Source organism: Toxorhynchites rutilus, chromosome 2, assembly GCF_029784135.1.
Source record: "Toxorhynchites rutilus septentrionalis strain SRP chromosome 2, ASM2978413v1, whole genome shotgun sequence".
In the NCBI taxonomy this organism is placed as follows: Eukaryota; Metazoa; Arthropoda; class Insecta; order Diptera; family Culicidae; genus Toxorhynchites; species Toxorhynchites rutilus.
In genome coordinates, this window is record NC_073745.1 from 277859544 (window position 1) to 279012976 (window position 1153433).

Consider the following 1153433-nt stretch of genomic DNA (forward strand, 5'->3'; position numbering starts at 1 on the left):
AACTTACGGAAGACGAGAAAAAGTCGTCGGGAGCGAGCAGCAATTCAAGGCGAACTGGCGTGTAGCAGCTGAGAAGGACTTCCTTTTTAGGAAGAATGTCGGGAGTGAGAATTGAACTCGTGATCTCTGCGTGAGAGGTATGGATGTTACCACTACGCCAAATCACCTCCACATTTTTTTTTAAATTAATTATGTGATGGAAAAGATTTTTAAATTAAGAATAAACCTGCTCTAAACGTTATTTTGTCTTAGCAGTTTTTGGTCGTTTCACCCTTTGGAGAAGAAATTAGTCGGTATCCAGTCGGTAGTCAGTCATTCTGAGTACCTGCACAATTGTCCGACAATTCCTTGGTCATTATTAACACGTTAAGCCCCGCGTCGGTCCCTGGGGACTGACACTGAATTTTACGTCTTTTTTGTGGCAATCTCACCGGACCGACAGTTAAATTTTCGTTCGAAGAGTGTCGGCATTGGAAACGACAACAACCAAGCTACTATATATTTAGAAAAGTTCACTATCGATTCGTTGGGACCGACATGGGCCAGACGAAAAGCTCACTGTCGGTCCCCTATTTTGGCCGGGGCTCAACTTGTTAAAGAGCACAAGCATACAGATGCGTGCATCCCGCAGAGTTTAGCAGTTCACAAAAATCGACGTTTTCAATAGTTCGGAGGCAACTGACAAGTTGTTGGAAAGCTGAAGATTTGACCCACCTTTCAGAACCAGTTCCGCCACGCTGCATTGTTCAGTCGCATCATAAAAAATGATTTTCATTACATTCAGAAAAAAAACCCTGTAGAAGCCACCAGTAATTTATCCCATCTGCGTCGGAAGCAGGTCATTTTCAAAGATTAGATGGACTGAAGGAAATGCTTGCTACGCTGTATTGTATATGTGATGGAAAAGACCCGGAAATGGGCACCTTCTGCTTGGTCAGATAGAAGCGAAACTACTCGGTAAACTTGCACGGAAAACCTAGGTGATTGATGCGAACTATATTATACGTAGAAGCGAGTTCCAAACTTGCATTTTTCGAGCGTAGCAACAGCGTAACGATATCATAGCAACAGAATGATATCTTCAAAATTCCCGCGTCTCAGCATATTAACCCTCCTGTACTCGCGTGCAAAATCATAACACGTATACTCGCGCACGGTGTCACAGACCGAAAATTGAACTTCTCTGTTATGTTGCCATTGTGTATTTTTCAGGCTTTATTTGCATTTATTTGAAGAAGAGGGTATGATTGAATGAAAAAAACTCCAAAACATATGTTTTCTTCGTTTTTATTATGTTTTAATAGTCATCTAATTCAGCCTCCACAAAATAAAGTAATTTTTGATACTCCAACACAAATAACGAAATTCGAATTTTTCACTGTTTTTAATTAAAAGTAAGCAACTGATTATAATTAATTAAAGTATAAAGAGCTATAAAATAACATAGAAACGTATTAATCGATTGTGGTTTCACTGGAGTTAGAATCAGACCATAGCATAACTGCATCCTCGAAACAAACATATTTTTTACATTTCATGCAGTTGTTGCGTGTTTTTCGGGTCTTTTATCGAAGAGAAGAATATATAACGACCTTCTAGATAATTACCAGATGATAAAGATTCTGGAATGTTAAATTTGCATATTTCTAATATTCTTCTGTTTTCTTGGTAAACTAAGAATTAATGCCTTTTTTTAGATGGGGCATAGAAAAACGATATAAAAGGATTTCTAGGAACTTCGTTTTCATTTGCTTGTTTTCTTGTCAATATTGTCCATTATAAAAAAAAAATCCCGAAACTGTAACTGTTAAAAATTACCATAAGTTACCGATTAGTTTATAGTTTACTGTTTACAATTTTTCCACAAGTGAAAATTTTTCACAAGTGTGTAAATGTATGACCATTATATTTAGCGAATAACTATACAAAAGTCAAACATTTATATTTTGCTTTTGAACGTATGAATCTAACGACAAATATATCGATGAATAGTTAATATATGGATCCGTTCAATGCAGTTACAAAAGGGACTGAAATCAAATAAGAATAGTCCGGTAATGATCTTATGCATTATATGTAATAAATATTCCACGCCACTAACATTAATTTATGCATTTCATTCAACAATATTCTAGAATATGAAAAAAGGCACTTGTTCAAAAAAGTTACTCCTATACTCGCGTCGGTGTGACAGACCGAAAGTGTTGAAAAAGTGGCACACGTCTCCATTGTACCAACACATGCGATACGCTAAACGATGACGAATGACGAATAACGGAAGCTAGAAAGAATCACAAAGTCGTAGTGTTGATATTTTCTGAGAAATGAACGAATTATTGATTTCTCGGTCTGACAAACCAATGCGCGAGTATAAGAGTGTTAGGCAAGGCGCAAATTGAGACGCATATAGCGCGAGTAACTTGGCGCGATATAGCGCCTGTTTTTGTGGCTAATGAAAACAGATAAAACTGCGCAAATTGGCCAGATGACGCGAGATGGTGGAGCGCTCGTGAGACACGACTCGCGCGACGCTGTGGCTGAACCAGTTGCTGGTAGTTGTGTTGGTGAACAATTATATAGCGCCGTGGTGGGGGACACTGTATGGCTGTACTGGTCCTAGGTCCTAGCCTTAGGCTAGGCGCAAATTGAGAAGCGTATAGAAGCTGATCGATATGCCTTAAAATTGCTTCGCCCTCCGTTCAGCCCACAGCCATAGTCTGAAGTTTTACTAAAGAAAGCCGCATGCGAAAACAAACTATAGTAGAACCCCGGTTATCCGCGGAATAGTCTGGCTGGCTCATCGCGCAATAAAGGACTAAAATGTCCAAGGTCGTGTACATCAGTGGTCAGATACTGTGAAAGCCATGACCAAAACAAAAGTGCATGAAACTATCACTCACTGAATAATTCCGGGAAGGCCTATGGATTTACTGTGGAACTCGCTGTCGCGCATAAAGTGCGCTACACATACAGCGTCACCGTCACCGTCCCGTCAACTATTCTCTTGGACTTATTTTGCCGACGTCAAAGTTGCCGGTGATTGTGTATGTGAATGCTACCATACGATTCCCATGGGAGAATATTTGACATTTCATTCCTTCACGTTGACTTCACGGTGACGGGACGGTGTATGTGTAGTGCACTTAATCCGCACCGCGGATGATCTACTCGCGGATAATCGGGGTTCCACTGTATATTCGTGTTCAGATCAATTCAAAAAATTTAAATTGCTTCATCTATTCTCCAACTTTGTTGCTTTGGTTCCCGAAAACTGACGCACTCTAAACAGAAAGCCTACAGTCTATCCGCAGAGATCGAAGCGGATCAGACCAGAAATTCCGTGTTTAATTATAAAGTAAATACTATCGTTTGACGCATTCTTCTTCTTCTTTTTGGCTTTAAGAGGGTTTAAACTTTTCAGTTCATTCGCCTCTAACGTTTGACGCATTTATTTTACGAGCACACTTTTTTGGACATATTTGATATTGTAAAATGCGATTTGAAAAAGAAAAAGAAAACTATGACAGCATGTCAGAGGGTTCACAGACGAAGCATGTTGGTAAAAAAGCCCCTGCAGCCGGCCATCGGATGTTGTCCGTTAACGAATCGCGTGAGTGGAAATGAAATTCAAGCAACCGCACCGAAACTGGCTCTCCCCGTACGAGAGTACGAGAGAGAGCGCGAGAAAACGCGGATGGCGCGAGGATATTGGAACCAATCAGATTGCACTATTTCGAATAGACAGGAGGTATTCTCACGAGCAAAAGTTGAAACAGGTGAGCGCTTCTCTACACAAATAATTCTGTGCTGCTGTCCATGTGAACTTGAAACGGTGTGCACAATAACAAATGTTTGCATTACCGTTTGATTGATGAGAGCTGTCGATTAGATAATGAGCGTCTTCACGTTTTTTTCTCGTCAATTGCGAATGACCACGAATAATTTCTAATTATCTCCGTCCACTTAAACTTTATTTATCACTACTGTAAACACTCAAAGTCTCGTAGTTTATACACCGGTCATGTTGTTTTCACTTGAACGCAAGTTTTCCTTCAGTTCTACCACGTAGAACGGAACATGTAACCACTAACCGGCTCCTAATCCGGTCAAGCGTCAACTGTGAGTGCTTGCTTTCTTACGACGCTAAAAAGGTTCCTCGAGAAAATTCACGAATAAGTAAGCCCTTCGGCCAGAAGTGAATGAATGAATAAAGGTAGAGTACACTTCGGGATATACTTAGAATTCATTACTAGGAGATTAGTGGACGAGCCGAGCTCGCCTAGCTCGTTGATAAGCGGAATAGGCTTGTCGCATATCAGTTGTTAGTCGTTTGCATTAAACGGCCATATGTTGAAGTAAATGAATTCAGCGAGTCATACACACTTCAGGCAGAGAAAAAAAACGCTAAATGCGTGTGCAGTTTTTATCGGTTTATTTATTGACCGATATGGGAATGTCTCATCTTGAGTCATTCCATCGTCAATCTTTCGAGTGTTTACCGGCGTTCTTTGAACGATGCAAAGGCTTTGCAATACTCCAAAAAATTTCAAGAAGAGGCAACATGTTTGCAGATTTTAGAAAACATGCTGATAAAATTGTTTATGAAACATTTTATTTACCATACCTTACATTGTTATGAAATATGGTCGATATTCTAAAGTATTTTTCAAAATTTTCGAACGTTGGAGGAACTTTAAAAGCGACACGAAAGTACACCAAAAATCGAGGTATGGTGAAAAAGAATCAACAAAAAAGTCACAGAAGGTTGTGTCCGAGACACGACCGCATAGTTGACGTAGGATTACGTTAGGCTATCTGTCGCATGCTGATTTTGGATGTTTGAAAAAATATATTGTTAAACACTTTGATAATGATCTGATGGCCCTGAAAAGGGTCGTTTGGTTTGGTTGTTGGGTATTTTTTGTTTTTTGGCAGCGGTAGCTTTTTCGAGCCGCTGCTGCTTATTTCTGTTTTTATTTTGGTGGTTTTCGTTGACACCATCACGTCGAGCTAAACGGCGAATAGCGAGTTTGATACACTGGATATTGTCATGTAGAACCTTGCGATACGCTTCGATCCTCCTTTGCCTTCCTTGCCGCATAAGGTTGGTTGATGTTGATCTGATGTGACCACACTTAAAACACTAAAAACATATATGTTTACCGATCTGAGCGTCGAACAAAATGAGAAATCTGATTGAGCAGCAGCATCATCAGAAAGAGAGAACATGCCTGAAACTTTCTGCTCATGATGTTTGCTGTTGCCATCAGTACTGGACCGATGCGGGACACAGCTCGATTGTTGATGTTAGGCCTCGATATTTACCGCCGCTGCTGCTGCTACTGCCACTTAAGTTCGATATGAGACACAGCTCAATTGTTGGCCGCTCAGATTCGATGCTTCGATGTCTTGAAGTTCACTGCTGCACTTTGACGATTCCAAGAAGCGTGTGCTCGCACTTCTGAGAGCGTGCCCGAAATGCTCCGCTCGCGATGCTTGCTGCTGCCACTAGTAGTAGTAGTAGCAGTAGTTTGCCGCTGCTTATACTGCCATAGAAGCTTGATGTGAGGCACAGCTAGGCTATTGACCACACAGCTTCGATGCTCGTCTATATATTAGCCGCGTCCATTGCTGCTGCTCTCCACTGTTGTCCGTTCCACGTCCGTTGTAAAAATGAATAAAATCCACGAACGCTCCATCCTTTTATATCATTTGGTATGTGTGAAGTAGGCGCCTCCTACTCGATTGTCATGCAGCTTGCCGGTGAACGAACGAATCGGGCGCGAAAAAGAAATGACGTCAATTTCGATCAAACAGGCCTAGGTATCTTCTGTTTGGATAGTGGTTGAGATTTTTAAATTGTTCGATTGTTAGTTACATGATATATATTATTTTATTCAATGTGAAAAATTATTATGGAGTGCCGACAACGTATGATGCAAACATCTCATCAATCCATCATGAAATGAATGAGCAATAAGCGTTTGAAATTGGACGGGTCGCTCATTTATTTTCTAACGATCATTTATTTTCTAACCGGGAAGCAGTTGACATACTACGCTGCGCTTTTATGTACATGAAAAACCACTTTTAACATGCGGGGGAAAAATCTTATATGAAAATTGCCAGATGTCAATGTTGCCAAGCGTAGTTATTGATGGTTAACCCTTCCGTTACGAGCGTCGTCTATAGACGACATCCGCGCGACGAGCTGTGTGTACGAGCGTCGTCTTTAGACGACATGAAATTCATACTGCTCTTCGATCACACCAGCGCGATGTGCATACTTTTCGGCGCAGTGCTCCGTACAGGGGTAGCACTTCGGCGGAGCACACTGCAGTAATGAAAGGGTTAAACCGACGCCGAACCAAATAGCGATGAACGCACCCATATCACGAACTTCGACATTTGATTTGCTATTATGGTGCTACTCGCCCGTGTAGTTCGCGCAAAGGCATCGGCAAAATATTATTTTAGAAAATTCCTTGAGGCATGACCGGAGCCGTTTCGCTATATATATATGCATACATATGTCATTCGCCTCCCTTACCGCATCCAGTCAGGTTGGTTGATGGAAAGTATGTTTCTGACGTGATAAGTTTCCTGCACATGATCAAAGAAAATATAAAAGTAAACAGTATTTTTGATCGTAGTTTTATATCATTTTTATGATAAGTGGAAAACAATAAATTAAACTCTTTCGTTTCAAAGCAATATCGAAAGTCCTGAAAAGGACTGGAATGGTTAAATGGGTTGTACGGAATCTGCTGCGTGCTAATGTGAGGTTTCAGTCGGATGTAGCAGTTGTTAACTTTTTGGCAGCGGTAGTTTTTTCGGAGTCGCTGCTGCTTTCCTTGGCTTTGGCATCTTCAGCTTCTGTGCGTCGGTTTGCAAGGGTTTCGTTGACACCATCACGGTGAGCTAAACAACGGATAGCGGGTTTGATACACTGGATGTTGTAATGTGGAACCTTGCGATACACTCTTCCTCAACCGGATCCTTTGTCTCCTTTACCTCCATAACCGCATCCAATTGTATTGGTTGATGTGAACAGGAGTACCAGCAATGCACACTAGAAACACATATGTTCATCGATCTGAGCGTCCAACAAGAATGAGAAATCTGACTGAGTAGCAGCAGCAGCAGCAGCAGCAGCAGTAGAGAAAGAGAGCATGCCTGAAACTCTCTACTCATGATGTTTGTTGTTGCCAACAGTAGTGGACCGATGTGAGACACAGCTCGATTGTTGAGGTTCAGCCTTGATGTTTACCGCCGCTGCTGCTGCTACTGCCACTTATGTGAGACACAGCTCAATTGTTGGCCGCTCAGATTCGATACTGCACTTTCACGATGCCAAGAAACGTTCTCGCATTTCTGACGGAGAGAGCGTGCCTGAAACGATCCGCTCGTGATGCTTGCTGCTGCCACTAGTAGTAGACCGGTTTCAACAACCGTTGCTACTGTTTGCCGCTGCTTATGCTGCCATAGAAGCTCGATGTGAGACAAAGCTCGCATTTAGACCGCTCAACTTCTATGCTCGCCTATATATTAGCCGCTTTCACTGCTGCTGCTCTCCACTTGTTGTTGTCCGTTCCACATCCGTTGTAAGAATGAATGAGATCCACGATCCTTCCTTTTATATAATTTGGTATGTGTGAAGTAGGCGCCTCCTACTCGATTGCCATGCAGCTTGCCGGTGAGAGAACGAATCGGGCGCGAAAAAGAAATGACGTCAATTTCGACCAATCAGGACTGGGTATCTCTGTTTGGATAGGGGTTGAATTTTTTCAATTGTTCGATAGTTAGTTATATGATATATACTATTTTATTCAATGTGAAAAATTGTTATGGAGTGCCGTAATCGTTTGATGCAAAAATCTCATCAATCCATCATGAAATGAATGAGTAACAAGCGTTTGAAATTGGACATTTTTCACGATGCGATCGATTTTCATTTTTCAATTTGTACCCCAATATGTTCCCGAAAGACGTAATCCTACGTCAAAAATTCTACAGTGTCCAGAAGATTACGAATGGTGGAGAAGTGCCATGAAAGAAGAGCCACAAAAAAACAATGGTTCGTGTAAAAGCATGCCTCAACTATTAATACATCATCCTACAAAAAAATCTCACTTAAGAAGGGCCAACTTTTTGTTCGAAGTTCGATCAAAAGTAGGAAGAAGCGGCTGGAGCATTTTCAAAGGATTTAGCATTATGCAAAAACCAGTTCACAAATATGACTCGCAATTTTCTAAGCCGTGTTTGTGTTGTTGACCAATCTGCCTTTCGGTTTTATGTATTGTATAGTGGAAGGTGATCCTGATCCGATCTCCTAGGATCTCAGGAATGGCACTACCTACCGAATGTTTGATAGTGTCAAAGGATAGCTATCACAATGGACAATTTGATTGTGTGATGAACTGTTATTGCTCTCTTTAGGATCACTATTTTCAAACATGTCGGAAAAAGATACTTCTGATCCATTTCTTTTCTAATCGTCGAGAATAATATTCTAGGTACTGTATGGCCTTTGAAATTTGGGGGATCGATTCAGCACGATTCCAAAGGGCCCGACGCGGAGCTCAACGTGCTGAACACCAATACAATTATGTGGAGATTTTATTTTTGTTCGGCTTACCCTTAAATTGATCCAACTCGTGGTTTCAGCAAGAGGGATTTTGTTACGTTTGGTCTCCTCCGTTAATACATTTCTAGTCTTAGATATGTACTATCTAAGATCGCTGCTTATCAATTGCCACCTCTGGAAGATCAACTATTTGTCTTTTCACAATTTTGTCTTGACTGATTTGAAGCATCACCCTAAAGACCTCCCCTGACGACCCCTGACAGATAATAGGAAAAGTTACCCATTTCCCACCCCTATGTGGCAGAACCCAGACAGTCAGTTGATCCTCCGATTTTAAATTGAGAAAACGGAGTGAAACGAAATCATCCATCAAGAAATTAACGGATAATATAAAATCCAACGCCTACGAAGTATTTCGCCGATTCATTCAAAAAGAGCTATCAGTTTCCCTCGTAAGATGCCGTACAGTACTACGTGCGATAAGTAACGATTATAAACCGTTCCGAATCATATTTCGGACAACATCATATTTCGGACACTTTGTTCTAATATCTTGAAATACTTAATGCACTGATGATAGAACTATAAAATTAATAGCACAATTCCTTCTTAAGAGTAATCCCTTGGTTTCACTATCATTTCATATGAGAACTACATTCGAATTATAACATAATCGGCAAAAACATGACGACACTACTCATTATCGTTTGTGTTTGATGTTTGCTTAGCGTTAGCACGTAGAATTTTCCCGTTCATAAATATTTAAATTTCTCCCGTGTTTCATCAGTTCTCATCATCGTTAGCAGTTTACTGTGATTGCTTGGTAAGTGTTTCACAGTTGACTATAAAATATAATCATGTGTAATGTAATTTTCGTCCAAAAATTACAAAATAAAGTGTCCGAAATTTGAATTCAATCTGTCCTAAATTTGATTTAGTGTCCGAAGTTTGATTTTTATTCGCTCCATTTGAAAAGCATTTTATTCGATGATTTTTTTATGTATTCAATCAAATACATACCAAAGTAGAAAGCTTAAAAGCACATTGAACTAATTTGTTAAAAATATCAACCAAATAATACCTGTGCATAAAGTTTAGACCTGTTTTCTGCACCATATACCTTAAGCGTCCGAAATATGATTCAATATATGTATGAAATATGATTCCTTCTCATGTTGCCCAAATATATCCACCTTCGCTGCGATTGAAGAAATACGATGAAAAGGGGAACCACGCGACATTTCTGACGGTGAATATAACATTCAGGGCTCGGCATAGTCATATTCAACTGAGGATAGTCAACGGACTGTGAAGAAATGTCCCTTCCAATTCTCCGTCAACATGACTCAGTCGGGCGTTTAGTCGCTATCACTCTCTACGACTCGACTATCTCATTTCATTCTCCCTCTCCAAATGGACTTCATTGCATTTTGAAGTGACTCCCCTCAAAATAAATGCGTTTCTCTCTCTCTCATGTATCACGTATGCATGTATCGATGTTTGAGTTCAACGTGGTTTGACATGTTTTACAGGTATGCTAATTTTTTTTTGTATCGTACACGAAAATTACTCAGACGTATAAAATAGCGTGCAGTGTTCTGTTCAGAACCACCAAACAAATTGTGAGTTTTGTTGATATAAACCCGTTTTTCTGTATGTTTTTTTTTCACAAAATTGAATTCGGAGACAATGTGAATTAAAATTATGATTAGAATACCTTCTAAACTGTACGCTATTTTGTACGATATTTACTAATACTAGCGCGAGGACCTTTACAGCATACTAATAATTGTCTAAGTTCGTTGGTTTGAGTTCACGGTGGGTAGACAATAAGCCGTCCAATAATGGTGTAATTACTTTTTTGTATTAGAAATCAAGTTTTCGTTTCACTTTATAAGGACTTAAAAATAAGATTTTGTACGCGGGTTAAGAGATCGTGTCAGGGGGAAGTAGAAGTGTGGATTGAATTCAGTTGAATGAAGAGGCAGGTTTGTATTCATTAGTCATGCCAATTAGAGTCAATTTCCATCGCAGAAATGATATCACCGAGCACGAGAATAATGAGCATGCGTCGCAAGCATCAATCTTTTTCCTGGTGTTATAACGGCGTCACGGCGCCTTTCTCCCATATGACATACACACGGTCACATACGATTATACGTTTGTTCCATCACAACCACAATTATTCCGCATTTCTAATCAACAAAATTCGAGGCTCTGGTCAGGTGGTAGACTGATGGAAACGTTCCTCTGGATGCTTGAGCTTGAAAGTTCACAGCGGAAACCCTTTTGGAAATTAGTTCTGAATAGAACGAATCATTTACTACTTGAAGAAACAATAGAAAAAAAGTCCGTTGCGACAGCGAAGCATAAACACATACGTTGTCTTTTATTTCACGTTGTCACACGGAATTAAACACTCTTTTGCTGATGTTGATGTTGCTGAGTTATTTGATATTGCTGGTGATGTTACTGCTTTACTTTTACTATCGCTTCTGCTACTAATGATTGAGTAATAAATACTTCACGGTTGAAAAAAGACCCATCCGCTTAATGTATTTCTGGCTAGCTAATGAATTACTAAAGGGTAGGGTTTACGATGTGATTTTCGCTTCTCTTCAGGGACCTAACATTACGTGTGATACAAAAATACCAAAACGCTCTTCACCAAACGGCATGAAAACCGACTCTTTGTCTCACTTCATCGAGTTCTACTTTGGATTTTCAGTTGCAAAAACAATCGCACTGCGATTTGATGCCATCTGCTCTCTGGAAAAGCAAGACTGTGCAAAAGAATATGAAAATCATCTGCTTCTATGTTCTTGTTTTCATCGGGCGGGGCTGAAATAACAATCTTTCCATTCCACTATGTCCGTTCACAAATGGTAGTGTTTGTTCTTTGCATCTGCGAGCTGGGGAAATGGAGATGCTTCTATTTTTTGTCAATTTAAACAAAAAAGGCATTCCCCTTCTGAAAGATGTAGTCCTACGTCGCCACGATTGAAAAAAATAATAATATGTGCTACGAGTAATGAATAAAAATATAAAATTCGAGAGTTTTTAAAGGAGTTTTCTCAGATGCAGCGACCAATAAAACAGGCGGGTTTTGTATACCCAAAATTATCAATAGGCTCGAGCCTAAATAAATACATCTCCCCGAACGATCTTTATGGCGGGTCGTGTAAATAGTTTCAATAAGAATTTATGATTTTAACGGGAAAGAGATAGGGGAAAATCCAACCAAGGATTTTCCAATATGAATGTAAGGAGGAAGAGAAGGAATGGAGATAGAGCGTTAGAGAGATAAACAGAGAGAAGGTAAGAATGAACAAGCACCGCCTCTGGAGTGCAGTCGGTAGAAAATAAGATTAGGAATGCTTCGTTAAAAGAAAATGGATCAAATATAGGGGAGTCGGAACTCACAGCTTGGAGAAAAAAGTTGTATTTATTTCCTAAAGAAAGTGCCTTGGACCGCTCGGGCGCTACACAGACCTTCTTCGATCAGGAAAAATACCTACGTACTACGGACGATGAATCACGAAATTTATGACCGATCCGATCAGAATGGATATTATTTCCGATTTCTCGTTTCGCCTAATAGTTAGAATCAACGTTCTCAGAATCACATCAGTTACCACAGTGAATGCTGATTCTTCTTACCCATTCCAGCTAACAATTATTCCGTGATAATCGCAAGGCAACCACGCTATAGAGGCGAATCTTCTGGCTGCGAATATCATACTAACATTCCTTCCTTTTCTCTGATGAATCACCGAATCACCGAAACATGCAGAATGAGAATTTTTTGCTACTGCCAAGCGCCATACAATGTGTTCTTTGTGCAATCTCACTGGTTCAGGTCAATCACGGAGAGCCACTACGAAGTGTACAGTCTACCCAAACTCAAGCTCATGGATCAAATTTCTATTTGCAGATCGCCGTAAAATCAACACAATGAACACAAAGGTGAGGCACTGGCACAAACGGTGAGTAATCCAGGATAGATGATCTGTCTGTTTAGTGGGATCGAATTCTATTAAGAGCCGCTCACCTACAGCCAAACTCCTAATTTTGGTCTATATTGTCAACAATTTAACCCACTAAAGAAAGCAATCACCCAAAATCAGCCAGCTTTGGCTATTCAAAGGGAAATTTTATTATATCAGGACAACGCAAGACCTCACACGTCGTTAGTGACTCACCAGAAGCTTTGGGGGATATGGTTGGAGGGTTCTTATAGTCCAAGTGTATCACCTGAAAAAGCCGCCTCAGGAGAAGCTTGTGAAAAACGATTGTCTAAATTTTTCGCAAAAGCTCATTGTCTCATTATCATTCAACCTAGTCATATATATATATATATATATATATATATATATATATATATATATATATATATATATATATATATATATATATATATATATATATATATATTCTTTTTGACGTAGGACTACGTCTTACAGTAAGGGTGTCAAATCAGGAAGCCGGTCACTTTTTTATAAAATAAAGTTAATGCTAATGACTATTTTCACCACGAACTAATTCACATGATTCAAATACCAATCGAATGGGAAATTATCAAATATTTGTTTGATATGCTATTCATTCCGATTCCCTAAATCCAGTGGCGTCTCGTGAGTAAATTGACTAGCTGTGCACCTACACGGTGAACGAGACACCCGAAATTTGCTAAATTTTTTCTCAACATTGGAAAATAAACGAGTTAGTTAGTGCTCGAATATTGTTTTCTTTATCTAAGAATGTTACTGGATTGACTGAACTATCTAGTGGTTCTTCATATTTGCAACAATTTCTGAGTAGTAGATTGTATATAAATTCAATATTACATTGCATAAGTTTAGATGCGTAATGGAGTGCGATAGAATGTTTCTTGAACATAATATTAAAGTCTTGTTTTCAGAGACAAATTATCCTTTTAATTAAATTCCTTCTGGTGGTAGATTAGAGTGAATATATATATATATATATATATATATATATATATATATATATATATATATATATATACTTTTTGACGTAGGACTACGTCTTACAGTAAGGGTGTCAAATCAGGAAACCGGTCACGTTTTTATAAAATAAAGTTAATGCTAATGACTATTTTCACCACGAACTAATTCACATGATTGAAATACCAATCGAATGGGAAATTATCAAATATTTGTTTGATATGCTATTCATTCCGATTCCCTAAATCCAGTGGCGTCTCGTGAGTAAATTGACTAGCTGTGCACCTACACGGTGAACGAGAGACACCCGAAATTTGCTAAATTTTTTCTCAACATTGGAAAATAAACGAGTTAGTTAGTGCTCGAATATTGTTTTCTTTATCTAAGAATGTTAGTGGATTGACTGAACTATCTAGTGGTTCTTCATATTTCAAACATTTCTGAGTCTAATTCTTATTTTGAGCTATTTTCCATAACCGTGCGTAGTAGATTGTATATAAATTCAATATTACATTGCATAAGTTTAGATGCGTAATGGAGTGCGATAGAATGTTTCTTGAACATAATATTAAAGTCTTGTTTTCAGAGACAAATTATCCTTTTAATTAAATTCCTTCTGGTGATACGGTAATGAAATTTCAATCGCAAATCGGTCGCAATTTTTTTTTCAAAAAAATTGCTCTGATGTTGAAGCTCAAGAAGCGATTTGTTCTCAATAGCCATAATCATAAGCTTTTTCAGTCGCTTCTCTCCCATCGTTGATCCTAAGTAGGTTCTCAGTCTATAAAGAACTAAAAAACTTTGTTCGACCGATGCTGTGGTTGGAGAAAGCGTTAGTATTAGCTTTGGGAATAAAACAATTTCCGGAAAAATAACGTCAAGATTGCTACCGATCAGTGTTTTTATAATCTCTGGTATTTCCTTCTCGGCAAATTCTGGCTTCGTAGAGAATACTCGCAGTCCATTTCCTAATTCCACTTTGTCAAAATTAGAGTTCTCGTTGTTGTAGTGTACGGTACAGAATATGAAATTTGAAGCGATTGAAGAAAATTGTATCAAAATCCAGCATGTATCCTTGCAGCCCTAGTGCGAGTGAAATCGTATCACCATCCTACTTTGTGTCATCTAGATACATTTCTTCCATACAAGTATAAATTTCTTTATTATATGTTCAACTATGTTGATCATCCTAAAGCTGTAGGTCCACTTGACTCTGCACAAGCTCGGGATCTTCTGCTGCATAAATTTCTTCAACTCGTAATCGCACTTTGGGCCTGGATTTCTTCTTTATCTCCTGACATCACTCGAGCTGCATCATATGTTTGTGCAACCAGCTTAGCAGGTGATACGCCAAATTGAGGCAGTAAACAACTCTTTCTGAATTTATTCTGATGTTCCAAAGAATACTGCCGTGGCATCTATGAAGACGGAAAACGACATATCTTTCGTAGCCAAAAAGTTACACATGTCCTTATAGTTTCCTCTATTTAGAAACGTTATGCTTTCATCGTGACCTCGGAAGCTCAGTCCATGTGAACTGAGAAGACAACTTTTTTCACAATTGAATTTTGAAAATTATGCTTGTTTCTTACTGTCCAATTCTGGCCGCGGAATATCCATTTTCGCAAAAAGTAATTTCTCATCCACAGTCCCTATCGCAAACGGCTTTTGCAAAAGCTCATCGACAATATCCTGTCCAACAGTATCCATATTTACATTTGATTTGTGATGATATATCGCGAATCTCAATCGATACACACAAAAAACTGGATGAAGTTCAGTCATCTGGAGTGCGCCAATTCGACTGCTAAACTACGCCTATACATTGGCAATTTACTAGAGCGTGTGAGCGCCGCTCTATCTTTCTTTCTTTCTTTTTAAGAGGCTTTAAACTTTGAAGTTCATTCGCCTCTATAGGCCGCTCTATCTATTCACCGAAAAGTGCACAGAGACTGCGCCAAGCAAGCTTTCAGAGAGCCGCTATATAAAAGCACCTTACGCTCAGCGCACCGATTGCGGAACTGGATCTGGTTGTCTAAGTTCGGGTTGCGAGAGAATCGAGAGAGACTATCGATGGGGAGATCTGATTGAACCCACAATCAGCGTTGCCAATGTTCCAGTTTAAACTGGATTCTTCCAGTTTTTTTTTCTTCGATCTAGTCAAACAGTTAAACCTCGAAATCTTCCAGTTTTTTCCAAATATTGTCCAGTTTTATCCAGTTTTTTTTATATTGTGCTTCAGTTTTACCAATTTTATGTGAAATAAATTCACAATGCATAAATATTATCCCTCCCTCACCCTTTCTATTCCTTAACCAATTTCGTTTTTTGACATTATTCGTTCGATCGATCAAGGGTGTATTTGCCTTGAATCGATCTTTCTTTTCTTACACACTCTCAGTGTTATTTTCCTCCTGCTTACACTTCCGAATTCAATACGGTTAGTGCGCAGAGCGTGTGGTGTCTACCCGAGCAGCAACGTTCTAGGTTTATATACATATTATATTTTCTAGGTCCTTCAAAACATGCTGAAGTTCAGACCAATTGATCTACCATTTCAACAACGACTGGTGCAATGTTCATAACAAGAAATCTAACCCTAAATGGTTCATAGAGCCCGCGTGCTATGCTGACTTTGAGTTTACATAAGCATTATATGTTGTAGGTCCTCCAATTCATTCTGAAGTTTAATATATCAATATGCTCCATTGACTTTAATTGATATGAATATTAAACCTAAGTAATCTTGCTTCCGTTTACATCCGTTTACATCAATCGACACTTCAACGAAATGAAAATCCGAAAATCTCACGCGGCAAAGATTATTTTTAGGTAACCTAAAAAGGAAAACCTGTACAATTAATTAGACCGGCTGTATATTATATTATTTATCGAATCTTCCTCAATCCAAATCAATTTCATCCAATCCAAAAGAGCTTCTCACAATTAAAACCTGAGAAGGTATCCTAGAGAACTTCTCTAAAATCAATCGTTCCGGCGATACGTTATTCATAGCTTTATAGAACTCCATTCGCGACGGCGGAGTTATCTTTGGGAAACTTGAAAAGATAACCGGAAGAATTCTAAAATCAATCGGACCGGCGTTATATTCCGTTATTCATCTATATTGAACTTCCATCTCGAAGGGACACAGTTATCTTTCTGAGAAGCCGAGAGAACTCCTCTAGAAACAATCATCCCGGAGCTATGTTCCATTATGCGTAAGCTTTATAGAAATTAGATCGCGACGGAGGAGAGTTATCTTCAGGTAACCTGAGAAGATTACCGAAAGAAATCCTCTGAAACCAATAGAAGTTCTTCGAATATTGTTTCACAGTAATGTTCGAGTGGTGGGAAACGTTAGTTCGATCTGCTCGAATGGTTAATTAATGGTTCATTTCGCTATTTATGAACTACATGTAAATATTATACGAAGCTTCGAGGTAAGGTCTATTTCTCAAGTACCGGAATAGATAAAAAAAAATGTTTTGAATAACTCAAAGCTGAACTTCTTAAAATAGAACGATTTTTCAGGATCAAGTTTTATTCCAGTTTTTTTAGGAGCAATTTTCCAGTTTTTTGAAAAATATTATTGGCAACTCTGCCCACAACCGTTCACTTCTCTTGTGCACAGAGTCCACTGCACGAAATCGTTGCAAACACATTGGCAGTTTAGTTACCCGAAGCTTCAACACAATTTTACCGATCAGTTTGTAGATATACGTAATTTTGGTACTTTGGCATTGACTAAATGGTACAAAATAGAAACCAATATACGTAATTCTTCACATTGCGTGGACTAGGAAGGATTTGGATTTACTGGATTTGCTCAAAACGCTTGTTGTGTCCAGTTTCCAGGCGCTGAATGCCAGCAAGTGAGCCTTATTTTATGTGAGAGAATTGAATAATGTTTCTCCTTAATTTGCTTTTCAGCTGCCCTCCGAAAGACGCTGATACACGAATCAAATGCAGCGTTCGTCCTAGGGGCAATGAGAATGGAGAGAGATAATATTGTAATTTATTACCGCCATTTCTCGATAGTTCGCAGAGGTATTTGCATCAATCGATAGGAAATATTTCTACGCATTCATCAAAAGAAAAAATATATACATTACATTATACAAGGTAACCATTGCATAGTTGGAACATGTTGAGCAATACCCAAATGAAAATACCGCGTTCTTATTGATCGAATGTTATAAGCCATTTTGTGTTCTCACAGTTGTGCTGCAAAAAGAGTGAGTAATATAGTAATAATGATGAAACATGTCACGTTGCATCGGACGGAGATATAAATTACGCGACTGCGATATTTTCTTTTACTGACACTCTAGACAGCGATCAGCCAATGTCATATTGAATCCGAGAGATAATATGAAAATGTTGCTGCTATGCCGATCGCTCGCGTAGTTCAGTGCAATCACTCTGTGCAGTAAATTATGCGTTTGTTGAGTAGAATAAGGGTTTGCCATTGAGTATACGTTCTGTGTGTTTTGGAACTAAACTCTCAACTATCGGCCTTGAGAGAAGTCATTTTCGAGCCTCCCTTCCGCAGCCGTTTGAGACCTAATATGAAAATTTGAATTTATTACAACAAAATCACGCCATCGAAAAATTCTACTAAAGAGTTAATTATAAAAATTGTGTTCCTTGTTAAGTTAACATCGAAAGTGATAGTTGAATTCAAGGCGAATTAAATGCAATATCTCCCGGTCGTGTTTTGGACACCACTCTCCCATATTTTTTGTATTTACTTTAATAAACAAGGAAACAAGGAAGTATCTAGGGTAAATGATCTTGGTTTGTCCAATTTGGGGTGTTTTTACGCAACTAGTAAATGCAAATCGATTTTTCTTCATGAAAATCACACATAATCGATACGAGTTTAAGTTTGTTGAAAAGCCCCAAGTCTCTAGTTTCTAATACTACCATAAGGTGTTGAAATTATTCTATTTTTTTTATGTTTTTTAACGATTTTCCTTAAAGAAGAATTATGATCATGGTTTGACCACCTCTGATCATGGTTTGCCCAAAAAAATTATCATGGTATGTCCGGTTTTAGAAATCTCCATTATTGGATGAAAGCATTCGAATTCACAATTAGATGTTGCATTTATCATTACTTGAGTTTACTGTCATCATATTGATTCATTCATAATTTAGGCTTTCTTCAGAATATTGTCTTTTCTTGGGCATTTTAGAAGTGTTCACCTCAACACAATCAACACAGAAAAACCATACTTCTGCTATGCGCGAAGCACACCATAAACAAACTGCAGCGCGCCAAGCGGTTGCCATAGAAATCATGTGGACAAAACAACATTATTGAATTGGACAACTCATGATCAGAATTGAGTTCATCAAAATGCGTTAATTTAATGGTTTAGCGATGTAAATCCGATACAAATTGTGAGCAAGCATGATGTTTACAATATTTATAAGTGTTGTAATCCAGAAAAGGTCTGAATATGTGCCAAATAATCATCTGGTGATCGATTAAAAGTTAGCTCGAATGACGGGCGCATTGACACAAATAGAAGGTGTATTTTATAATCCTTTAAAACATGTGATTTCGTAAAAATATACTATTTAACTACTATAAATCATGTAAAAGGCCATTTCATTTATATGTTTCGAAACATTCGAAGGCCTTATTTGACACAGGAGCGCTGAATTAGAGCATTCAAAAAAGTGGGCAAACCATGATCATATTTTCGACTGGACAAACCAAGATCATTTACCCTACATTAAATTGGAAAATGGTTCGTCAATATATTTGTCCAATCGTAGGGTTCCGCATGTGCCTCCTGTCATGAATTCGTACAAAACATAATATACGAAACCGCACATTAAAACTTTAACATAAGTCTGCATCCAGTGTAACCGCGGCCTAGAAGTGACGACGTCTGCATTTTCGTGAAATTCGAAAATTTTATTTTGTAAATAAAAAAATATCATTGAAAGTAAAGAAATGTCGAACCCTGTCTTGCCTGGCAGGTGGATCAACTAAATTGTAATGTCTCACATGCCGCATTTGTTGTCATGCAAATGTACTACCACACACCTGATTTTATAAACAAACGGAGGAAATAAGGTAGCAGGAAGGTAATCCCAATAATTCAAACCTTCTTAGGGCAGCGCAACGAATTCAATGTCATTCATCGTGCCCTGAACGACAAACGGTTTGCTAGTGTGGGTCGATTGCCCTTGAAAAGAAAATTATCCATTGTGGAAGATTACATTCCGTTCAGTCGAGTTTGAGATTACGGTAAATGAATTGTCGTTAAACATAACCGATTCATTTTCGTCATAATTCCAATATAAGTAAATGATCAATTGGAAATTAATATACTGTATGGGGGGGCAATATTTTCCTAGCGGAATGTCACCGGGGGCGAAAGCAAATGTAAATAATGGACCAAACCGCAAGCACTAACACATGCGAACGCTCGCTCCATCTGCCGCTGCTGCTGACGATGATGATGACGAAAATCACACCATCGCCTCTGATTGGTGGAAAAAGCTGAGCCCATATTAATTGGAGACAACAATGCCGTCATAGAAGTAGCAGTAACATTCTCGGCCTACACATCTTATCAATTAAAGGACACAATCAATTCATGCTGGCAATGTAGCCATTAGCATTGGACGTCAATCAAAATCAGCAGAGGAATCGGAAAATCCAACATACACTTATCCATATTTTCCTGCCGGGCTTCCACACGATTCATTCGGCTTTCCAAAGATCGATCGATTCTTCACTCACTTTCTGTTCACTCTAATCAGTGCAAAAGTCCAAGGCAAGCACTTGTAGCCACACACAATTCTGACACCTCACTGGACCACTACTGCACTTGTCTCAATTTTCCGAACAATTCTACGCGAAAAACATTTTGCATTATGCCGTTATACCGCACAAAACCGCGACCGCACTTCGAATGTGGGACCGTTCAGTGATTACAGATGGAATCGAATGTCAGCGAACTTTGTTATTGGAGAACCCGGGGTGGAGAAAAATCCAAACAATGATGATGTTGATGAGAATGATGACGTTTGGGCCCAGTGGTTTCCACCCCGTTCGAAACTCATCTAGACCAGGGAAATGTTTATTGTGCACTCTCGGGCAGAGAAACGTCAAAACAAAGCATTTTGCGCGAGATTCATCGTTGGTGTACATGTGTGCTTGTTTAGTGAGCGATTTACGGTCGAATTTAGTTACGTTAACTGTTGTAAACTAGATAAAATGTTCGAGAATCAAGCTATTCACACCGAGCACAAAGATGTTATACACGATGTTGCCTATGATTACTACGGCCAAAGGATGGCCACTTGTTCTAGTGATCAGTTCGTGAAGGTTAGGGCTTTGAGCCGATCAAAACGACTAAAAGCCAAGCAAAAATCTAAATGCACTTTCAATTTTAGGTTTGGGATCAGAACGACAACGGGGTGTGGAGTGTCACAGCTAGCTGGAAGGCACACTCCGGTTCCGTATGGAGACTCTCGTGGGCTCATCCCGAATTCGGTCAAGTGCTAGCGACATGTTCCTTCGACAGAACAGTTTCAGTCTGGGAGGAAACTGTGGGCGAAAAGGGATCCCCAACAATGTCCCCGGTGAAACGTTGGGTTCGTCGTACTAACTTGGTTGATTCTCGCACAAGCGTGACGGATGTAAAATTTGGACCTAAATCCCAGGGACTGGTGCTGGCTACATGTTCAGCCGACGGGATCATACGCGTTTATGAAGCACCGGATATTATGAATCTTTCCCAGTGGACTTTATCGCACGAGATTTCATTGAAGATTCCGCTGAGCTGTCTCTCGTGGAACCAATCAATGTTTCGTCTTCACGCTCCAATGATTGCCGCGGGTAGTGATGATTCTTCGCAGAGTTCCGGTGGGAAGGTGTTCATTTTCGAGTACTGCGAAAACACGCGACGCTGGACCAAAACTGAAACCATCAACTCCATTACCGATCCCGTGCACGATATTGCTTTTGCGCCGAATGTCGGCAGAAGCTACCACATTTTGGCAGTGGCTAGCAAAGATGTTCAAATATTTAATATAAAACCGCAGATGTAAGTTGGCTACTTGCTTTCGGTACGCAACTCCTAATCAAGCTAGAACTTCCAGGGATCCCACATCGAACACACGAATGGATGTCCAGCCAGTCGCTCAGTTTGGCGATCATTATTGCACAGTTTGGCGTGTAACCTGGAACATCACCGGTACAATGCTTGCGTCTACTGGAGATGATGGCTGTGTCCGAATGTGGAGAAGTATGCCCACTTTTAAGCTCGATTCTCATTCAGGAACGAAACATCAATATTGCTTATGAACGTTTCTTTTCATTCAATGAGAATGGGTCTTTGTTCAGTTAATAAAACCTCTAATGTCACGTTCTTCAACAGTGAACTATTTGAAAAATTGGCGATGCGCAGCGGTTCTCAAAGCGGAAAACAGCCAATCGCAGTCGCGACAGAATTCCATCACTCCATCTTTGAATTTGTCCAGCCTAGTAAACGCTACTGCAAAGTATTACAAGCGTGGTACCATCAGTCATCCTAGCCAAATCCGGAAACACTGATCAAGTAGCGCGCAATGATTTTTGTTTCACCGTCAAATTATATGAAGTGTAACACCTAAAACGTAATATTTCCAGGTCAGATATTTTCTGCTTTCTTTTAGGAATAGTTTTTTTGTCTGGTAAGCTAATTGGAAGAATAAAGACATTTCCTTGCAGTGTTACTTTCTCTCTCTGAATATAGCAGTAACAGTTCGACGATTTACTATCGGGACACATTCCTATCTAAATGAGTTTAGGATGTTGTGTTCCACCGCTGTGTGAAATAGAAAACATATTTATAGTTCAGCCTAGTAATATCCATACCTAAGGTTGGCCAAAGCAGTAACAATGTGAGAGACTACCGTCCAATTTCCCTAACCTCCTGTTCATCCAAGATTGGGGAAAGAATGGCGAACAGGCGCTTTCGGTCATCTTTCTAACCGTAAACAGGAAATTAGACTATCGACAGTACACCTTCCGGCCGTGTATGGACACCAACAGCTACTTCGCGACCCTCGGAGACGTGATAGCCGAAGCCAACAAGACACCGTCAGCACATGCACTGGACCTGGAAAACTCGTACAACAGAACATGGATCCCGTTAGTACTGAAAACTGGCAGATTTGGCCGTTGACGGTAAATTACTGCACTTCATCAAGAACACATCACACGTCGAACCTTTGAGGTCAAAATTGGTAACATCAGCTTCCGAGTTTTCCACAGGGAGACAGGAGTACTTCAAGCTTCTGTTCTTGCCGCTATTCTCTTTCTCGTCGAATAGTGAATAGTCTGTTTCAGGTTCTGCCTGGGGGAGTCTTCGTGTTTGTCTACGCGGACGACGTTCTTCTGATGGTAGTGGGTGACACCCATAGGATTCCAATCAATGCCAGCGCAGAAGAGCGATCGTATGGTGATATGCAACGACAGACATAAGGTTTCTAACTCCAGGGTCAAGCTATACAAAAACAACATCCTTCGCCGAAAAACGCTAAAGATACTTGGAGTGCTGGTTGACCACAAACTTAGCTTCCTCCGCCATTTCGAGGAAGGTAATGAGAGCTGTGTCACCCGGTTCAATCTGTTGAAAAGTATTTCCAAACCGCACCGGAGTAACAACAGAAAGACCCGGCTACATGTGGCCAATCTTATCATCAGTAGCCGCCTCACTTATGGCCTCGAACTGACGTGTTTGGCTGGAGACAAGTTCCCAAAAACTCTGGCATCGATCTATAACAAGGTACTACACGAGGCACTGTCTCCGGCCTCCTGCCATCAATATAAGCCGCCTCGGAGATCTCGGCGATCGTATCCAGGATTACCAGTTTCTTGTTGAAAACTAATGGTAGGAGGGAGACACACCTGACTGCCCTTAGCAACACGATCCTGCAGCGGGTGTCGTACTCCAAACCAAAACCTCCCTCCCACCCCAAATCCGCCAAAACAATTCTGCTTTGGTGCGAACGACTAGAGGTTCCTGTGTGTCCCTTAGCGTCCGCGAGATAATTGGAGACCGCCCGAAGACGAACGGTGACTACCTTCTGATAAGATAGCAAAAAATGTGCCGAGTGCCTAGCCCACTTGATCGGTAAACTGACGATGCCCGTGTTGCCAGGCCTGGGCATGCCACATATCTTCCCAAAAAAAAAAAAGAATTGAATAAAAAAACGAAAAGAACAAATGCATGTGAATTTTCTTTTAGTGTATTTTCATTCACAGATGATATTTGAACCACCTTTGAGATATATGAGCTAATTGCTAATTGACGTTTAACTAACAAAATATCGAGTCAAGTTCTGTTCTTCATACGGTCGTCCCGATCCGCACTCTTATTATGATCATTTTTGGTGCGGTCGCTCCGATCCGCAAACAATTTTACTTCTATTCTGACAAAACACGGTCGTCCCGATACGCACTCTTATCATTATCATTCTTTCATACGGTCGTCCCGATCCACAAATATTTTACTACCATTTTCACACAGCACGGTCGTCCCGATCCGCATTTCTTTCCATTTTCTTTTGTACCCACACGGTTTCGAGCCATACCCGTTTGTGCGGTCGTCTTGGTCCGTGCTTATCCACTTTTATTCTACAGTTTCGTCGTACGGTGGTCCCGATCCGTACATATAATCAAAGGTATCTATAACGACAAACTTTTATAGCGACAATTCCTTATAACGACGGTCCTTTACGTTGTCGCTATAGAGAGTTTTCACTGTACTACACTGCGTTTCACACAACTATAGAACCATTCATTTTTTCTGAGTTTCCAGAGATATGTAATGCCGGGGACAGACATACAGCTGTACTAGCGTTGTACGTGTACAGCGTTGTACAGGTACCACGGTAGCATGAAACACTTACTTTGATTGGATATTGTACTGCATGTCAAACTGACAATCAGAAATTTGACCAATTTCTCCCACTCATTTCGATGAAAAAGGTTTTTATTTAGCGTTTGAACTATCAAACACAACAAACAAGTTTCCAATCTGAATTATGACCTCAAGAGAAAGTTAATGAAAAGAATGTTTACCAAGTGTACATGGTGAATCATAGGGCTCTCCATGAATGAAAAGCGATGTGAGAGCGCTGTTAGACTTAAAAGGAGAAGGAAAATTTATTGAGGTGAGTATGAGAAATACACTTCATTCTATGCTTCGATTGACGGTTAGAGCGTGAGAATGGGAAAAAATGAGAAGTTACGAATCTCATACCCTCTCTTGCTAATGTCTGCCGCAAGTTCGATAGAACACTTCATTCTCTCGAGTATTGTTGAGGCGAGTAGTTACAAAGTGCGAAACCAGTGCGATGGAAAAGAGGAGTCACGACAAGACATACAACTGTACTAGCGTTGTACGTGTACAGCGTTGTACAGGTACCACGATAGCATGACACACATACTTTGGTTGTACATTGTACCGCATGTCAAACTGACAATCAGAAATTTAAATTTATTGCATTGTATTTTCACCAATATTTCAATGAAAAAATTTTTAATTTGGTGACTAAACTATCAAACACAACAAATATGTTTCCAAACTGAGTTATTAACTCAAGAGAAAGTCAATGAAAAGAATGTATAGCAAGTGTTTTGATTTTGTTTGTTCATGCTACCCACCACTAACCGTCTATGGCGCTGCGCACAGTACAACTGTAGTCATGTACAGCAGTAAAATAGGTCGGTACAGGTACAACGATCGTACCGAGTTGCTTGCATGGTTCTAGCGCTGTACATGGTGACAGACATACAATTTTCGAAGCACAACGCTAGTACAGTTGTATGTCTGTCAGAAGTATAAGAAGTAGATCGAATTGAATTATGTAGTGTAGAATATAACAACTATCTTCATTTAAAAGACTGGCCATTTGAACTTTATTGTTGTGTTCAGGCTCGAAACGCGAAACAGTGTTTCACAACTATAGAGCCAGATGGAAGAACTCTCACTTCTTTACAAAATCAACGACAATTTCACATGAATTACAATAAGTTTCTAATTCATAGGTCATATTTAGTTCTCAATCAGTTCAAATAACCCATTCGGGGTGGTTTTGACCAAACTGCGCCATGTTGTAGTGTGTATCTCGTTCTACGCAGAGGATATTGCTCGTTTGAGCTCTTCAAATCACTCATACTGCTTGTAAGTTGCATCTACTATTCGTACGATCACTCCTCATAAGTTCCTGATAGGGTTTTGATCTAGTAAAAAAGCTGACCAGTTCAGAATCTGGAGTCCCTATTCAATAAACCATGCCATGACTTTCCGGATTCTATGAATTGATGCCATGTATGTGTCGTGTTTCCGTTTTGGAATCGTTAAAATTAAGCGACCGTTTCTTTTAACTTTACTCTAGAGACTGACGTTCCATCGAACTAGTGATATGCATCAGTCAAAGAGATATCCGGTAATTGCTCTTTTTTCGTATACTCTTTCGGACCAATGGTGCCAATGTTTCCCAATTTTCTTAATTATACTTCTCATGCATCTGGATTATTGTAAAAGACATTTGGAAACGCTGGTTCTTTTCGTTCTTATATTATTTTCCTCTCCTTGTTTGTGGAGGAATATTCTCACGTGTTGCTCGTGTGTATGCGTAGTCCATGAATTAACTTTCACACAGAGCCAATGCTTTACCATAGACCATGAGCGGATGAAACACAAGAATTTTATAATCGATTTATATTTACTTATGCATATACCTATTTTAATTATTTAAGAATTTCTTCTTTTATCTTCATCTCATCTCCTACAGTATGCTTTGTATTTTGGGTTCCATCAAAAATCAATGTTCAAAAACGGTTCAAAAGAACTGCTTCACATACGTGAACGGTTAGTGGCTGAGCCGTTCATCAAAGTGAACTGCTTTGCCTATCTCCACTCAACGGTTTAGGTTCCTTAAGTGCGATTCACATACAACATCCACGTCACGTTCACGTTACGTCACGTTGCGTTGCGTCAATTATTCTCTTATGGAATTCTTATGGAAACATTCACGTACACCGGCAACGTAGCGACCCGTCAGCATACGTTCAACAAAAACGACCGGCAAGATTTGTAGAAAAGAATAATTGACGGAGACGGGCGGTTCGTTGGGTTTTTGTCTGTGCTTTGTGTCTCGGCTTTTGTTTTGATTTTGGTTGCACTTTTTATGCCAACATATCTTCCAGTTTCAAATTTTTCAGTCAAAATCATTCGCGGTAGTAAAAACAGTTAATATATTATTATTGTTGAATAATGGTCGGAAATACAGGTTTTAGGCTTTTATATAATATAATTCAATGATTTTCATTGATTTTATTCAAAATTTAGAACTGATTCTAGGCATGCTGATTCGGAAGAGGACATTGCAATTTAAAACTGTTGTTGGTATCGACACTATGAATAACATTAGGCTAGGCGCAAATTGAGAAGCGTATAGCGCTCGTAAGCGAACGCGAGACTACCAACACGACTCATACGTGCCACAAACGTAGCGTGGTGGAGCGCATATTGAGTCGCATTTTGGTGTAAATGACATGCCACTCGCATACAATGACTGATTAACACAGAGTTGCGCGATATATTTATTTACTAACACAATCACCCGACCAGTACAGCCATACAGTGTCAAACCCACGGCGCTATATTATTGTTCACCAACACAACTACCACAACCGGCATGACCAGCACGAGAAACTGTGGTTCAGCCACAGCGTCGCGGGAGTCGTGTCTCACGAGCGCTCCACCATCTCTCGTCATCTGGCCAATTTGCGCCGTTCTATCTGTTTTCATTAGCCACAAAAACAGGCGCTATATCGCGCCAAGTTACTCACGCTATATGCGTCTCAATTTGCGCCTTGCCTTAATTAAAATAATCGTTTGACTTTTGACGCGACGGTGCTGCAGCAGCATAGACTGAATATGTGAATTGTCGGGGACGTTGGCGGAACATGTTTTTTTCTTCCGTCCTGGGTGCGAATGTTTCTTTTTTTTGTGGGTGGCGATACACGTTGATCAAAATTTATCTGTCAAAAATATCAGATATATGAATGGTTTATGTCAAACAGTGTACTTTTACCCTTTACTGCTTAAAGTAAACATATCTGTGAATCACCCCTCGACATAAAATAGATACGTAGCAAAATGTCATAACATTTCCTTGTATGTATTTCGCGTATAGATGTGTCATAGGAAAATCAGAAAAGTAAATCAATTACTAATTTTCCGTCGGCTAGCAATAGTAAAACTCGTTCGCAAATAGCTTTTAAACTTTAAAGGCTGCATATTTCGATCGGTATCCATGAAAGTTATTTCAATAGTTGATCAACGTTGAGAGTTTGCAAATCGCCCTATTTTTACGCTGGAGGATATTGAAAATCCGTACACTAGACCAATTTTAGTTTTAGGATTCACGTTTTACTCGGTCATAGTGATACAGTTTTGAGTTTCATTTGAAGATGGAAAGATACTAATATATTCAAGACAATGGAAGTGCTTTAGGTGCAAATATTTGGAAAAATTGTGCGAGAAGGCGCTGCGAAACAATTCGATATTGGAATTTCCGCCTTGTTTGTGGCAGTGGGTGGGGATCGCGATTCTATACACCCCCGCGTTTATTCGCCATTCAAACGAGACCCACCGAGGACCGCACCTGATATTCTTGCTGCTGAGGACGGCACACAGAAAGAGCAGCAATTTTACAAACTTTCCGTGGTTTGCGAAGTGTTGTTATTCTTCGTTTCGTCCTTCGTTTTGTTTCACCGACCGGGATATGGGATCGGAAAAAATGTCCGATGTTTTGTCCCATAACACCACCGACAACAAATGGCTATATTTGAGAAACGATTCGAGCAGAAGGTTGTCCTAGACGATACGGAAGCGATTATCTGTACCATTGAGACAGCACAGAATATTGACGGACATACGGTAAGTGTGGGTACGTGTGCAGTGTTTTCCAATTCCAGATATTTCCGCTGCGTAAGGTTTAAATTGTAAATTTTGGCAGTGCTGGTAAAATGTTGTTTTAACTGTATCCATCGTTTAATGAAAACAATTCACTAGTTAATTATGTATGAATTATGAAATGAACTGATTCGTCCTTGTTTATACAAGATTGGTGTTTCTTTAATGAAACTCAAAGGCATTAGTAAATTCGATGTTAACAACACGCTACATTTCCTTTTTGCGTATACTTTAAGCGTAACATGTAATGAGTGTAAGTAAATGTGTTCATCGCATGCTTGTAGGAAAATTGTGGCTATCCACTAACACTGGATTCGCGTAAATCAGCATGCAGTTTTCACTGAAATGATAACAGTATCGATTGACACAATTTCACGTCGTATCGTTTTTCTTCTCTCTTCCCACCCCAAATAGGAATATGTACTAAAAGTGCAGCGTGGACCGTATCCAGAAAACAGCTGGCGTATTTTAAGACGGTACAATGAATTCGCTTCGCTCAACAAATGCTTGCAAATATCGGGGATTGACCTGTCATTTCCTGGGAAAAAGTTTATTGGTAAGTTACCACGATGGATGATTTCTTTCGGAGTTTTTCTCCGATGGAATTCAGATTTAAACAGATGTCAGCTAGTGAAAAGCACAGCAAGAATAAAATGCAAGTTATTCGTAGAGGAAAACATCGATTGTAATAACGTGAATGCAGTATTTTCATTTTCAGTGTAGTTTTTACTTTTGTTCTAATAGAGAACACGGTTCACATTTTTGATATTGTTGGTAATGCACTTATGATGTGGAATTAGAGACACTAAGAATACTTCGCAGCGATGGAAAATTTTGAAAGCCTATTTCAATATTCGAATAATCACGTGGCAATAAGCAGCATTGATATACAATGTATTTCGGTGAAAGCGAAATAGTTTCGAAGTATGTTTCTGATTGAATTCGTTCTATGGTGTTCTATTGGTCTCTTCGTTATACCGTAAACAAATGGAGATAACGAACCTTCATCGGCAGCGCTTCATTGAAATGTGATGACTATGGCAAATTCATATATATATATATATAGAATTTTTCTCGCTAGATTCCTGTTGATCTGCAACGCGAAGCGAATATAGGATAAACAAGCCTTTAACCCATTATAGGGCCGTGGAAATTTCACAAAGATTTAACTTCAACTTCAGAGAACACAATTCTTACGTGAAGAAGAACACATGTTAACTCTAAAAACACTGTTCGTCGCTGCCTTATAAACTCAGTTTATTGCGCCTTTGGTTATGCAAAAATTTAAACAATATTTCTAGTGCAGCGAAAGAAAATATTTTTTTTTAATAGGGGAAGAGGTGATGCAATGGCCATGCTAAGGAATATGCCCCATTACTGCGTTCATATACCGCTACAATCATCGGTTTTCGAAAAATATTCTAGCCTAACTAAGTGTTGTTCAAGGTATCTCTCTCTATATATATAAATGTTCTGTTCGTTTGTGTACGCGTCAAAAACTCGAAAAGTGCGGAACCGTTTGTGTTCAGAGTTGGACACAATATACAATCCACTTCAAAGAGTGTTGTTACGGCTTAAAAAGTTGGAAAATTGGAAGAAAAATGATTTTATATATGACTGAAATTTTCTTTTCTGAAATTGAGCTTCTAATGAAAATCGACTATTCAGTAAGTTCAGTTCTATGTGGAGGAAACATTTTTTTCCACGTGTTTGACAAAATCATGAACTGAGATTGTGTTTCGAAGTGATTTAAAATTTATCGATTCCCCTCATCTATCTCTCTCTCTCTCTCTCTCTCTCTCTCTCTCTCTCTATATATATATATATATATATATATATATATATATATATATATATATATATATATATATAGAAGTTTTCTGTTCATTTGTGTGCGCGTTAAAAACTCGAAAAGTACGGAACCGACTGAACTCAAACTATGATACAATATACAAAACAACCAAATACATCTAGAATTGTTGTTACAACATTAAAAAATGAAAAATTCAACTCATCCATGCAACCACAGTGTGCCACAGCAAAGCGTGGCAGGGTACAGCTAGTATACTGAACCGATCGACATGAAAATTGGTCGGTAGGTCGGGGAAGGTTTTTATAATAGTTCGAGACGCCTCCCACCTCTCTGAGGAGAGGCTGCCATACAAATAAAACACAAATTTCTTGATTACTCGAGAATTAACAAGCAAACGAAACCAAATTTGGCATGTGAAGGTTTTGGGGGCACGAAACGTTTCTATGGTAAATAGACACTCCTTCATCTTCTCTAAGGGGAGGCTACCATACGAATGAAATACAAATTTCTGCATAACTTGAGAACTAATCAAGCAAATACAGGCAAACTTTCAAAAAAAAAAAGGCAAAAAAAGTCGCTTAAAAATCGTGCAAAACTTGACCAGCAGCATTGAAAAATCGTGTTCGGTACACATTTTGAAAAAAAAAGACAGCAGAAAGGGTGGTGTGCATAAATCGTGAACTAGTCAAGCAAATTGAACCAAAATTTGCAAATGGAGGTTTTAGGGAGTAATAAATGTGTCTATGGTGGTTCGACACACCTACTTCCTCTCTGCCATACAAATGAAACACAATCTTCTGTGCATAACTCGAGAACTTGTCAAGCAAATGGGGTCAAATTTGGGATGTGAGGGTTTTTGGGTACGAGAAATGTCTCTATGATGGTATGACACCCCTTCCTCCTCTGGATAGGAGAGGGGGTTCCATAAAAATAATGGAAAATTTCGAATATTCTATATCCGAACTCGAATGGTCACGTGGCCTTGAAAAGCATTAAAATGCAACATATATCCCAACAAAGAAGAACCAGTTTTAGGGGATGTTTCTTATTGAAATATTATATGGCGTTCATTCGTCTCTCCGTTCAACTATGAACAAAGAGATACAGTGATGGCCACAAAAAAATCTATCCCCATTTGAAATCAAAGTTTTCCAATGTTAAATTTTTTTTTCAAACTTTTCAGTCAACACTATGTAAAAGTAGATAATTAGAAGACCATTTCACTGCTCCAGTTTGATTGATTTATTTTTTAAAGAAACAAAATATGACTTGTTTCTAAATGGGTACTTTTAGGGTATATATTAAAAAATCCACTTGCGTAAATGTGTTTTACAGTGGTTCGTACATCTCTGCAACCCACGGTTTCGACAGCTAGTTCATCAGGATTCATAATTTGTGGCCTAAATTGATTGTTAACATACAAAAATTCTAAGTTTCAAGATTCATTAAATTCGATGTTCCGCAAAGTTAGCCAAAAATAGTTTTACCATTGTTGCGCAAGCAACTGAATGGAACAGCAAATTTTCCAATTTTGTAACACTGTTTATTTTTACAGGATGTTATTAAATTCCCCCCAGGAAACAAGTAGGATACAATTCATATTTTAGGTTAATATTGTAAAACTTGTACTCTTATATAATTATATAAACATTTTAACGATATGTGTTGTTTCAATGTGGTAAAGTATAGATATAAATCATGCTTGTTTTCCAAATTCATGTGTGTACTCACGTTTAGTATTTGCTTTTAATCTTGAATCTATTCGTAGTTGCACAATTTTTTTGTATCTTTCGTATGGCAATTGGAATCTGTGATGGGACATTGTTTAGAGTTAGGTTTTTAAATTTTCTAAATATTCACTTTTACCTGTATTCTATATGTAATGTGTTTAAAAGAGGGTTAATCTGTGGGCTCTAGCCACTACAGTATCGTAGTATTTTTCGATGTATAATTTTTATAATTTGGTTTACTTTTTATTTACCAATGCTTTATCTTTTTGTTCGATCGGGTGACAGTTGTCAACCAGGGTTGGGTTCGGGGGGTTTGGCGAATCAAGGTGATATGATGACAACCATCTTACCATCATTTTTTTTGAAATTTCCTACATGACTTCTATTTTATATGAAAAAATTGTAGAAAATTTAAAAATGCATATTTTAGATATTGCAAATTAAAGTTTTTTTTCGTAAATAAAAAAAGAGTACTAGTTTTTTTCTCAGTGTATATTTTTTTTTCACGTTAAAACATCAATAATCTATAACTCTTTCTAAGACACTATTTCGGTACGACTCATAGTTTTTGAGATTTAAATTATCAAATATTTCTTTTACTTAAATCGATATCCCTATTAAAAAGTTATACTTGAGTCACAATTATTGCTGATTGATTATTGAACCGGATAACAGTTTGGCCGGATACTGGATACCGGATATCCGGCAAGCTTCGAAGCCGGATGGCCAGATATCCGGTAGCCGGTCTGTCTTTCACACAATCAATCTTGCACTTTTCATTTTCTTGCCTAAAGGTCGCACTAGATTATTTAATGGATACGCAATGAGGGATTTCCAGAAAACTATTTTATTCGTTACTTGATACAGCTAAACAAAACCTTTCACGTTCGCCAAATGTGTAACTTACAGCTGGCTCTGGAAATTACCCACTGCGCCCGGAACACAAATGCACGTCTTATCTAGTTGGTTGTTTGACTCCGACTGATGCGATTTGCTGTTGTGAGAGTTGATTTGGTCCGAGATGGCATATAATCTAGGGTGGTATACGATAGTGTCGCCTTGCCTCACACACATTGGAAACGTTTGTGCCATTCAAGAGGAAGAAGTATATCATGAAGGGCAAACCGAAGCAGAGTTCTTTCGTTCTCGTTTGTGTCCTGATTCGTAGCATGTAACAACAAATGAATTCCGCGGGGGGAAATGATTTCTGCAAGAGAAACGAAATTTATTCAGTGAAACTTTCAGTCGGCAAACAATATATCCCGTACATAATGTAGCTGACCTACTATTCCGTGTATAACGCTCTCTATCCTAATCTTCGCTTCGATGGAATCATTATTGATAAAGGATAAAAAGATGGACATTTGTTTAGCCATTATTTTTTGGAAAATTAAATAATGTCCAGCACTCGTCTTCAAGCTATGCGTTGTGTCGCATAGAATTACCAGCATGTAGATTTCACTTTGAGCTAATCAATTTGAAGACTTTAGCCTAGCGATGGATAAAGTTCTATAGTTGTATAAGTTTCCCAAGCATAATATTCTTCAACGAGGTTTTTTTGAAGAAACATGACAAAAAAGATCCAGGGTAATACTTCTTGAATTTGGGAACAAAGAAATGAATAAATTTTGAAATCCTTCAAGAATTATCAATAATAAACGATATGAATTCATTCTTTGCCAACAAAGTCACTCAAAATATAAACATTTGTTTAAAGGGTGTGTCACATCAAATTGCATCACGGAAAAAACGCTGTAGAAATTTAATTTTTAGGAATTATATCTTCAGCTTTCGCTCATAATCAGATAAGAGTGTATAGATCACGTTGGCCATGCTTCACTGTCAATTTTTCGTAAATTTAGAAAAATGTCGTCGAACGAAAAAGAGCGTCGTGAATTAATCCTGTGCACTCATTTCGAGAATCCGGAGTTGTCACATCGGGACATCGGATGCTGGGAATCGTCCAATCCACGGTCAGCAGAGTACTAAAACGATACTTTTAGAACCTAACCATCGACCGGAAGGTGAAGAACGGCAAAAATGGATGCTCCGTCAGTGAAAACAGGAAGTGGGTTATATCTATGGTATAACCGCAAGGGTGACGTAGGACTATCGTTGATTTAGAGATCATTTGTTTGAAGTTGAATCTGAATTCATTCTGAATGAATGAATATTTGGGGGACTTCGAAAACGAGAGCGTTACGTTGGAGGCACAAGGTTTTATGCATCCAATATTGGATACGGAACTATCCTACTGATGGGGAAGAATAATCTTCAGAAGCTATTCTGTTAATTGCGATTGATTGAAAAATTACAAAACTAAATGTATTTGGTCACACTGTTACATGGATAGAAAACATTAAAATAAACTCTTTCACATGAATGTATTTTTAAATTCCCAGAGGAACTGGCAGATTATTTTCAGTAACGATTAGATATTTCCACATTTTCCTCGATACTGGAAGCCCACCAGTGGTTAATGCTAACTCGATAACCATCTGTTAATAGCACTTGATTGAAACATATTTGGTCACAGTGTTACATGGATAGAAAACGATAAAGTAAACTCTTTCACATGAATGTATTTTTAAATTCCCAGAGGAACTGGCAGATTATTTTCCGAATCTTTCTCGATGCTGAATGGCATCCAAACGGAAAGAATTCCGTGCGTGTATGTGTGTGTGTAGCGGCTGCTTCGATGGTCACCTTCTCTTCTCCTGAAGGATCGGCTTCTCTGTGCTCCCTCACAGTTTCAAACAAACTGCCTGCGTTTGTTTGCGGGCAGATCTCGATCCTTCGCCGTCAGGCACCCTCAGCATCGATGTTGTCTTGTCGATGTCCTCACGAAAAATGAATGCGTCTCACCACCAGAATATCGCTTAAGTATGCTTTTTGTGCGTGATTGAATCGAGAGAAGGCGTGGTTTACGATGGCAATTTGGAAGGCAAACTAGAGGGGAATGAACTCTCTGAGCTCGGAACTTTCGGCGACTGAGCAATAATCGATTGCGGGCGCATACAATATTGGATACGGAAATATCCTACTGATGGGGAAGAATAATCTTCAGAAGCTATCCTGTTAATTGCGATTGATTGAAAAATCACAAAACCAAATGTATTTGGTCACACTGTTACACGGATAGAAAACATTCAAATAAACTCTTTCACATGAATGTATTTTTAAATTCCCAGAGGAACTGCCAGATTATTTTCCGGATCTTTCTCGATGCTGAATGGCATCCAAACGGAAAGAATTCCGCGCGTGTGTGTGTGTGTGTGTGTGTAGCGGCTGCTTCGAGGTCTTCCCGGGGAACCGTTTGTGGCATCACTCTCCTCCTGATGGATTCCCCTCTGGCCTAAGGTGCACAAACAGGCTCTTGGTGACACCGTTCATCCGCGCTTTCATGATAAACGAAGAGCTTCACCACAACAGCGACAACATGCTCCAATCGCTGTTCAATTTGAACTGAGTGGATTTCCGAGCGGCGCTCGCTTATATACCGATTGGTGATTTCAATAGCCTGTTTTGAAAGCAATTTTAAGACTATTGAAACAAGTTTTTAGATCAGAAAGTAACAAGTATAGAACGCGTAGACATTTTATCTTTCGAATGAAGTGTTTATCATACCATTTCGTTAAGTTGTTTAGGAGCTATTAACGCTCAAAATCTCGGTCTCCGGCGTAACGCTTTCGTTTTCGAAACTTTTTACACCCCGGTATAGAAATGAAAGACGTAGTCCTACGTCAAAAAGATCACAAGCGCGTAGTTAAGCAGTTTAGACGTGATCCGAGAAGTTCGGTCCGGGATGTCGCCAATAAGCTGAATTTGTCAAGTTCATTCGTCCAGCGGACCAAGCAGGGGGAGGGCCTGCGTACATACAAGGTTCAGAAGGCTCCTAACCGCGACGAAAGGCAAAACATGGTGGGGAAGACGCGAGCCCGGAAGCTGTATACCGAAATGCTGACGAAGCCGCATTGCCTGGTAATGGACGACGAAACCTACGTCAAAGCGGACTTCCGTCAGCTGCCGGGCCTGTTGTTCTTCTCCGCAGAGGACAAAATTCAGCGTTCCGGAGGAGATTCGCAAGCAGAAACTATCCAAGTTTGCCAAAAAGTACATGGTGTGGCAAGCGATCTGCTCTTGCGGAAAGCGGAGCGCCCCCTTCGTGATGACCGGCACGGTAAACGGGCAGGTTTACCTTAAGGAGTGCCTACAGAAGCGCTTACTACCACTATTGAAGCAGCACGAGGGCCCGACCATCTTCTGGCCGGATCTCGCTTCGTGCCACTATTCAAAGGACGTGTTGGAGTGGTACGAAGCCAACGGGGTCACCTTGGTGCCAAAGAAAATGAACCCGCCCAACGCGCCGGAGCTTCGCCCAATAGAGAAATATTGGGCGATTATGAAGCAGGCGTGATGCAATTTGATGTGACACACCCTTTAGTTGCCCTCTATGTTTCAATGAAAAGAAAGGTTTAAAATTCATAGCTGAAAACTTATACGGCATCCATTTCGGTCACTGCAAAAATTCGATTCAGTACCGACTTGAACAGGTTTTGAAGTGCTACCATGTCCATTTTGGTCCACGATTTCAAATTGAAAAAAAAATGTAACCACAATAGGACTTTTTGAAGGTTATTCCAGCCGAAAGAGAAAGGTTCTCTATGAGAGTGGTTAAAATGATAAAAAATTATGACAAATGAACATGTATGACATGAGATATAGAACTATTGCATAGTTTTACTGATCAAGTTAAAAGACAACGCATGTGGCTATATAAACTAATCTATGAGTAAAAAATCCTTCGACTAATTTATTAATTGAATGTAATATTCTCTAATATTCCCGTAGGTAACATGCGTCCAGATTTCATAGCTGAGCGGTTATTTGCATTGCAGAAGTATATAAATCAAGTACTAATGAATCCCATTTTGGCGTCATCACTACCTACCAAAAAATTCATCGATCCGGACAGTTACTCTACACCGTTCCATGGTAGATTCAGAATCAATAATTAGTAATTTTTTTTCATACATCTCGCACAAATCCTCACAGATCTCGCCCTCCAATATGCGTCGATGAGTTTGCGCACAGAAGGTGCCTACACGTTGGGCCAATCGCTGGGTCCGATAGGCTGGCGTTTACGGAAGCACTATTTTAGAGTCGTGCATAAGCCCCAGGGCAATAAGCATTCGCCAGGCCACTCAACCACAAAGCACCATTTGATAAAATCCAGCTCGCAGTCCCATGGAAAGCAGCATACGACGCAGGTTTGTGTGACCACCTCAACGGAGAAGGATTACAACAGCTCGAGGGAAGGTGGCGGGCGGGACGATTTGATTCTAACGTGGACTGAGTTCGGACCGGACAAGTATATCGACGAGAAGGAGATCCACAATGTGTTGAAGAACTTCGGGAGCGTGCAACATCCGTATATCGCACCGATAGAATATATAACATCGAACGATAGCGGGGCGCTGGTCATTCGCAAGTTCTACAAGCAGGGAAGTCTCAAAGATGTTCTGTGTGCAGCTTCGCCCTGCAATCCGTTCCTTTCGAAATACGGCAGTCCGAAGGGGCGAGCGCCTTTGCCGCTGAAAGAACTGGCACTCTATGCGCGGCAGATCCTGGAGGCGATTCGTTTCCTCCACTCGAAAGGGATGGCTTGTGGCCATGTGCACTGTGGCAACGTCTTGATCGTGGACGGGGTAGCGAAGTTGATGGATGTGGAGAACTTTATTTTTGGAGTTCCCTCGTTCTATAGGCCGTTTTTTGTCCAGCATAGCAAAATCAACAGCTGTGAGGCTATCGATGTGTACGGATTCGGACATCTGATGTACGAGATGTGTATGGGTTACCCCCTGCAGGATTCGTACGCACGGCAGATCTCCGACTGTCCGGATAGTTTGAGTAAGTGATCATGGTTTGTCTTCTAGCGGTCGAATTATATGTCTTGTTATCAATTGCAGAGTCTTTGCTAGAGTCTATATTGCTGAAGGATGCTTGTAAGTCAGCATTACCAACACTTGACCAGCTAGCGACTCACGCGTTCTTCAGCGAGTATGCGTCAAACTTCAATGATCTGTATGCCATGGCCATATGTGCCCAAAAACCACACCTGAAGTTCTCAACCAATGCCAAAGAACAGCTGAAAATAGCGATTCAGAAGACTGAGAATCGCGTACGCGATGAGCAGAAGTCTGTGAAGAATCAAAAACGTCTAGTCAGAGTACAGGAAATGATGACTTCCGAGGAGGAGAAGAAAAAAATCAAGCACAAAGCGGTGAGTATTTCAGCGGATTGCTCGAGTTATTAACAAAACTGAATTTGTAAAATATGCAATTTTAGAAACACGAGCAGCGTCAGGCAAAGATGCGCGCCCAGAATTCGCTCCAACTGAACAACGGTCCTCCGCAGGTGGTAGCGATTAACACGAGCTCAGGACCAACTGGTGCCGTCATCGGTAAATCGGATAGTGCAAACAGTATTATCTCCCCACAGGAGGCAAATCTGATGTCCCCACCGCCTCATGCGACCGATAGCGGCGGAAGTGGGTCGTCTCCGCTACCACCTCCATCGGCACCGCCTTTTCCATCGCCATCGAGTATTTCACCGTTTGAGCTAACAGCAGCGGGATCCAGCACCGGTAATGGTAAGCATCTCAACAAGTCAATTTCTGGTGATGATAGCACCAATCGTAGTGCCCTATTGGATTCAATTTGTAACTTTAACAAGAGTGGATTGAAAAAAATCACCGTTGAGGAAAAGTGAGGCGTGGCGGCGTTTGGGCGCTGAAGCACGCGTGGTCTCCGATATCAAAAATTACTTTCACTAATCAAAAGGTGCAGATGTAGGGCACTAGATGTAGCCAAACTGCACTGAAAACATCAACACGAATGTACACTGAAACTGTCGGAAAACCTTGCAGGCAAACAAACAAATCAACAAACAAGTATCAAACTGAAGGAAGTATTTTGGACCAATTTTCGCACACTTCAGTGCGTACAACAATACAAAGGCGTATAAATATCGACATTTGATCGTTTTCCATTACCCAAAGTCGTTTCTATTGGTGTATGATGTAACGCGCTCTTGGAAGCATTGTTTTACTTTTGAAAACATGGTATGTTTATCTTTGAAGATATCCCCTCGGATTATAACATTTACCCAACTGCTATTTATCCGAATACTAGCTGACCCGGCAAACTTCGTCCCGTCCAAAATTTATTTTTCGTTATCAATACCTCCAAACATTCACTGTTTCTTACTAACGATCATGGGTCCAATCTTAGAATTGTTCATTGATTCATCTTCTAATTGACCCTTTACAATTTATTTTTAATATAAATTTCCTAGGACTTCTATCAAAACTCGTCATTATAATGCCAGATTATTTTCAAACACAATTCTCGTTCAAGATTTTTCAATCACTTGTAAATAACATGTTTCTCCGTTACATCGAATAAATGTTTGATACCGAAAATATGATAGAATGAAGATAGCCCTAAATCGGATAATTCCTTCTTCGAGTTTTGCTCTTATCAACACATTCGGCGATCCATAGAAGAAGAAGATATAGGAGTGCATTTTATCATTGTAAAATCTATTTCCACTTTCGAACAAAAATCAATTTCGTTGGCTCAAACATCAAATGGAATAGCAACACTTGTCACTATGTAATTATAGAACATATGGGAATTGAATTTTCCGAATTTTCCCATTTCCCTTCAGAGTTTTCCGAAAATTTTCAATTGTCATGTTTGGTTGAAATATGTGTAATATTTTCATGGGGCCCCCTCTCCATTCCAGAGGAGGGAAGGGTGTCATACCATCATAGAAACGGTTCTCGTACCCAAAAACCCTCACACCCCAAATTTGGTTCCGTTTGCTTGATTGATTCTCGAGTTATGCGAGTGTCAAACCACTATAGAAACTACTGCCCTTATATTATTATAATTCATTGATTCTCGAGTTCTGCAGCATCCCCCCTGAGGGAGGGGGAGGAGTGTCAAACTACCATAGAAACATTTATCGATCCATAAAAACTTTTCATGCCAAGTTTGATTCCATTTGCTTGATTAGTTCTTGAGTTATTCAGCCCCTCTCCGCTTCAGAGTGAGGGGAGCCCCAGGATCTCGATTAGTGCCCGTTGTTTCATGTCGTCACTCCGTATTCTTCTAACTTGGATTTCCGTGACAGTTTGTTGATTTCGGTGCAGTGGGTTATTAGCCCAAAGACCCTATCCTCCGCGACGGGTTTGCCATCTTTGCTGTAGCTTCGCTGTAGCCGGATGCTCGTCACCACCACCAAACGTCTCCGTCTTGGACGGCGGTCGCGATTTCAACCACCAGATAGCAGCAAAAAATCAACAACACAACCTCCTTGAAGACAAATGAAACATGTACCTGCTCCCAAAATACACCAGCGCTAAACCAAAACACGTCCGCCTCAGACGACGGATGGTATCCAAGAGAGCGAGCTTTTCCAACCGCTGTCTTTCCTCTCTCTCTTTTTCTGAAAGCTCGATGCTGTCGCCGTGACAGATGTAATGTGTTGAATTGTGTAGGGGTGTACTGCATGCAGAACGCCCAGAACGTAACATGGTGCATTTAACTCACTGAATTCCTGGAGCGGAAAACTGGATAACTCTGAGCGATCGATGTTTGTTGTTGGATGGTCGTAGAATTATTCCGGAATGAGCATTTATAGTCTTCTCGGTAAGCTGAGCGAAGTCCTCGTAGTACCAACGGTAAACGGTAATGGTAACGACGCAAATCTTTCATCAATGTTGGTATCTTATATTCGAGGACAGCGGGAACACGTGACGCAATGGGACGTATTCCGTCCTTATTAATCAAATATCCTAGAAATTGTACCTGTTTGTGTTGACGTGCTACTTATTTTCAGTCATGCTTACCGACACTATACAAACATCGTCGAAAAATACGATGACGAAGTCCAAATCCCCGTATAGTTTGTGCATGACCCAGCTAACTTACATTGCAGAGGCCAAAGGCATGCGCATAAATTCATACAGACCGAACGATTTATAGAATATCTGCTGTTTCCACCGGAATATTCTAGTAATCTCTGACTAGATCCGCAGTGAAAACGGATCTAGTTGGAAACTGTTGACAAGATCGTGGATGTGAGGTACAGGGTACCTGTTAGGGATTGTAGCTCTATTCAAGCGCTGATAATCGCCCACAAACTTTAATTCACCGCTTTTTTCTTGGGAACACAATGAACAGGGCTTACCGAGCTGCTGCTCAAAGGGTGACATATTCTCATTTTGCACATGGCTTGGAACTCGTCGTTTGCTGCTTGATGTTTTCTGGATGCATACAACGTGGCTTTGAAGAACCCCGTGTAATTATATGATGTGTGATATTGTACTTAGCTTCCGGTTGATTCGACGATGAAATTAATATCTCTCGATACGATGTGAACAAGTTTCGAAACGGATGTTGGGAGTCTACAGCAGTTATTCCATGGAGACAAACTTCCGACAAACAATCAGTAGTTCGTAGCTTCGTTGTCTCGTCGATCAAGTGTCGTTATTTTAGATCCAATTCAAAAAGTACTAGCAAATTCGCACCAATGATTGCGATATTTACATCTGCCACTAGGGAGCGCTACTTGGAATATCGTCGATGGCCGAGATCCCCTGTGATAAAGTTACTCCCATAAGTCTGTATCCTGGGTCCATTTGCTGCATGTAAGGAAAACGGAACGGTCCGTCCTGCTCTATTCCTTCTTGTTGCTGGTATGATGGACACATCCTAGCCTGTGTTAACGAGGAAACGAATTTTGCTTGTTTTGTCGAAAATTACGAGTTGACGGTGTGACCTACCTGTGTCGATTCAGGCGCGCTACCGACTAGTATTTTTCTATCCATGAATGCGCAAGGCTCTCTGCAACGATCTGCGACCAGCATTTTGTCCAGTTGGTTGAGCTGGAGTCCGAACAGCTGCGATGATGGCCGAGGATGAATCGATCATTTTATGCTCAGTATCACTCGAACGTTTTGCGGTATCCTTCAAAGGAATAACATCTTTAATGCCTCGTCAACATTTTATCCCGTGGAGCTCTCCTGATCTTGGCGAAAAATTATGTTGATTGAAGATTAAAGTTAAACCTTAATCGCAAGAACTAAGTAACTGTTCGGGTCACGCCTGTGGTGAAAGAGCTCTTTTACTGCACTGTATTTCCATCCTTCGTCACATGTGTCAGTTGGAATTGCGCCTTCGGTCCGTGCGAACCACATGTGTGTATCTTCCTGAAATCTGGTAACTTAATTGTCGCTGCCATAATATTCTGATGTGCCGGGGCTAAGCCCATCATTTTGTACACTGCTTAGGAAAAATGCGAAATTATACGATATTCAATTCGATTTTTGCATTTATTTCTTCACGAGTGTTTTTATTTATAACGATTTTTCAGACTGACTTGCTCCACATGCAGTGGAGTCAGATTCTAGGACAACTAATCAAATAGGGCTACCACAATCCGAATGATGAAGAAGGAAACATCCAATGTCATACAATTTAAAACTTTGAAGCAAATGGCAAAATTAGTTTTCAGCCGAATTCATTCCTGTTTTTGTTTAATTTTGACGAAATGATTTAATCGTACACTTTTATCACCGAGAGATTCGAAAAAAATCTCGATAATTTTTTTTTGCATATTTTCTTTTTTTTTTCATTCGGGTGAACGAAATTTTGGGTAAATGTGAATGGTATCTGTAGAAATAATATATAACCTTCTCTTGAGAATATCGTTACTCTTTCGAGTCAATGTTTGAATTTTACATTTTTAATTAAAAAAAATCCTTTTTTTGTGAAAAAAGTTTAATTTTTATTTTTTTTTTCAAAGAATTCGTTCATCGAGTATTCCCTTCTATTCGTTCTGATTCAATTGATTAAAATGCTAAGAATTTACAGACTATAAGTGTTATTCCTTCTATTGAACTTCTCAGCTATTGAGGATATCATTCAGCCTTTGCATGATCAAGAACACAACCAAGACAAACACAAATAACGACTTTGCTTCCTATGTGTTTATGGCTTTAAATCTATGAAAAAATATGAATATTATGAAAATTTATAAACAAAACATACATGAGATAGAAATACAGCTAGCATACTTAATGGCTATACGTAATAGAAAGATGGGCGGTGTAATTGTAGTTATGTCGGAAGTAGTTCAAAGAACCCTTAGTGATTTGTTCAGATTCCACATTCATTGTTAGCCGGCTTGTGACAATTAGTTAAACGTGATAGACCAAAGATGATAAGACAAGTATATCTTTCTGCATTCTACTATGTTTCAGTATCATGAGATGCATATTTTGAGATAAGCGTATCTGTTAAGAATCGAGAAAATAGTAAAATGTAGTAAAGACATATCCACCGTGTCATTTCAGGTTTATTTTGCCGACGCGTATAATGTTGCATCGTAATGTTAGATAAGTAAATTGAAGCTTTCTTGTTATTTCACAATGTTATACTTTTTTATTTCCAAAAAGCATCCGTTTGATGTAAAACATAGTTGTGCGAAATTTCAGTATCCTTTGCTGGATTGCGTTATTCATATATACATCGCGAAATATAAGTATTGTAATTATTGTTGTATGTAAATGTATGTTTGTTTTCCAAATTTCGTTGGAGTTGGGAGAAATGCAACAGTGGCAAATGGAAATGATCTTATGATTGATATAATGCTAGAAAGCGAATTCTTGTAACACTACTGTATGGAAGTAAACAAATTGTTTTGTGTAACTCGAGGAAATGTTTTCGAAGATAAGAATAAGCATCTACACATTCCAATAGAAAACGTGTTAAGTGAACTTTACCAATCTTTCATCTTCTACCACTATTTATGTTATTCATGTTCAGTGCCATATAAAACATATTGAAAGAATATACGATGGTCGAAAAGTGTTATTTCCCGCAGCATCAGCTATGATTCTGCTAGAGTTATTGAAAAAAGTGAAACGAAAACAAAGATCTTCTAAACATTATATATTTACCAAGCATCTTACCACTATCTCTTCTTATAATTGTGATTTATGTGAGCAAAATTGTACTCCGACACATCTACCCTTTTATATCCAACCGTGGCATCGAACAGTCTCGAACTATTCGATAGAAATCTAAAGAACAAACAAAAAATCTATTCATATTTCATAACACTGGATATTCTAGTAATGGTTCTAGTAATATTCAACTTTTTTGATAACAGCAAAATTTATAGAAAAAAAAAGTTTATTTTAATATCAACTATTCACTTTAGAAATGCACCTAATGAACACCTCAACACGAATATAAGCCGCTGGGAACATAAAGAAGTTGATACCGCATTTGTTTATTCTGTATGTCTCCTCCAGTAATTTATAGAAATAAATGTGAACGTACAGAATCTACAAATACGGGAACATACCGAATGTGCTAATACCAGTTATATAAGCATACAATCCGAGTATATTTATAAACTAAAATGAAAAGATAAATATAACGATTTCCGCCGGAATTGTTTTGTGTTAAACTCATTGCATACTAACGACGGTATATAGTTTAATGTCAGTAACAACAATAATGTGTTTTTATATGCCGTATTGCAAACATAAGCGATCAGTTACAGACACAATTTTTCTACCATATACATTTGAGCATACACTAAATTAAAGTCATATTGTGTGAACGTGACGTTATACTGTTATCATTATGGGTATCTATGGAACGCCCAAATTGTAACACAGTCCGCCAAGGAATTATTTTTATGCGTTGTTTTTTTTTTTTTTGGAGGTTGAAGAACGATACGTTCGAAGAGATTAAACATGAGAGAAGAAACAAACATAAATATCACAATACCAGCAAAATTTAAACAAATGAAATAAATTGAATAAACAAAAGAAGTATATTTGTCATAAGGGATAGTGAACGAGATTTTTCTTGCATGTTTGAAAGAAATTTCCCATTGATATCTTGTTGGTGGTAGTGGCAAGACTCTTGTCGTATCGTGTGTGTTTTTATTCTTAGATATCGTCGTGTTAGGCTACTTCGAACATTTTTTCCCATTGAGATATTATAACTGCCGGGTAGTAGATGAATTTCAAATATTCCTCTATATTATCAGCGTGCGTATGTACTCTCTATGTAGAAAACCAGCTGAATTCATTAAGAAATAAAAGATATGTTCATTAGGGTGGCAAAAAAAATTCATCATCGAATTTCAAATACCGACCATGTACAATTTTATTATTGGCCCAAAAAAATGAACAAAGTTTCAGTTCAATCGAAAAAAAATCTAGGGGTGCCTCAAACCGCTCAAAGTTTTGATTTTTGGCCGCTTAGGAAGTCCCGAAAATTCGATTTACGGCCAAATTTTTTTTTTCCAGATCACACCGGATCTTGACGTTTTATGCAGTTTTAAGTCATTTGGCATCGACAAAAAATTTCGATTTTCCAAACTTCCTTCACTTCCTCCTTGGAAAATTTTCAAGGATCAAAAAATCAAAACTATGAGCGCTTTGAGGCACCCCTAAATCATGTCCTATTGAGCTGAAACTTTGCACAGGTTATTTTTCCGGGTCAATAAACAAAATATACATGGTCGATTTTTGAAATTTGACATGATCATTTTCGCAGCAAGCCTAATGTTCATATGCTCGCTCGCTCGCCTAAACACTAAGACCTTCTCTCCCAATCTCATTTCTTTTCATCAACCGGACTGAACAGTGGCTTACAAGCCGGACATCCATTTAGTTGTAATTGCGATGTGACAGGAAAACGGTGGCTTATAAGTCGGTTCTCGCTCGGAAATTCGGTTTTTTTTTCTGCCACCGGACAGAGAAATGATCGCTCGCCTGAACACTGTGCTCTTCTCTCCCAATCTCATTTCTTTTCAGCAACCGGACTGAACAGTGGTTTACCAGCCGGTACCCGCTCGGAAATCCATTTAGTGCAGTGACCTGATATTGGTTTCCCGAGGTAGAATTTTACTGAAGAAGCATGTCATAGGATATATGTATAATAAGAATTGATATTTTTTAATGGGAAACATTCCTACTAGAGATAAGGAAAATCCAACCAATGGTTTTCCAATAGGATAGTTGGAATCTTCAATACGAATGGAAAAAAAACCCAAAACTCGTGGCACGTAGCGAATAAGATAGTTTTAGTTTTCTTAGAGCACTGTACATCCTCTGTGAAGGAGTAGGGAGAAGGATAAAAAATAAAGTAAAAGGGGTCGATCGTCAGTTACGCGGGAGGACAAACGTGCCTCCTGACGAAAACAGAAAAAAGTGTTGTTATTTTGTCATAAAAGAAAATGTCTTGGACGCTCGGTCCGCTACATTTGGTGACAGCGGTGGGATGCTGTCCAAGTGGGGACAGCAGCCCACCCATTAAGTGATTATTCAGAAGCTATCGCGAGTGCTTACGCGATTTTTATCAAAACTGAAGAGACAAAAGAGATTGTTCCAGCATGGAGAAATTTTCGTGCGTAATTCAAAAGCTGGCGTTTGGCGCAGATTCGGAATTTACAAACAGTGTATAAAGTGGATACGAGGCAAAAAAAAATAACGAGTGTTGTGAAACAGCAGGACTCGAGTATCGTAGATGCTTGTGACCGATTTGAGCGCCTCAACGACAGGCGCTCAAATAAGAACAAAACAAAAAGTGTCATTGAGAAGATGCGCATACGCAATAGAATATGTGAACAATTCAAGTGCAATAGCTGAAAATAGAAGCAGTGTGATGATATTAAGGATGCAGAGATGTATTAAAGAATGGGAACGCTGTGTGAACGAGAGACCACGGTCGATGGCGGCCGGCGGGATTTGGTGCGTTGCCGTGATGCCAGGATTGAGGATTCTGGTTTCTGGATGGGGGAAGACATTATTAACACTAAGGTGAACCTAGTTAAGCTAATTAAATAATTTTAGAAGAAAAAAATAATATATGTAAAAGTATAAATTTGAAAAAAAAACCTAAAATCGCTGATGCATTTGAAACGATGCAATCAGCAGATGCTACGAGCGGAACAAAAATAGTTTCGATTCATTCAAAACATTCAATTCAATTTTTTTTAAATTCCAAAACAATTAATCAATAAAATTGAAAAAAAATACAACAAAATTACTTTTTGATCAATTCTGTAAGAACTGATTGTTCTCTTTAGAAAAAACACAATCGTGTCTCCCATACTTTAATTGTATGCATAGGGAAATATGGGGAAATGTACTTATCGATCATTTAAATAGGTGTGGTTCTTAATTTTACAAGCACACTTTGAAGTGGGATTTAAAAAAAAAGTGAATGATTGAGCCATATATGTCTACAGCCAATTTAACAAGAATGTGTCCATCAATCGTGATCATAGCTTTTGAATGTACCGAAGGGCTGGGAAACTAGGAATTTTTTCCTGTAAGGGCATGTATGTCCCAATACTTACTAAAAAGTTCATGAGAGACTTAAAATGTGGGATATGATATTATCAAATAATAAAAATAAAGCAAAATGAAGTAGCGCTATAAAAGCGGAGAAGAATCATGGGAGAGGAATTTACAACCTCCAACATTAAAAAAATAAAACAAAGGAAATTAAAGAATAAATAAGGTTAAAGATTAAACAATGAATTAGAGGGAAAAATATATATTCAGCAAGAATGATGAAAGTAAACATATTGCACCAAGAATTTTTTTTAATGAAGCTCTAAACGCTCAGCAATGATAATCGGTAAGACTTTTTGGGAAGCTTTAAGGAGATATGACCATTTTAGTTTCAATATAGAATTGCAGTATTACAGAATTGAAGGAATTTAGTTTTTACAATACAACCGGAAATAGGAAACAGTAACTGAAATTCTATTTTTTTTACGATATTTTGTACAAAAAAGGACATGACCCTACACTTTCAGTTTTTTTTCTTCGACAAGTCGAGCTCATTTGTAGGTGTAGCATTCTACTTTATTTAGCTTTGGTTATCAGGCAGCAACATCACTTTTGATGTTAGATTACTGTTTTGTAAAACACCAACAATTAGCGTATAATAAAAAAAATCGAAGAAATAACATACATATATATGCAGATATTAAAACAACTCAGAAACACATTTTTATAGAGTTATAACCATTTATATAAAAAAAGCTATTGCAATTTATTACACTAAAAAAATGAAAACAATATCTAAACAGTTATGTAGGTAAAATCAACCTCACTAACCCGTTTTAGTGAAAACTCTTCCAGTTTTCCCTAAAACTCATTGAGTAGGGGGAGATGCAGTGACCTGACATTGGTTTCCCGAGGTAGAATTTTACTGAAGAAGCATGTCATAGGATATATGTATAATAAGAATTGATCTTTTTTAATGGGAAACATTCCTACTAGAGATAAGAAAAATCCAACCAATGGTTTTCCAATAGGATAGTTGGAATCTTCAATACGAATGGAAAAAAAAACCCAAAACTCGTGGCACGTAGCGAATAAGATAGTTTTAGTTTTCTTAGAGCACTGTACATCCTCTGTGAAGGAGTAGGGAGAAGGATAAAAAATAAAGTAAAAGGGGTCGATCGTCAGTTACGCGGGAGGACAAACGTGCCTCCTGACGAAAACAGAAAAAAGTGTTGTTATTTTGTCATAAAAGAAAATGTCTTGGACGCTCGGTCCGCTACATTAGTTGTAATTGCGATGTGACAGGAAAACGGTGGCTTATAAGCCGGTTATCACTCGGAAATCCCGTTTCTTTCCTGCCACCGGACAGAGAAATGGTCGCTGGCCTGAACACTATGCTCTTATCTCTCAACCTCATTTCTTTTCTGTCACCGGACAGAAGAATGGTCGCTCGCCTGAACACTATGATCTTCTCTCCCAATCTCATTTCTTTTCTGACACCGAACTGAACGGTGACTTAAAAACCGGTGCTCGCGAGGAAATCCCATATCTTTCCTGCAACCGGACAGAAATAATGATCGCTCGTCTGAACACTGCTCATCTCTCCGAATCTCATTTCTCTTCTGTCATCGGAAAGCTGATGCCGGCTCGGAAATCCTAATTCTTTTCTGCCACCGGGCAGAGGAATGATCGCTCGTCTGAACACTGCTCATCTCTCCCAATCTCATTTCTCTTCTGTCATCGGAAAGCTGATGCCGGCTCGGAAATCCCATTTCTTTTCTGCCACCGGACTGAGAAATGATCACTCGCCTGAACACTATGATCTTCTCTCCCAATCTCATTTTTATTCTGCCACCGGACTGAACGGTGGCTTATAAGCCGGTTCTCGCAGGGAAATCTCATTTCTTTCCTGCCACCGGACAGAAAAATGATCGCTCGTCTTTACACTATGCTCTTATCTCCCAATCTTATTTCTCTTCTGTCATCGGAAAGCTGATGCCGGCTCGGAAATCCCATTTCTTTTCTGCCACCGGACTGAGAAATGATCGCTCGTCTGAACACTGCTCTTCTCTCCCAATCTCATTTCTTTTCTGTCACCAGAAAGCCGGTGCCCGCTCGGAAATCTCATTTTTTTTCCTGCCACCCGACAGAGAAATGATCGCTGGCCTGAACACTATGATCTTATCTCCCAATCCCATTTCTATTCTGCCACCGGACTGAACGGTGACTTAAAAACCGGTGCTCGCGAGGAAATCCCATTTCTTTTCTGTCACCGGACAGAAAAAATGATCGCTCGTCTGAACACTGTGCTCTTCTCTCCCAATCTCATTTCTTTTCAGCAACTGGACTGAACAGTGGTTTACCAGCCGGTACCCGCTCGGAAATCCATTTAGTTGTAATTGCGATGTGACAGGAAAACGGTGGCTTATAAGCCGGTTATCACTCGGAAATCCCGTTTCTTTTCTACCACCGGACAGAGAAATGGTCGCTCGCCTGAACGCTGCTCTTCTCTCCCAATCCCATTCCTTTTCTGCCACCGGACTGAACGGTGGCTTATAAGCCGGTTCTCGCGGGAAAATCTCATTTCTTTCCTGCCACTAGACTGAACGGTGGCTTAAAAACCGATGCTCGCGAGGAAATTCCATTTCTTTCCTGCCACCGGGCAGAAAAATGATCGCTCGTCTGAACACTATGCTCTTCTCTCCCAATCTCATTTCCCTTCTGCCACCGGAAAGCTGATGCCCGCTCGGAAATCCCATTTCTTTTTTGCCACCGGACTGATAAATGATCGCTCGTCTGAACACTATGATCTTCTCTCCCAATCCCATTTCTATTCTGCACCGGACTGAACGGTGACATAAAAACCGGTGCTCGCGGGGAAATCCCATCTCTTTCCTGCCACCGGACAGAGAAATGATCGCTGGCCTGAACACTATGCTCTTATCTCTCAACCTCATTTCTTTTCTGTCACCGGACAGAAGAATGGTCGCTCGCCTGAACACTATGATCTTCTCTTCCAATCTCATTTCTTTTCTGACACCGAACTGAACGGTGACTTCTTCTTTCCCTGTTGGATGTGAACCACTGCGTCCATTATTCTGAACTATTGTGGTATATCCCATTTTTTTGTACTCCGCTTCAAGTTTACCTACTGCTTATTGATGAAGAAGTAGACTGAAAGCTATAGCGAGATAGATGCCAATCAGGAATACTCTGTTTGATAAATTTTTTAATCCTGATCGGCGACGCAGACCAAATTTCTTTGGGCTCCAGAATAGCCTTATCAAGGTATTGAAGTCTGCGTCTAGTTAGAGCTCCACAATTACAGAGCAAATGTTCCGAGGTTTCGCTTTCGGTATTACAAAAACGACAAATATCATCTTGCACTTAAAAACCGGTGCTCGTGAGAAAATCCCATTTCTTCTCTGTCACCGGACAGAAGAATGATCGCTCGCCTGAACACTATGCTCTTTTCTCCCAATCTCATTTCTTTTCTGACACCGAACTGAGCGGTGGCTTAAAAACCGGTGCTCGCGAGGAAATCCCATATCTTTCCTGCAACCGGACAGAAATAATGATCGCTCGTCTGAACACTGCTCATCTCTCCCAATCTCATTTCTCTTCTGTCATCGGAAAGCTGATGCCGGCTCGGAAATCCCATTTCTTTTCTGCCACCGGACTGAGAAATGATCACTCGCCTGAACACTATGATCTTCTCTCCCAATCCCATTTTTATTCTGCTACCGGACTGAACGGTGGCTTATAAGCCGGTTCTCGCAGGGAAATCTCATTTCTTTCCTGCCACCGGACAGAAAAATGATCGCTCGTCTGAACACTATGCTCTTATCTCCCAATCTCTTCTGTCATCGGAAAGCTGATGCCGGCTCGGAAATCCCATTTCTTTTCTGCCACCGGACTGAGAAATGATCGCTCGTCTGAACACTATGATCTTCTCTCCCAATCCCATTTCTATTCTGCCGCCGGACTGAACGGTGGGTTAAAAACCGGTGCTCGCGGGGAAATCCCATTTCTTTTCTGCCACCGGGCAGAGGAATGATCACTCGTCGAGGAAATCCCATTTCTTTTCTGTCACCGGAAAGAAGAATGATCGCTGGCCTGAACACTATGCTCTTCTCTCCCAATCTCATTTCTTTTCTGCCACCGAAATGAGCGGTGGCTTAAAAACCGGTGCTCGCGCGGAAATCCCATTTCTCTCCTGCCACCGGACAGAAAAAATGATCGCTCGTCTGAACACTATGCTTTTCGCTTCCGATTTCATTTCTCTTCTGCCACCGGAAAGCTGATGCCCGCTCGGAAATCCCATTTCTTTTCTGCCACCGGACTGAGAAATGATCGCTCGTCTGAACACCATGCTATTCTCTCTCAATCCAATTAATTTTCTGCTCGGAAATCCATTTAGTTGTAATTGCGATGTAACAGGGCAATGGTTTTGTTGGTACTTTTTTTTTACATTTCACTCTAATCAGCGATCAGCATCAGAGTGAATTTGTTGTAACTTTAAAACAATCTACTAAAGAATTAAGATTTTTTTTAAATTTAAATTTCGCTCCTTGTTAGGGTAACATCAATAATTGAATCGCGGGTGAATTGATTGAAATAAGTTCGTAGTCCTACGTTAACAATGCGGTCGTGTCTAAGGCATCACCCTGATAATTTTTCGAATGTTTGGAACATGAGAACATGAGGCGTGAGTTGAAGATTTTTATTTTTTTTATCGAATTCAGCTGGAATATTAAGAAACACTTACGTTACCTCAATGGAACTAGCAAACCACATTTGCCGAGATGTCAAAAATTGACAAATTATCTGAATTTTACTTGTTATCGTCAATGCAAAACATTCCCTTGTACACTAAATGCTAGATGTCGACCTTCATCTTCATGTTCATGTTTCTCTTTTCTCCGATGTTCAGTCATTACAATCATTAGGTTGAAGGTTCATCGTTCGAAAAAAAATAGACTACATTTTTTACCTACCAGGACTCACATTTCATGACCAAAATTGTAATTGTCATAAAAAGATGGAGATGTAATATTCGAGTGATTAATATCCAACAAAACGCGAGTAATTGGAAAGTTTCATTAAAGTGCAACAATGCTTTGTACAGCTTCGGCAATTAAGTCTCCGCGAACTCACGAAAGTATTATTAGGTGTGACGGCGAGTGCTATCTACATACAATCCAATCAAAACCTGCTCTCAATTAAACTGTCCTCTTAATTATTTTCAGCAAGCGTAATGGTGAGTATGGCAGTTTTTTGTAGTAAAAAAAAAATTGCGACCCTAATTTCGTGAAGCCCATAATACCCACACTTAATTGGAGCGCAGAACAAAGGCAACGAATTCGCGATGGGATCCATACGGTGTGAGATAGCACACGTTGTGGTTTTTCACCGTCGCATTTTCCGAGACAGACCGGAATAGCACATACTCAACAAAAAAAAAGAGCTCAGTGAAGGGTAGGAGGAAGGGGACGTTGAGTGTAAAGCCTCCAAATGACCATTTTTTATATTTCATAATTATGTTTCAACAGGTCCTTTGCCGCGCGTCACCCGATTCGCGCTTACCCAAGTCTGGTCTGGATTTGTTTGATGTGAAAAGCCGATGTTGAACAGAGAGTCGGGGGTGTTTGTTTCCTCTAGCGGGAAGAAAAGCATGTAGCTTTTGTCCTTCGGTCTGACAGCAAACATAGAAAAACGACAATGACTATATTAGCAATGGCAGAAGCGGGGAGCTAATGCAACAGCGATGAGATTGCAGCAACGTGTAGTTTGTGGATATTTTTTCTAGTTGGGGTGTTTAATGCCAGTTACTGGCTGTGGAAATATTCGGAATTTAATAACTATAATTATAGAAAATAACATTTTGATGTTCTTTATTCGTTCAAGTTCAAGTCTCAACTTCAATGTTTTCCAAACCCTATCGTGTCGCCACGAAACCACCCCTAGAAGGAGTTAAACATCATGACCTACAATAACGATACCTTAATACAGGATAATTTGCGGTAGTAAATTACTGTCTTGGTGGAAATTTACGTGGAACGTTCGCTTGGATTCTCTGTGATTATATCGACCAAACGCAACCAGCCAATGTTTTTTTCCGTTCTTATTTGAACTGATGTCTAAGAATGGGAGTGGGAATATCTGAATGCGGCAGAACGCTGTTGTGATAGAACTTCTCAAATGAGGTAATTTTCAATTTGGTTTTAATGACTTCGGGCGGATAATCATCAGACACGAGGGCAGTGAGTAAGAATTTGTTGAGATTCTATGATTTATCGCTGTTGCTCCTATTATGGTGAAGTGCGATGTGAGTAATCCACTTGATTGAATTGGTTAATTTTGAGTTTTTGGGATGTTGTTTTTTGAAATACTGTATCAAGGGGGGACCCCTCTCTGGAAGGTCGAAAAATAATGAATTTTCGTGACTTTCTTCGGATGCTAAGAATAAAGTGAAGTGTTTGGGTATTTTGGTTATTGTTTGAGGTATATTTGAAGATGTATTTTCCATTTTTTGAGTGATTATAACACTGTTGACAGCTGGATGCGTAGATGCTTTCTGAAAATAGGTACCTTGTTGGTGGTATCGGTTCTGAAGCAACGAGGTGTCGTGAAAAGAATCCAATGAATATTTTGAAACCTTAGGACAATATCTAAAGCGTTACATAGGGGTTTTTTAAAATACGAAAAATTGTCAAAATTACGGCCATTCTTGTTAAAAATGAGTTATTTTTCATAAAAAATCGCTGTTGATAAATAAATAAAAATCGAAAAAAATAGATATCAAAAAACCGCTTTGTAACGCTTTAGATAATCCATTTTTACATGCTGATAAAAAAATTCAGCCAAATCGATCGAGTAGATCCTGAGATAACGATACCACAAGTTGAAAAAACATGGTTTCTAGAAAAACGCGTTTCAAAATTCGTACAGCAATACTATGTCCCTTGAGGTGACTTCATACTTTTGGCTGTAACTTTCCAACGAAATCAAATATCGGAAAAATCCTTTTAGGACAACATTTCAGACGACATAAGCTTCCCAAAAATGCAAAGAACAAAAATTCGATTTTTAAGATTTTCCAGACCTGGGTTCCCTCTAAAGCAATAAAATAATTTGTTATATAAAATGCAAAGGCTAAACGATGTTGCCCACTAAACCTTGCTTCAGTTAGAATCTGTATGCAACATGTTCATGTAAATCGAGGGAAACACACGGTTCTTCCGATAACGATGATTATATTTCAATCAGCTTCAAGCTGTAAATATTCCCAATTAATTTTATACAATATGTTTGACAATTATACCTACATTACAGTGTGGCTGTATGATTTACGCAATGGACACGACAGCTATATCCTTAAATGTAGCACTGTTTCGCTGGGTAGTTATAGAAGTATAATTTACTTCAAGCTCAAATTCATATGTTATAAATTCAATTCCTAACCTGTATTGTCAATCACTTCTGTTCACGTAGAATATAAATGTTTTTTGACCTTTCAATGTAGAATGCTGTAATTTTAATATGCACTCAGTTAATCATAATCTATCTAATTTGTAACACTATTTTACCAGTAAATTTTATATATCAATGATCAAAAAGTAATACCACGAGATTTAATAAAGCACACTCTTCAATCCTATGAACTGTCTGAATGCCTTATATTGTTCATAAGCTTTGATGTAGTCTATCAAGAAATGTCGTTGGATCTCCACAGTGGGATTAAATGATGTGCCTTTAGTTACAGATAGGGTCGCCAGCGATTGGCCACTGCAGCAACACAACAAATCAACTAATTTTGATAGAACAAACGACCCGTGGCCTTATAGAATTTGTTCCTTGGAAGCTGTCCATCTTTACGTACGTTTCGTCGTCAATCAAAGGCATCCACGGTACCTTGGAACCTTGCTGTACGATTTCAGCTACTTCAACGTTTGGTTGTTTACTAGCGCGAAAGAATGATAACCTGTGGTTTATGTGGTTCATTGAAAGTAAAGTAATAAAAATACATGAAAAATAATGAAAATACATGGTAGTTAATATAGGAACGTTTTTTTTTCTTTTCATTTGAATGTTGAATGTTTACGTTGAATTATGTGTTACGTCGCGTAAATTATCTTTTGTAGGATACTATCAATTAGTTTGCGAATGTTAGTTTTTAGTTGTTCTAAGGATAGTAGATTGCGTAAGCACGATATTTTGCTATAAAGACTCCAGCAGGGTTGAATTATATGATCTCATTCTTCTACTTCAGCGATATTATCGTTACTAGAGGAAATTTTCCGTCTTAACATTTATAGCATTCGCCTTTAAACTTATTATCAGATAATACATATTATTTAATCTGAACCAGTTGAATTGATAATACAAGATCTCAAAATTGAAAACAAAGAGTGCGCCACTTCAAATTGCATCACGGAAAAAATGCTATAGAAAATCACCCATTGGGCATTTTCTTTTGAAAATTTGGGTAGAAGTAGTTTAGAGTGTATTGTTTACGCTGTATTTTTATCACTGTCAGTTTTTTCGAAAAATTGAAAAAAAATAGCGTCACTTGAAAAGCCACGTTGCGAATTGATTTTGCGCAAGCACCTGGAAAATCCTCAACTCTCTCATCGGGACATCGGAAAACAACTCGGAATCGTGCAGTCAACGGTGAGTTGTGTGATTAAATGTTACTACGAAACTGTGAGCGGCGAATGGAAGGAGAAAAATGGTCAGTATGGATGTTCTATTAGTGATCAGGATCACTAGCGTGTCGTGAAAGCGCTTAAGCTGAACCCCAATGGAATGTGGCCAAAAAGTCCGTCCAAGATTCTCGTTCAGAGAGCCAAGGTCCGGGAGAGACTGCATACGTACAAAGTGCAGAAGATGCTGACGAAGCCTCATTGTCTCATCATGGATGATGAGATTTATGTCAAGGCGGACATCCGGCAACTTCCGGGGCTCCTGTTCTTCACCGCCCAGCACAAGTTTGATGTTCCGGAGAAAGTAAGGAAGCAGAAACTTTCAAAGTGACACGAGGGCCCTACGATCTTCTGGTCAGATCTAGTTTCGGGCCACTATTGAAAGGATGTCCCTTTAGTACGCAAGGACATGAAAGCCTCCCCCCCCAACGAAGTTTTATCTGTATGGAAAATAAGTCAAATGTTCTTCTAGATGGCGAAAAATTACAAAACTAGACTATCTACCTGTTGTCTGTATTACACGGCATGCCGTTATTTAAAAAAAGACGGAGTGGTCCTGAACCCAACTCAATAAGGTTGTCCTAAATCGACTTCCTGTTTTTGCTTTTTAATTATTTAATACGTTCACTCCGACGCTTCTCATGAATGGTTCGTACAAGCCTGGTTCATCGGTCGGCGCTCACTACCAGGTGAGCGCATTTGATTGTGCTATTAGACGTCTTTCATTAACTCCAGTCCGCCGTCGGTGGCGTGAGCATGTTAAAACACATTTTCTGCGTATATGTGGTTGTGTGTGTTTGCATGTGCGCGTACCTGTGCGTGTTGCTTGTAGACGTGAGTCTTTTACACTATTAACCTTCCGCTCAAATTCTATCTTCTTTTCACTATAACACTATTTGTCTTTTTCCATTTTTCTTCGCGCATCTATTATATAATATCATTGTCCTATTATGTCCTATTATATAATATCATGTCATTTTCGAAGTAGTAGAATCATTTTTAACTACTCAAAAGTCGCCGTATTCGATTTCAAAATGGCATCGGAATAAGATATTCGATTTCCACTGATAAAGTAGTTTTACTCAATACCCATAATGTAAGAGTTTTCATCTATATCGTCATTTGAAGTCATCCTTAGTTCTGGACCACCATTTTAGAAAATGTCGAAAAAAGGACTTTCGATTAGGTCTCCGTTTTTTTCTTTTTCAACTCTAACCGACAAGTAGAAAACATGTTTAGAATGTTTTACTATACATTCTATCGCCGATGTCGCTAAAACAATATTAGACCGTTATTTTGGAAAATCTGTAAATCTGTATGAAAACCTAAAAAAATTGTAATCTGTAACTACAGATTCTTGGTTTCGAAAAATCTAAAAAATCTGTAGGTATGCAGATTATTCTGTAGATATAGTAATCCTGTTGTACAGGTGTTGTCCCGGTTGCATTCTCATGTAGCATAATCTCTGCCGTCGGATATTAAAATAGGTGAACTATTAGCTAACTCATGATGATCTAAGAGATATATAGTCAATCAGTTCAATTGAAGAGGTGTTGTCTCAGTTGCCTTTCCAGATTGCTCATGGATACCATCCGCCGATGAGTTCATAAGTTATAAAAAAGTTATGGAAAAAAGATTTTTCGAATCACCCTAAAGTGGAAATGGCAAGAAAAAACAAATTTTTCGCAAATCTCAGAAACACTATATCAATTTGACATGGAATGGCTGTATGCAGATATCTTTATAATGTCAAACGGTATCGAGTTTCTTATTTAACACAAAGCAATGTGCATGTGTAAGTTGTTTTGAGGAAGCTCATATCGAATCAATAAGAGCACGGCTTCGAGTGAAATAATTAAAAAACTGACACTAGATGAAACATGATCCAACAACGACAACTATATTTTTGGAAGCGTGAGTTTCGTTCTTCTTTCTCTTGAGAAACATAGAACAATATGATGGAAAGTTCATGGATTATTGTTTTTATTATGGATACTTTCAATTACAAAGTTCACTCGTTTTTAGCCCGGGAAAAGACCAATCAGCAGATGATTAATGAAGGGCCTGAGATTGTACTATCGATCTATCGCAACCATTTGGTAACGAAGACCCTCATGGGCCGTATATGAAATGACATTATTGATCAGGTTGCTTTTAGAAATCAAGAAAAACTGCTAAAAAAAAACAAAAATAGGACGAATGAGGGAAGAACTCAAACGAGAAAGATTTTGTTTCTCATTGCATCGATGTTGCTAGTAACAATTCGCGGTCTACATGAGTACAAATTGTGTCGCAAGTGAGATATGGTTGTCGGTGGTTCTATTGCCTGATACACGAAAGTCAATTTTGTTTGCGACATATGAAGGCGAGTAAAATTCGATCTATAGTTCGCTGAGATGCAAAAAAGAATATACATTGCAGCACCGAATTCAATAATGACCAGGGTTGCCACATTTAATTCTGTTAAATTTTTTGGAAAAATCAGTATATCTGTATTTTTAGCAAAAATATCTGTACAAAAAATCTGTATCGTAAAATTAAGCAAAAAAATAAAAATAAAAGTTTATTTTCTTTTTGGCAGACTTATCTCACTTCTTAACTAGGCGAACCTAGCCAGAATTTTCACCTGCCCCCGGGCTTCTGAATGCCAAAGGGGGACTAGGCTCTGCGGAATGCACGTATCTGCATGCTCGTGCTGTTTCAGTCCTGACCGAGAAATTGTCGGACAATCGCGCAGGTGCTAAGGATGACCGACTTTTGGATGCCGGCCAATTCCTTCTCCATGTTCAACACCTTTAGCGCTTCCAGAAGTGTCTTCGGGACAATTCCAGTTCCAGAGAGAACGACTGGAACAATTCTTGGGACCTCCCTTAGCCCCCACAGTTCCTTGAGCTCCACGGCCAATGGTCGGTACTTGCAGATTTTGCGACCGTGGGTCTCCTCCAGATTCTGGTTCAGTGGAATAGCGACATCGATGATGGTGACTTTGCGGTCGCTCTTGTCGTAAACCATTATATCTGGACGGTTGTGGTGGATCGAGAGGTCGGTCAGAACAGTGCGATCCCAGTACAGCTTGAAACGGTCATTTTCCAGGACAGGTGCAGGCAGGTACCGGTAGTTTGGTACGTTGTCTTCCAGTAGAGCACATTGGAGCGCCAGTTGTCGATGAACAATACGGGCCACGTTGTTGTGGCGCTCGGTGTAGGCTGCGTTGGCCAAAACGGGACAGCCTCCCATAATGTGCTCTAAGTTTTCACCTGTTTGATGGCTCATCCGGCAAATGTCATCAACGTCTTGATGCCAGACGTACCGCCTGCAGTTTCTCGTCGGCATTATCCTGTCCTGGATGGCTATCATGTCGGCTTCTACTACTGAAGAGAGTTCACCACGCGTTAGCCACAGATTAGATGCGGCCTTGTCGACGTGTGGCCGGTCCAGTTGATGGGGGTGGGCACCATGCACTGCCTTCTGCTTCCAAGCTGCAATCTTCTCCTCCACTGTCTGCAGATTGCAGTTGAGTTGGTACTCCGCTTGCGCCAAGTGCAGAGCGCTGTATCCTCTGTCGGCGGCGCAGACAGCCCGGTATAGCGCGTTTTGGTTGGCGCGTTCTGCGAAGTACTCGCGCAGTTGTCGTACCTGGGCAACACACAGTGCAGATATGTCGACTATTCCAAGTCCCCCTTCTTTGCGTGGTAGTGAAACTCTCTCCAGTGCCGATTGAGGATGGTGCATTCCGGCCTCTTTAAATGCTTTCCTCATCCTCCTCTCAAGGTCCTCTAGGTCAGTTTTGCTCCATTTGACTACACCAAAACTGAAGGTCAGCAGGGGAACCGCGAATGTGTTGATCGCGCGTACCTTGTTCCCCGCGTTGAGGAAAGTCCTCAGGACACAGTTCACTCGACTCAAGAACTTGTCTCGCAGCTCCGTCTTGATGTCGGAGTGGCGAATCCCGGTGAGCTGTCGGAATCCAAGATATTTGTAGGATTCGCCACGAACCATGTCTCTTATGAACTCGCCGTCATAGACCTCGTAACCTCCGGATTCGGTAAGCTGCCCTTTCAGCAGATGGACACAGCGGCACTTGTCAAGGCCGAACTCCATGCAGATGTCCCTGCTTATGTCTTCGACAACCCGGATAGCTACACCTAGACGCTGACGTGAATCAGCGTAGACCTTGAGATCATCCATGTAGAAGGTATGGGTCACTTCTTCGTGGGCGCCGTCGCCATACCTTATTTTATAGCCATGACCGTTTCTATTGAGCGTCCTACTGAGGGGGTTCAGTGCCAGACAAAACCAAAGCGGGCTGAAAGAGTCGCCTTGAAATATCCCCCTCTTTATCTGCAGCGTTCTAGACTGCAACACATTTTCCCCATCACTGAGGTGCAGAGACGTACTCCACTGCCTCATCGCATGCTGCAGGAACCTAACGACGACGGGATCAATTTTGTAGAGCTCCAATACCCGGACGAGAAACGAGTGAGGTATGGAGTCATAAGCCTTCCTGTAATCGATGTAGACCATACTTAGGTTCCGCTGGTTATATACCGCCTGGCCGACTATGGCTGCGTCGATGATGGCCTGGTCTTTGCAGCCATGCGTATTTTTCCTGCATCCTTTCTGCTCTTCTGCGATGATGTGATGCTGTTCGCAGTGAGCAGAAACTTTGGCGGTAATTATGCTGCTCAGTATTTTGTACAGACTCGATAGGCACGTTATCGGTCTGTACTTTGATGGGTTCAATGTGTTGCTGTCTTTCGGGAGGAGGAAGGTGACGCCACGGGTGGCGAATTCAGGAAGGTTGTGTGGGTCACGTAGCACCTTGTTGAAGCACAGCAACTTGGCGACATAATTTCACCGATCTGCTGCCTCTTTTGTACGCCATCAGTCTTCCAATTGCGGCGCGCTTGTTTAGGATCCGTTGCTCCAATCTCCTTTGCCATGGAGGCTCACGCCTTTCACGGAGATGTTGGAGCAGTCCGCCTCTTGGAATAATACGGTATCCTAAACTTTTGGCGGTCGCCACATCAGCACAGTAAACTTTCAGTTGCAGCTCCTCCATGTTCTCAGCATCAACCAAGTGCAGCGGAAGAACTTGCTCGTTCATGAGCTTTACTGCACTTGTCAGCCTGCGGGAATGCTGCAACTTCGGGATCCTGGGGCGCGACAAAGGGTCCGTGTCGCGGAACTGTGAGATCGCCTCGTCGTAATGGAAGACCAGATCGCGTAGTAGTTGTTGATCTGGCTGTGGATCTTCCGGCTCAGGGGGTTGTTGTACTGTGGCCTCCACTGGTGCTGATTCGCGTGCCCCACTCGCGAATGAATTGCTTAGCCGTACTGAACTTCGTCTCGATACATCGCTTGCTCTGCTTGTTCTGGAGCTTAGTTCTCTCTGCACCTGCTGCTTGATCTCGTCGACTTGCGTTTGGGAGAGCATATTGTTGCGTACAATCGCTCTACGCCTCGCGTTCATCGCGTTTTGGTCAAGCCTCCCGACGAACTCTGGATACGCTTCCTCGAACATTGCGAGTATTCGAGGGCGACCGCTCATGTCCGTCTCCAAAGCAGTGCAGATGTAATAGGCGCGGATCACGAATTCGTTCATTTCGTGTGTCCACATGATCCGTCGCCTAGTAGTACCCACAAGTGTGGACGACTGTCGTCTGACAGTCGCAACACGCCTCGTAGGCGCAGCGTTTCTTGGGTGATGTCGATGGCTGCTGTTTCCGTGTGGCGGTAGCTCTTCGGGTTGAACCCGGCTGGTGGCCCGCTCTTGCACATCGCCCTCCAGCCGCTGGCCGCTCGCTCTTACGCCCGTTCCAGGACCAGCTCCAGTTCGGGGACCCTCCTCGGGCGATCGCATTCTGAGTATTCTTCGTGAACGTAGCTCCATTTTCTGGGTGTATCTCCTTTGCCCGGGAGACAGCGGGTTGGCAAGGCCTCCATGACCCGGGAGGCCTTCCCCGGGAGAGATATAGCGCTCTGACTCGCTCGCACCCCCTCACTTAGACACTTTCGACACCCGTTCTCGGAGCCAAGACCAGGTGTGTGTTTCCAGTTCACGCCCGATCTAAAAATGTCGTCATATGATCTTCGTGGAGGCGTGAGATAGGAACATTTGAGAACAACGGGCAGGCTCCTACCCTAGTGTTGATCCCCATTTGAGAACCGTTCTTTTTTTTTTTTTTTTTAATTCGTTTATTTTTACAGGCTCAGTTACTTAAGTTTAAAGGAGCCGAATTCTTAAATATAATTTTAAAACTATATATATAAACAATTTTCTTACATCTATGGTTAGTAAGGTGGAAAACCGATTACTCGCGGTGTACACGAGTTTAGGAGGGTGACATATTTTTAGGAGAAGGATGGGATATAAGGAAATTGTAACAATGTTGATGAACACTCAATTTATAAATCTATTCGTATATCTATAGTGTATTTACATTTCAACTTATTCTACTATTTATAGCAAGGGGACGAATTACCCGCAAAAAAGTTTATTTTCATTTTGAATTAATTTTTTCTATTTATGGGTTGTTAAATTCGCATCAATACAACAAAATAAATCATAAAAAGGTTTTCTCATAATCCTCTGAATTGTATGACATACATGGTTTTTCCATAGTTTGGTTGAGCTTGGCCTTCAAATTTTTCGTCAATTTCATCCTTGAAGCTCCGCCTTAAGGGGGTAGTACACTATTAACATTATAAAAAGTATGTGATTTTTGCGATTTTTTTCAACGAGAAAATAAATTACTATGATTAATCTGATATCACAATTTTATAAGGTACAGCGCGGACTCGATTATATACAGTTTTTGATTTCTTTTAACTGTATATAATCGAATCCTGTATATAATCGAGTCAAAAAAATTTTTTTTATTTGTTTTTTTGCATGTATTTTTCGATTTTTGAAAATAAAAGAAGAATTTTATTTTTGATTCATCCCCTTAAAGTCAGAAAACACGTTTCTCATATGAAAAAAAATAAATTTATCTATAATTTATAAATTTATATTTATATATAAATTTATAAAATTATTATCTCAGGAGATGATAGACGATCATATGGCTCTACATTAAAAAGTACGCAACGGAAGACGATTCTGATGCTTTCATTTGAAAGATGAGAAAATTTAGTACAGGATATAGTAGTGGAACAACTAAATTAGTGGATTTTAATGACATTTTGGAAGCGAAAAACTTAAAAGTTAATAATTTTAAATGTGTTATTATTAATTTTATCCTAAAAATTTATACTAAACTAGATTCTTTATATCAATTAAATTGAAGTTCTTTAACCGCTCTACAATTTTTTCTTTGACGCCCAACTTCTATCTTTCTTAATTTGGCTGTAATATCGATATAAACAACTCCTGGTGAAAATTCAAGCAAAATCTTAAAAAATCAGGATTTTTACCCCACTGTACACGTAATAGCCACTTGAACTTCATCTTAACGCTGAAAGGTTACATTTCTTCTTGAAATAAGCCACATTTGAAATATAAAAAAAAAATTTTTTTCCAAACTGTATATAATCGAGTCCAAAATTGTATATAATCGAATCACATATAATCAAGTCTGTATATAATCGAGTCCGACCTGTACATATTATTCAACAACCAAAAAAAATAATTGATGTCAATTGGACTGTCCCCTGAATAGCCGCGACCGATTTGTTGAACTATTGCCGCCTAAACCTTGTAAAGTGGTGGGAGTTCTACAAGTTTTTCAACCAATGATTTTTTTTACGTAATCTTGGATATATTTCCTGTCATCGTACGTAGGATTTTTTCAAAATATTGATTTTTGTCGAAATGGCGACATTTTTTGTAAAAAAATGCGTGATAAAAATGACAAAAACATTCACCAAAATTTTATTTTTCAACACATAAAAAAAATTATATGTACGGTGACAGAAAATTCAGTGGAGAATCTGAGAAAAACTATTCTATCAAAATCGGATGGACCGTATCGGAGGTAGAGCTCCCACCAGTTTGCAAAACTTAGTTTCGAGAAAAACGCGTTTTAAATTTTGGATCCGCGCTCTTCACGCAAAGACTTAGGTCCACTAATTGGTTTGTAACTTTGGAACTAAGCATCGGACAAACCTGGGAGAAAAACTAAAGTAAAGTAGACATTCCAGAGAACAGTTTAAGCTAGATTTTTTAAATTTTTTTTCAAGTTTCCATAGTGTACTACCCCCTTGACCCGATACATAGTTCTTCGTTTAAAAAATAGGGTTTATAATTGTAGGTACCAAGCGATTTCCGGACTTTGTTGCTAGCATGTGCTAGCATTGCAAAGCGAAAATATTCGCTCAACACACGCTGATGAATGTTATCAAAAAGTGTCTTACAAACGACCTTAGAAATGGAAACAAAAATTTCCCATCGCGCTTTTTGATATCTAACAGCTGGGACCAAGTTATATCTGAATCACTCAATTTTTACCCCATAAGAGTAGTCTAAATCCGTTGTCCAAGCCTTTTCTATCACAAACTTCAAAGAATTGAGAAATTGGCGCATCAATCATTAAAGTTTTGTAGCTTGACTAAACTTTGAGCTGAAATCAAATTGCTTTGAAATCTGTTTCATGAGTTCAATATAGGAGCCACGACAAATTGATTTGAAGCTCAGCTTCCTAGCTGCATTCAACCTTTTTTCAGATTCTTCTGCATCGATACCAACGTAAACATCCTCAGGCTTCTTCAGAAAGTCCCCAAAATCTTACACATCAAGGTCAGCATCAGCGAATCGTTGCACGTAGCTTTCCAAACATAAGTTACCCAACATGATCAGCAATAACATTCTTGTCTCGTCATAAAGTTCGCAAAATAGAGAACTTTCTGATTTAAAAGTGCAATTGACGTTATCGATGAGCGGTAGAACAAAGTTTAGGAGCAACATAAACGGTTTAGTCATAGGATAATTTAAATGAGTCATTATACAATCGGCGGATTGATTATGATCATACTTAACTTGGAACGAGAAGAATAGTTTAAGCTCTTCAAATCGCTCAAGATTTTGCCTAAAAATTCACTTCACTTCACAAAAGTCACTTCCTTGCATTATTTTTATAAATCAATGTATGCAGTTAAAATTTAATTTAAAAAAATATCTGTAAGTCTGTATTTTTGCTGAAAATCTGTTATTCTGTATTCTGTATCTGAAATTTATCGAAAAATCTGTAAGACACAGAATATTCTGTATATGTGGTAATCCTGATAATGACGTTTTGGTTGACGTTCTCGTGTTGGCGGCATTGAGTTTCAAAATATAAAATTATGAATGAAAATTTACTTTTCCGCTTAGAATATGAATGCTATATGTAAAAGTTTTTCTACAAATTGTGAAAAAATATCACCCAAAAATTGTGTTTGATAATTATTTGTATTATAATAATGAGTTTCTGTGGAAATATTAGGAAATGTATATACAAATGATTAAGTAAGAGTCAGGACAACATGTTTTAAGTAATCAATCAAAAACCTTCGGCTCTTTGGACTGCAGAAAATGCACCTTGGCCAATTTTTCGACGAATGTAGCAAGTTCTAGGAGGATAGATTTTTGAAGCTGTGTGAAAATTGGCATAAGATTGTGGAGCAAGACGTATAAATACAGGTATAGGCACATATTTTGGGTGCATTTTTTTTTTGTTTTTCGACAGTTTGGAAATTCACGTCTGGCTTCATGAATAATTCCATGTAAGCACATGGTGTTTGAAAAACAGTGTTTTAATTTTTGCATTCAGCGCGAATTCTAACTTGACTGCCTGTGTAGTTATCACAATACTTTTCAACAATGTTTGGCATACTTCCGAACTAATACGTTCTCTTTATACAGTTATTTCCGCAACATAATGCACACCGAAAGTGGAAGGAATTGATTTGCTTCTGCCGCACATTTTGCTTATAGGGCGCACGCTTCGCTAGAATGAAAGGATTGACAAACTGCCGCCCTTCGATTCGTCGTTCAAATAGGATGTATGGCATGTGAACTACTGGAACCCTTCGTTCCGATTTCACTTGCTGACGCTATTGTGGTTTGGCAAGGAAGTAAGTGTGTTTGGAAAAGTTTTGTTCCTTTCAACATTATCTCTTTCCCTCTATCTCCCTCTAGAGGGATAGAAAAGAAGCATGACAAAGGACTATTTATTAGCGTATTTTCTACCGTTCAGCATGGAGCGCTGAAGAAGTTAGCAGTGACTGTGTGGAATACCAGTAAACAACCAACAGGCAAAGCTCGGATCACATTTCGTAATAATGGAGGTAATTTGTCCTTTCAGCATTTTAATAATTCAACTGATTAAAACTTTTATTCTGCATTATGTTATTTAATGTGGTTTTGTTTTTATTTCATATCGCTCATCACTTCGTGCCGTTCTCCAACTTTTGCCGTATCGTTTTATGGTACGTGACACGTGATATAATTAAATCTGTGACTGTAGAAATCTACGGCAGCAGGAATGGCAACCACAACTGCCGCGACCGCTCCGGGAGTCACAACTGTTCCGGTCATCGCGCAAGTGGCAACCGTTGCTCCAGCGCCGAGGAAACCTGCCCCGAATGTAGGCCCAAATCCACAGGCCAAGTTTGGAAAGTTCTTCGGTTCCGCGTTCAGCATCACTAATCGCTACCGGGTCAGTAACAGCACCAACTTGGGAAAGGTCAGTTTGGCCATAACCAATTTGAAAGTTATAAACAACGTCCCGTTGCCACCGCCGATTTGTGCCATGGTTGCGTCCGATACGGCTCCAGTGTTGAAATTTCTGCCCACCTATCAGCTGGAATCGAAGAACCCCTTCAACCGGGAAGCCTGTGAAGTTATTCTGCGGGAATCCCTGGATAAATCGCTGCAAGGGGTTGAGTACAGTTCCTACTTTGCCCCATCCCTATGCCAGCAAATCTGCGAGGACGTGAAAGCGAAAGTGAAGGAGTTGAACTTCGATCGGTGAGTTCTGGTATTGACTTTATGGCCTCCCATTATCGTTAAATCTAAGCGAACTACGCTGCGAAACATATGTTGATTTTGGGCGAATGTGTAACCTTGTGTCAACCGGTGGATCGAGCGTGGTTTATGGGGCAAAGCTTCGGGATTCAATGGGAGTGATATTCGCGATTTACGAGACATTGTGACACAGGATGTGGTGCCGTGGTTTGGGTGTTCGAGGGGTAATAAAATGTGATCGAAAACATTGTAAATCAAGCTACTGGAGAAGGCTTTGTGATTGTTTATAATGATTGGATTGCTAACCCGTGTTCTTATCGAGGAAATGCAAATGGTATCACTTTTAATATAGACGATTCAGCTCCAAAATCTCCATCACATGCTAAAGCACACCGTGTTCGAAAGTTAAACGAGGTGAATTATACCTGTGAGAGGTTTTGGGTCTAGAAGGTTGCATTATGGTCTAAAAGGAATGCATTAATCATCCAATGACTATGTTTGTTAATTGTTATGTTGGAAGTGAAATCCTGAAAGGCCATCAAAATAGCTATTTGACGTCGCTTTGATATCTTCACTCACTTCGAAACGTTTCTCATTCCGAACTTCTCAAGATTCGCGAATAGTTGGAAATCTTAATTTTTTTCAAATGTATCAACGTTCCTGGAGGATTATTGCTTCCATAATGTAATATTACTTATGTTTGTCCACAATGATTGCGTTGTGAGATTATTGATATGCCTCAACTATTGAAAAATCCAAAAAAAGTTTCTGTCGATTACGTACTTGCTGTGATGGACATTATTGGACCGTCATGTGGAGATTCAAATCCGTTTCTATATAATTGTATAATTCCGATTACATAGTTTTATTAAACATGAACACCCTGATGTTCTTACCGCAATTATGTATGCCTTGCCAAGTCATTGTTTTTTTTTGGAAACTTATCCATAAACACAAATTTGGATTTGAAAGTTATCTTGCCCCGAGCAAAAGGGTACAACAATCAAAATTTGATCAACTTGAATTTGACGTATTTTTTAAAGTGTGCATTTAAAAAACAAAAACACCCTTATTTCGTTGGTGTGTTCGCGTAACATGATCCCTCTATTTTGACTTTGACATTTACTCTTCAATTCTCACAATGGAGTCCAGGCAAGAGGAGCAATGCTTAAAAAGGTGTGGCGATGAAAATATCGCTTTTCCAGCCGTAAGTGAAAATAGTTTGCCAAACCAGGTATTATTCTGGGGACTTTTATAGTTATATGGACTTAAAGTTGTCAGTTACCTTCGTCGTGTAAAACTCCTGTCCCGAAGGCTGCTTGATGTCCTATTTTGCCATCTTCGCATGTGAGATGCTTGGATTTTCACGTTGCACGAACAAAATTTTCAAACGTTACACTCTGCGTGAACGCCATTTTAAGAACTAGAAAACAAACGTCTCAATGAGAAAGAAGTATCATTCTTCACGTACACACCTTAAAAAAACATACTAAAAATAAATACGTCAAATTTAAATTGAACACATTTTGATCATTCTACCTCTGAAGTTTTACTATTTTTTTGTCCTAGGATTTGTCTGTAGTTGGATTCGTTTCAGTGTCCATTAAAGGATGTCCTCTGAGGTTTGTTTGAGCTGGTAATACAACTTAAGGGTCCGTATTTTAACCACTTTGCTCAGTTCGGTTAGGTTGCTCACTAGCTTGACTCACTAGTATCACTTGTAATCTGATAAGTTGGAATTAAAGGATGTGTCACATCAAATTGCATCACGGAAAAAACGCTGTAGAAATTCGCCCAGTAGACCGATCCTTTTCAAAATTTTAGACAGTAAAATAAAAACTATTAAACAACTTTTGGCATTTTCTTTTTATTCATACTTCGAGCCCAAGCCCGTATGCTCGCACCTTCCTCTTTACCCCGTCCATAAGGTTCTGTACAACGTCAGGTTGTAGTTTTTTTTGAACAGAAATCCATTTTCTCTTGAAGTCCGCCTCCGATTTGACAACTTTTGGGTTCTTCCGGAGGGCCTGCTTCATAATCGCCCAATATTTCTCTATTGGGCGAAGCTCCGGCGCGTTGGGCGGGTTCATTTCCTTTGGCACGAAGGTGACCCCGTTGGCTTCGTACCACTCCAACACGTCCTTTGAATAGTGGCACGAAGCGAGATCCGGCCAGAAGATGGTTGGGCCCTCTTGCTGTTTCAATAATGGTAGTAAGCGCTTCTATAGGCACTCCTTAAGGTAAACCTGCCCGTTTACCGTACCGGTCATCACGAAGGGGGCACTCTGCTTTCCGCAAGAGCAGATCGCTTGCCACACCATGTACTTTTTGGCAAACTTGGATAGTTTCTGCTTGCGAATCTCCTCCAGAACGCTGAATTTGTCCTCTGCGGAGAAGAACAACAGGCCCGGCAGCTGACGAAAGTCCGCTTTGACGTAGGTTTCGTCGTCCATTACCAGGTAATGCGGCTTCGTCAGCATTTCGGTGTACAGCTTCCGGGCTCGTGTCTTCCCCACCATGTTTTGCCTTTCGTCGCGGTTAGGAGCCTTCTGAACCTTGTATGTACGCAGGCCCTCCCGCTGCTTGGTCCGCTGGACGAATGAACTTGACAAATTCAGCTTATTGGCGACATCCCGGACCGAACTTCTCGGATCACGTCTAAACTGCTTAACTACGCACTTGTGATCTTTTTCACTGACGGAGCATCCATTTTTGCCGTTCTTCACCTTCCGGTCGATGGTTAGGTTCTCGAAGTATCGTTTTAGTACTCTGCTGACCGTGGATTGGACGATTTCCAGTATCTTACCGATGTCCCGATGTGACAACTCCGGATTCTCGAAATGAGTGCGCAGGATTAATTCACGACGCTCTTTTTCGTTCGACGACATTTTTCCAAATTTACGAAAAATTGACAGTAAAGCATGGCCAACGTTATCTATACACTCTTATCTGATTATAAGCGAAAGCTGAATATATAATTCCTAAAAACGAAATTTCTACAGCGTTTTTTCCGTGATGCAATTTGATGTGACACACCCTTTAGCCTTGGTCTGTCGCATAACCTTTAATCGCAGTTCACGATAAACAGTTCCACTCTGACGCCTGGTTTACACTTTACACGTATATGCTGAAGTATTGTCCACCTAGAGTCCTAGATAACATACGAAAAAGGTTAACCAATCAAACAAAGATATTCTATTGTATTCTCATAGAAAAATATAATTAAAATTATTTCTATCTGACCCATCTAACATCTAACGTTGCAAACTTGCAGTATAAAACTCTTTCGAACTCTGTCCCAAAATCTGGTCATCTGTGCAGTGTCCTGAGCCTTTTCTAAGCTTCCGCTTCATATTTGCCCAGTATTTTTATATTGCGCTGAAATGCGGAGAATTTTTATGGATTTAGGTTCTTGTTGATCTACAGGTGCAAATACTTTGCTTCCGAGAATATTTATCCATGTATGCGAACTTAAATCTGTCGAGGACACGTCCTCGTGGACGTATCCATTTATGTCGAAAATATACTTGTTGACCAGTTTTTCATTTCTGTCTTAGCTTTATTTATTAGTTGCTCCTCAGTTTTCGCTATGAAATTGTTGGAGTAGATCCTCCCCTTCAGGTTTGCCCCGAAATTCTCGATGGGACGTGGCTAGGGGACGTTCGAAGGGCTGGCGGACTTCGGAACAATATCTATCTCTAAGCGGTTCATCTCCTCCAGCTACTTATTCGCATAAGGTACTTTATTAATTATGAACATCATTTTGGTTCGGCTAAAACACCACATCTTCATCCGGATGATATTTTTGGATGGAGGAGGCAACTTCCGACTTTGTGCTGTAAATCATCCCATTCACCGCAAGTTTCGAACGGAGGAAGAGTGGTTTTGATATTCCCTTTTTGCTGATGGAATTCCCACTGGAGAACCGTGGGCCTCTGCTCTCTATGGATGCAATTTTGTTCGATTGAAGCACCGCGTAGACTTTAATGCCGTCTGGTGGAGACTGCTTCTGTATTTTTGCATCACAAGCACACAACTGTATTGTTATCATGCGATGCTACAGAAAGATTGAGGTTGTTGAGAAATGTGCGATAATGGTGCTGGTGGAACAAAATATAATCGATTCATCCAGCTAACGACCGGGTGGCATCAGAGGAGGCGGCTTCCAAATGGCCATTCTCAAGGTCGATCATTAGAATTTGACGTTAGTTTTTCAAAATGGGCTTTTTCAAGTCTAGCTTGTGTTAATTTAGAAGTATTTTCGAGCTCATTGGTGACTTTTTCTGATCGATAATTCAATTTTCGTGAATTGAGCATTGTTAAAAGTGGCGTTAAAGTGCAGTGCATTTCAAACCGAAGTGTGTTTTACTGTGGTATTTTACTTTGAGGGTAAAAATTTGTTCCACAACGGTTGCCGTCACCGTCGCTACCACCACATAACAGATTCGATTCGGATTTACTGTTGCCGTTCTGCGAGAGGTCCTGCATAACATAATTTGCGTATTATTCCTTTGTAAAATGGGGTTTCTGATTATCAAGATGCTGAGATACTGAAGAACCCATTGACGATCAGCTGTATGAAAAATCGAACAGCAAATTTGATAATTTCTCATGTCTTTGGAATGCAACTATATGGTTATGTTCGGCCACTCAGCAAGTGCGTGAATCGTTGATACAACCACGTGATATTCGGGAGTAATTAAGTTTGGAAGGTATTTCACTTCTTATTTAGAACTTGAAACCGCTTATCTACGAGACATTGACCGGCAGATTACATGCATTCCTCGGAGATTGAAGAGATATTACTGAATTGTCAGCTCCGTCTAGCTGTAAAATACGATGATCCTCTTCATTCATTAGCGACATTGGAAGTTGGTGATGAACTTTGATTGGTACATTCGGCGGAAATTGCATTGCTTCTTCAATTTCGCTTTGGTCCATTAAATTTTGATGACAAGACGACAATTTATAAGGTTCAACCATTTACAGCTAGAAGAACCCGGCTTATCGAGGGTCGTTACTGTTGATTGATTTAATTTTCTATAGGAAATAGATCGTATAGCATTGGTCACTAAGAAAAAGGTTTTTCTAGCGGTAAATGGTTGAACCTGATAAAGTGTTGTCGATATCGTCCCCTTAACCCTTCTCGCTTTCTCAAAGTTATTATGGCTTGCGGTTAATAGATTGTGCGCTTGGATCTACCCTTGATTCATTACGCTTAGGATTCTCAAAAACATTCACTTTTCATCGCCATAAACGATACGAGTTTCTGTAATACAAAAATTGTAATGAACTGGTACTTTCACGGTTATTTTTCTGACTGCTCAAGCATTATTTGTTATTTGTGTCAAAGCAAAAAAAAAAGTCACAGGAGAGTTGTGTCCGAGTTACAACCGCATAGTTGACGTAGGATTCCGTTAATTAAAAAATTACATCGATAAACTCTCTGATAATGATTTGGTGGCCGTTTTGTTTGGTTGTTTGGTTGAAAATGAACACAACAAAACAGATAGCTTAAACCGAACCACCCGTTCTTGAGCGAGAACACACCTTGGTTTTTGTTTATGAAAATTGAAATAAATCGTTTCATATATCAAGTCATTTTTAACACAACAAGCTACCACATACAATTTTACACCTACACTTTTCTAAATTTTTCACAATACATGATCGGTCAATGATATGAAATGTCACGATGCAAACAGCATTAAAGTTCCAAATCTAAATTTTTTTTGCTAAAGTTAATCGTATCATTGACCTTACTTGCAATATAAAAATGCCCCCGATTTGCATATATTTGCCATGCCGAGTTCACCCGGGCACCTTGGTTTTGATGTCTCTATTAGGGAACACTTCTGGGTGGGAACAAGAGCTCCCCCTACTTTCATATATTTGCAATGTCGAATTTCATATATTGAAATGTAATAAGCGTTTGAAATTGGACAATTTTCACGATGTGCTCGATTTTCGATTTTCAATTTGTACCCCAATATGTTCCCGAAAGACGTAATCCTACGTCAAAAAGGGATTGCCTTATCGTTTGATTTTACATTTCTGGACTTTTTGAGGGATTTTTCAATGTTTCTAGTTTATACAATTGAGCCAGCCACGACTGAGGCCTCGGAAGATAAAATTATGTCATTGATGAGATACCAGCCAAAATTCTCGGAAAAGTTGTTAAAAATTGATTCGTTTGAATGGACCACATCAATCGTAGTCGCTGTCTGCATTTGCATGGAATTATCTACAGGGTCTTTCAGATTAAACGCTCACGCATAAAAAAAATGAATAGCTCCTTATTAATTTTTTTTCGCTCCGTCGATGGTAACAGTGCATTCTCCACTTTTTTTTTTTTTATACCATTTATTTATTTAAGGCTCATTAGCATTTTAGCTGTAATAGAGCCGAATTTTTAATCGTGTACATGTCACATGGTTATCATATCTATAATTAGCACATTACACAGTTGCCATTCGCCAGTATTCCTCCTATACCATTACATATGGTACATTCACACAGTAGCCATTTAGGCGTAAGAGTATTCTTTCTGTTCTTCCATTATCCAGTTGGACCACCGGACAGCGGAGACAGTTGAATGATCATTGTTGAGTTATTTATAGAACAGCAGCCCGATGTGTCTTGCAGAGCAGAGCAGTTGTATGGATGAATCGATCTTATTTCGACCGTGAATCGATCTCCATCGCTGATGATTGTTGCGTGGACGTAGCTCTGTAACTCAACAAAGAGGTGGTCAATGAGGGTCCTGAGTTTTGAACTCACGATCGATCGCTTACTAAGCGAACGCGCAACCAATGTGGCTACGGAGACCCCCTATTCTCCACTTCGGGACGATAATATTCGGCTACTCGTTCAGTCTTGGATTGGATGGTTTTTAGTTTCAAGATGTACAATTTACAATAACGTGTATTTTTATGGAAATGTGGAACTTAGTGTAATGGACCGTTGCTATTTCAATAAGCCACAAAATTTGGAGGAACTTAATGAAGAAATAACTCGGATTTTCAACAGTATCGAAGTCGTAATGTTAGAGTTGTGCATGAAGAATTTTGTTCACCGTTTGAAACGCATTATCGAAAAAAGCGGTGGTCACATCGAAAATGTCCTCAAATAAGCTTTATTTTCGTTTTTTTAATATAAAAATCGGTTCACTTTTGTAGAAGTTATTAAAATTTGCTGCGTGAGCGTTCAATCTGAAAGACCCCTTAAATGACAAAATGAAAGTCGAATTTCTCTCTTTACAACGATGAACATTACAATACCAAACTGTAGTGAAGATTATTCGACTGTTGAGAAAAATCGATTCGCCATTTTTTTAATTAATTTAAACGTTTTCAGTGTAAGACGCTTAGAACAACCCTTCTCGGAATATTTTAAACTTAATCAAACCAAGCATCTTTTTGCTGATCCTTCGTTCCGCAGAATAACCCACATAACTCATTCGCTAGTATCAAGCCGATGCGAGCTGACGAAAAGATAACATTGAGCCTTAATTATAAATTTGAAGCCCCTATGTAACGCATACGCGTCTGTATTACACACATATTGGGGTATGGATGGGGTAATGAGGTAATGGTATGATCTCATTCCTATACAACAAGAACGCGCGCTTCGTTCTCCACCAGCATCTCACATGCGACTTAGCATACGGTTTCAGCCATAGAGCAAGTTTATGTAGTTCCGGTTTTGATGCGTCACAGTACCGGGAAAAAATTCTTACTTCCCAGATTCAACATACTTTGTTGGCTCAATTAGACGACAGTGGGTTTCTTCGCGAGTGAGGGAAAATCCTGAGCGCTCAGCGTCAGTAAGAATATAAAGGTGTAAGTTTATCGCGAGATGAGGGTTTTGCTGGGAAATACTCGTATGTGTGTCGCACTCGATTTAACCGAGATTAAAGCATTAGCTCAAGGAAAATATGTCCACAGATTTAAAACCGCAATTTTCTTATGTTTCTTTGCAGATATAAAATTGTTGTCACCGTAACAATGGGCGAGCGATACATGCAAGGTTTGAAATCTATCGCCCAGTTTCTGTGGGATCCGGAGAAGGATAGCTACGTGTCCTGCATCTATGATTCATCGCCGAGCTTGTTTGCCGTTGCCACAATTTATGCCATCTACAATGAATGAACGTAATGTGCCGCTGTGATTCCTGTTCTGTTTGAATAACTGTTGTTGAACTATTGCTTGTTGTAATGTGGCTAATAAAGTATATTAGAAGTGCTTCGCACAACAAAAACATATGTGTTTTTCGTATTTCAGATCGGTTTCAATTCGCTGTTGCTCACATATAGGTGACTCTGATTCTAGTAAAGAGAGCTTTTCGCGATCAACAGGTCGCTACCAACCGTTCGAAGATCGCTGTATGTATGAGACGCCAATTGAAGGGGGCAAACAAACGCAACGGCCGGCACAAACCCACACACCTTACTTCGGTTGCCATAACAAATGTGAAGTCAAAACAGGTTGATTCGTTGGCCTGGCAGCGGGAACTCATCTGCGTTATTACAGCTTTGCCACTACCTTTAACTTTGAGGGGGGATTCATTTGTTATTTCATCGCTACTTGTGTGTAGTAGCCTCTGTTCTGCTGCTGGCTACCACACACAAGCTGGGGCATTCGTATCACACTGTTAATGATTTTTGTTGGTCCCTTGAGTGTATATGCAACAATCGGTTGAATGGTATTATAGGATGTCGACAACTCATCGATTGCGGTTAGGGGGTTCTGCATGAATCAGAGGCAGATAGGGTTGTTGTACGAGGGTGGTCCGATAAGTACTTAGCCTCATCGTACTAAGTACTTATCGAACTGCCCTCGTAAATGTAAGTTTGTAAGTTTACTTTGTTAGTTAGTTTTTTGCCCACAAAATTCATGAAATCGGAGGTTCGTTGCAAACATTTCTATTCTTTTAATCGTGTCGCAGAAAAATATGATCTAGGTAAATTGTTTTCTTTATTCAATTCGGATTTAATTCAACAAGTTCCAAAGACACTGAAATGTATTCATTTTGAAGTGTAAAACTTGCTTCAGTTGGAAACTCTACGCCCTGCTCAATTTACTACAGCGTTCATACCGATCGTTTCTGAAATGCAGATTGTTTAGAAAGTTTTCCTCTTTTGGTGATGAAAGTTTTGTTACCACATATTTAGATTTGAAAAAGTTGTGACAGATTAAAGCCGAAAAAGCAAACTAATGTTGGAAATCCACGTCAAAAATCGGACGTGGTTAGGTTCAAAAATGGAAAAATCGTTGAATTTGTCTCAAACAACTATGTGTAGCATCTTCATACGTTTCTTTGAACGGAAAAGTAACGTTTACATGAATCTATTACGCGTCGTAGAGGGACTTACGATCAGCAGCTGCATTGGGCCTTGTTGAGAATAATTAGAGTAAAACCAGGAGTGTGATCGGACCGTGATATCAGGACTCTCGTATATTGTGTAATACACTCTGTTTCATAACTATAGAATCACTCAATTTTGTTGAGCTTCTAGAGATGAGAAAGAGATAAGTCGAAACGAAAAAATTGTGTACAGTGACTATCTTCGTTTATAATACCAAAGCTTCTGAAATATCCTTATATAATAATTGATTTCTCGGTCTGTGAGCCCAGTGCGCGAGTATGGTAGGGTTAATTTTCTGAACGCACGACAGATCCTTAAAATGTAGGCTGGATCCATTTCTCTCCCGGTACGGATCAATGGCTTGCTGTAGTTGGGTGGTGTTCAGAAAAGACCTTGGTTTTAATGACACGCCGTATTGGTCTTTGATCCAGGGAATAACATACTCACTTTTTAGTGATTCGGATGTAGACCTCCGTGTTTACTTTGTCGCCTTCTGGAATGAACACCGGGTTAATTTGTTTGCCATCGGAAGTTACCAATCCAAACACCACAACGTTAGCAGGATGCTTGATCAGATACAAGTTTTTATGCTCGTCGGAACCGTTTCTTACAAATATAGCGGTCGGTTCTGGAATTTGATACGGGATCGACGGTAAGCATGCTCTCGTCGTACAACACGATTACCGGATTTTTTCGCCTGAGAAAGTTCAAGATTTTCTCACATCGCTCGACTCGTAGCTCCCGGATGTGGTTGGTAATCATGTGAGTTTTTTTCCGTGCCCTCGTCTTCGCCCTGCACTTTTCCTTTACGGCCTTCCGTACCGTAAAGTAGCCAATCCCGTGTTCCTTCGCCATTTTTCTCATTGAACGCACCGGATTTGCCCGAATCATCTCTTTGATGGCAGCGATAACTCTCGGAATCCGAGCTGACCTCGGATGACCTTCTTTTCTCGGCCTAAGGCCCTTTTCACGGTCCACAGGAACACTCCCGCGACGATTGAAATGACTTTCTGCGACATGTGCGAGGGACAAATTAGGAATACGCTGCCACATCGTCATGGTCAAGCTAAGGGAATCGGCTACTTTCACTCGCAGCCTATTATGATATGAGTCATAGCTTACGTACATGCAAAGAAAACCGTATTCGTTCTCATTGAATGTGAATAGTCTTCCCTGTGAAATTCCGGATGAATATTTGGGCACTTAACATGTTTTCTCGGTTCGTGATGTATTCGGGAAAAATGTCTTGGACCAGCGGATTTTCAACTCTTTTTCAAATCAAGTTTTTTACTTGGACGTCGAAGAAAATATAAAATTGGCGTTGGTATTGACAGATGCATCTTCGAATTATGAAATTAGTATCTCTAATCCAGTTGCATTGCATTAAGTAGCGTTTTAGAAAAATAAAAAAAAATTTAAGTTAATGTTTTCTTAGGCATTTTTATTATTTTAAAAGGAAAATTCGGGTGGATTATATCTGTGATGTTACCGCATGGTTAACGTAAGACTACCGTTGGTTTAGTAACCATTTGTTTGAAATTGCATTGAAATCAATTCGAAATGGATATTTTAAAACATTGCTGAAATTTCTTGTAGGTGTGTGAGAGGGCGACTATTAATACGAGATTATTATACGGTCCAATAAGTACTTAGCCTAATCGCCCGATGGTGTCAGTATCGCAAGAGAGATTACTTATCGTGTAGTCCATTCTCGTAAACGGCTACTGTCAAATTGTCAGCCGAATCGGACTCGTAGTTTTGTTTTGACCGTTAGTGGAAGCGGGCGTGTCCGCGGATTTTGGAAAAAATGAAAATTCCGCCGTCGCCACGGCCAAATTGGTCGAATTTCACTACGGGCTGTTGTCTCATCCACCGTATTCTCAAGATTTGGCCCCGTGCGACTTTTTTTGTATCCAAACTTGAAAAGTCGAATGAGGAGGTCATCGCCGCCACGGAGGCCTACGTTGCAGACCTCAAGAAAACGTATTTTTCGGATGGATTGTTGGTTGCATCGTTGCATCGCTGGGTCAAGTGTATCGAGTGTATCAAGGAGACTATGTTGAGAAATAAGTCGCCACTTTTCAATTTTTTTTGTTTTTTGTAGGTTAAGTACTTATAGGACTGCCCTCGTATATTACATGCACATTTACGCCCTTGAAAAAAGGCATTTCGGATGTCCTCGCCGCCGTTACATTTCGGAAACATATTTCGGCATGCAACAATGCGTGTAGGTACAAAAGAGATGCCGATTGTATGGATCGTGATTGATTGAATGAGTCTTAATTTCAAGATGCTTGAAACTTTATATGATTGATAGATACAATCATTATTCTAATAAAATCCAATAGATTAATATTATAAATCTAATAAAATCGTTATTGCCATACCATGCAATTAGAGGCGAATGAATTGCAAGTTTTCAAGCTTCCATAATACAAACAAAAAAAAAATACCATGGAGGAAGTTCACACTCGAATTGTACACAACAATTTTGCTCGTGATGGGGAGGGAATGCTAGCGGCGAGCCAACACAAAGCAAACGCCAAACTTTGATATTGCTGCCACCCGACAATATGCATGAATCGCTGACCAATAACGATTGTTATTATATTCTTCTTCTTCATGAATTTAAACTTTAAAGTTTATTCGTCTCTAGCCCTGAGAAGGGCCCGTGTGGAGAAAACACTACTTCAAACTCCTTCTCGACCTGCCTTGAAAAAGACACTTCACTGTCGTTCGATGCTCGACAGCAAACCGTGTCCGCTTTCTATGAAATCAAACGACGTTCTTGATATTATATTTTATGCATAAATTTTAGCTAGTTTACTTTCAAATCAGTTTTTAAGCTATTGAAACAAGAATTTGAGGGAATAAGTAACAAGAATATAACTCGTAGACCTTATATATTTCGCATGTTGGCGCAAAATCTTGTGCCTCCAACGTAATGATCTTGTTTTCGGAAACTTTGAACTTACATCCCAGAAATGAAATACGTTATTTCTCGTTCCCTTCTCAGTTCCTTTTTCTTTTTATTAGTTTATTGGGGTTCTGTACTTAAATGTTCATTTTTTGGGGATGTTTGAGTGATAAAGATGAAGATGATGTTGATTTGAATTATAGACTTTTAGTCATTTTTAGTCATCATTTGCATTTGTTCTAGTCTTCAAAAAGGTCAATTTTGCAAAATTAACCCTAAACTCTCATCTCACGGTCTTGAGACAATTTGGACGCCCTCGCTGCCGCCACCGACTGGTTGTTAGCTGGTACACTATCGATTCGTGATTGCTGCTTAAAACGCAGAGCGACGAATTTATGACTCTCTTTCTATGCAACGCAAACACATTTCATTCCACAGAATACCGTTCTGAATCATATTTCGGAGGCACTTGATGCAAAAAAAAACAGATCTAAATTTTATGCACAGATATTATTTGGTTGATAATCATCAAATTGGTTTAATATGCTTTCAAGCTTTCTATTTCATTGAAAACATAAAAGGTTATCTAATAAAAATGTTTTTCAATTGAAGTGAATTCGAATTAAACTTCGGACACTATTTATGAGAAAAATCAAATCTCGGACAGAGCGAATTCGAATTTCGGGCAATCTGTTTGCATAACATTTCTTCTCGTTTCAAGCTCAATTTATATTCCTGTACAATTACTAATGCAATAAAATCATCAAACATGCGAAAATAAAAACGACTTGCCCTGTCTAAAAGTGTACTGCAACCTTCCATACACACATAAATGTCTTGAAATTGTCTACAATCATTGAATACAGAATACAGAATACAAGAGAGGAACCAACGTTTCTTCTGTCAGAGTTCATCTAGTTGCATATTGTCCACTAATTATCCAGAGTCCCTCATATCTATCCGCTGGTCTGAAGTTGAAAAACATATGTATTATTTATACAAGATTTCAAAATATGTTTGTGCATTATATGAATCTACACTCCATAATCCACAATAAGCCTGAAAACTCACGTTGTAGTATCACCAATTTCAGGTGTCCGAAATATGAATCGTAGGGAAAAAGGTCGATTCAAGTTTCGGACATTTTATTTTGTAATCTTTTGAAGAAAAAAATCACTATGCTTGATTATTTTTAATATTCAACTGCGAAACACTTACCAAACAATACAAGTAAACTGATAACCATGATGAGAACTGATGAAACACGAGAGAAATTTAAATGTTGATGAACGGTTAAATTCTACATGCTCACGATAAGCGAACGTCAAACACAACCGATAATGAGTAACGCTATCATATATTTACCTACTATGTTATTATTCAAATGTAATTCTCATATAAAATGATAGTGAAATCGAGGGGTTACTCTAAAGAATCAATTGGTATGTTAATTTTATAGTTATATCATCAGGACATTAAGCATTTCAAGATATTTTTACAAAGTGTCCGAAAAATGAAGTTGTCCGAAATATGATTTAGAACGGTTCTTCAAGAGCAATCGGCGAAGCAGTCTTATTCCTAAATTGATTCTCAACTTCAAAACTTCAATACATACCCCCCTCTCTCTTTCTCTCTTTCTCAATGCAAAGTGACCATGGTTGCCAATAATGTTTTTCATAAAACTGTGAGATTGTTCTTGAAAAAACTGGATCCTGTAAAATTGTTTATTTTAAGAAGTTCGACTTTAATTTATCTAAAATATTTTATTACCTATTCCAATGATTGAGGAATAGAACCTCCTTCCAAGTTTCGTGTAGTAAGTATATGTAGTTCCAACTTTCAAAATTTTATTATTATTATGTACTTATTGCTCGATAATATGATTAATTGAGTTTCATGGAAACACGGATGTAGATTACAAACCTAACCTCAATCCTCTGTTATTTTACCTCTAACTCGAATTTTGACATTTGTGTAGTGTTTCTTTTGACCATCTTGGCTGCTATCTTTTCCGCTAAATACGATTGCTATTACTAGAAGAAATGACAAGTGTCAATTAATTCTCTTTTCGTCGCGTTCATTTTTTGGTAGATAAATGTAATATATACACTTCCGAAATAATATTTCAGAGCAAAATCACAAAAAACGAACACAAGACGAATGAAACCCACAACAGATGTTTGACGTTTGTTGAAAATAGCAACACTTGGCTTGGTTGCTATCGCGTTGCCAAATTTGTTAACTCACTATTCACCGAGAGGCAGATTACTATTTCCCACACCTGAACCGCAACCACCAGTGGGGCTGCTGCGTTATGGTGAGGGTTGTCAAAATGTCTGTAACAACACAATGGTGCGGATGCCCTAAGAATGTGGAATAAAAAACTTCGCCTGCGAATGGCGGATCTCTATGGTAACATGTCTGAAAAAGAACCTGAAACTATTAAGAACCAGAGCAGAGGGTCTAAAGCCCCTAAGGAGGACGGTTGTAATAGCTGTTATCCATCGCCATAACATAAAGAAAGATAACTCTCCACCGTCGCAATTGAAGTTCGATACAGACTACGCGCGAATGATAACGGAATATATCGACGGAAATATTGGTTTTAGAGGAGTTCTCTCGGTTACTTTTTCAGGTTTCCAAAGATAACTCGATATATAGATAGATTTAATAGAGATAGATAGATTTTATAGTTTTTTTTATCTGTATTATAGTGATTTTCAACTCATTTGGCTGGCTCGTCACTTTTTACTTCCATTTTTGGAAGAATGTCGGGAGTGAGAATTGAACTCGTGACCTTTAGCGTGAGAGGCATGGATGTTACCACTACGCCAGATCGCCTCCACAGATTTTATAGTTCTTCGGGTTACCTTTTCAGGCTTCGCAAAGATAACTCTCCGTCGTCGCTATGTGTATACGCTATGAATAACATAAGATATCGTCGGGACGATTGATTTTAGAGAAGTTCTATCGGTTACCTTCTCAGGTTTCCCACAGTTGAATTTCCACTGATTTCAGATCAGATTGGATTTCGATTGAAAAAGACGCGATGAATAATAGGATATATAGCAATTAATTGTCCAGGTTTTCCTTTTCAGGTTACCTAAAGATAATCTTCGCCGCATGTTGTGGCACATGAGATTTTCAGATTTTCATTTCGTTGAATGGTCGATTGATGTAAACAGAAACAAGATTACTTTTTTATATTTATATCAATTAACGTCAATGGAGAACATTGATCCTATAATCTTCAGAAGTTTAGAATGATTTTGGGAAGCTATAACATCTGATTCTCATATAAACTCAAATCCAGCATAGCACGCGGTCTCTATGAATCATTTTAGGTAAGTTTTCTAGTTATGATTATTGCACCAGTCGTGGTTTAAATGGTAGGTTAATTGGTCTGAAGGTTTTGGAGGACCTAGAACATATAATATTTATATAAACTCAAAGACAGTGTAGCACGTTGCTGCTTCGGTAGGCACCACACCGTATTGACTGAACACTGAGAGTGTATAAGAAAAAAAAAGACATCAAGCACAAGTTTTGACGTAGGATTACGTCTTTCGGGAACATATTGGGGTACAAATCTAAAATCGAAAATCGAGCACATCGTGAAAATTGTCCAATTTCAAACTGTTATTGCTCAGTAATTTCTTGATGACTTTTTTAAATTAGAAAACAAAACAAGCATTCTAGAAGGACTATTTTCACACACATTAACTTAATTTATCCATGAGTTAGGAGGCCGCGGGACACTTGATTAAAATGAAATGAGGTCGCAAAGATAAAAAGGTTGAGGAACCACTTTCCCAGCTATAAAATATTTTGAACTACAGTCAATTTAACAGTGTGTCCCGTTTTCAGGTGAATGAAGCTTTGTTCTCTGAAACACGTGAAGTGGGCAATGAATAACACCGCAACACATCCACCCTAGCGGCGAAGCGTGATCGCTTCAAGTGACTAACCGCTGAGTGTTGCTGAGTGTTCCGTTGCGGTTACTTCCACGCAACACTTGCCGCTCGGTTACTTCAAAGTCACTTCACTCAATCGCGCTGTGTGAGCGCTTTGACTACTGGAGGAAACAAGTTTGTGTGCCTTGCGAACCAATGAATCACAATGGAGTTTGTTGCTGGACGATCGATTTGAGCCATCAGCCATCAGCCGCCAGTCTTGGAAGTGGTTTTGGTGAGAGTGGTTTGAACTCGCGTGTTCATCGTCGTCGTCGCTCGAAGTAAGATCTTGCTGGATCTATTGGAGGTGTGCCACGGTGATCATCCTCACGTTTCTCGTGTGTTTGTGCCTTTCCCTCCGTGCTGGGGTCTTCAAACGGCTTTCGCTGTGGTTATTGAACGCTACGGTTAGTCAAATTGTGCTTATCGTGTGAGTTGTAAATCCGCAGAAATAATAATAATTAATAGTTTTTGTTCGTCGTTTTGGGGGGCAGCACGATTTTGTTGTGCCGCGCGAAGTGGTGGCTCATGTGGTTGCCATTCGCTTCATTTTCCTTTGCTCCGATTCGCTAAACAATTATTGAATCAGTTACGAAATCAGAAAAAAATATGTTCAACTCCTAAATTTGGGCCATTTGCATACTGCGCGGAAACAATTTCTCATAGGATACGTACGCTGGAGAGAAGTGCGCGTTTATTGCTGGAAAAACAGTGGAAATCTTTTGTTTTGTGGCGTGAATTTATGACAAGTGCTCGAGTATGAACTTTCACGACTGAGTTGCTCGACGCAATATGATAATTTGCGTTCGGTCACGATGGTCTTCACGGAAGCTGGCCAACGCGATGTTGTGATATGACGAGATCGAAGGAGAAAAACCTGAACTGGGCGATAATCAACATGTCCGGCACTGCTGTTATTGTTGTTATTGTTGTTGGTGTGGAGTGATTTCGAATTCCAAGTGTGTTGTGGTATGTGGTTATCACAGCATCCGAAGTGGAATGAAAGTGACAGCGGATTCCGACGACAAGTGTTGTGTGTGTCCTATTGTGAGATGATGGGAGCGAAAAGGAATATTAAAATTTGGTTTACAATGATCGTGTGAAGTATTTTACGAGCCGTGTAGAAATAAACTTTCGTTACTTTGGGCGGTATACAAACCGCTGGGGATTGTTTGGTGGCTAGGGGAATGTCAGACCGACAAAACAGCGCATAATAACATTGTCATAAACACCAACGAAGCCCTCCGGAAAACGGAACGTGAGAGTGAACATATCCACCTGGATTAATATTTTTAGATTTGAAGATAAAACCGGACCTTCAATTGTAATTCAGCCGTCTTAAATATTCTCTGTGAACATTGTGTGAATGCTGGCATTATTTTGATTAATATTTGTGTAGATTTCCAAATTAAAATAAAGTCTTGTGTAACTCATGTAATATATTTTGTGTCTACAAATCCGACACTACCTTTGTTTAGTTTTTGATAATTGTCCTATTGTTTTCGACATTAATCTTCAGCGCTGCTGAATTCATCATACCATTGCTCGCGTCGCATCAAGAGGAGTCGAAGGAATAGAAAATAAAAGGTAAGTTTAACATTCCATCGCAATTTATGAAAAGTTTTTCGACGCCAGCATCCATTCAAATAGTCCCACACCCGTAGTGAATAAATTAGCAATGCATGGTTATTTGCCTGCTGTAATGAATTATTGTTTCAAGCATTACACGTGTGGCGAACAGAAATGTTTACTGACTGCTTCAAATCATCGCGCTGAGTAGTACTTACAATTCAGAATTCCGCCAATGATTCTCTGTGTGGGGTTTTGAAGTGGAGCGAACTCATGATGATGCTAGAAAATAGTAAAGTAAACGTTTTGGAGGATACGAAAGTGAGACGGAGAGTTCTCGGTCTAGTATTGATGAATCCACATGCTAAATATGCATTTGGATTCAAGGATTGAAGAAGTCTTTCTTGAGTTTAATATACTTTATTCTCGTTCCGTGCAATTTGTGGATTTCTTCAAAAAACAGTTTACCGCTGTTAGCATTTCTTTTCATTCAGTCTTCATCTTCTTCTTTTTTTTCAATGGCACTAACGTTCCTAGAGGAATTTCGCCGTCTTAACGTAGTATTACTTGCGTCATTTTTATTAGTACTTAGTTGAGATTTCTATGCCAAATAACACGCCTTGAATGCATTCTGAGTGGCAAGCTCTAGAATACGCGTGAGTGCAAGTCGGAGGCAATTTCTTTGACGAAAAATTCCCCCGACCAGAATGGGAATCGAACCCGAACACCCGGCATGTTAGTTGTGACGCTAACCACTCGGCCACGGGAGCACAAAAGCACAGTCTTCATCCTATTCCACAAACTTCTTAAGATTGCAAGTGTAAGTTACCACGGAGAAAAATAAAATCAAATTTGATTTTGATGAGTTTCGAAAAGGCTTCAACTTGTAACTAACTCAACAATCAACACAGAAACACTTAGAAACGATTCTGAAACAAGAAAATTGGGTTCCATGCGAGATGAAACCGAGAGATGATAAAAACATCTGTGAACAGCGTCTTGAGAAGAAAAAAAATTAAAGTATTTCTCCATCACATCACACCATCACTTTTGACGAGAAAATAATCAAAAGCGCCGAAATTCATGGGGAATTCCTGGCATTTTTCCATGTCGACCGTCAATTGCAATATTCATGGATTCATGGTTTCAAGGTTATACACGATATGGTGGCCACTTGAAACTATAAAATTGACTGAAGCAATCGTAGACGATAGCTTTTAAATGCACTTGAAGCGTTTGAGCCGAGCATTGGAAGATGAATAGTCCCAGTACATCAACCTGATTTTATCAAAACGGTGTAGATTTACTACACAACATTGAAATAGAGTTCTACCGCATCAACAATATTCTCATGGCTTTGTCCCCTCGCACCATGAAGCTCGCAGTTTGGGTCGTTCGAGCACTTCTAGAAACTTGACCTATAACTCTTCAATTGAATCACGTATATCAAGGTAGTCAGTGGAGTTTATTCATATTCATCGGAAGGATGAGGATTTTGAGAATTTGGTTACTAAAGCCAAACTCCTTGTTCAAAGTGTGAAATGAACTGTTTATTTAATTGTTCCCAATGTAAATGACAACTCCAAATAAATAATTATGTTATAATTGTTGTCAAATATCCTGATAATGGATAAGTCTCTGAACCTTATATAATATCATGTACAAAAAAGACGGATATGTAATGTCGGGAGCATAACCGGAGACGCGTAAGAATTGGCAAATGTTGACAAATATTGAATTTTCAACCGAAGAATAAAACTCTCATTGTTGGATTTTTTTACGTAGAACTACGTTTTTCATTAAGGGTGCCAAATCAGGTCACGTTTTTATGAAATAAAGTTAACGTTAATAAATATTTTTGCCGTGAGCGGATTCTGGCGATTTACATACCAAACGAATCGGAAATTTCCTAAGATTTGTTTGATATACTATGCATTACAATTCCATAGTCTGTATATGGTTTGAATTGATGAAAATTGGAAGCATTCCAATTTCCTCATACATTTGTTCTGTCCGTTTGTGTGCTTTCGCGAACAGAGCTGTCAATAACGAGCAACGAAGGGGAAATCGTAAGATGTAAAGTCTCCGTAAACAAAGGAAAAGAAGAAGAACGAAGGGGAATATTTGCCTAGAGTATAAACAGTGGATCTTGCTGAGGCAAACTTCATTCTTCGTGAGGACACCGACTAGACAACCCCGTTGTTGGGCGAGTTGGACGGCGAGGGATCGAATGGTTTTCTCAAGGCAATGAGGGTGGAGAAGTAATATGAGGAAAGAGTAGAGTTTTCCAATGGCCTTTTTGAAGGCTAGAGACGAATGAACTGAAACAGTTTAAAGTCTCTTTAATTCAACAAGGAAATGAAGGAAAGGCAAACTTTCAGTATCGTTCTGGATACGAAACAATGAACATCGCTTGTTTTTCCTTGTTTTGCGCCATCACATGTCTTCGTTTCGGACTGAGCTGCGGACGCGACCAAATTACTCACCCGCTGATGTCTCTGGCATTTCAATCATTGCATCAAACTGACGCCAATGCATTGATGTTTTGAGCTACACAATTGTATGGGGAATTATTAAGTTAGGTTATCGTCAGCTCACCAATAAAATAAATGTTCTGGAATTTTGTCAATGAATTGGTTTCGCATGACGGTAGGAAAACACTCTCCACAAAGGATGACAGATAAGTCAGACTAGATAAGACAGATAAGTGACAAAGATAAGTGTGTGCATATTTAATTGCTTGAAGCCAACGATAAATGGATATTTGTGTGCGTACGTGCGTGCTTCATAACCCGTACGTAAAAATAGTACATCTTCGCTACGCTGCAACCCTATTTGTAATGATAAATATGAACAAGCGACTTGAATTAAACTACAGCGTAGTTCTACGTCAACAATGCGGTCGTGTCTTGAACACAACCTCCTATAATTTTTTCTTTCCATCCGGTTTGTAATATGTTGTACTTTGACGTCACATTCAACACGGAAATAATGTATGAATTCGTGAAAATTCAATGATCGTTCGGTGAGTCACCAAACAGCAATAAGCCTAAAAACTCTTCTTGAAATGTCGCAAATTGTATGTCAAAATATGTTTCTCGTTTGACAATGCTGTAGGTAATAGTTTGATTTGCGGAATTTCGCATATTTTCTGTTGAAAATCAACCTTGGTTCCTTAAAAAAAATATGTTTAAAAATAGTTTAATCAGAAAGAAAATCCCATAACGCCATTTTTCAATTTTCACAACAATCAGGTAATGGTTATCACGATAACACGTACATGCAATAGGCCAAGCAATGGATCGAAGGCAACGAAGAAGCTTTTCTTTTTCATTTTGCTCTCTCACTTTGTTTATTTGTTTACCCAACTCATGAATTGTCTCAAATTCCTCCGTATTTTTTGTGATATACAGAAAGTTAAAGTATTACATGTGTATTGAAAAAAATGCATTAAATTGAAAATTTTTAGCTTTATCGAAAACTTAATTTAGCTGCAATGATGAAGATCTTAATTTTAAATTTACAACTAACCATACATTAACAAAATAAGTTACGCGTTACATGCATTTTCCTTGTGAACGACAATATTCACAGTTTGCAAGCGCTCTCGTTAGACTCGTTCATGTCGTTCATCGCAATCTTCTATCAATATGTGTTCAGTTCAGCTGCACTTCATTCGTCCCAAACAGTTCACTCACAATCATTTCGTATGACGAATGACCGTTCGTTCACTCTTTTTGGCGAACTAGTTCTTTCGTACCGTTCACGAACGATTTACCCATCTCTGCCATGGAGCCTAACGACCGAATTGTATGCAAACATGTTGTTTGTTGCAGCGCAAGTAGCGAGAAAAGGCTAGAAAACATGCCCACCTTATTCGTTAAATTGTTCACTTCACTGTGTGTGTTCAAATAAAAAAAAGAGCTGAATAAATTTCCTAGTTAATGGTACATTGTATAACATATATCGCAATAACGATTTTACCTAATATTCATTTGAAATCTCTTAATTTTTCGTTACATTTTACCCCCCTATATACAAATTAAAGACGTAGTCCTACGTCAAAACGGCTGAGAATGGAACAAGCGAATAGACGACGGCTCGAAACCATGTTGCAACAAAGCAACTATCATTATGATTATCTACTTCTGTTCACCTGTTTTGTTTACGTTTAGTTTTTTGTTTAACGGTGAACAGTTTTTAATGATTCGCATACCAATTGCCGAATAATTCAAACTAATACAGAAATATATCACTCTGAATCAAGCGCATCTTAATCGCACTTTATCACACGGTCTGAGCATAAAAACAGAATTTTTAATTTCTGTCAACCAGTCTTGATCCCGCCAGCGAGCCGTCAACATCTCTTTGAAAGCCCGATAGTGGGCCATGTTGCGAACGATTTGATTCGCAACATCAAATACCAGGAGAAACTCGAAGAAATGATATAGAGTGTCGGTTTTCACGTGTGTATTTCAACCGTTCCCGTTATAGCTATAACACTTAGGACAAAATAACGCCCATGATGCTTGCTAATCAAACATTTTCAGCTGATTCTATAAAACCACATGTCACACCACACTACTACAACTTTCTACTAAAGATATATAGTCTTACGTCAAATATGTCGTCAAGTCCCAGACATGATCCTCTGTAATTTTCTATGAAATCGCTAGAACAAGATATGTCAAAATTTGTGTTATTATTGCCAATATACGTAATGTATTTTTATCTTCAATTTTCAACCGCTCACACTGTTGTAATTTTTTTCTTCCCATCCGACATGCCATGTGGTGTACTTTGACGCCACTCTTAATCCGAAAACAACGCATGAATTCTTGAAAAAAGAATTATCGATTGGAACGTTCCCAACCATCAGTAAACCCCTAAAAACATTCCTAACTTCACTCAAGCGCTTCCCGGCAAACAATTTTGGATATCACTTTAGGATGCATCGAACTGATGCATTGAATTGTATTGAAATAACTCTTTAGAGAAGGATTTGGTTAAAAGCACCAATGGATTAATTCTTGTTCTCGGGTAAACAAGCTAGCTATATGTCAGAATTTTTGTCATTGTTTTTCCGATGCCCAAAAGCATCTCCTCTTCTAGAAAAACGGAATGTCACACGAGTCAAGCCAGAAAATTTATCCTAAACTCACAGACTTTAAAAAAATTTTTTTGACCCCCTCGATTGCGCCGTCGTCTGTATTTCGCTTCTCCCCAGGCTTCCACTATATCGAGCAAAACCATTGTGTGTGCCAGCAGCCTTATGAGAGAAGTTGTCTTTTTTCATATTTTCATATTCCCATTGGATAGAATCATATGCACGGTGAATAAATCGGTTTGTTTTCGCAGTAGTATTGATGTATTCAAATTGTATTCCGCTGTTACTCTTGATTCCTTTTTTGGTCAGTATTTGTTGTGATAAATGTGTAGAAATATTTCTAATCAATTGATGCAAACATCTTTGCGATCTATCAGGAAATGGTCGAATCATGAGCGATCCAAATATTTCATTATTTACGACATGTTCAGTGTTTCGATTTTCTTTTTATCCCTATATCTCCCTGTTAGACGTAGTCCTGCGTCAGAAATCACATATATCAACTAACCATACCCATTTACTTATAACGCTAAAACTAGTTCAGCATATCTAATGCAAAATAGCAGTATATCAGCATTTTTAATTGTTGTAAATCTGATATCAACACTATTCATGCATATAAACATTAATTGAAATTGGCATTTATGAAAGTGTATAACCCTGCTACAATACTACAGGTATAAAAAATAAAAATCATACAAAATTACACAAGTAGCTTTAAAAAATAGTCTTTGCTTTACAGTTTGAAAAATTATACGGTGAATACGGACCGCACAAAAAGGTTCCACGTACAAAACAACTCGAATTCCGATGATTAAGATTTAAATCAACGTTTGATTTCCTTTTGTTTTTCTGCTGCATGTGTGTACATGAGAGGGGCAAATGGTCATCTCGAATTTCAAAAAGTTACCCCATAAAAAATGTTCGTCACCTCGAAAAAAACACACTATGCAAAATATTAGCTCAATTGGACCTAAGGAAGAGTGGCGTAAAGCGATCATAGTTTGATTTTTTTGAAAATCGAAAAAACATCCAAGGTGGGAGGCAAGGAAATCGGGATTTAAAAAAAAATTATGCCAAATCTCTTAAAATTGCATGCATTATTACACCTGCAACTCACATATATAAACATGATACATTTCATGAAAGTGGCAATAAGTTATTAGGTAAAAAAAGTTTTTCGATGTTTTGATATTTTTTTTTCAATTTTGGGGATGACTTTTTACTTACCTTAAATAACTGGAAAGTTGGAAACTACACCGTCAAGGAAAACCTCATTCTATGGTAGATGATAGTAAGTATTCGATTTTGTGAAAAAGTTCAAGACCTTTTTTTAAACATTCGATTAGTCCAAAAATTGCTTGTGGGGCAAAGGTGCGCAGTGGCTGTGGGGCAAAAATTCGCACCAGCATTTTGCTCTAAAAAAAAATATAAAATGTTTTCAACCAATTTTTTAACGGGATCTACAAGAAGAAAACTGATTTGAAGAAATGCTTTGGGAGGGAGTCTCGAAGCATCGGATTGCGGCAGACCTCGGTATCTCTGAATAAGCTCTGAGGAAGATACTCATATCAGTGATTTATGATTTAAACATTCTTTTATAAACATTTATACTTTTGCTGGGATGTGCCAGCGAACACCTAGGGCGGTTCAGTATTTACGAGTGAGTAGTCTGAGGATCTGGCGAATCATTGCAGAGCACTGGACAAAGCTTTCTATGGTATGACTCTCAAAGATTTGAGTCACCTGTCGTTTGATTTTGGGGAAACCTCCAGCACGAATTCAACCAAATTGCAAAACTGGCAGAAAATAATTGGACTTCTAGCTTCATGAGGAACCATCGTCTGCCTCCTCAAACCCCAAAACAGCGCAACGGTGCAACAGCGCTCCAAGGCAAAGCGTCGGAATCCTCAAAACCGAAATCCAAGATGAGGAAGAAAAATAAACAATTGCTTAAAAATAATTCAAAATGAATTTCAAATGAAAATTGTTTTTATTTTCACCATGCATTGGTTTCAATAACGGTTAAGTTTCGTTTATGTTCATGTTTTCACAATGAACAAATAAATATTGTTTTTTTTCAACAATGAGTTTCAAATAAATCAAGTGAAGGTAACTATGTATTTATAAACTTGATCTATAAAAATAAAAATGATTTGGTGTCCGTTCCTCACGATTTTACTCAAGAACGAAGCAACGGATTTGAACAGTCAGTATCGAGATTGATGCGTCTTAGTCTACATCTGGTTTATATGTCGGAAAAAAAATTATATACCGCGAGTATAGATTACGCACATAAACATAATTTCTGTGGGAACTGGAGTGTTCAAAATGATTTATATCTATATATCAATTGTGGGTGGGACGAAGTTCGCCGGGTCAGCTAGTTTGTTAATAAAAAGAATATTCTGTTTCAAATGTTGGAGATTTTCAGGTATCTTATATTATCAGTATCCAACCACGTTCCACGTGGTATGTTCGACTATAACATCCACCCATCTCCACCCATAAAACATCCTACAACACTGGATGGTGTCTAGTTACCTCTAGTTACCAAGTTACCTCAGAAGTACAATTCAATAAGTGCGCACCTTTGCCCCCACTATGGGGCAAAAGTACGCATTTGTCATTTTGTTTTAAAATGGGTTTTTGTTCAACTACAAACAAAACTCAAGAAATTATTGTACTACGTTTCGAAGGTAATATATATATAGTTACAATTTGGTTGGCAAACTGAATTTGATTTGCTTTTATTCCAAGAGTTATTGGATGACAACAGTTAGGTGCGCACCTTTACCCCGCACTACTATGAAACTACAACAGCCACAAAGCCTCAAAGCTGGAAAGATTCAGTGCGATAGACAAAGTGTTACCCCATTTTAGGCCAAGGGTTCGAAAAATCGAACAGCACCATTGATAATTTTTCATGGCTTTGGAAAGCAACCATGTGGTAAGGTTTTGGCATTAAATGATAGATCAGTCTATTAGCTACCACTTACTATTAATATCATTCAGTTTTGCATAACATTATTGGGCAATAACGTAGATATGAAGGAACTATATGCGGAAAGTACATAACCTCACATAACCTAACAAAAAACAAAACCTTATAAAATTCAAAATATGTTAGCTTTTCTTCAGTGTTACTTTGATAAAAGATCGCACATTGTGATGTAGGAAAAAAAAACATTGGATTCAACCTCCTACAGGAGCAAAAATGTAGGTTTCGGCAAATGTTTCTGTTTGGCGATTTTTCGATTTTTTGTCATTTTCCGGAAAACGGAAGAAAGAAAAATTTAATTCTTGAAGATTAGGGTTTCTGTAATGAAAATAATCAACATTACACTAAAGGCTTTCGTTAAAAAAATATTTTTTACAGCTTGGTCGTTAATGGGTTAAACTCCAAAATAGGTTAATAGTTTTTCCCATGCCATATAAAAATCCTACGCCTATTTTAATCATGACACATATTTTCGCAATAGATATTTGCCCAGGTCCCCACTCATAATTAGCAATCGAAAATGCAATTCAATTTTAACCAAGACCCCATTTTCGTGTGTCAGTTGTATCTATTCCGAGCGTGGACTCGACGCGAAAAACTTTCGCCTGTGATATTGAAGGAAACCACCAACCGCACGACCGTTGATATGAGACGAGGGGCAAAAACAGAATTCCAAGCCATTTATGATTGAATATGGTGTGTATGTATTGATGTAGATCATCGTGCAGAGCTTGATTTTTGCAGGAATTTCTTACTTCTCTCGGTGTTTATACTCCGCTCAATGAATTGCGCATGGCCACCATAAGCCATGAGCCACACAATCCGGGGACAAATGTTTGCACATTCCATTTAGATGTTCACCACCTTCGACAAAAATATTCGCAGCCTTCATGGCTTTCACAACACAATGAGACAAGTGATTTTTTTCTACATTCATCCACAAATAATTATGTCGCAGTCGGTGAAACCTTGCCGAAAATGCGTCGTTCTCCTTAGCCCCTATGGTTTGAGCAACTCGCCCCGAAATTATTTCACCAATTCTTCACGTGCTTCGCAGGTGAATGGAACTGTTGTAGTTTCTGTGTATTCGACGAAACAATCAACTATCTGCGAAAAGGGGTTATGTTCAGCTTTGCTGAACCAGAACCATTTCGCCCTCCGCACGTTGAATTACCGCCACAATTAGAAGCCTACAACGGAACCTCTCCACAGAGCCCCGGCCAACTAGCAAAACCTGTTTGCTCGGGGCGAGACATAATGAACCGAACAGCTATGAGCAACACAAGGTTCACGTGACCGGGTCTAGATTGTTTCGTTCAAATCGAGTATGTGCGTCGGGTACGATGGGAGACTAGCATATGATTCGCTCTCAATTATTATCTTTTATTAGTCAAGGATCGTGAATGTTTCATATAAAAGAGTGAACGCCTTGAAAAAATGCTATTTTGATTTTCTTTTTATACATTATATCTGAAGAAGAATGTGTGAGGAATTCAATGAAATAATTGCGATAAATGCAGACCAATTATATAGTTAACAGTCAATCGTATATCGACGTTTGAAAGCCATGGGAAAGATTCTGAAAGCTGAAAGATGGGTTCCGAGTGATTTGACCGATAGCCTTTTTACCTTTTTAAAACCAAAAACAATTATTCGAATTGAACCGTGCTCTGCTCCAAAAACGACCGGAATATCAGAGAAGGCAAATCAAAGCGTTTTTTTTTATGACAATGCCCTGTCGCATCGAGGAAGATCGGTCAAGGAAACGGTTTAGGTACTTAATCAGAAACATCTACCACATGTGGCTCATTCACTAGGCTTGGTTTCTTCCGAATAGCATTTGTTCTTCTTGGAATGCTTAATGTCATTAAAGAAGAACAAGAAGAGGTGACATTTTAGTTACTAGTTAGTCATTTGTTGCACAAAATTGTTGTCATCAAAATGCTTAATGAATTACTTAACACGTTGAGCCTTGCGTCGGTTCCTAGGGACCAATATTGTGCTTTTGGTTAGGAGAGCGTTGGTCACTGGGACCGACAATTACAAACAAAGGAAAAATTACAAAGGAAATAATAAATATGTGGATTTGTTTTCGGATATGTTACAAAATGTGAGTACTTTCGTGTCGAATCTCTGACTATTTTCTTTTTATACAATAACTAGCTGACCCGGCAAACGTTGTTTTGCCATAAAAATTATTTCTATTATTATTTCTTTGCCATTTATATTCATGTTGGTTGTTTAATAAAAAATAACTAATGTATTGTAAGTGTGTTTAAACGTTTCAACGATCTACATATACGTGAAACGTTCGTTACTCTTGTGTTTGACATACCGAGGAATAGAGCGCCAAGTCGATGACGATTGAAAAAAACACAAACCATTCTTTGTATTCCATTCCCGATGAATTTCATTAACGAATCTGAAGTGAAAAAAGGAATATATTTTTGTGGTAAAGTAGACAAATTGAATGAAGAATATCAATATAAATTTCGTTGTTGCAAATGTATTTACTGCTCTTCATCGAACCACAGAACTCAACATTAATATGAGCATTGAATGTTTTGCTCAGCTGAGGCGAATATGACTCTGCCGAACGATGTTCCATGTCAATGTCTGCGTTGTTAATTTTTATTTCTGCCTTTATCAGTTTTTAGTAGTTGATATATTGTACATCCACCTAAGGTTGCGGTTGTGTCGTTGGTGAATTCTTTAAGAAAATGCATTGTACATTTTCCATCTGCCATGCAAGGCTTTAAAAGTTTTTCGTTCGCAATTCATTCTACGATGAGATGGTGGATGTTAGGAACATTAGAAACATTAGTACCATTGAAGAGGAAGATGGAGAGTGTCGTTTGAACGGTGGGTGTCAACGATGAACTCCAGATTGTTGTTTCTTCTTCAAATCACAATTTCTCGCGTAACTGTGCAGTCCACCATGACTCCAGCGACAATGACAACTCCAATGACATACGCAATGAATGTACACATGTGTTCTTCAGCCGGTATTTTAGTATATTAGAATTGATGAAAATAACGTGATCGTCATCTTGCAAACCGAGCATGTATGATATGAAGAATTTCAATAATTCATTATGTTTATTCAAAAAGTCTTCCAGTTCGCTGGCTATATGCATGGCTTTAGCCGAATTAATGTTATTGGCGCATGTGAGGATGAATGTGTTCAATGAAGTGAACTTAGAGCCATCTGTCATTTAACAACGTAAATAAATTCGCTCTTTTTGAAAAACAAACTACGGGTCGATTATTTGAATATTATTTATACTAAAATACTAAAATGGCGATTAAAAATAGGAGATGGGGGTGAACCTTTGAGGTTATAATTAGTTTTATGCCAAATTTGAGAAAAAATAGCAATCAATATTATTTAAATTTTTAGCATAGGGCCACCCTAATCGGTATTAAACATATGGTAATTGGTACCCTAGCGGTATCATATATAGTTTACGTCCTATTCTCATGCCTACCAAGTTTTTTGTGCATAATTTCTTGAAAATCGTTCGAGCCGTTTCGGAGGAGTTCGACCACGAACATCGTGACACGAGATTTTTATATATAGGGTTGGGGAAAGAGAAATGTCCTATTTCTGATCGAAATTCAACGCTTTATTAAACATACTTAAAATTATCCAATTTAAGTCTTATATGCGCCGTTTTGTTCGCAAAATTGTTGCCATTTAGAAGGCAACTTCATTATTCCCCCCTTATAAAACCCCCCCTCCTTATTTGCAAAAAACTCAGACAGCCAGTTTTCGTAAGCCTCTTTTGAGGCCAACTTTGTATCACCAAGAGCGTTTTGCATGGACCGGAAGAGATGATAATCACTTGGAGCCAGGTCCGGACTATACGGTGGGTGCAATAGGACATCCCATCCGAGCTCCCGTAGCTTCTGGCGGGTCATCAAAGATGTGTGAGGCCGAGCGTTGTCCTGGTGGAAAACAACACCATTCCTATTGATCATTTCTGGCCGCTTCTGGTCAATCGCCTGCTTCAAACGGTTAAGCTGCTCACAGTAGAGAACCGAGTTGAGGATCTGGCCATAGTTGAGCAGCTCATAGTGGATGATTCTCTTCCAATCCCACAAAACACACAGCAAAACCTTCCTGGCCGTCAATCCGGGCTTGTCGATGGTTTGGGCCGGCTCACCGCGCTTCGACCACGACTTTTTTCGCTTTAGGTTGTCGTATTTACGTGATCCACTTTTCATCACCAGTCACCATCTTCTCCAAAAATGGGTCGAGTTCGTCCCTTTTCAGCAGTGCATCGCAGGCGTTGATTCGGTCTAAAAGATTTTTTTGCGTCAACTCATATGGCACCCATACATCCAGCTTTTTTTGGAATCCAATCTTCTGCAAATGGTTCCATGGTATATACCCAGTTCCTGGCCAATCGAGCGAGTGCTCACATGTCGGTCTACTTGAATGATTTTAACGATTTTATCGGTTTCCACGACGATTGGCCTACCAGTACGGGGTGTATCTTCGACAGCCACTACACCAGAACGAAATTGATCAAACCAACGCTGTGCTGTGCGAATCGTTACAGTATCGGGTCCATAAACTACATGAATTTTTTCGGCAGCCTTCGTTACAGTTTTACCTCGCAGGTTGTAAAAACGTAAAATATGTCGAATTTCTTGCTTGGTGGACTCCATCTTTGACGCACTATAACTTGAGACTGAAAAGGACAATCACAACACAGTCAAAACGACACTTGTAGCACAGATTGTCGTCTTTAAATAGCCGTATAGTATGACCCGATGCGATAAGTACAACACAAGATATGTTTAAGTGCTGCCATATATTGACAACATACGACATTTCATTTTCCCCAACCCAATATAAGATTTTTTTTTGGGAGCTGGGATCGACACTGATATTGTAGAAGCGCTCTTGATGCGGGCTGAATGGAAAGAACGGTAAGAACAGTGTGGGACTCAATATGTTAATCACTCTAATAAAGCCAGCATTGACAAACAATTTTGTGACCGAAAAGTACCGTGGAATTTATGACTTTAAAACTAGACCCAAAATGCGCTGGCAATTGTGACAACATTTTTTTCTCTACCATTCACTACTATGGTTACAATGCTGGCCTCGCAACAGGTTTGCCGCTCCGCTTCATCTGTCTCGGCAACCGAAACCCTGCGCGGCGGGTTAGCTATTCAAGTTTATTGCAAGGTGGTTAGACGACAGCGCGGCAGACAGCCGCCCCTCGGGCGGTAAACAGAAAATCTGTATCAACATGCGAAACCGCGTTAATTTTTACTTTCTGTGGTACGCACGGTATTCGCGCGAATTGAGTTTCCAGATTCTTGCAGTCGCTGGCGACGTGTTTTATATAACCGGTCTATTTGATGGCGGGGTAACCCGGAGGTTTTTTCTTTTTTGTTGTTGCTCACTTTTGAACCTGTATTGAAGGGGTGATAAAGTGAGCCCCCTTGGCAATTACACCGATTGGCTTCGTTCGTTATAACATTGACGAATATTAACATATCAATCAACTGTGGAAAAAAAAACCCCGCAACTCATTATTTTGATACTTACACTGATCAGTACCAATCAATCTTCAAACTGAATAAATTCGATTATAGTAAGTTATCGGCTCGAATGTCGCCAAATTACTATGTTCGCAAAAGTTGATAGCGAAAGTATCAAGAATTTCTGTCAGGTTGGATTTGTTCAACTTAGCCGAGAACAACCAACCAAAACAAAGAAAGAAATAATGAAATAAAGAGAGAAAGAAAGAAAGAAAGCAAGAAAGAAGGAAGTAGATAAAGAATGAAAGGAAGAAACGAAAAAAGGAAGGAAACGAAGAAAAAACATTTTGGAATATGGATATGGAATGAATTTGAATATCCAGAGAACTTATAAGCACAAAACCTTCTCCAATTTCTGGTTCAAAACACTATTAACGTAATACACATTGCCAAACAAAGCAATGACACCAATTACAGCAAAAAAAAACACAGCCCGCACTGATTTCTGTCACATCGTTACATCGCGTGACAGTTGGTGCAATCATCTTGTCCCACAACAATTGTCCACCTTTGGGTCAACATACGAACCGCCGTCAGAGAGCTCCGATACCGATGAACGATCACCAAATGAGGCTGTTTATCTATGCAAGTCATGCGTAAAAAGCGCACTGTTAGCTAAGACGACAGCAAACCGGCGGATATTATGCAAAAATGTGGTGTTACCTTGAAGATGTGAGTGCTGGAAGAAAAACTCTTGGTTGTGATTGATTATCAATGTTTTAGTAACATTCCACGTATTGAAGTCCATCGAGCAAATTATGTCGCTTGTATATACAGTAGGGTGGCAATGGATGTATGGGAAAAATTTCATCATCGAATTTCAAAAACCGACCATGTACATTTTGTTTATTGGCCCAAAAAATGATCTGTGCAAAGTTTCAGCTCGATCGGACATAATTTAGGGGTGCCTCAAAGCGCTCAAAGTTTTGCTTTTTTGATCCTCGAAAATCTTCCAAAGGCGAGATCTAGTGTCATCTGGAAAAAAAATGTTTGGCCGGAAATCGACCTTTTGGCCTGAGGGGGGTAATGAAGGTATGGAAAAAAAATATCGACTTTAAAGGACCGACCATGTGCATTTTGTTTGTTGGTCCAAAAAAATTAGCTGTGCAAAATTTCAGCTCAATCGAACATGATTTAAAGATTCCTCAAAGCACTCAAAGCTTTGATTTTTTGGCCACTGAGGCTCAGTCCCAAAAAGTCGATTTTCGGCCAAAAATTTTTTTTCGTGATAACACCAATTTTCGACGTTTTATGCATTTTTAAGTGATTTGGCATCTAAAAAAAAATTCGATTTTCTAAATTTCCTTAATCCCCCCTTGGAAGATTTTCGAGGATGAACGAATCAAAACTTTGAGTGCTTTGAGGCACCCCTAAATCAACTCCGATTAAGCTGAAATTTTGCACAGGTCATTTTTTTGGACCAATAAACAAAAAGGTCGATTTTCAGCTAATATTTTTTAATTTCCTTTGGAAGATTTTCAAGGATCAAAAAATCAAAACTTTGAGTGCTTTGAGGCACCCCTAAATCATGTCCGATCGAGCTGAAACTTTGCACAGATCAGATCAAAATGTACATGGTCGGTTTTTGAAATTTGACATGACGATTTTCGCTGCCACCCTAATATACGGTCAATCGCAAAATTGAGTATACACATGCTTCTTGACTATACTCTTCATTTATTTGGTACAAAATATTTTGAATACATTTCTTCTATTGATGTATATTATACAACACACACATTTAACTAACTATGCGCGTAAGAAAATTTCACGAAAAGTTTATTTTGCTAATTATTTACTCCAAAAAAATAAAAACAATCACTATTATAAGCATCGCAAAATTGGGATTGTACACCTTAATCAAGAACCACCTGAAGAATAAAAATCCAGGAACAAAGCGGAACTCAAAACGACGATAACGGAGATCTGGGAGGAACTTCCGTCTATAGTGACCAGAAATCTTGCCTCGGTGCTTGCAGGAAGTGCTGGTCGACAAAGGGGGCCCATACCAAACACTAGGGGATTGATATTTGTTATCTGTTAACATTTCTGAACTGATTTCAATTCTCTTTTGAAAAAAAAACATGAACTGCACACTCAATTTGGCCACGTCTTAATTGGAGTTTTGACGTATGACTACGTCTTTGATTTCTATATAGAGGGGTCATTCTACAAAAAAGTAACGAAAATTAGGAGAATTCAAATGCATATTACGCAGAATCGTTCCTATGCTATATGTAATAATAAATACCATTAGACGGGAAATTTATCCAGCAATTTTTTCAACTAAGACATGTACAGCGGAAATAGTGAAACAAGTAAGCAATTCAACGAACAAAAGAGATATCCTATGTTATGTTTTGCGAGCGAATGCAGAGATAAATCGAGTTTTATTCATTCTTTCTTTCAGCTTGAATTCGTGGACTTATTGTTTTGTGTTGTATGCAACACAAAATTGTGTGCAATAAATCGTTCTATAGGAATAAGGAATGGAATGTAGGAATAAGGGTGAGTGGGTTAGTGGGTTAGTAAGATGGCTGCGATTCCACAGAAAATCATTGCTTCTGAAAATCATTATTTCAGCGATGTGAAGGTGATATTGTCATGACCCACAATGTCAGTATTATTTCACCGAAAAAGCTACTACAGTAAACTGACCAGATCCCGCATTCCAACAAAATGTCCCGCATCAGATTACGTCCCGCGAAACGTCCCGCATTTGGCAAAAGAAACGAAAATGTCCCGCGATATCAATATATTTCAATATTACAATTTGACCATGTTGATTTTATTAGATGGATGAACCTCAAAAAAAACTTTTATTTGGCAGACTGTTCAAGAGAGCTTCCAATGCTTCCAAAGATTAATACGTTGAGCTGGTTTCATCGCACCGACAGTGGACTTTTTGTTTGGAGAGTGTCACATGGAAACGACAGCAACAAAATTAGAAAATTACCAACGTGAGTCAGACGAAAAGTTAATCTTTGGTCCCTTTGGTCGATCAGGGTATAACGTGTTAAATAAGCCCGAAAAACTAGTGTATACGGGACAGGAACAGGCAGGATTGTTTGATGAAGTATCGTAAATGAAGCGCTTGGCAGCCTTGCGGAAGTTGGCCGGAACCTCAACTATGGCCGATGGAAAGATACATGTCGGCGTGTTCTTTTACCTTTTCCTGTCTTTGGTGGTCGACTGTCTCTCCATTTTGGCCATTCGCCCAAAAGTTTTCTATCGGTCGCAGCGGGAGGATGTTGGGAAGGTTGGCGGTCTTCGTGACAATGTTTATCTCCAGCCGATCCATCCACCAGTGATATTTTGGCATAATGGGCTGATCACAGGTTCAGCTTAAAGACCACATCACCTTCGTAACCTCCGGCAAGCACTTCGTACTATACATCTCCCAGTTCACCATATGACTCGAAAGATGTTCTTCGAGAACTTGATGTGGGTGATATATACGTGGCCATCGCTTACCTGGGAACACAAGTCCCCTGCCATTCGTCGAATTTTAGCATCAAGTATGTCTTGTCTTTCATTATGAGCACGAAAAGAAGTTTTTCACCACGGAAAAAGAAGTTTTTCACTTTCACCGGAAAAAAGTTTTTCGCCAGTACCTCAAGCTACTCCTTCTGTGTGATTGCCGGCTGCTCAGGTACGGCCGGTCTCGTCTGACGCTTCCGCGTGAATATGTCTATTTTGGCCAGATTCTCCTTCGCCATTTGGCTGGTTGCTTCAATTTCCCGGCTTAAGAAGCGGCAGGGAGAGGCTATATCTGGCGGACACAAAGTGCCTCAGGATGTCCAACTCCTTCGCTGTGGGGTGGAGCTGGCAATTTGAAAAAATCATCAAGTAGCTTGACAATGCTGCTACTGCGAATCAACAGCCTTGAATCATTTTTGTTGTAGGCTTAATAAACGTAAGATTTAAGGAAAGTTTGTTCCAATGAATTTTTTTTAGTTTTTTTTTCATCGCCATCCGAAATTAGTCCATTTTTGTAATGCATACGTTAACACTAAAGTCGATGAAAAATGGATTGGTATTTTCGAGCATTTCATTCGATAATTGGAAGAAAATTGTTGAATTTGAATCGTGCTTGCCAGGCTTTAATGCTCTAACTGAGCCAATGATTTTCAGGCGTAAATAAAATCTAAACCACCGAAGAATCACCACTGAGTGCCGATACTTATAAAGAAATAATACAGATCAGGTTTAATTGCTAGGACACATGGTTTATGTTCACATAATAGACCTCTGACCATCTGGTCACTTTATACTACAGTAATTTACATTTAATGCGACATGCCGAGGCACCACTCAGTGTCGCGTTTTGACCTGTAATTGGACATTGTCGATGAGAGTGATACAGTGTCGACGTCTGGTGGTGACATTTAATGTGGTGCGATAAATTGGGCCTCGAACTCGATGTTTACAAAAATGTCCAATTAGAGGTAAAAATGTCCAGTTAAACGTGTCGCGTTACAGATCTGTCCAATCAGCTAAATGTCGTATTAAATGTAAATTACTGTATTCTCGATGACTTGGAACAAGACTAATAGTAAGAATAAAACAATGGGAAGAACGCGCAATACTATAGATATTCAAAATCAACTTTATGATTTCATATGTACTTTGGCTCAAAATATCACGAAATCTCAAGTTGAATCTCCTGCCATAAGCTAAGTTTTGTTACAACCTGTTCTATGGTTATGAGTACATATAACAAACGACCACCGTTTGGAGTTTGAAAAGAGTTAAAATAACAGATTTCTAAACATTGAAAAGAATAACATTAAAAAATGGTTCCGAAAAATCACAGTCCTACGTCAAACTTACGTCCGTGCCCCTAGGCTCAGACCCTTCTACTTTTTTTGTTTGTATTTCAAATATGAAGTAGAAATGCGACGATTCTATTTTTTTCATCACTACACTGCCGTTCTACGCATAGTTGCCCCATATTCCAAAATCAGCAACTGAGAAAAACGCAATCAAAGTTTTCTCGCATATTTGTCTACCGAAAGCTTTAAGCATTTCAATTTAGCAATAAACCGGGTTTTTTATAAGCACTGTACTATTGTTTAATGAAATGTGATGAGATCCCCGCACTGAATCAATCAAGCTTGATTACGGGTTTAAAAATTCATGGTGGGACTGTTGTGCCTAGAATATCACCATGGGACAATTGAACTTGATGTTGTTTTTTGATATACTGGGAACAAACAATATTTTTTTTGTGTTTTTCCGAAAGATTATGCATAGAAACATCGTTTTATGAAGAAATGAGTGATCTGCGACACCTTCGCAGAATATAAATATCATTGTTATTACGCATTCGCTAACAAGGAGTACACGTGTTCTGTTAAACTTTTTCTTATCTGTTTGATAATTAATTCGTTCTTCCAAGCCAGAAAATGCTGCATTAGGCCTGCTGAAAGTGTGTCATGAAATGCTTGTACTTGAACCGACTTTTTCGATATGGATCTACAAAAAATACATGGTGGGAGAGTTGTGAATAGAATATCAAAATGGGACAATTGAGCTTGATGTTGTTTTTTTGAAAGTTGGGAATAAACTATATGTTTTTTGGTGTTTTTCCGTAAGATTATGCATAAAACAACGTTTTATGAAGAAAAGTGAAAATCGTCAAAAAGTAACATGGGACAGCTATGCGTAGAACGGCAGTACAGGAGAGTAAAATGGATCGATTTTACGATGAATATATGAATATATAAGTCGCATTTCATTATTTACTTTTTAACCGCGAAATACTCAAAAACCAGCACGAGGAGTATACTCAATTTTGAAATTGACTGTATGTAGGGAAAGGTCGGGAAAGATCGACACCTATTTATGATTGATGAATTTGTTTGGGTATTTTTCGTTACGTGAGTGTTTTACCATCACTTTTCTTCCAGTTTATCGAGTTAGCTTGAGTTTTCTTATTTTTACTCCAGATATATTGATGAAAAAATACTCATCGTGTCGGGTAAGACGGACACTCCATCGAAGGGAAAACGAACATTTTGTTTTGAAACAAATTGATTATCCCCTCCTTCTTTATCTTAACAGATACCCACTAACTGCGTTTGCAAGAGCAATCGGAAGTTATGGAAGAACCATCGGATGGAAGAGGCTGTAAAAGCTGTTAAGGAAGGGAACAACACTCATACGGCACCTCAAAAATTCCAATTTTCCACCACAGCTGGGACCATTTTCGACAGTTTTCAGTCAGCAGTAGGAACAAGAGCTAGTGCAACATCTCCTCGACCTTGATTCTATGGGAAGTCCATGACGGAAGACAGTAATTGACAGCATTGGCTTTCTAACTGGTGAAAGAAAACGGACTGAAGTATTCGTTCAATAAACCAACTCAGATGGTTCAGATGGCAGAAATAAACCAACTCAGATAGCTGGCTTAGCGGTGTTTAAAAACGCAATCCGAATCTGTCATTCCGGCAACCGCAAGCTACTTTAGACTTGAAAAAATGAGAAAAAACCATTTTAAAGGCCTATTTGAAGTCCTCCCCCTATTGAGTACATCAACTTGAATTACAAAATATAATTTTTCAGTTAGTTTCCATCTTTCCCACCCCAGGTGTCCATCTTTCTCTTCTAGTGTCCATCTTTCCCGACTCATTCTTATTTTTTCAAAGATGCCGGACAAATTCATTTTGAAAAAAATCTGTCTCAAAAAAAAAATTGTATTATAAAAAAAGACTTAGACTATCAAATTGTAATCAGATAGCTATATTTTTTTGTAAAATTCACGGAAAAAAACTTTTACTCAAGGTGTCCGTCTTTACCACCCTTCCCCTAAATATAACAAATTATTTGCAAATCATAGTTTGGTCCCAAACAAAATATCAGAATATTCAATCACATTCTGCATCACCAAATTCTGGTTGAGAGCTTCGATACCCGATGACGAATGGATTTTGTTTCGCTTAGTTCATTATTCCATGTCGGAAACAAATCGGTGGGGGTGCTATACGAGCGATCATAACAACCGGAAATATTAAATACGCGCCTCCTTGACATTGGTCTGGATCAATAAAGCCGTTAAAAAGGAAACTGTTCGAAGTGCGTATTTTACAATGCATGAACCGCAAAAGAAAACGCATTTGTGAATTGGTGTCGTCCAAAAAAAAAAGAGTCATAAGGATATTGTCAAATAATCGATTTTGACCAAAAATATTTTTTGATGTAACCAAACATCGGACACACCAATTTTGTCACGCTCTCCGCGTCGAGCTTTTCCGTTCGTTTGGATTCCAAGGTTTGTAGAAATATCATTCTATTGAATTAATCTGCTAATAAATACGAAAATACGGTCGCTTCGACTTTTTCGGAACGTGGAAGAATAGCTGACATAGAGAAAAAAACTGGTCTTGGAAGTCAACTCTCCCCCCGAACAGGTGCTAACTGCATCGCTAAATGTTTCTTCTGTGTATACCTACATATACTCCGCCAGATACACACAGAAAAGCAATCAAAAACAATTTACCGAACCATAAGAAATTCAATTATGACAGCGTAACAGAGCTCACGACTGACCTCGTATGGATATTAACCGCAAACAGTGAACTCTAAACTCTCGGTGGTATCCAATCACTCACACCTGCTTTACCGTCTAATCAAGGACCATCGCATTCCAATGATTCAGAGGAATGACCACATCGGGCGCGAATAATAACAGCATTGAGCGTGGCACCATGTTGTGGAGATAGGAGAAGTGGCAAAACGTGAAATAATAATCGCTTTATTAAAAATCTATCGAAGCAGCAACAGCAGCAACTGCAGAGAGCATTGGAATCCGTTACACACTACAATGAACACGGTTGGAGCATTTTTCACCCCTCCAAAGAGCGCCCCTCACATTGATCCACCCCCTTAGGGTTGCCCGAGTGGCGGATTTTCGATGGTTGTTAAATTGTTTAATTACTAATCAGCTCATGTTTGGTCCACATTTTTTCAACTTTCCATCGGTCTCAAACGGAATCGTTGATTTGATGATTGGAGATAATAATAACAGTTTCGTGTGTGTGAAATCGCTCAAAACTAAAATCATCGAATCAAGGCGCTCATTTTCACCTGGCGTCGAACAATCAAATTTTATACCAACCACAAATAGAATTACCCCCCATTTGAAGACGAGACTACGCTCTCTTACTAACGGCACGTTTCCCAGAACACGTGGACCGCACCGATTCTCATTCGGTACAGCTTGAAACGCATGTAGGACAGTAAGACCGTGCAACATATGTAGGAAGGGTTCTCGGTGGAAGCTGTAGCACAGCAGCAGCAGCAGCATCATTGCAATCGAACGCAGTCCGTTCGGAGTGGTGGCTCAAAAGTCAACCTCAAGTTCGGAGCGACCCCTCGGTGTGCAGACCTCTCGCCGAATGGCACGTTGCTCACGTAATAGTCATCAAACGCCAGAGTTCAACTGTGGGTAACGACTTATTATATGCAGCCCGAGTGCGGAGTATTCCCATAGATGATCATAGTGTAGAGCATATGGTATATCATCATCACTTGCGAGTTAGCAATGGCAGGTACATATGGACAGCATTGTGAAGACCGAGTGGTGTGCTGACTTTGCCTCTAGTAGAAGCAACAATCTCAGCAGTTTCAGAACTCGCTAATAAACTACGATCATAGTTGGAGGAAGTGAAATTTAGCATTCAATTTGTTACCAGCTTAGAGCAGCGAACGCTACGGTGGATAAGGTTTCCGTGATCGAATGAATAACATCGTCAGTGTCCATAATTTCCCGTTCACGCCGGGACATATTCCAAACAAAATTTATCCCACTACCAATGGTTCACATGGATAGGAAAGAGTGGTACTGAATCGACCTTCCACATTTTAAAAACCATAAACAATCTAAACTATTAATTTTTGGCTTGTGTATCTTAAGCTTTTTTTGGAGTTTTCGCTGGAATGCTCTTATCATGTCTAAAAATATATGCTCAATTAACATCAAGAATTTTTTTACACGCTTTACATTACTTTTTACCTAAGACAAGGCCAGACAATAGGGGGTCGATTTCGGACCAGTTTTCGGATTATGCTGATAAGTCAATTCTAAAGGGTTGTTAATAATATATGAAAATACACTACTATATAATGTATTCATGGTATGTACTCTCACACTAGTTTTCATGATAAAGTATAACAGGAAAATACAATTTGTTGTGATTAAATCTGGAAAATGCCGAAGGGAAAAGTCCTCACAGAGAGAGAAGAGAGACAAATCGATGCATTTCACCAAGAAAAAGTTGGTATCAGAGAAATTTCTCGTTGGATTAGACGATCCAATCAAGTAGTGCTCGAATACTCAAGGATACGGTAAAAAGAAGAGAGCTCCACGTAAATCGAAGCTCACTGATCGGGATAAGCGGGAAATAGCTAGAACAGGTTCGAATACCTCACAATCGCATGTGCAAATAAAGCAATATTTCAACTACTCAACTGCTCGGGTGACAATTCATCAAATTTTGGGGAAAAAATCCTCACATAAAGAGGGCTTAAAAGGCTAAAACTCCTCATCGTACACCATCTCACATCGGAAGACGTCTGAATTTTACCAAAGCTCACATGAACCGACAGTGGGACATGGTATGTTGTGACAAAAAATGTTTCCAAACGAATACATTTTGCTATATACCATAACGAAGAGTTCTTCAATGTATAGGTTATCTTCACTGACGAAAACAAGTTCAATTTGGATGGTCCTGATGGCTTCAACGGGTACTGGTGTGATTTACGGAAGAAGGAACAGCATTTTTCAACCTGGAATTTTGGTGGAGGCTCGCGCATGGTTTGGGCGGGATTCTGCGCAACCGGAAAGCTCAAAATAGCTTTCACATAATTCAAGGATTACACGCATGTTCTGGAATCCTCTCTCCTACCGTTTTTGCGTGGATATCGTCAAAAAAATTCACATGGGCAATACTTTGAATATTAAATTTGTAACCAGTTTTGCAGAATGAAGCATTATTTAAAAAACAAAACGAAGAAACTTACCGATACTCCTATTAGTTTAGTAATTTCTGTCTTATTACGCTTACTAAAAAGAGTAATAACTTCCACGTTTTCATGTGAAGGCAAAGAGAACAAGTTTTTCACAGGGCCGTAAGGATGGAAGTTGAAAAGCACCACTAAAATGAACAGCACCTAGGTGAAAGACAAGGATTTGCGACTAAAGGTGCTGCCCCACGGACACTATTTCTAGTATATAGTGAGCTATGTGATAGAAAACTAAGGTATAGCATCGTAGAAACACCAAAACTATGAGGTGATAGTTAGTAGTTATGACTTGCAAGAATTAATTTTTAGCTATAACATAGAGAAAATAATTTTATCGTGTGTACACTGGTACTAGACAGTTTTCATGTCATAGGTGCTAACTATCAACTATTCCGTTATGACGGAGTAGTGCATAGTTTCTATGTTTCTAGCATCAGTCGATTAATATTTTTTGTTCTCTTTTTAATCTTTAAACCATTATTAGGACAGAATCGATAGCGACCCCTATGATATCAAAAGAAATATTCAAATCCTTTTCCTGCTTTTCTCGGAATATCATTTTCACAGTGATTAAATTGAAGTATTTTAGTTTAAACTGTTTTAGTGCAGAAAGAGCAATCATTGATGTTACCAATAGCACATTATTAATTATACAGACTTTTCAAAGGTCTTCAAAACTCCCCTGAATCAATGATACTTCCAAATAAAAAAAATATAGGAGGTTGTGTTCAAGACACGACCGCTTTGTTGACGAGAACTACGCTGTAGTTTAAATCAAGTCGCTTGTTTGTAACTGCGGATATTATTTTATAATGCTACAAAAATTTTGAAATAAACATTCTACCAGTTTGGTCGCCCTGAAATGTTTTTTTATTGTAGAATCGTTTGACGACAATTGTTTGATGATTCATTCTTGTGCTCGCAGAACAATACATGCTCGAGATAAGAGCAGCTGTCATCCTTATTTGAGAATGTTTTGCTTCAGACAAGCGAAACCAAATCACATGCAAAATTCCAGAATGACATTTACTTTCATGGTGACTAAATAAGCGAGATATACTCTATCTGTTAATCTCAACAACCTCGAAAAGAGTAGCACTGCTTCATTATGATCATGATTAGCGCAAATGCAATCCTAGTTGGAAGCAGTTTTGAGACTGGCACGCAAGCCCAAATAAATTCATAACTTAATACAACTTATTGAATAACTTGGTATTCTCCAAATAATTTTTTGATGCATATTAGATTCATTACTAATATCCTAGCGTAAATACTTCCCTACCGCTATCTCTCCTCCTTGTCTACATTTATCATTACGACTGTATAATTTGCAACACCAAACAATCGTCAATCATAGCAGAAAGAAATTAGGCGCCAATGCATACGGGGGTAGATACAAATGGGTTTTTTTTTAAATTTCGGGTAAAAACATTGAAAAACATTCAGCCGACTAAAGGGAAAACCAGTATATTTAAATGCAAGAAACTGCATTTAAGTTTGGAGAAACATGAGTTTAGAGAGATATTATTGAAATTCTTCTTAATATGTCCGTATTTCCCCACCTCTCCTGCTTATAAAAACATAAAACATGTTGACGTGTGTGAGTCATTGTTATCTGAACAAAAACCTAACAGAATACAAACGATACTAAATTGGTGTCGTCGACCACTGAGATACTACACGCATGTAACCACTGTGGTGTCACTGGACGCCAAAGTGTTAATATTGCCAGTCTAGATTAGCATAGCTGTCATCCTTTGTGGAGAGAGTTTTCCTACCGTCATGCGAAACCATATCACTGACGAAATACCAGAACATTTATGTTCTTGGTGAGCTGATGATAGCCTAGTTTAATGATTCCCCCCACACTTGTGTAGCTCAGAACCTTAATGCAATGGCGTCTGTTTGATGCGATGATTGAAATGCCAGAGACATCAGCGAGTGAGTAATTTGGTCGCGTCCACAGCGCAATCCGAAACGAAGACATGTGATGACGCAAAACAAGGAAGAACAAGCAATATTCATTGCTTTGAATACAGACATATACTGAAAGTTTGCCTTTTGTTCTTTGCTTGAGACTTTAAACTTCTTCAGTTCATTCGTCTCTAACCTTCAGAAAAGCCCTAGGAAAACGTTACTTTATCCATCATATTACTCCTCCACCCCATTGCCTTGAGAAAGGCATTCGATCCCTCGCCGTCCAGCTCGCTCAGCAACGTTGTTGTTCAGTCGATTTCCTCACAAAGAATGAAAGTTTGCCTCAGCGAGATCCACTGTTTATACTGTTTATACTGTTTATATTTGCCTTCGTTCTTCTTCTTTTTCTTTGTTCAAGGAGACTTTACATCTTACGATTTCCCCTTCGTTGCTCGTCGATAAGTTGCTCGTTATTGACAGCTCTGTTCGGGAAAGCACACAAATGGACAGAACAAATGTATGAGGAGATAGGAATGCTTCCAATTTTCATCAATTTAAACCATATACAGACTATAGGATTGTAATGTATAGCTCATCAAACAAATCTTAGGGAATTTCCGATTTGTTTGGTATGTAAATCGCCAAAATCCGTTCGCGGCAAGAATAGTTATTAACGTTAACTTTATTTCATAAAAACGTGACCTGTTTCCTGATTTGGCACCCTTAATGAAGGACGTAGTTCTACGTCAAAAACAACCTAAAAAGCTTGTTTCTGTTTCAGAATGATACACCCAAAAACAATAATTATTAGAGTGAGCAGGACGTGGAAGACTCGTCGGAATCAAAGGGAAGATCAGCATCCCACTCCAACTACAGGTGCAGAAGTTCAATCTTCTATTCCGAGAGTCATCACACCATGTGGATCACAACCAAACAAGAATCTGCGGGTGTTCTGAGTTTGTCTTTTGAGAAGTATGCATGTCAGAACTGCCGCGATTTTTTTCTTCTTCTGTTTAAGATTTATGTCCATGTTTATGTTCTGATAAAAGTGTTTTTGTGATGACACTCACAAAAATAGGTTGATTTATTTATGGCTGTCAACCAATCAATAAAGAAAAACAAAAATTACTCGTGTGTACACCAAAACACTCTTGGTCATAGTACTAAACGATAGTTTTCTACTACATAGCTTCTATTTTGTCATAGCTCAAACTTTTCCAAAAATTGTTTCCGAAATCTCTTAGAACTATCACTATCACGTCTATGTTATAGAGAACTATATCATAAATTTCATGCGCAGCACCTTAACATAGTCGGTAGCATCTACAGAGGCACCATAAAAGTCGGAATCTTTTGACTACTATGATAGAAAGAAATGATTAGTAACATGAGATAAATCCCGATACTAGTCGAAATAGAAGCGATGCCTCGCGTTGTAAATCTGCTCGTTGAATTTATTTCGAATAAGTTGCGATTTTCTTTGTCATTATAGAAATCGTGTTAGTGTGAGCGTCAATTCGTATTAGTTATTTGAATGACATTCATTCTCTTTCTATCTGTTTGATGATGAATAAATCATTAGTATCTAAGCAAACCTCAATTTCGCGAGCAAATTCTACACAAGCTATTTCTCGTGAAATCTATACACATAACAGTGTATCAATGCCTGTACGATCCAAGCGATGCGCATCTGATGAAGTTGGAAAACACGCAATGTATTGTGCTTGGATTGCCTTTACGCAGCGAGGAAATTCCTACGCACTAGGAAATTCCCAGTAATAAAGATCAAGCGAATGACTCACAAACAGTTGCCCACGATGAGTAGATAGCTGTGGGAGATATATTCATCTTCTGTGTCAAGTAATGCGATGTCGGTGTTCGACTGTGAGTTCAGACTACGACAGTCGCAGGTAATCCATTGTAACGATGTATTTAAACAGCGATTGAAACCTCATAAGTAAACATTGCGTGGTGTGCGTGTTCAGATCGGACCAAAAAATGCTCACCTATCATCCCAAGAAATTACTAGCGCCGATCACGTACAGCTGCTAACAAAATTTCAAGGTTAAAATGATCATTTCATGCCCTGTTCCTGCGACGACTCATATTACCACTGCTGCTGCTGCTGCTGCTACTGTTGCTCCGACAAGTCGAATGCAAAACATCATCGGATGAACGCAATTTACATTCCAAACAGCGAAAACCGGTTTAGCAAGCCAATCCCCGACCACAACACAACGTAACGCGGCTCGGTTTGGATCGTAGCATGAGTGAATTTTTTTATTGCAAAACTCTAATACCTCCCTAGAATACCAAGATAAATGACTCAACACAGGGAATTTTGTCCGCAAATTTGTTTGTGGATGCCAAAAATTAAAGCTTTTATCAGCTTCAATCTCCACCGTGTTCACGTGCAGTCGTGTCATAAAAATTCACCGAAACCACTTCCTATAATCAGCTGCAACCAGTTGTGGGCACTGAAATTATCATATTATGTGATTCACCTCCAACGCAGCAACACCTGCGGTGGCGGCGCGGAAAACGATGCTTCACTTAACATCGCCATTGACACAGCATCATCACACACTGATTGGTACATATCACCATTTGCTAGCCGTGGTTTACGTGGTAATACGCACTCCCGGGTGGGTTGTGGATGTGTCAGGTGTATCAACGTGGCACACCCCAACGGAATAGGACTAACAATAAAAATAATAATATTGGCCAATCAAGCGATGATCGCTATGTTTACACAACACACCTTTTTTGTAGTTTTTATTCCTTCCACAGCCAGGAGTGGGTAAGGATCGGCGTTGTTTGCATTTCACATCATCGCCTGTTAAATGTTGAACGGCTTTGTGGACAGGAGGAAGGTTGAGATGGGTTTGAAAAAGTTTGCCTTCAATTGGAAATACGCTCGACGTGTTGCGGTACCTGTTTCAAGTATCAGCGCGGTCGACGGGTTTAGTTGTGTGTGCAGAAATTAAAAGTTTAGATGTTTTTCACGCATGGAAACGCTTTTGAGTGATTAATTTTGTTAAGCTGCGGATTGAGGATAGGTTGCCGTGGATTCATTTGAAATGTTTGAATAACTCGTCTCGTTGAGCTTCGTTTGTGTTTCTGTTTGATATCCGATTTCGGAAGAGGTTGATTGTTTTTGAGGTTTTTGAGGATATGAAACAGTAATTTGCTAAACACATTCCTCAAAAATAACACCAAAAACTACAGATTTGAATGCGTGTGGAAGCTTTCTTTAATGAATCGTGAGCGTCAAAAATGATAGTAAATATTAGAACTGAACACTGCCGAAAAAAGCGGCTGCCTTGTTGACGCAGGACTACGAAATTATTTCAATCGGATCAATTAAAACTTTAGATATAATTCATCTTTTAATCGACCCCGTTGCATTTACCTTTTACTAAAAAATTCCTAGTACTTCTACCAAAACTCATCATTATAATATCAGAATATTTTCAAACTCAATTCTCGTTCAGGATTTTTCAACCACTTGAAAATAACATGTTTCTCCGTTACATGGAATAAATGTTTGATACAGAAAATAAGATAGAAAAAAGACAGACCCCTCCCCTCTTCTCCCCATAGAGAGGGGGGGAGTGTCCATTCACCATAGAAACGTTTCGTGCCCCCTATAATCTTCACATGCCAAATTTGGCTCCTTTGCTTGATTAGTTTTCGAGTTAAGCAGAAATTTATTTTTCATTTGTATGACAGCCCACCCTAAGAGAGGGGGAGGAGTGTCGAACCACCATAGAAACATTTATTGCATCTTGAAACCTCCACATGCCAAACGTTTTGTGTCCCCTAAAACCTTCGCATGACAAATTTGGTATTTTATTGATTAGTTTTCGAGTCACCCTTAAATTTGTCTTTCATTTGTGTGGCAGCTCTCTCTCTGAAAGGGGGGGGGGGGTTTGGTGAAGTATCCAACCCCCATAGAAACATTCATTGCACCCTGAAACCTCCATATGCCAAATCTGGTTTCATTTGCTTGATTAATTCTCGAGTAATGTAGAAATTTGAGTTTTTTCTGAATGGCAGCTACCCAAATCACCCCCCCCACCTTCACTTAGAGAGAGGGGAGGAGTATCTCATCACCATACAATCATTTATTGCACCTCAAACCCTCCACATGCCAAATTTGGCTTGATGAATTCTCGAGTAATGCGGAAATTTGGCAGCACCTTAACATAGTCGGTAGCATCTACAGAGGCACCATAAAAGTCGGAATCTTTTGACTACTATGATAGAAAGAAATGATTAGTAACATGAGACAAATCCCGATACCAGTCGAAATAGAAGCGATGCCATAAACCCAAACATCTGTTTTATTTTGATATGTGTTTTTTTTTCAATGATCTAATATGTTTCTTTCTCGTTTGCAGGTACAACATGCATTCAAAATTTGAGTATTCCATGTAAAGGTAATGTGGATTTTTAGTAAAATACAGCTCTATGTGTTCTTCCTCAAATCCTACGAAAAGTTATCAAATTCTCATCATCGTCAAATATTATTCTTTCTGGAACAGATTGAGTATTCGGTGTTTATGTAAATTTGCTTATCTTGGTGAACGGTAATCGAAAGTTACAAAATCATTTTTTAATTGCCGAACACAGATTGTTTATCATTATTTTTTCAGGGCAAAATTATATGTCTTTTGTTATTATCATTTAAAAACTCAGTATCCAATTTTTAGCTTAGTATCCATTAATAGTAGAATCACAGAGTGGAAACATATACGAAATGACACTGTTTTGAGTTATTTATGATTTTACAGACATTAATTGATTCGATACAAAGGGTTAGAAATACAAACTTGAATGGTTTTCTGGTTCATATTATTTTCCCGACGACCGAAGGAAGTCCAAACAGAGCAAATCCGACAAGATAAATAAAGATGAGCAATCAGCAAATTGTGATACAATAAGAGGACTCATTTGTACCCAAACCGCAACCTACAACAAAACTAATCAAGTGAAAACCACACACATTCCACACATAAATCACATCGAGAAATGCTCGCTACCTCATCCGATAATATACATCTATAAAATTCATTTTAAATTCAGCAAATCCTCTACATCTGAGAGGAAACGCTCTATCGGGGGAGCCTCTAGCAGCGGCTTCGTACGAGACGACCGGTGAACCTGTTTCGCATGTGCGAGTAACCTTGAATTGGTAAATACGGTAATGGCGAAACGAAAGGAAAAATAGTTCAGTGTGTCGTGTGCTGGCATCCACAACATACCTATTTGCACCTCACCTCAAAGTAGTGAGACGCAAGCATTCGTGATTCGACGCCAAGAATATATTATTCAAATTTCATCAGTTGACGTGACTAGACTCTCCTCACCTTATGGTTTTTAACGGGGTTAGCTGCTGAGCTACCTCTGCGCGTGCAAGCATGAAAATGCTTAGCGTCGATTGAATGATTCTTTCATGCGGATCATGTGACACCGTTAGTGTGATTAGATCCTATAATAGTTCTCATGAGTATATTGGCAAGGTAGAACTGTCTTCCAAGTGCTCTGTGTGAACGACACCCCACTAATAGGAAGTAGTTCATCGCAACGCTCCGATGGCCTTGCATCAGTAGTGAACGTCGTGTCTGTATACATAAAAACATTAGCCTGAGTGGTGTTGACGACGCTGTCATATCTCCTTATTAGTCGGCTGACCGACTTGATTTATAGCAGGGTACAAAACGGCACATTCACTCAGGCGACGGTGGATGCAAGAGGGGCACCCGCCAACGTGTATCGATGTCGAATTAGGAATTCAGTTTATAGAATTTATGCCCTCTGGTAGTCCCCTCCTCGAATGTAGCTTAGTGAAGTGAATGGTATTGATTAGTTGACTTAATTAGACGTCGATTCCTAGAAAACGACACTGCTCTTTAGCTCTCAATAAACTATCACGACAACATTGTGAAAGTTTTGCCTATGAGCTCACTAATCTTGAGTGAGCTCCATTTGGGTCACATTTTAGCGTTTTTTTTTAAATCATGTCTAACCTTTGAGTGTAACATTATTTATGTACTTCCACGTACAAGTTTCAACATTAACAGAGAAAAACAAAATAAAGTGCCCACTTTTTTTTTCTTTTCTTTATTTTTTTGTTGAAATAACTAGTAAAAACATCGTAATCATCCTTAAAATCATATCTATTATGTTCTTTTAGAACTTCAATCACGTTGCACTGAGAAAAATATTTTTTTTCTCATAGAAAAAAAAACAATTTGTATTCCTGAAAAAAACAGTGACCAAAAAGTGCCCAGATTAGAAGAGCTTCAAATGAGCTTAACTGAAGAATACAAACAAGAACATTTAAATAATTGATATGATTTCATTCAGTCTTCAAGACTTACTGTAAGTGCTTCGGCATGCTCTCCCTAAGATTTTTCAGTTGTGTTGTTTCAGTTGGGTCGAGTACTTCCCACGCGCGCTCCAGGGCTTCAAAATAATTGTTTTTATCGGTGACACCGATTTGTGTCGAGGATGGCCCACAGGTTTTAAAAAGGGTTACGATCCTGGATTTGTGGGGGCCATTCAAAGCGACACGACCGAAAGAATGACTTTGTTACCTTAACCGAAGAGCTCTTCAAGGCCCGTCTTGATGAAGAAGACTTGGAGATTTCCACGCAGGATGTTGCAGTACGACTCTACCGTCATGATTATGCCAATCTTCACCTCACCCTATGAAAAGCACCTCCACTCCATCATGTTTCCGCCTCCGTGCTTGGTCGTTCCTTGAATGTGACGCTCCTGCAGCTCTTCATCCGACTTGTGCTACACATGAACCAAACTGTTTCTTCGTATTTACCAACAGATGATTTCCATCCCAATGACATTAGAACTTAAACTAACTTAAACTAACAACACGAATTTTAAAACTGATAACACCGTAAACTAACAAAAAAATCGTCTAAATTTGCGCTTATTCGATTCTTGTGACACATTGAAATCAAACACAAAGTAACACTTATTGAAAACACGACACATACTCCGCACTGGTTAATGTAGGCCATAGTTCGTTCTAGCATGAGGTAAGATGAGAAATGAGTGTGATCGTAGATGACCACGACGGGTATTAATGTACAGCATACTGAGCAGTATAGGACAATCGATATTGCCCTGCAAGAGATTTGCAACGAAGCATCCTTTCGTTACCTTGCGTCTCGCGTCCAATAGTTCCAGTTTGATGAGCTTACATCGGCTTGTGTAGCTTGGCAAACTCAAAGGACTCCTCCAGATGAGGTGACGAAGTGCAAACCTAATGAATTTCCTTTGAACAGATTCAATGCGTTGTGTTCCATTTTGGTAGCACGGAGACAAAGCAATAGATGAGTATTCCAGGATAGGACGCATAATTGAACAATATAAGGCTTTCAGGCAGTAAACGTCCTTAAGTTTTTTGGCAAAGCGAAAAAGAAACCCCAGTTGCGAAGTGGCTTTAGATACAGCATATGTAACGTGATCTTTAAAATTCATTTTAGCGTCGATCATAGTCCCCAAATCCTTGACTGTTGATTCGCGTTTGAGTTGTACGCCTGCCAATGTGTAGTCAAAGCAGAAGAGTGTGTGTGTGCGCCCGAATGGAATAACGGAGCACTTCGACACGTTAAGCGACATACGAATCTTTAGACACCATTCGGCAAAAGCTTCATCGTGAAGTTGACATCGTTCATGTACAGCAGAAACAAAAATGGTCCTAGGTAACTGCCCTGCGGAACACCAGACAGAACCGGAAACGGTGATGAAATATAATATGATCTCCAATTTTGACGGACATGCTACGACCGGTTAGATACGATCGGATCCAGATGACCATTTGGTTACCCATTCCAAGTTTGTCAAACTTAGCTACTGCTATTCGATGATTCATCTTATCAAACGCTGCGGATAAGTCGGTGTAGATAGCGTCTACTTGTAGTCCATCCTCAATTTGATTTATCACGAACGAGGTGAAGCACGTCAACGGTAACGGTATTGAATTAAAGAGACTTTAAACTCTGAGAGTTTTTTTTTTTTTATCTATATTATAGTGATTTTCAACTCATTTGGCTGGTTCGTCACTTTTTACTTCCATTTTTGGAAGAATGTCGGGAGTGAGAATTGAACTCGTGACCTTTAGCGTGAGAGGCATGGATGTTACCACTACGCCAGATCACCTCCACAAACTCTGAGAGTTCATTCGTCTCTAAAAGCACGTCAAGTTAGTGGTCGTGGAACACTTAGGCATAAATCCGTGTTGTTCCAACGATATATACTGTGAACAACTTTGCATTAACGCCTGAAGCACGATCAGCTTGGCACATAATGCAGCAATACCTCGATAGTTCGAAACGCTCCGTTTGCAGTCTTTCTTGTATAGGGTAAATGATCTTGGTTTGTCCAGTCGAAAATATGATCATGGTTTGCCCACTTTTTTGAATGCTCTAATTCAGCGCTCCTGTGTCAAATAAGGCCTTCGAATGTTTCGAAACATATAAATGAAATTGCCTTTTACATGATTTATAGTAGTTTGATAGTATATTTTTACGAAATCACATGTTTTAAAGGATTATAAAATACACCTTCTATTTGTGTCAATGCGCCCCTCATTCGAGCTAACTTTTAATCGATCACCAGATGATTATTTGGCACGTAGGGTAAATGATCTTGGTTTGTCCAATTTGGGGTGTTTTTACGCAACTAGTAAATGCAAATCGATTTTTCTTCATGAAAATCACACATAATCGATACGAGTTTGGGTTTGTTGAAAAGCCCCAAGTCTCTAGTTGCTAATACTACCATAAGGTGTTGAAATTATTCAAATTTTTATGTTTTTTAACGTTTTTCCTTAAAGAAGAATTATGATCATGGTTTGACCACCTCTGATCATGGTTTGCCCATAAAAATGATCATGGTTTGTCCGGTTTTAGAAATCTTCATTTTTGAATGAAAACATTCGAATTCACAATTAGATGTTGCATTTATCATTGCTTGAGTTTACTGTCATCATATTGATTCATTCATAATTTAGGCTTTCTTCAGAATATTGCCTTTTCTTGGGCATTTTAGAAGTGTTCACCTCAACACAATCAACACAGAAAAACCATACTTCTGCTATGCGCGAAGCACACCATAAACAAACTGCAGCGCGCCAAGCGGTTGCCATAGAAATCATGTGGACAAAACAACATTATTGAATTGGACAACTCATGAACAGAATTGAGTTCATCAAAATGCGTTAATTTAATGGTTTAGCTATGTAAATCCGATACAAATTGTGAGCAAGCATGATGTTTACAATATTTATAAGTATTGTAATCCAGAAAAGGTCTGAATACGTGCCAAATAATCATCTGGTGATCGATTAAAAGTTAGCTCGAATGAGGGGCGCATTGACACAAATAGAAGGTGTATTCTATAATCCTTTAAAACATGTGATTTCGTAAAAATATACTATCAAACTACTATAAATCATGTAAAAGGCAATTTCATTTATATATTTCGAAACATTCGAAGGCCTTATTTGACACAGGAGCGCTGAATTAGAGCATTCAAAAAAGTGGGCAAACCATGATCATATTTTCGACTGGACAAACCAAGATCATTTACCCTATTCAGACCTTTTCTGGATTACAACACTTATAAATATTGAACACTTCTAAAATGCCCAAGAAAAGGCAATATTCTGAAGAAAGCCTAAATTATGAATGAATCAATATGATGACAGTAAACTCAAGCAATGATAAATGCAACATCTAATTCTGAATTCGAATGTTTTCATTCAAAAATGGAGATTTCTAAAACCGGACAAACCATGATCATTTTTATGGGCAAACCATGATCAGAGGTGGTCAAACAATGATCATAATTTTTGGTGATTGATAACTTCGAAAATCTACTCCAACTGACTCCTCAGTCAAGTTTTATGTCTTTGTACCATGATTTCCTTACCCATGAAGTGCACCCTTCACCGGGCATCTCCAACCAAGTTTGCTTCCCATACTTTTGCAATTCCTCTGTCAATTTTGATCTGTCCATGCGACAAAAAATCCATGGAATCCCAGATCATCTACGCTCCGATTCTATTCCGCCGATATTTTCGGCAGAATATGGGAAAGTTAGATCTGATAAAATGTTCTTTACTGACGGTTCATTCATAAACGGGTCCACTGGCTTCGGCATCTTCAATGAAAATTCCAGTGCCTCTTTCAAACTCAAAGATCCTTGTTCCGTGTATGTCGCTGAACTGGGTGCGATATACTACGCACTGGGGATCATTGAAACATTGCCCATCGACCACTATTTTATTTTTTCAAACAGTCTCAGCTCAACAGAGGCAATCCGCTCAATGAAGGTTGATAAACGCTCATCTTATTTCCTAACAAGAATAAGACAACTATTGAGTGTTTTGGTCAAAAAATTATTCAAGATTACCTTAGCATGGGTTCCCTCTCATTGTTCGATTCCGGGGAATGAGAAAGCGGACTCGCTAGCTAAGGTGGGCGCTTTAGAAGGCACTCTTTTTGAAAGGCAAATTGCCTATAATGAATTTTTTCACATTCCTCGTCAGGACACACTCGTTAGTTGGCAGCGCATGTGGAGTGAAGATGAGTTCGGTCGCTGGTTACACACGATTATTCCTAAGGTTTCGACGAAAGCTTGGTTTAAGGGATTGAATGTAGGTCGTGATTTCATTCGCGTGATATCTCGGCTTATGTCCAATCACTACAACCTAAACGCGCATCTCTATCGCATTGGGCTCGCAGCAAACAATCTTTGTGATTGTGGCGATGGCTACCACGACATCGAGCATGTTGTCTGGTCGTGTATCCGGTTCCATGCTGCTCGCTCTCAGCTCTCTAAAGCACTGAGAGCAAAAGGCAGACAATCGGATATCCCCGTCCGGGATATCTTAGGTAGCCGTGATCCTGATCTTCTGCTTCATCTATACCTGTTCCTCAGAAACGCCGATGTCAACGTTTAATGATGTTTCCTTCGTTGTGTCCCTGTTTCATATCCCTCCTATCCGATCTATAAACTTTTACTTAGTCGCGGCAATACATACACACACTCTTTACAGATACACGGGCCAAAGGTTGTGCAGTCCACTGATCATTCAACAAGAGCCAAAGGTTGTACCGCTCATGACTACTCTACACGAGCTGATGTTTGCGCCGGCTAGTGACCATTCTATCCTGGATTCCTCAAGTCGAGAAGACGCACCACACTATATATGGGGTACAGACTAGGGGGCGTTGCTGATTAATGGTCAGCTGCATCCCAAAAGGAAGTATCCCGTGTCGGGCACAGGTACAGAGCATTGGAGACAGCAACATCACAATTACGAAAACACTTGTAATACTAACCTCGAGCCAACCGCGAGTAATCGGTTACATATTACTAACATAGTTATAAGGCAAACATTGTCGAAATATTGAACTCCCGGCCCCGTCAGGTTGACGCCATATGAGCCTTAATAAAAATATATATTTTGGATAAAAAAAAAAATTCTTCTTTAAGGAAAATCGTTAAAAAACATAAAAATTTGAATAATTTCAACACCTTATGGTAGTATTAGCAACTAGAGACTTGGGGCTTTTCAACAAACCCGAACTCGTATCGATTATGTGTGATTTTCATGAAGAAAAATCGATTTGCATTTACTAGTTGTGTAAAAACACCCCAAATTGGACAAACCAAGATCATTTACCCTACTGGAAATACATACGACTGTTTCCAGCATCTCGGAAATACACCGGAAGATAAGGACAGATCGAACAGTGTCGCTAGAGGTGACGCAAGTGTGTCCACACAACCTTTCAAGACGAGTGATGGAATGCCGTCCGGATCACATCCTGTGGAGGTTTTCATGTTCTTAGTTGCTGCAATTACCATATCGTCAGTGATAACAAAATCCAGCTCAGAAGCAAGAAGTCGAGGTACGTTTCTGGTAGAAGCAGCAACATCCTGCGGATCGATGTATTCATTGACAAATACATTACTGAACTGAGAGCGAAACAGGTCAGCGATGTCGGTAGTCGTATCAGCTTCCATTAAACCGTTGGTCAACGTAGATGGTAAACCGGATTCCTTACGTTGGTCTTTGACGTAACGCCAAAATCTTTTAGGATTTACCTTAAGGTGACTCTGCAGACGGTCTTGATATACACTGCAGAGACGATTATTGAGCTGTTTATACTCAGCATTCGTCTTCAGATATTTCGCTCTTGTTGAGTCCGTACGGTGCTTGCTAAACTGTCTTAAAGCAGACTGCTTCACTCTTTTAAGATACTTCAGGGGACCGTTTGACCAGGCAGGCTTGGTATCCGCACGTTTCGTCTTCACTGGAACAAACTGATTGATTGCATACGGTAGAATACTGGACATGATCGATGCAGCGAGGTTAGCGTCACAATCTTTTTTTTTTTTTTGTTTACAATTTTAATTGTATTTCCAACTCCACTACTCGCATATTACTCGTAAGAAAAGATAAACACATAAGCAGCAACCATCCACACTATTTCAGTGGAATGAAACGGGAGCTGTGGGTAGCACCAATACCGGGTCTACCGTGCTTGACTGGTTTGTAGGTGACCGAGAATTCGCCGAGATAGTGACCGATCATTTCTGGCTTGATTTCTACCTGGTTGAAGGTCTTTCCGTTGTAAATACCAACAATCGATCCTACCATTTCCGGGACGATAATCATGTTTCGCAGATGAGTCTTGACGATCGCAGGTTTCTCATTTGTAGGGGCGTTCTTCTTGGCCTTCCGCAGCTTCTTGATGAGGGCCAACGGCTTACGGTGAAGTCCGCGCTTGAAGCATCGCTTGGCTCGAGTTCCATTAGCAGATCATGCTTCATATCCAGAAGCTGGTCCAAATCCACCCACGGTAGGTGAATTTACGGAACGTACGCTTCTTCTTAACTCCCTCGACGTCGGTTGTGCCCGCCATGGTTACCGGAATACGGATGAAACCTCGATTAAACCCGGAAAATTCAAAACTTATTTACGAGTTATTCACTCGACACTACGTCCTCACACAAGATGTGGAAGTGAAAAACATCTATCCACTCGATTAGTGCGAGGAAATTGTTCATCGCGGTAAAATCAGTTTTACTGAAATCGTACGAAACCCTTTCAGAAGAATCGTGAAATTGTCGGAAAGGTTTCAAATTAAGATTCACCAGTATGTCGCACTATTTTAACAAGTGGTGATGGTCCTTGCATGACTGTGCAGTGCTCACATAGTTCTTCGTTGACGAAGCACAGATCAAGTATGCGATCGTTTTCATTTTTGATCCCTATCATCTGCCTCAGTCCAGCGATGCAATAGGAATCGAGCAGTTCTGGTGATGTCAAGCAGATCGAGGATTGCGAAGAAACCGGGTAGAGAAAGCCATGCGTGTTATGCTGCCAAGAGATTGAGAGAACGATCCTGCCTGTAGACGGAGTAAGAGTTGTCGAACAGCTGACTTGATGCAGTGTTTCCATTGAGCCAGGTTTCGGAAAGGGCGTAGATGTCGTAGGAGCCATCACTCAGAGCCAATTGGTACTCTACGAGAGAGCTGTTGATACCACCAACGTTTTGGTAGTAAATTAAGATACCCGAGGAACCAGGACTGCCATTTCTCTGTTGTTGCTCATTCCTGTGGAGTGAGTAGACATCAGAACAAGGATTGCCGTTACTTTTGGAGTACTTGCCATGGGAGGCAGATCGGAAGACCCCCTTCGTCAACACTATACTCAGGGCCGGGACGACTTGAAAGACAAGAGCGAAGGTACGGTGGTTGTTCGAAAGTAGTTAGCACGACTGAGCAAGGTGAGTCAGGGGCTTCCTTACTGCTTTGTGTCGAGCGTCCCGGGTTGGATAAAGATGACATCTGTTTTTTGTTTCACAGTCCTACTGGGTGAATTTACATCAGGACAAGAATTACCATTACTTGCCACGGAAGACAGTTCGGAAGATCCCTTCGTCAACTGTATAAAGGGTGTGTCACATCAAATTGCATCACGGAAAAAACGCTGTAGAAATTTAATTTTTAGGAATTATATCTTCAGCTTTCGCTTATAATCAGATAAGAGTGTATAGATCACGTTGGCCATGCTTCACTGTCAATTTTTCGTAAATTTGGAAAAATGTCGTCGAACGAAAAAGAGCGTCGTGAATTAATCCTGCGCACTCATTTCGAGAATCCGGAGTTGTCACATCGGGACATCGGTAAGATGCTGGGAATTGTCCAATCCACGGTCAGCAGAGTACTAAAACGATACTTCGAGAACCTAACCATCGACCGGAAGGTGAAGAACGGCAAAAATGGAGCATCCAGTGAAAAAGATCACAAGCGCGTAGTTAAGCAGTTTAGACGTGATCCGTGAAGTTCGGTCCGGGATGTCGCCAATAAGCTGAATTTGTCAAGTTCATTCGTCCAGCGGACCAAGCAGCGGGAGGGCCTGCGTATATACAAGGTTCAGAAGGCTCCTAACCGCGACGAAAGGCAAAACATGGTGGGGAAGCCGCGAGCCCGGAAGCTGTACACCGAAATGCTGACGAAGCCGCATTGCCTGGTAATGGACGACGAAACCTACGTCGAAGCGGACTTTCGTCAGCTGCCGGGCCTGTTGTTCTTCTCCGCAGAGGACAAATTCAGCGTTCCGGAGGAGATTCGCAAGCAGAAACTATCCAAGTTTGCCAAAAAGTACATGGTGTGGTAAGCGATCTGCTCTTGCGGAAAGCGGAGCGCCCCCTTCGTGATGACCGGCACGGTAAACGGGCAGGTTTACCTCAAGGAGTACCTACAGAAGCGCTTACTACCACTATTGAAGCAGCACGAGGGCCCGACTATCTTTTGGCCGGATTTCGCTTCGTGCCACTATTCAAAGGACGTGTTGGAGTGGTACGAAGCCAACGGGGTCACCTTCGTGCCAAAGGAAATGAACCCGCCCAACGCGCCGGAGCTTCGCCCAATAGAGAAATATTGGGCGATTATGAAGCAGACCTTCCGGAAGAACCCAAAAGTTGTCAAATCGGAGGCGGGCTTCAAGAGAAAATGGATTTCTGTTCAAAAAAAAAAAAAAAACTAAAACCTGACGTTGTACAGAACCTTATGGACAGGGTAAAGAGGAAGGTGCGAGCATACGGGCTTGGGCTCGAAGTATGAATAAAAAGAAAATGCTAAAAGTTGTTTAATAGTTTTTATTTTATTGTCTAAAATTTTCAAAAGGATCGGTCTACTGGGCGAATTTCTACAGCGTTTTTTCCGTGATGCAATTTGATGTGACACACCCTTTACTCAGGGCTGGGAAGACTTGAAGAATTCGATTGAAAAGCTCGAATTTGGATTCTTCTTTTTTTTTTTATCTTCGCTTATTTTTCGTCGGCCTATTTCCGCCACTTTTAGTGCCAATCACCGACATCAGGGAGGCGACTCCACCTGTTCCTACCTATCAGACTCAACAACTCATGAGCCGGGCCAACTTCTTTTACTTCCGCTCCGAAGGAAGACGTAACCAGAGATTTTTCGCCTCAGAAAATCCCAACGACGCCAGCTGGGATTGAACCCAGGCCGATCGGATTGTGAGGCTGTTACGCTAACCATACAACCACTGGCGCCGTCCTTTTGGATTCTTCTATACACAGCACCGTGTTCCACTACTCCAGTGGCTTAACAACGTGCTCCTTGGCGAATTTGAGCCTCTGGCTTTGTCCGCATTGCTAATGAAAGGTCATTTCGAAGCCATCCCGAGACTGAACTCATGTGTTTCGATGCAACGACGGACAGTCCGATGCGAAACCGAAAGCTGAAGCTCTTCCTGGATCTGCTGGTATGGTATGTTTCGGATTTTTGTTCACTTCCCGGATGAATTTTGTTTGTATTATCATGACTTCCAACAATTTTGGCTTGATCGCAACCTTTCTTCCATTTTTGGAAGAATGACGAGAGTGAGGATTGAACTCGTTACCTTTAGTGTGAGATCCGAACGTCTTGAGCTTCTTAAGAATTTTCCGACCGTTGATTCTTGGATTTTTCCGCCGACCGCTACTTCCCGGCTTCTACCCTTCTTCTTGAATGGCGTTAACGTTCCCTGTGGAACTTTTGCCGTTTCAACGTATGCATTAACTAGCGTCATTTATTAATACTAAGTTGAGATTTCTTAAGCCAAATAACACGCCTTGAATATATTCCGAGGGGCAGGCTCTTGAATACGCGTGACACAGTGCAAGTCGAAGGAAATTTCTCTGATGAAAAATCCCCCGGCCAGAACGGGAATCGAACCCGAACACCCGGCATGATAATGTCTACCCGCCCGGTGCGATTCACCGTTCTCGACATTTCGAATGACCAATTTTCGGATGTACAAAAGAATTGTTTTTGAATAAACTGCGTTCTCCATTTTGCTTGACTTCATCAAGTGCGAATACTTTTTTTGGAATACAAACTGTTTTTTATCTATGAGAAAAACTTTTATTTTTCTCAGTGCAACAATAGTGAAATTAAAAAAAGAACATAAATAAATAATATTTAAGAATGATTACGTGTAGAAAATGAAAAATGAAAGAAAGAAAAAATTGAGTGGGCACTTTATTTTGCCAATTACAGTCAACTCTCCTATAACGAGGTACTCTCTAAGCGCGGTTTCAGTTTAACGTACGATCAGTTCTTTCCGTGCCCCCAATGAGTGATTTTAACTGGATATGTTTACATACACATCCAAGCTTATGTCTTAGTTGTTTACAACATCTGTTTCAGTCAAGCCCCGGCTTAGGCCGAGTTGACATTGGATGTGAAAATGTGGCCGTACAAATTGTATGTAATAGGAAAAGTAAACAACCACATTGAATTGTATTGGTGTGGTTACATTGCTTCGCCCTTGCTTCGTTTGTTTCTCTTCTCCAGTCTTCGTACAATCTAATTTTCGTGCCTACTCCGATCCAATGTCACCTTGGCCTTAGAGGATACGATTCGCAAGTCAAGGTGTGCTGCAAATTTAGTTGTCATTGTCCAACGGAGCTTAGACAGCTACCTTCTTCTTCTTGAATGGCATTAACGTTCCTTGTGAGACTGCCGTCTCAACGTATGCATTAATTAGCGTCATTTATTAGTACTAAGTTGAGATTTCTTAAGCCAAATAACACGCCTTGAATGTATTCCGAGGGACAAGCTCTGGAATACGCGTGACCACAGTGCAAAAGGAAGGAATTTTCTTTGACGAAAAATTCCCCGGTCAGAATGGGAATCGAACCCGAACACCCGGCATGATAATGTGAGACGCTAACCACTCGGCTACGGGTGCACAGCTACCAAGTATGCTAATAGGATCCTCGCATTAGTACTAGTAAATGTCGTGCAATTTTTGAGGAACTTTTAAACAAAATTTTGTTTCACTTTGGCTCCGAGTTCAATTTTATGAAAAAACATACAGGAAAACAAGTTTTCAACATGGACTGAAAAGTCCCGGGATTTTTCTACTGATGGCGCCACTAAAAATAAACAAGATTCATTTCAATAGGTTCATCTGTCACTAGCTTATGTGTGAAGTTTCATGACATTTCGTTTATATGTTCACAAACTACAGTTGTTTAAGTGTCAATACCTAACGCATCAGCAGATGCAGAGGCTGTCGAAAATTTTAAGCTGGAACTAGCTAGAATATTATCAATGAAGGAGGTTATTCATCTGATCAGATTTTTAGGGCCGATGAGACGGCATTATAACTACCACCTAGAACCTCCATTTCGAAAAATCAAAGACGTGCTCTGAGATTTAAACCTTCAAAAGAACGTAACACTCTTCATTGGTGTAGCAATCTACCAGGAAGCCTGATGACAAACCAATGATAATAAATCGTTCTTCAACTCCCCGTGTAATGAAAAACATTGATAAAACCCAATTGCCTGTATTCTGGCGATCTAATAAGAAAGCTTGGATGACTCAAGATTACTTTAAGGATTGGGTTTATAATTGTTTTATCCCAGCAGTGGAAATCCATACGATGGAAACAAAATTGTATTTCAAAGTTCTTGATAACGCTAATTGCCACAACATAAAAATGGATCATCCAAATGTGAAGATTGTCTTTTTTCCTCCTTTTCGACAGATTAGAAAATAGTGAAAATAAAACTCTTACTCAAGTGAGGAATGGATTTACTATTTTAGATTGTATCAGAACCGTGTCATCGGACTGCGCGGAAATTAAACCATCAACCATCAATCAATGGTTCAAGCCATATAAGATGATTCTACAATTTCACTCCCAGTTACAGAAATAGTTAACATTACTTCTCGTTTAAGCGACGAAGAATTTGTAGTAAGTCATCAGAATGTGAGAGAACTAGTACTCGGGGAAGAAACTTTAGACGAGGAAGAACTGATGGAATTATTTTTTTTTTATCTGTATTATAGTGACTTTCAACTCGTTTGGCTGGTTCGTCACTTTTACTTCCATTTTTGGAAGAATGTCGGGAGTGAGAATTGAACTCGTGACCTCTAGCGTGAGAGGCATGGATGTTACCACTACGCCAGATCGGCTCCACAGATGGAATTAATTGATACACCTACCTCAAATGCATTGGTAAACGATAAGATGGAAACGAATTGGTACCAAATCTTGATTTACAAGATGCGAATAAAGGGCTAAATTTGGCTAAAGAATTAGAACATCAAACAAATTGCTTAGCTCCCTACAATCGAAAACCAATGTAAAGGTGAACCAAGTGAGGAAGACATTTTACCCATCAATAGGAGACGAGTTGGGCAACTCATATTCGACAGCTAGGATGATTGTTAAAAAAATATATAATTTTACAAAATTCTTTCCTTTTTGATGGAAAACAGTTTTTTAGTTCACTTTTTGTTTCATTTTTTAATCATTTCCTTATATGAACTTACCAATAAAATTAAAAAAAATCATAATTCATCTTGTCTTTTGTTTTTATTGGTCTCCATATAACGCGAATGATGGAATTTGTACTAGTACTGAGTTCCTTATAATGCGGTTTCCATACAACGCGCTACGAATTAGTCTGATTTGTATGGTTAAATCGGAGTTTCTTATAGCGCGGTTTTCATATAACGCTGTACGCACTCATCGCGCTATAGGAGGGTTGACTGTACTGTATGAATTGAAAGAAGTATTTAGTTTCTGAGCAATTCCACCCAAATTAGCCGGCCGCAGATCCGACCCTCTTCTATTTTCTTGATACTTGGTACTTATGGTGGAAGCTGCCCAAAATCATAATTTTCATTATCAACTTTCAAAAAATCGTAACTAAGTTGTCTGTTATATATAGTTTTTCATAGATAGATTCCATTTTTTATGTTACTTTAAAAGGTCGTAAACTTTATACGATACCTCTAAGTTACCGATTACCTTAAATTTAATACCGGTTAGGGTGGTCCCATGCAAAAAAAATCCAATCTAAAAAAATTTTTTCTCTCAAATTTGGCTTCTAACAATAAATATAACTCCAAATTTTGATCCCCATTCCCTATTTTTAATCACGATTTGAGTATTTTCGTATAAATAATATTCAAATAATAGTTCGTTTTTTCAAATAGGTTGCATTTATTTACATTGTTAAATGACAGATGACACTACGTCCACCTCATCGAGCTTTCATCCACACAAAGCCAGGCGCATTGCCGGAGAGCTAGATGCCCTTTTTCAATGCGCACAATGAATTATTGAAATTCTTAAAATAACACATGCTTGGATTGTAAAACGACAATCACGCTATTGTAATCAATCATGATAAAATAATAGCTGGAGAGCACATGTGTAGATTCTAACGTTGGCATTAAAAAATGGACTTTTTTCGGAAGGTGATAAAAAAATCTAAGACAGATAATTGTTGGAGTACATCTTACGCTTCAGGTTTGCCCACAAGTTCTCTATGGGACGAAGCTGGGGAGGTTGGGCGGTTCTCGCTGGCTTGGGTACCACATCGATATTCAGCCGCACTATAACGATCGTTTCGAGTAATGGGCCGACGCCAGATCCGGCCAGAACATCGCGTCTTTGTCCTTCGTCCTTCGTGACGCAACTTCCGGCAGGCACATCGTACTATAAATTTCCCCGTTCACGGCAAGTTCGGAGCTAAAGAAGAGCGGCTTTGATTCCCTTCTCGCTGATTGTCAGCAGCACCTTCTTGGGGAACTTGGTGTATGAAAAAAACTTCACTTCGCTCTGATTGTTGTCAAATAGTGCCAAGATGTTGTAGATGTCGGAACGGGCGTATCCGGCCTGCACAAAGTGCCGCACGATGTCCGTGTCCGACGCGGTGGGGTACCGTTCTATTAAAGCGCACACTTCTGAGCGGAATAGCTTCATTGTTTCCGCCATTACGGTTAGAGTTTGTCTGATAGAGCTGCCAATTTTTTTCTGCTGACTCATGGGTTACTATGATTGATGCTGCATGGGAAGTTTCGTCAGTGCGAGTTAAGGTAAACCCATGAAAAATAGACAATTTTTATCAATTTTTTTTAATGCAAACATTATTATTTTGTTGTAAGGAACAAAACTGCCAATTGTAAAAAAAATCTTAGAGGCACTATATCGGTTTGGCTGAATCTTTTATTCTACGAAAAAGACTTCTTCCTCTTCTGTAGTGCTGCGCCCACGTGTTTTCAATTTCATTCCCAATCCAACGACTGCAGTCCATCATTCTTTATCACAGATAAAATGAATTAGGATCGTGAGAAAAACCCCTTTCAAAATTTTCCGCCAAGAAGGAATCATTTGCGGTTGCGGAGAAATGGAATCATTTGCAACCGACGGGCAGTATTTGCAGTTATTTGGGGGGAGGAGTGCCAGCCCCGATCGTCTTTCGCAGGCGTATCAAAAGGGAGAAATTCGATTACTTAATGGCTCGTTTTCTGCGGCCAAGCTTTTGCTCCAAACTCTGATTGATTGGTAAATTTCGATTCATCTCGATACATCATCGGGCCGACGCAAACACACATGATGGATACGCGATGGCTCCCCAAATGGAGAGAGGGAACCCGTGAGGCGTAATACGTGCTTAGAAAAGATCCCAATATAATTTCGAGCATGAGAAGCTATTTCTTTTCGTTCCGCTCCTATCGATAGCTTTTTGCACTATCGGTTTTTTTTTTTGAGTCTCCTCCAATCTATTTAAATTGGTTGACTTGGAGTATTTTACAGTCTTTATCTCCACGGGAAGGTGTTATTCGGCCCTATTTCGTGTTGTCAATTTCTTTGAAATTTGAAAAAATCTTTTTTTCAAATTCGGTCACCAATGGATTTTTTTCTACTCGGAAAATTATATTTTTCTAGTTTTCGTTCAATCGTTCTATCGTTCTATCAGATACGTTTTATCACAAAAATGTTTTATCCGTGAAAAACAAACAACATTCCACCTTTGACCACTGCCATAACAGTTCAAAAGCATCCAACCTTATTCGCAATCTACGAAACGTTCGATCCATTCTATCACAAGTTCACTTTAATGGTTCACTGATTCCTACGGAGTCAAGCGTGGGCGCCTGGCTGGCATCCGAGCGATGCACGGTTCAGGTTTGATTGTGCATCCCCACACAACGTGTTTTGCAGTATTATATTCTAATTGAGGGCTGAGAGCTTCAGTGTGTGCAATTTACAGCAGCACTCTTTTCACTTCAACCACTTTGTGGGTTCTGAATTCGAGAATGCGGCTCGATATGGGATTTTTATCGGTTTCAATTTGGATTTCCATTTTCCCACGCCCGGATTAGAACCCGCGTGTGTGTGTGCTGTGTCCACAATGGTGGGTAGTAGAAACTACCCCGCCGAGGCTGTTAATCGTTTATGTTGGGATATCATAGGGTGTATTACCTTCTCACAACATGAAGCTGTGAATTTTTACCCGGGCGCATATACGATGTCGAATGACGGGCAGAATGTTTGTTGATGGGTGTGGGTGGGTTTTTATTTTTAACGGGATTTGCGCTTTAATTTCATCGCATAAATTGAAGCTAGGCGTTGAAATGTTTTACGTGTTTGAGGTAATCATGTTTTACTGCCTATTTGAAAGAGTTGAATCTTGAAAAAGCATCCGTTTCGGTTGGCGCTTTTCGCGTTGTTTATGTTCCCCATGATAAACAAATGAAAATAATATTTTATCACAATCGTAACGATAAATGGAAAACAGTTGAATGTACATATTGACATTCAAAGGATGCGACTATATAACTGACTATGGTTGAAACTTGACAATCAACGTATCATTTTTAAAATCTACGCGAGTGGTGGTCCAATTCACGTCTTGTATTGTTTTGGCGTTGATTCGAGTCACGCCACACATTCTTCGCAGTACTCCCGACGACACGTGCCGATGGCTCGAACACACACTTTCTTCTCTTACAATCTTTGAATAAGTTTTCCCTCGAATAAGAAAACATTGTGATTCCTTCGGTACCTTTTGCTCTCTTCAATAGATTCACAGTAAAGTCTCTTTCCTACACGACTCAAGATCTACGAGACGGATGATGGAATGAACATCTAAATATAATCGTCACTCATTCTACGCATTCTACTCTTGTTTAACATTATTAGTATAAAGAATATATTTACGGTGACAGTATGATGATGATGATGATGATGGTCCAGCCTCCTTCCCCTACAGAGGTTTGAGCAAGACGAGTTATCTAAAAGATAATTTATTTATTTTTTCTCAACATTGAAATCAGTTTAGCAAACATGAAAAACGAACCGATTTTATTTACAGATAGAAGTTCAAAAAATTGCAATGTCAAAAGACAAGCCAATACTCAGTCATGTCCGCCACAAAGCCGATACGGTCCCGACGAGGCCCTTGCAGCCAAGTGGTCCACCAGAGCACAAGTCCAACCGCCAACCTTGTTTTGGATTGACTATAAATACCCTCATTCAGAGGAATCGAGAAAATTTCCTTTATGAAAAATTCCTTGACCAGCACTTAAAAAAAACTTTCAATTTAATATCCTTCATATCTGTGTCTCGCGCGCGACGCTCATACTTTTGTAGATTACTTTTATTTTTGACGTAGGACTACGTCTTTCATTTCTATACCGGGGTGTAAAATCAAAGTTTCGAAAACGAAAGCGTTACGCCGGAGACCGAGATTTTGAGCGTTAATGGCTCCTAAACAACTGAACGAAATGCTATGATAAACACTTCATTCGAAAGATAAAATGTCTACGCGTTATATACTTGTTACTTTTTGATCCAAAAACTTGTTTCAATAGCCTTAAAATTGCTTTCAAAACAGGCTATTGAACTCACCAATCGGTATATAAGCGAGCGCCGTTCGGAAATCCACTCAGTTATAATTAAACAGCGATTGAGGTACCATCGCAGGAATGAATGGATGTTTCCCTAACACAGACTTCAAAACCATGAAGCCTGGGGAAATCGGCATTACAAAATGGATATTAGCAGCGGGTACTTTTGTATTCGTTTGCGCTTTTGCAAATCGGAATGTTTCCCTAATATAGACTTCAAAACCATGGAACCAAGGGATACCGGCATGGCAAAATAGATGCAAGCAGCGGGTACTTTTGTATTCGTTTGCGTTTTTGCAAATCGGAATGTTTCCCTAACACATACTTCAAAGCCATGAAGCCTGGGGAAATCGGCATTGCAAAATGGATATTAGCAGCGGGTACTTTTGTATTCGTTTGCGCTTTTGCAAATCGGAATGTTTCCCTAATATAGACTTCAAAACCATGGAACCAAGGGATACCGGCATGGCAAAATAGATGCAAGCAGCGGGTACTTTTGTATTCGTTTGCGTTTTTGCAAATCGGAATGTTTCCCTCCTAACACAGACTTCAGAACCATGAAGCCTGGGGAAATTGGCATTGCAAATGAGATGCAAGCTGCGAGTACATAAACGCAGTTTTTCCAACACATATTCCGAGACCAATAAGTTGGGAAAATCGGCATTCTAGATCTCGGCAGTACTTTTTATACTCCCATGCATTTTTACACTCCGGAATGCGTTTTGCCAACACGGTCTACAAAAGCGGGTAGCAATGCAACGCTTTGGCTCGGTTATTCAGAACTGCATGGCTCTTCATGTCGCCAGCTCACTGAACTTTTACGCATACCGTTAGATGATAAGGCAAAATGTTGATAACTATTTGCGGCGATAACCACTACTATAATGCATGAATTGACCTAAATAGGGATTTGTTTGCAATTCAATTAGTAAATTGTTTCATTCATTCACTAGTTTAATCAATAGTTTATCTAATGAGGAACATTCGGAGTGCGATTATTGCTAATTGAAAAAACACAAATGATCACCAACGGAAGTCCTACGTCAACCTTGCGGTTATATCATAGGTATAACCCATCCATAGTTTTTTTTAACTAATACAAATATAAGAACGACAAATTAAAAATAAAAATAGTCCATCATCACCAAGATCATGGCAGACATAATATAGATCAATACAAATTAAAAAAAAAGATAATTTAAAAAATTTAAATAATCTACATAATATAATCCGTTCAAAAAAAACTTTGTCAGATTCATTGAAAATATTGAAAACAAATTGCAAAAAAAAATTGTCCACATTAAATTATCCGTTCGTATAAAACTTCGTCAGTAAAGATCTTCGTCAAAAAAATAAACAAAAACTCGTTCGGCTGTTATTAAAACAAAGCTTTTATATGTGAACAGTAGAACGTTGCTTTTCGTTGAAACGACTCAACTCTTCTCTGTTCTTTTCGAATGAAATTTACAATACGCCTTTGGTGAAGCAGATAGTCAATCAACCATGGCTATCTATACCTTGGCTGTTATTCAACGCATTCCCCGATCAGCGGTTATCACGAAATACACGTTTCTGAAAACAATTATTGTAGTATCAATTTAATAACATCTCACAGGAGGGACAAATACAAGCGATAAAAAAGCACCTTTCAACTCTTTTAATCTCAAAGTTATGGATGGGTTAATGAAACGGAATTAACTTTTCTGTATACAGCACTGGATCAAATAATGTACGCACTTTCTAGAATAACCTCTGATTGACAACATATTTTCACGTATGACTGTGTCTAAGAGATATGGGGATAAAAATGTAAATCTGAAAACTGAACATGTAACAAATAATAAAAGATTTCGAACGTTTATAAATCTACCGTGTCGAAATTGATTGCACATATTAGTATATTGAAATATTTCAACGATAATTATATATATTTTCGATCAAACAACTAAATAATTGTAAAATGTCAAGCCTTACCTAAGAGCTAATTCTCACGTTTTGATTGGCCCAAGTTCGGGCCATAAATAACGACTAAAGTAGCAGCGAAATACTATTTTAACCCTTTGTGGCCGGAATTATTCTCCCTTGAAAAAGATCCTCTTGTCTTTCTACGCTAATAATATTTTGTTTATACTGAATACCGATACCTATTAGTATACATTCGTGAAAAAGTTCACTAAACATTAAAATCCGTTTAGAAAAAATGTAAACTATTACAACGTTGAATAAAATATTTAGTATAATTCCTTACTGTGGTGGCAGAGAGCAGACAAATGACAGTGTTAGTACAGGAATAACACTGCAAAAATAATCATAGATATCCACCGTGCTTATCATTCTATCTAAGGGAAGGAAGTAAAATGTGAAAACGAAGCCATCAAATAACTATTGACCTCACTCTAGCCATGTTCATTCTCGCAACAGCTAGCGAGCAGACAACAGTCTTTCCCAATGCTGATATCACATACAACCGTTTTTCTTGATACAATGTGAGATTTGCATGCGGCCCACATTGTGTTGCAAGGTTCATCCCTGTGTGATTCTCCTGCCAGCCAACAGAATAAAAATAGATGCTCTGCAGTGAAACGAGAAGAAATTTTCAAATAGTGAAGTTGTTAACACTATCAACCATAAGGAAGGACCCGAAAATAAGAAGAATTAGACAATTCCAATACAGGTCGGACTCGATTATATATAGTCGACCATTTTTTTTCAACAATTATTTTCAAATCCTATACATAATCGAATCTCAAGAAAACAATTTCTTCTTTAATGTATGAATGTCAATCATTAATAGAAAAATAGCTTTTTTGTGATTCGATTATGTATTGGATCCGAAAAATTAACGTTGAAAGTGAAATTGCGATTATATATAATCGAGTCCGACCTGTATAGACAATAGAAACTATAGGAAGGCAGCAAAATTTGCGACAAAAACCTCAACAGCAGCAAACGAGTTTAGTTCCTTTTAGAACATTTTTTCAAAAAGAGTTTCCGCTGTGGACTAGCAAGTTCAAGCATCCGGAGGCACACACAGTGATGAATTTTGCGTTGATAAAAGTAAATTAAGGTGGTTTACTCATTATGTTGCTGATGGAATCTTTATCATCACAGGAGAACGGCAAATTTCATTCAAAAAAATGGCAACAGTTAATTGGTACTGCAGTGAAAAGTGAGACCGAAAAAAATGATTACGCATTCGTTCTACAATGATAAGTTTGTCCAATTGGAGTTAATTTCTTCATTTGGAATTACCTTGGTCGACATTATTATCTTTAAATTAAATTCTTATTCTCAAATTATTCTCAGTTTTGATGCGTTTTGGTCTGCGATAGATTTGTATGTCTGAGAAGCTATTAAAATAAATCGGGACATTTGTAAAACATTTTATATTCACATTTATGATATTCAAATAATATTTATTCAGCGAATTTTGCTCATTTATATACATACAAATGATTCTGTGTTCGTATGTCGGGATTTGACGGGTCAACGGATCTGAATTATTTACCGATTTTCTGTCAATCTACTGCTATTTGATAGCATTTTGTTTTGAAGTTTGATATTGAAAGGGAATTTTGGGAACATAAATTTGCCGTTCATGATTTCATGATTTCAGCTAGCTGAAGTTCTAAAATATAATCAGGTCATTCACGATTCATCATTTATCGAGCTAGGCATCGGATGAAAGTAACTTCAAAAAGTTTGATGTAATCTCAAGAAATATCATTAATAATAGAAGACGAATTGATTTTGATATATACGAGGGCAGTCCGTTAAGTACATATCCCACAAAAAATAAAATTTTTGGAAAAGTGGCGATTTATTTCTTAACATAGTCTCTTTTTAGCTCGATACACTTGACCCAATGATGCTTCAACTTCAACTCCATTCGAAAAATACGTTTTCTCGAGATCTGCAAAGAAGGCCTCCGTGGCGGCGATGATCTCTTCATTCGACTCAAATTTCTGCCCGGCGAATTACTCTCACAAGTTTGGAAACAAAAAAAAAGTCGCACGGGGCCAAATCTGGAGAATACGGTGGATGGGGCAGCAGTTCGTAGTGCAATTCGACCAATTTGGCCGTGGCGACGGCGGAGTTTTCATTTTTCTAAAATCCGCGGACACACCCACTTCCACACACGGCCAAAACAAAACTACGAGTCCGATTCAGCTGAAATTCTGACAGTAGCCGTTTACGAGAATGTACTACATGACAAGTAATCTCTCAGGGGGTCTCCGTAGCCACATTGGTTTCGCGGTCGCTTAGTAAGCGATCGATCGTGAGTTCAAAACTCAGGGCCCTCATTGACCATCTTTGTGTTGTTACAGAATAGCTACGTCCACGCAACAATCATCAGCGATGGAGATCGATCCACGGTCGAAATAAGATCGATTCATCCATACAACTGCTCTGCTCTACCAGATACATCGGGCTACTGTTCTATAAATAACTCAACAATGATCAACCAACTGTCTCCGCTGTCCGGTGGTCCAACAGGATAATGGAAGAACAGAAAGAAAACTCTTACGCCTAAATGGCTACTGTGTGAATGTACCATATGTAATGGTATAGAAGGAATACTGGCGAATGGCAACTGTGTTATGTGCTAATTATAGATATGATAACCATGTAACATGTACACGATTAAAATTCGGCTCTATTACAGCTAAAATGCTAATGAGCCTTAAATAAATAAATGGGATAAAAAAAAAGTAATCTCTCTTGCGATACTGACTTATCGGACCGCCCTCGTATATTTTTAGCCGGGAGAGAGTTATGAGAAGTTATGGGTATTTTTGGGTTTATTGGTGATTTTGTTTCGATTGATCATCCAATTTTTGCGAATACGTGCATTGTTTCCAGGTTAAAAATGGCTTCAAAGTGTAGCACAATTCAAGCTGCCTGATTTGAAGAAGGTATTTTGCTACGGTGAGAGCTATGTTCATCGGTTGAAAAGTGAAGGTGATTTTTTTTCGCTGTTGCCTCCGCCGCCACCACAAAACAAATTCGGTTCGGATTTTCTGTTGTCGTTCTGCGAAAGATGCTGTATAGTATAATTGGTGTTTTTTTTCTTTGGGTGTGATGTTTTTAGGAGCATTCGAGATATAGTTTTGCTGGGATATACTGATCAATTCATTTTCTGGGTATATTAGTTCGCGCTATTATTATTTGAAAAATTCGTACGAATGAAAATAAAACAATATATTGGAGAAGGGCTGACCGTTTGTTGTATTCCACGTCTTTCCGGTTATGTCCCCGACATTATACATCCGTCCATTTTAATATCAAACATATCGATTTGGTATTGCATGTTGTCTGGCCTTTTCCGATAGCCACCTACCAGGTGCCGGCATCACAATCCATCCATGGGTAAACTTTCGTCGGCGTTTGTGCATATTAAGATTATAATATGCACAAACGCCGACGGAAACCCATCAAATCGTCACATGCAATTTCCTGGTCAAAAGCAAAATTTAAGTGTATTTCTACCGACGTCAAGGTGAATCCACTATTTAGTCCACAAAGTTTATTCCATAGTTCTTCAGTAATTGATGATTGGTTTTCACAATGAGCAGTTACATTACAATCCATATTTTACAATTTCGGCGAATTCGTACAATTAGCATTACTCTGAGTGTTGGATCGACAGAATTTCCACTACATGACTTGCGGGCTTACGGATAAACGGATTTACGGATTTACGGATTTACGGATTTACGGATTTACGGATTTACGGATTTACGGATTTACGGATTTACGGATTTACGGATTTACGGATTTACGGATTTACGGATTTACGGATTTACGGATTTACGAATTTTCGGATTTACGGATTTAATGATCTACGAATTTACGGATTTACGGATTTACGGATTTACGGATTTACGGATTTACGGATTTACGGATTTACGGATTTACGGATTTACGGATTTACGGATTCACGGATTTACGGATATACGGATTTACGGATTTACGGATTTACGGATTTACGGATTTACGGATTTACGGATTTACGGATTTACGAATTTTCGGATTTACGGATTTACTGATTTACGGATTTATGGATTTACGGATTTACGGATTTACGGATTTACGGATTTACGGATTTACGGATTTACGGATTTACGGATTTACGGATTTACGGATTTACGGATTTACGGATTTACTGATTTAAAAATGTACAGATTTACAAATTTACAAAATTACAGATTTACATATTTTCAGATCTAAAGATTTACGGATTTACGGATTCATATATCTCTGATAGAATCTATTTTTGAAAATTACAAATTAGAAATGTTTCGAATGTTTGTTTTCATTATTTTGTCAGAATGTACGAGTATATTACATTATAGAACGTACAAGCTCAAGCATTTTCTGAAAAAAAAAAATGTTGAAGATCTGAAACTGAATTTAATTTTTCATGTTTTTTTAAGTGTATATTTCTTATAGGTAATCCTGTCGGTTCTCAACAAATTTCCTTTGCACCATTCCGCGAAAATTTCAAGTTGAGTTTTTGCAGACAAAAATCCAAAAACACGTACTCTCATTTGAAAAAATTGTCTTAAGTCGGTCATATTGAGCTGTAGAAAAAAATTACTTCTTCACCGGGGACATGTTAAAAGTTTTGTTCGTATGAGAGGGTCATTCGAGATTTTAGTTTTTTTTCTGGGTATGACACTTTTTCATTCTTTCTCGTTTCGTTGACTCTACGTTGAATGAGAATCGAATCTTAGTCCGCAAACGTTGCCTTTACGGAAGCGAAGTCGGCACGGGTTGTGGTGTGACACCATTTTTCAACACTATTGGCAGTTATTCATGCAACCCTAATGTTCTGTTTTTTTGTTGGTTCGAGCCAACTTCTTTGGGACAGCGGAAATCACCGACGGAAGCAATAAAAATTGATTTTCCCCCGTTCCATACTTTTGATTACTTTTTTCCCTCTAATGTTCACTCGTTTCCAGCCCCCAAAATCCTATTACACACCCTCTCCAGGATGGGAATACAGGTGTTTCGCGGTACGCGGTACCGCTACCGGCGCTTCCGGATGTTCTTCCCTGTTACCGCCCCCCCAACCTCGCCCTACCAGCCAAAACAAGTTTCGGGCAAACGTGACTCGCTGCTTAGTCATGAATTTTATTTTACGTTCGGTTGAGCTCTGCTGGTAGAATTTAGATTCTTCGCCACTGTATCGCAATGAATAAATAAAAACGACCCGCTAACTCACCACCCGGTTGCGCATGAATCAACGATAATCGAATCGAGAGGAAATCACTTCATGAAAGGTTTATGACGAGAAGCTCGGTTACAATTCACGCACGGGTCGCCCGTAGGGTCTGAGCGCAATTATTCATGCTTCCTGGGTGTTCTTCACTTTTGCTTAGGCTAAAATCCATTCGTCACGTCTTGTGTCGCAAGGTCTGGAGATGTTCGTAAAGGGTCGAAAGCCCCACAAAACATTTGTGTTCGAGAAATCCATTCACCCGAGATGGGGAAAACCCGTTCAAGAATGGGAAATTATCTCTCACCAAAGTGCTTCTAATTGATACACACCCAAACTGCAGTTCAGCTTCGTGCAAATAATGCACCCACTAAAAGTGAAAACCCAAATGAGTTGCCGGTATAAAGTCATCCGAAAATGGGACGTTTTGCCGTGAACGAGGACGTGCCTCGATTGTCGACGACAGTTTGTCGTCCCGTAAGTGCCATTAAAGTTTTAAGTTTTAACAACTTCATGCCCTGTGCCTTCGGTACGGTTGAAGTGCTGCGTCGGTAGTCGGTGCGCTGGCTGTGGGAACCTTCTCCTGTGTCGCTCTGCCACAGCACCATCTAACTATTACTGGTGACGGTGGTGGGCTCTGGCGGTGGGACAGAATTTGCGTAAGATCATTATGCAATGCAAATTAACTTTGGCACTTGCAATTTTCACATGCGCATAAACTTTCCGTTGCCAGGGCTCGGTCGGGCCCTCGATCGCATCCCTAGTCTGCTCTGCCATCGACTGATTGACTGTGGTTTGAGCTAATTTGCAGCGACATTGCGTAAAGTGTAGCAGACGACATGCCTTCGAAATGTGGGATGTATGGAATTTTGCCTCCTCCTCGGGGATGTCGGTAAAGACATTAATGTGATTTTCAGTTTTCAATTAGCACCTACGTAGGTTGCTGCTTATGTACGTGAAACTGACAACAGAGGTTTTTTAAATGCAAACCAATCTGAAACGTTGAACATATCGGAAGGTTTGATAGCATGTGTTAACAGGACAATATTGTAAAAACTTCGGAATAAGAATTGGATACTGATTTGTGTCTTGTCCTGGAAAACCAGATACTAATGATCAATCCAAAGTACCTTTGTTTGGGACTGAAAGGTTAATGGCGTCTTAAGAAAATCGTGTCTTTGTTTATTTGAATTTATCACTTTTAAACACAGTCATAATATGTAACTAGAACATGCCAGGAGATGTGTCACCTGATGCTATTTGTGATTCATATGGAATTGTCTGAGTTTTCATTTTCTTAAACTTATAATTGAGGCGTTACACTGACGAGAACGCACTTTTCAAACCAAAATTCGATTTGAAAGAACCATTTACATCACCCTTATTCCTACACATTGTCAGGATGTCTAATTTGTTTGACAGAAAAAACTATTGCAGACAATTTTGTGTTACATACAACATTCATGGGAGCCAAGCTGAAAGAAAGAATGCATAATACATGATTTATCATTGCATTCGCTCGCAAAACATACCTCTTTTATTCTTAAAATTGTTCACGTGTTTTACTATTTCCACTGTTGATGTTTGTGCGAAAAATTTGCCGGGTAAATGGCAGTGGTAGTGTGCAATGAATATTTGTGGGATTACGTCGGAAAAGACAAATCAGAGTGATTACGACCACCACCCACCACCGGAATATGTTTCGGACAAGGATACTAATGACGTGACAACGAAGAAAAAATGCTGTTTTCAATATATATTTTTATATTTCTGGGAGAGCATTAAAGATTAGTGGTTACGGGTTCTCTTCGCCAGTTCAATTCTGACAACCCGTTTGAAGGATATTCAGATTATACAACAGATGGCTCTTTTCAGGGCAATCGTTTAGGGTAGGGGTTTTCAAATTGTGCTCCGCAGGAAATTTGTGCTCCGCGAAGTTATAGCAAATGCTCCCACTTGAAAACCCATCTTGAAAATTTATACATCTTTAATTTAATTTCTATAATATAATAATTCCAACCACTGGCTTTTCGATCGATTATTCAATTCTCACGAATTCATGCATTGTTTCCGGATAAAAAGTAACTTCAAAGTACAACGCAACGCAACAAGTTTAGGGTAGGGGTTTTCAAATTGTGCTCCGCAGGAAATTTGTGCTCCGCGAAGTTATAGCAAATGCTCCCACTTGAAAACCCATCTAGAAAATTTATACATCTTTAATTTAATTTATATAATATAATAATTCCAACCACTGGCTTTTCGATCGATTATTCAATTCTCACGAATTCATGCATTGTTTCCGGATAAAAAGTAACTTCAAAGTACAACGCAACGCAACAAGTTTAGGGTAGGGGTTTTCAAATTGTGCTCCGCAGGAAATTTGTGCTCCGCGAAGTTATAGCAAATGCTCCCACTTGAAAACCCATCTTGAAAATTTATACATCTTTAATTTAATTTCTATAATATAATAATTCCAACCACTGGCTTTTCGATCGATTATTCAATTCTCACGAATTCATGCATTGTTTCCGGATAAAAAGTAACTTCAAAGTACAACGCAACGCAACAAATTTAGGGTAGGGGTTTTCAAATTGTGCTCCGCAGGAAATTTGTGCTCCGCGAAGTTATAGCAAATGCTCCCACTTGAAAACCCATCTAGAAAATTTATACATCTTTAATTTAATTTCTATAATATAATAATTCCAACCACTGGCTTTTCGATCGATTATTCAATTCTCACGAATTCATGCATTGTTTCCGGATAAAAAGTAAGCAAACCGAATAGGAAGGGGAAATTAAAAAAAAAAAGTGTAGCTCTTGCTGTAGCCTTACGTCTCTTCGGTTGTGTCACCGACATTAAACCCTCCCCCTGCCTTTTTCAGAGCATTCAAGTGTGTTATTTAGAATAGAAATCTCAACTAAAGCCTGTCCACGTTAAATTTCGGATACTTTTCTTTCAGTGGAGTTTATGAAACATTTCACTAATCAATGAAATATTTCACTTACATGACAGCTGAAACCCTTCTCTTTATTTCGATGTCCAACATGTTTACATTCTTCTTCACTTTGGTAAAATGGCGTCGAATCAAGTGGAAGTACGCAAACGCATTTTGCGCGAATGGCAGCAAAATCCAACACTGTCGGTACGCAATCTCGCCAAAAAGCTAAAACTGCCAAAGAGTACCGTGTTTAGTGTGTACAAATCGTTTGGCCAGTGCTTAACTGTGGATTGGAAGGTTGGAAGCGGAACAAATCGAAAAGTATGCTCCCGACAGATGGACCGAAAGGTGGTTGCCATTATTGAGAAACATCCCAACCTTTCAGTTGGAAATGTGGCTCGAAAGGTTGAGAAATCAAAATCATATGTACAAAAAGTGAAGCAGAGGCATGGACTGAAGGCGTACAAAGTGAAAAAGGTGCCCAATCGTGATGATAAGCAAAATTTCACTGCAAAAAGCCGTGCTAAGGTGCTCTACACCCAGTTTTTGCAAAAATGTTCATGCCCCATAATGGACGATGAAACTTATGTTCTTGAAGACTTCAAACAGCTTCCGGATCTCGCTTTTTGTACTACAATGCAAAGGAATGCCGTAGCCGAGTGTTTCTGGATGAAGAAGCAGTCTAAATTCCCCAAAAAGTACTTGGTTTGGCAGGCCATATGCTGTTGTGGCCGAAAATCCAAATCTTTTGTCTCTACTGGCATTATCAACAAAGATATCCAGGAGAAGGAATGTCTCCAGAAGCGGTTGCTACCATTCATAAGAAGCCACGACTCTGCAGCGTTGTTTTGACCATATTTGGCCTTTTGTCACTATGCAAAATCCATCCTGGAATGGTATAATGCATATGAGGCCAAATATGTGCCAAAAACAGCAAATCCACCGAACTGTCCAGAACTTCGACCAGTGGAAAAGTACTGGACTCTGATTAAGCGAAAACTATTCTAAACTAAGAAGAAAGCGAATGGCATTAATGATTTCAAGAGGAGATGGAAAAGCGCCACCGCCAGCATATCTGAGGATACTGTACGGAACTTAATGGCAGATGTTCCCAAGAAAGTTCGTGAATTTTACAGACAACGTGATTAACATCGAAGTGAGCTTTCCTTGTTTTAGATATAAGTCTATTTTACTGAAATAAACAATCGGTTTTGTTGTATTACTTGAATTTTTGTTTTACTGGAATCATCTTGGTGTCCGAAATTTAACGTGGACAGGCTTTAAGTACTAATAAAAATGACACCAGGATGGTCGATTTCGTGTCTACGCTATCCACACAGCTTCTGGTGCTGTTGCATAAATGCGTGATAAAATTACACCTCATTATAAAATTAAGTTGTAGAGTGTTTTCTAAGAGTAAAAAGGAGAGCATGGGGATATAGATTCATTTTTCTCTGTCTGGGCCGTATATGTGGCAAAGTATGCGAAAAGCTTTAATGCGTACTTATTTGTGATGTGTCTCTTGTTTCGCTCACTCATATTGCTCTTATATTGCTATAGCATATATATTATACAAATGATACACCAGTATGGGGGAATAGCGCATTTTCTGTTAGGCTCATTTAATGTAATTCATCGGGATGCCAAAACGTGTGCTAGAAATTAATTTTGTGTGTACGAGCTATGATTTGAGGGTATCATTGTATACTACAATAAGAACTAACGTTAGGTGTAAATTTTTAGTCTAGTGTATCCCAAAAACCCTTGTGAACGTTTCATATTGATACTTTGAGCCGTTCATTTAGCCGATCGTTCAAAGTTTAGAATAAATTAGAGGAGCACTTCATCGTTAATTGTATCAGGAGTACAAAGTGCGTACCATTGGAATGAAAGAATTTGTAAAAAAAATCAGAAAAAGAAATAGAAAATAAGAAACATTTAAAACTAGAAACTTGAAACTTTTAGAGGATATACATCCTGGTATCATGTGGTAATTTTTCACAATGTAAGAGCATTTCAAAAATCACTTAAAATTCCGATGTTGCACACTGCTTTTCTATTTTTTGTCGAGTTTCTGTCTCTTTTGCTTTGTTTCTGCGCTTCAATGCAAGCACTGTACTATGCTTGCTTTGTGCATGTTCTAAGGATGCACTCTGAGGCAAAATTTTCAACGTTCACAGGAAGGTTATCATGGTCACACGGTAGCCAAATAGAAACTGGTTAAATTTATTTTTCTTTTTTTTTGTGTTAAAGTGGTAAGAATCTCAAAAGTTTGTTAGTATCTAGACTTGAAGAAGGTCATTGCTGGCTTGAAGGCTCGTGGGATTTTTTTTACTGTGAATCTTTTCTTACTTGCTACTAGTTGAATTTTTGGATCTTCATTTTGCACCCTATACTTTTTATTTAAACTCATTCCAACGTTAAAAATCCACTTCTGATTCGCATAGAATGTCGGTGGAAGCTTACGGCAAGCATGCTGTCGGCAAATGGCAATGTTATGTGTGGGTTGAAAAAAGTTTAAAAGCGGCAATTTCGAGGTAACGAACGAATAACGTGGAAATTGGGCTACTCAGTTGGAATCAATGCACGGTCCGCATTCAATGGACTTGACTTACGAGAATGTGCGAGAACGACTCGATGACTGGTTTGGATCGGCAAAACGGAAATGTTTTGGCGAGGAATTGGAATGATTTGGCGAGGAATTAATCGCCTTAAAGATGGAGAAAAAGTGCAGCTTCCAATTGTCATTAAATATTTAAAACCATTCAAGAACAATGAACGTGTGTTCTTGATGCAAAAAGCCCAGTTTCAAAGATATTTTTAAAAGTGTTGAACTCCGTAATTGGAACAAATGGTCGGTGTTCAGTCAGACCGGACTAAGTAACATAATTATTATTTCTAGTAAATCGAACCCAAAGTTTGAAGCTGTGTAGTTTTAGTAGCTTCCAATCATTCTCCCCAATTGTTTTTTTAAATCTCTTAAATACTCTTTAGCAAGGTCGTATAAAGGTATTATTACAAAAAAAAAGTTGATGGGTCTGAGCCTAGGGGCACGGACGGGATCTTGACATAGGACTGTGATTGTGTGTAGTAATTGCATTTAAATTGAGTTTTTCATTGTTCAAAATCTGTATTTTTTTCTCTTTTGATACATCTAATGGATGCTCTGGAAAAACTATGGATGGGTTATACCTATGATATAACTGCAAGGTTGACGTAGGACTGCCGCTGCGCAGAGCTATCTTTTGTGTGTATTGATTAAACTAGTGAATGAATGAATGAATTTAATTGCAAACAAATACCAATTTAAGTCAATTTATGCATTATGGTAGTAGTTATCGCAGGAAATAGTTATCAACATTTTGCCTAATCATCAAACGCTATGCGTAGAAGTTCAGCGAGCTGGCGACATGAAGAGATATCTTCCAATACAGTCTTGAATAATCGAGTCAAAGCGTTGCATCTGTACCTGCTTTGTAGACCGTGTTAGCAAAACGAATTCCGGAGTGTAAAAATGCAGTATTGTCGACTTGAATGTATCTGCAATGCCGTTTTTCCCAACTTCTTGGTTTCGGAATCTGTATTGGGAAAACACATTCCGGTTTTCAAAAATGCAAGCGAGTACAAAAGTACCCACAGCTTGCATCTATTTTGCAATGCCGATTTCCTCTGGCTCCATGGTTTTGGAATCTGTGTTAGGGAAACATTTCGATTTGCAGAAACGCAAGCGAATACAAAAGTACCCGCCGCTCGCAACTATTTTGCAATGCCAATTCCCCCGGGCCTTATGATTTTGAATTCTGTGTTAGGAAAACATTCCAATTTGCAGAAACGCAAGCGAGTACAAAAGTACCCGCCGCTTGCATCTATTTTGCAATATCGATTTCCTCAGGCTCCATGGTTTTGAAATCTGTGTTAGGGAAACCTTTCGATTTGCAGAAACGCAAGCAAGTATAAAAGTACCCGCTGCTTCCGATTTCCCCAGGTTCCTTGGTTTCGAAGTCTGTGTTAAGGAGACATCCATTCATTCCAGCGATCGCACCTCAATCGTTGCGCAATCATAACTGAGTGGATTTCCGAGCGGCACTCGCTTATATACCTATTGGTGTGATTGCAATAGCCTGTTTTGAAAGCAATTTTAGAGCTATTGAAACAAGTTTGGATCAAAAAGTAACAAGCATATAACGCGTAGACATTTTATCTTTCGAATGAAGTGTTCATCATACCATTTCGTTCAGTTGTTCAGGAGCTATTAACGCTCAAAATCTTGTTCTCCGGCGTAACGTTTTCGTTTTCGAAACTTTGAACTTTGAACACCCCAGTATAGAACTGAAAGACGTAGTCCTACGTCAAAACCGTTTCCTGTATGTACTTGTATCCTTCAAACGAGTTGGATGACATAACATGGTAGAATTCGGTACCGCATTCTGTTCAAAAATGTACACAAAAATACCATTAAAGCCATTACTACCTTTTACTTCTGTTTATTCAATTATGCAGAAGAAGACAAATAGTCATCTTGTATCATTCTTAAACACTCTAAAACTCTAAAAAAATTCTAAATAGTTAAGACCTACATAACTATAAGCCTGAGTAAAATCAATCTATGACTTCCAAAACATGTTACAGATAAAAATAGCATTACCACGTTACCACGTTGTCCGGAACATTGTCTGTAATAAATTTATAGCCCTGTAAGATCGTGACTACTCAAGCTATCATAATCTGATTTACGTGGGTACACCCTTTCGATCTTCTGAATCGCAGCCATTTAAATTCATTTTTTGCATTTTCACATAACCAAAGAACATATTCGATATTATGACATCCTGGACCACAATTACACAAATTGTTAGTAGTGAGATCTACACGATAAAAACATGAATTGAGTACAAATTGATTGGACAACATACAGGCAAACCTGTTTTTGGGCGGTCCCTTTTTGTGTGATTGCTCGTTTGTGCGACTCTTTTTGTGCGATTTTATTATGACATCGGGTCTTGAATCACACAAACTAATCGCACAAATTGTAAAATCGCACCTAAACAGTCACACAAATAAGAAATCGCACAAAAAGCAAACGCACAAAAACAGGTTTGCCTGTACAATATAATATAAAATTTATGCCTATTATCGGTAAATGGAGAATAATTCATTTTTCCTTCATCAACCTTCATCATGAGCTAACGCCCGAATTTAGCCAAAAGGTTTCTCGTTGCGTCGGGGAGGAAGCGAGTGGATAGTGCAATTGAAAGAAAACAAAAACAATTGAATCGTCAAATTGTTAAGTTTGTTTTAACTATATTCACTGTTCATATTTCAAGGAAAAAAATCTGGATAAATTTCCTGTCTAATGATATATAACACAACATATGTCGCAATAACCATTTTGAGTAATACCGTTCTGAGTCATATTTCGGACAACATAATATTTCGGACACTTTGTTCTAATATCTCGAAATGCTTAATTCACTGATGATATAACTATAAAATTAATATCACAATTGCTTTTTTAGAGTAATCCCTTGGTTTCACTATCATTTCATATGAGAAGTAAATTTGAATTATAACATAATCGTCAAAAATCTATCAATACTACTCACTATCGTTTGTGTTTGACGTTTGCTTAGCGTGAGCACGTAGAATTTACTCGTTCATCAATATTTAAATTTCTCTCGTGTTTCACCAGTTCTCATCATCGTTAACAGTTTACTGTGATTGCTTGGTAAGTGTTTCGCAGTTAACAAAAAAATACAGGGTGGGCCATTTAAAGTGGAAGCATCTGGCAACCCCATAACTTTTGACAGAGATGTCAGATTAACAAATTTCATACCGCGTTGGAAGCGTCATTTCAGTACAATTTTAACCATGGAACAATACACACCTAAACAACGCGCTGAAATTGTTCAGCTGTACATTCAAAATAACTTCTCAATTGTGTTAACTAAACGTGCGTGGAAAAATAAAAATAAAGTTAAAACATCGCCTGGAGACAACACTATACGTCGATTATATACCAAATTTATATCGTCTGGTAGTGTTGGTAATGCCAGTCATCTGTCCAGACAACGACCAAGACGTTTCGTCGAGAATATTGATGCCTTCTTTGAAAACGAAAATGGAGCAACTGTAACCGTGAATGGGGAGCGTTATCGGACAATGATAACCGATCTTTTATTGCCATTTGTTCGTGAAAATGAATTGGACAATTACTGGTTCCAACAGGACGGCGCTACATGCCATACAGCGGCTGCCACGACCAATTTATTGCGCGAAATGTTTCCCGGAAGATTAATATCGAAAAACGGCGATTATGACTGGCCACCGAGATCACCTGATTTGACGCCTCCTGATTTTTTTTATGGGGATATTTAAAATCCAAGGTATACACTGGTAAACCAAGGACCCTGGCTGCGCCGAAAGACAATATCCGACAAGAAATTGCTGCCATATCGGCCGAAACATTGGGCAAAGTGATGGAAAATGCCGAAAAAAGGGCACATTTAGTGGTCAAGGCCAGAGGCGGTCATTTACGAGATATCATAATCAAAAAGTAGTTATAACAAATCTCCTTGGACCTAAATAAATGAATTTAAAAAAAAAATTAAAATTCCACTTCTTTACTTTGCTATTGCAAAAACAAATCCTTCCACTTTAAATGGCCCACCCTGTAAAATCAAGTGTAATGTAATTTTCGTTCAAAAAATTACAAAATAAAGTGTCCGAAATTTGAATTCAATCTGTCCGACATTTAATTTAGTGTCCAAAGTTTGATTTTTATTCGCTGCATTTGAAAAGCATTTTATTCGATGATTTTTTTATGTTTTCAATAAAATAGGTACCAAAGTAGAAAGCTTAAAAGCATATTGAACTAATGTATTAAAAAATATCAACCAAATAATACCTGTGCATAAAGCTTAGACCTGTTTTCTGCATCATATGCCTTAAGCGTCCGAAATATGATTGAGAACGGTATGTGTTTGAAAACTCTTAATAAATCGTTACATTTTTCGTAGAGTGACCCCCCTATATAGAAATCAAAGACATAGTCCTATGTCAAAAACTCTTTAAGGTCAATAAAGGGGGTTTTACGACTAGCTCTGTGTACATGGTCCACTCTGACTGAACAAAGAATATTTTTTTTAGAGATTTGTTCCACTATGAATGAACAATTTGATGATAAAATCGTATCATTTATTCAGTAGAATTTCTTCCATTAAACCTACTTAATAGAAAAAACGATTTTATGGTTTGAAACAATATTTTACTTATCAAAAATAATCGATTAGTACCGTTCTGAATCATATTTCGGACGCTTAAGGCACATGACGCAGAAAACAGATCTCAACTTTATGCACAGGTATTATTTGGTTGATATTTTCAATAAATTAGTTCGATATGCTTTTAAGCTTTCTACTTTGGTACCTATTTGATTGAAAACATAAAAAAAAATCATCGAATAACATGCTTTCCGAATCAAACGAATGAGAATCAAACTTCGGACACTTTATTTTGTAATTTTTTGAACGAAAATTACATTACACCTGATTATATTCTATAGTCAACTGCGAAACGCTTACCAAGCAATCACAGTAACCTGATAACGATGTTGAGAACTGATGATTGAGATGAGAACTGATAAATTCGACGTGCTCACGCTAAGCAAACGTCAAACACAAACGATAATGTGTGGATTTTGGATGGATCTTTTCCTACTATGTAATAATTCAAATGTAATTCTCAAATGAAGTGATAGTGAAACCAAGGGATCACTCTAGAGAAGCAATTGTGATATTAACTTTATAGTTATATCAGTGCATCAAGTATTTCAAGATATTAGAACAAAGTGTCCGAAATATGATATTGTCCGAAATATTATTCAGAACGGTATGTTTAGTAGTTTCAAAGTAAAATTCTTGATCTTCTCAAAAATATATTTCGACGATGAACGGGATAGCGTGATTATGAAAAATAGTACTTGCAGTCATTCAAAGACCACGGTTGGATTCGAAATCGATCATGAAACGTTTAGTAATTACAGTTTTTTTTTCTCTCTGGCACTTTGTCCACTCAGGCTGAACAAGATACAATAATATTTCCGATCAACTTTCCAGTAACTATGAATTGTCTGAGAAGCAAATACATTAGGGTGGCAAGGGGTGTATAGAAAAAAAAAATTCGTCATCGAATTTCTAAAACCGTCTTTAAATTTGATAATTTTTTTTCCACATCTTCATTGCCAATCAGTCCAAAAAGATTCCAAAATTTTTTTTTTTCGAGATAACACCAAATCTCGAAATTTTATGCATTTTCAGTCATTTGGCATCGAATTTTTTTTTTCGATTTTTCAAATTTGTCAGATTTTCGAGGCTCAAAAAATCAAAACTTTGAGCGCTTTGAGGCACCCCTAAATCATGTCCGATTGAGCCGAAACATTGCACAGGTCATTTTTTTGGGCCAATAAGCAAAATGTACATGGTCGGTTTTAGAAATTTGACATAAACCCTATTATACATTGTGTTTCAATATGAAGGTTAATCAATCTGAATTAATTCTGAACTCAGATTTTTCAGAACTTTCGAAGAATCTATGTTGTGTTCCATTACTTTTGCTATGACTAACTGAACTGCTACTGTATGCTGAGTTGCAAAACGCAAGAATTCCATGTCCAAGAATATTTATAGTTTTTAAGAGAAGAAGACTGTTTTTTTCAAATGAAGTCATGAGTTATGATTAAGCATATGTGTGCTAATACTCACGGGTAAATTATCTAAACTTTTTTAACGGAACAAAACGTCTGTTGGACGAATTGCTCACCTATGCTGCCCAAATATTTTCTAGGAATGTGTTTGGATCGAAACATTGTTGAAGTCAAACTATGCGACCCCATTAAATCAAATAGTCATAAATAAAAATGGCGATAATACTGCTCAACAATCACTCCCAAGAACATTGCACGGAAACACAAAAAATAACAAAGGCTGCTCATTTTCTATTTCGGAACCACAATAAACCAAAATTGAATGAGGGTATAAGTCGATAAGCATGAACTGAAACCAATCAGTTACGACGCTTCTTATTACCCCACAGAAATTGGTTGATGCCTTTCCAAAGTATCAACCCTAATTAACCAAATTCTTCACGTTTCACTTCGCTGCGCCGCGGGTGCAAATTAGTCAGGTCCCAAGTAAATCATTATAACGATAGCGTGTCGCCATCGATTGGTGACTACTGAAGGTCACACCATCAAAATTTCCGTCGAAACAGCCGAAACAGTGCCGTAAAAGCCATCCGATCGATTCCTTGCGGCTATAGAAGTGAGTTCATTCTTACCAATAGTTAACTTTAGCCCTAAATGGAACACCTGCGTCCACAGTTCATGTTCATGTCAGTTGAAAATCAAAGGGATCGAAATGAATAGCTTATTACTTCGTTGTGAATGAAACATTATTAATCGGTGCAGAAGCAAACAAAAAAGAGGTAGATTGAACTCAAACAGTACAGGGTTGAAAAAAAAATCGTTTCTGCAAGATTCACTAGGTTCACAATGGGGGAGGAAAAAAAACATACATTAATCATGCACACATTATGTTTGTGTGCATTTCGAGCGCGTGGGTGCGTGCATTCGAGCCGAACATAAATATATATGCTCCCTCTGCGTTTTTGGTTATAAATCGTGCGTACCTCTACCTGCGGCCAATCCTCTTAACACCACGTGCGAGTGTAGCGACCGGATGATTATTTTGCCTTGCGGCTCAGTTTGGCACTGTTTAAAACAACAAAATTAATTGATATTTCCCGCTTGCCTCATTTCGATCCGCATCTCCACACAGTGGGCTCGTTTTTCATTGTGAATTTATTGAAAAATTATCGTTCACTGAAGGTACTGCCGGCTTCCGCACCCAAGCGGAGGTCCATCATATTCTGCGGGAGCAGGTGGGGGAGAATGCAAAAATGCAGTTTCAGTACAATGTTAACGATATAATTGAATGATGTCTTCCCAGCTTAATAGTATTTGGATTATTCATTAAACATTAAGCACTATGGGGTAATTACATAATTTGTGTTCTCACTTGCATCATTTGCATTTGAAGTGATAACAAAACCTTTAATTATAAAATAGAATACCATGGAGTTATTTTATGAAAAAAAGATACCATAATTTTCCGACATGTTTTTTCTTGCATTACCATGTCGCGAATAGGTACAGTTTTTTTTCCTTTATATATATTTTTTTTAACGATTTTCGTTGTTCGTTCTTAAGCGAATGACTTAGGCTAAGTTTCCTTAGAACAATTCATACAAAGTGATGGTTAGTGATGCTTCATTGCCAAGTGCTCAAGAGAATTTAATTGAACAGTTTTAGATTGAAACTGTTTAATTAAATTAAAAGATTTACTGAATTAAATTAAACTAAACGAAATGAAACTTTCAAGTCTCAATGATAATCTCGACAAGACATTTTTAAGTATTTATCAGATGAAGGTGCTTTTTAAATTGTGATCAATCGAAGAAGAAAAACAACAGAGAGTAGTGATGAAAGTATTTATAGCATTTAACAACTCCCAAGCTGGTATGGGCAAAATCTTATCGAAATTCGTTCAACAACCCTCATTCACAGATAAAACACTCCCTTCTATTTTCCGTTTATGCCTCATTTTATTTGAGACAGAAAACATTCACCTATCCTCTTCGCAAAGTTCATTCTCGATTAGAACGGAAAAATGCTGTCTCGATACCGCTCATCTATTCTCAGAGAATTTTGCATTCTCTCATTTGTCTCTCGGAATGGCATAGAGAATGAGAATCAAATTGGAAACTTTTGCATGAGGCAGCGAGTGTCTCTGTAAAATCATTCGTTTTTCACTCAAATAGCAATCATTGAAGCCTCGATCGCGGCAGTAAAATATAGGTAGATAGTTGAAATCGAGTTGTTTTCTGTGCATTATTGCAATGGCATTTTTTTTTGTTTCTAATATGAAACGATCTAAGCCAACGCAAAAGACCATATTAACGCATGTTATTGGTGAGCGGGAAGGTAGATTCATGTGCATACATACATACATACATATTGAGTCTATTTGACTCACTCGTTATTTTGTTTCGTGCGATCCTTCTAAAGGAGTATTCATTCATTGAATGTTGTTTTCCACTCTTTGTTTTGTTATGTTCACTCTCAGTCCCGAATGAAGATGGTCGGAGAGTGAAAAATAATTCATCGTGCAATCTCACGATTGCTTGCTGCATTCTTTTCGCCATGATTATGTCAAGCAGATACAAGAGTGATTTATAGTTAGGTGTGGAGAAATGAGCGAATGAACTTTTCCATACTTGCTCCCAAGATTAAATAATGCTCAGAATTTCAAATTTGAACTTTATAGCATTATCCTCAAGTTAGCAGCACTGTTAGAGGATTTTATTTCAAGTATATCAGCATCTCGCATATCAGAATCTCGCATAGGTGCTACTACGGTAGTTCGAAACTTTGGGGATAGGGCTGATTCAGAGCGCTTCTCCATCAACACGAATGAGGGAGTACAGGAGGGAGGATGAAGTCAGGAGCGGGACTAAAAGTTTTAATAATGAGAATGATCTGTTGGCTCTAAGGACTGCTCCTACATCATGAGTGAGTCTTTTCTGATGACAACTTAGTATTTTTAATATGAAGTGTTATATTATTCACACCATCGGTAGATATTCTCAAGATAAGTAGCAGTAAATTATGTTCACTTGTTTCTAAGAGTAATTCACTCGCGAGGCCTTGAATAATGATGTTATATATAAATTTATGTAATTCATGTATATGGGATGAGAGTCTAATGCACGAGACATCGGCTTCTCGATATCACAACCTTGATGAACGATAATGAAAAGTGCGACGAATTAATTGACTTATTCGCTGTCGTAACATTGGTAGCTACAGTTTCACGACAGGCAATTATTCCATTCGCCGGTCGCATTTTTCTACATAAGTTTTATGCTACTGAAATGAATGTATTAACTGTTGAACAAATGTGATTCGTCTGAAAGTTGAGGCCCTGTTATTAATAATCCTATGTTCTAATGATAATTTGTACAATGAAATATTTTAAAACTAATGGCGATTTCTATATTACTTATTTTCAACTGAGTTCTCGCTGTACTCTGAGTTCTCTAGCGTACAATATTTTTTTTAGGTTTATCGCATCATGATTCACAAAAATATAGCTGCATAAATTAGATTAAATACTTTGCAAAAACTTACGTTGTTTATTCGTAATAGTGAACAGACATGATTTCTAATGTTTGGCACGACTTGAGAAAAACTTCGATTATGAAATTGATGTAGTGGAGTGGTGGCGTCCACAGCATCCGTTGCGGAACAAATTTACACCTTCAGTTTTCCATCGATGAACGCAACTCTCATCGCTGAAAAATACCTTTTTCGCATCCGACTTTAAATGTACTGCACTTTGACGCCGCACAGTGGTCTCTGTGTAAATTTAGGCGGCCAAAATTCATATTTTTGTAAACTGGAGATTTTGGATACGCTGAGTTCATTTTTCAACAGTGTTTCGCAAAAAAACCAAAATGGGGGAGGGGGAAGGTGCAAGGGGACAAAGTTCAAAAATGTCAGTTTTTATCGTGTTTGGTATCAAAATGTATGTTTTCGGATACGCAAAGTTCATTTTTCAACTCGGTTTAACCAAAAAACTAAAAAAAAAGATGTGATGCGAAGGGGAAAAGCGCGATATTTTTCATTTAATAATGTGTGGTTTTTAAATGAACAATCGAAAATTAATACTAGAGATCAAAATATTATTTGAAATAGTGTAGTACAAATATTTGACAGCATAATTAGATAGGTATACTTATCGAAAAAATATCACAAATCGATATTTAACAACATGATTAGATAGGTATGCTTCTTGAAAAAAACACCACGAATAATAAGTATTTGGCAGTTTTTCTTCGTTTAGTACGATCTTTACAATCTTCATAATCTTTTTCAGGCCTCCCTCCTAGAGATGAACCATCTTCACCACAGAATGGGGTATAACACGTGATCCTAGATGCCTTGAACATCCTAGAATAAGGGACTAATGCGTTTTTTGCTTATCATGCAACTTAATTTTTTGGGTTTTGGCTGCCTAATTTTTTTCTGGGACCACTGTGCGCCGCTTTGAAACACCAAACAATGCTCTCATTCACCAAAATTTAATGATCAATTCCGATGGAAAAAGCCGCCAAAAAGTCATTCACGATTTATCAGTCATCCTGCAAGCGTCTAGATGGCAGCGACAACGAAGCTTCCCAAATTACCTTTCTCAAGGCCGAGTGTTTTTTTTTTTTGATATTACTTTTGATATTATTTTCAAATGCATCGAAATTTTCAAAATATCTCTTTAGTCGAACGTTTTGGAGACTCTGAAAAGGACCAATGGGTTTGTGTGGTTTTACGAAGCAGTTGAAGATGGGTGATTCATGATTCATTCTTGTTCTCGAGAGAACAATGCACGAAATTTGCTTCCTTATTGTTAATGCACGTAGTGCACTCAGTATGCATTATGAATATTCTACTCGTATTACGTGTTACGTCCTATTTGATATTTCTATTCTGTTTTGCTCATGCCCTTATTTTTTATTTCAAAAGCATTTTAAAACTAGCTTGAAAAGTTTTTGAGCCATGGAAAATAGTTTTTTGGTCATCAAGTAACAAACAACACTCATAAATCTTGTATTTTTCGAAAGTGATTAAACCTCTATATTAACGCTCAAATCTTTGCCATCCCCCAAATTAATGCTCTCGTTTTCAAAATTTTAAACTTACACCCAATTACAGATGCAGAAATGATGTGGTGCAAAAATACAGAAGCATTCTCCTCCACCAGACGTTATGAAAATCTCCACCACTGTTTGCGATATCTATCCTCCGTTCTTTCTTTGTATCGAGCAAATCAGATGTGTCTGACATCAGCACTTGTATTGAATTATAATGATCGTTATTTGAATTATAGAGACATCAAAATTTCTCAGTGTTTTCGTCTCTGGCCTTGAAAAAGGCCAATTTAGAACTAAACTCTCGGCCTTGAAGAAGACCATATGGACAATCTCGATACCGTCTTGTCGCTAGCTGGATGGCTGATGAATAGTGAATGCTGTGAAGTAGCGAATGGCTTGTTTATACTTATTAAATTGAAAACGAGCGGAGTAGTTTTATTGTAAAATCGGAACATGAATCGCACAAACTAGTCGCACAAATAATAAAATCGCACAAAAAGGGTCGCACAAATGCGGAATCACACAAGAAACGATTGCAAGGAACCGGTTTGCCTGTATACAAATCGTAGAAGTTTATCACTCGCGAGAGGGAAAATTTAATTCGAGTATAAAATCATTTCGAATGTTTGTGTATCACTAAACCTAGCAGGGTGGGTCAAATGACAATTTTATAACTTTTTGTTAGAGTCTCATGCAAATAACATTATCACATCGTCAGACAAAGGACTACTATTCTTGAAAAAAATACAAAAAATACATTTCTGAAGAACGTTGAATTATGAATGAATAAATGTGATGACAGTAAACTCAAGCAATGAGAAATGCAACGTCTACTTGGTGATTCGATTTTTTTCATACAAAAATGGTGATTTTTAAAACCATGATCATTTTACGGACGAATCATGATCACAATCTCTCTTCGAAGAAAATCGTTAAAAACATAACATAAAAAAATGGATTTGTGCGACATAAAAAAATTTGGATTGGAATAGGCATACATGATGTATCGGTAGATTTAGTGTTGAAAGTTGAAATGCTGAATTAATTTACGTAGAAAAGGTATCGTGTAATTAACAGACTACATGTTTGTCCCATATCTCCGAAACCTGTGAACATTACTTTTGTAATTTATTATGAATTGAATTTTAAAATTAAACCACTTAAATTGCTTAATATCGAGGCCGCAAAAATTATATCCGTGCGCAGAATCAATTATGATTTTCTGTGTTTTGTTTACGTTTTGTTTACGATTACTCTCAATGGTTCGTCAATGTTATAGAGTGGTTCAAATATCATCAAGTAACATGTAGGGGGTGTATTCGTTAGCATTAATATGAAATTCAAAATGTAACTATCAAAATCAACCGCATGTTAATTTTACTTCCGTCTCAGCCGCACTTCCCCTACTGAACTTTTGTAATGCATGATCGGTTATTCTAATGGAAGCAATCAATTTGTCGTCTCATATTATGTACCCTCGCATGTATATTGTGTTTCGCAGGCACAGCTTGTTTCGCATTGGTAGTGGTGTATTAAAACAACAACACACAAAACCACTTTTGTTCGCGTCCAAGCGCATTGAAGCAACCTACATCACTCCCAAGGCAACCTAGCACTTGTGGGCAAAGTTGTCAAATTAACTCGCAGCAATAACATGCATTGCTAGCTGTCTAGAGCAACACTAAAACACTGAAATTGCGGGCCTCAACTTTCATAGTTTCTGTACGGGCATAATAATTCGCAGCTTACTTCTTTTAGAAGGTGAAACTGGGGATGTGCAAAATGGACCAATTAAAATGCAGTAGAGAATCAAATCGAACGCGTATTTTATTGCCCAGTCCCTATTTGTATTGAATGAGCAATCGGCTCTGTGTGCTCCCGTGGCCGAATGGTTAGCGTCACACATTGTCATGCCGGAGGTTCGATTCCCGTTCTGGTCAACGGATTTTTTATTAAATAAATTTCCTCCGACTTGCACTGAGGTCACGCGTATTCTAGTGGTCGCCACTCCATAATACATTCAAAGCGTGTTAAAGTGTCTAGAAAACTCAACTAAACTAATAAAAATACCCAAAAAAAATGACGCTAGTTCCATTGGAATCGTTAGTGTCGTCAAAGAAGAAGAACAATTGATAGAGTTCTGATTGCTAGCGTCAATCGACCAGCTAGAACGCTGGATTTTCGTTTTGATAATGCTTGACATTTCCCAATTCTCCGTTAGTAGGTTTCATAAAATATATAATTTTCTCGATTGTAATAAATAATTATGGAGTGTTCAAATCAATTGATGCAAAAATTTCGTAAATCCATCAAAAATTACTATTGAATATGCGGTTTTCCAATTTTTATCCCAATATGTTTATGAAAGACGTGATTCTGAGTCAAAAAATACAGTTCAATGTTGTAGAAATACTTTAGAAGAAAAACTACTCTTCTAGAATATCTCAGTACAAAAATTGAGCGTCACAAAAATTATAAGACCACTCACTATTTAATTCAGAAAAAAGTTACCCGTCATCAATATGGTATCGTAAGCGGGATAATGTTTGCGCCAATGAGCAACGCCAAAATTCAGAGAATCTTTTCAAAAATCGGTTTTGATTTTTTTATTTATTCAAAAGAGGAATGTTTATGAGAGTCTCAAACTATCTTAATCATCGATCGAGTTTCCACTTGCTGCAATTACGGCCTCCATTTCACATCCTCCGCTCAGAACGGCAGATGTTCCTGCAACCACTTCTGAGTACAGTTCGAGGCAGTGTTGCCAATGTTCCAATTTGAACAACAATCTTCCAGTTTTTTTCTCGATTCAGCCAAACAGTTAAATCATTGAATGTTCCAGTTTTTTTTTCAAATATTACCCAGTTTTATCCAGTTTTGTTTATTTGTGTGCATCAGTTTTACCCATTTTATGTATGAATAAACTGAAAATGTATAAATATTATCCTTCCCTCACCCTTCCTATCCTTTGATCAATTTTGCTTTTGACATTTGTCGTTCAATTAATTTTCAATTCATATTCATTTTTGAAAAAAAAATTATGCTATGCTGTTATTTTCGTTTTTAAGATATGATTTTTCAAAGTTAACCGGTGGTCCAAAAAAACATTTTTCCCCTTTTATCCAAAAATGACTTTTTGCAAAAATTCATAATATTTCAACTACTGAACCGATTTAGATGATCGAAATATTAAATTGAAGCCAATAAGCTAACTTTGTTTGAAAAAATATCACACGTGTGGGAAGACTGGATTCTAGTCGCATAGGTCTAGTCTAGTCTCATTGAAATATTGAACGAAGACATGTTAAATTTGAAAAATTATATCTCAAAAACGAAACAAATTGCATCTCTGATATCGAGATATTTTGGAATTCCGATGGAATTATCTTAATATCTTAAAAACGAAGAAAATACCATTATGTAAAAAATCCTCAGCTTTCAAGAAAAATTATAGCGCCCTCTAGTCCAAAGCCATGAAAACAAAAAAAAAACGACTACAATCAATAATTACGAAAACAAAATCCATTTTTTTGCAAGTTCAATACTTTTTAATAAAAGGCTAGCTCATTATTTGGGTCATTTTTGGGAAAAAGTGGAAATGATTGATTTTTCGAACCACCCTAAAATGGAAATCGAAAAAACCACCCTAACGAAAAAATAAAAAAATACGGGTCTGATGTTTCGTGATAAAGAACATATTTATATTTAATTTGCAAGTAATCATACTATGTATACTGCCCATGATTGCATAGGAGACGTAATCGACAACACCATTAGTGTTGGGAAAACGCATTTTTGTTGTTTTTGGCCTACAAGCATAACCATGCAAATTTCCGATGAAATGATCTGTCCAGTTGAAAGATATTCAGCAAAAAGAGGGCCTAGGCGATTTTGCGGATTATAACATATTTTTTCCATTTGGAAAACGCTTGCGTTTATTTATGCGGACAATCAATCGTTTCAATGAACATTTGTCCGCATAGCTAGACGTAATCACCAGGTTGCTCTGTTTGTAGCGTTAGTATTTAAAATTCCGATAATAGTCAAAACGTCTCCGTCGGTAGTTTCAGTTGTTATCGGATAAAATCAAAAAGGTTTGGAAGAAATTTGGTGAAATGCCTGGAAAAGGTGCTCTTGATTTATTGCGAGTCTATGATAGTACTTTTTTCCTGAAGAATACTCTGGGATATGATAAGAACAGCAGTTTCGTGTTTTTTCAATTAATTGAATTTGTAAAGGCAATCTGCAATGTTGGTATTCTTAGCAACATGATTTACCGATATCACGATCAATCGCATAAAGATGGTGGAGTGACTTACTCCAACGGTATGAGTAAATGCTGAGTATGTGGAATAATTCAATGTTGAATCCGAGGAGTTATAATGCTAAGAACCAATATTATTTTAATTTTACTATTGATCTGATTGTTTTATTATCTACTTGAAGATCCAAATGCAGAAATTTAGGTAATTATAACATTAAAAAACACAATTGCTTCTTTTTGTTCATCGTGTACAGAAAATAGTAATTATATGAGCAGCGTTTCAATGGTTTCTTATATTCATCTATTAGGAAACACTAAGTAATGAGACACTATCGTGACATACTTGTTTGGACTCTACAAAGAACGTGATTCAAATGTAGATTTAGCTTAAAGGACATAATACTGACAATTGTTGATTTTCGAATGATGTATGAAAGTTGTATGGAACTACGTCTGTTATGCGGACAAACAGTGATTTTTCGAAAACGTTTTTTCAAAATTGCTCAAATGTTTTCGAACAAAAAATGTTCGTTAGCATGTTGAGCAAACGTATTACATTGTGTAGAATGCGAAACAGCGAAAGAGTCGATTTTGTTCATTTTGTCGTTTACGTCTCCTATACAAACAAGGGCAGTATATTTTCCAAAATATTTTCTCCAGCAGGAAGAAACACTTAAAGACTTCCCAATTTAATCTCGATACCAAAATTTGGATTGGACAAGCCTGATATAAGAAGTAAAAACCAAAGAATAAAACAAAAAAAAATTTGGAGAGAAAAAATCTTTTTCAATACCAACATTTGATAATTCAATACCGAGCTGATATTTGAGCATTTTTGTTTTAGTATTGGAACAATATTAATAAAAATTATTCAAGAATTCTAATACATAGATCACTGCATAGAGCATGGAGACCTCAGTTTGGCAGTTTTGCGTGTTTTCTTCGGCTTCCATTCGTTGCATTTTCCACATGTCCCTATTCGAATGTTAACGAATGGGAGCTGAAACAAACCACGCAAAAAGTCAAACCGAATTCGCGTTGGAAGGAAAAGAACAGAGGATAGAGGTTAGGTTCGATGTCAAGCATTGGATTGGAAATTTCATTTTAGATAAACCGATCTTCTTAAAATGAAATCTAGGATGCATTTTTTTAAATGATCTTCCAGTTTTCTGAGAAACATTATTGGCAATCCTGGTTCGAGGTGTGGCACGGATCTTGTTCTTGATCTTGTTGAAATACAACATTTGGCTTCGGGTCGTACAACTATTTGATCCATGGAAGAACATATTTACTTGAAATCCCGATGTAGATCTCCGTGTTCACTTTGTCGCCTTCTGTATCGACTCTGAGTTTGCTATAGAAATACTCTAGGAGCTCACTAAATCGATTCAGGGACGAATGACCATCGGGTTAAAGTCCCTTAACACTCCTATACTAGCGCATTGGTCTGTCAGACCGAGAAATCAATAATTCATACATTTCTCAGAAAATATCAACACTACGACTTTGCGATTCTCTCTAGCTTCGTTATCCGTCGTTCGTCATCGTTTAGCGTATCGCATGTGTTGGTACAAAAGAGACGTGTACCACTTTTTTAACACTTTCGGTCTGACACACCGACGCGAGTATAGGTGTAACTTTTTTGGACAGGAACCTATTATTCAATGAAATATATTGTTCAATGAAATGTATAAATTAATGTTAGTGGCGTGGAATATTTATTGAACATAATGCATAAGATCATTACCGGACCATTCTCATTTGATTTCAGTCCCTTTTCTAACTGGATTGATCGGATCCATATATTAACTATTCGTCGATATATTCGTCGTTAGATTCATACGTTCAAAAGCAAAATATAAATGTTTGACTATCGTATAGTTATTCGCTAAATATAATGATCATACACATACACACTTGTAAAAGAATTTAACTTGTGGAAAGAATTGTAAACAGTAAACTATAAACTAATCGGTGGCTCACGGTAATTTTTAACAGTTACAGTTTCGGGAATATTTTTTTTATAATGGACAATATCGACAAGAAAACAAGAAATAGAAAAGGAAGTTCCTAGAAATCCTTTAATATCATCTTTTTAAGCCCCATCTAAAAAAGGCATTACTTCTTAGTTTACCAAGAATACAGAGACAAAGAATATTAGAAATATGCTAACTTTATATTCCAGAACATTTATCATCTGGTAATTATCTAGAAGGTCGTTATGCATTCTTCTCTTTGATAAAAAACCCGAAAAATACGCAATAACTGCATGAAATGTAAAAAATATGTTTGTTTCGAGCACGCAGTTATGCTATGTTCTGATTCCTACTCCAATGTAACCAGAATCGATTAATACGATTTTATGTTGTTTTATAGCTCTTTATACTTCCATAAATTATATTCAGTTGCTTACTTTTAATTAAAAACAGTGAAAAATTCGAATTTCGTTATTTGTGTTGGAGTATCGAAAATTACTCTATTTTGAGGATGCTGAGTTAGATAACTATTAAAACATAATAAAGATGGAGAAAACATATGGAGTTTGGAGTTTTTTCATTCAATCATACCCTCTTCTTCAAATAAATGCCAATAAAGCCTGAAAAATACACAATGGCATTATTACAGAGAAGTTGAATTTTCGGTCTGTGACACCGTGCGCGAGTATACGTGTTATGATTTTGCACCCGAGTACAGGAGGGTTAAAAAGCAAAAATTGAACTGAAATAAATCGATTCAGGGGCTGCTCGTAAACTACAAAACTTTTCTCGGTAAAGTCAGTGTTTGAATGGTCATTATAGAATGTTCATTTTGTTTTGATAAATTTGAACAATAAAAAATCTGTGTTATGAGCGGACATTGTCAAAATCAAACGTGTTTTTTTTTCATGTGACAAGTGATTATATTTTGTCATTTTAATCTAACTTCATGCATTTTTAATAGATTCATAGGTGCCATTGTGTCAACTACGTTCACAATGTAATGAAAGCAGATGACAAAATCTTTGACAATAATTTTTTGTGTAACAAAACTGACATAATACTAGATTACGCCTACAATGGATGATTAACGGCGGTATCTCGAGATGATAAAATCTGTCCGCTGTTTCGCACTTCTCGCTCTAATTTCGCCGCGTGCCATTATTGCTAAGGTGGAGGTGTTATTAACTATCACTCTACCGCACCGTATCGTTCGGAGATTTTTTCCCATGGTATCGAAAATAGCGTCGGTTGATCTCATTCACCGAGTCGGCCGAGTTTCTCGTTTCGCAGCACTATTTCAAGGTTAGGAAGTCATTCGTCTCGGAACTGCCTTCAAAGGTCTCCCCACTTGTTTCGTTTAATGTTTTGCGCCGGAGGCTACAGACAAGGATCTTATGGCTATTAGCGAATTCCGCTCACTCGGGCCGCTGCTAGGGGTAGACCTCTAATTGAATCCGGCTGGGTCGCTCTGTGAAGAAACACATTGCGTTCGGAATGGAATAAAATTGAATATTGACATGTGTTCAAAACTACAGTAAATACCTGAATATCAATAGGTTCGTTTATATATGTTTGTGTTTTGATAGTTGTATCATTCAAAATATACATATACACTACATGATCTGCCAACTCATACTGTTTTTTTCTCTGATTTGCAGGTTCGTTCCGCTTTTAAGTTCACGTTCTCCACTTAACCTCCACCACAAGGTAAGGCACTTCCGAACCCGTGAGGTTCACGAACTAATGATGCTTCGACCCAGGTTCAGCACTATGACACAGCATCAATCAGAGTCGCTGTTCGCATCCAGCTACGACGTGTTTCTATCCTCACGATCGACCAAAGCCATCTGGTCAGTCCCGTAACTCAAACGCGGGGGAATGACGTGCCGGAAGATTACTATCTTTGTGCTCATATTCCGCTCGCCATTTGCCAAACCGCCAGCAAACGGTGCTAATCTGTGCTGCAATCATAACAGTTCCGCCGAAGATGACGCATGGACGACAAATATGCCTGTCGAGCTTTGTTGGGTTTTATTGTCTTGCGGTGGTAATGGCACCATTTTGGCCGTGATAATCATCTGCCGGTGCGTGTCAGCGCTGGCAGAACAGCGTCTTATCCGCAATGTATTGTTGTTGTCGTCGTCGGAGCATGTTGCGAGAGCTTTGGTGGGAGGGTATCGCGTTTATCCGCGATGATTTTGCGTCCGCCAATATCGGTGTGCCAAACGAGCTGTGTAGGCGAATAAGTTCACGTAGCGGACGTTACAAAAAATACGGGTCGTTGATTGTGTGTTTTTATTCTGTTGTGATGGCATGCTAGAGGACAGTGAATATTTAAAGATATGTTAGTAATTTCTGTGAACCACAAAATAGCTTCTGCTATCTATAGGGCATGGATTCATAATCGAGAGTTGGAACATGCATTGCATATTGGTCTAATAGCAGGTATTGCATGTTAGGAACATAATAACCCGTCTCGGGCGCAGAACTCTGTGCGCTGAGGCCTAAAATTGGAGCAATGATCCTGTTGATTTGCCCTGCCGTCGCCTTTGTTCCGTTCACTCACGGAGTGCTTCACGATGGGTGCAACGAACGACTAGAGGCTGACCCTTTTATGCTCTCCACCGGTAGGCTCCTCTAGTCGTGAGCGGTGGCATTTGCTCGCTCCCGTGCAACTTAATGATTTGATTGACTTCCTGGCGAAGATAATGCTTCCCGTGAGCACGAGGTTCAGCAGGGTAGCATTTTGTGTGTGTGTGTGTGTGTGTGTGTGTGTGTGTGTGTGTGTGTGTGTGTGTGTGTGTGTGTGTGTGTGTGTGTGTGTGTTTGTATGTGCTTAGGCAATCATTATAATTTTCTGACTTGTGTACTTTAAACTCGTTTGATCCGCCAACTTACTGGGTCGTTATGTTTGCCTATGAAGTAAGAGTTCTAAGGGCCTTTCCAGCATACTTTTTATATAGAGCATGGAGGAACAGTTGGGGTTTCGACATAATTATTGTAGTTAGAAGACAAACTGTTATCATGAATGTATGAAAAATCATATTAGTTTTATTAATTCGATACAGTAACCTCGTAAACAAGATACGAAGTGCGAAATCTCAAGAGCGAACCTTCTGTGGAAAAGTTCAAACATTTTGGAGCTCGTTTTATCGTTACAGGGAAACTTCGATATAACGTACCCTCGATATAACGTCACTCGATATAACGTACATTTTACCTTGATATACATACATACGTACAGATTTCCAAAGTGTGAAGGAAAAATTTTTTCAATATTTTTTTTCTGATAAAAACAATGAATTATCTGTTTTGTGATGCTAAAACAAGTTTTGTACCTTCAATCAATTCCAAAATACAGATGATTTTGTGATTCCGGATTCTGAATGAATCAAGCTTTCATCAACAGTATGAAGAGAAACATCATGAGAAAGGCTGGCTTCGTCTTCTGATTGAAGTTATTCATTAACTTTATTAAAACAGCAACACAATAATGTATTATAGACTACGTTTGTGAGTACTTTATTATGCTTCGATATAACGTACAATTCGATACAACGTACAATTTTGAAAGTGAAATGTACGTTATATCGAAGTTTACCTGTATCATGTCACATATTTGTAATTGTATGATTTACAAACAAAGCTGCTTCTCAGAATTATTTTCTATGAATTGTTTGAATATTTTTGGACACTTCTTCTTTCTTCTTCAATGGCACTAACGTTCCTAGAGGAACTTCGCCGTCTCAACGTAGTATTACTTGCGTCATTTTTATTTGTACTTAGTTGAGATTTCTATGCCAAATAACACGCCTTGAATGCATTCTGAGTGGCAAGCTCTAGAATATGCGTGATCACAGTGCAAGTCGGAGGAAATTTCTTTGACGAAAAATTCCCCCGACCAGAACGGGAATCGAACCCGAACACCCGGCATGTTAGTTATGACGCTAACCACTCGGCCAAGGGAGCACACTTTGGACACTACGGACACTGAATATTTCAAAGTTTTCTGGAAAAATAGCAAAAAAATTGTTTTCAGAACGTTGTATACAGATAACGCTCTAATGAACACTTGCCACAAACGTTTTTGTTGCATGTATTGCAAGTATACATGGCTCTGTTTTTGTTGCATAATTGTATTTGACAAGATTTTCGTTCTTGAGGTCTTTTAGTTAAGTTTTCTGTAGTACAATCCATTGCTTTGTTTGGTAGTTTTTTCGCGGAAGCTTGTTTTCTGCAGCACTTATGTCCATTGGAAAGTTCTTCTGCCAATTGAAACAAGAATTGTTTTCTGGCAATGTACTCACAAGTCTCTTTGTATAAAATCCACGAATTGATTGCTGCCAAGTCCAAAATATAGTAGAACATCTGCAATGGCCATCTACGAGACCCTCCTTTTACGCTATACTTGCTTGCCATCTGGTCAACTACATCTACTCCAAACTTGGTTTTATTGTAAAACGATACAAGTTCAGGTATTTCTATTTCTACAATCTAAATTTCGTAACTACTCCAAACTCTAATCATATCGGACAACTGTTGTGCGTAAACTGCACGAAATTGCATGTCTAATTGAATGCAAATACTTATTGATGTCCACCATTCCATGGATGATGCATAGATTGTTATAAACTTTGGAAGATCCGTCAATTTGACCGTTTCGGTAGAAATAGGTATAGATGGTACTGATTATGGAAGTTAAAGCCGGTAAACAGAAATTGAATATGAATAATAAATTATCCTTACATCTCATGAAAAGTCATCGCAAAATTCTAGAACAATACATAGAAATTATATAAAACTTTTGACCATGAAATTTGAGATCCGTCAAATTGACGAATTAGTGATATTTGCGTCAAATCAACAGTTTGGTCGACTGTTCACATATTCTAGGAGAGGCGAACAGATATTTTGTTCAATTTCAGCGATTATTTCGCATTTCGTTGTTTTGGGGGGCAAAGTGGTCAGTGGAGGATTACTACTGACAATGTTCTGTTTCCAAATGCTGATATACCTTCTGCTTCTAAAGGGATTCCCTTTGTGGTTTTGTCCCAGGAAAAATATGCCTCCCCAACCAAAACCAAGTCTCATTTTGAAAAACGTTATGTGTTTCCTACTACGTTTTTGTACGTATGAGAAAATTTCAATTACGATTCTAGGTGAATAGGCCTAGCTCATTTCATTCATGTACCTACTATTTCAATAATGGTTTGAGCAAATTTGGCCAAAAAACACGCATAAATCTATCTCTTCTAGCGTGATATGTGCGAGTTACCTTCTCACTAAAAAATGTTCAATATTTCAACCTTTTTTCTAATAATGGAAAATGTACTATTTTCAATTTTCATAATAAAAACCGCTTACTAGCTTGAATTACAATAAGTTGAGCTACAATATTCTTCGAAAAACGGGAATTTTAGTGGTTTGTGGACAAATGAAATGGGCATTTTCCTCAGGGTGACCACATTCCCCTCAGTTCCCCTATATCAGGGATGGCCAAACGGTAGACCGCGGTCTACCGGTCGCCCGCGTAGGTATTTCTAGGCGACCGCCAGCTGGTCTAGGATAATGTCACCTCCAAACGCAATGGATTATATATATTATCTCACCTTTTGCCGTAAATATTTTATAAGGTGTTTATGCTAACAATAATAAAACATATCAGCTGTGAGAGAGGATTTTTCTTCATTAAAGTTTCCGTTCTAATATTTTCTTTCAGATTGTTAGTTATTTAATATCTAGTTGTTCGACCATAACTTGTAATAAAGAAAAAAAATTGTCACTAGGAACAACTTCAACAAACATCCGGAATAAGGTTTCAAAAATCAATAAAAATTGAATTTTTGAGAAAACTTCCCTTTAGAAGACTGCGAATGCAAGTTTTAATGCAGTATTGTTATATTAATTTTAAAACTATATAAAGTAATGTGAATTAATTGTGCAGATTTCTTTCATAAAATATAGCCATGAATAGAGTAACAGTGATGAATGAGAAATTAGAAATTTCTAAAATTAAATATTGGCCCTAATTATGTAATTCTAGGTGAACAGAACTTTGCTAGTTAGCCCTATTTTACTGTTATAGATATAGTCGGGTGAAAGTTGTCGGCATAATTTTTAGAGCTGTTTGGTTTGATTATTGCATTTCTGGTGTTTTGATTGGGAAGTATTTCGGCAACGTTTCAAAATATGAAATTCGTAGATGTTCGAGAAAGAACTCGATTCGATAAGATTCTATCGATTTACAAAATACGAAAGTTTGTTCGGTGGTTCCAATATTTCCGATCGGGGGTCCTCATACATCGAGGTAGTTGAGGATACAATAATCATCTTGATTGAATTTTTATGGAAAATAAAAATAAATGACGAAATCAACGATATTGATTGATGAGATTTTACAGAAACTAAAGTATTACTTATCCATGCAATATGTATATTTGGGAGCTTAGACCGACACTGATATTGTGCAAACGCTTTTGATGCGGGTTGAATGGAAGGCGCTGCAACAAAAATTCGGGACTCAACGTGTTAACCCTCCTATACTCGAGCATGCAATCTCACAGACAGACCAAATGTTGTTTTGAGGAGGCTGAATTAAAAGATTATTGAATGAAGTTGAAGAAAAAGTATTTTCTGGAGTTTTTTAAACTTAATTAATTCTTTTATTACTTTAAATAAATACAAATAACGCCTATAAATACACAATAGAAAAATTACAGAGACAAGTCTATGATATCGTGCGCGAGTATACGGGTTATAATTTTACACGTGAGTACAGGATGGTATAAACTTTGTTTTATTATCTAGTACTACATTCATTTTCTAATAACCTTTTCATATAGTCAAGGTTGGTGACCGCCGTCTAACATTTGAACAATTAGTCGCCCGTTATACCCAAAAGTTTGGCCACCCGTGCCCTATATTGTACACATATACGCCTCTCGCTTGAAGAAATGCTGTACCAGTATGGGTGGATATCACTTGTTATGATACTTTTAAGCTCATTTAAAGTGATGTATGAGGATGTGCAAAATTTTGGGTAAACGAACAACAAAATAATAAGATCAATCTCACATATGGACAGCAATCAAATCTGAGGTATTGATACGCCAAGTTGACCCTAACCATTGAGTCCCTGCTGTAAATAAGTGTGCATTTTGAATCGTATTTGTCCCCCCTCCCTTCTTTTGTTCCTATTTCGTCCACAATGTTTCGTCGTTTCATTTCATTCATGTATTATAGTTCCAGCCTCTTCCACGATTCAGAACAAAGTGACCGAACTCTAAATTCTCAGATCAGCCAGGCGCGAAATCAATTCTGTCGTAGTTATGTAATTGTCACAAAAGTGCACAAGTGCGTAAGGTTTCTGAGGCCAATTATCAAGCGCAACAATTGCCTCGATCATTAATCCTCATGTGCCGGATCGAGCCAAAATTTAGGTTCAACCCATATCTTCCGATCTGCTCTTCAATATAGTGCCGAAACACGAAACATAACAGTTCGGCTGAAAAGTTCATGAGGTGATGGAAAAAATACAGTGCATACCAAATCATGGTTTGACAAACGTCATCCGGACTCCAGCAGAGTCAAAAAGCAATGCATTATCAATACACGAAATTCGTATTTTTCCATTTTTTTTCACAATAACAAGAGTTGCTTCACTTTCAATGCTGTAACTCACGAACCAATCGACCGATTGCTGTCAAATTTTGACATGTATTCATTGAAAGATGGTGTTTTGTGATAGTCAAGTAGATTTTTGCAAGAGGCGTCATCTACTTTACATCAACTTTATGAACTTTTCAGCCGAACTGTTACCAATTTATTCGGCACCGCGAGTGAGATAATAAAGGTTCTCGCTTTATTCTGGAAACCACCTTACTTTTCACCTCATATTTGATACCCGAGTCGATAAAATGTAAGGACACGACTTCAAATTTCATCTAATGACAAACTATAGCCACGCCATCCGCCTTCTAAAATACTGTGACTTGAGATTATCTGCCGTTGTTCGCTGCGTGGAGCAGAGGAGATAAACAGTTCTTTAACTAAATAAAAGAAAGAAACAGCAAGAAGGGTCTATGATCCAAGGTACGACCGTTTGGTTACTGGATGGGTTTAGGGGAGCGGTATATGAACACAAGAGTACCAATAAAAATGGTCATCTCGAATTTTCGAACGGGACTTCCTGAAATATGTTGATTCCCGCGAAAAATATCCTTTGCAAAATTTAAGCTCAATCGGACTTTGTTTGCAAAGACGTCAAAATTTTAGTGTTACGAACACCGAAAAATCACCAGCATGAATTCTTAACAAAAATTGTTTGATGTTAAATGTCTTAAAATTGCATGAATTGAGATTTACTGTTATCCGTTAAATTTTTTTTATCAAAAATTGTCTTTTTTGGCACTCGGTCGTTTTTCCGCCTGAAAAGTCGGGTTTTGACAAAATATGTTTTTTGAGTTAACAATAAAACTCATGCATCCTTTCATGCAATTTTAAGACCATATTAAATATGGATTTAAAACATTCATGAAAAGTGCATTTGTGTTTATGTTGTTTATACAAGTGGTTATTAAAAATAGGTGAAAATTCTAGGATATTATCGGAAACAATTCTTCTGGTGTAATTAGTGTCAAACGATCTTTTAAAGTTTTAGGGAAACAGAAGGGATTTGTTTTTTATGGTCAGAGATCATCTGAATTTCGGAAGCATTCAGCTGATTCAGACGTTCTGGAGTTGAATCGCATGTGATAATAGAACTCATATTACTTTTCTTGAATGGTTTCAGAAAGTATTGAAATTTCATAAATTTTCAAAAAATTATATTTCCATTTTGGTGAGTTCGAAACAGCACCACTATACGTCAAACTTTGTCAAATTGGAAGGGCTTTCCAATAAAATATGATTTTATAAAAATAAATGATTTTGATGAAAATACATTATTTTGAATACGTTCTTTCGGAAATAAAGGATTATTTTCATTTTGATTTTTTTTCTTTTTTTCTTTCCCGTACAACATCGAGTCTCACTCGTGGTATTCTTGCATAACATAGGGCACTAGAACGCTCAGCAGAGAAGTGAAATCACTTGATGTGCGACGTATTAAATTGGGAAATATCGGGAAGGGGTTAAAGTCGTATCATTATAATAAAAAAAAATAATAAAAATGTTTTTTCATAACCCTCTGAACTGTATGATGTTTATTAGGGTGCCAATGAAAATGGTCATCTCTAATTTCAAAAAGTTACCTCAAAAAAATGTTCACGACCTCGAAAAAACACCCTATGCCAAATATTAGCTCAATCGGACTTAAGGGAGAGTGGCGCAAAGCGGTCAAAGTTTGAGTTATTAAAGGAAATCGGGGTTTTCGTAAAAAAATTTCTTGATGCCAATGTCTTAAAATTACATGAAACGTCGAGATCTAGTGTCATCTCGAAAAAAATAAAATACGGGTGGGTAATGTCGGGGACATAACCGGAGAGACGTAGGACTAACGCAAGGGGTGTCCATTATTCGAATATCATGGAGCACAGATCCCAGGATTACAACGAATGCATATATTATATATTGAGAAATGAAAATATATATGAGAAATGATTGTATTTTTTCATATTCTTCTCGTTCTTCTGCGTTTGGAGTAAAATATATGAATTACATTTTACCGCAATATATTGTGTACAACTCGTTTATCATTCGTATGAAAACTTATTTCCATAAATGTGATGTTACGATCGTGATAAGCACACTTAAATCATAACGGTTCTAGTAACTATCGAGCTAGCCTCAATCTTCAACCAATTCACAGCTGCCTCAACTAATTGGGCACAGCTCGGCCGTATAAAGATGCACGTGTTCATACTGTTAACCCTTTTCGGGCTTTCGGGTTTCGCTTAATTTTCCATCGATTAATTACACTCGGCTCAGAGATTTAATCCATTTCATGCGTCATACTCGTACGGAGTGCGAACAGCAGAGTCACGAAGAAATCGCATTGCCCTACGCACTTATGGCATGTGGCATATGGTTTACCATGACTGGCAGACAATGCATAGTTCCGAATTCGGTGAGCGGTGTGTTAACAATCTCGGTCACGTTCTGTTTTTACTGCTGCGGCGGTTTTCACTGCATCTAACGGTCTGAATTAATTTCGCGGTTCAGCGGTAGAGAGATTTTGGATTGGCGGAACGTGTGTCTTTCCGGGATATCACTGGCTTGGGGATGTACAAATTTCCTAGATGGTAGATACGGGAGTTGACAATTAGATATGAGGAAGATACTGTTCTACGCCTGAAATGTGATCAACGCGAGATACTGAACATTGTTGGAATGTCGTATGGATAATATTTTTGGAAGGCTGAAATAAATTTTCTAGTAACTAACTATTTCTGGAAAAATTAAAATTTATTAACCAATTTTAGGCCAAGCGTTCGAAAAATCGAACAGCAACTTTGATAATTTTTCATGTCTTTGCAAAGCTACCATATGGTAATGTTTTTGCATCAAAAGATAGCTTAATATATTAGCTACCACTTACTATCAAGTTCACTCAGTTTTGTATAACTTTATTGGGTAATAAATTCGATTTAAAGCAAGTATGTTTGGAACGTGTTTTTAATTTCAACTAAAAAACCCAATAAAATAAAAAATTATGTGAACTTTTCTAATGTATTACTTTTATGAAAGAACATACATTGCAATATGAGGCAAAAATCGTTCGATTGAGCCTCATACAGGAAAATAACAACCGGAAAAATTGAGGGTTCGAAAAATCGAACGTTGGCCATAACGAACATTTTTTCCTGATAAATTAATACCAAAACATCTAACCTCTGCAGCGCGTTTTAGTTAATTTACTTTGGAAGCCGGACGTTTTTTCATTTGTTTTTGCATTCTCATTTGTGGATGTTTGCAAGTATCTATTAATTCAGTAAATATTATTGAAAATCTGTATGATTTTTTGTCCGTAATAACCTTAGGTAATGGTGGCCCGTAGAATTTCGTGTGTAGGAGCTGGAAGAAATGGTCAGTAAGTATAACGAGGATTTTAATGATATTGCTGATGTGAATATTCTTTCGCCGGACCGAATAATAACCACCCAATCCTCGATTCCATTGTTTTTTCGCGTCATATTGGTACTTTGCAGGTATTGGAAAATGTTTTTTTTTCGTGAAATGGATACTTAGAAAGAAATAATTCTTAAGCATAGACATTTGTCCACGGCCAACAATAAAAACAACAGTATATGCCTGCCAGTAATAAGTTGAAATTACATTAAATAAGAAATGTCACATCATCATCAGGTTTATACTTAGAGACCTCTATCCTCCTGTGCTTGTTCGTTCGTGAATATAAAATTGATGCATTTGGGAATACCGTATAAAGGGTGTGTCACATCAAATTGCATCACGGAAAAAACGCTGTAGAAATTTAGTTTTTAGGAATTATATCTTCAGCTTTCGCTTATAATTAGATAAGAGTGTATAGATCACGTTGACCATGCTTCACTGTCAATTTTTCGTAAATTTGGAAAAATGTCGTCGAACGAAAAAGAGCGTCGTGAATTAATCCTGTGCACTCATTTCGAGAATCCGGAGTTGTCACATCGGGACATCGGTAAGATGCTGGGAATCGTCCAATCCACGGTCAGCAGAGTACTAAAACGATACTTCGAGAACCTAACCATCGACCGGAAGGTGAAGAACTGCAAAAATGGATGCTCCGTCAGTGAAAAAGATCACAAGCGCGTAGTTAAGCAGTTTAGACGTGATCCGAGAAGTTCGGTCCGGGATGTCGCCAATAAGCTGAATTTGTCAAGTTCATTCGTCCAGCGGACCAAGCAGCGGGAGGGCCTGCGTAGATACAAGGTTCAGAAGGCTCCTAACCGCGACGAAAGGCAAAACATGGTGGGGAAGACGCGAGCCCGAAAGCTGTACACCGAAATGCTGACGAAGCCGCATTGCCTGGTAATGGACGACGAAACCTACGTCCAAGCGGACTTTCGTCAGCTGCCGGGCCTGTTGTTCTTCTCCGCAGAGGACAAATTCAGCGTTCCGGAGGAGATTCGCAAGCAGAAACTATCCAAGTTTGCCAAAAAGTACATGGTGTGGCAAGCGATCTGCTCTTGCGGAAAGCGGAGCGCCCCCTTCGTGATGACCGGCACGGTAAACGGGCAGGTTTACCTTAAGGAGTGCCTACAGAAGCGCTTACTACCACTATTGAAGCAGCACGAGGGCCCGACCATCTTCTGGTCGGATCTCGCTTCGTGCCACTATTCAAAGGACGTGTTGGAGTGGTACGAAGCCAACGGGGTCACCTTCGTGCCAAAGGAAACGAACCCGCCCAACGCGCCGGAGCTTCGCCCAATAGAGAAATATTGGGCGATTATGAAGCAGGCCCTCCGGAAGAACCCAAAAGTTGTCAAATCGGAGGCGGACTTCAAGAGAAAATGGATTTCTGTTCAAAAAAAACTACAACCTAACGTTGTACAGAACCTTATGGACGGGGTAAAGAGGAAGGTGCGAGCATACGGGCTTGGGCTCGAGGTATGAATAAAAAGAAAATGCCAAAAGTTGTTTAATAGTTTTTATTTTACTGTCTAAAATTTTCAAAAGGATCGGTCTACTGGGCGAATTTCTACAGCGTTTTTTCCGTGATGCAATTTGATGTGACACACCCTTTATTTGCTAATTGAACTGATTTTCAGTTCGCGGTATATTTGTGCTTGCAAAAAAAAGTGCGGGTTTCGGCCAATGTTCGATTTTTCGAACAGTCATTTCCCAGAAAATGGGAAATGGGACAAAAATAATTCTTGAACATTGGGGTTTCTTTACCATCAATAATCCAAATAATATCCAGGGGCTTTCGTCAAACAAATAATTTTTACAGCTTGGTCGTTAATGGGTTAATGTTGATTCCAATTCCTTGGAATGCCATTTATGCATTTATTGCTTAAATGCCTTTTAAATATCTTTCATACCTTTCAGATTAAAAATCGATTCAGTTGTTCGATTTTTATAAAAATGGTAAATTCGGAAAAAATGGCATAGCAGACGATTTACAAAAAATAAATAATGCATTGAACAACCCAATTTTTTTGTGTTGAAATTCCTCGGAGAATCGAACATTCTTTTTTCTCTATAAACCACTTGACGACATATTGGATCATCGATCTGAATTTCAGTTACATTACTGCTTAGGTTTTGCTGATATCCGATGACCCGATGATGATATCCGCATCAGAATCATGTTATTTTCACCTTTGCGTCCTTTATAAAAGTTTATAAACCACCTTGTGGAACAACGCTCATGGTTTTCCTATTTTTCCTATGATCCGTTACGGGTAGACCTTGCCGTTTATGTGTTATCATAATATCGACCTTGGTTGAACACGTAGGTAAAAGAGTAATCGGAAAATAAATGTGTCTGACGTTCACCGAACGGTTATTATACCACCGTCATTCCGTGCAAACCGTGTCAACCTGTTGGGGGGCGGCGACGATTGGCTTTCATTTGGTCGCAAAGCTAGACCAAAATTGCGGTCATAGTTCACTTCGAGAATCCACTAAATTATTCCGAACTCCTTGACCTGAATTCAGTTCAGTATTTCCACCCGGTTGGCAGACAAGGCGCGGATTAAGGGTTCGTTTTGGTATGTGCTCCTTTTGGAATCTATGGGGCTGCTGGTTCCATTGCTCCTTTACGTGATGTATCCTTCATAACATTTTGTGAGTGTAGTTCTTGCACAAACACATATAAACATGCTTGGGTCATAAAGTTTTCCATTATTTTTCGTTGGTTGCTTCCTTTCGTTTTCGCACGGTAGGTACAATTTCCCAGTAATCCTCCGATGGCACTCTCGGTGATGGTTATTTACTAGAGTGGTACACCGGTGGCGGTGGCTAATAACGTTTTGCGCCTATTTCGTACGTTCATTTTCCCTCCATTGATTTATGCTTCTAATTGGTCACCTGTATTCGTAAGTAGAAAGGTGTGTTTTGGGTTTTTGTTTGATCGTGTAATCGTCAGCGTCCAGAACCAGTCAATCGTGACTCGGCAGTAAATTTTAAACCGCTTTAAGGTTAAATGGTTATATTGTTATTTTTGGTTCGCATTGATTTGATGCGGAAGATTGGTTTGTGTACAGAGCCGGGCAGGGTCACGCAAAAGTGCGGGAGTGAATGTGATCGGCGATTCCGATGACTCAGGGAATTGGTGCGTAAGGCGTTTGATTGGAGTTTGGAGGGTTGAGTTAAACAGTTGCCATTTGACGAGTGAGGTTGTGCACAGGTGCTAAGAGCGTTACGCAGAATCAGTGAAGAGATCAATTAATATAGTTTTCTAATTCTAGAACCGAAGTTTATAGTTGAACGGCATAACGAGGTAATTTAATTGGACAACTGTATCATTATAGCATAGAGCGGAAAATGCATGAAGTGAGAGGTTGATTCATATCCGTAACGAAATTCAATTAAAGTGAAACATTTATTCATTCATCTGTTCACCGTTTTCTAACATGGATTGTTATTTGAGAAACGGAAAAACACTGGAGGTTGATTATCCTTTTATACTTCCTTCACTGTTCAGATTAAATCAGTACTTACCACCTACCTACAGTGAAGGGTGTGTCACATCAAATTGCATCACGGAAAAAACGCTGTAGAAATTCGCCCAGTAGATCGATCCTTTTGAAAATTTTAGACAGTAAAATAAAAACTATTAGACAACTTTTGGCATTTTCTTTTTATTCATACCTCGAGCCCAAGCCCGTATGCTCGCACCTTCCTCTTTACCCCGTCCATAAGGTTCTGTACAACGTCAGGTTGTAGTTTTTTTTGAACAGAAATCCATTTTCTCTTGAAGTCCGCCTCCGATTTGACAACTTTTGGGTTCTTCCGGAGGGCCTGCTTCATAATCGCCCAATATTTCTCTATTGGGCGAAGCTCCGGCGCGTTGGGCGGGTTCATTTCCTTTGGCACGAAGGTGACCCCGTTGGCTTCGTACCACTCCAACACGTCCTTTGAATAGTGGCACGAAGCGAGATCCGGCCAGAAGATGGTCGGGCCCTCGTGCTGCTTCAATAGTGGTAGTAAGCGCTTCTGTAGGCACTCTGTAGGCGCCCGTTTACCGTGCCGGTCATCACGAAGGGGGGCGCTCCGCTTTCCGCAAGAGCAGATCGCTTGCCACACCATGTACTTTTTGGCAAACTTGGATAGTTTCTGCTTGCGAATCTCCTCCGGAACGCTGAATTTGTCCTCTGCGGAGAAGAACAACAGGCCCGGCAGCTGACGAAAGTCCGCTTGGACGTAGGTTTCGTCGTCCATTACCAGGCAATGCGGCTTCGTCAGCATTTCGGTGTACAGCTTCCGGGCTCGCGTCTTCCCCACCATGGTTTGCCTTTCGTCGCGGTTAGGAGTCTTCTGAACCTTGTATGTACGCAGGCCCTCCCGCTGCATGGTCCGCTGGACGAATGAACTTGACAACTTCAGCTTATTGGCGACATCCCGGACCGAACTTCTCGGATCACGTCTAAACTGCTTAACTACGCGCTTGTGATCTTTTTCACTAACGGAGCATACATTTTTGCCGTTCTTCACCTTCCGGTCGATGGTTAGGTTCTCGAAGTATCGTTTTAGTACTCTGCTGACCGTGGATTGGACGATTCCCAGCATCTTACCGATGTTCCAATGTGACAACTCCGGATTCACGAAATGAGTGTACAGGATTAATTCACGACGCTCTTTTTCGTTCGACGACATGTTTCCAAATTTACGAAAAATTGACAGTGAAGCATGGCCAACGTGATCTATACACTCTTATCTGATTATAAGCGAAAGCTGAAGATATAATTCCCAAAAATTAAATTTCTACAGCGTTTTTTCCGTGATGCAATTTGATGTGACACACCTTTTACTTACCAGGGATACTTTTGCTATCAGGGATTTTGAATGCATTGAAAAGCCACCCCTTTTCTTATGTCTGTGAAATGTGAGGTACATGTTTTTGAAAATCTCTCATCGGGGTGTTAATCACCTGGATTGGATCTGATATTGTAGAATGAATGTTCATGTTTTGTATGTGATTATTATTGGTATCGGCATTTCCGTTTTCTTGTTTATTATAATGGTTCAAAACGGCCTGAATCACAATTCTTTTGCCAGTGTTTTTCTTCATAGCACCGAAAGTTGTTTATGGTTTGTCAAGATAGAAATAAAGTCAGAAATTTTGTATATGATAAAATGCGATTTCATTTCGATTGTGGGTGTTATCAACGGGTACATCACATAAATATGCAGAAATATTTACTTCTCAATGTATCGCAAAACCGACAATCATCAGTTATCTTTAAAATCAGCAGTTTGCGCTTAAATTCTGAAACACCGCGAATAGTTTTTTGAGTCAGTTCCCCAAATTATTCGTTTGTGCGGACATTTCATGTTTGGACGTGTCATACATATTCTATACTCGTCATTCTAAGAAAACGGCGACTGAAGTTCATCGAGAGTTCCAAAAAGTTTACGAAAATGTTGCTCTACATGCTGCGATTCGTTTCGATGCTGAATACCTTCCGAGTGAACAAAGACAAAAACCTTCGAAGATGCTGAAGTTGCTTGTTTCAGTATTAGGGGTTACCGGAGTTACCGGCCATGCGTTGGGAATGTCGATGCTGAATGGCATCCAAACGGAAATAATTCCGCGCGTGTATGTGTGTGTGTGTGTGTGTAGCGACTGCTTCGAGATCTTCCCGGGGATCCGTTTGTGGCATCACTCTCCTCCTGATGGATTCATGTCTGGCCTAAGGTGCACAAACAGGCTCTTGGTGACACCGTTCATCCGCGCTTTCATGATAAACGAAGAGCTTCACCACAACAGCGACAACATGCTCCAATCGCTCTTCAATTAGAACTGAGTGGATTTCCGAGCGCCGCTCGCTTATATACCGATTGGTGATTTCAATAGCCTGTTTTGACAGCAATTTTAAGACTATTGAAACAAGTTTTTGGATCAAAAAGTAACAAGTATAGAACGCGTAGACATTTTATCTTTCGAATGAAGTGTTTATCATACCATTTCGTTCAGTTGTTTAGGAGCTATTAACGCTCAAAATCTCGGTCTCCGGCGTAACGCTTTCGTTTTCGAAACTTTGATTTTACACCCCAGTATAGAAATGAAAGCCGTAGTCCTACGTCAAAAATTAGTGGGTTATATCTATGATATAACCGCATGGTTGACGTGGGACTACCATTGTCTTAGTAAGAATTTGTATTGTATTGATTAAATTATCGATTAAATGAAACTATACTCGAATTCAATTGAATTCAACATATTAGCTTTGTAAGTAAAAAGTTTGAAGAGTTGCCATGTAAGATCAATTCATGCATTGTAATAGATTATGTTTTTCGTTACAAGTAAATCTGATGACCGTCCTTTTACGTTTGATATAAAACCTACCTAGGACTACCAAAATATGTGAATGGAAGAATTGTCAAACGATCATTATATCTTACATCTCCCTTTGAAATTATTGCATCTCTCATGTTTACGTAGTTCTTGAACCGCGAAAGTATCTGAAATTTCGATTTTCTCAGGCTTCTCAGTTTAGAAGTACGATTTAGAAAAATTTATTCCGGTCTGCGAAAAGACAATTATCCGCGAAAGCGAGTTCCGTAGTAATTCTATAAACCTTCCCGAAATTTGTCAGTAAGTGGTAGGGTTTTGCTCTTCTGTTTTCGTTATGACTTTCACATTATCTGATCACTGATGTACATGACCTTACAGATGGATCGTCCAAAAATTTCTGTATTGATGAAATATAGTTTTCATTCTAAAATATCTTTTTTTCGTGTTTGCATCTCAATTTTAGTCTTTTATTAAGTTATCCGCGATTTTTGTTATACGCGATGACCTAGCCCGACTATTTCGCGGACAAACGGGGTTCTGCTGTATTTGCAAAGCGGATTCTCTCAGCAGTCTTTGTTTTGAAATCCATCTTAGGGACACTTTTTGGTGGGAGCAAAAATACCCCCGACTTGTTTGTATTGGCAAAGTTGGTTCCCCGAGGCACATTGATTTTGAAGTCCGTGTTAGGGAAACACAGCTGGGTGAGAACAAAAATACCCCCGACTTGCATGTATTTGCATAACGAATTCTTCAAGCACAATGATTTTGCATGTATTTGCAGAGCGGATCCCCCCAGGTACACTGATTTTGATGTCCGTGGAAACACAGCTGGGTGAGAACAAAAATACCCCCGACTTGCATGTATTTGCAAAGCGGATTCCCCCAGGCAAATTGATTTTGACGTCCTTGTTAGGGAAACATTTTCATGTTCTGTGTTTAGGTTTTCATTTCACCCCCATATACTCCGGTTAGACGTAGTCCCACGTCAAAAGAATATATGAATAGCTCATACAATAACCACTAAGTTATTCATAAATCGGAGGAAGGGCACTTCTACAGGAAGAGTTTTTCTAACAATAACTTTCTCATGTTTCCTAATGAACTGAATCTCATTTACACAGGGTATCAGGTTACACAGTGAAACATGTTAAGATGTGAAAGAGGATCATATATGAGAGTTTGAGTTATTGAACTTTTCTTGAGCCTAATTTTCGCCTTCAACAGACTCTACTATGAAAAGTATGCTACTTAGAACAATTATGTTGCTTTCATACAAAAGATAAGAAAATTTCGCATGAAAAACAGTTGTAAAACATTAATATAAGTACTATTTTAGAAAGAAAACATTCAAAAACTAGTGTTTATGATCATATACCAAAAATATTTTATAATTTGTTTGTTGCTGTAAATTATTGCTCTCTAACCAATGACTGGACTGTTAACTGGAAAGGTAAATTGCTTCAAAAGGGGCCTATTTTGAAGGCTATAATATAAATTTAGATGATAAATGAAACATTTTTCTCAACGGGAATGTGAGTTTTCAAAAACAAAATGTGTTTTTTCTTGTTCCCCTTTATTACTCTTACGATTTCTTGTTTCTTGATTGTAGGTACCAATGCATTAGAATTGAACACAGACACGAATAGTATCAACTAGGACTAAAAACACCCAAAAGGGAAGAAATCCAATGGATTCAGTTACAGATATCGGAGGGCTACACTTGGATGGTTATAAAGCATGGAACGTTGGTTCTCAGCCATTGCTGGATAATAATTAATAATTAAAATAATAAATGATTTCAAACTATAAGCGTTCGACCATTTTGTGGTAGATCCCAGGGATGTTGCATTAATGCATTAATAGATTGGTAATATTTTTACGCATCGATCATATAAAAATTATTCATTATTCCAAAGTCAAACCTCATTAGATTAAGGAGACTGGGAAATGACCCCAACAACCTAAAGGATGTCTTCAGTCATATGATTGCGATGAAATTTTTGAAGAAAATTAAGCTCAATTGGCACTAATCGTGCTCCGACTTTTCTCATGCCTAATAGGGTAAATGATCTTGGTTTGTTCGATTTGAGGTGTTTTTACGCAACTAGTAAATGCAAATCGATTTTTCTTCATGCAAATCACACATAATCGTTACGAGTTTGGGTTTGTTGAAAAGCCCCAAGTCTCTAGATGCTAATACTACCATATGGTGTTGAAATTATTCAAATTTTTATGTTTTTTAACGATTTTCCTTAAAGAGGAATTATGATCATGGTTTGACCACCTCTGATCATGGTTTGTCCAAAAAATGATCATGGTTTGTCCGGTTTTAGAAATCACCATTTTTGAATGAAAACATTCGAATTCTCAAGTATATGTTGCATTACTGTCATCATTTTGATCCATTCATAATTTAGGCTTTCTTCAGAATATTGCCTTTTCTTGGGCATTTTAAAAGTGTTACCCTCAACACACTCAACATATAGAAACTTTATTTCTGCTATGCACGAAGGACACAATGAACAAACTGCAGTGCGCCAAGCGGTTGCCATAGAGATCGTGTAGACAAAACAACATTATTGAATTGGATAACTCATGATCAGAATTGAGTTCATCAAAATGCGTTAATTTAATGGCTTAGTTATGTAAATCTGATACAAATGGTGTGCAAGCATGATGTTTACAACATTTGTAAGTGTTATAATCCAGAAAAGGTCTGAATACGTGCCAAATAATCATCTGGTGATCGATTAAAAGTTAGCTCGAATGAGGGGCGCATTGACACAAATAGAAGGTGTATTTTATAATCCTTTAAAACATGTGATTCCGTAAAAATATACTATAAAACTACTGTAAATCATAAAAAAAAAAGTTTTATTTATTTGTTTTGAAACATTTGAATACCTTATTTGACAGAGGAGCGCTGAATTAGAGCATTCAAAAAAGTGGGCAAACCATGATCATATTTTCGACTAGACAAACCAAAATCATTTGCCTTACATCAAAATATGATGAACAGGCTCGTGAAAGATATTTTATTCACTGGCTAGCTCTCACAAACTTAAATGACGATTTCCGAGCACCATCCCTTTTATTTTGTTGATGTTTTCATCAGTTGAAGAGGTGGATAATCGTCCTTGACGTGACGAATCGTTCATCTCTTTTCAGCCGTTTTTGAATGCCTTATACCATTCATACTCCCGCGTTTTTGACATAGCTAAGTTACCAAATGTATTCTGAAACATTTTTAACGAATCGCAGGAAATTTTGCTTCAAACATACAATATCTTTGATCAATAGAATTATGAGCCGGATTTAATCGTGTACATGTTACATGTTTATCGTATCCAGAAATTGTAAATTACACAGTAGCCATTTAGGCGTAAGAGTATTCCTTCGATACTAGTGGTGCTCAACCTTTTCTTCAAAGAGCTCGCAAACACGTGTTAGCCATGTTGTGGTGGGTTGCAAAACAAAATAAATAAATATGGGTGATGTCCGCGTTGTTAAGGTAGAACTACAAAATTATAACCGTCGAGAAACAAACATCAAAGAAATTTTAAGACTGAACCTTTTTAATACTTATATTTGGTAACACTGTCGAGAATCGATGCGAATCGAATGAATGCGAAGTCAGGGGCACGAACGTTTCGCGAAGCAATAAAACTAAATAAAAGCAATAAAATTTGAGCACATTTTCAGCTTAACGCTCAGAATTAACGTGTCACTGTCTAAAGCAGTGGTTTTCAACCTTTTTTGCTCAATTCCCCCCTTTACGAAAATTAAACCCAGTGCTTCACCCCTATCAGTTTTTTTTTAAGAAAATCTGTAGCATATCAGTAAAGTAATGTGAGAATACAAACGGTTTTCAACTTATATTCGCAACAAATTCGATGTTATACTTGTATCTGATTACAAAAAAGGTATATAAAGTTTGGCATGTCAGTATCAGATTTCAGTCAGATTTCAGTCAAAATCTTAATTTTTGAGAACGTTGTCGAAAAGCACACCTCATGTCTTCGATATCCACTCTATTACGGTATTTTGCTCCCATCAGCAGCATTGTAGGAAATCCAGATTCACATAAATTCTACGCAAAAGACAACAACACTCGTAACGTTCATTCCGCATATCAGGATAAAAATCGATCATGTAGATCGATGAGTTTTTCTGAAATTGATCCGAAACTTTTGTCACTGCCAGTCGGAAGGCATTTCAAACCATGTCCAAATTTGTTCTTTGATGTAAGCAAAATATGTTTCAAGTTTAACTTTTTATAACAGGTATTTGCAAGACTTTTTACAACAAGTGAAACTGTACAAGCTGTACAATTTCCTTCTTATGGTCTTCTGTACTGTTTCGTCGTCTGTTCCATCATCATTCACTGACGAAAGTCTTTCAAACATTGCGAAGTTGATCAATTGAATATTACATTTCAGATTTGGAAATGTTCGCCGAGGATCGCAAATTTTAGCGTATCCAATAAAGTTTTTGTGGTAATTTTTGCTAATCATTGTCATCTTCAAAGCGAAGTAAATGTGCAAAATTCCCCCCTTTTTAATGTTCAAATTCCCCACTAGGGGGAATTCCCCACCGGTTGGAAATCACTAGTCTAAAGCGAAACAGAAACACTGAACTGAATATTCAAGTTATTGTTTAGTATCTCTTAGCTAAATTACATTTCCAACGCTCCCAAAAACAACACTCAGGACTCAGCTATAAATTTTCACCTTCAATTTTCCACCGCGAAACGCAGCTCTCATCGTTGAAAAGTACTTGTTTCACATTTGGTTTGAAATGCGCTGCACTCTGATGTCACTTTTAACCCAGAAACAATATTTGAATGCACGAAAACTTATTCATCGATCGGACAAAGTCGCTAGTGACCAGATGGCATTTCTCAAGATCGAGTGTTTAGTTAAGTTTTCCAAATTTGGCTTTAAAAAAAAAGTTTTAAAAACTAATTCGCAATTAAATTTAATTATTTTAGAATGCACCGAAATTTTTGAAATAACCCTTTAGTAAAAACATTTGGTGGCCCTGAAGAGACCGATTGATTATTGTATTTTTATAGGGGCAGTCGAAGATGGGTGATTCATGATTCGTTCTTGTTCTCGCGAGAACAATACAGTGGATTTTTTGTGTCCTCATCGTCCACTCAGTTTGCAAAATATACGGTGCAGCTCGATGCGTTTTCAAAGTTGTTCCCCCACCACTGTTATCTATTGGATAACGAATAAAATCAACAATTCGTACGGGTGATTCAATCATATACAATCAATCTCCACATAACGATATGAAAACCGACGCGGTACGTCTTGTTTAATGTTTCTTTTCTGATTTGCCTTGCGAGCTCTGCACTATGCTTACTTCGCATTTTGAGACGGAAAATTTTGCACATCCGTTCAACATGATTTCAAATAGAAACTGAGATTAACCAAAACGAGCACAATATTTATAGTGCTTTCACGGAAATCCTACGACATGCATCAATCGCTGGCCAATCTTAACTTCGATGGGCTTTGAAACATTTTCATAGAATTTTTGTGATTTCACCAACATTTATAGATTCTTGTGATTTCACCAAAGTTTATCATTTCCTTTTGATTTCAATAAATTACTCTCAAAGCAGTTTTTGAGATATAAAAAAAGGCCTAAAGGTCAATAAGTTACAAACAACGCTCATGTATATCACTCTGAAGTGATTATCATACCACTTCGTTCAACCGGCAAAGTGGTATTTACATAGCGCTCTCGTTTTCGATATTTTAAACTTACACCCAGTACAGATACAGAAATGATGTGGTGAAAAAATGCAGAAGCACTGGTGGGCATCCACTAAATAGAATCAAAATCGACGCGGTGTTTTCACCAAACAAAATTCCGTCACTGTTTGCGATATTTATATTCCATTGTTCCTTTGTATCGAGCAGAGCAGCAGTGTCTGACATCAGCATTGAGAAAGACTGCTGTCTGCTAGCTTTAGCGGGACTGTAACTCGATCATGTTTTGAATTATAGAGGCTTTAAATTTTCTCAGTTCATTCGTCTCGAAAAAGGCCAATTCGGAAAACTAAACTAAACTCTGAACCTTGAGAAAGGCCATTTGGAAAACCTCGCTGCCGTCTGTTTGCTAGTGAATGTTGTGAAATCACGAATAGCTTGTTTATACTCAGTAAATTGAGAACAGGTAGAGCTTAAATTGCAATATCCGCTTTATCCACATCGTTCTCAGAACGGACGCTGCATTTGCTATCTGTATTTCATGAAAATGGGATAGGCTACATGCGGCCCGGCCACAGTTTGGGTTTATCTGTTCTATACCATTGCATATGATGAGTTACACAGTAGCAATTGAGGCGGGAGAGTATTCCTTCTGTACCATTGTTCCGGATAGCGGAGACAGTTGATATAATCATTGTTGTGTTATTAATAGCATAACATCCCGATGTTTCTTGTTGCAGGCAGAGCTTGTATGGATTGAGAGAGGTCAGAGCTCCGACCGTGAATCGATCTCCATCACTGATGATTGTTGCGTGGCCATTATAAGGCAAAGACGGTCAATTGAGGGCTCTGAGTTTTGAACTCGCGATCGATCGCTTAGTAAGCGAACGCGCAACCAATGTGGCTACGAAAAACCTCCGTGTTGTCGGAATTTTCTGAACAAAATAAACATGTGATTACAAAAATCAGCATATATAAAAATGTTTCGGTGTATTACGGTTCGTTGTTGACGTTTTTCGCATGTTGGATTATATTCAGACAAACCGCAACGACAAAACTTGACTAGACAGATGCGACTAGAATCCAATCCTCCCGCTTTTCAGAGCTTATTGGTTTCAATTTAATATGTCGATCATCTAATTCGGTTCAGTGGTTCAAAAGCTATGAATTTTAGAAAAAAGTCATTTTTGGGAAAAAGTGTAGCCACTGTAAAATGGAAATGGGCACCCTAAAAAAAAATAAAAAAATACGGATCTAATGTTTCACGATAAAGAACCACTATATCGGTTTGGCATGGAATGGCTGTATGTATATTTAGTTATATTTCATTTCCCGAAAAGAGAAACTGAAATAAGTCAACGATTTACCATAGTAACAATGACACCAATAACATTCGACTTTCTCTCCCTCCTTCCAGATTCACCATGCGGCTTGTGCTGAGCATTGCTGTGGTGCTCGGCGTGCTGATTGGTCCCTCCATCACGCTGCCCAATGGTGCCCCGGAAAGTGTGTGTGACACGATGCTTCCCTTCCACGGTGGTGGAATCCCACCGCTCACAACCGCTTCCCCGTTCCGGATAACACCCGTGACGTCGGTCATCGCCAGCGGTCAGATGCTGCAGGTCGAAATCGAATCTTTCCCGGCCAGCGTTGTGTTCAAGGGCTTCATGATCCAGGCTCGCAACCGGTTCCCACCGAACCAGGTGCTCGGTCAGTTCGAACTGACCGATGAGGGCGCCATCAAGCTGATCAACTGTGGGGGAGAGGGCAACACCGCAACCCACACTAACACCGCACACAAGAAGGATTTGGCTCTGGAGTGGATTGCACCGGCTGATTTTAAGGGGGAAATTGTGTTCAATGCAACTATCGCGCAGGATTACGACAAATTTTGGGTGGGGATTGAGTCGACACCGGTGAAGATTGTTGAAAGTGGTCAGAGTCCACCGGCGGTTGTTGGGATTTCCACAACCCGCAGGGCACCAACAACCACGACCGTACCACCGTATGTGGCACCCACAACTCCAGTGGTAAATGACTTCGAGTGAGTGAACGGTTCATGGTTCTAAATAATTTGTCAATTCAAATTCCAGGCAGACACAACCGATCCAATCTACGAGGGTTGTGGCAGCACCAAAGGTTGCTTTGGATTTCCGGAAGGATGTGTTGAAACGCGTAACTGTCGTGCCGTCGCGGCCGTCATTGTACAAGGCGAACGGTACATATTCGAAATGAAATCTGGATACAGTAAGTTGGAATTTTCACGAAGAACTGATAACTTTATTAATTGGTTATGATTTCGTTTTGCAGAAAATCCAGCGTACATTGCCGTGGGTCTATCGAATGATGCCAAAATGGGTGACGATTCCGTAATTGAATGCGTACCCGAGCAGGGAGTGGTGAACGCTTACACTTCCTGGACCTCCGCCGGCCCGTATTCTGCATCTCGGCAGGGAATCGCTCAGAACTTCATTCAACTCAGGGAAAAATCGTACGTCGATGGGGTGATCCACTGTAAAGTTGAGCGGGATCCTGTGACTACCGTGAAAGGACAAAGATTCGATCTGATTAGGGAGAAGTATCATTTACTGCTGGCAACCGGATCGAAGGCTGATTGTAATTACGAATGATCTTTGCCGTATGTCACGAGCGTAACTAACAGTTGAAAACATTCTAGCGACCCATGTTTCCTATCACGATATTGGTCGTACCGCATCAGGAGTTCCACAAGTGTTGGCCGAAGTTGGTGCGGTTCAGGGAGCCTCTAAACTGCTGTTGCGTTTACACGGTGCTTTCATGTTGACGGCTTGGATTGGAACAGCTTCGTTGGGCATACTGTTGGCTCGCTACTTCCGTCAAACCTGGGTTGGAAGTCAGCTCTGTGGAAAGGATCAGTGGTTTGCTGTGAGTGGGAATAAATAGGTTCAACTTTGGTTCGGGTAAATACATGGGTTTCCTTCCTTTTTCAGTGGCATAGGTTCCTGATGATTTGCACCTGGGCCCTTACCATGGCGGGCTTTGTGATTATTTTCGTCGAAATCGGAGGTTGGTCCCAGGTTGATAATCCACATGCCATTCTGGGGGTGGTAACGACAGTGCTCTGCTTCCTGCAACCAATTGGCGCTTACTTCCGTCCACATCCCGGTACCAAGCGGAGACCCCTGTTCAACTGGTTGCACTGGCTAGGAGGCAATCTGGCCCATATCATTGGCATCGTAGCCATTTTCTTCGCTGTCAAACTGCAGAAAGCCGAGCTGCCCGAGTGGCTGGACTTTATCCTGGTCGCATTCGTTGCGTTCCACGTGTTCATGCATTTAATCTTCTCCGTAAGTATGGTGTGCTTAGAGTTGAGTGGTGTTATTGTAGGATTTTATAGGGGCTGGAGGTTAGAGAGAGAGAGAGAGAAATTCGTTTAGATTTGAATTTCTTAACTGTCATTTATTCCAATTGGTTTTCTGGAAATTTTTGTAAGCAATCCTTCAAATGGGTCTACAACCAGCGAGAAACAAAGATTGTATAAATTCAAGAACGAAACTCTTTGGTACAAACATCTGATAGCACTGGTAAGGACCGATTGATTAATGCTTTCACTGAGTGAGGGGCCGCGAACGTTTCGCGAAGCAATAAAAAGCCAACATTCTCGAACTAACTTTCAAAATTAATATGTACTGATGATTGCTCGTTATCTGGAGCAACACTAAAATACTGAACTTACTGTAGGTTTTCAATATCTTCCAGCAAAATTACACTTCCAACGCTCCCAAAAACAATGCTTCAAGGAACACTCAGAACGGCAACAGAAAATCCGAACCAAATCGGGTGTGTTAGGGTAGCGGTGTCAATAACAATCGCAACTCGCATATCTTTTTCACATCCGGATTGAATTGCGCTGCATTTTGACGTCACTTTCAACCCGGAAACAATGCTTGAATTCACGAAAATTAATTGATCGATTGAAAAAAAGTTACCAATTAGTCATTTACAATTTTCAGTCATGCTGGCAGATGGCCAGATGACAGCGGCAGCGAGGCTTTCCAAATGGTGTTTTTCGGGACCGAGTGGTTAGCTTAGTTTTGACGTAGGACTACGTCTTTCATTAAGGGTGTTAAATCAGAAAACAGATCACGGTTTTATTAATTAAAAGCTACCGTTTTTGACTAATTTTGCTGCGAACGGATTTTGACGCGAAGCAACGAACCTCGCTTGTTCTGCCTTGTCTTGCGTCATCACATGTCTTCGTTCCAAATATCTCACTCGCTGATGTCTCTGGCATTGCAATCATTGCATCAACCTGACACCATGACGTTAAGGTTACACGCCACACAATTGTTTGGGGAGGCTTCTTCAGTTCATTCGCCCTAGTCCTGAGAACTCTACCCCATACTCCTTCTTCTCCTGTCTTGAGAAAGACAATCCACTCCGCTCGACGCTCGCCGCTTCGATGACCACCAAACGAGAAGTGGTGTGATTCCAAATAGCGAATGGCTTATTGACGTGACTAACCAGAATATATGGGGGTAAAATAAAAACCTGAACACAGAACATGCAGGAAAAAATAAAAGATTTCGAATACTTATAACATTTTTTAATAGATCGGAAAGATGTTTGCATCAATTGATAGGAAATTTTTCTACCCATCTATCACGATGAATAAAATGGTTTTTTTTCTGAGATAAGCAACTGGATAACTGTAAAACGTCAAGCTATCTGAACGCCTTAACTGCTTCGTTTTGATTGGCCCGATTTACGGGCCCCAACAAAGACTTCAAAATTGAGCTTCCTGGGGAAATTGGCATTGCAAATACAATGAAGTTGGGGGAACTCTTGTTCCCAAAGAAATGTGTTCCATAACATAGCCATCAAAACCAAGATGCCTTACATTACATGGCGTTTGTCCAAATTCTTTACTTACACAGCAAATATGTTGAAATCAGTATAATTCGAAAAATGTTTCATTATTTTAATCAATAGAAACAATACAACACAAGCCAACGGTAGTCCCACGTCAACCTTATGGTTATATCATGGATATAACCCACTCGTTTTTATACCAAAGAAGTAGAAAACGAGCAGAAACGAATGTATTAGTTGCTTGTTATTGACGGTACGAGAAGTTATGCACACAAGTCGGCAGAACAAATGTATAGGAAAACCGTTAAACCGTTCATAGATTGAGGAATTGCAATGTACCGTTCTGAATCATATTTCGGACAGCTTCATATTTCGGACTCTCTTTAAAAATAATTTGAAACTCTCAATTTCTTGATGATATAACTAAAGACTCACTCTAAACAATCAATCGTGATAATAATTTCATAGTTATCTCATCATGACATTGAGCATTTCAAGTTATTTATAAAGAGTGTCCGAAATATGAATCTGTCCGAAATATGAATTTGGAACGGTATAGCAAATCAAATGAATCTTAGAGAATTTCCGATTCGCTGTGAGAATAGTTATTAACTTTAACTTTATTTCATAAAAACGTAACCCGTTTTCTGATTTGGCATCCTTCCTGAAAGATGTAGTTCTACGTCAAAAAACTGAGGTTGACCAGGGCGTGAACTATATTTAAGGTGCTTTCACGGACATCCGACGACATGCTTCAACCGCAGACCAATATTGACGTTGATGGGCTTCAAGCATATTTACAGATATTTGTGATTTCAATAGTTTGTTTTCAAAACAGTTTTCTAGCTGTGGGAAAAAAGTTTTTGGGTCAATAAGTAACACACATCACTTATACAGCCTTCATCTCTCGAAAGTGATTGTTATACCTCTTCGCTCGGCCAGCAAAGCGGTATTTTCGCTCAAATCTTTACATCGCAAACGAAACGCTCACTCCAGTACAGATGCATCGATGATGCGGTGGAAAAAAACAGAAGCACTCCCAACCAGACGGCATGAGAATCGACGCGGTGTCTTCACTGAACAAAATTGCACCATTGCACAATGGTCCAGGAGATACATTTAAGTGGAAATTAGCAACTAGAGCTCGACAGTTAATCTCTAGACAAAATTTGTCTTTGACAAAGTTGTTACATATGATAGAGCGCTCATTTTCATGTTTGCAAAAATACGGTAACCAAAATTTTCGATGAAATAAAAATCTAACTTTCTTATCTTCATAGATAGAGATAACCATAGTTTGAAAATGTTGTAGCCCCAGTTATTTTAACCAACTTTGTAGAACAAACTTTTTTTCAGGGTCGATTATATTAAAAGATAGACAAAAACATTGTTCTACAAAGTTGATTAAAATAAGTGGAGCTACAACATTTTCGAACTAAGTTTATCTCTATCTATAGAAAGATAGATTTTTCATTTCATCAAAAATTTTGGTCACCCTATTTTTGACAACATGAAAATGAGCGCTCTATCATATGTAACAACTTTTTCGAAGACTGTTTTTGTCTAGAGTACGGTTCAAAAATGCATGGTGGGACTGTTATGTATAGAATATCAACATGGAACCATCGAGCTTGATGTTGTTTTTTGAAAAGCTTGGAACAAACAATAAGTTTTTTGTGAAAACGTTTTATGAAGAAAAGTGAATATTGTCAAAAAGTAACGTGGGACAACTATGCGTAGAGCGGCAGTGTATAGCATCGCGAATAGAATGTTCAGTAAATTAAAAAAGGGTGGAGATTAAATTGTAATATTTTCTCTATTTAAACTGTTCATAGCACGATTTAGTATGGCTGACTTAGAGGGAGAGGTATTCGTTTAGATTTGATTTTCTTAATTGTCATTCATCCCGATTCTTCTTTGGGAAATTTATGAAAACAAACCCTTAAATGGTTCTAGGGTTATACAGGCGATAAATTTAGGATAGGTTTAGGATTATTATGTACATAACGGGTATCCACACTTGTGTCGGTATGCAATCGATATTCTGTATGATTTCGATCGTGTTTTTCTCTCCTAATCCTAATTATATCCAATTGATTTAACCCCTCTGTGGAACTTGTGCCTCGTCGTTTTGTAAATATACCAGAAACAGCACACCCAGTGACGAATTAGCATTGTACAAACCTTCGCACCTAACAACGGTTCACAAAATTTCCGTTTCCGTACTAACCCGCCCATGGCTCCTTGCGGCTTGAGCAGACCGCTTCAAACCAATTTAATTAGATTCTTTCCTGGATTCAGATCGGTGGTTGCGTAAGCGAACGACGCAGTCAGCGTGTGACGTCTTTCCCGATGGCTGACATGACTCCATCGCGTAACTCGATGAGTTCCGGCGAACGCAAGCAGGATGCAGCCGTAAGTATTCCACATCGAAAGCTCGGTTTTGTCTCGTTGTTTTGCTTAACCCCTAACTACGTTGCGTTTTAGTTCTCCGGCTTCCGGAAAGTGATGCTGTTCTTCTACATTCTCATCATCCTGGGCTTCGTCATTGCGCTAGTGGTCATCACCGCGTTGGCTCCCATCGAGGACACAGTGGAGAGCATAAGGAAACAGATCATGAATTGAGAGGTACTTATCGTTGAACCCGTGCTATCTGCTTTGGATTATTTTGTTTTTGGAACCAATTTGCATTCCATTCTCATAGACAGAAAACAATCTTTAACACTTAAGAATCGGACAGAGTCAAAGTTTGCCCGGAAGAGTCTATTTTTGTACATTTTTCAACGATTCTTTGTAGATAAGTGTGTATAGTTCAATAACGATGTAAGAAACATATAACAGAGGTAGGGATTAGTTGTTAAATCGAGATAGATTGCGAGAAAGTACTTTCTTCCGTCTCTTGTTTGTATAAAACAAAATATTTGTAGCCAGGAGCTTAGATAACAGAAACATAACAGTATATTGTCTTTTTGTATAAGTGAACCGTTCATCGTGTTTTTCTAAGCGAACAGTATTTATACATATAATAGAGATAAGGCATCCAGGACATAATTTGATATCAATGTTTGTATCGATAATTTTTTAAAGATATTTCTTCATACCAACGAAACTCAGTAAGCAAGACTAATTGAATGTTTTGAGAAAGAAGAAACGATTACATGTCTTATTTGTGTATAGAGTCGTTAATGAACACAGAAGAAAAAAATTATATGAACGTTTCGAACAGGAAAACCGAAAAATAAACGTTGCCATCCATTAAATACTGTGAACAAAATTTGATGTATGCGTATATTTCAGAACAGACAAGAGAAATTAGTCCTGCAAAATGGAAAATTATTATATATCAATCCGTTTGATCATCTTGGTTGGATTTTCATTACACTTTCTTAATATTTTTTGAATAAACATCCAGGGGATCCTTGCTGCTCATTTAAGACACATGACACTGTCTCAACTGACGTAAATCTGCCTTGTTTTATTGTAGCCGCTTGTTGGCCGCTTTTGATCTGACAAGATTTCTTGGTACTTTCGTATTAGCGTCACCGGAGCCGAAATACAAAAGATAGCATTTTTATTGTTTGCACTGGCATTCAAATATTATTTGTATTATTGTTGCCTTGTTGTATGCAGTGTTTTGTCATTTTTTAGTGCTACGAAAATGCGTATTTGGGATTTGGGGTATTTAAGTTTTGCTTTGAAATATATCATTTATATTTCCGTGCAAGAATTAGCCGGGCAAATGTATGCCGTCCTACGCTCGCTAACGCTCGGTCGAACCTAACTAAAGGATCGTCTCCTATGTTTCAAACTAACCGGGCAATCGATGGAACACAGGTTTGCTTGCGAAAGGCCGCCGCTTCCGAATCTACTGACCGTTTCCAGATGGGCAATGGGGTTATCTCCTCTTCTCGATCAACTGTATCAAAAAGCCCTAAAAGTAGACTTAGAAGATTGGAAAGATTAGATCAGTTGTAGACTGGTACTGTCCCACGAACCCTTCTGGTTAACGATGATAATCGGATTTAGGAGAGCATTTTGTAGGCGGTATTGTTAATCGTAATGAAACGTAGTTAAAACATTGTAGCTTGACGCCTTGTGTGAAGATGGGAAGACTATTCCCTTAATCCATTCTTCCGAGCGTTTTTTGTCCTTCCTGACCTAGGAAATAAACCTCTATAGTGCTCTGGCAAGTGTTCCTCTTCCATGTTTTTGGAACCTACAGGGCAGCTCGCCCTTGTTGACGGCTCTGTAGTTGTTCAGTCCTTCAATCTCCTGCTGGATCTTTTGGAGATCGGGAGTCGGTATCCGGTCATCTTTTGCTGGTTCAAGGATCCTGGATGATCAATATTCTGTTTCCGTCTGTCAACCACTTCACTTTTGTTCATGATGAGTCTCCTCTCCACATTCCTGCATATGGAGACGATAATTCTACATGATCACGGTCTTCGTATTGGCGCTTCTTCCATTTTAGAATATTGGGCATTAGTTCTGTGCTTTCCAATACTTGGTCTCTCTCGTCCGATAGCTCAAGTAGAACGTTCCGTAACGGGTTTTCTTCGCCATCATGCCAATTGTGTCTAGTACTCTGAGTGTCGCTGTCGCCGATACCTTGATGGGTCTGTCAATCGTGCACCATTGTGTAGGACCCGAAATCTTCGAAAAAGAAAAATGAAAATCCACTCTCCTCTCAGTAGCTTCGCTTCGATTAGGGCTTCTTTGGCATCCGCCGCCAACATAATGTGAATTAACTAGAAAATGAATTGACGAGCGTTGAGAGCGAGGATGACTGGTGAACTAATCTAGTCAATGGTTATTTTAACTGACGTGACTTATGAATACAAATCTGCCACTTTATTCAACCTGGCTTCAATCCACACTTGTACTCTTCCTGACACGAATCTTGTTACTCGCGTACACAATCTTGTTTTTAAGTCCATATATAGTGAAAATATGATTTCTGATGTAAAAAAGGAGTTACACCATTAATGAACGGTTTATTGTCTACCCACCGTGAACCCAAATCAAGGAACTTAGACAGTTATCAGGTATGTTATAAAGGTCCTCGCGGTAATATTAGTGAATAGCCCGCAAAATAGCATGTAGTTTGGGAGGAATTCTACACAACATTTTAGTTCACTTTGTTTCCGAGTTCAATTTTGTGAAACGAAAACATGCAGAAAAACGGATTTGTATCAACAAAACTCACAAATTTGTCACTGTTTCTGGACAAAACACTGCACGCTATTTTAGATGTGTGAGATACAAACAAATCTAGCTCACCTGTATTATATGCCAAACCACGTTGAACTCAAACATCGATACATGTCTACGTGATACATGAGAGAGAGAAATGAATTCATTTTGGGGGTAGTCACTTCAATCTGCAATGAAGTCCATTTTACGGGGAGCAATGAAGTGAGAAAGTCGAGTCGTAGAGTGAAATAGCAACTAAACGCCCGAATAACTGTTGAGTCATGTTGAAGCCGAAACTCATTTCCAATTTAATACGAAGGCGAATTTTTTTCATAGTCCACTGACTATCCTCAATTTAATATGACTTTGCCGTGCCCTGCCATTGCCATTGATCAACTATTGTGATCAACGTGATTTCAAGCCATTGCGCATAGTCCTCTGCAGTTTGAAGTTCCGTAGCTGCTCGATGCGGAGCCGCGGGGTTCGGTGTGGACGATTCTGATACATTCTATATCTCATGAACAACGATAACGATAAGATGCAATTATATTACTGTTTTTTCTCGATACTGCCATTCAATGTCTCATCGACCTTTATGAAAACGCTATTTTTTGTTATAGATCGATGAAGAATTTAAAATACTTCCAAAAGATACCGAAGTTTTACAGAAATGTGCCTCCCTGTGACCCCTATAAAAACATGGAAACGGAGTGACGTAAGCGCCATTTCCCCTATGATGTGACGTAATATGATTGTGATGCGAAGTGATTCTTTAGTCTGTTCTGATAGCACAGGATGAAAGAGCAGGGACAGTAAATTTCACATCTTCTGTAATGGATGTTTAGCTTAATGAGAGTCACATGCTTTTCTTCTTTTCTTTTCCGAGGAGCTGGTCATACCAAATATTTCAATCAAAAACATTCCATCCCTATGCAGTGCTACATTTATATATAGCACATTATAGGTATGTTTCGTCATCTGAGACGAACCAGCCCAGGAGGCTGAAAGTCTCAAAAATAAAGAAAAAAAAATGTTTCGTCATTCATGAGAATGCACTGGTTTGGATTGTTCAAAATACGCTCATATAGCTTTTGAGCTCGTGTTTCGGAGCAATCTTGCTGCTCCGGTGTTTGTTTGGCCAATTTTTGCTTTTTATAGGTCTTTAGACCATGTCTCTGTTTTAATCCGCTGAACCATCCCAACAAGGTTTTGACCTTTATTTCGGACAAATCATGAATAGATACAGAGCTGTTCTTCGGAATATAATTTTCAACTTTTCGGAACAATTCGGTATTACTTGACCCGGGTTTCCGTCCGCTTCTGCTGAGATCTTCGGAAGAACACTCATTACCGAACTTTGCGACGTTTCGATCTACACTTTCAGGACAAATTTTGATTTTTTTTTTGCTATTTTGAGGTATGTAACACCCTTTTCGGTGCACCAATTGTGCTCAATTTTCTTTTTAGTTTCCAAATAAATCCGCGACCTTTCGAAAACAACTTTATGACCGCGACTAAATGACTTCTGTTTCGATTTTTAACATGTAAACAAAGCGTGCTCTGATTACACGACAAAAAAAGTTCACTCGTTTGTGCGTAATAACGTGTTAAATGTTTAAAACTTCTTTTCAATACATTTCCTAGATAACAAAAAATGGCTATGTAATGCTTTAGATAATTCATTTTTTAAATACTGATATTTTTTTTATTTTTTTCTAAAAAATAATTCAACGATACTGGAATGGCAAAATGGTCTACTAATGATCTACTTCTACGTAGTATTGACTGGAATATCAATAAGTTTTAATATTGGAACACCTTGATTTCAAATAGGGGTGGATATTTTTATTGTGCCCATCACTGTAAATACAAAAGTGTTTCCTCGCATGCAGGGTTGCCGATAATATTTTTGAAAAAACTGGAAGATTGCTCTTTAAAAAACTGGAAAAAAACTGGATCCTGTAAAACCTTTTTATTTCAAGAAGACCGGCTATGATTTATCTAAATTGATTTTTTACCAATTTCAATACTTGAGAAATAGAATGCTTCGTGTAGTATTTATATGTAGTACATAAAACTGTAACTGTAATTACTGTGAAATAATATTTGAGGGATGGTTTTATTTGGGCAAAACTTGAAGAGTTTCGTATTTATCGCTTCATAAAATCCATTAAATCGCTGATAGTAGAGCGTATCAAAACTGCGTAAAGTTCGATACCTCAAAAAAGGTACGGATGAGAGACGAGGTGAAATACAAAAAAAAAAACCATAAACAACTTCTCATAATGTTATTTCAATACTCAAATAACCACAAACAATGTCGCTCAAGTATTACTTTGGTATTGAAATTATCAAATTTTGGTATTGAGAATATTTCTATTTCTCAAAAAAATTTTTTTTGTGTTATTCATTGCTAATGTACATCTTATATTAGGCTTGTACAAACCAAATTTCGGTATCAAGATCAAGATAAGGGCTTGTTAAATATTTCCTCTAGCTCGAGAAAGTACTTTTGAAAAAATATTCATAGTATGCTTTCTTGCAAAATATACACTATGGTTCACAGTGATTTTATGCAAAGTATGCATTAGCTATTTAGGAGAGTTTGTTTGCATTAAATAAATTAATTATATTTAGAACTAAAATTCCTTTGAGGGACTATGAGAAACTAATATCCATTGGTTGTAAACGGAAGCAAGGTTACTTGGGTTTTACATTCATACCAATCAAAGTCAATGGAAACCATTTACTGTATGACCTTCTGTACTTCAGAATGTTTTGGAGGATCTATAATCTATAACATCCGATGTTTATATAAACTCAGAGCCAGCATAGCACGCGGACTCTATGAATTATTTTGGATAAGTTTTCTTTCTATGAACATTGTACCAGTCGCGAATGGAATGGTACATCAATTGGTCTGAACTTCGGAATGGTTTGGAACATCCGACATTTATATAAATTGAAACACAGTGTAGCACATTGATTCTTGGGTAGGCTGTTAAATAAAATTAACAACTGAGTGATACCCTGTTTTTAAAGTAGTTTGATTAGTTTCCACCATTCGGGAAAGCCCTTCGTTTTGGAATTTTCGACAAAACACCGACGGATTGAACAAAATGGAAAGAACCGAATCGCAGAAAAGAAAGATCGATTAGAAAATAAAATTACATAAGGGTTAGGAGAGACAGATAATATTTATCACTGTAAATTTAGTTTCATAAAATGGATAAATCTAGGGCACACATATGAAAAACTGGATAAAACTGGACGATATTCCAAAAAACTGGAAGTTTTTGGATTCAACTGGATGACTGGATCGAGAAAAAAACTGGAAGAATCCAGTTTAAACTGGAACATTGGCAAACGCTGCTCGTATGTCAACCGAAAAGAAATCATTTCCATTGTATTGACCCTCGACCCATTTGTACGCGCCATTTTATTATGTACCCGCGATGGCGGACGGTATGGAAGTAATAGGCATTCGTCGCCTATGGCACCGAATGACATAAACAGGTTAATTTTGCTTCCACACAGCTCTCCATATTCTTCTGCATTCATCCGCGTTACACTTTCTCTGAAGTCAACCATAAGCAGCAGCGGCAGAGCAAGTGACGTTCCTGAAACTACTCATTATGGAGAAGAAGCCCACCGCCTGTTCTTCCTTTCCTCTAGCAATCCTGTACAGCTTCATACGTGAGCAGCTGTGACAATGGTCTTATTGTCTGGGAGAACATTCGCTGCACTCTGCCGGCTGGTAAGTTTTCCGCCGCCGTCGGGGCGGAATATATGTTTAAGGAAATAACTTCATCTGAGCGCGAAGCAGAGCGTTCGTTTGCCTCGATAAACTTTGTGGTCTCTTATCCACTTTTTGGGGTGGTATTTTTCAACAGGTATGTGCGGAAGGGGCTGAAGAAAGATTCCGCCGGATCCTCCACTCGACCGTTAATTATTCTAGGCGGATGCTGGATGAAGATTGTGTGCTGCTTCTTGTCAGCCATCGGGAACCTCCTCCTTTCGATTCCCAAACTCACGACCAAACTTACGAGCTCGTTCGGAAGTCATTTCGAATTAAGAGGTATTCAAGATTTGTGTTGTGTTGGGGTAAGCTTTCCAGTACTTGCGACTATATGTGGTGTACCTAAAAACGCACGTTGTATGAATGGCTTGCAATGAGACGCAACTTCACCATCCAGCGGTGCAAATGAAATATATTCAGACGTGAGAAAAATTACCCATTAGAAGCTCACTTCACATGACAAGTGCGATGCCTGCATATGCCGGTCTGCTGAAGGTGCAGGTGTAAATCATAGACTTTTCCGTGTTTCCTCTTTAATTACAGAACGAAAATAAGCTAACTGTTTCCTGCGGTGGTACATATGCTACTCAATGGTGGTCTGCTCATTCCAAGATATATTCGGCAGCGGATGATCCAAGATGCACCTAACCGTTCCTATTATTCAAGTAAATCCCGTTGGCCGTAATAAGAGCTGGCAACGAAAATATGGTTCATTAATTTCCGTTATCATTCCACGTAGCGCCTGGGAGTAGGACTTTTTCCGCCTTTGCTACGGCTACGGGTTGGATAGTGTGCAATAAAACCAACCTGTCGACGGCGTTGGAATATGTTTTGCCATCACAAAATAATAGAGCTTAGTGTGGACTGATGGTTATTGCGGCGGGAGGTCTATCCGTCTATCCGGAACGAGTGGGAGATGATTGGTTGCTTCGGGGGAGGTCGGGGTCCCGGGTGGACTGTTTAACATGTAGCCACAAGAGGATTCGAGGTGAAGTAGTGGAACGGGGCATATCTTATATGTTCGAGAAGACGTTGAGTGAGAGTTTATACATCCAATATGACAAGATATGCTTGGAGAGGATGCCATCGTCTGTGATTTGTGGTGTTGATCAAAATGGTTGGATTGTATTGTACAATTTTTCAACTCATTTATGCTCAAGACTATTAAAATTCAACTTTTTCCGATACTTTAATGTCACGCACTTTTGACCTGGAGTTGCTTTCACGGGTCCCATGAAGCGGTAATTTGAGTTTCGGAAATAGGAAATATCTCGAGAGTACAATGCTTGTTCAACCACATTCGTGCGATTTATGGTCAAAAATTCGTTCAGAGTGATCGAACGATGGTACTAAATCCAAGTGTTATCGAATAGTGCAAATGTAATAGGGAAATTTAGGGTAAATCCGACACCCTAAGGATTTCCACATATTTTTAAGACGTCCCATGTTTCTTTGACTTTATTTTGTTCTAGATTCTAAATTCTACCTAAATCAATCTACAGAATGTGTTGAGTACAACTTATATTTTGATAGTATACAAAAATTGATGTTTTTAGGTGAAATAAATCGGAACGCGGATAAAATCAACACCTTGCGAAAATCGAATGAAAACTTGTTAGAATAATTTAAAAGTACTATGACGCTCGTGTGCTCCTGTGGCCGAGTGGTTAGCGTCAAACCTAACATGCCGGGGGTTCGGGTTCGATTCCCGTTCTGGTCGGGGAAATTTTTCTTCAAAGAAATTTCCTCTGACTTGCACTGTGGTCACGTGTATTCTAGAGCTTGCCAATCAGAATGCATTCAAGGCGTGTTATTTGGCATAGAAATCTCAACTTAGTACTAATGAAAATGACGCAAGTAATACTACGTTGAGACGGCGGAGTTCCTCTAGGAACGTTAGTGCCATATAAGAAGAAGAAGAAGAAGAAGAAGAAGAAGAAGAAGATGACGCTTGAAGAGGGGCATAGTTGCAAACGATACGTAATTGGATTATAGAGGCAACAAACAAATTCATGTTTTTCGACTATAAAATAAGCTGTTCACTGATGTCTTATTGAATCACATGAATGTAGCCTCAGGTTTGCGGAGTGAATGCTACGGATTTCGGTCTTGAAATCTCAGTCAGCAAACGTCAAATGTCTGAAACATCTTTCACGTTTTTTTTTGCCAATTTAAAAAACGGAAAATTGATGGTGTTCAAGATCGACAGTGATAAGCGTTGATCGAAGGATACCATGAGCTCTGTCAGCCTTCCTTGTAGACATGCCTTGCTCAATGTTAGTTTTGGCCGTTTTCAGTTGAATATAAGTTCAGTTCTGTCGCTTTGCCTTCCAAGCAGAAACACAAGGCATCTACAAATGAAAATAAGAACGCATTTTCCATATCTGTGAAACACAAACCAGGTGTCGGTTTCACCCCGAAAGGACTTGAAATATAAAAAAAAAATTTTTTTTTGGGCATCGATAAGCAACTAAACACAGCATAAACTGGACACTGAACTAAGATAAATTAGGCTCGCAAAAAGTATTGAATTTTACAAAAAATTCTGACTAAAACACTTGAATTCCACTAGCGAAATTGTACGTGGACTGTTTCCTGTTTGCAGATCGGTTTAGTTTTGTTGTTTGTCTTGACAGCAACACGACTTCCGCAGCTATATGGTGACTCGAAACGTAAGAAATTGTAAGCGCGTACAGTGGCCATCGGAAAATCTGAGTGTCGGTTTTACCCTGATTTACCCTTATCGACCGTTTAGCCCTTCGGAAGAAATTTCCTATGACCAGCATCATATAAAAAATCGCCAAGCAAAAAAAAGTTAATTTGTTCTCAATGATGCTGTAAACAAAATAAATGACATATCACGCTCAAAATTGACATTAAAACCACTGACGGTAGTACCAACTTAAAAAAAATATTAAAAATTGAAAAATGCTCAGCGGGAAAATTTAAAATTACAAATCCCCGGAATATGTTTGATGGAAACAAAAAAAAATAGGGATAGTTTTTTTTTGTTTCCATCAAACTTTTTTTTTTTTCGAAGAAAACATGAACAAGTTGTTAGAAAAATTATTTTCCTGTAGAAGTACCCATCTTCCTATGTAAGTATGATTTGTCGGTTATTGTATGGACATTTTTTTTCAGAATTTTAGAAGATATATCTCCGAGAAAAACGATTTTCCTTCTTCGTCCAAAACTATACAGGTCTTATAGTTAGTCAGTTAGAATATTTTGTTTAAATTTAAGAAAAAAAACTTTGACGCTTTTCAAAAGACCATCTCGATTTTTTTGAGTTGCTTGAATGTCCAATGTTTTTACACCCACGAAGGTGTAAGGTGAAATGGTGCTGCCAATAGCTAGTCGAGTTGGCATGAAATCCGCCTTCCGGAAAATGCGTTGAAGAAATGTTTTGATTATTGGATCTGTTATTGGCATGAAGGGCGTTGCGATTAAAATTTTGGTCGAACAAGAATGCGTGTAAATCGATTTATTTTCTATTAAAAGAATAACATTCCTTGCTGCTAAGCAATTGTTTCGTTATTGCATACTAATCGTGTCGGGAATTCCCTAAAAATTTTTATATCTCTATGTATATATATGAAAATGTTCTGTTCGTTTGTGTACGCGTCAAAAACTCGAAAAGTACGGAACCCATTGAGCTCAAAGTTGTACACAATATACAACCTACTTCAAGGAGTGTTGTTACGGCATAAAAAATTGGAAGAAAAAAGATTTTATATATAACCAGAGTGCGTTTCTGAAATTGAGCTTCTAGTGAAAATCGACTATTCAGCAATGAATATGAGTTCTATGAGATGGAAACATCTTTTTTCTACGTGTTTGACAAAATCATGAACTGAAATTGTGTTTCGAAATGATTTAAAATTTATCGATTTCCCTCATCTATCTCTATATATATAAAAATGTTCTGCTCGTTTGTGTACGCGTCAAAAACTCGAAAAATACGGAACCCATTGAGCTCAAAGTATGATACAATATATAGAACAACCAAACACATCTAGGATTGTTGTTACAACATAAAAAAATGAAAAATTCATCTCAACCATGCAACCACAATGTGCCACAGCAAAGCGTGGCAGGGTACAGCTAGTATGCTATATTTTAAGATTCCCCAGTCTATAGAAGGTTTAACCTTTGATAAGACCGTGAAATCTAGGCAAGGAATCGACTCAAACTCCAGAGAACATGATCCTTGCATGAAGAAAAACACATATTTACCATTGATAAAAAATAAACCTTTGGAACCAGTTGAAAAAATGGTGGCAATATAGTTGCCACTGCCCAATAACCTCAAAAACACCGTTTGCCGCTATCTTGTAAGCTCACTTTATTGCGCCTTTGGTTATGCAAAAAATATAGCAATATTTCTAATGCAGCGAAAAAAAAAATTTTTTTATATAGACTTACAAAGAGAAAACTGAAAATTAGATTTTATCATCAAAAACACCTTTGTCTTTGGTTAAGCAAAATATTGAAACAATATTTCAAGTGCGGCGAAAAAATTTCTTTTTTGAGCGGGTATATATTTCCTATGGCCTTACAAAGAATTAAATGGACGAAAATTGGCATTCTTTTGCCATACATTTATGCGGTACATTTCTGTGCTTACCTATCCATGCCGTCAATAACAAGAAACGAATGTAGCAATTACAACATGAATAGAGGTGAATGAACTTTGATGTTCAAAATCTCTATAATAGAAACAAATTATCAATCAATAATACACTGCGTTTCATAACTATAGAACCACTTCGTATTTCTGTAGACAATTGCCTTTGAATTAAGTTCTCATAATTGTTCAGAAATTCGTAAATTTAACATCGTAATTTAACTAGAAAAATCGTTTGTTATATGAACGGAACTGAATTTCAAATGGATTGTAAGAGTGGAAGCAAAAAAGATTTAGAATACTTATACTAATACTATTTTCAATGGTGAACATATGAAGAAAAAATCAGATGGATTTTCCAAGAAAACTCGACTTTTTCTGATTTTTTTGTACCGATGTTCATAATAAATGTACATAAAAATAAAGAAATACAGGAAAACCTGTTTTTGTGCGGTCCTTTTTGGCGTGATTTCTCGTTTGCGCGACTCTTTTTGTGCGATTTTATTATGACATCGGGTCTTGAATCACACAAATCAATCGCACAAATAATAAAATCGCACCTAAACAGTCACACAAATGATAAATCGCATAAAAAGCAACCGCACAAAAAGAGGTTTGCCTGTATAAATCTTTTTTTTTCTCTATATTATAGTGACTTTCAACACTTTTTTTGGTTGGTTCGTCACTTTTGATTCCATTTTTGAAAGAATGTCGGGAGTGAGAATTGAACTCGTTACCTTAAACGTGAGATGTATGGATGTTATCCCTATTCCAGATCGCCTTCAGAAATACGACATTTTTAAATTTCCGATAATGGTTATCACAAGCGTTCCGATAATGGTTATCACAACAACGCGTACACACAATATGCATAATAATAAATTGAAAGCAATGAAAAAAAAACATTTTTTCTAAATTCATTTTTCCACTATAAAATTATTTGTTTAACCAATTCATTAATTGGAGAAGCTTCCTCCAGATTTTTTTCTGATAAACAGAAAGTATACACATTAGGGTGCCAATGAGTGTATGGGAAAAAAATCGACCCTAAAATTTCAAAAAGTTCACCATCTCGAAAAAATACCCTATGCCAAATATCAGCTCAATCGGACTTAAGGGAGAGTGGCACAAATGGATAATAGTTTGAGTTTTATGAAAATCGAAAAATCACCCAATCACCAAGTAAAGGAAATCGAAGTTTTCGAAAAAAAAATTTGATGCCAAATGTCTTAAAATTGCATGAAACGTTGAGATCTAGTGTCATCTCGAAAAATTTTTTTTGTCAAACATCGACACTCTGGGACTTGGTTTTTTCCGGAATACGAAACGAAATGTATGGTTTTGGGTACCAATAACCCAACAAACAAATCCCAATTTAAGTCAATTCATGCATTATAAAAGTAGTTATCGCAGCAAATACATATCAACATTTTGCCTAATCAGCAAACGGTATGCGTAGAAGTTCAGTGAGCTGGCGACATGAAGAGATATCTTCCAATGCAGTCCTGAATAATCGAACCAAAGCGTTGCATTTGTACCCGCTTGTGTAGACCGTGTTAGCAAAACGAATTCCGGAGTGTAAAAATACATAGGAGTATAAAAGTATTGCCGACTTGAATGTATCTGCAATGCCGATTTCCCCAACTTCTTGGTTTCGGAATCTGTATTGGGAAAACACATTCCGATTTGCAGAAATGCAAGCGAGTACAAAAGTACCCACAGCTTGGATCTATTGTGCAATGCCGTTTTTTCAGGCTCCATGGTTTTGAAATCTGTGTTAGGGAAACATTCCAATTTGCAGAAACGCAAACGAGCACAAATGTACCCGCTGCTTGCATCTTATTTGCTATGCGAATTTCCCCTGGATCCTTGGTTTTGAAGTCTTTGTTAGGGAAAGATTCCGATTTCCAGAAACGCAAACGAGTACAAAAGTACCCGCAGCTCGCATCTATTGTGCAATGCCAATTCCCCCAGGCTTCATGATTTTGAAGTCTGTTTTAGGGAAACATTCCAATTTGCAAAAACGCAAACGAGTACAAATGTTCTCGCTGATTGCACCTAATTTGCTATGCAGATTTTCACAGGCTCCATTGTTTTGAGGTCTGTGTTAGGGAAACATCTATCCATTCCAGCGTTCGTACCTCAATCGTTGCACAATCATAACTGATTGGATTTCCGAGCGGCACTCGCTTATATACCTTGGTGTGATTTCAATAGCTTGTTTTGAAAGCAATTTTAGGCCATTGAAACAAATTTTTGGATCAAAAAGTAACAAGCATATAACGCGTAGATATTTTATCTTTCGAATTAAGTGTTTATCATATCATTTTGTTCAGTTGTTTAGGAGCTATTAACGCTCAAAACCTCGTTCTCCGGCGTAACGCTTTCGTTTTTGAAACTTTGAACTTACACCCCAATATAGAAATGAAAGACGTAGTCCTACGTCAAAAACGACCAAGTGCCGAAAAAAAAATTCTTTTGACAATTTTTTTTTCGAGAGAACAGTAAAACTCGACAAGTCATGAAATTTTAAGACATTTTGCACCAACTTTTTCATTAAAACACCGATTTCCGGTGATCTTTCGTTTTTCAAAAAAAACTCGAATTTTTACGTCCGTGACACTAATAAATGAAGTTCGAATGAGCTAATATTTTGCAAAGGGTATATTATCGAGCAAATCAACATTTCGCAGCAAGTTCCGAATGAAAAATCGAGATATCTATTTTTGTTGTTACCCTAAACCATACGTTTCGTTTCGTATTCCGAAAGTCCCAGAGTGTCGATTTTTGACAAAAACGTTTTTTTTTCGAGATGACACTAGATCTCGACGTTTCATGCAATTTTAAGACATTTGGCATCAACAATTTTATTCGAAAACTTCGATTTCCTTTACTCCCCCCTTGGGTGGTTTTCGATTTTCAAAAAACTCAAACTTTGACCGCTTTGCGCCACTCTCCCTTAAGTCCGATTGAGCTAATATTTGGCATAGGGTGTTTTTTCGACGTGGTGAACATTTTTTATGAGGTAACTTTTTGAAATTAGAGATGACCATTTTTATTGGCACCCTAATACACATATTATACATGAATTGAAAAAATTCCTCAAATTTAAAATTTACAGCTTTGCCGATAATCAAATCCGATAATCAAACCAATCCTAATTCAAAACTCAAAATTGAGCATATCTGTTTAAAATATGCCACGCGTGTATTTGCTCGTAAATGATTAAATCTTTTTTAGATTTTCCCAAACGCTTTCGTTATATTCCGTTCAACGCCATCTGCTTTCCAGGTGTGTTCAGTTCAGCTGCACATCATTCGTTCCCAAACAGTTCGTTCGGAATCATTTCGTGGGACGAACTACCGTTTTTTTTAAAGAACGACCGTTCGTTCAGCTTTTTTGGCGAACTCGTGGACGGATTGCTCACCTTCTACCATGGAGACTAAATCCCAAATTGTATGCAAACATTGTTTGTTGCACACAGCGAGTAGAATGCAAAAAACATATCTACTTTATTCTTTAAATTGTTTACTAGTTTTACTATCTGCCCTGTTTGTCTTATAATAAAAAAAAGCTGAATAAATTTTTTATCCAACGAGTATATATATGGAAATCAAATACACTACGTCAAAATCAGCAATAACTTTTCAAGCAACCCAACAGAAAAAACGATTTTCTACACATTGAAAAACAAAATTAGCTAACTCGGTAACACGTTTTGTCACTCGAAAAATCGATAGATTTCAGATAGCAGATGCGGTTTAAGATCGATGTTTTTTCTTGCAGATTCAACATTGAGATCCAGATTCCTGATAATAAGCGTCAGATTTCAGACACAGCACACATTTTTGCACATCCCCACATTCCGATACGCAGCATGATTCTGAATATGATGTTTCCGCCTCCGGCATAGTAATAGGGTGTTTTTGTCTGGGAAAGATAAGCCTAATTAAGGCTTGAAAGGGATTTATCTTATGGATACGAGCAGACCGCAGCGCAGTGAAAGCGATACAACTGGAGCGAGCATGTGTTGATAAGGAGTATCAGCGCGCTCGAGCAGTGTTTTGTGCACGGGAATCAGAATGTGTTCCCCTTCGTCCCGGGATGTTGGTTGAAGACATACTCGCGCGGGGATAAAATCTTTTCGCCTCGTCTTATTTCATCACAACACATATCCCACCATCAAGCTATTATGGTGCTTTTGGTGTCGTTGAATCCGTTGATTTCAAATGTGGCGGCTATCAATGCTCGATGAAGTAAAATGGAAAACATCAATAATGATTTTGGGTTTCGTGTTTTGGGCAAACGCATTTATTCCATATGTTTTTTTTGTTCAAGTAAACGAGGCTGGAATAAAAATGTCAATATATTTTCGATTCGATATCATTGCCTCATTTTGTTGAATTTGATTCACTGAGTAATAATGTGAATCAATTATGAATGTGCAACCACAGCCAATTAGGCAGGTGAAATCGTTAATGTATATTGAAATTGAATTAGTTGGCCCCTGATTTTCATAATCGCACATTACGGTATCATTGAATCCAATGCTGGATGTGTATTTCTGTCTCACTCGATTGGTGAATTTCGAGGTTGCTGTTTGTCAAAAGTTGTGGAGAAAATAATATACATTCGACAGAAATATTAGGGGAACAGATTGCGAAGTCGGAAATTTTAAGTGATTTTTGACATGCTTTAACTTTGTGAAAAATCAACGCATATCGATGGGATGCACATTATTTTGAAGCTATAACTTTCAGGTATTAGAATATTTTACGTACATATTTTTATCTTGGTGTGTATAGGTGTAGTGGGCAACAAGGGAAGGTAAGAAAAAAAAATCGATTTTTCTTTGTTTTTTCAAGAATATTTCGGACTAACACAATTTTTTGCCAACCAACTCAATAGCAAATCCGAATAACTTCATCAACCAGCTTTCATTTGGTCCCAAGAACGTTCATGTAGGACCTTTCCACACAGAGATATTTTAGTTTGAATGAAAAATTACCCCTTCGTCTTTGATGATGAATAATTCAATAAACAACCAATAAACACAATAAACAACCGCAAATCACAAGGCAGTTTTGAAAACTCCATTAAATTCTGCACCAGGATAATTCCCCTGTATTCCCTAAATATCTGTGAACGTTTTAACGAACGTTTTCGTTGTGGGAAGGTCCTACAGGAGCGTTCTTGGAACCAAATGAAAGCTGGTTGATAAGGTTATTTGGATTTGCTATTGATTTGGTTATTAAAAAATTGTGTTAGTCCAGAATATTCTTTATAAGTTGAAATGTAAATACACTATAGATATACGAATAGATTTATGAAATGAGTGTTCATCAACATTGTTACAATTTCCTTATATCCCATCCTTCTCCTAAAAATATGTCACCCTTCTAAACTCGAGTACACCGCGAGTAATCGGTTTTCCACCTTACTAACCATAGATGTAAGAAAATTGTTTATATATATAGTTTTAAAATTATATTTAAGAATTCGGTTCCTTTAAACTTAAGTAACTGAGCCTGTAAAAATAAACGAATTAATAAAAAAAAAGAATATTCTTGAAATAATAAAGGAAAATCGATTTTTCATTTATTCCCGATATAGTTGCCCCATACACCTACACACACCAAGATAAAAATATGTTAGTAAAATATTCTAATACCTGAAAGCAGAGATGCCAACCTTCCTGATTTTACCGGATTTCCCAGACTTTTTAGCACGCTCCCTGATATCCTCACTAGAACTCCTATCCTGATTTTTCTAAAATGATCTCGATTTTTCCTGATTTTTGTATTCTTTACATTATTCGTAATAAATATACTGGTTTCTTTGCCTAAGTTTCCTGTCATGATAGTTCTCCTGTTCGCACTTGTATATATCTTACAATAAGTAAAATTCTCTAGAGGCAAAGCTGAACTTAACTTGTTTTTATCTCTATCCTCAATTGTTTCGTGGCTTTTCAAAACAGTGCTAGAAAAATTCATGAAACCAGATTGTCTGACGATTTTATGAAATTATAACGAGATTAAGTTTGAGGAGCAACATTGCTTTTTTGAGGATAATCTGTATGTACATTAGGGTGCCAATGAAAATGGTCATCTCGAATTTCAAAGAGTTACCTCATAAAAATGTTCACCACCTCGAAAAAACATGCGATGCCGAATTTCAGCTCAATCGGACTTAAGGGAGAGTGGCGCAAAACGGTCAAAGCTTGAGTTATTTGAAAACCGAAAAATCCCCCAAGGGGGTGGGGGGGGGCTAGTAAAGGAAATGGGGGTTTTCGAAAAAAAATTCTTGATGCCAAATGTCTCAAAATTGCATGAAACGTCGGAATCTAGTTTCATCTCGAAAATTTTTTTTTTGTCCAAATTCAGCATTCTGGGACATAGTTTTTTTTTCGAAGTACGAAACGAAAAGTATGGTTTTGGGTGTCAACAAAAATATTTATCTCGATTTTTCATTCGGAACTTACTACCAAATGTTAATTTGCACAATAATATACCCTATGCAAAATAAAGGGTGTGTCACATCAAATTGCATCACGGAAAAAACGCTGTAGAAATTCGCTCAGTAGACCGATCCTTTTGAAAATTTTAGACAGTAAAATAAAAACTATTAGACAACTTTTGGCATTTTCTTTTTATTTATACTTCGAGCCCAAGCCCGTATACTCGCACCTTCCTCTTTACCCCGTCCATAAGGTTCTGTACAACGTCAGGTTGTAGTTTTTTTTGAACAGAAATCCATTTTCTCTTGAAGTCCGCCTCCGATTTGACAACTTTTGGGTTCTTCCGGAGGGCCTGCTTCATAATCGCCCAATATTTCTCTATTGGGCGAAGCTCCGGCGCGTTGGGCGGGTTCATTTCCTTTGGCACGAAGGTGACCCCGTTGGCTTTGTACCACTCCAACACGTCCTTTGAATAGTGGCACGAAGCGAGATCCGGCCAGAAGATGGTCAGGCCCTCGTGCTGCTTCAATAGTGGTAGTAAGCGCTTCTGTAGGCACTCCTTAAGGTCAACCTGCCCGTTTACCGTGCCGGTCATCACGAAGGGGGCGCTCCGCTTTCCGCAAGAGCAGATCGCATGCCACATCATGTACTTTTTGGCAAACTTGGATAGTTTCTGCTTGCGAATCTCCTCCGGAACGCTGAATTTGTCCTCTGCGGAGAAGAACAACAGGCCCGGCAGCTGACGAAAGTCCGCTTTGACGTAGGTTTCGTCGTTCATTACCAGGCAATGCGGCTTCGTCAGCATTTCGGTGTACAGCTTCCGGGCTCGCGTCTTCCCCACCATGTTTTGCCATTCGTCGCGGTTAGGAGCCTTCTGAACCTTGTATGTACGCAGGCCCTCCCGCTGCTTTTATATGTAATTTGTTCGTCTGATTCAAAGTAGAATCAACTTTTATGATGGGACTATGGTAAATATATCTATAACCGTACTAAATACCATAAAAATTAAGAAAAATTCAACAAGTATTCCACTGCTGATATGCTTTCCTAATTTGTTGAGTAAATATTCATTCAATAAATGATACAAGAAAAATTACGTCATCATTTAGTCACCATTTGCGGAGAGCAGCGAATGGGAAAAGAGATAAATAAAACGCGAGAGTTTTTGCTTCTCACTATGCGGTCTATATGAATATATATATTTCAAGGGATAGCGGCGTTAAAAATGGAAAATATAATCTGACTACCCTCCCTTAGCCTCTATCGAGCTAAATAATCATATAGTTTGCACTCTCTGAGACTTAAAAATCAGGATCTGCTACATTAGCTGAATATGAATCTTTCGCTTTGCGTGGTCCGTACGATCCTGCTGTTTCATGATGCATGGAGAGGTCGATATGCATATGTTAGAGGCAAAGAAGAAAATAAGCTTTCTGACCAAAAGCGTATATGATAGCTTTGCTTGCATGCTGGTGTGCAATAAAGTGCGAGCCGATGCAGAGTTGTCTCGTTCTCTTTTGTGTCGTGATTTGCAACACATAACAACAAACGAATACCGCTGGGGGAAATGTTTCCTGAAAGATCATATTTGAACGAACGAAAGCGATTTTTTCAATGAGTGGATCATTTGGCAAACACTGGCTACTACCAAGCAATCTGTTTCTCATATGTATGGCTCGCAGCAGTTTTCGACGAGGAAGCAAACATGTTCTGGGAGGATAGAATATTTAAACTGTGTGAAAGATGGCGAAAGATTGTGAAACAGAACTATGGATATAAAATTAAATAATAATGCTTTGATTTAAAAATTAATTTTTTTTTCTCAAAAATCGACCTAAACTTCTAGAACAATATATCCTATCCTGTTTTATCTGATTTATTTTTATTTTCATTCTTCTTGATTTTTTCAAATTATAGTTGGCAACCCTGCCTGAAAGTTATAGCTTCAAAATTATGTGCATCCCATCGATATGCGTTGATTTTTCACGAATTTACAGCATGTCAAAATTCACTTAAAATTTACGACTTCGCACTCTGTTTCTCTTATTTTTTTGTCGAGACAAATACGTCTTTAGTTTGATTTTTTTTGTGTATATTTTTACAGAAAATTAAGTTAAATTCATTGAAAATGGCGATGTTGTAAATATCAGTAATAGTGTAAATGTATTTAATATTAATATTAGACTGTGTTGAACATTTTAGAAACATGACTGAAGACTGAACCTATTTGTTTTTTTTTGTAGTATAGGAGAAGTGTGTAATACGCACCCCCTAATTGAGAATGGATTTATCTTGATCGTGCTCTCAAAATTTATGGTAACAACTATGTCAGTACGTAGATTACTTAACCCTCAGTCATCTGTACTCGTTCTGTATTTTAGATACTGAATAGCAAAAGTGCTACGAATTTTATTTTGTAAGGCGCCCAAATTCTAAATTTCCAATCATACGGTGTTAAATGGCCCAGCAGAAGTATAATATGCCCATGAGTTGTTGCTCTCAGAGACTATAAAGCTCAGAGAAACAGCTTGAATGAATGAGAGATTCCATCAATCTATTCCTTTCATGCCAACCAAAGTATGTGAAAACAATTGTTTGTGTGATTTATCGAACATGATTTAGAAATATCGTGATGGTTTGCTCATTTTTGTTCATTATGATTACATTTGAAGACATTTATTCGTGCCATGCAGAGATATTTGAAAAAATCATCTGGCATCCATCACATACAAACTATTTCTCTCGTGAGAATGTTCACGGCCGAAAGCGAGCAAATTGCCCCGATCGAGGGTATGCCATACTGCCCGATGGTAAGCTGATGCGGAAAATATCAAATTGAGAAGGAAAAGAATCCTTTCTTACCATTTTCTTCATCTGAGATATTCACTGGGAACTCGACTTAATAATTATGACTCACAGTTATCGCCTCTGAATCGGTTTCAAGCAACAAAAACCTTATAGAAATGATGTAGAAAATTACATCGAAAATCGCCTCCAAAGAAAATTATTTTTCTTATTTTTTTAAAGCATGTTACAAATGTAAAACTTGCATGGTAGGATTCTATCATTGACTAGCACGATTGACTATATCCATTGCATTTCTATTCTTGCTGATTTACGAGAAAATCAGGCGGGTCAAATTTCCCGGCAGGCGCGTTTTAGACACATCTTACACGTCCTTTATTTTACAGTTAACTTTTCACCATTTTTACTCCGGAAAAGACGAATCACTGAACTTTTGCCATTCTTTTTCCCTTCTGGATCATCGGCCGATGAACAAGGCACTCATACAAGTTCGCATTGTAACCATCATATCGGAGGTGGATAGATGAGTCTCCATTCCTTCAAAAACCTCAGTACACCTGAGAGGATATTACTTTTCTCCTCCTTCACCGATGCAGCCTCACCGCAGCAACTTTTGTCTTGCGAAAAAGGAGAGCTTCTTCTATTGTTTGTAGTGTGTGAAATAATTTCTTTTCATCCGTTTCTTCTTTTATACCAGCTGAGAAGATGGAATGCAATATTCTTTATGTTGAATGCAGACAGTATCCTTTTTTTTGTTCCTGTACACACCGGAGATTAGAAGACGGACGAAAGTTTCCTGCAACGAAAACTAAAAGGAATAACTTCAAAGTTCAAGTATCAGGTGCAGTTTCTCGACCGAGGTATTAACGTTCGTATCTGGTGCAGATTTTCCTGTGCAGTGCAAGAAGAGAGAACAAAGTGATTTCTTTCTTCTTCTGAAGATCGGAATGTGCTGAAATACGATTGGATAGAATTGAATACAGTTGTCCATGTGAATTATTCCGTTCGATGAACATTTGTTCACTTTTTTGTCTGTCACGAACGATTTAAGTCAAAATCACAATCGGAAAATCATTTCCCACTCTATTAGGACCAATTAAAATCCAATAGATTTCCCCATTTCCGGTCCTTCGGCGCACAGCCAACAGTAAATCATTATCGATGAGACTAAGGAATGATAGGAGGATTTCCTGTTCGAAATTGATTAATATGATTCGGGTCCTCTCTTTCCCGATCCAACATTTCTAATTCATTCAATATTCAGGATTCAATTCTCTACCCCGCAATACAAGCAAGTGACAGAGCACTGATTCTCCTGCTCGTGCCACACTGGAGATGTGTTCCATGAAAGAAGAGGAGTTATTCTATGGCGCTATTAGTGTAAAAGCTTTATCGAATCATCCTGCTCATTTCATTGAGCTTTTGTCAAAGGTGCTCCGGTGTTCGAAGCTCACCGTTTTTTTATCTACCGGTTCTACTCCTTATGCTGGGCGATGTTCAACACGTTTCAGCAAACTTTATACTGACTGCACCTTTTACAACGTCTCCAACCGAACGGAAACCAATCACGCGAAGCTTAACTAAAGAATCCAATTGATATATCTAGATTCAGTGGTCCTTTTTGGGTGAAGATTGCTATGCAATTCTGGTGGTTTTGTTGATTTTAGTTATTTGAAACGTGTTTCACAATTGCTGTAATAATAAGCGCTTTTAAGCACCCACTGAATGACAGCCAAACGAGTCCTCATCAGTATGTATCAGCATGAGTTTCGAAAAAGAAAGAACCACCCGCTCTCATTGATATGTTAAACTCGCTCATCGAGAGGGAGTCAGCCGTGGAAAACGAAGGATGAAAAAAATGGTTTTTCTCGTTTGTTTTAGATACAATTTCACGGGAATGAAAATACGGCACATTTATAACTTCACATGAGCTTCCAACGTGATGTCATTCGGGGGACCTCTATATGCTATAGCTTATGGTCGACTCGTTATATTCTCCAGCACTTGTCCTGTTTCACAACAGCGTATTTTTTTGAGCTGTCCATTCGCTTTCCACAATTTAGCTAGCGATGCTGAAGCGTGTATCTTTTGGTCGCTTCGGAAAGTTTTCCTTTATTGTTGAATTGGTTGTGAACAATATTTTTTAGGTTTTTTGATTTACAACAGCAGCAAAATTATGAGCAATAAATGATCAATCAATGGCTTATCAGTGTGTTCAACACATTCACACATCAACTTAGTGTCCGAGCGATACCTAAGGATGTTGTCTCCTGTACCATGTTCGAAACAGTTTTTGTAAAGCAGAAAAAAATATCGAATTAACATTTCCGTATTATATAAATAATCTAAGTGATTGAGTGACCGGATTTCTGCAAATGATGAAAATAGCATGAAACAAAAAAAGTATCTGATAATTATATGACATGATAATAATAATAATAAGAATGTTTTTATAAAAATATTACTAGATCTTTTCAGCTTTTGCAGAATAGATACTCTTTCACATAGAATATTTATTGTATACTAACAGACCCGACAAACTTTGTCCTCCCAAAATTGTTTTTTATAGTTTTGCTTTAATTCTTTTTTTTTCTCGTACATTAGCGATCAATAAAAAAGGACACCTCTTTAATTCATATGAGTGGATGAATGGAACGCATTTCGAATTTGATTGGACTCATTTCCTTACATTCATAGCAAGGATAATTATTATACCTATATACAGCCATTCCATACCAAACCGATAAGTGGTTCTCTAGTTTTGTTCTTTATCGCAAATTATCAGAGTCGTATTTTTTATTTTTGACGTAGAACTACGTTTTTCGGGAAGGGTGCCAAATCAGAAAACAAGTCACATTTTTATGAAATAAAGTTAACGTTAATAACTGTTTTCACAGTGAATAAATTGTGATAATTTGCACACCAATGGAATCGGAAATTCTCTATGATTTGTTTGATATGCTATGCATTACAATTCACTAATATCCAAACAGTTTAAATTGATGAAAACTGGAAGCATCCTCATATTCGCATACATTTGTTCTGTCGATTTGTGTGCTAACCCTACCCGTACCATCAATAATGAGCCACTACTACATTCGTTTCTGCCTGTTTTCAACTTATTTGGTATAAATAGGCCATCCGAGATTTGAAGCCACATAGGTGACGAATGAACTCTCAGAGTTTAAAATCTCTTTAATTCAAAATTTAACCTAACCTGAAGCCACACCACTTCTCGTTTGAAGGCTTTTCACAAGGGTCTTTCTCAGGGCTAGAAGCGAAAAACAAAAATGGAATGGCATAAAACCACAGTTGTTAGCGAACTAGCAAACACAGCACAACCAGCCGATATCATTCATGATAATGCTGATTTCACACACATATACACTCAGCTCGATACAAAAAGAAGAAGCCCTCAGCATCAAAGTGACTTACGACAAGGAAGGTGCATAGGGGAACATATTGTGCAAGTGCGGATATGGAAGATTATCAAAAATTTTGGAATATAAATATACACTTAAAGAAGTTGGAGCATCGCTGGAGCAAGTGTATCGAGCTAAAAGAAGACTGTGTTGAGAAATAAATCGCCACTTTTCCAAATTTGTTGTTTTTTATAGGCTAAGTACTTGTCGGACTGCCCTCGTACAACGTATCTTTCATGGAAGTATGCTTTCGAATTGTAGCAGGGAAACCTTATTGTTGCATGTGGTGGGGTTCGATCGCATCTCAAGCGGAATACAGGAGCAACAGAGTTTATAGTTTGTGATCGGTATCTAAGCGGGAAGGAGAAAGACTGATGCGAGTTGACAGTGCAGTTCAATCGTAAAGTAAGAACGGAACCAAATAAACGAAAAGTGCTAATAGCTTTCGACGATTCTGATTCGCATGCATGAGTCGAATCTACTAAGTAATAAAAAACTAAATAGCTAAAAAGTTATTTCAAAAATTTCGATGCACTCTTAAATATTATCCGACGTGATAAACAAGTGAATCGAATAATATTATTCCGTATTTCTACGTCGAAAACTGCGGTCGTGGCCTGGATACAACCCATTAATTTTTTTTGTTAGGGTGACCGAAAAAATCCGAAAAATCAATTTTTTCGCACTTTTGCCAAGAATGACTTTTGACGTAGGACTACGTCTTTCATTTCTATACTGGGGTGTAAGTTCAAAGTTTCGAAAACGAAAGCGTTACGCCCGAGAACGAGATTTTGAGCGTTAATAGCTCCTAAAAAACTGAACGAAATGGTATGATAAACAGTTCATTCGAAAGATAAAATGTCTACGCGTTATATGCTTGTTACTTTTTGATCCAAAAACTTGTTTCAATAGCCCTAAAATCGCTTTCAAAACAGGCAATTGAAATCACACCAATCGGTATATAAGCGAGTGCCGCTCGGGAATCCACTCAGTTACGATTGCGCAACGATTGAGGTACGATCGCTGGAATGGATGGATGTTTCCCTAACACAGACTTCAAAACCATGGAGTCTGTGGAAATCGGCATAGCAAACTAGATGCAAGCTTCGGAGGCTTTTGTACTCGCTTGCGTTTCTAAAAATTGGAATGTTTCCCTAACTCAGAATTCAAAACCATGGAGCCTGTGGAAATCGGCATAGAAATTTAGATGCAAGCAGTGGGAACTTTCGTACTCGTTTGCGTTTTTGAAAATTGGAATGTTTCCCTAACACAGACTTCAAAACCATGTAGCCTGGGGAAAGATGCAAACTACGTTATCGTTAGATTTAAAGTCTCCGTTATCGTTAGATTTAAATCTCAACTAAGTATTAACAAATGACGCTAGTTAATGCATACGTTGACACGGCAAAGTTCCACAGGGAACGTTAACGCCATCCAAGAAGAAGAAGAAGAAGAAACAATGAAAAAGAAGAAGAAGAAGAAGAAACTACGAGTACTTTTGTACTCGCTTGCATTTTTGCAAACCGGAATGTGTTTTCCCAATACAGATTCCGAAACCAAGAAGTTTGGAGAATCGGCATTGCAGATACTTTCAAGTCGGCAATACTTTTATACCCCCAAACATTTTTACACTCCAGAATTCGTTTTGCTATCACGGTCTACAAAAGCGGGTACAAATGCAACGCTTTGGCTCGATTATTCAAGACTGCATTGGAAGATATTCCTTAATGTCGCCAGCTCACTGAACTCCTACGCATACCGTTTGATGATTAGGCAAAATGTTGATAACCATTTTTCTGCGATAACTACTACCACAATGCATGAATTGACTTAAATTGGGATTTGTTCGCAATTGAATTCGTAAATAGTTTCATTCATTCACTATTTTAATCAATACATAAAAGATAGCACTGCGCAGCGGCGATATCGTACCCAATGAGGGTTATCCGAGGTGGGATTATTGCTAATTGAAGAAATACAATTGATTACTAAGCCAACGACAGTCCTACGTCAACCTTACGGTTATACCATAGGTATAACCCATCCTTAGTTTTTTTTTAAATATTTTTATATATATTTTTATATATATATATATTTTTTATATATTTTTTTGTATTTTTTCTGGAGAGCTGAGAATTTTTTACATAACATATCTCGAAACCAGGGAAGCGTTTTTGAGTTATTATTTTTCAAAGATAACCGATGGTCCGAAAAATTATTTTTTCCCATTTTTTCCACTGCAAAAAATCATAACTTTTGATCTATTGGGCCGATTCAGATGATCAACATATCAAATTAAAGCCAATGAGCTAGTCTTGTTTGAAAAAATACTACACTCTGAATAAAAATGGATTTGGTTTTCGTAATTATTGTTTATATTTGGTTTTTATAGCTAACATCGTTTCGGGACCAAAGGCGGCATATTTTTTAAAATTTTTTCCTGAAAGCTGAGGTTTTTTCACATAATATATCCGAATACCAGAGAGGTGTTATTTTTCGTTTTTAGTTATGATTTTTCAAAGTTTCATTTTTCGTTCAATATTTCTATGCGACTAGACTGAATGTATGTGACTATAATCCAGTTAATTGGCAAGTATGATATTTTTTCTAAGGCTAATGCTAGTTAGTATGCTTTAATTTGATATATCGATTATGTGAATCGGTCCAGTAGTTCAAAAGTAATAAATTTTTGAAAAAAGTCATTTATGGAAAAAAGGGAAAAATGATTTTCTGGACCATAGGGTAACTTTGAAAAATCATAACTCAAAAATGAAAAAAAAAACGCCTCCATGGTTTCTATATATGGTATATGAAAAATCCTCAGCTTTCCATTAAAAATATAAAAAAAATACGGGTTTAATTGTTTGCGATAAAGAACGAAACTACCACTTTTTATGAAAATCTGAAAACTACTATATCGGTTTCACATGGAATGACTGTATAAAGCCATTCCATGCCAAACCGATATAGTGAAGAAGTTTCAAGTCTCAAGCAAGGAAGGAAGGCAAACTTTCAGTATCGTCTGTATCGTACAATGAATATCACTTGTTCTTCCTTGTTTTGTGTCATCATATGTCTTCGTTTCGGATTGAGCTGTGGACGCGATCAAATTACTCAATTGCTGATGTCTTTAGCATTGCAATCATTGCATCAAACTGACACCATTGCATTAAGGTTCTGAGTTACACAATTGTGTGGGGAATCATCAAGCTAGGCCATCGTCAGCTCACCAAGAAAGTAAATGTTTTGGAGTTTTGTCAGTGATTTGGTTTCGCATGACGGTAGGAAAACTCGCTCCACAAAGTATGATAGCTAAGCTAATCTAGACTGGCAATATTAATAGATAAGATAAGTGTGTGTATATATATAATTGCTTCAATTGTTTCTGGCCCCGTGTGCATTGGCCCTGTAACGATGCAACAATCGCAAATTATGCAGTCGTAATGATAAATATAAACAAGGAGCGGAGATAGCGGGAGGGAAATATTTATGCTAGGGTATTAGTTATGAATTTATGCTCGGGCAAATATTCAGCTTTTTTGCAAGCAGTTAATATTGTTTGTTTTCTGTTATCAATGCATTGAACTGACGCTATAGTGAAGCAAGTATTAAGGTTGTGCACCAAAAATTTTTTTTTGGGGAATACCAAGTTCTTCAATAAGTTATATTAAGTTATTAATTTGTTTGGGCTCGCGTGGCAGTCGCAAAACTGCTTTCAATTAAGATTATATTTGCGCTAATCTTGATCATAATGAAGCAGTGCTACTCTTCTAGAGGTTGTTGAGATTAACAGATAGAGTTAATTTCGTTTATTCAGTCACCAAGAAAGTAAATGTCGTTCTGGAATTTTGTATGTGATTTGGTTTCCCTTGCCAGTTGCAAAACTTTCTTCACTAAGGATGACAGCTGCGCTTATCTCGAGCATGTATTGTTCTGCGAGCACAAGAATGAATCATCAAACAATTATCGTCAAATGATTCTACAATAAAAGAAAAATTCAGGGCAACCAAACTGGTAAAATGGTTATTTCAACATTTTCGTAGCATTATAAAATAATATCTGCAGTTATAAACAAGCAACTTGAATTAAACCATCGCGTAGTTCTACGTCAACAATGCGGTCGTGTCTTTAACACAACCTCCTATAATTTTTTTTTAATATTTCCTTATTTTGAAATTGTCTGTCCCAGTGATCCAATTTTTTCTAACGAAAATCTCATCGTCAGTCCCTATTTTTTTTGTTTGGTTTTGACAGATCACGTGTGATTCGTGTCATTGTTCAAAATTAAAGTAGTGTAGTGTTCCTAGCCATTTAATTATGGAAATATTTACAAACGAACAAAGCTAACAAATCATTGCATTTTATTATTAAAATCAATGTTCTGTTGAAATGGCGATGAAGCACACTTTTGGTTGAACGGATTAATTGACAAGCAAAATTGCTGTATTTGGTCCGATGAGCAGCCACTGCAATACAAGAACCGTAAAATATGCGGTTCGATGCAGTTTTTTGTCCGAAAAAATCATTGGCTCGTACTTTTCTGAAGATGAAGATGAGAGCAACGGTACCATCAATGGTGATCGTTATCGTGTAATTCTATCCGACTTCTTATTACCCAAAACACACCAACAAAATCTGGTCGACATGTAGTTTCAACAAGATGATGCCACATGCCGCAGAGCACACGGAGGATTGAACTATTGCACAATAAATTTTCAATTTATTTCTCGTTTTGGGGCAGTGAATTGGCTGTCTAGATCGTGTGATTTGACGCCGTTCTGCTATTTTTCATGAGGGTAACTTTTTTAAGCCCCAATAATGAATTTGTTTTTTTTACAATTTACTGTGTTTTATTTTTTTTATATACTTAAACTTAGGTTTTTTGGATCGTTAAATTTGATTATTATTTTAAAATTAAATTTGATTCATTAGATTCATTAGATAACGCAAACAAAGACTGGATAAAAAATCAATTGGAGGAGTGACACTCAAGACAAATTATTGATTGAATGAAAATTTCCGGTCAAAGTTTTTTCTAAATTTTTTACAAGAATTCCTAACTCTAAAACAATTAGAGCTACAAAATTATTAAAACATTATTATCAAATTGGAACTTTGGTTGAAGAAGTCAACTTTCTGTATTTTATATTTTCTGGGATATATATAATTTTTGTATGTAAATTCCCGCGTTTTTATATGTTTATAAATAGAAGAAAGATTGCAGAATATGTGAATCACAATAATTTACACGCAAAAATGTTACAAGTGAAGCACGAATAGCAATTTTCCAAAGAAACGAAGGAAAAGTTGTGGTTAGGAATACTTTTTCTCTATAGCAGTTTTGTTTTCCTCCGGTGTATGAGTGATTTGTAGGTAATTGTATGATTATATTGGGTTGGGGAAAAAGAAATGTCGTATATTGTCAATATATGACAACACTTTAACATATCTTGTGTTGTACTTATCGGGTCATACTATACGGCTATTAAAAGACGACAATCTGTGCTACAAGTGTCGTTTTGACAGTGTTGTGATTGTCCTTTTCAGTCACAAGTTATGGCGCGTCAAAGATGGAGTCCGTCAAGCAAGAAATTCGCCATATTTTACGTTTTAACTACCTGCGGGGTAAAACTGCAACGAAGGCGGCCGAAAAAATTCGTGTAGTTTATGGAGCCGATACTGTAACAGCACAGCGTTTTTTTTATTCAGAATATATATTTTTATTAAGGCTCATATGGCGTCAGTCTAACGGGGCCGGGAGTTCAATATTTTGACAATGTTTGCTTACAACTATGTTAGTAATATGTAGCCGATTACTCGCGGTTGGCTCGAGGTTAGTATTACAAGTGTTCTCATAATTGGGATGTTGCAGTCTTCGATGCTCTGTACGTGTGCCCGACACGGGATACTTCCTATTGGGATGCAGCTGACCATTAATCAGCAACGCCCCCCTAGTCTGCACCCCATATCTAGCGTGGTTCGTCTTTCTCGACTCGAGGAATCCAGGAGAGAATGATCACTAGCCGGCGCAATCATCAGCTCTTGTAGAGTTGTCATGAGCGGTACAACCGTTGGCTCTTGTTGAATCATCAGTGGACTGCACAACCATCGGCTCGTGTATCTGTAAAGAGTGTGTGTATGTATTGCCGCGACTAAGTAAAAGTTTATAGATCGGACAGGAGGGATATGAAACAGGAACACAACGAAGGAAACATCATTAAACGTTGACATCGGCGTTTCTGAGGAACAGGTATAGATGGAGCAGAAGATCAGGATCCCGGCTACCTAAGATATCCCGGACGGAGATATCCGATTGTCTGCCTTGTGCCCTCAATGCTCTGGAGAGCAGAGAGCGGGCAGCATGGAACCGGATACACGACCAGACAACATGCTCGATGTCGTGGCAGCCATCGCCACGATCACATAGATTGCTTGCTGCGAGCCCAATGCGATAAAGATGCGCGTTTAGGTTGTAGTGATTGGACATGAGCCGAGATATCACGCGAATGAAATCACGACCTACATTCAATCCCTTGAACCTTGAATAATCGTGTGTAACCAACGACCGAACTCATCTTCACTCCACATGCGCTGCCAACTTACGAGCGTGTGCTGACGAGGAATGTGGAAAAAGTCATTATAAGCAAATTACCTTTCAAAAAGTGTGCCTTCTGATGCGCTCACCTTAGCTAGCGAGTCCGCTTTCACATTCCCCGGAATCGAGCAATGAGAGGGAACCCATGCTAAGGTAATCTTGAATAATTTTTCAATCAAAACACTCAAGAGATGTCTTATTCTTGTTAGGAAATAAGATGAGCGTTTATCAACTTTCATTGAGCGGATTGCCTCTATTGAACTGAGACTGTCGTTGGTTTGATCAATTTCGTTCTGGTGTAGTGGCTGTCGAAGATACACCCCGTATTGGTAGGCCAATCGTGGTGGAAACCGATAAAATCGTTGGAATTATCCAAGTAGACCGACATGTGAGAACTTGCTCGATTGGCCAGGAACTGGGTATAGACCATAAAACCGTTTGGAACGATTTGCAGAAGATTGGATTCCATAAAAAACTGGATGTATGGGTGCCACACGAGTTGACGCAAAAAAATCTTTTAGACCGAATCAACGCCTGCGATGCACTGCTGAAACGGAACGAACTCGACCCATTTTTGAAGAATATGGTGACTGGTGATGAAAAGTGGATCACGTACGACAACCTAAAGCGAAAAAAGTCGTGCTCGAAGCGCGGTGAGCCGGCTCAAACCATCGCCAAGCCCGGATTGATGGTCAGGAAGGTTTTGCTGTGTGTTTGGTGGTGTGTTTGGTGGTGTGTTTGGTCATCCACTATGAGCTGCTCAACTATGGCCAGACCCTCAACTCGGTTCTCTACTATGAGAAGCTTGACCGTTTGAAGCAGGCGATTGACCAGAAGCGGCCAGAAATGATCAATAGGAATGGTGTTGTTTTCCACCAGGACAACGCTCGGCCTCACACATCTTTGATGACCCGCAATAGGCTACGGGAGCTCGGATGGGATGTCCTATTGCAACCACCGTATAGTCCGGACCTGGCTCCAAGTGATTATCATCTCTTCCGGTCCATGCAAAACGCTCTTGGTGATACTAATTTGGCCTCAAAAGAGGCTTGCGAAAACTGGTTGTCTGAGTTTTTTGGCAAATAAGGAGGGTGGTTTTTATAAGGGGGGGATAATGAAGTTACCTTCTAAATGGCAACAAGTTTGCGAACAAAACGGCGCATATTTGACTTAAATTGGATAATTTTAAGTATGTTAAATAAAGCGTCAAATTTCGATCAGAAATACGACATTTCTTTTTCCGCAACCCTATATGTCAGAATTGAAAAAGCACGTTTTTGAGAAAAATGACGTTTACTTTAGAATTTTTTTTACTATTTTTTTAATTGTTTGATAGCTTTTAATGAAAATGTTAATAATTTCCTACATTTCATTCTTTGACCGAAATTTTGTAGGCTTCGAGTTTTCCGAAAATAAGTTGAAAAAAACTCAAAATTTCCAAAAAAAAATCTGATTCAAAAACTGTAAACCTACAAAATTTTGTTCAATGAAGAAAATGTATTAAATTGTTTTTATTGGGTTGGGGAATAAGTACGAGGCGTAGCTTTTATTTAAACAAAAACAATAATTATATCAATGGATTAATCAATTATATATACGCTGCAGTTAATTTTTCCGCCAATTCACAACTGACTTGCCGACCGTTCTTTTTCAAAGGTGATTTGAAACGTTCTTCATCGAATCAAGAAGGAGCGCGCCATAGACGTCAAAATCGCCATTCTTGAACATTGCAAACCATTTCCGTGCTGTATATGTGTGCTGCTTCGACTGCTGTTGATTATTGTCTCCTGGGTAATCCATTTCTATGTCTAAAAACTAATAACAAAATTAAAGAACTCAAAAATACAATTAACACAGTTTTGTAGAGAAAAAAGAGTTCTATCTTACCCTTTGCCAAACAGCAAACAAATCATTTTAAAATAAAAGAAATAGTGAAGGAGCTATGAACTTATTCCTCCATCGAATATTTTTATGAATTATTTTTTTCCTATTAAACGATGTAAACATCTTTGTGATATGTGGAGGCTGCAAAAATTACTAAACCTATCAATATGAACCGTTCACATTGGTTTTGAAGATACACTAGCCTAAAAATTTGTCTGCAAACATTAGAACTTACTTTAATATCCGCAGAATTACATTTCGTAAAACACTACCAAAAACCTGTTTTTGGCCCTTTTTTTTTGAAATCGTTGCAAAAATATTCAATTTTTTTTTTCGTCAAAGCGGTCAATTTGATGCTTTGATGATGTACAAAATTGATTTTCAAAACTGTCGGTTTGCGGTGCAATTATCATTAATTGAGTTATTCATCATCAAATATGAAGGGGAAATTTTTCATTCAAATCCAAATACGTCTGTATTGAATGGTCCTACAGGAACGATATAGAGATTAAATGAAGGTTGGTAAATGAGGTTAATTGGATTTGATATTGACTTAGGTGTAAAAAAATTGTGTTAATCCACTCAATCTTCGGAAAAAAACAGCAATAAATCATTTTTTATTTCTTCTCGATATTGTTGTCCATTCCATCTACATCAAGATAAAAATCTATTCTTAGAGTACCGTCAATGGGGATGAAAATGGGCTAAAAAGGTAGTTTTCGAACTTTTTGTTGAATAATTATAGTAAATTAGAGTAAAACACAATTCTGATTACGTAGAAATGTTCTCTAATGATGAACACTCGTAAGTGTTCAAGGAATTGTTGAACAACCATTCCATGCCTAACCGATATAGTTGTTCGCGACTGATAGCGCGAATGAAGAAATTGCCCCATGAAATAATGACCCATTTTCATCCCTATCCTATTCTCCGACCAAACCACTCCCTTCCCATCAAAAGCAGTGTGTATGACAAATCCACAACCAACACAATCGCCCGATGCACAGCAGAACAGGAGCCGAATGCATACATATAAACACAGCATACGAATCGATCCCTACCAATGCAATATTTTTTTTAAGGTGTATCATCGCGAATAAACCATCCGTATTTTTGAAAGTATCCAAGTGTTTTTCCATTCTCCAACAAGTCACATATCAAATCCTGATCAGAACTTTTCATTTTAGATAAACAAAGATTTTGTCGCTTGAGGCACTTATGCGATGATTCAAATAACGTTAGACATTCATGCAAACAGTTGTTCTGATACTTATGAACAATTTTTCCCATCACATCAAAGTGTTACAATGGCTGAATTCTGCTGTTATGATTTTTGTCCCACATTCCTATGAATCCAGCCCACTGTGCGTTGTCTTATGTGAGTGACTACTTTGTTTGATACTGATTACCGTTATCTATTACTCATAGGAAAACAGTATTGATTCGTAAACATGTTTACTAGACATCAAGCTTCGTTTGGGAAAAGCATGAACTGATACTTGGTTGAGTAAAATATAAGATTAGCATGGTTTCTTGCTGTGGTGGCTGAGAGCAGACAAGCGACCACAAAGCGTTAAACGGCTCACAGCTTTCAAAAATATTCGCAATATTTGTCAAGATATTACTAATAGTAACTTTCTTCATTTTTGACCCAATTTCACCCCCATAGCCCATTTTCACCCCCACTCGCTAACTGGGCTATAGCCAAGTTAAAAATTAGTTAAACTTCAAATATAACATAAACAACAACATTGGTGAGGGGTACTCCAATGCATCACAGATCTATAATCATCAATACACTGAGAGAAATAATTAGTACATATTAATATAACGAATTTTATACTGACTAGTACCAATTCGATAGTTATTTTCTACCGTACTAACTATTCGTACTTTCTAAGTGAGTAAATAATAAATACAAATGTCAACATTTATAGCAGAATATCGGCTCAACATCGATCCAGCTTTCGGGACTTCGAACCAACGTCCAATTTATCAATATCGGGTTGCTTTTGTATTGTTATTTTATGTTCAGTTCTTGCTATAATGGCAAAAAAGGTTATGCTTTGTTCGTCTATTTTAATCAAATATAATATACAAAATATAATCGATTAATTTGAGAAGCAGAAAATCGGAACTTGATGCAAATGAATTGTGTGGCAAGTTGATATCTGCGCATATCTACGCATATCTGCGCTGGTATTTTGTTGCCGGTGCCGTCTAGAGTGTTTGATAACCACATGAATCGGAAGAATTTCGCTGGCACAATATTTGTGCAATAGATGAAGTGAACCGGCTGAAGACTTATTGCTGAATCCAGCAACATTAAATCTTATAACCAGCGTATATACATCATCATTTATCCAATATTTTTGGTGGCATATGATGCACCTAATTGTCATACACATACTTACTAGTCAACAATATACACAAATACATATACAAATAAATAAATATTGTCATTCGAATATACGATTTATTACAGACATCCTGGTTTGTCCAGTCGCAAATATGATCATGGTTTGTCCACTTTTTTGAATGCTCTAATTCAGCGCACCTGTGCCAAATCAGGTATTCGAATGTTTCAGAACATATAAATAAAATTGTCTTTTTCATGAATTACATTAGTTTTAAAGTATATTTTTATAGATTCACTTGTTTGAAAGGATTCTAAAATCCACCTTCTAATGGGGTCAGTGCGCCCCTCATTTGAGCTAACTTTCAATTAATCACCATGAGATCGAGTCTGATCATGAGTTGTCCGATTCACTATTGTTGTTTTGTCCACATGATTTCTATGGCAACCGTTTGGCGCGCTGCAGTTTGTTTGTTTTATTGTGTCCTTCGCGCATAGCAGAAATAAAGTTTCTCTGTGCTGAGGTGGACACTTTCAAAATGCCCAAGAAAAGGCAATATTCTGAAGAAAGCCTAAATTATGAAAGTATCTATATGCTGACAGTAAACTCAAACAATGATAAATGCAACATTTACTTGAAAAATTTAATTTTTTCATTCAAAAATGGACAAAGGTGGTAGTCACTTGGTGCAAGGTCCGGACTATACGGCGGATGCAAAAGAACCTCCCATCCGAGCTCCCGGAGCTTCTGGCGCGTCACCAAAGAAGTGTGTGGCCTGGTGTTGTCCTGATGGAAGACAATGCGGCCTCTGTTTATCAAAGATGGCCTCTTCTTCATGAGTGCTACCTTCAAGCGGTCCAGTTGTTGGCAGTACAGGTCCGAATTGAGCGTTTGGCCATAGGGAAGCAGCTCATAATAGATTATTCCTTGACAATCCCACCAAACACACAGCAGAACCTTCCTGGCCGTTAATGAGGGCTTGGCCACCGTCTGAGCCGCTTCAGCGGGCTTCGACCACGACCGTTTGCGCTTCACGTTCTCGTAAGTGACCCACTTTTCATCGCCAGTCACCATCCGCTTCAGAAACGGGTCGATTTTGTTGCGATTCAGCAGCGATTCACATGTGTCGATACGGTCAAAGATGTTTTTTTGCATCAACGTGTGTGGCACCCATACATCGAGCTTCTTTGTGAATCCAAGCTTCTTCAAATGGTTAATAACGGTTTGATGACTTATCCCCAGCTCTTGGCCGATGCTACGGCTGCTACTATGCCGGTCTTTCTCGGCTAATTCAGAGATTTTTTCGCAATTTTCGACGACAAACCTTCCGGAGCGTGGCACATCTTCGACGACCTCTACATCAGAAGGAAAACGTTGAAATCATCGTTGTGCGGAGGAAATGGAAACTGTATCGGGTCCATAAACTGCACAAATTTTATTGGCAGCTTGAGATGCATTTTTGCCTTTGTCATAGTAGTATTGTAAAATATGTCGGGTTTTCTCTTTATTTTGCTCCATATTTGTGACACCATAACTCACGAACGACTTAACCAAACAAAACACTGTGTCAAGGACTATATTATAGCGCGCAAAAATACCTTTCCAACAAGCTATAGTATGACTCGATACAATGAATACAACTAGAACTACGCGCTTACAACGACACCTCGCGGAAATACCGCAGGACTTTTTTGACAGCCTAATATGTTTAACAATTTCTATTTGTAGACTAAATTAATAATTAGCACGGTAGAACATAACTAGATTGGTTGCATTTTTCAAAAAGTTCGTTATATTTACTAATTATTTCTTTCAGTGTAGTTTTTATTTTGTGCCTCCATATTTTTCAATTTATATTTTTTGTGTGCATCATTGACGTCTCCCTCTGTGTTTTTTGACGTTTGATATGTCAGCTCAGTTAACGAGCAGGATTCGTTACCTGGGCACTGCCCTCCGCCCAGTTAGCGGGTGTTACGGCCCGAACAACTAAAGTAGAGATACATCAGTTTATTTTATAACACTTTATAGCTCACATACAACAAATATACAACACTTCACTACATTTCAACATAACACAAACCACACAGCAGCACGCTAACACCTGTAAATAATAACAATTATCAACATTGTTAATATGAATATTCATCGTTACTTACCTGTTGCTCGTCGTCCACGGATAGGTGAAACAATCACCTGAAGATAACATTATTTGTATCACACTAATTCACAAAACACAAAACAACAGCATGACAAAGCAACGTATAAACAATCAAAACATACAAAACAATAACAAACAAATTGTCAAAAGATTGGAACGGATGGAAACGAACCCGCTATACAAAGTGTAATTGTTTATGGCGAATATTCTAGACGCAACCCATTTAACAATTGCGCTATTCAAATGACTATGGGACCAATGATATAAATAGGGCAAGAAATGTTCAGAACAGTGTCAGTTGCGAATAAACTCTAGATCAGTATAGATCAAGCGTCTTGTCTATATTTCGATCAATATCTTCATCATCGGGTAGCCAGTCTATCCTCATCTCTACTATTCTGGAACTCTGCTCAGATACCTCTCTGGGCGGAGACATAGAATGGCGCTGTAGACAGGATCTCTACTCTTCATCACTTCGGAACTCTGCTCAGAAACCTCTCTGGGCGGAGACATTATTGGCGCTGTAGACAGGATACTTCACTCAACTCTAAACTCTAATCAACTCATCGGAACTCTGCACAGATACCTCTCTGGGCGGAGACAGCGGGCAACCGCTGTGTCATAAATATCTTTTTTTTTATTTTAAAAATTTATTGCTTTTTTGACATATGAGCTTCTTTTTTACGTGACGTTTAACTAATACGTTTTACTACAAAGCATCAGACCAAAGAAGGGTATTGAGAAGGAACTGAGCAATTATGTAGAAATTGAACAAAAAATCATTAGAATCCAATTAAAATTGAATCCAGCAACACCAACGCCAATGCGAAAAGAATAACACAGCAAAACCATCGACTGCACCAAGGGTTCTATTGAGAACCACATCAATATTCATAAAAGGTTAATTTTTTGAGTCGACTAATTCATTTTCCGGGTAGATTATTTCACAGAAAATGACTGCATTACTTCGAAATAAAATAATATATTTTGATTGAGGAACCTTGGTGTAGTCCTGCGTATCTCCGGTCAAAGATATTACTCACCCATATTCGTTCATAAATGATGTATCCAACGGAAAATGTCATACTCAAAACTCAGACAATACAGAGCTGTTGCTGACAAAGGATATTCAAAAATACACTCCCGTCTAAATCCCCATCAATACACAACAAACCGATTGTTATGCATTAGAAAACAACAACAAGCCCTAGTACTACGGCGAAAAGATGAGGGTGAAGTGCGGTGCGACAACCAGGAGTGAGATTCCATTTGCATACATGCAATGCGGGACGGCCAACATCCGAACCTACACTTTCGTGTAGGGCAGACGATAATCGTATCACATATACGCAAAGCGCTACATAACGAATGCAGGAATACGAACCACTGGCGGCAGATTTGCCGCCTAGAAAAACAACAGCAAAAAATGAAACAAAGCTAACAGTGAACGTGATGCGGAAGAATGGAAAATTGTTTTCCCCTTTTGAACTTTGGCTTTATCTCTGTGTTTCTAGTGCTCCGACCACGGCGCTATCAATGTGTGTACAATACACGTGGGAAAGGGTCTCGGCCTTTTTATTTTCCCTTCGAGTAGAGTAGTTAGGGAAATTAAGCTTGTGTTTTTTTCCGGACTCTGCCGTATTCCACTCTAATATGTTGTAATGCGAGAGATGCTTAGAGTTACATTTTTAATGGAAAAGAGGACTGCCACAGTAATCGACAAAAACATAGTCATGCGATACTGATCCAATATTAAAAGGGTTTGCTACAATCTGAAAAAAGAAATGTTACTGAAATATCGCTTGATACAACTGTTTCACATCTAACAAACTATTTGTCGGCCTCATAATGCTATCATGACTAGCCTTCGCAGAAATCCTAAAACAATTGTCTCCAACCGTTGGTCTCATCCTTCGAAGAACGCTGCTTTGAAGAGATCCATTTCGCACAATTCCCCTGATTACGGCTTAATTTTGTCTTGCCTGGCCGGCGGGAAACGATGTCACAAAAGAAGGTTAATTGTCATCAAATGTAACTAAGTTGGCAAATCCTTCGCCTTCATGAAGCCAAACTTAAACTTCCTTCTGTTTACACACTTCCACCCTCCGAACCGACGCCCCCGCTCCCGAAGCAACGGTAACGAGGGATGAAAATTATCTTTTGTTTTAATAACACCACCTCCGTTCTGTTCATTAAACAGCAAGGAAAAGGTGGCTGTTGACAAGTCGTTGACCGCGACGTGGTAACAGGCAGTCGGTCGTATGTACTTGAAACCATCCACTTCCGACCTCTCTATGACTCTAGAGAGAGGGTGGGCGGGCGCAGCTATACTGCACTCTAAGCTTCGTAAGGACCGTAAGGACCGTTCCTCTCTCTATAGGCACCCCGAAGATTACTATCGATGGAACCGGCCCTGCGTGCTGCTAGTTGTTCGTTGTCGATGTGAATGTAAAATAAAATCGATTTTTCTTCGTTTTCTTTTGCCCTAGGAGCGACCGTAGGCCTAAAACTCAAGTCTTCACTTTTTCCCCGTATTTCCCTCAGACATCCGATGGGTGAGCTACGCCAAAAAGGTAGTTACAACTGTTGGAAAAAAAGCCAAGGTTCTAAACTGTAAAGACGGGAGTAGTGTGCACGCACACAACCCTGGCTAGCAGAACTAGATGTAACACGTTGGGGGATGCTTTTGAGCAATGGTTTGTAATTCACAACATCGATGGAGAGTCGTCCGTAGTTGGGAAGTATCTCACCAACACACATCATAAGGAGATGAAGACACACTTTTCCATCTATACACAAACATCTGCCGCACGAATACCACCCACTGGCAGCAGGAGCAGCAGCATCAGCGGTGGGGTAGGGGTGGTTCTACGCTTTACAGGACGCACATTCATGAGAATGCAAGAGTGGTAAACAAAACACTGTCAAGTCTCGTTTCCAATGCAATGTCGTGCTGAGGGTGAATGTATGCGCACGTTCGTGAGAGAGGGAGAGTCAGCTCTTCTTCTGTGTGCTCTGTGGATAGGCTGGATAAAGGAAATTTCTCTCATTCGTGAGCTGACTGGAAAATATAAACAGACTTGTTTCTTAGGCGGCTCGCACACCGGAGCAATAAGCAACTAGCAACTGTTAACATGCAATAAGCAATATTATCGCCAATGGATTTTTCCATTTAATTTTTGTTGATCTCGCACACCGACGCAATACGATATCGCTGTCGCCTTTACAGAGCAACACATGTCGCTAGCAACACGACGTGTCGGTTGAAGAGCAACTTATCGCCCATATTTTGACAAGTTTCGTACATTAAGCCGATTGTCTGCATAATGTCAGGGGTTTTTATTGCTCTGGTATGCGAAAAACAACAAAATAAGTTGCCTGTTGTATATTGCGTATTGCAGTTTGCTAGTTGCTTATTGCTGCGGTGTGCGAGCCGCCTTAGAACGTAATGGAAATTTCGTTAGCAAACATAATAATTCAGAATAGGGGTGGTCATTTTTACGACTCTCTCCGTTTTTTTTAAAGCTGTACAATACGTTGGTGATTACTAAAATTATGATTTCCATCATCATGGAGTCATCTCAGTATAACGAGCTAGTTCTGCATAATTTGTTCTATTTTATTCTTCCTTTTTATTCAAAACAATTTATTCTTCGTTCTTTCGTTTATGCAGCTGTCTCTGTTGATCCTTTCTAGCTTTTTGTTGATATTTTTTCGCTCAATCTTTTATTTTGTACCATTATAGCCATTTAGTACTCTCGATTACACTGAAGGAACATGTTCTAGAATTTTTTCCACAACATTTTTTAACAACACTACTATAATACACTATGCGCCATTGCCATATGGAGCCATTTAAGAAGAAGAAGAAGACCAGAATACACAATACAATACTACAAACTAGAAGCTGCAATACAATAATTTGTTATTCCTTCCTCTCGGCCTAATTAGCATATCTTCTAAAGGATCATTAGATTGAATAACGGATGCACCATACACCATAAGTGAATTTTTAGCCCATGTACTGGCATCCCAATTTATTACATTGAATGTGCTGAAAAAATTTTTCTACTCCCCAAAACATGTATACCATTTGTATAATATAAAGGGTGTGTCACATCAAATTGCATCACGGAAAAAACGCTGTAGAAATTTAATTTTTAGGAATTATATCTTCAGCTTTCGCTTATAATCAGATAAGAGTGTATAGATCACGTTGGCCATGCTTCACTGTCAATTTTTCGTAAATTTGGAAAAATGTCGTCGAACGAAAAAGAGCGTCGTGAATTAATCCTGTGCACTCATTTCGAGAATCCGGAGTTGTCACATCGGGACATCGGTAAGATGCTGGGAATCGTCCAATCCACGGTCAGCAGAGTACTAAAACGATACTTCGAAAACCTAACCATCTACCGGAAGGTGAAGAACGGCAAAAATGGATGCTCCGTCAGTGAAAAAGATCACAAGCGCATAGTTAAGCAGTTTAGACGTGATCCGAGAAGTTCGGTCCGGAATGTCGCCAATAAACTGAATTTGTCAAGTTCATTCGTCCAGCGGACCAAGCAGCGGGAGGGCCTTCGTACATACAAGGTTCAGAAGGCTCCTTACCGCGACGAAAGGCAAAACATGGTGGGGAAGACGCGAGCCCGGAAGCTGTACACCGAAATGCTGACGAAGCCGCATTGCCTTGTAATGGACGACGAAACCTACGTCAAAGCGGACTTTCGTCAGCTGCCGGGCCTGTTGTTCTTCTCCGCAGAGGACAAATTCAGCGTTCTGGAGGAGATTCGCAAGCAGAAACTATCCAAGTTTGCCAAAAAGTACATTGGTGTGGCAAGCGATCTGCTCTTGCGGAAAGCGGAGCGCCCCCTTCGTGATGACCGGCACGGTAAACGGGCAGGTTTACCTTAAGGAGTGCCTACAGAAGCGCTTACTACCACTATTGAAGCAGCACGAGGGCCCGACCATCTTCTGGCCGGATCTCGCTTCGTGCCACTATTCAAAGGACGTGTTGGAGTGGTACGAAGCCAACGGGGTCACCTTCGTGCCAAAGGAAATGAACCCGCCAAACGCGCCGGAGCTTCGCCCAATAGAGAAATATTGGGCGATTATGAAGCAGGCCCTCCGGAAGAACCCAAAAGTTGTCAAATCGGAGGCGGACTTCAAGAGAAAATGGATTTCTGTTCAAAAAAAAACTACAACCTGACGTTGTACAGAACCTTATGGACGGGGTAAAGAGGAAGGTGCGAGCATACTTGGGCTTGGGCTCGAAGTATGAATAAAAAGAAAATGCCAAAAGTTGTTTAATAGTTTTTATTTTACTGTTTAAAATTTTCAAAAGGATCGGTCTACTGGGCGAATTTCTACAGCGTTTTTTTCGTGATGCAATTTGATGTGACACACCCTTTATATGCTAGAGCGAAACAGGAGACACATTTAAATGAAAGCATATGAAAGCTTTTCGTATAGTTTGCCAAGCACACGGCCTAGACAATGAAAGATATATTCTCGTTCATGTTCTTCTTCATCCTCCTAGTAAACACTTTCCAACTTCATTTTATGATGAGGTGTTATATTATCACGCTTCTATATAACAGCACTGGCAGCTATATATAGCGTGGTCGTGTGAAATAGCTTTGTATTCCAGCCGGCCTTGGTTCGATCCCCATTGACGTCGTATGGACTTTTTTTTGGCACAATCCCAAATGAAATGAGAAATGAAAACAGAGAGCGAGATGTCTGCTCGCATACATACAAACCATTTTTAAGCTTTTAAAACAGCTCATTATTTGCGCATTTGACCCTCCAGCACACGAAAAGGCATCATTTCTGCCAAAGATGAAATGTTTTTAGTCAACGCTAGTTTTGGTGTATACTCCCCAATTGTTGATTTAGTATTTCGCATAGACTCCTCAACATGTGATTCCTTATCTATTAAACAAGATTACCAAAACGAACTAACAAATATATTATTAAAAATACTTACCAAGCGTTGCTTCTTAGTTGTCTATTTAAGTTGAAATTAAAATAAAAATGTTGCTGAAAGCGACGTTCACGTAAACGCTACTGTACTGGTTGCGAGGTTCCATTATCAACAGATTTTTTTTCAATCCGATTCGGTTGATCCTGCATTGAATATTCCGATATCTGCCTCCGATACATTTGATGGCGAGGTACTGAAATTGGTCTTGTTTCCTTTCAATTTCAAGTTTTAGTTTTGTTCGAATTTGGAATGTGAAACCGAAATTATTTTTTCTCCCACACAAAATTCTGTTATTTCGATACTGATGTGGTTTTTGCGTCTATCAATAAAACAATAACCGCAAACGCGGTGTTTTTGTTCAATGGAAATCAGTGGATGATTGAGGATCGAGAGATCAACGTCAACATCATTGATTTTTTTTTTCATTTCAAGCAACTCCATTACTTTTGCATCAGCCTCCGGGATCCTCGTTGTGAACTCCTTGATGTCGTTTTTGATAGTATTGAGATCAGTTTTGCACATAATCCATTCTATTATTTGAAAAAAATACTTACTCGGAATTGAATCTGGTAGCACACGCGTCTCTCGGATTTTTTCGAATTGAGTTTTCATACAATAAAGTCTGCTTCATTTAATATTGGAACACAAACAATTGCGTGTAGTTCAGTCATTTATTAACGAATTCATAATTTGTTTTTCATACAAATGTAGCATTTTCTTTACTCTTTCATAAAAAAAAATTAAAAAAATTATTCATTGCTGTTTCGAAGAAATTCTCGTACTTTTCCCGTAATACGGCACATTAGGCGGCGCACACCCTTTTCGTCCACCGTTTTGGCGATTTGATTCCACCAGTTCTTCATTTGAGTCATGTTCCTAACAAGTTTTCCCTTTGCCTTAAGCCTCCGCTTCGTGATTGCCCAGTATTTCTCTATCGGCCGGAACTGGGGGCAGTTTGGGGGGTTGAGGTCCTTCGGTATTACGCTGACCACGTTCGTTGCGTACCATTCCATAACCGTTTTGTTGTAATGGCAGCTTGCGAGGTCCGGCCAAAACATTACTGGACGGTCGTGGGCACGAATAAACGGCAGAATCCGTTTCTGTAGGCACTCTTTTTTTGTAGACTTCTGATGTCATTGTCTTGTCAGTGAGAAAGACTTTGGTTTTCTGTTCACAACTGCATATCCCCTGCCAAATCATGTACTTGCGGGCGAATTTATCCGCAAACACGAACTTAAATTTTGCAGGTACATCCCCCCGAGCCGTCGCCAAATAAAATTTTTGACCTGGGATTTGCCCAAAGTCCGCCTTCACGTAGGTCTCATCGTCCATCAGAATACATCCGTCGAACTTGGTCAGCACTTGGTCGTACAGCTTTCGAGCACGGATTCTGGCCACATTGTTCTGCTTCAGCGTCCGATTTGGCTGTTTGCTGGCTCGGAATGACCTTATTCCTTCCCGGAGACGAATTCGTCGCACCGTACTGGGAGCGGCCTGGAACTTATTGGCCAAATCGCGGTCTGAAAGACCGGATTCCTCTTGACGGCCTTGATGACTTTCCCACGCAGTTTCCGGTCGACAGTTCCACTCCGACGCTTCGAATGCGGCTTCCGAGCCGTCGTCAATGTTTCCTTGTACTGCTTGATAACACGCCATACGGTATTTCTGGGCATTTTAAGCTGTTTAGCTAGCTTAGATGCCGACAACAATGGATTTTCAAGAAAACTGTGCACAATTTTATTTCTCCGTTCGGCTTCCATGGCGGTTGTTTACAAAATGCTATCGTTTGGTGTTATGACATAAATACATGGTGAAAGGTAATGAATTTCCCGACACGTGGGTGAAAAAAGTTTCCAAATCCGTCCACTAGGAGCGCCACAATGAGCAAAAGAATTTGTTCCAATATTAAATGAAGCAGACTTTAATACTACAAATTCATCGTTTTTGGAATCTTCCGTCTGTCGTGATCATGATTCGTCATTAAAATTATTATCTTTCAAACGGCTGTACTACTCTTTACATGTTGTATGTGATCACCATAACATTCGAAATAATCGACAAACCCAAATAATTGTGTATGCTGACTGAATGTTATGAAGAAATTGGCATGTTAGCATGTGAAGCAAAGTTACACAAGCGCACTCTACCAGACGGCACGAAAACCGATGCTCTTTAGCAATTTATCGAGTTTCACATTAGAAATGAAGTTGTGAACAAAATCGTACTATAATTTGATGTTGACTGTTGACTTTTGCAATTTTTTGTGAATTCCAGCCTGTGTATTGAAAAACTGTGCTGACGCTCTTGAATATCCTCTGGTTGTTTTATATAGAGCTTCTCTGGACCAAGGCAATTTTCCCACTTGTTGAAAATTTTCTATCATGTTCCCAGTGCACAAAAAAGGTGATAAGGTTGACATTGGAAATTACCGTGGTATCACATCACTTTGCGCTACTTCGAAAGTATTCGAGATCATCGTATATGATGCAATGTTTACCAGCTCTCAACGCTACATCTCCACTGAACAACACGGATTCTTTCCAAAGCGATCTGTATCAACGAATCTTGTTCAATTCATCACCACATGCTTACGTGGCATGAATTCTGGTGCTCAAATCGACGTTATCTATACGGATCTCAAAGCAGCGTTCGATCGTGTTGATCATGGGATATTATTAGCAAGGCTGGCGAAAATTGGAATGTCTCCCGCTTTCGTCACATGGTTCAGATCCTACCTGTGTGATCGTATGCTGTGTGTCAAAATCGGATCTGAATTATCTGAAACATTTTCCAACTCATCCGGAGTACCACAGGGGAGCAATTTAGGGCCACTGCTATTCGTATTATACATAAATGAAATCGACATAATCCTTCCACCTGGATGCCGGACATTTTATGCAGACGACGTTAAGATATATATGATTATTAGGAGCCTGCACGATTGTTTGGAACTTCAAAGAATGGTAGATCGTTTTGAAATGTGGTGCACTCACAATTTCATGACAGTCAGCATCTCAAAATGTAGCATCATTTCCTTCCATCGAAAGACCAAACCAATTGTATTTGACTACTCCATCGCAGGACAACCTCTGCCAAGAGTAGCTCAAGTACGAGACTCGGGCGTTATACTGGATAGTGGCCCGACATTTCGAATACACTATAGTGACGTTATCTCTAGAGCAAATAGGCAACTTGGGTTCATTTTCAAAATCTCAACAGAGTTCCGGGATTCATTATGCCTACGATCTCTATATTGTTCATTGGTGAGATCTATTTTGGAGGCTAGTGTGGTTGCTTGGTGTCCATACCACGCTAATTGGATTGCCAGGATAGAAGCAGTGCAGCGGAAATTCGTTCGATACGCTCTCCGCTCTCTCCCGTGGATAGATCCGCTTAACTTGCCGCCGTACGAGGATCGGTGCCAGCTTCTCGGTGTTCACACCCTTGAAAAACGACGATCTGTAGCTCAAGCAGTTTTTATGGCGAAAGTGCTGAAAGGAGAAATTGATGCCCCGAATATCCTCGCCGAAATCAATTTCTATGTACCAGAGAGAAGACTGCGACAGCGAAATTTCTTACAGCTTGGTACACGAAATGTAGAATATGCACAACATGAACCAATTCGATATATGTGCAGTATTTTTAATGACAATTTTGAGCTATTTGATTTTTACTTGACTACTAAGACGTTTCAACAACGACTCTATTCAAGACGATAACTGTTTGTATTGTTTATTGTGTGAAATTTTGTTCGTAGAGTATGAGAATTGAAATGTTCAATAAGACAAAAAAAAAGTCAGTTGAAGAAATATTAAAAATAAAATAAAATATTCGCCTGAAGCCTTGAAAAATGCCCTAACGCTAACTCTATCTATCGGCCTTAAGAAAAGTCATTCGGTGCCTTACAGCTGATGTCGTGTGGTCTCTAGCTGGATGATTGACGTATCGTAAATGATGTAAAAGGAATTGCGAATACTTTGCTTTCACGCTCTGGTTGTTTCAATAAGCTATCATTCTAGGCGGCCGATTCATGTGCGACTTATTCACAGTGGTATATGAAAATAATCTTTTGCCGGTACAGAAGTTGCTCGTTATTCCCGGTATGGGTAGGCTAACATAGAAACTGACAGAACAAATGAATGGGAAAATGGAAATGCTTCAAATTTTCATCAATTTAAACTATTTACAGACTAGAAGATTGTGATGTATGGCACATCGAACAAATCCTAGAAAATTTCCGATTCGATTAGTATGAAAATCATCGAAATCCGCAAATATAATATTTGTGGATGGGCACTAAGTGGAGGTCCTAAATACATACGGTACTGGAAAAAATAGACTACGCATCATCTGTATTCTGATTGACGATATCATTTTCAACATCCGTGTCGGTCCCTGGGGACTGACATTGAGGTTTTCTTTAGAAAAGCCTTGATCACTGGAACTGACAAAATAAGGAAATAAAAAAAGTTTGGTTTATTTTCGGGTATTTTACGATATGTGACTACTTTTTGGTCGTATTTCTGACAATTTTCTTTCTTTACAATAAGTATCTTTGGGAGTGGGGACCGACAATGACATTGTATAAATGCTCATGATGCGGGCGAAATGGAAAGCGCAGCAAAAATAATAAAATAATGCGGAGCTCAACGTCTTCTTCTTCTTCTTCTTCAATGGCACTAACGTTCCTAGAGGAACTTCGCCGTCTCAACGTAGTATTACTTGCGTCATTTTTATTAGTACTTAGTTGAGATTTCTATGCCAAATAACACGCCTTGAATGCATTCTGAGTGGCAAGCTCTAGAATACGCGTGATCACAGTGCAAGTCGGAGGAAATTTCTTTGACGAAAAATTCCCCCGACCAGAGCGGGAATCGAACCCGAACACCCGGCATGTTAGTTATGACGCTAACCACTCGGCCAAGGGAGCACAGGAGCTCAACGTGTTAATGTAAAATATATGAAATTTGTATACTTGGTATCATTATGGTATTTATGATGTGTTTGAAGGTCTCAAAACTCGTTTTCCACTAATCGTGTAATTTTAGACTACACTGATTGCATGAAATTGGATAGAAAAACGATTTACTCTACGGTGACCGTTGATTCGAAAAAATATCGGGTTTGTTTAGCTTGTCTTTAACATTCATTTTGGACAAATTTAAATTTCTATTTCAATCATACATCTCAATTGTATCAATACATAGATCGATAACCCATTAGTGTTTTGGAAACAGATTGTATGAAAGAGAGAGCAAGTTTGATTTTACGTTTGTGCACGAATTTCGCCAAAAGCTGAAGAAAAACATCTGAAAATAACTCTTAAATAATCGCCGCGTAAAATTGGATTAGTGGAGAAGTTTATTTTTTATATTAAGCATATCGCTCACAAAACCATAACATAGTTCAGTGATTAACGTATAAGGCTATTGTGATGACCACTTCGAAGCCCAGACTTGAGCTCAATAGAAAACTAGTTGTGGAAGTGTAGACCATCGATGAAAACAGATGTTATTCGGAAAAAGCCAAGTCTAGTAAATATACTGCATGCGATAATTGAGCTTGACCGTTTCCTTCGATGTGGCGGGGTGATTTCATTTAGGAAAATCATGTTCTGCTGTCTTTTCTGATATTCCGTTAATTTTTCGAGTAGGGCACGGTTCATTTTGATCAAATGTTTTCGATAACGTTCTAGTTTAACAGTTTCACCGATTTTCGATATGTTCAAAAAATTTCGGTGGTTTTCCACATTCCTCGTTCCTCACTTTAAAGGTCCCATGATGATACAAGTTTTAACTCTAAATTTCATGCAATTTCTAATATTTTGAATTGGATATCGTTGTTAGATGTCAAAAACAAAAAAAGGCGTTTGATCTGATTTTTAACCTTTTACATTAGTATGTATAACTATTAATGTATGAACTCCGGTTTGATTTTTATACACCTGTTGTATTTTTATGTTGTACAATAATTACTAGGATTTGTTGGAATAATCATGAAAAGATGTGCCAGTAGCAGGTTCTATCACAATAATAATCCTGTATTATGGGGGAAAATTCTCACCTTGTAAAGATGTGTGCGTTCGCGTCTCTCTCTCTCTCTCTCCTTCCCTGAATGAAAGTCCATCTTTGGCTCTCCCCCAGCAAGGATAAACATTGGGAGGACGATTCGAACGGAGGGCTCACACACAACGCACAGTTTGAGTTTGACATTCGTGGAAAACGGTTGATTCCTGGCCGGATGCCGCGCGAACAATTTCGCTGACTAAAGAGGTGCACAATTGGATTATCTCACCCGCGAGGAGGAAAACCGTTGGAGGTGTGTGCGTGAGCGGGAGGGGAAACCGCGTTTCCACCAACCCACCGTTCTCGGTCGGATCCGTAGTTCTTTTCAGGAACCCGCTCTCTAGTGAGTGTGAGCTGGCTGTCCGCTGGACGTTTATCCGTGGGAATTCGAGGATATCGCCGAGGTGACACAGTGACGAGGTGTGTTTTCGAGTTTGGCTGACCTTCGGACGCAAGAAGAGGAAAAGCCGAAAAATTGTGATGGTGACTAATTATTTCAGTAGTCTATAGCTGTGTCGCAATGTTATGCACGCGACGCGGTACATAGAGAGAAGGAAAACAAAAACGAGACGAAACGAGGAGTGAAAGCAGCTTTATCCAGCTTTGACAGGATTTGTTTGGTGGAGTTTTTGTGGGTGGTGTATGTGTGTGTTCCTGCAGTCGACTGTAGCGAAGCTATTGGTGTTGTGCATTTGAACAAGTGGAAGAAGTCGCGCAATGTTTACGGTGGTTTCAACAATGATGATGTCTTACGTTGTTGCCTGTGGTGCTCATTCCGGATGAAAGCAATTTTTTGCGGATGTGAAGCGAAAGAATTTGTGCACTGTTTATTCGCTCATCGAGCGTTTGTGTTTGTTTTTCGTGTTGTCGTGAGTTCAGAATCTGCTCCTTAGCGAACAAGTGTATGTAGAGCAGAAAGTAATGTAGCCATCCAGAAGCGTGTGTACATCAAAGTGAATTATCCTGGTGTCTATCTCGTCTAGAGGCGCCGTCACGGGTTGTTCCTAGCCCTCAGTAAATGCGTAACGCGGAACTGTTTAACAGATACTATAAACACGCATCTCGCTCACTATTGGGCTTTATTTCATCAATTCACGTAGAGGCATTCGTTTGTGGGATTGGTATTCACGAGTGAAACTTGTAGCAAAGAATAAGTGTGGTGTGAAGTAGCACAACAACAAGTTATGTGCCCTCTGAACATTGCATATATGGGAACATATTTCCATGTGAAAGCTGACCGTAGACGTTCTTTGTGAATAATAAACATGCACCGCTAATGACAGAATTAATTATGGCTTTATACAAACGAAAATGGATAAGGCGTTAATGGTGATGATAATTCCTAGTCACAGCAGAGTAAGTTGAAAACAGTAATTCTTCGCAATTATTTATTAGGATTGGAGAAAAATCGTTGAGTGGAACAAACGTGTATTCTCTGATTTTTACTTTTTCTTTTATTTTTCTGATTGTAGCTACGCATCTCATCTGGATGTGATAAATTGGTGATTGAGCAAATTCAAAGCAATTTCGGAGTTGGGAATCGAACCAGTGACAGTAGTGTCGTGCTTTCTTGTGGGAAAAGTGGCGACGTGTGCTTTACCGACTTTTGCTATCGTGTTCGGATTATTAGAAAAGTTTTCTCGACAGAAATGTTTACGCTGTGGGTCGTTTTATTAGTAGGACAAACGAAAACAAAATCAACGCTTGCGTGAGGAAAAGTTCAATTTCTGATGTGAGTTCGTGAAACTTCTTCTATTTCGATGCTGGTGTTGATTTTAAGGATCGAAATGATGATTTCAACCCCCGAAGGCTGTCAAAGGAATATTCGAGGATGCCTAACACGGAAAATGCAAACTTTCTACGTTGAATACAGTTATTAGTTAATTCTCTGCAGTTTGAAATGAATGGTTTCGTTTTGGTCCATTCATCAGAGATCCCCTAAAACTATTTGATTCGCTCTAGTTTGAATTTTCTGTATCACAATTACGTTTCTGTTAGAATACCTCTTCTAAACTTTCTGTTAAGACAGTTCTAAAGGATGTTTCATACATAAGAAGTCACGTTAGAGGGGTGACACCCATGACCATGACAAGTATATTATATTTAAAAAAAAAACATGATTTTGAATGAAGGTAACCGGTTATTACTTGTGGTATTACCTTACAATACAAGTCGCTATGGAAAAGTTCATGTTATAGAATATTTCTCCTTTTTATTTATGTTCATTATTTCGTCATGCTACATCTTTCATTTTTATCCTGGGGTTTAAATTCAAAGTCTCGTTCGAAGTTCGAAGCAGAAGGTTTTTAGCGTTAATATCTCTCTATATCTGAGATGCTTCATAATCGTGAACTTTCCAATTCTGAATAATTTTCTGTACAATTTACTGTCAGAAAAGCACATCATTTTCTCTCATGGTAGCTCAAAATCTTCTCGTTACAGTTTTATGGGCCTACAGCAAGGCTCCTGCCTAAGCCCCCTCTTGTACAGTTTTTACGTCAATGATATGGATGATTGTCTAACTAAAGGGTGTGTCACATCAAATTGCATCACGGAAAAAACGCTGTAGAAATTCGCCCAGTAGACCGATCCTTTTGAAAATTTTAGACAGTAAAATAAAAACTATTAAACAACTTTTGGCAGTTTCTTTTTATTCATACTTCGAGCCCAAGCCCGTATGCTCGCACCTTCCTCTCTACCCCGTCCATAAGGTTCTGTACAACGTCAGGTTGTAGTTTTTTTTGAACAGAAATCCATTTTCTCTTGAAGTCCGCCTCCGATTTGACAACTTTTGGGTTCTTCCGGAGGGCCTGCTTCATAATCGCCCAATATTTCTCTATTGGGCGAAGCTCCGGCGCGTTGGGCGGGTTCATTTTCTTTGGCACGAAGGTGACCCTGTTGGCTTCGTACCACTCCAACACGTCCTTTGAATAGTGGCACGAAGCGAGATCCGGCCAGAAGATGGTCGGGCCCTCGTGCTGCTTCAATAGTGGTAGTAAGCGCTTCTATAGGCACTCCTTAAGGTAAACCTGCCCGTTTACCGTGCCGGTCATCACGAAGGGGGCGCTCCGCTTTCCGCAAGAGCAGATCGCTTGCCACACCATGTACTTTTTGGCAAACTTGGATAGTTTCTGATTGCGAATCTCCTCCGGAACGCTGAATGTGTCCTCTGCAGCTGACGAAAGTCCGCTTTGACGTAGGTTTCGTCGTCCATTACCAGGCAATGCGGCTTCGTCAGCATTTCGGTGTACAGCTTCCGGGCTCCCGTCTTCCCCACCATGTTTTGCCATTCGTCGCGGTTAGGAGCCTTCTGAACCTTGTATGTACGCAGGCCCTACCGCTGCTTGGACTGCTGGACGAATGAACTTGACAAATTCAGATTATTGGCGACATCCGGATCGAACTTCTCGGATCACGTCTAAACTGCTTAACTACGCGCTTGTGATCTTTTTCACTGACGGAGCACCCATTTTTGCCGTTCTTCACCTTCCGGTCGATGGTTAGGTTCTCGAAGTATCGTTTTAGTACTCTGCTGACCGTGGATTGGACGATTCCCAGCATCTTACCGATGTCCCGATGTGACAACTCCGGATTCTCGAAATGAGTGCGCAGGATTAATTCACGACGCTCTTTTTAGTTCGACGACCTTTTTCCAAATTTACGAAAAATTGACAGTGAAGCATGGCCAACGTGGTCTATATACTCTTATCTGATTATACGCGAAAGCTGAAGATATAATTCCTAAAAATTAAATTTCTACAGCGTTTTTTCCGTGATGCAATTTGATGTGACACACCCTTTAGAGACTGTACGCTGAGACAACTTGAAGACGATGGAGTTATTTCCATCACGGGTACTAATCCCTTCTTTCTGCAGAAGTCCTTGCAAGATACCCTGAACAATCTGTTCACGTGGGCTCTCAAGCTGGGTATCGAATTCTCTAGGGAGAAAACTGATATGGTCGAAGCACCAACCCGCCCTATTCCAGCTTCACCTATCCGGCAAAACGATCATGCACTCTATGTTTTTCAAATACCTACCTAAACACCTATACCTGTGTATATTTTGATTTTAAATGTACCTGGTGAAGACAGATCTGGTTAGGTTCTTTTTCTGGGGGGGGGTCTCCGTAGCCACATTGCTTGCGCGTTCGCTTAGTAAGCGATCGACCGTGAGTTCAAAACTCAGGGCCCTCATTGACCATCTTTGTGTTGGTACAGAATAACTACGTTCACGCAACAATCATCAGTGATGGAGATCGATCCACGGTCGAAATAAGATCGATACATGGTTAGACAGTTATGCCCAGAATATCAACATGGGACAATTGAGCTTGATGTTGTTTTTTGAAAAGCTGAGAACAAACTATAATTTTTTTGTGGTTTTCTGGAAGATTAGGCATAAAACATCGTTCTATGAAGAAAAGTGAAAATTGTCAAAAAGTAACATGGGACAACTATGCGTAGAACGGCAGTACGATGGTGTGAAGTAAATAAACTTTATCAGATTACCAAGCTCGAAGGCTGTTTCAAATTGTTTATTACTGTAGAAAATATGCAAATTCACTTTTCCGAGATTTTTCCTTTTTCCTTCAAAATTTTCCAAAAATATCGTCATTGATCTACGGCCAGAAAGGGATACGTCCAGGGTTGTCAACTATAATTTTCAAAAATCAGGATGAAATCAGGAATGCTTATTTTGGGTTGTCTGGAAAGTTCATGTCGTTTATTGGGAAAACAAAAGCATAATTTTTACACGCGTATTTACATTTATGCAATGTCATATGCACAGATTTGTTCCACAATCTTTCGGCAACTTCCACGCAGTTTTGAATTCAATCTTTCTTGGCGAAAACTGTTCAATGCATTTTTTATGCCTCTCAGCCTGAATCCAAAATATTTTGTCGTGTTGTCAAGGAAACATGAAGTTCGGCGTTGTCCTGATAGAACACGACGCCTGTCATACTGACCTTTTTTTTGGAAGTGCGTCCTGCATCGCAGCCTTTAATTTGTCCAGTTGCGATTAATACTGGGTGCTTTTTTCGATTGCGACTCATACTGGGGACTTTTTTCAAAACGGTATTTTCGTTGTGTTTATGAAGCGAGTCGCAAATGGAGATGCAATCTCTCCGAGGTTTTCGGACAAATTGTGTGGAACCCATACATTGTAACGATTTACTTAACTAACTGTTTAGATATCTGTAGTGAGCCTGTTGATTCATTTGTCTTGTACCGAGGATTATTCTAGATCAATGTTTCGTTTAGTCATCATCAGTGGCACGAGTTTTCCGAACAACAACTGCACTCGGCACGATTCTGGATGCTGGCTATCAGCTGACATTTCTTCTATATATCTTAGTAATTTTACCAAATGTATTTAGATTTGACTTCTTGTGACATTTTAACAGGAAACTTAAAAGAAAAATGCGTGTCTCAAAAAGTTGCGCTAAAATAGCTCAATTTCCCATATTCACTGAAAAACTTTCATGTCCCATGCGAGGGGACAGCCGAGTGCAAAGGGTTAATATAACTATGGTCTTTAATAAATAAAACACTTTTCAATGACGAATATATAAATGAATAAATAAATATAGTTTAACGGTTTAACCGTTTGAGTGCGGAGCAAATTTTGTGAGCATATGCCAAAAATGCGAATGAGTTTGGGTATAATTGAAAAAATACTAAAAAACGCAGATAACTGATTAGGTCACAAAAGTTATATTAATGAAAAAAAAAACACACATAAAAAGCGGCTTTTATTGAATTTATTAACATTAGCTTCCTTATTTGTATATGAGAGAATATTATATTTACACAATTTCATTCGCAATTATCGTTTGCTGCACAAAGCGCGTGAAGTCCTCTTTCACAAATGACCCCGAAAGACGAAATTCTACGTTAAGAGGTGCTATGTCAAAAATATTAACATCAATCAAGAAGAGCGCTATCGCGCTCCCCACGCTCTTGGCATATAAGGGGCTGTCCACATACCACGTGGACAACTTTATGGGGGGGTAGGGGTCACGAAATGTCCACGCCTGTCCACGGTGAGGGGGGAGGGGGTATAAATTATTTCTACGTGGACACATTTTTTTTAAAAATACATTACGTTTAATTTGTATGCATGTATGTGGCGACTGGCCCGTGTCAAAACAAAAAAAAAACTTTTAAGTAGGTAGAATGTAATTTTCAAAACCGACTCGCACTCGTTTCTAATCGATTGGACCGATCCAGCAGTTGCTGGCACTGTGTAAAGCGACTCTGAGAGTGCCGGTCGGGTATCCATACATCTCTCTTTTTCTCTTCTTGATCTTTCTAATTGAAATCTATATGCTGAAACCAATGCACATAAATTGTGAGCGATCGATTTATTTTCATTGTTAGTAAAGGATAATTTATTCCGTCAGGATGAAGATAACATCACAGGCTTAGTATTGTAATATAAAAAATGGACGACATTATTTTCTTAGATGCGGGCTGTTCATGATACAAAAACCACTTCGTTTCTATTTCTTCAGAACTTCCAAGCTTTTGCAAAATTGCAAGACGAACAACAAATTCTTTTAAAGGTGCACGGCTCGTATCTTTGAAGAAGGGTTACTTTTTTTTTCTGACTCGTTCGCAGCGGTCCATGCTAGAGGCGTGCAATCCAGCTCATCATGATGAACAGCTCAGATCAGCTCAGCTCATCTAAAAGAGCTGTTTTTTATGACAGTTGTCAGTGTCGACATATGGTGGCGACTTTCAATTTGGGCCCCAACTCGATAGTGTGATCTTCAGATCAGAAGACACGAAGCCAGTTTTGAAATGATAAAATTTAAATAAAATGTTTCACACCATGCTATTAAATTACATCAAACACGTATTCCTCACTCTTATTTAACCATTTGTCTGTACATTTCCGACATATTTAGTGAGACTTTTCATTATAATATAAAGTTGTCCTCAAAAACAATTTTCTTATAAGATTTTTTGAACGCCTGCAATAAAAGTGTTCTTCATTGAAATAGAATACTAGTTTGATACACAGAAGTTAATTTTCATTCATAATTTTAATTTTAAAAATGTGTTCATTCTGCCTGAAAGTCAATTTTTATTTTTGGCGCCCCCTTAACTGGTAAACAAAGTTCAATGCCGTCAACGCGAATATAACAGTTTAAAAGACAAGGAACCATTCGCTATCCAACTCTTGACGAGTAAAGTTCAGTGTCGTTATTGTGCGTTGCCACTTTTACTATTGTGCGATTGGTATAGTGTACGAGTGAAGGTCATTGCTGTCCGCTTTCGAATTGACCTTTTGTGAAGTGGAACAAAGGAAGCAGCGCTCTTGCAGCTTGCAGCCCTTGGCGGCTGTTGAACATTGGCATAACGGGATCGCCATCGTGTGGCTGTCGTTAACGGGAATTATCATCACGTGACCGTGTGAGCTATTCTTGCGCTATTGTGTTGATCCATAGCGCGTAGCCTCTGTCTCTCCCTGGTTAGGGCAGTAGAGCGCAGTATCGGAACAACTTTTATATTAAGGTACACATATTTAATATTAATATTATTGTTCAACTCATATGTTCATTGCTTATTATCATCATAATTTTTTGTTTGTTTGTTTTGTTATTTATTTTTTGAGATTATTGTTAAAATCAATAATAGATTAGAAATAAGACACAAATTTTTGTAAAATGGAGAATAGTGGAGGATCTCCAGAGATGGAGATCTCCGATAATGAATCCCATTCAAGATCTGGGAAAAAACATAAACGAGTCCCTCAAAAAGAAGATAATTCTTCTGGGGACGAATCTGCTCATCCTTCCAAGCCCCCCTCTAAGAAAATAGCAAGCCTCCCTTCTGAACCCACTGTTACTTCCACTCCCCCTCTCCCATCATCGATTTCGCTTCCCCCTTCTGATGTTTCCGATCCAACCCAATCCTCGTCCTCGTCTTCTCCCTCTGTTGTCTCCGCTCCACGTGTCAGAGTTTATCCAGAAGATGCACCTGGAACTGGCCCGTGGGTTGTTTTCCTCCGGCCAAAACCAAAAGGAAAAAGCCTTAACGTGATTCAGATCATGAAAGATCTGGCCAGATACACTTCTGTATCTGAAATTCGCAGGGTTAGACCGAACAAATTGCGGGTTGTCGTGAATGAACGGAAACACGCAAACGAGATTGTTGCTGACCAACACTTCACTCTCGAATATAGAACATTTATACCCTCCCATAACGTAGAAATTGAGGGGGTGATAACTGAAACGGGTCTGACGAGCGAATAAATAAAAGCAGAAGGAAAAGGCAAGTTCAAGAAGCTTCCCTCAATGGAAGTAAAGATCTTGGACTGTCGCCAACTCGGGAAACTCTCCCATGATGGGGACCAAACTAAATTTACGCCGTCAGACTCGTTTCGAGTCACCTTTGCTGGTGCCGCCCTCCCTGACTACGTTATGGTGGACAAATTGAGACTACCTGTGCGACTCTTCGTGCCAAAGCCCATGACTTGCAGCAAATGCAAGTCAGTTGGTCACACTTCAGATTATTGTGCCAACAAGGAGCGCTGTGCCACTTGCGGAGAGCAACATGAGGGGAAATCCTGCAGTGCGACTGAGCATAAGTGTCCATATTGCGGAGGATTCCCACACGCGCTCTCAGCTTGTGAAACTTACAAGAGTCGCTGGGAGAAACAGAAGCGCTCTTTAAAGGAACGCTCGAAGCGCACTTTTGCGGAAATTTTAAAGGGCGCTTCTCCACTGGCCCAACAACAACAACAACCAATCTCAACACACAATATCTTTTCCACGTTGCCAGTTGATGAAATGGAAGCGGACACAGCTAGCGGGGGCACTCCGTTTATTTTCAAAGGGAATCCCCGGCGCAAAAATGTGACCACTCCCAAAGTTCAAGAACAAGTCCCCCCGGTGATACCCCCAGTTAGCTTGCCTAAAAAATCGAGTGCAGCGGACAAGCAAAATCAGGTTCCTCCTGGCTTCCGTGGGAATAGTTCACCTTCGAACGACCCAGCACTCGAGGGGACATCAAAAACCCCAACTGTCCCTGTTTTTCCGTCCAGCTCAACTTCCCAATCGGGATTTATAAAGTTGTCTGACCTTTTGGATCAAATCTTCAAGTGTTTTAATGTTTCCGACTCCATCAGAACCATTGTCATCTCAATGCTTCCAGTATTAAAGACAATTTTGCAACAATTGATGCAAACATGGCCCCTTCTTGCAATGATTATCTCTCTTGATGTCTAATTCAAATAGAGAGGTCGGAGATATCACTGTTTTACAGTGGAATTGTCGTAGTCTTATCCCTAAATTGGATACATTCAAATTTTTAATTCATAAGTTCAATTGTGATGTTTTTGCTCTGTCCGAAACTTGGCTTTCTTCGCGAGATGGTCTCTCTTTCCATGATTTCAATATTATACGCTTGGACCGTGATGACAGATACGGAGGGGTGTTATTGGGGATCAATAAGTGCCACTCATTTTTTCGAATTGACCTTCCACCTATTGGAGGGATTGAAGCTGTTGCTTGTCATGCAAACATCAGAGGAAAAGACCTCTGTATTGTCAGCTTGTATTGGCCGCCGAGAGCTGCTGTTAGCCGCAAGCAACTTGTTGACATGTGCTCACTTCTTCCTGAGCCACGATTGATCTTGGGAGACTTCAACTCTCACGGAACTGCCTGGGGGGAACAGTACGACGACAATCGTTCATCGTTGATATATGACCTTTGTAACAGCTTCAATATGACCGTTTTGAATACTGGGGAAACAACACGTGTTCCTAAACCTCCTGCTAAACCAAGTGCTCTTGACCTCTCGCTTTGCTCGAATTCACTATCGTTAGATTGCAAGTGGAATGTAATCCAGGACCCCAACGGTAGTGATCACTTGCCAATCAAAATTTCCATCACCATTGGGTCGAATTCTTCTGAATCTATAAACATGGCATATGACCTCACAAGACACATTGACTGGAAAAAATATACGGACGCGATTGCTCTAGCCATCAATTCCAGAGATGGTTTACCTCCATTGGAGGAGTATAACTTCCTTTCTCGTTTGATCTATGACAGCGCGGTTCGCGCTCAAACGAAACCCATCCCAGGTTCCACTATTCGTCGAAGGCCTCCCAATCTATGGTGGGATAGCATATGTTCCAAGCTTTATGTAGAAAAATCGAATGCATTTAAAGCTTTTCGGAAACGTGGAACCATTGAGAATTTTCAAACGTATTTGGACCTTGAAAATCAGTTCAAAAATTTGATCAAAGGGAAAAAACGTGCTTATTGGCGAAATTTCGTGGGAGGTTTGTCACGAGAAACGTCAATGAAAAAAGACGGGTGGGTAATGTCGGGGACATAACCGGAGTGACGTAGGACTATACAATGTGTTGTAATTTGAAGCCACTTTTAATTCGGAAACCATGCATGGGTTTGTAAAAACTGAATGATCAATTTAAAAGACCCCAACCACCAATAAGTTCAAGAACAAGCATAAACAAAATAAATCAGTTTATATTATATGTCATATTATGTCACTTTAGAATGAATTGGTATTGTGAAAAACTTTTCATAAATCTTCTTTGAAAGGTTTAATGGCCCTGAAAAGCGCCGTGTTTCACGGTGGCTGGTTTTGCCACCAAAGCAGTCTGTATAAACAAACTTTTTCCTTCTTCTACCTGCTGCCGTTTTGAGATTGCGTTTGCCACTCGCTGAAACTAGTTGTTGCCACCGAACCGAATGTGCTCTGTTCTGTAGGCGGGTTTTCTTATTGTCGTGAGCAGCTTTGCAAGCCAACTTGAGCACTCCGGCGGCCGAAATTCTATAACCACTATTAGGTTTAATGTTTAATGTTTAATGTAATGAGTTTAATGTTTTGTTATCACTCGATATCCCCATCTTGTTCGGCTAAACCTTCCTGTTTAGCGATTGCGTTAACCACTCGCCACAGCTTTCACAGTTGGAAAATTTCTTCCCATCCAGCTTGTGACATGTTGTACAGTAAATTACATTTATCACCACCACTCAGTGTCGGATTGGAGGCAATTTTAACCTGTAATTGAACATTTGCGATGACAGTGGTACAGTGTCGACTCTCAATGTGGGGTCATAATTTGGAACCTGCACTCTATGTTTACAAAAATGTCCAACTAAATAGGTCGCATTACATGACCGTCCAATTAGCTAAATGTCGAACGAACTAATTGTAAATTACTGTACTTCCAATCTGGAAACAATTTAAGAATTGGTGAAAATTGAATAGTCAGGAAAGTCCCCAACTATCAATAAGCTCAGAACAACTGCCAAATTCACATACTCATCAGATCCTGGCAAACAAATTATGAAAAAATCAATTTGTGTTTTATTATTATTTTGGATATTGTTTTAGAAAGCATTGAACTGTATTTCGTAAACTCTTTTTTGACAGGTTTAATGGCCCTGATAAGCGCCGTGTTTCATGGGATGGTTCCAATTTAGAAAACTTAGTACTCGTGGTTTTGAAAAAAAAAACATTTCGAACGCCCTCGATGCCGCCTTGTTCTGGATTTGTCACCAAAGCAGTTTGTATAAAGAACAAACTTTTTTCTTCTGCTACCTGCAGCCGTTTTGCGATTGCGTTTGCGTCTGCCTGTTGTTGTCTTGATGTCCACCGAACCAAAGCGCGAGCAGTTTTGCCAGCCAACTCGATCACTTCGGCAGCCGAAACTCTATAACGGCGGCTAGGTGGACTGGTGCACTGGTACTAACGCGCTCGGCCTAGCTACCCTTGCGGGGAACTCCATATCAACACGGTTCGAGCGGGATTTTGCCTTTCCGTTCACTTTTCCTCCTTTACCATGTCCAGACATGGGTGCTTGGGTTGGTTTGTTGATGTGATGTGATGCGAAACGATGTGGTGTACGGTTTGGATGAGAATGATCGTCTGGCTCGCTCGAGAATTACGCATGTGTGAGACTGCGACCAATGTTTCGTTCATTTTTTTCTTTTTCCTTTCCAATCGTGGTTCATTGGATTTCGCTGCTGCTCTGGTTGCCCGTTTTGGTCGGGACGATTTGAGGAGCACAAAATGGACCAATCAAAAATGGGCACATAGTGAATTTGGACAATGCTTGATATTTCACAATTATTCAATTGTTTATCTCAAGAAAAATTAAATGTTATTCGTTATGATAGATGCGTAGATATATTTCCTATCAATTGATGCAAACACCTTTGCGATCTATTGAGAAATGCTCGAGTTATAAGCGTTCCAAATCTTGCATTTTTTCCTACTTGTTCAGTGCCTAGATTTTCATTTCACCCCCTATATCTTCCGGTTAGACGTAGTCCTACGTCAAAATTATGGAAAGTGGCTCGAAACATGAGAAATCGCTCTTCATCGAATGAAAGCGAAGAATATTCACATCGATGGATTTTTAATTTTGCACGGAAGGTTTGTCCCGATTCCGCTCCTGTGCAAAAAATTGTTCGAGATATACCACAAGGTAGGTGCGATCTTGATTCCGAGTTTTCGATGGTAGAATTCTCTCTTGCTCTCCTTTCTTGTAACAATTCTGCTCCAGGAACGGATAGAATTAAGTTCAACTTGTTAAAAAACCTCCCTGATGTGGCGAAACATCGCTTGTTGAATTTATTCAATCGGTTTCTGGAGCATAATATTGTTCCAGATGATTGGAGACAAGTGCGAATTATAGCTATTCAAAAACCCGGAAAACCCGCGTCCGACTTCAATTCGTACCGCCCAATAGCAATGCTGTCTTGTATACGGAAATTGTTGGAGAAAATGATCTTGTTTCGCCTTGATCATTGGGTTGAAACGAATGGCTTACTCTCAGATACACAATATGGGTTCCGCAGGGGCAAGGGGACGAATGATTGTCTTGCGTTGCTTTCTTCAGAAATTCAAATGGCTTACGCCGCAAAAAAACAAATGGCTTCAGTATTCTTGGACATAAAGGGGGCCTTCGATTCTGTTTCAATAGAGGTTTTGTCGGACAAATTACACTCTCGGGGTCTGCCGCCTCTATTGAATAATATGTTATATAACTTGCTTTGTGAGAAACATTTGAACTTTTCTCACGGAGATTCGGCAGTAAGTCGGGTCTCTTACATGGGACTCCCCCAGGGCTCATGTTTAAGCCCCCTTTTGTACAACTTCTATGTAAGCGACATCGACAATTGCCTTACACAAAATTGCAGCCTAAGACAACTTGCAGATGATGGAGTGGTGTCTGTCGTAGGATCAAACGAATCCGACCTGCAAGGACCCTTACAAGATACTTTGAACAATTTTTCAACCTGGGCCATTGGGCTAGGGATCGAATTCTCCACGGAGAAAACAGAGATGGTGGTTTTTTCTAGGAAGCATAGACCAGCAAAACCAAAGCTTCAACTTTTGGGTAAACCGATCACTCATGCTATGTCATTCAAGTATCTTGGGGTCTGGTTCGACTCCAAATGTACTTGGGGGGCCCATATTAGGTATCTGAGTAAAAAATGTCAACAAAGAATAAACTTTCTCCGTACAATTACCGGCACCTGGTGGGGAGCCCATCCCGAAGATCTTATTATGTTGTATCGAACAACTATTCTCTCAGTGATGGAGTATGGCAGTTTCTGTTTTCAATCAGCTGCCAAAACACACCTCATTAAACTCGAGCGAATTCAGTATCTTTGTCTCCGTATTGCGTTGGGTTTTGGCAGGCGTACTCCCACTAAAAGATCGCTTCAATTTATTATCTCTTCGGTTCCTCATCCGGTGTAAGGTTATGAATCCATTGGTGATCGGAAATTTTGAGCAATTGATCGAGCTAAATTTTCATTCTGGATTCATGAATTCATATCATGAATTCACCTCTATGCAGGTTGTTCCTTCTTCGTATATTCCCAACCGTGTTTGTTTTCCTGACTACATCAATTCCTCTGTACATTTCGATCTGTTCATGAAGGAGAAAATCCATGAAAATCCAGATTATCTTAGATTTGGGTTCGTTCCTACAATCTTCAATGCAAAGTATGGGCGTATCAATTGTGATAATATATACTTTACTGATGGGTCCTCTATGAATGAGTCCACAGGATTTGGAGTGTTCAACGTATTTTTTAGCACCTCACACAGTCTTCAGAATCCTTGCTCGGTATATATTGCTGAATTGGCAGCGATATACTGGGCGCTGGACAGCGTCGCCTCACGACCTGTTGAACACTATTACATTGTAACGGATAGTCTTAGCTCTGTCGAAGCTATCCGTTCAGTGAGGCCGGAAAAGCACTCGCCGTACTTCCTTGAGAGAATACGAGAAATTTTGAGTGCTTTATCCAAACGCTGTTATGTCATTACCTTTGTCTGGGTCCCTTCACATTGCTCAATTCCGGGTAATGAGAGGGCTGACTCATTGGCAAAGGTAGGTGCAATTGAAGGCGATATTTATCAGCGTCAAATCGCCTTCAATGAATTTTATTCTTTAGTTCGCAAAAATACCATCGCTAACTGGCAACGCAAGTGGAATGAAGATGAATTGGGCCGGTGGTTTCACTCGATTATCCCTAAGGTTAGCCTCAAACCGTGGTTCAAAAGTCTAGACTTGAGTCGGGACTTTATCCGCACCTTCTCCCGACTCATGTCCAATCACTGTTCGTTAGATGCACTACTCTTTCGTTTCAATCTTGCCAGCAGCAATCTCTGCGTTTGTGGCCAAGGTTATCACGACATCGAGCACATTGTTTGGTCGTGCGAGGTGTATCTGGTCGCCAGATCGAATTTAGAAAACTCCCTTCGGGCCCGAGGAAGACAGCCCAATGTGCCGGTGAGAGATGTGTTGGCTCGGTTAGACCTTGATTACATGTCCCATATATATGTTTTCCTTAAAGCTATAGATCTTCGTGTGTGATTGTCCCTACATCCTTATACCCTCCTTTCCTTCCTTTGCGGGTAATTTATCCCCTTGCTATAAATAGTAGAATAAGTTGAAATGTAAATAAACTATAGATATACGAATAGATTTAAGAATTGAGTGCTCATCAACATTGTTACAATTTCCTTATATCCCATCCTTCTCCTAAAAATATGTCACCCTTCTAAACTCGAGTACACCGCGAGTAATCGGTTTTCCACCTTACTAACTATAGATGTAAGAAAATTGTTTCTATATATATATAGTTTTAAAAATATATTTAAGAACTCGGCTCCTTTAAACTTAAGTAACTGAGCCTGTAAAAATAAACGAATTAAAAAAAAAAGACAAGGAACAAATTAAACTGAACTGACGTCATAACACGAAAAGCGAGAGAAGGTCAGTTCATTTGAATCTTACAGCTCACACACTCTTTGCAATTCTACAGCTCTTTTCTCTCCTGCATCATTATCAAAGTGAGCTGAAGAGCTGTTTGTTTTTTTTCGAGCTGTTCCGTATCAACTCAAATTGAGCTTTTTGAAGAAAATTGAGCTCTTTTGGCACTAGTCGTGCTGCGAATTATCTCGTGCCTAAAACATCAACCAAAATATGACGAACGGTCTCGTGAGAGATATATTGAATTCACGGGCCGGCATTTTCAAACTTCAATGACGAGCACCGAGCACCATTCCTTCTGTTTTGTTGAAGTTTTCATCTGTTGAAGAAGTGGCTGGTCGTCCTTGATGTGACAAGTTGTTAATTTGGTGATGTCAAGGACGTAAAAATTTTGTTTAGAACACAACATTTCACACAATATCTTTGACCAAGAGAATTATCTTTGTCAAAAATTGCCGAGCAAAAAAAAGTTAACTTGGTCTAAATGACGCTGTATACAAATTAAATGACAGATCGCGCTCAAAATCACATTAGAACCACTGACAGTAGTACTAACTTAGAAAAAAAAGAAAATGTTAAGCAGGAAGATTTAATATTACAAATTTTCGGTGTATATTAGAAAAAATATACATTATCGGCATACGTTTATTCTCAAAATAGTTGAGATCTGAAAGAAGACACTAAAAGTTGGCATTAAAGAAATTGTTTTCGGAGATTTCTCCATCTTAGATATGTGATCAATAGTATAGCTATAATTTTGAGTTAAGTTCTTCAAAATTTAGTGTTATTTTGATTTAACCCTTTAATGGGCCGTGAGAACTAGGCAAGGGATCGACTACAACTGCAGAGAACATAGTCCTTACATTAGGAAGAACACATATTTACCTTTGAAAACATTTTTACTATTGAAACAGTTGAAAGAATTGGTGGTAATATAGTTGCCACTGCCCGTTAACCCCAAAAACACTTCACTGAGGTGCAATAGCGCCTTTGCTTATGCAAAAATCAAAACAATATTTCTAGTGCATACCGTTAGACGACAAATTTACTCAGATTTTTTTCGCCTGTGACATCAACAGTGGAAATAATAAAAAAGTGAGCAATTTAACAAATGAGGGCCTTAAAATGAAAGGGGTGTAAGTGATTTGATCGATTTCTCTACATCGATTCTCTCTTTTGGTCATAACTTAGCTGCAAACTCATTCTCAGCTGTAATTAACAATGTGGAAGATAGGTCAAAACCTCACCTATCGGATTCTATAGCAAACTCAAATTGGAACGTTTTTGTAATTGAGTTATTAACTAAAGAACAAGTTGATGAAGAGAAATCGATCAAGTCACTTACACCCCTTGCATTCTAAGCCCCTCAAATAAATGAGGTATGTTTTGCGAGCGGATGCAAAGGTAAATCATGTATTATACATTCTTTCTTCCAACTTCGTTCCCATGAATGTTGTATGTAACACAAAATCGCGTGCAATAATTCGTTCTATCTAATAAATTAGGAAGATGTTAAAGTAATCAGATGCAAGATTTCATGCATCACTCAAACTTCATGTAAGATTTCAACAAAGCAACGAGAAAAGTGTCACCCATACAGTGATCGTTCATTAATTAAGAGGAGGCTGCGATTATCATGCGAAGACTTATTGAGATCGGCATTACATCGCATCACAAAAATGTAACGAAATGAAATATTGATATTCTTCATGATTCATATTCATAATTCTCAATGACTCAATTCCTTCTATGATAGATTGAGCAGTAGAACCAATTCCATTTGATTGTGATAGTCTGCAAACGAACATTATTTCATTGAAAAAGCTACTGCTCCCGATGCTTAATAATAAGAATAAGACAATTCATATTCAATGTAATCAATGACGATATATTTTTTTTTACCGATTCACACATACGTCATCTACCACTCCACCCTGTTTTGTGTCCCACTGATATTCATTAATCATTTTCAGTTAGACAGTTGAACTTCCTGCCAGAAACTTATTGTCTTTCTTTGTTTTGTTCGTTACAAACCGTTTGAAGGTTATGAGTACATACAACAAACGGTCCTTTTTCAAGGCTACTATTTACAGTTTCAAAAGAGTTAAACTAACATTTTTCTGAACAATGGAAAGAATTACATTTAAAATAACCAAGTGTTTTGAACCTTCAGAGTCCTACGTCAAACTTCCGTCCGTGTCCCTAGGCTCAGACCCTTCTACTTTTTTTATATAAAGTTTCAAAGAAAAAAATAAAATTTGAAATTTTCATCAAATACACCATTTATTTTAGTGAAAAAAGTGCATGAGTAATTGATAGATAGGAAACTAATATTCTAATTCATTTCTCGCCTTGTGCCTTCCTTCTAATGCTGCCGTGACATGGAAACGTAGGAAAAAGTTCCTCGTTTGGAAAATATGCTTCCAACGCGTGCACATGTTATTCATACGTGTGGGTTGGAAATCGGCTTTCCTTCCATGCGGCTAATCTTCGATGAACTTTCCGATAAGATTAGTATGTTTATGGGTGGTGGTGGTGGGCTAGCAGCGAGTCCTACTGCTACTAGGTTGGGCACCAAGCACCCACCTCATCCACAATCAGTGGGTTCCGAGCCATTCACCGATTCAACACCCGTCGGGTTCGGATATAAATTTTCGTGCAAATGGTGGTGCTTATTCGGGATAGCACAAGCAAGTAGAAGCTCTCTCCGAGGAAGGTATCCCGAGTGCTGAAAACTTTGTGTTCTTTCTGGACGATATTCGGGACAGCAAAAGTTTACCCACTCCGAACGGTATTTAAATTGAGCTGTCATAAATAAAAAAAAAATGAAGGAGTTATCGCTCTAAACACTAACTGCTTGTAGGAAAGTGGGAAGTAAATCTTAAATGCTTTCCACCTTTCCAGAACTTAGCTGCAATATCTCAATATTTTGAGTTACGATCAACCCTTTGGAGAATGAAAAATGCTGCGCAAAAGGTATATAAACTTGTTACATTACACGCTTGGCTCGAAGAGCGTTGGATAATATTTCCAGATAAGAAGAAATGAACTTTCGCAATAACTATTGTAAAGCAGCGCTTGAAGCGTTTGGTCAAGTTTGTTGCAAGTTGTCCCCGGTAAATGCATCAATACACGTCACGTGGGCTGGCTACAAAATTGGTTCGGAACGTGACTTAGACGATTATTACCGGGGAACAATTCATGTGTCCGAAACTTTGCCAACGCAAAGTTTGTCTTGCGGCCAAAAGTATATCGCAGCAGCGCCAGTTAATCATTCTAAAATGATGGTCTATTTTGCTGTTCCCAAACAAACCCTGACTTCATGACGTCGTTCCCATCAGTGCTCTGAAATCGGTACTTAGTAGTCCTGCTATTAATCAATTCCTCGGAGCTCACCGAGCTCACAGTTAGAGCGAAAGTTTTAAACCAACTAATTTGTTACTGCCTGCCAGCCAGACAGACTGGAGGGCAAACATTGCCACTCCGATCGTTCATAAAATGATACAATGTCGAGCCGTGGAGGTGAAACAAACGCATCAATCAACGCTGTCATGTTTAGTGGAGTGAGTTTGGGGGAATTTTTTGGGAAAAGTATATCGTATCATGCCAGGGGATATTTCCGGAAGAGTAATAGTCATTAGCCTATCGAAAAAGAGTTCCATAATTGTCAGCAAGTTTCATTACGTGGCCAATTAGTCAGGGATTATTAATATCAGTTAATATTACCGAACATAGTTGCGCAGTCGAAAGGAAAAAACAACAAATAAATACTCTTACTATAGAGCAATTCGAAATGAAATCGACAAATGACGATACATGAGTATTTTTGATTTGAAAGAAAGTTTGGGTTGGAGGAAATATGAGTTTTCCACAACAATTGGGAATTTTTTGACTCAAGTGTAACTTTCGAAAAGGGCGTATCGATTTTAGTAAGATAAATCTCAAAAACTATGAGTCCTATCAATATAAAGAAAGAAAGAAAAGTTAGAGAGAGATATTGATGTCCAAATGTGAAAAAAATATACACTGAGAAAACAAATTAGTACTCTTTTTTTATTTACAAAAAAAAACTTTAATTTGCGATATCTGAAATACATATTTTTAAATTTTTAAAATTTTTTTTTTCATATAAAATAGAAGAAAATTTCAAAATTGGGGAACATGGTAAAACTATTTTTGACAAACTTAGTGGAACAAAAAACTTTAATTTGCGATATCTAAAATACATATTTTTTATTTTTTGAAAATTTGTTTCATATAAAATAGAAGAAAATTTAAAAAATGAGTACAAGATGGTAAAACTATTTTCGACGAACATTGTGGAATGTCGAAGTTTTATGACTTCTCGAAACTTCGAATTTTTGTATGTTAACTATCATTTTTAGCCACAAATTATGAATCCTGATGTGATTTGAAATAAAAAAAGCTCATTATAAATATCCTTCTAAATACAGCCATTTTTAAGATACAGTGCAGACTCGATTATATACAGTCTCCGATTTCTTTTCATTGTACACCCAGGTTTTTTTTACGCGGGGGATACGTACCTCGTAAAAAAAACCGCGTTAATTGTAAAATCCGCGTACAAAAAACCATGTCACCTAATGATAGATATCAAATGGAAGTAAAAAGTTGAGTGTTGATCGCTTCCTGAAAACCCATAGTTTTTTCCTGCAAATTCGTTGGTTACTGCTAGATATAGTTCGGTTTTCTTCACGAATGAGGTCATCTGCTGTTGCTAGAAGATTCCCATATGATTTGTACACTCTACTGCCGATGTACGTGCAGTAGCACTGTTGGATCGTCCAGAGCTAAGTAGACAGGGAAAGACATTCACGAATCGCTGCCCGAAAAAACCCCGTCCCGTTATATCGCTCGGTGAGCTTCCCGTTACCCAACACCTAAAAGCCACGTAAGAATCGTGATAAGGTGCGGCACTAATTTCCTTCATAAGCGCTAAGCTCCGTTACAAGTACTAATTGCCGTTAATTGGAAAATCCGCGTGAAACAACCACGCAAAAAAACCGCGTAAAAAAACCGCGTAAAAAAAAACTGGGTGTATGTAATCGAATCCTATATATAATCGAATTAAGAAAAATTTAATTTTTTTATTCGTTTTTTCTGCATATATTTTTCGTTTTTTGAAAATGAAAGAAGAATTTAATTTTTATTCATCCCCTTAAAGTCAGAAAATACGTTTCTCACATGCATTTTTACCCAGAATCTCTTAGGAAGTGATAGATGATCATATTTGATGGAAACAATCCTTCTATTTACGCATATGTTTAAATTTCGGGAACTCGCGACATCTGCTATATGCAGTTGATCTATATGTTTGTGAAACGGTCTAGTATAAGAATTTAATGCTTTTGTGTTTTTTTTCTTTTTCGTTATTAGTTTGTTTGTCTTGTCCCCTCATCTCACCGTCGCCCACCCTCGACAGCTAGTCGAACACCAGATGCTATCCCACAGTGCTACAGTGCGTGCGGCAACCCTCGGTTGAGACAATGATACCTCATATCCATATCCCTAACCTGACCCGTCCCACAAAAATTGTTGCCCCTCTAACCTCGAGTAAACCGCGAGTAATCGGTCGAAACCTACTAAACATAGATTTAAGATGAAATTTTTGTATAAACAAAACTTGAGTTAGCGGCTCCGCAAAGCTTATGCGATTGAGCCTTACAAATAAACGAATTGGAAAAAAAAAATGTTTAAATTTCAACAATGATAGAATTGTAGAACTTTTTTTTCTGTTTCGGATTCTGTTGCCTCAAACTGGCTCCGAACTAAAAAAATACGCTACGTAAACCAATTCTGTTGCTTTCATTTAAAAGATGAGAAAATTCAGTACAGGATATAGTACTGGAACATCTAAATTAGTGTGTTGAAATGACATTTTGAAAGTGGAAAATTTAAAAGTTAGTAATTTCAAATGTGTAATTATTAATTTTTTCCCAAAAAATCATATTAAACTTGATTTTTTCTTTCAATCAAATCAAAGCTCTCAAACCACTCTATAATTTGTTCTTTGATGCCCAACTTCTATTTTTCTTAATTTCGCTGCAATATCGATATAAATAATTCCTGTTGAAATTTCAAGCAAAATCTTCTAAAATCGCGATTTTACCCCACTGTGCTTATTACAGCCACTTAAATTTCCCCTTATCGTTGAAATGTTACATTTGTTCTAAAAATAAGTCATATTTGAACTTTAAAAAAACTTTTTTTTTCAAACTATGTATAACCGAGTCCACAATTGTATATAATCGAATCACATATAATCGAGTCTGTATATAATCGAATTTGTATATAATTGATTCCGATCTGTATTTGAAAACAAACATTTCTAATTTGTTGCCTTTTTCAATATAATTTTTTTTAAATTTATATATGTATTTTTATCTTTTTTTCAATTTTTTCGTATAAAGTAGAAATCATAGAGAAAATTTTAAAAATAAATCCAAGATGGTAAAACTATTTTTGACGAACTTTGTGGAGCATCTAATTTTTATGAATTTTCGAAACTTCGAATATTTGTATTTTAGCAATCATTTTTAGCCACAAATTATGAATTCTGATGTGATTTGAAACAAAAAAGCTCTCCGTAAATCTCCTTCTAAATGCAGCCATTCTCGAGATATTTAAAAAAATATTTCTAACTAGCCGGCAAACTTCGTCCCGCCCAAAATTTGTTTTTTGTTATCAATACCTTCAAACATTCACGTTTTCTTACTAAGCGCAAGTTCATGAGTCCAATCACAGAACTGTTTATTGATTTATCTTCTAATCGACCCCGTTGAATTTGCCTTTTACCATAACATTCCTACCCCTTCTACCAAAACTCATCATTATAACATAAGATTATTTGCAGACACAATTCTCGTTCAAGATTTTTCAACCACTTGCAAATAACATGTTTCTCCGTTACATGGAATAAATGTTTGATACAGAAAACATGATAGAATAAAAACAGAAAACATAAATAAATGATAGAATAAAGACACTTCCCTCCCCTCCCCCTTCGCATGCCAAATTTGGCATTTTCTTGATTAATTTTCGAGTTATGCAGAAACTTGTCTTTCATTTGTATGGCAGCTCCCCCTTAAAGAGGGGGGGGGGTGGACTGTCTAACCACCGTGAAAACATTTATAGCGCCCTAAAACCTCCATATACCTAATTTTGTTTCGTTTGCTTGATTTATTCTCAAGTAATGCAGAAATTTGTGTTTCATTGGTATGGCAGCCTCTCCTAAGAGAGGGGTGAGGAGTATCTAATCACCATAGAATCATTTATTGCACCCTAAAACCTCCACATGCCAAATTTCGTTTCATTTAATGCATTAGTTCTCGAGTAATGCAGAAATTTGAGTTTCATTTGTATGGGGGGAGGGGTCTCAAACTATCATGAAAACCTTCCCAAGCCCCATAAATCCCTACATATCAATTTTCATGTCGATCGGTTCAGTATTTTCCGAGTCCATAAGAATCAGACAGACAGACAGAGATCCATTTATATATATATATAGATTAACTGTCTTTTTTATAGTGAATATACTCTTTTAATATGTTTGTCGTGTTATACCGTCATGTTTATTAAATTTTATGAATTTGCTTATAATTGTCAACAACCTTTCCAAGTACATCATTATGGTTAAACTATATGTTTAGGAGTTACATTGAAAAACATTATCGCTACGTTTTGTATTAACCCCATGTCTTCAAATCACATCACATAGGGATTCATGATTTGTGGCTAAATTTGATTGTTAACATACAAAAATTTGAAATTTAGAAAATTCATAATATTGTTCCACAAAGTTCGTCAAAAATAGTGTTACCATCTTGTACCCTTTTTTTAAATTTCTTCATGACTTCTTTTTTATATGAAAAAAATAAAAACATGTATTATATTGCAAATTAAAGTTTTTTTTTGTAAATTTAAAAAGAGTACTAATTATTTTTCTCAGTGTATATTTTTTTCACATTTGGACATCAATACTCTATTACTCTTTCTAAGACACTATTTCGGTAGGACTCATTGTTTTTGAGATACAAATTATCAAAAATTTCTCTTACTAAAATCGATACGCTTGAATCAAAAAATTCCCAAATGCAGTGGAAAACTCATATTTCCTCCAACCCAAACAGAATACACACTTTTATTCGAATCAAAAATACTCATGTTTTGTAATTTCTTCATTTCATTTGGAATTGCTCATCTAGGGAAAAAAGGGAAGCGAGCTAATGTTCTTGAGGCCTGACAGACGCTCCACGAGGAACGATAATGTCGCACAAAAGCAATTGTGAGGGAATTCCTGGCTGTATTTCTCCCCTTTCTATTAGTTTCATGGAAACATCAGCAAAAGCTATGAGCGAATTTAAGTGGAAAGCTCTTCGAGCTACAGATATTTAAAGCAGCGTACAGCAACCAATCGAAAATGTAAACCCCCGTATTATCTCTGCAGGATAACATTTACTACACATAAAATATCGAAGACCGAATTTGGAGCAAATGGGCCGAACCAAATCTACTCGATTGTTGGCTCAAGACACCAGTGTGACGCACGTTCCGCCAGAAGCGGCCCACGCAGATAATTCAAATCATCCCTTTAACTGTAACAAACCGTACTTCCTGTGTGCGAGTCCGACAGTCGTCTCGGGAGACACAGAGTCGACAAAAATCAACGATGAATGTATCAACATGAATTTTCGCTTTTCCCTCTCGGCCTCGGGTACGTCAATAGACGGAACAGATGAGCCCCGCGCAGGCGGGAGGGGTTTCAGAGGAACGTTTCCCATTTTGAGTCCCCCCTCCTTCCAGCCCAGGCCTATGCAAGCTGTGCTGTCTTTTGCAGCAGCGGCGAAATCAATAGCAAGGATATGGGCGCTATGATGATCGCGCCATCATCCCACCACCCATCTTCTGCTGCTGTAGGAAGCATTATTTATCCCTTAACAAGCATCGACAGGGCTCAGGGCAAGGGAAAACAAATATGTGCCGGGAGGCTTGTGGTGGCAAAAAATGGGTCCCGTCGAAGACGAAATCATTACGGATAAATGATTTTCATAAAACGGCACACCATTTGTGGATTTTCCCCCGAATCGATGACCAGATTTCCACTTTCCCACTGTGTCTTAGCCGGTGCCGGTGCACACGCGTTTGGCTGAGGCCATTGGTGGTGAATCTTTTTACCATTTCTAAGTTGAACTGTATCTGAATTTCAATTAGATTTGAGAGAGTGGAGGAAGAAGATCGCTCTTCTCCCGTAGAATTTGTAATTAGACGAATGAATTTGTTATAATAATGCCGTGAAGTTTAAATGTTCGGTCACTGATCGGTACAGTGTCGGACGAAGGGATGTTTCCATCACAGTGTTTCAAACAAATGAATACCTTTGTTCATACACTCTGTCCAACTTCTATAAGACCACCCTGATTCTATTTCGTTGCAACACAAACAGAATTCCAACAAGATACATTCATACATTGTTGAATGCTTAGAATAAAGTATATTTAACGTCAATTTCGTTCAAAAGAGTTGTTTGTCTATATATTGTGCTTAAATATTAGGCTGTCAAAAAAGTCCTGCGGTATTTTTTTTTGAATTTTCATTTGTTTATAAAATTAGTTACAATCATCTGTTTTAAGTCAAATATGCGCCGTTTTGTTCGATGACTTGTTCTCAACGAGATGCCAGCTTCATAATACCCCTGTTATAGAAGCTCGCTTCCTTATTGGCAAAAAACTCGGATAGCCAATTTTCACAGGCCTCTTTTGTGGCTAACTTCTGACTACCTAGCTCGTTCGCCATGGACAAAAACAGGTGGTAGTCACTTGGTGCAAGGTGACTACCACCAAGCTGATCGGTACAGTGTCGGACGAAGGGATGTTTCCATCACAGTGTTTCAAACAAATGAATACCTTTGTTCATACACTCTGTCCAACTTCTATAAGACCACCCTGATTCTATTTCGTTGCAACACAAACAGAATTCCAACAAGATACATTCATACATTGTTGAATGCTTAGAATAAAGTATATTTAACGTCAATTTCGTTCAAAAGAGTTGTTTGTCTATATATTGTGCTTAAATATTAGGCTGTCAAAAAAGTCCTGCGGTATTTTTTTTTGAATTTTCATTTGTTTATAAAATTAGTTACAATCATCTGTTTTAAGTCAAATATGCGCCGTTTTGTTCGATGACTTGTTCTCAACGAGATGCCAGCTTCATAATACCCCTGTTATAGAAGCTCGCTTCCTTATTGGCAAAAAACTCGGATAGCCAATTTTCACAGGCCTCTTTTGTGGCTAACTTCTGACTACCTAGCTCGTTCGCCATGGACAAAAACAGGTGGTAGTCACTTGGTGCAAGGTCCGAACTATACGGCGGATGCAAAAGAACCTCCCATCCGAGCTCCCGGAGCTTCTGGCGCGTCACCAAAGAAGTGTGTGGCCTGGCGTTGTCCTGATGGAAGACAATGCGGCCTCTGTTTATCAAAGATGGCATTTTCTTCATGAGTGCTATCTTCAAGCGATCCAGTTGTTGGCAGTACAGGTCCGAATCGAGCGTTTGGCCATAGGGAAGCAGCTCATAATAGATTATTCCTTGAAAATCCCACCAAACACACAGCAGAACCTTCCTGGCCGTTAATGAGGGCTTGGCCACCGTCTGAGCCGCTTCAGCGGGCTTCGACCACGACCGTTTGCGCTTCACGTTGTCGTAAGTGACCCTCTTTTCATCGCCAGTCACCATCCGCTTCAGAAACGGGTCGATTTCGTTGCGATTCAGCAGCGATTCACATGCGTCGATACGGTCAAAGATGTTTTTTTTGCGTCAACGTGTGTGGCACCCATACATCGAGCTTTTTTGTGAATCCAAGCTTCTTCAAATGGTTAATAACGGTTTGATGACTTATCCCCAGCTCTTGGCCGATGCTACGGATGCTACTATGCCGGTCTTTCTCGGCTAATTCAGCGATTTTGTCGCAATTTTTGACGACAGGCCTTCCGGTGCGTGGCGCATCTTCGATGACCTCTACACCAGAACGAAAACGTTGTGCGGTGGAAATGGAAACGGTATCGGCGTGGAACTGTTCTATAACGTTACAAAGTACGATCCCGGCTAATTAATGATTTATTATTTGTTTTTCAATCTTCGAGACTTCGCGAAGGATGCCCGCAGTGAATCCATGCAATGACTACTTGCGAACGGTGGGTGGATGGCTGGACTCTCATTTAATTTTTCAGCCATTCCATGCCAAACTGATATAGTGGTACTCAGATTTTCGTCAAAAGCGGTTTCGTTAGGGTGATAATTTTCATTTTTGGGTGGTCCGAAAAATCCATTTTTTTCGCATTTTTTTTTTCCAAAAATGACTTTTTTCAAAAACTCATTACTTACGAGTTGCAGAAAATTTGAATTAGGTTTTCGTTATTATTGATTGTATTTGTTTTTTATAGTTTCCATGGTCTCGGGACCAAAGTTGCTATATTTTTTTATATTTTTTCTAGAAAGCTGAGAATTTTTCACATAACATTTCTCGAAACCAGGAAGGCATTTTTTCATTTTTGAGTTATGATTTTTCGAAGTTAACCGAAGGTCCGAAAAATCTTTTTTCCCATTTTTTCCACTACCAAAATTCATAACTTTTGACCTACTGGACCGATTCAGATGATCGACATATCAAATTAAAGCCAACGAGCTAGTCTTGTTTGAAGAAATATTACACTCTGAATAAAAATGGATTCTGTTTTCTCAATTATTGATTATATCTGTTTTTTATAGCTTACATCGTTTCGGGACCAAGGGCGCCATATTTTTTATATTTTTTCCTGAAAACTGAGGTTTTTTCGCATAATATATCCGAATACCTGAGTGGTGTTATTTTTCGTTTTTAGGTTATGATTTTACAAAGTTAACATGTTTCCAGTTTTTATTCAATATTTCTATGCGACCAGACTGGATGTATGTGACTATAATCCAATTAATTGGCAAGTGTGTTATTTTTTCAAAAAAGGCTAGCTAGTAGGTTATAATTTGATATGTTGATATGATGATATGATCATCTGAATCGGTCCAGTAGCTCAAAAGTAATAAATTAAAAAAAAAGTAATTTTATGGACGGAAAAACGATTTTTTGGACCCTAACAAAAAGTAAAAAAATACGGGTCTAATAGTTTGCGGACGAAGGAAAAGTGACGATCGATGGTGATTTTCAGGATTTTCATGGTATTGCGTCTTGGTATCACGACACCATCCATCTAAATCGACGTGTTGTACTCCCTATGACTTGAGTTGCAGATATGTATGTATTCGTTCTTCGTTGCAGAAAGCTGAAATCCAGCCGAAGATGCTCATTGTTATTCATCTTCATGCGAAAGAGTCACCGTCACGATATAGCCTACGGGGACATCCGTTCCTCCAATAACGAACTGGGATTTTTGAATAACCATAATCACAAGAAAGAATCACAGACTTAGGAAACCCTTGATAAAATGAAAAAATGTGCCCAGCAAAGTCGAAGTTGATCAATTGTTGTACAGGTCGGACTTGATTGTATACAGCCTCGATTATATGTGATTTCATTATATACAATTTTGGATTGGATTGTATACAGTTTGAAAAATATATTTTTTTACATTTCAAATCTCATTTATTTCGAGAAAAATATATTCTTTGAACGTTAAGGTGGAATTGGGGTGGTGAAAATCGTGATTTTTGAAGATTTTGCTTGAATTTTCACCAGGAATTGTTTATATCGATATTGCAGCGAAATTAAGAAAGATAGAAGTTGAATGTAAAAGAACAAATTGTAGAGCAATTTAAGAGCCTCAATTTGATCGATATAAACCATCAAGTTCAATATAAATTTTTAGGATAAAATCAATAATTACACATTAAAAAGTTTCAACTTTGAAATTTTCACTTCCAACAAGTTATTTAAATCTACTAATTTAGATGTTCTAGTACTATATCCTGAACTAAATTTTCTCATCTTTTAAATGAAGGCAACAGAATTGGCTTACGCAGCGTACTCTTTAGTGTAGAGCCAGTTTGAGGCAACTGAGTCCGAAACAAAAAAAAAAGTTCTATTACTCTGTTATTGTTGAAATTCGAACATACGCGTAGAAGGATTTTTGTCATCAAATATGATCATCTATCACCTTCTGAGAGATTCTGGAAAAAAAAAATTTTTTCATGTGAGAGGTGTTTTATGACTGATGACTAAGGGGATGAATAAAAAATTCAATTCTTCTTCTATTTTCAATGCATGAAAAATATATGCATAAAAACTAATAATTATTTTTTTGACTCGATTATATACAGGATTCGATTATATACAGTGAAAAGAAATCGAAGATTGTATATAATCGAGTAATTGTATATAATAGGTGGGTTATAACCGCAAAGTAGACGTGGGACTTCATTTGTTTGTATTCTATCAATTTTTGATTGAATGAAACAATTTCCAAATTCAATTGAATTCAATATATTTGCATTGTGAATAGAAAGATTGAAGAAATGCCATGTAAGGTCAATTCATGCGTTGTGATAGATTATGTTCTTCGTTACAAGTAAATTTAATAACGAATTTGCTTGATTTGATGAACCTCAGGCACTCAGTTTCAATTTTGACATGTATGTCAAACGCATATTGTTTAATTAATGGGCGTTATCGCAGCAAATGGTTATCACCATTCCGCCTAATCATCAAATGGTATGCGTAGAAATCCAGTGAGCAGAAGATATGAAGGCATATCCTTCAATGCAATCTTGAATAACCGAGCCGAAGCGTTGTATTCGTACCCGCTTTTGAATTCCGTGTTAGGAAAACACTTTGCGGAGTGTAAAAAACATGCAGAAGTACCTCCGGCTTGCACGAATCGACAACTTCAACTTCTACTTTTTATACTATAGAGGCTTTAAACATGAAAGTTCATTCGCCTCTAGTGCACGATTTTCCCAGGTTCCTAGTTAGTTATTTTACCAAGACCATGTAAGGGAAACATGCAGTCTGTTAGGCGATTTCAGTCGGAACAAAAATACCCCCGACCTGCATGAATTTGCAATGCCGATTTCCTCAAGGCTGCTTGGTTTTGATGGCTGTGTTGGGGAAATCGTAAATCGGGCCAAGGCGATTAGGGCAGTTAGGGCGTTTAGATAACGCCTAACATTTTACAGTCATTTAATTTTTCATCTAATGAAAATTTACATTTTATTAATTACAATAGATGCGTAGAAATATTTCCTGTCATGTGAAGCAAACATCTTTCCGATCCAGTAAGACATGTTCGAGTTATGAGCATTCGCAATCTTTCATTTTTTGCTGCATGTTCTGTGTTTAGGTTTCCGGTTAGACGTAGTCCCACGTCAAAAACATAAACGCAAAACAAAGTTTCTGAACGCAAAATAACACTATACATTGTTGCAATAATATCCCCGACACTAGAGAAGTTCAGTCTCCGTGTCGATTATGACCAGTTCGGGGGTGAATCCCTTAGAATTTTCCGCACATAACCACGAAGAAAAAGAGTTTCACAATTTAACGCTCTTGAAGACATAATTTTTGTTTCCCCCTCCGTTTCGTCCGCTGTGTAAAAAACTTGTCCCAGTGATATTATTTTCCATGGAAATGAGTGCAGTAAACCAGCCAAGTGTGTCTTTTTCGAGCAGCAGCAGCAGTAGCAAAAACTAAATTTTCCTCGTCAAATCTGCTTCTGTCACCGAACTGTGGCAACTCGCGGCACACATACAACCGCACGCATACACACACACACACTTTCTCTCTCTCTCTCTCTGGGTTCCCGCACAGTGAAGCAATTGAAAGCGGAAAACCTCCCCGCTTGAACTTAATTCTTCCGGAAACAACTCAACCAACCTTTTTTGCCTTTGTCGCTAACTATAGTTATAATTTTTTTCTGTTATGATAGCCTGAAATATTTGCGTGTTTCTCTACGAGCTGAAACAGGGGGGGGGGGAAAAATCTTGGCTGGCGTTGTATTAGCGCCGGTACTTCAAAAACATCCGAGAGTTTGGAGTAAGTTTTTAACTGCATTCATGGATGCACCCCGCTGCTTGGCGCTCCGTTGTAAGCAGTAAAAAGTTCATTTGAAAAGGCATAGAAAGTGAAGTTTGTCGGCTGGCAGCCGAGTTTGAAAATTGCACTTTTCAGAGAATCTTCGTTTGAGTGTGACGGAAAGAGGCACCCCCTACCTCTTGCTGCGAATGGTAGGAATCTATTCTGGGTTGGGCTGGATCGCAAAGTGCAGTGGGGCAGACGGAAAGAGGTAATATAATCAGACGATAATGGGAAACTATAATCCGATTAAAAAAGTTTTGCGCGCAAGCAATTCGCGAATGGTGGAAAATTAGATTGCAGCTAAATGGAGTTAACTTTTGCGTTTCGGTTCAGTGAAATCTGCAAACATTTCCATATGTACATGGGTGGATATATGTATTCATGGCTTTGTGCTGACCTTTTGACTTGGGTGAGCAGAACGGGAAAGATGTATTAATTGGAATTTTGAACTTTCGAACGTTGCAACTACACTTTTCATACCCTAACGGAATTTTCTAGATAGTAGTATGTAAGAATTCCAGTTTTATTTGTTCCATTCTATGACTGACTGAAGGATTTCATTTTGACATTCGCCGCTAGCACATTTATTATTTCTATCATGTTCCGTGCAACTCCATGGAAAAAAAAATCTATGACCATGTCAAAGCGTTAGATAAATGTATTATTCAACAATAAGTCTTCCATCATCCCTGTGGACCCTTTCTGATGCTCATGTTCCACGACGGGTGTATCCACCACTCGCGCTTCGTTGGGAAAGATCAATATTGGCCCAACGGAAGACACAAGCAAAGCCCCCCAAAATATTCAACAAACGCCTGCGAGAATTTCCATCCGCATCACCATATCTAGGCCCGACACGTGCTCCCCAAAAGTCTCGACTCGTACCGCAACCGGGCCCTGTATGTCCGACTTCAAAGGCAGCCGCAGGTCAAACATGGAAATCCCTTTTTTTCTACCCAAACCATCGAGCTCGCTAGAAAGCACTACCCCTTCTCAGTGATATCGAAACAGCAGAGAGAGAGAGAGTATGATTCGGCAAAATATCAGAAATTTGATTTTTATTTGTTATTCCGAAGCGTCTGTTCGTTCGATACTGTGTCCCCGACAGCTCTCTATCCCTCACACCCGCAGGAATCGATTGCGGATTCGGGCGTCCATTTGTGTGTAAAGTTTGGCTATCATCAGGGTGAAATATGATACCAATTTGTAGCGTGACCGGGACTTATTTCGAATTGCAAATCTATCAGTGATGCTGGATTCCCAATCACGATTACACGTTCCGAAGATTATGTTGATTGGAAAAGAGATAAAAAACTATTGATTAGCCGTAATCGTACTTTATTACGTTATAGGGCGATTCAACGCCAAAGCTGCTTCGACTCTTTCTGCTTGAAACTACCTAAAATTACAATTTCCACTATGGTATGGCCAAATCTACTGACTGATTTTTAATAGTTCATGATTTAATAAATTCATTATTTTTCATTATAATTTTTTTCAATACGAATTATGAAAGATCAATAAACTTTTCAAGAACATCAGTTCACTGTTTTAAAAACTTACTCAAAAATTGAAATTATTATTCAATATATATTTATATGTTTTTAAATACTGGTTTAGTTCTTTATAATAAAATGGGTATATAATCTACATAAAAAAATCTATATATATATATATATATATATATATATATATATATATATATATATATATATATATATATATATATATATATATATATATATATATATATATATATATATATATATATATATATATATATATATATATATATATATAAATATATAAATGGAGTAATGTCTGTCTGTCTTTCTCTCTGTCTGATTGTAGGGATGTAGGGGTTTTAAAGGGGCATAAAAATGAACTAATGGAGCAAATGGAACCAAATCTGGCATATCGATGTTTTAGGGATCGATAAACGTTTTTATGGTGGTTTGACACTCCTCTCCCCACTCTAAGGAGAGGCTATCATACAAATAAAACACAAATTTCAGCATAACTCGAGAATTAATCAAGCAAATGGAACCAAATTTGGAATGTGAGGGTTTTTGGGTACGAGAAATGCTTCTATGATGGGTATGACACCCCTTCCTCCTCTGGAATTAGGAGACTCCCCATACAAATAATACACATATTTTTAACCAAACATATTCTGACATGACAATTGAAAATTTTCGGAAATTTTTGGTGTCGGGCTGCCATACAAATGAAACTCAAATTTCTGCATTACTCGAGAATTAATCAAGCAACGAAACCAAATTTGGCATGTGGAGGATTAAGGGTGCAATAAATATTTTTATAATGGTATGACACCCCTCCCTCCTCTGGAATGGAGAGGGGGTCCCATAAAAATATTACACATATTTCAACCATTCATGACACCAAACATGACAATTGAAAATTTTCGGAAAACTCTGAAGGAAAAAGGGAAAATTCGGAAAATCAAATTCCCATATGTTCTACAATTACATAGTGACAAGGGCTGTTAGTTTATTTGATGTTTGCGCTAGCGAAATCGATCTTTGGTCGAAACTGGAAATGGATTTTAATGTGATGAGACGCACTCGTATATGTTCTTCTATCTATACCAAAAAAAGGATCGCCGGATGTGCTGATGAGACCAGTACTCGGGGAAGGAATTGTCCGATTTAGGGCTGTCTTTATTCTATCATATTTTCTGTATAAAACATGTATTCCATGTAACGGAGAAACATGTTATTTGCAAATGGTTGAAAAATCTTGAACGAGAATTGTGTTTGAAAATAATCTGATATTATAATGTTTTGATAGAAGTACTAGGAATTTTATAGTAAAAGGTATTTTCAAAGGGTAGACTAGAAGATCAATCAATGAACAGTTTTGCGATTGGACCCACGAACGTGCGCTTAGTAAGAAAACGTGGATGTGACAACGAAAAATAAATTTTGGGCGAAACGAAGTTTGCCGGGTCAGCTAGTGATTTAATAAATTCATTATTTTTCATTATCATTTTTTTTAATACGAATTATGAAAAATCAATCAACTTTTCAGGAAAATCAGTTTACTGTTTTAAAATCTCACTCAAAAATTGAAATTATTATTCAATGCATATGTATATGTTTTTGAATAATGGTTCAGTTCCATATAATAAGATTGGTGTAAAATCTACATAAAAAATATTGATATAAACACTTTTCGAATTCAATTCTTATATCTTGCAGAATTCCTTTTCAGGAAAAGTAATACGAAAAATCGATTTTTTGAAAAACTATGTACATATTATTATCGGATTGAATGATGCTTTTGATATGTTTTATATAATTTCGGAATCTTAGTTGTAAATCCAGCAAATTCTATTATTTATTGTAAAATAATAAACAAGTTACCTTCTGTAGTCTGACACACTCATTCCGTTTTACATACAATTCACAATTATTCAATAGCTTATTTCAAAATGCATTTAGTTCTCTTCATTGTAATAGATGAGTAGAAATATCATCAATCGATTGATGAATTTGATTGATGAGTTTTAGTGAGAGTTTTAACGGCCCTGAAAATGGGACAACAAAAAAAATCATTACTCTGTGTGTTCGCGACAGACAGCGAATGTGGAGTGAGTGTCCCATGGAATAGATTCCAATGTTCATCCTTATCCTTATCCCCATCCAATCCATTACCCACCAATCATGAATGCAATGTGTACTGCCCAATACACAATACAATATCAAACGCATACGAACAAATAAGTGCATACGAGCCGATCCCTACCAATGCAATATTTGTCATTCCAATTCCAAAATTTGTAGAAATAGCATCGCGACTAAACCATCCGTGTTTTTGAAGGTATTCCAAAGTGTTTTGATTATCCAGTGTTTCAATTTTCCTGTGCCACATCCAATGGTCTCCCTTAAGACCAAAGTCCCTGATTTACCGATTAAAGGGTGTGTCACATCAAATTGCATCACGGAAAAAACGATGTAGAAATTCGCCCAGTAGACCGATCCTTTTGAAAATTTTAGACAGTAAAATAAAAACTATTTAACAACTTTTGGCATTTTCTTTTTATTCATACTTCGAACCCAAGCCCGTATGCTCGCACCTTCCCCTTTACCTCGTCCATAAGGTTCTGTACAACGTCAGGTTGTAGTTTTTTTTGAACAGAAATCCATTTTCTCTTGAAGTCTGGCTCTGATTTGACAACTTTTGGGTTCTTTCGGAGGTCCTGCTTCATAATCGCCCAATATTTCTCTATTGGGCGAAACTCCGGCGCGTCGGGCGGGTTCATTTCCTTTGGCACGAAGGTGACCCCGTTGGCTTCGTACCACTCCAACACGTCCTTTGAATAGTGGCACGAAGCGAGATCCGGCCAGAAGATGGTCGGGCCCTCGTGCTGCTTCAATAGTGGTAGTAAGCGCTTTTGTAGGCACTCCTTAAGGTAAACCTGCCTGTTTACCGTGCCGGTCATCACGAAGGGGGCGCTCCGCTTTCCGCAAGAGCAGATCGCTTGCCACACCATGTACTTTTTGGCAAACTTGGATAGTTTCTGCTTGCGAATCTCCTCCGGAACGCTGAATTTGTCCTCTGCGGAGAAGAACAACAGGCCCGGCAGCTGACGAAAGTCCGCTTTGACGTAGGTTTCGTCGTCCATTACCAGGCAATGCGGCTTCGTCAGCATTTCGGTGTACAGCTTCCGGGCTCGCGTCTTCCATACCATGTTTTGCCTTTCGTCGCGGTTAGGAGCCTTCTGAACCTTGTATGTACGCAGGCCCTCCCGCTGCTTGGTCCGCTGGACGAATGAACTTGACAAATTCAGCTTATTGGCGACATCCCGGACCGAACTTCTCGGATCACGTCTAAACTGCTTAAATACGCGCTTGTGATCTTTTTCACTGACGGAGCACCCATTTTTGCCGTTCTTCACCTTCCGGTCGATGGTTAGGTGCTCGAAGTATCGTTTTAGTACTCTGCTGACCGTGGATTGGACGATTCCCAGCATCTTACCGATGTCCCGATGTGACAACTCCGGATTCTCGAAATGGGTGCACAGGATTAATTCACGACGCTATTTTTCGTTCGACGACATTTTTCCAAATTTACGAAAAATGTGAAGCATGGCCAACGTGATATATACACTCTTATCTGATTATAAGCGAAAGCTGAAGATATAATTCCTAAAAATTAAATTTCTACAGCGTTTTTTCCGTGATGCAATTTGATGTGACACACCCTTTATTCTGAGCTATCATCATCCTGGCCTCCTTCAGCCGAAGGAACCGCCATTATCCTCAATGGTGTGATCCACCACTGAGTGTTGAATCGATAGCGGTTCTTCGATGGAAAATGCCTCTGGACGTTTGAACTTGCAAGTTCACAGCGGAAGCACTTTTTCAAATGTAGTTCCGAAAAGTACCGATAAATATTAAATTTGGTGAACGGTGGAATAAAACACATCACGACAGCAGCGAAGCTTAAACACGGGATATCAATTCATTTTGAAGAGTGCAATATTGGCCAATGAAAAGAGTGATTCTGTGTGTTTAGATAATGCATGACATTTTAAAATTATTCAATAGTTTATCCCAAAAAGTTTTTTTTTATTGTGATAGAACCGAAGGAATATATCTAATCAATTGATGCAACATCTTTGAGAACTATCTAGACCTGGTTGAGTGATAAGCGTTCTAAATCTTTTATAATTTCATTTATATATCATAAACAACAATAATGTACGTTTGATGCAATAATATACAAGCACTCTCCAACAGACAGTGGGAATAAAATCGCATTGCTGTAAGTAGCATAATTCATTCACAATACACTATCGACCCTGTGAAATGATTTTGCTATTGGGTTGCTGTGCGTGTATCATCAGCGTTAAGAAAGCCCGTTGACTGCTCGCTGGCTGGAGTGGCACTGTCTAAAAGAAGCTGTTGATGAATTTGATGTGTTGAATTATAGAGACTTTAAATTCTTCCGTTCATTCGCTTTGCAAGTACCCACATATGTAGCGGACTTAAATCGCAATATTTTCACCTCCTCTGTGTTTGTGGGACGAATACTGCAATTGCCTTCTGAATAAGCTACTACTGTGTGTTATCAACATTGAAAAGGTTATTGCCTGCTCAATGGCTGTAGCGAGACAATCTAATAGAATTTTTGTTGAAAGCGTAGATTAAACACTGCATTTGCGTTTCGAGCGATCGATTCAAGTGAGCTTGACTCACAGTGGTATACATAAATTCTCCTCTCCGCTGCATTATTTGCTCGTTATCGACCGTTCGAGTAGGTAAGCTCAGTAATGTAGCGAACAAAGGTATGGAAAAATGGGAACTTGTTCAAACAAATCTTAGAGAAATTACGATCTGATTGGTATGCATACATAAAAATCCGTTCGCAAAAAAAAGCTAACAACGTTATTACTATTTCGTAAAAACGCAACCAGTTTTCTGATTTGACATCCTTAATGAAAGATGTAGTACGTTTAAAACAGATATATACACTATGATCAGAAAGTACCGGGAATTTTTTATTTAAACTTACTGTGCATACAGGAACCGGTTTATTTTTTTTTCTTATGTTGATACCATTTTAAGACGCAGACTCTACTTAGTTTTATTTAAAAATTTCCGGTACTTTCTGATCAAAGGGTATTTTCGAAGCTTCATTGCATTCATTCTCACTGTAATGAATTGTTATGGAGAGTCCAAATCGATTGGTGCAAAACTCTCGTAAATCTTGTTTTGTTGTGTTTAACTGTAAGAATAACAGGAAGCGTGTATCTTCGATTCGACCAATCAGAACGCGGTATTTCCGATTGAAATTTTCCAATTGTTCGTTGGTTCTGAATCATATTTCGAACGCTTAAGGCATATGATGTAGTAAATAGGTCTAAACTTTATGCACAGGTATTATTTGGTTGATATTTTTAATAAATTAGTTCAATACGCTTTTACGCTTTCTACTTTGGTACCTATTTGATTGAAAACATAAAAAAATCATCGAATAAAATGCTTTTCAAATGCAGCGAATAAAAATCAAACTTCGGACACTAAATTAAATTTCGGACAGATTGAATTCAAATTTCGGACACTTTATTTTGTAATATTTTGAACGAAATTTACATTACACTTGATTATATTTTATTGTTAGCTGCGAAACACTTACCAAGCAATCACAGTAAACTGTGATTTGAGTGTAATTGTGAACTATGACTGTAATTGATTGTTCTCTTATAATAATGCAAGAAGACGTTTTTTTTTTACTCAATGTAACGATGTGTCCGTGTGAGGCTTGATGAACATCCTTCCGTGATTCATCCAATGTATCGCGGTGTGTAATCCTTGGTGTGACAGATGGTTTGGTTACAATGAGAAGCCCCTCTTCGTATGTGCTTCCCTGGTCCCTGGTGTAATGAGTATTTCTGGAACAAATGAGAGACATTTTTTTAAAAATATTTTACAAAGCATTAATGACTTCCCTGCTGCGGAGGCTTGCGCGCCTCCGCGAGCGCTCCTGCGCCGATGATGACGCGTTCATCGCCCTGGGCGTGAACGTAACAGTGGATTGGTATATGATTTCTTCATAATCGTGTTGGACATAATTCGGACCGATACTGATGAGTAGTGATTCCGGATGATGAGCATGTGTAGCTTGAACATAACAGCACCTATGAGTACTGGACTCCGTAATGTGGCCACCACCACGAAGTCGGGTAGCATCCGGGTAACAAACAAGGCAGTGAGTCATTCATCTTCGCATCCAACATTATGGGTCCTTGGATTTCAGCATCTTTGAGCAGGCCAGAGGCCTCCCTCCAGGAAGTAACGGCTATTAGGGATGAAACATTTCATGAGTATTTTGATCATTTAGTAAATAATAACGACTTAACTGGTACGCGGGAGCCAGCTGGTTCCCGCAGGTGCTCTCCGCACCTCCGCTGGGAGAAACTATTTGTTGTTGTGTGATACTCCTTCGTTGTCCTCAATGGATAGAATGCAAATCTTTGAAATGGCTCTGGTGAAGGTACTGTCCTTGGTCCTCACTGTGACAACCCGAACATTGCCGTCCGCACCTGGGTGAACCTGCGTGATGCGACCAAGCAACCATTTCAAAGAAGGAATATTATCTTCTTTTATTAGAACCATCATTCCCACGGCCAGATTATTCCGATGTCTGGTCCATTTCGTCCTATTTTGTAGATTCGCCAAATACTCGGTTGACCATTTGGACCAAATTCGGACAACTGCGCGCGTCTCCACCGGGACAGCTGATGCTCTTGAACGTCTTCAGCCATCGGTTCTGGTACCGACATAAGTGACCGCTGGATCAGAAAATGTCCCGGTGTTATAACATCCAAATCGCTGGGGTCGTTGCTGACTGGAGTTAGGGGTCTGGAATTGAGACATGCTTCTATCTGTGCTAATACAGTATGAAGCTCATCTGGTGTAACAATATTAATTCCAATGGTTTTTTTTAATGCTGTTTCAAGGATTTTACTGCGGCCTTCCATAAACCGCTAAAATTTGGCGACCTTGCCGGTATAAATCTAAACTCGATTCCCGAATCTGCAGCTGTAGACGTTAAAGATTGCTGGGTTTGTTGCGACACAAACAGTTTGCGAAGTTCGTCCAATTCGCGTCTCGCCCCAACGAAATTCGTTGCATTATCGCAAAAGACAACCGCTGGTTTTTCTCGCCTGGCGACAAATCGTTTAAAAGCTGCAATAAAGGCTGCTGTGGTAAGATGCGCAACCACTTCGATATGTACCGCTTTTGTCACCAGGCATACGAAGATAGCGGCGAAGTATTTGACTGCTACTCTTTTGCGGAGAGGGTAGTTTATGATAAATGGACCGCAATAGTCGACACCCACATGAATGAACGGGGGTGCAGGAGTTACTCGTAGCTTAGGTAAATGAGCCATTAATTGTTCTTGAATGCGAGGTTTCGTCCGGAAGCAAGTTATGCATCTGTGAATTATTCTTCGTGCAAGGCTTCTGATGCTCAAAGGACAGTATCGTTCACGGATATTAGCGATGAGTAAGCTTTGACCAGCATGCAGTAGTTTAATGTGATAATGAAGTACCAAAAGCGTGGTAAACGGATAACCCTTGTCTAATATGACTGGATGTTTACGGCTCATCGGAGTTGAAGCGTTTTCGAGCCGGCCGCCAACGCGGATTACGCCGTCCACGAGTATTGGACATAATGAATTGATTTGGGATGTGACCTTCACTTGTCCTTTCCGTTGCAGATCCTCTAACTCCGTTGCAAAACAATCACGTTGAGCGAGCTTCACTAGTTGTGTTAATGCTGCATTTCTTTCTGAGCATGTCAGGAAACCTGTCCTTCGATGAGTGGTGCCGAGTTGCTCGGAGTTATGTTTGAATCTGAGCAACCAGGCGATTAGTCTAACAAGGCTGTTCAAGGAGGATTTGAAAGAAAAAATGTCGCTAATCGGACAAACATGTGTTACCGCCGAAACCACCGATTTTTCTTCCAACAACGAATTGTCAAGTTCAGCTGCCAGGACCTCTGTTGTTTCTGGCCAGTGATTCCTCTGCTTTCGTATCCATGATGGGCCATGCCACCATAGTTGGTTATCGATCAGTTGCGCTGCTGCGATACCACACGACACCAAGTCTGCGGCGTTTTCTGTAGTCGGAACATGACTCCATCCTCCATCCTCCATCCTTGGTCAGATGTTGGATTTCGGATACCCTATTCGCTACGAATGCTTGCCATCTCGATGGGATCGATGACAACCAATAGCGAACAATCATTGAATCTGTCCAAAAAAAAAGGTCTAGCAGATATCCGAATGCTCTTCGACGTTATCTCGTACAGATGAGCAAGAAGTAATGCCGAGGAGAGTTCTAGTCGTGGAATCGTTTGTGATCTCTTCTTTCTTTTCTGGTCATCAAGCGGTGCAACTTTTGACTTCGCAGCTAGCAGGTTCGAAGTGATTTGTCCGTCGATGTGAGTACATCGAACGTAGATGCAGGCTCCATATGCCTTGATGGATGCATCACAAAATCCGTGGAGCTCAACGGTCAGACATGTTTTGGAAAATGCTAACCATCGGGGAATCCTCAAATTTTCTAACCCAATTAAACTGTGGCGATATTTTTGCCACTGAGATTGTAGATCGCTACTAAGTGGATCGTCCCAAGAAAGCTTCTGCTTCCAGAGGTCTTGGACGAAGATTTTGGCTGAGATTATTATTGGACTAATTAATCCAATTGGATCGAAAATTCGAGCCAAATCAGAGAGGACAGTCCTTTTGCAAACTTCTGTACGATTCCACAAGGGAACCTTGAATTTAAAGCAGTCCAATCTGGGCTCCCAGACTAATCCCAGTGTTTTGATAACGGTACCAGCACTTTCTAAGTCGACGGATGACCGATCGTCTCTCATATCATGAGGAATATGATCGAGCATTGTTGAGTTATTCGAACTCCACTTTCGTAATGTAAAGCCACCATTTTTCAAAAGTCGTGTTAGCTCGTGGTATAATTTAACACCATCTTCCGTGGTGTCGACGCCAGAAATCAAATCGTCTACATAAAAGTCACTTGCGAGAACAACTGCGGCATCCGGAAACTTCGCGCCATCGAGTTCCGTGAGCCGCTTCAGACATTTCGTTGCCAGGTACGGGGCGGATGCTGTACCATATGTCACGGTGCACAATTCGAACACGCGAATTGGTTCGTTCGGATGATTCCTCCAAAATATACGTTGCAATCGTCTATCATGTTGTTGAACTTCAACCAGGCGATACATTTTTTCAATGTCCGCAATCAAAGCATACCGATGAAACCCGAACCGAAGAATGAGCGAAATCAAATCATCTTGTACAGTGAGTCCGACCATTAAAGCATCATTGAGAGATACTCCGGTTGAACTAGGACACGAAGCGTCAAATACAACGCGTAATTTCGTTGTGGTGCTTTCAGGTTTAATAATACAATGATGGGGAATAAAGTACTGCTGAGAAGTTTCATCATCTGTAACTACCTCTCTCATATGTCCAAGACGATGATACTCCTCGATGAAGTTAATATACATGGTTTTGATCTCTGCATTGGCTGAAAGCCGTTTCTCGAGTGCTAGGAAACGCTTCAGCGCAATGGATTTTGAATCTCCAAGCTGCTTAATTTTAAAAGCTTTTTTTGGTAATGTGACTATAAATCTTCCACTAGAGTCACGAAGAGTAGTTCGATAAAATGTAGCTTCACATATCGATTCTTCGATGGAGTGTGTGCTTTTCGAGCGACACGATTCCAGCTCCCAAAAGCGTGTTAATGTTTCATCAATTCGTTCGATGGTATGATTTGCGATGACTGATCTAGAATGAATATGTTCTTCTGGTGTTCGTCCACAGACTATCCAGCCAAATTCAGTCTTCCGGATAGTGAGATTGCTTCCCTTCAATTTCATTTGTTCGTCCTTCAGTAGATCGAAAAATAGACCGGCACCAAGTATGACATCAACGGCGCCAGGTTCATTAAAATGTGGATCGGCAAGGTCTATTTCTTGAGGTATATTCAAGCTGTCGGTGCGAATCTTTGATGCTGGCAGATCCACCGTAACTTGTGGAAGAACATAAAACATTTCTTGCATTGAGAAATTCGAAATTCTAGATTTTACAAGTGCGATGACAGATTGTTTGCATGCTTTTGTAGACTGTCCAATCCCACTCACGGTAATGAGTTCCCGAGAGCTCAAATTCAAGCTTTTGCGACAAGTTCTCAGATATAAAACACATCTGAGAGCCGCTATCGAGCAAGGCTCTAGCGTGTGTATTATTTCCAAATTGGTCTTCAAGCACCACGACTGCGGTTGCAAGTAGAACCGATCGTGATGACTTGGTTTCGTTAGCAAAGAGGGCAGTGTTATGACTTACAGGAGTGTCTCTGGGAGGTGGCGTTTGTCTGTGCGTGCTTTGAGAAACAATGGGTAAGGAAGTGCTGGTGGATCGATTGGTTGAATGTTGAAAAGCGTTGGTGTTCTGTGGTTGATTATGACTTTGCACATTCGGTGATGTATGGAACGGTTGCTGGTGACGTGGATTCATCTGAAGTCGTCTCATCGGTTGTGCTGGTTGAGCTGGTGGGCTTTGATGTGTTGCTAAGTGCAGCAGAGTATGGTGTTGCTGTCCGCAGATGCGACAGGAACCTCGTGAACATTCTCTGGACATGTGTCCTCTGGAAAGACAATTGAAGCATAATTGATTCGCCTTTACGACATTTCTCCTCTTTTCCACCTTCATAGTCGTAAACTTCTTGCATTGGAATGTTCGATGTTGTGTGTCTTCACAGAATGAACAAGCTGTCTGAACACCAGCGTGGCTGATAATGTTGTGTAGCGGTTTTTTGGTTTCTGATGACTGTATGTATCTCGAACCAAGAGACTGAAGAACGATGCAATGGTTTTTAGAAACTCTAGCAACTTCTTGAACTCAGGAACATCTCGAGATCGATGCTCTGTTTCCCTCATTCGCAATGTTGATGAGTCTAGCTTACTCGTTAACATGTGGCCTAAAATCGTACCCCAATTCGTAGTGGATTCTCCAAGTTTATCCAACATTTGCAAGTGTTTGTCAAATTCACTGACCACATAGTTCAAATTTTCGAAACCTTCCTTTTTGATGGGGTTGATAGCAAACAAGGCGTCCAAGTGGGATTTCACCAGTAATTTTTTATTTTCATAACGAGATTCCAACGTATTCCACGCTTAACGAAAAATTAGCCGCGGTTAATTCGATCGATCCGATTTCCTGGACTGCCTCCGCTGTTAACGACGTACGTAAATACGTAAATTTATCAATGTCAGAAAGTTGGCTATTGTCAATGATAAGATTACGGAAAGTATCCCTGAATGATAACCAATCTCGCAAATTTCCACTGAATGTTGGAAGTTTTAACTCTGGCAGCTTGACTCGCACTGCCGGAGCTGAAAACTGTTGAGCAGGCGTTGATAAAAGAACTGTAGATGAACTAGATCCCGCAGAGGATTGAAAAGCTTGCATGGATTGTTTCAGAGAGAAGTATTCATTAATGAAACTCTTGAGGATTATTTCATTTTCCTTATCTCGTCGTCGATCATGAGCTTCTACGGTTTCATCAACTTCCTGATACTCATCATCACCATCGATGTCTTCCAGAAGAAGATCAATTTCTGCCCTAGTACTGCAGAAAGAATCGTAGATCTCATCCAATTTGGTCAACCTAGCCTCCAGTTGGGGCTTGTCTCGACCTTCATGATAATTTCGCACAAACTCCTTTATTGTATCCATCACATGTCTCAGTTGTCGCTCCTTTTTCTGGAGCATTCGGAGATCCTTATTCGTCATTATGAATAACCTTACAATTGATTTTTATTGTAATCGATGAAAATGCGCGCAAAGGATCAACAACCAACAATCGAATCGAAATAAATATGATGAGTATAATATAATTCAACCAATGGACATCAATAACCTTCCCAATAAATGAAATAGACATACAATATCGATATCTATAATTTTATTTAATTAATTTTGGAGCCTGTTCCAATTGTATTTGTTCTACAATGGCGGACTCTTTGTCGACGCTTTATTGTTTCACACAATAGATGTAACTGAAGGGCTTTGTTCCTATTGTGATATTGTTATAAAATTGCGGACTCTTTGTAAACGCCGTATTGTTCAACACAATGGAGATGATTAGAATGGCCGACGCCTGACCATGCATTCAGAACGCCACCTCAGACAAACCTGACCCTCTTGCAACTTATCTGAATAGTCCAACGGCGAAAATCCTGACGCGAATGACTGCCCACGTCCGATATCCGAGTATTGCAGCAGACCTCCGCTCGCTGATATGTGTCTTCCGTCAGGTATATGGACTCGTCGCGTTTCTTGGAACCTTATGTCGGTAACGCCGTATATGCAAGCACTTTGAGTTTCTCACGACACTTAACGTAGATTCACGCTTACTAAGTCTCTTCGAAATCCGGTTCGAAGGACCAAACAAAAATGTACAATCTTCGATAAATAGGTCACTGTATTACGGTTATACTAAATATAAAGAACACGTGATATGAACAATACGGATACGACTAACGATTTATTAACGATTAACATTAAACAAGAACTTGACAAAATACGTCTGATCGTTTCGAGGGTTTTATTGGAACTGATCTAAATCACTGAGTGCGGGCCCTAGTCATCTGAGTCGGGCCTTACTGTAGAAAACTACTGCTACTACTATTCCTTATCATAGTAGATAGTTTAAGTGAGAGTGAGTTCCTCCGCTCTCGCCATCATCAGTAAAGCTGATGATCGGTGCAGAGTGGGTTCGGTGGTAGAAAGCTTTCCTAATATTATACATTATAATTCAAATGTAGTTCTCATATGAAATGATAGTGAAACCAAGGGATTACTCAAACACGGGAAGCAATTGTGATATTAATTTTATAGTTATATTATCAGTGCATTAAGCATTTCAAGTTATTAGAACATGTTGTCCGAAATATGATTTAGAACGGTATTAATTAATATTTTATTAAATGTAAAAAATTGTTATAGTTCGCTGAAATCGATTGACACAATGACTGAACAATAAACATTTGAAATTTGACATTTTTCACGATGCGATCGATTAAGGTTTTTCATTTTGTGTTCCCAAATATGTTCCCGAAAGACGTAATTTTACGTCAAAGACGTTGTCATACCGATGTCCACTATGCCCACTATGCAATGATATGTGGACATAATATCCGAGAGTTTATAGAATAACTGTGAGAATCCTGTGCTATTCAGATACATACGTTCCTCCAAAAAGTCAGTTTTAAAAAGCACAGCAGAACATGACTAAGCTTTGAAACCGGATGGTCGGCTCTAACATAAATACGAACTTGGTTCTCTAATCAATAATCTTTTCTTGAACACTTTTTTTTCAAAAACACAGAATCACTGATAAAAGTACACGTTTACGTTGTATTGTGTCAGTGTCTTCGCTGTGGAAGGGACCAAAACATAAAATCGTTTTTTTTGTTTCACCGCAAATTTGTCGTATTAGGAACTGATATATGATTTTTTAAATTCATAAATTATTATATTACATTGTAGCATTCATTTGATGAAATATTTAAGTCGTTGAAAATATTTGTTTTCATAAGTGAAGGATTTATAAATCGATAAATCGGGACAACTGGCCGAGCTTTGTGTAGTTCTGGGGTTGTCGTGAACATTCAAAGTACGTAGCGAAGGTAACAAAAAACGCCAAAAGCGCCCTTCATTTTCACCATTATCTATGCGATCCATCAGTTGAAACAGTTTATTTTAACAGATGTATAACTTCTCAGAAACCATACAAGATAGCTGTTATTAACTTGTTACCAATTGTGTTATGATCGTTATTATCGTTCGATCTATTCTCTTAAGTAACGTAGGACTACGTAAGGGTGCCAAATCAGAAAACGTGTCACGTTTTAATGAAACTGTTTCAGCGTTAGTAACTATTTCTCTAGCGAACGAATTTTCATGATTCGAATGCCAATGTCAAATGCCAAATGCCAAATATGCCCAAATCCTTAAATAGTTTGAACTGCTGAAAATTGGAAACATCCCCATTCTCCCATACATTCGTTCTGACTATTTGTGTGCTTATCTACCATTGCTGTCGATAAAGTTCTACCTATGCATCGATGGGTTATAATATCCAAGAAGAATAAATCGAGAGAAAAAAGAAGAAGTTATAATATTCATAGACCAATGTATACCAAATGCAGCATTCGTTCTACGGGAAATATTGCGTTTTGAGCTCCGCCATTTCCCATTGGATCGCAGAGAGTGCCAATGAATGTATGGGAAAAAATCGACCCTAAAATTTCAAAAAGTTACCCCATACAAAATGTTCACTACTTCGGAAAAACATCCTATGCATATAATCAGCTCAATCGGACTTAAGGAAGAGTGGCGCAAAGCGGTCAAAGTTCGAGTGTTTAGGAAATCGAAAAATCACCCAAGGAGGGAGTATTGGAAATCGGGTTTTCCAGAAAAAATAGAATGCCAAACTTCTTAAAATTGTATGAAACGTCAAAAAATTGTTTTTTGCCAAAGATCGACACTTTGTGACTTTTGTTCGGAATACATAGCAAAATGTATGGTTTTGGGTACCAATGAAAATGATCATCTCGATTTAACATATGGAACTTCATGCGAAATGTTGATTTACACGATTAAATACCCAATGCAAAATATTAACTCAATCGGACTTCATTTAGTAGTGTCGCAGATGTTAAAATTTTAGTTTTAGAAAACCTCAAAATCACCGGAAATCGTGGTTTTAGAAAAAGAAAAATTTGATTCCAAATGATTTGTCTTAAAATTGCGAGGCACGTCGAAATTTACATGTTACAAAACGTGTTTTTTAAATCGACTTGAAAGGGATCAATCGTTTTTCACAAAAAAAAAAATTACTGACTATTCTTATGAGGTAACTTTTTGAAATTCGAGATGATCATTTTCATTGACACCCTAATGTGCATCAATCGATAGGAAATATATTTACGCACCTATGAAGCTGCTTTACGTTTTTTGTAACTAACTATTGAACACATGAAAAATGTCAAGCGTTACATAAACGAAAATTCCGCGTTCTGATTGGTCGATTGGCACGAGCAATCTGTGCTCTCTTTGTTGTGTTGTAAAGAAAGCAAGTAATGTAGCGATAATGACGCAACATGTTACGTTGCATCGAAGGGAGATGTAAATTACTCGACTCTGCGATAATCTCTCCCACTTTCACACTAAACAGCGATCAGCCACCATCGAACATCGAAGTTGATAATTAATTTGAAAATATTACTGCTTTATCGATAGATCGTGTTGCTCAGTGCAAGCATTATGCGCAATGAACGATGAGCTTGCTGAAATGAATAAGGGTTTGCTGAGAGCTTTGATATGAAGTATGCATTTGGTTGGTTTGGTTTTGAATTATTGAGGCTTCAAACTTATTCAATTCATTCATATTTAGCATTCAAAAAGGCGAATTTGGAAACCTAAAAGTAACCTCTTAACTGTAGACCTTGCGAATTCCCATTTTCAAGCCTCGCTGCCGTCTGGTCGCTAGCTGGATGAATGATGAATCGCGTCTAAAGTATGCGTTTCTCTTCGTTTGTCGAGAAACGCCTTGGCAACGCTTCCCTGCTCAAAAATTTATGGACTGTACCATTCGTGGCGAGTATTATATTCCACCCGAAGCCGGCGGTTGTAAAACGGGATCCACAGATTGTAAACAATAATCCCAGCAGTCATATTTGATGGCTCTTTTCCATTTTCGTTATTCGCAGCGATTTTCCCTCTCAGCCCAGGCGAAATGCGATGAAACCCTAAGGATTGAATGGATACGGTGCGACTGCTTTGGCTCGGAATTTATAAACATCGTGTATGAGTTGTATCCGTTCTATATTGTGGGTGCGCCGGCAGTCGGGATGATGACTTGTTTGTGTTTTCGTTTGAACCCATTTTCCTTTCGGATGGGAATTGTCAAATGGAAAAATAACAATGGCCACAAAACAAACGCATTTCGGGAAGTGTATTTCCGATCTCCTCCTGGGTGGTATGAGCGGGGGTTTGACTTCATTTCGACAAATCCCAGCCTTTTGTTGGTCTTGTCTAATGGATTCCGTTATTGAATGGGTTGGTGATCAGAGCTCTAAATAATGCTAAATCATTCCTTCTGTGTGCCACCCAAAGAGCTTTTCGTCTGGTCTTCTGCATAAAGCCAAACCAAGTCTAAACAACGTCAACTCCGAACGAACCGGAGTAGCGGGAAAAGTGGAAACATTGCTATTGAAATTGTTTTCCTCTTCGGCCTCGTGTCGTTTCCGTCGTCGTATTGTTTCAACACAAACCCACAAACGCGTGGTGGGTGTTAAGGAACCCTTTCCGCACCCTGGCGTAAATTGTGTGCTATGACAAATCTCGCCTCTCGGCGGGATCAACATCTCAAAAGCGTAACGAGAAATACGATCGGAAGAAGATCTAGCCGCAATCCGTTTGATGATGCTGCTCGTGCTTCAGCGTCTGGCACACGAACTCTGTTGGCTCAGTATCAACCAGAGACACAGTCACTCCGCAATCAGATAATTGGGCAGATATGACGTATGTGTTTAGCCCACCGAGTCCTTTCTTGTCGGCTCATGTGGTGTTGGTATCATGTTTAGAGCCTGTTTGACATTCAGGCTGGATTACTCGGATGAAGTGATGCCGACAAAGGATGATTGAGGCCAATGCAATTTACTACAATGTTAGCAATGGAGCGATATCATGAATGCAACTATTATCCTGCCATTCGAGTCATTGATTATGGAAAAAATAAAACAATGTTTAATGTTACAACAACGGATGATAAAGCGTCGAATGTTAATCGTCGATTAAAGTAATCTCCTCCATTTTTCCCCTCTGCGGATACACATTACCGAAACAAAAGACAAACAAATTGAGCCGAATGCAGACGTATCATTGGGTGCCATTACGGGCCTACCTTACGTTGGTTATTTCGTTCCGCTTCTACACTCCACCCGAGGTGCATCCCCCTCCACAAGTATGTACAAGCATACAATCCAACCTAAACGACACGCATTGGGAAAACTGGAAAGTTTGTGCGAGTCTAATGCTCGTATTTATTTTTTGTTCTGTCTTCCAGCCCACTTCCGCCCCCCTCTGCAGAACTGTTGTTATGTTTTTGGCTATACTTGCGGCGGCCTCTGAGGCATTAATGGATGGTGATGACTAAACCACATCCACATTTTCCGAGGGGTGCCCGGTGAAACTTTGTCCTAATATCGGACGGATTATGAGGTTATTGCCTCGAATAAATCTCCGCCGGAAGCAACCGCCCGAACGGGGAGCGGATACCAAGCGGCGCGGTGGCGTCGGGCGTCGAAGGCGGAGTACCCAACCGCCACTGTAATCCGATGTTATTTGTTTGCACTTGGTTTGCCCCCGCTGCTAGGCTTGGTGGGAGCCGGGAGAGGTTTAATTTGTGGCGTTCAACTTCTGGCTCTGGTACGGACTTCGAGTGCGGAAGCGGAACATCTCGGAATGATTACCTTGAAAGTGTCGCTGCTATGACGCATCTGTGACGTATTTTCGGCTAAATTTATTAACAGTTCCCATGTTTGTAGAGCATGAGTGAAAAAGCAGCACGAGTGAGAATGATTGCTAGTTTGCTAGGGTCTCTATGTTCGTACACCGTACAGCTCAAACATTAGTTTAGACGTTAGCTAGTCGAATAATCCCAGTTTGCACGAGACAAAAAGTTTATTCATATATTTTAATCATTTGGGTAAAATATATCTTCAGGATTGCTGCCACTGTTGTCCTTTGCTTGAGCTTTCTGGTATTTTCCGCTATCAGATTGTGCTTGTCGGAACTGTGTGTGAGAGTGCGGGCGTATGGAATATGGGGTACTTTAGTGCACCAGAGACGCAGGAGAACAAAAAACAAATTATACGAAATGCAACTGACGACATTTGTGAAATATGGCTTTCTCTATTATCCATGTGGGGCGTATACGAATGGATCAGTATGGATAACATCTGCCTCGGTGGTGCGATTTGGCAAAGCGGGAAACGACTTGAGGTTGTGGTTTGATAATCTTGCTATATTTCATTTCTGAATGTAATTTACCATTGCGTGTAGATAAGATTTTTTTTAGTAAAAATTCGGTCGGTGGGTTGGTAAGAGGGGGCGAAATCATAGAGTACTAAATCGGCAGAAATGGAAAAAAGTAGATACAATTGTTATGATGAAATGAAAGAATAAAATATGAGAATTTAAGAATCGGAACGGAGGATGAATGGTATTCATTCTCTTAATGATATGAAGTACTATGGAGCAATTCCAAATGAAATCGACAAATGACAAAACATGAGTATTTTTGATTCGAATGAGAGTTTGTATTTTGTTTGGGTTATATGAGAAATATGAGTTTTCCACAGCAATTGAGATTCTTTTGAAAAGTGTAACTTTTGAAAAGGACGTATCGTTTTTAGTAAGAGGAATCTTTGATAATTTATATCTCGAAAACTATGAGTCGTACCGAAATAGTGTCTTAGAAAGAGTTATAGAGTATTTATGTTAAAATGCGAAAAACTATACACTGAGAAAAAATAGTACTCTATTTTTATTTACAAAAAAACTTCAATTTGCAATACCTAAAATATATATTTTTTATTTTTCTTATTTTTTCATATAAAATAGAAGTCATGTAGAAAATTTTAAAAAAATTTCCAATATGGTAAAACTATTTTTGACTAACTTTGTGGAACAACGAATTTTTATGAATTGTCGAAACTTCGAATTTTTGTATGTTAACAATCATTTAACCACAAATTATGAATTCTGATGTGATTTAAAATAAAATAGCTCTTTATCATTCTCCTTCTAAATGCAGCCATTCTCGAGATATTTGAAAAAAACATTTCTAATTTATTGTCTTTTTTAATTTAATTTTTTTGAATTTACATATGAGTGGCTCAAAATGAAAGGGGTGTAAGTAACATCGTTGATTTCCCTACATCGACTCTCTCTTTTGGTTTTAAATTAGCTGCAAACACATTCCCAGCTGTATTTGAGAGTGTGAAAGATAGGTCAGAAGCTCATCTATATGATTCTGTAGCAAACTCAAATTGGAACGTTTTTGCAGTTGAGTTATTAACTAAAGAAAACGTTGATGAAGAGAAATCGATCATATCGCTTACACCCATTTCCTTCTGAGCCCCTCATATGTATTTTTTAGTTTTTTTAAATTTTTTTCATATAAAATAGAAGTCATGTAGAAAATTGAAAAAAATAAGTCCATGATGGTGAAACGTCTAACCACCGTAAAAACATTGATTGCACCCTAAAACCTCCAAATGCCAAATTTGGTTTCATTTGCTTGATTAATTCTTGAGTTATGCAGAAATTTGTGTTTCATGTGTATGGCATCCCCATCTAAGAGGGGGAGGAGTATCTAACCACCATAGAATCATTTATTGCACCTTAAAACCTTCACATGCAAAATTTGGTTCCATTTGCTGGATTAATTCAAGCAAATGAAGTAATGCAGAAGTTTGAGTTTCGTTTGTATGGCAGCTCCCCTTTAGAGAGGGGTGGAGTGTCCAACCACCGTAAAAACATTTATTGCACCCTGAAACCTCCACACACAAAATTTGGTTCCATTTGCTTGATTAATTCTCGAATAATTCAAAAATTTGAGTTCATTTGTTCATTTGTATGACAGCATGGCAAATTTGGCTCCATTTGCTTGATTAGTTTTCGAATCATGCAGAAATTTGTCTTTCATTTGTATGGCAGCTCTCCTTTAAAGAGGGGGTGGAATGTCTAACCACCGTAAAAACATTTATAGCACCCTAAAACCTCCACATGCCAAATTTGGTTTCATTTTCTTGATTAATTTTCGAGTTGTGCAGAAATTGTGTGTATGGCAGCCCCACCTAAGAGAGGAGAGAGGAGAATCTACCCACCATAGAATCATTTATTGCACCCTAAAACCTCCACATGCAACATTTGGTTCCATTTGCTTGATTAATTCTCGAGTAATGCAGAAATATGAGTTTCATTTGTATGGTAGCCCCCCCTAAGAGAGGGAGGTGGAGTGTCTAACCATCATAGAAACATTTATTGCACCCTAAAACCTTCACATGCCAAATTTGGTTTCATTTGCTTGATTAATTCTCGAGTAATGCAGAAATTTGTGTTTTATTTGTATGGCAGCCACCCTAAGAGAGGGGTTGGAATTATAAAAACAATTATTGCACCCTAAAACCTTCACATGCCAAATTTGGTTTCATTTGCTTGATTAATTCTTGAGTAATGCAAAAATTTGTGTTTCAGTTGTATGGCAGCACACCAAGCCCCCCCCCCCCTAAAAGAGAGGGGGTGGATAGTCTAATCACCATAGAAACTTTTATTGCACCCTAAAACTTCCATATGCCTAATTTGGTTTCATTTGCTTGATTAATTCTCGAATAATGCAGAAATTTGTGTTTCATTTGTTTGGCAGCCCCCTCCCCCTTTGGCATGTGGAGGTTTTAAGGTGTAATAAATGTTTTTACCGTGGTTAGATACTCCTGCCCCCTCTCTTAGGGAGGGGGGGGGGGTGTGTGTTGTATGTGCCATGAAAATGGAACATAAATTTTTGTATTATTCGAGAACTAATCAAGCAAATGAAACGAAATTTGGCTTGTGATAGTTTTAGGATGCAATGAATGATTCCACGGTGATTAGATACTTCTCCCCCTCTTTTAGGGGAGGCTGCCACGTAAATTAAACACAAATTTCTGCATTACTCGAGAATTAATCAAGTGAACGAAACCGAATTAGGTATATGGAGGTTTTAGGGCGCAATAATTTTTTTTCACGGTGGTTAGAGACTCCATCCCCCTCTCTAAGGGGGAGCTGCCATACAAATGAAAGACACATTTCTGCATAACTCGGTTTTAGGGGACACAAAACGTTCCTATGATGAATAGACACTCCTTCCGTCTCTCTGAAGGGAGAGGAGGGGCTGCCATACAAATGAAGCATACATTTCCGCATAATTCAAGATTTATGGGGAAGAAACATTTCTAAGGTGGTTCGACACTCCTCCCCCTCTCTAGGAGGGGAGGTCTCCCATACAAATGAACCACAAATTTCTGCATAACTCGTGAACAAATCAAGCAAACGAAACCAAATTTGGCATGTGGAGGTTTTAGAGTGCAATAAATGTTTCTATGGTAGTTCGAAACTCCTCCCCCCTCTCTTAAGGCTGTCATACAAATAAAAAATAAATTTCTGCATAACTCGAAGACTAATCAAGCGGTTCAAAAGTTATGAATTTTTAAAGAAATTCATTTTTGGGAAAAGGTTGATTTTAGGACCATCCTTAAATGAAATTGGCTACCCTAACGAAAACATAATGATCTAATGGTCTAATATTTTGCAATAAAGAACAAAACTACCACTTTTCATAGTCGGGAGTGGGTGCATAGCTCGAGAACTAGTCAATCAAATGGAACCAAATAAATTTGACATGTGAGGGTTTTTGGGTACAAGAAAAGTTTCTATGATGGTTTGATATCTCTCCCTCCTATGGGAGAGGATAGGGGTCCCTTAGAAATATTACACATATTTCAACAACCATATTCAACTCGAGTAGACCGCGAGTAATCGGTTTTCGACCTTACTTACCTTAGTTTCAATAAAATGTTTATGTATAGTTATAAAAATATAATTAAGAATTCGGCTCCTTTAAACTTATGTAACTGAGCCTGTAAAAATAAACGAATTTAATAAAAAAAAACAACCATATTCCAGGAGGCGATCTGGCGTAGTGGTAACATCCATACCTCTCACGCTATAGGTCACGAGTTCAATTCTCACTCCCGACATTCTTCCAAAAATGGAAGCAAAGTGACGAACCAGCCAAATGAGTTGAAAGTCACTAAAAAAAAAACATATTCCAACTAAACATGACCATTGAAAATTTTCGGAAAACTCTGAAGGGAACTGGAAAATTTTGGAAAATTGGATTTGTAGAGGACCAATTGGAAGATCAATCGAAGAACAGTTCTATGATTGGACCCAGAAACGTGCATTGATAACAAAAAATCCATTTTGGGTGAGACGAAATTTGCCGGGTCAGCTAGTATATTATACAAATGCTATACAAGTATTTTGGAGTAGTTAATTTTTTGTGATTGTTAGGCTCATTTATCGTAATAAACAGAGATGCCAAAACATTTGCTAGAAATTAATTAGGTGTACATTGTAATAATTCTTTAGTGACAGATCTGGTGGCCCTGAAAAACGCCAATGCATTCGCGAGAACAAACCGCCATATGTCGAGCATCCCCACCCCTCTCCCCCTCTAACATTCCTGTTGGACGTAGTATTGCATCGAAAACAAAAAAACAATCTGTGCAAACTACTCGATTAAAAAAAAGGTTGTGGTAAGAAATGTGATGTAAAGGGCCAAGGAATGTCATGTAACAAAGGTAACTACATTGTGTTCAAAAAACAGTTAAAATCTCTTATCACCCGATAAAATATTTTCCATAGATATATAGATTTTGTTTGAGGGCACATTTTACTTACTTACCAGGCACTTTTGAAAAACAGAAAAAAAAGAAAAAAAAGGAAAAAAAGAAAATTACATGTTTTTATTCTAAATATCTTGAAGAATGGTATAATTTAGCAAGACTACTTCTTGTTAAACCATACAAAACCTCCTATTTTTTTTATTCTTATTTGTTTATTTATTTTCAGAGAAAATAGAAAAAAAATACATCGAGGAAACTACGAATTTGAATCTAGGGCTTTCATTGTGATTTTTTAGTTTTGATAGAGTAAAAGAAAAGTTCCGGTGTAAATAATATCCAATCGCTTCTATCGTAGGATTATTTTTCTTTACAATGATTATTATACTAAAATTTCATTATTGTTTTTTATATTCAATCATGTTTCTCAATTCAGAGCACAACAATATTCGGTTTATGTTTGGAAACTATTTTTGATTCGAATTTGATTTCAACGATTTAAGTGCCGACGAAAGTACTTTGTGTTAAATGTCTACTGTTTATATGAAATTGATTACACGGAAATGGTTCTCATAGTTGATAATAAAACTCGAATGCAGATATGTGGTATTGTTCAACCCCATTAAACGAACATCTTGAGTTTGAACTACTTACCTAATCGGTCTTCAAATTGTGAAAATCTAATAAAAATCCTCAATTTTATGTTTAATTTCAGATCTGCAGCGCCAATCCATCGTGGATCATAAACGTCTGACCGGACAGTATCGTCATAAAACTAGGAGCTCACTTGCTACTGAGGCCCAATGAAAAAAGGAGGCAGAAAGATGGGCTTCTAGGAGTAAACAACATTACAATTCAATTTTCATCTGAAATGAACCAAACTTCGGCGGCTGCGGAGGGCTTAGAGTACACAACCGACGCGACCCTGGATCGCATCGGGTAGATACACTGTGTGAAGGCTGAACCGATTTATGTTCTCAGGATCCAGATCCCGAACAAAGCCCGGTCCGTCCGTTCGGAGGAAAGGTACCGTCATTTTGCCGTGAAGCGAGGAAGTCATAAATAAATGATGCTAATGGAATATAAACAACAGTGAATTTTACGCGTGCAGAAAAATAAGCAATACAATTATGCTTTCGGGCCGGCTGTTGGAGTTAAATTATTGCTGAATAAATAAATTCTCGAGCGAGATGTGTTTGTACGCCGCCGTTCATAATTAGTGTCAGTGGGTGTATTCTAATGTTTGGTAAACACTGAGCAATCGCTTTTTCTGTGCCACGTCGAGCACAAACCGATGGCGAAGTGAGAAAAGGGGGTTCAAAGTGGTATCCGAAGAAACCGAGTGATTTTCATACTGTTGTGCCGTTCGACAAGGGGGAGTGAGGAGAAAAGTGGTATCCGAGAATCGGTGTGAAAGGAGCAAAAATGTGGCTTTTCGGATTTTCCCTGCTAGTGATCGTGTGCACCGCCAAGTGCACCGAGGCAGATGTTTCGGTGGAGGCTGCTTTCCAAGGTAAGCGAATATTGGGGGGTTCGATTGCGACTCGGGTTTGTGGTGAGAATGTTTAAAGACTATCAACGAGATTGCTCAAATGGGGTTGGATGGATTCAAGTGGCGACAACCTAATGTGATAGAAAAGTTGACATTGAAGGTGATAAAACGATCCTCATTTACCCTTGACATTGGCAATGTCACTCGAATCAATATTTTCTCCCAAGCGACAACGATTAAATATTTATAATTCTCGGAGCACGAAAATTGTTCCAATTAGTGTGCCAATAAAGTGGAGCAGAATGTCTGTCGTCATTAAAGCATGCCCAACATCTATGTTACCAGTGGTACTTTGTTCGACTGTCGCTGCGTGGTAATTACTGCAAAACACTACCGGGGAATACCAACCAGCGATCTACGGCATTCGTGAGACACGCTCAATAAGGCTGCAACCACACCCGCGGGCTTGGTCGAGGGTTCCCTCTGTCGATGCTGCCCGCTATTCCATTAATAATGCAATTTAATTAATTTTCAATAAACTTCTTGGCAACGGTTCAATTTTCTGTTCGAACTATTCGTGCTGCTTTTGTTGCTAATGCAGGACGATTGTCTTGGGAGACGGTTGGCCGCCTCTATTTCTATCTATTCTATATGTATCGTGTTTCTGTGTGTACCTTTGGATTTTCTTCATACACGTTGTGCTGCCGGATAGAAAGTATCAAGATACAATCGACAAATTGAATTGTGAAATGAACCGAACAGTCGCAACGTTGTGTGGAGAGAATGTTGAATCCTACAGTCGTTACACTGCAACGATTCACGATGCTGCACTCTGTAGATCGTCTTGAATATGCCACAGAGGTGATATATAGAAGTCATCGGGGCATAGGGCATCCCCGGAGATAGTGAATGAAAGTGCTGATAAGGTTTGGCCCTCCTTGTGGTGTAATCACTATCGATGCAAATAGGTTCGAGCCGAAGAAATGGGCTCTCTGCATTGAAAATTCATGACAAACAACTGGATAACGAATTGAATAGAATTTTAATTCGTTCGTAGTGTGAAAGTTCTGCAAGATTTTTTTTTTGAATTCGGAGAGCATAGCTAGGTTTTTTCTCTTGTGTATTGAGTATATGGATGGGGCTCCAATTATGAGAAACAAATAAACAAGATTACTATGTACTTATAAAATTGATTTTCAATTTTCGATTTTTCTACACTTAGCTACAACTTCGGTTCCAATAGCAATTGCCCTAGTGACCATCCACAGACTCCGTGTAGAAGTATTGTAATGAGAGGGAGCTTGAAGCGTCATTCCCATTTGGGAGATCGCCAAAATGCCTCAAATTATCCCGCATGATTTCTGGATACTAGAACATGCAAAGTTTGTTTTCCCAATAATTCATGTTATGATAATTTATTTTAAACAAAATCAATTAATTCTTCGAATCCATTTTTTGCAAGAACAATTTATGATGAGATTTTTTTTGTTCAAAGTATGTTTCCTCTTCAGGTCCTCAGTACGTTACATTCAAGATCATTATAGGAATTTTAGCAAAATAGCCAAACATATGTGGTTTGGCGTTGTCATCTTGAAAAACACATTAGTTATATTCATTCACATATTGTGGACGAGCGATATAAAACAAAATTGGTCTTATATTTTTCGATGCAGAATTAATACAAAAGTTTTCAGCAATTTGAAGAATATTTTCCTTTCCTTTTTTTTCTATGTGAGAGCAGAACATGGTTGATGAAATGATATATAGGTAAACCTGTTTTTGTGCGGGGGATAAGGATCGCACAAAAAATAATCGCATAAAAAAAATCGTAGCTCTACAATTTGAAAAAGTCATAGGATGATTGTGTCCGAGACACGACCGCATAGTTGACGTAGGATTCCGTTAGGCTATCTGTTGATTTTGGATATGTTTGAAGAATTACATCGTTAAACTCTTTGATAATGATTTGGTGACCCTGAATAGGTCCGTTTTGTTTGGTTGTTGGGTATTGTTTGTTCACTCCACTAGTGTTTACCGAGTAATGATGACAGAAGGATGGTAAATAGTCGTTGGATGGTACGTATCAGATTAAAGATACTGAAGTGGAACGAGATATAATGAAAACCACCCTCTGTGATCCTAGACGAGAAGTCTCCTGTGATATGTATGGATGAAATAAAGAAAAAAAAATCACCAATTCAACCCAATGCGAATTTTAATTGGATTAACAACACCTGTAACTATATGTAGAGCATATAGGAAATCACTTTTTCTAATATTTCTTCACTTCTCCAATTTTACTCGCCGTATAAACTTTCCTTGGGTGAAAATGAACGCAACCAAACAGACAGCTTAAACGACCCGTTCTCGAGCGGGAACACACCTTGGTTTTTATTTATGAAAATTGAAATAAATCGTTTCATATATCAAGTCATTTTTAACACAACTGCTACCATATACAATTTTACACTTACACTTGTGCTAAATTTTTCACAATACACGATCGATCACTGATATGAAATTTCACAAAGCAACCAACATTAAAGTTCCAAATATATTTTAATTAATCAACTTACTTGCAATAAAAAAAATGCCCCCGACTTGAATATATTTTGCAATGCCGATTTCCCCTAGGCAGCCTGGTTTTGATGTCTCTGTTAGGGAATACATTTCGGTAGGAACGAAAGCTCCCCCGACTTGCATATATTTGCAATGCCGATTTCCCCCAGGCAGCTTGGTTTTGATGTCTCTGTGAGGGAACACATTTCGGTGGGAGCAAAAGCTACCCTTACTTCTATGTATTTGCAATGCCGATTTCCCCCAGGCAGCTTGGTTTTCGACCAATCAGAAGTGGGTATTTACTTTAGGGTAGTGGTTGAGATTTTTCAATTGTTCGATAGTTAGGTTAATGACATATACTATTTTCTTCAATATAAAAAATTGTTATGGAGTGCCGAAATCGATTGACGCAAAAATCTCATCAATCCATCATGAAATGACTGAGCAATAAGCGTTTGAAATTGGACAATTTTCACGATGTACTCGATTTCCGATTTTCAATTTGTACCTCAATATGTTCCCGAAAGACGTAATCCTACGTCAAAAAACTTTTTTTTATGCGGTGGATAGGGACCGCATAAAAGAAGTTCCCTTATGAAAATAATCCAAATTCTGGTTTTTGAGAAACTTTCCAGCTGATTCAAATGGCTTTATTTAGTTTTATTGAGACACATATGATTTAATCTGCTTGTTTATCAATTCGGATATTATTTTAGAATGGTAAAATCAGCTGAAAATCCATAGCTAGTGCTATCTGGCGCACATCAGACATAGGAGGTGCATTCTTAGTTCGCTCTTTATTCCGTGAGGTGTTTAAATTGATGATAACTTGCTCTTCATTCTCAAGACAGCGGCCAGCGAACAGTGAACAGATTTTCTGAAAGTTTCCCAAATAGCCTTTCTCAGGACCTTGAGATAGAGTTTTAGCTTCCTTTAAATTGACCTTTTTCAAGGCTAAAGCTGAACAAACTAAATGGTTTATAGCCTCTTCAATCTATCACAATTTTACTACTAGGAAGAAGTCAGTAGCGAGATTGCTGCAAGTAGTTGACTACGACAGCGGTATATTTTATCCAAAAATATTCCGAAATCAACTCGCATCAATGTTTTTGGTTGGTTAACTACGTCCACGCAACAATCATCAGCGATGGAGATATCGTATCACCAAACATTTTCACAGATACACTATCAAAGCACCACATTGTTTTCTGGTTCACTCGATCTTGGAGTGCTCATCTATTTGTACGCTTCGCTCTACGTCGACTACTCTGGAATGATCCTCAGAATCTCCCCAGTTTCGAAGATTCTAAGAGCTGTAGGATTCTGGATTTAAATCTGCTATGCGAGCGACGTAATACAGCAAAAGCTCTGTTTGTTTTCGATCTCATATGAGAAAATATCGTTTTCCCAGAAGAAGAAATCTGCGCAATTACTATTCTCTTCGCCTTCCCCTCGCCATGAGCCCGTTGTAAGCATTGCTCGCGTTTTTAAATGATCGTATAGAGCTCATTGACTTTAATATAACAAGAGAATCGATAATAGACCGCCTTCCCGTAACCTGCCATAAAGAAGAGCAGTTGTCGAAAATGTTGTGGAATCGTACTATTGAAACTTATCGAATCAAAGTTAACATTTCAGTTAAAAAGATTTCGTAACTACCATAAGTTTAAATAGTACGATTATTTTACCGAATTCAGCTACCACAACATGCCGGACTCCGTTGAACGGAAATTCCAAACATGAATAATCTGGAAAAACTGTTCTCCGACTAACAAATATCTCGGTTCTAAAACCATGTTATCGACGCAAAAAATGAATTCCTGATGAAAATGATGCATATTGAACCTGTTTCAATTTCAGTTTCATAAAGTCATCAATTTTTTTGAATTCATAGGATTAACCAATCGGTTTGTTAAACTTGTGCGGCAGTTGAGAAGAAACCATGATCACCGAATGCATCAGGAGCAGCGAGGTTGTGACTTGCAGGGCCCTAAAATTTCAATTCAATTGACCTATCGTCACCCAATTTTGAACCTATTGCCTTTCAATTTCATGCAAACTTATGCAGGCTGAAAATAGTGCTACTCTCTCTTCACGCTCAATAAAGAGATTATCACTTCACCTTCGTCACCTCCTTCCATTTCACGTTCATTTCTTTCATTCTTAACACCGAAGCAAAGTTATCAAATCGTCTAATGAAAATGAAAGGTTCTTTTTTTTTTTTTTATTTAAATCGTTTATTTTTACAGGCTCAGTTACATAGGTTTAAAGGAGCCGAACTCCTTACTGTATTGTTACTAGTATATATACATTTTTCCTTAATTCTAATGTTAATAATATAGGAAACCGATTACTCGCGGTCAACTCGAGTTTAGAAGGGTGACATATTTTCTTCAGGAAAAGGAGGGGATATGAGGATATGTTGACAATGATCACACTCACACTCTCAATCACATTCTCAATCACACTCATCACACTCAATTCTTAAACCTATCTTATATCTAATATGTATTTACATTTCATCTTATTTTTTAAAAAGGGATCCGATCTCTCACAAAGGAAAAGGAAAAACTAAGGGTATAAGGACAATCACACACGAAGATCGATAGCTTTAAGGAATACATATATTTGGGACATGTAATCAAGGTCTAACCGAGCCAACACGTCTCTCACCGGCACATTGGGCTGCCTTCCTCGGGCCCGAAGGGTGACTACTAAATTCGATCTGGCGACAAGATACAGCTCGCACGACCAAACAACGTGCTCGATATCGTGGTAACCTTGGCCACAAACACAAAGATTGTTGTCGGCAAGATTAATACGAAAGAGTAGCGCATCTAACGAACAGTGATTGGACATGAGTCGGGAGAAGGTGCGAATAAAGTCCCGACTCAAGTCCAGACTTTTGAACCATGGTTTGAGGCTAACCTTAGGGATAATCGAGTGGAGCCACCGGCCCAATTCATCTTCGTTCCATTTGCGTTGCCAGTTAACTATGGTATTTTTGCGGACTAAAGAATAAAATTCATTGAAGGCGATTTGACGCTGATAAATATCGCCTTCAATTGCACCTACCTTTGCTAATGAGTCAGCCCTCTCATTACCCAGAATTGAGCAATGTGAAGGGACCCAGACAAAGGTAATGACATAACAGCGTCTGGATAAAGCACTCAAAATTTCTCGTATTCTCTCAAGGAAGTACGGCGAGTGCTTTTCCGGCCTCACTGAACGGATAGCTTCGACAGAGCTAAGACTATCCGTTACAATGTAATAGTGTTCAACAGGTCGTGAGGCGACGCTGTCCAGCGCCCAGTGTATCGCTGCCAATTCCGCAATATACACTGAGCAAGGATTCTGAAGACTGTGTGAGGTGCTAAAAAATTCGTTGAACACTCAAAATCCTGTGGACTCATTCATAGAGGACCCATCAGTAAAGTACATATTATCACAATTGATATCCCCATACTTTTCATCGAAGATCGTTGGAACGATCCTCGATCGAAGATAATCTGATGTTCCATGGATATCCTGCTTCATGGACAGATCAAAATGCACAGAGGAATTGATGTAGTCAGGAAAACAAACACGGTTGGGAATATACGAAGAAGGATCAACCTGCATGGAGACGAATTCATGATATGAGCTCATGAATCCAGAATGAAAATTTAGCTCGATCAGCTGCTCAAAATTTCCGATCACCAATGGGTTCATAACCTTACACCGGATGAGGAACCGAAGAGATAATAAATTGAAGCGATCTTTTAGTGGGAGTAGGCCTGCCAAAACCTCGAGACTCATGGTATGCATTGAGGGCATACATCCCAACGCAATACGGAGACAAAGATACTGAATTCGCTCGATTTTAATGAGGTGTGTTTTGGCAGCTGATTGAAAACAGAAACTGCCATACTCCATCACTGAGAGAATAGTTGTTCGATACAACATTATAAGATCTTCGGGATGGGCTCCCCACCAGGTGCCGGTAATTGTACGGATAAATTTTATTCTTTGTTGACATTTTTTACTCAGATACCTAATATGGGCCCCCCAAGTACATTTAGAGTCGAACCAGACCCCAAGATACTTGAATGACATAGCATGAGTGATCGGTTTACCCAAAAGTTGAAGCTTTGGTTTTGCTGGTTTATGCTTCCTAGAAAAAACCACCATCTCTGTTTTCTCCGTGGAGAATTCGATCCCTAGCCCAATGGCCCAGGTTGAAAAATTGTTCAAAGTATCTTGTAAGGATTCTTGCAGGTCCGATTCGTTTGATCCTACGACAGACACCACTCCATCATCTGCAAGTTGTCTTAGGCTGCAATTTTGTGTAAGGCAATTGTCAATGTCGCTTACGTAGAAGTTGTACAAAAGGGGGCTTAAACATGAGCCCTGGGGGAGTCCCATGTAAGAGACCCGACTTACTGCCGAATCTCCGTGAGAAAAGTTCAAATGTTTCTCACAAAGCAAGTTATATAACATATTATTCAATAGAGGCGGCAGACCCCGAGATTGTAATTTGTCTGACAAAACCTCTATTGAAACAGAATCAAAGGCCCCCTTTATGTCCAAGAATACTGAAGCCATTTGTTTTTTTTCGGCGTAAGCCATTTGAATTTCGGAAGAAAGCAACGCAAGACAATCATTCGTCCCCTTGCCCCTGCGGAACCCATATTGTGTATCTGAGAGTAGGCCATTCGTTTCAACCCATCGATCAAGGCGAAACAAGATAATTTTCTCCAACAATTTCCGTATACAAGACAGCATTGCTATTGGGCGGTACGAATTGAAGTCGGACGCGGGTTTTCCGGGTTTTTGAATAGCTATAACTCGTACTTGTCTCCAATCATCTGGAACAATATTATGCTCCAGAAACCGATTGAATAAGTTCAACAAGCGATGTTTCGCCACATCAGGGAGATTTTTCAGCAAGTTGAACTTAATTCTATCCGATCCCGGAGCAGAATTGTTACATGAAAGGAGAGCAAGAGAGAATTCTACCATCGAAAACTCGGAATCAAGATCGCACCTATCTTGTGGTATATCTCGAATAATTCTTTGCACTGGAGCGGAATCGGGACAAACCTTTCGTGCAAAATTAAAAATCCATCGATGTGAATATTCCTCGCTTTCATTGGATGAAGAGCGATTTCTCATGTTTCGAGCCACTTTCCATAATTTTTTCATTGACGTTTCTCGTGATAAACCTCCCACGAAATTTCGCCAATAAGCACGTTTTTTCCCTTGGATCAAGTTTTTAAATTGATTTTCAAGGTCCAAATACGTCTGAAAATTTTCAGGGGTTCCACGTTTCCGAAAAGCTTTAAATGCATTCGATTTATCTCCATAAAGCTTGGAACACTGGCCATCCCACCATGGATTGGGAGGCCTTCGACGAATAGTGGAACCTGGGATGGGTTTCGTTTGAGCGCGAACCGCGCTGTCATATATCAAACGAGAAATGAAGTTATACTCCTCCAATGGAGGCAAACCATCTCTGGAATTGATGGCTAGAGCAATCGCGTCCGCATATTTTTTCCAGTCAATGTGTCTTGTGAGGTCGTATGCCATGTTTATAGATTCAGAAGAATTCGACCCAATGGTGATAGAAATTTTGATTGGCAAGTGGTCACTACCGTTGGGATCCTGGATTACATTCCACTTGCAATCTAACGATAGTGAATTCGAGCAAAGCGAGAGGTCAAGAGCACTTGGGTTAGCAGGAGGTTTAGGTACACGTGTTGTTTCCCCAGTGTTCAAAACGGTCATATTGAAGCTGTTACAAAGGTCATATATCAACGATGAACGATTGTCGTCGTACTGTTCCCCCCAGGCAGTTCCGTGAGAGTTGAAGTCTCCCAAGATTAATCGTGGCTCAGGAAGGAGTGAGCACATGTCAACAAGTTGCTTGCGGCTAACCGCAGCTCTCGGAGGCCAATACAAGCTGACTATACAGAGGTCTTTGCCTCTGATGTTTGCATGACAAGCAACAGCTTCGATCCCTCCAATAGGTGGAAGGTCAATTCTAAAAAATGAGTGACACTTATTGATCCCCAATAGTACCCCTCCGTATCTGTCATCACGGTCCAAGCGTATTATATTAAAATCGTGGAAAGAGAGATCATTTTGAGAAGAGAGCCAGGTTTCGGATAGAGCAAAAACATCACAATTGAGTTTATGAATTAGAAATTTGAATGTATCCAATTTAGGCATAAGACTACGACAATTCCACTGTAAAACAGTGATATCTCCGACCTCTCTATTTAAATTAGACATCAAGAGAGATAATCATTGCAAGGAGGGGCCATGTTTGCATCAATTGCTGCAAAATTGTCTTTAGTACTGGAAGCATTGCGGTGACAATGGTTCTGATGGAGTCGGAAACATTAAAACACGTGAAGATTTGATCCACAAGGTCAGACAACTTTATAAATCCCGATTGGGAAGTTGAACTTGACGGAAAAACAGGGACAGTTGGGGTTTTTGATGTCCCCTCGAGTGCTGGGTCGTTCGAAGGTGAACTATTACCACGGAGGCCAGGAGGGACAGGAAAGGTTCTTGTATCGAATGAAAATGTCTTATTTCGAATGAAAATATCGTTTCAGTTCGAATCGTATTTACTGAAACTAATGAAAATGACGATGTGCAGAATGCCAGCAGGCGAAATCAGGTGTCCGCGCTAGCTGTGTGCCTCATTTCAATTACATTTTTTTTAAAGATGCTCCGGGAAAATCCGGTTTGGAGAAATGGAATCGCATGAAGCTTTCAATTGAAAGCAGTGATCGTCCTTTTACATTTGAAATTGAAAGTGACATACAGCATATTCAAATGATAATGAATAGGGCAGTTTCAATCGTTAAGTGAAAGCGTCTGCTCTCAAATTAAAAGGAAACGAAAGCAGAACGAAAAAGAAATTGAAGAATCGATGTTTCAGTATGCGTAGTGAATAAACACAATCGAAATTGAAATTGACTGAAGAGAAAGGAAGTAGCAAAAAAGTCATTTTCATCTTTAAGTTTCCAAATTGTGTGTGTGTACTACAGTTGCAATTATCATTAATTCATGAAGTTTAATAACTTGACCACTGACCAGCAATACAGTCTCTCGAATTCCTTGATATAGAAAACCATGATGCAGTAGCGACAGTTTGATGATGTTGGATCTAATAGACTTAGGCTGACCAAATCAACCGTTTTGAAAGAAACGGTCGCGTTTATCCATTTTTTATTGTTCCGTCTTTTTTATCAATTCGTACCGTGTATGAAGAAAAAAATGTAGTAATGTCATGTTATACTACGTGATTTATTTGAGAACCATTGCTATTAACTATGATTGCCTACCACAAGTGATCAGTTTGCGATCTTTTTAACATTTATTGGACTTGTCGAATAGGTATGCATCTGTCGCTAAAGTTACAGTTAATTTGATGAATTTGTTGGAACTCTTCAACAGAAAGTTAAAGGAAGAATATTTATTTTATTTATTTATTCATTTTCGTCAAACAAATGTAAACTACATAGTTATATATTAATGTTACAATATTTTCTTAAGTTAAATTTTATTCCTACGGTATATGTTTCTTTTTAACTGTTTTTTATTCATTGTTGTGTCAATTAATTCGCAGTGCTGACTGTACATACGCATCATGCGATTAAGAGGCGCGTTGTTTGCATAATTTGTTCTAGATGTTTTGGTTAGAAACAAATTGCATGTTCTTAGTTGACGCCCAGGTACATAGAAATTAAATTTTTCTAGTAATTCAGCTGATTGTACTCGCATTGCATTGCAAATTTACGGTGTTCCTTTAGTGATTGGATGTTTATGAGCATGCAGCGTACTTCATATGAAGGAAGTGGAAATGAGGTCCAGTTCAACTTACGTAGTGCAAACAAGAGAAACTGTTTCAGGACTGACTCAATGCGTTCTTCATGTACGACGGGTTCGTACATGGGGACGACGGGTACGTTTGGAATATACGGGTTCCAAACGATGTTACAGTATTCCAGAATGGGCCTTACATATGTGATTTACAAAAGTTTGATTGTGTATGGGTCCTGGAGGTTATGTGAGGAGCGTTTGAAAAAGCTTAACACACTATTTGCCTTATTGATTACAGACTTGTAGTGTTCTATGAATGTGAGTTTACAGCCCAGGACGACGCCTAGATCTCTAACTATTTCACATTTTTGTACATTTTGATTTCCAAGACGTATTACAATATTTGGTACATGATTTTTTTCTGCTAAATGTAATGGAGGAAGAACAGGGAAGAACTATTGTTAACTATACTTCTATACTATAAATCTTGAAATGTTTAATTGTTTGGTTTTCTTCTCGGTTTCATTCATTCAATAAACTATTCAAAAATGTTGTATTTTTGGTTTACGTGTTCCGTTATTATTCCTTCCTAGACTACAATGTGTCAGGCTACTTACCATTCACGAACACATAACCAAAAATGAGTTGATGATTTTAATACTTGCACAGAATGAGAGTATTCACTTTTGTTGCATCAAATGAATGCACGAAGCGACGAAAAAATCCTGTTCGATATCCGAGCTGAACCTGACAACGGACAGCACGTTCAATGATTGTATACATAATCTCTTTCTACCTATCGTGACTCACTGCGAGTGTAGAGCGATGAATGTTATATAAAAATTACAAACGTCGTCATTTGGCGATGGCCCCAGAGTCGAAATTATGTATCAGTAGCATTCAGGATTGGTGTTGTCATGAACACTTTGCGGCCTACATGAGTACAAATTGTGTAGCAAATGGGATACTGTCGACGGTGGTTCTATTGCCTGACGTAAGTCAATTTAGTTTGCGACATATAAACCGCTAGAAAAAATGGTTTTTGCTAGTGGTTTCTAGCTAGCAGCACACTATCAATGACACTATTGTAGTTATTCGTTGTTTTTGTCCGCGTTTGTTTAATCTAAAAATATATTTTCGGCGCCAGCGAGATATAATTGAATCCGTTGTGAATAGCAATGGGTAGAAATGACGAGCCAAAAAGAAAGTAGAGTAGCAAAGCGTAAGGGATAGCAGCGTTAAAAATAAAAATATAATCTGTCTACCGTTCCCTGAGTATCTAGCTAGCTGTTTGTTCGTTTAGGTAATACTGGCTGACACTATTGATCGGGTGCAGTTGTCGTAATAGAGTATGAATCATTCATCTTGCGTAATCCATATGATTGTGCTGCTTCAAAATGCATGAGATGCAGGGTTCAACGTTTAGCGAGTTAGGCGGCGGTGACACTGGATGCAGAAAAGTGGTCGTACGAATTGTATGCAATAGTGCAAGTAAACAACCACATTGAGTTGAATTGGTGTGGTTACATTGCTTCCCCCTTGCTTCGTTCGAATTCGCCAGCTTCTATCGAACAAAATTGGTTCTCTTCGTACAATCAAATTTTCGTGCGTACTTCGAGCCAATGTCACCTTACCCTTAGAGACAAAGAAGAATAAGGCTGATGTCACATTAGGCGGATTCGCCGCCGCGGATTCCGCGAGTAAAACCGTAGCGGAGGATCTACAGTGTATTGTGAATGAGCCATGTCACACAGAGCGGGGCGGTTTTGAAAGCGAATTTATATCGAGAAAAAAACCGTCGCGATATCCGCGGCGGCGAATCCGCCTAATGTGACATCAGCCTAAAGACTTCCAGTACCGAAATTGACCAAGAGGTTTGGTTCACATGCTTGTGTATCATGAAGTAGAGTTCTCTTGTTCTCGTTTGTGTCATAATTCGTAGCATGTAACAACAAAACGAATCGTCATTCTTCGGCATAAGCTTCGAGTAACCGGTCATGTGCTGTGAGCGTCTCCGTTAAAGCATTGTTTTCGGTTACCGTTGGCTGTTATTTTTTTTTTATCGCCCGGGTGTGCTTTTTTCGCGCGTTTTCGAACTGTTCGAGATATCGTAAAACGCAGTCTGACTCGGAATTAGTGAGAAAAGCAGAATCATCAAAGCCTGGCAAGGCCAGCCGGCTTTCAGTTTTCGCCGATTTGTCGCCATCGCAATCGAAGTCGGACATCGGTGCTCAGTTGCACGCACACAATACCAGCGCGATTCGCTGTTCACTTACAGCAGTGTGAAGGAGAGCATCACTTCTTAGTGGTGTGTGATAGTGCCGAGCGCTCAAGCGCTCCGATTGAGAAGCAAGCAGCGGTTGCCAGTTCATCAGCACTGGGTGCATTGTGGTGAATAGAAATAAATAAGATATAAGATTTTTTTTTTATTTTTTTTATTTTGACGTAGGACTACGTCTTTCATTTCTATACCGGGGTGTAAAATCAAAGTTTCGAAAACGAAAGCGTTACGCCGAAGACCGAGATTTTGAGTGTTAATAGCTCCTAAACAACTGAACGAAATGGTATGATAAACACTTCATTCGAAAGATAAAATGTCTACGCGTTCTATACTTGTTACTTTCTGATCCAAAAACTTGTTTCAATAGTCTTAAATTTGCTTTCAAAATAGGCAATTGAAATCACCAATCGGTATATAAGCGAGCGCCGCTCGGAAATCCACTCAGTTCTAATTGAACAGCGATTGGAGCATGTTGTCGCTGTTGTGGTGAAGCTCTTCATTTATCATGAAAGCGCGGATGAACGTTGTCACCAAGAGCCTGTTTGTGCACCTTAGACCAGAAGGGAATCCATCAGGAGGAGAGTGATGCTACAAACGGTTCCCCGGGAAGATCTCGAAGCAGCCGCTACACACACACACACACACACATACACGCACGGAATTCTTTCCGTTTGGATCGAAAAAGATCCGGAAAATAATCTGCCAGTTCCTCTAGGAATTTAAAAATACATTCATGTGAAAGAATTTATTTGAATGTTTTCTATCCATGTAACACTGTGACCAAATATGTTTCAATCAAGTGCTATTAACAGATGGTTATCGAGTTAGCATTAACCACTGGTGGGCTTCCAGTATCGAGGAAAATGTGGAAATATCTAATCGTTACTGAAAATAATCTGCCAGTTCCTCTGGAAATTCAAAATTACATTCATATGAAAGAGTTTATTTTAATGTTTTCTATCCATGTAACACTGTGACCAAATACATTAGGTTTTGCGATTTTTCAATCAATCGCAATCAACAGGATAGCTTCTGAAGATTATTCTTCCCCATCAGTAGGATATTTCCGTATCCAATATTGGATGCATAAAACCTTGTGCCTCCAACGTAACGCTCTCGTTTTCGAAGTTCTCCAAATATTCATTCATTCAAAATGAATTCAGATTCAACTTCATACAAATGATCTCTAAATCAACGATAGTCCTACGTCACCCTTGCGGTTATACCATAGATATAACCCACTTCCTGTTTTTTTTTAAATTATTATTATTATTAAAACAAAATATTAGATTAGAGGTACCAATTACGGAATGGCAGAAGGAGGGGGAGGATCTCCAGATATGGAGATCTCTGATGATGACTCCCCTCTGGTTGAAAAAACAAATAAAGGAACAGCGAAGACACTTAAACGCGTTCCTACATCAGAGGATGTTTCGTCCGGGGACGAGTCTGCTAACTCTAGCAAGCCCCTCTCTAAAAAACCTGCAAATATCTCCTCTCCAACCCCCCTCGCTCCTACCCCAGCTCAGATTTCGCCTCCCCATCCTGTTGTTCCCGATCCCCTTCAATCCTCGTCATCTCCTTCTCCTCCTTTTGTCTTCTCTCCACGTGTCAAGGTCTATCCTGAAGATGCACCTGGAACTGGTCCGTGGGTTGTTTTCTTCAGGCCTAAGCCAAACGGAAAAGCACTTAATGTTATTCAGATCATGAAAGATCTGGCAAGATACTCCTCCGTGACAGAAATTACGAAGGTTAGACCGACCAAACTGCGTGTTGTCGTGGCTGATCGGAAAGACGCAAACGGTATTGTCGTCGACCAGAGGTTTACCCTGGAATATCGTGTCTACGTGCCTTCCCATGACGTAGAAATCTCGGGGGTGATAACCGAAACGGGTCTGACGTGCAAATCAATTATGGAAGGAGATGGCAGATTTAAAAAGCTGCCTTTGATTAAGGTTAAAATCTTAGAATGCCGACAACTCGGCAATGTCTCCCAGGAAGGGAAAGAATCGAAATTTACGCCGTCCGACTCGTTTAGAGTCACTTTTGCTGGCTCCGCCCTCCCTGACTACGTTATGGTGGACAAATTGAGGCTACCGCTGCGACTCTTCGTGCCAAAGCCCATGACTTGCCTGAAATGCAAGTCAGTTGGTCACACAGCAGCTTACTGCGCCAACAAGGAGCGCTGTGCCACTTGCGGAGAGCAACATGTGGACAAATCCTGCAGTGTGATTGAGCAAAAGTGTCCATATTGCGGAGGAAATCCGCACGTGCTCTCGGCTTGTGAAACTTACAAGAGTCGCTGGGAGAAGCAGAAGCGCTCTTTAAAGGAACGCTCGAAGCGCACTTTTGCGGAAATTTTGAAGGGCGCTTCTCCATTGGCCCAACAGCAACAACCTTTAACCGCAAACAATGTCTTCGCTTCGCTGCCAGTTGACGAAATGGAAGCGGATACAGCTAACGAGGGCACACCGTACATCTTCCAAGGGAATCCCCGGCGCAAAAATGTGACCACTCCCAAAGTTCAAGGACAAGCCCCTCCGGTTATACCCTCTGTTAGCATGCCTAAAAAATCGAGTGCAGCGGACAAGCAAAATCAGGTTCCTCCTGGCTTCCGTGGGAATAATTCACCTTCGAACGACCCAGCACTCGAAGGGACATCAAAAACCCCAACTGTCCCTATTTTACCGTCCAGTTCAACTTCCCAATCGGGATTTATAAAGTTGACTGACCTTGTGGCTCAAATCTTCACATGCTTTAATGTTTCCGACTCCATCAGAACCATTGTCATATCAATGCTTCCAGTATTAAAGACAATTTTGCAACAATTGATGCAAACATGGCCCCTCCTTGCAATGATTATCTCTCTTGATGTCTAATTCAAATAGAGAGGTCGGAGATATCACTGTTTTACAGTGGAATTGTCGTAGTCTTATCCCTAAATTGGATACATTCAAATTTTTAATTCATAACTTCAATTGTGATGTTTTTGCTCTGTCCGAAACTTGGCTTTCTTCGCGAGATGATCTCTCTTTCCACGATTTCAATATTATACGCTTGGACCGTGATGACAGATACGGAGGGGTGCTATTGGGGATCAATAAGTGCCACTCATTTTTTCGAATTGACCTTCCACCTATTGGAGGGATTGAAGCTGTTGCTTGTCATGCAAACATTAGAGGAAAAGACCTCTGTATTGTCAGCTTGTATTGGCCTCCGAGAGCTGCGGTTAGCCGCAAGCAACTTGTTGACATGTGCTCACTCCTTCCTGAGCCACGATTGATCTTGGGAGACTTCAATTCTCACGGAACTGCCTGGGGGGAACAGTACGACGACAATCGTTCACTGTTGATATATGATCTTTGTAACAGCTTCAATATGACACTTTTGAACACTGGGGAAACAACACGTGTACCTAAACCTCCTGCTAACCCAAGTGCTCTTGACCTCTCGCTTTGCTCGAATTCACTATCGTTAGATTGCAAGTGGAATGTAATCCAGGACCCCAACGGTAGTGATCACTTGCCAATCAAAATTTCCATCACCATTGGGTCGAATTTTTCTGAATCTATAAACATGGCATATGACCTCACAAGACACATTGACTGGAAAAAATATGCGGACGCGATTGCTCTAGCCATCAATTCCAGAGATGGTTTACCTCCATTGGAGGAGTATAACTTCCTTTCTCGTTTGATCTATGACAGCGCGGTTCGCGCTCAAACGAAACCCATCCCAGGCTCCACTATTCGTCGAAGGCCTCCCAATCCATGGTGGGATAGCCAATGTTCCAAGCTTTATCAGGATAAATCGAACGCATTCAAAGCTTTTCGGAAACGTGGAACCATTGAAAATTTTCAATCGTATTTGGACCTTGAAAATCAATTTAAAAACTTGATCAAAGGGAAAAAACGTGCTTATTGGCGAAATTTCGTGGGAGGTTTGTCACGAGAAACGTCAATGAAAAAATTATGGAAAGTGGCTCGAAACATGAGAAATCGCTCTTCATCCAATGAAAGCGAGGAATATTCACATCGATGGATTTTGAATTTTGCACGGAAGGTTTGTCCTGATTCCGCTCCTGTGCAAAAAATTGTTCGAGATATACCACAAGATAGGTGCGATCTTGATTCCGAGTTTTCGATGGTAGAATTCTCTCTTGCTCTGCTTTCATGTAACAATTCTGCTCCGGGATCGGATAGAATTAAGTTCAACTTGCTGAAAAACCTCCCTGATGTGGCGAAACATCGCTTGTTGAATTTATTCAATTGGTTTCTGGAGCATAATATTGTTCCAGATGATTGGAGACAAGTGCGAGTTATAGCTATTCAAAAACCCGGAAAACCCGCGTCCGACTTCAATTCGTACCGCCCAATAGCAATGCTGTCTTGTATACGGAAATTGTTGGAGAAAATGATCTTGTTTCGCCTTGATCGATGGGTTGAAACGAATGGCCTACTCTCAGATACACAATATGGGTTCCGCAGGGGCAAGGGGACGAATGATTGTCTTGCGTTGCTTTCTTCAGAAATTCAAATGGCTTACGCCGGAAAAAAACAAATGGCTTCAGTATTCTTGGACATAAAGGGGGCCTTTGATTCTGTTTCAATAGAGGTTTTGACAGACAAATTACACTCTCGGGGTCTGCCGCCTCTATTGAATAATATGTTATATAACTTGCTTTGTGAGAAGCATTTGAACTTTTCTCACGGAGATTCGGCAGTAAGTCGGGTCTCTTACATGGGCCTCCCCCAGGGCTCATGTTTAAGCCCCCTTTTGTACAACTTCTATGTAAGCGACATCGACAATTGCCTTACACAAAATTGCAGCCTAAGACAACTTGCAGATGATGGAGTGGTCTCTGTCGTAGGATCAACAGAATCCGACCTACAAGAACCCTTACAAGATACTTTGAACAATTTTTCAACCTGGGCCATTGGGCTAGGGATCGAATTCTCCACGGAGAAAACAGAGATGGTGGTTTTTTCTAGGAAGCATAGACCAGCAAAACCAAAGCTTCAACTTTTGGGTAAACCGATCACTCATGCTATGTCATTCAAATATCTTGGGGTCTGGTTCGACTCCAAATGTACCTGGGGGGCCCATATTAGGTATCTGAGTAAAAAATGCCAACAAAGAATAAACTTTCTCCGTACAATTACCGGCACCTGGTGGGGAGCCCATCCCGAAGATCTTATAATGTTGTATAGAACAACTATTCTCTCAGTGATGGAGTATGGCAGTTTCTGTTTTCAATCAGCTGCCAAAACACACTTAATTAAACTCGAGCGAATTCAGTATCTTTGTCTCCGTATCGCGTTGGGATGTATGCCCTCAACGCATACCATGAGTCTCGAGGTTTTGGCAGGCCTACTCCCACTAAAAGATCGCTTCAATTTATTATCTCTTCGGTTCTTCATCCGGTGTAAGGTCATGAACCTATTGGTGATCGGAAATTTTGAGCGGCTGATCGAGCTAAATTTTCACTCCGGATTCATGAGTTCATATCATGAATTCATCTCCATGCAGGTTGATTCTTCTTCGTATATTCCCAACCGTGTTTGTTTCCCTGACTACATCAATTCCTCTGTGCATTTTGATCTGTCCATGAAGCAAGATATCCATGGATATTCAGATTACCAACGATCGAGGATCGCTCCAACGATCTTCGATGAAAAATATAGGGGTATCAATTGTGATAATATGTACTTTACTGATGGGTCCACTATAAATGAGTCCACAGGATTTGGAGTGTTCAACGAATTTTTTAGCACCTCACACAGTCTTCAGAATCCTTGCTCAGTGTATATTGCTGAATTGGCAGCAATTCATTGGGCGCTGGACAGCGTCGCCTCACGACCTGTTGAACACTATTACATTGTAACGGATAGTCTTAGCTCTGTCGAAGCTATCCGTTCAGTGAGGCCGGAAAAGCACTCGCCGTACTTCCTTGAGAGAATACGAAAAATTTTGAGTGCTTTATCCAGACGCTGTTATGTCATTACCTTTGTGTGGGTCCCTTCTCATTGCTCAATTCCGGGTAATGAGAGGGCTGACTCATTAGCAAAGGTAGGTGCGATTGAAGGCGATATTTATCAGCGTCAAATCGCCTTCAATGAATTTTACTCTTTAGTCCGTAAAAATACCATCGCTAACTGGCAACGCAAATGGAACGAAGATGAATTGGGCCGGTGGCTTCACTCGATTATCCCTAAGGTTAGCCTCAAACCATGGTTCAAAAGTCTGGACTTGAGTCGGGACTTTATTCGCACCTTCTCCCGACTCATGTCCAATCACTGTTCGTTAGACGCGCTACTCTTTCGTTTCAATCTGGCCGGCAGCAATATCTGCGTTTGTGGCCGAGGTTACCACGACATCGAACACGTTGTTTGGTCGTGTGAGGTGTATCTTGTTGCCAGATCGAATTTAGAGAACTCCCTTCGGGCTAGAGGAAGGCAGCCCAATGTGCCGGTGAGAGATGTGTTGGCTCGGTTAGACCTTGATTACATGTCCCAAATATATGTTTTCCTTAAATCTATCGATGTTCGTGTGTGATTATCCTTATATCCTTATACCCTCCATTTCTTCCTTTGTGAGTAATTGGTCCGCTTGCTATAAACAGAAGAATGAAATGTAAATTCACAACTGATGTACGAATAGATTTAAAAATTGAGTGTGTGTGATTATCAACATTGTAATAATTTCCTTATACCCCATCCTTTTCCTGAGAAAATGTCACCCTTTTAATCTCGAGTCCACCACGAGTAATCGGTTTCCCACATTACTAACCATAGATTTAAGAAAATTGTTCATATATATAGTTTTAAAAATATATTTAAGATTTCGGCTCCTTTAAACTTATGTAACTGAGCCTGTAAAAATAAACGAATTTATAAAAAAAAAAACAACAAAACGAATGAAATACTGAAGGAAATGACTTTTGCAAGATCATTTTTAAACAAACGAAAGCGAGTTATTCAGCGATACGTTAAAACACTGCTGGAGTGACTAGTTTTTACACTTCAATATCAAACCAATGAAACAATATAATTTATTGAAATATAATTGCAGACGGCGCCAGTGGTTGTGTGGTTAGTGTAACAGCCTCCCAACCCGTACGGGCTGGGTTCAATTCCAGCTGGCGTTGTTGGGGATTTTCTGAGGCGAATAATCTCTGGTTACTCTGGTAAAGCTATTGGCCCGGCTCATGAGTTGTTGAGTCTGATAGGTAAGAAAAAGTATTAGTATCGAAAAAGCTCCGCCTAATTGAGTAAGGTAATTTCCCTGAGCCGGGATTAGTATTCCGAAGTATTATTAATTTCTTGGTTTTGCAGATAACCGGTTTCATTTCGGATGCCAAATCTACCACCACGAGTTATTGGATGGAATTACCTAACGTACGAGCGGGTGTCCAGCAGTATTCCTATTGATCGAAAATAGCGATCAATTCGTCCAAAACAAAACAAGAAATTCGATTGAGCACTTGGAATGTCCTTGCGAGAATTTAGAGTAGGCGTGAATATGCACCGAAACCGGTTATTTAATACAAAAACGATGACCGATGACTGTTGATACACCCAAGATAACCTACTATTCAGCAATACTTGTTTCAATACCGGGTTTCGGGTTTCGGCACCAATATGTTTCGGGTCCTAAATGCGATTTCCAAAGTACTGCCTCAAACAAGAGGTGATTATTGAAACAATTGGGATGTGTGTTGCTCTTGAGACGCGTACTGGATGCTGATTTTATAGACGATAGTTACAGAAGATTATCTCCTTCACAATCACCGATTAATATTAGGAGAGTAAAGAGATGGAAACCAGTCCATTTCGCAACATTTCTACGTTACAAATGGGGTTCATAATATTCATTTTATTAATTTACTAATTCAGCTACAGCAACAATATTCCTGTATTGAAATGCATAGCTTGAATGGTTTAGGATGCTGAATAAATGAGTTAACATGTTTTATTATTGATTTCGCCGGAAATATATTTTCTGGCCCTAGAGAAATTTTGAAAAAAAAATTCATCATGTACCGCGATATTTCTGTTGAATGTATTTTTAATTATACAACAGTCTGTATCTTAGGAAACCTATTGGGATATTTTGAATATTTGAAGATTCATAAGAGTTTCCTCCACATTGAATAGCGTTCAATTGTAGCATCCAATGTTGGGATATAAATTATTGTCTTCGAGGGTTTTTCAAAGCGGTCGATATCGACCCCAAGGGGTCGACACGAACGAAAACTGTTTTTTGGGGGTCGACGAGGTCTAAAAATCGACCCCTATTAGTTAACACAAGTTCTCATTTTTCGAGATACTGTCTAAAATATATCACCTGAATCAGCTTGTTATTTGAATGACTAATATTTTAGTAGAATATATGAGGTTGGGGAAAACATAATCCTTTATTTTTGCGTAAAATCCAGAGCTTCATTTTAGATAGTTGGGATTGTCCGATTTGGGTCAAATATGTACCGTTTTGTTGCATATTTTGTTGCCCTTTTAAAGGTAAAGGTAACGAACCTGGTACCAAGTGATTACCACCTTTTTATCGTGTGGCAAAACTTCCTGAGTGATAAGAAATTGTGATCAAGAGGAGATTGTGAAAATCGATCACCATAGTTTTTCGCCAATAAGACCCAAGCCTTTTTGTGCACCCATGGCCGAGTGGTTAGCGTCTCACATTATCATGCCGGGTGTCCGGGTTCGATTCCCGTTCTGGCCGGGGGATTTTTCGTCAGAGAAAGTTCCTTCGGCTTGCACTGTGGTCACGCTTATTCTAGAGCTTGCCCCTCGGAATACATTCAAGGCGTGTTATTTGGCTTATGAAATCCCAACTAAGTATTAATAAATGACGTTAGTTAATGCATACGTTGAGACGGCAAAAGTTCCACAGGGAACGTTAACGCCATTCAAGAACCCAAGCCTTCTATGAGAGAGACACTCAACAATGATTTTCTTCTAGCCCCACCAAATACACAGGAATTACTGACCGTTAGTCCTGGTTTGACCACCGTTCGAGCTGGCTCACCATGCTTTGACCACGATCTTTATCGCACAATATTGTCGTATGTGACCCATTTTTAATCCTCAGTCACTTTCCGTTTAAGAAATGGGTCGATTTCATATCGTTTGGCCAAGGCTTCGCAGATGGAAATCCGATCTATCGTTCTTTTTTTTTGTGTTTGATGTGGAACCCAAACACCGAGCATCTTTGTGAATCCAGCTCTGCGCAAATGGTTTAACACTGTTTTATGGTCGATATTTAGATCCTAGGCGATGCTACGACTAATATCATGGTGGTCAACTTCGGTTTTTCCGTGATTTTATCAACAATTTCGACGCCAGGTCTGCATGTACAAGGTGCATCTTTAACATCAAAAATGCGTGAACGTAAGCGAAAAAATCAAAATTGCTCGTAATTAGTTGTTACAGTATCGGCATCATAAACACCATTTACAATATCAGTGGTGAGGCTTGTATTTAGTTCTTTATCGATAAAAAACTGTAGTATGTACCGAATTTTCACTTTGTTGACTTCCATTGTTAACACCCTGCAAAACAGTAAAGGATTTTATTAGTGTGATATGTCATAATACAATCGTATATTAATTTAATTACAATGTGATTACATAACTAAATAAAGTGAACTAAAGTAAAGTGATTGAAAAAGAATTTACAAAATGCGCGTAGCGCAACCATACTTTTTTACTGTTATGTTTTAATATCTTTCAATTGTTTTTAACAACCCCAGAAAACTTGTTACCGAAAAGTTATTTCGCGACGATTTAGACAAGGATTTTACCAAGAGGATTGAGGATATACTAAATTTTGAATTGCAAGAAGAGTTCATCACCTTCAGCACAGATGAGGAGCTCAAGCAGATGCTCAACCAATACTATCAAAAGTTCTGGTTGCAACGCATTATTGAAATACATTATTATGGAACATTATTGAAAAATAGATTATCGATTTTCTATCTTCATACCATGCCGAAGAAAGCTTGAGTGTGGTTACAAACATCATGACAAAACAAAAACAAAAAAAAACGTTTGAAAATCAACGAACGTGGAGATTTAAGGGTTCAACTCACCAATATTGAACCGAATTTAGATAGATTGGTAGAAAACCACCAGGCAATACTCCAATTTTTTAGGGCTGCTAAAAATTTACAATTCAAATTTGAGGGTCATTTTTAAGTAGAAAACATAAGTAGCAAATTCTGTTTAAACTCATTCAAAATGCAACAAGTTGATAAGGTTTTCACTGTAATCGTTCTATTTAGGAGCTACTGGGTAAGCTCATGCAGTTTTTTCAATAATGCATTTGATGGAAAATTAAAATTATAAAAATGACGAAAAAGTCAATATAAAAAATATGTTTTTTTCGCTGCACTAGAGATATTGTTTTACTTTTTGTATAACCGAAGGCACAATAAAATGAGCTTACAAGGCAGCAGCAAGCAGTGTTTTTGGAGTTAACGGGCAGTGGCAACTAAAGGGTGTGTCACATCAAATTGCATCACGGAAAAAACGTTGTAGAAATTTAATTTTTAGGAATTATATCTTCAGCTTTCGCTTATAATCAGATAAGAGTGTATAGATCACGTTGGCCATGCTTCACTGTCAATTTTTCGTAAATTTGGAAAAATGTCGTCGAACGAAAAAGAGCGTCGTGAATTAATCCTGTGCACTCATTTCGAGAATCCGGAGTTGTCACATCGGGACATCGGTAAGATGCTGGGAATCGTCCAATCCACGGTCAGCAGAGTATTAAAACGATACTTCGAGAACCTAACCATCGACCGGAAGGTGAAGAACGGCAAAAATGGATGCTCCGTCAGTGAAAAAGATCACAAGCGCGTAGTTAAGCAGTTTAGACGTGATCTGAGAAGTTCGGTCCGGGATGTCGCCAATAAGCTGAATTTGTCAAGTTCATTTGTCCAGCGGACCAAGCAGCGGGAGGGCCTGCTTACATACAAGGTTCAGAAGGCTCCTAACCGCGACGAATGGCAAAACATGGTGGGGAAGACGCGAGCCCGGAAGCTGTACACCGAAATGCTGACGAAGCCGCATTGCCTGGTAATGGACGACGAAACCTACGTCAAAGCGGACTTTCGTCAGCTGCCGGGCCTGTTGTTCTTCTCCGCAGAGGACAAATTCAGCGTTCCGGAGGAGATTCGCAAGCGGAAACTATCCAAGTTTGCCAAAAAGTACATGGTGTGGCAAGCGATCTGGTCTTGCGGAAAGCGGAGCGCCCCCTTCGTGATGACCGGCACGGTAAACGGGCAGGTTTACCTTAAGGAGTGCCTACAGAAGCGCTTACTACCACTATTGAAGCAGCACGAGGGCCCGACCATCTTCTGGCCGGATCTCGCTTCGTGCCACTATTCAAAGGACGTGTTGGAGTGGTACGAAGCCAACGGGGTCACCTTCGTGCCAAAGGAAATGAACCCGCCCAACGCGCCGGAGCTTCGCCCAATAGAGAAATATTGGGCGATTATGAAGCAGGCCCTCCGGAAGAACCCAAAACTTGTCAAATCGGAGGCAGACTTCAAGAGAAAATGGATTTCTGTTCAAAAAAAAACTACAACCTGACGTTGTACAGAACCTTATGGACGGGGTAAAGAGGAAGGTGCGAGCATACGGGCTTGGGCTCGAAGTATGAATAAAAAGAAAATGCCAAAATGTTTAATAGATTTTATTTTACTGTCTAAAATTTTCAAAAGGATTGGTCTACTGGGCGAATTTCTACAGCGTTTTTTCCGTGATGCAATTTGATGTGACACACCCTTTATATTGCCACAATTTTTTCAACAGTTTCAATAGTTTATTTTCTTACCAAAGGCTTATGTTCTCTGAAGTTGGCGTCGATTCCTTACCTAGTTTCCACGGCTTTCTAAAGGGTTAATCAACAGCAAAGTTTTTTAATTGTTAATTATTTTGTATCATTGAAGAAATTTGGCTATAGGGGTCTAAGGTATCTCTTCATTCTGGAAAAGGGGTTTTTTGCCCAAGATAGTTTGAGAATTCCTGGCTTAGGAGTATTCTACTACAGAGACACATCTGCACGTGATAATGGCTTCTCAAAAGAGCGTACTGTCATCCAGAATATACACTTCCTAGCTGTGTGAAAACACGCACATTCGTTCGCATGCAAACGCAACTAAAATACTACTGTCCTACTGTCTGGCACGCGCTAAAAAATGTACTGCGAGGTATTTTCCCGGGAGATAATTTTACTCATAACTTTTCGCTACAGAAAATACCGCTTTTGGTGGGAAGGACCGAGCGTTCCAAATCTAGAGCCAGAATTTCATTATCCGACCCGGAATTGTGGAGGAATATTAAATACTCCGACGAGCGCGCGCAACACATTATAGAACCATGAAAAAGACTCAGTGGAAAAAAGAGAAATGTGAGAAAATCTGCGCAATCAATGGGATTATCTTGGTAGGGATTCAATTTTCTTTGTGTGCGAGCTAGTCGTTGTCCTAGAATCACTATGCAAAGTCCGGCAATAAAAAAGGAACGACGAGCGCGCGGTGCGATTGTGATAGAAACGATTACGACGGGAACGGTGGCCCAACAATGTTTCATCGCCATCACCATGATCACCCTCAAGGACAACTGGCTACGGTTTGCGCTCATTTTGGGTTTATGGGAACGAGCACTGCTATCGTGGGTGTATTGATTGACTCAGTTCATTAAATGGACGGATCTCAGAGTTGTTTAATTTAAAGTGGAAGAAATAACTTTTTTCCACATGAATTTTCACTTTCTGTCATCATTTTGCGTGAGCATTTCTGCGAGTGTCTCGTGTCAAAATGACACCTCAATTGCCACGAAAGAAACATTCCATTGGTAACGGCAAATTATCTATAGACATACAAAAAGTGAGTCATTCCATTCACTGAAAACTTTCGGGGGTGAACCTGACACGAAAGTATCATCATGTGACTACCACTCGGCACTTCAACTATCTGATGTCAAGTTGCAATCGTTTTCCGCCCGCAGTAAACATACGACACTTTGCGAAGCGACAGAGTTGATAGCCTTTTGAGCATCTGCCTCATCTGTTTCTTCGAGCGAACGGGTTTCATTTCTATTATTAAGCAGTGTTTAGTTTACTAATTAAGAGTAGGTTAATTTCACTCGAAAAACACGATACCAATTAATTGCCATCGGCATCGCAAGAAGCGTCTCATTAGACAAGGCCGGTACAAATTTTCCCTCTGGAAGTGGATGGAATTTTTCCTATGCTATGGGATGCTATGGGAAGGGATGCTGATGTTTAAAAGTACTTCAGTTGTCGAATACGCACGAGAATTCTCGCTCGGTAGAGGAAAACATGTAAATTATTAATGAAGACAGGATGTTTATGGAAAAATGAGGAAGCAACCAAGCCTGAAGCGTTTTATATATTCCTTTACGTTTAGTTTGTAGAATCGAGCGAGGATGAAGTCGAAATGCCGAAGAAGGGAATAGAATTAATATTTGCGTATCTATCGATCGGCTTGAATATCGTATAAAGGGTGTGTCACATCAAATTGCATCACGGAAAAAACGCTGTAGAAATTCGCCCAGTAGACCGATCCTTTTGAAAATTTTAGACAGTAAAATAAAAACTATTAAACAACTTTTGGCATTTTCTTTTTATTCATACTTCGAGCCCAAGCCCGTATACTCGCACCTTCCTCTTTACCCCGTCCATAAGGTTCTGTACAACGTCAGGTTGTAGTTTTTTTTGAACAGAAATCCATTTTCTCTTGAAGTCCGCCTCCGATTTGACAACTTTTGGGTTCTTCCGGTGGCCCTGCTTCATAATCGCCCAATATTTTTCTATTGGGCGAAGCTCCGGCGCGTTGGGCGGGTTCATTTCCTTTGGAACGAAGGTGACCCCGTTGGCTTCGTACCACTCCAACACGTCCTTTGAATAGTAACACGAAGCGAGATCCGGCCAGAAGATGGTCGGGCCCTCGTGCTGCTTCAATAATGGTAGTAAGCGCTTCTGTAGGCACTCCTTAAGGTAAACCTGCCCGTTTACCGTGCCGGTCATCACGAAGGGGGAGCTCCGCTTTCCGCAAGAGCAGATCGCTTGCCACACCATGTACTTTTTGGCAAACTTGGATAGTTTCTGCTTGCGAATCTCCTCCGGAACGCTGAATTTGTCCTCTGCGGAGAAGCACAACAGGCCCGGCAGCTGACGAAAGTCCGCTTTGACGTAGGTTTCGTCGTCCATTACCAGGCAATGCGGCTTCGTCAGCATTTCGGTGTACAGCTTCCGGGCCCGCGTCTTCCCCACCATGTTTTGCCTTTCGTCGCAGTTAGGAGCCTTCTGAACCTTGTATGTACGCAGGCCCTCCCGCTGCTTGGTCCGCTGGACGAATGAACTTGACAAATTCAGCGTATTGGCGACATCCCGGTCCGAACTTCTCGGATCACGTCTAAACTGCTTAACTACGCGCTTGTGATCTTTTTCACTAACGGAGCATCCATTTTTGCCGTTCTTCACCTTCCGGTCGATGGTTAGGTTCTCGAAGTATCGTTTTAGTACTCTTCTGACCGTGGATTGGACGATTCCCAGCATCTTACCGATGTCCCGATGTGACAACTCCGGATTCTCGAAATGAGTGCACAGGATTAATTCACGACGCTCTTTTTCGTTCGACGACATTTTTCCAAATTTACGAAAAATTGACAGTGAAGCATGGCCAACGTGATCTATATACTCTTATCTGATTATAAGCGAAAGCTGAAGATATAATTCCTAAAAATTAAATTTCTACAGCGTTTTTTCCGTGATGCAATTTGATGTGACACACTCTTTATTGTACGTTTACGTGTAGAAACCGTCTCGGAACGATTTATTCAACTTTCAAAGATCGATTGAATTCTGTCTTTTTTGTGCATATGAAAATAACATGTTAATCGCTGTTGCGAACTTTATATGGATGAATACGACAAAGAAAATACTTGTTCGTTGAAATAATATCTGTTTACAGACAGAATATTATTACGTTGCATGAATTTATATGAACTTGGTGAAAAACACTCATATGGAGCAATTCCAAATGAAATCGACAAATGACAAAACATGAGTATTTTTGATTCGAATGAAAGTTTGTATTTTATTTGGGTTGGAGGAAATATGAGTTTTCCGCAGAATTTGGGAATTTTTTGACTCAAGTGTAACTTTTGAAAAGGGCATATCGATTTTAGTAATTCTCTTACTTTGATAAATTATAACTCAAAAACTATGAGTCGTATCGAAATAGTGTCGTGGAAAGTGTTATAGAGTATTGATGTTCAAACGTGAAAAAAATATACACTGTGGAAAAAATAGTACTCTTTTTTATTTACAAAAAAACTTGAATTTTCATATCTAAACTATATATATTTTTAATTTTTTTAAATTTTTTTTTTCATATAGAATAGAAGTCATGTAGAAAATTTAAAAAATCAGAAAGAGTTAAAGAGTATTGATATTCAAACGTGAAAAAAATATACACTGAGGAAAAAAAAGTACTCTTTATATTCACAAAAAAAACTTTAATTTTCATGTCTAAAATATATATATATTTAATTTTTTTAAATTTTTTTTCATATATAATAGAAGTCATGTAGAAGATTTAAAAAATCAGTCCAAGATGGTAAAACTATTCTTGACGAACTTTGTGGATCACGAATTTTTATGAATTTTCGGAACTTCGAATGTTTGTATGTAAACAATAATTTTTAGCCCCAAATTTTTGATTTCTGATGTGATTTAGAATAAAAAAGCTTTTCATCAATCTCCTTATAAATTCACGCATTCTCGAGATATTTGAAAAAACATTTCTAATTTATTGTCTTTTTCAATTTTAATTTTTTTAAATTTATATATGCATTTTTTATTTTTTTTTAAAAATTTTTATATAAAAAATAAGTCATTTAGAATATTTAAAAAATCAGTCCAAGATGGTAAAACTATTTTTGACGAACTTTGTGGAACATCGAATTTTTATGAATTTTGCGAAACTTCGAATTTTTGTATGTTAACAATCATTTTTAGCCACAAATTATGAATTCTGATGTGATTTAAAATATAAAAGCACATTATCAATTTTATAATTTTCGTGACATATCAAAAAATATTTCTAATTTATTGTCTTTTTTTATAGTAAACAGGATCTTTTAATAGGTTTGCCGTGTTATACCGCCATGTTCATGAAATTTCATGAATTTGCGTATAATTTTCAGGAACTTTCACAAATACATCATAATGGAAAAATATATGTTTAGGTGTTACGTTGAATAAACATTTGAATTTGGGTTAATATAAAACGCCATACAAATGAAACACAAATTTCTACATTACTCGAGAATTAATCAAGCAAATCAAACCAAATTTGGCATGTGGAGGTTTTAGGGGACACGAAACATTTTTATGGCGAATAGACACTCCTCCCCTCTCTCTCTATGAGGGTGAGTCTGCCATTCAAATGAAGCATCATACATTTCTGCATAATGTAAGAACTAATCAAGCAAACGGAACCAAATTTGGCATATGGAGGATTTAGGTAGCAATAAATGTTTTTATGCTGGTTTGACACTCCCAAAAATGAGCCCAATTTGGGATGTGAGGGTTTTTGGGTACAAGAAATGTTTCTATGATGGTATGACTTCCTCCTCTGGTAAGGAGAGGGGGTCCAATAAAAATAATGCACATTTTTCAACCAAACATATTCCAACCAAACATGATCATTGAAAATTTTCGGAAAACTCTGAAGGAAAATGAGAAAATTCGCAAAATTCAATTAGCATGTGTTCTACAAAAACATATTGGCAAGCATTGTTAGTCCATTTGGTGTTCGCGGTAACGAAATTGATATTCGTTCGAAAGTGGAAATGGATTTTAATGTGATAAAACGCACTCTTATATCGTCTTCTATCTATATAAATAAAAATGGATCGCCGATCGCATTCTATCATATTTTCTGTATCAAACATTTATTCCATGGAACAGAGAAACATGTTATTTGAAAGTGGATGAAAAATCTTGTACGAGAATCATGTCTGACAATAATCTGATATTATAATGTCGGGTTTGGTAGAATTACTGGATTTTTATAGTAAAACATAATTTAAAGGGTAGATTAGAAGATCATTCAATGAACAGTTCCCCGATTGGATCCATGAACTTGCGCTTAGTAAGAAAACGTGGATGTGATAACGAAATATAAATTTGGGCGGGACGAAGTTTGCCGGGTCAGCTAGTTTACTATAAAAAATACAATAATTTAGAATTATTTTTTTAAATATCACGAAAATGGCTGCATTTAGAAGGAGATTGATAAAGAGCTTTTTTGTTTTAAATCACATCAGAATTCATGTGGATAAAAATTTGTGGATAAAAATGATTGTTAACATACAAAAAATCGAAGTTTCGAAAATTCTTAAATATTCGATGTTCCACAAAGTTTGTCAAAAATAGTTTTACGATCTTGGACTCATTTTTAAAATTCTCTACATGACTTCTATTTATATGAAAACAATGCGTACTTCAGATATTGCAAATTAAAGTTTTTTTTTGTGAATAAAAAAAGAGTACTAATTTTTTTCTCAGTATATATTTTTTCACGTTTGAACATCAATACTCTATAACTCTTTCCAAGACACTATTTCGAGACGACTCATAGTTTTTGAGATATAAATTTTCCAAGATTTCTCTTACTAAAATCGATACGCGCTTTTCAAAAGTTACACTTGAGTCAAAAAATTCTCAAATGCTGTGGAAAACTCATATTTCCTCCAACCCAAACGGTCTACAAATTTTCGTTCGAATAAAAAATACAAGTTTTTAAAATCGGCATTTTTAGTTCGATTCATTTGAAATTCCACTATGAATAAATATCTCTCTGCAACATAAATCCCTATGGAACACGCAAATGGTTTTAACTTGCTGTCGAAACATTGAAAAATGCGTAATTATCTCTCTCAAAATTCATTGTTCACTAAGAGCCCACGTTCCAATCAATACTCAATTACATTTTATCGAATGGCTGTTTCAATAGCAGATAATACCATCGAATCTCTCGATTATTATTTAACATGGAACAAAGTTATGCCGACAGCCCTTTTTGGAAAAAAAACACCAACTCCATGTGCTGTCGACAGTTTGCTGGTCATACCAGCGAATACTCTGGAATCGCTGTCAGGATTCCATTTCATCACACATCCTGCGGAATTCCGCCCGCTGTCCTGTGTAACATCGGCAGCCGAATGCTGGACTCCAATCCGACGACGTCTGTGTGTTGAAAAGCAACGGAAACGAAACGCATTTTATTCAGATATTTTCCATTACCGCTGGCCGGCCACCGTATCCTTCCCCTCTCCACGTTCGCACCATAACTTTATCCCTAGAGAATATTTCTGATTCAAGAGTTCCATTGGTCGCCGGGAAGGGGGAATAAAATCCCTCGAGGGGCGAGGGTCAATCGGACCAGAGCGCACTTACGTTTCCTGTGCGAGTGTGTACTACAGTTGCAATTATCATTAATTCATGAATTTTAATAACTTGTAATAGCGATTTATTGAAATGTGCCCATCGGTAGGGGAGACCTGTATGTGATAAAGCAACGTGGTAAAAGCATTAACTCTCAATTATTGCCATCCCTCCTGCTGGGTGATCAGTTTAAAAGTAGATTATCCCTCTCGAGGCAGGATGGAATTCAATATGTGAATTCAATTTATGCATGAAGATGTTTAAGGCATTTCATTATTAGCTCACACCAAGGCTGAATCACATTGACTCGTTTAAGAGAATCGAGACCCATTCAGGAATACTGGTCGTTTGTGAAGGACAAACTGAAGAGGAAGGGTGGAATACAGACTCTTTAATGTGAGGAAATGAAATCAGAATAACCTCGAGGTCAAGTAGCTAATACGATGACTCAATAGAATTCCATCAGGGTTCAATTTAAGAAGAAATAAATATTTGAACCAAGACAACGACCAATGAAGCCCATAGCAAGCCTGTCACAGCATGCGCATGAATCTATATCAATAAAATAAGACCCAGAAAAATGTTTCTGACAAATAATTTCTCGCCTCCGAGAGCTGCGGTTAGCCGCAAGCAACTTGTTGACATGTGCTCACTCCTTCCTGAGCCACGATTGATCTTGGGAGACTTCAACTCTCACGGAACTGCCTGGGGGGAACAGTACGACGACAATCGTTCATCGATGATATATGACCTTTGTAACAGCTTCAATATGACCGTTTTGAACACTGGGGAAACAACACGTGTACCTAAACCTCCTGCTAACCCAAGTGCTCTTGACCTCTCGCTTTGCTCGAATTCATTATCGTTAGATTGCAAGTGGAATGTAATCCCGGACCCCAACGGTAGTGATCACTCGCCAATCAAAATTTCCATCACCATTGGGTCGAATTCTTCTGAATCTATAAACATGGCATATGACCTCACAAGACACATTGGCTGGAAAAAGTATTCGGACGCGATTGCTCTAGCCATCAATTCCAGAGATGGTTTGCCTCCATTGGAGGAGTATAACTTCCTTTCTCGTTTGATCTATGACAGCGCAGTTCGCGCTCAAACGAAACCCATTCCAGGTTCCACCATTTCTCGAAGGCCTCCCAATCTATGGTGGGATAGCCAATGTTCCAAGCTTTATATAGAAAAATCGAATGCATTTAAAGCTTTTCGGAAACGTGGAACTCTTGAAAATTTTCAAACGTATTTAGCCCTTGAGAATCAGTTCAAAAATTTTATCAAAGGGAAAAAACGTGCTAATTGGCGAAATTTCGTGGGAGGTTTGTCATGAGAAACGTCAATGAAAAAATTATGGAAAGTGGCTCGAAACATGAGAAATCGCTCTTCAACGAATGAAAGCGAAGAATATTCACATCGATGGATTTTTAATTTTGCACGAAAGGTTTGTCCCGATTCCGCTCCCGTGCAAAAAATTGTTCGAGATATACTACAAGATAGGTGCGATCTCGATTCTGAGTTTTCGATGGTAGAATTCTCTCTTGCTCTCCTTTCATGTAACAATTCTGCTCCGGGATCGGATCGAATTAAGTTCAACTTGTTGAAAAACCTCCCTGATGTGACGAAACATCGCTTGTTGAATTTATTCAATCGGTTTCTGGAACATAACATTGTTCCAGATGATTGGAGACAAGTACGAGTTATAGCTATTCAAAAACCCGGAAATCCCGCGTGCGACTTCAATTCGTACCGCCCAATAGCAATGCTGTCTTGTATACGGAAATTGTTTTTTTTTTATTTTGTTTGAATAATTTTATATATATATATATATATATGAATAATTTTCTTAAATCTATGGTTAGTAATGTTGGAAACCGATTTCTCGCGGTGGACTCGAGATTAGAAGGGTGACATATTTTTCTCAGGAAAAGGATGGGGTATAAGGAAATTATTACAATGTTGATAATCACACACACTCAATTCTTAAATCTATTCGTACATCTATTGTGAATTTACATTTCATTCTCCTGTTTATAGCAAGCGGACCAATTACTCACAAAGGAGGAAATGGAGGGTATAAGGATGTAAGGATAATCACACACGAACATCGATAGATTTAAGGAAAACATATATTTGGGACATGTAATCAAGGTCTAACCGAGCCAACACATCTCTCACTGGCACATTGGGCTGCCTTCCTCTAGCCCGAAGGGAGTTCTCTAAATTCGATCTGGCAACAAGATACAACTCGCACGACCAAACAACGTGTTCGATGTCGTGGTAACCTCCGGAAATTGTTGGAGAAAATGATCTTGTTTCGCCTTGATCGATGGGTTGAAACGAATGGCCTACTCTCAGATACACAATATGGGTTCCGCAGGGGCAAGGGGACGAATGATTGTCTTGCGTTGCTTTCTTCAGAAATTCAAATGGCTTACGCCGGAAAAAACAAATGGCTTCAGTATTCTTGGACATAAAGGGGGCCTTTGATTCAGTTTCAATAGAGGTCCTGTCAGACAAATTACACTCTCGGGGTCTGCCGCCTCTATTGAATAATATGTTATATAACTTGCTTTGTGCGAAACATTTGAATTTTTCTCACGGGGATTCGACAGTAAGTCGGGTCTCCTACATGGAACTCCCCCAGGGCTCATGTTTAAGCCCCCTTTTGTACAACTTCTATATAAGCGACATTGACAATTGCCTTACACAAAATTGCAGCCTAAGACAACTTGCAGATGATGGAGTGGAGTGGAACCCTTACAAGATACATTGAACAATTTTTCAACCTGGGCCATTTGGCTAGGGATCGAATTCTCCACGGAGAAAACAGAGATGGTGGTTTTTTCTAGGAAGCATAGACCAGCAAAACCAAAGCTTCAACTTTTGGGTAAACCGATCACTCATGCTATATCATTCAAGTATCTTGGGGTTTGGTTCGACTCCAAATGTAATTGGGGGGCCCATATTAGGTATCTGAGTAAAAAATGTCAACAAAGAATAAACTTTCTCCGTACAATTACCGGCACCTGGTGGGGAGCCCATCCCGAAGATCTTATAATGTTGTATCGAACAACTATTCTCTCAGTGATGGAGTATGGCAGTTTCTGTTTTCAATCAGCTGCCAAAACACACCTCATTAAACTCGAGCGAATTCAGTATCTTTGTCTCCGTATCGCGTTGGGATGTATGCCCTCAACGCATACCATGAGCCTCGAGGTTTTGGCAGGCCTACTCCCACTAAAAGATCGCTTCAATTTATTATCCCTTAGGTTCCTCATCCGGTGTAAGGTTATGAACCCATTGGTGATCGGAAATTTTGAGCAGCTGATCGAGCTAAATTTTCATTCAGGATTCATGAGCTCATATCATGAGTGCCGGAAAAGCACTCGCCGTACTTCCTTGAGAGAATACGAGAAATTTTGAGTGCTTTATCCAGACGCTGTTATGTCATTACCTTTGTCTGGGTCCCTTCACATTGCTCAATTCCGGGTAATGAGAGGGCTGACTTATTAGCAAAGGTAGTTGCAATTGAAGGCGAAATTTATCAGCGCCAAATCGCCTTCAATGAATTTTATTCTTTAGTCCGTAAAAATACCATCGCTAACTGGCAACGCAAATGGAACGAAGATGAATTGGGCCGGTGGCTCCACTCAATTATCCCTAAGGTTAGCCTCAAACCGTGGTTCAAAAGTCTGGACTTGAGTCGGGACTTTATTCGCACCTTCTCCCGACTCATGTCCAATCACTGTTCGTTAGACGCGCTGCTTTTTCTCATTCCAAATTTCCCCGTCAAATTAATGTATGGTGCCATTCCTCAGAAAAGTTTACGGTTCAGTTCCTTGGAACGAAAGTTAGAAACTGAATAAATTCGAATTATATCTCACCTACGAAGCAAGCATGAAGTGATGCTGAAAGGGTGTAATGTGCTTTGTATTGATCCTGCTGTTTCGAACATTCGTATCACAAGGATGGTCGAAATTCTTAGTAAAACTTTTTGTTGGGTTGATAATGGTTTTTTTGTTACTTTTTGGATTAAGTTTTCTATTAGGCAGTTGGAACAAAATATTGGTTCTCCTGCCATGACCGTGAATAATGTCGGTGCAAACAAAAACATTTCAAACAGATTCATTAGTAATCTCAGTTTTTCTGTTTCATAACGAATCCAGTGTCAATATCGGAATGGTTACAAATTTAATATTAAAAGTATTGCCCATTGCTAGTCACAACTTTTTCCCTATTTCTTTTTTTGTCGGTTAACCACGAATCGATCCAATTTTTGACTTTATCGAAAAAAGTGCTGGTCAACCAGGCCATGTTGCCTCGATCGAAAAAAGTAGTAATCGGACGGAGCAATGTCTGGAGAATACGGCGAACGAGATAGGGCCTCCCATTTCAGCGTTTCCAAGTATGTTTGACCGGTTTCGCAACATGCGGCCGAGCATTGTCTTGCTGAAAAATAACTTTATCGTGTCTTTGCTCGTATTGTGGCCGTTTTGACGTAGGACTACGTCTTATATTAAGGGTGCCAAATCAGAAAATAGGTCACGTTTTTATGAAATAAAGTTAACGTTAATAACTATTTTTGCTGCGAACGGATTTCAACGATTTGCATACCAATCGAATCGGAAGTTTTCTAAAATTTGTTTGATATGTTATACATTACAATCCCATAGTCTGTATATGGTTTAAATTGATGAAAATTGGAAGCATTCCCATTTCCCCATACATTTGTTCTGTCCATTTGTGTGCTTTTCCGAACAGAGCTGTTGATTACGGGTAACCTATGCAGCCGCTAGAATAGAAACAACGAAGGGGTATAGCGAAAAGGAAATATTTGTGAAGTAAACTCCACCCTTGCATAGTAGGTAAGCGCTAGCGAATAAGTATTGCATATCCTCTGAGGAAAATTCTCAGAATCTTTCTGTGCCCGAAACAACATAGGTCGCTTATTCTGCTCGTTTTGTGTTTCATGTTTTCCCTTGAGCTGTGAACGCTAGCGAACATTTCACATGAAGTGTGTTTCGATGTTTCATTTTTATCGCTGCAACTGTGTGCATCTGTTAGACGCGTGTTCGATGCTTGTTGAAAAGCGATGTACATAAGATGCCTCTCGTTAAATACTCAGTGCAATGCGTGCATTGATATAAATAAACAAATTTTGACGTATGACTAATTAGTGTATTGTTCTCGCAAAGGCAAGAAAGAATCGTTGCTTTTCGAAATGATTCTACAAAACCACGCAAGCCATTGAACCCTTTCAGGGTCCCCGGAACTTTTTACTAAGGAGTTATTTATGAAATTACGACTCATTCGCAAATAATATCCGAAATGATAAACCAACAAATTAAAAAAAAAAGATTGCGTAGTCCTACGTCCTAAGCGGTAGTATCTCGGAAACAACCCCTTGAATTTTTTCCTACAGTGAACGGCTCAAACGCATCAATTGTCATTGGTAGAGGTCCCCCGTAATGGTTTCATTCGGTTTTAGCAGCTCATAGTACACCACACCCAGCTGGTCCCACCAAATAGACAGCATAACCTTCTGGCCGTGAATATTCCGCGCGGCCGTCGATGTTGATGCATGGTCGGGGTATCCATACGTTTCCCGCATTTAGGATTGTCGTAATGGACCCACTTTTCATCGTCAGTAACGATTCGATGCAAAAAATCGTTTCTTTTATGCAATTGTTTCCACGTGAAAAAACGGCGTTCAACGTCTCGTGGCTTTAATTCATGCGGCAACCAATGTCCTATCTTTCGGATCATTCCCATTTCTTTTAAACGATCGAATATGATTTGCTGAGCTACTCCAAGTGTATCTACAAGTTCTTGTTACGTTTGTGACGGATCTAGATCGAGTAAAGCCTCCAATTCTTCATCTTTAAATTTTTTCAGCGGTCCGGAACGTTCTTCGTCTTCCAAGTCGAAATTACTACTCTGAAACCACGCCTGACAAGTTCGCTCAGTTGGAGCATGATCACCATAAACTTCCACCAGAATGCGATGACTTTCCGCAGCAACGGAAATAGCAAAAACACTCTCGTTGGTACGAAATTCGACATATTCGAAGTGACAAAGAACTACGCTTCAACTTTTTGACATATACTGAAAAAGACGCGCAATGACAGTAGCTTTCCAACGACTGTTTGGAAATTTGATTCACTGGAATAATAATCAAGTCACGCCATCTGTTGTAAAACCGAAGAAACTTACTAGTACACCTGATAAAGTAAATTGAGCGTACTCGGAAAATAGGAACGAAGCGGTTTTTGCATCAAGTGCTGAAGTCAAGTGAATCAAACCTACACATAACCTGCACATTTTCTGAGAACAATGCTTTTATCGTGGTGGAATGAATAATTATCATTTAACAATAATGAAAAATCGATCGCTCTGAATCCATGTGCGTTACGATTTGAGAAAAATATGACAGCATTCGCAGGTAGTTCAGCCCTTCCACCGATGGAAGATAAAGTACTTTAGATAGGTGGAATGTTAATTTTTTTATGAAAATAGAACGCGGATTGAACTAATTTTTTAATATTGTTGAGATGTAAATGTACTTTCAAAAATATTTGTTTAACGCTACTTCCGTAAGATCACGAAAACTTTCGACTGAAGAGTCATTTAAAAAGTTCGATGTATGTAATGTAATGTAATGTTTGTGAAGTAATAGTTGTTTGCGATTAGCATAAGCCTCCCTGCTAGTACCTGGACCAGGAATTTCCCCCCCGTCAGCTGTTTAATCACAGCCCAACCAAAATTCTACGCAGACGAACTAACTAACAAAGGATTTGCCGGTCGCTCCTACTGGGTTTTCGGTCACCGCTGTGGTCTTGTACCACTACCTACGACTACGATCACAGCGGTGATAGTAATCAGCATTCTGCCGAAGCTCGTTCGGCAAAAAACATCGCACGTGATGGAAACTAATACATGCAGTGATAGAGCGCAGCTGTTGGAATGCTGCGGAGACACATCAGGCTGGATTGGTCCACCAAGGGATGATCAGAGGAATACCTCGGAATAGGAGTAAATAATTCAGTGTTGTTTGTTCTTGACTTCTTGTATTTGTAAAATGTAAAATTGTGAAATAGTAATTGTTAAATAAAATGTATACGTGTTGTAAAAGGAATTATATGTAGTTTGAACCAGCGCTCGGTGTTATAATTCAAAAACGGAAGAAACTATTGTACTGGTCAGTATTGTTCCATTGTTTTGCCGTCGGGATATAGTTGTGATTTGTTGTTTCGCCGGCGGTAGTGAATTTTAATAATGGGAGGATTTTCCTTCGATGTTGGGGGCCTAAACAGAGCTATCGAGTTTGAATTTTATACGGCTAGGCTCCCCAACAATAGTAAAAAAGCATGCGCTAATCGTTGATTTTTTCGGCGAATTTCTGAATTTCGAAAGTTCAGGCATTTTTACCGGGCTAAAATTGTTGTCAAAGTGCAATTCATCTCAAGCAGGATGTGTAAAAGTTATTTTTCAGCGGTGAGAGTTGCGTTCTTCGGTTGAAAAACCAATTTTAAAATTTGTTTCGATGCGGTTGCTATAGCCTCCGCCGCCACCGCACAGCTGCTTCGCTTCGGATTTTCTGTTGCCGTTCTGCTAAAGGTACTGCATATCACAATTTAAGGATTATAACTTTGGGAATGATGTTTTGGGAGTGTTGAAGATGATAAAAAAAATCTTGCTAAGAAATAATTACTAATTTATTTTCTGGGTACATTTCTCCAAGCCCAAGTCACTTTATTGTGTGAGAAATTTGTAAACTGAAAATAAAACTATATATTGAAATTGACAGCCCTTGGTGTAGTCCTACCTCTTTTCGGTTATGTTCCCGACACTTAGAGACTGCTACTGTGGTAGTGGGTGAATTACAAACATCTAGCATTAGTAGGGGAACCCGGGGCGAGAGTGCCACCTTAAGCTAATACGCGTTTTTGAATGTTCTTTTGTTATATTTTTTTCCATTTTTTTCCTGGTTTGTTCATTTATACTCCTATTTAGGTGTAGCTATGCATCAGATTGTTGAAAAATTAAGTTTACTATGAACTGTGCGTTCTTATATACATTGCAGTTGTAAGAAGCTCAGTTAGTATTTATCTGTTTTCCAATAAAAAAATATTTAAGGTTCTGGCTGATAATATGTGAGATATATGCAGTATTATAAATAATTGTAAAAGATGGAAATAGGCAAAATCAGATGGGCACTCTTGCCCCGGGTTCCCCTATTAGCATCGATCAAGTTGGACAACATCGTTGGTGGTACGTTTTTAGAACTGTTAATTTAAACGATACACAAAAAATTAATGTTTTGGCATCCCGATTTATTACATTAAATGAACCTAAAAATAACAGAAAATGTGCTGCTCTTAAATACTGGTATAGCATTTGTATAATATATATGGTATAGCAATATAAGATCAAAATGAGCGAGCGAAACAAGAGACACATTGCAAATAAGCACGCGTTAAAGCTTTTCGCATACTTTGCCATATGCACGGCGCAGACCGAGAAGTATATAGATTCACGTTTATACTCCCCTTTTACTCTTAGAAAATAATTTCCAACTTCATCTTATAATGTGGTGTAACACTATCAAGCATTTATGCAATAGCACCAGTGGCTATATGAAAGCGTGGTCGTGTAAAACAGCCTTGCATTCCAGCCGGCCTTGGTGCGATCGCCGTTGACATCGTTTGGACTTTTTTTTTGGGTACAATCTCAAATTGACGTTCAATCTAAAAGAAAGAGATGTCTGCTCCCATACATAACGGGTATTTCAATAGGGACACTAAAAAAGCATATCGATAGGGCAAAGCAAACGATGCCATATTTTTTCCCGCACTTTTGACATTTCTCTTCAGTAAGGTTTGTCATTTCATAATGGAAAGATATACGATCCAACAACGAGTCGAGATTATTGAAATTTACTATCAAAATTCGGAGTCAATGGCCTCAACTTAAAGAGCGCTACGTCCATTTTATGGTCGTCATAATCGTCCTGCCAGATCAACAGTTGAGCGTCTGGTGGAAACATTTGAATCCACAGGCACAGTACATACATATACAGTTTACAGTTATTGCCTACTACTTGCCTCAATTCTGCATTCAATTTTGAATAGGATTTAAGACAGGAAGACAAGGTTACTAGTTTAGTATATCTTGTCCCTGATCCACTACTCGGAATTATATTGTTAGAACGTAAATTTTTGTCGATGTTTTCACAAACATTGTGGAATTGTGCTTCTAGCACTCGAATATATAAAACGGACCATATGAGTATTACACATCGCAGTCGATCGTAGTTTCACAATTCTAGCAGTTCCTGAGACGAAAATAATGATAATAAAAACAATCCGTCATCCGTCAAGTCGCTCAGCAGCTTACAAAGTGAAGCCGACCAAAATTTTCATTCCCTAGAATAAGATTCTTTCCTCATAGGGGAAGTCCGGGCAAGACGCCCATGTTAAGCAAAACAGGATGAAACATGTATTTTTACTACATATTTCAACGTTACTTCACATCCATAACATAGCCACGTCTGTTTTCTTTGTAGTGACAAGAGCAATAACGAATACGAATAGGCTAACCAACAGCAATAACGAAAATTCAAAACGCATTCATATTACACCATTCTCAAATAAGCGAAATAAAATGCCCATAAGCGTGTCCAAAATGCACCACAACAACAGGTCTAAATGTCAAACGACATCGAAGCGTTTATTTCGGATAATTCTTTATTCGTTGCTTATACCTTCCGCTTCCATCATGTTTCTTCCAGTTAGGATCATCAAATGATTTTCGAGTCATTTTTGTAGTCGAACCGAAAACGCTGAGGAATTCTAAATCCAACATCCGTGTTCACAATCGTATTAATATGTGCCGCTGTTTAAAACAATATTGCTACGTGCCGCTGTTCACAAATGGGCTGCCAGACTTTTGGCCGTTATATTTATGAGTTTTTTTTTGTTTCTAAGGTTTGTATTACTATTAATAATGGATGAGTTTTAGTAGTAGGAAACATTGTGTTCGTTCTGGATTTTATTATTGACGTAGGATTACGTCTTTCGGGAACATATTGGGGTACAAATTGGAATCGAGCACATCGCGAAAGTTGTCCAATTTCAAACGCTTATTGCTCAGTCATTTCATGATGGATTGATGAAATTTTTGCGTCAATAAATTTCGACACTCCATAACAATTTTTTATATTGAAGAAAATAATGTATGTCATGTAACTAACTATCGAACTATTGAAAAATCTCAACCCCTATCCTAACGGAAATACCCACTTCTGATTGATCGAAATTGACGACACATGCGGCGGGTCCCCAACAGATGCATCAAAACCAAGCTGCCTGGGGGAAATCGGCATTGCAAATACATGAAAGCAGAGGGAGCTTTTGTTCCTACTGAAACGTATTTCCTAACAGAGACATCGAAACCAAGCTGCCTTGAGGAAATCGGCATTGCAAATACATGAAAGTAGGGCGAACTTTTGTTCTTCCCAGATGTGTTCCCTAACAGAGACATCAAAACCAAGGTGCCCGAGGGAAATCAGCATTGCAAATATATGCAAGTCGGGAGCATTTTTATATTGCAAGTAAGGTGAGCGATACGATTAATTCTAGCAAATAAAATTAAAATTTGGAACATTAATGTTGGTTGCTTCGTGAAATTTCATATCTTTCACCGATCACCGTGCATTGTGAAAAATTTAGCGCAAGTGTAAGTGTAAAATTGTATATGGTAGCAGTAGTGTTAAAAATGACTTGATATATATAACGATTTATTTCAATTTTCATAAATAAAAACCAAGGTGTGTTGCCGCTCGAGAACGGGTCGTTTGGTTTAAGCTGTCTGTTTTGTTGTATTCATTTTCACTCAAGGAAAGTTTACACGGCGAGAAAAATTGGAAAGTGAAGAAATATTAGAAAAAGTGATTTCCCATATGCTCTACATACAGTATTAGGTGCTGTTAGTCCAAATAAATTTCGCATTGAGTTGAAAAAACACTCAGAAAGTAAAAGTTATAAAAGAAAATTACCTTCTCCATTTCAAATATGTTTTCTCTACATTAAAGTAACATGTTTTTACTGATGACAAAAATTAATAATTGTGTTCGGTATTGGTAATTATCATATATTAAATTGATGAGTTTTTTTTTTCTTCATTTCATCCATAAATAACACAGGAGGCATCTCGTCTAAGATCACAGAGGGCGGTTTTCATCATATCTCGTTCCACTTCGATATATTTTATCTGATACGCACCATCCAACGACGGTTTACCATCCTTCTATCATCATCACTCGGTAAACACTGGTGGAGTGAACAAACAATATCCAACAACCAAACAAAACGGCCCTTTTCTGGGCCACCAAATCATTATCAGAGAGTTTAACGATGTAATTCTTCAGACATATCCAAAACCAACAGATAGCCTAACGGAATCCTACGTCAACTATGCGGTCGTATCTCGGACACAAGAAAATATATTTTGAAATGGTTTTATACTTTTCAGAAATCATCTAGGCATAAAACAATTGCAGAAAATATCTTAGTGATTTGGTATCACTGGAACTGACCAACTCTTCATTAATCTCCATACTGGAGCGATGTGCCCCATTATAAGATGAATTAGAAAATTGAATTTTGATATAATGCATGATTTTTAACATTTTTTCATTGGAACTCAATCGATAGGTCTGGCAACATTTGAGAATGTATTGAAGTTTACAAAATTAAAATAAGTTTTTTTATGCTTAGTCTTATGACAGAAGCGGTCAAAATTGCATGAAATCATGCATTTTTTATATATGATTATTTTATGAAGATAGATGTGGTTTTTTGTACTACAATTCATTTAATTGTATTTATAATGAAAAAAGGAAGTTATAAGCGCAGAAAAATCCTGCCGATTGCTGCGTTTTCCATGATTTTTCATGCTGGAGCGTTTTACCGACACGGCGCGTCTTACCCAAAGTTCCCTATTTATCTGTCTCTGATTCAGAGAAGGCGGTAGGTACAGGTTTGATGAATTTTTTTCCCGGGAACTTGTGCCGATATGAGCAAACATTCGCAGGAACTTGTTTATGTTTACAGTTCGCAGCGGAACATATTGGTTGTTTACATACAGTGTGTGTGTGTGTGTGTAGTATCATTTCAGTCTAAGCAATAACAACAGAATAAGCGAACCAGCATTGTCTTGTCGCTGAAGTATGAATTATAGAAAATTGGAAAGTGGCGCGTGTTCGACATCAAATATTCTTAAAAAAAGCGAAAATTATTTTAACTTGAAACAAAACGGAACGTATCATACGATCTCGCTGTTTTTGATTAATAGATAACTAGGGGCGAATCAAGCGGTAGCGATATGACCGTAGTAGTGTCGCGAACATTGAAATATGTTTCGTTAGCAAATTAAACGTCAACAAAATCGCTAACCCACATATGTTATAATGTTTTTCTTGTTCGTGCACAATTTTTTTCGATTTTCCTGGTGACGTGAACACACCGCAATATTGTTACGATGAACGCAATTGTTCGTTCATTTTTTGGACCTGCATATGAAAAGCATACATTGATCAGCTCTAGATTTCGGTGAACCGCTATTCAAACGGAAGATAAACTTTCTGGAAGTGGCATACAAATGTACTTTATTGTTGAAAAAATGTTTTCTTGAATTAAATTAAATTTTTGTACTCAAGTCGAGAATTAATACACGACAGGATTATGATTAGAGAAAATATTGGTCATCGGACAAAATTGGGGAAGAATTGAAAACTCGATATAATATTCCATTATTATTTTTCGTTTTTTGCTTGAGAGCAATCCCTTTCGAAATAAGTACAAAAAAATTAAAGGAGGTTATGTCCAAGATACGACCGCATTGTTGACGTAGAACTACACTGTTAGTTCATATAAGTTGCCATACATTGGTGGCTTGAAACTACTAGGAATATAAACACTTCTCATCATTTTGCGCTATTCTCAAAAGAAACGCTTATGTTAATATTACTGACCTCGAAAAAAGTTGCATTACTTTCTTATGCTCGAGGGAAGCGCAGCTGTCACTCTTAGTGGAGGAGGTTTTGCTGCTGGCAAGCGAAACCTAATCACATACCAAATTCCATTTACTTTCTTGGTGACTAAACCAGTGAAATAAACTCTTTTTTGTTAATAACAACCTCGAAAACAGTAGCAATGCTTCATTATGATCAATATTAGCGCAAATGCAATCCTAGTTGAAGGCAGTTTTGTGATTGGCACGCGAACTCAAATAGTTATAACATTCCAGTAAGACATTAAAGATGCTTGGTCATATGTTTATGTTTCTATAAACTGTAAATTACACAGTAGTTAGTAGTAGCCATTCAGGCGCTAAGTTTTCTGTTCCATCACATTATGGTAAATTACACAGTAGTAGCCATTTCGGCGTAAGGGTATTCTTTCTGTTCTTCCATTGTTCAGCAGACCGGACAGCGGAGACAGTTGATATTGATCATTGTTGGGTTATTTATAGAACAGCAGCCCGATGTTTCTTGCAGAGCAGAGCAGTTGTATGGATGAATCGATCTAATTTTGACCGTGGATCGATCTCCATCGCTGATGATGTTTGCGTGGACGTAGTTATTCTATAACAACACAAAGATGGTCAATTGAGGGCCCTGAGTTTGAACTCACGACCGATCGCTTAGTAAGCGAACGCGTAACCAAGTGGTTACGAATACCCCCTAAACAATGTTAACAGCTTGGAAAAAAACTGAATTATGCCACACAGCTTGTTCTCTGCTGTAACACCCATCGATGCAAATTTGCTGATGAGTTTGTCAAGAGCGGGGGAGCTTGATTTTCGTTGCTGCCTGGGTAACGGCGTTTACATTTTCGACCGACGCGCCGAAATCGCCTACTTCGCTGTTGTTCGATGCGGTGTCACACTCGCGAATGCTCGGTTCAATGCGAGCGCTTTTCACTGCACCAACATCGCGTGCAGCATTAGATGACGCTTGCCTCGAAATTTTATTGCCCCTGACAATGCGTTCGTTTTTTGCAGGGCTCGACCCTGCCTTCCTCTTCTTGCTCATCACACACCACGCGAAGCGTCCAATTTATGACGCGGAAAGTAAAACACACGATACGAATAACGCGAAAAACGAACAGAAAAACCAAACGACGATATCCAAGTTGGATTACCACTGGTGGGGTCCAATCTTAGATCGAAGCGCAGCGAAAGCAAAGTAAACTGGATTGCTCCACAGTCCAATGCCGAATGAAAGTTTGCCTCAGCGAGATCCACTGTTTATACTCTAGGCAAGCATTCCCTTTCATTCTTCTACCTTTTCCTTTGTTCACAGAGACTTTAAATCCTTTTAAATTTCCCCTCCGTTGGTCGTCGATAAGTTGCTCTTTATAGACAGCTCTGTTCGGGAAAGCACACAAATGGACAGAACAAATGTATGGGAAAATAGAAACGCTTAAAGTTTTCATGAATTTTAACCATTTACAAACCAAGGGATTCTAATGTATAGCATATTAAACAAATCTTAGGGAATTTCCGATTCGTTTAGTATGTAAATCGCCAGAGTCCGTTCACGGCAAAAATAGTTATTAACGTTAACTTTATTTCATACAAACGTGACCTGTTTTCTGATTTGGCACTCTTAATGAAAGACGTAGTTCTACGTCAAAAATTATAATTTAGATCTCAAGCACGACCTTCCATGATCCTTATGCCAAAGGTTGGTGTAAATGACGGAGAACCGAATGATCACTTTTAATGTTTGAACATGAATTATAAAGAAAATACATTTGAAATACAAAAACTTACGTAAAAACGCAATTTGACTACATATATTTAGCTTTTCGCAATCCAATAAAATTTAACTGGCTATTATATTTTATATATCTGTTTCAAAAAAAATCCACTGTAGCACAGTTATGTTTGTTTATGGATATCATGGTTTTTCGCGCTGTTGAATTGTGGATTCCGCGACATAGCCCGGTACCACGGTATCGACTTCCTTGGCCGAACCCATGTATGGTTGTACACAATTATTGGCGTGACTTGAGTGCGCCTCCATCATTTGAAACCTCGATATTAGGGCCAATTTCCGGCAAAATTTGCTCTACCTTCGCACTCTACGGCATTTTTATTGATACAAAAACGTTGAAACAATACATTTTCAATCAATCATTCACTTGTAAATTGAACTAATAATATTAGTGTGAAATACTCGTAATATTAGACTTGTAGATTTGTAAGTTTACTTTTTCGTACATATCTAATATCACTTCTCTGTTAACTCACAAACCGATATCACCCATCAGCGAATTGAATTTTGAAATTAAATCACTCAGCATGTTGAATACCGAAACTGCAAAAATTACATCCACATGCGGAATCATGTTTGATTTTCGGTTTTTGTTACTCTTTTCTTCTTTTGATCAGTGTTCATTGTCATAAGATGGTTTAAATATTATGGAATAGCATGTAGAAGAGGTTCTCATTAACAGAACAATTTAAATTCATAATGTAACTATACAAATCAACTACATGTCCATTTTACCCCTGCTGTCCTTCTTACACGCACCTTTCCTATCACTAAGTCCAAACGAAGTAGGTGCTTCTTAGTCTACAAGTGATTTTTTTAAATACATTCTGTTGTTAAGTTCATGTTGCTTGACATATATACAGCCGTATCTAGCTTGCTAAATTTTCCTTTAAAGTAAAATATAGAATACCAGCTGACCCGACAAACTTCGTCTCGTTCAAAATTCATGTTTCGTTATCACATCCACAGTTTCTTACTAAGCGCACGTTCATGGGTCCAGCAGCCCCCATGCCCTTAGAGAGGGAGTAGGTGTGTCGAACCATCATAGAAACGTTTCGTGCCCCCTAGAACCTCCACATGCCAAATATGGCTCAATTTGCTTGATTAGTTCTCGAGTTATGCAGGAATTTGTGTTTCATTTGTATAGGAGCCCCCCTTAAGAGAGGGGGAGGAGTGTCGAACTACCATAGAAATGTTTATCGATCCCTAAAACCTCTATATGCTAAGTTTGATTCCATTTCTTTGATTAGTTCTCGAGTTGTTCAGCAACCTCCTCCCCCTCTCTTTAGAGAGGGGAAAGGAGTGTCAAACCACCATAGAAACATTTATTGCAGCCCCTCCTTAAAGAGGGGGGGGGGAGGGGTGGAATGTAGAAACCATAGAAACATTTATTGCACCCTAAAACCTCCATATGACTAATTTGGCTCCATTTGCTTGATTAATTCTCGAGTAATGCAGAAATTTGTGTTTCATTTGTATGGCAGCCCCCCCTTAGAGAGGGGGTGGAGTATATTACCACCATAGAATCATTTATTGTACCCTAAACCCTCCATATGACTAATTTGATTTTATTTGCTTCATTAATTCTCGAGTAATGTAGAAATTTGTGTTCCATTTGTATGGCAGCCCCCCCTTAGAGAAGGGGTAGGGGTCTCGAACTATCATAAGACCCTTCCCCGACCCAAAACCCCTACATACCAATTTTCATGTCGATCAGTTCAGTAGTTTCCGAGTCCATAAGAATCAGACAGACAGACAGAAATATATTTATATATATATATATACTAGCTGACCCGGCAAATTTCGTCCCGCCCAAAATTTGTTTTTTGTTATCAATACCTTCAAATATTCACATTTCCTTAGTATGAGCAAGTTCATGGGTCCAATCGCATAACTGTTCATTGATTGATCTTTTAATCGACCCCGTTGAATTTACCTTTTACTATACAATTCCTAGTATATCTAACAAAACTCTTCATTATAATATCAGATTATTTTCAGACACAATTCTCGTTCAAGAGTTTTCAACCTCTTACAAATAACATGATCCTCCGTTACATGGAATAAATGTTTTATACAGAAAATATGATAGAATAAAGACAGCCCTAAATCGGACAACTCCTTCCTCGAGTTCTGCTCCTATCAACACATCCGATAATATTTTTTTTTGGTATAGATAGAATGAGATATAAAAGTGCGTTTCATCACATTAAAATCCATTTCCAGTTTCGAACGAAGATCAATTTCGCTAGCGCAAACATCAAATGGACTAACAGCACCTGTCACTATGTAATTGTAGAATATATGGAAATTTAATTTTCCGAATTTTCTCTTTTACCTTCAGAGTTTTCCGAAAATTTTCAATTGTCATGTTTGGAGGGGTGTCATGCCATTATAGAAACATTTCTCATACCCAAAAACCTTCAAATCCCAAGTTGTGCTTGATTAGTTCTCGAGCTATGCAGAAATTTGTGTTTCGTTTGTATGGCAGACCCCCCCCTCCCCTAAGGGAGGGGGAAGGAGTATCTAACCACCATAAAAACATGTATTGCACCCTAAAATCTCCATATGTCAAATTTCGTTTCATTTGCTTGATGATTTCCCGAGTAATGTTGAAATTTGTGTTTCATTTGTATGGTGAAAAACACGTTGCTGTATTATTGATGAAATTTCGATTAAGCAACAGGTCCCTGGTGGTCCAACCAGAAGGGCTCAGAGGGTCGCTTGCTGAGTATAGTCGATTTAGAGCAATACATTTTACCCAGCGATCATTCAACATTCGGTAGTCCTTCTCGGAAGAAGAAAAAATCACTATGTGTCTAGGTTTGAAAAATATATTTCCGTTTTTGGGATGACCTCAGCGTTCGTCGCAAATTTCTTTTCCTGGAGAAATCTTTTCAAGTTCGGAAACAAAAGAAAAATAATCGCTGTGGGTGTGGTCCTGACAGAATGGAGGATGGTGCTTCGAAACGTAGCACATTTCATTCAATTTAATCATCACTCTCACCGTAAGTTGTTGCGGTTCGCTGTCTTCGTGGAACAGCATCTCCGTCACCGTGCACCATCGTTTTTTAATACCATTGTTCGTGAGATGTCCGTTATTCTTATACAGTGGTATGAAAAAATTGGGAAAAAAATTAAAACGAAAAACAAATCAGAAGAGAGACTATCCGAAAGGGCACAACACAAGAACGGTTGAACAAATAAACCTTGCTGCTTTAGCTGTTGAACGACGCGACATAAGTGTGAAGTTGTATGTGACAAAATAGTTAGGCTACTAATAAGTCCTTCAATGGGGAGAGAATGAAATTTCGTGCCGAACAACCCCATAGTTTCATTTATAACTTAATGATTCCCTCGCGTGACCTCGCAACAGCTGCATCATATTCGTGCAGGACTGCTTTTTTTTCTAATATCACCAGACTCATATCATCACCCAGCTTCGACCGCTGAATAGGCGATGCTATCGGGAACCTCCATCGGAACGTGTCGGCGCAACGCTTCCGAACCCAATCTCGGCACCAATTTCGTCGTACCGTCGGCCAGGCTGCACCACACACCGGACACCAATCCGGGTGGCTGCCCGAAGCAGGAGTTAAATAGAAGCTTAATAGCTTTCGAATAGAATTATGGTTTATTTATATTCACCCCTCTCTGTCCCTTCGCTTCAAACTTCCGCTATCTGTCCACTGCTGCCGGTGGCCATAATTTTATCCCGGTCTCCGCTCGGGGCGGTTCGCCCTTCAGCTGTGTGGGGGTGGTCTTTTTCTCGAAGATGACGGGCGAATCTAGGAGGGGTCGCTTGCCATAAAACGATTTCCCGGTGCAGTAGGGCAGAAGTAGCAAGGGGAAGTTGTTTTTTTTCTGGTGTCCAGCTGGATCAACGGGCTGTGTACTGTGTAGAGTACGTTTTTCTTCCCTGAGTATTTTATTTCCCTAGGGCGAAACTTTCCAGATGCACACGGTGGAGTCTGTACACAACTGCTTCGTGACTCATGAAGAAGGTGTATTCCGCCGACGAGAAGCGGTGCGGCATAATCGAGCTTAACGACAACACCTACAGCATACGAGAACGGTGGAAAATCCTCGGATTAAGTGAGCAGAATGGTTTTTTTCTTGCGTTTTCGCTTATTTTTGTTTTGCGCCAAGCGATAAGGTTGATACCGTGAGACGTTTCTACTGCTACTGCCTCCGGAGCCACATTGCAGGCGAATATTAGATATGGTGTGAAAATCAGGGATAAGGTTAATGTCTTATTTTCCAAATTTACCAAATCGTGAGCTCAAATGTGACGTGGTGGCGTGGCACGAATACAAATTACGGTTCGCACGATATACACTTGGGAGGATGAGGCGTTTCGGTTTATCACAGCCTGATAGGTATTTTATGATAATTCGCCTGTATTTGACTGGCATCGAACGTGGAGGAATCAAGCCGGTGAAGATTGTTTTTTAATGAAAAAAAAAACATTTTTGTGGGTAGATCGATGGTACGATGAATGGTTCAAATCGGAGCAAGGAAAACGTATTATTAATGTATATGCCAAATGCTACGTCTCACTGGTTGTGGCTTATGCAAACAGCCAGTTGTGTCATTCCAAACGAAATTTTCCCGTCGTTTATTTGCTTGTCATTGGAATTTATGGATTCCGTGCGATAGGCAGTTTGAGTTGTAACGCTAGAATGCATGTCATCACATGTTATGAGTATGATGATATGAATTTCTGAGGAAGCTTCCATCTGTTCCAATTCAAACCAGACGCGTTTATCATCGTTGGAGGGGGAGGGAATTTCAAATGCAGCTCACTGGAGCACGCGACGTTTTAGTTTTGCATAGAGTAGAAGCGTGAGTAATCGAGTCATGTTTGGGTATCTATAGCACAACTCATTTTAAGGGTTAGGAGCTAAATGATGAGTGCGGCATTTGAAATAGATTTCCCAGTTTATGATAATACCGTTTGGATGGGATTTGAAAGGATTGAACTAAGTTTTGACTTTATTCATAATGGTTAGAATGAACCTTCATGGATAGCACTAACGTTCCCAGTGGAACTTTTGTCTTCTCAACGTAGGTATTACTTGCGTCACTTTTATTAATAGTACAGGTCGGACTCGATTATATTCAGACCCGATTATATACAGACTCGATTAAATACAATTTTGGACTCGATTATATACAGTTTGATACAAATTTTTTTAACATTTCAAATATGACTTGTTTCAAGAAAAAATGTAACCTTTAAACGTTAAGGTGGAATTTAAGTGGCTATTATAAGTACAGAGGGGTAAAAATCGTGATTTTTTAAGATTTTGCTTGAATTTTCACCAGTAATTGTTTATATTGATACTAGCTGACCCAGAAAACTTCGTCCCGCCCAAAATTTGTTTTTTGTTATCAATATCTTCAATACCTTCGTTTTCTTACTAAGCGCAAGTTCATGAGTCCAATCCCAGCACTGTTCATTGATTGATATTCTAATCGACCCAGTTGAATTTACCTTTTACTAAAAAATCCCTAGTACTACTTCCAAAACTCATCATTATAATATCAGATTATTTTCAGACACAATTCTCGTTCAAGATTTTGCAACCACTTGCAAATAACATATTTCTCCGTTATATGGAATAAATGTATGATACAGAAAAAATGATAGAATAAAGACAGACCCCTCCCCTCTTCTCCCCTTAGAGAAGGGGAAGGAGTGTATATTCACCATACAAACGTTTCATGTCCCCTAAAATCTTCACATGTCAAATTTGGCTCCATTTGCTTAATTAGTTATCGCGTTATGCAGAAATTAGTGTTTCATTTGCATGGCAGCCCCCCCCCCTCAGAGAGGGGGGTGGAGTGTCTAACCATCATAGAAACATCTATTGCACCCTAAAACCTCCATATGCCTAATTTGATTGCATTTGCTTGATTAATTCTCGAGTAATATAGAAATTTGTGTTTCATTTGTATGGCAGCCCTCCATTGGAGAGGGGGTGGAGTGTCTAACCACCATAGAAACATTTATTGCACCTTAAAACCTCCAGATATGTAATTTGGTTGCATTTGCTTGATTAATTCTCGAGTAATATAGAAATTCGTGTTTAATTTGTATGGCAGCCCCCCCCCCCCTTAGAGAGGGGGTAGGGGTCACAAACTATCATGAAAACCTTCCCCGGCCTCAAGAACCACTACATATCAATTTTCATGCCGATCGGTTAAGTAGTTTCCAAGTCCATAAGAATCAGACAGACAGACAGAAATCTATTCTTTTTTATATATGTAGATTGCATCGAAATTAAGAAAGATAGAAGTTGGGTTTCTAAGAACAAATTGTAGAGTGGTTTGAGAACTTGAATTTTATTGATAGAAACAGTCAAGTTCAATATGAATTTTTAGGATAAAATTAATAATCACACATGAAAAATTATTAACTTTGAAATTATCACTTCTAAAACAGTTGTTCAAATCCACTAACTTAAATGTTCCACTACTATATCCAGTACGAAATTTTCTCATCTTTCAATTGAATTCAACAGAATTGGCTTACACAGTGTACTTTTTAGTATAGAACCAGTTTAAGGCAACAGAGACCGACACAAAAGAATATTTTTTTGATTTTAATAATTACGAACATTTAAGTTTCCTCACGTGTACGATAAAAAAAGTATTTCATTGTACATCCGTGGTCGAGATAATACGACAGCATTGATTCATTGATTCAATAGATTTTCAATTGAATTTTCGAATTCGAGTTTTTTTTATCTATATTGATGATATTTTAAGCCGAAGGCTGGTTCATCTATGATTCAAGTTCGATTGAATTCAGTTTATTTACTTTGTAAATTTTTTTTTATCTAGTCCTCTATTATGTAAAAATCTCGTGTAACGGTGTTTGTGGTCGACATCCTCCGAAACGGCTCGACCAGTTTCAATGAAATTTGTAGTATATGTTTGGTATATATGAGAATAGGTCGTAATGTATGTTTCATGCCGCTATATCACTTAAGCGTCGTGCACAAATTACGTTACGCTAAAAATCCGGATTTTGGATCGCTTCTCCCCCCCCCCCTACGTAATGTTATTTCCTATCTCTAATACACAGTAAGTAACGCAATTTTGAACGTTGATAATTCTATTTTTAACAATATAAATCTTTAATATGATAGAGGAAAATCGCTTCACGTGATGTGTCAACATCTACTGTTTATACGAAATACTAGAATCAAAAAATCAAGACCAAAATCATTCGCGATGACAGTGTCGACGTCTGGTAGCGACTTTCAATGTGGGGCCAAAATTTGGGCCCCGAACTCGATTTTTACAAAAATATCCAATTAAACGTGTCTGTCCAATTGGATCTAATTCGACATTTAGCTAATTAGCTTAATGATTAATTAGTCATTTCTTGAGGTAGATCTCCCCATTTACAGTCCCGGTAGTCACGAACGGCACACTCGCTTGCCAAATCATGTATTTCTTGACATATTTTGAAAGTTTCTGCTTCCTCACTTCCTCCGGAACATCAAACTTGTGCTGAGCGGTGAAGAACAGTAGCCCTGGAAGCTGTCGGAAGGCCGCCTTGAAGTAAGTCTTATCGTCCATATGAGACAATGAGGCTTCGTCAGCATCTGCACTTTATACGTTTTTGATTTTTCGGACAACCCTACTGAAAAAAAAAATACGGGTCTAATGTTTTGCGATAAAGAACAAAACTACAGGGAAACTTCGATATAACGTACCCTCGATATAACGTCACTCGATATAACGTACACATTTCCAAAATGTAAAGAAATTTTTTTTTCAATATTTTTTTTCTGATAGAACAATGAATTATCTGTATTGGGATGCTAAAACAAGTTTTGTACCCTCAATCAATCCCGGAATACAGCTGGTTTTGTAATTCCGGATTCTAAATGAATTAAGTTTTAATCAACAGTACGAAGGGAAACATCATGAGAAAGGCTGGCTTCGTTTTCTGATTGAAGTTATTCATTAACTGTACTAAAACAGCAACACAATGATGTATTATAGACTACCTTTGTGAGTACTTTATTATGCTTCAATATAACGTACAATTCGGTACAACGTACAATTTTGAAAGTGAAATGTACGTTATATCGAAGTTTACCTGTACCACTTTTCATGAAAATCTGAGAACTACTATATCGGTTTGGCATGGAATGGCTGTATATATGTTCTCTGATCATCAAATGAGTAGAAAATTCCAGGTTGATTGACTTGAGAGTATTTTCTTTTTGAAGTGAACTGAGACGAACCAGCCCAGAAGGCTGAATGTCTCAAACATAAAGATTTTTTTTTTTTAAGTGAAGCTTTAAAACAGTTGTTCCTTACCTTTAACTCCGTTTTTCTTTAAAACATTAAAAAAACATCTGGCCGAATCTTCACTGCATTTATCGAAGCGTTGGAACTGTTTAATCTTAAAACTCTATTCATGCTAAGCAAATTAGGTATTAAACCTGTTCCAAATAGCACAAAAAATCATAATCAATCGGCTTCAATATAAAGCCCAGATATCATCAAAGCTTCAATCCTTTAAACAAAAAGGGTCATAAACCTTGCGGACAAAGGCCCAAATAGCCAAAGGCTAATTTACGTATAGTGTATAAGGTATCTTGCAGCCTCTTTTATCGCAGCATCCAAAAGTTTGTATATCAATTGTGCACATCAAAAAGAACCTTTCTTTATTATACTCTTAGCTAGTCGTGCCGATAGCCACCGGTCATCTCATATAAAACACACCGTAAAAATGTACAAAAGAACACTTGAAATAAATCTGTCGAATCAAATGCATCTCTCGTATTTTATCTCGCAAAGATCTAATCCTTTTGTCACGCATTTAAACCGCTTCTCGCCGAACAGTGTCGCAAATAAATTTACATTTGTCGTGTCGAAACATGGTCCTTCGAACCGGATCCGCGCAGTAACGCAGTTTTCCGTCGGTCAGTGAATATAAACTTTCTCGAAGACGCGTATTATCCAGTGCAGATTATCCGTCTAACTCGCTCTGAACGATGCGACAAATTCACGTTGACTACGCTCCGCTGAGTGTCGAAAAACTTAAGTGCTTCAGTAGAGAATAGTGGTTTGAAAAAAAAATCTTAAAACGGAAAAACCGTAACCTTTGTCGAAAACAGTGTATCATTAAAAACATATTGTCAGTGAATAAATAAACCGAAAAATCGGTGATCGCGACTAACATTATTTCGCGAACTTGTGTCGAACATTCACTATCTAGGCGCAAAGTGTGGTGAAAAATAGCAGTGAAAAGATTAATAGTGGAAGGAGAAAGAAATATTGGAGCTACTGATTGCCTTTGTGGAGTGAGAGTAAATCCCGTCGGCATAAAACGCCCTGCACACCGTCGCTGATAATTGTCGCCGCTCGGACATCTTCTATCTTCTGTGTCGCAACTAAACAACGCACGCTAAAATCAGGTGGGTTCGTTCCAAATTTATTTACATTTTAAGAGTTGGATCCAGGCGAATCTCCGATTCGAGCACAATGCTCTTCTTCTTCTTCTTCTTTTTGGCTTTAAGAGGGTTTAAACTTTTCAGTTCATTCGCCTCTAGTCACAATGCTCTCTGAAGAGTCCAAAGCGAGCCATAGCGCCGCTATTGCCCAAAGGCGGGCTGAGAATATTGAAAGGTCGATTCACAAAATTGGTGAATTCGTCAAAAAATTCAATTTGGAGAAAGATTTAGGTCAGGTTTCAGTGAGGTTGGCTCGGTTGGAACAACTTTTTGTCGAATATCGAGAAGTGATTTTGGAGTTGCAACTTCTATCTGAAACAGAAGAGGACTATGAAAGCTCACTCGATGAAATGGAAGAACAGTACTACGTCTACAAATCCATTCTTGAGCTTGAGCTTGGGTAGACTGTACAATTCGTAGTTGCTGTCCGTGATTGACCTGAACCAACCAAATTGCACAAAGAACACACAGAATGACGCTTGGGACTAGCAAATCATTCTCGTTGTGCAATTTTCGGTGATTCGAGCTTTAAATGGTCAATAACGACGCCGGCCACGTCCGCAGTCCGTCACCAGGGGAAGGAAAGGAATGTTAGTATGATATTCGCCGCCCGAAGGCCAGAAGGGTCGCCTCTATAGCGTGGTTCCCTAGCGTTTATCAAGGAAGGGATAATTGTTAGTGGGAAGTGGTAAGAATCAGGATTCACTGTGGTAAGTGATGTGATTATGTAAACGCAATCTATTGAATGGAACTAAATTTTGAAAATCTCATATCTCAACACGCGGCAGAGATCTTTAGGTATCCTGAGAAGGAAAACTTGTAACATTAATTAGATTTTAAATTTTTCTGCACATATTTGTTATTGAAATCCAATCGCAACTGCGAAGTTTTAACTGTGGGGAAACCTGAGAAGGAAACCGAGAGAACTCATCTAGAAACAATCACCCTCAATTAGAGTATAAATTAACACACTAAAGCTACTATGTTCATACTAGTTCCATATTTTGGTTAAATTTGATGAACTTCTGTGCGAAAATGGGGCCACTCGAATCGTATGCAATCGCGAGAAGTAAACAGCTACACAGAATTGCACCGGTGCGGCTGTCAGTGTCCCCTCGCGCCACCCTAAATCGGCCAGACCAAGCGAACAAAATAGCTCGTCTCCTTACCTTAGCTATCGTACAATCAAACCATATGTACTCGGATTCAACATAACTGCACTCAAGGCTACTTTGACAGTGGATCCGAGCTCACACAAAAAATTGACTGCACAGCTGACGAAAAAAAAACAAACCACTTTGCCCGCTCGAAGCAGCAAGTCCGAACAAAGCGGGGGAAAGCAATACATCCACACCAATATCATTCAATGCAGCTGCAATCCCACGACCTTAACATCTCGTACGGCCACCTCTCGCACACAGTCGCATCCACCATCACAGTACACGAGAGTGTGTGTATGAACACTGAATCTGATTTTAAAATCCGAGTTCCTCGACCCTTTGAAAAAAAGGCTCAACATAGAATCGACGAGGGAAGACATTTGAAATTATAATTCTGCAACCACCTTATTTGGAATCCAGAATTAAAAAAAAACAACATAGTTTATAGTACAGCAGAAACTCGAAAAAAAGAGAAAAAAATAAATACAAATACATACAAACACATATACAAATATTTGCGAACAGTAGGGTTGACCTGGTTGAACAGGAAACACGGTGAAGTTAACTTTTACTTGACGCAGTTTCTGTCTGGGCATGGCTGTTTCAGGCAATATCTACACCGGTTCGGGCACGCAGTTTCACCCCTCTGTCCGGAGTGTGGAGATATGGAGGAAACACCGGAGCACGTCGTTTTTGTCTGTCCCAGGTTCACCGAAAGGCGCGAGGGGCTGCCTGCACTTCATGTCGGGAATATTGTGGAGGAGATGTGTCGCGACGAGATGATCTGGAATGCCGTGAGCAGTGCAATCACACAAATCATGTCGGAGCTGATGCGAAGGTGGAGGGCTGACCAAAGTGCTGACAACGTCCGACGGTGAAAGGTGAACAACAGCGACGGCTGTTGCAAGAGATGGTACCTCACGAGAGTAGCTGTGACGGGGTGCGCGTTGTGTTGGAGGGCACCACCTAATCGGCTCTCCGCTGGGAAGAGAAATCCTGCGAGGGTGACTGTGACGGGGCGCGCGTCAAGTTGGAGGGCGCTTCCTAATCGGTGCACGTCTCGACAGGTAAACGGATACTGCCGCGGAGAACAGCAAAAGGCCTGCCTGACAACGCCTGATCGTGGCCTGGATGGAGGAACACCGCGAACAATTCGAAGGAACGAGTATCAAGGATGAAGCCACGATCAAAATGGTGAATACCCCACGAGAGTAGCTGTGACGGAGTGCGCGTCAGGTTGGAGGGCACTGCCTAATCGGCGCTCCGTTGGGAAGAGAAATCCTGCGAGGTGACTGTGACGGGGCGCGTGTCAAGTTGGAGGGCGCTTCCTAATCGGTTCACGTCTCGACAGGTGAGAAACCCCGCGAGGGTGGCTGTGACGGGTTGCGCGTCAAGTTGGAGGGCAATTCCTAATCGGTTCACGTCTCGACGGGTAAATGGATGCCTGCGAAGAGGACATCAGCGCAGTGGAATTAATAACGAATAGAAAGGAAAAAATATTGAGAAAAAGGGAAGGACAACGCTAGTTAGCGTTGAAAACTCGAGAAGTGCATGAGCACAGCCGCCCCCTGAAGTAGTCGCCTAGATGTGGTCCCAGGGGGAATAAGGCAACGAGTAGAGGGCTTGGTTTTTGTGGGTGCGATCCCCACTCGACGTCTGGGTTAACCCTTCCCAGGTAAGGCTGGTAGAGCGTTCCTCACCTCTTTTTTTAAAAAAAAAAAAAAAAGTAGGGTTGAGGGACCAAATCCTTCTCCTCCATTTTCCAAGTCCTTCTGTATGCAGAGAATAATATTTTTTTGGCAACAATACAAGCTAATCACAATCTACACAAACTACTTTAGATACGCAACATAAAGTGAATTCTGACAACTCCATAATGTGAGGCACATCCTGGAGTTCAGAGTCAGTCATTTCAAGATGAATTCAAATGGCAGCTTACATTGCAACTGCTGCAGCCCAGTTAACGAAACCGAACAATAGGACGCACTCGCTAGAGAGGATGATGAATCTCACTCTCCGGATCAATCCGCCACTCGCTCAGAAATACGCTACACACACACACACACATACACATCCGCCCGTCACCTCCACATATTCGAGTCACTGATTGCAGCGGGAACTCCTGTTTTGCCTATGATTGTACTCAAATCTGGAACCGTTAACACACAGCTGCTATATGAAATGAAATGAAATAAAATCTCTACCCACACCCACAGGAACCCACAATAAATTAAATGTAATGTTTATAATATGTATGAGATAGGCGTGCAAAAAAAAACCCAGTACTACGTCTACAAATCCATTCTAACTACATATTCACCGGAACAAGCAAGGCTGAACCCGCCAAGGGCAAAGGAAACGTCATTTAATCACATTAAATATCCGGAACTCAAGTTACCCGATTATGGCGGTATCTCCTGAGTCCTTGCTTGGCTTAGTTGATAGCTTCGAACGCAACGTTTCAATTCTCAAGCGTCTTGGTGAACCCGCAGACCGCTGGAGCTCAATTCTCGTTTATCATTTGAGCCTCCGATTAGATAATCATACACTACGTGAATGGGAACATTTCTCGTTGAGAAATAATCCAAACGATGGAATGCCAACGTATGTCGATATGATTTCTACGAGACCACGCACGCGTTCTTCAATCGCTTTCAACGCAATTCAACACTCATCATCAGTCTCGAGTTATGGAAACAAATTCTAAGCCATGGAAAACAACTCTCCACGTAGCAGAAACATTATCGAAGTCCCATCACACGTGTCAGTGCTGTGATCAAGCTCATTTTCTCGGGAGCTGCAGCAAATTCATCGAACTATCGCCTCATGAACGTTTAGGTCTCGTGAAAACACTTCGCCTGTGTTTAAATTGCTTGAAAACAACAGCACACAGTTGCAAAAACTGTCCATCAGGAGCCTGTCGAAAATGCAACCGCAAACATCATACATTACTCCATTTACCTCCGCTTGTACCCGTAGAAGATCAACAGATTTCACAAAATGTTTACAGAACAAATGAGTCGTTTCAAATTCCAACCAGCCACACCGAACCTGGTCCTTCTTCAATGTCGCACTTGTCGCAACCAAACGCTCTCGCTCCTCGCACTGATCAAATTCATTCAGCTTATTTCGCCAAGTCGTCGTCGAATTTGAAACCTATCTTGAACCCACCTGATGCGTTAACGACACAAGTGGGATCTCGCAACACAACAATTCTACTATGGACGGCTTCAGTCAACTTTGAAAATCGGAACGGAACAAGTTGTCTGGCGCGAATACTTCTCGACAGTGGATCGCAGTGCAACTTTATGACAGAGGCATTGCGTCACAAACTCAATCTCGATCGTACCCACACACCAACCGACGTGGCAGGAATTGGCTCAACCGTCACAAAAATTAATTACTCTGCAGAAGCGGTTATCTCTTCTCGTTTCTCGGCCTTCCATAAGGAGCTCTCGTTTTACGTATTACAGTCGATAACTAGAATGTTGCCTTCAAGCTCCGTGGATGTCGCTGAATGGAACATTCCTGACCACATTCGTCTAGCTGATCCTACCTTCAACATTTCCGGTCCCATCGACGCCATCGTAGGAAATGAATGTTTCGCAGATATCCTACGTTATGGAAAAATTAGTCTGGGAAACAATTATCCTGTACTTCAAAACACGATTTTGGGGTGGATCGTTTTGGGAAAATGTACAGAAGTGCCTCGACATGTCGTTTATTATTCATTTCATTCCTGTCGTCTCGATAAATCAGATTCCTCAATATCTAAAATGTGGGAATTTAAATCCTGTTCTCCAAATGACAGCTGGTCTCCAACGGAAAAATGCAATTCCGAATCCAATGTAGAATCTAAACACCAATATCGCTATTCCTCTGAAGAATATGTAGCGATGGGACATATGAGAGAATTGTCAAAGGAAATAGTACAGCCGCACCATGCAATTTTGCATCCAAGAATTAATTGGCGTGACACCAGAAATTCGAACCCAAGTCTCCAGCTTAGAACTATGACTTATGGGACAAACCTCGTATCAGTTCACGGCAAGAGATTATTTCGGTTGAACGCCCTCGATTGCTTGCCGCCCAAGGATCAACCGTGGCCCAATGTCATCGCACCTTCACATCGCCATTTGTTGTCGGGAGAATATAATAAAATTCGTAAATCAGCTTCACATATTACGACTGCGAGCTGTGATATCATCAAACGCTATTCCTGCTACACCAAACTAATGCGTTTGGGATCTCTCTGTCGACGTTTCGCTAAGAATCCAACTCCAGGCTGTACATCTCGACTCGATCTAATTTTGGTACGCGGAAATACAACAAACATTGCTTGCGCTCGTACTTGCACTCGCTGTCGAAATTCATACACATATACAAATGAAGGAAATTTCTAGCCCATCTCGCCTCCGCTATTTCATTCCGGAGCTCACGGATAGTCTTATCCGAGTCGGTGGCCGGCTCAAGTATGTCGCAGTTCTAGTAAATCATACAAATTCGCTGGTTCTGTCAGGAAATCATCCATAAACCTTACTTGCCGCAAATGCAGCACATGGAAGAACCTTCTACAATGGTCCTCAACTTTTGTTAGCAGTCATGCGGCACGAATTTTCTATGCATGTTGGTAGAAATTTAGCACGAAAGGTGGCGCATAAATGCATCGTATGTGGGAAGGCTGACCCATGCATTATGGGGGCCCAGTGCACATCAAGCCAACAAGTCGCAAGAGGGCTCCAGTTCAAGTATATGTGACGGTCTTCGTATACGTCATCGCCAAATCGCCACCACATCTTGAGGTTGTCACCGATATCATCTTTTCCGCATCTACTGCGAACATTCGTCGATTCATCGCATGTCGCCTACTCTCGAGCTCAAGGAACTTTGTCAGCCAAAACAGTCGCAACCGTCGCCATAAGAACGCCATATATCTCGAGGCAGCTGATCTCAACGTCGAATTTTACTTCACTTCGGGTCGCTTCAGTGAAACTACCAAATCACTAGAAACTAATAAAGCGACCAAGCAACAAGGTATGCCTAGTCCCGATCCAGGTGGATGCAGCTATCATCGAAGAAGGTTCGTCGCCCCCCCCCCCCCCCCCCCCCCGTATTAGTGGTCAAAGTTGAAAAATTAGAATTAAGGGAAGATTGTTGAAAAACTCTTTTCAAGGTGGCCGGCATGTTTAATCTTAAAACTCTATTCATGCTAAGCAAATTAGGTATTAAACCTGTTCCAAATTGCACAAAAAATCATAATCAATCGGCTGCAATATAAAGCCCAGATATCATCAAAGCTTCAATCCTTTAAACAAAAAGGGTCATAAACCTTGCGGACAAAGGCCCAAATAGCCAAAGGCTAATTTACGTATAGTGTATAATGTATCTTGCAGCCTCTTTTATCGCAGCATCCAAAAGTTTGTATATCAATTGTGCACATCAAAAAGAACCTTTCTTTATTATACTCTTAGCTAGTCGTGCCGGTAGCCACCGGTCATCTCATATAAAACACACCGTAAAAATGTACAAAAGAACACTTGAAATAAATCTGTCGAACCAAACGCATCTCTCGTATTTTATCTCGCAAAGAACTAATCCTTTTGTCGCGCATTTAAACCGCTTCTCGCCGAACAGTGTCGCAAATAAATTTACATTTGTCGTGTCGAAACAGGAACTATTCTTCAAATGAAAACGGCGGAAACCATGAATTTTGCACCATTCAATTCTCATATCAAACCAAAGTTTTAAACACGATTACGTAAGCGAGTCCCAAACGAATTCGCACCACAGTCAGCAGAAGAAATTTTCGAAGTAAACGCAGCTTAGATCCATCTTTTTTTTTCTGCCGTTATCAACATTAGCTAACTCTTACAGTGCCATTAATTACGACTGACGGCACCTCCCAGACTACCGTATTCAGACTTGACACACATGCATACAGCAGTCTTGAGACTTGAGAACACTGCTTCTAGTGCACTCGAAAGACCGACGGCACGAGTCGAAGAGAAAAAATCCTAGAAAAGCAAGACTTGTACCAGAGAAAATAACACGGAAAGTTTACAGCGGGAAGGAAGAAAGTAAATCAAATGCCATTTCTCCAGCTGTTGGTGGGTTTTTGTTCGGCGTTACCGCCATGCCAAACACCCACTCTCTCAAACACACACAATCCATCCACTATCGCGCAAGGACGCAAGCGAGTGTGAAATAACGCCCGTTTTTCGCTAGTTTTGCCACAATGCCTTGCCTTCCCGAGACTTGCCTTCCGACCCCGGGACGACGAACGACAGCTGCCGGTGGTGTGCTTGTAATGGCTGTTGCTGCCAACAAATGTGTCTTACGGTGGTAAACTTCGGTGATGAAGGAAGTGCTTGAAAAATGATTTTCGGGAGACAAATTACAGCTGTGAACGTTCTCGGCAAAAGGACCAAGCGTCTCCGCTTGATTTTGGGACCCTTTTTTTTATAGGGCACCGCGCGTCTTCATAGGGAGCGCTAAAGCGTGCCTCGCATATATGTTGAGTTTCGGTAACTTTCCACAAACCGGTCTCATTATGGCAAAATTCAATTAGAATCACAAAAGGTTTTCGGTCAGTCATCCAGCTGAGACTTGTCTGATTGGTAGACTACCGCCGAACACGTGCAACTTCCAGTTAATTGGATATACTCCCATAAACTATTCAGCCGCAGCCAGACCAAAAGTGGTTTGTAACCCACAAAGGATACCCAGACGGATAAGTGCACAATGGAGGAGAGAAAACACATACACATAAGTACTTTTATCACGCGAGTCTACGAAAAGGTAGACATAAACACCTTAATAGTTGGGAAGAAAGAGCGCAAAGGGTGCAGCAGATATCTCCCCAAAGATAAGCGAAAGAAGTAACGATGTTAGAATTTGAGAAACCAAATTATTTGTTTTCTCATTTCTCCCCGCTGGCTGGTTGGAAATCTAATATCCTATCCTATTGTTTTCGGAAGTGGAATGGTGGTCGATAATGGGTGTGGGATTATGTTGTAGCGTCAGTTTTCCGAACTCTTTCGCTACGTTATAAATAAAATAGTGGGAAATGTGTTATAGCTCCGGTGAGTGGGATTTCGAGACTACAGCTCAAACGACGGTTTCACCCCAGACGGAATTATGGTGGACCGATTACGAGAGGAATGTGCCACTGTAATCGTTCGGGAGTTCTACTTATTTTCAGCCGGTATCGATTTTTCATGCGTTAAGGCATTATTGACCGACGTTATTTTTAAAATCTGTCATAGTGTAACTCAAACGCTTTAATCAGATCTGCATCAGACGAATTTCATGCTCGTCTTAGAAGCACCATCTCAGAACGTTATGGGTGTAAAGACATTTAAGCAACAAGTGAAACACAAATTTATGCATTACTCGAGAACTAATCAAGCAAATCGAACCTAATTTGACTTGTGGAGTTTTTAGGAGGCAAGAAACGTTTCTAAGGTGGTTCAACACTCCATACGAATACGAATGAAACGCACATTTCTGCATAACTCGAGAACTAATCAAGCAAATGGAATCAAACATGTCATATAGAGATTTTAGGGATCGATAAACGTTTCTATGGTGGTTCGAGACTCCTCCCCTCTCTCTAAAGGGAGGCTACCATACAAATGAAACACAAATGTTTGTACAAATCGAGAACTAATCAAGCCAATCGAGCCAAATTTGGCATGTGGATGTAATAGGGGCCACAAAACGTTTCTATGGTGAATCGACACTCCTCCCTCCTCTCTAGAGGGAGGTTACCATACAAATGAAAAACAGATTTCTGTAAAACTCGAAAACTAATCAAGTAGATGGAATCAAATTTATAAATGTTGCAATAAATGTTTTCATGGTGGTTTGATACTCCTCCCTTCCTCTCTCAGTTGGGGGCTGCCATACAAATGAAAAAAAAAAATCTGCATAACTCATGAACTAATCAAGCAAATAGAGACAAATTTGGTATGTGGAGGATTTAGGGGTCAATAATTGTTTCTATGGTGATTTGACACCTCTCCCTTCTCTGGAATGGAGAGAAGGTCCCGTAAAAATAATACACGTATTTCAACCAAACATGACAATTGAACATTTTCGGAAAATTCTGAAGGAATATTAAATATGTTCAACAATTACATAGTGACAAGAGTTGTTAGTCCATTTGATGTTTGCGCTAACGGAATTGATCTTCGTTAGACAGTGGAAATGGATTTTAATGTGATAAAATACTCTTCTATATTTTCTGCTATCTATATAAATGAAAATGAATCGCCGAATATGTTGATAAGAGTAAAACTCGAGAAAAACTCGAAAATAATCTGATATCTATTTTATAATAAAAGGTAATTTCAAAGGGTAGATTAGAAGATAAATCAATGAACAGTTCTGCGATTGGACCCATGAACGTGCGCTCGGTAAGAAAACGTGAATGTGATAACGAAGAATAAATTTTGGGCGCGACAAAGTTTGCCGAGTCAGCTTATATCCAATAAAGAATTAGTTTTCTTTTTGAAAAGGGCCTAAGTTTTTTCTTTGTTTTTTACAACATATTATTACTCAAAAATTATAATACCTACAAAATTTTGTTCAAAGAATAAAATGTGGGAAATTATTTAATTTAATTTTTTTTGTATTGCACTGGAAAAAAAATGGGTTCATAGTCGAAATATTTTTTTCCAAAAATGTATGTTCTTCAAATTCTCAGGAAAAATACGGTTTGCAACAAGTTCACACATCGGAAAATGGGCACTTTCACAGCGAAAAAGGGTCTCTAGTGACAACTGTTTAATGTTTACTTTGTTTCTAAATAGAAAAAAGTTTGCAGAATATGTTATCGCGTTTGACATTTTTTAATTTTTTGAAGTTTTCGAGTGAAGATTTTTGGGAAAAAGTAAAAAAAAATCACTCAAAAACTATGGGATCTACAAAATATTGGTTAACAAAGGAAATGTAGGAAATTATTCATGTTATCATTAAAAAATATCAAACAATCTGAAAAAATTAAAAATTAATATTAATTGTTCTCACAAATACGTTTTTTTAAATTCTAAAAATATATATATGAATAGTCCATATAATTACCACCAAGCCATCCATACATCGGAAAAATAGCACTGGTACAGCAACATGATATTCCTAGCAACAACTTTTCATGTTTTATTTGAGAAAAATATTACTTATACGGCCTATAAACGGCCTATATATCACTCAACGCCTCAATTAACCATTTTAATTTCATATTTTTGATTTAGCTGAATCTTTGCTAGTTTGTTTGGCACAAAGTGTGATGCCATTTACGGTATTAGTTTTTAATTACGATCAAGACATTCTTGAAAAGGGCTTATGCAAAAATGGTATCATTTCTGAGAATAAACCAAAACGGGTATTTTGATCGAAATGGTATCTTCGACAAAGTTATAGATTGTAATTTTGTGATTCTGGAAAAAGTACACATAAAAAAAACTTTTTTTGTTGAAAAAAATTGGAAAAAATTATGTTTAAAATTGAAGTATCATGAAAAGTACATTTTTTAAGAATCTAAATTTTTGAGATAATAGAGCCCGTATTATCCCAAAGAACTGGTTTTCCATTTGATCCAGGGCAATGAGAAATTAATTTTCTATTGCATTTCAAAATTTGCACGCTTTTTTTCTAAGAAATTCTAACTTAAAAAATATAATACCTTCAAAATTCTCGTCAAATGGTGAAAATGTTTAAATTTTCCTAAAATATAGCATTTTTTCAAATTACACATTTTTCAAATCAAATTACACTGAAAAAAAAATATATTGAAACTTAAAAATCATTTCTCTTAAGAACTTAGTTTTTTTAAGTTCTCAAAAACAAATTATGGCTAGTCCTTACAATTTCCAACAAGTCACATATACATCGTTAGATGGAAACTTTTAAAGGGACAACTTTTTCATGTTTTTTTTGGAAAAAATTCCAACTAATCCTAATTGTATCCTAGTGAGATTTATCGTCGTTTACAGGCTGTTTATTATGACAATACTGTTGATATGTGAATCGATGGGTAATAAAATTTCCTGATTGCTGGAAAGCCTTAATAGTTGACAAAACACGCAATTCATTCACCCGCTCAGACGAAAATCGTCGAGAACTCGTCGAAGATTTGATTCAAAAGTTCTCTGACGTCGAGTTTTTCGTGTTTGAGGTAACCTGGTACCAATAATTTTGCAACACGACTACGTTCATCCACAAATTTCGCGTGAAGTTGGAGAAGCTCTGAAAACACAGAGGCTTGAACCAATTCCACACCCTCCGTGTTCTCCCGACCCGGCCTGGCCTTACGTTTTTAATTTTTTTCTCCTCTACTCAAGAGAGGCCTTAAGGGTAATCATTACATCTCGCACAATGAGGTGAAGGCTATCGCAGCTGTTCGAGAAAAGTCAGAAGATTTTTTCAGTGACGGTATGAAAAACTTGTAACACGTTGGAAGAACAACATATATTGGTTTACCAATGAACAAGGGAAGGAGTCATAACATAAAACTGATCTACCGAGAAAAACAATGCTCAGATACAATAAACAAGGGACTCAAGGAATAACATTAATAGATGGAGTACCGGAAATAGCATCTCTAAAATAAGCGATCTGAAACGTTAAAAATTTGAGTTGTACGCGCTTCCAGAACTTAATCGACTTGTTGACATGATCCCTCGCAAACTGAAGTCGTTTTTTTGTTGTTGGTGTTGCTGATAATTGGTCGGTTTTTGGCCAAGTAGCTCTTCAGGTCCCGTTCCACCAAGCGTACAGATCAAACCTTTCTTTTGTCGCCCGAATGGTCGTTCGTGGGTTTTTCTTTATATCCCGGATGATTAGCATGTCCGTTCTAGCATCAGTCTTACGTTTCGGTCCTCTTCCCAGTCGATTAGCCACGCTGTCGAGCATTCCGAATGACCAGCTGGACCGCACCATGGCTTACATACTGCTCAGCAATGTTTCGTTAAGACTCCTTACGCTGTAAATCACGAATAATCGAATTTCGGACCTGTGTTGAAATTTGCTCTCCACCTATTTTCCGGAAGCTTTCTCAACGTCAATGTTGTATCTCAACGTCAAAAACACGTCACTACGCACGAAAAGTTGACTAAATAGCTACGAAAATTATGTAGGTGTTAGTTTTGAACAACCAGCTATCAAAACCGGGGGATGCATCGCTGAAGAAAACACGGTAAAATTAATTATACAAGTGGATTCTTTTATGACATACCCCTAAAAGTACTCTTTTAGGAACAAAAGTTTTTTTTTTTTGGTTTTTCAGAAAAATCAATCAACGATACTGAAATGGCAAAATGGTATACTAATTACCTACTTTTACGTAGTACAGTGGAACCTCGATTATCCGCGGTGCGGACTATGCGCGACAGCGAGTTCCATAACAAATCGATAGTCCTTTCCGGAATTTGTCAGTGAGTGATAGGCTCATGCACTTATGTTTTGGTCATGGCTTTAACATTATCTGACTACTGGTGTACACGACCTTCTAGATTGATAGTTTAATGGTTTCTGTATTGTTAAACCATAGTTTGATGATGATGATTTCTTTTTTTTCATGTTTGGAATTCATTTTTAGTTCTTTATTGCGTTATCCGCGATTTTCGTTATTCGCGGTGAGCTAGCCAGACTATTCTGTGGATAATGGGGGTTCTACTGTATTGATTGGAATACCGAAAAGTTTGATTTTTTTTTCTAAATTGTGAAATACTTTGATTTTAAATGCGGGTGGATTTTTTGTGCCCATCAGTGCAAATCGATTGCCTGGAGGAGCATCGAAATTTTCGATGGACCGAATTCACCCATTTCTTGCAATGAATCCCATTCAAGTTGACAATTTTCTAGTTCGTTTTTTCTCCGATTTCGATTTTGTGATAAAAAAAACAGACGGTTCAATCTGCAAAATTCAGAAATATGCTAGAATTTCTGAACAAAATACTGTGATTCTGCACGCAATTTTTTTTGTGTGAGTAAATTTCGTGTACGAACAAAAGTCTAGCAAAACACATAGATTATATATTTGATACGGAAAAGTTAATTTTCATTCATAATTTGTATTTGAACCGTTTGAGTGCGAACAAATTTCGCGAGCATATGCCAAAAAGGCGGATGAGTTGGGTATATGAAAAAATTCGAATTAACGTAGACAACTGATTAGGTTACAAGAGTTGTGTTGAGGGGAAAAAATACACAAAAGCAATAGAACAGTAAAACATGAAACCTCTTAAATCATCGAAAACTCGATGAGCAACAAGCGATAGAATATGGATTTTTTCAATTTGTACCCAGGTTAAAAATGTTAGAACAAAACAAGAAGTTTTGGCACATAAAAATCGCGCTTTTGTACTCCACCACAGACAAACGAATAAAAGTTTGTTGATTCCACCAGAAGCCCCATCATTGTCATTGTCGCTTCCCAGGCTCGGGAAACGAAGCTCAATGCGAATCGTCATGGTTTCTATGCAACATAACGATGACCATTGGTAATAGCCTCGCTTACTTGGAACACGAAGACTTTCATTTTCTCTCCTCTTTCGTTCGTCGAGAATGACTATTTTCAGCTATCGACTTTTATTTTTCTTCTCCTTCGTATGGCGAGAATGACTACTGTCATCCCTGTTTTCATTCGGTTTCGTACCTCACAAGGAATTTATTTTTATTACATCGACGATCTTTCAAAAGTACAACATTCGACTCAAATGCTGAAATCAAAAAAGCATTAGTGAAATTGACAATGAAAAAAAAAAACAAAACTAACCATTTATTGTTCTACCTTTTGGACACGTTCATGATTCAAGCAATCGGTCGATTGCCAAGAGCAATTTCCAGTCAAGAAACAAGACAACACTGAACCCTTTTATAGCTTCGTTTTTGTCATTGTAAAAGTCTGTCCAAAGGGAATTTCATTCGATTCATACCTTCCAGAGCAATTCGGAGAAGCATTAGAAGTTTGCATTTGGGATTCGCTTCTCTATTCCCTCCGCCCTTCCTCGTTGTATCTTTCCAACCGAATGAGAATACCTGGGCCATTGTTCCATCCAACGAAGCCTTATCAATTTCGTCTGGATGCCTTCCTCGAAGTGGTTCAGTCAACCAATGGATAGCTGCACTGAGCACTCCTTTCCCCGCCTCTGTGCGCCTACCCGATAGCCAGCATGTGCTATCGGTGTATAATTACTACCACTTTAATTAGAAAGATCGTTAGTTACAGCAGGAAACCACTCTAAATAATGAAACCGAAAACAATTATCCCACCTGCATGCACATTGGAGCAGTGCAGGAGCAAAATGGGGATGGATGTGAATAGGTGGACTGACGGAAGATGATCGAAATCATTCGTTTGCGTGCTCTTATGTCTTGCTTTTCTGTATGTGACGGATGTGAATGTGCAATTCAAGAATCCATTCAAAAGTTTTCCGATGATTTCGGTTTGGTTTGGACGTTGAATACGTTGAAATGAGTTCTCTGGTGGAATGGAAGTTCCGATAGATATGTCTGTCATCTGTCAGAGTTATGCTTTTATTACTTTTCTCATTAACTAAAAGCTTGTTAGAAAACCAAATATACGAGAAAAATTGTCCACTGCTTTATTCTTCGGATACATTCATCAATCCAGTGAACGAATTGATTGCCAAGAGATGAATTCGATCGAAAAAAAGAAACAAACTGAACCCTTTTCAAAGTTAGTTCTTCGTCTTCTTCAAGGTTTCTTTTTCCTTTGTTAGAAGATATCCGAAGTGGATTCTAACGCAAATTAAACCATTCTGCTAATTACTAACCCTTCAATCCTGATAAAAGTGGCAAGGACCAGCAGAAAAAAGAGTATCTAAAAAAAGAAACTCTGGGAAAAAGATTTTCCCCCTCATCAGACCCGAGGCTATAGCGTTTTCTTTCTCTATTATTTTCACAATCTGCTTTTTTCCTCTGCGGCACACAAACCCACACTCAAACTCGTGCAGGTTGTCCCTCGCTACCAGTCGTCGTCACTCACCAAGGAGGAATATAGTTACTCTTCCGCGCAGGACGCAGCGCAGGCGGAAAAGACAACTGACAGCAAAATGCAAAGTAATCAGCATTACCGTCACCGCCATCGTGTTCATCATCATCATCATCAACTTAACAAGCCTCTGAGCCCGGTGGGTTCGGTGCACGTGTAAGTGATGGGAGCGAGACTTCGTTAACGGAGCCCGACAGTAGTGGGTTATTGGAGGAAAAAAAATTGACGCGCAATTTTTCTTCCCAATGCTGCTGATCAATCATGTTGTCGTGGGCTTGAATTGTTCACACCAAGAACGGCATATCTAGCGAACGCACAAAGCGCTAGATGTATTGAAACATGTCGAGGTAGAATTTTTCTTCGTAAAACTACCATGTGTGTGGTTTGGCATTAACCCCTAATGGAAGCGTTGAGTTTATTCAAGTATTAGAGATGTTTTCGCTGGGTGAAAGCCTCGAAGACATACATAGCATTTCCGAGCAGGGCCATACAATTTCACTTCAATTGACACATCGTCACTCAATAATGAGCCTATCCCCTTTCAATTTGCTGCAAACTCGTGCAGACTGAAAATAGTGCTACTCTCTCTTCACGCTCAATAAAGAGGAAAACGCTTCACCTCTATACAGTCTCGTTTCGCTTCACGTCCATTCCTTTCATTTTTCACACTGAACCGAAATTGTCAAATCGTCAAATGGAAATGAAAGGTTTTGATATCGAATGAAAGTGTCTCATTTCGAATGAAACTTTCTTTGGAGCTCGAACCGCATTCACTGAAACTAATGAAAATGACGATGTGAAAAAATGTGTAGTATACTAACAGGCGTAATCAGTTGTCGGCGCTGGTTGTAAGACTAATATGCCCCATATGTCTCTTTTGATTCCATTGTTTTGATAGCCGATCCGGGAAAATCCAGTTTGGAGAAATTAAATCGAATGAAACCTTCAATTGGAAGCAGTGATCGTCCTTTCACAGCCCATTCAAATGATAATTAATAGGGCAGTTTTAATTGTCAAGTGAAAGCGTCTGCTTTCAAATTAAATGGAAACGACAGCAGAATGAAATCGAAATTGAAGAATCGATGTTTCAGTATGCGTGGTGAATACACACAATCGAAATTGAAATTGACTGACGAGAAAGGAAGAAGTAAACATGTCATTTTCATGTACTAGTTTCGAAATTGTCTAGCCCTGGTTGTAGTGAAGCTCTTCGTTTATCAACTTACGTAACTTACGAGTAAGACTACTACGAAAGGAAGGTCCCATCCCAACACTCTTAATGATTTTAATTTTTTTTGTATTATGTTGATAGTTACCCAAAATGTAATTTTTCATTTTCATATGAATAGGTATAATTAAGACATTTGTTTTATGAGAATTTATCTGGAGACTGCTTGTTTGATCGAAATGTGAAATCCAGTATTGATATATTAATATTCGAATTAATTGTCTTAATTTTTTTTTACCCAAACTTGGCTTGGACGAACCAGGTTCTCTGCCAAGCCGTGTTCTTCTTTTTCTTCTTTTCCTGTTTTTCTTCTTCTTTATTATCTTCCTTCTCTTCTTCTACTTCGTCTTCATCTCCTTCAAAAGAGTACAGAAGAAATGGCATTAGTTGCAGAAAATGTATCAGTCGCGATGGAAGCTGTTCGACTTTAGTGTAAACAATTCTAGGAACTTAGCTATGACTCGAGGTGCACTGCCGTGCCGAGTTTTAAATTAGTCGAAAGTACGGATCCCATAGAACTCTCCAATATATATGCATTCAACAATCTTCAACTCCGACCGCAGGCACTATTCATTCCTAAAATCCAGAATAAACATCATCTTAAAGCCTATCAAAGATCCTATCGAAGAGTAAGAACTCAACTTCTTTTAAATAGAATTTGGTGGGAAAGTAACTCAAATGTCCAGCTGCAATATTTTTCGATTCTTCTTTTTCAGGTTTTGATGAGACCAGAAGATCAGCGCTTCCTGCTAGGATTGGGCGATCTTGGATCGATATTTAGAAGATCGATCTTTTCCATTCCGATTTCTGATTTCTCGATTCTTTGTACTCGAAAAAATCGGATTTTTCCGATCTTTTGTAGATTTGTTTTTCAGTGTACATCGATTTTAAACTAATGAATGATAGCCAAACAAATTCTATAGACATAATGTTTACATCTGAATCGCTTCATTAATGACAACGTCAGTCTGATTCTTCTATGATTTCCTCCGCAGCTACTGAGAGGCGCAACGTACAGCAACCAGCTCATACGATCACTAAACTAGGTGATGACATCAGATCCAGTCGAAAGGTTCTTTTATAGAACTGGTGCTAAAACCAAGACTTGTATGTAATTAAAAATAAATAAATTGAAAAAAGGCTTTCGATTTTACAAAGATCGATTCTCTGATAGCGATTCAAACCGTGGATTAATCCCTTGCTGTTTTGAGAATCGATTGATCAAGATCAATTTGTTTTATAATGATCGCCCAATCCTAGTCGTAAATCTAGGAGAAGCAATTGTGTAGGTTCGATCATTACAAAATAAGCTGCCACAAATTATCTTTACACTATCACATTCACTAGGCTCACAGTGAAAATTGTGATGAAATTGGATGATCTGACGCTACAGCGAAGAATCGGTTTCGTCTAAATTTCAGACATATTCCAGTTGTTGAATTTCTAGTAATAATGTTCAATTAACACTAAACCTACCGATGTCTCAAGTATACCTATTCCTACCACAGCGTGTCAAGTGACCCTTTATGAATAGTTAGTGAACAATGACTCGATTTATATAGTTTTGTTGAGAAACGTGGCATACCATATTTCTCCTGTGTATTTCGACATTTTAAGGTTAACAATTATCAGCAAAAAAAAAATTTAATTACAATTTTTGACCACGCAAAATAGCAATGTAGCATGGAATGGTTACTATTAGCTCGCTTGGATAGTCAGCAATACAATCAATTCTATTCATTCATAAATACAACAAAATATATATAGTAATAGCATCACAACCACACATAAATTTTTTTCTGATATCATATGAATGTTTGCACGGGTCAAATGACCCGTTGCGGTGGTTAAGGCAGATCACATATATTTCGCAGTAAAAAAAATAACAAGAAAGGAGTAAACACTAAAAAATACCTTTGATGTATATTTTGAGAAAAGAAGTGTAGGCAAATTATGTTCTGACAATGTAATTTGCAAGAAAAATTTGACTAAAAGTTTTTTGACCCCTCGTGGTAGGTTTAGTGTTAATTTATTTTATTAAATAATTCCAGATCGATGTGACTTTTCAGAATTTTAAAATTTTTTGTGTCTTTCACATTGGACACAAAATGCCTTTGATGTTTGCATAGAAGTGTGAAATTTGTATTCCCTGTTTAAAGAAAAGACGACTCTCATATACAATAAATAAAAAAATTGTAAAAAAGGCATTTGATTTTTCAAAGATTGAATGATCGATCTTTTTCTAAAGATCGCTTAATCCTACTTCCTGCGCTTTTTTTCAAGGCGAACGCTCCAGACGCAACGCATTTCTTCTTTTTTTTCTTCCTTCTTTCCTTCTTATTTTTTCGTCCTTTTCCTTCTTTTTTTTCTTTAATTTTTTCTTTTTTTTCTTCTCTTTTTCGCTTCTTGGTTTTTCTTTTTTCTTCTTTTTATTTCTTTTTCTCTTCTTTTTCTTTTTCTTTTTATTTTGGATGTCAGCAAATTTCTTCTCGATGTTCAATACCTTTAGCGCCGCTAGGAGTATCTTTGAGACAATTCCGGATCCAGTGAGAACGACTGGAACAATTCTTGGGACCTCGCTTAGCCCCCACAGTTTTTTGAGTTCCACGGCCAATGGTTGGTACTTACATATTTTGCGACCGTGGGTCTTCTCCAGATTTTGGTTCAGTGGAATAGCGACATCGATGACGGTGACGTGTCGGTCGCTCTAGTCATACACCATAATATCTGGACGGTTGTGGTGGATCGAGAGGTCGGCCAGAATAGTGCGATCCCGGTACAGCTTGAAACGGTCATTTTCCAGGACAGGTGCAGGTAGGTACCGGTAGTTTGGTACGTTGTCTTCCAGTAGACCACATTGGAGCGCCAGTTTTCGATGAACAATGCGGGCCACGTTGTTGTTGCGTTCGGTGTACCAAAACGTGACAGCCTCCCATAATCTGCTTTATGTTTTCTCCGAGTTGATGGCACATCCGGCCAATGTCATCAACTTCTTGTTGCCAGACGTACCACCTGCAGTTTCTCGTCGGCATTATCCTGTCCTGGATGGCTATCATGTCGGTTTCTACTACTGAAAAGAGTTCACCACGCGTTAGCCATAGATTAGATGCGGCCTTGTCGACGTGTGGCCGGTACAGTTGATGGGGGTGGGCACCATGCACTGCCTTCTGCTTCCAAGCTGCAATCTTCTTCTCCACTGTTTGCAGATTGTAGTTGAGTTGGTACTCGCGCAGTTGTTCCTGGGCAACACATAGTACAGACATCTCGACAATTCCAAGTCCTTCTTCTTTGCGTGGTAGAAATACTCTCTCCAGTGCCGATTGAGGATGGTGCATTCCGGCCTCTTTGAATGCTTTCCTCATCATCCTCTTAAGGTTTTCTAGGTCAGTTTTGCTCCACTTGACTACTCCAAAACTGAAGGTCAGCAGGGGAACCGCGAATGCGTTGAGGAATGTTCTCAGGACACAGTTCACTCGACTCAAAAACTTGTCTCGCAGCTCCGTCTTGCTGTCGGAGTGGCGAATCCCGGTGAGCTGTCGGAATTCAAGATATTTACAGGATTCGGCACGAACCATGTCTCTTATAAACTCGCCGTCATAGACCTCGTAGCCTCCGGATTCGGTAAGTTGTCCTTTCAGCAGGTGGACACAGCGGCACTTGTCGAGGCCGAACTCCATGCAGATATCCCTGCTTATTTCTTTGACAACCCGGATACCTACACCTAGACGCTGACGTGAATCAGCGTAGACCTTGAGATTGTCCATGTAGAAGGTATGGTTAACTTCTTCGTTGGCGCCGTCCCCATACCTTATCTTATAGCCATGACCGTTCCTATTGAGCGTCCTACTGAGGGGGTTCAGTGCCAGACAAAACCAAAGCGGGCTGAAAGAGTCGCCTTGGAATATCCCCCTCTTTATCTGCAGCGTTCTAGACTGCAACACATTTTCCCCATCACTAAGGTGCAGAGACATACTACACTGCCACATCGCATGCTGCAGGAACCTGACGACGACTGGATCTATTTTGTAGAGCTCCAATACCCGGACGAGAAAAGAGTGAGGTATGGAGTCATAAGCCTTCCTGTAATCAATATAGGCCATGCTTGGATTCCGCTTGTTCTATACCGCCTGGCCGACTATGGCTGTATCGATGATGGCCTGGTCTTTGCAGCCATGCGTTTTTTTTCTGCATCCTTTCTGCTTTTCTGCGATGATGTGGTGTTGTTCGCAGTGGGCAGAAACTTGGGCGGTTATGATACTGCTCGGTATTTTGTATAGATTGTGTGGGTCACGTAGCACCTTGTTGAAGCACTCAGCTATCTTTGGATGTGCGACAGTCAGCTTCTTGGGTTAAAAGTTCTGGACGTCATCGGGGCCCGGCGCTGCCCAGTTCCATAGGTACCGCAAGGCTTCGCGGACATCGTTCTCTCCGACGATGATAGCTGGTATCTCTCCAATTTCACCACACATCTCCTCCTCCCGTCTTAACCACATTTGCCCGTCGCGATGTTCTACTCGGGTCTCCCAAATACCAGCCCAGAAGTTCGTCACATCGCTAATATCTGGCAAACCTTCGCGGTAGTCGGGCTTCTCGTCGCTAATGTGGGCGTAGAACGCTTTCTCGTTATCTTTGAACATCCAATTTTGTTCCTGGCGCTTTGCAGAGTCAGAGTAATGTTTCAGCCGTTTTGTAAGGACAGTCAATTGCTGTACTAGTGTGTCGAGTTTTTCCGTCAGCTGGTGAGCTCCCAGCTGGCGAAGTTCAGTAGGCCGCACGATCACAACAACTTGGCGACATAATTTAACTGATCTGCTGCCTCTTTTATACGCCATCAGCCTTCCAATTGCGGCACGCTTGTTTAGGATCCGTTGCTTCAATCTCCTTCGCCATGGAGGCTCACGCCTTTCACGGAGATGTTGGAGCAGTCCGCCTCTTGACCTTATACGGTATCCTAAACTTCGCCATAGCAGCACAGTAACCCTTCAGTTGCAGCTCCTCCATGTTCTCAGCATCTACCAAGTGCAGCGGCAGAACGTGCTCGTTCATTAGTTTTACTGCACTTGTTATCCTGCGAGAATGTTGCAACTTCGGGATCCTGGGGCGCAACAATGGATCTGTGTCGCGAAACTGTGAGATCGCCTCGTCGTAATGGAAGACCAGATGGCGTAGTAGTTGTTGATCTGGCTGTGGATCTTCTGGCTCAGGGAGTTGTTGTACAGTGGCCTCCACTGGTGCTGATTCGCGTGCCCCATTCGCGAATGAATTATACTGAACTTCGTCTCGAAACATCGCTTGCTCTGTTTGTTCTGGAGCTTAGTTCTCTCTGTACCTGCTGCTTGATCTCATTGACTTGCGTTTGGGAGAGCATATTGTTGCGTACAATCGTTCTACGCCTCGCGTTCATCGCGTTTTGGTCAATCCTCCCGACCAACTCTGGATACGCTTACTCGAACATTGTTAGTATTCGAGGGCGACCGCTCATGTCCGTATCCAAAGCAGTGCAGATGTAATAGGCGCGGATCACGAATTCGTTCATTTCGTGTGTCCACATTATCCGTCGCCTAGTGGTACCCACAAGTGTGGACGACTGTCGTCTGGCAGTCGCAACACGTCTCGTAGGCGCAGCGTTTCTTGGGTGATGTCGATGGCTGCTGTTTCCTTGTGGCGGTAGCTCTTCGGGTTGAACCCGGCTGATGACCCGCTCTTACACCTCGCCCTCCAGCCGCTGGCCGCTCGCTCTTACGCCCGTTCCAGGTCCAGCTCCAGTTCGGGCACCCTCCTCGGGCGATCGCATTCTGATAATTCTTCCCGAACGTAGCTCCATGATATGGGTGTATCTCATTTGGCCAGGAGACAGCGAGTTGGCAAGATATATTAGAGTCCCACCTTGCCAAAGGAACCTTTTCGGGGCGTCGCTCCTAACATGGATATCAGACGCACCCCTAAGCCTCCAATGACCCGGGAGGCCTTTCCCGGGAGAGATATAGCGCTCTGACTCGCTCGCACCCCCTCACTTAGCCACTTTCGACACCCGTTCTCGGAACCAAGACCAGGTGTGTGTTTCCAGTTCACGCCCGATCTAAAAATGTCGTCCTATGATCTTCGTGGAGGCGTGAGATAGGAACATTTGAGACCAACAGGCAGGCTCCTACCCTAGTGTTAGAATAACACACAAAGATGGTCAGTTGAGGGGCCCTGAGTTATGAGCTCATGATCGTTCGCTTAGTAGCGGACACGCAACCGATTAGGCTACGAAGACCCCCAACAATTGGAAGGTATATCCACGGAATTGGAAGGTTTATGGTGCACAAAAATGGCAGCATATCGGCTAAATTATTGCACCAATATACTGTAATACTGTGATCGCTCGATTTACTGAACTCCTCCAGCAACATATCAGCTGACGGAAAAACCCGACGTACTGGTACAACAATCGAGGACTCTAACAGAGCGATTGAAACGTTACTCTGAGTCTGCGAAGTGTCAAGAACAAAATCGGGTGTTCAGAGATAACGTGAAAGCGTTCTACGATCACATAAGTTATGAGGAGCCCGACGGGCCCGAAGATTTATCAGATGTGACGATGTGGCGAACTTCTTGGTTGGTTTTGGAGATCCTAGGAGATGGTGGTATAAAATGGTATAAAATTAGAGTGGTGGGATTAGAGAAGAAAGCGAGAACCCTTGCGATATCTGATGAGCTGAATCTCCGATGTGTGATGTATTTTCAATTTTGCATTAATTTTTACGAAAGTAAGAAATTTACGTGGTGCCAATTCTGGTGAATACAGTAAATAATTTAGGACACCTGAAGCAAAGCTGTACTTTCTAATCTTAATTCGTGTTATTCACAAATTTGACTGAATTTGGATGAGATCAAACTATTGTGGTTAGAACAAGTGATCCTTAAACTCACCCTTGAAATTTTATCGGATAAACACCACCTTCGAGTCACCGTTCCTCGGTGACCTAATAAACGCGGAGTGCAGCGGGAACAACAAAAACTGCAAATCATACAGACGATGTACAATATAATTTCGCTCATTTTTCCATTCGCATCTTTCCGCAAACCAACGTGTGATTGTTGTTTGTTGTAGAAGTCCGCCCGGCACAATCCCCGAGATGAGTACAAAGCAGAGAGAAGATGTTCTTTGACAGGGAATTGTGGTGGTGGTGCTGAAAGCAGACAGTGGATGACAAAATGAAAAAAAAAAAAAGAGAACACGGAAGCTCTTTCGAACAGAGTGTGTAAAAGAGCGACGGAGTCGCAAAAAAAGTAGCTTCATTAATTTTCATTTGGTTTAACGAAGGGTTGTTTTATGCATTTTCGCGCTGTTTTGCCCCGAAGGTGGGGGTGGACGGTAGGTCGACGGGTCTGGTGGGAAAACAGCATCTCTATCATCTCCTGCCGCATTTCATGCAGCAGCCAACTACAACAACAAGAACTTGCGGACGGAACCGAATCGAAAGTTTTGTTGTAGAATATAAGGAACATCCTGCGATAAAAGCATTTCATGAAAAACCCTGTTATCAAAGATTCAATGAAAATTCACTGTAATTAGTCCATTAGAATTGTGGACAGAAGAAGACGAAATGGGATCACTCATTAAGTATATGTTTCTAGCGAAAGACAAATGAGCCTCAAGCGCTTGGAATGTAAACTTCCCCAAAACGTGCCGAGAATGGGATGATATGGACGGCTTCAGACCCACCCGGATCGGTGTCCACCGAAGGTCAGAAATGTCGAAGATAAATGCCTCGCAATCGACGCAAACGAGGCACAGAGAGAGAGAGAGAGAGAGAGAGAGAGAGAGAGAGAGAGAAAGTGTCCCAAAGGGCCAATTAGATTCTATATTGGGGGAATAAGTACCCCTAAGCTTGGAGGCACTTTGAAGGGAAATGATGCGGATTTTTCCACTGGCGAATGCGAATGGAAGGTTGCCTAAAGTTAAAATTGTTTATGGTGCGGAGCTGACAAAAATACCCCCCCTCCCCGGGAGATCGCTTTGTATCGATATTCAGTAATCCCTTTTGAAGGCTGAAACCCCTGATTAGCCTGGACGGTAAGTGGTGACCGTGTGATGGCGGGGCGGATCATAATAAAGGGCCTAGGCTTACATAGAAAGAGAAGCCATCGATAAAATATGTTGCAAATTGGGGGGGTGGAAAATTGTACAATAATATGAAGGGTTTTATTTCCATTCGAATGGTCGGCCATTCGTTTTTACTGCCCGAGCTCTTTATTGTGGTATTATTAAATGTGTGACATTATTGTTTGTTTCGTCCCTGGAATTCTCCTGGTGGGAACGGGGGACTTGATAATATCGTTCGATTGTATTCGGGAGGGGAATTAACATGATAATTATAATTTTTATTCTGGAATCAATGTTTTTGAATATACATGATCAGAGGTTACTTGAATTTTAATTATTAAGTGGTTCGCCTCTTGGAAAGTATAAATATTTTTCCCAGAGCGATTATCTGGATTTGTTTTTTTTTGTATCTGGAATGATCTTGGTTAACATTTAGTATGCGTGTTCTCTCTGGGCGCTCTCTTTCCGTATTCGAGTGACATTCGCGTGAACAGATTCAACATAAAACCATTATTAAAAAGAAAATAACTGGATTTTCTGGCCATAGAAATTCCATACACTCGTATTATATGTTTTTTTTAGATTTGTCGCATCGAATAATGCAGGTAATAGGAGTACCGGTAAGTTTCTTCTTTTTTTTCAAAAATTAATGCTTTATTCTGCAAAAATGGTTACAAATTTAATATTCAAAATATTGTCAACTATTTCCCATCTTTCTGACAATTCACGGATCCCTTTGCGGAAATAATCGGCCGGTTTGTCGGCTAACCACGAATCGATCCAATTTTTGACTTCATCAAAATTGAAGAAGTGCTGGTCAACCAGCGTTCCCAAGTATGTTTTGACCGGTTTCGCGACATGCGACCGAGCATGGTCGTGCTGCAAAATACCAATTTTTCATCGTCAGTAGCTGTTGCATCAAACCGGTTGTTTAAACAGCTAATTGGACCAAAATATAAACTTCTAACTGACCCGGCAAACTTCGTCTCGCACAAAATTGATTTTTTGTTATCAATACCTCCAAACATTCACATTCTATTACTAAGCGAACGTTCATGGGCCCAATCGTAGAACTGTTCATTGATTGATTTTCTAATTTACCTTTTACAATTTTTGACGTAGGAAAACGTCTTACTTTAAGGGTGCCAAATCAGAAAACACACATTTTTATGAAATAAAGTTAACGTTAATAATTATGTTTGCTGTGAACGGATTTTAACGATTTGTATACCAATCAAATCAGAAACTTTCTAAGATTTGTTTGACATGCTATACATTACAATCCCATAGTCTGTATATGGTATAAATGGATGAAAATTGAAAGCATTCCCATTTCTCCATACATTTGTTCTGTCCATTTGTGTGCTTTCCCGAACAGAGCTGTCAATAACGAGCAACTTATGCAGCCGCTAGAACAGAAACAGTCTGAGACGAATGAATCATTGGATTTAAAGTCTCCGTAAATAAAGGAAAAGAAGAAGAATAGAAACAACGAAGGGGGATAGCGAAAAAAGAATATTTGCGAAGTAAGTAAGTTGTCGCTAGCGTATAAGTATTGCATCTCCTCTGAGGAAAATTCTTAGAACCTTCATGTGCCCGAAACAAACGAAGGTCGCTTATTTTGCTCGTTTTGTGGTTTATGTTTCCCATCTAGCTGTGGACGCTAGCGAATATTTCACTTGAAGCAGTGTCTTAGAATATCAACAAATATTCACGAGAAACGAATATGATTTTGTTCCAGTGTAAATATTTTTTTTTTCAGCTTGAAACACACTGCCCTCATTATATTGATGACAATAACAAACGAGTTCATTTTGTTCATATCGCTGTTGCATGAGAAAATTTGCTATAATGAATGAATGCGACATTGAGTGGGGTTCATAACTTCGCTGTTATTTATACTTTGGATATCAAAAGCAACAAATTGATATTCATCACATCCGAAACGATATTCGTTCTGGCAGTGAATTTAATTTCAAAATAAATTTTATTTGGCGAGACGGTAGCAACGGTATATGCAGAATGGATACAACGAGTGGTTTTAGCTCCCGTCAAGTCATTTGCGACATCGGGAATGTCATAAGGTATTTCCGATTACGGCATCCGGCAATTGCAAAACCCAATCGCACACAGCAGCCTCAGGTTAGAAGTTAACAACAGCTGATATTCATTTGGCTGAAATGAAATTCAGTTCTGACGTTTCCGATAATCAAGATGAAACTGACACTGGGTGGAAAAAATGAACATCAAAACATATTGAAGTACAAAAGTTCATTTGCTCATATCCAATGGTTGCCTGGATCTGTCATTTTAATTTTCGTTTGGAATATATAGGTTTTCGATGCAACGTAGCCCGAAAATCTGTGCATTTGATCTTAGCGAAGATGATTTTTTCCAACACTGACTTGAAGTTTATCGCTGCAACTGTGTGCAACTGTGTTGACACGTGTTTGATGCTTGTTGAATGGCGATGCACGGAAGATGCCACTCGTTAAATACTCAGTGCAATGCGTGCATTGATATAGAGAAACAAATTGTTACATTTGATCAATTAGTGTACAGTAGAACCTCGATTATCCGCGAGCGGTTGATCCGCGGTGCGGATTATCCGCGAAAGTGGGTTCCCTAGTAATTCTATAAACCTTCCCGGAAATTTGTCAGTGAATGGTAAAGTCTTGCTTTTTTTTGTTTTGGTCATGGCTTTCACATTATCTGATCACTGATGTACACGACCATACAGATTGATAGCTCAATAATTTCTGTATTGATGAAACATATTTTTCATGCTAAAATATCTTTATTTCGTGTTTGTCCTCATTTTTAGTTCTATATTGTGTTATCCGCGATTTTCGTTACACACGATGACCTGGCCCGACTATTTCGCGGATAATCGGGGTATGTATTGTTGTTGCTTCTCGAAATGATTCTACAAAACCACGCAAGTCATGAAACCATTTCAGGGTCCCCAGAGCTTTTTACTAAAGAGTTACTATTTACGGTCGTGTCTCGGATACAACTCTTAGAATTTTTTACATATGGGATTTTATTTTTTCCCAATTTTTCCCATTTTCCTTCAGAGTTTTCCAAAAATTTTCAATTGTCATGTTTGGTAGGGATATGGTTGGTTGAAATATGTGCAGTATTTTTATGATGAATTCAACTAGCAGCGAAGCTGTTTCGATCGACCCATTGAAGAACTAGTCGAGAATCATCGATTATAAACTAATTGACTAGTGTTTTTCCGGAGGCGAAAACAGCACGTAAACGGCACAAGGGTATAAGAAGCTGGGATGCCGTTCCAGTCATTTAACAATCGATTATATTTTTTCTTTGAGTTTCGTTCCCAGGACACTGATGGCAGAAGAGGAAGTAAAAATTACCAACAATTAGTTACCAATAACCGATGGCAGTACGACAACGAAGGCAATAGGGATACAAAACAAAAAGTTTCCTAACGGTATCGAAAGAAAAGTTTCACTCAAGTCACACTCACTTTCACTTAGAACATGAAGGACCAGAAGAGATGGCGCAAATTAGGCTTGCACGGCTATCTGGACTCGGAAACGATTGCGTTAGCAGACCTTTATCGAGAACCTAGTAAATGAAACGGAAATACCTTTGTAAATTCACGGCCAATACGAACCTAGGTATTATGTTCAAGTCCCCAATGGGTATATTTCCCGGATTGGAAATTTCACGACATGGCTTGGTGTAGCAGATGGGCCTGAGATTATGGTAAGAATAAGGCTTTGGTTTGCTCAGCTATCCAGACTCGGAATCTCGATTAGTAGTAGTAGTAGCATGGTAAAAAAACAAAAGAAAATATACAAAATATTTAGCCAACTGAAATACAATATAAGTTTAGAGACAAAATTCGTCTTATGGTTAAATATTGAAATTCCCAGCATTTATAGTGTTAATCATAACGGGTTCACTATCTACGATTAATGTAGATGAAAAGGTAAATCGGCACACAGCAATCTGAAATCTGCATCAGATATTTGAAATTTGTATTCAAGCCGTATAATCTGGAAACTGCATGTTGAAATAATAATTTAAGATATAGGTGTATAATCAGGAATCCGGTATATACAATCACCGGTTTGGTATCAGTGATCCTAAGAATCTGATGTCTGCATTTCGAAATCGAAGCCTAGTAGTCAATCTGGATATAAACTTGAAATCGGAATTTTGAATTTCAATTTAGGAGAATAAAAAGTAGTCCTGAATTTGAATATGAAATTGAAAATATGTGTCTGCAAATTGATTTTGTAATCTTTATTTTTTTTTTATTAAATTCGTTTATTTTTACAGGCTCAGTTACATAAGTTTAAAGGAGCCGAATTCTTAATTATATTTTTATTACTATACATAAACATTTTCTAAATCTAAGGTAAGTAAGGTAGAAAACCGATTACTCGCGGTCTACTCGAGTTTAGTAGGGTGACATATTTGTTCAGGAAAAGGATGGGATATAAGGAAATTGTTACAATAATGATAATCTCACACACTCAATTCTTAAATATATTCGTATATCTATTGTGTATTTACATTTCAACTTATTCTACTGTTTGTAGCAAGGGGACCAATTGCACGCAAAGGATATAAGGATATAAGGATAATCACACACGAACATCGATAGCTTTAAGGAAAATATAGATTTGGGACATGTAATCAAGGTCTAACCGAGCCAACACATCTCTCACCGGCACATTGGGCTGTCTTCCTCTAGCCCTGAGGGAGTTTTCTAAATTCGATCTGGCGACAAGATACAACTCGCACGACCAAACAACGTGCTCGATGTCGTGGTAACCGTGGCCACAAACACAAAGATTGCTGTCGGCAAGATTAATACGAAAGAGTAGCGCGTCTAACGAACAGTGGTTGGACATGAGTCGGGAGAAGGTGCGAATAAAGTCTCGACTCAAGTCCAGACTTTTGAACCATGGTTTGAAGCTAACCTTAGGGATAATTGAGTGGAGCCACCGGCCCAATTCATCTTCGTTCCATTTGCGTTGCCAATTAGCGATGGTATTTTTACGGACTAAAGAATAAAATTCATTGAAGGCGATTTGACGCTGATAAATATCGCCTTCAATCGCACCTACCTTTGCTAATGAGTCAGCCCTCTCATTACCCGGAATTGAGCAATGAGAAGGGACCCAGACAAAGGTAATGACATAACAGCGTCTGGTTAAAGCACTCAAAACTTCTCGTATTCTCTCAAGGAAATACGGCGAGTGCTTTTCCGGCCTCACTGAACGGATAGCTTCGACAGAGCTAAGACTATCCGTTACAATGTAATAGTGTTCAACAGGTCGTGAGGCGACGCTGTCCAGCGCCCAGTGTATTGCTGCCAATTCAGCAATATACACTGAGCAAGGATACTGAAGACTGTGTGAGGTGCTAAAAAATACGTTGAACACTCCAAATCCTGTGGACTCATTCATAGAGGACCCATCAGTAAAGTACATATTATCGCAATTGATACGCCCATACTTTGCATTAAAGATCGTAGGAACGATCCCCGATAGAAGATAATCTGGAATTCCATGAATTTTCTCCTTCATGAACAGATCAAAATGTACAGAGGAATTGATGTAGTCAGGAAAACAAACACGGTTGGGAATATACGAAGAAGGAACAACCTGCATGGAGATGAATTCATGATATGAACTCATGAATCCAGAGTGAAAATTTAGCTCGATCAGTTGCTCAAAATTTCCGATCACCAATGGGTTCATAACCTTACACCGGATGAGGAACCGAAGAGATAATAAATTGAAGCGATCTTTTAGTGGGAGTACGCCTGCCAAAACCTCGAGACTCATGGTATGCGTTGAGGGCATACATCCCAACGCAATACGGAGACAAAGATACTGAATTCGCTCGAGTTTAATGAGGTGTGTTTTGGCAGCTGATTGAAAACAGAAACTGCCATACTCCATCACTGAGAGAATAGTTGTTCGATACAACATTATAAGATCTTCGGGGTGGGCTCCCCACCATGTGCCGGTAATTGTACGGAGAAAGTTTATTCTTTGTTGGCATTTTTTACTCAGATACCTAATATGGGCCCCCCAAGTGCATTTGGAGTCGAACCAGACCCCAAGATACTTGAATGACATAGCATGAGTGATCGGTTTACCCAAAAGTTGAAGCTTTGGTTTTGCTGGTTTATGCTTCCTAGAAAAAACCACCATCTCTGTTTTCTCCGTGGAGAATTCGATCCCTAGCCCAATGGCCCAGGTTGAAAAATTGTTCAAAGTATCTTGTAAGGGTTCTTGCAGGTCGGATTCGTTTGATCCTACGACAGACACCACTCCATCATCTGCAAGTTGTCTTAGGCTGCAATTTTGTGTAAGGCAATTGTCAATGTCGCTTACATAGAAGTTGTACAAAAGGGGGCTTAAACATGAGCCCTGGGGGAGGCCCATGTAAGAGACCCGACTTACTGCCGAATCTCCGTGAGAAAAGTTCAAATGCTTCACACAAAGCAAGTTATATAACATATTATTCAATAGAGGCGGCAGTCCCCGAGAGTGTAATTTGTCTGACAAAACCTCTATTGAAACAGAATCAAAGGCCCCCTTTATGTCCAAAATTTTGTAATCTTATAATCTTAAATTATAAGATTACTAGCTGACCCGGCAAACTCCGTCCCGCCCAAAATTTATTTTTCGTTATCACATTCACGATTTTTTACTAAGCGCACGTTCATAGGTCCAATCTACCCTTTAAAATAACCTTTTACTATAAAACAGGAAGTGGGTTATATCTATGGTATAACCGCAAGGGTGACGTAGGACTATCGTTGATTTAGAGATCATTTGTTTGAAGTTGAATCTGAATTCATTCTGAATAAATGAATATTTGGAGGACTTCGAAAACGAGAGCGTTACGTTGGAAGCACAAGGTTTTATGCATCCAATATTGGATACGGAAATATCCTACTGATGGGGAAGAATAATCTTCAGAAGCTATTCTGTTAATTGCGATTGATTGAAAAATCACAAAATCAAATGTATTTGGTCACAGTGTTACATGGATAGAAAACATTCAAATAAACTCTTTCACATGAATGTAATTTTAAATTCCCAGAGGAACTGGCAGATTATTTTCAGTAACGATTAGATATTTCCACATTTTCCTCGATACTGGAAGCCCACCAGTGGTTTATACTAACTCGATAACCATCTGTTAATAGCACTTGATTGAAACATATTTGGTCACAGTGTTACATGGATAGAAAACATTCAAATAAACTCTTTCACATGAATGTATTTTTAAATTCCCAGAGGAACTGGCAGATTAATTTCCGGATCTTTCTCGATGCTGAATGGCATCCAAACGGAAAGAATTCCGCGCGTGTATGTGTGTGTGTGTAGTGGCTGCTTCTAGATCTTCCCGGGGAACCGTTTGTGGCATCACTCTCCTCCTGATGGATTCCCTTCTGGCCTAAGGTGCACAAACAGGCTCTTGGTGACACCGTTCATTCGCGCTTTCATGATAAACGAAGAGCTTCACCACAACAGCGACAATATGCTCCAATCGCTGTTCAATTAGAACTGAGTGGATTTCCGAGCGGCGCACGCATATATACCGATTGGTGATTTCAATAGCCTGTTTTGAAAGCAATTTTAAGACTATTGAAACAAGTTTTTGGATCAGAAAGTAACAAGTATAGAACGTGTAGACATTTTATCTTTCGAATGAAGTGTTTATCATACCATTTCGTTCAGTTGTTTAGGAGCTATTAACGCTCAAAATCTCGGTCTCCGGCGTAACGCTTTCGTTTTCGAAACTTTGATTTTACACCCCGGTATAGAAATGAAAGACGTAGTCCTACGTCAAAATTCCTAGTACTTCTACCAAAACTCGTCATTATAATATCAGATTATTTTCATACTTAATTCTCGTGCAAGATTTTTCAACCACTTGCAAATAACATGTTTCTCCGTAACATGGAATAAATGTTTGATACAGAAAATATGATAGAATAAAGACGAAGAATAAAGACGGACAATTCCTTTCTCGAGTGTTTTCGAGTATCAACACATTCAGTGATGCATTTTTATTTATATAGATAGAAGAAGATATAGGAGTGCGTTTTATCACATTACAAAAAAAAAATCATTTGTCATGTTTGGTTGAAATATGTGTATTATTTTTACGGGACCCCCTCTCCATTCCAGAGGAGAGAGGGGTGTCATACCATCATAGAAACATTTCTCATATTCAAGAACCTTCAAATGCCAAATTTGGTTCCATTTGATTGATTAGTTTTCGAGTTATGCAGAAATTTGTGTTTCATTTGTATGATAGCCTCCCCTTAGAGAGGAGGGAGGAGTGTCGAACCACCATAGCAACATTTATTGCTCCATATGCCAAATTTTGTTTTATTTGCTTGATTAATTGTCGAGTAATGCAAAAATTTGTGTTTCATTTGTATGGCAGCACCCCCTTAGAGAAGGCGATTGAGTGTCTAACCACCATAGAATCATTTAGTGCACCCTAAAACCTCCACATGCCAGTTCGATTTCATATGCTTGATTAGTTCTTGAGTAATGCAGAAATTTGTGTTTTATTTGTATGTTCCCCTGTATATAGAAATAAAAGGTACGGCTCAATGAATAAAGAATAAATAAGTGAGAATGAAAAAAAACAAATGTAACTGGTAAAAATGGTACGATTCATCATCATTATTTTCGGTTGATATTTGGTTGATTCATATGGGTTTCAGATTCAATTCCGTTTAACCAAGGATTCTTCATCAAGGAAATTTCTTCCCACTTGCACTGATGCATGCGTGCTCTTGAACCCAAAATATAGTCATGGCACCTAATTCAAATGATGCATGTAATACGTTGTTGAAGTTACGTTGAGAAGGCGAATTTCATCTTAAAACTTTAAGACCAACTGAAAATAAGAATAGAAACTACATATTTGAAAACACTATTTTCTTCAAATTTTATTCAAATTGAAGCTGTACATCGCGCATCTAGCAACCCTGTTCGCAAAGAACGAACACAATGAAGCGAATGTTGTGAATATCGAAACACCAATCATTTTTAGTTTTTAGTTTTTTAGTTTTTTACTGTCAAGCTCACCGTGTTTTAATGTTGTGATGACACTCTTCTCACGCTACTTAACTGACTTTGGGATGGTCATCAAAGGTAATCGAAATACAAAATTTGTTGATTATCCTTGTGTGAGTACCATCATTTGACACTTATGACAAATCACAGCTCTTGTTTGCACCTCATTCCTAGTACTTTATTGCGTTATGCACGTTTTTCGTTATCCAGGGTGGCCTACCCGCGGGTAATTGGGGTTCTACTGTGTTCATTGTCACATACAAAGAGGAAAACCAAAGATTAAGATTTCAATTATTAGAATTAAGGATCATCACTAATGGCACCAAAGGAAGTTTTTTCAATTTTATTTGACATAATTTGTTTTTAACGACGCTGTTATCAAACTAAATGACAGAACGCGTTCAAAATTTACGTTAAGACCTATGACAGTAGTTCACGCTTAGAAAAAAAAAATATATTCAGCGGGAAGATTCAAAATAACAAATCCCCGGTATATATTCGACAGAATGTATGCAGATATTCTTCTTTAATTTCTCTACACAAGCGACTTTCATCAATTGAAATTAATATTATTCGGAGAAGCTGCTTCAAGAGCATCATTCTTTTTTCGTACCAATCACTTCAAGATATATTTTAGAAGAAGAATTGTTGAGTTTGATTTTTGATGTATCCGTAGATTTGCAAACGAGTATTAGGTAGCTACGGGGCACCCAAACCACCTTAAAGCTCAGTTTTGTGAGTTGTTTCGTTTCGTGAAAAAAATGAAAATTTAGAATTTAATAAACGGAAGGTTCAATTTCCAAGAATCTCAATAATTCAAACTTTATTAGTTTTTTTCATCTCAGAAGACACTTTTTGTGTAATTCTCAAATATATTTTGAAACATATTATATAAAAATTATGCAGAGTTCAATTTTGTTTCTATCAAAAATATAGAGGAAATGTACATGTAATTCGTTGGAATTATAAGCAATCTCAAAGGCCTTCAACAAGTCCTCCTGCAATTGTCTTTGCTATTTTGATTTTAGGCGATGTGTGGCGGATTTTTTTTTTTAAGTTTAAAATTTTGCGCAACAACTTGATGACTTCACATTCTTCGGCATAAGCTTCGAGTAACCGGTCATGTGCTGTGAGCGTCTCCGTTAAAGCATTGTTTTCGGTTACCGTTGGCTGTTATTTTTTTTTTATCGCCCGGGTGTGCTTTTTTCGCGCGTTTTCGAACTGTTCGAGATATCGTAAAACGCAGTGTGAACTCGGAATTAGTGAGAAAAGCAGAATCATCAAAGCCTGGCAAGGCCAGCCGGCTTTCAGTTTTCGCCGATTTGTCGCCATCGCAATCGAAGTCGGACATCGGTGCTCAGTTGCACGCACACAATACCAGCGCGATTCGCTGCTCACTTACAGCAGTGTGAAGGAGAGCATCACTTCTTAGTGGTGTGTGATAGTGCCGAGCGCTCCGATTGAGAAGCAAGCAGCGGTTGCCAGTTCATCAGCACTGGGGTGCATTGTGGTGAATAGAAATAAATAAGATATAAGATTTATTTTTTTTTAATTTTATTTTATTTATTTTTTATTATTATTATTATTAAAACAAAATATTAGATTATAAGTACCAATTACAGAATGGCAGAAGGAGGGGGAGGATCTCCAGATATGGAGATCTCTGATGATGACTCCCCTCTGGTTGAAAAAATTAATAAAGGAACAGCGAAGACACTTAAACGCGTTCCTACATCAGAGGATGTTTCGTCCGGGGACGAGTCTGCTAACTCTAGCAAGCCCCCCTCTAAAAAACCTGCAAATATCTCCTCTCCAACCCCCCTCGCTCCTACCCCAGCTCAGATTTCGCCTCCCCATCCTGTTGTCCCCGATCCCCTTCAATCCTCGTCATCTCCTTCTCCTTCTGTTGTCTTCTCTCCACGTGTCAAGGTCTATCCTGAAGATGCACCTGGAACTGGTCCGTGGGTTGTTTTCTTCAGGCCTAAGCCAAACGGAAAAGCACTTAATGTTATTCAGATCATGAAAGATCTGGCAAGATACTCCTCCGTGACAGAAATTACGAAGGTTAGACCGACCAAACTGTGTGTTGTCGTGGCTGATCGGAAAGACGCAAACGGTATTGTCGTCAACCAGAGGTTTACCCTGGAATATCGTGTCTACGTGCCTTCCCATGACGTAGAAATCTCGGGGGTGATAACCGAAACGGGTCTGACGTGCAAATCAATTATGGAAGGAGATGGCAGATTTAAAAAGCTGCCTTTGATTAAGGTTAAAATCTTAGAATGCCGACAACTCGGCAAAGTCTCCCAGGAAGGGAAAGAATCGAAATTTACGCCGTCCGACTCGTTTAGAGTCACTTTTGCTGGCTCCGCCCTCCCTGACTACGTTATGGTGGACAAATTGAGGCTACCGCTGCGACTCTTCGTGCCAAAGCCCATGACTTGCCTGAAATGCAAGTCAGTTGGTCACACAGCAGCTTACTGCGCCAACAAGGAGCGCTGTGCCACTTGCGGAGAGCAACATGTGGACAAATCCTGCAGTGCGATCGAGCAAAAGTGTCCATATTGCGGAGGAACTCCGCACGTGCTCTCGGCTTGTGAAACTTACAAGAGTCGCTGGGAGAAGCAGAAGCGCTCTTTAAAGGAACGCTCGAAGCGCACTTTTGCGGAAATTTTGAAGGGCGCTTCTCCATTGGCCCAACAGCAACAACCTTTAACCGCAAACAATGTCTTCGCTTCGCTGCCAGTTGACGAAATGGAAGCGGATACAGCTAACGAGGGCACACCGTACATCTTCCAAGGGAATCCCCGGCGCAAAAATGTGACCACTCCCAAAGTTCAAGGACAAGCCCCTCCGGTTATACCCTCTGTTAGCATGCCTAAAAAATCGAGTGCAGCGGACAAGCAAAATCTGGTTCCTCCTGGCTTCCGTGGGAATAATTCACCTTCGAACGATCCAGCACTCGAAGGGACATCAAAAACCACAACTGTCCCTATTTTACCGTCAAGTTCAACTTCCCAATCGGGATTTATAAAGTTGACTGACCTTGTGGCTCAAATCTTCACATGCTTTAATGTTTCCGACTCCATCAGAACCCTTGTCATATCAATGCTTCCAGTATTAAAGACAATTTTGCATCAATTGATGCAAACATGGCCCCTCCTTGCAATGATTATCTCTCTTGATGTCTAATTCAAATAGAGAGGTTGGAGATATCACTGTTTTACAGTGGAATTGTCGTAGTCTTATCCCTAAATTCGATAAATTCAAATTTTTAATTCATAAGTTCAATTGTGATGTTTTTGCTCTGTCCGAAACTTGGCTTTCTTCGCGAGATGATCTCTCTTTCCACGATTTTAATATTATACGCTTGGATCGTGATGACAGATACGGAGGGGTGCTATTGGGGATCAATAAGTGCCACTCATTTTTTCGAATTGACCTTCCACCTATTGGAGGGATTGAAGCTGTTGCTTGTCATGCAAACATCAGAGGAAAAGACCTCTGTATTGTCAGCTTGTATTGGCCTCCCAGAGCTGCGGTTAGCCGCAAGCAACTTGTTGACATGTGCTCACTCCTTCCTAAGCCACGATTGATCTTGGGAGACTTCAACTCTCACGGAACTGCCTGGGGGGAACCGTACGACGACAATCGTTCATCGTTGATATATGACCTTTGTAACAGCTTCAATATGACCGTTTTGAACACTGGGGAAACAACACGTGTACCTAAACCTCCTGCTAAACCAAGTGCTCTTGACCTCTCGCTTTGCTCGAATTCACTATCGTTAGATTGCAAGTGGAATGTAATCCAGGACCCCAACGGTAGTGATCACTTGCTAATCAAAATTTCCATCACCATTGGGTCGAATTCTTCTGAATCTATAAACATGGCATATGACCTCACAAGACACATTGACTGGAAAAAATATGCGGACGCGATTGCTCTAGCCATCAATTCCAGAGATGGTTTACCTCCATTGGAGGAGTATAACTTCCTTTCTCGTTTGATCTATGACAGTGCGGTTCGCGCTCAAACGAAACCCATCCCAGGCTCCACTATTCGTCGAAGACCTCCCAATCCATGGTGGGATAGCCAATGTTCCAAGCTTTATCAGGATAAATCGAACGCATTCAAAGCTTTTCGGAAACGTGGAACCATTGAAAATTTTCAATCGTATTTGGACCTTGAAAATCAATTTAAAAACTTGATCAAAGGGAAAAAACGTGCTTATTGGCGAAATTTCGTGGGAGGTTTGTCACGAGAAACGTCAATGAAAAAATTTTGGAAAGTGGCTCGAAACATGAGAAATCGCTCTTCAACAAATGAAAGCGAGGAATATTCACATCGATGGATTTTTAATTTTGCACGGAAGGTTTGTCCTGATTCCGTTCCTGTGCAAAAAAATGTTCGAGATATACCACAAGATAGGTGCGATCTTGATTTCGAGTTTTCGATGGTAGAATTCTCTCTTGCTCTCCTTTCATGTAACAATTCTGCTCCGGGATCGGATAGAATTAAGTTCAACTTGCTGAAAAATCTCCCTGATGTGGCGAAACATCGCTTGTTGAATTTATTCAATCGGTTTCTGGAGCATAATGTTGTTCCAGATGATTGGAACAACTTCAATTCGTACCGCCCAACGAGTTACGACTTCAATTCGTACCGCCCAATAGCAATGCTGTCTTGTATACGGAAATTGTTGGAGAAAATGATCTTGTTTCGCCTTGATCGATGGGTTGAAACGAATGGCCTACTCTCAGATACACAATATGGGTTCCGCAGGGGCAAGGGGACGAATGATTGTCTTGCGTTGCTTTCTTCAGAAATTCAAACGCCGGAAAAAAAACAAATGGCTTCAGTATTCTTGGACATAAAGGGGGCCTTTGATTCTGTTTCAATAGAGGTTTTGACAGACAAATTACACTCTCGGGGTCTGCCGCCTCTATTGAATAATATGTTATATAACTTGCTTTGTGTGAAGCATTTGAACTTTTCTCACGGAGATTCGGCAGTAAGTCGGGTCTCTTACATGGGCCTCCCCCAGGGCTCATGTTTAAGCCCCCTTTTGTACAACTTCTATGTAAGCGACATCGACAATTGCCTTACACAAAATTGCAGCCTAAGACAACTTGCAGATGATGGAGTGGTCTCTGTCGTAGGATCAACAGAATCCGACCTACAAGAACCCTTACAAGATACTTTGAACAATTTTTCAACCTGGGCCATTGGGCTAGGGATCGAATTCTCCAAGGAGAAAACAGAGATGGTGGTTTTTTCTAGGAAGCATAGACCAGCAAAACCAAAGCTTCAACTTTTGGGTAAACCGATCACTCACGCTATGTCATTCAAGTATCTTGGGGTCTGGTTCGACTCTAAATGTACTTGGGGGGCCCATATTAGGTATCTGAGTAAAAAATGCCAACAAAGAATAAATTTTCTCCGTACAATTACCGGCACCTGGTGGGGAGCCCATCCCGAAGATCTTATAATGTTGTATAGAACAACTATTCTCTCAGTGATGGAGTATGGCAGTTTCTGTTTTCAATCAGCTGCCAAAACACACTTAATTAAACTCGAGCGAATTCAGTATATTTGTCTCCGTATTGCGTTGGGATTTATGCCCTCAACGCATACCATGAGTCTCGAGGTTTTGGCAGGCCTACTCCCACTAAAAGATCGCTTCAATTTATTATCTCTTCGGTTCTTCATCAGGTGTAAGGTCATGAACCCATTGGTGATCGGAAATTTTGAGCAGCTGATCGAGTTAAATTTTCACTCCGGATTCATGAGTTCATATAATGAATTCATCTCCATGCAGGTTGATCCTTCTTCGTATATTCCCAACCGTGTTTGTTTCCCTGACTACATCAATTCCTCTGTGCAATTTGATCTGTCCATGAAGCAAGATATCCATGGATATTCAGATTACCAACGATCGAGGATCGCTCCAACGATCTTCGATGAAAAGTATGGGGGTATCAATTGTGATAATATGTACTTTACTGATGGGTCCACTATAAATGAGTCCACAGGATTTGGAGTGTTCAACGAATTTTTTAGCACCTCACACAGTCTTCAGAATCCTTGCTCAGTGTATATTGCTGAATTGGCAGCAATTCATTGGGCGCTGGACAGCGTCGCCTCACGACCTGTTGAACACTATTACATTGTAACGGATAGTCTTAGCTCTGTCGAAGCTATCCGTTCAGTGAGGCCGGAAAAGCACTCGCCGTACTTCCTTGAGAGAATACGAAAAATTTTGAGTGCTTTATCCAGACGCTGTTATGTCATTACCTTTGTGTGGGTCCCTTCTCATTGCTCAATTCCGGGTAATGAGAGGGCTGACTCATTAGCAAAGGTAGGTGCGACTGAAGGCGATATTTATCAGCGTCAAATCGCCTTCAATGAATTTTACTCTTTAGTCCGTAAAAATACCATCGCTAACTGGCAACGCAAATGGAACGAAGATGAATTGGGCCGGTGGCTTCACTCGATTATCCCTAAGGTTAGCCTCAAACCATGGTTCAAAAGTCTGGACTTGAGTCGGGACTTTATTCGCACCTTCTCCCGACTCATGTCCAATCACTGTTCGTTAGACGCGCTACTCTTTCGTTTCAATCTGGCCGGCAGCAATATCTGCGTTTGTGGCCGAGGTTAACACGACATCGAACACATTGTTTGGTCGTGTGAGGTGTATCTTGTTGCCAGATCGAATTTAGAGAACTCCCTTCGGGCTAGAGGAAGGCAGCCCAATGTGCCGGTGAGAGATGTGTTGGCTCGGTTAGACCTTGATTACATGTCCCAAATATATGGTTTCCTTAAATCTATCGATGTTCGTGTGTGATTATCCTTATATCCTTATACCCTCCATTTCTTCCTTTGTGAGTAATTGGTCCGCTTGCTATAAACAGGAGAATGAAATGTAAATTCACAACAGATGTACGAATAGATTTAAGAATTGAGTGTGTGTGATTATCAACATTGTAATAATTTTCTTATACCCCATCCTTTTCCTGAGAAAAATATGTCACCCTTTTAATCTCGAGTCCACCGCGAGTAATCGGTTTCCCACATTACTAACCATAGATTTAAGAAAATTGTTCATATATATAGTTTTAAAAATATATTTAAGATTTCGGCTCCTTTAAACTTATGTAACTGAGCCTGTAAAAATAAACGAATTTATAAAAAAAAAAAAAAACTTGATGACTTTTGGCCTTCCACAGTTACATTTGCTATTCGATCGGAAATTGAAGATTCATGGTATGGAGAAACATATGTATAAGAAGCTGCGATTAGAATCAAATCGATAAGATGATTTGCTTTCGAGCTATAACTGCAGTAAATTTAAAAAATGTGGTTTCTAGGAAAAAGCGTTCTTTAATGAAGTTTCTGATGAAATGGTTATAAATCGAGGAATACCGTTTTGTCTCATATTCCGAACACTTCATTTTCAAATGTAAATATACCAAACTTTTATGTTATAAATAATTGAATAATGAAAACACAGACATTCTTTGGGATATATGCTTGATTTTGACATCATTTACAGGTATCAATACAGCCTATAATGTATAATATTAAACATTTGCAAAAAAGAGACAGTCAAAACCAAAGATAAAATGTTTGCGTTAGCAAATTCCGTAAAAACAAGCATAATTCATTTTTTAGTTTTCGAAGTTGTTTCAACTATTTTGCTTGCTGTTTTCATGTTAAGAGCTAGAGAATGTAAGAATCTACAATAGATGCATGAAAAAAAAAAGAAATTTTATGCAGAAATCTTCATTAAAATTAGTATTGAAGTAGTGTTCGGAATATGAATCAAGTTTCTACGCATGATTTAAATTCCGAACACTTCATTTTCAAATGTAAATTTACTGAACTTTAATGCTATAAATCATTGAATAATCGAAACCCTGACATTCTTTGGGTTATAGCCTTCATTTTAACATCAATTACAGGTATCGATACAGCGTATAATTCATTTGCAAAAAATGTGACTGTCAAAACCATTGATAAAATGTTTGCGTTAGCTAATTCCGTAAAAAAACGAGCATCGTTATTTTTTCAATAAAAAGCAAGTACAATCAATAATTACAAAAACAAAATGCAAATTTTTGTGAGTATAGCATTTTTCTAAAAAAGACTAGCTAATTGGCTTAAATTTGATATATCGATCAAATGCATCCGTCCTGTAGTTCGAAAGTTATGATTTTTTTTAAAAGGCATTTTCGCTGTTCGGAATTTGAGACAAAAGCGTTCGGAATATGAGTCAGAGGCAAAAGAGGTGTTCGGAATTTGAGACAAATGTGGTTAAACTTTTTTTTTTTAGTTTTTTACCATGAATATGTATTTGTAAATCAATTTTATTGCAGTCAAGTGAAACAGAAGGCTCTATTATACCCAACAATCAAATTAATTTCGTGAAAAAGTACCATTTTGAGTAATGAGACACTGTTCAATGGCCATCAAAGCTTAAGTGTTCGGAATTTGAGACAAATGTGGTTAAACTTTTTTTTTTAGTTTTTTACCATGAATATGTATTTGTAAATCAATTTTATTGCATTCAAGTGAAACAGAAGGCTCTATTATACCCAACAATCAAATTAATTTCGTGAAAAAGTACCATTTTGAGTAATGAGACACTGTTCAATGGCCATCAAAGCTTAAGTGTTCGGAATATGAGACAAAACGGTACCATTATTTTTGCTAATCTGTATTTCAAGGAACATACAATATACCTGTCACTTCTTCGAAAGACATCTGAAAGGTTGCTGAAACCTTTCAAAGCACCCTGTTGATAATGATCTGACCTGCAAAAAAGGGATGGAGAACTTCGGATTTACTTTTCTTTATTAAAATAGTATTGACATAACTGTTTAGGCTTAAACTCACTTTGAATACAGGAATATCACTGTCAAAACGTCCACTAGTTTATCCAGATAAAAATAGCGAATATTTTTGATATCACGGTGAAATTTTTCCGCTCATAATCAACGTGTGATTTCTCACCCTGAATATCACGTTTCCAGATTTCGTACGTACTTCTATGCACGTTTTTTATTCAAACACCATACGAGTAGATCATTTATTTGTTCTGTATGAAACTGTGGGGATGTCAATAGCATTTTTGTTTTTCATTTTCATTTGACGCCGCAATGGAAATATGTTTATACAAATTTTCACCGATTCTGAGAGTCGCAATTAGTTTTTTCTGCGTTTTTTGCTTAGCCCATGGAAACGCTCAAAAACGCAATCCTCACGGCTATCAATCGAAAATAAGGAAGGAAGCAATTCTACGAATTCCTTCCTTTTCTCGGTTTTAAGATACGCAACCCCGGACTGGGCGGCGTTTTTGCTGATGACTCTGGCTTGATGGCCAAGTCGAAGCTGCTCTGGCCATTATGCTGTAAATTGAGATTTACAGGAACGACTAAGGCGAAAGTCTATGGCAGACACCGCACCACACCATGCACTCGCTTGGTGGAACAAAGCATCGGACGGGACGATACGACTGCTGCAGGGATTGGGTGTGGGAGTGTGGGAGTTGCTTTTTGGAGTTTTTGTTTTTGTGGAAGGAGAACTTGGAACTTGCGGTAGCGATACAAAGAGGGGTAGATTCAGTGAAAAAATGGTAGAGTAAACATTCCGGAAAGTGGAATAGCGGAAGGAAAAAGCATATCTGGAAGAAAATCGACTGCGTGGAAGCGATGGCATTAAATTTGTCGTGGGCGGAGATTGAGCGTTGTGGGTAATGAAAATTTACGAAAATTGCGCGCCATCGTGATGTCTGATCGAGAGGTTTCCTTTGAATCATAACCATCTGAATTCAATATGGGGGAGAATAAATTTATTACTATTAATTTGTATTGTATAATAACGACTGCTTGGAGCTGGGATAATCACACCAAATTTATGATTGACGTGATTTTTGTTCCAGCTAAGGACGACTGTACGAACGGAAATCGATATTCCGCTCGATATGAAAAAGAAAGCTCAACTGAAAACACATGTGCTGATCATTCAATTGCGCAAGTTTTTCTCCGGCTGATCAATTATTACCCACCGCTCGTGTTTTCGTGTTGAAATCGACATAGAATAAAAAACATCGCGAAGTAAGATAAGGACATGAATAAACAATATCAGCGTGGGTTGGTAGAGAGAGAGAGAGAGAGAGAGAGAGAGAGAGTGCTGTGTTTCGTAATGTACTCCAATTTCACCCGCCGTGAATGCCGCCCATTAATCTTGCATGTACAGGTTTAGTTCGCCAAAAAAAGTTCTTTTCGTTCAGCTGTTCGAACCAGCAAAGCTGGTCGAAGGAATGAACAAACTTTGGTGTATACTTTTTTTTATTTACAGTGTACATTATTATGCTGACCTAATTTGATTCCGTCTTTCGTTTCACCGTTTCTGTTCACCGGTGCTCTAAGACATGACGTCGTGAAACAGTACAACCCGACTCCTGTCAGCATTGCTTGTGTCTCGTGTGGAGTCGTTTGTGTTGGCTGAGGGTTAAAAAAACAGCACAGTCAAGCCAATGCCAGTGGATCTAGGTTATCGGGCATACTGCTGTAAGAACGTGCCCAAGCAGGATCCCACACACCGAAAGAACTCAGATTCACAGTCAGCACTCGATGGAGAATGCAAAAAACTGCGCATCCCGTTGGAGTAGTATAGACGAAATTAGATTTAAACAAGAGAAAGAAAAAAATCGCGAGAACCAAGTTGAAGAAATATCCTTATTTGAAGTGAGCGAACCTGCTACCCCAATCTACTCGCGTGGTCGGAGTGGGGTGGGAGAAAATGCATTCCATACATGGTCTTACTCTTGGTTGGAGAGGGGAGGCGAACGTGGTAGATTGGATTTTTTGCCATTCATCTCCGCTTGCACCACTGGGTGCACTTTTGTCTGTACTTCCCAAGTTGAACCGGGAGTGGAATGTAGCAGTTGGGCTCCCATTACGAGAGATGATCGTAACGAGTTTCATTTATATTAACTGTAGGTTATAATGCATTTTATTACTGCATTTTATGAGCGGTTCGTGATGTTCGCTGGTATTAGTTCATTATAAAAGCCGGAACTGAGAGCAATAGGATCAGAGACAAGGATGCGCCAATATTAACTGTAAATGTTTGTAAGAATAGTGGGAATTGAATTTATAAATATTGTACCAGTAACCACAGTTTCCCAATCCAGTTTTTTTTCAAAGATTCCGTCAGACTCTTCTTGGGGATATATGAAGAAATTTTTCCCGACTTGGTATTTTATATTAGGAGTACCGGTAAGTTTCTTGGTATTTTTTTCTAAAATTAATGCTTTCTTCTGCAAAAATGGTTACAAATCTAATATTGAAAGTATTGTCCATCGCTAGTCACAACTTTTTCCCATCTTTCTGGCAATTCACGGATCCCTTTGCGGAAAAAATCGGCCGGTTTGTCGGCTAACCACGAATCGATCCAATTTTTGACTTCATCAAAATTGGAGAAGTGCTTGTCAACCAGGTCATGTTGCATCGATCGAAAAAGGTAATAATCGGACGGAGCAATGTCTGGAGAATGCGGCGGGTGGGATAGGATCTCCCATTTCAGCGTTTTCAAGTATGTTTCGACCGGTTTCGCGACATGCGGCCGAGCATTGTCGTGCTGCAAAATAACTTTATCGTGTCTTTGCTCGTATTGTGGTCGTTTTTTCTTCAGTGCACGGCTCAAACGCATCAATTGTCATCGTTAGAGGTCCCCCGTAATAGTTTCATTCGGTTTTAGCAGCTCATAGTACACCACATCCAGATGGTCTCACCAAATAGACATCATAACCTTCTGGTCGTGAATATTCCGCGAGGCCGTCGATGTTGATGCATGGCCGGGGTATCCATACGTTGCTCGACGTTTAGGATTGTCGTAATGGACCCATTTTTCATCGCCAGTAACGATTTGATGCAAAAAAACCCTTTCTTTTATGCCGTTGGAGCAGTTATTCGCACGTGAAAAAACGGCGTTCGACGTCTGGTGGCTTCAATTCATACGACACCCAATGTCCTATCTTTTGGATCATTCCCATTACTTTTAAACGATCGGATATAGTTTGCTGAGCTATTCCAAGCATATCTGCAAGTTCTTGTTGCGTTTGTGACGAGTTTTGATCGAGTAAAGCCTCCAATTCTTCATCTTCAAACTTTTTTGAAGCATGGTCACCAGAAACTTCCACCAAAATACGATGACTTTCCGTATCTTTTTCTTCATAATGAAGTAATGAAGTAACACTTCCCGCAAAAACACTCTCGTTGGTACGAAATTCGACATATTCTAAGTGGCAAAAAACTACAGGCAAACCTTTTTTTGTGCGGGGGATAGGGACCGCACAAAAAAAGTCGCATAAAAAAATCGTGCAAAACTTCACCAGTAGCTTTAAAAAATCGTGTTCGGTACACATTTCGAAAAAAAACTTTTTTTGTGCGGTAGAAAGGGACAGCACAAAAAAAATTCCCCCAAGAAAATAACTCAAATCCCCGCCATTCACCGTTCAATTTCCTTTTGTTTTCCTGCTTTGCGATGGGGCACTTTGCCTTTTCGGTTGCGCGTGGCTGTTTTGTGCTTTTAGTTGCACGTCGAAAAGTGTTGCTGTTAGAAATCATGTCATGCACTTAGAAAAACTTAGAGCACTTGATGAGAGGAGGGGAATAATTTCAGAAGTGGATAATTGAGACGAAAATATGCTTTTTTTTCGCACTGAAATACATATAAACCATCGAAAAAACTAAATGGACAACAACTTCGTCAAATATGCTTCTTTTCATACACCGCACAAAAAAAAATTGCACAAAAAAAAAGCGCACAAGAACAGAAAATCGCACAAAAAAAAAACGCACAAAAAATTAATCGCACAAATAAGAACCGCAAAAAAACTGATTTTACTGTATGTTGTTTACGCTTCAATTTTTTGACATAGACTGAAAAACATGCGTAATGACAGTAGCTTTCCAACGAATGTCTGGAAATTTGATTCACTGGAATAATAATCATGTTACGCCATCTGTTGTAAAACCGGAGAAACTTACCGGTACACCTAATATTTTCAGGATACAATCTCTGCATGTTATTTGATAGAGAAAACTCGACTAAATGCTAATGAAAAATTATTTTATACACACTCGGCAAAAAATAAGAGGATTATTTATAAAAAGAAATAAGAATTTTTGCAAAGCTGTAACTTTGTGTTCAATTAGCACCTGGAGATGAAAGATACATAATTTTAAAGTTTCTTGTTTTGTTACCTTTGCTTCGATGTGTGTGAGGAAACTCTTACTTTTGTGATATATTTGACTGAATGTAAAATTACCATTTCGTGTTTAATTATCAATATTTCATGAAAAATATGATCCCATATAAAATCGTAAGGATGTTAAATTATTTAAATCAGAAGGATTCAAATCAGGTAGAGGAACTGACCACTGTTTCGATGAAGTAAAATCCGAAAATGATCATCACACCAGTACTGAGTGGCTTTTGACGGATGTGATGGTGCAGAGTCTCGTGGTCACGCGTATTCTACAGCTTGCCACTCAGAATATATTCAAGGCGTGTTATTCGGCATAGAAATCTCAACTAAGTACTAATAAAAATGACGCAAGTAATACTACGTTGAGACGGCGAAGTTCCTCTAGGAACATTAGAGCCATTTAAGAAGAAGAAGAAGGCGGATCTTCATGAAAAAAAACCCTTTTAACCATAAAGTTTACGGTGGAACATATAGTGATTCAAAAAAATTACTAAAACTTAATATTTGATCCCTTGTAAAATATTTTCCATATAGTTGGTGATTTGGTTCGAAGTTACTTTCTATTTACTTACCCTGCCAGGCCTTTTAGCAATTTTCGACTGGATAGTTTTGGAAATCGATGACAGTTACTCCGAATCACCTTGTGTATGTTTTTTGTTCCAAGTGTATGTTATTCGGCTCATTTCAGTATCGAAGAGTAACTTATTGTTCGGAGACCATTAGAGAGCGAGGTCAAGTCAAGTTGAGGTTTTTTTCGTCGTATTGTAGATTAGGTAAATCAATTCCGTTCCTAGAGACACAAAATTGATCGTTGTTTACTTGAAGGAGGAGGTCTGATTTATGAAATGACGGAAAATCTGAAAATTGTCTCTGTCATCACCTTTTGCAACTTTAACGTTGTTGATGAAGTATGGAACTTTTTTCTGGCAAATGAATAAGGCGCACTTATTCCAAAGAGATAGTAATAAAACTACTTTGATACAAGTTTTAAGCAAATAAAACAAATCATATTTTTAATATTCATTATTTTGCTCTTTGTTTATTGTTCGTTTATGAATACGAAAATAATTAAAAAAAAAAAATACAAAATTACAAAAATTTACAAGCGTGTGAAATGGGGGAGGATCCAAAAAAATCTGTGATTTAGATTACATGATTTGAGACCTTCTGTTATCCGAAATAAAAAAAAAACTCCAATGGATTTTTATCTTAAAAAGGGCGGCAGTAGTTAGAACATAAATAAAACTCGAAGTCGGTTAAATCATAGATCCGCAAGGTAGACGCAGAACTACCGCTGACTTAGTAATCATTTGTTTGAAGTTGCATCTGAATCAATTTCTCAACGTTTGATTACCCACTTAACATCTCAACCAGAATGATCCTTTTCAGTGAACCCCTTTCCATAGCTAACGATTCCATATTGAACCTTGTCGCAATCCAGCGGTTCACCAGAATTTCCGGTACAGGAATTGATTCCTAATTGTATAAATACCCAGCGCATATTATATCCCCATCCTCACTAATTCGAATTGACGGTCGATTGCATCATTCGTGAGCATTCCATATTGGCACCGTTACGTTCAACTGTTACTTACAATCCTGAAAAACATAGATTGCTCAATTTCACCCCAAAGCTACATTTTGAAATTTTCCGCTAAAAATTTCCAAATTAGCGCATAAGGATTTTTTTTGAACAAAACTTACCGTAACGTTTTGTGGACTTAACACCAGTACTGATTTTAAAAATAATTGGGTATAAATCTAACAAAACCAATTCGGAAATATTCACATTTTTCTGAAATTAGTGATCAATTTGCCCTCGGTTTACGATACCAACATTTTCTTGGCGAAATTGATTTTTCTTTCTTCTCTTTCCGTGAGCTCTTTTCCCTTCGGCATTTTCCAGATTTATTGATCAAAACAACTAAAACAACGGAAATTGTAACGAGTCTTATACAAACTTGACACTTGTGAAATACAAAAATATTTGTTTACATTCAGCGTTTGCACATACACATATGAACATGGTAGCATGGTTGTCACCAATACCAATACACTAGAAAATAAATTGAAGCATTGTTTGTTTACAATGACACCAAGCAGCAAGATCATCCTTGGACAGTTTGTATTATGCATTGATTCTGATTTTTTGTCTTTTGAATAAATTCGAATGAATAATTGTTGTAATTTGTGTAATTCGTATTGTTGTTCAAAGAAAGAAAAAAAGTTAAAATAATATAATTCTAGTCTTCTGATTCATTAAAATAATTGTTATTAGGTTTGGAAAAGTTTAAAAGTCAATAATTCTGAACTTTGGTTATGATTTTTTACGCTAACATTAATGGATGAAGACAAGTAGATCGTTCATTTTTATTAATTCGATTGTTGTTAATTTCCAAAACAATACATTTTCAATGTAGCGGATTATCATATGAAAAGTAATACTTTTTCCCATCCTGGATACTGGATCTCTTTTGACATTTCAATAAGATCCTTTTTGACAACCAATTTGAATCTATCCACATGACCCAGTATTTAACTAGTTTGAAGATTGGTGTTATTTCCAAATACGTAATAGGCATTTGTTCATTATCAAATGATGATATTCATATTTAAAGCCAGTTTAAAGTCGGTACGAGCTCTACTTTGCACATAATTTGATCATGAATTCTGAAATTTAAAGCGTTTTCATGTGAAAATATATACACATCCATTCCATGCCAAACCGATATAGTGGTTCTCAGACTTTCGTGAAAAATGACAGATTTGTTCTTTATCGCAAACAATCAAACCCGTATTTTTTCGTTTTTTCATAAGGGGAACCATTTCCATTTTAGGGAGGTCCGAAAAGTCACTTTTTTTTCGAAAAATTACTTTTTTTAAAAAATTCATAACTTTTGAACTACTGTTCCAATTTTGATTATCCATATACTAAATATGAACCAATTAGTTACAAAACGAAAAAAAATAAAAAAAGGGGGCTAATTGTTTGCGATGAAGAGCAAATCTACCACTTTTCACGAAAATCTGAGAACCACAATATCGATTTGGCATGAAATGGCTGTATATATATTTAAAATATTCTGTTCGAGAATTCGTGAGTTCTTAGTCGGATCGGATCCGCTATACATACGCATACATGTTTAGAAAAAACTTGTAGGGGAGCCGCGGATAAGACGGACAGTGGGGGTATGATGTATTCCTTAACATGTCCGTCTTACCCCCATCTCCCCTACCAATATTCGTCTTGTATGAAACGTAATGCTTCCGATACGTATCGTATCGGATAATTTAAAACCAAACACAAAGCTAGCAGAGCTGAAACCACCAGTCTTTCGCAGCCAATAACGTGGATGGAAGGAAGCGGAAGAATGCGGATGACTGATCGAAAAATCCAAAATTTTATCAAAGTTCAAATGATTAGTTTACAAGAAAACATTTTGCAGGATTTGGCAACTTAGTTTGTTGTTTAAATTAATAATAAGGGACACAAATAGTGTTAATTTTGTCGTTATCTAATCTAAATCGGATCTCATTAGGGGAAATCAGAGTATAACCGACACCCTAAGGATTTCCACATATTTCCAAGACTTCCCATGTTCCTCCGACTTCAAATCATTACAGAAACTTTCTTCAACTATTCACGAACTATTCTACAGTATATGTTGATTATTTTTTGAGTAGAACTCGAGTTTTGATAGAATACAAAAACTGATGTCGACACCCTGTCGGGTTAAAACCTTTAGAGAAACCAAAGTAAACTTGTTACAATGAGCAGGTACAGGACAAATTCCTACTCCTGGTCCGGAGTAAACACGAGAGTTTTGATTCCAGCTTGGGTGAGCAATCACGGGGGTTGTGCCAATGAGCATTGAAGCTCTTCCAGGCTTTTTTGTTGACAAGCCCTGTCCAACGTTGGTTTTGGCTGTTTTATCAATCCAGTTCTGTCGTTTTGTCTTCCAAATATAAACACAAGACATCTAAAAAAAAGCAAGGACGCATTCCTGTCAGTGGAACACAAACCAGGTGTCGAATGGGCTCGAAATTTCGAAACAACGTTTTCCATCATCGATAATCAACAAAACCACCTAGCGTCTCATAAACTACACTGAACAATGATCTAAGAAGAATTAGGCTCACAGAAGTATCGAATTTTCCAAAACTAAAACACCTCAATTCCACTAGCGAAATTTTACACTGACTAACTCCTGTTTGCTGACCGGTCCTGTTGTGTTGTTTGTTTTGACAGTAAAGCGACTTCCGCAGCTGTAGGGTGAATTGACACGTAAAACACGACAAGTGTGTCCAGGGAACATGGAGAATTTGCAAAAAATGTCTTCTAATTGGAAAAATCAGGAGGTTTCGGGTTTATCCTGATTCCCCTCTACCGAAATTTCCAGAAGAGGAAAACGGACGTTCAGAGTCCAATGATGCTGGGCGTACAGTACGAATATCAACAGCATCGAATACCATTGCAATGTATTTGCCTCTGATGCCCTCTGTACGAAAACATGTCTGAGGATTTTCATCAATCCGTTTATAGACGTTTAGCTTGGGCTGAACGTTGATACCTTTGATTGCTGCAATCGTCAAGTTTTTCCTTGATGCTCAACATATTCTGCATCTTCCACTGGGTTTTTTCTCCCTCCTGTTATCCAGTTACTGAACCAATACCATAATCGTCAAATTTAATCAAATCACGAACGATTTAAAATGCCTGCTTGTTTAATGCAGTCCGTGGAGTACGATAGAAGACGCCGAAGTCATAATTAATTGTGCCACGACCACGAGCAGAAAGCAGATAGCTACAGCAGCTATTTTTGAACAGTAGGTCGGAGGTCGTAGAATCGGCGCAACACTGCCAGTTGGATTTTTCGAACTTATTTAGATTCTAGAGTAATATTTCAAAGTGGCATAAAGGCGAATATTATTTATGATGTAAAAATTAAAATTACCGAAATTACCGGTTATCGATTGTAAAATTACCGGTGATTCGGTAATGGAAAATGACCCGGTATTACCGATAAAACCGGTAACGGTAAAACCGGTTAACAATCCCTACATGCGACATGTCGAATACGTAAATGCCAAAGAACAAGTAATTCATAACGTAAAACATTTTTACTCCCCTTTCTAACTCTAGTTACCAATGAAAAAAACACAAATTTACATAACTTTTTTTTCTCTTTCCATGCTTCCAGGTAAGGGCCATCAATTCGATATTCTTCCAGCTCACACCTCTGCCGAAGACGGAGACGGAGAAGCGGGGCGAGGTCATTTCCCTACAACAACAAACTTTCGGCCATATTTCATCTTGATAAGGCAGATGTAAGTGAACGGTTCGGGTTGTGCCCACTCACTTCCGGGAGCCACGTTTTCCGGCGGTTTCCAGCGAAACCCAATGTTTGTCGAGAGCGTGATGAATGTTCCGAGCACGGAAGCGAGCACTTCTCGAAAGTCGTAAAGTTTTTTGGGGGAGGTGGTGTCTATGGGGTAAATTATTTATGGTTTGTGTGCCACTCGCCCGATAGATGGATTGGATTCCGGCGAATATTTTCCAATCAATCGATTAGTTGAATCAAAATGTTGATTTGTGTTTGCGGGTATTTAATTATGGACGAAGTCCCAAGTGTCCAGAAATTGAACTAATTCAATCCGTAATTTCATTGCTGAACCTTCCACTCTAGAAAACACCGAATGATTATACCGGTATATGTGTTCGACTTTGTTTGTGCTTCAAATATTTGATGTAATTCATGCTTATCACTTATTCATTCATAATCGAGTTTGCGTTACCGTTTCGTCCGTTTAGGGAAGAAGTAGTTTCACTGCCTCAATGATATGCGTTTTCACGAGGTGACTTTAGCTCTTAATCCAACCGAAAGGGAAAAATGATAATAAACGGTGGCAGTGTAGTTAGATCCAACTTCAACCCAAGAGGAGGCCTGACTGTTTTTTTTTTTCAAACAAATATATGTGAATTATATGAGCTTAGGAAATCATAGGAAAAGGGCTCTCGAAACTCTTTCGCACTTCAACATAGAAGACAAAGATGTAGCCAGAGGAGAGCTGAAGTTCGCTTCGCCAACTTCTGTGGCAACTAGTTATGTAGGAGTTATGGGGACAAAAAAAAATGCGGGAAAAAACCACCAGAAGCAAAAAGTCATCCGGGAAGTCAGCTAGCCAGGCATTTTATCTTACATGTGTGGTGCGGTAGAGTGTTTCGGAATGATGATTTATGTGCCACCGCTTATTCATTTATTCTGAGGGCCCCGAGTGCGAACATTACTGCGAAGGAGATGATGTGCTCCGCCTTAGTAGTATTGAGGATACCGCTAGACAGATCTCAGAATACTCATAATTGACAGCCTCGCCAACTTCCACACTTCCCTGCTAAGTAATTCAAATTATTCAGCGAGCTGTCTAGTAAAATGATTAAACAAAACCAGAAACAAGTGGTTTTAAAATTGAATTGGGTATCCGATGTCACAATATCATCCGGCATACTAGAACCGTTGTACAGAAACGGTTGGCTCCAGAATACATTTCAAGGACATTACATAATACTAACACGAAGAGCGAGTCACATCCGAGAAGTTCCTTCAGCGAAAAATTTATGTTCCGAAACATGGAAACGAGATCCGAATAGCAACACTCCTCTTTTCCGGGAAGGGAATTGTCCATAAATGAGGGGTGAAAAAAGTCATCTTCCTACCCTCACGACAGACGAACGAAATTCACGAAGAATAGGGAGAATGATGTTATGAATTATGGATGAATAATGTCGAAGAATGTTTGCTACGGTGTTGAATTTAACTTTCGAGCGGAGGCGAACAACTCCTAATGTTAGAAATATTCACAAGGGCTTTCCCGGTAGTATTTCGGATGCAATTGAATCAGTATGATAAATTTGAGTTTTTAATCAACAGTCACTGTCGTTCTGTTCGAGCCAATTACGTAAATGTTATGAAATGTTTGTGAAATGTATCGTTTCTTCCTGACTTCTGACTGACTTGATATTTTTTGTCTAAATATGGGTGCTATTCAATCGAATCACACACAGCTTAAACAAAATTTTAGCCATATTCAGTATTCACCATCAGCAATTCCCTGTTTGCACATTTCTGATCAGTTCTAGTGAAAATAGATTCTAACTCGACTAGTTTAAATGAATAATCCCCTCTTTTTCTTTCCCTCTTTTTTCTTTCTTCCTCTAACTCTCTCTCTCTCTCTTTGTTTCTTAAGAAACGGCTCTATACTAGAGATGAAACGGATATCCGGTAACTATCCGGTATCCGGCCAATATTTGTTATTCGGCCGGATACCCGATATTAAATAAATAAATTCAAAAATTATTTCTTATTTATTAACATGAGATAAATTATAACACAATAGCATATAAACACGTGATAAAAATATGTGATGTGATTACTGACATGTCAAAAATGTTATGAAAATTGAATTATAATAAATTCACTAGTTGACTCGGAAACTTCGTCCCACCATGAATGGAATTTTTGTTATGAATACTTTCAAACATTCACGTTGTCTTAGCAAGCGAACGTTCATGGGTCGAACAATCTCAGAACTCTTCATTGTCCGATTTTCTAATCCTTTTTGCTTTTACTATAAATGTTCTAGTACATAATTGTACCAAAACTCGTCATTATAATATAACATTATTTTCAAACACAATTCTTGCTCAAGATTCTTCATTCACTTGCAAATAACATTTTTCTCCGTTACATGGAATACATGTTTGATATAGAAAGTATAATAAAACAAAGACCGCTCAAATCGAACTATTCCTTCCTCGGGTTTTGCGCTTACCAACTTCTTTGACCTTCCATTTTTATTTATATAGATTTATATAGATATCATCCAAATTTCTTGTAGAAAACATGATACACTATCAAATACGATATTTTTTCAACTAGCAATAATCGCACCTCGGTAAAACCTCATTGGTTACAATATCGCCACTGCGCAAAAGTTAATTATAATAAACATTATAATAATTTAACATTATTAATTTAATTTTACATTATTATAAACAAAAAAATCAATATTAGTTCAAAATTTTATTTAAAAACTAGCTGACCCGGCAAGCTTTTTCCCGCCCAAAATTTGATTTTTGTTATCAATACCTTCAAACGTTCACGTTTTCTTACTAAGCGCAAGTGCATGAGTCCAATCGCAGAACTGTTCATTGATTGATCTTCTAACCGACCCCGTTGAGTTTACCTTTTACTAAAAAAATCCTAGTACTTCTACCAAAACTCATCATTATAATATCAGATTATTTTCAGACACAATTCTCGTTCTCTCGATTTTTCAACCACTTGCAAATAACATGTTTCTCCGTTACATGGAATAAATGTTTGATACACAAAATATGATAGAATAAAGACATACCCCTCCCCTCTTCTCCCGCAGAGAGGGGGCAGGAGTGTCTATTCACGATAGAAACATTTTTTGCACCCTAAAATCTTCACATGCCAAATTTGGCTCCGTGAACTCATAAAGAAAGCTTTCTCATAATAAATTGTATGATTTTTTTTTTGACGTAGAACTACGTCTTTCATTAAGGGTGCCAAATCAGAAAACAGGTCACGTTTTGATGAAATAAAGTCAACGTTAATAACTATTTTTGCCGTGAACGGACTCTGGCGATTTACATACCAAACGAATCGGAAATTCCCTAAGATTTGTTTGATATGCTATACATTACAATCCCATAGTCTGTATATGGTTTAAATTGATGAAAATTGGAAGCATTCCCATTTACTCATACATTTGTTCTGTCCATTTGTGTGCTTTCCCGAACAGAGTTGTCAATAACGAGCAACTTATCGCCGAGCAACGAAGGGGAAATCGTAAGATGTAACGTCTTCGTGAACGAAGGAAAAGAAGAACGAACGAAGGGGAATATTTGCCTAGAGTATAAACAGTGGATCTCGCTGAGGCGAACTTTCATTCTTCGGGAGGAAATCGACTGTTGGGCGAGAAATCGTTGCTGGGCGAGCTGGACGGCGAGGGATCGAATGCCTTTCTCAAGGCAATGCGGTGAAGGAGTAATATTATGGATAAAGTTTGTTTCGTTTATTTAGTCACCAAGAAAATAAATGTCGTTCTGAAATTTTGTATGTGATTTGGTTTCGCTTGTCAGTAGCAAAACTTTCTCCACTAAGGATGACAGCTGCGCTTATCTCGAGCGCTTATCTTATCTCGATTGACTGTATTGTTCTGCGAGTACAAGAGTTAATCATGAAACAATTATATGATTCTACAATAAAAAACATTTCAGGGCGACCAAACTGGTAGAACGGTTATTTCAAAATTTTCATAGCATTATAAAATAATATCCGCAGTTATAAACACGAGCTTTTTTTTCTTTTTTTACCCTCCTCTCACCCCCATCTCTAAGTAATTCATACTCGAGCTTCCTAGAGTTGGTCACCTTTTTTTTACACAGGACTCTACAACACTTAGAGGTAAGAGGACAAAACCATAAAAATATATAACTTTGGATCCCAGTGAAATGATATTCCTTTAAGGGATGCAAATAGATAGCACATATAAACTAATCATTGTTTTCATTGAGATTATAAAGACTTGAATTAAACTACAGCGTAGTTCTACGTCAACAACGTGTCCTGAACACAACCTCCTATATTTTTTTATCCCTCTTGTTTATTTTAGGCTCATTAGCTTTTTTGTTTAGCTGTAACAGAGCCGAATTTTAGTCGTGTACATGTCACATGTTTATCATATCTATATAATTAGCACATTACACAGTTGCCATTTTTTCGGCGTTAGAGTATTCCCTTCTATTCCCTTGCATATGGTACACATTTACACAGTAGCCGTTTAGGCGTAAGAGTTTTCCTTCTGTTCTTCCATTATCCAGTTAGACCGGACAGCGGAGATAGTTGATTGATCATTGTTGAGTTATTTATAGAACAGCAGCAGTCTTGCAGAGCATAGCAGTTGTATGGATGAATCGATCTTATTTCGACCGTGGATCGATCTTCATCACTGATGGATTGTTGCGTGGACGTAATTATTCTGTAACAACACAAAGATGGTCAATGAGGGCCATGAGTTTTGAACTCACGATCGATCGCGTTTACTAAGCGAACTCGCAACCAATGTGGCTACGGAGACCCCCAAATTGTATGATGTTTATACATGGTTTTGTTGAACTTTGCTTTTCCTATATTTTCCCTCAATTTTATCCTTGACGACCTTGAGTTCTTTGCTTTCAAAATAGAGTCCATCATTTTGGAAGCCAACCGATTTCAGAACTTTGTTGGCATTGTGAAGCGAGAATATTCACTCAACACACGCTGCTGAATGTCATATGTGCACCCGTGGCCGAGTGGTTAGCGTCTCACATTATCATGCCGGGTGTTCGGGTTCGATTCCCGTTCTGGTCGGAGGGATTTTTCGTCAAAGAAATTTCTTTCGACTTGCACTGTGGTCACGCGTATTCTAGAGCTTGCCCCTCGGAATACATTCAAGGCGTGTTATTTGGCTGAAGAAATCTCAACTTAGTATTACTAAATGACGCTAGTTAATACATACGTTGAGACGGCAAAAGTTCCACAGGGAACGTGAACGCCATTCAAGAAGAAGACGCTGCTGAATGTGGAATTATCAAAAAGTGTCCCATAAACACCCTTAGCAAGAATGGAGGAGTGAGGTGACATTTTATATGGTTCAGCATTTTTATAAATCATGGTACATATCTTCATGACTCAACGATAAAAAAAAAATTGCTAGTAAGTAGGTAGATAGTTAAATGAACTGTAATTAAAATTTAAAGATATTCTGTATATGTGGCAACCCTGAGGATGACTAATATATTAGTAGAAAATATGCTGTAAATTTTAAAAACTCAACAAGACGCACTTAATGCACACTCATTAAATGAAAATAAAAAAGTACAAAAAGCTCAAGATGAAAAATTTCGGCAAGTAAAAAACGTGAACAGGTTCGTGCAAGATAATGTGTTTCAGCGTACGAGTCCTTCAAGGATATTTAACATTTGTCTGTATTTTAAACATACACACGATTTAACACGAACGAAGTCATCATAAAATTCATGTCCAAACATGTCCCTGATATTTTACTGTATAACAAGCCTGCCCTTAGCTTGCAAGTTCATATGCGTTCTGAAATACGTTCGAGCTTGAATGATAATGTACTCAACTTCTTATTTAATTCAAGAGATTACAAGGTATTTACATAGCTAAATGAGGTGAACTATAATAAAGTGATTGAAAAAATATTTCAAAATACTTGGTCATCTATGTGCATGGCGTAACAAATATTTTTTTTAAATTATTTCAGGAAACTTGAGATGGGTCGCGAAGAGGAAAAAATGCTATTCAATTTATTATAGACCAAAAGATTTTCAGCTGGACGAGTCTACATTACCCAGCATTGAAGCTCTGTTGTTAGGGTATGTTCGATATATTAAAGATGAAAATATGTGCCAAGAAATGATTTTTGCTACACCTGACACCAGAGGAGTATCGATCGGTTTTTTTTTACCGAAAAAGCTATTCCATGGAAGAACATTGAGATACTGGCTATTCACTGCGTGATTCACAGACAGCATTTAGTAGCAAAAAATCTGAGCCCTAGATCGAATCAGTCTTTACTATATGTCATCAGCTATATGAGAAAAATGACGAAATCTTCACTCGATTATGACCATCAAGAATTTCTTGCATAGCAAGATTCTCAGCTTTTTGGAATTTGTGTTTCAGCAGCAGGGTGACGATTTCAATTTAATTGAAACAATATAAGTAATATCGTCTCTTCTGACAAAACTTTGAAAACAAAATTTAAACATAAGAGAATATTCACAGTTTCTGCATTTGTCAAAATTATCACAAAAGCTTCAAGACCATGTTATATTATCATATACCACTAACTTGGACGCATTACACAAGGCTTTTACTAAAATGTTTTCAGATCTTCAAAATTTTCAAATTCCTCAATGGATAATAAATCAGTACTATATCAAATCTATGGAATGAGCCAAGGTGATAATGCAAAAAAATTGATTATTATCAGCACAGATGAGGCAGGAGTAGTGTTCTGGTTACAACGAAACATTGAAAAACAGTATCCTGCGATGTGAGACATTGCAGAAAAATATCGTCTTTTTTTTCATCATCATTCTTTGTCAAAAAAGGCTTCATTATGGTTACAAATAAAGCGAAACCGAAAGAACAATTTGAAAATGGATCGAACGTGGAGATTTGAGACATTAACTAACCAATATTGAACCGTATTCTGATATTTTGATAGTTGTGGATAGATTGGTTTGCAATTTGAAGATTTTTATAGTTTGTGAGTAATTTGTATCAATAATTATTTATTACACTTTATATTTACTAAATTTTATATTTATTTATTTCGTTGACTATTATGAGAAAATATTTTTTTTTCTGTATTGTATTGACTTTCAATACTTTTGGCTGGTTTGTTCCATTTTTTGGAAGAATGTCGGGAGTGTAAATTGAACTCCGTGATCTTTTGCGTGAGAGCTGCGGATGTTACCACTATGCCAGATCGCCTCCGTGAGAAAATGTCTAGTTTATTCATTTAACCAACCGCAATGCTTTCAAATTGATAATTATTCAGTAAAATAAAAAAAAAGTAAAGAGATGGTTTTCAAAAAAAAAAAAATGGCTATGGGGGTCTAAGGAATGACTTAATTCTGGAAAAGGGATCTCTTGTCCAAAATAGTTTGAGAACCCCTGATTTACAGATATCGATACCGAAATAGTGCCCTTGGTCCCGAGACCATGTAAACTTTAAGAAATAAATACAATCAATAACTACAAAAGCAAAATAAATTTTTTTTGCGAGTATAACATTTTTCCAAAAAGATTAGCTAATGATATTAATTTCATACATCGATCATATGAATCGGTTCAGTATTTTAGAAGTTATGATTTAAAAAAAATGCATTTTTGCTGTTCGGAATATGAGACAAAAGTGATTAAACATATTTTTAGTTTTTCGATACGTTTACGATAACTAATTCGTATAACACGCAGATTTTTGCATCTTTGCCAGATGGATCAAGCTATATGAAGTAGGACGCCACGAGGCAGGCACCTGAATGTCAAAACGAAATGACACTCTTCAAACAAACGAGTTGATAAATAAACATGTGAGGTCGATGATTGAACATACGAATGAAAGAGCTGACATGGTGCAGATAATGAAACGAACAATATTAACATTATTTTATAAGCTTATTTTAAAAAGATCTGTAGATTCTGTGTGAAACAAAAAAAAAATCTGCAAACTGTAAATACAGATTAATATTAGGTTGGGGAAAAAGTTATCCATTATTTTCTCGTTGGCTGACTTCAGTGATCAATATCTCGCGTAATATCGATCATTCAATTTCAAATTTAGGCTCGTTGTAAAGGTGACATTGTACGCCAAAAAAAACGTTTTTCGCTGTTTTTTGTTTGTTCCACTCAGTTGTGAGTTACAGGGTGTTAACAATGGAGGTCAACAAAGAGAAAATTCGGTACATTTTACACTTTTTATTTTATAAATGCGAAAATGCAGGCCAGGTCGCTGAAAGTGTGATTGATGTTTATGGTGCCGATACTGCAAATTAATCTGTTTTCAAATTTTTTTTTAAATTTAATTTTACTAAATTAATTTTTTTAATTTTTTTTATTTACAAAATTTACTTTTTGTATAGATAAATACAAAAAGTAATTTTTTTTTAAATTTTTATTCGAAGTTTTTTAATTCTTTTTTTTTAGTGCAACACATTAAATTGTGATCTCTACTGTCAACAAATGGACCGTTTGAAGCTAGCTATTGACCAGAAACGTTAAGAATTGACCAACAGAAGAGGTGTTGTGTTCCATCAGGACAACGCAAGGCCACACAATTCCGAGAGCTTGATTGGAATGTTTTAATGCATCCACCATATAGTTCGAACTTGGCACCAAACGATTATTACCTTTTTCTCGCATTGAAAAATTTCCAGAGTAATAAGAAATTGTGATTAAGAAATGATTGTAAAAATCTATTGCTATTGGTCTTCGCTAATAAGGACCAAGACCTCTATGATAGAGGCATTATGAATATACCTTTAGAATGGCAACAAATTTTCCAACAAAACGGTGTATATTTGACCTAAATCGGACAATCCGAAGCATATTAAAAATAATCCATGGTGGGACAGTTATGCCTGCAATATCAACATGGGACAATTGAACATGATGTTGTTTCATGAAATATTGGGAACATACAATTTTTTTTTGTGTTTTCCGAAAGGTTATGCATGAAAACATCGTTTTATGAAAAAGGAGGTGATCTGCAGCACCTGCAGAATATAAATCTCATTGTTGTTAGGCATTCGCTAACGAGGTCTACACGTGTTCTGTTAAATTTTCTTTTATTTGTTTGAGAATTGATTCGTTCTTTCAAACCAGAAATGAGCGCATTAGCCATGCTGAAAGCGTGACATCAAATTCTTGTACTTGAACGGAATCATTTATTGTAGATCTACAAAAAATACATAGTGAAACATATATGCGTAGAATATCAACATGGCCTTGATGTTTTTTAAAAGCTGGGAACAAACAAGAACATTTTTTGTGTTTTTTGGGATGATGAAGCATAAAAACACATGTTGATGAAGATAAGTGAAAATTGTCAAAAAGTGACATGGGACAACTATACGTAGAAGGGCATTTCTGGTGTCAACTACTTCACGATTAGGAAATGACTGATTGCTTCGCAGCGGGGCAGTAATTTACTGGCAGGCAGGAGAATCACACATGGGGTGGGGCTTGCGACGCAATAATGTGCTTCTGTTCGGGAACTGAACAGTATGCGATATATAGTTACAACTGTATGACTGTACAAACACCGGACAAACACCAAGCAGGCAGCGAGCGGACCGCTCCCCAACAGAAGAGGGTATCTAGATGCCAGGTAACAGACCTCCAGCAGCGTGGCATTCTTCAGAACCATATTTAGGGAACAAGAGTTTAGTTGTTAGCTAGTCTCATCCGATCTTTCGTAGTGTTAAGTACAAAGATTGTGAATGATTACAGTTAATTTTGTTAACAGAAATTAACCATATTCTTTCCTATATTTCATTGTATCGACCATCCATGTGATATTTGGGTTAGAAACGTTATTTGCTCGCTAGCTGGTGTGAGATTTAAGTTGGCTATAATTAGGCCAATATCAATATGCTGACTTTGTTTTCTTATGTTTGTCATATCTTTTTGGATAGAATGGTATGCACGGAAGATAACTATGATTATTTTCATAATGGTATCGATGTATTCAAATTGTATTTTGCTGCTACTTCTGTAGCTCCCTTAGGTTGTGCCAATTTCAGGAGCGCAGATTGAGCCAATCAAAACAAGGGTTTTAGCTCGTTTAGATAATGTATAAATTATTTACAATTATTCAATTGTTTGTTTCAAAACATATAATTTTCATTATTGGAATAGGTGCGTAGATATATTAACAATAAATTAATGGAAACAGCTTTGTGACTTTTATTTATTTATTGTTGTTTCGTCTTCGATAAAACACACACAGACTACTCTATCTAATATTCCTCATACTAGTTTTAAAAGCAGGTTTGCTAGTCATGAAATCAAAATGTGCACTGATTTCATTAAATGCTCGTAGGCATGAGTCCAATGGATTGTTGAAGCTGTAACCGGTCCGGTGTACAGGTACAGAGATGAGCTGTGTGAATCTTAACTGCCGTGAAGGGACGTGAATAGGAATATTTTCTAAGAGTTGGGGACAGTCAATGTTGTGGCGCAGTAGGTCGAAGATAATCAGTTACGGAATGAAAGTGCGCCTCGCATGAGTGTTTCCATACCGATCAACATGCAGCGTGCGGAATAATCAGGCAGGTTAGAAGGATCGTTTCAAGGGAGATTCCGAATCGAATAAAACACTTTTGAATACGTTCGATTCTGATGATCAGCGATGTGAGTTAAGGTGCCCACACAGTTGCAGCGTATTCCAGGATGCTTCGGGCTAAAGCGCAAAACAAAGTTTTTGGGCGTAGATGCCGGTGAACTGCCAGGTAGAGCGTCGTATGAATCCAACTACCGTAGAAGCTTTAGCCGTGATAAGCGCAACGTGTTCGTTGAATCTCAACTTGGAGTCAATAGTAACTCCAACATCGCACATTGTGTAAGCCCACTCCAGTGGCACAGACCCAATGTGGTACTGATGTTTTACGGCGGCGATCCTACGGGTGAATGAAATCACCTTGCATTTTTCCACGTTTACTCACATGCCCTTTACGTTGCACCACAATAACAATGTCTTTTTGGAGTACGAGGCAGTCGAGCGTTGTCCTGACCAAGGCGCTTATATCAATGTATAACAGGTGAAGCAACATCATCACTTCAATAAGAAGGGGATTACGGTTTGTGGAGCGGGGGTTGCTTGTTTTGTTATCGCTAGGATACGCCTTTTTAGCATTTTCACATGCGAGAGTAGTGGAAATGAGAATGAAATTCTACAAATTAATCCCTTCTTTTTCACATAAATTCGCAAAAGCCGAACATAGTAGGCATCGTTCGAATAAGCGTCGTAGCAGTTTGTAGAGAGCCGCCGGCAGCGTCCTGATGCTGTTTGTAAACAATACCGACAGCAATTCCAATATGGCTGAAAGTGCATTTCATATGATTGTTTCACCTGGTATATATAGAGGCGCCTTGGTCCTGACTACTCGATACATTTTCAGGTCATCAGCGAACTCTTGTATGTATGATGAAATACGGGGGCACGGATCGTTGACGAACAGAACAAATAGCATTGGCCCGAGCACGCTTCCTTGCGGAACTCCTGAAGTAATTCAGAAGACTGCTGAGTGTGCTGAGGTGATCGACACGAAGGATTGGCGACCGGTCAAGTAGGAAAAGATCCAATCAACCAACCAACTTGGAAATCCCATAGCGCTGAATTTTTCACATGCATACATGTGCGGCACAGTGTCGAATGCTTTTGAAAAATCGACGTAGATGGAGTCGACCTGGCGACGGGCTTCGACTCCGCGAAACAATGTATCTGTGTAGCAAAGCAGATTCGTTGTTGTGGACCGATGTTGGACGAAATCATGCTGGAATTCCGATATGAGTGGATGCACCACATTGTACAAAGCGTTGTACATTAACTTCTCGAAAACTTTACTGATGCAGCAGAGAAGCGATATTCCACGGTAGATCTTCACGTGATTCCGATTACTCGTTTTGTGAATTGGTACTATTGAAGCCTTTTTCCAAACGGTGGGAAAAATTCTTTCCCTCAACGAACGGTTGAATATGCAAGAGACGGGAAGAGCGAGCGAGTGAGTCATCGACTCCAGGCCCTTTTGATACATCTATATCATGCAAGGCTTTCAAGACTTCATCCGGAGAGAAGTTCACCGTTGGCATATTCAGGTTGTGCTCCGGGATGTGATCAAAACTTGCAGCGTGCAGGAGCGGTGAAGTTGAGTTGTACACTGTCTGGAAGAAGCTCGCAAACAGATTAGCGACATCGCCAGGAGAGCTGGCAGTGATTCCATCGAATTCCATTGTATCCGGGATGCGATTGCCTGAGCGATGCGATTTTACGTACTTCCAAAATGCCGATGGGTTTCGCTTAAGATTTGCTTGAGTTCGTTGTATATATTCTCCGTACCTGGACCTTAATAATGTGTTGTAATTCGTTTCCGTTATTCTGAGACTATTTTTATTTTCTGTTGATCTTGTGCTCAAATAGCGTTTGCGTGCCTTCCGCAGTACGTTCCGAAAGTTGCGTAAATCAGAGGTCCACCAAGGTTGCGTCGGAATTGGCTTCACGTAATTCATTCATTCACGGGGAATTTGCGCGTAAAGAATTTCATACAATTTATCGTAGAAACGTTCAGCTATAATTTCAACCGAGCCTCCGTCCAGAAGTTCAAACCAATTAATAGAGGACATTATATTGATCAACGAGTCAAAGTTACACAACCTGAAATTCAATTCAGGTGAAAGAGACGCATAGTCAGAGAAGTTGGCCGGACTGTAGAGGGCGTCCATGTTTAAAACAAAAGGCTTGTGATGTTCATCGGCTGCCAATAACGGAACCGCAGGCTCTAGAAGATTCGCAATGTCCGGTTCACTTATGAACGTCAAATCGAGAAGTCTGCCGTTCGAATTTGAAAACGAATTCGCTTGAGTTAATCCCATACTTAGCATCGGTTCAGTCAGTGCCAGTTCCTGTTCCGTAGATGCGTTAGATGGTGAATAGCAGTTCATGTCCTCATCGAAGACCCGACTCAAAAACGAGAGGTTGTAGTCGCCTAGTGCCAAGATTACATCTTTACTCGAACATCCATCCATGATCATCTGTAGTGCGTTGGTATGAGACGTGTAGAGACACGGACTGGAGAGGGGGCGCAAATAGATAGCTGCGATGTATAGTGTTCTGTACAGCAGACTAATGCGCACAGCCATTTGCTCAAGATGGCCACAGTCCTCAAGCGGTACTACAACACACGAGTAGTTGGATTTCGATAAGTACACCACCTCGTCTGGAAAATTGGCTGGTAACTCGATTACGGTCGCAGCGAAAGAACTGATACTCTGACGATAGTTCACAATCTGAAATGTCAGCACGAAGCCAGGTTTCAGTGAGAACTAAAGCGTCGTAGTCACAAGTCGAGAGCATCAATCGGAGCTCCGTGGTCTTCGTACGTAATCCCCTTACATTTTGGTAGTATATAACGAATACAGGATCAACTGGAGGTGATGAGCTATGGGGGACAGACATTCGGTTTTTTCTTGAAAGCTATTTGAAAACATTGACTTATCTGGAATGAGGACCCGATGGCCCTCAATATCCTCCGGTGGTAGATCTATCACTGGGGTATCGTGTTCGCATAGGACGGAGTGGTCGGGTCCAGACGAGGCAGTTTTGTCGTGCTCGGCATCCGAAAAACCTGGGAACGACGAACATCCTGGAACTCACTAAAGAATATTCCAGCGGGCTAGGAAGAAGGTTCCATTGCCGTGTCCTTCAGGTTCGGATTTATTCCAATTTTGAATGACACAAACTGAAGTTATGTCAGGTCGGTTTCCTTCTTCACCAGCTTCTTCGCAACGACGGTATCTGAGCATACTAAGCAGTCCTGAACCAACATGGTTACGTCCTCCTCAGAGACTTGCGGGTCAATCCGTGAAAGATAAATCCAGAACTTATTACGGAATTATTTCTTATTATTATTTCTATTACGGAATGGTCGAGTTTTTTTTTCCGAAATATATATAATATTTTATTAAGGCACATATGGCGTTAGCCTGACGTGGCCGGGAGTTCAATATTTTGACAATTTTTGTCTTACGATATGTTAGTAATATGTAACCGATTACTCGCGGTTGACTCGATGTTAGTATTACAAAGATTCTCATAATTGGGATGTTGCAGTCTCCAGTGCTCTGTATGTGTGGCCGACATGGGACACTTCCTATGGGGGTGCAACCGACCATTAATCAGCGACGCCCCCCTAGTGTGTACCTCATATCAATCGTGGTGCATCTCTCTTGACTCGAGGAATCCAGGGTAGAATGGTCACTGGGCGGTACAATCTTCAGCTCGTGTAGAGTTGTCATGAGTGGTACAACCTTTGGCTCTTGTTGAAGGATCAGTGGCCTGCACAACCTTCGACCTGTATATCTGTAAAGAGTATGTGTATGTATTGCCGCGACTAAGTAAAAGTTTATAGATCGGATAGGAGGGATATAAAACAGGGACACAATGAAGGAAACATCATTAAACGTTGACATCGGCGTTTCTGAGGAACAGGTATAGATGAAGCAGAAGCTACCTAAGATATCCCGGACGGGGATATCCGATTGTCTGCCTAGTGCCCTCAATGCTATGGAAAGCTGAGAGCGGGTAGCATAGACAGCGGATACACGACCAGACAACATGCTCGATGTCGTGGTAGCCATTGCCACAATCACAAAGATTGTTTGCTGCGAGCCCAATGCGATAGAGATGCGCGTTTAGGTTGTAGTGATTGGACATAAGCTGAGATATTACGCGAATGAAATCACGACCTACATTCAATCACTTGAACCATGCATTCGTCGAGACCTTAGGGATAATCGTTTGTAACCAACGACCGAACTCATCTTCACTCCACATGCGCTACCAACTTACGAGCGTGTACTGACTAGGAATGTGAAAAAAATTCGTTATAAACAATTTGCCGTTCAAAAAGTGTGCCTTCTGAAGCGCCCACCTTAGCTAGCGAGTCCGCTTTCTCATTCCCCGGAATCGAGCAATGAGAGGGAACCCATGCCAATGTAATCTTGAATAATTTTTCGACCAAAACACTCGATAGATGTCTTATTCTTGTTAGGAAATAAGATGAGCGTTTATCAACTTTCATTGAGCGGATTGCCTCTATTGAGCTGAGACTGTCTGAAAAAATAAAATAATGGTCGATGGGCAATGTTTTAATGATCCCTAGTGCGTAGTATATCGCACCCAGCACCCAGCGACATACACGGAACAAGCATCTTTGAGTTTAAAAGAGGCACTGGAATTTTCATTGAAGATGCCGAAGCCAGTGGACCCGTTTATGAATGAACCGTCAGTAAAGAACATTTTATCAGATCTAACTTTCCCATATTTTTCCGAAAATATCGACGGAATAACATTGGAGCGTAGATGATCTGGAATTCCATGGATTTTTTGTCGCATGGACAGATAAAAAATGACAGAGGAATTGCAAAAGTATGGGAAGCAAACTTGATTGGAGATGCCTGGTGAAGGGTGCACTTCATGGGTATGGTACTCATGGTACAAAGACATGAAAGTTGACTGAGGAGTCAGTTGAAGTAGATTTTCGAAGTTATCAATCACCAATGGATTCATGATCTTGCAACGGATGAGAAATCTGTAGGATAATTCTGATAAACTGATAAATTATGATAAACCTCGAGACTCATCGTATGTATCGAATGCAAACACCCCATGGCTATACGCAGGCAACGATATTGTATCCTCTCCAGCTTGAGAATATGAATCCTGGCAGCTGATCGGAAGCAAAAACTGCCATATTCTAATACTGATAATATCGTTGTTTTGTAAAACTGAATGAGGTCTCCTGGATGGGCGCCACACCATGTTCCGGTTATTGTTTGGAGAAAATTGATTCTTTGCTGGCATTTCTGTTTCAAATACGCAATGTGTATTCCCCAGGTAGATTTAGAATCAAAATATACACCCAGGTATTTGAAAAACATCGAGTGCCTGACCGGTTTGCCGGATAGGTGAAGCTGGAATTGGGCGGGTTCGTGCTTCCTAGAAAAAACGACCATTTCGGTTTTCTCCGTAGAGAATTCGATACCCAGCTTGAGAGCCCACGTCAACAGGTTGTTCAGGGTATCTTGCAAGGATTTATGCAGAACGGCGGGATTAGTACCTGTGATGGAAATAACTCCATCGTCTGCAAGTTTTGGTCGAGTGAATGGTCGAGTTATAAGTGCTCAAAGTTTTTCTTTATTTTTTACATCCCAGTTTTTATATTTTCACATTACACCTCATATCTTTTTGTAAGATCTTGTCGAAAAATATGGCGGTACTGCGCTTGCAGCTATCAGTTCAAATTTAAAAGGGGCCCGATAAACTGAAGAATTCTCTTTTCTACATTTTTGGGTAGATTTCAACCTCAAAAATGTTAACGGCCCCATAAACATATAGATACTTATTTGAAAATAATTCACATCATTCATAATAACCCATATCAGTATGAATTAATTCAGAACGCGTTTTTCACGTGTGGCCTCGAAGCGGCAAGTTGACCCATCTCTCATATTTAGTCTTACGAAGCCGTCGTGTCATCAATAGGTAAATCTCTGCTAGAAAACTTACACAATCAATGTTTTACGTGCTTTTTTCCCGCAACAATAAGGAACGAAGTCATCAAAGCCACCGTTGCCAGCATAATCTGATCTTCTGCACAATAACTTCTTTTCACCGACGAAAGTATCCTCCGTTGGAGCCGCGCTAGTGACTTTATTTTGTGCGGAGCGCCGTTCGCGCGCTTTTCCACTGATAAAATCTGCAGTACACACGGCATAAAGAATGGGCTCAAGCACAGCAACAGTGGCAGAAGGGGCATCTCAGTTTCAGCAAAAAAAAAAAAGAATGCTGCCGACATAAGAAAATGAGATCCTGCCATATGCACATCCCGGGATACTAGCGGCGCCGCTCGACACGAGCACACACCAAATGATGCCAGAAGGATAAATAGATACCTTCTGCAGGATAGAGCGGCGCATCATACATAAAATGTTTCGTACCCATCATGGGGTATGGTGTTGTACAAAACACACACACACGGTGAACATAATTCAGGTTGTATGCCTGCCTGCTGGGCTGAGGTGGTGTACACATGTTATGATGGAGCTGTCACAGCAAGAAGAGTGCGCTCGAAAGGATATGGTTCGAGGGTAGTTTGTGTTGTTGAAATTTTGAAAAGCTCACTCTCAGGAAAGGGCCTAGGTGAATTCCTGTTTAAATTGTTCCAGCTTCCAGTGCTCGACGGTGCGTAATATCATCACATAAATCTGACAGAACGCTAAGAACGAATGAAGATAATTTGAATATTTTAATCTGAGCATTTTCAAATATGGTGAATTTAACTACTATAAACTCAGAAAAAACTTCACAACATGTAAAACATCTATTGACTGAGCTATTACTTTGTAGGAGTCAATCATTTTGCAGTTTTGAAAGTTTCCTCTCGGGAATATCGCTTGACTTGATACTGCTGACAGACAGTGCACAATTTGATCCATTCACTCGAATAATGTTTATGCGAAGTTCCATCGAAACCAGAGAGGAGGACCAGATCGGGTGTTTGCTTATCTGATATGGCATCGCTCTAGAATCAATTCAGATTGAAAACGATTTTCATCCCTGTTATGATACTCTCACTCGCATAATAGGAATTCGCCCAGCAACTGATCCTTGCAGGAAGCATCTTGACTTTTCACATTTTCCCATATATTGTGACACGTTCGACTGCGATATATCGTACACAGCTTGCACCCGCACCCACCCCATTCGTCGCACTTGCACTTGGCTGAATCTAAAATAAGATCTCTGCAGCATCCGATATCTCTTCTTAAGATAAACAAATTTTGAAATTTTCGTTCCTCTCCGTGTTGTAGATCTCATCATCGGGAAGTATGCAATATAGTGCTGTCCCTGCAGAGCCAGCTGGATGCAGTGCTGCGCAGTATGCATTTTAACTATCTCAGCCCGATAATCCCCTTCTCCCGTCGCGTAGTGCAGCAGAGTTTGTAGAACGCCCGAACACCCCCGCAGGTTGGTCCACAAGGATGTGCCTGTCTTTTCTGCTATTTTCGAAACGAATGATGTTTTTCTTGCAGGATTTTTTATTTATCTCCCTTGGGGATACCGGAACGAGATACTATATTTGTAGAGCATTGAAAATTGAGTTTGCTTTCGCTCAGTCGGCGTCTCCCGGTGTCTATGGATCCCAAACCATCGGTCCACCTCCCGTCGGAAGGAACGCATCCTGCGCTACAAGAAGTGTGCTATTAGGTGATTCCCCACAGCAACTTTTATTGCACAACACGACACCGTTCTCTTCGGCACGGGACGAGCGCGAGATATGTTTGCATGCATGCTTGAGAAGCATTATACGTTACACAGAAAGAACTCGAAATAGGACTGCCTTTATTGATATTGCAGCCTGACACCAGGAAGTGACAAACCGTTCGTGACAAGATTCACCAAAGAAGAGGCAAATTATAATATTACTGATCGGGTTCGGGTGTATCTTGTACGACAAATAGACGACATCTGTACAGCCCGATCGGCCCAGGACGACAAACCGCATCCAACTGCAGCTGCAGGATGCATTCCAATACAAACCACAACTACATTTACTGCAACCACTTTGCGGCAGCATATATATATCGTCAGTAGCAGTGTGAAATTCTGTGGGCAGAAACCGAACGGAACTGTGTTTCCGGTATACATTTGGGAGAGATTGTTACGTTAAAGGCATCGCCAAGCCGTAGGGAGAGAAGGTGAAAAATCCGGGACAGAAAAAGATGGCGGACAAATAGAAAATTTGTTCAAATACAAAACACAAGCTACCATTGGAAACCACTTTTTCCATTCTAGCTTGTGCAAATCTTTTATTCATATGCTTCCCCGGTACTCAACGTCGAGGCTGGAATCATTTTCTGTGGGGAAGAACTGAACGAGAACCACGCGTAACGTTCCATTAGGAATTCTGACTATGTTTTCCATAATCTATCTCAATTCCGAATTCCCGTTGATGGCGTGTTTCCTGCCTGACTCGCATTAATGGGAGGGCTATTGTTATGGATATTGAACGCGTGAGCCAAATTATTTGGAAGTGGTTCATTTTTAGCTGCCATATCGCTACGTTACAAATGAAAATAATCCACATTCTGTTTCATCAAATTCGGCAGCATGATATGATACCAAAAGGACGTTGGTAGGCTCCTTATTTCTCTAATATGGTTTTTATTCAGCTAGTCCATTCCAAACCGATAAAGTGGCTCCCAGATTTTGGTGAAAAGCGGTAGTTTTGCTCCTTATCGCAAAGTATTAGGTTGGGGTCAAATTAATCCATTATTTTTGCGTGAAAATTTGTTTAATATACTTCGGATTGTCCGATTTGTGTCGAATATACACCGTTTTGTTGTAAAATTTATTGCCATTCTAAAGGTAGCTTCATAATACATCTCTCATATAAGTTTTGGTCCATATTGACTAAAAACTCTAGCAATTGATTTTTACAATCTTGATCTCAATTCCTTTCACTCAGGATGTTTTGCAATGCGAGAAAAAGATGGTAATCGCTTGGTACCAGGTCCGGACTATATGATGTATGCATTAAAACATCAAAATTAAACTCCCGGAATTATGTGGCCTTGCGTTGTCCTGATGGAACACAACACCTCTTCTGTTGGCCAAATTTGGACGTTTCTGTTCAATCACTAGCTTCAAACGGTCTATTTTTTGACTGTTGAGATCTGAATTTAGTGTATTGCACTAAAAAAAAAAAAGAATTTGGATTTAAAAAAATATAATAGAAAATTTAAAAAAATTAAATAAATAATTGCACGTATTTTACTGTTACAGTATCGGCACCAGGGCTCGGCAAAGTTATATTCAACTGAGGATAGTCAGCGGACTATGAAGAAATTCTTCTTCGTATTCAATAAGAAATGAGCTTTGGCTTCTTCCAGCAGTTTTGGGCGTTTAGTTGCTATCTCACTCTACGACTCGATTATCGCATTTCATTCTTCCCCGTCAAATGAACTTCAATGCGTGACTCCTCCAAAAATGAATTCGTTTCGCTCTCTCATGTATCACCTATGCATGTATCGATGCTTGAGTTTAACGTGGTTTGACAAATACTATAGGTGAGCAAGATTTTTTTTGTATCGTACAAATTGCTCACACATATTAAATAGCGTACAATGTTGTGTTCAGTACTACAGATAAATTTGTGGATTTCGTTGATAAAACCCGTTTTTCTGTATGTTTTTTTTTTTCACATGATTGAACTTGGAGACAAAGGGAACTAAAATTTTGTTTAGAATTTCTCCCAAACTGCCCATTTTTTTCCACGCTTAGCGTACATGATAACTGTTCAAGTTCGTTGATTTGAGTTCACGGTGGGTAGACAATAAACCGTCCATTAATGGTGTAACTACTTTTTTGCATCTGAAATCAAGTTTTCGTGTCACTTCATACGGACGTAAAAATAAGATTGTGTACGCGGGTAACGAGATTCGTATCAGGGGGAATAGTAGTGTGGATTGAAGTCAGTTGAATGAAGAGGCACATTTGTATTCATTAGTTACGCCAATTAGAACAATCATTGAATAGAACAGTTCATCAGTCATCCTCGCTCTCAACGCTCTTCAATTCATTTTCTAGTCAATTCAAATGATGTTGACGGCGAATGTCGAAGAAGTCCAAGTCGAAGCGAAGCTACTGAGAGGAGAGTCGTATTTCATTTTTCATCTTCGAAATTTCGTGCCCTGATCGGCACCATTACCTCCATCAGAATTTCGGCGGCCTGGCTTGCATTTTACCATTTATAAAGGAAAAAAAAATGCAAAATGTACCGAATTTTCTCTTTGTTGACTTTACAACGAGCCAAATACAAATTGTGTGACCGATATTACGCGAGATATCGATCGCTACAGCCACCTGCCAAGAAAATAATGGATTTTTTCCCCAACCTAATATTAGACCCTTATTTTTTAAATTTTTTTTCGTAAGGGCGCTTTCCATTTCAGCAAGGGCGAAAAATTATTTTTTCCCTTTTCTCCAAAAATAACTTTTTTAAAAAAATGTATAACTTTTGAACTATTGGACCGATTCAGATGATCGCCATACCAAATTGAAGCCAATGAGCTAGTTTTTTGAAAATTCAGAATTTCGTATTTTCAGTCAGATTTTTTCATAGTTAATGACAGTATTTATTTATAGTTAATGTTAGCCTGCCATGCACCGAATCCCCTTGTCGGAGTTGTCGGAGTTAGAATGGACCGAGATGCTGTGCGTGAAGTAATATGAAACTATTTATAGCACATTGATAAAGGAAAAATGAAGAATAGTTGAATGAAATAGGAGATAATAAGTTTTTGAAATATAGAATAAAAGTCTAAAGTTATAGGAAGCAGAAATTATAATAATTAATAATTAATAAAAAAATTTAAGGAGCATAAAAATTTCAATTAGTTGAGCTAGAAATTTATTTAATTTTTGGGTTACTCTACCAAAAATTTTAAATTACATTCCATTTGTACTTAACCGATTTATTAAAAGAACTATTAACAGTTCTGAGCTCTTACGAACAAACTGCTGCAAAAATATATATGGGATATCCGAACAGTTAACACGGTTAAAGATAATGGGCGCTACATTTTTTATATTTTTTTCTTGGAAGCTAAGATTTTTTTACAAAACATATCCAAAAATCAGAGAGGTGTTTTATTTCGTTCTCAAGTTATGGTTTTTCAAATTCAACCGATGGTCCGAAAAATATTTGAATGCAAACTCGTCTTAGGAGTTGACAGCATCATCTCAAATAGCAGTGAAACGTCGTTGCTCATTTAAGCAACCTTCCATACTTGAAATCTCCAAAAAATAATTAGAGGCTGAAAAATTGTTCTTGCTTTGTTTACGAGAAATTGTTACTCAAGAATTTTAATATCTACTTCTATTCAGGATGCACAATGGTTCAGGAGAGGCATTTAAATGGAAATTAGCATCTATAGCTCGACATTTATTCTCTAGACAAAAATTAACTTCAACAAAGTTGTTACATATGATAGAGCGTTAATTGTGTTGTCAAAAATAGGGTGACTAAAATTTCCGATGAAATAAAAAAGATAACTTTCTTATTTTTATAGATAGAGGTAAACATAACTCGACAATATTTTAACCCAAGTTATTCTAAGCAATTTTGTAGAACAATTTTTTTTCTATCTCTTGAAATAAAGCTTTTTTTGTAAGTTGAGGTGACCATCAAAAAATGATACTCCGAACTATCAGTTAACTTTGAAAAACCATTACCTAAAAAATAAAAAGAACACAGCTCTGATTTAGAGATATTATATGTAGAAAAAACCTCAACTTTTAAGAAAAAATATAGCGCCCTTGGACTCGAGACCATGTAAACTATAAAAAAAAACAAATATAATCAATAATTACGAAAACAAAATGTAGATTTTTTGAAATTGTAGTATTTATTTAAAAAGACTAACTAATTGGCTTAAATTTTATATGTCGATCATCTGAATAGGTTTAGTATTTTAAAAGTTATGAATTTTCGAAAAAAGTTATTCTTGGAAAAACGGGGAGAACAAGATTTTTTGGACCACCATAAAATGAAAATGGGCACACTAATGAAAAAATAAAATAATACGGGTCTAATGTTTTGCGAAAAAGAACAAAATTGTCACTTTTAACGAAAATCTGGTTACTATATTGGTTTGGCATGGAATGGCTGTATATTTGAATTCATGTTAACACATTTTCCTTCGTTCTTCGTTGGTTTGAAGTGAAATGGCAATAAAGAAACTATTCATTCACCCTCCGTATATGCGTTTCATTATTTTACAAACACATAACCATAAGCCATCTCGTCCATGGTCACAGTTTCAATATCTCATCCCATCTTCTTACTCTACTTCGCCATATTTTATCGCGATATGCACCGTCCATACATCTGCTATCATCGCTCGATTGTGCCACTGTCGGAGTGAACAAGCAATCAAACTAAACGTGCCACCAAATTATTCAAAAACATATTATACATGCGAAAAAAATTCCAAATCAAATTGAGAAAGGTGCTTTTTTCGTTTTTGAGTTATGATTCATGATTCAAATGCTTCAACTCAGGACCCTCAGTTGACCATCTTTGTGTTGTTATAGAATTACTACGCAACAATCACCAGCGATGATTGATCGATTCATCCATACAACTGTTCTGCTCTGCGAGAAACATCGGGCTGTTGATCTATTAATAACACATCAATGATCATATCAACAGCTGTCCCCGCTGTCCGGTGGTCCAACTGAACAATGGAAGAACAGCAGGAATACTCTTATGCCTAAATGGTTACTGTGCAATATACTATATGCAATGATACAGAAGGAATACTCTTACGCCTAACATGGCTTCTATGTAGTGTACAATTTATACACTCGACAAAAAAATTAGAGGAATAGAGTGCGAAGTCCGAAATTTCAAGTGATTTTTGACATGCTGTAACCTCGTGAAAAATCAACGCATATCGATGAGATGTACATCATTTTGAAGCTAAACTCATAAAAATTAAAGTACCGAATCGTTCATTCTGAAAGTCGCGTAGGATTTTGTACTTCTAGTACGATTTGCGATCAAATGCTCCTCTAATTTACTCCAAACATTGAAAAATCGGCTAGAAAAAAAACGGCTGATCCTATCAATATGAAACGCTCACAGATGTTTCCTGGAAACATTAGAACTTACTGCGATATTTGCAGAATTACAGTGAATCTTGTGAAACACTAAAGAAATTCTCCTTTTGGCACTTTTTTTGAAATCGATTCAAGAAAAATGTATATAAATTTGTGTTCGTCAAAGTAACAAACTATCCATGTGCAGAATTTATTGGAGTTATCAAAACTGCTTTTCGATTTGCGGTGCGATGGTTGTTTATTGAATTATTCATCATCAAAGACGAAGGGGCAATTTTTCATTCAAACAGAAATATCTTTGTGTGGGAAGGTCCTACAGGAACGTTCTTGGAACCAAATGAAAGCTAGTTGATAAGGATTATTGGATTTGCTGTTGAGTTGTTTGGCAAAAAAATGTGTCCACAAATATTTAGAAAAAACAGAGAAAAATCGTATTTTTAATATTTTTCCAATATTGTTGCCCACTACATCTACACACACCAAGATAAAAATATGTATGTTAAATATTATGATTCCTGAAAGTTGTATCTTCAAAATGATGTACATCCCATCGATATGCGTTGATTTTTCACGAAATTACAGCATGTCAAAAATCACTTAAAATTTCCGACTTCGCACTCTGTTCCTCTTATTTTTTGTCGGATGTAGATACGATAACACACAAAACATGTACAAAATAAAAATCCGGATTGGTTACAGAAAAACTGCTAATGAGCCAAAATAAATAAACTAATTGGGTGAAAAAAATTGTAAGGGGTTGTGCCTAGGTCACGACCGCATTTGCGACGTAGAACTACGTAATTATATTATTCAATCCGCTTGAATATTATTTCAGAATGCATCGACATTTTTTAATAACTTTTCAGAACAATAATTTATTGGTGTGGAAAGAGTCGTAGTTTCATAGAATCATTTTTTCCCCCGCGAGAACAATATGACGAGCACGAGAATAATAAACAAGCATCGTAAACATTAATTTTATTTTTCATGTTATAGCTTCAACAGTTATCATGGTGATGTAGACACACTCACAGGCGATTATATGTTTGTTCTACCACCATCATTCGCATTGATGACATTGAGCTTCGTTTTCGGTGTTTGCAACAAAACAATAATGGACTCTCACGTGGAAGGAACACACTATTCAAATAAAAATCATGAATGAAAATTATTTTTTCTGTATCGCATATGTATTCTATGTAAATTAGTACCTCAGTTTTTCGCAAATTGTGAAAATATATTTTATGAAAAATGTGTTTGATGATGTATGGTAATGAATACGTAGAGATATTTCCCGCCGATTGATTAGTGCAGTAAATGGCCATATTCCAAAATACTGGACAGTCTTCGCTTTTCCACACCTTGTTGTTGCATACTATGATACAGAGGGCATCCTCTTCTTCGATGCTGTCGTAGTGAATGTGAACTCACTGGTATTTTGCTATATCTTCCATTCTTTCCATTCTTGTATCGAGCTGTGTGTGTATATGTGTGACATCAGCATTGGGAACGAATTTTATCTGTTTGCTGTGCTGTGTTCGCTTGCTCGCTCCAGACTGTTATTTCAAATTGCGGATGGCTTATTTATATCAAATAAGTTGGAAACGGGCGGAAAGGAATATATTAGTTGCTTGTTATTGACGGTACGGGTAGGGAAGCACACAAATCGGCAGAACAAATGTATAGGAAAATTTGAATGCTTCCAGTTTTCATTAATTTACACCGTTTAGGGATTAAAAAATTGTAATGTATCAAACAAATCTTAAAGAACTTCCGATTCGATCGGTATGCAAATCGTCAGAATTCGTTTGTAGTGGAACTAGTTACTAACGTTAACTTTATTTCATAAAAACGTGACCTTTTTTCTGATTTGGGTTTTAAACAACATGGGGAAATAAATTTCATTAAATTTTGAAAAAAGCTCCATAAATATGGATGATACGGTGACTTTTTTTTATCCCATTTATTATGTTTGAGGCTCATTAGCATTTTTGCTGTAAAAGAGCCGAATTTTAATCGTGTACATGTCACATGGTTATCATATCTATGATTAGCACATTACACACAGTTGCCATTCGCCAGTATTCCTTCTATACCATTACATATGGTACATTCACACAGTAGCCATTTAGGCGTAAGAGTATTCTTTTCTGTTCTTCCATTATCCAGCTAGACCACCGGACAGCGGACACAGTTGATTGATCATTGGTGAGTTATTTATAGAACAGCAGCCCGATGTGTCTTGCAGAGCAGAGCAGTTGTATGGATGAATCGATCTTATTTCGACCGTGGATCGATCTCCATCGCTGATGATTGTTGCGTGGACGTAGCTATTCTGTAACAACACAAAGATGGTCAATGAGGCCCCTGAGTTTGGAACTCACGATCGATCGCTTACTAAGCGAACGCGCAACCATTGTGGCTACGGAGATCCCCCGATACGGTGACTGTTCGATATTACTATCACAAATATGGTTCATGACTCATGCGGTGATCTAAAAACGTTTCCCTAAAGATTTCACCGACGTGACGATCACAAGCGTTGGCGGATGTCCAATATATCAACGAATAAATATTTTCCTTTCCGCATTCCGTTAGAAAAAATCAAATCACTGGGATTGACAACTACAAATGGCAATGTCAATGCATTTTCCATTCTCAACACACTATTGGCCAGCCAAAGCGGAACTTAACTTGCCATATTTCTCTTCTCTTGAATGCAATCTACGGTCGACTAGTTTGCACAGCAAGTATTGCACTGGTAGTGGTGTATGAAAATAACAACAACACACAGAACCGTTTCAATATTTTTTGTATCAGAAAATATCGTAGTCAACATCGTCGTCATAACTTCAAGTAAACAAGGTAACCTGGTACTTGAGGCCAACGTTGTCAGATTAACGCTCTGCATTGTCATACCCTGCCCGCTGCATACCGTTCTGAATCATATTCCGGACGCTTAACGTATATGATGCAGATAACAGATTTTTAGTAAATTAGTTCAATATGCTTTTAAGCTTTCTACTTTGATACCTATTTGATTGAAAACATAAAAAATCATCGAATAAAATGCTTTTCAAAACAAGCGAATAAGAATCAAACTTCGGAAACTATTTATAGAAAAAATCTAATTTCGGACAGATTAAATTCAAAATTCGGACACTTTATTTTGTAATTTTTTGAACGAAAATAACATTACACTTGATTATATTTTATAGTCAACTGCGAAACACTTACCAACAATCACAGTAACCTGATAACGATGATGAGAACTGATGAAACACGAGAGAAATTTGAATATCGATGAAGGGGTAAATTCTACGTGCTCACGCTAAGCAAACGTCAAACACAAACGATACTAAGTAATGCTGTTGGATTTTTTCCTACTATGTAATAATTCAAATGTAATTCTCAAATGAAGTGATAGTGAAACCAAGGGATTACTCTAAAAAAGCAATAGTGATATTTATTTTATAGTTATATCATCAGTGCATTAAGCATTTCAATATATTAGAACAAAGTGTCCGAAATATGATGTTGTCCTAAATATTATTTAGAACGGTATAATAGCATTGGACAGTCTCGTATGTGTATTGAATGTGCAACTGAGAGGGCCCGGATTGTTTGTACCAATCGACCAATCAGAACGCGGGATACGTCGTTTAGACAATGCTCGACATTTTTCAATTATTCGATAGTTAGTTCCATAAACTGTATTATTTACTCCATTGGAATAAATTTTTAGGGACTGCCAAAATCAATTAATGTCAATATCTCATAAATCCACTTGCAAAGACTGAGCTATAAGTGCTTAAAATTGGACAATTTTCGCAATGCGATGGGGTTTTTTCAATTTGTACGCCCAATATGTTCCCGAAAGACACAATTCTACGAAGCAAAATCGAAATTCATTTTCTTTCAAAATTCTGAAAACTAGATATTCAAGAATATTTCCTGTATCGAAATTCCCTCTCTTTTTTTAATTGAATGCAACCATATATCTGTAACACAGATGTGAAGCAATACACATGTAATGATCAATGTATGTACCGATCATTACATGTGTATTGTTTCACATCATTTTGCAGTGTGAATAATTATTCGTCTCGCCCAAAATTTAATTTTCGTTATCACTCCACGTTTTCTTTCCACTTTCGAACGAAGATCAATTTCGTTAGCGCAAACATCAAATGGACTAACAACGCTTGTCAATTTGTAATTGTAGAAGATATGCGAATTGAATTTTTCGAACTTTTCCATTTTTTTTTCAGAGTTTTCCGAAAATTTCCGTTTGGTTGAAATATGTGAATTGCTTTATGGAACCCCCTCTCCATTCCAGAGGAGGGAGGGGTGTCATACCATCATAGAAACATTTCTCGTACCCAGAAATCCTCACATCCCAAATTTGGCTCAATTTGCTTGATTATTTCTCGAGTTAAGCAGAAGTTTGTTTTTTATTTGTATGGCAGACCTCCCCCCCCCCCTTAGAGAGAGGGGAGGAGTGCCTATTCACCATAGAAACATTTCGTGCTCCCTAAAACCTTCACATGCGAAATCAGATTACGTTTGTTTGATTAATGGCCGAGTAATGCAGAAATGTGTGTTTCATTTGTATGACAGCCCTCCCTTTAAGAGGGGGGAGAGGTCTCCAACTATCATAAGAACCTTCCCCGATCCCAAAAACCCCTACATACCAACTTTCATGTCGATCGGTTCAGTAGCTTCCGAGTCCATAAGAATCAGACAGACAGAAGGACTGACAGACATCACTCCATTTATATATATATATATATATATATATATATATATATATATATATATATATATATATATATATATATATATATATATATATATATATAGCCGTTCACTTCTGATTCTTCAACGATGGTTATACTCTTCCCAATTACCAATCATAGATGATTCCACGTAGCAATTGTTGTCGATACAGAATATCTCCGTCGGGCGACGCATCTTAGCCTGCAAGTGAATATGAGGCCTTCATTATCACAGGCAAGACATCGAATTTTTCAGTCATTTGAACTGGTTCGGAACATTTGAACCACTTCTGACCCGCTTCGGATCCTATCACACTATTAGGAACCGAAACGCACGGCTTTCCTTAATGGGAAAGTCAAGAGATTTCGCAGGTGTCGTGTATCAAAGGCCTGCGGATATGCAGGTTAGTTCATACGATAGTTAGGTAACGGATCTGGGTATACTGTTATATTGGTTTTGCAACTCTACAACAAGAAAAAACTTAACATGAGCAGCCCATTTCATTGAGTGCAAAAGAAATCACCATTCCTGTTTCCGGCAATTTGAAAACCTGTTCATACTGCCCCAGTAGCTACCATGTGTTGCACAAGTTCACACTTCATGAACACCAGCTGGGTTAATCTACACGACGAGAGACTTCTCGGCAGAACATAGTAGCGACGATGCAAACAAGTATTGCAAATATTTGATCCTAAAACATTTGCCAGGGGCAAATTGAAAGTAAAGGCTTGATTTCTGCTTTATTTCCGTTTCCACATTTTTTTGTCGGAAGGTTCCCATCCTGGTGAAAAGCACATGTACACACACATACAGTTCTACTACTGCGGCATTGGGTACTGATTGTGTCTTCTTGCCTACACAAATCAAGATTATGCCTGATCTGCGTCACCGGTCATGAGAGAAATGGATACGTCTCGATAGGAAAATAGTGCGGAGTGTGTTATCCAGTCGACGTTTCTCGAAAATCCGTGGAAGAACAATGGCATCATGAAAAGTCCTGGGGTCACTACGGTCGGCTCGGTTGGTTCTGTTAGGTCTTCGACAGAAAAAAATGTGAATATGCCTAACATTTTTTTCTGCTTGCCATTCCTCCCCAGATCCGTTCAGTTTTACTTTTTTCTCTCCGCACGCCAACCTGTCAAGCCAGCAGCATTGCCTTTCATCTTTGCGAGATGAAAGAGAAGTGACACTTGGAATACTGATTCGGTTGGTGCGATACTGTGGGATGTGATTGGTCCCCGTGCGGAACATTGTCACTTTTGCTTCGAGAGTTTCTTGCATGTGATTAATGGCAGGTCGGGAAAGTTTTGTTTGCATTGGAACTGTTTTGGCATCCACTCAAGCCGAAACCGTTCTTGCGCGAGCAAACGTGACAAGGTGAAGAACGTGCAGAAGATTGATTGTGTATTCTAACCATATGATTAATGAAGTTTGATTGATCTTCAGGACCGTGAATAATGTGGTTAGCGTTATTTGGTGCACTGCTGGAAGCAGTATGAGACGGTCGTCGTCTGATGTGTGTCAGGCTATCGACGGCGTTTTTCGTTGTTGCACAAATAATGTGCGAATTTCTCTGACCTTGAGAATAACCTCCAACTAACATCTGTTTTGCCAACGTTGTGTTAATTTAATGATAGCATAATCACAACCAGCATAGCCCTGTTCGTCTCGCGTGACATGTTTTTAGCATCGTCGCTTCTGTCCGCAATAATTCTGTGTGGAAAAATGTCCCTTTATGTGGTAGCAATTACATCAAACATCCCACGTGGCATCCATCAAGCGTAATATGGTAGCATTTGTAGTACGCATACACTAACATCAAAAGCGAGTCAAACGAAACACCAGCGAGAAGCCAACAACGAAACAACAAATTTCTTTCAAGCATTCCACGCACCATCCACCCACATAAATTTACATACAGCACCGAGTTGACACCAACAGTTACACGTAACCATCCGGGATCCCATTCCCAGTGCTAACGATGTAACGCCGGATATGCAAACGAAAACTGGTTGGTATGCAGCTTCGAAAGCATCAAGCATTGCCGAAACACTGATAAAAAAATGTTTGAAAAGCTGAACGTCAAAAACAGGTATCATAATTATTAAAAAAAAAGTCACATATGTTTAACAATAAATAATTTCTTTAATGAGGTTGTTATATTTGCAATATATTCCGGGTATTTGTGACCTATCGCCAGTGGGGGGATATGGGGGCGAAAGTGAAAAATGTAGCATGTGACATATTTCTGGAATATACAGTATTGGAAACAAAAAAGTAAACAGCATTACGCAGCATATTTTATTTTTTTAACTCATTTAAATTTTGATGCAAATTATTTATACAATGGAAAGAATGTGTGCAATTCAGTTTTCAATTCATTTGTGATTTATTTTATCCGAATTCGTTTATTTTTTTACAATATTTAGTATATTCTTGATGATTCTCGATTACGATTCCACGCTGCCTGAATGCCTTGCCAAAACTCGTTCTGATTTTTCCGAATAAATTTTTCCATCTGATATTATCCACAGGGGCTCCATGGAGTTGAGACTTGAGGACTGGGGTGACCACTCTAGCAATCGAATCTTCTTGGGCATTAAATAATGCATCGCAGTCTTCGAAGTGTATTTCAGAGCATTTTCTTGTTGGACTTTCCAACTTCATTTTATAATGAGGTGTAATATTGCTTAAGAACTATCCCATGAAGGGATTATAAAAAAATAACTTTTATTTTATCTTTATTGCCACTTGTTAATTTTACATCCACACTTGCGACATTTTATCGCGTTCCGAACCTAATCCAAAAACTGTTTCCTCATGATGTCAGCAAAAGTCCTGCCCATGGCAACTAGGTCACAATCGCGCCATCGATTATTGCTGATTCTCCATGATTCGAAGTCCAACGTGTGTCATCAAGAATGCACATGTTTTTCAATGTCCAATGCGGTTGGCTTCCTGTCGTCAGGTGTAGGGTTGCTGTGTGGAATACTGCTGATGAATTATTTTGTTGGTGGCGCCGAGTCCACGATCGATTGATACTCATGGGTTATTATCACTCATTTATGCAACAGCACCAGTGGCTAAGTGGATTGCGTGGTCGTGTAAAACAGCCTTGCATTCCAGCCGGCCTTGGTTGACATCGTTGACATCGTTTGGATTACCTTTTTTTTGGGTACAATCCCAAGCTGACGTTCAGTCTGAAGGAAAGAAATGTCTGCTCCCATACATATGAACATTTTAATTCTTTTGAAAAGGATGCTTTTATTTGTTCATATCACCCTTCAGCACACGAAATTTTTTTTTTCTGCCGAAGATGAAATGTTTTCTGCTAACGCTAGTTTGGGTGTACATTCATGCTTTAATACTTCGTCAACTATGTGGTCGTGTTTCCTATTTAAATCATAATTTCATCCATTCCATTCCATTTACTCACACAATTAGCAGAAGAACTTGCAGCAATCTTTTAAAATATACAGTCATTCATTCATTGAGAAATAATTTAGATGCAACTTCGAGAAAATTATTAATAAACCTACGGTAGTCCTACGTTAAGTTCGCGGTTATATCACAAATATTACCTTCCTTTGGTTAAAAAATTAAATACGTATATTTTTTATTTGCGCTTGGAGGGCAACATTGTGAGTTACAGTGATCTGATAATCGATTTTGACGTGGTACTACGTGGTACTAACCGGAGTATATGGGGGGTAAAATGAAAACCTAAACACAGAACATGCAGGAAAAAAATGAAAGATTCCGAATGCTTATAACTCGAACATTTCTTACTGGATCGGAAAAATGTTAGCATCAATTGATAGGGAATATTTCTACGCTTCTATCGCAGTTAATAAAATATTATTTGTCATTAGATAAACAATTGAATAACTGTAAAATGTTAAGCGTCATCTAAACGTTCTAACTGCCTCGTTTTGATTGGCCCCATTCACGGTTTCCCCAACACAGCCATCATAACCAAGCAGCCTTGGGGAAATCAGCACTGCAAATACAGGAAAGTATGGGGACTTTTGTTCTCACCGACATGTGTTCTCTAACACAGACTTCAAAACCAAGCAGCGTTGGAGAAATCGGTATTGCAAACACTTCATGTGTTGTATTTTTGTCCCGACTTTGTCCCGGACGACGGAATCCGTAAATTGCCAGAAATGTGGGAAAAAGTAGTGGCTAGCAACGGCCTATAACGGGAGGCAACTAAAATTTTGGAATTTCCTCTTCAAGTTGTCAATAAAAGGAAGCGTACTTGATGAATATCTGATTAATTGAAATTAAAAATTAAAGATTATCCATAGTTGGAAAAAAATAGTGAACATTCGAAAATGATCCGTAACGCGAAGACGCTTTATCCGACCAAATCACGTATTGTCCATCTGCATGATGTTTTTATTGGAACGGAATCACAATTTTCTTCAGTCTCCTTCGCGGCATCTCGTTGGCTCAGTGAATCTTCGCACTAGAAAGAGAACAAAGTCCTTTTGCGTCCATAGTTTTGGCTTTTGGCTTCCATTACCTTGCTTGCGAGAAGTTTTTGGGGATCTTAGGATATGATAAACAGTGAAAGCCGCAACATTTTCGCTTATAACAATGTGTACCATATACTTTTTTCCGAGATCTCTGTGTAGTTCTTAAAATTGTACAGGAAAACTTGTTTTATATGCTTTTTTCTGCGAAATGTTTTTACGCGATTTTCTTTTCTTTTGTGATTTTTTTGCGGTATAAGAAAAAAAATGATATAATTTATGATATAAAAATCCCATCAATATGGGTATCAAATGAAAGGGCTTGACTAATAGAATACAGTTATTTATGAAAAATGTAAATCTAAGATGGCGGCCAATGCTTAATGGCGGATTGCTTATTTTCTCAAAACCCCATCAATATGTTTATCAATATTGATGGGATTTTGAGAAAATAAGCAATCCGCCATTTTGTACCGGCCGCCATCTTGGATTTCCAAGATCATGGAATACGCAGTTTCATAATGGTACCAGCGATAAAGATGTGTTCCAAATTTCAGATCAATCGGTCAGCAGGAAGTGGGCTAAATTTCTATTAATGTGGTTACAAAGTTACAAAGTCTCAAACATACAAACGGGTCAACCTAGATAAAACCGTTTAATAAATAAGTGCAAATCATAATTATATTACGTTTACCGAGAGAAAATACGTTTTTTTATGACTCGATTATCCGGAGGATAATCAATACTCCGGATAATCGAGTCCGACCTGTGCTAGGTTAGTGAGCACGATATTTGTTTGCCGGATAGTTCTCTCATATTATTGACATATTTCGAATAGGTGATAGCATTAAATTTTTCTCTTCTTACTTCAAACACTTCTTCTCAACACATAAACAAATGCTTCGAAATACTTTTACGTGGAAAGACAATGAATCTTTTAGATACAAAACGTGTAGTCATGTTGACGAGATATATGATCAAGATAACTCAATGTGCTCTTGACAGTTAAATCGTAATTTATGATATTTGTTTTATTGTTATAAAAAAAAGTAATGAAAATAACACAGCAAAGTACACAGTGTGTCAACTAAGATTGTTCAGTGGCATTGAAAATCAACTTTTAGTTAAAGTTATTTCAATATTTGTTGATTTTATTATTCAAAGTAATCCTTCATCTTCAAAAGACCTTTCACATCGATTTCATAACGATTCTAACGTGTCTCAGCTCAATTTTAAATGACGTTAATTTTATCAAAAATGTTATTCCAATCTAACAGACGCGATTTCAGGCCAAAAATGGCGCACGGTTTGTGACTTTTGATCCTACGCAATATTGTATATATGAACCCAAATTGCTGGATTGAGATATTCGGGTCGAATTTGGCGGATTTTGGCCATTCAATGCTTCAAAACCCTTGAATAATATTCTCTACCAACCATTCGGTTAGTTGAAACATGATCCTTAGTTGGAACCGATGGTAGCTAAGTAGTTTGAGTCCAGGAACAAGAATGGAATATCAGATTACCGCTTTCGGTACTATGTTATTTAAAATGACGATAGAGACGATATTGATTTTTCAATTCTATTTTGAGAAAAATTAGCAACAGTTCTCCTCTCCACGAATTTTTGAAAGATTTTGCTAAAGTTTCCATCTTATCTCTTTACATAACCAACCAGAAACGCAGAGACGATAAGTCCATGTGAAGCGACAAGAATATAGTTAACCTCCTCTTCCGCAGCTCCATTATCCAATTACAGTCAGCGATAAAACAAGTCCAGCCAGAGACACGTGAATCGTGCCACGTGAGTTTACGTGTCCAGAAAAATGCTGTCCCATTCGTCATGAAAAACTTTTATTGGATAAGCCCAACGCAGCACCAGGATAACGTTAAATCCCAATATTTCAGACGCATCCGCATCCCTCTGGGGAATGTGTGCCTGGGGCAAATTGATTTATGTACGCACGCTGCTCAATAAATTTTATTCTTTATCCGGCGTTTGTCTCTGGAGGGAACTCCCTCCCAGTGGGACTGAAATTGCTGTTTGTAAAATTGATATTTACAGGATCTCACACCTTGTTGTTTACTTTGGATGTACGGCCAAGGGTACCACTTGTCGCCCTTTATTTGCAATTTTAAATATTTAGACTGCAAATGACACTCCTCTTGTTGTGTTGTGACATGTAAAATGGTATCAATTGTGCTCAGGAAACCTATATCAGTTGATTTTAATGTTGACTTTAATGCCCTAACCAATCAATATCAACACGTCCGGGTGCGATAAAAACCGGAATCATATTAGATGCAATAATTCAGTGCGTAGAGTTGCTTCCGTACTGAGGCCGGATGCTGTGCACTCCTACGTATCACTTCACAAACCATCTCCAGAGATAAGACCCTCCTGCCTGGGAATGGAACAAACAGATTGACAAGATATACACCCTCTCTCGCCAACTATTCATGCTGGTCGTAATAAAATATCCTGCTACCTGGAGTGTCCTGAAGTGTGGAAACTCATCTTAGATAGTGTCGGAGTAGTTGAGCATCTGGATGCCGCTGCTGCCCTACATTGTAAGCTGTACAAAGTCGGTGAAGCGGGTGAAATTGAGTCAATGGCAAACACGAAGGAAATGCGCAACATATTCTATGTAGGCATCATACTTTTATATGCACACCATATAAAGTTTCATGAGGGTTTCTAATGCTCAGAAAGGCAAGTGATTGATTGTAAATTAGTTTTCTTCAAACGAAATAATTAGTCGAAAGCTGCTAGGATAAATGTCAGATGCAAAGATTGCCGAAAGGTAGCGTATATTTCGTTTGATTTTCTTTGATGGAAAGTTTGGGCTATACTGTGGTGGGATAGATGACTGGAAATAAAGCATTGAGATTTCCAAAACGAGTTCGGGAAATCTGCATCCATCTTTTATCCGTTCTACAGCATAATTCGCTTTTAGTTTTGTAGATTACTGCGAAACTTTGGAAGAGTGGGCAGCTGTAGACGAAGGTGAGCTTTGACACGTCTTTTATAGCGATGAATGTTACTAAAATTCTACTACAAAACGTTACACAGCCTTCTCAGAATATTGACATTTTGTTCAACACGAAAACATTCAATCTCATTGAAATTTAGGTTTGAACAAAGTCATTGTAGAATTTATGGGTAGGGGAGGACGGGGGAAGACGGCCACCGGGGTAAGATGGCCATTCTCTAGATCATGGGTTTTAAGATTTTTTTTATGGTAGATAATTTTTTATAGCAAAACTATTTGACGGAGCACTTGCATTTTTTAAATAATATAACAAATACTATTTGCATTGACTTTACCTAACTGGGACAAACTCTATTTAGTGTTTTAGTAGTGAATATGGACATGTCCTGTGAAACCTATGTTACAATAGTAAACACACAAGTCTGTTCAGTGTGTTTGTATAGAAAACGGTATGCTTTAAAAGCATGTCATAGAATAATTGAGACACTTTTGCTTGACTCATAGCGGGTGCAAGGTAACCACTATTGTAAGAGATGTGATTTGCCCTAAACGCACATTTGAACGCGCCCAAATGACGAATTGAATGAGAACATCATACCACTTGAATTGTTGGTTGAATAACTTAAGACGCATTCATGACAAAGGGCCTGACCGGGTAAGGGAGTAAAAAGTGCCCCCAAATGAAATCACCAGCTTTAGGGCAAATATTGTATAGGATATCAAATAATAAATGTTGGCGGTTTTTTTTTTAATCCTATGTGATTTAACATAGGGTCTATGGTGAAAAACGTACTTTTTTGTTTATTTCACGCCATCCTCAAAAGCTTCGAGATAAAACATTGGAAAAATACTGAATGTGCATCTTACTACGGTGTATCAAGAAAAATTATCAAAAAAAAAAGTTATCAAAAATGAAAGTATATTGAAATTTTGAATTTTTTTTGGAGTTAGGGATTCAGTACAACTTTAATTCATATTTAAATGTGTTCCTACGGCTTTTCTAGATAGGTGTGATTTTTTTTCAGATTTTTTTTCAGTGTTGCGCGGTAAATTTTTTTTTAATAAGGGTCTGGCTGGGTAAGGGAGTAAAAAGTGTACCCACCAAATCACCAGCTCTAAGGAAAATATTGTATAGGGTACTAAATGAAACATTTTGGCACTAAATGAAACAAATGAAGCACCATGTATTTGAGTCCTTACATGGTACAACATAGGATCTATGGTGAAAAATGCACCTTTTCGTTTTTTCACGTCATTCTCAAAGCTTTGAGACAAAAATATGAAAAAATACTGAAAGCAAATCTTACTGAGGTGTATCGATAAATATATTCAAACCACTTTTCATCAAAAAATCTAATAATAAAAAAAATTGAAACACGCGGTACAAAAAAAATTATATATATATTTTCTGGTATTTCGAAATTTTGAAAAAATATATAATCATCTCATCATTATCTTCGACACTTCACTAACTCGTAAAACGTAGTTCAATGGCGTGCCGTTTATTTCGTTTCCACCGTGAAGTGTATTCGAGAATCAGGCCCGAAATAAACGGCACGCCATTGAACTACGTTTTACGAGTTAGTGAAGTGTCGAAGATAATAGTGAGTTTTCGGGCAGAATAAGCAGTTTTCAAATAAAAAATCATTAATGAAAATTAACTTTTTCGTATCAAACTGGTATTCAATGTGAGTTGAAAACTTTGTTTTCTTCATGTGATATAATAATATCATACAAAAATTTCATCTGAAGATAATTTGATATTATAATGATAACTTTAGTGGGAAACTAATCTCGTATCCAGATGTCGACACCGTACCGTTGTCATCCCGAATGCGTTTCATACCGTTTCCACCGTGAAGTGTATTCGTAGTGTATTCGAGAATCAGGCCCTTTATCTGGACCTGTCAGCACCTTTGAACGTATTGGGCAGGATCTAAAAACAAGGAAAAAATGTTCCTATCCTGGCTTTACCTTCCAACGCTTAGTCAAGATAGAAAATAGGTAAAAGTGTAGTCATCTCTCACCTAGGTGGGGATGCATTATCTGACCACCTGAACCTTAAACCCTTAGGTGGATCAATTTAATACGTTAAAGGGTAGTTGGTACTTGTTCCGGCAAGAACGCAGTATATTATTTGCTGATTTTTGATTTCCGTACACCGCTGTGCTGATCGTGAAAACACGCCATTAAAGCTTGCTGGCCATATGGCCACAGCAAGCTGTCCTCCACCCGGGGGTACTATAAAACCCCCTGATAAATCACCAGGAAATGGGAATGAACGAACACTGCCTAAGTGGATGGATCGCTTGGGGATCCACGGACAAAGAATTGTTTTGTCATTGAGAGCGGCCGGTACAGGTAACCTACCAAAAAACCCTTTCGTTATCGGAAAATCGATTGAGCAAGCTTGCTTGGGAAAAATAGAATCAGCAAATACGGAGGATAAGGGTAGTAAATATGTGCTCAAAACGCGAAGCGTAGAACATGCAAAGAAGCTGATTTACATGAACAAGCTAATTGATGGAACTGAAGTAGTTGTCGAACAACATCCCACGTTAAATGTGAGTCGCTGCGTAGTAAGTTGTCGAGAAGTCATCGATATATCCGAAGAAGAGCTATTGACCGAGCTTTCCGAACAAGGCGTGTGCCACGTACGAAGGTTCACAAGGATGGACGGGGAAAATAGAGTGAATACTCCTACATTAGTACTCACAACCATGGGGACAGTGATTCCGAAACACATTATGTTTGGACCGCTACGAATCCCTACCCGCATATTTTATCCTAATCCGATTATTTGTTTTAAATGCTGCAGTTACGGCCACGTGAAACACAAATGCCCTAACAGTCTAACTAGGGTAAATGATCTTGGTTTGTCCAATTTGGGGTGTTTTTACGCAACTAGTAAATGCAAATCGATTTTTCTTCATGAAAATCACACACAATCGATACGAGTTTGGGTTTGTTGAAAAGCCCCAAGTCTCTAGTTACTAATACTACCATAAGGTGTTGAAATTATTCAAATTTTTATGTTTTTTAACGATTTTCCTTAAAGAAGAATTATGATCATGGTTTGACCACCTCTGATCATGGTTTGCCCATAAAAATCATCATGGTTTGTCCGGTTTTAGAAATCTCCATTTTTGAATGAAAACATTCGAATTCACAATTAGATGTTGCATTTATCATTGCTTGAGTTTACTGTCATCATATTGATTCATTCATAATTTAGGCTTTCTTCAGAATATTGCCTTTTCTTGGGCATTTTAGAAGTGTTCACCTCAACACTATCAACACAGAAAAACCATACTTCTGCTATGAGCGAAGCACACTATAAACAAACTGCAGCGCGCCAAGCGGTTGCCATAGAAATCATGTGGACAAAACAACATTATTGAATTTGACAACTCATGATCAGAATTGAGTTCATCAAAATGCGTTAATTTAATGGTTTAGCTATGTAAATCCGATACAAATGGTGAGCAAGCATGATGTTTACAATATTTATAAGTTTTGTAATCCAGAAAAGGTCTGAATACGTGCCAAATAATTATCTGGTGATCGATTAAAAGTTAGCTCGAATGAGGGGCGCATTGACACAAATAGAAGGTGTATTTTATAATTCTTTAAAACATGTGATTTCGTAAAAATATACTATCAAACTACTATAAATAATGTAAAAGGCAATTTCATTTATATGTTTCTAAACATTCGAAGGACTTATTTGACACAGGAGCGCTGAATTAGAGCATTCAAAAAAGTGGGCAAACCATGATCATATTTTCGACTGGACAAACCAAGATCATTTACCCTACTTGTCGCAACTGTTCTGGAACTCATCCTTTGGATAATGGTAGCTGCACACTTGAGCCCATGTGCAAAAATTGCAAAGGAACGTGTCCCATGTTCATCAAGGAGGAAAAAAATATAAAAATAAAAGTTGATACCGGGGTCTCTTTTAGCGAGGCTAGAAAGGAATACGCTAAGCTCTCCGATAACCATTCATACGCAGGAATATGCAGAGCGCAAGATAGAATGAACCAGATAAGAAGAGATGATGAAGTTCAAAAACTAAGAGACGAGATAACTAAAATGAAAGAAGCAAGGAAGGAGACTGAAAAAGACAATGAGATAAGATATCTTCGCAAAGAACTAGATAAAATGCACATTATTTTTACTAAATATAAATTACTAAAAAGAGAGATGCAAAAACTCAAAGAAAAACAAACGGATGAGATTCCTAGAATACACGTCGATATTTCAGAAGATGAAATGAATCAAAGCTTTTCGAAAACGCAAAATGAAGATCCATGCATAAATCCAGGAGACCCTTTTAGAATGGACGAGTCTCAATCAGGATTAAAAAGAAGGAAGAATGCAGAATCAGGCCCATCTGCTAAAAGATCACAGAGCAAAGATGCTGTACTAACAATAAACTGTGAAACCGACCAAGAGAGCGTAGAAGAAGGAGTGTCTGAAGCAACATTAAGGCAAAATATGAATGAGGGACCAAAGACCAGAAGAGGGAAAAATTCAAAACAACAAAATGTCACGAAAAAACATTGAGAATCGAACACATATCCTAGACCACGACCTTTTAAACGAAAATTGCTCTGGAAATGGATTTTAGAAGAACAACTTCAAACCCTTGACACTAATATGAATGAGAACAACAGAAACGGAACCTCCCCAATTAAAAAGACAATCGCTGTACAGTGGAATGTAAGAGGATATAGAGCAAGAACTGCTGAACTTCAAATTCTGGCAAAAGAGCACCAACCAGACATCTTCTGTCTCCAGGAGACAATTTGTACACCCCAATGCAAATCATTTTCCACCCAATATGTATTCATGTGCCTTCCACCAGATAGACAAATTGGATGGGGAGGAGTTGGAATCGCTATCTTGGAAGGCATTCCTTTCGAAAGAGTTTCAATAAGAACAACGTTGCAAGCGATAGCAGTCACGATACACAACCCAACGAGTCGAACGTTCGTTTCACTTTATATTCCACCTTCGCATGACAACAATGTTTTGGAAACAGAACTTCAGGAATTGATCAGTCAATTGCCGAAACCGTTTATAATAATGGGTGACCTAAATGCCCATGCTGACATTTGGGGAAGTCCATACTTACATACATTTGGGGAAGTCCATAGTACATACTTAAACCTTGGAAACGGTAGTGAAAGCGTAGTAGATCTCACGCTGTCTTCAGCCAGAGAAGAGACCCTTCAGTGGAACACTATGATAGACCTCCATGGCAGCGATCACTTCCCTATAACTTTGCACTCTGTCACATGTCACACACCTTCGACTAGCAGAAGAAAATGGAAATATGCTAACGTTGACTGGATAGGTTATCACAGATTCATAAAATCAAGATGAAGAGAGGATACAGTATACTCTCCAGAGACCCTTACCAACATAATAATCGACGCAGCAGTGAGTAACATTCCACTTTCCTCTGGAATTTAAGGTAGACGATATGTGCCGTGGTGGAACAACGAGGTGGCGACAGTAATCAAAAACAGACGAAAAGCACTCAGAACTCTTCGAAAACTCAACAAAAACGACCCACTATATGCAGAAGCCCTTACAGATTTTCGAACAAAAAGGTATAGTGCCAGATCTGCAATAATCAAAGACAACCAATAAAGCTGGACAAATTTCGTAGGATTTTGATTACATCCATACTCCACCACCCAAGAGATATGGCGGAGAGTAAATGCACTCCAGGGAAAAAACAGGACAATGAGGATTCTACTCCCTGGCAGCAACACAAACACAGATGACCCGACTGGGAGGCGATCTGACGTAGTGGTAACTTCCATACCTCTCACGCAGAGATCACGAGTTCAATTCTCACTCCCGACATTCTTCCAAAAATGGAAGTAAAAGTGACGAACCAGCCGAAATGTGTTGAAAGTCACTATAATAAAGAAAAAAAAAAAAAGATGACCCGACTGTTTTAGCCGAGATACTTGCTAAACACTATTGGCAAATCTCTAACTCCAACAATGAAATGAGCAGCACTCAGGAAGCAAGACAGCAAGGGGGAGAAGGGACAACCTGCATCCCAACCTGTACAACGAATTCAGGAGCGTGTAGCACGATTTTATCGACAACTATGAGAGCTAAACGACAGGGGGAAGAACGAAAAGAAGAACCTTGTACTTCTTCCACTGAACTTCGATCGAGCCTTATAAAACGCTCAACAAATTATAATAATGACTTCTCTTTGGGGGAACTCCACAGAGCACTTCGTAAAAGCAAAAGTAGGTCTACGGGCCCCGACGAATTAGGATACCCACTGCTGAAACATCTACCGGATACTGGTTACTCGGCTCTGCTGAGAATACTCAATGCGGTTTGGCAAAACGGATGCATACCAAAAGCATGGAAACAAGCGACTGTAGTACCGATCCCAAAACCAGGCATAGCAAGAGATCCAAAAGACTATCGTCCGATTTCTCTGCTAAGTTGTCTAGGTAAGACTCTAGAGAGAATGGTGAACACCAGACTTATGTGCACACTCGAAGAACGTAAACTCCTCGACCCAAGACAGTATGCTTTCAGAGAGGGTCTAGGATCCGAAGTCTACTTAGCAGATTTAGAGGAGCTTCTAGACGCTCCGTTTCGAGAGAAAAAACACTCAGAACTTCTCTCAATCGACGTGTCGAAAGCCTTCGATACCATTGACAGAAACGCGGTCCTCGATACAATTACTAAATGGAACATAGAAGGTAGAATGATGCGCTACATACGAGACTTTTTAAATCAGAGGTCATTCCGAGTACGAGTTGGAAACACGCTATCGTCTGAGCATTGTACCACCCGGGGTGTTCCGCAGGGATAAGTGATTTCAGTAACACTTTTCATCATAGCTATGAATCAGCTCTTCACAAAAATTCCTAAGAGAAAATTCCAAAAATTAAGAGTGATAAGTGGTAAAGCATTAGCTGCAAAAAAGAGTCGTTTATACACAACAAATGCTTTAGTCCCATCCAGGCTTCTGTACGGTTTTTCTTTTACCAGTAGAGCTAGACAAAATGTCATTACCATTCTCAAGCCAGTCTATAACAAAGTCATACGTATAGCTACCAGTGCCTTTCCAACAAGTCCAATCAGAGCAGTGATGGTGGAAGCTGGAGTTCTTCCTTTCGAATATGTAGCAACACTACACGAAGTAAATACAGCTATTCGCTTCAAAGAAATAGACAGTACCGTCCACGATTGCGCTCTACTTAGAAGAGCCAACACATCATTCGAAACATTAACAAACGAAGCATTTCCTACTGTTACGGCAAGGCGACGAATCAGAAGCCCACCATGGTACTACCAACCACCTAAGATTGACTGGTCTATAAAGGCACAAGTGAGAGCAGGAGAAAACAAAGAAAAAGCGAGAGCAATTTTCAATGATTTATTGAATACAAAATACATCGATTTTCATTAAATTTTCACGGATGGATCTAAAGCAGATGGTAAAACAGGTTTCGGAGTTTATTCGGATAACCTTGAGCTTTGTGGCAGGTTGAGTGACGACTGTTCGGTTTTCGGTGCTGAGCTAATGGCTTTGCCCATCGCCTTAGAAAATACACCGAAGAAATCATCATCAGTAATTTTTTCCGATAGTGCAAGTTGTTTAAATGCCCTGGGAGCGGGATCATCCAAGAACCCATGGGTTCAAGCTTGTGAGATAGATGCATGCAAAAGGAATGTAACTTTCGTATGGATTCCGGGTCACAGCGGAATTACAGGCAATGAAATAGCGGACGTACTCGCTAACAGAGGAAGGTCAGGAGTAATTAAATTTCCCGAACTCAGTGGTGGAGATGCCAAGAGAATGGTTGAAAATAAAATCTGGCTAGCATGGCACCAAGACTGGAAACATTCCAGTCCAACAACTCAACTAAATCAAATAAAGTGTACGGTAACTGCAGGAGCGGATCAACCAAATGCTCGGGACCAAAGAGCTTTGACACGTGTTCGAATAGGACATACAGTACTCACGCATGGATTTCTTCTGCAACCCTACGCAGACCCCCCAACGTGCAGATGCCAACAAAGACTTACAATTGAACATATTCTTACGGAATGTTCACTACTGAAACAAGAACGTGAAATGGAAGGTATTCGTGGTAATCTAATGGAAATCCTCAAAAACAGTAATGACAGTGAGAAGAAACTGCTGAAGTTCCTGAAAAAGACCATGATATTTAATCTATTATAATTATTTATTGATTGAAAAAAAAAAAAGAGTGGGTTATATCTATGATATAAACGCAAGGTTGACGTGCGACTACCTTAGCTTAGCAATTATTTGATGGTATTGATTAAATTCTTGGTTGAATGTAACAATTTCCGAATTTAATTGAATTCAATATATTTGCTTTGTGAGTAAAAAGATTGAATAAATGCCATGTAAGGCTAAATCATGCATTGTGATAGATTATGCTCTTCATTACAAGTAAATTTAACGTTTGGTATGATGCCTAGGACAAAATATGTGAACGGGAAAATTATTAAACGACTATTTTATTTTACATTTCCTTCCGAAGGTTGCATCTCTCAAGTGTACGTACTTCTCGAAACGCGAAATTGCTTGAAACTTGAAAGTTCATTCGCCTCTAGTGTTTGCATGATTTTCCCAGGTTGCTACGTTCAGAAGACCGTGTGAAGGAAACATATTCTAGTCTGCACAAAGGCAAGCGAGTACAAAAGTACTCGCAGTTTCCATTTATTTGCAAAGCCGATTTCCCCAGACACCTTGGTTTAGAAGTCTGTGTTAGGGAAACACATTTCAGTCGAAACAAAAATGCTCCTGACTTACACGTATTTGCAATGCTAATTTCCTCACGCTCCATGGATTAGAGGTCTGTGTTAGGGAAACACATTTCAGTCGGAACCAAAATACCCCCGACTTGCATGAATTTGCAATGCCGATTTCTTCCAGGCACCAAGGTTTTGAAATCTCTGTTAGGGAACACATTTCTGTGGAATCTAAAGCTCCCTAAACCTTCACGTGTTTGCAAAGCTGATTTCTCCAACGCTGCTTGATTTTGAAGTCTGTGTTAGGGAACACATTTCGGTGAGAACGAAAATCCCCATACTTTCATGTATTTGGAATGTTGATTTCCCCAAGGCTGCTTGGTTTTGATGGCTGTGTTGGGGAAGCTGTAAATCGGGCCAATCAAAACGATGTAGTTAGGGCGTTTAGATAACGCTCAACATTTTACAGTTATTCAATTGTTTATCTAATGAAGAATAACATTTTATTAATTGCGATAGATGCGTAGAAATTTTCCATACCAATTGATGCAAACATCTTTCCGATCCAGTATGAAATGTTCGAGTTGTAAGCATTCGAAATCTTTCATTTTTTCCTGCATGTTCTGTGTTTAGGTTTTCATTTTGCCCCCCCCCCCCTATATTTCGGTTAGACGTAGTCCCACGTCAAAGAAAAAATATCTTGACAAATATTGCGAATATTTTTGAAAGCTGTGAGCCGTTTAATAGGAGACATATTTCCACAACTTTCAATGCATAATACTTAACTGTAGTACAAGTAGTTATTATTTAATAATACCTCAGAAAAAATCTCATGCCCAGCATTATACAGAACTACTAAAATTGTAAATATTGGATAGAGTTATTCTTTAAAGTCTTGCCAGATGAGTCATTACTGATTTTGAACATCACAATTTTTTTTCCATTCGAATTCAATATTTTCGAAATAATCTCTTATTTACACTGAGTGGGGGTGAGAATGGGTCAAGCACAAAATTCAATTCCGTGCTAAACCGATATAGTGATTGTCAGATTTTCATGAACATTGGTAGTTTTATTCCTCATCGTAAAATATTAGACCCATGTTTTTTATTTGTTTCATTTTACGGTGGCCGAAAAATCAACTTTTCCCCCTTTTTTTATCAAAAATAATTCTTAACTTTTGAACTACTGAACCGATTTAGATGATCGATATATAAAATTAAAGCCAATGAGCTAGTTGTGTTTGGAAAACATTACGCTTGAAAAAAAAAACCAGATTTTGTTTCCGTAATTATTGATTGTAATTGTTTTTCATAGCTTACATGGGGCCTGATTCTTGAATACACTTCGAATAGACTTCACGGTGGAAACGGAATGAAACGTATACGCGATGACAACGGTACGGTGTCGATATCTGGATACGAGATTAGTTAGCAAATTATCTTCAGATAAAATTTTTGTATGATATTATTATATCACATGAAGAAAACAAAGTTTTCCAATCACATGGAATACCAGTTTGATACGAAGAAGTTAATTTTCATTAATGATTTTTTATTTGAAAACTGCTCATTCTGCCTGAAAACTCATTATCATCTTCGACACTTCACTAACTCGTGAAACGTAGTTCAATGGCGTGCCGTTCATTTCGTTTCCAACGTGAAGTGTATTCGAGAATCAGGCCCATGGTTCCGGAACTAAGGTCACCATATTTTTTATATTTTTTCTTGAAAGCTGAGGTTTTTCTACATAACATATCCGAGTATCAGAGAAGTGTTTTTTTCGTTTTCGAGTGATTTTGCAAAGTTAACATGTTTTCGGTTTTCGTTCAATATTCCTATGCAACTGGACTACATCTACGCGACTATAATTCAATTGTAATGCGTATGTGGTATTTCATGTGGCTTCAAATTGGAATATCGATCATCTGAATCGGCCTGGTAGTTCAAAAGTTATGAATTTAAAAAAAAGTAATTTTTGGAAAAAAAAGGAAAAATGATTTTTCGGACCATCGGTTAATTTTGAAAAAATCATAACTCAATAACACTAAATAACGCATCTCAGAATTTTGAATGTGTTATCTAAAAAAAGTTTAGCTTTCAAGAAAAAATATAAAAATATATAGCACCCTTGGTCCCGATACAATGTAAATTATAAAAAAATACAATCAACAATTACAAGACCAAAATCCAAAATTTCTGCAAGTAGAATATTTTTCGAAAAGAGACTAGTTAATTCGCTTCACTTTGATATGTCGGTATCTGAATCGGTGCAGTAGTTCAAAAGTTGAGTTTTTAAAAAAAGGAATTTTCGGAAAAAAGGGGAAAAAATTACCATTCGGACTACCCTAAAATGGAAATGGTCACCTATTTAATTTGATATGTAAATCATCCGAATCGGTACAGTAGTTCAATAGTAATGAATTAAGAGAAAGTCATTTTTGGAAAAAAATGGAAAATAAAATATTTTTTTGGGCAACCCTAAAATGGAAATGACCACCCTAATGTTTAAATATACGGACCCAATGTTTTGCGATAAAAAAACAAAATTACCACTTTTCACGAAAATCTGAGAACCACTATATCGGTTTCAATTTCTATCGCACTTCTAGGTGGATTGACACTATTTTCGTAACTCAAATAATCATTTAAGACACATACATGTTGTTAATTTGTCTTGAAATGATTGAGAAATTGATTTCTAAACACAATTCTTAATGGAAAGTAATATTCACTACTTTGACCCATTATCACCCCCTTCAAGGGGTGAGATAGGGTCAACTTTCATTCAATCGTTGTTCAGTGAAAAATTAATATTATTCAACAATTCCTGGAACACTTACAAACCCACACCCTACAGAAACGTGTCCATGTCACCCCACACAACATGCAAACATTACAATGTAATTAATTGTTACCAAACTTACTGTTTCGCTGTATCAAATTGTTCCTCTTCTGTAGGCGAACTGAACTTTACTGCACAATACACGAAAAGTTTGTTTAATCAGCGAAAAAAAAATTTAAAACCACGATCGGAAAACTTACATTTTCTGACAATCAAAGTGCTTGATGTGTTCATGCTACCGTTTCCCTCCACCTGTAAAATTTTATCAAAGTTTTTTTCGTTAGGTACGTACGGTTCAACAATAGAAGGAGATGACATAATAAAAAATCCAAGTTGAGCCGTACTTATCGAGATAGAGCGATGGTCCAAATCACCCCGTGTTACCCTACATTTGATCATGTTTTTTTTCAATGAAAGTTTTTCACATATATTCAACACGAGCAAATGAATATATCTTTCGCTGAAGCTGTCCATCCAATTTGAAGCATCGTTGAAAAGTGTCACTTGCAGCATCTGCACATGATAAATATTTGATTCGATGGTATTTTTCGATGCTACTAGCTGGGATGTGCCAGTTGCAATTCTTCGAAACACTCTTCACTCCCGAACCAAGGTATGCTGCCTTCAATCTTGTTTGATTCCCATTTCAGTGGGAGTCCCGGGACAACTTCGATATGCATAAATGCACGTGTGCTGTTCATATTCGGATGTTGGCACAAGTTTTCGCCTCCGCCACCCACACCCTCTCTTCGTCTGATCACTTCGTGCCAAATGCAAGTGTCAAACAAGTGGATTGCTTATGCACAATCGGTAACGAGTGTACGTATACCCAAACGTCGATTGCAACACAGAAGTCTAACCCAAACTGCACGCTCTGATGCACTCTATATAATCCTCGCCACACTCTCGCCGGCACACAGCCATGCATGTTAAATAAGTATTTCATATGCAAATCAATTATCGGCGCCACTTCAATGTTGCACGGTAAGCCTTCGCCTTTACCCAGAACCCAGGATATTTTACTACCAAACACAGAATGGAACGCTGTTTCGTTTGCTTTTCTAGGCTGACCAGCAAAATTTGATTCATCGTCGAGAGTTTCGTTTTAATGATTGCGCACTGATTACAAGAATGTTTCAAGTGTCTTAATTTCATTAATATTTATGAATATAAATAGACGGTAAGAAAATTGGAAAACGCTGGCAAATCTCCCCCTCATTGTTGCAAGCATTATTATTATTATCACTATTATTATTTGTGGCGTTTGGTAATGTCACACAGTGCTTCTTTGTGGGCAATGGTTTCAATTTGCTACGAAACTCGTGAAACCACACTGCCACCCACACAACTGAAATCGTCAAAGTTCCCTCCCTGCTATGGCATACTTGGCAAAACGAATAGGAGCAGCCAGTGGCTTTGATTGAATGGCGTTTTGAGTGGTTGGAATGGGGGTGAAAAATATGCACATTTCCACGCACCTTGTTGGAAGTCCGTGGAATATGTTCTATTCAATTCGTTTCCCGGACAAATAGAACGAGAGCGGCACACAATGGTATGTATAAAAATGGGTTCAGAAAAATGCATACTTTACACCTAAGGTCTGTGATGGGAGCGATGTTTGTGTTCAGTACACCTATGTTACAGTTGCAGTAATAGTTTACGACTGTTTCATTATTGATGTTGAATAACAAATTTCTGAAAAAGGTATGAGTAATTTCAATCACCTAATCTGGTTATATCGAATATATCTATCGAGGTTATGAAACAAATTATTTCGCAAGTGGTTGATGCATCAACGAATTCAGATGAGGATCACTATTACAGACTGGAGTGAAACTTAACTTATTACCATTCCGACGATGAACATTCGTCAATCTAATTCTGAAAAATTCAGTTTGTATTACACAAGGGTTGTTTGGAATGTTCATAGAAATTACATAAAAAGGCTTTTATTGTTCCCAAACAGTTATGCTTCCATTAGGGGTATTATACAATTATGAAATCAATGTCACGGTCTACCTATATTTATAGACTGACTAAACCTGATAAGTGATTTTAACGTGACTGTACTTCCACAAATGCCGGATATCTTTCATGTCGTGTAACGCATATAACCTTCTCCGAAGTGATTCGGCTGAATGAAATGAAAAAGATGGTATAGTCAAAGTGGGTTAGATTTTCGAGAGCACAATCACAATATATGTATAGAGGTTTCAATTCATCATCGAAATTAGTCTTCATTATGATAAACATTTTCGGAAAAATGAGTAAATGTGAGGACACAAAGAAAATGACGAGAATGTAAAAAAAATGACAAAAAACGTACCTGAAACGACTGTTGGACGTTCATGAAAGTACTATTAAATCTTCTACTGGTCTTTGTGCCGGAAACATCGTGAAGAAAACCTTTAGGGGAAGTTGGGGCATAGTGGTTACCCTAAGGAATATGCCCATTTCCAGTGTCCACATACCGATTTAATTCCCGTTTCTCGAAGAATATTATAGGTCAACTCATTGTTGTTCAAGATATCAAACGGCTTTTACTATAAAAATTCAAATAGTACACTTTTCATCATCGTTTGTGGTAGTGAAAACTCGTAGTTTTTGTTGCTCTCTCAGTTGTCGCGTGATCGATTTAGCGTTATAGTGCTCTCCCTCCGACACGTGTAAACATTGGCATGACGAACAGTTTGTTTGCCTTCGTCTAATACATCGAGTGTGAGGTTATCGTAGTGAGTGTATCACAACCGAAAGCCATCGAACATGGATGGACTGAGCATGCAGTGGCGTCAGCTAAGTTTTCTTTTTCCATACAAACATACAGCTTAATTTACTTTACAGTCTAAATTGTAGACCATCTAAAGACTTTAAACCCGCTTCTCTCTCCACAGCAAACTATTGCAATTGTTCTGGCGTACTTGTCTCTCGTGTTCTCATTATTATTTTGCTTCTTTCTTTTCTGGAGACAGTTGCAGTAATGGAATGGAAATGTGAAAAACTTATATTATGAGGAATTCTTAGATCCACAGATGCATAAATTCATAAATTTTAAAATCCATAGATTAAAAAAATTCATATAATTTTTTATTATACTCATAAATTCTTTAATTCTTTTTTTTTATTTTTTAAAATCATTAGTTTTTTAATCTTTCAATTCATTAATTCATAACTCTCTTTCAATCCATCCCACCGTCGCAATCGAAGTTCTATAAAGAATACACTCGATGGTTTACGGAATTATTCGCAGGTCCGATTGATTTCTGATTGCTCTCGGTGACCTTCTCAGGTTTCCTAAAGATCTCCGTTACTACGAATGGGGTTGAATGAAGACTATGCGTATGGAATAACGGATTATAGTTATAGGTTGTTTTTAAACATGTTTTAGGGTTAGCTTCTCAGATTTCCCCCAGTGAATTCTCCACCGTCGTAGTTGGATTGCGACTATACAACTATACTATATAACAATTTCCCTTTGAAGGGGGGCAACCACTTCAAAGTACTCCCCATCGAATGCAACACACTTATGCCAGCGCTCCAATCCTCGAGAATTATATTCAATTTGCGGTATGGCCATCAGCGCCATCTTCGATTTTATCTCATCTCGGGTGCTGAAACCTAATTTCTTGAGTCGTTCGAATAGGAAAACGTCGCAGGGAGCCAAATCAGGTGAATTCGGAGGTTGCGAAGGTTTTTAGTCAAATATTCACTAATAATGATTGATTTCGCAAATTTTGCAAATTGTACAAAATCGAGGCATACACAATAGCAGATGTACCCAATAATACTTTTAGAAGTGTAAGTGTATTAAAGTGTATCCCACTACAAATTTCATAGAATGTCAATGAGAGATGAGCCAACCTACAAAATAGAAGAAAAATAAAAACGGGTGACTAAAAGCGCCACACGGTATTGATTCCGTGAACTTTTTTGATCAAGATGGTATATAGGAGTTCAATTAATTTTATAGGTTTTCCTTCTCAGGATACCTAAAAACAATTTCTGTCGCGTGTAGTGACATATCAGAGTTTCAGATTTTCGTTTCGTAGAGTGCTCGTTAGTTAGCGTTTATATAATCACATCACTTACCGCAGTGAATCCTGATTCTTACCTCGGCCCACTAACAACTATCCGCTCCATGATAAACGCTAGGGAACCACGCTATAGAGGCGACCCTTCTGGCCTTCGGGCGGCGAATATCATACTAACATTCCTTCCCTTCCCCTGGTGACTGTAAGGACGTGGCCGGCGTCGTTATTGACCATTTAAAGCTCGAATGACCGAAAATTGCACAACGAGAATGATTTGCTAGTCGCAAGCGTCATTCTGTGTGTTTTTTGTGCAATTTGGTTGGTTCAGGTCAATCACGGAGAGCAACTACGAATTGTATAGTCTACCCAAGCTCAAGCTCAAGCTCAGAAAAAAAGGTGAAAAATCGAACTTTTTTTTTGCTTGGAGGTGTAGTGGTCACCTAGTGGGGACAAATACATATCAAGCTAAATGGGATAGATTTATGCGTTTTTTTCGTCCAAATTTGTTCAAATCATATTTGAGATAGTAGGTACATGTATGAAATAAGCTTGGCCTATTCACCTAGATTCACAATTTAAATTTTCTCTTGCATAAAAAAACGTAGTAAGAAACACATAACGTTCCGCATAATGAGGCTTAGTTCAGCTGGAGTAGCATATTTATCCAGAGTCAAAGCCATAAAAGGATCTACTTCAAGAGCAGAATGTGATGAGGTATATCAGTTTTAGTAAACAGAACATTGTAAGTTGTTATTTACCTATGACCACTTTGCCCCCAAACATGAAAATAATTTCTATGCTAATTAATTGCTGAGATTAAACAAAATATCTGTTCACCTCACCTAGAATATGTGAACAGTCGTCCAAACTGATGATTTATCCAACATATCAGATTGAATAAACTAAATTTCACGAGAAATTCCTTAGATACCATGCGGACAGAACTACGGCCGAATTGTTATCGAGAAAGTAATTTCTGTTTTTATTTATATTTTGACAGCTCTACTGAAGTACAGGGTGACTCAAAAGTCATTAAATTCTTCAAACATAAGGTAACTATCAATACGGCATCTAAAGTCAATAGTTATACTACCAAACAAGCAACCAATTTGCCCCCACTACCCCTACATGGTTTATTCAACTGGGGACTACCCTGCTTATTTATCTGTTCAAACCCCAACCGGGAACTTATGGGGAGTGATCGTACGAAGAATAGATGCAGCTAACATGCAGCATGAGAGTTTCAAGGAGCTTAAACAAGCAGCTAACTCTGCGTAGAGCGAGGTACAAATTTCTACATGTCGTTACTTTGTCGAAAGCACGCCGAATTGGTTGGGAACTAAGTTTGACCTACGAATTATGATATTGTAATTCATTCGAAATTGCTGTTGATTTTGTAGAGGATTGAAAGTTTTTCGTCTGATTCAATAGCTATGAAACATCGGTATTTTTGTTATTTGAATATTTCGCACTTAAAGTAAACAATGAAGTTCAGATGGCCAACCTTATAACAAAGAAAATTATTATAGCCTACATCATATAAAGTAATGCTTCGAATTCCGGACGCTCAAGCGCTTACCAATATAACTTCAACTACTAAAAAATATTGACATATCACAGCATGAAAAATTAGCGTTCCTATAGAATTAGAAGGCCTTCATCTAAGTTATGAATCACAGAATTCCACAAAATCATGTTATATTTGTTCAAAATATGAAATTTCTTTCATCGTGTCGTGATTTTAAATCCGGACACTTTTTTGATCATGCTTTGAAATCCGGACACTTGTTTTCTTTGCAATTCTTTGAGAGTAATTATTTATTAATTCTTGTAGTACTTATTAACAGGTGCGTCATAAGTAGCGGGACTAAATGGAAACACGTTTGGTACATTTTTTTTTATTAATTCAATTATTTATTGTATTTTTACAAGATTACCACTACAAGATGGCGCCATATATATATATATATATATATATATATATATATATATATATATATATATATATATATATATATATATATATATTCATACCCCCATATATAGGCCCTTTCATTTGATACACATATTGATGGGGTTCTGAGGGAATATGTAATCCACCATTTTGCAGCGGCCGCCATCTTGGATTTACAGTTTTCATAAATAACTGTGTTCTACTAGTCAAGCCCTTCCGTTTGATACCCATATTGATGGGGTTTAGAGAACATATTAAATCCGCCATTTTGCAGCGGCCGTCATTTTGGATTTTCAAGATCATGAAATACACACTTTTATAATGACTGCAGAGATAAAGATGTGTTCCAAATTTCAGATCATTCAGTCAACAAAAAGGGGGTTAAATATCTATTAATGTGGGACAGCGCTACAGACAAAGTTACATAGTTACCCACTTACATATAAACGGGCCATATAAAGGGTGTGTCACATCAAATTGCATCACGAAAAAAACGCTGTAGAAATTTAATTTTTAGGAATTATATCTTCAGCTTTCGCTTATAATCAGATAAGAGTGTATAGATCACGTTGGCCATGCTGCACTGTCAATTTTTCGTAAATTTGGAAAAATGTCGTCGAACGAAAAAGAGCGTCGTGAATTAATCCTGCGCACTCATTTCGAGAATCCGAAGTTGTCACATCGGGACATCGGTAAGATGCTGGGAATCGTCCAATCCACGGTCAGCAGAGTACTAAAACGATACTTCGAGAACCTAACCATCGACCGGAAGGTGAAGAACGGCAAAAATGGATGCTCCGTCAGTGAAAAAGATCACAAGCGCGTAGTTAAGCAGTTTAGACGTGATCCGAGAAGTTCGGTCCGGGATGTCGCCAATAAGCTGAATTTGTCAAGTTCATTCGTCCAGCGGACCAAGCAGCGGGAGGACCTGCGTACATACAAGGTTCAGAAGGCTCCTAACCGCGACGAAAGGCAAAACATGGTGGGGAAGACGCGAGCCCGGAAGCTGTACACCGAAAGCTGACGAAGCCGCATTGCCTGGAAATGGACGACGAAACATACGTCAAAGCGGACTTTCGTCAGCTGCCGGGCCTGTTGTTCTTCTCCGCAGAGGACAAATTTAGCGTTCCGGAGGAGATTCGCAAGCAGAAACTATCCAAGTTGTTTGGTGTGGCAAGCGATTTGCTCTTGCGGAAAGCGGAGCGCCCCCTTCGTGATGGTTTACCTTAAGGTTTACCTTAAGGAGTGTCTACAGAAGCGCTTACTACTACTATTGAAGCAGCACGAGGGCCCGACCATCTTCTGGCCGGATCTCGCTTCGTGCCACTATTCAAAGGACGTGTTGGAGTGGTACGAAGCCAACGGGGTCACCTTCGTGCCAAAGGAAATGAACCCACCCAACGCGCTTCGCCCAATAGAGAAATATTGGGCGATTATGAAGCAGGTCCTCCGGAAGAACCCAAAAGTTGTCAAATCGGAGGCGGACTTCAAGAGAAATGGATTTCTGTTCAAAAAAAACTACAACCTGACGTTGTACAGAACCTTATGGACGGGGTAGAGAGGAAGGTGCGAGCATACGGGCTTGGGCTCGAAGTATGAATAAAAAGAAAATGCCAAAAGTTGTTTAATAGTTTTTATTTTACTGTCTAAAATTTTCAAAAGGATCGGTCTACTGGGCGAATTTCTACAGTTTTTCCGTGATGCATTTTGATGTGACACACCCTTTAATCGACCTCGTGCTGTATACCGAAGAATTTTGGGGTTTCCCGGGTCGAAAATCTTTGCTCCACACTCCATACTCCATACTCAGGCATCTAACATACCCTTATGCAACTCCTTCAATGAGAAATTTAATCGTCAACTTTTGACCGTCCGGATTTAAAAGCATTTTCTTTTAAAAGCTTTCTATTCCGGACATGGGTTTGTGAAATTCACATTGATTTTTGATTTTTTCCATTTTATTGTTAACAGTTTGGTACTATGTTTGACACTAAGCTAAATTGACACAATAGTAACTATCAATCACATTAATTCATCATGCAAAAAATATCATGGTTTAGGCATGATATGAATGTAATGAAAAAGTGTCCGGATTAAAAAGCGTCCGAATTCAGTAGCATCACTGTACATCATTTCAAAAGAGCTCTTACACATCTTTGGAAACCTGAAAAACGAGTGGTTTCAACGGTATCACTCGTTGTGTATTTGCTATACAACTATCAAACATTTTCAACATTTTCCAAAGTAATACAAGAGTGAAATAGTTTTATTTTAATATTTTTATTCAATGTTTAGTTTTGTAGAATTTATGGATTTTTGAATCCGGTTATGAAGAAGATGGTTGTTAATCTCAATCAATTGCCATTGAATTCGTAGAATTAGACATTGAAATCGGTTAATCTTACATCCTGAAGGATAGATAATACATTAGAAAAATAATCATTGGAAAGATAAATTCATTTTTATATGCGTTCACTTCGGTAAAAAATAAACATAGACGAATCTGACCAACTTAGATTTCAACGAAATGTCCTTGACATGTTTTAAAATAGAAAAAAGTTTGCAAAACATATCAATCGCAATAGTTTACACACAAAAATATTACAAGTTGAACGTTAGTCATTATTTTTCAAAGAAAACATGAAAAAGTTGTCAATAGAATAACTCTTTCTCTCTAGAAGTTTCCTGCTTCTGATGTATGGAAAATTTTTTCGTAGTTGTCTGGGCTATTCATATTTTTTTCAGAATTTTAATTTTCAAAATATTTTTTTACAATTGCATTTGAAAAAAAAGTTTGATATTGAAAAAACACAAATAATTTTACTATGAAAAAAAGTTGAGAAAAAATCTCAAAATTAAAAAAAAAAATCGAAATTATAAGAAATTGTTTGAGTTTCATTTTAGAATATCAAACTTTATTGGAAAAAACATGGTTCGAAAATTAAAATATATTTTTTCTTAAATCATGTCTTTTGAAAATTCTTAGAAAATTATATGAATATCTTATAGGAAAATAAGGAGGAAATTGTTTTAGCTTTCATCAAATAATATTAAACAAATTAAAAATATCCCATACAATGACTAACAAGTAATCCATACATTGGATGAAGGCACTGCTACAAGGAAAGAGTTAGGCCTTCTACACATTATGCAACTGAAACATAGACTGTATTTTTTGACATAGGATTATGTCTTTCGGGAACACATTGGGGTACAGATTGAAAATCTAAAATCGAGCACATCGTGAAAATTGTCCAATTTTAAACGCTCAGTCATTTCATGATGGATTGAAGAAATTTTTGCGTCAATCGATTTTGGCACTCCATAACAATGTTTTATATTGAAGAAAATAATATATGTCATGAAACTAACTATCGAACAATTGAAAAATCTCAACCCATTTCTGATTGTTCGGAATTGACGACACTTGCGGCGGGTTCCTAACAGAGACATCAAAACCAAACTGCCTGGGGGAAATTGACATTGGAAATACATGAAAGTAGGGGGAGCTTTTGTTCCTACCGAAATATATTCCCTAACAGAGACATCAAAACCAAGCTGCCTGGGGGAAATCGACATTGGAAATGTATGAAAGTAGGGGGAGTTTTTGTTCCTACCGAAATGTGTTCCCTAACAGAGACATCAAAACCAAGCTGCCTGGGGGAAAATCGGCATTGTAAATACATGAGAGTAGGGGGAGCTTTTGTTCCTACCGAAATATATTACCTAACAGAGACATCAAAACCAAGCTGCCTGGGGGAGATCGACATTGCAAATGTATGCAAGTCGGGGGCATTTTTATATGGCAAGTAGGGTGAGTGATTCGATTAATTCTAGCAAATAAGATTCAAATTTGGAACTTCAGTGTTCGTGAAATTTCATATCAACGACCGATCGTGTATTGTGAAAAATTTAGCGCAAGTGTAAGTGTAAAATTGTGTATGGTAGCAGTAAAAAATGACTTGATATATGTCTGTTTTGTTGTATTCATTTTCACCCAAGGATTGATTATACGGCGAGAAAAATTGGAAAATTGAGGAAATATTAGAAAAAGTGATTTCCCATATGCTCTACATATGGTATTAGGTGCTGTTAGTCCAATTAAAATTCGCAATGAGTTCAATAAACAATTTGAAAGTAAAAGTTATAAAAGAAAATTTCCTTTTCCATTTCAAATATGTTATCTCTCTATTAAAGTAGCATGTTTTTACTGATGACAAAAATTGATAATTGTGTTCGGTATTGGTAATTATCTTATATAACACTGGTGAGTTTTTTTCTCTTTGTTTCATCCATACATAACATAGGAGGCATCTCGTTCCACTTCGGTATTTTTTATCTGATACGCACCATCCAACGACTGTTTACCATCCTTCTGTCATTATTACTCGGTAAACACTGGTGAAGTGAACAAAAGATACCCAACAACCAAACAAAACGGTCCTATTCAGGGCCACCAAATCATTATCAAAGAGTTCAACGATGTAATTTTTTTAAACATATCCAAAATCCACAGCTAGCCCAACGGAATCCTACGTCAACTATGCGGTCGTGTATCGGACACAACCCTCTTGTGGCTTTTTATAGTTTACATAGTCTCGGGACCAAAGGCGCTAGACATTTTTATATTTTTTCTTGACAGCTGAGGTTTTTAACATCACATTTTCGAATATCAGAGAGGTGTTTTGTTTCGTTTTTGAGTTATGATTTTTAAAATTTCACTTGCTTTCAGTTTTCGTTCAATATTCCTATACGACTGGACTACATTTGTGCAACTAGAATCCAATTTTGCGCATGTATGGTATTTTTTAGAAGAAGACAAACTGATGGGCTTCAAATTGGTATATCGATCATCTGAATCGGCTCAGTATTTTCAAAATTATTAATTTTTAAAACAAGCCATTTTTGGAAAAAAGGGAAAAATAATTTTTCGGACCATGGGTATTTTTGAAAAATCTTTACTCAAGTACAAAAAAAAAACGTCTCTCTGAATTTTGGATATGTTATAAGAAAAAACCTCACCTTTGAAGAAAAAATATAAAAAAATATTGCGCTCTTGATTCCGAGTCCATGAAAACTATAAAAAACAAATACAATCAATTATTATAAAATAAAAATCTAAAATTTTTGTAAGTATAATATTTTTTCAAAAAGGACTAGCTAATTGACTTTAATTTGATATGTCGATAATCTGAATCTCTCCAGAGTTCAAAAGTTATGAATTTTAGAAAAAAGTCATTTTCGAAAAAAAAGGAAAAAAGTCGATTATTCGGACCACCGTAAAATGAAAATGGTCACTCTAATAAAAAAATAAATAAATACCGGTCTAATATTTTTCGGCAAGGAACAAAAATACCACTTTTCATGAAAATCTGAAAACCACTATATCGGATTAGCATGAAATGGCTTGAAAACATGCCAAGAACATGTCAAACAAGAGAATTTACACTTAACATATTGCGGACTGCTCACGAGGTTTCTCGTGTTTCGCGTTCCGTCTGTTACGGATGGATCACGAAATAACCAGTGTTTTCTACACTTGAAGGTTAAATCCTTGGTTTCGCAAGAATCTAACAAGGCCTACCGATGCCTTGCCTTCGTCTCATCCATCACGAAGGAAACGATCTCATTCGTGGAATCCGAACAAATGAAGCGTTCAAGTTTGCCCCAAAACGTGCGGTCCTTAATGTGTTAAAAATGTTAAGAGCATAACATTATTTTTTCAGTAGTCTCCATACAAAAATGCCATATTCTTCAGGAACTATAAAAGATACAAAGTTGTCGTCCTCGACAAAAATTCATATTTTAATAAAATTGAAGCGCCCCGCATGGTTTGGGCATCTTCTTTTTTTGATAAATAAAAACACAACTTTTTCTTGCTGCAGGAGGCACGACCGTTCCTCTCCGCGGCAGACGATCGACTATCCTTTTTCTTTATTTCTGTCTTCTCTTCTCATCGTTCACAGAGGATGTATAGTGCTCTAAAAAACTAAAATCAACAAACTATGAATCGCACGATCCGCAAACGAGAATCGTTCTAGATAAGGTAGGGATCGACCCGACCTTATCTAGAACCTATCACGAAAAATTAGATAAACAGAACCCGTTTGTATTTGAGGTCGTTGCAAAAAACTATGTCGAATACACTATCTTGACACAAAAATAGGATTAGTTTAAAGTTTTTCCAAGAAAACATGAAAAAGTTTTTGTAAATCGATAACAATATTCAATATTGAATTCATAGGAGTTTTCAAAACTACCTTTCGATTTGCGATACAATCACTACTTCAGCAATTCCATGCCAAACCAATATAGTGGTTCTCAGATTTTCGTAAAAAGTGATAGTTTTGTTCTTTATCGCAAAACATTAGACCCGTATTTTTTTATTTATTTAGTAGGGTGACCATTTCCATTTTAGGGTTGTCCGAAAAATCGGGTTTTTTTTCGTTTTTGATTAATGATTTTTTAAAGTTAACTCTTTGCGGTCGTCTGTCTGCTCTCAGCCACTATACCTTTTTAACCGTTCTGGTCGTTTGTCTGCTCTCATCCACCACAGCAAGAAACCATGCTTATCTTATATTTTACTCAACCAACAGTTTATGCTTTTCCTAAACGAAGCTTGATGTCTAGTGAACCTGTTCACGAATCAATACGGCGTAATAGTAACCATGAGTGATAGATAACGGTACTCAATACCAAACAAAGTAGTCACCCACATAAAACAAAACACAGTGCGTTGAATGCATAGGAATGTGGGACAAAAATCATAACAGCAGAACTTAGTCATTGTAAAACATTGGTGTGATAAAAAAGATTGCTCATAAGTATCATAACTACTGTTTACATAAATGTCTCATGTTATTTGAATAATCGCATAAGTGTCTCAAGCGACAAAATCTTTGTTCATCTGAAGTGAAAAGTTCTGATCATTTTGGATACGCAGAAATCTTTATTTGAGTTACTACTGGTTCAAATTATGCTGAAGTAGATATTACATATACAGGGCGGACTCGATTATATAATATACAGTCTCTGGTTTTTTTTCACTGTATATATATATAATCGAATCCTATATATGATCGAGTCAAAAAAAACTTTTTTTTTCATTCGTTTTTTATGCATGTATTTTTCGTTTTTTGAATATAAAAGAAGAATTAGATTTTTGATTCATCCCCTTAAAATCAGAAAACACCTTTCTCACATTGCAAAAATAAATTTATCCAGATTTTCTCAGGAGGTGATAGACGGTCATATTTGATAAAAAAAAATCGTTCTGCGCATATGTTCAAATTTCAACAATGACAGAGTTATAGAGCTTTTTTCGTTTCGGACTCTGTTGTCTCAAACTGGCTCTACATTAAAAAGTACGCTAGGGAATACAGTGCTGTTGCTTTCATTCGAAAGATGATAAAATTTAGTACAGTATATAGTAGTAGAACATCTAAATTAGTGGATTTTTATAAAATTTGGAAGTGAAAACTTAAAAGTTAATAATTTTTAATGTGTTATTATTAATTTTATTCTAAAATATTATATTGAATTTGATTATTTCTATCAATTAAATTGAAGCTCTCTAATCGTCCTACAATTTGTTCTTTGACGCCAAACTTCTATTCTTCTTAATTTGGCTGTAATATCGATATAAACCATTCCTGGTGAAATTCAAGAAAAATCTCCAAAAATCATGATTTTTACCCCACTGTACATGTAATAGCCATTTAAATTTCACCTTAACGTTGAAAAGTTACCATTTTTTTTAAATAAGTCATATTTGAATCATAGAAATTTTTTTTTTCAAACTATATGTAATCGACTCCAAAATTGTATATAATCGAATCATACATAATCGAATCATATATAATCGAGTCTGTATATAATCGAGTCCGATATGTATATAGTTCACAAAAAAAAAGAAAAAACTGTATGTTTTTCATAATCTTGCATGTATCAATGCTTTTTTAAGGAAAAATAATTCCAACCAGTACGATACCCATGCCCAAATTTAATACGACCGCAAAGGGTTAACCAATGGTTCGAAAAATAATTTTTTTCCTCTATTCTTCAATAAAAAAATCATAACTTTTGATCTACTGGACCGATTTAGATGATCGACAGATAAAATTAAGTCTTTTTTGAAAAATATTAGGCATTCAAAAAAAAATGGATTTTGATTTCGTGATTATTGATTGTATTAGTTTTTTTATAGTTTACATGGTTTCGAGACCAAGGATGCTATATTTTCTTGGAAGCTGAAGGCATATAACATATAACATATCCAAAAATCAAAGATGTATATGCGTTGATTTTTTACGAAGTTACCGCATTTCAAAAATCACTCTAAATTTCCGACTCCGCAGTCTGTTCCTATAACTTTTTTTCGAGTGTATGTTCCTAAGAGCGTTATGTTATCATACTGAATCATTTATTTATGAACACTTCGTTGAAATGTCGATGCTAAAAACCGCGACCCTGAACTGGAATCAAAGGTGGAGCTCACAATGCTCACAATGTGGCTGGCGGTGCTAGCACTAACACCGCCAGCCACTCAGTCACGGGAGCCACTGCTCGGTAACATACATCTGCCATATGTGACATCACGGGATAATATTGCGTATGTAGACTGATAAATTAACCGTACGTGACATTATAAGGTAAACGGCACGAGTGGGTGCTCATGAACAGCAATCGGAAACATCTACCGCATGTTGTTCATCCAATCACACGATAAACACAGATCATTTGCGAAATTAATTAATCACCGCGTGCCACAATTCAAGATTTAACATACACGAGTTCAATGCCATCTACAGGCGCTGTTCCGAAAAAAAAAAGGAAAACGATGCACAGCACAAATCCTCGCATTTGCACGCGCTGCTCAGAAGTTTAACCCTCATCCACTGTTCGTGCGAGCCTAATTGAACCGAATTAACATACGCCCTCGCCAAACGTACAAAAGATCACCCACGCTCGAAGAATTTTCCCGCGAATGAAAGTGCTTGAAACTGACCGTCGAACATTGGAAAATGCATTCCCGGGAAATATGCAATTGAGTTGGGGTGGTCAAATTGGAGCAGGAAGCCGCCGGGGCGCGGTGAACCACTGCTGTTGCATTCGAAGCGATACTCCCGGACAAACAGTGACGTTTCCGGTGATAATAAAATAATTAAACTTTAATTGTCCTGGCCGAACGATTTTATCGTCAATTTTAAATGATTGCGTGTTTAAAATGTCCGCCAGTTTTTTACTGTTTTCCGTTCGCTTCCTCGATTTCCAGTCACAAATGCAACTGGCAGTGTTAAATTTTCCACCCGAGTAACGACGCTGAATGTTCCCCGTAACCGTGGCAGCAGGGCAGGACATTTACGGCGAAACCGATTGGCCTTTAATGGTGCTGGAAAAAGGACGGCAGCTGCGAGGGCGCTTGGGTGGGAAAACATTCGTCCCCATGTTTCGATAATTCGGGACAAATTTAGCGAACGGGTTTAATGCTGGAAAATCAAGTTTTTGTTGCATCCGCATAACATTACCTGGATCACAATTTAAACTTTCATCAATTCATCGAAATTGGGCAGCATACCAGATATAGATATGCCACTGGGGTGAAATAACCTACGCTGTGGATCATAACAAATCCTCTATTTACCCCTTGGGGTAAATAAAGCACCACCATGCAAATCAATATTGTGTATATGCGCCATGGCTGAATGAGGGCTTACGTTTCATCAGCATTATAGCGTTGAAGCCTAGCCAATGTTCGACTAGGTTTTTTCCCGCTCCCTATTTTAAGTCGCCTAAAAATCCTGGTCAGAGCATGTGCATCGGTGGGCGGAAAAAGCATGGAGAAACGCTACACAAACTGTGAAAATATGTATGCTTGCATGCTTGCGTAACCCACACCGAATGTGTGCAACGATCGAGACAAAAATGAAAACAAACACACGATACCATTGAACCGCTGGTGCAATAAAACGATTGATACACAAACATGTCTGCCTCCACCGATTTTTAGTTTCCATTTGCATTAGGCTTGTATTACGAAACCATGAAAGTGTTGCGAAATGAAGGGTTCTTTTTGAAACGGTTCTAAAACTTGATAGAGAAACTTCGCTCTTCTGACGTGAAACGAAACGATAGCCATCGAGATAAAATATTCAATAAAGTTTAAATAAAACATTTTGTAACACCAGTAACAATGTAGTTCTGTTCAGCATGAAATTCTGGATCATAAATCATAGAATCACAGACAATATAGATTTATAATTTTTTTTAAAAATCTGTTCTCTTTGAGTCCAATTGATGATACCCCACTTCTGATTCCATCCGAATCATTTCCCTTCTAATCAGGTCAACCCAAGAGAAAGTATTCAAAACACCAAACGGTTCCTAATAATCCTCGTGTGAGTGCGCGCACCCGTCGTCACGATGGATGACCTAATTATTCCAATTTGAGCCACCAGACGACGAGCCATGAAAAAAACGACGTTCTTTCAAGTCCGAGGGCCCTTTCCTCTTCATCAGTTCGTGACATTCACTGTCCCCAATTACTAGAAGCAAAGCACCAGGCTCATTCGCTTTGACTGACGTGACTATCTCGATATCTCGCAAGGACATCTGTAATGGATGAAATTTTGATATCCAATTAACTGGCTCGTGCAATGGAGCGATGAAATATGAACGTATTTTTGGATCACTATAATATTTATTGATGGATTCCAAATTTTTGGATAAAAAAATCTTCCGCTTTCATTTACTTTTCATTTTGTGCTACAAAATAGAATAAAGTGAGAGGTGGTTCCGGTTGCTTGATCAATACACTGGATAGCAGCAGCCGTTTGTGTTCGAAGAAAATCAATTACACCCGGGTATGGGATCGTGACATTATCCCATCTTGTCTTTGTTTGTTTGGAGAACCAACATAATGACACCCACCTTATCCTTCAACCATTAATAACTCATACTGGCACATATGGTGACATGTTAGGCAATCGTACACCGTCCTAATAATAGCTGTTATTATCCGTACACCCGCGCGTTCTTAGTTTGCTTTGTTGCACAATAGAATGTTGTCCGGGTTCGTTTTTTTTTGAATGTGTTTATGCGATTCAACATATAGATAGATTTTCTAGTTTATTTCTGTATAACTCTGACTGTAGTCCACGCTATGTGTGTATCAATGTTTTTATTTGTTTGGATGTCATGTTAAAGTGTTGTAGTAAGAATGTTGACATCAACAAAGTAATATAAAAACAATAATCGTCATAGACTCGATTTGTTTGAATATGTTTTCCACTAATCAAGTACACGTGGACATTGAAATAAAGTTATTATATAATTACTTTGAACCTGCATCTTTTGAATGCAAAAAGAAAAGTATAATTTGTAATGCAGTGAATAATGCCTAATTCGAGTTTAACCCTTTAACGGGTACTGGCAGCTATATTGCCATCAACAAAATATATTCTTTTCGCTGCACTTTGACTTATATTTCAATATTTTACTCAGTCAAAATCTTCTAAAGGAATCTGGTAATACTCCATTTTTGTTGGGCTGCTAAAAATGTACGATATTAATTTGGGAGTCATTTAGAGCGCCTGCAGAAAATTCTATTCAAAATCGTTGAAAATGCAACAAGTTGAAAAGTTTTTCACTGTAAACGTACTATTTAGGATCTACTGTGTAAGGCCATGTAATTTTATCAATAAAAGAAAAGAATTCAAATTTTTATTTTTTACTTTTAAACTCTATATAAAAAACAGTTTTTATTGCTGCACTAGATATATTGTAAATCGCTGAAATAATCGGTGTCACTTCACTAGGAATATTGTTTTGATTTTTGCATAACTAAAGGTGCAATTAAGTGAAGTGTTTTTGGGGTCAACGGGCCGTGGCAACTATATTGCCACCAATTTTTTCAACTGTTTCAATAGTTCAATTTTTTTCAAAGATTAAGCGTATCGAACGGAAGATTGCTATTAGTTTGTATTTCTCCGTAATCTCCGAAATCTCTACCGAATGGCTGACGGTCCTCATAAAGAGTCTAAAGCTCAGCAGCAGTGTTGAAAAAAATCATCTTCGCTAAACTCAAATGCAAAGATTTTCGGGCTAGGTTGCATCGAAAACCTATATATTCCAAACGAAAATAAAAATGGCACATCCGGACAACCAGTGAATATGAGCAAATGATCTTTTGTTCTTCAATATGTTTTGAAGTTTATTTTTCCACCCAGTGTCATTTTCATCTTGACTATTCAAGATGCCAGAATTGAATTTCATTTTAGTCAAATGAATGTCAGCTGTTGGTTACTATCAACCTGAGGCAGCTGTGTGCGGTTGGATTTTATTTATACCGTTGTTACCGTCTTGCCAAACAAAATCCTGCTCGATTGCTTGCAAAGTTCGTTTCATCGAACTCTGGCGATTTTGTGCTCTAAATGGTACAGCCTGACAAATTTTTTAGTTTATGAATTTTGACTCAAAATCAATGCCAGATCGAATGTCGTATCGAATGTGATGAATATCAATTTGTTGCTTTTGATATTCAAAGTATAAATAACAGCAAAGTTATAAGCCCCACTCAATGCCGCATTCATTCATTACAGGAAAACCAGTTTTTGTGCGGTTGTTTTTTGTGCGATTTCTCATTTGTGTGACTGTTTAGGTGCGATATTATTATTTGTGTGATTAGTTTGTGTGATTCAAGACCCGATGTCATAATAAAATCGCACAAAAAGAGTCGCACAAACGAGGAATCACGCGAAAAGGGGCCGCACAAAAACAGGTTTGCCTGTATAGCAAATTTGTTCATGCATTAGCGATATGAACAAAATGAACTCGTGTTTTATTGTCATCAATATAATGAGGATTCGTTACTCGTGAATATTTGTTGATATTCTAAGACACTGCTCAGCAGTGCAGTGAGAAAAAAGTATGACAATTTCCATTAGTCGATTTCAAAATTAATGCAATAGGATAGGGCGGGGCTAGTTGGTCATAGGGGTAAGTTGATCAGTGACGATATCTTGGAATTTGAACGTCCAAAAAATTAGCGATCTATGGATGAAAAATTACAAATGAAACACAAATTTCTGCATTACTCGAGAATTAATCAAGCAAATAAAACCAAATTAGGCATATTGAGGTTTTAGGGCGCAATAAATGATTATATGGTGGTTAGACTCTCCCCCTCTCCATGGAGCCAAATTTGTCATGCGAATGTTTGAGGGGGCACGAAACGATTCCATGGTGAAGAGACACTCCTCCCCTCTCTCTGAGGGGGGGGGGGGGGACTGCCATACAAACGAAACATAAACTTCTGCATAACTCGAGAACTAATCAAGCACAATTTGGAATGGGAGGGTTTTTGGGTATGAGCAATGTTTCTATGATGGTATGACACCCCTCTCTCCTCTGGAATGAACTCTGAAGGAAAAAGAGAAAATTAGGAAAATTAATCCCCATATGTTCTACAATTACTGCTGTTAGTCCATTTGATGTTTGCGCTAGCGAAATTGATCTTTGTTCGAAGCTGAAAATGGATTTTAATGTGATGAAACGCACTCCTATATCTTCTCTTATCTATTCCAAAGAAAGAGTATCGTCGAATATATTGATAAGAGCAAAACTCGAGGATCCTTCATTATCCGATTTAGGGCTGTCTTTATTCTACCATATTTTCTGTATAAAACATTTATTCCATGTAACGGAGAAACATGTTATTTGCAAGTGGTTGAAAAATCTTTAACGAGAATGGTGTCTGAAAATAATCTGATATTATAATGATGAGTTTTGTTAGAAAGGAATTTCATAGTAAAAGGTAAATACAACGGGGTCGATTAGAAGATCAATCAAACAAACAGTTCTGCGGTGGGATCCATGAAGTTGCTCATAGTAAGAAAACATGAATGTTTGAAGGTATTAATAACAAAAAACAAATTTTGGGCGGGACGAAGTTTGCCGGGTCAGCTAGTGGTAAATAATCATGAAAAAAATCGGTTCTAACGTAAAACAAAAGTTTATTGTGTGTATTAGTTTTAATTGTTAATGGGAATCGCTTCTAAAATTATTTGTATTGAATTTTCATTGGTATTCTTTTTCATATATAGAGGGGTTAGTTGGTCATACAAATTGCTCGTTTGAGAGCAATGCATATAACATTTTCAGGTATGCCGCTATTTATTACGCAAGTTATTAACAAATATAGAAAGCACATGTTTTACTGTTAAACCCAGTGTATTTGAAACGAGACAACCTGATACCAACCACCGCACAAACCACTTGCAATATAATTGTCATACAGTAGAACTCCGATTATCCACGAAATAGTCTGGCTAGCTCACCGCGTATAACGAAAATCGCGGATAACGGAATATAGAACTAAAAATGAATTCCCGAACTGGAAAAAAGGAATTTTATTATGAAAACTATGTTTTATCAATACTTAAATTATTAAACTATCCGCACCGTGGATCATCACGCGGATAATCGGGGTTCCACTATAATTATATTTTTTGCTGTAAAATTTTCATTAAATATATTAAACGCTCACATTGAATATAAGAACTCCCAATAATGCATCGAGTAATGTAGCATACCTGGAGGTTTTTTTTTCTGTATTATAGTGACTTTCAACGCTTCTGGCTGGTTCGTCACTTTTACCTTCTATTTTGGAAGAATGTCGGGAGTGAGAATTGAACTCGTGATCTTGAGCGTGAGAAGTATGGATGTTACCTCCACGCCAGATCGGCTCCGAAACCTGGAGGTTATTTCAATATACTTTAGGGCGAACGGTACAAATGTCATCAAAACAAATGCAAGCACGAAACCGGATGTGCGCCGCAGGGATGCCAGGTGATTTTTTTCAAAAGTCTTGACATGGTACGAAAAAATGTCTTCAAATGTCTTCGCCATAATATCGGAAGAATGTTCTTCACACAAAAACGGAACTTCACTAAATCAAATGTCTTAAAAATTATGACATGTCTTCAAACCTGGAATCTCTGGTGCGCCACAAAGTGGAATCGCTAGAAAATATTGCCTGACTAATTTCCAACAATGATGAGAATTTAAAATTTTCATTAATTTGTTCCTTTCCTTGACTACATGATATTTGATAACTGTTTTTTAATTTATTTAATTAATTTATAATAAAGGAAACTTCTAATGGAAAAACGCTTATTATTTGCTCGAAAAGAACATGGCTATTATTGACCGTGTGTGGGGTTAGTTGGTCTTCTTCGTACCTTCGTACCTTCGTACTACAAAATTATAGCCAAATTTATTCAAAAATGACCAGCCCCGCCCTACCCTAATAGAGAAATATTATTGTTGATCCTAACCAGAAATTCCTACGTTGTGTTTAACTAAAATTCGCGATGATCTACAGCACCACTCACCAGACGAAACTTTTAAACGTGTTCGCGACCGACAGCGCGAGAAAGGAGAAAGTATCCCTATTTCCAATTTCCAATGTCCATCCCTATCCTTATCCCCATCCAAGCCACTCCCCACCCTTCAATAATGCAATGTGTGGTGCATTGCACTACTACAGACAGCAGTATTTCTCAGCTTACAACATATACGACATAACAAACGGAGAGAACCGTTTTCTTGCTATGCAATAATTCATCCCAAAACCAACATTTGAATGTGAACCATCGCATTAAACAGATAACTGTCATCTCATTTCTATATTGTTTTCTTTGTCCATCCCGAGAGAAAGTAAATTTGTTGCAAGCCTGCCAATTTACGCTTTATGAACGCTAGACAGTGAGGCAAAAATAAACGAACATGATTATGTTTAGTAAACATAATCATGTATTATGTTTAGTAAACTCAGCAAATGCAGTTAAATTAGTAAACTTCAAATCGTCGATTCTTCGCCATTAGAATATATAGATTGCGTATATTTTTTACGAAAAAAATAAATGCTTTACGAAAATACAAAATGCCTTCGGATATAATATAATATCTGATGCCCCCCTGGTATATGTGAACAAATACTGTATGCGTGCCCTTGTCCCTGCTAAATTGGTACAGATGATGGAAGCTACCCAGAATCACAACAACAACAAAAAAATAACCAATTTTAATTAATATTTTTTTTTTTACATTGACATTGATTTCCAAAAAGTGGTTGCTTAGAATCCAGATGTCCGATTAAAATATGATGTTTAACAAAGTTGTTAGAAAAGAAATGAACCATTGAGAAAAATAACATTTTGAATGTACTGTTAAAAAATCTTTTTCATGAATCAACTTTAATATTAGCAACTTTTATATCTCAAAACACCCCTCCTCCGATATGATTTTGTATATTTTTATTGGGGAGCCCTTCCAATTTAACAAAGTTTGACGTACAGTGGTGCCGTGGTAAACGTACCAAAATGAGTACATGAATTTTCGAAAATCCTAATTATTTAAAAAAATTAACATGAAAAATTAAATCTACATGTGATTCTACATGAAAAACTATATGTCACGTTTTATTGTAGGACTAACCGTTCTCAATGTATAACCATTTCTTTATAGTGAAAATAATGTTAGTGAAATTCTATACGATTTCGAAACCTTAATCGTAATATCCAGCAGTAATATGCATTTTATAGCATTTGACGAACATGACTTTAATTTAATAAATTGGTGGCTTTCCATTGAAGCCAATTAGCTAGTCATTTCTGAGAAAGATATTATTATTGCGAAAAAAAAGTATTTTGTTTTACATAGCATATCCAAAAATCAGAGATATGTTATTTTTCACTCTTGAAGTATGATTTAAAAAAAAATATTCTTAAAAACCTATGGGCCGATTCAGATTATCGATACATCAATTTGAAGCCAATGAGTTTGAAAACAAATATCATACTTGCGTTAAAATTGGATTCTAGTCGCACTGATGTGGTTTAGTCGCGTAGGAATATTGAATATGTGAAAATAACCAACCTCGGTTTGAAGGAAAAATATTTTAAAAAAATTAGCACCCTTGGTCCCGAGACAAGGTAAACTATAAAAATCAAAATTTTTCGGAAGTGTAGTATTTTTTTCAAAGAAGACTGGTTCATTGGCCTCAATTTGATATGTTTGATCATGTTGATCTCTAAATTTGTTCAGTAATTCGAAAGTTATGATATTTTGAAAAAAGGCATTTCTGGAAAAGGGGGAAAGCATTAATTTTTTGGACCACCCTAACATGGGCACTCTTATTAAAAAATAAAAAAAATATGGGTCTAAAATTTTGTGATATGTAACAAAACTATCACTTTTCACGAAAATTTAAATAACCACTATATCGATTCGGCATGCTGTATATTAGGGTGCCAATGAATGTATGGGAAAAAAGTCGACCTTAAAATTTCAAAAAGTTACCCCATTCAAAATGTTCATCACCTCGAAAAAACACGCTATGCAAAATTTCAGCAAAATCGGACTCAAGGAAAAGTGGCGCAGAGTTTGAGTTTGAGTTTTTTGAAAATCGAAAAATGACCCAAAGAAAAAGTACATAAAAATTGTATTTTTGAAAAAAATATTGTTCCAAATATCTTAAAATTACATGAAACGTCGAGATCTCTTGTCATCTCGAAAATCGAAAAATCAATCAGACGGAAAAACGATCAAGTGCCAAAAAATTATGTTTTGAAAAAAAAAATTGTTTTCGATATAACGGTAAATCTCGACATGCAAATGTAAGACATTTAGCATCGACGTTTGGATTTTTTTTTGAAAACCCTTGGTCATCAGGGTTACCATATCTACAGAATAAATTGTATTTATACAGATTTTTCAGACTTTTTGAAACCAAGAATCTGTAGATACAGATTACAGATTTTTTTTTTGGTGTTAATACAGATTTACAGATTTTTCAAAATAACGATATGGTACTATAGTACTGCTTTCTCATACTCAATCTAAGGCGAAAAGATGCAAAAGTCTGCGTCATCAGCTAGGTTTACAGTATATAAATTTCATTGTTTATTTTTTTCCTACATAGTGAATACTAATGTTTATGTGGTTGATGGTATCCATGTAAACATTAAACAATCATTCATTCGTCAAATTCATAATAACTATGCCAATAAATGATACTAAAGCTAAGATTATGCTTCAAGATTGAACTTATAAATATAACCCTTTGCGGTTGTATTAAATTACGACATGTGTGTCGTACTGGTCCCATTTCTTTACATGTTGTAAAACTTTGCGAGATTATGAAAGATGAATAAGATTCAATTAATTTTTTTGTAAACTTCTGATAAGTATTTACAATGTTTTTATTTTTATGTTTCAAAAATATTTGCAATTACTCTTCTTCATGTGATATCTTTCACAAAAATAATTATAACTACACAGTGCCACAATAGATGGAGTTTTCCATTGATCCTTTCCTTGTAGCGCGCTGGAAGCGCAGCTACTAGTTCCGTCACACGGGACTCAAAGTGAGTGGCTTAAACCACCTCGTAAGAGGGCCACTCACTCGCTGTCTGCCCGGCAAGAATTCCGACCTCAGGGCAGGTTCTTGAATCGATCCCGAAACCCACAAATAGCTGACTCCTTCTGACACCTACACCTCGCGTTCCCGTTTCTCTGCTCTGTCTCTAACAACACAAACGAGAGAAAGTCCGCGGATTCTACCGGGGGCACTGATACACGCCAAAGCGTCTTCCCCTGGGTCCTCTTGCTGACCAAACCTTCCCAAACGCTTCCGAGAACAAGAGCCGAGACTGGACTGAGGATCCAAAGCAGTCCACACTTGGAGTACAACCAAGAAACTCTACAAACAAAACGACGCGAAGCTCGAAAGGGTTTTCTCCAAACACAGTAATATTTCCACAACATATTTGCTAAAGTAAATAATGTTCTATTCAAATCCGCGAACTTCCCCCAGCCCACGGTTTGAAACTAGACATGTGCCATCCGCTCATGAGCTGTTCATTCGAATCGCTTCATCATAGTGAGCGGATTCGGATCGGCTCACAATCAAAACAACGCAGCTCATCAGCTCATTACGGAGCAGGAGAGCTGCTGAGCTGTTGAGCTGATGAGCAGATGAGCTGATGAGCTGATGAGCTGTTGAGCTGATGAGCTGCTGAGCTGCTGAGCTGATGAGCTGTTGAGCTGATGAGCAGCTGAGCTGATGAGCTGCTGAGCTGTTGAGTTGAAGAGCTGCATAGCTGTGGAGCGCAAAAGCTGCAGAGAGTGTGAATTGTGAGACGCGAAAGAATTTTTCGTCTCCCGCGCTTTATGATATGACGTCAGTTTGTTTTCGTGTGTCCCTCTTCGTTCTTTAGCTTTAGCAGAGATGCCAGATAGGAAAAAGGTTTTTGTTTTGAAGATATTCAATCGTTCGTTACTTCATTAAATTTTTCTTACCTCGCCGAACAAGATAATAAAATTATTATATGCTTGCAAATGAAATTACTATATTATATTGTTATTTAAACATGATTGTGGAAACACATAAATTTATTTCCGCGTGCTGAATCAAAAAAATTCAGAAAACCACCCGGCATAAATTCTGATGATTAATAATGGTCCTTTTTTACCTTTGTCATCCCGATGAATTATTTTTCATTGCGCCTATTAGTGGAATTTTTTTTATATCCTTGGATGCAAAAATAATATCTCGGTAGTTTTATCAAAAAACGTTATCTCGGCCAATTATTCTGAAGGCATTTTATTTGGCTACTGCTGGCTCTTCTGTTTTTTAAGTTCAGCATATTCTAAGCATCTTCTATGTTGGATTTCAGCATTCAATATTTGTTGTATATTATATTATCAGAATTAATGTTAGTTTTAGTTTGTGTACAATTACAAATTAAATTCGTTTATTTTTCTGCTTTCCGTCTATTCAGAAAATGCACACTATAAAATGTCCCATGGTAGTTATGCAATTGTGTGGTCAACTGCAAAATCAATTGAGCTGAAGAGCTGTTCCAAATGAGCAGCTCACTTGTATGAGCTGAACGGCTCTGAGCCGCTCACCATGATGAGCTGATTTGCCCATCTCTATTTGAAACAGAGTAAAGAAACAATTATCCGCTCTCATGAGTCAGGTTGAGTCAGCTTTCTCGCGAATTTCAGAATCGCCTCTCGAAACCTGACTCGGAATTCTCGCTTAGCCGCGCATAAGTTACCCAATTGCGAGGCACTTCGTCCACTCAACTTTGAAAGGTGTATGTGTGACGGAACATTAATCGCTGCGCTTGCGTCCAACTACACAACGCTTGTATACAATTTATGTATGCCGTTGTGCGCAAGGAATATTGGGAAGCAGTTCGTTTCATTTGTACTGCTATCCTAATATTGATTCATATACAACTTGTAGCATGACTGCTACATCCTCAAGCAGGAATGACAATTTTAGTTTATACTGAGTACCGTTGTCTATTATTCATAGAAGCAACGTGTTAGTTCGAAAATAAGTTCACGAGACATTAAAATTTGTTCAGAAAAAGTGTGAACTGGTATATTGTTGCTTAAATTATAATATTAGTAAACTTCTTCGCTGTGGTGGCTGATGGCAGACAAACGACTGTAATGAGAATACAGATTTCGATACAGATTTTCTGTGAAAAAACACAGATAAAAAGATTTTTTGAGACCAAAAACACAGATTTTATTATGGCAACCCTGCTGGTCATAACTGCTGTGACTCCATGGAGACGTGTTGTAGGCAGCCATGCGTCTTCATCGTTCCCATCTTTTTAACCCTTTGCGTTCGGAATTAATTTTCCTGGAAAGAGAGCATTTTATCTTTCTACGCTTATAATATTTAGTTTATACCGAGTACCGTTACCTATTGTTTCATAGAAACTCCGTATACATTCGTGAAATAGTTAAGACATTGAAATTCGTTTAGAAAAATGTAAACTATTTCTAAGTATTTAGCATGATTCCTTGCTGTGCTGGCTGGGAGCAGACAAACGACCGCAAAGGGTTAATTAAAACATCACCAGAACGGCTTCGAATACATTGATGTTTTTTATGTGTTATTTAAAACTTAATAATTTTTATTTGAAAATAAAAAAAAAACAGTAGTCTTCTCACTAAAAAATCAACATTTTTTTTGTTGATTTTTTAGTGAGAAGACTACTGTTTTTTTTTTATTTTCAAATAAAAATTATTAAGTTTTAAATAACACATAAAAAACATCAATGTATTGCGTTCTTTTCATAAAAAAAATGAAGTAGTTTCAAGAGTTTCTGTATTTTTTCAAAAATAAAATCAAAAGATATTTTAATTGCGGGGCAAATGACAAAAATCAATTCGGCAGTTGAGAAGTTGATTTATTTTATAAAAATCACAGTTTTCAAAAATCATGATTTACCTTGGAAACCTGATAAGAATCAGTGCGGGTCTGATTATTTCCAATAGAAACGATCTTACCAAATATATATTCGGAAACTCTGAGAGATTATAGAGAAAACGATTTTGGTTTGTCCAGTCGAAAATATGATCTTGGTTAGTCCACTTTTTTGAAAGCTCTAGTTCAGCCCACCTGTGTCAAATGAGGTTTCCAAACATGTACATAAAGTTGTCTTTTTTTTGATTTACAGGAGTTTCATAGAATGTTTTTACGGATTGACATGTATGAAAGGTTTATAAATTGTTGCTTATTTGAATAATTATTTCTCTCGGCCTCTTCCAGGCAGATACTCACAGAAAATCTGCCATCAGTATTTTCGATCGCACCACGTACCTCTCGTACGCCAGCATTTTCTTCCTTTGTCTTCTTCTCTATAAACTGCCTGTTACAAAATCAACCACTGAGGAAAACGCAATCAATGTTTTCTGACATATTTGTCAACTATTGTTTAATGAAATGTAACAAGATCCCCTCAATAGAATCAATCAAGCTTAATTCCGGGCTTAAAGTTCATGGTGGGACAGTTATGCGTAGAATATCAAAATGGGACAATTGCATGATGTTGTTTTTTGAAATACTGGGAACAAACAATGAGTTTTTTTTGTTTGTCCAGAAGATTATGGATAAAAACATCCACTTATGAAGAAAAGTGAAAATTATCAAAAAGTAACAAGTAACAGCTATGCGTAGAACGGCAGTATAAACCCTGAAACAAATGATGATTTAACGGGAATCCCTTCCATTTTGTGATACACCGTCACCGTCACCGTAAACCGTTAGATTTGTTTATTTTAACTTCGTCGTCAAAATGTAAACAAAACGACGCAATCAAATGAACGAACGAATATTTTTATGTGAATGGCAGTGGCTTCGAAGTGGGTTGTTACTTCTGAAAAAAGTTTATGTTATGAATGAAGAAACAACCAAATAATAGCTGTATTTGAAACAGAGACCTCGGGTAGAGAAAATATATGAAACAAAGAACACTACCCCTTTTTGGCTGATGCCATTCCACCGATCTCTTTTGTTATCCTGAAACAAAAACTAGATCAGCAATCCAATCGATTCACCGCGAAATTGGATCGTGATTCACGCAAATTCACCACCCGCGGCGTCCAAAAAAAAAAGAACTTCTGACCAGCACTAAGAATCTCAACAACCAACATTAATTAACATTTAAAATAACGCAACGTTTTCGACCAGGCGGTGTTTCCGCCATGGAGTGGCGCTTGAAATTAATTGAATTCTCAAAATATGTTTGTCATTCCACAACACTAGCGAGGTCCCCTCCCAATTAGAATATTCATGAATATGCAACAGCCCAGGCGGAATACCCACGCGACCCCACATCACATTGCGGAACCCGAGACCGCCTTTTGGGTTACGCTGTATGCATGTGTAGTGAAAAGGATCCGGCCATGGACGACAACGTACAACAACAACAAAAAAATCGCTTCCCTCGCGGTATTTTAGCGAATTTATTTTTCAATTTTTCCCGTTTGGAAAAGCGGAAGTTTAATCACAAATCCATAGCTGGACCGTGGTTGGTTGCCACACCAGCATATGTGTGCGGATCAGGAGGCTAGGTAACTGTGGCGACATTCCCAGTGGAGCCCTCAGAATCCATTCATGTGATTTTCCATGATGATACTTGGTAAAATGAACTAATTGGCAGGATGGGAGGGGCAGATATATGTCTGTCTGGGGATACGTGCCTGGGATGGGAACAGAAGTGGTATAATTTGAATCCCTCTATCTTACATGGGATTATTGTGGAAGGCTGGTGAGCAGGCGAAAATGGAAACGATTGGGCGAGACCTTCTCCGAAACGGTATTCAGATAGTGTGTGATTGAATTTAAATGAATATATTAACGAAAGTAAGGTCATATGACTTCATTAGCAGATATTCTAAGGATATTGAATTTTTAATTAAGTTGAGGAACGAAAAAGCTCATTGATTCAGAATCGTAGGCAGACTTTTTGATGGACTTCATATGTAGAATATTTGATTTTCAGTGTGGTTGATGAGGTCATTAATATCCATCTTATTGTTATTATTTACCTGTTCACTCAGTTTTGCATAAAATTACAAATTTCACTGAAGCATCGTCAATAGGAGTGATTAGGTTCTCTTACTGCAAATTCATGTCATGCTTAATATAACGCCACTTTCCCTCTCTGGCAGTAGTTGAAACTCTTTTGACAAAGTTCCGCCATCAAATATTCTCACCTGTTTAGTACCTTTCTCCCTTTTCATGCACATCATTTACCACATTGACGATTATGAATAAATTCCCACTCACTCAACCTTTCAATCCTTAACCGGCGGCTTCAGGGATCGTCGGCCGTTTCGTTGGAAAACAACACAAAACGAAAGGAACAAAAAACATCCCTCGAGGGCGCATACAGCCCGACAAGCACTGCACTCATCTGTTTCTAGGAGTACTTAAAACAAAAAGCGAGATTCTCGACAGGATCCGTTGGGGGTGGGGAAGGGTGCTCTCGGCACAATAGAATCCCGCGAAGCAGCAACGCAGAGGTGCGCAGAGTGTGCAAGGATCGAAGAAGATGCGCCCCAGCAGCCAAGAGAACAAGATGGCATTCTTCCTCAATATCGGTTCTCGAGCGAAATTGGGAGGCGAGCAAATTTGAATAATCGGGCTGAAGCTGCTTGAACTGCAGCACAAGTAATAACCGGAAAAGTAGTGGAATCAAGGGGGGGGGGGTGTTGGTGGAAATCATGAAACGCATCTCCGCTTTCGTTTGATTTTTTCGTCTGAAATGAAAATTTTATACTTCATTGAATTTTTATCGCTGACAATGAAAGAAGCTTTTTTTCCGGGGTTTCCCGCTATTGTTGTTGCGAAGAATGAGTAGTCTGCCGAAGATGTTGGTGCCTCCTTTCCGTGGCAGCGTAATGGCAAAATGAAAGCTTTCATAAGACGCCCTTTCACGATGGTAAAAAGGTTTTCTTTTTTTGCTGGTTGAACCTTTTCCCTCTTTGGGTTCCCTTGACCAGCGGAAACAAGTTAAAGAGCCCGTAGTGTTTTGATGTATTAATAAATAACAATCAGATGCGACCCTTGAGATTCGGAAGGTTCTCCAGAAGCTCGTAAATATTGCTTTAAATCAGTATTTTTTTCAAGTTTGCAGATAAATATATGTAATCTTGTGGAGGCGATCTGGTGTAGTGGTATCATCCATACCTCTCATGCAGAGATCACGAGTTCAATTCTCAGACCCGACATTCTTCCAAAAATGGAAGTAAAAGTGACGAACCAGCCGAAATGTGTTGAAAGTCACTACTATAATGGAGAAAAAAAAATGTAATCTGCCCAAACTACCGCAAAGGGGTCATTTGACCCATGCAAACATTCATATGATATCAGAAAGATTTGTATGTGTGATTGTGATACAAAACCATTGCATTACACATTTTTGCTCTTGCTTTATATACTTTGTTGTATTTCTGAATGAATAATGGATGATTTGAATTATTTGTATTGCTGACTATCCAAGCGAGCGAACAGTAACCATTCCACCAAGCTATTATACTATTTTGCGTGTCAAAAACTGTAATTTCATTATTTTTCTAATAATTGTTATCCTAAAAATGTTGAAATATACAAGAGAAATATAGTATGTCACGTTTCTCAAGAAAACCATACAAATCGAGTCATTGTTTACTAACAATTCATGAAGGGTCATGAGGGTGACCCGCTGTGGTAGGAATAGGTAGACATGAAACATCGGTAGGTTTAGTGTTAAACAAGAGTATATGATTATCGTTGTTCATTTGATGAGTACATACATCATTGGACTACTTGTAGTCACTTCTACCTTTATCTCGAAAGACATTACCTTTTCATCGAAAAACTAATTCCGCAAATTAAAAATATAATTTAACGAAGTGCTGGACAGCTAACCCCTTGTAAAATTTGCTGTGAATACAGAAGGTGGGGTAATGCATCCCAACTACACTCATTCCGCGTTTCTCTGACAACTGTTGCGACGTATTATAGAGTTTCGTTATGTAGTTAAAAGAAGTCTCATTGTTTCTTTGTTTTTTTTGTTGCCAATTCATGAGGCACATGTTGAAAATAAGAGTAAACCGTTTTTTTTTTCAAGATGAAGTAACAAATATACAGTCATTCCATGCCAAACGAATATAGTGGTTCTCAGATTTTCACATAAAGTGGTAGTTTTTTTTTATTGCAAAAAAAATTACACCTGTATTTTTTTAATTTTTTCATTGGAGTGCCCATTTACATTTCAGGGCGGTCTGAAAAATCATTTTTCCCCTCATTTAAAAAAAACAATTTTCAAAAATTCATAACTTTTGAACTACTGCACTGATTTACATTCTCAGTAAAATATAACACTTTCGAAGGAATTGGTTTTGGTTTTCGCAATATTTGATGGTATGTATTTGAATTGGAGAAATGTTTTTTCGTTTTTAAGTTATGATTTTTCGAAGTTAACATGTTTTCAGTTTTCGTTCAATATTTCTATGCGACTAGAACTCAGTTTTTACGCAAGTGTGGTTGTTCAAAATTCGACACGATTATTCGGGTTATGCTGAAATGGTCTAAAAGGGTCTAACAAGTTCGAATGAAAATTTTCAACTTTTTTATTGGCGCGCCAGTTCAATTTATAGCTATACTTAATCTACAAAGACATTCAAATCTATTGTTTCGATACACCGCGGTTAACAATTTCCAATGGATTCGATACAGCAACAAAGACGACGATGATGACACCTAACAATGCAGCGATGATGATGATGATGCTTGGTTGTGTTCTATTCGGTACTATTGTTTCGTCACTGTTGTTTCGTCGCTGTTGTTTCGACACTGTTGCTTTGATACTGTTGTTTCGGCACTGCTGTTTCGACAGTATTGTTTCGAGACTAATCTGCGTACGCTGATCGACACAAGGTAGAATAGCTCGTTACTGCCATCAACGATGGAAATTAATTTTCTCGAACATCCTCCGCCCATTGAAAGGTACAGCTTTCTAAACTTTGATCAGGATCGATTGGGAGGAAACACAATTTCGAAACTGCTCGCTTCATGATTCCATTTTGAGTTTTGATGTTAACGACACGAACGACTCCATCCTTACCAGCAAATGTTTCGGTGATTCGACCAAGCAGCCACTTCTGTACTGGCATGTTGTCCTTCTTCACTAGTACAAGCTGACCAATTTTTACAGCAACTTTCTTGTGCCACTTGAATCTTTCCTGTAGCGAAGATATATACTCTAGTTGAAACCGCGACCAAAAATGCTGAACGATGGCGGTGATGTGATCGACCCGTGACCTTGGATGGTTTTGACCTTTGACTTCGGGCCGAGCGACAGCAGTTAACGGTCTGAAAATCAAAAAATGACCCGGCGTTAGAGGTTCCAGGTCTTCGAGATCATCGGACAGTTGTGTTATAGGACGTGAATTGAGAACAGCTTCTATACGGGCCAGGACAGTCGACATCTCTTCGAAACTGAGTGCTGCTCCTCCGGTCTGCTTTACGAGAAGCGCCTTAGTCTGCCGAATATTAGCCTCCCATATACCGCCGAAGTGTGGTGCCTCTGGTGGATTGAATCGCCATTCTATGCTGTTACCTTGGAAGTGCTGAATCTCGTTTTGGTTTTCTTGACGATTAAAAAATTTCTCCCATTCTCGAAACAGATTTGCGGCCCCGACAAAATTTGTGCCGTTGTCCGTCCACACGGTTTTTGGCTTGCCTCGTCGACTGACAAACCGATCGAAAGCGGTCAAAAATGCTGCTGTAGACATCTCGCTAACAAGCTCGAGATGAATCGCTTTTGTGGCTAGACAAATAAATAATGCGATCCAAGCCTTGTGCTCCACAGTCGATCGTTTATTTCGCTGTTTCACGAAAACTGGCCCACAGAAATCGATGCCAATTTGAAGAAACGGGTACTCTCCTTCTAAGCGGCAAGCTGGCAGGTCACCCATGTATTGGCTAATCAGTTTAGGTGCACTACGAAAACAGATGATACAATCTCGAATTTCTTTTTTGACGGTGCTTCTCCCACGGATAATCCAGAATTCTCTTCGAATGGCACACAGAGTCGTGTGTACACCAGCGTGTAAATTGATCTTATGCACAGCGCGAATAACGGCAGTAGTAAGCGGGTGTCTCGCGGGCAGGATCATCTGGTGCTTTGTGTCGAATGAGCAACATGATTTTGATAGACGACCTCCAACCCTGATGACGCCTCTGTTGTCTACAAATGGGGAAAGCGTCTGCAGTGATTGATTCCTTTTCGTTACATGATCCTTTAATTCTTTGAAAACCTCCGGAAAACATTCTCGTTGGGCGAGACGCACGAGTACCAGCTTGGCTTGACGAATTTCTTCAGCCGAAAATATTCCATTTCGTCGAAATTCTGCATTATAATTCTGGAACATACGCTTAATGCGTGCTACAACTCGGACCATGATGTAGTACTCGCTGCAGTCGTCGAACAGCCGGAATCTTTCCACCACCACAGGCATGGCGGTAATAGCCATCAACTCTGGGACAAACTCCTCGGGAATTAATTTTACGCCTTCTGACCAGGTGTCCTCCGGTTTTTTGAGGAATGATGGTCCACGCCACCATAAATCGACTCCTTCCAGCTCATATGGCATGACCCCACACGACACCAGGTCAGCAGGGTTATCTTGGGTGCTAACATGTGACCAACAGGCAGGATCGGTGGCATTACGAATTTTGGAAACACGATTCGAAACAAAAATCTCAAGTTAACTGGGACACGTATTGATCCAGCTCAAAACAATAGTGGAATCCGACCACAGCCTAATTTGATCGAATTTGATTGGTAACGATGATTTAACTTGTTCCACTAGTTGGGCGAGCATAAGTGCGCCACATAATTCCAAGCGCGGTATAGTGGTTCTATTATTTTTGGAAGGTGCAACACGTGATTTCGAACACAGCAATTGTATAAAGATTTCACCTTCCTCGTTTCTTGGCCTAACATATAGGCAGGCCCCATAGCCTTTCTGCGATGCATCACAGAATCCTATCAACTGGATCCAGTTTGTTTTAGCCAACGGAAGTACGCAGCGATCGATACGGATACAATTCATTTGTTCAAGCTGATGTCGATACTCGTTCCACGAATCTGCCAATTCAGGCTCCAGCTCATCGTCCCATTTGTGTTCCATTTTCCAAATGGTCTGCATGAATAATTTTCCCGTCATTACAACTGGACCAGCGAGTCCAAGGGGGTCAAAAAGCCTTGAAAGGTCGGATAAAACCTTTCGCTTGGTCGGAACTCCATCACTAAAGGCTTTCGGCGATACTGCAAAGGAGAAAACGTCTTGGTTGGGAAGCCATGTTATCCCAAGGGTTTTGGTTCGACCTTCTTCGCTGAATAGAACTTTTTGTTCTAATTTGACTGTGGGAAGACCAGCCAACACATTCACTCGATTCGAGCACCATTTATGTAAATCAAAACCAGCCTTTCCAAGCATTCCAATTAGTTGTTCTCTCAGTTCAAGCACCTCTTGTTCTGTTTCGGCTCCAAGCAATGCGTCATCAACATAGAACCAACCTTTCCCGAATTTAGCAGCTAGAGGGAAATTCTCGCTTTCGTTTTCCACAAATTTGGAAAAGTGTACGTGTAGCCAAAAATGGAGCGCAAGCAGTTCCATAAGTTACAGTATTAAGCTGGTAAATACCAATTTCCTCGTCAATGGCACTCCTCCAGAGAATTTGTTGGTATTGACGATCATCTTCACGAACAATAATTTGACGGAACATTTTCGAAACATCACACGTAAGTGCCACTTTGTAGGTTCGAAACGAGAGCAGAGTGTCAATCAAACGCGGTTGTAGAGTTGGGCCTACCATAAGCTGACCATTCAGCGAATGTCCATTACTCGTTTTCGCAGAGGCATCGAAAACTATCCTTACTTTCGTTGTACTGCTTTCCGGCCGAACGACAGCATGATGGGGCATAAAATAGCAAGCTTCTGGTACTGAATCTGCTGGATTGTAGGTGCCAACACGTTTCATATGGCCCATGTCCATGTACTCCTGCATAAATTCTTTATAATCGTTGTACAATTGTTGATCTTTGACGAGACGAGCTTCGAGCCTTAGAAATCTACGATGTGCGATATGACTGGAATCTCCCAATTCTACGTCTGGATTTTTAAACGGCAATGACACGATGTAACGACCATGTTTGTCGCAGCGATGAGTGGACACGGAATGATCTTCAGCGGCTAACTCTTCAGACGACCAAACTTGTTCAGAACTGTAATTTTCAAGATGCCAAAATTTCGAAAGCTGTTCGTCGAGTTGTTCATTCGTCACTGGTAATGCCTGCAACACTGGATAGCTGCCGCGTTGAGATACTTGGCCGCCGGCCACCCATCCAAAGACAGTTTGTCTCAAAGTAGGCAGCCCATCTCCAATTTTGTATATTTTGCTTAGAACCATCTTGTCCCACTCAAGTATGCCAAAAAGAATGTCTATTTTAGCAGGTTGATTGAACTGTGGGCAAAATCTATCCACTCCGGAATGTTCCAATTTGCGATGTCGAACATCTGTAGTGGTAGCTTACTGGTTATGTTGGGGGTCACTAAAAATTCAGCAAAGGATTTGAAGTATGACGACTTCGATTTGACTTGAGCTACAGTAGCTTCCAGAATTTTCTTTCCTGTTTCACCAAATCCAATAACTGATACGTTGGACGAGAATGTTTTTAGTCGCAATCTACGTGCACAAGAAGTTGTCATGAAGGTTGACATAGCACAGGAATCTAGAACCGCTCGACATTTCTGAAGTTCACCGTTGGATCCACGAATGTACACAACTGCAGTATGTAACAAGGCTTGATTAGTAACAGACATCAGTTGTACTCGTTTTGATTTTTGGGTAGTAAAACTTTCGTTCGGCAGCTGTAGCCGCTCTGGCTCGTTCGCTTCCATCGAGACTGGAACTTGAGAGATATTCGATACTACTGGTTTTGTTATCGCACACAATTCGACACGGCTTGGACCTGGCATTGATTCGTTACATTGTTTTGGAACAAACACTCGAGCACTGGAGCTTGTTGACGGACCACTGATTGGTTTGGGGTCGAAATGTAGCAACGTATTGTGTCGTTGGTTGCACTGTTTACACGAACCACTAGTGCAATTCACAACCAGGTGACGATTACTGAAGCAATTCACGCACAGTTTGAGCTCCTTCACTCGATTGAACCGCTGAGCTGATGACTTGGCTAAGAAATCCCGACACTCATTGATATAGTGATTTCCCGAACAGTGGAAGCAGCTAAAACGTTTTTTGTTCTCAGCTTCACGACTGGAGCTGACAAGTACCCTTTGTGTTGCTTTACTCGGTACTACTTTATGACCACCACGAGAAAATGATTTGTGATCTTGTTCCAAATTTTCCAGGATTCGACAACGGTTCCTGCTGCCATTTCCTGCCACTTCACGAGACTGGTTCCGACCAAATGAGATTCGAAAGCCTTGTGTGTTTCTTTGTCCAAGCGAGAAGCAACCACGTGGGTCATCATTGCTTCGGAGAGAGGTTCGAGTGTCAGTTTCAACGATGCCAGAGCACGAAGATTTCTTTGCACGATATTCACAACCTCCTGAAGGGCGTGCGATGATTCATTAACAATAGGATTCAGCTGAAATATTTCCGCAAGATGTCGATCCACCAACCAGCGACGATTTTCATATCGTGATTCCAGCGCCCTCCACAAGGATGAAAAGGATTCTTCGGGGGTTTCTATAAATGCAGCTTCACCAAATAAACACGAACGAAGATAGTGCAGCCGTTGTTGCTCATTTAAGGATTCATTGCGACGAGTTAGGTTGTTAAATTGACCTCTGAAATACAACCATTCTTCATACTGGCCAGAAAAACGTGGCAACTGAATATCGGGAAGATTAATTTGAGAACCATGACACGGAGTGATTTGAGCGTTGCTTGTATCGAGTGTGGATTTTGGCTCCGATTGATTCGACAAGGAATTAGTTTTTCGTTTAATCTCGCACATAATTTCCTCCAAGAGGTCTTGGAACTCTTCTCCTGCCGTTTCAACAGCGGCAACTTCATCCTCTTTCACGAGACCAAAAAGCTTGTCTTGCATTTCGAAATACGATTCTCGCAGCTCATTTAGACCCTCTTTACGAATTTCAAGAAGTAGAACATCATCCTCTTCGTCTCCTTTAACGGTGTTCACGAAGGACAAAATCTTTGTCGCACGCTGTTTAAGTGTCTTGAGCGTTCGATAGAGAGATACAGTAGAGGTTTTTATTTTGGGAACCATTGTGGGTTGATGTACGATGAACTTTTGTGTTCTCGAACGGCGGCGACACAATAGAGAATAACGCTTGGTAAAAGATGCAATGGCTCTCACGAATTCACTTTCTGTTCTTAACAGTTTTTTGTTATCACAATCGATTGTCTTTAAACTGTCAGTTTAATTAGTCCGAACACGATAGTACTTGCGCTCGACCGCACTTGCGCTGATTAATATCCGTAAAATACCGAAACTGTATAGTCACACTTTTACTACCGACTGTCAGGATTGAATTTCAAATATGTTGCCACAGCTCACTACCGCTAATTATACCGATTTCGACTACTTCGTACGAGATTCGAAAAAATCCGGTTCGAAGGACCTTTTGGTGTTCAAAATTCGACACGATTTTTCGGGTTATGCTGAAATGGTCTAAAAGGGTCTAACAAGTTCGAATGAAATTTTTCAACTAACTTTTTTATTGGCGCGCCAGTTCAATTCATAGCTATACTTAATCTACAAAGACATTCAAATCTATTGTTTCGATACACCGCGGTTTACAATTTCCAATGGATTCGATACAGCAACAAAGACGACGATGATGACACCTAACAATGCAGCGATGATGATGATGATGCTTGGTTGTGTTCTATTCGGTACTATTGTTTCGTCACTGTTGTTTCGTCGCTGTTGTTTCGACACTGTTGCTTTGATACTGTTGTTTCGGCACTGCTGTTTCTACAGTATTGTTTCGAGACTAATCTGCGTACGCTGATCGACACAAGGTAGAGTAGCTCGTTACTGCCATCAACGATGGAAATTAATTTTCTCGAACAGTGGTATTGGCTTGAAATTGATAAATTGACCATCTGAATTTGCCCAGTTACTTTATGGATTTTGGATATGTTATGTAAAAAAAAACTGAGCTTCAGGGTTACCATATCTACAGAATAATCTGTATTTACAGATTTACAGATTTTTCAAAATAACGATCTAATATTAGTAATGGCTTGACCTCAATAATATTTTTTCCCATCTCACTAATTTTATTCGTATAACATTCGACTCAGTTTGTATGAGAGTCATTTTGGCATTTATATGTAACGTGAAGAACTGCTTTCTCATCTCTAATCAGGCGAAAGATGCAGAAGTCTGTGTCGTCGGCTAGCTTTACAATAGTGAATAATACTTTTTATCTTTTTCATACTAAATCATAGTGAATGCGTATTTCTACGTGGATACCATCGAAACCGTCAAATTCATAATAATTATGCCAGTCAATGATACTAAAGCTAAAATAATACTTCAAAATGGAACTTAAAAGGGCTGGGTAAGGAAGTAAAAAGTGTACCAAAACCAAATCACCAGCTCTATGAAAAATATTGTATAGGGTACCAAATAAGAAATTTATACAGGACGGACTCTATTATATGAAGTATCCGATTTTGTTCCTCTGTATATAATCGAACCCTGTATATAATCGAGTCAAGAAAAATATTTTTGTAATTTGTTTTTTTATGCATATATTTTTCGTTGATGAACATCTTTCTCACATGATTTTCTCATAGAAAATCTTATTTGACGAAACAAAAATCATTCTTCACATATGGTCGAATTTCAACAATGATAGAGTTATTGAAATTCCTTATTAATCTGGGAACTTTATGCATTAAACTGACTCTACTTCAAAAAGTGCGCCACGTAGGACGATTCTGTTGCTTCCATTAGAAACGTGAAAAATATATTATAGAATATAGTTGTGAAACATCTAAATTAGTGAATTTAAATACAATCTTGGAAGTGAAAAACTCAAAAAAATTGTGCTTAATTTTTTCTTGAAACAAGTCATATTTGATATATATCAAACTGTATATAATCGAGTCCAAAATTGTATATAATCGAATCATGTATAATAGAGTCTGTATATAATCGCGTCCGACCTGTAGAATACTCTCCATAGAGCTGGTGCTTTGGTTTGGGACTTTGTACTTCCTTACCCAACCAGGCCCTTTAATACAAATTTCGATGCCGATTTTTTGAGAAAAAACTAAGGTAAAAAGATTTTTTGAGACCAAAAACACAGATTTTATTATGGCTCAGCTTTGCTCAGCTTTGAAGAAAAATACAAAAAATATACCGCTCTTGGTTCCGAGACTATCAAAATTATGAAAAAGATGGCAATCGAAAATTACGAGAACAAAATCCAGTTTCTTCCCAAGTGTTATATTTTTTCAAAGAAGACAAGCTCATTATCTTTAATTCAATATGTAGATTGTCTGAATCGGTTCAGTGGTTTAATAGTTTAATAGTTAAAATGGAAACCTTTGGAATCCTTTTAATTTAAACAACGAAAAGAATAGACATCGACAGAAAAACAAATAACAAGTGCATATGAGGGGCAGGGATGCCAGGTGATTTTTTTCAAATGTCTTCACATGGTACGTAAAAATGTCTTCAAATGTCTTCAAATGTCTTCACATGGAACGAAAAAATGTCTTCACAGTCATATCGAAAACACTAAAATTCATAGCTTACATTTGGACAATGTTTGATAGCTTATTCAATGTATATATTAATTGGCATTGTTATATAGCACATTTCACTGAACTTGCCTTGAGATTTTGAAGTTTATTTCAATAAATGTGAACAAAGAATATATTTCACAACCGAAAACTTATTTTCACGAGCTTACAAATGATAATTATCCTGATATACCGTTGATTGAGTGAATATCGCCTCGGTTTTTTTTCACAAAAACGGAACTGTGATAACTAATCGGAATACCTTCGATTTGTGAAGTGGTCGTTTGAAAGATCTAGGTTAATCTATTGTATAATATAGGTCCAAGTTAATAAAAATACAATATCACAATCATTCATGTCTTCCAGAGACATTAAAGGTCCCACGTTGTTGAATTCATTCTATATACTTGTGGATTTTCTGCTTGGAAAAGTTTAAAAAAAAGCGAGTGAATGACCCCGAGACTCGCTTTACGCAGTGGCGATATCATAACCATTGAGGTTTATTCGAGGTGTGATTATTGCTAGTTGAACACTAAAAAACCCGAGGCAAAAGTCTCTGTTGATTACTAAGAACAAAAGTAAACAAGTGATATTGATAAAAAAGCGATCGAATGACACTGATAGAAAAGCCCTACTTCTTTTGCCGATCTTTCCGGCCAATAGTTAGAAATTTATTAAAATAATATCTCTCAAAAATTCACATACGCTATCATGCTTAAATATCTTCACATATTTCATAATGTCTTCAAAATGTCTCCACAAAATCAAATGTCTTCACAGTAAGTCAAATGTCTGCAAAATGAAGACATGTCTTCGAACCTGGCATCCCTGATGAGGGGCTCAAAATGAAAGGGGTGTAAGTGACATTATCGATTTCTCTCCATCTACTCTCTCTTTTGGTCATAACTTAGTTGCAAACACATTCCCAGCTGTATTTGATGATCTGGAAGATAGGTCAGAACCTCACCTATCGGATTCTATAGTAAACTCAAATTGGAACGTTTTGGAAATTGAGTTATTAACTGAAAAGAAAGTTGATGGAGAGAAATCGATTAAGTCACTTAAACCCTTACATACTGAGTCCCACATAAGTTATTGCGATATTATCTTCATTACCATAGAGTACAGGTTAGGGTACCAATTAATGTATGGGAAAAAACGTCCTTAAAATTTCAAAAAGTTACCTCACACAAAATGTTCATCACCTCGGAAAAAAACACTATGAAAAATTTCAGCTCAATCGGACTTAAGGGAGAGCGGCGCAGAGCGGTCAAAGTTTGAGTAATTCAAAAAATCACTCAAGGAGAGGGAAAATGAAAACAGTGTTTTCGAAAAAAATTGTTGCTAAATATCTTAAAATTGCATAAAACGTTGAGATCTTCTGTCATTTTGGAATTTTTTTTTTGTCAAAAATCGACATGCTGGGAGTTATTTTTAGGAACGCGAGGCAAAACGTATGGTTTACGGTTCCAATAAAAGTAGTCATCTCGATTTTTCATATGGATATTGACGTGAAATGTAAATTTACACGGTAAAATACCCAATGCAAAATATTGGCTCAATCGGACTTCATTTACTAGTCAAAATTTCGATTGATAATGCACTCCGTCCGAAGGTAGCAAACTAGACCACACACATCGACAGTGGTTTGCACGAATTTTCGAGATCTCGCTCGGGAGGTTTCCATGTTTTTATGACCAATAATTGAGCTGGTAAAAAACTCATCTCAAGATAAGATTTTGGGAATTTACTGTTTAAGTATTCTTGCCTAACGGAATTAAGATTTCTATATGAACGCCGTAATGGGATTACGTATATTTGACATCTGTTTATTTGACCTAGGTTAGATCATTCTGGTCATGCTGAATAAAGACATGAAATATACATGAAAAAATAGATTAAATTTTTCTTAATGTACCTTCAAATGCCAATGACTGGAAAATACTTACCCCGCCATATTCGCCATATGTAGCTTCTTCAGATTATCATTTATCCCGGAGGATGTAGTCAGCATTACAGGAAAGCTTTTTTCTTCTTCAATGACACTAATTTTCCAAAAGAAACTTCACAGTATTAGTAGTATTAGTAGTAGTAGTAGTAGTATTAGTAGTATTAATTACGTTATTTTGTATCAGCACTTGGCTGAGATTTTTATGCAATACTAGCTCACCCGGCAAACTTTGTCCCGCCCAAAATCCCGTCCACTCCATTCCAGAGGAGGGAGGGGTGTCATACCATTATAGAAACGTTTCTCATATCCAAAAACCCTCACATCCCAAAATGTGCTTGATTAGTTCTCGAGTTATGCAGGACTTTGTGTTTCGTTTGTATGGCAACCCCTCTTAGAGAGGGGGAGGAGTGTATTCACCATAGAAACGTTTCGTGCCCCGAAAAACCTTCACATGCCAAATTTAGCTCCATTTGCTTGATTACTTTTCGAGTTATGCAGAAATTTGTGTTTGATTTGTATGACAGCCCACCCTTGGAGAGCGGAAGGAGTGTCTAACCATCATAGAAACATTTATTGCACCCTAAAACATCCACATGCCAAATTTGGTTTCATTTGCTTTATTAATTCTCGAGTAATGCAGAAATTTGTCTTTCATTTGTATGACAGACCCTCCCCCCCACCTTAGTAATTGCAGTAATTTTGTGTAGTAATTGCATAATTGCATAAATTGAGTTTTTCATTGTTCAAAATCTGTATTTTTTTCTCTTTTGATACATCATGGATTCCTTGGAAAAACCGTTTCCTGTATGTACTTGTTTCCTTTAAACGGGTTAGATGACATAACGTGGTAGAATTCGGTACTGTATTCTGTTCAAAAATGTACACAAAAATGCCATTGAAGCCATTACTACCCTTTTCTGCTGTTTATTCAATCATGCAGAAGAAGACAATAAGTCATCATGTATCATTTTTAAACACAAGTCTGAATATTTAAGACCTACGAAAATATAAGCTTGAGTCAAATCAATCTATGACTACAAAAATATATTGTAGATAAAAATAGCAAGGAAGGAGTACCACGTTGTCCGGATCATTGTTTGTAATAACTTTATAGCCCTGTAAGATCGAGACTACTCAAGCTATCATAATCTAATTTACGTGGAAATACCCTTTCGATCTTCTAAATCAGCAGCCATTTAAATTCATTTATTGTATTTTTACATAACCAAACATAACCAAACATACTCGATATTATGACATCCTGGACCACAATTACACAAATTGTTAGTAGTGAGACCTACACAATAAAAACATGAATTGAGCACAAATTGATAGAACAAAATACAATATAATATAAAAATAATGCCTATGATCGGTAAATGGAGAATAATTATTTTTACGCCTAAACTCACAATATGAGTTACGCCCGAAATAAGGCAAAAAGATTGCTCCTTGCGTCGGGGAGGAAGCGAGTGGATAGTGCAATCGAAAGAAAACATACCAAATTAAATCGTCAAATTGTTAACTTTTTTTTACTATATTCACTGTTCATGTTTCAAGCAAAAAAAAATTTGGATAAATTTCCTGTCTAATGATATATAACACAACATATGTCGCAATAATCATTTTGAGTAATATGCGTTTGAAAACTCTTAATTAATCGTTACATTTTTCGTAGAGTGACCCCCCTATATAGAAATCAAAGACATAGCCCTATGTCAAAACAAAATGTAAACAATCACAACGCACAAACAATAACCAGAGAATTGTCATGGGATAAGAACAGGTGGAAAACGGACCCGCTATAAAATGAGTAGTTTTGATATAGTGAATATTCCAGACGCAATCCAAACAAAGAATGACTATGGAACCGATCGTAGGGCACGAAATGTTCAGAACAGTTGTCTTAGAGGCGAATGAACTAAAAAGGTTTAAATCATCTTAAGGCCAAAAAGAAGAAGAAGAAGAAGAACAGTTTTTTTTCCCCAAAATATATTTTTTATTAAGGCACATGTGGCGTTAGCCTGACGGGGCCGGGAGTCCAATATTTTGACAATTTTTGTCTTACAACTATGTTAGTAATATGTAACCGATTACTCGCGGTTGGCTCGAGGTTAGTATTACAAGTGTTCTCATAATTGGTATGTTGCAGTCTTCGATGCTCTATACGTGTGCCCGACACGGGATACTTCCTATTGGGATGCAGCTGACCATTAATCAGCAACGACCCCCTAGTCTGTACCCCATATCTAGCGTGGTGCGTCTTTCTCGACTCGAGGAATCCAAGATAGAACGGTCACTAGCCGGCGCAATCATCAGCTCGTGTAGAGTTGTCATGAGCGGTACAACCTTTGGCTCTTGTTGAATGATCAGTGGACTGCACAACCTTTGGCCCGTGCATCTGTAAAAAGTGTGTGTATGTATTGCCGCGACTAAGTAAAAGTTTATCGATCGGATAGGAGGGATATGAAACGGGGACACAACGAAGGAAACATCATTAAACGTTGACATCGGCGTTTCTGAGGAACAGGTATAGATGAAGCAGAAGATCAGGATCCCGGCTACCTAAGATATCCCGGACGGGGATATCCGATTGTCTGCCTTTTGCAGAAGAACAGTTGTCAGTCGTAATAAAACCTTCGATCGGTATAGGTCAGCTTTGACTATATTCGATCTCATCTCATCTTAATCATCGGGTAGTCAATCCACTTCTATCATTACTCTGGAACTCTGCTCAGATATTGCTTTCTGGGCGGAGACAACGGGAATCGAACTCGAATCTCCGGGTTTTTTACGTATGAAACTGACCACTTTGCTTCGGGAGCCACGAAAACAATTTGTTTCATTCAAAAGTACACAAATTTCGCTTGATACCAGAATAACAGATATACTTTATGCAAGAAATGCTTAAATTACCTATTAGTTTTCATTTGTTCTTGTTTTTTCATATGTATAGATACCTCATGTTCATCAAAGAGAAATGGAAGGTGTAGCTTAATTCGATGTTGAAATGAAACGCCAACATTTCGATACGTTGACTCAAATCAAACTCTCGGTAGTTTCTGTATACTAAATTGCAGAAGCTTTTTCCCCATTGCAACAATCGGTCTACCAAAATACCATGCATCTAGATATCACGATCGCTCCGAATTCAGCTGTATACATCACTTTTCCGAAACATTTCCACCATGCCCCCATAAAAACGTATCCGTTTATAGTAAAATATCAAACTCCAGCAAAGCAAAGTAAAAAAGCGAAAATCGCGCAAAAATGCCACATTGAATTATGGGATATAAAATGCGCTTTGAATTTGTAAAACCCTGTGTTGCAAAGTATCGCTCTGTGGTCATCACCATACCCGTTCTCGTCCATAACTCATATGTAAACGAGAACAAGAGCTTCCCAACGGCTGATCGACCTGCCTGCCTGCCTTCTACGGAATACATCATCCCACAAATGGTGGTAAAAATTCCGAAAAAAAAGCAAAAAAAAACCTTTGTCTGGCATCAACTGATTTTTCGGCGAACTTCTAGCCGCTCGTTTTACAGTTATGCTCAACTGCTATCGTGCACAAACCGTAGCGGCTGTCAGGACACTTATTCATGACCTTTTTGTATATGGTGCATGAGATGTATCGACGAATGATATCTGTAGTAGAATAAAAGTTAGCAGAGTAAAGCGATACAATAAACAAGCCGTTGAAACAAACATTTGTTTCATGACGGTTTATTCCCGAATTCACAAATTTAGAAATGTGTACCATAACCAATCTTATCACGTGGGTGATATCTGCGCCGTGGACACGAGTGCCAAACAAAACCATTGACCAAGAAGAAAGCGACAACACATTGGCTCCAGTTGCCGGAAAGGACACCAATAATGGCATTGATTTATCGCCTCCTCCTTTTCGGGCGAATTCTAAATCCACGACGAGTCCCCTGTGGCGTTTCTGGAATGGTCCCCTTGGATCTTGACTTCACAAATTGATCCCCCAATTCGTTAGCTAATAGAATGATTACGGCAGAGAGATCGGATCTGGCCGAGTTCGGTTTTTTTTCTTTTGAATCATTTTCATTTTTTTTGTGTCACCCAACCATCGCTAACCATTCGCTTTGTTGATTTTATTTTTTTCATCTGTTCTGTTGTTACAGGACGCTGTGGACACGGTAGTCCCTGCGAGCAATTGTGCTATGAATTACATGATGGAATGTACGAATGCGACTGCACGGAGGGATTCGAGCTGAATAAGAATGGATACAGCTGTCAAGGTAAGGTTTGCTTCCACTCGATATCCGTATTCTGGGAAAAGGGCTGACAATGATCATGATTTAGGATAGATCACAAATGGGGGATGGGGAATTTGAGTTTCGATAGCTAGAGAACTTTTGATTTTAATTGGTTTCAATTTACGAGTATGTAATTGACACTTAATTGGATAATTTCGATAGATGATGACAATAACAGTCTCTACAATATTTTTTTCAATTTTAAGTCTCAGCCAGTGTTTTTTTTCATTTGCAACTTTTTTTGTTGTCGTATATATTTTACTCTCGGATTAGAGCATTTAAAAAAAACTAAATGGCCATTTTTCATTGCCTGCAGGTAACCATCAACTGTGAATGTGGAAATTATATTCTTTTTGTCAAGAAATCAGAAGAACAGAAATTTAGTCTTAGCGGATATTTTGTTTGTGATTTGACCAAAGAAGAGTGAATGACTTCACGTTTTGATTTGTAAATTGGACAAATTTGTACTATGCGATTACTTCAAAAGGCCATCATTTTCGATCTGGGATTTATTTAGAAGAACTGCTTTAGCTTCATCCACGATCATAGATTCCTGCCGAAAATCGGAAAAAATTTCCCGTTCTTTATAAAGAGAAACAAACTGGTATCTGCAACATCACCTTTCAAGATCATAGCGGTCTTGGCCTGTTTGACTGTTCGAAAATTAATCGTCAATTGGCTTTCAAGCGCTCCCAATTGTTTCAATTCCTTGAGCTCTAGAACATGAAATTCAGCATTGGCCACATTCGAAGGAGCAGATAAAAAGCCGACTGGGAAGTGATCGAGTGGAAGTCAACCTCATCCGGATTTCATGGTTATATTCCACCTTTCCTGAAACCGTTTTTGATCGCCGATCCCTTGCCAGTGAATGTACCCATGTGAACTGGGTTCTTCAAGGATTGTTTCTTCCCAATGTACCTTCAATGGGCCGAGCTGAGTAAGCTAGGTGGAATTGACTTCAAACCAATACAAACGATTTCGTTGCACCGGCAGAAGTCAGTATTCATTAACCCATTAACGACCAAGCTTTAAAAAATAATGTTTTAACAAAAGGCATTGGTGTTATTTCGATTATTGGCGTTACAGACACCCCAATCTTCAAGAATTATTTTTTTCTGTTTTTCAGAATATGACACAAATTGTATCTAGGACACGACCGCATATTTTCGACGTAGAACTACGCAAACATATTGTGCAATCCACTTGTTTATCACTTTTTATATTATTTTAGAATGCATCGAAATTTTTGTAATAGATTTTTTAATGATCGATACCAAAATTTTAGAAAGGATCGACGACAGGAACTAATTCTAACCTGAATAAGTCTGGGGAATATATGGTAGATGATTTTGAATCTCCCAGTTCACTTTTTCCAGATAATTCTTGACAGATCTATGAACATGTGATTTGGCGTTGTCATGCTGTAAAATTATCCTTTAGTGTCTTTTCCCCACCGCGGTTATTTTTCTTTTACTGCTTTAGAATAGTTTAATTCACTTTGTACACATGTTCACTGACGGAGCCTATTGTTTTTCAAGCAAACGATCATAATCAGCAACATATTAAGTTTGGGATAAAAAAATCTATAATTTTTGCGTGAAATTCAAAACCTTTATTTAAGAAGATTCGGATTGTCCGAATTGGATCAAATATGCACGGTTTTGTTGCTACAAAACGCCTCTCTCTTGGCGATCTCAATTTTTTATAACTTAGAAAATTTTGCAATGTGAGAAAAAAACTGGTGATTGCATGGTGCCAGATCCGGACTATGTGGTGGATGCATTAGAAAGCTCCCGGAGTTTCTAGCGAGTCACGTGTGGAGCCTTACGCTGTCCTGATGACTTTTCTGTTGGCCAATTCTGGTCATTTCTGGTCAATCGATAGCCTCAAATGGTTCAGTTTTAGTAAGTAGATATCTGAATTTAGTGTTTGGTCATACGGAAGCTACTAATAATAAATCAAATACACAATAGAGCCTTCCTGGCCGTTTGGTCTGGTTTGGTTACCGTTTAAGCTGCTTCACCACGCTTTGACCACTATCGTTTTCGCACAATATGTGAGCCACTTGTCTTCTCCAGTCACCATTCGTTGAGGAAATGGGTCGATTTCATTCCGTTTGGCCAAGACTGTCACGTTCTTTGACAATCCAACTCAAAACTGATCTCTGGTTGATATTTAGCTCCTGCTACGACTACTAACATGCGGGTCAACTTCGATTATTTCTGTGATTTTATCGACATTTTCTACCGAGAAAATAATTAATTTCTTTTCCTCCAATCTGTCAGTAAAGTCATGACTGTATTAGGTGTACAGGCATAACATTACTGAGTTTTCGATTGTGAATTTGTCATTTCGATATCATATTTGATACTTTAGATATACAAAGTGTTAGATCAAAACCTTCCAGTTTATTTGGAACAACAAGTGATATATGTGACTTACTAATGACAATTAGGTCAGGGAGAAACCACAGTGATTAGATCTCTGATTTGAAGAAATCTTTAGACCAGGTGCTCCAAAGTTCAACAAATAGGTGCCTCTAAAAGTTCAATGAGATTCGATCCCATGAAGACTAGGTTTGCCAAAATATCTACCGTAAACTTTCAGTCATATGCGTTTTTAATGTTCAATTATTTTCAGCAAAATCTTGTGGGAGAAAGCATATGACATGTGATTGAGCAACTTAATCCTTCCAAATACTTCATGCCTCATCGAATGTTTGTTTTTGTGTAAATAATTATTCGGATTATTTGGTTTTGATATACAGGTCGGACTCGATTATATGTGATTCGATTATATACAATTTTGGATTCGGATTTTGGACTTTGGATTTTTTTTTTATATTCCAAATATGGCTTATTTTAAGAAGAAATGTAACCTTTCAACGTTAAGGTGAAGTTGAAGTGGCTATTACATGTACAGTGGGGTAAAAATCGTGATTTTTTAAGATTTTGCTTGAATTTTCACCAGGAATTGTTTATATCGATATTGCAGCCAAATTAGGAGAGATAGAAGTTGGGCGTCAAAAAACAAATTGTAGAGAGGTTGAAGAACTTGAATTTAATTGATAGAAACAATCTAGTTTAATATAAATTTTTAGGATAAAATAAAAAATAACACATTGAAAATTACTAACTTTTAAGTTTTCAGTTCCAAAATGTTATTAAAATCCACTAATTTAGTTGTTCCACTACTATATCCTTTACTAAATTTTCTCATCTTTCGAATGAAAGAATCAGAATCGTCTTCCGTAGCGTACTTTTTAATGTAGAGCCAGTTTGAGGCAAAAGAGTCCGAAACAACAAAAAAAGTTCTATAACTCTGTCATTGTTGAAATGCGAACATATGCGTAGGAGGATTTTTTTCATCAAATATGATCTTCTATCACTCCCTGAGATAATCTGGATAAATTATTTTTTTTTTCATGTGAGAAAGGTGTTTTCTGACTTTAACCGTTTGAATACGGGGGAGCGCGATAGCGCTCGTCTTGTTTTATGTTAGCATTTTCGAATTGGCATCTTTTAACGTAGGATTTCGTCTTTCGGGAACATTTGTAAAAGAGGACTTCACGTGCTTTGTCCAGCAAATTAAACTTTTTGTGACCTAATCAGTTGTCTACGATCATTGGATGTTAGATTAAAATATACCCAAACTCATCCGCATTTTTAGCATATGCTCACAAAATATGCTCCGCACTCAAAGGGTTAAGGGGATGAATCAAAAATCAAATTCCTCTTCTATTTTCAAAAAACGAAAAATACATGCGAAAAAAATAAACAAACAAAAATTTTTGACTCGATTATATACAGGATTCGATTGTATACAGTGAAAAGAAATCAAAAACTGTATATTGGGTTGGGGAAAAAGAAATGTCGTATATTGTCAATATATGGCAACACTTAAACATATCTTGTGTTGTACTTATCGCATCGGGTCATACTATACGGCTATTTAAAGACGACAATCTGTGCTAAGAGTGTATTTTTGACAGTGTTGTGATTGTCCTTTTGAATCTCAAGTTATAACGCGTCAAAGATGTAGTCCACCAATCAAGAAATTCGCCATATTTTACGTTTTTACTACCTGCGAGGTAAAACTGCAACGAAGGCGGCCGAAAAATTCGTGTAGTTTATGGACTCGATACTGTAACGATTCGCACAGCGCAGCGTTGGTTTGATCGATTTCGTTCTGGTGTAGTGGCTGTCGAAGATACATCCCGTACTGGTAGGCCAATCGTCGTGGAAACCGATAAAACAGTTGAAATCATCCAAGCAGACCGGCCTGTGAGCACTCGCTCGATTGGCCAGGAACTGGGTATAGACCATAAAACAGTTTGGAACCATTTGCAGAAGATTGGATTCCAAAAAAAAGCTGGATGTATGGATGCCACACGAGTTGACGCAAAAAAAAAACTTTTAGACCGAATCAACGCCTGCGATGCACTGCTGAAACGGAACGAACTCGACCCATTTTTGGAGAAGATGGTTACTGGTGATGAAAATGAAAAGTGGATCACGTACGACAACCTAAAGCGAAAAAAGTCGTGGTTGAAGCGCAGTGAGCCGGCCCAAACAATCGCCAAGCCCGGATTGACGGCCACGAAGGTTTTGCTGTGTGTTTGGTGGGATAGGAAGGGAATCATCCACTATGAGCTGCTCAACTATGGTCAGACCCTCAACTCGGATCTCTACTGTGAGCAGCTTGACCGTTTGAAGCAGGCGATTGACCAGAAGTGGCCAGAAATAATCAATAGGAATGGCGTTGTTTTCCACCAGGACAACGCTCGGCCTCACACATCTTTGATGACCCACCAGAAGCTACAGAAGCTCGGATGGGATGTCCTATTGCACCCACCGTATAGTCCGGACCTGGTTTCAAGTGATTATCAGCTCTTCCGGTCCATGCAAAACGCTCTTGGTTATACTAAGTTGGCCTCGAAAGAGGATTGCGAAAACTGGCTGTCTGAGTTTTTTGCAAATAATGAGAGGGGGTTTAATAAGGGGGATAGAGAAGTTGCCTTCTAAATGGCAGAAGTTTACGAACAAAACGGCGCATATTTGACTTAAATTGGATAATTTTAAGTATGTTAAATAAAGCGTCAAATTTCGATCAGAAATACGACATTTCTTTTTCCCCAACCCAATATAATCGAGTCCGCGCTGTATACTGATATGAATATATTTCGTGCTATCTATTAGAATTCTTCCGCTTCATTTCACTGTTATTATAACTAAGATTATCACTCTTTCCTTCCATGGTATTTTCACAATCATCAAATCATAAGGAATCCGTTTTATCAAATTTATTGAAAATATATGGGATGATCCCGTGGCCGAGTGGTTAGCGTAACACCTAACATGCCAGGGGTTCGGGTTCGATTCCCGAAATTTCCTCCGATTTGCACTGTAGTCACACGTATTCTAGAGCTTGCCACTCAGAATGCATTCAAGGCGTGTTATTTGGCATAGATATCTCAACTAAGTACTAATAAAAATGACGCAAGTAATACTACGTTGAGACGGCGAAGTTCCTCTATGAACGTGAGTGCCAATTAAGAAGAAGAAGAGATGGGATGCAACACTAGAAAGCGTCATAAAAATAAACTTATCATCCCTATCAATCGTGCTCGGAACAGGTAGAAAGTTTACCTGCTGTAGCAAGACTTCGTAATGCCCTTTCACACCAACGGACTTGGTAGTCTGAAAAAAGGAAATGGACAATATACAACCGATTCCCAGGAAACACTTACACACATGATGGAAACACACTTCCCAGGCTCAATCCAATTGATTTCCGGATACGCGCAGGTCTTCAATACAGCTCAATCTTGTCTAATCTAAGACGAGAATATAGCTAATGAATTGGCTAGGGCGGCCTTTACGAAGTCAAGGGTTGAGTGGGCAGTGGATTCCTTGAAGCCCTTTAAATCTCCAGGACCAGACGGGATTTATCCGGTGCTGTTACAAAAAGCAAGGATATCACTGTCCCTCTTCTAACGGAGATGTTTAGAGCTAGTATGGTACTAAGCTACATTCCTAGGAAATGGCAAGAAGTCCGGGTTATATTTATTCCCAAGACTGGCAAACGTGACAGGACGACTCCCAAAGCGTATAGACCAATTAGTCAATCGTCTGTCATCTTAAAAATGATGGAGAAGGTCATTGATTTCCATATCAAATAATCATATTTGAACAGGAGACCATTGAACAAATTTCAATTTGCCTACCAAGCAAATAAATCAACTGAAACAGCGCTTCACACGTTAATTTCAAAAATAGAGAAGTCTTTTGATGCTAGAGAAATCTCACTTACAGCTTTTCTTGATATTGAGGGAGCATTTGACAATGTATCCTACAACTCTATAAATAAAGCTATGAAAAAATGTAGTTTTGACATGGGCATCTCCAACTGGATACATGCCATGCTAATCAACCGACTAATAACAGCTAAATTAGGAGTATCTATTCTACCAACGAAACCAACTAGAGGTGGCCCTCAAGGGGGAGTTCTGTCTCCTCAGTTATTGTCCCTAGTTGTCGACGATCTTCCTAATGACTTAGCTTATTTAGGATACGAAGTCATTGGTTTTGCTGATGACATAATCATCTTAGTGAGGGGTAAATGTGAGTATACTATTTCCAATAGAATTAAAAAAGTCCTTAACTACACACTGGATGGAAACAAAGACTAACTTCAGTGTTCCCTTCAAAGTGATTGAATTCAATCGCAACGAATGGGAAGACGGTGGTCCCAAAACTCGTCCAGGATCACTCGTGTTTTATACCGATGGATCTAAAATCGGTAAATCTATGGGAGCTGGGATTACTGGACCAGGAATCGACATGTCAATTCCAATGGGACATTGGCCTACAGTTTTCCAAGCAGAAATACAAGCTATTCTAACATGTACAAATATTTGTTTGTCTAGAAAATACAGGTATGCCAATATCTGTATCTTCTCAGATAGCCAAGCAGCTCTTAATGCAGTAAAAGCATACACATGTCAGTCAAAGCTAGTTTGGGAATGTATTTTATCCTTAAAACAACTAGCTGCTACTAACGAAGTTAACCTATACTGGGAACCTGGTCACTGCGGTATAGAAGGTAATGAAAAAGCCGATCTATTAGCAAGATTAGGATCTTCAACTAAATTCGTCGGGCCTGAGCCATTTTGGGGATTATCTACATGATGATGAAATCGGAGCTCAAAAACTGGGAAATATTAATGATTGAAGTCAACTGGAGGGCTCTATCAACACCAAGACAATCCAAATTATTCATTACACCTTGTAACAGAATAACACGCAACCTACTCAGCTTGAATAAGGCAGATTCGAGTACATTAACCGGTCTGTTGACCGGACACTGTCCGAGTAGGTACCACCTTAAAAAAATCGGAAGTCTGGCAGATGGTAACTGCAATTTCGAAGTTAAAACTTCGGAACATTTACGGTGTCAATGCAGTACACTAATTCAGCTAATTCAGAAGAAGAATCATGCTCGGAAAAAAGAGTCTTCCAAACGGTTTGCGTTTTACGAGTTAAAGACTGATGAAAATCCGATCAGTTGGTATAGTTCGTATTTTATGGATCTTTAACACTTTTGAATGTAGTACAATTCGCTATGAACTATCTATATTTATATCACATAAATAAAACCGTGTACAATTTCCATCTACATCAACATGAAAGTCACATAAACTATATTTCATTCACAACATAAACATAATATATTATTCACAACATGTTGTCTAAAGCCGAAACGATCTAGCTTTTCTCCTATTCTCCTTTCACGATATTATCAGATCTCATCTCGCGAAATCACTATCGCAAAAACTAACCAATTTGCAGAGTAATCATTCTGGCTGGTCAGATCATCTTTGACAGCGAAATTATTGTAGCGGAAAGCCCTACGCCTTCAGCTCATCCCGGTATTACCATCACCATCGAACAACGTGAAAGGAAAGGCGAAAAAACGCCGTAAACACTAAACTACTGATAAGCGAATTTTCGCCGACCACCCGGGAGACCGGGAATAAGCTGCTGTGGTTGAAGTATCCCTTCGCAACCGCCACCGCCGCCATCGCTACCGCCGATTCAGCTGACCAACTCTAGTCAAAGTGCGCCAGTGGAAGATTTATTGCATTCAACAGCTTTTGTGTTGTTATCAGTGAACCCATTTTTCTCGTTCTTCTCCCGTCTGATCCTCCGCGCATTCCTACGCACGGCCGGACTTCCGGAAGTTCAAGTGTTTTCCCGTCCAGTCGGAAGCTGATGGTGCCATTTTCAGGCCCCCTCACAGAAGTGCATCCCGCCGGCAGGATGCCAGACATGCCATGGCCGGACGGAGCGCGGATGAATCACAACCAAAACAGCTGCGCGTCGCATCCTTTTTATCTCTATACGGTCGCTAGTGGGAAAAGCCCCAAAAGAGCTATGATTTACACATTGCTTTTCGGTCGTAAATTCGTGTTCAATTTTTTTTTGTTTCGATATGCTGAAATACGAGCACTGTATGCAGAAACGCTGTCGCTAAATATGGCGAATGATTGGGGGAAAAATAAGGACAAATGATCGACGATAAACCTTGGATTTTAACTAAACCAGAAGCATTTTCAAGAATTCTGGGCGGGGGACGAGTAATATGAATTTATTAATTGAGAACACAACCTTTGTGTAAAAAAAGTGACCTATCTGAAAACCGCACACACCAGCTGCACCGAAGCACTTTCCTCGAAAACTGTGGGAACGCAATCTCTGCATTTTTATGTTAAATTTGGCCCCGTCCTCGGGGAATGGTGGGTAACCAACCACCGGAAGGACAGCTATTTGGTTACGAGGATTTGCACAGGATGATTCTAGTTTTTGCTGCTGCTGCCATGTTACGGCTTACTGTTTCCAAACTCGTGAGCTTTCTCACTTTTGACTCAGCTTTTTCCTTCGGTCGGGGCTGTAACACATGCTCCCTCGCAATGTTGCCGCCCCAGTGCCACTCGTAATTCATAGAATCATTCGTCTTAATTTAATCCCGACCGGCAATGGCAGCACCCAACATCAGCCGAGTGTACTCTATCAACAGAGCGGATTACAAGCGGTTTATCGCCCATGTGAATGCTGCTTGCTGCTGCTGCTGCTGATGCTGTGGGGAATGAGAGGCTTTTGGTGAGGGCTGATTGCCCCGAACATCGGTACTGCAGTGGATGTGTGCAAATAGGACGTGGTTCCATTGACTTCCAGGCCCTTAAGCTGGGCAAGGTGGACGACGTATGGCCATAGGCAGAGCATGATGAAAGTTCATTCCGAAGGAACGCTTTTACTGCAAGACTTGATACACACACACAAAAAAAAACACGTTTACGGCCAGATGAAGATGGATTTTGGAGCCCTTTGGAGATGACATACTCGTTTCGAGTAGTGGAGATCGGATTGTGGTTGTGGTGCGAAGTGAATACCTCCCGGAACGAACATGGTTTCCGATTTTCTGTGCTTGGTTTGGGGGAAATATCAGCTGAGGGATTTTAGATGTTATTGTATACACGTCCATTTTGGCTGGATTGAATCAAATGCTATTGACCCATTCCATGAGGTTATGCAACAAAGAACCAAATTTAGAAAAGAGATAACTTCCACGTGGACATGAAAAATTATTTTTTTAAATACACTACGTCTGATCTGTGAGTTTCTTGTTTCTAATTGATTCGATCAATTTAGTAGTTGCTGGTACTGTGTAAAGAGGCTCTAAGAATGTTAGTCGGACATCCGTTCTTTCCTCTTATCGTTGATCATTTTCATTGAAAACTACATTCTGTAAGTAATGCACATAAATTGTGAGCGATCGATTTTTTCAATTGTTAGTAGAGGATCATTCGTTCCACCAAGATGAAGATATCACCACAGACTGTTAGTATTGTAATATTAAAAACATTAAAGACATTGTTGTTGCGGGTTTCTATTCAGCTTCAGCGTTTTTGTTACAAATCGTGACGAGTGATGAGAAGTCAAGTAATTTATAACAATTTTGAACGGAAAAATCTTGGGAAATTGACAGAAACCATTAGCTACTCTCGAAGCCGTTCCTCTCTCGGAGAGAGTCATGCTCTGTGTTATGAGCTTCCATCAGACAACCAGTCGATAAATTGGTCGGTGTTAAGGTGAAGGTGGAAGCTAGCCACAAATGGCTGCCACAATGGCGTTCATTTCTTTCATCTCCGTCCCTCACCCCTCGCCCGAAAATCAATAATTGCGCGAAACTATGTGAAGAAAATGATCGTTTTCGCACACTTCCCATGAAGTAATATCAACCAAAATCTAATCGATTACTCACAAGATATTAAATTTTCATCTGCTGTCGCACTGTATAGTGAAAAACGTCGGAAAACTCGAGCAAGTGCTCTGAAAGTTAAATTTTCATTTTTCAATCTTCGGCAATGGTTTTGTTTGTATTGGTGAAAGCATCGTTATTTTTTCGACACTGATGCCAGACAACATCATCGAAACAGCTATCAAAACCACTCAATAAAATGTTATTCCTGGTTAATAGCCTTTCATGTCATGAAAATCAATAGAATAAAATAGTGTTGATATCAATACAATCATTATTTTTGCGTTTAATGGGTCTATAATGTAAGTTTTAGCAACTTTAATATTGGGTAAGAAAATTTTATTGCAGAATTCGGAACACTGCCACGGCTGCCTATGCTTTCAAAAACAATAAACGGAAATATATTACATTCAATCAAAATGTCTCAGCCAACGAAGAGAAGGGTTAAGGTTCTCCAACTTGAATATGTGAAAACAATACGACCAACGAAGGAAAATATTGAGGAATTATCAGCATCGAGTTACTATGCGGTAGAACTTGTTAATATCAAAAGAGCCCCAATTCGCATGTGTTATAAATTTGCACATGTTACGCTCGCGTATAATCAGAATTTTACTTCATATGCAAAAATACCCCTTCTATATATTTATGTTTGCAATTGGCATGGTTCATCGGAACATATCGTTCATACATTTAACTTCAGTATTGAATTGTTATTTTTTTTTTCAAATGTATTCAAAGACTCGTGTCAATGAAGCGCCACACAGTCTAATAAGTGAATTGATCTATTTACATGTGCTTTGCTCTTCTCTCACAAACACTATTACCCCATTTTTACACGTGGTTTTACCTATACTACTACAATGGCTAGCTTCTACCTTCACCTTAAGTCAGAGCGGACCCAGACGCAAAATAAAAAAAACAATCGAGTTATTGATTACATTAGATTAAACATATTGTAAGCTACATTTCACATTTATCAGATTTGGAAAATCGAGCGTACAGCAAGAATAACGTAACGAAATTGTTTTGAACGCTCGATCAAAACCGCTTATACAGTGGTAGACATTCGTTTAACCGCACCCCATTTTTTCTTCAATATTTTTAAAAATAAGTCAATTCCTTGTACAGTTTTGCTCATAAAAGACGATTATTGTTTATTTTCATCGAATTCATTCTAAAAAAAAAGTATAAATTCACTTCTTGTTTTCTAAGTAATTCAAATATGTGGAATCAGGGTGGACATTCGTTTAGCCGTATCATAAAATTTCAATAAAAGAAAATTTGTACGGCAAATTTCGAGTCCAATCGGTAGCTAATATTTAGTATGTCCACCTCCATTTCGGATCACTTTGAAAACTCGATTTGGCATCGAGTCAGACAGCTTTTAAAGTGTTGCCATATTGATCATAGCCCAACATTCCTGAATTGCTGCCTTCAGACTGGAAATGTTGTCAAATTGTCATCCGTTTGCATAGACCATCTCGGCCAAGATTCTCCATAGGTTCTCTATGGGATTGCAATCGACTGCCAGCAGGTCATTCAAGAAGCGGAATGTCCTCGGCAAACCATGCCTTCGATTGCTTGGAAACGTGGATCTATGCATAATCCTGCTGAAAAAAACGACATCCTCGGTAGCGTTATTCTCAATATGGCCAATCAAAACGTCCTCCAGTAATTGAAGATACTTTTCGGAGTTCATTCGGGTGAAAATGAAACAAATGAGAAACTTGCTGTGATAGGAAACGGATCCCCACACTGTCAAACTTCCGCCCCCAAAGTTCCGCTTCGATCTCACGTCATGCCGTTGACTTAAATTGTACCAATAGCAACTGTAACAGTCCGGACCATCCAAATTGAATTTTTTTTCGCCGGAAAATACAACATTTCTTCTTTCTAGTTTCCATTCCATGTATTGCCGGGCGAAAATGAGATGGTTCTGCTTATGGGTGGCGGTCAGTTTCGGCTTCCCTTGAAGTTTCTTCCACATGATGTATGGTGACTCATTCAAGATGCGCGCAATATGCCTCTTCGTTTCTGAAACAACCGATTCTGCCTTAATGTGTGAGCAGGACATCGTTTCCTGGTTGCTTCGTGTCTTATTCGACCTTTATGACGCAAAGTAACTTTGGTGTTCCCATTTGTTGGTCGTTATATCCCATATTTCTTGCACTATTTAAAGAAATTCCGTACCACTTTCTCAGATAGACCAATTTTTGTTACGATCGAGCGATTAGAAAACTCTCGTTCACTGAATATCTTTATTATTTTCCGCCCCTCTTGCGTCAATAGAATACCTTTCGCCATTGCTTTAAATTCTACCTAAATCACTAATCTGACCAACTTCTTACGTTGCGCATCTAATATTTATCTCTTAAGTTGAACAATACCAAGTTTTTTTTTCAAAAAACACAGATAAAGGCTTGGTGATTATGCGAAAACTCGATTTTTGTGCCCTGCGGCTAAACGTATGTCTCGGGAAAAACGACGTTTGAATGTTTATATCCACCGATGCCTCCTTGTGTGTGTGATTGTAAATATACTATCACTACAGCAAATAAGTATCCCGAAAAAAAGAACATTCCTAGTTGTTTCGTAAGTGTTTCAGGTTTTTTTTTCAAGTGCGGCTAAACGAATGTCTATCACTGTAGCACCAAACTTCAAATTTGTTTTGCTCGAAATCATAAAAATGTCACATGGTCCGGTCTGACTTAACACCGACCAATTATAATGAATAAAGCTCGTAACTGGAAGAATCGAGGGCAGGGATCCGTTCAGTATTAATCAATATAATGGGCTTCGGGTTTGACCAGAGTAACGGAGTAACTCTCGGACATCCCGCCAAACAATTTTGGAATTGAGCTGGGATGCGCTATTCCACCCACCGTGGTCACCGCATATAGAGCCTTCAGTTTATTACTGAGACTTTTTGGATAGTATAAAAATACACTGACAATTTTTTGATAAAAAAATTGCAGAACGAACCGATAGAGAATATTTATTCAAGTTTTTTTTTTCGTAAAACCGGCGCGAGCTTTCCAACCAACCTAATATTTCCCAAGAAATTACATAAGAAGCTCATTGGTACACTAACGAACCTAGTTTTGTGTGTAGAGGCGGAGTGTATCATTGATGACGAATCTGCGAACCAGCTAAGTAAATGCGCTCCAAAATTGGTAATTGAACGATCCAAAGTTACATCTTTTTTTTCACTTAAATTCTTTTTATTTCTTAATTTGGTTTACATTATAATATAATACTACATTTCAAGTGATCAACCTAGGGTTCTACATCTTTAAATTATCCAAAGTTACATCACACCACGAAACCTTTTTATAGCTAGAACAGCGTGAGGACAATATTACTATTGCAACCATATCATCGTGACTTTTCAGGCCAGCATTGCTGTTGGGAAATTAAATTCCTTGCAGAGAATGTGCTTGTAGCTTGTAGAACGGCTCGACACACATGTGGTCGAAATTATCGAATAGATTTATTGTAGCATTTGAAGATTATCCACTAGCGTGAGTTAAGAGAAAATATGCTTTGTGACTCTTCTGATGCTGGTAAAACGGGAGCTTCACGCAAACGAGTGTGAAGCAAATTCCTGCAGACCATTCATAACGAAATGATTGAACAATTTGGAGAAACAGTCCAGAAACAGTTATAGCATTTTTTTTACGCACAAAAGCTAGCCGAAGACAGCATGAAAGATACAAAGAACGGGTCGGACACCGTTCAGTAGATGGGCAACATCGAGCCCGAAACCGGTCGACGAAAAAGGTAATTTTAACCCTTTTAATTTTTGTAAGGATTATAAGTGTTGTGTCCTAGTTCCGTATCGCGTCTCGTGAGTGAATAGTGATAAATGTCCTTACGTTAGCACAACCAAACATAAGTACAAAGAACTTCCCGGGTAATGTTGAAGAAATCAATGAATAGAGAACAAATTGATACTATGGCATTGTGCATCAATTACAAAAGGCTAAAAAAAAGGGCATTGGACCTCACGACATACTCCTAAAACATTACAAATAACATAACCTCGATTTAATTTTTGACTACTCATCCTATCTTTATTCAATTAACATCATCATATCTGATCATATGATCATATGATCATATCGTATCACATGATCATATGATGATGTTCAAAATCAACATGCAACAAATATCTTAAAGTGATTCTACGGCAATATTGATTCATGGTTCGGAAACAACTCTTCAATTTTCTTGTTACAAAAAACACAAAACAAAAAACAGAACTGAAATGAAATTCGAACGCAATTCAATCATTGTTTTGATTTTTTTCAAAAAAAAAAAAAATAGAAAAGTCTACTTGGTCAAAAGGGGAGGGGTATAAGAAATGTAAACGCTGGTCCATGAAGTGGAAGGTGACATCTGGCAATACTCCATTTTTTTAGGGCTGCTCAAAATGTACGATATTTATTTGGGAGTCATTTTTATGTAAAACAAAACCGCGATTTTAGAGTGCCGACAAAAAAATCTGCTCAAACTCGTTCAAAATGCAACAAGTAAGGGTTTTCACTTTAAGCGTTATATTTAGGATCTAACGGGTTTTAAATAAAAACTGAGAATTTTTTCAATCACATATAAAAAAAAATATTTTTTCATCGATTTCAGTATTTTTTATTAATAACATAATGTATTTTCTTCAAAAAAAAAGTCGGTGAATGTTTGAGTAAGGGCCGTGGTCTGCTGTTCGACGTAACTTTGTCGCGATGCTCTCACAAGAACGTTGTACGGCACTTACGTCCATTTTCCGGATACAATTCCGGATTCTTGTAGTCAGTTGCTTCGTGTCCTTGGCCCTCCAATTGTTTTTATACACTAGGGCACAAACATTCACTGACTTTTTTTTTGAAGAAAATACATTATGTTATTAATAAAAAATTCTGAAATCGATGAAAAAAAAATTTATATGTGAATGAAAAAATTCTCATTTTTTATTTAACACCCTTTTCTATAGCTGTGAAAGATCATGAAGTTTTTTTAATAACAATAAATGGTATAATTGATGAAAAATTCAAGTTTTAATTTTTTTCTTTGTAAGTCTATACAGGAAAACCTGTTTTTGTGTGGTATATGAAAAGAAGCATATTTGACGAAGTTATCGTCCACTTAGTTTTTTCGATGGTTTATATGCATTTCAGTGCGAAAAAAGCATATTTGCGTCAAAATTATCCACTTCTCAAATCATTCCCATTCTTCCATCATTCTTCCGCAACTGAAAAGGCAAACTGTCTCATCGCAAAGCAGGGAAACAAAAGGAAATCGAACGGTGACCGGCGCGAATCTGAGTTATTTTCTTGGGGGAAACTTTTTTATGCGATCCCTATCTATCGCACAAAAAAAGTTTTTTTCAAATTGTGTACCGCACACGATTGTTTGTAGCTACTGGAGTTGTTTAGCACGATTTTTTTATGCGGTCCCTATCCCCTGCACAAAAAAAGGTTTGCTTGTATACGAAAACAACATTTTTATCGCTGCACTAGAAATATTGTTTTTATTTTTGCATGACCAAAGGCGCGATACAGTAAATTTACAAGGCAGCATCAAACTGTTTCTTTGGAATTAACCCCTTATAAGGCTGCACTTGAAATATGTTCCAATATTTTATTTAACCAAAAACTTCTAAAGGTATCTGACAATACTCTAATTTTTTGGGGGGTGCTGAAAATGTACGATATTAATTTGGGAGTCATTTTTATGTGACAAAATCACAATTTTAGAGCGCCGGCAGAAAATTCTATTAAATTCATTGAAAATGCAACAAGTTGATAAGTTTTTCACTGGTGTATTAGATAAAACATTCAAAATTTTTTTTTTCTTTGATACATACAGCAGGGATGGCCAAACTTTTGGGCATTACGGGTGCATATTGTTCAAATGTTGGGCCGCGTCTACCAACGTTGACTGTATCAAAAAGTTATTGGAAAATGACTGTAATACTAGACGATAAAACAAAGTTTTAATTCTCCTGTACTCGGGCGCAAAATAATAACTCGTATACTCGCGCACGGTTTCACTGTGCGTGTTTCTATAATATTTAAATTATTTATTTTTAAGTGCTTAAAACAGAAAAACACATAATTAAATTAAAAAAATATTTTCTATTATTTATTCTCGGTCTGTGAGACCGTATGCTCCAGTATAAGAGGGTTAATCAAAGGAAAAAAAACATAAGTCATAATAATAAATATTCAATGATAAATTATTTTATTAAATAAAATAATTATGGATTTCTAAACAATTGATAAGTAATGCTTTATTTTCTGTAAAGTCTCATCAATCAATATCGTTGATTTTTTTTTAGGTAAATTGACATATAGGATCATACAAAACATTGAATTTCCATAAAGATACACCCGACATGATTGTTATATCCCTCAATTAACTAGAGATATAAGAACTATCTATCGGAAACATTGACCCCTATTATGTAAATTGAATCGAATGGCCAAATTGATCGCTATAACTATCACACGAAGCAAATTTTCGTATTTTGTAAATCGATAGAATCGTGTAACATGTATTAACTTTAAGCTAGTAGATAATGGCATAATGTACAATGGCCAATCCCTATAACAGCAAAATAGATCTAACGAGCAAAATAGATCTGTTCAATTAGAATTACATAATAGGGCCCAATATTTAATTTTTGAAAATTATCATTCATCACTGTTGTTCTATTCATGTCTTTATTTCTTAAAAGAAATCTGCACATTTACATTACTTACCATAGTTTTAAAATAAAATAACAATACTTCATTGAAACTCGCATTCGCATTTGAAGGCGAAGCTTTCTTCAAAAAAATTGTTTTTATTGATTTTCGAAACCTTATGCCGGATGTTTCCAGCATTTTCAATTGGTCATTTAACAAATGATGCCTAGTGAAAACGTTGTTGAAATTGTTCCTAGTGACAATTTTATGGTCGAAAAACTGGATGTTTTAATATAACATAATTAACAATCTGAAAGAAAATATTAAACGGAAACTTTGATGAAAAAATATCTACTCTTACAACTTATATGTTTGATTGAGGTTAGCATAAATACCTTAAAAATGTGGAGGTATAAAGGGTGTGTCACATCAAATTGCATCACGGAAAAAACGCTGTAGAAATTCGCCCAGTAGACCGATCCTTTTGAAAATTTTAGACAGTGAAATAAAAACTATTAAACAACTTTTGGCATTTTCTTTTTATTCATACTTCGAGCCCAAGCCCGTATGCTCGCACCTTCCTCTTTACCCCGTCCATAAGGTTCTGTACAACGTCAGGTTGTAGTTTTTTTTGAACAGAAATCCATTTTCTCTTGAAGTCCGCCTCCGATTTGACAACTTTTGGGTTCTTCCGGAGGGCCTGCTTCATAATCGCCCAATATTACTCTATTGGGCGAAGCTCCGGCGCGTTGGGCGGGTTCATTTCCTTTGGCACGAAGTTGACCCCGTTGGCTTCGTACCACTCCAACACGTCCTTTGAATAGTGGCACGAAGCGAGATCCGGCCAGAAGATGGTCGGGCCCTCGTGCTGCTTCAATAGTTGTAGTAAGCGCTTCTGTAGGCACTCCTTAAGGTAAACCTGCCCGTTTACCGTACCGGTCATCACGAAGGGGGTGCTCCGCTTTCCGCAAGAGCAGATCGCTTGCCACACCATGTACTTTTTGGCAAACTTGGATAGTTTCTGCATGCGAATCTCCTCCGGAACGCTGAATTTGTCCTCTGCGGAGAAGAACAACAGGCCCGGCAGCTGACGAAAGTCCGCTTTGACGTAGGTTTCGTCGTCCATTACCAGGCAATGCGGCTTCGTCAGCATTTCGGTGTACAGCTTCCGGGCTCGCTTCTTCCCCACCATGTTTTGCCTTTCGTCGCGGTTAGGAGCCTTCTGAGCCTTCTGCTGCTTGGTCCGCTGGACGAATGAACTAGACAAATTCAGCTTATTGGCGATATCCCGGACCGAACTTCTCGGATCACGTCTAAACTGCTTAACTACGCGCTTGTGATCTTTTTCACTGACGGAGCATCCATTTTTGCCGTTCTTCACCTTCCTCGAAGTATCGTTTTAGTACTCTGCTGACCGTGAATTGGACAATTCCCAGCATCTTACCGATGTCCCGATGTGACAACTCCGGATTCTCGAAATGAGTGCACAGGATTAATTCACGACGCTCTTTTTCGTTCGACGACATTTTTCCAAATTTACGAAAAATTGACAGTGAACGTGAACTATTCACTCTTATCTGATTATTCAGCGAGAGCTGAAGATATAATACCTAAAAATTAAATTTCTACATCGTTTTTTCCGTGATGCAATTGCATGTGACACACCCTTCATTTAATCCAATGCGTAGAGAGGTGACAGTATCCTAGACCAACTGGCGGGCGCCCAGGAATACTCACGCGGGCGACCAACCATTCCATGCCAAACTGATGCAGTGGTTCTCAGATTTCCGTGAAAAGTGGTAATTTTGTTCTTTATCACAAAATATTAGGCCCGATTTTTTAATTTTTTTTTATTAGGGTGCCCATTTACATTTACGGTGGTTCGAAATATCATATTTTTCCCCTTTTTTCAAAAATGCCTTTTTTCAAAAATTTATAACTCTTAAATTAGTGGGCCGATTTTGACAAACAATATATCATATTGAAACCAATAAACTATTTGAAAAAATACTACACTTCCTGAAAAATTTGTGTTGTTTCCGTAATTGGATTTTTTTTTCGTTTACATCTTTACATGGTCCCGGGACCAAGGGCGCTATATATTTTATATATTTTTTTTTCTAAGCTGTGGTTTTTTTACATAACATATCTAAAAATTAAAGAGGCGTTATGTTGTATTGTTGACTTATGATTTCTAAATATCAACCGATGGTCCGTAAAATAAATTTTAACCCCTTTTTTCCACCACAAAAAATCACAACTTTTGAGCTACTGGACCTATTCAGATAATCAACACATCAAATTAAAGTCAATGAGCTATTCTTGTTTAGAAAAATACTACACTTGGAGAAAAATAGAATTTTGTTTTCGTAATTATTGATTGTAATTGTTTTTCATAGTTTACATGGTTTCGGGACCAAAAACACGATATTTTTTTATATTCTATGTCTTGAATGCTGAGGTTTTTTCACGTAATATATTCTAATATCAGCGAGGTGTCTTTTTTCGTTTTTGTGTTTTGAGATTTGATAAAAACAGTCATTTCTGGAAAAAAAAGGGGAAAAATGATTATTCGAACCATCGGTTAATTTTGAAAAATCATAACCCAATAACAAAAAGTAACACCTATCTGATTTTTTGATATGTAATGTAAAAAAATCCTTAGCTTCCAAGAAAAAATATAAAAAAATATGGCGCCCTTGGTTCCGATACCATGTAAACTATAAAAAACCAAATACAATCAATGATTAATCCATAGCTGTCGTCGATCGATTGTTGTTGTTGAAATCGACGAATGTGTGGTGCGTAGGGATCTGATACTCGCGATACTTTTGGAGGATCCCGAGGTACGCGGGGGTACGTACCTTGTTAAAGAACCGCGTTCATTGGAGAAATCCGCGTAAAAAAACCAGGTCACCTAACATCCACGTAACAATCGTGACTACTAATTTCTGTTATAATCATTATGTTCCGTCACAAGCACTAATTACTGTCATAAGCTCTGAGGGAGCATGAGAAAGAAATATAAATGAAAAATAAATGTGATAATGCTCAGCGTTATTTGGAAAATCCGCGTAAAACAGCGCAAAAAAACCTGGGTGTATTAGGAAACATTTTCATTGTTTAAGATCATAGGTTCAATTTGTCATCAACGGACAATCGAAATCATATAGTCCACTACCCGATGGTGAATCTACCTATCCTCATAAATCATGTACTCAAATCATTCAATATTCAACAGATTTCTGCCCACTCTAATGAATACGAATAAACAACATTTCGAAATGAAAACAAATGCATGGGGGTTACTATTTACAACGCTTTATTAATTCTTGTTTGCGCCAAGCGAAACAATTATCTCAACATTATCGGCTATATTTACAGTTGTTAGCATAAAATCACATTTTCATATATTTGGACTATTAATTCCAAATCATTTTGTGTGGAGCAAAAAGTCGCACAATCACACACACACACACAAACATGTACAAATTACATGCATTCACAATCAGTTGCAATCATTTGTCAGGCGTTGATAATGGCGTTCAATTTCGGAGCGATTCAATTTACAACAATGATAATTCCGCTGACCGGCTGGTCGCTGGCCCACCCCCTGCGAACCGCTAAGTTGACTCTGGGAACAGCAAACAGTTGACCTTCGGGGTGGAGCTTCAAATATTTACAGTTCGAAAACATAACCATTGGCAGGATGATGTATTGCTGGACGTTTTTCCCTCATTTCGTTTGTGTTATTCCATGCGCCTCGCCGGAAGTGAGTCTGGGGTCCGTTTCTCACTCCAATTGGACGACGTTGGTCAGTTTGAGCAGTTTCTTCGAGCTGTACGGACAGCTGGGCCACAGGTGTGAACAGCCCATCGGAGTGATCAGACTATCGCCGGCATCCCGCAACAGCTGGCCCATATGTGCCGCAAAGTGCCACTTGGTCGGACTCACTGCCATCGTCAGCGATAGCGTTGTCGAGCTGTGGGTGAAACAGAGAGGAGAAAAATCGAGATGCAATTAGCTACTATTCGCACGTTTATCACTTTCGCCAATCGGCGTCAGATTGACCGAATATTGACTGAGAATTTAGTGCTACGATTGGGATACAAGATGTGCGTGTGGTATACGTGAAGGCGTACTTGTATAATGGGGTTGCCAGTGAATCGTTTGTTTTTTGAATGACCTACTAATGTCTGAATGTGTTCGATGCTAATTTGAACAACAGATGGTGGTTTTAGGGGAGCCGAGACTATGACGGAGCAGATTACTTGGATTACTTGGAACAAAAAGCAGCTTTGAAGAAAAAAAAACTATGGGTGGGTTATATCAATTTAGGTCAATTCATGCATTGAGATAGATTACTTTCTCTGTTCATTTCATTCATTTATCGTACGTTTCCGAAATAAGTGAACGGAAGAATGGCTAGACGATCAATGCATTTTATATTTTACATTTACATTTCTCTCTGAAGTAATTGATCTCCAAAGTGTATATAGTGCTTGATTTAATGAACTTCAGGCACTCGTTTTTGATTTTGACATGTAAGTTGAAAGCATGTTGTTCAATCGACATTATCGCAGCAAATTGTTATCAACATTTTGCCAAACGGTATACTTAGAAGTTCAGTGAGCTGAAGACATGAAAAGATATCTTCCAATTCAGTCTCGAATAACCGAACCAAAGCGTTGTGTTCATATTCTGAAGTCCGTTTGTACATTTTGGTTTTGAAGTCCGCACACATTCCGGATCGCAAAAATGCATGTGGATATAAAAGTACCCGCACCCTGCATCTATTTTGCAATGCCGATATCCCCAGGGTCATTGGTTTTGAACACTGAGTTGGAGAAACCCATTCCGATCTGCAGCAATACATGCGATTACAAAAGTACCCGTACCCTGCATCTGTTTTGCAACGCTGAACCCCTGGCTCATTGGTTTTGCGATCTGTGTTGGGGAAACATACATATTCCAGCGATCGTACATCAACCGCTGCGCAATCATAACTGAGTGGATTTCCGAGCGGGCATTCGTTTATACAGGGCGAACTCGATTGTATACAGACTCGATTATGTGTGATTCGATTATATACAATATTGGACTCAATTATATACAGTTTGAGAATTTTTTTTTTATAGTTTAAATATGACTTATTTCAAGGAAAAATGCAACCATTCAACGTTGAGGTGAAATTTAAGTGTCTATTATAAGCATTTTGAAGTTTTGACGTAGAACTACGTCTTTCAGGAAGGGTGCCAAATCAGAAAACAGGTCACGTTTTTAGGGAAATTCTCTAAGATTTGTTTGATATGCTATACATTTCAAATTGCTAATCTCTAAGCGGTTTAAATTCATGAAAACTGGAAAAAAATCTCTTTTCCCATACATTTCTCTGTCGATTTGTGTACCAATCCTACCCGTATTTCGAATGCTTATAACTCGAACATTTTTTAATAGATCGGAAAGATGTTTGCATCAATTGATAGGAAATATTTCTACGTGTCTATCAAAATTAATAAAGTGTTATTTTTCATAACTGTAAAATGTCAAGCGTTAGCTAAACGTCCTAACTGCCAAGTTTTGATTGTCCCGATTTACGGTTTCCCCAACACAGACTTCAAAGTCGATGTACCTGTGGAAATCCGCTTTGCAAATATGCATGCAAGTCGGGGGTATTTTTGTTCCCACCGAGCTGTGTTTCTCTAACACGGATTTCAAAATTAATGTGCTTGGGGGAATCCGCTTTGCAAATACATGCAAGTTGGGGGTATTTTTTGGTGTTGAATACTTTTGTACTCGCTTGTCGTTGTGCAGACCGGAATGTGCTGTGTTTCCCTAACACGGACTTCAAAATTAATGTGCCTGGGGGAATCCGCTTTGCAAATACATGCAAGTTGGGGGTATTTTTTGGTGTTGAATACTTTTGTACTCGCTTGTCGTTGTGCAGACCGGAATTTGTTTCGCTAAAACGTACTTTCAAAGTGAGAAGCCTGGGAAAATCATCATTTCAGATACTAGAGGTGAATGAACTTTTGCGGCTCGAGAACTACGTAAACATACGATGTGTAATAATCTCAGAGGGAAATGTAAAATACAATGATCGTTTGACAATTCTTCCGTTCATATATTTTGGTAGTCCTAGGCAGCATATATATAGACGGCGCCAGTGGTTGTGTGGTTAGCGTAACAGCCTCACAATCCGATCGGCCTGGGTTCAATCCCAGCTGGCGTCGTTGGGATTTTCTGAGGCGAAAAATCTCTGGTTACGTCTTCCTTCGGAGGGTAAGTAAAAGAAGTTGGCCCGGCTCATGAGTTGTTGAGTCTGATAGGTAGGAACAGGTGGAGTCGCCGATAATTTATTCAATACAATACAAATACTTACTAAGACAACGGTAGTCAACCCTGCCGTTATATCATAGATATAACCCACTAATTTTTTTCCACAAGGGCCCTTCTCAGGGCTAGAGGCGAAAAACAAAAAAAGGGATGGAATGAAACCACAGTTGCGAGTAAGCGGATCAGTTTACTAGGCCAGGCCGATCAGTTTGAAATTGTTATAATTTCAAATGAAAATTTTTATTAGTAGCAACAAAAAAACACCAAAAAGTTATTTCAAAAATTTCGATGCATTCTAAAATAATATTCGAACTGGTAAACAAGTGGATTGCATAATATAATTGCGTAGTTCTACGTCGAAAATGCGATCGTGTCCTAGATGCAACCCCTTACATTTTTGCTCGAATTCTCACCAGGAATTGTTTATATCGACATTGCAGCGAAATAAAGAAAGATAGAAGTTGGGCGTCAAAGAACAAATTGTAGAGTGGTTGAAGAGCTTCCATTTGATTCACAGAAAGAATCAAGTTTAAAATGATTTTTTGGGATAATATTAATAATTACGCAAATGTGATCATATCACCTCCTCCTACGCAATTATATTATGCAATCCACTTGTTTACCAGTTTGAATATTATTTTAGAATGCATCGAAATTTTTGAAATAACTTTTTGGTGTTTTTTTTGTTGCTACTAATAAAAATTTTCATTTGAAATTATAACAATTTCAAACTGATCGGCCTGGTCTAGTAAACTGATCCGCTCACTCGCAACTGTGGTTTCATTCCATCCTTTATTGTGTTTTTCGCCTCTAGCCCTGAGAAGGGCCCTTGTGGAAAAAATGGGTGGGAAATTTATATATATATTTTTTTTAAGTGAGAAAGGTTTTTCCTGACTTTTATTTTCAATTAACGTAAAATATACGCATAAATACAAATGAATACAAAATTTGTTTTGACTCGATTATATACAGGATTCGATTATATAGAGTGAAAAGAAATCCGGGACTGTACATAATCGAGTCCGTGCTGTATACAGGTTTGTGTGATTTCAATAGATTGTTTTCGAAGCAACTTTTAGCAATTAAAACAAGTTTTCGGGTCAATAATTTACAATCATATAACTCTTGCACATTTTGTCTTTAAAATGAAGTGATTATCATACAACTCCGTTCAGCCAGCAAAGCGGTATTAACGTTCAAAACCTTGCACCCCAAGCGTCACGTTCTCATTCTCGAAACTATGAAATTACACCCCGGTACAGAAATGAAAAACGTATGAATAGCGTACCTCTCGTACGCATCAGCCCCGCCCCCAATGCAACAAGCTCCTTGCTTTGTTGATGGTTTTGACCGAGTTTTCGAGAAACAATTTTTCTTAAATTGTTATGATTCAATTTTATCGCTGCAACTGTTTGCGTAAATTCCAAAATCCGCGTAAATTTCAAAATCCGTGTAAAAATGAACAGTGAATCATCAGTTCAAAATGCAACCCATATTCTAACCATTGTACAATGGTCCAGGAGGTGCATTTAAGTGGTAATTAGCAATCGAAGCTCGACTCTCTAGACTAAAACAGTCTTTGACAAAGTTGTTGCATATGACAGAGCGCTCATTTTTATGTTGTCAAAAATAGGGTGACCAAAATTTTCTATGATATGAAAAATCTTTATAGATAGAGGTAAACATAGTTCGACCATGTTGTAGTCCCAGTTATTATAAGCAAATTTGTAGAATAAAGTATTTTTCTATCTCTTGAAATAACCGATATAGGGCATTTTTTCTATGGTGCGTTAGGGTCACCATGAAAAAAAAAAACAGTTTTCGGCTCCAACTTTTATATTTTAAATTCTACATTCAACCTGTCTTCAAAAGACTTTCAGAACATACTAATACAAACATTTTGTGATGCAGAAATTATCGATATCTTAATCCTACTCATAGTTATTAATGGTTTTTCACCCAAAAACTCATGGTTTCGATTTTAATTTACTCAAAAACAAAAAATAACATAGTTTTGAAAATCTCACATTATGTAGAGTGAAATGTAAGAAAGAATGATAACCAAATGAAGAAAGCGTATTTTTTGGGAAGAAGTATCAATAACTTTGAGCAGAGTTGAGATATTGTCAAGTTCTGCATCACAAAATGTTTGTATTAGTAAGTCTTTTGAAGATAGTTTGAATGTAGAATTTAAAATATAACCCTAACGCACCATAGAAAAAATGCGCTTTGTCGGTTATTTGAAGAGATAGAAAAATACTTCGTTTTACAAATTTGCTTAAAATAACTGGACTACAACATTGTCGAACTATGTTTTCGTCTATCTATAAAGATAAGAAAGTTAGATTTTTTATTTCATTGAAAATTTTGGTCACTCTATTTTTGACAACATAAAAATGAGCGCTCTATCATATGCAACAACTCTGTCGAAGACAGGTTTTGTCTAGAGAATAACAGTCGAGCTCTAAACGCTAATTTCCACTTAAATGTATCTCCTGGACCATTGTGCATTGATGAACTGAATTTTTTTGCATGCCACAATCATGATATCTGTTTCTCCTTCATTTGTCTGCTACTAATCAGTTATACAATACAAACTTATTTCGTGAAAAGTCATATCAATTAGCACATAAAATCTTTTTACACTGGAGTCACTTTTTATGTGGTTGATACTGCCGTGATACAAAGGAAATACAAATTTTTTCATAACTCGAGAACAAATCAAGCAAATGGAACCACATTTGGCATTTAGGTAAGGTAAGGTATTGTATTATAGAGACTTTAAACTTTTGCAGTTCATTCGTCTCTAGCCTTGAGAAAGGCCTTTTGAAAACTCTACTCTACTCCAGCGCTACCACCTCCACCCTCTTGCCTTGAGAAAGGCACTCGATCCCTCGCCGTCCAGCTCGTCCAGCAACGATGTTGTCCAGTCGGTGTCCACACAAAGAATCTGGGCATTTAGATATTTTAGGATGCTATAAATGTTTCTCTGATGGTTCGACACTCATCCCATCTCTTTAAGAAAGGGGGGTGGGTCTGAAACTCGAAAACTGAAAAAAGCAAATTGTTATTTGCTTTAATTTTTTCACCATGAATTTCAAAACCGGTCTTAATTTTTGTCGCGTCATTTTAGTTTTTATCCCTTTCATTATGGCAGTGTGCTCCGCCGAAGTGCTACCCCTGTACGGAGCACTGCTTCGAAAAGTATGCACATCGCGCTGGTGTGATCGAAGAATAGTATGAATATCATGTCGTCTAAAGACGACGCTCGTACACACAGAACGTCGCGCGGATGTCGTCTATAGACGACACTCGTAACGAAAGGTTTAAGTATGCTTTAAACGCTTTTTTTTATGAATCACAATAGTTTTACAGACAGATGTAAATTTCATCTAAAAATTCAAATAAATTATTATTAATGGATTGAAGCACTGGATAGGATTATTTTCTCTCAAAGTTTTGTCAGTTTCTTTTTTTGCTTGAGCAGTGGTCCTAATGTTTTGTTCAACACTGTGTATGGTGGTTCGACATTGCTTCCCCTCTCTAAGGGGGGTTATCATACAAATGAAAACAAAATTTTTGCATAACTTGAGAACAAATCAAGCGAAGGGGTAAGCGCAACACTTGAGGAAGGAATCGTCCGATTGGAGATGTCATCATTTTATTTTATTTTCTGTATCAAACACGTATTCCACGTAAAGGATGAACGTGTTATTTGCAAGCCCTTGAAAAATCTTGAACAAGTATCGTGTCTGAAAATAATTTGATATTATAATGACGAGTGTTTGTAAGAAAAAACAATTGAAGATCAATCAATGAACAGTTCTGTGATTGGACTCATGAACGTTCTCTTAGCAAGAAAACGTGAATGTTTGAAGGTTTTGATAAAAAATCCATTTTTGGCGGGACGTTTGCCGGGTCAGCTAGTATAGTTAAAAAATCGAATGGCGATCGATTAAAAGTAAACCAATTTAAAATTCAATGTAAAACTAACCTCGATTCAACCTCGGGTATCCGGTATTTTTTTGCCGCTAGGAACATAAGGTTGAAGTATTGAGCAATGAAATCTCGGCCCCGGAGGACTTATAAATGCTCACTTTTGGAAAAAAATTACCCCAAGTAATGGAATGGTACATTTCCAGCGTATGTGGGTCATCAAGTTCAATGATCGATATTATGACTGAAGACTCAGTTACGCAATTATTTTCCACATTTAGTTCATCAAACTTTGCATCACTATCGAACGTGTCTGGCCTAAGGCGATCGCTGACATGATCACAATCAGAGATAGAAGTCGTTCATTGCACGTGATTCATTCATTTTGAAGTACACGTATTGATTGTGAAATTGTTTGGATACTGATTTTATATCTGAAAGAGTCAGGAGGAAAATAATACTATTAATATTCTCATACGCCCAGGTTTTTTTTTACGCGGGGGATACGTACCTCGTGAAAAAAACGCGTTAATTGGAAAATCCGCGTAAAAAAATCATGCCACCTAATGATAGATATCAAATTGGACTATATTTACGTTGAACGGAAGTAAAAAGTTGAGTGTTGCTCGCTTCCGAAAACCCGTAGTTTTTTTCCGCCAATTTCGTTGGTTACTGGTAGCTATAGTTCAGTTTTTCTCACGAATGAGGTCATCTCTGTTGCTAGAAGATTCCCTTGTGATTTGTACACTCTACTGCCGATGCACGTGCAGTACTTTTGTTGGACCGTCCAGAGCTAGACAGGGACAGGGTAGACAGGGAATGAAATTCACGAATCGCTGCCCGTGAAAACCCCGTCCCATTGTACCGCCCGGTGAGCTCCCCGTTACCCAACACCTAAAATACACGTAGGAATCGTGATTAGGTGTGGTACTTATTTCTTTCATAAGCGCTAAGCTAAAGAGCATAAGAGAAAAATGTGAACTGAGGGAAAGATGTGATATTGCACTGTATATTGCAAAAAAATCCGAGTTAATTGGAAAATGAGCACTATGAGCACTGTTTGGAAAACGGCTAGGAAAATGCGTGGCTGGAACCATACAAACGAAAGTGAGGAATACTCTGACCGTTGGATTCTTAACTTTGCAAGGAAGGTTTGCCCCGACACCGTTCCTGCACAAAACGTCGTACGCGACATTCCGCTCCAAGGCGATTATGATAATTTTCCGATGGTAGAGTTCTCAATTGCCCTCCTCTCATGTAACAATTCAGCTCCGGAGTCGGACAAGATTAAATTCAACTTGTTGAAGAATCTTCCCGACTTGGCAAAACAGCATTTGCTGAACTTGTTCAACAAGTTTCTGGAGCTGAATATTGTCCCGCATGACTGGAGACAAGTAAGAGTGATAGCCATACGAAAACCCAACAAGCCGGCTTGCGATCACAATTCGTATAGGCCGATTGCAATTTTATCCTGTATTCTTAAATTGTTAGAGAAAATGATTCTACTTCATTTGGACAAGTGGGTTGAAACGAACAATTTGCTGTCAAATACGCAGTTTGGCTTTCGCCGAGGTAAAGGGACGAATGATTGTCTCGCGCTGCTATCCTCTGAAATCCAAATCGCATTTGCTCGTAAAGAACAAATGGCTTCCGTTTTTCTCGATATCAAAGGGGCATTTGATTCAGTTTCCATGGAAATTCTCTCAGAGAAGCTTCACAATCGTGGACTTTCACCAATTCTCAATAATTTCCTGTACAATTTACTGTCAGAAAAGCACATGATTTTCTCTCATGACAGCTCTAAATCTTCTCGTTACAGTTTTACGGGCCTACCACAAGGCTCCTGCCTAAGCCCCCTCTTGTACAGTTTTTACGTCAATGATATGGATGATTGTCTCACTAGAGACTGCACGCTGAGACAACTTGCAGACGATGGAGTTATTTCCATCACGGGTACTAATCCCGCCGTTCTGCAAAAATCCTTGCAAGATACCATGAACAATCTGTTCACGTGGGCCCTCAAGCTGGGTATTGAATTCTCTACGGAGAAAACTGAAATGGTCGTTTTTTCTAGGAAGCACGAACCCGCCCAATTCCAGCTTCACCTATCCGGCAAAACGATCATGCACTCTAAGTTTTTCAAATACCTGGGTGTATATTTTGACTCTAAATGTACCTGGGGAATACACATTGCGTATTTGAAACAGAAATGCCAGCAAAGAATCAATTTTCTCCAAACAATTACCGGAACATGGTGGGGTGCCCATCCAGGAGACCTCATTCAGTTGTACAAAACAACGATATTATCAGTGTTAGAATATGGCAGGTTTTGCTTCCGATCAGCTGCCAGGATTCATATTCTCAAGCTGGAGAGGATACAATATCGTTGCTTGCGTATAGCCATGGGATGTTTGCATTCGACACATACGATGAACCTCGAAGTTTTAGCAGGAGTATCCCCGCTTACTCTTCGGTTCACAGAATTATCCTACAGATTTCTCATCCGTTGCAAGATCATGAATCCATTGGTGATTGATAACTTCGAAAATCTACTACAACTGACTCCTCAGTCAAGTTTTATGTCTTTATACCATGAGTACCTGACCCACGACGTGCACCCTTCACCAGGCATCTCCAACCAAGTTTGCTTCCCATACTTTTGCAATTCCTCTGTCATTTTTGATCTGTCCATGCGACAAAAAATCCATGGAATACCAGATCACCTACGCTCCAATGTTATTCCGTCGATATTTTCGGAAAAATATGGAAAAGTTGGATCTGATAAAATGTTCTTTACTGACATAACATACATAAACGGGTCCACTGGCTTCGGCATCTTCAATGAAAATTCCAGTGCCTCTTTCAAACTCAAAGATCCTTGTTCCGTGTATGTCGCAGAAATGGGTGCGATATACTATGCTCTAGGGATCATTGAAACACTGCCCATCGACCATTATTTTATTTTTTCAGACAGTCTCAGCTCAATAGAGGCAATCCGCTCAATGAAAGTTGATAAACGCTCATCTTATTTCCTAACAAGAATAAGACAACTATTGAGTGTTTTGGTCGAAAAATTATTCAAGATTACCTTAGCATGGGTTCCCTCTCATTGCTCGATTCCGGGGAATGAGAAAGCGGACTCGCTAGCTAAGGTGGGCGCTTTAGAAGGCACTCTTTTTGAAAGGCAAATTGCTTATAATGAATTTTTCCACATTCCTCGTCAGTATACGCTCGTAAGTTGGCAGCGCATGTGGAGTGGTGATGAGTTCGGTCGTTGGTTACACACGATTATCCCTAAGGTCTCGACGAGTGCATGGTTCAAGGGATTGAATGTAGGTCGTGATTTCATTCGCGTGATATGTCCAATCACTACAACCTAAACGCCCATCTCTATCGCATTGGGCTCGCAGCAAACAATCTTTGTGATTGTGGCGATGGCTACCACGACATCGAGCATGTTGTCTGGTCGTGTGTCCGGTTCCATGCTGCTCGCTCTCAGCTCTCTAGAGCACTGAGAGCACAAGGCAGACAATCGGATATCCCCGTCCGGGATATCTTAGGTAGCCGGGATCCTGATCTTCTGCTTCATCTATACCTGTTCCTCAGAAACGCCGATGTCAACGTTTAATGATGTTTCCTTCGTTGTGTCCCCGTTTCATATCCCTCCTATCCGATCGATAAACTTTTACTTAGTCGCGGCAATACATACACACACTCTTTACAGATGCACGGTCCGAAGGTTGTGCAGTCCACTGATCATTTAACTAGAGCCAAAGGTTGTACCGCTTATGACAACTCTACACGAGCTGATGATTGCGCCGGCTAGTGACCATTCTATCTTGGATTCCTCGAGTCGAGAAAGACGCACCACGCTAGATATGGGGTACAGACTAGGGGGGCGTTGCTGATTAATGGTCAGCTGCATCCCAATAGGAAGTATCCCGTGTCGGGCACACGTACAGAGCATCGAAGACTGCAACATATCAATTATGAGAACACTTGTAATACTAACCTCGAGCCAACCGCGAGTAATCGGTTACATATTACTAACATAGTTGTAAGCTAACATTGTCGAAATATTGAACTCCCGGCCCCGTTAGGCTGACGCCATATGAGCCTTAATAAAAATATATATTTTGGATAAAAAAAAAATTGGAAAATCCGTGTAAAAAGACACCTTTAATTGAAAATATGCGTAAAAAACTCGTTAATTGGAAAATCCGCGTAAAAAACCTCAAAAAGACAACCGCGCAAAAAAACCGCCTAAAAAACCTGGGGGTACGTTAAAATATATAGAAAATAGGTTGAAAGGAGCTGTTCAGAGATATGAAAGTTTTCAACCTCAAACTATTTTTCATCAGTCTAGGTTGAAAGCACCGAATAAATTGCTCAAACTGATGTGGAACAAAAGAGAACCTACGTTATGTTTAACTAGATGTAACTCAGGCATAATTTATGCTTATTTTGTATAATCAAAATAAATTTATATCCGGTTCTATAGTTACGAAACACATCTATTTTCGTGCTTTGAGTGTTTCGCGCCTGAGAAAAACTCATCAATGAATATGTTTACCGTATCCTACTCTGTGAACATCAGCCTATACAATCTTGGAAACTCATAAAAAAGGTTTAACAGTTATATATGTTACAGAATGTACATTTTTAAGGTGAAGGTGGAAGCTAGCCACAAATGGCTGCCACAATGGCGCTCATTTATTTCATCTTCCTCCCTCACCCCTCGCCCGAAAATCAATAATTTTGCGAAACAGTGTGAAGAAAATGATCCTTTTCGCACACTTCCCATCAAGTAATATAAACCAAACTCTAATCGATTACTCACAAGATATTAGATCTCCTTCTGCTGTCGCACTGTATAGTGTAAAACGTCGGAAAACTCGAGCTAGTGCTCTGAAAGTTAAATTTTCATTTTTCAATTTCCGCAATGGTTTAGTTAGTATTGGTAAAAGCATCGTTATTTTTTCGACTCTGATGCCGGACAACATTATCGAAACAGCTATAAAAACCACTCAATAAAATGTTATTCCTGGTTCATAGCGTTTCATGTCATGAAAATCAATAGAATAAAATTGTGTTGATATCAATACAATTATTATTTTTACGTTCAATGGGTCTATAATGTGTGCTCCCGTGGTCGAGTGGTTAGCGTCAAACCTAACATGCCGGGGGTTCGGGTTCGATTCCCGTTCTGGTCGGGGAAATTTTTCTTCAAAGAAATTTCCTCTGACTTGCACTGTGGTCACGCGTATTCTAGAGCTTGCCACTCAGAATGCATTCAAGGCGTGTTATTTGGCATAGAAATCTCAACTAAGTACTAATGAAAATGACGCAAGTAATACTACGTTGAGACGGCGTAGTTCCTCTAGGAACGTTAGTGCCATATAAGAAGAAGAAGAAAGAAGAAGGGTCTATAATGTAAGGTCTAGCAACTTTAACATTGGTTAAGTAAATTGTATTGCAGAGCTCAGAACACTGCCACGGCTGCCTATGCTTTCAAAAACAGTAAACGGAAAAGTATTACATTCAATCAAAATGCCTCGGCCAACGAAGAGAAGGGTTAAGGCTCTCCAACGAGAATATGTGGAAACAATATGATCAACGGAGGAAAATATTAAGGAATTATCAACATCGAGTTACTATGCGGAAAAACTTGTAAATTCTAGAAGAGCCCCAACTCGCATGTGTTTTAAATTTGCTCGCGTATGATCAGAAATTTACATGTGCAAATGTGCAAATACTCATTCTATATATATTTATACATGCAATTGTTCATCGGAACACATCGTTCGTACATTTTACTTTATTATTCAATTGTTATTTTTTTCAAATGTATTCTATGACTCGTGTCAGTGGAGCGCCACACAATCTGATAAGTGGATCGATCTATTTACGGGTGCTTTGCTCTTCTCTCATAAACACTATTACCCCATTTTTACACGTGGTTTTACCTATACCACTACAATGGCTTCCTTCCACCATCACCTTAATATCTCGATACAATGACATGAATTTACGCGTGTACAGAAAGAATTGTATGAAATTCCTAGTTACATAGTCACTGGGTGTTACGAATACTCGAACACTCCTGCTGATAAATGAGATAACTAGTTCATATTAAGCTTTATCAATGAATCAAGTGTTGAATTAAGGTTCGTAAACCTTCGTTACAACATAATTTCACTAGAATCTTTGAAAAGGATTCTATTAATAAAAAATATACTCTCTTTCGCACAGTCGTTCGCAAACATTTCTTCTTATATAATATTTGACTTTCAAGATGTATGTGGACTCTTATACGTTTGGTTACATTTTACATCAAGTTACATCAAGAAAATATGGCGAACGTTTATTTTACGAAAATAGACTGTGTGAATCAAATGAAACAATTATGTGTATCAATGTGGTTAATGTTATTAGAATTTATTCGATTATCTAATGGTCCATAATTTAAACGTTATGTAACTCGATCAAATGTCATATCCTGGTCAACGAATTTCGGGTGAATGTCTTCCGGATAAATATCTCTCATGTTGTAATAAAATCAAAATTTCATCAAAGCATTCCCACGCCAAATAACGAATTGTTCGAGTTCGAGAAGCTTCAATCGAAGGAAATACTACAGACGTATTTGTCTTAGTAAACTGAGTATTTCTGATTTGAATCAAACAAAGTTGACTCGAGAGTAATTTTAAAAGGACATGGGCGTTTTAGCATGTTTTTGTTAATATTCAAAAGAAATCCTACACTGAAAGAAATCGATTTCAAAAACTAAAAGTCGTTTTTCTCAAAATGGTCATCTCAGATTTCGATGAAATGGTAGATAAATACGTACCCTACAAATCTTCCATACATCGCAGCTTGTGCATATTTAAGGTAAAAAAGTTTTTCTAACAAAAACTTTTTTTTTCTCGAAAATTTTCCATTTGTTTTTTGGTGTACAGTAGGGTGGGAAAAAATCGACCCTAAAATTTCAAAAAGTTTCCCTATACAAAATGTTCTCCACCTCGAAAAACAACCCTATGACGAATTTTAGCTCAATCGGACTTAAGGGAGAGTGGCGCAAAGCGGTTCAAGTTTGAGTTTTTTTGAAAATCGAAAAATCACCGGAAATCGGGGTTTTTTAAAAAAAATGTTGATGACAAATGTCTCAAAATTGCATGACACGTCCAGATTTACAGTTATCTCAATTTTTTTTTCAAAAATCAATTTTTCAGGCGGAAAAACGACCAAGTGCCAAAAAAAAATTTTTCGACCAAAAAAATCGAGATAACTGTGAATCTCGACGAGTAATGCGATTTTGAGACATTTGGCATAATTTTTTTTAAAAAACCTCGATTTTATCAAATTTCAACGTTTGTGACGCTAGTAAATGACGTCCGAGTGAGCTAATATTTTGTATAGGGTATGTTATCGTGCAAATCAACATTTCGTATCAAGCTTCGAATGAAAAATCGAGATAACTATTTTTCTTGGCACCCAAGACTTTTCGTTTCGTACTCCGAAAAACAGTCCCAAAATGCGGATTTTTGACAAAAAATTTTTTTTCGAGATGACACTAGATCTCGACGTTTCATGCAATTTCAAAACATTTGCCTTGAAGAAAAAATTTCAAAAACCCTGATTTCCTAAAATCGAAAAATCACCCTTGGGTCTTGGGTCATTTTTCGATTTTCAAAAAAAAAAAAACTCAAACTTTGACCGCTTTGTCCCTTAAGTCCGATTGAGCTAAAACTCGTCATAAGGTTGTTTTTCGAGGTGGAGAACATTTTTTATATGGTAACTTTTTGAAATTCAAGATGACCATTTTCATTGGCATCCTAGTGTACAGTTATAGGAAAGAACAAGAACAGGTAGAACATGGATTTATGGTGACCCTTGGATGCTAAAGTTTTCAGTTTTCAGCTTTTTTTTTGTGGTCAAATACAATATGTTTCAATTCAGAGAGCAACGACAGCTCTCAAACAATAGCCATCTGCCAAAAATCTCTTGATCGGTCGGTCAGATATCGAATAGTTGTTGTAAATTTAGGTATCTATTAAGAGTCACTGTAGATATTATAATAATAAATGGATTGTATAGATACCTAAAGGATGAATAAAATGGCTCTGCAGTTGTTTGAACATTACCAGTTATGACCGACAGCAAATGTTGGGTGGCGAAAAAAATAGCATTATTTTGTTTCTGTGTAATCATCAGAATTCAAGTGTGACAATTCAAGTGTAACATTGTTTGAAGCATTTAATGACTTTTGAGTCACCCTGTACTTCAGTAGAACTGTTGCATGTCAAAATATAAAAAAAAAAACAGAAATTGCTCTTTTTCCGAAAATTCAATTATTTTCCTATAGTTTTTCCATAGATCAGTTTTTTGTAAGACTTACTATTTTCGTGTAAAAAAAAATTATCAAAAATATTTAGTCCTTTCCATATATTAGTTAGTTATTACCAAAGTTATAGCATGCAGTTATTTAGCCATAGAAAATTATACAGCCTATTTACAATCGATGTTCTTCTAAATCTACTTAACCAATATTGTTTCAATTTGCAACACCTTATCTTAGAAGATAATGGGGATCACGACTTCTTTACGATGATGACTTTCATCTCTCGTAATATTCTGCTCATTGTCATACAGAAATAGGCAATTTCTTACTTACTTACTTACTTTATATTTATATTCATTCGATTTCAACGCGACGATTGAATATCGGTTTCTTATTTAACGCTTCAGTTTGTGAGAGGTTGAAGATTTTTTTATTCTCTTTTTCCGATCGTTTCATTTTGGTCAGTCTGATGGACAATCTTTTGAAGCAAGAAATATTTTTTCTGGACCCAATCTATCCCATCAACATAGTGACGGAGGAAACATACGGGTTATTTCCCCTCCGAATGCAATCATTTTTTGACACTTCTCCCCTTGGAAAAAGTTTAGAAACACGTCGGCTGGGATCGAACACAGTTCGTCCCATTGGAACAACATAATGTAAGACAGTACCTCTTTATTAGTGGCTCTGATGATTGGGCTTACACTAAAAAAAGCTGTATACGTTATACATTTCCTAGAAATATTTTTCTTCACCCAATGCATGAAACAAGAAAACCTTCAGGTAAATGAAAATGAAAAATCTGTAATGTGTGCCATTTCATATGTGTTTAACCCCCACGATGGCGAGTGAGTGGGTAAAACGGTTCTAGCATTAAGCTTCATTTGAATAAATATCATATCGAACCCTTCCCTTCGGCGGCATTTCGCTACTGCGCCACTCCATGATCAAGTTCAGACTTTGAATTGACGGACGTTGGGGGCGAGGAAAATAGTAGCACGAAATCCGCAAGGCACCAAGGCAGGTATTACATATTCTCGTTCTTTCATCTGCCACCCAAAGCGAATTTACGATAAACACACACACACACGCGCGCGCGCTTGCTTGCGCCTCACGATAAAAACTATCGACATGTTCTAGATTAGAAAGACGTGCGAGAAAACTTGATTTTTTACGGTCGGTCGGTTACGCTCAGGGTCCAATCGGCTTGGATTGGTGTTTGGTATGCAAGCGGCGGAGTTCAGTGAATGGGAGTTGGAACAATGAGTCGATAAATTGGTTTTTTTTGCTCGAAAACATGTTTGCTTGCCGAGTGCTGACAGTTTTGACGATTTGGAGAACGCACAAAGCGAAAATGGATAGTAGGTAAACAAGTTTTACAATGGTAGAAATAAAATGAATTCTATTAAGACTTTATAGGCCGGCGAAATCGCATTTCAAAAAAAAATCAGCTGGTGTTCTTTCTTGAAACAAACTGTTATTTTCTAAATACGAAAAAAACTATTGTTTGTGAATCAGAAATTATTAGGTGTGCAAGTATGAATTTCCGGATTGATAATATGTAGCGAAAGTCGTATTGTTGGTAACAAATTTATTTGAAAGACGTGTACTTCAGCTTCAGACCGTAGTAGAGTTCATTTGATTGGCGGCAATCAATCAATATTTTTTCGAATTTTGTACCGGAAAAATGCGGGAAGTTTTTGTGGCATCGTTAGTCATCGTTTGCTTGTTGGAGCCTACAAAAATATGCTCAGTAAACATGTGTAGAAGTGATTTAAACAATTCAGACTAGCAATAGTAGTAAAATGTATGTCTTAAACGAATGGTTCTTTTTATTGAAAAATCCGTGAGGCTTAAGATTCATCTCTACAAATCTTTCAAATTGAAACAATTACAGAACCTGAGCGAGAACCTGCGGCGAAATCAACTAATCAGAACATCCAAACCACAAAACGCCAAAGATAGCCGCTTCTGTTTGATGCGACCAAAACGTTCGATGCCATCAGTTTTAATTTGATTACGTGACTTGCTAATCCCCGAACTCGATAGAAGCATCGCTTCATTCGGGTTGCAACAGCAGCAGCTGTTGCTTTTCATTTCCCAAAGCCCATTCAGTAAAATCTCCCTCGGACGTCTCCCTCGCCCTCGTTTGCTCTGAGAAGTTAGATAACAAGTCAGCCCTTTGCCGAATGTAACGTTCCACAGACTGCCGTGGTTTACATAGTTTTCGCGCACACAAACAAGGCTCTTTTCAAGATCAACATGGTAGGTCTTTTAGGTAGTCATCATCTCTAGCTAATTAGCGATGTATTGGGCCTATAGATCAAACCGGCAAAGTCTATGACTTGCACGAAATTTACCTGCAAGTATGAGCGACAGCTTTCCAACGCTGTCTAACGTTTGCCATCGAAATGGGGCCAACTGAGGGTAGGTCAGCATGACGATGAATATGCTGACGAAAGGGTGGCCTTCGCGATTGTCGCGTGCCATGTGCAGCCGGAGGGCCCACTATGAAAGGTGAATTTCTCGTGTTTACAGCGTAATCCAAAGATTCTGTTAAACGACTTCGTTCAATTTTATTTGATGTGTTATATGCAAGTGGCTTCTTTACCCCACTTTTTTTTCTCTCTCTCTCCCTCTCTAAGTCTCTTCGCCATCCAAAACATATGTGAACTCGCTTTGCATGGCAATAAGCTACACGAGAGAGAGAAAAAAAGTAAAAGTGGAAGATGGTTATCCAACCGTTGCAAATCAAGCGCAGTTTTATTACCTCATAACCGACCTCCATTAACGGTTGGATGGACTCAGCCAACACCTCGAACCAACCACGCTCACGCATATTTTCCTCCGTCCAAGTTTATACCATCGAGACCCCCCTCTTCCACTTCTTTTACTATTCAAGCGTGTTTATGATAATCGTCGTCGAATTGTTTATTTTGACTGCAGTCAGCTTTTTTTTGTTCAACCCAATCGTTGGTTGTGCACTTTTTTTTCTGTTGCTCCATGTGAAGGTTAACCGAAACAACCGGCTACCTCATGACGGTAATTTTTTCTTCAAACTTGTTGAATATTTTCATCTGGGAAAGGAGTAGTTTCATTGAAGTCTCTTTTTTATGAGATGGGTACGTTGTTTGACACTCAGAGACCTTCTAGGCAGCTTTTGTTGGCAAATTTCTTGGAAAATTCAGCACATTATGTTGCTACAACCGTGTTTCGTTAAGTTTGCTGGGTAACTGTGGTACTGTCGATATGCAAATGAAATCATGAAATATATATGAAGTGGTTTTCTATATACGGTATATGCGTACACACGTAATAACCTTTGTTATGTGAGTAATATTTTCATTAGTATTATTGGATGATTTATTGAATGAGGGTTTATTGTTATAATTCTTCTTCATTCAATTACAGTTCCAGAAAATTTGGCAAAACAATTCTTTCGAATAATATCACTGCAGAATGCTGAAATGATTATGTTTTCGAGGTTCTTTCAAACTAGTTGGACTTCTTCGACTTCTGTTGATAACAGTTTCACTCTAAATTTTTACTTCACCTCAAAGTCGCTTTTGACAAGTTGTTTTTTTTAAATAATTTCACCCTACTGTTCTTTTTCGGAGTCCTCTAAAATAATTACATTTTAAAACAAACTTTTCGATATAGTAGGTCTTCAATATAAGCTACGGAAACATCTGTTTAACTGAATCTTATCAAAGAACCGCTTAGACCATTCAGCGCACTCCAGGCAACAAGCATGCAATAAATCAGAGTAGTGTAAACAACAGCAAAAGCGGTAACGATAAGGACCCAAACGACGAAAGCAGGAAAGCGGGAATCCTAAACAAACTAATGAAGATGGTAACTGGAGGAATACAAATAGGATCGCAAGACCATAAGCTATCAACAGCGGAGGAGACAGAGATAAGCATGTTGGCGTGGTAGGAGAATGAAGGTTGCTCGCTGTAACAAATCTGTAAATAAATTAGTCTTAAGTCAGATGTCGTAGAGTGCGCTTCGTTATTCTGAAAGCCCAGATCGGGTCTTTAACTCATATATTCATGTTGTGATAAATTACCAATTTGAAGAAAATAATGATTAGATTAGAATTAACTCAAGACTCGAGACGGGTATCATCCAATAATTTATAAGATGATCAATTTTTATGTTCAAGCAATTCCACTTCGAATACATCTATTTATCTCTTCATTCGTGTAAACTTTGTACATAAGGTGACAACACTCTAAAATATTAATTTAAATTATCACATAACCAATCATAACTGCGACCACTTTTTATAATGGTAAATCGTAATTAACAATTCAGCTCCGGGGTCGGACAAGATTAAATCCAACTTGTTGAAGAATCTTCCCGACTTGGCAAAACAGCGTTTGCTGAACTTGTTCAACAAGTTTCTGGAGCTGAATATTGTCCCGCATGACTGGAGACAAGTGAGAGTGATAGCCATACGAAAACCCAACAAGCCGGCTTGCGATCACAACTCGTATAGGCCGATTGCAATGTTATCCTGTATTCGCAAATTGTTAGAGAAAATGATTCTACTTCGTTTGGACAAGTGGGTCGAAACGAACAATTTGCTGTCAAATACGCAGTTTGGCTTCCGCCGAGGTAAAGGGACGAATGATTGTCTCGCGCTGCTATCTTCTGAAATCCAAATCGCATTTGCTCGTGAAGAACAAATGGCTTCCGTTTTTCTCGATATCAAAGGGGCATTTGATTCAGTTTCCATGGAAATTCTCTCAGAGAAGCTTCATAATCGTGGACTTTCACCAATTCTGAATAATTTCCTGTACAATTTACTGTCAGAAAAGCACATGAATTTCTCTCATGGCAACTCAAAATCTTCTCGTTACAGTTTTATGGGCCTACCGCAAGGCTCCTGCCTAAGCCCCCTCTTGTACAGTTTTTACGTCAATGATATGGATGATTGTCTAACTAGAGACTGCACGTTGAGACAACTTGCAGACGATGGAGTTATTTCCATCACGGGTACTAATCCCGTCGCTCTGCAAAAGTCGTTGCAAGATACCATGAACAATCTGTTCACGTGGGCCCTCAAGCTGGGTATCGAATTCTCTACGGAGAAAACTGAAATGGTCGTTTTTTCTAGGAAGCACGAACCCGCCCAATTCCAGCTTTACCTATCCGGCAAAACGATCCAACACTCTATGTTTTTCAAATACCTGGGTGTATATTTTGATTCTAAATGTACCTGGGGGAGACACATTGCGTATTTGAAACAGAAATGCCAGCAAAGAATCAATTTTCTCCAAACAATAACCGGAACATGGTGGGGTGCCCATCTAGGAGACCTCATTCAGTTGTACAAAACAACGATATTGTCAGTGTTAGAATATGGCAGTTTTTGCTTCCGATCAGCTGCCAGGATTCATATTCTCAAGCTGGAGAGGATACAATATCGTTGCTTGCGTATAGCCATGGGGTGTTTGCATTCGACACATACGATGAGTCTCGAAGTTTTGGCAGGAGTACCCCCGCTTACTCTTCGGTTCACAGAATTATCCTACAGATTTCTCATCCGTTGCAAGATCATGAATCCATTGGTGATTGATAACTTCGAAAATCTACTACAACTGACTCCTCAGTCAAGTTTTATGTCTTTATACCATGAGTACCTGACCCACGACGTGCACCCTTCACCAGGCATCTCCAATCAAGTTCGCTTCCCATACTTCTGCAATTCCTCTGTCATTTTTGATCTGTCCATGCGACAAAAAATCCATGGAATCCCAGATCACCTACGCTCCGATTCTATTCCGCCGATATTTTCGGCAGAATATGGGAAAGTTAGATCTGATAAAATGTTCTTTACTGACGGTTCATTCATAAACGGGTCCACTGGCTTCGGCATCTTCAATCAAAATTCCAGTGCCTCTTTCAAAATCAAAGATCCTTGTTCCGTGTATGTCGCTGAACTTGGTGCGATATATTACGCATTAGGGATCATTGAAACATTGCCCATCGACCACTATTTTATTTTTTTAGACAGTCTCAGCTCAATAGAGGCAATCCTCTCAATTAAAGTTGATAAACGCTCATCTTATTTCCTAACAAGAATAAGACAACTATTGAGTGTTTTGGTCGAAAAATTATTCAATATTGCCTTAGCATGGGTTCCCTCTCATTGCTCGATTCCGGGGAATGAGAAAGCGTACTCGCTAGCTAAGGTGGGCGCTTCAGAAGGCACACTTTTTGAAAGGCAAATTGCTTATAATGAATTTTTCCACATTCCTCGTCAGTATACGCTCGTAAGTTGGCAACGCACGTGGAGTGGTGATGAGTTCGGTCGTTGGTTACATACGATTATCCCTAAGGTCTCGACGAGTGCATGGTTCAAGGGCTTGAATGTAGGTCGTGATTTCATTCGCGTGATATCTCGGCTTATGTCCAATCACTACAACCTAAACGCGCATCTCTATCGCATTGGGCTCGCAGCAAACAATCTTTGTGATTGTGGCGATGGCTACCACGACATCGAGCATGTTGTCTGGTCGTGTATCCGGTTCCATGCTGCTCGCTCTCAGCTCTCTAGAGCACTGAGAGCACAAGGCAGACAATCGGATATCCCCGTCCGGGATATTCTAAAGGGTGTGTCACATCAAATTGCATCACGGAAAAAACGCTGTAGAAATTTAATTTTTAGGAATTATATCTTCAGTTTTCGCTTATAATCAGATAAGAGTGTATAGATCACGTTGGCCATGCTTCACTGTCAATTTTTCGTAAATTTGGAAAAATGTCGTCGAACGAAAAAGAGCGTCGTGAATTAATCCTGTGCACTCATTTCGAGAATCCGGAGTTGTCACATCGGGACATCGGTAAAATGCTGGGAATCGTCCAATCCATGGTCAGCTGAGTACTAAAACGATACTTCGTGAACCTAACCATCGACCGGAAGGTGAAGAACGGCAAAAATGGATGCTCCGTCAGTGAAAAAGATCACAAGCGCGTAGTTAAGCAGTTTAGACGTGATCCGAGAAGTTCGGTCCGGGATGTCGCCAATAAGCTGAATTTGTCAAGTTCATTCGTCCAGCGGACCAAGCAGCGGGAGGGCCTGCGTACATACAAGGTTCAGAAGCCTCCTAACCGCGACGAAAGGCAAAACATGGTGGGGAAGACGGGAGCCCGGAAGCTGTACACCGAAATGCTGACGAAGCCGCATTGCCTAGTAATGGACGACGAAACCTACGTCAAAGCGGACTTTCGTCAGCTGCCGGGCCTGTTGTTCTTCTCCGCAGAGGACAAATTCAGCGTTCCAGAGGAGATTCGCAAGCAGAAACTATCCAAGTTTGCCAAAAAGTACATGGTGTGGCAAGCGGTCTGCTCTTGCGGAAAGCGGAGCGCCCCCTTCGTGATGACCGGCACGGTAAACGGGCAGGTTTACCTTAAGGAGTGCCTACAGAAGCGCTTACTACCACTATTGAAGCAGCACGAGGGCCCGATCATCTTCTGGCCGGATCTCGCTCCGTGCCACTATTCAAAGGACGTGTTGGAGCCGTACGAAGCCAACGGGGTCACCTTCGTGCCAAAGGAAATGAACCCGCCCAACGCGCCGGAGCTTCGCCCAATAGAGAAATATTGGGCGATTATGAAGCAGGCCCTCCGGAAGAACCCAAAAGTTGTCAAATCGGAGGCGGACTTCAAGAGAAAATGGATTTCTGTTCAAAAAAAAACTACAATCTGACGTTGTACAGAACCTTATGGACGGGGTAAAGAGGAAGGTGCGAGCATACGGGCTTGGGCTCGAAGTATGAATAAAAAGAAAATGCCAAAAGTTGTTTAATAGTTTTTATTTTACTGTCTAAAATTTTCAAAAGGATCGGTCTACTGGGCGAATTTCTACAGCGTTTTTTCCGTGATGCAATTTGATGTGACACACCCTTTAGGTAGCCGTGATCCTGATCTTCTGCTTCATCTATACCTGTTCCTCAGAAATGCCGATGTCAACGTTTAATGATGTTTCCTACTACTGTGTCCCTGTTTCATATCCCTCCTATCCGATCTATAAACTTTTATTTAGTCGTGGCAATACATACACACACTCTTTACAGATACACGGGCCGAAGGTTGTGCAGTCCACTGATGATTCAACAAGAGCCAAAGGTTGTACCGCTCATGCCAACTCTACACGAGCTGATGATTGCGCCGGCTAGTGACCATTCTATCCTGGATTCCTCGAGTCGAGAAAGACGCACCACGCTAGATATGAGGTACAGACTAGGGGGGCGTTGCTGATTAATGGTCAGCTGCATCCCAATAGGAAGTATCCCGTGTCGGGCACACGTACAGAGCATTGGAGACAGCAATATCCCAATTACGAGAACACTTGTAATACTAACCTCGAGCCGACCGCGAGTAATCGGTTACATATTACTAACATAGATAATAAAAAAAACTGTCAAAATATTGAACTCCGGCCCCGTCAGGCTAACGCCATATGAGCCTTGATAAAAATATATATTTTGGAAAAAAAAAATCGAAGTCCAGTTGTTTGATAAAAGCATGGTGCTATTGAGAGGCTAACAAACTCTCTGGGATAAAGATATTAAGTATAACTCACTTTAAAATTGGATTCAATATTAAGAACATCACCTTAGATATTTTTGGATACATTGAATTAGAATACGTCTTGATTTACCAAAGTGTGACGAATATTAGTCCCGTCTTGAACTCACGAAAATGGTAAATTTATATGTTGTCACTTGTTCAAATTCGAAACGTAGTGCGAAACACATAACGCTTCACATAATGAGGCTTGGCTTAAGTTGGGTGGGCTCTTTTACCAGTGTCAAAGTCATGAGCAGCATTTGATAAGGGGTCTATAAGTTTCAGTAAACAGATCATTGTAAGTAATTACAGACTAATGATATCGAAGATCTCAGATCGAATGAACGAAATTCTTAAATACGATGCGCAAAAACCACATCCGAATGGCTATCGACAGATCGATTTCTGTTTTTATCTATATTTTGACATGCGACAGCCCTAGTGAGGTTCAGTGTGCCTCAAAAATCATGAAACTCATGATTGACACATGAGGTGACTATCAATACGGTATTATCGTCAGTAGTTATATTACAAAACAATCAACTGATCATTCTATCACTAGTTCCACTTTATCTATCTACAAAGAAAAAAAGTTTCTATACATTACAGAAATTTTTAAAAATATGCAAAGTGTGTTCGAGAGGAAAAAAACGTTCTTGAAGAAGGATATTTGAACTATTTCAATGAAATAGATAATCAAAATAGGCATTAACTCGAGAGAAGCGATTTATTAAGAGTTACCCATGTCGGTATAACGCTTCTTTAACGTTTTCTAAAATATTTTAAATTAAACTGTGATTGGCAAATATAGCATATGTTTTTCACTATCAATTGTTAACTTTTTCTATAAATGATCAACCCTGGTGCGATTTTGGTTTTTTTTTTTATATATTCGAGTAAATATACAAATTCCAATTATATGGCGTTACATGTGCTTGTTCATCTTTATAAATTCCTGGATAAAGAGTCTGCCATAGGGTTGCGTATTTCGTGGTTCAATGCTCGCTCTCCGTTTTCTTTTACTACGCCGTAGACCATTAAGGATTTTGTAAAAAGAATAGAAAGGTTCAAATTAGCTGATTGCACTTGTTGAAACCACAACACTACGTTGTTCAAACACATTGAATTGCACTTATTCTTCTGCTAGTCTCAAACAGTTTTAATAGAGATTCTCATACTGCATATAGAAATAATACAAAATAGAGTTAAATTTCAGGCAAATTTATTTTATCTCCTTCAAAATATGATCCATCTGATGCAACATACATGTACCAACACTTGACCCAGTCCTCCATGAATCCCTGGTAGGTCGACGCTGGCCTTCAGTTCCCTCGTCGCTTTCTCTTTGATCTACTCGAACGACTGAAATCTTTTTCCCCGAAGTTGCAACTCGAACTTGGGGAACGAAAAAAAAAGTTGCGCGGGGCCATATAAGGTGAACACGGTGCTTGCTCGATGATATTTACTTTTACTTTATGTTTAGTAAAATAATTCAGTACAATTCGGGCCCGGTGCGTTATCATCATGTAAAATTCAAGAATTGTCGGCCATCATTTCTGGCCGTTTGCGACATACAGATAGATACACTAAAACATGACAGATGTGCGTCCTAAGGTCGTATGAAAATATGAAAATATATATACATTTGAAAAAAAAACCGGTTCCCGCATGCACGGTACATTCAATTAAAAAATTTCCTGGTACTTTCTGATCATAGTGTATCTGGGAAAGCCTTCTTTGTCCGTGATTCGGCTTTAAGTGGACGATTGTGGCTCAGTAGTAAACGAAGACGTACTAGGAAGCATTTTGGAGAATCTGTGACAGATTAAAGATCTTATCCATCGTTGAACTACCGGTCAGCCTAATAGTTACCGAAAAATTTTCATGTTTTTTCCGATAGTCCAGTGTATTATTCTTGTTATATTCACAATTCAGTTGTTCATGTTTTGTAGATGTGGTATATTGAAGTTTGATACACACAATATATGAGTTTTCTGCTTGCGGTGTTGTGCTCATTCTTTTTTTTTTCGATGGCCATCGTGAAAAAAAATGACCATCGTGAGTGCTAACATCTTCTTCTTCTTCTTCAATGGCACTAACGTTCCTAGAGGAACTTCGCCGTCTCAACGTAGTATTACTTGCGTCATTTTTATTAGTACTTAGTTGAGATTTCTATGCCAAATAACACGCCTTGAATGCATTCTGAGTGGCAAGCTCTAGAATACGCGTGATCACAGTGCAAGTCGGAGAAAATTTCTTTGACGAAAAATTCCCCCGACCAGAACGGGAATTGAACCCGAACCCCCGGCATGTTAGTTATGACGCTAACCACTCGGCCACGGGAGCACGAGTGCTAACATATATTGTTGAATATCCTCAAAAATACAGCTTTGTTATTTATTTTCTCGCCTTATGGATATGCTCAGAGTTATGCATGTAATTTGAAGAATTTGCCTCAGTAGATCGGGCTGAATTTTGCATATCACTTTAATTTTAAGCGAAGCACATGAGCCAATTATATTCCCAGTGTCTTCAAGTACATTTAAATTTAATCAATCACCTTCTGAGTGTGCTTCTTATTCCGGACATGGGTTTGTGAAACAAGAATATTTGTTCTGATTTATGACATTGTTTTGTCAACAGATAGGTTGAATGCTTGAAACTCCACTAAATTGATACAATGGTAACTATTAGTCACATTAATTAAACCTGCAAGAGATGTTATGGTAGATGTTATGTAATGGATATACGTGATGCAAGACGATCGGTACTCGGTATCAGGTATCTCATTCGGTCGGGCTCGCTAAATTCGTTAAAGGGTTTGGGAAACATGTATAACGAAAAAATGACAAACAAGGATATTGGATTTATTTGGCCTGGATGGAACCTCGTGAAGACATGACCTACGCTTATTATAAATCAATCAAGGAGAACCGGTAAAATAAGTGGTCTTTGGTGAAACAACAAGATGCGGGTAATTAAGGAATATTTTTATTTTTTTAACGAATATTTTTTTCAAGCATGATGACCCTCACATGGATGATGTTTACTTCGAACAAATTACAGTGAAGAATATCCTTAGTCAGTGTAAAAATACAAACACTTGAGAGAAAAAAATGTTATAAGTGAAGAGAGTATTCTTGGTGATTCTGAATTATATGCAAAGAACTTATTCAGTTTTTGAGAGTGGCTTAGCTTAGTTTGGGACACCTTAGAATAATAATAATTTTTGTTTCCATATTATTGTGATACGTATAAAAGGTGCACATAACTCATTTTGTGCTGAGCATCCATTCTCTACCGTAAATCAATAAATAAATAAAAAAGATTCTGGACGGATTATATGAGTGTTTCGAGAGGATACACGAGAATAAACGATTTCCACAATCTTCAGTATTTCAGAATAGATATTGCATATGATATGTACAATAGTTTTATCGCATGTGGATCCTAGAAGTTATATTTCAAGCATTAAATAAAGCTCAACGCTCGCTTTGCCTTCTCTATTTCACAGTTGTTGTGCATTATAGATGTGACTTCAAAGCCCAAGATTACGCCCAGATCCCTGACTATTTTACATTTTCCTTTGGATTGATTTTCCAAGACATGTTATAATATTTTTTCGTGAATATGCTAAATATAATCCAAGGAAATCCAGGGTAATTGCTAACGTCAAATTTTGGATCTGATTTAAAAGTATACACACATGAAACTTGATTCCATTTTTCTGGAAATAATCCAGACTAAAATGACATGTTGAAGATGCAATTTAATTTGTTGTACACTTTTTGTTTTTGAAATATCAGATTTGTGCTTTAATCTTATTTGGATATTTGTTCGTTATGATCCTACATCTTTTTTTGATAAAAATTCTTATATTATGTTATTTAGAATTTACTTTGAATTTTATATATTTTTTTTTTCATATTTTTCCAGCGTATTCCAACATTTCTTCATACATAGTTGATGGGCAAATGTCTGTTTTGTATGAAAATACGAAAATTGTCATGTGAAACTGTTTATTTTTCCAGAATAAAGGCGTGGAAACGTCCTTGATGTTGTAATAAGTGAACAATTTAGTAGATTTTTACAAATTATTCATTTAGTTGAGAACCAAATGACTCATTTCGTCAACTATGAAACGAACAATTTCACTTCCCCGATGGATGAAAGTAGAATACATTTATTATTATTGTAGGTAATGAAGTTTGCTTGATTATGATTTTAGTCTTCATGTAAATGCAGAGTTTTTACTTGGTTTTAGTTTTGCTGTTATAAAAATAATGAGGTTCTGCTATGATTATTTAGGTGCGTATTCAGTTGGGAAACACACTTACGCAAATATTTGTACTTCATCTGCTACTGACTATTTTATCTATACATGTTCGAATTTTTTATTATTTCCGGTTGTAATCTATTCAGTGATAAAATTAGCATTCGTGGCAGTGGAGACACATTATCCAAACTTCTGTTGGGAGAGTAAAAAATGAGACGCATAGCCAGAATATATTAGGTTGGGGAAAAAGTAATCCATTATTTTCCCGGTAGCAGTAGAATACATTGCAATTTATTTATTTTTTACTAGATGACCCGGCAAACTTCGTCCCGCCCAAATTTTTTTTTTTGTTATAAATACCTTCAAACATTCACGTTTTCTTACTATGAGCAAGTTCATGGGTCCAAATGACATGTTTCTCCGTTACATGGAATAAATGTTTTATACAGAAAATATGATAGAATAAAGACAGCCCTAAATCGGACAATTCCTTCCTCGAGTTCTGCTCTTATCAACACATCCGGCGATCCGTTTTTTGTTATAGATAGGAGAAGATATAGGTGTGCTTTTCATCACAATAAAATCCATTTCCAGTTTCGAACAAAGACCCTAAAACCTCCATATGCTTAATTTGGTTCCAATTTGTGTTTATCTTGTATGGCAGCTCCCCATAAGAGAGGGGTGAGGAGTATCTAACAATTGTAAAAAACATTTATTGCACTCTAAAACCTCCACATGCCAAATTTGGTTTCATTTGCTTGATTAATTCTCGAGTAATGCAGAAATTTGTGTTTAATTTGTATATGTGAACAGTCGTTCAAACTGATGATTTGTCCAACATATCAGATTGAATAAACTAAATTTCACAAGAAATTCCTTAGATACCATGCGCACATAATTACGGCCTAAGGGCATCCGCACCAATGCGTTGTTACAGACATTTTGACAACCCTCACCATAACGCAGCAACCCCACTGGTGGTTGCGGTTCAGGTGTGGGAAATAGTAATCTGCCTCTTGGTGAATAGTGAGTTAACAAATTTAGCAACGCGATAGCAACCGAGCCAAGTGTTGTCGAGACTAGAAGCCTTGAATAGTTACGCATTGGTGCGGATGCCCTAATGGCTATCGAGAGAAAAATTACAGTTTTTATTCATATTTTGACATACGACAGCTCTACTGAAGTACAGGGTGACTCAAAAGTCATTAAATTCTTCAAACTTAAGGTGACTATCAATACGGTATCTATAGTCAATAGTTATACTACCAAACAAGCAGGTGAACACTTTGCCCCCCCATGACCAGTTTGCTCCCACTGCCCCAACCCCAACAAAGTGAACACATTGTCGCACAAAAAGGAGCATCGGTCTCGTCACTTCTTGGAAACGGAGCAATGAACGGTTCATTATCGTTCTGCGAAAATGTTCGCTTCCTGCAGGTGGAAACAATCGCAAATCAACAATAATCGCATCACAGTCATTCGAATTATAACTGCCATGGTCCCCCATTTTTGGGGTGGCTAAATTTAGCTTGATTTTATAAATAACACCATGCTTGTGTACCCGTATTTGGGTATAATGATCAATTTGTGCCCGATCGGACGATTGAAAATAACATAAAACGGGTCGTGTCAAAACAAATTGACAATTATACTCTCGCTCAAACGGGACTCAACTCCTTCATTCAACCACTCAATCGATTTCCATAACAGTGCGTTGTTTTTGAAACACGCCATGCCACTCTGGCTGTTGCATAACTCTTTGCAGACCGTTTTCGCTCGACCTTGGAATGAGGCTGCCAGAAAATGGGATGGCTACACATAGTGTTCAGTTATTTGTCAACAGATCTTACCGTATCAATGAGAGCAGGTCACGTTCGCGCACATTCAACGAGTAGTTGGGTTTGGCGGCCATCTCACACAGGAGCTTCGGGAGGCATGCCTCGCGTAGGGAGTTCTTCAGCCGCTCCTTGTGGGCGGCCGATTCGGTGCTGCTGCTGCCACTTTTGTAGTTCTGCTGTGCGGTGTTTTTACTCAATGCCACCGGGGGAATCTCTGCCGATGTCGTTGTCACGTGGGCACATCGCGTTGATTAAGCAGGGAGGGGAAAAGAGAAGAAACACGTGCAGAGAAATTAGTGCTGGGAAAAATACTTCACTTTCATTTTTTTTTCTTCGATCGTTAACCCCCACAGATGAGCTGTGCTGCAGATGATGGTATATGTTTCACGCATGGAAGACAACTTAAGCTTTTTGTTGCAAATGAATATGAAACCGGTGCCGTAATTGAGCTGCGCTTTTTATCTGCGTGATATAACGTGTGCATAAATTCAATCCACGATTTCTTTCGAATTCATTTAAAACTTGAATAACCAGTCCGAGTGCCATGTGTACCATTTTATTATCGTGTGTGACGTTGTGATTGCTGCGGTTCGTGACTAATGAAAGCTGAGGAACTCCCCCGCTCCAATTTGTTACCAACTGGAGCCACCTGGTTTGAACACATTTAATTGCAGTATGTACTAGCAACATTTGACAACAGTTTATATCTTTGGTAAAATGCAATGATATATTTATTCAAAATCTTATACGAACAAACATATTCAGAGAGTTCATGTATAACCGGAAGCAATATAGGGTAAGTGACCCAATTATGGAGGAGATCTGTCACCAATTTGCAGAAATTTGCGAATAAATACTCTATTTCAGTTTAAAAGTATACAAAAGCAGCTTGAACTATGTTTTTGAAGATTCTCACTGATATTTCGATGATTAATTGACTAAATTGTATAAAACATGTTTGAAAATGTGATTTCCATGTACCCATTATGGTAATAGTGTTCCTGGAGTTTCGTAATAAGTGTTCCTATTATGGTAATAGTCTGTGTCACATGGAAAAAGTATTAATAGGATTCAAATAATACGTCGATAATAATTTTTAAGTAAAATTATGACTCTAAATCTTATTCCTAGTATGCAATACTATGTCGTTGATTCTACACTCGACAAAAATTATGGGAACGGAGCGCGAAGTCGAAGTTTTTAAGTGATTCTAGAAGTGCTGTTACTTTGTGAAAAACCAACGCATGAAGATGGTATATACATCATTTCAAAGCTTCATGTTTTGAAGTGTGATACTTGAATGCTTCTTTTTTTTGTGTGTGTAGGTGTAGTGGATAACAATACTGGAAAGAAAAAAAATCGATTTTTTCTTTTTTTTTAGAAATTTTGTAGATTAACGCAGTGTTTTATTAACCAAGTCAATAGAAAATCCAATTAACCTTATCCATCAGCATTCATTTGATTCCAAAAACTCCCCTGTAGGTTATTTTACTACAGGAAAATGTTTTGATACACTGAATAATTTCCTTTTTTCTAATGAATACTTTTTTAATAATACGATTATTCCCCAATCAGAATGCTTGTTTTGAAAATTCAATAAATTCTGTACAAGGCACAATTCTGTTCAATGTGTGTAATGTGTGAATTCAATAAATTCTGTACAGGCAATGAAGGTATAGAAAAACAAAATTATCGAATTTAAAGAACCGACCACGTGCATTTTGTTTATTGGTCCAAAAAAATAACTCTGAGCGCTTTGAGGCACACCTAAATCATGTCCGATCAAGCTGAAATTTTGCACAGATATTTTTTTTGGGCCAATAAACAAAATGTACATGGTCGGTTTTTGAAATTTGACATGACCATTTTCGTTGCCACCCTAAGGAACATGCATCTTTCGATATTGCGTTAATTGACACGTAAATTGTACCAATTATGGTAATACAAAAATACATGTTTATTTCGATAAAATCGTATAAATTGACCGAATCACAAGATCAAGAAGGTTGTGATGGATACGTCAACACTGTGGTTGCATCAAAACAACCACTTCGCAGCATATAAATCTCACTATTTTGATCGCATTTTCCTTAGCAAAATGCTAAGAAGCAAGCATCAATGAGACACACTATTTTCAAACTAAATTTTTCAACGTAAGAACAATGTTTCGCATGGAATCAAGTACCAGAATCGACAAAGAAGAGATTTCTGATGTTTAAAAATGGTTTTAGAGCCTTGAAAAATAAGATATGCTTTCTAAATTAACAAAAACCCACTCGTATTACCATAATTGGTACTATTGCGATGATAGGTATTTCTACCCTAGTTAAATTGAAAAATTATAATTTTTCATTGGTTCATGCGATAATGACGTGTAAGATTTATTCACATCAAACCTGGAAGCTTGGAAACTACTGAACCGTAGAACTTGAGACATCGTGTACGACAGAATGAAAAGAAACTCGTTTCGAGAAAAACGCGTTTCAATTTTTTAGCCTACGGAATTGATTAGAAACCGCATCACTAAAATGACTATACCTCGATAAATTATGGGAATTTCGAAAAGTCTTTTCTAGGGTATATTCTTCAATGCCTAATATGAAGATTTTTTTGTGATTTTATTCAAATTTCTAGACTAGAATAATGGTACATTCTGTCAAATACATACCGGGAATTTGTTGTTTCTAAGAAAATGATTTATTTATCATCTAAATTTATATTGTCGCCTTCAAAATAACTTTTTCCAACGAACAATCTAGTCATCGAGACTGTATTCAGGTATTGCCTTCAGCTCGTAGCTGTGTTCAACAATTGCAGTGAATTCGTTTTTATGTCCTCAATACTGTCAAACCGGGACTCACGAAGCGGTAATTAGTATCTTCGATCAATAGAATTATCCATGTCAAACATAACCGAGCAAAAAAGAAAAGTTGATTTGATCTTAAAGACGATGTAAACAAACTAAATGACAGATCACGCTCAAAATTGACATTAAGACATACATATAGTTGTACCAACTTAAACAAAAAATTGAAAAACGTCAACCGGGAAGCATTCAAATAAAAAATTCCCGGTTTATTTTCGACGGAATGTATATTTGTATTCAATAATAAAATTTCAAAATTGGGAAGTAAGGAACTAATATGAACTGATATACACCCAGGTTTTTTTACGCGGTTTTTTGCGTGGTTTTTTACGAGGTTTTGATACGAGGTACTGCACGTGTATCGGCAGTAGAGTATATGAATCACAAGGGAATCTTCTAGCAAAAACCTCATTCGTGAGGAAAACCGAACTATAGCTACCAGTAACTAACGAAATTGCAGGAAAAAACTACGGGTTTTCGGAAGCGAGCAACACTCAACTTTTACTTCCGTTCTACGTAAGGATAGTTTCATTTGATATCTATCATTAGGTGACATGTTTTGACGTAGGACTACGTCTTTCATTTCTGTACGGGGGTGTAAGTTCAGAGTTTCGAAAACGAGAGAGTGACGCTGGACTGCCAGGTTTTGAACGTTAATATCTCTTTACCGGCTGAATGGAGTGGTATAATAATCTTAAAGATAAAATGTCAACGAGTTATATGATTGTCACTTATTGGTCCAAAAAATCGTTTCACTAGCTTAAAAATGGCTTTGAAAGCAATTGAAGTCATAACAATCTAGCTCATTGATGATGATTGGTGATTGCAATGTGTTCCCGAACACGGACGCAAAATCTATGCACCAGGAGAAATCGTCAAAGCGAATACATGCAAGCTGTGATTTTCTTTGCTCGCTTGCATTGGTTTTGGGGAACCATAGCGAACACATGCAAGGCGTTTGTACTTTTATTCGCATCAGTTTCTGTTCTGCTTTCGCATGGAATAGACATGAAAAATTGTTTGCGTGTGAATGCGTCTGGGCGACGGAATATTCGCAACCATTTACGCACTCGACTTGGTGTTCCCGTGATGCAATCCAATAGCATCAGTTTCTGTTCTGCTTTCACATGGAACAGTCATGAAAAATTGTCACATCACGATAAAATTAAAATAAATTTTATGCAAGGTTATATAGACTTTATTTCGTTTTCAGCATGAAATGGCACCCTAAGTTTCTATTCTCACGAAAATGAATCACGTATCAAACATCTTCAGTTGCCTTTACAAGGCCACTCAAATTCCATCGGTTCGTTTCGGGACCACCAACAAGTTCGAAAGAGTTGAAGTTTATGTTAATAACAATACCATACTTATACTCATCCACCCACACTAAAAAGAAAAAAAAACTTTCAGCTATCTTTCCAAATATTCATTAATTCATTAATTAAGAATTGATTCAGATGCAACTTCAAATGAATGATTACCGAGCCAACGGTTGTCCTACGTCTACCTTGCGATTATACCACAAATATAACCCACTTCTTGTTTTTTTACGCGGATTTTCCAACCAACGCGATGTTTTTTTACGCGGATTTTTGAATTACGGCGGTTTTTTACGCGGATTCTCCAATTGAAAAAATCTTAAACAAAAAACTTGGGTGTACATTAAAATCACCAAACCTGGGTGTACATTAAAACAAAATCCTGGGTGTACATTAAAACTATGAACAATGCGTAATTATTCAATTTACGTTTTATTTGCAACATAACGCAATTTAATCGACTTTTAAAAATGATTGGATGATAACTCAATTTATAGTTAACTGGCAACGCAAATGGAACGAAGATGAATTGGGCCGGTGGCTCTACTCGATTATCCCTAAGGTTAGCCTCAAACCATGGTTCAAAAGTCTGGACTTCAGTAGGTACTTTATTCGAACCTTCTCCCGACTCATTTCCAATCACTGTTCGTTAGACGAGCTACTCTTTCGTTTCAATCTGGCCGGCAGCAATCTTTGCGTTTGTTGCCAAGACATCGAACACGTTGTTTGGTCGTGTGAGGTGTATCTTGTCGCCAGATCGAATTTGGAAAACTCCCTTCGGGCTAGAGGAAGGCAGCCCAATGTGCCGGTGAGAGATGTGTTGGCACGGTTAGACCTTGATTACATGTCCCAAATATATGTTTTCCTTAGAGTTATCGATGTTCGTGTGTGATTATCCTTATATCCTTATACCCTTCTTTTCTTCCTTTGTGAGTAAATGGTTCCCTTGCGATAAACAGAAGAAAAAGTTGTAGTTGAATGTAAATTAACAATAGATGTACGAATAGATTTAAGAATTGAGTATGTGTGTGTGTGTGTGTCTCATATCCCAACCTTTTCCTGAGAAAATATGTCACCCTTCTAATCTCGAGCCCACCGCGAGTAATCGGTTTCTCACATTACTAACCATAGATTTAAGAATATTGTTTATATATATATATATATATATATATATATATATATATATATATATATATATATATATATATATATATATATATATATATATATATATATATATATATATAGTTTTTAAAATAGATTTAAGAATTCGTCTTCTTTAAACTTATGTAATTGAACCTATAAAAATAAACGAATTAATAAAAAAAAACTCAATTTCTCCATGCAAAATTTTTCATCGTTATGCAATGTATAACACAGGTATTAAGCAGTTTATTCAATAATATTATGATAGGTTATAATCTTCTCTGTTAAGAAAAACAATCACCTATGGCAGTTCGTTCCACCAAGTTCAATCTAATGGTACTCGGACCGCAAAAACATCAAACCACCCAAACTTTCAAAAAACACCTAACTTTGCTCTTTCCCACTACCATTTGTTTCGATTGATGACCGATCAACTCTTCAATGTCTACGATGTAGTCGAAAGTTGGGTAGTACAGATATACCCCGTGAAACAAGCCGAATCCTTTGAATCCTCTGAATAAGGTTTCTTAGCCTTATATATCTATGGGCATTGACCTATCGACAATCCCCGTACATATAATCTCATTTACACGGTGTTTCGATTATAATATATATTGTTATCAATTGATGGTATCTAAAATTCAAGCAATATGATAGAAGTATATTCAAAATATTAGGAATTGGTTCTGAGAATGTTCGGAATGAATTGAATGATAAGATTTTTTCAATTTCATTAACATTCGAAACAAAATCCATGAATGACGACATTCAGAACCAAAATATTCATTTAAAGTCGTCACAGAGAAGCAGCTGGCCTTTACTTTTAATTAATATTGAATTTCAAGGCGAGAAAACCTGTTTCAAATATCCGCCGAGACGAATTTTCAAGAGTGAAAACTGCATAAATTAAAGTTAATCTTCTGTGTTCTGATCGGATCGCCCATCCTAACCCTATGTAAACATGTTAAAATTTGGCTATATGTGTCCTGAACTCAAATGTTGGTTGGTTGAAAACGAAATCGCTGCAAACCGAATGCCGGATATACTAAGTCTGAGAACGTGTGTAGCGCCCGGCTTAACCGGGAAGACGTAAACAAACGCCAGAGTTACCAACTTCTTCTGTTTTAACTCACCATTATCGTGGTTTGATCTAGTGCTGGCATCAATTTGATTGTGATTGCTGCCTTCAAATTCAGTGGAGAAGCCCGTAAGTAGTGACTTGTCCTTCTGCTCCTTCTTTGCTCCACCGTATCCAAGTAGATCTCCAAAAATGATCACAGCAAAAGCCATAGCGAAAATAATTCGGAATCTCCAAACAACTTCCATTTTTAATTTGCCTCTTACACAAGCACTGGAATGCACACACTTAAAAAATCAATCGTATTCGATATGCACTTTTTTTCACAATATTCGAGACTCTTTCCTTGGTATGGTTATTCGAATTCGATCTCAAACAGCCTTTAGCGCATTAACCTTCACGATTGCCGATTAACATTGCGGTGTTAACCCAATAACTCGAAACTGGATCCTGCTTCCTTACGTAGCTACAACCACTTCACTTTTAATATAGCACCAACAGATCCCTTTTCGGGTCAATTCCCTACCAAATTTATAGTAACCAATATAAGGCACGAGTAAAATTACAATCACTCCGAGCTGCTGTTGACTGGAATTACGTCAGATTTGAGTCTTGCGAAATGCAGCAATTCTGCGGTTGGATCTCACACGCTTGCAAGCCAGAAGGTGCTGCTGGCTCAAGAAAGACTGGGGAAACCTGTTACGCACCAGCCGAAGTCTGTGAAGTTTGGACGCGTACTGAGGCTGTGCGGATGGCTTGTTGTTGTTTCGGCTTACCTGTTGGGGGCTCGCGCTCATATGCTGCCGAACTCACTCTCAATTTCGTAGCGGGCTTTTGGTCTGTGTGTGGCGAGCTTTTTTATATGGATGCATGCATTTTTGAGTGCTTGCTTTTGCTAATAGTGCTCGTGTCAGTGCTGTGCGGAACTTTTCCATTCGTGCAGTATCTTTTGCGACTTGGAAAATGCCAAATATTAATGCCGGTCGGAGTGGATCATTGAGCGATGGCAAGATGTGATAGCGAATTTGTTTCATCCAGACTAGTTCATATAGGTGACGTCCAAATTGAACCCCTATTGAACTGACAGAAGCCAACATATCGAGTTCCCCACTGTCGTTTTACCTTTGTTTTGCCTAAATTGGGTTCCCCACTGACAGTTCTGCTTGAGATTTTCCAAACGATCTTAGCATCAATCATAGCACCCGGCTGGGTATAATCCGGAATCAACAATATAGCTCTATTTTGAGATTTGACGGTCACGAGGACAATGTTGACTTTTTGTTATACTTCCTGTAAGAAAACAGAAAATAATTTCGAAAAAACCATTTCGATATGGATTCGGACTTCTCTTCCACCATACATCAGATCTTGAAAACTCTGATGATCAACTTGAGCAGTCATTTGATTCTATCATCGCATCATTTTTGCATTACTTCAGCATCTGCTTGGCAATTGCTATGTTGGAAAGATTTCAAAATTGGAAGTAAATGAAGCCATTGAGTAAATTATGCAAACCGGGACTAGGGAGTCAGGACAATCCCTACTCCATTCTGCAGAACGACGAGCCTGTGCTTACGCTCCCAATGCAGGAAGTTCCGGTACATCGCAGGGTGCCATTAGGAAAAGAAAAATTACTTCTTTTTCATCACTCCCCAGAAAGAAGACCGAAACTTCCCAAGTTGGAATAAATCTCAAATCGAACGTGCTGAGAATAGACCGAAGCAAGTACCTCCTGGTTTACGCGGTTCTTCTACGCACCAGGGGTCCTCAGCAATTCCCGGAGCAGCACCCACCCCGTCTGTTCCATTTTCGCGGTCGAGGCAACAGCCACAATCTGGTTTGCTTGCTTTCTGACCTAGTGGACAACATTTTAAATGCTTTAAATATAAATGATCCTCTTAAAAGCATAGTATTATGTTTGCTTCCGATTGTGAGAACGTTTTTGAAAGAAAAATGTGGTTTTTTAGCAGCGTTCATTTCCCTCGATGCCTGATTCAGTGCAAGAGGTCAAGGATCATCAGGATCAAGTATCATCCCTAAACTAGATCAATTTAAATTTTTAGTTCATAGTTCTAACTGTGATGTATTTTCTCTCGAAATGACTCGTTTGGTGGCGTTCTATTGGGGATCAAAAAATGTCACTCCTTCTATAGAGTCACGCTCCCATCGATAACAGGCATTGAAGTTGTCGCTTGCCAGACACAAATCAATGGCAAAGATCTCTGCATTACCTCGATGTATATTCCTCCAAAAACCTCGGTCGGTCGCCATCAGTTTTTTGATATCATCGAGCCATTGCCGGAGCCGCGGCTAATCTTAGGTGACCTCAACTCCCATGGCACAGCATGAGGATCACTCTACCATGACAACCGTGCCACTTTGATTTATGATCTGTGCGACAACTTCAAATTGACAGTTTTGAATACTGGGGAAGCAACTGGAATAGCCAAACCTCCTGCACGGGCAAGTATGCTAGACATATCACTTTGCTCTTCTTCATTATCCCTGGATTGCACGTGGAAGGTAATCCAAGATCCCCACGGTAGTGATCACCTGCCAATCATTTTATCGATCGCCAATTAATCAGGTTCTCGTGAGTCAGTCGATATTGCGTATGACCTCACGAAAAATATTGACTGGAGAAAATTTGCAGAAATAATATCTGAAGCACTTGTTTCAATGCATGAACTTCCTCTACTCGAAGAGTATAACTTTATATCGAGTTTGATTTACGAAAGCGCACTTCAAGCTCAAAAGAAACGTGTTCCTGCTACCACTTTCCGACGTCGTCCTCCATCACTTTGATGGGTCAAGGAGTGTTCAAAGGTCTACCTTGAAAAATCATCCGCTTTCAAAAAATTCAGGAAAACTGGATTTTTTTTTTCCTTTATTGATTTAATTAGGCTCAAGTGGATAAAGAGCCACCATCAAGCAATACATTTTAAAACTATTTGAATATATTATAACTACATATTTATTAACTTAAGTCTAATTAGCTAAAACTACAGTGCAATATAAAAAAAATATATAATTTATTCCTTCGTTGCCTCGTCGGTATTATCCTTGTCTGGAACAGTGCCTGTGGTGGGTCGTAACAACTACATCGCCAGTTGATGTAGCAACGGTATCCTTTGGTAGTGAGTGCCTCCTTGTTATGTTAATAGCTCCTGTAATGATCTTATCTCAACGGGTACTAAGTTATGCTTGTGTAATAGGAAAGGAAGGGAGAATGCACAGTGGGAGTAGGAGATGTGACCTAAATAATAACATTAGCGCTTCTTAGGAAGACATATATGGGGAACATAAAATTAGGGTCGCGAGTAGCTAAGATATTGCGAACTGCCATGCGTGAGTGTACTCCTTGAGCCTCTAAATCGGCAACCAGTTTAATTCTTTCATTGCAAAATTCATTACATGACCAAACAACGTGCTCGATGTCATGATATCCTTGACCACAATTGCATAAATTGTTAGTAGCAAGACCTATGCGGAAGAGATGCGCATTTAGCGCGGAATGATTGGACATCAATCTGGACATAGTTCTAATAAAATTTCTGTCAAGATCTAACCCTTTAAACCAGGCCCTCGTTGAAACTTCGGGGATTATAGAGTATAGCCATCTCCCAAGCTCATCTCTGTTCCATTGGTTTTGCCAACTGGTGAGTGACTGCTGTCGGGAAATGGAGAAGAATTCCCGATACGCTATTTGTCTTTCAAAAACTGTGCCCTGCATACTACCCATCTTTGCGAGTGTATCCGCTTTCTCATTACCAGGAATAGAGCAATGGGAAGGAATCCAATGGAAGTGATTCGAATACTTTAATCAACAAGAGAATTCAATGCATTCCTAATTTCGATAAGAAAATATGATGCTTTCGTCTGTTTCAAGGATTGAATGGCTTGTATACTGCTAAGACTATCCGAGAAAATAAAATAGTGATCAGGTGGTAAGGACTCAATGGTCTTAATTGCATGATATATTGCAGCCAGTTCGGCAACATACACTGAACAAGGGTCTTCAAGTTTATGAAAGCTAGTGTAATGTTCATTAAAGATACCAAAACCAGTGGATCCGTTTATTCTTGAACCATCAGTGAAAAACATTCTTGAAGAATTGATATGATTATATTTTGAAGCGAAAATATTAGGGATTAACGATGATCGAAGATGATCTGAAATGTCTCGAGTTTCGTCCTTCATAGAAAGATCGAAATCAACGGAAGATCTGCAAAAATTCGGAAAGCTAACATTATTGAAGATGTCTGCTGAAGGTTTTATTTCTTGAGAAATGTAATGAGAGTACAAATCCATGGATCTCGACCGTTGGTTTAATTCGAGAAGCTTCTTACAATTCTCTATTACTAATGGGTTCATGATTTCGCTTCGGATTAAGAAGCGATAGGACAGTTCCCAAAACCAAACCTGCAATGGTAAAACACCTGCCAAGACTTCAAGGCTCATGTTGTGTGTTGATTGCATGCACCCTAAGGCTAAACGCAAGCAACGATACTGTATCCTCTCCAGTTTAATGATGTGGGTTTTAGCAGCAGAACGGAAACAAAACGAACCATATTCCATGACTGACAGTATTGTAGTTTTGTACAGCCGTAGTAGGTCTTCTGGATGAGCACCCCACCATGTTCCAGTAACTGTCCGGAGAAAATTTGTTCTCTGTTGACATTTTTTATTCAGATATGCAATATGTTTTTCCCATGTACATTTAGCATCAAACCAAACTCCAAGATATTTGAAGCATGTGGATTGAACGATGGTTTTGTTGAACAATTGAAGCAGAAGTTCGGGAGGTTGGTGCTTCCTAGAAAATACAACCATTTCTGTTTTCCCAGTTGAGAATTCAATACCTAGCTTCACAGCCCATGTAGATAAATTATTTAAGGAAATTTGCAGCGGTCTTTGCAAATCAATAGTTCTAGTACCTGATATGGATACAACACTATCATCTGCCAGTTGCCTCAAAGTACATCCATCTGCAAGATCATCTATATCATTAATATAGAAATTATACAGAAGAAGACTTAAGCAAGAACCTTGAGGAAGACCTATGTAGCTAGTCCTAGAAACGGCACAATTTCCATGAGAAAAGTGCATGTGCTTTTCGGATAACAGATTAAACAAAAAGTTGTTCAAAATAGGTGAAAATCCATGGTTGTGAAGTTTATCGGATAAAATTCTTATAGATACTGAGTCAAACGCCCCTTTAATGTCTAAGAAAACAGAAGCCATCTGTTTTTTATTACCAAAGGTAGTCTGAATTTCGGAAGCAAGTAACGCGAGACAATCATTTGTCCCTTTGCCCTTGCGGAAACCGAACTGCGTATCTGATAAAAAGTTATTCTCTTCAACCCATTCGTCTACACGTCGGAGTATCATTTTTTCCAATAACTTACGGATGCAAGATAGCATGGCTATTGGTCTGTATGAGTTATGGTGGGAAGCTAGCTTATTCGGTTTTTGAATGGCTATTACTCTCACTTGTCTCCACTCGATGGGGACAATATTTTGCTTAATAAACTTATTAAATAACCTTAATTAACGTTTCTTAGCGACATTTGGAAGGTTCTTCAAAAGATTAAATTTGATTCCATCGGAACCAGGAGCTGAATTATTGCACGAAAGAAGTGCAAGTGAGAATTCAGTCATAGAAAACAACGTCTCGCTATTACTATTGGAAGACGATGTATTACGAGATACGTCTTCTGCAGGGACAAAATCTGGACATACTTTTTTGGCAAAATTAAGAATCCATCGGTCGGAATACTCTTTGTTTTCGTTTGTATGGTTTTTGTTTCGCAAACACCTGGCTGTGTTCCACAAGGTACTCATAGATGTTTCCCTTGACAAACCATTGACATATCGTCGCCAGTAACTGCGTTTTTTTCGCTCCAATAAGATTTTTGAATTTGGTCTCCAAAAGTTCATACTTATCAAAATGAGCCATTTTTGCGAAAAATTTTGAAAGCAGAGGATTTATTGAAATAAGCATCCGAGCAGTCTTTGTCCCACCAAGGAGCACCAGGGCGTCGGTGAAGTTTTGCACCAGGGAAACGTTTCGTTTGAGCTTGAATGGCAGTGTGGTAAATCAAACTAGCAATGAAATCATATTCTTCGAGAGGTGGAAGTTCAGGAGTCGAATTGATGTTCTCTGATATAATACTAGCAAATTTCTCCCAGTCAATATTATGGGTAAGATCGTATACAACTTCGACCAATTTCTGGGGACACATCTCATTGGCAATAGAAACAAGGATTGGTAAGTGATCGCTACCGTGAGGATCTTGGATTACTTCCCACATACAATCTAACGATAAAGTAGACGAACAGAGTGACAAGTCTAGTGTACTTTCTCTTGCAGGAAGTTTGGGTACTCTTGTAGCTTCGCCAGCTCCTGGTTTACGCGGTTCTTCTACGCACCAGGGGTCCTCAGCAATTCCCGGAGCAGCACCCACCCCGTCTGTTCCATTTTCGCGGTCGAGGCAACAGCCACAATCTGGTTTGCTTGCTTTCTGACCTAGTGGACAACATTTTAAATGCTTTAAATATAAATGATCCTCTTAAAAGCATAGTATTATGTTTGCTTCCGATTGTGAGAACGTTTTTGAAAGAAAAATGTGGTTTTTTAGCAGCGTTCATTTCCCTCGATGCCTGATTCAGTGCAAGAGGTCAAGGATCATCAGGATCAAGTATCATCCCTAAACTAGATCAATTTAAATTTTTAGTACATAGTTCTAACTGTGATGTATTTTCTCTCGAAATGACTCGTTTGGTGGCGTTCTATTGGGGATCAAAAAATGTCACTCCTTCTATAGAGTCACGCTCCCATCGATAACAGGCATTGAAGTTGTCGCTTGCCAGACACAAATCAATGGCAAAGATCTCTGCATTACCTCGATGTATATTCCTCCAAAAACCTCGGTCGGCCGCCATCAGTTTTTTGATATCATCGAGCCATTGCCGGAGCCGCGGCTAATCTTAGGTGACCTCAACTCCCATGGCACAGCATGAGGATCACTCTACCATGACAACCGTGCCACTTTGATTTATGATCTGTGCGACAACTTCAAATTGACAGTTTTGAATGCTGGGGAAGCAACTGGAATAGCCAAACCTCCTGCACGGGCAAGTATGCTAGACATATCACTTTGCTCTTCTTCATTATCCCTGGATTGCACGTGGAAGGTAATCCAAGATCCCCACGGTAGTGATCACCTGCCAATCATTTTATCGATCGCCAATTAATCAGGTTCTCGTGAGTCAGTCGATATTGCGTATGACCTCACGAAAAATATTGACTGGAGAAAATTTGCAGAAATAATATCTGAAGCACTTGTTTCAATGCATGAACTTCCTCTACTCGAAGAGTATAACTTTATATCGAGTTTGATTTACGAAAGCGCACTTCAAGCTCAAAAGAAACGTGTTCCTGCTACCACTTTCCGACGTCGTCCTCCATCACTTTGATGGGACAAGGAGTGTTCAAAGGTCTACCTTGAAAAATAATCCGCTTTCAAAAAATTCAGGAAAACTGGATTTTTTTTTCCTTTATTGATTTAATTAGGCTCAAGTGGATAAAGAGCCACCATCAAGCAATACATTTTAAAACTATTTGAATATATTATAACTACATATTTATTAACTTAAGTCTAATTAGCTAAAACTACAGTGCAATATAAAAAAAAATATATAATTTATTCCTTCGTTGCCTCGTCGGTATTATCTTTGTCTGGAACAGTGCCTGTAGTGGGTCGTAACAACTACATCGCCAGTTGATGTAGCAACGGTATCCTTTGGTAGTGAGTGCCTCCTTGTTATGTTAATAGCTCCTGTAATGATCTTATCTCAACTGGTACTAAGTTCTGCTTGTGTAATAGGAAAGGAAGGGAGAATGGACAGTGGGAGTAGGAGATGTGACCTAAATAATAACATTAGCGCTTCTTAGGAAGACATATATGGGGAACATAAAATTAGGGTCGCGAGTAGCTAAGATATTGCGAACTGCCATGCGTGAGTGTACTCCTTGAGCCTCTAAATCGGCAACCAGTTTAATTCTTTCATTGCAAAATTCATTACATGACCAAACAACGTTCTCGATGTCATGATATCCTTGACCACAATTGCATAAATTGTTAGTAGCAAGACCTATGCGGAAGAGATGCGCATTTAGCGCGGAATGATTGGACATCAATCTGGACATAGTTCTAATAAAATTTCTGTCAAGATCTAACCCTTTAAACCAGGCCCTCGTTGAAACTTCGGGGATTATAGAGTATAGCCATCTCCCAAGCTCATCTCTGTTCCATTGGTTTTGCCAACTGGTGAGTGACTGCTGTCGGGAAATGGAGAAGAATTCCCGATACGCTATTTGTCTTTCAAAAACTGTGCCCTGCATACTACCCATCTTTGCGAGTGTATCCGCTTTCTCATTACCAGGAATAGAGCAATGGGAAGGAATCCAATGGAAGTGATTCGAATACTTTAATCAACAAGAGAATTCAATGCATTCCTAATTTCGATAAGAAAATATGATGCTTTCGTCTGTTTCAAGGATTGAATGGCTTGTATACTGCTAAGACTATCCGAGAAAATAAAATAGTGATCATGTGGTAAGGACTCAATGGTCTTATTTGCATGATATATTGCAGCCAGTTCGGCAACATACACTGAACAAGGGTCTTCAAGTTTATGAAAGCTAGTGTAATGTTCATTAAAGATACCAAAACCAGTGGATCCGTTTATTCTTGAACCATCAGTGAAAAACATTCTTGAAGAATTGATATGATTATATTTTGAAGCGAAAATATTAGGGATTAACGATGATCGAAGATGATCTGAAATGTCTCGAGTTTCGTCCTTCATAGAAAGATCGAAATCAACGGAAGATCTGCAAAAATTCGGAAAGCTAACATTATTGAAGATGTCTGCTGAAGGTTTTATTTCTTGAGAAATGTAATGAGAGTACAAATCCATGGATCTCGACCGTTGGTTTAATTCGAGAAGCTTCTTACAATTCTCTATTACTAATGGGTTCATGATTTCGCTTCGGATTAAGAAGCGATAGGACAGTTCCCAAAACCAAACCTGCAATGGCAAAACACCTGCCAAGACTTCAAGGCTCATGTTGTGTGTTGATTGCATGCACCCTAAGGCTAAACGCAAGCAACGATACTGTATCCTCTCCAGTTTAATGATGTGGGTTTTAGCAGCAGAACGGAAACAAAACGAACCATATTCCATGACTGACAGTATTGTAGTTTTGTACAGCCGTAGTAGGTCTTCTGGATGAGCACCCCATCATGTTCCAGTAACTGTCCGGAGAAAATTTGTTCTCTGTTGACATTTTTTATTCAGATATGCAATATGTTTTCCCCATGTACATTTTGCATCAAACCAAACTCCAAGATATTTGAAGCATGTGGATTGAACGATGGTTTTGTTGAACAATTGAAGCAGAAGTTCGGGAGGTTGGTGCTTCCTAGAAAATACAACCATTTCTGTTTTCCCAGTTGAGAATTCAATACCTAGCTTCACAGCCCATGTAGATAAATTATTTAAGGAAATTTGCAGCGGTCTTTGCAAATCAATAGTTCTAGTACCTGATATGGATACAACACTATCATCTGCCAGTTGCCTCAAAGTACATCCATCTGCAAGATGATCATCTATATCATTAATATAGAAATTATACAGAAGAGGACTTAAGCAAGAACCTTGAGGAAGACCTACGTAGCTAGTCCTAGAAACGGCACAATTTCCATGAGAAAAGTGCATGTGCTCTTCGGATAACAGATTAAACAAAAAGTTGTTCAAAATAGGTGAAAATCCATGGTTGTGAAGTTTATCGGATAAAATTCTTATAGATACTGAGTCAAACGCCCCTTTAATGTCTAAGAAAACAGAAGCCATCTGTTTTTTATTACCAAAGGTCGTCTGAATTTCGGAAGCAAGTAACGCGAGACAATCATTTGTCCCTTTGCCCTTGCGGAAACCGAACTGCGTATCTGATAAAAAGTTATTCTCTTCAACCCATTCTTCTACACGTCGGAGTATCATTTTTTCCAATAACTTACGGATGCAAGATAGCATGGCTATTGGTCTGTATGAGTTATGGTGGGAAGCTAGCTTATTCGGTTTTTGAATGGCTATTACTCTCACTTGTCTCCACTCGATGGGGACAATATTTTGCTTAATAAACTTATTAAATAACCTTAATTAACGTTTCTTAGCGACATTTGGAAGGTTCTTCAAAAGATTAAATTTGATTCCATCGGAACCAGGAGCTGAATTATTGCACGAAAGAAGTGCAAGTGAGAATTCAGTCATAGAAAACAACGTCTCGCTATTACTATTGGAAGACGATGTATTACGAGATACGTCTTCTGCAGGGACAAAATCTGGACATACTTTTTTGGCAAAATTAAGAATCCATCGGTCGGAATACTCTTTGTTTTCGTTTGTATGGTTTTTGTTTCGCAAACACCTGGCTGTGTTCCACAAGGTACTCATAGATGTTTCCCTTGACAAACCATTGACATATCGTCGCCAGTAACTGCGTTTTTTTCGCTCCAATAAGATTTTTGAATTTGGTCTCCAAAAGTTCATACTTATCAAAATTTTCCATTGAGCCATTTTTGCGAAAAATTTTGAAAGCAGAGGATTTATTGAAATAAGCATCCGAGCAGTCTTTGTCCCACCAAGGAGCACCAGGGCGTCGGTGAAGTTTTGCACCAGGGAAACGTTTCGTTTGAGCTTGAATGGCAGTGTGGTAAATCAAACTAGCAATGAAATCATATTCTTCGAGAGGTGGAAGTTCAGGAGTCGAATTGATGTTCTCTGATATAATACTAGCAAATTTCTCCCAGTCAATATTATGGGTAAGATCGTATACAACTTCGACCAATTTCTGGGGACACATCTCATTGGCAATAGAAACAAGGATTGGTAAGTGATCGCTACCGTGAGGATCTTGGATTACTTCCCACATACAATCTAACGATAAAGTAGACGAACAGAGTGACAAGTCTAGTGTACTTTCTCTTGCAGGAAGTTTGGGTACTCTTGTAGCTTCGCCAGTGTTCAAAATTGATAAATTGAAATTATCGCATAGATCGTAGATGATTGAGGAACGGTTATCATCATATAGTGCCCCCCAGGCCACACCATGTGAATTGAAATCACCCAAGATTAACTTGGGTTCAGGTAAAATCTCGATAATTCCATCGAGTTGGTTTCGTGAAATTCCAACTCTGGGAGGAATATATACAGAAGCAATGCATAGGTCTTTTCCCCTTATTGTGGTTTGACAAGCAACTACCTCGATTCCTAGAAGCGATGGTAATGGGATTTTATAGAAGGAATGGCATTTTCTGATCCCCAAAAGAACGCCACCGTGTGAGTCTCTTCGGTCTAACCGGATAATGTTAAAATCATGAAAATTAAAAAAAAAATTTAAAAAAAATCATGAAAATTTTAACGATTCGATTTTGGGTTTAATACTTCTGCAGTTCCATTGAATAACTTTAATTGTATCTATATCGCTTATAGAACAATTAGGCATCGAGTGAGAAAATGGTTGCAAGGAGGGGCCATTTTTCTGTCAAGAATGCAAACAATGCAGGAACCAAACTAACGATAATACTTTTGAGGGGCTCGGGAATGTTTAAAGCATCTAGAATGTGACTCGCAATACTTGGAAGGGAAAATAACCCAGCTTTGGAAGACCCGGACGGAGTGTTCACGTCTTTTTGTGTTCTCGCGGAAGTAAAACCAGGAGGTGTTTGCTTTGGAGGTGTTTGTTTTGGAGTTTTATCACTTCCAGAGGATTTCTCAATTGGTTTAACTTTTTCTTGCTTCTTACGAGGAGTCGGAGGAGTAAGTGGAGCAGAAATTTTTCTTTTTCTTGAGCCTCCCGGTATTGACATGAATGCTTCTTCAATGGAAGCAAAATTTTCACAATCATCGGTTGGCAGAATTGCAAAAGGGTTCTCTTGTGCTCCAGGATTAGGGGTCTCTTTTGCCACAGCCCTTTTGAGCATTTCAGCATAGGTCGTCTTGGATCGTTATTTGAGAGAGTTCTTAACTTTTGCCTCCCGCGATTCAAACGCTGGACACGCAGAAAGATCGTGAACTTCCCCTTTGCAAAAAATGCAGTTATCGGCGTCTTCAGAGCATGATTTATCCTCATGCATCCCCCCACATTTTGCACAACGTATCTTGTTGCTGCAGTGGGAGTCTGAATGCCCCAATTGCTTGCGTTTCATACAACTCATCACTTTAGGTACGTAAAGGCGCACCGGAAGCAAAACCTTTTCAATTTCCACAAATTGTGGAGGAGATTTTCCGGGAAAGGTTACTCGAAACGATCCTGATTCGAAGTACTCTTTCCCTTTTTCGGAATGAGATACCGAATGCAATTTCTTGCAAGCAAGTATGTTCAGATGATCAATATTGGCATTCTTGAATCGACCTTTTCCTTCGTTTAATATTTCATCACACGTTAGACTAGGGTCGGTGATGACACCATCAATTTCAACGTCTTTTGAAGGAATATAAACAAAATATTCCTCCGTAAAAAGTTTGCATTGCGTAATATCAGTGGCTTGCTTGCGGTCTTTGACAACCACGCGAAGCTTGTTCTGTCTAATAAGTTTTATCGAATCGACCGTGCTGAAATCCTATTTGAGTTCTCTGGCTATTGTCAAAATACGCAGAGCTTTCTGACGGGGGCGACAATAAACATGGTAAGGTCCATCGGAATCTTCAGGATAGCACTTAATCCGAGGTGCTGTTTTTGATGGTGGATCGGGATTCCCCCGGAACTGAAAAAAAAAACTGGATTAGTGGAATGGTTTCGAAAGTACCAAGCTCTAGAAGCCAAACTAAAAGGTCTGATTAAAGCAAAAAGCGTGGATATTGGCGGAAGTTCGTCAATGGTTTATCAAGGGAGACAGCTATGAGCACTCTTTGGAATACGGCTAGGAGAATGCGTGGCTGGAACCATACAAATGAAAGTGAGGAATACTCTGACCGTTGGATTTTTAACTTTGCAAGAAAAGTTTGTCCCGATTCTGTTCCTGCACAAAGCGTCGTACGCGACATTTCGCTCCGAGGCGATTATGAGAATTTTTCGATGGTAGAATTCTCAATTGCCCTCCTCTCATGTAACAATTCAGCTTCGGGGTCGGACAAGATTAAATTCAACTTGTTGAAGAATCTTCCCGACTTGGCAAAACAGCGTTTGCTGAACTTGTTCAACAAGATTCTGGAGCTGAATATATTCCCGCATGACTAGAGACAAGTGAGAGTGATAGCCATACGAAAACCCAACAAGTCGGCTTGCGATCACAACTCGTATAGGCCGATTGCAATGTTATCCTGCATTCGTAAATTGTTAGAGAAAATGATTCTACTTCGTTCGGACAAGTGGGTTGAAACGAACAATTTGCTGTCAAATACGCAGTTTGACTTCCGCCGAGAACAGACGAACATATTGTACGCAGACGAACGATTGTCTCGCGCTGCTATCTTCTGAAATCCAAATCGCATTTGCTCGCAAAGAACAAATGGCTTCCGTTTTCCCCCATATCAAAGGGGCATTTGATTTAGTTTCCATGGAAATTCTCTCAGAGAAACTTCATAATCGTGGACTTTCGCCAATTCTGAATAATTTCCAATACTGTTTACTGTCAGAAAAGCATATGTTTTTTAATCATGGCAGCTTGAAATTTCTCGATACAGTTTTATGGGCCTACCACAAGACTCCTCTTGTATAGTTTATAGTTTTTATGATATAATGATTGTCTAACTAGAGATTGCAAGTTGAGACAACTTGCAGACGATGGAGTTATTTCCATCACGGATACTAATCCCGCCGTTCTGCAAAAATCCTTGCAAGATGCCCTGAACAACCTGTTAACGTGGGATCTCAAGCTGGGTATCGAATTCTCTACGGAGAAAACCGAAATGGTCGTTTTTTCTAGGAAGCACGAACCCGCCCAATTCCAGCTTCACCTATCCGGCAAAACGATCATGCAATCTAAGTTTTTCAAATACCTGGGTGTATATTTTGATTCTAAATGTACCTGGGGAAGATACATTGCGTATCTGAAACAGAAATGCCAGTAAAGAATCAATTTTCTCCAAACAATAACCGGAACATGGTGGGGCGCCCATCTAGGAGACCTCATTCAGTTGTACAAAACAACGATATTATCAGTGTTAGAATATGGCAGTTTTTCATATTCTCAAGCTGGAGAGGATACAATATCGTTGCTTGCGTATAGCCATGGGTTGTTTGCATTCGACACATACGATGAGTCTCGAAGTCTTGGCAGGAGTATTCCCGCTTGTTCTTCAGTTCACAGAATTATCCTACAGATTTCTCATCCGTTGCAAGATCATGAATCCATTGGTGATTGATAACATCGAAAATCTACTCCAACTGACTCCTCAGTCAAGTTTTATGTCATTATACCATTAGCAAGAGGGTCATCTATATTTAAAGCATTTAAAATGTTGTCCACCAGGTCAGAAAGCGCAAGCAAACCAGATTGTGGCTGTTGCTTCGACCGCGAAAATGAAACAGACGGGGTGGATGCTGCTCCGGGAAGTGCTGAGAACCCTTATAACGCTTATAACGAATTTTTTCACATTCCTCGTCAGGACACACTCGTTAGTTGGCAGCGCATGTGGAGTGAAGATGAGTTCGGTTGCTGGTTACAGACGATTATCCCTAAGGTCTCGACGAGTGCTTGGTTTAAGGAATTGAATGTAGGTCGTGATTTCATTCGCGTGATATTTCGGCTTATGTTCAATCACTACAACCTAAACGCGCATCTCTATCGCATTGGGCTCGCAGTAAACAATCTATGTGATTGTGACGATGGCTACCACGACATCGAGCATATTGTCTGGTCGTGTATTCGGTTCCATGCTTCTCGCTCTAAGCTCTCTAGAGCACTGAGAGCAAAAGGCAGACAATCGGATATCCCCGTCCGGGATATCTTAGGTAGCCGTGATCCTGATCTTCTGCTTCATCTATACCTGTTCCTCAGAAACGCCGATGTCAACGTTTATTGATGTTCCCTCCGTTGTATCCCTGTATCATATCCCTCCTATCCAATCGATAAACTTTTACTCAGTCGCGGCAATACATACACACACTCTTTACAGATACACGGGCCAAAGGTTGTGCAGTCCACTCATCATTGAACAAGAGCCGAAGGTTGTACCGCTCATAACAACTCTACACGAGCTGATGTTTGTGACGGCTAGTGACCATTCTATCCTGGATTCCTCGAGTCAAGAAGACGCACCATGCTAGGTATGGGATACATACTAGGGGGGCGTTACTGATTAATGGTCAGCTGCATCCCAATAGGAAGTATCCCGTGTCGGGCACACGTACAGAGCATTGGAGACAGCAACATTACAATTACGAAAACACTTGTAATACTAACTCGAGCCAATCACGAGTAGTCGGTTAGATATTACTAACATAGTAAGGCAAACAATGTCGAAATATTGAACTCCCGCCCCTGCCAGGCAGACGCCATAAGAGCCTTAATAAAAATATATATTTTGGATAAAAAAAAAAAGCTGCAAAGGCGCTTCATGCGCTCCAATGTGCGGGGAATGCATTTTTTCGGGCAGTGTGACTCATACATTTTAGCATTTTATTTGTAAAAAAAAGCTCAGTTCTTCGTTTGTTTCCGAGGTTTTTAATCAGTAAAATCAAACTTAAGTTTACTGAAGGGCATAATTAAAGTTCAGATATTTTGCTTGGATCTGACCTTAAATCCCATAATTATCACGTACGTCTCTTCGAGTATGAGCGTAATTTTTCGTACTTCTTTAGAACCTGGTTATGAAACTTTTAATCGCTTCTGTTGATCACTTGGTTTTACTTCACCTCGCGGTGTGGCTGCTTGCCGACATGTAAAGACCAATAATTGCGCAGACGATGTTTTTACCAGGCAAACTACTCTCTATCAATTTTTTCGGACCGAGGGCAGTTTTAAATTGTTATTTCGTTACTTTAAACACGTTCCACGACCATAACATAACCTATTTTCCATATATTTTTCGATTTGTTCCTACTAAAACTTACCATTATAATATAAAATTATCTTCAGACACAATTTTCGTATGAGATTTTATCATCACCACCAAAAGTGTTTTTCATTTACATAGAATATTAATTTGATACCAAAATTTAACTTTCATTTATAATCATTATGAAATCTGAAAATCCATTAATATCTAGGCCGCTTCAAAAACCTCTACAAGTAGGCTTCAACGCGAGTATTCGTTTCCAGTTACTCAAAAATGTAAGCATTGCTTCCAAATCACGATTTTTTGTGAAAATTTTTTTAGATGGTATATTGACGGAAAAAATTGTCTTACGTCTTACGAGTTGGCAACACCATCTCAGATAGCAGGCAAACATTGTGGGTGTAATGACATTGCTCGTTTCTGCAACTTTCGAACAGCGATAAAATGCCCCTTGAGGTGACTTCATACTTTTGGCTGTAATTTTCCAATGAACTCAAATATCAAAAAATCCTTTTAGGACAACATTTACAAGGGAATAAGCTTCCCAAAAACGCAAAACACAAAAATTCGATATTTTAGATTTTCAAGACCGGGTCCCCCCTTGAATGACCAATGTTTTTACACCCACAACGATTCACTGCTATCAGAGATGGTGCTGCCAACGGCCAGTCGAGTTGGCATGAAATTCGTCATTCAATAGTTCAGTTTGATAGTTCTCTCGGTAGCCATTTGACAGTGTTGGATAACGGTTAACAATGTTCTGCTTACTAAAGTTGATAGACCTTCCCTCATGCTGCTTTTGAAGACGTCGCTATTGTGGCTTTGATCCTGAAAAAATATACCACCCCAAACTAAAATCAAGCCTCATTATGCGAAGCATAATGTTTTTGACGTAGGACTACGTCTTTAATTTCTATATAGGGGGTCACTCTACGGAAAATGTAACCAAAAATAAAGAGTTCTCAAATGCATGCTACGCAAAATCGTTATTGCGATATATTATACTACACTCGATAAAAAAATTAAAGAAACAGAGTGCGAAGTCAAAATTTCTAGGCGATTTTTGAAATGCTGTAACTTTGTGAAAAATTAACGCATGAAGATTGTATATACCTCATTTTGAAGCTAGTTTTCGAGTTTTGGCATATTTACATACACATTTTTATATGGGTGTGTGTGTATAGATGTGGTGGACAAACATGTATTGAAGACATAAAAAATCATTTTGTTCTGTTCTTTCAAACTTTTTATAGACTAACAATTATTTTTGCTAATCGATTTAATAGCAAATCCAATTAACCCGATCAACCAACTTTGGGATCTAGAACGTTCACATAGGACCTTTCCATACAGATATACAGGGTTTTCCAATTTTAAATTCCGAAAGTAAATTGAAATAAAACACACTTAGAATTCGAATTTCGATGAAACTTTTATTTCAAATTAAAGTTTGGTTTATGCCATTATGTGTGAAATACAACATCATTCAAATGTCCACCTAGGGCTTCCTCGCACACCTTGATCCTGAACAGGTAATTTGCGATGACTTTTCGGCACATATGGGGCGGTATCTCGGTCATAACTTCACGAATGTTGTCTTTCAAATGTTCAAGAGTTTGCGGAGAGTTGGCATAGACACGGTCTTTCGCATAACCCCACAAAAAAAGTCTAGCGGGTTCAAATCGCATGATCTGGACGGCCAATTGGCATCACCAAAACGCGAAATTATGCGGAAATTTTTGGGTGTTCACATAGCCACCGAGCTCGAAATGTGCCTCATCGCTGAAGAAAATTTGATGCGAAAATTCAGCATTTTGCTGCTGTTGTTCGTTCACCCAATCGACGTATGCCCGACGCATTCCATGGTCACCACGCTCTAATTTTTGTACCAGTTGGACTTTATATGGATGTAGGTGCAAGTCCAAATGCAAAATTCACCACAATGATGTGTTTGACAAGCCCAATTGCTGAGCAAGCCGTGGAATCGAAACATTCGGGTCATCCTCCACACTGGCAGCAACAGCAGCAATATTTTCGGCCGAACGCACATTACGATGATGCACAGGTTTCACAATATCCACTACGGATCCAGTTTGTTCGAATTTACGCACTACATTAGCGATTGTGTGCTCTGTAGGCCGTCCATGACGACCAAAATCCGTGCGTAATGCTCGAAAAACATTTGCCGGTTTTTCATAATTTTTATAGTATAATTTAACAAAATTAACACGTTGTGCGATGCTAAATCGATCCATATTGTAAAATGGCAGACATTCAACTAACGATATGACGCTTTGGTTGACAGCTATGTCAAACGGTTGTCAGCGCAGGGCTGTATACTTTCGGAAGCCCGAAATGGAAAACCCTGTATTTCTGTTCGAATGAAAAATTACCCTTTCGTCTTTGATGCTGAATAATCCATTTTTGGGTGGCTCGAAAATTCTTTTTTTTCTCATTTTTTCCAAAAATTACTTTTTTCAAAAACTTATAACTTTTGAACCACTTTACCGATTCAGATAATTGGAATATCAAATTAAGGCAAATTACTACACTTGCAAAAAATTATAATTTTGTTTTCGTAATTATTATATAGTTTTCATGGCATCGGGACCAAGGGCGCAATATACGCAGCTAAAAAGAAAACATCTCTGATTTTTGAATATTTTATGTAAATAATCCTCAGTTTTCAAGAAAATATATAAAAAATATAGCGCCCTTGGTCCCGAAACTAGCTAAATTTCATAAAACAATCAATAATTACGAAAACAAAATTCAAATTCTTTGCGACTGTAGTATTTTCCAAAAAAAAAAAAGGTTTAATTGGCTTTAAACTTATATATCGATCAGCTAAATCGGTAAAGTGGTTCAAAAGTTTTTAAAAAAAGTAATTTTTTGGAAAAAATTAAAAAAATATTTTTCGGATCACCCCAAAATTGAAATGATCACCATAACGAAAAAATAAAAAAACGGGTCTAATATTTTGCGATGAAGAACAAATCTACCACTTTTCACAGGAAAATCTGAGAATCAATATATCGGTTTGGCATGGAATGGCCGCATAAAGAATTAAGTGTTTTAATTTGAGTACATAAAAATATTGATAGAACTAATGAACAACCAAACTGGAAAAATACCTAGAAATTTAGTTTTTATTCCCAAACCACTTTTATTTCTTGAAACCTGAACAATTTTCTATAGAAGTTGTCGTTTGCAAGTTATATTGAAGCATTTTCCGATAAGGCAAGTCACATCTGGATTGAATAATAGCTTCATCATTCACGAAATAATCAAGTCAAATAATTTTCAATTCACTGATAATTTTCATTTTCTTTTCGTTTCAGGTAATCGACGTGATGTTCATACTCGTAGTGTCGTATGTATTGCATATCTGCCGGCAATTATCTATCACGAGTTAAGTAACGGTGTTACTCCCCATAACAGCTTTGTTCATGAATGGCTGTGAAACACATTTCATACAGTCAAAGTGAGCATATTAGTATTGTAAATATTTTGTTTTGATTGATGATATTGCCCCTTATTCTGCTCGGCGAATGACGTGAAATGGCTCGCTCGGGTTACAGTATTTCCGAAGGCGAGTAGCGTAACTATACGAGGGCGGTCCGATAGGTACTTAGCCTCATCGGCCGATGGTCTCAGTATCGTAAGAGAGATTATTTATCGTGTAGTACATTCTTGTAAACGGCTACTGTCAAAATTTCAGCCGAACCGGATATATAGTGTAGGATATAACAACTACCTTTATGGCCATTGGCCATTGAACTTTATTGTTGTGCAACATTAAAAAAAACAAAAAATCCTGTGTTTCATAACTATAGAACCAGATGGATAAACTCTCACTCCTTTACAAAATGAATGTCAATTTCACATGAAATACAATAAGTCTCTAATTCGTATGCCATCTTCAGTTCTCAATAAGTTCAAATAACCCATTCGGGGTGGTTTTGACCTAGCTGTGCCATGTTATAGTGTGTATCTCGTTCTACGTAGAGGATACTGCTCGGTTAAGTTCTTCAAGCTTTTCAGCATCTACTATTCGTCCGATCACTCCTCATAACTTCCTGGCAGGGATTTGATCTGCTAAACAAGCTTACCAGTCCAGAATCTGAAGCCATTATTCATCAAACCATGCCATGACTTTCCGGATTTTATGAAGTGATGCCATATTACTCAATTATCACATTGTTTTTGATGTAAAAACAACAATAAATGATTCTGAAGTACGTCTTTGCACTTCTGACTGTTCATTCTTGTTGATGGTAAGCTACCTAAAACAGGCCTTTTGGAAAAAATTCTGCTCAAACTATAAAAATCTCATCTCTAAAGCTGCGGGTTCAAAAACTAATGTGGAAGCTAATGCCATGGGTTTCACTATTTCAGAAGAATCTCTCTGATAAAAAGAAATCTAACTTGAATAGAGTTTCTTCATACAGGAAGGACTTACGGAACGTGTCATGTAATTTTTCAACTCGTAACTTTGCAGGCGGCAATTTAATGGTTTGAGGAAAATATTTTCAAAACGGCCTAGTTCAGATAGCTTTTCATTAACACGTCATACACAGTCAGAAGTGCAATGAAGTACTTCAGAATCGTTCGCTTCAGTTTTTGCGTCAAAACACCTTGATAATTGGGTAATTTGGCATCAATTCATAACATCCGGAAAGTCAAGGCATGGTTTATTAATAGGGGCTTAAGATTCTGGACTGGTCAGCTTGTTTACCAGATCAAAACCCTATCAAGAACTTATGAGGAGTGATCGTAAGAATAGTAGATGCAGCTTACAAGCAGTATGAGCGATTCGAAGTGCTTAAACGAGCAGTATCCTCTACTTAGAACGAAATACACACTATAACATGGCGCAGCTTGGTCAAAACCACCATTTGAATTAATTGAGAACTAAAGATGACCTATGAATTAGAAACCTATTGTAACTCAAATTTGTAAAGGAGTGTAAGTTTTTCCATCTGGTTCTATAGTAATGAACCACAGGATTTTTTGTTTTTTGAATGTTAAGTGAAGATAGTTGTTATATCCTACACTATATACTTCAAATCAACCGACTTCCTACATATCTCTGGAAACTCAGAAAAAATGAGTGGTTCTATAGTTGTGAAACGCAGTGTATATGAAAAACAATAAAACTTTTTTTAGTAGTATATATGGTCATTTCTGATCAGTGACGAACATGAGACTCAGTGTCGCTCATCTAGGTACGATCTAAATAATTAAAATCGAACTCTAAAATATTTAACCTGTCATTTTTCCACTCTTTCGCGTCAAAGTTTATATCTAGCTAATTACGATAAAACAAGTTGAACAGAGTAGACAGTGAAAATTCAGGGGCAACAGATGAAGAAAATCTGGACAATATATTTGAATAACTCAATTAGTCCCGCAAAAGAATGAATGTAAATGAATGTAAAACATTCCAATACATCTTCCATTTAAAAGATTTTTGTCCATAGTTTCAATGAAATTTTTCAGTGATCAGAATTTCTCTGAATATCGATGATTCTATTCATCAAAAAATAGATAGAACAAAATTTTGCAGTGATCAGAATTTCTCAGAATATCGATGATTCTATTCTTCAAAAAAAAATAGATGGATCAAATTTTGTATATCTGTTCTGTTTGAACAACAGTTTGAGAACACTGTGAAACATTAGATGATTAAGTAATATAAAAATTATCTGAAATCATTTATTTACAGAACATAACATTACTTAAAACTGCCCCACTCATATTCCCTTGAACCCGCTTGTGGTAAACATCCATGTCGAACTGTTCTCGTGTGTTTGAAACTTTAAAACTACTTGCACGTGTTTGAATCATGAAGGAGACGGCTTGCATTCCGAAACGACCGAGTGGCTTCCATTCCAAACGTTGGCGAACAAAATTGATAGCTAGATAGCTGGTTCTAGTTCATCAGTTTGGGTAAATCAGTTCGCAGCAGGATTCGCGTAGCCAGTCTTCGTATCTCGCAGGGAATGTTTCTGAAACATAGCAAAACCCATCAATCACTCTCCAGAGCTCGATACACCGATATTCCGACGGGGTTTCCCGCGGCAGCACTTACTCGTACTGGACCAGCATTGGGGCCATGAATCTCGGTATGTGAACATGCTGCTGATTTCGCAGCATTCCGTTGACGGTGGCACGGGCTATCTTTTTGGGCGAGAAAATGGGCACCCTCGAGAGAACTCTGAAAACGGGAGGTTGAATTGATCGGTGTGCATGCACGGTAAATCGAAACAACAGGCGCTCACTTTATTTTGTCCAAAGTGCTAATGAGATCCTGTCTGGTATTCATGAAGTACGGATATACGGTCGTGGTGAAAACTTCATTATGGAGCCCTTCGAAGAACAGCTCCTCGTGGAAGGATGCCATCATACCACGAACGCCATACTTGGATGCGATGTAAGCGCAAACTCGCCCTATGGGCAAAAATGCTGAAATGAAATTGAATAAACGTCAGTTGAAGAGGGGTTGATAGATGGGATTTTATCGATACTCACCGGCTGCTGATGCGACTGCTACGATATGACCCCTGCGACGGGCAATCATTCCGTCCACGAAAGCTCTGACGGTCTGAAATCGAAGAAAAAATGTCAATCGTTTGATCGCGAGGACTTTGCTCTATTTATTGCCTCTGATTATCAATTGTGTAAGGAATAGCAAAAATTCACTCACCCAGAAGTGGGCCAGCAGATTGATCTCCAAGACTTTTTTCACGTCTTCTGGCGTTCCTTCGCGAACCGACATCAGAGGCAGCACCCCCGCATTGTTGACTAGAATGTCCACATGACCCAAACTGCTTTCCACTTCCTTTTTCAAACCCAGAACAGAATCGAAACTAGAGATGTCCGCCTGGGGGAAAAAAGAGAAGTAGTTTTTTGTGATCACTTCTGGTGGAACTAATAACTGAGCCACCCATTTGTCATCATTGCGCAATCACAGCCCGCCATCGCTGCTTCTCGCAGAAGAACGCGGCAGTCAGTCGACACTTTGAATAGCTTAGTCGTGTGCAGGGCAGGTTATGTACAACCTATCGCTTCGGGTATCATGCATTTCAAAACCAGTAACAGTAACCGGCAAACACAGGCCGCGTCGCAACCAGTGAATGAACAGTTGCATTCACTTCATCCCACTCAACTTACCGGTTCGAGTTTACTACTAGAGTACCTTTTTCACACATGTCGAGCGTGGTGCTAACAACGGCTGGTAATTCCTATACTATATCTGCCGCAGTGCAATAATCGCTTCGTCTGTTTGTGCGATCATGTTTTTTTTTCATTTTTGCGTTGTTGTGGTAACACACTTAGCAACTTGCCGGCGCTAGGTGTTTCCGGATTGCGTTGGTACTTCTAGTGTTGCTTTCGATTGTGTTTTTAAAAAACATTGTGTGTGTAATGCACCTGACTAGAGCGATTTCACACTACATTGAAGGAGTGCTTGTCTCCTATTATTGGTGTTCTAGTGTTCTGTACTATAACTGTACCTTATACCTTAAAATTAAAACGCTATTCGGATAATAAAAATAACTCTCAGTTTAGGATGAAAATTGCTTTTCTACTGATAAACTTCTAACTAAACGTTCCTTCTGAACTAATTACAACAGAGCATGTGTAACGTTAGGTATGACGGAGAAGATTGATTCATTTACATGTTTTACTAACTTGCTCGATTTATGTTACAAAGCATTTTTGACTGCATGCAACATTAATTCTGAAATTTCGAGGGCCGTATAAAATCCATTGGTGAAACTGTTGGTTAACATTACACACTCTTTACAGATGCACGGGCCGAAGGTTGTGCAGTCCACTGATCATTCAACAAGAGCCAAAGGTTGTACCGCTCATGACAACTCTACACGAGCTGATGATTGCGCCGGTTAGTGACCATTCTATCCTGGATTTTTCGAGTCAAGAAGACGCACCACGCTAGATATGGGGTACATACAAGGGGGGCGTCGCTGATTAATGGTCAGCTGCATCCCAATAGGAAGTATCCCGTGTCGGGCACACGTACAGAGCATTGGAGACAGCAACATCCCAATTACGAGAACACTTGTAATACTAACCTCGAGCCGACCGCGAGTAATCGGTTACATATTACTAACATAGATAATAAGAAAAACTGTCAAAATATTGAACTCCGGCCCCGTCAGGCTAACGCCATATGAGCCTTGATAAAAATATATATTTTGGAAAAAAAAAATTATTTTGTTTTACCAAATGTTTCTAATTTAGCTTCCAAACATATTCCGTGTTCAATATACTTTCATACCCATTTAACCAAAATATATAACGTATCAGTATCCACGTTTTATTGGTAACTAGAAGAGAAAAACTGTTCACAATATTTTGTGAAGATGAAGGCTCATTTCTGTTGATAAACCTGAAGAGTATAGACATTAAAAGGAAACAGGGCTGACTCGATTAAAGGGTGTGTCACATCAAATTGCATCACGGAAAAAACGCTGTAGAAATTCGCCCAGTAGACCGATCCGAAAATATTAGACAGTAAAATAAAAACTATTAAACAACTTTTGGCATTTTCTTTTTATTCATACTTCGAGCCCAAGCCGTATACTCGCACCTTCCTCTTTACCCCGTCCATAGGGTTCTGTACAACGTCAGGCTGTAGTTTTTTTTGAACAGAAATCCATTTTCTCTTGAAGTCCGCCTCCAATTTGACAACTTTTGGGTTCTTCCGGAGGGCCTGCTTCATAATCGCCCAATATTTCTCTATTGGGCGAAGCTCCGGCGCGTTGGGCGGGTTCATTTCCTTTGGCACGAAGGTGACCCCGTTGGCTTCGTACCACTCCAACACGTCCTTTGAATAGTGGCAAGAAGCGAGATCCGGCCAGAAGATGGTCGGGCCCTCGTGCTGCTTCAATAGTGGTAGTAAGCGCTTCTGTAGGCACTCCTTAAGGTAAACCTGCCCGTTTACCGTGCCGGTCATCACGAAGGGGGCGCTCCGCTTTCCGCAAGAGCAGATCGCTTGCCACAACATGTACTTTTTGGCAAACTTGGATAGTTTCTGCTTGCGAATCTCCTCCGGAACGCTGAATTTGTCCTCTGCGGAGAAGAACAACAGGCCCGGCAGCTGACGAAAGTCCGCTTTGACGTAGGTTTCGTCGTCCATTACCAGGCAATGCGGCTTCGTCAGCATTTCGGTGTATAGCTTCCGGGCTCGCGTCTTCCCCACCATGTTTTGCCTTTCGTCGCGGTTAGGAGCCTTCTGAACCTTGTATGTACGCAGGCCCTCTCGCTGCTTGGACCGCTGGACGAATGAACTTGACAAATTCAGCTTATTGGCGACATCCCGGACCGAACTTCTCGGATCACGTCTAAACTGCTTAACTACGCGCTTGTGATCTTTTTCACTGACGGAGCATCCATTTTTGCCGTTCTTCACCTTCCGGTCGATGGTTAGGTTGTCGAAGTATCGTTTTAGTACTCTGCTGACCGTGGATTGGACGATTCTCAGCATCTTACCGATGTCCCGATGTGACAACTCCGGATTTTCGAAATGAGTGCGCAGGATTAATTCACGACGCTCTTTTTCGTTCGACGACATTTTTCCAAATTTATGAAAAATTGACAGTGAAGTATGGCCAACGTGATCTATACACTCTTATCTGATTATAAGCGAAAGCTGAAGATATAATTCCTAAAAATTAAATTTCTACAGCGTTTTTTCCGTGATGCAATTTGATGTGACACACCCTTTATATACAGCCTCTGATGTCTTTTCACTGTATATAATCGAATCCTGTATATAATGATGTCGAAAAAAGAATTTATTCGTTTTTTATGCATATGTGTTTCGTGTTTTGAATATACAAGACGGATTTAATTTTTGATTCATCTCCTTAAAATCAGACAACACCGTTCTCACATGAAACAAATAAATTTACCCAGAATCTCCCAGAAAGGATATATGAACATTAGGGTGCCAATGAAAATGGTCATCTCTAATTTCAAAAATTTACCCCATAAAAAATGTTCATCACCTCGAAAAAACACCCTATGCCAAATATCAGCTCAATCGGACTTAAGGGAGAGTGGCGCAAAGCGGTCAAAGTTTGAGTTTTTTGAAAATCGAAAAATTACCCAAGGGGGGAGTAAAGAAATCGGGGGTTTAAAAAAATTTTTTTTGATGCCAAATGTCTTAAAATTGCATGAAACGTTGAGATCAAGTGTCATCTTAAAATTTTTTTTGTCAAAAATCGACACTCTGGGACTTGTTTTTTTTCCGGAATACGAGACGAAACGTATGGTTTTTGGTACCAAATAAAATAGTTATCTCGTTTTTTCATTCGGAACTTGCTGAGAAATTTTGGTTTGCGCGATAATATACCTTATGCAAAATATTAGCTCATTCGAACTTCTTTTATTAGTGTCACAGACGTCACCCAAGGGGGGAGGTGATTTTGCGATTTTCAAAAAACTCAATTTTTACCGCTTTGCGCCACTCTCCCTTAAGTCTGATTGAGCTACTATTTGGCATAGAGTGTTTTTTCGAGGTGGTAAACATTTTGTATAGGGTAACTTTTCGTAATTTTGGGATCGATTTTGACGTAGGATTACGTCTTTCGGGAACATATTGGGGTACAAATTGGAAATCGAAAATCGAGCACATCGTGAAAATTGTCCAATTTCAAACGCTTATTGCTCAGTCATTTCATGATGGAATGATGAAATTTTGGCGTCAATCGATTTCGGCACTCCATAACAATGTTTTATATTAAATAAAATAATATATGCCATGAAACTAACTATCGAACAATTGAAAATTCCCAACCCCTATACTAACGGAAAAACCCACTTCTGATTGGTCGAAATTGATGACACATGCGGCGGTTCCCTAACAGGGACATCAAAACCAAGCTGCCTGGAGGAAATCGGCATTGCAAATACATGAAAGTAGGGGAACTTTTGTTCCCACCGAAATGTGTTCCCTAATTAGGACATCAACGATACGATTAATTCTAGCAAATAAAATTTAATTTTGCAAGTTTAATGTTGGTTTTAGCACATGTGGAAGTGTAAAATTATATATGGTAGCAGTTGTGTTAAAAATGAATTGATACATGAAACGATTTATTTCAATTTTCATAAATAAAAACCAACTTTTAAGCTGTCTGTTTTGCTGTGTTCATTTTCACCCAATGATATTTCATACTGCGAGAAAAATTGGAAAAGTGAAGAAATATTCGAAAAAGTGATTTCCCATATGCTCTACATATAATATTAGGTGTTGTTAGTCCAATTAAAATTCGTATTGGGTTGAATAAAGAAAGTAAAGAAAGTAAAAATTATAAAACAAAATTACCTTTTCCATTTCAAATATGTTTTCTCTATATTAAAGTAACACGTTTTTACTGTTGAGAAAAACTGATAATTGTGTTCGGTATTGGTAATTATCTTATATTGCATTTTTTTTTGTGTTCGGTATTGGTAATTATCTTATATTGCATTTTTTTTCCTTTATTTCATCCATACATAACACAGAAGGCATCACGTCCAGGGTCAAAGATGGCGGTTTCCATCATATCTCATTCCACTTCGGCATCTTCTATCTGATACGCATCATCCAATGACTGTTTACCATCCTTCTGTCATCATTACTGTCATCATCACTCGATAAATACTGGTGGAGTGAATAAACAATATACAACAACCAAACAAAATGGCCCTTTTCAGGACCACCAAATCATTATCAAAGAGTTTAATGATGTAATTCTTCAAACATATCCAAAATCAACAAGTAGCCTAACGGAATCCTACGTCACCTATGCGGTCGTGTCTCGGACACAACCCTTCTGTGACTTTTTTCCCATACATTCATTGGCACCCTAATGAACATATTTGATGAAAAAAAAAATAATTCCATGCATGTTCGTATTTCAACAATGACTTTTGAACTTTTTCTATTTCGGACTCTGTTGCCTCAAACTGTCTTTACATTTAAAAGTAGGCTACGGAAGACGATTCTGTTGCTTCCATTTGAAAGATGAGAAAATTTAGTACAGGATATAGTAGTGGAACATCTTAATTAGTGTAAATACATTTCATAACATTTCAGAAGTGAAAACTTAAAAGTGAATAATTTTCAATTTGTTATTATCAATTTTATTCTATAAACTCATATTAAACTTGATTGTTACTATCAACCAAATTAATGTTCTCTAACCGCTCTACAATTTGTTTTTAACACCCATCTATCTTTCTTAATTTCGCTGCAATATCGATACAAACAATTCCTGGTGAAAATTTAGACAAAAATTTCAAAACTCACGATTTTTAATCAACTGTACATATAATAGCCACTTAAATTTCACTTTAACGTTTAAAGGTTACATTTTTGCTTAAAATAAGTCATATTTGAAATGAAGAAAAAATGTTTTTTTCGAACTGTATATAATCGAGTCTATATATAATAGAATCCGATCTGTATTAAAATTTACACCACAAACGGTTGACTAGAATGTATAACACAAAATCAAAATCGACATGCATTTTCATTTTAGTTGACAGAAAAGATGAACTTTGCACTGAATACCAAAATTTGCAAGAAATGAACAGTACCGTTTTGTATCTAATATCGAACACTCAAGCCAACAACATTTACTGCCAACAATATTAAACAGTGTCTCATTACCCAAAATGGTTCTTTTTCGCGAAATTAATTTGATTTTTGGATACAATAGAGTCCTTTTTTCATTTGACTATAATAAAGTTGATTTACAAACACATATTCATGGTAAAAAACTAAAGGTAATACTTTAATTACACAAATATATGTTTAATTATATTTGTTTAAAATCCCGAACACTTTCTCTCAAATTCCGAACAGGAAAAATGCCAATTTTTTAAAACATCATAACTTTTTAACTACTGGACCGATTCGATCATCTGATTCATATATATTAGGCTGGCAGCGAAAATGGTCATGTCAAATTTCAAAAACCGACCATGTACATTCAGCTTATTAGACCAAAAAATTAACCTTGCAAAGTTTCAGCTCAATCGGATATGATTTAGGGGTGCTTCAAAGCGCTCAAAGTTTTTTGATTTTGGAAGATTTTTTGAACCTCGAAAATCTTCCAAGAAATTTGGAAAATCGAAATTTTTTTTCGATGCCAAATGATTTAAAAATGCATGAAACGTCGATATCTGGTGTCATCTCGAAAAAAAAAGTTTGACCGAAAATCGACTTTTTGAAACTTAGCCTGAAAGACAATGAAGGTATGAAAAAAATATATATCGAATTTAATGAACCGACCATGTACATTTTGTGTATTGGCCCAAAAAAATGACCTGTGCAAAAGTTTAGCTCAATAGGACATTGTATAGGAGTCCCTCAAAGCTCTCAAAGTTTTGAAAGAATTTCGGGGTTTTCATTATTCAATTATTTTCAACATTGAAGTTTAGTAAATTTTCATTTAAAAATTATGTGTTCGTAATTTGAGACAAAACGGTACCGATAAAACTTCAGCAGATTCAATTGAAATTTCTGAAAGACTTTGTGGAAAATGTTTACGGCAAAGGTCTTGCATCTGTAAAAAGTGTGACAACGAATAAATTTTCTAAAGGCCGAAAACATGAATATTTTATTAATATTACCTAATAACCTAATAATTACCTAATAAATATAACTTCATCCAACGCTGGGATGGTTTGTTGGTCCCTTCCGAATAATAGGATTTGTCCAAGTATAAAAAATACCCTCTCGTTTCTGCGATCACCATCTCGTTATAGTAAAAACAAATCTCCCCAGCCATTTTTTTTTCAAATTGGGGAACAAAGAGAATATCGTGGGAACCAAGTCTTGAGAATAGGGACGATGTGAAACGAGTTGGAACTCTATAACCATTCATTTTGCGATCACAACAGTTGTGGTGTGAGCTTGGTGTGAGGTGTGAGGTCGACTTCCTCGATTCAAGGAATGTCAAACAGAGAGAATCAGAATGATTTGGCTGAAACTTGGTGTGTGTTTGTTCAAAAGATGCTACTAACCGAACATATCCTTAGCACCACTACATATCCCAAGAAACACAACCCTCATTAATTATGTTATATTCCCAGATCCTCTGTTGATTTCCATAAAGGAAAAGGTTCGTGAAGATCATCTTCAATCATTGGTAATCCGTCGTATTTTTGCTGTAAGAATTAGGAATGCATTGAATATTGTTGTTTACAATTATGTACTTCCAAATCTCCTACATTCGTATTCATTCATTGCATACCGGTAATAAGACTTCATTCGCAAGAATTGATAGTACACTAGGTAGAGTTTTTGAAAGACATATACCGTATAACAAATTAATTTCCATAATAATAGAAGATTCTTATGGACTCGGAAAATACTGAACCGAACGAGGTGAAAATTTGTATGTAAGGGTCTTTGTGGCCGGGGAAGGTTCTTATGATAGTTCGAGATTCCTCCCCCTCTCTAAGGGGAGCTGGCATACAAATGGAACACAAATTTCTGGATAACTCGAGAACTAATCAATCAAACGGAACCAGATTTGGCATGTGAAATTTCTGCATATCTCAAGAACAGATCAAGCAAATGGAACCAAATTTGGCATATGAAGGTTTTTGGGGGCAATAAAAGTTTCTATAGTGCTTCCTCCCTTCGTCTCAATGGGGAGAAGGCTGCCATACAAATGGAACACAAGCCTCTGCATAACTCGAGAACTAATAAAGCAAATGGAGCCTTCACATTTGGCATGTGAAGGTGTTTATGGAAAATGTTTCTATGGTGTATTGAAATACCTTCCTCCTCTGAAAGGGGTGGAGGTGATTAGAAAATAGTCTTTCGTTCTAAACACTACTGCAAAAAGGTGAAAGATAAACTCTAGCAAACCTTTTCCACAAAAAATGAATTTGTTAAATATTTTGCCTAGAATAAGATATTTTCAGTGCAATTCTGTATTTTTATAGGAGAGCTCGCCGAACTATCACCCTTTTTCTATCAAGAGCTCGTGATTCAGTGGTTCAAAAGTAAGGAATTCGAAAAATTTGAATATTCGGGTATATCGACAAAAAGCAGCATTTTCATTTCACTCTGAATTATGAAAAATAAAGGCAGAATAAAAAAAAAAACGTGTCTAATAGTCTTTACAGAAAAAATCAATTACTCGCAACTAGACGAACTAAAGGCAGCATTTTGGGATCAGCCAACAGGAAAGACGTCGTGATCCCCCATGAAAATGCCAGATCTAATGTCTCATTAACAACAACCCGGCAAATTTTTTGAAGTTCCATTGATTGATTGGCCTTTTTCAAGGCTAGAGGGGAATGAACTTTGTAGGTTAAACCCTCTGTAATACAAAAAATCAATCAATCAATCACCTGTTTAGGTTCTTGTGAAAATCTTAAAAGAGCAAGGACTCTTTGGACACCAAAAAATGAGAAAATGAGAGGACACCATTTTCAAGTAGCATGAAAGATAATGAAAATTCGTGAAAAGGAATTTCCAAAAAACAATTTTGCATAAAGGGCCTGGCCGGGTAAGGAAGTAAAAAGTGCCCCCAAACCAAATCACTAGCCGTATGGCAAATATTGTAAAGGATATTAAATAAGAAATTTTGGCGGTTTATTTGAACCCCTATCTGGTTTGACGTAGGATCTATAGTGAAAAACGTACTTTTCGTTAATTTCACGCCATCCTCAAAAGATCCGAGATAAAAATTTGAAAAAAATACTGAATGTGCATCTTACTACGATGTATCAAAAAAAATTATCAAAAAAAAATTTCATCAAAAATTTTAGTACTAAAAAAAATAATGAAATCTTGAAAATTTTTTTTTTGGGATTTAGAGATTCAGTACTACTCTAATTCATATTTTAATGTGTTTCTACGGCTTTTCTAGATATGTGTGATTTTTTTCAGATTTTTTTCAGTGTTGCGCGGTATCAAAAAATTTTTTTTTTATGTTTCCAAAGAGTGGTTAGGTAAGGGAGTAAAAAGTGCCCCCAAACCAAATCACTAGCTGTATGGCAAATATTGTAAAGGATGTTAAATAAGAAATTTTGGTGGTTTATTTGAACCCCTATGTGGTTTGACGTAGGATCTATAGTGAAAAACGTACTTTTTCGTTTATTTCACGCCATCCTCAATAGATCTGAGATAAAAATTTGAAAAAAATACTGAATGTACATCCTACCATGGTGTATCAAGAAAAATTATCAAAAAAAATTTCATCAAAAATTTTTGTACTAAAAAAATATTAAAATTTTGAAAATTTTTTTTTTGGATTTAGAGATTCAGTACTACTCTAATTCATATTCAAATGTACTCTTACGGCTTTTCTAGATTTATAAATATCTTCAAACTGTTTTTTTTTTCAAATATCTAATACTAAAAATAAAATGAAAAAAAATACACAGTACAAAAAAATGTTATAGATTTTCTGGCATTTCGAAATTTTGAAAAAAAAAATATAACTTTGAGACCCACTCCTGCTCAAATTTTTATTTAAATGCGTTCGTATGTGTCTTTTTTCTACATGTGGCGTAATTTTTCCTGAATTTTTAAGAGCATTGTGTGACACAAAATAATTTTCTTCATCGTCTGCATTATTATTTTTATTTTTTTGAAATCGATTATTTTATTGTATTCGTGGTTTTCAATTGAAAGATTAAAATAAAAAAACAAATCGAATTTGTGGTCTCAAAGTTATATTTTTTTTCAAAATTTCGAAATGCCAGAAAATCTATAACATTTTTTTGTACTGTGTATTTTTCTTTTTTATTATTTTATTTTTATTATTAGATATTTAAAAAAAAACAGCTTGACGATATTTATCAATCTAGAAAAGCCGTAAGAGCACATTTAAATATGAATTAGAGTAGTATTGAATCTCTAAATCCCAAAAAAAAATTTTCAAATTTTCATAATTTTTTTTTAATACTAAAATTTTTGATGAATTATTTTTTTGATAATTTTTCTTGATACACCGTGGTAAGATGCACATTCAGTATTTTTTTCAAATTTTTATCTCGGATCTATTGAGGATGGCGTGAAATGCACGAAAAAGTACGTTTGTCACTATAGATCCTACGTCAAACCACATAGGGGTTCAAATAAACCGCCAAAATTTCTTATTTAATATCCTTTACAATATTTGCCATACAGCTAGTGATTTGGTTTGGGGGCACTTTTTACTCCCTTACCTAACCACTCTTTGGAAACATAAAAAAAAAATTTTTTGATACCGCGCAACACTGAAAAAAATCTGAAAAAAATCACACATATCTAGAAAAGCCGTAGAAACACATTAAAATATGAATTAGAGTAGTACTGAATCTCTAAATCCCAAAAAAAAAATTTTCAAGATTTCATTATTTTTTTTAGTACTAAAATTTTTGATGAAATTTTTTTTTGATAATTTTTTTTGATACATCGTAGTAAGATGCACATTCAGTATTTTTTTCAAATTTTTATCTCGGATCTTTTGAGGATGGCGTGAAATTAACGAAAAGTACGTTTTTCACTATAGATCCTACGTCAAACCACATAGGGGTTCAAATAAACCACCAAAATTTCTTATTTAATATCCTTTACTATATTTGCCATACAGCTAGTGATTTGGTTTGGGGGCACTTTTTACTCCCTTACCCGGCCAGGCCCTTTGTTGGAAGATCAATGAACTATTTAGGGAACATAATATTACTCAAAAAATTAATTCAATAATAAAAACTATATTTAATTTTTTTTTATATTTCAAACTAGCTGACCCGGCAAACTTCGTCCCGCCCAAAATTTGTTTTTTGGTATCAATACCTTCAAACATTCACGTTTTCTTACTATGAGCATGTTCATGGGTCCAATCGCAGAACTGTTCATTGAGTGATCTTCTATTCGACCCCGTCTAATTCACCTTTTACTATAAAATTCCTAGTATTTCTAACAAAACTCATCATTATAACATCAGATTATTTTCAGACACAATTCTCGTTCAAGATTTTTCAACCACTTGTAGATAACATGTTTCTCCGTTACATGGAATAAATATTTTATACAGAAAATATTGAAAAATAATGACAGACCTAAATCGGACAATTCCTTTCTCGAGTTCTGCTCTTATCAACACATCCGGCGATCCTTTTTTGTGTATAGATAGCAGAAGATATAGAAGTGCGTTTCATCACATTAAAATCCATTTCCAGTTTCGAACAAAGATCAATTTCGCTAGCGCAAACATCAAATGGACTAACAGCACTTGTCATTATGTAATTGTACAACATATGTGAATTTGATTTTCCGATTTTTCACTTTTTCCTTCAGAGATTTCCGAAAATTTTCAATTGTCTTGTTTGGTTGGACTATTTTTGGTTGAAACATGTGTAATATTTTAATGGGACCGCCTCTCCATTCCAGAGGAGGGAGGGGTGTCATACCATTATAGAAACATTTGTCATACCAAAAAATTCTCACATCCCAAATTGTGCTTGATAAGCTTTCGAGTTATGCACAAATTTGTGTTTCATTTGTATGACAGCCCACCCTTAGAGACGGGGGTGGAGAGTCTAACTACTATGGAAACATTTATTGTACCCTAAAACTTAAATATGCCTAATTTGGTTTAATTTGCTTGAATAATTCTCGAGAAATGCCGAAATTTGTGTTTCATTTGTATGACAGCCCCCATTATAGAGGGGGGTGGAGTGTCTAACCACCATAGAAACATTTATTGCACCCTAAAACCTCAATATGTTTTATTTGGTTTCATTTGCTTGATTAAGTTTCGAGTAATGTAGAAACTTTTGTTTAATTCGTATGGCAGCCCAGCCCCTAGAGAGGAGGGAGGGGTTTCAAACTATCACGAAAACCTTTCCCGGTCCCAAAACCCCCTACATACCAATTTTCATGTTGTTCGGTTCAGTAGTTTCCGAGTCCATAAGAATCAGACAGACAGACAGACAGACAGCCAAACAGACAGAAATTCATTTTCATAAATAGATATAAGATATGGAAATGCGTTAATTCGCCTGAAAATATATTTCCACTTACGAACAAAGATCAATTTCGATAGCGCAGACATCGAATGGACTAACAACGCTTATTATGATGTAATTTTTGAACATATGGGAATTCAATTTTCCGAATTTTCCGCCCTTCCTTCAGAGTTTTCTGAAAATTTTCCGCTTTTTCTCTCCACTATATTGATCTACGGGAAGAGAGGAATACAACAAAATACAGGAGGCTAAAATCGGACCATCCCTTCTTCGGGTTTTCCGCTTACCAACAGATTTTGCCTTACATTTTTATTTATATAGATTATCGCAATTTGCATGATCTGCTAAATTTTCTCTATTCAGAAACATGTCAAGAACATGTCAAACGTGAGAATTTACACACAAAAATATTACGAGCAAAACATTATTTTTTTCAAGAATCTTCATACAAAACTGACTTATATCCCAAAAACTGTAACAGATAGAATGTTGACGTCTTCGACAGAAGTTCATATTTTAATAAGATCTAAAACTTTGTCGAATACACTATATCGCTATCTTAACTTAAAACAAAATTAGGATAAGTTGTATTCTTTCAAAGAAAATATGAAAAAGTTGTTGTTCGAAAAATTTTTTCCCTGTAAAAGTGACCATCGTCCGATGTATGAACGACTTGTTTGAAATTGTAAGGGCTATTCATATATATTTGAAAAAAAAAACGTTTTTGAGAAAAATGAATTTTAATTAACTTTTTTGTCAGCAAAATTTTTTTCCAAAAAATGTTTGGTGTTTTTTTTTGTAAAAATTTAAACAATTTTCTACATATCATCCTTTGACAAGAATTTTGTAGGTATCATAGTTATTAATTTATAAATATTGTAAAAAAATAAGAAAAAACAATTTGGATTTTTCCAAAAAGTAGTCTAATTGTTTTTCGAATATTTCAAGTATGCAAAGTTGCTTAAATGTCCCATGTCCCACAACGTTTCACTGCTATCTGAGATGGTGCTGCCAACTCCTAAGACGAGTTGCCATGAAGTTCGTCTTTATAGTATAGAAACAGTCGTGCAGTAACTTCACAAGAAATAAAAACCTGGAATTTAAAAACTTTGATTCAAATTTCAAAAGCGGTCATTTGACCGCTCTGGTAGGTCTAGTGTTGATGACAGTTTAATGGTTCAATTGCAATAAAAATCCCCAAAGATACGAATGTTTTCAAATTATACAAACAATGCTCCTTTCGCCCCATACCTTGAAACACTTCGCCTTCACACCCAGCTGCCGCAAGTCTTCTGCCGTTTTCTCCCCGTTGGTCATATCCAAATCGGCAATGGCTACGTGACATCCCTTCTGGGCCAGCAGCAGACAAATTTCTCTCCCAAGCCCATTCGCTCCACCGGTTACCAGCGCCAGCTGTCCGGTGATGCTTTTTTTCTTCGGAGAAACGAAAATCCCGATCACATACTTCGCCAGAATGGGCAACAGCAGCACCAGGAATGTGAGAATATCGATAACGGCCGAAAGGAAAAACTTCAGATTTGCGATCGTTTTGCTCTGGTCGCTCTGCTCGGCGTTGCGTAACTTCCGCAGAGAATCACCGCGCGGTGCCGCCGAATACGGGCTGGAACCGATATCGCGTACATTTTCCATCTTCCGGCCCGAACAGACTTCCTGCTGTCACGAAATACTAGACGTCGGACTATTTGGGACCCGCACTCGAACTCGTCTGCAACCGACCGATGCCTACACGGGACTGATTGGATAGCTTTTGCTAGGGCTGCGCAGAGTTTGGCCTCGTGCACCGCTTTGGATGCAATTCCCCCCAGACTGGGTGGCAGTGGCACAAAGCCGTGTTATGCAGAGTGAACGCGATGAATGCTTTAGTCGAACAATTTTCTTATGCGAATTAGTTGTAAACATGCTGTGTTCATTCCATTCGAAAGGCTTCAAAAGCCCCAAAGTAAATGATATTCAACCAATTCAAGTTTCAAGTTTGTTGAATGTTATTATATATTGCTTAGTATGCAATGAGAAAGAAAAAATAGAATTGCCGTTCAAATCACATATAAATTACTGTTGATATTAATGCACCGTTTGAGGTTTGTTGTATTGAAATATTAACACTTCCCAACAATATATAATGTTTTGTTACTGTTCGGTAACCGCAACCCAGCTAAGTTTTCAGACACGATAAGCCCCGCTGAATGGGAAGTGCAGCACGAAAAGTTCGGGGCTCAACGTGTTAAACAGTTCTTCGTTTGAGTCGGTTTCCATACGCTATGTGTAAGAAATATAGAGAACTTCGTGAAAACGTTAGGTTTTTATTTTCGTTTATAAATAAGATGCTATTCGCAGGATAAAATTATAACACAATTTAGTTTCTAGTTTCTGGTCTACCAATAAAATTTATTTTCGCTGATGACAACGCTGTTTTTCACAACCACGATTGGATTGCATGATCGCACTTGCTATAGATATTTAGGGAACTCCCCGGGTTTCCTTCCTACCGTTTGAAACTAATTTGCAATTGACTGGTTTGTATCAGATACAATGTAATATAAGATAATTACCAATACTGAACACAATTATCAATTTTTCTAATCAGTAAAAACATGTAACTTTAATATAGAGAAAACATATTTGAAATGAAAAAGGTAAATTTCTTTTATAATTTTTACTTTCTTAGTATTTATTCAACCCAATGCGAATTTTAATTGGACTAACAGCACTTAATAATATATGTAGAGCATATGGGAAATCCCTTTTTCTAATATTACTTCACTTTTCCAATTTTTCTCGCCGTTTAAACTTTCCGTGGGTGAAAATGAACACAACAAACCAAACATAAACCAAACGACCCGTTCTCGAGCGGGAACACACCTTGGTTTTTATTTATTTTGTCATTTTTAACACAACTGCTACCATATACAATTTTACACTTACACTTGTGCTAAATTTTTCGCAATGCACAATCGGTCAACATTAAAGTTCCAATTTTAAAATTTATTTGCAAGAACTAATCTTATCACTCACCTTACTTGCGATATAAAAATGCCCCCGACTTGCATATATTTGCAACATCGATTTCCCCTGAGTACCTTGGTTTAGATGTCTATGTTAGGGAACACATCTCGGTAGGAACAAAAGTTCTCCCTACTTTCATGTATTTGCAATAACGATTTCCCCCAGGCAGCTTGGTTTTGATGTCTCTGTTAGGGACATGTCGCATGTGTCGTCAATTTCGACCAATCAGAAGTGGGTTTTTTCTGTTAGGATAGGGGTTGAGATTTTTTAATTGTACGATAGTTAATTTCATGACATATATTATTTTCTTCAATATCAAGAATTGTTATGGAGTGTCGAAATCGACTGACGCAAAAAATTCATAGCTGTACCCTACAATTCGTTCTTAGACAATTTTTCTATACAACTAAAGGTTTCAACATTAAAAGTTTGTCCATAAAGTTCATGTTAAAATTAATTGAATCATTTTTGAATAAAATTAATATTGTTCATTGTTTATAATCAAGGTAACATTTATAAGACAAGAATGGCTTTAAAAATACACTCGACAAAAAAAATTGGAGGAACATAGTTCGAAGTCGAAATTTTTACATGATTTTTTAAATGCTGTAACTTCGTGAAAGATGGAGCAGGGATGTACATCATTTTAAAGCTTCCAAGTTGAGGTATATTTTGTGAACATATTTTTATCTTGGTGTGTGTAAATGTAGTGGACAAAAATATCGGGAAGAAATCCAAAACCGATTTCTTTCTGTTTTCCAAAGATTTTGAGGACAAACACATTTTTTGCCTTCTAATCCAATAGGAAATCCATTCAATATTATCAATCAGCTTTCATTTGATCCCCATAAAATTCCTGTAGGACCTTTCAATACAGGGATATCTCAGTTCAAATGAAAAATTACCCCTTCGTCTTTAATGATGAATAACTAAATAAACAACCATTGAACTGTAAATCGAAAAGCAGTTTTGAAAACTCCAATAAATTCTGCACAATGAAATTTTATTGCTTTGACAAAAAAAATTATTAAAATTTTCAGTATCGATTTCAAAAAAGTGCTGTAATGTAAAATCTGCTGTAATTCTGCAAATATCCCTGTTTGCAGGCGAATTTTTAGCGAATTTTTAGTGTATTCCCTAAACATCTGTGAACGTTTCATATTCATACGTTTATCTGTTTTTTTTCTAGCCGATTTTTCAAAGTTTGGAGTAAATTAGAGGAGCATTTATTCGCAGAATGAACGATTCGTAACTTTCGTTTTCATGTGATTGTAGGTACGAGGATTGCTAGGAGTGATGATACTCACATGTATAAAGGGTGTGTCACATCAAATTGCATCACGGAAAAAAACGCTGTAGAAATTCGCCCAGTAGATCGATCCTTTTGAAAATTTTAGACAGTAAAATAAAAACTATTAAACAACTTTTGGCATTTTCTTTTTATTCATACTTCGAGCCCAAGCCCGTATGCTCGCTCCTTCCTCTTTACCCCGTCCATAGGGTTCTGTACAACGTCAGGCTGTAGTTTTTTTTGAACAGAAATCCACTTTCTCTTGAAGTCCGCCTCCGATTTGACAACTTTTGGGTTCTTCCGGAGGGCCTGCTTCATAATCGCCCAATATTTCTCTATTGGGCGAAGCTCCGGCGCGTTGGGCGGGTTCATTTCCTTTGGCACGAAGGTGACCCCGTTGGCTTCGTACCACTCCAACACGTCCTTTGAATAGTGGCACGAAGCGTGATCCGGCCAGAAGATGGTCGGGCCCTCGTGCTGCTTCAATAGTGGTAGTAAGCGCTTTTGTAGGCACTCCTTAAGGTAAACCTGCCCGTTTACCATGCCGGTCATCACGAAGGGGGCGCTCCGCTTTCCGCAAGAGCAGATCGCTTGCCACAACATGTACTTTTTGGCAAACTTGGATAGTTTCTGCTTGCGAATCTCCTCCGGAACGCTGAATTTGTCCTCTGCGGAGAAGAACAACAGGCCCGGCAGCTGACGAAAGTCCGCTTTGACGTAGGTTTCGTCGTCCATTACCAGGCAATGCGGCTTCGTCAGCATTTCGGTGTATAGCTTCCGGGCTCGCGTCTTCCCCACCATGTTTTGCCTTTCGTCGCGGTTAGGAGCCTTCTGAACCTTGTACGTACGCAGGCCCTCCCGCTGCTTGGTCCGCTGGACGAATGAACTTGACAAATTCAGCTTATTGGCGACATCCCGGACCGAACTTCTCGGATCACGTCTAAACTGCTTAACTACGCGCTTGTGATCTTTTTCACTGACGGAGCATCCATTTTTGCCGCTCTTCACCTTCCGGTCGATGGTTAGGTTGTCGAAGTATCGTTTTAGTACTCTGCTGACCGTGGATTGGACGATTCTCAGCATCTTACCGATGTCCCGATGTGACAACTCCGGATTCTCGAAATGAGTGCGCAGGATTAATTCACGACGCTCTTTTTCGTTCGACGACATTTTTCCAAATTTACGAAAAATTGACAGTGAAGCATGGCCAACGTGATCTATACACTCTTATCTGATTATAAGCGAAAGCTGAAGATATAATTCCTAAAAATTAAATTTCTACAGCGTTTTTTCCGTGATGCAATTTGATGTGACACACCCTTTACATACGCATTTTCACACATACACGCACTACAAAAAGTACGGCTCAACTTGGATTTCTTATCATAATCATATTTCGGACACTTAAGGCATTTGAGGCATAAAACAGATCTAAACTTTATGCATAGGTATTATTTGGTTGATATTTTGAATTAGGTCGATATGTACCTATTTGATTGAAAACATCAAAAAATCTATATATATATATATATATATATATATATATATATATATATATATATATATATATATATATATATATATATATATATATATATATATATATATATATATATATATATATAAATCGATTTCTGTCTGTCTGTCTGTCTGTCTGATTCTTATGGACTCGGAAGCTACTGAACCGATCAACATGAAAATTGGTATGTAGGGGTTTTTGGGTCCGGGGAAGGTTTTCGTGATAGTTAGGCTTATTGAGGTTCTAAGGTGCAATCAATATTTCTTTGGTGGTTAGACTCTCCACCCCCTCTTTAAGGGGGGGCTGTCATACAAATGAAACACAAATTTCTGCATTACTCGAGAATTATTCAAGTAAATGAAACCAAATTTGGCATGTGGAGGTTTTAGGGTGCAATAAATGTTTCTATAGTAGTTAGCCTCTGCACCCCTCTCTCTAAGGGGGAGCTGCCATACAAATGAAACACAAATTTCCCTTCTCTTGTATGGCATAGTGGAACTTTTGCCTTCTCAACGTAGCACTACTTGCGTCATTTTTATAAGTAGTACTTGGTTTAGATTTCTATGCCGAATAAAACGCCTTGAATGTACTCTGGAGTGGCAAGCTCTAGAATACACGTGACCACAGTGCAAGCCGGAAGAATTTTCTTTGACGAAAAATCTCCCAAGCAGAACGGGAATCGAACCCGAACACCCGGCATGATAGTGTGGGACGCTAACCACTCGGCCACGGGAGCAAAAAACAAAAATTTCTGCTAACTCGAGAACAAATCAAGCAAATAAATCCAAATTAAACATATGGAGGTTTTAGGGTGCAATAAATGTTTCTATGGTGGTTAATCTCTTCACCTCCCTCTCTAAGGTGGGGCTACCATACAAATGAAACACAAATTTCTGCATTACTCGAGAATTAATCAAGCAAATGAAACCAAATTTGGCATATGGAGGTTTTAGGATGTAATAAATGTTTTAACGGTGGTTAGATACTCCTCCCTCTTCTCTAAGGGGGCCATACAAATGAAACACAAATTTCTGCAGTACTCGAGAAATAATCAAGCAAATGAAACCAAATTGGACATATTGAGGTTTTAGGGTGCAACAAATATTTCTATGGTGATTAGACATTCCTCCCGCTCCCTAAGGGTGGGCTGTCATACAAATGAAACACAAATTTTTGCATAACTCGAAAGCTTATCAAGCACAATTTGGGATGTGAGGGTTTTTGGGTATGAGAAATGTTTCTATGGTATGACATCCCTCCCTCCTCTAAAATGGAGAGGGGGTCCCATAAAAATATTACACATATTTCAACCAAAAATATTCCAGCCAAACATGGCAATTGAAAATTTTCGGAAATCTCTGAAGGAAAAAAGGAAAATTCGGAAAATTAAATTCCCGTATGTTCCACAATTACATAGCGACAGATGCTGTTAGTCCAATTGATATTTGCGCTAGCGAAATTGAGATTTGTGCGAAACTGGAAATGGATTTTAATGTGATGAAACACACTCCTATATCTTATTCTATCTATACATAAAAAGGATCGGAAAAAGGATGTATTGATAAGAGCAGAACTCGAGGAAGGAATTGTCCGATTTAGGTCTGTCTTTATTCTATCATATTTTCTGTATAAAACATTTATTCCATGTAACAGAGAAACATGTTATTTACAAGTGGTTGAAAAATTTTGGGCGGGCCAAAGTTTGCCGGGTCAGCTAGTTATCGAATAAAAATGTTTTTCATTTGAAGCGAATTAGAATCAAACTTCGGACACTATTAAAAAAATATCAAATTTCGGACAGAGTGATTTCTAATTTCGGACACTCTGTTTGAATAACGATTTCTTGTGGTTTGAAGCTCAATTTACCATTCTGTTCAATTACGAGTGCAATGAAATGATCAAACATGCGAACATAACAACGACTTGGCCTGTCTCAAAGTGTACTGCAACCTTCCATGCAAACACAAATGTCTTAAAAATTCTGTACAACCATTGATGGCTTGTAAACTTGTAAAAGAACTTTTACCACATATTTTTTTTTTAATTAACTTGAAATAATTTTGAACATCCTTTTTGTGATATTTGCAAGCATTTACCCCTCTCCCTATTTTCCACCAATATGCTTAACGCTTATTGATTTTTTTTTTCTTTATTATAGTGATTTTCAACACATTTCGGCTGGTTCGTCACTTTTGCTTCCATTTTTGGAAGAATGTCGGGAGTGAGAATTGAACTCGTGATCTCTGCGTGAGAGGTATGAATGTTACCACCACGCCAGATCGCCTCCACAATGCTTATTGATGTTTATTTATATTGTAGCTTTCATGAGGAACCTTATAATTTTCAATCAATAGTTGTATGAAGAATAATGATCTTCCTCAAGTGATTGTACGTCTCGAGGTTTTGGCAGGCCTACTCCCACTAAAAGATCGCTTCAATTTATTATCTCTTCGGTTCTTCATCCGGTGTAAGGTCATGAACCCATTGGTGATCGGAAATTTTGAGCAGCTGATCGAGCTAAATTTTCACACCGGATTCATGAGTTCATATCATGAATTCATCTCCATGCAGGTTGATCCTTCTTCGTATATTCCCAACCGTGTTTGTTTCCCTGACTACATCAATTCCTCTGTGCATTTTGATCTGTCCATGAAGCAAGATATCCATGGATATTCAGATTACCAACGATCGAGGATCGCTCCAACGATCTTCGATGAAAAATATAGGGGTATCAATTGTGATAATATGTACTTTACTGATGGGTCCACTATAAATGAGTCCACAGGATTTGGAGTGTTCAACGAATTTTTTAGCACCTCACACAGTCTTCAGAATCCTTGCTCAGTGTATATTGCTGAATTGGCAGCAATTCATTGGGCGCTGGACAGCGTCGCCTCACGACCTGTTGAACACTATTACATTGTAACGGATAGTCTTAGCTCTGTCGAAGCTATCCGTTCAGTGAGGCCGGAAAAGCACTCGCCGTACTTCCTTGAGAGAATACGAAAAATTTTGAGTGCTTTATCCAGACGCTGTTATGTCATTACCTTTGTGTGGGTCCCTTCTCATTGCTCAATTCCGGGTAATGAGAGGGCTGACTCATTAGCAAAGGTAGGTGCAATTGAAGGCGATATTTATCAGCGTCAAATCGCCTTCAATGAATTTTATTCTTTAGTCCGCAAAAATACCATCGCTAACTGGCAACGCAAGTGGAATGAAGATGAATTGGGCCGGTGGTTTCACTCGATTATCCCTAAGGTTAGCCTCAATCCGTGGTTCAAAAGTCTGGAATTGAGTCGGGACTTTATTCGCACCTTCTCCCGACTCATGTCCAATCACTGTTCTTTAGATGCACTACTCTTTCGTTTCAATCTTGCCAGCAGCAATCTCTGTGTTTGTGGCCAAGGTTATCGCGACATCGAGCACGTTGTTTGGTCGTGCGAGGTGTATCTGGTCGCCAGATCGAATTTAGAAAACTCCCTTCGGGCCCGAGGAAGACAGCCCAAAGTACCGGTGAGAGATGTGTTGGCTCGGTTAGACCTTGATTACATGTCCCATATATATGTTTTCCTTAAAGCTATCGATCTTCGTGTGTGATTGTCCCTATGTCCTTATACCCTCCTTCCCTTCCTTTGCGGGTGATTCGTTCCCTTAGTAGAATAACTATAGCTATAAATAGTAGAATAAGTTGAAATGTAAAAACACTATAGATATACGAACAGATTTAAGAATTGAGTGTTCATCAACATTGTTACAGTTTCCTTATACCCCATCCTTCTCCTAAAAATATGTCACCCTTCTAAACTCGAGTACACCGCGAGTAATCGGTTTTTCACCTTACTAACCATAGATGTAAGAAAATTGTTTATATATATAGTTTTAAAATTATATTTAAGAATTCGGCTCCTTTAAACTTAAGTTACTGAGCCTGCAAAAATAAACGAATTAATAAAAAAAAAAAAAGTGATTGTACTATTACTTGTCATTCTCTGATCGGTCGATATATCACACACATCAGTGAGTGAACTTACAATCGATGAACCCCAGGAAAACTTTTTAGGTCTTTTTCGATAAAATCGACCCCGTTACCTCGATATCACTGGAGTATGTATCCGCTATAGTGACAGCTGGCCAATTCTGGCTAAAACAACACAGGAACCGCGGAAGTTTTTATGGTTAATGACGCGAATTTTTTAGGCACCCTACCTTGAAAAAATCGAACTCACAGTCTGATTTGTAACGAAAATCCACCGTCAGATTCGCAGTTGCCGATCAAAAATTCACTAAATCCATATGATACTTTTCCCTTCACTGAAACGCTTGAGGACGCTACATTCATCTGACCTATCCAAATTCAACGATTTTAAAACTCTTGTGTTTTGAATGTGGATCTTTTAAATCATTTTTCATATTCTTGGTTTTTTTTTTAATTTAACAAGACAATCCACTAATTCGCTAAGATGAGAACATTCCAACCAATCTATTACCAAGGAATTTCAGAATCGATTACTAGGAGTGCTGTATTAAAATTAATTATGCGTACAGATTCTAACTGAAGTAAGCTTTAGTACAATACTTGAGTATTCCACTTGTATTAATTTTTGTGGTGGAGTGTTGGATGTCGGAACGCATTGTAGGCATTTTCTATTCCTTCCAAATCTTTCCTGGGCGAGTACTCGGCCTACTCTTGCTTCTTCAATCCTGCAAGCTAAGTAGATTTGTCTGATGCTTGAGTGGAGGTTTTCCTCGATATGTGTCCTCCCGTTACAATATCTTCTATCCGCATTTATGTTTCCCACCACATCATTTCAGAAGTCGACTTGTGGCACATAGTCTTCTAGGGGAAGCTCCGAAGGTAGTGCTACTTCAAACTGATACGCGTTGTCCTCGGGAACTTCAGAGCCCTGTAGCCGTTAAATATTGATACGTGGGGATCTTATCTGCCACGCACGGAAGTATTAAAAAAGTGATTGTCACCTTCACTCTTGATTACTTGGTTCATGGAAATCCTGTATTTACCTAAAACGCTTTCACTACTCAACATACGATTACTATCCAACACGTATCCAAAATGAGATATATTTTATATTTTGGAATGTCCTATGATTTTGATTAAATTGGCTGTCTTGATATCATTATTCTCATTTTCTTCCTCAACGTACAGAGGATATTCAGAAAGTATTACAGGCTTAGCGGGTTCTCAATTCTTCATTTGTATGCATTCAACGACACATGCGCTCCCTTTTTACAGTCATGAACGCATTCTAAATTGGCGTCACTACACAATCTTTGTTGGACACCTATCAATAAAAATGCCGTTGAAATTTACACCTGTTCGCCTACAGTGAATGTGAATCACTCATTCATCCCAGCGGAACAACGTCATCTTTTCCGGATCGAAGTTAGCGGTCGTGAGTAAATAATACATCGTCCAATAGATTCAATGCAGCGATATAACCGTTCGATCCGATGCAACAAACTCTATCACGCAGTGTGGCCTTTGCACAAATAATTACATGTTGACATAAATTTGCATTGTGTACATTTACGAAGATAGTAAATACACCCGCGAGTATGGGACAATATTGCAGTAGCTTTAAGGCAGAATTCCTGTATTTTAATTCTATGATGATTGCCATATCGACGCGTTCTATTGAACTTATCACGCTTTGGAAACGTGCAGAGTGACTGCGTTATCACCGGTGCAGGAAGTGTAGACTTGGAGTTTGAAATGTTTATGTTTTATTGTAAAATGAATCAATGCTAACAATACCCCCATTGCACATTAATACTAATAATAACTTAATACAACCGACATCCGAGCCTGAGATGTGATGACTTTGATTGATTGCACAGGAACATCGCGAACCCCACTCACACATTTCCACCGTTTTCGTATTACTTCAGTGATGATCTCCTTGTGAGGGGTGGGCATTTACCCACCATGACATCTGTTGCCAGACGAACAAAAGATTTGGGAAACAGACTACAATAGAGAAAATAGGATTTTAGAAACGATCAAAACCTACTGTATTTTTAAAGTGTACTCACGGATAGCAGTAGCAAAGAAATTTCACGATTGTGCTACTCGCTATGAGATCCGTTTTGTTGGTCAGCATACCAGTTACCGTAGCCTCCGCTACGTACTCCGGGCTGTGCCATGGGATAGTCAATCTGAAACATGAAAACAGTATTAATGCATTTGTTTGGAAAATGAACATTCAGCCTTACTTGAGGTCTTTAACAAAATCAACGAAATCCTTCCGTGTTTTGATTCCCGCTGGATAGACACACGTGGTGTGGATGTGCTCTGCCAGACCGTCGGAGTAGAGTTCATCGTTCAGCGATGCCATCAGACCACGTACTCCGAATTTCGTTGTGTTGTAGCAAATCGATCGGCCGTTGGGTAAGATTCCTAAGATTGAGGAGTGATATGGTTATTTCTTACATAATGGATCGTATTGCTGGTGTCCGCTGCATACCCAGTATCGAGCTAATAGCGACGATGTGTCCTCGGCGACGTTCCACCATTCCGTCCTTGAACTCACGGATTGTCTGAAAGTGTGGGGGAAAATAGTTTAGAGAGTTAGGTTCATTTGTCGATATTATTTTTCATATGGTTATTTCGTGAAATTGGTTAGGGGAAATCAGAGTAAAACCGACACTCTAAGGATTTCCACATGTTTCCCAGACCTCCAGTGTTTCTTCGACTTTAAATGGTTACAGAACTTCTCTTCAACTATTAATGAACCATTCTACAGTATCTGATGATCATTTTTTGAGTAGAGCTCGAATCTTGATAGAATACAAAAACTGATGTTTCCAGGTAAAATGAATGGGAGTGCGGGTGAGATCGACACCCTATCGGGTAAATCCGACACCTTTAGAGAAACGAATGTAAACTTGTTATAATAATTTTCTAAGTATCAATAGGCTGTCTATATACTATCTGGACATTTCAAGAGGGGAGAGGGGGAGAGTTGCAAATGGTATGGATTGGATTGCTCAGATTTTGAATAGTCCAGTTAGCGCTCAACTTCCGAGTCGATAAATTTTATCAGACGAGCAGATTTTGGAAGTCGTTCAAAGACTATTTGATACGTTGTTGGTTTCTTTCATCTACGCTATCCGCGACGGCACATTCCGTGATGCCGCGTCGCGAAAATACGTTTCGCGTTGACTACTCGCAGTTTCCGAAATTGCTTTCTCATGACGAGATCCATAAGTTCGTTGGAAAAGAACTCGGACTTACACGTGAGAATGTTCTGCAACTTCAGCCAAGCAGACGGCTTGCATGTACCTTCGTCAAGGTCAACAACCTCCAACTTGCTGAACAAATAGTGGAGCAGCACGACAACAAGCACGAGTTCGTGTTTGAAGGGAAATCATACAAACTACGAGTTACGATGGAGGACGGTGCGGTAGAAGTAAATTTGCTTGAGCTACCCGAGAGCGTCACCAATGATCAGATTGCTGATTTTCTCACCGAGTACGGCGAAGTCGTCAGTATTCGTGACCTACTGTGGGATGACCGATACAGCGACTTCGGTGGTATTAAAACCGGGGTTCGTATTGTTCGGATGGTGGTTACGAAAAACATTCCTTCTCTCGTGACAATCCAGGGAGAAGAGACTGCGGTGAAATATAAGGGGCAACGGCAAACGTGCCTACACTGCCATGAGTTTGTACACATTGGCATTCCATGTGTACAACACAAGAAACTGCTGGTGCAGAAGCTCGCAGCAGACCAATCATACGCTAGCGTAACGAAGGGCAACCCGACAAAACCTCAACACACCAAACCAACGAATCTTCGTAAACCATCGTCAGCTTCATCAAAACGTTGGACAAAGAGTCCGCTCACTGTGGGTCACTATGACAACACGCGTCTGGAGCCAAATTTCTCTGAAATGAGTGGGACACAAACCGCAGTACAACAACAAAATAACACGATGCCACCCCCCGCTACACATTCAACAACGATACCATCCGCAACACAAGCTGTAATCCAGCTATCGCCCATCTCATTCCCGAACGCCACCACGTCGCATCGTAGACCCGATGGCAACGAAACAGACAATTCACAAGCTTCCCAAGGCTCGAATGGCAGCCGACGCTCGCGTAGACAACCACCAGGCAAGAAAATGCGTCACTACGGAGAAGACGTCATCTTCACCGAACACGTACAAGTTAGAATCTCCGACGAAGAAATCCAATAAAATGGAGTACGTCAGTTGTAACATCGGGACGATCAATATAAATACCATCACCAACCAAACCAAGCTAAACGCCCTTCGTACGTTCGTTCGCAAAATGGAGCTGGATATTGTGTTTTTGCAGGAGGTAGAGAACGAACAGTTAGTCTTGCCTGGCTACAACGTTGTCTGTAATGTCGACCACTCAAGGAGAGGAACGGCAATCGCTTTAAAACAACACATCAAATTCTCACATGTACAGAAGAGTCTAGACGGAAGATTACTCGCCCTCCGTGTCCACAACACAACGCTCTGTAATGTGTATGCCCCATCAGGTTCCGTTCTCCGTGTTGAAAGAGAGCGGTTCTTCAACAACAGCATTGCCTATTACCTTCGTCATCGGACCGACCACGTCGTCTTAGGTGGCGATTTCAACTGCGTGATTCGTCAATGCGATGCGACGGGGCAAAATTCGAGTCCCGCTCTTCTAGCCACCGTTCAGCAGTTACATCTGCATGATGTGTGGCAACGACTTCGTTCACGAGAGATCGAGTATACTTACATCACACATAACTCTTCGTCTAGGCTCGATCGTTTCTATGTGAGCAACGGTCTCCGAGAACAGCTGAGATCAACAGCTGTACATGTGTGCTGTTTTTCGGATCATAAGGCCGTCACCATGAGAATTTGCCTTCCTCTCCCCGACAGAGCACATGGTCGTGGATTTTGGTCTCTCCGTCCGCATCTACTGACCGCTGAAAATATTAACGAGTTCCAAATACGGTGGCAGTTTTGGACTCGTCAACGACGAAACTATCGGTCGTGGATGGAATGGTGGCTATCGTGCGCAAAGCCTAAAATAAAGTCTTTTTTCCGATGGAAGTCCAAAACAGCCTTCGATAACTTCCATCGTGAACAACATCGTCTCTTTCAGTTACTACGGAATGCGTACGATGGCTACCAAAACAACCCTGCCATGCTCACCACCATCAATCGAATAAAAGCAAAGATGCTGACACACCAGCGAGCGTTCTCCGAAATGTTCGTGCGAATCAACGAAACCTTCGTTGCTGGTGAGCCGCTATCGACTTATCAGCTGGGCGAGCGAGTGCGCCGAAAAACAACCATCGAGCGTCTGCGAAATGAAAGAGATGAAATCATCGATGATTCTGCTGCTATACAGAACCATATGGTCGAGTATTTCAGTAATCTATACGCGGCCGGCAATGTAGAAGAGGGAGAATGGGGACCTTTCCAGTGTGAGAGAATCATTCCCGAGCAGGATGATGCAAACGAAGCTTGTATGTATGAAATCACTACGGCAGAAATATTTTTAGCTATCCGCACAAGCGCATCGAAAAAGTCTCCAGGACCCGACGGACTGCCAAAAGAGTTTTTTCTGCGAACTTTCGATGTGATACATCGTGAGCTTAACCTGGTTATGAATGACGCTATCAGGTCAAATTTTCCATCCCAATTCGTCGATGGGGTGATCGTGCTGGTGAAGAAACGAGATTCGGGGGACAGCGCACGTTCCTACCGCCCAATTAGTCTAGTCAACTATGACTACAAAATTTTGTCGCGTGTTTTGAAGCAGCGACTTGAAAATGTGCTTCGAGCTCATAGTGTTTTGACTCGCTCACAAAAATGCTCGAACGGCGAGCACAACATTTTCCAAGCAACGTTAGCATCGAAGGAGAGAATTGCACAGCTAAAGGAGGGCAGACAAAAAGGCAAGCTGATCTCCTTTGATCTCGATCATGCTTTCGATCGTGTGGATCATCGCTTTTTATTTACTACGATGCGAGATTTGGGTTTCAACCCAGAACTGGTGAATTTGCTTTCCCGTGTAGCAGCAGCCTCTTCCTCTCGCTTGCTCATCAACGGACACCTCTCCGCTCCAATCCAAATCCAACGTTCTGTCCGACAAGGGGACCCTCTCTCGATGCATCGCTTCGTGCTCTATCTTCACCCACTTCTTCTGCGATTGGAGCAAGTGTGTGGGGCAGATTTAATTATCGCTTACGCAGATGACATCAGTGCCATTGTATCGAGTGCCGAAAAGCTTGATGCGATGCGAGGCTTGTTCCAGCGTTTTGAGAGAATAGCAGGGGCACGCTTGAATGAATATAAAACCACCGCAATTGACGTCGGATGTGTGAATGATCCAATCACTGCACCGTGGCTTCGCACGGGAGGTTCCATCAAAATTCTTGGGATAATCTTCACCAACTCGGTCCGAGGTATGGTGAAAACAAATTGGGACATACTCGTGACCAATTTTTCGCGTCTAGTATGGTTGCACTCTTCAAGAAGCTTATCACTACACCAGAAGGTAACACTGTTGAACGTTTTTATCTCATCACGGACATGGTACATGGCAGCAAATCTGTCTCCAATGGCAGCACACGTGGCAAAACTGACAACCATTATGCGACGCTTTCTTTTCCGTGGTGCGTGGGCAACCATCCCAATGGAGCAGCTAACGCGAAGACAGGAGGATGGCGGTCTCAATCTTCAATTGCCAGCGATGAAGTGTAAGGCGCTGTTAATCAATCGGCACCTACACGAAATGAGCTCCCTTCCCTATTACAATTCCTTCCTCTCCCAAACAACCGTCCCCCCCCCTCAGACCTTCCTTGCCTAAAGCTTATCCTAAATCATCATCCAAATTTCCCCTTCCAAATCCGAGAGCAGCCTTCCGCCAATCTCATCCATCGTTTCTTCATAGAACGTACAGCAAAACCGAAAGTGGAAATAGCAAATCCTGCAATTAACTGGTCCCGTGTGTGGAAGAATATTGCTGTTCGGAAATTATTGCCTTCACGACGTAGTCTTCTTTACATGTGGGTAAACGAAAAATTTGCGCACCGGCGACTGATGTTCGTTATGAGGAGAGCGGACGATGAAAATTGCTTACACTGTTCTTCGAGTGTCGAAACAATACAGCACAAATTTTTTGGCTGTCGGAGAGTACGAGATGCTTTCAATGTGCTACAACAAAAGCTGCAAGTGGTATCTGGTAGACAACGCGCACTCCATTTAGAGAATCTCCTTCGGCCGTCGTTGGAGGGGTTTGAAACGAATGAACGAATTTTGATAATGAAACTGTTATTGACATATATCACCTTCATTGATAGTAGTAATGGTAGGATTGATATAGACGAGTTGAAATTTAGTTTTGAAGTCGAGATTGAATCAACCATGTAAATATTTTTTACCAAACAAACCAAAAGACAAATAAACGTATTTATAAAAAAAAAATAGTAAAAAAGCAAACAAATTCAATTGTAATTGAACCCCACAGCTCTCTCCGCTTATATAGTCTTAGGTTTGCGGAACGAATGTTCGAATTCCGGTCTAGAAATCTCAGCCAGCACTTATGTTTATGTCCCAGCTTGGGTGAGCATCCACGGGAGATGCGCCGATGAGCGTTGAAGCTCTGCCAGGCTTTCTGGATTGCATACCCGATTCATCGTTGGTTTTTATTGTTTATCAGTCCAGCTCCATCGTTTTGTCTTCCAAAAATAACATGCGGCATCTGCAAAAAGTAAGGACAGATTTTTCCTGTTAATGGAACACAAACCATGGTGTCAGTGTTACCCCGAACAGACTCGAGATTGCAAAACAATGTTTTCGAGTATCGATAAGCAACAAAACCACCTACCGTCTCACAAAATACATTGAATAATGATCTAAGACGACTTAGGCTCAGAGAAGTAGCGAGTTTTTCAAAATTTTCCGACAAAAACACTTAAATTCCACTAGCGAAATTTTACACGGCCTAACTCCTGTTCACTGACCGGTTCTGTTTTGTTGTTTATTATAACAGCAAAGCAATTTCTGCAGCTGTAGTGTGACTCGAAACGTAAGAAATTACAGGTGTGTACAGGGAACATCTCCCCTAAGGTTAGCCTCAAACCGTGGTTCAAAAGTCTGGACTTGAGTCGGGACTTTATTCGCACCTTCTCCCGACTCATGTCCAATCACTGTTCTTTAGACGCGCTACTCTTTCGCTTCAATCTTGCCAGTAGCAATCTATGTGTTTGTGGCCAAGGTTATCATGACATCGAGCACGTTGTTTGGTCGTGCGAGGTGTATCTTGTTGCCAGATCGAATTTAGAAAACTCCCTTCGGGCCCGCGGAAGACGGCCCAATTGACCGGTGAGAGATGTGTGGGCTCGGTTAGACCTCGATTACATGTTTTCCTTAAAACTATCGATCTTCGTGTGTGATTGTCCGTACACCCTTTTCCCCTTCTTTTTTTTCCTTCGCGAGCGACTGTTTCCCTTCTGACTAACTATAGAATAAGCTGAAATGTAAATACTTAATAGATATAATAATAGATTTAAGAATTGAGTGTGATGAGCGTGAGTGTGAAAGTGAGTGTGAACATTGTACAGGGTTTTCCAAAGTAAATTGAAATAAAACACACTTAGAATTCGAATTTCGATGAAACTTTTATTTCAAATTAAAGTTTGGTTTATGCCATTATGTGTGGAATACAACATCATTCAAATGTCCACCTAGGGCTTCCTCGCACACCTTGATCCGGAACAGGTAATTTTCGATGACTTTTCGATACATATGGGGCGGTATCTCGGTCATAACATCACGAATGTTGTCTTTCAAATGTTCGAGAGTTTGCGGAGAGTTGGCTTAGACACGGTCTTTTGCATAACCCCACAAAAAAAAGTCTAGCGGGTTCAAATCGCATGATCTGGACGGCCAATTGGCATCACCAAAACGCGAAATTATGCGTCCCTCAAATTTCGTTCGCAATATGGCCATGTTCGGTCGTGTTGTGTGGCACGTGGCGCCGTCCTGCTGAAACCATATGTCATCCGTATCCAAATCTTCAATATGTGGCAAAAAAAATCGGATAACATGCGGTCATAGCGCTCACCATTCACAGTTACGTCTCGCCGGCCTCATTTTCAAAGAAATACGGCCCGATGACTCCACCAGACCATAATGCGCACCAAACAGTGACTTTTGGCGGATGCAATAGCCTCTCAACAATCACTAGTGGATTTTCTGAGCCCCATATACGGAAATTTTGGGTGTTCACATAGCCACCGAGCTCGAAATGTGCCTCATCGCTGAAGAAAACTTGATGCGAAAATTCAGCATTTTGCTGCTGTTGTTCGTTCACCCAATCGACGTATGCCCGACGCATTCCATGGTCACCACGCTCTAATTTTTGTACTAGTTGGACTTTATATGAATGTAGGTGCAATTCCAAATGCAAAATTCGCCACAATGATGTGTTTGACAAGCCCAATTGCTGAGCACGCCGTGAAATCGAAACATTCGGGTCATCCTCCACACTGGCAGCAACAGCAGCAATATTTTCGGCCGAACGCACATTACGATGATGCACAGGTTTCACAATATCCGCTACGGATCCAGTTTGTTCGAATTTACGCACTACATTAGCGATTGTGTGCTCTGTAGGCCGTCCATGGCGACCAAAATCCGTCCGTAATGCTCGAAAAACATTTGCCGGTTTTTAATCATTTTTATAGTATAATTTAACAAAATCAACACGTTGTGCGATGCTAAAACGATCCATATTGTAAAATGGCAGACATTCAACTAACGATATGACGCCTTTGGTTGACGGCTATGTCAAACGGTTGTCAGCGCAGGGCTGTAAACTTTCGGAAGCCCGAAATGGAAAACCCTGTACAATATCCTTATATCCCCTCCTTTTCCAAATGAAAATATGTAACCCTTCTAACCCTTCTAAGTCGGCCGCGAGTAGTCGGTTTCCTACTTTATTAACCCTAGAATTAGGAAAACATGTTAATATATACTAATAAAAATATAGTTAAGAGTTCGGCTCCTTTAAAACGTATGTAACTGAGCCTGTAAATAAATTACTTAAATAATGATAAAATAAATGCCTTAAATAAATAAATACAGGGAACATCGGAAAATTTGCAAAAAAAATTGCTTCTAACTGGAAAAATCAGGGGGTTTCGGTTTAACTCTGATTTCCCCTATATAGTCTAGAAATTCCGAGCTATAGCCATTTTAGTGACGCGGTATTTAAAGTTTTTTTTACTTTAAATGCGTTTGTCTTTCAACTACATTTTTCAACTGGCGTAAACGTTATCTTAAGTAATACTGAACCAATTTATTTCAAATTTGATATGAACACATTTGTGCTCATCCCTCTAGCATGAACTAACAAAAATTTCAAACGAATCCATTGAATTTTCTTGCGTCGGTTAACCAGATGGGCAAAAATCGTGTTTTTCTTGACCCCATTTCACCCGCTTGTAACTATTTTAATTTATGATAGTTTTGCTCAATGTTTGTTTCCTTGTAAGATTAATAAATAAATGAAACAATATTTTTCAGAGGTCGAAAAAAGTGCGGAATTCATGCCTCTACGCTAGAATATAGTTATGGCATCCATTTGACAAATACTTGCAAAAGTATGAAATTGTTTTTTTTTTCGAAGTAAACACAAGTTGATTATATTAAAATGAAAAGCTCTACTTTATTTCAAGTATTTTCCATCGAAAGCTATACATTCTTTCCACCTGTCTGGTTATTTGTGAATGCTACGTCAAAAGAAGTTTTCCTTTTTTTGTTCTCATTTTTATATTTACTAATAATTTTATTTTTATTTTCCTAAAAACTATGATTTTAGTGTATTCGTGTATGTATTATGGGAAATATTGTATAGGGTACCAAATTTCAAATAAAATAAGAGCTACGGTGGAATACGTCCTTTTTCATTTTTTCACGCCATTCTAAATAGGATTAGAAATGAAAAATTAAAAAAAAAAATTATTCAAGGTGGATCTACTAAGGTGTACCGCGACAGATCGATTAAAATTTAGATCTATCAAAACATAATTTCCATTTCATTTGATACGTGATTTTTTTAGAATTTTAGAGCAAACAATTTACAATACGGTAAAATTTTTCTGTAAATCGAAATCTACGAATTTTTAATTTAATTTTTGAGACCCAGTACTGCTTCGGAACGTGTTCTTGCGTGTTTTTATGCAATTTTTTAAAATAATGTTTAGAGGCAGGGTTGCCACATAAGATTCAGTATTTTTTTCTGAAAAAATTTGTATATCTGTATTTTGAGCCAAAAAATCTTTATAAAAAATCTGTAACGAAAAGGTTATGGAAAAAATGAAAATAAAGGTTTATTTTCACTATCAACTTATTTTTATTATTTGTGGGTTGTTAAAGTCGTGTCAATACAACAAAATATTGAGCCTTCCTCGCTTTCAAAATAAAGTCCATAATTGTGGAAGCCAGCCGATTTCCGGACTTTGTTTGGTTGACAATTTAAAACAAAAATATTCACTCAACATATGCTGATGAATGTCATCGAAAAATGTCTTACAAATGACCTTAGCAATGGATACAAAAATTTCCCATCACGCCTTTTGACATCCAACAGCCAAGTTATTTTTATCCATTAAGGTTTGGTAGTTTGACGAAATTTTAAGGGTTTATCAAGGCCGCAGTAATGTTTCACCAGTTCAATGTAGAAGTCACGACAAATCGATTTGAAGATCAACTTCCTAGCTGCATCCAACCCTTTTTCAGCTACTTCTGCATCGATACCAACGCAAATATCCCCAGGCCTCTTCAGAAAGTCTTCAAAATCTTTCACATCAAGGTCAGCATCAACGAATCGTTAAATGTAGCTTTCCAAATATGAGATACCCAACATGATCAACATCAACATGATAACATTTTTGTCTCATTATAAAGTTCGCAAAATTGAGAACTTTCTGATTGAAAAGAGCGATTAACGTTATTGAAGAGCGGTAGAACAAAGTTTAGGAACAGCATAATCGGTTTAGTCATAGGATCGTTCAAATGAGTCAATATACGATTGACGGATTGATTATGGTCATACTTAACTTGGAACGAAAAGAATAGTTTAAGCTCTTCAAATCGATCAAGATTTCGCTTAATAACTGCCTCCAACGAAAGCCATCTCGTTGCGTTGCGTTCAACATTTTTATAAATCAAGGTATCTATGTACGCACCGTAACACATTTACATTCAAATATTCATAATTGAATTTTGAATAAAATCTGTAAATTCTGTATCTTTGCTGAAAATCTGTAATTCTGTATATACAGATTCTGCATCTGAAATTTGGCTGTAAAATTAAGAATATTCTGTATATGTGGCAACCCTGTTTAGAGTTTGCATTTCTTTTATTTTCATGATTTTATTGTGTTCGTGGATTTAACTTTGGAACGGGTGGCAACCAAAATTTTGGAATTTCCTTTCCAAGCTGTCGGAAAAAAAGATAAGCATACTTGAAGAAGATCTGATTTATTGAAATTAAAAATACATTGTCCATTGCTGAAAACAAAAATTAGTGAAGATTTGAATACGGTCCGTAATCGAACCTTTCGTTGAAGCTTCCGTTTGCTGTTGAAACAGGAGCGTTGTACGGCCTTCATGTCAACTCTGCGAATGCATCTCCACTGGTTCTACCAATCTACTACAACACGTGGCTCTCCATTTTTTTTGCCCCACTATGGGGCAAAAGTTTGCATTTGTCATATTGTGTTAAAATTGGTATTTGTCCAACTGCAAACAAAACTCGAGAAACAACTTTGTTGTACTACGTTTCGAAGGTAATATATTTGTACTACGTTTCGAAGGTAATATATATAGTTACAATTTGGTAAGTAAACTGAATTTCATTTGCTCTTATTTCATGAGTTATTGGACGACAGCAGTTAGGTGCGCACCTTTTCCCCGCACTACTCTATAGCACCAAACTTCTGGTTCGAAATCATAAAAATGTCACATGGTCCGGTCTGACTTAACACCGACCATATATGGTCCTTTCAAGAAAACTTGTCACACGAAACAATAATCTTCTTCAAATTCCCATTCCAAAACTCCATCCGGGAGGAATACACCGCTTGTTGCGAATGCATGAATAAATTATTCGATTGGTGATTTCGCATTCTGCGAATGGTCAGTCTGTGTCAGTATTGACCTTCAGGCTATTTTCACCGACTTCACCTGGCTTTCCAGACTTTATTGCTTTGTCGATATGGGGATTGCCAGAATTAAAATGCAGTCCAAAAACCAGATCTAAAACTGACATATCAACCACTTTAGATTACCATTTTTTTATTTTGCAAATTTCATTTGCGTCAAACTTTTATTTCTTGCATGGTAAACATACTTTCCGTTTCGATAGCTATTTTATCTTGACGAGGAATCTCCCGAGAAAGCTCTAAACGCAAGCTAGGTCAAAATTTTTTTTTTGTTTTGAATTGTAGCCCCGCTTCATGATCCATCATGCGCGGACTTGATCCTATACCCTTTTTTTCGGTACTCGATTTTCGATTGCATAGTGGTTCTTAGCTCATTCAACCAGAGAAAAGTCACAGAAAAACATATCAGGCAATTTCGAAGACTGTTAGTCAAAATGTCTGAAATGAGTTTATTGCTACATGAAAGTTCTCTGAACCGCCTCATCACGTGATGGGAAAGTTGTAGTAGTAGTTGTTTGCAGTGATTTGTAAAATTGTGTATCACTGGAAAAAATAAAGTGACCCGAGAAAATGTTGTTCAATGACGACGAGAATTATCAGAACAGGAGAGTTCGAGAAAATATCCTTGCAATTTTTCCATTCAGCTCCGTATAAAGCTATAAAGGCCGTGAAAGAAACCCTGCGTATTCAAAGAGGATCCCAAAAAAGGTTCATTTTTTCCCACAGTTGTTTAAAATACTTCTGCGATGCTTCAGAAGACGCGATGTGTGAAGGATGACAAGGCATTAATTTATGCGTGTGGGTCGAAAACTAAACAACAGTCTACTGCAAGTGTGCTCCAGGTTTAGCCACATCAAACGAAAATTGTATGTGTTTGAAACATTCCGAAACATATGGTTGTGTATTTTTTAACAAGGTTTTTGTACAAGGGTTTTGTACCATTTTGAACCATGATTATCGTTGATAGAGGAAACCAAAATATCCATATGATTTTTGATTGTATATCAGGAATAATATTCGATAGATGGAACACATGTACAAAAATATCTAACAGCTCAAAAAAATAATTTTGTCTAAAAACTCGGTTTATAGAATGCAATGATGTATTCAACTGTGAAGCAATAAAGGAAACTATCTCCGAATATTGTTTTAAGAAAAAAATCTGGAGAAAATTGGAAATTAAATAACGCCTGGATAAAACTTTTTAAAGCACGCAAAAAGGTTATACAAGGCCTTTCAGATTAAACGGTCACGCAAAAAAATCGAATAGCTCCTTTAAAAGAAAATCCCCACTTTGGAACGATAATATTCGGCTACTCGCTCAGTCTGATCGGATGTTTTTTAGTGTTAGGATGTACAATTTACAAGAACGTGTATTTTTAGTGAAATCGTATTACTCGAGCAAGCGAAGCCTTAATGAAACTTTGTCCTCTTATGGTAAGAAATTCAACATTTCTGGTCGTCGATTACTTCCTTTGGGGGTACGTGAAGGATCGTTGCTATATTAATAAGCCACAAAAGTTGAAAGAACTTAAAGAAGAAATAACTCGGATTTTCAACAGCATCGGAGTCGTAATGTTAGCGTTGTGCATGAAGAATTTTGTTCGCCGTTCAAAACGCGTTATCGAAAAAGGGGTGGTCACATCGAAAATGGCCTAAAATAAGCTTTATTTTGGTTTTTTTTTTAATAAAAATTGGTTCACTTTTGAAGAAGTTATTAAAATTTGTTGCGTGAGCGTTTAATCTGAAAGACCCTGTGTAAAACAAAGAATTATTTGAATTGACAAATTACTTTTTTTTTCGTATAGTTGGGGTCAGAACAAAAACAGTTAGTCTTTTATGTTCCCGGAGGAGCAATAAAGAACAAAAGTGATCGGAGATGTACTTTGATTCGTTGCTACTTACATCATTTATACTTATGAGCTTCTCTTACATCATATGAACATTAGATTACCATTAGATGATGAAATGGAGGTTTCGAATCACTTGCAATTACATTGCCTTCAGGAAGAATAATGCAGATCTTATCAAGCACTTATATTAATCTCAATCGCTATTAATGGATAATCGTGTGAAGGTAACGTAATAATAACATGCCGTACTCCAAAGACTGATCAATTACAACAATTTATTTTTTCGCATAGAAAATTAATTGACGTTGAGAATCACGTAACGTGTTACGTGCAGGGTCGTTTATCGTGTTCTAAGTGAGAACAGTGTTTCAGTTACTTTGTTCGTGCAGCATAATGAATTTTATCGACAACAAACATTCGTTCGAGCCATTTCGAAATACATACAATCGTGAACAAACATTGCATGGCAAACAATAAAATGTTTCCTAAACATTCAACACTTTCAACGGTGAGCTGCGAGTAGAGAATGTTCCGTGGCATAAATTCGGCATTGGCAAAAGTTTTTTGCACCAGAGGGCTCAATTCTTGTGTGAACGGAAAACATTGAAATCTTTATCATCAGCGGCTGCTGATTTGAAGTAATTCTCTTTGTCTTACTATGATATATCAGAAAATGTATATTTGACATTTGATGAAAAAGGATATCATGTTGAACACTTAATGTTCGTGTTCCGCTTAGGAAAAATGTGTGTTCAAAAAACTTGAACATTTCCCTGCTCATGAACATGACATCAGAAATCATCTCAAGTTGTATAATTGATGAATAACTGGATAGTTAGTTCGAGCTATGAACTCAATCAAAAATGAACAAGTAAAATCATGATGATAGAATCTCAGTTTCGGGTAAACCGGTTAAACCAAGCAATTCTAGGTCTATTTTGTCTTGACCTTCCTCGATATTTGTATAGTTGCGTACGATCGGATGACGAACCGATATTGGAATATTTTCGGTAGAAGGAAACAACAAAAAAAAAGATTGAACCGGTTATATCGAACACTACGGTTATTTCTTAGTTCCGGGGGAAAAAACTGAATCTCGGAAGGAATAAAGGTGTTGAAGGTGAAGAGACTTTAAACTATGGGAGTTCATTCGTCTCTGATGTATCTCGGAGATTTGACTAGTCATTTTAAATGACCTTGTTTGAGGCCAGAAGTAAATGAGCTCAAGTTTAAAGTTGTAATCCCAATAGAAGATCATGACTAAACAGAGATGACATGACAAACGCGTTCAGAAATACACGAAACTTTTTCCGTTTCATTACGTTATTTTACTATAGCCGTTGATTGATGAACGGATTGGGAAAATCCAAATCAAGACAATTCGATAGTCATAACAACCATAAAATAATATTTCACGCCTTTTTTGTTGTAATAGGAAATTGAAGGGTCTTGAATAATGTTTCAAATTTTTTTCAGAATGAATCCGTCCAAATCCATCAAAGTTTACATCTCATTCCTAATAATGATATGTTTGATGAATAGTGGATTGATGAATTGATCTCACCAAATTGGTTGTATTAGGAAACCAATTAACTTGCCTTTGGCAAGATCAATTCAGATCTGTCAATAACAGATGTAAAACTCCTTTTCATTAACAACGAGGTCTATAGCGGATCGAAACGCAAATTCAAGATTACTGAGCAGACAGTCTCAATTTTAATTGTATTCAGCTGTTTATTAATTTATTTATCAAGTTCTCGATGCAACGAATGCCAATCCACTCATTGTATTTCGATGAGCCAACTCGAAGATGTCACATATTCGAATCATAGAAGTAAAAACAAATGGAATCGAGTACAAACATTTCAGTTCTCTTCCGTCAATTTGAGAAACAGCGATTTAAAGTTGAAGATGGAACGTACAGTTGGTCTCGAATACAATACGAAACCGAAAGAAATCATGCAATTTGTCTATTTGAGACCGGTTCAACAGAACGGTTTATTTTATTGCTTCGTAATTGCAATCGGTTTAAATCACGTAGATCTCTTGATCTTGCTCAACATTTACGTATTTGCGTAGGATCGGTTGATGACACGATACAGAGTTGCGGAATTGATGTGAATTATCCTGAGCACAGGGCATTAGCAATTCATTTCGAAGGTCACTCGTTTCTCTTATGTCATAGTGGTGTCCCTCCTAGTATTGAAATACCTTACTATTCTAGTCACTCAGCATAGTCATTAACGTAAACGTGCAATATTTTATACGCTGATAATTGAACTTCATTGAGATCCGCATGACCTTGCCTAATAAAATTAACGTTTGTCTGATGTGGTAACTGAAATAACGTTTTACGTAAATTTTATTGTTGTCGAATATCTACAAACATAATTTGATATGTTGCTCGTCATTTTTTGATATGTTGATCAGACTGAACCGACATGTTTGTCGAAACGCAATGTTCCATCGCAATGTTCTATCGCTGATTATATTCGAGTGTCCTTTTTGCTTGTTCTTCAGGTATAATTTCATGTTTCTCAACGTTGATAAAACTTTCCGACCATGTATTTTGTTTTGTTGAATAGCCACGAAGAATTTAAAGAATTTAATTTTATGTTGCTTTTATTTCGCAACTGTTAAATATCAATAATTTGGCAAAACAAGTATTTGTGTCCTTTTACTGCTTTATGTAAATCCTGACAACTATCTCCGTAATTTCATAGAAAGTGATTAGTGTTCATTCATCGAGGCAACATACGGACTGTCTAATACAAATTATAATTTCAAGACAGTTGATGGTATTCGGCTTGAAAAAATCTTACTTATCTTTTTAAGAGATAGTTATTTATTTATCTTTTTAGAGATAGTTAAGACACTCTCAATCTCAAGTTTTGTCTAGTTTTGCTATATATCAATGGAAAAAAATCAAATCATGCTTTAAAAACACTGATTTTCACACAGCTATTAACATGGCAACAATCAGAACAACAGCGTGCATTTTTCACATTATAAAATTTAGTATGGCATAATTCTACTAACCCATTTTTTATTATACAGTAGAACCCCGATTATCCGCGGAATAGTCTGGCTAGCTCACCGCGAATAACGAAAAACGCAGATAACGCTATAAAGGACTTAAAATGTGTTCCAAACACGAAAAAAGATATTTCAGCATGAAAAATTTGTTTTATCAATACGAAATCATTAAACTATCCATCTACAAGATCGTGTACGCTAGTGCACAATGGTCCAGGAGATGCATTTAAGTGGAAATCAGCATTTAGAGCACGACAATTATTCTTTAGACAAAAACTGTCTTCGACAATGTTGTTACATATGATAGCGCGCTCATTTTTATGTTGTCGAAAATAGGGTGACCAAAATTGTCGATAAAATAAAAAATCTATCTTTCTTATCTCTGTAGATATAGGTGTTTACCTATAGTTCGACAATGTCATAGTCCCAGTTATTTGAGACATCTTTGTAGAACGATTTTTTTTTTTCTATCTCTTGAAATAACCGATATAGCGCCTTTTTTCTAAGTTACGTTAAGGTCACTATTTAAAAAAACTGTTTACTGTTTTTTTGCTCTAACTTTTATATTTCAAATTCTACATACAAACTGTCTTCATAAGACTTTGAGAACATACTGATACAAACATTTTGCGATACAGATCTTGGCAATATCTCAACTTCATCCAAAGTTATTGATATTTCTTCCCAAAAAATACTGTTCTTCCCAAAAAAATACGCTTGCTTGCCATTTTTTCTGAGGCAAACATACAAAATGTTTGTTGACCAAATTTCACTCTATATAATATGTGTTTTTCAAAGATATGTTATTTTTTGTATTTGAGTAAATTGAAATTGAAATCATGAGTTTTTGGGTGAAGAATTTTTGTCACCCTATTTTTGATAACATCAAAATGAGCGATCTATTAAATGTAACAAATTGTCGAAAACAGTTTTTGTCTAAAGAATAAATATCTCCCACAAAGTTGTTTTTTAACTAAATTGCATCAGGGTAACAATGAAAAAGCGGGTTTTTTTGCTCTAACTTTTATATTTCAAATTCTGCATCAAAACCGTCTTCGCACTACTTTTAGAACTTATCAAGACCAACATTTAGCGATGCAGAACTTGTTTGTTTTAGTAAGCTCTGAAGGTCTTTCGAAAACAGTTTGTATGTAGAATTTGAAATATAAAAGTTAGAGCAAAAAAACAGTTTTTTTCATGATGACCCTAACGCAGCCTAGAAAAAAGGCGCTCTATCGGTTAATTCAAGAGACAGAAAAAAACTTTGTTCTACAAATATGTCTCAAATAACTAGGACTTCAACATTGTCGAACTATGTTTACCTCTAATTAAAAAGACAAGAAAGTTATATTTTTTATTTCATTGACAATTTTGGTCACCCTTTAATTACATAAAAAATAAAATAAGTAAAAAAAACTTTTTTAATTAAACGGTTTAATTGTGATTAACCATAATAATGTACTAAAAGCTAGAAAATAATTAGGCAAGTAGCAGTTAGCAGTTATCACACCTCTTCTTCATTAGTCTATGGCATTGGTAAGACTAAAATAAAATCGTGGGACATATGATAAAGTCGCAAATTGTGGTTAATGGAAATCCAACGTGTGCCAACGTGTCCACTTAAATGCATCTCCTGGACCATTGTGCAGTGGTCAGATAATGTGAAAGCTATGACCAAAACAAAAGTGCATGATCATATCATTCACTGACAATTTTCGGGAAAGGCTACTTACAGTGATTACTAAATAAAGTGCAATTTCCCGTTGACCAATTTTAGTTGAGGTATGAAACATGAAAACTTCTTGAATGATCTGAAAATGATCTTCAACAAAGCCGTTTAAAAATTGTTAGACTTCGCAGTGAGAACGAAGACAAAATCAAACTGTGAGGAACCATGTTGGATCCCAATGAAAAACATTTTTTTAAAGGCTTGAACTTGAAGGAATAAATAGAACGTATGAAGGCCGTATTGTTGTCTATAAGAGAGTTTTGCCTCGGATTACATATATAGGTATTAAGTGCACCTACCATCATTCTAAAGCGATTTCTTCTATGGGATCATATTCAGGTTTAGTGATTGCAGTTGTAGTACTGCAGCCGACCCTGAGTCCGTTTTGAAGCTTGTAGAGAACACTCTTCATTTAAATTTGCTTGAAAATATGAAATAAAATTATCATTGAAATCGGTCTGTAGTTATTCGGATTGGTATATCTACACAATTTTTTTTTCTTCATTTATTCACTCAAAATAAACATTTAAAAAACAACAAAGGGTTTATCGATATAAAGATTTTGATTTTTCAATTTGAAACCAACTTGTAAATTATGTATTTTTTTTTGTAGTTTATTGTCTGCACAAAAAAGTAAAACGAGATTCTACATTTAATTTTGTTTGAAAATTTAACATTTTGATCGAGCAAGAAGCAAATCCATGCTAGGGAAACGCTTCGCGGCCCGCATGAATATATAGAAAATAAGAAGCTCTTATTTCAATCCTATTTTAACAAAGTTATAGAGCAGTTTCACCCCAAATCAACCGACCTCTACCTCGAGCCTCTACAATATTCTACACATTAGATATTCGATGTCTACCTAAAATCACAATTATTATTATCAGATGGCCAATTTTTATTACGACTGTTTTTTTTATAAGGGCGTAAGTAGAATAGATTAGTTGTTTAAAAAAAGGAAATCCAAATGTCTGATTGAAATATGATGTGCGGCAAAATTGTTGGGAATCAATAAACTATTTAAGAAAAATAATATTTTCAATTATACCGTTAAAAAATTTCATATTAAAAACGTGTATAGCTCAAACAAGTGTCCTTTTCGATATTTTTGTAAAAATATTTTTATTTAAGAAAGCTTGGCATGCAATGATGCCGTGTCGGATTCGCCAAAATGGAAATATGAACTTTTAAAAAAAGTTGAAATTTAATACTCGAAAGCGTTATCATTAAAAAAATGTATAAAAAATGGAATCTACAATGCGATTTTACATGAAAAAGTATATTTAACGTTTTGCCCTATGACTAACCTTTCTTGAAATATTCTAAGCTTTGCGAAATAAAATTAAAATTCGCACATGAAAGAAGCGCACAAAAATAGGTTTCCTTTGATTCAGTTTTACATGCTGAAAATTAATATTTTAACATGCTAGAAAAAAATCTTTTTTTTTTTAATTTAATTGTGAGTATAGCCTATGAATTTCATACCAACCGAAATCGATATTAAAATAGTGAAAACATATACAGCCATTCCATGCTAAACCGATATAGTGGTTCTCAGAATTTCGTGACAATTGGTAGTTTTGTTCCTTATCGCAAAACATTAGATCCGTATTTTTTATTTATCTTTTTATTTTTTTTATGAGGGTTCCATTTTAGGGTTGTCCGAAAATTAGAACTTTTTCTCTTTCCCCAAAAATTACTTTTTTCAAAATTCATAACTTTTGGTTCACAGAACCGATTCAGAAGATCGGTATATCAAATTAAAGTCAATGAACTAATGTGAAAAAATATTGTACTCGAGAAAAAAATGGATTTTATTTTCGTAATTATTGATTGTATTTGTTTTTTATAGTTTACATGGACTCCCGACCAAGGCCGCTATATATTTTTTATATTTTTTTCTAGAAAACTGAGCTTTTTTCACATAACTAATCCAAAATTCAAAAAGGTTTTTCTCTTGTTTTTGAGTAACGATTTTCCAAAGTCAACCGTCGGTCCGAAAATGATCGATTTTGGATTCATGATTTTTTAACCAGTTTGATTCTCAGAATCAAAGTCACAAAAAAAACTTGAAAGCCCAGAAAAATGTATATTCCAGAGCATTCATCTGGAACCGTCATGGAATTATTTAATCAAATAAGTTAATTGAAAACTATTATCATACATTCACCAACTGATGTTCATCCAGAACTCTGCTGACAATAATCCCGTTGAAACCAATCGTATCATACGCCTGGCATTTAGTCGAAATCTTGTTAGTAGTCCCAGTTCTAGAGAAAGAACGCTACAGCTGGACCTGATGTCACAATTTTCACTGTCAGCCAAGTGAATGGGATGGTGTAAATATAACTTGTGACCATTTGCTTTGTTATGACCAAACTTACAAAACTGCTTCTGCTCTCCTTCTATTTACGACCACTAATTTGACAACATTGAAAGGGATCCATCGTTTATGAAATTTGTCAAATGGATTTGGGTGAATATATATTCACAATATTCACAAAAAAAAACAAAAATTTTTCTCTACGCTCAAAAAGATCGGAGAGATAGCAAAGAAAAGATCGATTTTAGCAATTTTATTTGAAGTAGGAAGAATCGATCCGAAAAATTGAAAATCGCAGAGAAAATGAACGATCTTCTAAATATCGATCCAAGATAGTTAAATCCTATTCACTATCACTAGCCAAGCATGAATGGATGAATGTTGATATTATGTTCATAAAGTTTGTTAGGTGAGATTAAAATCGATGTACACTGAAAGAAAAACTCTAAAATCGAAAAAAATCGAAGGAAAAAGATCGTTCCTTATGATTTTTTCGGGTACAAAAAATCAATCCAAAAAATCGGAAATCGAAATAGAAAAGATCGATCTTCTGAAAATCGATCCAAGATCGCCCAATCCTAATGGGCACTACTCCTTATGGAAGCATTGCAACATAAATAGAAGAATAAAATAAGCAGCTAGTCTTGGTTTTTTGTGTAGTTTGAATAAACTATTCATGAGAAACTCAAATTGGCACAACCTTCTGATAATTATATATGTGGGATTCAGTTAGACCACCCCCTTCACACAACGAACAGGGTCGGCTATACTAATTTTCGCAATATAATTCAATCAATTGTCATAAAAAAGTAATCTTGAAGTTGAGTAAGAATGGACACTTCCTTTCTGTGAATTTTGAGTACTAATTGTGAATTACACTTGTTCTGAACTACCATATATAACGCACAGAAATAAACAAGCAAATCATGATGATGCTTGGATACAAGTGAAGTCGGCTCGACCTAGCAGTTCAATCCCTTTGTCTCGACCTTCCTCGATATCTGATTAGTGATTGGAAGGTTGGATAAAGAACTTATATTGGGATATTTACAGCGAGATAAATTCAAAAAACAGAACGATTACGTAAAACGCTATTATTGTATGTTCGTGGTGGAAGAAAAAAAAGCTTGACCTCGTCGATCAATACAAATTCAAATGGTCGCGTGTCTCATTTTCGACATTTGTCATTGACGAATAAGCAGAAATACAGAAAAGCGAATACGAGAAATAATTTATATAGAAAAAAAGGTAACAGAAAATCATAACGACTTCTTAACAATATCGCGCAGTTTTTTTGTATTTGCCAATTGAATATGGTTACATGATGTTGCATGATTCTACTGAATTAATCTGGATGAAAAAATCTTTTCCTTCGAATATAAGAACAAATATTTAATTTTTATTTGTTCTGTTCTCTTAGCCGAGCACTTGGCAGAAGGAGTAGAGTTTTTGGTAACGTTAATGCTATTGAGATACGATCAGTGTCATACAATCTGTACCAATCAATAATACCAATTGAGAAGCATCATCCGAATTATGAATTATTTACTCGAAGAGATTTTAATAACTAGTAGATACCTGATTATCAAAATCTTTACTCTGCAAAATAAATTCTGTTGCAATATTTTTCGATTATCCGAAGATGACGCTCTATTAAAGATCGTTATTAACCATTCGAATGAATGAAATGCCTTCCACAGCTCTGTTGGTATTCAGTTTTCCACTATGTCTACCCATGATTCTAGCTTCACTTCCTGAACCTCTCACTGACCTCACATTTCTGATAACCAGTTACTCAGTCATCGGAATGATCCACAGCAACGACATTATGAAAACAAAGCGCATTCGGAAATAAACTCGACAGAAACCTGTTGATACACTGATCTCTCGCGCAGACAATGCGTCCGTTTGATCTGCCTGGTAGTGCTTAACCTGCAAGAGTGAGCGTGGAGATTGTAGTCACCCACGTTCCACCTTAACACTCCGCAAGCTCATGCAAATGGGACATGTCCGATGAAAAATTTAAAAATATAGATCCACTCGATGGTTGTGTATTTGCTTTTCTTGAATGGTACAACGCTTCCAGAGGTACTTTTGCCGTCTGAACGAAGATACACGCGTCACTTTTATTAGAACTGCGATTTCTTATGCCGAATAACATGTCTTGAATGTGTTCTGGGTGGCAAGTTCTAGAATACGCGTGACCACAGCACAACTCTGAAGATTTTTTTTTGACGAACCACTAACAACTTGTCCACGGGAGCACCGTAGACACTATATTGAATATATAGAACCATCGTCTGGATCATCTGTGTCTTTCTAAAATGACACCAACTCAAATATCTGAGAGGTCATGGCTTCGACCTCAAAAATATTGACCGAAAAACGGCACGCGAATGCTAATTTGAACCAAACACTGTCCGAAATTGCACTGCCTGAAGGCGTGGAGTATTTCCCCGGCTCAACGATTGTTATTTAACCGGGTAAATATTCATTGTTCACCTTGTGCGGTTAGCTGAAGTACAAAACGTTGTTTTTGCATCGATATCAACGAAATCAGTAGACGCTAATTTACATCGGTGGCCTTGTCATTATTTTTGTGATAATTATAGCTAAAGTCACATGAAATGATCAACGATTAACATTCTATGTTCATAGCAAGTAATTTGTTTGACCCGCTAGAGCAAATTGTTAGGTCAGCCCAACCGATGGTCATTATCATTATCTCATTTCTAGTAGCTATCATTAAGAACTTAATCGATTGCAACTCATTTCGAAAGCAAAACTATCAAGTGCAAGGCGAGCCTGTTCTTCAGCACCGCCCGGCTTGCACGATATGTTGTAACAATGACCTACCCAAAAGTGTGACAACAGGTTCACATTGATGATCCTCTGCACATCCTGTACGCTACCTTCGGACAGCGACAGCATCGCCAGCAAGCCTGCATTGTTCACAAGAATATCCACCGGTCCCAGCGCGGATTCGATCCGTTTTCGCAGCTCTGCAACCGACTGATGATCGGCCACATCGACCCGGAACCCTTCGGCATTAACGCCGTACCGATTTCGCACTTCTTTTGCCGTGTTCTGCGCACTCGGCAAATCGATATCTGCCACCGCAACCGCGCAGCCCTCTTGGGCTAACCGAAGACACAACGCTCTCCCCAAACCATTGCCACCACCAGTCACCAAGGCTACCTGGCCCTTTATGGATTTCTTCTGCGCGGGCAGAAGCAGCTGGACAAAATCTCGCAAAAGTACGGGCACGATAAGCACCAACAGTTTGATAACTTTGGTCACACCATCCAACAGGGCGGTACTGAGAGGGATTTCCTTGGTGGTTTGCGCAATACTAGCCGGAACGTAGGAACCGTCCGCGTGGGAGAAATATTGTTCGTGATAAGCCATCGCTCCCTTCTGTTCAGAACCTTTGGTCGGACTCGCCCGGTCAAGCGCGCGATCGGAACTCAACTGATGACTTGAGACGCGTGTCGCTTCGTATAATAGGGGTGCACAGTGTCTGTGCTCGGTCAACACTTGTTGCTTGCTGGTTTTCCAGTGCTCTAAGCACTAAGCAGGGGTTTTCAGATCTTTTTATCGGTAGAGCTCTTTTTAAAATCAAAGTATTTGACAGAGTTTCTGCAATACTGAATAATTTTTTTTTCTAAACATTGCCGGTATATGACGGTATGTTCATTTGATGGTATCTGAGCACCTTGAAGAATCCATTTGTTTTCAAATGCTGCGAGTGGAAGTACTTGGGAAAGCTTCGCTGGGCACCATTTGAAAACCCCTTGCTTGAAGCATTTAAATGCCACTGGAAAATGGTGTGCTTAATTACTAGTTTAGCGAGAAGTGGAAAGCAGCTTGATCTCTTCTCACAATCTTGAAATGGTTATCAAACTTCAAGACTATATTTATTCAATACAATTGTTCATAGGAGATAACCGCTCGCGTGTTCTTAAACTTATTCTAGGTGCACGTATTCATAACAATATTTTGTGTACTAAACATCGTTCGTGGATATTTTAAATTATACTGTTAGTTTACATCATGTAACGCATGTAACAGCAATCGGTGCGGCATTATTTGCGCGCAATTTCGGATCAAAAGCGCTGATGATGCGTTCCTATAGAGATTCGCTTTCCGTATACAGTTTATATTTCTCGCCCAGTTGTCAGCATAATAAGAGGGTGGCATATAGCAAAGTGGTTCTAATAAATAGAATTTATTTCAAATGGTACAATATTGTTTCTTTTTCTAACGACACAATATGTTCCCATTTTATACTGTTCTGAATCATATTTCGGACGCCTGGGTCATTTGATGCAGAAAACAGTTCTAAACTCCATGCACAGGTATTATTTTGTGTATATTTTTAACTAGCTGACCCGGCAAACTTCGTCCCGCCCAAAATTTGTTTTTTGTCATCAATACCTTCAAACATTCACATTTTCTTACTAAGAGCAAGTTAATGGGTCCAATCGCAGAACTGTTCATTGATTGATCTTCTATTCGACCCCGTTGAATTTACCTTTTACTATAAAATGCCTAGTATTTCTAACAAAGGTCATCATTATAATATCAGATTATTTTCAGACACATTTCTCGTTCAAGATTTTTCAACCACTTGCAAATAATATGTTTCTCCGTTACATGGAATAAATGTTTTATACAGAATATATGATAGAATAAAGACAGCCCTCAATCTGACAATTTCTTCTTCGAGTTCTGCTCATATCAACACATTCAGCGATACTTTAGATATAGGAGTGCGTTTCATCACATTAAAATCCATTTCCAGTTTCGAACAAAGATCAATTTCCCTAGCGCAAACATCAAATGGACTAACAGCACTTGTCACTATGTAATTGTAGAACATATGGGAATTTAATTTTCCGAATTTTCCCTTTTTCCTTCAGAGTTTTCTGAAAATTTTCAATTGTCATGTTTTGTTGGAAAATTTTTGCTTGAAATGTGTGTAATATTTTGATAGAACCATTCCAGAGGAGGGAAGGGTGTCATACCATCATAGAAACATTTCTCATACTCAAAAACCCTCACATCCCAAATTGTGCTTGATTAGTTCTCGAGTTATGCAGAAGTTTGTGTTTGTGTGCCCCCTGTAGTTTGTGTTTCATTTGAATGGTAGCCCCCCGCCATAGAGAGGGGGTGGTGTGTTTAACCATCATAGAAACATTTATTGTACCCTAAAACCTCCATATGCCTAATTTGGTTCCATTTGCTTGATTAGTTCTCGAGTTATGCAGAAATTTGTGTTTAATTTCTATGGCAACCACCCCCCGCCCCCTCAGAAAGATGGGAGGAGTGTTGAACCACTTTAGAAATGATTCTTACCCCCTAAAACCTCCACATGTCAAATTTGGTTCAGTTTGCTTGATTAGTTCTTGAATTATGCAGAAATGTATGTTTCATTTGAGAGGGGGTGGAGAGTCTAACCATCATAGCAACTGTAACCGAGATTTATACTAACTACGGTTCGAGAATTGTAAGCCCCCTTGGTCGTAGCGAAACGCGATTACGATGCGTTTCATCTGTCAACGCATGACGGAGCGAAATATCAGAAAACAAAGAAAGTCTCATTCTATGGCACAAGGTAGTGAACTGAGTACGCAAAAATATTAAAATTATACATTGGCTAAAATATTAGCGTACATTTATCACGATTTTCCAAGTGAGTCATTATATTGCAAGTTAAATTACTGAATTTAAATTGAAACATGTCTATACAATGAATTACAGAATATTTATGTCTACCCCTGAAATTTATATTGATTTAGTGGATATAAACTAAAAGGGAGGATAGTAATAATGTAAGTGGATATAAGATAAGTATAATCCTTGAACTACAATAAATATTATAGCTTTTAGCACTATTATCACCAAAAACGCACGGTCTTTGATTGCTCAAAAGGATATTTACTCCCGTTCCAACAAAAACATTTGTTGTACCCTAAAACCTTCACAAGCCAAATTTGGTTCCATTCGCTTGATTAATTCTCGAGTAATGTAGAAATTTGAGTTTCATTTGTATGGCTACCCCTCCTCCCCTGTCTGTCTGATTCTTATGGACTCGGAAACTACTGAGCCGATCAACATGGAAATTAGTATGTAGGGGTTTTTGGGGCCGGGGAAAGTTTTCATGATAGTTTGAGACCCCTCCCTCCCCTCTAAGGGTGCAATAAATGTTTCTATTGTAGTTAGACTTTCCACTCCCCTCTCTAAGGGGGGGCTGCCATGTAAATGAAACACAAATTTCTGAATTACTCGAGAATTAATCAAGTAAACTGAACCAAATTTGGCATATGGAGGTTTTAGGATGCAATAAATATTTCTATGGTGGTTAGACACTCCTCTCGCTCTCTAAGGTTGGGCTGTCATACAAATGAAACCCAAATTTCTGCATAACTCGAAAACATATCAAGCAAATGGAGCCACATTTGGCATGTGAAGGTTTTACGGGACACGAAACGTTTCTATGGTGAATACACTCCTCCCCCCCTCTCTAAGGGTGGCTGCCATACAAACGATACACAAACTTCTGCATAACTGGAGAACTAATCAAGCACAATTTGGGATGTGCGGGTTTTTGAGTATGAGAAATGTTCCTATAATGGTATGACACCCCTCCCTTCTCTGGAATGGAGAGGGGGCCCCATAAAAATATTACACATATTTCAAGCAAAAATTTTCCAACCAAACATGACGAATGAAAATTTTCGGAAAACTCTGAAGGAAAAAAGGAAAATTCGGAAAATTAAATTCCCATATGTTCTACGATTACATAGTGACAATTGCTGTTAGTCCATTTGATGTTTGCGCTAGCGAAATTATGAAACGCACTTCTATATATTCTTCTATCTATACCAAAAAAAAAAGGATCGCCGGATGTGTTGATAAGAGCAGAACTCGATGAAGGAATTGTCCGATTTAGAGCTGTCTTTATTCTATCATATTTGCTGTATAAAACATTTATTACATGTAACGGAGAAACATGTTATTTGCAAGTGGTTGAAAAATCTTGAACGAGAATGGTGTCTGAAAATAATTTGATATTATAATGATGAGTTTTGTTAGAAATACTAGGTATTTTGTAGTGAAAAGTAAATTCAACGGAGTCGAATAGAAGATCAATCATTGAACAGTTCTGCGATTGGACTCATGAACTTGCTCATAGTAAGAAAACGTGAATGTTTAAAGGTATTGATGACAAAAACAAATTTTGGGCGGACGAAGTTTGCCGGGTCAGCTAGTAATAATTATACATTTGAAGGTATTTGTTGTTCAAAGTAATAAAATTAATGAAAGTCCCTCACAGAGCATGAATCTTGACTCTTTATTTTTCATATATAGTTTCATCTATTTTGTCATTATCCTTTAGTATCGATTTCGCTTCTTTATTTCTTGAATTTTGCACCTTTTTCCGTTCTTCCTGCTCCCTCAACTTAGCCAATGTTTGCATTTTTTTCTTCCCGTTTCAACTCGGTTTTTATTTTTCTTTCCTTAAGTTTTTCGGCGCTTTGTCATTTCAATCACATTCTTCGCACTTCGCACTTCGTTCTACTTTTTCATACAAAACATCTCAGTACTTGTCCAATTTAAGGCCACGTTCTCACTGCAGCGGGGCGTCAACGTGGCGTGAGCGTAGCGTGTTCACTTCCCGCCACGGTTCGTGCCTTCGGCGTGTTCTACGAAAATTTTCAATGTGTGTTCTTGAATGAAAGAATGAGAATTGGTTTATTTTTCAATATTCCAACATCGTTCGATGTATCCGGCTAAAAACTCGGAGGGTGAAAAACGTAAAAAATAAAACAAGACAAAAATTTTTAAATTATGTCATCACTACAAGCAAACATATGCAAGAGAGAAGCGGAGAAGTACAAATATCGCCGGCGTGAAGTGTTTTCGTTTGCACGCCAGCCACACGTCAAAACCACGCTCACGACACGTCAGCCTGGTGTGAACACATCACTAAGAACACACGCAATTAATCGTAAGCGTCAAACGCCCCGCTCAAGCCACGCTGACGCCCCGCTACAGTGAGAACAAGGCCTAAAAGTAACGTGAAGTTTACTTTTACCCTGATGAGTTGCCAGGATACAGGACAACAGAGGGAGGGCTGAACGTTTCTTTTGTTAGAAGTTCATTCAGTTGAACATTGCCCACTAATTATTCAGCTTGCCGAAAATTTATTTGCTGATCTGTAGTTGAAAAACATGTATAAATCTTATACAAGATTTTAAAATATTTGGGTGCGTTATATTTTTTTTTTTATATCTGTATTATAGTGATTTTCAACTCATTTGGCTGGTTCGTCACTTTTACTTTCATTTTTGGAAGAATGTCGGGAGTGAGAATTGAACTCGTGACCTTCAGCGTGAGAGGCATGGATGTGGGTGCGTTATATGAATCTACGCTTTACATCCATAATAAGCCTTAAAACCCACTTTGTAGAACCATAAATTTCAACTGTCCAAAATATGAATCGTAGGGAAAAAGTTCGATCTGTATTTTTTGAAGAAAAATTACATTTTACTTGATAATATTTAACAGTTAACTGCGAAACACTTATCAAGCAATAACTGTAAACTGATAACGATGATGAAAACTGATGAAACACGAGAGAAATTCAAATACTAATGAACGGTTAAATTCTACATGCTCACGCTAAGCAAACGTCAAACACAAACGGTAATGAGCGATTCCAAATAAAATCGACAAACGACAAAAAATGAGTATTTTTGATTCGAATGAAAGCTTATATTCAGTTTGGATTGGAGGAAATGTGAGTTTTCCACAGCATTTGGAAATTTTTTGACACAAGTGTAACTTTTGATAAAGGGCGTATCTATTTTAGCAAGATAAATCTCTGATAATTTATATCTCAAAAACTATGAGTCGTACCGAAATAGTGTCTCAGAAAGAGTTATAGAGTATTGATGTTTAAGCGTGGAAAAATATATACTGAGAAATTATTAATACTCTTTTTTAATTTACAAAAAAAAATTAATTTGCAATATCTATTGTTTTAGTTTTTTAATTTTTTTTCATATAAAATAGAAGCCATGTAGAAAATTCACTTTGTAGAACATCGAATTTACATGAATTTTCGAAGTTTCGAATTTTTGTATGTTAACAATCATTTTTAGTCACAAATTATGAATCCTGATCTGATTTAGAATAAAAAAGATCTTCATCTATCTCCTTCTAAATGAAGCCATTCTCAAAATATTAAAAAAAATCGAGTGGGTTGTACCCGAGACACAACAGCTTAGGACGTAGGACTACGCAATCTTATATTCGGCTGTCAAAAAAGTCCTGCGGTATTTTTTTTCAATTTTCATTTGTTCATAAAATTAGTTACAATCATCTGTTTTAAGTCAAATATGCGCCGTTTTATTCGTTGACTTGTTCCCAACGAGATGCCAACTTCATAATACCCCTGTTATAGAAGCTCGCTTCCTTATTGGCAAAAAAACTCGGATGCCAATTTTCACAGGTCTCTTTTGTGGCTAACTTCTGACTACCTAGCTCGTTCGCCATGGACAAAAACAGGTGGTAGTCACTTGGTGCAAGGTCCGGACTATACGGCGGATGCAAAAGAACCTCCCATCCGAGCTCCCGGAGCTTCTGGCGCGTCACCAAAGAAGTGTGTGGCCTGGCGTTGTCCTGATGGAAGACAATGCGGCCTCTGTTTATCAAAGATGGCCTCTTCTTCATAAGTGCTACCTTCAAGCGGTCCAGTTGTTGGCAGTACAGGTCCGAATTGAGCGTTTGCCCATAGGGAAGCAGCTCATAATAGATTATTCCTTGACAATCCCACCAAACACACAGCAGAACCTTCCTGGCCGTTAATGAGGGCTTGGCCACCGTCTGAGCCGCTTCAGCGGGCTTCGACCACGATCGTTTGCGCTTCACGTTGTCGTAAGTGACCCACTTTTCATCGCCAGTCACCATCCGCTTCAGAAACGGGTCGATTTTGTTGCGATTCAGCAGCGATTCACATGCGTCGATACGGTCAAAGATGTTTTTTGCGTCAACGTGTGTGGCACCCATACATCGAGCTTCTTTGTGAATCCAAGCTTCTTCAAATAGTTAATAACGGTTTGATGACTTATCCCCAGCTCTTGGCCGATGCTACGGCTGCTACTATGCCGGTCTTTCTCGGCTAATTCAGCGATTTTGTCGCAATTTTCGATGACAGGCTTTCCGGAGCGTGGCGCATCTTCGACGACCTCCACACCAGAACGAAAACGTTGAAACCATCGTTGTGCGGTGGAAATGGAAACTGTATCGGGTCCATAAACTGCACAAATTTTATTGGCAGCTTGAGATGCATTTTTGCCTTTGTCATAGTAGTACTGTAAAATATGTCGGATTTTCTCTTTATTTTTCTCCATATTTGCGACACTATAACTCACGAACGACTTAACCAAACGAAACACTGTCAAGGACTATATTATAGCAAAAATACCTTTCCAACAAGCTATAGTATGACTCGATACAATGAATACAACTAGAACTACTCGCTTACATCGACACCTCGCGGAAGTACCGCAGGACTTTTTTGACAGCCTAATATTTTGAAAATTTGTACAGTCTTTCCATGTAAAACCGATCTAGTTCCTCTCAGATTTTCGTGAAAAGTGGCCATTTTTTTATCATCTAAATCGGTTCAGTGGTTCAAAAGTTATGAATTTTTGAAAAAAGTCATTTTTTTACCGCTTTTGACGAAAATCTGAGAACCACTATATCGGTTTGGCATGGAATGAATGTATATACATTTTCCTTAAAAAAGATGTTTTATTTCTAAATTCTGAAATAATATGGTCAGCTCATACAATTACAAACAAGTCATCTAAACATCGTATGAAGGGCTCTATTACAGGAAAAGAGTTTTTTCTAACAACACCTTCTTCATGTTTTCTTCGAAAAATTACTACTGATGTTTGACTTGTGCATTTTCGTGTGTGAATTGACGCAATTGACATGTTCTGCAACCTTTTTTTCTATTTAGAAACATGCAATAAAATGTCAAATGCCAGAATTCACACGCAAAAATGTTATGAATAAAACATTATTTTTCCAGGAAATGTTTTTATTCATAACATTTTTCAGAAAAAAATTATGAATAAAACATTATTTTTCCAGGAGTCTCCATTCAAAAATGCCATATATTCCAAAAAAATATAAAATTTAGAAAGTTGACGTCTTCGATAACGGTCCATATCATGTTAAGATCAAGAACTTTGTCGAATACACTATGTCGCTATCTCGATATTGAAATAAATTATGATTAGTTGTATTTTTTTCCAAGAAAACATGGAAAAGTTGTTGTTAGAAAAACATTTTTTCTTGCAAAAGTGCCCAACTTATGTGTGCAAAGTTGCTTAAATGATCAATGTCTTTATATCTACATTCGCTGTTTATTTAACTTAAACAACTTAAAGCAGTGCCTTTTCAAATGTTACAATGCATTATATTGGGTTGGAAAGAAAGAAATGTCGTATATTGTCAATATATGGCAACACTTAAACATATCTTGTGTTGTACTTATCGCATCGGGTCATACTATACGGCCATTTAAAGACGATAATCTGTGCTATAGGTGTCGTTTTGACAGTATTGTGATTGCCCTTTTCAGTCTCAAGTTATAGCGCGTCAAAGATGGAGTCCACCAAGCAAGAAATTCGCCATATTTTACGTTTTTACTACCTGCGAGCTAAAACTGCAACGAAGGCGGCCGAAAAAAAATCGTGTAGTTTATGGACCCGATACTGTAACGATTCGCACAGCACAGCGTTGGTTTGATCGATTTCGTTCTGGTGTAGTGGCTGTCGAAGATACACCCCGTACTGGTAGGCCAATCGTCGTGGGAACCGATAAAATCGTTGTAATCATCCAAGTGGACCGGCATGAGAGCACTCGCTCGATTGGCCAGGAACTGGGTATAGACCATAAAACCGTTTCGAACCATTTGCAGAAGATTGGATTCCAAAAGAAGCTGGATGTATGGGTGCCACACGAGTTGACACAAAAAAATCTTTTAGACCGAATCAACGCCTGCGATGCACTGCTGAAACGGAACAAACTCGACCCATTTTGAAGAAGATGGTGACTGGTGATGAAAAGTGGATCACGTACGACAACCTAAAGCGAAAAAAGTCGTGGTCGAAGCGCGGTGAGCCGGCCCAAAGCATCGCCAAGCCCGGATTGACGGCCAGGAAGGTTTTGCTGTTTGTTTGGTGGGATTGGAAGGGAACCATCCACTATGAACTGCTCAACTATGGCCAGACCCTCAACTCGGTTCTCTACTGTGAGCAGCTTGACCGTTTGAAGCAGGCGATTAACCAGAAGCGGCCAGAAATGATCAATAGGAATGGTGTTGTTTTCCACCAGGACAACGCTCGGCCTCACACATCTTTGTTGAGCCGCCAGAAGCTACGGGAGCTCGGATGGGATGTCCTATTGCACCCACCGTATAGTCCGGACCTGGCTCCAAGTGATTATCATTTATTCCGGTCCATGCAAAACGCTCTTGGTGATACTAAGTTGGCCTCAAAAGAGGCTTGCGAAAATTGGCTGTCTGAGTTTTTTGCAAATAAGGAGGGGGGGGGGGGTTTAAGGGGGGGAATAATGAATTTGCCTTCTAAATGGCAACAAGTTTGCGAACAAAACGGCGCATATTTGACTTAAATTGGATAATTTTAAGTATGTTAAATAAAGCGTCAAATTTCGATCAGAAATACGACATTTCTTTTTCCCCAACCCTATATATGGTAAAATTAGTGCCACATATATTGGAAATATTTGTAATTTTTTGATTTTTCAATGAATTACCATATTTGAATCAGTGTTATCGCGGAACAACACACTTCCAACAGCGAACGCTTCTCAATGGTCTCAATTTACTGAATATAGTAGTACTCTGTATCTTATCAGTTAGAATATCAGCGAGAAATATTTAAATTTCCCAAGCTTTGAAACACGCATCCAATTAACTTTGACTGTAAATGTGAGACATGGGAAAAGTTATTTAGTAATTTTCCTTCTTTCTTAATTTTTAAAGTCTTCAATCTCATCTACCTTGCGGCAGGTCTCAGATTCATTAATCCTATCATTACTAACTGAAGAATGGAGTACTTTCGCGCAACACTATCCAGTTTTTTCTGTGTGCTAATTTACTGAAATGCTGAAATCGATCAATTCATTCAAAACGTTGCACTTTGGATCAACAAGGATAAATCAAATAATAACCACCCGATTTCTGGTTACAACCAGCAACTCAACTCAATAAAATAACGACCGGAAATCTTTTTCGCTTATCTGTCTTGAGATTTATTGTTGTGACTGCAAGCATGTATCTTGAAATGTTTATTGTTAAATAATTTATTTCTCCGTCTGAAGGCAGAACAACTCGGGGTGTGTTAATTAATAAATGCTTCACCTCTTTAACTGGAGTATTTAGTATCTTTCGACTACAATAAATATTGATACTTCAAATATGGATCACTACTTCTCCCGAACGTTTGGCAGATAATCGTTGTTCATCATTCATCATGAATGAATGGATTCTACACAGTTCATGGCTGCGGCGCGTTGTTGGAGAATATTTCCCCAACTAGTCGAGTGACTCCAACCGGCATTATGCTGGAAAATGGGTAATGTTATCACAAAATAGACAATTTTTGAAATCATAATATTTACTGATAGATTTTCATAGCCAGCCGCAGATATATTGGCAATGTAATTATTTCAAATCGGTTCCGTAGCAAACCCTCGATCGCCAGTTCAGCGACCGTGTTTGGAGTTTGGAGTGGAAAACGACAGCTGAAAATGATTGCAATTAAATGTAAATCCACTTTGTCGAGCAGTATTCTGTGCACTCCATTAGCCAACCAACACTCCTAGCAGAGCGGAAGTTAGCGTATGAGCAGCAACATCGAATTGCACATGGTTTACGAGGAAACCATCCAACACCACTTACCCTTGTTGATTAAGATATTCTAATAGTTCCATTCTGGTAGCAACAAATCCTGGATATAGGCAAGTGGTGAAAATTTCGTTCGCATAACCATTCGCATAAAATTCCTCATTGAGTGCTTCCATCAGACCTCTAACACCATATTTTGTCGCACTGTAGCACACAGCGCGACCAAAGGCTACGATTCCTACAGTATACAATATTCATGAACAGCTTCAAATTTTAACTGCATTCCCTTGAATTTACCAAATGTTGATGACACTCCCATAATGTGACCGCGACGGCGCTCCATCATTCCATCCTTGAAGGCACGTATCGTCTGGAATGAAATTCAATTTCCACGTCATTTCAAGCTTTTGCATCGTTCGATAAAAAACGACTCACCCAAAAATGCGACGTCAGATTAACATCGATAATCCGCTGAACATCTTCGGGTGTGCCTTCCGAGAGGGACAGCAACGCCAGCAGACCGGCGTTGTTGATCAGGATATCAACCGGACCCAGTTTCGCCTCGACGTCCAGCTTGAGTTGCTGGACGGACTGTTGCACGCCGACATCAACTTTGAGTGGTAAAGATCTGACCCCATATTCGCGAACTTGTTGAGCCGTATTTTCCGCTGCTATGAAATCAATATCTGCCACAGCCACATTGCAACCTTCCTTGGCGAGTTGCAGACAGAGTGCTCTTCCCAGTCCATTGCCACCGCCCGTCACTAGAGCAATTTGTCCTTTGATAGATTTTTTCTCCATTCCGGCAAGAAATAGGACCGCCTCATAGACCAAAGTTGGAATGAAAAGCACCATCACTTTCACTATCCTCATCAGGATGTCCATCCAGTTTCTGGATAATCTGCTTGCATCCAGTAGCTCTGGGGAGGCCTGAGCATACTCGCCATCATTGTGTTTGAAGTATTGTACCATCCTGTATGTCACTTGTATCACAATCAAACGGTCAACTGAACTGCACGGAAACACCTACAGTACTGTGTTTAGACTTCATTGATTCATAAACGAAAAAAAAACAACTGACTCAGAGGATGCACCCGACCGAAGTCAACTTGTGTGGATATGGTGACCACAAGACCGTAACGACTACCAATTACTTTCGCTTCACAATTTCGTGTTCCATCATGTAACGAAAACCATAGCAATTGATTTTATTTTGACAAATCGTCTGGAAATGAGCAGCTCGAAGCAAGTGCCACGGATCCACTGAGCTCCGATTTAAATTAACTGCTGATTGTGGATAAAAATTCTGCGGAATAGCGGAATGGAAATGCAAAGCTAGTGGAACTTTTTTTTTTGCTTTATCCAATAAGCAAATTCATCGATTGGACAATGTACGTACAACGGGACGCATTATCAACTCGGAAAAGAAAGTGCTCAATCAGTCAAGGGCGAGTTCACACAGCCTGGCTGAGTTTAAACTATGTTATAAGATGTTCAATGCAATGGTAAAGAAAACCAACGAAAGTTTGCACACATTCTCTTCGTGATATTATGGCACCAATGTGTAACTACACCCAAAGTTAATTTTTAGCACATGTTATGGCATCCCGATTAAATGAGCCGAAAAATAACAGAAAATGTTCTACTCCCCAATACGTGTATATTATTTGTATAATATATATGCTAGAGCCAATATGAGCGAGCGAAACAGGAGACACATTTGAATGAAAGCATATGAAAGCTTTTCGTATAGTTTGCCAAATACACGGTCCAGACAGAGAAAGATATATTCTCCTTCATATTCTTCTTTATCCTCTTAGAAAACACTTTCCAACTTCATTTTCATGATGAGGTGTAAAGGCGCGTCCATATTATGCCGAATGATCGGCCTGTACCAGGCGGCATATTCGGTTCGTTATGTAATGTGGATGCCACATCGGGTGCACGAAGCCAAAGCCTCATCAGATGTACGAAGCCGTCACGAACACACGAAGCACAATGTCATCAACGATAATTTACTTCGTTTTGTTTTGGTTCGACTTTCTCGAACCGGACCCACTTGTTTCGGGTTGGGTTCGGTTTGTTTCGAGTCGGTTTTCGGCACATCGGCAAGCGATACGTCCACATTTAGTCGGCTTTACCGGGCGGCATTGCCGCTCGGCGTAATGTGGACGCGTCTTAATATTATCACGCTTTTATATATCAGCGCTGGAAGCTATATGGATAGCGTGGTTGTGTGAAATATCTTTGCATTCCAGCCGGCCTTGTTTCGATTCCCGTTGACGTCGCATGGTTTTTTTTGGCACAATCCCAAATGAAATGAGAAAAGAAAACAGAAAGAGATGTCTGCTTGCATACATACAACTTTTTCTAAGCTTTTAAAACAGCTCATTATTTGCGCATTTGATCCTCCACCAGCATTATTTGTGCCAAAGATGAAATGTTTTCAGCCAACGCTAATTTGGGTGTAATTACAGCGTTGCGATCGCTGTTAATTTATTGGTTTGGAATTATAGTTTTCGGTGAACGATATCGTCACGTGGATTAATTTCTTATCGGTCCTTTTGGCGAATTTTTTGTTTCTATAAAATTTTGTGCTTCCCATAAAAAGCTCATCAGATAAATTATAGCAGCGAAACAATTTAGTGGTTTTGAATAAATTTTGTAAAACTGATTTACATTTCCGATAATAGTCAAACCGTCTCGTCTTCGGTAGTTTTAGTGGTTATCGAATCTCAAACAGATTAAAGTTTTGAACAGCTGAATCTGCAGTAAAATAGCTATACAGCAGCTATGACTAAATTATTAGGTCATCGGTTGCATACCATTTAATCTATAGAACTACAGGTTGGACTCGATTATATACAGACTCGATGATATGTGATTTGATTATATACAATGTTGGACTCGATTATATACGATTTGAAAAAAAAATTACTATTCAAATATGACTTATTTCACGAACAAAAATTATCTTTCAACGTTAAGGCGAAATTTAAGTGGCTTTTATATGTACAGTGGGGTCAAAATCGTGATGTTTTGAAGATTCTGCTTGAATTTTCACCAGGAATTGTTTATATGGATATTGCAGCGAAATTAAGACAGATAGAAGTTGGGTGTCAAAGAACAAATTGTATAGCGGTTAGAGAGCTTTAATCTAATTGTTGAACAATCAAGATCATTATGAATTCTTAGGATAAAATTAATAATAACACATTGAAAAATACTAACTTCGAAGCTTTTCCCTTCCAAAATGTCATTGAAACCCACTAATTCAGATCAGTGCCACAAATTATCAAAATTTATTCACGAATGAAAGATTTAGCTTTTTCCCAGTGTCGCATGAATTCTCTTCTGTTGAAACTCAACACCATATCTGTCATAATAAGTATAACACATGAGTCGAGACGCGTGAACTTTGTCTGGTATATTGAACGAAATCAGTATGAACGAATTTCGGAAAGCCTGCATTGTGGCACTTTCATTACTGTCAATAATTGAATGTAATTATCACGAAAGTTAAGTTGATCTTCATCGCTTGCAGTGAATTTTTATTGGAAACGTGTTTGATTTCCATAATGTTATTGTCACCCATTGCCCATATAATAGGGGGTGTATGCCATTTCCGGCCAATCGGGAGTAGGTTCATAAAACATAGCAAGACTTATCTATACGTTCTATTACCGAAGTCGCCAAAGACAAGAATTTTGAGTGATGAATGGCCATGCTTTACCATTAATCGATTTCACTCTCAATTGGTTGACGTTGAATGTTATGCTTTGATTTTCACGAATACGCAATGATCTTCAATTTCTACGTTACGAATACCATGACGAAAATGAAGATGCAAATGAAAAATGAACTTCATGGCAAGCTGATGTTGATGTTCATTCCACTGGTGTTCATTGATAGTGTTGTTTCATATTTATCGATTCTCGCTTAAGCAGTAGGTTATCAACACAATGCATGCTGAAATTCGCCGTATTTGAATGTCGTGAACGTGAATATTTTCGGCACTGATTCAGATGTTTCACAACTATAGAGTAGTGCGGGGCAAAGGTGCGCACGGGGCAACAGTGCGCATTGGCCTTTTTGAACCAAACGAACTTAAAAATTGGACAACAGTGTATTCGTTTGATACATTATTACACCAGCAGCTCACACATATTAACAAAATACATTTCATGAAAGTGGCAAAAAGTTATGTGGTAAAAAGAGCTTTGCGATGTTTTGATCCATTTTTGTTTTGGAGATAGCGATTTACTTACCTGAAATAACTAGAAAGTTCGAAGCTACACTGTCAAGAAAACCTTCATTCTAGAGTAGATGATAGTGCGTATTCGTTTTTGTGAGAAAGTTTAAGAGCTTTTTTTAAAAATTCGATTAGTTCAAAAATTGCTTGTGGGGCAAAGGTGCGCAGTGGCGGCTGTGGTGTAAAAGTTTGCACTAGCGTTTTGCTCTGAAAAAAAATTATAAAATTTTTTCAACAAAATGTTTAACGGGACACAAAAGAAGAAAACTTATTTGAAGAAATGCACTCCAGAAATGCTTAAATGGCCCGACAGACGCTTCGGAAGGGAGTCGTCGGAAACGCCGGATATTCGCGTTGCTCTTGAGTTACGCGAGCAGAATGGGGCCGCGCATTATCGTAACACTCCTATCGTCAATAAACCTGGCCTTTTGTTCTTAATCGCGATTCTTAATCGGTCCAAAACTTCACAATAGTACGGTGATGAAACAGGCGTTCGGCGGCCAACTATTCGATAAGATTACGAAAATAGCCTTGTTTTTTGTCCTAACTTTATTTTTCCGCGATTTCTGAGGCACTGAAACTTATTTTTTGAACGACTCTCGTATGAAACCATAACTAGTTTTTATATTTTGGCGCAATACTAGCTTTAAATTGACTTCCTAATGTTCACATTTTAACCAATCTTGCACAAATATCCCATTCAGCGATAGTGACACATTATTCCGAAAAACAAGCTCTGCAACGATTTTTCGCTCTCTCCGCAAAAAAAATTATCCACGGAGGATTCGGAAAAAAAATGTTAATTTCCTTCAGAGCGAAGAAAATGTCGATGCTTCCTACGTATGCAGCAAACGGCCGTAGATTTCCGTCTTCCCCCAAAAGACATTGACACTTAGTACGCTTAGCTGCGTATTTCAAACAGCGAAGCACTTATGCCGTTGAGTTTTGGCAGCGTTTGGAATTTATTTCGATGCTCCACAGCTCCGAGACGCGCGATTTTCATGTTGCCCAGCGAAACACGGCTGCCGCAGATCTACTTTCGGCGCTTAGTGAGTGTTTTCATCTTCTCTCGCATCTCACAACGGCGGCGACGGCAGCGACGGGTTGGAATTGTTTTCATACTTACCTGTGCCACCGCTTCTCTTACTCCGACGGGCTAAATAGCAGCAGTATTATTTCCAGCCTGGCTATCAATGAACGGAATACCCGTATCCTTCCCCGCAGAGGTACGCCCCGTGCCGAGGTAGGATTCTTGGAATAAACTTCAGTCATGCTACAGAGGTTGAGAGGGGCACCATTGTTGATGTTTTATGTGGGGGAACTTTCCAAGCGAAGTTCTTCTTAGTGTTGATTGCGTAAAGTGAAGCAGTTTCAGAAACGCTGAGCTAGATAATTTAATTTATTTGAATATTGTGGACATCCGTAATCAGGCTAGTTTTGTGTTGTGTTTCTAGATTCCGTAATTTTTCCTCGATTGTGAAAAAGTCAGAGACCGAAAGTTTCTAGCAGTACTCAGGTAGGATTGAATACTTTGAGCCCCGTGTCCCTCTCTAGGGACTAACGTTGAAAAGCACTGGAGTGACTGACAGTTGCAAAATAAGGATGTATAACAAAGTTGTTTGTTTCCGAAAGTGTTATGATTTGTGAATACTTTTTAGTTGAATTTCTGACTATTTTCTTTTTATTCAATAAATCCCTTTGGGAGCGGGGACTGACACTGATATTGTGCAAATACTCTTGATGTGGGTTGAGTGGAAAACGTAGCAAAAACAATCCGGGGCTCAACGTGTTAATGGCTGCTTTTTAATATCAGCTTCATTTTGCACGTTCTTATCCTTCATCATAGTTGGACCATTTTCAACACTCGCGTGAACGATTTGAATATCGATGTGCATCCAGGATATCCAATCCGGGCCTCTCGATACAGTCCCGTCGGCAGTCAACCAGACTATAGTCGGCCGTTGGTTTATTAGGATACGACTCGCAACTCGCTTCGGATAGATTCTAGATCAAAGCCGGTGTGCCGGTAGCAGCAGGCTAAAATCCCGAAATGATGATGATATTTCAGCCAGACTTGATAGCGAGCCAATCGAAAAAGCTAAATTTACGTGTTTTACGGCTGTTCATATTGGATGCTGCGCAACTGATCATGGTCTGCCATGTTATGTTTATTGTTTGGTAGTAGATAAAATATTTCAGCTGTGTGAAGATGTGAGCTGCTCTTCATTATTTTTCTCTTAATGAAATTAGATTCTTCTCACGATTTTTCATTCAGCTGATCCTAATTACTGCAATGTCTAGAATCTGAAGCCCCTATTCATTAAACCATGCCATAACATTCCGGATTTTATGAACTGATGCCTAATTACCCAATTATCAAATTGTTTTACGCTTGAGCTTGAGCTTGGGTAGACTGTACATTCGTAGTTGCTCTCCGTGATTGAACTGAACCAACCAAATTGCACAAAGAACACACAGAATGACGCTTGGGACTAGCAAATCATTCTCGTTGTGCAATTTTCGGTGATTCGAGCTTTAAATGGTCAATAACGACGCCAGCCACGTCCTTACAGTCACCAGGGGAAGGGAAGGAATGTTAGTATGATATTCGCCGCTTGAAGGACAGAAGGGTCGCCTCTATAGCGTGGTTCCCTAGCGTTTATCATGGAAGCGATATTTGTTAGTGGGATAGGTTAAAAATCAGGATTCACTGCGGTAAGTGATGTGATTCTGTAAACGCGGCCCACCTTTTAAAACCTGTTAAAAATGTAAAAATATTATAGAAATAATTGAACTGGCTATATATTTTATTACGTACGTACTGTTCAAAACTCTTAAAATATGTCGTACTGTATTGCATTCAATCGCGACGACGAAGAGTTAACTGTGGGAAACTTGAAAAAGTAACCGAGAATAATCATCTAAACCTAATTGGACCAGTGATATATTATATATATTAATCATCGAGCGTACTCTTTATCGAATTCCAATCGTGATGGTAAAGAGATATACTTTAGAAGCCTGAGAAGGCCACCGAGAGAACTCCTATAAAACCAATAAGACCGAAAATATATATTGTTATTCATTGTCCGTATTGTATATCAAACTCCAATTGCGCAATTTTATCTTAGAGAATCCTTAGAAGGTAACCGTAAGAACTCCTATAAAACTAATGTGAGCGGAAATTCAAATCGTTATTCGTCATGCGTATTCTTTATTGAACTCCAATTGCGACGACGGAGAGTTATTTTTAGAAGAACTGAGATGGTATCCGAAAGATTTACTCTAAAACAGTTCGGACCGGTGATATATTCCGTAATTCATCGGAAGTACTTTTTATCGAACTCTATTCACGACGGCGCAATTGAATTCAAGAAATAAAGATATAAACTAGAACTAAATAATTAAATACATAATGAATTAAAGTAGTAAAAAATTTAAGAACAATTGAAGCACACGAACAACAAAACAACAAAACAAAAAGCGCTATGACAGAACAACAAAAATTCATTTTTGACATATTTATACACATATGGAGTTTCATTGCAATGATATTTTCTTATAATGTATATCGGTGATCTGGAATCTAAATCAAAAAATTCAATTAAAACGCTGAGAAACGAATGGCCGTTATAAAGCGATGTACATAGCCAACTACCAGAGAAATGCCATTATTTCATACACAAAATTACACAAATTAAAAACAAATAGCACAATAATAATTGCTTCTGAATGAAAATATTGTAATTTGGTTGATCATGAGAAGAAATGGGTGACACATAGAGACAGTTTTTCGTGCCTTCAGAAGATATTTGAAAAAAAAAAAATCTGGCATCCATGAACACTAGAAAACATCATGCATATGCACACACATATGGAAGAGAATCAAAATCACAAAAAATACAAACCCTTACAAACCAAAAACAAAAACACACACACACACATTCTTACCACGTCACTCAATAAAACTGTAAACCTATAATATATGTGAAAGGGGATATAGAGAAAACTTAGCTGGTTCCTTTCATGGTGATATTACCGCTGCGTTCTCATGTAGCATAACACGAGAGATATGCGTTCTCCACGAAATAAACACGCCATCCAAGTTTTATGTTGGTAACCTTTTTGGACTTTAAATCCTCACACAAATCAGCTTGCAGACTCGGGTCACCAAGTTTAAATTTATCAATTCACCCTATTACTGTTCTAAATAAAGGTGAAATGCCCTTCTATATATTTTGTTTACAATCGTTCAAGTATACATCTTCCAATAATAAAATTTTATCATTTTTTATCGGTATTTCTAAAGTGTATAAAATACCACAATATATCGAAGCGTACGTCGAGCATGCTCTTGAATGCTAGTGCTTTACGCGATTAAAAAAAAATAAAAATAGGTTTATGGAAAAGCGTCTTCGTTGCGCTTGGGGAAACCTTCGATAAAGTTCCAGGTTAGTGTACTACAAGCATTTTTGGACGAAGATGACATTGGAACGCATCAACAACTAGCAGATCAATTGAATGTGACTCAAGAAGCTATCTCCATACTTTTTGAGGTCATGCAATAGATCTAGAAGATCGGAAAGTGGGGAAAACGAAAAACTGCGACCATCTTGGATTTGGATTTTTCATATATAACTGTGTGTAACCAGACTACTAAGAGACAATACAAAGCGCTTCTATTTTTATGATAACGTGGGAAAATGGTTTGAGAAATGGTTTGCTTATGAAGAAAAATAGTTCTTCCGGCGTGGCATAAACAAATTGGCAGAGAGATAGAAAGAATATATAGCTATATATCGATAGAAAATACTTTGAACCAAATAAAGCTTTTTTTTTATTCCAATGTAATATGAGAGTGTTTCCTTTCAAATAAACACACTTGCACACCTGTTGTATTGATTTCAAACATAATTCCCGATCATTCAATCATTAACGCGTGAACGTATCCAAGTTGTTTTTCAGGTACTATTAGTAAGATTACATATCTTACACTCCCAAAATACCGTTTCCCAAAGATCCATGAATAAATAATAATCAACAAATAATCCACAAATTTTTCTATGCAGCATTTTTCGCAGAGGGCAACAGGAAATCCGAGCAAAATTGGTTGTGTGATGCCACCAGAGCGAAAACAACCGCTACGGAACAAATTTTCACCTTCAATTTTCCACCGAAAAACACAGCTCTCACCGCTAGAAAATGTTTTCTTTGCATCCAGCTTGGAATGTGCTACATTTTATCGCCACTTTCAACTCGGATACATGACTCCAGTTCACTCAATTCAATTGAATGATCAATTGGAAAAAAAATCACCAATAAGCCATTTACGATTTATCAGCTATTCAGCTAGCGCCCTAAAGGCTATCAAAATGCTTTCTAAATTGACGAATGAACTGAGAGTATTTATAGCCTTGAAAAAGGCCAATTTGGAAAGCATTTAGCATTAAGCTTGAAACCTTTATGATTAAAACAGTTTCATCACCAATATTTCTGAACACACACCCAACACTTCACACAGTCTGTCTTCCGATTTTTTTTTAATAAAAATCTGTTCGAATATTGTTCTAGAATGCACCGAACTATTACAAATAACTATTTGATAGACTGTTCCGGTGGCCCCGGGAAGGTGCGGTTGGTTTGCGTTTGTTTGTAGAAGCAGCTGAAGATGGTTGATTCATTGTTTGTTCTCACGAGAACAATACACGAGATTTGCTATTGCTAGTAGGGGAGATGGGGGTAAGACGGACATGTTAAGGAAAACTTCAATTGTATCTTTGGAAACTCATGTTTTCAAAATTTTAAAAGCAGTTTATTTCAGTTCAATATAATGGTTTTCGAAATAGCTGGCCAAATGTTTTATAAAAATGTGCTTTTCCATGTTTTTTTACTGAAATAAAAACAAGCCGAAAAGTAGAACATCCCACAATCCCTTCTTCCCTTCACTTTCCATCATGCATTGGATGTGATTATGGATATGACTGTCCATTTCACCCCCCCAGTGCAATTATTTCAATAATTTAAATTTACCACTTACGAATGAATTTACTTTACCGTACATACCTAATATCGCTTCTCTGTCAACTCACAAAGCGAAATATAACCATCAGCGAATTCAATTGTGCAATTAAACCACTCAAAATGCTTAATATCGAAGCCGCAAAAGTTACATTCACACGCGGAATCATGTTCGATTTTCGGTTCTTGTTTCTCTATTCCACTTTTGATCAGTATTCATAGTCATAGGATGGTTTAAATATTATAGAATAGCATGTACAAGGCTTTCCCATCAACAGAAATTTGAAATTCATAATGCAACTATACAAATCAACCACCTGTCCATCATACCCCCACTGTCCGTCTTACCCGCGGCTCCCCTACCATTGAAAATGTTTGTGGTAGAGTAAAAAACTTAGCCTGAAAAAATACTATCTTTTTTACTACAAATACTACATTTTCATTTGCAAGTCATTCGTGTGTTTGATGATGCGATGATGCGTGATTTCCTTACGGAGTAATTTTATCTTTAGGGTAATTAATTCTCCACATCTTGGGATTTAGCATTGCCGCAGCCTTGAGCGTCGGATCATCAAAATCGAATCTATTTCTCATTTGTTTGATCAGCTCCACGAAAAAACTGCGACAAACATCCTTTGAAATGATCTACCTTTCGCTGTCCATTGTTCTGATAATTTCTTCTACTGCTATTCCAACCTAAAAATTCTTGCCGCTATTCAAATGATCTTCAAATTTAATAGCATTGGACATTGAAACAACGTAAGATTCTGCGCAGATATTAGTGAGAATGATCAAATCTAAATCATTCAGCTCTTCCTCTAGCATCTGAATCCAGGTTTTTCAGCCTGAAACAAAATATTCAATCTGTTGATCTGGGGCAAAACATACGTCGCACCGTCCGACACGAATCCTTTCAGGCGCTCCTTGTAAGAAATTCTGTTCTTATGAAACTGCTCAATCAATGCTTTTATGATCAGCAGCACAATGCGATACTTCGGCGTAAAAGTCGTCATGTACCTTAATGTTACTTTGTTCAAATGTAAGAATTTTCAAAAGTGGAAAAATCTGTACCAATCTGTGCTTTTCGATGGAAATCTGTACTCTGTTTCGTACAGAATCTGTACCAGAAAAGAGGAAAAAATCTATGCCTTTCCAGATAAATCTGTACATGTGGCAACACTGCTCCTAACTCCTTCTTCGCATACGCTCTTCAGCAAACGATGTTCACTATACGAATATCAAAAGGAAAGTGAGTGTGAGTAAGGGTGTCCCACATTAAATTTCCTCACGAAAAAACGCTGTAGAAAATTACCTGTGTACCGATTCTTTTTAAACCTTCAGACAATAAAATATAACCTAATAATCTTTTGGCATATTTATTTCGTTCAACGTCGATACCATAACCGTATGCTCGCACCTTACGTTTAACTCAACTCATAAGCTGTACAGGTTCTGTACAAGTTCTGTACAGCGTCTGGCTGCAGCTTTTCTGTACGGAAACCTACTTTTTCTTCATGTCTTCCTCATATTTGACCTCCTTGTGATGTTTCCGTAGTGCCTGATTCATAATAGCCCATTTTTTTCGATGGGCCTTAGTTCCGGAATTAGGGCGGTTCATATCCTTGGTACGTTGAATTCGTATCACTCCAGGACATCCTTTGAATAGTGACACGGAGCTAGATCCGGCAAGAAGATCGCAGGGCCCTCGTGTTGCTTCAATAGAGGAAGCAGACGCTTTTGTAGACACTCCTTTTACAGTCACGGTAGTCCCACATGAACAGATCGCTTACCAAATCATGTATTTCTTGGCAAACTTTGAAAGTTTCTGCATCATCTGCATCCAGAACATCAAACTTATGCTGGGCTGTGAAGAACAGTGGCCCCGGAGCTGCCGGAAGTCCGCCTTGACGTAAGTGTTATCATCCATGATGAGACAATGAGGCTTCGTCAGCATCTAGGTGTACAGTTTACGGGCCTGGGGGCTGCCATATAAATGAAACACAAATGTCTGCATTACACGAGAATGAATCAAGCAAATGAAACCAAATTTGGCATGTGGAGGTTTTAGGGTGCAATACATGTTTTTACGGTGGTTAGACACTCCACCCCCCTTAGAGGGGAGCTGCCATACAAATGAAAGACAAATTTCTGCATAATTTGAATACTAATCAAGCAAATGGAGTCATGCGAATGTTTTAGGGGACACGAAACGTTTCCATGGTGAATAGACCCCCTCCCCTCTCTCTGAGGGGGAGACTGCCATACAAATGAAGCATATATTTCTGAATAATTCAAGAACTGATCAAGCAAACTGAACCAAATTTGGCATGTGGAGGTTTTAGGGGGCAAGAAACATATAATAAACCATTTATATATAAACCTGTATAAACCATTTATTCCATGTAACGCTGAGACATGTTATTTGCAAGAGGTTGAAAAATCTTGAACGATAATTGTGTCTGAAAATAATCTGATATTATAATGATGAGTTTTGTCAGAAATACTAGGAATTTCATAGCAAAAGGTAAATTCAATGGGGTCGATTAGAAGATCAATCAATGAACAGTTCTGCGATTGGACCCATGAACTTGCTCATATTAAGAAAACGTGAATGTTTGAAGGTATTATCAATACAACAATCAAAGTTATCAACAAAAAACAAATTTTGGGCGGGTCGAAGTTTGCCGGGTCATCTAGTATTCAATAAACGCAAAAATGTAATTTAGACCGACACCTCCCGACTCCCTTTAACGGTGTGTGCGGTCCGCTTATCGACTGTGAACCATTGATCAAGATTGTACAACACTGTTTCTCGAACCGAATCTAATCTCCCATTTGTTTGCTCTTCTGTATCCCCTCACAGAAATCAACTCTACCTCAAGTGATGCTGACGCGTCCAATGCGGAGGAGGAGGACGTCCTGTATCAGCGGGGAGCCTCATTCAGTGCGAAGCTCGATATGTCTGATTTGCACATATCGATGAAATCGTACGACAACAACGATAGCGACGACGATGGCGGCGGTGGTCGGGCAGTAATGACACCGATCAATCTGAACACCATCGACGGCGAACTGACGCTGAGGAAAGCTGCTCATAATTGGAAAATGGAAAGCGCGAAACTACCCACGAATACTAACAAGCACGGCCAACTGCCGCAACACTCCGTCCCTGCGCAGCCTTACGTTAATAAAAATAACGACACCCCAAAGCGAGCGGAAGATACCCCTGGCGATAGTTTTAGCCGTTCTCCTAAGCCAATCCGTATGGAAATCCGCGTCGCAAACTCATTACATATGCAGCACGAGGACGGGAGTAATCGAAGTGAAATAAAGGCCCTTGCACTTACGGCACCGGAGGACGATCCACAGCTAGACGGCAGGGCGGCGACGACCACCGCAACCGTTAAACCTCCCGCGGCCACTAGCGAGAACGTGACAGGAAGTCCGAGCGCTGGGAGCAATTATAACACGACCGCCGTGGTGTCGGATTCTACTGTGGCAAGGTGGGTTTTCAGAATTTCGAAATTTAATTACGCTCGGAAAATAAATCCGATCGAACTATTTTACTGAATCCGTCGCCCGCTTAAAATTGGATATTACAATTATTTATTTATTTCATCTCTCCCCACATGCATTTATGAACAATATATAATTACCGGAAATCACGAAAAATCACGCAGAGAGCCATGTACATTGGATTGTGGCTACGAGGGAATCTGTAGCAACGGTGAAGGCGGTCAACCACAGCACTGTTTGTGTCCATTCGGCAAGAGTGGGTCGCGGTGCGAGGAAGGTAAATAAATTGTCAGCAGTCGATGTAATTCGCTGTAAATGCAATGCAAGCAGCTGTGTTAAGCGTTAAGTGTAGTGAATCTTCTCATGGGTTATTTCGGTCAAAGTGTCGTAGTAAACGATTTTGCATCTCACATAACACAGCGCTAGTTCTGCCAACGGCAGAACGCTTTATTCCTCCCACATCGCAGTTAACACGCATTACCCTCGTGGGAACAAAAACTCCTGACCATGCGTGTCTGACGGAAAGGCGAGGCCATTCGGGGAGCACTCGCGCGTTAGTTATGCGACTGGACACGAGCCTAGAGTGACAATCGGTGTCGCGCGTCCACCTACAACGGGGGTGTTTTAGTGTGTTGCCACCGATGGGCTCTCCCCTTGAGGAGACACACGTCTGGTCCGTCGACAATAGGGAGAATATTTTTTTCCGTAAATTATATTTTTGCAGCTTCCCCCGAGATTCCGGAGTTGCTTTTTTGTTTCTTTTCTTGTGTGTGTTCATTTCACTGTCCACGACAGAGAAAGTTCGGTGTCCGTAGCTATACAAACGGTTTCCGACACGGGTCCTGAAGCTGAAAGTGTCACAGACACTGAGCTCGGGACAGACAGATAAAAAAAACACTGAAAAAACGGAGGAGCAGACAGTTTGCATAGTAGATAATGGCGGACAATCCTATTTTTAAGCTTGCCTGCAAGTACAATCGCTCTCCGATATAAATTATTTTTTCAAAGGAAGTGATATTTTTGCGGGTTATTAACCGGAGGAAGTTGCATTACTACCGAACAATTCTCGCAATGGTCTCTGTCATGATAACATAATTTTGCACTAACCGCTCAGATATAATCATCTGCCAAATCAAGAACTCAATACTAAATTGTAACATGGTCTGTACTGAACAATTACACGCCAAATTAAGCGGTTAAGTGGCCCCGATCCGATTCATTGAAATTTTATACTCAATTTTTATGGTTTATCCGAAAGTTCAATTTTCATTGTCATACGATCAATTTCGATTTAGATGGTATTTAGATGGATTACGGCGTATCAAAAATTATTGATCTGGAGATATAACCAATTAATTACAGGGTCTTTCAGATTAAACGTTCACGCAACAAATTTTAATAACTTCTACAAAAGTGAACCGATTTTTATTTGAAAAAAAATCGAAAATGAAGCTTATTTTAGGACATTTTTGATGTGACCACCCCTTCTTTCGATAACGCGTTTTAAACGGCGAACAAAATTCTTCATGCACAACTCTAACAATACGACTTCGATGCTGTTGAAAATTCGAGTTATTTCTTTTATAAGTTCCTCCAAATTTTGTGATTTATTAACATAGCAACGGTCCTTCGCGTACTCACAGAGAAAGAATTCGACGACGAGAAATGTTGAAATTCTTACCATATGAGGACAAAGTTTCATTAAGGCTTCGGTTGCTCGAGTAATACGATATCACTAAAAAGTACACGTTCTTGTAAATTGTACACCTTGACACTAAAAACCATCCAATCAGACTGAACGAGTAGCCGAATATTATCGTCCCGAGGTGGGGAATACAGTGTTTCCATCGACGGAGCGAATTTGTTTTTGTAAGCAGCTATTCGATTTTTTTGCGTGAGCGTTTAATCTGAAATACCCTGTAAAACAAGAATTGGCAAAAAAATATGATTTCTGTAGAGAAATTCCAAATGAAACTGAACTAAAAAGGCCTATTTTAAAAAGTTGAATTTTTGATTTGAACGAAAGTTTGTATTCCGTTAGGGTTGGAGGATATATGAGTTTTCTACAGCATTTGGGATTTTTTTGACTCAAGTGTAAAAAAAAGGCGTATCGTATTTTAGTAAGAGAAAACTTTGATAATTTATATTCCAAAAACTATGAGTCGTATCGAAATAGCGTCTGAGAAAGAGTTATTTCATAGTAGTCTTTTTTTATTTAGAGAAAAAAACATGAATTTTCAATATCTAAAATACATTTTGAATTTTGATTTTTTTTAAATTTTTTCATGTAAAATTGAAGTCATGTAGAAAATTTCAAAAATGGGTCCAAGACTATTTTTGACGAACTTTGTGGAACATCGATTTTTTATTAATTTTCGAAACTTCGAATTTTTGTATGTTAACAATCATTTTTAGATACAAATTATGAATCCTGATGTGATTTAAAACAAAAACGCTCTTCATTAATCTCCTTCTAAATGCTTTCTCGAGATATTTGAAAAAAAAAACATTTCTAGTTTATTGTATTTTTCAATTTTAATTATCTTTAAATTTATATACAGCCATTCCATGCCAAACCGATATAGTGGTTCTCCGATTTTCGTGTAAAGTGGTAGTTTTGATCTTTATCGCAAAACATTAGACCCGTATTTTTTTATTTTTTCAGTAGGGTGAACATTTCCATCTTAGGATTGTCCGAAAAATCACCTTTTTCTACTTTTTCCCAAAATTGCCTTTTTTAGAAATTCATAATTTTTGAACTACTAGACCGATTCAGATGATCGATATATCAAATTGAAGCCAATAACCTGCCCTTTTTGACAAAATACTATACTTGCTGAAAATTTGAATTCTGATCCCTTTGTTATCGATTGTATTCGTTTTTTATTGTTTTCATAGTCTCGGGACCAAAGGCGCTATATTTTTTTAAATATTTTTTTCTGAAAAGCTGAGGATTTTTCACATAACATATGTCGAAACCAGAGAGGCGTTTTTTTCGTTTTTAAACTGTGATTTTTAAAGGTTTACCGATGGTTCGAGCAATAATTTTTTTCCTCTTTTTTCCAACACAAAAACTCATAACTTTTGATCTACTGGATCGATTCAGATGATCGATATATCAAATTAAAACCAATTAGCCAATTAGCCTTTTTCGAAAAAATAACATACCTGCCAAATAATTTAATCCTAGTCGCATACATCCAGTCTAGTCACATAGAAATATTGAACGAAGACTGAAAGCAAGTTAACTTTAAAAAATCATAACGTAAAATTTATGAATTTTTGTGTTGGAAAAAAATTGATATTTCGAACCATCGGTTAACTTTGAAAAATCATAACTTAAAAACAGAGATCGAAATCCTCGCTCGGATGCACGATAAATATTCAATCAATAAATTTAGTTTTCGATGAACCGTGTATTGTTGATATATTCGTCTCTTCGTTTTCACCGAAAATTCTTTTTCAGAGAGAAAGAGATGTGGAAAATCTCGTTCTCGGAAGTTCAACGAGAATGGTTTTTCGTCTCTCATTTGGTAATGAAAATAGGAGCGAAAAATCATAGCTAACATTACCAACGTTAATCTTTTAGGACAGCGTCCAAACGATCTGCATTTGGACAGCGTCTGAATTGTACAAATATTAATCCATCTCATGTTCACTTCACGATGAAACCCAATATTGCCGCATATTTTCATGCAATGTTTTCAGCTGTACTGAAGAAGTGAAAAACCATTATCGGCATCAAGGAGTCACTGAAAACGAAACCATTTTTCGTGAATCATAATTCACCGAAAAATAAAAATCGGCTTTGCGTTTCTCGCGAGAATCGAAGTGAGCGTATAACATTCTCTCGCCTCCTATATTCTCAGCTATTTTTCCATGTGGATGAAAACGGATGTTTTTCGCCTCAAATCGGCGAGCATTTCGATCTCTGCTTAAAAACGCCTCTCCGGTTTCGACATATGGTATGTCAGCTTTTCAGAAAAAATATAAAAAAAATAAAGCGCCTTTGGTCCCAAGACTATGAGAACAATAATAAACGAATACAATCAACAACAACGAGATCAGAATTCAATTTTTCTGCAGAAATAGTATTTTGTCAAAAAGGTTATTGGCTTCAATTTGATATATCGATCATCTGAATCGGTCCAGTAGTTCAAAAGTAATGAATTTTTGAAAAAAGTCATTTTTGGAAAAAAAAAAAAAAAAAAGAGAAAAAATCTGATTTTGCGGACAATCCCAAAATGGAAATGGTGGGTGACCATGGAAAATTAAAAAAAATACGGATCAAATGTTTTGCGATAAAGAACAAAACTACTTTTCACGAAAATCTGAGAACCACTATATCGGTTTGGCATGGAATGGCTGTATATGTATTTTTTTAACCTTTTCATATAAAATAAGAAGATAGAAAATTATAAATGAGTCCAAAATGGTCAAACCATTTTGACGAACTTTGTGAAACATCGAATTTTTATTAATTTTCGAAACTTCGAATTTTTGTATGTTAACCCTTCCGCTACGAGTGTTGTCTATAGACGACATCAGGGTGATATTGCACATCGATCACACCAGCGCGATATGCATACTTTTCGGCGCAATGCTCCGTTCAGCGGTAGCACTCCGTCGGAGCACACTGACGTAGTGAAAGGGTTAGCAATCATTTTTAGCCACAAATTATGGTTTATATATTTACATATTTTTACAAAATAAGTTTACAAAATATATACAAAATTTACATATATTTACAAAATATGGTTTAAAACAAAAAAAGCTCTTCACCAATCTCTTCCTAAATGCAGCCATTTTCAAAACATTTTTAAAAAAATAATAAATTTAAAAAAAATAAAATTTAATAAGACAATAAATTAGAAATGTTTTTTTCCAAATATCTCGAGAATGGCTGCATTCAGACGAAGATTGATGAAGAGCTTTTTTATTTTAAATCACATCAGGATCCATACTCTATAACTCTTTCTAAGACACTATTTCGATAGGAGTCATTGTTTTTGAGATATAAATTATCAAAATTTCTCTTGCTCAAATCGATACGCCCTTTTCAAAAGTTACACTTGAGTCAAAAATTTTCCAAATACTGTGGAAAACTCATATTTCCTTCAACCCAAACGGAATACAAACTTCCATTCGATTCAAAAATACTTATGTTTTGTCATTTGTCGATTTCATTTCGAATTGCTCTGTAGTGAATCGGTGGAAAATGTCAAAAGGTTTTATGGCTTTTAGCGAATCGGGTTTCTGAAGACAATTCGAAACGCTTTTTCTGGATATGTGTGATTTTGTTGCGCGGTACAATTTTTTTATATTTCGAAATCATGACCTTTGTTTTAGTTTTGAGACCCAGCACTATTTTAATTTAATTCTGTATAATCTATATTTAATTGTGTTCGTATGTGTTTTTTTTTTTCAGATAAATTCGAGCATTTCACGGTACGAAAATATTTCATTTTTTTACCGTTCAGAATTTGAATTATTTTGCTAGGATCAATGATTTTATTATTTTTGAATATTTATAAAAAGCCCCCAAGACCAGCGCTGTGGAAAATTTTGTATAGGGTATCAAATAAGAAAATTGGGTGATTTTTCTGAATTGCTAAGGGGAAAAACGCCATTCCCAATAGCTTGGAGATGAAAATAAAAAAAATATTCAAACTGCATCTTACTATGATGTAGGGGAACCGCGGGTAAGACGGACAGTACCCCCACTGATGGACAGGTAATTGATTTGTATAGTTGCATTATGAATTTCAAATTTCTGTTGATGGGAACCCGTTCTGCATGATATTCTAGAACATTTGAACCATTCTATGACAATGAATACTGAAACCGAAAATCAAACATGATTCGAGCGAATATTAAACACTTATTGAACATCAATTCAGTTTTCAGTATCTCTCAGCAAAAGTAGATCTCCAACGCTCCCAAAGAAGTAATCTACGAATTATACTTTCCTTTTTTTTTGCATTTTTTGCAGAGCGGCAACCAAAAAAAAGCGTAACCGAATACTGATGGCAGCGACAGCAGTCGTTTCGGAACAAACTTATATCTTCAGTTTTCACCCAAGAACACAGCTCTCACCACTTCTTCACATGCGCTACATTTTGCCGCCACTTCTAATCCTGAAACAATGCTCGAATTCATGAAAATCAAATGATCGATCGGAGAAAACCAGCAATAATCCCGAACACACTTTTGAAGTCACATGAACGCTGGCAAAATGTTGTAAAAATCAATTCGCTTTTCACTATTTTAGATATTACTTTGAATGGATCGAAAATAATTAACCCTTTTCACGACCAAGGGAAATATATTTCCCTTCTACAAAAATCGTTATCGATTGTTATTAAATCGATATTTTTTTTACTGAATGTCAAAATAAAACGTATGTCCAAGGCACCAAATGTGTTTCTGAACCAACAAAAGCCACATAATAAAAGCGTTATGTGCAATGTCCACTTGTGCTTCACAAGTAAACGATTTTGTTTTCATAGAATAAGATAACTAACTATTTATTTTACTTTTCTGATAATTTTTATTACGTTCTTTGTATTACAAAGCAATAAATAAAAAGCCGATATAATAAACCTAGTTCTTCATTTATTTACTTTTATGGTCCATAGGGAAAAATATTTCCGGTGAAATTATAGGAAACAATGTTTTTTTGGTGACATTCTCTTACTTTACACCCACAATAGCTAAAATATTGTGTTGTATTGGCATATTTAGTCTTGGACATCTTACGGTCCTGAAAGGGTTAACTAACTTTTAGTGGTCGTGGCCCTAGAACGAACTCGTAAGAGGTTTTGTAGAAAAATAACCGTTCTTGTTGTAGAAGTAAGTTGATCGACGATTCGTTCTTGCCCTCGCGAAAAACGTTATTGACGTTAAAATTATTTCATGAAATAGTGACCTGTAGTCCTACGTCAAAAAACTCACCCACGGCATATTTCGTTAACCCAAACACAAAACAAACACAAAATGGTGCATATATCAACAAGTGTTTTTTCAACTTAGTGTTCCAAAACCCACTAAAGCTCCTCTTCACCAGCCTGTATAACGATGCAGGGGAACCGCGGATAATGCGGACAGTGGGGGTAATATGGACAGGTGATTGATTTGTACAGTTACATGATGAATTTCAGATTTCTGTTAATTAGAACACCTTCATGTTATTGTATAATATTTAAGCCACCATATGGCAATGAATACTGATCAAACGTGGAAAAGGAAAGCAAAAACCGAAAATCATACATGATTCCGCGTGTGCACGTATATTTAGCTGCTTCGATATTAAGCAATTTGAGTGGTACAGTAACAAAATTCAATTCGCTGACGGTTATATTTCGGTTTGTGAGCTAACAGAGAAGCGATAATAGGTATGTACGGAAAATTAAATTCATTTTTGAGTGGAAAATTTAAATTATTGAATTAGTTGTACTGGTGGGGTAAAACGGACAGTTGCCAGTGAGAGTGAGATGGACTGTGAATGCCCTGCGTCTAAAAATGAAAATCAAATCGCCAAATGTGGACTGCTGACTGAAACCAAAAGCAAAAAAGTTGAGAATCTGTTCGTTTATACTGCTGAAAAGCACGATATCACTTCTAGGTGGATTAATTCGACTTTTTCATCATTTAACGAACATTCGTGGTGAGTTCAGACCTTGGTTGAATAAAATTATTCCTCTCGCACTCGACAAACCTCTACGCTTCATATATTACAAACCTGTTCGTATTCCCCCCTCTAAATGTCCATATTACAAAATGTGTTCTTTTCGCCCTGTTTTATTTTCAGTAAAAAGCATTGAAAAACACTTTTTTGTAAAATATTTGGCCAATTAGGTAGAAAAACAGTATATTGAATTGCAAAAATCTGCATCAAAGTTTTGGGAAACATGAGGTTCCAAAGATATAATTGAAGTTCTTCTTAACATGTCCGTTTTACACCCATTTCCCCTATCAATGAATTATTTGATATCATTCGTAGAAATGTGTAATTGTTTCCCATTGAATAATTTATTTCCTATGAATAATTTTGTTAGGCATTCAAAATTGCATTTCGACCTGTTGTTATTATATAATCCAAATTCGCCGGATCTTTGCAATCATTTGTCTACTTCAACCGTTTCAATTTACCCTTCATCGCGGCATGAAATTTATCCACAGCGAACATTATCCCACTGCAAGGGGGCTCTAATTGAACACGACATCGAAACACCTCTATTGTGGATTTGAAAATCGATCTAGCGCCTCTCCTCCCAAGCCCCGGACGGAGCCTAAAGTGGGTTGACTGGGAGCACCGTTAAAACCTTAGTAAAAAATCCCAGCGGAAAGCGTAATAGTGGTTTTAAAAACTCCATTTTTGTTTCCATTTGGTCGTAAATTTCAATTACAGCAAACAATTTCGTCGTAAACATTGGTGTAATCGTAATTTATACCGAGAGAGAGACGTGTTTCATCGCTCCCTCCATCTTGGGATTTATTGATAAAGGGGGAAAAGGCGAAGAAGAAAAGGGTGCCACCGATGGAGTGGCAAATGGGAGCAAAATGAAAATCTAGCAGTTGGAGGAATGGTTAGAGAAAAAAGTAAACAGTGCCGACAGCTTTCAGGATATTCGGATATTAATTCTATCGGAAGTTGTGCTGTGTATTTCCCTTCGTTTCCCAGGCTTGCCATTCCCTCCGACGGTTTCGAATCCGAGATGAAGGACACGGCAGGCACGAATAATTCCGACCCGCCCATCCACCCCAGGTTAAACTTAGTTTTTATAATGTTACTGCATAAATTGCCAAAAATTAAATCTCCTGCGATGAGCGTGAAAGGACGATTGTTTTGATCATTTCTTTCTGTGGAAAGCTGGAAGCAGAGGGAAGCTCACAAACAACTTTTTCCTGCCGATTTCGAACGGTAAACAAAGTTTTGCTTTTATGTTTGCGAAATCGTTCGATGGTAGGTATAGCTTCGCTCCCTAAATCACTGGGTGATATTTACGACTAAACCGTTCGCTTGGGGGCTATCGAATCGCATGAATGTTCGTGTTCCGGGGGAATTAGAGCCGTTCGTGCCGATATTAATTAGCTTTGGGTAAAAGTTGTAGTAAGCTAAAGATAAACTTTGATCCAGGTAGCGCGCAGTTTGATGGAAGTTTTTTGATTGATAGCACTCTGCTGGCGAAGTGAAAATATGGAAATTTTCATAACGGAATGTTGGTTTTTATGCCAAGGAGGATTGATTGATTGATTTTTCATTTATCAATAGAACAATGTTTATGTTTATCTAACTGTCGATACTGCTAATGGCTGTGTAAACACTATACAAATAAATTCATTTGCTGCAAAATTGTAGCTTCTATTATATAAAAGCACAAAAATCAATAATTGTTTTCGATAGTGAATACCGGGCGGTGTAGCTATAATTTCAAACTAAGTGAAAAACAGGATTAAAGGCACTATATGCAGTCTCTCCATTCTACCACGAGCATAAATTTATAGCCCAAGCGGCACGATAAAGGGGCTCATTCATCCGAGTAAACACATTCCGGATCATGCACGGACATAAACCAGCTTTGTGTCGACTCCGTATAGTAAATTCTCACCAGGGCATTTGTAAATCAGCTCATTTAACCGCTTCATTTGCCAAAAGCGATCATCGTTTCGATTATCCCGATGATGCACACACGTACACATACACATACAAAGAGTCAAGCCGGTGGTGCAGATCCTCGTAACACGTAACACGTTCCTGCATGGTTCCGCTGATAGGCTCCCATCATTTGTACCCTGTAGGCTGTCACTTCCGCCAGGCAGTCATTATCCAGCTTGAATAAACCAAGAGCGAAAGAGTTATACGGCTCCGGTTTGTCTGTGCAGCTGTATACCAGCGATGCTGACGATACGCTATGGATTCACCACTCTGTCGGTGGCGTTAGTTCCTAATGATAGCGGTTTGACGTGGGTAACGTGGGCTGCCAGATGCAGTTTATTACTAAATAACCCAGTTGAAACAACTGCCGCACTGGAAACTGGTTCCAGGTGACGAAATGCGTTCGATACTAAATTGTAGAACATAACAATCCCTTTGACACCAACTGGACCAAAAAAAAAAGGCAGAATCCTCGCAAAACCCTCACCATAATAGTCATAAAATTGGATTTGATTGGATCCATTCTCACCGTTCGATGCTACATACTCCCTCGCGTACTCGCAGAAATGGTATGCGGAAGTCTGTCAACGCGCGCAATAAATTGTCAGTTCATCATTATTGAACTTTCTGCCACCACCGTCATTCGATTCATGGGTCGTGATGGTGTAGATGCGGTTATTACCGCTGTTAACTTGGTTTACTGTTGTACATGATAGTGAAACGATGGAATCGATGGTTTATTTGGATTATGTTACGGTATCACCAGATTTGTGGAAATGCATCGGTTTGGTACAGATAAAATATGGGTTTCGGAGTAAGCAAACATAGTGCATCATGGAGCGGCGTAAATGTCATGTCTGCCGTTCGAAAAAATCGTAATTGATTGCGGTTTTTCATAGAGTCCGATGGTTGACTGCTTAGTCCCCTCAGCTCTATCGAAATGTAAATACCATCATAATTTTTCAAAACATCCATTAATTCTATGTCATACAGCAACAAAGGGACTATAACAACGATAATGAACTAAGTTCATTATTGTTGTAATGAATGAAAGATTGTGAAACAAAACGGTGTATAATAGCTAATTCGTTTTTGTTCAGTTTGCCACACTAACTGCTGTCAAAATGTTTTTTATTCACTCAGTTTCAACCTAGATGTTTCGCACTGAGATGATTCACGGGTTGGCACTCGGGTTCACCAATACAACTATACTGAACTGCCAAGTTCCGAGTATTGTTTTGGAAAATCTAAAAATGAAAACTATGGAAATGGAAAACCTGCTGCTTATTATTGGAATCGTAATCCAATTCGCATTCTGATTTTGAAGAGTATATTCGCGTAGACGGCATTACGCTTCGTGTGCTTTCATTGGGAGGTGAAAATAATGATGGATATTCAGGTGGAATAAACATGCTTTCAAATGAATGAAAATTTACTTTAACGTATCGAATATTTATTTTATGTGATGGAATAAGAGGTTTTTTTTATCGATATCGCAGAAACATATTGAACGAAAACCGTGTCTATTGATGATTTTATATTATAACTATATATTATAACAAACTTCGTCCCGCCCAAAATTTGTTTTTTGTTATCAATACCTTCAAACATTCACGTTTTCTTACTATGAGCATGATAATGGGTCCAATCGCAGAACTGTTCATTGATTGATCTTCTATTCGACCCCGTTGAATTTACCTTTTACTATTAAATTTCTAGTTTTTCTAACAAAACTCATCATTATAATATCAGATTATTTTCAGACACAACTCTCGTTCAAGATTTCTCAACCACTTGCAAATAACATGTTTCTCCGTTACATGGAATAAATGTTTTATACAGAAAATATGATAGAATGAAGACAGCACTAAATCGGACAATTCCTTCCTCGAGTTCTGCTCTAATCAACACATCCGGCGAAACCTTTTTTTGGTATAGATAGAAGAAGATATAGGAGTGCGTTTCATCACATTGAAATCCATTTCCAGTTTCGAACAAAGATCAATTTCGCTAGCGCAAACATCAAATGGACTAACAGCACTTGTCACTATGTAATTGTAGAACATATGCGAATTGATTTTTCCGAATTTTCTCTTTTTCCTTCAGAGTGTTCCGAAAATTTTCAATTGTCATTTTTGGTTGGAATATTTTTGGTTGATATATGTGTAATATTCTTATGGGACCCCCTCTCCAATCCAGAGGAGGGAGAGGTGTCATACCATTAGAAATATTTTTTATACCCAAAAACTGTCACATCCCAAATTGTGCTTGATTAGCTCTCGAGTTATGCAGAGGTTTGTGTTTCGTTTGTATTGCAGCCCCCCTTAGAGAGGGGGGAGGAGTGTATTCACCATAGAAACGTTTCGTGCCCCGTAAAACGTTCAGAAGCCAAATTTGGCTCCATTTGCTTGAATAATTCTCGAGTAATGCAGAAATTTGTGTTTCATTTGTATGGCAGCCCCATCCCTTAGAGAGGGGGGTGAAGAGTCTAATCACCAAAGAAACATTTATTGCACCCTTGAACCTCAATATGCCTAATTTTTTTCATTTGTTTGAATAATTCTCGAGTAATGCAGAAATTTGTATTTCATTTGTATGGCGGCCCCCCCCCCCTTGGAGAGGGGGGGAGGGGTCTCAAACTATCACGACAACCTTCCCCGGCCCCAAAAACCCCTACATACCAGTTTTCATGTTGATCGGCTCAATAGTTTCCGAGTCCATAAGTATCAGACAGACAGACAGACAGACAGACAGAAATCCATTTTTATATATTTAGACAGTAATTATTTGTGGAACAAACAGGAAATGCATCGACTAATGGTTAAGTGAGTGTCAGGATTTCATATGTTAGGTGATCAAACAATATGAAATAAAAATTTTCAATCAAACTATTATTTATTTTATATATATGTTTTACTTTTTTTACAATGCACATGACCCTTCTGATCTGATAGAGAATAACTTACCTCCTAAGCACTAATATCGCCACCAGACGTCGACACTGTACATTTGTCGTCGCATATATAAACAAATCAGACTATATGACGTACACCACAAAACCACCGCATTCGTCAAACTGAAAACGTTATTTTATTACAGAGTCAGTTTGGCACTCACTCAGTTTCAAAAAAAAATTAGCGTAGGACATTCGACATATTTTGGGATAGTTTCGTTAAAAAAAAGGGTGTTATGTCCAAGATACGACCGCATTGTTGACGTAGAACTACGCTGTTATTTTTTATAAGTCGCTTGTTAATAACTTCGGATATTATTTTATAATGCTGTGAAATAACTGTTTAGTAGAATGGTTTGATCGCCCTGAAATGGTTTTTTTTTTATTATAGAATCAGTTGACGATACAGTGAAACCTGTTTTTGTGCGGTTTTTTTTGTGCGAATTTTTTTTTGTGCGATTTTCTGTTCTTGTGCGCTTTTTTTGCGCGATTTTTTTTTGTGTGGCGAAGTTATCGTCCATTTAGTTTTTTTCAGTGGTTTATATGCATTTCAGTGCGAAAAAAGCATATTTGCGTCTCAATTATCCACTTCTGAAATCATTCCCCTCCTTTCATCAAATGCTCTAAGTTTTTCTAAGTTTTTGCATGACATGATTTCTAACAGCAACACGTTTCGACATGCAACTAAAAGCACAAAACAGCCATGCGCAACCGAAAAGGCAAAGTGTTCCATCGCAAAGCAGGGAAACAAAAGAAAATTGAACGGTGAATGGCGTGGATTTGAGTTATTTTCTTGGGGGAAGTTTTTTTATGCGGTCCCTATCTACCGCACAAAAAAGTTATTTTCGAAATGTGTACCGAACACGATTTTTTAAAGCTGCTGGAGAAGTTTTGTACGATTTTTTTTATGCGACTTTTTTGTGCGGTCCTTATCCCCCGCACAAAAAAAGATTTGCCCGTAATTGATTGATGATTCATTCTTGCCCTCGCAGAACAATACACTAGCTGATCGTATGTCGTAATTTGTTTCATGTCAATGCATTGAAAATTTACCTGGAACGCTATTCCGGTGGCCTTCTTCGCAATTGGCATACACTCAGCTACAGTCGATTATATACTTGTGACAGCACCATTATTCTACATCTCATAACTACATCAATATAACTTTGGCACCGCATGGAAACAACATTTCATCATCATTTTGCGCTATTCTCAAAAGAAACGCTTCTGCTAATATTACTGGCCTCGAAAAAAGTTGCATTACTTTTACAGGCTCAAGATGAGCGCAGCTGTCATCCTTTGTGGAGAAAGCTCGCTACCGCCATGAGAAACTAAATCACAGACCAAATTCCAGAACATTTATTTTCTTGGTGAGCCGACGATAACCTAGCTTGATGCTTCCCCACACAATTGTGTAGCTCAGAACCTTAATGTGATGGCGTCAGTTTGATGCAATGATTACAATGTCAGAGACATCAGCGAATGAATAACTTGGTCGCGTCCACAGCTCAACCCGAAATGAGGGCATGTGATGACGCAAAACAAGAAAGAACAAGCGATGTTCCTTGCTTTGAAAACAGAACGAGACTGAAAGTTTGCTTCAGCGAGATCCACTGTTTATACTCTAGGCAAATATTCCCCTTCGTTCTTTTACCTTTCCTTTGTTCACAGAGACTTTAAATCTTACGATTTCCCCTTCGTTGCTCGTCGATAAGTTGCTCGCTATTGACAGCTCTGTTCGGGAAAGCACACAAATCAGCAGAACAAATGTATGGGAAAATGGAAACGCTTATAGTTTTCATGTAATTTAAACAATTAACACCAGGGGATTGTGATGTATAGAATATCAAACAAATCTTAGGGAATTTCCGCTTCGTTTGGTATGTAAATCGTCAAAATCCGTTCGTGGCAAAAATTGTTATTAACGTTAACTTTATTTCATAAAAACGTGACCTGTTTTCTGATTTCGCACCCTTAATGAAAGACGTAGTTCTACGTCAAAACGAATTCACTATAAGTGTTGGGTGTGCAACCTAATTTGTTCCGTTTCCAAAAGATGGCAGAATGGGCTATAAATAGTTGACGACGAAAGCTGATTTTTGCTGAAACGTGAAGTGTCGACATCTATCAACCGAATATCAAGTCTTTGAATTTCACACAACAAGTTCAATTTTTTTCGTTGCAAATAAAGGGTGTCCCACATGAAATTGCATTACAGAAAAGATGCTGTAGAACATTACCCCTTGGATATGTTCTTTTGAAAATTTGGGTAGAAGTGGTTCGGAGTGTATTGTTTACACTGTAATTTTTATCGCTATCAGTTTTTCGAAAATTGGAAAAAATGTCGTCACCCGAAAAGCAACGTTGCGAATTTATGTTGCACAAGCACCTGGAAAATCCTCAACTCTCATCGGGACATCGGTAAACAATTCGGAGTCGTTCAGTCAACGATTAGTCGTGTGATTAAACGTTACTGCAAATCTCTGATCATCGAACGGAAGAAGAAAAGACGGTCATAATGGATATTCTATTAGTGATCAAAACCCAAACGTGTCTCGAGAGCGTTTCAGCAGAATCCTAATGCTTCGGCCAGGGATGTGGCCAAAACGTTGAATCTGTCCAAGTCTTTCGTTCAGAGAGTCAAGGACCGAGAGGGACTGCATACGTCCCAAGTGCAGAAGGCTCCAAAAAGTGACGAATGGCAAAATATGGTGGGAAACTAACGGGTCCGGAAACTGTACACATAGATGCTGACGAAGCCTCATTGTCTCATCATGGATTACGTCAAGGCGGACTTCCAGCAGCTTCCGGGGCTACTGTTCTTCACCGCCCAAAACAAGTTTGATGTTCCGGAGGAAGTGAGAAAGCAGAAACATTCAAAGTTTGCCAAGAAACACATGATTTGGCAAGCAATCTGCTCATGCGGCAAACGGAGTGCGCCGTTCGTGACTATCGGGACTGTAAACGGGCAGAACTACCTCAAGGAGTGTTTACAGAAGCATCTGCTTCCTCTGTTGAAGCAACACAAGGGGCCTACGATCTTCTGGTCTGATCTAGCTTGATACCACTATTCAAAGGATGCCCTGGAGTGGTACGAAGCCAACAGGGACACTTTCGCATCCAAGGAAATGAACCCCCCACTGGGTTCATTATGAAGCAGGCACTAGGAGGCCTCCCAATGTCCTGGAAAAAAGGTAATGAAGATGGTCGAGTTTCGAGTCATAACTATTTCGCAAATAGTGACGTCAGTCGTTGTGTTTATCTTTGATTGCCCACCGCATTCACGTGAAAATGCTATTTTCAGGAAGTAATTTATCGATTAAAAACGTTCATTTTTGTAGAGCTCCCGCTGACTATGAGGCTAATGTGATAGCGTGGAGTGAATATTAGTGAAATCACGTCGAAAAAGACGGATAAAAGTGATATTTCCATGCGGCATTTTCGCTCCCCATGTTCATGGAAACAAACAAAGTTTCAAACAAAGTGTCGGTGTGTATGTTGTGAGTTAATAATCGCCAATTAATCAAAGTTTCACCGAAAATGTTACTGTTTTCGAGAACTAAGCATACGACTGCTCACTGGACCTTTTTGCCACATGAATAATCGAAATGAGCCACGATATAATTGTCATCTGTTAAAAAACAACCAGTTGAATGATTTCATGAGAACTTTGGCTCAAATTATCATGCAACCGTGAGTACTCTCAACATTGTTGTGTTTCTTCCATATACATTCCATATTGAATGCAAATAATTACGACACGATATTTTGTTTGCCAATGCAAATACACTTCGCCTACTGCTCCACCTCTATATGTACCTCATTGGAGGCATCCCAAGGATGTCAAATCTAAGGGAGATATGACAAAAGAGTTGGTTTCCGTACAGAGAAGCTGCAGCCAGATGTTGTACAAAACCTTATTATGGTATTGAAATAAAATGAAATAAATATGCCAAAAGCTTTTTAATGGGTTATATTTTATTGTCTGAAAGTTTGAAAATGTTCAGTCAACTAGGTAATTTTCTACAGTTTTTTTCCGTGATGCAATTCGATGTGGGACACCCTGTAACCATTGAGGAATGTTTCGATTTTCTCTTACCATTGGAAAAGTGCAGCTGAGGCAAATCTAATGCTTGTGGAAGTTAATGCCCCATCAAATAGATTTTGTAGGATATAGTTTAAACGGTTTGAAAAGTGTGATTTTGGTGTTAAAGAAAAATAAAGTCTGTGAAACCGAAATAGTTTGAAGTCAAAGAATTAGAGACATTACTCAATCAATATTCGTGTAAACTGCAAGCAGATCTTGCAGAATCATTGATAGAAACTCGACGAGCCATTTCTAAACAAGCCGCAGGGTAGTAATCATTTGTTTGTATTGACTAAATTATTGATTGAATGAAACAATTTTCGAATTACATTGAATTCAAAATATTTACTGTGTAAGTAAAAAATTTGAACAAACGTCATGTAATGTAAAGTATCTCGATTTTGATGGCTCTGTTAGGGAAACCGTAAATTGGGCCAATCAAAACGGTGAAGTTAGCGCGTTTAGATAGCGCTTGAAATTATGAATAACTTATAATGTCAAGCTCTATTGCTTATCTCAGGAAACATAAAATTTTATTAAATGTGATAGATGCGTATAAATATTTCCAATCAATTGATGCAAACATCTTCCCGATCTATTAAAAAATGTTCGAGTTATGAGCATTCGAAATCTTTCATTTTTTCTGTGTATAGGTTTTCATTTTACTCCCTATATATTTCGGTTAGACGTAGTCCCACGTCAAAAGTTATTCTTGGCTTCAGAGGATTGACGTTTCTTTTTCGACGGAATCGATAAATTGCCAGAAATATAAAAAAAGTAGTGACTGGCGATGGCCAATTCTTTGAATAGTGTAATAATTCAGTTTATCGTTCAAATTATTGTGCTTTTTATGCAAAAAAGGAACGAATTAAGTTGCACATAATTCCAAAAACTGAATCGACGACTCATCTGAGACATAAACCTGAGAGCAAATAGTCATAATCATTCACTGAGAAAATTTGATTGTTTATTGAATACGATTTTAATCAACTACCAGATGACTATTTGGTACGTATTCAGACCTTTTCTGGATTATAACACTCACAAATATTGTAAACATCATGCTTGAACACCATTTGTATCAGATTTATGTATCTAAATCCTGTAATTAATGTATCTCGATAACCTCTACTCTGATCATGGTTTGTCCGATGCACTGATGTTGGTTTGTCCACATGATTACTATGACAGCCGCTTGGCGCGCTGCAATTCGTTTATTTTGTTCTTCGTGCGTAACAGAAATAAATTTTCTCTGTGTTGAGTTCTGTTCAAATTTAAAATGCAAAGAAAAGACAATATTCTGAAGAAAGCCAAAATCATAAATGGATGAGTATGATCGTTAAAAAAATTGGTGGGTTATATCTATGATATAACCGCAAGGTTGACGTGGTACTACCGTTGGCTTAATAATAATTTGTTTGTATCGATTAAATTTCGAATCAATCCATTTTCGAATTCAATTGAATTCAACATATTTCCTGTGTAAGTAAAAAATTTGAACAAACGCCATGTAATGTAAGGAACCTGTGTTTTAATAGCTGAGCAAGGGAACACATATCGGTGGGAACAAAGCTCCCTCAACTTGCATGTATTTGCAGTGCCAATTTCCCCAGGCAACTTGGTTATGATGGCTGTGTTGAGGAAACCGTAAATCGGGCCAATCAAAACGGATCAGTTAGGGCATTTAGATATTGATATTTTACAGTTATTCCATTGTATATCTCAGGAAAAATAACATTTTAATAATTGGGATAGATGCGTAAAAATATTTCCTATCAATTGATGCATACATCTTTCCGATCTATTAAGAAATGTTCGAGTTCGAAATCTTTCATTTTTGCATGTTCTGTGTTTAGGTTTTCATTTCACCTCCCATATAATCCGGTTAGATGTAGTCCCACGTCAACATGAAAAATTGAACAATTTGAACGCCTTATGGTATTATTAGTAACTAGAGACTTGGAGGTTTTCAACCAACCCAAACTTGTCTTGATTTCATATGATTTTCATAAATAAGATTCGATTAGCATTTACTAATAGCGTGACACCCAAAATCGAACAAACCAACATCAATTACCTTAGATCAAAATTGCGTCTTTCGTTCACAACATATTATCGACCAAACGTCGAGTAAAATCTATATGTTTATAGCTTTTGGCAAAGGCGGGGCCAACTTCTCCTGCGTTTGCATTTGCATTCTGAGCGAGCCATTTAGAGCCGACTATTTTGCAGGCTTAGTGTTCAAATCCTTTATAATAGTTCAAGGATTGCGTCCGAGACATGACCGCATGGTAGATGTAAGATAAAGTAACTATATTTGTTGCATGCTGATTTTGAATATCTTTGAACAAGATACGCCACAGTTGACTACGTCTTAAGAAACGCCTGTCTACACAAATGAAAATGTTATGATTTTCTATATTACAATAGATTTTAAGGGAGTGCCGAAATCAATTGCCAATATTCCAGTAAATTCGCTAAAAAATGACTGAAAATTGTTCATATTTAGGCGCATAAGTGCCTAAAATTGGTTAATTTTCTCGACGCAGTATGTTCCCCAAAGTTGTTGAATTATGAAGGTTCTAAAATTTTCAGTCCATTCATCTCTAAATTAGAACTGAAATCGCGGAATACGGCTTCTATATTTGCTGCACAGTAAATTCAACTCGTCACTATGTTACCCAATTCATTTAGACGGTAAAAATAATGGAGCGCAAATTGGACCCATCTAAACATAGGACTTTGCGCGTTTGTATCATGTTTGTATCATATTTGTTTCAAAACCATAAAAGAACAAAAAAATCGAAGGTAAGCGGTTGTATCCGAGACACGACCGCTTAGAACGTAGGACTACGCAATCTTTTTAATTATTTCATATTTGTTGGTTTATCATTTCGGATATTATTTGCGAATACGTCGAAATTTCATAAATAATTCTATAGTAAAAATTTCTGGAGACCTATTTAGGTTTAATGGCTTGCGTGGTTTTGTATTTTTTCTTGCCTTTGCGAGAACAATACACTAATTGATCGCAATTTGGTTCTTTATATCAATGAACGCATTGGACTGAGTATTTAACGAGAGGCATCTACCGTGCATCGTCATTCAACAAGCATCAAACACGCGTCTAACAGATGCACACTGTTGCAACGATAAAAATGAAACATCACGAGAATGGCCGTTTATGAAAAATTGTTTCTCGACTCTCAGTCAAAACCATCAACAAAGCTAGGAGCTTGTTGCATCAGAACAGAGCAGCCGATGCGCACAAGAGCAAATACGAATGGCAACTAAAAGTATCGAAGGTGTGCTATTTACATGTACAGGAAATGAACAAGTTCTAAGTTTCGCGCAACGAAAACAAGCAACACACACAAAGTCAAACACTGATGGCTAGCAGCGACCTATAATCATTTAAACTCTTCTCTTTTTTCTCCTGCTTTACCATGGCTCGGATGGTTGTGTTAGTTGCAATGCCAGACGCACTTCATGTAAAATATTCTCTAGCGTTCACAACTCGAGGGGAAACATAAAACACAAAACGAACAGAATAAGCGACCTTCGTTGTTTCGGGCACAGAAAGATTCTAAGAATTTTCCTCAGAGAAGATACAATACTACAGTACAATATACGCTAGCGACAGCTTACTTACTATGCACGGGTGGAGTTTACATCGCAAATACTCTCTTTTCGCTATTCCCCTTCGTTGTTTCTATTTTAGCCAGAGATGTCAACCTTCCTGATTTTTCAGGATTTCCCAGACTTTTTGTGACGTTCCCAGATATCCTCACAAACACTCAATTTTCCCTGATTTTTATAAAATAATCTTGATTAATCCTGATTTGTACTTTTCATTTTATCAGAAAAAAATTATCCATAATAAACACACTAGAATCCCTAGCTTCTCCAGAATGAAAATCTCGAATTATATTCACTCAAATTGTTCTAGGATTTTCAAAATGGTACTGGATAATTTCATGAAACCAGATTATTTGACAACTTTAAGGAATTATAACAAGATTAATTTTGAGGCACAACATTACCTTAGTGAGGATGATGTATATGTAAGAGTAGCCGTAAAGTTATTGATGAAGGAATACACGTGTGTAAAATTACCCAAGAGAAAAAAAATTGTTTTCTAAGTTAATATAAAAAGATTTATATAATGGTTCGATTAAATAAAAAAAAAGACGGGTGGGTAATGTCGGGGACATAACCGGAGTGACATAGGACTATACAAAGGGGACAGCTTTTGTTAAATATATATTTTAAATATATTGTTTTATTTTGTTCTCCTACGTGAATACCTACCTATCTACCTGAAAAATGAATTAGTTTACTGTTTACTCTTTATGAACATGTTGGTGGTTCTGAAAAGAACCTTTGGTGTTGTGTTTTGTTTTTATGATGTGATGCGATGCGATGTTAAACCATGCCATACAACCACACTGGCTTGAAAGAAAATGAGATTTTTTTTGGGGTCCGCGCGTTTTGTACTCTAGCGGTACACACTCACAGTATAGAGACAAATCGGCAGACTCAGCCAAAGGGGCGAGTCCAACGAGACGAACGAATGAGCGTTAAAAGGCAGCGATGGCAAAAAAATATATTCATTACGATTTGTTCGCTCGTTGCATTCACATGCAGTTGTTTCTAACAAACACGAAGGCACCGAAGACTAGTGGAATAGTGGAAAAGCCGCCAAAAAGTTCGGCACGGCGCAGAAGAATATTTCGGAAACCGACAAGAAGAAGGAGAAGGAATCATATGCTATCTACATCATAAGGTGCTGAATCAGGATCATTCCGACACCGGTTTCTCATCAAAGGCGATGAGCGTCAATGCATCTTTGAGCGTATCGTAGCTCCGCGTCTGTAGTGGATCAGAAGCTCCGCGTCTGATCCACTACAATAAGCGGTCAACCATTACTGCGTGGGAAATTCAGATCGCAATCAGTCTGTTGCTGCCCGGTGAACTTGCATGCGGTTTCCGAAGGTACCAAAGCGGTGACGAAGTATACCTACTCCAAGTAAAGAGCGTTTTCCGACTGCTGATCCGGAAGCAAACCCTAAAAAGGGTCCTTTTCAGGACCACAAAATCATCTTTAATCTAAAGAGTTTATTGTTTTGTTATCACTCGATATCCCCATCATGTTCGGCTAAACCTTCCTGTTTAGCGATTGCGTTTGCCACTCGCCACAGCTTTCACAGTTAGAAAATTACTTCCCATCCAGATTGTAACATGTTGTACAGTAAATTACACTTAATGCGACGTGCCGAAGCACCACTCAGTGTCGCATTGGAAGCGATTTTAACCTGTAATTGAACATCTGCGATGACAGTGGTACAGTGTCGACTTTCAATGTGGGATCATAATTTGGATCCCGATTTCTATGTTTACAAAAATGTCCAACCAAATATGTTGCATTACATGTCCGTCCAATTAGCTAAATGTTGAAATAAATGTAAATTACTGTACTTTCAATCTGGAGGCAATTTAAGAATTGGTGAAAATTGAATAATTGCGAAAGTCCACAACCATCAATAAACTCAGAACAACTGACAAATTCACATACTCATCATATCCTGGCAAACAAATTATGAAAAAATCAATTTGTGTTTTATTATTATTTTGGATATTATTTTAGAATGCATGTTATACAACTATATTTCGTGAACTCTTTTTTTGAAAGGTTTAATGGCTCTGATACGCGCCGTGTTTTATGGAATGGTTCCAATTTAGAAAACTCAATACTCGTGGTTTTGAAAAAAAACCATTTCGAACGCCCTCGATGCCGCCTTGTTCTGGATTTGCCACCAAAGTAGTTTGAATAAAGAACAAACTTTTTTTCTTGTGCTACCTGCTGCCGTTTTGCGATTGCGTTTGCCACTCGCCACTCACTGCAACTGCCTGTTGTTGTCTTGGTGTCCACGGAACCGATTGTGGTCTGTTCTGAATGCGGGTTTTCTTATCGTCGCGATCCTCCTTTGCTCCTTTGCTCCTTTGCCATGTCCAGACATGGCTGCTTGTATTGGTTTGTTGATGTGATGTGATGCGAAACGATGTGGTGTATGGTTTGGATGAGAATGATCGTTACGGCATCGGAGCGGGGATTTTTAAGCTGACTGGCTGACTCGAGAATTACGCATGTGTGAGACTGCGACCAATGTTTCGTTCATTTTTTTTCTTTTTCCTTCCCAATCGTGCTTCATTCTATTTCGCTGCTGCTCTGGTTGCCCGTTTTGGTCGGTACGATTTGAGGAGCACAAAATGGACCAATCAAAAATGAGCACATAGTGTATTTGGACAATTCTTGATATTTCACAATTATTCAATTGTTTATCTCAAGAAAAATGAAATGTTATTCGTTATGATAGATGCGTAGATATATTTCCTATCAATTGATGCAAACACCTTTGCGATCTATTGAGAAATGCCCAAGTTATAAGCGTTCCAAATCTTGCATTTTTTCCTACTTGTTCAGTGCCTAGATTTTCATTTCACCCCCTATATCTTCCGGTTAGACGTAGTTCTACGTCAAAAATAATATTAAATTATTAAATTAAAAAAAACTAACATTAATTTTGAAAACAATCTTCAATTCTTCCTCTGCTGATATTTTTTTCTTTTGTGGTTAGCAAATATCCAGTCCAAAATATGAGCTATGAATGCAGATAAATTTTGAATATATTTTTCTGTAATTGGCTGTAGTGCTGCATGTTTTTGGAAAAAAATATTAGCGATCAAATGATCCGGGAACACTCTGCCTTTCCACTTCTGGGAGAGTTTATATCATGCTTATCAATTCTTCCAGATTCCTAAACATTGGTTGAACGACTTTTCTCTCAATTCAATCTTAATAAAACGAAGATTAAAAGCATAGCCTAGAAACGGAAACAACGAAAGAATGTTAGCCACTAAAAATTATGGATCTGGCGTAGCGGTAACATCCATACCTCTCACGCTAAAGGTCACGAGTTCAATTCTCACTCCCGACATTCTTCCGAAATGGAAGGTAAAAGTGACGAACCAGCCAAATGTGTTGAAAGTCACTATAATACAGAAATAAAAAAAAAAAAAAAAAAAAGGGGGGAGGGGTATCTAACCACCATAGAAACATTCATTGCACCCTAAAGTTTCCATATGCCTAATTTGGTTTAATTTGCTTGATTAATTCTCGGGTAATGTAAAAATTTGTGTTTCATTTGTACGGCAGCCCCCTCTAAGAGAGGGGGAAGAAGGAGTATCTTAACACCATAGAAACATTTATTGCATCCTAAAAGCTCCACATGCCAAATTTGGTTTCATTTGCTTGATTAATTCTCGAGTAATGCAGAAATTTGTGTTTCATTTGTATGGCAGCCCCCCCTTTGAGTGGGGGAAGGACTGTCTAACCATCATAGAAACATTTATTGCACCCTAAAACTTTCACATGCCAACTTTGGTTTCGTTTGCTTGGTTAATTTCCGAGTAATGCAGAAATTTGTGTTTCATTTGTATGGCAGCCCCCCCCCCTTAGAGAGGGGGGAGGGGTCTCAAAATATCACGAAAACCTTCCCCGGCCCCAAAAACCCCTACATACCAATTTTCATGTCGATCGGTTCAGTAGTTTCCGAGTCTATAAGAAACAGACAGACAGACAGACAGACTCTATTTTTATATATATAGAAGATAGATAGATAGATAATATTGAATAATCTATATAAACTTGTGCTTCAGACAAATTCCAAATCGAAACGTTGATCAAGAATAATACTCGGGATACGACAACCGTTTATGTGGATCTGGTGAAACTCGATTACGTAAATTGTTACAATGCATGTGTTACGGCCCAGACAGGCAGACAAATTAAAAACAACACACATTTTCTTCATTCATAAAAACTTTATTCAACACATAAAAAAAGCTATAAAATACTTAATACTAAACACACTAAACACACTAAACACACTAGAAACACTCATCCTGAGTCCACACCTGGAAAACGAGAATAATTAGCGCAGTTATATAGTATTATATTTATTGTCACTTACCTTTTATGTCCAGAACAATCACCTGAAAGGATAATTATTGATTGCATATAATTGTACAACACAGAGTACTTACCGCTAGCGGTGAACGACAACACAAAACAAACAATCACAACATACAAAACAATAACAAACAAATTGTCAAAAGATTGGAACGGATGGAAACGAACCCGCTATACAAAGTGTAATTGTTTATGGCGAATATTCTAGACGCAACCCATACAACAATTGCGCTATTCAAATGACTATGGGACCAATGGTATAAATAGGGCAAGAAATATTCAGAACAGAGTCAGTCACAATAAATCCGTCGATCAGTATACATCAAGCGTCTTGATTATATTCGATCATATCTCATCACTTCTACATCGGGTAGCCAGTCTACTCTACTTCGGAACTTTGCTCAGAAACTATCTGGGCGGAGACAGCATGAGTTCCACAAAATTTGACAAAAAAACCTTGAATAGATTGCATCGCGGTCTGCGACACTCTTCAAAAACGCAATGAAAATGCCGTTTTGAAGCATATCGTGACGGGTGATGAAAATGAATCATAAACAATAGTGTTGAGTGGCTGAAAATTTTGGGTAAGCGAAAAAATTTGCTAACCTTAAAGCCGATATTTACCCAAAGAAAGTCATACCCTGTGACTGGTGGGATTGGGAAGGAATTCTGAATTATGAGCTTCTACCAAGCAACTAGTCGATACATTCCCACAAGTACTACTCTCAGGTGGACAAATTAAACCAATCCAGAAGCAGAACGATCCAGAACTAAAGTCCAAAATTAGTCAATGTGTCTTTTTTGTCTTCTTGACCACACTACAAATTATTTCGGAGTCGGGCTAGGAAGTGCTCTTCCACCAGCTGAACTAACCGGCTATTGCACTTCCAGATTATTTTTAGATCAGGTTCAGCACCTTGCAAAATTCTCAAGGGCAAAAACTTCGACTATATGAACAGCAAAGAAAATACCGTAAATAGATTTTGATGTAAAAGCAAACACATTCTGGTTGGATAGAATTTTTAAGCTACATGAAAGATGGCGAAATTGTGCATTTATGTGCCTGTAAAAATGCTTTAGTCTTCTCAAAAATCGTCACGAACTTTCTGGACAACCCAATATGAGCTGTCCTGATTTTTCCTGATTTTTACTTTCATTTTTGCTGATTTTAATTTAATTGGCAACCCTTATTCTAGCGACTGCATAAGTTGCCCGTTATTGACAGCTCTGTTCGGGAAATCACACAAATGGACGGAAAAAATTTTCATCAATTTGAACCATATACAGACTAAAGGATTGTAATGTATAGCATATCAAACAAATCTTAGAAAATTTCCGATTTGATTTGTATGCAAATCGTTAAAATCCGTTCACAGCAAAAATAGTTATTATCGTTAACTTAACTATTTCATAAAAACGTGACCTGTTTTCTGATTTGGCACCATTAATGTAAACCGTAATTCTACGACAAAAACCTGAAGTTATGCATTGCATTGTTCCTCATTTCTTCAGTGTTTTTTTTTCTAGGGAAAATTCAATCTGATCTTAAGTAATCCGCAATTATAGTTGATAATCCAACGAAAATAAACGAAACGTGTACTGCAATATTTATGCCAGTATATATCGGTATACACATACATGCACACTGAATTGTATGAGATAGAGAACAATTTCAAATAGCTTTCAGCTTGCGCTGCATCCAATAAAAATAAAATCTGGAAAGAGCACGGGTTAAGCTAGGGGATTCATGAGTTCACCTGTTTCACCTCACAATTCCAGCTGGAATGGGAGGAAATTTTACACAAATACACCAAAGCTCGAAAGAGTGGGGCGATACGATACGAAATACTTCGAAAAGCTGGAGAATTGTTCAACTGTTGCCTTTGTGTGTACAGTTTAGCTTTCATTGAGACATATCTCTACCGGGGTTCCGATGTCAAACGTTGTGAGTCAGCAGTAAAACGAGCATTGAGACATATTATCCTTTTTTGCACAATCGTGTCCTTTGTTTCGCTGTGTTGTGAACCAATTTGTGTTATTAGTTCGATTCTCGGTACAATTTTGCTCTTCCAATGCACTCGAATGCCAATTGGGGCGCCATAGAAGAATGGGTGGTCAATAGCTTTCCGAACGAAGTGACGTTCTTTGTTCGATGCCCAGGAAGGACTCGATTATTCTTTACTGTCCTGCATAGTCTGTGACCATCGTCGAGAGAGATTAATCGGTTAGAAAAAAAAATCGTGGTGCCATTTTGTTATTTTCCCGTGTTTTAGTGATAAAGACATATAATACCGTAATTCTGGCAATCGACAACCCGTAATACGGATCGGCCAAGTCAGACGCCAAAAGATAATTTAACTCAATCTAGAGAAAAACATGCAGACATTATGGGCGAAAACCCTCTTCCGATAGGTTGCACACAATTAGATTGATGTAACTTTTCGCCACGAGTTTTGGCGGGGGCACAGGATTGTCGAAGTTTGTCATGCGAATGCAAACATACTGAGCAAAACAAACTGCTCCAGGTAGTGCTGGGGGTTAACGCCGGGGCTGGTAGCCGAAGGGAATGTAAACATTCTTCAAATTATGTTCGGCGACGAAAGTTACACGCGACAGGACCTTCCTGTTGACACTGCAAGCCGACGTATTTTGCGTGGGCGTTCTTCCGAAAAGTTGACTCAACTGTATCCCGCTTTCTCCGGGTGGTGTGTTGCTATGTGAATGTTGGAATGTCGTGAGGATTACGGAAATTCACGAGAAAGTTACATTGAGAGAAACTGAATTCAGTTGAATGCAGTCATCATTACCTTCGGCTTGATGATGTTGATGCTACGTTTGAAATTATATTGATTAGACTGTTAATTGAACGCATTCGTTGGAAGCCCATCAGTAGTCGTTGAGAATAAAGTATAATAACTAAAAAAAAACAATGGATACGCTTGACAGAAGGGACATTTAAATTAACTGTTACTGTTTAAGTAGGTTTCTAGTGTTAATTGTAAGAAAACTGTTTAATCAAAATAACTTATCCCATGAGCGGATTATGAAAAAATGTGTACTCTACTTTTTATGGTTTATAGTATATATGCAGACTAATAAAGGATACGTGTGATAACTGCTAAATGCTACTTGCCTAATTATTATGTTTAATCACTATTAAACCGTTTAACTTAAAAAGATTTTTTTTACGTATTTTATTTTGCTCTAACTCTTATATTTAAAATTCTACATGCAATCTGTCTTCAGAAGACTGAAAAGAAAAAAAATTTGACTTTTTCTAAAAAGTAGTCTAATTATTTTTCGAATATTTCAAGAATGAAAAGTTGCTTAAATGACTCACGTCTTTACATCCACAACGTTCCACTGCTATCTGAGATGGTCCTGCCAACGGCCCGTTCATTGTTGACACGTTCCCTGATATCCTGACAAACATTTAATTTTGCCTGATTTTTCTTAAATGACCCTGATTTTTCCTGATTTATGAAAAAAAGATACTCTATTAAATTAGCACACCCAAAGGCAATTTCAAATTTGTTTTTGAATAAAGCATGTCCACGTTAAATTTCGGACACCAAGATGATGCCAGTAAAACAAAAATTCACGTAATACAACAAAACCGATTGTTTATTTCAATAAAATAGACTTATATCTAAAACAAGGAAAGCTTACTTCGATGTTAATTACGTTGTCTGTAAAATTCACGAACTTTCTTGGGAACATCTGCCATTAGGTTCCGTACAGTATCCTCAGATATGTTGGCGGCGGCGCTTTTCCATCTCCTCTTTCATTTAATATATTAGTGATATATTTCATAAACTACACTGAAAGAAAAGTGACCGAAATTTAACGTAGACAGGCTTTACTTAAAACACGTAGTTCTCATTCTTACTATACAATTGTGTCGATAAATTTCCTGATATTTCCACAAAAAAACACATCATCATCATTAGCATCAGCTTTCGAAATTGATTTCGAAACTGAACTTATTCATTATTCTCGATGTTCCATTATGAGCTTATACTAATCATACAATCGATAAATTCCCACATCTACTGCTCGCAACAAACTTAAAGGAACTTCTAAAATTAGCCAATGCGATAGCCGTCGTGTTCCATCAGAGCAACGCCAAACTTCATGTCTCTATGACAACACGACAATTTATTTTGGAGTCTGGCTGGAATGTGCTATCCCATCTTCAGATTATCACAGGTTAAGGTCCCTGCGAAATTCTCTCAAACAAACGAACTTGGACACTATGGACAGAATAGAAAATATTTTGTTTTTATATATAAAACAGTTTTCGGCGAGAAAGCAAACATATTCTGGGAGGCTAAATTTTTTTAAGTTGTGTGAAAGATGGCGAAAGATTGTGGAACAAAACTGTGCACATAAATTTGTATAAATGTATGTCTACCTATAAAAATCATTGGTTTGTGTTTCCAAAAATCGTTTCGAACTTTCCGGACAACACAATATGAGCATACTGATTTCTCCTGATTTTTATTTTCATTCACCCTGATTTTTGAAAATAATAGTTGGCAACCCTGGTTGAGAGAGTTGAGAGAGTAGAGAGAGTTGAGAGAGTTCAGAGAATTGAGAGTGTGTAGAAAGTACAGGGTTGAGATTAGAGAGTATAAAATGAAGAATAAAAAGCAAAGAGAAGAGAGAATAAAATATAAAGAAGAGAGAAAAGAAGATTAGAGAGTTAAAAATTAAATCAAAGTTCAATAAATAATAATTGAACGGGGAGAAAGAGTAGAAAAAAATACATATACAGGTAAACTTCGATATAACGTACATTTCACTTTCAAAATTGTACGTTGTATCGAATTGTACGTTTTATCGAAGCATAATAAAGTACTCACAAGTTTCCCTGTATTCTTCCAAAATTGTCGATGAAATAAAAAATCTAACTTTCTTATCTTTATAGATAGAGGTAAGCATTGTTCCACAATGTTGTAGCTCCAATTATTTGAGACATCTTTGTAGAACACAGTTTTTCTTTATCTCTTGAAATAACCGATACAGCGCCTTTTTTGTAAGTTACGTTATGGTCACCATGAAAAAAAAACTGTTTTTTTTTTGCTCTAACTTTCATATTTCAAATTTTACATGCAAACTGTCTTCGAAAGACTTTTAAAGCTCGCTAATACAAACATTTTTCGATGCAGAAATTGTCAATATCTCAACTTTACTCAAAGTTATTGATATTTCTTCCCAAAAAACACGCTCTTTTCATTTGTTTGTCATTCTTTCTGGGGCAAAAGTAAACGAAGTTTATTGGCGGCATTCGAAAGAGCATATTCCACTCTCAATGATGTGTGATTTTCAAAACTATGTTGTTTTTTGTGTTTGAGTAAATTAAAATTGAAATCATGAGTTTTTGGGTAAAAAACCATCAATTTCTTTGAGTAGGATTAAGATATAGACAAGTTCTTCATCGCAAAATGTTGTTATAGATAAGCTCTAAAAGTCGTACGAAGACAGTTTTGATGTAGAATTTGAAATATAAAAGTTAAAGCAGAAAAACATGTTTTTTCATGGTCACCCTAATGCAACTTAGAAAAAAGCGTTAAATTGATTATTTTAGAAGATAGAAAAAAGCTTTGTTCTACAAAGTTGTTTAATTATCTGCGGCTACAACATTGTTGAACTTTGTTTATCTCTATCTATAAAGATAAGAAAGTTAGACTTTTCATTTCATCGACAATTTTGGTCACCCTATTTTTGATGACATAAAAATGAGCACTCTATCATATGTAACGACTTTGTCAAAAACAGTTTTTGTCTAAACAATCAATATCTCCCATAAAGTTGTTTTTAGCGCTTTCTATCTGAGTTGCATTAGGGTAACTATGAAAAAAGCGGTTTTTTTACTCTAACTTCTATATTTAAAATTCTACATCAAAATGGTTTTCATGATTTCAATTTTAATTTATTCAAACACAAAAAATAACATAGTTTTGAAATTCACATTTTATATATAGTTAAATCTGTTTATTCAAATTCCGTCAACAAACATTTTTTTATGTTTGCCCCAGAAAGAATGACACACAAATGGAAAGAACGTGTTTTTTGGGAAGAAATATCAATAACTTTGAGTAAAGTTGAGATATTGACAAGTTCTGCATCGAAAAATGTTTGTATTAGTAAGCTCTAAAAGTCTTTCGAAGACAGTTTGCATGTAAAATTTCAAATATAAAAAGCAAAGAGAAGAGAGAATAAAATATAAAGAAGAGAGAAGAAGAATGAAGATTAGAGAGTTAAAAATTAAATCAAAGTTGAATAAATAATAATTGAACGGGGAGAAAGAGTAGAAAAAAAAAATACATATATACATTTGAAAAAGAAACAATGAAGAAAAGAACAGACAAAATGATTGCGAGAGTCTATGTTGCACTCGAACAGACAATGTTGTAGCCGCAGATAATTAAACAACTTTGTAGAACAAAGCTTTTTTCTATCTTCTAAAATAATCAATTTAACGCTTTTTTCTAAGTTGCATTAGGGTGACCATGAAAAAACGTGTTTTTCTGCTTTAACTTTTATATTTCAAATTCTACATCAAAACTGTCTTCGTACGACTTTTAGAGCTTATCTATAACAACATTTTGCGATGAAGAACTTGTCTATATCTTAATCCTACTCAAAGAAATTGATGGTTTTTACCCAAAAACTCATGATTTCAATTTTAATTTACTCAAACACAAAAAATAACAGAGTTTTGAAAATCACACATCATTGAGAGTGGAATATGCTCTTTCGAATGCCGCCAATAAACTTTGTTCACTTTTGCCCCAGAAAGAATGACAAACAAATGAAAAGAGCGTGTTTTTTGGGAAGAAATATCAATAACTTTGAGTAAAGTTGAGATATTGACAAGTTCTGCATCGAAAAATGTTTGTATTAGCGAGCTTTAAAAGTCTTTCGAAGACAGTTTGCATGTAAAATTTGAAATATGAAAGTTAGAGCAAAAAAAACAGTTTTTTTCATGGTGACCATAACGTAACTTACAAAAAAGGCGCTGTATCGGTTATTTCAAGAGATAAAGAAAAACTGTGTTCTACAAAGACGTCTCAAATAATTGGAGCTACAACATTGTGGAACAATGCTTACCTCTATCTATAAAGATAAGAAAGTTAGATTTTTTATTTCATCGACAATTTTGGTCACTCTATTTTTGACAACATAAAAACGAGCGCTCTATATGGATAAAACTTTGTCTGAGACAGCTTTTGTCTAGAGAATAACTGTCGAGCTCTAAATGCTAATTTCCACCTCAATGCATCTCCTGGACCATTGTGCAGTGACTTTGCGGGAAACTTATGAACACATTGTACTGGGCCGCTAGTTCACGTAGGAAAATCTCATAAAAAACTGTGGTAAAAACCGCGTAAAATAACCTGACTACACAAATTCGACAAGAAAGTAGTCACATAATGTCACATAACAAATCATGTTCTTTTCTATTCCCTTATTTTGTAACTGTCAGTCCCAGTGATAAACGTTTTTCAAACGAAAAGCTCAATGGCAGTCCCTAGGGACCGACACTGGGCTCAACGTGTTAAGCATGCTCTATAGGTTATATTTTTCTGCCATGACACTAGTTTCGTTATATTTTTCAGCTATGACTTTGGAAAGCGGCCTGTATTTAGGCATGACATGTAAGTGTAAATGTAAGTAAATCTACTCACCTGGTTGTTGATCCGATTTCAAATGGCTTAAGCCAGGGGTTTTCAGAATTTTTGAATGGCAGAGCACTTTTTATAGCTAAAAAATTTGACGGAACATCTGCATTTTTAAATTAAAAAAACAAAAAAGGCTATGAACATTGGATATTGGATATGTTGTATTCGTACTTTCATCGCTCAATACGGTTCTACTAATGCCACTATATCCTACTTTTTATCATTTTAAATTCGTCCGAAATAACTGTTGTACTAAACGAATAAAATCATATGAAATCGGATGAAGTGAAAACCCATCCACCAAAGCTGTGCGCACATTATTCCTATCGGCAGGTGCTACAGCCGACGAGGGTTAGCAGCACTCGCGTGCGTGAGTGTATTTTATACCGATTGCCAGTTCCAAAACGCGCCCGGAATACCTAACCAAAAAGCAGAAATGTGCCGTAAGTACTGCTTTTGAACTTGAAGACCCATGTAAGCTAGCGTGTTTCGATGCCTTAAATGCATAACGAGTTGTTATATTCCCGTGAATGGGCATTGCGGGAAATGGAAATTATGAACGGTGCTGGCTAATAGTTGCCTGTAACGAGAAGAAATTGTTACAACTAGAGATTTCCTCGATTGTGTAGTCGCACGTGCTCATGTTTGTTCAAGTAAATATGACTCTCTGTATCATGCCATGAACCCATTCGTAGAAATTCTCCAATGTTCGCCACGGGCGGTTTTAGATTAGAGTGTTACAATTGAAGGAGTTCGATGCACAGTATTTCTTGTGTTTGAACTACACCATTTACAACCCGTACATCACAACAGATGCCCTCAATGTGTGGCATCTGCAACCTGCTCCCCGATACTAGAAATATACGAGAACATAGAACTTCCATCAACATTTACTGCCGTGCTTTCCACGCAGTGCTCACTGCAACAACTGCGGACAAATAAAGACATGACCCAATCAATGTCACACATTGTTATCCTTGCTGGCCGGAACCATTCGAAGAAGCACATATCTCAAAGCACCAAACCCACAGAGATATACACACCCAGAGCTGTCCCAGGCGAAAGTTACTGTCACGACATTTTGTTAGTATCGTTCGGGAAGGACGACTTCCCTGGAAGGGCAGCGTAATGCAAACTGTCATCTCATCACCATCATTCCATTTGCAACCACCGCCGCTTATTGCGGAATGCCCTTTCGGTTGGGTAACTAGATTCGCTGGGCCACTCGCAACTTCCACCACTTGCGGTCGTCCGGAAATGTTTCTTATCGTCGTCTTCCGTGGACGATACGATACGACATCGAGTAAACGAGCTGAAATACCTCTCCCGGACTCGGTGTTCATACTTGGCTGAAATGGCGGAATGGTGGTGAACATTAGACAACACAAACATAATCGATTGAATATCCGTTTCGAACCCTTAATTGACACATGCAGTGTGGCGGAAAAACTAGATCGGTTGGGCGGAAGTGGAGGATTGTATGCCATTATTCAATGTGGTAGAGGAGGGGTGTGACACCATGTGCATCTGAACGCCCCAAATGTGGTCGATTGTGGGTCCAATGTGCGAAGGAAATCCATTATCCTATCGAGCTGCGAATGCGAATGCGGATGAATGGCGACATATTGCATCCAGTGACGGGCAGCATATAAAGCTCGAACTACACTCGGAATGGCAGCAGCGGTAATGTGTGTGTATTTTTAGACCCAGCATGTTCTTCAGTAATCTGTATGGTTGTTGAAATTAATTCCCTTTGCTTGTTTCATCTACTGATATAAATCTAGAGAATGCGTCTGAACCATATCGCAATCGAACATTTCCATCCAGAGTGACTTGAAAAAATACGAAATTTTATTCGATTTTCTTTATTGAATGAAACATTGCACACCCATTTTACTTTTTATGAGTATTTTATACGAGTGGGAAGATATTTTTGACTTACGAAAAAAGGAAGTCGATGTTTTTTAACACGAATTTCATTTTAAAACATCGGAAACTATTGGTTGTGTAGAAAAAACGGTTGTAACAGTTGTCGCAACTGTATCGTCATGTGATATTTTGAGATTATTTATTTACTTACTAGCTGACCCGGCAAACTTCGTCCCACCCAAAATTTGTTTTTTGTTATCAACATTCACGTTTTCTTACTATGCGCAAGTTCATGGGTCCAATCGCAGAACTGTTTATTAATTGATCTTCTAATCGACTCCGTCGAATTTACTTTTTACTATAAAATTCGTAGTACTTCTACCAAAACTCATCATTATAATATCAGATTATTTTCAGACAAATTTCTCCTTCAAGATTTTTCAACCACTTGCAAATAACATGTTTCTCCGTTACATGGAATAAATGTTCGATACAGAAAATATGATAGAATAAAGACAGCCCTAAGTTCCTTCCTCGAGTTCTGCTCTTATCAACACATTCGGCGACACATTTTTATTTTTACATTATTATTTATAGATAGAAGCAGATATAGGAGTGCGTTTCATCGTCTGAAAATAAATTTCCACTTTCGAACAAAGATCAATTTCGTTAGCGCAAACATCAAATGGACCATAGAAACGTTGCGCACCCCCTAAAACCTTCGCATGCCAAATTTGGCTCCATTTTTTTTTTCGAATTATGAAATGTATCATTCATTTGTATGGCAGCTCCCTCTTAGAGAGGGGTGGAGTGTCTAACCACCATAGAATCATTCATTGTACCCTAAAACCTCCACATGCCAAATTTTGTTTCATTTTTTTTATTAATTCTCGAGTAATGAAGAAATTTGTGTTTCATTTGTATTATATTTTCTTTAAACGTGAATTGAACAATTCACATTTCTATTCAAACACCAAAGGCATTCCAATTTGATTCTCGGAATGAAGGTCACAAAATAAACTTGAAAACCCAGAAAAAATGTATTTTCCATGCATTCATTCTGAACCGTCATGGAATTATTTAATTAAATAAATTAATTTAAAATTATTTTTAGAAATTCAACAACTGATCAGTGGAGATGAACATCTGTTGTTGAATTTATAATAATAAACCAATAAGCCATTTAGCATTTAGTCGAAAGTAGTCTCAGTCCTAGAAAAGAGCGCTTCAGCTGGACCTGATGTCAACCATTCTATCTCGTCACAATTTTCACTGTCAGCATAGTGAATTTAATGGTGTAAATATAACTTGTGAACACTTGTATTTTAATGACCAAACTTTCCAAACTGCTTCTCCTAAATTTACTACCAGTGATTTTACAACCTTGAAAGATGTTTATGAAATTGTGTTTTTTGGTGAGAATCAAAAACTGAAAACCAAATTTACAATTTTTTTTCCTTTGATCAAAAAGATAGGAAAGATGGCATTGCAAAGATTGATTTTCGCGATTTTTTTCGATCCGAAAAATCGGGGAGGAAAAGATCGATCGTCAAAATATCGATCCAATCCTATTTACTGTCACTAATTCGATATCCTCGAAAGCTATCCAAATGTTTAAATCATTTTTTTTAAATTTGTCAGGTGGTTAGATTAAAATCGATGTACATTGAACAAAAAAAAGATCTAAGACAGAAAAAATCAAAGGAAAAAGATCGATCTTTACGATTTTTAGGGTACAATGAATCGATCCATAAAATCTGAAATCGAAATGGAAAAGATCGATCTTCTGAAAATCGATCCAAGATCGCCCAATCCTAGGGTGGAGTGTCTCACCACCATAGAATCATTTATGGCACCCTAAAACCTCCAGATGCCTAATTTGGTTTCATTTGCTCGGTTTATTCTCGAGTAATGCAGAAATTTGTGTTTCATTTGTATGGCAGCCCCCCCTTAGAGAGGAGGGAGGGGTCTCGAACTATCATAAGAACCTTCCCCGACCCCAAAAATCCCTACATACCAATTTTCATGTCGATCGGTTCAGCAATTTCCGAGTCCATAAGAATCAGACAGACAAACAGACAGAAATCCATTTTTATAGATTCATATTTTTTTATTAAAGTCAGATAATTTCTAAAAATCGCTTATTTATATAAACGAATGGACACCGAATCATATTTCGGTGTCCGTTCGTCACGATTTAACTCGGAAACGAAACAACGGATTTGTACAATCAGTATCATATATGATGCGCTTCAATAATATAATAATCAAAATCTATCGGAAAGTATAGTATAAAATTGGAAAGAAATTTATTCTGCGAACTATGTATAATAATCAAATTAAGTTTAAAGTTAGAGAAATTTCAAATTTTCGAAACGATTTTCAGTGTAACTCTCCTGCCAGACAATTTTGTAGGCCGCATTTTGTAGGAGTTGTTTGTTGTTTTTTGATTGGTGTATGAAAAGGCGCAAAAATTCTCCCAGTGAAGCTTAGTTATTATCATTTTAACTTTTCTCATCGCTTGTAAAGGTTTCTCGATCGATAATATTGCAGCAGATTCCAAATCCAAACATCTAAAACGATTCTTCGCAATTCTAATTGATGAAGCATGTTCACCGCAAACAATTGCAAACGAACTACAAGCTTTCGCTGCACTTCACAATTAGGCTGACCAAATAGTTCAGGAATAAAACAGAACACTTGAGCCAAAAAAAAAAATATTAAAAAATGCATTTTTTTGAAGAATTTTATGAATGAGTGAATAAAACCGAGAATAAAACCTAACAATCAAATCTTCTTAGATTTATCTGCTTTGTTCTTTACAACAAATTTGATGTCGTTCTTATTCAGATGATGGAGAGACTTTGCGAAGCAGATAAATATTTTTGGAAATTTCATCATAGAAATTGTCACATTCCAAATCGATTCGTTCCACAATTGTCGTAGTTATCAGGGTTCCAATAAATTTTTGAAACGCCATCAACTGATCTCTGGTAAAAAGCAACCATAGCTTGAGGCATGAGGTTCCAAATGAATCGCGTAGAACAACAAGAAAATTCTCTTGTTTTTGATATTTTGCTTCTAGAAAAAATTACAGTATAAAAACCTCAAACAATCAGATTTTCCAAAAAATCGAAATTATGTATCTTTCCCATTAGGGTAAAGAGGATTCAAACTCAAGGACATCCAGTTTTGTGCCGAAGCCCCTAAAAATGCATAGATAGAATTCATGGCAGAAGAAAAGTTGATTTTTTGTAACACTGTTTCATCGAAAATAATGACAAAGAAATAAATATACAGAAATAAAGAATACTCAAAACGCTGTACAAGTTGATAAAAAGACGGAACTATCAAAAAGCGTCGAGAAAACGGTACTGTCCAGTTCAAAACGGTACGTTTGGTCAGTTTATTCATAATAGTGCAATAACAATTTTGAAATAAAAATTCTCCAATTCCCGTATTACAAGGCTCAATGGATATTCCCGCTACACCTTCAATAACGAAATTTTCTCGCGTTCATGTATAAGACTGGATGATTAATATACTAATACTTGAGGTCGTGCGGGCTATTCTACATTCAAAAATTGTAAGGGGTTGTATATAAGACACGACCGCAAATTTTCGACGTAGAACTACGAAATTATACTATGCAATCCACTTGTTTACCACTTCGAATACTATTTTAGAATGCATCGAAATTTTTGTAATAGATTATGTTCTTCGTTACAAATAAATTTGATGAACGTCTTTTTACGTTTGATATAATGCCTAAGACTATCAAAATATGTGAACGGAAGAATTTTCAAACGATCATTGTATTTTACATTTCCCCAGTTAGCGCTCAACTTCCGAGTTGATCAGTCGATTTTTGAGACGAGCATATTTCGGAAGTCGTTCACAGACTATTTAATACGTTCTACATTCTTTTCATCTACGCTTTTCGCGACGTCACATTCCGTGATGCAGCGCCGCGAAAATACGTTTCGCGTCGATTACTCGCAGTTTCCGAAACTGCTTTCTCATGATGAGATTCATAAGTTCGTCGGAAAAGAGCTCGGTCTCACACGTGAAAACGTTCTACAACTCCAGCCAAGCAAACGACTTGCATGTACCTTCGTAAAGGTTAACAACCTGCAACTTGCTGAACAACAAGCATGAGTTCGTGTTTGAAGGAAAACCATACAAATTACGAATTGCGATGGAGGACGGCGCGGTCGAGGTAAAACTACTTGAGCTACCCGAAAGCATCACTAATGAACAGATTGCTGATTTTCTCGCCGAGTACGGCGAAGTCATAAGTGTTCGTGACCTTCTGTGGGATGACCGATACAGCGACTTCGGTGGTGTTAAAACCGGGGTTCGTATTGTTCGCATGGTGGTCACGAAGAATATTCCTTCTCTCGTGACGGTTCAGGGAGAAGAAACTGCGGTGAGATATAAGGGGCAGCGGCAAACTTGCCTACACTGCCACGAATTTGTACACATTGGCATTCCATGTGTACAGAACAACAAACTGCTGGTGCAGAAGCTCGCAGCAGATCAATCGTACGCTAGCGTAACGAAGGGAAACCCGAATAAAACTCAACACACCAAACCAACGAACCTCCGTAAACTATCATCAGTTTCGTCAAAACGGATGGCAATAAGTCCGCTCGATATCGGACAACATGATAACTCGAGTCTGAAGCCGAATCTCCTTGGAATGAGTGAGACACAATCTGCAACACCACAACAAAAAAAGACGATGCCACCTCCCGCTACACCTTCAATAACGAAACCGTCCACATCACAAGCTGTAATCCAGCTTTCGCCTATTTCATTCCCGAACGCCATCACGTCGCATCGTAGACCCGATGGCAACGAAACAGACACCTCACAAACTTCTCAAGCCTCGAACGCCAGCCGGCGCTCGCGTAGAAAACCACCAGGCAAGAAAATGCGCCACTTCGCAGAAGATATCATCGTCACTGAACCAATACACGTTAGAATCTCCGACGAAGAAATTCAATAAAATGGAGTACGTCAGTTGTATCATCGGAACGATAAATATTAATACCATCACCAACCAAACCAAGTTAAACGCCCTTCGCACGTTCGTTCGCACCTCCGAGTTGGATATTGTGTTTTTGCAGGAGGTTGGGAACGAACAGCTTCTCTTGCCAGGATACAACGTTATTTGTAAAGTCGACCATTCAAGAAGAGGAACGGCAATCGCTTTAAAAGAACACATCAAATTCTCACATGTAAAGAAAAGCCTAGACGGGAGTCTGCTCGCTCTCCGTGTCCACAACACTACGTTATGTAATGTATACGCCCCATCTGGTTCCGTTCTTCGTGCTGAAAGAGAGCGGTTCTTTTTTTTTTTGCAGACTTATCTCACTTCTTAACTAGGCGAACCTAGCCAGAATTTTCACCTGCCCCCGGGCTTCTGAATGCCAAAGGGGGACTAGGCTCTGCGGAATGCACGTATCTGCATGCTCGTGCTGTTTTAGTCCTGACCGAGGAATTGTCGGACAATCGCGCAGGTGCTAAGGATGACCGACTTTTGGATGCCGGCCAATTCCTTCTCGATGTTCAACACCTTTAGCGCTTCCAGAAGTGTCTTCGGGATAATTCCAGTTCCAGAGAGAACGACTGGAACAATTCTTGGGACCTCCCTTAGCCCCCACAGTTCCTTGAGCTCCACGGCCAATGGTCGGTACTTGCAGATTTTGCGACCGTGGGTCTCCTCCAGATTCTGGTTCAGTGGAATAGCGACATCGATGATGGTGACTTTGCGGTAGCTTTTGTCGTAAACCATTATATCTGGGCGGTTGTGGTGGATCGAGAGGTCGGTCAGAACAGTGCGATCCCAGTACAGCTTGAAACGGTCATTTTCCAGGACAGGTGCAGGCAGGTACCGGTAGTTTGGTACGTTGTCTTTCAGCAGAGCACATTGGAGCGCCAGTTGTCGATGAACAATACGGGCCACGTTGTTGTGGCGCTCGGTGTAGGCTGCGTTGGCCAAAACGGGACAGCCTCCCATAATGTGCTCTATGTTTTCACCTGGTTGATGGCACATCCGGCAAATGTCATCAACGTCTTGATGCCAGACGTACCACCTGCAGTTTCTCGTCGGCATTATCCTGTCCTGGATGGCTATCATGTCGGCTTCTACTACTGAAGAGAGTTCACTACGCGTTAGCCACAGATTAGATGCGGCCTTGTCGACGTGTGGCCGGTCCAGTTGATGGGGGTGGGCACCATGCACTGCCTTCTGCTTCCAAGCTGCAATCTTCTCCTCCACTGTCTGCAGATTGCAGTTGAGTTGGTACTCCGCTTGCGCCAAGTGCAGAGCGCTGTATCCTCTGTCAGCGGCGCAGACAGCCCGGTATAGCGCGTTTTGGTTGGCGCGTTCTGCGAAGTACTCGCGCAGTCGTCGTACCTGGGCAACACACAGTGCAGAAATGTCGACGATTCCAAGTCCCCCTTCTTTGCGTGGTAGTGAAACTCTCTCCAGTGCCGATTGAGGATGGTGCTATCCGGCCTCTTTGAATGCTTTCCTCATCCTCCTCTCAAGGTCCTCTAGGTCAGGTTTAGCTCCATTTGACTACACCAAAACTGAAGGTCAGCAGGGGAACCGTGAATGTGTTGATCGCGCGTACCTTGTTCCCCGCGTTGAGGAAAGTCCTCAGGACACAGTTCACTCGACTCAAGAACTTGTCTCGCAGCTCCGTCTTGATGTCGGAGTGGCGAATCCCGGTGAGCTGTCGGAATCCAAGATATTTATAGGATTCGCCACGAACCATGTCTCTTATAAACTCGCCGTCATAGACTTCGTAGCCTCCGGATTCGGTAAGTTTTCCTTTCAGCAGGTGGACACAGCGACACTTGTCGAGGCCGAACTCCATACAGATGTCCCTGCTTATTTCTTCGACAACCCGGATAGCTACAATTAGACGCTGACGTGAATCAGCGTAGACCTTGAGATCGTCCATGTAAAAGGTATGGGTCACTTCTTCGTGGGCGCCGTCGCCATACCTTATTTTATAGCCATGACCGTTTCTATTGAGCGTCCTACTGAGGGGGTTCAGTGCCAGACAAAACCAAAGCGGGCTGAAAGAGTCGCCTTGGAATATCCCCCTCTTTATCTGCAGCGTTCTAGACTGCAACACATTTTCCCCATCACTGAGGTGCAGAGACGTACTCCACTGCCTCATCGCATGCTGCAGGAACCTAACGACGACGGGATCAATTTTGTAGAGCTCCAATACCCGGACGAGAAACGAGTGAGGTATGGAGTCATAAGCCTTCCTGTAATCGATGTAGACCATACTTAGGTTCCGCTGGTTATATACCGCCTGGCCGACTATGGCTGCGTCGATGATGGCCTGGTCTTTGCAGCCATGCGTATTTTTTCTGCATCCTTTCTGCTCTTCTGCGATGATATGGTGTTGTTCGCAGTGGGCAGAAACTTTGGCGGTTATGATGCTGCTTAATATCTTGTACAGACTCGATAGGCACGTTATCGGCCTGTACTTTGATGGGTTCAATGTGTTGCTGTCTTTCGGGAGGAGGAATGTGACGCCACGGGTGGCGAATTCAGGGAGGTTGTGTGGGTCACGTAGCACCTTGTTGAAGCACTCAGCTATCTTTTGATGTGCGACGGTCAGCTTCTTGTGCCAGAAGTTCTGAACACCATCGGGGCCCGGTGCTGCTCAGTTCCTCAGGTACCGCGAGACTTCGCGGACATCGTTCTCTTCGACGATGATAGCTGGCATCTCTCCAATTTCACCACAACTCTCCTCCTCCCGTCTTAACCACATTTGCCCTTCGCGATGTTGTACTGGGGTTTCCCAAATACCAGCCCAGAAGTTCGTCACATCGCTAATATCTGGCAAACCTTCGCGGTAGTCGGGCTTCTCGTCGCTAATGTGGTCGTAGAACGCTTTTTCGTTATCTCTGAACATCCGATTTTGTTCCTGGCGCTTTGCAGAGGAACGGGCGCCGCTCGCTCTTACGCCCGTTCCAGGACCAGCTCCAGTTCGGGGACCCTCCTCGGGTGATCGCATTCTTATAACTCTTCGTGATCGTAGCTCCATTTTATTGGGTGTATCTCCTTTGCCCGGGAGACAGCGGGTTGGCAAGGCCTCCATGACCCGGGAGGCCTTCCCCGGGAGAGATATAGCGCTCTGACTCGCTCGCACCCCTTCACTTAGCCACTTTCGACACCCGTTCTCGGAGCCAAGACCAGGTGTGTGTTTCCAGTTCACGCCCGATCTAAAAATGTCGTCATATGATCTTCGTGGAGGCGTGAGATAGGAACATTTGAGACCAACAGGCAGGCTCCTACCCTATGATGATCCCCATTTGAGAACCTTTTATAATTTTTTTTTTTTCTTCAATAACACTATTGCATACTACCTTCGGCATCGTACCGATCACGTCATCTTAGGAGGCGACTTCAACTGCGTGATTCGTCAATGCGATGCGACGGGACAAAATTCGAGTACCGCTCTTTTAGTCACCGTACAGCAGTTACATCTGCATGATGTGTGGCAGCGACTCCGTCCACGAGAGACGGAATACATTTACATCACACATAACTCCTCGTCTAGACTCGATCGATTTTATGTGAGCAACGGTCTCAGAGAACAGCTGAGAACAACAGCTGTACATGTGTGCTGTTTTTCGAATCATAAGGCCGTCACCGCGAGAATTTGCCTTCCCCTCCCCGACAGAGCACATGGTCGTGGGTTTTGGTCCCTACGTCCGCATCTACTGACCGTAGAAAATATTACCGAGTTCCAAATACGGTGGCAGCACTGGACTCGTCAACGCCGAAATTATCCGTCGTGGATGGAATGGTGGCTGTCGTGCGCAAAGCCTAAAATAAAGTCCTTTTTCCGATGGAAGTCCAAAACAGCCTTCGATAACTTCCATCGTGAACAACAACGTCTATATCAGTTACTACGGCATGCGTACGATGGCTACCAAAACAACCGGTCCATGCTCACCACCATTAATCGGATAAAGGCAAAAATGCTAACACACCAGCGAACTTTCTCCGAAATGTTCGTGCGTATAAACGAAACCTTCGTTGCTGGTGAGCCGCTATCGACTTACCAGCTGGGCGAGCGAGTGCACCGAAAAACTATCATCGAGCGGCTGCGAAACGAAAGAGATGAAATCATCGGCGATTCTGCTGCGATACAAAACCATATGGTTGAGTATTTTAAAAATCTATACGCACCCGGGCATGTAGAAGAGGAAGAAGGCCAACCGTTCCAGTGCGAGAGAATCATCCCCGAGCGGGACGATACAAACGAAGCCTGTATGAATGAAATTACTACGAATGAGATATTTTCAGCTATCCGCACAAGCGCATCGAGAAAATCACCAGGACCCGACGGACTGCCAAAAGAGTGTTATATGCGAACTTTCGATGTGATACATCGTGAGCTGAACCTGGTTATCAATGACGCTATCAGGTCAAATTTCCCATCCCAGTTCGTCGATGGGGTGATCGTACTGGTTAAGAAACGAGATTCGGGAGACAGCGCACGTTCCTACCGACCGATTAGTTTAGTCAATTACGACTACAAAATTCTGTCGCGTGTTTTGAAGCAGCGACTTGAAAATGTGCTTCGAGCTCATAGCATTTTAACTCGCTCACAAAAATGTTCAAACGGCAGTCGCAATATCTTTCAAGCAACGCTAGCATTGAAAGCTCGGCTGAAAGCGGACAGACAAAAAGGCAAGCTGATCTCTTTCGATCTCGATTATGCTTTCGATCGTGTGGACCATCGTTTCTTGTTTACCACGATGCGAGCTCTGGGCTTCAATCCACAACTTGTAGATTTGCTCTCTCGTGTATCAGCAGCCTCTTCGTCTCGCTTGCTCATAAACGGACACCTCTCCGCACCATTCCATATTCAACGATCTGTCCGACAAGGAGATCCTCTTTCGATGCATCTTTTCGTGCTCTATCTTCACCCACTTCTGCAGCGATTAGAGCACGTGTGTGGAGCAGACCTAATTACCGCTTACGCTGACGACATTAGTGCAATTGTATCAAGTGTAGATAAGCTTGATGCGATGCGTGTTTTGTTCCGGCTTTTTGAAAAAGTAGCAGGGTCACGCTTGAATGAGAATAAAACCATCGCAATAGACGTTGGATGCGTAAACGATCCAATCACTACAACGTGGCTTCGTACGGAAAACACCGTCAAAATACTCGGGATTATTTTTACCAATTCGGTCCGATGTATGGCAAAGACAAATTGGGACTTACTCGTGACGAACTTTTCGCGTCAAGTATGGCTGCATTATTCACGAAATTTATCATTAACACAGAAGGTAACGCTGTTGAACATTTTTATTTCCTCGAGGACATGGTATATGGCAGCGAATCTGCATCCAACGGCAGCACACGTGGCGAAACTGACGACCATTATGCGACGCTTTCTATTCCGTGGTGCATGTGCAACCATACCAATGTAGCAGCTAGCATGAAGACGGGAGAATGGCGGTCTCAATCTTCAATTGCCAGCGATAAAGTGTAAGGCATTGTTGATCAATCGGCACCTTCACGAAATGAGTTCCCTTCCCTATTACAATTCCTTCCTCTCCCAAACAACCACTCCCCCTTCAGATCTTCCTTGCCTAAAGCTTATCATAAACCACATTCCAAATTTCCCCTTCCAAATCCGACAGCAACCATCCGCCAATCTCATCCACCGTTTCTTCATAGAACGTACAGCAAAACCGAAAGTAGAAATAGCAAATCCTGCAACTAACTGGCCCCGTGTGTGGAAGAATATTGCTGTTCGGTACTTATATCCAACACAACGTAGTCTTCTATACATGTGGGTAAACGAGAAGTTCTCGCACCGGCGACTGATTTTTTTTTTTTTTTTATTAATTCGTTTATTTTTACAGGCTCAGTTACTTAAGTTTAAAGGAGCCGAATTCTTAAATATATTTTTAAAACTATATATATATAAACAATTTTCTTACATCTATGGTTAGTAAGGTGGAAAACCGATTACTCGCGGTGTACTCGAGTTTAGAAGGGTGACATATTTTTAGGAGAAGGATGGGATATAAGGAAATTGTAACAATGTTGATGAGCACTCAATTCTTAAATCTATTCGTATATCTATAGTTTATTTACATTTCAACTTATTCTACTATTTATAGCAAGGGGACGAATTACCCACAAAGGAAGGAAAGGAGGGTATAAGGATGTAGGGACAATCACACACGAAGATCTATAGCTTTAAGGAAAACATATATATGGGACATGTAATCAAGGTATAACCGAGCCAACACATCTCTCACCGGCACATTGGGCTGTCTTCCTCGGGCCCGAAGGGAGTTTTCTAAATTCGATCTGGCGACCAGATACACCTCGCACGACCAAACAACGTGCTCGATGTCGTGATAACCTTGGCCACAAACGCAGAGATTGCTGCTGGCAAGATTGAAACGGAAGAGTAGTGCATCTAACGAACAGTGATTGGACATGAGTCGGGAGAAGGTGCGAATAAAGTCCCGACTCAAGTCCAGACTTTTGAACCACGGTTTGAGGCTAACCTTTGGGATAATCGAGTGAAACCAACGGCCCAATTCATCTTCATTCCACTTGCGTTGCCAGTTAGCGATGGTATTTTTGCGAACTAAAGAATAAAATTCATTGAAGGCGATTTGGCGCTGATATATATCGCCTTCAATTGCACCTACCTTTGCCAATGAGTCAGCCCTCTCATTACCCGGAATTGAGCAATGTGAAGGGACCCAGACAAAGGTAATGACATAACAGCGTCTGGATAAAGCACTCAAAATTTCTCGTATTCTCTCAAGGAAGTACGGCGAGTGCTTTTCCGGCCTCACTGAACGGATAGCTTCGACAGAGCTAAGACTATCCGTTACAATGTAATAGTGTTCAACAGGTCGTGAGGCGACGCTGTCCAGCGCCCAGTATATCGCTGCCAATTCAGCAATATATACCGAGCAAGGATTCTGAAGACTGTGTGAGGTGCTAAAAAATACGTTGAACACTCCAAATCCTGTGGAATCATTCATAGAGGACCCATCAGTAAAGTATATATTATCACAATTGATACGCCCATACTTTGCATTGAAGATTGTAGGAACGAACCCCAATCTAAGATAATCTGGATTTTCATGGATTTTCTCCTTCATGAACAGATCGAAATGTACAGAGGAATTGATGTAGTCTGGAAAACAAACACGGTTGGGAATATACGAAGAAGGAACAACCTGCATAGAGGTGAATTCATGATATGAACTCATGAATCCAGAATGAAAATTTAGCTCGATCAATTGCTCAAAATTTCCGATCACCAATGGATTCATAACCTTACACCAGATGAGGAACCGAAGAGATAATAAATTGAAGCGATCTATTAGTGGGCGTACGCCTGCCAAAACCTCGAGACTCATGGTATGCGTTGAGGGCATACATTTCAACGCAATACGGAGAGGAAGATACTGAAATCGCTCGAGTTTAATGAGGTGTGTTTTGGCAGCTGATTGAAAACAGAAACTGCCATACTCCATCACTGAGAGAATAGTTGTTCGATACAACATAATAAGATCATCGGGATGGGCTCCCCACCAAGTGCCGGTAATTGTACGGAGAAAGTTTATTCTTTGTTGACATTTTTTACTCAGATACCTAATATGGGCCCCCCAAGTACATTTGGAGTCGAACCAGACCCCAAGATACTTGAATGACATAGCATGAGTGATCGGTTTACCCAAAAGTTGAAGCTTTGGTTTTGCTGGTCTATGCTTCCTAGAAAAAACCACCATCTCTGTTTTCTCCGTGGAGAATTCGATCCCTAGCCCAATGGCCCAGGTTGAAAAATTGTTCAAAGTATCTTGTAAGGGTCCTTGCAGGTCGGATTCGTTTGATCCTACGACAGACACCACTCCATCATCTGCAAGTTGTCTTAGGCTGCAATTTTGTGTAAGGCAATTGTCGATGTCGCTTACATAGAAGTTGTACAAAAGGGGGCTTAAACATGAGCCCTGGGGGAGGCCCATGTAAGAGACCCGACTTACTGCCGAATCTCCGTGAGAAAAGTTCAAATGTTTCTCACAAAGCAAGTTATATAACATATTATTCAATAGAGGCGGCAGACCCCGAGAGTGTAATTTGTCCGACAAAACCTCTATTGAAACAGAATCGAAGGCCCCCTTTATGTCCAAGAATACTGAAGCCATTTGTTTTTTTTCGGCGTAAGCCATTTGAATTTCTGAAGGAAGCAACGCAAGACAATCATTCGTCCCCTTGCCCCTGCGGAACCCATATTGTGTATCTGAGAGTAGGCCATTCGTATCAACCCATCGATCAAGGCGAAACAAGATAATTTTCTCCAACAATTTCCGTATACAAGACAGCATTGCTATTGGGCGGTACGAATTGAAGTCGGACGCGGGTTTTCCGGGTTTTTGAATAGCTATAACTCGTACTTGTCTCCAATCATCTGGAACAATATTATGCTCCAGAAACCAATTGAATAAGTTCAACAAGCGATGTTTCGCCACATCAGGGAGGTTTTTCAGCAAGTTGAACTTAATTCGATCCGATCCCGGAGCAGAATTGTTACATGAAAGGAGAGCAAGAGAGAATTCTACCATCGAAAACTCGGAATCAAGATCGCACCTATCTTGTGGTATATCTCGAACAATTTTTTGCACAGGAGCGGAATCAGGACAAACCTTCCGTGCAAAATTCAAAATCCATCGATGTGAATATTCTTCGCTTTCATTCGTTGAAGAGCGATTTCTTATGTTTCGAGCCACTTTCCATATTTTTTTCATTGACGTTTCTCGTGACAAACCTCCCACGAAATTTCGCCAATAAGCACGTTTTTTCCCTTTGATCAAGTTTTTAAATTGATTTTCAAGGTCCAAATACGTCTGAAAATTTTCAGGGGTTCCACGTTTCCGAAAAGCTTTAAATGCATTCGATTTTTCTACATAAAGCTTGGAACATATGCTATCCCACCATAGATTGGGAGGCCTTCGACGAATAGTGGAACCTGGGATGGGTTTCGTTTGAGCGCGAACCGCGCTGTCATAGATCAAACGAGAAAGGAAGTTATACTCCTCCAATGGAGGTAAACCATCTCTGGAATTGATGGCTAGAGCAATCGCGTCCGTATATTTTTTCCAGTCAATGTGTCTTGTGAGGTCATATGCCATGTTTATAGATTCAGAAGAATTCGACCCAATGGTGATGGAAATTTTGATTGGCAAGTGATCACTACCGTTGGGGTCCTGGATTACATTCCACTTGCAATCTAACGATAGTGAATTCGAGCAAAGCGAGAGGTCAAGAGCACTTGGGTTAGCAGGAGGTTTAGGTACACGTGTTGTTTCCCCAGTGTTCAAAAGTGTCATATTGAAGCTGTTACAAATATCATATATCAACAGTGAACGATTGTCGTCGTACTGTTCCCCCCAGGCAGTTCCGTGAGAGTTGAAGTCTCCCAAGATCAATCGTGGCTCAGGAAGGAGTGAGCACATGTCATCAAGTTGTTTGCGGCTAACCGCAGCTCTCGGAGGCCAATACAAGCTGACTATACAGAGGTCTTTGCCTCTGATGTTTGCATGACAAGCAACAGCTTCGATCCCTCCAATAGGTGGAAGGCCAATTCGAAAAAATGAGTGGCACTTATTGATCCCCAATAGTACCCCTCCGTATCTGTCATCGCGGTCCAAGCGTATAATATTAAAATCGTGGAAAGAGATATCATCTCGCGAAGAAAGCCAAGTTTCGGACAGAGCAAAAACATCACAATTGAAGTTATGAATTGAAAATTTGAATGTATCCAATTTAGGGATAAGACTACGACAATTCCACTGAAAAACAGTGATATCTCCGACCTCTCTATCTAAATTAGACATCAAGAGAGATAATCATTGCAAGGAGGGGCCATGTTTGCATCAATTGCTGTAAAATTGTCTTTAATACTGGAAGCATTGAGATGACAAGGGTTCTGATGGAGTCGGAAACATTAAAACACTTGAAGATTTGATCCAAAAGGTCAGACAACTTTATAAATCCCGATTGGGAAGTTGAGCTGGACGGAAAAATAGGGACATTTGGGGTTTTTGATGTCCCCTCGAGTGCTGGGTCGTTCGAAGGTGAACTATTCCCACGGAAGCCAGTAGGAACCTGATTTTGCTTGTCCGCTGCACTCGATTTTTTAGGCAAGCTAACTGGGGGTATCACCGGGGGGACTTGTTCTTGAACTTTGGGAGTGGTCACATTTTTGCGCCGGGGATTCCCTTTGAAAATAAACGGTGTGCCCCCGCTAGCTGTGTCCGCTTCCATTTCATCAACTGGCAACGTGGAAAAGGTATTGTGTGTTGAGATTGGTTGTTGTTGTTGTTGGGCCAGTGGAGAAGCGCCCTTTAAAATTTCCGCAAAAGTGCGCTTCGAGCGTTCCTTTAAAGAGCGCTTCTGTTTCTCCCAGCGACTCTTGTAAGTTTCACAAGCTGAGAGCGCGTGTGCGGATCCTCCGCAATATGGACACTTATGCTCAGTCGCACTGCAGGATTTCCCCTCATGTTGCTCTCCGCAAGTGGCACAGCGCTCCTTGTTGGCACAATAATCTGAAGTGTGACCAACTGACTTGCATTTGTTGCAAGTCATGGGCTTTGGCACGAAGAGTCGCACAGGTAGTCTCAATTTGTCCACCATAACGTAGTCAGGGAGGGCGGCACCAGCAAAGGTGACTCGAAACGAGTCTGACGGCGTAAATTTAGTTTGGTCCCAATCATGGGAGAGTTTCCCGAGTTGGCGACAGTCCAAGATCTTTACTTCCATTGAGGGAAGCTTCTTGAACTTGCCTTTTCCTTCTTTTTTTATTTGTTCGCTCGTCAGACCCGTTTCAGTTATCACCCCCTCAATTTCTGCGTTATGGGAGGGTATAAATGTTCTATATTCGAGAGTGAAGTGTTGGTCAGCAACAATCTCGTTTGCGTGTTTCCGTTCATTCACGACAACCCGCAATTTGTTCGGTCTAACCCTGCGAATTTCAGATACAGAAGTGTATCTGGCCAGATCTTTCATGATCTGAATCACGTTAAGGCTTTTTCCTTTTGGTTTTGGCCGGAGGAAAACAACCCACGGGCCAGTTCCAGGTGCATCTTCTGGATAAACTCTGACACGTGGAGCGGAAACAACAGAGGGAGAAGACGAGGACGAGGACGAGGACGAGGATTGGGTTGGATCGGAAACATCAGAAGGGGGAAGCGAAATCGATGATGGGAGAGGGGGAGTGGAAGTAACAGTGGGTTCAGAAGGGAGGCTTGCTATTTTCTTAGAGGGGGGCTTGGAAGGATGAGCAGATTCGTCCCCAGAAGAATTATCTTCTTTTTGAGGGACTCGTTTATGTTTTTTCCCAGATCTTAAATGGGATTCATTATCGGAGATCTCCATCTCTGGAGATCCTCCACTATCCTCCATTTTACAAAAATTTCTGTCTTATTTCTAATATATTATTGATTTTAACAATAATCTCGAGAAAAAAAAATAACAAAACAAAAATAAATTATGATAATAATATTAAACAATGAACAAATGAGTTGAATAATAATATTAATATTAAATATGTGTACCTTAATATAAAAGTTGTTCCGATACTGCGCTCTACTGCCCTAACCAGGGAGAGACAGAGGCTACGCGCTATGGATCAACACAATAGCGCAAGAATAGCTCAGACGGTCACGTGAGGATAATTCCCGTTAACGACAGCCACACGATGGCGATCCCGTTATGCCGATGTTCAACAGCCGCCAAGGGCTGCAAGCTGCAAGAGCGCTGCTTCCTTTGTTCCACTTCACAAAAGGTCAATTCGAAAGCGGACAGCAATGACCTTCACTCGTACACTATACCAATCGCACAATAGTAAAAGTGGCAACGCACAATAACGACACTGAACTTTACTCGTCAAGAGTTGGATAGCGAATGACCGGCGACTGATGTTCGTTATGAGACGAACGGACGATGAGAATTGTATACACTTTTCTTCGAGTGTGGAAACAATACAGCACAAATTTTTTGGGTGTCCGAGAGTACGAGATGCTTTCAATGTGCTACAACAACAGCTGCTAGTGAGTTCGGTCGTTCGGTCGTTGGTTACATACGATTATCGGTTTCGACGAAAGCTTGGTTTAAGGGATTGAATGTAGGTCGTGATTTCATTCGCGTGATATCTCGGCTTATGTCCAATCACTACAACCTAAACGCGCATCTCTATCGCATTGGGCTCGCAGCAAACAATCTTTGTGATTGTGGCGATGGCTACCACGACATCGAGCATGTTGTCTGGTCGTGTATCCGGTTCCATGCTGCTCGCTCTCAGCTCTCTAGAGCACTGAGAACAAAAGGCAGACAATCGGATATCCCCGTCCGGGATATCTTAGGTAGCCGTGATCCTGATCTTCTGCTTCATCTATACCTGTTCCTCAGAAACGCCGATGTCAACGTTTAATGATGTTTCCTTCGTTGTGTCCCTGTTTCATTACCCCGTCTATCCGATCTATAAACTTTTACTTAGTCGCGGCAATACATACACACACTCTTTACAGATACACGGGCCAAAGGTTGTGCAGTCCACTGATCATTCAACAAGAGCCAAAGGTTGTACCGCTCATGACAACTCTACACGAGCTGATGATTGCGCAGGCTAGTGACCATTCTATCCTGGATTCCTCGAGTCGAGAAAGACGCACCACGCTAGATATGGGGTACAGACTAGGGAGGCGTTGCTGATTAATGGTCAGCTGCATCCCAAAAGGAAGTATCCCGTGTCGGGCACAGGTACAGAGCATTGGAGACAGCAACATCACAATTACGAAAACAATTGTAATACTAACCTCGAGCCAACCGCGAGTAATCGGTTACATAAAGGGTGTGTCACATCAAATTGCATCACGGAAAAAACGCTGTAGAAATTCGCCCAGTAGACCGATCCTTTTGAAAATTTTAGACAGTAAAATAAAAACTATTAAACAACTTTTGGCATTTTCTTTTTATTCATACTTCGAGCCCAAGCCCGTATGCTCGCACCTTCCTCTTTACCCCGTCCATAAGGTTCTGTACAACGTCAGGTTGTAGTTTTTTTTGAACAGAAATCCATTTTCTCTTGAAGTCCGCCTCCGATTTGACAACTTTTGGGTTCTTCCGGAGGGCCTGCTTCATAATCGCCCAATATTTCACTATTGGGCGAAGCTCCGGCGCGTTGGGCGGGTTCATTTCCTTTGGCACGAAGGTGACCCCGTTGGCTTCGTACCACTCCAACACGTCCTTTGAATCGTGGCACGAAGCGAAATCGGGCTAGAAGATGCTCGGGCCCTCGTGCTGCTTCAATAGTGGTAGTAAGCGCTTCTGTAGGCACTCCTTATGGTAAACCTGCCCGTTTACCGTGCCGGTCATCACGAAGGGGGCGCTCCGCTTTCCGCAAGAGCAGATCGCTTGCCACACCATGTACTTTTTGGCAAACTTGGATAGTTTCTGCTTGCGAATCTCCTCCGGAACGCTGAATTTGTCCTCTGCGGAGAAGAACAACAGGCCCGGCAGCTGACGAAAGTCCGCTTTGACGTAGGTTTCGTCGTCCATTACCAGGCAATGCGGTTTCGTCAGCATCGCTCGCGTCTTCCCCACCATGTTTTGCCTTTCGTCGCGGTTAGGAGCCTTTTGAACCTTGTATGTACGCAGGCCCTCCCGCTGCTTGTTCCGCTGGACGAATGAACTTGACAAATTCAGATTATTGGCGACATCCCGGACCGAACTTCTAGGATCACGTCTAAACTGCTTAACTACGCGCTTGTGTTCTTTTTCACTGACGGAGCATCCATTTTTGCCGTTCTTCACCTTCCGGTCGATGGTTAGGTTCTCGAAGTATCGTTTTAGTACTCTGCTGACCGTGGATTGGACGATTCCCAGCATCTTATCGATGTCCCGATGTGACAACTCCGGATTCTCGAAATGAGTGCACAGGATTAATTCACGACGCTCTTTTTCGTTCGACGACATTTTTCCAAATTTATGAAAAATTGACAGTGAAGCATGGCCAACGTGATCTATACACTTTTATCTGATTATAAGCGAAAGCTGAAGATATGATTTCTAAAAATTAAATTTCTACAGCGTTTTTTCCGTGATGCGATTTGATGTGACACACCCTTTATTACTAACATAGTTATAAGGCAAACATTGTCGAAATATTGAACTCCCGGCCCCGTCAGGTTGACGCCATATGAGCCTTAATAAAAATATATATTTTGGATAAAAAAAAACAGCTGCTAGTGGTAACTGGTGGACAACGCGCACTCCATTTAGAGAATCTCCTGCGGCCGTCGCTGGAGGGGATAGCAATGAATGAACGAATTTTGATAATGAGATTGCTCTTGACATATATCACCTTCATTGATAGCAGCAATGGTAGAATTGACATAGATGAACTAAAATTTAGTTTCGAAGTCGAGGTTGAATCAATTATGTAAATAATTTTTACCAAACAAAAACGACAAATAAACGTATGTATAAAAAAAAAATCATTGTATTTTACATTTCCCTCTGAAATTATTGCACATCTCATGTTTACGTAGTTCTCAAACCGCGAAAGTTCATACACCTCTAGTATCTGTGATGACGATTTTACCAGTTTAAAAGGACGTTTTAGGGAAACATATTCCGGTCTGCACAACGATAAGCGTGTACAAAAGTACTCAACACCAAATAATGCCCCCGACTTGTATGTATTTGCAAAGCGGATTCCCCCAGGCACATTGTTTTTGAAGTCCGTGTTAGGGAAACATAGCTCGGTGGGAACAAAAATATCCCCGACTTGCATGTATATTTTCAAAGCGGATTTCCACAGGTACATCGATTTAGAAGTCTGTGTTGGGGAAATTGTTAATAGGGCCAAAAACTTGGCAGTTAGGGCTTTTAAATAACGACATTTTACAGTTATACAATTGTCCATACATGAAAAATAATATTTTATAAGTTGTGATACACGCGTAAAAATATTTCCTATCAATTGATGCAAACATCTTTCCGATCTGTTATGAAATGTTCGAGTTATAAGCATTCGAAATACGGGTAGGATTAGCTCACAAATCGGCAGAACAAATGTATGGGAAAAAGGGAGTTCTTCCAGTTTTCATGAATTTAAACTGTTTAGAGATTAGCGAATTGAATGTATAGCATATCAAACAAATCTTAGAAAATTTCCGATTCGACTGATATGCAAATCACGAGAATTCGTTCACAGTGAAAATAGTTATTAAAGTTAACTTTATTTCATAAAAACGTGACTTGTTTTCTGATTTGGCACCCTTCCTGAAAGACGTAGTTCTACGTCAAAAACAAACAGTGCACTCACGGGGATGGTTCAACACCCATTAAACCGTCATAAATTGACGTCCGCCTACGATGCCAACAAGTTGCTTCGGACACACACCGAAATGTGCTTCTCCCCGAAGCCGTCACGTGTCAAGAACAACTTTGGTGATTAAAATTTGCTTCTAATTTGACGGCCCTCGTCCAAACTCACCGTTTGTCCGATTATTTGTGCACAAGGGGGAAGCTAGCCTTGCGCAAGCGGAAATGATAGATTTGGAAACGTTTTATGTTGGACCGTAGTCCGCCTTGCTGACTGGACGAGTCGACGGTGTCGACGGTGATCTAGACGATGCCAGAAGTCTTATTAAAATCGTTGGGATGACTTTATCCTTCTTTGTTCCGTCCTCAATCTTGCCTTTCTACCTGGGTAGGCTATTTTCGACAGGGGCCAAAAAAATACATGGTGCAGTAGATGAATTCCCTCACCCTCGCCCGGTCGTAGCATAAATTTCAAACTTTTTAATCCCGGATGGAGAAATTTCCTAAACAGTATATTGATATACCATGCCGTAACTTATGATGACAGCTCAGCTGAAAAGTTTCCTCTGGGGTAGAATTTCATATTTCACTGGGAGTGTTTGCATCAACTTCCAGTGACTCATACCCCATTCAGTTGAAATATTTTTCATGTTGGGAATCTGATGCACTTCAACTTTTCTACGGCGAGCAATATTTGAAGTGATAGAGGAGGCAAAAAACTCGAGACATGAACAGGCTGTCAAAGCTATCGAATCGATACAGAACCTGAAGAGAGGAAAACCACTCATCGACTAATCCAAACTTACGCTATGGACAGTAACTTGACTCGTGGCGAGCGGAATATTTTGCACTCCATTTCATTGAAGCCGGAGCAAACTTGCTTATCAGCCATCGTTTGTTCCGGATTCGCATGAAGTTGAGAATACTTCTGGCGGACATTTCGGATGATGTTATTAAAAGTTGCTCCCCGAGAAGAGCTTCAACTGAGCGTTAAACTTTGCCATCCTAGTGACGAACTCATTTGAATGCTATCTATAGGATCAAAACGCAAGTTTTCCTTAATTGCCTGTCGAAACGAGACGGGTACTATCCAAGTTTGCAATCGAAACGAGGGATATTTTGAAATGAAGCTTCAAGGAAAAAAAAAACAGAGGCACATTGTGGGAAACAGGCCTCGCGAAGAACGATTGCTCCAGACGGTAAAAGGCGAAGGCGGAACGATACAGTACGCAATCAAATGAAATGAGATTCGCGCCATAATGTCATGGCTTCTGAACTTGAATATCCATCGAATGAAATTGCGCGGCGAACGACAATTGTAAATCACAACGTTCCATTTGGAAGCGGTAAGCGAAAGTTAGAATGGGTGCGTTCTCAACGACTCAAAGAATCGTCTAAGGCAGTGGTCTTTTCAACAGTGGTTTGATTCCTAATTAAGATTTTTCCATCAATTATTCACTTTCCACCGATAGTTACTGCCTACACATTTTGGATGATATTAAACATTAAAGTTATTGACGTTTTACTGTTTCCAATCCCTTCGGTCGGTTTTTATTATTATTGTCACTTTTTCCTCAAATGTCTTCCTGAAACACATTTTTGAATTACCGAAAGGAATCAACTATGATAGACTGTCAGCTCCCCACATTCAACCCTTGTCAGAGTACACATTTTTATGGAGGCCATCAATGCCGTTAAATGATATCTAATAAAGCACCGATGCCATTATAAAGTCTGCCTAATGGGTTTTCGGGGTAAAAATTATGGATACCGAATTTCGCTGGGCCCATTATAAAAACAATATTTGTGTTGTGGTGGTTGTCCTCTAGCTAACATGCTTTTTTCCTCTCTCCTTCTTTTTCTTTCTATTTTCAGACTTCCGAGTTAACACGCCCCGGTTCAATCAGCGTTCCTGGCTAGCCTTTCCGACACTCCGTGCGGCCTACAAACATGTGCAGGTGAGAATGAAAACATCCCCCAACGAAGTAATCAAAATAGCCTGCATTAAACAGCACGGGAATTGATGGGTTATAAACACAGCTTTTTACATAATCTATATAGCCAGTGGAGTAATCAATGTCGGAAGCCGAGGAAGAAAGCTTCGCTGACACAAAATAGTTATAGGATTATACGATTCGTTTATTTTTTTAACCCACAGTTTGCGGAAAAACAAAGTTACGCAATGTATGCATACACCGTACACAATATACATTCATACAAATTCAACAAAACAATGAAGGGAGTAAATTGCTACATAGAGATTTTTTTCAAAAATGAATTTCAAATTAGCAACTAGAGATAAAAAATATACAAAATTTTACAATTGTTCGAATTGTAGACTGCGGTCTACCAGCATAGATTGCTTCAAAATGTCATTAGAAATGAATGTAGTACTAGACAATAAAACAAAGTTTTAACCCTCCAGTACTCGCGCGCAAAATCATGACTCGTTTATTCGCGCACTGTATCACATACTCTGCGTGTATCTGTAATTTCTCTATTGTGTGTTTTTCATTTCTTCGTCTTCATTCAGTTTCAATAGTCATTTGATTCAGCCTTCCCAAACCAAATATTTGATTCTTGGTCTGTGAGACCGTATGCTCGATTCTAATTATGACCACAAATTGTAATACTAACCTCGAGCCAGCTGCGAGTAATCGATTACATATTACTTATAAGATAGCTTATAAGAAATATATTATAAGAAATATTGAACCCCCGGCCCCATATGAGCCATATGAGCCTTAACAAAATATATAAATTTTGGAAAAAAAAATTTTATTATAAATTTTTAAACCGACCGATTACGTTTTACTTCATACACCAGACCAGTTTCAGAGAACATCGCTCCACTGTAAACACTACCGCAAGGAGCTGAAAGATATACTCTAGCAAACCTTGTCAATTGGGGGTACTGCTTAGAGCTTGATGCCCACCAAACGTAAGGACAGCGATCGATTCGAAATGTTTTCGCATAACAGTCGATTTCGTTAGTAATGGATTATTTGACGTAGATCTACGTCTTTCATTAAGGTTGCCAAATCAGAAAACAGGTCACGTTTTTATGAAATATAGTTAACGTTAATAACTGTTCGAAGGGATTTTCCTACTTTAGAAAATGCAAACCACAAACCACAAAGAAAGGCAAACTTTCAGTATCGTTCTAGATACGAAACAATGAGCAGCGCTTGTTTTTCCTTGTTTTGTGTCATCACATGTCTTCCTTCCGGACTGAGCTGTAGACGCGACCAAATTACTCACTCGCTGATGTCTCTGGCATTGCAATCATTGCATCAAACTGACGCCATTGCATTAATGTTTTGAGCTACACAATTGTGTGGGGAATCATCAAGCTAGGCTATCGTCAGCTCACCAAGAAAATATATGTTCTGGAATTTTGTAAGTGATTTAGTTTCGCATGACGGTAGGAAAACTCCTCCACAAAGGATGAGAGCTTATCAAATCTAGACTGGTAATATTAACAATATTAAATGTGTGTTTATTCAGTTGCTTCAAGTCATCGATATATGGATATTTGTGTGCGTACGTGCGTGCTTCATAACCCGTACGTAAAAAAGTGCATCGTCGCTACGCTGATACCCCATTTGTAATGATAAATATAAACAAGGAGGGGAGATAACGGGAATTATTTACGCTAGTAATGAATTTCTGTTGAGGCAAATATTCAACCTTTCTCCAAGCAGTTAACATTGTTTTCTACCGACATAAAGGCTTCGTTGGTACCTTTGACATTGCATCAATGCATTGAACTGACGTTCTGGTGAAGCAGGTGTTAAGGTTGTGCACAAAAATATTATTGGAGCCAATTTATACCAATACCAATTTATTCAATAAAATATATTAGGCTGTCAAAAAAAGTCCTGCGGTATTTTTTTTGAATTTTCATTTGTTCATATAATTAGTTACAATCATCTGTTTTAAGTCAAATATGCGCCGTTTTGTTCGATGACTTGTTCCCAACGAGATGCCAACTTCATAATACCCCTGTTATAGAAGCTCGCTTCCTTATTGGCAAAAAACTCGGATAGCCAATTTTCACAGGCCGCTTTTGTGGCTAACTTCTGACTACCTAGCTCGTTCGCCATGGACAAAAACAGGTGGTAGTCACTTGGTGCAAGGTCCGGACTATACGGCGGATGCAAAAGAACCTCCCATCCGAGCTCCCGGAGCTTCTGGCGCGTCACCAAAGAAGTGTGTGGCCTGACGTTGTCCTGATGGGAGACAATGCGGCCTCTGTTTATCAAAGATGGCCTCTTCTTCATGAGTGCTACCTTCAAGCGGTCCAGTTGTTGGCAGTACAGGTCCGAATTGAGCGTTTGCCCATAGGGAAGCAGCTCATAATAGATTATTCCTTGACAATCCCACCAAACACACAGCAGAACCTTCCTGGCCGTTAATGAGGGCTTGGCCACCGTCTGAGCCGCTTCAGCGGACTTCGACCACGACCGTTTGCGTTTCACGTTGTCGTAAGTGACCCACTTTTCATCGCCAGTCACCATCCGCTTCAGAAACGGGTCGATTTTGTTGCGATTCACATGCGTCGATACGGTCAAAGATGTTTTTTTGCGTCAACGTGTGTGGCACCCATACATCGAGCTTCTTTGTGAATCCAAGCTTCTTCAAATAGTTAATAACGGTTTGATGACTTATCCCCAGCTCTTGGCCGATGCTACGGCTGCTACTATGCCGGTCTTTCTCGGCTAATTCAGCGATTTTGTCGCAATTTTCGACGACAGGCCTTCCGGAGCGTGGCGCATCTTCGACGACCTCTACACCAGAACGAAAACGTTGAAACCATCGTTGTGCGGTGGAAATAGAAACTGTATCGGGTCCATAAACTGCACAAATTTAATTGGCAGCTTGAGATGCATTTTTGCCTTTGTCATAGTAGTACTGTAAAATATGTCGGATTTTCTCTTTATTTTGCTCCATATTTGCGACACTATAACTCACGAACGACTTAACCAAACAAAACACTGTTAAGGACTATATTATAGCGCAAGCTATAGTATGACTCGATACAATGAATACAACTAGAACTACGCGCTTACAACGACACCTCGCGGAAATACCGTAGGGCTTTTTTGACAGCCTAATATTAAGTCATTTGGGTTCGCGCGCAGATAGAGTGTATTTCGCTTATTTAGTCACCAAGAAAGTAAATATCGTTCTCGAATTTTGTTTGTGATTTGGTGCCGCTTTCCAGTAGCAAAACTTTCTCCACTGAGGATGACAGCTGCGCTTATCTCGAGCATGTATTGTTCTGCGAGCACAAGAATGAATCATCAAATAATTATCGTCAAATGATTCTACAAGAAAAAAAACATTTCAGGGCGACCAAACAGGTAGAATAGTTATTTAAAAATTTTCGTAGCATAATGAAATAATATACGCAGTTATAAACAAGCGACTTTAATTAAACTACAGCGTAGTTCTACGTCAACAATGTTTGAACACAACCTCCTATAATTTTTTGATGGGAAATTTTCATTTACCAACCATGTACGCATGCAGTTTCTCAGTTTCGTATTTGCAAATAAAGAGCCGAATATCCGGCCAATTCGATCCCTATAACTATCACACCGAACAAATTTTCGTATTTTGTAAATCGATAGAATCTTATCGAATCGAGTTCTTTCTCGGACGTCGTGTATTGCGAATTGCATATTTTGAAATGTTGCCGAAATGTTTTCCAACGCAAAATATCAGGAATGCAACAAGCAAACCAAACAACTCGATAAATTATACCGACAGCATTCACCCGACTGTATCTACAGGGCTTTCCAACTTTAAATTCCGAAAGTAAATTGAAATAAAACACACTTAGAATTCGAATTTCGATGAAACTTTTATTTCAAATTAAAGTTTGGTTTATGCCATTATGTGTGAAATACAACATCATTCAAATGTCCACCTAGGGATTCCTCGCACACCTTGATCCATAACAGGTAATTTTCGATGACTTTTCGGCACATATGGGGTGGTATCTCGGTCATAATTTCACGAATGTTGTCTTTCAAATGTTCAAGAGTTTGCGGAGAGTTGGCATAGACACGGTCTTTCGCATAACCCCACAAAAAAAGTCTAGCGGGTTCAAATCGCATGATCTGGACGGCCAATTGGCATCACCGCGAAATTATGCGTCCCTTAAATTTCGTTCTCAATATGGCCATGTTCGGTCGTGTTGTGTGGCACGTGGCGCCGTCCTGCTGAAACCACATATCATCCGTATCCATATCTTCAATTTGTGGCAAAAAAAAATCGGTTAACATGCGGCCATAGCGCTTACCATTCACAGTTACCGTCTCGCCGTCCTCATTTTCAAATAAATACGGCCCGATGAAGCCACCAGACCATAATGCGCACCAAACAGTGACTTTTGGCGGATGCAATGGCCTCTCAACAATCACGTGTGGATTTTCTGAGCCCCGTATACGGAAATTTTGCCATATATCCACCGAGCTCGAAATGTGCCTCATCGCTGAAGAAAATTTGATGCGAAAATTCAGCATTTTGCTGCTGTTGTTCGTTCACCCAATCGACGTATGCCCGACACATTCCATGGTCCCCACGCTCTAATTTTTGTACCAGTTGGACTTTATATGGATGTAGGTGCAAGTCCAAATGCAAAATTCGCCACAATGATGTGTTTGACAAGCCCAATTGCTGAGCACGCCGTGGAATCGAAACATTCGGGTCATCCTCCACACTGGCAGCAACAGCAGCAATATTTTCGGTCGAACGCACATTACGATGATGCAAAGGTTTCACAATATTCGCTACGGATCCAGTTTGTTCGAATTTACGCACTACATTAGCGATTGTGTGCTCTGTAGGCCGTCCATGACGACCAAAATCCGTCCGGAATGCTCGAAAAACATTTGCCGGTTTTTCATCATTTTTATAGTATAATTTAACAAAATTAACACGTTGTGCGATGCTAAAACGATCCATATTGTAAAATGGCAGACATTCAACTAACGATATGACGCTTTGGTTGACAGCTATGTCAAACGGTTGTCAGCGCAGGGCTGTATACTTTCGGAAGCCCGAAATGGAAAACCCTGTATAACAGCTGACCAACTGGTATTACATGATAGGGCCCAATATTTAATTTTAGAAATTTCAAATTCCTCATTCATCACTTTTGTTTTATTCATGACTATATTTATTGAAAGAAATCTGGATAATTAATTCACTAACTCGACATAGTTTCAAAATAAACATAACAATACTTCATTAAAACTCCGATCCGCAGTCTTCAAAGACGAAGTTTTCTCCAAAAAAAATAGTTTTAATGGTTTTCAAAACCTTACACCGGACGTTTCTAGTATTTTCAACTGGTTATTTAACAAATGATATGCATGGAGAAAACATTGTTGAATTTGTTGATAGTGACAATTTCAAAAAAAAAAAAAAGTTATGTTCGAACAACTGGATGTGTTAATGTAAAATAACTCACAATCTGAAAGAAAATATTGAAACGGAAACTTTAATGAAGAAATATCTACTCTTACAACTAATAAGCCTTATTGAGGTTATCATAAACACCTTATAAAATGACCACGGCAAAAGGTGGAGGGAAATTTAACCCATTGCGTTTGGAGGTAACTATCCTAGACCAGCTGGCGGGCGCCTTGGAATAATTACGCGAGTGACCGGTAGACCACGGACTACCGTTTGGCCATTTCTGCTCTATAGCAACCATTAAGCGTCATTTCTTGTTATATTTATTATATTAGACCATTTGCATTGTTCAATAAAACATGTGTTTTCAATGGTTTTCTGCAACCCAAATCAATGAGGTACATATAGAGGTGGAGCAGTAGGCGAAGTGTATCTGTATTGGCAAGCAAAATATCGTGTCGTAATTATTTGCATTCTATATGGAATGAAACAAAACAATGTTGAAAGTACTCACGGTTGCATGATAATTTGAGCCAAAATTCTCATGATATCACTTTTATCCGTCTTTTTCGAAGTGATTTCACAAATATTCACTTCACGCTATCACATTAGCCTCATATTCAGCTGGAGCTCTACACAAATGTACGTTTTTCATTGATAAATTACTTCCTGAAAATAACATCGTATACCTGTCATGCGTGAGACAAATCGGTAATGTAAATCAAGGCGCCTAGAAGTATATCGTAACGTGAGGCCGTTCCGTCACTAAGTTGGTTAAGTGAGCGGTATACGAAAACAGTACGGAAGAAGGCAGAAGAGAAATTATTTCTTTGAAGCATGAAATAGACAGACTGATCACGAGCGAGCTTGGGCACAAGTGTGTTGTGTTTTGCTTACAAACAAAACACAGTAGACTTCCAAGATGGCTGAAGAGTGGTTTTAGCAAGTTGGCCCACCTTAGGATATACTTCTAGGCGCCTAAACCCAACGACGAAAACAGGAATGCCAAATATAGGTAAATTGAATATCAATTTGTTTTATTATTTTCTTCGAAGTTTTTCAATTTGCAAAAATTTCGAAGTAATATGTAAGAAGAGAAAAAATAGTATAGTAGTACATTCAAAATTATAAATAGGTAAAATTGAGTATGGTCACATATATTGAATTGTTTACAAAAGTGGACGTTTCAGTTACATCGGATTGGTGTTTTCAGTATATTTTTTTCTTTTGTTTTGTTTGCACACTAGAAAACACCAACATAATTGTATTTCAACTGCAGGTTTATTTACACTTGCATATTTTTGAACAAAATAATTGAACAAATGAACAAAAGAATCAAGTTATATCATGTTCATGAAAAAATTCTTGCTCCCCTTCTAATGGAAAAGACAATTAGAGGTTCTGGGAGTGTACAAAAAATGGAATATGAGATGAAAAATAGCAGCATTTAAAAATGTATTATTTAACAGAACCCCGGATGATTTCCAAGCTAAACTTTTGAGCGATCCTGAATGACAATCATTGAAAAATTTCTATATGACTGTAAAAAATGTAACTCGAAATTATTGTAAAAAAATGTAACTCGAAAATATTGATTGTTAAAAAAAATGTCTAACAATGTTCTATAGGGAACCAACTTTATGAGAAGAATAGACACAGATATTTTTTTTTCAGAAAAACAGTCATAAAGTATCGACATCTGTCAACAAAATATTGTTTACAAGTCTTCGAGGTTTCTACAAAAGGTTCGATATTTACTGCGTTGAAAGCATCGAGTTTCGTTGCAAACAAGCACCATTTGCAGGACGTTTTGATTTCCTGTTTCTATTGGAAGAAAATTGCTGAAACGCATCGAAATGATGACTCTGCAACATTGGATAGATTTTGTTGGAAATGGTCAACCGTAAACGTTGGAAAACGAAGAACTAGAGGCATTACTCGATCAAGATTCGTGTGAAATGCAAACAGAGCTTGCAGAATCATTAGGAGTAACTCGACAATCAATTTCCAAACGACCCGAAGCTGCAGAACACATACAAAAGAAAAGAAATTATGTTCCATACGAAATGAAAGCAAGAGATGTCGAACTGCGATTTTGCATGTCCGGAATTTCGCTTGAGCGAAACTAAAGAAAGTATTTTTGCACCGAATCGTTACCGTGGACGAAAAATTGTTGCATTACGACAATCTGAAAGGCAAAAGATCGTATGTAAATACCGTTCAACCAGGAACGCCGAGGACGAATATCCACGGTGCCAAAGTAATACTCTGTATTTGGTAGGATCAAAAAGGTGTGATCCACTATGAGCTGCGACCAGATTATGCGACCAGACACGAGTCGATAATACCTTATCATAACAATGCTCTGCCTCATGTTGCTGTTCGAATTAAAAACTATGTATTTGGAGAATAGCGTATGGAAAATTCTGGTTCAACTACATAAATTTCCAGAAAAAAGGGAAAAGTATTAACTAAATAGCCATGGTTAAAAAACGGAACGAAATAAGTTACACGCCCAAAAATTTATATTTGTTGTTTCTACTTAAATGTTGACAGTATACAGGCGAATGAACTTTCAAGTTTGAAGCCTGTTGAAATACATATAAGAGTCCGTGTCTAACGGAAACTTGATGTAGAACAATAACTGTTCAAAAAAAAGTTTCTTAATTCAGTTCTTCCAATGGTTCAAAAATTGGTAAACTTAACTTAATATTTCACATGATGACGTTTGTTACCCGGATTGGTATTATGGCCCAACACTAAATTCAGATCTCTACTGTCAATAACTGGACAGTTTGAAGCAAGCGATGGTCCAAAAACGGCCAGAATTGGCCAACAGAAAGAGTGTTGTGTTCCATAAGGACAACGCAAGACCACACACGTCTGTAGTGACTCACCTGAAACTCCGGTAGTTTGATTGGGAAGTTGCAAAGCATCCACCATATAATCCAAACCTGCCACGAAACGATAACCACCTTTTTACGCATTGCAAGAAATTGATAAAATGTGGGATCAAGAGGATGTTGTGAAAATCGATTACTAGAGTTTCTCGCCAAAAAAGATCGAGGCTTCTATGAGAACACTCCAACCCCCCCCCCCCCCCTCTATAAGGAGGAGCTACCATATAAATGAAAGACAAATTTCAGCATCACTCGAAAACTAATCAAGCAAATGGAGCCAAATTTGGCATGCGAAGGTTTTAGGGTAGACGAAACGTTTCTATGGTGAATAGATACTCCTCCCCACTTTTCGAAGGGAGGGGGGTATACTGTCATACAAACAAAGCACACATTTCTGAATAATTCAAGAACTAATCAAGCAAACGGAACCAAATTTGGCATATGGAGGTTTTAGGGAACAATAAATGTTTTTATGGTGGTTTGACACTCCTTTCTCCTCTATAACTCTCTAAAGAGGAGAGAGAGGAGGGGGGGAAAGCTTGAGCTTGAGTTTGGGTAGACTGTACAATTCGTAGTTGCTCTCCGTGATTGACCTGAACCAACCAGATTGCACAAAGAACACACAGAATGACGCTTGGGACTAGCAAATCATTCTCGTTGTTCAATTTTTGGTGATTTGAGCTTTAAATGGTCAATAACGACGCCGGCCACGTCCTTTCAGTCACCAGGGGAAGGGAAGGAATGTTAGTATGATAATCGCCACCCGAAAGCCAGAAGGGTCGCCTCTATAGCGTGGTTCCCTAGCGATTATCATGACAGGGATAGTTGTTAGTGGGCAGAGGTAAGAATCAGGATTCACTGTGGTAGGTGATGTGATTATGTAAACGCTAACTATCGACCACTCCACGAAACAAAAATCTGAAAATCTCATTTGCGAACAAAAATCTCAACACGCGGCAAAGATTATCTTTGGGTATCCTGAGAGGGAAAACCTGTAAAATTAAAACGCGTCGACGAAAAGTTAGCAGTGGGAAACCTGACAAGGTAATCGCCGGAGCTCATCTAAAGGTAATCGTCCCGACGAAATGTTTCGTTTTTTTTTTGGTAAACCTGAGAAGGTCACTGAGAAAACTTCCATAGAAACAATTGTACTCTGTATCGAACTTCATTCGCGGTGACGGTGAGATATCTTTGGGAAACCTAAGAAGGTCACCGAAAAAAACTTCTCCGGAAACACACGTCCCGGTGAAATTTTTCGTTATTCATCGCGCGTTCGCTTTTGCGCCAGTTCGATTGATCCCAGAGGAGCTCTCCTGACAACTCTCCCTCAGGTCACCGAAAGACAACTCTGCGGCATTGCGATTAGATATCTAATTGTGACGGCGAAGAGCCATTCTCGGGACACCCGAGAAGGCAATCGAGAGAACCCCTCCAAAACCAATCATACTAACGATATATTCCGTTAAATTGAACCATATGATTTGTGATTTTAAATTTTAATTTTATTTTTTTAATAAACGTAAACGTTTTTTTATTACTACTTATCTTCCATTGCATGGTACACCCTGTGCTGTTCCTCTCTTTCTCATATTCTCTCCGAGAAAGCTTCCACTCCTTTCTCCAGAGAAAGACATCACCTCTACCATCTGGTATCATGCGCTCAACACAAAAACACTTATATACATAAGAAACAACAGTCCATCTGTTAGGGCATGGTGATACAATCACTGCAAAAATTCGATTTCAACTAATTTCCAAATATTTTGCTAAATACCACTCGAAACGTAAGCATTTCACACACGCAGCTTACTATGTAATATATATATATAGTAATATATTACTATATATATATATATATATATATATATATATATATATATATATATATATATATATATATATATATATATATATATATATATATATATATATATATATATATATATATATATATATAAATTATATGTTTAGAGACGGGAACGATCTTTTTAAAAAGGAGAACAACTACACTTTTCGGAGGTTTAAACTAGACTGACTTTATTTCTAAACTGTCCCTACAAGCTAAGCTAGATTCTGTTTTACATTTCCTATGCTACGAAACTACCCACACGTGTTCTTCTCTTCTTTCACTCATGTGTTGAGTGAGATGATCCTTATGCTGGCGCGCATGTTGAGTGTCCGGGGGTTCTATCGCTTCGTTGCTTATGTTGCTGTTCGGTTTATTGCTTCGGTTGATTTACGATCCTGCGCATATGGTTCCTTGCGCTTATCAATGAGTTCCTTGTTCGTGACGAGGCAGCGTTTGCTGGCTCGGCTGTAGTTTATGTTCCGGTCGTAAACGGATTGCACTTATGGTGAATGGTTTTCAATTCATGGAATCGGCTCTATGGGAAGCTTATGGCGTTGATACTGCGTTGGCTGTTCTGATGGAGTTCGTGTGGCCTGTTGTGAGATCGGATGTATTACAGGGGCTAGGGTGGTACGTTGTTAACTTCTCCCTCCCTAAGTGAGATTCGTCCCGAATCTCCGACTGGTTCGAAGTGCCATTTCTTCTGAAGTAAGATTGTAGTTGGAATTATTCTACGTTTTCCAGATTTACCTCTATTTTTGATGAATTGTTTCTTCGTGATGACAAAAGGATCCACACTCCTAGACTGCATATGATTACTGTGAGTAAGGAGAATCCTCCGATTGTTGTGTTTTCAAAGGCTGTATGATTGCTCTGTATCTCATCGATATGTTCTCGGTTGGTAATATGCAATGTGTGCAGTTGGTTGATGTCAGGTTGTTCAATAAATTCTGTTTCTTTGATAGTTAGCCCAATGGTTGAGATGAGAGTTATCTGATCATGATCGGTGGTGGTTTCAGCGTCATATGTGTCGTTATTGACTTTTACTTTGCAATCTTGGAAGTTGATCAGTAGATTACCTGTGACTTTTCTGCTTCCGATATCGCAGCTAGAGTTGAGTGTGACTGGTTGAATGGCATTTAAAATTAATAGAGTGTTTTCGTTGATTTGTTTTATCTGCATAGGCCCGTTGTAACTTGTATATGAACATTCAGAATTGTGTTCGGAAAGTGCGTTATGAATGCATCCATTTTCTGTAATGTTGATTAAGGTCTTCCGATGGCAGACCCGGTATTGTTCGATAATTTCGCAGGGTTCTTTTGTGACGAGAGTTGCCGATTCACTTGTAACAGCAATACGATAGTCTGAAGAAATGATTTTGTTGTTGTGGGGCAAGCTTTCGTACCTAACGTAATGATAATTTCCTGACAAAAATAATGGAACTTTGATAACAAAAATTATGTTTGAATTGTTGTGCAAAACTTGAATTCCTAAATATTCGTAAACCTGGTCTAAGTTGGACAGCTTAATGTTTTGATTTTCTAATGCATCTAAAAAATATTTTGTTTCGTTTGGATTAAGGATTGCTTTTGATAGAATTCCTAACCTGGCAAATTGAACAGATTCGAAAATATCTTTTAGTTTATTTTCAAGCACTTTCATGTTGAATAGTGTATTTTGAATGTTCTGTCTAACATGAGGGTCTTTACACTTGTTTTCATGGTTCCTATATTTTCGTATTTCATGTATAATATCTCTTTGTTGATAGTTTATCTTTGAGATCACTAAGTTTAGTTTACTTTCGAATTCTTTATTGATGATGATTTGTTTTTCGTTATTTTTTATTAATTTATTTATCCTGTTGTCTGTTTGTTCAAGGGCTTGTTTGATATCTTTCAAATCGTTGTCATCTAAATTACCGGTTATAGATTTAATTACGCTTCCTAATGGGTTGAAAATTCCTCGTTTTGGGCGTTTGACTGGGTTCAGTCTGGAAAATGTTTCTAAAAGGCTAGACATTTGTGCGTTAAGTACGTCTTGGAATTTGGCTGTTTGTTCGTTTTCCTCGAGAAGCTTCAAAGTATAATTCAACATTCCGATATTCCTTTGAAATTTCTCCAAGTCAACCTTGTGGATGTGCAAGTGATGAGAATTGACGATTTTTGTTTCCTTCTCTTTAAATGCTATTATTCCAGCATGTCTATTGAGGTCCGTTATTGTTATAGTAGCGGTTGTTAGGTAGATGTACCTAAAATATAAGAATATTCATTATTTTTTTTCGTAATGTTGTTTGTAGAATGGATGTTCCATCGATTTGTATTTGTGTGTACCTAAAATTAGAAATATGTTATTATTGAAGATTAATCTTAGTCTAGTATTTCTTATTTGTTTTGTAGATTTTTTTTTATGTTTTTCGACGTCGTTTAATTTTTGTCTTGTGAAGTTTTCTTTTCTTTGAGTCGATGAACGTCTTCCTTCTATTCGTCAATACTTTAGTTTTTTTAAATGGGTCTTTCGTCTTGCTTTTTATAGCCTGTCTTGCAACGTAGATTTCTTCGTTGGGTTCGAGTACCGGTTCTGTTTCGCGGGTTTTGTTATGGTAGTCAAGATCCATTTTTTTTTTGCTTTCAAGCGCACAATCGCTTCGTCATAAATTTTGTCCCTATTTGTTATGATTTCGTCCATATTTAAAGGTCGTTCTTCGCCCTCTTTGATTCCAAAGAAGATTTCAGCTGGTTTGAGATTTGTGCTGGAATGAATGGTTTTATTATAATGTGCAAGGGAAATTCTAAATAGTTCCTTTTTTGTAACGTCTATGTATTTGTCTTGAATACATCTGTAGATTTCACTTATTGTTGAATGGAATCTCTCGACGATACCATTCATTTCACTTTTATTCGATGCAGTGAAATACATGTCTGTTCCAAGATCAAGAAGCATACCTCGGATTTCTGCGGATTTGAGTGATGGTTCGTTATCACAAACTATTAATTTAGGGCATCCGTACATTGTAATTAGTTTTGTTATGCCGTTTCTAATATCGGGTATTGATCTTGATTTAATTGGTATCATCGTCCCGTATCTAGAGAGTTTATCGACTGCCGTAAGAAAGATATTCGGTTGGGAAATATAAATATCTACATGGACAATATCCAACGGTTTTTTGGGTATGGGGGTTTGTGAAAAAAGGATTTTGTATGGGTGACGTTCGTATTTTGCTTTTTGACACGTTTCGCATACTGAAATGAACTGTCGAATGATCTTTTTCGTGTTTGGGAAGTAGTAATTTCTTTTAATTTCGGCTAAATTTTCTTCAATTCCTCTATGAGCTCTAGAGTGAATAGTTTCTATTACTTCGTTCTGCTCCTCAGAAGTTTTCAAGTCGACTAGAAGTTTTTGGGAAATAAAAATTTTGAACGTTTTTACTCTGCTGAAGTAGTTTTTGTATACAATCTGTATGGTATTGATTCATTTTTCTGGGCAGTAGATGCAATTTGTTCGGGAAAAATCTATTTTTGTTTTGAGAATTCTAATAAGAAGTGGAACGCCGTAAATATGTTTCGTTATTGTATGTCGAAACACTTTAGGAAAAATTTGTTCAAATTTTTCGTCTTCGTTAGTGCTAATATTTAAAATTATTTGATTAGAAAAGGAGTTTACTGGTTTCTCGGTGCATGGTATAAATTCTGAGTCGTCTGTATCTGCTGAATGTTGTGTAGCCATATCGGAAGATGTGTCTTCCTCTTCATTTGCATTAATTTCTTGTGGTATTCTAGATAGACCATCTGCAACAACGTTTTGCTTACCAGCCTTGTATTGGATGTCATATGAATAATCTAGCAAGGCTATCATCCATTTTGCTATTTTCGTAGAAGGATCTTTGAGATTCATAGCTCCGGTTAAAGGTTTATGATCTGTAAATAATGTAAATTTCTTTCCAAAGAGGTAAGGGCGAAAGTATTTAGTTGCCCAATAAATGGCAAGTAGCTCTTTCTCTATCGTCGAATATTTTTCTTCACTTCTATTCAGTGTTCTTGAGGCAAAGGCAATTGGCCTGTCTTTTCCTATCGGTCCCTGTGATAAAACAGCACCGATTGAATGTTGTGATGCGTCTGTGGTTAAGTGAAATGGTTTTTCGAAGTCTGGATATTGTAGCACGGAAGTACTAGTTAATATTTGTTTACATTTCTCAAAACAGTCTAAGAACTGTTGTGTGTGTTCGATTTTTTCGTCTTTTCTCAGACATTGAGTAAGAGGTTTAGTTATTCGACTGAAATCTTTAATAAACCTTCTGTAGTAGCCTAGCGTTCCCAAGAAGGATTTGATATCTTTTTCAGTTCTTGGAGCGGGCCAATTCTTTATTGCGTCTATCTTGTCTGGATTCGGCTTAACTCCATCTTCGTTGACGATATGTCCTAAAAAGCTGACTTCTTTTTGCAAGAAAAAACTTTTGTCTAGTTGCACTTTTAGGCTAGCATTTTCTAAAGCATTGAATACTTTGTTCAGATTAACGTAATGTTCTTGCAGGCTCGTGCTGTAAACGATAATATCGTCCATATACACAAGGCAAACGGATCCGACAAGACCTTTGAGAACGGAGTTCATGAGCCTCTGAAATGTCGCTGGAGCGTTTTTTAGTCCAAACGGCATCCGCAAATATTCGTAATGCCCTTCGTCTGTGGAGAAGGCTGTTTTTTGGATGTCTTTCTTATTCATACCGATTTGATGAAAACCGGATGCGAGATCCAGTGTTGAAAAATATGTGCTTCGTCCTAATTTATCTAGGATGTCTGTGATATTTGGTATTGGAAATTTATCGTCCACAGTTTTGGCATTTAATTTCCTGTAATCCACTACAATTCTTCATTTTTGTAAGCCTGAGGCATCTTTCTTCTTTGGAACAACCCATATTGGAGAGTTCCATGGGGAAATAGAAGGTCTAATTATGCCTTCTTTCAACATCTTTCGAATCTGATTGCTAACTTCCTCCCTATGGCAGTGAGGATAACGATAGCTTTTCTGGTATACTGGTAATTCGTCTTTTGTGTGTATTGAATGTGTAACTTCTGAAGTGTTTGAAAGTGATTCGCCGTCGATGTAAAATACTGATTGGTGTTCGTTTATGACCTTTATTAGTTGAGCTTTCTCTTCTGAATTCAAATGACCTAATCTTAATTGGTCAATTAGTTTCCTATATCTGTTACTGATGGGTACGTTATCATTTATGTGGTTTAAGTCTGTACTAGATTTCAATTGTTCGAAATTATTTGATTCTATTTCGAAAGGGGAGTTTAAACTGAGCAGCTGTGATACTTTTGCTCTGTTTTCTATCGCTACAAAAGCTTTACTTTCATGTGCGTGATAGAGTCCAGCACATATGATTAAATTAGGTGAAATTTCGAAATCGCTTTCAATTAAGAAATCTCCATTTTTCGTAGAAACTGGGATTTCGATATTCAAGATCGTTTGTCTGGGAATTTCTTGTGAAATAATTTCTGGATATTTTCTGTACATTTTGTATGTTTTGTTTGCAACGTTCAGTGTATTGTTTTTAGTGTCAATGATTGCTCCTATCTCCTGTAGAGTTTCATATCCGATTAAGCCATCAAAGAATTTATGAAACTCGAAAACGTGAAAAACAAATTTGGATTTGATAATATCAGGGAATGGGTTAAATTCAACGTAGCTATCAATCAAATGTTTTCCAGAAATATTTGTGACCAATGTTGGAGACGGTAATTTTGAAGATTGTTTTACAAGTCTGGGGCTCAAATAATTTTTATTGGCTCCTGTGTCGATGAGTAATTTTAGGTCGAATCCTTCTAGGGTTTTCAATCTCAAGTACGGTATGAAGTTCATGTTATCGGGTCTTCTTTGGTGCCCATATGAAAATTTAGATTATCTACTAAAGCGGATTTTTCTACCGGAGTGTTTTGCGATGGTGGTTCTATGGTCAACTGTTCCGTTTTTTCGATAGTTTTATCGTAATTTATATTATGATCGTAATATTGATATGGCTGTGGATAGTAATAGTAGTATGGATCGAATGATTCATCCACTGCGTTATGTAATTCTTCTACGTGAAATCTTGGTGGTCCAGTTTGTTGAAAAAAGTTACGGTTATTCTGTTGCGGGTGTATAGGAGGATAATTTATTCTCTGGTTTCTTGAATTAGGTCGATTCATGTAGTCTACTTGTCTAGATCGGATTGATCGATCTACTTCCATAGGTACTTGTTTTGGTTGTGGTACCGGGTATGATTTTAGAGCCCAAACGTTTCTATTTGGTATTGGTATTCTTGGTTTATTAAAGTTATAGTTTCTTGGTTGATGTGCGGGCATCATTCTAGAGGTTGATGGTTGAAATCTAGGATTTAAGTTCCCGTACTTAGGCGGAGGAACGAATATTGGGGATTTCAGTCCTGTTTTTGATTGAAAATTTCTCTCTTCGATGCAAACGTCAAATGCCGCTTTGATCGTGGATGGTCTTCTTGCCCTCACATTCCCGCCTATCGGTTCCTTCAATCCAGAAAGAAATACTTGTAGAGCATTTTCTTTGTGTGTATTTATCCTGTCAATTCGCACTTTTTCGTTATCTGTCGAAATGTTTGTATGGTTTATTAAGAGCGACAAAATATTTTGTACACGTCCGAAAAATTCCTCAACAGTGTTTACTTGCTGTAATTGAAATAATTCGCGCGTCAATGTTACGCTATCCCTTTTATCGTTATAATAAGCGATCAGGTTTTCTTTAATACTATCCCAATCTAGTGGAGTTCCATAGATTTCCAGGGCTTGGTCTGCGTCGCCAATAACTTTTGCTCGAATTGATTGGAGCCACACACTATGAAAGGGTGTATTTTCCAATGCCGTTAAAAATGGAATCAGATTTTCGACTGAACGAATAAAGCTATGGAGCTTTACAGGATTTCCGTCGAAATTCGGAAGCTCTCGAATAGCTTGCGGAGTTTGCATAGATTTTAAGATTGTTTCGGCCTGCTGAAACATTTGCGCTGTTTCTACGGCCCTTCTCTCTTCATCTTCGTTGCTCTGATTTTCTACGTTCGCAATATTTGGAAATCGGTTTTCCATTGCTGTTCTGAGAATAATCAACACTTTCCCTTTATAAAATTATTGAGACACTGAATGAATCTTTCGCTTGGTAAAATTATTGAAACAAAAACAATTTTCGTTTGGTAAAGTTATTCAAACACTTGTGGTTTAATATTTTGTTACTACTAGTTTTTTAGCTATTTGTTACTTACATTAAGAAAAGGATGTGTTCCGTATCCGCTGGAATTCATTTGGTCCGGTCGTCGTAATTTTGGCTGCTTCTGTATTCACCTCGCAAACTAGTATTCGCTTAGTCTTAGAGCGTTAAACACGTAGCCTGAACACTTTTCAAATTCAACTGATTTTCACTCAATGAATTGATAGATTCACCAAAACACGACGCCTGTTCGACTGCGCCAATTATATGTTTAGAGACGGGAACGATCTTTTTAAAAAGGAGAACAACTACACTTTTCGGAGGTTTAAACTAGACTGACTTTATTTCTAAACTGTCCCTACAAGCTAAGCTAGATTCTGTTTTACATTTCCTATGCTACGAAACTACCCACACGTGTTCTTCTCTTCTTTCACTCATGTGTTGAGTGAGATGATCCTTATGCTGGCGCGCATGTTGAGTGTCCGGGGGTTCTATCGCTTCGTTGCTTATGTTGCTGTTCGGTTTATTGCTTCGGTTGATTTACGATCCTGCGCATATGGTTCCTTGCGCTTATCAATGAGTTCCTTGTTCGTGACGAGGCAGCGTTTGCTGGCTCGGCTGTAGTTTATGTTCCGGTCGTAAACGGATTGCACTTATGGTGAATGGTTTTCAATTCATGGAATCGGCTCTATGGGAAGCTTATGGCGTTGATACTGCGTTGGCTGTTCTGATGGAGTTCGTCTGGTCTGTTGTGAGATCGGATGTATTACAGGGGCTAGGGTGGTACGTTGTTAACTTATATATATATATATATATATATATATATATATATATATATATATATATATATATATATATATATATATATAAATATATATATATATATATATATATATATATATATATTACTTATTACTATTAATAAAAAAAAGAAACTGAAATACAAAGCTAACTCAGAATTTTCGCACTGAGCGATTTTATTCACTTCACATACAGTCGATTCACGCGGTTAGCACAGTAATACACTTTTTACCATAACTTAGCATCGGAAAATTCGAATAATCAACACACTGCAGCGCAATATTCACATAACCGGAACATTATTCGTTCATCATATCAATAAAACACCAGGGGAGAGGAGGGGGTGAAAGGGTGCTAAACAACTCGAGAACTAATCAAACAAATGAAATCAAACTTAGCATATAGAGGTTTTAGGGATCGATATACGTTTTTATGGTAGTTCGACACTTCTCCCCCCTCTCTGAAGGGACGCTCCCATACAAATGAAAAACAAACTTCTGTATATCTCGAGAAGTGATCAAGCAAATGGAGCCAAATTTGGGATGTGAGAAGTGGGTACGAGAAATGTTTCTATGATGGTATTACACCTCTTCCTCCTCTGGAAAGGAGAGGGGCCACAAAAAAATAATGCACATATTTTAACCAAACATATTCCAATCAAACACGACAATTGAAAATTTTCGGAAAACTCTGAAGGGAAATGGGAAAATTCGGAAAATTCAATTCGCATGTGTTCTACAATTACATATTGACAAGCGTTGTTAGTCCATTTGATGTTTGCGGTAACGAAATTGATCTTCGTTCGAAAGTGGAAATGGATTTTAATGTGATAAAACGCACTCATATATCGTCTTCTATCCATATTAATAAAAATGGGTCGCCGAATGTGTTGATAAGAGCAAAACTCGAGAAAGGAATTGTCCGATTCAGGGCTGTCTTCATTCTACCATATTTTCTGTATCAAACATTTATTCCATGTAAAGGGAAAACATGTTATTTGCAAGTGGATGAAAAATATTGCACGAGAATTGTGTCTGAAAAAATCTGATATTATAATGTCGAGTTTTAGTAGAAGCACTGAAATTTTATAGTAAAATATAATTTTAAATGGTAGATTAGAAGAGCCATCAATGAACAGTTCAGTGATTGGCCCACGAACGTGCGCTTAGTAAGAAAACGTGGATGTGATAACGAAAAATAAATTTTGGGCGGGACGAAGTTTGCCGGGTTAGCTTGTATGTATATAAAAACTATCGGTAGTTCTAGTATAACAAATCGGAGATGGTCGAGTCATAAAAAGTTGTTTTCCTGCTAATTTGGTGTGGAATTCATAGTTATCAAGTATTATAGTAAATAACTGACTCATTTTAATATCGAATATTTATCACTTTAGTCTCATAATCAACAAAGCGATTTTTATTGCTAGTAAGAGTAACAATATTCCGTCGGTCGACTCATAAATGTATTCCAACAGCATTCCCATATTAAGTATACATATTATGTATTATTCATCACATTCGAACACTCATCGATACAACTAAAACTAACTCAAAAAAAAAGTATGGAAATATGTAGGACACTGTGTACATCTGTTTGGATTCACAGTTTTCCAGGGCTACAAAAAAAACCTCAAAAACACAGCTAAATTGTGCCAAAGCAAAAATTTCACCTGAAAAACAAAACTATTAAAATAATAACAATGAAACAGTTTCCTGCCATTTTTGTCGCATTGCGAGCTGAGCTAGCATACTTTCCATACGATACGTTCCACACTTTCATTCGGTGTACGCAAACTGGAAAAAACACGTAATTTTAAAAAGAATACAACCAGGTTCATTCGCTAGTTCGTTGTTTTTCTACCCCTTCGTTTCGGACAATAATAAATTTAAATTAATCACCAGTGTGTCGGGAATTTAGGAAACACCGCATTGGATGGCAGTAAAATTTTGCCTCAACTATGCGCCCCATAGAATGGGGTGCGATATAAAACCAGAGCCGAGGAAAAAAAACCGTGTTGGATGAAATTAAGGTAAAACCTCAGGGGCTGAAAATGTTTATTCTCAGCCTTAGTACATTCCCCACCACTCTCCACTCCTCACACGCAACGGCCATGATGATAGCGATGACGGCGATTGTTTTTTTTATTTCTATTTTATTTCCGTTTCATTCTCACACTTTGCTTTTTTTTATTTTCAGCTGCACATCGAATTCCGACCGGAATCGTTCGACGGTATCCTGCTGCTGACGGGGGAGCGGGACGATCTAACCGGGGACTTTATGGCACTGCTGATACATCAAGGATTTGTGGAATTTTGGTAAGGTTCATTTTTACTAGCTTTATCGTGCCGATAAGCCTGGGCCCGGAAACGAGTTATGGAAATTTGCGGTTCCGTTTTTTTTTTGTTGTGGACGAATTGACGTTTTGAGTCGAAGGTACGGGTTTATGCTATATTATTTCTCTTGTGGTAAATAATCCAGAAGCTTCTCATCAAATGCTGTCATTCGTTTATTTTTCACAGACGATTTAACAGTTGGCTCTATGAGTGTGAAGTAATCAATTTATCACAATAATAATTTAATTTTCGCCATGTCCATCTCTCGCCTTGCAACTTATTCATAACAATTTGTTTGACTTGTCCGATTTTATATCCTTTATCAAATTGATCGTTCTTCGAATTCCCACAGCGAACATCAATTCGAAAAGAATCAGAATGTTGGAGACGTAAATGGATCGTAAAATCATCCGGAAGCGGCCAACTGAATTATACGACCGAAGAGCAAGATGATGATGAATCCTACTGCCATTCGATTTAGGGCTAACGGTTAAACGCTTGAAGGCATAAATGCTTGTGACTCTTTCATTGACATGTGCGTCAAACAATATGAGTATATAATCAATCCTCAGTTCCAACGAGGTAACAATAACTTGGCAGTGAAATGTTGCTTCTGCAATGGTTACATATGAACCGAATGGACCCAAACTACTAAAATTTGGATGCAGCACAAGCCGTGCCTTGTGAGGAATTCCAATCCAAATGAATAAAAAAAACAAACTTCGACTCGAACTTCACCGAATTTTTAAAGCTCTGTGTATAAGATTGTCGTTAACCCAAATTTTAAGTTGCATTATCATATTTCAGTTTTTATCACGACTGATTTGTTGTAAGGGTTGATCTAAAATCATTGACATTTTTTTTCAAACAATGTGAAGAAAACTGGATTCTAAAATGGAATGTTTTTGAGATGCTACTACCAATATTAAAGAATAAATAATGAAAATCATTCGAGAATGGAAAGTTCAAATTATTATAGTCTCGAAGCCCAGCCCAGGCTCGATGAAAACAGTATAGAATTGTTTTTCGCTAGACCCTCAACAGTTCATTAAAAAAAGGTGTTAACGAGAGGTTTATGTGATTAATTAATGTTTGCCTGATTAGCGCGACTAATGACTTGTGAACCCTCCTTGACAGCGGGATAGTGAGTGATCAAACATACCTACTGTTGACGTTAGTCGTGGAAAAATATAAAGGAGAGAACTGGACCGAAATGGGTCGTTTAAATAAAACTGTATTACTTTCGCCCACCGGAACGTGTTGGTTGAGAAAACGACAGCTGAATTTATTCTGCTTGTGTTCTTCCACCATGGGGTCACCATTCTCCTCTTATCTAGAAAAATACTTGCATCTTTATGTGTGATGTGTGTTTTTTCCCATTCAAACCCATTGAAAAGAGCCAATGCACCGGCCACCATTACTGTGAACACAAATAAAACACTTCATTTCCATCTATCAAAGTTTGATCGAAGAAGCGGGTTCGAATTAATAGTTTGCTGCAAAAGTTTCCCGAACAAAAGTTCTTGCTCGAAGAGTGCAATTCTTACTGCAGGGAATAGAAGTTTAAATTTCTCGTCGATTTCGTCAGATGCTGGGATCTGTCGTCGCCAGAAACTATTCGCCAAACTAGAACGTATTGCTTGGGGCTGGCGTTTTTCATTTGCTGGTGCCCTCCCAAGTGTCGGTACGTTTAGGGTGGGGAAGAAAGCAAAAAGTATTATCCTTTTTCATTATCTGTTTCCATCATCGGGGGGACTGCTCTGGGAACAATGGAATGCGTGGCTTCGAGGCCACAAAGAAAGATTATTAATCCGTTGTAATTTCATGTTTGGGGAAGCACCAGATAGATGATAACAATGTTGTGAAACGGAGCAGAAGTTTCCTATTGAAAAAAATTGGATTATTCATTGAGTCGATGGTTTTGCACAATGGGATAAATGTTTGAACTTTTTCAAAAGAACAAGTCGGAATATATGGAATCCATATAGGTCGGAGCCGTCAGGAGGATATGGTTTTGATTTGATTGAATTTGATATCATGAATGGATTTTTCTGTATTATCGTTGATCAAAGATGTTCAACTCGACTGGATTGTCAATATTCTCTGTAGTCACTGTCAGTAAAAGAATAATTTCATTAAATGGTATGTTTTGTGTAATTCATGATTTCTATATGTGTTCAGATGACCTATCCGGCAAATTTAAGATTACTCGAAGCTTACAATGTATCTGGTCACAGGAAGAAGTTTAAATTTCAGTTTTTCTCAATATGTCTTGAAGTTAGTTAAGAAAACTTTTCGCGTACTTTGCCACATACACAGCCTAGACGGAGAAAGATTCAGTTTATGTTCCCCTTTTTACTCTTAGGAAACACTTATACAACAGCACGAGTAGCTATATGGACAGCGTGGTCGTGTAAAACAGCCTTGAATTCCAGCCGGCTTTGGTTCTATATATGACGTCGTTTGGCCTTTTGATATAAGACTATGTCTATGATTTTTATATAGGCGGGTCACTCTATGAAAAATGTAACGATTCATCAAATGTTTTCAAACGCATGTTACTCAAAATCGTTATTGCGACATATGTTGCCATTATATAGAAATGATCTATCCCATACGGGGATGATAAAAAAATAATTTTATTTAACTTTTACTTTTGGAATTACACTCGCGACGTCTTGTCGACTTGAACACTAAAATATGACTGCCTAATTTTTTGAACCTAACTCCCTAACTGGCTACAGGGCACATCCATCCAATTGCTGCGTCAGGTATCCGTTGCCGTTGGTTGATGTGCGGTGTCATCTATCCTGCTGGTTCAGGGAAACCGTGTCCGTTTCGCTGACAGCAAGATTGTCCACGCTGTTGCCAGGAATGCCACGTCGGCTTCTTCGTCGGTGCTGTTGCCGTGATGAAACAGGAGAAGAGCCCACGTGTTGTTGACGTTGCATTCAGCGGTGATGGTAATGTCCATAACTATATACCATTAAACAGAAACATAAAAATATAGTTTTTATACTATACTTTTAAACGGTTTTATTTAGCATGACCTAGTATGTATGCATGTTTATCCGTAGGGTTGTGCAACATCGCTCGCTTTCAGATTTATTATTACGCCGTCCGGAGAACATTTTTAAGAAGAAAAAAACCACATGTGCGTCATTTTGGACTTTTTGGAATAAACAGAGGCCTATCCGAGTTGCGCAAATAATAATTCTCATTGTCAGAAAAAAACTTACAACTTGCTTCTTCTTTCAGCTTTTCATCTACCAAGCGCAAAGAACAATGAAAACGAATCACGTGAAAAGTCGGAGTTGCCAAATGTGATGTAGTTTATGACGATTATTTTCCCAGAAAAGTGACATATGTTCTTGGTATGATATACTCACAGAATCTTCGCAATTGATTGAACAGAATATTCCATATTCTACAATAAAATTGTAGTTATTCATCGTCTTCGAATATAATACAGGGTTTTCCATTTCGCGCTTCCGAAAGTATACAGCCCTGCGCTGACAACCGTTTGACATAGCTGTCAACCAAAGCGTCTTATCGTTAGTTGAATGTCTGCCATTTTACAATATGGATCGTTTTAGCATCGCACAACGTGTTAATTTTGTTAAATTATACTATAAAAATGATGAAAAACCGGCAAATGTTTTTCGAGCATTACGGACGGATTTTGGTCGTCATGGACGGCCTACAGAGTACACAATCGCTAATGTAGTGCGTAAATTCGAACAAGCTGGATCCGTAGCGGATATTGTGAGACCTGTGCATCATCGTAATATGCGTTCGGCCGAAAATATTGCTGCTGTTTTTGCCAGTGTGGAGGATGACCCGAATGTTTCGATTCCACGGCGTGCTCAGCAATTGGGCTTGTCAAACACATCATTGTGGCGAATTTTGCATTTGGACTTGAACCTACGTTCATATAAAGTCCAACTGGTACAAAAATTAGAGCGTGGTGAATGCGTCGGGCATACGTCGATTGGGTGAACGAACAACAGCAGCAAAATGCTAAATTTTTGCATCAAATTTTCTTCAGCGATGAGGCACATTTCGAGCTCGGTGGCTATGTGAACACCCAAAATTTCCGTATATGGGGCTCAGAAAATCCACACGTGATTGTTGAGAGGCCATTGCATCCGCCAAAAGTCACTGTTTGGTGCGCATTATGGTCTGGTGGAGTCATCGGGCCGTATTTCTTTGAAAATGAGGACGGCGAGACGGTAACTGTGAATGGTGAGCGCTATAGCCGCATGTTAACCGATTTTTTTTTGCCACAAATTGAAGATATGAATACGGATGACATGTGGTTTCAGCAGGACGGCGCCACGTGCCACACAACACGACCGAACATGGCCATATTGCGAACGAAATTTGAGGGACGCATAATTTCGCGTTTTGGTGATGCCAATTGGCCGTCCAGATCATGCGATTTGAACCCGCTAGACTTTTTTTGTGGGGTTATGCGAATGACCGTGTCTATGCCAACTCTCCGCAAACTCTTGAACATTTGAAAGACAACATTCGTGAAGTTATGACCGAGATACCGCCCCATATGTGCCGAAAAGTCATCGAAAATTACCTGTTATGGATCAAGGTGTGCGAGGAATCCCTAGGTGGACATTTGAATGATGTTGTATTTCAAATATAATGGCATAAACCAAACTTCAATTTGAAATAAAAGTTTCATCGAAATTCGAATTCTAAGTGTGTTTTATTTCAATTTACTTTCGGAATTTAAAGTTGGAAAACCCTGTATATGGGAGCAAGTACGTTCTGTTTAATTTCATTTTTTATAATCTTTGGCAACACTGTAAAATTGGCTGAAACATTATTTTTAAAAGCTTTCGGTTGATTTCATTCGGATTCAACAGAAAAGTAGTCCTGAATCGAACCCGAATCCATTATTATCGTTGCCCGCTTATTCCTCTAGCACACCGACAGTTGAATTTGGGCCCCGCAAGAAACTCGACTGAACCGCTCTGGGCGACGAAAGTGTTAATCAGTTATTGTATTGTATGTTGCCCAATCAATTCGTGCTCAAATCACGTTTTTATCGTGTAGGTCTTGCTACTAACAATTTATATAATTGTGGTCCAGGATGTCATAATATCCAGCAAGTTGTTTGGTTATGTAAAAAAATGCAATTAATGAATTCAATTTGCTGTTGATTTAGACTCGCTTCACTCACTCGAATGCACATGTCCATTAACATTAGCAGAATTTAGCACCCAATGCGATCAATTCACTACAGCTACATGAACTTCTCAAGAACACTCATGGCCATAGGATACTTAATATACATCAGCTGGCAATAAAGTTATTACAAACCCCTACTAACAATGATTCGGACAGAAAACATTGGACAGGAGAAAATACTATTTTCATCTACAGTCAACTCTCCCTATCTCGATATCCAATGAAACCATCGAGTTAGGGAGGTATCGAGATACAGAACATTTTTTCATAATTTTTTTGTCATATATTAGGGTAAGTGTCCCAATTATGGTATGAACCTTTCTCATATAAAACAAATATTTTTTCCAAAATCTCTCAGTAGGTGATGGACGGTTATATTTCACGAAAAAAATCCTTCCACGCATATGTTCGGATTTCAACGATGACAGAATTATAGAACTCTTTCTTTGTTTCGGACTCTGTTGGGTCGAGCTAACTCTACATTGAAAATTACGCAACGTAATCCGATGCTGTTGCTTTCATTTGAAAGAAGAGAAAATTTAGTACAGGATATAATAGTGGAACATCTAAATTAGTGGATTAAAATAACATTTTGGAAGTGGAAAATTTTAAAGTTTTTTTTAACTTGTAATTATCAATTTTTGTCCCAAAAATTCATACTAAACTTGATTGTTTCTATCCATTAAATTAAAGCTCTCTATCCTCTCTACAATTTGTTCTTTAACGATCAACTTCTATCACTCTTTATTTCGCTACAATATCGATATAAACAATTCCTGATGAAAATTCAATCAAAATCATGAGGAGGCGATCTGGCGTAGTGGTAACATCCATGCCTCTCACGCTGAAGGTCACGAGTTCAATTCTCACTCCCGACATTCTTCCAAAAAAAAAATGGAAGTAAAAGCGACGAACCAGCCAAATGAGTTGAAAATCACTATAATACAGATATAAAAAAAAAAAAAAAAAATCAAAATCATCAAAAATCGCGATTTTTAACCAACAGTACTTATAAAAGCCCTTCAAATTTCACTTTAATGTTGAAAAGTTGTTTTTTTTTAAATGATTCATAATTGAATTAAAAAAAAACTTTTTTTTTCATACTGTATACAATGGAGTCCTAAATCTTTATATACACAGAAGGATTTTCCCACGTACGTGCACAATATCATCGCGGGAGAACGGCTGATCAGATCTACGCCATCCATATATTTTGTGAGTTTATCTTCACCCAAATTACAATGATAGATTACTTTGGAAAATATTTATGATGATTAGAAAAAAAACTAAGCGTTTCTTTATATATAAAATAAGGATATTTAAAATAAAAATGATGAGAGGTACGCATATGTATGTTTCGCAGTGAAAATCATCATTTGGGTCAATTTTACAGATCTGGACGATTACATACAAACACTCTTGAAATCTATTCGTTATTTTTTGCTAACTAAAAATATTCTCCAGAAATAAATTATATGGCAGAACAACGTTTGCCGGGTCAGCTAGCTTTACATAATCGAATCATATATAATCGAGTTTATATATACCGCCAAACCAAACCGATATAGTGGTTCTCAGATTTTCGTGAAAAGTGGTAGTTTTGTTCTTTATCGCAAAACATTAGACCCGTATTTTTTTATTTTTTCAGTAGGGTGACCATTTCTATTTTGGGGTGGTCCGAAAAATCACCATGTATGTTTTGAAAAAAAGACAGGAAAAGATTGGCTTTAATTTGATATGTCGATCATCTGAATCGGTCTAATAGTTCAAAGTTAAGAATTTTTGAAAACAGTCATTTTTGGAAAAAAAAGAGGAAAAAGATGATTTTTCAGACAACCCTGAAATGGAAATGGTCACCATACTGGAAAAAATACGGGTCTAATGTTTTGCGATAAAGAACAAAACTACAATTTTTCACGAAAATCTGAAAACCATTATATCGGTTTGGCATGGAATGGCTATATATTAGGGTGCCAATGAAAATGGTCATCTCTAATTTCAAAAAGTTACCTCATAAAAAATGTTCACCACTTCGAAAAAACACCCTATGCAAAATATTAGCTCAATCGGACTTAAGGGAGAGTGGCGCAAAGAGGCCAAAGTTTGAGTTTTTCGAAAATCGAAAAAATCACCCAAGGTAAGTAAAGGAAATCGGGGTTTTCGAAAAAAAATTGTTGGTGCCAAATGCCTTAAAATTGCAAGAAACGTCGAGATGTAGTGTCATCTCGAAAAAAATTTTTCAAAGTGTCAAAATTCGACACTCTGGGACTTTTCGGAGTACGATACAAAAAGTATGGTTTTGAGTGCCAATAAAACAGTTATCTCGATTTTTCATTCGGAACTTGCTGCGAAATGTTGATTTGCACGATAATATACCCTTTGCAAAATATTAGCTCATTCGAACTTCATTTATTAGTGTCATCTGTCTGTGTCATGTCATCTGAATAATCTAATGTAAACAAAATCTTTGTTAAAAGTGAAAAGTGCTGATCTTTTCGAATACACATTCCTAGCATTAGTTACACATTTATTGCATCAATGGCAAAAGTGTATCATATTCAAGGGATAATAAAAATAAAAGTATGTGTTGATTAAACTTCATATGATTCACTCTTGGAGACTGTTTCAGTATATACAGGGTGGGCCATTTAAAGTGGAAGCATCTGGCAACCCCATAACTTTTGACAGAGCTGTCAGATTAACAAATGTCATACCGCGTTGGAAGCGTCATTTCAGTACAATTTTAACCATTTTAACCATGGAACAATACACACCTAAACAACGCGCTGAAATTGTTCAGCTGTACATTCAAAATAACTTCTCAATTGTGTTAACTAAACGTGCGTGGAAAAATAAAAATAAAGTTAAAATATCGCCTGGAGACAACACTATACGTCGATTATATGCCAAATTTATGGTGTGGTGTGGCATTTATGCCGATAAAGTCATCGGCCCGTACTTCTTTGAAAACGAAAATGGAGCAACGGTAACCGTGAATGGGGAGCATTATCGGACAATGATAACCGATTTTTTATTGCCATTTGTTCGTGAAAATGAATTGGACAATTACTGGTTCCAACAGGACGGCGCTACATGCCATACAGCGGCTGCCACGACCAAATTATTGCGCGAAATGTTCCCCGGAAGAATAATATCGAAAAACGGCGATTATGACTGGCCACCGAGATCACCTGATTTGACACCTCCTGACTTTTTTATATGGGGATATTTAAAATCCAAGGTATACACTGGTAAACCAAGGACCCTGGCTGCGCTGAAAGACAATATCCGACAAGAAATTGCTGCCATATCGGCCGAAACATTGGGCAAAGTGATGGAAAATGCCGAAAAAAGGGCACATTTTGCGGTCAAGGCCAGAGGCGGTCATTTACGAGATATCATAATCAAAAAGTAGTTAGAACAAATCTCCTTGGACCAAAATAAATGAATTTCAAAAAAAAAATTTTAAAATTCCACTTCTTTACTTTGCTATTGCAAAAACAAATCCTTCCACTTTAAATGGCCCACCCTGTAGTTCAAAAAAAAATTTTTTCATAATCTTGCATGTATCACTGCTTTTTCAAGGAAAAATAATTCCGACCAGTACGACACCCATGCTCAAATTTAATACGACCGCAAAGGGTTCAAACTAAAACAAGAACATACATTCAATATGATATTTAACGCTTTCGTAACATTGCTGCTTTCACCAAATAAATTCATACACGACTCATACAGCAGGAAATCGTGTTCCTCTTTCCGCTTCTCCGAGCAAAGGATTTTATATCATTACTGTGTCATGTCGAGTGACTCTTGAATAACAAAAAATCGGACGTTGAAAGTTCCGATAACTTCCATCGTTTATGTTTGAACAACTCCTCGAACATTCGCCGTAGGTAACACTCGTGCCGAAATATAATCCATAGCAAGTAAAATAATACGAGCTTAGAAACACCATTCTGACGAACTTCAGGGAAATGCCTGTAATTTTGCTGTTGGAAATCAATTAAGCAGTATCGATTTTTCATCCAGTGGCTGAGGAGCGGGCTGAATCCTTTCCGCTAATTGTTCCGTCATTAGCACGCGCACAAACAAAACACACGTCCAACCGATCTGAACTGGAGCATAAAAAAATGCCACATTAATCTGTTAATCCAATGAAAGAACAATTTCCGTCTCGGCTCAGGAATGTCTGGCCTGGAAGTGGAAGCATTCCATCAAAAAGTCTAATAGTCACCTATCAAAAACGCTGGTGGTCTTTGCTTCGATTCGCTCGGAAGCCAATTCCCGATGATTCATCTTTTCTGGCCCAAATCACGTTACGAGAACCCGAACGGGGTGGACTGTCTCGACGGCGAAGATAAATAATATTTCGTACAATTACAACGAATTTGTTTCCTTTTCACGCTCAAACAATAATCATCCATCTTCTCCATTCTGGTTGGGTGTTTTGGCGTGAGAAGTTCTGCTACTGCTGCATATCCCGATGGTGCTTCCGACGCCATGAGCAACAGTCGGGCGAATGGCGAATGGTTATTTTCCAGAGGGCGAAATAACGATAAACAAACTGTAGGTGTATCCCTGTGTGGTAGTTTAGACTAGGGCATCAGATAAACTCGGAGTAAAACGGTTTTTTTGTTGTTGAACTTTTATATCCGGATGAATTTCAGTTGAATAACTCTGCACTGAACCGGGAAATTGTGGTTGAAATAGTTTAACGATCTTTCCATAACCGGAAAAATAATCGTACACTATTTTCCCTTCCATGTTCACACAGAAAGATGAATTCAAAATATGAAAGCTTATTCTAGCTCAGCGCGCCATAACAAATATCGTTTGCAAAACGGGGAATGTACGCCATCAAATGTAGGTAACACATATATGCCCTTACCGGCGACATTACCAGCGGAACACATTTTTCAAGAGCATCCGAGAAGCGTGTATGGATGTGGAATCACCCACCCATCGCTGGTTTCGCCATCTGCATTTTCATCCTGACCCGATTCACTCCATCTATCTTGCATAATGGAACATCCCCTGTTCAAATTAATGTACACATAAATATCAGTTTCCCGTTTGATTTATCGTGGGAAATTTCTCTTCTGCTGGTTTTCCCCGAAAAAAGGCACTTTTCTCCTGTCTTCAGAAAGCTAAAGAACCACGCGGCGATACCATCTCTCTTCGGTGTCTATTCGGCGTGAAGCGAGGGAAAATCATCATCGATGAAATGAAAAGGAAAGAATAAACCATCGAACCAAAAAAACGGGAGGGATAATTTCATAGCTTCGCCGGGCAATAAGAAACCAATCTGGAAACAATTAATTGAAAGTTAAGAATCTTCGTTGAAAAGATAGTGGGGCGTGGAGTTTATGGACTTTCGCCAATGTCAATTGGATTAATGGCAGAGATCAAATCGAACGACTGTTTTAATGATTTCATCACTTTGGACGGTTTCATCAACGAACACCGGATTGCTGCAGAGAGAAGTCTCTTCTAAACTATTCAGCAGATTTGATTAATTTGCTGCGCTTTCCGTACCTGGTACCTACATGAATGCAAATTCCAAAACTCCTTCGCTAAGCAACAATGCAAGCTTTTCTCTCTCTCTCTGCCTGACAGGATAAATTTCCACACGAGCATTGCGATTGATTTGCGTACCAACAAAACTATTTCTTAACTTTTGCTTGATGCTTTTTGCAGGTTTGATTGTGGCTCTGGCACTGGACGGGTGCGCTCGGAGGAAACGATTGTCCTGAATCAGTGGAATACCATCACCATCTATCGCCATCGCTGGGATGCCTGGCTAGTGCTGAACCAGGGCAATCGAGTGCAGGGACGGTCGAAGGTAAATCAAAATATTTTTTTTCCTCGATATATTTTTCCACAAACACTATTAGGCAAAAGAAAAAACCCTACCGTTCAGATAAACAAATACGGTGCTCCAATCAACCTTAATTTGTGCCGGTATTTCTCAAATCGGCATAAACAATCTTCTCTGCATCGTTGCATATTCATCAGAATGGAGCGAAGAACGGATTTGACATAAAGCGCAGGGGTTTTGCTATCGGATTTAAGGAATCGACTGTTAGGAGCAGAATTCCTCAACCTGACTCTGAGAGAGCAGTAGCGAAAGCAGGTTGATCCGTATCGGATTGCCGGATAGTTGTGAATTCCAACTCTATCAACCGAGGATATACATATAATGGGTAGCATTGTTCTACTCGATCGAGAGAATTACGAGCGGATTATATTCCTATGAATAAAATGAATTTCGAAGATATTTAATCGAGAAGTAGTACACTCGTACGAAAACATGATATAAAGCGTTACATTGTGAACGTTATATCTAACCGATTTACAGCTGATAGCGGAATCAGAAAAAAATCATTCTAAATTTGAAGAATGTTAAAACAAATATAAATATAATGTAGAAAATAGAGGGAGGTTGTACGTGAGAAAATCGGAGAAATTATCACCGAATTGTTGTCGACCTGAATCTAACCTGAAAATTGATGCACCATCAGTTAAGTTTCCTATCAGAAATGTTGAGTTGTCACTCTGTCTCAGCAAAGCTCCTCAAGGGAATCCGGAAATAAATTAAAAGTGTTCTGCGAATTTCGATTTTTTCATATTCATATTTCACATTTTATAAAACACTCAGGGAGCGAACTGGTAATTATCACCTTCTAACAGAAATAAAGAAAGAAGGAAACACTGGCGGTCGAAAAACGAAGTGAAATGCAAGTGAAGATTGGTTTATTTGAGAAGAATTAACGTAACAAAAGGAAACACAAAATAATTAAACAGAACAGCCAGAATTGTCTGAAAATTTGCGAAGGTTTAAGGTTCATGGCATTACTCTGGATGGTTGAAAAATTACTGATCGTCTTGTTTTTTTTTTATCGAATGTTGGCATTAAAGTTGGTGTTTAGATATTTTAGTGATTGGTTGAGGTATATCCAAATATGTTTTTTTTATTTTGTCATTCAATGATATAGTAATTCAGCCATTCCATATCGAAGCGGTATAGTGGTTCGCAGGTTTTCGTGAAAAGTGGTAGTTTTGTTTCATATCAAAAACTATTAGACTTGATTTTTTTTCTTTTTTTTGTATTAGAGTACCCATTTCCATTTCAATGTGGTACGATAAATCAACCTTTTTTACTTTTTTTCAAAAAATTACTTTTTTTAAAAAACTTATCTTTAAAACTACTGGACCGATTCAGATAATCAACATATCAAAGCCAATAAAATAATAGTCTATATAAATATTTTACCTGCTTTTATAGTTTACATGGTTTCGGAACCAAGGGTGCAATATTTATTTATATTTTTCCTTGAAAGCTGAGGTGTTAACACTTCCAAGAATAAGAGAGGCGTTGTTTTGAGCGTTTGAGTTATAATTTTTCAAAGTAAACCAATGATCCGTAAAATCAATTTTTCCTGAATTATATTTTTCAAAAATTCATAAAGCCCATTTCTATTTTGGGGTGGTCTATTTTTTTCCTAAATTTTTTTTTTAAATTCATAATTAACTATCTAATCATTCTGTGCTCCCGTGGCCGAGTGGTTAGCGTCAAAACCTAACATGCCGGGAGTTCGGGTTCGATTCCCGTTCTTTTTTTTTTTTTTATATATATAAATTCGTTTATTTTTACAGGCTCAGTTACATAAGTTTAAAGGAGCCGAAATCTTAAATATATTTTTAAAACTATATATATGAACAATTTTCTTAAATCTATGGTTAGTAATGTGGGAAACCGATTACTCGTGGTGGACTCGAGATTAAAAGGGTGACATTTTCTCAGGAAAAGGATGAGGTATAAGGAAATTATTACAATGTTGATAATCACACACATTCAATTCTTAAATCTATTCGTACATCTGTTGTGAATTTACATTTCATTCTCCTGTTTATAGCAAGCGGACCAATTACTCACAAAGGAAGAAATGGAGGGTATAAGGATATAAGGATAATCACACACGAACATCGATAGATTTAAGGAAAACATATATTTGGGACATGTAATCAAGGTCTAACCGAGCCAACACAATTCTCACCGGCACATTGGGCTGCCTTCCTCTAGCCCGAAGGGAGTTCTCTAAATTCGATCTGGCAACAAGATACACCTCACACGACCAAACAACGTGTTCGATGTCGTGGTAACCTCGGCCACAAACGCAGATATTGCTGCCGGCCAGATTGAAACGAAAGAGTAGCGCGTCTAACGAACAGTGATTGGACATGAGTCAGGAGAAGGTGCGAATAAAGTCCCGACTCAAGTCCAGACTTTTGAACCATGGTTTGAGGCTAACCTTAGGGATAATCGAGTGAAGCCACCGGCCCAATTCATCTTCGTTCCATTTGCGTTGCCAGTTAGCGATGGTATTTTTACGGACTAAAGAGTAAAATTCATTGAAGGCGATTTGACGCTGATAAATATCGCCTTCAATCGCACCTACCTTTCCTAATGAGTCAGCCCTCTCATTACCCGGAATTGAGCAATGAGAAGGGACCCACACAAAGGTAATGACATAACAGCGTCTGGATAAAGCACTCAAAATTTTTCGTATTCTCTCAAGGAAGTACGGCGAGTGCTTTTCCGGCCTCACTGAACGGATAGCTTCGACAGAGCTAAGACTATCCATTACAATGTAATAGTGTTCAACAGATCGTGAGGCGACGCTGTCCAGCGCCCAATGAATTGCTGCCAATTCAGCAATATACACTGAGCAAGGAGATTCCCGTTCTGGTCGGGGGAATTTTTCGTAAAAGAACTTTCCTCCGACTTGCACTGTGGTCACGCGTATTCTAGAGCTTGCCACTCAGAATGCATTCAAGGCGTGTTATTTGGCATAGAAATCTCAACTAAGTACTAGTAAAAATGACGTAAGTAATATTACGTTGAGACGGCGAAGTTCCTCTAGAGACGTTGGTGCCATTTAAGAAGAAGAACTATCTAATCATAATTTACTATAATTATATATTTTTTTACGTAGCCGTTTCTTGTTACCACAATTTTTCAATTTATTATGATTTTTTTGGATATTAACTTTTGTTGAAAAAAAACAGCCAATTTTTTATGCGAATGGCTTTCATTGTGGCAAGTTTCAGAATTTCCAAAAACCATTACGTTGCAATTTAGATAATTCAGCTTCACAATTATATACGCCCATTTCAGCCAGATCGGTCCACTAAATTCTGAGAAAAACATACCATCAGTTTTAGATGAGTAATTCCAAATGAAATCGACAAATGACAAAACATGAGTATTTTTGATTCCAATGAAAGTGTGTATTCCGTTTGGGTTAGAGGAAATATGAGTTTTTAACAGCAATTGGGAATTGTTTGACTCAAGCGTAACTTTCGAAAAGGGCGTTTCGATTTGAGTAAGATAAATTTTTGATAATTTATATCTCAAAAACTATGAGTCGTACCGAAATCGTGTCTTAGAAAGAGTTATAGAGTATTGATGGTTAAATATGAAAAAATATACACTGAGAAAAAAAATTAGTACTCTTTTTTTTTATTTACAAAATAAAAACTCAATTTGCAATATCCAAAATACATATTTTTTAATTTTTTTTAATTTTTTTCGTACACAATAGAAGTCATGCAAAAAATTTGAAAAATGGGCCCAAGATGGAAATACTGTTTTTGACGAACTTTGTGGAACATCGAATTTTTAGGAATTTTCAAAACTTCGAATTTTTGTATGTTAACAATCAGTTTTAGCCACAAATTATGATTCCTGATGTGATTTAAAACAAAAAAGGTTATTATAAATCTCCTTCTAAATGCAGCCATTCTCGAGATATTTTGAAACATATTTCTAATATATTGTCTTTTTAATAGTAAATAATTCCTTTTAATATGTTTGTCGTGTTATACCATCATGTTCATGAAAATAAATAAAAATAAATTTTCTGCATGACTTCTATTTTGTATGAAAAAATGAAAAAAAAAATTAAAAAAATGTATTTTGGATATTGCAAATTGAATTTTTATTTTGTAAATAAAAAAAAGAGTACTAATTTTTTTTCTCAGTGTACATTTTTTTCATATTCAACCATCAATACTCTATAACTCTTTCTAAGACACTATTTCGGTACGACTCATAGTTTTTGAGATATAAATTATCAAAGATTTCTCTTACTCAAATCGATACGCCCTTTTCAAAAGTTACGCTTGAGTCAAAAAATTCCCAATTGCTGTGGAAAACTCATGTTTCCTCTAACCCAAATGGAATACACACTTTCATTGGAATCAAAAATACAAAAATACAATCTCATTTTCGGAAGGCTCTATAGAATTGCGTTGCGCAACAAGACAGCTATTAATGTTAAAAGTGTGCATTTAGAGCCTATTGAACATTCCATATTGTTGTTCCATATTGCATGTTTGCAAATTTATTCCTTTAGGATCGTAAATATAATATTTGTGCAATTCGAGTTCGCGAATAATCAGTGCTTCACTATATTAATGTAAACAACATATCTACAAAAAATCACCAATAATTCCAATAAAATAACGATATCATTATGAAGGAAACATCACGAATATTTGTGGAATATGCACGTAACCTTCGGAACATGCTACGGGAAGATCACGAAAAAATATTAATTAGGGGAACCCGGGGCAAGAGTGCCACACGGAGCAAAAGAGCCCATCTGATTATTTTGTCTATTTCCATCTTTTACAATTATTTAACTATAGAACTTTGTTTTATACAGATACTGCATATATCTCACATATTATCAGCCAGAACCATAAATATTTTTTATTGGAAAACAGATAAATACTAACTGAGCTTCTTATAACTGCAATCTATATAATAACACACAGGCGCAAATTAACGAAATACTCTCAGTTTCTATACGTTTGCATGTCTCCACGCATAAATACAAAGAGAATAATATTTTTTCTTCAACATACTGTATGAACTAATTTAAATCGTACACATTTTTTTCAATAAATAAATAAATTTGTTATCTTTCAACTTCCGGGGCAAAAGGAGCCATTATTACCGGGGTAAAAATGACATAGTTGTAACCTCGAATTCGACCTGTCAAACGCAAATAGTATAATCGTGGCTGTGTTTGTTGTGGTCATGGTTTGGAAATATGAACGGATTTCGTTCCGAAACCAGTGGCAGATGGAAACTATGGTTGTTGCCATACATTCTGTAAATCATGGAGACGAGCTGCGGAGGAATATAGTTTGCCCAGAAGAACATTGGCCAAATATGTGCAGAAGTTAGGTCGTTTTAAAACTGTGTTTTCTAAACAACAGGAGAAGCAACTCGTGAGTCACATCTTTAATATGCAGAATTCATTTTATGGGCTGACAATACACGACATCCGGAACCTAGGGTATAAAATCGTGGAGTGAAATAATTTAGATCACTCTTTCGACAAAACAGCCAAATTGGCCGGAGAAGATTGGCTTACCAGTTTCCGTGAACGCCATCAGAACATGAGTTTGCATTCTTTGGAACCACCGTGAATTTCACAGTGCTTTTTTCAGCAAAAATTATATTTTAATAAGATTGGCACTCTTGCCCCGTACTGGAAAAATACAAGCCCAAAACATCATTTTTGTAAATGAAACATTTTCATAGTAAACATAACTTTTGAACAATGTGATGCATAGCTACACCTAAATAGGAGTATAAATGAACAAACCAGCACAAAAAAAGGAAACAAATATAACAAAAGAGCATTCAAAAACGCATATTAGCTTAAGGTGGCACTCTTGCCCCGGGTTCCCCTATTCGTGGTAAATGGGGAAAAAATATTTTTTATGAACTCTCTGATTCCGTTACATTTTTCTTGAATTCCTCAGATTTTTATTAGGAAACCTCATTAAACTTAAGATTAACGACAAAAATGACAAGAACAACGAAAATTCAATACAACATTTGTCGAAAATATCACGAAAAAAATTTAAAAAAAAATAAGTAAAAGCAAATATTGCTTTTAAACAACATTACAAATTCACAGCCAAAACTAATAATTTAACCAACGTTTAAAGCAAACACGTTTTTTTTCGTAAAAACGATTGCTAAGCTTCTAAACAAGGTTGATTTTTTTAATTTTCGAGACAGTTTAATTTGTCGTGAATGTTTGTGTTTGTTATGTATAATTACCTTTTTCGAAAAAAGTGACTTTTTACGCGCACTCAATTAATTTCTTTTTTTTAATAGTAAAATGTACTTTTTGAAAAACTAGAAAAAATAAGTTCTGTTAACTTTGACTTTTTTGATATTTTTTTTTCTCTAGTTGTTTGGTGATAAGATTATCTTTTATTTGGTGGTAGAACACCCGTTTATGGATTGCCTCATTATTTGTTTGGCCTTTCTAATGTAAGAATATTTTAGTGCGTACCTTTGTTAGGGTTTTGATAAGATATTTTAAACCTTTTCTAAGGAAATTGCGAATTAATTTCTCTGATCTTCCGGTTTTTGAAGTAGTCTCCACTCTTGAACAGCAGAATTATTCGTCATTCTTTTTCCCCTCGTCGTTTATCATTTGGTATTTCTTAAAAACTATTTTGAATGTTTTTATTATGACACGATCACAGGTAGGTGTGTATTTGAAAGATACGAGGGTCGTTAAAAAAATAAGTTTCAGTGCCTCAGAAATCACGGAAAAATAAAGTTAGGACATAAAACAAGGTGGTTTTCGTAATCTACGTTTTATTTTCTATTTTTCTACATGATCGCCGTAACGTTCGAGGCATTTTTCATAGTGTGGCACGAGTTTTTCTATTCCGAGCGCGTAGCGTCCAACTTTTTGAAGTACGATGTAACTGCGTCACAAATTTCGTCTGTGTTATCGAATCGGTGACCACCAAACGCCTGTTTCATCAACGGGAATAAGTGAAAGTCCCTAGGGGCAAGGTCTGGGGAGTAAGTAGGATGCTCGAACACAGTCAATTTGATTTTTTTTCAATTGCTCTTGAGCTACGCGAGCAGAATGGGGCCGCGCATTACGGTGGATGAGGAACACTCCTTCCGTCAATAAACCTGGCCTTTTGTTCTTAATCGGTCCTAAACTTCACAATAGTACGTTTAAAAGTACGTTTCATGAAAACATTTTCCGGTCTGCACAACGACGAGCGAGAACAAAAGTACTGAGCACCAAAAAATACCCCCGACTTGCATGTTTTGACAAAGCGGATTCCCTCAGGCACAATGATTTTGAAGTCCGTGTTAGGGAAACACAGCTCGGTGGGAACAAAAATACCCCCGACTTGCATGTGTATTTGCAAAGCGGATTTCCACAGGTACATCGATTTTGAAGTCTGTGTTGGGGAAACCGTAAATTTGGTCAATGAAAACTTGGCAGTTAGGGCGTTTAGATAACGCTTGACATTTTACGATTATTCAACTGTTCATCTCATGAAAAATAACATTTTATTAATTGTGATAGACGCGGAGTAATATTTCCTATCTATTGATCCAAACATCTTTCCGATCTATCATGAAATTTTTGAGTTATAAGCATTCGAAATACGGGTAGGGTTAGCATACAAATCGGCAGAACAAATATATGAGAACAAAAATCCTTCCAGTTTTCGTAAATTTAAACCGTTTATAGATTAGCGAATTGTTATGTATAGCATATCAAACAAATCTTAGAGAATTTTCGATTCGATTGGTATGCAAATCATGAGAATTCGTTCACAGTGAAAATAGTTATTAACGTTAACTTTATTTCATAAAAACGTGACCTGTTTTCTGATTTGGCACCCTTCCTGAAAGACGTAGTTCTACGCCAAAAAAACAATCTCTGCAATCAAGCAAACCATTTGTCATGACAATTGTCATGCGAAAATGCGAAAACAGACAAAATGGTTTGCTTGTCTGCAATCACCTGCAATTAGACTAAATATGTTGATCCTAGAAATTGGGATCACTAAGTCATTACAATTCTTTCACCTATCTCAGATGGTTGAAAAAATTGGTTGAGTTGTATCAATGATGGAAATTATGTTGTTCAAATTTATTTATTCACAGAATTATCCTACAGATTTCTCATCCGTTGCAAGATCATGAATTCATTGGTGATTGATAACTTCGAAAATCTACTCCAACTGAATCCTCAGTCAAGTTTTATGTCTTTATACCATAAGTACCTTACCCACGACGTGCACCCTTCACCAGGCATCTCCAACCAAGTTTGCTTCCCATACTTTTGCAATTCCTCTGTCATTTTTGATCTGTCCATGCGACAAAAAATCCATGGAATCCCAGATCATCTACGCTCCGATTATATTCCGCCGATATTTTCGGCAGAATATGGGAAAGTTAGATCTGATAAAATGTTCTTTACTGACGGTTCATTCATAAACGGGTCCACTGGCTTCGGCATCTTCAATGAAAATTCCAGTGCCTCTTTCAAACTCAAAGATCCTTGTTCCGTGTATGTCGCTGAACTGGGTGCGATATATTACGCATTAGGGTTCATTGAAACATTGCCCATCGACCACTATTTTATTTTTTCAGACAGTCTCAGCTCAATAGAGGCAATCCGCTCAATGAAAGTTGATAAACGCTCATCTTATTTCCTAACAAGAATAAGACATCTATGGAGTGTTTTGGTCGAAAAATTATTCAAGATTACCTTAGCATGGGTTCCCTCTCATTGCTCGATTCCGGGGAATGAGAAAGCGGACTCGCTAGCTAAGGTGGGCGCTTCAGAAGGCACACTTTTTGAACGGCAAATTGCTTATAACGAATTTTTTTCACATTCCTAGTCAGTACACGCTCGTAAGTTGGTAGCGCATGTGGAGTGAAGATGAGTTCGGTCGTTGGTTACAAACGATTATCCCTAAGGTCTCGACGAATGCATGGTTCAAGTGATTGAATGTAGGTCGTGATTTCATTCGCGTGATATCTCGGCTTATGTCCAATCACTACAACCTTAACGCGCATCTCTATCGCATTGGGCTCGCAGCAAACAATCTTTGTGATTGTGGCGATGGCTATCACGACATCGAGCATGTTGTCTGGTCGTGTATCCGGTTCCATACTGCTCGCTCTCAGCTCTCTAGAGCACTGAGAGCACAAGGCAGACAATCGGAGATCCCCGTCCGGGATATCTTAGGTAGCCGTGCTCCTGATCTGCTTCTTCATCTATACATGTTCCTCAGAAACGCCGATGTCAACGTTTAATGATGTTTCCGTCGTTGTGTCCCCGTTTTATATCCCTCCTATCCGATCGATAAACTTTTACTTAGTCGCGGCAATACATACACACACTCTTTACAGATACACGGGCCAAAGGTTGTGCAGTCCACTGATCATTCAACAAGAGCCAAAGGTTGTACCGCTCATGACAACTCTACATGAACTGATGATTGCGCCGGTTAGTGACCATTCTATCCTGGATTCCTCGAGTCGAGAAAGACGCACCACGCTAGATATGAGGTACAGACTAGGGGGGCGTTGCTGATTAAGGGTCAGCTGCATCCCAATAGGAAGTATCCCGTGTCGGGCACACGTACAGAGCATTGGAGACAGCAACATCCGAATTACGAAAACACTTGTAATACTAACCTCGAGCCAACCGCGAGTAATCGGTTACATATTACTAACATAGATAATAAGAAAAATTGTCAAAGTATTGAACTCCCGGCCCCGTGAGGCTAACGCCATATGAGCCTTGATAAAAATATAATGTTGGAAAAAAAAATTTATTTCAACAAAAAAAAATTAAATTTAAAAATGAAATCATTCTATCCCATTCTAAAAACTGACTGAACCCCGGTGGATCTAATTAGTTATGGAGAGTAATAAACACTAGTCATTAGCAACCAAGTCAAATATGAAAATTCTGATTAAATATGCCTATATTTGACAACCCAAAAAAGGAATTTTCGTATTTTTTTAATTTTATTTTTCATTGGAAAACAAAATAACATAAACATACTCAGAATGTCCATCAAGGAAATGGAGTAAACTTGATGAAATGAAATGTTTCCGGAAAATTAAACCTTCCCCAATTTAAAACGTTCTTGAAAGCATCATTGGCGGAACAAATTAACTCCGGATGGGAAATCCATCTCCCGAAAATAAGGGTCATTCCCCGAATACTGCAAATGCAAGCCTTTGATGTTCCTATAGTGTTTTTTCTTCAATCACAAATAATTGGACCAGTTACAACCATTACTGTGCAGATATAAATGAAATGATATCGTTGGGTTGATTATCACAGTGAAATTGACGTCAAACATTCAAATGAACTGTTATGCGTTTCGCATGGCAACGTCAATTAGATTACACAATCATCACCTACATAGTATTCTTCCCGGGCGTAATGAAGTACTCTTATGTGCTTACTTTCCACTAATTAAGTCCCTTCGCCGGCCATTAATACAGCTTCTGCTGCTGCCGAAAGCCAAACAAGGGAATTGAAAGCTCTTAATTATCTCTGGCGGGGTTTGCAATCTCGAGTGGAAAGCATCCTTCGCCGGTGCCGACAATGGAGTGCAACAATACATCAAAGTGCATTACGTTCACCCTCATCAATCAGTAATCCGATAAAGCTCCCGGAAGTAACTCATAGATACGGTCTTGTCCGGGGCCCCTTGTAGACAACGGTCGATCTAATTGCGAGGAAAATCCATTGCCATTGATTGATTTCATTTAAACAGCTGCCCCCAACCGATAGTGGTTGTGTTTCGATACATGGGCGGTCGAGTAAGTATGTATACGTCAACTCAAGGTCCGTTATATACTTATCCTGCGGCTACGCCGTGATACATTGAAGGAGTAGTGTATTGACATCTATATTCAGTACTGTCCTTCAAATCGTATACAAAACGGAATATCGATCGGATATCAATCAACGAGGTCGGGATTCTGCCCCATTAGATATCGGCGTTGGTTAGAGTAATTGACGCAGCAGATTAGGTCATTTGACTTCGGTAAACCTTAAGGACGCTGCATCTACCAGCATTGATTAATATAAAGTGCTTCGTCAATGTGCGAATATTGGTGCTGAATCCCATGATGTTCCCAGCGCATCTGCCAGCATCAAATCACGGCGATGTCCTTCCTTCCAACACCATCAGCATCAACACTGAGCCATCATCCAGAGCAGCAGCACCTAAAACAACAACTACATCATTATTGGATAGTAGTCACATCCTCTCGCTCGAAGTTAATTGAACTATTCGTGTAATCCACAGCGCAAATATAATTCAAATCCCATTGTCGTTACCACGGGCAAACGGGTGCCAACCGAGCACTATCTTATTCACCGATGCTGACATAGCTCTCCACATTGCATTGGCGCACTATCAATACTGGCTTCATGACGAAACGGCTCTCATTTCTGCGAACCATCGTAATCATTATAATGCAAATAACAGCAAGTACGACATAAATAATCCGAAATAGCCGTATGTGGGAGGGTTTCGTCCAACGTCAGCTCCTATCGGCGATCTAATCGATAATCCTGTGAGGTGGTGCGGTCTCTATGTGAACTGCAATCGCTTGCGAGATAGATGGATAGCAGGAATTGTGTTTCAGTGTGAGATATCTGCCATTCCGATGCATCTGGCGGAGCATGAAATGATGTTGGGACAGGGCTTGGGTTCCTCAACACTGGTATACAGTGTTGGGAAAAAAATGTAAGCAAGCACAACACAACCTAATGTTTTATAAAATTTCCAGCGAATACACTGCATTTTATGTACTTACTATGTGTAAAGTAATGCATACATGTTATTTTTCAAATTCGAGCTATTACCAATTTCTTTCATGCGTTTTTTTTCGAAAAATAGACTTATTCAGATGCAACCTGACATTTGACAGTATTTGACAGAGGAATTTATTGAATCTATTTCAGATTTTTTCCATCATTTGTGTTTTCTCTAATATGAGTGTTCATTCACATTCCTGTTGACTCAGAAACAATACATAATGAGGAACTAAGGAACAACCGAGCTATACCTACAGTCAGTTGCAAAATTGAGCCTACACATAATATTGATTTTTTATTTTTGAGTTTTCCGGAGTTATGAAGTTAATATTTCTTCATCATAAAGGTCATCCTTTTCACTCTCATGTAGCGCTAAGAAAAAAAGAGGAAACAGTCACATTTTTCCTCTGTATTTGAAAAACTAAATAACCCAAAACCACTAATTCTGACGTGGCAAAGTTAAGCCTACAATTTTCACAAAACAACTAAATTCAGTTAAAAAAATTTAATTACAAATCAAAGGGACTATAGGGGGTCTTCGTAGCCACATTGGTTGCGCGTTCGCTTAGTAAGCGATCGATCGTTAGTTCAAAACTCAGGGCCCTCATTGACCATCTTTGTGTTGTTACAGAATAACTACGTCCACGCAACAATCATCAGCGATAGAGATCGATTCAGTGTCGGAATCCTGGCCTCTCTCTAACCATATGCAAGCACTGATTGCAACAAGAAAAGCATCGGGCTGTTGTCTGATAAACAACACAATAATGATCATATCAACTGTCTCCACTGCACAATGATCCAGGAGATGCATTTAAGTGGAAATTAGCATTTAGAGCTCGACAGTTATTCTCTAGACAAAAACTGTCTTAGACAAAGTTGTTACTCATGATAGAGCGCTCGTTTTTATGTTGTCAAAAATAGGGTGACCAAAATTGTCGATGAAACAAAAAAATCTAACTTTCTTATCTTTATAGATAGAGGTAAACATAGGTCGACAATGTTGTAGCTCCAATTATTTGAGACATGTTTGTAGAACAAAGTTTTTCTCTATCTCTTGAAATAACCGATATAGCGCCGTTTTTCTAAGTTTTCTAAGTTAGGGTCACCATGTAAAAAAATACTGTTTTTTTGCTCTAACTTTTATATTTCAAATTTTACATGCAAACTGTCTTCGAAAGGCTTTTAGAGCTTACTAATACAAACATTTTTCGATGCAGAACTTGTCAATATCTCAACTTTACTCAAAGTTATTGATATTTCTTCCCAAAAAACACGCTCTTTTCATTTGTTTGTCATTCTTTCAGGGGCAAACATACAGAAATGTTTGTTGACGGAATTTGATAGAATAGATTTCACTCTATATAATATGTGATTCTCAAAACTATGTTATTTTTTGTGTTTGTAAATTAAAATTGAAATCATGACCAACATATACCAACCAATACCAACATTTTGCGATGCAGAATTCGTCAATATCATAATCCTGCTCAAAGTTATTGATGGGTTTTTACCCAAAAACTCGTGATTTCAATTTTAATTTACTCAAATACAAAAAATAACATACATATATTTGAAAATCACATATTATATAGAGTGAAATTTGTTTTTTCAAATTCCGTCAACAAACATTTTTTATGTTTGCCCCTGAAAGAATGGCAAGAAATTGAAGAGAGCATATTTTTTGGGAAGAAATATCAATAACTTTGAGTGAAGTTGAGATATTGACAAGTTCTGCATCGCAAAATGTTTGTATTGGTATGTTCTAAAATCCTTTTAAAGACTTTTGCAGAATTTAAAATAAAAAAGTTAAAGCAAAAAAACAGTTTTTTAATGGTGACCCCAACGCAAATTATGAAAAAGGCGCTATATCGATTATGTCAAGAGATAGAAAAAAACTTTGTTCTACAAAGATGTTTTCAATAATTGGAACAACAATATTGTCGAACTATGTTTACCTCTACCTATGAAGATAAGGAAGTTATATTTTTTACTTCATCGAAAATGTTGGTCACCCTATGTTTGGCAACATGAAAATGAGTGCTCTATCATATGTAACACCTTTGTCGAAGACAGTTTTTGTCTAGAGAATAACTGTCGAGCTCAAAATGCTAATTTCCACTTAAATGCATTTCCTGGACCATTGTGCAGTGGTCTAACTGGATAATGGAAGAACAGAAGGAATACTCTTACGCCTAAATGGCTAATGTGTAATGTACCATATGGTATAGAAGAAATACTCTTGCGCCAAAAATGGTAACTGTGTAATGTACTATTTATAGATATGATAAACATGTGACATGTACACGAATAAAATTTGGCTCTGTTACAGCTAAAATGCTAATAGCTTGAGCTTGAGCTTGGGTAGACTGTACACTTCGTAGTTGCTCTCCGTGATTGACCTGAACCAACCAAATTGCACAAAGAACACACAGAATGGCGCTTGGGAATAGCAAATCATTCTAGATGTGCAATTTTCGGTGATTCAAGCTTTAAATGGTCAATAACGACGCCGGCCAGGTAATAATCAGGATTCACTGCGGTAAGTGATGTGATTATGTAAACGCAAACTATCACTCGACGAAACGAAAATCCAAAAATCTCATATGTCACTGACGCCTAGATTATCTTTAGTTATACTAAAAAGGAAAACCTGTAAAATTGATTGGCTCATCTATATATTCTATTGTTTTATCTAACTTCAATCGCGTTGGTTATTTTTGGGAAACCTGAGAAGGTAACCTAAGAAATTCCTCTAAAATCAATCTCCCGGAGATATGTTGCCGTTTTCACTACAAAACAATCTAAAAACTACACAAAAGCACATATTCATCCACATAAATACTAACTACTAGGCCATTTTTATATCATCTTCACGCATTTTCCAATCTGAAAGTTTTCTGTATATACTCTTAAAAGAGCAGTGTCGTATTATCACGCCTAAACCACCACTAACAGGCTACAACTGAAGTGCGATTCATCTACACAGTAACGTTAAGACAACGCTAACGCTAAAGGCGGCCTCCATCCATTCAACATGCCACATGCCACAAGTCAATGGTAAACAACAATGGATATGATACTTGCGCAATTTTTTATTTTGTTCCCACCTCAGCCACTACACAGCAGTATGCAAACGCTCACTGCTCCAACATATCTGTTCTGATGTTTTTGTTTTTATGATAAAAAATCCTGTTGTTCCATTATTGTGGTGAGTTAGAATAATCGTCAATAAATGACGTAGTTGTTCCAATATTGTCGTGCTGCACACAGCCAACATTACTCGACAAGACCAATTATGTCGTAAAGAGATACTCTCCAATAAGCAAGAACCACTTATTTGTAGCATGTAGCACGTTGAATAGATGGAACTTCGCCTTAAGTAAGCAACAGTTTGAGCCACAAAACATGGATACAAAAAAGTTCTCGATAAAAAGTAATAAATATATAAAAAAAATATATATGCTTCACACTTAACTCCTCAACTTATGATTTCAACAATCAACGAATTCACTACTTCAATTCAATTAACAAATGAACAAATTCTGTATTTGTTTACTAGCACATCGATCCTAATTGCAATCAAAAAAATTGGGTGGGTTATATTTATGATATAACCGCAAGGCTGACGTGGGACTACCTTAGCTTAGCAATTATTTGTTTGTATTGATTAAATTTTTGATTGAATGAAACAATTTCCGAATTCAATTGAATCCAATATATTTGCTTTGTGAGTAAAAAGATTGTATAATGCCATGTAAGGTCAATTCATGAATTGTGATAGATTTATTCATTCATTTTCGTCAAACAAATGTAGGCTACATACTTATATATTAATGATACAATGTTTTCTCCAGTTAAATATTATTTCTACAGTACATGTTTCAGGATTATGTTCTTCGTTACAAGTAAATTTAATGGCAGTCCTTTTACGTTTGATATGATGACACCTTGGTTTAGAAGTCTGTACTAGCTAGGTAAACACATTTCAGTCGGAACAAAAATGCCCCCGACTTGCATGTATTTGCAATGCCAATTCCCCCACGCTCCATGGATTTGAAGTCTGTGTTAGGGAAATATATTTCAGTCGAAACAAAAATGCCCCTCGAATTGCATGAATTTGCAATTTCCCCACGCTCCATGGATTTGAAGTCTGTGTTAGGGAAATACATTTCAGTCGGAACAAAAATACCCCCGATTTGCATGTATTTGCAATGCATATTTCCCCACGCTCCATGTATTTAAAGTATGTATTAGGGAAACACATTTCAGTTGGAACAAAAATGCCCCCGAGTTACATGTATCTGCAATGCCAATTTCCCTACACTCCATGAATTTGAAGTCTGTGTTAGAGAAACACATTTCAGTCGGAACAAAAATACCCCCGACTTCCATGTATTTGCAATGCCGATTTCTCCAACGCTGCTTGGTTTTGAAGTCTGTGTAGGGGAACACATTTCGGTGAGAACAAAAATCCCCATACTTTCATGTATTTGCGATGCCGATTTCCCCAACGCTGCTTGGTTATGATGACTGTGTTGGGGAAACCGTAAATCGGACCAATCAAAACGAGGCAGTTGGGGCGTTTGGATAACGCTTAACATTTTACAGTTATTCAATTGTTTATCTAATGAAAAATAACATTTTATTAATTGCGATAGAAGCGTAGAAATATTCCCTATCAGTTGATGTAAACATCTTTCCGATCCAGTAAGAAATGTACGAGTTATAAGCATTTGGAATCTTTCATTTTTTCCTGCATGTTCTGTGTTTAGGTTTTCATTTTACCCTCCATATACTCCGGTTAGACGTAGTCCCACGTCAAAAGGAACTCAAACCTTGATTCTACGAACCCATTAATTCACAAAATACATCTCTTCTCCGTGCAGCACACAAACATAACATCAGAAGCAGTAGACTCGAGAGACAGACACATCAACACGAACACATAGGGTCTGACCAAAAACGCCACCCCACGGTGAAAACGAAATGAACTGCATATAACTTTGCATACAACCCACTTCGCTTTCACCCTGAAACGACACTCGCGATCAGGCCCATAGTTCGACAGAAAAACAGGAGGTGGGTTATATCTATGGTATAACCGCAAGGGTGACGTAGGACTATCGTGGATTCAGAGTTCATTTATTTGAAGTTGAATCTGAATTCATTCTGAATGAATGAATATTTGGAGAACTTCGAAAACGAGAGCGTTACGTTGGAGGCACAAGGTTTTATGCATCCAATATTGGATACGGAAATATCGGACTGAGTGAGAGAGCATCGGTTGGTGATAGACGTGCGCGTTCACTCTCCTCGTTAATTTTTAAATTACGGTCGTAGATAGTGTTTTATTGCTCTGAAAATTATATGAATTTGTAACGAACCGGTTCTCCTGCCGTAGTGAATTCAACTCGAATCCAGAATTCAACAGAATCCATGAATTCCATTCATTTGGAAATCCCGAGAACAGATTTTCACCGGGTTCCGTTTATGCTAGCAGTAGATGTAGTAGTGACAGCGCAGATCATTTTGCCGTTGTGCATTTTTCTGTTTGCGTTAGCGCGACTTTGTGTGTGTGTGCCTAGCTTTAATTCAACTAGCACAGCGCAAGCGCGAAGTTTATACCAGGGGTACGACTAAAACGTCAAATCCCTCATATTGCCAGTGTACCCAATATTGCTGCGGTTTACTGACATTTTGGTTCAATCAATTACTGTTGTTTACAACTCGGTCCGGTTATATAGTTGAATAGTGGCTAACTTTAAACTCCATGTTAAATGTGAACACCTCCATGTGAAACCGAAATATGAAAATCGCTCATGCAGTTAGAATAAAGCAGCGCATTTTTCGATTTCAATCCTCGTAAATGATATGTTGATAAACAAATGACGCCATATTGATTTTGATTTTGGGTAGCCTATATTCAATTGATGTCTAACCCCTGGTTTATACGCGATAGTGACTTTCTATGCAGCTTTGGTCTCTATGATCACATACAAGTAGCGACTTGGAGAAAGCTGTTTTGTACCCAAACTTGCATCCAAGCATTGATGAGAAGGAAATCTACACTCGAGAAATAATTTGGTGAGATCGTTTTTAATTAGTTATTTACAATTATTCTAGTTTATTGTGCAAAATCATATACCTTTATGTGTAATGATTGCATTTACCTTACTGTTGTATTTCTATTTGTATTTTATTGTACTTTTCACTGAAAAGTGGTTATTATAAACATGGTGGTAGAATAGTTTTTTTTTGTTTCAAAGCGATAATAAATGAAACTTAACTTTGGTTATTTTTCTATAATGTTAAAACATTTTTATGACGGGAGTTCGCCCAAGCCGTCGTAGAGTATAGACGTATTTTCAGTTCGCTCCGGGTTTAGTTTCACTCTGTTTTTTTTTCTCTTGATGCGTCGGTAGTGAGGTGATAAAGCGCTTTTTCCTAATCGATCCGAAAAATGTTTGAAGAGAAAGATCGATTATAAATGTTTTTATTAGATTAGCTTTTTATTAAAGAAAGTGAAGAGGAATGCAGCGATAGGAAAGCTGAAGTTTTGAGTTTCAGTGTTTTAGGTGTTCATTTGTTCTTATTTCGTGCATAGATATATGTGTATCTACATTATTTTTGTATATGATTCACTAAAGTGTGGTATGGTGGTAAATATTTTGTTTTCAAAACTGGAAAAAAGCAATGAAAGTTTCCATTGATTTTTGTTTCGTTCAATAATGTTAAAACTTTTATAGACAATTTTATTCCATTATTGTACTCGATTTTCCGTGTGCTCGGTTGTGTTAATCTGCATCTATTGATAAAATAAGATAAGGTTATGTGTTCATTTTCAGTTATACATGTGAGTTTATGTAATGTAATTGATTATTTAAAAAATAATTCCCAATCGCGAGTGGAGTTTGTTAAAGAGTAGGCACGATAAATAACGAAATATATCGCCGGTCCAGTTAATTTTAGGAGATTTTTTTAGGTTACCTTTAAATTACAATAACTTTTTGCCATCGTGATTGGAGTTCAATGAAGAGTATACATTTTAAATATTGAAATATATCCCCGATCCGAATTACTTTAGAAGAGTTTTCTCCCATGAACAACTTTGTGCTGCCGCGATTGTAATACGATAAAGAATATGCACAATAAATAAGGCAATATGTTGCCGGTTCGATTAAGTTTAGAGAAATTTTCTCGGTTACCTCGTCAGGTTTCCTAAGAATAATTTTCTGCTGTCGCGATTAGAGTTCGATGAAGGAAACGCATGATAAATAACGAAACATATCGCCAGTCAGATTGGGTTTGAAGGAATTTTCTTAGTTAGGTAGCCCAAAGATAACTCTCCGTCGTTGTGTTTAGAGTTCGATGAAAATGTACGCGATGAATAATAGATGAATGTTATGAAGCATTCGATTTTCGGAACTGCGTTTTTCCGAGTGGTCGATAGTTCACGTTTACATAATCACATCACTTACCTCAGTGAATCCTGATTTTTACCTCTCCCTACTAACAACTCTCCCTCCCATGATAAACGCTAGGGAACCACGCTATAGAGGCGACCCTTCTAGCCTTCGGGCGGCGAATATCATACTAACATTCCTTCCCTTCCCCTGGTGACTGTAAGGACGTGGCCGGCGTCGTTATTGACCATTTAAAGCTCGAATCACCGGAAATTGCACAACGAGAATGATTTGCTAGTCCCAAGCGTCATTCTGTGTGTTCTTTGTGCAATTTGGTTGGTTCAGGTCAATCACGGAGAGCAACTACGAATTGTACAGTCTACCCAAGCTCAAGCTCAAGCTCAATATAGGATACGGAAATATCCTACTGATGGGGAAGAATAATCTTCAGAAGCTATCCTGTTAATTGCGATTGATTGAAAAATCACAAAACCAAATGTATTTGGTCACGGTGTTACATGGATAGAAAACATTCAAATAAACTCTTTCACATGAATGTATTTTTAAATTCCCAGAGGAACTGGCAGATTATTTTCCGGATCTTTCTCGATGCTGAATGGCATCCAAACGGAAAGAATTCCGCGCGTGTATGTGTGTGTGTGTAGCGGCTGCCTCGAGATCTTCCCGGGAAACCGTTTGTGGCATCACTCTTCTCCTGATGGATTCCCTTCTGGCCTAAGGTGCACAAACAGGCTCTTGGTGACACCGTTCATCCGCGCTTTCATGATAAATGAAGAGCTCCACCACAACAGCGACAACATGCTCCAATCGTTGTTCAATTAGAACTGAGTGGATTTCCGAGCGGCGCTCGCTTATATACCGATTGGTGATTTTAATAGCCTGTTTTGAAAGCAAATTAAAGACTATTGAAACATGTTTTTGGATCAGAAAGTAACAAGTATAGAACGCGTATACATTTTATCTTTCGAATGAAGTGTTTATCATACCATTTTGTTCAGTTGTTTATTAGCTATTAACTCTCAAAATCTCGGTCTCCGGCGTAACGCTTTCGTTTTCGAAACTTTGATTTTACACCCCGGTATAGAAATGAAAGACTTAGTCCTACGTCAAAAAGAAACACAAATGCAGATACTATGTACTTAGCTTAGGAAGTGTGCTGGCTAATTCAAAACCACTCTGCCGATGTGTGTGAGCACAGCTGAACGTCTCCTCTTGCGCTCCTCACGGCTTTGTCCTGCTCCTGTACATTGGAGGTTTTCTTCGGTGATACTCTCACAACAAGGCATGAAACCTCATTTTCATTCGAACGCCGCTTCGATTTACACTCGCTGTGTTGGTGGCGAAAAGCGATAATTTCGTTTCTCTCGCTGCACATAATTCCGACTCACGCACACACTGATCATTTAGGGAACTGAAAAACACCGAAACCTAATGGCGATGCGCAACCATTTTGTCATCGATAGCTAAGATGCCTTATCAACATAGCCCTTTCGTAGCAAAAATTCACGTATCTTCTGAGCGAATGGTTTTATTTCATTGAATCGCGACAAGCTCTTACATTGGCCTTCAAAAATGCCCACTTTTAAGCACATAACACACGTTCAACTGGCACACTTCGTAACAAAAAACCGAGCGTGAAAGCAGACGTCCGTCGCGAACCGATGCGCAACTCGAACTCCTCACTGTTACAGCAAAAATGCTAATGAGCCTAAAATAAACAAACGGGATAAAAAAAATGAACAATAATTTGGTAATAGCTTACATTCGGATTCTATCACTGCCTACAAGCGAGGTTATTGGTCACTGTGGACGGAATATCCGCCTAGACTTCCTTAGCCGCCGTCTTGAGTTCCGTTTTGTTCTATGAATTCAAATTCATAAAACGGTTGACTGCGTTTTACTGTTGGCACCAAATGCTGAACCTGTAGCTCAGATGTCTATTACCACTATTACCACTCAGCAAACTCCAATCGTCTCTTCATATTCATCTTTGAGATGTAGGACTTTTCATGAACAACACAACACGAGTAGCTACTGCTACTCTCCGGACAAAGTTCGCGCTGACAGGTATTTCAATAAATAATCATATTCGGAATACTTCTAGAGAGGAGCAAATGTCCACGATCCATACAAAACTTTCAAATAAGATAAGCCCTTTTAATAAGATTGTCGTAAAATGTACATAAACTGTCAAAGGTGACAAGTTTCAACCATATAAAAATTGAAAAAAACTTTAAAAATGGTGAAAAAAAACTTTATATTCATGTATAATTGTTGAAAATATTTTCAATTTTGTATATTTCCTATAGGGGCCAAACCTTATCAAAACGCTATAAATCGCTTCGTCGTAGGTCGACGCAGCAATACTTTTCAGAACATGTATATACTAACATACTTGTAAACCTAAGGTTTGAAAAAAAAACAGGACCCGACCCGGGAGCTCCTAGGAGTAAAAGGTTGCCGACCAACAAAGTTGAAATTATGATTTTAAAACTATTTTCTTTTTCTTATGCTTTACATTCATATTTGTCACCTCTTAGCCACCAGTCTTACGGAATATCTAATCAATAACGTTTATAGGAATATAACATAGAGTGCAATCCGTTTATAATGACATCAAAGGGAGGTCATAATAAGCGGACGCCATACAAACCGTTTTGTGTACTTATACATGTAAGGAAGTCATTATACCGACCGATGTACATGAGAGAAAATACTAATGGCAACTAAAAGTAGCGAAGGTGCGCTATTCATACGTATAGGATATGAATAAATTAAAAGTTTCGCACTGGGAAAACAAACAAAGCCGAACACGCAAAGCCAAACACTGGTGGCTTGAAGCGACTTAATATACACACTAGGGTGCCAATGAATGTATGGGAAAAAATCGACCCTAAGATTTCAAAAAGTTTGAAAATAAATAGAAAATAAATTGCATAAAACGTCCAGATCTAGTGTCATCTCGAAAAAAAAAATGTCAAAAATCGGTATTCTGGGACTTAATTTTTTTTCGGAGTACGTAACGAATAGTATGATTTTGGGTGTCAATAAAAATAGTTATCTCGATTTTTCATTCGGAACTTGATACGAAATGTTGATTTGCACGATAATATACCCTATGCAAAATATTAGTTCATTCTGACTTCATTTACTGGTGTCGCAGTCGTTAAAATTTGAGTTTTTTTTATACCGAAAAATCACCGGAAATCGGGTATTAAAAAAAATGCCAAATGTCCTAAAATTGCATGACACGTCGAGATTTACAGAAATAGTTGGTATAGAACTACTTCAGTTCATTCGGCTCTAGCCCTGAGAAGGACCCTTGTGGAAGGAAACACTCCATACTTCTCTTTCACTTGTCCTCAAAAGACAACCACGAAAACTATAAAAACAAATACAATCAACACTAACGAAAACATAATTAAAATTTTCTACAACTCTAGTATTTTGCCAAAAATAACAATTGGCCAATTGGCTTTAATTTAATATGTCGAACATCTGGATTGGTCCAGTGGTTTGAAAATAATAATTTTTTTTCAAAATTTCAAAATTTTTTTTTGTAAAATTGCGAAAAAAATTAATGTTTCGGACCACCCTAAAATGGAAATGGTCACCCTAACAAAAAAATAAAAAAACACGGGTCTAATAATTTGCGATAAAGAGCAAAACTACCACTTTGACGAAAATCTGAGAACCATTATATCGGTTTGGCATGGAATGGCTGAATAGAGAAAAAAAACGGATTTATTGTTGATTTGTTTTGACAAATCATGCCAAATATTGTCAATCGTTTACTTTTTCATTTCCGACACTGTACAAGCAAATTTGCAAGAAACCAAATGAATGTAACAGAAACAGCAACTTTAAAGCAAACTTCCTATGACCTTAAACATTTTCCCTTACACAATTACATCTTTTTTCTCTATTCTCTGTCCGCTTCTCCGCAGGGCCTTTTCTCACGGATTACGTTCCGTGAACCGGTGTTCCTCGGTGGGTTCGGAAACATCACCGGGCTGGACAAGAAGCTGCCGGTGAGCAGCGGGTTTACGGGCTGCATCAGGAAGTTCGTTGCCAACGAGCATGATTACAATTTCCACAGCGCACCACTCGGGGACGTCTCGCAAGGATTCGACATTCGTGAGTATTTGCTTCGGTTGAGGGTGGAAACTGTGCAGGCTTTCTGCCTCGCCCCCGGGGGAAAGGAAATCGTTGGATATAATTTTCTGTTTTGTGTGACCGGATTGTGGCACAGTAGGAATAGGTGAGGACAGGAGATGACGTTCGCTGCAGGACTGCAGGACTGCCGTTACCGTTTATTTTATTACCTCGGATGATGGAGCCGAAAGCGAGTGCAACACTGGATTGATCTGTTTCCAAATTAAAGTTCTGAAACTGAAGAAATCTCTGACATACTTAAAAAAAATAGCGTCTATTAGAGTCTTTCTATTCAGCCTCATCCTCCTTATATTTTCTTATATTTTGAAGTCATTCTGAGAGGAATTATTCCTCATAAATATTAGATTTTCACCAATGAATAGTGTTTTTACTATAAATGAAGGAATGAAAGAACAGTGCGCCTCTTAGGCAGATGTTTCTAACTGCTGATTGGAACAACAAACGCCAACAAACGAGCTCGAGGAAATAAGATTGCTTCCATCCAAAGTTTCCATAAAAGTTTAACCAAATTTTCACTCGGTTTCCAGTGCACAAAATAATTTGCGGCAACGCGGAAACCCCCTCCCTCTCCCCCGTTCCAACATCGGACAGTGAATGGCGCGATAACAATGTGTCACCAAAAGGATGCGTCAGATGTCCGAAAACCAATTCCGTGGAAACGCGCGCACTCTCCCCCCCCCCTCATCCTGGCCATCCTGCTGTGTTACAATTTAATTAAAACATAATTAATTTTGAAACTTTTTTGTTTTCGAAAACTTCTCATTGCGATATTCCATGTCATTCTACTGCTTTCTTTCGTAATGCTTTTCGCGCGCTCTCGAACCCGCCCGTACTGCTGCCGGCGTCTTACAATCCCGCTGGGCCGCCCAACAACAATTGTAATTGGTATTCGCCACCCACTCAACACGCCCACCATGAATGGTATTACGTCAACAACCCGGACTGCGATGGTCAACACAGAGGAATGTGTCACCGATCGCTGCAGCCGGTTTCCATGTCAGCACGGCGGCAAGTGTCTACCCTCGGATGACGGCGCAATCTGTCTGTGTCCGCTAGGCTTCGGCGGTGATTTATGCGAGATGAGACTGGATTTACAGGTACGCTGGTTTTCATTATTTTCCGGGGATTTGCTGCGCTAGGGTTGCCACTGATTGATGGCTAAGTATGTACTTTATAATTGTATGATATTTATTAGTGTGGCACATCGGCGACACGTAAATCAGGCGCCCTCGAATATCGGGAATGTGGTGGCGATATGGACCCATGAATGGGACGCTGATTGCTAATCAAGGGCTTATTAGGATACTCGATTGTGGTGATCCCATAACGCACGGAAGCCTACTCCCATGTTTAGGGTTCATTGATTACAAATCAGCTTGATTCATTCGCAATTTATTCATAGAGACTCACCATAATTACTCCCACCGGGTTGGGAATAGAGAGAACATGTTTCCTTTGAAAACCACGATTTGTGGTTAAATTTGGAAATGTAAGTAAAGGCTGGATAGCTGAAAACACACTCAATTTTATCGGATTTCGACATATAATGAGTACCCTTAACCGTTTGAGTGCGGAGCAAATTTTGTGGACATACACTCTGTCCAACATCTATAAGACCACCCTGATTCTATTTCGTTACAACACAAACAGTTCAGCTGTCCAGTTTCTATAAGACCACTTCAAAATTCGTAAGTATTATCAATGAAAAATTTAAAACGATCGGCTGATTTACATGTCAATAATTGGCAACCTTGCTATTTCGGCTAATAACCTGGAAAATTCTTGTTGGAATACTATTTACCAAATTCTGCTGAACGGATTTCGCGATATTTTTCCATGTTTACGAAATTGCGACCTTGAGCTCTTCAATCGTGGTGTACTGTTTTCCCTCAGTATAGATTCTGCTTACAAGGGTCCCCCTAAGATTTGAAGATTTTCAACAGGCTTTCCGGTTGCACAGAATCCCGCCCAAACCATGCAAGAGCCTCCACCAAAAATTCCTGGTTGAAAAATACTGTTCCTTCTTCCGTAAATCAAGCTAGTACCCGTTGAAACAATCAGAACCATCCAAATCGAACTATTTTTCATCAGTGAAGACATACATTACATACCTATACATTGAATAACTTTTCGTTATGTTATGTTGCAAAATGCGTACCATACCATGTCCCACTGTCGGTTCATGTGAGCTTTGGCAAAACTCAGACGTCTTCCGATGTGAGATGATGTAAGATAAGGAGCTTTAACCTTTCAAGCCTTTTGTATGTGAGGAATTTTTACCAAAACTTGACGAATTGTCACCCGAGTAACATTTAAATTGAAATATTGCTTTATTTGCATAAACGATTTTGAAGTATTCGATTTCCCACTTATCCTGGTCAGAGAGCTTCGATTTACGTGGAGCTCACTGCTTCTTACCGTATCCTTGAGTATTCGCCAAATAATTGAGCACTACTTGATGGGATCGACCAATCCGACGAGCAATTTCTCTGACACTAACATTTTTTGGTGAAATGCATCGAGTTGTCTTTCTTCTCTCTCCGTGAACACTTTTCCCTTCGGCATTTTCCAAATTTATTGATCAAAACAACTAAAACAACGGAAAATGTAACTGGTCTTATAGAAACTTGACGATTGAAAAATACAAAAAAACATTCGTTTACGCTCAGCGCTTTCACGCACACATATAATAATCATGCAGGTAGTCAAGGTAGTCACCAATACCTACACTAGGGTGCCAGTGAAAATGGTCATCTCGAATTTCAAAAAGTTAACCCATAACAAATTTTCACCACCTCGAAAAAACACCCTATGCAAAATATCAGCTCAATCGGACTTAAGGTAGAGTGGCGCAAAGCGGTCAAAGTTTGAGTTTTTTTTAAATCGAAAAATTGGAGGGAGGGGGGAGTTAAGGAAATCGAGGTTTCCGAAAAAAAAAATTTTGATGCCTATTGTCTTAAAATGGCATGAAACGTCGAAATCTAGTGTCATCTCGAAATTTTTTTTTGTCGAGAATCGGCACTCTGGGACATAGTTTTTCTTCGGAATACGAAACGAAAAGTATGGTTTTGGTTGTCAATAAAAATAGTTATCTCGATTTTTCATTCGGAACTTGATACGAAATGTTGATTTTCACGATAATATACCCTATGCAAAATATTAGCACATTCGGACTAATTATTTTTATTGGCACCCAAAACCATCATTTTCACCTCATATTCCGAAAAAAACCAGTCCCAGAGTGTCGATTATTAACAAAAAAAAATTGAAGATGACACTAGATCTCGACGTTTCATGCAATTTTAAGACATTTGGCATGAAAAAAATCCCCGATTTCATTTACTCCCCCCTTGGGTGATTTTCCGGTTTTCAAAAAACTCAAACTTTGACCGCTTTGCGCCACTCTGCCTTAAGTCCGATTGAGCTGATATTTTGCATAGGGTGGTGAACATTTTTTATGAGGTAACTTTTCGAAATTCGAAATTACCATTTTCATTGGCATCCTAGGGGTCACTTTACGAAAAATGTTACGAAAAATTACGAATTTTCAAATGCATATTACGCAGAATCATTATTACGATATATGTTACAATATATACCATTAGACGACACATTTATCCAGCATTTTTTTGCCGTTTGAAGGTTATAAGTACATAGAACAAAGAGCCCTTCTCAGGGCCACCATTTGGAGTTTGAAAAGAGTTAAACTAACAGATTTCTGAAAAATAAAAAGAATTACATTAAAAAAAACAACTGTTCCGAACAATCACAGTCCTACGTCAAACTTCCGTCCCTCCCTTTAGGTTCAGGCCCTTCTACTTTTTTCTTGTTCGTCCAACATGAACAACAATTTCAGAATTTACGTATTTCCGCACAATTACGAAATATTGCTGCTGTTGCTGCCAGTGTGGAGGATGACCCGAATGTTTCGATTCCACGGCGTGCTCAGCAATTGGGCTTGTCAAACACATCATTGTGGCGAATTTTGCATTTGGACTTGCACCTACATCCATATAAAGTCCAACTGTTACAAAAATTAGAACAACAGCAGCAAAATGCAGAATTTCCGCATCAAATTTTCTTCAGCGATGAAGCACATTTCGAGCTCGGTGGCTATGTGAACACCCAAAATTTCCGTATATGGGGCTCAGAAAATCCACACGTGATTGTTGAGAGGCCATTGCATCCGCCAAAAGTCACTGTTTGGTGCGCATCATGGTCTGGTGGAGTCATCGGACCGTATTTCTTTGAAAATGAGGACGGCGAGACGGTAACTGTGAATGGTGAGCGCTATGGCCGCATGTTAACCGATTTTTTTTGCCACAAAGTGAAGATATGGATACGGCGCCACGTGCCACACAACACGACCGAACATGGCCATATTGCGAACGAAATTTGAGGGACGCATGCCAATTGGCCGTCCAGATCATGCTAGTTGAACCCGCTAAACTTTTTTGTGAGGTTATGCGAAAGACCATGTCTATGCCAACTCTCCGCAAACTCTTGAACATTTGAAAGACAACATTCGTGAAGTTATGACCGTGATACCGCCCCATATGTGCCAAAAAGTCATCGAAAATTAGCTCTAGCCCTAGGTGGACATGTGAATGATGTTGTATTTCACACATAATGGTATAAACCAAACTTTAATTTGAAATAAAAGTTTCATCGAAATTCGAATTCTATTTAAGTGTGTTCTATTTCGATTTACTTTCGTAATTTAAAGTTGGAAAACCCTGTACTAAGAATTTTAAAATGGGGAAAAACTTTTTTTTAAATATTAGATCATTCGGCACCTCGACGACTTAAAAATCATAGGTGTAGAAATTTCAAAGGCAGTTTAAAATTCCCCATGAAAACCTTTTTAAGTATGCTTCTTTTATTGTAAAAGGTCAAAAATCTATTGGGCGGCTAAAATGTAACAATTTTTAAAAAAATTGTATTTCTTCCGACGCCTCAAAAACTATAAACAACTGTATTTTTGAAATGTTTCTTACAATTAGGCATTGAAAGTTCAGTTTTTTTTGAAAAATTCACTCAAATACTTTAATTTCGTTGATAAGAGGACGGCGGTTCAAAGGTACCAATTGTTGAAAATTAACTGTATTCGACAAAAACGGCTCAATACCTGCATTTTCAGACCATCCTAATTCAGGAGGGTGCACCCCTCAGCACGAAAAAGAAAAAAAATAAGCGAGGTTTGAGCATATTCGAAACGAATTGAAATGAGAAATTAGGTACTGTAACAGTTTGATTCAAACAGTATTTTTCCTGAAAGATGACAACAAGCAAGCAAAATTTTATTCCTGTTATTATTCCTGTCAGTTACTAGAACTAGTTTTAAACAATCACGAAATACGTCACTTAGGAGAAAATGCATAATTGGAAAGTTAAATGGAAAAGGGGTTTCAAAATTTTTCTTTCACTGTTATTATCCTCACTATCGCGTTTGAAAGTACTATTAAAGACAACATGAAAACCCTGAAAACAACCATTCCAAGTTGACCAGGGAAATAGCAGTAATGCAAAAAACGAATGCTAGTTTCATTGCTTTGGTAATTGTTTCCTTGCTTCGTTTCATTACAGGTGCCTTCGTTCAATGGCTCATCGTATCTGCGATACGCTCCCCTCGGTGATAGCTGCATTATCTGGTTCGAGCTTAAGGTGAGTTCTGGGAGAGGTAATAGGAACAAAAATCAACGGCAAAGTTCGCTGCTTCCATTAGTTGAAATTTTCCGGTCATTTAGGACATGTTCAACATTTCGTGAAATGAAGAAAAAGTCATGAAATATATATTGCAATATTGAAGTTACGCATACTCCTATATTTCAATGTATTTGTCATAATAAAAAAACGGGATTGGTTAGATGTTTTCAGAAACGAGAAACTCTTATGATGCGTTTGTAGATGATGTTTCATTAAGTTTCGGCACTGTTAGTGAAAACGAACTGTTTAACGTGTTGTTTGATTATTTATGGATTTTATTATTTAAAGTAGTTTCTTTCAGCGTCACATACACAATTGATTCAATAAAAACTCAAATGCATTTCAAAAATTTCGTCCAATGCGACAGATGAAACAATTAGTGTTGCCCTAAAGTCTTTAGAAAATATCTTCTCAATTTTGTTTTAGAGAAAAGTTTAAGAGAAAAAAGTGCCTAGGATACCAAATAATGAGAATACTACTTGAGACACATACGCGATTTAGAGCAACAAACTTTCGTATGATCAGTATCTTGTGACACTACGCACTATGCTATAGAAGATAAGAAGAACTTTCTGGTTTGAGATATTCAGTTCAAATTCGGCGGATCGCATTCCTCAATCGATAGTTGAAAGAGCCGGACGCTTATTGTTCGCGTCTCTGCTACAAATCGAAGCTGGTGAAGTTTTTCCCCCCTCCGCCAAAGTGCCTTTGGTTATTTTTTCTTTGACCGTTCGTGGCAAGATAAGTGCCGTTAATACCCGGAACAGCGAGGAAGCAGCACCTCTCCGGCAACGCTGGACCGGCGATCTGTGAATTGGTTCCAGCGGCATCGATTTCATCATAGAGAAGTATAATCAACAACAACTTTTGCCGTCACGCTATTTTGTTTACCTCGTAGCGTGCGGCGTTGTATAGCTTCGAATAGGGGTGTTCAAGGTTGTTCGGACACCGCAAATTAGTTATTTTTTTTTTTGGAAGATTTTTTTTTTTGAGATATATATATTTATATATTTTTCTTAAATTTAAGTTAATTATTAGTCTAAGTTAGTTTTAAGTTGAGTTTTTGAGCGCGCGTGCGTGTGTGTGTGTGTGTTTTTTTTTCATAGACGGTTGCGCACCGTTTGCGCAACCGTTATGACATCTACCGATGCCATTGTTGCGCGGACGCGCTATTATCAATCGACCTCAAAGGGACCATGGGTTGTTTTCTTTCGGCCCAAGGGAAAATCGTTGAGAACTCTTGATATTTCAAGAGATTTGCTGCGTCAATTTTCGGGCGTCTCGATACATAAAGAGAGACCGGATAAACTGCGTGTAGAAGCACTGACTTTTGATGTGGCCAACAAGATTGTTGACCACGAAGTTTTTAACAGGGAATATCACATCTACATCCCTTCTCGAGAGGTGGAGATAGAAGGCGTAGTAACCGACGCGAGTCTGAGTGTCGATGAATTGAAAAAAAGCTTCGGGTTCTTTCAAAAACTCGATGATAGGTGATCTTGTAAAGATCCTGGATGTTAGAAACCTGCATTCAGCATCTTTGGAAGAAAACAAAAAAGTTTATAAGCCCTCGCACTCTTTTCGGATTACTTTCGCAGGTTCTGTTCTCCCAAACTATGTGAAAGTAGAAAATATTTTTTTCCCAGTGCGCCTGTTTGTACCACGAGTTTATAATTGTACCAACTGTAAAAAGTTGGGACACTCGTTTAGCCACTGCGGCAACAAATTTCGTTGCGGTAAATGTGGCGAGAAACATAGTGAGGATTCTTGCACACAAACAGTGGAAAAATGTATCCACTGTGGCGAGAATCCTCACCCTCTACAGGAGTGCCCGAGGTACAAACAGCACTCCGATAAAGTGAAGCGTTCTATCGCTGGACGCTCCAAGCGGACTTATGCTGAAATGCTAAAGACCGCATCAGCCGCTCAAGATGAAAACCAATTTTCGGTTTTGTCATCTCAAGAATCGGACTCTGATTCTGATGAGGGTCATACTACGGCTGCACCAGAATCTTCAATAAAGGATGAATCATCAAAAAGAAAGCTCTCTTCACCAACGGTGCACCGTAAGAAACCTAAAGTGATCCTCGGAAGATTGTCTAATTCCAAGGGTAATAGTAATAAAAAAACGAATCCGAAGGCTACTTCTCAGCCAGTTCCTGGTTGCAGCAAGGATTTTACGTCATTACCCAGAGAAGAGAGAAATAAAAACGCTGCTCATCGAACTTCTCGTAGAAAATTCGCGTCTAATCGAGGATTGATAGCTTTTTCGGACATTGTGGACTTCATACTAAACACGTTAAAAATTCAAGACCCCCTCAGAAGCTTTATTTCTGCCTTGCTTCCATCTTTAAAGTCTTATCTTAAGCAATTGACTGCTTCATGGCCCCTCCTTGCATCAATCATATCATTCGATGGATAATTCCCCTAGCGTAGTAGAAGATATGATCAATGTGCTACAATGGAACTGCCGTAGTCTAGTGCCAAAACTAGATTCGTTCAAATTTTTACTTCAAAATTATGATTGTGATATATTTGCCCTCTCTGAAACATGGCTTTCTTCTGACACTGAACTCAACTTCCACGATTTTAACATTATTCGCCTGGATAGAAATGATTCTTATGGAGGAGTACTTTTGGGGATCAAAAAGTGCTACTCTTTCTATAAAATTCCTCTCCCAGCTCTATCAGACGTCGAAATTGTCGCGTGTCAAATAACTGCAAAGAATAAAGAACTTTGCATAGCTTCAGTATACGTTCCTCCAAATACTAACATTAGCCGTAGTCATCTTTGGAATCTAGTCTCGATTCTCTCATCCCCAGTTCTAATTCTGGGTGATATGAACTCTCATGGTACTGGGTGGGGTGATCCTTATGATGACGCCAGAGCGGCTATTTTTTACGATTTATGTGACGATTTCAACTTGACTATCTTGAACACTGGTGAAGCGACACGAATTCCAAAACCTCCGGCTCGAGAAAGTCGTCTCGACCTTTCTTTTTGCTCAAGCTCGTTATCATTAGATTGTCAGTGGAAGGTCATCAATGATCCCCATGGTAGCGATCACTTACCAATCAGTATATCAATCAAGTGTAGCCCGCAATCCACTGAACCATCTCGAGTTCCATTTGATCTAACAAGGAACATCGACAGGCAAAAATTTGCAACGGCGGTAACAATCGGTGTCGAATCAATAGATATACTTCCACCATTGGAAGAATATCGATTCTTTTTTTTTATGTATAAAAGCTCACTGGAAGCACAAAAAAGAAAAGTTCCAAGTGCTCCGTTTAAAAGGAAACTAGCCACTCCTGGCTGGGACGATGAATGCACAAAATTGTATTTGAAAAAATCTGATGCTTTCAAAGCTTTTCGTAGACATGGAACATCCACACACTTCGAGGAATATTCAAAGCTTAAAATACAGCTTAAACAATTAAATTAAACAGCGTAGACATGGAACATCCACACACTTCGAGGAATATTCAAAGCTTGAAATACAGCTGAAACAATTAAAAACAATTAAAAAGCTGAAACATTTAAAGCAAAAAAACGCGGTTACTGGCGCAATTTCATTGAAGGTCTCTCTCGTGAAACCTCAATACGTACCTTGTGGAGGGTAGCTCGCAACATGCGAAACCGCTCATCTACCAACGAGAGTGAAGAATACTCCAACCGATGGATATTCGATTTCGCGAAAAAGGTCTGTCCAGACTCAGTTCCAGCCCAACATACTCTTCGAGAAACGTCTCCGAGCAGTGGACCTCTGGACGGACCATTCTCAATGCTGGGATTTTCTATGGCTCTTCTTTCATCGAACAACTCTTCACCCGGAAGCGATATGATTAAATTCGTTCTTCTAAAAAATCTTCCCGATATCGCGAAAAGACGCTTGCTAGACTTATTCAATACCCTACTAGAAAACAACATTGTGCCACCCGAATGGAGACAGGTCAAAGTGATAGCAATTCAAAAGCCTGGCAAACCAGCGTCTGACCATAACTCATACCATCCGATTGCTATGCTCTCGTGCATTAGAAAATTGCTGGAGAAAATGATCCTTCGAAGACTCGATCAATGGATCGAGACAAATAATTTGCTATCAAGTACACACTTTGGGTTTCGCAAGAGCAAAGGAACAAACAATTGTCTAGCGTTGCTTTCTACAGATATTCAACTGGCCTTTGCGCACAAGGAGCAATTGACTTCAGTATTCTTGGATATTAAGGGAGCTTTTGATTCGGTTACCATAGAAATTCTGTCAGACAATCTGGACAGATGTGGACTTCCTGGAATTTTGAATAACTTTTTGTACAATTTGTTGTCAGAAAAGCGAATGAACTTCACCCTTGGACAACTGACAACTTCCAGAAATAGTTATATGGGTCTACCCCAAGGCTCATGTCTGAGCCCCCTTCTTTATAATTTTTATGTGAAAGATATTGACAGTTGTTTGGCAGAACAATGCACGCTTAGACAGCTTGCAGATGATGGTGTGGTTTCCGTCAGAGGTCTCCATGCCGAAAATTTGCAAAGACCATTGCAAAATTCCTTAGATAACTTGTCTTCTTGGGCAAGGAACTTAGGGATCGAATTATCGCCGCAGAAAACCGAACTGGTAGTGTTTACTCGAAAGCGGTTCCCAGCCCAATTGCAACTTAAGCTTTTGGGCAGAAGCATTACCCAATCATTGCTTTCAAGTACCTTGGTGTCTGGTTTGATTCAAAATGCACTTGGAATACCCACATTACGTATTTGAAGCAAAAATGTCAAAAGAGGGTCAACTTCCTCCGCTCGATTTGCGGCACGTGGTGGGGAGCTAATCCGGGAGATCTCATAACACTTTATAAAACAAATATTCTATCCATTCTGGAGTATGGCTCTTTCTGCTTTCTCTCAGCAGCTAAAAGTCACCTTCTAAAACTGGAACGAATTCAATATCATTGTCTGCGTATAGCTCTTGGCTGTATGCACTCAACGCATAACATGAGTCTCGAGGTTCTGGCAGGAGTAACTCCTCTACAGAACCGATTCTGGGAACTTTCTCCCAGAATACTGGTGAAATGCGGAGTCACGAACACACTTTTGATTGAAAACTTTGAAAAAATTCTTCATCTAAATATACAATCTCGGTTTATGAGAATTTACCACCACTATATTTCGTCAGATATTTGTCTTCCATCGTTTACTCCAGACCGTGCTCACTTCACCATCAGCAGTTCCTCAATTGAATACGATCTGTCGATGAAACAAGCAATACTTGGGATTTCAGATCAGCTTCGACCAACTTTCATTCCCCGTATTTTTAACCGAAAGTACCAAAAAGTCAATTGCATGAAAAGATACTTCACTGATGGGTCTCGCCTCAATGGATCCACTGGCTTCGGTGTTTTCAATGAAAATTCAAGCGCCTTCCGTAAACTGCAGGAACCTTGTTCCGTTTATGTTGCTGAGCTGGCAGCAATCGACTTCGCATTGGGGATGATCTCCAACAAGCCTGCAGACCATTACTTCATTTTCTCGGATAGTCTCAGTTCGCTTGAGGCTCTCCAGTCGATGAGAACTAGTAGGCACCCATCTTATTTCCTCACAAATGTGAGACAGCAGATGAGTGCACTGATCGAAAGATCTTATAAGATAACCTTTGTATGGCTCTTTGTATGGGTGCCCAGGAAGGCGAATTGTTTCATAGACAGATTTCATACGATGAATTTTTCCAATTACTACGTCAGAGTTCCCTCTTGAGTTGGCAAACCGATTGGGACACTGGAATTCTTGGGCGGTGGTTATATTCAATTATTCCAAATGTTTCTTCGAGAGCGTGGTTCAAAGGTTTGGACGTAAGTCGTGACTTCATTCGTGTAATGAGTAGACTTATGTCCAACCACTACTCGCTAGATGTGCACCTCCACAGAATAAATCTTGTTCAAAACAATGTCTGTCGGTGTGGAAACGGTTACGATGACATCGATCACGCAGTTTGGCAATGTACGGATAATTACGCAGCCAGAGAGTACCTTTTGAATGCCCTTGAGGTCCAAGGAAGACAACCCTATGTTCCTGTTAGAGACGTGTTGGGAACTCGCGACATCTGCTATATGCAGTTGATCTATATGTTTGTGAAACGGTCTAGTATAAGAATTTAATGCTTTTGTGTTTTTTTTTCTTTTTCGTTATTAGTTTGTTTGTCTTGTCCCCTCATCTCACCGTCGCCCACCCTCGACAGCTAGTCGAACACCAGATGCTATCCCTGGTCATTATGCACAATGCTACAGTGCGTGCGGCAACCCTCGGTTGAGACAATGATACCTCATATCCATATCCCTAACCTGACCCGTCCCACAAAAATTGTTGCCCCTCTAACCTCGAGTAAACCGCGAGTAATCGGTCGAAACCTACTAAACATAGATTTAAGATGAAATTTTTGTATAAACAAAACTTGAGTTAGCGGCTCCGCAAAGCTTATGCGATTGAGCCTTACAAATAAACGAATTGGAAAAAAAAAAATCGGCGGATTCTTGTCAAAAAACGATTCAAAACACCAAGATGATATTTTCCAGTAATTGTTTGGTCAAACTTGAAACTTAAAAGAATATGCTAGTTTTGACGATTCAAAAATCAAACTATCTTCATATTTCCGAATCAATAATACCGAATTATAGCAATTCCAGTGAAACGTTATCTAACCTGGTCCGACATTGACTCAACACTTCAAACACGTTTTATTCTCGAAACTACTTTTTTCAAGCTGGCGTACGCAATATCTTTAGATTTATTCCAAAGTTGATGATCAACTATAGATAATACCACTTTATACAACTCTCAATCGGGTGAACCAACAAAAAAAAGTTTTTCATTGAACCTTTTTTAAAAAAAATGTAATCGTCATGTACAAAATTTATTTATGTTTTTTCAAATAGCCACCATTTTGTTACAAAAAAATAATTCTGTTTGTTCATAATACAGCGGCATCTTCTATAATTAAGAAATCTGGTACATCAGGGCATTGTTTTTTGAATCCACTTCTTCAATATTTTTTAGTTTTGAATATTTTTGTAGTTTAATTAATTTTATATTTTTCAAAGATTGATAAACATACTAAAATATAGGATGGTAAAAATATTATTTGTTTTATCCAGAACTCGAAAAAACGTCTGAAATTCGTGCCTCTACACCGAAATGCCCCCTTAATTGACAGACTGTGTATTCATACTTATCATGTTCAAAAAAGGTTTTACATCTATCGATAAGTTTTAAGTAAACTAAATAAAACATTTTTGTCCAATTCCATTCTAATAAACTACATTTTAGGTTGGGGAAAAAGTAGTCCATTATTTTTTTAGTGAATTTCGAAATCTTTTTGATTATTCTTCGGGTTGTCCGATTTGGGTCAAATATGCACCGTTTTGTTGTAAAATTTGTTGCCATTCTAAAGGTAACTTCATAATGCCTCTCTCATAGAAGTCTTGGTCCTTATTGGCGAAAAACTCTAGCAATAGATTTTTACTATCTTCCCTTGATCCCAACTTCTTATCACTCTGGAAATTTTGCAATGCGAGGGAAAGGTGGTAATCGCTTTGTGCCAGCTCCGGACTATATGGTAGATGAATTGAAACATCCCAATCAAGCTCTAAGAAAAGTGTGGCCTTGCGTTGTCCTGATAGAACGCAACACCTCTTCTGTTGGTCAATTCTGGACGTTTCTGGTCAATCGCTAGCTGCAGACGGTTTGTTGACAGTAGAGATCTGAATTTAGTGTATTGCACTAGAAAAAAAATTAAAAACCTTTTTTTAAATAAAAAACAATCGAAAATAAATTAAATTACTCGTTTTTAACTCTTTGTGGTCGTTTGTCTGCTCTCAGCCACCACAGCAAGAAACTATGCTCATCTTATATTTTACTCAACCAAGTATCAGTTTATGCTTTTCCTAAACGAAGCTTGATGTCTAGTGAACCTGTTCACGAATCAATTCAGTGCTCCCATGTGTGATAGATAACGGTACTCAGTATCAAATAAAGTAGTCACCCACATAAAACAACACACAGTGCGTTGAACGCATAGGAATATAGGACAAAAATCATAACAGAAGTTTACATAAATGTCTTATGTTATTTGAATAATCGCATAAGTGTCTCAAGCGACAAAATCTTTGTTCATCTGAAGTGAAAAGTTCTGATCATTTCGGATACGCAGAAATCATTTTTTAAGTAACTACTGGTTCAAATTATGTTGAAGTAGTTAGCACATATACAGAGTGGACTCGATTATATACAGTCTCTGATTTCCTTTCACTGTATAGAGATAATGGAATCCTGTATATAATCAAGTCAAAAAAACTTTTTTTTATTCGTTTTTCATGCATGTATTTTTCGTTTTTTGATTATAAAAGAATAGTTTGATTTTTTATTCATCCCCTTAAAGTCAGAAAACACTTTTCTCACATGAAAAAAAATAATTTATCCAGATTTTCTCAGGAGGTGATAGACGATCATATCACCTTAAAGCTACATTGAAAAGCTCTTGGAATAAGTTACATTTGAATTATGAAAAAATTTTTTTTTTTCAGACTGTATATAATCGAGTCCAAAATTGTATATAATCTAATCATATACAATCGAGTCTGTATATAATCGACTCCGATCACAAAAAAAAAGAAAAAAACTGATTTTCATAATCTGGCATGTATCAATGCTTTTTCAAGGGAAAATAATTCCGACCAGTACGATACCCATCCTGTAGGACCTCCCCACACATAGATATTTCAGTTTGAATAAAAAATTCCCCTTTGTCTTTGATGATGAATAATTCAATAAACAACCATCGCACCGCATCGCAATCATAACATAACATGATCATTGACATATCTAACACACAAAGCCAATGTCAATGGAAGATTTCTATTGACAACATGTATCCGTTTCAGGTCGGTTGAGAAAATTTGTGTCACCTCCTTCTTATATAGAAAAGTTCGATGCGAATTTTATACAAAGTTTTGCCGACAGAACGTGACTTAAATTCGTTCCATGCAATGCATCTCAGTTTGCTAAAAATCTTTATCAGGGTACCTGTGGTTTATGATGACCGAATGTTAAAATCCATCGCCAAGGATGGAGGGAACAAAATTTGGTCGGGGAGAAAATCTTCCTATGTACCTTTGTTCAGACAACTTTGGAGGTGATGATCGTAATAACAGAGATGATCTTGAATGTTACAGTTTGAGCATTTGCCGGTCTTCAAAAATTGAGGTTCAGAGGTTCGCCGATGAGAATGTTTCAAGAATTTCAAACTACTATACTTGAAGCGGTTATCTTCACATAATAAAAAACTGAGTGACTGAGTGAATTATCAAAAGACAAATCACCCACTTCGGAATGTCATTTATAAAATTATAATGAACACTATAATTCAACTTTAATTTTAATCTGTAATTACTAGTCCGGATTGATTCGCGGGTTATCAGTTAAAAAAAACTAACGAAATGCTAAGGTTCCATTTTTCCTAGGTTATTTTTTTCTGCAACAAAACAAATAGAATAATATAACTTGAAAAAATACACATTATAGCGATCATCGTCTTCCGCAATCAATTGATTGCACTTTTAGGGATGATTCTTGTTGATTCATATTTTTTTACTGTTTTAGTTCAACTAATGTTCTAAAATATATACTAATAAATAATTATATACCCCTAAATTTCAACGCAGCAGTTCACTAATGCATCCCAGTATGTAATTCATGCTCCTAATTAACACCGTAATACCCATAATGAATGTTCTTCATCCTACAAAACAGAAGCGGCATAATAAATTCTGTTGAGTTATTTTCTCACGCAAACTACATTTGGCCGACGGCAAAACATGGCGAATGTCATCAACACACTCAACTAAACGGCTAGAATCACATCCTAGATTCCAAATCGAATACCAATAATCCAGTCAACGAATAAAAAACGATCTAAGCGCAACGTAACAACGGTAATTAGAATGATACCGTTGTTTAACACATGATTTATAATTGCATAAATCAATTTTTCGCACATAAATAATTTTGGCTCTACCTCTGGTGGTGTGGGAATAGTGGGAGGGCCACTTGGAGCGCCCCCCGAGTGTCACCAGCGAGTGTGTGGCCACTGTGCTCAATTTATGGGTAATGTTCATAATTCACTGACTTTCGCTCTATCACTCCTCCTCTCCTCCTGTTGAGTTTATCGATTGCCGACTAATGATTCCGACTAACCTGCGGCTAATACCGTGGAACACCACCGCCTTTCCCATTCTAATTACGAAATGATATGCATCGAACTATATTGCAAATAGAATGCGCGTAGAATTCCACGTATGCTTCACCATCACGGTCGGTGGTCGAACGTGTTTGCGAAACCTTGCTGCCCCAATCATATTGAATTGGATTGAATCATCGAGAATGCCGAATTGCACAAATGCACTTTATTGGCGGCTGATTACGGCTAGTAATTTCGAGCTGGACCGTATTGTGTTTGTAATGGAACCATTTTGCCACCAGCCGATGATGAAGTTTAGATTACAATGTGTTCACACTCCGCTCGGAAGCACCGAGAGTCCGAGAGCGAATGAGTGAATTCACAGGACATTCCCCTGATTCAATTCTGATTTGAAATTTAAATTGTATGTGTCTCTACGATATATGAACACAACCGATGTACCACAATGTAACAAAGAGATTGAGAAAGTTATATCTATCGTATACTTTACTTTTGTTTATTTCACATACAGTACCAAAAATTACAGATATTGTTTAATAAAAATCCGTAAACTTCCATGAATGCATGAATTACTACGGATTTTCAACATCGAATATAAATAGAGTACACCAGTATACTGTGGACTGTTTGCTTTCAATTTATTAAGAGAAATATGGAGATTAGCTGTGCTTGAAGTGAACTATGGATTTTTCGCCTCTTTTCGAACAAACTGAATATTTTAATACTTTAAGAAATGAAACTTTTTTGATTTGTATTAGGTGTACCGGTAAGTTTCTTCAGTTTTACAACAGATGGCGTAACTTGATTATTATTCCAGTGAATCAAATTTCCAAACAATCTTTGGAAATCTACTGTCATTGCGCGTCTTTTTCAGTATACGTCAAAAAGATGAAGCGTAAACAACATAGGACCCATTCCAGTGACGTGACAAAGTTTTGACTCACTAAAAAAATGTTTTTTTCTAGTTTTCATGTATAAATCGCGCGATTTCCGAATAGTAAAAGATATTAAAGTAAAATAGAGAAAATTTCCTACAAAAATCTTCAATTGGAGAATATATTACAGATCAATTCGCGTGATGCTAGCCCAATACTATTGTGACGTAACAACACCTGTCTTTTTGCGGTTTCCGACTTTTGAACATTAATATTGTATTTTCCTTTCCGTTTCAAAACATTCAAATAAACACTGTTCTATGATTTTTCAACAAAAGATGAACTGTGATTCCTGTAAATTCAGTTTTTCAAAAAACTCGCAAGAACATTGCAAAAATTGGCATTCATTTTGTGACGTGACAACACGCTCTGTGAGAATAAACAGTCTCCACGAAGCGTTGTCACGTCACACAATCAATAAGTTGTATTAAATAAGAATTTCACTGTATTGTAGCAAGCTATACAGTATTTTTTTTAGTTTTTTATTACTCTGAATACTTCTCACTTTCCTTTGAGATCTCCACTTCCCTTCCCAAAGGTCCATCCTATAGGGAAATATGGTTCTAACGCGACCGGTGGTCCTGAACCTGATCTACCCACGGCTCTTCAAACAAGTATTTAATAGATATTGAGTTTTTGTTAAGCAAGTGCAGGGATATCTCAAGAAACATAAAAATACTGATAACCTAAAGATTTTAAATATAATTATGTAGTTTTTAAAACTCGTCTATCTCAATTATGATATAACTAGTGCTTATCCAAATTATGTTTTCAATTTTTTTGGTGCATAACCTCATGGAATGAGTCATAGGTTTTTGGCCACTTCGAATATGTCGAATTTCGTACCAACGAGAGGGTTTTTTGGGGAGTGCTACTTCATTACTTCAATATGAAGAAAAAAGTTGCGGGAAGTCATCGCATTTTGGTGCAAGTTCATGGTGACCATGCGAACTGAGCGAACGTGTCAGACGTGGTGTGCACGTTTTAAAAGTGGTAATTTTGATTTGGAAGACGAAGAACGTTCCGGACCACCAGTTTGAAGATGAAGAATTGGAGGCTTTTCTCGATCGAGATCCATCACAAACGCAACAAGAACTTACAGATACACTTGGAGTAGCTCAGCAAACCATATCCGATCATTTAAAAGCAATGGGAATGATCCGAAAGATAGAACATTGGGTGCCGTATGAATTGAAGCCACGAGACGTCGAATGCCGTTTTTTCACGTGCGAACAACTGCTCCAACGGCATAAAAGAAAGGGTTTTTTGCATCGAATCGTTACTGATGATGAAAAATGGGTCCATTACGACACTTTTGAACGTCCGACAACGTATGGATACCCCGGCCGTGCATCAACATCGACGGCCTCGCAGAATATTCACGGCCAGAAGGTTATGCTGTCTATTTGGTGGGACCAGCTGGGTGTGGTGTACTATGAGCTGCTAAAACCGAATGAAACCGGGGGACCTCTACCGACGACAATTGATGCGTTTGAGCCGTGCACTGAAGAAAAAATGGCCACAATACGATCAAAGACACGATAAAGTTATTTTGCAGCACGACAATGCTCGGCCACATGTCGTGAAACCGGTCAAAACATACTTGGAAACGCTGAAATGTGAGGTCCTATCCCACCCGCCATATTCTCCAGACATTGCTCCGTCCGATTACTATATTTTACGATCGATGCAGCATGGTCTGGTTGACCAACACTTCTCCAATTCTGATGGAGTCAAAAATTGGATAGATTCCGCAAAGGGATCCATGAATTGCCAGAAAGATGGAAAAAACTTGTGACTAGCGATGGGAAATACTTTGAATATAAAATTTGTAACCATTTTTGCAGAATGAAGCATTCATTTTTGAAAAAAAACGAAGAAACTCACCGGTACTCCTATTAATAATTTTTTCATCTATGTATGTGTCAAACTTCGTCAATGCAACAACAATCAACTATGAAGATTCAGCTCTCTGGTGCTCTGCTGCTTGCAACAAGTAGTCCGATATTACTTGTTGCAAGCAGCAGAGCACCAGAGAGCTGAATCTTCATAGTTGATTGTTGTTGCATTGACGAAGTTTGACACATACATAGATGAAAAAATTTGTACTATTAATAACATAGCAGTGTCCGCGAAATGATTTTATGAAACTACAGTCAACTCTCCCTAACTCGATATCCAAGGTGACCATCGAGTTATGGAGGTATCGAGATACAGAACATTTTTTCATAACTTTTTTATGTCATAAATTGTCATATATTGGGGTAAGTGATGATGATGTATTTGGAAAAGTTGTTGGAAATTATAAGCAAATTCATTAAATTTCATGAACATGACGGTATAACACGACAAACATATTAAAAGAGATTATTTACTACAAAAAAGACAATAAATTACAAATATTTTTTTTAAATATTTCGAGAATGGCCACATTTAGAAGGAGATTGATAATAACCTTTTTTGTTTTAAATCACATCAGGATTCATAATTTGTTAAGATACAAAAATTCGAAGTTTCGAAAATTCCTAAAAATTCGATGTTCCACAAAGTTCGTCAAAAATAGTGTTACCATTTTGGGCCCATTTTTTAAATTTTCTACATGACTTCTATTTTGTATGAAAAAATAAAAAAAAATAAAAAAATATGTATATTAGATATTGCAAATTGAACTTTTATTTTGTTAATAAAAAAAAGAGTACTAATTTTTTTTCTCAGTGCACATTTTTTTCATATTCAACCATCAATACTCTATAAGTCTTTCTAAGACACTATTTCGGTACGACTCATAGTTTCTAAGATATAAATTATCAAAGATTTCTCTTACTCAAATCGATACGCCCTTTTCAAAAGTTACGCTTGAGTCAAAAAATTCCCAATTGCTGTGGAAAACTCATATTTCCTCTAACCCAAACGGAATACACACTTTCATTCGAAGCAAAAATACTCATGTTTTGTCATTTGTCGATTTCATTTGAAATTACTCATACAGCGCACCCAAAATCTCTCCGACCAAAGCTCAAATCGATAAGTTTACAATTTTTCCACAAATCTTTACTTCCGTTGCTCAGCAGCAGGACTTCGACATAATCAAAAACCTGAATCAGTACTATCGCCATTTCCGATTAATTAGTTCGATTAGTTAAACGAAGACTGCAAGAAATGGAGGATATTTGTCCTTTTCAACCTCCATGTTATTCAACATTCTTACTGTATTTAGATTTACTCTTGGACTCTTCATATATACCGGTATTTGATGCAATTTATATACTTTCACCCTCTAAAATCAATAAGGTTGAATCTGAGACTATTTAAAATGGCATAATTAATGTAACGATGTATTTGGAAAAGTTGTTGGAAATTATAAGCAAATTCATAAAATCTCATGAGCATGACGGTATAACACGACAAACATATTTAAAGGGCCTATTTACTATTAAAAAAACAATAAATTACGAATATATTTTTTTTCAAATATCTCGAGAATGGCTACATTTAGAAGGAGATTGATAATAACCTTTTTTGTTTTTAATAACATCAGGATTCATAATTTGTGATTAAAAATGACTGCTAACATACAAAAACTCGAAGTTTCGAAAATTCCTAAAAATTCGATGTTCCACAAAGTTCGTCAAAAATAGTTTTACCACCTTGGGTCCATTTTTTTAATTTTCTACATGACTTCTAGTACTAAGAGTACTAATGTTTCTCCTCAGAGTATATTTTTTTTCAAATTAAGCCTACAATACTCTATAACTCTTTCTAACATACTATTTAGGTACGACTCATATTTTTTGAGAAATGAATTATCAAAAATTTCTCTTACTCAAATCGATACGCCCTTTTCAAAAGTTACGTTTGAGTCAAAAAATGAACCATAATGATGTATTTGGAAAAGTTGTTGGAAATTATAAGAAAATTCATAAAATTTCATGAACATGACGGTATAACATGACAACCATATTAAAAGGGATTATTTACTATAAAAAAGACAATAAATTAGAATTTTTTTTTAAATATTTCGAGAATGGCTACATTCAGAAGGAGATTGATAATAACCTTTTTTGTTTATTATTTATTATTTATTATTTATTTTGTTATTTATCATAATTTGTGGCTAACAATGATTGTTAAGATACAAAAATTCGATGTTTCGAAAATTCCTAAAAATTCGATGTTCCACAAAGTTCGTCAAAAATAGTTTTACCATTTTGGACCCATTTTTTAAATTTTCTGCATGACTTCTACTTTGTATGAAAAAATTTAAAAAAAAATTCAAAAATATGTATTTTGGATGTTGCAAATTGAATTTTTATTTTGTAAATAAAAAAAGAGTACAAATTTTTTTTCTCAGTGTACATTTTTTTCATATTCAACCATCAATACTCTATAACTCTTTCTAAGACACTATTTCGGTACGACTCATAGTTTTTGAGATATAAATTATCAAAATTTCTCCAACTAAAATCGATAAGCCCTTTTCAAAAGTTACGCTTGAGTCAAAAAATCACCAATTGCTGTGAAAAACTCATATTTCCTCCAACCCAAACGGAATACACACTTTCATTGGAATCAAAAATACGAGTTTTTAAAATCTGCATTTTTGGGACGATTTCATTTGGAATTGCTGGTATAGTTATCAACGAACATGACCAACTTTGAGAAGAAATAGATATAAGTATGATAGTATGATACAATAACACAGAATTCTAGAAATAATACCTTTCTATTTCCATTGGAAAATTTTTCGTCAAATTGCATGATCCATTCTTCAAAAAGAATCAAGGCCATCCTGACCTTGGTGTTGCTCTCGTATATCACTGGTAATGACTTCTTATTGAAACATCATGGGTTTTTACTCTTTTCATTGATCATCAACGGTAGTTTACCGCTCCCGTTCATGTTGGTTGTGCTTTGAAGATGGGAATTCCCAGTTTCTGGACAAATTCGCAAGCCATATTCCGAAGAATAGAACCTGAGAGAGGTAAATTATTCTCTCTGGATTGATAAGACAAAAAATCCATTGACCCCTCCAGCTTTTCGATTCCAACCAACCTTATATGTTTTTGGTCTAGATTCAATTTTCCATTCCGATTCCATTTTTTCTTTAGCTTGAATAGTGTTAATACCGTACAATACCGAAATCTTTTGCAGCTTCCTTCCCCCTCCTTCCAGACCCCTTCCGTCCATACTTTTCGACCTGCTCGATGATGCTGATGATGCTAATTGTTCGCTGGAAAGTTTTTCGTGACTTTCCATACTTTAAAAGAAATTGCTTGATGACACGAACATTTCGTCTTCATTTTCAACAGCGCTTGAAATCAGAGTTAATAACGCACAAAAACATGTACGCGAAAATCAATCGAGTAAGGGAGGTGAATATCCATGGAAAAATGAATCAAAACCCATCGAGTAAGGGAGGCATCGAGTTATGGAAAGAAGAATATCGTTCTGAATCATATTTCGGACGCTTAAGGCATATGATGCAGAAAACAGATCTAAGCTTTATGCACAGGTATTATTTGGTTGATATTTTCGATAAATTAGTACAATATGCCTTTAAGCTTTCTACTTTGGTACCTATTTGATTGAAAACAAAAGCATCGCATAAAATGCTTTTCAAATGAAGCGAATAAGAATCAAACTTCGGACACTAAGTAAAATTTCGGACAGACTGAATTCAAATTACTTTATTTTTTAATTTTTTGGACGAAAATTACATTACACTTGATTATATTTTATAATCAACTGCGAAATACATACCGATCAATCACAGTGAACTGTTAACAATGATGAGAACTGATGAAACACGGGAGAAGTTTAAATATTTATGAACGGGTAAATTCTACGTGCTCACGCTAAGGAAACGTCAAACACAAACGATAACGAGTGGTGTTGTCAGATTTTTGCCGATTATGTTATAATTCAAATGTAGTTCTCATATGAAATGATAGAGTAACCAAGGGAGTACTCTAAAGAAGCAATTGTGATATTAATTTTATGATTATATCATCAGTGCATTAAGAATTCCAAGATATTAGAACAAAATGTCCGAAATATGATTCAGAACGCTACTTTTAAAATCAAAGGTGCCATGAAATTCATCGAGTTACAGAAAATCGAGTAAGGGAGAGTTGACTGTATTGAAAATTTTTCGGGCAAATCAATTTGACTTGCCAATCTGATATGACTATCTTGTGCCATTATTAACATGATAATAAGCACATCGCCAATGCATAATTATTCATTCTACACTACGATTATATGTATATAACCATACATTCTAACGATTTCTCCACATATTCTCTTCCTTCCGAAACGTCCCATCGTCGTGATTGACCCTCGCTAATCGATGACCCCGGCAAACACACACACACGCGCGTGATCCCGAATCTTGATGACGCGCCCCATCCAAAACGAAAACACCAAATTGGGCCAATCCAACATAAATGGTTGTGATGCATGTGCGATGCCGATCCGGATGCAACTGATACTCACCACATCAAACACCGGGACAGATTATCATCAAACCCCTGCTGGAGGATGGGCTGCTGTTGTACAGTGGTCATCACGAGTACGGGGACTACATCTCTTTGTGTCTCAACATGGGCTACGTGGAGTTCACCTTCGATCTGGGGAGCGGTCCGGCAACGGTGAGGTACGTATGAAATTCTGAAGCCTTGATGTTATATATTAACCATTCAAAATGTGTTTTCGGACTCGGACTTTCGGGCTCACGCTTCTTACAAAACGCATCAAACATCCCTTTTTACCGGTGATGATGATGATGATGATGTTCGGCGTACAGTCAGCCATCGACATCATCAGCAAACATGCCAATTATGATGCTCAAATAAAGAGCTTTTGTGGAGCATGGGTACCGTAATTTAAAGCACCGAGAATGAGATTGCTAATGGCGAACGGTTTTTGGCTAACATTGTATATAGCTGATGAAGATAATTTGGACACGTTCTCATTGATTCTAGTGGAAGGTTCGGGAAGAGGATATTTTTGATGCGTAATTTGTAGGCCAAAGCATGTGTACTCCAATCATGCGTCCTGAGTTCACGAATGGTCGCTCTCCAGTACATATCAAAAACACAATAAAATTCCTTTTTTATCGTGTGCTAGATGATTCAAACACGATCACCCTGTGATTGTTCCAAAAATCATAGAGGTGGAGCAGTAGGCGAAGTGTATCTGTATTGGCAAGCCAAATATCGTGTCGTAATTATTTGCATTCAATATGGAATGTATATGGACGAAACAAAACAATATTGAAAGTACTTAAGGTTGCATAATAATTTGAGCCGAAATTCTCATTAAATTATTCAACTGGTTGTTTTTTAACAGATGACAATTATATCGTGGCTTATTTCGATTATTCATGTGGTAAAAAGGTCCAGAGAGCAGTCGTATGTTTAGTTCTCGAAAGCAGTAACATTTTCCGTAAAATTTTGATTAATTGGCGATTATTATCTCACAACATACACACCGACACGGAGAGCCTTCGAAACATCAACTTCATAATGGTAAAATAATGAAATTTCGTTTGTTTCTATGAACGTGGGGTAGTGAAAATGGCACATGGAAATATCACTTTTATCCGTCTTTTTCGACGTCATTTCACAAATATTCACTTCACGCTATCACATTTGCCTCATATTCGGCGGAAGCTCTACGTTTTTAATTGATAAATTACTTCCTGAAATTGGCATTTTTACATGGATACGGTGGGCAATCAAAGATAAACACAACGACTGATGTCACTATTTGCGAAATAGTTACGGCAGCGCATGCTATGTCACTCGAAATTCGACCATCTTCATTACCTTTTTTCCAGGACATTGGTCTGCATTATTATTTTAATTTTCTTGAAATCGATTATTTTATTGTGTTCGTGATTTTCAATTGTGAGATTAAAATAAAAGAAATAATAATAATTTGTATTTTTTTAAGTGTTCTTCTCATTAATCCGAATGATCTTTCCACAAGGATTTTTTCTCACAGAGCTCTATCGTACTGCTGACTCCTATGAATTTGGTAAACCATCTAAATCCAATGTAAAGATAATCTCATATATTTTAAGATACGAGAAAAAAAAATCTTTGTACAGCGCAATGGTATAAACACACCGACAAAATTTTGACACATAAAAAACAAAATTTAAATAAATATTAGAGCAGTACTGGGTCTCTAAGTTCCAAATAAATTAAAATTGCCCAAAGGTCAAAAAAAAATTTTTTTTGCGTAATCCTCTTAAAATTCCACAAAAAAATACGCTACATGTGGAAAAACAACACTTACTAACGCATTTTAATAAAAAAATAGAGCAAATGTGAGTCCCAAAGTTATATTTCATTTTTCAAAATTTCAAAATGCCTGAAAATATATATATTTTTTTTTGTATCGCGAGAAACACTCTAAAAATTCTGAAAAAAAACACATACATATGGAAAAGACGTAGGAACAAATTTGAATACAAACGAGAGTAGTACTGAATCTCAAAATAACAAATAAATAAAATTTAATCTAAAACTAAAATGAAAATTTATTAAAATTTTTTTTTTTAGTATTTGATTTTTTTATGAAAAAAATATTTGAAAATATTGATTGATACACCTTAGTAAGATGCACTTCCGGTATATTTTTGTCTAAAATCTATTGAGAATGGCGTGAAAAAAACGAAAAGGTGCATTTTTCATCATAGATCCCATGTTGTACCATATAAGAACTCAAATATATGCAGAAAATTCGAATTCTGCTCTCGTTATTATTGATTGTATTCGTTTTTATTGTTTTCATAGTCTCGGGACCAAAGACGCTATATTTTTTCATATTTTTCCTGGAAAGCTGAGGATTTTTCTCATAACATATGTCGGAACCAGAGAGGCGTTTTTCTTCGTTTTTGAGTTATGATTTTTCAAAGTTAACCGATGGTTCGAAAAATTAATATATTTTATTTATTTTATCCATTTTATCCACCGAGTACCTTAAAAAATGTAATAAAATTTTTGATATTTTCTATACCTGCAGAAAATACGAAATAACCTGGTCTTTTTTGAAAAATACTACACCTGCAGAAAATTCGAGTTCTATTCTCGTTATTATTGATTGTATTCGTTTTTTTTATTGTTTTCATAATCCCGGGACCAAAGGCGCTGTATTTTTTCATATTTTTCCTGGAAAGCTGAGGATTTTGCACATAACATATGTCGAAACCAGAGAGGCGTTTTTCTTCGTTTTTGAGTTATGATTTTTCAAAGTTAGCCGATGGTTCGAAAAATTATTTTTTTCGTCTTTTTTCCAACACAAAAATTCATAACTTTTGATCTATTGGACCGATTCAGATGATCGACACATAAAATTAAAGCCAATCAGATATTCTTTTTTGAAAAATATTGGACTTCCGAAAAAAAAGTTTCTAAGTGTAAATGGAAATCCTATCTTTTACATTGAAAGAAAATATCCACATCATTTTGTATTGCTGTCAAAATATTTCGTCCAGGTTTCAAATAAATTACAACATTGAAACTTCACTATAGTTTTATATTCACAATATTCATTTTATCCACCGAGTTCCTTAGAAAATGTAAGCTTTGATTTTTTTGATTTTGATTTTGATTTTGATTTTTGTTTTATATACAAGGTCGGACAATCAAGTGATGAAACTCGGTTTCTACAGGCTGTTTGATATATTCCTTCTCCTATAACTTGTTGAATGAACTCACTCACTCTGTCACATAGTCGCCAGTAGCACCTGTGTCAAGATGTGTTTGGTATTTCGATACGATCTGACTTGTATAGATTTTGTTTTCATACACAGTATCAAAACTTGCTGAATAGTTTATATTGACCGACTAGTTTCCGTCCATAAACATCCTTTCTTCGAGAGGAAATTTCCACACACTTTCCCACTTTCTTTGGCCAACGACGTAACTAAAACATTTACGATCATTCCAAGATTGCAAAAAAATGCGATAAAATACAACCTATTTTCAACAACACCGCTCCTTATTCTCGTCTAACAAAGAGAAATCAAATGGTAACATACTGACATTGAAGTATGACCCTAAAGCAGTCACTACGAATGAAACAGAAATAAAACTCCTGATAAACTTAGCAAACAACATTGTACTACATCGTTTCGGGCACCGAGAGAGACGTTAGCTCTTACTGGTACCCGTCGTTTCTGCAACCGTGAATCGAATCGATGACCACTCCGTGGCGCTGGCCGGAAGGAAGTCCAATTCTGAGAACATAAACTTTTCATTCAACACCCGTTCCGATTCCGCTCTAGTTTTGTAAGTGGCTGCAACGAACAACTATTGCATGGAGCTGAATAATTTAGAACGTCATTAATCGGTCGTAAATCGAACCAATGGCAGGACTTTTGTTTTTTTTTCCATGTACGAGCTGAACGTTGTAAACGGGAAAGTTGGAAAACATTTCGTTTCAAGATTGTTTTTATATTCCCTTCTCGTTCCTGCCGAACGGCACTGCATCCCCATTTGGGAGCGCTGATGAAGCTAGACGATGCTGCGTGCTCCTGACTCCTTCAGTCTTTTAGTAGAATGCGATTATAACTTTGGCAGCTACTGCAGATAGATGTAACCCGCCAATATAGAGGTGGGTAATATGGATGGGATGAATGAAGAGTCTTGCACATCGGTAACGCCACATAAGGCAGGATCGAAATATGAAGACAACGCCAACGATGCCGTTGATCCTCGACAGAAACTTCTGTCCAGAAAAGTGGGTGGGATTATGGGAAAATTTTTAGCTCCTAGGAGATAAAGATCGCGGCATGTGTCGGCCATTAGAAGCATGATAAAAAGGCATATTGAAAAAAAAAATAATGGAAGGGTACACAACGAGCAGCGGAAAATTTAATTAAACTTCTCAGCCAGCGCTAAAAATTTAATTAATAGTTCATAATGGATTTACCAGGATTGTGCCCCAGTGAGTTGTTACACATCTGCAACGAATTGAGGGTTTGAAATTTCACGCCTAGATAGCATAATTATCAATGAATATAATAACGAAAGCCTGAATATCTGCTTCATATTTTCTAGAATATTAATAAATCCAACAAGGAGGCTACAGTTTACTGGGTGGATGATGTGTTTCCTTCTGTCTTTTCCATCGAATGAACTTACTTTCAGGTGTCTATAATTACTGACGCGACGCTAGGCTTGACGGGGAAAATAAACCAAACCGAGAAGTTTGCCTAATGAACAATAATATCGATGTTAAATGAGTCTCTGCCCTTCACAAAGCTTCATCCGCTGCGGAACCTACTTATCGAATCAGTTACAGACGATTCCCTCCCTCCTCATCCCGCAACCACTCTCCGCCTGACTCAACTGCTCCCTTGCGGCATTTTAAATAACCTCCCACTCACTGGCGCAGCACTTCACCAAATTGAGTCCCGCTATGCATTCTCGCGCTCGAAACACAGCGTGCGAAAAGCAAACGATCGCTCGCGGAAAGCTCACTCCCTGTTCGCGCGGCCCGGTTGTAGAATGAAAATTTATTTAATTTTCGTGATGGATCCGGCCGAGAGCGAATCTCGGCTGCGTAAGTGCTTTTCCAGACACCAACTACAGCGCGGTGCGGCCCCATTATTAAAACCACCCCTCCTCTTCCGTTCGAATTCGCCTTGTTGTGTCACCCCATCCCCTCTTCTGCTTCGGATTGTTCCTTCCATAATGTATTTGCAAATGAATGCAAATGAAACTTTTCCATCACGCCATGGGAATTTACTCTCGTACGCTAAAATGAAACATTTTGTGGGCATTAGCTCAATCTATTTCTATACTTTTTTTTCGGCTGTTGCCTATAATAATGTACTCCGAAAAAATATTTTATTTCCTTTCCCACCATTCCTCTGGGCAGTGGAAGTTACAGAATCCGCAAGGAAGTTGAACTTTTCGCTTTGCGGAATTTGCGCAGCAGAGTATAATTTATGCTTCGAGTGGTCGAATCTAGGGAAAATGGCTCGCCGATTGAATGTCTTGTAAAATAGAATTCTCTATAGGTACTAACCATTTAAAAATAACTATATATGTTATCCCTTGTTTCGGAGAATATCGATTACTAGAACACATAACTGCAAACAGTAAACCGCAGAAAGAATTCTTCAGGAAAATTCACTATAAGGTGTCTCAGATTGTCTAAGCCTGATTTTGGTACACCAGTGTTACTATCACTGCTTACATTTGAATCTCTAAGTCTGTGTATTTCAAATACAGGTTCATGTATGTGTTAAATAGATAGGTTACACTCCTCGTAGAAATATCTAGATCAATACATAGGGTTGGGGAAAAAGAAATGTCGTATTTCTGATCGAAATTTGACGCTTTATTTAACATACTTAATACTATCCTATTTAAGTCAAATATGCGTCGTTTTGTTCGCAAACTTGTTGCCATTTAGAAGCCAAATTCATTATTCCCCCCCCTTATAACCCCCCCTCCTTATTTGCAAAAAAATTAGACAGCCAATTTTCGCAAGCCTCTTTTGAGGCCAACTTAGTATCACCAAGAGCGTTTTGCATGGAACGGAAGAGATGATAATCACTTGGAGCCAGGTCCGGACTAAAGGGTGTGTCACATCAAATTGCATCACGGAAAAAACGCTGTAGAAATTTAATTTTTAGGAATTATATCTTCAGCTTTCGCTTATAATCAGATAAGAGTGTATAGATCACGTTGGCCATGCGTCACTGTCAATTTTTGGTAAATTTGGAAAAATGTCGTCGAACGAAAAAAAGCGTCGTGAATTAATCCTGCTGCGTGATTCTGGGAATCGTCCAATCCACGGTCAGCAGAGTACTAAAACGATACTTCGAGAACCTAACCATCGACCGGAAGGTGAAGAACGGCAAAAATGGATGCTCCGTCAGTGAAAAAGATCACAAGCGCGTAGTTAAGCAGTTTGGACGCGATCCGAGAAGTTCGGTCCGGGATGTCGCCAATAAGCTGAATTTGTCAAGTTCATTCGTCCAGCGGACCAAGCAGCGGGAGGGCCTGCGTACATACAAGGTTCAGAAGGCTCCTAACCGCGACGAAAGGCAAAACATGGTGGTGAAGACGCGAGCCCGGAAGCTGTACACCGAAATGCTGACGAAGCCGCATTGCCTGGTAATGGACGACGAAACCTACGTCAAAGCGGACTTTCGTCAGCTGCCGGGCCTGTTGTTCTTCTCCGCAGAGGACAAATTCAGCGTTCCGGAGGAGATTCGCAAGCAGAAACTATCCAAGTTTGCCAAAAAGTACATGGTGTGGCAAGCGATCTGCTCTTGCGGAAAGCGGAGCGCCCCCTTCGTGATGACCGGTACGGTAAACGGGCAGGTTTACCTTAAGGAGTGCCTACAGAAGCGCTTACTACCACTATTGAAGCAGCACGAGGGCCCGACCATCTTCTGGCCGGATCTCGCTTCGTGTTACTATTCAAAGGACGTGTTGGAGTGGTACGAAGCCAACGGGGTCACCTTCGTGCCAAAGGAAATGAACCCGCCCAACGCGCCGGAGCTTCGCCCAATAGATAAATATTGGGCCTGCTTCATCCCTCCGGAAGAACCCAAAAGTTGTCAAATCGGAGGCGGACTTCAAGAGAAAATGGATTTGTGTTCAAAAAAAACTACAACCTGACGTTGTACAGAACCTTATGGACGGGGTAAAAAGGAAGGTGCGAGCATACGGGCTTGGGCTCGAAGTATGAATAAAAAGAAAATGCCAAAAGTTGTTTAATAGTTTTTATTTTACTGTCTAAAATTTTCAAAACGATCGGTCTACTGGGCGAATTTCTACAGCGTTTTTTCCGTGATGCAATTTGATGTGACACACCCTTTATACGGTGGGGCAATAGGACATCCCATCCGAGCTCCCGTAGCTTCTGGCGGGTCATCAAAGATGTGTGAGGCCGAGCGTTGTCCTGGTGGAAAACAACACCATTCCTATTGATCATTTCTGGCCGCTTCTGGTCAAACGCCTGCTTCAAACAGTCAAGCTGCTCACAGTAGAGAACCGAGTTGAGGGTCTGGCCATAGTTGAGCAGCTCATAGTGGATGATTCCCTTCCAATCCCACCAAACACATAGCAAAACCTTCCTGGCCGTCAATCCGGGGTTGCACAGTGTAGCACAGCCGTCTTTAAATAGCCGTATAGTATGACCCGATGCGATAAGTACATGATAAGTACATGCGATAAGTGTTGCCATATATTGACAATATACGACATTTCTTTTTCCCCAACCCAATATAAACTAGTTATAGCTTGAGTTTATAGTACTTCCGTGAAATGAAATTGTATTCCCGGTCTAGAATTAAAAAAGTAATTGTTCTCCGAAGATCCGTCTAGAGGCTAATGAACTGAAAAGTTTGCAATAAATTGTTGTGCAATAAATAAATATATTGTTAAAATGTACCGAATAACAATTATCAGTATGTTGTTTTAGTGAAAATGTTCAGCACTCTTTCCAACATTTCGATGAATCGTCTAGCGAAAATGGAAGATGTGAGCATCGTCAAATCACCTAATTCATTTATGCTTTTGTGTTATACGTTATACGTTATACGAGTTATACGATAAATTTCTGTGTGGGTATGCGTAATTATGAATAATAATCCTTTGGAGCAATTCCATGCAAAATCATCTTTAAAACGGACGATTTGATGCGATTTTATGCAAACATTGTACAAAATCACAATTTTCATTATCATATAAACAATTTTAATAAGGATTAATTTTAAAATCAGTGATCTTAAAATAAGGACGTTGCAAAAAAATAGAAGCTTTTTTCAAAAAAAATCGTAACTCGATGTCTGATTAAAATATGACGTACGGAAAAGTTATTGAAGAATCTTTATGAAAAAACATATTTTTAATACACTGTTAATAATTATTACCCAAAAATTTAATTTAATGACAAACATGTTTATATCTTAAAAGACCCACCCTTAAATTTTTAAAATTGAAATTCTTTTTTCTCAAAATCGTTTTGTTTATTCACAAAAAAAATATATGGATAGCCCTTACAATTTCCAACGTGTCATCCATACATCAAAAGATGGTCACCTTCACAGGGAAAAAGTTTTTCCTACAACAACTTTTTCATGTTTTCATTGGAAAAATTACAACTAATCCCAATTTTGTTTAAAGTCAAGGTGACGATATTGGGGGTCTTCATAGCCACATTGATTGCACATTCGCTTAACGGGTGTTAAATAAAAAATGAGAATTTTTTCAATACCTTTCAGTAACTCAAATCTTCTTCTTCTACTTCTTAAATGGCACCAACGTTCCTTGAGGAACTTCGCCGTCTCAACGTAATATTACTTGCGTCATTTTTACTAGTACTTAGTTGAGATTTCTATGCCAAATAACACGCCTTGAATGCTTTCTGAGTGGCAAGCTCTAGAATACGCGTGACCACAGTGCAAGTCGGAGGAAAGTTCTTTTACGAAAAATTCCCCCGACCAGAACGGGAATCGAACCCGAACCCCTGGCATGTTAGGTTTTGACGCTAACCACTCGGCCATGGGAGCACCAGTAACTCAAATAAAGAGCGTAAAATTTCCTTTCTCCAAGAAAATTGCTCTTTGGGCTCCCTAGAAACAGTAGGCGTGTTTGGTTTCGCTAGTTTAAATTTAGTCAAAGCAAAGATGGCGTCGAAACAGCACGTGCTCCGCGAACGCATTGTACGGTTTTACGAAACGCATTTCCAGCAAGGAAAAAAGTTCACGGTGGCACATTTTAAGGAAGAAAATGTACCTGTCAGCACGGTATATCGTATCCTGGGTTCCCTGAACGTAGAGCAGAAGGTCGGAAGTGGTCGTCCGGTGACGATAATGACGAAGCAGACGAAGACATCGTTAAAGAAGCTGTTTGACAACAAGGACGCAACCAGCCTGCGTGACGCCGATCGGAAATATGGCTGCTTCCACATATTGATCCATCGGACCCTCAAGATGGAAGGAATCGTCTGCAGGAAGAAGACGAGGTCGCCGGAGTACACGGAGGAGCAGATTGAGACGGTTAAATCACAGTGTCGGTGGATGACCACTGACGTCTTTCGGGACGGCTTTCGTTCTGGACGATGAAAGCTATTTCCGCTATTTCCGTTTTTCCGTTGTCCAAAACGCATATTCCAGGAAATGATAATTACTACTCCAGCGACAAGTCATCCACACCGCCTGAAGTGGAATACAAGTTCAAGCACAAGTTTGAAAAAAAAGGTTATGTTGTACATCGCCATTTCCGACCGGGGCATTTCAAAGCCTTGGTTTAAGCCGAGCGGTCTGGCAATCAACCAACAAATCTATCGAGGAGATTGCCTCGATAAAATCCTGCTGCCGTTCCTGAACGAGCATCACGCGGATGGGAAGTACGTCTTCTGGCCGGACAAGGCGTCTTCCCATTACGCCAAGAAGATGCTGGCGTATCTTGAGGAGAAAAAGATACCGTTCGTGCCGAAAGATCGTAACCCAACAAACTTGCCCCAGTGCCGCCCAATAGAGGATTTCTTTGGCTCACTCAGTGCCCTAGTGTATAAAAACAATTGGAGGGCCAAGGACACGAAGCAACTGACTCAAGAATCCGGAATTGTATCCGGAAAATGGACTGAAGTGCCGTACAACGTTCTTGTGAGAGCATCGCGACAAAGTTGCGTCGAACAGCAGACCACGGCCCTTACTCAAACATTCACTGACATTTTTTTAAAGAAAATACATTATGTTATTAATAAAAAATACTGAAATCGATAAAAAAAAATTGTTTATGTGTGATTGAAAAAATTCTCATTTTTTATTTAACACCCGTTAGTAAGAGATCGATCGTGAGTTCAGAATTCAGGAATTGACCATCTTTGTCTCGTTATGAAATATCTACGTCCACGTAACAATCATCAGCGATGGAGATCGATCCACGGTCGAAATAAAAGCGATTCATCCACAAAACTGCTCTGCTCTGCAAGAAATATCGGGCTGTTGTTCTATTAATAACACATCAATGATCATATCAACTGTCTCCGCCGTCGGGTGGTCTAACTGGACAATGGAAGAACAGAAGAAATACTCTTACGCCTAATATGGCAACTGTGTAACGTGCTATTTATAGATAGATGTATAGATATTTGACATGTACACGATTAAAAAAAATCCGGCTTTGTTACTGTTGCTGCAGGCGTTACGCCAATCTTGTACCGTCAAACATTACCGATGGGCTTAGTGATCTAATGTAGACCTAGAGACCTGGATTACGGATAACGTCAACAAGAATCGCCAATGAATTTGGATAGTTTTGTTTTTTTCTTCTCAAACTATATGCACAAAAGGAAGGAGTGAAGTTGCATTTTGGAAAAAGAATATTTCGGTAAACTTGCATTTTATTTGGACATAAAACAATAATTCGACTTGTAAGTAGAGATCTATTCATAATCATCGATACTAAATACTAGAAAACCTCTAAAATTAGGTCCGAATATTGAAAAGGCTGCAATGAGAAAGCAGATCCGTGAGAAGTTAGGAGAAACTGTGAAATAAAAGGTCACTGAAATTGTAAGTTGAAATTACAAAATACTATTTGAATTAAAACTGATCTATGTACAATTTTGTAGCATAAAGCTCGTTCTAAATATACATTGCTGATAGAACGGTGACTTGTTTTCTCGGCCGGTGGCAACAGTTACAGCTGGAATGCTAATGAGCCTAAATAAATAAACATAAATAAACATGGGATAAAAAAGATGACGATTTGGTGTATTTTAATATGTTTTAGATTTTATTAAAACATGGACTTTTGTCGAAGACGTCAACTTTCTATCTTTGATAGTTTCTGAAATATACCATATATAAGACGCCTGGAAAAATAAAGTTTAATAAAGTTGAGTAAAATGTTTGTTTGTAAATTCTGGCGTTTGGTATGCTCTTGTTACGTTTCTGAGTTCTGGTAAATATATGAATTATTTATATAGTTTCCGATCAGAATTTGAAAAAAATGCTTTGGAAAAAGATTAATTTTAATTTCCACACTATTTTTCAAATGAATTTTTCTTTAATTTTTTTGGAAGCATTTCCATTTCCTCATACATTTGTTCTGTCCAATTGTGTGCTTTCTCGAACAGAGTTGTCAATAACGAGCAACTTATCGACGAGCAACGAAGGGGAAATCGTAAGATGTAAAGTCTCCGTGAACAAAGGAAAAGACGAAGAACGAAGGGAAATATTTGCCTAGAGTATAAACAGTGGATCTTGCTGAGACAAACTTCATTCTTCGTGAGGACATCGACTGGACAACACCGTTGCTTGGCGAGCTGGATGGATCTTTCTCAAGGCAATGGGGGTGGAGGAGTAATATGAGGAAAGAGTAGAGTTTTCCGATGGCCTTTTTGAAGGCTAGAGACGAGTGAGCTGAAGAAGTTTAAAGTCTCTTTAATTCAACAAGGAAAGAAAGGAAAGGCAAACTTTCAGTATCGTTCTAGATACAGGCAAACCTGTTTTTGTGCAGTCCCTTTTTGCGTGATTCCTCGTTTGTGTGACTCTTTTTGTGCAATTTTGTTAGGACATCGGGTCTTGAATCACACAAACTAATCTCAGAAATCATAAAATCACACCTAAACAGTCACAGAAATGAGAAATCGCACAAAAAGCAACCGCACAAAAACAGGTTTGCCTGTACGAAACAATGAACATCCCTTGTTCTTCCTTGTTTTGCGCCATCACATGTCTTCGTTTCGAACTGAGTTGTGGACGCGACCAAATCACTCACTCGCTGATGTCTCTGGCATTCAACTTACGCCATTGCATTAATGTTTTGAGCTACACAATTGTGTGGGGAATCATCAAGCTAGGCTACCGTCAGCTCACCAAGAAAATAAATGTTCCGAAATTTTGTCAGTGATTTGGTTTCGCAAATGATGACAGCTAAACTAATATAGACTGGCAATATTAACAGAAAGGGTTTTTGTTGAGAAGACCGCAAAAAAAGATAAGTGTGTTTATATTTAGTTACTTCAAGCCATCGATATATGGATATTTGTGTGCGTACGTGCGTGTTTCATAACCCGTACGTAAAAATAGTGCATCTTCGCCACGCTGTAACCCCATTTGTAATGATAGGGGAACCCGGGGCAAGAGTGCCCATTATTTTGCCTATTTCCATCTTTTACAATTATTTAACTACAGAACTTTGTTTTATACAGATACTGCATATATCTCACATATTATGAGCCAGAACCTTAAATATTTTATTGGAAAACGGATAAATACTAACTGAGCTTTTTACAGCTGCAATCTATATAATAACGCACAGGCGCAAATTAACGAAATACCCTCAGTTTCTATATGTTTGCATGACTCCACCCATAAATATAAATAGAATAATCATTTTTCTTCATCTTACTCTATGAACTAATTTAAATCGTACGCATTTGTTTCGATTAAACATAAATTTGTTATCTCTCAACTACCGGGGCAAAAGGAGCCATTATTACCGGGGTAAAAATGCCATAGTCGTAACCTCGAATTCGATCTGTCAAACGCAAATAGTGTAATCGTGGTTCTGTTTGTTGTGGTCATGGTTTGTAAATATGAACAGATTTCGTTCCGAAACCAGTGACAGATGGAAACTATGGTTGTTGCCGTACATTCTGTAAATCATGGAGACGAGCTGCGGAGGAATATAGTTTGCCCAGAAGAACATTGGCCAAATATGTGCAGAAGTTTTAAAACTGTGTTTTCTAAGCAACAGGAGGAGTAACTCGTGAGTCACATCCTTAATATGCAGAATTTTATGGGCTGACAACACACGACATCCCGAACCTAGGGTATAAATCACAAAGTGAAATAATTTAGATCACTCTTTCGACAAGACATCCAAATTGGCCGAAGAAGATTGGCTTGCCGGTTTTCGTGAACGCCACCAGAATTTGAGTTTGCGTTGTTTGGAACCACCGCGATTTTTTTTTTCTTCAAAAATTATATTTTTATAAGATTGGCACTCTTGCCCCGTACTGCAAAAATACAAGCCAAAAACATCTGTTTAGAAAAACGATAAGTCTGAAACATTTCAAGGCATTTTTCGCCCGTGAGTGGGCGCAGTTGTAGTATAGGCGAAAACCAATAGAGATTATGGCAACACTTTTTTAAAACAGAGTTGTTGAGGATAGCTGCCCGACCATCTAGTTCAGTTGGACTTTAACATCTCAACCGAGTAGATTCAAAAATACAAATAGTTAAACACAACGTAGGTTGTCCAAGCTTTTCAAAAGTGAATAAAACAACAACATTTTTGTAAATGAAACATTTTCATAGTAAACATAACTTTTGAACAATTTGATGCATAGCTACACCTAAATAGGAGTATAAATGAACAAACCAACTTCCAACAAACCCAACTTCCTATAATTTTTTAATTCAACGCATGTAAAAAAATGTAAAAGGTGAAATGCTAAAGATATGTAAACAATGAAAATCATTATTTGACGTTATTTGAATACTTGAAAGACATAATCCTGACCCTGACTTATTTATTTTTCTAAACAACCTCGCATGTTCGTCAAAACTTCATCCATGACATAAAATTATTATCAGACACAACTTCCGTTCAAGATGTTTCTCAACTACAGATTATGTGTTACTGTGAACACATATTTGATACAAGAGAGCTAATTTTCATTTATATAAGCATGTTTGTTACACCCGAAAATTTATTATCATTTTCGCTTCACAGAAATGATGTTTTATCAGGATTGATGTCAATAGCGTGATAATCATTTTTGCTTCCAGCTCACCAGCCTGACTTTAGGCGAATTGAGGATGAAATGTGTGGATGAGGGTTCGATGAAACGGACGTAGCGCTGTCTGTCTTCCACTAACGTATGTAAATTCATTCTGCTTGAAAAACAAACGACAATTATATTATTTGGACATTTTTTATACAAAAATACTCAAATAAAATATTTTTGAAGCCAAAACGGCTTAAGGTAAAAAATGAAAAATGAAAAATTCTCGAATCACCGAAAATTGTACAACGAGAATGATTTGCTAGTCTCAAGCGTCATTCTATGTGTTCTTTGTGCAATTTGGTTGGTTCATGTCAATCACGGAGGGCAACAACGAATTGTACAGTCTACCCAAGCTCAAGCTCAAAATTAAAAATGAAAAATTATTCAGTTTTTTTTTTATCTTGCATGGGACCACTCTAAACGGTATTAAATATAAAGTAATCAGTTCCCTAGCTGTGCCATATATAGTTTACGACTTATTCTCATGCCTATTAATTTTTTTTCTGCATAATTTCAAATCGGTCGAGCCGTTTCGGAGGAGTTCGACCACGAATATCGTGACACGAGAAGATCATATTAATATAATAATCATATACGGGAATATGAAATAGCACAATAATTATTATATTAATATGATTAGAATATGATATTCATGAATGATTTTCAGCTAATGTGCGTCGCATATGTCACAGTGTCTGAAAACCGAGATTCTGGTTTCAGTTGTTTGTCCAAGCAAGTTTTGGCGGCAATATGCGCACTCTTAGTGAATGCGCACATGTTCGCGCCCGATTCGACCGTTCCGGCTTAACATTATCGGTGCATTCATCGAAAGCATGTGCGGCACAATCTGTGTAGGGGAGATGGGGGTAAGACGGACATGTTAAGGAAAACTTCAATTGTATCTATGGAAACTCATGTTTTCAAAAAATTAAAAGCAGTTTCTTACAGTTCAATATACTGGTTTTCGAAATAACTGGCCAAATTTTTTATAAAAATGTGTTTTTTCCATGTTTTTTACTGAAATTAAAACAAGCCGATAAGTACAACATTTTTATCGGTGCGGGTGTAATGGACATGTAGTGGGGGGATATGGACAGGTTCATAACATACGAAGCGTAGAGGTTTATCGCTCGCGAGAGGAATAATTTCACTCTCTCCCAGTGTTTGTGCGTCCAGTAATTGAAATAGAACAAAAAGAGAAAGCAATATAAAAAAGAGTTCAATCCATTCTTCCCTTCACTTTCCATCATGTATTGGATATGATTATGGATATGACTGGGTTAGAGGCGAATGAACTGCAAAGTTTAAAGCCTCTTAAAAACAAAGAAAGAAGAAGATATGACTGTCCATTTCACCCTCCAGTGCAATTATTTCAATAATTTAAATTTACCACTTACGAATGAATTTACTTCTCCGTACATACCGAATATCGCTTCTCTGTCAACTCACAAACCGAAATATAACCATCAGCGAATTCAATTTTGCAGTTAATCCACTCAAAATGCTTAATATCGAAGCCGCAAAAGTTACATCCACACGCGGAATCAAGTTCGATTTCTGGTTTTTGTTTCTCTATTCCACTTTTGATCAATATTCATTGTCATAGGATGGTTGAAATATTATAGAATAGCATGTAGAAGGGTTTCCCATCAATAGAAATTTGAAATTCATAATGGAACTATACAAATCAACCACCTGTCGATCATACCCCCACTGTCCGTCTTACCCGCGGCTCCCCTACATTTTTTCATCGTGATGTTCTTCACTCTTCTTTTTGTTGAATTATAGAGACTTCAAACTTTTTCACTTCATTCATCTCTAGCCCTGAAAGGGACAATTTAATCTAAACTCCTTCGTCATCTGCCTTGAAAAAGACACTTCATTATAATAATGAATAATGAGACGCCCGTAAATCGCTCGCTCGAAATGAACTATGCATAGGAATATTCCATTACAATAGTCGATCATGCATCGTGAAACATTGAGCATAAGTGAATGGGTGAAACTATCTGGTAATGATTTTGTTGGAAATAGCTTCATACAAATGTCTGTTCGCGCATTATTCGAGAACGGATATTCAGATTTGAGCTGTCTGTTATTAGTCTAATTGAAAATCGCGTTGATGCATTTAGCTTTGTGTGCCGTTGGTTTGAAGCAAAATTGACAATACAGGAACTGTTCATTCACTCTCCATATACACTTTTTTATTATTTTATCCATACTGAACGCCGGACCCATCTCGTCCTGGGCCACAGTAGGTAGTATTCAGCATATCTCATTTCCCTTCGGCATTTTTTATCGTGATATGCACCATGCAACGAATAATCGTCACCCTTCTGTGATCATCGCTCTATTGTACCACTGGTGGAGTGCAAAAACAATACCTAACAATCGAACTAAACGATCCTTTATAGGACCTTCAAATTATTAACAAAAATAATGAAGATTGATAATGGAGTAGCCTAACGTTAACCTACGTCATATGCGGTCGTGTCTCGGACACAACCTTCCTGTAACTTTTGATTTTTTTTTTCATTTGTTTTTTTAGCATGATAGATTATAATAGTCAAGTTTTAAAGAATTAGAGACGTACGCGATTCGTTTTGCGTGAAGAAACCAAGAGTTGTGTGAATGAAATGTTATAAAAACGACCCGTGATTAAACAAGAACTCCTACTAATTATGTAAAGAAAAACAAATTTTCATTCAACATTACAATAACGAGCAAATTTGATGAACTGAATAAAACAAATCGTTTTGAGTTTCGATTAACACCCAAGTCCTTTAAAACACTCTACATAATTTAGTTCAACGCATTTCTAACTCCACTAATGACAAATTTTCGTTGTTACTAGTGTGCTCTAGTTGCCAAACTTCTATGGTAAGTGCGCAAGAAGCAGCAAATTTTCCATCGCCATTTACCTTTACTACATGTACACTATTGCTATGGGTCTACGTTATTCGCAAATCAAACTCATTCAAGCGACGGATAATCAACAGCCGTTTGAAGCGGTAGGGTTTCACTTTTGTGACGACTGAATTAAATATCCTTCGTGAATACGACCACTTCAACAAGGCACCATCTATTTCTACAGTTCCGAAAGGAATATGTTCATAGATGATTTAGAAATTTCACAGCGCTTTGGGACTGGTATAGTCAAGGTGTGAGTGCCCTTGACGAAATTGAAATTATAACGACTGGGAGTTCCTGTTTCGGTTTGAATTTTCAGAAGATGTTTTATACCGGAAGAGATTTTATGCCGCAGCAATTGGATTGTTGGTGATTTTACTTCGCCCTGGAAGCGCAACACGATCTCGGAATTGGTTTATGCCTTAAGTACAATCACGGCTGCCGCTGAACATTAATTTCCTCAGTTACAGCCATTCACAGCAAGTGTTCCACTTGCAGCATTCGAAGTTTTCATTATAGATATGATTCATATTTTACACTTCTCTCAATAGCAGCAGCAGCACCAGTTTGTTGCCGCTGGTAACGGAGATTACTGCAAACAATCAACACTTTGCCAACTTCGTACAGTAATCGGAAATCCCGTGCTCAAATTGTTTTCTTCTCGGATGCTGCAAATATTTGCAAGAAAAATATTATATCCAGTAAGAAAATAAAAGCGCTGACGCATTCCATGTTATTTCTCTTAATTTATAAAATGACCAAGAATCATAAATGAATTGTAGGGCGTCAAGAAATATATGTATAAATGAATCACGAGATAAATCTGATGACATACTCTATGTTTAAAGACCTTAAATTAGTTCCAGCCCGAAAAATAAACATTTATGTTATGTGGGTTTGCTATTTCCATTAACAACAATGAATACATTTTTCATAACTGTATGATTTATAATAGCTGAATCCTTTTTTTTTAAATATCATTTCAGGAGCGAATTTCCGTTATCGATGGGACAATGGCACACCATCAAAGTATCCAGGACATCGCGATTGGCAGTCTTGAAGGTATATCGCAAATCATATATTTTTGTAATTATATTTTCTAATTCTACTAAGCTGGCTGAGAGGTTTTTCGAAGAGAAAATGAAAAAAAAACGAATTTGTGATTTAAAAAATGGCTTCAAAATTCAGTGTTATTCAGTAGTAGTAGTTTGACAAACAATTCAATTGGGCGATTCCATTTGAATTCGAAGGTCGTTTTTTTGTTTTTTTTTTATTTGGCTAAAATTTTGCAGACGCATTATTCATGACCAAAAAGAACAATTTTCTTTTTTTTCCATTTTCACTCTAGCTTTATTTTTGAGAAGAGAAATAAAAATTGATTGAAAATTTTCAAAAAAATATAACTCAGAAACGGTTGGTTCGATTGATTTGAAATATTCCGCAATGTCTTAGTTTATTATTGGGGCTATACAGAGAAAGTATGCACTGTTAAAAAAATGTTTTATTTTTACTTCGTTTCGAAAAAATACTTCAAACTCAATTTTCTTTAACAAAATGTTTTTTATATACAAACAATTTGCTAAATAATACCGTTTCTGAGATACAATCTAATTAATTATTTCATTTTTCGTAAAGAACTTTCTCAGAAAAAAATCTTTTCATGTTTGAATAGTTTTGGATGTTGCAGCGCATAAAAAATTTTACTCATTGCAAGTTCAGATCGAAAATAAAAATTTGAAACACAAATTGATTGCTTTTTCTTCTTGTTTTTATTATCTTACAAGCTTATAATTCGCCTCTTTTCAACTTTTTTTAAATTGATTCACTTTCCAATAAGTATTATTTTTTATACGCTGCAACATACAAAACACAAACGTCAGAAGATTATTTTCTGAGAAAATTCTTCACCAAAAATACAAAAAATAAATTAGATTTTTTATAATGCATTTTTTACACAACCTTATACAGGTTAGACTCGATTGTATATGATTCGATTATATACAATTTTAGATTCAATTACATACAGTTCAAGATTATTTTTTTTTATATTTCAAACGTGACTCAACCGAAAATGAAATATCTCAACGTTAAAGTGAATGTTAATTGGCCATAATGAGTACAGTGAAGTACTCATTTTTATTGTTTAAAATGATATTGCAGCGAAATAAAAAAGATATAGATGTTGGGTGTTAAAGAACGAATTGTAGAGCGGTTAGAGAGCTTTAATTTGGCTGATAGAAATATTCAAGCTTATTATGATTTTTGGATAAAATTAAGAATAACACCTTTTTCACTTCTAAAATGATACTTAAATCCACTAATTTGAAAGTCTCACAACTTTATCCTGTATAAAATCATTCTTCAAATGCAAGCAACATAATTGTCCTACGTAGCGTTATTTTTGAATTAGAATCAGTTTAAGACCAATAGAGCCAGAGACAGAGAAAAATTGAATAACTATGTCGTTGTTGAAATTCGAACATAAGCGTAGAAAGGTTTTTTTCGTTGAATTTCATTAAATGTGATCCTTTATCACCTCCTGAAAGGATTTTCATATGAGAAAGGTATTTAGTGATTTTAAGGGGATGAATCTAAAATTTAATTAAATTCTCAGGAACGGTAGTAAAGGTCGGACTCGATTATCCGGAGACTCGATTATCCGGGATTCGATTATCTGGAATTTTAGACTCGATTATTCAGAGCGAGTGTTATTTTTGATTTTCGGAAATTTTGAATAATTTGTATAACAATTCCATATTTAATATCTTATATGGGTATCAAATGAAAGGGCTTGACTAGTGGAACACAGTTATTTATGAAAAATGTAAATCCAAAGCAATCAATACAACACGTAGTCCCACTTGGGTCATTTTGAGTTTTTGTTATTTTCGGGTGTTGATATCGTTTTTAGTGCAATTCAACGAGCGACAACAATAATGATCTGCTTTTAGCACGAAGTGCAAGTATTTAGATCGTTGTTCAGTAGTTATTTTCCGATTCTCATCGTCCAACGTAATTTGTCCAATGTACAAAGCAGTCAGTCAAAACGTTCAATGTAACATTTTTCACTCGGAGGCTTCAATTTCAAACTAAAAATCAGTTATTATTAACTACTAGTGGTAAAAGTAGTGATAAAAATCGATTCTTTTTGAAACAATTCGCGGGACAATCTTTCGGTATTCAACTTCGTTTTTCTCGAGTTGATGTGAATGTTACATTCAAAAGTTACGCGAGAATTGTTTATGAAAAAAGTAAACCCAAAATGGCCGCCTCCACAAGATAGCACCATATATATTTTTTTCACAATCCTATCTATATGGGTATTAAATGAAAGGGCTTGACTGGTGAAATACAGTAGATCATGAAAAATCCAAATCCAAGATGACCGCAGTTCCCAAATAAACAATTACTTTTTAATGGTTCCATTGAGCTTGTCCTGTTTGTACGTATGTTTGAGTGTTTTGTAGGGTTGGTCCACATTAATAGAAAATTGACCCCCTTCCTGTTGAATGAATGATCTGAAATTTGGAACATACATTTAATTATACTGCCATTACAAAACTGCGTATTCCATGATCTCGAAAAATTCAATTTGGCCGCCGCTAAAAAGTTGCTGAAGGGCTTGATTTGGAGAATACATTACACTATGAACAACATGAATTCGAAAAGGTCGCCGCCACAAAATGGTCGACTATGTATTTTTTGCAATCCCCTCAATATTGGTATCAACCCTACAAACATTCAAACATACATAGAAACGGGTCAAGCTGAATGAAACCATTTAAAAAGTAACTAGTTGTTTGAGAACTGCGGCCATCTTGGAATTGAATTTTTCATTATCTGCTATGTTCTACTCGTCGAAAACATTCCTTTGATACCCATATTGATGAGGTTTTGAAAAAAATATGTATGGCGCCATCTTGTGGTGGCGACCATTTTGGATTTGCATTTTTCATAAATAATTCATTTGATATACATATTGATGGGGTTCTGAGAAAATTTCTAATTCACCATTTTGTAGCGGTCGCCATCTTTGATTTACATTTCCATAAATAATTGTGTTCTACTGGTCAGGCCCTTTCATTCGATACCCATATTGATGGGGTTTTGGGAAAACCCATATTGATGGGATTTCGAGAAAATATCTACATAATCCGCCATTTTGTAGCAGCCGCCATCTTGGATTTTCAAGATCATGGAATACGCAGTTTTATAATGACACCAGAGATAAAAATGTGTTCCAAATTTCAGGTCAAACGGTCAACAGGAAGGGGATTAAATTTCTATTAATGTGGGACAGCGCTACAGACAAAGTTACAAAGTTACAAAGTCACAAACATAGGAACGGGTCAACCTAGACAAAACCGTTTAATGAATAAGTGCAATTTGGCTTTCATGGAATCAGGTCTAAAAACAGTTATAAGAAACTTTTCAACAATTTTCATGAATCCATATTTTTTTAAATATTATTACTACGTTTTTTCAAACTTCATTAAATGTCAATAATTGATATATGAATAAAAAATCAAAAACACCTTTTTGAGAAAATTGAGTTTTGCGTATTATTTTAGAAATAATATAAAAATTGAACTTTTTTAACAGTGCATACTTCAATAATAACCTAAAACATTGCGGAAGACAGGGGGTCTTCGTAGCCACTTGGTTACGCGTTCGCTTACCAAGCGATCGATCGTGAGTTCAAACTCAGGGCCCTTAATTGACCATCTTTGTGTTGTTATCGAATAACTACGTCCACGCAACCATCATCAGCGATGGAAATCGATCCACGGTCGAAATAAGATCGATTCATCCATGCAACTGCTCTGCTCTGCAAGACACATCGGGCTGCTGTTCTATAAATAACTCAACAATGATCAATATCAACTGTCTCCGCTGTCCGGTCTGCTGAACAATGGATGAACAGAAAGAATACCCTTACGCCTAAATGGCTACTACTGTGTAATTTACCATAATGTAATGGAACAGAAAGCTTAACGCCTAAATGGCTACTACTAACGACTGTGTAATTTACAATTTATAGAAACATAAACATATGTACATGTACACGATTAAAACCCGGCTCTGTTACGGCTAAACTGCTAATGAGCCTAATAAATAAATAAATGAGATAGAAAAAAAATAAAAAATTGCGGAAGACACCAAATCAATTGGACCAACCGTTCCTGAGTTATTTTTTTTATTTTTAGAGCAATCGTTGCTTAGAATCTTCTCAAAAGTAAGACAGGAGTCACAATGGCAAACCGATGATGCAAATTGCCCTTTTTGGTCATTAACAATAAGTCTGCAAAATTTGAGGCAAATAAAAAGATACAAAAATATTTTTATAGTGAAAAAATTTTCATTTGCGGTGGAATAGTTCAATTCTTAAATTCGGAAGAACAACAACTTTTACCATAATTTTCCAAATTATCTGAACACTTTACTATAAATTTAAAACAAAGGTATTATGCAAATAATCTCACAGACCGCAAGGTAATTGAATATATCATCACTCGCTCTTGGCTTTGCATCGTTCCAAACATGGCCAGCCTCTGGGGCGCAATGATATCCACAGATGCCTGAAAACACACCAGAAACTACTTGGCCGTCTGGAGCACCCCTGAACGGACTTTCTCTAACCGAATCACTCACGCTCTGCTCGGTTGAGATTGCCGGATAAAGCAGGGGAACGAAATGGCTTAATTAAATTTTTATTTTGTAATTATACTAACACCATACCCATCGGAACTCTCCCTAAACAGCATCACAGCCGGGAAAACTAGTTCCATGGGGCCGGATATCAAGCCAACCTGCGGACTGCGGAGAGGAAATTAACAAACTCCCCCCTCCTTCCCCTTTTTTCCTCACACCACATTTTATCGTGTCACTCCGTAAGTCACGCTGACGGTGACATGGATAAAGTTCTCATTTCAAGCAAACTCGATTGTTTTACCAATTAAATCACCCCACCCTCCCACACCCGCTCCGAAATCGTTCTGTTTTGCGCGAAAACTCACAAAAAGAATGTACTTTGTTTCCGCATTGCAGATCGATCAGCTTCCGGAAGTGATGACGGTCTCCCCGAACGGCTTCTGGCACCTGTCGCTACCGCACAGCCTCTACTTGGGCGGAGTGCACAACGTTCACACGCTGCCGATGAGCCTCAGGGATAAAGGATCCTTCGCCGGATGTGTACAGAAGGTGAGTTCTGGTTTCTTGATTTTTATTGCTTTGATAAATGTACTGTGAAACGCCCGGGACTGAGACTGATGCGCAAAGGTAGAAGTAATTGCTTGTTTTATCGTTCCCATCCTGGAACGTCTTAGCGCGACGGCAAAATGCAATTATTCCACCTCACAAACCACACAGATGCGAGCATACCGGAGGGCATCTTTGCGGAACCGGTTTACATCCGACGGCCTCTCGGCGAGATATTGCAACAGTTATCGAATTTGCCGCTAGATTTACAAGCGTCACAATGTTGTTTCTTTATGGTTTTTTTTATATAGTATATTATGCTCATGGCTATTTAAGGATACAATCGTTTGTGTGTCGTGATTTCGTATAGCTTGCCCGGGGCGCATTTTGATTGTAATTTGTGATTTGAGAATGTTAATGATTTTTCGCTCCTCTTATCGTTTCCGTCGAGTATGGGTGATTTGTTCCGGTTATATTCTATCAATATGGTATAAATAATTCTAAAAAAAATGGGGATGTAGTAATTACATAAATTTTAATAATTATTCAATTAATATATCTTCATCTTCAACTCTTCATTTTTTGTAATGTTTCATCGATAAATTAGAAACATGTGGTGGATTTCAACCGAATTATCAGTTTTTTTTTTCAATAGTAATAACGTAACTGCTACAATATAAAATATTGGGTTGGGGAGAAAGAAATGTCGTATATTGTCAATATATGGCAACACTTAAACATATCTTGTGTTGTACTTATCGCATCGGGTCATACCGTATACTATTTAAAGATGACAATCTGTGCTACAAGTGTCGTTTTGACAGTGTTGTGATTGTCCTTTTCAGTGTCAAGTTATAGCGCGTCAAAGATGGAGTCCACCAAGCAAGCCATATTTTACGTTTTTACTACTTGCGAGGTAAAACTGCAACGAAGGCGGCCGAAAAAATTCGTGTAGTTTATGGACCCGATATAGTAATGCTTCGAAATCCGGACGCTTAAGTGCTTACGAATATAACTTCAACCATTAAACAATATTGACATATCATAGCATGAAAAATAAGCGTTCCTATAGAATTAGAAGGCCTTCATCTAAGTTATGAATCACAGAATTCCACAAAATCATTTTATATTTGTTCAAAATTTGAAATTTCTTTCATCGTGTCGTGATTTTAAATCCGGACACTTTTTTAATCATACTTTGAAATCCGGACACTTTTGCTTTTAAATCCGGACACTTGTTTTCTTTGCAATTCTTTGAGAGAAATTATTTATTAATTCTTGTAGAACTTATTAACGGGTGCGTCATAAGTAGCGGAACTAAATGGAAACACGTTTGGTACATTTTTTTTTATTAATTCAATTATTTATTGTATTTTTACAAGATGACCACTACAAGATGGCGCCATATATATTTTTTCAAAATCCTATCAATATGGGTATCAAATGAAAGGGCTTGATAAGTAGAATACAATTATTGATGAAGAATGTCAATCCAAAATGGCCGTCGCTACAAAATGGCAGATCACATATTCCCTCAGAACCCCTTCAATATGGTTATCAAACGAAAGGGCTTGACTAGTAGAACAAAGTTATTGATGAAAATTGTAAATACAAAATGGTGGATTACATATTTTCTCTAAACCGCATCAATATGGGTATCAAATGAAAAGGATTGACTAGTAGACAGTTATTCATGAAAAATGGAAATCCAAAATGGTCGCCACTACAAGATGTCGTCATATTTTTTTTTCAAAACTCCACCGATATGGATATCAAATGAAAGGGCTTGACTAGTAGAATACAGTTATTGAAATATAAATCCAAGATGGCGGCCACCACAAAATGGCGGATTACATATTTTCTCAAAACCCCATCAATATGGGTATCAAATGAAAGAGATCGACTAGTAGAACATGGTTGTTTATGAGAAATGCAAATCCAAAATTTTAAAGAAATTGTTAAACTGTTTTATTGTAGAGAAATATACTGATGGTACAGATAATGTACTAAGAACTAAAAAAAAATCGAGGGGTTGTATCCGAGACACGACCGCTTAGGACGTAGGACTACGTTATCTTTTTTTTTAAATTTGTTGGTTTATCATTTTGGATATTATTTGCAAATATGAAAGTCGAAAGTTCATAAATAACTCTTTAGTAAAAAGTTCCGGGGACCCAGAAAGATTCTGAGAATTTTCCTCAGAGGAGATGCAATACTTATACGCTAGCGACAGTTTACTTCGCAAATATTTTCTTTTCGCTATCTCCCTTTGTTGTTTCTATTCTTCTCCTTCTTTTCCTTTATTTATGGAGACTTTAAATCCAACGATTAATTCGCCTCCGACTGTTTCTGCAGCGGCTAGACTGCATAAGTTGTTCGTTATTGACAGCTCTTTTCGGAAAAGCACACAAATGGACAGAACAAACGTATGGGGAAATTGGAATGCTTCCTATTTTAATCAATTTAAACTATATACAGACTATGGAATTGTAATGTATAGCATATAAAACAAATCTTAGAAAATTTCCGATTCGATCGGTATGCAAATCGTTAAAATCCGTTCGCAGCAAAAATAGTTATTAACATTAACTTTATTTCATAAAAACGTGACCTGTTTTCTGATTTGGCACCCTTATTGTAAGACGTAGTCCTACGTCAAAAAAATAAATAAGTAAAAACACTTTTTAAGTTCAACGGTTACATTGTGATTAAACATAATAATGATACAGATGATGTACTAAAAGCTAGAAAATAATAAGGCAAGTAGCAGTTAGTAGTTACAACACCCCTTCCTTCATTAATCTAGGGCATTGATGAGACTTAAATAAAATCTAGGGACATGTAATGAAACATCTAACGGTAGAAAATGGAAATCTGACGTGGCTCCTTTTGAATTTGTGTTCAAATAGTCAATTTGATACACATATTGATGCAGTTTTGAGAAAAAGACGGGTGGGTAATGTCGGGGACATAACCGGAGTGACGTAGGACTATGCAAAGGGGACAGCTTTTGCTAAATATATATTTTAAATATACTGTTTTATTTTTTTCTCCTACGTGAATACCTACCTATCTACCTGAAAAATGGATTAGTTTACTGTTTAATATTTATGAACATGTTGGGGTTTCTGAAAAGAACCTTTGGTGTTGTGTTTTTGCGTTTTGACGTAGAACTACGTCTTTCATTAAGGGTGCCAAATCAGAAAACAGGTCACGTTTTTATGAAATAAAGTTAACGTTAATAACTATTTTTGCCGCGAATTCTTGATTTTTTTCTGAAGGCTTTGTACTTATTAAATGTTCAACGCCGGTCATCTTTCGGCGTGTGCACATATCGTACAATCAAAATGATGGGTGCGATAGGGAATGCATAGGTAGTTATCAGCTCATTCACTGTCATATATTTCACTATTGAGCACATTACCGTACCTTAAACTGTGGTTTCGGAGACGAATGAATTGTAAGATTTGTAGTCTCCGCAAACAAAGTAAATAAAAAGTCGCAGGAGGGTTGTGTCCGAGACACGACCGCATAGTTGACGTAGGATTCCGTTAGGCTATCTGTTGATTTTCGATATGTTTGAAAAAAATACATCGTTAAACTCTTTGATAATGATTTGGTTGTAATGTTTCTATTCACTTATACATTACATTTCGGTAGGAACAAAAGTTCCCCCTACTTTCATGTATTTGCAATGTCCATTTTCCCCCAGGCAGCTTAGTTTTGATGTCTCTGTTAGGAAATACATTTCGGTAGGAACAAAAGTTCCCCCTACTTCCATGTATTTGCAATGTCGATTTCCCCCAGGCAGCTTGGTTTTGATGTTTCTGTTAGGGAACCGCCGCATGTGTCGTGAATTTCGACCAATCAGAAGTGGGTATTGCCGTTAGGATAGGGGTTGAGATTTTTCAATTGTTCAATAGTTAGTTTCATGACAATTATTATTTTCTTCAATATAAAAAATTGTTATGGAGTGCCGAAATCGATTGACGCAAAAATTTCATCAATCCATCATGAAATGACTGAGTAATAAACGTTTGAAATTGGTCACGATGTGGTCGATTTTCGATATTCAATTTGTACCCCAATATGTTCCCGAAAGACGTAATGCTACGTCAAAAAATGAAAAAGAACTGAGGTTTTGGAGACGAACTCTACGATCTGTCGAGAAATAAACGAGCTAAACGCGTTCTGAAAAACCAACAGTAAATACAGGGATGGATGACCTTCGGATTAAAGTCCTTTAAAAAAAGAACAGAGCAGCAGGAAATACATAGCTCATCATGTTGCTCCTTAGTTATTTTTCTATACAATGCAGATGTAACGTCAGTCAATGTTCAACATCAGTTATCAACCAAAGAAAGCAGTTCTTGCTACCGAGAAATTTCGTTAATGCCATCCTGCATACATTGTGTTATAATTTGAAGCCACTTTTAATTCGGAGACCATGTATGGGTTTGTGAAAACTGAATGATCAATCTAAAAGACCCCAACCACCAATAAGTTCAAAAACAAGCATAAACAAAATAAATCAGTTCATATTATATGTCATATTATGTCAATTTAGAATGCATTGGTATTGTGAAAAACTTTTAATAATAATCTTCTTTGGAAGGTTTAATGGCCCTGAAAAGCGCCTTGTTTTACGGTGGCCCGAACTCTTGCCATCAAAGCAGTCTGTATAAACAAACTTTTTCCTTCTTCTACCTGCTGCCATTTTGCGATTGCGTTTGCCACTCGCTGAAACTAGGTGCCAACGAACCGAATGTGGTATGTTCTGTAGGCGGGTTTTCTTATTGTCGTGAGCAGCTTTGCAAGCCAACTCGAGCACTCCGGCGGCCGAAAGTCTATAACCGCTATTAGGTATACTGACGCTCCGGCACCAATCCGTTGATGCAATATGATGTGAAACGATGCCATACAACCACACTGATTTACGGTTTGAATGATATATTTTTCAGCGGATCCGCGCGTTTTGTACTTTAGCGGTACACGCTCACAGGATGGCAGACTCAGCACAAGGGGCGAGTCCAACGAGACGAACGAATGAGCGTTAAAAGGCAGCGATGGCAAAAATATATATATATATTAGAGGCGAATGAACTTCCAAGTTTAAAGCCTCTTAAAAACAAAGAAAGAAAGAAAGAAAAATACATTCATTACGATTTGTTCGCTCGTTGGATTCACATGCAGGCTAAAAAGGGTCCTTTTCAGGATCACAAAATTATCTTCAATCTAAAGAGTTTATTGTTTTGTTTTCGCTCAATAATCCCATCTTGTTCGGCTAAGCCTTCCTGTTTAACGATTGCGTTTGCCACTCGCCACAGCTTTCACAGTTGGAAAATTTCTTCCCATGCAGTTTGTGACATGTTGTACCGTAAATTACATACAATGCGACGTGCCGAAGCACCACTCAGTGTCGCATTGGAGGCGATTTTAACCTGTAATTGAACATTTGCGATGACAGTGGTACAGTGTCGACTTTCAATGTGGGGTCATAATTTGGATCTCTATGTTTACAAAAATGTCCAACTAAATATGTCGCATTACATGTCCGTCCAATTAGCTAAATGCCGAACTAATTGTAAATTACTGTACTTTCAATCTGGAAACAATTTAAGAATTGGTGAAAATTGAATAATCAGGAAAGTCCCCAACTATCAATAAGCTCAGAACAACTGTCAAATTCACATACTCATCAGATCCTGGCAAACAAATTATGAAAAAATTTGTGTTTTATTATTATTCTGGATATTATTTTAGAATGCATTGAACTGTATTTCGTAAACTCTTTTTTGAAAGGTTTAATGGCCCTGATAAGCGCCGTGTTTTATGGAATGGTTCCAATTTAGAAAACTTAGTACTCGTGGTTTTGAAAAAAACCATTTCGAACGCCCTCGATGCCGCCTTGTTCTGGATTTGCCACCAAAGCAGATTGTATAAAGAACAAACTTTTTTCTTCTGTTCTGTTCTTGTTTTTGAAGGGACTTTGACCCAAAGGTCATTCGTCCCTTTTTTTTTCTTCTGCTACCAGCTGCCGTTTTGCGATTGCGTTTGTCACTCGCCACTCACTGCAACTGGCTGTTGTTGTCTTGATGTCCACCGAACCGAATGTGTTCTGTTCTGAATGCGGGTTTTCTTATCATCGCGAGCAGCTTTGCCAGCTAACTCGATCACTTCGGCGGCCGAAACTATATAACGCCGGCTAGGTGGACTGGTGCACTGGTACTAACGCGCTCGGCTTAAGCCAGCGCTACACGATGCTACGAACACCCTCGAATGCTGGACGCTCGATGATTCGACGCATCGTGTAGTCGACTGACGAACTACGAACCTCCAATGTCGAGTGTCGAATATTCGCGTTGGAAGGTAATCCGTTCGTTGTGGATTACCTTCCAACGCGAGTGACACGAGTCAAAGGATTTTTGTAATTCGTTGATTCGACACTCGATGACATTCGATACACCGCTACACGATTCGTCCGAATCTATCTTTGACAGATTGGTTTGTTTACAAGTTTTAGGTGAAGGAACTGTGAAATTGATTCTCAAAGTTCAAAATATTCGGCGAAATATTGCATTCTAATAATGTTGATTTGAAGCATTTTTAATTTACAGCCCGATATCAGTACAATTGCTACGGCAGCAATTTGAATACTCGCATCGTCATTCAGTTTCCTAATGTTTTTGATGGTAAATAAAAACAATAAACATTCGATCCAAATACTCGCCGATTGTTTGGGCCGATTGCTTTGAATCGAACATTCACTTCACCGTGTAGCAGCACATTCGTCACAACATTTGACGATTCATCGAGTCAAATGTTGGAGTCCAACATTCAAGTGAAACGTTGGACGAATCGTGTAGCGCCCGCATTAGCTACCCTTGTGGGGAACTCCAGACGAACACGGTTCGAGCGGGATTTTGCCTTTCCCTTCACTTTTCCTCCTTTGCCATATCCAACCATGGCTGTTTGTGTTGGTTTGTTGATGTGATGTAATGCGAAACGATGTGGTGTGGCAGCGGAGCGGGGATTTTTAAGCTGACTGGCTGGCTCGAGAATTATGCATGTGTGAGACTGCGACCGATGTTTCGTTCATTTTTTCTTTTGACGTAGGATTACGTCTTCCGGGAACATATTGGGGTACAAATTGAAAATCGAAAATCGAGCACATCGTGAAAATTGTCCAATTTCTAACGCTTATTGCTCAGTCATTTCATGATGGATTGATGAGATTTTTGCGTCAATCGATTTCGGCACTTGATAACAATTTTTATATAGAAGAAAATAATATTTGTCATGAAACTAACTATCGAACAATTGAAAAATCTCAACTCCTATCCTAACGGAAATACCCACCTCTGATTGGTTGAAATTGACGACACTTGCGGCGGGTCCCTAACAGAGACATCAAAACCAAGCTGCCTGGGGGAAATTGGCATTGTAAATATATGAAAGTAGGGGAGGGAGCGCGTTAATTGGAAAATCCGCGTAAAAAAAACCAGGTCACCTAAAATCTACGTAAGCATCGTGATAGAGTGCGGCACTAATTTCCGTCATAAGCGATAAATTACGTCGCAAACACTGATTACTGTCATATGCTCTGACGGAGCATGAAGATGAAATGTGAGCGGAGTGAGCGAAGTAATATTACGCGTTAATTGGAAAATCTGCGTAAAAAAAATCGCGCTAATTGGAAAATCCGCGTAAAAAAACCGCGCTAATTGGAAAATCCGCGTAAAAAAACCTCCTAAAAAACCGCGTAAAAAAACCTTGATGTACATGAAAGTAATGGGAACTTTTGTTCTTACCGAAATGTATTCCCTAACAGAAACATCAAAATCAAGCTGCCTGGGGGTAATCGACATTGCAAATACATGAAAGTAGGGGGAGCTTTTTTCCCACCGAAATGTGTTCTCCAACAGAGATTTTAAATCAAGGTGCCTGGGGAAATCGACATTGCAAATATATGCATGTCGGGGTCATTTTTATATTGCAAGTAAGGTGAGTGATACGATAAATTCTAGCAAATACAAATTTAATTTGGAACTTGAATGTTGGTTGCTCCGTGAAATTTCATATTTCAATTTCAATCGTTCATTGTGAAAAATTTAGCACAAGTGAGAGTATAAAATTATTGTGTTGTATAATGACTAATTAATGACTTGATATATGAAACGATCTATTTCAATTTTCATAAATAAAAAGCAAGGGTTGTTCCCGCTCGAGAACGGGTCGTTACGTTTAAGCTTGTTGTGTTCATTTTCACCCAAGGAAAGTTAATACGGCAGAAAAATTGGAAAAGTGAAGAAATATTAGAAAAGGTGGTTTCCCATATGCTCTACATATGGTATTAGGTGTTGTTGTCCAATTAAAATTCGCATTGGGTTGAATAAACACTCAGAAAGTAAAAAATATAAAAGATAATTACCTTTTCCATTTCAAATAAGTTTTCTCTATTTTGAAGAAAAATTGATAATTGTGTTCGGTATTGGTAATTATCTTATTTTACATTGGTGAGTTTTTCTTTTATTTATTTCATCCATACCTAACACAGGAGCCATCTTGTCTAGGATCACAGAAGGCAGTTTTCATCATATCTCGTTCCACTTCGGTATCTTTTATCTGATACGCACCATCCAACGACTGTTTACCATCCTTCTGTCATCATCACTCGGTAAACACTGGTGGAGTTAACAAACAATACCCAACAACCAAACAAAATGGCCCATTTCAGAGCCACCAAATCGTTAACAAAGAGTTTTACGATGTAATTCTTCAAACATATCCAAAATCAATAGATAGCCTAACGGAATCCTACGTCAACTATGCGGTCGTGTCTCGGACACGACCCTCCTATGACTTTTTCTTTTCCAATCGTGCTTCATTCTATTTCGCTGCTGCTCTGGTTGCCCGTTTTGGTCGGTACGATTTGAGGAGCACAAAATGGACCAATCAAAAATGGGCACATAGTGCATTTGGACAATGCTTGATATTTCACAATTATTCAATTATTTATCTCAAGAAAAATGAAACGTTATTCGTTATGATAGATGCGTAGATATATTTCCTATCAATTGATGCAAAAAACTTTGCGATCTATTGATAAATGCTCGAGTTATAAGCGTTCCAAATCTTGCATTTTTTCCTACTTGTTCAGTGCCTAGATTTTCATTTCACCCCCTATATCTTCCGGTTAGACGTAGTCCTACGTCAACAGGTAACCAGTATAAACATATTCATATCGTTATTAATTTTCAAGCAATTCGTCTGCACGTCAGTTCGTTGAACTTTTTCTGCCCCCCAACTTATCCGTTTCTTTTTTTTTCTTCTTCCATTTCGCACTTTCCCGACAGGTCGACATCAACGATCGCACCCTCTCAATCATCTCAGAGGCGTTGGGTGGGTCCAACGTGGAAAATTGTCCCCACGCCTGCGTTGCCCGGCCGTGCGGCCCACTGGCGAAGTGTGTGCCCAATTTGGACAGCTACGAGTGTCAATGCAATCCACGGAACAAGATGTGCAATAAGGCGGAGGAGCTACCTTCGGAGCTAATCGAGCAGCGGCAACGGATGCTGCTCCGACAGCGTCAGGAGCGACCCCAGCAGCAAAAACGGCAACAACAACAACAGCTGGAGGAAGACGAGGGAGAAGAAGAGATGGAAACGACCCGACCTCCGATAACAACAACAACAATCACCAGCACGGCAGATAGCACCTTTGCGAACAAGGGTGCATCCAGCAGCGGGGAGGCTGAGTATTATTACTACGAATATGATAGCGAAGAGGATAATGATTGGACCAAAGAAGGGACTAATGAGAATAAAAGCCGGACGAAGGAGAGTAAAAAAGTAGTCACCGGCATGGGCAGAAAGAAATCGGAGCCGAAAGTTACCACCCAATCCAGTGATGATTACACGGATTACGACTCTGACAGTTATGGAGGAAACGGTCCAATCCTGGAAGAGAGTCCCACGTCGTCTAATGGTGGCAAATATGAAGGAAATTATTATGAAGATGATTACAGCGCCGACGGCGGTGACAATGTTGCTGCTGAGAGTGGGATTGGCAACGGGGAGAAGAACGAAAAAAGCGGCTTAGACGAAAATTATACCCGCAAAACGGGAAAACATTCCACGTTCGGGAAAAAGCCACTGTCAACGACGAAGAAGCAATCCGGCGATGGAATGCGGGAAATCTACACGTCAAACATAGGGGATTATAATGACGGTGTGGTTGAATTCGGTTCGCGCCGAGATACCAACAGTAACGGTTACTCCGTCGACGGATATCACAGAGATGATGATGATGATCACAGCAGTGGTGACAGAATACCATATCGCCCGGATTTGACGAGAAAAACGCAAAACGAGCAGCAGTCAAGTGGGAAAAGAAACCGGAAGCAACCGGAACGAGATACAGACATTGATAAAGTATTAATCGAGGAGATGAATAGAATAATGAAGAATAGGGACGACGACAGCGAAGGTGAGGACGGAGAGCTGGCTGCGAAAGAGTGGAGCTTCGGGATGGGTGAGGAGGAACTGAGACATGCGGGTGTCCCGATGGGTGGTGCAACCAGTTCCGACCGGATTGTGGTGAGCGGGGACGAAGACGATGATGATATCGATATCAGTCGCAACGTTGTTGACGTTGATGGAAGGAAAAGCAGTCGCCGACGTGATGAAAATACAAATCTTGATGAGGGTGCAATTAAAACTCTTTCGAACGGTAACGGTAGGTCTAGTAGTAGTAGTAGTAGTGGGAGTGGGAGTGGGAGCAGCGGCGACAGCAAAAGTAATCCGAATACTGGACAGGATCGAAAAAAATCTATCAAAGAAGAAGACGACGTGTCCCGTGGAACTAAATACAAAAACAAATACTTCAGACGGTATCAGGGGGCTTGCTTCACCGGAACGGAGAGCTTTTTCCATTACAGTGATGCCGAGACGATGCGGAGAATTATTAGCTACGAGATCGACCTCAATCTCCGATTCAAAACGCACTCCAACAACGGTTTGATTCTTTGGACCGGGCGGCACAGTGCGCTGGAAGGAGACGATTTCCTGTCGCTAGGAATTGAGAATGGGTGAGCAGTGAATATAATTATATAATATTCGATAGATGGTTTTTTATTTTGAAAATTTTCACCGTTACGACTTCACTCGAAATGTAACGAGGTCTACCTAAATATACTCGTATTTTTGTTTAAAATTACTTTTTGTTTAAGTTTAACGCAAACACGCTAGTATTTTTAACAATAATTAAGCAATAATTTAATTTGTCTTCCAAAATGGAAGAAAAAAAAATTAACAAGATTATTGATTAGTGGATTAAGTTGGTAAAGTGTGTAATTACCTGAAATTAATGAAAATTAAATTGAGCTGATCCTACGCAAATGACTATTTATTCATAAATTTTGTTTTTGTATTTTTTTTTATTTGGATCAAATTATGCAGACGCATTCTTTATGACAAAAAATGACAATTTGCATCATCGGTTTTCCATTTTGAATCTAGCCTTATTTTTGAGAAGGGCCTAAACAATTGCTTGAAAATTCTACCTTACTAACCATAGAATTAGGAAATCGTTTATATATAGTTATAAAAATATAGTTCAGAATTTGGCTTCTTAAAACTTATGTAACTGAGCCTGTAAAAATGAACTAATTAATAAAAAAAAAAGTTGTATGGGAGAAATTAATGATTTTAAAGAAAATTGAAAAAAGGACCGAAAACACATTCTCGAGATAGTACTCATTCGATAAAGAATATTTTTATTTATCTTTAGCCAAATTTTCATTGGTCCGAAAAGGGTATGAGAAAAGTTATTGGCCAAAACGTTCACGAGTTGTACGGGGGAAAGGGTCTGGCTGGGTAAGGAAATAAAAAGGAAAAAGGAAGTAAAAATTTCTATTGTATAAAACTTTTGACTATTTTTCGAATCCTTTCAATTTTTAGCACGCCATTCTCAAAAGCATTGAGATATTGAGATAATTGAAAAAATACTGAAAGTGCATTTTACTATGATATATCGAGAAATATAATCAAAAAATAAATTCCTAAAAAATTGAAGTACTAAAACAAATCTTGAAATATTGATTTTTTTTTAGTAATTAGGGATTCAGTACTACTATAATTCGTATTTAAATGTGTTCCTACGCCTTTTATAGATATGTGTGATTTTTTTCAGATAATAATAAGATAATTCTCCTATATGGTTCACTATGAGAGCTATAGTGAAAAAATGAGTTTTTCTTTTTTTCCCTATTCTCAATAGGCTTGGAAATAAAAATTTGAGAAAATACTCAAAGTACATCGACTATGGTGTACGGCGACAAATTATAACAAAATTCTATCCCCTGCGTAAAAAAAAAAACTGGGTGTATAGAATTTATTAGAATTTTCTGTTTTTCGATTATTATTTATTGAACTATTTATTATCAAATACGAATTCGAAATTTTTCGTTCATACAATAATATCTCAATATTGAATGGTCCACAACAACGTTATAGAAATCAAGTGAAAGATAGTTGATAACGTTAATCGGATTTGCTATCTTTGAAAAAACAGGAAGTGGGTTATATCTATGGTATAACCGCAAGAGTGACGTAGGACTATCGTTGATTTAGAGATCATTTGTTTGGAGTTGAATCTAAATCCATCCTGAATGAATGAATAAATAAATATTTGGGTGACTTCAAAAACGAGAGTGTTACGTTGGAGACTCAAGGTTTTATGCATTCAATATTGGATACAAAAAACCTTGTTCTGAAGAGTAATCTTCAGAAGCTTTCCTGCTAACTGCACTTGATTGACAAATCACAAAACCAAATGTATGTGGTCGCAGTATTATATGGATAGAAAACATTAAAATAAACTCGCTTGAATGTAATTTTCAATTCCAAGGGGAACTGGCAGATTATTTTTCAGCAACGATCATTTCTTTCCAGGTTTCCTCTCGATAACCAGCAAACGAAAAGAGTTGCGCGCGTGTATGTGTGTGTGTGGCGGCTGCTTCTATGTCTTCCCGAGGAACCGTATTTCGATGCTGATACTCTCTTGGTCACGAGAGTATCAGCATCGGCTTTTCTGCGCTCCCTCACAGTTAAAACAAACTGATTGCATTTCAGGTCAGGTCAGGCCAGGTAATGAATACCTCGATCCCTCGCCGTTCAGCTCGTTCAGTAACGATGTTGTCTTGTCGAAGTCCTCAGGCGTCGTGCACAAATTACGTAACGCTAAAAATCCGAATTTTGAACCACCTCTCCCCCCCCCCTTTCGTAACGCAATTTCCTATCTCTAATAAACAGAAAGTAACGCAACATCTACCCCCTCCCCCCTTATCGCGTTACGTAATTTGTGCACGACGCCTCACGAAAAATGAATGGGTTTCACCACCAGAATATCATTTCAGTATGCTTTTCGTGCGTGATTGAATCGAGAGAAGGTGTGGTTTACGATGGCAATTTGGAAGGCAAACTAGAGGAGAATGAACTCTCTGAGTATGAAAATTTCGGCGACTGAGCAATAATCGATTGAAAATTATATAATTTTCGCGATACGAAACATTTTCCGTTTTTCATGTTATGCATCCAATATTGGATACGAAAATATCCTACTGATGGGAAAGAATAATCTTCAGAAGCTTTCCAGCTAATTACACTTGATTGAAAAATTACGAAATCAAATGTAGTTGGTCGCTGTTTTCGCCATATAATTAGAAAACATTAAAATAAACTCTTTCGCATGGATGTGTTCTTCAATTCCCAGGGAACTGGCAGATTATTTTTCAGCAACGATTAGATCTTTCCGGAATTTTCTCGATGCTGTATGGCATCCAAACGAAAATTCTCGTTTCAGTTTGGCCTGCAAAAAACTTTTCTAAACTCTAATCCATCAAATCTGGAGCCCTGAAAAGGGCCGATGATTATATGCTAAGCTAATATAGCACCCTCTCCTTGGATTCGATGGGCCAGCTGAATGTCCTTGGGCATGATGTGACGCGTTTTGCGTGGATAGCACACAAATTTGTATCTTCGAATAAGCCTCCTGCAGCGTCATAACCGCGGAACTTTGGAAGCGCAAGTCGGTTTTGAAGTCCTGAGCAATTCCACGATCCAAAAGCTGCAAAGGTAGCTTGCGGATCAGCAATTCGGTCGACTTCCGATAGCGATGAATTTCACGCAAAGTTCCCGGTCGATAGCGATGTGGCTTCTTCACCTATCCTGCGGCTGGTGCGCTTATCCGAGCTGCTTTCGTGTGCCTTACCACTGAAAGACTAACTAGCTATCTGCTTGGTCCCAAACAAACGAGTCGTCACGGTGCGAGAGTAGAGTAAGAAATGAACGAAAGCAAAGGAAGCGTCATTTTATAAACCATAAAAGTATAGAATCTAAACCCTACCCTTATTATATTCGTTGCTTACCCTGAGAGAGAAACGAATAACATCGAAGTAAGTATACAGTAATGTATTTGAATCCGGACACTTTGCGGTACATTTAATACCATACCGCAGCCACAACATTTTCTGCATGTTGAATTAATGCGATTGATAAGTAACTATCAAGAAACTATCAGTAACTATGTTAGCAACTATTAATCGCATAAATTCAACATGAAAAAAATGTTATGGCTGTGGTATGATATTGAATGTAATGCAAAGTGTCCGGATTCAAAAGCATTACTGTAAAAAAGAGTTAACTCGACTGAAATTTTTTCGGTTCGACCTGCAAAAACGAAATTAAGAGCCCCCGCCGACTGCAGACTGACTTGTCGACCGATAGTTCGGTCGGCTTCTTAATCAGTACGGAGAAAAAAAGTCTGTAGTGTACAGCATAATGCATAGACGTAAGTATGAGCTTCCCCATCTCACATTCCAATAAGAATTATGAGTTTCCAAGTGGGCGCGCTACATACGGATACGAATGATTTCAATAACCTGTTTTCGAAGCTATCATTAAGCTATTGAAACAATTTTTCGATTCAATAAATAGCAATCATATAACTCTTGGACATTTTATCTTTTGTATGAAATGATTATCATACTGTTCCGTTGATCCGAAGCAGAATGAATCACGCTTAAAGATAGAATGGATTTTTTCTTGGAATTTAGTCAGCAGAAATAATGCCCTTTCCCAACAATTAAAAACGACAAACGGTAAACAGTTTCATCAAAGTGATTTCTTCGATATGGGGATATATTCACTACATCATGTCATATATTTCATATTTTTCATTATGAAATCCATATCCATGGCACCTATCGGTATCGAATTATCATCGACACCACGATTTTCGCTAAATGCTCCTTTCAGTTCGGCCTGTAAAAAACTTTTCTGAACTCTAATCCATCAAATTTGGAGCCCTGAAAAGGGCTGTTGATTATATGCTAAGCTAATATAGCACGCTCTCCTCGGATACGATGGGCCAGCTGGATGTCCTTGGGCATTATGTGACGCGTTTTGCATGGATAGCTCACAAATTGGTATCTTCTAATAAGCCTCCTGCAGCGTCATAACCGCGGAACTTTGGAAGCGCAAGTCGGTTTTGAAGTCCTGAGCAATTCCACGAACCAAATGCTGCAAAGGTAGCTTGCGGATCAGCAATTCGGTCGACTTCTGATAGCGACGAATTTCATGCGAAGTTCCCGGTCGATAGCGATGTGGCTTCTTCACGCTTCCTGCGGCTGATGCGCTTATCCGAGCTGCTTTCGTGGTGCCTTACCACCGAAAGACTAACGAGCTGTCTGCTTAGTCCCGATGAAACGAGTCCTCACGGTGCGAGAGTAGAGTAAGAAATGAACGAAAGCAAGGGAAGTGTCATTTTATAAAACATAAAAGAATCGAATGTAAACCCCACCCTCTTTATTGTATAAGCTTACTGTATACTCACGAATATAATAAGGGTGGGATTTAGATTCTATACTTTTATGGTTTATAAAATGACGCTTCCTTTGCTTTCGTTCATTTCTTACTCTACTCTCGCACCATGAGGACTCGAGCTCGTTAGTCTTTCGCAGACAGCTCGTTAGTCATTCGGTGGTAAGGCACACGAAGTCAGCTCGGATAAGCGCACCAGTAGCAGGATAGGTGGAGAAGCCACATCGCTATCGACCGGGAACTTCGCATGAAATTCGTCGCTATCAGATATCGACCGAATTGCTGATCCGCAAGCTACCTTTGCAGCATTTGGTTCGTGGAATTGCTCAGGACTTCAAAACCAACTTGCGCTTCCAAAGTTCCGCGGTTATGACGCTGCAGGAGGCTTATTTGAAGATACCAATTTGTGTGCTATCCATGCAAAACGCGTCACATCATGCCCAAGGACATCCAGCTGGCCCATCGTATCCGAGGAGAGCGTGCTATATTAGCTTAGCATATAATCAACAGCCCTTTTCAGGGCTCCAAATTTGATGGATTAGAGTACAGAAAAGTTTTTTACAGGCCGAACTGAAAGGAGCATTTAGCGAAAATCGTGGTTTCGATAATAATTCGTTACCGATAGGTGCCATGGATATGGATTTCCTTATGAAGAATATGAAATACATGACATGATGTAGTGAATATATCCGAAGAAATCACTTTGGTGAAACTGCATTATAAAATTATTTGTGTACGAATGCCGCAATCGATAGTCGACTCTAATTTGCGCTGGGTAATTTCCTCGGAGGACTCGATTCCTCCTTTGAGCATTAATAATCTCTTTCTGGCAAAACGATGTGCTATGAATCACATTATTTGAATGATAGAATGAAGAAGTTTTCTGCCAATTTCCTTCAACCTCCAAACGTATCTTTCTCCCGTTTGTCGTTTTCGCGTTCGCTAATCCTTTCTCACAACACCCATTTCTAGTTTGAGAAATTGTTGAGTAAACATTGTTTGCCAGTGCGCGTAGAGCGGGAATTCCTAAAGATTCATTGCACCTCTAATAAATTGCCGAAAGACGTGGTCTTACGTTGATCGCACTTGATTGAAAAAATCCAAAACGAAATGTATTTGGTCGAAGCATTATATGAGTAGAAAACAAATAATCGCTCGAAAATGACTTGATTTTCGCGATGTGAAACATTTTCCGTTTTTCATGTTATGCATCCAATATTGGATACGAAAATTTCCACTGATGGGGAAAAAAATATTCAGAAGCTTTCCTGTTAATTGCGATTGATTGAAAAATAACAAAACCAAATGTATTTGGTTGCAGTGTTATATGGATAGAAAACATTAAAATAAACTATTTCGCATGAATGTATTTTTCAATTCCCAGGGGAACTGGCAGATTATTTTTCAGCAACGATGATAGCAACAAGAATTCCGCGCGTGTATGTGTGTGTGGCGGCTGCTCCGATGTTTCAAACGGAACCGTGGCATCACTCTCCTCCTGATGGATTCCCTTTTGGCCTTAGGTACACAAACAGGCTCTTGGTGACACCGTTCATCAGCGTTTTCATGATAAACGAAATTAGCTTCACAACAACAGCGACAACATGCTCCAATCGCTGTTCAATCATAACTGAGTGGGTTTACGAGCGGCGCTCGCTTATATACCGATTGGTGATTTCAATAGCCTGTTTTGAAAGCAATTTTAAGACTATTGAAACAAGTTTTTGGATGAAAAAGTAACAAGTATATGACGCGTAGACATTTTATCTTTCAAATGAAGTGTTTATCATACCATTTCGTTCAGTTGTTTAAGAGCTATTAACGCTCAAAATCTCGGTCTCCAGCGTAACGCTTTCGTTCTCGAAACTTTGGTTTTACACCCCGGTATAGAAATGAAAGACGTAGTCCTACGTCAAAACAGAAAGAAATCGATTTCTCATTTCGTCCCGATATTTTTATCCACTAGATCTACATACATCGAAATACAAATTTCGCTGTAAAATACTCCGTGTGAATCCATGTAAATTATGCTTTAAAGAGATTTATATCCCATCTGCATGCGTTGATATTTCACGATTTTAAAGCATTTCAAAAATAGCCTAAAAATTTCGACTTCGCACTCTGTTCCTTCATTTTTTTTTCGAGTAACTTCATCTTATTTTCGATAAACTTATTAATTTCCCTCCTACCACTTGTATACATTTTGACCCATACCTTTTGACGTGGGACTACGTCTAACCGGAGTATATGATGGTAAAATGAAAACCTAAACACAGAACATGCAGGAGAAAATGAAAGATTCCGAATGCTTATAACTCGAACATTTCTTACTGGATCGGAAAGATGTTTGCATCAATTGATAGGGAATATTTCTACGTTTATATCGCAATTAATAAAGTGTTATTTTTCATTAGAGAAACAATTGAATAATTGTGAAATGTTAAGTGTTATCTAAACGCCCTAACTGCCTTGTTTTGATTGGCCCGATTTCCAGTTTCCCCAACACAACCATCAAAACCAAGCAGCCCTGGGGAAATCTGCATTGCAAATACATGAAAGTTGGGGGTATTTTTTTCCGACTGAAATCTGTTTCCCTAACACAGACTTCAAATCCATGGAGCGTGGGGAAATTTGCATTGCAAATACATGTAAGTCGGGGGCATTTTTGTTCCTACTGGAATGTGTTTACCTAACAAAGTCTTCAAAACCAAGATGCCATCATACCGAACGTAAAAGGATGACAGTCCTAAATTTACTTGTAATGAAGAACATCTATTACAATGCATGAATTGACTTTACATGGCATCATAAAATCTTTTAACTCACAAAGCAAATATATTGGATTCTAATGAATTCGGAAATTGTTTCATTCAATCAAAGATTTAATCAATACAAACATATGATTGCTAAGCTAAGGGTGTCCCACGTCAACCTTGCGGTTATATCTTAGATATAACCCAGCCATTTTTTCTCAAACTCTTTTCCGACCAACGAGAATTTTGTTGAAGACGGATAAAAGTATTCTCTATCCAATGAGCATTATCTCAAAAATGTGTTCCCCATACAAGTTGTATAGGTTTTAGACTATATCTTTTCTTAGACCCTTTTCCGACCGAAAATATTCTATATCGAATAAGTACGATCTCGAGAATTTGTTTTGTGTCCTTTCTAATAACTTTTTTCAATTTTCTTTAACATAATTAATTTCTTCCATACAACTTGGCTTATAACTTTTTTCATTTTAATAAAATTGTGGCTGGAAGAAAGGTAAAATAACTTCGATAACTCTTTCGAACAACTTTTTTGGTTTTCAAGATTCTGTAAATTTTTCTATATTGACCCATGCTCACGTTTCAGTCTATAACTTTTCTCTGTCACGATCAAGAAAAAAATAAATTATGTGGAAAGATGGATGATTCAATTCTCTGAAGGTTGTTACTTGGTAAACAATCAATTTATTTCAATTGAAATAATTCATTATTCATTAAATCCAGTAAGACGTTGAACAGAAACTTGCACGCAACATAAACTTTTATCCGCTAATTTCACACAAGTCCGTAAAGACGTAACGCGAAAGCGAGAAAACTCGTGAGCTGTCCGTCCGGAAAGTGTTAACATATTGCGGATCGCTCACGAGATTTTTCGTGTTTAGCGTTCCGTCTGTTACGGATGTATCACGAAATAACCCGTGTTTTCTACACTTGATCGTTAAATCCTTGGTTTGCCAAGAATCTAACAAGATCTACCGATGACCTTTGTCTCATCCGCACCGAAGGAAAAGACGAATTCATTCGTGGAATCCGAACAAATGAAGCGTACAAGTTTTCCCCAAAACGTGCGGTCCTTAATGTGTTAAGATAACTATTGTTGTGTATTACCCTGCTGCTGCATCGGTAGTTGACACTATTAGTAACACAACAATGGAAGCCTCATATGAACAGTCCCGCTGTGAACACCCCAACTGTGAACATTCGAACAATAAGAATAGTATTACACTGAAAAAGACGACATGTGCTGTGTATCGATAGAATTGGAATACTCTTAGGCCTAAACAGCTACTGTGTAATAGATCAAAAAAAATATTCTTACGCCTAAAAATTGCACTGTAGCCATTTTTAGGCGTAAGAATATATGTTTTGATCTATTGTTTAGGCCTAAGAGTATTCCAATTCTATCGATACACAGCACATGTCGTCTTTTTCAGCGTAAGACTATTTTTATTGTTCGAATGTTCACAGTTGGGGTGTTCACAGCGGGACTGTTCATATGAGGCTTCCATTGTTGTGTTATTAATAGTGTCAACTACCGATGCAGCAGCAGGGTTGCCATAATAAAATCTGTGTTTCTAGTCTCAAAAAATCTTTTTATCTGTGTTTTTCCTCAAAAAAACTGTATTAACTCTTTGCGGTCATTTGTCTGCTCTCAGCCACCACAGCAAAGAAGTATACTAATATCAAAATTTATGCAACAATGTATCAGTTCACACTTTTTTTAACCGACTTTTTATGTCTTGTGAACTTATTCACGAGCAAAACGGTGCTACTATGAATAATAGATAACGGTTCTCAGTATAAACAAAAGTTGTCATCCGTGCTCGGGGAAAGGATTAATGGAAAACTCTACGTATTGCAGCACTGTATAGATGTAAAGAGCATTGTTTTGTATGTTCAAACAGAAAGATAAAAGGCAAAAAGCGACAAACTAATGATTTCGGTGATACATGCGACAGATATCACACGAAAAAAGAATTATACCAAATATTTTTCTAATCATAAACATAAAAACATTGTTCAGTATCTTCAGTATCTTATCAGAAGTTTACAAAAACAAAAGAAATCTTGTTCATCTTACAAAGTCATACATCACTGCTTCTTCAAGTAAAAATAATTGCGATCAGTACGACATACATGTCGAAATTTAAGACCGCCGCAATGGGTTAAATTTATAAGTTCACCAGCTGATCCGGCAAACTTCGTCCCACCCAAAATTTATTTTTTGATATCAATACTTCTGAACATTCACGTTCACGTTCGAGCGCTCGTGGCTTGAATTCCAGAAAATTAATTGATCAATCTTTCAATTGGCATGTGTCACTGCTAGACACGAATGAATTTTAATGTCTAAAATTATATAATAGAAAATAAAAATCCATCTATAATTTGCAATTAACTCTATCAGATTACCAAGATTCATTTTCATTTCCCACCTGAAAATCCATTAATATTTACAAAATGGCGAAGCATAAATATCAATGTCGTCAAAATCAATTCCAATTAAATAAATGAACTCCAATCGGACAAACTTATCATTGTAGAACAAATGCTTTATATATTTTTTTCGATTTCACTTTTCACTGCAGTACATGCGTAGCGTAAATTTTCCTTTTTTAAAATATTCTTCAGAGCATTATATCATTCCAATTTTAGTGGAGACAGACACAACAATATATCACAAGAGAACGGCTGATCAGATTTGAGTCGTATATATATATATATATATATATATATATATATATATATATATATATATATATATATATATATATATATATATATATATATATATATATATATATATATATATATATATATATATATATATATATATACGACTCAAATCTGATCAGCCGTTCTCTTGTGATGATGAGTTATACGTACGTTACGATTTGAAGCATAATCTTAGCTTTAGTTTCATTGGTTAGCATAGTTATTATGAATTTGACGATGTTGACGGTATCCACGTAAAAACTCGCATTTACTGTGCTTTAGTAGGAAAAAGATAAACAGTGATGTTTATCTTTTGTAAAGCTAGCTGATGACGCCGACTTTGGCAACTTTTCACCTTAGATTGAACATGAGAATGCAGTATTACACGGTACACATGAATTCCAAAATGACTCTCATCCAGATTGATTCGAATGCTATAGGAATAAAATTGGTGAGTTGGGAAAAAATATTATTCTGTTCAAGCCATAACTAATATTGGACCGTCATTTTGAAAAAATTGTAAATCTGTATGAAAACCCAAAAAATCTGTAATCTGTATTCTTGGTTTCAAAAAGACTGAAAAATCTGTATAAATACAGATTATTCTGTAGATATGGTAACCCTGTGCAGCAGACCGAAAATGTAAGCGATAAGGGACTGGGATTGATGATTGTTGCGTGGTTATAGTAGCTAGAATAACACACACAGATGGTCAGTTGAGGGGCCCTGAGTTATGAGCTCATGATCGTTCGCTTAGTAGCGGACACACAACCAGTTAAGCTACGAAGATCCTCTTCTTCTTCCGTAATGTTTTAGGTTATTGTTGGGGCAATTTGGAAAAAAACAATTAAAAAATGTTTTAATTTTATTTTTTTTAGAAAATAGTACTTAAAACTCAATTTTCTCAAAAATGAGTTTTATTTTTAATTATTTTCTTATATGTCGTACCAGAGATGCCAACCAACTGATTTTTCAGGAAATTCGTAAACTTTTTGTCACGTGCCTGATTTTTCAGAAATGACCCTTATTTTACTTATTTTTATACTTTTTACTTTATCAAAATGATACTTATTTGTAGCAATTATATTGGGATCCCTGTGAAAGTTTTCCTAGTTGGAAATGAGAACAATCATTATTGCTCTTCGATCTGCACATGTACAGTGCTTACATCAAATTAAATTCCCCTGATACAAAGCTGTACCTACCTTTTTTTATCAATATATATGATCGTTGCAAATCGACTGAATAAGTTTTTCCAGAGTGAAAATTCCGAATTATCCTCATTTCGCACAAATGTTTCGAGGCTTTATGAGACAGTGCTAGATAATTTCATGGAACCAGAATATCTTACGACCGTTACAAATAATAACGACATTTATTTTGAGGAACAACATTACATTGTATGATGCGTATGTGCGAGTAACCGCAGAGTGATTGATGAAGGAATACGTTTCAGAGTGTAGATTACTGAATTGAAAGTCAATACAATAAGATTTCGTTTGTCAGATGGAAGTTAAATCAATCAAATAATATTAAAATTAAAAAGAAACATAGTCCACAATTCATCCTCTACTGATATGATTTTTTATTGGATGAGTAAAGATTACTTCCAAAGTATAGAGGATGAATTCAAAGAAATTATTTCTCTGTAATTCTTTGTAGTGATGCTGTAGGTTTTTGAGAAAAAAATATAAACGATCAAAAGTTCCATGAAAAATTCTCTAAATGGAACGAAAATTCAACTCTATGGCCAGCATAAAGTATGCTTTGAACAGTTTTCAACGAAAAATCAAACATGTTCTTGAAGGATAGAATTTCTATACTGCGTGAAATATGGCGAAAGATAGTAGAAAGAAATAATGAGAATGTAAAATGAAACAAAACATGCTTTTGTTTTCTCAAAAACCGGCACGAACTTTCCGGACAACCTAATATGAGCTATCCTGATTTCTTCCTTATTTCGTTATATTCATTCCGCCTGATTTTTGAAGATTATAGTTGGCAATCCTGTGTCCCACAGTGCGAAAAATGGAAAAATAATGAACAAAAACGTTATAACGTTAATTTTCGAAAATTGTTCTTATAATTGTTTTTAGACCCGATTATATGAAAGCACTCATAATTTGCAATTGTCATTTTTGAATGTTTAAACCTAATGTTTATCCTAGAAGTAATTTTTCCTAAAACAGTAGAAAATTTTCGTCTGCAATGTTTGAATTAATTAAATGATGTGGTTATTTCTCATGGTTGTGTAAAAAAATATACATTTTAACAAATCTAATTTTTTTCGAGAATAATTTTCTCATAAAATATATCTCAATAATCTTTTGATGTTTGAATTATTTTAGATGTTGCAGCGCTTGAGAAATATTATTTGTATAATATATTATAAATTTATAAAATAATGAAATCACGAATAAACAGCAATCAATTTGCGAAAAATATTTAATGGTAATGGTAATGGTAATGAATTAGAGAGACTTTAAACTCTGAGAGTTCATTCGTCTCTCAAAAATATTTAAATCGATTTAAGATAATTAAATATGTTCAGTTATTTCAAGTACCCATGTTGTTGTTCCACATGATTCCACATCAAAAGAGAACAGTCTACTTTTTTGAAAAAAAAATAACTTGCGGGAAGAAGGATTTGTAGCCATTAGCGATTTTTCAGATTCTATATCCGTTCACTTATTTATTCCAATGATTGATTTTAGACGTCAAGAAATGCACTTCAATTTGAAAGAAGAATTATTTCATGTCCGATAAAAGTAGAAAGAATTTTTCCTGTCTTTGTCATTTTAAGAATAACTGTGATATAGATGTTGAATGGCTTTTTTTCCCAGCCATAGACTAATTGAAGGCTTCCAACTCTGTTGGCCCTGACGGAATTTCGGCCTATGTATTGAAAAACTGTTCTGACGCTCTTGTCTATCCTATGGCTATTTTACATAAAATGCACAATGGTCCAGGAGGTGCATTTAAGTGGAAATTATCATTTAGAGCTCGACAGTTATTCTCTAGACAAACACTGTTTTCGACAAAGTTGTTACATACGATAGAGCGCTCATTTTTATTTTATCAAAAATAGGGTGACCAAAATTGTCGATGAAATAAAAAATATAACTTTGTTTTATCTGTTTAGATAGAGGTAAACATATTTCGACAATGTTGTAGCTATGTTATACCTACGTTTTCAACTGTTTTTCTATTTTTGTGTACTTCTTTAGCTTTTGTTCACAAAACGTTTTTTTGGCTGGTATCCCGCGTTAGACCTTTGACCATCTGGTCACTTTATGTTAGAGTCCCCATGAAAAAAACTGTTTTTTGCTCTTACTTTTACATTTCAAATTCTACATGCAAACTGTCTTCGAAATACTTTTAGAGCTTATCAATACAAACATGTTATTACATACAACGTGCAGAACTTGTCAATATCTCAACTCTACCCAAAGTTGTTGATATTTCTTCCCAAAATAATAGCTCTAGAAGTCGTATGAAGACAATTTTAATGTAGAATTTGAAATAAAAAATTTAGAGCAAAAAAAACCGTTTTTTCATGGTCACCCTAATGGAAATCAGATATTTATTCTGTAGGCAAAAACTGTCTTCAATAAAGTACATATGATTGTGCACCCGTGGCCGAGTGGTTAGCGTCATAACTAACATGCCGGGTGTTCGGGTTCGATTCCCGTTCTGGTCGGGGGAATTTTTCGTCAAAGAAATTTCCTCCGACTTGCACTGTGATCACGCGTATTCTAAAGCTTGCCACTCAGAATGCATTCAAGGCGTGTTATTTGGCATAGAAATCTTAACTAAGTACTAATAAAAATGACGCAAGTAATACTACGTTGAGACGGCGAAGTTCCTCTAGGAACGTTAGTGCCATTGAAGAAGAAGAAAGGAGATGATGAAGCGTTTATTTCAATGTTGTCAAAAATAGGGCGACATAGTTTTGAAAATTCTATATTACATAGAGTAAAATATGCTTTTTCAAATGCTGTCAATAAACTTTACTTATGTTTGCCCCATTTGCCTTCATTTGAAAAACAAAGAGCGTATTTTTTGGGAAGAAATATCAATAACTTTGTCGAACTATATTTACCTATTTACCTATATTTCAAAAATCCAAAGAAACTATTCGATTGGACTCAAAAGCGAAAGGAGGAGCAACTAACCCATATTTTCTTCTACTATGCAACTACAACAGAGTATGAAAATACCAAGCAACAGCCTAATTAACAATTTTCGAAAGCGATGTCTATTCAAAGAACACCAAAATACCATTCATTTGTTCCAGTTTCCGTAGATAAAATACAAGTTAGGCAATTTCCAAACTGTAATGATAGTAAAAAAAATTGTAGCATTATGAAACAAAAAAAAATCTGTAATAAAATACGATTCTCTATCATTGCATAAATACATGAAATAAAATACTTTCAGAAAAATAATTTACTTATTTGAATAATCTCGAGAAACATCTGAGAACAACCAGAAGTTGGTGGATTTTGGGATATTTTATTTTAAGATAACTGTTTCTCGGGAACGATAGCAATTAGCAGAATTCAGTGTACTTTTTTATTCAAAATCATGCGTACTTTCTAAAAATCGGATCAAAAAACATTTGTTAGAATCATTTCAACGGTTTTCAAAAATCAATTTTGTCCCAATTGCCTGAAACATTGCGGATGACACCAAATCAATCGGACCAACCGTATCTGAGTAATTTTTTTTTAATTTTCAAGCAATTTTTATTTAGGTCCTGCTCGAAAGTAATTCTATAGTCAAAATGACAAACCGGTGGTGCAAATTGCTCTTTTTGCTAAACCAAAAAGAAATCGACCTCCAAATTCAAATGGAATCACTCAACTGGGAAGTGAACTGTTATACATCAATGATTTTTAACTGAATTTTTTTAAAATCATCGATACCAATCCGTGTTGAGTAGATGTGCATTTATTATCCTATTTCTACGCTGAGTATAAAACTCTGGTTAATTCTCACCACCACGCTCGTGCATTTCAATCAGTATTACGGTAGGTTTCTACCTCTAATAATCATGTTCTTTCTATTCGTCTCAATCTCCTCTTGCAGCTATCTCCATCTGCGATACAATCTTGGGTCAGGTGAAATTAATATCAAATACAACTCAACCAAAGTCAGTGATGGCCTTTGGCACCGTGTGAGAGCTTTGAGGTAAGAAAAATAAACATTTTCATTTTATATAAACTCGCGTCTCCCGTTTCTGTATGTGTGTGTGTGTGTGTGTGTCCTTGTCATATGGAGCTAGGTGCGATAGGTCCCACTTGCTCATTTTCCGCCCCGGGAAAGATGGAAAAAATTATCATAAAAATAATCAAAAAGAAAATGTGTTTTTTTCCACATTCTCCCTACACTTTCCAGAATCTCGTATTTATGGACTGTGTACTCGTATGTGAGATCCTGTGGTACATGGAGCCAACGTGTGTTGCTCAGCGGTTGGTTAAAATTATCGTGTAGCGAGCCGGCCGCGGCGATTGAGTTGAGGAAAAATCGCCCTGGATCTTGGTCCAGGATCCGGGAAACGTTGCGTTAATAACGGTAGCATGCTGTGGGCGCTACAATGTATGTATGATATGCAAAGGAAGCTCATGTTCTTTTGGCATTCGGAATGAATGTTACAGTTCTAGTTAGTTTCCACATTCATATGCATAGGAATTCCTTTTAGTTAGAAAGTGAATGAATAACGCTCGTTTGGCGTGAATGGTGATTACGAACGAGGGATCTTTTTCATCCGATTCATTCTGACAGAATATTAATGGCATGGCTTTCGGCTAAATAATTTTTCCAAAGATTGTTACATAATGTCAATATATTTATACAATGTAGAATTACGAAGATTATCTGGCAAGTAACTGTGCTGCGCTAGCTATTCGTAAATTCACCTAATTACGCGGGTATACAAAATATACAATTCTACTTTTCATGAACTAATGGTTCTCGCTTACGAGCCGTCAATGGTTTGATGCTTAGCTAGGAAGGTATGGCAGTTGTATCTATAAATTTCTGTGTCTAAAAGTTTCAGATATGCCTGGACAACTTCATTCGCCCGCCTAATAACTCTATTTTATGTTATTATCTTACCAACGTACGCACAACCCAACTTTCTGTATCTTGAGGGCTCAATTTACATTGATTCTCAATTACATCAACAATTACAGACCAATTAAAATTTTATCCGTTCTGAGTAATATATCAGAGCATCTTCTGGTATCAAGGCATACCAACTTTTTCAATGACATTTTGTATAGCCATTAGTATGGATTTTAAGTAGGATCCAGTACTCTAACTTCTATGTGTGAACTAACTGATGGCATCTACAAGACAGTGGATTCACGTGAAGTTTTGGAAGTTTTGTTTTTGGATTTTAAACAAACCTTCGACACTATGGACCATTATGTGCCAAGTAATCAGCAACTCCATAAGTGCCCAGTGTCCGTTGTCTGTTGGAGACCCACAGGGAAGTAACCTTGGTCCCTTACTGTTTTTTGGTGTATATCAATGACTTAGCAAGACCAAAACTATATACAAATATACAGACTTTCAAAGAAACGAATAAAATTTGAATTTTTTCATCAAGTACACCATTTCATTTATTGGAAAAAACTGCATGATCTTACACAGTAGATCCTAAATAGTACGAAAAACAGTGAAAAACTTTTCAACTTGTTGCATTTTCAACGAATTAAAACATAATTTTCTGGCGACGGTCTGACATCGTGGTTTCGTTACATAAAAATTACTCCCATATCAATATTGTAGATTCCTAGGAGCACAAAAAATGGATCAGCAAGTGCAGCGAAAAGAATATTTTGCGTTGGTGGCGATATAGTTGCTAGTACCCGTAAGGCGGCTCGCACACCGGAGCAATAGCAACTTATCGCCCATAAGTTTCGTTCATTAGGCAGATTGTTCGCATAGTTTCAGGCGTTTTTATTGCTTTGGTATGCGAAGTACAACAACTGCTGCAACTGTTTGCTAGTTGCTACAGCCATCATCACTGGATTGTACTATTGATGAAGTGAATAAACAGTACCTAATAATCCGCCTAACTAGCCCCCTTTAGGGCCACAAAATTATGGTACAGGTTAATAATGTAATTTCTCAAATAAAGGGTGTGTCACATCAAATTGCATCACGGAAAAAACGCTGTAGAAATTCGCCCAATAGACCGATCCTTTTGAAAATTTTAGACAGTAAAATAAAAACTGTTAAACAACTTTTGGCATTTTCTTTTTATTCATACTTCGAGCCCAAGCCCGTATGCTCGCACCTTCCTCTTTACCCCGTCCATAAGGTTCTGTACAACGTCAGGTTGTAGTTTTTTTTTAACAGAAATCCATTTTCTCTTGAAGTCCGCCTTCGATTTGACAACTTTTGGGTTCTTCCGGAAGGCCTGCTTCATAATCGCCCAATATTTCTCTATTGGGCGAAGCTCCGGCGCGTTGGGCGGGTTCATTTCCTTTGGCACGAAGGTGACCCCGTTGGCTTCGTACCACTCCAACACGTCCTTCGAATAGTGGCACGAAGCGAGATCCGGCCAGAAGATGGTCGGGCCTTCGTGCTGCTTCAATAGTGGTAGTAAGCGCTTCTGTAGGCACTCCTTAAGGTAAACCTGCCCGCTTACCGTGCCGGTCATCACGAAGGGGGCGCTCCGCTTTCCGCAAGAGCAGATCGCTTGCCGGTGAACAGCTTCCGGGCTCGCGTCTTCCCCACCATGTTTTGCCTTTCGTCGCGGTTAGGAGCCTTCTGAACCTTGTATGTACGCAGGCCCTCCCGCTGTTTGGTCCGCTGGACGAATGAACTTGACAAATTCAGCTTATTGGCGACATCCCGGACCGAACTTCTCGGATCACGTCTAATCTGCTTAACTACGCGCTTGTGATCTTTTTCACTGACGGAGCATCCATTTGTGCCGTTGTTCACCTTCCGGTCGATGGTTAGGTTCTCGAAGTATCGTTTTAGTACTCTGCTGACCGTGGATTGGACGATTCCCAGCATCTTACCGATGTCCCGATGTGACAACTCCGGATTCTCGAAATGAGTGCGCATGATTAATTCACGACGCTCTTTTTCGTTCGACGACATTTTTCCAAATTTACGAAAAATTGACAGTGAAGCATGGCCAACGTGATCTATACACTCTTATCTGATTATAAGCGAAAGCTGAAGATATAATTCATAAAAATTAAATTTCTACAGCGTTTCTTCCGTGATGCAATTTGATGTGACACACCCTTTATATACAAATTCAGTGTGAAACAAATAATTTAACATAATCCTACGTCAACTTGGCGGTCGTGTCTCGGGCGCAACCCTTCTGCAACTTATTTTTATCGCTGGACCAGTTAGACCACAGAGCAACTGCCAAAACATTGACGCTCAACGTCACTTGACACGTTGTTTCAATTAGAGCAGCATATCAGTAGGGGAGGACGGGAGAAGACGGCCGGGCGGGGTAAGATGGCCACTCTCTAGACTATTGAAACAACGAACTATTGGACAATTATAGTCCATTAGTTTTGTGTATTGCATTACACTCAATTATGTATAACTTTGAAGAATAAAGAATAAAAATAAACTTTTCAGTTGACGACGAGCACCGATTTGTTATTTTGCTTGCAAGAAATTGAATGTTTTAGTGGTGCATATGGATATGTCCTGCGAAACCAATGTTACAATAGTAAACACACAGGCCTGTTAAGTGTGTTTGTATAATAAACGGTATGTTTTTAAAGCATTTCACATAATTATTGAAACACTTTTACTTGACTCATAGCGGGGCAAGGTGGCCACTATTTTAAGAGATGTGATTTGCCATAAACGCACATTTTAACGCGCCTAATTGACAAATTGATTGAGAACATCACACCACTTGAAATGTTGGTTGAATAACTCAAGGCGCATTCATGATAAATTTGATGTTTTTTTCAGATACCAAATATAATAATTTTGACATAGGACTATGTCTTTGATTTCTATATAGGGGGGTCACTCTAGGTAAAATGTAACAGTTTTTTAAGAGTTTTCAAACGCATATTACTCAAAATGGTTATTGCGACATATGTTGTGTTATATATCGTTAGACAGGAAAGGGCCTGGCCGGGTAAGGGAGTAAAAAGTACCCCCAAACCAAATCACTAGCTGTATGGCAAATATTGTAAAGGATATTAAATAAGAAATTTTGGCGGTTTATTTGAACCCCTATGTGGTTTGACGTAGGATCTATAGTGAAAAACGTTCTTTTTCGTTTATTTCACGCCATCCTCAATAGATCCGAGATAAAAATTTGAAAAAAATACTGAATGTGCATCTGACCACGGTGTATAAAGAAAAATTATCAAAAAAATATTTCATCAAAAATTTTAGTACTAAAAAAAATATTTCAATTTTGAAATTTTTTATTGAGATTTAGAGATTCAGTACTACTCTAATTCATATTTAAATGTGCTCTTACGGATTTTCTAGATTGATAAATATCTTCAAGCTGTTTTTTTTTCAAATATCTAATAATAAAAATAAACTAATAAAAAAAAAATTATACACAGTACAAAAAAATGTTATAGATTTTCTGGCATTTCGGAATTTTGAAAAAAAAATATAACTTTGAGACCACAAATCCGATTTATTTTTTTTTATTTTAATCTTTCAATTGAAAACCACGAATACAATAAAATAATCGTTTACAAAAAAATAAAAATAATAATGCAGACGATGAAGAAAATTATTTTTGTGTCACACAATGCTCTTAAAAATTCAGGAAAAATTACGCCACATGTAGAAAAAAGACACATACGAACGCATTTAAATAAAAATTTGAGCAGGAGTGGGTCTCAAAGTTATATTTTTTTTTCAAAATTTCGAAATGCCAGAAAATCTATAACATTTTTTTGTACTGTGCATTTTTTTTATTTTATTTTTATTATTAGATATTTGAAAAAAAAACAGTTTGAAGATACTTATCAATCTGGAAAAGCCGTAAGAGCACATTTAAATATGAATTAGAGTAGTACCGAATCTCTAAATCTCAAAAAAAAAAAATTCAAAATTTCAATATTTTTTTTGGTACTAAAATTTTTGATGAAATTTTTTTTTGATAATTTTTCTTGATACACCGTAGTAAGATGCACATTCAGTATTTTTTTCAAATTTTCATCTCGGATCTTTTGAGGGTGGCGTGAAATAAACGAAAAAGTACGTTTTTCACTATAGATCCTACGTCAAACCACATAGGGGTTCAAATAAACCGCCAAAATTTCTTATTTAATATCCTTTACAATATTTGCCATACAGCTAGTGATTTGGTTTGGGGCACTTTTTAGTCCCTTACCTGGCCAGGCCCTTTGTCCAGATTTTTTTTTTGCTTGAAACATGAACAGTGAATATAGTAGAAAAAGATAACAATTTGACGATTTAATTGGGTATGTTTTCTTTCGATTGCACTTAAAGGGCTATAAAGTTATTACAAACAATGTTCCGGACAACGTGGTAACGAAGGAGATAATGCTATTTTATATATAATATATTTTTGTAGTTATAGATTGATTTGACTCAGGCTTACATTTATGTAAGTCTTAACTATTTAGACTTGTGTTAAAAAATGATACATGATAACTCTTTGTCTTCTTCTGCATGATTGAATAAACAGAAGAAAAGGGTAGTAATGGCTTTAATGGTATTTTAAGTACATTTTCGAACAGAATGCGGTGCCGAATTCTATCACGTTATGCCATCTAACCCGTTTAAAGGATACAAGTTCATACAGGAAGCGGTTTTTCCAGGGCATCCATTTGATGTATCAAAAGAGAAAAAAATACATATTTTAGACAATAAAAAACTCAATTTAAATGCAATTACTAGATACAATCGCAGTCCTATGTCAAGATCCCGTCCGTGCCCCTAGGCTCAGACCCATCAACTTTTTAATTATGGTAATTTGCACATTAAGCACGTTATAGGTCATTGAGGAAAAATAACACCTCACATTCTTGTCACACTTGATCTAAAATACAACGACCTTGTTATGCAGCACAATTTTGCCGGAAACAATCATCCTCTATACGCCTAGATTCACGAGTCATTTAATGTGGCCATCTCACCCTCAGTGTTGGCCAACTTGACCCGTCATGATTTTAGTAGCACCTTTTTCATACCTTTTTTAATTTATCATATAACAATATGAAATAAATAGAAAAAACTTTTGGAAGTCAACGTCATTGCGGAAAACATCCTAAAGATTAATGCTGACATAATGGATTGCCTCAATTTTGTTTGCATTGTGTTTATCTGTGCTCTATGCATAGGGTGGCCGTCTTACCCCGTCCTCCCCTACAATCAATAACATGAAAAAAAATAAAAAAAATTAAATCGGGAATTTAAAAAAATCTTGTCAAATGTCTTAAAATTGCATGTCGAGATCTACGAGATCTACTGTCATCTCGAAAAAAAGAAACAGGTGGTAAAAAAATCATTTTTTCCGATCAATCGGAACCAGAGTTTCCAATAAGCTCACCGAGTAGTTTGTACAAACTGTAATGAAACTCATATCGCCTGAATAAAATGCAAAGTTCGAAAACCTTGCTCCAAAACCAGAGTCGAGTAATTATGTTTTACATCAGTAAACCATATCCTATATCGATACGAAAAAAAGCAGTCTTATTAGAATTATGATGCTACATGGGTATCTCAAAACAGTTCTTAGGTGTCTAAATTATTGCGGCTACAGATCTTCACATTACCCAATGCAACAAGTAGGAATGTGAAGTGGCCACAAATTCTGTATCAAATTTATATCCATCTCTCTCCCTCTGTCTGCTGAATGTTTATATCCCACCGTCAGTTAAGTTACCGTCAACTTCGAACGTCGGTCAGGCGGTCATCATTCACACGGACCTGCAGTACCTTCTACTAGTTGACGTGCTGCATTGCATTATGCCGCTTTTTCCGCAACCGGTCCGTTATAGCGTTCAATAAAGTTGCAATTTTCCAACATAAAACGCAATTTTTCATGAATTATAAATCAATCAATCACAATCACGAGCCAGACGGAATGAAAACTAGTAGCGTACCGGCACGACAGATACGGGAAGGCGAGGAGATACGGGGAAATCGATTTTTTTTCCTTCGTCTGTAGGAAGGAAACAGTTCCCGGTTCACGGGGAAAGCTAAAATGATATTTTTCTAACGACGTGTTTCATTTTCCAACCCGTCCAACACAGGAACTCCCAGGATGGCACACTCAAAGTGGACGGCGGAAAGCCAATCACCCGAAGATCGCCCGGTAAGCTGAGGCAGCTCAACACGGATACCGGGCTGTATGTCGGTGAGTAGCTCTTTACGCTTCGATTCCTTTCCTTTAGGTTTTTCGTTATTTTTTTTTTCCTCTCGCCCCCTCCGACCCAAGTTGGTTTTAGCGCTAAGGGTTGACGTAGCGCAGGTTGTCGCCCGCTTCTACCCTAATTTATAATCTCATTTCTGTCCGCCCCTTCGTGATGAAAGGGACCGTTCAAGGTGGCCGGCTAAATCCTTTCTCGTGGGAATCACCTTCAAGACGCTGTCAGATGGAAGAATGTTGGTGATTCACGGCTGGTTTCTGGAATCAAAAGGGACTTATATTATGATTCTATCTATATATTCTGCTTGAACACTTTGGAAAGTCAATAGAATATAAAGTTTGTTGCATAATGTTTTCGTGGGATGGATAAACGAACGCCCCGGGATACCACATTTTCTGTTATGATTTCGCAGCAGATAGTCAGTCTGAGTGGAATGGGGAAAGTGGTACAAGGGTAGAACACATCCATCCAGAAAAAACTGACCGGCGAGCGTTGAGCATCTCATGCTCCAATTATTTTTAATAGAATCTCGATGTCAAAAAACATTTACTGTCATCGAAAGAAAATGGAACCGAGAGTGAACATATATGCGAATGGTAGAAGAAGCAAGAGAATCGGTTTCCAGAATTTTAATGGACTTGTAATGTTGCTGGCAACCACTCTGTCATAAAAAGGGGGTGGTTTCTATCCACCCACTCGATGATTGCGTTCGTTGCAGGCTATTTCAGTTCACCGGTCCGTCTATGAACTATTTGCGAATGGCCCTGTAATGGGAATGCTCGTTTATATCAATCATCTAGGCCAACGGCGGATGACGACAAAAAAAAATGCGTTGTTTTCAACTTCAATTGACGGTTTGCAATTGAAGCACTTTGAATGTTATCACAACATAGGACGATAGGACTGGGTAGCGGTGTTATACATTCTCATGAATACATCAGTCATCCATCACACAGTAAAACCGTTAATCAAGCTAAATTCCTCCCCCGAAATGATGATGCTTTCGTCCAATGCCGACCCGGTCTATCTCTTGTGCAGTGGGCAGGCTTTTGATGGATCCCAAAATAAAAGCCATTGAGTCCCGCGGCGGCAGTTTAGGGCTAATCCACCGTGCAAACTTTTTTAGACGGACGAATGTTTCCTTAATTGGGACAATTATTCATCCCGCGACAAGTGCTGCGAGTGGCTATGATTTACAGCGTCGAACAGTCAGTGGTAGAATATTTCTGCTCCATTCGGTCCATCGTATCCGTCGTTCGACAGATAAATAATATGCTGAGCTCAGCTAGGATGGAACTTTTGGAGTATTATTTACGACTATGTGCCGGCCGCGTTGCAGCATTGTCGGACTTATATTCTCTACGATTGGAAAAATCAACAGTTTTGCCGGTTTGTGAGGCTAGTTTTTCGGTGTCGATTTAGGTTAGAAAAATGTTTATTCTATAGAATGTAAACAGCACAATCGTACGTTTTCATCTGATACTTCAGTTAAATTTTGGAGAGCTCATAATTTTACACATTTTCGATTCCTGTTGTAAACATTTCTTAGTCCCAAAAAGCGTGGACCTCACTTCCTTCCAACATTTTTATTTCATTGCACAGCAATTCCTTGAGAAAAGGATAGACAGCAAAAAAATGCTTCGATTTTAAATTTGTTTCATACGGCACACCTAGTGATGTCCGGTACACTTTCGATTTATCGATTACTGTTAATTCGATAGTCTCGAGAACGAAGGCTCTAGTCGGATGGTGCACCGATTCACGGGGGGAAAGGTGCCAATGTACGCTTGAACTTGAAAGTTCACAGCGGAAACACTCTTGGGAAATAGTTGGCTTGATAACAAGAAAGGAAATATTCGTCAGGTTTACAGCATTAAAACATTGTTGACGTAGAACTACGCTGTAGTTTCATTCAAGTTGCTTGTTTATAACTACGGATACTATTTTATAATGCTACGAAAATTTTAAAATAAACATTCTACCAGTTTGGTCGCCCTAAAATGTTTTTTAATTGTAGAATCATTTGACGATAATTGTTCGATGATTCATTCTTGTGCTCGCAGAACAATACATACTCGAGATAAGCGCAGCTGTTATCCTTAGTGGCGAAATTGTGCTACTGGCAAGCGAAACCAAATCACATACTAAATTCCAGAGCGATACATACTTTCTTGGTGACTAAATAAGCGAAATAAACTCTATTAATGATTTATTATAACTTTTTGAATAACTTGGTATTTCCCAAATAATTTTTTGGTGCACAACCTCAACACCTGATTCACCATAGCGTCAGTTTAATGCATTGATGCAATGCCAAAGGCACCAACGAAGCCTTTATGATGACAGAAAACAAACAATGATAACTGCTTGGAAAAAGGCTGAACAATTGCCTCAGCAGAGATTCATTACTAATACCATAGCGTAAATAATTCCCTCCCGCTATCTCCCCTCCTTGTATATATTTAACATTACAAATGGGGTTTCAGCGTAGCGAAGATGCACTTTTTTCACGTACGGGTTATGAAGCACACACGTACGCACTGTCATCCTTTGTGGAGAATGTTTTCCTACCGTCATGCGAAATCAAATCACTGACAAAATTCCAGAACATTTATTTTCTTGGTGAGCTGACGATAGCCTAGCTTGATGATTCCCTACACAATTGTGTAGATCAGAACCTTAATGCAATAGCGTCAGTTTGATGCAATGATTGCATTGTCAGAGACAACAGCAAGTAAGTAATTTGGTCGCGTCCACAGCTCAGTCCGGAACGAAGACATGTGATGGAGCAAAACAAGGAAGAACAAGCGATGTTCATTGTTTCGTATCTAGACCGACACTGGAAGTTTACCTTTCCTTCCTTTCCTTGTTGAATTAAAGAGACTTTAAACTTCTTCAGTTCATTCGTCTGTAATCTTCAAAAAGGCCCTTAGTAAATCCCCATTGCCTTGAGAAAACCATTCGATCCCTCGCCGTTCAGCTCGCCCAGCAACGGTGTTGTCCAGTAGGTGTCCTCGTGGAGAATGAAGTTTGCCTCAGCAAGATCCATTGTTCATACTCTAGGCAAATATTCCCCTTCCTTTTTTTTCCATTGTTCAAGGAGACTTTACATCTTGCGATTTCCCCTTCGTTGCTCGTTGGTAAGTTGCTCGTTATGGACAGCTCTGTTCGGGAAGACACACAAATGGACAGAACAAATGTATGAGGAAATGGGAATGCTTTCAATTTTCATCAATTTGAACCATATACAGAGTATGGGATTATAATGTATAGCATATCAAACAAATCTTAGGTAATGTCCGATTCGTTTGGTATCTAAATCGCCAGAATCCGTTCACGGCAAAAATAGTTATTAATGTTAACTTTATTCCATAAAAACGTGACCTGTTTTCTGATTTGACACCCTTAATGAAAGACGTAGTTCTACGTCAAAAAATGACACCCCCTGACGGCACAAGATGAATGCCCTGGAAATATTTTTTCTGGGCTTTAAAACTAGCTGAGAACCAAAAAAAATTGCTTTTAATGTTTGAACGCGTAAAAATCGTAACTCGTACACTCAAAGACTATGCGTGTATCTATTATATTGCTATTGTGTATGTTCGGCGTTATTGGTATTTATTCAAAGAAAAATATATAATTGAATGAAAAACTCCCGAAAATATGTTTTCTTCAACTTCATTCAGTTTTAATAGTCATTTAATTCAGCCTCCTCATTGATTATCGATCTGTCAGACCGTATGCTCGAGTATAGGAAGAGAAATGTTCACACTCATATAGAATAAGCAGATAAATTGAAATTCAGCAAAGATTGATTCTTTGGTACCGATTTAATCAGTGGATCGATCCCTACGTCATTTGCAAAATCGATTCGACAAGATCAATCTTTTTACAAAGATTACAAATTTTGTGTTCAGTTCTATTTGCTATTTCAACATGAGTGTCCTAAACTGAAGAGCGCCAACAAGTGTACAGATTTTTGAAGTAAATAATGATTCGATTCATGTAACTTATGGCGTTCTCCGTTCATTTAATTGTCGATTCAATCGTCCATAAATCCAATCAATTCAAGCCACCTTGGATTGACTGACGACGCTTGATGCGCTTTCTGGGGCGGTGGAATAATTGGTAAACGAAACCAAAATTGGCATGTAGAGGTTTTAGGGTGCAATAAATATTTCTATGATCGTTAGATACTCCTCCACTCTCTCTAAGGAGAGGGGGGGGGGGGCTGTATGGTTCAAGGTTTGAGTTTTTTGAAAATCGAAAAATCACCCAAGGGGGGAGGAAATCGGGGTTTTTTTTTATGCCAAATGTCTTAAAATGGCATCTAGTGTCATCTCGAAAAACTTTTATCTGTTAAAAATCGGCACTCTGGGAGTTTTTTTCGGCATGCGAAACGAAAAGTATGGTTTAGGGTGATAATAAAAATAGTTATCTCGATTTTTCATTCGGAACTTGCTACGAAATGTTTATTTGCACATTAATATACCCTATGCAAAATAGTAGCTCATTCGGACTTCATTTACTGGTGTCCCAAACGTTAAAATTTGATTTTTTTTTTCGAAAAAAGCAAAAATCACCGAAAATTGAGGTTTTAAAAAACAATTTCTGACGCCAAATGTATTAAAATTGCATTACTTGTCAAGATTTACAGTTATCTCCAAAATTTTTTTTGTCTAAAAAAAATGTTTTTTTTTTGCAATTGATTGATTGACCCAAAAATTTTTTTCTGAGATAACTGTAAATCTCAATGTGTCATGCAGTTATAAGTCTTTTGGCATATTTTTTTTTAAAACCCCGATTTCCGATGATTTTTCGATTTTCAAAAAACTGAAATTTTAACGTCTGCGACACCAGTAAATGAAGTCCGAATGAGCTAATATTTTGCATAGGGTATATTATTGTGCAAATCAATATTTCTTAGCAAGTTCCGAATGAAAAATCGAAATAACTATTTTTATTGTCACCCTAAACCATACTTTTCGTTTCGCATGCCGAAAAAGAGTGCCGATCTTTAACAAATAAAAGTTTTTCGAGATGACACTAGATCTCGACGTTTCATGCCATTTTAAGACATTTGGCATCGAAATTTTTTTTCGATAACCCCGATTTCCCCCCTTGGGTGATTCTTCGATTTTCAAAAAACTTAAACTTTGACCGCTTTGAGCCGCTCTCCCGTAAGTCCCATTGAGCTGAAATTTGGCATAGGGTGTTTTTTTCAGGTGGTGAACATTTTGTATAGGGTAACTTTTTGAAATTTTATGGTCGATTTTTTCCCACACATTGATTGGCACCCTAGTGTATATATGTAGGGTTGGGGAAAAAGAAATGTCGTATTGCTGTTCGAAATTTGACGCTTTATTTAACATACTTTAAATTATCTAATTTAAGTCAAATATGCGCCGTTTTGTTCGCAAACTTGTTGCCATTTAGAAGACAACTTCTTAATCCACCATACCCCCCCCCCCCCCTTATAAACCCCCCTGCCCCCTCCTTATTTGCAAAAAACTCAGACAACCAGTTTTCGCAAGCCTCTTTTGAGGCCAACTTAGTAAGAGCGTTTTGCATGGACCGGAAGAGATGATAATCACTTGGAGCCAGGTCCGGACTATACGGTGGGTACAATAGGACATTCCATCCGAGCTCCCGTAGCTTCTGGCGGGTCATCAAAGATGTGTGAGGCCGAGCGTTGGCCTGGTGGAAAATAACACCATTCCTATTGAACATTTTTGGCCGCTTATCGCCTGCTTCAAACGGTCAAGCTATTCACAGTAGAGAACCGATTGAGGGTCTGGCCATAGTTGAGCAGTTCATAGTGGATGATTCCCGTCCAATCCCACCAAAAACACAGCAAAACCTTCCTGTCCGTCAATCCGGGCTTGGCGATGGTTTGGGCCGGCTCACCGAGCTTCGACTTTTTTCGCTCTAGGTTGTCGTACGTGATCCATTTTCATCACCAGTCACCATCTTCTTCTAAAATGGGTCAAGTTCATTCCGTTTCAGCAGTGCATCGCAGGCGTCTAATGATTTTTTTGTGTCAACTCGTGTGACACCCATACATCCAGCTTTTTTTTTAAATCCATCTGCTGCAATGGTTCCAAATGGTTTTATGGTCGATACCCAGTTCCTGGCCAATCGAGCGAGTGCCCACATACCGGTCTACTTGGATGATTTCAAGGATTTTATCGGTTTCCACGACGATTGGCCTACCAGTACGGGGTGTATCTTCGACAGCCACTAGTAGTGGCTCACTACACCAGAACGAAATCGATTAAACCAACGCTGTGCTGTGCGAATCTTTACAGTATCGGATCCATAAACTACACGATTTTTTTCGGCCGCCTTCGTTGCAGTTTTACCTCGCAGGTAGTAAAAACGTAAAATATGGCGAATTTCTTGATTGGTGGACTCCATCTTTGACGCGCTATAACTTGAGACTGAAAAGGACAATCACAACACTGTCAAAACTACACTTGTAGCACAGATTGTCGTCTTTAAATAGCCGTACAGTATGACCCAATGTGATAAGTACAACACAAGATATGTTTAAGTGTTGCCATATATTGACAATATACGACATTTCTTTTTCCCCAACCCAATATATAAAAATGGATCACCGAATGTGTTGACAAGAGCAAAACTCGAGAAATGAATTGTCCGATTTAGGGCTGTCTTTATTCTATCACATTTTCTGAATCAATCATTTATTCCATGTAACGAAGAAACATGTTATTTGCCAGTGGTTAAAAATCTTGAATGAGAGTTGTGTGTGAAAATAATCTGATGTTATAATGACAAGTTTTGGTAGAAGTACTTTTTAAATTCCTCATAGTAAAAGGTTATTTTAAAGGATTGATTAGAAATTAAATCAAACAGTTCTGCAATTGGACCCATGAACATGCGCTTAGTAAGAAAACATGAATGTGATAACGAAAAATAAATTTTGGGCGGGACGAAGTTTGCCGGGTCAGCTAGTAAAAAAAAATTCTCAAATAAGGAATAAAAAAATTGTTATTCCAGTTTAAAATTCTATACCACTAACAATGGCAACGTGCATAGTTCAATATTTTCCTTCTGGGGCAAAAAAAACATTGATGTTTAGTTTCTAGTAGAAAAATAACGAGTAATCCTGTGGAAGTTATAGAAAAAAGTTGTAGATCAGGTGACGAATCATTCCGGGTGTTTTATCTTATCAAAATGCAAAATTCTTAGCAATTTCGCATTTTAATACAAAACTTATCACTGAACTCATGGAGAAAAACTTCATCGACAGACGATGTAGCCGTCGACCTTCCTTGCTACCCTCATAATTCTATTTCATAATTGGTCGATTTAAAGTCTTCATGCGTTTTTCATTGAATCCTAGACTCCTTCAAGATTGCCTGAAATATTATTGGTAAAAGCTTAGAGTATTGCTTTTGCCATACATATACTAATCAATGTTTCGAAGTTTTCGAAGTATTCAAAGTTACAAATATTTCTAACATCGAGCTCTTCTTGCGCAAAATTTGGAATAAGCATCACGTAAGCCGATGTAAACTGTTTCCAGCTTGTTGTGAATGTTTCGTGATTAAGTGCTGGAGGCACAAATGGAACCTAAATTTAAATCACTTCAAACGAAGCTGGTAAAGGTTTGCTCAAAATACCAAGAAAAAAAAGCCATCTTGTGAGACGCACTTGACAAATGATTCAATTTCGATACGAGTAGAGTGAAGATTTTCTAATGTATGTATCTCCCACTCTGAGCTAGATTAATTGGTAAAATTACAAACATTTCCCTCCCTGACACACTATGGATTTAATTCTGCCCATGACGTGTCAATTTATTCAGTCTATGGCGGATCTGAAATGTTCCGATGACGTGTGCTGTATGTTACACGTTGTGAGTGAATAGAGACGAGCGCTTTGGGAAAGTAATGAATAGCATTAGGTTTGCCTCCCGCATCAAATTTAACCGGAGCTATCTTTTAACCCATTACTGATTCCATTCCATTGCTTCTTATCCTCAAGAGAAAAGAAACCCCTACAATATAAACAAAGAGAAAGTTGAACTCATGCCCCATAGAAGAACGGCTCTGGTTTTCCTCCGACAAGATAATTGCGAAGACGAAAACGATCCTGTCCCCGCACCCCCGCACGAAGTGTTTCTTCTAAACTCTAACAGCATATTGCCAGCCATGCTGAGCCGTCTGAATGTCAGCATTATATTCGAGCCGAGAGCTGGCTCCGAATGTTCTCTGCCCAAGTCTGGCACGGAATTTTTTGGTTTCGTCGTTTAAGAGGTATAGATTTTCGCAGAACGAGTTCTTGGAAGCGAGATGAAAGTATGTCAGCCTGAGTGTCCCCCCGAGAAAGGAGCGCGCCATGCGGAACAATAATGCTCTGAAATGGTTATTCTTTCCCTCGAATTTTCACCAGTTTGGTTTTTGACAGAATGGGCATTAGTGGCTAGCTCTTGTTTAATTCCAGTTTATGGCCATCGTTGACGAACTTCAGTATTGGTTCAATGTAGATTTAATTAGACATTCTTGATTCGTACTAAAAGTGCTGTGGTGAGTGGCAGACCCACAAGGACCCTATCGATTTCGGAGATCTCTGTTTTAAATTTGAATTGTTTGAACTTTACGGCGGTGCAAAACATGACGATGATGATGCTGACGAGCAGTTTTTATGCGCGTTTCTTTTGTGACGAGAATTGCTTAATTTAGTCACAGTCTCACATTAACATCCTTTGAAATAAACTTACAAATGGTTCCCAGGGTAGGAAATTATCGTTAAAAATACCAACCACTGTTCGGACTAAGTTTCCACACGGCCTAACGATCAATTCAGAGTTGTAAAGGGCGAACACGAAATTATTGTGACACCGAAAATGTCAAGCCAATTTTCTTATAATGTTTAGAATCAAACCAAAATTTTAGGGTAATTTTATACATATATTTACTTCAAAAATAAAAAGAAAAGTTAATCGATGGAGCCTTGAGTGTAAAATTGAAAGCATTTTCGCTTGATGCCCTCCATCAAAGTCTTTACAGTGTCATCCAGTACCAGTTTCTCAGTTTTTTTCCATTTTCTTAACATGTTCTTTTCGTCTTTGACTGTCTTCTTGTCCGAAGTTCCCGCTTCATTATTGCCCAGTACTGCTCCACCGGGCGCAGCTCCGGACAGTTTGGCGGGTTCATGTCCTTTGGAACAAAATGGACAGAAATGGCCTCATACCACTCCAGGACACTTTTAGAATAGTGGCATGATGCCAAATCTGGCCAAAATAGCGGAGCTTCGTCGTGCTGCTGCAAGAACGGCAAAAGGCACTCAGATTTGTAGATCTCGCCATTTACTGTGCCCTTTGTCACGAAAGGCTCACTCCTCAGTCCGCAAGAGCAGATGGCCTGCCAAACGAGATATTTGGAGGCGAACTTCGACATTTTCTTCTTCTTAAATTTGTCGTCCACATCGAACTTGCTCTTGCCGGTGAAAAACTCCAACCCCGGAATTTGCTTTAAATCGGCTTTTATATACGTTTCGTCGTCCATCACACAGCAGCCATATTTTGTCAGCATCTTCAGAGCTTCCCTGGGAAGCTTGGGAAGTTCTGTACCTTGTATGTATGTAGTCCAGCTCTCTTCTTTGCATTCTGGACGTAGCTCTGCGACCTGCCGATCTTTTTAGCCAAATCACGGCTCGAGACGTTGGGATTTGCTTTAATCATCCGCTTCACTTTTCCCTCCGTCTTTTTGTTCTCCGGTCCCGGTTTTCTTCCAGCTCATTTGCCGTGGTCCAACGTCAACCGCTCCTGGAACCGCTTCAACACTCTGGAAACGGTTGAATGGTGAATGTTCAACATTTTTCCCAACTGCCGGTGCGACAGGTCAGGAAATTCCAGGTGTTTGGAAAGAATTTGTTCTCTCGACTCTCGTTGGTTCACCTCCATTTTCGTTGAATCGAAAAACACGACTTCGAGTTTGACAGCATGTAGACAATACACATCAATGAGAAAGTGTGCAAAATTTAGTTGATTTTTACCCAATGGTAAAAAAGTTATGCCCTGTTGAATGTGTCGCAATAATTTCGTGTTCGCCCTTTAATGTCCACAACTGGATCGATAACAGTAACAATTCAAAACAACTACCAGAATTTTTCTACAGAAAAATAATTGTTTTTCGTCATTACCACACACATCATCGATAAGGCGTCAAAAATTAAAGTAGTTTGGTTGGTCCGATTCTTGCACCGTTTGACCATTTGACCGAAATATTTTCAACTTAGTTATAGTCCATAAACGGGTGAAACTGCATTTTCCTGAAGTTCACAAAATAAACTCTTGAAATTAAAAAAAAAATTAACAAGAAGAGCTCGATGTTAGAAATTAATGGTAGCAAGTGTCGAATTTCCATTACACACACTCGTCAGCTCATATGGGGCATCCTGCCGAGAAAAGATGGAAAGATGCTCCTTCGAACGTTACAGCGCTCCTCCCGGTTGCCCCGAGAAGCGGAAGCATTTTTCAAACTGGTACTGTTTTATTAGAGCTATAAATTTAAACTACTTGTGCCATTTTCTCATTGTCGTCAGCGCAAATGTTGCTGCCGTCCTCTCCCCCTCCGCCCCGACCATATGCCAGCGCAACAAGGAAAATATTTAATTTTCTCTTCGAATCGTTTTGGTCCGGTCGGTCCTATTGTCGGCTTCCGGGATGCCCCGATCGTCGTCCTCGTCGTTTGTAACCCGGGATGACGAACCATTACGGATGAATAAATCAACTTTACGATTCGGAGAAAAATGTTTTCCACAATTGATGAATGAAGCATTGCTTCGCATTGGCTCGGATTGGCCAGGACAATTTCATTGTTGTCACCTAACGATTCTTCCTGGTTTCAATTGGTCATAAAAGGGGTTTCACTCGGTAGGCGGCATCCCGCGTTACATTGGTTACGGAACGAATTCTGATGATTGTACACATTTTTCGTTTTTTCATGAAAGATTTGAGGCCATTATGTGGTGCGATAAATGGATATATTACTTTCAATCACGGCGTGCTGCGGGAAAATGAACTTTTTACGAAATTATGTTGTGTTCGATCTTTTATGATGATGTGGTATTGAGAACAGTCATTATAAGGAAGCTTATTGTTTCCGTTTACTTTGGTTTACATTGATTTGAGTTATTGCATGTCATTAGCACATTTCTTCCATGGCTTTCACGGTAACAATAAATAATATGTAAATTCCATTTAGTTGGCTACTTCCTGTGATCGTCATGGATAAATTTTTTGACTAAGCTTCAATTTTGAAAATGGTAAATTTATGGAATAATATCACTTGGAGTTATGAAACCGAAAACAAGAAACGTCGTAATGACTTGATCGCAGGTATTTCAAGAGCTTTCAAATTCATCACTATATCGCCGGACATGAACTATACTATCTATACCAGGGATGACCAAACCTGGCAGCACTGCGAGCTACCTGTTATTTAAAACATCGACGGCGGTCTACCAAAGCAGTAAATTTCAATTTAGGGGAACATTTTATGAAAAACGGCTGTTCTCGTATAGCCTAAAAAAACGCGTACATATCAGATAGGCGAGTCACTGCGACCGGTCGCCCGTGAATTACTCTTTGAGGTTGGGGAAGGTCCCCGGATTCCGAACATCGTTCATTTCTCTGTAACTATTAAACAACATATCCTGAAACAAATACAGGAAAACCTGTTTTTGTGCGGTTGCTTTTTGTGCGATTTCTCATTTGTGTAACTGTTAAGGTGCGATATAAGGGTGTGTCACATCAAATTGCATCACGGAAAAAACGCTGTAGAAATTTAATTTTTAGGAACTATATATTCAGCTTTCGCTTATAATCAGATCTATACACTCTTGGCCATGCTTCACTGTCAATTTTTCGTAAATTTGGAAAAATGTCGTCGAACGAAAAAGAGCGTCGTGAATTAATCCTGTGCACTCATTTCGAGAATCCGGAGTTTTCACATCGGGATATCGGTAAGATGCTGGGAATCGTCCAATCCACGGTCAGCAGAGTACTAAAACGATATTTCGAGAACCTAACCATCGACCGGAAGGTGAAGAACGGCAAAAATGGATGCTCCGTCAGTGAAAAAGATCACAAGCGCGTAGTTAAGCAGTTTAGACGTGATCCGAGAAGTTCGGTCCGGGATGTCGCCAATAAGCTGAATTTGTCAAGTTCATTCGTCCAGCGGACCAAGCAGCGGGAGGGCCAGCGTACATACAAGGTTCAGAAGGCTCCTAACCGCGACGAAAGGCAAAACATGGTGGGGAAGACGCGAGCCCGGAAGCTGTACACCGAAATGCTGACGAAGCCGCATTGCCTGGTAATGGACGACGAAACCTACGTCAAAGCGGACTTTCGTCAGCTGCCGGGCCTGTTGTTCTTCTCCGCAGAGGACAAATTCAGCGTTCCGGAGGAGATTCGCAAGCAGAAACTATCCAAGTTTGCCAAAAAGTACATGGTGTGGCAAGCGATCTGCTCTTGCGGAAAGCGGAGCGCCCCTTCGTGATGACCGGCACGGTAAACGGGCAGGTTTACCTTAAGGAGTGCCTACATAAGCGCTTACTACCACTATTGAAGCAGCACAAGGGCCCGACCATCTTCTGGCCGGATCTCGCTTCGTGCCACTATTCAAAGGACGTGTTGGAGTGGTACGAAGTCAACGGGGTCACCTTCGTGCTAAAGGAAATGAACCTGCCCAACGCGCCGGAGCTGCGCCCAATAGAGAAATATTGGGCGATTAAGAAGCAGGCCCTCCGGAAGAACCCAAAAGTTGTCAAATCGGAGGTGGACTTCAAGAGAAAATGGATTTCTGTTAAAAAAAAAACTACAACCTGACGTTGTACAGAACCTTATGGACGGGGTAAAGAGGAAGGTGCGAGCATACGGGCTTGGGCTCGAAGTATGAATAAAAAGAAAATGCCAAAAGTTGTTTAATAGTTTTTATTTTACTGTCTAAAATTTTCAAAAGGATCGGTCTACTGGGCGAATTTCTACAGCGTTTTTTCCGTGATGCAATTTTTTCGCCTACTTTGCTATGGCTCGGATGGTTGTGTTAATTGCAATGTCAGATGCACTTCATGTGAATTATTCACTAGCGTTCATATCTCAAGGGGAAACATAAAAATAAAACGAGCAGAATGAGCGATCTTTGTTGTTTCGGGAATAGAAAGATTCTGAGTATGCCCTCAGAGGAAATGTAATACTAATACGCTAGCGACAGCTTACTTACCATGCAAGGGTGGAGTTTACTTCGCAAATAATCTCTTTTCGCTATCCCCTTTCGTTGTTTCTATTCCAGCGGCTGCATAAGTTGCCCGTTATTGACCAAATGTATGGGTAAATGGGAATGCTGCCAATTTTTGTCAATTTAAACCATATACAGACTATGGGATTGTAATGTGTAGCATATCAAACAAATCTTAGTAAATTTCCGGTTCTATTGGCAAATCGTTTAAATCCGTTCGCAGCAAAAATAGCTATCAACGTTAACTTTATTTCATAAAAACATGACCTGTTTTCTGATTTGGCACCCTTAATGTAAGACAAAGTCCTACGCCAAAACAACAATCTTCCATTCCTTTTCCTTTTCTCTATGGCAGAAGAAATCGTATGTCGGAACAACAAGTCAAATGATCGGTGTTAAGTCAGACCGAACTATGTGACAATTTTATGATCTCGAGGAAAACGAACTTGAAATTTTGTATTATGAGTGGTTTTCGTTGATCATTCAAAACAATTGCGATTCGATATTCCTGCTTGATGTTCCAAATCTTATAAATGTGGTATGTAGCTTACAAAATGTTTGAACTAATGCAATCAATAACTCAATTTTTTTTATTTTGCGACTTGGTCCCCTCCAGCTTAACCGTTAATTTTGAATGCAGAAGAATGTCTAGCCCTTTAATGTTTGTAACTCTATTTGACTCAAATCAAAGAGAAGAAAATTACAGGAAATTTCATAGCTTTTAGCGACATACTTTTAGCTATGCCCCAATCAATAAAAGTTGTCACGTCTCTTTGAAGAAATGCGGTAAACTGCAATGTCTACTAGCCTAATGCGAGCGGTTGGTTTCAATAAACCACAATATTTGTTCTAGTTCAACTTACAAGAAGTGCTGAATCAGCACAACTTTTATTCCACTAACATTTATAAGAGGAAAAAAAATGTGACCATTGCTACGTTCGACTAAAACATCACATCACGCAGCAGAGTCCACGCAACACGAGATATCAAATCCTTTTTCTTTTCAGGACTATCAATATTGCTTTGAGACGAAAGAGATTAATTTATTGTTCTTCACTTATTAGAAGAATTGTATATAACTATGGTCAAAACTACTGTTTACTTTCGCATTTACTTTGACCAGGTGCAACTAACACGGAACCGTCAAATCACAGCTAGAGATATCTAACATTATCGTTTAAATGATTATGGATTAATTGTTGGGGTATTTTAAAATTATTGATTCATTCGAGTAATTATCTTTAAGTATTTTCTATCTTGAAACTACCACGTTCATTCGTCTGGCGTATGCAAATATTGTGCCTATCATAATTCTTTGTGTAACCGCGAGTAATCGGTTTTCCACCTTACTAACCATAGTGTTAGGAAAATTGTATATGTATAGTTTTAAAAAATATATTTAAGAATTCGGCTCCTTTAAACTAATGTAACTGAGCCTGTAAAAATAAACGATTTATAAAAAAAAAATTCTTTGTGTTATTGGTAATCAATATATTTCCAGTCAATTCATGTAAACATCTTCTGCGTTCCACATTTCGAAAAACACGCAGTGAATACATAATTCATTATGTCGCTCCTTATTCATATTTTAATTTAGTACAGATGTAATGTGAGGTGAAACCGAATGTTTACACTGAGCAGCGCAAATTATTCCAAGAGCAGCGAAGCAACAAAATTTTCAAGCTAACGAGGCGAGGCGAAGCGGGCCGAGTGTTCACCTACTGTTTTAACCGAGAAGAATCAGCATGCGACAGATAACCTAACGTAATCCTACGTCAACTATGCGACCGTATATCGTATAATTGAACATCGTGGCGACAGATCGAAAATTTTACTGAACGATAGTATGCAATCTAAAGCCGGAAAGCTTCGTCCCGCCCAACATGTGATTTTTCTTATCAATACCTTCAAACATTCACGTTTTCTTACTATGAGCAAGTTCATGGGTCCAATCGCTGAACTGTTCATTGATTGATCTTCTAACCGATCCCGTTGAATTTACCTTTTACTATTCTTATTAAAATTCCTCACTCATTAATATAAATCAGATTATTAACTAAAGACACAATTCTCGTTCAAGATTTTTCAACCACTGGCAAATAAAGGGTGTGTCATATCAAATTGCATCACGGAAAAAACGCTGTAGAAATTCGCCCAGTAGACCGATCCTTTTGAAAATTTTAGACAGTAAAATGAAAACTATTAAACAACTTTTTGCATTTTCTTTTTATTCATACTTCGAGCCCAAGCCCGTATGCTCGCACCTTCCTCTTTACCCCGTCCATAAGGTTCTGTACAACGTCAGGTTGTAGTTTTTTTTGAACAGAAATCCATTTTCTCTTGAAGTCCGCCTCCGATTTGACAACTTTTGGGTTCTTCCGGAGGTCCTGCTTCATAATCGCCCAATATTTCTCAATTGGGCGAAGTTCCGGCGCGTTGGGCGGGTTCATTTCCTTTGGCACGAAGGTGACCCCGTTGGCTTCGTACCACTCCAACACGTCCTTTGAATAGTGGCACGAAGCGAGATCCGGCCAGAAGATGGTCGGGCCCTTGTGCTGCTTCAATAGTGGTAGTAAGCGCTTCTGTAGGCACTCCTTAAGGTAAACCTGCCCGCTTACCGTGCCGGTCATCACGAAGGGGGCGCTCCGCTTTCCGGAAGAGCAGATCGCTTGCCACACCATGTACTTTTTGGCAAACTTGGATAGTTTCTGCTTGCGAATCTCCTCCGGAACGCTGAATTTGTCCTCTGCGGAGAAGAACAACAGGACCGGCAGCTGACGAAAGTCCGCTTTGACGTAGGTTTCGTCGTCCATTACCAGGCAATGCGGCTTCGTCAGCATTTCGGTGTACAGCTTCCGGGCTCGCGTCTTCCCCACCATGTTTTGCCTTTCGTCGCGGTTAGGAGCCTTCTGAACCTTGTATGTACGCTGGCCCTCCCGCTGCTTGGTCCGCTGGACGATGAACTTGACAAATTCAGCTTATTGGCGACATCCCTGACCGAACTTCTCGGATCACGTCTAAACTGCTTAACTACGCGCTTGTGATCTTTTTCACTGACGGAGCATCCATTTTTGCCGTTCTTCACCTTCCGGTCGATGGTTAGGTTCTCGAAGTATCGTTTTAGTACTCTACTGACCGTGGATTGGACGATTCCCAGCATCTTACCGATGTCCCGATGTGACAACTCCGGATTCTCGAAATGAGTGCACAGGATTAATTCACGACGTTCTTTTTCGTTCGACGACATTTTTCCAAATTTACGAAAAATTGACAGTGAAGCATGGCCAACGTGATCTGTACACTCTTATCTGATTATAAGCGAAAGCTGAAGATATAATTCCTAAAATTTAAATTTCTACAGCGTTTTTTCCGTGATGCAATTTGATGTGACACACCCTTTAACATGTTTCTCCGTTTCATGGAATAAATGTTTCATACAGAAAATATGATAGAATAAAGACAGCCCTAAATTAGACAATTCTTTCCTCGAGTTCTGCTCTTATCACACACATTGGTCGATACCTTTTTATTGATATAGATAGAAGAAGATATAGGAGTGCGTTTCATCACATTAAAATCCATATTCTGTTTCGAACAAAGATCAATTTCGCTAGCGCAAACATCAAATGGACTAACAGCACTTGTCACTATGTAATTGTACAACATATGTGAATTTGATTTTCCGATTTTTCACTTTTTCCTTCAGAGTTTTCCGAAAATTTTCAATTGTCATGTTTCGTTGGAATATTTTTGATTGAAATATGTGTAATATATTTATGGAAACCCCTCTTCATTCCAGAGGAGAGAGGGATGTCATACCACCATAGAAACATCCCCCCCCCCCTCAGAAGGGTGGGAGGACTGTTGAACCACTTTAGAAATGTTTCGTGCCCCCTAAAACCTCCTCATGCCAAATTTGGTTCAGTTTTTTTGCTTAGTTCTTGAATTATGCAGAAATGAATGTTTCATTTGTATGGCAGTCGCCCCCCCTTCCCCTTCTTAGGGAGAGGGGAGGAATGTATATTCACCATGGAAACGTTTCGTGTCCCCTGAAACATTCGCATGACAAATTTGACTCCATTTGCTTGATCAGTTTTCGGATTTTGCAGAAATTTGTCTTATATTTATATGGCGACTCCCCCTTTGAGAGGTGGTGGAATGTCTAGCCACCATAAAAACATTTATTGCACCCTAAAACCTCCACATGCCAAATTATGGCAGCCCCACCTAAGAGAGGGGGGGGAGTTTTTAACCACCATAGAATCATTTATTGCACCCTAAAACCTCCATATGCAAAATTTGGTTACATTCGCTTGATTAATTCTCGAGTAATGCAGAAATTTGAGTTTCATTTGTATGGCAGCCCCCCCATAGAGAGGGGGTGGAGAGTCTAACCACCATAGAAAAATTTACTGCACCATGAAACCTCCACATGCCAAATTTCGTTTCATTTGCTTGATTAATTCCCGAGTGATGTAGAAATTTGTGTTTAATTTGTATGGCAGCCCCCTTTAGAAAGAGGGGAGGGGTATCAAACTATCACGAAAACCTTCCCCGGCCCCAAAAACCCCTACATACAAATTTTCATGTTGATCGGTTCAGTAGTTTCCGAGTCAATAAGAATCAGACAGACAGACAGACAGACAGACAGAAATCCATTATATATATATATATATATATATATATATATATATATATATATATATATATATATATATATATATATATATATATAGATACTAGCTGATCCGGCAAACGTCGTCCCGCCTAAAATTTGTTTTTTGTTATCAATACTTTAAAGCATACATGTTTTCTTACTATGAGCAATTTCATGGGTCCAACTGTTCATTGATTGATATTCTAATCGACCCCGTTTAATTTTGTATGGCAGCTCCCCCTTAGAGATGGGAGTGGAGTGTCTAACCACCGTATGAATATTTATTGCATCTTTAAACCTCCGCATGCAAAATTTGGTTTCATTTGCTTGATTAAATCTCGAGTAATGCAGAAAATTGAGGTTCATTTATATGGCAGCTTCTTCCCAGATTTTTAACCCTTCCGGTTCAGATGAAAATGTGGCAACACTGGATTCATTGGGACCGCCGACGATTTATTGTCTTTATAAATATTTTTTGTATTCGATCACCAACGCAACTCCCATCTCAATCTAATAAAGAACCAGTTACTGGAACTGGAAACCATTCAATTTAAGTATACTGATAGCAATATTCATAATAATTTTCCCCTTTTCAGGTGGCCTCCCGGCGGCCCCATTCTACACCCGCCAACGGTACACCGCCGGCATCGTGGGCTGCATCTCGGAGCTGATACTGGCCGGCGAGCTGAGGCTTAACTTCGACCCGACGATATTGGGCACGGCGCACAACGTGGAACCAGGTGCTCCATGAAGGTAGATTTAAGTGCAGGCCAGCCGACGGGGTATCGGGCCTACCGCAGTAACATCAATTGAACGTCCATCAGAGTGAATATCTATAGGGAGTGTGGAAAACGGAACGCGAACGGGATGGGAGCGGATGCGAGGGCCGCAATGGTGGCTTGATTGCGATGCGAGCCGGGCTAACTACACACACACACACACACACACACACCGATTTAGACTAAATAAATTTTTATATAAGGATGAAATTTTAGAGTAATGATTGAGTGTAAGACCTAGGTACTGATAATGTAATATTAATGTTTATAATCGATAGATTTTAATCATGCAAATTTTTAGTGAAGAGCTAACAAAAATGGTGGATGCTGGGTAAATTCAGTGTTGGAAACGAATTGGCTTCGTGAAAGAATGTTGGGATATCCCCTATTTACGAGACTTGTATGCTAGAATCGCAAGGAAATCACACACAGACAATGCATCAAAGAGCGTCAATATCGAAACTATCAAAACGAAAAAAGAACAACTAGGAAATTTGAACACTGTCGAAGAACATCAAGTACCCGAGACAAAACTAATGTAAGTCAATTTTTTGTCCATGCCTTTTGTGAACCTTTACGTTTCACCGTTTGGTTCTCAGATGAGTTGTGCTCCAATTATAAGAGAAATAAACCAAAGGATATATATTGAAACCGAAAACGAACAATAATAACATCATATCAATTGCAATTAACACAACAATTGAGAAGCAAATGCTGGCGTAGGATAAACCTCTGATAAGGAATCACAAAACCATAAAAAAGAAAAACTCCAGCGACATCTCACCACACGCACCAACCTCCCCTAAATGTCGCTTACGCCTATCGTTGTGCAGACGAACCAAGTGCATATTGCGAAACAATATTCATTTTAATCATTTAATTGAATCTAAGCCCTGCTAAGTGGAGAAGAAAACTCGCAAACGTTATGCTAAACCGATAGGATTATGATGATAACGGAAGGGTTGAAACAATTTTGTATGCAACAATACAGGGATGAGCTGAACACGATAACACAATGAAGTTCATTATTTGGGTATGATTATGAGAGCGCGTCTCCATTTCTTTTTTTGGTTGGCCCCTGTTATTGTCATACACTTCAAGTGCTTTACAACAGATGAGATAACTTTAAAAAGATAAAATCATAAACAAAAATATAAAAGGTGAACTACACACACACTAATTATACAATCCAGAACAAGAGTGGACGAAATGAGTATCAATGTGAGATAATATAACAATAACATAAACAGATCTATAACAAGCGATTTTAGCAGAAAAAAAAATCACCGAAACAAAAATATGTTGTCTGTGCTTAACCGTGAATCAAGGATTCGGAGAGTAGCGAATATTTTGATCAAGCATTAGCGCAAATGCAAGAAAATAATGTGAAACAAACAACGGAAGTAAAACATCTTCGTCAGGTATTTACAGTTGTAGAAGCTATTTTGTAAATCCACCGTTTTGAGTTTTCTTGGTAGCGAAATTTTTGCGAAAACGCGTGCAACTATAGTCAAATGCGAAAACTGTCTTGTAGAAGGTGTATTGTAGTTTTATTTGTGCGAGAGAGGCATTATTTTCACGTGAGAAACATTTCCCGCAATGAATTCTATCGAAGATTTTAGAAGTAAAAAAACCGCGAGCAAAATCAGTCCGAAATGTATACTGTAAATAGCTAAGATAAAAAAAATGTACTTGAAAAAAATCGCGATATAAAAAAGAACAACTGAATCTCATACACCTAGATGTGACCGTGTAACGAACTGAATCCTCAGACCTATTACCAGCATTCCTTTCACGTTTGAAGCCACCACCGTATCACACCACAAATATGATTTCGAAGATTTTCCAGAGCGGAAGTAATAGCTGTGTGTACATAAAGTGAAACTAGCGAGTAAATCAGCTTATAAATGTTCAAGACAATGATGTGATGTGCAACAATCGTGCTAGAGACACTACTAGAGCCGTTTAGTTTGGAAAGTTACTCTCTGCAGTACTTTGCTTTTCGTTCCGTATATCAAGTTCTTTTTTCTGTTGGAAATGTACAAAATGCGAGCTGAAGTATTTATGAATGTTGGAAGCGTTTAGCATATCTAGAAACAGTAGATTTTGCGTCATATGTAAATTCAGGACTGCACCGAATCGTCGATGTCAGCGAAAATGAAAATCCCACTATTGCTGCAATCGGAGACAGGCGGAACTATAAGTGAATATTCTGTAATATGTTATTCGTTTCTTTTAACCAAAGTACCTATATATGAAAGTCGATCTCGAGAGAAAATCGAACAATAGCAAAACACTGCAATAGTTTAGTTATTCATTTACGTTTTCTGCATTGCTATCCCATATCCACAACTTGAAGAATATGTATATTGTAACGAGATTCCAATAAACTGAAATGGCATTGGGTTTTGAATTTCCTAGGTGTTTTTAGTGTGATCCGAAGTCCAATCTTAAAGGTGGTTTCGTGATTTAGATAGAAATTTCAAGAAAAAGAATAGACCGTAAATAAGCTTCGATTCTGCTGAAGCCATCTATGTTAATTCGGATAAACCACTGTGTATCTCGCGATGCAGAGTTCAAACTCAGCCGGAGTCACAATCCCCAAAGCATTCCCTTGTGCGCATCCTGTTTCGACCAACTTTTCGTAACACTCCTATATTCGCGCATTGGTCTGTCAGACCGAGAAATCAATAATTCGTTAATTTCTCAGAAAATATCAACACTACGACTTTGGTGATTCTCTCTAGCTTTGTTATTCGTCGTTCGTCATCGTTTAGCGTATCGCATGTGTTGGTACAATGGGGACGTGTGCCACTTTTCTAACACTTTCGGTCTGACACACCGACGCGAGTATAGGAGTAACTTTTTCGGACTAGTGCCTTTTTACATATTCTATAATATTGTTGAATGAAATGTATAAATTAATGTTAGTGGCGGGGAATATCTATTGAATATAATGCATAAGATCATTACCGGACTATTCTCATTTGATTTAAGTCCCTTTTGTAACTGCATTGAACGGATTTATATATGAACTATTCGTCGATATAATCGTCGTTAGATTCATACGTTCAAAAGCAAAATATGAATGTTTGACTTTCGTATAGTTATTCGCTGAATATAATGGTCATACATATACACACTTGTGAAAGAATTTCACTTGTGAAAGATTTGTAAACAGTAAACTATAAACTAATTGGTGGCTTATGGTAATTTTTAACATTTACAGTTTCGGGGATATTTTTTTTATAATGGACAAAATCTACAAGAAAACAAGAAGAAGAAAAGGAAGTTCCTAGAAATTCTTTTATATAATCTTTTTATGCCCCATCTAAAAAAAGGCATTAATTCTTAGTTTACCAAGAATACAGAGGCAAAGAATATTAGAAATATGCAAATTTTATATTCCAGAACTTTTATCATCTGGTAATTATCTAGAAGGTCATTATACATTCTTCTCTTCGATAAAAGATCCGAAAAACACGCAACAACTGTATGAAATGTAAAAAAATATGTTTGTTTCGAACATGCAGATATGCTATGTTCTGATTCTTACTCCAATGAAACCACAATCGATTAATACGTATTTATGTTATTTTATATCTCTTTATACTTCCACGAATTATATTCAGTTCCTTACTTCTAATTAATAACAGTAAAAAATTTCAATTTCGTTATTTGTGTTGAAGTATCAAAAATTACTCTGTTTTGAGGAGGCTGAATTAGGTGACTATTAAAACTTAATAAAGACGAAGAAAACATATTTTTTAGAGTTTTTTCATTCAATCATACCCTCTTCTTCAAATAAATGCCAATAAAGTCTGCAAAATACACAATGGCAACATTACAGAGAAGTTCAATTTTCGGTCGGTGACACCGTGCGCGAGTATACGTGTTATGATTTTGCACGCGAGTACAGGAGGGTTAAATACAGTTTTCTCATTCCTCTTTCCAAACTTGAGGCCACGAAAGTTAGCGCTGCGCCAACAGACACTCATTGGCCGAACAACCTTACTCTTCTAAGAGCGAACTTTGGCACCATGGTCAAGGGAGGTGGGATGAGAAATCGAAGCTCTAAAACTTTAACGACCGGGAAGAAATCTGTAAGACATACGCCCGGGACCGAACGTTTTGACTTATGTCAAGTTGCTTGCTTTGCTTGCAAGTTTTTGAGAGGCTTTAATCTTTGCAGTTCATTCGCCTCTATGTGTGAAGTTAGCGGACGAAAGTTCAGCGGATAACAGTTTTTGTTGCGTGCAAGTTTCTGTTCAACGTCTTGCTGGATTTAATGAATAATGAATTATTTCAGTTGAAACAAATTGATTGTTTATCAAGTAACAACATTCACAATCATGCTCATTAGATAGAGAATTGAATCATTCATCTTTCCACATAATTCATTTTTTGACGTAGAACTACGTCTTTCATTAAAGGTGTCAAATCATAAAACAGGGATTATCTCGGACGCCATATGAGCCTTAATATAAATATATATTTTGGATAAAAAAAAATAAATAAATAAAACAGGTCACGTTTTTATGAAATAAAGTTAACATTATTATCCATTTTTGCCGTTAACGGATTCTGGCGATTTGCGTACCAAACGAATCGGAAATTTCCTAAGATTTGTTTGATATGCTATACATTATAATCCCATAGTCTGTATATGGTTTAAATTGATGAAAATTGGAGGCATTCCCATTTCCTCATACATTTGTTCTGTCCATGTGTGTGCTTTCCCGAACAGAACTGTCAATAACGAGCAACTTATCGACGAGCAACGAAGGGGAAATCGCAAGATGTCTTCGTGAACAAAGGAAAAGAAGAATAATGAAGGGGAATATTTGCCTAGAGTATAAACAGTTGATCTCGCTGAGGCAAACTTTCATTCTTCGTGAGAAAATCGACTGAACAACATCGTTGCTGGGCGAGCTGGACGGCGAGGGATCGAATGGTTTTCTCAAGGCAATGGGGGTGGAGGAATAATATGAGGAAAGAGTAGAGTTTTCCAAGGGCCTTTTTAAAGACTATAGACGAATGAACTGAAGAAGTTTAAAGTCTCTTTAATTAAACAAGGAAAGGAAGGAAAGGCAAACTTTTAGTATCGTTCTAGATACGAAACAATGAACATCGCTTGTTCTTCCTTGTTTTGCGCCATCACATGTCTTAGTTTCGGACTGAGCTGTGGACGCGACCAAATTACTCACTCGCTGATGTCTCTGGCATTGTAATCATTGCATCAAACTGACGCCATTGCATTAATGTTTTGACCTACACAATTGTTTGGGGAATCATCAAGCTAGGTTATCGTCAGCTCACCAAGGAAATAAATGTTCTTGAATTTTGTCAGTGATTTGGTTTCGCATGACGGTAGGAAAACTCTCTCCACAAAGGAGGACCAGCTAAGCTAATGTAGACTGGCAATATTAACAGAAAGGGCTTCTGTTGAGAAGAGCGCAAAACAGAGATAAGTGTGTGTACATTTAGTTGCTTCAAGCCATCGATATATGGATATTTGTGTGCGTACGTGCGTGCTCCATAACCCGTACGTAAAAATAGTGCATTGTCGCTACGCGGGAGCGCGAGCGAGAGGGAATTATTTACGCTAGGGTATTAGTAATGAATCTCTGATGAGGAAAATATTCAGCCTTTTTCCAATCAGTTAACATTGTTTGTTTTCTGTCATCATAAAAGCTTCGTTGGTGCAATTGACATTGCATCAATGCATTGAACTGTTGTGTACCAAAAAATTATTTGGGGAATTCCAAGTTATTCAATAAGTTATAATAAATCATTAATTCATTTGGGTTCGCGTGCAGATAGAGTTCATTTCGCTTATTTAGTCACCAAGAAAGTAAATGTCGTTTTGGATTTTTATATGATACTTGGTTTCTTTTGCCAGTAACGAAACTTTCTCCACTAAAGATAAAAGCTGCGCTTATCTCGAGCATGTATTGTTCTGCGAGCACAAGAATGAATCATGAACAAATATCGTCAAATGATTTTACAATAAAAAGAAACATTCCAGGGTGACCAAACTGGTAGAATGGTTATTTCAAAATTTTCGTAGGATTATAAAATTGTAGGGTATTAGTTAGCTGTTCTTATAATAAGATATTGGTAGTGTAACTAAGCAAGACAACCTACAAGGAATACCCATGACAAGGGAGAAAGGAGAGGAAGAAGAAGATCTTTTGAAGTGAGAACGGAAACGGTAAAGAGAGTGTGTTGAAAACGCGGATAGAATAAAAAGGTTGTTTGAATTGAACTGTGAAGTGTTTTTCCTAAACGTCTACCCGAAACAACAAAGCAACGAGGTATCTACAAAAATAATATCCGCAACAAATATTTATGAATTAAACTACAGCGTAGTTCTACGTCAACAATGCGGTCGTGTCTTGAACACAACCTCCTATAATTTTTCTCGAAACTAGTTTTTTCAAACAGGCGTACACTATATCTCAAGTTCTACTGAATCGATTCTTCTCGAATTTGTATGAATACAATCTGCATACATCTCTCTACGCATGAACCACTAAAAATGATTTTTTTTAAATTTTACTATTTTTAAAAAATCGGGAAACGTAAGAAAAAAAATGATTTAAACCGATTTTTTATTGTTACTTATTGATCCAAAATCTTGTTTCAATAGCTTAAAAATTGCTTTGAAAACAGGCTAATTATGTATCCATTATTTCGCAGTGGAAGGAGCATATTCTTACTGCCAGCTAAAGCAATGCGCTCCCCTAGACCATTCCCGTTCCACTTTTGCTACGATCTGAATGAAGCATAAACTAGAGAAAAACGGATAATGTTTCGAGGTGGATAGCGATGAATCAAATAGAGATCAATATGGAATATACGATCACGGAATGAGATAGAAAATATTTCACGGTATCAATGAAACCGCATTATTTCGCTGGTTTATTTATATATATATATTTGTGAAACCAACACAGTGCATTGAGATCTCATCAAGACACTATTTTGAGAGCTAATTGACAAATTTACGCAAAGCTGAAACATCTCATGTGACATCTACATTAGAGCTCAGAACCAAAAAAGTGAGGGTGTTTGTTTATTTTACGCACTGAAAAGCAAGATTCGGTGGTGATTACAGGGTAACTTCGATATAACGTACATTTTACTTTCAAAATTGTACGTTGTATCGAATTGTACGTTATATCGAAGCATAATAAAGAACTCAGAAACGTAGCTTATATTACTTTATCGTGTTGCTATTTGAGTAAGGTTAATGAATAAATTCAACTAGAACACGAAGCTAACCTTTCTCATGATGTTTCCCTTCGTACTGTTGATAAAAATTTGATTAATTTTTAATCCAGAATCACAAAACAGTTGTGCTTCTGGATTGATTAAAAGTACAAATCAAGTTTTAGTATCAAAATACAGATAATTTATTGTTCTTTCAGAAAAACAATATTCAAAAAAATATTCCTTTGGACTTCGAAAATGTGTACGTTATATCGAGGTAAAATGTATGTTATATCGAATGACGTTATATCGAGGGAACGTTATAACGAGGGTACGTTATATCGAAGATTCCCTGTATTCATTTTATTTCAATTTAGATTCATTTCAGCTATTGAATGTCGTCAGTATATGGTAAGAAAGTTGGAGTTTTGTATATGTACGATGGTTTTAACACGCGATTTGACCAAAGTCATAGATAATCTTCGAAAAATTTAAGTTTGATAATGCATACCGGTTATTGATACTATGAATAATTGCGATGAAATCGAATTATTCAAATTGGCTGATATCATTGATTATGTAGGGGTCGATACGAGAAGGATTTGCAGTATTTTTAACGCAAAACACCCTATTCATCGTTTACTTAGTTGAAAAAAATCAAAGTTACAATATTTATAACAAGCCATTTCTCGTAATATACATAGCACATTGTAAAATGTTGATTTTTTAACCTTTTCAGCGTGGAAAGAATATATGAAACCGGGAAATTTGAAGATAAGTTCTGATTTGTCTAGAAAATTTGAACGAATTTCATACTAAAAAACAAAATATCCTCATTTTACTCGCTGCGCCATCTGGTTGTAAATGCAACGTAAATTCGTCAATTGGCGATCTAACACAAAACGTAAACGATCGGTGAGACATCTGGATTTTGTTTTTGAACTACGAAAATGATGCTAATGTAACCTAAAACTCAAAAACAAATCACGTATATTTTACTTCCGGACTTTCCAATGTAGTTCTCACATGCAGGATTCGTGCATTTGTCTACTTGTGTTTGATTGTGCTCTCGAATTTTCTTTTTTCGATTCAACCATTGTCAACATTGTTACAGTTTTCACTACTGTCAAATTTAGAGATTTGTATTTTTTTGTACCCTAATTGGCGATCTAACGTACAAATCTACACCTAGGCGGCGCTGCAGTGAATTTGATGGTGGTTTCAAATTTTGCCATGTGAGTTTATGGAAGGTTTGTAAATCTTTCCATAAATTACAATGTTATAGTCATAAAAGATTATTTGATTGCAATGAGTTTGGAAGATAAATTTTGAGCAATTTTATATATAACATGCTATTTTCCTACGTCTTTCAGTTGTGAAAACTGTATAAATGTTGGCAATGGTTGAATCAAAAAAGGACAATCAAAAACAAGTTGGAAAATGCATGGTTCCTGAATGAGAGAACTACCTTGGAAAGTCCGGAAGTAAAATATACGTGATTTGTTCTTGAGTTTTAGGTTACATTATCATCATTTTCTTAGTTAACACTTTCGACGCCCCGTCACCCAGATATGGGTGACACTTTCCTCGCTCGAATTGAGTAGGATTTTAGAATGTATTCGATAGAATAGGCACCTAAATGTAACTATAGGATATGAAGAAAAATAATAAAATCATAACCATAATATTATACTGTTTATACTTTTCTTTTTATTGATTTATAGTACGGATGGTTTGTACTGCAGTTTTTTGCAAAACCCCTATACTATGACTTTGGCATGTGTTATTGTCATCAATACGTCTTCAATTGAAAACAAGCATTGCTAGATCATGTAAAAGTTATCTATAAACTAAGTTTAATCTTCATTTAATAATTTAATCGCAAGTTGGGCTTTGCAATAAACTCAAAAACGTCGCGTTGGGCGTCGAACTTGTTAAAAAACAAAATCCAAATGCCTTACCGATCGTTTACGTATTGCGTTAGATCGCCAATTATACGGTTTTCATTACTGAAAGAGATAAGAAAATAACATGTTATATATAAAATTGCGCCAAATTAAATTTATTCCAAACTCATCGCAATCAAATAATCGTTTATGATTATACCATTGTAGTTTATGGAAAGAACTACAAACCTTCCATAAACTCACATGGCTTAATTTAAAACCATCATCACTTTCCCCGCAGCGCCGCTCATAGGTGTAGATTTGTACGTTAGATCGCCAATATGTATTCGCTGCAAATTGACAGATTTCAATATGCAACATTTCAAGGAGAATAACTTTAATACAATATTGTGGCCAATTGATGTAATGATATTGTTGTGTTTCAATTGATTTTCCGCCAGGAGCAGCACTGTTCATTTAACACGTTTGTCGCCCAACGCGACGTTTCTGAGTTTCTCGCAGGCCGAACTTGTGGATAAATTATTGAATGAAGATCAAATTCAGTTTGTAATCAACTTTTACATGATCTAGCAATATTATTTTCAATTTGAAGACGAATTGACAGCAATAACACACATGCCAAAGTCATATTATATGGGTTTCGCAAAAAACTGCAGTACAAACCATCCGTACTATGAACTAATAAACAATAAAGTATAAACATTATAATAATATAGTTATAATTTTATTATTTTTCTACATCCTATAGTTACACTTAGGTGCCTATTCAATCAAATTCCTTTCAAAAATCCTATTTAATTTGAACGAGGAAAATGTCACCCATATCTGGGTGACGGGGCAACGAATATGTTAACACCTTAAGAAGAATAGAATCCCCGCATCATGCTTCTTGTTCTCTTCGAAGCCAATATTTTGCCAACAAATTTATAACAGTATCAAATTGGATTTTTTACGCGATTTTTTTTCGTGTTTTATTTATGCGTTTTTTACGCGATTCTCTCGAAATTATAACGATAAACAAAAACAAAAAGCACTATGGAAACTAAATCCAAATGCTTGCAAGTGTAATAGTTTTTCAAAAAAGACTTTGTCACAATGGCTTTAATTTGATATGTCAATCATCTGAAAAAGTAATGAAAAAAACGATTTTGGAAAAAAGGGAAAAAAATATCTTCCAGACCATCGGTTAATTTAAAAAAAATCATAAACTCAAAAAAAAACTCTCTGATTTTTTAATATGTTATGCAAAAAAACCTCAGCTTTCAATAAAAAATATAAAAAATATAGCGCCCTCTACTCCAAAGCCATGTAAACAATTATTACGAAACCAAAATCCATTTTTTCTCTGCAAGTTTATCAATTTTTCGAATTTGATATGTCGATCATCTGAAGCGGTTCAGTAGATACAAAATTATGGTTTAAAAAAAATGCTTTTGGAGAAAATGGGAAAACATAATTTTTCGGACCACCCTAAAATTGAAAAAAAATTGTGTTAGTCCACAAAATCTTCGAAAAAAAAGTAAAGGAAACAATTTTTCTGTTCTTCCCGTTTTTTTGTGCACTACACCTACACACCCCATGATGAAATATTGTAATTGTAATAACTGAAAGTGGGAGCTTTGAAATGATGTATATCCCATCGATGTGGGTTGATTTTGCACGATGTTACAGCATGTCAAATATCACTTAAAATTTTCGACTTTGCATTCTGATTTTTGTGATGAGTGTAGTTTCTCTTTGGTGTATTGAAATTTCATATTTTTTAAAAGACTCATGCAAAATATTTTTAAAATGTCGAGCAGTGATGTTTCTATACACAATTTTTTCATTCACTTTCCAACAATTCTCTTAAAAATCAATTTTTTGAAATAGTTCTACGTTCGATGAAAGGAAATATATTCAAGATCACGTAAACACGTTACAAGGCTGCAAGAGTTGAACAAACCTGTTGCAGCTATTCAGGGGACAGTCCAATTTACACCAATTTATTTTTTGTTTGTTTTAAGTAATATATACCTAATATAACTGTGGTATCAAATTAATGATGGTAATTTATTTTATCGTTGAAAAAAATCGCGAAAATCTCAATCTCAAATTTGGCGTAAAATCTGTAAAATACGGAATATTCTGTATATGTGGCAACCCTGTGTACAGGCAAACCTGTTTTTGTGCGGTTCCTTCCCGCGTTATTCCTCGTTTGTGCGACTCTTTTTGTGCGATTTTATTATGACATCGGGTCTTGAATCACACAAACTAATCGCACAAATAATAATATCGCACCTAAACGGACACACAAAAATGAAATATCGCACAAAAATCAACCGCACAAAAACATGTTTTCCTGTATATGCATTCATAAATATCAGTCACAATTGAAATAAATCATATGATAACAGAAACTATCTCATTTAAAATTAGCTTGTAACATTACCGTTTGAAACCCTTAGAATGTGAGCTGACTGCGATAGATAATTTTCTCATTGATAAAAAAGTCACAGGAGGGATGTGTCCGAGACACGACCGCATAGTTGACGTAGGATTTCGTTAGGCAATCTGTTGATTTTGAATATGTTTGAAGAATTACACCGTTAAACTCATTGATAATGATTTGGTGGCTCTGAAAAGGGCCGTTTTGTTTGGGTATTGTTTGTTCACTCCACCAGTGTTTACCGAGTGATGATGACAGAAGGATGGTAAATAGTCGTTGGATGGTACGTATCAGATAAATGATACCGAAGTGGAACGAGATATGATGAAAACAGCCCTCTGTGATCCTAGACGAAATGCCTCCTGTGTTATGTATGGATGAAATGAAGAAAAAAAAACTCATCAATATAACATAAGATAATTACCAATACCGAACACAACTATCAATTTTTCTCATCAGTAAAAACATGTTACTTTAATATAGAGAAAACATTTGAAATGAAAAAGATAATTTTCTTTTTTAATTTGTACTTTCTGAGTGTTTATTCAACCCAATGCGAATTTTATTTGGACTAACAACAATCCTATACTATATGTAGAGCATATGGGAAATCACTTTTTCTAATATTTCTTCACTTTTCCATTTTTTCTCGCCGTATACAATTTCATTGGGTGAAAATGAATACAACAAAACAGACAGCTTAAACCAAACGACCCGTTCTCGAGCGAGAACACACCTTGGTTTTTATTTATGAAAATTGAAATAAATCGTTTAATTTTTTTTTTATTATTTCGTTTATTTTTACAGGCTCAGTTACTTAAGTTTAAAGGAGCCGAATTCTTAAATATAATTCTAAACCTATATACATAAACAATTTTCTTACATCTATGGTTAGTAAGGTGGAAAACCGATTTCTCGCGGTGTACTCGAGTTTAGAAGGGATACTAAATCGTTTCATATATCAAGTCTTTTTTAACACAACTGCTACCCTATGCAATTTTACACTTACACTTGTGTTAAATTTTTCACAATACACGATCGGTCATTGATATGAAATTTCACGAAGCAACCAACATTAAAGTTCATAATTTTTTTTTGCTAGAATTAATCGTATCACTCACCTTACTTGCAATATCAAAATGCCCCCTACTTGCATATATTTGCAATGCCGATTTCCCCCAGACAGCTTGGTTTTGATGTCTCTGTTAGGGACCCACCTCATGTGTCGTCAATTTCGACCAACCAGAAGTGGGTCTTTCCGTTAGGATAGGGGTTGAGATTTTTCAATTGTTCGACAGTTAGTTTCATGACATATATTATTTTCTTCAATATGAAAAATTGTTCTGCAGTACCGAAATCGATTGAAGCAAAAATTTCATCAATCCATCATGAAATAACTGAGCAATAAGCGTTTGAAATTGGACAATTTTCACGACGTGGTCGATTTTCGATTTTCAATTTGTACCCCAATATGTTCCCGAAAGACGTAATCCTACGTCAAAACGCACAATATTTCGCCATAAGTCGAGATATGAAGAATACGGAGGATGGTGCACCAATTCGCACTTGAGTACATCCTTGTTGATCATCCGCTCAACCGGAAAATGTGTATGAAAACGATAAATCATCTATTGGTGGGCGTTCTCAACAATGACAAACACGATTAGATCAATATCAAACGAAATTTGTTTCGGAGAAGATTCGGAGATTTTTATACTGTGTAGTACAGAAAACTGCATGACCTTGAGTTCGATACTTGCAATCCAGATGGAATGTTTGCAGCTATTTTTTAAATTCTTTATTGCCTTCAACCTCCAGGGCTGGTTCGTCTCTGTGATGTGAGAATTTTGAATTGAGGCGCGTGTTTGTTGAACATTCCATTGAGAACCTAAATAAGCAACGTAAGTTTGGGTTGATACTTCAACTAGGTATTAATGGAAATAAAACATAATTAGTAAGCAGATGGTGCATACATTTACACACAAAATACTGCGCTTTGGCCTGCAACTTATCTTATGCATGCAACTTCCAACGAACAATGTACAACTATCAGTAGGAATATAAATAACGATATCCGTAGCCATATGGAACTCATCAATAGGCATCGATGATGGCAATAAACCAATAGCTCTCCCGGCCGATCGGCATCAATTTGTTGCTTGCCATAAATGGAACGGTAAATTTCAGCGCATTGTTACAACCGCCCCAAAAAAAAAAATATTCCCGCAGAATATTGATTCGGGACCATCCAGACTAACCGACTGGCTCCGGCGAACGTGCTTGACTTACCAAATTCCCAAACTTCCTTCCTCTCATTGAGATGGATCGATGGCAGCGAGCGCATGGGAATATGTATAATTAGTTTTATGTATTCTAGCCGCCACATGTTTGGCGCTGTTAACACCTGTGTAAGTTGGCGTAGAACCGCGCCAGGAATAGTGGAGTTCCGCCGAAGCGTGGACGATTGCCGCCTCGGTGGGGCGCTGGGTTTGTGAGGACTGTGTCACACCGATCGCCTGCCGGTCTGCTTACAAACAATCCCACTCGACCGCGCGACCTTGTTCCACAGGCAAATACAATTAGAGTGACAACGAAATCGATCCGCGAAAAATCCCTCTGTTGTATTCGGTGCGCGCGGAAGTGAAAGTCTTCCAACCGTGAACGGTAAGTTGCAAATCCTGGAACCGGGAAATGAAGATGGCAATTGAAAGTGGGACCGACACGGATAAAATGGATTGTATTATTACTGTCGGATTCCAGACTGCAGAATTACCGGTTCTATAAATAACAGTAATCAATGGGGATTTATTGGACAAATACAAGAAAATGCTATTAAATTGGATGAATTTCTGGTTCAACACCTGATGGCTTTGTTTTTCCTCTATTTTTAAACGTAGTCATTGATCCGTCGTACATTGTATCAGGTTATAAACCCGATCAGAGAATCACTGTCAATGTTGCAACGTTTGATGCAGTATTACGTGATTGCGAGTGAAGCTCTCTAACCGTTTTGCTGAGTGTGCGAAGAACATTTGGTCGGCATTAAGTCAGTTAAGGTTTATACGAAAATTTAAAAATCCTTAGGGGTAGTGGGGGCAAATTGGTCATGGCCACCTACTTGTTTGGTTCTAAAACTATTGACTATAGATGCCGTATTGATAATCACCTAATGTTTGAAGCATTTAATGAGATTTGAGTCGCCCTGTACTTCAGTAGAGCTGTCGCATGTCAAAATATAAATAAAAACAGAAATTGCTCTCTCGATAGCCATTCGGCCGTAGTTCTGCCCGCATGGTATCTAAGGAATTTCTCGTGAAATTTAGTTTATTTAATCTGATATGTTGGACAAATCATCAGTTTGGAGACCTATTCACATATTCTAGGAGAGCTGAACAGATATTTTCTTCAATCTCGGCGATTAATTAGCATAGCACTCACTTTGATGTTTGGGGGCAAAGTGGTCATGGGTGAATAACTACTTACAATGTTCTGTTTACTAAAATTGATATACCTCATCGCATTCTGCTCTTGAACAGCTTCCTTTTGTGGCGTTAACCCTAGGAAAGTATGTCACTCCAACTAAACCAAACCTCATTATGCGGAACGTTATATGTTTCTTACTACGTTTTTGTATGCATGAGAAAATTTAAATTGGGACTATAGGTAAATAGGCCAAGCCTATTTCATACATGTACCTACTATATCAAATATGATTTGAACAAATTTGGACGAAAAAAACACATAAATTTATCCCAATTAGCTTGATATGTGCGAGTGACCACTCTGCCCCCAATAGGTGTCCACTTTATCTCCAAAAAAAATTTGATTTTTCACCTTTTTTTTTTGACGTTATACTTCGTCTAACCGGAGTATAGGGTGGGTGGGGGGTGGGGAGGGTTGTGTTAAAATGAAAACCTAAATACAGAACATGCAGGAAAAAATGAAAGATTCCAAATGCTTACAACTCGAACATTTCTTACTGGATCGGGAAGATGTTTGCATCAATTGATACGGAATATTTCTACGCTTCTATCGCAATTGATAAAAAATTAGTTTTCATTAGATAAACAATTGAATAACTGTGAAATGTCAAGTGTTATCTAAAAGCCCTAACTACCTAGTTTCAATTGGCCAATTGGTTTCCCGAACACAGACTTCAAAATCAATGTACATGTGGGAATCCGCTTAGCAAATATACATGCAAGTAGGGGGTATTTTAGTTCCAACCGAGCTGTGTTTCCCTAACACGGACTTCAAAATCAATGTACCTGGGGGAATCCGCTTTGCAAATACATGAATGTCGGGGGTGTTTTTGTTCCGACTTAAATGTGTTTCCCCAACACAAACTTCAGAGCCAAGGCGTCTGGGGAATTTGGCGTTACAAATTCATGCAGGTCGGGTGCATTTTTGTTCTGACTGAAATGTGATTCCCTAACACAGACTTCAAATCCATGGAGCGTGCGGAAATTGGCATTGCAAATACACGCAAGTCGGGAGCATTTTTATTCCGAAATGTGTTTACCTATTACAGACTACTAAACGAAGGTGTCTGGGGAACTCGGAATTGCAAATACATGCAAATCGGCGGCATTTTTTGTTCCGACTGAAATGTGTTTGTCTATCACGGACTTCAAAACCAAGATGTCATCATACCAAACGTAAAAGAACTGTCATTAAATTTACTTGCAACGAAGAACATAATCTAACCAAACGCATAAATTGACCTCACATGGCATTATACAATCTTTTTACTCACAAAGTAAATATATTGAATTCAAATGGCGATCTAACGCAAAACGTAAACGAACTAAGAAAATGATGCTAATGTAACCTAAAACTCAAAAACAAATCACGTATATTTTACTTCCGGGATTTCCAAGGTAGTTCTCACATGCAGGAATCATGTATTTTTGTACTTGTTTTTGATTGTGCTCTCGAATTTCTTTCTTTAATTCAACCATTGTAAATATTTATACAGTTTTCACTACTGAAAGATGTAAACAAACAACATGTTATGTATAAAATTGCGCAGAATTAAATTTCTTCCAAACTCATCGCAATCAAATATTCTTTTATGATTATAGTAATTGTAATTTATGGAAAGAACTACAAATCTCCCATAAACTCACATTGCAAAATTTAAAACCATCATCACTTTCACCACAGCGCCGCCAAGGTGTAGATTTATTTATTTATTTATTTATTTATTTATTTATTTCCACCGTCTTCGATTACTCGCACAGACTGAACTATTTACTTACAAACTATGTATAATTAATTATCCTATTTCTAAAAACGTTTTTGCTTAAATTGAAATCAAATTCATTACATACACAATTAAACAGGCGAAGACATGAATCAAATGGATTGTTGTAGCCGTAGTTTGTTCTATGATATGGAACAGCTAGTAGTGATGAATTCCGAAAACGACGGGGAGGAATGTTCAAATGAACCTGTGCAAGAAGTTCAGGGCAGTCAATGGAGCCTTGCAGTATGTCGAAGATAAATATCCTTTGCAATGTAACGCGCCTGGTTGATAATGTTTCCAATCCTATCAGCTTGCACCGGTCGGAATAAGGAGGAAGATTAGATGGGTCATTCCACGGGAGCCGTCTCAGGGCAAAACGTAAAATTTTTTTCTGCACCCGTTCTATCGTCAGAGCATGAACTACATAGAAAGGGGACCAAACAGGAACAGCGTATTCCAGAATACTGCGGACCAATGAGCAGTATAACATCTTTAGGGCACGAGTGTCTGTGAACTCATATGCGTGACGGCGGATGAATCCCAACACGGTAAAAGCTTTGGCAGTCATAATGCCCACGTGTACGTTGAATCGGAGCTTTGAATCAATCGTAACTCCGAGATCGCTGATAGTCGATGTACGTTCCAGTTCTGACGATTCCAACAAATATTGATGGAGTGCGGGGTTATTGGAGCGACAAAAAGAAATAATTTTACATTTTTTGTCATTGACCCTCATTCCGTTGTCGCCACACCATTCCAGCATCCTATCGATGTCTTCTTGTAAAACCAAACAATCCAAGGGAGACGAGATCACACGGTAGATTTTCACGTCATCAGCGAATGCAAGTTTGGACGATGAGAGCCGGAGACACAAGTCGTTGATGTATATGATAAATAATAGCGGTCCCAAAACGCTTCCCTGCGGTACACCAGATGTGATGTCGAAACTTCGGGATCTAGCTGAGTTGACCACAACATATGCACTGCGATCACTAAGGTACGAAAAAATCCATTCTGTTATTGAATCTGGAAAGCCTATGCACTTCAGTTTCTCAACAATTAGAATGTGCGGGATAGTATCGAAGGCTTTCGCGAAGTCAATATAAACCGCGTCAACTTGCCGCCTCTCTTCAATTTCTCTGGACAGTGCGGTGACGTAGCACATGAGATTCGTTGTGGTCGAGCGATGTTTAATAAATCCATGTTGCCCTTCGTAGATAACAGATGATGCAGCGTTATATAGGACATTATGCACCAGTCTTTCAAACACCTTGCTGAGACAGCTAAGTATAGACACTCCACGATAGTTTGTTACTTGACTAAAATTCCCAGATTTATGGATAGGAACGATAACGGCAGATTTCCAGTATGCTGGGAAGATTCGTTCCTGAAGCGATCGATTGAGTAGACGAGCAATTGGATTCGCAAGTTCTTTGGAGCATTTTTTCAACAACAAGGGTGGTATACCATCTGTGCCATATCCCTTTTTGATATCCAGATCCTCTAAGGCTTCCAGTACTTCACTCATAGAAAATTGCAGGATGGGCAGATTTATGTTGTGCGTAGGAATGTGAGCAAAACAATTCCTCCTTGGTACAGGTGACGCTTTGCTAAACACGCTCTCGAAAAACATAGAAAACAGATTAGCAGCTTCCGTATTCGTGTGGGACTGGACATCTTTGAAGTTGACATTACGTGGGATGCGAGTTGAAGTTTGCCGTTGCTTCACGAAGTTCCAAAAGCGCGATGGATTTTGCCTCATGCTGGCTTGGATCCTTGATAAATAGTCGTCGTAGGCGGACGACAGCATTGATTTGTACGACATTTCAATTTCACGGAGATTTTCACGGTCGCTCTCAGATTTTGAAATAAAGAAACGGCGACGATACTTCCTGAGGACATTACGAAGATGTCGTAGCTCTGAGGTCCACCACGGTTTGCTGGAAGTGCAGAATGTTCGTCTTTTCCGTGGTACATAGTCATTAAGCACCGAATAAAGCTTGTCATAAAATATTGCTACTATTCCATCCACAGATCCAGATAGTAGTAACGAATCCCAATCAACGGCCGCCAATGCCAATTTAATTTGTCCGAAATCACAGGAATAAAAATCGTAGAAAAAATTATCGTCTGACTCGATTTGTGTAGTGAAATCATCGCTGCATTCGTCCAAAAGCAACACAACAGGCGCATGGTGATTGTCGATGGGCAGCAGAGGTTCCGTCGGTTCTATTAGGTCAAGTTGACCTGGGTGACTGACAAAAATGAGATCGAGTAATCTGGCGTTCACATTCGCATATCGATTAATCTGTTGCAATCCGGTGGTAAACATAGTATCAATAAGTGCCTGCTCTTGCTCCGAAGAAACATTGGAGGGAATGAAGCCGTTTACATCCTCATCCAACTGCCAGCGTAAATTTGGGAGGTTAAAGTCACCTACAGATACGATAATATCTTCAGTAGAAGCACGGTTCGCAACATCCTGCACTGCGTTTGCATGTGCACAATAAAAATCAGCACACGAGTTAGGTGGAAGGTAGATAGCGATAATGTAAAGGCATCTGTGTTGCAAACGTACGCAAACAGCCACTTGCTCCAGATGGTCGCAGTTTGACAGTGTAACTACCTCGCAGCTGAGATGATCCTTAACAGCGATAAGTACACCACCTCCACGAGAGTGTTGACTTGATAACACACAACGATAAAATTTATGATCCGATGAGATTTCAGCACTGTCGATATCTGCCCGAAGCCAAGTTTCTGTGAACACAATCACATCGTAATCGCAGCTGGAAAGCAGCAAGCGTAGCTGCACAATCTTGGTACGTATTCCTCTTACATTCTGATAATACACAGAAAAGATGCGGCGGGGCAAACATACTTTCGGTTCGAATACGGGTATAGTCGCACTGGGTACATCAGAGTCTCCTGTCGTCGATCGGCTGGAAGCAATGTGCGTTACCGGTAGGGAGACGTTCAAGTTAAATGTATATTTGCCTGAATTAGGGACTTGGAAGACCCCTTCACCAACATCGTGCACAGGACCGGGATGACTGTTGATCGCTGGCTGGAGTGACTCGACTGTGACGAGAGGATTCGGGACTTCCATAAGATTTGCAGGTGTGCATCCCGGTAACATTGAAGAGGTTGATACAGATGCAAGGTTGGGCAGATCCGAAAAAATCATAAAATTTCGGTGTTGGTTTAGAAATTCCTCTGACGTAGAAGCACTGAAAGCGACTGGTATTATCGGGAGTACTGTCAACGAATCGAATGAGTACTTGCCTGTGGAAGCACAGTAGAAGACCCCATCTCCGCACCCAAACACAGGACCGGGACGACTGAAGATCGCTGGCAGGAGAGTCTCGACTGTGGAGGGGGGATTTGTACGTTAGATCGCCAATTGAATTCGTAAATTGTTTCATTCAATCAAAAATTAAATCATACAAACAACTGATTGCTAAGCTAAGGTAATCCCACGTAAACCTTGCGGTTTTATCATAGATATAACCCACCCATTTTTCTATGATGAAAAATGTACTATTTTGAATTTTTATAATAAAAGCCGTTTGCTATCTTGAACAACCATGAGTTGAACTATAATATTCTTCAAAAAACGCGGATTAAAGCGGTATGTGGACGCCGGAAATGGGCATACTCCTTAGGGTGACCACTATGCTCCCACTTCCTCTAATGTCATTCTAAGACTGAAGTTTTGAATTATGGTAATTGGTATCGTTTATGTTTTATACTTCACTGACTGCTTTTGATGTTTAGGGGGTTATTCTAGTGTAGATACACAAATTTCAGACGTTTTTCCGAGCTCCGTAAAAATAAAACAAAGAATATTGTTACTATCCATTATATCATTATTAGTTCATCTATTGATAGCAATGAAACAAAAATTGAATGGAGAAAAAATATTCATAGATAGAATAGTTAGGAGTTGTTGAAGTGAGAGGGTTCAAAAAAAAGTTGTGCCATGGCGTATACGATTCCAGCCCTTCTGGTTATCTAAAACAGAAAAATCGAATAGATTCTGAGTCAGTAACGATGCCGCTATCGCATGAACCTCGGACAAGTCAAAAACATCTCTTTTAACAAAATGGTGGCCGTTTGAAAAACAAAATGCGGTTTAAAACGTTTTCTCTTACGTTTCTCGATTTTTCAAAAACAGTAAAATTTTAAAAATATCATTTTTCAGACGTTCATGCGATAGAGGGATGCCTGCAGATTGTATCCATATAAATTAGACATGAATTGGTTCTGTAGAACTTGAGATATCGTGTAAAAAAAACTTGAGATATCGTGTTAGAAAAAACTAGTTTCGAGAAAAACGCGTTGAAAGTTAATTATTATGGCCGTACCAGCTTAGATACCGCATCACTGAAATGGCTCTAACTCGGTAAATAACAGGGTTTTCGATAAGACCTTTCTAAGGTATATTTTTGAATGCCTTAACTACAGAAATATGAAGGATTTATTTTTATTTTTTTAAAATGTCTCTATTACTCAATTTCTTTCTAAGGAAATTTTAATTCAATTTTAATACATGACGAAGTTGACAGAATCCAATTGAAAAATTGAAAATTGAAATAGTACTCAAAGTGTTCATAAAATCATACACTGAATACGTTTTTTCTGCAGTCCTAATATTAGAAGACAATGTTGTGGGGTAATCGCGACACGAAGGGAAAACAAAGAACAAAAATTAAAAAAAAGAGCTCCAAACTTTGAGTGTGTAACAACCTACATACAGCCATTCCATGCCAAACCTATATAGTGGTTCTCAGATTTCCGTGCAAAGTGGTAGTTATGTTCCTTATCGCAAAATATTATACCCGCATTTTTTTTTCATTTTGCCCATTTCCATTTATGGATGGTCCGAAAAATAATTCTTCTCTTTTTTCCCAAAAACTACTTTTTTTTTTAAATTCATAACTTTTGATCTACCGAACCGATTCAGATGATCTACATATCAAATTAAAGCAAATTATCTGTTTAAAAAAAATACTACACTTGCAAGAACTTCGAACTTGTTTTCCGTAGTTATTTATTCTATTTGTTTTTTATAGTTTACATGGTCTCGGGATCGAGAGTGCTATATTTTTTCTATTTTTTTTTTTTGGAAAACTGAGGATTTTGACGTAGGACTACGTCTAACCGGAAGATATAGGGGGTGAAATGGAAATCTAGGCACTGAACAAGTAGGAAAAAATGCAAGATTTGGAACGCTTATAACTCGAGCATTTCTCAATAGATCGCAAAGGTTTTTGCATCAATTGATAGGAAATATATCTACGCATCTATCATAACGAATAACATTTCATTTTTCTTGAGATAAATAATTGAATAATTGTGAAATATCAAGCATTGTCCAAATACACTATGTGCCCATTTTTGATTGGTCCATTTTGTGCTCCTCAAATCGTACCGACCAAAACGGGCAACCAGAGCAGCAGCGAAATAGAATGAAGCACGATTGGAAAGGAAAAAGAAAAAAATTAACGAAACATCGGTCGCAGTTTCACACATGCGTAATTCTCGAGCCAGCCAGTCAGCTTAAAAATCCCCGCTCCGCTGCCGTAACGATCATTCTCATCCGAACCGTACACCACATCGTTTCGCATCACCTCACATCAACAAACCAACACAAGCAGCCATGGTTGGATATGGCAAAGGAGGAAAAGTGAAGGGAAAGGCAAAATCCCGCTCGAACCTTGATCTGGAGTTCCCGCTCGTGTTGATCTGGAGTTCCCCGCAAGGGTAGCTAGGCCCAGCGCGTTAGTACCAGTGTACCAGTCCACCTAGCCGGCGTTATATAGTTTCGGCCGCCGAAGTGATCGAGTTAGCTGGTAAAGCTGCTCGCGACGATAAGAAAACCCGCATTCGGAACAGAACACATTCGGTTCTGTGGACATCAAGACAACAGGCAGTTGCAGCGAGTGGCGAGTGGCAAACGCAATCGCAAAACGGCATCAGGTAGCAGAAGAAAAAAGTTTGTTCTTTATACAAACTGCTTTGGTGGCAAATCCAGAACAAGGCGGCTTCGAGGGCGTTCGAAATGGTTTTTTTCAAAACCACGAGTACTAAGTTTTCTAAATTGGAACCATTCCATAAAACAAGGCGCTTTTCAGGGCCATTAAACCTTCCAAAAAAGAGTTTAGGAAATAAAGTTCAATGCTTTCTAAAACATTATCCAAAATAATAATAAAACACAAATTGATGTTTTCATAATTTGTTTGCCAGGATATGATGAGTATGTGAATTTGGCAGTTGTTCTGAGCTTATTGATAGTTGGGGACTTTCCTGATTATTCAATTTTCACCAATTCTTAAATTGTTTCCAGATTTAAAGTACAGTAATCTACAATTAGTTCGACATTTAGCTAATTGGACGGACATGTAATGTGACTTATTTAGTTGGACATTTTTGTAAACATAGAGATCCAAATTATGACCCCACATTGAAAGTCGACACTGTACCACTGTCATCGCAAATGTTCAATTACAGGTTAAAATTACCTCCAATCCGGCACTGAGTGGTGGTAATGCGACGTGCCATTGAATGTAATTTACTGTAAAATATGTCACAAGCTGGATGGGAAGAAATTTTCCAACTGTGAAAGCTGTGGCGAGTGACAACAAATCGCTAAACAGGAAGGTTTAGCCGAACAAGATGGGAATATCGAGTGATAACAAAAACACAACACCAAAGGTTCTTTTCAGAACCATCAACATATTCATAAAGAGTAAACAGTGAACTAATCCATTTTTCAGGTAGATAGGTAGGTATTCACGTAGGTGAAGAAAATAAAACAATATATTTAAAATATATATTTAACAAAAGCTGTCCCCTTTGTATAGTCCTACGTCACTCCGGTTATGTCCCCGACATTACCCACCCGTCTTTTTATATAACATTTAAAAAAATCAGAGATGTGTTCTTTTTCATTTTTAAGTTATGATTTCTCAAAGTTAACCGATAGTCCGAAAAATATTTTTTCCCTTTTTTCCAAAAATGCCTTTTTTCAAAAAATCGTAACATTCGAACTACTGGACCGATGTGATGATTGACATATAGAAGTCAATGAGCTAGTCTTCTTTAAAAAATACTACACCCACGAAAAATTGGATTCTAGTCGCATAGATCTAATCTAGTCGCATAGGAATATCGAACGAAGATAGAAAACAAACTTTGAAAAATCTCAAAAAATGAGAAAAACACATGTCTAATGTTTGGATATGTTATGTAAATAAAATCAGTTTTCCAGAAAAAATAATAAAAAATATATAGCGCCCTTGGTCCCGAGACAATGTAAATTATAAAAATCGGATACAATCAATAATCACGGAAACAAAATCCAATATTTTCGCAAGTGTAATATTTTTTTAAAAAAGATCAGATAAATGGCTTCAATTTTGTATATCGGTAATCTAAATCAATTCAGTATTTCAAAAGGAATGAGTTTTTTAAACTCATTTTTGGGAAAAGGCTAAACATTGATTTTGTGGACCATCGGTAAATTTTGAAAAATAACTTCAAAACGAAGAAAAATACATCTCTGATTTTCGGTTATGTTATGTTAAAAATTCTCAGCATTCAAGCAAAAATATAAAAAAATAGCGCCCTTGGTCCCGAGCCTATGTAAACTATGAAAAACAAATACAATCGATAATCATGAAAACAAAATCCTTTTTTTTTATATAAGTAAAAATAAATTGGGTAATTGGCTTCAATTTGATATGTCGATCATCTGAATCGGTACGGTAATTCAAAAGTTTTGAATTTTTGAAAAAAGTCATTTTTGGAAAAAAAAAAAAAGGAAAAAACTGATTTTTCGGACCACCGAAATGGTCACCCCAACGAAATTTTTGATTTTGATAAAATTATACACTACATAGATGGTAGACATGAAAATAGGTCGTAAAATATATATATATACAGGGCACCGGTTACGATATATTAAAACCGATTAGGGTGACCCTATGCAAGAAAAAAAAATCTGATTTTTTTCTTAAATTTGGCTTCAAAGTACACAAATAACCCAAATTTGGACTCCCATCCCCCATTTTTGTACGCGATTTCAATATGTTTCTATGGACAATATTTAAATAATTTAAACATCGTTCGTTCTTCAAACAGACCGAGAATTATTTACGTTGTTAAATGACAGATTTCATCCATACATGCGCAAGTAGCCTCAATTTGCCTAAAGCCGCATCGTCGGCGAGCTGAAAGCCTTTTTGAAAAAGCACAATGAATTATTGAAATACTTCAAATTACACTTGCTCGAATTACAAAATGACAATCACGCTATTGTCATCAATCCCGATCTAACTTCAGCTGGAGAGTAGATCACGTGTGTAGATTCAGTGCGCAAGCGTTGCTTGAAAAACAATATTCTGGAATTCATCGTTGACACATACTGCGATTCCTACGACACAATCAACAACAGCGACGTGAGGAAGAATACATTACCTTGCGAGACGCTCTCATGAGCAAAACCGACACAGTCTTCGATGTTGCCAGGCCAAAACGCAATGCATTGTCATGATATTAAAGTGCGTGTGTTGAGGTCCGGTCGGATTCAGTCCCATGTATGTATTCGGTTGAATGAAAGAAACGAGGATTGCCTTATAAACACATTTTAGTTTGGTTAGTCCACGTCATACGCCCTGAGGAAATCGATAGGCCTATAGAAATTTTCTCTGTAATTTCAGATCTGTCTACTGATCAACTACCCACCTGTATTCTGGAAACTGATCGAGTTAGAATAACCAGAATGGATTGTAATTTTGAATTTTGTAAATCGTTCGAGTCAAGTCCAATCGAGGGATCTTCGTAGCCTAATTGGTTGCGTGTCCGCTACTTAGCGAACAATCATGAGCTCATAACTCAGGGCCCCTCAACTGACCATCTTAGTGTGTTATTCTAGCTACTATGTCCATGCAACAATCATCATGTGTCGGTAATCCCAGTCCCTTACCGCTCACATTTTCAGGTCTGCTGCATCAATAATTGACACTATTAATAACGCTAAAAAAGGAAGCCTCATATCAACAGTCCCGCTGTGAACAGCCCAACTGTGAACATTCGAACAATAGCAATATTCTTACGCCGAAAAAAAGGCGACATGTGTTGTGCATCGATAGAATAGGAATTCTCTTACGTCTAAATGGCTACTGTGTTATAGATGAAATAAATGTTTATCGATAGATAGCGATAATCTTACGCCTCAAAATGGTAACAGTGTAATATACAACAAAAGTAATCTTAAGATATAAAATGTACACGAATGAATTCGGCTCTGTTACAATGATGACATTTCGTGTGCTGGAGGGTCTTAATGCGCAAATAATGAGCTGTTTGAAAAGCTTAGAAATGGTTTGTATGTATGCGAGTAGACATCTCTTTCTGTTTTCTTTTCTCTTTTTATTTGGGATTGTGCCAAAAAAAAGTCCATACGACGTCAATGGGAATCGAACCAAGGCCGGCTGGAAAGCAAAGCTATTTCACACGACCACGCTATCCATATAGCTGCCAGTGATGTTATATAGAAGCGTGATAATATTACACCTCATCATAAAATGAAGTTGGAAAGCGTCTTCTAAGAGGTTAAAGAAGAACACGAACGAGAATATATCTGTCTCTGTCTGGGCCGTGTATTTGGAAAACTATACGAAAAGCTTTCATATGCTTTCATTTAAATGTGTCTCCTGTTTCGCTCGTTCATATTGGTTCTAGCACATATATTATGCAAATGATATACATGCATTGGGGAGTAGAGCATTTTCTGTTATTTTTCAGCTCATTTAATGTAATGAATCGGGATGCCATAACATGTGCTAAAAATTAACTTTGGGTGTAGTTGAAAGAATGTTATTTAGTCCGCTTGAATACCGCAGAGTCGAATGATATTGAATATTATCGAGTAGTTCTGCAATAGAATACAAATGCTTTAAATTTATAGATTTCATTTTATATTTCTTGAGCTGTAACACTGTAACTTACTCAACTGAACTGTTTGGTTTCTAGAAACTCTGAAATTCCTTGCCGTCAATTTGCGTGTGCATGTGTTATTTTCATCATCTCACATTTCACTTTAACTTTCGTACTTTGGAAATAAATATCACCAACGACACGATTTGAAGTCCACATCTTACTCATCATTGATCAATTCGAGGTCAATTTATCTCAAATTGTCCAGTGTCAAACATGTTTGTTTTGATGCATGCCACAAGCATGCAATACAAGCAATGTTTCGATAAAGTGTTCGAAATCGAGGAACACATGAAAACAAAATAAATTGCTACATGTGGCACGAAATTCTCTCGTTTGTCCCAGTTATCCACTGATAGGTTACTACTATTAGCTTTATTCGTGATGGCAAGCAAACCAATAATATTCGCAATCCTCCGGTTCGAAAACTATTTACCCCAAGACTACTCACACACGGCAACGATACCTCAATTCGTTGTGTTCATTGACCGTTTGTGTTTATGCTAATTGAATAAAAGCAGCAGTGGCGGCGGCGAAACGCAGCATACAATGAAATGTTAACCTTCGCTGCAATTAAAATTTATACGTGGTTTCGATGGGCCAATATGGTTGGGAAGGCGTTAATTAGTTGTTGTGGTATCAGTATTGGCGAAAATGTTTGCTCCGGAGATAGAACATGTGGTCCCATAGAAGGTTCTAGCACGACTCTTTAATGTGACTGATTTGAACTGGTACAGTTTATGTAAACTCTGACGTGTATCAGGAACACGCCATTTTAAGTTATGAACTTCCACAACTGATTGGACTGTGCCATCTGCTCTCTGTTCAATTTTCACTCCCGACATTCTTCCGGAATGACGGATTACGAACTAGCCAAAAGTATTGAAAGTCACTACAATACAAAAAAAAATTATCTGGGTCACAGGAAATTAGCTTGAGCTTGGGTAAACTGTACAATTGGTAGTTGCTTTCCGTGATTGACCTGAACCAACCAAATTGCACAAAGAAAACACAGAATGACGCTTGGGACTAGCAAATCATTCTCGTTGTGTAAGGAAAGGAATGTTAGTATGATATTCGCCACCCGAAGGCTAGAGGGGTCGCCTCTATAGCGTGGTTCCCTAGCGTTTATCATGGAAGGGATAGTTGTTAGTGGGAATGGTTAATAAAAATCAGGATTCACTGTGGTAAGTGATGTGATTCTAAAAACATTTCACTTATCACATGTACTTTTTTCAAATTCAATCGTGACGGCGTAGAGTTAACTTTTGGAAACCTGATAAGGTAACCGAGAAAACTCCAGTAAAACCAATTAGATCATAAATATATATCGTTATTCACTGCGCGTATTTTAATAATTAATTACGTTAATAATCGAGTATACTCAATTGCGACAGCGAGAGAGAACTAAAGAATTGAAGAATGAAAAATTCAAAACTACAGGTTTAAAAATAAAAAAATAATGACAATGACTGACAATGTATCAAAAAAAAAAAAAAAAGAAATGGTGCCCGGCATCACTTCGATGGAATTCTAGGTGGTAATGAATCAATTCCAAGTCGACAGAATATCATACAAGAACTATACACAAATTGACCCTAACACACCAACGAGAAACATTGTACATGAAGTGTTTGAGGTACAAAGAAAGGAGAATGAAAACATTTTTACTTTTGGCCTGCGTAACGGACACTCTCTTCGATGCTGCTTCACACTCACTCAGGAATTTACACAGGATGTATCAACACATACAAACACAAATGCATGTGTCCCGAAACAATGAATAGGGGAAAGGGGGGTAGTTTCGGACGGGGGCAGTTTCGGACAATGGTTATAAAAATTAAGTGGTACAATTTTCAACCAAATTAAAAATATAAGTAAGTTAATAACCCTTCCACCAACAGCTGTCACATGGTTTGACATCTCCTGATCGTTTATTACTTACGAAAACAACACAGTGCCCTTTTTCATACACGTTTCGAAACTTTTGAGCTGGAAGTTGTAAGCATTTCTCTAATTCCTTTGTGAACGATTTAGAAATTTAAGTACACCACCTCAGTTAGTAAGTAATATGAAATGAAAAAAAGTGCATACAACGGGGAAATAAAGGTCTATTTATTAGATAAAATTATGATTTGTCTTCGGATGGTGGTGGGACACAATCGGACATCGTTCACGGGGCACATTCGGACACTGTTTGATACCTCATAAAATTTGTGTCTGATTGTTGTTTACTAACAAACATCATTTTAGTCTGATTCTCAGACCTAATAATGGTTCGAAGCTTCAAAAAGAAAACCGATAGAATCAGCATCAACGAAGATAAGATGGAAAGAGCTATCGAATTAGATTCGATTAGAACGTTTTCATGATTCTAGCTCACAGGTGGTCCAACTGGGTTCATTGTCGTTGCTAATTTCCCAACTAACGGTTCCATAACGGGAAAACTGCTTCTCAATTTTCTGGAATATTTAAAAAAGGTAGCAGAAAGCAACGTGAACAAATCTATTTCAAAAAACCAAAAATCAATCAAAAACGCATTGCAATTTGGAAACAATTAAATATTACCGAGAAAATCGCACAATTCCTTTTCCACCTTATGTCACAAATCGCTTACAACCGCTGGATGTCTCAGTTATGGGCCTTTTCAAGCAAAAGCTCTCAGTTTCCCAAAACGATTGGCTACTCAACCATCCTGGGTAAACTATTTCTAGGCACGACCTTTCAGGTATAGTTGCATCGGCTTATAATGCTTCTTTTAATTTGAGTAATATCCTAACTGGATTCAAAATGACAGGTTGCTATCCATTCTCAAGAATGTTTTTTTTTACCTTTTACCTTTTTTTACCATTTTACCTCGATATAACGTATACATTTGCAAAGTGTAAAGGAAAAAATTTTTCAATATTTTTTTCTGTTAGAACAATGAATTATCTGTATTTTGATGCTAAAACAAGTTTTGTACCTACAATCAATCCCGAAATACAGCTGGTTTTGTAATTCTGGATTCTAAATGAATCAAGTTTGAATCAACAGTACGAAGGGAAACATTATGAGAAAGGCTGGCTTCGTCTTCTGATTGAAGTTATTCATTAAATTTACTAAAACAACACAATAAACCTATCCCTCAATTTACACTGATGATAGCTTCCCGATAAAACCGTGTAGAATGAAATCTCAGATTTTGCTATGTAAAACCGTGTAAAACGAAATAAACTCTCGATATATATTCAATTCTATCATTTATTTATGTAAACAATTATAAAAATCTGTGTATGAAATTCATTATAGTTTCTGGATACAAATGAACAAAGAATTCTTCAAGAAACTAAATTGCAATAAGTTTATTCGCTACTTTTAGGAACTACCAGTATTTTTATTCTGATTAGTATAAAGTCATCCTTATCACTTGAACATTCCTGATGTGATTCTGGTTCGACTGTCGACGAATCCAGGAAGATCTCAGATTCGACTTCAGACCTAGTTATAAAAGATTCAATTCACAGCTGCGTAGATTTGTTTTGCTTTATTTATCCTTAAATTTATTAAAGAGATTTCCTGCTGGAGGCCGAAAAATATAACTTTCTTTTACTTTTCATTTTTGTTGATATTCTTGAAAAATTGACACAAATCAGACATCAAGACTCCAAAAGTGATAGCACTACATATATACATTTTACAAGTTTTTCAAAATTTGTTATTTCATAAACCGTGTAAAAGCGAAATAGTGTAAAACAGGTACCGAGGGATAGGTGTAATGTATTATAGACTACGTTTGTGAGTACTTTATTATGCTTCGATATAACGTACAATTCGATACAACGTACAATTTTGAAAGTGAAATGTACGTTATATCGGAGTTTACCTGTAACACGAAACAGGTGAATCATTGAAACTTTTTGATTGGTTGAATTCATTTTATCAGAGATAATCCTCTTCACGAACACACAATTTGTAGGTTATATGTATTTCAAGACAACTATTTCGGATAGGTTTCAAAGTAGCACTCTTTCGCGAATCTTAAGCACCGGAGAAAAAAAAACAATCCAGAAAAAATATCAGACGATAGAAAACTAAAAATATGAACTCATAATCACACTCATGTTAACTATCATTGAACTTTTCTGAATATTTCATGCCATACCTACATAAGCACATAGAGTCGTTCAGAGAACGGTATAATGCAGATTGAATATAGCGCAAACCTCTAAGCGAAGAGAATAAATACACCTCCAAACTCTCCACTTCTTGTCAATTATAGCATTATAACATGAACACGTGAGAAATTAAATGAAATGAGACAAAACAATCTCTCAACCTCAATACAACATATAATGAGCATGGGGAGAATATGTTCTATGCGTCGCAAGCATATTTTTGCGCGAGAAAAAAAGAAAAAAACATGGTATAGGGAGAAAAAACGGCATCCATCACTGCTTTTTGCAATGCTTCTCTTTTTTGCGCACTTTCACTGAACGAAAACACATTAGCAGGCAACACTGAAGCACTATTCTCACTAAGCCAACTCTCTTCTCTCACAGTGGAGAGATACTGATTGTAGACATTCGAAACTACGATGTTTCAAATATATTCTGTCACTCGAGAATTCGCCATAATAACCATATATCTTTTTGCTGCTATTTTTATCACTATATATGGTGTAATTCAAAGGCGACTTGAGTCCGAGCAAATCGTTGAAAATTTCTTCTTAATGAACATCGCGAATACTGTACACCATTTCAACCGACCGAAAAACATTTGCGAAGCTCAGGCCAACCGATCACCGACGCCGAAAATAAAACAAAGCCACACGTCTTAACATTTTCAAATGTTTGTGATGTTAATAGTAATGTTGAACGGCATTTCCACAAAAATTTTGCCGTAAAACCATTTTAACATTAAGAGAAACAGCACATTTTTCATCACATAACCGTCATTTCGAGCGAAATAAAAATGAACACGGAGCTTTCGACAAAAACGTCTGCATTTGACTGCTGCTCACGAGAGACTCCTATCTGGGTCACAGGAAATTAGACGCCTAAAATCCCTACAATGTCGTGCAAATGGTTTTCTCTTATTGATGATACTAATGAAACCAGCTTCATTGGTCCTTAGAGCTTCAAAGTCAGGGAATAATAAATAGAACTAGAATTGATAGACAAATTTCAAATAATAGATTTAGATAATAGATAATAGATTTCAAAAGTGAGATAGAAATTGTTTCATCAAAGCTCAGTATCAGCTCACAATATAACTTACGGAATGACAAATAGAATCGGTGAACGTGTAATCAAATTTCAAAAATATATGAAACATAGGAAACAATGTTTTGACAAACACGATGTTTCGATGGGGACTCCCACTTATTTCCAACGAAACTGGCGTTTACCACCCACCAAGCGCACCTAATGGCGTGCTGTTGCTGTTTACAATGTAAAACATTGCATGGTCATAGTGATGAGCCACAGATGGACATGGTGTTTGTTTGCATCACTGAATCGGTGTCTTCTTCGGAATTTATCTCTCATTCACAAAAACACTTCTTGGGGGGAACCTTTATGACGAAAAAAAAAAATTGGATATGATTTTGTACTTTATTTTTCTTTATTTCGAGTAGAAGACAAAATTGTTTTGCCTCGTTATTGGGAAATATCCTGTATACTCTCAGTTGGAATGTATTACGAGGGACAATAATGTAGGATGTTGCCATGAATGATAACGTTTTCTCAGTAGTGTGGTTAAGTTTATGGGACTTGTTCCCGTTTACACTTAACGGTGAAAAATGAAGTTTATCCGAGATGACAACGGTACGGTGTCGACATCTGGATACGCAATTAGTTTAGATTAGTAGTAAAAAATTTCATCTGATGCAACTGTTGCACGAGATTATTTTACGACATGGAGAAAACAATGTTTTCCATTCACATTGAACACCAATTTGATACGGAGAAGTTAATTTTAATTCATAATTTCTATTTGAAAGGTGTTCATTCTGCCTAAAAACCCATTATTTTCTATGCGTATCCAGATTTTATAATTTTCATGGTTTCGGGAGCGCTATATTTTTGATATTTTTTTCTTGAGAGCTGAGGATTTTTTACCTAACATGCACAAAATTCAGAGAGGTGTTATTTTTTGTTCTTGAGTTGTGATTTTTCAAAATTAATCAATGGTCCGAAAACTCTTTTTTTCTTTTTTCTAATTTTTTTTTTTAGCTAAATTCATAACTTTTGAACTACTGGGCCAAATGAGATGATCGATATCCAGTTTGATGCCAATGAGTTGGTCTTTTTCGAAAAAAAATACCACACTTGGATTCTAGTCACATAGATTTGGTATAGTCGCACAGCAATATTGAACGAAAACTGAAAAAATGTTAACTTACAAACGCTCACAAACGAAAAGAAACACCTTTTGATATTATTTATTTCAACACCGTCTTCTATTAGTACAGACTGAATTATTTACTTATAAACTAGATGTAATTGTTAATTCTATTTTTAAATGCGTTCTTTGTCAAGTTGAAATCGAAAACATCACATACAACATTGAACAGACGAATACATGAATCTAGCGGGTTGTTGTAGCCGTAGTTTGTCCTATGGAATGGAACCGATAGTAGAGATGAATTCCTCGAGCGTCGAATGGGAATATTTAGAGACACCTGAGCTAGAAGCTCAGGGCAGTCGATGTTTCCTTGAAGTACATCAAAAATGAACAATCTTTGTATCGTTGTACGCCTGACAGATAGTGTATCCAGTCCTATGAGCTTGCATCGGTCGGCATAAGGGGGGAGGTTCAGTGGGTCGTTCCATGGTAGCTGTCTTAGTGCGAAACGGATAAACTTTTTCTGCACCCGTTCAATCCTCAGGTTGTGAACTACGTAGAAGGGGGACCAGACAGGAGCAGCGTACTCAAGAATGCTACGGACCAACGAACAGTACATGATTTTCAGAACATGGATATCACTGAACTCGTACGCGTGGCGGCGTATGAAACCCAGAACTGAGAAAGCTTTGGCAGTCATAATGCCTACATGGTCATTGAATCTCAGTTTTGAGTCTATCGTGACTCCAAGATCGCAGATTGCCGTTGTGCGAAGAGAAGCTTGAGCGATGAAAGCAGTGAGTACAAATCGTTCATGAATATGTTGAACAGCAGTGGACCCAGAACACTTCCTTGTGGTACCCCAGACGTGATATAAAAGCTGCGGGATTTAGCTGCATTGACGACGACATGTGCTGTGCGACCACAAAGGTATGATGAAATCCACTCCGTTATCCAGTCAGGGAAGCCCATACATTTCATTTTCTCCGTTACTAGGAAGTGTGGGACTGTGTCAAAAGCTTTCGCGAAGTCGACATACACCGCATCAACTTGACGTCTCTCTTCTATCTCGCGTGATAGTGCGGTGACGTAGCACATTAAATTTGATGTGGTTGAACGGTGCCTCATAAACCCATGTTGTCCATTGAAGATTATTGGAGACGCCACGTTGTATAAAATCTTGTGCATTAGTCGTTCAAATACCTTGCTTAGGCAGCACAGCAAAGATATACCACGATAATTTGTCACCTGATTGCAGTTTCCCGATTTGTGAATAGGAACAACGAAAGCAGTTTTCCATGCTATTGGAAATGTTTTCTCCTGAAGTGATTTGTTGAAGAGGCGAGCAATAGGGTTCGCAAGTTCAGTGGAGCATTTTTGAAGTAACAGGGGTGGTATGCCATCTGTACCACATCCCTTCTTGATGTCAAGATCGTCCAAGGCGTTTGCAACATCGTCAATCGAAAAGCGAATGACGGGTAGATTGATGGTGTGAGACTGAATATGAGCAAAACTGTCACGTTTCGATACGTTACGATACGATACGATACGTTACACTGAACACACTCTCAAAGAATGAGGCAAACAGGTTAGCAGCGTCTGTGTCCGTGTTGGCCTGGACATTTTCGAAGATAACATTGCGTGGGATGCGAGTTGAATTTTGCCGACTCTTTACGAAGTCCCAAAAGCACGATGGGTTTTGCTTAACACTGGCCTGGATCTTGGACAGATAGTTATCGTAGGTGGATTTTAGTACCGACTTGTAATGAGCTTCAATATCACGGAGATTTACGCGGTTGATCTCGGTTTTTGTTCGGAAGAAACGGTGACGGGCCTTTCTTAGGACGTTGCGGAGATGCCGAAGTTCTGAGGTCCACCAGGGTTTGTTGGAGTTGTGAATTGCTCGTCTTTTGCGTGGGACATTGTCATCAAGTACTGAGAAAAGCTTGTCGTAAAATTTAGAAACTAATCTGTCCAAAGATCCGGTTTGCAATAAAATGTCCCAGTCAATGTCATCCAATACCACTTTAAGCCGCCCAAAATCGCAAGAGCGAAAGTCAAAACGAAGTTCGCTATCTAACGTTCTTTGTTCCACAAGAACATCACTTCTCTCATCGAAAAGCACGACCACAGGTACATGATGAGTGTCGACCGGCAGTAGAGGTGCAGTCGGCTCTATAATATCGAGCTGCTCAGGGTGACTTACGAATATGAGGTCAAGAAGTCTACCGTTCACATTCGAATAGCGATGAAACTGCTGTAATCCGATGGTAAACATAGTTTCAATAAGAACCTGCTCGTGCTCAGTAGAAACATTCGAGGGAATAAGTCCGTTTATATCATCATCCAATTGCCACTGTAAATGTGGGAGGTTGAAGTCACCTAAAGAGACAATGATGTCCACTGCAGAAGCACGGTCGGCGATTTGTTGAACTGCACTGGCATGTGCAGAAAAAGAGTCAACACTTGAGTTAGGCGGAAGGTAGACAGCGACGAGATAGATGCATCGACATTTCAATCTTATACAAACTGCTACTTGCTCAAGGTTTTCACAATTTGACAATATAACGACTCCACTATTGAGGTGAGATTTGACTGCAATCAATACACCTCCGCCACGAGAGTGTTGACTGGATTGGGCGCTACGATCACAACGGTAAATTTTATATTCGGGTGATATTTCGGCATTATCGATATCTGCACGAAGCCATGTTTCCGTGAAGACAAGCACTTCATAGTCACAACTAGAAAGCAGCAAACGCAGTTGCACAATTTTGGTACGTATCCCTCTTACATTCTGATAGTACAGAGCAAAGATTCGTCGGGGTGAATCGTGTCCAGGAGCAGCTGAAAGGTCAACGCTATGATGTTGCTCAGGTGTTGTAAATGGATTGAGCGCGACGGCTGGGGTTGCATCTTCTACAAATTGAGTCGCTCGACTGGATATATCAGAAACTCCCGGCCTTTGATAGCTGAAAGCAAGGTGCGTTACTGGAAGGGATACGTACAAATCAAATGCATAATTGCCTGCTGAAGAGGACTGGAAGACCCCCTCTCTACTTTCGTTCACAGGACCGGGATGGCTGAAGGTCGATGGCTGAAATGTCTCGACTGTGACGAAAGGATTGGGGGCTTCCATAAGGTTTACAGGCGTGCATCCCGGTGAAATTGGTGTGATCGACAATGTTGTGAGATTCGACGAGCTGTGAATATCGTTGTGGCATCTCTCTATCGTAGAAGCGCTGAAATCGGTTGGTATTACCGGTAGTGAATTGTCCAAATTAAGTAGGTACTTGCCCGTTGGACCACTGTGGAAGTCCCCGTTTCCACACCCAAACACAGGTCCGGGACGACTGATGATCGTAGACGGGAGGAGCTCGACTGTGAAGGGGGGATAAGGGGCTTCCATTGTGCTTAGTTTATTGCGTCCCGGGGAGGAAGCGGGTGTCGAAATTTTTCTGATGCATTGTCCTCAAACTCTCGAAACATTAGTCCTTCTGGCCATGTTGCTGGATCAAGAGCTTTGCTTTTAAGTGATTTATCAATTCCAATCTTAAATGACACGAAAGAGAGCGTGTTGATGTCCTTTCCTCTGGGAACCAGCCTAACTACTGGAGGGTCACATTCGATTTCCAGATTAGCTTTCGTCATGGTCCGTACTGCATCATCGGAGACATCAGGACGAATCCGAGAAAGATATAGCCAAAATTTCCTATCCTCATCAGCTTTGAAAATAGGAACAGATGCCACAGTATCCTGAGTGGGTTTGCTGCCAATATTGCATGGTTCGGGACGTGCAGTTATTTCCATAGTACGAGGACGTTTTGCGCCCCTTCGTTGATCGATAGTTGGCCAAGTAGAGCTATTAGTTGGAATGTATTGAGCAGTTGGCTTCGAATTGAGCTGCATTATCTCTGTTCGTAGTTCGGAAATTGCCGTTGAAAGAGAATTCAACGGCGATTCCCTATCGATATTGTTTGAAATAATACGAAAATGCGAGTTTTCAAACAAATTTGCGCAATCGTCGCACATCCAGAATAAGTTTTTGTTGTTGGATGTAAAATAAGAATGAAGTGCGCGCGATACTCCAGAGCAGGTGATCATGTGAAAAAATGCTCCACAGTAACCACGGCAGACAACCATGTCGATACCGGTTATCGCTTCAGAGCACTTCTTGCATTGCTTTGCCATCGTAATTCGCTAATATATAGGTTCGGGCATGTTATGTGAAAAAACTCAGCTTTCAAGGAAAAATAAATCAATAATAACGAAAACAAAATCCGATTTTTTATCCAAAGTATAATATTTTGACGTAGGACTACGTCTAACCGGAAGATATAGGGGGTGAAATGGAAATCTAGGCACTGAGCAAGTAGGAAAAAATGCAAGATTTGGAACGCTTATAACTCGAGCATTTCTCAATAGATCGCAAAGGTTTTTGCATCAATTGATAGGAAATATTTCTACGCATCTATCATAACGAATAACATTTCATTTTTCTTGAGATAAATAATTGAATAATTGTGAAATATCAAGCATTGTCAAAATGCACTATGTGCCCATTTTTGATTGGTCCATTTTGTGCTCCTCAAATCGAACCGACCAAAACGGGCAACCAGAGCAGCAGCGAAATAGAATGAACCACGATTGGAAAGGAAAAAGAAAAAAATGAACGAAACATTGGTCGCAGTCTCACACATGCGTAATTCTCGAGCCAGCCAGTCAGCTTAAAAATCCCCGCTCCGCTGCCGTAACGATCATTCTCATTCAAACCGTACACCACATCGGTTCGCATCACAACACATCAACAAACCAACACAAGCAGCCATGTCTGGACATGGTAAAGGAGGAAAAGTGAAGGGAAAGGCAAAATCTCGCTCGAACCGTGCTGATCTGGAGTTCCCCGCAAGGGTAGCTAGGCCGAGTGCGTTAGTACCAGTGTACCAGTCCACCTAGCCGGCGTTATATAGTTTCGGCCGCCGAAGTGATCGAGTTAGCTGGTAAAGCTGCTCGCGACGATAAGAAAACCCGCATTCGGAACAGAACACATTCGGTTCTGTGGACATCAAGACAACAGGCAGTTGCAGCGAGTGGCGAGTGGCAAACGCAATCGCAAAACGACATCAGGTAGCAGAAGAAAAAAGTTTGTTCTTTATACACACTGCTTTGGTGGCAAATCCAGAACAAGGCGGCATCGAGGGCGTTTCAAATGGTATTTTTCAAAACCACGAGTACTAAGTTTTCTAAATTGGAACCATTCCATAAAACAAGGCGCTTTTCAGGGCCATTAAACCTTCCAAAAAAAGAGTTTAAGAAATACAGTTCAATGCTTTCTAAAACAATATCCAAAATAATAATAAAACACAAATTGATTTTTTCATAATTTGTTTGCCAGGATATGATGAGTATGTGAATTTGGCAGTTGTGCTGAGCTTATTGATTTTCACCAATTCTTGAATTGCTTCTAGATTGAAAGTACAGTAATTTACACTTATCTCGACATTTAGCTAATTGGACGGACCAGTAATGCGACATATTTAGTTGGACATTTTTGTAAACATAGAGTTCGGGTTCCAAATTATGACCCCACATTGAAGGTCGACACTGTACCACTGTCATCGCAAATGTTCAATTACAGGTTAAAATTACCTCCAATCCGATACTGAGTGGTGGTAATGCGACGTGCCATTGAATGTAATTTACTGTAAAATATGTCACAAGCTGGATGGGAAGAAATTTTCCAACTGTGAAAGCTGTGGCGAGTGGCAAATGCAATCGCTAAACAGAAAGGTTTAGCCGAAATAGATGGGGATATCGTGTGATAATAAAACAATAAACTCTTTAGATTGAAGATAATTTTGTGATCCTGAAAAGGACCCTTTTTAGCCTGCATGTGAATCCAACGAGCGACTTAGAGGCGAATGAACGAATGAAAAGTTTAAAGCCTCTTAAAAAACAAAGAAAGAAAGAACAACGAGCGAATAAATCGTAATGATTGTATTTTTTTGCCATCGCTCCCTTTTAACGCTCATTCGTTCGTCTCGTTGGACTCGACCCTCTGGCTGAGTCTGCCGATTTGTCCCTATCCTGTGAGTGTGTACCGCTAGAGTATAAAACACGCGGACCTCAAAAAAATATCTTATTTTCTTTCAATCCGTAAACCCGTGTGGTTGTACGGCATCGGCATCGTGGACGTAACAAAGGAGGACAAGTTAAGGGAAAGGCAAAGTCTCACTCGAACAGTGCAAGTCTCCAGTTCCCTGTTGGTCGCATTCACTGATTGCTCCGCAAGGGTAACTAGGCCGAACGGATTGGTGCCGGAGCACCAGTATACCTAACAGCGATTATAGAGTTTCGGCCGTCAGAGTGCTCGAGTTGGCTTGCAAAGCTGCTCACGACAATCAGAAAACCCGCATCAAGAACAGAGCAGCTTCGGTTCGGCGCTCATCAAGGCAACAATTAGTTTCAGTGAGTGGCAAAGTGTTTCTTAAGTGTTCTTAAGTGTTTCTTAAGTGTTCTTCTTTCTCCGGCACGTCGCATCAAATGTAATTTACTGAACAACATGTCACAAGCTGGATGGGAAGAAATTTTCCAACTGTGAAAGCTGTGGCGAGTGGCAAACGCAATAGCTAAACAGGAAGGTTTAACCGAACAAGATGGGAATATCGAGTGATAACAAAAACACAACACCAAAGGTTCTTTTCAGAACCATCAACATATTCATAAAGAGTAAACAGTAAACTAATCCATTTTTAAGGTAGATAGGTAGGTATTCACGTAGGAGAAGAAAATAAAACAATATATTTAAAATATATATTTAACAAAAGCTGTCCCCTTTGTATAGTCCTACGTCACTCCGGTTATGTCCCCGACATTACCCACCCGTCTTTTTTCAAACAAGACTAGCTCATTGACTTTAATTTGATTTATCGATCATGTAGTTAAAAAGTTATTAATTTTTGTGGTGGAAAAAAAGGATAAAAATTGATTTTTCGGACCATCGGCTAATTTTTAAAAATCATAACTCAAAACAAAACAAAAACAGCGCCTCTCTTATTTTTGGATATGCAGCTTTCAAGAAAAAATATAAAAGGATATAGCGCCCTTGGTCCCGAGAGCATGTAAGTTATGAAAAACAGGTGAGGGGCTCAGATGGAAAGGGGTGTAAGTGATTTGATCGATTTCTCTTCATCAACTTTTTCTTCAGTTAATAACTAAACTGCAAAAACGATCCAATTTCAGTTTGTTATAGAATCCAATAGATGAGGTTCTGAACTATCATCCACATTGTCCCATACTGCTGGGAATGTGTTTGCAGCTAAGTTATGACCAAAAGAGAGAGTCGATGCAGAGAAATCGATGATGTCACTTACACCTCTTTCATTTTGAGTCCCTCAAATACAATCAACAATTACGGAAACAACATCCAATTTTGTAAGAAGTGTAGTATTTTTGCAAAGAAGTTCTAGAAGTTCATATGCTTCAATTTGAAATATTGGTCGTAAAAATCGGCCCAGTAGTTCGAAGGTTAAATTTTGAAAAAAGTATCTAAATTTTTTTTTCTCTATTATTTCGGCTGGTTCGTCACTTTTACTTTAATTTTTGGAAGAATGTCGGGAGTGATCTCTGCGTTAGAGGTACGGATTTTACCACCACGGCAGATCGTCTCCACAAGTCTCTAAAATTGAATTGGGCACACTAATGAAATAATGAAAAAAATACGGGTCTAAAATTGTGCGATAAAGTACCAAAATTACCACTTGTTACGCAAATCTGAGAACTTCCATATGGGTTTTGCATGGAATGGCTGTATCTCTATCCCTAACCTGTGCAAAGTTTCAGCTCAATCGGACATAATTTAGGGGTGCCTCAGAACGCTCAAAGTTTTCATTTTTTGATCCTCGAAAATCTTCCAAGGGGAGAGTAGAGGAAATTTGGAAAATCGAAATGTTCTGTCTGTCTTTCTGATTATTATGGATTCGGAAATTACTGAACCGGTCGACATGAAAATTGGTGAGTAGGGGTTTTTGGGGCCGGGGAAGATTCTTGTGATAGTTCGAAATCCCTCCCCCCTCTCTAGGGGAGGGCTGCTATACAAATGAAACACAAATTTCTGCATTACTCGAGAAATAATCAAGCAAACGAAACCAAATTTGTTATGTGAGGGTTTTTTTTTTGGTACCAGAAATATTTCTATGGTATGCTATGCTATGGTATGACACAAATAGGGAGGGAGTCCCGTAAAAATAATGCACATATTCCAACCAAACATGACAACTAAAAATTTTCGTATGAAGTAAAATGGGTAAGTCCGAAAAAATCAAATTGCATATGTTCTACAATTACATAGTGACAAGAGTTGTTAGTCCATTTGATGTTTGCGCTAACGAAAATGATGTTTGTTCGAAGGTGGAAATGGATTTTATCGCGATAATACGCACTCCTATATATTTTCTTCTTTCTATATAAATAAAAATCGATCGCCGAATATGTTGATAAGAGCAAAACTCGAGAAGGGATTGCCTGATTTAGGGCTGTCCTTATTCTATCATATTTTCTGTATCAAACATTTATTCCATGTAATGGAGAAACATGTTATTTGCAAATGGTTGAAAAATCCTGAACGAGAATTGTGTCTGAAAATAATCTGATATTATAATGACGAGTTTTGGTAGAAATATTAGGAATTTTATAGTAAAAGGTAATTTTAAAGAGTGGATAAGAAGAGCAATCAATGAACAGCTCTGCGATTGGACCCATGCACTTAGTAAGCTTAGTGAGAAAACGTGAATGTGATAACGAAAAATCAATTTTGGGCTGGACGAAGTTTGCGGGATCAGCTAGTATATTGTTGTGAGATTAAATTTACGCGGAAAAAATCAGATAGCTGAAAACGTATATTCGAACCATTACATGGACAACCCTAAACAACCTTGAAAAAATATAGGCTGTGGTCAGTCCAGAGAAACCTTCCACAGAAAAAATATTAATTTCTCATTCAATGTAACGCAAATTATTTATCCCTAAACTATTTTTGTTACATTTTCATTGTTACTTTACAGGCTGAATTGTGCATAAGTATAGTTTAGATCCAAAATCATTTTATTTGTTGACTGCGTATACCTTTAATAGGAGGAAAAAATACATTTTTAAAAAAGAGGGAAATTCGTTTAAAAGCACAATTGAATATAAGCAATCGGTCATTTTAGTTTTGTTGTTGTGTTAGTATGCAAAATATTTGTTGGTACTGGCATTTTGTTGATCTGAGGCCGAAAAAAAGATATTTGAGTGGATTAGAACAATGAATTGTTCGTGAACTGAACAAAACTGGTAAACAGAAGCCCTTTTGGTTAATATTGCCGGTCTAGATCAGCTTAGATGTCATCCTTTGTGGAGAGAGTTTTGCTACCGTCACGCGAAACCAAATCACAGACAAAATTCCAGAACATTTATTTTCTTGGTGAGCCGATAATAGCCTAGCTTGTGTAGCTCGTGTAGCTCAGAACCTTAATGCAATCAGTTTGATGCAATTATTGCAATACTAGAGACATCAGCGAGTGAGTAATTTGGTCTCGTTCACAGCTTAATCCGAAACCAAGGCACGTGAGACTTTAAACTTCTTTAGTTCATTCGTCTCTAACCTTCAAAAAGGCCCTTGGAAAACTTAACTTTTTCCTCGTATTACTCCTCCACTCCTCACCATCCAGCTCGCCCAGCAACGATGTTGTTCAGTCGGTGTCATCACGAAGAATGAAGGTTTGCCTCAGCGAGATCCACTGTTTATATTTTAGGCAAATATTCCCCTTCGTTTTTCTTCTTTTCTTTTGTTCACGTTAACTTTATTTCATAAAAACGTGACCTGTTTTCTGGTTTGGCACCCTTAATAAAAGACGTAGTTCTACGTCAAAAATGGAAAAATCCGAATTTCGTGTGTAATTGCATTAATTGAGTTTCGAATTGCTTCCGCATCCACCATATTCTCCAAATCTGACCCCAGCCACTATTTTCTGTTCGCAGACCTGGAGAGAATACTTGCTGGCACGAAATTGATAACCGATGATAAAATGATAACCGAAACTAAAGCCTATTTTGATGAAAAACCGAAAGAGTACTATAAAAATGGTATCGAAAAGTTGCAAGATCGCTATAAACGCTGTATCGCCCTCGAAGGCAATTATGTCGAATAATAGAATTGAAATTTGCAAAAAAAATTGTTTTAGTGTGTTATCTTATAAACTTTTCAGCCAAACTGTTAAGATGGAAAACCGATTACTCACGGTGGACTTGAGTTTAGAAGGGTGACATATTTTTTGAGGAAAAGGATGGGATATAAGAGAATTGTTACAATGTTCGAGAACACACTCAATTCTTAAATATATTCGTATATCTAATGTATATTCACATTTCAACTTATTTTACTGTTTATAGCAAGGGGTCTAATTGCTCGCAATGGAAGAGAAGGAGGGTATAAGGATATAGGGACAATTACACACTAGGATCGATAGTTTTAAGGAAAACATATACTGCGATATAATGTACATTTCACTTTCAAAATTGTACGTTATATCTAAGCATAATAAAGAACTCAGAAACGTAGCTTGAATTACTTTATTATGTTGCCGTTTGGGTAAGGTTGATGGATAAATTCAACTAAAAGACGAAGCTAGCCTTTCTCATGATGGTTTCCTTCGTACCGTTCATTAAAGCTTGATTCATTTAGAATCCGGAATCACAAAATCAGTTGGGATTGGTTAAGGGTACGAAACATGTTCTAGTATCAAAATACAGATAATTTATTGTTCTTTCAGAAAAAAAAATTATTTAAAAAAATACTCCTTTACACTTTGAAAATGTGTACATTATATCGAGGTAAAATGTATGTTATATCCAGTGACGTTAAATCGAAGGCACGTTATAACGAGGGTACTTTATATCGAAGTTTCGCTGTATTTGGGACATGTAATCAAGGTCTAACCGAACCAACACATCTCTCACCGACACATTGGGCTGTCTTCCTCGGGCGCGAAGGGAGTTTTCTAAATTCGATCTGGCGACAAGATACACGGGTTGTTTTAAAAACTCGTTAATTGGAGAGCTTGTGAAGATTCTGGATGTTATACAACTGCATTCAGCATCTTTGGAAGACAATAAAACAGTTTATAAGCCTTCACACTCTTTTCGGGTGACTTTCGCCGGCTTTACAACGGGCACAAACGAGAAAACAAAGCAAAATAAACATGATTACTTCTATCAACCAAATCAACGCTGTTTAATTGCTCAACAATTTGTTCTTAGACACCCAACTCCTATCTTTTGAAAATTTCTCTATTATATGTTTCCAAACAAATCCTGGCGATTTCTAGTGAAGGATAATTAACCTTAGAATTGGAAGTATCTAAGAAACAAACAAAGAAGAAAAAGAAATTAAAAAAGACAATTGTCTTGAAGGGAAAATATTATACAAAATGTATTAAGAAGGGACCCCTGGCTGGAAGGTCGAAAAAACATGAATTTTCGTGATTTTTTTTCCAGATGTTAGAAATAAAGTCAAGTGTTCGGGTATTCTGTTTATTGTTAAAGTTATATCTGTAGATGTATTTATCATTTTTCGAGTTTACAAATAATGATTATTACGCTGTTGACAGCTGGATACCTTACTGGTGGTTTCGGTTCTGAAGCAACGGGGTGCCGCAAAGCGATGAATATTTTGAAACTTTAGGACTCATTTTCCTAAAGGACTCAATACCTAAAGCATTACATAGGGGTTTTAAAAAATTCCGAAAATTGCCAAAATGGCGACCATTTTTGCTAAAAATGAGTTATTCTTCATGCTAAATCGCAGTTTATAAACTCATAAAAAAATCGAAAAAATGAGATATTAAAGCGACTATGTAAGGATTTAGATAATTCATTTTCACATGCTGATAAAAAAACTCAGCCAAATCGGTCGAGTAGATCCTGAGATATCGATACATGGTTTTCAGAAAAACACGTTAAAAAATTCGCACAGTAATACTTAATATATCGCTTGAGGTGACCTCATACTTATGGCTATAACTTTCCAACGAAATTAAATATCGAACAATTCTTTCAGGACAACATTTCTGACTCAGAGGCAAAGACCACTGTTTGCGGCTGCGGTTAGCCGCAAACAACTTGATGACATGTGCTCACTCCTTCCTGAGCCACGATTGATCTTGGTTAGGTGCGATCTTGATTCCGAGTTTTCGATGGTAGAATTCTCTCTTGCTCTGCTTACATGTAACAATTCTGCTCCGGGATCGGATAGAATTAAGTTCAACTTGCCGAAAAACCTCCCTGAAGTGGCGAAACATCGCTTGTTGAATTTATTCAATCGGTTTCTGGAGAATAATATTGTTCCAGATGATTGGAGACAAGTACGAGTTATAGCTATTCAAAAACCCGGAAAACCCGCATCCGACTTCAATTCGTACCGCCCAATAGCAATGCTGTCTTGTATACGGAAATTGTTGGAGAAAATGATCTTGTTTCGCCTTGAACGATGGGTTGAAACGAATGGCCAACTCTCAGATACACAATATGGGTTCCGCAGGGGCAAGGGGACGAATGATTGTCTTGCGTTGCTTTCTTCAGAAATTCAAATGGCTTACGCCGAAAAAAAACAAATGGCTTCAGTATTCTTGGACATAAAGGAGGCCTTCGATTCTGTTTCAATAGAGGTTTTGTCGGACAAATTACACTCTCGGGGTCTGCCGCCTCTACTGAATAATATGTTATATAACTTGCTTTGTGAGAAACATTTGAATTTTTCACATGGAGATTCGGCAGTAAGCCGGGTCTCCTACATGGGACTCCCCCAGGGCTCATGTTTAAGCCCCCTTTTGTACAACTTCTATGTAAGCGACATCGACAATTGCCTTACACAAAATTGCAGCCTAAGACAACTTGCAGATGATGGAGTGGTGTCTGTCGTAGGATCAAACGAATCCGACCTGCAAGGACCCTTACAAGATACTTTGAACAATTTTTCAACCTGGGCCATTGGGCTAGGGATCGAATTCTCCACGGAGAAAACAGAGATGGTGTTTTTTTCTAGAAAGCATAGACCAGCAAAACCAAAGCTTCAACTTTTAGGTAAACCGATCACTCATGCTATGTCATTCAAGTATCTTGGGGTCTGGTTCGACTCCAAATGTACAGGGTTTCCCAACTTCAAATTCCGAAAGTAAATTGAAATAAAACACCCTTAGAATTCGAATTTCGATGAAACTTTTATTTCAAATTAAAGTTTGGTTTATGACATTATGTGTGAAATACACCAACATTCAAATGTCCACCTAGGGCTTCCTCGCACACCTTGATCCGGAACAGGTAATTTTCGATGACTTTTCGGCACATATGGGGCGGTATCTCGGTCATAACTTCACGAATGTTAAATGTTCAAGAGTTTGCGGAGAGTTGGCATAGACACGGTCTTTCGCATAACCCCACAAAAAAAGTCTAGCGGGTTCAAATCGCATGATCTGGATTGGCATCACCAAAACGCGAAATTATGCGTCCCTCAAATTTCGTTCGCAATATGGCCATGTTCGGTCGTGTTGTGTGGCACGTGGCGCCGTCCTGCTGAAACCACATGTCATCCGTATCCATATCTTCAATTTGTGGCAAAAAAAAATCGGTTAACATGCGGCCATAGTGCTCACCAACCACAGTTACCGTCTCGCCATCCTCATTTTCAAAGAAATACGGCCCGATGACTCCACCAGACCATAATGCGCACCAAACAGTGACTTTTGGCGGATGCAATGGCCTCTCAACAATCACGTGTGGATTTTCTGAGCCCCATATAAGGAAATTTTGGGTGTTCACATAGCCACCGAGCTCGAAATGTTCCTCATCGCTGAAGAAAATTTGATGCGAAAATTCAGGTTTTTGCTGCTGTTGTTCGTTCACCCAACGACGTATGCCTGACGCATTCCATGGTCACCACGCTCTAATTTTTGTACCAGTTGGACTTTATATGGATGTAGGTGCAAGTCCAAATGCAAAATTCGCCACAATGATGTGTTTGACAAGCTCAATTGCTGAGCACACCGTGGAATCGAAACATTCGGGTCATCCTCCACACTGGTAGCAACAGCAGCAATATTTTCGGTCGAACGCACATTACGATGATGCACAGGTTTCACAATATTCGCTACGGATCCAGTTTGTTCGAATTTACGCACTACATTAGCGATTGTTTGCTCTGTAGGCCGTCCATGACGACCAAAATCCGTCCGTAATGCTCGAAAAACATTTGCCGGTTTTTCATCATTTTTACAGTATAATTTAACAAAATTAACACGTTGTGCGATGCTAAAACGACCCAAATTGTAAAATGGCAGACATTCAACTAACGATATGACGCTTTGGTTGACAGCTATGTCAAACGGTTGTCAGCGCATGGCTGTTTACTTTCGGAAGCCCGAAATGGAAAACCCAGTACTTGGGGGGCCCATATTAGGTATCTGAGTAAAAAATGTCAGCAAAGAATAAACTTTCTCCGTACAATTACCGGCACCTGGTGGGGAGCCCATCCCGAAGATCTTATTATGTTGTATCGAACAACTATTCTCTTAGTGATGGAGTATGGCAGTTTCTGTTTTCAATCAGCTGCCAAAACACACCTCATTAAACTCGAGCGAATTCAGTATCTTTGTCTCTGTATTGCGTTGGGATGTATGCCCTCAACACATACCATGAGTCTCGAGGTTTTGGCAGGCCTACTCCCACTAAAAGATCGCTTCAATTTATTATCTCTTCGGTTCTTCATCCGGTGTAAGGTCATGAACCCATTGGTGATCGGAAATTTAGAGCAGCTGATCGAGCTAAATTTTCACTCCGGATTCATGAGTTCATATCATGAATTCATCTCCATGCAGGTTGATCCTTCTTCGTATATTCCCAACCGTGTTTGTTTCCCTGACTACATCAATTCCTCTGTGCATTTGGTCTGTCCATGAAGCAAGATATCCATGGATATTCAGATTACCAACGATCGAGGATCGCTCCAACGATCTTCGATGAAAAGTATGGGGGTATCAATTGTGATAATATGTACTTTACTGATGGGTGCACTATAAACGAGTCCACAGGATTAGGAGTGTTCAACGATTTTTTTAGCACCTCACATAGTCTTCAGAATCCTTGCTCAGTGTATATTGCTGAATTGGCAGCAATTCATTGGGCGCTGGACAGCGTCGCCTCACGACCTGTTGAACACTATTACATTGTAACGGATAGTCTTAGCTCTGTCGAAGCTATCCGTTCTGTGAGGCCGGAAAAGCACTCGCCGTACTTCCTTGAGAGAATACGAGAAATTTTGAGTGCTTTATCCAGACGCTGTTATGTCATTACCTTTGTCTGGGTCCCTTCACATTGCTCAATTCCGAGTAATGAGAGGGCTGACTCATTGGCAAAGGTAGGTGCAATTGAAGGCGATATTTATCAGCGTCAAATCGCCTTCAATGAATTTTATTCTTCAGTCCGCAAAAATACCATCGCTGACTGGCAACGCAAGTGGAATGAAGATGAATTGGGCCGGTGGTTTCACTCGATTATCCCTAAGGTTAGCCTCAAACCGTGGTTCAAAAGTCTGGGCTTGAGTCGGGACTTTATTCGCACCTTCTCCCGACTCATGTCCAACCACTGTAGATGCACTACTTTTCCGTTTCGATCTTGTCAACAGCAATCTCTGCGTTTGTGGCCAAGGTTATCACGACATCGAGCACATTGTTTGGTCGTGCGAGGTGTATCTGGTCGCCAGATCGAATTTAGAAAACTCCCTTCGGGCCCGAGGAAGACAGCCCAATGTGCCGGTGAGAGATGTGTTGGCTCGGTTAGACCTTGATTACATGTCCCATATATATGTTTTTCTTAAAGCTATAGATCTTCGTGTGTGATTGTCCCTATATCCTTATACCCTCCATTCCTTCCTTTGCGGGTAATTCGTCCCCTTGATATAAATAGTAGAATAAGTTGAAATGTAAATACACTATAGATATACGAATAGATTTAAGAAATGAGTGTTCATCAACATTGTTACAATTTCCTTATATCCCATCCTTCTCCTAAAAATATGTCACCCTCCTAAACTCGAGTACACCGCGAGTAATTGGTTTTCCACCTTACCAACCATAGATGTAAGAAAACTGTTTATATATATAGTTTTAAAATTATATTTAAGAATTCGGCTTCTTTAAACTTAAGTAACTGAGCCTGTAAAAGTAAACGAATTAATAAAAAAAAACATTTCTGAGGACATAAGCTTCCCAAAAATGCAAAAAAAAACGATTTTTTCGAGGGTCACCCCTTAAAGTATGGATGTCCACTGTGCCATGTCTCGTGCCAAGGCACGCCATTTTTGTGCCATTTTTGTTTGGCACGGCACGGCTCCTGTGCCAAATCGCACGCACTCTATTGTTGACTAACTAAAACACAAAAATAAGGCACTGCGTTTCAACGAATTGTCCACACTGTAAAATGCACCCAGAAACAAAGTTTCACAACCTTTCGGCAGGCGATGTAAAGGTGTACTGCAAAGTGGCCGCCACCGTTTCCATCCTCCCCTCGGGGAGCATCATATTCCAACAGCAGCCGGCAAATTGACGCACGTGTGTTTGTACGAAAAGCAGTTCAGTCGATCAAAAGCCTTCGCCGAGAAAAGTTGAGTTATTCTTCTGCGCTCATCATCATCCGTTCCCTGGTGGGTTGAGACTGTTGCTTGTCTCGTCCATCCCGTCGCCGGCTTCTCAGGTGGGAGAAGTCGGTTCTGTTGTTGTTATGAGTATGAGAGCGAGTTATGTTCTGTTTGGGGCGCGTTCACGCACTGCGCGTAAACAGAGCGCTGGTTGAGAGACACTCCGAGAGACGATGCTTTCGATGCTCTTGCATCTTTTCTGGCTGCGTCAAGTGGATTCTGGTGTTATCATGCTTATTTATGACCCGATAATAACGAAGTGTTAACGTGGAAATTAGAAAAGGCTGTTGCTACTAGAGTGGTCGGCAGTGTGAAGTGAACGAAAAACAAACAAATCGTTTTAGGTATGTGAGAAGCATAGCATGAAAAGCCGCTCAGAACATGGGGAGATAATAGGGAGAGCGTAAGTGGGCGAGAGATGCATGCAGGTGATGATCCGCACGGGGGGATCATACGATCGTCCGACGTGGACTCTCCGTGGATGTTGTTGGATGCTGTTTACCGGCCAGGAAAGAGCGAATCCACTCATTCTTCACCCGGTCGTGGTTGACGCGAGGTTCTGAACTTGCGTTTGTGCTTCCGTGCCCTCAAGAAGAAAATAAAAGTGAACTTGAAGACAGCAGTGTAATACGTATATCTTGCTGGGGCTCCTTCACATGTTTGTAGGATTTGGCCTTTCCTTCAATTTATGCCAATTTTTGTTTCTCTCTCTCTTCACTTTGTAAACCGCGAATGTACGTGAATAGCGGAACGTGCTTTGATCGGTATACATAGAGGAAAAAATAGTCAATGTGAGTGTAAATTCGGAGGTTGCCTTCTTCTTTCCCCGATTTCGGTTAATTTGGTGGATATCTAGACGCTGCAAAGCACTACGATTCTATGTGAAGGTTTTCAGGTTCAGTAAATTCAGGTTGTGTTGGGGTATTGCAACAGTGCTCTACAGGTGTGAGCTGCTTCGCCGTCCGTTTCTAACAAAACAGTTAGACTAATTAAATTGAGTTTTTTGTGCTGTCTCTCACTTGGATGATTTTTTTTTCAAGATATCATTTCATAGAAACAAGTGAGCGTAATGTGGTTTGAATTGAATTGAGTAAATCAATGTGATTCTACGCCTCAGTTCTCTTCGCGAGTTTTCGAACGAATGGCGTGAAAATTGTCGAATAACGAGTTGTTTTAGTGTTACTAGAACCTGACATAATCGGATGACAAATAGGATATACGCCGCGAAATGATGAAGGAAGTTATGGTGTAACGAGAAAACGAGAACCCGCGAACGACAACGACGGCTGTTAGCCGAAAAACGAAAGGCCCGGTGGAAAAACAAGACGCAAAACGACGGGAGACGACGCTACGAGGAAGCTCCCTAATAGCCCGGGAAAGAGAAAGGTGAATATTTAATTATGTACTACTATTGCCTTCGGTGTTTATTTTTAAACGACACCAACAGTAAGACATTTGAGGAATTAAGTCTAGGTTTACTCCGGCTCCCTGTCCGGCTTCTTCGTCTGCACGTGCTTAAATCGTTCAAATTCTACACGGATCAAGTGGAATTCGGAGTTGATTTATTATTTCTCTAAAAAACCTATTCCAAGCTGTTAGAATGAGAAGTTCACAATTAACTCCTCTTAGTCGTGAATCCAAGTAATATCCACTCATTACCAGGTTTGGAATCATGTTTTTTTTTAAATATCCGGTTTTATTTTTTGAAATAAAAAATGTTCCTCGAATTTGCTACAGTTCCCTCTAGATACATTATATACTATTAGGTATACCGGTAAGTTTATTCGGTTTTACAACAGATAGCGTAACTTGATTATTATTCCAGTGAATCAAATTTCCACACATTCGTTGGAAAGCTACTATCATTGCGCGTCTTTTTCAGTATATAAGAAGTTGAAGCGTAAACAATATAGTTTTTGCCACTTCGAATATGTCGAATTTCGTACCAACGAGGGTGTTTTTGCGGGGAGTGTTACTTCATTACTTGAACATGAAGAAAAAAAGCCACGGAAAGTCATCGCATTTTGGTGGAAGTTTCTAGTGACCATGCTCCAACTGAGCGAACGTGTCAGACGTGGTTTGCACGGTTTAAAAGTGGTAATTTTGACTTGGAAGACGAAGAAAGTTTCGGACCGCCAAAAAAGTTTGAAGATGAAGAGTTGGAGGCCGTCACGAACTCAACAAGAACTTGCAGATACACTTGGAGTAGCTCAGCAAACCATATTCGATCTTTGAAAGCAATGGGAATGATCCCGAAAGATAGGACATTGGGTGCCGTATGAATTGAAGCCACGAGACCTCGAACGCAGTTTTTTCATGTGCGAAGAACAGCATAAAAGAAAGGGTTTCTTGCATTAAATCGTTACTGGCGATGAAAAGTGGGTCCATTTCTACAATCCTAAACGTCGGGCCACGTATGGATACCCCGGCCATGCATCAACATCGACGGCCGCAAGGAATATTCACGGTCAGAAGGTTATGCTGTCTATTTGGTGGGACCAGCTAAGTGTGGTGTACTATGAGCTGCTAAAACCGAATGAAACCATTACGGTGGACCTCTACCGACGACAATTGATGCGTTTGGGCCGTGCACTGAAGGAAAAACGGCCACAATACGAGCAAAGACACGATCAAGTTATTTTGTAGCACGACAATGCTCGGCCGCATGTCGCGAAACGTCCTATTACTACCTTTTTCGATCGATGCAACATGGCCTGGTTGACCAGCACTTCTCCAATTTTGATGAAATCAAAAATAGCCGACAAATCGGCCGATTATTTCCGCAAAGGGGTTCGTGAATTGCCAGAAAGATGGGAAAAAGTTGTGACTAACGATGGGCAATACTTTGTATATTAAATTGGTAACTATATTTGCAGAATAAAGCATTAATTTTTGAGAAAAAAACGAAGAAACTTACCGGTACTCCTATTAGCTGACCAGACGAACTTCGTTCCGCTCAAAATAAATATTTAATATGAATTATTTTGACCCTTCACGTTTTCTCACTAAGCGAACGTTCGTGGGTTCAATCGTAGAACTTTCTATTGATTGATCTTCTAATTGGCCCTTTACAGTTGCTTTTTACTATAAATTTTCTATTACTTCTACCAGAACTCGTCATTATGATATAAAGTTATTTTCAGACACAATCTCCGCCAACGATTCTTGATTCACTTGCAAATAACATGTTCCTCCCTTACATAAATACATGTTTGATACGCATTATTCCAGCTGACAATCTATTGTCTTTTTCACTTCACACCAACGGAACACGAAGCATAATTTTGCAAACGCGAAATCCAATTGGACTGACAACGATGTCATTGTATGGGAATAAATTTTTTGTTTTTCGAACTTTCTCTCAAAGCTTTTAAAAATTTCCAAATTTTTCTTCATTCTCACATTGATCTACAGGCAGAGATGAATAAAAAAAAATATAGGAGGTGGTATCCAAGATACGACCGTATTGTTGACGTAGAACTACGCTGTTATTTTATATAAGTCGCTTGTCTATACCTTCGGATATTATTCTATAATGCTGTGAAATTTTAGAAACAACTGCTTAGTAGAATAATCTCTGAAATGATTTTTTCATTGTAGAATCAGTTGACGATAATTGATTGATGATTCATTCTTGCCCTCGCAAAACAATCGTATGTCGCAATTTATTTCATGTCAATGCATTGAAAATTTACCTCGAAGGCCATTCCGGTGGCCTTTTTCGAAATTGACATAGACTCGGCTACAGTCGATTATATACATGTTGCACCAGCACCATTATTTCATATCTCATAACCACATCAATATATCTTTGGCACCGCACCGCATAAACAACAACAATGACAACACTTGCAAGTATCGAATATCATGCTACATGTTATTTAGTATTGCCTCAAAGGAATCGCACCTCTAGATATCGTTCGTACAAACTAAGCGTAAACCAAGCGCCAAACAAGCGTTCATCATAGCATGCATACAGAGCCATAGCAATATAAACATTTCTCATCATTTTGCGCTATTCTCAAAAGAAACGCTTCTGTTAATATTACTGGCCTCGAAAAGAGTTGCATTACTTTCTCATGCTCGAGAGAAGCGCAGCTATCACTCTTAGTGGATGAATCGGACCATTCCTTCCTCAGGTTTTGCACTTACCAACACATTTGGCCTTCCACTTTCATTTATATCTATTCCACAGTTTTCCAAGTAATCTTGAAATCAATTTGTGAATGACTTTCTTTCAGAGACTGTTTTCATTTTATGTAATTTCCGAGAACTAAAATATCATAGTTTCGGAAACTTCAGTGTCCGATGAAAATTAGGCAACTGGAATGAGGAATATGGAAACGTGCTTCAAAAACACGAGTTCAAGTGCTTTCATGGTTTGCGGGTCAGAATAATATAGAAATTGTTAATTTACGTCAGTCCAGAAAGATTTTATTTATTTATTAATCGAATTTCATGTACAAATAGAGTACTTCTAAAATGCTCATTGAGCACCTGGAAGATGTTCTTCGATTTATGCATCATCAATATCGGTTGTGAATTTGATTGAAACAACTCGTTTGTGTTTTGATGTGAAACATGTGTCTCAGTCGGTGTTCCATGATTTTCCAAAGGTTTTGTGTGAGAATTGAATCATGTAAGCTAGAGGGTCAATTCAAATTTGAGATCATGGAACCAATTTTTCACAATTTCGCATGTGGGTTTCACTGCTACTTGCTGATACCAAATCAATTGATTTGCAAGGTAGCATAACAGCCTCCATAAATTCTCATTACCCTTCATTATTCCATCAATACGATGAAGAGGACCCACACTTTGGGCAGAGAAGCATCCCCGAACTATCAAGTTTCCTCCACCATGTTTGACTGTCTATTTGTAATACCGCGAATTAAGTCTCGCAACCGTTGCTGAATGGTTCTGGAGCGATGTTCGAGATCCAGCTTGTTTGATCCACCAGGCACGAATTATGTACCGCGGGCATCGGTTGACAAAGACCTACAGCTTCTGGGTGTTCTTCGCTGATACACACCACGTCTCGTTGGCGTACAACAGCACGGATTTCACGTTCGGATTCGGATTTTGGTGCGAAAAATTATCTGGTTGGGTTTCCACACATTTCGTAAAATCGCTTGATCCGTTCACCCATGTCGATCTTGGTTCCACCATCCGACGCTATCACTACTGCTTGCCTCACTACTGTGAAGTTAGGGCGATTATCCACGTTTACATCCAAGGATTTGGTCTTGTTGAAACTGTCTTAGACAAAGTTGTTACATAGAATAGAGCGCTCATTTTGATATTGTCAAAAATAGGGTGAACAAAATTGTCGATGAACTAAAAAATTTAACTTTCTTATCTTCATAGATAGAGGTAAACATAGTTCGACAATGTTGTAGTCCCAGTTATTTGAGATATCTTTATAGAACAACGCTTTTTTATAGAATAGCGCTTTTTTCTAAGTTGCGTTAGGATCACCATGAAAAAAAAAAGTTTTTTTTGCTCTGAGTTTTATGTTTCAGATTCAACATACAAACTGTCTTCGAAAGACTTTTAGAACATACTAACACAAACATTTTGCTATGCAGAACTTGTCAATATCTCAACTTCACTTAAAGTTATTGCTATTTTTTCCCAAAAAATACGCACTCTTCAATTGCTTGCCATTCTTTCTGGGGCAAACATAAAAAAAAAATTATTGAAGGAATTTGAAAGAACAAATTTGACTCTATATAATATGTAATTTTCAAAGATAAATTATTTTTTGTATTTGAGTAAATTAAAACTGAAATCATGAGCTTTTGGGTGAAAACCCATCAATTACCTTGAGCTGGATTAAGATATTGACAAATTCCGCATCGCAAAATGTTGGTATTTATTAGATCTCAAATTGGTACGAAGACAATTTTGATGTGGAATTTTAAATATAAAAGTTAGAGTAAAAAACCGCTTTTTTCATGGTTAAAATCAACTTTGTGGGAAATATTTATTCTTTAGACAAAAAACTGTCTTCGACCAAGTTGTTACTTATGATAGAGCGCTTAATTTTAAGTTATCAAAAATAGGGTAACCAAAACTGTCGATGAAATGAAAAATCAAACTTTCTTATCTTTATAGATAGAGATAAACATAGTTCGACAATGTTGTAGCCCCAATTATTTTTCATAACTTAAAAGCTTTTTTCTATCTTTTAAAATAATCGATTTAACGCTTTTTTCCTAAGTTGCATTAGGGTTACTATGAAAAAGCGTTTTTTTTTTTGCTACAACTTTTATATTTCAAATTCTACATCAAAACTGTCTTCATACGAATTTTAGAGCTTATCCAGACCAACATTTTGCCTATCAAGACCAACATTATCTTAATCCTACTCAAAGTTATTGATGGTTTTTTACCCGATTTTAATTTACTCAAACACGAAAAATAGCATAGTTTTCAAAATCACACATGATGTAGAGTGAACTATATTCTTTCAAATGCCGCCAATAAACTTTGTTTATGTTTGCCCCAGAAAGAATGACAAGCATTTGCAGAGAGCGTATTTTTTGGGAAGAAATATCAATAATTTTGAGTGAAGTTGAGATATTGACAAGTTTTTCATCGCAAAACGTTTGTATTAGTAAGCTCTAAAAGTCTTTCGAAGACAGTTTGTATGTAGAATTTGAAATATAAAAATTAGAGTATGAAAACCGTTTTTGTCATGGTGACCATAACGCAACTTAGAAAAAAGGCGCTATATCGGTTATTTCAAGAGATAGAAAAAAAAATTTGTTCTACAAAGATGTCTCAAATAACTGGGACTACTATGTTTACCTCTATCTATGAAGATAAGAAAGTTATATTTTTTATTTCATCGACAATTTTGGTCACCCTATTTTTGATAACATGAAAATGAGCGCTCTATCATATGTAACAACTTTGTCGAAGTCTTCGATCACACCAGCGTGATGTGCATACTTTTCGGCGCAGTGCTCCGTACAGGGGTAGCACTTCGGCGGAGCACACTGCCGTAATGAAAGGGTTGAAATACAAACAAAAAATATCCAATTAAGACGTTGCAAAATTGTGTGTACAGTTCAAGTTTTTCTTAAAACAAAAATTGAAATCAGTTCAAAACTGTTAACAGGTAACAAAAATCACGTCCAGCACTTCCTGATTTCTGGTCACTGTAGACGGAAGTACCTCCCAGATCTCCGTGATCGTCGTTTTGAGTTCCGTTTCGTTCCCTGGATTTTGATGGATGGATAGTTCTTGATTTTCCACCATATATACTCAATAGTGTTCCAGTTCGGTGATTTCGGAGGTGTTTTGAGTTGATTGGGACATAATAGAGTAGGCATTCCAGCACCACGAAGTTAGTTTGCTTTGAGTCATTATTCTGTTGGAAGTAGTAATCACGATGGAGACCCAATTTCTGAACGAGAGATTGCAGGTTACGTTTAATCCTTTCCCGCACAACATCGAGTCTCACTCGTGGGTACTTGAATAACATAGGGCGCTAGAATGCTCAGCAGGCTAGTGAAATCACTTGATGTGTCCCGTATTTCATAATACGGCAAGGGGTTAAGGAAGATCAATTAAGCCATTTTGTCCATCGCCGAATCGATAAACTCCATGGTTCCAGTACCAGAAGCCGCCAATGTACCATATTTCAACTGAATACCGCCGCCGTGTTTTACTGTGAGAATCAAATGCACCGAGCACCGATCCTGGTTTCCTCCACGCCATATGTCCTCCATCCATAAATATGATTGTTGCATATTAAACCGAGCGAATAGTGTGACACATTTCTGAAACTAGATCTTAGAAAAATCGAGTTCGTCTTTGGATATATTTTGAATAGCACTACCGATGTTTTAGACTGTGGAATTATTATATTATAAATAATAATAATAAATATATGACTGAGGATCAAATAAACGAGGTGCTCACGGGATAGTATACCATAGTATGAAGCAATATTGTGAAAAAAAAAGACGGGCGGGTAATGTCGGGGACATAACCGGAGTGACGTAGGACTATAAAAAGGGGACAGCTTTTGTTAAATATATATTTTAAATATATTGTTTTATTTTCTTCTCCTACGTGAATACCTACCTATCTACCTGAAAAATGGATTAGTTTACTGTTTACTCTTTATGAATATGTTGATGGTTCTGAAAAGAACCTTTGGTGTTGTGTTTTTGTTATCACTCGATATTCCCATCTTGTTCGGTTAAACCTTCCTGTTTAGCTATTGCGTTTGCCACTCGCCACAGCTTTCACAGTTGGAAAATTTCTTCCCATCCAGCTTGTGACATGTTGTTCAGTAAATTACATTTAATGCGACGTGCCGGAGAAACACTTTGCCACTCACTGAAACTAATTGTTGCCTTGATGAGCGCCGAACCGAAGCTGCTCTGTTCTTGATGCGGGTTTTCTGATTGTCGTGAGCAGCTTTGCAAGCTAACTCGAGCACTCCGACGGCCGAAACTCTATAATCGCTGTGAGGTATTCTGGTGCTCCGGCACCAATCCGTTCGGCCTAGTTACCCTTGCGGAGCAATCAGTGAATGCGACCAACAGGGAACTGGAGACCTGCACGGTTCGAGTGAGACTTTGCCTTTCCCTTAACTTGTCCTCCTTTGTTACGTCCACGATGCCGATGCCGTACAACCACACGGGTTTACGGATTGAAAGAAAATAAGATATTTTTTTGAGGTCCGCGTGTTTTATACTCTAGCGGTACACACTCACAGGATAGAGACAAATTGGCAGACTCAGCCAGAGGGTCGAGTCCAACGAGACGAACGAATGAGCGTTAAAAGGGAGCGATGGCAAAAAAATACAATCATTACGATTTGTTCGCTCGTTGTTCTTTCTTTCTTTGTTTTTTAAGAGGCTTTAAACTTTTCATTCGTTCATTCGCCTCTAAGTCGGGGATTTTTAAGCTGACTGGCTGGCTCGAGAATTACGCATGTGTGAGACTGCGACCAATGTTTCGTTCATTTTTTTCTTTTTCCTTTCCAATCGTGCTTCATTCTATTTCGCTGCTGCTCTTGTTGCCCGTTTTGGTCGGTACGATTTGAGGAGCACAAAATGGACCAATCAAAAATGGGCACATAGTGTATTTGGACAATGCTTGATATTTCACAATTATTCAATTATTTATCTCATGAAAAATTAAATGTTATTCGTTATGATAGTTGCGTAGATATATTTACTATCAATTGATGCAAAAACCTTTGCGATCTATTGAGAAATGCTCGAGTTATAAGCGTTCCAAATCTTGCATTTTTTCCTACTTGTTCAGTGTCTAGATTTCCATTTCACCCCCTATATCTTCCGGTTAGACGTAGTCCTACGTCAACAAACTAAGTGTAACATTTATTAATAATTTTCGAGACAAATAATAACCTGTGCCTTGTAAAGCGGAATTTCGTTGAAAAGTTGAAACGAAATCGTCAGATTAGAATATAAGTATCCGTGGTCAATGAAGTTGAGTCCGAGTAATACACTTATTATAAAAAAAAACTATGGATGGGTCCTACCTATGATATAACCGCAAGGTTGACGTAGGACTGCCGTTGGCTTAGTAATCATTTGTATTTTTTCAATTAACAATAATCGCACTTGCTCTTCATTGGGTACGATATCGCCGCTGCGCAGAGCTGTTGATTAAATTTTTGATTAAACTAGTGAATGAATGAAACAATTTACGAATTCAATTGCAAACAAATCCCAATTTAGGTCAATTCATGCATTATGGAAGTGGTTTTCGCAGCAAAAAGTTATCAACATTTTGCCTAATCATCAAACGGTATGCGTAGAAGTTCAGTGAGCTGGCGACATGAAGGGGCATGCAGTCTTGAATAACCGAGCCAAAGCGTTGCGATTTGTATCCGATTTTGTAGACCGTGTTAGCAAAACGCATTCCGGAGTGTAGAAATGCATGGGGGTATAAGAAGTACTGCCGAGATCTGCAATGCCGACTTTCCCAATTTACTGGTTTCGGAATCTGTGTTGGGAAAACACATTCCGGTTTGCAATAACTCAAGCGAGTACAAAAGTACTCGCAGCTTGCATCCCATTTGGAATGCCAATTTCCCCCGGCTCCATGGTTTTGAAGTCTGTGTTAGAAAAATATTCAAATTTGCAAAAACGCAAACGAGTACAAAAGTACCAGCAGCTTGCATCCTATTCTGCAATATCGATTTCCCCAGGCTCCATGGTTTTGAAGTCTGTGTTAGGGAAACATTCAAATTTGCAAAAGCGCAAACGAGTACAATAGTACCAGCAGCTTGCAGCTGTTCTGCAATATCGATTTCCCCAGGCTTCATGGTTTTGAAGTCTGTGTTAGGGAAACACCCATTCATTCCTGCGATGATACCTCAATCGCTGTTTAATTATAATTGAGTGGATTTCCGAGCGGCACCCGCTTATATACCGATCGGTCATTTCAATAGCCTGTTTTGAAAGCAATTTTAAGGCTATTGAAACAAGTTTTTGGATCAAAAAGGCGTAGACATTTTATCTTTCGAATGAAGTGTTTATCGTACCATTTCGTTCAGTTGTTTAGGAGTTATTAACGCTCGGTCTCCTGTGTAACGCTTTCGTTTTCGAAACTTTGATTTTACACCCCGGTATAGAAATGAAAGACGTAGGCCTACGTCAAAAAAAAAACAACGACATTATCCGTCGTCGAGATACCAAAAACTTCCCGAAAAAAAAAATAACAGCGGGAAACAATATTCGTTTAAATTTGTCCTTGTCCGCCACAGATTCGGCTACGGCCCCAACTAGTGAATCGACTATTGAATAGTTACACTCTCAACCAGATTGCCGCCTGACTGGTTGACACTAGCGAGAACCGATATTCGAGAGCATAGCAATTATTTTTATAACACTCGAGAATAGCGAAAACGTCTGCGAGATGATTCCCGAGCGTCGCCCACCCCCGCACGCGAAGGTGCTTGAGATGAGGTGCGTCTCTCCCGCCGATGAAGCCGCCAGATTGCGAGTGGAATTTCACTTTCGATTCTAATTTGTTATTCGGGTGACTGCTATATTTGTAGCTTTGTGTAGGATTCCGCGGATGGAGGTGGAAAGACGCGGGGGCGCACTTCGGAGTTATTAACTGTGGCGTGTTTATTTTGATTACTGTGATTTAATTCACCAACCGATACCTACCGTCGGCAAAGTTTTGAATACATAAACATACACATTCTTGGCTCCCAGCATTTGAACAACTCGGTTCACTTTTCTTTTGGGACACGAGAAGGTCACGTACGAACGGGGACCACTTCGAAAAAATTGGCAGCATTTCGAATACTGTCAAACAGTGACCAGTGGCCATCAAATTAATTGGTTGTTTATCGAAAATGATTCGGTTATTAAGCTGTCATTTATCAACAACGGAATGTAATAGCTGCTCACGTCGCCTATATTTGAAATATCTGGAAAAGTAATATTTATCTTTTCTTTATGTTATCTGAGTTATCTGAGCAATTTTAGCTATTTGTATCAATTCTTCAAAATTTTTGTACACAAACTGATAATAGTGTTTTCAAGTAGGCTGCCACTTTGTATATGTTTTAATATTTATATTGAACCATCTGTATTAAGATGGAAATATTGTAAAATATCATTTCAAATATCATTATTTCATAGTTATTGTGAGGTATGCACAATTTTGATTGTGTGGCATGCAAGTTTGAGGCAGATCTCAAGACTACGTACGCTACGTAAAAAATAAACATCCATAAAAATGTTTTTTTTTACTGTGAACTGAAGACGAGTCTATTTTCAGTACCAAATTCGCCAATGAAACGCGTTGTTAGATGTCTTATGGTAATGTTTGGTTTATTTTGGGACTACAGAGATTGTCGATTTGCGAATCCGGTGTAACACAAAACATGAAAACATGATGCTAATATTATTTAATGACACTTAGAAGTTTATTTATGTGAATTTGTTACGCACAAACCGTTCAGGGTAATTCAAGAATAACATTAATGTTATTTGCAGCTAAAATTATCAACGATGTCTTTCGAATATGGCTTCTTAACCTCTTGGTTCCCTACGATAACTTTTTTTTGTTGCTATCCGCTACCCTTTTTCGGTTACGATCGCGTATACCTGGCTGACACTATTATCCGCTTCGGAGGCGTATCTTCGGGATAAACACCGTTTCGCGTGGAACGCTTCGCTGAAATTGGTGTTTTTGCATGCGAAATTCCGGCTCCGGCACTGAAAACACTCGATTATTAGTGGCACGATCGGATGCTGGGCGCAATACATTTTTTGTTGCTGTTTAGTTCGGGAAGGGGGTTACCCTCCATAGTTAATTATCTATGGTTCTTTAGGGAGGCTAGACCCGCACCGAGTGCCGTGAAGTGTATAATCGTGTTGTCCGCCGATAGAAATATAAATCATAGCATAGAGGATTGATTTATTGATGTTTTGGATAGCGGACTACATGCGTTTGTTCGCGTGGACCCATTTGTGACTCCTGGAAGCAACAAATATAGACTGGAATGGAATGAGGGACTCAAACCTTCGTTTCAACAAAGAGATAAAACAGATTGCACTACGAATGTTCTTCGATCGTCAATTATTGTCCATTTTTTGCATCAAATGTTTTTGATTATTTGAATAATAAATAAAAATGATACATTATTTAAATATTGACCATCGCTAGCTGCTATTTTTACCATCTTTTCGGCAATATTTGGGTATCATCACTAGAGAAGCGATCATCATTTGAAGCCAAGAATGAATCCAGCCAATTTTTTAAACACTGTTCTGATGAAAAGCGTTTTGCATCGATCGAAACGAATGGTGGTCCCAGGCAGCAAGGTCTGGGTTATTAGGTAGGTGAGCCAGAAATTCTCATTCGCTCTTTTCCGAATGATTTTCAACTCTAATGGCAACGTGAGGCCGAGCGTAGTCATAATGAAATAATTTCGACTCGTGTCTGGTCGCATAATCTGGACGTTCTTCGGCACCGTGTATATTTTCGCTTCGGCGTTGATGTTCCTGGTTGACCGGGCTTTACATACGATTTTTTGCGTTTTGAATTGACGTAGTGAATCCACTTGGTAACAATTCGATGCATAAAAGACTTCCTTTTGTGTCGTTCAAGCAACATTTCGGACATGCTAAAACGACATCTCTAGACTTCAGCTCGCATGGAACATAATATTCTTGCTTTTGAATGAATCCTGTGGCTTTGAGTCGATTAGAAATAGCTGCTAATCTCAATGATTCTGCAAGCTCTGTTCGCGTTTAACATAAATCTTGTACGAGTAATGTCTCTAATTTATGGTCTTCAAATTTGTTTTTCGATTGACCCGGACGCTTGTTGTCTCTAACACTTAATTCGCCACTTTTAAATCCTCAAACCATCCCCTACAAAATCTATCCGATGGTACAGAGTCACCATAAACTTCGTAAATATTCGATGCGCTTCAACTGCATTTTTCTTCCAATGGAGACAGAAGAACAAACTTTCTGCAAATGGTGCTTGTTTGCAACGATACACGATATGTTCAACGCATCAAATCTTCAACTTATTCAAATCAAAATCACATCAGTAAAAACTCTTAAAATTCACAAAGTCACGTTATTGAGCTATAGCCAATATTGCTCGTTTAATGCAGTTTAAAGTCAATTAGAAAACGTTTATCCAACTCCAAGGTGTGGTGGAAACGACTATTAGACCATATTCTGATTTAATTAGCTCTACTTAGACTGCGATATCGAAGAGAAAGATCTATGTCTGACTGTATTTTTTTTTCTTCTACCCAATTTCTATAAATAGAATTAGTTTTTCAGCAGCCTGATAGACGCTTGTTAGAGTCTTTTACAGCTACTAGATAAAATTTGTTCAGTTTCTGATGAACTTTCGAAAAAAAAAAAAAATTTAAAAAAATTGCGGTTGTATCTAGGACACGACCGCATATTTTCGACGTAGACCTACGCAATTATATTATGCAATCCACTTATTTACCACTTCAAATATTATTTTAGAATGCATCGAAATTTTCGTAATAGATTGTAATAGATTGTCGTTACAAAGAAATTTGATGAACGTCTTTTTATGCTTAATATGATGCCTAGGACTACCAAAATATCTGAACGGAAAAATTGTCAAACGATCATTGTATTTTACATTTATCTCTGAAATTATTGCACATCTCACGTTTACGTAGTTCTCGAACCGCGAAAGTTCATTCCACTCCAGTATCTGAAATGACGATATTCCCAGGCTTCTCAAATGTACAGATGTACTCAACACCAAAACATATCTCCGACTTGCATGTATTTGCAAAGCGGATTCCCCCAGGCACATTAATTTTGAAGTCCGTGTTAGAGAAACACAGCTCGGTGGGAACAAAAATACCCCCGACTTGCATGTATATTAGCAAAGCGGATTTCCACAGGTACATCGATTTTGAAGTCTGTGTTGGAGAAACCGTAAATCGGGCCAATCAATACAGTTAGCAGTGAGGGCGTTTAGATAACGCATGACATTTTACAGTTATTCAATTGTTCGTCTCATGAGAAACATTTATTTAATTGTGATAGATGCGTAGGAATATTTCCTATCAATTGATGCAAACATCTTTCCGATCTGTCAGGAAATGATCGAGTTATAAGCATTCGAAATACGGGTAGGGTTGGCACATAAATTGGCAGAACAAATGTATGGGAAAAAAGGAAGTTCCTCCAGTTTTCATGAATTTGAACCGTTTAGAGATTAGCGAATTGTAATGTATAGCATATCAAACAAATCTTAGAGAATTTCCGATTCGATTTGTATGCAAATCATGAGAATTCGTTCACAGTAAGAATAGTTATTAACGTATACTTTATTTCATAAAAACGTGACCTGTTTTCTGATTTGGAACCCTTCCTGAAAGACGTAGTTCTACGAGAAAAGGTGCATAATTAATATCGCTTTATTGGATTTTATGGAAACTTTCAATAATAATAGGTAGTATATGAACAGGTATCTTCATACAGAAGGATAATGGAATGAAAATTTCAGAAAAATAATGGGAGTTGAAATAAAGGAATAGATATGTGTATGTAATGTATCTATTTGTACACATTTATAACCTAACAGAATTCCCGAAATATAACGGAATGCTCCAGATCACGTTGCATGCATAAAAAGGAAAAGAATTCCTGAAATATAATGGAATGCCGCATGTATGGCGGCATTCGATTTTTTTAGAATACTAGCTGACCCGGAAAACTTCGTCCCGCTCAAAACATTCACGTTTTCTTACTATGAGCATGTTGATGGGTCCAATCGCAGTTAATTAATTGATCTTCTGTTAATTTATTGATCTTCTAATCGACCCCGCTTATGAGGAGTGATCGCGCGAATAGTAGATGCAGCTTACAAGCAGTATGGATGATTTGAAGAGCTTAAACGAGCAGTATCCTTTGCGTAGAACGAGATACACTCTACAACATGGCGCAGCTTGGTCAAAACCACCCCGAATGTGTTATTTGAACCGATTGAGAACTAAAGATCACCTATGAATTAGAAACAAGGTGCTCCCGTGGCCGAGTGGTTAGCGTCAAACCTAACATGCCGGGGGTTCGGGTTCGATTCCCGTTCTGGTCGGGGAAATTTTTCTTCAATGAAATTTCCTCTGACTTGCACTGTGGTCACGCGTATTCTAGAGCTTGCCACTCAGAATGCATTCAAGGCGTGTTATTTGGCATAGAAATCTCAACTAAGTACTAATGAAAATGACGCAAGTAATACTACGTTGAGACGGCGGAGTTCCTCTAGGAGTTTTTCCATCTGGTTCTATAGTTATGAAACACTGGAATTTTTGGTTTTTGAATGTTTCGTGCTTGAACACAACAATAAAGTTCAAATGGCCAGTATTTTAAATGAAGATAGTTGTTTTATCACACACTATATACTTTAATCCAATCGACTTCGTACATATCTCTGGAAACTCAGAAAAAATGAGAGGTTCTATAGTTGTGAAACGCAGTGTATTATCACGCTTCTATATAACAGCACTGGCAGTTATATGGATAGCGTGGTCCTGTGAAATAGGCTTACATTCCAGCCGGTCTTGGTTCGATCCCCATTGGCGTCGTATGGTTTTTTTTTTGGCACAATCCCAAATGAAATGAGAAAAGAAAACAGAAAGAGATGTCTGCTCGCATACATACAAACCATTTTAAGCTTTTAAAACAGCTCATTATTTGCGCATTTGACTCTCCAGCACACGAAATGGCATAATTTCTGCCAAAGATGAAATTTTTTCTGCCAACGCTAGTTTGGGTGCAATGGAACATTTCAACGAGTGTCCCTTGTAAGCTACGTTTCGCAGTAATATATATTGGCATTGTTAATTGATATTGACCTCGATATATTTTGGACCGCTCCGACACTGCCAAAACTAATTCCCAATAATTTTGTTGCAACTTCTCATGTTTAACATATGGTTGTATCAGAATATTATAATTAATTTTACAAATTACACGCATTCTCTTCTTATCTGAATGAGCATGTTAGAAACTTACCTTAGTCTTGATTATCATATTTGTGAGACAAACGATCGATGAGGCTAGAGATTCAATCAATAATTGATTGGTTCGATCGTGAGTCGATTTCAAAACACAAACGTCACGTGCGTTGGGAAAAGCTTGGTGAACCAGAGCAGCACACACATTACATTTCGTTAATTAAACACCGTTATTTTCACGTGTAAAAAAATGATATCGGAGCATTTTGGGACCTATTTACAAGAGGAATCAAATCTCAAGGTATTTCAGTCCCGTTTCAACATGGCGTAAATCATACTTATTTAATATTGGTTTCATTCGAAGCGATATAATTTTTTTTGTTGGTTTGTGGTTTCGCGGTAAGTCCACCCGTTCTCGGCCACTCTCTCCCTCTATCTCTGGGGGTACTTAACATTGGAAATATGTGAACAGTCTACGGTTGTTGGTCAGATGACTCAACATCAGCTCTGTGCCTCCACCTGTGTGGCTATGTTTGGGTACTTTTTTCTGCTTCGCCGGAGCGCACCTGCAAGGGTACGAGCGATCCGTACACTACGGTGTGTCAAATCAGTAACAATTTGCGTCACTCTCTATCTCACTTCCCTGCGTCACATTTCTTGGAAACCTCTTAAAAGCGTGGAGAATAACCACCGCAATCGTAATGTCTTTATTCGTACAATTTTCGTTCGATCATCTCGTTTTTGTCGTACTATTCAATAGAGGGCCTTTTTTTCATCTTCTCAAGTCGAATAAATTTAGCGGTTTTTCAGATTTGTGCCTCCATCGGTTCACCTTCGAGCCTCAATTTCCTCTGTGAGGTAAGAAATTAAATTTCTGATTTTGCTTTCTGCTGCATTCATTGCGGTTTACATTCGGTTGTTTGAATGAGTGCTTCGTCACCATCGGGAACCGTTTGGGTGTTGGAAGTAGGATTGGGCGATCTTCATAAAAAGATCGATCTTATCGAATCGATTTTCCAAACGGCTTAAGGATCGATCCACTGATTTAATCGGTACTAAAGAATCGATCTTTGCTGAATCGATCTTTACCGAATCGATTTTCGAAAAATTTAAAGCTTTCTTTCGAATATGCTTGTTCTATATGAATGACGTCTTTTCTTTGAACAGGGAATACAAATTTCATATTTTAATATCAAAAGCATTTTGTTTTGTTTCTCAGCATGAAGGCCATAGCCACAATGCTTTCATATTGTGCTGTCAGGTAGTCGTTTCATTAAATAAAAAATAATTGGAAAAGCATAACATTATTAGGAATTCAACAACCGCCCAAAACTCAGCTGACAATAAGAGCCAATCGTGTCATACATTTGTCATTTAGTCGATGCCGATTCTTGATTTTGGCGCCGGATCCAGAAAACAATCTTTCGCCTGTAATTGATGCCAACATCAGGTTCAGTGATCCTATACGCAATCGTTTACAGTTCATCCCCTCAGTAGCTGCCACTAGTTCCGTCTCTGTCAGCATTTGAACAGAAGTAAATCGTAGAAGAAGCAATCCAAATGTTGATATTATGTTCAAAAAAATGTTAGGTGACATTTTATGAGATAAAAAATCGATGTATACTGAAAAACAAATTTACAGAAAGATCGAAAAGATCGAAAGCAAGAAAAATCGATTTTCTCGATTTTATTGAGTACAAAAGATCGATCCTAAAAATCGGAAATCGGAATGGAAAAGATCGATCTTCTAAGAATCGATCCGAGATCGCCCAATCCTAGTTGGAAGATTGAAGTCCAACAGTTTCGTCCGTCGTCTTCACGTGGGACGCGCTTAGATTTTTGCTGCGCGATTGTTGAATCTAAATTGCCGTCGGAGAGAATGATTGCATCAATGTTTACCTCGTAGACGGGAACACCAATTTGCGAGTAAAAACAAATAAATGTGCCATCTATTCCAATCTTGTTAAATTTTATCTCAAGTGCCACTGGCTACCACTGGCTATAAAGGCGAACTCGAACTCGAACACCAACTAAAATTTGATGTACCATTATGTGGGAAAAGTGACATACAGAGAGATTGCAATGTTGGTCAGGTTGCAATAAATATTTAATCGGTTGGTCAATTCTAAATTTGCACACATTCTATTACGCGATGAAACACATAACACATTTCCGATTGAACCAAGGAAATTCCACAGCTTAGTTTGCTCTATCTAGTTTCTCGGGATCAATTCATTTCATGAAACAACGCGGAGTACCAACCGAACTGACCGCTGGTCGTAGCGAATCAAACCAACAACGCGCAACCTTCGGAGCCGTTCAATTTCAATCAAATTAGTGTCCGCTCGGTTCAGGTTAGTTAAGTCTGATGTTGTCTGCTAGTCTACATCTCACGAGCTGCTGCTGCTGATGTTACCCGTGGCAGCTCTCGACAGCCACAGTACAGATCCTTATATAAGCTGTAACTTGACATGGTTGGAAGGAAATCGATGATTAATTTGATTCTACTCCTATTGGCGTGAGATTGTTCCGTCGTGTTGGATGTGGTCACGTGGACCCCCCCCCTCCCTTGGAATTGGATGCATAAAATGGGGAAGGTGCCTGGAGGGATAATTACTTGCAGGTTGCTACTAGATTCGCCTTCGAGCTGGCCGTTCTCGTCCGATAATGTTCTCGGTTGGCAAGTGTGATTAGTTAATTTTAATTAAGATTAGTAAATATATGTTTTATAGTGTACAGACATATATTTATATTACGTAAATACCCATGGCCAACATCGGGTTTTTGCCAGTTGGTCAACATTTTGCCAACAAACCTTCCAAACTGTAGGCCCACAATCAGTGGTTTAGGACATTGTGAGACTGTTGCAACACAAATAACTTTTCATCGCTCAACACCCCGCGGACATTCTTCAATGTTTTTGTTAAAAAACGTTGAATTGGATCTATTCTCTATGTTTAGTTTGTTTTATTTTTATTTTATTTTCTTCAATACTTACATAAAAAAAGATAATCTATATTTTTTCCCAAAAGACAAACTGATAACTAGTCATCTACTTATTCTGTCTATGCACCCAAACTAGCGTTGGCAGAAAACATTTCATCTTTGGCAAAAATGATGCCATTTAGTGTGCTGGAGAGTCAAATGCGCAAGTAATGAGCTGTTTTAAAAGCTTAAAAATGGTTTGTATGTATGCGTGCAGACATCTCTTTCTGTTTTTTTTTCTCATTTCATTTGGGAATGTGCCAAAAAAAAGTCCATACGACACAATAGTCAGTCCAGTCACAAAACTGTCTCCACCAATGATAACTTCTATGCAATTCAACTGCAACTGCACCTCACCAAGCAATCAACAATATTAACAAAAGAGTTTATGGTCGGAATTAATTTCTCTTGAAAAAGCTTGTATCACTACATGTATCGTGCAATCTCACGAAAGCTAAATAATACCTGTTATTTTTGTGAACTTTAGACGTGTTTTAGATGTGTTTACTGTGTTTTTATATATTTTTATATACATCCATTCCATGCCAAACTGGTAAAAAGTGTATATTTTATTTTTCCATTTGGGTGCCCATTTCTATTTTCCAAATTTTCCACTTTTTCCCAAAAATGACTTTTATTTTCAAAAATTGAATACTTTTGAACCACCGAACCGATTTAGATGATCGACATATCAAATTATAGCCAATGAGTCTTCTATTACAAAATATTGAACTCGCAAAAAATTTATTTTCTATTCGAAAGTATTGATTGTAGTCGTTTTTTTTATTGTTTTCATGGCTTTGGACTAGAGGGTGTTATATTTTTTCGTAGTTTTTCTTGAAAGCTGAGTTTTTTTACATAACATATCTCGATATCAGAGATCCTTTTTTTCGTTTTTGAGATATAATTTTTCAAAGTTAACCGATGGTCCGAAAACTCTTTTTTCAAATTCAAAAATGTTTTTTTTGTCAAAATTCATAACATTTGAACTACTGGATCGATTTAGATGATCGAAATATTGAATTGAAGCTAATAAGCTAACATTCTTTGAAAAAATATCGCACTTGCGGGAAGATTGGATTCTAGTTGCATATGCCTAGTCTAGTCACATGGGAACATTGAATGAAGACTTGAAGCATGTTAAATTTGCAAAATAATAACTCAAAAATGATAAATAACAACTCTCTGATTTTCATTCCCTATCCAACTCTTGACGAGTAAAGTTCAGTGTCGGTATTGTGCGTTGCCACTTTTGCTATTGTGCTATTGGTACGAGTGAAGGTCATTGCTGTCCGCTTTCGACCTGACCTTTTGTGAAGTGGAACGAAGGAACAAAGGAAGCAGCGCTCTTGCAGCGAGCCGGATTGCGGCTGTTGAACTGATTCGGCATAACGGGATCGCCATCGCGTGACTATCGCAAACGGGATTCATCATCACGTGGCTGCGTAAGCTATTCTTGCGCTATTGTGTTGTCTCCGTAGCGCGTAGCCTCTGTCTCTCCCTGATTAGGGCAGTAGAGCGCATTATTGGAACAACTTATATATTAAGGTACACATATTTATTATTAATATTATTATTCAATTCACTTGTTCATTGTTTGATATTATTATCATTATCATAATTTTTATTTTTTTTTTGCTATTTTTTTTTAAGATTATTGTTAAAATCAATAATAATTTAGAAATAAGACAGAAATTTTTGTAAAATGGAGAATAGTGGAGGATCTCCAGAGATGGAGATCTCCGATAATGAATCTCATATAAGATCTGGGAAAAAACATAAACGAGTCCCTCATAAGGAAGATAATTCTTCTGGGGACGAATCCGCTCATCCTACCAAGCCCCCCTCTAAGAAAATTGCAAGCCTCCCTTCTCAACCCACTGTTACTTCCACTCCCCCTCTCCCATCATCGATTTCGCTTCCCCCTTCTGATGCTTCCGATCCAACCCAATCCTCGTTCTCGTCCTCATCCTCATCCTCGTCCTCGTCCTCGTCCTCGTCCTCGTCTTCCCCCTCTGTTGTCTCCGCTCCACGTGTCAGAGTTTATCCAGAAGATGCACCTGGAACTGGCCCTTGGGTTGTTTTCCTCCGGCCAAAACCGAAAGGAAAAAACCTTAACGTGATTCAGATCATGAAAGATCTGGCCAGATACACTTCTGTATCTGAAATTCGCAGGGTTAGACCGAACAAATTGCGAGTTGTCGTGAATGAACGGAAACACGCAAACGAGATTGTTGCTGATCAACATTTCACTCTCGAATATCGAACATTTATACCCTCCCATAACGTAGAAATTGAGGGGGTGATAACTGAAACGGGTCTGACGAGCGAACAAATAAAAGCAGAAGGAAAAGGCAAGTTCAAGAAGCTCCCCTCAATGGAAGTGAAAATCTTGGACTGTCGCCAACTCGGGAAACTTTCCCAAGATGGGGACCAAACTAAATTTACGCCGTCCGACTCGTTTCGAGTCACCTTTGCTGGTGCCGCCCTCCCTGACTACGTTATGGTGGACAAATTGAGACTACCTGTGCGACTCTTCGTGCCAAAGCCCATGACTTGCAACAAATGCAAGTCAGTTGGTCACACTTCGGATTATTGTGCCAACAAGGAGCGCTGTGCCACTTGCGGAGAGCAACATGAGGGGAAATCCTGCAGTGCGACTGAGCATAAATGTCCATATTGCGGGGGATCCCCACACGAGCTCTCAGTTTGTGAAACTTACAAGAGTCGCTGGGAGAAACAGAAGCGCTCTTTAAAGGAACGCTCGAAGCGCACATTTGCGGAAATTTTAACAGGCGCTTCGCCACTGACCCAACAACAAGAACAACCAATCTCAACACACAATACCTTTTCCACGTTGCCAGTTGATGAAATGGAAGCGGACACAGCTAGCGGGGGCACACCGTTTATTTTCAAAGGGACTCCCCGGCGCAAAAATGTGACCAAGTGTTCAAGAACAAGTCCCCACGGTTATATCCTCTGTTAGCTTGCCTAAAAAATCGAGTGCAGCGGACAAGCAAAACCAGGTTCCTCCTGGCTTCCGTGGGAATATTTCATCTTCGAACGACCCAGCACTCGAGGGGACATCAAAAACCCCAACTGTATCTATTTTTCCATCCAGTTCAACTTCCCAATCGAGATTTATAAAGTTGTCTGACCTTTTGGATCAAATCTTCAAGTGTTTTAATGTTTCCGACTCCATCAGAACCATTGTCATCTCAATGCTTCCAGTATTAAAGACAATTTTGCAACAATTGATGCAAACATGGCACCTCCTTGCAATGATTATCTCTCTTGATGTCTAATTCAAATAGAGAGGTCGGGGATATCACTGTTTTACAGTGGAATTGTAGTAGTCTTATCCCTAAATAGGATACATTCAAATTTTTAATTCATAACTTCAATTGTGATGTTTTTGCTCTGTCCGAAACTTGGCTTTCTTCGCGAGATGATATCTCTTTCCACGTTTTTAATATTATACGCTTGGACCGTGATGATAGATACGGAGGGGTGCTTTTGGGGATCAATAAGTGCCACTCATTTTTTAGGTTCCACCATTTCCCGAAGGCCTCCCAATCTATGGTGGGATAGCCAATATTCCAAGCTTCATGTAGAAAAATCGAATGCATTTAAAGCTTTTCGGAAACGTGGAACCCCTGAAAATTTTCAAACGTATTTAGCCCTTGAAGATCAATTTAAAAACTTAATCAAAGGGAAAAAACGTGCTTATTGGCGAAATTTCGTGGGAGGTTTGTCACGAGAAACGTCAATGAAAAAATTATGGAAAGTGGCTCGAAACATGAGAAATCGCTCTTCAACGAATGAAAGCGAAGAATATTCACATCGATGGATTTTTAATTTTGCATGGAAGGTTTGTCCTGATTCCGCTCCTGTGCAAAAAATTGTTCGAGATATACCACAAGGTAGGTGCGATCTTGATTCCGAGTTTTCGATGGTAGAATTCTCTCTTGCTCTGCTCTCATGTAACAATTCTGCTCCGGGATCGGATAGAATTAAGTTCAACTTGCTGAAAAACCTCCCTGATGTGGCGAAACATCGCTTGTTGAATTTATTCAATCGGTTTCTGGAGAATAATATTGTTCCAGATGATTGGAGACAAGTACGAGTTATAGCTATTCAAAAACCCGGAAAACCCGCGTCCGACTTCAATTCGTACCGCCCAATAGCAATGCTGTCTTGTATACGGAAATTGTTGGAGAAAATGATCTTGTTTCGCCTTGATCGATGGGTTGAAACGAATGGCCTACTCTCAGATACACAATATGGGTTCCGCAGGGGCAAGGGGACGAATGATTGTCTTGCGTTGCTTTCTTCAGAAATTCAAATGGCTTACGCCGAAAAAAAACAAATGGCTTCAGTATTCTTGGACATAAAGGGGGCCTTCGATTCTGTTTCAATAGAGGTTTTGTCGGACAAATTACACTCTCGGGGTCTGCCGCCTCTATTGAATAATATGTTATATAACTTGCTTTGTGAGAAACATTTGAACTTTTCTCACGGAGATTCGGCAGTAAGTCGGGTCTCTTACATGGGCCTCCCCCAGGGCTCATGTTTAACAACTATTCTCTCAGTGATGGAGTATGGCAGTTTCTGTTTTCAATCAGCTGCCAAAACACACCTCATTAAACTCGAGCGAATTCAGTATCTTTGTCTCCGTATCGCGTTGGGATGTATGCCCTCAACGCATACCATGAGTCTCGAGGTTTTGGCAGGCCTACTCCCACTAAAAGATCGCTTCAATTTATTATCTCTTCGGTTCTTCATCCGGTGTAAGGTCATGAACCCATTGGTGATCGGAAATTTTGAGCAGCTGATCGAGCTAAATTTTCACTCCGGATTCATGAGTTCATATCATGAATTCATCTCCATGCAGGTTGATCCTTCTTCGTATATTCCCAACCGTGTTTGTTTCCCTGACTACATCAATTCCTCTGTGCATTTTGATCTGTCCATGAAGCAAGATATCCATGGATATTCAGATTACCAACGATCGAGGATCGCTCCAACGATCTTCGATGAAAAGTATGGGGGTATCAATTGCGATAATATGTACTTTACTGATGGGTCCACTATAAACGAGTCCACAGGATTTGGAGTGTTCAACGAATTTTTTAGCACCTCACACAGTCTTCAGAATCCTTGCTCAGTGTATATTGCTGAATTGGCAGCAATTCATTGGGCGCTGGACAGCGTCGCCTCACGACCTGTTGAACACTATTACATTGTAACGGATAGTCTTAGCTCTGTTGAAGCTATCCGTTCAGTGAGGCCGGAAAAGCACTCGCCGTACTTCCTTGAGAGAATACGAGAAATTTTGAGTGCTTTATCCAGACGCTGTTATGTCATTACCTTTATCTGGGTCCCTTCACATTGCTCCATTCCGGGTAATGAGAGGGCTGACTCATTAGCAAAGGTAGGTGCGATTAAAGGCGATATTTATCAGCGTCAAATCGCCTTCAATGAATTTTATTCTTTAGTCCGCAAAAATACCATCGCTGACTGGCAACGCAAGTGGAATGAAGATGAATTGGGCCGGTGGTTTCACTCGATTATCCCTAAGGTTAGCCTCAAACCGTGGTTCAAAAGTCTGGGCTTGAGTCGGGACTTTATTCGCACCTTCTCCCGACTCATGTCCAATCACTGTTCGTTAGATGCACTACTCTTCCGTTTCAATCTTGTCAGCAGCAATCTCTGCGTTTGTGGCCAAGGTTATCACGACATCGAGCACATTGTTTGGTCGTGCGAGGTGTATCTGGTCGCCAGATCGAATTTAGAAAACTCCCTTCGGGCCCGAGGAAGACAGCCCAATGTGCCGGTGAGAGATGTGTTGGCTCGGTTAGACCTTGATTACATGTCCCATATATATGTTTTCCTTAAAGCTATAGATCTTCGTGTGTGATTGCCCCTACATCCTTATACCCTCCTTTCCTTCCTTTGCGGGTAATTCGTCCCCTTGCTATAAATAGTAGATTAAGTTGAAATGTAAATAAACTATAGATATACGAATAGATTTATAAATTGAGTGTTCATCAACATTGTTACAATTTCCTTATATCCCATCCTTCTCCTAAAAATATGTCACCCTTCTAAACTCGAGTACACCGCGAGTAATCGGTTTTCCACCTTACTAACCATAGATGTAAGAAAATTGTTTATATATATAGTTTTAAAATTATATTGAGGAATTCGGCTCCTTTAAACTTAAGTAACTGAGCCTGTAAAAATAAACGAATTAAAAAAAAAAAAACTCTCTGATTTTCAAATAAATTATGTAAAAAAACTCAGCTTTCTAGAGAAATATAAAAAAATATAGCGCGCTCTATCTTTAACCGAGAAAATTATGAAAAACTAACTTAATCAATCATTAATAGGGGGTCTTCGTAGCCACTTGGTTCCGCCTTCGCTTACTAAGCGATCGATCGTGAGTTCAAACTCAGGGCCCTCAATTGATCATCTTTGTGTTGTTATAGAATAACTACGTCCACGCAACAATCATCAGCGATGGAGATCGATTCAGTGTCGGAACACTCTTACGCCCAAATGGCTACTACTACTGTGTAATTTACAATTTATAGAACCATTAACATATAATGTACACGATTAACACCCGGCTCTGTTACAGCTAAAATGCTTAATAAGCCTTATTTGTTTAGAGAGATAAAAAAAAATAATTACTATAACGAAAAACCGAATTTTTCGTAAAAGTATAAAACTAGCTTCTAAGATTCAAGTTGATGTGTCGATCATCTGAATCGGTCTAGTTGATCAAAAGTTATGTATTTTTGTAGTGGAAAAAAGGGGGAAAATGGTTTTTTTCGAACCATCGGCTAGCTTTGAAAAATCATAACTCGAAAACGAAAAAAAAACTCTTTGATTTTTGGATATGTTGTGTAAAAAAAAACTCAGATTTCAAGAAATTTTTTTTTTTAAATATAGAGCCCTGTAGTCCAAAGTTATGTAAACAGTAAAAAACAAATACAATCAATAATTAGAAAAACAAAATACAAATTTTTTGCAAGTATAATATTTTTCCGAAAAAAATAGCTATTTGGCTTTAATTTGATATGTCGACAATTTGTATCGGTTTAGTTGTTCAAAAGTGAATTTTTGAAAAACGTTAGTTTTGGGAGAAAATGAAAAAAGTTGATTTTTCGAACCACCCTAAAATGGAAATGGGCACCCTAATGAAAAAATAAAAAATACGGGTCCAATGTTTTGCGAAAAGGAACAAAACTGCCACATTTCCCGAAAATCTGCAAGTCACTATAACGGTTTGACATGGAATGTCTGATAAATGGTATACAGGTCGTATACCCGATTATCCGGAGTATTTTATTTTTGATTTTCGGAAATTTTCAATAATTTGTATAATAATTCTATATTGAATAGCTAATATGGGTATCAAAAGAAAGGGATTGACTAGTAGAATGCAGTTATTTATGAAAAATGCAAATCCGAGATGGCGCCACTACAAAATGGCGGATTTCATATTTTATCAGAATAATTTGTATAATAATTCTATATTGAATAGCTAATATCAAATGTGTCAAATGAAAGGGCTTGACCAGTAGAACACAGTTATTTATGAAAAATGCAAATCCAAAATGACTGCCACCGCAAGATGGCACCATATATATTTTTTTCACAACCCCATCAATATGGGTATCAAATGAAAGGGCTTGCCTAGTAGAATACAGTTATTTATGAAAAATTTAAATCCAAAATGGCCACCACCACAAAATGGCGCCATATATATTTTTCACAAACCCATCAATATGGATATCAAATGAAAGGGCTTGAGTAGTAGAATACAGTTATTTATGAAAAATACAAATCTAAGATGGCGGCCACTACAAAATAATTTCCTATTTTCTCAGAACCCCATCAATATGGGTATCAAATGGAAAGGCTTGACTAGTAGAATACTGTTATTTATGAAAAGTGCCCAAAAATGTATCAAAAGAAAGTTCTCGACTAGTTGAACATAGCAGATAATGAAAAATCCCATTCCAAGATGACCGCAGTCCCCAAACAATTAATTACTTTTTAAATGGTTTCATTCAGCTTGACCTGTTTCTATGTATGTTTGAATGTTTGTAGGGTTGTCCCACATTAATAGCAAATTGACCCCGTTCCTGTTGAATGATTGATCTGAAATATGGAACATACATTCAATTCTACTGTCATTATAAAACTGCGTATTCCATGAACTTGAAAGATTCATTGAAAAATGACTGAATGATTTGACTTGGAGAACACGAAACATAATAAACAACATAAATTCAAAAAGGTCGCCGCCACTAAATGTTCGACTATGTATTTTTTTGCAATCTCCTCAATATCGGTATCAAATGAAATGATTTGACTAATAGAATGCAGTACAGGTCGGACTCGATTATATGTGATTCGATTATATACAATTTTGGAATCGATTATATTTAGTTTGAAACAAAATATTTTATTTATGTTTCAAATATGGCTTATTTCATGAAGAAATGTAACCTTTCAACGTTAAGGTGAAGTTTAGATGGCTAATACATGTACAGTGGGGTCGTGATTTTTGAAGATTTTGATTGAATTTTCATCAGGAATTGTTTATATCTATATTGCAGTCAAATCAAGAAAGATAGAAGTTGTGCGTCAAAGAACAAATTGTGGAGTGGTTAAAGTACTTCATTTTAATTGATAGAAACAATCTAGTTTAATATAAATTTTTAGGATAAAGTTAATAATAACACATTAAAAATTATTAAGTTTTAAGTGTTTCACTTCCAAGATGTTATTAAAACTCACTAATTTAGTTGTTCCACTACTATATCCTGTACTAAATTTTCTCATCTTTCAAATGAAAGCTTCTATAACTCTTTCATTGTTGAAATTCGAACATATGCGTAGGAGGATTTTTTTCATCAAATATGAACGGTTATCACATTCTGAGAGAATCTGGATAAATGATTTTTTTTCATGTGAGGAGATGTTTTTTGACTTTAAGGTGATGAAGCAAAAATCTTTTTTATTTTCCAAAAACGAAAAATACATGCAAAAAAATCAAATAAAGAAAAAAATGCTTTGACTCTATTATACACAGGATTCGATTATATACAGTGAAAAGAAATCAAAAACTGTATATAATCGAGTCCGCGCTGTATATCATCAAAATTTAGGTAAGAAATAAAAAGAAAAAAATGTTTGGATGGTTTTAATGTAGAGAGGTATACTAATGATACAGATAATTTACTAAAAACTGAAAAATAAAATAAGTAAAAAAAAACTTTTTAAGTTAAACGGTTTAATGTATTAAAAGCTTGAAAATAATTAGACAAGTAGCAGTTAGTAGTTATCACATCCGATCCTTCATTAATCTAGGGCAATGATGAGATTAAAATAAAATCGTGGGGCATATGATGAAACAACTGACTGTGGATAATGGAAATCCAACGTTTATTCCTTGCCTAATTTTCTTCGGAATATTTTCATGATGTACTGAATTCTATTAGTCAAACCATTTCATTTGATACCGATATTGAAGGGATTGCAAAAAATACATAGTCGGACATTTAGTGGCGGCGACCTTTTTGAATTTATGTTGTTTATTATGTTTCGTGTACTCCAAGTCAAATCATTCAGCCATTTTTTAATGACGGCCAAATTGAATCTTTCAAGATCATGGAATACGCAGTTTTATAATGACAGTAGAATTGAATGTATGTTCCATATTTCAGATCAATCATTCAACAGGAACGGGGTCAATTTGCTATTAATGTGGGACAACCCTACAAACATTCAAACATACATAGTAACAGGTCAAGCTGAATGAAACCATTTAAAAAGTAATTGGTTGTTTGGGGACTGCGGCTATCTTGGAATGGGATTTTTCATTATCTTCTATTTTCTACTAGTCGAACACTTTCTTTTGATACCCATATTAATGAGGTTTTGAAAAAAATATATGGCGCTACATTTACATTTTTCATAAATAACTGTGTTCTGCTAGTCAAGCCCTTTTCATTTGATGTACATATTGATGGGGTTCTGAGAAAATTTGTAATTCACCATTTTGTAGCGGTCGCCATCTTTGATTTACATTTTCCATAAATAATTGTGTTCTACTGGAAAAAGAAAATATGTCCATAATGAGAAAATATATCCATAATCCGCCATTTTGTAGCGGCCGCCATCTTGGATTTTCAAAATAATGGAATACGCAGTTTTATAATGGCACCAGAGATAAAGATGTATTCCAAATTTCAGATCAAACGATCAACAGGAAGGGGGTTGAACAGCGCTTTAGACAAAGTTACAAAGTCACAAACATACAAACGGATCAACCCAGATAAAACCGTTTAATGAATAAGTGCAAATCATAATTATATTACGTTTACCGATAGAAAATTCGTTGATTTTGACTCGATTATCCGGAAGATTCGATTATCCGGAGTGAAAAAAAATCAATACTCCGGATAATCGAGTCCGACCTGTATTCGAGAAGCGTACAATATTCAATTGGTGCCCGACTATCTGGAAGGACATCCTGCGAATTATTGCAAATAATTCCGCCTAGTTATGTTTGCTTCGCTGGTACCCATTCTCTCTCATGGCATTCGACGTGTTTATCGAACAATGACAGCATAAAGTTCTAGTTCAGTTAGTCTACATCATCTACGACGTATTTCATATTTTTATTCCATTTAAAACGTTGACGTGAATGATTCCTTTCTTGTGCTTCCGTAACACAGGTTCGGGAAATTTGTGGGGATTCAGCACGTTGCAATAATGTGGGAATAACGAATACAAACCAAGCAATGAATTGCAAGTCTAACTGAAGCAGAGAGAAGCAGGGTGCATCCAGATTCACTTGAACATGAACGCTCTCCGCATGAAAATGTGGGATTCACTTCAAATAATTAATTTAATAATGGGGAAACTCATGAGAAAAAATATCGCATTTCAAATCTATTTGCTAAACCCAACTTCCTCGCATTTCAAATAATCCAGTATTTTCAGTATTTCCGAGACATTTTTTCGTTTTTGTCTCTAAGCTCTTTTTGTAATCAAATTCATTCCGCCGTCAACACTAGCGCGCGGTGAATTATTTCCATATGCATAGCACAGCATATGTTGCGCGCCCTGTGTTGGCTCCCACACTCAGCCATGCATGCCGCCGTGTTGACGGAGCAGCAGTTTATGTTTAATGTGGTGTTTTATGCTCCAGTAACGCTGATTTTGCTCCGTTGCTGGAAGTGCCGCTTGAGTGAAGAATGTGTCGCCCAGAGAACACATACATAAACCTAACTTGCCCTCAGTCGAAGGGATTTGAATATTATTTTTTATTTCAAATCTCCGCCAGAAGCTGCCGGCTGGAAGGAATCTATTTTGGAAGCCGGCTGTCGATGAGTAGCCGCCAGCCGGGATCATCTTCCACCTGTAACCAGTTCTCTGATCTTATCGGGGGGAGCTCAAGTTCCTAAGTATGGAATCATGGGAATGGAGTTAAAAAGTGAACCATAAAATAAAACATAATACGACCAGCCGAAAGACATCTTTTACTCCCAGAAAAAAATGGGTTTTTGGTGGAGAACACAAAAAAAAACAAACAATCAAAACGAGCCGCCGATGTTTGAAAAGTGTGAGGTAGACAATAGTTTTGTCTCCCCCCTGATGGAGAGCATAAATCTCCGCGATGTTTGGAATGGAATGAAAAAGAGTTGTACCAGGAAAGAGGAAAGGCGCTTCGAGGCCTTTGATTTTATGGCGGTTGTAAAATCGACGACGAGAATTGCTTTGGATGTTCGATCAGCTTTACAGCTTTACGTGCAGTGGCTACACTCGTTAATTGTTCGATTACCGCCTGTCTGTTCGTAATCGGACACCACAAAAATTTCCCGCAGCTCAACAAAGCCATAAACAAGTGTGTTAATGAAGTGGAGTACTCACGAGCGGAAGTATTTCCTCACGAGCAATGATTGTTTGAATAGTAGTTCCAGTTGATAATGAGTGTTCTATAAAATTGATTGGCACTGAACATGTTTACTGCTACTGTTTCGGAACGAACATTCGGTAATACGTATATTGAGAAATGTGATTCCTGGAAATAGCAAATAACATCACCTAGCCTACACTATCAAAATGAGTTTAAAATCACCACAGTGTGACCCTCTCAGTTACCCATTTTGAGTTTTGATTTCTGTTTTTGTTGGATTGTAACAAAAACAACTGACATTCCAGCCATATTTCATTTCATTCTACGAGAAAAGGGAGGTAGGGGGCTCGAAGTTGCGTTACTTAAGGTGAAGGTGTAAGGAAGCTACAAATGGCTGTTGCAATGGCGCTCATTCCTTTCATCTCCCTCCCTTACCCCTCGCCCGATATGCAAAAAAAATCAATAATTTTGCGAAACAGTGTGAAGAAAATGAACATTTTCGCACACTTCCCATCAAGTACTAACAACCAAACTCAAATCGATTACTCACAAGATATTAAATTTTCATCTGTCGTCGCAATATATAATGAAAAATGTCGGAAAACACGAGCTCTGAAAGTTAAATTTTTCAATTAGTTTTAGTGCTTAAATTTTTCAATAAGCATCGCTTTTTTTCCGACACTAATACCAGACAACATCATCGAAACAGCTATAAAAACCAATCAATAAGATGTTATTCCTCAGTCATAGCGTTTCATGTAATAAAAATCAATAAAATAAAATTGTGTTCATATCAATACAATTATTGTTTTTACGTTCAATGGATCTATAATGTAAGTTTTAGCAGAGTTCGGAACACTGCCACGGCTGCCTCTGATGTCAAAAATAGTAAACGGAAAAGTATTACTTCATCAAAATGCCCCGGCCAACGAAGATAACCTTCTCTCCAACGTGAATATGTGAAAAAAATACGATCAACGAAGGAAAATATCAAGGAATTATCAACTCTAATCAACTGTTAGATGGTCTGCTTTGGTCTTCTCAAACACCTTGGTTTTTTGAATTTACTGGCCTTGCTACAACGTAAGATCGCAATTATTTCCTTGCTAATTTTGTGCCCTGGAACATTCTTTCAGTCTCAATGGCTGAAGTAAAGGGGAAGTGGAGGCATAGTGATCACCCTAAGGAATATACCCATTTCCAGCGCCCACATACCGATTTAATTCCCATTTCTCGAATAACAATATAGTTAAACTCATTGTTCTTCAAGATAGCAAACGGCTTTTACTATAAAAATTCAAAACAGTACACTTTTCATCATTAGAAAAAAAGGTGAAAAATCGAACTTTTTCTTTTCGAAGTGGTCACCCGCACATATCAAGCTAAATAGGATAGATTTAGTTTTTTTTTTATATATCTGTATTATAGTGACTTTCAACTCATTTGGCTGGTTCGTCACTTTTACTTCCATTTTTGGAAGAATGTCGGGAGTGAGAATTGAACTCTTGACCTTCAGCGTGAGAGGCATGGATGTTACCACTACGCCAGATCGCCTCCCCGTAGATTTAGGTTTTTTTCGTCCAAATTTGTTCGAATCATATTTGTTATAGTAGGTACATGTATGAAATAAGCTTGGCCTAATTTAAATTTTCTCTTGCATACAAAAACGTAGTAAGAAACACATAATGTTCCGCATAATGAGGCTTGGTTTAGTTGGAGTGGCATATTTGTACAGGGTCAAAGCCACAGAAGGATCTTTTTCAAGAGCCCAATGCTATGGTATATATCAGCTTTAGTAAATAGAACATTGTAAGTTGTTATTCATCTATGACCACTTTGCCCCCAAACATGAAAATAATTTATATGCTAATTAATCGCTGAGATTAAACAAAACATTTGTTCACCTCTCCTAGAATATGTGAACAGTCGCCCAAACTGATGATTTGTCCAACATATCAGATTGAATAAACTAAATTTCACGAGAAATTCCTTAGATAACATGCGCACAGAGCTACGGCCGAATGGCTATCGAGAGAGTAATTTCTGTTTTTATTTGTATTTTGACATGCGACAGCTCTACTGAAGTACAGGGTGACTCAATAAATCTTCAAACATAAGGTGACTATCAATACTGCATATATCGTCAATAGTTATACTACCAAACAAGCAGGTGACCACTTTGCCCCCCATGACCAATTTGCCTCCACTACCCCTAAGTGAATTGATCTATTTACGTACCAAAATAAAAACAAACGGTGTGCTTTGCTCTTCTCTCACAAACACTATTACCCCATAAAAACATGTTGTTTTACCTATACTACTACAATGGCTTCGTTCCATCTTCACCTTCAGGTGACATAAGGGAAAGGGTAGTATCCGTAATTTTTACGGAACAAAATTCCTGCCGGTAGCTTCTATTCTGGGACCGAATCAGGTGTGTTTCTTGAACCAAGACGATAAAGCACCTGTCATAATGGCCTTAACAGTAGCCAGTGAACAGGCACCGATTTATGCATCTCGAATATCACGTTAATCTACCGGATCCTGATTTTGTCTTGGCTGCAAAACATAGTATGCTCATTCCATTTGCTATCGCTGGATGCAAAATGAAGCTAGGGCACCTTGGTCATGCTGAAGCAGTTGAATACAGTGGTGCAATGACCGATGCATTTCGTTCAACAAGGCACTGTTCTTGCCTCAATTCGAGAATAGTTTCAATTTGTCTTTTGCAACAAAGTTGTTGGAATAGATTCTTTGAAGTATATTTAAGATTTGCCCAAAAATTTGTGATGCCACGTATTTGAGGCATATTAGGGCGATTTATACCATTATCTACTACTGGTATAGAAAGTCGAGAGTCAAGTCGAGAGTATTTCTTCCAAAGACCTTGTCGCGAGATGGTGCAAGCTCAGGCCTGAAGATTACATTCAGTAAAACCTGTTTTCGTGCGTTTTTTATGCGAATTTTTCCTTTGTGCGATCGCTTAAAAAATGCATCAAAAATCTCATGAAATTTTATTTGAGCGATTTTTTTGTGCGGTATTTGAAAAAAATGAAGTCATCGGTAATTTTTTTTTATATCTTCCATATGTACTTCACCGCTTTACATAGGGACCGTGTCGACTAAGTCTCATCCTCATGTTTTGTTTTTTGTTTTGTTTTAAGGTGTCAGTAGGAGCTTATTGAAAGGATCAAAAAGTTGATTTTATGAGCTGCGCAAGTGAGTAGGCCGCTTATTGAAGTGAAAAAAAATCGAATGTTGATCACGAATGGAATCATTAGAATTTCGGTTATTTTCATAAGGAAACTTTTTTCATGCGGTCCCTATCTACCGCATAAAAAAAGTTTCTTTGAAATTGTGTAGCGAACACTATTTTTTAAAGCTACTGGTGAAGTATAGTACGATTTTTTATGCGATTTTTTTGCGCGGTCTCTAACCCCCACACAAAACAGGTTTGCCTGTATATTGTTACTTTGTTCGTACTTTCGAACGAGACAGACAACTTATGACAAATATTTGGTACTGTATGTTTCGGCATTGACTGCTAGGCCTGTACAGAAGAAAAATGGCTCTTGGGATGTGTCATTCGGTCTATAAAAATTTCTTCATCTCACTATCTTTTCATAAAATCTGTATTGATATCCGTATACAAAATAATCAACAGCATAGTCTTCGCAGAATGATTCATCGATGTTGATAGTTGCTTGATCATGACAAATTGTGCCGATCGACATTCTTCAGCTCGGAATCAAAACATAAAAAGTACAATCATCGTACTTTTGTAGGAAAAAAGGAACATTTTATTTATTTCGACGATAACCGGATGATTTCGAGAAAATCGCGAAAAAAAGCAAGAAAAAAAATCGCGTAAAAAAGAATAGATGTCAATGGATGTATGAGAAAAAAAGCGACCTTCGAAATTTCAAATGAGGCTTGACAAAAAATCTTGATTTCCACGAAAAACTACCCTATGAAAATATCAGCTCAATTGGACTTCATTCACTAGTGTCGCACATCCGTCAAAGTTAGAGTTTTTTGAAAACCAAAAAATCACCCAAGGAGGGAGTAAAGCAAATCGGGGTTTTCCAAAAAAAAAAAAATGATGCCAAATATCTTAGAATTGCATGAAACGTCGAAATTAACTGTAATCGCGAAAAAATAAGTTTTTGGTTAAAAATTAACTTTTTGGTACTTAGTCGTTTTATTGTCTGAAAAATTGATTTTTGACCAAAAAAAATGTTTCAAGATAACAGTAAATCTCGACGTTTCATGCGTTTTTAAGATTACTTGTGTTTACTTGGGTTGATTTTTCGATTTTCAAAAAAAAAACTCAAACTTTGACGGGTGTTCGACACTAGTGAAGTCCGATTGAGCGGATATTTTGCATAGGGTAGTTTTTCGTGGGAATCAACATTTTCAATTAAATCCCGTTTGAAAATTCGAAATGGCTATTTTCATTGGTACTCTATTGTGCATATTCAAAAATTCCGGGTACTCTTCCATATTCACAATGGCACAAAAACCTTACATATGTAAAATATTTCGTTCGTCTGAACGAAGAAACACGTTCCCTTCACGGCAATTGAAATACGAATGATTGAGAAAAGATCATTAAATTCTCTCACATGAAATAACACTCACTGGTTGGAATTCGGCGTCGTATTCGGACATCAATAACTCTCGTTTTGTGCAAGTCCAGTAGTAGACAAAACTTCTCACTACGTTTTCGAAAAATTGTGTAACGTTTTCATCGATTGTGTAATGGATGACGCTATGACTATATCCAAGTATAATATCCCGGAAGCTTGTTTTCGACATTCAAAAGAAGGGAAAAGAGATCGGTAGCGTATGAATTCGAGTTTGTATCACTTCACATTAGGGTGGTTGCGACAATAGTCATGTCAAATTACCATGTACATTTTGTTTATCGGCTCAAAGAAATGCCATTTCAGCTCAATCGAACATGATTTGGGGGTGCTTCTAAGCGGCCAAAGTTTTAATTTTTGACCCTCGAAAATATCCCAAGGGTGGGGGAGTGGTGGTGTCTGCTGGGTTGTACATGAAATGGCGGGATTCAAAAAAAACATTGTTTTGATACCAAATGTCTTCAAATTGCATGAAACGTCGAGATCTGGTATTATCTCGAAAACATTTTTTTACCAAAAATCGACCCTAAATGACATTGTCAAAAAATCTAAATTTTAAGTGTTATTACATTCCATCTCTTGTAATGACTTTTATACATTGATCGAGGTAAATATGTATTGATATCTATTTTCTTTAAAAGCGTTGAAATATTAAAATTATTTATGTGGTATACCTATGAATATACGTCAATTCGACACGATCGTAATTTAGACAAAATTTGGCGTAAATATGCAAACATCACAATAATAATAAAAAGGAATGTACCGACAATACTTCGATCCGTTATCTTCGTTATCCGATATCGTTATCTCAAATGTATCAATCATTAAGTTATTGTGAACCTAAATTATACTTATTTTCATTTTTTACTTATAGTATACTAAGTGTTGTTGTATGTTTTCGTCGACGCGTCAAATTGACGCGTGTTCGTAGAGCCTGTAAACATAGTGTTAAATTCAATGATGAATTGTTTTCCATGGATTGATTGCCACTCAGGCTACGTCCCAGAAGGTCGATTTTTGGCCAAACATTTTTTTCGAGATAACACCAGATCTTTACGATATATGCGAAAAGTAATCCATTATTTTTGGATGAAAATTTTTTTTGGCAAATTTTTAATATGCTTCGGATTGTCCGATTTGGGTCAAATATGTACCGTTTTGTTGAAAAATTTGTTACCATTCTGGAGGTAGTTTCAGAATGTCTTTAGCATAGAGGTATTGATCCTTATTAGCGAAAAACCATGGCAATAGATTTTTACAATTTTCTCATGATCCCAATTTCTTATCTCTCTGGAAATTTTGCAATGCGAGAAAAATTTTGTAATCACAAAAATTTTGTAATGTAAACATCCCAATCAAGCTCTCGGAATTGTTTGGCCCTGCGTTGTCCTGGTGGAATACAATACCTCTTCTATGGGCCAATTCTGGACGTTTCTGGCTTCAATCGGTCCATTTGTTGACAGTAGAGATCTTAATTTTCGTGTATTGCACTAAAAGGAACACCATAAAGACCATTCACAATTTCAGCAAATGTAAAATGTACCGAATTTTCTCTTTGTTGACCTCCACCCTGTAACTCATAACTGAATGGAACAAACAAAAAAAAACAGCAAAAGATTTTTTTTAGTGTGAAACGTTACAAACAGGTCCCGCTGTTAGTCAATAGGAGCCTAGTCGCGCACCTCACAACTCAACGTAAATAAATCAGTTATAAGGAAAAAGTGGGAGGCGTGTGTCCCATCAAATCTCGACAGGTAGTTTTGACGACATCGTTGGATGATTTACACTTTGCGGACAAACACCGATAAGCTATACACAAACAAATGCTTGCTATTATAAAGAGAGTGTTTTCAACATTCCGCAGATAAGGTCCAATAATTATCACTTTCACAAAAAAAAACACTTTCTAGAACTACTACATTTCCTTTGAAAGTCCGAGACTGCTGTCTCGGGTCAATCTGAGAGTCAATCGGGAGTAATTTGATTCCGCTCAAATCACTCAATTGTATCTAATGTAATTGATATCGCTTGCAGCAAGATAATAGCAGCTCAGGAATTTATTGATAATCACCAACAGTTCCTGGCGCAGCAAAAACTCCGTCAGTTCGAGTTTCATCAACATTCCATATTGACGGGCGGTTAAAACTGAAAGAAATCGCCCTCGGCGTTTCCCACAATTGCCGCTTCAATAACGCATCTAAAATGGAACTTTATTCTCCAACGTATCGCTCAATCAATGTATCCGGGTGAGGATCGCTCCGCTGGTGCAATTAATTTCCCGCGTTCTAGAACATTTGACAAGAAAAAGGCGGCTCCAACGCGGATCCAAACGACCAGCTTTTCAACATATCTACCGATTAGTGGGGATCAAGACAAACAACGCGGACACAACCGAAAGAACATTAAAACGCGGTATGAAAACAAATCTCGAAAAACGCATTAACGTGCATAATCCTATCAAAATGAGTAATTTTCTAGCTCATTAATAAACAACGGAATTTAAGTAATCGGCTTCGATCGAGGGATGGGACACTGGTTGTCAAACGCTGGTGCAGCCAGGGGTTAGACATCAATTGAATATAGGCTACCCAAAATCAAAATCAACATGGCGTCATTTGTTTACCAACATATCTTTTACGAGCATTGAAATCGAAAAATGCGCTGCTTTATTCTAACTGCATGAGCGATTTTTATATTTCGGTTTGACATGGAGGTGTTCACATTTAACATGGAGTTTAAAGTTAGCCACTATTCGACTATATAACCGGACCGAGTTGTAAACAACAGTAATTGATAGAACCAAAATGTCAGTGAACCGCAGCAATATTGGGTACACTGGCAATATGAGGGATTTGACGTTTTAGTCGTACCCCTGGGTGCAGCCACCCCGCACTGACAGTCGTGACAGAGGACGTGTTGCCATTAGTAGGGTCGTTAGGTTCAGCTGGAAGACGAAGAACACACACGCTTTGTGAGAGAAATTTGGAATTGGGTGGGGTAGTGCCCCTTTTCTGTTTCCGTTTACACAAGTTTGATGAATTATTGGAAAGACAACAGTCAAGCAATGAAAATACTTGAAATTTTCGCTTTTCGCTTTCAATACATTTGCATTTGATGAGATCCATTACCAAAATACAAGCTCATGACAATTATTATAAACAAATACCCATTATTGATGAAAAACGAGTGTAGCTCTAAACATTCCAAACGTGCCTTTCGCGCCTGATGTATCGGGAAACATTGATTCATTTTCGGTGCTTCGCTTGAAGCAATTTATCAAATTCAGATACATGCAAACATGCGTGTTATGACAGTCGCGCTGATCTCGATTTTTGATTTTGAAAAGTCATTTGCATTCGCAGAATAGCTTACTCTCTTAATATCACGCAACCGTACCAAATATTTCTGAAAAACTATTTGCTTCTTGCAATGTTGGAACAAAAGAGAATTAAAAAACGAACCAACCTGTTAAACTAGGCGTCCATTGGTGGCAATCCACAGAGGAAACAAACCATTCTCAAATTCCAACGACTCTCGAGCAGCTCCCATTCGTCTTTCCCCCTTTCGGCGACCAGCAAGGGGCATTAATAATTTTGGTTTCTTGTTCTCACTCCCGGTTGGGTCTAGCCTGCATACGAAACGCGTTCGTGTACTTGCCGTGGCCTTGTCTGACGTCTTGTTCAGAGTTGCGTTTCATTTGCATCGAGTGGGGCGGGCAAGGGACGCATCCATGCGATCTGGATGCTTTTTGTCGGTAGTGTTATAATGATTTGATCACGAGCAGTGTGTTCTTTTTTTTCGAGAGCATCATGAAAGGTTACTTAACGATTAGTGTGTTGTAGTTCCGGGTGTGAATGAGATTGAATGCGAGATTCATAATGCATGTTCTTTTTCTTCTTGAATGACAAGAACTACTGAAAAAACTTCGACTTTTCAACGTCGTAATTGCACTCGTAATATACTTTTTTTTTTCAACCCGTTTATTTTTATAGACTCAGTCACATAAGTTTAAAGGAGCCAAACTCTTACCTATATTTCTACTAGCATATATTAACATGTTTCCTTAATCCTATGGTTAATAAAATAGGAAACCGATTACTCGCGGTCGACTCGAGTTTAGAAGGGTGACACATTTCCATTAGGAAATGGATGGGATGTAAGGAGATGTGTGTTCACACTTACACTCACACTCACATTCACATTCTCATTCACACTGACACTTCACACTCAATTCATAAAACTATCCTTACATCTAATATGTATTTACAATTTAACTTATTCTAATGTTAGTAGGAAGCGAACCGGTAGCTCGCGAAAGACGAAAAGGAGAGGAAAAGAAGGTACAATCACACTCGAAGATCGACAGCTTTAAGAAAAACATATATTTGGGACATGCAATCAAGGTCTAACCGAGCCAACACATCTCTCACCGGCACATTGGGCTGTCTTCCTCGGGCCCGAAGGAGTTTTCTAAAATCGATCTGGCGACCAGATACACCTCGCACGACCAAACAACGTGCTCGATGTCGTGATAACCTTGGCCACAAACGCAGAGATTGCTGTTGACAAGATCGAAACGGAAAAGTAGTGCATCTACAGTGGTTGGACATGAGTCGGGAGAAGGTGCGAATAAAGTCCCGACTCAAGCCCAGACTTTTGAACCACGGTTTGAGGCTAACCTTAGGGATAATCGAGTGAAGCCACCGACCCAATTCATCTTCGTTCCACTTACGTTGCCAGTTAACGATGGTATTTTTACGGACTAAAAAATAAAATTCATTGAAGGCGATTTAACGCTGATAAATATCGTCTTCAATCGCACTTACCTTTGCTAATGAATCAGCCCTCTCATTACCCGGAATTGAGCAATGTGAAGGGATTGAGCACCGAAGATCGTTGGAACGATCCCCGATCGAAGATAATCTGAAATTCCATGGATATCCTGCTTCATGGACTGATCAAAATGCACAGAGGAATTGATGTAGTAAGGAAAACGAACACGGTTGGGAATATACGAAGAAGGAACAACCTGCATGGAGATGAATTCATGATATGTACTCATGAATCCGGAGCGAAAATTATGCTCGATAAGCTGTTCAAAATTTCCGATCACCAATGGATTCATAACCTTACACCGGATGAGGAACCGAAGAGATAATAAATTGAAGCGATCTTTTAGTGGAAGTACGCCTGCCAAAACCTCGAGACTCATGGTATGCGTTGAGGGCATACATCCCAACGCAATACGGAGAGAAAGATACTGAAATCGCTCGAGTTTAAAGAGGTGGGTTTTGGCAGCTGATTGAAAACAGAAACTGCCAAACTCCATCACTGAGAGAATAGTTGTTCGATACAACATTATTAGATCTTCGGGATGGGCTCCCCACCATGTGCCGGTAATTGTACGGAGAAAGTTTATTCTTTGTTGGCATTTTTTACTCAGAGGCCTAATATGGGCCTCCCAAGTACATTTGGAGTCGAACCAGACCCCAAGATACTTGAATGACATAGCATGAGTATCGGTTTACCCAAAAGTTGAAGCTTTGGTTTTGCTGGTCAATGCTTCCTAGAAAAAAACACCATCTCCATTTTTCCGTGGAGAATTCGATCCCAATGGTCCAATGGCCCAGGTTGAAAAATTGTTCAAAGTATCTTGTAAGGGTTCTTGCAGGTCGAATTCGTTTGATCCTACGACAGACATCCATCATCTGTGTCTTAGGTTGCAATTTTGTGTAAGGCAATTGTCGATGTCGCTTACATAGAAGTTGTACAAAAGGGGGCTTAAACATGAGCCCTGGGGGAGGCCCATGTGAGAGAACCGATTTACTGTCGAATCTCCGTGAGAAAAGTTCAAATGTTTCTCACAAAGCAAGTTATATAACATATTATTCAATAGAGGCGGCAGACCCCGAGAGTGTAATTTGTCTGACAGGACCTCTGTTGAAACTGAATCAAAGGCCCCCTTTATGTCCAAGAATACTGAAGCCATTTGTTTTTTTTTCGGCGTAAGCCATTTGAATTTCTGAAGAAAACAACGCAAAACAATCATTCGTCCCCTTGCCCCTGCGGAACCCATATTGTGTATCTGTTGGTAAGTCATTCGTTTCAACCCATCGATCAAGGCGAAACAAGATCATTTTCTCCAACAATTTCCGTATACAAGACAGCATTGCTATTGGGCGGTACGAATTGAAGTCGGACGCGGGTTTTCCGGGTTTTTGAATAGCTATAACTCGTACTTGTCTCCAATCATCTGAAACAATATTATGCTCCAGAAACCGATTGAATAAATTCAACAAGCGATGTTTTGCCACTTCAGGGAGGTTTTTTAGCAAGTTGAACTCAATTTTATCCGATCACAAAGCAGAATTGTTACATTAAAGGAGAGCAAGAGAGAATTCTACCATCGAAAACTCGGAATCAAGATCACACCTATCTTGTGGTATATCTCGAACAATTTTTTGCACAGGAGCGGAATCAGGACAAACCTTCCGTGCAAAATTAAAAATCCATCGATGTGAATATTCTTAGCTTTCATTTGTTGAAGAGCGATTCCTCATGTTTCGAGCCACTTTCCATAATTTTCGCATTGGCGTTTCTCGCGACAAACCTTCCACGAAATTTCGCCAATAAGCACGTTTTTTCCCCTTTGATCAAATTGTTGAACTGATTCTCAAGGGCCAAATACGTTTGAAAATTTTCAGGTGTTCCACGTTTTCGAAAAGCTTTAAATGCATTCGATTTTTCTACATAAAGCTTGGAACATTGGCAATCCCACCATAGAGTGGGAGGCCTTCGGCGAATGGTGAAACCTGGGATGGGTTCGGTTTTAGCGCGAACTGCGCTGTCATAGATCAAACGAGAAAGGAAGTTATACTCCTCCAATGGATGTAAGTCATCTCTGGAGTTGATGGCTAGAGCAATCGCGTCCGCATACTTTTTCCAGTCAATGTGTCTTGTGAGGTCATATGCCATGTTTATAGATTCAGAAGAATTCAACCCAATGGTGATGGAAATTTTGATTGGCAAGTGATCACTACCGTTGGGGTCCTGGATTACATTCCACTTGCAATCTAACGATAGTGAATTCGAGCAAAGCGAGAGGTCAACAGCACTTCGATCAGCAGGAGGATTAGGTATACGTGTTGTTTCCCCAGTGTTCAAAACGGTCATATTGAAGCTGTTACAAAGGTCATATATCAACAATGAACGATTGTCGTCGTACTGTTCACCCCAGGCAGTTCCGTGAGAGTTGAAGTCTCCCAAGATCAATCGTGGCTCAGGAAGGAGTGAGCACATGTCAACAAGTTGCTTGCGGCTAACCGCAGCTCTCGGAGGCCAATACAACCTGACAATACAGATGTCTTTGCCTCTATTCGTAATATACTTAACAACAATACATTTTTTTCCATCCTGTAACTTCGTGAAAAATCAACGCATATCGATAGGATACGCATCATTTTACAGCTACAACTAATGTTGCTACACGTACAGATTTATCTGGAATGGTACAGATTTTTTCGTTATTTGTGGTACAGAGTACAGATTTTCGTCAAAACGTACAGATTGGTACAGATTTTTTCTAAAACAAGAGGTGATGCGAAGGGGAAAAGCGCAATATTTTTTATTTAATAATGTGTGGTTTTTAAATGAACGATCGAAAATCAATACTAGAGATAAAAATATTATTTAAAATAGCTTAGTACAAATATTCGGCAACATAATTAGATAGGTATACTTATTGAAAAATCATCACAAACAGTTATTTAACAACATGTTTAGATAGGTATACTTATTAAAAAAAAACATCACGAATAATAAGTATTTGGTAACATAATTTGAGATTCTTATTGAAAAAAGCATCACAAGTTTTGCAAAATGAAACTCAAAAAATGCCTTCTTATGTACTGCTAGATATCGACTTCGCCCCCTTCCATGTTTTCATCTCCTTCCTCGTCTTCATCGGTTTCTCTTTCATATCCTTCTTCTTCATCTTCGTCCTCAATCTGAATTTCTTCATATTCCATCTGAACTTGGTCTTCAATCTGAACATCCTGTTCACCAGCATCATGAGAAGCTTGAATTTCTTCCTCGATGTCCAGTAAGTTCAGGACTTCTCCGCTTACAGCTGGTTTTCTCTTCGTTTGTTTCTTCATCAATATCGATATGTATGGGTCAGAGTTGATCAATAATCGATTCATTCGATCGGTATTGGTTCTCAATCGGGATGTCTTTAACGTAAAGCTTTCCCGATACATTCTATAAAATTTATTTGAAGATTCGACTGCTTCCTCGGATAGTTGCCCTAGGACATTATCAATTAAATTAATTGGCAAATTTGTCATTTTTTTCAAAAAAAAAAAAGAGCTAGCTAATTGGCTTGAATTCGATATATCGATCATCTGAATCGGTCCAGTAGTTCAAAAGTAATATTTTTTTTTAAAAAAGTCATTTTTAGTAAGAAAGAGAATATTGATTTTTTGGACCATCGGTTAACTTTGAAAAACCATAACCCAAAAACGAAAAAAAAACGCCTCCCTGGTTTCGACATATGTAATGTGAAAAATTCTCAGCTTTTCAGAAAAAAATATGAAAAAATATAGCGCACTTGGTCCCGAGACTATGAAAACAATAAAAAACGAATACAAACAATAATAACTAGAACATAATTCGAATTTTCTGCAAATATAGTATTTTTCAAAAAAGACCAGTTGATTGGCTTTAATTTGATATGTCGATCATCTGAATTGGTTTAGTAGTTCAAAAGTTATGAATTTTTGAAAAAAGTCATTATTGGAAAACAAGAAGACAAAGTTGATTTTTTGGAAAACCTTAAAATGGAAATTGCCACTCTACAGAAAGAATAGAAAAAATACGGGTCCAATGTTTCGCGATAAAGATCAAAACTACCACTTTTTACTAAAATTTGAGAACCACAATATCGGTTTGGCATGGAATGCCGGATTTCGGGTTAATATTGAGAAAATATCCAAAAGGGGGGATTTCGGGTGAAAAACTCATGTGCTGAGTGATAAAAGAAACTTTGAGGAACACTTTCATTAAAAAAGTTTTGCGGAGAAATGCGGGGCAAGTTTTATAAGTCCATCCGAAGCTAAATTAAAGTTCCAAAATAGTACTTACTTTGTTTGGAGTTAACACATACTACAACCAACCGAATTTTGAAACTGACAACAAATGCAAATTCTCCGTTAAAAATTCTTCAAGAAACATAATGAGCCAAAAATAATTGTGAGGGGTTGTATCTAGGACACGACCGCATATTTTCGACGTAGAAGTACGCAATTGTATTAGGCAATCCACTTGTTTACCACTTCGAATATTATTTTAGAATGCATCGAAATTTTTGTAATGGATCATGTTCTCCGTTACAAATAAATTTGATGAACGTCCATTTACGTTTGATATGATGCCTAGGACTACCAAAATATGTGAACGGAAGAATTGTCAAACGAAACGATATTATTATATTTTACATTTCCCTCTGAAAATATTACACATCTCATGTTTACGTAGTTCTCGAACCGCGAAAGTTCATTCCCATCTGGTATCTGAAATGACGATTTTCCCAGGCTTCTCAGTTTAAAAGTACGTTGTAGGGAAACATATTCCGGTCTGCACAACGACAAGTGAGTACAAAACTACTCAATACCAAAAAAATACCCCCGACTTGCATGTTTTGACAAAGCGGATTCCCCCAGGTACATTGAAGTCCGTGTTAGGGAAACACTTATCGGTGAGAACAAAAATATCCCCGATTTGCATGTATATTTGCAGAGTGGATTTCCACAGGTACATCGATTAAGAAGTCTGTGTTGTAGAAACCGTAAATCGGGCCAATGAGAACTTGGCAGTTAGGGTGTTTAAATAACGCTTGAAATTTTACACTTATTCAATTGTTTATCTCATAAAAAATATTATTTTATTAATCGTGATAGACGCGTAGTAGAATATTTCCTATCAATTGGTACAAACATATTTCCGATCTGTTAAGAAATGTTCGAGTTATAAGCATTCGAAATACGGGTAGGGTTAGCAAATCGGCAGAACATATGTATGGGAAAAAATGAAAATTTGAACCGTTCAGAGATTAGCGAATTGTAATGTATAGCATATCAAACCGATTCGATTGGTATACAAATCATGAGAATTCGTTCACAGTGAAAATAGTTATTAACGTTAACTTTATTTCTTAAAAACGTGACCTGTTTTCTGGTTTAGCACCCTTCCTGAAAGACGTAGTTCTACGTCAAAAATTCGTTCAAAACTTTCACCAAAACACACGCGAAACAGTGGCACCGGCGAGCATGCGAAACTGGTATCTTATCGCGTAGCCAGAACAATGATGCGCGCGCGGAATGGGGTGAAACACGTGATCCTAGATGCCATGTGCATCCTAGAATAAGGGACTGTAGGATTTTTTTTTGTTTTTATGCAACTTCATTTTTTGGGTTTTGGCCACCTATATTTTCTCAGGATCCACTGTGTGGCAGCTCGAACATTTGAAAAAATGATAGTATGCAATCTAAATTCAAAAAAAATATGTATAAGCATCATCAAACACACGAATTTACGAATGTAAATGTAGTATTTGTAGTAAATTGTAGTAAATATATCTACGAGGAGTAGTAGAAATGTGAATGAACACACGATGCATGGAACAGACAGCCAGACGATTTTCTACATTTATATTTTACCATCTAGCAAAAACTATAAAATAACATTATAAAACGTTTCCCTCACACTTTGCATTTTTCTTCTTGCACTCAGCACCGCACTCGTGCTGATGATCACTCTTCATGTCAGTTGATAACACACCCATGTGTTATTAAATTCACCTGTATGACTTGGTAAATATAGACCCCACGTTGCGCGTTCGATACAAACCACTGAATCACGCACACATAATACATAATTGCACAGGTACGCAACAGTCTGTCTGCGCGCTCGGAGGGAGGAACATTTTCCCCCAAGACGGACATCATTAGTCAGACCCATCAGTCTCGCCTCTTTTCCCAACTTGATGTTATTCAACTAAACGGTGGGTATGACTCGTACGCACAACGGCAGAGTCGAAAATTGGTGGAGAGATCAAAACTAGTTACCGCTATTATGGACCATCAACTTTCTTCGACTCGCTCGGGTAGAGGAATGATGAAAACCATAAGAACGCGCAAGCACGTGTTCCGATGGCCTTGGCCATGACTGAACGCACGCTTCCGAAAAGCTACCGATCTCGAGGCGGCTCCCCATCTGCATCCGGTCGACCGCCAGATTGATCAATCATGCTAATTAGTTTTCCGGTTTAATCAATCATGATTGACTTGAAGCAATGATAATTTTCATCCCATACTGTGCACAGGCGTAATAGTCTGAATGATGCAAGAGGGAAACCTCGAGGATATGGTGCAATTGCAAAAATGCTTCACTTGAGCGCTGGACACAGACAGCTCGAAGCCACAGATGTGCAGTGCAATTTTCGATTATATAAGTCCAATCAACACGGTTCGCTTGTGGCTGTTGTCTCGTATTGTCCAACAAACCCACATTGGAGCACCCAATTCGTGGGGGATGAGGATTGTGTTTTCCACTGCGCTATATCCTCCGCTGGCCATGTGCTTTTCCCCGAGTAGTACTAATCCGGACCAGAAATAGGCTCGTTGTACTTCAAGTGAATAGGTCGTAAAAGCCACACGATGCATGCATTTCAGCTGTTTCATTAGGTTCTGGTTCGTTCACCATCAGACGAGTGAAAGAGCAATTCGAAATAATGATAACCGGCTGTGCGGCTGTAACGGGAGTCCGAAATGTGTAAGTTAGAAACAAAAACAAATGGGTTTTCATTTCGAAAGCAGATTTAAGTGCCTTCAACTAAAGAGCTCGAGGTCTTGAATGAAATAGGCTAACAAATATAAAAATTAATGTGATTAGCTCCCTGATAAAAACTGATCTTGCTTATTGAAGAAAATCAGTTTTGTATATTAATTACGGTTTAAACTCTCGTCACGCACTCAAAGCACTATATTTTGCCCCCATCTAATATCAGCATCTTACTTGACGTGTTGAAAATTTACGAGACCCGAAAAGAAAAAAAAACACATCTCCGACTTTTGAATATGTTATGTAAAAAACTCAGCTTTCAAGAAAAGATATAAAAAATACAGTGCCTTTGGCCCCTAAACCTTGAAAACCATGAAAACACATACGATCAATAATTACGAAAACAAAACCCTTTTTTGCAAGTGTAATATTTTTTCAAAGAAAATTTTGAGAACACTTCTTGGCCTCAATTTGATATGTCATCTGAATCGGTCTACTAGTCAGGACAAAGTCATTTAAAACAGAGAATAGTCCGGGGACTATGAAGATATTCGCCTTCTTATTCAATTGGAAATGAGTTTTGTCAGTTTCTCCGTCAACATGATTCAACAGTCATTCGGGCGTTTAGTTTTTATCTCACTCTACGATTTGACTATCATTGCATTCTTCCCCGTCAAATAGACTTCATTGCACATTGAAGTGAGTTCCCTCAAAATGAATTCGTCTCTCTCTCATGTATGAATGTATCGATGTTTGAGCTCAACGTGGTTTGACATATACTACAGACGAGCTAGATTTTTTGTATCGCACACGATAATTACTCACACATATAAAATATCTTGCAGTGTCGTATTCAGAAACACTGACAAATTTGTGAAATTTGTTGACATAAAAAAATTTGTTGACATAAACGAGATTCGTGTCAGGGGAAGTAGTAGAGTGGATTGAGATCAGGTTGAATGGAGAGGCAGATTTGTATTCATTCGTCACGCCAATTCGAATATCTATTTGTTAGAATAGTTCATCGGTCATCCTCGCTCTTAACGCTCGTCAATTAATTTTTAGTCAATTCAAGGCATGTTGACGGCGAATGTCGAAGTAGTCCTAGTCGAACGAAGTTACAGAGAGAAGAGTCGATTTTTATTTTTCATCTTCGAAGATTTCGGACCCTGCTAGTAGTTCAAAAGTTATAAATTTTTGAAAAAGTTCATTCTTCAGAAGAAGAGAAAAGTTATAAATAGATTTTTTTGACCACCAGAGATGCCAACCTTTCTGATTTTTCAGGATCTCCCAGACTTTTCGGCACATCCCCTGATGTTCTGACAAGCACTCATATTTACCTGATTTTTTTGAAATGGTTTTTCCTGATTTTTACTGATTTATGTATTTTTTACTTTATCAGAACAAACATTATCTGTAATAAATATACTGGGATTGGTGAAGCATTGGTGAAGAATTCAGAGAAATTCTGTATATCGATTGCTTTGCAATGGATTGTAGTGATACTGTAGGTTTCTAGTAAAAAATATCAACTACCAGCTGACCCGGAAAACTTCGTCCCGCCCAAAATTTGTTTTTTGTTAGCAATACCTTCAAACATTCACGTTTTCTTACGTAATCGCAGAACTGTTCATTGATTGATCTTCTAATCAACCTCGTTGAATTTACCTTTTACTATAAAATTCCTAGTACTTCTACCAAAACCCCCCGGAGGAGTGTCTATTTACCATATAAACGTTTCACATGTCAATTTCGGCCCCATTTGCTTGATTAGTTTTCGAGTTATACAGAAATTTGTTTTTCATTTGTATGGGACGCACACCCCCCCCCCTTTGAGGGGAAGGAGAAGTGTGGATTCACCATATAAACGTAAACCCGTGCCCCGTAAACCCTCAACATGCCAAATATGGCTCAATTTGCTCGATTAATTCTCGAGTTATGCAGAAATTTGTGTTTCATTTGTATGGGAACCCCCCTTTAGAGAGGGGGGAGGAGTGTCGAACCACCATAGAAACGTTTATCGATCCCAAAAACCTCTATATGCTAAGTTTGATTCCATTTGTTTGATTAGTTCTCGAGTTGTTCAGCACTCTCCCACCCCCCCCCCCTCTTCACATTTCTGCATAATGCAAGAACTAATCAATCAAATGGAACTAAATTTGGCATGTGGAGGTTTTAGGGGGCAAGAAACATTTCTAAGGTGGTTCAACACTCCTCCTACCTTTCTGAGGGGGGGGGGGGGTCTGCCATACAAATCAAACACAAATTTCTGCATTATTCATATTGGGCATATTGAGGTTTTAGGGTGCAATAAATGTTTCTATGATGGTTAGACATTCCTCCCGCTCTCTAAGGGTGGGCTGTCATACAAATGAAACACAAATTTCTGCATAACTCGAAAACTAATCAAGCAAATGGAGCCAAATTTGGCATGTGAAGCTTTTACAGTGCACCAAACGTTTCTATGGTGAATAAACTCCTCCCCCCTCTCTAAGGGGGACTGCCATACAAACGAAACACAAACTTCTGCATAACTCGAGAACTAATCAAGCACAATTTGGGATGTGAGGATGTTTGGGTATGAGAAATGTTTCTATAATGGTATGACACCCTTCTCTCCTCTGGAATGGAGAGGGGGTCCCATAACAATATTACACATATTTCAACCAAAAATATTCCCACCAAACATGACAAATGAAAATTTTCAGAAAACTCTGAAGGAAAAAGGGAAAATTCGGAAAATTAAATTCCCACATGTTCTACAATTACATGGTGACAAGGGCTGTTAGTCTATTTGATGTTTGCGCTAGAGAAATTGATCTTTGCTCGAAACTGGAAATGGATTTTAATGTGATGAATCGTACTCCTATATCTTCTTCTATCTATACCAAAAAAAGGATCGCCGGATGTGTTGATATGAGCAGAATCATCATATTTTCTGTATCGGTTGAAAAATCTTGAACGAGAATTGTGTCTGAAAATAATTTGATATTATAATGAAGAGTTTCGTAAGAAATACTAGGAATTTTATAAAGTAAATTCAACGGGTTCGGTTAGAAGATCAAACAATGAACAGTTCTGCGATTGGACCCATGCACTTGCTCATAGTAAGAAAACGTAGATGTTTGAAGGTATTTATAACGAAACACAAATTTAGGGCGGGACGAAGTTTGCCGAAGTTTGCTAGTTAACCAATAAGAATTATGTAGGACTAAAGGAAGAAGATAGATGTAAACAAACTAATGCAACAAGACTGCAACAAGTGCTACAAGTGTGTAACAAGTATATGACTTCCAGAAATGAGAACATCTATGTTGACGTGGGACTACGTCTAACCGCAATATATGGGGAGGTAAAATGAAAACCTAAACACAGAACATGCAGGAAAAAACGAAAGAGTTCGAAAGCTTATAACTCGAATATTTATCAATAGATCGGAAAGATGTTTGCCCAATTGATAGGAAATATTTCTACGCATCTATCACAGTGAACAAAATGTTATTTTTCCTGAGATAAACAATTGAAAAATTGTGAAATGTCAAGCGTTATCTCAACGCCCTAACTGTCACGTTTTGATTGGTCTGATTTACGGTTTCCCCAACACAGACTTCCTAACCAAGGAGCCTTCAGCATTGGAAATATATTCAAACTTCGAGTACTTTTGTACTGTTAAATATAATGACCGTTTGAAAATTCTTCCCATCACATATTTTGGTAGTCATAGATATAACCCATTCATTTGTTTTTTATGACCAAAACGAGACACTGATCAAAAATAATCCTCAGTACATAAAAATTAATGAGTAGCTCCACTATAAATAACTAAAACCACTCTTCATGGGCATCTGGTGAAGCTTGGTGAAGTAAATCGTTACAATTTGAATTTGACCGAAAAAATCTTTAACGGATCGCATTTTCATTTGCGACTCGCTTCATAAACACAATGAAATGAGTGAATTTGGTAGGATTTGGAATGAATACTGTTTCTCCCAAGCAACCTGTCGATAAATTTCCACAAATATTGCAACTGGACAAATTGAAGGCAGCGATCCCGAGATTCTTCCAGAATTAGTCAATGTGATAGGCGTCGTGTTACATCAGGATTACGCAAAACTTCAAGTCTGTTTAACAAACAGTCAAGTCTCTGCAAAAATCTCTCAAGGGCAAGAATTTCGACTCTATGGTCAGTATAAAAAAAAATCCTGAACATTTTTCGACGAGACCGCAAACATGTTCTGAGAGGATATCATTTTTAAACTGCGTGAAAGATGGCCAATGGTTGTGGAACAAAACTGTGCATATAAAATAGAATAAATGTAGGGGAAAATGGGGGAATTTGGACCACCTAAGCAAATCGCCCAATATTTCCAAACCAATACGGTCTAAATAAAAAATGTCACATTGTATACTGAGCTACACTTGTTTTTTCTCAATCAATAATGTTTAATCATTCTATCAAGCTTCAAATTACCAAATATATCATAAAATAAAAGAGATGATTTTTGGACATTGAAATTTGATGCGGGGTGATTAGGCCCAGTGCGTGTTTCATCGAAAAAAACATACTTATGTTTATGTAAAGTATTTTGGGATAATGTGAAAAATCAGTAACAGTGTTCTGGGATCGATACCAGGTGTCTTGGCCAGATTCCAGACCAGAAAAATTGGATTCGTCTGGGATAGCTTGTAGGTGTAGAAACGGTTTCTGGCTGGGATTAACCTTCTTTCCAAATGAGGACACGATGGAAATTTCACAAACTTATTTTATTTAGTTCACTCTAAATTGTGACCGGTCAGTTAAACGGCTGAGGTTAAAGAGAGCGTTGCAAAGCAATAATCGCTCAGCCTACTTCTAAACTTAACAAAGTTTCCAATGAAGGTTGGAAGGAAGTTGCCATAAAAATTGCTGTACAATTTATTGTTAATTCTAACGCAACAGAGACCATCTCGAATACTGCATGGATTTTTTCACTGTTGTTCGAACATTTTCAAACACTTTCGATGATTGGTTAAAGAAAATCTGTTCTTGATGACCTGCGTTGGTCTTTCAAGCTCCTCCTTCTTCCAAAGTTGTCTGCCCATCCTCTTTTTGTAATTCAGCGGCATCTGGAATCAATTATACCAAAGAAAAACCTCAAATCTGTAGGACCAATTCACCCCACAGAAACGTGTCCATGTCACCCCACACAACATGCAAAAATTAAAATGCGATTAATTCCATTTATTGTTATCAAACTGACAGTTTCGCTGCATCAAATTGTTCCTCTTCTGTAGACGAACAGAACTTTACTGCACAATACACGAAAAGTTTGTTTAATCAGCGGGGAAACCTTCGGAAACTCACATTTTTTGACAATCAATGTGCTTGTTGTGCTCATGCAACCGTTTCCTTCCACCTGTCGAATTTTATCAAAGTTTTTTTTACGTTAGGTACATACGGTACAACAATAGAATGAGATGACATTATAAAAAATCCATGTTGAGCCGTACTTTTTTAGATAAAGGAGTGGTCGAAATCACCCCATATGTCCAACTCACCCCGTGTTACCCTATGTATGCCTATAAAAATGATGCTTTTGTTTTTTTTTTCAAAAATCGACATTAACTTTCCGGACAATGCAATATGACCTATTCTGATTTTTCCCTGATTTTTTGAAAATAATAGTTGGTAACCGTGCTGTCTACCCTAAAATGAAGATGGACACCCTAATGGATAAAAAAAATGGGTGGGTTATATCTATGATACAACCGCAAGGTTGACGTGGGACTACCTTAGCATAGCAATCATTCGTTTGTATTGATTAAATTTTTGATTGAATGAAACAATTCCAGAATTCAATTGAATTCAATATATTTGCTTTGTGAGTAAAAATAATGTATGATTCCATATAAGGTCAATTCATGCATTGTGATAGATTATGTTCTTCGTTACAATTGACAGTCCCTTAACGTTTTGTATGATGCCTAGGACAAAATATGTGAACGGAAGAATTATCTACGATTATTTTATTTTACGTTTCCTTCTGAAGTTTGCATCTCTCAAGTGTACGTATTCCTCGAACCGCGAATGCTTGATTTGACGAACTTCAAGCACTCAGTTTCGATTTTGACATGTACGTCGAACGCATATTGCTTAATCAAAAGGCGTTATCGCAGCAAATGGTTAACAACATTTTGCCTAATCATCAAATGGTATGCGTAGAAATTCAGTGAGCAGAAGATATGAAGGCATATCCTTCAATGCAATCTTAAATAACCGAGCCAAAGCGTGGTGTTCGTACCCGCTTTTGTAATCCGTGTTAGGAAAACACTTTTCGGAGTGCAAAATAAACATGCGAGTGCAGAAGTACCCCCGGAAGACCGTTTTAAGGAAACATACTCTAGTTTGCACAAAGGCAAGCGAGTATAAAAGTACTCGCAGTTTGCATTTATTTGCTGAGCTGATTTCTCCAGATATCTTGATTTTGAAGTCTGTGTTAGGCAAACGCATTTCAGTCAGAACAAAAATGCACCCGACTTGCACGAATTTGCTCAGACACCTTGGTTCTAAAGTCTGTGTTGGGGAAACACATTTCGGTCGGAACAAAAATACCCCTGACTTTCATGTATTTGCAATGCCGATTTCCCCAAAGCTGCTTGGTTTTGATGGCTGTGTTAGGGAAACCGTAAATCGGGCCAATCAAAATGAGGCAGTTAGGGCGTTTAGATAACGCTTAACATTTTACAGTTATTCAATTGTTTATCTAATGAAAAATAACATTTTATTATTTGCGATAGAAGCGTAGAAATATTCCCTATCAATTAATACAAACATCTTGTCGATCCAGTAAGAAATGTTTAAGTTATAAGCATTCGGAATCTTTCATTTTTTCCTGCTTGTTCTGTGTTTAGGTTTTCATTTTACCCCCCATATACTCCGGTTAGACGTAGTCCCACGTCAAAAACGAGTCTAACATTTTGCGAGAAGGAACAAAATTACCAATTTTCACGAAAATCTGAGAACCACTATATAGGTTTGGCATGGAATGACTGCATTAGGCGATATCAGTATTGTGTTGTGCAGATGCAAGATCAAATTAACATTGACTTGATAACCAGAACTTTAAAGCTCTTTGTTTTACTTCCACTTATCAGATTCCAGATATTTCTTGGTTGCCTTCAAATGACATGTTGAAATATGTGGATTGAATGGAACATCAAAGGTATTGTTTTTTTCTAAAATAAGTCAATACTGGGATTCGCTCATAAATTTTGAGATTACAAACAACTCTACAGATTCAAAGCCAAATTCACCATCGAACCGGATCGTTATTGGCGTCAGCGAACGAAGAAACGAAGACCAGTTTATTTCGTTGGCAAGAAACCGAAAAAAATCAGCATTATGCAATTAACCGTGCCATGAATGTTGGATTCAATTGAATTCGAAAAAGCGTTTTATTCATTCACTAATTAAAGTTCTTGAGGCGTCGTGCTCCTCTGATTTTCGTGAAAATTGGTATTTTTATTTCTTGTTGCAAAATATTATATCCGTATCTTCTAATTATTTTTTTTCCATAAGAGTGACCATTTCCATTTTAATGGGGTGGTTCAAAAAATTAATTTTTCCCCCTTTTCCAAAAATTACGTTTTTTTAATTCATAACTTTGAACTATTTGATTTAATTTTCGTAATTACTGATTGTATTTGTTTTTTTCATTAGTATGCTTGGATTAGAGATAGAGGGTGCTATATCAATCTAAAATCTAAATCTAAATCAATCTAAAAATAAGATAGTAGTTCTTCTGCAATTACTAACTAAGTAAAATAGTAGACGCAATCACCTTTGCCCCAACATCTTCATTAATTTCCTCACATCTACGGAAAATGCGTTTGGGGTTTACACCGGTCGTTACTACTAACAAACATTCATCAGTCGATTGCAATTTTATTTACATCATAAATCTCCGCCAGAGGTGTTAAAAGCCGGTAAAGGTTTCGCCGCTTCCCTGCGAATAAACATGTACCAGAGAGTCAATCTCCGTGTGTGCTGCACTATGTAATTTGAAACAGGTTCGCGGGGTCCGCACATCTCGCGATCAAATAGCGAACCCTTTTGTTGGGGTAATGTTTTTCCTAACATGCGCGTGAATGAAAACAGTTGTGCGGTGCCGGTCGATCGCGTTATTGAGGCAGTTCATTCCCATTTGCACTTGGGAGAGCGTGGCAACAAACCTATAATCACCATATTCGAATGATAAATCCAATCGTGTCAGCGCTATATGTACACACACGTATATGTAGGTTCCCCATCCGAAACCTTAAAATAAACCAAACGCATCGACAAACAAACTCGACAAAAGTGATCGAAGCGCACCGACAAACAGCAGCGAAAACAGAAAATTACCACTCGTCCATTTGGCTCAATCCATCATTGGATTGGTTTGGGGGTACCGCGCGATGTTAGCTTTTATCCGCACTTCCACCTAAAATGCGATGGGCTGATGTTTTCGACGAACTGCTGACATGAAAACAGGGAATGAAAATTACGAGATGAAAATATTTTTTTCCGTCTTCTTGGGTCGAAACGATGCCGGTCGGTCGTAAAGCAAAAATCTCATCTTATTCTTCACCAGCATCCGAAGCACGCACTTCTCTGGATAGGCACGATGAGTGTGTGAAGCAGAGGTGCCAGTTGCGTAGATGGAATTGTCGAATTACCAATTTCTTGCAAATAAACGGAAAAAAAAATCACGCAATCAATGAATCCGTCTAAAACTTTTTGTTCAGAGGAACTTCAAACACAAGTATTGGTGGTAAATAGAGGACTTACTTTATGAAAAGAAAGCTCTCCAAAAAAAAGCGAGAATATCTTTTTTGGAGAGAGAAATTATTAAAGAAAATCAATTAAAATATTTATAGCATTTAATTTGCTTGGAAATTTGTTAAACCCCGCATCACAAAAAAATGGGTAGTGTTTTATTTTTTAGGTTGATTAGGTTACCAACTCTAAACTTTTATTCTTCCAACGAAACAGGCGTCACAAATAGCACGCACCTAGCGTCAAATAGTGGTACCTTCGCGGCGATAGTATCGCGACTGGTTTGTTCCATATGAGAAATCCCAAACAGCGTTCGATGCATTGTTTTGCAATGCCAGAAGTAAAACAGCTTGTGAACCACTCGCTCACGTCTACAACTCGAGGGGAGAGAAATGTTATGATGATTCGAAACCAGCAGAACAAGCGATGTGCGCTGCTTTGAGTGTGAAATGAGATATAATATTTGTGGTAGGGAAGAGCACTATGTGTACCCTGGCCGCAGCGTAATGGTTGTGCAATGGTAGGGCTTAATCGGAAATATTCTCTCTTCGTTATCATCCTTCGGTATTTGTATTATCATAGCTACATTACTTGATCGTTAAAGACGGCATTAGTAGGTATATTTCCTATTCCATTGGTACAAATCATCAAAATTCGTTCGTAGCACATACATATTAACAGTAACGTTATTTCATAAAAACGTAGCCTTTTTTTTTTGTTCGGTAGTCTTACTGAAAGACGCAATCCTACGTCTAAATGGCGAAATTTGATTAAGGTTCGCCAAAAACTTATGCCATACTCCAAATTTTGAGATCTGTATTTGTAGTGTTACGTTATTTGTGCATAGTGCCTTGTTATCATGGAAGTCTCGAAGTTGGCAGCACGATCTCTAAATGCATTCGTAAAATTTGGATGTGGAGATTATAGCAAGTTTATTTGCGACTTTGTATATTCAATTTTATCAGAGTTAGTGTTGAGTTTTTTATAAATCGATATACTGAAAACGGCACTCAAAAAATGGATTTTAACAAATTATTATTTAATTAGATTTGGGGGTCTCCGTAGCCACATTGGTTGCGCGTTCGCTTAGTAAGCGATCGATCGTGAGTTCAAAACTCAGGGCCCTCATTGACCATCCTTGTGTTGTTACAAAATAACTACGTCCACGCAATAATCACCAGCGATGGAGATCGATCCACGGTCAAAATAAGATCGATTCATCCATACAACTGCTCTGCTCTGCAAGACACATCGGGCTGCTGTTCTATAAATAACTCAACAATGATCAATCAACTATCTCCGCTGTCCGGTCTAACTGGATTGGATAATGGAAGAACAGAAGGAAATACTCTTACGCCTAAATGGCTACTCTGTGAATGTGCACCATATGCAATAGTATAAAAGAGAATACTCTAGTGCCGAAAAATGGAAATTGTGTAATGTGCTAATTATAGATATGATATACATGTGACATGTACACGATTAGAATTCGGCTCTGTTACAGCTTAAATGCTAATGAGCCTAAAATGAATAAATGAGATAAAAAAAATAGATTTAAGGAAAATGGTCATTTCAGAAAAGTATTTAGTGGTTGAAAAATTAAAAACAACCGTCCATACATTTTTAGTTGTTTTTGAGTTATATCGATTAATAAAAATATGAATAAGTTATATATAAAGATTGTGTTAGAAATATTTTTCTTTAAAACGCCCAGTAGAGTGCCAATGAAAATGGCCATCTCGGATTTTCAAAGCGAACTTGATTAAAAATGTTGATTCCCACGAAAAACTACCCTATGCAAAATATCAGCCCAGCTGGACTTCATTTACTTGTGTCACACATCCATCAAAGTCTGAGCTTTTTGAAAACCGAAAAATAAGCCAAGGAAATCGAGGGTCTCGATGCCAAATGTCTTCAAATTGCACAAAACGCTGTCAACTCAATTTTTTTTGTGAACACTCTGGGTTGTTTTCTCGGAATACGAAGCAAAACTTATGGTTCAGGATGCCAATGAAAATCGTCATATCGATTTTTCACATCCTGCTAAATGTAGATTTGCATGATAAAATACCCTATGTAATTTTTAGCTCATTCGGACTTATTTTACAAAGTGCCGAAAAAAAAATTTTTGACCAAAATAATTTTTCTAGATAACAGTCTCGACGTATCATGCAACTCTAAGACATTCGGCATCAAACAATTTTTTTTGAAAATCTCGATTTTCTTTACTTGTCTTGGGTGATTTTTCGATTTTCAGAAAATTAAAATTTTGACATATGCGACAATAGTCCGAATAAGCTAATATTTTGCATATTTAGGGTATTTTATCGTGCAAATCAACATTTCGTAGGGAGTTTCGTATGAAGAATCGATATGATGATTTTTATTGGCATCTTGAACTATACGTTCTGCTCCGTATTCCGAAAAAACGTTTGTGTCGATTTTTCGAGATGACAGTAGATCTCGACGTTTCATGCAATTTGAAGACATTTCGCATCAAAATTTTGTTCCCGAAAACCCCGATTTGCTTTACTCCCCCTTGGGTGATGTTTCGATTTTTAAAAAACTCAAACTTTGGCGGCTGTGCGACACTGCTAAATGAAGTTTGATTGAGCTGATATTTTGCATAGAATAGTTTTTCGTGAATCAACATTTTTATCCAAGTTCCCTTTGAAGATTCGAAGGTCACTTTTTTCCCATGCATCCATTGGTACTCTAATGCCTGGTTTGTGATGTATGAACGATTTGTAGCCAAAGGGCCTGGTCGGGTAAGGGAGTATAAAGTGCCCCCAAACCAAATCACTAGCTGTATGGTAAATATTGTATAGGATATTAAATAAGAAATTTTGTCGGTTTATTTGAACCCCTATGTGGTTTAACATAGGATCTATAGTGAAAAACGAACTTTTTTGTTTATCTTACGCCATCCTCAAAAGCTTCGAGATGAAAATTTGAAAAAAAATACTGAATGTGCATCTTACTACGGTGTATCAAGAAAAATTATAAAAAAAAATCATCAAAAATTTTAGAACTAAAAAAATGTTGCAATTTTGAAAAAAAAATGTTTTGGGATTTAGAGATTCAGTACAACTCTAATTCATATTTAAATGTGTTCCTACGGCTTTTCAAGATATTTGTGATTTTTTCAGTGTTGCGCTGTATGGCAAATATTGTATAAGATATTAAATAAGAAATTTTGGTGGTTTTTTTGAACCCCTATGTGGTTTTAACATAGGATCTATAGTGAAGAACGTACTTTTTAGATTATTTCACGCCATCCTCAAAAATTTCGAGATAAAAATTGGAGAAAAAACTGAATGTGCATCTTACTACGGTGTATCAAGAAACTTATCAAAAAATTCATCAAAAGGAAACATTTCGGCAGTGGTACCACATATTTGAGTCCTTATGTGGTACACCATAGGATCTATGGTGAAAAATTCACCTTTTCGTTTTTTTCACGCCATTCTCAATAGCTTTGAGACAAAAATATCAAAAAATACTGAAAGTACATCTTACGAAGGTGTATCGATAAATATCTTCAAACTATGTGTTCATCAAAAAATCTAATAATACAAAAAAATTAAATACGCAGTACAATATGATTTTATATATTTTCTGGCATTTCGAAATTTTGAAAAAAAAAATCATAACTTTGTGACCCACTTCTGCTCTAATTTTTATTTAATTGCGTTCGTATTTGTCTTTTTTTCTACAAGTGGCTTAATTTTTCCAGATTTTTTAAAAGCATTGCGAGACACAAACATAATTTTCTTCATCGTCTGCATTATTATTTTTATTTTCTTGAAGTCGATTATTTCATTTCAACCACGAATACAGGTTTTTAATTGTAAGATTGAAATTAAAAAAAAACCAATTTGGATTTTTTTAAGTGCTCTTCTGATTAATCCGAATGATCTGTATTAGGACTTTATTTTTTCTCACAGAACACTATCGTACAGCTGGCTCCCATGAATTTGGTAAACCAATTAAATCCAATGTAAAGATAATCTCATATATATTCTCGTATCTTAAGAAAAACAATTGTACAGCGCAATGCTCTAAATATACCGACCAAATTTATACATATGAGAAACCAAATTTAAAAAACTTTAGTGCAGTAATGAGTCTCTATGTTCAAAATAAATTAAAAATGCCCAAAGGCCAAAACAAACATTTTTTTTCTCGCAATCCTCTTGATAATTCAAGAAAAAATGACCCTACTTGTGAGTAAAATTGGGTCTATAAATTTTTTTTTGTACCGCGAAGAACACTCTAAAAATTCTGAAAAAAACACATACCCAAAATAGATGTAGGAAGAAATTTGAATAGAAACTAGAGTAGTACTGAATCTCAAAAAAAAATTAATTCAAAATACAAATAAAAATTAATTTAATTTTTTTTTAGTGTTTGATTTTCTGATGAAAAAATTGTTTGAAAATATTGATCGATACACCTAAGTAAGATAAACTTTCATTTTTTTTTCATATTTTTGTCCCAAAGCTATTAAGAATAACGTGAAAAAAAAAACGAAAAGGTGCATTTTTCACCATAGATCCTATGGTGTACCATATAAGGACTGAAATATATGGTACTACTGCCAAAATGTTTTATTTAGTACCCTATACAATATTTTCCATACAGCTGGTGATTTGGTTTGGGGGACTTTTTACTCCCTTGCCCAGCCAGACTCTTTGGAAATATAAAAAACATATTTTTTTGTACCGTGCAACACTGAAAAAAATCTGAAAAAAATCACACATGTCTAAAAAAGCCGTAGAAATACATTCAAAAATTAGAGTAGTACTGAATCTCTAAATCCCAAAAAAAAAATGAATTGAATTTTTTTTTTGATAACTTTTCTTGATACACCGTAGTAAGATGCACATTCAGTATTTTTTAAATATTTTTATCTCGAAGCTTTTGAGGATGGCGTGAAATAAACGAAAAAGAGAGTCTTTCACTATAGATCCTATGTTAAACCACATAGGGGTTCAAATAAATCGTCAATATTTCTTATTTAATATCCTATACAATATTTGCCATACAGCTAGTGATTTGGTTTGGGGGCACTTTTTACTCCCTTACCCGGTCAGGCCTTTCATTGTCTTTCATAACGAAAATTACATAGCCATGTATGAAAAGACTATTTTGAAAAAAATCGAATTTGAATTTCAAAAGCCCGTTTTTTTTTTTTTTTATCTTCGCTTATTTTTCGTCGGCCTATTTCCGCCACTTTAGTGCCAATCACCGACATCAGGGAGGCGACTCCACCTGTTCCTACCTATCAGACTCAACAACTCATGAGCCGGGCCAACTTCTTTTACTTCCGCTCCGAAGGAAGACGTAACCAGAGATTTTTCGCCTCAGAAAATCCCAACGACGCCAGCTGGGATTGAACCCAGGCCGATCGGATTGTGAGGCTGTTACGCTAACCATACAACCACTGGCGCCGTCAAAAAGCCCGTTTTGTTTCTATGTATAACACTTTAATTATATAAAATATGATCACTTACAAAACAAATTTTTATAAAAGTTTCCGTTTTTAATTTTATCGATTTATAAAACAATGTAAAAAAGGGTAAAAAATGTATGGATGATTTGTAACCAAGTAGGTTATATTCAAATAAATTACTATTAGCTCATTTGTTGACGTTGTTGTTGACAATCGTTTTATTTAAATCGATTTTTTATTTTTCAAGAGCATTTTTTGGTGCAACAAAATATAATTTTATTATTTTTAATGAAAATTCAGACAATTTCCTATAAGTCATTCAAAGAAGACATTTCTGCAGGAGTTTCCGACAGAAATGTGTTCCATGTTCCAACATTTGAAGCCACAACATTGGCCCATATTTCAGGCAATACAAGAATGCCACACTAATACAAGATTGCTTGTTTGGAAGCGATCAAGATATCAAGCCAATTTTTGATTTCTCGATATCAAACCAATCTTTAGAAAGGACCGACTCCATAGACCGATATAAATAGTAATCTATGCGAACAAACAGACGTTTCTTATCGATTTTTAAGAGAAAAAATCATTGAGTTGAAAAGATACCCTGCGTTTCACAACTATAGGAAGTCGGTTGGATTGAAGTATATAGTGTGTGATATAACAACTATTTTCATTTAAAAGACTGACCATTTGAACTTTATTGTTGTGTTCAGGCGCGAAACATCCAAAATACAAAAATTCCAGTGTTTCATAACCATAGAGCCAGATGGAAAAACTCTCATTCCTTTTAAAAATTAACGTCAATTTCACATGAATTACAATAAGTTTCAAAGTCATAGGCCATCTATAGTTCTCAATCAGTTCAAATAACCCATTTGGGGTGGTTTTGATCAAGCTGCGCCATGTCGTAGTGTGTATCTCGTTCTACGCAAAGGATACTGCTCATTTAAGTTCTTCAAATCACTCATACTGCTGGTAAACTACATCTTCTATTCGTACGACTTCTCCTCATAAGTTCTTGATAGGGGTTTTGCTCTGGTAAACAGGATCTGGTGATCAGTCCAGAATCTGGAGCTCCTATTCAATAAATCATACCTTGACTTTCCGGATGTTATGAATTGATGCCAAATAACCAAATTATCACGGTGTTTTTGATGCAAAAACAGATGTAAATGATTCTGAAGTATTTCATTGCACTTCTGACTGTACTTGGGTGTTGATGAAAAGCTATCTGAACCAGGCCGTTTTGAAAATATTTTTCTCAAACCATCAAACTGCCGCCTGCAAAGATACGAGTTGAAGAATTAAATGACCCATTCCGTAAGTTCTTCCATTATGAAGAAATTCTATTCAAGTTGGATTTCTTTTTATCAGAGAAGTTCTCCTGAAAAAATGTGATCCATGGGATTAGCTTCCACATTAGTTTTTAGAGCTGCAGCTTTGGAGATGAGATTTTCATGGTTTAGGGAGAATTTTCTCAAGAAGGCCTGGTTTAGATAGCTTACAACCAACACGAATGAACAGACATAAGTGCAGAAGCAATTCAGAATCATTTACTGCTATTTTTACATTAAAAACAATGTGATTATCGGGTAATTTGGCATCAGTTCATAAAATTCGGAAAGTCATGATATGGTTTCATGAATAAAGGCTTCAGATTCTGGACTATGAGCTCGTTTACCAGATCAAGACCCTATCAAGAACCTATGAGGAGTGATCGTATGAATAGTAGATGCAGATTACAAGCAGTATGAGTCGCGTGTAATCGGAGCTCTACAGCATCAGTTTTTTTGTCAGTGAACTAAAAGACAGAAACATTTTTTTCTCAAATTTTCTAATTTTTTTTATGTTCGAAAGCAAAAATGTAGTTTTATCAGAAAACAGAAAATTTAATTGGTTTAGAAAGAAGGTCAAATAAAAATCTTTTAATTGCGGCCGCCAAAATATTGACTTCCGATGGTGCACAAGTTTGTTTCAGAATGAAAAAATGTTGAAAATCGAATTCTCGGCAAAGCAAAGCTAACGCTAAAAAAGCCTAAATAAACGAAATGTGCGCATTTTGGACAATACTTGACATTTCACAGCAACACAACTGTTTATCTTAAGAAAAATACAATGTTTTTCATTGTGATAGATGTGTAGAAATATTTCCTATTAATTGATGCAAACATCTATGCGATCTATGAGGAAATTCTCGAGTCATACGAGTGTCGGACAAAACATTAAGACTATTGCTCAAGCTAAATAAAAGGGACAAAACATTGAGAAAAAATAATCCGATCCAGTGCTACAACGTAATCCTATTTTCTAAAGAATGACTATTGATTCAACTACAGATGTCTTCGAACAATGCAAATAAACTATTATAAATGGTTTGAAGCACGTTATTGGATTAATTATCTCAAAGTTTTGTCACTTTCTTGTTTTACTTGAGCAGTGGTCTTAATGTTTTGTGCTACACTGTAAGTGTTGAAATCTTTCATTTTTTCCAACACGTTCAGTACCTACATCTTCCTATATCTACCGGTTAGACTCTTCTGGGACTTTGTGAAAAAACGAAGATCATTCACTCGTATTCCATACCATGTTAAATATGGAGAATCTTATGCAAACTCAAATGCAGAAGCAGCGGAACTTTTTGCTGCATTTTTTGAGAGTGTGTTCAGCAAAGTGTCGCCCATTAGTCGTCGCAATTGCTCTGCTAACATTCCATCGTATGACATCGCATTCCCAGTTTTGCAATTCACCATTGAAGATGTGAAGGAATGTTTTGAAGAACTTGACACCAAGAAAATATCGAGTGCCGATGGAATACCTCCCTTGCTTCTTAAGAACTGCTCTTCTATCTTGGCGACGCCCATCGCATTTATACTCAGGCGGCAAGTAGACTCGGTGTACATCGATTTTGCGAAGGCATTCGACACTGTTCCGCATATCCTTATAATCAGCAAGATGAAACACATGGTATTTCCCGATTGGTTTGTGGAATGGCTATGGTCATACTTATCGGATCGTTCCGCTTATGTGGTGGTTAACTCTTCACAATCTAGACCATTCAATATTACGTCTGGCGTACCTCAGGGTAGCGTTCTCGGCTCGCTGATCTTCAGTCTCTTCATAAATGATTTGTCTTCACTGCTCTCTTCGACTAAGCTTTCTTTTGCCGACGATCTCAAACTCTATCGGAGTATTACCTCGCCTCTGGATCATGCCGCCTTGCAAGACGACATAAACACTGTGCTGACATGGTGTGGCGATAACGGTATGCGTGTAAACAATAACAAATGCAAGATTATCACCTTCAGTCGACGTTATAACCCTGCCAACCACAAGTATTCCATGGGAGGAAAATCGCTTGATCGAGTCGAATCCATCTGCGATCTAGGAATGACCATCGACGCTAAACCCAGGTTCAACGAACACATAGGAAACACGACCGGCAAAGCATTCTCTGTACTTGGATTTATCCGTCGACACGCTTCCGATTTCACCAATGTTCACGCATTAAAGACGATATACTGTTATTTGGTGCGCAGTATCCTGGAGTATGCTGCTCCTGTCTGGTGCCCGTATTACACATGGTAGATAATTATCATTAAACGCATACAGAGGAACTTCATACGGTTTGCACTACGTCATCTTCCATGGAATGACCCTGTTAACCTTCCTCCATACTCCGACCGTTGCCAGCTGATCGACCCTGGGGACCCTATCCAGAAGACGGGTCTACATGCAGCGCTTATTCGTCTTTGACATGCTACGAGGCTACATTGACTACACTGAACATTTGGAACAAATCCCATTCTACGTTCCACCGCGTCGTTTCCGGAGGTCCTCGTTTTTGGCACTTCCCCGTCACAGGACCAATTATGGTTACAACAATCCGTTCGACTCGTGTTTTTGTGTATTCAATAATGTGAGTGATGAGTTCGATATGAATCTGTCCAAAAGCTCGTTTCAAAGAAGGATTAGGAATATTGTATAATTTAAGTAGTTTAAGTAAAGTAATATTTTTTCAGTTGTACGGCTAGGGCGAAGACGGTGATAAAATAAAAATAATAGTCCTAGAATTCGCTAGATCCCGTAGTTTTGGCATCACTGGCGAGAACCGTGATATGATCTTCTTAGCGAAAGTGAAAGTGCACAATAACACTTGTGTGACTATCACGAGTAGATTTACTTAATATGCAACCGAGAAACAAATATCGTTAAAAATAATGTCACTTTCAAGATCTTGACGTGAGCAACGAAACAAGAAAAGAAAAGAACAGACCGCGTGACATGACGCCGATTGTCTCATTCTGGGTCAACAATAAAATGTTGGTTTGCTGCATGAGGCATACTCTCGTAACCGTATACACTTGAGCTACATTTTCGGTGGCGTCCCGCCCGATCAGCATGCGCAAATTATTTCGAAATCCCCGATTCCACTCACAGCTCGAGCTCGGAAAAATGGTTGATAGCGCAATTTAACTGTTCTGGTTGCCTCTTTCTCAAAAAAAAAAAAAAAAAAACATACGCAATTGTGTGCAGAGCCAACGCTCGCGTTCGGTGGATAAATTTGCTTTGCCAGTTTGTTTTGGAATAAAACAACTCCATAAGCGAATCGAGAAGCGGTCAATGGCCGCGTCGTTGGATGGAACATTTATGCCACAGCGAAGTTTCCATATCGGACCAAACGCTTTTATCGCGGTCAGCATGTGGAATTGTGGAGCAAAGTGTAATTAATTGCTACGCGATTACTTGCGTCTTGAGATTTGGTGAACTTCTCGACAGCGCGACATCAGTTTGAAGTGATTGCCCGAGCGAGAGTTGTTCCAACATTCGGGACAGTCCCTCGATAAAAGTGGGGAAACCTTCCGCCATTCAAGAACATGCCGCAGTGAGGTTCATAAACAGCTGAATCAAATCCAATCGTCGTCGCTCATACACCTAAATTGATCTTAATCGTATCGAAACCGGAAAATGCAAATTTTGAAACAAGTGTCCACGCAGCGCTTCGCAAAATGCAAAAAGAAATATGACTACAATATATCACATTGCCCATACGAGAGTGGTATCGCTACTTATGCGCGGCGAGACCAAAAACAGAAGTCCGACCGACCGACCGGTGAGCAGATCCGTCCTTAGATTAACTACGGTCGCGAGATGCTGCGAGATACTGCGTCGTTGATCTTCCCCTGTAAGAAGCCACGCTACGAGCGCTACCTACATATGGAGTGTTGTCGCAATATTTCGTCATACCTCAACGTGACCGACCGTGACACATTATAAGTTTCTGCGATATGTGACCATGGCAACCAGCGCATACAGCGGATATTTATCCGTCTCTTCCCGCGAATCAAGTTGACATAAAGTAAAGGGTGTGTCACATCAAATTGCATCACGCTGTAGAAATTTAATTTTTAGGAATTATATCTTCAGCTTTCGCTTATAATCAGATAAGAGTGTATAGATCACGTTGGCCATGCTTCACTGTCAATTTTTCGTAAATTTGGAAAAATGTCGTCGAACGAAAATGAGCGTCGTGAATTAATCCTGTGCACTCATTTCGAGAATCCGGAGTTGTCACATCGGGACATCGGTAAGATGCTGGGAATCGTCCAATCCACGGTCAGCAGAGTACTAAAACGATACTTCGAGAACCTAACCATCGACCGGAAGGTGAAGAACGGCAAAAATGGATGCTCCGTCAGTGAAAAAGAACACAAGCGCGTAGTTGAGCAGTTTAGACGTGATCCGAGAAGCTCGGTCCGGGATGTCGCCAATAAGCTGAATTTGTCAAGTTCATTCGTCCAGCGGACCAAGCAGCGGGAGGGCCTGCGTACATACAAGGTTCAGAAGGCTCCTAACCGCGACGAAAGGAAAAACATGGTGGGGAAGACGCGAGCCCGGAAGCTGTACACCGAAATGCTGACGAAGCCGCATTGCCTGGTAATGGACGACGAAACCTAAGTCAAAGCGGACTTTCGTCAGCTGCCGGGCCTGTTGTTCTTCTCCGCAGAGGACAAATTCAACGTTCCGGAGGAGATTCGCAAGCAGAAACTATCCAAGTTTGCCAAAAAGTACATGGTGTGGCAAGCGATCTGCTCTTGCGGAAAGCGGAGCGCCCCCTTCGTGATGACCGGCACGGTAAACGGGCAGGTTTACCTTAAGGAGTGCCTACAGAAGCGCTTACTACCACTATTGAAGCAGCACGAGGGCCCGACCATCTTCTGGCCGGATCTCGCTTCGTGCCACTATTCAAAGGACGTGTTGGAGTGGTACGAAGCCAACGGGGTCACCTTCGTGCCAAAGGAAATGAACCCGCCCAACGCGCCGGAGCTTCGCCCAATAGCGAAATATTGGGCGATTATGAAGCAGGCCCTCCGGAAGAACCCAAAAGTTGTCAAATCGGAGGCGGACTTCAAGAGAAAATGGATTTCTGTTCAAAAAAAACTACAACCTGACGTTGTACAGAACCTTATGGACGGGGTAAAGAGGAAGCTGCGAGCATACGGGCTTGGGCTCGAAGTATGAATAAAAAGAAAATGCCAAAAGTTGTTTAAGAGTTTATATTTTACTGTCTAAAATTTTCAAAAGGATCGGTCTACTGGGCGAATTTCTACAGCGTTTTTTCCGTGATGCAATTTGATGTGACACACCCTTTAAGTACGCAATGTGATGGCGCGTTGGCAATCCAACGTCACAAGATTTGCCACTGTGCAAACCTAGGCCAATCCGTACATCGAACGGCGAACGACATGCAATGAAATGGAAGGCGAAAAGTTGTTGTTTGCCTTTGTCCCTCCAGATCAAAACATGTTGCATTCATTGCGTTCGATGAGTTCTTCGAGGAGCTGTGCGGGAGTCGCTGGAGAAGTACCGCATGGTTGAATCTCAGCGCATTTGGATGTAGATTTTTTTGTTTTTTTTTGTCATATACCTCTTTTTATTTATATGTTTTGCTAAAAATTGTAAAATGATCATTGGACTGTAAAAATGATTGTTTTCGATGAATACCACAAAATCCGACATATTTTGAAAATGAAAAAAAAAATAACATTAAATATTGGCGCTTCAAAGTGGTGTATTGTAGCCGTGGGCTGGCCGATCCTCTAAAAGCGCGCAGCTTAAGCGCCACTCCCGAAGGAGACTGCCCGCCAAGATCGATTGCCCGGTTGAGACTCCCTTTAAGGGCGAGTTCCAGTACTGTTACTTCCGTGATAGAAGCACGGATCGTTCCAGCCAGGCTACGATGCTCTAGCTAGACATCAACAACCAACTAAAGCCTCATCAATCTTCATACGAACCTAAAAGAAAACGGTAGCTTTCACCCGTGCCTGAGTGAATCTCATCACAGGCCAGGTCGCTATTCTCCGCCAGAGAGCGTACCCCAATGGAATTGAACGAACATATAATTCAAATTCCGCGAAGCGGAAGACGGATTACAACCAAAAAAACACGCGAAATTAACGGATTCCCAAACATTAAATTTTAATAATTTAGTTTTGTAATTTTAATCGAGGAACAACAAATTAACATTTTACATTTGGTTACATATGTTTTATTCCTTAGACCTATCTATTTCTTCTCTTACTGTTCTACTGTCTGTGTGCGCGTGTTTCTCAGTCATGACTTTGTTAAGTTTCGTTGTGCTTTGTTCAATATGTTAGTGTTTTGTGCTTTGTGCCGGGACTTTTATGGGTATGTCATTGTCCACGAATTACGCCATGGAACAATGGCTTTTGTTGGAAGCGTCTTTGTCTGACTAACAAATTTTCCCGACTTTAGGCGATTCAAGGCAAAAATCTCCGTGGCGTCCTCACCGGACGCCACCCTCTACAGAAGAAGCAATTGGAACGGACTCACCGTTTGAATCTTGTTGCTGATGGTGAATTTGTTGCTGCTGATCTGGTGCTTTTGAGAGTAGCTCGCTGCGTGGAGATAAAACTAATTTTCGCTGCTGTGGGTGGACAATTATTTTGTCCCAATTCAACGGTGCCTGTGGAGAATATCGCCGGCAAACATCGAACATGCACATTAGCACTTTGATCGACTTTATCTTAACAATTTGTTCAAGTTCTGTTACCTGTTTATACTTGTAGCACTATCACGCTTTTTCTCAATTTTATTCTACGCGCCACACAAAATTATCCTACTATAATTACAAAATTTAATATCTGGAAACAAAACGTTAACTTCCAAAAATGCTTACTTCAAACCTTCTAACACGAACAAACTAATCACGATCAAAGTCGCGCACTTCCACCTTTTTACGCTATCAGCAGACGAATATGCGAGCCCGGAACTCCTCAGATCAGGGAAAGAGACGTGCTTTAACTGAAGCAAAATGATCCTCAATTGCATTTGAATCAAGATCTGATAGCGATTCATTTCAGATCGAAATTTGCCAAGACATTGAGTCGGTCTTGATTAGATAATTAGATAATTAGAATTAGATTCTTTTAGATAATTTTGCATCAATTTACGATTGCTGAAACTGTGTTCGCACAATGCGCGGTCTGTGCCTTTTTTACTTTAGTGTAAACCAGACTAGCAAGCTCTTTCATTCCAGCACAAAAATTGCTCAAAAATTTGCGTTTAAAAAACATTATTTAAAAGTATGCGTTCTTATATTGCAGCTTAAGAAATAAAGTGAGTTTCAATTTGGTCGCTTATTTTCATTCACTTCAGCGCCCCTAGTTGTCACAACGAGAAACTATTAACAGCGTTTTGATCCGGGTGGTTTGTTTATTCAGTAGTACAGAATTCGTCAAGATTGAAGGATACACCCAAAAGTCTTCGACGATGGAACGCGAAAAGCGAAAAAAAAAACTCGCACAATCACATTGAGAACCCGACGTGGTCGGGAGGAAAGATTGCAAAATTTCTCAAATTTCTAAAATCGACTGTAAATACCGTACTCAAGCGTTACCGGGAGAAGTCAAACACCGATGAAAACTTGGAGAAAGTGAAAGAAATGGTGCTTGAAAATTGTCATACAGCCAGGTTTTTTTTACGCGGGAGATACGTACCTCGTAAAAAAACCGCGTTAATTGGAAAATCTGCATAAAAAAACCGCGTTAATTCGAAAATCCGCGTAAAAAAACCGCGTTGATTGGATGATTCGCGTAAAAAAACGGTTTTGTTTGTTTAAAAAATCCCGGTACTTTCTGATCATGAGGTATGTAAAAATGGAGTTTTAGACAAATAGACTCTAATAAAACCTTGTGAAACAAATTTGTTTACGCAAATAAATTTGCCCGTAAGTTGATGATTTGGCAAGGGATCGGTAGTTGTGGAACGAAGACAATGGTTGTTATCACTGGGGCAACAATTACAAGGAGGAGTGCCTTCAGAACAGGTTTTTGCCATTCATTCTATCACACAATGGTCCAGTGAAGTTCTGGCCTGACTTGACAAGCTGCCATTACAGCCGGGATGGCATCCAGTGGTATATGAAGAACAAAATCGGCTTTATTGAAAAAACTATCAATCCACCAAATTGTTCGGATTTTCGAGGGATATTGGACAATATCGAAGGCAAATTGAAGAAATGTGGCAGAACCAAAAAAAAAATTTATAAAATTCAAATGCACCACTTTTCCAAGAAGATAGCAAAAACAGTTACCAGCAGTACTGTGCAGAAAATGATGGGCGATATCAGATGAAAAGTTCGAAAATTCATTCGAACAAATGACGAATAATTTTCATGTTTTTCAACTCAAAGTTGATAAACCTACAAAATAACATCCTTCTCTTTTTTGCACGTTATTTCTATGCTGAGAAATGTCCTTCTGCGACCGAATTCTAACTGAAATAGACTTTAACTGTAAAACATCGCACGGCCTATTTCGGTGCCCCTCCGCCCCTTTGTATTGGCTCCATGCATCTGTTTTGCGCCCAGGTATGCGTACGAATAATCAAAAGGGTACTGATGTAATGTGGTGTTGGGTGTTTCAATTTTGCGAAAATCAGAGAGAGGTTATTGGTTTTATTGATGTACGGACAGAAGCAACTACTCATGATGGGTGTTTTTTCCTCAATTCTATTCAAAATTCCTGGATTTTGGCGCCCACACGCTACGCCACTGGATACACACCACCAGAAAAATCACCCAAGGAGAGAGTACATGAGTTACATGGGTTTTCAGTTAAAATTTTTCGATGAAGTGTCAAGATTAACTTTTTTTTTTCAAAATTGAGTTTTTTGCACTCGATTGTTTTTTTTTATCTGAAAAGTAAATTTTTAAAAGGATTTTCTTAAGAGACTACAGTCAAACGTGGAGATTTACTGTAATCTCAAAAATGTTGTTGCAATTTTAAGACATTTGGCATGATTTGGCAAATTGTTTTTTGAAAACCCCGATTTCATGTAAGTGGATTTTTGGTTTTCAAAAAAACACAAGCCAGAGCTGGCAATAGTCATTCTCGTTATACGAAGGAGAAGAAAGAATAAAAGTCGTTGTCATTCTCTCAAGCAAAGCAACATGTAATAGTCATCGTCGTGTTGCACACAAATATGAAGGCGTATGGAGCAGAAGAAAAAATAACATTCTTCATGCTTCATATAAGCAACGTTATTACCAATGGTCATCTTTATGTTGCGTAGGAACCATGACAATTCGGATTGAGCTTCGTTTTCCGAGCCAGGAAAGCGACAATGAAAATAATGAGGTTTCGGGTGGAATGAACAAACTTTTAACCGTTTGATCCTCTTGTTATATTCCAAAACTACGGGAGTGCGATAGCGCTCTTCTTGTTTTATTTTTATATTTTTACTTGGCAATGTGGGATTTCATCTTTCGAGAACACGTTGGGGGTACAAATTGAAAAAAATGAGTAAAAAACTTTTTAAGTTTAATTTTGATTATCCACAGTTAACGATTCCATTATATGCCCCACGATTTTATTTTAGTGTCATCAATGCCCTAGATTAATGAAGGCAGGGGTGTGATAACTGCTAACTGCTACTTGCCCATTTTTTTTAGCTTTTAGTACATTGCTACGTTTAATCACAATGAAACCGTTTAACTTAAAAAGTTTTTTTTTACTTATTTTCTAGTTTTTAGTACATCATCTGTTTCAATATAATATTTCTCGGGGAGGAAAAAGCCTTAAGTGCTACGCCTCTTAAAATCTGATGAAAAAAATATTATATTTCTCTACAATAAGCCCTTGTACTATATTCTATTAGTCAAATCATTTCATTTGATATCAATATTGAGTGGATTGCAAAAAATACATAGTGTGTTCTCCAAATCAAGTTCGTTCGTTTGATACACATATTCCAATCAACATGTTTTTAGATAATATGGAATCAACTATTTTGTAGCGGCGGTCAAATTGGATTACTCAAGGTCATGGAATAAGCAGTTTTAAAATGACAGCAGATATAAAGGTGTTTTATAAATTTCAGAATAATCGGTCAGTACCTATTGGTCAAATTTCTATAAATGTGGGACAACCCTACAGACATAAATATATACATACATACAATCAGTTTAAGTTAAATAAAAGCGTTTGAAAAGGTTATTTGCTATTTTGTGATTGAGGCCATCTTGTGTTTGGAGTTTTCATGTTAGGTGTCGTGCACAAATTGCGAGGTTGCGTTACTTTCTGTGTATTAGAGATAGGAAATTGCGTTACGTAGGGGGGGGGAAGTGGTCCAAAATCCGGATTTTTAGCGTTATCTAATTTGTGCACGACGCCTTATGTGATTTACTCTTCGAACCCTTTCATTTGATACCCATAATAACTGGTCCTTGAGAAAAATATATATCGCCATTTTATGGTGGTGGTCATTTTAAATTTGCATTTTTTCATAAATATCTGTGTTTTACTGGTCAATCCTCTTCATTTGATACTCATATTGATGGTGTTTTGAAAAACAATATATTTGTTGGCGTTTTGTAAAGGTGGCAATTTTGAGTTTGCTTTTCTAATGAATAATTGCGTTCTACTAGTCAATTCCTTTCATTTGATACCCACATTGATGGGATTTTGGGAAAAAAAATATAAATAGCCATTTTGTGGTGGCCATTATCTTGGATTTGTGTTTTTCAATAGAAAAATTGTGTTCTACTAGTCAAGTCATTTCGTTTGATACCCATATTAATAGGGTTTTGAGAGAATATGTAGTCCGTCATTTCGTAGCGCCCACCATCTTGGATTTAAACTTTTCATAAATAACTGTGTTCTACTAGTCAGGCCCTTTCATTTGATGACCATATTAATGGGGTTTTGAGAAAATATGTAGTCCGCCATTTTGTAGCGGCCGCCATCTTGGATTTGTATTTATCATAAATAACTGTGTTCTACTAGTCAAGCCCTTCGTTTGATACCCATATTGTTGGGGCTTTGAGAAAATATGTAGTCCGCCATTTTGTAGTGACAGCCATATTGGATTTGCATTTTTCATAAATAACTGTGTTCTACTAGTCAAGCCCTTTCATTTGATGAAGTTCTAAAAAAATGTGTGATCCGCCATTTTGTAGCGGCCGCCATATTAGTTTTTTCCATTTTCTCTCACAAAATCTAACTCAGAAAAACTTCTAGAGGTGAGTTATATCTGTGATATAACCGCGAGGTGGACGAAGGACTACCGTTGGCTTAGTAATCATTTGTTTGAAGTTGCATCTGAATCAATTCACAATGAATGAATGGATATTTTGAGAATCTGCTGAACGTGGATGAGCATAAGTGTTGAATTAAAATTGTACAGGGAAGAACATGAAATTCGACTTTATTGAACTAGTGGTCCTGAAAAGGATCGATGGTTCTCTTTGTAGAAGCAACTGAAGATGGTCGATACACAATAATTTCTTGTTCTCGTGAAGATAATACACGAGATATATGTCCTTATTGTCAGTGTGTATCTCTTCTTCAAGAGATTTACTACCTTCATACACGATTTTAAATTTGTTCAACGACCACCATAATATATCATTGTCAACGTATAATGCACCTAATGGTACATGAACCAACGATGTACGAAACTCATGTGACCATCCGCAGCAATATACTCATAGTTTTTGTGAACATTTACCATTGGCAATGTTGAAACAATTTTTCGATTCAATAAGTAGCAAGCATACGATTCTTAATTTCGGTTTTCGCTAAATGCTCCGTTCAGTCCGGCTGCAGAAAAGAAATGGGGTTGGGAGAGAACATCCTCATACAATAATAACTAAACGGATTTCTGAGCGGGCGCCAGCTTACATACATATTTGTGTGATTTTAGGTTTGCAGCCTAGAAATCTCAGCCAGCAATTATTATATTCTTTTTGGAATCCATTCGATACGTCCGGGCATTGTTTTTTAGAACAATCCAAAAGCCAGTCGACGCATGTCGGAAAAAAGAATCTATGAGAACTTGAGATCGAGCAGGTGACGGATATGTTTTTGCTACGGGTTTGGAGTAAACACGAGAGTTTTGATTCCAGAAATCATACGAAAATGTGCCCGGTGAGGGATTGTGGGATACCATGAGCTTTCGTAGTATTTTTTGACGTAGGATTACGTTTTTCGGGAACATATTGGGGGTACAAATTGAAAAACGAAAATCGATCGCACTGTGAAAAATGTCCGATTTCAAACGCTGACTGAGCAATAACAGTCATTTCATGATGAATTGATGAGATTTTTGCGTCAATCGATTTCGGCACTCCACAACATTATTTTACATTGGATGAAATAATACAAATCCTGAAACTAAAGGGTGTGTCACATCAAATTGCATCACGGAAAAAACGCTGTAGAAATTCGCCCAGTAGACCGATCCTTTTGAAAATTTTAGACAGTAAAATAAAAACTATTAAACAACTTTTGGCATTTTCTTTTTATTCATACTTCGAGCCCAAGCCCGTATGCTCACACCTTCCTCTTTACCCCGTCCATAAGGTTCTGTACAACGTCAGGTTGTAGTTTTTTTTGAACAGAAATCCATTTTCTCTTGAAGTCCGCCTCCGATTTGACAACTTTTGGGTTCTTCCGGAGGGCCTGCTTCATAATCGCCCAATATTTCTCTATTGAGCGAAGCTCCGGCGCTTTGGGAGGGTTCATTTCCTTTGGCACGAAGGTGACCCCGTTGGCTTCGTACCACTCCAACACGTCCTTTGAATAGTGGCACGAAGCGAGATCCGGCCAGAAGATGGTCGGGCCCTCGTGCTGCTTCAATAGTGGTAGTAAGCGCTTCTGTAGGCACTCCTTAAGGTAAACCTACTCGTTTACCGTGCCGGTCATCACGAAGGGGGCGCTCCGCTTTCCGCAAGAGCAGATCGCTTGCCACACCATGTACTTTTTGGCAAACTTGGATAGTTTCTGCTTGCGAATCTCCTCCGGAACGCTGAATTTGTCCTCTGCGGAGAAGAAAAACAGGCCCGGCAGCTGACGAAAGTCCGCTTTGACGTAGGTTTCGTCGTCCATTACCAGGCAATGCGGCTTCGTCAGCATTTCAGTGTACAGCTTCCGGGCTCGCGTCTTCCCCACCATGTTTTGCCTTTCGTCGCGGTTATGAGCCTTCTGAACCTTGTATGTACGCAGGCCCTCCCGCTGCTTGTTCCGCTGGACGAATGAACTTGACAAATTCAGTTTATTGGCGACATCCCGGACCGAACTTCTCGGATCACGTCTAAACTGCTTAACTACGCGCTTGTGATCTTTTTCACTGACGGAGCATCCATTTTTGCCGTTCTTCACCTTCCGGTCGATGGTTAGGTTCTCGAAGTATCGTTTTAGTACTCTGCTGACCGTGGATTGGACGATTCCCAGCATCTTACCGATGTCCCGATGTGACAACTCCGGATTCTCGAAATGAGTGCACAGGATTAATTCACGACGCTCTTTTTCGTTCGACGACATTTTTCCAAATTTAGAAAAATTGACAGTGAAGCATGGCCAACGTGATCTATACACTCTTATCTGATTATAAGCGAAAGCTGAAGATATAATTCCTAAAAATTAAATTTCTACAGCGTTTTTTCCGTGATGCAATTTGATGTGACACACCCTTTAATTATCGAAAAATTTAAAAATCTCAAACCCTATCCTAACGTAAATATCCAGTTCTGATTGGTCGAAATCGAAGATACAAGCTTTCTCTTGTACTCACAATTATTGTTCAGTCATTTTCTAATAGATTCACGAGAGTTTTGCATCAATCATTTTGGGCACTCAATGACAATGTATTACAGTGAAAATGAATAAAATAATATATTTTATGAAACTACAGACACCAAAACCAAGCCAGCGGAAATCGGCATTGCAAATATAGGCAAGTCAGGGTAATTTTTGTATTACAAGTAAGGTGAGCGGTACAATTAATTCTAGCAAATAAAATTTAAGTTTGGAACTTTGATTTTGATATATGTTCTTGAAATTTCATATCAATGACCGATCAATCATTGAGAACCCCAACAACTAAACAAAACGGCCCTTTTCAGTAATTTTTCAAACGTATCCAAAATCGGTTGTGTCCCGTTCACCCAAATTCATTCACCCTAAACACGTTTTCCCGAAGCACATTTACCTGAATTACATGCACCCAAATGTAAGAAATGCACGAATGCGACATTTACCCGAAGGGAATGTTTACCCGGATGAAAAAGGAAACATTCTGACAAATCAGATCATTAGTTTTGTCGAATCTCCTATTGATAAATAAGATTCAATCAAAACAACATGAAAGAGCAACAAAAATTCGATGTAAAATGAGAAATTATTAAGAGAAAATTCATTTTTAGAAATTAGTGTAGGTATAATTAACACGCCGTCTCCGTTTCTTCCCGTATTGCTCTTTGAGGCCAAGAGATCATTCAGAAATGAGCATGGGTTTGGAATATTTTAAAAATTGAGCAGGTAATTTTAACATCAAAAATATGAAGCATTAATGCCATTAATTTACCAGATGCGGCCTCTCGCAAGCAAACATATGTTCCACCGATTGCCCGGTTTGTTTGAAACATAGGAGACGATCCTTTAAGTTAGATCCGACCGAGTGTTAGCGGGGTATATAAACACGGTATCAAGGTTACCTTAATAAAATGTGTGTTTCTGGTCTGAAAAAATATTTTTATCTTAGTTCTTTTCAGAAAATCTGTAGTAATATCTGTATTAAATTTTCTAAGTTCAATTTTTAAGTATAATCTTGAATTTATTATCCTTGATTGACATAGTTATTATTGGTTTGACGATGTTGATGGTAGCACCAAAAAGTAGGAAGAATACTATGCTTTACTGAGGTGTAATATAAGTTTGCATGGTTACCGGAGCATCAGATTCCAGTCCCGGTTTCAAAACATCGTCTTTAAAATCGAACTGCTTCTCGTTCTGTCCAATTAGTGGCCCATAAAACTTGCAGTAGCTGGTTTCAAAAAGTGTTTTGTCGGCATTCGTGCAGCTCTGTACATTCTGATTCTGCAACTAAATATTCGAAATCTCCAAGGTATAGTCCTGCGACCGTAATTTTTTTCTACTTTTCTGCACATATGTTACTCAAGAGAGTGAAGTGTTCTTGTTTCCGAATGAATTTAAGTGAATACGGATGTTTCTGTTTAAATGTTTTGTCGCTAAATTAATTCAAAAATTCGGTTCGCTGGAAGGTTTCGATCATAGTTGACTTGGAAATTGAAGTTTCAGAACAGTTTCAGTTCGTTGAATCTCTCTAAGGTGTAAACGAGCCTCAGCTTTCATGATAAAATATTAAAAAGTATAACACCCTCTATCTTTGACTATTTAAACTATGAAAAACAAATACAATCAATAATTGCGAAAACAAAATCCAATTTATCACATGATTCCTCATTTTGTATAAGTGTAATATTTTTTCAAAAAAGCTTATTGGATTCAATTTGATATGTTGATCATCTGAATCGGTCCTGCCGTTCAAAAGTTTAGGAAAAAAGGGAAAAAATATTTTTCGGAACACCACAAACATCTGAGAACCACTATATCTGTTTGGCATGGAATGGCTGTATTTGTATAAATAGTGACATAAATAATACACACGAGACACCAGACTGTATTTTCAGTAATTTTTCAATAATCAGATTAAGTCAGTTTTCACAGGGAGGGGCAGCAAAATCTAATCATTTTATGAGGTGATCCACGAATTGATGTCATTTTGTACTCATTCTAAGACAAGGAGTACGGCTGTCCAAGGATACATCCCTTTCAGGACTATAAGTTGCATTATGTGTATGAACATAATGTACGTACAAAAACATGACGACACTTCTGCGCTCCTCCAACTGTTGGGGCTGTGGTTTTGATTTTTTGTCGGTGATTGTCCGAGAGTGCTTTATGACCACAAACTAACCGGGTAGGAATGCACTCTAGTTCTCGACTAGCATCGGATGCCACTCGAGACTTGTTGAAATGCAGAAGCTTGCCATCATTGCCGGCCGAAATGGAGAAACCGAGAGAATGCGTTGATAATTTTATGCTGCCTTCTCACATTCAATTTGTTTTTGCGCTTTCTTCCTGTTTGCGTCGTCCCCTCCCCCGCCCCAGAGAACGCCAAGGGCTGGTCAACACGTGTCGTCGTTCGCTCTCGTCCGAAGTCTGCAGATAGCGTAAGGTTTCTTCGCATCAACACTGGTAGCCTACCATAGGTTCGTTCCTTCGGCAGCATGTGTGCCATCAAATCGGGATGCATGACGAGTCGCCAGCATATCATCTACATATGTGGACGGCGAGGGTCATGAAGTGCATAAATAATTACTGCGGAAATCCCTGCACCACTCGCGTTGTTTTGTCCAATGTTAGACGAGAGCATTATCGGTCTAATTTTTTTTTTCTCTGGGGAATGGAGGAAAAGTTGTTGTGGCCTATTCTTTGTTCGTATTTTACAATGAATTCGTGGAATAAATGTACATTCCTCCTCCCTTTTTGCTCGGTTTGTGGTTCCGGCATGCGACCGTCATATGAGTGTGAGAAAATGCTGAACACTTGATCTGGGATTTTTTCGATTGCTTTGTGCGTACGAAATGGACCGATAACAACTCGATAAGATTAGTACTCATTTGATATTCGGTTGTATTCGGTTGCAGAGATAACGCTATAGTCATTTCGCAATGACCGATTATTTGATTCATATTCTGTGGAAAATACTTAATTTTAGAAACACTCTCAAATAACAGATAAGAGGGTGCCCTTCCCGTGTATATTTCATGACGTGGAAAAACATCAGTACTGAATTTCATAGGTAAACATTAATTTCGTACATAGTTGATGGTATATCTTATCTAGCACTAATGTAATTTCTGTTTCTGATTGATCGAAGAATACGAAAATACTGGATGGCAACAGAATGTAAAAACGTAGAAATAGTTGTAGATTTTATATTTATCAATATATCAATATATATATATATATATATATATATATATATATATATATATATATATATATATATATATTTTATATCAAAATTATCGAATCTGTGTCAGAATGTGTCACATTCTACTCAAATTCAAAATCATTTTTGAATTCAGGAAGATTCGGAAACAATGAGCATAATAATAGCAAGACTATTGCAATAAATTAGATAGGAGCTCTTTCAACAACAAAAAAATACCAACCGCGTGTTTAGTTTAACATGCTTAAAGCTATGTTTTAAATTTATAGTATCATACCAGTTGTATGCATATGAAACCGGAATTCACACAATAATAACTACACATATTAATGTAAACGGTTAAAATGTGAAACTTATCCTGCTTCAAAATCCACAAAAATATCAGATCTCTAAGATGTATTTGATTCTGATAAATTGATGAAAATTAGAAGCATTTGCATTGTCCCATACTTTTGAGCAGCTACATCCAAAATTAATTTTAGCACATGTGTTTTTAGCAAACCGAGAAGGATATAGATTTACGTTCATGCACTTTTTTTACTCTTAGAAAACACTTTACAACTTCATTTTATAATAAGGTGTGATATAATCACGCATTTATATTGGGTTGGGGAAAAAGAAATGTCGTATATTGTCAATATATGGCAACACTTAAACATATCTTGTGTTGTACTTATCGCATCGGGTCATACTATACGGCTATTTAAAGACGACAATCTGTGCTACAAGTGTCGTTTTGACAGTGTTGTGATTGTCCTTTTCAGTCTCAAGTTATAGCGCGTCAAAGATGGAGTCCACTAAGCAAGAAATTCGCCATGTTTTACGTTATTACTACCTGCGAGGTAAAACTGTGCCATACGAGTTGACGCAAAAAAAAAAACTTTTAGACCGAATCAACGCCTGCGATGCACCGCTGAAACGGAACGAACTCGACCCAATTTTTGAACGACAACCTAAAGCAAAAAAAGTCGTGGTCGAAGCGCGGTGAGCCGGCCCAAACCATCACCAAGCCTGGATTGACGGCCAGGAAGGTTTTGCTGTGTGTTTGGTGGGATTGGAAGGGAATCATCCACTATAAGCTGCTCAACTATGGCCAGACCCTCAACTCGGTTCTCTACTGTGAGCAGCTTGACCGTTTGAAGCAGGCGATTGACCAGAAGCGGCCAGAAATGATCAATAGGAATGGTGTTGTTTTCCACCAGGACAACGCTCGGCCTCACACATCTTTGTTGAGCCGCCAGAAGCTACGGGAGCTCGGATGGGATGTCCTATTGCATACACCGTATAGTCTGGACCTGGCTCCAAGTGATTATCATCTCTTCCGGTCCATGCAAAACGCTCTTGGTGATACTAAGTTGTCCTCAAAAGAGGCTTGCGAAAAATGGCTGTCTGAGTTTTTTGCAAATAAGGAGGGGGGATTTTACAAGGGGGGGATAATGAAGCTGCCTTCTAAATGGCAACAAGTTTGCGAACAAAACGGCGCATATGTGACTTAAATTGGACGATTTTAAGTATGTTAAATAAAGCGCCAAATTTCGATCAGAAATACGACATTTCTTTTTCCCCAACCCTATACGACAGCACCATTAGCTATGTGGATAGCGTGGTCGTATAAAACAGCCTCGTATTCCAGCCGACCTTAGTTCGATCCCCGTTGACATCGTTTGGACTTTTTTTGAGTACAATCACAAACTTACGTTCAGTCTGAGAGAAAGAGATGTCTGCTCCCATACTTACAAACATTTTAAAACTTTTGAAAAAGATTCATTTCACCCTTCAGCACACGAAAAAGCATTTTTTCTGCCGAAGATAAAATGTTTTCTGCCAACGCTAGTTTGGTTGCACGAATGCGAATCAGTCGCACTTAAATCGTTCGCTCAAAATGCATACACAAATAACAAACACTGTCTCATTTGAATGGACAACAAGAAACGAGGAAATATTGCAAGTTAGGCTGCCAGAGCGCAAAAGCAGAATATTTGAAATTTCTTGAGGGGGAGCCCCCTGCTCTGTATGATTGTAAAAAAAAACGTATTTTCGTGATTTTTTTCGGATGTTGGAATTAAAGATGGGTGTTGGGACATTTTAATGTTTGGTTAATTTTTATTTAAGGATGTCTTCTTTTCGATTTTTTGGATGGCAATATAGTGATTATTATGCTGTCGACAGCTGGATCCATGGAACAACAATTCCTGACTGGTGAGACGTTTTCCTCAGAATGTAGTGGATTCAATGGATGAATTTCAATTTTAAATTTTTTGTTTTCAGCGTAATTTTGACGTGGGGCTACGTCTAACCGGAGTATATGGGGGGTAAAATGAAAACCTTAACACAGAACATGCAGGAAAAAATGAAAGATTCCAAATGCTTATAACTCGAACATTTCTTACTGAATCGGAAAGATGTTTGCATCAATTGATACGGAATATTTATATGCTTCTGTCGCAATTGATAAAATGTTATTTTTCATTAGATAAACAATTGAATAACTGTGCAATGTCAAGCGTTATCTAAACACTCTAACTGCCTAGTTTTGATTGGCCCGATTTGCGGTTTCCCGAACACAGACTTCAAAATCAATGTACCTGTGGGAATCTGCTTAACAAATATACATGCAAGTAGGGGGTATTTTGGTTCCAACCGAGCTGGGTTTCCTTAACACGGACTTCTAATCAATGTGCCTGGGGGAATCCGCTTTGCAAATACATAAAGTCGGGGGTAATTTTGCTCCGACTGAAATGTGTTTCCCTAACCCTTCAAAACCAAGATGTCATCATACCAAGTCGGGGGCATTTTTGTTCCGGCTGAAATGTGTTTACCTAGTGATGTCTAAACTTTTCATTTATTAGATTATCGATTAATCGTTGGGGAATTTTTCAATATTCGATTCATTCGAAAAATTGTTTTCCAATATTCGATTAATCGAGCGAATATTTATTTCTTGTAATAATCACGTATCACGTTGTCATTCTGGTCGCATGATCTATCGGGTTGTCGATGTTAGATGGTTGGATGAAAAAAAGTTGGATAAAAAAATTATAGCCTAATTCTTAACCTAAAAATGCATTAACGTTGAGAAAAATTACTCGATTATAATTTCAGATATTCGATTATCTGAATTAATCGAACGATTAACCGACGTCTCTATGTTTACGTATTAGAGACTTCTAAACAAAGGTGTCTGGGGAACTCGGAATTGCAAATACATGCAAATCGGGGGTATTTTTGTTCCGACTGAAATGTGTTTGTCTAACACAGACTTCAAAACCAAGATGTCATCATACCAAACGTGAAAGGACTGTCATTAAATGTACTTGCAACGAAGAACATAGTCTATCACCAAGCATGAATTGACCTCACATGGCACAATACAGTCTTTTTACTCACAAAGCAAATATATTGAATTCAATTGAATTCGGAAATTGTTTCATTCAATCAAAAATTTAATCAATACAAACAAATGATTGCTAAGCTAAGGTAGTTCCACGTCAACCTTATGGTTATATCATAGATATAATCCACCAATTTTTTAATTTTTTCTGTATTTTAATGAAAATTTAAGCGATTTGCGCATTCAATTCTTTGAATAAAACTTTGTAGTTTTTAGTTAGAACTTTTTGTATGCCTTCAATTTTAAAACGTAGTTCTATTTTATTCTGATGATGTCAAGTATGCAAGGTAGCTTAAATGATCAATGTTTTACACCCATAACATTCCACTGTAATCTGAGATGATGCTGCCAATTTCCAAGACGAGCTGGCTTGAGATTTGTCAATAATCCATTTCCAGGAGGAATGAACACATTTTTAGAATAATAGTTATGAAAAAAAAAAATTGTACGTATCGAATGTATATTATTCGCAAAAGATTAACAAGTTTTTCCGCAAATTGGTGCTCAATAATTAATAATCAATAATTATTTTTTTAAAAGGGTGTATAATCTTCTTTAGGTACGTAGGAATATTTCTTATCGATTCAAACATCTCTGCGAACTGTCCAGAAAAAGCGGAGCTTAAATCGAAATATTTTCTCTCCTCTCCCATTGCCCTACAACGAACGCTGCATTCGTTTCGTGTATCACATGTATGCCAGCGATCTTCTACAACATATTACTGATGGAGATAATTGTGCTATCACTGCTTTTCGTCTATTTGTTCCCGCGCTCACTTTTCGATTGAATTGCGCAGTCAACTCACACCCGACTTTCTCCTTCCCACTCAGATATCCACCACAAATGATAACATCTTTTGCTACTGGGGAACGAACCCCAGTTCAAGCTACAATGAGTATATCCTACTGGAATTTGGAGGCACACTTCCACGAAATAACTGAGAACTAAGAGCCGTAATCATACGTCAAAAACGATTTTTTTGATTTTCTAGATCGGGGTCCCACCTGGAAAGCAAAATTCTGTCCGTTTACGAATTTCAGTCTTGAATTAACTATTTTAAGCATTGTTCACCATTTTAGGAGAGGTCATTGTTTGCCACAATCCATTTTTTTATAATGAATATCAAAATAAATACCAATTCCAACCAACATAAACCAACCTTCAAAAAATTATATAAGTCATAAAGTACCTATAATATTTATTTTTGAAGAGATTAGCATTGAATTTTACATTGAGGTTCTTTTACTATTTTATCTTACATTTTGTGTGGTTCATGAGTGTACTAAAAAAGTAATACAGAGGCCAAATGTGAACTACCTATCTCTGACATATTGGAAAAGGGTGGTGCTAAACCGACATATATGAATATCTAAAATGGTTGTGTCAGTGATATAAATATTGTGAATAACTCTTCAGTTGGAATTGTTGGAGGTTTTATGAAAGTAGCTGAAGATGGTTAATTAATGATTCATTCTTGTTCTCTTTTGTAAACAAGCTGGCCTCACGTAAAGATATTTGTGCTTATTGATAATTTACGTTGTGCACTCAGTATGCATTTCTACTTCTAGACACCCACTACAGAAACAGGAGATTCTATATTTGTTCCATCATTATCTACCTTCCAGAACGCGTAAAATCACCAATACTTAAGTGCGATTCAGTCATACATAAAAATTGCCACCTAACATTATGGAAGGGGTCGCTGGTTGATGTGAGTACTCATCGGGAATGCTATCGTGGTGGTCGCTAGCTGGATTGAGACTTAATTTGAAATCACATAGAACGAACGCTACATTTGTATTTCGAGCAAGCGATTCACGCGATTCTTTTAGTGGCTCAGAAACTCTCAAAATGATAAGACTTGAATGAAATGAAGAGCGATGAAACCAATCTAAATGGCTTGATTACATCGAATTGCAAGCACTTTGAATGAAGATAAGTTTCGAACGCTCTAACCGCTTGCGAAACAATTGAATCTGATTCAAGAAGCCGTTAGGTTTGGTTTAAATCCAATGAGAAATGTATATAAGGTGGTTGAGCATGGTTGCATATGAACTGAACCAAAGGCAGCATTTGCGAGTTACACAAGAAAATCATTTCTGTATCGAGTTGTGAGTGGCATTGAAAATATATTTAATTTTTCTAAGAAGTTCTTAGCATATATTTTTTTTTATATAAATCGTTTATTTTTACAGGCTCAGTTACATTAGTTTAAAGGAGCCGAATTCTTAAATATTTGTTTTAAAACTATACATATATAATTTTCCTAACACTATGGTGCTCCCTTGGTCGAGTGGTTAGCGTCACAACTAACATGCCGGGTGTTCGGGTTCGATTCCCGTTCTGGTCGGGGGAATTTTTCGTCAAAGAAATTTCCTCCGACTTGCACTGTGATCACGCGTATTCTAGAGCTTGCCACTCAGAATGCATTCAAGGCGTGTTATTTGGCATAGAAATCTCAACTAAGTACTAATAAAAATGACGCAAGTAATACTACGTTGAGACGGCGAAGTTCCTCTAGGAACGTTAGTGCCATTGAAGAAGAAGAAGAACACTATGGTTAGTAAGGTGGAAAACCGATTACTCGCGGTTTACTCGAGTTTAGAGGGTGACATATTCTTTCAGGAAAGGGATGGGATATAAGGGAATTGTTACTATTCGTATATCTATTGTATATTTACATTTCAACTTATTTTACTGTTTATACCAAGGGGGCCAATCGCTCGCAATGGATGAAAAGGAGGGTATAAGGACATAGGTACAATCACACACGAATATCGATAGCTTTAAGGAAAACATATATTTGGGTCATGAAATCAAGGTCTAACCGAGCCAACACATCTCTCGCCGGCACATTGGGCTGTCTTCCTCGGGCCCGAAGGGAGTTTTCTAAATTCGATCTGGCGACAAGATACACCTCGCACGACCAAACAACATGCTCGATGTCGTGATAACCTTGACCACAGACGCAGAGATTGTTGCTGGCAAGATTGAAACGAAAGAGTGGTGCATCTAACGAACAGTGATTGGACATGAGTCGGGAGAAGGTGCGAATAAAGTCCCGACTCAAGTCCAGACTTTTGAACCACGGTTTGAGGCTAACCTTAGGGATAATCGAGTGAAACCACCGGCCCAATTCATCTTCGTTCTATTTGCGTTGCCAGTTAGCGATGGTATTTTTACGGACTAAAGAAAAAAATTTATTGAAGGCGATTTGACGCTGGTAAATGTCGCCTTCAATCGCACCTACCTTTGCTAATGAGTCAGCCCTCTCATTACCCGGAATTGAGCAATGAGAAGGGACCCAGACAAAGTTCTTAGCATAGAAGATCGCGGGTAGATCTAGGCCAGTGATCAACATCGAATGTATCGCTACCTCGCTCTGAACAATCTCGGTTTGATGGGATTAGAAGGTTTTGGTCATGGTTAGATCAGAATCAATAAGAAGCAAACTTTGTATGAAAAATCGAAGTCCTAGACACTTAGATCTACGAAATTCTTATGTTTAATTCGATTGTTTATCATCATAAATATTATTTGAAAATGAGACAAAAATCGAAAATTACATCTTCAGTATCATCAGAAGTGCATATTTTTGTTGATTGATTGATTCTTTTTTATTAGAGAGCGTCTAAACTACAATAAAAACCTCTTAAAAGTGGTTTTTGTTTAGTACAGTTTTTAGAATTTAAATTTGTCTGTTCATATTTCTCTAGTCTGGAGAAAGGCCATTTGACTAGTCGCTGGTCTAGTGACATGAAAAGTTGTTGTTCTTTTTCTTGGTTGTATTATATAGACTTTAAATTGAAACAGACATTCGCCTCCATTGCGGTTTCTGTGAGATTTCAGAGATTGCAGATTTCATTATCGAGCATATTACAGTCCGTTAAAATGAGGCTCATTCAACAGATAGCCAAACATTGCAAAAAGCGTAAAATATTGCGACGAGACACTGGAAAAAAACGATAGTAACATACGAAACCTATCGACATTGTTCGCACCCAAAATATCATAGTGACCTTATTCAGCATTATGTCAATGGAGCAATCAGAACATAGGATTTTCCTTCAGAATATTTTTTTCCAATGATGCAATTTTTTCCAATGATGCAATAGTTTGTTTCATAAAAGATGCGTGGAAATATGCCCAGTCAATCGATACAAACATCTTTGCCATTGTGGCGAGTTCTAATTTATTGATTTTTCGATATTTCATTATATGTTCATCTTACACCCTATAACTTCCTGTTAACATGATAAGCCCCGCGACGGCCCTTAGGGTCCGGAATTGAGCTTATTGATAGGAGAAGGTTGATCTCTGGGACTGACAGTTTGACTGATTTGCATATTTGCAAGATAAGCAAATAAAAAACAGGAAGTGGGTTATATCTGTGGTATAACCGCAAGGGTGACGTAGGACTATCGTTGATTTAGTGATCATTTGTTTTTAGTTGCATCTGAATCAATTCTGAATGAATGAATAAATGAATATTCGAGGGACTTCGAAAGCGAGAGCGTTACGTTGAAGACACAATATTCAGCAAAAGAAGCAATCACGCGAAAGTTGTATAATACATAATACATTGATTGTATTGTGATATGATTTGTATTCCATATCCAATAGACAAACTATCTGTTGCATCAAATCAGTCTACATAATTTTTGCGTTCGCTCATCCTATCTCACAACACCTATTTCTATTTCTAAACATCGTTTGCCAGTGCGCGTAGAGCGGGAATTCCTTCTTAAGATTCATTGCACCTCTAATAAATCGCCGAAAGACGTGGTCTTACTTTGATCGCACTTGATTGAAAAATCACAAAACCAAATGTATTTGGTCGTAGTATTATATGGATAGAAAACATGATAAACTCTTTCGTTTAAATGTTATTTTCAATTCCAAGGGAACTGGCAGATTATTTTTCAGCATCGACAGCATCTTTCCAGATTCTCCTCGATACTCGAAGTCCACCAGTGGTTAATGCTAACTCGATAACCCCCTGTTAATTGCACTTGATTGAAAAATCACGGAACCAAATGTATTTGGTTGCAGTGTTATATGGATAGAAAACATTAAAATAAACTCTTTCGCGTCAAATGTATTTTTCAATTCCAACTGCTTGATTATTTTTCAGCAACGATGACATCTTTCCGGAACCTTCTCGATGCTGGATGGCAACCAAACGAAAATAGTTCCGAGCGTGTATGTGTGTGGTGGCTGCTCCGATGTCTCAAGCGGAACCGTTTGTGGCATCACTCTCCTCCTGATGGATTCCTTTCTGGCCTAAGGTGCACAAACAGGCTCTTGGTGACACCGTTCATCAGCGCTTTCATGATAAACGAAGTTAGCTTCACCACAACAGCGACAACATGCTCCAATCGCTGTTCAATTATAACTGAGTGGATTTCCGAGCGGCGCTCGCTTATATACCGATTGGTGATTTCAATAGCCTGTTTTGAAAGCAATTTTAAGGCCATTGAAACAAGTTTTTGGATGAAAAAGTAACAAGTATATAACGCGTAGACATTTTATCTTTCGAATGAAGTGTTTATCATACCATTTTGTTCGGTTGTTTAGAAGCTATTAACGCTCAAAATCTCGGTCTTCGGCGTAAGGCTTTCGTTTTCGAAACTTTAATTTTACACCTCGGTATAGAAATGAAAGACGTAATCCTACGTCAATAATATGGTTATTTTTCGAGTTAGTCTAATCTCTGACTATTTTCTTTCCATAAAATAAATATCTTCGGAGCTGACCGGGATATTGTGTAAACGCTTTGGATTCAGGCTGAGTGGAATGCGCAGCAATAACAGAATGAGGCTCAATGTGTTGAACATATTCCTGCGTTAACAACGAGGATACCAAAAATGATAATACAATGATATGTAACCTTATAATAATACTCCATATGCACTCCAAAACCATACGCTCACCTTTTTTATTTTTCTGGAATGCATACCAGCGCTGTCGGAGGCCAAACGCCTAGAATTACGTCTTTTGTATTGTGTCTTCCATCGATAACCGAAGCGACCGTACGCAACCGGATGCGTGTCATTTGATCTGCGTCTTCATCGAACCTCCCACGCACACCGTACGTCACTACTTGTTTCACCCGGAGATTGGCATGATTGTACAAAGAGCCCTACTCTATTCTATCAAGTACCCGATGCTCACTCATTGCGACATCATGTGTGATTGTTTATGATCGTTATGAGTCTTCAAGCTAAACAATGTCTTGTTGTGATTCCCTCCGACGATGCCCGTGAATTCCTCAGACATAATTGCTTCATTGGCCAATCGACACAGAAAGATAGCCTCAATAACAAATGACGATGGTTTGAATTGAAACTTTCAATTTGAAAGCGAATTGTGAGGAGTGCTGAGGAGAATTAGAACGATGCAGTTCTTCACGCAAACATGACAGAGTTATGATTTGAACAAACACTTTTCGTTTATATTTATACACTGGAAGTATCAGTATTTAATAATACTGGCTCAACACGGTTGTTATTAATTATTAATGCAACGGGTAGCGAAACCGCAAATTCAAAATCGCAAATGTTTTGTAACGTAGACTTTGCTTTGCAGCAATTTGCGGTTTTTTCGTTATCATCTGCTTCGACACAGTGAGCCACCGCCACCTTATCAGAAGTCTTGTCTTCCTTATCTGAGGCAGAAAAAAATATACACTAGCAATTGGACCCCGTCGCCTTGGCTGGGTTGCAAGTTTCGTCCAAACAAAGCGAAGCGCTGGGACTGTGTTCCCTGGAAACGGTTAACGTCATGTGACACTACTGTCATGGAAATTCTATTGAAGATTACAAAATAAACGGTTAGTCACATTGTGATTTTCCTCGCACTGAGCGCAATGATTTATTGAATAATCACGGCTCATTTAAATTTTCCCCCGATGGAATCAATAGCAAATATTTTTCCCTTGAACAGTTTATTTCGTTGTTTTCTTTTTTCCAATAAGCAAGTGTTAAGGAAGTCACACTGAGTCGCACATAAGCACACATTGTGTGCGATCCGAAGTTTCCCCTAGAGTTTTGAAAATATAGTAAATTATTTAAACATGTTCATGAGGAAATACCGCAATAAATGATAAATGATAAAAAAACAAAAGGATTAAACATAAAAATTTGAAGTGTAGCTGAAAACAAATATATATAACTCATAAACGGTTATTCCAATTCACTAACCGTCTCCCGATGTATGTACAGGGTGGGCCATTTAAAGTGGAAGCATCTGGCAACCCCATAACTTTTGACAGAGATGTCAGATTAACAAATGTCATACCGCGTTGGAAGCGTCATTTCAGTACAATTTTAACCATGGAACAATACACACATTCAACACATTCAAAATAACTTCTCAATTGTGTTAACTAAACGTGCGTGGAAAAATAAAAATAAAGTTAAAACATCGCCTGGAGACAACACTATACGTCGATTATATGCCAAATTTATATCGTCTGGTAGTGTTCGTAATGCCAGTCATCTGTCCAGACAACGACCAAGACGTTTCGACGAGAATATTGATGCCGTTCGAGCCAGTGTTGCAGAGACTCCATCGACATCAGGTCGCCATCGTTCGCAAGAGTTAGGCATCTTTTTATTGCCATTTGTTCGTGAAAATGAATTGGACAATTACTGGTTCCAACAGGACGGCGCTACATGCCATACAGCGGCTGCCACGACCAAATTATTGCGCGAAATGTTCCCCGGAAGATTAATATCGAAAAACGGCGATTATGACTGGCCACCGAGATCACCTGATTTGACGCCTCCTGACTTTTTTTTTATGGGGATATTTAAAATCCAAGGTATACACTGGTAAACCAAGGACCCTGGCTGCGCTGAAAGACAATATCCGACAAGAAATTTCTGCCATATCGGCCGAAACATTGGGCAAAGTGATGGAAAATGCCGAAAAAGGGCACATTTTGCGGTCAAGGCCAAAGGCGGTCATTTACGAGATATCATAATCAAAAAGTAGTTAGAACAAATCTCCTTGGACCAAAATAAATGAATTTCAAAAAAAAATTTTAAATTCCACTTCTTTACTTTGCTATTGCAAAAACAAATCCTTCCACTTTAAATGGCCCACCCTGTATGTTATGGTGCCAATGAAAATGGTCATCTCGAATTTCTAAAGCGTACTTGATTAAAAATGTTGATTTGCACGATAAAATGCCCTTTGCAAAATATCAGCTTATTCGGACTTCATTCACTATTGTCGCAGATGTCAAAATTTAAGTTTTCTGAAAATCGAAAAATCCCCCAAGTGGGCAGTAAAGGAAATCAGAGTTTTCAAACGTGATTTTTGGATTTTCAAAAAACTCATACTTTGACCGCTGTGCGACACTAGAAAATAAAGTTTTTTCGTGGGAATCACCATTTTTAATCAAGTTCGCTTTGAAAATTCGAGGATCATTTTTTTGCCATACATCCATTGGCACTCTAATGTATGTATTCCGAAGTATGCACTGTTAGAAAAATGTTTTATTTTTATTTTATTTCGAAAATAATACTTTTTTTTTTTTATCTTCGCTTATTTTTCGTCGGCCTATTTCCGCCACTTTAGTGCCAATCACCGACATCAGGGAGGCGACTCCACCTGTTCCTACCTATCAGACTCAACAACTCATGAGCCGGGCCAACTTCTTTTACTTCCGCTCCGAAGAAAGACGTAACCAGAGATTTTTCGCCTCAGAAAATCCCAACGACGCCAGCTGGGATTGAACCCAGGCCGATCGGATTGTGAGGCTGTTACGCTAACCATACAACCACTGGCGCCGTCGAAAATAATACTTGACGAATTTCATTTCATCTCGACTGGCTATTGGCAGCAATATCTCAGATTACAGTGAAACGTTGTGAGTGTAAAGATATTGGTCATTTAGGCAACTTTGCAAACTTGAACTATAAAAAAAATAAGAATTAGAGTACTTTTTGAGAGCCAGAAAAAGCTTCTTGATTTTTCACAAAAATTTATAACACAATAACTATAATATCTGCAAAATTTTGGTCAAGCAATGAAATGTAGAAAATTGTTTGGATTTGCAGAAAAAAAATACAAACAATTAAAAAAGCTAATAAAGTAATTATTTAAAAAAATGAAAATTCAGTTTTCTCAAATATGCATTTTTTTAATTTTCAATAAAGTATATATAAAACCCCTTAAAATGTCCAACAAGTCATCATCGGAAATCAAAACATGTTTTTTTGTTAATTCTGAACAAAAACTATATAATAGCCCATTTAATTACTATTACATATAATAATTACATAAGGGCCCTGCCCCAGGGAAAATGTTTTCTTAGCAACAACTTTTTCAAGTTTTCTTTGAAAAATTACTACTAGTGTTTTGCACTTTTTGCAACATTTTTGTATATAAATAATCGCGATTGACACATTCCGGAAACCTTTTTTCTATTTTGAAACATGTCAAGAACATTTAAAACGGAAGAATTTACCTACAAAATTGTTACGAGTAAAACATATTTATTTCAGTAGTCTTCACACAAAAATATCATATATTTCAAAAACTATAAAAGATAGAAGGTATACGTCTTCGACAAAAGTTCATATTTTAATAAGATCTAAATCTTTGTCGAATACACTACATCACTATCTTGAATTTAAACAAAATTAGGATTAGTTGTGATTTGAAAAAAAAAAACATGAAGAAGTTGTTGTTAAAAAAACTTTTTCCCGCTCATCTTTCGATGAATGGAAGACTTGTTGGAAATTTTAAGAGCTTTTCATATGTATGCTAGCTGACCCGGCAAACTTCGTCTCGCCTAAAATTTATTTTTCGTTATCACTCCCACGTTTTCTTTCCACTTTCGAACGAAGATCAATTTCGTTACCGCAAATATCAAATGGACTAATAACGCTTGTCAATATGCAATTGTAGAACATATGAGAATTGAATTTTTCGAACTTTTCCATTTTTCTTCAGAGTTTTCCGAAAATTTTCAATTGTCATGTTTGGTTGAAATATGTGTATTATTTTTATGGGACCTTCTCTTTATTCCAGAGAAGGGAGGGGTGTCATATCATCATAGAAACATTTCTCGTACTCAAAAACCCTCACATCCCAAATTTGGCCCAATTTGCTTGATTATTTCTCGAATTATGCAGAAGTTTGTGTTTTATTTGTATGGCAGCCACCCCTTAGAGAGAGGGGAGGAGTGTCTAACTACCATAGAAACATTTTATGCACCCTAAATCCTTCACATGCCTACTTTGGTTTCGTTTGCTTGATTAATTCCCGAGTAATGCAGAAATTTGTGTTTCATTTGTATGGCAGCCCCCCTTTAGAGAGGAGGGAGGAGTGTCTAACTACCATAGAAAAATGTATTGTCCCCTAAAACCTCCACATGCGAAATCTGGGTTTGTTTGTTTGATTAATCGCCGAGTAATGCAGAAATTTGTGTTTCATTTATATGTCCCCCTTAGAGAGGGGGGAGAGGTCTAGAACTATCATAAGAACCTTCCCCGACCCCAAAAACCCCTGAATACCAATTTTCATGTCGATCGGTTCAGTAGTTTCCGAATCCATAAGAAGCAGAAAGACAGAAAGACAGAAAGACAGAAAGACAGAAAGACAGAAAGACAGAAAGACAGAAAGACAGAAAGACAGAAAGACAGAAAGACAGAAAGACAGAAAGACAGAAAGACAGAAAGACAAAAAGACAGAAAGACAGAAAGACAGAAAGACAGAAAGACAGAAAGACAGAAAGACAGAAAGACAGAAAGACAGAAAGACAGAAAGACAGAAAGACAGAAAGACAGACAGACAGAAAGACAGAAAGACAGAAAGACAGTAAGACAGAAAGACAGAAAGACAGAAAGACAGAAAGACAGAAAGACAGAAAGACAGAAAGACAGAAAGACAGAAAGACAGAAAGACAGAAAGACAGAAAGACAGAAAGACAGAAAGACAGAAAGACAGAAAGACAGAAAGACAGAAAGACAGAAAGACAGAAATACAGAAAGCCAGAAAGACAGAAAGACAGAAAGACAGGAAGACAGAAAGACAGAAAGACAGAAAGACAGAAAGACAGAAAGACAGAAAGACAGAAAGACAGAAAGACAGAAAGACAGAAAGACAGAAAGACAGAAAGACAGAAAGACAGAAAGACAGAAAGACAGAAAGACAGAAAGACAGAAAGACAGAAAGACAGAAAGACAGAAAGACAGAAGAAAGACAGAAGAAAGACAGAAAGACAGATAGACATCACTCCATTCGTTATCCATCACATCGTTAAACTTGGTTGTTCTACACCAGCTATACTGAACCTGCTGTTACCATATTTCTATATTTTGGATTATTTTTTTCCCATCTGTTTACTTATATTATTATTAGGCTTAGCAATCCAGCTGTAACATTTCTCATGTTGTATATTACACAGTAGCCATTTAGGTGTAAGAATTTTTCTATCTCATCGATACACATTTTTGACTTAGGACTACGTCTTACATTAAGGGTGCCAAATCAGAAAACAGGTCACGTTTTTATGAAATAAAGTTAATGTTAATAACTATTTTTGCTGCGAATGGATTTTAACGGTTTGCATACAAATCGAATCGGAAAGTTTCTAAGATTTGTTTGATATGCTATACATTACAATCACATAGTCTGTATATGGTTTAAATTGATTAAAATTGGAAGTTTTCCCATTTCCCCATACATTTGTTCTGTCCATTTGTGTACTTTCCCGAACAGAGCTGTCAATAACGAGCAACTTATGCAGCCGCTAGAATAGAATCAGTCGGAGACGAATGAATCGTTGGATTTGAAGTCTCCGTAAACAATTGAAAAGAAGAAGAAGAAAAAAGAAAAGGAACAACGAATGAGAATAGCGAAAAGAGAATATTTGCGAAGTAAGTAAGATGTCGCTAGCGTACAAGTATTGCATCTCCTCTGAGTAAAATTCTCAGAAGAACGCTTATTCTGCTCGTTTTGTGTCTTATGTTTCCCCTCGAGCTGTGAACGCTAGCGAATATTTACTTGGAGTTTATCGCTGCAACTGTGTGTCTCTGTTAGACGCGTGTTGGACGCTTGTTGTATGGCGATGCACAGAAGATGTTTCTCGTTAAATACTCAGTGTAATGCGTGCATCAATACAAAGAAACAAATTGCGACATATGACCAATTAGTGTATTGTTCTCGCAAAGGCAAGAGAAAATCGTTGCTTCTCGAAAAGGTTCTACAAAACCACGCAAGCCATTGAACCCTTTCAGGGTTCCCGGAACTTTTTACTAAAGAGTTATTCATGAACTTTCGATGGATTCGCTTGATATCCGAAATGATAAAACAACAAATTTAAAAAAAATATTGTATAGTCCTACGTCCTAAGCGGTCGTTACTCGGATACAACCTCTCGATTTTTTAACTATTACACATTAGCCATTTAGGCGTAAAAGCATTCCTATTCTATAGATACACAACACATGTCGCATTTTTTCGGCGTAAGAATATTACTATTGTTCGAAAGTTCACAGTTGGACACAGCGGGACTGTTGATATAAGGCATCCATTGTTGTGTTTATAAATAGTACAAATTAACGATGCAGCAGATCGATCATATGTGGAGTGAGAGGCTGGGATCACCATCACATGATGATTGATGCATGGATGTAGTAGCTAGAATAACACACAAAGATGGTCAGTTGAGGGCCCTGAGTTATAAGCTCATGATTGTTCGCTTAGTAGCGGACACGCACCCAATTAGGCTACGAAGACCCCCGACTATTGTTTTTATGTGTAACAATCGGAGATCAGCTAGGTCATATTTCGGCTATTTTTTATGTGTACCAATCGAAGATCGGCTAGGTCATATTAAACGATTCGGTTCGGTTTTTATGGTGCCGTTCTGAGTGTTAAAAATATTATTTGGCTAAGAGACACTGAAAAACTACTTGGATATTCAGTAAGGTCAGTGTTTCAGTATCCCTCTAGATAGCGAGCAATCAACAGTTCATGTTAATTCTGAGTTAATCGGTGTTTTATAATCAATGCGCTGCTTGATGTAGTTTTTAATCTGTGTGATTTTTCGTGAAGAATGGCAATGTTGCGCTAACCATTACATTCGCCTGAATGGTATGATGTCATCGAAACTTCAAGTCCAATTCCTTTGCGCATTCAAAATGTGCTCATGGTCCCAAATACAACGTTTTAAGGAGTCCGAAGGCTTGACGGCATGTAAATCGGGCAGTTCTAATAACAGCCCTCAGAGTTCGCTTCCTTACTGCCCGCAGGGCGAGATCATTCGGACAGCTGTTAATTATGGGTGCAATTTAACCAAGGAGAAAATTCTCCTCCACCACAATTAGCAGTGAGATGTCAGGGAGCTCACTTGATAATTGTATAATTTTTTGCCGAATTGTGCGTCGAGAATCCCCAGCATGGAACAACCTTCGCGCTGGAGAGGCGAAAATAGGTTGAGTGGTTGAATGATTTTTGTTTAGCGTTGGTAAATTCCCCAACAACAATTCTGCCACATGGAGCCGGGTGACTTCCGAGTGCAATTCGTAACGCATAATTTGCGATTGCGCACAGTCCGTTCGGGATGATAACCTCCTAAGAGCTTATTTAATTCAATTACCCACGGCCGTAATAAACTTCATGCCGTTTATATGTATGGCGAAACCCATAAGATGTGAATTGAATCATTCAGAGCACACATTTTATTTAATAACTCGATTATTTTGTTGGAAACTGTTAAGGTATTGTCATTTCACCAAACGAACACAAATTCCCGAGGTATTCCAAACGACCTGTTTATTCATAACTTTCTGTTAGACACTTTCGTCCGTGGTTTTTGCAAATGAGTCTCCCCGGGCGTGAAATAAACAAATCCGAACGCCACATGACGGGTGGGGGGACAAGAGAGGAAAATCCTATCATTGCCATCAACGGGTACGAGACAAATAAATTGCACCATCGGTGACATTGTTAGTGTGATTCGTTCTGCCTCCGTCCTCCGGCTGCCGGTGAGCACAGATCATCAGAGACGAGATACAGAGACGAAAATCCATACGCCTCCGCCCGATGTTTTCATGCGGTGAGTGTGCGTTTATTCTGGTCATGTGCAGTGTTCTGTGGGGACGAAACAAAAAAAAATAAAAACAATCAGACTGTGTCCCCTAAATGTCACTTATAGGGAGATCATTGTCGCCATCGAGTCGATAATTCTCCTTGAACCGAGAATGGACCAATCCTCCGTGCGCTGCGAGTCCTTAGGTGCAAATCAACCGAGCGAATGTTACACGTTTCTTGCTCTCATTTCAAATGAATGGAATTGTCGATTAGCACATATATGCAATGAGATCAGATCAGATGAATTGCGCTCCGGCGTGCCGAGCCGATTCGGAAGTTTCCAATCGTGGCTTGGGTCTCTGTCCTCCGATAACTTATTCAAATGTGAATCAGCCAACTGATTTTGATTTTCTTTATGGTGTCGAAGAATTGAGGAAGTACAGTTCTGAATCATATTTCGGACGCTTAAGGCATATGATGCAGAAAACAGATCTAAACATTATGCACAGGTATAATATGGTTGATATTTTTAATAAATTAGTTCAATACGCTTTTAAGCTTTCTACTTTGGTGCCTAATTGATTGAAAACATACAAAAATCATCGAATAAAATGCTTTTCAAATGAAGCGAATAAGAATCAAACTTCGGATACTAAATCAAATTTCGGACAGATTGAATTCAAATTACGGACATTTTATTTTGTAATTTTTTGGACGAAAATTACATTACACTTGATTATATTTTATAGTCAACTGAGAAACACTTACCAACTTACTTACCACTTACCACTTACTACGTGCTCACGCTGAGGAAACGTCAAACACAAACGATAATGAGTAGTGTTGTAAGATTTCTGCCAATTATGTTATAATTCAAATGTAGTTCTCGTGTGAAATGATAATGAAACCAAGGGATTATTCTAAAGAAGCAATTGTGATATTAATTTGATAGTTATATCATCAGTGCATTGAACATTTCAAGATATTAGAACAAAGTGTCCGAAATATGATTCAGAACGGTATGCAATAAAGCTTTTCATATTCAATATTTTCACCACCCTGACTCTCTCCGATTTATTTGAAATTGAGGCCCGCACTTATTATGGTGGCTACATGAAATGTCATAATCAATCATAGTTGATTTTTTTTCACAAGAGTATGTCAAAACTGAGAACATAGCTCTATAACTAGAAAGTTTCTTGTTTATGGAAATTTACGGAAATTTGGAAATGTTTGTATGAAATGTATATCATATCTTAAATGATGGCTTATAGTAATGCGCTCTAAATTTCAAAGAAGTAGATATTTTCATTTTGGCTCGAAGGACCAAAAAATATATAAAAAAGGTATAATGGTATGAAAAAGTAAACCAAAGAACAACTGATGTTTAGCTGTCAGCCATGATAGGATTCCTTCCGTTATGTCAACCAAGTTTCCTCACGTTATGTTTCCTCACGTTATGATTCTTGGCGTGGTGTCCAGCGAAAATTCTCTGATACCTTCAAATTTAGAAAAAAAAAGATCGAAGGTGTCAGTTGATAATAATTTGAATGTTTTGAAGAGTGTCATTACAGCTGCATTTCTTCTTCCAACAAGATGAAGCAACAGCTCCCAATACTAAGAAAACATAGGAATGGATCGGGAAAATGTTCCAGTGTTTTGGGAGAAAAAAGTTTGGCCACCTACCAGTCTTGACCAAGTATGGAAAAGTTCATTCGCTCATTTCTCCACACCTAATTATAAATCACTCTTGTATCTTGCTTGGAATAATCATGGCGAAAAGAATGCAGCAAGCAATCGTGAGATTGCACGATGAATCAGTTTTCATTATCTGACCATCTTCATTCGGGACTGAGAGTGAAGATAACAAAACAAAGAGTGGAAAACAACATTCAATTAATGAATACTCCTTTGGAAGGATCGCACGAAATAAAATAACAAGTGAGTCAAAATAGACTGAACATGCGTGTATGTATGATTTTATTTTCCCTTGTCAGCATTCGAGTGCACATGAATCTACCTTCCCGCTCATCAATAACTTGCGTTAATGTGGTCTTTTGCGTTGGCTTAGATCGTTTCATACTAGAAACAAACCAAATGTCATTGCAATAGTGCACAAGAAACAGCTCGATTTCTACTATCTACCTATATTTTACTGCCGCGATCGAGACTCAATGATACCTTTTTGAGTGAAAATCGAATGATTTTACAGAGACACTCGCTGGCTCAAGCAAAAGTTTCCAATTTGGTTCTACCACCATCTAACGTCATTCCGAGAGGCAAATGAGGGAATGCAAAATTCTCCAAGAATAGATGAGCGGAATCGAGACAGTATTTTTCCATTGTAATCGAGAATGAACTTTGCGAAGAGGATAGGTGAATGTTTTCTGTCTCAAATAAATTGAGGCATAAACGGAGAATAGAAGGGTGAGTTTTATCTGTGAATGAGTGTTGTTGAACGAATTTCGATGCGATTTTACCCATACCTGGTCTTGACTTTAACCCATCGAACTATTCTCTGCTCATCACACAGTATTAGGATGGCTGAAATATATGCTGATATTCTCTGCTCATCACACAGTATTGAGACGGCTGAAATCAAAAATCACGGAAGTGATGACTTCATTAGATAGCAACATAGTGGAGCAATTTTCACAGTTTTCGTAAACGACTAACAATAGTCGTCGAGAACGGAGACTTTTTTGAATGAAATCATTTAGAAACGTCAGATTGTTTGAAAGAAAGAAAGTAAATTGAATTTCATTGAAGAATAGATTTTTGATAATTTTTTGAGTAGCTTGAAAATTTAGTCTGAAAATACTGCCTCACCATGTATACTTCAGAATGCAGTATTTTTGATTAAAACATTGAAAAGAATGTATGGAATACTGTTTCGAGAAAAAACATTAAACATTAAAACATTAAAATTGTGTGTGATTTTATTTATGTAACCCAAGTCATCGAATCCATAGGAAGTTTTTTGATTTATTTGAATGAACAGTAATATTGGGTTGGGGAAAAAAATGTCGTATATTGTCAATATATGGCAACACTTTAACATATCTTGTGTTGTACTTATCGCATCGGGTCATACTATACGTCTATTTAAAGACGACAATCTGTGCTACAAGTGTCGTTTTGACAGTGTTGTGATTGTCCTTTTCAGTTTTAAGTTATAGCGCGTCAAAAATGGAGTCCACCAAGCAAGAAATTCGCCATATTTTAAGTTTTTACTACCTGCGAGGTAAAACTGCAACGAAGGCGGCCGAAAAAATTCGTGTAGTTTATAGACCCGATACTGTAACGATTCGCACAGCTCAACGTTGGTTTGATCGATTTCGTTCTGGTGTAGTGGCTGTCGAAGATACACCCCGTACTGGTAGGCCAGTCGTCGTGGAAACCGATAAAATCGTTGAAATCATCCAAGTAGACCGGCATGTGCGCACTCGCTCGATTGGCCAGGATCTGCGTATAGACCATAAAACCGTTTGGAACCATTTGCAGAAAATTGGATTCCAAAAAAAATCGGGATGTATGGGTGCTACACGAGTTGACACAAAAAAATCTTTTAGACCGAATCAACGCCTGCGATGCACTGCTGAAACGGAACGAACTCGACCCATTTTTGATGAAGATGGTGACTGGTGATTAAAAGTGGATCACGTACGACAACCTAAAGCGATAAAAGTCGTGGTCGAAGCGCGGTGAGCCGGCCCAAACCATCGCCAAGCCTGGATTGACGGCCAGGAAGGTTTTGCTCTGTGTTTGGTGGGATTGGAAGGGAATCATCCACTATAAGCTGCTCAACTATGGCCAGACCCTCAACTCGGTTCTCTACTATGAGCAGCTTGACCGTTTGAAGCAGACGATTGACCAGAAGCGGCCATAAATGATCAATAGGAATGGTGTTGTTTTCCACCAGGACAACGCTCGGCCTCACACATCTTTGATGGCCCGCCAGAAGCTACGGGAGCTCGGATGGGATGTCCTATTGCATACACCGTATAGTCTGGACCTGGCTCCAAGTGATTATCATCTCTTCCGGTCCATGCAAAACGCTCTTGGTGATACTAAGTTGGCCTCAAAAGAGGCTTGCGAAAACTGGCTGTCTGAGTTTTTTTGCAAATAAGGAGGGGGGGGCTTATAAGGGAGAGATAATAAAGTTGCCTCCTAAATGGCAACAAGTTTGCGAACAGAACGGCATATTTGACTTAAATTGGATAATTTTAAGTATGTTAAATTAAGCGTCAAATTTCGATCAGAAATACGACATTTCTTTTTCCCCAACCCAATATAAATTTAGATGAAAAAATAAAGCATGGATCAATGATGTTATTGGCAAACTCTGTTACTTGGCCTGAACTTTAACGAAAATTTGTGAGGTGATATCAAAAGGGGAGTTTACGAAGCTATGATGACAAATGCGGAGAAAATATAGACCGTGCGCGATCAGAATTTTTATCATAAGGCAGATTCAAAGCCACTATAATGTTAAGCGGTAATAATCGGATACACTACGAAGTACTAACATTATCAGTAAGCGTCCAATCAATGAAGCCTTTAAGTAGATCCTTTTATCTACTGCTCTCGTTGATTTACTGTTTTTACTCAAACCTTGAACTGATTTTGAACACTCAAATTACATTGAAAACATTCAACAGAGTACCATAAACAGGCCATGAAGAATTTTTTAAAAATTATTAAATTTCTCTTGGTAACCGAAAAAATTGAGATGTTGTTTACGTCACCGCATAGTTGACGTGGAATTACGTTTCAGTATTTGATGCATAATGATTTTGAATATTTTTGAACAAGATACTCAGCAGTCGCAGTCGACCAAGTGTCAGGGAAACACCTGGCGATCTTCACACTTCAACCCTTTCGCTACGAGCGTCGTCTATAGACGACATCAGGGTGATACTGCACATCGATCACACCAGCGCGATATGCATACTTTTCGGCGCAATGCTCCGTTCAGCGGTAGCACTTCGACGGAGCACACTGCTGTACTGCCCATGTTTGCATGGGAGACATAATCATCAACACCATTAGTGTTGGGAAAACGCAATTTTTTTTGCCTACAAGCGTAACCATGCAAATTTCCAATGAAATATTCTGTCCAATTGAAGGATATTAACGACAAAAAGAGGGCCTAGGAGATTTTGCGGATTAAAACATATTTTTTCCATTTGAAAAACGCTTACGTCTACTTATGCGGACAATCAATCGTTTCAATGAACATTTGTTCGCATAGCTAGACGTAATCACCAGGTTGCTCTGTCTGTAGCGTTAGTATTTACATTTCCGATAATAGTCAAAACGTCTCCGTCGGTAGTTTCAGTTGTTTTCGGATAAAATCAAAAAGGTTTGGAAAAAAATTTGTGAAATGTCTGGAAAAGGTGTTCTGGATCTGTTGCGAGTCTAGAATAGTATTTTTTTTCCTGAATACTCTGGAATATGATAAGAACAGCAAGTTCGTGTTTAAAGATTCAAATGTAACTAAGTAGTAAGACACTATAGTGACAGGCATGTTTAAATTATACATGCGGACAAACAAAGATTTTTCGGGAATGTTTGTTTGCATGTTGAGCAAACGTGTTACATTGCGTAGAATGCATAACGGCGAAAGAGTTGATTTTGTTCATTTTGTCGCTTACGTTTCCTATACAAATATGGGCAGTGTAGTGAAAGGGTTTAAACTCTCAATTCAACTCAGCCTATTGCAGCCTATATACAGTTTAATAATTATATTTATAAAGACTATCAGGGGATATCTAAATCAATTGGTGCCCAAAACACGAAAATCCATCCAAATATGACTCAGCAATAAGCGCTCAAAGATGAACAATTTCCGTGACGTGACTAATACTTAGTTTTTCCATGTGTACCCCCATTATCCACTGCAATTGTATGACGAAAATTAGGTAATAGCGAAAAGTCTTTTCGTCGTAACGTATGAACATGTCCAATTATATGTAAGGTATCGACTAAGTCGTGTATCTCTGGCTGGCGGGGAGGAAGGAAACCAAGCTCTTGATATGAACGATATAAGATTAAGGGCCCTATTCCAGAAAACGAGACGAGTAGACGAGCGTTCGTCTCGTTTGTTTTCATATTCCAGAAGCTATGAATGAGCTATTTTGAAGCTTAAAAATGGTTTGTATGTATGCGAGCAGACATCTTTTTCTGTTTTCTTTTCTCTTTTCATTTGGGAGTGTGCAAAAAAAAGTCCATACGACATCAATGGGGATCCAACCAAGGCCGGCTGGAATGCGAAGTTACTTTACACGACCACGCTATCCATATAGCTGCCAGAGCTATTATAAAGGAGTGTGATAATATTACATCTCATCATAAAATGAAGTTGGAAGGTGTTTTCTAGGCCGATAAAGCATAACATGAACGAGAATATATCTTTCTCTGTCAGGGCCGTGTATTTGGCAAACTGTACGAAAAGCTTTCATTTAAATGTGTCTCCTGTTTCGCTCCCTCATATTGGCTCTAGCATATATATTATAACGATGATATACATGTATTGGGGAGTAGAACATTTTATGTTATCTTTCAGCTCATTTAATGTAATAAATCGGGATGCCAGAAAATGTGCTAAAAATTAACTTTGGGGCGTAGTGGTAACATCCATGCCTCTCACGCTAAAGGTCACGAGTTCAATTCTCACTCCCGACATTCTTCCAAAAATGGAAGTAAAAAGTGACGAACCAGCCAAATGAGTTGAAAATCACTATAATACAGACAAAAAAAAAAAACTTTGGGTGTATATGAAACTTATTCCTTTTTGTTATGTTTTTTTTAATATTTTGGCACTGAGAAAAGAGTATCGGTTGATCAATTTTAAAACTGTTTGTTGTTTTTCTCAAAACAAAAACATGTCTTCTCATCTGACATCACTGATCATAATGAGAAAAACTGACTGAAGTCTCTCCAGTCTACCAAATAAAACATTTCAACGAAACTCGTGTACTGTAATGGGATATTTTGCTCGTCTCGACAGTGACAGAAACCGAGACGAGACGAGACGAATTGCTCGTCTCGTTTTCTTCAATAGGACCCTAAATCGTGGTAGAAAAGTAGCCTCAACAGCCAAAAGAAAGTCAGTCCAAGTACAGGTCGGACTCGATTATATACAAACTCGATTATATGTGATTCGATTATATACAATTTTGGACTCGATTATATACAGTTCGAATTCTTTTTTATGTTTCAAATATGACTTATTTCAAGAAGAAATGTAACCTTTCAACGTTAAGGTGTAATCTAAGTGACTAATCCATATACAGTGGGGTAAAAATCGTGATTTTTGAAGATTTTGCTTGAATTTTCACCAAGAAATAATTATATCAATATTGCAGCCAAATTACGATAGATAGAAGTTGGGTGTCAAAGAACAAATTGTAGAGCGGTTAGAGAGCTTCAATTTGATTGATAGAAACAATCCCGTTTAATAAAAAAAAATCAGGATGACATTAATAATAATACATTAACAATTACTAACTTTTAAGTTTTTCACTTCCAAAATGTTATTAACATCCATTAATTTAGATGTTCCACTACTATATCCTGTATCAAATTTTCTCATTTTTCAAATGAAAGCAACAGAATCGTCTTCCGTAACGTACTTTGTAATGTAGAGCCAGTTCGAGGTAACAGAGTCCGAAACAAAAAAAAAGTTCTATAACTCTGTCATTGTTGAAATTCGAACATATGCGTAGAAGGATTTTTTCCATGAAATATGATCGTCTACACCCAAAGTTAATTTGAAGCACATTTTCTGGCATCCCGATTTATTACATTAAATGAGCTGAAAGATAACATAAAATGTTCTACTCCCCAATACATGTATATCATTTGTATGATATATATGTATATCATTTGTATGATATATATGTTCATCTTTATCGTCTTAGAAAACACCTTCCAACTTCATTTTATGATGAGGTGTAATATTATCACGCTATATAATATAATAGCGCTGGCAGCTATATGGATAGCGTGGTCGTGTAAAGTAACTTCGCATTCCAGCCGGCCTTGGTTCGATCCCCATTGACGTCGTATGGACTTTTTCTTTGCACAATCCCAAATGAAAAGAGAAAAGAAAACAGAAAGAGATGTCTGCACGCATACATACAAACCATTTTTAAGCTTCTAAATAGCTCATTTTTTGTGCATTTGACTCTCATGACCAGGAAATGGCATCTTTTCTGCCAAAGATGGCATGTTTTCTGCCAACGCTAGTTTGGGTGTATCAGGTGTATCTGAGAGAATCTGGATAAGTTTTTTATTCATGTGACAAAGGTATTTTCTGACTTTAAGGGGATGAATCAAAAATCAAATTCCTCTGTTATGTTCAAAAAAAAGAAAAATACATGCAAAAAAAAAACGAATAAAAAAATTTTTTTTTATTCGATTATATACAGGGTTCGATTATATATAGTGAAAAGAAATCAGAAACTGTATATTATCGAGTTCGCGCTGTACTTTTTCGTCATTCCTCTCCATCAGAATCTGATCCTTCATTAATATATTGTTTGTTACTTGTTTGAAAACTGAACAACATGTTTGTCGCTTTTAAGATGTGTGTTTGAATGATTAATGATTGATTGCACTTATTGGAAGATGTATGTCTCTCCTAAAAATATTCTGCAGCGCTACAGAGGCCTGGTTAAAATCTGCAACAAGTCTATTTGAAGAATAACTTGTTTGTACTGATAGTGATTTTTTTTTCAATAGATCACATTTCAATTTCTGTAGAATCCAATCATTCAAGTGTTTTCTCCCCTACATGCATCAAATCGCCACCGAATAAATCATAACCATTAACATACTGCCTCTAATCTACAATCTTATCATCGCGCTCTCCCCATCGACACCACTCAATTAAAATATATTTATTCACTAAGGTCACGGTCGCTCGCCAGCGTCACAACACGACGAGGGGCAGCGGTTTGACGTTGACAATGAAATCTCCAACAGCTCGTTTGTTTATAATACATATTATGGTGTAACCCTGATGATGATTTTATTGCTACCATTTGGCGGCGGTCAACTGATATGCATCTCTTTCGCCGCTCTTCTCTCGTTTCAGAACGCGCTATTCGGATAGTGCGCACAAACATGGCTCTTCGAGTGGAGGGACCATGGCTCGGCCGCCAATTTGGACCCGGTAAACACTTCACGGCGAACTCGAGTATGCACCCGGTGAGCTAAGCTGGTGTGGATTCAGCACACCGACTAATCTCACCTTTACACAGACTCACCATCACCACTACCACCATCAGCGACGAGTTGTGCCGACGTCGGTCAGACGCCTTCTCATTACGCGAGCTGAAGTCGACGGCCAAGATTCGACGATAAAGTTCCGGCGCTCGAATAACCGACTATTAAAGTAACACTTTTTTTACGACGATCGGATGTACGCTGAGCGCGGCGGTTCATTGAGTGGATTGGCCGTAATGAGCGGTCGAGTAAACCGGGAAGAGGTTGTTGGCAAAAACCTTATCGGATTGTGTATCTACGGAGCGTTATCCACAATGCTAATTGATCAGCATATTTATTTAGAATCGAGCATAATTACAATACGTATATGGTCGGAGATGCTTCCGAAGGGAAGGTGTCTTGGAAACCTGACTTGTTTTTCACTTCGGTCGTTCGGCGGTTTGTAATGCTGCATTGATCAGATGGGGCATATACCCTGAACAACGCGTGAGCCCCGGTGACCTGGAAAATTTCGCTATCGAGAACTTATTTATTTATTGAAACGAAATCTGCACATTTTGTAATCGTAAACATGCATCGGCCGGCAGTAAGCAGCAAATTAAAAGAAAAAACAACAGTAGTTGTTAAATAAAACGAAAAAAGCGAAGATCCGCGATCGCGATGCGATGCGGTTCGATTGGGCTACCGTGTAGACATTGTGATTCGTGTGGATTATTTGGTTTGCTTACTGCACAGTTTTTATTTTCGGCGCGTGATGATGTTGATGATGTATTGGTATACATCACACACCTCGGAGGCGGCAGCAGCTAGAATTGATAGCGCACACTTAGCGTTTCGCGATTGTTTTAGTTCGCTTCAGAGGAATATTACCTTGTGCGAGTATCTCTAGAGAACAGAGAATAGGGTGGATGAAGATTTTTTTTTTCGATTTTTGATATGCTCTTTGAGCATCTTATTACGTGCATTGTAAATTAAAATTTTATTACAACCGACTTTTAAATTTAAGTGTAAGTTTAAAATAAATGAGAGAGCTATTTCATATTTTTTCATTCAAAAGATGATGATGTTTCATATCATTCCTCTACAGAGGTTTGTGTTGGAAGATTTAGCTTGTAGAAAGAAATAAGAAAACCGACTGGTTGTATGTTTGACATGGATTATCAATTAAAAGAACGAGCTAGAACGTGTTGATTTCATGCCATACCATGACATGAAAGCCTTTCCACACCGGAACAATTGGCGACTGAATTGAACCAAATACAAGTGGTGAAAATGTTCGCATCAAGAGCATTCTCGCGAGTAAATACACACATTATTGTCACCAAATCAGATACATGAATTATATTCTGGGTAAAAAATGCAAACACGCTTCTAAAAATCATTACAAATATCTCGAAATATTTGAGACCTTATTTCTGTCTTTGCTTTATTAGGTAGTGTGTTATACAGTGGCAAGAAATTTAATTCTGGTTATGCTACATACAGAACATCAAAGTTCAGTCTTTCAACATAAACTAGAGACGTACATGTGAAACCTTACAAATATTTAACTTCTTCACAACATTCTGTGGATTCATGATGGCAAATTATACGACTGTTCTTTCAGCCACTTTAAAAATTCATGAATGCTTTTAGTTTGTTTGCAATGATTACATTGATTGTGCCAAATCAGAAAACGTTTACGTTTACGTTTTCATAAAATAAAGTTAACGTTAATAACTTTTTTTTGATGCGAACGGATTTTAACGATTTGCGTACCAATCAGAAATTTTCTAAGATTTGTTTGATATGCTATGCATTACAATCCTATAGTCTGTATATGGTTAAATTGATGAAAATTGGAAGCATTCTCATTTCTCCATACATTTGTTCTGTCCATTTGTATGCTTTCCTGAACAGAGCTGTCGATAAGGGGCAACTTATGCAGCCGTTAGAATAGAAACAACGAAAGGGGATAACGAAAAGAGAATATTTGCGAAGTAAACTCCACCCTTGCATAGTAAGTAAGCTGTCGCTAGCGTATAAGTATTGCATCTCCTCTGAGGAAAATTCTCAGAATCTCTCTGTGCCCGAAACAACAATGGTCGCTCATCCTGCTCATTTTGTGTTCTATGTTTCCCCTCGAGTTGTGAACGCTAGCGAATATTTCACTTGAAGTGAATCTGGCATTGTATCGCCAGAGCCAAGGCAAGGCAGGCGAAAAAAGAGAAGAGTGCAAATGATTATAAGTCGCTTCTAGCCATCAGTATTTGGCTTTGAATGTGTTGCTTGTTTTCGTTGCGCGAAATTTAGAACTTGTTCATTTCCTGTACATGTGAATAGCACACCTTCGATACTTTCAGTTGCCATTCGTATTTGCTCTCGTGCGCATCGGCTCTGCTCTGATGCAACAAGCTTCTAGCTTTGTTGACGGTTTTGACTGAGAGTCGAGAAACGATTCCTCATAAACGGTTATTCTCGCGATGTTTCATTTTTATCGCTGCATCTGTGTATCTGTTAGACGCGTGTTTGATGCTTGTTGAATGACGATGCACGGAAGATGCATCTCATTAACTGCTCAGTACAATGCGTACATTGATATAAAGAAACGAATTGCGACATATGACCAATTAGTGTTGTTCCGGCAACGGCAAGAAAGAATCGTTGATTCTCCAAATGATTCTACAAAACCACGTGAGCCATTAAACCTTTTCAGGGCCCCCGGAACTTTTTACTAATTTATGAAATTTCGACGTACCAACAAATTAAAAAAAAATGTAAGGGGTTGTATCTAGGACACGACCGCATATTTTCGAGGTAGAACTACGCAATTATATTATGCAATCCATTTGTTTACCACTTCGAATATTATTTTAGAATGCATCGAAATTTTTGTAATAGATTATGTTCTTCTTTACAAATAAATTTGATGAACGTCCTTTTACGTTTGATATGATGCCTAGGACTACCAAAATATGTGAACGGAAGAATTGTCAAACGATCATTGTATTTTAAACTTCCCTCTTAAATTATTGCACATCTCATGTTTACGTAGTTCTCGAGCCGCGAAAGTTCATTCACCTCTAGTATCTGAAATGACGATTTTCCCAGGCTTCTCAGTTCAAAAGTACGTACAAGAGTACAAAACTACTCAACACCAAAAAGATACTCCCGACTTGCATGTGCTCCCTTGGCCGAGTGGTTAGCGTCATAACTAACATGCCGGGTGTTCGGGTTCGATTCCCGTTCTGATGGGGGGAATTTTTCGTCAAAGAAATTTCCTCCGACTTGCACTGTGATCACGCGTATTCTAGAACATGCCACTCAGAATGCATTCAAGGCGTGTTATTTGGCATAGAAATCTCAACTAAGTACTAATAAAAACGACGCAAGTAATACTACGTTGAGACGGCGAAGTTCCTCTAGGAACGTTAGTGCCATTGAAGAAGAAGAAGACTTGCATGTATTTGCAAAGCGAATTCCCCCACGCACATTGACTTTGAAGTCCGTGTTAGGGAAACACAGCTCGGTAGGAACAAAAATACCCCCGACTTGCATGTATATTTGCAGAGCGGATTTCCACAGGTACATCGATTTTGTAGTCTGTGTTGGGTAAAGTGACCAGATGGTCAGAGGTCTAACGCGGGACACAAAAAACAAAACGTTATGTATATACGTTATGTGAACATAAACCATAGTTTAGCGAGTCTAAACTGATCAGTATTATTTCTTTCTGAGTACCGGCACTCAGTTGTGATTTTTCGGTGGTTTAGATTTTGTTTACGCTCGAAAATCACGATTTAAATTTTATAATTTTCTTCAAATTACCGAATGGAATGCTCGAAAATTCCAATTCATTTTTCATCGACACAAAAAAAATGGACTAATTTCGGATGGCAATGAAAGATAATGTATAGGAACAAATTTTCTTTAAATCTTACGTTTATTAAGTCTACAACAAAAATGATTCAAGGATGTTGATTCGCAGCAGCAGCACTGTCAAGCAACATGATGATTTTTCCATACTGCAGGCTCCACCCCACAGTGAAGGAGTTGGATATCCTGAGGCACTTTGTGTCCGCCAGATATAGCCGATCTGGTATTTACAATATCATCTCTTTGCCGCTCCTTAAGCCGGGAGATCGAAGCAACCGGCCAAACGGTGGAGAAGAACCTGGCCAAAAAGAACATTTTTATGCGGAAGCGTCAGACGAGACCGGCCGTATCTGAGCAGCAGGCAATCACCCAGAAGGAGTAGCTTGAGGTGCTAGCGAAAGAAGTGAAAAACTTCTTTTCGTACTCATAATGAAAGACGAGACGTACTTAATGCTAGAATTCAACGAATGGCAGGGGACCGGGTACTTTACGTTTCCCAGGTAAGCGATGACGTCGAATATATCATTCACATCAAGTTCTCGAAGAAGGCCCTTCTCTGACAGACGTGAAGGGAATGTCCAAGCCGCTCTTCTTTCGAGTCATATGGTTAACGGGGAGATATATAATACGAAGTGCTTACCGGAGTTGGCAAGTTGATGTGGTCTTTATACCGAACCTGGGATCAGCCCATTATGCCAAATGATCACTGGAGGATGGATCGGCTGGAGATAAACATTGTCGCGAAGAGCACCAGCATTCTCAACATTCCCCAGCTGCGCCCGATAGAAAACTTTTGGGCGAATGGCCAAAATAGAGAGACAGAAAACGTAAAATAACACGTCGATATACATCTATTCATCGGCCATGGTTCAGGTTCCGGCCAACTTCCGTAAGACCGCCCAGTGCTTCATTTACGATACTTCATAAAACAAATCTGCCTCTTCCTGTGGAGTATACACTAGTTCTTCCGGCTTATTTAAAACGTTAAGCCCTGACCGAGCTAGGGGACCAAAGATGAACTTTTCGTCTGGCTCACGTTGGTCCCTGCGGATCAATAGGGGATTTTTATGAAAATCATTTTCCAATTTTGTTGCTGTCGCTTCCAGTTGACACTCTCTGAACAAAAAGCCTAATGTCGGTGCGATGAAACTAGCTCAACGTATTAATCTCTGGATGCATTAGAAGCGCTCTTGAGCAGTCTGCCAAATAAAAGATTGTTTTTGAGGTTCATCCATTTAAGAAAATCAACATGATCAAATTGTGATATTGAAATATATTGATATCGCGGGACATTTTCGTTTCTTTTGCCAAATGCAGGACGTTTCGCGGGACGGAATCTAACGCGGGCATTTTGTTGAAATGCGGGACGTCTGGTCAGTTTAGTGTTGGGGCAACCGTTAATCGAGCCAATCAGAACTTGCCAGTTAGGGCTTTTGAATAACGCTTGACATTTTACAGTTATTCAATTGTTCATCTTATAAAAAATAATGTTTTGCTAATTACGATAGACGCGTATAAATATTTCCAATCAATTGATGCAAACATCTTTCCGATCAGTTAAGAAATATTCGAGTTATAAGCATTCGAAATACGGGTAGGGTTTGCACACAAATCGGCAGAACAAATGTATGGGAAAAAAGGAAGTTCTTCCAGTTTTCATACATTTAAACCGTTTAGAGATTAGCGAATTGTAATGTATAGCATATCATACAAATCTTAGACAATTTCCGATTCGATTGGTATGCAAATCATGAAAATTAGTTCACAGTGAAAATAGTTATTAACGTTAACTTTATTTCATAAAAACGTAACCTGTTTTCTGATTTGGCACCCTTCCTGAAAGACGTAGTTCTACGTCAAAAATTCCATTGTCATGTTTAGTTGGAATATGTTTGGTTGAAATATGTGTACTATTTTTACGGGACCCCCTTCCATTTCAAAGAAGGGAGGGGTGTCATACCATCATAGAAACATTTCTCATATTCAAAAACCTTCACATGCCTTCAAACCTTCATTTGGCTCGATTTGATTGATTAGTTTTCGAGTTATGCAGAAATTTGTGTTTTATTTGTATGGTAGCCTCACCTTAGAGAGGAGAGAGGAGTGTCAAACCATCATAGAAACGTTTATCGATCCCTAAAACCTCGATATGCTAACTTTAATTCCATTTGTTTGATTAGTTTTCGAGTTAGGCAGAAATTTGTGTTTCATTTGTATGGCAGCTCCCCTTAGAGAGGGAGGAGAAGTGTCGATTCACCATAGGAACGTTTCGTGTCCCTTAAAACCTTCACATGCCTAATTTGGTTCAACTTGCTTGAATAATTCTCGAGTAATGCAGAAATTTTGTGTTTCGTTTGTATGGCAGCTCCCCCTTAAAGAGGGGGAGGAGTGTTTAACCACCGTAAAAATATTTATTGCACTCTAAAACCTCCATATGCCAAATTTGGTTTCATTTGCTTGATTAATTCTCGATTAATGCAGAAATTTGTGTTTCATTTGTATGGCAGCCCCCCCTAAGAGAGGGGGAAAGGGTCTCAAACTATCATAACAACCTTCCCCGACCCCAAAAACCATTACATATCAATTTTCGTGTCGATCGGTTCAGTAGTTTCCGAGTCCATAAGAATCAAACAGAAAGACAGAAAGATGGAAAGGCAGAAAGACAGAAAGACAGACAGACATCACTCCATTTTTATATGTATAGATTATTTGAGATTTCTATGCCGAACAACACGCCTTGAATGCATTCTTTTGGCAAGCTCTAGAATACGCGTGACCACAGTGTGAGACGGAGGAAATTTCATTGATGAAAAATTCTCCTGACCAGAACGGGAATCGAACACGAACCCCCGGCATGTTAGGTGTGACGCTAACCACTCGACTTTTTCAAGTTTGGAAGCAAAAAAAAGTCGCGCGGGGCGAAATTTGGAGAATACGGTGAATTGGGGCAGCAGTTCGTAGCGCAATTCGACCAATTTGGCCGTGGGAACGGCGGAATTTCCTTTTTTTTAAATCCGCGGACACGCCCGCTTCCACACACGGTCAAAATAAAACTACGATTTCGATTCGGCTGAAATTTTGACAGAAGCCGTTTACGAGAATGTACTACTCGATAAGTAAACTCTCTTGCGATACTGACACCATCGGGCGATGAGGTTAAGTACTTATCGGACCGCCCTCGTAGATGGTTTAGCCCCGCAGCATATTTGTTCATTTTTCTCGACACCCGCCAACGATAGTCTCCGAAAATTCATTTCGTAATAACTCACCCAAAAAAATTCCGATATAGTATCGTAACGAAAGGAAACAAACTGCCGGAAATTTAACTCGTGTAGTGACCGCTCGGGTTAAAATTTTCCTCGAATTCCCAGTTTACATTTCAATTAAACTCAAATTAAGGGGGTATTCTAGTGTAGAGACACGAATTTCGGACGTTTTTTCGAGCTCCGTAAAAATATAACAAAGAATATCTTTACTATCTATTATATCATTATTTGTTCATCTATCTTTTAAAAATAAACAAAAATTGAACGTAGAAAAAAAATTTATAACAAGAATAGTTAAGAGCTGATAAAGTGAGAGGGTTCAAAAAAAGTTGTGTCATGGCGTACACGATTCCAGCTCTTCTGGTTATCTGAAACAAAAAAAAATCGAACAGATTCTGAATCAGTAAAGATTCCGCTATCGCATGAACCTCGGACAAGTCAAAAAGTCTTTTTTGACAAAATGATGGCCGTTTTAAAAACAAAATGCGGTTCAAAACGCTTTTTCTTACGTTTCCCGATTTTTAAAAAATAGTGAAATTTTAAAAATGTCGTTTTTAGAGGTTCATGCGATAGAGAGATGTCTGCAGATTGTATCCATATAAATCGGATCAGTAGAATTCGAGAAAAACGGGTTGAAGTTCATTGTTATGGCGGTACCAGGTTATATACCGCATCACTAAAATGGATCTAGCTCGGTAAATAATAGGATTTTCGATAAGTCCTTTCTAGGGTATGTTCTTGTATGCCTAAACTACAGAAATATGAAGGAAAACATTTTTGATTTTTTTCAAATTTCTAGACTAGAATACTCCCTTAAGCAAATAAAAATATTGCCTTACGTTTAGTAGGTTATGTACACTCGCTTCCCGTTATTAAAAAGAGTTTTCTGGTTCTATTTATATAAATTTTGATATATGTTATATATTATAATGTATGCATTACATCAATATACCTACAATCGTTTTTTGATAATTCCACTACAGAACTCTTTTTACTTTCATCGACTATTTCAATAACTTTTAAACAATCTTTTCATCTACAATAACAATGGCTAACTGTTCTCGTATATCAGATGTCACGTTGTATTGTGAAAATGATTACGATGCGTACAATTGTACATTGTAATCAACTTCACAACGCAACGCGCTGCTGCCTCAATGTTGTCGATAAGTAGGTGCGGTGATCAACGAATGTTGTACGCAACAATTCTCTTTTTGAATAGTGTGCCCACAAATCACGGAAAAAAATCATATGGCACATAAAACTGGCACTCGAGTAGGAGAAAAAAAAAGTTCCGGTTGCAGTGCATTTATTATTTACACCATCACTGTATAAAGAAAAGCTCGGAAGCTACATTGCAGACTGATAAATATTTTAAAAAGAATAATTAAGCGTAGAGTACAACAATATCATATTTTTAAACCAACTGGAAACCCATCACCATTTTCTTATTTATCTAAACTAAGAATATCCAACCAATTAAAAAAACAATCCGACTATGCAATTTTTCATTTAAACAATTTTTTTCAAAATCATCAAGCTTATGTGCTAGCAGTTGCAAAAATAAAACATGATTGTATCGATTCAAATCCTATCTTTCCGATCATTGTGAGTGACTCATCGATCAACTTCGAAAGTTTCCAACATTGGTATGATTGATATAAAAGTCCACCCGGAATGTTATTTCCCCAATTTGCATACACTGTATGGGGTTCAAACTTTACCATGCGTCACTGTGCTCATAAGATCAATAGAAGTTACGGTAACTGATTTGAATGATTGCAAATAATCGTTCAAGAATAAGTGAACCGAAGCGCTGTCATGGGTCAGAATATGATTCTGAGAATCATTCACCGGGAATTCCTCAATATTCATAATTTGAAAATAACAAATATCTTCCCACTAATTTTAAATTTCAACACCAACTCATCCACCCTAAAATGTCTGTTCGAGACATCGAGAAAAGTACCTTATCAGCGCAAAAAACGAGAGCTAATAGCGCGCGGTTCACCTTTTTTTTGCGCTGTGATAGTAGGTGCCGTTGAGACACAAGCCGGGCGGGCAAACACAATTACACGACGACGACGACGACGTCGACTATGGCGACGTTAACAACCACAAGCAGCAGCAGCAATAGCAACGATCCAACCCAACCAAACCAACCAACCAACCATCGAAGCATTTCATAATGAACGACTCGCTCAGGCCGGCTATGGTTGCGCGCTGAACCCTCGCGCCTCGATCGATTAGACCCTGCCGCATGGAGCTGAGTTCAAGCGCAGCTCAGTAGTATTTCGGCGGTCGGCGGAACGACGACGCGGTTTCGGTTCGCCTGGCGCAGTTTCGCTTATTTTCTTTATTTTTGATTTTCCGCGTTCCTACGCGAGACGCGTAACGCACGCCGTTTGTTACCATAGTTAGTTTAGCTTTTTTTGTTTGTTGGTTTAAATTTTAATATTTCGGTAAAACAACGCCGAACTAACACACACTTTTTCGATGCTGGGAATCGATTCGAAGTGAGTTAGCAGCACTTTTCGCAGCGGTTTTGTGAATGTGTTCAACAGTTATCACACCTTTGGCCTGCAACAATAACTCTGAATTGTGTTTGTGTACTTAGTGATTCGAGTTGCGAAGGTACAACTTCAACCCCTTTTCCGCGCCCTGATAAAAGGGGACGAGTTTCTTATCAGTGACTGTGTATTCTGAGCAGCGAGCTTCTTCTTCTTGCTCTTTCCACCCGTTTCTGTGTGTGTGGTCCAAAGGCCTGGATAACCATCGCGGCTCCAGTTGAGGCGAAGGTGTGGTACCGCGTGGAAGGTGCTTTGAGTGTTGCCGATCTTCGGATTGATCATCTCTAGCGAAAAAAAACCGAATCCTCTTCTTTCAGCAGGCCACAATTGATGATAGCTGTGCGAATATAATCTGAGTTTATTAATCACCAAGTGGCGTGAAAAGTGAAAGAACAAAGATCCATCATCAGTGTTATGTAAGAGCAAAACCATTGCAATAGTGAAGTGATTTCAGCAGGCAAAAGAAAGTGAAACAAGCAGTTTGCGAATATCTGTGAGAAAGTGCTTTATTAAACGGAAGAGAGTGAAAAAAACACACACGACAAGAAATGTCTTCATCGGGGCAAAATTGCCACACTAGTGGATGAATGGATCTTGATCCCGCTTGCTCGAAGAGTGGAAAAAAAATGTGTCTCTGTGCTAGCGCTGATAATCTTGGATCACGATAACACTGTGAAGAGCCGTATCCAACCGATTCTACGGTATAAAGCAAGTGATTTAGGTTACTGACGGTGGAAGGCAAAAAAAATCCGCCGCATCTGGCAATCCAGCCCCAAGCGAAGACATCTGAGAAATCTACGCACCCGGATACTGGGTGACTACGCGTGGGATTTTCCGGGCACTAGCCATTATTGAAAGTCATCGCTGGAGGATCGACGTGCGTTGGTTCGGTTCTGAATTTCATTAGGTAAGCGTGTTATTTTTCATAAACATAAATATAATTAGAAATTATAACTTGAGCAACTTTATTTACATTCATATGTGTTGGTAATATGACATAGCATTGGCTCAAATTGGGTTTCGAGTAGAGAACTAATCTAATGTAAAAAAAAACAATCAAAGAAGCCGTGTAAAAAATAGTAAATATACCAAACAATAAATTTGAAGAAGCTGAGAAATATTAATTGAAATGGATAGCACGGCAATAAATTCTCAATCGATGGCATAATCACACGGCTCTGGAAGATGAGATGACATAACGTTTCAATCAGACTTATCTGGAAGAATATCGGAATCGCTTCCAACACATCAAACTGTTGACGCCATTTGTGATTGGCTGTAACCTGCCGATTGATAATTGATTTATGTATCACTAACTGTAACCGGCGCGAGCCTTCAAGAACGTTCAAAAAAATTTCCTGTGAGACACATTCTTCCTTCTTCGAACTCCAAAGCTTGTGAGTCTCAGGGTCACAAACAACCACACCACACCAAATTGTTGATTGTGGTTGACAAAACATACTTCGAAAAATCAAATGGCCAAAATACTACATCAATATTCGCTTTTCGGAACCTTGTTCAGTGTTCCTGAATACATAATAATCGACATTTTTCTTGCCGTTTATCCGTCTATAAACTCGAAAACGGCTAATCTAGAAAACTTCCAAACTCACGGCCTTGAATAAAGACATTTTCGACGTTCTGCCGCCGTGAAGATTTTTTTTTTCATATTCCCCATGGATAGAATGAAATGCACGATGAATAGCTACGTCTTTTTCGCAGTAATATTGTAATCCACTGTTTCTTTCGGTGGATAAACTTTAAGAAGCACAAATTGGCCCAATAACAACGTAGGATAATTTAACGCGTTTAGATAATGCTTGACATTTTACAATTATTCAATTGGTTATCTCAAAAAAATATTTATACAGCCATTCCATGCCAAACCGATATAGTAGTACTCAGATTTTCGTGTATTGTTCCTCATCGAACATAATTAGATTCTTATTTGTTTATTGTTTCATTAGCGTGCCCATTCCCATTTTAAGGTAGTCCGAAATAATGTTTTCCCCTTTTTCCAAAAATACCTATTTTTCGAAATCCACTTTCAAATATTCATAATTCAACTTTTCCCTGTTAATGTTCTCATTTTTCGATGTCTGGATGACTTGTTGTAAATTGTAAGGACATTTCATATCTATTTTTTCAAAAATTTTTAACAAAATAGACTTTAGAGAAAAATGAATTTTAATTTAAATTTTTTTTTAATGAACATTTTTTTATATGATTGATATTCTTTAATGAAACAGCAAATAATTTCCTACATTTTATTCTCTAATCAATATTTTGTTGGTTTTATATCTTTGGGATGATTTTTTTTTTAAATTATGAGTTTTTTAATTTTTTTTCTAAATATCTTAACTCAAATACTATAAGACCAACAAAAAATTGGTCAGAGAATGAAATGTATGAAATTATTTATGTTTTTATAAAAAAATATCAAACAAATTTTTAAAACATGATTTCATTGAAAAAACATTGAAAAAAACCAATACAGGGAAAGAGTTTTTTTAACAACAACTTCTTTTATGTTTTCTTCGAAAAATTACTATTCACGTTCGTAACATTTTTATGTATAAACTAGCTGCCCGGCAAACTTCGTCCCGCACAAAATTTGTTTTTTGTAATCAATACCTTCAAACATTCACGTTTTCTCACTATGAGCAAGTTCATGGGTCCAATAGATGAACTGTTCATTGATTGATCTTCTAATCGACCCCGTTGAATTTACCTTTTACTATAACATTTCTAGTTTTTCTAACAAAACTCATCATTATAATATCAGATTATTTCCAGACACCCTCGAGGTCTGCTCTTATCAACACATCTGGCGATCCTTGTTTTTTGGAATAGATAGAATGAGTGCATTTCATTTCATCAAGGAGTGCGTTTCATCACATTAAAATCCATTTCCAGTTTAGAACAAAGATCAATTTCGCTAGCGCAAACATCAAATGAACTAACAGCACTTGTCACTATGTAATTGAAAAACATATGGGAATTTAATTTTCAGAATTTTCCCTTTTTCCTTTAGAGTCTTCCGAAAATTTTCAATTGTCATGTTTGGTTGGAATATTTTTGTTTGAAATGTGTAATATTTTTATGGGACCCCCTCTCCATTCCAGAGGAGGGGGGGGGGGTGTCATACCATCATAGAAAAATTTCTCATACCCTTAAGCCCTCACATCCCGAATTTTTATTTATTACATCCTAAACCCTTAAAGAGGGGGGTGGAAAGTCTAACCATCATGGAAACATTTATTGCACCCTAAAACCTCAATATGCCTAATTTGGATTCATTTGCCTGATTATTTCCCGAATAATGAAGAAATTTGTATTTAATTTGTATGGCAGCCCCCCCCCCCTTAGAGAGGGGGGAGGGGTCTCAAACTGTCACGAAAACCTTCCCCGGCCCCAAAAACCCCTAAATACCAGTTTTCATGTTGATCGGTTCAGTAGTTTCCGAGTCCATAAGAATCAGACAGACAGACAGACAGACAGAAATCCATTTTTATATATATAGATCATCACGATTTACATGTTCTGCAAACTTTTTTCCTATTTATTTTTCTGTCGAAAATATGTCAAGCGCGAGAATTTACTCACAAAAATGTTACGAGAAAAACATGACATGTTCAGGAGTTGAAATTCAATTTTGAGAAAAATGAATTTGAATTTTTAAAATATTTTTTTTTCAGTGTAATTTACCATCTTTTGACCAGAATTTTTTAGATATGATAGTTTTTGAATCACAATTTTTAGTAAAAAAAAAATAAATTAGTTGCTTTTCAAAAAGTAGTCTAATTCTTTTCCGAATATTTCAAGTATGCAAAGTTGCTTAAATAACCAAGGTCTTTACACCCACATCGTTTCACTGATAAAAGGGGAAAAATAATTTGTCGGACCATCGGTTTACTTTAAAAAAAAATTGGATTGGTTATGTAAAAAAAACCCTTTGTCCCGAACCTATGTAAACTATAAATAAATCAAATACTATCACTAATTAAGAAAAACAAAATCCATTTTTTTTCTCTTAGATGTAATATATTTTCAAAGAAAACTAGCTCATTGACTTTAACTTGATATGTTGGTCATCTCAATCGGTCCAATAGTTAAAAAGTTAAGAATTTTTGAAAAAAAAATCATTTTCATAAAAGGGGACAAAATTCATTTTTCGGACCAAATTGAAACAAAATGGAGATGGGAACCATATTGAAAAAATAAAAGAAAATACAGGTCGAATGTTTTGTGATAATTTTCACAAAAATCTGAGAACCACATTATTGGTTTGGCGTGGAATGGTTGTAGACATATATTTATTGTGATAGATGCGTAGAAAGACTTCTAATCAAACAAACACCCCTCATTTTCTAGGTGTGTTCGTGCAGAACAATTTCTTTATTTTAATTTTGACGTTTGCTCTTCAGTTTTCAAAACGGCGTTCAAGCAAGGGGAACTAATGCTTGAGAATGTTACTCGCGCAAAGCTTCTCGTACAGAAGTTGACATCTTTGGACCTCAAGCAGCTTCCGAGATAGGAGCTTTACACGGCGGTGGGAAGGGGAAAGATGGCAGAAATCTTGGAGACCATGAAACTATCCAAGTTTTAAAAAATACCTGGTTTGGTAGACCAAGTACAACTGCGGCTGGAAAAGCGATATTTTCAGCAAAGGAATTGTATGTCGGTAATAACGTCACAATCTTCCCAACACCTCAGAGCTCCGCCCTATACAGAGATATTGGGTAATCGTAAACCCGAAAAGTGCTGATGGTTCGCGTTTTTTTTAAGAACCAGTTTAAGATGATTGATGGACGATTCATTGTTGACCTCGCGAGAACAATACACAAGCTAGCCATATACCGCAATTTATTTCACTATGTCAATCCCCGAAGTGTACATCGCGAACTTTATCGCGGTGGTTTTATCATCCACGACATTATCGTCACTCCAAGGGGCCTTTACTCTTGAGCTTTAATAGAATGGTGTCTGCTGGAGCGGAAGTGTATTAAGAAATAATGCTTTGAATCATAAAGGCTTTAAATTTTCTCGTTTTATTCGCCTCTAGTCTTAAAAAATATCAATTTTGAAAACTTAACGTTTCGCAATTCCTGACATTGAGGAAGATCATTTGCAAGGCTTCACTGCTGGCTTAAGAAATGTAAATTCTGGTTTATTTGATAGAGGCGAATGAATTGCAAGATTTAAAGCCTCTTTAATACAAAAAGTAAAAGTAAATGCTTTACTTTAAATCACGAATGACTTTTAGGGAAACCTTTTTTTGTGCTATTTTTCTGTGCAACTCTTATGTGCGGTACATGAAAAAGATAATATTTGATTAAGTTATCAGCTATTTATTTTTTTATCATTGGTATGTATTTCATCGCAATACATAGGTGCTGGTGTTAGTCAGTCACCAGTTGTATGCTTTGTTTTTTTTTTGTTTAAATTTCTGTTTCAAAGTCTTGTTGAAGGGAGCCAAAAGTTAATTTTATGATTTGCGCAAGTGAGTACCTATGTCACTTAAGGTAAATGATTTTGGTTTGTCCAGTCGAAAATATGATCATGGTTTGTCAACTTTTTTGAATGCTCTAATTCAGCGCTTATGTGTCAAATAAAGTATACGAATGTTTCAAAACACATAAATAAAATTGTCTTTTTCATGATTTACAGTAGTTTTATAGTATATTTTTACGGAATCACATGTTTTAGAGAATTATAAAATACACTTTCTATTGGTGTCAATGCACCCTTTATTCGAGCTAAATTTAAATCGATCATCAGATGATTGTTTGGCACGTATTCAGACCTTTTCTGGATTCTAACACTTACAAATATTGTAAACAACATACTTGCACTCCATTTGTATCAGATTTACATAGCTAAACCATTAAATTGATGCATTTTGATGAACTCAATTCTGATCATGAGTTGTCCAATTCAATAATGTTATTTTGTCCATATGATTTCTATGGCAACCGCTTGGCGCGCTGTAGTTTGTTGTGTCCTTTGCACATAGCAGAAATAAAGTTTCTCTGTGTTGAGTGTGTTGAGGATAACACTTTTAAAATGCCCAAGAAAAGGCAATACTCTGAAGAAAGACTAAATTATGAATGGATAAATATGATGACAGTAAACTCAACATCTACTTGTGAATTGTAATGTTTTCATTCAAAAATGGTGATTTCTAAAACCGGACAAACCATGATCATTTTTTGGGCAAACCATGATCAGAGGTGGTCAAACCATGATCATATTTCCTCTTTAGGGAAAATCGTTTAAAAACATAAAAAAATGAATAATTTCAACACTTTATGGTAGTATTAGCAACTAGAGACTTGGGGCTTGTCAACAAACCCAAATTCGTATCGATTATGTGTGATTATCATGAAGAAAAATCGATTTGTATTTACTAGTTGCGTAAAAACACCCCAAATCGGACAAACCGAGATCATTTACCCTTTAAAGTGGAAAAAAATAAAAATAAAAATTATAACGCATGTTTCAATTTCTAAATCCTATAAAAATTGAAGTCCACGTTACACACTTCCACGATCCTGGACCATCACTATAAGATTCATTTCAAAGCGTAAATTGAAGTTCGGTCACAACTGACAGGGTGAAGAAAGCAAGTTTTCATCTGAATATTTCACCTTGTTTTTTTTTCGTTGCTCACGATTTGTTCTTGTTCCGCGCTATATGAATGTACTAATTATTAGAAAATTTTCCACGTCCGGTTGATCCCCTCGGTTGGCTCCTTAGGTTACCTAGGAATAACCTCCGCTTTGCATTTTCGGATATACAGTGGTAGACATTCGTTTAGCCGTTTCCTCAATATTTTTAAAAATAAGTCAATTCTTTGTACAGTATTGCTCATTAAAGACGATTATTGTTTATTTTCATCGAATTCATTCTAAAAAAAAGTATAAACTCACTTTTTTTGTTTTCTAAGTAATTCAAATAAGTGGAATCAGGGTGGACATTCGATTAGCCGCATCCTAAAATTGCAATACAAGAAAGTTTGTGCGGCAAATTTCGAGTCCAATCGATAGCTAATATTTAGTATATCCACCTCCATTTCGGATCACTTTGAAAACTCGACAAAGTAACTTTGGTGTTCCCATTTGTTGGTCGTTATAAAGGGTGTGTCACATCAAATTGCATCACGGAAAAAACGCTGTATAAATTTAATTTTTAGGAATTATATCTTCAGCTTTCCCTTATAATCAGATAAGAGTGTATAGATCACGTTGGCCATGCTTCACTGTCAATTTTTCGTAAATTTGGAAAAATGTCGTCGTGAATTAATCCTGTGCACTCATTTCGAGAACCCGGAGTTGTCACATCGGGACATCGGTAAGATGCTAAGAATCGTCCAATCCACGGTCAGCAGAGTACTAAAACGATACTTCGAGAACCTAACCAACGACCGGAAGGTGAAGAACGGCAAAAATGGATGCTCCGTCAGTGAAAAAGTTCACAAGCGCGTAGTTAAGCAGTTTAGACGTGATCCGAGAAGTTCGGTCCGGGATGTCGCCAATAAGCTGAATTCGTCAAGTTCATTCGTCCAGTGACCCAACCAGCGGGAGGGTCTGCGTACATACAAGGTTCAGAAGGCTCCTAACCGCGACGAAAGGCAAAACATGGTGGGGAAGACGCGAGCCCGGAAGCTTTACACCGAATTGCTGACGAAGCCGCATTGCCTGGTAATGGACGACGAAACCTACGTCAAAGCGGACTTTCGTCAGCTGCCGGGCCTGTTGTTCTTCTCCGCAGAGGACAAATTCATCGTTCCGGAGGAGATTCGCAAGCAGAAACTATCCAAGTTTGCCAAAAAGTACATGGTGTGGCAGGCGATCTGCTCTTGCGGAAAGCGGAGCGCCCCCTTCGTGATAAACGGGCAGGTTTACCTTAAGGTGAAGGTGGAAGCTAGCCACAAATGGCTGCCACAATGGCGCTCATTTCTTTCATCTCCGTTCCTCACCCCTCGCCCGAAAATCAATAATTGCGCGAAACTATGTGAAGAAAATGATCGTTTTCGCACACTTCCCATGAAGTAATATCAACCAAAATCTAATCGATTACTCACAAGATATTAAATTTTCATCTGCTGTCGCACTGTATAGTGAAAAACGTCGGAAAACTCGAGCAAGTGCTCTGAAAGTTAAATTTTCATTTTTCAATCTTCGGCAATGGTTTTGTTTGTATTGGTGAAAGCATCGTTATTTTTTCGACACTGATGCCAGACAACATCATCGAAACAGCTATCAAAACCACTCAATAAAATGTTATTCCTGAGTCATAGCCTTTCATGTCATGAAAATCAATAGAATAAAATAGTGTTGATATGAATACAATCATTGTTTTTACGTTTAATGGGTCTACAATGTAAGTTTTAGCAACTTTAATATTGGGTAAGAAAATTGTATTGCAGAGCTCGGAACACTGCCACGGCTGCCTATGCTTTCAAAAACAATAAACGGAAAAGTATTACATTCAATCAAAATGTCTCAGCCAACGAAGAGAAGGGTTAAAGTTCTCCAACGTGAATATGTGAAAACAATACGACCAACGAAGGGAAATATTGAGGAATTATCAGCATCGAGTTACTATGCGGTAGAACTTGTTAATATCAAAAGAGCCCCAATTCGCATGTGTTATAAATTTGCACATGTTACGCTCGCGTATAATCAGAATTTTACTTCATATGCAAAAATACCCCTTCTATATATTTATGTTTGCAATTGGCATGGTTCATCGGAATATATCGTTCATACATTTAACTTCAGTATTGAATTGTTATTTTTTTTTCAAATGTATTCAAAGACTCGTGTCAATGAAGCGCCACACAGTCTGATAAGTGAATTGATCTATTTACATGTGCTTTGCTCTTCTCTCACAAACACTATTACCCCATTTTTACACGTGGTTTTACCTATACTACTACAATGGCTAGCTTCCACCTTCACCTTAAGGAGTGCCTACAGAAGCGCTTACTACCACTATTGAAGCAGCACGAGGGCCCGACCATCTTCTGGCCGGATCTCGCTTCGTGCCACTATTCAAAGGACGTGTTGGAGTGGTACGAAGCCAACGGGGTCACCTTCGTGCCAAAGGAAATGAACCCGCCCAACGCGCCGGAGCTTCGCCCAATAGAGAAATATTGGGCGATTATGAAGCAGGCCCTCCGGAAGAACCCAAAAGTTGTCAAATCGGAGGCGGACTTCAAGAGAAAATGGATTTGTGTTAAAAAAAAAAACTACAACCTGACGTTGTACAGAACCTTATGGACGGGGTAAAGAGGAAGGTGCGAGCATACGGGCTTGGGCTCGAAGTATGAATAAAAAGAAAATGCCAAAAGTTGTTTAATAGTTTTTATTTTACTGTCTAAAATTTTCAAAAGGATCGGTCTACTGGGCGAATTTCTACAGCGTTTTTTCCGTGATGCAATTTGATGTGACACACCCTTTATCCCATATTTCTGGCACTATTTAAAGAAATTCCGTACCACTTTCTCAGATAGACCAATTTTTGTTACGATCGAGCGATTAGAAAACTTTTGTTCACTGAATATCTTTATTATTTTCCGCCCCTCTTCCGCCAATAGAATACCTTTTGTCATTCCTTTAAATTCTACGTAAATCACTAATCTGACCAACTTCCTCCGTTGCACATCTAATATTTATCTTGTAAATTGTACATTCCCAAGTATTTTTTTCAAAAAACACAGATAAAAGCTTGGTGATTATGCGAAAACTCGATTCTTATGCCTTGCGGCTAAACGTAGGTCTCGGGAAAAAACGACGTTTGAATGTTTATATACACCAATAATCCACCGCCTTGTGTATGTGTGATTGTGACGCACGTCCTTTCAATAAAAATGACTTTAATATACTATCACTAGAATAAAAAGAAATATAAAGGCGTGTACAATTGGCGTAGTGCATTTTGACACTACAAACATCGGCGTGTACAATTGGCGTAGTGCATTTTGACACTACAAACAACTTATAATAAGTGGGAATTTCTGTTTAAATAAACATCCTGTCCAAAATATCATAATAAATTCAGTCAAACATGGCATCGTTCCGAGAGTGACAATGCCGGTACAAAGACTCGAAATCGTTCAAATATTGACACTGCCGGTGTGCTCCAAGATGTGACTATCAGTGTCACAATATTTGAACTTCAGCCATCGTCCATTCACTTGTCCATAATCTCGTTTATTGATACACCATACACAGTTTATCACTCTATTGAAACCAGATGTCGGTTGGAGAAATAAAAACCCGAGCCGAGAAATCGGCTTCTGTGGAAACCGACAATGCAGTGATCCTCAGTTGCCCGTCTTGCCCACGTGCATCTCATTATCAGCTTGAACCCGCAAACTCGTCCTCATTGGAAAAGCAAACAATTTATGGACTCGATCGGTTACCAGTTTGTCATCGCTCGTCAAACTGGTTCGATCTGTGAGTTGGGTGCTGCTGGGAAGACTCACGTTTCATGTCATCGGCCCGCGGAGAAAAGTGAAATAATACATCGAAGGAAGAGACAAAGTGGTGAGGTCCTGCTCCGTTCCAGACCGGTACCTTGCGATGATTCGTTATCGGTGATGCAGGTCTTCAAACAGCTCCGGAGGTGACAGACACAGACAACGTTCTGTGAAATATCATCAAGTCATGTGCAATTTTTTGTTGCAAAAAATTATTGTTTTTCACCGCAAAATCAAATTAAAATTAACGCCCTGGTAACAGTACCATAAACCTTCGCGTCTGACCAGGCCAGACACCATGTCTGAGTCACATGCAGCCAGCGAAAACATGAATATACTTTTCGCCATAAAGAATTGCTAATTACAGTCACTCTGCCCACTGCCAAACGAGACGGAGTCATGTCCCGTTCGTTGAAAGACAATCTTCATGCTCTCCGCCTTCCACGGCTGTGTGGTCAATATCGCGCATACATCGAACAGTCATCGAGAGGACCACTTCTTTGCAGCAGTGATTACGGCAAAGCTGCTATTAGCACGCTGTGGGTACTTCGGCGCATGGTCGCGGTCGACGACGTGTCGACACACACACACTCGGTTTCAAGTTCACGTGTGCGCTATCAGCCAACCGACAGCAGCAGCAGCAGCAGCTAGACCAGGATCTGTCCGCTTTGCGCAGATTCTTCGTGACCCCGCTAATCGAATCAATGATTTATTTGCGCCTGAGTGTTGAGTGCTTGCGTGCATAGTTGGTAGGCATCGGCGCGATTCGAAAACAGAGATGCCAGATTTTATTTCTATTCTAAATTTATACATTTTTTTCAAAACTACAAATGCCTACAGATTTTTCATTTTGTGATGTAGGATTACGTCTTTCGGGAATATATTGGGGGTACAGATCGGAAATCGAAAATCGATCGCATCTTGGAAGATGTCCAATTTCAAACGCTCATTGTTCAGTCATTTTATGACGGATTGATGAGATTTCTGCGTTAATCGATTTCGGCACTACATTGAATAAAATTATATATGTGATGAAACTAACTATTAACAATTTAAAAATCTCAACCGTTAACTAAACGGAAATACCGCGTTCTGATTGGTTGAAATCGAAGATACATGCTTCCACTTGTAACCACAATTATTGCTCAGTCGTTTCTTGATAGATTTACGAGAGTTTTGCATCAATCGATTCGGGCACTCCAAACAACTCATTACAGTTAAAATGAATAAAATAATATATTTTATGAAACCAAGGGCGAAATCGGCATTGCAAATACATGCAAATCGGGGGCATTTTTGTATTGCAAGAAAGATGAGTGTTATATATTTTTTAATATATTTAATTCTAAATATATATAAAAATCTGATGTCACGATGTTCGTGGTTGAACTCCTCCGAAACGGCTCGACCGATTTTAATGAAATTATACACAAAAATGTGTTAAGCATGAGAATAGGTCGTAAATTATTTTACATACTACTGGAATACCGATTACTATATAATTGATATCGATTGGGGTGGTCATATGCAGAAAAAATTATAGGAGGTTGTGTTCAAGACACAATTTTTGGTGCACAACCTTAACACATGCTTCACCATAGCGTCAGTTCAATGCATTGATGACAGAAAACAAACAATGTTAACTGCTTGGAAAAAGGCTGAATATTTGCCTCAGCAGAGATTCATTAAAAATACCCTAGCGTAAATATTTCCCTCCCGCTATCTCCCCTCCTTGTTTATATTTATCATTACGACTGCATAATTTGCAACACCAAAAAAATCGTCAATCATAGCACAAAAAAATAGGCGATTGTTGCATCGTTACAGGGCCAATGCACACGGGAGCAGATACAAATGGGGTTTCAGCGTAGCGAAGATGCACTATTTTTACGTACGGGTTATGAAGCACGCACGTACGCATACAAATATCCATATATCGATGGCTTGAAGCAACTAAATATACACACACTTATCTCCGTTTTGCGCTCTTCTCAACAGAAGCCCTTTCTGTTAATATTGCCAGTCTAGATTAGCTTAGCTGTCATTCTTTGTGGAGAGAGTTTTCCTACCGTCATGCGAAGCCAAATCACTGACAAAATTTCAGAACATTTATTTTCTTGGTGAGCTGACGATAGCCTAGCTTGATGATACTCCACACAATTATGTATCTCAGAACCTTAATGCAATGGCGTCAGTTTGATTGCAATGCTACAGACATCAGCGAGTGAGTCGTGAGAATTTGGTCGCATCCACAGCTCAATCCAAAACGAAGACATGTGATGACGCAAAACGAGGAAGAACATTCATTCATTGCTTTGAATACAGAACGATACTGAAAGTTTGGCTTCCTTCTTTGCTTGAGACTTAAAACTTCTTCAGTTCATTCGTCTCTAACCTTCAAAAAGGCCCTTGGAAAGCATTACTTTATCCATAATATTACTCCTCCACCCCCATTGCCTTGAGAAAAGCATTCGATCTCGCCCAGCAACGATGTTCTTCAGTCGATTCCCTCACGAAGAATGAAAGTTTGCCTCAGTGAGATCCACTTTTTATACTCTAGGAAAATATTCCCCATCGATTTTCATCTCTTCCTTTGTTCACGGAGACTTTATATCTTACGATTTCCCCTTCGTTGCTCGTTATTGACAGCTCTGTTCGGAAAGCACACAAATGGACAGAACAAATGTATGAGGAAATGGGATTGCTTTCAATTTTCATAAATTGAAACCGTATACAGACTATGGGATTGTAATGTATAGCATATCAAACGAATCTTAGGGAATTTCCGATTCGTTTGGTATGTAAATCGTCAAAATCCGTTCGCGGCAAAAATAGTTATTACCGTTAACTTTATTTCTTAAAAACGTGACCTGTTTTCTGATTTAGCACCCTTAATCAAAGACGTAGTTCTACGTCAAAAATAACAATTTTTCTGAATAATCTTTCATTTGTATTTTTTGTTTGCCTCATTCATTCTCTCAATCCCATTCCTTATTTTTTACTTTTCATTTCGCAATTTTAGTGTTTTTGTATATACAATATCTAAATAAAAAATTCAACCGTCACTCATTTTTCAAACAGAATGAATTTATTTACATTGTTCAATGACAAATGGCGCTACGTCGAACTTGCATCCTCACATGTGCAAGTGACCTAAATTTTCTAAAAGCCAGGTTCATCGCAGGCAAGTTCAAAGCCTTAAGCAAAATGAATTATTAAAATTCTTCAAATCACGCATGCTCGCTAAACAACGAGATCCTTCCACAGGTACTTCATTCATTATAAACATCATTACTTATATGCTGCTGTATCGGTAATTTGTGCTATTAATAACAGAACAATGGAAGCCTCATATCAGTTGTCTCGCTGTAAACATTCGAACAGTAGAAATACTCTTACGCCGGAAAAAGGCGACATTGTGTCAACTCTTACGCCGGAATGGCTAGTGTGTAATTTACAACATTATCGTTTATCGATGAAAAAATGTACACGAATCAATCCGGCTCTGTTACAACTGAAATGCTAATTAGCCTAATAAAATAGACAGATGGGATAAAAACAATCATCACTTATTTCGAATTAATTTATGAACTTGTATCGTATGATGATTCGACACAGTTAGGACAACGTCATTCTACGATGTCGTGAGGAAGAATAAATTCACTTGCGAGATACTATCATGAGCAACGCCGATACAGCTTTTGCTATTGCTAAAATGCTATGCATTTTCGTTTCGTTACAGCACGTGTGTTCAAACAAAAAAATATTAGTTTTAAGGTTGTTCATTACAACATTACACGTATTCGGTCCCACACGTTGCTAGATGTATTCGATTGAATGCCAGAGGCGAGGTTCATACACACATTATTATTTTGGTTAGTCGACAAAATACGCACTGAAGAAACCGATTATGTAATTGCCTCGGATATTCCACTCAAGTTCAGTCGAGTTGTGATAATGTTCCATTTCTGTCAAAACAGTAACAGATTTTCGGATGGAAGAACACATTTCTGGAACGAAAAATATAAATGAAAATTGATTATACCATATCAAACATGTATTCTATGTAACAAAGTAACACATTTTTCGCAGGTGGGTAAAAATCTTGAATGAAAGTTGTGTCTGATGATGTTTTGATGTTAATGTTAGTGGCAGGACTATGTCTCAAAGTATTGCAATAACATCGAGTCTTAATTTTAATGTTGACAATTTAAAATAACTCTCGGAGCTGCTATTTTGATAGAGAGTAAATTGCTCCACACATACGGATTAATTACTTCGACAATTGTTTTTTATCAAGGCAAGTTCGGGTAATTGTCCTATCTTTGGTTCCCCTATTCATGAACGAGACCTAACAGTCTACGGCATTTGGTCGTCGATTCAGGAAACCATCACGGCCATTTTTCACCAACGAGACAGCAATTGAACGAAATCAATATTGTTTTTCTTTATTTCATTTTTCACTTTTATTTCACTTCGCATTTTACTTTGTATATTAAATCAAACAGGTGAGTTACGTAAATGAAATAGCATTAAAATAAAAAAATTAATGGTTTGTTTTTTTATTGTTATCGACGGTCATCGTCTCCCATTCCTACTCTCTCTTTTGGTCATAACTTAGCTGTGAACACATTACCAGCTGTATTTGACAATGTGGAAGATAGATCAGAACCTCGTCTATCAGATTCTATAGCAAACTCAAAATCGAACGTTTTCGCAGTTGAGTTATTAACTGAAGAAAAAGTTGATGAAGAGAAATCGATCAAGTCACTTACATCCCTTTCCTTCTGAGCCCCTCAATATTATTTTCATCAATATAGTAAATTTTTATAGAGTTCCCCAATCGATTGACGCAAAAATCTCATCAATCCATCATGAAATGGACTGAGAAGGAGCGTTTGAAATTGGACAATTTTCACGATTAGGTCGATTTTCGTTCTTCAATTTGCACTCCCATTATGTTTCCGAAAAACGTAATCGTCAAAAATAAACCATGTTTTCGGTTCTGTGAAGAATGACTGATTCCGAAGGGCGCGAAACAATATCCACTGGAAACAGAAATCTATATAAATCAGTAGAGATAGTACTATATTCCGTAAAAAATCGAACAAATCCCTCGTTCTGGCATCTCTGCTCGCGAATCGCACCGTCCGTCCTGCAGATAAGTGCAACTTTAGCGACGTTCTCGATAACGAACGAGCTTATGTCGGAATGAGCAATATCGGGTCTCTCTGGGAGGGGAAGGGTCAAATCGCTGACGACACGCAACAAGTAGCAGCGTCTGCACACTCTGCTGCTAGCTTCTCGGGGTCCATTAAAAGTGACGCAAACAAACCTTCTCTCGTTCCGTACGTAAGGTGTGAATTCACGCAAGAGGAAGTCATGATTATGAAGCGAAAATCCCCAGCTTTGAGTCAATGACGTGAGGTTCACCGCCGAGGAAATGCCATCTAAAAGTCAAGGCCCAAAGTGTCAGTGATATTGTGCGAATAGCGTGATGTTCCCGAGTGATTGCGGCGAGTTCCGTATCATCTAGGCGCTGACCTTCATAGCATTTCCCAAATAGCTATGATAATGATGATGATCGCTAGTCTTCATCTATGTTTTGATGCTACCTTCGGCAGCCGAATCAAACCCACACAAGGTACTCCCAATTATGAAGCTCTGTTCCAGTTAGCTTACTAGAATTTTAATTAGCTTCCGTTGTACCGCTCGAACTCGTTTCCCGTGTTAGGATTAGCACACAAGAGCCAATTTTGCCGGCACACCGATGTAAATCAGCCGGCTCATGTTTCCGACATCCACACCACTCGATATCACTTATCGGTGTTTGTTTGCTCCGCTAGCCCCATAGCAAACCCCAACTGGCGCATTCGCTAACTGACGACAACCTGTGGCAGTGTTCGTCATTCTGCACACCTCTGCGCCACGATTACGCAAACCTTCTAGTCGATTCGGAGAATTGTAACTGGCGTGTGACTTACTTTTGTGATGTAAGCACTATTATTAGAAGAGGATCGTTTTCGTAGACCGTGGACTTTTATCTACACTGATAAGACATCGATAATAGCGATGGTTCCTTGAAGAGTATACGGTCGACACGGTTGACATTGAAGAGTTCTCTACTCATAATTTGTTTACACTCCATGGCGCTAAACTATTATTGTTCTAACTCTTTCGAAGGTTGCGTATTTTTCCCACTAATTATCAAGAACTTAGTTAGCAATGGGAAACACGATCCGATGTATTGTGGTGAATCTCGGCACGACGCATGTAGCTGGAAAACTGCCCGCCTGGGAAAGAAAAAAAATACGATCCGACGCTGGTCTAATGACAAATGACAGTCGTGGCAGCTAATTATGACTATTAGCAATTTAGATAATGGAAACCTAATGCGCCACCGGTGGGGAGATCATATTACAATCAACGCTGTCAGTGACTCTCGTCAGTGGCCGAGTGATGTTTCCTTCGACGAGTAATTAGCAGTAGAAAGAGGAGAGCTTGAGATCGTTAGCAAGGTGCACGCGGTAGAAATAACTGCCGTCGGATGATGCCAAAGGGGGTCATGAACCGTGGAATAGTTTGTGAAACAATGTAGTCAATAGGTTTGCAATATTTCAATTAGCGTTCAGCAATTTCCCCGAAAAGCAATAACTGACCTATTGATCTGACTGATTGCATCGTATGTGTTTAACACGTTGAGCCCCGTGTCGGTCCCTTGGGACTGACAATAAGCTTATCGTTAGAAGAACGTTGATCACTGGAACTGACAGTTACAAAATACAAAAAGATAACATGTTTTGTTTTCGGATGTTCTATGATATGTGACTACTTTCGAATCGTACTTCTAACTATTTTATTTTTATATCATGAATATCTTTGAGAGCGGGGACCGACACTGCAAACCGGGGCTTAACGTGTTGAATATTGCACAAATTAGTGAATATTTCACTACTGTGTTGGCCTAATTATTATCAGTAATGGGCTAATTATATTCAGTAATTCAACGATTCATACAAAAAATTCCATTTTGTTTGTAATTAGCATTTTACAAATTCTGAATTCATCATGTACAAGGCTTTATCATATTGAGCTCTTCTCGTATGTGTTTTGTTTGTTTACTTATACGATATATTTTTTGTACTTCTGTTATCTCATACATCATGGAGATTATAAAAATGTTTTTTTTTTGTTTTCATTGTTCATATTTTCATGAATAATTCAAGCTTTTAAAATGAATTGTTTTTTTTTCAGAGCATATTGCAGTTATATTTATACAAACTTATAATACATTTCAATATTTCAAAAATTGGAGTATGAGATATCTCATAATTCACTATTTTTCATGACCCTCATTTTGAAATATAGTACTTTTATATCTTCTACTTTCTACCATAAATTATACTTATATTTTTTTCAAACTCAAGTAGATATAGAGAGAAGTTTTGTTTTGAACAATAACACAAAAAACACATTTCACTTAAAGTAGAAGTCATCTAAAGTCACTAAAATTCATCAAGATCTGAAAGCACACTTCTCCGTCAATTTTTTACCTCTTTATGTAACGTTTCACTACGCATTTTTAAAGCTGACAACCAGTGTTACCACACGTTCAGATTTGTCTGGAAAAGTACAGATTTTTTTGTTATTTTTGGTACAGATTCTGTACGGTTCATAGTACAGATTTTCGTCAAAAAAAGTACAGATTGGTACAGATTTTTTCCACGTGTGAAATTTATTACATTTGAACGATACGATGAACTCTATTTTGTGATGAAAAAACTTGATTAAACATCGTCGCGACAGCTCGATAATTTTAACTAAGGAAAGCCTGCAATCTAAATTCCGAAAAACTATGTATAAGCTTCGTCAAACACACGAACGACTTGCAAATAAATATGTAGTGTTTGTAGTGAATAAATTAGTATTTTTTTCATGCTAATAAATTAGATTTTCTCTACAACAAATATTTTCGATGGTACAGATTTTTGGAAGAAAAAGTACAGATGAGTAAGATTTTTTACAGATAAAAATGTGGCAACACTGCTGACAACAACAATGACGGCTCCTTGTACACTTTATTCGAATTTAATGAATTTTTGTTGGCGATAGATCATCTCAAAAAATATTTTGTATGACGGAAGTGTTTTTGACGGCGGTTTTTTTTTGGTCGCAATACGAAACTGATTTTTACAACTGACATCGCTGAAGAATGAACGGGAAGATTTCCATCCCCGAATATTCACTGCCCGTTTTATCCGCAATAACAGCTGTCCGTCCTACCCCACCAATACGATTGTTTGGATCATTCAAAATTCATTCAAAAGACATTCAAGATTCGTTCAAAACTCATTCATAATTATTTCAAATTCATCCAAAATTCATTCAAAATTCGTTCAAAGCTTATTGAAAATTCTTGCAAAATTCATTCGATTATCATTGAAAATTTGCTCACACATTCATTCGAAATTAATTCAAAATTCATCCAAACCTCATACAAAATTCATTCAAAATTCGTTCAAAACTTATTAAAAATACATCCAGAATTCATTCAAACTCCATTCATAATTCATTCAAGATTCATTCAATATTCATTAAAAATTCGCTTAAAAATTCAGTCAAAATTTTATTTGAAACTTTTGAAATGAATTCAGAATTCATTTTAAATTCATGCACAATGCATTCCAAACTCATTGAAAATTCGTTCAAAACATATTGGAAAGAAATTCAGAATTCATTCAAACTGCATTCAAAATTCATTCAATATTCATTCGAATTTTATTTAAAATTTTTGAAATGAATTTAAAATAATTCTAAATCAATACGCAATGCATTTCAAATTCATTCAAAATTCACTCAAAGTTTACTCAGAAATTCATTTAAAATTCGCTTACAAATTCAGTCAAAATCCATTCGAAATTCGTTCTAAATTTCTTGAAATTTCATTCAGAATTCATTCAAATTTGATTTGAAATTTTAAAAATAAATTCAGAGTTCCTTCTAAATTCATGCACAATACATTCCAAATTCATTCAAAACTCATCCAAAAATAACTCAAAATTCATCCAAAAGTCGTTCATTTCTTGAAATTTCATTCAGATTCAAAATTTATTTCAAATTTATTCACAATTCGTTCAAAATTCATCCAAAATTAATTCAAAATTAATTCAAAATTCACTCAAAAATTCATTCGAAATTCATCCGAAATTAATTCAAAATAATTCAAAATAAATTCAAAATTAATCCAAATTAAATAAAAATTCTTTCAAATTTATTCAGAATTCATTTAAAAATCATTCAATATTCATGCAAAATTCTTTAAAAATTAATTCTAAATTTATCCAAAATTCATGCAAAATTTATTGAAGGTTCATTCAGAACTAATTCATAGTTCATATCTCATTAAAATTCATATACAATTCGTACCAAATTCCTTCAAAATTCATTCAGAATTCATACAAAACTCATTGAAATTTGATTAGAAATTCATTCAATATTCAATCAAATTCATAATGAATACCAAATTAATTCAAGTTCACTCAAAAATTTATTCGGAATTCATTCAAAACAAAAAAAATAATTTTAAAATTAATTCAATTCATTCAGAATTCATTCAATTCATACAATTTATTCAATTCATTCAATTCATTCAATTCATTCAATTCATTCAATTCATTCAATTCATTCAATTCATTCAATTCATTCAATTCATTCAATTCATTCAATTCATTCAATTCATTCAATTCATTCAATTCATTCAATTCATTCAATTCATTCAATTCATTCAATTCATTCAATTCATTCAATTCATTCAATTCATTCAATTCATTCAATTCATTCAATTCATTCAATTCATTCAATTCATTCAATTCATTCAATTCATTCAATTCATTCAATTCATTCAATTCATTCAATTCATTCAATTCATTCAATTCATTCAATTCATTCAATTCATTCAATTCATTCAATTCATTCAATTCATTCAATTCATTCAATTCATTCAATTCATTCAATTCATTCAATTCATTCAATTCATTCAATTCATTCAATTCATTCAATTCATTCAATTCATTCAATTCATTCAATTCATTCAATTCATTCAATTCATTCAATTCATTCAATTCATTCAATTCATTCAATTCATTCAATTCATTCAATTCATTCAATTCATTCAATTCATTCATTCATTTCAATAAATATTATAGGTTTTTAATGGTCTTTGAGATTTAGTTCAATAGTTTGAGAGCAATCTCCATTGCCTTTTGAATTCAAATTTTTGAAATGCTTATTATGCTTATTAATTCCGTCCATCTGAGACAATATATAAGGTTTTGTTGAGTTGAGTTAGTAGTTAGTGTATTTAATAAGCAACGGGTGAGTGACGATTGAATTTCGCCCGAAATCAATTACTGTTCAACCCTGTGATTGCATTTCGAAATAGGCTATACGTCCATCTTGCTTAGTTACATCAACAAGAAATTCACCAATACAACAGCATAACACAGGTGATGAGCTTTCGTTCGCCACCACAGATTTAAATTAGTTAGTCGTAAAATAGTTGTCCCCAATAAATTTTAAATAAAGTGATCCTTTGTAAAATTGTGTTTTTTTGTGAATTGTCTGACACAATTCCGAATACCGTCCATCAGGTTTTAATACCCCGAAAATTACATTCTGTCAAATATATACCGGGAATTTGTAATTTGAAGTTTTTCAATATTTTTTAAATAGGTACAAGTGTCAGTGGCCTTAATGTAAATTTTGAGCACGCTTTGTCATTTACCTTTTTTTTTGCTCGGCAATTTTTGATTTGGATAATTCTATAAGTCAAAGACATTTTTTGAAATTTTATGTTGTAAACAAAATGTATTGAGTCGAAACGTTGAAGATGCTGCAGAACACATTTGGTGACTCAACTAGGTCGAAAACACGAGTGTATGAAAAGTATAAGACATTAAAAGACGACCACGATGCCACGTCACGGACGACCATCTCTCCAACCGATGAAAAAATTGACAAAATAAAAGGAATGGTGCTTGGAAATCGTCGTTTAAGTTTGAGAGATATTTGAGGGGCTTAGAATGCAAGGGGTGTAAGTGACATGATCGATTTCTCTTCATCAACTTTTTTTTTTTTTGAATAACTCTAAAACTAATTTTGCCATAGAAACCGATAATTGAGGTCCTGACTTATCGTCCACATTGTCAAATAAGCTGGGAATGTGTTTGCAGTGAAGTTATGACCAAAAGAGATAGTCTATGAAGAGAAATCAATCAAGTCACTTACATTCTAAGCCTCTCATTTAATTCACGGACCAGCTCTCTCAAAATTTACATAATTGATAACATTTATATAATTGATCATTTATGTAAATTTATGTAACTAGTTAATTCTTGTTTTAGAGATTTTTTAACGACTGACAATATACATTACTAAACCAGAAAATCGCGACTATATCCAATAAATCTATACAAACATACTCGTAATTCATCGGAAGAAAATAGGTAGCTAATGTTAAATACAGTTTTATTATAATAAAGATGATGTAGGGTAAATGATCTTGGTTTGTACAATTTAGGGTGTTTTTACGTAACTAGTAAATGCAAATGAATTGATGAATTCGGTTTAATAACAAGCTTGAATGCTATTTAATAACCAATTTTGGCAAAATATATGACTACTCTACTGTTAACTAACTGAATGCTCATTGCTGACAAGAATCATTTGAATAGAATTGTATATGGTATTTTTCAACAGCGATGCGTTCACATTGGTAATTTATATAAATAAGTAGCTGAAAGGCAAATATAAGATCGGTTTATTACATAACTTAATGATTACTTAACACTTTAACTATGATTTTCTAGTTATTTCACTCAGTATATTAGCCGTGATCGTATTTAAAAAACTAAAACCGTCAAATGAACAAGTTGGCAAAGTTTCAGCTGATTCAAAAATATGAAATTAAAATAATGGTTTCGTGTTGATTGGTGGAATGCGTCTGTTAAAACTGTACGAATAAGCATTCTTCACATAAAGGTGTGATAATAAAAAATATTATATGAATATTTCTATACATTGTATTTAGTAAATATTTGTGCAACTGCTATGTATCAACAGCCATAGGAGTTTAATGGGAATCTATGATGCATTCCTCTGCCAGCTAAAAGTGTCGTCGATAATTCTCGTATCACAGCACCTATTCACCAGTATGTTCATACCTGGCAACAGGAAAGCCTACCATAAACTCCTCTGCTCACCATTAACACGCATGTTTCCAGGCAGCATAATCAAACAATTTGCCCGATAAAGCAAACATATGCAACGGTTCGCTGATGATGGCCAGTGCTAATCGTGAATGTTTTGCGGCAAGCCGCAAATTCCGATCGGCACGTGCAGTCTCGGCTGTCGAGATGAAACTCGTTGACGCTGACCCTGCGGCACTTTGGGATTGATTATATCACCACCACCAGTGACTGACGCCACCCATCGAAAGATGATTACGCTAGAGAGAGGAAAAAAACAATTCTTCACAGAAATCAATTGAGTCTTCCTCCTCTCGATCAAGTGAAAATGCTCCAATTCGTCAATCGAGCAGCGCTTCAGCGATGACCGGAGAATGATAATCATTTCATTGAGCGGTTCTTCTGTTGTGCAGTTTCTGGAAGGATTTTTCCCACTCACAAAAGAATACCATGGTCACGGGCCTCTGAGTGACTGCCGTCATCAGCTCTTACGGTGGCTGCATATCCCCCCAGGGCTTTCCGATTATGTGAGCGTAAGATCGCGTTAATGGCTCGCAGTAGTTGCCGTATTGCATGACAATTTATGATTACCAGCCCGATGTACGGTGGGCCCCGTGAAGCGTATCAGAACAGCAACCGAACCGTACGATGCAACCTTCAAGGTGATGGTGCTAAAAGTCGTACGATACTCCCTTCCCGGCCAAGCGGCCAGCCTGCCAGCCAGTCAGTCAGCCGAGAGCCGGGTAAACTTTCGTCAGAGAGTATACACGCGTTCAGTTAACTATGCAGAGCAATTATGTCGAATGCTTTACCACTACTTGGTGGCCGCCAGCGTCTGATTGGGTTGCGTAGTCCAGCTAGAATAGTTAATTTATAGCGGAAATTTATAACCCATAGAACTTGGTCTGTTTTCGTTGGAGCAGCGCTGGGGTAACTGGCGATTGCAATGAGCAATCATGATTGCCCCACAACGTAACAAACGATCAATTAAAGTCACTAAAACCTATATGCCTGGTTGAATTTGTGAATTATTGAATGCGAAATGGAAACGATGAGATGATCCAAATGTTTATTTACATCGATTGGGTCATCGTCGTAATTTATGGATTATCTGAATTTCCTTTTATCTATCATGAGACCGATATTATTCGATATTTATATCAACAGGTATTTACATTGGTTAAACTATTAGACCAGCCTAGATTATCGATTGAGGAAAAAATAACAGCATCATTTCCTTAATGAACGTTCTTCCACTTTACTTTTTCAATGCCAATTTTCAGTCTTCAAAAGCACATTAATCAAAATGAAAATAATTACTAAATTTCATTATCAAAAACATGTTCCAGAACGAAAGATTACAAAAGCAGCTTACAAATATAAGACAGAAAATTAAAAATGAATTCAAATTTTGTAAAGTAAAAGTAAAGTAAAAGAAGAAAATACACGAGGCACAGAAAAATAAAACCCAGAAATCCATCAAGAGAAGAAGTATTAAGTAAACTTCAAAAAAATATTGAAAACTGGATAAGTCAGAATAGAAAACATTTACGTTCCTGAATGAAATGAAATGTTCTTGAAAGTTCGGGAAAATAATCTCTCTCAAAGTGAAATAAGTATAAATCAGCATGATCTTGGGATCAGAAAAGTTAGAAAACTGTTAGCAAAAATAGTATAAACCGGAAGGCGATAGTGATTTCAATATGAATTGATGGAAGAAGAAAAACTAGAATAAAATTCACGGATAGTGTAAAGTTCCATATTGGTATTGTGGTGAACAAAAATATTGAAAAAAAATTGTGTCTAATAATGATTTTATGTCATTATAATGAGTTCTGAGTGAAATTATTAGAAAATCATAGTTAAAAATCTTATGCAAAAATGGTATCATTTCAGAAAATAAACTATACCGCCAAAATGGGCTATTTGATCGAAATCTTAGGCAAAGTTATATATTATAATTTTGCGGTTCTGGAAAAAAGTACAAGTAGTGTATGGCTTAATCGCCATACAAATGAAACACAAATTTCTACATTGCTTGAGAATCAATCAATCAATCAAACGAAACCAAACTTGGCATGTGGAGGTTTTAGGGTGCAATAAATGATTCTATGGTGGTTAGACACTTCACCCCCTCTCTAAGGGTGAGCTGCCATACAAATGAAAGACAAATTTCTGCATCACTCGAAAAGTAATCAAGAAAATACCAACATTGGCATGCGAAGGTTTTAGGGGACGCAAAACGTTTCTATGGCGAATAGACACTCTTCCCGTCTCTCTGAGGGGGGATGGGGTCTTCCATACAAATGAAACACAAATTTCTGCATAACTCAAAAACTAGCGTTGTTAGTCCATTTGATGTTTGCGCTAAAGATATTGATCTTTATTCGAAAGTAGAATTGGATTTTAATGTGATAAAACTCACTCCTAAAGTTTCTTTTATCTATATAAATAAAATTGGATCGCCGAATGTGTTGATAAGAGCAAAACTCGATAAAGGGATTGTCCGATTTAGGGTTATCTTTATTCTATCATATTTTCTGTATGAAACATTTATTCCATGTAACGGAGAAACATGTTATTTGAAAGTTGTTGAAAAATCTTGAATGAGAATTGTGTCTGAAAATAATCTGATATTATAATGACGAGTTTTGATAGAAGTACTAGGAATTTTCTAGATAAGTTTAAAGGGTATATTAGAAGATCAATCAATGGACGGTTCGGCGCTTAGTAAAAAACGTGAATGTGATAACGAAAAATCAATTTTGGGCGGGACGAAGTTTGCCGGGTCAGTTAGTTTATTATAATATCAGATAGGTCGAACAAAGAATCTCAAAATTCTCACGCATTGGTCACTAGAACTGACAGTTACAAAATAAGATAATAAATAAAATATGATTTATTTTTGGATGTCGAAATGTGAGTCAAATAAATCTTATCAAACAAATATCTTTGGGAGCTGAGACCGACACTGATATTGTACAAGTATTTCAGGATGACAGGATGACTCCTCGTCCTTTTCTGCATAATTAAGTAAATAGAAGAATAAGGTGGTAATGGCTTTAATAGTTTTTTGTGCACATTTTTGAACATTGATATAATTTAATATAAGAAACTGTTTTTTTTTCAGGACCTCCATTTGATGTATCAAAAGTTACAGATTGTTGAACAATGAAAAACTTGATTCAAATGTAAATACTACAAACAATTACAGTCCTACGTCAAATTTCCGTCCGTGTCCCTTGGCCCAAACACATCTACTTTTTCTTTCTTTGTTGTGTACTCTTCTTAGGATACTTCGCACGCTACGTAAATCAAGGTTTTTTACGCAGGGGATAAAACCTCGTAAAAACCGCGCAAAAAAAAAACGCGTAAAAAACCTGGGTGTACAGCGTCATTCAGCTTTCTATCCACGGAACTTAAGTTGGCAACAAATGAAACAATTCAAATTTATTTTTATACGATGTTGATTATAATATTGTGTATTTATGGCTGATTTTTTATTTCTTGTGTTCGGACAACACAAAGAGAAAAGAGAATTGTTCCGCTGAAATTTGATCACTTTTCCTTTCGTGGTTATTCGAACGCGGCTACTCCCGAGCAACGACGAGATTTTGGCGCACACTGTTCAAATATGTCAATGTCACAGCGACAGGACCGGCCCCTGCGATGACACCAGCTATCGTGGACTCAAAGTCGCGCCACAGCAACAAAACGCCACGAGATAAGAGTTCGGATGGGGACTATGTTTGGCAGATTGGTGTTAAAAATAGTCGCCAGTCAACTCTTTTTCGGTGTGACGAACTGATTTACAACGTTTCGAGAGCCGAGAGTGTTTGGAGAGTAATACTGTATGCGATAACCATTGTGTTTGGAGGGAAAATAAAGCTTGGTCGGGTATGTCTTCAAAGAGAGAGAAAGTAGTGGATTGGGCGATGCAAACTAACAAGCTTTGAAAAACCGTAAAAGCATAAAAACTGCCTTACTTCAATTCGCTCCATCGAAAACGACTGAATGAATGAATCATCGCGGCACAACATTTCGGCCACAATTTCGAATCAAATCACAGGAAGTGCCAATGACGAAATCGTTGAATGGTTCGACTCTTCTGTCGCACATTACGTAACTCTTTCGTTTCGTCCAAATGGAGAGGAGGAAAGCCGTCGTCAGAAAAGACACTTACCCAGAATCGACATCCGTACACGAATAAGGCTATAATAAGAGCGCGTGTTGCATTTTCACACCCCTCAGTGTCACCAGTTCAACAATTGAAAGCATTGCTGAGGTCTTCGACGCAATTTCTTACGAGTTGTTGCATTATTACTTCCAAAATACAAACAACGTGATTGCCGTCGTCCATTGCCATCGAGAGACTGGCTGATTGCTGCAATAAGATTAGCGGTTGGAAGGAGCGTAAAAAAACAACAAATCGCACGAAAGTAATTTGTGATACTTTATTTTGATAATTTTATTCATCATATTTCCGTTTCCTGTGGCGATTTGAATCGTTTGTGGTATTGCGAGGACTCATGACGGTCAATTGTGTGTGAGAGTCAAAGATTGACAATAGTGTCATTGTTTCAAATGGCTTCGACTGGACCGAGAATAAAGTTCACTTCCTGTGATTGACGACATTTGAGATGATGAGAATATTTCAACATCAAGACTGAAAGATAGTTAGAGCTCATACTGACTCAGTTACTATCATACGAAATTCTGAGTGAAAAAAACTGATTACTGTAACAATTTCAGCTTAATCTATCTTTTTTCCATGATTGTATGGAGTAAAGAGATTCTATAGTTTAGAAAATGTTTTCCAGCGATTATTAAACACTTCTATTCGCTAGACAAAGGATTCACTATTTCATTCTTCTACCAGATGGCCCAAATATTTCGCAACCTTTATTCATTCACATAAAAAATTGTGAGTCATACGCAGGATGTATGCCATCACGATTGACTTTTGCATGGAAATTGTTTACCAAATAGCTTCAAATGACATGTTCGATCCAATTCAACTACACCCAGGTTTTTTTACGCGGGGGATACGTACCTCGTAAAAAAACGCGTTAATTGGAAAATCGGGGGTCTTTGAGCCACTTGGTTACGCGTTCGCTTACTAAGCGATCGATCGTGAGTTCAAACTCAGGGCCTTCAATTAGCCATCTTTGTGTTGTTATAGAATAACTACGTCCACGCAACCATCATCAGCGATGGAGATCGATCCACGGTGGAACAAAGTTCGATTCATCCATACAACTGCTCTGCAAGAAACATCGGGCTGCTGTTCTATAAATAACCCAACAATGATCAATATCAACTGTCTCCGCTGTCCGGTCTGCTGAACAATGGATGAACAGAAAGAATACCCTTACGCCTAAATGGCTACTACTGTATAATTTACCATAATGTAATGGAACAGAAAACCTAACGCCTAAATGGCCACTACTACTGTGTAATTAACAATTTATAGAAACATAAACATATGTACATGTACATGATTAAAACCCGGCTCTGTTACAGCTAAAAATGCTAATGAGCCTAAGCCGCGTTAGTTGGAAAATCCGCGTAAAAAAACCTGGGTATTGTGTCTGAACAGCAGTGCTGAAAATATTCACATTCACGGTATTCAAAATCGGCGAATTTCTGCCTTCCTTGTATTGATAACCTACTGCTCAAGCGAGAGTCGATAAATATGGAACAACACTATCAATGAACCCCAGTGGAATGAACATCAACATCAGCTTGCCATGAAGTTCATTTTTCATTTGCATCTTCTTTTTCGTCATGGTATTCGTAAGGTCGAATATGAAGATCATTGCGTGTTAGTGAAAATCAAAGCATAAAATTCAGCGTCACCAATTGAGAGTGAAACCGATTAATGGTAAAGGATGGCAATTCATCACACAAAATTCTTGTTTTTGGCGACTGCGGCAATGGAATGTATAGAATAACTCTGGCTACGTTTTATTAATCTACTCACGATTGCCCGGAAATGACATACACCACCATTTATATGTGCAATGGGTAACACGTTTTCAATAAAAATTCACTGCAAGTGATGAAGATCAACTTAACGTTCGTGATAATCACCTGAAATTATTGACAGTAACGAAAGTGCCTGAATGCAGGCTTTTCGAAATTCGTTCATGCTGCTTTCGATCAATATACCAGACAAAGTTCACGCGTCTCGACTCTTGTGTTATACTCATTATGCCAGATATGGAGTTGAGTTTTAACAGAAGAGAATTCACCCGATACTGGGAAAAATCTAATTCCTCCATTCGTGAATAAATTTTGATAATTTATGGCACTGCTGAACAGACATTCAACCAATCAACACGAATTTTCGAAGAATTTTGACATAGGACAACGTCTAATATGGGGGGTGAAATGTAAACACATGCAGGAAAAAATGAATGATTTCGAATGATTATAACTAGATATTTCCTTTCAATTGATAGGAAATATTCCTACGCATCTACCACTATTAATAAAATGTTATTTTTCCTGAGACAAACAATTGAATAACTGTAAAATATCAAGCGCTATCTAAACGCCCTAACTGCCTCGTTTTAATTGGCCCGATTTAAGATTTCCCCAACACAGCCATCAAAACCAAGGTACCTGGGAAAATTAGCATTACAGATCCATACCAGTGGTCCCTAACACAGTCATCAAAATCAAGGTGCCTCACATTGCATGACGTTTGTTCATTTTTTTTTACTTAGGCAGCAAATATGTTGAATTCAATTAAATTCGAAATAATTTTTGATCTAGCTGAAACTATGCACACTTGTTCGGTGCTAGGTACGATGCCATATTGCGGTATTTGTTTTTTAAAAGAGATCACGACGAATTTTTTATAAGAGCTTATGCAAAAATAGTATCATTTCATAAAATAAACTATAACAATAAAAAAAACTTTTTTTACTTAAAAAATTGAAAATAAAGTTTAAAAATTAAATATCTAAATAACTACACATTCCAAAAATCTAAATTTTTGACACAAAAAAGCCCATATTGTCTCCAACAACTGGTAGAAATTTGATCCTGGGCAAATGAAAAATTATTTTTATTGCATAACTAAATTTGCACGTTTAAAACTACAGTCATTCCATGCCGATATGGTGATTCTCAGATTTCAGATTCAGAAAGTGGTAATTTTGTTCTTTATCCTAAAACATTAGACCCGCATTTTTTTTTATTTTTTCGTTAGGGTGCCCATTTCCATTTTTGGGTGATCCGAAAAATCTTTTTTTCAACTTTTTCCAAAACATGACTTTTTTTAGAAACCGATTTAGATGATCGACATATCAACTTGAACATATCTCGATATCAGAGATGCTATTTTTTCGTTTTTGAGATATGATTTTTTAAAGCTAACTGAAGGTCCGAAAAATCATTTTTCCCCTTATATCCAAAAATGACTTTTTGCAAAAATTCAAACATTTGAACTACTGAACATATCAAATTGAAGCCAATAAGCTAATCTTCTTTGAAAAAATATCACACGGAAGACTGGATTCTAGTCGCCTATGTCTAGTCTAGTCACATACGACCGAAGACTTAAAACATGTTAAATTTGAAAAATCATATCTCAAAAACGAAAAAATATCATCTCTAATATCGCGTTATATTATGTAAAAAATCCACAACTTTCCAGAAAAAAATATAAACAAATATATAGCACCCTCTAGTCCAAAGTAATGAAAACTACAAAAAACGACTACAATCAATAGTTACGAAAATATTATCCATTTTTTGCTGGTTCAATATTTTTTAATAAAAGGCTCATTGACTTCAATTTGACATGTCGATCATCTAAAGCGGTACAGTGATTCAAAGGCTTTGAATTTTTGAAAAAAATCGTTTATGGGAAAAAGTGGAAATAATTGATTTTTCGAACCACCCTAAAATGGAAATGGTCACCTTAACGAAAAAAGAAAAAAATACGGGTCTAATGTTTTGTGATAAAGAACAAAATTACCACTTTTCAGGAAAATCTTAGAACCACTATATCGGTTTGGCAATGGAATGGCTGACTATACACTAGGGTGTCAATGAAAATGGTCATTTCTTATTCCAAAAAGGTACCTCATAAAAAATGTTCACCACCTCGAAAAAACACTCATGCCAAATATAAGCTCAATGGGATCTCAGGGAGAGTGGCACAAAGCGGTCAAAGTTCGAGTTTTTTGACGTAGGACTACGTCTAACCGGAAGATATAGGGGGGTGAAATGGAAATCTAGGCACTGAACAAGTAGGAAAAAATGCAAGATTTGGAACGCTTATAACTCGAGTATTTCTCAATAGATCGCAAAGTTTTTTGCATGAATTGATAAGAAATATATCCACGCATCTATCATAAAGAATAACATTTCATTTTTCTAGAGATAAATAATTGAATAATTGTGAAATATCAAGCATTGTCCAAATGCACTATGTGCCCATTTTTGATTGGTTTATTTTGTGCTCCTCAAACCGTACCGACCAAAACGGGCAACCAGAGCAGCAGCGAAATAGAATGAAGCACGATTGGAAAGGAAAAAGAAAAAAAAATGAACGAAACATTGGTCGCAGTCTCACACATGCGTAATTCTCGAGCCAGCCAGTCAGCTTAAAAATCCCCGCTCCGCTGCCGTAACGATCATTCTCATTCAAACCGTACACCACATCGGTTCGCATCACAACACATCAACAAACCAACCCAAGCAGCCATGTCTGGACATGGTAAAGGAGGAAAAGTGAAGGGAAAGGCAAAATCCCACTCGAACCGTGTTGATCTGGAGTTCCCCGCAAGGGTAGCTAGGCCGAGCGCGTTAGTACCAGTGCACCAGTCCACCTAGCCGGCGTTATATAGTTTCGGCTGCCGAAGTGATCGAGTTAGCTGTCAAAGCTGCTCGCGACGATAAGAAAACCCGCATTCGGAACAGAACACAATCGGTTCGGTGGACATCAAGACAACAGGCAGTTGCAGCGAATGGCGAGTGGCAAACGCAATCGCAAAACGGCAGCTGGTAGCAGAAGAAAAAAGTTTGTTCTTTATACAAACTGCTTTGGTGGCAAATCCAGAACAAGGCGGCAACGAGGGCGTTCGAAATGGTTTTTTTCAAAACCACGAGTACTAAGTTTTCTGAATTGGAACCATTCCATAAAACACGGCGCTTATCAGGGCCATTAAACCTTTCAAAAAAGAGTTTACGAAATACAGTTCAATGCTTTCTAAAATAATATCCAAAATAATAAACACAAATTGATTTTTTCATAATTTGTTTGCCAGGATCTGATGAGTATGTGAATTTGGCAGTTGTTCTGAGCTTATTAATAGTTGGGGACTTTCCTGAAAATTCAATTTTCACCAATTCTTAAATTGTTTCCAGATTGAAAGTACAGTAATTTACAATTAGTTCGACATTTAACCAATAGGACGGACATGTAATGCGACATATTTAGTTGGAGATTTTTGTAAACATAGAGACCCAAATTATGACCCCACATTGAAAGTCGACACTGTACCACTGTCATCGCAAATGTTCAATTACAGGTTAAAATCGCCTCCAATGCGACACTGAGTGGTGCTTCGGCACGTCGCATTGAATGTAATTTACTGTACAACATGTCACAAAGCTGGATGGGAAGAAATTTTCCACCTGTGAAAGCTGTGGCGAGTGGCAACAAATCGCTAAACAGAAAGGTTTAGTCGAACAAGATGGGGATATCGAGTGATAAGTGAGTGAGTGCATGTGAATCCAACGAGCGAACAAATCGTAATGAATGTATTTTTCTTTCTTTCTTTCTTTGTTTTTAAGAGGCTTTAAACTTTGAAGTTCATTCGCCTCTAGCCCAGTGGAGAGCCACAATAAAACCAGCCCAGAGGGGACTGTCGAAAGGGAAACCAAAAAACGCAAAAACACAACATCAAAGGTTCTTTTCAGAACCACCAACATGTTCATAAAGAGTAAACAGTACACTAATCCATTTTTCAGGTAGATAGGTAGGTATTCACGTAGGAGAAGAAAATAAAACAATATATTTAAAATATATTTAACAAAAGCTGTCCCCATTGTATAGTCCTACGTCACTCCGGTTATGTCCCCGACATTACCCACCCGTCTTTTTTGAAAATCGAAAAATCACCCAAGGGGAAATCGGGGGTTTAGAAAAAAATTTGACGTGGGACTACGTCTAACCGGAGTATATGGGGGGTAAAATGAAAACCTAAACACAGAGCATGTAGGAAAGAAATGAAAGATTTTAAATGCTTATAACTGGAACATTTCTTACTGGATCGGAATGATTTTTGCATCAATTTATAGAGAATATTTCTACGCTTCTATCGCAATTAATAAAATGTTATTTTTCATTAGATAAACAATTGAAAAACTGTAAAATGTTAAGCGTTATCCCTAACTGCCTCATTTTGATTGGCCCGATTTACGGTTTCCCTAACACAGCCATCAAAACCAAGCAGCCTTGGAGAAATTGGCATTGCAAATACATGAAAGTCGGGGGTATTTTTGTTCCAACTAAAATATTTTTCCCTAACACAGACTTCAAATCCATGGAGCGTAGAGCAATTGGCTTTGCAAATACATGCAGGTCGGAGGTATTTTTGTTTCGACCGAAATGTGTTTTCCAAACACAGACATCAGAACCAAGGTGTCTGAGGAAATTGGCATTGCAAATTCATACAAGTCGGGGGCATTTTTGTTCCGACTGAAATGTGTTTGTCTAACACAGACTTCCAAACCAAGATGTCTGGGGAAATCAGCTTTGCAAATAAATGCAAACTGCGAGTACTTTTGTACTCGCTTGGCTTTGTGCAAACTAGAATATGTTTCCTTAACACGGTCTCCTAAACTTAGGAACCTGGGAAAATCATGCGGACACTAGAGGCGAATGAACTTTCAGGTTTAAATCCTCTATAGTATAAAAAGTAGAAGTTGAAGTTGTTGATTCATGCAAGCCGGAGGTACTTCTGCACCCGCATGTTTTTGTTTCGCACTCCGAAAAGTGTTTTCCTAACACGGATTACAAGAACGGGTACGAATATAACGCTTTGGCTCGTTTATTCAAGATTACATTGAAGGATATGCCTCATATTTTCTGCTCACTGAAATGATTGCTAAGCTAAGGTAGTCCCACGTCAACCTTGCGGTTATATCATAGATATAACCCTCCCTTTTTTTTTTTTGATGCCAAATGTCTAAAAATTGCATGAAACGTCGAGATCTAGTGTCATCTAGAGTTTTTTTTTAGTCAAAAATCGACACTCTGGGACTTTTTTCTCTGGTTTTTCTTCGGAATACGAAACGAAACGTATGGCTTTGGGTACCAATAAAAATAGTTATCTCGATTTTTCATTCGGAACTTGCTGCGAAATGTTGACTTGCACGATAATATAGGGGAGATGTGTCTAAAACGCGCCTACCGGGCAATTTGACCCGCCTGATTTTCTCGTAAACCAGCAAGAATAGAAATACAATGGATACATGCAATCGTGCTAGTCAATGATAGAATCCCGCCATGCAAGTTTTACATTTGTAACATGCTTTAAAAAAATAATTTTCTTTGGAAGCGATTTTCGATGTTATTTTCTACATCATTTCTATAAGGTTTTTGTTGATTGATACCGATTCAAAGGCGATAACAACTGTGGGTCATATTTATTAAGTCGAGTTCCAGTGAATATCCTAGATGAAGATAATGATAAGAAAGGATTCATTTCCTTCTCAAATTGATATTTTCCGCATTAGCTCGGGCAGTATGGCATACTCTCGATTGGGGCAATATGCTCGCTTTCGGCCGGATAACATTATAACAAGAAAAATAGCTTGGATGTGAGGGATGCCAGATGATTTTTTCAAATATCTTTGCATGGCACGAATAAATGTCTTCAAATGTAATCATAATGAACAAAAATGAGCAAACCATCACGATATTTCTAAATCATGTTCGATAAATCACACCAACAATTGATTTCACATACTTTGTAATGACCTCAGTATGTTTTCACAAAATTAAATGTCTTCAAAACGAAAACATGTCTTCACATTTGGCATCTATATTATGTGCTCAGAGAATGCAGGAAAACAAAAGCGCGGACTGAAGAATCAATACACGAATACTGGGAGAACACGCTCACCGGAGAAACGGTTTCTTCTCTTCGCTGGTGGGCATGAAGGGGATAGATTGATGGAATCTCTCATTCATACAAGCTGTTTCTCTGAGCTTTTGTAGTCTCTGAGAGAAACAACTCATGGGCATATTATACTTCTACTGAACACCGTATGATTGGAAATTTAGAATTTGGGCGCCTTACAAAATAAAATTCGTAGCACTATAGCACTATACCCTAAAAAGATCATAGAAAATCGAGGTTTTCAAAAAAAATTGTTAGTGCCAAATGTCTAAAAAATTACATTACTCGTTGGGATTTACTGTTATCTCGAAAAAAATTTTTTTGGCGCTTGATCGTTATTTCGTCTGAAAAGTCTATTTTAAACAAAACAAAATATTCGAGATAAGTGTAAATCTCGATATGTCCTGCAATTTTAAGACATTTGGCATCAAATCAATTCAAATCAATTTTTAAAAAGCCCGATTTCCGGTGATTTTTCGGTTTTCAAAAAACTCAAATTTTAACGTCTGCAAAACAACACTAAGTCCTAGGTTCGTAAATTTTTTTTTCGAGATGACACTAGATAACGACGATTCGTGTAATTTTAAGACATTTGGCATCAACTTTTTTTTTTTGAAAACCCCGATTTCCTTTAATCCCCCCTTGGGTGATTTTTCGATTTTCAAAAAACTCAAACTTTGACCGCTTTGCGACACTCTCCGATTGAGCTGATATTTGGCATAGGGTGTTTTTTCGATGTGGTAAATATTTTGTATAGGGTAACTTTTTGAAATTTTAAGGTCGATTTTTTCCCATACATTCATTGGCACCTTACTATACATACTCAAAAACTATAATGCCTACAAAATTCTCGTAATACAAAAAAATGTGGGAAGTTGTTCAAATTTTCGTAAAAATCCTAAAATTAAAAATTCATGTTTTCTTTAAAAAAAATACAACTAATTCTAATTTTATTTAGAATCAAAATAGGGATATAGTGTGTTCAACAAAGTTTTAAATCTTATCGAAATATGAACTTTTGTCGAAGACGTCATCTTTCTATCTTTTACAATTTTTGGAATATATGGCATTTTTGTATGGAGACTCCTGAAAAAATAATGTTTTACTTGTGAAATGTGAACCTCCACATACCAAATTTGGTTTCATTTGCTTGATTAATACTCGAGTAATGCAGAAATTTGTGTTTCATTTGAATAGGATCTAAGACTTTGCGAAAACACTACATCGCTATATTCAGTTTAAATAAACATAACAGTTCGAAGAAGACATGAAAAAGTTGTTATTAGAAAAATGTTTGACCTTTTTCAAAAAAAGCAGTCTAATTCTTTTTTGAAGATTTCAAGTATGTAAAGTTACTTGAATAACCAATGTCTTTAGAACCACAACGTTTCACAGCAATTTGAGATGTAGCTGCCAATGGCCAGTCGAGTTCACATGAGGTCGTTAATAGTAGCATACTTTTTGAATGAAAACCAGCTTAAGGTAAACAAAACTCGAAACAAAAATTGTGAAAAGTCCATCTGAACCATTCCTTTCAGCATTTCTTAGCACATTTCGTCTTATTGTAAGTCCTAACTTACTTTTTCTTTCTTTCGTGTCTCTGACTTCAAAACTTCCACTTTTGCTTTCCAAGAACTTAATCTTTCAAACATTTATCGCGCTGCATATCACATACTCTCGAGTACCAAAACAAATTCCATAGAATTTGATTGACTAAGCATGGTCATCTGAACGAGAACATACATAGTGAATTCGAAACAACATAACATTCCCAAATGAGCAAACCACCACGTGTTCAGCAATGTTTGGAATTTGAACACAGATTGAGAGTACCCATATCAAGTACAACCAACAAAACATAACTTCAAAATTGTAGAGATAAGACCGACCGCCGTTTTACAGCGTAGTCGCTACCATTCCGGAGGCATTGCAAGATATTTCTGTTACCCACACTCTCATGTTCGGTGCACTTGCGTGGGTTGTCCGCACCGACAGTATGACCAATCGATTCGCTAGGCCATCTGACCGGCCGCTCGGTCGTTCCCTGTTCGCCGGGAGCTATTGTGGAACGAGTGCAGTTGCAAATTAGCAGCAATAATCCTCGACCGAACCTCTGATGCTAGGCTAAATAAATCGTTATTAAGGTCGGAGAAAATAGCGACCGCTGCGTCCCATCGTGGGCAGAGGAAAGCCTATTAGTGGCAATAAAAATGATTTAATTAGCCGGCTCAAGCACACATTTTACCAACTGAAGTCCGGCAAGTTTATCGGTAAGAAATCTAATTTTTTGCACTATTTTTCTCCTCATTACAGGTAGGAAAGCACCCCACGACTTGGCCGCAGTGTTGAGGCATTTCCGAAAGGTAGCGGCAGCAACCACAAAAAAAACATTTTTTCACCCATTCGGACGATTTTATGGCCTGGACCGGGCAACTTTCTAAAACAAACAGTTTCTAACGTCATAAGTGAGTCGTAAGTAATTTTCTCTCTCTGTATGGTTTGGCCGCCCCGGGTAATATCATAATCCCTCCCCATCTTGCCCCGGTGCGCGAATCCAACCGGCTTCCGTCCCTCCCACAAGCGACCGAGTCGCCGAATCGGTAATTGATTGCGGCCCAGGCCGAGAGGAACATGTGTAGCACCCATTCATACCGCCGCTGTTAAAGGGGGAGGAGGGACGCGGTGCTTTATTGGATGCAACTTGATGAAATGGGAACGTGCAATGATGTTTCCATTAAGATATTGGCCGGGCGAAAGGTCGATTCGCTCTCCCATGAAGCGAGATTGCAACGGGCATCCCTCACTTTTTCTTCATCCATCCCAGGGTTGAACCAAAAAAAGTGGAAAATTGTCCCAATATCGATTGGATATGTTACAAAATATGCATGGTTTCATCTCTAGTTAGATTGGGTGGAAAATGAAAGTGCTTCCATGAAATCAGACAGCAGGGTGTCAACCTCAAGCGATACTTGCCTCCCTCGCCTCCCCGCCCATTTCACTAATGGGGGAGTATAGGCAGAATGGTAATTACTCACAACAAATGAGAGCATCCGCTATGCTGCGGGCGAGCCGTATGCAAATGTCTTAAATGAACCTGACTATAAATTGCAACTCCTTACTTGGTGATGCCTTGGCGAAGCGCATTCCCTGTAGAAGGAAGGTGGCGGCGGCACACACACACACTCAGTCCCATTATGGTGCGTCGTAAATCTCTGTTTTAGTTGAAATGATTTAATTTGAATTGTTTTAACTGATTCGCGGCGCAGGGCGACCAAAATATATTTGCCGCGAAGACACTGTCTGGAATTGCTTCATCGGCATCGGGGATGGTAAATGTGTTGACCCCAATCGAAAGAAGGTGCCGAAATTATTATCTTGATTTGAATAACACTTAATAAAGATTTGTACTGTGCAGATGGAAAGGTTGTGGCGATGAACTCGGAAACACCAGCTAATTGAATTGAATCAAAACGGATAAATAGTATCAAATTCTTTCTTTAAACACGTGGGCCCCGCGTCAATCCCTTGGGACCGACACTGATTTTTGACGTAGGATTACGTCTTTCGGGAACATATTGGGGTACAAATTGAAAATCGAAAATGGAGCACATCGTGAAAATTGGCCAATTTCAAACGCTTATTACTCTGTCATTTCATGATGGATTGATGAAATTTTTGCGTCAATCGATTTCGGCACTCCATAACAATTTTTTATATTGAAGAAAATAATAAATGTCATGAAACTAACTATCAAACAATTGAAAAATCTCAACCTCTATCCTAACGGAAAAACCCACTTGTGATTGTTCGAAATTGACGTCACATGCGGCGGGTCCCTAACAGAGACATCAAAACCAAGGTGCTCAGGAGAAATCGGCATTGCAAATATATGCAAGTCAGGGGCATTTTTATATTGTAAGTAAGGTGAGTGATACGGTTAATTCTAGCAAATAAAATTTAAATTTGGAACTTTGCTGTTGGTTGATTCATGAAATTTCAAATAAAATGAACGATCATTTATTGTGATAAATTTAGCACAAGTGTAAGTGTAAAATTGTATATGGTACCAGTTGTGTTAAAAATGACTTGATATATGAAACAATTTATTTCAATTTTCATAAATAAAAACCAAGGTGTTTTCCCGCTCGAGAACGGGTCGTTTGGTTTATGCTGTCTGTTTTGTCGTGTTCATTTTCACCCAAGGAAAGTTTATACGGCGAGAAAAATTGGAAAGGTGAAGAAATATTAGAGAAAGCAATTGCTCTACATAAAGTATTAGGTGTTGTAGTGCAATTTAAATTCGCATTGGGTTGTATAAACACCCAGAAAGTTAAAATTATAAAAGAAAATTATCTTTTCCATTTCAAATATGTTTTCTCTACAAATGTAACATGTTTTTACTGATGAGAAAAATTGATAATTGTGTTCAGTATTGGTAATTATCTTATATTACATTGGTGAGTTTTTTTCTTTATTTCATCCATACATAACAAAGGAGACATCTAGTCTAGGATCATAGAGGGTGATTTTCATCATATCTCTTTCCATTTCTGTATCTTTTATCTGATACGCACCATCCAATGACTGTTTACCATCCTTCTGTCATCATCACTCGGTAAACACTCGGTAAACACTCGGTTTCAGGGCCACCAAATCATTATCAAAGAGTTTAACGATGTAATTCTTCAAACATATCCAAAATCAATAGATAGCCTAACGGAATCCTACGTCAACTATGCGGTCGTGTCACGGACACAACCCTCCTGTTTTTTTTATTAGGAAACCGTTGGTCACTAGAACTGACAGTTGCAAAGTAAGATTATTTGCCTTGTGATTAATGTGATTACTTTATAGTTAAATTTGGGTCGAATTTGGGACTGATGTAAACGTTCTTGATGCGAACCGACTAAAAACCGCAGTAAGAACAGTGCGAAACTCAACGTGTTCGTTAGAAGATTGTTCAAATATTCAATACAAGATCGATATAGACAGTGGCGTCGAGTGAAGCTTTCACACCCGGGGCGGAAGAGTCGATTTGCACCCCTCATCCCTCCGTCAGATAAATCATGTTTATTCAATTTATTCATACAAATTTGGTTCATTCTGCACCCCTAAACTTGTAATGATTGCACCATTTGGTAATGTGAATATTAATAAACATTTAGCATATTTTTGAGCAAATCGAACACATTAATGCCTCCAGTAGACTTAGTCTCTTCTTCTTCAATGGCACTAACGTTCCTAGAGGAACTTCGCCGTCTCAACGTAGTATTACTTGCGTCATTTTTATTTGTACTTAGTTGAGATTTCTATGCCAAATAACACGCCTTGAATGCATTCTGAGTGGCAAGCTCTAGAATACGCGTGATCACAGTGCAAGTCGGAGGAAATTTCTTTGACGAAAAATTCCCCCGACCAGAACGGGAATCGAACCCGAACACCCGGCATGTTAGTTATGACGCTAACCACTCGGCCAAGGGAGCACACCAGTAGACTTAGTATTGGACTTAAGATTAAGTTAATCGTCGATTGGGTTTCCGTTATAAGTAATAACCGTTTCAGAACGCTTCCGGAACGATCGACATGTTTTGATAAAACTTCTTTCTAATCCATTTCCCTCCAAGATCGTGTTATAGTGCACTTTATAGCAGTCGTGTTCGGATGGCGTTTAACACAGGACGTAGTCATCATGAAGCGCCTTATGGAATAATCCAAAGGATTGAGATCTGGACAAAATGGGGGCCTCCTGTATTTTGACCAAAACGGCAAATGTTCTTCCAACCATCTCTGTGAACGAATTGGGCTGTGGCATGGAACCCCGTCTTGCTGAAAGGATTTGTGGCTTAGATTCTTAGAGTGGATTTGGCTTAGATTCACATTCCTGCATGGCCCACGGAAGTACAGGGTTTTCCATTTCGGGCTTCCGAAAGTATACAGCCCTGCGCTGACAACCGTTTGACATAGCTGTCAACCAAAGCGTCATATCGTTAGTTGAATGTCTGCCATTTTACAATATGGATCGTTTTAGCATCGCACAACGTGTTGATTTTGTTAAATTATACTATAAAAATGATTAAAAACCGGCAAATGTTTTTCGAGCATTACGGACGGATTTTGGTCGTCATGGACGGCTTACAGAGCACACAATCGCTAATGTAGTGCGTAAATTCGAACAAACTGGATCCGTAGCGGATATTGTGAAACCTGTGCATCATCGTAATGTGCGTTCGGCCGAAAATATTGCTGCTGTTGCTGCTGTTGCCAGTGTGGAGGATGACCCGAATGTTTCGATTCCACGGCGTGCTCAGCAATTGGGCTTGTTAAATACATCATTGTGGCGAATTTTGCATTTGGACTTGCACCTACATCCATATAAAGTCCAACTGGTACAAAAATTAGAGCGTGGTGACCATGGAATGCGTCGGGCATACGTCGATTGGGTGAACGAACAACAGCAGCAAAATGCTGAATTTTCGCATCAAATTTTATTCAGCGATGAGGCACATTTCGAGCTCGGTGGCTATGTGAACACCCAAAATTTCCGTATAGGGGGTTCAGAAAATCCACTAGTGATTGTTGAGAGGCCATTGCATCCGCCAAAAGTCACTGTTTGGTGCGCATTATGGTCTGGTGGAGTCATTGGGCCGTATTTCTTTGAAAATGAGGACGGCGAGACGGTAACTGTGAATGGTGAGCGCTATGGCCGCATGTTAACCGATTTTTTTTGCCACAAATTGAAGATATGGATACGGATGACATGTGGTTTCAGCAGGGCGGGCCTACGTGCCACACAACACGACCGAACATGGCCATATTGCGAACGAAATTTGGGGGACGCATAATTTCGCGTTTTGGTGATGCCAATTGGCCGTCCAGATCATGCGATTTGAACCCTCTAGACTTTTTTGTGTGTTGGGTTATGCTAAAGACCGTGTCTATGCCAACTCTCCGCAAACTCTTGAACATTTGAAAGACAACATTCGTGAAGTTATGACCGAGATACCGCCCCATATGTACCGAAAAGTCATCGAAAATTACCTGTTCCGGATCAAGGTGTGCGAGGAAGCCCTAGGTGGACATTTGAATGATGTTGTATTTCACCCATAATGGCATAAACCAAACTTTAATTTGAAATGAAGGTATCATCGAAATTCGAATTCTAAGTGTGTTTTATTTCAATTTACTTTCGGATGTTGGAAAACCCTGTACAAAAAATACTTAGTACTTAAAATACCGATATACGCTTCCGTGATCACTTTGTCGCCTGCTAGAATAAATACCGGGTCCATTTTTTAACCGTCTGATACTACCAGTCCAAATACTAAGACGCTGGCCGAATGTTTCGTCAAACTTACACCAGCTATCTCTTTTACCTAAGACCACAATTATTATTAGAAGTCAAATTAAAACACATGTTATATTATTTCTCACGTTTTTCTGGTTTTATTATGTGGTCTACTCACTTCAACCGATCAGAAAATCAACTCTTCACTTCAATCAATTAACTCCTACTTATACGTAAAACCGAAAAAAATAAAGCATAAGATTGGTAATTGGCAGACATAATACCTATGTATCGCGATGAAATTCATATCAAACATCGAAAAAGTCACAGAAGGGTTGTGTCCAAGACACGACCGCAAAGTTGAGGTAGGATTCCGTTAGGCCATCTGTTGTTTTGGATATGTTTGAAGAATTACATTGGTAAACTCTTCGATAATGATTTGGTGGCCTGGAAAAGGGCCGTTTTGTCTGATTGTTAGGTATTGTTTGTTAACTCTATCAGTTTTCACAACCGATTGATGATGATAGAATGATGGTGATTAGTCATTGGATGGTGCGTATCACGATGCCAAAGAGGAATGATATATGATGAAACACAAATTTCTGCATAACTCGAGATTTATTCAAGCAAATGGAACCAAATGAGGCATATGGAGGTTTTAGGATTCAATAAATGTTTCTATGGATGTTAGACTCTCCACCCCCTCTCAAAGGGGGGCTGTCATACAAATGAAACACAAATTTCTACATTACTCGAGAATTAATCAAGCAAATGAAACCAAATTAGGCATAAGGAGGTTTTAGGGTGCAATAAATGTTTCTATGGTGGTGAGACACTCCACGTCCCTCTCTAAGGGGGAGCTGCCATACAAATGAAAGACAAATTTCTGCATAACTCGAAAACTAATCAAGCAAATCAAGCCAAATTTGACGGCATGCGAAGGTTCTAGGGTACACGAAACGTTTATATGGTGAATAGACACTCCTCCCGTCTCCCTGAGGGGGATGGGGGGAACTGCCATACTAATGAAGGATACATTTCTCCATAATTCAAGAACTAATCAAGCAAACAGAACTAAATTTGTGTGTCTGTCTTTATCCTATCATATTTTCTTTATCAACCATTTATTCCATGTAACGGAGAAACATGTTATTTGCAAGTGGTTGAAAAATCTTGAATGAGAATTGTGTCTGAAAATAATCTGATATTATAATTATGAGTTTTGGTAGAAGTACTAGGAATTTTATAGTAAAAGGTAAATTCAACGGGATCGATTAGAAGATTAATCAATGAACAGTTCTGCGATTGGACCCGTAAACTTGAGCTTATTAAGAAAACTTGAGGACAAAAAACAAATTTTAGGCGGGACGAAGTTTGCCGGTCAGCTAGTTAATTATAATTATCAATATTTACTTATGTCTATTTATGTCTATGATGAGAAAATAACGACAATTAAGTTAGACAAAGATAATTTTCTAAAGAAATTTGGCTCTAGGGGGGTATCGATCCGTTCTTGCCCAAAAAAGTTTGAGAGTCTCTGTTCTACAAATGGAACAACAAAACGAAATGTAAATAATTATTTTATAAAAACTTTTTGACTGTAGTTAATAAACGAATTGCACATGTAAAAAAACTAGAGCGTTACATAGGTGTTTTTTAATATCTAATTTTTTCGATTTTTTATGAGCTTGTAAACAGCGATTTTTCACGAAAACTCTGTTGTTTTTAACAAAAATGGCCGCCATTTCATCAATTTTTCAATTGTTTCAAAAACCCTTATGTAAGGCTTTAGGCATTGTCCTAAAATTACAAAATATTTACTGGAATTCGTTCCGTGACACCCTTCAGAACTTCAGAACCGATACCACTAGCAAGGCATCGAATTTCAGACAGCATCTACGCATGCAGTTGTCAACAGCGTAATAACCATTACTAGTGCACTCAGACAATGGAAAATACATCTTCAAATATACCTTAAACAATTACCAAAATACCCGAACACTTCACTCTATTCCTAACATCCGAAAAAAAATCAAGAAAATTCATTATTTTTCGACCTTCCAGACAGGGGCCCCCCTCAAATAAGGTTATGGTAAAAAAAAAATTAAACTGAGTTGATTTTTTTGTTGTTGTTCAAAAAAATGACCCCTCGGCTATGGGACATGCAATGTAAAATGTGAAGGGCAATTAAACAGAAACAGTTCGATGATTCTATCACCCTCTACCTAATTTGTTTTTAAATATTGTGTTGACTAAATGTATGCAACAATGTATTCATAAGATCGCGCAATATAAACGGGAAGCAACGAGTCACGCATCTTCATGGATCAATTAACTGTCACGGACTTCGCTAATCATCATTCCAATGAGCCCGCTTTCTCAAATTGATTTGCAACCGTCTGTCCAGTTCTGGCGGCGGATGCGATTAATATTTGTACGTATACGAATCATCTAGAGCACAGAGACGCTTCATCCTAACTCCACTTATGGAAGCCCACGTGCGATGAGCGCACTCATTTGCATTCACAGAACGATCCGAGTTATCTAGAGATCCGGTGGTCGGTCTTCCGACGGACTTGATCTTGTTGATTCCTCGTATTCCTTCCAGCGCAACGGACGAGGATAAGTCGGCAGGAGGGGACGATTCTTTGCATCGATTTGTGACCAAGTGCAGTCGCGTTTTCAGATTATCGACTCCTATCGGCGTAACGTCTGGCTTGCTTGCTCATCGGGTCCGGACTGAAATTAGTCCATCTGCCAACGCTCGATTCGGAATTGATGCTGGCATTATGCTCTCACTCTTGCCACCGACGTCGTTTTCGAGCGGTTATTTGCCATTTGAATCACACATTTCTCTCGCTTGCTGTAATGTTTATTGTTGTTTTGATTAGGACAGAAGTGGATAATCGTTGTGTATGGTAATAACCATAAACGGCGATGGTTGGTGTAGGCAAACAACTGTTTGCGAACGTGAAGCGTGTTTGAGGTTTTTTTTTGTTCCGATTCGAGCGACGTTAGTTATGTTACAATTCGGGGTCAGTTGTGTGATAAAGTGTGGATTGATGCGTTTGTTGGTCTTTTGCCACGTGGACTCATCATCTTGAGGGCTTGACATGGTAATGATAGAAAATTGTTGAATACGATTGGCGATGATTGTATGTGGAGCGTGTCATACCAAACTTCAAGGAGCAAGAGTTACACGATAAAGTTTAACACGTTCGTTGCCCGTCGCCCAAATATAGATGACACATTCCTCGTTCAACTTGAATAGGGATTTTAAAAGGAATTTAATAAAATAGACATCTAAATATAATATATAGGAAAATCATAGGATCATTACCATATTAACACTAAACCTACCGATGTTTCATGTATATCTATTCCTACCACAGCGGGTCAAGTGAGCCTTTATAAATAGTTAGTGAATAAATGACTCGATTTGTTTAGTTCTGTTGAGAAACGTGGCATACCATATTTCTCCTGTATAGTTCGACATTTTGGGATAAAAATTATTAGTAAAATATTGAAATTACAATTTTTGACACGCAAAATAGCACTGTAGCTTCGAATGGTTACCGTTAGCTCGCTTGGATAGTCAGCAATACCATTAATTCTGATCATTCACTATTCATTCACAAATACAACAAAATATAGAAAGCAATAGCAAAAACTGTGTAATGCAATGGTTTTGTATCACAACCACACATACAAATCTTTCTGATATCAGATAAATGTTTGCAAGGGTCAAATGACCCGTTGCGGTAGTTAGGACAGGTTACATATATTTCTCGGTAAAAAAAATACCAAGGAAGGAGTAAATACTGAAAAATACATTCGATGTATGATTTAGGAAACCCTTGTTATATGACATTGACATGTGTTATTGTTTTCAATTCGTCTTTGAATTTAAAGAAGGAGTTAGGCCATGTAAATGTTATCTACAAACTAAATTTTATTCTTTTTTTAATTTATCCGTATGTTGGCCCCCGCAAGAGACTCAGAAACGTCGCGTTGGGCGACGAAGGTGTTAACATATTAAGTCCCGCATCAAGAGCGTTTGCACAACATTAGTTTCGGTCCCAGCTCTCAAAGATATGTATTCAATAAAAAGAAAAAAGTCGATGGGCCTTAGCCTAGGGGCACGGACGGGATCTTGACATAGGACTGTGATTGTGTGTAGTAATTGCATTTAAATTGAGTTTTTCATTGTCCAAAATTGTTTTTTTATTCTCTTTTGATACATCAAATGGATGCCCTGGAAATACCCGTTCCTGTATGTACTTGTATCCTTTGAACGGGTTAGATGACATAACGTGGTAGAATTCGGTACCGCATTCTGTTAAAAAATGTACACAAAAATACCATTAAAGCCATTACTACCCTTTTCTTCTGTTTATTCAATCATGCAGAAGAAGACAAAGAGTCATCATGTATCATTTTTAAACACAAGTCTAAATAGTTAAGACCTACATAAATATAAGCCTGAGTCAAATCAATCTATGACTACAAAAATATATTATAGATCAAAATAGCATTATATCCTTCGCTACCACGTTGTCCGGAACATTATTTGTAATAACTTTATAGCCCTGTAAGATCGCGACTACTCAAGCTATCATAATCTGATTTACGTGGGTATACCCTTTCGATGTTCTAAATCAGCAGCCATTTAAATTAATTTATTGCATTTTCACATAACCAAACAACATTCTCGATATTATGACATCCTGGACCACAATTACACAAATTGTTAGTAGTGAGACCTACACGATAAAAACATGAATTGAGCACAAATTGATTGGACAACATACAATCTAATAGAAATGTAAGACAAAATCTGTTGGTAAGCGGAAAACCCGAAGAAGGGATGGTCTGATTTTAGCCTCCTGTATTTTGTTGTATCCGTCTCTTCCCCTAGATCAATATAGCAGAGAGAAAAATCGGAAAATTCGGAAAATATTGAATTCCAATATGTTCTACAATTAGCTAAGCGTTGTTAGTCCATTTGATGTTGGCGCTAACGAAATTGATTTTTGTTCGAAAGTGGAAAAGGATTTTCAGACGGAATAACGCATTCCTATACCTTCTATCTATATAAACAAAAATGAAAGGCCAAATGTGTTGGTGTGCCCTAAACCCGAGGAAGGAATGGCCCGATTTGAGCTGTCTTTATTTTGCAATATTTTCTGTACTGATCGATACTATTCCATGCATAGTTTTACAGCTTCCTCGAACTTAAAATATAAGTTTGAACAGAAAGTGATACTATACGTTGCCATTTCCGAGATTGAACCTCTCTCGGAAATGGCCCTCTGGTTTGGCTATCAATCAAGATGTGTACAAGAACGAATGTTTGAAGAAAATTTGGATTCGATTTCAACATAAACATCATGTAGATGGACAATACCTGTTTGGCCGGATAAAGCGTCATCGCATTACGCAAAAAAAACGCAATCGTTCCTGAATACCCATTCGATCCTATTTGTACCAAAAAAAACTCTACCCGACTCAGTGTCGCCCAATCGAAGATTTCTTCGGAATTTCGAGCTCCTTGGTGTAGAAAAAAGAAGAGAGAGTCACGAATTGCAAACCATTGATTGGTGAAATCAAGAGATGAATTCGCAAAGTTGACATAGAGGTCGTATAACACTGCTGCTCCGACCGATCTGCACGGGAGTGGTGATAGAATAGTGATATAAGAAACTCGTGTCTAACATGAAATACATACCTCCTTGCAATGATTATCTCTCTTGATGTCTAATTCAAATAGAGAAGTCGGAGATATCACTGTTTTTCAGTGGAATTGTCGTAGTCTTATCCCTAAATTGGATACATTCAAATTTTTAATTCATAACTTCAATTGTGACGTTTTTGCTCTGTCCGAAACTTGGCTTTCTTCGCGAGATGATATCTCTTTCCACGATTTTAATATTATACGCTTAGACCGTGTTGACAGATACGGAGGGGTGCTATTGGGGATCAATAAGTGCCACTCATTTTTTAGAATTGACCTTCCACCTATTGGGGGGATCGAAGCTGTTGCTTGTCATGCAAACATCAGAGGCAAAGACCTTTGTATTGTCAGCTTGTATTGGCCTCCGAGAGCTGCGGTTAGCCGCAAGCAACTTGTTGACATGTGCTCACTCCTTCCTGAGCCACGATTGATCTTGGGAGACTTCAACTCTCACGGAACTGCCTGGGGTGAACAGTACGACGACAATCGTTCATTGATATATGACCTTTGTAACAGCTTCAATATGACCGTTTTGAACACTGGGGAAACAACACGTGTACCTAAACCTCCTGCTAACCCAAGTGCTCTTGACCTCTCGCTTTGCTCGAATTCACTATCGTTAGATTGCGAGTGGAATGTTATCCAGAACCCCAACGGTGATCACTACCTACTTGCCAATCAAAATTTCCATCACCATTGGGTCGAATTCTTCTGAATCTATAAACATGGCATATGACCTCACAAGACACATTGACTGGAAAAAATATGCGGACGCGATTACTCTAGCCATCAATTCCAGAGATGGTTTACCTCCATTGGAGGAGTATAACTTCCTTTCTCGTTTGATCTATGAAAGCGCGGTTCGCGCTCAAACGAAACCCATCCCAGGTTCTACTCTTCGCCGAAGGCCTCCCAATCCATGGTGGGATAGCCAATGTTCCAAGCTTTATCAGGATAAATCGAACGCATTCAAAGCTTTTCGGAAACGTGGAACCATTAAAAATTTTCAGTCGTATTTGGACCTTGAAAATCAATTTAAAAACTTGATCAAAGGAAAAAAAAGTGCTTATTGGCGAAATTTCGTGGGAGACTTGTCACGAGAAACGTCAATGAAAAAATTATGGAAAGTGGCTCGAAACATGAGAAATCGCTCTTCAACGAATGAAAGCGAAGAATATTCACATCGATGGATTTTTAATTTTGCGCGGAAGGTTTGTCCCGATTCCGCTCCTGTGCAAAAAATTGTTCGAGATATACCACAAGATAGGTGCGATCTTGATTCCGAGTTTTCGATGGTAGAATTCTCTCTTGCTCTCCTTTCTTGTAACAATTCGGCTCCAGGATCGGATAGAATTAAGTTCAACTTGTTGAAAAACCTCCCTGATGTGGCGAAACATCGCTTGTTGAATTTATTCAATCGGTTTCTGGAACATAATATTGTTCCGGATGATTGGAGACAAGTACGAGTTATAGCTATTCAAAAACCCGGAAAACCCGCGTCCGACTTCAATTCGTACCGCCCAATAGCAATGCTGTCTTGTATACGGAAATCGTTTGAGAAAATGATCTTGTTTCGCCTTGATCGATGGGTTGAAACGAATGGCCTACTCTCAGATACACAATATGGGTTCCGCAGGGGCAAGGGGACGAATGATTGTCTTGCGTTGCTTTCTTCAGAAATTCAAATGGCTTACGCCGAAAAAAAACAAATGGCTTCAGTATTCTTGGACATAAAGGGGGCCTTTGATTCAGTTTCAATAGAGGTTTTGTCAGACAAATTACACTCTCGGGGTCTGCCGCCTCTATTGAATAATATGTTATATAACTTGCTTTGTGAGAAACATTTGAACTTTTCTCACGGAGATTCGGCAGTAAGTCGGGTCTCTTACATGGGCCTCCCCCAGGGCTCATGTTTAAGCCCCCTTTTGTACAACTTCTATGTAAGCGACATCGACAATTGCCTTACACAAAATTGCAGCCTAAGACAAATTGCATATGATGGAGTGGTGTCTGTCGTAGGATCAAACGAATCCGACCTGCAAGGACCCTTACAAGATACTTTGAACAATTTTTCAACCTGGGCCATTGGGCTAGGGATCGAATTCTCCACGGAGAAAACAGAGATGGTGGTTGTTTCTAGGAAGCATAAACCAGCAAAACCAAAGCTTCAACTTTTGGGTAAACCGATCACTCGTGCTATGTCATTCAAGTATCGATCACTCATGCTATGTCATTCAAGTAATTTCAAGTATTCAGTATTTTCTGTTTTCAATCAGCTGCCAAAACACACCTCATTAAACTCGAGCGAATTCAGTATTTTTGTCTCCGTATTGCGTTGGGATGTATGCCCTCAACGCATACCATGAGTCTCGAGGTTTTGGCAGGCGTACTTCCACTAAAAGATCGCTTCAATTTATTATCTCTTCGGTTCCTCATACGGTGTAAGGTTATGAACCCATTGGTGATCGGAAATTTTGAGCAGCTTATCGAGCTAAATTTTCATTCTGGATTCATGAGCTCATATCATGAATTCATCTCTATGCAGGTTGATCCTTCTTCGTATACTCCCAACCGTGTTTGTTTTCCTGACTACATCAATTCCTCTGTACATTTCGATCTGTTCATGAAGGAGAAAATCCATGAAAATCCAGATTATCTTAGATTGGGGTTCGTTCCTACAATCTTCAATGCAAAGTATGGGCGTATCAATTGTGATAATATATACTTTACTGATGGGTCCTCTATGAATGAGTCCACAGGATTTGGAGTGTTCAACGTATTTTTTAGCACCTCACACAGTCTTCAGAATCCTTGCTCGGTATATATTGCTGAATTGGCAGCGATATACTGGGCGCTGGACAGCGTCGCCTCACGACCTGTTGAACACTATTACATTGTAACGGATAGTCTTAGCTCTGTCGAAGCTATCCGTTCAGTGAGGCCGGAAAAGCACTCGCCGTACTTCCTTGAGAGAATACGAGAAATTTTTAGTGCTTTATCCAGACGCTGTTATATCATTACCTTTGTCTGGGTCCCTTTACATTGCTCAATTCCGGGTAATGAGAGGGCTGACTCATTGGCAAAGGTAGGTGCACCTTGAAGGCGATATTTATCAGCGTCAAATATCCTTCAATGAATTTTATTCTTTAGTCCGCAAAAATACCATCGCTAACTGGCAACGTAAGTGGAGCGAAGATTAATTGGGCCGGTGGTTTCACTCGATTATCCCTAAGGTTAACCTCAAACCATGGTTCAAAAGTCTGGACTTGAGTCGGGACTTCATTCGCACCTTCTCTCGACTCATGTCCAATCACTGTTCGTTAGACGCGCTACTCTTTCGTTTTAATCTTGCCGATGGCAATATCTGTGCTTGTGGCCAAGGTTACCACGACATCGAACACGTTGTTTGGTCGTGCGAGGAGTATCTTGTTGCCAGATCGAATTTAGAAAACTCTCTTCGGGCTAGAGGAAGGCAGCCCAATGTGCCGGTGAGAGATGTGTTGGCTCGGTTAGACCTTGATTACATGTCCCAAATATATGTCTTCCTAAAAGCTATCGATATTCTTGTGTGATTGTCCTTATATCCTTATATTCTCCTTTTCCTTTTCCTTCGCGAGAAATCAAATCCCTTCTTACTAACAATAGAATAAGGTGAAATGTAAATACATATTAGATATAATATAGGCTTAAGAATCGAGTATGATGAATGTGAGTGCGAACATTGACAACATATCCTTATATCCCTTCCTTTTCCTGAAAAACATGTCACCCTTCTAAACTCGAGCAAACCGCGAGTAATCGGTTCTCTACTTCATTAACATTAGAATTAATGAAAAATGTTTATATATACTTGTAACAATACAGATTTGGGCTCCTTTAAACTTATGTAACTAAGCCTGTAAAAATAAACGATTTAATTAAAAAAAATTAAATACATAAAGCCGTCAAACAAGAGATGATCCATCTTGATGATTCCCTGTATAATGTCGTGCAGAATCTTTTGATACCACCTGTTTGACCATGGAGCAATTCCACGCCAAATCATACAAAAAACAACAAATTTTAACCCGACCATCTCCGATTTTTTTTGAAACTATTTATGATGGAAGCTAGCTAAAATCACAATTTTCATTATCATGTGACCAATTTAAATTAACATTGATTTTTCAATAGGCCGTATTCAAAATCATTGATCTTTCTTCCTTAAAATCGTTATTCTAAATCCATATGTCTGATTAAAATATAATGTTTGACAAAATTGTGGGAAAAATAATAAACTATTTAGGAAAAAACAACATTTAAATGCACTATTAAAAAATCTTACTCAAAAATTGAATTTAATATTAAAGACTTTTATATCTCAAAATAGCTCCCCTTCGATATTGTTTTGTATATTTCGACATAGGACTATTTCTATATAGGGGGGTCACTCTACGAAAAATGTAACGATTTATTATGAGTTTTCAAATGCATATTACTCAAAATGGTTATTGCGACAAATGTTGTGTATAGATCATTAGACAGGAAATTTATCCAGATTTTTTTTTGCTTGAAACATGAACAGTGAATATTGTAAAAAAGTAAACAATTTGACGATTTAATTGGGTATGTTTTCATTCGATTTCACTATCAACTCGCTTCCTCCCCGACGCTACGAGCAATCTTTTTGCCTAAATTCGGGCGTTAACTCATAATGTGAGTTGATGCTTAAAATGAATTATTCTACATTTATCGATAATTGGCATTAATTTTATATTATATTATATGTTATCCAATAAATTTGTGCTCAATTCATGTTTTTATCGTGTAGGTCTCACTACTAACAATTTGTGTAATTGTGGTCCAGGATGTCATAATATCGAGAATGTTGTTTGGTTATGTGAAAATGCAATAAATGAATTTAAGTGGCTGCTGATTTGAAAGATCGAAAGGGTATACCCACGTAAATCAGATTATGATAGCTTGAGTAGTCGTGATCTTACCGGGCTATAAAGTAATTACAAACAATGTTCCGGACAACGTGGTAACGAAAGAGATAATGCTATTTTTATCTACAATATATTTTTGTAGTCATAGATTGATTTAACTCAGGCTTATATTTATGTAGGTCTTAACTATTTAGACTTGTGTTTGATACATGACGACTCTTTGTCTTCTTCTACATGGTTGAATAAAGAGAAGAAAAGGGTAGTAATGGCTTTAATGGTATTTTTGTGTACATTTTGACCAGAATGCGGTACCGAATTCTACCACGTTATGTCATCTAACCCGTTCAAAGGATACAAGTACAAACAGAAAAAGGGTTTTCCAGGGCATCCATTTGATGTATCAAAAGAGAAAAAATACAGATTTTGAACAATGAAAAACTCAATTTAAATGCAATTACTACACACAATCACAGTCCTATGTTAAGATCCCGTCCGTGCCCCTAGGCTCAGACCCATAAACTTTTTTATTGGAAAACCCTTCCAATTTAACAAAGTGGATAACTACAGTGGTAGTTATAGTGAATATGTCGATGGTGATGTCGGAACCTTAGCTGTAATGTCCAGCAGCAGTATCGTTTTCTGATATTTCAGGAGCATGATTTGAATTATATTAAATTGGTTTACTCTCAAGAACGGTTAGCCCTAGGATAAAACGTTATACATAGTTTTTCATGTAGAATCGCATTTAGATTCTTTTTATATAACTGTTCTTCAATGATTACGATTTCACAAATTATTGAAATTTTATAAATTAAAAAAAAATTGGATCTCCATTTGGGTGAGTCCGACACGGCACCAGTATACATCATACTTTGTTGTAATTAGACAGAAGTGCTTTCCAAAAAAATGTGCAAAGTTATCGAAGGGAGGTTTTCTGAGATAAAATAAGTTTTTAATATTAAATAGTACGATTTTTTTAGCAGTGCATCAAAAATGTGTTTTCCCTAAATGGTTCACTAATTTTCCTTCAAATTTTTCTTTCTCTCACTCCCCCTCCCTCTCTCTCTCTCTCTCTCTCTCTCTCTAATCAAAACAGGAATAAACTTCGAGATCGGTTCAGCAACGAACTATGAATGCAATTTTAAGACCAAAAGATTCGATTAAACATTATCGAAAAGTTTTTTGAATGATAGCATGTAATCTAAATTCAGAAAAACTATGTAGAAGCATCATTAAACACACGAGTGATTCGAGGCTTGCAAAAGTTAATGCACATTTATAAAAAACAGTTTTTTTTTTCAATAAATATTTTTGACGGTACAGATTTTTGGAAGAAAAAGTTGAGTAGGGCAGGGCTAGTTGGTCATTTTTAAATAAATTTGTTTAGAACTTTGTAGTATGAAGTTTTGCGTGAGAATGTAGCAAGTTGGTCAACATATAAAACATGTCTCTCATAAAATAGGAATGTTCTTTTTGATCAAATAATAGGGGTTTCGCACTATCATAAGAACCTTCCCCGACCCCAAAACCCCCTATATACCAATTTTCATGTCGATCGGTTCAGTAGTTTTCGAGTCCATAAGAATCAGACAAACAGAAAGACAGAAAGACAGATAGATAGAAAGACAGACAGACAACATTCCATTTTCATATACAGGTCGGACTCGATTATATATAGACTCGATTATATGTGATTCGATTATATACAATTTTGTACTCGATTATATACAGTATAGAAAAAAATTTTTTTTATACTTCAAATATGGCTTATTTCAAAAAAAAAAGTAACATTTCAACGTTAAGGTAATGTTTGATTGGCTACTCCATGTACAGTGGGGTAAAAATCGTGACTTTTGAAGATTTTGCTTCAATTTTCACCAGGAATTGTTTATATCGATATTGCAGCCAAATTGAGAAAGGTAGAAGTTGGGCGTCAAAGAACAAATTGTAGAGAGGTTAAAGAACTTCAATTTAATTGATAGAAACAATATAGTTTAAAATAAATTTTTAGGATAAAATTAATTATAACACATTAAAAATTATTAAATTTTATGTTTTTCACTTCCAAAATGTTATTGAAATCGACTAATTTAGTTGTTCCACTACTATATCCTGTACTAAATTTTCTCATCTTTCAAATGAAAGCATCAGAATCATTTTTTCTAGCGTATTTTCTAAAGTAGAGCCAGTTTGAGGCAACAGAGTCCGAAAAAGAAAAAAAAGTTCTATAACTCTGTCATTGTAGAAATTTGAAGATATGCGTAGGAGGATTTTTTTCATCAAATATGATCGTCTATCACCTTCTGAGAGAATCTGGATACATTTTTTTTTTCATGTGAGAAAGGTGTTTTCTGACTTTTTTTTTTTTTTTATTAATTCGTTTATTTTTACAGGCTCAGTTACTTAAGTTTAAAGGAGCCGAATTCTTAAATATAATTTTAAAACTATATATATAAACAATTTTCTTAGATCTATGGTTAGTAAGGTGGAAAACCGATTACTCGCGGTGTACTCGAGTTTAGGAGGGTGACATATTTTTAGGAGAAGGATGGGATATAAGGAAATTGTAACAATGTTGATGAACACTCATTTCTTAAATCTATTCGTATATCTATAGTGTATTTACATTTCAACTTATTCTACTATTTATAGCAAGGGGACGAATTACCCGCAAAGGAAGGAAAGGAGGGTGTAGGGATGTGTGTAAGGATGTAGGGACAATCACACACGAAGATCTATAGCTTTAAGGAAAACATATATATGGGACATGTAATCAAGGTCTAACCGAGCCAACACATCTCTCACCGGCACATTGGGCTGCCTTCCTCTAGCCCGAAGGGATGTTTTCTAAATTCGATCTGGCAACAAGATACACCTCACACGCCCAAACAACGTGTTCGATGTCGTGGTAACCTCGGCCACAAATGCAGAGATTGCTACCGGCCAGATTGAAACGAAAGAGTAACGCGTCTAACGAACAGTGATTGGACATGAGTCGGGAGAAGGTGCGAATAAAGTCCCGACTCAAGTCTAGACTTTTGAACCACGGTTTGAGGCTAACCTTAGGGATAATCGAGTGAAACCACCGGCCCAATTCATCTTCATTCCACTTGCGTTGCCAGTTAGCGATGGTATTTTTGCGGACTAAAGAATAAAATTCATTGAAGGCGATTTGACGCTGATAAATATCGCCTTCAATTGCACCTACCTTTGCTAATGAGTCAGCCCTCTCATTACCCGGAATGGAGCAATGTGAAGGGACCCAGATAAAGGTAATGACATAACAGCGTTTTCTGACTTTAAGGGGATGAATCAAAAATAAAATTCCTCTTTTATTTTCAAAAAACAAAAAATACATGCAAAAAAACAACTAAAAAAATATTTTATTTTGACTCGATTGTATACAGGATTCGATTATATACAGTGAAAAGAAATCAAAAACTGTATATAATCGAGTCCGCGCTGTACAGGCAAACCTTTTTTTGTGCGGGGGATAGGGACCGCACAAAAAAGTCGCATATAAAAAAATCGTGCAAAACTTCACCAGCAGCTTTAAAAAATCGTGTTCGGTACACATTTTGAAAAAAAACTTTTTTTGTGCGGTGGATAGGAACCGCATAAAAAAATTTCCCCCAAGAAAATAACTCAAATCCACGCCATTCACCGTTTAATTTCCTTTTGTTTCCCTGCTTTGCGATGGGACACTTTGCCTTTTCGGTTGCGCGTGGCTGTTTTGTGCTTTTAGGTGCATGTCAAAACGTGTTGCTGTTAGAAATCATGTCATGCAAACACTTAGAAAAACTTAGAGCATTTGATGGAAGGGAGGGGAAAGATTTCAGTAGTGGATAATTGGGACGCAAATATGCTTTTTTCGCACTGAAATGCGTATAAACCATCGAAAAAAACTCAATGGACGATAACTTCGTCAAATATGTTTCTTTTTATATACCGCACAAAAAAACCACACAAGAAAAGAAAACCGCACAAAAACAATTCGCACAAAAAAACCACACAAAAACAGGTTTTACTGTAATAACGTTTCACTCACTGAAACATCTTCACCCGCAATAAACATGAACTGCAACGTTTTTTTCGAAGAATCAAAGAAAGATGGTATCAGAGAAGAGAAGTGGAACATGAGAGAAAAAAGTGGCAACGATTTGTGGCAAGAAAATGTAAACAGTGAAAAAATTGACAGATCTCTAAAAATTGAACATAATGTTAAGATGTCTCTAAAACGGTGGGAGACGTCATATATAAGGTGGGAGGTTCATATAAAATGTTAATAATCCTAATAAACACGGCGAATGGGATAGAAATTACGAACTGAAAATTGAATAAAATATGTATATAGACGCTGAAAGTGCTGTGGACAAATATTATAATGCATTTTTATCGGTTTATGTATAATGTCGTTAATATTTACATTATCAAAATAAACCCATATGTATTGTAATCACAACTTGCTGTGCTATTCATAACAACATTTATGGTCGTATTCCACCAATGATGACAAATGTGTAATTTACGAATGAAGCTTCGACATAGAAACTGGACATTGAATAAAAAAAATAAAATGTGGTAAGAGCATCAGTTGAAATATTTTAAAGCATTCTCATCGAAATAAATTGAATGATACAATAATTATACGACTACGTAATGTATGTACGCTTAAAAAACAACATAAAAATATGATTTCTGATTTAATTTAATTTTTTTCAGTTTCTAACACCATTAAAAAAGCTATTTTTATTTTTTTAAATACCCTCTGTTGGAATCTAGGATTGTATCTAAAATTAATAGAACGTTAATATCAATTAGTTTCTAGTAATTAGCTTTTTAGTTGTCGGGGAAATTAACACCAAACTATATTTTTTTAGTGTTATATATACATATATATATTCCATGCCAAACCGATATAGGGCCTGATCACGAACGTCACTTCACGGTGAGAACGAAGTGAAGTGCATACCAATTACATACAATTCATTTCGTTTTCACCGTGAAGTGACGTTCGTGATCGGGTCCATAGTGGTTCTCAGATTTTCGTGTAAATTGGTAGTTTTGTTTCTTATCGCAAAATATTAGATCCCATTCCATTTTAGGGTGGTTCGAAAAATCTATTTTTCCCCCTTTTTTCCAAAAATAAAATTTTTCAAAAATTTATATCTTATGAACTACTAAACCGATTTAGATGATCGGCATATCAAATTGGCCAGTTAGCTAGACTTTTTTGAAAAAATACTACACTTGCAAAAAAAATGATTTTGTTTTCTTAATTTGTTCTTTATAGTTTTCATTATATATATATATATATATATATATATATATATATATATATATATATATATATATATATATATATATATATATATATATATATATATATATATATATATATATATATATATATATATATATATATATATATATATATATATAAATATATATATATATATATATATATATATATAATTTTTTTTATATATAATTTTTTTTTCTCGAAGGCTGAGGATAACATATCCAAAAATGTGTTCTTCTTTGTTTTTAAATTATGATTTTTCAAATTTAACCGATGGTTCAAAAAATAATTTTTATCCTTTTTTCCAAAAATTACGTTTTTCAAAAATTCATAACTTTTGATCTACTGAATCGATTCAGATAATAGGCATAGTTAATTGAAGTCAATAATTTCACACTTGCAAAAAAGGAGAATCCTATTCGCATATAGTCTAGTCGCATAGGATGATCTAAAGAAGCTTTAAACATGTTAACTTTGAAAAATCATAACTCAAGAACGAGAAAGAACACATCTCTGCTTTTTTAATGTGTTAAGTAAAAAAATTTCAAAAAAATCTAAAAAATATAGCGGCCTTGGTCCCGAAACAATTTAAACTATAAAAAAACAGATTCAATTATCAATCACGAAAACAATATTTTTTTTTCGCAAGTGCAATATTTTTCCAAAAATTCTTGCTCATTGGCTTTAATTTGGTATATCGATTAAAATTATAACTCAAAAAAGAAAAATGAACACATCTGATTTTGAGTAAAAAATTTAAATGTGTAAAAAATCCTCAGTTTTCAAAAAAAAATATATAGAAAATTATAGCGCCGTTGGTCCCGAAACTATGTGAACAATAAAAAATGGATACAATCAATAATTACGCAAAAAATTCAAATTTCTTGCAAGTTTGATATTTTCCAAAAAAGACTAGCTAATCAACTTCAATTTGATGTGTCGATCATCTGAATCGGCTTAGTGGTTCAAAAGTTATGAGTTTCAAAACTCAAAAAGTCATTTTTGGGAAAAGTGAAAAAAATCGAATCACCCAAAAAAATTATAATAAATTCAACGAAACAACGAAAACAAGCTACCAATTTTCACGAAAATCTGAAAACCACTATATCAGTTTGGTATGGAATGGCTGAAGTAATACCATTAAAGACCTTGCGTCAGGACAGCTAGAAATCCACACACTCTCAAATCAAGTGTGCCTGAAAAAATTATATTCTTCACGTAAACAAGCGATGAAAATGTGGACACTTTTTAGTCAGTGAATTGTATGGAGTTCCACTGCTGTGATGGTATCAAATACTGTTCCAAGCCCGTCCATTAATTCCATCCGTACCATCGAATGACTCATTCACTATATGACCACACACCATTATTGTCGATCACATTCCGTCGAGAGTGTAAGAAAGCAAGGCAAAGCAAATTTCTTCGCAAGTATCGCCCAACGATTAGACAATCGAAAACAACCATTTCAACACCCACCGCCCTCTCAGCTGAACTTGAAACGTCCACCGAATGAATTGGCGGCCGGCCGTTGCGTCGGTTATTCACCGTTGCGCTCACCCTGCCATGGCTATGAGTGGTTGTTTCGTGAGAAGAAGAAACCCGATCGCTCGGCGTGATTCAAGTCGACCTTGAGCTGTTTCCTCAAATCATGTGTTTGACGCCTTCGCCCAGTCAGCGCATGTCGGCATGATCAGAGCTGACCGCCCAAGTTTACAGCCTCTCTGCACGAACACTTTGGGGGAGGGAGTGTATTTTGTCACGCTGCTGCTAAATCATCTAGAGATTCTCGGTCCCGCGTGAGATGACTTACCGCCCCAACCCTGTTTAAAGTAAAAGTCAGCCGCGAAAACATTCCAACATTTCACTTTCTTTGAACAGCGTGAGCAAGAGCTAGTGAAGTCGGATCAAGAAGGTTGGCGCTCAAGATGGTACACATCACCGAATATACTTTGCACGAGAGTTACATTTTTGGTTTCGCTCAAAGTGCATCGGATGATGGCTATTCTTGGCCGGTCGATGTGGGTGTTCATTTTTAGCGCTGACATTTTTTTCGCGCAATTGTGTTTCTCTCTGTTCGCCACCGATTGTTGCGACCGCGAAAGAATTCACACCCAACCGTTCTGTTTTGGTAAATTTGGTTTTGTAGGACCGAAATGAGAATGATGAATAACGACAATGATGGTATACATTGTGTACGATTATCTCCTAACCAATCTTCATCTTCCGATTTATTGAATGCGAAAGCGAAAGATAGCGGCAAACCAAGATACGAGTGCTTCTATCAGATTATATAAGCCAGAGAGGATTCCGTTTATCCCCTGTTAAACACTTATCCCGCGAATAAAACCACCACCCGTTCGATGCTGGTTCCAAACGACGGAACTTAAACGAGAAATACAACAGCGTTAGCAATAGCACTTTGCGGAATTGATTTATTGGACGCATTAATTTATTGCTTTTGTAGAAGGCACTCGGCGTTTTGCAAACTTGTAATGCCGTGTTCCAAATGGAAGGCAACCAATTTCTGGTTTGAATCCTCTCGCCTGCAAATGGGCGATTGCGATAACGTAACTCTGTTTTCTGGACAATTTAAACATCGAGATTGGACATCTACATCCTCACAAATGTCCGTCAGTTGACCCCGAAGCAACGCTTCATTCAACTCCATCTCGATAACCGTCGTTATTTGTCCCGTTGGTTGTCTGGTCGATGCCTAGCGTGGACTTATTGGGTGTCAACCATATTTGGCCATTCGTCGCTACAGCCGCTATTGCCCTTGCGTTTGTTTTTTTTCCGCGACATGCTGAAATGACTGTCAGCTACCATTCACAACTTTTACCACCTTGGATGCGTCGGCTATGGGGCCAGTCGTATCGACGGCCGCCGCAAAACCAAGGCAGGGAGTGTTTCCCCCATCCATTCCCGACTCCGGGAGACTGTGGGAAATTCGCTAAACATCGTTTCTGCTGGTGATGAATTGATAAACCACAAAGTTGTTCCGACCATAATGGGGCCCTCTATCGGTGGGCTGTCTTTCGCGAAAACCATGATTCATCGGCATGGTTATTCACGTGTTTAGCACCGATCGAGTGAGCCACAGGAAGAAAACCCACAACTTTCGAAGTGCAGTGCGCATTTTCGCGAGAGTGATTGAAATGTTGCCACCATCATCATAATCATGGGACTGCGGTCCCATAGATTTTGATGATATTCATTTTTTTCTCACAAAAATCATAGTCCGGAACAGAATGATGAATAGCGGCAAGTGATCAAAAGCTGTTTTTGCTAGGGTTCCTCAGTGGGGGACTGAGAAGGTTTCCCTTATTAGGGGTTTGATTAAGTTTTGAGTTTCAATTCTTTGTTCCTCGAGCAAGGTCGCGGTTGTCATTTAGTTCACGCCATGCGGTTATCTCCGAGGAAGGATTTATTTCAAATTACAGGTTACCGTTCAAGGTTTCTCATCAATCACACGCGGCTCACATCGATGTTAATTTGTTTTTGTTATCTAATATTAATAGTCTGCGTGTGTTCGTGTGTGGCAAAAGTGCGTGTCGTCGGCAGTAACGATAAGTGTAATGTAGTCATGGAAAATGTGCCAATTTGTTCACTGTTTTACAATCTGTCAATCAAACGGATAGTTGTGAACACGACAACAGGCTTCCTAATTGCTCTAGGAAGCATTATAGTTTCTCATAACTTTTGTTTCTGTTTCATTTTGTAGGCTCTAGTGTATATTTATAAATGCCTCAATCTCACAATAGGTTACATGACGATCTTGCTTAATCAATCCGTGCACAGCATCGATGTTTTCTGGCACTACAGTCGATTTTGGACGACCTTCACGAAACTCGTCGGACAGCGAACTACGACCACGATTGAATTCACTATACCAGCGATACACAGTGGCCAACAGTCGCCAAAAGTCAAATTAAGTTGATTGACGCACTCTTGTTGTGATAATCCACGTCGAAAGTCGTAAAAAATCATCGCACGAAACTGTTCACGATTCAGTTCCATTTTTTTGCCGAGACCAAACTTTCAACTAAATATAAAAAAAAACAAATAGCGTTCGTATGACAAAATGTTCTTAGTACGTATATCGTCAAAAATGTCAAACTTTACGATGGAACCGTCAGATGGACTCACATGACATCAGTGTTGCCAGTTCCCGAAATATAAATAGTGACCCTCGTATAAAAGATATTTTATTTAATCTCAGCGATTAATTAGCATAGAAATTATTTTGATGTTTGGGGGCAAAGTGGTCATAGGTGAATAACAACTTACAATGTTCTTTTTACTAAAGCTGATATACCTCATTACATTCTGCTTTTGAAGAAGTTCCTTTTGTAGCTTTGACCCTGGATGAATATGCCACTCCAACCAAACCAAAACTCATTATGCGGAATGTTATGTGTTTCTTACTACGTGCATACAAAAACGTAGAAAGAAATTAGAGAGAAAATTTAAATTGAGACTTTAGGTGAATACGCCAAGCTTATTCCATACATGTAGCTACTATATCAAATATGATTTGAACAAATTTGGACGAGAAAAAAAACACATAAATCCATCCCATTTAGCTTGATATGTGCGGGTGACCACTTTGTCCTAATTAGGTGACCACTTTACCTCCAAGCAAAAAAAAAGTTCGATTTTTCACCTTAATCACCTAATCATGAAAAGTGTACTATTTTGAATTTTTATAGTAAAACCGTTTGCTATCTTGAAGAACAATAAGTTGAACTTTAATACTCTTCGAGAAACGGGAATTGAAGCGGTATGTGGGCGCTGGAAATGGGCATATTCCTTAGGGTGTCCACTTTTCCCCCACTTCCCCTAACTAAGTTGAGATTTCTTAAGCCAAATAACACGCCTTGAATGTATTCCGAGGGGCAAGCTCTCGAATACGCGTGACCACAGTGCAAGTCGAAGTAAATTTCTTTGACGAAAAATCCCCCGGCCAGAACGGGATTCGAACCCGAACACCCGGCATGATAATGTGAGACGATAACCACTCGGCCACGGGTGCACACAGAAGATAGGTAAAGATTATTGAAACAAATTAATCGAAGAATTGTTGTACAAGAATCATGTCCTGCAGCAAAAAAAAATAAAATGGTATTAAATTTGCAATAAATTTAAAAAAAATGTATTGTTTGTGGAATTGTTATATGGATAAAGCTTTTGATGTCAAATCCAGGCAATGACTCGATGGTATGGTATGTTTCATTTTGAAAACATTCACTGCACAATATGAGTTGAAATACACGAAAATCTTCAACGCTAAAAATAATTTAGACATAATTCAAAGGTTCGAAAAGGGTACTTAAAAAACAACACTATCTAATGAATTCAATTTTCCGCACAATGCGAATTCATTCATCATCAAAAATATGGACTAGAGCCGTGAAAAGGGTAAGAATATTGGTTTCAATGATGTTCAATTGGTATGTTTTATCCAGCTATGAGATCAATAAAATCAATCATTTATTAAATCAGGGCCTGACGGAGCATTCAACAATGAAACTACGAGGGGTGTTCAATAAAGACTCGGAAAAAAATTTTTTTCGCGGTTGGCAACACTGGAAACGCTCCAAACGCGGTACCGCTGGAAACTACATCTCATTCCAGTTTCATGGTATTTTTTCATCGTGGTGCAATGTATAGTTCGTGTGTGACAGTTAAGTGAAAGATCGCAGAAAAATTTCGTCTGTACACTTGTGATGGACGAAAATTTGAAGGCTTTGTTTTAAACTCAGAAAAACGCAGACAGATACATATTCAATGATTCGTGAGGCTTATGGTGAATCAGCTGTGTCTCGATCAACATGCTACACGTGGTATAAGCAGTTCAAGGACGGTAGGATCAGTGCGGAGCTGAAGGGAGGACCAGGCGCTCCAGCTGCGAAGTTGACGGAGACAACGATCAATACTGGTGCTGCTATCGTTCGGGAAGACGCGAGAAACACCATCGATGGATCGATGGATCTGACGAGGAAAAAGCCTCATGTCGCGAGATCAGTGACGGACTTTCTGGCAAAACGGAACATCGAAGTGATACCCCACCCACCCTATAGTCCGGACTTGGCTCCATGTGACTTTTTTCTATAACCTACGTTGAAAAACTAAATCAAAGGTCGAAGATTTGACTCCGCGAAAGCAGCCCTAGCAGTGGTACAGGCGATTTTGAAGCGCATGTCCGAAGAGAGCTTTCAGCACGTGTACGAAAAGTGGCAGGAGCGGTGGGAAAAGTGCATTCGACTTGGAGGGGAGTATATTGAACGTGATACTAGCGATGTTGAATAATTTTCAAAAATTAAATTTTTAAACCCTTTGTCCGAGTCTTTATTGAACACCCCTCGTATAAGCCCACCCTTTCAAAACCAGTAAGCAGGTGCTTTTCAGATTATCTATGCTGGTTTATTCACAAAAATAGAAATTTATACTCATTGTTGAATGTTTTTGTTTTATGATGGTAAAACATCAATTGCTTTTGTTCCGAATATAATTTGATAGTTTTGCTTGAGCTTGGACGTTTATCTCCTTATAGCGACATCTAAGCTCTCTATAACGACAATCTTTGATAGCGAAAATTCTCCATAACGACGGTCCCCTGCAATGTCGCTATAGAGAGCTTTCACTGTATATTATAAATCGTGAACCAATTCAAATCGACTCAAACTAAATTTAATTCCCATGATGGTATACAGTTTTACTGGCTAGTACCCGACGTTCACGTTCACGTTAATGCGAAGAACATAATAATAGCATGATAACATTGCTTTATGAATTTAATGGGTGTGTACTTACTATTTACGAGAGTAAGTCGAAAAAGAATGTGGTTTTTTAAATAATTTCGATTTCCCCAACTATTTTTGTTGCGAATTAATTTTGATGATTTACATACCGATCGAGTAGGCATAATTTGCTATACATTACTCTTCCTCAATATGTAAATGGCTTAAATTACGAATTGAATTAAATTGAATCAAATTAACAGAATTGGATTTTTCCCATAAATTCCTTCTTTGCTCTTTTGTGCTTATCTTGCGAAGCTGTCAATACCAAGAAGCTAATGCAGCGGCGAGATAAAATTTGATATACCACAGCGAATCAGGCACACGTACATCTAGGACTCGAAAGGGGTCCATAGGGTCCATGGAACGAAATATTCGTTCTATGGACCCTATGGAGACAGTAAATATTGAGGTTAGGGCTCCGCCCGTTTTCAACTTATTGGGTAAATAAGTCATATGAAATAAGCCATTCCCGATTTCAAATACCCAGTCTCACTTCAGCTAGCGATCATACGAAAGACTTCGCTAACGCTGATATCACATACTGTGATTTTACTCGTTTAGCAAAAAATTACCCGTTAGAAATGGATAGATATCAGATAATGTGACTAGAATGAAGAATCATTATGTCCTATGATAACTTAGAGAGTTTAGCAAAAACTGTCACACATTTCGAAAAAAATCTATTGCTTGAGTTTGTAATGAGCGTTTTTTCTTGAACTACTTGAAGGAAAGAACAATGGTTTTTAGGCAATTCAAAATTTAGTGTTGGTATCCTTTTCACGATGCCTAAAGATTGTCCTACTACTGATGCTCATACATTTTTCAAAGATTTTTGTTTTGTAATTGAGGGCGTATTCTAGCGTAGAGACACGAGTTTATAACGTTTTTTTCGAGTTCCGTAAAATAAAACAAAGAATAATTCTACTATTCATTATATCTATTATTCTATTATTCATTATACTGAACGGAGAAAAAATATTCATAACTAGAATAGTTACAAGCTGACGAGGCAAAGCTAAGAAGGTTAAAAAAAAGTTGTGCCTTGGCGTACACCATTCCAGCCCTTCTGGTTATCTGAAACATAAAAATCAAACAGATTGTGAATGAGTAAAGATGCCGCTATCGCATGAACCTCGGACAAGCCAACAACATCTTTTTTGACAAAATGGTGGCCGTTTGAAAAACAAAATGCGGTTGAAAACATTTTTTTCACGTTTTCCGATTTTTTCAAATAGAAAAAAAAATTAAATATCACATTTCAGAGGTTCGTGCGATAGAAAGATGCCTGCAAATTATATCCATATAAATTCGACATGAACCGGTTCAGTAGAACTTGAGATATCGTGTTCGCCAGTTTAGAAAAAAAACTAGTTTCGAGAAAAACGCGTTTGAAGTTCATTGTTATGACCGTATCAGGTCAGCTACCGCATCACTTAAATTTCTCTAACTCGGTAAATAATAGGATTTTTATCCCTTCTAGGGTATATTCTTAAATGCCTAAACTACAGAAATGTGAAGGAAAAAAAATTGATTTTTTTCAAATTTCTAGACTAGAATACTGCCATAACTCTATTATTTAATATTAGTTTTGTAATTATTTCACATTCATAATAAAACTTTGTTTGAGGAGCTTCGGACTGCCCGATCAAGTATACACTGTTTTGTTATACAATTTGATGCCATTTTAACACTTTAGTCGCCAAGGGCTACTTAGGATTTGCCATAATTATAATTAAAAACCGAAACATTGACTTGGTGTGAACCACGACAATCAACATCACATTATCATCATTCGAAGCTCAGAAGGACAACAAACGGGTAGATAAGATAATGGGGATGCGCCATGCTCCGCAACCATATCGCAAATTTTTTCCACCGATATCACCCTGAAAATCTCCTATCATATGAGATGTTTGGTTACCGTTACTGCGAGAAAAAAATGTGTGTACTGGTATAAATACGAAAGTAGGAAATCATTGAACAAAATGCCGCCCTTGTGGTGGAAATAGCCGACATGTGGTGGAATTAGATGATATGTATGTTCATATGATGTGTAATAAATTTTGCTATCAGTTCTCAGCACTTTTATGAGAAAGGCAGCGCGGCACCATTGAAGTTTGTCTCCATAACAGAGCAATACCGACGATATAAAGATTTCAATTATCATGTGTGAATTACGCATTCTTTTTTTTTTTTTAAATCGAACACACATTCTAATAGACTACCTTTTCTCCTCTTTTTCAGATTCAGTCGCGAACCCCTCCACACACAAAATGACACCATCCTCGGTGACGCCGTCACTGCTCCTGGCGGTACCACTACTGCTGCTGCTACTCAGCCCCGCATCCACATCCACCCCGTACAGCTGCCCACGAGGCTGTGAGTGCAATGGGTCTACCTTCACCTGCACCAGCGTAGCCGGGCTTCGAAACGTCGACAAGAGTCTACCCGTCAAGCGTCTGGTACTCTCCGGGCTGGAGCTGTCCAAGATCCCACCCCAGCTGGAGAACATCCGAAACATGACCGAGCTGGACCTGTCCAACAATCACCTCTCGGAGGTGAACCATCTGGGCAAGAGGATACGACAGCTGAATTTGAGCCAGAATCGGATTACATCGGGCAAACTGTCCCGCATTCCACCGTTCGTGGAATCGCTGAATTTGACACACAACGACATTACCTACCTGCCGCTGCACCTGATGAAACTCAAAAAGCTGCGCTCGATCGAGCTGGCGAACAACCCCATCAACTGTACGTGTGATACCCTGCACATCCGGAATTGGCTGACGATGCGACACGTCTGGTCGGATGAGCACATCAAGTGTAGCGCGCCGCACGAGTTCAAGGGAAGACCCTGGCTGCAGATCAAACAGGCAGACGTTTGCCAGGGTGCTGGTGGACGAACGGGTGGCTACAATTGGGACGAGTACGAGGACGAGAATGATCTTATGCTGGGCGATCAGGCGGATTTGGGCGACGAGGATGGGGATGAAGAGGAAGAGGACGACTTCAAGAAGGAGTACTTCCCAGTGAATGAGAAACTGAAGTCCAGGGATCCTCCGATCGAGTTTCAGAATGACGAAGAAACGGATGGTGGTTCTGGAGACGGTTCGTTGTCGGATATTGGTGAGGAGGAGAAAGCGGACACCGAAGACGTGATTGCAACATCCGCGGTGGAGGGCTCGGGAGAAACGAAGAATGAAACGGTTAGGGCGGTTCGTGTGGGTCAAATTCAGAACGCAGTTGAACATGGTGACGACAACGAAGACGGTAGTGGAAGTGGAGGTGGAATTCTGCCATTTGTGATGATTGGCGAAGGTAAAGGATCGACGGAAGGACCCCAGACGGATGATGATATCGATGAGGACGAGGCGAGTGAAGAGAAACCAATAACACCACCGGGTAGTTTAGGTATTTTTGGAAAGGGATTGGAAGATGACACGACGACGTCAGCCCCGACGGAATCATCTGAAACGGTTGTGAAAACATTCAGTGGCCGAGTTGAAGCTCCCAAAGAAACTGTCAGTGGGACGGATGGGGATGCTCCTGCAGCCGAGGAGGAACAGATAATAGCTGAAGAACCAGAGCGCGCTGATGTGGACAGTCAGGGAACGTACATTCTGCTGGCGATCCTTGGAATAATCCTGGTTTCATTGATAATTCTCGTTATGTGCAAACGGAAACCTCAGACAAGAAACCGTCGTGACAAGGCCGATATGGAGTCAGGTCGAAGTCGTGAAATGCAGGATATGGATAAGAGTTTGCTGGGTAAACCACTGGATAAGAACGGTCACAATCCCCCGGAAAGAACCCCACTGATGAAGGACGGCGATAGTGGCAAACCCAACAATTATGCCCCAGCCAAACCGGAAAGAACATCCCTGGACAAACCTGCGATGGAATCGTTCAAGCCTATCCCTGCGGATAGAAATAAGGGAGTGTACGAAAACGTACCCCAGAACAACAACAACAACAACAACAACAATGTTCCTCTACAGAACGGTAATGGCACAGTGTCCCCGATGACGAATGGTGATCCATCTGGTGCTCACCAGCCTAATCACGGAGTACCAACCGATGAGTCGTTGCCAAACGGTAGCCCCAACCAACTTCATCCGGAGCAACCCTCGAATGGAGACGTGGAGTCGCCCAAAACTAAACGGTACAGTCCGATCTACGTACCCACCTCACCAAGATCTGACCGCTACAGTCCGGTGTACTCTCCGGAGACTGGGCGCGTCAAGATCAAACTAACCGAAACACCAAAACCTAAAACTCCCATCTTGGTCACGCGAAGTCGATCGAGAGCTGGAGAGTACATAACGACACCCGACCAGAAGTTCTGATCCAGAACAGACAGACGACAGTGCACTGTACGAATTCTGCTGCAACCTTCCTAGCGTATCGGGGGGCGTCTCGGACTATGTGACGCCCGTTGAGCAACGCTTGCCCAGACATTCGGTCTGTGTTTATTTCATCGAAGCGATTGTGTGTCGTCATCCGACGATGAAACCTGAACCGAGTCAATTTCCTATGTAGATAAACGTTTGATTGGAGCTGAGATTTTTTTACTGAAATTAAACAATTGTCATCTACGCTCAAAACAGCAACCTTCAACCGGTGGCGATCATCCTCATTGAATGCATCCTTTGACTTCTTTCCTTTTCCACACTTTATCACTCGTATTGGACAGCACAAATCATCCAAAACTGAACAGAGTACACACACATATTCGTGGCGTAGTCAGTAGTAAGCATGCCTAAATTGAGAACCAATTGTAGACCAACCCTGAAAAACCCTAAACGAAAGAACCGCGTACCCGTGCGGGAGAGAGTGTATACTATATTTAGATATACTTTGCCTAATTGTGATAGTCAATCGATTGGAAAACATTTATAAATATTTACGAGTATATATTCTAGACCAACAACAACAACGACTAACCTATTCGAGTACGGAACTGGGCAGTGGCTGAGCTGTAGAATTGTCGAAACGTTCCTCTGTATCCTTGTGTAGCATACGTATATCTCGTTCGATCGAATTTTTCGCCCGTGAGCAAAAGACCATTGTAACCCCCAGTTTAACCCGCCAGATCAAATCCTTACACCGTGGAATGTAAATATTAGTGTGCCCACAGAGAGCACCAATCCAGTCCTGGTATCTGTGTAGGTTCCCAACATGCAAACCCCGCCGGAGAATCGCCGGATAGAAATGTTAATGGATATGTAAGTTTGTTTGTTGTGTTTGTAATCGACGGAACCGAAGTCAATCAAGTCTATATTTATCGTGCCTAGGTTTAGAGTGGAATGGTAGAATGCAGTGAGACATTTTAGAACAAACACATGAATCATATCAAGTGTGAAAGGTAAGGCGAAAAATGGAACAGTAACCAATTTATTTTTTCAAACGGAGGGTAAAGAAACTTAGGGATTTTAATTAGTGTAGTGAACGGCTGCCTTATTATGAAATTTACATAGAGCTTCGAGGAAACAAAAAAAAACAGTTGTAAAAAAACCACATATATAATAGCAAATAAAGATAGATATGAGGTAACAAACGAGAATCAGTGAAATCTGCAATCAACCGATAAAAGAATATAAGAGAGTTGTTAAGTTTTAATAATTTAACGAGAAAGAGGAAAATGCTACATGTATGTATTTAAAATTTAAATAAATTATATTAGGAGTTAACAATATCACACGATTTTCGTTTGGCTTTCCAATCCGAAACCAATGGAATATGAAAGAATTAGACCACATATATGCACGCATACAACCAAAATAAATATTTAGCAATATTTTGACATCTTCATGCATAACTTTAAATGAGTTCAATACGAGGGACGTTCAAAAAATAAGTTTCAGTGCCTCAGAAATCGCGGAAAAATAAAGTTAGGACAAAAAACATTTTGTCCTGATTTTCGTAATCTACGTTTTATTTTCTATTTTTCTACATAATCGCCGTAATGTTCGAAGCATTTTTCATATCGTGGCACGAGTTTTCCTATTCCGAGCGCGAAGTGCGTAGCGTCCAACTTTTTGAAGTACGATGTAACTGCGTCACGAATTTCTTCAGTGTTATCGAATCGTTGACCGCCGAACGCCTGTTTCATCACCGTACTATTGTGTAGTTTTGAACCGACTAAGAACCGCGTTTGAGAACAAAATGCCAGGTTTATTGACGAAAGGAGTGTTCCTCATCCACGATAATGCGCGGCCACATTCTGCTCGTGTATCTCAAGAGCAATTGAAAAAATTCAAATGGACTGTGTTCGAGCATCCTCCTTACTCCCCAGACCTCGCCCCTAGCGACTATCACTTATTCCTGGTGATTAAACAGGCGTTCGGCGCTCAACGATTCGATAACACTGCAGAAATTCGTGACGCAGTTACATCTTACTTCAAAAAGTTGGACGCTACGCACTTCACGCTCGGAATAAAAAAAAACTCCTCCCACGCTATGAAAAATGTCTCGAACGTTACGGCGATCATGTAGAAAAAAAGAAAATAAAACGTAGATTACGAAAATCACCTTGTTTATTGTCCTAACTCTATTTTCCGCGATTTCTGAGGCACTGAAACTTATTTTTTGAACGACCCTCGTAGTATCGTCAAACGCGCTATCCACCCATACTGATACAGCATTTACTCAAGCGAGAGGCAAGTATGTGTATAGTACACTCTGCCCAACTTCTATAAAACCAGATGATGATATTGCTGGTTCGTGTCATTGTAAACATACAGCACTTCAATCTATCTGCTGGTGCAGCGACAAAGTGTGGGTAGACAGCGCCTCCGGCAAACTATGAAAATGGTGCCCCAAAAAATACCACTTTTTGTTATATTTTTTTCACTAGTTTTGAGATTGTGATACTTTGAGAAAACCATTCACTTGTTCTCCAATGTTCACTTTGAGCAGTTCATTCGTATTTAGAAGACTAGAAGAGGGGGGGGGGGATGTCTGCCATACAAATTAAACACAAATTTCTACATTATTCGAGAATTAATCAAGCAAATGCAACCACATTAGGCATATGGAGGTTTTAGGGCGCAATAATAGTTTTCACGGTGGTTAGACACGGTTTGTTTGAAACATAGGAGACGATCCTTTAGTCAGGTCCGACCGAGCGTTAGCGAGCGTCGGACTGCATACGTTTACCTGGTGTATTACGTTTGCCCGGTTGATTATGCATGTCATGCATTTTGATTGCCTGGTTGCAAACGTGATGCACCAGATAAACGTATGGCGTCTGACGCTCGTAAACGGGCTGCGTCATCCATAAGAATGGATGGACTTAATAATACGTTATAAAACTGCATTCTTTCACTTTTCATTATTTGAAAAGGATTTTATTCAATGCCAGTATTTCTCGAATTGTACTTCCCACGAAAAATACTTTTTGAATGGAAATGAATGTATGAGACAAATATGATCTTTATATAACACTGATCAGAATTAAATATACGAATACAAATACAAATATAGTAAAATTTGTGTATTATTTAAATATATCCTTATTTTGGGTAAGTGTCGTTTTCGGGTAGATGTTACATTCGGGTAATTGTTACATTAGGGTAATTGTTGCATTCGGGTAAATGCCGCATTCGGGTAAATGCCGCATTCGGGTAAGTGTCAATTCGGGTAGATGTTACATTCGGGTAGCGGTCGCTTTCGGGTATTTGTTACATTCGGTTGAGTGGAATTCAAGTGAATGTTTTTCGGGTAACTGTCATTCGGGTGAGTGGGTTTCGGGTAAATGTGACACAATCGTTAGATATACCTCCCCCCTATCTTAGGATGGGCTGTCATTCAAATGAAAAACAAATTTCTGCATAACTCGAAAACTAATCAAGCAAATGGAGCCAAATTTGGCATGTGTTGATTTTAGGGGGCACGAAACGTTTCTATGGTGAATAGACACTCCTCTTCCCTCTCTAAGGAGAGAAGAGGGGAGGGTTCTGTCTTTGTTCTATCATATTTTCTGTATCAAAGATTTATTCCATGTAACGGAGAAACATGTTATTCGCAAGTGGTTGAACAATCTTGAACGAGAATTATGTCTGAAAATAATCTGATATTATAGTGATGAGTTTTGGTAGAAGTACTAGGAATTTTTTAGTAAAAGGTAAATACAACGGGGTCGATTAGAAGATCAATCAATGAGCAGTTCTGCGATTGGACTGATGAACTTGCGCTTAGTAAGAAAACGTGAATGTTTGAAGGTATTGATAACAAAAAAACAAATTTTGGGCGGGACGAAGTTTGCCGGGTCAGCTTGTACAGGATAAATCTCTTTCATTAGATATTGTATTTTTGTTTGTTCATATTAGGCCCGACAATATAAAAATTAATAAAAAGGGGATTTTTATGCACAAAACCTTATTTTGTAGAAACGCTTATTTTGAAAAGAGGAAAAGTAATTGTAAAAAACTCCCAGATGAAGTATTGTTTTTATTGAAGAAAACAATTGTTAAATCAGGAAAAAATGACAATGAATCTGATGGCAGTTATGAACAAGAAGAGGAAGATGATAATGATAATGATGATGATGATGATGATAATGATGATGATGATTGTTTCAATTTGTAATCTAAAGAAAATCATTTATATTTATAGCAGAATTTGTTTGTTTTGGGGGGTCGTCCATAAACCACGTGATATTTTTCAATAGGGAGGATGCCTTGTGGGGTTGCTTGTGATCAAAGATCATAAAATTATATAAAAAAATATGTAAAAAATACTATTAAATGCCCCTCTAATTTATTCCAAACTTTGAAAAATCGGCTAGAACGGCTGTACTTATCAATATGAAACGTTCACAGATGTTTAAAGGAATACACTAGGCTAAAAATTTGCCTGCAAACATTAGAACTTACTGCGATATTTTCGAAATTACAGTGGATTTTGTAAAGCACCATAAAAATCCTGTTTTTGTCACTTTTTTTTAATCGCAGCAAAAAATTTGAATAAATGTTTCTTCGTCAAAGTAACAAATTATTCTTATGCAGAATTTATTTGAGTTTTCAAAACTGCCTTCCGATTTGCGGTGCGATGGTTGTTTATTAAATAATTCATCATCAAAGACGAAGGAATAACTTTTCATTCAAACTGAAATATATCTGTATGGGAAGGCCCTACAGGAACTTTCTAGGAACCAAATTGAAGCTGGTTGATAAAGTTAATTGGATTTGCTGTTAAGTTGGTTAGTCCAAATTTTTTTTGAAAAAACAGATAAAATTCATTTTTCATTTCTTCCCGATATTGTAGCCCACTGCACCTACACACACCAAGATAAAAATATGTACGTAAAATATTCTAATACCTGAGAGTTGTAGTTTCAAAATGATGTACATCCCATCGATATGTGTTGATTTTTCTCGAAGATACGGCATGTCGAAAATCACTTAAAATTTCCGACTTCACACTCCGTTCCTCTAATTTTTTTTTGTCGAGGGTATATATCATAATATAACCCACCCATATATAACCCACCTATTTTTACCTCAGTTAAAAATAAAGGCCAAAACTATTACATTTTTTTAGCGTTACACAATTTCTGCACCATGCATTATGAGTCGTTAACACGGCACCCATAAACATGTCAACGTTATCGGTCTGTTCATTAAATTTTCATTTAGTTTGAAAATCGACTTGGATTGTTGCCTATTACCTACTTTGTGTATGCAACTTAATTCGTACATTTTTTTGCATGAAAAACGCATTTAAGCGTATTGGCTATCGCTGTTGGACTCTGTCGCGCGAGAAGCGTTCATCTTTTGATGTCAAAATTGGAATTTCCTGACCTGTCGCACCGGCAGTTGGGAAAAATGTTGAACATTCACCATTCGACCGTCTCCAGAGTGTTGAAGCGGTTCCAGGAGCGGTTGACGTTGGACCACGGCAAAGGAGCTGGAAGAAAACCGGAACCGGCGAACAAAAAGACGGAGGGAAAGGTGAAGCGGATGATTAAAGCAAATCCCAACGTCTCAAGCCGTGATTTGGCTAAAAAGATCGGCATGTCGCAGAGCTACGTCCAGAATGCAAAGAAGAGAGCTGGACTACATACATACAAGGTACAGAACTTCCCAAACCGCGATGAGCGGCAACAATCGACGGCTAAAACTCGGGCTCGGAAGCTCTACGAGAAGATGCTGACACAATATGGCTGCTGTGTGATGGACGACGAAACGTATATAAAAGCCGATTTTAAAAAAAAAATCCGGGGTTGGAGTTTTTCACCGGCAAGAGCAAGTTCGATGTGGACGACAAATTTAAGAAGAAGAAAATGTAGAAGTTCGCCTCCAAATATCTCGTTTGGCAGGCCATCTGCTCTTGCGGACTGAGGAGTGAGCCTTTCGTGACAAAAGGGAAAGTAAATAGCGAGATCTACAAATCTGAGTGCCTCGAGAAACGCCTTTTGCCGTTCATGCAGCAGCACGACGAAGCTCCGCTATTTTGGCCAGATTTGGCATCATGCCACTATTCTAAAAGTGTCCTGGAGTGGTATGAGGCTAATTTTGTCCATTTTGTTCCAAAGGACATGAACCCGCCAAACTATCCGGAGCTGCGTCCGGTGGAGCAGTACTGGGCAATAATGAAGCGGGAACTTCGGAAGAACAAGAAGACAGTCAAAGACGAGAAGGACAAGTTAAGAAAATGCAAAAAAAAAACTGAGAAACTACTACCGGATGACACTGTAAAGACTTTGATGGAGGACATCAAGCGAAAATGCGTTCAATTTTACACTCAAGGCTCCATCGATTAACTTTTCTTTCGATTTTTGAAGTAAATATATGTATAAAACTACCCTAAAATTTTGGTTTGATTCTAAACATTATAAGAAAATTGGCATGACATTTTCGGTGTCGCAAAAATTCCGTGTTCGCCCTTTAGTAGAGAAGCAAGGTCTGGATATAGGGCGGGTGAACCACAATTTTTCACCAGCTATTTTCCAAATAGTTTTTAGCTCGAAAATCAACATGAAGAATATGTATTATCGACTCGTGTCTGGTCGCATAATCTGGACGTTTTTCAGCAATAGCTCGCTTCGAACGGATCAATTGTTTTCTGTATAAGTCTCCATTGATCGTTAGACCAGGTTTCAACAGATCATAGTGGTTCACACCCTTTTGATCCCATCAAAATTCAATTCTGGTCAATTCTGAAAGGTTGCCAATAATATTTTAAAATTGGGTAAATGATCTTGGTTTGTCCAATTTGGGGTGTTTTCACGCAACTAGTAAATGCAAATCGATTTTTCTTCATGAAAATCACACAAAATCGATACGAGTTTGGGTTTGTTGAAAAGCCCCAAGTCTCTAGTTGCTAATACTACCGTAAGGTGTTAAAATTATTCAAATTTTTATGTTTTTTAACGATTTTCCTTAAAGAAGAAATATGATCATGGTTTGACCACCTCTGAACATGGTTTGCCCAAAAAAATGATCATGGTTTGTCCGGTTTTAGAAATCACCATGTTTGAATGAAAACATTCGAATTCACAATTAGATGTTGCATTTATCATTGCTTGAGTTTACTGTCATCATATTGATTCATTAATAATTTAGGCTTTCTTCAGAATATTGCCTTTTCTTGGGCATTTTAGAAGTGTTCACCTTAACACAATCAACACAGAAAAACCATACTTCTGCTATGCGCGAAGCACACCATAAACAAACAAACAAACTGCAGCGCGCCAAGCGGTTGCCATAGAAATCATGTGGACAAAACCAAGGCGCGTAGAAGTATATCCTAAGGTGGGCCAACTTGCTAAAACCACTCTTCAGCCATCTTGGAAATCTACTGTGTTTTGTTTGTAAACAAAACACAATACACTTGTGCCGGAGCTCGCTCGTGATCAGTCTGTCTCTTTCACGCTTCAAGGAAATAATTCCCCTTCTGCTTTTTTCCGTACTGTTTTCATAACCAACTTAGTGACGAAACGGCCTCACCTAATACCATAGAGCCGTCTTGGACAAAACATCATTATTGAATTGGACAACTCATGATCAGAATTGAGTTCATCAAAATGCGTTAATTTAATGGTTTAGCTATGTAAATCCGATACAAATGGTGAGCAAGCATGATGTTCACAATATTTATAAGTGTTGTAATCCAGAAAAGGTCTGAATACGTGCCAAATAATCATCTGGTGATCGATTAAAAGTTAGCTCGAATGAGGGGCGCATTGACACAAATAGAAGGTGTATTTTATAATCCTTTAAAACATGTGATTTCGTAAAAATATACTACAAACTACTATAAATCATGTAAAAGGCAATTTCGTTTATATGTTTCGAAACATTCGAAGGCCTTATTTGACACAGTAGCGCTGAATTAGAGCATTCAAAAAAGTGGGCAAACCATGATCATATTTTCGACTGGACAAACCAAGATCATTTACCCTACACTTCTACATAATATACACATGGTAAATACTCTCAAACTAGTTTTCATGACAAAGCGTAACAGGAAAATTTTGGGTTGGGGAAAAATAAATGTCGTATTTCTGATCGAAATTTGACGCTTTATTTAACATACTTGAAATTATCCAATTTAAGTCAAATATGCGCCGTTTTGTTCGCAAACTTGTTGCGAAGGCAACTTCATTATCAGTATTGGGTCCATAAACTACACGATTTTTTTCGGCCGCCTTCGTTGCAGTTTTACCTCGCAGGTAGTAAAAACCTAAAATATGGCGGATTTCTTGCTTGGTGGACTCCATCTTTGACGCGCTATAACTTGAGGCTGAAAAGGACAATCACAACACTGTCAGAACGACACTTGTAGCACAGATTGTCGTCTTTAAATAGCCGTATAATATGACCCGATGCGATAAGTACAACACAAGATATATTTAAGTGTAACCATATATTGACAAAATACGACATTTCTTTTTCCCCAACCCAATATTATTTTTTTGAAAAATACAACATATATATACAACAATTTTGCACTTCATCCACCAAATGAAACTATTCATGAATAGGGAAAATGATCTTGGTTTGTCCGATTTGGGCAACTAGTAAATGCAAATCAATTTTTCTTCATGAAAATAACATATAATCGATACGAGTTTGGGTTTGTTGAAAATCCCCAAGTCTCTAGTTGCTAATACTACCATAAGGCGTTGAATTTATTCAAATTTTTATGTTTTTAACGATTTTCCTCAAAGAGGAATTATAATCATGGTTTGACCACTGCACAATGGCCCAGGAGATGTATTTAAGTGGAAATTGGCATTTAGAGCACGACAGTTATTCTCTAGACAAAAACTGTGTTAGACAAAGTTATTACTCATGATCAGTGCCGAAAATATTCACGTTCACGACATTCAAATACGGCAAATTTCAACTTACCTTGTATTGATGATCTACTGTTCAAGCGAGAGTCGATAAATATGAAACAACACTATTAATGAACACGAGTGGGATGAATATCCCCATCAACATGCCATGAAGTTCATTTTCCATTTGCATCTTCATTTCCGTCATGATATTCGAAACGTCGAACTTGAAGATCACTGCGTGTAAGTGAGAATCGAAGCGTAAAATTCAACGTCAACCAATTGAGTGTTAAATCGTTTAATGGTAAGGGAAGGCATAAAAGTTTTGTTTTTGGTGACTTCGACATTGCAATGTATAGTATAACTCTTTGACTATGTTTTATGAATCTACTTCCGATCGTTCGGAAACGACATACACCACCAATCATATGGTCAATGGGTGAAAATAATAGCCGAACGGAAAATGAACCTAATCTTGTTTTGATTTTCGGTTTAATGATATTCAACCGCTTGCCGCCGCACAACGGTCAACGCTCAATGAAACCCATAATGTTGGCTTTTCCGAATACCTGTTCCTTTCTTTTTTTTGAATATGTTAATAAAACACGTTCTCAATAAATTCACTGCAAGCGATGAAGATCAATTTGGCTTTCGTGATAATCATCTGAAATTATCGACAGTAAGGAAAGTGCCTGAATGTAGGCTTTTAGAAATTCATTCGTGCTGTTTTCGTTTAATATATTGCGCAAAGTTCACGCGTCTCGACTCTTGTGTTATACTCATTAGGACAGATATAATGTTGAGTATCAACAGAAAAGAATTCATCCGACACTAGGAAAAAGTAAATTCCTCCATTCGTGAATAAATTTTGATAATTTGTGGCACTGCTCATGATAGAGCGCTCGTTTTTAAGTAGTCAAATATAGGGTGACCAAAATTTTCGATGAAATAATAAATCTAACTTCCTTATCTTTATAGATAGAGGTAAACATAGTTCGACAATGTTGTAGCTTCAATTATTTGAGACATCTTCGTAGAACAAAGTTTTTCTCTATCTCTTGAAATAACCGATATAGCACCTTTTTTCTAAGCTACGTTAGGGTCACCATGAAAAAAACTATTTTTTTGCTCTAACTTTTATGTTTCACATTTTACATGCAAACTGTCTTCGAAAGACTTTTAGAACATACTAATACAAACATTTTTCGGTACAGAACTTGTCAATATCTCAACTTTACTCAAAGTTATTGATATTTCTTCCCAAAAAAAACATGCTATTTTCATTTGTTTGACATTCTTTTTTCCATCAATAACCATCAACCATCAAACCATCAATAATGTAGGAGTAAGATATAGACAAGTTCTTCATCGCAAAATGTTGATATCGATAAGCTCTAAAAGTCGTACGAAGACAGTTTTGATGTAGAATTTTAAATGTAAAAGTTAAAGCAGAAAAAACTCGTTTATTCATGGTCACCCCAATGCAACTTTGAAAAAAGCGTTCAATCGACTATTTTAAAAGTTAGAAAAAAGCTTTGTTCAACAAAGTTGATTAAAATAACATGAGCTACAACATTGTTGAACTATGTTTATCTCTATCTATAAAGATAAGAAAGTTAGATTTTTCATTTCATCGACCATTTTGGTCGCCCTATTTTTGAAAACATAAAAATGAGCGCTCTATCATATGTAACAACTTTGTCTAAGGCAGTTTTTGTCTGAACAATAAATATCTCCCACAAAGTTGTTTTTAGCGCCTTCTATTTGAGTTGCATCGGGGTAGCTATGAAAAAACGGGTTTTTTACTCTATCTTTTATATTTAAAATTCTACATTAAAAAAGTCTTCGTACGACTTTTAGAGCTTATCAATACCTATATTTTGCGATGCAGAACATGTCAATATCTTAATCTTGCTCAAAGTTATTGATGGATTTTCATCCAAAAACTTATGATTTCAATTTTAATTTACTCAACACAAAAAATAACATGGTTTTGAAAATCACATATTATATAGAGTGAAATTTGTTCTTTCTGCTTTCAAATTCCGTCAACAAACATTTTTTATGTTTGCCCCAGAAAGAATGACAAACAAATAAAAAGAGCATGTTTTTTGGGAAGAAATATCAATAACTTTGTGTAAAGTTGAGATATTGACAAGTTCTGCATCGAAAAATGTTTGTATTAGTAAGCTTTGAAAGTCTTTCGAAGACAGTTTGCATGTAAAATTTGAAATACAAAAATTAGAGCAAAAAAACTTTTTTTTTTCATGGTGACCCTAACGTAACTTAGAAAAAAGGCGCTATATCGGTATATATTTCAAGAGATAGAGAAAAACTTTGTTCTACAAAGATATCTCAAATAATTGGAGCTACAACATTGTCATTGTTTACCTCTATCTATAAAGATAAGAAAGTTATATTTTTTATTTCATCGACAATTTTGGTCACCCTATTTCTGACAACATAAAAACGAGCGCTCTATCATGAGTAACAACTTTGTCTAAGACAGTTTTTGTCAAGAGAATAACTGTCAAGCTCTAAATGCTAATTTCCACTTAAATGCATCTCCTGGACCATTGAGCACTGATCATGGTTTGTCCAAAAAATGATCATGGTAAAAACATTCGAATTCTCAAGTAGATGTTGCATTTATCATTGCTTGAGTTTACTGTCATCATATTGATCCATTCATAATTTAGGCTTGCTTAACAATATTGCATTATCTTGGGCATTTTAAAAGTGTTACCCTCAACACACTCAATACAGAAAAAACTTTATTTCTGTTATGCGCGAAGGACACAATAAACAAACTGCAGCGCGCCAAGCGGTTGCCATAGAAATCATGTAGACAAAATAACATTATTGAATTGGACAACTCAAGATCAGAATTGAGTTCATCAAAATGCGTTAATTTAATGGTTTAGCTATGTAAATCTGATACAATGCAATGCAAGAATGATGTTTACAATATTTGTAAGTGTGTTAATCCAGAAACGGTCTGAATACGTGCGAAATAATCATCTGGTGATCGATTAAAAGCTAACTCGAATGAGGGGCGCATTTCCACCAATAGATGGTGTATTTTATAATCCTTTAAAACATGTGATTCCGTAGAAAAATACTATAAAACTACTGTAAATCATGAAAAGGCAATTTTATTTATATGTTTTGGAACATTCGAATACCTGATTTGACAAAGGTGTGCTGAATTAGAGCATTCAAAAAAGTGGACAAACCATGATCATACTTTCGACTGGTGGTTTTTCATATTTACCTTTGAGTTGAAATAATTTTCACGGCCAACACGACGTCTCAGGTTGTTCCTGTAAGCTGCTCTTTCGATAGTGTCTGCGCAGACAGGTCTCCCATGGTTCCTTCGTATTTCCACTTGTTTATGATTTTCTTTACTGTAGAGTGAATTTTTCCGACAGCAGCTGCTTTTTCCTGCAATGTCTTTCCACGACAATTCATACTCATTGTATGTGTAACAATATCTATTTCTTTCTCTAACTTGCCATTTTGATAAAAAAATCAAACATCGATAAAAACAAAAACCAACACTGCCCAAGCAATGGTTAAGTACTGACACCAATTACTGATGAAAAAAAGTACGCTAATTCGCGAAGAAACTCACTTATAAGACTAATTTGTTCCGAGAAATTTAAAGTGTACACTCAATTTTGCGATGCCAAGAATAAAGATTGTTTTCAATTTTTAGGAATAAACAATCAACAGAAAATTTTTCTCGGAATTTCATTGCACGTTCAGCTAGTCAAATGTGTGAGTAATAAATATGCATCAAAAGAATCAATGTATTCAAAATATTTTATACCAAATAAATGGAAAGTATCGTCAATGTATGTTTGTTGAGTTGAAATCGCTGAACAAAACACCGAAGAAAACGGTTCAAAGGAACTGGTGGCTTCAAAGTTGATAGAGATTATATTATGAAGATTGTTGTCTAATCCTAACTAAAGATCACCAGGTAGTATCAGTAACGGATTTTTACCTTGTTAGTATGTGGATGCAATCATCAAAACAGCACTTAATGAGCACATTGAAGTAACTTCAGGTAAACCCTGGAAGGCGTAGCTCATCATATAGCAAGACGGTCGGTAATAATGCGTTTGCCACTAGAAATGAAACACAAATTTCTGCATTACTTGAGAATTAATCAAGAAAATGAAACGAAATTTTGCTTGTGGAGGTTTTAGGTTAGGTAAATGATTTCATGGTGATTAGATACTCCTATAACACTCCTCTCTCCTCTGGAATGGAGAGGGGGTCCCATAAATATCACTATCGAAAATTTTCGGAAAACTCTGAAGGAAAATGTGAAAATACGAAAATTCAGTTCGCACATGTTCTATAATAACATATTGACAAGCGTTGTTCATTTGATGTTTGCGCTAACGAAATTGATCTTCGTTCAAAAGTGTAAATAAATTTTATTGTGATAAAACGCACTCCTATATCGTCTTCTATCCATATAAATAAAAATGGATCACCGAATGTGTTGATGAGAACAAAACAGAGAAAGGAATTGTCCATTTTAGGGATGTCTTTATTCTATCAAATTTTCTGTATCAAACATTTATTCCATGTAGCGGAGAAACATGATATTTGCAAGTGGTTGAAAAATTATGAACGAGGATTGTGTCTGAAAATAATCTGATAATACGAGGAATTTTATAGTAAAAGATCATTTTAAAGGGTAGATTAGAAGATCAATCAATGAACAGTTCTGCGATTGGACCCATGAACCTGCGCTTAGTAAGAAAACGTGGATATGATAGCGACAAATAAATTGTGAGCGGGATGAAGTTTGCCGGGTCAGCTAGTTGTTTAATAAAAATGTTGAAGGTATATTCTACTTTAGCAAAATAAACTATTTCTAGGTATTTCTAGGTATTTTGTAACCGTCATCAGTCACTATCATCACAATCATTGATATTCTCTTTCTTCTCTTCATCATTGTAGTGGCGATACTCTCTTTTCAATTCCCACATATTTTTGTGCGGATTCTTCATGTTGTAATCACAGACTTCCTTCAGGATTTCCTTGAGATAAGTAATCGGCTGACGCGTAATCTGAACCAAATCCTTGATGTTATAGTATTGATGTTTTTCAAAGGCATTGAACAGAATGTCGAGTATCTTGTTCTTATCCTCGCGCAAGTGCTTCCCTTCCGCCTTTTTACGCGCCTTCTCCTCAATATTGTGCTTATGGTCCGCGACCGGTTTGAAGTTATTAACAATTCGATCGAGCGCTTTGGTTTGCCGGGCCGGCTGAGCAGCCTTTCGGATTGATTCGAGTTTCATCTTCATGTAGCAATCGTCCGCCTGCGGTCGACACTCGAGCTTCTGTACGAATCGACCCTCCATGCAAAGTTTATCGGGCTGTGGGGCTGCGTCTTCTTTGTCCGGAGTACTTCCTTCCACGTGAGAAAATGCTCCCAGAGTTTGTTTCGTGACAGACGACACATCCAGTATATGAGAGGTGGGTATTTTATCCGCTTCCAGCTTCAACACCGCATCCGAGAGATCTAGGGTAATCTGCGGCTTCTGACCTCTGTACTTGTTGATCCTTAATTTACCAGCCTCAATGTTGGCGGGTGTTTTCTCCCATCTTTGAGCGATGTACTTGGGCACTTTTACCAACCAAACGCCACGGCCGGCGTTTGAAAGATCGAAATCGGGGCGAGGTATAGTATTTTGGTTGGACATCTTCAGAATAGAGATTTGTTTCCGGGTATTTTTCTGCTTATATACATCAATAACAGGTAATATTTTCTACATTATGAGATAATTGGGTAGCCATATCGATAGCATTTTGCATTGAACTACCTGTTATCCTGTACATATCCGTACCAAAAACAAAGTACCTCGAAATAGAGGGGTCGATTTTATGTCACTTCTCTATCAAATCAAGACATGCTGCTAATTGGTTCGGAGGCAGTTACTCGAAGAAGGATTTTCTAGCCATTTGTTTTCGGTATACCATAAAAAAGTAATTTTATAGATTACAATCTGTTTGATTGAAAATGTTTTGAATTATATTCATTGAACAATATTGAGTGTGAAAGTGAATTTAAAACGATACACAAATATAACATAACTCGCAGTAAATCGCACAGGACGATCTTACAACTAGGGGAAATGCGATTAAAATGAACAGGGGTGATAAAATGAACCGCTGCTTATATTTCGATAATTTGGCTAAACCCAATCGATATTTCTAGATTATCATATTCTTAGAACATATGAAGCTATTTGAGACACTATGCTATGTATGAAACAGTCAAATTTTGAAAATAATAAACAAAAACAAAAAATTGCTTTCCCGGCATCCATTCGGATGTAATTTTGCGCGCATTGCATTTAAAGAATTTCCGTTGAAATTTATTCTATCCGACCTGATATCTCCGACAAATCATCAGTTTGAATGATGTTTCAAATATTCTAGAAGAGGTAAACAGATATTTTGTTTGAATTCAGTGACTAATTCGCATTCGATTTTTTTAGGTGAAATATGCATCCACTGTCTCACAACTTACAATGTTATGTTTTCTAAAGCTGATATACTTTATCACATATTGCTCTTTAAGGTGTTCCTTTTGCGGTTATGGCCCTGAAAAATATACCACCCCAACCAAAACGCAGTCTGTTCATGCGAAACATTGTGTTTCTTACTACGTTTTTGGAGGTATTACATAATTTCAATTGCTACTCTAGGTGAATAAGACCAGCTTATTTTAATGATTTAAACAAATTTAGATAAGAAACAACGCATAAATCTATCCCATTTAGTATGATATGTGTAATTATGTGTAATCGAACTAAAAATATGTTCGAATTTGCGACTGTTTTTTCTTTTAATGAAAAATGTACAATTTTTATTTTGTATAGTATTTTGAAGAACAATTGGTTAGGCTAGAATATTCTTCGAGAAATGGGGATTGTAGTGGACTGTGGAACTATTTGATAAAGAAATATTGTGTATTCAAAACGCCAATAAACCAGACTGCTGTTACATTGCTATATTATAACTATATTAAAAATAAAATAAATATTTTTGTATATTTTTTATTTAAATTAAATTTCAGATGGATGTATCGCAACATTCGCACCGGATACAGCTAATAGTAACAAACCAATTTATTCTACACCACGAGTGAAATACCTTACTATTAAGCTTCTTTTTATTATCCGAGTGGATAACAGAAAAGCACACTTCTGTTCTGTTCTTCTGACAACTATAGTTATCATTCGTCTTCGGGAACATTGTACCTCCAGCAAATTACGTCATACGCCGAGCCGAATAGAGGAATCGGAGGAATTTCGATTTCGTACACCACTACTGGATAAATGTTGAAGCTCGCGCAATTGCATGCTATTTGATGTTCAATAACAGAGCAAGATTTGATGCAATATTGCATGCATATTTTCAATGTTCATCATTGTATGATACTTGTATCCTCTTTTATTTATATTTTTCAAATATAGAGAGCGCAGCAGTCGTCAAATTTTGTTTTCGTAATATTTGGCCAATATGTTTTCGTATAGTCGGTGGAACATTTCCGTACCGGTGAAAACGGCCTAATGTGTGATCCACATAGCAACGTCTCTACCAATTCACACATGCAGTCAATGCTTCCACCAGCACCGTCACGTCAAATGCCAAACGAAAGATTTATTTTATTTTATTCATGGTGTCGCAATGCCCTTTTTGAAATCAGCATGCCTAGAAAAAGTTCTAAATTTTGAAAAATTCAATGAAAATCATTGAATTCAATTTTTTAAATGCTTAAACTCCGCAGTCCGACACTTATTCAACAATAATAATTAATATAATAATTCTCTCAACTAGTCGCGAATGATTTTCACTCCGAAATTTGGAGCTAAGAGATATAAAAAGTACAGTAAGTTACCTATAATGCGATATGCTGAGGCACCACTCAGTGTCGCATTGGAGTCGATTTTGACCAGTAATTGGAAATTCGCGACTGGTGGCGCTTTCAATGCGGGGCCATAATTTGGGCCCCGAACTCAATGTTTACAAATATGTCCAATTAGAGGTAAAAATGTCTAATTAAACGTGTTGCATCACAGATCTGCTAAATTAGCTTAATGTCGATTTAGATGTAAATTACTGTACAATCAAATCAAAACAAAAGCCGATACACAAAGCCCAGACAGAAACCAAACGAGCCGTCCGTCTCCGTCAATTATTCTTTTCTACAAATCCTGCCGGTCGTTTTCGTTGAACGTATGCTGACGGGTCGTTATGTTGCTGGTGTATGTGAATGTTTTCATGAGAATTTCAGAATCATTGACATATCGTGACGTGACGGGACGTGAACGTGACGTGTATGTTGTATGTGAATCGCACTTAAAGCAAGAGCGTTGGAAAAATTATATTCTTTCAATATGTATATGAGGGGCTCAAAATGAAGGACCTGTAAGTGACATGTTCGATTTTCTCTTCATCGACTTTTTTTTTGGTCATAACTTTACTACAAACACATTCCTAGCTATATTTGACAATTTCGATGATAGGTCAGAACCTCATCATAATTTCTATAGCAAACACAAATTGGAACGTTTTGCAGTTGAGTAATTAACTAAAGAAAAAGAAAAGAGTTAATCGGAGAGAGAATCGATCAACTCATTTACACACCTTTCCTTCTGAGCACCTCATATTGTATTTTGAAGAAAGGATTACGTCTATATCTTGAGTATGCAAATAGAAATACATTTTTTTCTGAAATCGTTTGATATAAGTCACGCCGATTCAATCAGATTTATTTTTCAAATAAATTTTCTTGATTTTTTTACGTGGGACTACGGCTAACCTTTTAGTATAGGGGACCATTTCAATGTTTCGTGTGGAAAAAGTGAAAGATTTCGAATGTCTTTAATTAATGGGTGGATTTTGATTCCAAATACACAAATTAAGAGGAAATATCCCCACCTATATATAAATATAAAATATAATACAATAAATAAATAAATGGTATTAATAAAATAAATGGTATTTTTGATGAAAGATATTGTTTTGATTGTTTTGAACCTACTTCGATGGGAACGAAAATACCACCCCCTCCACTTACGTGTACTTGCATCATTCATTTTTCCCTGAATGTTTTGTGTTACGGTTTTCATTTTACCTTCCATACATTCCGGTTAGGCGTTGTCCAAGACGCGGTTTCGTTCGAGGAGTTTTCACTCGAACTACGCGATGCAAGCACTAGCACTTTGCGGTTATGTCGAACCACTCTAAAAAAGACCTTTTCGGAGGTTGCTTACGAAAAACGTGGCCGAGATAGAATTTTGATGTGTACTTTTCAATAGCTTTATTTCAACTGAACTACATTATTCTATATCTGTATTATAGTGATTTTCAACTCATTTGGCTGGTTCGTCACTTTTTACTTCCATTTTTGGAAGAATGTCGGGAGTGAGAATTGAACTCGTGACCTTTAGCGTGAGAGGCATGGATGTTACCACTACGCCAGATCGCCTCCTACTACACTGAACTACATTCTTCTACTAATCATCCTTAATACTATTATGTTATATGATAGTATTTGTAGAGAATTTCATTTCCTGCTAACTGTCAAATGTCAGTGGGTGTAATACTTAATATAATCTTGAAATAATTCACATGATTTTATAGCAAAAGTAATTCAAATGTTCAAGGCAAATAGTAACAGTGATTCACATAATAGATTTCGAGATTCAGCTGCAGACAGGCGTAGTCACACGTTAAAATGCCCTAGACTCGCAATTGCATTTACAATGCCTGTTTCCCTGGGCTCTTTGGTTTTGAAGTACGTGTTAGGGAAAACATTTCGGTGTGAACAAATATTTTCCCAACTGCATGTATTTGTAATGAAGATTTTCCAGGGCACCTTGGTTTTGAAGTCTATAGTGTCATAAAAGTTGATGAGTCTGAGCCTAGGGGGACGGACGGAATCTTAACATACTGTGATTATGTGTAGTAATTGCATTTGAATTGAGTTTTTTCATTGTTCAAAATCATGTTCAAATTTTTTAGTGTTTTGATACATCAAATGGAAGCCCTAAAAAAACCGTTTCCTGTATGAACTATTATCCTTTACGGGTTAGATGAGATAACGTGGTAGAATCCGGAATCACATTCTGTTCAAAATTGTATACAAAAAGACGGGTGGGTAATGTCGAGGACATAACCGGAGTGACGTAGGACTATACAAAGGGGACAGCTTTTGTTAAATATATTTTTTAAATATATTGTTTTATTTTCTTCTCCTACGTGAATACCTACCTATCTACCTGAAAAATGGATTAGTTTACTGTTTACTCTTTATGAATATGTTGATGGTTCTGAAAAGAACCTTTGGTGTTGTGTTTTTGTTATCACTCGATATTCTCATCTTGTTCGGTTAAACCTTCCTGTTTAGCTATTGCGTTTGCCACTCGCCACAGCTTTCACAGTTGGAAAATTTCTTCCCATCCAGCTTGTGACATATTGTTCAGTAAATTACATTTAATGCGACGTGCCGGAGAAACACTTTGCCACTCACTGAAACTAATTGTTGCCTTGATGAGCGCCGAACCGAAGCTGCTCTGTTCTTGATGCAGGTTTTCAAATTGTCGTGAGCAGCTTTGCAAGCCAACTCGAGCACTCCGACGGCCGAAACTCTATAATCCCTGTTAGGTATACTGGTGCTCCGGCACCAATCCGTTCGGCCGTTACCCTTGCGGAGCAATCAATGAATGCGACCAACAGGGAACTGCACACTTGCACGGTTCGAGTTGGACTTTGCCTTTCCCTTAACTTGTCCTCCTTTGTTACGTCCACGATGCCGATGCCGTACAACCACACGGGTTTACGGTTTGAAAGAAAATAGGATATTTTTTTGGGGTCCGCGTGTTTTATGCTCTAGCGGTACACACTCACAGGATAGAGACAAATCAGCAGACTCAGCCAGAGGGGCGAGTCCAACGAGACGAACGAATGAGCGTTAAAAGGGAGCGATGGCAAAAAAATACATAGAGGCGAATGAACTGCAAAGTTTAAAGCCTCTTAAAAACAAAGAAAGAAGAAAGAAAAATACATTCATTACGATTTGTTCGCTCGTTGGATTCACATGCAGGCTAAAAAGGGTCCTTTTCAGGATCACAAAATTATCTTCAATCTAAAGATTTTATTGTTTTGTTATTACTCGATATCCCCATCTTGTTCGACTAAACCTTTCTGTTTAGCGATTGCATTTGCCACTCGCCACAGCTTTCACAGTTGGAAAATTTCTTCCCATCCAGCTTGTGACATATTTTACAGTAAATTACATTCAATGGCACGTCGCATTACCACCACTCAGTATCGGATTGGAGGTAATTTTAACCTGTAATTGAACATTTGCGATGACAGTGGTACAGTGTCGACTTTCAATGTGGGGTCATGATTTGGACCCCGAACTCTATGTTTACAAAAATGTCCAACTAAATATGTCGCATTACAGGTCCGTCCAATTACCTGAATGTCGAGATAAGTGTAAATTACTGTACTTTCAATCTAGAAGCAATTTAAGAATTGGTGAAAATCAATAAGCTCAGAACAACTGCCAAATTCACATACTCATCATATCCTGGCAAACAAATTATGAAAAAATCCATTTGTGTTTTATTATTATTTTGGATATTGTTTTAGAAAGCATTGAACTGTATTTCCTAAACTCTTTTTTGGAAGGTTTAATGGCCCTGAAAAGCGCTTTGTTTTATGGAATGGTTCCAATTTAGAAAACTTAGTACTCGTGGTTTTGAAAAAAACCATTTCGAACGCCCTCGATGCCGCCTTGTTCTGGATTTGCCACCAAAGCAGTTTGTATAAAGAACAAACTTTTTTCTTCTGCTACCTGATGCCGTTTTGCGATTGCGTTTGCCACTCGCTGCAACTGCCTGTTGTTGTCTTGATGTGTTCTGTTCTGAATGCGGTTTTTCTTATCGTCGCGAGCAGCTTTACCAGCCAACTCGATCACTTCGGCGGCCGAAACTATATAACGCCGGCTAGGTGGACTGGTGCACTGGTACTAACGCGCTCAGCCTAGCTACCCTTGCGGGGAACTCCAGATCAACACGGTTCGAGCGGGATTTTGCCTTTCCCTTCACTTTTCCTCCTTTACCATGTCCAGACATGGCTTCTTGGGTTGGTTTGTTGATGTGTTATGGTGTACGGTTTGAATGAGAATGATCGTTACGGCAGCGGAGCGGGGATTTTTAAGCTGACTGGCTGGCTCGAGAATTACGCATGTGTGAGACTGCGACCAATGTTTCGTTCATTTTTTTTTCTTTTTCCTTTCCAATCGTGCTTCATTCTATTTCGCTGCTGCTCTGGTTGACCGTTTTGGTCGGTACGATTTGAGGAGCACAAAATGGACCAATCAAAAATGGGCATATAGTGCATTTTGACAATGCTTGATATTTCACAATTATTCAATTATTTATCTCAAGAAAAATGAAATGTTATTCGTTATGATAGATGCGTAGATAAATTTCCTATCAATTGATGCAAAAACCTTTGCGATCTATTGAGAAATGCTCGAGTTATAAGCGTTCCAAATCTTGCATTTTTTCCTACTTGTTCAGTGCCTAGATTTCCATTTCACCCCCTATATCTTCCGGTTAGACGTAGTCCTACGTCAAAAAATCATTAAAGCCCTTACTACCCTTTTCTTCTGTTTATTAAATTATGCAGAAGAAGACAAGAAGACAACTGATCTCATTCAATTTTGCTTATGCATAAGAAAGGGGAAGGAGAATTGGCAAGTGCATTCGAGGAAGTTAAACGGGCTCCTAAGAAAGAAAAATATGGGGAATATAACACTTACATTGTGAGCTAACGCCGAATTGTAGGCAAAAAGATTGTTCGTTGCGTCGGGGACAAAAGCGAGTGGCTATATTTACTGTTCTTGTTTCAAGCGAAAAAATGCTGGATAAATTTCGTGTCTAATGGTATATAACACAACATATGTCGCAATGACGATTTTGAGTAATATGCGTTTGATAATTCTTAATGAATCGTTACATTTTTCGTAGAGTGACCCCCATATATAGAAATTGAAGACATAGTCCCATGTTAAAATATATAATTAAAGTGACCAGATGTTCAGAAGTCTAACGCGGGACACAAAAAACGAAACGTTATGTGAACAAAAACCATAGTTTAGCGAGTCTAAACTGATCAGTATTATTTCTTTCTGAGTATCGGCACTCAGTTGTGGTTTTTCGGTGGTTTAGATTTTGTTTACGCCCGAATATCACTCGCTCAATCAGAGCATTTACGCCTGGCAAGCACGATTCAAATTCTACAATTTTATTCAAATTACCGAATGGAATGCTCGAAAATTCCATTTCATTTGTCATTGATTTTAATGTTAACGTATGCATTCAAAAAATGGACTAATTTCGGATGGCGATGAAAGAAAATTTAAAAATTTTCTTTCAATCTTACGTTTATTAAGTCTACAACAAAAATTATTGAAGGATGTTGATTCGCAGCAGCAGTACTGTCAAGCAACTTGATCATTTTTACATACTGCAAGCTCCACCCCATATCTAAGCAGCAGGTAATCACCCAGAAGGAGTAGCTTGAGGTGCTGGTAAAAAAACTTCCTTCCGGAGAAAGAAGTTCAAAACTTCTTCTCGTACTCATAATGAAAGACGAGACGTACTTGATGCTAGAATTCAACGAATGGCAGGGGACCGGGTACTTTACGTTCCCCAGGTAAGCGATGACGTCGAATATATCATTCACATCAAGTTCTCGAAGACGGTCCTTCTCTGACAGACGTGAAGGGAATGCCCAAGCCGCTCTTCTTTCGAGTCATTTGGTGAACGGAGAGATATATAGTACCAAGTGCTTGCCGGAGTTGGGAAGGTGATGTTGTCTTTATGCCGAACCTGGGATCCAGCCCATTATACCAAAGATCACTGGAGGATGGATCGGCTGGAGATAAACATTGTCGCGAAGACCACCAACCTTACCAACATTCCCCAGCTTCGCCCGATAGAAAACTTTTGGGCGAATGGCCAAAATGAGAGACAGAAAACGTAAAATAACACGCCGATATACATCTTTTCATCGGCCATGGTTTAAGTTCCGGCCAACTTCCGTAAGACCGCCCAGCGCTTCATTTACGATACTTCATCAAACAACTCTGCCTCTTCCTGTCGAGTATACACTAGTTCTTCCGGCTTATTTCAAACGTCAAACCCTGACCGAGCTAGGGAACCAAAGATGAACTTTTCGTCTGACTTACGTTGGTCCCTGCGGATCAATAGGGGACTTTTATAAAAATCATTTTCCAATTTTGTTGCTGTCGCTACCAGTTGATACTCTCTAAACAAAAAGCCCAATATCGGTGCGATGAAACCAGCTCAACGTATTAATCTTTGGATGCATTAGAAGCGCTCTTGAACAGTCTGCCAAAGAAAAGTTTTTTTTGAAGTTCATCCATTTAAGAAAATTAACATGATCAAATTGTGATAATGAAATATATTGACATCGCGGGACATTTTCGTTTCTTTTGCCAAATGCGGGACGGAATCGTACGCGGGACATTTTGTCGAAATGCGGGACTGTCCCGCGTAACGCGGGACGTTTGGTCAGTTTATATATAATTCTATTTATTTTCACTGTAATGAATTGTTATGGAGTACCCAAAATGATTGATTCAAAACTCTCGTAAAACTATCAGGGAAGACTGAACAATAATTAAGAGTACAACAGGAAGCTTGTATCTTGTAGCTTGTATTTCGACCAGTTAGATCGAGGTATTTCTGTTTGGGTGACGGTTGAGATTTTCTAATTGTTCGATAGTTAATTTCATGACAAGTATTATTTTATTTAATGTAATTGTTATGGAGTACCGAAATCTTGACGCACAAATCTCATCAATACATCATGAAATGACTGAGCAATAAATCGGGATCTACAGAACAAAGTCCATCAACTCAATTTGCACACCTCTAGGTTCGAAGATAAAATTGAGTGCGGGAAAGTAAGAAGCCATAGCTTGTATGCAACAATTGACTGACATACATTTATGGCAAACTTGTGTAATACATATCATGCTATATACGCTATAAAACGAGACGATGATTATTTCTCATCCTTTTTATTAACACCATGTCATACTATGCGATATCACATATCCTTTCTCAACGGGATTATTTCAATACTACTTCCACTACTTGAATTAGGATCGTTGTCTGTTCCCAACTGGCTCTCCTTGCTGGTCGGTGATATCCTGACATCCGCTTCATTGACCACCGTATAATCGTCCAAATCAGGTTTAGACTGCTCGGGCAGGAAATGATCTTCCACGAGCACAATTTCGGAATCAGCATCATTATCCTGCAGCATCTGATAAATCCCCAACGGCGGAGGTCTCGCTGGCAAACTTGGTCGATCGTGATCTCCTTTGAAACTTGCCATATGCTTGATTCGTCGCTTGGCATATGGACTAGCTTCGTAACCCTCGAAATCGGTGATCTCCTCGATGCTTCCGTTTGGATTCAGATGCTGCAGCGGTTTCACTTTCCGTTTGGCATATGGACTGTTCTCATAGCTTCGATCGTTGAAATTTTGGATGTGTTCGATGCTTCGACTTGGACCGGCACTGTTTGAGCGACTGATGGTTATGGTTGGAGATTTTGGGTCTGCCGTGTCAGTTGATATGGTTGAACGGTTGATTCCTAAAATGTCGGTTGAATGGTAGTGTAGTTCTGCGTCCTCTGTGGGAGATGGCACGGTCTCTCGTGATGCTCTGGATCCCAATGGTGAGGCGTGAACATTGGCGATAACCGTTGCGGTCACCGTTCGATTAGATACAGGACTCTGGTAGATGGGTGAAGTGTCTCGATTGAGAGCATCGGTCGGTTCACGATAAACGGTTCCTCTGACAGAGAGAACATTCTCACTTCTCGATCTGTTCCCTAGACGAACCTCAACCTGATCGTCTTCTCCGTCAGCATTTGGCTGCTCATCTCCGGTGGATTGTCTCTGCTTTCTTTTCTTCCTGCGTTTACCTCTCAGCAGCAGTTCATCGAGGGAGGCAAAGGATACGGAGTCCAGTTTTGGTAGTAGAATAGCATCTTCGTAGCATGGTGGCCTCGATTCACGGGCATCGGGAGCGTTCAGCTGCGCTTCCTGTCGCAAGCGTAACTGATTATCGCGAGCTCTGTTAGAAAAATAAACAAATTATTGCTGATGTTATCGACACAGGGATTAGTCAGTCGACTTACATTTCTCTGAGCTCCTGAATGTTTTCCCTCCGCTCCCTTTCAGCCGCCAATTTCTGTCTAGAATGAATGACTTTCTTGACCGACGAAAACAGGCAAAAGAAACCGAAAAACGCAAGAATCGCTAGCATGAAGTAGGTCCAAATCATCTCGGTAGTTCCCATGGATTCTTGAGGAAACCAAACAGATCTACAGGCTGCCTCCCAGGTTGCGCCATAAAAATCCTCCGGAGTGGTACACCGCAACTGTTTACGATCGTTGACCTGTGATGAAAAGAAATAATCAAAATTTGAAATCTGATCGATTCTTTGAACCTACTTTTCGCGGTGGATCCGTCAAAAATTCGAAGAAATTGTGAAAATCTCTATTTCCACATTCGCAACGCCACGGATTATCGCCCAACCAAATTTCACCAAGATACGGATTGTTATCGAAGAAGTCCACCCTAAAGGGCGTCGTGAAGCGATTTCCAGACAGATTGATCCTCTGCAAGGCCGGAAGTTTGGCGAAAGTCGTATTTCGGATCGATGTTATGCGACACATGCTCAGGTCAAGTGTCTGTAGTGATTCGGATGCGATGTTCTCGGGATCCGCGGAAAGCAAATTATTCGAGAGATCCAAATCGATGAGCGATGGCATCGCACCCAGTGCATCCACATCGATTGTCATAATTTCACACCAGCTAATATTTACGTAGGCCAATGAAGTCGCCATAATTCTCTGTAGTCGTCCTATATAGTTCCGGCTTAGATTGATGTGCGTCAACAATTCGTTGTCCTTGAATGTTTTGCCATCGATACGGGGGATCATATTGAACGAGAGATCTAGATTTCTCAAGTGAACCAACCGTCGGAAAGCGTCCGGCTGAACTTGATTGATTGCGTTGTACGAGATGTCTATGGTTTCCAGCAAAGGATTTGCCATAAAGCTGTCCCTGGTCAGCTGACGTATCATATTTTGTCGCATAACCAGCGTCATCAAATTTGGGAATCCACCCAAATCGATCGAATCCATATTGCAGTGGGACAGATTGATGCGCTTCAAGCTTGGAGAGGATATATTACCGTGGGCAGACAAGGTAAGTCGCGTGTTTCTGGACAAGTTTATGTACGCCAATGAATCCAGTCCACTCAAAGCTGTTGGCTGTAGCGTACTGAGCTTGCAATTGCTTAGATCCAATAGCTTCAAACTGCTAGACTGCATATCCGATATTCCGTGGATGGGATTCGCGCTTAGCTTCAGATGTTCCAGGTTGGGCATTCCCTGAATGACTTCCTTTCCCGATATCTTCGTAATTTTGCAGTTACTCAAATCCAGGTACTTCAGAGAGCCACTGACTAAAACTAGCGAGGCGTCATTGCTTGAGAAGCTTGTGAATTGGTTCTCAGCAAGACTCAGCTCCTCGAGGGAAGGTGTTCTCTGTAGTATCTCGTTCGGGAATATTTCAGCCCAGTTGGTGAGGTTGTTTTTGCTCAGATTTAGCTGTTTGAGTGAGTGCAACCCATCGAAGGAGTATGGCGGGAGGAACGATAGCAAATTCGACGAGAGATCCAGATATCGCAAGTTTGATAACTGGGATAATTGCGGTGGGATGAAGGTGAACATATTTTCCGACAGATCGAGGATCCGTATCTGGAAGCGATAACAAAAATCGACAAGCGTTGCTTGAGTTTGACTATTGGTTGTAACTTACATCTAGTTCTGGAAAGTGAGGCAGGTCGGTCAGTCCCAGACTCGAACAATCGACGAAGAAGTCGGCATTCTCATAATCACAGTGGCATTCTGTGGGGCAGAATTCTTGTGATTCTGTGGAAGCAGTTAGGGACGAGAGTACTAAAAGGAATAACACTCCGCTTATTGTTTTGTAGTCCATTTGAACTGTAAGAAAAATATTTGTGTTAAGCAGATAAGGATACGAATATTTTCATTTTAAACTAAATTGCAAACAATTTCACTAGCTTCTTGTTGTTCTAACGTTAGAATTCAAGACAGCATTTTGGAACACATTAATTGTGTATGTCAATAATAAATAATAAATAACTCTAATAACGTTTGCATTAAAAAGTTAACTTTTTCCGGATGCTAATAAAAAAAACTAAGACAGACAATCGAGTTTGATAAATTTCCCATGGAAGGTGGAATTCTACGCCCTAGTGAGCGGCCGGAAATTAGCCGGAACATTCGCCATGGCGGACGAAAACATGCGTGTAGGCATGTTGTTGAGCTCTTTCTTCGTTTTATTTATTAATTCCTTCTCAGTTTTTGCGACAAAATTGTTGGAGTAGATATTACGCTTCAGTTTTGCCCTGAAATTATCGATAGGACGCAACTGGGGGACGTTGGGCGGGTTCACCGTCTTGGGTACGACATCGATATTCAACCCTTCTAACGATCGCTTCGAGAAGTGGGCCGACGCCCTTGGCTTTGATATCGTTCTCGCTGATTGTCAGCAACAACAAGAAGGTACCTTCATGGGAAACTTAGTGTGTGAAATAAACTCCACATTGAAGCTCACTTCCTTCGTGGGCGAAGTAAAATACGAAGTAGATGTAATCCTAGGGTGAGATAGGTCTCTTCGTCCATCACCACCGTTACGTCGCGATTTGCCGGGAAAATCGACTTGACCATCTTATTCAGCCGCTGCCGCTGCGTCATTGCCTGCAGGTCCGAGACCAGTGGACAGGACCTCCGCTTCCTGACATGTATGTCCATGTTTGTCAGGTACTTTTTCACTGTTTGGCCGGTTGCACCGACCTCCCGGCCAAGCGCACGCAGCTATGTAGCCACTTTTCCCTCGATCTTCCTCTATATCCGGCGTCCACAAAGTGCCGCACGATGTCCGTTTTCGACGCGGCGGGGTACCGTTCTTTGAACGCGCACACTTCTGAACGGAGTAGCTTTACTGTTTGCGCCATCACGGTAAGAGTTCGACTGATAGGGTTAGATGGGTTAGTATGATTGTTTGTAGATTTTGCTGCATGGGTAGTTTCGTCAGTGCGTGTGAAGGTAAACCCATGAAAATCGTCATTTGTTGTCCATTTTTTTTAATGCAAATGTTAGCTACAAATATTCATGTTGAATTGTATCAGTATTACGAACGCCCCTTGTCAGCGAGCACACCTCTGGAATATCACCGTGACAGAAAAAGACAGGTGATGGATGGCAAGAGATATTGTGTTATTGATTCAATTCACTTTTGTTCCAAAGTTCCCTAAGAATAGAACTCACGTGCTCGATAACTCGATTTATGAGAAATATAGTTTTCTAAAATCACATCATATAGAAAATCATATCTACTGAAACTTGCTTAACCAGTCTTTGCTCAAGTGGAACATGAATAGTTTGATGTTTATAGAAGAATTGTAGTTATAATGAATTTATTTTTCTAACAGGCAGCGGTTAGGTTAAGTATATTGTATCAACGCTTCATCATATTCACAATATTGAATTCTCAATATTTATTCACGGTAAATTCATAGTTATAATTCAAGAAAAAGATGAACAATTTTCTAATGAAAAATTTTGGATTTAGGATTTTGCCCAAATTAACGTTTCGAAGGATTGAATTATTTACTAAGAGTAAAACAACAAAAGAATTATAAAACGTGAGTTGATTTCAAAAATATTAAACAAAATTCTAAATTGTAAAATTTCTAATAGGTAATTTTAATGCAAAACATAAATAATCTTCGTTGAAAAATTTTGGAAACGACTCTCTCGCTTCGTTGCATCGTTCAGTAAGACCAATTATCCTCATTGAAATGAGGAAGAGAACGAATTACCGTTCGGAAAATACCGCTGTCTCATCCATGGAGTTTGATGAGCTATAATTTCCGATTTATGATCCGAATCAAGCTTCATTGTTATAGATACTGCAGATCCTCTAGAACATAGTCATACTCAACTTGTGATAACGTTAGAGTCACTTTTTTGTTTCTAGCGATATGTAAGAGCTCAATTGAAATGTTGTATATAGTGTAAGATACAATAACTATCTTGTTTTATAAGACTGGTCATTTGAACATGATTATTTTGTTGAGGTGCTCGCTGCTTTACAAAACCTCACATCAATTCCGAATGAACTTCAATAAATTTTTAAATCGTTGGTCATCTTTACTTCTAAATCAGTTTCACAACTACACTCGGTCCAACTTCTATAAGACCACCCTGATTATATACACAAACAATTAGAATTTCAACAAGATACATTCATACATTGTAGATTGCTTAGAATAAAATATATTTAACGTCAATTTCGTTCAAAAGAGTTGTTTGTTTATTTATTGTGCATAAATATGACAATTTCAGCTGTCCAGTTTCTATAAGACCAATTCAAAATTCATAAGTATTATCAATGAAAAATTCAAAACAATCGGCGGATTTACATGTCAATCATTGGCAACCTTGCCATCTGGAATAATAACCCGGAAAATTCGTGTTGGCATACTATTTACTTAATTCTGCTGAACGGATTTCTCGATATTTCCCATGTTTCCGGAATTGCGACCTTGAGTTCTTAAATCGTGGTGTACCGCTTTCCCTCAAGGTAGATTTTGCGTACAACGATGCGTCTAAGATTTTCGACAGGATTCAAGTCCGGAGAGCAAGCCGGCCAGTCCAAACAAAATAAGTTTTTGGACCATAATCCATTGTTTATTTTCCTTGCTGGTATAAATAGTAGCTTAATTTTGCTAGAATGTGAATTTTTGCGACGAAATCCACGCAAAAACAGTTGGAGAGAGGATTCCAGAACATGTATCCTTGAATGATGTGTTAAGCAGATAAGGATACGAATGTTTTCATTTTAAATTAAATTGCAAACAATTTCACTAGCTTCTTGTTGTTCTAACGTCAGAATTCAAGACAGCATTTTGGAACACATTAATTGTATATGTCAATAATAAATGATAAATAACTCTAATAACGTTTGCATTAAAAAGTGAACTTTTTCCGGATGCTAATAAAAAAAAACTAAGACAGACAATCGAGTTTAATCAATTTCCCATGGAAGGTGGAATGGCGGCCCTAGTGAGCGGCCGGAAATTAGCCGGAACATTCGCCATGGCGGTTCAAAAATACTATTTCTCCTTCCGTTAATCACGACAGTACCCGTTGAAACCATCAGGACCATCCAAATAGAACTTGTTTTCGTCACTGAAGATAACATTGAAGAACTTTTCGTTATGGTATATAGCGAAATGTATTCTTTTGGAAACATTCTTGTCATAACATACAATGCCCCACTGTCGGTTTATGTGAGCTTTAGTAAAACTCAGACGTCTTCCGATCTCACGATGAAGTAAGATAAAGAGCTTTAACCTTTTAAAGGCTTTTAACCAAAACTTGACAAATTGTCCCGAGTAACATTTAAATTGAAATATTGCTTTATTTACACAAGCGATTTTGGAGCATTCGAAGCTGTTCTAATTATATCCCACTTATCTCGGTCAGAGAGCTTCGATTTACGTGGAGCTCTCTTCTTCTTACCATATTCTTCAGGATTCGCCAAAAAATTGAGCACTTCTTGATAGGATCGTCCAATCCGACGAGCAATTTCTCTGATACATACATTTGCTTGGTGAAGTGCATCGATTTGTTGTTCTTCTCCCTCCGTGAGCACTTTTCCCTTCGACATTTTCCAGATTTCTTGATCGAAACAACAAGATTTATTGATCAAATGTAACTGGTCTAATACAAACTTGACACTTGAAAAATATAAAACATTCGTTTACGCTCAGCGCTTGCATATACACATATGAAAATCATGCAGTGTTTGGTAGTCACCAAACCTACACACTAAAATATAAATGGAAGCATTGTTTGTTTCAATGACAAAAAGCACTAAGATCATCACCTGGTCTTATAGTAGTTGGACAGAGTGTATAGAACCAGAGGAAATACTCTTTTTCTAAATAACAGTAATTTTGCTCGAATTGCAAAAATTGTATAATTAGTTATTTCTGAATCAATTTAATCAACCTGCTCCAAGCAGAAATTCAAAAAACAATTTCCATTATCATAATACCGATTATAATAGCTGGTGGATTTTGTTGTTGTCTATCCACAATACCGTTCTGAATCATATTTCGGACGCTTAAGGCATATGATGCAGAAAACAGATCTAAACTTTATGCACAGGTATTATTTGGTTGATATTTTTAAAAAAATAAACGGGTAAATTCAACGTGCTCACGCTAAGGAAACGTCAAACACAAACGATAATGAGTAGTGTTGTGAGATTTCTGCTGATTATGTTATAATTCAAATGTAGTTCTCATGTGAAATGATAGTGAAACCAAGGGATTAATCTAAGGAAGCAATTGTGATATTAATTTCATAGTTATATCACCAGTGCATTAAACATTTCAAGATATTAGAACAAAGTGTCCGAAATATGATTCAAAACGGTAATTGACTTCTTTACAGAAAATCGTAACTTAGAATCAGAGACCGAAATGCTCGCCGATTTGAGGCGAAAAACATTCGTTTTCACCCACAGGGAAAAATAGCTGAGAATAAAGTAGACGTTGTACGCTCACTTCGAGTCTCGCGAGAAATTCGCTGCCGATTTTTATTTTTCATCGAGTTATGATAGCCGAAAAATGGTTCCGTTTTCAGTGACTCCTTGATGCCGATAATGGTTCTTCACTTCTTCAGTACAGTTGAAAACATTGCATGAAAATATGCGGTAATATTGGGTTTCATCGTGAAGTGAATAGGAGATGGATTAATATTTGTGCAATCCAGACGCTGTCCAAATGCAGATCGTTTGGACGCTGTCCTAACAGACTAACGTTGATAAAGTCAGCTATGATTTTTCGCTCCATATTTTCAGTACCAAATGAGAGACGAAAAAGCATTCTCGTTGAACTTCCGAGATAGAGATTTTCCACATCTCTTTCTCTGAAAAAGAATTTTCGGTGAAAAGGAAGAGACGAAAATATCAACAATACACGGTTCATCGAAAACCAGATTGATTGACTGAATATTTATCGTGCATCCGAGCGAGGATTTCGATCTCTGCTTAGAATCCTGTTGTCAGATTAATCTATGTTATCATAAAAAAATCAGTTGTAATTAAAATAAAACATGTAATTTTGGCTACCTCGGCTGACTCTGAGAAAGTTCAATCTACCGAAGCCTTATTATCAATCATTTTTAGCAGATGACAAATAACGCAGATAACGAACGTTGTCTTCCAAGGCGTCAAAAGCCTGTGTTCATCAACGTAGACCAGAGATTAAACATAGCGCCACAAAGAATAATCCAACAGTGTCGAATCGAATGATATTGAAGGCCAATTTACGGGTTCATTATAAGAAATTGTTCGTTCGCTGAAGGTTTCTCTCAGTGAGTCAAATGCATCTCGCGTGGTGATCATGGCTCTGTAGCCATGCCGATTACTTCCATTGCGATTACTTCTGGTGTGCCACAGGGAAGTATATTGGGACCCCTTCTCTTTGTTCTCTTCGTGAATGACCTGTGTCTACGACGGTGATCAAAATTGCTGGTGTTTGTGGATGATCTGAAGATATACCGGACCATCACTTCAGCTCTCGACTGTTGCGCCTGGTGTTCTAATAATGGTACGGAGATAAATATTGCGAAGACGAAAATAACCCCTTCACACGTAGACAGTCGTTCATTCGCTTCGACAATAGTACAAACTCGGTTTCCCTTGAGCGTGTAAACTCTATTCGTGATCTTGGTGTGATAATTGACAGCAAGCTGCAGTTCAACGAGTACATAGCACGGACCACAGCCAAAGCGTTTACAGTTCTTGGATTTTAAAAACGTAGTACGCAGTTCTTCACCGATGTATATGCTCTAAAGGCCTTGTACTGTTCGCTTGTGCGAAGCATACTGGAATATGCTGTCCCGGTGTGGGCTCCGTACTATGGAGTACAGTGTATGAAAATTGAAAGAGTCTACGCCAGCTACCGTGGAGGGCCGGTTCCAGACTTCCGGAGTATACCGATCGCTGTAAACTAATCGACCTTGAATCACTTGCATCCAGGCGGACTAAATTGCGACGACTGTTCGTGTTTGACTTGCTGACAGCTGCCCGTCTCTTCTTCAAAATGTCAACATAACAGTACCTCATTGTCGACTATGTAACCAGCTTTTTCTTTCGCTTCCTACGAGTAGAACGATGTATGAATACTACAATTCTTTTTTATGCATGTTTATGCATGAGAGATTTTAATAGTGTTAGTGCAGTGTTCGAATTCAATATAAATAAAACTGTTTTTAAACTTAGACTTAAAAATATAGATTAAGATGTAGTCTGAGCGAAAAAATTCGAAGACGAAATAAATAAATTAATAAATAAATAAATGAATATTAAATGTTTCGTTCTGACTGTTATCATTTTTTAGACGTCTCAATGATTCCATGCAGCGCATCAAGCATCGTCACACACAGTAGGAGTTCTCTGACAATGTGTGTTATTCTTTAGAGTAGAAAGTTGTGCGCAAACGATCCATAGTTGCTTGAATAATTCGCTCTGATTATGTCGACCATAGAAGGAACGAAGAGTGCGACGAGTTTCTCGAGCTGAACAATGATTTTTTGCAAAAAAAAAATCTGCACACTTTGCATGCGTTATTCAGAACTTTAAAATAACAAATCGAACTAAACATGACAGCTGTCAGAATGGCACGAACCTAAAGCCTCAACTCAAAAGAGCACCTATTGTATCTGTGAAACTCGGATCTTCCAAAGGGCAAGACATCTCTATTTGAAGCGCATGGTTGAAGGTATTTTTTAAAGTGTGTGTTATAGGAAGCAAAGAAATATATTTATATATTTTTCACAATTAGCAGAGTGGTAACACATCCCAGAAAGGTTATCATCTTTTGAATCATTCATAATAAAAACTCTATTTTTCACACACCGCACACTTCAATGCCGCTTTTCATTCAAATTTTAATTTGAGTTCTGACATATTTAGGATTCACGAATGAAAAATCTATAAAAAGTATCGAGGCTAGATACTGACTTTATCTTAGTCTATAGTACCGTTGACTGTTTATTTCAGTTTAGAACTTAATAACTTCATGAAATATATATTTCAAAGAAACAAGTGTTCCTAAAATTTTGATGAAGTCACTCAATATCTGGACGCACTGTTTATTTTGCTGCAGCGCTCTTAATGGTCGGATCTGGATTGTTTTGAGAGCAGTTTGTTTTGAGATGTTTCTTCATTCATTGCTGAAAAGTTCGTCACGGTTCATCTTGTTTCAAAGAACATACTTTGATGGAAGAAGCGAACCGAAAATTAGAAAATAACAAGACTATTTATGAATTCCAAAATCAACCAGCAGCAGTGCCTGAAAAAACGAAATTTTCCATACAATAATGCTCCCAATAAACCTGTAAAGTTTTAGCATGATTTGGCAAGCTGCAAATGCAACAGAGAAGTGCTAAAGTGGTATCGAGACGGGGTAGATTGCTTCGAAGAGGGAATCAAACCACCCAACTGTCCTCAACTCCGACCAATTGAAAAATATTCGGCAATTGTTAACACTTTGGTGTCCGGCGACACCACAGATATAGAGATATACAGAATAGTTGCTAAGATTAGCGTGTCCAAAATATGGTGAGTGGTATTCGAAGAATAGTTCGAGTTTTCATCAAAACCAAACTGAAATACTGAATAATAAAAATGGATTTGTGTCTGTCTGATTCTTATGGACTCGGAAACTACTGCACCGATCGACATGAAAATTGGTATGTAGCGGTTTTCGGGGTCGGGGAAGGTTCTTATAATAGTTCGAGAGCCCTCCACCCTCTCTAAGGGGAGAAGGGGAGGGGGTGCTGCCATACAAATGAAACACAAATTTCTACATTACTCGAGAAATAGTCAAGTAAAAGAAACGAAAATTGGCATGTGGAGGTTTAAAAGTGCAATAAATTATTCTATGGTGGTTGTCATACAAATGAAACACAAATTTCTGTATTAGTTCAGAATTAATCGAGCAAATGAACCAAATGGTGCATATGGAGATTTTAGGGTACAATCAATGTTTCTATGGTGGTTAGACGCTTCACCCTCCTCTAAGGGGGGGAGGGGGGAAGTGGGGTGAGAACTTCAAATTACACTTGCTAGAATTACAAAATGACAATCACGCTATATTGTAATAAATCCTGATAAAACGCCATCTGTAGAGAAGAGCGAGTGTGTAAATTCACTGCGCAAGCGTTGCTGGAATCATAGTAGGCAACTTCACTGTGACGCAAGAAATTGGGATTCGAAGAAGAAACTATAATCTGAAATTCATCATTGACACAAACGAACGACTGCAATTCCTACGACACAATCAGCAATAACTACTCACGGAAGAATATATTACCTTGCGATACGCTATCATAAGCAAAGCCGACACAGTCTTGCCAGACCGAAGACACAATGCATTATTATGACATTACAGCGCGTGTGTTCACACAAAAATTAAGTCCGGTCGGATTCAGTCCCACCTATTTCTGGATGAATTCGGTTGAATTGAAAAAGCGAGGATTTCCTTATATACACATTTTTTTATTTATTCAGTCCAAAAAATACGCCCTGAGGAAATCGATAGTGTAATTCCCCTATGAAATTCCAGATCAACTACTCACCCGCATTCTTCAATCGAGTTGTGTAAATGTAACAACTTTGCCACGCAATTCGACATAGATAACATTGAGCTCCGTGTTCCATTTCTGTGAAGCAAAATTGGTAATGGATATTCGGGTGGAATAAACACGCTTTTAAAACAAAAATATTAAATGAAAATTTGCTCTACATATCAAGTATGTGTTCTTTGTAAAAAAAAGTAACACATTCGTTGCAAGTGGAGAAAAATCTTGAACGAAGAAATTGTGCCTGATGATAATTTGATGGAAATGGTTAAAAGGAAATGTAAAGAAATTTATAGAAAAAAATGTTTCGTTAGGGTCAGGGCTAAAATGTCTTCTGTATTGAAATGACATCGTGTGATAATTTTCATTCAAATTTAAACAATTCAAAATTGCTTTCTGGTCTACCAATCTGACAGAGAGTAAACTGACTGTTCAATACTGTTACTACAAGCATGATTCATTATCCACGCGGTGATCTGGAAGTTTTATATACTTGCATGGCAGATGAAAAACGTATAAAGCGTTTCAACATTAGAATGAAGTGAATACTCCTCGATTGATTCACAATGACGAAATAAAATGGCGAAGCAAAAATTCACGGTTTCAAATAGGACGGTATAAGTTGTCTGGCGTATCGTTGGCTTCCCAATTTATGAACTGGACCCAGCAGCCATAAATTTACCCGTACATCTTGAAAATGGTAAGCACGTATTTTCCACCCACTCTTTTCTCTCTAAATCCAACTTTTAAGAGATCAATGATGTCAGTTAAATTAATTAAGTACATTGAAACAGAAACATCATACAAACTTTCGTCCAAATGGTTTCATTCGTCCTTTTTTTATCAATCATGTTCGATTATTTTTATGGGTCGTTAAAACATTCAAACACACTTACAATACATTGGTAATGTTTTATTTAACACCCAAAACATGCACTAGAATTAATTTATAAGGAAGAACAACGTTTGCCGGGAAATGAAACACAAATTTCTGCATAATACGAGAGCTAATCAAGCAAATGGAACCAAATTAGGCATATGGAGGTTTTAGGGTGCAATAAATGTTTCTATGATGGTTAGACTCTTCACCCCCCTCTCTAAGAGGGGGCTGCCATACAAATGAAACACAATTCTCTGCATTACACGAGAATTAATCAAGCAAATGAAACCAAATTTGGCATGTGGAGGTTTAAGGGTGCAATAAATGTTTTACGGTGGTAAGACACCCCCATCTTTAATGAGGAGCTGCAGTAGAAATGAAAGACAAATTTTTGCATAATTCGATCAAGAAAATGAAACAAAATTGGGCATATTGAGGTTTTAGGGTGCAATACATTTTTCTATGATGGTAAGACACTCCTTCCCCCTCTCTAAGAGGGGCTGCCATACTACCGAAACACAAACTTCTGCATAACTCGATCAAGCACAATTTGGAATGTGAAGGTTTCTGGGTATGAGAAATGTTTCTATAATGATATGACACACCTGACATCTGTATGACATCTGGAATGGAGAGGGGGTCCCATAAAAATATTACACATATTTCAACCAAAAATATTCCAACCAAACATGACAATTGAAAATTTCCGGAAAACTCTGGAGTAAAAAAGGAAAATTCTGAAAATTTAATTCGCATATGTTCTACAATTACATAGTGACAAGGGCTGTTAGTTCATTTTATGTTTGCGCTAGCGAAATTGATCTTTGTACGAAACTGGAAATGGATTTTAATGTGATGAAACGCACTCCTATATCTTCTTCTATCTATATCAAAAAAAGGATCGCCGGATGTGTAGATAAGAGCAGAGCTCGAGTAAGGAATTATCCGATCTAGGGCTGTCTTTATTCTATCATATTTTCCTCATAAAACATTTATTCCATGTAACGGAGAAACATGCTATCTACAAGTGGTTGAAAAATCTTGAACGAGAATTGTGTCTAAAAATAATCTGATATTATAATGATGAGATTTGTAAGAAATACTATCATTTTTATAGTAAAAGGTAAATTCAACGGGGTCGATTAGAAGATCAATCAATGAACAGTTCTGCGATTGCTCATAGTAAGAAAACGTAGATGTTTGAAGGTATTGATAACAAAACACAAATACACTCATGTGGCATTCATATCTTTCTTTCTTTTTTCTCCAGCCGCTCGACTCGAGTTTTCGCTTTTATCGAGGTAAAACTATAAAATATTGCGTAAATGGCATGCTAACGTTACTTGATTACAGTCAAAAAAGAACTAATGAATTTCTTCTTGCTAAACCTTATTCCAAATCAGGATCATTCGATGCTTCTATATCGAAAATTCAAGTACCGCAATGATTCATTGTGAATTATTTTTCATAGGCGTCCATTCCGATACTGCGACTGCAATTCAGGACTCACACGAATCGTATACTTCAATCACACTTAAAAACTTGCAGAAGAGTTCAAATTAGTTCACCTTTTATGGGTTTCTAATAGTTGTAGGAATGGCGAGCTTCAGCTGCTTCTCCGAACATAATCCAACAAAATTCGAGTCGATAATATTGACACCGCACTTTGCACGTTGCGGCGGAAATTATGATTCACATCAAATTAACACTGCCACTAACACACCGCACCTTATTCGTTACTTTCGCCGCTAACACAACGATGCATTGTAATGCGCTTCCCGCCACGATAAGATAAGGATTATCTGTTTTACTTTACAGACAGTTATTTTCGTGCTTTGTTTTTTATCTCTCCCGTTGAAGTGTAATTTCGATTTTACTTTCCTAAAACTACATGTTTCGTTCGAAAATATGTGAAATAGATTATGATGCCCAATGGTATGTTTGCATAATTTTTCACTGGTCAACTGAATTTGTATCATGCAGCAGTGCTCCAACAATATTTATTTTGCACACAAAACACACATTTTCACGAAAAAACTGTTTCTAATTCTATAATCACACTGATGAAGTAGAAACAGGTGAACCACTGAAACGATACTAAATCGATAATACTGGACCGAAACCAACCATCCGAATGTGCAGCGCCTTATCAGCCGTTCTCCACGCATTGATAAGATAAACGACTCCGTTATTATGATGCTCATGAAATCCACTATAACTATAATTTCGTTATGAATTGCAGAGAGTAGAATGTAACGCTTGCTATCTGACTCGGCTCAAAAATTGTCAGACCGTTTGTGCTAATTGCCTGGATCTAGAATAGCAAAGCACATTCCCATGGTGGAAAATGATACCGAGGCTCGTAAATAACTTAAGTCCTGATAAATATACTCATAAATTTATTAAGACTCTCGCATGTCCGCAAAATGATCCTCATCAGCATTGGCAGCACAAAAACCGAGTTGCGGCATTATTCGGATCAAATCATAGGGAAAATTATCTTTCTCATACGTGGCTGGTGACTGTTAGCTCCCGCAAGATACAAGATACCCTCGAGACGGTAATTCGTGTGTATGATGATACCTCGTTACACCAAACGCACGGCACCAAAGGAAACCAGAAACGATTGGCAATTAAGAGGGGATTATGGTTCTCTCATTGATTCTAATGATGCGAGATTCGTTTTTGACCTAAACATTTTGGCCGATGTTTTCGTTTATTAGAATCGGAAAAGAAAGATTTCAATGTCCCGAATACGACCAGCCACTGGTGACGGTTATCGCTTGCGCGCAAACACGACGGAGGCATGAACTATGGCTTATCCTTGCTAATGCCGGTGAATGGCTATGGGGAAGACAGAGAAAGACGAGCGTTTTTCCTGGGTGGGGACGGACTCCAGAGGGATTTCGCTGCGATTACAGACAGGAAACTTTTACTGGGTTTAACTTCCAAACTATGAACCAGTGAGTATGGTGAATGTCCTTTTGGTGAGGGAAAAACAAATCAATTCCTCGGTTGCAACTTGATAGTTAGGTGCCTGCGCTGGAAGCCATACCATAAATTATCTTTTTAAGATAACACAAAAAACGATTTTCCACCAGCACGAAATGAGTTCTCTTACCCATCCGGACCGAGGAGCACCATTTGGGGATCGTGTTCTCGATTGCAGAACCACGTAATGCTCATTTAGCCCTCGCTGATTGAACAATATCAATTTTATGACTTGTTCGCGAGACGCCTGTTTTTTTTCTTCCAACACGCGCTCTTCGGGATGTAACGGCTGAAATATGCAAATTAGGACAGTTTCGTCTCGTGGGTTCGCACATGATTACTGTGTCCTTTGCGTTGTACTACCCTCTGCGGAAACCAGCAAATGGGTGGAAGGGGAGGCGAACAGACAGGATCGAACAGGACAAACGGCAGTCACGCATATCTTTTCATATGTTTTAGACGATTGGAAGAAAGTGCGGTGGTGGTAACTTTGATTTCCGTTTCTCCTCACAACCGCAAGCGATGATGTTTCCTTCGATTACCATCGAACCCAATTTTATTCGACACCAGGATCGGAGCGGGGACATAATAGCATAATATGCTCCGATGGTAAGAAACAACAAACGCTCGCTCGAACGTATCCACATCACTTTGCGGAATGACAGCCGAGCGACGCGATTTCGTCAGCGGAACAATCGCAATCAATGACAAAAAAAGAGGAGAAAGTAGCGCGGAAATGAGAACAGTAAAAAGTGAAATAAAAAAAAATCAGCATCATGTTGGACTGGGACTTGATAAAATCCTCATTTGAATAAACATAATATAAGTCATCGCATGGGTAAACGTGTCCTTTCTTCCAGTATTCTACCATCAAATTGAATCGAATTATTTTTCGCGATTTCCCGTCGGGGAGTAATGAAGATGTGTTCAACTGAAAAAAAGTATGCAAAGAATTGTCATCTAGATAATGTGATTTAGCTATGGTGGCAAATGTTTTCCGCTGTACTGATTAGAAATAAATGTGGTATATAATCAGAAGGGACGAGCATCGCTCAGGAAAGATATATATCACGTAAGCATCTGATACAAAATGTATCAAACTGATCAGATTTTTAAAATATATTAATATAAACAGCAGACTAGCGCAATCACATTTTTTCACTGGTTTATTTGTAAAGCTTGATTGCACTAGCTTTACGGGGCCGACAATTCATTGTTGTAGTTTAAAATAAAAAAATATAAAGATATATAATAATATAATACATAAGTCTACTCATTACCCGAATTCGTATCGACTTACGAATCGTTACGAATTATTCCAAAGTTACGATCAAACATTCAGAACTCGCTCTAAAAGAAATATTAGAAATAATTGAATGTAACTTTCGTCCAAGATTTCCATCGTCCCAATTTTTTTTTTATCTTAATAGGATGTTCTGACGCAATAGTTGGCAAAAATCATAATGTGATATTTTCCTATCGAAAAATTCACCTTCCTGGGCACCCATTTTTGTGGACGAATCCACCTTCCCATTACAATTAATAGAGCAATGTGAGGGTTTTCATACAAAGTTTATCTTTTACGATTTTTGATCAGTATACTCATCACTCATCAGCGTTCTAGATTGCAGAACATTTTTCTCATCAATGAGGTGCAGAGAAGGGGATCCAAAAAATAAAGTAATAAAAAATAAAAAATAAAATAAAATCTTCAAATGTCTTAGTCCAAACGTTAACCGTTTGAGTACCGGACAAATTTGTGAGCATATACCAAAAAGAGAATGAGTTTAGGTATACTTAAAAAACTAATAATAAACGTAAACGTAACTGATTAGGTCACACAAGTTGTGTTAAAGGAAAAAACAGTCAAACACATGAAAGGTGGTTTTTATAAAACTTTAATGATCATAATCCTATTTATAGATATCAAACATCTAACAGAGCCAAATTTCACCTTAAAATGAAACCTATTTGCTATATAATTAAGACTAACAATTTAATAATAACTAAATCTAACACTGGATTGATTGGACAGGATTCATAAAGCCATAGCCATAGCCATAGACAGGATTCATAGAAGTATTGGTCCTTATTGGCGGAAAACTCAAGTAGGGGAAATCAGGGTAAAACCGACACCCTAAGGATTTCCACATATTTCCAAGATCTACTATATGTCTTCGACTTCAAATCGTTACAGAACCTCTCTTCATAACCCATTCTACAGTATCTGTTGATCATTTTTTGATTAGTACTCGAATTTTGATAGAATACAAAAATTGATGTTTTCAGGTGAAATAAATGGTAGTATATACTATGTGGACACTTTAAGATCCCAGTTCAGGTGAGCATCCACTTGAAATGTGCCGATGGACGTTGAACGAAGGGATACCATGACCTCTGCCAGGCTTTTTTGTTGACATGCCCGATTCAACGTTGTTTTATTAGTTCAGCTCTTCCGTTTTGTCTTTCGAATATAAACACGAGGCATCTAAAAAAAGTAAGAACGCATTTTTTCTGTCTGTGAAACACAAACCAGGTGTCGGTTTTATCCTGACTGTAGGTGTCGGTGTTACCCCGAATGGACTCGAAATTTCAAAACAATGTTTTCGTGATTTGATAAACAACAACACCACTTACCTTCTCACAAACAAATGAATTAAGCTCATAAAAGTATAGAATTTCCCCAATTTTCCGACTTACACATTTAAATTCCACGAGCGAAATTTTACATGACCTTTTTTATGTTTGCTGGCTGGTTATGTTTTGTTTTTTGTTTTGACAGCAAAGAGATTTCCGCAGATATGCGGTACCTCGAAACGTAGGAAATAAGAAGTGTATACAGAGAACGTCGGGAAATTTTCAAAAAATTGCTTCTAACTGAAAAAATCAGGAGGTGTCGGTTTTACCCAAAGTGTCGGTTTTTCCCTGATTTCCCCTAACCGATTGTCCCAATCTTCTCTTGATCCCAATTTTTCCTCACTCAGGAAGTTTCGCAATGCCAGAAAATGGTGGTAATCGCTTGGTGCCAGATCGTGGCTACACCCAAAATTGAATTTTAGCTCATGTTTTGTCATCCCGATTTATTACATTGAATGAATGTAAAAATAACAGGAAATGTCATGACTCTCAAATTTTGGGAAGCATTTGTATAATAAATATGGTACTGCAATATAAGATTAGCAAGCGAAAAAAGAGACACTTTTTTGTTATATTTACGCATTACTTTGCCACATATTTACACGGCTCAGACCGAGATGGATATAAATCTAGGTATATATTAGCCCTATTTTTTCTATCAAAGCTTCTGGACGATGTTATGATTAATAACATGCTGCTCAGCTTCGATTTTTTTGTGGTTTTATCGACATTTTCGACAACGGGCAGGCCTGTGCGAGATGCATCTTCAACATGAAACATTTTTAAACGGGATCGACAGATCAAAATTGCACGGAATTATCTGTTGCTGTAAAAAAAACCTTTCTGATTTTTGGATATGTTATGTAAAAAACCTCAGCCTTTAACTAGAAATATTTAAAAAATATTGCGCCCTTGGTCTCGAAACCATGTAAACTATAAAAACAAATATAATTATTAATTACGAAACCCCTGTCTGGAAAGTCAGAAAATAATGAATTGTCGTGATTTTTTTCGGATGTTAGGAATAAAGTGAAATGTCGGGTATTTTAAGTATTGTTTGAGGTATATTTTAAGATGTATTTTCCATTTTCTGAGTGCACGAATAATGATTACTACATTGTTGACAGCTGGATGCGTAGATGCTGTCTAAAAATAGGTACCTTGTTGGTGGTATCGGTTCTGAAGCAACGGGAATTCGCAGAACGAAATCCACTGAATATTTCGAAACTTTAATACAATACCTAAAGCGTTACATGAGGGTTTTTGAAAAATTGCCAAAATGGCGGCTATTTTTGTTGAAAATGAGTTATTTTTCATGAAAAATTGCTGAAGCTCATAAAAAATCGAAAATAAAAAAAAATCGAAATAAGAAAAACGGCTAGATAACGCCTTAGATAATTCATTTTTACATGCTGATAAAAAATTTGTGCCGAATCGGTTGAGTAGATCCTGAGAACTGAGAACATGGATTCGAGAAAAACGCGTTTAGAAATTCGTACAGCAATACTACAGCCTTGAGGTGACTTCATACTTTGGGATGTAACTTTCCAATGAAATCAAATATCGAAAAATCCTTTCGAGACAATATTTCTGAGGGCATTAACTTCCGAAAAATGCAAAAAACAAAAATTCTATTTTTTCGATTTTCCAGATTTTCGCTCCAGTAGTATTTATGGAAAAAATGGATTTTTCGAACCGCCTAAAAATGGAAATGGGCGCCTCAGTGCAAAAATAAAAAAAATATGGGTTTAATATTTTGTGATAAGGAACAGAACTACCACTTTTCACAAAAATTTAAAAACCACTACATCGGTTTGAAATGGAATGGCTGAAAAATCGAACCCTAATAATCAATACAAGAACTTATTTGAAACTTTCAAGGTAGCATACAAGTTGTGTTACGTGATCCGACTTGTTATTAGAATGAATTTTATTTTACAACCGCAAAATTTTTGAATTGGTAAGTATTTTATATGAATAAGGGAAAAATATATATTTTTTTTTAGAAATTTGGCTATAGGGCTCGATGCCCAAATTGTTTAAGAATCCTAGTGAATTAAGGGTTGAACTGTAAGGGAGGGGGGTAGATGATTTCTTGACCCACTCAAAATCATTCTGGCCGTCTATCCTGGTTTGGCTCTTATTTGTGCTGACGACATATTGCGTTTCAACCATGTTAGCAATTAGCTTCAGAAATGAGTCATTTTTTTGCGATTCAACAGTTTTTCGTGGATTCGGTACAAGAGGTTTTTTTTGCATTAAGTCGTATGACAGCGAAACATGAAGCTGTGTTTTGACTCCAACTTTATTCAAGAGATTTCAAACGATTTTTGAGCGCTGCTAAGTTCCTGCAAAATCGAGATAGTGCTTAAGGGAGTAGTACACTATGGGAACTTGAAAAGATAAAAAAAATCTTAAAATATTCTCAGGGATGTCTATTTCAGTGTAGTTTTTGTTCCAGGTTTGTCCGATGCTCCCTTCCAAAGTTAATAGCCAATTAGTGGACCTAAGTCTTTGCGTAAGGAGCGCGGATCCAAAATTTGAAATGCGTTTTTCTCGAAATTGTGTTTTGCAAACTGGTAGGAGTTTTACCTCCGGAACGGTCCATCCGGTTTTGATGAAATAATTTTTCCCAGATTCTCTACTAAATTTCTTGTCATCGAGGCAAAAACGCATTTTTTTTTCAAAAAATGTCGCCATTTCGTCAAAAACCAATATTTTGAAAAAAAAAATCCTACGTACGATGACAGGAAAAATATTCAAGATCACGTAAAAAACAATAGGTTGAAACTGGTCCACTAGAAAAAATTTCAGAACATCCACCAGTTTACAAGTCTTTGGCTGCAAGGGTTCAACAAACCAGTTACGGCTATTCAGGGGACAGTCCAATTGACATCAATTTTTTGTTTGTTTGATAAGTAATACAGTATTGGACAAAACATTTACAACTGAAGTCTGTATTTGATAAACCAAATTGGCAAAATTTTTCCACAACATTCAAAGAAAAACTTTTTGGAGTTGTCGGCTTAGCGGTCTAGCTGCCAATTTCACAGATACATATACAATCAGCCGCTTATTTTTATCATAACGGTAGAGTTTTGTTGACAAGTGCTTTTTCGTGTTGTTCGAAACATTTGCAACATTTCATTTTCTACTGTTGATTCTAGTGTGAACTTAACTAACTTAAAAAAACTTAACTAACTTGTCACAAAAAACAACTTGAGACAAATATCGAGTGAAAAAGTCAAACGTATCAAGGTTATGTTCCAAATATCGGTCAACTGGAAAGATTGCTGTTGACCACAAAGGAGGAAGACCTCGCTCCATCACCTCTTGGGAGGATTCATTGATCGTCAGATCGATCAAAAAGGACTCAATCAAATTATCACTTAAAGTTCAGAACGAATTACAGCTGGTCGTGTCCACCTGCACAATCAGACGACATACCGTTGCAGCCGGCTTGTTTACGCGACGCCCGGCAGAAGATAAGGCTCCTATTAGCTACATCACATATTGACTGGACGGTGCAGAAATGGCGTACGGTTCTGCTTAGCGATGAATCTATCTGATTAATGGAATTATGGACCGTTTTGGGCACAACAACATCCTAAGAGACGTTATACTGCTTTATTCCGAATGGAACTTGCCAATAAAATGAATATTCCAACAAGATAACAACCCTAAACACACTGCTAAAGTGGTCAAACAATGGTTCAAAGACAATCAGATTGTGGTGATGGATTGGCCACCATAATCTCCTGATGGTAATCCGATCGAGAGTCTTTGGCAGATCGTGGACCGAAGGATCGATCGCGAAGGAGTGCGTAACCAAGAGCAATTGGTTGAACAAATCCAAAAAGCATGGGAAGCTATCCCACAAAGCTTTCTTGATCACCTGATCGAGTCTATGCCTCGAAGATGCAAGGCTGTAATCGACAACAAGGGATTCGCTACAAAATGCTGAACGCTATCATTAATTTGATAATAATTCTGTAAAGTTGCAATTGTTTTGTCCAAGAGAAATACTTCTGTTATTTGCTTTTTATACCGTTCTGACATGTTTTTGTACAAATTATCGACATGAAAATTGGTATGTAGGGCTTTTTGGGACCGGGGAAGGTTTTCGTGATAGTTTGAGACCCCTCACCCCTCTCTAAGGGGTGGCTGCCATACAATTTAAACACAACTTTCTACATTACTCGAGAATCAATCAAGCAAATGGAACCAAATTAGGAATCTGGAGGTTTTAGGGTGCAATAAATGATTCTATGGTGGTTAGATACCCTTCCTCCCTCTCTAAGGGGGGGCTGCCATACAAACGAAACACAAATTTCTGCATTACTCAAGAGTTAATCCAGAAAACGGAACCAAAGTCGGCAAGTGAAGGTTTTAGGGTGCAATAAATGTTTTTACGGTGAATAGATACTCCTCCCTCCTCTCTTAGGGGGGGTTGCCATACAAATGAAACACGAGTTTCTGCATTACTCGAGAATTAATCAAGCGGATGGAACCAAATTAGGCATATTGAGGTATTAGGGTGCAATAAATGTTTCTATGGTGGTTAGACACCCCCCCCATCTCTAAGTGGGGGCTGCCATACAAATGAAACACAAATTTCTGCATTACTCGAGAATTAATCCAGCAAACTAAACCAAATTCGGCATGTGAAGGTTTTAGGGTGCAATAAATGTTTTTACGGTGGTTCGACACTCCTCCCCCCTCTTTTAGGGTGGGCTGTCATACAAATGAAAAACAAATTTCTGCATAACTCGAAAACTAATCATGTGAAGATTTTAGGGGGCACGAAACTTTCTATGGTGAATGGACGCTCCTCCCCCCTCTCTAAGGGGAGAAGAGCGGAAGGGTCTGTCTTTATTCTATCATATTTTCTGTATCAAACATTTATTAGGGGTCATTAGAAGATCAATCAATGAACAATTCTCCGATTGGACTTATGAACTTGCGTTTAGTAAGAAAACGTGAATGTTTGAATGTATTCATAACAAAAAACAAAATTTGGGCGATACGAAGTTTGCCAGGTCAGCTAGTATCTAATAAATCTGTGATATCAGAATAATCATAGTAATTTATTTTCTCGTTGAATTAAATCGCGAAAATCACATACTTTTTTTGATGTTCATAGTGTACTACCTCCTTGAGGCAGTACTTTCTAGGCAGTATTTTTTCCGCAGGTGTGTTGCGTAGAATCGAGTTTTTCAAACAACATTTTTTGATGCCAATAAAAATTGTCGTCTCAATTTTTCATACAGGACTTCCTGCGAAATTTTGATTTGCACTATTAAATACCCTATGCATAATATTAGCGCAATCGGACTTCATGTATTAGTGTCGCAAACGTCAAAATTTGTTTTTTTAAAGGGGTTTAGAAAAATAATTATGCCAAATGACTTAAAATGTCATAAAACGTCGAGATTTACTGTTATTTCAATTTTTTTTTTGTCAAAAAGACTTTTTAGCACTCGATCGTTTTTCCGTCTGAAAAGTCTATATTTGACAAAAAACTTTTTTTTAGATAACAGTAAATCTCGACGTTTCATGCAATTTTAAGACATTTGGCATCAAAAATTTGCATAGGGTAGTTTTTCGTAGGAATTAAATTTTTCATAGTGTTAAATGTTGTGAAACTATATTTATGTATTCAGGATTGGGATTTTCTATCCCATATTCGCCGGAAATAGATTTTTCAGATCACTATTTATACCGCGCGATCAGAGAGTGATCAGAGAGCAAAGAATCCGAGAGAATTGAAGCATAGGAAATGAATGAATGTTGGAGCATACTTTGATTTTTTCGTTATCTAAACAAGAAAATGTATTTCATTTGTATAAAAAAAGGTCAGGTCATATATTCAACTCTTACACATTTTTAATAGGATTACGGCAGTGAAAACTTTTCCGAATCACACGTCGAACAAATACATCATACATATGGTAGGTGTTAAGTCAGAAGGGACCAAGTCGCAAAATTGAAGATTTCGAGTTATTCATTACATTTGGTTCAGCATTATGTAAGCTACACACTACATGTATCAGATTTTGAAAATCACACATACAGCAAAAATAACAAATCTAAATTGTTATGATTGATCAACGAAAACCCCTCATAGTATGCAGTCAGAGCGGACCATGTAGGGTAACACGGGGTGATTTGGACCACCCCATTATCTCAAAAAGTACGGCTCAACTTGGATTTTTTATAATGTCATCTTCTTTCATTAATGAACCGTATGTAACTAACGTAAAAAAGCTTTGGTAAAAAGATTTGATTGAGAGAAAACAAGTGTAGCTCAGTACACAATGTGACACTTTTTATTTAGACCGTATTGGTTTGGAAATATTAGGCAATTTGCTTAGGTGGTCCGAATTCCTCCCCTTTCCCCTACCATTTACCATGGCAAAATGGCCCTATATCTTGTGCAGACAGAGTGGACCATGTATCAATCATTTGAAGATTGAATTTAAACAATTTTCAATTACCGAATTCAAACCAACTAAACTTTTTCTTGAAGCTAATAGGTGTCTTGTTGAAATGTGCTTGAACCCGTTAGTTTAAAATGTGCACATTCTGAGTATATGAAAAAACAAACTTGGTCCAACGGAACAGTGAAAAATGCTGGTCTTCAGTGTGAATGATCGCAAAATGTACTATTTCAGTGTGCGATTTAGACTGTAGCGATGACAATGAATTCGAATTTGACAATTCTATTGACGAACACTGTCTAAGATGATTGAGAATGGGAAGTTTATGCTTTAACATGTTTGCCGTGCAATGACATTCATGCCTGTAATAGATGGCAGAGACTATTATGCTGAGCGAAACCAAATGTTTATGCGGCTCCAACCTCATACCCCTTCGCACTATAATGTTCATAACAGAATGGCAAACTTTGACTGACAACTGTTATTTGATTGAGAAATATTTCGAAATTGTTCAGTCATAGTGAACTAAGTCTTTAAAAATGCTTCATTTGGTTCAGTCAGAGTGGACCATGTACGTATAGGGAGCCAAATGACTACCTTTTTTGGCATGATACTTGATGTTTTTTTTACAATTATCATATATCAAAGTAATGCCATAGAGTAGCTAACATTTCTGAGAACAGTATTGAACGAAAAAATTAAATGCTTTGAAAATTGCAGAACACAGAACTTCAAGTTAGTTTTTCTCGAAATCATAAAAATGTCACATGGTCCGGTCTGACTTAACACCGACCATATTATATTCTACTAATGACTTGGTTAATATGCTAAACTAATAGTACGCAGAAATACATCCTTCAATATTTACATTTCCTATCCGTTCGAAGATGGGTCCATCTAACCCGATTGGATCGGAAGAAAGCAGCCAGCGTGAATCTGTAATCAGAGCTAATATGTGCTCGGCGACGGTGGGAATGGAGTGGGTGCGGATGGCTATTAAGACGAGTCCGGGGTTGTACGGGGAGATGAATGCTTCAATAAATTTGCTGAATGAGAGGGGTAAGATTGTTGTGTAATAACTGTGTCAAGCACTCCGGAGATAGGGTACGTTTGGTTCGTTGTTCTTGCCCCAGCCCACCGTGTAGGCTGGGGCGAGGATAAAATTTCCTAGCGCTCTCGCTTGCCTAACGACCTGACACATTCATCGTGTGGCCCTTGCCATACCGTGGAAAGGGACGGCCTTCTCGTATGCATGGAAGTCAATGATTTCCCTCCCCCGAATGGCGAAGCCGGTTGGTTGGCACGGTATGCTACCGTAATAACGTTAAGTAAAAAGATTATATTCTTCGCCACAGTATCCGCTGGCGGAGAAAGTATGATGCTGAACTATACCCACGTGGAAGAGCGATAGCCAAGTTGTCCTTCGCCTCTCAAGTAGAGAGACGCACATGAGGCAAAAAATAAAATTTAATGAAGGTTTAATATTTATTAATTTATTGCACATAAGTATGAAAGATAATTTATTTATTATCTTTTGTTGGGAGAATACTGTTCTTTGTGGGGGTAGTGCAAAGCCTTTTCTCCGTTTAAGAAAGTTGATATCGCGAGAAGCATGTGAAATATAGGACTTTCTCAGCGCTGCTCTATATTTGTATGTATGTGATTTCCATTAGAGAGGGTCTTGGAATTTTATCGGATTTGTACGCTTGGAGTTTTCATGATTTACAAATTTGACCGAAATTTAAAAAAAATGATGTTGATGTTGGCTGGTAAGGTCCATTGCACTTTTCGTTCCACATTTGAATCATGATAGGATGCTAATCTTACTCACGGTGACAATGATTGAGAAAGCTGTTCATTTTTTAGTATAAACCGTAGCATTAAGAGACAAAACAATTTAACCCCTGACTTCTTTTTCCATCGAATTTGATGATTATTTATTGATTTGTTAGCAACATTCATGGGTCAAGTCGTTTCGACTTTCTCTCGTTTATTAATGTGAAATTTCTCATTAAAATCAGATTGCTTCCAAGTTCCGTCGTTCTTCATTTTCCTTTTTTCATAAAATAACGAAGCTCATGTCACCAAATGTGACGGACAAATGAATTGAATTTATGACAACGATATCGCATTCCGACTATATCCGACTTGCTTTCGTCGCGTCGCAACGGATGAACTTTTATATCCTGACGAGGAGAAAATATAATTTCCTCCATCCAATAGTTGAGCTAAAACTTGACGCTATAGCCATCTACGGCGTCGTCTTCATCATCGCTGTCACCGGTAGTGTCGTGTTGTGAAGTCCGGACAAGATAAACAACGGAAGTCGTCACTCTGTTCGCTCTGTTCCCCACAAATCTGATTGAGGGACGAAATGAGTTTAGCTTCAGTCTGCTTCGCACGGGTAGAATTTTATTCGCACACATTTCCGAGTGTGTTGATATCACCTGACGAGGGAATTTTGTTTTCGAAGAGGAGAAGAATGGACGGCTGGGAAACTATTTCACAGTTGCTTTTAAGAGTGATGATGTTCCCTACATTTTGGTATAAAGGGTGTTACGGTACAAATTTTGATTTTGTAGATTTTATTTGCCGTTATAAAAAAAACTAATTGTTTTTATTCTTTTTGAAGTTCAGTAAGTATAAAATACATAAAAATTAAAAAAGAAGTCAACTTCCGGTTGATCAAATTCCAATTGCCGAGCTTTTCTTATTTTTAGTTTTCTTTCAGGTTCCCAATGGTCCAACATTTCTTGATTTGGAGACCAACCAAAGTAGCCCGAAATATTCCGTGGGTAATATATTTCGCAGTAAATACCTTTACCACATCCGATATAATTTGCCAATACTTTTGGGATACTCTTCAAATATAAAATAAACAAAGCTCAGTTCTACTGTGGTATAAATTCATATATATATATATATATATATATATATATATATATATATATATATATATATATATATATATATATATATATATATATATATATATATGTATATATATATATATATATATATATATATATATATATATGTATATATATATATATATATATATATATATATATATATATATATATATATATATATATATATATATATATATATATATATATATATATATATATATATATATATATATATATTAGGCTGTCAAAAAAGTACTGAAAAAAAGAAAATATTTTTTTTGTGTTATAGTGACTTTGAACACTTTTGGCTGGTTTGTTTCATTACTTCCATTTCTTGGAAGAATGTTGGGAGTGTGAATTGACCTCGTGACCTTTTGCGTGAGAGGTGCGGATGTTATCACTACGTCAGATCACCTCCGTGAAAAAATTATGTCAGTTTATTCATTTAACCAATTGCAATGTTTTCAAATTGGGGGGCTCAGAATGCAAGGGGTGTAAGTGACTTGATCGATTTCTCTTGATCAATTTTTTATTTAGTTAATAACTCAACTGCAAAAACGTTCCAATTTAAGTTTGCTATACAATCCGATAGATGAGGTTCTGACCTATCTTCCACATTTTCAAATACAGCTGGGAATGTATTTGCAGCTAAGTTATGACCAAAAGAGAGAGTCGATGTAGAGAAATCGATCAAATCACTTACACCCCTTTCATTCTAAGCCCCTCAATTGATAATTATTCAGTAAAAAAAAACAAAAGATATGATTTTCAAAGAAATTTGGAAATTTGCCATTTGTCATTGAACAATGTGAATAAATATGATCAGTTTGAAAAACGAACAAAATTATTTGGATATTGTTCAACAAAAATACTAAAATCACGATTGGGGATGGTGGTAAAAGAGTGAAAATCTGGGTTTATATGTATATTTTGAAGCCAAAGTTTCAAAAAAATGAAAAAAAACTATTATTCAGAAAAAATGATTTTTTTTCAATAGGGCATCTCTAATCGGTATTAAATATACAGTAATCGGTACCCAAGCAGTACCATATGTAGTTTACGACCTATTCTCATGCGTACCAAGTGTTTTGAGGTTTTGAGTATAATTTCATTGAAATCGGTCGAGCCGTTTCGGAGGAGTTCGATATATATAAAGCGCGTAGTTCTAGTTGTATTCATTGTATCGGGTCATACTATAGCTTGTTGGAAAGGTATTTTTACTATAATATAGTCCTTGACAGTGTTTTGTTTGGTTAAGTCGTTCGTGAGTTATAGTGTCGCAAATATGGAGTAAAATAAAGAGAAAATCCGACATATTTTACAGTACTACTATGACAAAGGCCAATAAAATTTGTGCAGTTTATGGACCCGATACAGTTTCCATTTCCACCGCACAACGATGGTTTCAACGTTTTCGTTCTGGTGTAGAGGTCGTCGAAGATGCGCCACGCTCCGGAAGGCCTGTCGTCGAAAATTGCGACAAAATCGCTGAATTAGCCGATAAAGACCGGCATAGTAGCAGCCGTAGCATCGGCCAAGAGCTGGGGATAAGTCATCAAACCGCTATTAACCATTTGAAGAAGCTTGGATTCACAAAGAAGCTCGATGTATGGGTGCCACACACGTTGACACAAAAAAAAACATCTTTGACCGTATCGACGCATGTGAATCGCTGCTGAATCGCAACAAAATCGACCCGTTTCTGAAGCGGATGGTGACTGGCGATGAAAAGTGGGTCACTTACGAAAACGTGAAGCGCAAACGGTCGTGGTCGAAGCCCACTGAATCGGCTCAGACGGTGGCCAAGCCCTCATTAACGGCCAGGAAGGTTCTGCTGTGTGTTTGGTGGGATTGTCAAGGAATAATCTATTATGAGCTGCTTCCCTATGGCTAAACGATCAATTCGGACCTGTACTGCCAACAACTGGACCGCTTGAAGGTAGCACTCATGAAGAAGAGGCCATCTTTGATAAACAGAGGCCGCATTGTCTTCCATCAGGACAACGCCAGGCCACACACTTCTTTGGTGACGCGCCAGAAGCTCCGGGAGCTCGGATGGGAGTATCTTTTGCATCCGCCGTATAGTCCGGACCTTGCACCAAGTGACTACCACCTGTTTTTGTCCATGGCGAACGAGCTAGGTAGTCAGAAGTTAGTCACAAAAGAGGCCTGTGAAAATTGGCTATCCGAGTTTTTTTAATAAGGATAAGGAAGCGAGCTTCTATAAGAGGGGTTTTATGAAGTTGGCATCTCGTTGGGAACAAGTCATCGAACAAAACGGCGCATATTTGACTTAAAACAGATGATT

The 1153433-nt window shown here is 38.2% G+C and overlaps 14 protein-coding genes, 1 non-coding gene and 3 pseudogenes across 41 annotated transcripts; 8 read left to right on the forward strand and 10 right to left on the reverse strand.

The window, feature by feature from the left end:
- Positions 1-20681: 20681 nt before the first annotated feature.
- Positions 20682-22299, forward strand: LOC129769595 (nucleoporin seh1). Of its 2 annotated transcripts, none has more exons than XM_055771961.1 (4): positions 20682-20908; positions 20977-21629; positions 21676-21830; positions 21963-22299. In XM_055771961.1, exons 1-4 carry the CDS (start codon positions 20798-20800, stop codon positions 22136-22138), a joined length of 1095 nt encoding a protein of 364 aa, XP_055627936.1. In that variant the 5' UTR covers positions 20682-20797; the 3' UTR covers positions 22139-22299. The 2 variants fall into 2 exon arrangements, with proteins under 2 accessions (XP_055627936.1, XP_055627937.1); XM_055771962.1 differs by having other exon boundaries at positions 21685-21830.
- A 5467-nt stretch (positions 22300-27766) lies between these two features.
- LOC129768436 (PX domain-containing protein kinase-like protein) lies at positions 27767-46088 on the forward strand. 4 transcript variants are annotated; one of them, XM_055770093.1, is made up of 7 exons: positions 27767-28523; positions 28974-29115; positions 36954-37097; positions 37158-38012; positions 38072-38385; positions 38451-38754; positions 46012-46088. In XM_055770093.1, the coding sequence occupies exons 1-7, from the start codon at positions 28422-28424 to the stop codon at positions 46071-46073; spliced, it is 1923 nt and encodes a 640-aa protein (XP_055626068.1). In that variant the 5' UTR covers positions 27767-28421; the 3' UTR covers positions 46074-46088. The 4 variants fall into 4 exon arrangements, with proteins under 4 accessions (XP_055626068.1, XP_055626069.1, XP_055626070.1 ...); XM_055770094.1 differs by lacking the exon at positions 46012-46088 and adding an exon at positions 43528-45037; XM_055770095.1 differs by lacking the exon at positions 46012-46088 and having other exon boundaries at positions 27767-28533; positions 38451-45037.
- A 20060-nt stretch (positions 46089-66148) lies between these two features.
- On the forward strand, positions 66149-75408 carry LOC129768441 (dynein light chain Tctex-type 5-like). Its single transcript, XM_055770105.1, has 4 exons — positions 66149-66257; positions 66322-66470; positions 66650-67152; positions 75131-75408. The coding sequence occupies exons 2-4, from the start codon at positions 66465-66467 to the stop codon at positions 75297-75299; spliced, it is 678 nt and encodes a 225-aa protein (XP_055626080.1). The 5' UTR covers positions 66149-66257; positions 66322-66464; the 3' UTR covers positions 75300-75408.
- Positions 75409-83527: 8119 nt separating this feature from the next.
- Positions 83528-195256, forward strand: LOC129768438 (putative ferric-chelate reductase 1 homolog). 5 transcript variants are annotated; one of them, XM_055770097.1, is made up of 9 exons: positions 83528-83816; positions 84906-84973; positions 188549-189161; positions 189225-189378; positions 189442-189747; positions 189809-190035; positions 190101-190457; positions 194266-194397; positions 194470-195256. In XM_055770097.1, exons 3-9 carry the CDS (start codon positions 188556-188558, stop codon positions 194605-194607), a joined length of 1920 nt encoding a protein of 639 aa, XP_055626072.1. In that variant the 5' UTR covers positions 83528-83816; positions 84906-84973; positions 188549-188555; the 3' UTR covers positions 194608-195256. The 5 variants fall into 5 exon arrangements, with proteins under 5 accessions (XP_055626072.1, XP_055626071.1, XP_055626075.1 ...); XM_055770096.1 differs by having other exon boundaries at positions 83528-83793; XM_055770100.1 differs by having other exon boundaries at positions 83531-83793; positions 194284-194397.
- On the reverse strand, positions 123020-123627 carry LOC129768444 (uncharacterized; annotated as a pseudogene).
- A 24935-nt stretch (positions 195257-220191) lies between the features above and the next one.
- LOC129772212 (U4 spliceosomal RNA) lies at positions 220192-220369 on the forward strand (annotated as a pseudogene).
- Positions 220370-243471: 23102 nt separating this feature from the next.
- Positions 243472-865847, forward strand: LOC129768435 (uncharacterized). Of its 3 annotated transcripts, XR_008741679.1 has the most exons (19): positions 243472-244683; positions 298484-299281; positions 500826-500942; positions 651821-652460; positions 652638-652750; positions 709049-709131; positions 729557-729675; positions 740602-740746; positions 763987-764176; positions 765176-765312; positions 769802-769879; positions 787613-787752; positions 805778-805853; positions 810840-810992; positions 820346-822078; positions 837448-837549; positions 844611-844714; positions 863252-863675; positions 863736-865847. XR_008741679.1 is itself a non-coding variant. In XM_055770090.1 (18 exons), exons 2-18 carry the CDS (start codon positions 299194-299196, stop codon positions 863404-863406), a joined length of 4173 nt encoding a protein of 1390 aa, XP_055626065.1. In that variant the 5' UTR covers positions 243472-244683; positions 298484-299193; the 3' UTR covers positions 863407-865847. The 3 variants fall into 3 exon arrangements, 2 of the variants coding, with proteins under 2 accessions (XP_055626065.1, XP_055626066.1); XM_055770090.1 differs by having other exon boundaries at positions 863252-865847; XM_055770091.1 differs by lacking the exon at positions 500826-500942 and having other exon boundaries at positions 863252-865847.
- LOC129766917 (uncharacterized) lies at positions 283411-285889 on the reverse strand. Its single transcript, XM_055767517.1, has 2 exons — positions 285394-285889; positions 283411-285281 (listed from the first exon to the last, which is right to left on the reverse strand). The coding sequence occupies exons 1-2, from the start codon at positions 285887-285889 to the stop codon at positions 283411-283413; spliced, it is 2367 nt and encodes a 788-aa protein (XP_055623492.1).
- On the reverse strand, positions 286397-287044 carry LOC129766918 (uncharacterized). The gene has a single exon (XM_055767518.1). It carries the CDS (start codon positions 287042-287044, stop codon positions 286397-286399), a length of 648 nt encoding a protein of 215 aa, XP_055623493.1.
- LOC129772053 (U4 spliceosomal RNA) lies at positions 409489-409616 on the reverse strand (annotated as a pseudogene).
- LOC129772170 (U4 spliceosomal RNA) lies at positions 495188-495333 on the forward strand. The gene has a single exon (XR_008742578.1). It is a non-coding gene; the product is annotated as a U4 spliceosomal RNA (small nuclear RNA).
- Positions 521275-558410, reverse strand: LOC129768442 (uncharacterized). The gene is made up of 3 exons (XM_055770106.1): positions 557744-558410; positions 551289-551490; positions 521275-521948 (listed from the first exon to the last, which is right to left on the reverse strand). Exons 1-3 carry the CDS (start codon positions 557934-557936, stop codon positions 521759-521761), a joined length of 585 nt encoding a protein of 194 aa, XP_055626081.1. The 5' UTR covers positions 557937-558410; the 3' UTR covers positions 521275-521758.
- On the reverse strand, positions 579450-594520 carry LOC129768439 (estradiol 17-beta-dehydrogenase 11-like). Its single transcript, XM_055770103.1, has 6 exons — positions 594004-594520; positions 580466-580642; positions 580291-580363; positions 580041-580224; positions 579851-579976; positions 579450-579767 (listed from the first exon to the last, which is right to left on the reverse strand). Exons 1-6 carry the CDS (start codon positions 594400-594402, stop codon positions 579692-579694), a joined length of 1035 nt encoding a protein of 344 aa, XP_055626078.1. The 5' UTR covers positions 594403-594520; the 3' UTR covers positions 579450-579691.
- LOC129768443 (estradiol 17-beta-dehydrogenase 11-like) lies at positions 604312-628240 on the reverse strand. Its single transcript, XM_055770107.1, has 5 exons — positions 627590-628240; positions 605069-605141; positions 604818-605001; positions 604638-604760; positions 604312-604572 (listed from the first exon to the last, which is right to left on the reverse strand). The coding sequence occupies exons 1-5, from the start codon at positions 628139-628141 to the stop codon at positions 604485-604487; spliced, it is 1020 nt and encodes a 339-aa protein (XP_055626082.1). The 5' UTR covers positions 628142-628240; the 3' UTR covers positions 604312-604484.
- Positions 638156-639814, reverse strand: LOC129768440 (uncharacterized oxidoreductase YoxD-like). The gene is made up of 5 exons (XM_055770104.1): positions 639123-639814; positions 638985-639057; positions 638742-638925; positions 638462-638584; positions 638156-638404 (listed from the first exon to the last, which is right to left on the reverse strand). Exons 1-5 carry the CDS (start codon positions 639657-639659, stop codon positions 638338-638340), a joined length of 984 nt encoding a protein of 327 aa, XP_055626079.1. The 5' UTR covers positions 639660-639814; the 3' UTR covers positions 638156-638337.
- A 47400-nt stretch (positions 865848-913247) lies between the features above and the next one.
- Positions 913248-1100758, forward strand: LOC129767644 (protein windpipe). Of its 17 annotated transcripts, none has more exons than XM_055768733.1 (4): positions 914324-914670; positions 1020318-1020430; positions 1030457-1031046; positions 1097316-1100758. In XM_055768733.1, the coding sequence occupies exon 4, from the start codon at positions 1097345-1097347 to the stop codon at positions 1099415-1099417; it is 2073 nt and encodes a 690-aa protein (XP_055624708.1). In that variant the 5' UTR covers positions 914324-914670; positions 1020318-1020430; positions 1030457-1031046; positions 1097316-1097344; the 3' UTR covers positions 1099418-1100758. The 17 variants fall into 17 exon arrangements, with proteins under 17 accessions (XP_055624713.1, XP_055624715.1, XP_055624717.1 ...); XM_055768736.1 differs by having other exon boundaries at positions 1030460-1031046; XM_055768734.1 differs by having other exon boundaries at positions 1020318-1020419.
- A 12417-nt stretch (positions 1100759-1113175) lies between these two features.
- LOC129770357 (general transcription factor IIF subunit 2-like) lies at positions 1113176-1114082 on the reverse strand. The gene has a single exon (XM_055773136.1). It carries the CDS (start codon positions 1114080-1114082, stop codon positions 1113282-1113284), a length of 801 nt encoding a protein of 266 aa, XP_055629111.1. The 3' UTR covers positions 1113176-1113281.
- Positions 1114083-1123379: 9297 nt separating this feature from the next.
- On the reverse strand, positions 1123380-1138219 carry LOC129767574 (toll-like receptor 2). Its single transcript, XM_055768610.1, has 5 exons — positions 1137714-1138219; positions 1126336-1126520; positions 1124961-1126274; positions 1124646-1124905; positions 1123380-1124581 (listed from the first exon to the last, which is right to left on the reverse strand). The coding sequence occupies exons 2-5, from the start codon at positions 1126513-1126515 to the stop codon at positions 1123546-1123548; spliced, it is 2790 nt and encodes a 929-aa protein (XP_055624585.1). The 5' UTR covers positions 1126516-1126520; positions 1137714-1138219; the 3' UTR covers positions 1123380-1123545.
- Between the last annotated feature and the right edge of the window lie 15214 nt (positions 1138220-1153433).

Bases quoted from the DNA above. Each gene is read 5' to 3' on its own strand.
- LOC129769595 (XM_055771961.1), top strand. From the start codon at position 20,798: ATGTTCGAGAATCAAGCTATTCACACCGAGCACAAAGATGTTATACAC. The intron at 20,909-20,976 runs GTTAGGGCTTTG...TTTCAATTTTAG, and splicing joins CTAGTGATCAGTTCGTGAAG to GTTTGGGATCAGAACGACAA. The intron at 21,630-21,675 runs GTAAGTTGGCTA...TAATCAAGCTAG, and splicing joins TTTAATATAAAACCGCAGAT to AACTTCCAGGGATCCCACAT.
- LOC129768436 (XM_055770092.1), top strand. From the start codon at position 28,422: ATGGCTATATTTGAGAAACGATTCGAGCAGAAGGTTGTCCTAGACGAT. The intron at 37,098-37,157 runs GTAGATTCAGAA...AAATCCTCACAG, and splicing joins TTACTCTACACCGTTCCATG to ATCTCGCCCTCCAATATGCG. The intron at 38,386-38,450 runs GTGAGTATTTCA...ATGCAATTTTAG, and splicing joins AAAAAATCAAGCACAAAGCG to AAACACGAGCAGCGTCAGGC.
- LOC129768441 (XM_055770105.1), top strand. The intron at 67,153-75,130 runs GTGAGTTCTGGT...GTTTCTTTGCAG, and splicing joins AAGGAGTTGAACTTCGATCG to ATATAAAATTGTTGTCACCG.
- LOC129768438 (XM_055770097.1), top strand. From the start codon at position 188,556: ATGCGGCTTGTGCTGAGCATTGCTGTGGTGCTCGGCGTGCTGATTGGT. The intron at 190,036-190,100 runs GTGAGTGGGAAT...TTCCTTTTTCAG, and splicing joins GAAAGGATCAGTGGTTTGCT to TGGCATAGGTTCCTGATGAT. The intron at 194,398-194,469 runs GTAAGTATTCCA...GTTGCGTTTTAG, and splicing joins AACGCAAGCAGGATGCAGCC to TTCTCCGGCTTCCGGAAAGT.
- LOC129766917 (XM_055767517.1), bottom strand. From the start codon at position 285,889: ATGTCCAGAGAATGTTCACGAGGTTCCTGTCGCATCTGCGGACAGCAA. The intron at 285,282-285,393 runs GTGAGTGGGATT...TTCTTCCACAAG, and splicing joins GCTCTCGGGAACTCATTACC to TTACGGTGGATCTGCCAGCA.
- LOC129766918 (XM_055767518.1), bottom strand. From the start codon at position 287,044: ATGACGAATAAGGATCTCCGAATGCTCCAGAAAAAGGAGCGACAACTG.
- LOC129768435 (XM_055770090.1), top strand. From the start codon at position 299,194: ATGTGGCTTTTCGGATTTTCCCTGCTAGTGATCGTGTGCACCGCCAAG. The intron at 709,132-729,556 runs GTGAGAATGAAA...TTTTATTTTCAG, and splicing joins CGGCCTACAAACATGTGCAG to CTGCACATCGAATTCCGACC. The intron at 740,747-763,986 runs GTAAATCAAAAT...GCTTCTCCGCAG, and splicing joins GAGTGCAGGGACGGTCGAAG to GGCCTTTTCTCACGGATTAC.
- LOC129768442 (XM_055770106.1), bottom strand. From the start codon at position 557,936: ATGGAAGTTGTTTGGAGATTCCGAATTATTTTCGCTATGGCTTTTGCT. The intron at 551,491-557,743 runs GTGAGTTAAAAC...CGACATCGGCAG, and splicing joins TAGATCAAACCACGATAATG to AGATTCCCCCGGTGGCATTG. The intron at 521,949-551,288 runs GTAAGATCTGTT...TTTCACCCACAG, and splicing joins GACCTGCTCTCATTGATACG to CTCGACAACGCTATCGCTGA.
- LOC129768439 (XM_055770103.1), bottom strand. From the start codon at position 594,402: ATGGAAAATGTACGCGATATCGGTTCCAGCCCGTATTCGGCGGCACCG. The intron at 580,225-580,290 runs GTGAGTATCGAT...ATTTCATTTCAG, and splicing joins AGCAGTCGCATCAGCAGCCG to CATTTTTGCCCATAGGGCGA. The intron at 579,768-579,850 runs GTAAGTGCTGCC...GCTATGTTTCAG, and splicing joins CCAATGCTGGTCCAGTACGA to AAACATTCCCTGCGAGATAC.
- LOC129768443 (XM_055770107.1), bottom strand. From the start codon at position 628,141: ATGGCTTATCACGAACAATATTTCTCCCACGCGGACGGTTCCTACGTT. The intron at 605,142-627,589 runs GTAGGTCATTGT...CCACACTTTCAG, and splicing joins ACCTGTTGTCACACTTTTGG to ACAATCCGTGAGTTCAAGGA. The intron at 604,761-604,817 runs GTAAGGCTGAAT...TTCATGTTTCAG, and splicing joins GATTTTGTTAAAGACCTCAA to ATTGACTATCCCATGGCACA.
- LOC129768440 (XM_055770104.1), bottom strand. From the start codon at position 639,659: ATGGTACAATACTTCAAACACAATGATGGCGAGTATGCTCAGGCCTCC. The intron at 639,058-639,122 runs GTGAGTCGTTTT...ATTTCATTCCAG, and splicing joins ATCTGACGTCGCATTTTTGG to ACGATACGTGCCTTCAAGGA. The intron at 638,926-638,984 runs GTAAATTCAAGG...TGTATACTGTAG, and splicing joins GGGAGTGTCATCAACATTTG to GAATCGTAGCCTTTGGTCGC.
- LOC129767644 (XM_055768738.1), top strand. From the start codon at position 1,097,345: ATGACACCATCCTCGGTGACGCCGTCACTGCTCCTGGCGGTACCACTA.
- LOC129770357 (XM_055773136.1), bottom strand. From the start codon at position 1,114,082: ATGTCCAACCAAAATACTATACCTCGCCCCGATTTCGATCTTTCAAAC.
- LOC129767574 (XM_055768610.1), bottom strand. From the start codon at position 1,126,515: ATGGACTACAAAACAATAAGCGGAGTGTTATTCCTTTTAGTACTCTCG. The intron at 1,126,275-1,126,335 runs GTAAGTTACAAC...TATCGCTTCCAG, and splicing joins CTCACTTTCCAGAACTAGAT to ATACGGATCCTCGATCTGTC. The intron at 1,124,582-1,124,645 runs GTAAGTCGACTG...TTTTTCTAACAG, and splicing joins ATTCAGGAGCTCAGAGAAAT to AGCTCGCGATAATCAGTTAC.